We start from the raw sequence: 1,009,911 nt of genomic DNA, 5'->3' as shown, positions 1-1,009,911 counted from the left end.
ATTCTAATATTTGCAAGGCAGGGACTGGCACAACTCTGTGAGTTCAAGGGAAGCCTGGTCTACATAGCAAGTTCCAGGCTAGCCAGGACAACGCAGTAAGACCTTATCTCAAAAGAACGCAGAGGTCTAGGGATGCTGTTCAGTGGTACAGAGCTTGCCTAGCACATGTGAGGCCCTAGGCTCAATCCCTAGCACCATAAAATTAGAAAATAAAACCAGTGTAATAATAATAAAAACATCCATGCCATAGAGAAAGGTGAACACAGCACTCTAACCTTCTCTGGGATAAGGTCATCTCCCCCTCAGCTGGCTGTGGCCTAGTTACTAACCACCTACCAGAAAAGATTCACATGTCTGACATTTCCTGCAGCATTTAATCCCAAAGGTTCCGAATACTCAAGAAAAAAGTACAAGAAGAAGATGGAGCAGTTTGTGGAACGATGCGAACTCATAACGTACCTCAGTGCCAAGATGACCCGGAAGTACAAGGAGCCTCAGTTTAGAGCCGTTGACTTTGACCATAAGCTACAGGCCTTTTTGTCTCTGAGAAACATAGACCCAGTTACCGAGTAGCTTGCTTAGGTCACAGAGACCCAAATCCCAACCGTCTCCAAGGGATAGAGGGAGTTGAGGAAGCAGAATTAAAATCTTCATTTTCCGAAGTGTGTTTCCCTCCTGCCTGATGCTGCACAGTTACTAGACCTGAGCAGACCCGAAGGCCTAGCCAGGCAGGGTCGCACTCTGAGCGCCTAAGTGTTTATACAGTTTTCAACCTCATTGCTTTTTTTCCCCTTGAATTTTGATGCTCTCACAAAACAGGCATTCTGGTTGAGATATTAAAATACTTACTAAATCTGTTTTCTTTTGTTTCTTTTCTTTTTTTTTCCTGGGTGGTGGGGGTGGGGTGGAGGGTAGTAAGGGGCTGGGGGGTGGAGTAGGGTGAGTTAGGGGGCTGGGGGGTGGGGTGGGGATGTTGAGACAGGATCTCTCTACATGGCCCAGGATATCCTGGAACTTGCTATGTAGACCAAGGTGGCCTTAAACTCATAGAGATCTGCTGGTCTCTCCCTCCTGAGTGCTGAGATTAAAGGTGGAAGGTGTATACCACCATGCCAGCCTTTGATTTTTCTTTCTTTTTTTTCTTTCTTTTTTCTTTTCTTTCTTTATTTTTTTTCTCTTTCTTCTCTTCCTTCTTTCTTTCTTTCTTTTTTAATACTATTTTTAGTAGAAAACCAGTCTCTGTTAAAGAAAATTACTCATTAAAACATTAGAAAGCAGCTGGGTGTGGTGGCACTGAGGGGCAGGAGAGGGGAGGGGACGGGGGCGGGGGCGGGGGCAGAGGCAGGCAGTCTATAGAGTGATTTCCAGGACAGCCAAGGCTACACAGAGAAGCTCTGTCTTGAAAAAAAACAAAAACAAAACAAAACAGAGAAAACACTAGAAAGCTTCAAGAGGCAAAACTAATGGAAAGCTTAGCCACACTTTTTACATAATAAATTGTTTGTAAATTTTCTAAACATAAGACACTGCCATTTTCCCAACAAAATAAATGAAATCTGTAGCTGTCCCTACTAACTGGCTGCCCCTTTTCTTAACTGTTCACTGATATAGACTTAATATATGGTTCTAGAGTTAGAAATCACCTGGGGCTCTGAGAAAGAGGAAATCCAGATTTTTATGAACTATATCAAAAAGTATAAGGAGGAGGAAAACAACTACATTGGATTTGAATGCCTTTTTTAAATAAAGATAAATTTTTAGCAGTTGTATAAAAAGCTAGAATGCAAAATAGTAAAACATGTAGGGCTGAAGAGGGCTCAGGGGTAAGAGCAAGTGTATTATCTGCACAGCTTGTTAAGTGGCTAGAACTTCAGTTTCAAGGGCCTAATTCCCCCTTCTGGCCTCCGAGGGTACTCTACTCACATGCACAGATACACACAAAGCCATAATTAAAAATAATAAAACAAATCTTTTAACATGTGTGTGAGAAGGAGAGAGCAAGAGAGTGAGAAGATGATGTATTTAAAAATATAACAATTCTTTTTTTTCATTTTACTATTTTTCTTTTTTTACATATACATCTATATTATTACACATATAATAAATTACCTACAGCAAGAAGAACCACGAAACAATCAGGAATTATATAAATGTTACATCTTTAGTATTTTAGCAGCCTTGAAGAAGACATCTTTCCTATCTTGGTGCATTTAAAATTCAGAATGTAATATAACAATTCTTAAAGGAGAGCCAAAATGCAGGATTGGGGTGTCCCTCGGGTGTCCCTCAGTGGGAGATGTTGGGCTCATATGCAGAAAAGCCTAGGTTCTAGCCTTAGTCCCTCAGATAACAACCAGGCAGGTTGGCACATACCTGTGATCCCAGCTCTTGGAAGGCAGAAGCAGGAAAAGGAGGAGGAGGTCAAGGTGACCCTTGGCTGCACAGGAATAGTCCAGGTTCAAAGTCAGCCTGGGCTATAGGGAGCATTGTTTCAGACAGACAAAACAAAACAAAAAAAAAAACAAAAACAAAAACAAAAAAACAAAAAAAAAACCCCAAAAAAAAAAAAAGGAAAAGGAAAAGGAGCAGGGAGAAGAAGAGAAAAGAAAAAAAGGAATTTCTCTAAAGCCTGCCAGAAGACTGGAAACTTTGACTACAAAGTTTTTTTCTGGGATTTAAGCCTCATGGCCTCATCCATTTTTTTTTAATTATTATGTTTCTTTTTTAACATATACATCTATATTTATATTATTACGCATGAATAAGATAAACTACATATGGCAGGGAGAACCATGAGACAATCATGAGTTGTATAAATGTTACATTCATAGGGATTTGGCCGTTTGCATTTGTCAAGCTTGAAGTAAACATCTTTCCTACCTTGTTGGGTCTAAATTTCTGAATGAAAGTCCATTCTTATCCCCGTCAAGTTTTCTTTCTTTCTTTGGACCTCCAGGAAGTATCTCACATGCCCCAGGGCAAGTCCATTTCCTCTGGACATCACTTGACTGGGATCATGGTCTCTAATTTGGCTTCTACTAGTGGCCCCACTGAACCTATGGCTGGGGTTGCCCCAAAAGAGGCAGTAGGAACTCATGGGTGCCCCAAGGTATCCCAAATGGACTCCGTTTGGATTCCAAAGGAAGATAGTAAATGCCAGGGTGGCAGTCTATACACTGGCATCCACAGGAGAGCGTAAGCACAGACGAGGCCATGGTGGCACAAGGGATGCTCTGTGGAAGTGGTACCCAATGAAAGGGGTTGGGTATGGAATCTATGAAGGCTTAAGAAATGGGGCTTGGTCAGGCATGGTGGCGCACACCTTTAATCCCAGCGCTTGGGAGGCAGAGGCAGGCTGATCACTGTGAGTTCAAGGCCAGCCTCATCTACACAGCCAGTCCAGAACAGCCAAGGCTACACAGAGAAACCCTGTCTCCAAAAACCAAAAAAGAAAGAAAAATTCAGCTTGGGTCACTGTGAGTGCTTTTCATTTTCTTGGTCTCACATTCTTCCTTTGTTCTAAATCTTAGTCTGACAACAAGCTTTGACAATCACGCTTCATCTTCCTGCCTCGGGAACAACTTGAAGTGTTGTTTAATTTTGTACTATTGGCATGTTGAATTTTCAAAGCTGAATGATAACTGCGATAAATTATATGAACTGGGGGACAGGTGGGACTTGTCTTAGGGTTGGGCTAGTTTCTTTCCGGCTGGAGAGCAACCACTAAAGAATTTACAGTGTTTCGGCTGGAGTTCAGGTCGGCCAGGAAAGCAGCAGCAAGACCAACCGAAGCTGTTAAGGCACTTTGTTTCCTCTTTTGGGAGACAGACAGACAGACAGACAGGGAGGGAGGGAGGGGGGGGTTGTTCTGTGGCTTCTCTCTGAGATTTCCATGGCCTCAAAGCTGCTGTTCCATGATTTTTAGCACCTCAACTGCCACTGTTTGGAGACGCCGAACCATTCTGGGTGTGAGACAAAGGTCCCCTCTCTTAGGAAGATGCCACTGAGCTGAGCCCGAACCAACAACCCCTTATGCTTCTCCTTTCTCATCCCTCTCCTCAGGATCAGATCCTCTGAGTAAAGAAATCTCTCAAGAGAGTGCAGGGGACTCAAGTAGTGGGGAGTTGACTTTCCCAGAATGGTGGTGCAGGTCACACACACACACACACACACACACACACACACACACACACACACACACACACGCGGCCATGTACATGCAGAGCCTCAGAGCCTCGTACAGGAGAGATGGAGAAAGGCCACCATGCACAGGCTGTTCACAGTGTGTCAGGCAGTCTTACCACTAAATTAATAGACAGCATCGGATCAAATTCCTACACATTGCATTAAAACATTTTTTTAGATTTACTTATGTGTATGAGCATTTTGACTGCATGTATATGTCTGTACCCCACACACGTCTGGTACCTTCAGAGGACAGAAGAGAACACTGAATCCCCTGAAACCAGAGTTATGGACGACTCAACCACCATGTGGATGTAGAAACTTTGAAATTCAAAGGAATAGATTCTACGATTTTGAACACTTTAAATTTTGTTATATACTTGTTATTTCATTCTCAATTCAGCTGAGAAGAGACTGAGTTCCGAAAATGTATAAAAATTCCATGTCCTTGGTGGTGAAGGGGAGGAAACTCACAGAACGTCAAAAATATAGCTGGGGATGGTTTTTCTGTCTTTTTGTTCTGGTTTCTGCTTTTATAAATGAAAACCTGGGCAGAGAAAGATCCATCTCCAAATACTTAATCGGAAAGGAATTCTTTACAGGCCATAACATCCAAGTTAAATGACTATCAGGATCAAGATAGATAAAATTAGAGAAAAAAAAAACCTCAAAATGGGGATTAAAACAAAACAAAACAGGGACAGAAGGTATCCCAAGCACATCAAAGCTGTGTTCAGGAATGCTGAGAGCTCCTTAGTATAAAAGCAAGTGTACATTGCACATATTCTTAGGCGCTCTCTCCGTGCGCATTAGATTTTTTTTTTTAAGTCAATATATGCCATTTGGGTGTAGTGCAAGAGATGGCAGCAGGGGTGGCAGGGGTCGGGAAACAGGAGCACTATTGAATTAGCGAAGAGGTGGAGGAGGACAAAGAAGAGAAGAGAGAGAGAGACGGGAGGATGAGTAACTGGAGGCCTATCCAGATGTGCTAGTGCCACTGAACAGCGGAGCTGGCCTTTTATTCCTCTCGGATCCTAGCAGTCACAGTGGGCTGTGGACTACAGCTTTCCCGGCAGTTGTCAGACATAGGAGAGGTTCTGACCCCCTCGTTCCCACAAAGGACGCCTACCAGCCTACAGCTGCCAGCTAATGACGACCTGTGTTTTCCTTTGCTCTCCTGTCGAGTTCTCCACGGACCCAATCCATCCAGAAGCCAACAGGCAGAGAGCTGTGTTGAGGAAGTCTTTTATTTATTTATTTATTTATTTATTTATTTATTTATTTATTTTTGCAGCCTTCCAAGGCAGTGGGGTTGGGGAGTTGGGTTTGGGAGGGTGGAGACTGGATAGAATTATGGAGATTAGGAAAGAGAAAAATTTCTGGATAACCCACTTATCTCGATTTTCCCTCTATAAGTGATCTTCCTGATAAAAGTGTACAACCTATGCTGTGATAATATTACTACCAATAGCCCGCTGTGAGCTGACATTTTAAATTCTTTAAAATTCAAAGTAATAAATATTTTTTTGCATTTTAATCTTTATTAGTTTCCATTTTATTAATCTATATCTTTACATGATCATCCAGCCACATCTCACGTTTAGTACGGCCACCTCAGACTTGTTATCCAACCAGTCCTTTCAGCAGTCTTGCTTAGACTGGTTGCTGGTGACCAGTTATGTAAAAGGATCTTTTATTCGTCTGATGTATTTTTTGTCTCAGAGGCTTACTGCCTCCATCTCCTAACCTAGGCCTAGTCCTGGAAGCCTGTACCCTCCGTACAATCTAACCTAGTTCTAGAATGTTTTCAGCCTCTGAGACTTACTGCTTAGTAAGCGCCCCCCTGTCTTGTTCTTTCTGAGCTCATAGCTGGCTGATTCAACACAATTGTTCTGGCTGGCCTCGAACTCACAGAGATCCATTTGCCTGTGCCTCCCAAGTGCTGGGATTAAAGGCGTGTGCCACCACCACCACCCGCCTCTAGCTTCTCATTTAAATAGCAGATTGTTCGGTATATTTGATCTAGTTTATGGCCCTGTGGAGTTTTTACTGCAATTCTTTTGGTAGAAACAAACAAAATCTATGTGGACACTAAGTCAGAAGACTGACCCCTTGTCCCTTCTGGATTGCAGAAGTCAACCAGAGCGAATTTGCCGAATTTGGAATCTGGAACTGGGCTTGTGGAATTTATTAGGTACAAGAGAAGCAGAAACGCTGGGCAGAAACTGCTGGCACAGTTGGAAGCAGATCCAGAACGAATCTGAGTGGGGCTTGGAGACCAAACAGGGAGCATCCGTCAGAGCCACAGGAGATGTCCTGCAGACGCTCTCAAGGGGAGTGACTGCTCCTGGGTTTTACTTAGACAACTCTCCCATACCCCTGGGTCTTAGAAGGAACAACGCTGCACCTATGACAACGAAACCCTCAACAGTCTTTTGAAGGGCCGGAAATCTGAATAAAAACAGCGGTCATTTCAATCAAGCATTTACTAAGCCCATTCTAACCCCACCAGGTGGGAACGAAAGGGAGGCAGAGGAAACATTCAGGAGGTAAATAAATGTCTGCTGATAAGGCAGCTCAGTCTTTACCCTCACCATCTAATCAAAGGCTTTGGAGTCTAAGCGAAGGAGATATCTACCGGTTGTCAGGTTTCCGCGCCAGGACGCCCCTTTCCGGATTCCACAGTAAAGCCCGCCCCGAGGGGGCGGGGCTCTGTGGTCACGTGGTCCGGCGGCCGCCTGCACGCGCTTCCGGGTTGGCGGCGGCGGCGAGCGGAGAGCCTGCGCGCTGTGGCGGCGGGGGCGGGGAGCGGCGACCGGTCTGCTTGGTGCCCTCCGGGCAGCCGGGTGGACTGGACAGAGCCCCGCCGGGCGGCCCCAGTAGGTAGGTCCGCCGCCCTTGGGCTTGGCCCGGGGCCTTGTGCGGAGGAGCGCTCGCCCCAGGCCCCGGGCCCCGGGGGGAGCTCCGAGAGCAGAGGCTCGGAGCGGGGCCTCTTTCACCGCAGATCTCCCGTGCGTGGGTTCATTTTCATATTTCTCATATCTGTTCCCACAGACAAAACAGCTAATCATATGTGGCATCGAGGCAACAAAGCCCCAACTCCACCACTGTGCCACCACACTTGGAAAGTTTAATTACTAAGTTAATGCAAGAGTGGGCCGGACAGGTTTTTGATCCCATTCTGTATTACAGGCCGTAAGAGTTTATATGTGAGTACTGGAGAGACATCCAGCAGGGCAGCTGCAACACGGTGAGACCCCAAGGCCTGGGTTTCTAAGGAGACTTCAAAAGGTGGTAGTGACAAAATTGGTCCCTGACAGCTGGTTACACCAACAGTCTTGTTAGACAATCCTTCTTTCCAAATAAACCTTGTTTTCTTATTTCAGATTTAACCCTCTTCAGAGTCTTCTGGAGAAAATGGCAGAGGCAACACCAGAGCCTTGCGGGCAGCTTGTTGTACACTCAGACACTCACGGTGACACTGTCCTGGCTAGTCTTGAAGATCAGAGGAAGAAAGGCTTTCTTTGTGATATCACGTTAATCGTGGAGAATGTGCACTTCCGAGCCCACAAGGCCTTACTTGCTGCCAGTAGCGAGTATTTCTCAATGATGTTTGCCGAGGAAGGAGAGATTGGCCAGTCCATTTATATGCTGGAAGGCATGGTGGCAGACACGTTCGGCGTCCTGCTGGAATTTATCTATACGGGTTATCTACATGCTTGTGAGAAAACTACCGAACAGATCCTGGCTACGGCGCAGTTCTTAAAAGTCTACGATCTGGTAAAGGCTTACACAGACTTCCAGAATAACCATAGCTCCCCGAAGAAGCCACCGGCGTTGACCAGCACTGGCACGCCGTCAGTCGTTATTTCTAATAGGAAGACCGAGCCTGTGAAACGGAAGCGGGGAAGGCCAAGAAAAGGCAGCAGTTGGCAGGAGGGAGAATCAGGACTAGCCGCAGAGGGCGAGATTCAGCTAAGAGTGAACAACTCCGTTCAGAATAGACGGAACTCTGTGGTTAAGGAAAAAGGCGGTGTCAAAGTGAGTGAACAGACGGGAAAGGACTCGGAGCCCGCCGGTGAGCCCGGTGGAGTGGAGGAGGTGCCCGCTGAAAAAGATGAGAACTGTGACCCCAAGGCTCGGGGTGGAGAGGACACCCACAGTAGGTACAGCAAGCGGAGGATTCGGAGGTCTGTCAAGCTTAAAGATTACAAACTTATCGGCGATGAAGAGGACCAGGGCGCAGCCAAGAGGATACGCGGAAGAAAAAAGTGCTCGGCTGGGGCTGAGGCCCGGTGCAAAGACTGCGGCAGAGTCTTTAAGTACAGCCACTTTCTAGCAACCCACCAGAGACGCCACACTGGTAACTACGCTTTCCAAACGTAGTGCGATGGGTTGGGGGCGGGATTTGGAAGTCTGGTTGTGACAGTGTTTGCTTATTTTTCGGGTTCTACGTGGTAGGCAGTGCAATAAAGCCATACATGTTACTATATTTATGTCTCATAGTAATCAGTAGGTAATACCCCCAGTGTGCAGATGAGACGGTCTTGCGCAGGCTCACTCTCATGATGGTCCAGCAAGCGCTATTCAGGACCCTTGATGGTGGGTTTTGTTTTGTTTTGTTTTTGTTTTGTTTTGTTTCTTACCAAGTTATCAAGCACCTGCCTTTTGGTTCGTGACCGTTTCTTTCTCACCTTTGCAGAAGCATTCTCCTGCTCTGTTCCATAGGCATCTTTATCGTTCAGCCATCTTGTAAACGTTTTCTACTTTTGGGTGTCTCTGACTCTCAGCATTGGCCATTTCCCCCCTTGTGACTGAAGTGCCTTTTGTCCTCTCTATAATGGCCAAAATGGTAGCCACTAGCAACGTACAGTCCTTTTTTCCTCTTCTAACCCAGGGTCTAGGTGGATGCCAACCAAGCATATTACAACTGAGCTGCATTCCCTGACAGAAATTTTATCACCTGAATTGTAGCTAGCTAGACTGAGAAGCTGACTTTTTGTTTCAGTTAACATACATTTGAATGTGTGTCTGGCGGCTGCCACATTGGACAACGTTACCTCTAGTGGCAGTCCTTGAGCTGTTTGTTGAGCTGTTCGGTTCCCCGTTTCCAGTCGGATTGTAATTGTCTCTTGTAAACTTAAGCATAGGGGCTAGTGTTTAAGTTTTCTCTCATCCAATCCTCTTGTTGTCATGTGACGTAGCAGCACATGTTGCTGTTTTTCTGAGCCTGCATGTTACAACCACCAGGAGGGTTTCTCTTTTGTTGTTGTTGTTGTTGTTATTTGTTTTGTTTTCTGAGACAGGGTTTCTCTGTCTTGGCTGTCCTAGACTCACTTTATAGACCAGGCTGGCTTCGAACTCACAGGGATCCGCCTCCCTCTGCCTCTGCCTCCCCAGTGCTGGGATTAAAGGCGTGCACTACCACGCCCGGCTCCACCAGGAGAGCTTCTGTAGCAGCCTGTGTCCCACACCCCAAGCTGCTGATGGACTTGTCTGGATTATCCATGTTTGAAGTTTCCCAGAGATGTAGCTCAGTTGACAGAGTGCTTGCTTAGTATGTGCAGAGCTCTGGCTTCACTCCCCAACACCACAGAGAAGGGACAAGTGCAGACAGGATGGTCCCAGGTTCAGGGTCATCCTCAGCTACAAGGCAAGCATGGGATACATCCGATGCTATCGTGGAAAGCTCCCCAGAGATTATGTATGTTGAAAACTTGAGTTATGGTGCTTCGAACAAAACAAAATCTCCAGTGTGTGTTGAACTATCAGGGGTTCTATTTTATTTTCTGATGGGCTCTGCAACTAATGGAATATAATACTAGATCACATTTTAGGTATTTTTATCTGAGTTATGCATAATTTAAACTTACTTAAGGAAAAACACTTACAAAATCTTTACCCCTCCTGGTTTCTGAAAGTCTGCAGTCGGCCCTACTATACATGCTTGCTTCATTTGATAAATATGATGTGAGTGAGAAAACTGTCGGTCCGGAAAGCTTGCTGAAATTACTTGACACATTGCTGGACATGGTGTCGTGCACCTACAATCCCAGCACTCAGGGAGGCAGAGGCAGGCAGATGTCTTTGAGTCAGAGGCCAACTTGGTCTACAAAGTGAGTTAGAGCAGCCAAGGCTGCACAGAGAAACCCTGTCTCAAAAAAACAAAACAAAACAAAAAAAAAGAAAGAAAGAAAAGAAAAAGAAAAACCTTACTTCACACATTATTTTACCCGTTGTGTTTCTTTTCTTCTTGTCCAGAATGCCTGCTATTTTAATTTCCTGGACCCAACTTGTAACTTCCTTAATTTTCACCTGTATTTCCCATCTTTGCTTTATCTTCTGGAAGATAGCCACTGTACTTTTCAGCCTCTGGTTTGCTATTTCTACTCTTTTTTTTTTTTTTTTTTTTTTTTAACTTAATTATTCTCTTTTCAGTTCTGGAGCCCCAACCCAAGGCCTTGTACTCCCTTGGACAAGTGCTCTACATCTGAACAAAATCCCCAACCCTGATCGAAATTTTGTTTTGTTTTGAGACATGATCACATTATGTAGCTAGCCTGACCCTGAAATCATGATGCTCCTGCCTCAGCCATCAAATGCTGGAATCACGGGCAGCTGCCACTGTGCCCTGTGTCCTTGATGTTTTCTACACATTGCTGGTTTGCTTTACCTATCACGGTGTCCGTCTTCACTATTAGAGGCTTCCCTTGACTGCAGTGTAAAGATTTCTGTATTTTTATTTTATGTTTATGAGTGTTTGTTTGTATGTATGTATGTACACCATCTGTATGCCTAGTACCCAGGGAAGCCAAAAGAGAGCATCAGTCAGATCCCCTGGAACTGGAGTATGTGTAAATGTGTTTGCCCACATGTATGTATGTATGTATGTATGTATGTATGTATGTGTGTGTGTATGTGCACCATCTCTTTGCCTGGTACCCAGGGAGGCCAGAAGAGAGTGTCAATCAGATCCCTGGAACTGGAGTTACAGATGACTGGGTGTCACCCCTTCTTGGTGCTGGGAACCCAACTAAGGTCTTCTGTAAGAGCAGAGCCGTCTCCCCAGCTCCAAACGCAGTGATTTTTTTTTTTTTTTAATACCACTTGCTTATACCATTTGCACAATCAGGGCACTAGAAGCAATTGGTGTTTCTGTGGGTATGAAGAAAAGCAGTGACCTCATTGGTGGGGTGTGACTGGACCCCACTTCCTCATTACTGATGCCTTCCGTGGGCACCTTCCAGGGAAATGTGCTTCTGTTCTCCTACGTAAAGGCTCTACGCCTGCCTGCCATGTCCCAGCAAGAGGGCTTTCCTTATCCCCTAAGAGACTGGCTTTTCTTTTCCTTCCCGGGCTGCTACCATTCAGCTGCCCAGGGAGCCCCCAGTCCAGAGAGCCTTTCACTCTCTTCAGAGAACTGTATCATTTGGTGACGGGTGGGGGGACATTTGTCTTCTTGGTGTGTGGAATGGAAAATGAGCGTAGGTGTGAACCTTGCCTTTAAGTCCCCTGTCTGTCACCCACTCCATGGGTGGGGCCATTTCTTAACCCTTTTGGAGGCTGAGTCTTACAAGTTAGGTTACATCTCACAGCTTCTACTGTTGGTTTGACGTCATCCATTTTCCTTTCTAGACTTTTATTGCTGATAGCTCACCTAGCTACTGGACTTGGAATGTTTGCCCTAAGTACTTATTTAACATTATGAATGACTCAATAGTGTATATATTAATTTGGGAGGAAGACAAATGCCCAGGTTTTGCTTACACCAAGCTTCTTGGCTTTGATCGCAGGGGAACGCCCCTTCAAATGTAATGAGTGCGGAAAGGGCTTTGCCCAGAAGCACTCCTTGCAGGTCCACACCAGGATGCATACAGGGGAGCGGCCGTACACGTGCACCGTGTGCAGCAAGGCGCTGACCACCAAGCACTCACTGCTGGAGCACATGAGCCTGCACTCAGGTAACGGGGCTTACACTAGAGGGCCCCAGCCCACCAGGTCCCCATTTCCTGCCATCCAAATAGTGTCCTCTCAGCCTGGTATCCTTTACCGCATGGTGTCACTGAGAGACAAGAGTGTGCATCTGCTGATGGGCTGTTTTGAACAGCAGCAGCCTTCAGCGAGAGCTTACTAACCGGCTGCTGCAATGCAGTGTGCATTGAATGGTTTGGCTGAAATGCTAGAGTTTAGAATTTTCTTTGTATACCTTTGGGGACCCTTGAAACCTCCAGTTCTATCCCCGTCTTCACTGCCCCCTATTGCCTTGCATAGTTTTGCGCACTCTGGAAAGGCTTCTTCTGGGTGTGTAGACAAGATACTCGCATCACCTGTAGACAATGGGAACCTGGGCACTGTGTTATTTACTTATAGTGAGCATCCTGATTCTTTGCAGTTTGGGGCAGGATTTAAATGTTTTGTTTTTTATTTGGCAGGGCAGAAGTCTTTTACCTGTGATCAGTGTGGAAAATACTTCAGCCAGAAAAGACAGCTAAAGAGCCATTATCGGGTCCATACAGGTACGACACCAGCAAGGTGAGAGGAAAGGCTCCGCCGTGCTGGGGGAGATGCAAAGTGAGTGAAAGGGCTGGTAAACAGCCGGGCTACGGCGCAGCTCATGTAGCAGGGTGCCTGCCCAGTGTGAATGAAGCCCTGGGTAAAGCTAGACATGGGTGCACTCGTATGTTAGCCCAGCACCTGCAAGACAGAGGAAGAGGATCAGAAGTTCAAAATCATCTTTGTAATGTGTTCAAGGCCTGCCGCAGATGCCTCAGAGTATAAAAAATAAAATAAAAAAGCCAAGTAGTGGTGGCACACACCTGTAATCCCAGCACTTGGGAGGCAGAGGCAGGCAGATCTCTATAAGTTCTTGAAAAACAAACAAACAAAAAAGTCAAAGTTACCATGTTAAGATACTGTGCTCCGTAGTTTTGGAACCACATATAGAACCAGCTTAGAACTGCTGTATCCAGGAGTGCCGCTAGCCCAAGAGGCTTCAGGTGATTGGCTGTTGTTACTGGCACTTGAAAGGAGATGTCTCACCCATGGCTTCCAATCTGCTGAAAGTCCTGTTCTCCTTCCTGCCGAGTGACAAGGGAGGCAGAGAGTGGGAGGGACGTCACTCGTGGTCATCAGAGTGGGGCTTGAGAATTTAGGGGTTAGGAGGGCCCTCACTCTTAGCGGCGAGAGCCTAGATACAACAGGTAATGAAGTTGATTGTTGTTAAGGTGATTTAAGTTGATTATTTTTCAGGGCAGTGCTTTAACACAAATCACTGAAGAAATGCAGGGAGAGCATTCATGCACTGACGCTTTTTTTATCGTTGCGACAAGGCCACTCCCTGCCAGAATGCAACCACTGCCATAGAAAATTTATGGACGTGTCTCAACTAAAGAAACATCTGCGAACGCACACAGGTAACACACCGCCTCACTGACCCTCCAGGCTGCGCTTGATATCCCCGGCCCGTGTTTGCTCTGCTCATTACAAATGTGTTACAAGTGTGATAAGCCCAAAGTAAAGGCAAAATGCTGCCATCACTGTGGGCAGGAACATTACATCCCGTTGTACGTCAGCACAGAATGGAGATCACATGATGAACACTGTTCGTGTGTGGAAATTCGTGTAATCTCACAGCACAGTGTCAGGTTCTGTGTTTCACTCTCAGGAACTTCAGCACTGAAGGTGATAACAATAAATTGTTTAGAAAAGAAAGCATAGCAGACAACCCAAAGCTATAGAATTCCTCTCTCTTCTGGAACAAACATGTATACCCCATGTACTTCCCAATGAGGCAGGAATGAGGAGAAGGCAGCATTGATTTTAAATTCACAGAAGTCAAACTGTCCCTCTTGTACCTTTGGAAGGGGTGTGTTAAAAACAAGCTTATTAGATGTCCCCAAGGAACGGTTCCTATTGATCTGGGTTATTTAGTGATTCTATCAAGTTGTCTCTAATATTGTATATTAAAACACTTTAGGTCAGACAGTGGTGCATGCCTTCAATCTCAGCACTTGTGAGGCAGAAGCAGGTGGATCTCTGAATTCAAGGCCAGTCTGTTCTACAGAGTGAGATTCATGACAGACAAGGCTACACAGAGAAATCCTGCCTCAAAAAATGAAGAAAAAATAAAATGAAAAAGAAAGAAAGAAGGAAGGAAAAGGAATACTTTAGCTTTTGGCACTTTGGACTTTTATTTTTAAATGCAGGTTAGCAATTTCCTACCTCGAAGAAAAGCTAGTGTAGATTAAGCCTCATCATCTAAGTGCCTGAGACCAGAAACACCAAAGCCCCAAAATACTCCACATGCCAGACTTTTCGAGTCTCAGTGTGACACCACAGCAGCAAATGCTGTGCCTGCCCTCATGGGATAGTGCAGGCAAAATCAGACACAGTGGAAATACTGTCGGGAATTACCCACCAGGCTAGGAGGTAGGTATATGTGAAATGTGTGTAGACATGATCCCTCTAAAATACTGTGGCGGGGGGTGGGGGATGTTTCTAAAATCTGAAAAAAAAAAAAAGTTTATATTTCTGATTCCAAGCAGTTTTTCTTTAAACCTCTTTGTGAGATTTTTTAATTTTTATTTTATTTCTGAGAGTGGTTTGCCCACATATATGTCTGCACCACATGCATGTAGTACTCACAGAGACCAGAAGTTGTTAGCTGTCATGTGGGTCCTGGGAATTGAACCAGGGTCCTTTAGAAAAGCAGTCAGTGCTTTTAATCACTGAGCTGTCTCTCCAGACACCTAAGCAGTTAGGAAATTATCATATAAAGGGTGAGTGAATTGTATAAAACCTACTCTGTGCATTCTTCATTTTTATAATGACAGTGTGGGTATTTGTGTGTGTATACCCATCCATGTGCACTCACGTGCCACAACATGTGGAGATCAGAGGACAACTTGCAAGAGTTAATTTCCGCCACCATGTAGGTCTTGGGTATCACATGTAGGGCCTCCGTTTTGGTGGTTGGTGTCTTTTTCTGCCAGCTATCTCACTGGCTCCTTCACCTCCATAGGCATCATTTGTAGAGTCTGTGAAATTTAGTGCAGCTTTTGAGTACATATTTACTCAACATTTGCTGAGTACCAGGCTGTTTCCAGCCCAGAGGACAGATAATGAGATGTGTGAGCATGTGGTGTGACGTCACTGTTTGACCAGGGAGACAGAGTGCAGACAAAAAGGTAGTGTGTGTTCCCTGGTGGCGTGGAACTAAATGTGGAGTAGGAAAACAGCTGTGGGAAGACGTGCATCTCTCTGTGGGGCTGGCCTGGGAAGGTCTCAGGAACGGGAGCCTCTTGGGTGGGTAGGGAGTGAGCCAGACATGTGGATATGCAGGGGAGGATATCCTAGCAGGGGAGACAGCAGGTTCAACGTCCTCACACAGGAGGCAGGAGCTGGGATAGAGCAGGACTTTCTCCGATGCCAGCACTGTCACTAACAACACTGCAGGACTTTCTCCGATGCCAGCACTGTCACTAACAACACTGTCTTCTGTATAGTTTAAAGCGTAGGCCTTTCATGGGGCAGTCTAACTCAGCCCAGTTACTCCAGCCTACTGCTCCGCTGAGATCCTCTGCAGGCCATCAGCAGCCAGACAGCCTCATACAGTTCCTGATTGCCTTTAGGCAGGTGAGGAAGGACGAATGTTTACAAAATAGAAATCCTGGTGATGGGCTGTAGAAATGGCAATCCCAGGGTCCTACCAGCACTCGGCACTCTGCCAGTTCAGAATCAACAACTGAAAGTACAGGGACACTCCTTCACACACTGTGGGGAGAAAGGTTACCCCAACCCTAGGATGCTAGAAGGAAGCATGGTGAGCAGACCACAGGGACAACGGGAGGCCGTGTAGTCCAGTTGCTCTGCTTATAGCTGCACGTGTTGAACATGTTAGAAGCTTTTTAAAAAACAAAAGACAAACTTGTGATTTCAACCCTGAGCTTGTGACTGAACTGGCTGGGACAGAGCCTCAGCAGTCCCCTACCCCACCCAGGTCCCCAATCCCATGACTCCCTTGAGCTTGCTACCTTAAATTAGGCCACAGTGAAGACTTAGATGGCCTTGCCCAGAAGAGTGATATGGTGCGGCTGCGTTTTAGTAGTATCACTTCCTGTATCAAGCATGGGACCCTCAGGATGTTCAGTCAAGGGGATGTGGTACAGTGCCGTGGTGGCGGCGGTCACACCAGATGAGCGGATGTGGATGTGTTCTGAGGAGGAGCATGCCTTGCTCATGACTAGATGTGGATAGAAGTGAAAGGGGGAGGGGGAGGAAGCAACTGAGAGAAACAAACCAGTAGATAGATAGCTTCCGGTGCTGGCTCTGAGGTAGGTCAGGTGCATATGAAGCCTGGAGGTCAGGGACAGATGCAGGCCAGCTGTGAACATGCATGCTGACACATAGCTTTAATAGTGTACAAGGCTTCGATGAGCTCCAATCCCTGTAAACTAGATGGTCAGAGGTGGCTGGTTATCAAGCAGTGCAAGAGAGGAGCTGCTTCCAGCATAAACTCACTTGGGAGTCCCCTGCCTCAGCCTCCTGAGTATTAAGAGCACAGGTGTAGGCTTGCACTTGACAAGACTTCTGGTTTTTATGAGCAAGTAGTCCTTGTATCGGGGTACAAAGGGGAGGGTCTTGGACAGGGTTTTTGTATGACTTGAGGATCTCTGTAGGACCTGCTCTCTCTAGCTGTCAGTCCAATGACGTTGAGAGGCATCGGGAGCCCATTTCCTACCCTGAACCAGGATGCAAAGCTGGAGTTTTGCCAGCACAGCCACACTTGGCTTGAAAACCTAGACTGGCGTTGTGTCCTGGCTCTTCAAGTGCCCACTCTGTCCAAGTGCGCTGCTGTGCACCAAGCCCTGGAAGGCACACTAGCTCTCTGCCCCCAGGAGGGTGTCCTGAGAGGGCGAGGCAGCTACTGCTGCTGGGGCTGGGTGCGAGGAAGCTGACTCATGGGCTCATGATCCGATCTCTCCCCTGACCTGGAGCAGGTCGGGCTTGGGATGAACTGAAGCCAGGCAGACTCATGAGACTGAGGGGGAGGGGGGCTGCTTGTTTGTGGTTTTGTTCTTGTGAAAGGGTCCTCCTGTCTCAGCATCGCGAGCGCTGGGGTCAGGTGTGCACTACCACCACCAACCATGCTTTTCCATCAGCCTTATCTCTTTCCCGACAGCAGTGTTCCCAGAAGCCACATTAGAGACTGGAGCATGGCATAGTGTGCTGCAGTTAGCATGGGAACCAGCTGTGTCTCGCTGCACAGCAGCCACCCTTATGAGTGACTTCTGATGTGTAGAGCAGGTCTACCCCTCCACCATCTCTGTCCCTTACATGGTGTTAGGCTCCCATGCTAATGTGGCTAGCTTGTCTAGTCATATGCCAAAGTTGATGTCATGGTTTCATTCACACCTCAGTCTGTGGGTTAGGATCGAAGCTACCCAAGAATCTATGCCTATGTGTTAAGATGACCCCATCTTGCTTGTTCCAGTTTTCCTGTGTTCTGGGCCCCTCAGGACACGATACCCTTGCAGAGTCTGTATGTATCCATTAAGAATTTGGCCAAGCCAGGTGTGGTGGCGCATGCCTTTAATCCCAGCACTCGGGAGGCAGAGGCAGGCCGATCCCTGTGAGTTCGAGGCCAGCCTGGTCTACAAAGTGAGTCCAGGACAGCCAGGGCTGTTACACAGAGAAGCCTTGTCTCGAAAAACCAAAAAGAAAAAGAAAGAGAAAAGAATCTCCGCACAGTGTGATGGAGCCACAGAAAGGAGGATGGCTCTTGTGCCCCAGAGTGAAGACCCGACTCAGGAAGGCAGTGAGTGGTGGGTGTCTCAGGACATCTGAGCTATGGTCCAGTCAGACCTGAGGGAATGAGGATGTGAGCCCTAGCCATTTGCAGTGAATCAACGGGTGGGGCAGACCACTGAAAGCAGGCAGCCACTGAGCTGGGAGGGAAGTCTTTCTTTGTGTCTTGAAAAGGACGTGAGCAGCCTTGGGCAGATGGGCAGAGAAGGAAGGGCCAAGGGATAGGTGCTTAACAGGCCCGAGAGAGAGGAGGGTCTTCAGGTCAGGAGAGTGGATGAAGGCCTACATATGCTCAGGAGCTCATTGGTCTGGGACAAAGCAGTCATTGCTTGTGTGACAAACTGTCAATACTTCACACTTTAAAAAGTAGGAAACCAGGCAGAGTCATGGATGGCCCCTCTGGAGCTAAGTCAGTTCGGCCCATGTCCTCCTGAGTCATCGTCATGTCTGTGGCTTTACCGTGGTTCCTGTCTAAGCCTTCAGTAGCACACTTCCTACTGGTCTCTGCTATCCACGCCCTTCAACCTCTCTGCATCTGTCTCCTGCACCTCCTGACCCAGGCCTCAGCACCTGTCACGCACAGTCTGACAGCATAGCCCACATTACTGGCACACTCCGAGCATGTCATCTTTCTACTTAAACCTCTGTATGGAATCCGTGGCTCTTCTCCGAGCCCACACTCCTCAGAGTGAGCCCTTGTCCCTCCTACATATTGGTCACACTTATCCTAGTGTCCTGTCAGGCCCTCCTAGTCTGACCTGATCCTGGATCCTCCACACTCTCCCAGCATCCTGTTTGTACTTAGTGTTGTTGATAGCAACATTTCAGTCAGCAGTTAGTCAAACACTTTCAAGTTTCCTACCCTCTCAAACACACACTGCACACCCTTTCTGAAGTGCGACTTTCCTTCCTAGCTGCACTCTTTGCTGATGGGCCATCAGTGTTTCAGAACTGAATAAATAAAAATCTCTAGATGGGGCCATTGGAGATTGGTTCACTCTGCCTCCTGGGTTGAAGGAAGGAGGTAGAGTTTACACAGAGCAGACCAAACCAGAAGCCAGGGTGTCAAAGACTTCAGTAATGTTACAGTTTGAGTGTGTCCTACAAACGTCAAGTGCTGGAAACCCAATAGCTGATAAAAAATGTTAAGAGTCAGACCCTTGTGAATGGAGCGCTCTGTTCGTGGGTCAGTGGACCACTAAGAAGAATGAGTTTAGTCCTTTTCCCTTCTCCCTCCCATGGCCTCTTTCTTTCCCGCCTTCTGCCATGAGAGCTACAAGAAGGCTCTTGCCAGATGTAGGTCCCTGAACTTTGAACATCCCACCCTCCTGAACTGTCAGGAGCTACATAATAAGACCCTGTGTAAGTGTGTGTGTGTGTGTGTGTGTGTGTGTGTGTGTGTGTGTGTGTGTGTGTTGCCAACTTTGTGTATTTGAAACACGAGTAGAGCATGTCCAAGTGAGAGGTGGAAATTGACCAAGGTCTGAGTAGGCCCCGGCTCTGGTTAGAAAGCCTCCTGGTCTTAACCTTTGGAGTGATAAAAGTTAATGGTGTGAGCGTGCTGATTCATGCAGCTCCCTCATGCATTGGTCCCCTGCTTGGTGGAGCTCAGAGGTCTAGTCTGAAAGAGCATCTCAGATTACCCTCAACCCTACTGTTCTCTAGTGAGGCCGAGTGTTGCTGCTAGCTTTTTCTACACTCCTCTCATGTACATTAGGATCCCTCCACTTTGCCCGTGGTGGGCGTGAGAGTCCATTGCTGCTTGTGGAGTGTACAAGCTAGCACTGAACCCCCTGCGGCTGTTAGTGAAGTGCTGGGTCTGAACACTTGCACATTCCATGTGAGCCTTACACCACTCCTGGTCATGCATTTAGCAGAGTTTCTGGAATAAAAACTTTGTGCATATTCGAGGGCACATGAGCGTGCGTGCGTGCGTGCGTGCGTGCGTGCGTGCGTGCGTGCGTGCGTGAAGAGCTGTGACTGTTATAAAGCTGCTGCTATCCCCAGATGGGGCCATTAGAGCCTTTGCTGCCACCATGAAATGGTCTGTCACAAGTTCCACAGGGGCAAGAGGAACAAATCAGAGTGCTTTCATTCCCCACATCCTCTCAGCACCGCATGGAGCACAAGTGGAGAAGCACTTGCTGTCCTTCATGCCCTCTCACAGAGTTTGCCTCCGTCCCCTTCCCATTGTGAGAGTAACATGGTTTGGATGTTGTTTTTTTTAATGCCGGTTATGTATTTATAAATGCTTGCCTCTTTTTTTCTTTTTTTAAGGCGAGAAGCCATTTACTTGTGAAATCTGTGGAAAATCTTTCACAGCAAAGAGTTCCCTTCAGACCCACATCAGAATCCACCGGTAAGCTGGTCTGGGTTTGGGAAAGACAGGACAGAGTTCGCTAGCCTGTGTTGGCCTCACACTGAGGGTCTTGCTTCTTTACCTGAGCACTGACATATTAGTGTAGCTATAAGCCCCACACCTGGCTTCTTAGTAACTGTTCACAGGTATTTTTGTCACTTGGTGGTCCCCTTGAACTCTGGTGTTCAGTGGGTGACCTATACAAGCCTCTTCTCCATTTGTTGCGATGGTAGAATTTTCTGTGTGGTTTATTATTTTATTTTGTCAATAATTAAATTTCTCACTTAGGCAAAATCAGCAATATTGATTCTGACCAATAAAACTTGTGTTGTTGGTTTCATTATTTAATTTTTATTGGGGGAAGGTGGTCTAAAGCTTAAATCTTCATTAGGGCCTGGGGAGGAACACACCTTTAATCCCAGCACTCAGGAGGCAGAGGCAGGTGGATCTCTGAGTTTGAGACCACCCTGGTCTACAAAGTGAGTCCAAGACAGCCAAGGCTACACAGAGAGACCCTGGGGGGGGGCAGCCAGGGTAGAGGGCTGGGGTGGTGGCTTAGTGAATGAACTGTTAGTTGCATAAGAATAAGGATGTGTTCAGATCTCCAGCTCCGGGGTGTATGTAAGAGGGTGAAGATATGTGCGTCCCAGGGAGTGTCTGACTGCCAGTCTAGCCAGAATGGCACCAAACTAGACTACATAGGAAAATTCTATCTAAAAGAAAAAATATTTCTAAACAAGTGGTTTTTTTGTTTTTGTTGTTGTTGTTTGTTTTTTCAGAAAAATCACTTCCAGGTTGAACTTAGGTATATTTCTAAAAGCTTCAAAAATAATTAGGAAGCACTTGAATTTTTAATATTGATGTTAATCATAGTACATACACACCTATTCGGCCATTAGACTCGAAAAAGACGCTGTAAGAATTAAAACCAATATAACTGTTTGTGCAATACAAAACATTCACTTTCTTCTCTGAAACATATCACAACAGGATTATAAATTTCAGGCCATGTAGCCCTGAACCATCTGCCATCCCACCTTACCCCTTTTTTTAGCCCTTTTTTCATTTTTGAGACTTGAAGCCAAAGCACATGGAAGTGGCTCGCTCCACGTCGGTAAGTTGGAGGAGAACCTGTGACAGGAATCAGTCTGTCGTATTCCTGTGCTTTTTTAGGCTTGTTTTTGGTTTGCTTGCTTGTTTTTAGTGTGAAGCAGGGTTAGAGCTTATGTTAAAGGCTTTGGCATGGGTTTAGGCACCAGGTTAAGGGAAAGCAAACCCTCAGGGTCCAGGTGCAGAGTTAGGCGGTCCATTACCCTTGACTGCTTTTGCCTAAAAATCCTGGAAGAAGCCGGGCGTGGTGGCGCACACCTTTAATCCCAGCACTCAGGAGACAGAGGCAGGCGGATCTCTGTGAGTTCGAGGCCAGCCTGGTCTACAAAGTGAGTCCAGGACAAGCAAGGTTACACAGAGAAACCCTGTCTCGAAAAACAAAACAAAACAGCAACAAAGTCCCGGAAGTAGAAAGCCAGTCTTTCTGTATGTTTTCTTTCAGAGGAGAGAAACCATATTCCTGCAGCATCTGTGGCAAATGCTTCTCTGACTCCAGTGCCAAAAGAAGACACTGTATCCTACATACGGGCAAAAAGCCTTTCTCCTGCCCTGAGTGTAGCTTACAGTTTGCTCGCTTGGACAATTTGAAGGCTCACTTGAAAATCCACAGCAAAGAGAAACACGTATCAGATCCCAGCAGTGTTCCTGGCAGTAATGCTGACGAGGTCCGGAACATTCTTCAGCTGCAGCCATACCAGCTCTCCACCTCAGGGGAACAGGAGATTCAGCTTCTTGTAACTGACTCTGTGCATAACATTAACTTCATGCCAGGTCCCAGCCAGGGCGTCAGCATCGTCGCCACAGCTGAGAGCTCTCAGAACATGTCCACAGACGCGGCTGCTAACCTCACCCTGCTCACACAGCAGCCAGAGCAACTGCAGAGCCTGATTCTCTCCTCTCAGCAGGAGCAAACAGAGCACATTCAGAGCCTGGGTATGATTGGCAGCCAGATGGAGTCCTCACAGACAGAGCCAGTGCACGTTATCACACTTTCCAAGGAAACTCTGGAGCATCTCCACGCCCAGCAAGAGCAAACAGAGGCTCTGCGTTTAGCAGCCAGGGCTTCAGATCCAGCTCAGCACCTGCAGCTGACCCAGGAGCCGGACCCACCCCTCCCCACCCCACTAGGCCAGGAGCAGAGCTGACCCCAGGGCATCTGACTCTTCCACTGGGCCAGCAGCAGGGACAGGATGGCTCTTTGGGCCACCATCTTACAGATCCTTAGAGATGTGACATCTAGCCAATGTATTATTTATACTGTGCTACATTAGGACGGAGTCTGTGTGTTGACATGTGCACAGTCTGTCTGTGTATAAGACCAACTCATACTTAAGTATTTAAATAAAGCCGGGCGAGGTGGTGCATACCTGTAATTTCAGCACTCGGGAGGCAGAGGCAGGTAGATCTCTGAGTTCAAGGCCAGCCTGGTCTACAGAGTGAGTCCAGGACAGCTAATGTTACACAGAGATATCACGTCTCAAAAAAAAAAAAAAAAAAAATTTTTTCAAAATAATAAATCCATGCTCCAAGACACAGAGTTTCTCTGTCCCATGTGTGCACATATCTTTTTTTCCCCATACTTCATGTTACAAAAAAAAAGTTAACACTTTTCAAGCTCAGAGGGGGATAAAACCTCCCAAGGATCCACAGTGCACCGCACTGTGGTCAAGTTCCAACATTTAGTCAAAAGTCTGCTTGAATGAGCTTTAGTTTAAAAACCATGTCTTCAAAAACAAAATAATAATAATAATAATTTAAATATTGATGAAGGTTCCACTTTCATCTAGTATATCTCTTTAAGATGGATAGTAAGTGTTCATTGTCCACAACCATAGTGTATGGTCTTGTTTAGAACAGAAAGTGATATGTAGGTTGAGTCATCGGGTTGGTTCCATTCTGTTATTTCTCGTAGGCAGTATAACTGCCAATCCAAAACAAGTCGAACTGACTAACTGATCGCAGTGTCCATCAGGAGCTTGCCCCTCCGGTAGCTCTTGAATTTTACCTTCGTGTGGTACAGTAGGCTGATCATGTTACACTGAAGGTAGATTCAAACACACCAGACTCATGACGCAAAAGCCAACTTTAACAACTTTTGAGTTCAACTTTTTTGCAAAACATGGGTTTATACATTTTTTTAAAAAGAAGCAGGCTGTTTAATTTTTAATTAAAAAGTTTCCAAAGTGTGAAACTGGATCAAGGTACGCATTCCAATAAACCAAATTTTATCAGCTAATGATACTTCATTTTTATGATAAAAGATTCTAAATTACTTGCAACTTAAAAGTTTGTTAAGTATAATTTAGGTCCTAAATACACTACTGAATTCTACTTGATCTCAAACTACTGATGCATATCTGCCATCTCTTCTAGAGGTGGCAGTGGACACATCTCTATTTTATTACCATCTAGGTTAAGTCTCACAGCATGTCACTTCAGTTTGAGCCCCAGAGCGGAAGTAGCCAGCCTGTGTCCATGATCGTGTGACTTTCCAGTCATCACCAAAAGATCAAGTTATGTCTGGGTGAGATTTTCAAGATCACTGCGTTTGCTTGAGTTCTTGCTTATTTCTTAGGAAGCTGGCAGCGATACTAGAGAAAAGAAAAGATGGTGTTAGTAACATAGTGGGGGTAGACATAGGTTTCAAATCACTGTCTTCTTCACACCAGTTGTTTTCTTAGATGACCTGGATTTCCACCCAAATCCAGTGTGTTTTTGTAAGTTAAAGAAATAGACAGTTCTTCAGGTTAGGAAGAAAATGAAAGTATTATTTTACCTTTGCCAAGTTACTTTTTTGGGGTTTTGGTTTGGGGGTGGGTTTTTTGTTCGGTTGGTTTGGTTTGGCAAGACAGGGTTTCTCTGTTGTAGCCCTGGCTGTCCTAGACTCGCTTTGTAGACCAGGCTGGCCTCGAACTCACAGAGTTCCGCCTGCCTCTGCTTCCCGAGTGCTGGGATTAAAGGCATGTTTTTATACATAGCATATAAATTGGATTACCACAGTGGTAGATATGTGTCAACTAGAGAATATGGAACTGGGCCCGAGGAGAATAAGCATTTTACAAACACTGCCTTACTTCAGTATTTCATTTAAATCACGTGTTCACTGCATGGATGTGCACATGTCAAGGCCACGGGAGGACATTGGGTATTTGGTGTATCACTCTGCCAGATTTCCTTGAGACTAAAAACTGGTGTCCAGCAAGCCCTCAGCCATCCTCCTGTCTCCACCTCACAGAACCAGGGTTCTAAGCACCCATGGCTGTCTTCTGGATTTTAACTTGGGTTCTGGGATCCAAACCCAGGGCGCCACACTTGCTCAGCCTAAGCCGAGATTGTATTATTTCTAAATCAGTGTTTCACTGTGATGTCTGGGCAGAATTGAACATCTCCTTTCAAGGGACTGTAACTGCAGATGGAGTCTGCACATCTACATGACTGATCACGAGTTAAATTTACTTTATAACAGTCTACCTCTGCACTAAGAAATAAATGGACAGTCATTAAGGCCTGGCAGTGCAGGCCTGTGATCCCAGGAGACAAGGGGGAAGGCAGGAGTACCTTGAGTGTTAAGGCTAGCCTGAGCTACTTAGCCCTGTAAGAGAAAACAAGGCCTGGGGACGAAGCTCAAAGGAGAGTGTTTACCTGGCGTGCACAAGACTGGGCTCCATCCTCAGCACTGGGGGGATGGGGGAGGGGGAGAAGTATCAGATATGAAGATATAAATTTTCAAAAGCTACATGTAACAATAGATGAGAGTAATCTTAACAAAATTATTTAATCCACTGTCGTGGTCAGCCTTAATTGTCAACACAGCCTATACTGGGTCATGAGAGAAGCAATTGAGGGATTGCCTATGCAGTGGCTCTCAACCTTCCTCGTGCTGTGCCGACCCAACAATAAAATTATGTTTGCTGCTAGTTCGTAACTGTAATTTCACCACTGTTATAAACTGTAATGTATATGCCTGATATGCAGGTGGTCTTAGGCAACCCTGTGAAAGGGCTGTTCCACCCCTGAAAGAGGTTACAACCCACAGCTTGAGAACCACTGCTGTAAATCAAGTTGGTCTGTGGACATACCTCTGGGGAATTTTCTTTTTTCTTTTTAATGTGTTGCAATATTTAATTTGTATTACACGCAAGCCAACTTATTTTCACATTGCCTTCTATTTAGAAAATGACTTACTGAATGTTTTATTTAAATTTTTGTGAATATAATTTTCTTGATTGCTGATTGGTGTCGAGGGCCCAGCCCACTACGGGCGGCACCACTCCCTAGGCTGTATTAAAAAGCTAGTAAGAGTGAGCCAGTGAGCGAGTGAGCAAGCCAAGTTCCCCCATGGTTCCTACCGTGACTTTCCTCAGCAATTGATCACGACTTGAAAGTAAAAGCCAAATAAACTCTTTCTTGCCTCAGCGTGCTTTGATCATAGCATAGTCGGATGTGACTAGAACATTAATGGCTAAATAGTTCACCATGTAATTAATATTAATATGTGCTAATGAGATTTTACATCCTCCCCTTGATACAAAGTCCTCTAAATCAGTTTCATATTTCATCCTCCCTGCATATCTCAACTTTGGCAACAGTGTTGACTGGTAGTTGTGACTTGCCTTTAGGTCTTGTACAGGATATAGGTTAAAAACCTAGATTCGTCTATGAAGTAGTTCAGAAAACTGGTTTTAATAACTGAAAGAAATACTTAGGTTTAACTTGTAGAGGTCAAGTCCACTTCCTTGGTTTATCTGGCTACATTATAAGCCCTCCCAGGCTATTTCTAGCATGGAATCCAGCCCCAGCCTTGACTATGTCATCTGACCAGCTGTCACAGGAGGATCTGAAAGTGATGGTTTACTTGCCCTACCTCCCTTTGTGTCTGCAATACACATTCTGCCCCTTGGAGTGAAACTCCTTTCTAACTCAGTGGCTTTCTAAAAACAAACTCTTTTTTAAAGGTTTCATATTTATGTTTGTGAATGTTTTGCCAGCATGTATGTCTGTATAGCAACGTGTGTGCCTGGTCTTCAGAGGTGAGGAGAGAGTGTCATGTCCCTGGACTGGAGTTGCGGATGGTTGTAAGCCACCACGTGGGAGCTGGGAACTGAACTTGGGTTCCCTGTTAAGCAAGCTCCCTTACCTTTGAGCCATCGCTCCAGTCTGGACTCTGACTTCTGTACCCAAAAGGAGCCTACCATGCAAACGTCGCTCATGGGCTTACCCAGTGTTTCTTGAAAGTTTCTGCCTCTACTTTTTGTTTTTCACATTTGGGTCTTTGGTTGTAGATGCTTTGAGTGACAGGTTAAATGGCCAAGCTACCTTCTCCTTATAGATGCTTGCTTACATTCTGTAGTGGATGTAAACAGGTTTTTGTTTTGGTCTCAAGTGTGGGATAGGTATTGGATGTAAACATGTTTTTGTTTTGATCCCAAATATGGGATGGGGAACAGACTTGTGAGAGAACAGGTGATGTTTATCCACTTAAAAGTGAGCCGGGCATGGTGGCCCATGCCTTTAATCCCAGCACTGGGGAGGCAGAGGCAGGTGGATGGCTGTGAGTTTAAGGTCACCCTGGTCTATAAAGTGAGTCCAGGACAGCCAAAGCTACGCAGAGAAACCCTGTCTCAAAAAAACAAAAAACTAACAACAACAACAAAAGAAGTCAAACCACTTTGTGGGGGGCCTTGTTTTTGCCGGCTGAAACACATCATCTGAGAGGAGATACATCATATATGACCCCAAAACAGGAGGCTGGGGCTTTTTGGGTCTTGGTATTGTTTGGCTGTTCATCATTCTACTTTGAGAAGCTCCTAGAGAGGACCTCTCCAGAGAACACTTCCTGGCTCCGGGCTCTGGCTGCTGTTCCAGGTTGCAGCAGCAACTTTGGTGGAATTACTGGTCTGCTGAAATCCTACTGACTACGGCAGGGGAATCGCTCCCAGGAACTGAATTCAATGAGGTCTACTTCTCCTGTTCCCATTAACCTCTTTTCTCTCCCATCTAGAGTAGGTGGGTTGGAAGGGAGGTATACACGTTAAAGAACTCCACATAAAGTAGGGTTGGAAAAGGTGAGCCTACAACATTCATGTTTACCTAAACAGGAGTATTATGTGCTAAGTACGGAGTCTACTGTAGGCCAGAGGGAAGCTGAGTGTGTCAGGTCTTCATCCCAATGTACTGTTTCTCAAGGCTTGGCGATGCAGTGCACAACAGTAGAAGCCAGGGTGGCACACTGGGGCAGGTCTATCGTCCCAGCACTCAGGAGGCAGAGGCAGGACAGGGGGATCTCTGAGTTTGAGGCGAGCCTGGTCTACAGAGCAAGTTCCAGGATAGTCAGGGGCCACACAGAGAAATCCTGTCTCAAAAATAAATAAATAACTTTTAAAAATCAGGATTCCTAAGGCAGCATGTGTTTTGGGGACTGTAGTCCCCTCTGGCCATGGCTTGTGCTCCCTTGCTAGAGCACCGCTTCTCCAACAGCACAGACTTATTTTATTATGATCCTGGGTAGAATCAGAGTTGGCAGAGCTGATTTTTCTCCGAGGCCTCTCCCTGGCTTACTGCTTTCTTTCTGTGTCTCCCATCTGTGTCATCTCCCACCTTCCATCGAGACTTCAGCCACGCTGCGTTAGCCCACACTAAGAACCCAGTCTGTAACGTCAGTAACTCTCAAAAGGTCCTGTTTCCAAGAGCAGCCCTAATTGGAGGCAGTGAGGTTAGGGCATCAGCATAGATTTGGGAGGTGGGAGGGGGCGTGGCACAATTCAGCACTAATTGGCTTCTGGGCTGAGGAGGGACTGTGAACCACCGCAAACCAGTAACCTATAGGAAGCAAGTCCTGCTTAATCTTCAAGACATTCCTATGAGGTAAGTATCATTATTATCATTAGGCCCATTTTACAGATGAGAAAATTGAGGACTAAAGAGATGCTGTGTTATTCAGAGCCACAACTGGGGCCCAAGCCTGGCTCATCCTGCATCGATAAAAATGGGTTCAGACTAAAAGTTGAGGGTTTGTGTCTGAAAGGTTTGCACACACTCAAACTTACACGAATTCAGAATTACAGAAAGGGGTCAGCCGTGACTTCAATAATACCAGTATTAATTTTTTGCCATTAATCAAAATTTAACAAGTAGATGAATATTGCTCTGAAGGTGGACATGCCTTAATTACCACAACCTCTGTATGTCAACTTTTTTTTTCAAAGTAAAGATGTTTTGAGTTTAGGACAGATTTATTTAAAGTATTAAGCTAAGTTTCGGTCAGTTTCTAATTTCAGCCTAAAGCCTCATGAATTTTAAGAAAACCCTTTGTCCTTGCTTTTGGAACTAGAAATAATTGCTAAAACCAAAATCACCCCTGCCTGCCTTGTGCAGAAGGAAGAGGTGACCTCTGAAGGGAGCTGCTGTCACTGTAATTGCCTTATTTTCAAAGTCATACATAGGACTTAGCAACCAGGACTTTAGTTAGCAGATAATTCTCACACGAAGTGCCTCATATTAGTTTTTAAACTAAAGCTCATTCAAGCAGACTTTTGACTAAATGTTGGAACTTGACCACAGTTCGGTAGCACTGTGGAACCTTGGGAGGTTTTATCCCCCTCTGAGCTTAAAAAGTGTTAACTTTTTTTGTAACATGAAGCATGGGAAGAAGAAAAGATATGTGCACACATGGGGCAGAGAAACTCTGTGTCTTGGAGCATGGATTTATTATTTTGAATTTTTTTTTTTTTGAGACAGTTTCTCTGTGTAGCCCCCCTGGCTGTTCTGGACTCACTTTGTAGACCAGGCTGGCCTCGAACTCACAGCGATCTGCCTGCCTCTGCCTGCCTCTGCCTCCCGAGTGCTGGGATTAAAGGCGCACGCCACCACACCCAGCCCAAAAGTGGTTCTTAATGAGGCCCTACACACACACACACACACACACACACACACACACACACACACACACACACATGCACACACACGCACACGTAAACCCTCTGCCACACAAGGCATCTATCACCAAGTTCTAACAGTTTTGCCCTCAATCTATCCTGTCCCTGTCCTCACTGTATGTTGTGTCCCTGTGTCTCCACGGTGCCATGGGTTCTGACCAATCACTTTTAATTCCCCTACACAGCCCCTTTCTCCAGTAGAAGGTTGTAAACCATATTTCACCCACTGTCCCCTTAGCAACAAACAGAATGCCCTGCTAAGCGGATATATTGTATTCTTTTAGTTGGGGCTTAAACTCCTGCAGTTTCCCTCAGCACCTAGAATAAAATCCCCAACCCAGCTTCCCCTTGGGCCCTTCTTCTGCATTCTCACTTCCGGCCACACTGTTACCTAGCTTTTGGCTATACACTCCCAGCTCTTTTATTTTATTTGTTTTTCCCTGAGGGTTTAGAGGCAGGTGGTTCCTTAGGCTCCCCGAGACTCTCTAGTCCTTATCAAGCCAAAGTCTCGTAATCTTCATGACATGGTCCACCTTTGTGTCTCCTCAGGAACTGTGGCTTTCGAGCTGGGCCCACGAGAGTTGAAGATTCTGAGCTTCAGGTGCAAGGCCATATCATAGGCAGATGTCTCGTGGGGTGTTAGAGGCTTGTTTTCTGGCTCCAAGCCCAGGAGATCAGAGGTTGGTTGAGAGGTGAGATAAGGAAGTGAGTCTGGGGCACATAAAAAAAAAGGGGGATCCTGTGGCTTGGGACTTTAACCTAAGCAGCTGCTGGCACAATTTTTTCAAAAGCTATTAGAATGGGATTCTTTTAAAATTAAATTTCCATGTGTAGATCATTTATTTTATTTGGTCCAATATAAACTAATCAGTATGGCTCTGCCAGCTATTGTGCGAACTACTTTTAGCTCATACAAAAACCCAATTGTGGCTCATAACTCAAGATTCTAACAACAATAACAACAACAGCAACAACAACCCTTGATCTACTCTGTGTATTTCCAAGGATCAGCAACCCTGGCCTGAAATGGGCTAAGGAAGCTGAGTCATTAAAATGCCTCCATTTAGAGATGAGATGGCTGAGACTGAGACGTGATTTCTAGTCACACACACACCTGGTACAGGAATCCGACCAGACCTTCTGGATTCTGGACCACTGATCTCCCCACAGCTCTGCGGCTCTACTGTGTGTCTTTGGCATCAAGGAAAACTGTAAGTCAGCAGCTTTTTCAGAGGCGAGGAACTGGTTCTATGATCTTTTTAAAAGGACAGTCTTTACAATGTGTTGCTCGGCAGCAACTGAAAGTGGCTGAAGGAAGCCAGGCCTTAAGTCGCTGGCGCTCATCTGCTAATGAAAGGGAAGGGGCGGCACTAAGCCGGCCAGCCCGTTTATAGTTGGCTTTGTAGAGCGTTTTTTACACTGTGTGTTTAAGTGTGGGTGTGTCTGACATTCTGCACATTCGTTCCTAAGCAAACGAGGTCACACTCAAGAGCTCTCTCCAGCGGGTGTAGCTCAAAGGCTGGCCCCTGCTCCTGAGTGGAAGAAGACCTGGCTGAGTTGTTGGCCTCTCCTGGCAGAGAGCTGACATTTCCTCTTGTGTTTCTCCGTGCCTTCTTACAGCTGCAACTGAGAGTGTTCAGGGTTGCCGGGGTATCCCGGGTGTCTCTGGGAAAAATGCAAAATTACTTACACAAACTCAAACACAAAAAGCCAGCCTACTGGACCTCAGTTCTTTTGGGTCCCTGGACCTCAAGGGAGAGAGATGTAGCCAAGTCTTCCTGGATTAAGCACTTCTAGTGAGGCAATTTTACTTCCTCATGATGCCAGACTTTATTTCTGTCACATGATTAACTGTGATAGGCTGGAATCCAGAGAGGCCTGAGTCTGCTGAGCCCATGCGCTCAGTCCTGAAGCCTCTGACCTTCAGTTGACTTTTTTTTCCCTTTTTCTCTATCTTTTCAAAAAATAGGGGTTGTCAATACTCTTTCAATAGTTGAGAACTGCTGTTTTATTAACTTTGACTAACACTGCTTCATTTTAGACAAATTCCTTTCCCTTTGGCTACTGTTTCTTATTTGGAAATATTTAAGATTTTGATTCCAACGTTTCTCAGCGTTGTTAGTTTCCTGGGTCTTCACTTGCGGAGATATAGCCTCTCCCACACACCCCTCCCAGTCTGCCTTTTTTAGCTGAACACACACACACACACTCCTCCCTTGTTCCCTTACTTTGTGTACCTGGTTGAAAGTTGCAGACGGACTGAAACTTTTAAGTTTTGTCCTTAGTCTGAGCCTGGGAGCTGGCCGACCTGTCCCAGGAGAGATGGACCCCCCTCCCCCCGCAACTGGATCCTTAGTGGCGCCAGGGGTGTGGATTTCTTGGTGGGAAGAGGGAAAGAGAGCTCAGACATCTGACGCCACTCTCGGACCCTGCAGCTTCAACTTCTTGCAGGAGGCTGGCACCCGCTTCGTCAGCTCTCAGAAGTGGCCTACAGCTTGGTACTAGCGGGGTGGACTGAGTGGCCCTGCTCTCCCTGTCCCTGCCCGGCCAGACCGTTTGGAGGCCCCCGGCAGCCCTTGGGTAAGCAGAGCCACGCCCTACAGCACCACCCGGCAGGCGGGGGCGGGGCTCAGGGCTGTCCCAAGAGCAGGACTGCTGGGGTAATGAGATGCGGATAAGTCTTCCGCTGAGTTGTGCGCTGGCGCCGCGGTCCAAACTCCTCCGGACTCCCCGGTTTCTGCCGCCAGGCATCTCCTGCTTTCCCCGCGCGCCACCCCTTCCTCCGCCCTAGCCTTGGGATACCCTTCCGACAGGAAGCAGCTCTTCCAGCCCCAGAACCACCGGGTAAGTAGTCCAGCGGTGCCAACGGTGCTCTCTCCGGCTGGGGGTGAGAGTGAGGATGAGGTGGGGCGGCGCTTCCGGGGAAATAGGGTTGTGCAGGCTAGGGAGCTACGCCTGGCTGGTTTGGCGGGTCCCCCTGCCGGCCCTGCCCAGATCAGCCCCTTTGTGCAGATTTTGCTGTCTGGAGTGTTGAGAGCTCCTTCTCGGCCCGGTGGCCCAAGGTCCAGCTCTCCATCCCATGGAGACTCTCCACCCCATGGAGACTCTCTACCCATGGCACATCCTTTGTGCTGGTATTTCCAAGCTGGGTACCTCTTTGATTTCCTTTACCAGAGGACTCTCCAACCCCCAGACTTCCAAGAGAAACGTATGCGGTTTCTGAAGACTTACCCTTTCTTGTCCTAGAGACCCGTGGGTGGCAACCTTTGCCTCCTGCCGCGAGGGCAAAGGAGAGGCTGCTGGGGGGGGGGCGAGAGATAGGACCTAACACCCACTGTGACTCCCACCCTGCCTCGCCCCCTCCCCCACCGAGAGCAACCCATCTCCCTCCCCTCATACTCTTCGTCTGTTCGTCTGTTCCGGTCGCAGCGTGTGAAAAAGCCCTCCCAGAGCCCTCAAGCCTCGTGTGGGCTGGAGGGAAGGAGAGGGGTACAAAGAGAGGCCTTGTCTCTAGAGATTCCTGGGAGAGCACATAGGAGCGTCCGTGGGAGTCAAGCTAGGGGGTCTAATATTAGAGTGAGGGTCCTCGGTAGGGGCGAGCCTAGCGGCTGCTGCCTCCATTCCTTCCCACAACACGTTAGAGTAGTGACAAGATCACAGGGAAGTGTTTTGACCACAGTGAGTCAGAAGCCTCTCGCATAGTCAAGACAGTCGCAGCATTCTCAGGCTATTTGTGAGGGTAATTTGGCTGGGGGAAGTGGAACCTACGCAGGCAGACTGTTGCCCCTTGTCAGGAGGCAAGCACGTGGAAAAGCGCTTTGCATTTAGTGAGAGGCCCATCCCACCAGCAGTGTGTGGCACCCCACAAGTCAGCCAAAGGACGCTAGCACACTAGATTGCCACTTCAGATGAAATGGGCGTGTGCCTTGCCTTGCGGTGTTAGTGCCTGCTGTCCACAAGAAGGGAAACCTCCACCCCCACTTCCCACCCCAGGCAGCCAGCTGAGAATCCTCCCCCACCCCCCCAGGTCCTACTTTCAGGACCCAGGGAACTGAACGCCTACTACAATCCCTGTCCCCTGGGCCTTAGAGAGCCCATATGATGGCTGCCGGACCGCTGGACGGGAGGCTCCCTTAGCGTCCTTGTACCCTATGTACCCAGAACAACTGCCTTTTTACCCCCAAATTTGGCGAATTTCACTTGATAGGAGATAGCTGCTGTTGGGGGTGGGGGTGGGGGGCGATGGGGGAGCAGATCTAGGCATGGGAATGGGCTGAGAGCATAGCCAATCAGAGGCGGACCCGGCGCTCCCTTGTGACCCCAGCCAGCCCCGCTGGTTCCTCCCTCTTTCTTTTCCCTTCCTCCAGCTTCCTTCCCTTCTTTCCACAGGCACTGGGCTTTGCCTGGCTGGCTGCTCCTCTTGTCCGCAGGGGTCCTCTATGGCTTCACCAGCCTCCACCAACCCAGCACATACCCACTTCGAGAGCTTTGTGCAGGCACAGCTTTGCCAAGATGTGCTGAGCAGCTTTCAGGGGCTCTGTGAAGCCTTGGGAGTGGAGTCTGGTGGGGGACTGCCCCTTTACCACAAGATCAAGGCTCAGCTCAACTACTGGAGTGCCAAGTCACTGTGGGCCAAGTTGGACAAGAGAGCAGGCCAGCCTGTGTACCAGCAAGGCAAGGCCTGTACCAACACCAAGGTAGATACTAAGAGTCTGGGAAGGCTGTGAGCAGTCTGGGGAGTCAGGAGACAGGATGCTACACCTGCCTTCCCTTCCGTGTTTTGCAGTGCCTAGTAGTAGGTGCTGGGCCTTGTGGACTTCGGGCTGCTGTGGAGCTGGCACTGTTGGGTGCCCGAGTGGTCCTTGTGGAAAAGCGTACCAAGTTCTCTCGGCACAATGTGCTCCACCTCTGGCCCTTCACTATCCATGACCTTCGGGCACTTGGGGCCAAGAAGTTCTATGGGCGCTTCTGCACTGGTACCCTGGACCATATCAGTAAGAGCTTCACAGTGGCCCTTGGGTGGATGGATGGGTCTGAATCTAGAGGTGGGCCAATGGGAGACTGCAGGGCCAGAGAAGAGGCAGAGGAAGCACTAGCCACTTTAACCAGGTGACCTGGGCCTGGCATCTGTAAAATGGACAGTGACTGCTGCAGATGTTATCGGGTGTGTGTGGGGGAGGGGTGGGGATGAAGGGGTGGGGGGGTGAGGGTGAGGGGTGGGTGGGGTGGGGGTGCGGTGGGTTGTGTGGCAGCGGCAGCCTCTTGCCCCTCCTCCAGATCTTAACAAGCACTCACCAGAAGGGGGGAAGGCAGGAAGGAGTCCGTCTGATCCCACCCTTATCTCGCTTCTAGGCATCCGACAGCTTCAGCTGCTTCTGCTGAAGGTAGCGTTACTGTTGGGGGTGGAAATTCACTGGGGCATCACGTTCACTGGCCTCCAGCCTCCTCCCAGGAAAGGTGAGTACTTCTGTGCTCCTGGGAACCACTACCCACCAAAGAGAGATCTGTATATATGCTCATCTGGCAGGTCTGGGCGGGAGTCAACTAACGCTTTTCTGAATGGGGTGAGGGGGTGAGGGTGGGGGAACCCGAGACTCAGATAGAGTGCAAATGGGAATAGTGAGATGGAAAGCTCATGGCCTTCCTCAACCTGCCTGCCTTGGCTGCTGAGAAGGTGTGAGCTGACAAACAGCCCCTCACTGCTTTCCAGACAGTGCATCTGTTTCGTTTCTCTAGCCTGACCTGGGAATGTAGGGCCCCTCTGACCTCTACACCTTTGTGACTCTCATGTTCTCTACCCCAGGGAGTGGCTGGCGTGCCCAGCTCCAGCCCAGTCCACCAGTTCAACTGGCCAACTATGAATTTGATGTCCTCATCTCAGCTGCAGGGGGTAAATTTGTCCCTGAAGGTGAGTGATCCTTTCCCTCATAGATAGACAGACAGACAGACAGACAGACAGACAGAACCCAGCATCCTAGGCTCCCCTAAGCCTTCCTAGAAGTGTTATCCCTACTTCCCCCTACCACTAGGCTTTACCATCCGAGAAATGCGTGGCAAACTGGCCATCGGCATCACAGCAAATTTTGTGAACGGGCGCACGGTGGAGGAGACACAGGTGCCAGAGATCAGTGGTGTAGCCCGGATCTACAACCAAAAATTCTTCCAGAACCTGCTGAAAGCCACAGGTCAGGGCCCAACCTCACAGGCCTTCCCTCCTCTTGCCTTACTATGGGATGTTTCCCACTTGCCTCTCATACCTGCCCTTGGTCCAAGGAACCCTACTCTTGTCCATCCTTGTGGTCTCACTAGCAAAAGAGAAAGATCCTGGAACTCTCTCGCACATGCATGGCTATTCTGCTTTGTGCTCCCTCATGCTGGAGTATAAGACTGATAGACGATGGGAACAGAAGAGCCATTCAAGAGCATGCCCTGCTTACTTTGGCTTTTATACTGCCGTCATGTGACCAAGTGATACAGGCCTCCCAGCTGTCACTCCACCTGGGTTTACCTCTTTGCTCCAAACTGCTAACTTCCGGGCCAGGACGGATGGCCCTTATCTGTGTGTGGAACACACTCATTGTTGCCTAAGCTGTGGCTTCGGCTCGCAGAGGTCAGCCATGGCGTGGGTGTTCCGAGAGGTAATAGACTTGGAATCACTTGCCTCCTGTCCTCCGCTTTGTGTCCCCGCTCCCCCCCTGCCCCCCCCCAGGTATTGATCTGGAGAACATCGTGTACTATAAGGATGATACCCACTACTTTGTGATGACAGCCAAGAAACAGTGTCTGCTGCAACTGGGGGTGCTACGCCAGGTAGGACCTGACCCAGCGGGCAGGAGGCTGGGCGGGACACAGTCTAGCCCTGGCTCTGGTCGGACCCCGTCCTATCCTGTGTCTGTCCACGTTGGCAAGCTCTTGTGCCCTGCATGTGTGTGGCAGTAGGAATCCTAGTGGGGCTAAACTGATAGTTACAGCACTGCTCGTGTGAATTCCATGACAGGGAGAGGTTTTTGTCTCTTCCTCTTGCTGGCTGTCAGTTCCCAGGGCTTAGAATGGTACCTAATGAGTGGTTAAGCACACACTATGGACCCAGTGAATGGATGCAAGAGCTGGATGCCTTCCTTCTGTGTTCTGTGTACTATGCGGAGAGTTTGCACAAGTACCGTGTAAGCTGTATGTCAGGACAAAGCCCATGACAGCAATGATGCTGGGCTTCTCAGCAGAGCAGGGACAAGGTTGAGATGGGGGTGCTACTGGGATTCTATGCCCAGCCCAGCTTGCTTGCTTTCTTTCTTTCTTTCTTTCTTTTTTTCCTGAGACAGGGTTTCTCAATGTTAGCCTTGGCTGTCCTGGAATTCGCTCTGTAGACCAGGCTGGCCTTGAACTCAGGGAGATCCACCTGCCTCTGCTTCCCAAGTGCTGGGATTAAAGGTGTGCACCATCACCACCCAGCTGAATTTTTTTTTTTCTTTCCCAAGACATGTTTCTCTGTGTAGCCTTGGTTGTCCTGGACTGGCTTTGTAGACCAGGCTGGCCCTGAACTCACAGAGATCCACCTGCCTCTGCCTCCCAAGTTGTGGGATTAAAGGCATGTGCCACCACCGCCTGCTGCCCAGCCCAGCGTTCAGTTGTTATGTAGTCTAGGCAGCCTCTCCCCTCCTAGGCCTCAGCATGTCATGTGCACTTTCGATACTGTAGGTCAGTCTTCTATAAAATGGTGTGGAGCTGGGCATGTGACTGTTCTCAGCTTCTGCTCTCTCGGCCATGTAGGACTTGCCGGAGACTGATCAGCTGCTGGGCAGTGCCAATGTGGTACCCGAGGCTCTGCAGCGCTTTGCCAGGGCGGCTGCTGACTTTGCCACACACGGCAAGCTTGGAAAACTCGAGTTTGCTCACGATGCTCGTGGGCGGCCCGACGTGGCGGCCTTTGATTTCACGAGCATGATGCGGGCGGAGAGTTCTGCTCGTGTGCAAGAAAAACACGGTGCCCGACTTCTGCTGGGACTGGTGGGGGACTGCCTGGTAGAGGTGAGCATTTCAGGAGGAAGCTCTCTGGTTGGGGGTGGGGCATAAAGTTCTGCTTGTGGGAGGAGCTGGCACGCACACACACACACACACACCCCTGCTTGATAGAGGTGAAAGCTGTACGGGGTGGAAAAGGGTATTCCCCCACTGGAGATACCTGGACTTGGGTCATACCCATGGGATTGTCATTGAGTGGTTTCTGGCTCCTCTTGCCCCACAGCCCTTCTGGCCTCTGGGCACTGGAGTGGCCCGGGGCTTCTTGGCAGCCTTCGATGCAGCCTGGATGGTGAAGCGGTGGGCAGAAGGTGCTGGGCCCCTAGACGTGTTGGCTGAACGGTGAGGCCTGGGTTCAGAGTCTAGTTAGCATGACTTGGGACAAGGGTCAGGAAGAGCGGGCAGGAGATACTAATGGAATGGATGGAGGCCTTGGGACTACAAGAAAGACCTGGGAGTCCTTGAAGGGTGGGCGGTGACCCCTTCCCCTCGTGTTTGTGCCACTACCTTCCACCACCACCCATAGTGAAAGCTTGTACCAGCTTCTGTCACAAACATCCCCAGAGAACATGCATCGAAATGTTGCCCAGTATGAGTTGGACCCCGCCACCCGATACCCCAACCTGAACCTCCGAGCTGTAACCCCCAATCAGGTCAGACTCTCTACCCTGCCCTCCCACCCGCCCATCTTCCCAGATCAACTCTTTTCCCATGCCAGGTCTTCCCTCCTCACTTGTTGACCCAGTGGGGGTCAGTCCCACCACAGGCAGGCTCCTCCCCAAGGGCTGATGGGGTGGGACAGCGGCCAGCTGCCTTAAAACTGAGAGGAAGCTGCCTTAGGTACAAGACCTATATGACGTGGTGGACAAGGAGCATGCCCAGAAGAGTGATAAGACAGATTCAGGAAAGACAACCACAGGTGAGCAGGCCTTTCACCAGCCAGCGAGGCAACGTTGGGGGCAGAGTGCTGGAAAGATTGTTTTGTGGATACTTTGGGGTTCGGTCGGGGGCGGGGAGGGGCTACAGAGCTCGGGCAGCAGCTGTGTGGCAGTCTGGAAGCAACTTCAGTGGTATCCACCTCCGTGGCACTGGCGGTGCTGAGCAGTGACAGCTGTGCTATGCTGTTCCAGCTGTTCCGCCAACTCTTTCCTGCAGCTGTCCGTGGGTATCAACCCAAACCACCTGCTCTTTGAGCCTCAGAGCTTCCCTACCCGTTTACACCTTGGCTTTTATGTAGCCATAGTGGGCGCCATTTATTTGTTGCCAAACAAATGTATGCTGAGAAGGGGAATGAACTAGAACTGGGAAGGATGAGGCACTCACTGCTGGCCTTGAGCATACATCTGGCAGCCTGGCTCTTACACACCCAGCCACGGGTGTGGGCCTTGGATACAGCATGGCTCTGCTCTCCTAGGGTCAGCGGGCACTGAGGAACTTTTACACTGGTGCCAGGAGCAGACAGCAGGGTTTCCTGGAGTTCATGTCACCAACTTTTCTTCCTCGTGGGCTGATGGGCTAGCCCTGTGTGCCCTGGTGCACCGCCTACAGCCTGGCCTGCTGTGAGTCCTACCTCTGACCCGTGCCCAACCCTTCCCTCTGCTGCATGGTAAGACACTGCAAGAGCTGGCCGCCCAGTGAGTCCCAGCTCCACCTCTCACTTCACCTCCCTAGAGGTGGCAGTCTAGTCTGGCTCTGCTCAGCAGCCCGGTAGGGCTTTACAGAATCAAGTGCCTCCAGATGGAGAAGTCAGAAGCTGCACAAGACAGGATGGAGGGCCGCGGTAGAGCACACTTGCTTAGCATGAGTGAAATCCCTGTTCCATCCAACATGGGCACGTGCCCACGTACGTGCACGCACAAGCACACGCAGACACACTACGGCTGGGTATAGTGGCACACAACTCCAATCAAAGCAGGTTGGAAACAAAACCAGGAGCATCACTGTAAATTTGAGGCCAGCCTTAGCTACATGGTACCAGTCCAGACCTCCCAGAATCCCCATTCGTCTTCCCAAATCCTCTCCCCTCCCCAGCCAGGCCATCCCTGGGGCGGGGGGTGGGGGGTGGGGTGGGGCTCAGTCCTACCCCTGGAGGGCCTGTTCCTGTAGGCTAAAAGGGCTGAGTGGCTAGCTTCCTTAAGACAGAGGGGCCGCCTTAGGTATGTATGTATGACATATGGCCAAGGAGCAGTGACTGATGCAGGTAGAAGTGACACGGTGGTAGATAACCACCAACAAACCAACCTTCATGCCTCCCTGCCCCACCACCACCACATACACACACTGCTGTTTCTTGTCTTCTTCAATGGAGCAAGGTTTGTGTCTCTCATTGGCATCTCATCTGATGCTCCACAGGGAACCCTCAGAGCTGCAGGGCATGGAGGCTCTAGAAGCCACTTCCTGGGCACTGAAGGTGGCAGAACACCAGCTGGGCATCACACCGGTGTTGTCTGCACAGGCAGTAGTTGCGGGCAGTGACCCACTGGGCCTCATTGCCTACCTCAGCCACTTCCACAGTGCCTTCAAGAACACGCCCCACAGCTCAAGTGAGTTGGCATTTGTGGGGGGCGGGGCTGGCAGGAGGGAAGGAGGTGCTATCTCAGGACCCACCCCAGGTGGAGGGTGGCTACAAAGATTACAACACTGACAGCTGGAAACTGCCTGCAGGCCTTGTCAGCCAGCCTTCTGGGACCCCCAGTGCTATACTTTTCCTTGGCAAACTCCAGAGGACGCTACAACGGAGCCGGGCCAAGGTGAGGAGTCTAGGCAGGGTTGAGGCTGGACATTCTAAACGAGGAGAGGGGAGAGCTGGGCTCAGGTCATGTTCACAACAATAGGACTTGTTGCATGGCCATGGGGAGGACGCTGGCGACAGGAAGCCTTCCGTGCAGGTAAATGCAGACACAGCGGAGGCTAGGCCAGTTCTGGTTCTCCGTCCTGTCCTATTTCCTGTATCTTGCCCTCCATTACCTGTTCTGCAGTCCCTGGTCCTGTCTAGCCTTTCTCCCTTCCTTGGCCACCCTTCCTTTCTGTATACATCTGCTCCCCTGCTCATGCCACCTGAGAATTACCTCCTTAGGTAGAGGATGAGACCCCAAGTACTGAGGAGCCACCTCTCTCTGAGCCCAGTGTACCTCCATCACTGCCATCTGAACAACAGGAGGTAGGATCCAGGACCCTGTCTGCAAAAGCCTAAAAAGATAGAAAGGGGCTCCAGGGGAAATGGAAGACCTTGGCAGTTGTCTTTGGGCTCAGCTGATCCTGTAATCCTTGGGGTCTGTGCAGGGTGGGGCAGAGGATCTGTGCGAACTCTGTGGGAAACACCTCTATATCCTGGAACGCCTCAGTGTGGACGGCCGTTTCTTCCACCGGGACTGCTTCCGCTGCCATTCCTGCGAGGCCACATTGTGGCCAGGCGGCTATGGGCAGCATCTAGGAGACGGTAAGTGGGCCTGGGAGATGCTACAGGGACTTGGGGCTTGGTGGTTTCTTGGGGGACATGGAGCTTGTGGGTGGCGAGGGAGAGGAGGCTGGACAGTAAGTGGAAACAGGCCCTCCTCCAAAGCTTTATGTGTGTGGAGTCCTAAGAGATCCACTGTAAGCCAGTCTTGCAGCCTCCACCTTCCCTGAGTGTCTGGGCAGTGGGCGATGTCTAACCTCCTCTACCCTTCCCAGGTCATTTCTACTGTCTCCAGCACCTACCCCAGGAGGACCAAGAAGAAGCTGATAATGAAGGAAGTACAGAGATCCAGGTTAAAACAAAACAAACAAACCTCTGTTGTTGTATAATAGGATATGAGAAGAGGCAGGTCTCCCCAGATCACTGCACTTTGCTGGCAGGAAATGAATGTGCTGCCCCCTACTGACAGTTAACCACTAGATGGGGTCCATGACCTGACCATGTGGTGGCTTTTCCAGGAGCTTCCTACACCAGATGACAATAGCATGCAGCCAAGCCCCTTGCCTCCTGCACCCCCTGTGAAGACAGTCAGCCCCCTCCCAAGCCCCAGCCCGCCCGCCCGTCGGCTGATCCGCCTCTCCAGCTTCGAACGCCTGAAGCTGTCATCTCTGAACATCATCCCTGACTCAGGAAAGGAGCCTCCGCCCAAGCCCCCAAGGAGCTGTGGAGTGTTGGCTCAACAGGCTCTGGAGAGCAGCTTTGTGGGCTGGGGTGTGCCAGTCCAAGCGCCACAAGGAGGTGCTCTTCCTACGATGTGCTCGTCTGGGAGTTTGTGGGGAGGAGGGGTACTAGAACTTCTGCCAAGGGGCTTCTGGGAAACAGAAGCGGAAGTCGCTGGACTCCCAAGCCATACCTGTCTCTCTTCTGCTCAGTTCCTGTGGCCACAGGGAATGTGGAACAGAGTCCCTTTCCCGGTGAGGAGGAAGAGGAAGAGGAAGAAGAGGAAGAGGAAGAAGTAACCCTGGAACCACATTTAGAGCAGGTAAGTGGCAGGAGTTCAGCTGCCTACTGTTTGAGCAAGGCGGCATCTGACAGGCATTTCCTACCCCTCATCGTAGAAGCTCTGCTAGCCTGCACCCTCTTGGAATGCCTTTTCACCCAGTCTCACTAACTTGCCTCTAAGTCTTTATCTTCTTTACCAGAATTTACCTATTTCCATCCCAGTTTTTCACCCTTCTAGTTTCCCCCATTCCTAACCAGGGGGCCAGACTTTACTGCTGACTGGCCCAACCCTCCCACAGACTCTGCTGACCTTCACCAAGAACGCGGGCAGCATGACTAAGTACCCGACGTGGTATCGGACCCTCATGCGCCGTGCCAGAGAGGAGGAGATGAAGAGGTTTTGCAGGGCCCAGGTGAGCCCCAGGCGAGCCCCAGGCACCAGAGCTCTGACAGGGTCAGAAGTTGTCTGAGCTCAGAATGCCTCCAGCGCTCCAGTCTTGAGCAATCCAGGGAATCCTGTCCTACAACCCACAGGCCATCCAGCGAAGACTAAATGAGATTGAGGCAGCTGTGAGGGAGCTGGAGACTGAAGGCAAGGAGTTGGAGCTGGCCTTGAGGAGAGAGAACAGTGAGTACAGCCAGGGGAGTGACATGCTAGTGCAAACGGTTCTCGGCACCATGTTCAGCCCCCAGCAATCCCCGGGCCCAGTGGCTATGCCACATAGCTCACACCCATCACAGCCTATTTCCGCTGGATCCTTTTCCGCTTCCATTCCTTTCTCTTATCAGGCTCCCCAGAACAGCAAAAGAAACTCTGGCTAGAGCAGCTGCTACAGCTCATTCAGAAGAAAAACAGCCTAGTGACTGAGGAAGCTGAGCTCATGATCACGTAAGGCCAGGGGCGGTGGCGTGGTACGTGAGCCAGGTCCAAGCCCTGGCAGCACCCTGCCTAGCTGTGCTTCTGCCATCTCTGGTCTCCACAGGGTACAGGAGCTGGACCTGGAAGAGAAGCAGTGGCAGCTGGACCAGGAATTGCGGGGCTACATGAACTGTGAAGGTCTGTGGGCTATCTCATGGCGGTGGATACTGACCAAGCATCCCAGTCTTCCTGAGACAATTCAGTAAACAGGCAAAGGATGTGACTCCCAAGCCTCCATTCGCCCTCCAATCAGGCCACCACGGTGGCAAACCTGCTCGAAGTCTCAGCAACAAAGCCTGGTTGTAGAAACCACACAGGCTGAGTTACCTCCTCAGGCTCCCTGGCTAGGGCCCTGCTCTCTAAGCTTCGTTTTCTCCCTTCAGAAACCCTGAAGACGGAGGCTGATCGTCAAGCTGAGGACCAGGTCCTGAGGAAGTTGTTGGATGTGGTGAACCAGCGGGACGCCCTCATCCGTTTCCAGGAGGAACGGAGGCTCAGTGAGATGGCTTCAGAGAAAGGGGCCGGGACTTAGAGGATAGTTAGCTGGCTCCCTGCGCTGTAAGCAAGACGTCACCCAAGGGCTGCCACCTCAAGCTATCCGGACTGCCAAATCAGGGGCTTCGTTGTTTACAATAAAAGTCTTATGGCTGTGAACAGGGTCTATGCTGTGTGCAGCTGGGCGGTGGGCAAGGAGGACAGGGGATAAGCCAATGTCCTACGGTGCACACGGTGGCAAGCCTACTGACGCTCCCTTCCCATCACTGTCTGCAAGGAAAAGGGAACAGCCGCCAGAGTGTGTCAGTTCGGTTTTATTGTTTCTCAGCTTTGTCTCCCTCCTGCTGCCAGCAGTGGGGCTAGCTGAGGCTCTGAGCCTAGGCCCTGGCTCTCATTTTCCCTTCTCAGAGCATGCTGGAGTTCGGCCTGGGCCCGACATAAGCCTTTGGCCTCCTGCCTGTGGAAGAGGTAGACTGCGCCAGCCCCCAGCACCAGACCCACGTTGGGTGTCCAGAGCAGTACAGCCACTTCCCTGGCCTCTAATCCTGCAACCAGGACACACAGCAACACGAGGAGGGTCAACCCCCAAACGATCACATAGCCAGCGAATGCAGCCCACCAGCGAGCTTGAGCCACGCCTAGCCCCAGCTCTGTGCACGCCTCCCTGAGCACGCTGACCAACGCTGACCGTCCCGGTGGTCCTAGAGCAAGGGAGAACAGTAGAACAGGGGAGTGTCAACATGGAGGCCGGGGCTGCCTTCAAGTAGGGGTTTGGGGAAAGCTGACGCACCATCGGCAGGGCATGAGTCTTCCTGCGGGGGACTGTGCTTCACATACAAAGTCGCCATGAGGGCCTCGTGATCAGAGAAGGGGGTGCCATTGTGGGGGTCACAGCCTGTAGTGGTTGTCAGAGTCTTACAGTAGATGTGGAACCCAGAAACTGCCTAGGAAGAGCGAGAGTACAGAGAAGCTTATATTTTCCCAAGGAACCCCCTCCCCCCCCATCCCCAACAGGTCTCCCACTCTCCAGCTATTGGTGGCCCAAGACTACATCAGCCGAACCAAAGATCAGCATGAGCCAGTGACCGCAGAAGGAGACGGAGAAAAGCATGCTGGGGATAAGAGCCTGACCTTGTAAAGCACGTAGTCAATCCGGATGCCAAACGGAAACGGTCCCAGGTCCTGTTGGCTGACATAGCAGTTCTTGGGTACCATGGTACAGCCATCTTCAGAGCCCTAGGGAAGCGGGTAGCTGGGATGCTGAGAGGAAGGAAAGTTGAAAGGAGTGTGGGGTATAGGTAGGGAACCAATCAGGCAGCGTCTCTCACCTTAAAGTCCTGGGTCTCAACATAGGCATCACGGAGGCCCGTCCACTCTTTCAGCAGGCAGCAGCCCAGGTCTTTGGGGTGCATGTTGAGGTCCCCACACAACAGAACCACATCTGCATTCTTTGATGTGTGGCTGGGGTGGGGCAGAGTGGCAAGGAAGAAAGGTTTCCCTTACTATTTGCCCTCTCGATGAAAGCCACCACCCCTCAACCCGAGTCCCCACCCCACATCCCCTGTCAAGCCCAGGCTCACACACTGGATGAACTGGGCCAGTTCCCAAGCTTGGGCCACACGGTGTGCTAGGTAGATGTCCTTCTGTCGACTGTATTCAGCATGAAGCTAAAGTGGAAGGGATTTCAGATGAGATTAAGGGCCCCAAAGGTTGTTTAAATCAGACTGGCATCCATCACTTCTCACAGTTAAGGGGCCAATATGTTGTGCTTAATTTAGAAGGTAGGGCCTAATAAGTGTTTATTAGCCCTATAATTATTATTACGGCGGTATTTTCTAACCCACTAACAATCCATGAAACACAGGCACCTGTTATATTTGTTATATTTTAAAATAGCCTTAGTTAACCTGGGGCAGGGCAGATATTAATCCCCCAACTACATCTCATAGTGGGGCAGGTATCCCATACCCTGCCCCAATCCCATGCCATCTGCTTCTACTAATTTCTATCAAGCTACCTCCCATCCACGATCCCAAATACTTGCTAATGCTCTTCATCTGGGCTAAACCCTCCATCCACGCCGGCCATGTGCTTCTTCCTGACTAACCCATGGCGGCAGCCTCCTTCCTCCTCCTGTGTCTCTCCCAAGACAGTAGTAATAGAGAGATGGATTGCAGAGAGAGAACTCAGGTGAAGACGAAATGAGCCAGAAAATGAGAAGAAGCCAGAAGATTAGAGTAGATTGACCAATTAGTTTGAGACCAAGCAGAGCAATTCTGGGCCAAGAGAGAAGCCAGATGAAATAAGTCAGCTGGGAGAAGAGTTTGAGCAAAAATAGCTGAGTTGAACCAGCCAGCTCAGAACTCAGAAAGAACAAGTTAAGTGTGACCTTATTAAGCAGTAAGTCTCACAGGCTAAAACATTCTATGCCTGGGTTATACAAAGGCTAGAAGCTTCTAGGACTAGGCCTAGGTTAGCAGAAGGAGGCAGTAAGCCTCCCAGATAACAATTGAGCCAGGAGAATGAAATTACTTTTGCAGTCACTTGGCACGGAGTTTGGCACAGGATGAGTGAACCTTGCTCACTGCTACCTTCTGAGCCCATGCCTCACCCCCAGGCACCAAAGCTAGTGGAGTCTCTTCTCTACCTCGGCACTGGACTGCCTGGCCCAGCGCCTAAGCCTGGCTAACGTCACTCACGTGGGTCACGTAGGCATTCAGCACCAGCCCGCTCAGACGGAGCACCAGCAGTCCCACGGCCTTCCCACAGAACCAGTCTCCATGATAGAACTGCAGGCAAGAGAAGACAGGAATTCAGGGCACTGCCACCCTCCTGCGTGGGGGGGGGGGGGAGGGCAGCGCCCAGGAGCGCTGCACACAGGGGTAGTAGGGGCGAGCACCTCACCTTGTAGGGGTAGCCATTGAGAGTGTAAACGTGCTGGAGAATTTCCTGGATTGGATGTCTGGAGAACACACAGAGGCCACTGCCAAATATTCCGCTGAAAATCAAGTCTTGCTTAAGAACTAGAAAAGCAAGGTGGGAAGACCCAGGCCGCCTCCTCCGTTTTCTTGCCTCCCAGCTCTGAGCAGCCACTTTTCTCTCTAATGCTAAGATCGGGCCCAGAACAAAGCTTAAGATAGCAGCCCTTGCAAGAGGATGAGAGGACCCCCTGTTCTTCTCCCACCCAGAGGAAGAGAGAGGGTCGTGGGTGCCAGCAAGAATATCAGACAGCGATGAGCTTCCTGGTCTGAGGACACAGACTTATCACCTTCTGAAGTAGTGTGCATCCGGGTAAGCGGGCGCTAGTTTCTGCCTTAGGTACTGGAAGTCCTGCTCACTCCACACCTGAGGAGAAGGTAAGGATACTTGCTTGGACTTCATCCCAGGGCGCCCCCTGCTGCCCTCCACCCAACCTAGCCTGCCGTACAACCTCACCTCCTGCAGTAGAGCCAGGTCGAAGCTTTCCAAGTTCAGAAAGTCTCCCAAGCGCTTCATGCGGTCCACCCTATGCTTGCTCAGGTAGGGGATGTCCCTTAAAAAAAAAGGGGGGGGGAGGGAGAGACAGAGGACTGGGTTGAGGGCTCAGCAGTTCAATTCCCAGCACCAACAAGACAGCTCACAACTGTATCTAGCACCTTCACACAAACAGACATGTAGGCAAAAACACCAATGCACTATATATATATATATATATATTTTTTTTTTTTTTTTTTTTTTTTTTTAAAGAGAAAGAAGGGCCATGCCTGGGGAAGTGATTGCTGCTACCACCTCGGTTCTGGGTGATGTGAACTTTGGCGATTCAGGAAGGGCAGAGTCGTGGCTCAGCTGAAGAAGGCCTGCTTCTTTCCTAGGCATGTCCGGGTGGGGGACAGAAAGGTGGCCCCGAGGCCGCAGCCCACGCCGGGGCGCACTTACCAACAGTTGAGGTTGAAAACCCTCAGCCGCAGAGAAAAGTTGGGCTTCATGCCAGGGGTGCTTCGGGGCACCAGCGGCGAGGCTGATGGCGCGCACAGGTGGCCGGCTGTGTCCCGCGCTGCACGGTCCCAGGAACCCGAGCTTGCGGTTGGGGGGGCGGGGGGAGCGACTCCCGCGTCACTGGGATCGCAGGCCGTCCGCCAACCCGGAAAGGAGGTCGGCTGCAAATCCCGGGCAGGCTGCACGAAGCCGTCGGCAGTCCCGGGAGGAATCCCGGGTGGACCACTCCAGGATGTTTAGTCCCTCGGGGGGTTCTTGACACCGCGGCCTACCTGTTCCTCGGTTGGCCCTGGCCTGGCTTCGCCAGCAACAGGCTCAAAGTTGAAGAGAGGCCCCGCCCACGACACCGGCTCAGGCCCCGCCCCTAGCCGGCGTTGTGGGTGGAGCCACGAGGTTGCCGTGGCGACCTGCAGTGTTTGGGCTCTTGGCTGTGGGCTTTCGCTGCCATGGCCACCCCGCAGCAGCCGTACCGGCCCTGGGCCCCAGATTGTAGCGCGAGGTTGCCGCCCGAGCCGCCGCTGCGGGTGAAGGTGGTGGGGCTCTTCAAGAGCTCCAGCTTTCAGGTGTCGAAGACCATTGCTGAGGTAACCTCTCCCACAGAGACTACGAACCACCGCAGCTTCCCGGCCTGGATCCCGCCCGCGCTGGCTGGGGTCCAGTTCTACCTAGGGCTGAGTAAGGGGTGTAGAGGACAAATGCAGGTCGCAGAACCCGTTGGGGAAAGTGACAATTTCCGAGTATCCAGGGATCCAAATGCTTTGATTAAATTTACACAATTCAAGGTTGCGGAAAAGTATTACCGCATAACTAGCTGATTAGAAAAAGAACAAGAGCAACTCCTTGTGGGTTTTTGTTGTTTTGTTTTTTGTACTTTTAATTATGGAAGGGTCTTCCTTTATAATCTCTGTAGGTGTTTCTGCATTTTAACAGCGTCAGATACTTCTTGGATTCTTTTGGTTTTTGGTTTTGTTTGGTTGGTTTGGTTTTGGTTTGGGGGGTTTGTTTGTTTGTTTGTTTTTTCTTTCGAGACGGGGTTTCTCTGTGTAGCCTTGGCTTTCCTGGACACTCTCTGTAGACCAGGCTGGTCTCAAACTCACAGAGATCCGCCTGCCTCTGCCTCAGGAGTGCTGGGATTCAAGCACCACCACCGCCCGGCTACTTCTTGGATTCTTAAGACATGGTCCAGAAGATTTGAGGAATCCAGATATGCCTTTGAAAATGTGTAGAATGATATAAAACACCTGAGGAAACAGATGAGCCGATCTAGCCAGTTCAGTCATGCTGCGGCACGCCTGCAATGTGAAAAAGCAGGAGTGGGAGTGTGCTGGGGAAAGACTCGTGCCTCAGCCCCACCCCTGCTCTTTGTGCGTGTTTTTCCAGCTGGATAGCAAGACAGCCAAGTGGAATTCACCTTCAGAACACCCTGTCTCTTGCTTGCTCCAGCATCCACAGAGTAAAAGTGCTGTTTTGTGTGTGCGTGTGAGAGGATAAAGGTTTCTTGGTTCTGTTTGTTTCTTTACCGTTGTTTTGAACCAGTGTTACAGCTAAAGTGGAATTTCAGGGGTTGAAGGTTACCTTCCTTCCTTCTTTCCTTCCTTCCTTCCTTTCTTTCTCTCTTAGTTGATTGTCTTGTGACATTAATGTTTCCTGTGGCTGTCCCACATTGCAGGGAAGTATTTGCAACCTTTTTTTTTTTTTCTTCCTGGGAAGTCCAAATAGTAAATATGTTAGTTGTTCCAGGATGCAGTCTCAGGGTTCTGTTGTAAGCGCAGTGTGCCCAACTATGGTAACCCAGGCCTGTAGTCCTGGCACCCATGAGGTCGTGACAGCAAGATGCAGAGTTGATGACCAGCTTGGGCTCCATAGTTAGAATTCCTTGTCTCTACAACAGAGCAAAGCAGCCAGCAGCCACAAGATATAGGTGAATAGTAGTGTTCCAATAAAACTTTATTGTAGATGCTGAATTAGACATATATAATTTTGATGTAACATGAAATATGATTCATCTTTTGATTACTTTCAACCATTAGAAGGTGTGAAAATTATGCTAGGCTATCAGTTCTTTCAAAAACTGTACAGGAGCTAACACCTGCTGTGAATAAAGCAATGTTTTAAATATTCCAATAATGTAATTTTCCCTTAAGTTTCTGTCTTGTGACTATATTCTGATAGAAAATGTATCCGAGTAAATTCAGTTAGTTCTAATGTAATCAAGGATATTTATTTGTAATACCAGTATATTTGTGAATAATCCTGATGCCTGATTCACAGACAGATTTGGATTTGTAAAAGGTAAGGATAAACATTAGCATATATCTTAATTTGGTTGTAGTCCATTATACAACAAATGTTTTATGAACAAGCGTAACGGGCCTTAATTTGAAAATGACTGATCTTATTACGTATTATAGATTGTTCTTCACTTAGAAACAGTGGGCATCCTGTAGGATTGTCTGAAACTGAGCACAGACTGTGCAATTGAGGAAACGTTCTATTGTTTGGGAACCGTACATAGTCTAGGAAGGCACATGGCCAGGTTGCTGTTGTCATCCTGCGCCTGTCCCAGAGTAGGATACACGCTTTTCCAGCCTTTCTCCCCTCTTGGAACGGCCACACCCGATACAGCATGCCAGGCCTGTGCCTTTTAGACCACACTGGGGCCTCAAAGCATCATCCTGAGCAATAGAAGCTTGGTTCCTGGCACCGTGTTGGCCAGCTTACAACCTCTTACAGCTCTAGTTCTGGGAAATCCAGCGGCCTCTTCTCTATGAGCACTCACACTGAAGTGAACATTAGACACCTCCCTACCTGGCCCGACGCATGCATGCACATAATTTTTATATTAAAAAGTCTTTTTTTTTAAAGTAATTTTCTCCGATTCACACACTTGAGAAATGTTTGGTCAAAGCACACGCAATACTAAAACTCATCTAGAAGCCTAAACTTACTTAGTATTTGCTTCTCCTTTTCTGAATGGCACAACCACAGCAGGGCCCTTTGACTTGTTCTCCTTATAGCAACCATTCAGAGCAATGAGAGATAGATATAGATATATTATAAATTATATATATATATATGGCTACAAATCAAGCACCTGTAGGTCTTCGGAGATTTAGCAATTTAATTTAGTAGGGAAGTCTTTAAAAGAACACAACAGATCCCCAAATCATTGGTATAAACTCATTTATTCAGTTATGTGTGGACGGTCCACTATATACCAGATGAGGTATATACTATATACTCTAGCCCTCTAGATCTTGTTCCCTAAAAGCAAGAGGCAAACCAGTCCTGACTGGTTGGAGTGTCTGAGAACAGGCCAGGGCATCTCAGTCAGGCAGTGCGGCGTGTGTGAAACCTCCTGAAGAGCCCATAAAAATTTGGGATTAAATGATTTTGACCTTAAAAAGAGGACGTAGTAGGCTGATGTGATCACACAGGGAGGAGAGTGCTGAGTTCAGATACCTGGTAACCCATGTAAAAGCCAAGCCCAGTACAGTACACTGTAAGCCTGAGTGTGGTAGGGGAGACAGGCAGGTCTCTGAGCTCTCTGGCCAGCCAGTCTAGCTGAACCAGCCCCAAGTTTACTGAGAGATCCTGGGTCAGCAAACAAGTTGAAGGGGAGCAGTAGAAAAGGCCTCTGGTTTCCACACCTGCATGCACAGCTGTCGTACCCCGCCCCCTCCCCAATAAACGAGTAAATGCAGAAATGAGAATGTAAACTATTTTCTATTGAAACCTAGACTCTGAAATGTAATTACCCATCCAGATTCGAAGATCCAGTGATAGTTCCTCTTCAAGAATTTGCTTGGGATCAGTATCTACAGGAGAAAAAGAGGGTAAGAGATATGTCAGCAAGGGGTTGAGGGTGGGTACTGGCCAGTACACGCCCATGTGAATTATTTGTGCAGTTTAGGGAAAATGATGAATCCAGCTAAAATTCTTTCTCTTGAGTATGTACTTTCCATAAGTTATTTTAATCACCTTCCCAGACATCTTTCCTAAACAGTAAATAAAATATTTTCAGAATATTCTTGTAGGTAGCATTTGAGAGAGATGAGTTTTACACTGTCAGAGATGATAGCTAGCCATGCTAGCTACCTGTCTTTCTTTATTTGTGGCTTACACTTCCTATGACACCCTGGCTCATCCTACAGTGGCCTGGCCCTTAATCTGGACAGTGTAGTCTGTATACCCCAGAGATAATGAGGTTGCGGGGGGCTGAGGTGCTCTACTGACCATAGCCACCCTCCCATGAGGCGGCGTGTCCCAGCTGCCGCTTTGATCTCCACAGTTCTCTAACAGAGACTTCAGGCCTGCCTGGGGACCAGCCGAGCTCGTATGGGATGACAGGCTGCTTTCCTCTGAGATGCCATCTGACCTCTCGGTAGTGGTACCTGGAGCCTAGTGGGAGAAGGATGCTGCCACGTGCCGTATGGGGAAGTCATCGCAAACATGTATATATGGTGCTGAAGATACGGAGAACACCATTCTAGCATAGGTGGGTAGGGAAGGAAGGAGACACTCAGATCCTTGTACAGTTAGGAGTAACCGGTGGTCCTGGTTAGCCTGGGATTTGGGAGGTTCAGTGTTAAAATTAAAGCAACTTTAAGGAAAGTGGGGGCAGTTAACCAATCCTAGCATAAGACAATATTTTATCATTAATTTTTTTTTATCTGTGTGCATGAGCATTCTGTCTGCATGTCTGTCTGTGCACTACAAGCACGCCTAGTGCTATGGAGGCCAAAAGAGGGCATTGGATCTGGGCCTGGATTTAGAGTCAGTTGTGAGGCACCATGCGGGTGCTGGGACTCAAACCCAGGTGCTCTCAAAGAGCAGCCAGTGCTCTTAGCCACGGAGCCATCTGTCCAGCCCCTAAATAAAATAAGTTCTCAAAGTTCTGTAGTCATGCTAATGACATTACCAGCTAGTCTCACACACTCTGCCTGCTACGGTCTGTGGCTTGTATCCATGTATAACGTTGCCTTGCACGTCTCCCCCATCCTCTCACATCCCACAGCCCTCCCTTCCCACCAGGGGACTTTGGTGCTCCCTTCTGCCTGCTTCTCCTCTTGTGCCTAATGAGGTTCTATGGTTCATCATTGCTGCTTTATGTGGAGCCCCTTTCTTCTCTCTCCTGCCCTTATACTCACACTTGTTAAAAGCTAAGGAACTTTTTTTTTTTTTTTTTTTTTTTAGTGTAAACCATGGTTATGTTAGGGACAGAGCTTCTTAGCACATTTCGTCCTAACGAATCAGTTCCTTAGCTTAGCTGGCCTTACGCTTCTGCAGAATATAATGCCTCCCTATGGGCACAGTTGAGGGGACCCTGGGAAGGCCTATTTTTACACACACACACACACACACACACACACACACACACACATAGACCACACCATTAGAAGTTAATAGCAGAAAGCTCTAGGAACCATCAGGACCAAGAACTCTTCTGATGTGCATCAGAGATAGAAGTAAAGTGTTTACATCTATGCCTTCTGTGGAGCTCCCCTGTCTGCTGGTGCCTTCTGGCAGAATCAAACAGTGCCTGAGTTGGAGAATGAGGATTAGGAAAAAATAGGGCAGAGGCAAGAAATAGATTCCTGAGAATAGGAGAGAGAAGAAAACAGAGACAGAATTCCGGAGGACTGGCAGTCAATACTGCAGCCCTGACTTTATTGGCAAGGGCACAGAAACACTTTACAGGCATGGGGACGAGGTAAAAACCCATTCTCAGCACATAGTGCTGACACCTGCACATGTTATCTCAAGTACCTACATCCTCCCAGAGTCAGTCAACCTTGAATGCATACTTGGCAGACCATCTTACTATCCTCCTCCTCAGAAGTTCGCATTAACCCTTGAATCAGGGCAAAGAGCACGGGTGCAACACCTGTAGACAGAGAGTCTTTGCAGATAGCTCCCGACACCTGCCCCACTGAACAAAGAGTCCACAGTTACACTTCCTTCTCTTGTTACATGTTTGAGTCTTGCAAAATACAACAATAACTCTAAACACACCAAGGATTGCTTAGCCCTTATCAGGGATTCGCCATCGAGCATGGACACGTTTGCGCTCCGAGGTGAAAACCAGGAAGCAGGGTTGTTGTTACATTATCAGTAGGGTCTAATAATGTTTGTTAATAGGCCTATAATTATTATTATTATTATTATTATTATTATTATTATTATTATTATTATTATTATCATCAATCCTCTAAACTGCTGCCCATAGTGGGGCAATCCCATGCTATCTGCTTCTAATAATTTCTATCAAGCTATCTCCCACCCATAACCTCATGGACTTGTTCTTCATCTGGGCTGAATCCCCATCCACACCAGCCATGTGCTTCTCCAACTAACCCATGATGGCGCGATACGGGATACCTGCCCCACTATGGGAAGTAGTTTAGAGGATTAATGTCTGCCCTGCCCCAGGTAAATAAGGCTATTTTGAAATATAACAAGTGTTTGTGACTTGATTGATTGCTAGAGGGTTAGAAAATACTGCCATAATAATAATTATAGGCCTAATAATAACAATTATTAGGCCCTACTGGTAATATAACAACAAGTGGCTGTTGACACGGGGCAATTATCAGGCAATACTGATAATCTAACTGCAACAAAGCAGGTTTCAAGAAAGGCACAGAACGCATATCGGAGGGTAGCGAAGCGCCACAGAGGAGCTGACAATATCGCTCGCTGGCAAGTTGAAGGCAAATGGTTGCCCAACCTGGCACTTCTCCAGCTCAGTCCTGAGACCAGCAGACTGATGGGAGCAGGAGAGGCAGGCAGGGCACTTTTGTGTCCTATATTGAGAGGGTGTGTGGCTCACATGGCTACGTCATATTGTAGAGAAGACTCTTACACAGCTCAGTACGTACACACTGCCACCTGCTTGTCTGTTGACGTATCTTAGGTGGCACCTAGAAAGTGTCCAAATCTGCCAAACAGAGTGATGATAAATAATGACGGGAAAGTGTGGGGTGGGTAAGGAGAGAGGCCCCAATGCCATGCATCTCAGGGTCAAGGTTGGCCAGCGGGGCGAGACTGAACTTGGAATGACTGCCTTTGTTTCCACTCCTTGTACGACACACTAACTAAAGTATGTGGGGTGCTGATCCTGCCTTCCAGATGGCCGGTTAGCTGGACAATACACAGCTTAAAGGTTCAGTCCTTGCTCCTGCTCATTGCAGTTTGTGGTGACAGGCAGCATGCAGTTCAATATTCTGGATACAGAACCAGCATTTCCCTGGATTTCACTAGAAATGCAGATTCTCTGCCAGGCCCATTCCCCCAGCCGGGCAATCATATGGGCTCACACATCGGCTTCTACTAAAATCTGTAAATGGACACACCAAGCCACTCATGGCTCGCCAGGGCTGGCGCTGGGGACTGCCAGGCCATATCTTCTCAATGGTCGATGCTTCTCTGGCCACACTGGGGATTTAGGAAGTTGAGGGCAGCGCTGAGTGGATGAAAACTCTTATTATATACTTCCTTTTAAGTGGGAAAGGTTTAAAAGTGTTGGGGAAAGCGAGTTTTCTTCCTTGTCCCTGATCATGTATAGAAACTCCTGTTGGACCCCGGGAGGCATTTTCTAAAGGTACTCTCCTCTATCCAGAAAAATCACTCTCATGCACACGTACACACGCACACACGCATGCGCACACGCGCACACACGTGCACACATGCATGCCCTCAGTTCTTTGCACTGAACACCATGCCCAAGAACGCATACAGTAAAGGGTACCTCACAAATGGAGACAGAGACTGCTTTGAATTCACAAATGCACTATATACGTATTATTACGAGATTTCATGTCTTTGATTATAATAGCTTAAAGTTATTCTCTGTTCTTCATTTGTTAACTCAAAAAACTTTTTGACAGAAGAACTCTGAAAAAATGGTTTTAAAAAAGCATTTTAAAAGATTTTGATCCCGGGGTTGGTAAATCGGGCTATAGAATTAATCTCAAGCTCTGTTTGTGGGTTCAGCAGTTGTTTGTCTGTTTCTGTCATTATTCTCCCTCCTTTTCCCGGTAGGAACTGAAGGGCGAGACCTGGGTCTATTCCTCCTATGTGATGTGTTTTATCAATGACCAACTCCTGGGTAACGCCTTCGATCTGAAGACGTGGGCACAGAAGGTGTGGGATGTGGTTGATGTCCGGCCCCCCGCACTGTATGAGGCGCTTACTCTGGATTATGCCACCAAGTTCTTAAAAGACACCAAGGCAAGTCACACAGATTCCTAATACAACTTTCCGCCATCAATATTGACTTGGCATTCACCCTTGATATATTCACAAAGAAGAGACACAGGACAGGGCATTAAGATGTGACCCCCAGTAGCCTTATTAAGGTAGTTGTAAAGGAGCGTAGGTTCAGGGTTTGGCTGGGCAGTGTGTGTTTCTCCTCAGGCTATTTTTCTCCTCCTTTTCCAAGGTTTCTATACACAAATTACTGCTGCTAGAATGTAAACACCCTTTGATATGCACCTGGAGCCTTAGCTTCTCAGGAGACGAGGCAGAAAGAGTGATTGTACCCTGAATTCTAAGGCCAATCCAGACAATGCAGCAAGACACTATCTCAAAGCAAAGCAGGAACAGGTGAAGCCTGTTGCTCATTCTGTGCTATGGAATATTTTTAATGAGTCTTTGTTATTTCTAATGGGAGGACACGTGCACCACAGCATGCTTGTGGAGTTCTTTGTCTCCTTCGCTGTTACATGGGGTCTGGGGCTTGAACTTAGACTAGTTAAGGGTTTTACCTGCTGAGCCGTCTCACTGGCCCTGTATGCCACACATGTGCAGGTGCCCTCAGAGACTAGAAGACGGGGTTAGATTCCCCTGGAGCTGACGTTGAAGGCATGTGTGCGCCCCTTGATATGGGTGCTGAGAACTGAACTTGTGTCCTCTGGAAGAGCAGCAAGTGTGTTTAACTTCTGAGCCACCTCCTCCGCCTTGGCCCAGGAATATTTTCACCGATCTTTTCAAACACCTAAGTGAGAGCTACTGTGCTGTGGTGATAAGTCGGAAAAGCATTAAGTCAGATTAACAACCAGCCCCTGAGTAAGCTGGTGGGTTTGCAGGATGAAGATGGTTTAAAGCAGGGCAGGAGGTGTCGTAGCTAGCATTGTGTAGTAACACCGTGACCTAGAAGCAACTTGGCTGAAAGTCCATCTTCACATGAAGGTGGCCAGGAGCTCAAGACAGGAAACTGGTGGCAGGAACTGATGCAGAGGTCACGGAGGAATGCTGCTTCCTGGCTTGCTTCCCCTGGCTTGCTCAGATAGCTTTCTTGTACAGTCTAGGCCCACCTGTCTAGGTGGCATTGCCCACAGTGAGCTGCACCTCTTTCATCAATTAGCAATTAAGAAAATGCCCTACTGACAACCAACATGCCCACAGGCCAGCATGATCAAGGCATTTCCTCATCTGAGGCCCCTTCCCAGATAGATGTGGGTTTTGTTTTGTTTTGTTTTTTTAAAGCACTTTGAAATTTTGTTGGAAGACTTTCATGCAATAACCACTTCTCATGGTGGCCTGTGTCCACAGAATGACTCAGTGCTAGGACCTGAGCTGTGCAGAGGGAAAGACTTTGTCTCATGTTTAACCCCTGCCTTGAACAGGGACTAAGCAGAGTAGGTACTCAGTGCATGTCTGGCTGAATAAACAATGCATTTTTTAAATTCTGAAAAAGTATGGAGAAGAATTTGTTGTTCGTCATTAATTCCCAAAGGGACAGGAATCCGGAGGCACATGGCGTTCCCCAGGAGCGTCAGTGGCAAGGAGGAGGACAGAAATAGTAGTCGATAAGGGTGAGAGAATGAGACTGCCAGCCGCGAGTGTCAGTGTCAGCGATGCAAAGCTACTGTGACTAACTTAAGAAACAAGATGTGTATTGCAATGGTGCTGATCCTCACAGTTCACAGGGGAGCTGGGGAAATGGCCAGAGCCATGCTAGAGGAATGTGTGCCCAGGATCCCATCCCAGGCTCACCAGCCACTAGCCCTGGGTTCCCGCTGCCACCGTCATCATGGACAGTGAATTCCCAACAGGTTTTGTATCTTTTTTTTCTTTTTTAATGTTTCATTTCCTGTGCATTGGTGTTTTGCCTGCGTGTATATCTGTGTGAAGGTATCAGAGCCTCTGGAACTGGACAGCTGTGAGCTGCCATGTGAGTGCTTGGATTGAACATGGGTCCTCAGGAAGAACAGCCAGTGCTCTTAACCACTGAGCCATCTCTCCAGTCCCATTGTGTGTGTGTGTGTGTGTGTGTGTGTGTGTGTGTGTGTGTTGTGTTTACAATACTTCTGGAGCCCCAAGTCTAGGCCATATGTCCACCACCTGCCTGGCACCAGAATGATCTAACAATGCTGGTGAAACCCAGTGGGACATGATAGGAGAGATGGTCGGATGTTAAGTCGATGGGAAAAGTCAGCAGGTCCTAAAGAAAACTGAGGGCAGATGATGATTTACTGTCTGTTCTGCACCACAAAAATTTTTATCCAGAAGGAAAATAGTCCAACCAAGTTTTTCATATACTATAACATAACCTCTTTGCTTTGGGGCATAATGGGTAATGCTATGCCAAAGCAAGCTGGTAGCAGGGTAGGTGTTTGGAAAGCACTGTGTTGACATATGCTAGGAATAATGAAAGCGTGAACTAATGGATGGCACTGAGAATGGAGGACCTAGGTTCCTGAAAAAAAAAAAGATTTTTATAGGGGGTGGATTTCTCTTGTTAAACCAAACCAGGGATCTTGCCTATCTCCGGGTTGGAGCATCCTGCTAGGCAAGCATGCTTGTATGTGCACCTGGCGACTGGGGTGTCACTTTTATTACATTCCCTTGCCTTCAAGAGCATTTTCAGAAGTATCTTTGTTTTGTTCCTTTTGGTTGCTATTTTGAAAGTAGGGACTATACGTGGCGCAGACTAGCTGCAAACTAGATCTCCTTGCCGTTTGCAGCTGAGATTAGAGCTGTGTTCCACCGCGCATCCAGCATTACCTGCCCCTGACAGCCCTACACAGACAGTCGATTGATGCACGGGGAAGTTAATTATGCCTAAATAGACTCTCATTCATTTCCCTGGCCAACTGTAATTTCCAACGTAGCCTCTGTCCGCTCTAAGTCTGTGGTAGGTGATTACAATAGGCCTCTTCTACAGCACTCTCTTACATCTTAGAATGTGTAGTGCGGAAGTTAATGAGGCTGCAACAGATTAATTATAATTAGCTAGGCACAGTGTAATCCTGTATTACTGCCTGTAATCCCAGCTCTCAGGAGGCTGAGACAGGAGGATTTCCATGAGTTTAAGGTCAGCCTGGACTATGGCTATGCAATGAGTTCCACACCAACTTGGGTTGGACAGTAAGGTACTGTCTAAAGAAATAACAGAAAATTCTAGCTACACTTACTATGCTTGTAACACTTCCTTGCCTGATGCTGGTCAGCACAAGTATTATTTCAGTGTTTTAACTAAAAAAAAAAGCTTAAAGGTTAAAGTGACATAAAACAATACAATGTATTTAGAGAGCTATCCTGTATTTCCCAGGTTTTCAAGGAAGGAGGCAGGACAAGTTGTGTAGTGCATTAATTAAGTTGGTTTTCTGATAAATGACAGTGGCATCCAAGATCTGAGACATTCCCCACTCGATGTACAGTGGACCCTAAGAGACAAGGGGGATAGAGACTAGTGTATTTGTTTTGGATGACTTTTGTTTTGTTTTTGAGTAGCTAGCTCAGGCTAGCTCACAGTATAGCTGAGGCTGGCCTTGGACTCACAGCAGTCCTCCTGTCTTGGCACCACAAATGTTGAGATTACAGACAGGAACCGCCACATCCAATATTTGATGCCCTTTTATAGGGCTGGGCAAGGCCTGAGAACCCGTTGTGTGTGTCTCACTGAGAGGCGAGAGCACATCAAGTGAGGACTAGTGAACAGGGGAGAGGAGAGAAGGTCAGTAGAAAGCACCCGCCTTCTCTTCCCTGCCCTTGCTGCCAAAACCTGTGGAAACAGTGGGCGGACTTCCTCCCAGGTCAGCAGGGGTGTGGCCTGGCTCTGGCTAGTCTCCACTGTCTCTGAAAGGCCAGTAGCCAACTCTACTCCACGACACTCAGCCCAACAATCGTTTCCCAAACCTACTCCGAAGAGTCGAGAAGAATCCCCTGTTCCTGTCCCCACTGAGCTCTGGAGTCTGTGAGTTTCTAGGTCATGTGCTTCACTGCTGAGAGGTTTTTAAAAACTATTATAAAATATAGGTTATAAAGACTTGGTAAAATTAATTTTAAGATTCCTTTAAGTCATTAATTTTACTGATGAGCTATCTACTGGTATCATAGATTCGCTTGTATTTGCTGTCATTTGTTTATACTGTGGTGAAAATCTTATCACTGAAAAGAATGCTTTACTTTTTTAAACATTTCTCAGACTTTCTTACAAAACATTGACCTGCATTATTTTTTCTCCCTAATTTTAACAGCATGATTTTGTATTCTTGGACATTTCTATTGATTTTTCTCCAATTGGAAGACTGATTTTTGAGGTAAGAGACTTTCGCTGTCTTTTTCAAGTAAATTTTGAGGAGTCGATTGTAATTGATAAAATAGTGAGTAATCTTTGAAACCTTTCATCTTTATTTTGTAGCTATTTTGTGATGCATGTCCCAAAACATGTAAAAATTTTCAGGTCCTGTGCAGAGGAACGGCCGGGGTCTCTGAGAGGGGCGTAAAGCTTCATTACAAAGATTCCATTTTCCATCGAGTAGTCCAGAACGGCTGGATACAAGGAGGAGGTGAGCTGAAAACTAAATACGAAATCAAAGTAGAGTACTCACATTTTTATTTATTTATTTACCTTTGTAAAACTCATAAAGAGTTAGGACTGGCCTCCAATCTGCCTCTACCTCCTGAATGGTGGGATTGGAGATGTGTCCTACCACACCTGGCCTTGGATACTCTTTGGGTGTTGGGGTGGGGCATATGGTTATATAGATGAGCTTGGTTTTGTCTCTTGCATCAACAATGAATCATTTAGATGCTCCATACTCTTTTCCAAATAAATTTTCTCAGTGTGCTTACTGTCATATCAGATTCTATTTTTTAAAACAGAAAGTACGTGTTACAATAGCTAGCTTGCAACATCCCAGTCCTGCAGCCGGTGTTTACTGAACACCGTACCGAGGAGGGGTGGATCAGAGAGCTGAAGGAAGCAGGAGGGAGGCTGGGATACAGAAGCCAGACCTGCTTACCTCTCAGATGCAGGTGGAAAACATGTGCCCGAGTCTTTATAATGGGAACATTGCTTAAGCCCAAGTATGCAGCTCCTATAAACACCAGAAACAAACATGAACCCTCTCATTATATCAAAAGGAGCTTTGTTTCCAGAATGCTGTTTAAATAAGTAACCTGTCATTATGGATAACTACATGTTTTACAGTGCCGGGTGTCAGATTTAGGGTCTTGTATGTGCTGGGCAAGTGCTCTACCACTGAGCTACACTCCCAGCCAAGGCAACTAAAGGAATGAAAATCTGAATGTGACTTTAAAAAAAAAAAAAAAAAACAGCATCTACTTGTGTGTGTATATGTATGGAGGTGGGTGGGGTACCTGCAGGTTTGTGTGTACATGTGTAGAGGTCAGAAGTCAACCTTGGGTACCATTCCTCAAGAGATGGTCACCTTGTTTGCTGAGATAGGGCATCTCAATGCTAGGGTGACTGGACAGTGAGCTCCAGGGAGCCACAGGATGACCAGTGTGCGCCAACCTGCCCCCTTTTTATGTGGATGCTAAGGATCAAATCACACCTTCATGGTCACACAGAAAACACATGTGAGCTATCTTCCCAGCTCCGAGAGCATCTGTGCTCATTGAAGAACTTCCCCAGGGTTGGCTCAGTGGTTTAGAACGCTTGTTGTTCTTCCAGAGGACCAGGGTTCGATTCCAAGCACCCAGACAGTAGCTCACAACTGGCCATAACTCCAGTTCTTGAATGCACATACTACACAGGCATACATGTGAACAAAATACTCACACATATAAAATGGGCGTGGTGGCGCACGCCTTTAATCCTAGCACTCTGGAGGCAGAGGCAGGCGGATCGCTGTGAGTTCGAGGCCAGCCTGGTCTACAAAGTGAATCCAGGACAGCTAAGACTACACAGAGAAACCCTGTCTCAAAATACAAAAAAAAAAAAAAAAAAAAAAAAAAAAAATTGCAATCGAAGTGAAGTGATCATAGTAGTGTTTTCACTTGGGCAACTTGATCTAGACTTGATCTAAGATGTGAGCAGAGTCCAAACCTAAGCCATCGTCTCCGCTTTGTTATCACTGTGTTCTAATCTGATTGTGTTCATTTCTCAGATATAGTAGAAGGAAAAGGAGATGGCGGAGAGTCTATTTATGGACCAACATTTGAAGGTATGTGTCCTTGAAGTTCGTCAGCCATTTAGTAGCTGATTGTTCAAGTTTAAAATGACTGAAATATGACAATTTGTGATAATATTTAGTAAAAACAAGAGTTTAAAATGGTGTTACTTTTCAGACTGTAGATATTATTAAAGTTGAGTGACATTCTAAAACAAAGCAAAAGCTGGAATTGCAGATACAGTTCAGTTGGTAGTGCGCTTGCTTGCTGAGCATGCATGAAACCCTGGCTTTGATCTGCTAGACCACATCGACTGCATATGGTGGTTCATGCTTGTAACCCCAGCACTGAGGAGGTAGAGACAGGATGATCAGTGTGCAAGGCCATCCTCAGATAAGTAGTCTGAAGCCAATCGGCTACATGAGACCGTCTCAACCAGCCAACCTCTTGGTCCAGTCCACAGAAGCTTTGTACACACTTCACTTGCCTGTTTCTTTAGGCTAAATCCCAATGTGATAGTTGGTTCCCTCTTATTCTACCAGATAGTCAGATTGCTATTAAAGATCACTGGAGTCATGGCAAAAAGCCAACAGAGCCAATTGGAAGAGGCTGTTAATGATTAAAGATGGGGTAATTTGACAACTATAAAAAATAGCAATTGCAGTGCTGGAGAGATGGCCCAGTGGTTAAGAGCACTGGTTGTTGTTCTAGAGGACCCAGGTTCCATTCCTGGCATTCACATGGCAGCTCACAACTGTCTGTGACTACAGTTTCAGGGGACCTGATACCCTCATACCTATGCACATAAAATAAAATAATTTTTTAAAGTAATTGTAATTGGTTGGAAGCCAACATATATGCTAAACCCAGGAGTTCATAATGACACTGTATTGTAAAACAGTCTAACTGACTCTGTTTGGAAGAATGATAGAAAAAAGAATTCATTGTCTTGGGGATGGAGAAATGGCTCAGTGTTGAAGAGTGCATACTGCTTTTAGCACGTTTGCTTCCCAGCATCCAACTCACAATCACCTGTAACTCCAGCTCAAGGGACCTAGCACCCTCTTCTGAACTGCACGAACACTTATACACACAATCACACACACACATACTCACATAAATAAAAATACATCTTCTACTTAACTGTTAACTTGAAAACTGAGGTCATTAAATATCTATTTGGCTTTCTTTGTATGAGATATATCAATCTATAGATAAAAAGAAATATCTACGCTGGGCAGGGTAGTACACATCTTTGGTCATTGAACTCAGGAGGCAGAAGCAGGCAGATCTCTGTGAGTTGGAGGTCAGCCTGGTCTATGGAGTGAGTTCCAGGACAGTCAGAGATCCTGTCTAAAAAATAATATTATTGATAGATAGATAGATAGATAGATAGATAGATAGATAGATAGATAGGAGAAACATTTCCTTATAAAGGTATTCCAGGGGCACCTGCTGCTGAATTTGGATTCTAGCATCCATGGAAAAACATAGGCATGGTTGTATGTGCCTGTACCATGTATGTGTCTGAAGTGGGGAGTGCTGGGGCTATGGCCACCAGCCTAGTTCCAGGTTCAATAAGAGACCCCATCTCAAAAAAAGAGGACACACGATTTCGTCCTCTTCCTTTTCTTAGTTACTGTTCTATTGCTGTGAAGACATACCATGACCAAAGCAACTCTTATAGAAGAAAGCATTTAATTGAAAAATTTCTTGCAGTTTCAGAGGGTTAGTCCATTATCATAGTGGGGAGCATGGTGGCAGGCAGACATGGTGCTGGAGTTACATCCTGATCTGCAGGCAGTAGGCAGAGAGGAACACTGGGCCTGGCATGGGCCTCTGAAACCTCAAACCCCATGTGCAGCAGCATATCAACTCCTACAAGGCCATGTCACCTAATCTTTCCAAACAGTCTACAAACTGATGACAAAGGATCTAACTATATGAGCCTATGGGGGAAATTCTCACTCAAACCTCCACAGTCCTTTGTTTGGACTTTGTTTCAGCACCTACATGTGCCACCTGCATCTGTATGTATACACCACATTTACACACACACACACACACACACACACATACATACACACACATACACACATACACACACACATACACACACACACACACACACACACACACACACACATACACATACACACACACATACACACATACACACACACACACACACACACACACTCTAAATGAGAAGGATACGATATGGTGGAGAATAGCAGCTACTCTCCTGGCCACAGTGAAACATGGGTGCAGGCCTTTGTTGCATCAGCCCCTCTAACATTATGGAGACAAAGCAGGAAGTCTGTGCCTCTGCTGAAAGGATGCTTTACCAAGGGGTGTGGCATGCCTCTACATCCAGCTACCATCAGTTCCATTACAATGGGACATATTCCAAAGAAATCTCCTTATTGGGGCTGGTGAGATGGCTTTGCAGTAACAGTGCTCAGTGTGCAGGCCTGACTACCTGTGTTCGGTCCCTAGAGCCCACACGAGGAGAGAACCAACTCCAAAATGTTGTCCTCCAACTTTCACATTTGTGCATGTACGGCAGATATGTGTGCATGCTCTCTCTCCCTCTTTCACACACACACACACACACACACACACACACAAATATTTTAAATCATTTTACAAACATTTTCAGGGGTGGAGAAATGGTTTGGTGCCTAAGAGTGGGTTTGTATCCAAGCACTCAGGAACTCCAGTCCAGGAGATCTAATGCCCTCTTCTGGCCTTTGTGGGCGCCAGGCATGCACATGCATACACATAAAAAAATAAATTGGTCTTTAAAAATGCAAAGCAAGCCTCTGCATCATGCAACCATACAATAAAAATCACATAGTTTATGACAAAAAAAAATGATTGTTTTTAAAGTTCATCAGTGGCGTATGAAAACATAAAAGAGACAGACTTGGGAGATGGCGCAGTGGATAAAGCACTTGTTTAGAGGACCAGATTTCAGATCCCTAGCAACCCACAGGAAAGCTGGGCTATCTTGGCAGCTCTTCTTTAGTTTTAGCACTTAGGGGGCAAAGACAAGGGATTGTCAGGGTGAGCTGGACAGCTAGATTTACCAAATCAGTGAGTTCTGGGTTCACTAGGAGTTACCCTACCTCAGTAAATAAAGTGGGGATGCAATTGATAAAGAAGACATTTGCCCTCAACCTCTGACCTCTCCATACAGTTTTATATAACTACATAACTGCTATAATAAATATAGACCTTCACCTTGAAAAATACTGCTTGTAGAGGTGAGTGCCTGAAGAGTTCTATAGGTCAAGCAGGCCTTGAAACTGCAATCCTTCCTTAGCATCAGGCCTAATTGTCTAGGTAACTGTGTGTTGGCTAATTATGCTAGCACTGAACTCAGTGCCTTGTACATGCTAGGTAAGTATTTGACCTCTGAGCTAAATCCCCAGGCCAGAACTTTATCGTCAGCGAATGCTCTTCATGACTTGTCACCCACCACTTGTGTTAGTACATTTGAACTTGGAGGCTATGTTGTTTTGTGACAAAGTAACCAACAAAGCAATTCAGGGAAGGAAGGGTGTGTGCGGGGCCAGAGTCTGAAGCTATAGTCCATCCTGGTGGGGGAATGCATGGCAGCAGGAGTCTGAAGCAACAGATCACATCTCGTCCAGTCAGAAAGCAGGGAGAGATGCATGCTGACCCTCAGCTCACTGCTCCCTTTTCATTCAGGCTGGGCCTCCAGCTGTTGGGTGGTGCTGCCACACTCCGAGTGACTATTCCCCCGTTGGTTACATCTGGAAACCTCCCATGGACACTCCCCGAGCTGTATTTCCAAGGTGTTCAAACTCCTGTCAAGTTGGTGACAATGATTAATTATCACAGAAACACATCTGGGGGCGATACTTCTGAAAATATTGTCAATTCTGTGTTCTGCCCATATGTAACTTTATACATTTGCAGCTATATACCCCCAAACTATCATTTCCCTCAAAAGTCAACCATAGGAGGCTGGAGATTAAATTGTATTTGAATGAGCGGAAATAGGTATTAACATGTACTTTCCTCCCCATCAATATTTAGGAGCACACCTGAACTAGTTCATGTGGCAGGAGCCCTGGGACGGTAGCCACAGGACAAGGGACCTGCTCACACACAGGACAGGAAGCACCATGTAAACTGTAGAGACAGGTGACTCCGCAGTACATGAGGGCTGTGCCAGAGCTTTATGCAAGATGCTACCGAGGAGGGCCAGGCCCGCGAAGGGTTTGAGAAAGGTGCTTAGAATGCTCACATTGGTTGTCCGAACAAAGCTCCCCGCCCACAGGAGGTCTGTTGCCCTTTACGGTCAGCAAAGCATACACTGAGGACACTGGTTTTCAGTCACGGCAGAGACAAATGACTTCATTGCTCAAGTAAATCTAATAAGATTTTACAGCTTTAAAAAGTTTACTTAAATATTTGAAAGTAATTAAAACTAAGGGAATGTTGACAGCTTGGAGTATATTGATAAGTGTTTAAAGCTTAGTAGCAAAGTCCCTTTGTTCCCTACATGCTGAAATTATCGGAAGCAATACAGCAATCAGTGACCTACTGAATATTCTTTCCTAGATGAAAACTTTTCAATTCCGCATAATAAAAGGGGAGTTCTCGGAATGGTCAATAAAGGTCGCCATACCAATGGCTCACAGTTCTATATCACCCTACAAGCAGCTCCCTATCTGGATAAAAAATATGTGGCATTCGGGTATGTATGTTATAGGGTTTTCTGCATAATATTCATACATAATAAATGTTGCTCAAAAATATTTGCATGATTATTGTACACAGTCTATGCTTATCCAAAGATAGAGCTGAAGGCAAAAATAATACAAACACACTTGGGCAATAAAAAGTTATGACAAACTTGTTACCCATAAGATACAGAAATTCCGGCTAGTGAGATGGCTCATTGGGTAAAGGTGCATGCCGCACCAATCTTGATGATGTGAGTTCAATTCCTGCAACTGACAGGAAGGTGGAAGGTGACCCAACTCCATAAACATTGTCCTGTGATTTCAACACATATGCCATGGTATGCACACCACACACAAAAAAAATTTTTTAAATGCAGAAATAAACGCAGCTATGGTAATGCTCTGTCTACCTATATATCTGTGTGCCTACCTACCCCATCACCTATCGTCTCCGGCCTCTAGATTATCATCAGTTCTTACTAATCACACTGTGGTGCCTAATTAGATAAGTTGGCCTGTAGACATGAGAAGTTGATGCCAGGTCACCGTCTGTGGCGTCAGCAATGATTGTCAGAACAGCCGTGAGGAGCTAAGTAGCCTGGGGTGCAGTGGGGAAAGGGTGTGCTCCTCATCACTGGTGTCTTCTGTTCCTGCTGGGCTCCTGCCAAGCCCGTGCGAAAGCAAGCAGACTGCCTTTCTGAATATTTACCAGACGGCTTCAGACCCTCCAGAGGGTCATTTATGGCCTCTGCAATTCACAGAGGACTTTCCTATCACTGTCCATTTCAACTACAACTTCAGCTTCTTTAGTTTAACGCTTTCTGTGATATTTCCAGGTTGAAAAGAGTAGGGAATTAATTTTCCTTTAAAAGATAGCTTAATTAGATGACTTTTCATTTGTAGGTCCAGAATTTTTTTTTAAAGATTTACTTATTATTTATACAGTATTCTGCCTGCATGCCAGAAGAGAGCACTAGATCTCATTCTAGATGGTTGTGAGCCACCATGACACAGGTTGCTGGGAACTGAACTCAGGATCTTTGGAGGAACAGACAGTGCTTTTAACCTCTGAGCCATCTCTCCAGCCCCTGTAGGTCCAGAATTTAAAAGAATGAGTTACTTTCAGTTTCCCTCACACCAATAAAAAGCATTCTGATTTTTGAAATGTTTTTGTTTGTGAGAATGCATTCTTTTGTGTGTGTTTCTTTCTTTTCTTTTTCTTCTTCTTCTTTTTCCTCCTCCTCTTCCTCTTCTTCCTCCTCTCCTTCTCCTTCTCCTTCTAAGGGTCTCACTATGTAGCTTTGGCTGTCCTGGAAGGAATTCACTCTGCAGACCAGGCAGGCCTCAAACACAGAGATCCTCCTGCCTCTGCCTCCCCAGTACATGGATTAAAGGAGTGTGCTGAAATTGCATTCTTGCATTAATCTTAGATGCAAATAACTTTACCTCTTCTCAGATCATTTAAATATCCTGTCATCTTGCTGACATCCTATACCCCTTCTACCTCATCAGAGCCACCTTTCTCCGTCTCAAATGTGAGCCTGTAAAACTGCAGTGTGTCCATTACTTTTGCCTCCTGCAGGCACACACAGCATACAGTTCAGTGCAGCACCCCATGCCTCTCCCTCTCCTGCCTTATACCCTTTTCCAGCCATCATTTTTGCTGTTTTCCTGATTTATTCAATCAGAATTTTATTAGACACCTGCCATCTGCCTTTACTGATGTTTAGAGTGGGGAAAGGAGAGCAAGACACAGGCCTGCTCTGCAGAGCACACCTCGAAAGGCAGATAAAAACAAAAACGACAGAAGAACCCCACCCAAACCAAAGAAACAAATAGTAAGCAGAGAAGTGGTCTGCTGGGAAGGCTTGAGGTAGGATTAAGAGGGCACTCCACCCCACCCCCACCTCTGAGTTCCTTGAGTAAAAGCAAACTCTGATCCTTACAGGATGAATGTCTGTGGAGAATGATCTTGTTTGTGGAAATCTCATTTTTGCTGTCATTACCACTCTGGCCTCAGGGAGGCAGTGCATCCCTTTTATTGTTTCTGCTGGGCCGAATTTACCCCCTGAATACTCTCCAAATGGCAGTTTCTGCCTGGTTGGAATATCTAAACAGGACCCTGCGGAACACAGAGAGGGGGCTGGAGAAAGGTCATAACAAGATAGACAGTCTAGCTGGAGTAGATGAAATACACCTTCGTGTTCAGGTGCTGCTTCCTTGGGATCTCCCGGAAGCCCTTGTGTGGTTAGCCAGACCCGGAGACACAGAAGTTTCCTGTCTGTCAGAGGCGAGCAGCTCTCTTACTACCTTCTATTTTGGAAGCTAGATGACGCTAGCTGAGTTGCATTTAAGATTGATGCCTATGGGACAGTCCTGGGGAGAGTAGGGGAGAGAGATGCAAATGACAGGGCAGGGCAGTCTGATTGGTAGCTGAGCTGAAGCCAGATGCAAATGTCACCACTCTAGATGTCACAGGCCCTGGGTTTTACTTAACTTGTTCCTTCCTGTCTCCCTTCAGTCTGATGAAATCCTGTTCAAGGATTAGGTTCTAGATTGTGACAGATTCCCTCTTGGTCCCCTCTGTCACACTGTGAATAACTTAGAGCAGGGACTGGGTCTTGCCTACCCTAGTATGGCAGTAGGAGCAGCACATAGTAATTGCCCATTGCCCGACTTGGAAAAAGGCGTTATGCCCCCTTAGACAGAGGCGAATTGCCCTTTGTCCTCATCTACCTCCTCTTGCTGTCCCAACACCACAGACTGGGTAATTTCTGGGTGTTTGGAGGCTGAGCAGTCTTAGAACATGGTGCTGGGCGTCTGCTGAAGGCCCGCAGACTGTGTCATACCATGAAGATAACTAACTCCATCCTGTGCAAACCATGGACCAGTCATGAGGGCAGATCCCCAGTGGCCACTTACCTCTGAAATTCCCCCTCTTATTACCACCACAGTGGTGGGTCAGCAGGAGCTCCGGGTGGGGTGGGGGGGTGAGCGTTTAAACAGCGTCTTGTGTCAGAGTTTCTGATTGGGATGGCATAGTAAAGCCCAGAGGCAGATGAAGACAATGCACGTGTGGTCAGCATTAGCACTGGTCACACCTGTCAGGGTTCATGCCATAGAGCTTGCCCCCTCCTCTCAGCCACTGCCTAACCCAAGCATTGGCAGAAGACATAGTCTGTGTCTAGACCTGTGTCTCTGCCTCATACTGACGGCTTTGTTTTGTGTGCGTGTGTTACAAGTGTATGTTTATATAGATGTGTACATACGTGCGGGTGAGGCTTGTACATGCGTGTGAGCGTGCATGTGGCAGTCCTCAGAGGTCACTCTTTCTGCCTCTCTGCCGTATTTTTTTTTTTTTTTAGTTAAATTGATCTAAACATCCAGTCAATAGGTGATGAGTTGTAAAACTAACCACGTGCTTCTTATGAGATGTTACCTTTAAGTGCGGTGATATCAGTAGTTGGAAAGGTAATGTTAGTCAGGGACTGGAGAGACAGTGGCTAAGAGCTGTGCTACTTTTGTGCAGGACCCAAGTTCTGCAGAGTCTAACTCTAGCTCCAGGGACATCTGATGCCTCTGGCTCCCAAGGGCACCTGCATACACACATTTGCACATTTCCACATAGGTATCTAACATTAACTTTTTTAAAAAGTCATCCAAGTTGAATGACTTGGATTTGGCAATGATTCTGAGATTTGACACCAAAGACATGAACAATGCAATAAAAAAAAAAAAAAAAAACAGGTAAATTGGGACTTCAACAAAACTAAAAACTTGTGCATCAAAGAGCATCTTCAAGAAAGTAAAAAAGGCAAGCTACACCAGCAGCGTAGGAATAAATTTTTTTAAAAATCCTTATCAGAAGTGGGGAGATAGCCTAGCTGGCAGAGGGCTTGCATTGTATGTGAGGCCCAAGGGTCCATCTCTAGCACTTCAGCATAAATATGAAAGACTTAGGTATACTTGATATACGCACCTTTTTGAGACACCAGACTCACCCGTATGGCTTAGGCTGGCTGGCCACTGAACCACAGGGATCAGTCAGTCCATCTCTCCCAGCACCGGCCCAACTCTGGGGTTCACCGTGTGAGCTTTCATACTGCTGCCTTCTAGCTAAAAACAGTAAAGGCCTCGCATCACTCCTCTGGGGTTCCAGCTCAAGGCCAGGGTGGGTCTGCAGAACCCCACTAGTGCAGGCTTGAGTCCTTACTCATATCCCCAGTGGGGGTGCGTGGGCACCTCATATGTGGCTCTGCTCTCAAAGGAGAACCAGAAGTTAACAAAAAGAAATAAATGATAAAAGATTTCAGGGCTAGTGGGGTGGATTGGTGGGTAAAGCACTTACCACGCAAACCTGCTGACCTAATTCCTGGAACTCACGGAGGGAGGAAAGAGCCTGCTCCCGAAAGATGTCTTCTTACCTGCATACATGTACACCTGCACACACAGACACACAGACACACACACACACACACACACACACACAGAGAGAGACAGACAGACAGACAGACAGACAGAAGACAGAGACAAAGAGAATAGTATTAAACTTAAAACAACATTTTACCCCTGTAAATACCTCTAGTGGTATGTGGAGGGTTGGGGGGTACTTAATGTAAGTATAAAGCCCTGAAAACCTTTTCCAAAAAACTGAAGACTGAGCTGAGAGCTGACAGTAGGCCAGGAGATGGCAAAGGAAAAGCGGACAGCTATGGCAGGAAGGTACCAGATTCTTAAAGTACCGGAAGCCAGTCTGTGTGGAGCAGAGCAAGACATCCCTGGGGTGCCATGGGAGGCAGAACAAGAAGGCTTTGGGGGTGGGGAGCACAGGAGGAGCCCTAGTCTTCATCATAAGGTAGTGAGAAATAACTGTTTAGAGCAGGGAGGTGACGTCAGATCTATGTTTCTGACAGGTCCCTCCTGACTGCAGTGAGGAGGAAGGCTGCCAGGAGGATGGGTAGGTGCCAGAGCAAATGCTGGGAAGTGGGCTAAAAGCTGCTGCAGCGGGCAGCTTCGAGGCAGGTGGGACCACTGCCGGTATACAGGCAGCAAAGTGGGCACATCTAGAGCCATTTCAGATCTTTACTATGGCACTTACTATAATTTGTAATAGCCTTAGCTGTGGCTGGGTAGAACTCCCAAGCGTGAATGTCAGCTAAATGTGGAAATTGGTGACTGACCACATTTTCATTCTCTCCTATGCAGGCAACTGATAGAAGGAACTGACGTTCTCAAGCAACTAGAGTTAGTCCCAACAGAGAATGAAAGACCGGTGCTTCTTTGCAGTATTGCAGACAGTGGAATTCTTTATTCCTGATTTTGATAGCAATCAGAGTGTCTGTGATGATGTATTGCTGTTTATCCCATCAGCTGTTTCTATATTTATAATTAAATTAATTTGATTTGAAGCTGTGACAGACGCATTAGGTTAGTTCATCTAACAAGTATTCACTCCCCCTTTACTCCTCTGACTCCACCATAGAGACTACAAAAACAAAATACTCAATATCCCAGGCTCCTTTAGCACAGGAAAGGCCAGTTGAGAGCACCACGGCTGGTGGGTGAGTGGAATGCCGGTGACCTCGTCCCACCCCTACATCATGACTGTAATGCACACAGGCTGTCAGCCTAGGCCTCCCACCTCCTGCCTCTGGACTTTTTACTGTATGAGGCAAGCAGACCTCTCGGTTTGATTCATGGCAGATATTTAGTTCCTCGTGGCCCAGAGCATTGTTAACCTAGATATAGTTACCTAGTGGTTTTTTGAGTCTTAAAGCATTTGTAAATGAATTATGCTGTTGGTAACTACATTCCTATCATGATAAACTTGGCAAATCATACAATAGAAGAATAATTCATCGTGAAGTCACCTTGCTTCTTTGTAGCATGCGGGGAGGACATGTGTTTGGATGTTGTGAATATAATCCATGTCTCTGAGCCATTTGAAGATCAAGATCCTTGCGGTGGCTGGTCCCAGTGACACTGCCCCAGCTTGTCTAATCAGCTGCTCTATCAAGGTCCCTGGGCTACGTTACCTGTAGGAAGGCTTTTTAAATACAGACCAGCAGGCTCTGTCCCTGACCACCAGAGGACCAGTCTCTAGGAGAGAGACTCTCAGGATGGAGGCAGGGATTTGTGTTTGTTTGGGTCCTCTTTACTTGGACAGCTGAACACTAGTCATCTCAAAACCACAAGATGACAGAAGTGTCTGGTTTCAGCACCCCCAGTGCAGTCACCATAGCACTTGACCCTTAATGGTCACTGCTCAATTCCTGCTCCTGCCTCTACCCTTGAGCCTCTCTCCCACCTTCCTGACTTTTCTAACCCTGCTTCAAAGGTGGCTTGTCTTCCAAGGATGATCTCCCCTTCAACCAATTCTGAAAGACAGGCCATTCACTGACTTGGGGGCTTGCCAAAATGAGGCAGATACTTACTTTGAGGTTACAAAATCACAGGAAGTTGCAACAACAGTACAGAGAAGGCTGTGCACCCTTCACCCAGTTTCCCCAGTGCTCCCGTCCTCCATCACTAGGGTACAGTATCAAAACAGGCAGCTAGCATTGCTGTGCATGCGCGATGCCATTTTATCATGTGAAGCTTTGCGTCACATGTAATGAGGGTCCACCACTCCAAATACCACCTCAGCCTACTCCTTGCTCTCACACATCCTGTTTATTGCTGTATCATTTACACACCAGTACAAAGCTAATTGTACATTCCAAACCGTGAGCATGTACCCTACAGCCAGACTGCCTAGGTTTCCTACCTACACCAACTTAGGCATGAACTTCTCTGGGCCTTTGTTTCCTCATGTGAAAAGCAGGTGGTGGTGTCCTCAGGGTTGTCATCCAAGTTCATTAATAATTTGTAGAAAGAACCCAAAGAGAGGCTTGGTATGCTGTAAGTGCCCAGTGGGTCACACCTGGAATTCCAGCACTAGGAAGATGGAAGCAGAAGACTAGCCCGCATGGGGTATATAGCTTTCCAGTCTAGCCTAGGTTACTTAGCAAGTTCAGACTAGCCTGGGATCCATGAGAACCTGACAAAAAAATTTTTTTTCTATTTCCTTTAGCAGCAATATAAAGGTAGAATTCTACAGATCTTCAGAGCTGGCAAGTCATTATCACTTTCTGCTCTACTTCTGGGCTGAGGAAACTTAAATCTGTATGTGCAGTGGGCCTTAGGACCACCACATTGATGCTTCCACTCTGGAGGTAGAGGCAAGAGGATCAGCAGTTCAAAGTCATCTTTTATACATGGTGGTTTGAGACCACCCTAGACTACCTGAGACCTTGTCTTAAAATAAAATAAATTTAAAAATCAATCAAATAATAAATGCAAAAATGGCATTTGCCTCAGCTATAAGCAGTTACTTATTACTTGGTAATGAACAAATGGCCAGCAACATCAACATCCCAGATTCTTGACTTTTTACTTCTTATGAGTATTTGGAATTACACATGCTTGTTTTAGAATCACTTTTCCTACAATAATAATGGTCAAATTATCTGACCTTTGCTGACCTCATTTGTACCGATAATAGAAATAAAAAGGCTACAGTTGGCTTCAAGACTTCCATGATTCTCTGCGTAAACCTACAAAACCAGCCGCATCACCCTGGGGAGATCCATCTCAGGACCACATCCATCTCAGGGTTTTGAGTTGTGAGAAGCAAGTGAAGACATTTCTGATGATGCCTGGCATAGCAGGTACCCAATAAAAACTCAGTAATGTCTCCCCACAAAACCAGTTCTGTGACAGTGCACTCAAGAGGCATTAAGACCTCCTCACACAGCTGGATGTAATCCCAGCACTAGGGGAGGCAGAGGCAGGCAGATCTCTGTGAGTTCCAGGCCAGCCTGGTCTATGAAGTGAGTCCAGGACAGCCAAGACTACACAGAGAAACCCTGTCTCAAAACAAACAAACAAACCAAAGCCCGTGTCAGGCTGTTTTCACTGATACCATATGAACTTCTCAGTCAACCATTGGACTAATTCAGAAGTATCTCCATAGCATTAAAGTCGATTTCTACCGTGATGGTTGGTACTCTCTCCCTTAAGGACCATACCACTGTTCCTTACCTTCCCCAAATAGAGTCACCTTTTCCACAGGCAAATCCTAAGTCCCTGTCAGGCTTCATAAATCATACAAATATAACAAACCCAACTAAACTACAAAGCTGGACATGAGGGTTCTGTGACCATGCTAAGTCACAGCTTCTCTTTAGCATGGAACAGAATGCTGTCTGACCATGTTCTAGCTGGAAATAGCTCTCCAAGACAGGACCAGAAGCAGCCCATGGATGCCTCTGTATACAGGGCTATCAGCTAATGCAGACCATCAGAGAGCAAATCCCAGGGTGTTATCTTAACACAGAGGCTATCCCTAAGGAACAAGTCAAGAACAGTCCCCATTTCTTAAAGATGCAAGGAGCTCTAGCAAACCTAGAGGTAAGCAGAATAGAAATACAAATCTCAAAGCTGGATGCGTGGTCCATACCTGAAATGGCAGCACTTAGGAGGATGGGGCAGGAGGATAAGTTTCAGGCCAGCCTGGGAAATGTAAGTTCAAGACTAGCCTGAGCTACACAGGAAAAAGCAAAGAGAAAAGACATACCCCACAGGTACTGGCTAAGGAGAACCTGGTTGGGCTCCACAGTTTTGTGTTGTCTGTATCACAGTCTTTTTTTTTTTTTTTTTTTTTTGTAAAATACATAGTTTTGTAGGTGAGTTACTATTCAAACTGGCAATTCAGGACAGATGAGTTGGCTCTGTGCACGTTAGCGTATAATACAGTCTTTTCAAAGTCTTAGTCTGTATCTGTTCATAGCTTCTGGGGATCTTGTGAAAAGTCAAGTTCTGATCAGTGTGAGGTAAGTCTTGAGATTTTACATTCACAGACCACTCTCTCCAAAAGCAAGAGCAAGCTGAGTAGTTTCTATCAGACAGTTACTCACACCCAGTATTAGTTTCCCTTTCCTTAGAAATGAAACCATCAATTTTGGTGGTATCAGCACCCACATGACCCTCTGTAACTCCAGTTCGGGGGGCGGGGGGATCTGCCATCCTCTTCTGGCCGCCTTGGACAGCAGACACACATGGTCACATTCATGTACAGATGCAGGTGACTACTCACACACATAATAAAAATCTATTTCAAGTCTAATTACCTAAGCACTTAAGCATATCAATCACTGAGCGTTTTTATGAGACCCAGCATCAGATGGCGCTCAGGACTACGGAGAACCCGAGTCGTGCCAGCAGGCACTGAAAATGCCAATTGACACCAGGCAATCGTGGTCTCAGGGTCAGGTCATCTCCCCATGTCTCAGATTTCCTCACCTGTGATATGGGGGCCGGGGGGAGGTGGGGATGGGAATGGACACGAAGGCTCTTCAGCCCTGACCGTCTTTCTGACTACAGTGATGGGGCTGGGACAGATCGGCCGCTACTGCGGCTCTCTCAGTGACTGAGCAGGTTGGGCAAGGGCACACCAGGGACTCGGAAGCCTCAGGGACAGGCGATCACTTTCGGTCCCACCCACAAGCCGCTGGCACCAAACAGGCGGCCTGGCAGAAACTCCTCGATCACGTGATTCCGTCATCACCCGGAGTCCCCAAACAATATCACACTTAAAAACATATCAGACTTCAATGAAGACAAGGTGCCGTCACCTCACACGGAGCACCAAGCGAGCGCGGCGGCACAACTTAAGCTCCTCGGTCACCCACATCTCAGAACTTCCGGACTAAACCGAGCCCCGCAGCACGCTACCGGGGAGGTCACGTGGCCGCCTCTCGCTACGTCACGTGGGCTATTCTATCCTCCCCAGGGATGGGGGGGGAGGTTTTCCTGTTGTAGACGTGTGAAAGGGCCCATTGCGTCGCGCGTGGTCCTCTCCGGAAGAGAAGGCCCGCACGCGAAGCATGGACAGCTGTCCCACAAGAGCAGTATGGAGGCAGGCGCTTCCGGCCGCTGCTCCCCCCTCCTGCGGGGCTTCCAGGTGGCCTCGCCCGCCCCGCCCATCGCCCCGCCCACCACCCACGTGACTCCCCGCGCGCGCTCCCGCGGGGCGGGACTGTCGGGGGCGGCGCCGCAGGGGACGCCGGGTTGGACGGAGCTTGGCTCGCCGCAGCTTTCTCCTGGCCGCCTGGACTGAGGGAGGAGGACACGATGTCGGGCGTTTCCCGCGGACTGCTCTGGGCCGCCACCTGCCTCGCCGTGCTCTGCGTGTCGGCGGCGCAGCAGAACAGCAGCAGCTCTCCTCCCAACACGACTGGGACCTCGACCGTAACCCCCAAGCCGGTCCCGACGGTGCTCACGCCCACCACGCCGCCAGGTGGGCGCCCGACGGCCCGGTGGGACCCGCGCAACATGGCCGCCCCGCCCGACGGGTGGGGAGCGAAGGCGGCGGGGCGAGCTAGGCCGCGGCGCTGCTCCCGCGCTCCTGGAGCCTTGGCCTCGGAGGCGCCGTCCCCAAGCGCCGCAGCTCGGGACGGCGACGTGGCTTGCTTCTGCGGTGGCAGTTGGGAGTAATTGGGCGAGGCGACGCGCCGGGCGCACGCTTTGGGCTCCTGGGACGGGCTCTTGTCCTCCCCCTCGAGGCTTTTCCGGAAGTTTGGCGGGGGGCGGCTTAAAGATGAATTACTCGTCGCTGTCCGCCCCCCGCCCCCAGCAAGCTTGCCTCTTAAGAAGTTGAGCCTCCTGTAACTTCGCATTGACTTATTATTAGCAGAGCCGTGTTGGCTGTGTGTGAGGTTTGAGTGTGTAAAGGGGACGTACCTACGTTTGTGCCGGGTGTGTGAGAGCGCATGGGGGGAGGTGAAATCCTGGGGGGGGGGGGCGATTCTAAAAGAGCAAGATAAACTGCTCACCCGCCGACCTGTCTTTTTTTGATGGTTTTTGGGAGTTAGGTCGAAATCCAGTCCAGTCGATTTTGTTGAAATCCGATCAAGGAACACGACGCCTTTTTGTTCAACTCTAGGGTTTGTTAAGGTTTGTACAAATTGGCATAGGCTGTGACTGCGCAAATGAGACAGACAGGATAAACTTGAAGTAATGAAGTGAAAACACGGAGATGTTTAAATTGGTTATTGTACTTAACCTAGGTAAGAAGTACCTACACTTCTCAGCGGAAGTGTAATGACTTCACTTTGGCGTATTTTTCGAGTTAATATTGTTCCAGTGCCATCTCTAGTTTCAGCATTTTATGTGAATAAAACTGCATAGAATAACCGATTTCTTGTTAAACTCAGAAAGATGCTAGGGCCAAGTTCCAAAAAAATTTTAAATGAACACAGTAGATTTCTGGGAATTTCTGACGTGGTTAAGATGATAAACAAAAAAAATTTTTTTTTTTTTTTTTTGGTCTCCTGCTTATTTGACAATATTCCACCGGAATTGTAATGTGTGGGTTCTGCATACTGAGAGAAGCCTTGAAGTACCAAATTAACTGCCTTTGTGTAATTGAAATGCCCTGGGAGGGGATAACTTGTGTTTTCTGGAAATTACGGGATAAGTTTCAGTGTGCAAAGTAGCTTTCCGCATGCTACACCCATCATCAGGCGTGCACTTTGCGAATGCCCTCTTCCACCAGGCCTGGCCCGGCCCGCCTCCAGTAGCGTAACTCTCGGGATACAGGGCTTCTGCAGAACTGTTCGGTCAAGGCGAACACAACACAAAGGAGAAGGTTGCAGGTACCCTGTTTCTAAAAAGAAAGGAAGTTAGCCCCATTCTCTTAAGTCGGTTTCTTTGTCCAGAAGCAGAGTTGTAATTGGCTGGCTGAGTTCTTGTTTCTGGACAGTTTGGTTTATGTCAGTGGCTCTCACCTTTCCTGATGCTGGGACCCTTTAATACAGTTCATGTTGCGGTGCATACAGTTACTTTTGTTCCTACTGCAGAACTGTAATTTTGCTGCTGTTCTGAACTGTAATGTAAATATCTGATGTGCAGATCCCTGTGAAAGTCGTTCCTCCCCCCCAGGGGTGGGGACACAGTCCACCCACACACCCCCCCAGAGGTGGGGACACAGTCCACCCACACACACCCCCAGAGGTGGGGACACAGTCCACCCACACACACCCCCAGGGGTGGGGACACAGGTTGAGGCCTACTGGTTTCCATTGCTGAGTTGTTAAAATATACATCCATGTACATGCATACACCTGTGAAAAGGGCCCTGTCAAGAGGACCCCGTGGAAAGCAAACCACTGCTGAAAACCAGATCTCGGGGAAGTTAGCGTGTTTCTAGAATGGCACCATCAGAGTTGAGTTTTTCAGACCTTCACTCTATAACTTAAAGCTTGTTTCTTTCTCTGATGTTTGGAAGTGCTGATTTTTCTATGTTGGTGTTATAACAGTGTTTCCCCTAGTGTTTTGTCTTGAGAATTCCTGTATGCCTGGGCGTCTTTCAGTCTTGTGAAGGATTGTCTGATAATCTAGTACTGAATATGCCCACTAGCCTGTTTTCCTTAAGTTTCCTTATAGTTTCATAGTTGATGCTTGGAATTTTTAAATTGATTTGCTTTTTGAGACAGGGTCCTACTACATAGCTCTGGCTGTCGTGGAACTTACTGTGTAGACCAGGCTGGCCTAGAGCTCAGATTCTCCTGCCTCTCCCTTAGAACTGCTGGGATTAAAGGTGTGCAACACTATGCCAGGTTTTAAGAATGTTTTCTATATTTCTATATATGTGAACACACACTTGCCACAGCACACAAGTGGAGGTCAGAAGACATGGTCCAGGGGATTGAACGCAGGTCATCAACCTTTACGTGCTGTGCCATCTTGCTGGCCGATGCGTGAAATTCCTTAATAAACCAGTTTATAAAGTTTTATCACTATTAATTATTAGAACTATATTTAATGCTTACTGTTGAAAAAAGATGCAGAAAAAACTAAATGAAATATCAATTTATTGATGTCATAATTTCCCTCCAGAAACCTGTGAGAGCCACAACAGCTGTATTTCCTGTGTTAATACCACCATTGCTAATATTACCTGCTTTTGGTTAGAATGCCAAGAAGGTAAGAAACTTTGGGATCACAAGCTCTACTTTATAGTCTTGAATATTTGGAAATTCTGTAGAATATTTAAGATAGTGTACAGTATTTATTTTCCAAATCTGACACTTGTATGTCCGCTTAACATTTTCCTTGGAATCTCCCTCGACCCCATTTGGATTTCTTACACTTGACTGTTGAGATTCAGTAGCTTTTAAAGGAAGAGAACTTTTAGATCTGCAGAAGGAGTAAGGTGTGCTAGAATTACCTGTACTTTTCATTGGAAGTGGAGCCCTTTGTCTGGGAGATGACCTGGAAAGAGATGGTGTGGAGCGTTGCTGAATGCTTAGCTGGGAAGGAGCAGCAAGAAGGACACTTGGCCCTTGTGTTTCTGTGATGTTAAGTTCATTAATTTAGCAAACATTTGAAGGCTGTGAGCTAAGTTAAGTCTGTGGAAATGAAAGAGTTCTCTTCAGATATAATAGCACAATGTAGATTACTCTGTTTCCATAAGGTAAGGTGCTTGCAGCTTTCCTTAGCAGCAGAACTATCTATTAAAGATATGTTAGGATCTGTTTTGTTTTGTTTTTCAATAAAAACATAGTCCTGTGTTAAGTTCCTTTACTCAGTGGGTATTAGAAGCAGCACATAAAGCTCAGAACACTCATGACGCTATTGGTTGGAGCTAACACTTGGTGGTATGAGTACATTAAGCTATGAAGTGGAGCTTCAAGGTGTGTTCCCTACCTCCATGTGCAGTGTGTAGGAGTGGGAGTTAAAGCTCTGCTTTAAGATTTGTTGTTGAGGCTCTCCAGTTTTCACTTCCCAGCCTGCCAGTTGAGGAGAGCTGTTTAGGAATTGTGGACTAGAGCGGCTACTGCTTCTGCAGACCCTCTGCCTACTACATCTGCTGAAAGGACTTGACCACATCTTTTACCTCTTGTAGCCTCTTGTAGATTCTGGCTGGTTATCTGTTCAGTATACTCAAGTGGTTTTTAAATTTCTTTAAGACAATGGGAAAGGAATAGCTCTTTAGACCTTTAAAAAAACGAAAACAGAAGGGGTGCCACTATGAGCTAAAGCTGGCTTTTGAAATTCTGGCACATCTCTTCCAGACAGATGTTTACTAGCCGTATTTGGCTTCGAATTTAGGAAGTGTTTTTGTTTTGTTTTAGTAACGTTCTGGTGCTTAGTAGCAAAGCCAAAGGTGTAATGTAACCGAGTAATTGCTCTTTGTCTCTCTCTTTTCATAGGAAATAAGACCTATTGTTCAAGTGAATTTGTAAAAAACTGTAGCCAGGTGAACCGGACTGAATCCTGCTCTGGTAAGTTTTCACTTTATTGCTGGGGGCTGTGACCACATGGGGTGGGAGTGGGTCATCGCTGCATTCTGACCATGTTACCATGCAGACACCAGTAGCCTGTTCCTGTTGATAAAAGGGACGGTGGTTGAAGTGTTGGTGTAAGTCTTTTCATTTCCTGCTTTGTTTTGTTGAATTGACTGATGTTCAGTTCTTCCCTTTAAGTGTTACAGCTAAGTAAACTTCTATATTTATCGTTTATATTTGAGGAACTCTGGCTTTTACTCTTTACCCTGAAGAAAAAATCCTAGTTGAAACAACTGGTCCTTTCTCCCCCCGCCCCCCCCCCTCTTCCTCTCCACCCTCATGCTGCTCATTCTGGCCTTGAACCATTTATTTCCTGGTGGCTCTACTTCCCAAGTCCTGGGATTGCAGGAGTAAGCACACCCTGCTGGCCAGCAGTTGTTTGTTCTGATGTCACTGTAAGTTAACAGGGAGTCGCACGCACTTGACTAGTTTTGATAGGGCTTTCCTCATCCGCTGTGAGCTTGATGGGTTTGACTGTGTCCGGCTTATCTCCCGCTGTGTGGGATGGGTAGCGCTGGGTAAGTCACACACAAGCAAGGGCCTCGCTCTGCCACTGTATCTTGTCATTTCTCAAAAATAGTTTAAACCTTATTGTCTGTGGTGGAGTGTTTGTGTTTCAGTCATGTTAATTTTCTTCCCCTGCCCACAAGAAGGGAAAGGAAAAATGTAAGGCCTGCTATCTGCCTTGTAGATGTTTGTTAGAAGCTAAGTGTGGCTAATTAGCTCTGAGAAAGGCAAAGAAATGTCTTAGGGGGACGTGAGATGCCACAAAATTTGATGGATTCATTTCTAAGGAAGGAGAAACTAATTGGGTGATGTTGTTATAAACCTCAGCTAAAATAGTGTTTCCAGATTGTGAAGCTGCTGTTGCAGGCTTATTTCACACAACTTAACGTCCCTCTTGTTTTTTCAGTACCGTCTCCCACCGTTCCAGCGCCAACCACGCCTACAGGTAATGCAAGATGATTTTTTTTTCTTCTTCGTTATTTGTGGATTTTTAAGCCCTGTTGATAACTTACAAACTAAGAGATGTTGGTGTAGTTTTAAAGATGAGCAAAGATTTATTTAGTTATGGACCATAGTAGTGGTGTAAATGTGGATCCTTTGTGATGGTGTGTATAATTCTGAGTATTTTGTTTTTAGTGGCTTAAAACAGGTTTGTTTAGTTTAGTATGTTGAGTCCTTGAACTACCTACCTTCTGTGGATGCTTTATAAGTCTCGGAAAACACAGAAGAAAAATTCCCATTATTATGCAGTATGCCAAAATGTTTTCAGAAGTGTGTATAGCTGAGTAAGTGTACTTTTTATGAAAGTGGATAATAGTTAGGTGTGCCTGTGTTGTTCTTTTCCCTTTTACTGTAAGATGGTGATATACTTTACCCCTTACACTCATGATTGGGCAATTAGTTAATCTCACTGACAGTGAAAGTCTTACAGGAGTAGTATTTAAACCATCTGTTCCAAGACAAGTACTAGGCCCGATGATGAGAGACTGTATGGACAGGAATTAGTCAGTGCTTTGTTGCTATTAGAAAGATGGATAAAGTCAGTGAACACTGTTTGTTAGGAATTTGTAGGTAGGTATGTATTGAGTGGGACAGAGATGACAGCCTGTGGCAGATACTGACTGACATGACCCTGGGAACTATGGGGAGAACATACCAGAAGAAGCAGGGGTTACTCGTACATGTGGAGGAGGTGTGGGGGCACAGTGAGGTAGATGTTAAGTATCTTGTAGTAGGTGACAATAAGTTTGTTACATTTGACAGATTGAAAACAAAACTGAGAAGCCCCTCTGTATGCCTTGCTTCAGGGACTTAGATGGTATCTAAACTTGTAGGTTGTCATTGACCAGGCGTGTATTTCAAAAAGTACTGTTTGCTCAGCTTCTGTACTTGCTAGAAGTCATTGACGGAGAAAATGGTAAAGTTGGTAAAAGCAGTTTGTGGGGTGGAAACTATGGACAGAGAGCGAGAAGATCCTCCCAACCCTTGTGGGCTTGACTTCATCTCCTTCACCATCCTGAGTGTGTTTTCTGCTTGCTCACTTTGTTTCGTGTTCATGAACTGAGTCTCCTTTATGCATTTGTGGGTCTGTAAAGTGGAAGGATGCTAGGCTTGCCTTCATGAAGTTCATCAGTTCACTGAAATCTTACTCTTGAGCCATGGCTTGTACATTCCTACCCAGTGTGGTTAATTGAGTAGCCTTTCCTCTGTACAAATAGTATCACTAATAATAGAACGACTATCTATTACGTGGAGGACAAAATGTGTGAAGTACTTAGTACATATAGTTTTAGGTTTTGTCACTAGAAGTGATGCTGTTCTGTGTGGTGATGTCTTTGCTGTTGATTACGAATAATTTTTGTAATTTAAGGGTTTGTTTAATGAAGAGGACAGAAGGTATATTCACTAAAGTAGTGTCTTATTTTGAAAATACTGTCAACATAATTTTTTTTTCAGATTTAAAATTGTTACAATATTTTACCTATTAACAAAAAGAATTAGCTTTTACCATTCTTTAAGAGTGGATAGTGAAAACCAAATAGCAAGCAAAACTTTTTCCCCATAACGTCAAACAAAACTAATCTCTTTAAGATGGAAAAGAAGTTGATACATACTTAATTTGTAGTTATTTTGTCATATCTTGATTGTTGTTTGGTTACACAGGAAGCATAAACTACAAAAGGAAATAACATTGGGAAATCATACCTTCTAGTGTAGCAATTGTGTCTGTTACTTCCTTTGAAGAGGCAAGCTGTCCTTGGGGTTGAGGAGTGTGCGTGTCTCAGTTCTTCCCCCAGCTTTACTTTAAACTATGTCTCCCTTCTCCTTTCTCCCTGCAGCCCTCCTGTGCCCCTTTCTTGCTAGCTCAAGAGTGTGTGTGTACACATAACACAGCTTGCTAAATTCATTTCGTGTTTCTTGTATGTGTATGATTTCAAGACTGGCCAGTTAGTATTGATAACCAGTTAGAGGGGTAATTAGAGGGCTCAGTCCTGTGGAAATGAGAGATGAGGTGGGCCATAGGACAACTTTGGAGTCATTTTCTCCTTCTTCCTTTACCTGGGTTCTGGGAATTGGGCTCTGGACAGCAGTGCTTTTAAAGGCTGGAGTTTACCGTAGTCCTATGAGACTGAGAATACCTTAGCCCCCTAGGACCCTGGTTACTTTGGGGTACCAGCAGTGCCCTTTAGAGAGGCCTGATCTCTGCCTTTACACTAGTGAAATTTGTCTTAAAACCTAGTGTTGAGGTATAATTACTATTGAAGCTCAGAACTTCCTTTTATATTAGGATTTGGGGGCTGGCAAGATGGCTCAGGAGAAAAAGGCACTTGCCACCAAGCCTCATGGCCTGAGTTTAATCTCTGAGACCCACATGGTAGAATGAGAAAAGCTCCTGTGGGTTGACTGCCACACTCATGCCATGTCATCTGAGTACCCCTGCATTTATACACACACACACAGTAAACTATAGTTGAAAGTCCTGTTTGTTTTTGAGACAGTATGTCACTGTTTAGCTCTGGCTGGCCTGGAGCTTGTGTGCTGTGATTAAAGGTATACACCACCACACCTGGCAGATATTAATTTTTTTTTCTAGTGCTAGCACAAGAATTTTTCAGACTGTACTTAGTAGGAGATGCTGTTCATAGTTCCTATAACCAAGTGCTTCATTTTCAGAGGTTATTTTATGTTTAGATGGTGCTTCAGTGCCATATAGAGTGGTAGAGTGGATCAGCCAAATCAGGGCCAGCACTGGGTGCTAACACTGAGGAATAAGGTTTTATTGGCACCCAACCATGCCTGCTCATTCATTGCCTTGTCTTTGGCCGCTTTTGCGTTACAAAGTGTAATATCCTACTTTGTCCCTTTAAAGATAAGCAAAGCTTATCAATTGTGTATTTCAGTTGTATACACAAATATACTTTGTCTTAGAAGCAAGATTGTTGATAAAAGAATGAAATCTGTCACTTTTCTAAGTACGCTTGTCCTTTATCTTCTTGCAGACTTTGTCGAGATATGTGTGTGTTACATGTATGTACAGGTCTTTATCAGAAACGCAAACTCATGCTGGCTGAGTGTGTAAGGATATGTGCAAATGGCTACATTGGATCACTAACTAAATTTGGCTTCTGTTCTCTAAAAATGTAAAGTGTTGTTTTTAAATCTACATGTAGGATAATTAGGAAGTTAGAAATAAAAGGTTTTAAATGCATTTTGTTTTCATTCTAGCTAAACCCACAGCTCAGCCTTCCTTTCCTACATCTGCTCCCTCAGCTGTCACATCAGGTAACTGTGTTCTCGCTCTGGCACCAGGGTCCAGTTTTAGTCATGGACATCTATGGACTGAGTCAGCTCCTGACAGAGAACCAAGGCAGTGCTGGCTGCTGAGGCTCCACTGGGATCCTCTTCTGTTTTTCATGTCTGGTCACTTTGGGCCTGGCCCTTTAGACTTAGTAAAAATCTCTTCTATAAAGCCCTTCTGTACTTCGATGCTAAATCTGATTTGTAGCTCCCAGTTACTTACAAGGTGTAGTATTGTAATGGTTTTGGTGAAGATAAGAGTGTTGTTTTTAATTAGACATATATCTGAAAAGCCAACATTTGCGCTTCCCTATTTTTCTTAAGTGTCACTCATTTCTTTGACTTGCTGGGATCCAAGGACTGTTTGCTACCCTGCGACTGCTGTGCCCTCTGCTTGTGCTGCTCTGCAGTTCCAGTGAAGCCATTCTGTTTTCACTCTCAAAAAAAAAACAAGGATGCAAAACAACTTAGAGTGAATTTTGTTTTTGTGTGGAGTTTTTAGAGCCTAGGGCGTTCTTCGGTGCTGGCTAAAGTCAGCTCCTGGATAGTGTTAAAGTGGTAAGCTTATGGAAGCCTCCAGAGCCCGCAGTCAGTGCTCTGCTCCAGCATGCACGAGCTGGAGTTTAACAGTGGCCTGCACTTTACTTTCATGATGCTACATACTCATAGCCTTTTTGTTTCCTCTTGAAATATTCTCCTCCATTAACAATTGCAGTTCTCAAGATCTTTTTTCTTCTGACCTGCTAATGTTTTTTCATAGTTTCAGAATTAACTGACAGTACTTTTAAAATCCTTATGAGTTATTTTGTTTGTAGAAATTCTAGTTTTCAAATTTGTTTTCCTATGGCTTTGTAATGTTTTCTCATAATGTAAAATTAACTTGTAGAATATTATTTAATATATTTACAACTATGTGTTATTTTGTTTGTTGCATTTATAGGTTAAGTATTTTTGTTAACTTGAAAAATCACAACTGAATTTTTATATACCTTTTCTAGCTAGTAAAGCCAAAAAGTTTTAACAAATATTTACTTTAGCAATTAACCAAAATAGATAAACAAAATTGTTGCATGTTTTTAAAGTACTTGATAAATTGCAAGGGTGCAGTTTATATGCCATAAAAGCTCTTACCTGTTTTTATATTTGAAACCTTCTGGCAATATTGCCCACATAATATCTTGGCCAGAGTAAAGAGTGTGATTTTCCCTTAAGTGGGGATAAATTCTAGTTATAAAGGCTTGACTCAGGAAGACTGTATAGGATTTAACTCAGGGCAGACTTGATTCCCAGGGTGGGTCTGGAAACTACAAATGCCTTGGCACTTACTGAGCGTTCTTTGTTTTATCCCCATAGCAGGTACAACAAATACCACTCTGCCTCCCACCTCACAGCCGGAGCGGAAGTCTACCTTTGATGCAGCCAGCTTCATTGGAGGAATTGTCCTAGTCTTGGGTGTGCAGGCTGTAATTTTCTTTCTCTATAAATTCTGCAAGTCTAAAGAACGAAATTACCACACTCTGTAAACAGACCCATTAAACTAATACGGACTGGCAGTTAACTTGAGTAGCTCACTGAAACCAAAATACCATCTTTCGAGAAGTCCCATGTGGAAGACGCTGTTCCAGGATCTTTATATTTCCAAAGGATGCACACAGGATATTTTGGAGCATCATCCTTGAAGAAAAGTCAGTTAAACCGTTTTGCTCTACAGGAATATTTAAAATATTCTGCATGAATCCGTGTGGCTTTCGTCTTTTGTTTAAAATGGCTGCTACTGCTGCTGCTGCTGCTGTGGGATTGTTTTCTTTTGACATGCCAAATGTAACTTACTGTAAGTTGTGGAAGGTGGTACCCCGTGCAGGCAACCTTGACTCTGGCAGCTTAAATGTAGTCATTTAAAAACCCAAATCTGTTATTTTCATCCTAGCTCCAGATGTAACTTAGTGGCCAGAATTGAGAAGAGTGCCAAATGAGCACCAGTCAAGTAGACTGAGGGCTGTCACTTCAAAGTAGATTACATTTATTTAGCACTAAACTATCGTTACATATGTTAGAAATAAGATGCCACACAGGGAATCACATTCCAGGTTTAGAGAAAGGAGGGGCACAGGGAGCATTGGTGTGTGACAGGTCCTATTCATACTCATAAAGCTCCGTGCTATGAAACAGCAGTGCCTTAGACAGACTGAGATGTCGGCAGAACAGAATATGTTCACACTGTGGGAGCTAAAGCTTGCTCTGAGAATGTAACTGTTGGTGTGAGCAGCAGTAAACCTGCTTGTAGCTAACATACTGTTAATGTTTAATTAAAAACATTTTTTCCCAGAGCTGAGAAATAGAAGCTAAAGAATAATTCTAAGCTAAACGGCTTTCTTACAGCAAACCATCTAACATTTTTCTTAGGGCTGTTGAATAGACATAAAATTGATTTATCTTTCCCTCTATACACAGAGTCTCCAAATGTTGCTATACCTTAAGGATTCCTACCAGGGTTTCGTGAAAAGTAGCTTTTACATGAGGCAAGAAGGAAGTAGTTTTAGAATCCTTTTCTAGTTCTTTAAATGAGACAATCACTTTGTTTTCTAACAGATGTGACCTGAGGTTTTGAAAGAGATTGCTCTAGATTTCTAATGATGCCCTGGCTGAATAGGCTGTTGTTTGTCTGGCCTTTTCTCCTTTTCTTCCTCCTTGGTTTCAGTTCCCATGTGCTATAATCATGCATACTCTTATTTCTGTAGTGCTAAGTGGTTAGTTTTAGTTACTTCTCCCTTGTCTCTGACACACTGGACTAGTTCAGAGGCTGTTATTGGAAATGGGTTTTTGGTTTCCTACATCACTGAAGTTTTTGTTTAATTTCCTTATAGTAGCACAGTTTAGTGCTTGGTTTCCAGGGTTTTACAGTAGAAAACAACAGGTTGATTTGGGTTGTTTCATAAAGTGAAACTCCTTGTACTCTTAAAATGAAGCTTCTGCTTCTTTGTCACTTGATGGTACAGCTGAAGTTTGTTTTACTTGCACATTTGTACATACACCTAATGTTTTCAAGTGCCTTACTTGTTTAGAGTCTCTGGCTTCAAAGGTTTTGGGGAAAGATAGGTTTACCTCCCAGCTTTGTTTGCGTTATAATGCTCTAGGCACCTCACAAAACTTATTGCAGTGCCGTGGCTGTTAGCTTACGTGAGTGGTAAAGTTCTTCTGAAAATCCACAGAATTTTCATTCCTTAGAAAGGTGGCAAAATTGGTTTGTCGTTTACCTCGAAGTGATTCCTTGCCCCATATATGTGTCAGCACATGTAGCAAGTTTTGTGAGAATGTAACTTAATTTGAAGCTCCTGTAATTCTGAGCATTGCTCTATTATTGTAGGAAGTTAGTGACGTTTTGCAAGTCTACATAAGCTCTTGCCACAGAAATCACAGCTGTCCTGACTGTTTCCCATCTTTGCTTTAGCAAGGTAGAATTTTGAGCCATTAATGATTTTTGGGTTTTTTAATCCAGAAGGTATATAGAAACCTTTTCAGAGTTTTCATCTGATTTGTCCTAAGATCTAGTTCTATCAAATACCTTATTTTACCTTTCCTATACTTGCTGCACAAGCAGACACTGCTGTACTTAGAATCTGTTTCTATTTGCATTCATTAAAAACTATAAAACTAATCTGTATGTGTACCAAACTGATTTAAAATAAATACGTTTATTGAATTAGTCTCTATTGATTAAAAGTGTCACATTTTGATTATGAAATTTAACGTTTGTTTTACCTGTTGTTTGAGGCTGGTTGTCCACTGCTCTGTTACTCCTGTAGTAGATGGTAACTGTGGGCTGTGAATTAGTCAGTGAAGCTGAGCAGAGGACAGAAGGGACACTCCTCAAGCTGGCGTTAACCCAGAGAGTGTGTGTGTCGCAGGACTTTTGTGGAGTGGGTGCTGCTTTCAACTTTGTGGGTTCAAGGGTTGATCTCAGGGTGCCTGAGCCATCTTGCTAGCCACATCCTGCACTTTAATTCAGAGTACGTGTGGGAGAAAACTGGGCTGCTGTTTAGAGTACAGACAGAGCTATGGAGTACCACGTGAAGACCGGTTCTTTTGGGCTGTGTGCACAGATGTCTGTGTGAGCGGTTGGGTTACCGTAAGGTTATTCTCTGCTCCTTGCAAGTCTGGATGTAAGGGTGGATTCAGTGATCTGCCTTAAAAATGAGGCTTCTGGTTCCAAGTTAGCGTTATCATTGGGTAATAAGACTTTAGTAAGCTTCCTAAAACATTAGTACAAATTACTGAGATTAAATAATAGTGAAGTAGGCTGTATGTTTCCCCCCAAACCTGTGCTTATTGTAGATAAATGTTTGGGGTTTTGTTAGTACAGCTGTTGATCAATCCAGCTTTTGTGCGTCTTGCTACCTGATTTGTAGTCAGTGCAAAAGCCATTGTGCTCATACATGATTGGTAGTAAATCAATTACTTTTAAAGATAATTTTGAATATGGAATCCAGTGTTCCTATTTATAGCCACACACGTTTGTGAATGTTTGGCCCTTCGTCCTCTCACCTGAGCTGTCCTGTGATGAGTCTGTCAGCACTTTGTTCTGCACACGCTTTTCTCTGCTACTGATGTCAGGCAAGGTGATTACTGTGGGCTGTGTTGTAGTTTCCCTTTCTCGTGTTTGGGGATCGTCTGTTGAGCTGTTGGATATGGTTTTATAAGGATAGTTTATATTTTGAGGAAGGGAGGCTTTTCTAATTACCCGGTTTAGTTCCTAGATAAATGATACAGATTTATTAGATTTATTAATAAGCCTTAGGCTCAATAACTGGGCAGATAATGCATTTATTCTAATCCTCTATGTTAGTCTTGCTATTTCCTAGCTCCGTGTGCCCCAGTTTACTTGCCTTATCGTCCTGTCTGGGCTGTTTCTGTTCCATCAGGCCACATCCTCCTCTCCGTTTCTCGCCTTGTGGTCCCTACCTGAGACCCCAAGCCTGGGAATGGAAGCGCCACCTCCTCTCTCACCCAGTTATAGGCTGTCCAGCTTTTTTATTAACCAGTCAGATAATTCTGGAGTAAAGTTTGATGAGTGCACCCGACAGTGCCCTCTTCAGTCTGCAACCAGATCTTGGGGCCCAGAATTCAGCATTTGAATATACAGATTACCAGAGCAACCCTTAACAGTTTTCATATTTGGAAGATTTCCAACCTTTGGTAGTGGACCCATGTCCTCTGCCTTGATGGAGATTACATAGTTTTAGAGAGGTGGCTAGAAATTGATGCACAACCCATTGTGTTGCATACTAGATTAATTAAAATCGCCCCTTTAAATTCAGTAGCATTTTCTGGTATGTTTGTAGTTAATGTAATCTGTTTGTGTGTTTCTCTATATAGGTTTTATTTGTGTGTGTGTGTTTAAATTTGGGGGGATAATAGTTTTTAACATCTACATACCAACATTTAGGTCAGTTTCCATTGAATTTTCTACCTACACTATGAGCTGCAGTTCTGGTTTTGATGCATGCTTGGTAGATGCTTATTGGATGCCAGATATAAGTTGGAAGGTTTGGGATGGTTTTGTAGTTGCTTTTGTGAAGCATGTTGGTGTCACTTTGGCTCTTTGGTCTGCTTCCATGGGACCTTTGGCAGCTTCCTTCTTGATTTTTCTTCTCTGCCTATGAACTGTGCAACTTCTGATTTCTGCTGGGCTCCCCAGCAATTAAGGACAGGAAGGAGGCTGCATCTTGCTTTGCCTATTACTCAGTGTATTAAATGTTGATCCACATACCACAGCCATCATTATAAAGTGCAAGAGTTTATTCTGGAGCCAATTTGAGTGGCCATGGCCTGGAAACACAGATTCAGATTACTCCAAATTCCATGGTCAGACATGGAAGCAGCTTGAGAAGTTTTACAGGATAAAGAAATTCACAATCAAGTTTAAAATACGATGGTGGATACATTGAAGGTTACAGGGAGATGGGGGAGCTTTCCTATAGGCCTAAGATGCTATTTGATGGCATTTCCTAGCTTTTAGACACCAAAAGGTTTTTACTAGTAATAGGATGTTCAACACAGAGGTGGGCAACGAATGGCTCTTACTGGGCATCAGAACTAGCCCAGGATAGGGAATCAGCCGCTGGACCTGCAGCATTCTAGTCTCCTCGGTACAGTCTCTGCAGACACAACTCCCCAGGGGTTCTCTTCACAGAAAAACACGTTTTGTCTACTTAGTTGTCGCTGAATAAATGTAGTCTCACTTCGTTTTGATGAAAAGCAAAAAAGATAGAGCCACATGGGAGGTAGAGGTAAGTGGGTCAGAAGCCCAGTCCAGCCACTCCAGGGTGATTTGAGTGGCCTGAACTGTAAGATTCTGTCTCTTTAAAAATTTTTTTTCCTTACGTTTTAACCTTATTTCATATGTATGTTTTCCTGCACATATGTACCACATGCATGCCCACTAACAAAAGCCAGGAGAAAACCTGAGGTCCCTGGAAGTAGCATTACAGAGCATTGTGAACTGTCATGTGGACGCTGGAACTGAACAGGATCCTAGGGGGAGCTAGCTTTCAGTCCTTGGTCTTCACTTCTTAATAAAGCCAGCTGCTCAGCATCAAGGCCCTGCATTGCGGCCCACCCTACCCACCTTGTTACTCAAAACTCAAACTGAAGACTGCCGCCAGCCAATAGCCAGAGTTAGCTTGTAGAAAACAAATCGGTACTTGAATGTTTTCAAATCTGGCTTCAACTGGAACACTCAAGATGAATTCATCTCAGCTCTTCAGTACTGTCTGCCACGAACTGAGAAGAAGAGCTAGACGAAAGGTTTAATGGAGCTGGAGTCATCTTTGTCCATCTAAATGGACACAGACATAAAATAGACACCCCCAAGATTACCTTTCAGGTCTGAATGAAATTCTGGATGGAGCTGTTTGGGCTTGAAACGTCGTAAGTTGAGCATTTTCTGCCACACTGGGTAGAGAAGTATCATTGGTCCTTTTGTTGTACTTAGTCGGCACCTGTAATAGCAAGTTGAGATTGCTTATTTTCTTAAAGGTGGCAAAGGAGTCTCATAACAGCAAAGGGTCTGCTGCCATTGAGACTAACATCACTGGCTCTGTCTGGAAGTGATCTTTGGTGGGCCTTGCCATTAGGGGAGTCAAGGACAAATCCATCAGTGGAAAGGCAGTTCCACATAAGAAGACTTGCCAGCCAGGAATAACCTAAACATTCTTCAGTATTCTTTTGTGTCAGCATGCACAATTTCTTTTATTAAAAAAAAAAGGTCATTTGCATATATTTCACAGTCATGTCTACATTCCAGGCAGTCAACATTTTTTCCTGTCTTATCTCCTACTTGCTTAGGAGTCACACCACAGATAGGCTTGAAGTGCCTCAACTCATGCTGTGTGTTGCCTGTGTGTTCATATTGGGGCTGGAGGGGGTGCAGGGGGGAGACCTCCCCTATTCAAGATACTTCATTGTGGGGTTGGTTTTAGTTTATTTAGTGGGTTTTTGTTAGTTTGTTTGTTTTGTTTTGTATCTTAGAGGGTTTTTTTGGTAAAATAGCCAACAAGTAATTAGCCCTACTCCATTACCCTGTGAAGCTTCTCACATACGATAGGGCTCCCTTGCGCTACAGAGTTACTTAGCCTCTTCAACCACAAGGATTATGATCACCAACACCCCAAAGTGCTCAGAGCTTTCAGAAGTAACAGGAAGATGGGCTGGATCATGAGATATCTTGTTTCCCTCTACACAAAAAAATGTACAGATTTTTTCCCCAAGCTGTATTCATGGATTCAACCAACCACAGATTTTAAAAAAATATATCAAAAAGATCGAATTTGTACTGCATGCACAGATTTTTTTTTCTGTCAACCTTCCCTAAAAGATTTATATGGTATACCATTTACATGGTTTTAGTATTACAAGTAATCAAGAGGGGATTTCAAGTATATGGGAGGTTGTACATAGATCGTATGTGTTAAGTTTCAAACCCAAGACAAATGGCTGAAGTGCCTATTTACCATATCAAAGCAGACCTGGCTGCCAGGTTCTCCTGGCATTCCTCAGTTCCTACCTATTACAGGGTCCTTCTGGCTAGCATACCCCAGCCCCTACCCTAAACCTCTCCAGCCCAGGGCCTGGGCTGCCCTTCAGCCAGCCACTCTTCCCTATTTAACCCAAGCATTTTGGTTACGTGTCCCTTTTGTCCACTCTTTTGGGCCTCTTGGCTGTTGCACCTCCTCCCTCTCTCCTCACACAGCTCAGGGCCATGTCCACTCTGGACTCTTCCAGATGTCCCTGCCTCTGGCTATGCTCTCTCACATATCTACAATAAACTTTCTCCTCCATACCTAGGGGTAGTCATGTTCCTTTTTCTCCCCCCCCCCCTTTTTTTTATTCAGTATGCAAATGCTACACATTTTATGTCACAGACTTAAGCACCTGTGGATTTTGGTAGCCACGGGGGTCCTGGAACCAACTCCTTGTGGATATTGAAGAACAACTCCACTAGAATTTCACAGTTTAGGGAAAGATAATTGTATAGAGGCCAAGGAGTGGAGTGGGTGGTGACCATAGTGAGTAGCCCTGACCTGGTAAGGCCTCATTGGCTCCACCTTCTTTCCAGCCTTTCTTAACTATATTTTAAATGCTGCAACAGACGTCCTTTAAAACTAGTTGCGAAATTACACTTTCAATCAATACAACACAAGGAAAGGTGCAGTAGGTAAAGGTGCTTGCTGCCAAGCTTGATGGCCTGAGTTTAATCCCGAGGACCAATGTGGTGGACTACACACACACACACACACACACACACACACACACACACACACACGCGCGCGCGCACTGGAACATGCACAGATATGCATATGACATATGTTTACCAAATCAATCAATCAAATAAAAGATGGAGGCAAGAAGAATCCTGATAAGAGACCCAATGATACTGGTAATTAATTATTGTAGATGATTAAAGAATAGACTACAGCAAAGCTCTCATACTGATTTCCAGGGCCATTGAGTAAATTGTAATCCAGAAAGTGCCCTTGTGTTTATTTCAACATTGGAACTGTGTAAAACAGACCCAAACTACCTGGGTAATATTCCAATGTACAATTGTTCTCCTGTAAGTTTCAACTGACCCTAGACTTACAACACTCAGTACAATTTTTGTTTGTTTGTTTCTTACATAAAATCAAGCTTTTCATCACTCACAGTCTTTGGTCTTTGAATTCTTCTTGTCATTTTGCTGCCCATAACATTAGTCTTTGAACAATGTTGGTGAGAGTATCTGGATAATGTTGAAGCAGAGTTTAGGGAGCAGCGGGTCTGGGATATAAGCCCTGTAAAGTAAAAGAAAAGACAGTAGATTTCTTATTACAATGCACAGAGCCAGATTGAATTTAGGAACATTTAGAACTTAAACTAAGCATTGAATTCAAGGAAGGATGTCAAAGTGAGGACAAGGGTTTTTGCCTGGGGATGACAAGACTAAGGGAAGAGGAAATCGCAGGAGATTTGGTCTCTGAGAGGTAAGTGTGGGTAGACTGCGGGCTACTCTCATTGATAGGCTGTGGTTAGTGAACTAGAATCATAGGTAAGGACACTGGGCACTCAAATTCTGGCTCAAGTCAACTGGGTATTTGGCAACACTAATGACTGAGACAGCAAGCACCTCCCTCCCAAAAGGAGTCAGACTGGAAACAGTTGAAGATGGGTCCTGGTTTACCTGTTGAACTTGTGACCTAGAGACTCCGAAGCAGGGGCATCCAGTAGTCACTGGATGTACAAGTCTAGAGCACAGAGGAAAGTTCTGAGCTGCAGGTGTAGACTTGACAGTGATTAAAGCCATAAGATCCAAGGCTCTCATCACCCAGAAACAATGGGACAAGAGTCAGACATCGCTCCAAATGGCTCTGCTCTTTAGAGCTTGGCTGTGGGTGGAAGGGCCTAGAAACAAAGATTGAAAGCAGAGGACTGACTGCCCCAAGGGTCGACAGCACAGAAAGGAGCAGGAAGAGCAGCTGAGAGGTGTTCAGCTATCTGATTAAGCATGGCTGAGGGAGGTGGTGGGAACGCAGTAGTGCCCACGTACTTAGAGCTGGGGAACTCTGATCCTGGCAACATGGGTGGCAGTGAAAAGCAAATGGTGGTATGACAGAGACCTGTCCTTGTCCCTCAGTGCCATTCTTCTTCCTCTTCTTCTTCCTTAGGAGTAGTCCCCAGTATTTTTGTCAGACATTTAGTGTTCTGCAATAAAAGTTACGTGTCCCAGCCTTCTGGGCTAAGTCTCAGCTGATGAGATCTACTCCAAAGGTCCTAGGTAACTTGCAGGAAGTGCCCCTTAAGAGAGCAGTGAACTCTTCCTGATTTCTCTCTTCCTGTTGGTCGGAAAGCTTAAGCAGCCACTTTGGCCCATAAAGTAGATAGAAGTCACACACTGAGAATGGCCACTCTTGACCTGTCTGCAATCCGTATCGTGGAAAGACTCCCAATAGTTAATTAAAATCTACCTCTGACTGCTCAAATTAACAACCGCAGTTAATGTGAAGTCTCCGTGTTTCTCTCTGTGTCTCTGTCTCCCTCTCCCTAATGAATGTGGGCTGCAGAGTAAGTAAAGCAAGTGAAGAGGGCGATTGCAACATGAAAGAAGTTTGACTGAATAGAAGAAATGTATGGTCCAGGGAGGTGGGTTCTTTCTTTCAAGTTTGTTTGGTTTTCATTGTTTTTGTATATGTATACACACCACACACATGTGTGTGCGCACGTGTGTATGTGTGTGTGTGTGATTGTATGTATATGGCCTGGCATCAAACTCAATCCTTCCTGCCTTCAGTGCTGGCATAGACTGAGCATCGGGGCTAGATGTCAGGGTTACAGGCATGAGCCATCAAACCCACACTCACGGAAGGCTCCTAGCTAGTAGACTTTATGGTCTTGACACCTCATGATCAATACATAATTGCTAGTTGCAGGCTCCCTCTGGGTCATGCCCTCTAGAGCACTGTCATCCAGGACCCTCAACTGACAGGAAATACAAGTGTTGGGAAAGGAAACAGGTAAAGGATTTCTCCAGACTCCTGAGAAGGTAATGGAAGGGAGCCTGCCCACTGGGATAGCCCAGGAAGGAAAGGGGACGCTGATTGGTATAGCTTTCATGGCTGTGAGAAAATGACTACTAGAGGCAAGCTAGCAACTCTCTTGAGGGTTCAGGTTGTTAGGTGGCTAGATGGCATTTAGGAGGCTTGGAGGCCACTGAATATGGATCCAAATCGGTTTTTGCCTATCCCTTAAAAAACATTTTTTTTTTCCCGAGACAGAGTTTCTCTGTGTAGCCTTGGCTGTCCTGGACTCGCTTTGTAGACCAGGCTGGCCTCGAACTCACAGTGATCTGCCTGCCTCTGCCTCCCAAGTACTGAGATTAAAGGCGTGCACCACCAAGCCTGGCTGTTGCCCATCCTTAATGTAAAGGTAGCAGGGCTTTGCTGAGGCACTATTAGGCCTCCTGGCCTAAATAATAGAACCTGAGTGCTTCCTCTATGCCTGGTTGGAGAAATGACATTCTAAACCACCCTCGAATTATATCCTATTGTCTGTTCCCTTAAGAATTAATCTTGGTGTGGTGGCGCATGCCTTTAATCCCAGCACTCCGGAGGCAGAGGCAGGCGGATCGCTGTGAGTTCGAGGCCAGCCTAGTCTACAAAGTGAGTCCGGGACAGCCAAGGCTCAAGAGAGAGACCCTGTCTCAAACCAAAAAAAAAAAAAAAAAAAAAAAAAAAAAAGAATTCATCTTGGTGTCGGGCAGTGGTGGCACACGCCTTTAATCCCAGCACTCAGGAGACTGAGATAGGTTGATTGCTATGAGTTCAAGGCCAACCTGGTCTACAAAGTGAGTCCAGGACAGCTTGGAAAAAAGAAAAAGAAAAAGAGTTAATCTTGGGGCTGGAGAGATGGCTCAGTGGGTTGCTCTTCCAGAGGACCGGGGTTCAGATCCAGCACCTACACGGCAGCCCACAACTGCCTGTACCTCCGGTTCCAGACGACCCGGGTTCAGATTCAGCACCTACACGGCAGCCCACAACTGCCTGTACCTCCGGTTCCAGAGGACCCGGGTTCAGATCCAGCACCTACACGGCAGCCCACAACTGCCTGTACCTCCGGTTCCAGAGGACCCGGGTTCTGCACCTGCTGCATGCACACGCATTCAGGCACAGCAATCCTTACACATAAAATAAAAATAAATAAATAAAAATTTTAAAAGTTTAAAACAAAAGCAACAACAACAACAAAAAGAATTCATCTTAATGGGTCTCTCAGTCAACTGGCCAGAAAGCCCATCCTTCAGGAATGCTGAAGACATGCTAAGTAGACTAGAGGAATATTTACCTCCCTCAGAAGGCAGCTCCTACTTAGGCACACCAAATCTTCCCCGTGCAGATGCTCGCAGACCTTTACACTAAGCCTGCATGCTTTTCAAACTAAAAACCCACAACTTTTCCTTTTCCTTTTCCTTCTTTTTAATCCTTTTAGTTTCTATTAGCCAAAATCCTAGCACATCTCCTGTTACTCCCAACAATCTTACACTTTCTCTGAATACCAGCTGCCACTGACCGCTGTTGCTGAAAACAACCCTAACTGGAAAGGCGGCTCTCCTCCTCCCATTGCCTCCCTCACTGCGGCTGCTGAGGTGGAGGCCGCTTAGCCTCTCAAGTTCTAGCAAAATGTTCCTTTAGCTTCCTGAGTCTGTTTTTAACTTCTTCCACCAAAAACACTAGGAAGCCACAATAGGGAACCCGAATTCCTTGGTGACAAGGGAACCCTGCAAGAACAACTCGAATCCTTTGTGCAAGCAGCTCCACAGCAACCAAAGGCCCTCTGCTCTAAGCTCCACCCCTGAAGGTATCCCCAGCCTCTAGGCTTTGCACTACCCTACCCTCCTCGCTCAGCCAAACCACCTTCAGTGAGAGTCCCGGGCCAGGCGTTTCCAGGTTCCTGAGCTCTTTTTTTCAAGCATTGAAACAGGGAACAGCACAGCTTTGCAAAAGTTGCATGGCAGTGCTGTTCAAAGCAAGGCAAAGCACGCATGAGAGGGGGACATGCTGTCAAGAGTGACAGCCAGCCACAAGAGTGACCAGGGTCACTGTTTAAGGTTTCCTCTCCTGGGGCTCAAGAGAAGGAGGAGGCTGGTTCATGAGGGGCACAGACTGGGTGGTTATCTATTTTTGACCCTCAGATTAGGTTATATAATTATTTTTCCCTACTACGAATAGCCCCTTCCCATCATGCATCTCACCATCACACGCACACCCGGTTGCAGACGCATAACTTGATACGTAGGGTAATGTCCCTAAAAGCTCACTTTGAGGACACAATTCGCCTTCCTGCACATGCACCCAAACTCAGCTTAGGCCAAACCAGCCTTTCTGTCTCATATCAGACTAGGCCGAGAATATATTCAGATGGAAACGGTTAGCATTTGATTATAGCTAGGGGCGGAGAACCATTGCTGCATGTGTAGTCCCAGGCAGGAGGAGATCTGAGGTTGCTAGGGGAATTGTTTGAAGAGGGTTGTGTTTGAAGAGAGCAGGTAAAGCAGCCAGGCTGTTGGGTGAATCGTTAGAGAGGCCTGCCTGCCTGCCTGCCTGCCTGCCTGCCTTGAGCACATTTGTTTTCCATTCTGCAGGAAGGAATCTGCAGGTGCATACTGTCGGTGGTTTGTTTGTTCTGAGTTAACCGTTAATCCAGGTAGTCAGACGTGGCGGCCTGCGTATCCATGAAGCTGCCCCCTGCACACTGAGAGGAGATGGGGAGCCGAGTGGCAAGACCGCAAACCTCAAAGACAAGACTGACCACCTGACCAGAGGAGCAAGAGGAAACTTTGCAATTACTGACTGCCTTTGTTTCCTCCCCCCAGCCCCCCCCCATGTAATCTGCTGACTGTAATGACACAGAAGACAAATCTTCACCACGTTAATTCAGTGTCTTCTCAAATTGCTGGCTCCGTGAACAAAGCACAGTCTAAAGATTCAATTGTTGGCTTTTTTGCCTGTGTGTTGGGTGGCTCAGATCCAGCTCCAAACGCCCCCCACCAACACACACACACACACACACACACACACACACACACACTGTGCTAGGCCTAAAGCCTGAGGTAACTTCTCTCTACTAGAGAAGTCCTTCCTTCCTCAAACTTGGGAAGGAGGGACCTTCCTGAGTGCTCTCTTCTGGCTGTTTGCCATAAATGTGCAGATATCTATGATCCAGGATGGCAGCTCTCAAGGAGACATTACTCAAAAGGGATTGCAGAGATGTCTGGTGGGAGAGAAGCAGAGGAGAAGGGGAAAAGAAATGCTGCACAGCAAAAGGCATGTAGAGGCTCGGCAGCAGTGGACACAGCAGGACAGTCTGCCTGAGGGCTGGCCCAGCACTTAGTAAAGCTGGGCAGGGACACCAAAGTGCCCTTCCAGGGCGAGGCCAGCCCAGACGCAGGGAGGAGGGCCCATGGGCCTCGCGGACAAGACCAGCTGTGTTCTTCGGGCACCTCAAATCACTTCATTTAGTCTGCTTCTGAAGGGTGTTTTTTTTCCCCCTCAGCTCACTCATGTTGGTACGCAGCCAAAGGAAACACAGATAAGGAACTAAACACATGTATGAAACCGTAGTAGTGCCCGTCTTGTACAATCCCTGACGAAAGATTACGCTAAATATCATATGTGTGCTGTTCCATTTAATAGGAGGAACAAGCCATGGATGTAGGTACCCACATTTCCTGTGGGGAGTCATTTAATCTACTTGAAGTCACACAGCTAGCAGCACCATGGGCCTGGTGGTTTTCCTCAAAAGCCTGCACACTCAACCAGGAAGAACTTGCCTGCTCGTGATGATGGCCAAGCGCAGTTAACCAACATTTGATGATATTTCTGACCAATCTGGAAGTGATCCAGTACCCTTCTAACAGGGCAGGAAGCCAGCGTAGAGCAGTTCCAGGGTCTGGGGTCCACACTGTCCAGAGGACTAACCCCGGGGGGCATCTTCACAGAGGCCCCTGAGCTCCCAGCACCCAGCAATTCTAGTGTTCCTTATGTATTAATAACACCTTAGAACTGTGGTCCATGGTGCCTCAAAATCATTAAGATGCTCCTCCGACAAGCAATGCAATATTTAATGTTCTAATGTTCTTCAGTTTACACACACCTCTCACCAGTTGTGACTGATCAAACTAAGTAGACAATTTAGTGCAGAGAACTGTTTTTTTTTAATATTTTTATTTATTTATTATTATGAATACAGTGCTCTGTCTGCATGTATGCCTGCAGGCCAGAAGAGGACGTTAGATCACATTATAGATGGGTGTGAGCCACCATGTGTTTGCTGGGAATCGAACTCAGGACCTCTGGAAGGGCGGTCAGTGCTCTTAACCTCTAAGCCATCTCTCCAGGCCCCAGAGAACTGTTTTTTAATCCGTATGTTAGTCATTCCTTCCACACTCACGCAGAGCCCATTGCCTAGCCTTCGGCTGTTCCCCAGTCTTGGAGTCATGGAGAACCCCCCTTCCACGCATGCCCGCCCCCAAGGCAGAGGAGGGTGTGCTCACGGTCTGGGGAGCCCTTCCGGATAGATGGCTGCTCCGCGGCCAGAAGCTGACTCTGCAGGTCCCGCAGGCGCAGAAAGGCTTCCTGCTTCACACTGCGCTCCTGAGCAAGCCGGCTCCTCATCTGAGGAGAGAGGGGCGGAAGAGGGCATGCGCTGGGGTGCTTGCTTTAGCTCCTCTGGTTCCAGGTGACCTTTGAGGGACAGTGTGGGCCCAAGGCTGGACTCAGGCCAGAATGAACAGCTAAAACTGAATTAAAGAGAGCCAAGATCTACCTGTGTATCCTTGCTTTAGAATCACTAGGTTATTTTTTAATCTACTTGTGTCTGTTAAAATATCTATCTATCTATCTATCTATCTATCTATCTATCTACCTACCTATCTCTCTATCTCTCTATCTGTGTCTGTGTGTCTGTATGTCAGTCTCTGGGCACCTGGCAGAGGACAATTGTGGGAGCTGGCTCACTCCTACCCATGGGTCGCCAATGAACCAAATGCATGTCATCAAATTTGGAGGCAAGCACCTTTATCCACTTTGTTTTAAAAATTACTTTTCTACTGGGTGGATAAAAGGAAGTGGGACCCACAGGAGCATCCTGGACAGTTTAAGCAGTGGAAAGAGGGATCTTCTTCCAGATCACTATTACAGCTCGGCCATTGATGTGAAGGCCAGGAGCACACCCCCCACCATGTCTAAGAAAAAGATTACTCCCCGAGACTAGCTCTGCATCGCATAGTGACCTAGTAGTGTGCCCTAGCCAGGCAAGGGAGGGATCCAAAGTGTCCCTCATTTGCATAAATCACAGGTATTTCTCCTTTAAAAGCCATCCTGTCCGTAGTTGTATTTAACTATGACAATGATGAAGAAGAAATACAATCGTGCGTAGAATACTGTCTCCAAAAAAACTCACATTTAAGACCTGGGTGTGGTGTCGCATGCCTTTAATCCCAGCACTGGGGAGACAGAGGCAGGTGGATCACTGTGAGTTTGAGGCCAGCCTCAAGGGAGTCCAGGACAGACAAGCCTACACAGAGAAACCCTGTCTCGAAAAATAAAACAAAACGTGGAAACTCAGAATGTGACTTTATTTGACATAGGGTCTTCAGAGATATAATTAAGAAGATGAGGTCACACTGGATCTAGGGTTGGGCTGAAATCCAAAGACGATCGCCTTTAGTCTTTGAAGAATTGACAAGGGTACAAATAAAGAAAAGAAGACCTGGGGAAGAGCCACTTCAGACAGGCAGAAATTGAAGAACTAGACCTCCAAAGAGAAGAATTACCAACCACCACCCAAAAGTAGGAGGTGTCATGGGACAGATCTTTTTTTTCTTACATCCTTTGAAAGAAATGCACCTGGATAGCCAGGGCTATTACACAGAGAAACACTGTCTCAAAAAAAAAAAAAAAAAAAAAAAAAACAATAAAAAAATAAATTAAAAAAAAAGAAAGAAAAGAAAAGAAAAAGAAAGAAATGAATGAATCTGGCCAATACCTCATTTTCAAACTTAAATGTGATAAAATAAATGTTTATTGTTAACTATCACGTTTATAGTCTCTCTCTCCTTTGTGTGTGTGTGTGTGTGTGTGTGTGTGTGTGTGTGTGTGTACCTACATGTCTGTCTGTCTCTTTGTTTCTATCTCTGTCTTCTGTTTCTGTCTCTCACTTCCTTTTGATTGTTTGTTTTGAGACAGGGTTTCTCTGTGTAGCCTTGGCTGCCTGGACTTGATTTGTAGACCAGGCTGGTCTTGAACTCAGAGAGATCTGCTGGCCTCTGCCTCTCGGAGTGCTAGGATTACAGGTGTGTTGGAGACAGGGCTTCTATGTAGCAGCTACCTTTGCCTTCTCTGCTGTGATGGACCGTGTCCCCTCACACTGTGAGCCCAAAGAAACCCTTCCTCCCTTAAATTGCTTTTGTCACATGTTGTACCACAGCAACAGGAAAACATAATACGGGTAAGTAGCCGTGTATGAGCCGGCTTGAAGGTATTAGGCCTAGACCTCTCTCTCACAGTCAGCAGTTGCTGGAGCAAGCAAAGGGCAGCAGGATTTTAATGAATGGTCATTATGAGGTTGGTACCTAGGTCACTTTTCCTAGCTTTGGGAGGAAAAAGTTGGTTCCCGGGCTTTAGCAATCTCCCGAGCCACCTAAAAGGTTATTACTGAACGCCTGTCTGAAGCGGGCCCTGCAGAATCCTGCGCCCTGCGCTTCCTGGGATTATTATATAGCACGAGGCCTTCTGATGAAAGCAAAACATGCCAATACGCTCTGTACCACTGAGCTCCCTGGTAAGACTCGGTGAGAGTCAGTCCCCACAGAGCCATCCATCGCTTGAACAGAACAAGGCTGGAAAGGTCAGGATTTTGTGGGTGTTCTCTCTACGTAGCTTAGATTAACTTCTAACTCAGGGCAGTCCTCATGCCCCAGTGACCCTAGTGCCGACTACAGACACGGGTCACCACGCCCAGGTTATAAATGTGAAGGTTCTAATTTCCTTTTTATTCTGCAGTAGCTCATCGGCTCTTTTTCATTCCCTCAAAAGTATTAGTCAGTGTTCCCTCAGTTCAGTTTAATTCTCCTCAGCAAACTTCTCCTAGAGCCCTTGAAACCCTTGACCAATAATAATAGTTTGATTTAATTTTCAAATTGCTTTTCTGTATCTTATTATCTCTAGTGAAAGAATTAAGGGCTTTATTCATTCACAGATACGTGTAAAGCACCTCTGTGTCAGGTTTTTTATTGAATTCCCTTCCGTAGTCTGCTTATTGAGGCTTTAATAATCTGTACCTACATTACAATAACCTCCTTTTTTTTTTTTTATTTCCCTGAGGAGTGTACTTATAAAAATTATGCTTGAAATCCACTTTGGCTGTTCATGTTTGATTCCATATTTCTAGACACAGTAGGAAAAAAAAAACCCTCTTATTATAGCTTTCATATACTTGCTGCTTTTCAGAATATGGCCCATATTTTCCTAAAAGAGCACAGTTCAAAGGTTAGAGTAGCATAGGAACATGTCATACAGAGGTATCGCTGGGGTACTGGGACTCTGAGCCTGGGACAGGCAAGCTCAAGCAGTTGCCCCAGGGTGGTATACAGACAGCCATTTTCTGGCATGTCTGGAACAGCAGAGAGGCCTGGAGGACAGACACTACATGGCGGTGAGCCGGCTCCTCAGGCCCACGTGGGCTCAGCAGGCTCACCCGCTTCAGGTCTCTGTTCAGCTGCTGCTGCTGCAGCTGGCCTAGCTTTGAAGCCCGCTCGGCCTCTTCTGTTAGTAGCTGCAGTTGTTGCTCTTTTTGTTCCACGTCTTCTAGGAGCTTCTCCATGCCAGATGTTTTTATGGTATCCAGCTGCTGCCGAGTGACAGAGTCTTGAGTCACTCTGTGTTCCAACTCCCTCAGCCGTTGAGCCTGTGGCATGGGAGAGCCAAGGCAAAAAATAAAAAAATAAAAAAGAAATAAAAAAGAAAGAAAGAAAGAAAAAGACAGCAATCAGCAGAGACAGCCGAGGCAGCTGGGACTGGGTGACATAACTGCCACGTCAGCATGGCCACCAATGCTGTTCTCAGCTCTGGGGACAATAGCCTGACTATTTGGTCCTGGGCTGCTAAGCACCGAGACCCCCTAGGATCTTGCTTCGCCTGGCACTTTCTGGACTGGCACTTCTACTGTGAACCCAAGGCATCAGTCAGAGGGAAGAGAACCCACAACAGACTAGAAGGAGAGCCAGGGCACGTTAGTGCACCCACAGAGTACTATTGTGGAAGAACGAGTTCTTCAATACCAAACACTGGATGATGGTACCCTTGCTAATTAACTACCCACCAAATACTCATAGTGACCACAAGCTATGCTTGCTTTGCCATAAAGTATTTCTCATGAGGAGCAGCAGTAAATGGGTTCAACTCCGAGGAGGCAAGGACTCGCCAATAGAGGCATTAGTGTGAAAGGGGCGGGGGTTACGACTCAGGCTCTGCTTTCACCCTCAAAATATCTCTGGAGAAACCAGATTATCAATAGTTAAAGAAAGGAAAGTTGAGCTGAGCAAGATGTGAGCCAGCCGGAGCTGTTTCAACAAAAGAAATAAAAAAGCAAAGCTGAGGGAGAAGGAAGAGGAAGAAGAAGAAATTTGGAATTTGTTGTGTTTTAGCTGAGTGAAAACGAGGGCGTGGCCGCTCCTAGGTATGGTTGAGGGAGAGGTGTTTATTGTGGACACGAGGGAGAGAACAGCTGGAGGCATCTGGAAGAGTCCAGAACAGGGAAAGAAAGTGGTGGACATGGCCGGTGGACTGAACCAGGCCATGAGAGGAGAGTGGGAGTGGGAGAGGGAGAGAGGAAAGGAAGTAAGGAGAAGGAACCAAGAGAACACATGGCCAAAATGGCTGTGTGTTATAGAGAAAAAGAGGAGGAGGAGGAGAAAAAGAAAGGAGGAGAAGGAAGAAGAAAGAAAGAAAAGAAAAGCTCAAGGGCGGGAGAGGCTTGGGGCGGGCACTGGGGCTTGATGGGAGTGAGGGTTTTTTGGGGGGTGAGAAGTATTACAAAGAACCAGGACTCTATAAACGTTACTTGAGATGCTGGGAGAGCCAGCCTCGGTATGCCAATAGGAACCTCCTTTAGGGATTAGTCCTGAGTCTCGGGGACCTAGCACCATGCTTCTCATGTCCATGGTATCCTAAATTCTAGGAGCTCTGGTGACTGTTCCTGGTAGCCACAGTGTCCCTTGTCATGGCCACAGTCAGGCTGGCTAGCTCCGGGGGCTCTAGGTACCTGGGTACCCTGCTGCCACCACAGCTTCCTGTTGTCCGCCTGAGCTTTGGCCAGGGCCTGCCTCGCAGCCAGCAGCTGTTGATGGAGTAACTCCACCTCTTGTTCCGCCATTAGCTTGACCCTCAAGCATTCCTTTTGACTGTGAACTGATTCCTGCAAACATCGCAAACACAAGATAGGAAGTGAGCTTCTGTTCTGTGGTTTTAGGCTCAAGCCTTAGCTAAGACCTCACTACGGCCCGCCTTTAACATCCCTATAGAATGGAGCTCTTGCTGGTGACTGCTTGTGTGAGTCTAGTAAACAGACTATCGGACAGATCAGGGTAAATCCAGATTCGGAAAGAGCGTACCTTCCCAAACCACTGCTATGTGTTTTGCCTTCAGGGTGTTTAAAGCAGATTTTCTCTCTTACTATTTTGTTACTTCTCTCCCCTCAGACTATCACAGACAAAAACCCAAAGCTAGCAGCCTCGAGCCTTTAATAAACATCTCCCTCCTGTCTCTCCATCTTTCTGATGCCCCATTCTTTCATCTTCATGGCTGCTTGTGCCTGTCTGTTTCCTATTTCTCCCAAGGCTCTAAGGTTGCCTGTTCCCCGGGGAATGGGGGGATGGATTGCTAACTGCCACATTCCTTAGCATGGCTGGACCTGCCACCTGCCACCAGTGTGGCAGCTGCAGAAGTATTAGGGGTGTGTATTTTGGGGGGAAAGACCTCTCTTCAACACTCACCTTCTCTGCTCTGCTCAGCTGACGTCTGAAGTGTGCCTGCTGCACTGCCAGCCGCCAGCGGCCTAAGCTCTGTGCTTTGCACACTAGAGCGGCCAGGGTGCTGCTGTGGTCCTGCTCCGGGGTGCCCAGCTGCTCCTGCCAAAAAGGCCTACTTTTAGACAAGGCCACTGTCAGTCCCTTGTCCCAGAAGGGCATGGCTCCCAACACCAGAAACACTCCTTCCAGAAAGATGCATGACCATGTGGAGCCCCACCCCAGAGTCCCTTTAAAACAACTACAAGTGCTTTGGGGGGGGGACCCCTTTGGAATGCCGGGTGGGCTGGGTGCCAGGAGGGAGCGCAGCACGAGATCACACACCTTGGCTGTGTTCTCCTTCGCTCCTTCCTCGGGTCTGGCAGAGCCCCAGGTTTTCTTCAGCTGCTTCACCGTGGCAGTCCCTTCGGCTCGAACCTCACCGATCAGGTCACACACTTTCTGGACCAGACGAAACTGGTTCTCATGCAGCTTCTCCTGGAAATGGCAGACCCAGGTCAAGGAAGCCCAGTGGGGTTTGTGTGGCTTGCAGGACAGGATGAAAATCGCCCTCGACCCATTTTCTTCATGTGCATTACAGGCAGGCATATGAGGGGCCCTTAAGTGTCGTCTTTATAATGAGCAGGGCTCCATCTTATTTGTACCTACACGCCCTAGAACGTGCCTTGCTTGTCATCACCAAGGCAAGTTGAGCCAGAAGGGCAGTGGATTGGGGGGGGGGGCACATGGACTTTGCGACCGGGAGGGCGGGCGGGGGGGTGGGCGGCAGAGACTGGCTTGGAGCTAGAGCAAGGTCGAGACATGTCCAAACCCTCCCTGCTCTGTGTCTGCATGCCCGGGCACAATGTAGTCTTGTGACCCTCACCTTCACAGTTCTCAAGGTGGTCATGTAGCCTAGCACCTGGAATTCATCTCCATGCAAATTCCTCTCCCAGCACCTCAGACCCCAGCCAATGATATTCACTCACCCCAAAACCCCTACCCACTTCCCCCAAGGTTAATTATATAGGCCTTATTCCCCCCAGTAAAGAGAGCTCATGGAAGAGCTGTGTTGGAGAAGGGCTTTGTCCCTCCGAGCATCCGCCAATGGACTGGGATCCTATGAACCCACCAGCCGAGCTAAGCTCCATTCCTCCAGGTCCTGCACCTGTACAAAGAAGCAGGACCAAGGCGCCAGACCAAGAGTGGTGGATAGAACCATGGGAGGTAACAGAGAGAAAATCTACTGGCTAATCAGGTTAGTTGGGAAAGGTGGAATTTTTTTTTTTTCTCCCAGGTTGCGTCAGAGCAGACTCTAATGAGTCTCTCACTGTAGGTGAGCCACTACTAGGGAATCGCATTAAGTATTGATAAGTGAAGAAAGACAACGGGCTGGCTGCCTCCTAAGGCTCCAGTGGAAACCTGGCTATGGGATGTTCTGTTCTGCATGGCTGTGGCTAACAGCTAATGAGGACGCAGATTGCTTATGTAAGCGCGGTTGTAGACTCAGGGCAGCAAACTGAGTCATGACTCCTCCTGAATACACATATTCAACCTCAAATGCCTGGAGAGAGAAGGTTAAAATAAGGTCATAGGGGTGGGTCCCTTTCCCCAGGAGACTGTGCTCTGCAAGAGCAGAGAGGATCATCTTTTTCTTTCCTTCTGCAGGGAGAAGGCTATTACCCTGGTCTCTGACTCCTGGCATCCAGAACTGTGAGAAAACAAACTTCTGTGCTTTAGCCACCCAGTCTGTGGCATTCTGTCGTAGCAGCCTGAGCCTGATGCTCAGGAGTCCCAGGCATGTGAGCACCCGTCTCATCTCTGTTCCCTTGGGATCAAGGACTAGGACAGGGATTCCCTACCTCTGGGGGTTTGGTAGAACTCCTTCAGTCTGAGAGACGTTGAGAGCCCACTTTTTCTCCTTCTGTGCCTCCATGATCGCCCAGGAGAAGCTGGCCTTCCTCCGCTCCTCCAGCGGCTCTAGGCCCAGCCCAGTGTGAAGCCGCTCTTTCAGTGTGTGTAAGCATTTGTATTTTGCAAGTAAGGAAAAATCTCTAATATCCCCCTGGAAGGCACAGACAGAGCACCGGGGGAGGGGGCAATCTACTGTTAATAAAGCAACCCTAGGGTGTATTCTGGAGCTTCTAGGGAAGGGGGGGCGGGTAAAGGATTCAGTGGGGTAGTCTCTAGAGGGGTGGGAGGTAAGGGGTTAAGTGGGGCTGGCTCTGGAGGGGAGTAGGGAAGTCAGGGTAAGGGACTAAATGGGAGGGCTCTTAAGAACATCAAGTAATGCAGAAGAGGGTAGGAAAGCTATAGACTTAGAGCATGGAGATGTGTCCTGAAATGCACAGGGCAGAGTGACCAAGCTCCCACATTTTAGGCATAGGACCTCTGTCTGTTGTCCTGATGCTCTGACAGCTTTATGTGTGTTTTTTTTTTTTTTAAAGATTTACTTCTGTATTATGTATACAGTGTTTCACCTGCATGTGTGCTTACAGGCCAGAGAAAGTACCAGATAACATTATAGACGGTTATGAGCCACCATGTGGTTGCTGGGAATTGAACTCAGGACCTCTGGAAGAGCAGTGCTGTTAATGGCTGAGCCATCTCTCCAGCCCCTGCTCAGACAGTTTTATACAGTGACTAGTTTCCTCAATGCTAACAAGGAAGTCCTATCATTCCTCTTTGGGGGCAAGCTTCATTGGTAGCTCCCTAACTCTAAATATGGCAGAAAGGCAGAAGGGCATGGTAAGGGTTAACCAGCTCTGAGAAGACTAGTTCAGACACTAGAGCTGCCTAGAAACTCTCAGGCAGCTGCTCCCTCCCTCTGCTCCAGCCTGGCTGCACTGAGGCGCTTTGTTCACCCCTTTGGGTGTCTCACTCAGCGGAAATAACAGTGGTAAACACTGGGGGAAAGTTGAAGCTGAACAGCTCTTCTTTCCAACAGCACCTAGATGGCGAATAAACAACTCAGCTATCCAAAACCCAGTGTCTATCCTGAGGGGATAATGATGACTCAGCATAAAGGAGCTTGCCACCATGCCTGATGGCCCATGTGGTGAAAGGAAGGAACTGACTTTCACAGGTTGCCCTCTGACTTCCACATGTGTGCGCTGTGGCAGGTGCATACTAACACAGGACAAACACACACACACACACACACACACACACACACAAATGTAAACAGAACAAAATAAAATACTGACAACCCATTACAGCAAGATCTTCTGGCTGGGCAGGTGCAGTGGTGCATAATCTATAATCTGTATAGTCCATAACGGTGCACGTGTATAATCCCAGACAAAGGGAGGCTGAGGCAGGAGGATTGTTTTGACTTTGAGGTTGGCATGGGCTACACAGCAAGTTTCAGGCCAGCCGGGACTACAAAACAAGACCACGTCTCAAAAGAACAAAAACCCCAAGCAAGCATAACCTTCCAGCTTGACTTTTTGGGGTGTCAAGAGTCTCTTGGTACCTCAAAGTCCATTCCAGCATGGGTCCCTTGGCACGCAGGCTGGGGCTTTCCAGGTCACAGGTGAGGGACACTTACCTTTATGCGTAAGCAAGTCATAAACAATGCCTGCACTAAAGCCCCGTATTCTTCCTGGACTTCTTTCCTAATCTGGTTTTTCAGAGTCAGGTTCTCCTCTTCCAGGTCTGTGAGCTGGGCTCTCAGAGCAGTGATTTCCATGATCATGTCATGGCTGAGCTCCGCAATCTAGTGTCAGAAATAATGCAGAATATGCAATATGACATGTGGGCAGCAGTGGAGGGATTCCAAGTGGCAGACTAGGTCCGTGCAGACTATCACAGCCTCTATTTGCTGTGGCATGGTTGTGTGGTGATGGATGGCTCAACAGTCTTAAACAGTGTCTGACACAGCCACGTTCACGTGCCTCCCGAATGCTGGGGAGTGGAGGGATGGGGGGTTGTGGGGAATGGGGGGATGAGGGGTAGGGGGTAGGGAGGTGGAGGGGTGGGGGATACGGGGGTGGGGGGAAAAGGTGTTCACCCTGCATAGAACATTCTTATATGATGAATGAATGAGCCCCAAAGTGCTGGTAGTTAAGCACAGCACTTGAGTTGAACCCTTCAACTGTCTTGGCGTACATCTCCATACTGGCCTTCCCTTGACCCTTGACCCCTCAACCAAATACCATTGCATTTTTTAAATGCACTCTAACTGGCATTTTAAAAAAGAAAAAAGAAAGAAAGAAACGGTGCCCACAAAATTCTGCCAAAATAACAAAGCCAACCCCCCCCAAACAATATATAACAAAGATGACTTTTAAAACTTTTGGAAAAACTAGGTCCACTAGGAAGACCATTTAAATGAAAGTATAGCCTCTGTGGATGAGATTTCTGCAGGCAGCGTGAGGTCCCGCAAGACAAAGAGTGTAGGAACTGACCTACCTGGCCAGCACAGTCTTCGAGAGGAACTTGACCTCTTCGAAGCAAGTCGGCTTCCTGGGAAGGGAAGGCAGGGCTCGGTCCAATCTCCGTGTGTGCCATCTACACCCACACACTTTCTCCTTCACAGGTCCCTGGGTACCTTACCTGCTCCCCCTGGGCCAGCTTCTGCCTGGCATGTTGCAGCACGTGCTCGTAACACATGGAGTAGGTCTCGAAGTTGCTGCGTTCTCTTCCCATCACATCGCGGCCCAAGGAGAGGAGGCAGGCCTCAAGGTGCTCCCTCCTGAAAGTGATCTGGAAAGGCAACGGTGTCTCTCTCAGAAGCTCCGCCGGGGGCTTCTGGCAGCAGGGGCAAGCCAGGGCTCAGGGTGCTTGTTGCCTTGCCTCATAGACACGTTTTTAGTTGGCTCAGGTCCTGCGGGCCACCTCTCAGTGCTGCTCTGAACATTTGCAGAGCCAGGGACAGGAAAAGAAATGGAGGCTGATGGTGCAAGATTTAGTTGTCCTTTCAAAGAAGACCGACAAGACAGCTGGGTTTGAACTTCTGTCCAGAGACAACTACCCTGAGTTCTGTGATGAGGTATGGAGATGCAGGAAGAGCATCTCCCCAGGCAAGAATTCACAGTATGATCCCCTCACCTTCCAACCTCAGGACCTAACATGTCTGAACAGTACCCTCTTCACCTCGCCCATCCAAGCACCCATCTCTCTCCCTACACAGGTGCCGCCTCTTGGTCTCTGCCACCCCAGGGGCATTCACATCACTGGGGAGGTCTAGTCTCACTCTGAGGAACACAGTCGAGGGAGGAGACACATGGAGATCTAGGTCAGCTGTTCTCAACCTATGGGTCACGTTCTTTTGGGGGGCGGGGTCAAATGAGCCTCTCACAGGGGTCGCCTAAGACCATCGGAAAACACAGATAAATTTACCTTATGATTCATAACAGGAGTGAAATGACAGTTATGAAGTAGCAATGAAAAGAATTTTATGGTTGGAGGGGGCACCACAACACGTGGAGCTGTATTACAGGGTCGTAGCATCAGGAAGGTTGAGGACCACTGGTCTAGATGGAAGACTGGGCTTCCCAAGTGGACATGTCCCTGTGTCCCAGGGGAAAAGGCAGGCTGTGGGAGGGCCAAATGTGGTAGCTTTCTGACGTGTGAGGCATCTTGTTCTGTTCAAAAGTTCATGGCTCTCTTCTTTCCACATTCTTCCTGTAGAAGACTGGGTACGCTCTTTTGAAAGAGTCCCCTCACAGGAGCGTAGACTCAGGCTCTGGAGAGAGCTGGGAGCCAATCTGGGAAAGGCTGGACCCATGAGTCTGCCCCAGTTTCACCCGTTGCTGTGAGAAACTCCCCCCACTGCCCCCCCACCTTCCCCCCTCCCAAACCCCCCAACCCCCCTATCCCCACCCCCCACCCCCACCCTCGATCAAAAGTAACTTTCAGAGAAAAGGATTTCCTTGGCTCACACATCTAGGTGACAGCCCGTCATTAAAGGGAGCCAAGGCAGGGTGTTGAGCCGGAACTCAAAGCAGAGGAGCCAAGCTTGCTGGCTCGCTCTCCTCTCCTGAAGCCTCTTGCTTAACTATTTTATCATTCTTATGCAGCCCAGGATCGCATGCCTAGGGCTGGTGCTACCCACAGTAGCATCCTGCATCAGTTAGCCATCAAGACAGTTCCCCATGGGCATGCCACAGGCCTGCGTAATGAAAGCAGTTCCTCAGTTGAGGGTCTCTCTCATCAGATGACTCTAGGCTGTGTCAACTTGACAATAAAAACCAGCCAGCTTTGTGTTTAAGCGAGTTATAGGTGTGTGCCTCTCTGTGTCTGAGTCAGTGCCTGTATGTATGTCGGAGGTTTTGGGGGAACCAAGCCCAAACTGCAACCTGCAATCTTACATGAGCTTTCTTTGTGACAATCTCAGAATAAGCCCAGCTTATGGCCTGCCTGCTGCAGAAACCAGGCTGTTCTTGGAGCCTGCGGTGGTTTCCTGGCTCTGATCTGCTTGCCCCTGAGGCTCAGGATACTGCCCTGTCAATACAACTTCATTGCTAAATTGACCTTCAGAGAAAACCCACAGTGGACTTCGTGAACTGTGTGGGAACTAAGAAAGATGGCCGCCAGGGACGGGACCTAGCACTGAGGGAAGGGCTGAACAACCACGTACCTACCACCTGCTCCAGAGGCAGATTCAGTATTTCTTGACAGTTCTACGCCTTCTGACCCAGGCACACTTCTGTGAATTTATCTTTAGGGACTATTATGGGTTGGATCCATGAATGCTTACACCTTAAAGGCTTCATCTCCAGCTGTGGCTTTGGTGGGGGACTGCCTGGATTTATGAGGGCTGAGGCTTCTTCATCAGGCTATTCGTTCATCCATGGAGTCAGAACTTAATGACATCATTTAGAAGGGATGGAAACTGGGATGTGATGCTTAGGCTGAGGAGGTAGGTCTCTGGGACTGTGCCCTGTTTCTCTGCTTCCTGGCTGCCTTGAGGCAAGCATTTTTCCTGTGCTATGCTCCTCCTCCAGATTTCTGTTGTGTCAAAGGCCCAAGAGCAACCAAGCCAAGCTGATATGACCCCCTGAAATCATGAATTGAAGCAAATGACTCCCCCCTCAAGTGATGGTGGGGATTGTGTCACAGTGGAGAGGTGAGATGTACACGAGGAAACTACGCAAAGTTCACCCTGCCCCTGCCACCCTCTGCGCTTTTGGACAATAAGCACTAGAGAGCTGTGGACACATGCCAAGGATGTGGAAGCCTGTGTGTGTGTGTGTGTGTGTGTGTGTATGTGTGTGTGTATGTATGTGTGTGTATGTGTGCATGTGTGTATGTGTGTGTGTATATATGTATATATGTGTGTGTGTGTGTGTGTGTGTGTGTGTAAAGAGCTTAGTAATGGCAACAGGAACTTTCTGGTTTACACAGATGAAAGCCTGAAGTCTAAGTCCCAGAGGTCAGTAAGGGTGTGGCCAGTGATCTCACCTCAGGCCATGCTGGAAGCCAGCCCTTGTGACTCACCCCCTACTGGCCTGGGAATCCTTCCTAGAATGAGCGCACAAGCCAAGGAGGTCTCTACCAGCCGTGCAACAGTCACCTTCCCAAACCAACTTCCTGCCACCACAGCCTCTGAAGATGTGGGCTGGCGGAACGTAACTGCTGTGGCCTTCTGTCGTGAGCTCCCTCACAAGGAGAGGCTTTCCACAGCAGGTGTAAGGAGGCCCTGGTGAGCTTTGTTGACACCACGGAGGTGGGAGTTGTCAGAGCTCTACCCTTAAGCAACTCCCAAGGCTAGCCAGAGATTTCTGCTGCAGCTGGTGTGCAGAAGGGTCTACCCCTGGGGTTCAGCTCAAGCATGAGCTCTGTGAGTGGTCTGAAGAGGAGGGGGTGTTGGGGGGGGGTAGAGGGGGCTGAGGGGTAGGGAGGTGGGGAGTCGGGGGGCGCTGAGGGGAGTATGGAGCATGCCTGAGATGGGCCCCCATGGTGGGTGCTGAGGCTGGCACGTGAGGAAGAAAGACTTCAGGTACACTTTGCACACTGCCCTCAGCCTTCCTGGAGGTGCAAATGAAGCCCCTTGCACAGCTGATGCTGGACCCCGGAGTTCCTGCTGGCACTGCCACCAACTCTTAGCTGTACCTCCTACTTCCAAGGTCACTGCAGATGCCCCTCCTGCTGGTGTAAAGGTGCAGCTCCACCAGGTCTCACCCGCCACGTCCCCAGCTTGGCTCCGGTTTTCCCAGGAAGCATCCCCACCCTCCTCTGGACCGGCTCCTGACTATGGTGATGGTGCCGGCTGGCAGGGAACAGTAGATTGCCCTGTGCAGTGTGATTGAGGAGAGCCAGCCCTGGGTGAGGCCCGGAGGGTGCCAGAGCTTATTATGTGTCCTGTGGTTTTATAGGCGTGTGTGCCACCACACCCAACATAAACAATTTGTTTGGTATCAAGCACGAATGTATTTTGGAGGTTTCTAAAACAACGCTTCTGATGATGTGTTCCTGCTGACTCTGAGGCTGACTCCTGAGCGCTGCACACAGGGCCCACTCAGCTTCTAGCCCCGTGGCCTGCTCCGGCGTGCGCCCCTCCCCCACCCTCCTAGGCTTCCCTGGCCTGTTTTCATGTTGCCAGCTCCTCCTTGCTCTTCAAGACTTGGCCTTAACACCTCTATTAGGAAACCCCACTTCCATGTGACCTGTCCCCATAAACAAACAAACAAACAAACAAACAAACTTATTTAAAAATTAAAAGACTTTCTTTTTTCTTTCTTTCTTTCTTTTTTTTTTTTTTTAATAAACTCAAAGTAGGGAAATATAAGAACTGGTGATGGATGAAAGCTGATTTTCTAGAAACTGGAAAGAGACTAGACACCAACACAAGTTTGTTGTTTGTTTGAATTCGCCAGATTCACCTGATTTGTTTGTTTGTTTTGTCAGGAAACAGAGCAGACAGCAGGATGCCTAAGAAGGAGACTAGAAGAATATGGCTGTATGGCAGAGTAACTACGCATGCCCCTGGCCCATGGAGGATCCTGGGAGGTGTGGCATGGGCAGTTTGGGGGACTTGGGACCTGTCCTGTCTTCATGGCTCTAGTGACTTAAGCGAGGATGCTTAGAGCAAGCTGGAAGAGTAACCAGATGCTGAAAACGCAGATCTTTAAAGAGCTCAAAAGGGCCAAAGAATGGACCAAACTGACTACGAACAAGACAGATGGTGGGGCAGTACGGTGTCTGAGAACAACAGGCGAGCTTCAGGGGACAGGTCACTGCACCAGCGCAACGTGGCAACCCAACGCCACACGCTTCCAGGCAGTAATCCAAGAGAAACAGCGAGGCCAAGGTCACTGTGAGCTGAGCAGCCAAGCTAGAAATTTAAAGGAGACGGGCCAGGTCGGCAAGCATGCGCCTATTGAACAGCAGCAAGGACAGTGGTGGCCTATGTAGGGGAGGGTCGCTATGCTGACGACCCCAGGTCACTGCGCAGTCCACTCTGCACGGAATAAACCCGTAAAGGGCCACAGGAAAGCTCCGCCTCGCAGTCTGCGTGTTTCGCTGTGGAGTCACACCTCCTGAGGAAAAGGGACCCAACAGATGTACAGCCCGCCACCCCGCAGGGCACCCACTTGGACTTGTCTTTCTGAGCAAGCCCCCTGCTGAACCATGAAGAGCCTCCCCCCACCACAGCAGTGGCTCTAAGGGGTCTGGGATAGCCGAAGGCTCACTCTCACAGAGAGAGCCATGATCTGTGGGCCTCCGGGGGTCCGAGGACCTATGGTGAAAGTGTACAGCGAAGGCCAAATAGGACGTAGTAACAGCTAGCCAAACCCAAACTGCCTGGCGTGGGGACAGTTTGGCTGTGAGTGAGCTCTCCCTTCCTACGGGTGAACAGAAGGGTTAGCGGTGTAGCAGGCGTGGATTTGAGAGGAGCTGAACGTGTCATCAATGCTACCGAGCATTGCCTGGCAGAGATTTGCCCTGCCTTTGAATCCTACATTTCCTTCCCACAAGAAGTTACCCTTAGCTGGGTGTGGTGATGCATGCCTGTGACCCGGCATCTGGGCCTTGGAGGCAGGAGGATGGCGAGTTGGAGGGCGGCCAGGGCTATATATTGAGTTCCTGTCTCAGAATAAAAACAACATTCCGTCAGTCCCCTACCAAAAACCAATGGTCCTTGTGGTCAGTCATGGGTGAGCAACAGAGCATGCGCAGAGAGGCCTATATGAGCAGAAGTGTGTGTGTGGGGGGGGGGGGGGGGGTGTACATATGTCATAACTACCATATTCACAAAATTCTTTTCATCTCACAAAATGAAAACAGTACCCAGTCAATGCTGATTTGTCCCTTCTGTCCCTGACCGCTGTGGACTTCTCCCTTACCTTTTTTCTCCGGGAGTCTGACACTTTGGGGCACCTGACAAATGTGGAATTAAGAATCGTTTGAAGCCTAATTCATTTTACTCCGCAGGTGTCCTCACGGTTCATCGTGTCAGAATGCCCTTCCTTTTTTTTTTTTTTTTAAGGATTTATGTATTATCTTTATTTATGCCTATGGGTATGCCTGCACAAGGCTATGTACACACGTACGGGTAAATGCATTTGTAAGCTGCCCAGGGTGGGTGCTGGGAACTGAACCTGGGTCCCCCTGGAAGAGCAGCCAGCATTCTTAATTCCTGAGCCGTCACTCCAGCCCGACGCCTTTCCATTTTAAAGTGAGCCACGGTGTGCTTTGACTTAACCGCCTCTGCCCTGTCGTCAACACACAGGCTGTGCCTTCAGTGTGCCTGAGATGAGTGAGTATGTGCACGTGACTGAGGGTCTCCAACCACGCTTGGGAATTCGCTGCCTCATAATTAGGGACCAAAGTGTTTACTATAAAAACTATGGGAACATTTCCAAAAGCTTTAAAAAAATGTAAACTTGAAGAAGACAATATCTTTAAAAAATGAGCACATTTTGCCAATACAGATTTCTAAAGTTTTACATTTTATTTATTTATTTACTAATTTTTTTGAAGCAGAGGATTGCTGTGTAGCCCACGCTGATCTGGAATTCTTGTTTCCTTTCCTTTAGCTGACTGAGTAACTAGTATTTGTATGTTTGTGTGTGGAGCTCAGAGGGCAAGGTACTGGAGTCTGTTGTTTCCTTCCACTGTGTGGGTTCTGGGGCTCAGACTGAGGCCATTGGGCTTGGCAGCAAGCACCTTTACTTAGCTTCTCACTGGCCCCTGGAGTGGAATGTGGAACTCTTTTTCCTTGTTTCCATTATGTGTGTATGCGTCATCATCTCTGTGTGTATGTGGTTGTGTATCTATGAGTGTGTCTGTGTCTCTCTCTGTGAGTGCATACATACATGAACATGCTGTGGTGTTCCTGTGTGGATCAGATGTGGTAACTTTCATGAGTTGGTGCTCCAACCCCACTGCGTGGTTCTCACAGACAGAACTCAGGTCCTCCAGGCTTGGCTGATCCATCTTCCTGGGCCCTGGTCGGAACTTTTAGTCTACATGCCTCCTAAGGGTTAGTATTACAGGTGTGTACCACCACACCGAGCAGGACAGAATTTTTTTTTTTAAAGATTTATTTATTTATTTATACAGTATTCTGCCTACCTGTATGCCTGCAGGCCAGAAGAGGTTACCAGATCTCATTTATAGATGGCTATGAGCCACCCTGTGGTTGCTGGGAATTGAACTTATGACCTTTGGAAGAGCAGACAGTGCTCTTAACCTCTGAGCCATCTCTCCAGCCTTCCATATTTTTTTTAATGGTTGAATGGCCATAATTTGTATGTCAAGATCTTATTAATGATCCTGAAACTGGTGTCCAAATACCTGTGTTTCTTCTCTTACGTTGCCTTTTCAAACATAAGAATTGATCAAAATGGATTCTTTTGATTTTAGCAAACACTTCCAGCCAAGGGTAAATACTGCTAAATGTTACAGTTTGGGGTGCTATGCTAGTGCACATATACTCTCTGAAAGGGCACAAACATAGAATTATTGGTGCCACTTGCGTTGTGGAGGAAATGCTACCTTCTGGTGCTGTTGGCCTTTTCTTGGCTCTCTTTCTCAAACTGTAAACTGTTTAATGTTTCTTAATTAGAGGTAACATAGGCCTTTTTTGTTTTTTTCTGTCTTTAATTTTTTTTTTTTTATATATTAGCAAATCAACAACAGGAAATACTGCTTAAAACCCCAACTCGTTCTAAAGTTCCAAGTTTGCCTTTAAACATTTGACTTTTTTTTTTTTTTTGACTAGCCAATGTTCATTTTCTGATTACTTCAAAATGGGCAGACATTGGGCTTTTCTGTACTAAAGTGACAGTGAGTAGTGGTCTTTTGGGGTTCAGCCTCAGTAGCTGTATCCTTAGGGAGAGTAGGGGGCAGCAGGGGTTGTGTTATGGTGGCCTTCCTCACTGGGTTGCTGTTTAAAAGGCAGCAGCACAGAAGTGGTTGGTTTTGAATGCGTACCTCAGCTCCGTCATCGTGGGACTTCTCCATTAGTCTCTGTACAAATTTCTCAACTACCTGGGGTCTCACAACTGAAAAGTTTTCTTTCATGACTTGGTGTTTCCAAAGATCTAGAAAACAAACAAACAAAATGAAAACAAAACAGAACAGCTTGAGGATCACAAAACAGACTGGCATCAAGTGTGCAACTCCACAGCCCGCAAGCACCACCAGCTCAACCGGCCACTTTGAAAAGTGAGGAAGGGACAGTCCAGGTCATGGATCTTTGGATCATGGAGTAAGGGAGAGCTCTAGCAAGGTTCTTTTTTCTTTTTCTTTTTTCCCTGAGACAGGGTTTCTCTGCATAGCCTTGGCTGTCCAAGACTCACTTTGTAGACCAGGCTGGCCTCGAACTCACAGCAATCCACCTGCCTCTGCCTCTCGAGTGCTGGGACTAAAGGCGTGCACCACCACACCCAGATTTCTAGCAAGGTTCTTAACCAAAATATTTGAGGCAGCCCTCCTGAAAGCCAGTGAACAATATTGTTACTGTTGACAAAGGCCTGGAGGAAGTGCTACACCATTCTTGACCTCTACTGATGTCCATCTTCATTAATATCCAGTATCAGTCTGTTGAAGATTATTAATATGTAATATTGACTAATAATTTTAGTATAATCAGCAGTTACTCCTTGACCAGCTTTATACCCAAGTAACCACACAGAGAGACTAGGAGCTATTTAATTAGCCCAGAGCACAAGGCTGCCTGATAATTATTTCATCCTAAACCTCCAAGCTAGTATAGTTTCCTTCCATTCACATTTCCCGTGTTTTACTTGCTTTTTATTCATATCCTAGCACTGGCTGATTCCTCCTAGTGTTTCCTGGTCCTCTCCACATGCATTCCCCTGTCCTTCCTCTCTTTCTCCTCCCCTCATTGGCCCAGGATGTCCCACCCCATTCTCTGTATCACTCAGCATTGGTTAGTTGGCTTTTATTTGCAATACAGAGAACAAATGGTGACATGTTTACACAAACTTGAGACAGGAGATACTTAGAATAAACATCGCAATGCAATGTCCAGATTGAAACCAGATAGTGGGGTGGATAAATCAGCATTTGAATGAACAAGGGTGAACTGTACACAGTCCACAAGAACATTATGTCAACACGGTCAAACACAGCTCACAGAAGAAAACAAAGAACAATATGGCGGATGCATCGGAGATGAGGCATGTGCACGCTTATTCAGATCAGCGTTACTTATGGCGGAAGAAGCCGTGGGAAACACAGCTCTCAGTCATTTGAGATCATTTTCCGTTATGGCATTTCCTCCCAGTGGAGTAGAACGCAACTGTCACAGGAAGAAACTCTTCCAGTCAATGGAAGAGTTAGATGGTAGTGATCAAACATCAACTACGTTAGGTTATTGAGTGAAAATGGCAACGTATAGAGCCGTGCATATGAAAAAAGGAGCCTGCTCAGAGTCGTGGCTCCAGGTTTCCTATCTCGCCTCGCTGCCATCTTTTCCCTCTCCTTCCTGGACTGTTTACAGCAGTGCACAGCCTTTCCTCTATTTTACAAGAAATCCCCTTCCCAATTTTCCTCTCATCATCCATCACCTCATTTCTTTCCACCCTTTTATGGCAAAATTCCCAGAAAGCAATGTTGTCCCTCAAACCCACTTGCCTGGTTTTCACTTCTACAAGGCTGGGGAAACTGATTCTGTTATAAATACCCACAAATTCCTCCAAAGCCAGCGGCCCTGACTCACCTGCCCTAGCATTTTATCCAGTTCATAACTTCCCCTGTTGGGGAACCCTTCCTTCTCAGGGCACAGATACACTGTTCAGCTCTGCTGTCCTCTTAGCTTATTGTGTCCTAGTTTTCTTCATGGCTGACCTTTCCCCTCTCAGCCCCTGGGCCCTGGGACTCAGGCTCCGCCCACTTGACTATTCTTGTGTATTTATATGTTCACCTGCTGTCTCACCTCATCATCTCACTGATGATTTATAGCCATCGCCATCATCATCATCATCATCTCAAGTTTAGATGAACATCTTTTTTGTTTTAAAGATCACTTGAAACTTAATCTATGCATAATCAAGTTGTCAGGGTCCCCCTCCCTAAATGGCTCCATCTACAGCTTGCCCCGTGTGTCAAAGACAGAACTTCCATCTTTCCCATTACCCAAAGCCCTCGGGGTCACGAGGGATCACTCTTTTCCTCACCCTTCACATTACATCTGGCTGGTTCCCTCCGCCTCAGAAGATATCTGACCACTTGTGGTTTTCTCTGCTTCCAGTTTCAAGGCAGGGCCTGGGGGGACGGCACTAGGCTTGCCTTGCAAGCAGAGGACCTGAATTCAGCCCTCGGGGCACGCCTCTAAAAGTTGGTGGATGGGGCTGGAGAGATGGCCCAGCGGTTAAGAGCACTGCCTGCTCTTCCAGAGGTCCTGAGTTCAATTCCCAGCAACCACACAGTGGTTCACAACCATATGTAACGGAATCTGATGCCCTCTTCTAGTGTGCATGAAAACAGAACACTTTGGTAGCTGATTTGTAAGCTCATTGCTGGGTAGATAGAGACAAGCAGACCCCCAGGGCTGGCCGGCCAGGGAGCTTAGCTAGTTGGTGAGCTTCAGAATAGTAAAGGGCCCTGTTTCAACAAACAGACAGCCGGTTACTGAAGAATGGCATTTGAGGATGTCCCCTGGCCTCTGCATGCCCGTGTACCCACATGCACATGCATATACACGCATACACATTTAAACATAAGCTGGGCCCTGTCACTGTACACTGGGGCCTGAGGAATCGTATGGGGCAGCTATGGTTCTGTTGCAGATTCCAAGCCCATGGCTCCCTCTTTGGCTGCACCCACCGGCCAGCTCCCTGCCTGCCATGGCTTCTCGCTCCACCACACACTCCAATATGGATGGGATGATCAGTATGCAAGAGCAAGCACCCGCTACCCTCTCTCTCTCAGAAGCGGCCACACCTCTAGGATTTAGAGACAGAAGTCTTGATTTGGAAAAACGTTTCTTCTACAGGTGCCAACTTTGCATAACAAATCTATAAATCAAAGTTCACAACCTGCTTAGGGCTTCAGGAAGCCTAAGCTTTGACGCACAGGCAGAGCTCATGATTGTCATGGAAAACTTTTCAGATGATTCTTGGGTGCCTTTCCCAGGGTGCCTCAGGGCCGAGGCCCATTGAGGTGTTGCAGCTGTCAGGTACTTCTAGCTTGGGACCAGTTTGGGGGATGGGTATCTCTGTCTCCAGCTAACGAAAGCCTTTTCCCAGGAGCTGGAAGACTTCCCAGCTCTCTCCTTGCACATGAGTTCAAATTAAGGCACACAGCTGGGCCTACAGACTGGAGCAAGGGAAAGAGGAAGTCATCCAAGGAATTCCTGGCAAAGAGGAGCCAGTCTTAACATCTGTTCTCAGTGCATGTGTGTGGCCGCAGCTCCTGCAGATTGAAGCCCCAGGAGGAGAACATGTTCTCACCCTCCCCTCACTGTGTGCACATGTGTGTATGTGCAGTGTATGTGTCTGTCTGTCTGTTTCTCTCCCTGTGTATGCTTGTGTGCATGTGTGTGGGTGGGGTGGTACGGTGAGTGTGAACGCATGTGTGCGCATGTGTGCACATGTGTGTATGTGCAGTGTGTCTGTGTCTGTCTGTCTGTCTGCCTCTCTCTCTGTGTATGCTTGTGTGCATGCGTGTGGGAGGGGTGGTATGGTGAGTGTGAACGCAGGTCAGAAGAGAGGTCAGGAGATAACGTCAGATGTTGGTCCCTGCCTTGTATTTTGTTTGGCTCAGGGTCTTTGCTTGGTTTTTCCCATTGCATATTCCAGGCTAGCTTCTGTCTTTGGAGCCACCCCCATCTTTCTGTGGGATGTGCAAGGGTTACTGGCATGCTATAGCATCCACCTTTCCGTGGTTCTGGAGACTGACATTCGTGTGGCAAGGACTTTAGCCACTAAGCTGTCACCCCAGCCTGAAGCCACAGTTTTACCGAGCTCAGAATTAGGAGAAGGAAGTGCCTTCTGGTTACACTGTGATCTTTTTCTCTATCCCTTGCCCTCTGACTAAAGAAGAGTTTGCTTTCTAGCTGGCTGAATTGCTTCCCCTTTCTTCCTCCCCCTACCCCTTCCGCTACCCACCAGAAGCACTTAGCCTGAAGCACTGTACTTCCCCCACACAACCACCGGTTCTGTGGTACCCCCGGCAAATCAAGACAGAAGTGAAAACTGAAGGGGCACAGGTGTCAGCCAGGGGTGCTCTTCCCCTCCCCTCCCCCACAGCCCGGGGCCCAGCCAGTGGGGAGTTTGGAAGACACATTGGGCTGGGACCATGCCTTTTCTTTCTGTGATTTTCCAACTGCTCCCCCCCCCCCCACCCCCAACAATGACTTCCCCAAGCGCTGCTGTATTTCCTGGGCAGGATAGCAACAGCAACACAGTAACAGCTCTAGGGTCTAGATTATGGGGAAATTTTACACCAGATTTTTCCCCTGAGTGTTCCAAACTTAACTGTCATGATTACTGCTGACTGTCAACTTGGCAGAATCTAGACTCTCCTAGGAGACACATCTCCTGACATGGCCATAAGGAAGTTTCTAGACTAGCTTCACTGAGGTGAGAAAAGACGCTCTAAATGTGGGGCAACAGTGGGGTGCAGCATGCCTTGGCTGAATGAAAAGGAGAGAGAAATACCGCGTCATTGTTCCTCCCTCCTCCCCTTGTCTGTCTCTCTTCCTCTGTGTGGGGTGTCTCTGTCTCTCTCTGTCTCTGTCTGTCTGTCTGTCTCTCTCTCTCTCTCTCTGTGTCTTTCTGTGTCTCTGTCTCTTTCTGTGTGTCTCTGTCTGTCTGTCTGTCTCTCTCTCTGTGTGTGTGTCTCTCTTTCTGTGTCTCTGTCTCTTTCTGTGTGTCTCTGTCTCTGTCTGTCTGTCTGTCTGTCTGTCTGTCTGTCTCTCTCTCTCTCTCTCTCTCTCTCTCTCTCTCTTCTCTCTCTGCCTCTCGCTTTCCCTGACTGTGAGGACAATGTGACCAGCTGCCTCATGTCTTGTTGATGGATTGCAGCCTCCAATTGTGAGCCCGAAGAAACCTTGAGTTTTCAGGCCCTTTGTCACAAAAGAAAGAAAAAAGCAATTAAGACACTTTGACACAAACCAGGCATGGTATCCAGTATTGTAGCTTTATCACCCAGAGGCTTAGGGAGGGCAGGTTCAAGGACAGCATGGGCTACATGTTGAGATCCTGTTCAAGAATAAAAAACAAAAGCAGAACCCAAGGCATTGGTGTTGGGGGGCTGGGGGTGTAGTTCAGGAGTAGGCCACTTGCCTGACATGCATGAAGCCTGAGCTTCAATTCCTGTATTGGGAGGGAAATGATGAACAGCTGGGTAGCCAATCAAAAGGAGCCAATTAAAGCAGAGACTTCTTTCAAAGGCCATGTGCTACGTGCATTTTATTTTAGCTAAAATACACAAGACTACAAATATTTGCTAGTAATCTCACACAGAGCACAGGACTTCACACATGCCCACTCCAGCATGGTTGGAGTGCTGGGTCATCTGTCCTCTGTAAATACTGTGTGGCTCCCAGCATGCACTGTGGCTCACTCTTGGTCCCACGGTCTGTAGGCTTCGACAAATGCACACTGTAAAGTCTACAGCCGGTCTCTTTCTTTCTAATATTTATTTAATTTAAAAAATTATGTGCATGTGTGTATATATACATAAACATAGGTGCCCATGGAAACCAGAGATGTCAGATCCCCCAGAACTGGAGTTACAGGTGTTGCCAATGTGGTTGTCGGAAATTGAACTCTGGTCTTTTGGATTAGCAGCACTCCTTAGCCACTGTGATATCACTCTAGCCCCAAAATTATGGATGGACTTTGTTGTTGTTGAAATTTTTTTCTCTTTGTTTGCTTGGAAACAAGGTTTCTCTATGTCGCCCTGGCTGCCCTGACACTCACTATGTAGACCAGGCTGGTTCGCCTGCTTCTGCTTCCTGGGTGTTCTGAAGATGTGCAGCACCACAGCCAGCTTGCTTGTTTTCAGTGGTTAATAATATTCTATTAGCTAAATGTACCGCAGTTTAAGCACGTCGACTTAGTTTTTATAGAAGTACCAGATCTCTGTCTGTACATATTCTTAGTTCATTGGCTTGTATAATTTTAAAGGAAACCACTCAAATTCAGTGACAACTAAAATCTGCACAAGCAGGTTTGGAGCAGAAGATGATCAAAAGGGACAAAATCAGGTCAAAGATTGTGATTAATTCATACTGAATGAAGAAAAAAAAAAAAAAGCAAAAAAGAAAAGGACATGCTCGCTCTTAGCTAGGGCGGAGGAGAAGGTTTAGTGAGGATATAAGCGAGAGTGTAGCCAGAGGCAGGGACATCTGGGAGAGCCCAGAGTGGACATGACCAGACTGAGCTGGGCCATGTGAAGAGAGAGGAGAAAGGAGGGGAGAGAGGAACCCCCAACCAAGAGGGGCAGCCTGGGCCAAGAGGTACAGGGTAGACAAAAGGGAAAAGGACCGATATAGCAAAATGGCTGGATTACACAGAGAAAGGCAGCCCCTGGGCCTGGGCTGGAGAAGTTTAGGGGTGTCAGGTAAGAACTGAGGGATGCTGGGAGAACCTGGGTGGCCAGTATCAGCTTTTATATTTCAATGGACACCTTAGTTTGTCCCAGGCTTGACACCTAACACATACTTTGCTGGTTTGCTTCCCTAAAAGATGATATGTGCACACACACACACACACACACACACACACACACACAAATATACATGTATGTATGCATCTATGTGTTCCACTTTGGAGACTGTAGGCCTTGTAATTGTTAAGAGAAAATTAAGAAAAATCAGTTTAATGCCAAAATGTTCAAGGTAGAGGTAGCAGGGGCCTCTGTATTCAGGGAGCCTGTATCTGACACAGAAAGTTCTAGATTGAACCAGAATGTCTGCAGCCACAGCTGGGCTGGCAGGGGGCAGGGGTATGACACATAGTTCAGCTATCAAGAGCTAGTACAGAGAGCTGGAGAGATGGCTCAGTGGTTAAGAGCACTGCCTGCTCTTCCAGAGGTCCTGAGTTAAGTTCCCAGCAACTACATGGTAGATCACAACCATCTATGCTGAAATCTGATGCCCTCTTCAGGCATGCAGGTATACATGGATAGAACACTCATATACATAAAATAAACAAATAAATCTTTAAAAAAAGAGAGAGAGAGAGAGATAGTACAGGACCAGGTGTGGTGTGGATGCCCCATCTTTACAGCCTCCCTCACAAACTGGAGACCATGAATAAAAAAATTAAATTCCAAAGATGTGTGTGTGTGTGTGTATGTGTGTGTGTGGTGTGTGTGTGTGTGTGTGTGTGTGTATGTGTGTGTGTGGTGTGTGTGTGTGTGTGTGTGTGTGGTGTGTGTGTGTATGTGTGTGTGTGTGGTGTGTGTGTGTATGTGTGTGTGTGTGGTGTGTGTGTGTATGTGTGTGTGTGTATGTGTGTGTGTGTGTGTGGTGTGTGTGTGTGTGGTGTGTGTGTGTGTGTGTGAGTGTGTGTATGTGTGTGTGTGTGTGTGTGTGTGTGTGTGTGTGTGTGTGTGTGAGTGTGACTGCTCGTACACTGAGGCCCGAGGTTGACATTCAATGTCCACTTTATATTTTGAGACAGGGTCTCCCACTGACCCTGAGTTCAGTGAGCCTGGACAGTGAGTTCCAGGGACCCTCGGGTCTCTACCATCCTAGCTGGATTGCAGTCATGCCTGGCTTCTTCCATGGATGTTGGAGCTCCACCGCCACGTCCTCATCTTCTGTGGCAGCACTGTACTGACTAAGCCATCCCTGGTGCCCCCGCATTCCCCTCTGGCAGGAACAAAGGCAAACCCTGGTTTGGCCAGCAGGGAAAGCCAAGAGCCTGAGAGAAAAGATCAGAGCCTCTGCTCACCCTGCAGGGCCACTGCACTTCTCAATGCTCTCCAACGCTAACTTCCCCTGAGAAGCCACCAGCTCCAGGCTAACAGGTGGCAAAGCTAGCACTCCGTTTGGAACTTGTGCTTATTTCAGCTGCAACAAACTGTAGGGGTGGGGGTGGGGGTGGGTGACATTCCAAGGTTCCAACTCCTGGAAATGAGAGCGGTACCCACTCCACAGACTAAACTGAAGAAACACACTCCCCGCATCCATGGCACACAGTGGGGACCTGTTTGCTTGCATTAGGGAACTCAGCTGACTCCATACTGAGATAGTCCTCCACAGACCAAAGGCCAAAACACAAATAAAACTAAACAGCAGCAATTGCTGCACCCATCAGTACTGGATTGTGTTGTGTTGTGTTGTATTGTATCAAGTTGTGTTGTATTGCGTTATATTGTGTTGTGTTGCATTGTGTTATATTGTGTTGTATTATAATGTGTTATCTTGTATTGTGTCATGTTGCATTATATTGTGTTGTGTTATAGTGTGTTGTATTGTGTTGTGTTATAGTGTGTTGTATTGTGTTGTGTTGCATTGCATTGCATTGCATTGTATCGTATTGTGGCCTGTTTTTGTTTTTTTTTTTGTTTGTGTGTGTGTGTGTGTGTGTGTGTGTGTGTGTGTGTGTGTGTGTGTGTGTTACTGAGGATCTGAATCCAGAGTCTGGCACTCGCTATGCAAACAACTAGGCCTATATTCCCAGAGGCACTTAGTTTTAATTTTTTTTAGTGATCAAATCCACACAGGGATCTAACTGGAACCAGTCAGTACACTCCAGCCAGGGTGATTTGCGAAGGTCAACCTGAGCATAGTGAGAAGAACTGCTCCTCGGCTTCCCTCCCACTGGCCCCTCACGAGGCCCTCTGCAAGGCCAGCTGATGAGCTCCCTGCCCAGGGCAGCACAGCCACAAGGCAAGCAAGCTCCCCTGCGCCCCACCCCCACCCTGGGACGTCATCAGAAGGCGGTCTGAACCTCAAAGGTGGTCGCACCTGCTCAGGGCTGTGGCTTTTCTGCTAGGATTTGGGAGGGAGCCACCTGGATGCAGCACACAGCACAAACAAGAAAGCTTGGTATCTTGTGATGTGTTCAGTAATTAGAGCTCTGTCTGTCACACGCCACTCTCTGGTGACATTTGGAGACATTCTTGGGGGAGTGGTCAGCTCACCCATTGCACAGTCTCTCCTCAAAACCCTGTTTATGGAGCAGTGTCCATATAAAATGACACTGGTTGTGAGAAAAGAAAAAAAAAAAAAAAAGCAACATCTCAGGTGAGGACGAGGTGATAATCAACGCTGTAGTGGCCATGGATAGCTTCCTCTAAAAGAAAACCTTGTTTGTTTTGCTCCAGTTCCTCTCTAGCTCAAAGGTTCTGGATCTTTCTTTAGGATTGTTAGGGGATAGGAATGCATATGTGATGGTCTCCATAATCCACAGAACCTGGTGCGATAAAAATGCATAGCCACTTGTTCAAAAAAGCAGAAGAAAGAATCTTTGCAAGAGCCTAATTGAAAGCTTTCCCCTCTCTTCCCCTGCCTTGTGTCTTCTGGCTGCAATCTTATTCTCCCTTGGGTATGGGCCCCAGGAAACCCTCAACTGTACCCATGGCTCCACTCACAGCCCCACCCACGGCTCCACCCACGGTCTGTGCAAGTATGAGGGAGACCCAGCTGATACCAGACCTGGCCATAATCATCACGGCCAGGAGGTGAAACTTGAGCCAAGTGTCTCCCAGAATTCAGGAGGCCGAAGCAGGAGGACAGTGGTTTGAGGCCAGCCTCGGCTACATAGTGAGACTTTCCCAAGCATACACAAAGCCTTTGTTTTGGTTTTTCAAGACAAGGTTTCTCTGTGTAGCCTTGGCTGTCCTAGACTTGATTTGTAGACCAGGCTGGCCTCCAACCTCAAACTCATGGTGGTCCACCTTCCTCTGCCTGGGATTAAAGGTGTGTGCCACCATGCACGGCTTCACAAAGCCTTTTAAAGTTAAAATATATATATATATATATATATATATATATATATATATATATATATATATCAAGTATTAGTAGTATTTCTCTCGATAGGTCAAGGATATAAAAGGGTCTGCGCCCCCCACCTCCACCTCTATGATTTGCTCATTTTTGTAGTGCTGGGGATGAAAACCTGGACCCTGTATTTACTCTATGTATGCCCTGTATGCACTATACCACAGAATTATATCCCTAGCCCACAAAAATTTTATTTTATTTCAGTGTGTGCTTGAGATTTTTTTTTCCTCAGATGTGTCTCACTGTGTAGCCCAGGCTAGCCTGGAATTCATTATAAAGCTCAGACTGGCCTCAAACTCATGGCAACCCTTTTCCCTCAGCTTCTCCCCACCCCCACCCGCCTGGCCAAGGGGGGATTACACCTGCAAGGCACTGCTGCTGTCCACAATGAGTATGGCTACACGGATAACGTGTGAGTCGGGATAAAAGGGCAACCAGGAAGGGGAAGGCACCCCTTACTCTAGAGTCTGGTTGAAGCCTCTTGTCAGCTGAGAATTAAACATTCCAGGAGCTGGGGAGGGGGGATGACTCAACAGTTGAAAGCGCTTTACCGCTGTTTTGTATAGGACTCAAGTTCAGTTCCCAGAATCCCAGTGTACAGTAAAAAGAACCACAGCACAATCAGCAAAATTGACTGTGGAGGTTACCAACACAGAACCAGTCTTCGTTTTCTTTTCTTTTCTCTTTTTCTTTTCTTTTATTATTTTTTGGTTGTTGTTGTTGTTGTTGTTTTGTTTGTTTGTTTTTTTTAGACAGGGTTTCTCTGTGTAGCCCTGGCTGTCCTGGGCTCACTTTGTAGACCAGGCTGGCCTCGAACTCACAAAGATCCACCTGCCTCTCAGTCTTCCTTTTCTATGGAGGAGAATGCTAAAGCCGAACACACATGCAGAAGAACCAAGCCTCTGTGCCCCCTACTGTGGCCTGACTTCTTTCCAGGGTAAGTAAAGACATCTTAACTCTTCCCCTGTGAGCTTTGAGCCTAGAGTTTACCCTATCAGCCGTGACGCTACCCAATTTGCAGGAACTATGGTCATATTTGGGTCGTCAACCCTTTAAGAGAGCGGTTCAGAGAGCGGTGCACAGGTGACCGTAAGACACTCCATTGGGACGTTCTCTGAGATGTCCACACCCATGCTCTCAGGCCACACCACCTTTCTCCCTTAGGGCCTTCCTCTTTGTGATGCCTTATTCTAAATATGATAAAAGTCTCTCCATAAACTCCAACTCTGCTTCATACTGGCTCATCCTGAAATTCTTTTCTCGGGAGAAGTCGAGAGTCTGTCTTTAACTGAGCAGAAGTCTGTAAAAGATAAGGCGACTCTTTAGGCTTTGCAGTTCGGGGGGGGGGGGAGCAGCCTGAGACAATGCCTGTCCCCACCATCACTGACACTTTGTAATCAGAAAAAAAAAATGTTGATTTTTCAGGCAGTAAAACAAGCACGGATTTACCTGTTGGGAGAGTCGACTCCTCCTTGGACTTTTCGGATAGAAGTAGTGTCATCTCTTGGTTAACTTTTCTCAATACTTCTTGGATCATATGAATTTCTAAATTTTCCAGAAGTTTCTGAAGCTGGAATACACATAAGTTGAGAGTCACTCTCCAATTCAGTTGTACGCTGGCTCCCAAGAGCAATACCTGCACACGGCTTTGGGGTTGGACTCTGCCTCAGCTCTGGGGACAGTGCCCTTTCGGGGACCTCAAGTTCTTGCCCAGGATCAATACACCTCTATGCAGAGAAACATCTTTTCTTTTTTTTTTCTTTTTCTTTTTTTTTTTTCTTCCTGGCTCTCATCCTGATCGATAAATTCTAACCCTTCTTACCATATTCTACTAAATTGCAAAGCACTTCCTGTCCAAAGTGACCTCATGCCTTTGGGTGATCTCTAAGTGACACCAGGATCCCATAAGCTGCGACTTTAATAAGAGTCTGAAAGCCAATTTACACACCACGGAGGAGTTCGTGAGAAGACTCAGAGCTGACACATAACAAGGGGTGACTGCTCTAACAGCCATGAGACTCGATCTACCCACGATGCTTGCGGTGCCTACTCCACTCTGTGGGAGGGACAGAGGGGCCCCAGAGGAGCAGGTTCAGGAGCCTAAGCAGTGTTCTTGGCCCCTCAAGGCATATGTGAGCCGAGCTATCAGTGACATTCCTTATTGCTTCTCTGCTTGAACAGCCAGAGGCCCTGGGTGCCCTGATCAAGGTGAGCAGTGTGCCTAGTGAGGACTATTCCACACACTACCCAAGCCAGTGTTAAAAACTGTACTATCTTTCTGTGAGGAAAACCCGCTTCAAAACGCTATGTTTACTATTTTGCTTCCGGGTGGATGGGCACTGGCTGAATTTTATATTTAAGCTAGTTCTTGGAGAATAGCCTGGTGCTTTGTGTTTGTTAATTGCTTGCCCCTCCCCCTTATGCCCCCCCCCCCAAGATTCTTACTAAACAGTAAGAGAGATGGGTCACTCACTAATGCCTAAACCTGGGCAGGGCAAAACCAGATAGGTGTGGCCAAAGTTCTCTGGCTTTGCGGGAGGATTTTGGAAAGAGAAGCAGACAGCTGCTGGAGGGGGAGCAGGGAAGAGGCTCCTGCGCCCAGAGGAGGGACTCTAAACCTCCACATGAAAGGCATGGCGCGGATGAACGACCTTAGTGAGTATCCGGGAGGAAGCCCAAAGGAAGCCCAAATAGAAATTATTAGATGCAGATGGCATGGGATGGAGGCTGGGAGATAATGGAAGGCAGCTTAGGAGTTACTACCTGCCTTTCCCTGGGTGGTAAGGCTATTCTAAAATATATCAGGTGTCTGTGTCATTATTGATTGTGAAAGTGGCTTAAATAATACCATTGCTATAATTGTAAGCCTAATAACAAACATTTATCTGGCCATACCATTAAACTAGCAGCACCAGATAGTCCTGGTTCTGTTATATTCCTTATAATGCAGCATAAATCAATTTGAGGAAAATGAAATTAATAAGAACCTAGACCTACAGTCCTACTCAACTGCCCCCCTCATACTTTTAAGTGTCCCCCCTCCCTCATCCCAGCCGGGGGAAGGCAGCATTTGTGTTTACTGTAGTTTTACATGCCAGTGTCACAAGGCAGACTGAAGAGAGCTCCATGTACCTGTTGGGTTTTTATCTCAATTTCCGAGGCTCCCTTTGGGGGAAGGATAGCTTGGCTTCTTATTATAAGTCCTTCAAATTCTTCTTCTTTGCCCATCTGCCTGGCTAAAGCTTTCATGCTGGGGTACAAAATGTCAGCTCTAGCAAAGAAAAGAGACAGAAATCATCAAAATAAAATAGTTCCTTCTTATTCATATTCATTTTCAATTTCCTGTCATCTAACCCTTTATAGACACATCAAATAACTAAATCCACCACACCTTTGGTCAATATTAAATCCTGAGGCCTTTGTCTGTTGAGTACATATAACGTCTGTCTTCATGTGTCACAATGTTGACAAATCTTCTCATGTCCTAGTTAATAAGGACTCTGACCTCAGTAATTTCCAGGATAGGCCATTCTGAATGTGCCAAAGTGAAGGGTCAGTAAGGTCTAGGGCAGTGGGCCTGGGCTTAGTAAGTGCCTGCGTAGGCACAGACACATGGCAGGAGCAGCATGCCAGCTAAGGCATCTGAGATGAGGCCTGTGGCCAAGGTCTGTGCCAGCTTGCGGACCTAAGGCCTTATGCCACCTGCGTCATGTCACCCTCTGGCTGTAATGCCTCGAGCACTCAGGCCCAGCATGGGGGGGTGGGTAGCGGGGAGGTGGCTCACAGCAGTCTGCCCTGTGGTCTAAGAAGCTCTCGGTCAGTATTGTGGGGTCACCTGACAAGGGTAAGTTCCAAGAGTATCTAGTATTGGGGGTTGGTCTGGTGCTGTGTATTCTGACACTAATTACTGGCCCCCTCAGACATAGTTGCTGCCCCCTAAGACTTTCTGTACACCTGTTCTTGTTGTGTAAACCTTGCTCTACCCATTCAAAGTTGATTGGTTAATAAAAACGCTGAAGCCTGGGATTTGGCAGAAGAGAGAGAGAGACAGACACACACACACACACACACACACACACACAGAGAGAGAGAGAGAGAGAGAGAGAGAGAGAGAGAGAGAGAGAGAGACAGAGTTTGAGGTTTGCAGGCCTGGGGTCAGGGATCCATGAGGCAGAGGGGAGAGGAGACAGTTACAGCAGGAGGAAGAAAGAAGAGGTTGTGATGGGTTAGTGAGGAGAGAAGCACATGGCCGGACCGGCGTGGATGGAGAACATTAGCAAGCATTTTAGGATTACGGAAGGGAAGTAGCCCAGATAGGAATGACTAAAGCAGATGGCCTGGGGTGGGGCCTGGGAAGTGATAAGGATAGTTCAGAGGGTTAACATCTGCCCAGTCCCAGGTAAAATAAGGCTATTCTAAAGTACAACCAGGTGCCTGTGTCTTTATTGATTATGATAGTAGTTTAGATCAGGTGTCTGTGTCTTTATTGATTATGGTAGTGGGTTAGATAATGCCACCATAATAATTATAGGCTAATTTTATAATAAATATATATATATATATATTTACAACACTCTAGGGAGTAAGTGATAACACAGGACAATTTGGTGGAGTCTAGCTCCTCCCCACAGCTAATACTAAATAGCTTTTCCCTATGGCACTAGCTGTCACCTGACCCAGTGGAGCTGGGTGTCCCCAGAGTCAAATCTTTCCATGAAGGAGGAAGAACCCTAGAGCCTCAGGCTTTGCCCACGGACAAGGACTTCTCTCTCAGCAGTACGCACTCATAGAGCTCTGAGAACTGTTTGTGGAGTTGGGCAGAGTTGAGGTCCTGGGCTCCAAGCTTGAGTCGGCCCCAGTGTTCCTTTAGCACTTCCAGCTGCTTCCACAGGACGAGGAAGGACTTCAACAGAGCAAGGGACGACATCACTGCATCACATGGGCCTTCCAGCACCAAAGAGGCCTTCGGGTTTGGGCGGGGCTCTGGCGGTTTGGACCAATCTGGCTGAAAAATACGACAGAAGTCCTTTAGCAACCGTGGCTCAAGATGGGATGAGTTTTTGTATGTAACTCATGGGAAATGGCATCGAGGAGAAACAGTTTGCTGGCCTGGAGCATGAGTGGGATAAAAACCCTCAGATGGCTAAACATCCTTGCTGAGCAGGCAGGGTAAGAACAGCACTGTCTCAGCTCCCTGTTTGCAATTTGAACCCTTGGTTTTTATATTTGATGTTTAGCTTATAAAGACAGGGTCTCACATAGCTGGCCAAGAACAACCTTGAAGTCTTGATCCTGTTTTCATCTCCCAAGGGCTAGGATTACAGGTATGGTGACCACCGTCCTTGCCTGTGAACCTCTCCCTTCAAAACCCAGAATCTTTGTAAGGAGGGAAAAAAAAGATAGCAAGGGAAGGAAGGAGGAAAAGAGAGAAGTGTGTAACAGGGATTGGATGGAGGGCTTCGGCGGGAAGGGCCAATGGCTGCTCCTCCAGAGGACCTGGGTTCAGTTCCCAGCACTCAAGACAGATGGCTGACAACTCCAGCTCAGGGAATCCCCAGGTTTAAGATTTAAGATTTCCAAGACTCTAGGGAGTAAGTGATGACACAGGACTCCAGCTCTTCCCCGCAGCTAATACAGACTAGCTTTTCCCTACAGCACTGCTGGGGAGAATGTCCCCAGCTGTCACCTGATCCAGCGGAACTGAGTGACCCCAGAGTCCTGGACCCCAGGTAAACACTCGAACACATAAAATAAAATACATCTTTTAAATGGGGTTTTGAATGAGGTCAGGAATCTTTTCTGACCATAAGGCACTGAATGCAAGGTGGCACACCCTCCCTCCCTCCCCACCCCCGGCACACATATAAATAAAAATAAATTGTGAATAAATAAAGTGGGGACAGATAGTTCATTGGTCAAGATCTCCTAGCTTTGGTTTCCAGCACCCACAAAGTGGCTCACAGACATCCAGGGATATGAAGTTTTCTTGTGACCTCCCTGGGCACCAGATATATATATGCACATACAAACACATAAAATAAAAAACAAATTTTTTAAATGTTTGAGAGAGAGAGAAAGAAGAAGAAGGAGGAGGAGGAGGAGGAGGAGGAAGAGAAGGAGGAGGAACAAAGAAAAAAAGAAAAGAAAATTCCTAACATACTTGAGATTGAAGTCTTCCCTCCCCTCTGTAGTGGAGCTGTAAAGTACCTTTTCTTTGGGGATTTTACCCATTTTATGAGTCAGGAATCAGAACTTAGCTTTACCCTGCCTGTCTGACAACTTCCTATTAACTCCAACTCAGGGAATCTGATACCTTCTATCCTTTAAAAGTAAAATGGAGAACTTTTCGGTTCAATTCACTATTTAATACTCAAATTTACTTTAATTAATCCATTAAGATGGGGTCTTGGTAGCCCTGGATGGTCTGGCACTCCTTTGTAACCGAGACTGGGTTGCAAATGTGTGGCGACCCTCCTGCCTCTGCCTGCAGTTTTGCTTTAAAATTAGAATTTGCAAATGTGGCCTATTGGAAAAACTCTGTTGGAAAATGAGCTGATGTTACTTGTGTCTCTCCCAATTTTTATTATTTATAAGGTAGGACTTCAGTATGAAGCTGGCCTTGAACCTACGATCCCCTGCCTCAACTCCTCTACTACTCTAAGTTCATTAGTACTTTATAAAATGCCTGTAGATTTGATAAAAATAAAGTAAAATTAGGATTTCTTCATTTGCTCATTGATGCTTTTCTTAAATACATATTTATCCTAGTGGGTGTGGAGGAGACAAGCTTCAGGCTGTCCAGCGAGTGCTAGAAGTTCAGGGTCACCCAGAGGTGGAAAGATACCTGGGGGGGGGGGGGTAGGGAGAGGGGGTAGGGGAGGGTGGTAGGGGGAGGGGGGAAACAGGCAGGAGTGGGGGGGGGGGTAGGGTGGGGGTGATGCAGGGCGAGTTCAGCTGCTCCCTGGCTGTGTCTCAGGCAAAAGTGGGGACTTTTGTTCTGCAAGGCAGATGGCAAATCCTGAGGCCTGGAACACTCAGGTTGCAGAACCTTAGACACTCAGATTTCCTGACTGAAAAACCGGAAGAGCGACCTGGTGTAATTGGACCCTACTTCAGTGTTATTCACTGAGCTAAAGCAAGGTGTGTCTACCAGAAAGAGTCGGAAGAACTGGCGTCCAGGCCCAGGGGAGCAATGTGTCCACAGACAGCTACAACCCCTCAGCTGCGCAGCCTTCTTGGCAATCAGCCCGTGGACTTCCAGATGTCTTTTTTTTTTTAAATCCTCAGAAACTTTCACCACATGCAATCTGACTGATCAAGGCCAAGGACAGTGACGCGGAGCAGGCAGCCTGCAGATTGCATGATTGGTCCCCACTACTCAAAAATCACTACCTTAGAGGAAACTTGGGCCTCGCTGGGCCACAATTTTCAAGACTCTGAGTCTTAAACTCCCCTCACAGTTGAGGAGGCCGTGGCCCTGAGAGATCACAGCACGTATGGCACAGCTGCCGTAGTTTGGCTCACTGGGCAGTAGAGGTTCTAGCATTTCCTGATCTCTAGAAATAGCTAAATATTTTGAAATGAAACTAGATCTCAAGGTCTAGAGATGTCGCTTGCTGTGTCTACCATGTTCAAAGCCCTGGGCTTGAACTCAGAAGCAGCACATACCACAAAAAAAAAACAAAAAACAACAACAACAAAAAACTCAAAGTAAAAAGCATGAAATCAGTTTTACTTCTTAATATGTTTGTATTAAATGTAGCCACCTCTAAATAATTTATTATTTTTATGAGCTTTATTTTTTTTTTAATTTGGAAATAATCCAACAATAACAATGGCAACAACAACAGCAATAACAAAATCACACACCAAAATGAGCCAGACCCAAAGTCTATGTTTGTTTGTTTTTGTTTTTTGAGACAGAGGTTCTCTGTGTAGCCTTGGCTGTCCTGGACTCACTTTGTAGACCAGGCTGGCCTCGAACTCACGGGGATCCAGCTGCTTTTATCTCCCAGGGTGTTGGGATTACAGGCGGCACTACCATGACTGGCAAAGTCTATGCAGCTATAAGGAAGGACGTGACGTAATCCAGCTCACAGTACCCTGGAGATGGAGTGATGGCTCACTGTGGAGATACTGCTCCTCCTGCAGAGGACCAGAGTTTGGTTCCCAGCACCCAGACAAGAGGACACACAATGACCTGCAACTCTAAGGGACTGGACATTCTCTTCTAATTTGGCACCTACACAGATGCAACAGACAGACAGATAGACACACACCACACACACACACACACACACACACACACACACACACACACATGCAATCACATACACACATAGAAAGAAAATAAAGTTTAAAAGAAAGAGAGAGGAAAGGAAAAACAAACAAACAAACAAACAAAAAAAGCTAAGTACCCAGTCAGAGAGGAGGTGAGACGCTGACCAAAAAGCTCTCCGAGAAGAAATACGAATGACCAATACATATTTTTTTAAAGTGTTCAATATCCTTGGCTACCGGGGAAATGCTAATGATAACTATTCTACTCTCAGCCCCATCAAATGGCTACTGTGGTTTTGTTGTGGGGCACTCAGAAGGGCCGGACACTGAGGCTTTTCTTCTGGGAAACACTGCTGTGCCTGCGACGGGGCGTCTGTCAGATTCATAGCCAAAGACTAGAGCCTAATAGGTGGAGGCCTTAATAAATTTTTTGAGCCTGGCATGATGGCGCACGCCTTTAATCTCAGCACTTGGGAGGCAGAGGCAGGTGGATTGCTGTGAATTCGAGGCCAGCCTGGTCTACAAAGTAAGTCTAGGACAGCCAGGGCTATACAGAGAAACCCTGTCTCAAAAAAACAAAACAAAACAAAACAAAAAAACAAATAAAATACAATTTTGGCTCCTTTGTCTTCATATATGTCCACATACATTTTAATTGGGCATATAAACTACTAGGCAGGCAGAAGCATTATCCGTGGTTAGAATTCTAGGGGAGGGAGAAGTAAGGCTGCTGCTGCAGAAATGCCAGGGAGTGCCACGTACCATCAAAGACACTAGCCAGCCCAGGTGGCTTTGCCTAGCTTTCTTTTCCTTGGTTCTTGGGGCCCCCACCACAGTTTGAATGAGAAATGTCTCCCATAGCGCAGGCATTTTAAACACTTGTCCATAGTGGGTGGCATTGTTGGGGCACGTTTAGGAGGTCTGGCCTTGTTGGAGGATGTCAGTGAGGACACGTTTGAGAGTAGAAAGCCTTACCTACTTCCATTTCCCTCTTTCTCAGCTTCCGGCTCCTGCTACCAAGCCTGCCTCTTGCTGCCCAGACTTGCCTCCAGGACGGACTCTGATCTCTCTGCAACCATAAGCTGAAATAAACTCTTGCTTTTAAAAGCTGCCTTTATCGTGGTGTTTTCACCACAGCAACAGAAAAGTCACCCATAGAAGCAATCACCAAGTAAATGGCCAGCCTGAGGACTCAGGTTATCCTGGGGCCCACAGAGGAGAAGGAGAAAATGGATTTTTCTTTTTCTTTCTTTTTTCTTTTCCTTTTTTTTTTTTTTTTTCAAGACAGGGTCTCTCTGTGTAGCCTTGACTGTCCTGGACTCACTTTGTAGACCAGGCTGGCCTCGAACTCACAGCGATCCGCCTGCCTCTGCCTCCCGAGTGCTGGAATTAAAGGCGTGTGCCACCACGCCCGGCTTGAAAATGGGTTTTTCTAACTTCCACATATGTGTGGTGGTGGTATACTTGTGCACACGGCGTGCACACACACATACACTCTAAGTAAATAAACACATTTTAAAGAAGAAAAGAAATAACCAATGTTAAAGAGGGCTCTGGGGAAGAGGAACACCTACCCACTGTTAGAGGGAGCGCAAACTATGGAAATCAATGTGGAGACACCTCACAGAGCTAAAAGTAGAATCTCCATGTGTTCCAGCTACACCAGGCCTGCCATTTACTCAAAGGACTCTGTATTCTACTACAGAGATATGATCTGTGTTTGTTCCTGCTTTAGTGATATAGCAAAGACACACAATCGGACTAGATATCCACCAGTGAGCAGGTAAGATAAGGAAATGTGGTACCTATACAGAAAAGCTGAAATATTCAATTTTCAGGAATATGTGTGGAACTGTGAAAGATGTTAAGCAAGGTAACCCAGGCTCAGGATGATGAGCACTGATGCTCTTGTTCCTATGCAGGTCTTTCCTTCTCCCTTTTACATATGCGTATCTAAGTGGAGGGCAAATGCCAGGGCACAGAGAGGCTCCATGGGAGGGGAAAGACGCCTTTCAGCAGAAAATCACCCTCCAATTAAATCTCAGAGCCTGCACTGTGGTAGGGGTCCCAAGAGCCAGAAAAAGAGAGACAACAGCCATGTGGGTTGGCTAGTGTCCGAGAAACGAGGAAGGAGACAACAGTCGGCTTCTGGAAAGTTGAGGTCTGATGGGGAGGCCTGTAGCTAGGGGCCCCTGCAAACTCACTGACTCCAACATGCTACTGCCTGGTTTCCAGATCCATGGAACCAGGTGGGGACAGACTGACAGTCTAGGACCCCCCAGGCCAGCCCAGACATCAAAAGGAGGACCTCTGGCCTGAAACAAGTGACTCACCCGGAAGCACCAGCTAAGCGTCTGCCTCAGGAGGCATCTGGGACTCCCTGCAGCCTTTGCTCTATTTTAAAAAATAAAAACCAAATGGAAGCTGAGGCAGGAAAATAATGAGTCCAAGGCCGGCTGGGCTATGTCACAAGACCCTGCCTCAAAAAACTCTTTAAACACACACACACACACACACACACACACACACACACACACACACACGTGTTTAGTTGGCTAGGAGTAGTGACTCATGCTTTTAACCCCAATCCTGGGAGGCAGAAGGAGGCTGACTTATGCCTGGTCTATATACCAAGTTCTAGGCCAGCCAAGCTTTACATGGAGAGACTCTGTCTCAAAAACAAACAAAACTATTTTAATTGTGTGTATCTGTGTATAAATGTGTGCACATCAGTGCAGGGGCCTGAGGAAGCCAGAAGAGGGAGTAAGGTCCCTAGAACTGGAGTTACGGTGGTTGTAAGCCACTTAATAAGGGTCCTGGGAACAGAACTCTTGTCCTGCGCAAGAAGAGCAAGTGCTTGGAACTGCTGAGCCATCTTTCTATGACCACCCCCACCCCCAAACCCTTTATAAAGTAAATAAAGTAAGTTAAAATTGAATTAATCGTGAGTCTGTGAAAGAAAATCCCCAAGAGCGATGCTTCACCCTCCCCGCTTTGTGCCATCAGTCCTGGGATCGACGACTGGGGCAGCGATGGGAGACACAGCCCAGCCCTCTGGTCTGTCTCTCACAGGAGGAAGGCCCTTCAGCACCAGCCAATTCTGTAGCCTGTTGCCTAAGGATACCTGTGCATCGTCCAGTGTGGCTTGCTGTTCAGGACAGCCCTTCCTGATCACGTGACAGCTGCTCTGAAGTACATCTCCCAGGAGCATCTGCACACCGACCAGCTCTCCGTGGGCCACTCTGCGGTCTCGGTCACTCAGCCCGCAGAGACACATCTTAAACAAACAAACAAACAAACAAACAAACAAACAAAAAATAAGCAAAATTATCATCCCATTTTGAAGAAGTCAACTTATCCTTTCTACATGGTTTTGAAGAAAAATGTTTAGTGAAACTATGCTTATAGCCCTCACCCTCTAAACTAATATAAAAGTCACCCGAGTAGCATTTCTAGAGTAATAGCCTCCCCATGTGGGTTTTTGTGTAGGAGTAGCCAGTCTCCCACCCTTCCATCAGCTACAATGAATACATAGTCTTAGTTCTCTTAAAAAGTACAGATAAACACACAGGCATGCCCCCAGGGAAAGTTGGAGAAAGACCCAAACTGTGAACTGTCATTGTCTCTTTATTTTGTTTTGTTTTGTTTTAATCCCTCTTGCTTCTTTTACTGTCTAAAAAAAAATCTTTTTACTTATGGAGGACTTTGAAACATACACAAATGTTAACAAAAATGATTACAATCATATCCATGTTGTTGGTTTTAACACACACACATACATTTAAATATGTTGATGTTTACCTAATCATGAGAAAATATTTTTCCCAAGCAATTTAAAGGAATTTAAAGACGCGTCATGATAAACAGAGCAGTTAGAGGGACTCCCCTCAGTCCTGCCTAAGCAGTGCCCATCCGGGTCAGGTGTCTCACATCTCAAGTATCAGCTGGCAGTTTCTCAAAGAGGCGTAGACGGTGACTTCAGATGAGTGGCCATCCCTCTAGGTCATTACTGCCCTGGGAACTGCAGCTGAGTCCACAGCAAAGGCCAATAGCTGCTGAGAGCACGGCTTCTTCCACAGTAAGAAAAGATGACTCACCTTGCAGCCTCACTGGTCACAGCCTCACAATTAAACGCGCATTTATCTTAGAAATGACCAATGGCTGGAGCAGGACCCTGGTGGTACCCTGCTCCAGAGTCTGCGTCCAATTCTCCCTCCACCAAGTGGGAAGATGGAGCTACCTGCATATCACACTCTAAGGTGTTCGGCATGCTGCCCATCACTGGAAATGGCCCACCATCTTCCAGAAACGCCCTCCACGGGAACAGCACAAATGCCTAAAAGAAACGAACAGCAGACCCGGCAATGGGCTCGTTCACCCTTCAGATGAAGACATTTACACATAACCAATGCTTCAAAGCCGCCTCGGATGACTCATCTATTATGCAAAAACACTTCTTGGCGCATGCCCAGTGGCATGGGGGAAAGGAAAGAGTGGCAGGGATTACTTCTTTTCCTTGGTTTTGCTGAGATGGTTTCATGATAAACAAGAAGCTTTTCAATGTCCAAAGATCTCGAACAAGAGGGTTGTGGTGGCACACACCTGTAAGCCCAGCACTTGAGAGACTGATGCAGGAGGATTGCAAGCTTGAGACCAGCTTCAGCTCGACCAGTAGTTCTCAACTTGTGGGTCATGACCCTTTTGGGGGGGCGTCAAACGACCCTTTCATAGGGGTCACATATCAGATATTTACATCATCACGACTCATAAGAGTAGCAAAATTACAGTTATGAAGTAGAAACGAAAATAATGTTATGGTTGGGGTCACCGCAGCATGAGGAACTGTATTAAAGGGCCGCAGCGTTAGGAAGGGTGAGAACCACTGAGCCAGACGGTGAGACTGGTCTCAAAAGAAACAAAACAAGGGAAGTTCTGGAATAAGACAGTCCCAAGGGAGCATGCTTTCAAACAATGGCAGTATGCTCAGTTAAATGCTGTTGGTATTAGGAACCTTCCAGTGTCCTTCCTCATCACTGTCCTTAGCCATGACCTCAAGACCATCGCTCCAAGTGGTACAGGTGATGTCTGTCTTCTCTGCATTACAGAGCCCCAACCAAGGCATCTTCTGTAAACCCTGGACTCAGAGGACTGACTGTTGAGCCCCTTCTGTATTTCCAGTCCTGACTCTTAGACACCTTCTAGAGACTGTGGCAGTTTTGCACCAGTGATCCAAGACATCCACACCCACCTAATCCAAGGCAACATCCAAAGGCATCAACAGTTGGCCTAGCGTCATGACCAGTTCTGTCTTACGGGTCTCATAGAGGGGGTTAAGGATTAGCCCAAGAGCCTCTGTCATGTGGCTTGGATATATGGGACTTGTTTGAGGTTAATGTTGAATCATTTATAATGTTCAAGTAGGAGGCTTGCAGGATGATTTTAAAGCTTTGTACATAAATCTCTCTAGCAGGAGATAGTGTTTAGGGCTTAGAGTTAGATGCACGCCGAGAATCTTAGCCACTTGGGAGGCGGACACAGGAGAAACAGGAATTCAAGGTCGAATCTGGCTATATACTCTCAGGAGAGGGGGGAAGGGGGAAGAGAAATGTCAGGGGGGTGCAGAAGGAGGGAGGGGGTTACTTTTCAACCCTTTGAACATGGCTGTACTTAATGACTCACTGAGAGTGAATAAAAAACATGGCAGAAGCGATGGAGTCAGCTCTGAAGTCATGCAAAGAACATGGCTTGTCCCCTAGGTTGTCTCTCTTGGGCTGCCTGCCCTGGGGAAGCCATTTTCCATGTTATGAGAAGGTTCTGTAGTGAAGACTATAGGAACAACCTTGGATGTGAGTCTCCTGACAGCTCTTGACAGCTGGCTGAAGATGACATCTTGGTTGCAGCTCTCCAGAGAAACCCCAGCCAGCACTTGGCATCTCAAATGCCCCCAGCTTCCTGCCTCTCGGGGTCTGGGAGTGATAATGAAATCTTACATGCTAACCTGCTAAGCTGGGGTGGGACTTGCCTTTGTGACAACAGAGAAATAACATGAGCTTTGGGACTTGATGCTGCCCTGACTCTTGGTGGTCCCACCTCTGGCTTTCCTGAACTTTGACCTCTGTAAGAGCCAGATAGAGTACCTGCCTGGAAGTAATCATTGTTGCTGGGATTACACTTGATAATGCGTGTTGCAGCCAGGGCAATTCAAAGAGTAGTGACTGACTTATTACAATTGTGATTGCATCATTATTTACTTAACAGAGAAAATCAAGCCTTTTGGTCCCCCCCTCCCTTTACAGCGGTGTGCTTCCAATCATCCCATTGAACATTCGCAGAAAAGGCCCTGACTGGAAATACCTCCTGGTCACAGGAGTCCCCATGGCTCCCTGCGTGAGTGAAGGAAGGCCAGTGAAGACTGAGACACATTAAAGTATGAACACCCTGCAAAATGGAAGCCAAATGACAATGAAGTGGTCACAGCCCTGTAGTCCACACATGTTTTAATAGGTACAAAAACACTTCTAAAACTCACCTGGAGGCTCCGGGGATCCAGTGGCTGGGGCAGGCTGAGCTGTGAAGAGAAGATGCTCTTCCTGAGAGAGTCACTCAGTGGTGATAAACCATGGGACACACCATCTGTGACAGACTGGTAGGCGGTAGCATTTCCAGCTGCCAAAAATGTTCTGTCAAAATATGGTGTGCATGTTTGTTTAAGATGGTTACTTATGATTCTATGATTCGAAAGCCCAGAACTTTCTTCAAGCTCAAGCAAGAGACTGTTTTGAGAGAGTAGCAGGTGTCCTCTTCAGCCACACCACAAATGCTGACCTTTCCTCTCAGGGTCTACAGCTTTCTGGAGGAGTTGATATTATCAATGGAAGAAACCGATACTGTCTATCAGTAGAGTATATTGATAGAACCTTCTGGAAGCCTGGAAAATTCAGAAGGCACTGGCTCTATGTTGTTGAACACCTAAAATGTAGCTCTTGTGAATGAAGGATTGAACTTTAAATTTTCCTTACTTCATTTTAGTTAATACTAACTTGAATTAATCAGCCACATGGCTACCAAACTGGGCACTACACCTAGAGCTCTAGAACCAAGACGTCCACTGTTTGTTGAATGTCTTAAAAAGTTAACAGCCAAAGTAACAGTTCAAATGTATAAAACCAAACTTTAGGTTAAGGAAGAAGACCAGGGGTAAAAGAAAACAACAATACACACACACTTTTGTTTTGTTGAAACAAAAAGTGGCTTTGAACCATAAATCCCAAAGACGAGAGCATGAAATTTATAATGTGAGTAAGAATAAGAGGCATGTGGGATAATTCAGGGTGATTTTCCTGCCTCAGAGGAAATAAGATTAGCAAGGAAGTAAAGACTTTCTAGGTCTTATATTAAACTCCTCTAGCAGCGAAAGGATGTCTAAGAAAAGTGCTGACACAGGATAAATTGGAGGAGGGTATCTCGGAGAACTAATGTCTTCTGTGGACATCAATAAACTCAGACACCAAAGAGAAAGGAGACTTCGCAGACTGAGAGAGTTGCCAGTCGATGGAGCTCAGGAGGCTAGCAGACTCTCCACATGTCAGGGAGACTTGGGGGGGGGGTGACTGAGCCCCATCAGTGAATGTCCGTGAGGGAGGTGGAAAAGGCTACCAGCCTTGAGAAGTCAGGGTAGACCTGATAACTCATGACAGAGGTGCATGAAGTGGCCACTCATCTCCAACTTCCAGCTTCACGCACGAGCACCCCCCAGAGCTCAGGCTGCTCTGAGAGGAAGGAGCAAGGAAAGAGAGGGTCGGGCGCACGAGTTCTAAAAGCAAGGTCCAGAATTAGCAGTTGCCTTGACACCTGGGAGGGCAGCTTCTCCCTTCCTTTCAGGATACGGTGCCCATGTCCACCCACACTCCTTATCAAAGTGGGTTGCTGCTCTTGTCACTGTCCTTGGGCAACAGCTCTGTTTTCCTGCCAGACCGTGGAGCTAGGCAAACAAGCCTGATCATGTCCTCCCTGGTAACCAGGGATGCCACACCCTCTCATACTGCGGAGTCTGCCTCCCCCTGTCCCTGTGTGTTCGTTTTGTTCATCCACGGCCTGCAGGGCATCCCCTCCTGCCTGTGACAACACAGCACTAACAAATTACAATTGATCTCATGTGTCCCAACATTTAGTGACATTCGTTCAGCCATCACATAACTCAGAGTAGAGCCTTTTCCTCACTAATAGGGTGACTAGGAGGCAACTAAAAATAAAAAAATAAAAAAAAATTTAAAAAAAAGCATTTATGGTAACTGGCTTGAAATTCCAGGGTGGCCACTGTTAAACACATGTGTGGTACTGGAAAGCAAAATATTTTTGCCACAGCAGAAGTAGAAACCTACAAACTGAAAAATGGAGCACTCAGAGAGTGAATAAAACTACTGATTGGTGGTGGTGGTGGTGGTGGTGGGTGTGTGTATGTGGTGTGTGTGTGTTGACCCTGAACATGCTAAGCATGCACTCTGCACTCTACCACTGAGCTAAAGCCCAGCTCTGCACTCAGCTTAGGATGGCAGATGGAGTTGCTTAAAGGCCATAGAAACTTATTTCTCCATTTCTATTATCTCCCACATGACTTCTCAGGGCGCCCTGCCAGAGAAAGCTCAACAGAGCGAGTGCAGCAGTGATATAGGAAGTGGCTACAATGTTCACAGTACTGAGCTGGGAACTGCCTGAGGTACAAAGACAAGCCTCACACAGTCTGTCACTTGCCCTCGTCAGAGAGCCTAGCAAGGCAGAAGGGCTTCCCACCTTCCCCTAAATCTTCCAAGATCTCTCTATGGCACCTATAGGACATATGCACCAAAGACATACACCATATATGTGCTTACTTAAAATGACAGTGTAGAAAGCAGGCTGTTCTGACAGAAACACATTGCAGCACAAGTCACGAACACAGAAGCAGAGTGACTGGGAATAACTTCTTCCATCGCATGGCTCCTGTCACATCCGTCACTCCAGTCTCTACCACCAGTTCTCAGGTCCCTCTTTCCCCTCCTCTCCCCTCTACTCCCCTCCTTTTCCCTCCTCTCCCCTCCTCTCCCCTCCACTCCCTTCCTCTCCCCTCTACTCCCCTCCTTTTCCCTCCTCTCCCCTCCACTCCCCTCCTCCCCCTCCTCCCCCCTCCACTCCCTTCCTCTCCCCTCCACTCTCCTCCTCCCCCTCCTCCTCCATTCCCCTCTCTCCCCTCGACTCCCCTCCTCTCCCCTCCATTCCCCTCCTCTCCCCTCCACTCCCCTCCTCCCCCCTCCACTCCCTTCCACTCCCCTCCTCTCCCCTCTCTCCCCTCCATTCCCCTCTTCCCCCTCCACTCCCCTCCACTCCCCTCCTCTCCCCTCCACTCCCCACCTCTCCCCTCCTCTCCCCTCGACTCCCCTCCTCTCCCCTCCTCTCCCCTCCTCTCCCCTCCTCTCCCCTCCTCTTCCCTCTTCTTCATAGGCCAACTTTGTTCAATCTTACTTGTTCAGTCTTTGATACGATCTCATTCTCACTCTCTATTGAAGGTTTTTTTTTTTTTTTTAACAATATTATGTGTATATTATGAGGGGTGTGGGTGTGTGCGTGTGAGTGCAGGTGCCTACAGAGGCCAGAAGAGGGTGTCAGATCTCCTGGAGAGGGAGTAACACGTGGATGTGAGCTGCCTGGCGTGGGTGCTGGGAACAAGGTGAAAGCTAAAATAACCCTTTGCTCCCTAGTTGCTTCTTGACATGATATTTTATGACAGCAATAGAAACTCTAACTAAGACTATTATTTTCCTATTTTATTTATTATTTTTGTTGTTGTTTTGCTTAAAATAGGATCTGACACAGCTCAGGCTGGCTTTGAACTCCCTGTGTGTAGAATGCCTGATTGTTCTACACCCCAAGTTCTGGGTTTACAGATACATGCTACCTCACCTGGCTACTTTTGTTTTGGGGGGACATGGTCTCCCTATGTAGCTCTGGCTATCCTGGTATTCACTACATAGCCCAGGCTGGCCTCAAATCCATAGCCTCTCACCTTCTTCAGCCTGTTGTGACTCTCAGGCCTTCTCTTCTGAGTCCCCTTCTGTGCCATGCAGCTCCCCGGAAACTACCACAGTTCACCAGTTTTGAAGTTAAACACACCGAGGTTCTGATCCTAATGTGTAATTCCACACACACTCATCAGGAGGCATTCTGGGTCAGGGTTGTGTTGGGGTGGAGGAAGATCAGGAAGACAGAGCAAATAAAGACCAGCAGGTGTGCCACCTGGGTGGTTTCACCTGAGGACATAGAAAGCAGGCACTGGACCCTCTGCCCCCCCCCCCCCTCATTCCTGGCCACACTGTGAGGACTACACAATGGTGGGGAAGCAGAGCGGTTTCCCTAAACAAGAACCAGACAGCCATACAACCTTGTATGGCTGGACCCTGAAGAGGAGCCCTGCCAGGTGACAGTAGTGACTCACAGCTCTCATCTCAGTACTGGGAAGGCTGTAATTTGTGGAAATTCTAGAATAGATGAAGCTAGAGTAAAGACCCTGTCTCAAAAACAAAAACAAAAGCCAAAACCAAACCAAAATGGAAAACAAAACAAAATAAAACAAACTCCTTAGGCTTTCAGAATACAGAAGCCAACTCAGTGGCCGGCTCAGTGGTCATCTTGACAGTCACATTATAGCCCACAAACTAAACTAAGGCTACAGGCTCCAAGCTGTTTGTCAACAGGAAGCTTTGCACTGCTAAATTTATATTCTAAACCCAAGAATTGTTGGCAGAAAAAAAGCAAATGTAAAGTAGAAAAATATGTTCATTTAATATGATTCCGCATCTCCATTCCTTGCTGGTGCTCCGTGCTACCCGCGGGAAACACTTGTCATCCCCGGGTACAGCCCTTTGGGACCCTCTTTGGCTGAACAGTCTCACTGGAGGTGAACTGGAAGACGATGGTAAGCTTTGGAAATTGGAGAATATTTGGAGCGGGGTGGGGGCAGGGGCCGGCTTTTGTCTGTAATCCCAGCACTGGAGGGCTATCCAAGTTCAAGGCTGGCGTGTTTACAAACCAACAAGGGCCACAGAGCGAGGTTGGTGCAAAAGGCTGACTACTCAGAAGGCTAAGACAGGAAGATCACAAGTTCAAGGCTTGCTTTGGCAGCTTAGTGAGTTTCAGGATTTCCTGAGCTACAAAGCAAACACAAGGGTTTTGTCGCTGCTGCCCTTTGCTCTAATTAAAGACAACAAGCAACACACACACACACACAGACACACACAGATACTCACAGACACACATACACACACATATATACACACAGACACACACACAGACACACACACAGACACACACACACACACACACACACACACACACACACACACCCCTGGGGTGCTCAGGCCTGCCTCCTTTTCTTTCTCATATAAAATATTTTCTGGAAACATGACTATTAATCCAAACCCATCAGAATCAGGATTAACCAGCCAAATAAACCTTTTGTGTGCAGAGTGCTTAGGAGATGGTTCCTACAAAATCAAGGTAGATTTATTTAAAAATCAGCTCCCATAGCCAGTCCTATGAGCTGCAGGTGAACAGTAAAAGCTGTCCCTTTGAAAGGTAGAGTTGAAAGGGGAAAATAACGTCCTCAGAATAATGATCTTCATAAATATAAAAGTTTTACTCCCCATGATGACTCAAACTGGACATGAAAAGTAGCAATTGCTACACAGGCTGTTTGGAAATTATCTTTTAAAAACCTCAGGAAAACCAGGGACAGACTCCACAGAGGCAGGCTTTGCAAGGAACGTTGGCTAGCCAGTGTGCTGGATCTGTCTGCCGCCCTATTTTAGGCTGGTTATCTAATCTCGCTGGATGGCCTCCCTGGATGGGGCCTCAGCAAGCACCTGCTCAGCTGAATCAAATCTCGCTGGCAGGGACAGCCGCTCTCCCGCCGCCCTTACCGGAGGAGATGTCTCACTGCCGCGTCGAACTGCAGCAACGTCACCTCTCTGCGGAGGAGGAGGGCCTGGGCCACCTGGCTCGGGTCCTGGGGCCTCCGGAGCCTGTCAATCATTTTCTGCAGCTCTTGAAGCTCAGCTCCTGGAAAGTGGGAGACACTGGAGTCAGACAGTGTGAACTACAGGCTGCCTTAGCCAACCCATCAGCCTTGCCTTCCACCTCCAGAACTTACTGACAAACGGATTTCCTTTTTCTGAGAATGTGCTAATTATATGTTTTGCAAGACCAGCAGCTCTAGAAACCAAGGTCTGATTTAGCTCCCCTGCCTTCCTCCCCCTGGAATATAGAACCCCCTGTGCTTTTAGTAAGAACACACTGTTAAAGGCTTTAAATCTGCAAGGCCACGGCCTCAAAATAGAATGAAAAGAAATGGCACGGGATGAACAAGTCCTCGAGATAACCTCTAGGGATTTGCAGTTACCATCTGCCGGAGGCCACATTTGTTTCCATTATTTTGCCCTGTGAACCAACCTTCCCTTGTCACTGGCATGTGGACTGAAAGGCTCAAGAGTCATGAATCCACTGAAAAGATATGGCCAAAATACATACATGTAACTATGCATCTGTGCATACATATCCATGTATAAACTTCTAGGAGGTTTAGTCATTTCAGGAATTTGGCTGGTTTCTTGGCACTTTTACATGAGAAGGATCCATATAATGAGTGAAATAGAAACTTTTGGAACACTCAGGCTGGGATGAAGAGCTGGCCTGTGCCTGGACTCCTGTCCTTGGCTCAAGGTGGGAACAAATCAGATGAAATAGGAGAGCTCAGCAAAAAACAACAAACAAACACGTAGGGAGTGCGGCAGGCCTGTGTGTTTAGGGTCATCTGAATATCAGCCTGTCCAAAAAACGTTTGTCCGACGATGGTGACAGCTTTCTATCCTGACATAGGAGAGGCTGTGATATGGTCACTGGTCCCCCATAGGCAGCCCAAAACAGGCATTGCTCAAGAGCATTGAAGAAGCTATTCTGTCCCGGTGGCTACTCCAGACCCAAGTAGCCTTCTGCCTATCTGGCTAAGTGCAAGGCCTCCTCCTCCGCCGTTCGAGCACTAGGAAAGCAAAGGACTATGGGAGTAAACAGGAAGCTGTCTGTGAGAGTTTGATCAGGGAGGTTCCAGGCTTGAGAATGGCTGCTGGTTCTTGCAACATTTTCATGTGATTTTAAGAATGATGAGCAGTCCAGATTCTGTGTCCATTGGCTGTTTTACATGTGACAGATAGATGGCTGGGCTTTTCCCCAGTCCCAAATTATTGGGTCCAGTCAACACATTTTCTTTTTTAAGTGAGTCCTCTGAATGTGAAGGTTCCACTGAGCTACAGAGAGGTTCCTGCTGAAAAGGAAGTGTCAGTAACACAAACTGCAGGGCTTTTGGGGTGCATGGCCGGAGGAGAGGTGGCCACTGAGCACCATTTGTTCATGGCTTGTGGTTTTTGGTCTACAAGTAATACATCTTCAGGAGAGCGGCAACCAAACAAAAATGTTTATAGTTGTCTGTGGTAGCATGTAAAAAAAAGGAAAAAAAAAAAACCTTCACATGCCCTATGATTAAAATATACACATACAAAGTATTTGGGCACAGGCTACAAGGGAGTAAAGGTAAATAAAAACAGAAGACTCGGAACGCTTGGGCCATGGTAATTTTCCTCGTTTCAGCATGCCCATTGGGCTGTTCATTCACCTCTGCCTGTGATGAAAGCACTTGTGTGTTGACAAAAACAAAACAAAACAAAAAACAAACAAAAAAAAACCACCAACAACAACAAACTAAAAATGGACAAAGGCCTGAATTAAGAAACCTGCAGCACTGAAACTGGCAGAGGAACACCGGAGGGTGCTGGACAATAAGCAGAGACAAGGGCTTGAACAGAACTCTGATAGCACAGAAAATAGTAGCTGCTGGAGTTGACAAGTGGGGATTGTATAGCATTAGGAACCTGCCCAGCGAAGGGAGCCATCAGCAAGCAAACAGCCTGCAGAAGGGCAGGGAATCTTTCCCAGCTGCACTCAGACACGGGTGGGGATAATGCCTTGAAGACATAAACTACACCAATACAACACTGAGAAAACGCACTGCCAGTTAACAGGTGGGGCAGGGACTGGACTGAACACAGTTCTCAACAGGACAAACACAAATGGTCAATAAATGCTTCTGAAAGGACAGTGTTCGACATCCTTAACCACCAGGGAAAAGCAAGTTAAAAGTACATCAAGAATCCATCTCACCCTGGTCAGAGTTGCTAAGATGAAGAAAACAGATAACAACAAATGCTGGTGACGAAATGGGGAAGAAGAGCCCCTGTTCACTGCCGATGGGGCCGTAAGGAAGAACAGCCGCTGTGCACATCACGGGAAGCATAGACCGACTCCCCTATGAGCCGGCTGTATGGCTCCTGAGGATGTACCCAAAGACTTCTGCATCCTACTACAGAGCCTTGAAAACCGTGCCTATTGATGCCCTGTTCATAACAGGTGAGCAGATAATGAAAATGTGGTCCATATGCACAATTTTATTCAGCTATGGAGAAACATGAAATTTGCAGAGAGAGAGAGAGAGAAAGAGAGAGAGAGAGAGAGAGACAGGGGTATATGTGCACATATGTGAGCACGGGTACAGGTCAGAAATGGAAAGGCAGTCATGAGAAAGGACAAAGGGGCTTTGAGGACAGGAGGCAATGGGTTACATGTGACACCAAAGTAAAAAGGGAACTGCTGTGGATAATAAAAACCCATTGCTTTTTAGGACACAATTAAAGCGTCACAAACTAAAACACAAATAGTGCCAGGTGTGGTAGGAAACGTGTGCCACTACGTCCTCAATCCCAGCACTTGGGAGGCAGAGGCGGGAGAGGGGGTGTCTGTGTGAGTACAGTACAGGGTGACATGCGGCTTATTACATTGTTGCTGCCTTGGTGGGAACTCGCTCTTTTGCTTCCTACTGACTTTTACAAGCTTCATTCTGTTTCCTTCTTCAGTAGGGACAGGATGCTTGGGGAGAGGAAGTGGCGGTGGTGGGTGTGGGCAGGGAGGGGAGGGCGACAAGAGGACCCAGGGAACATCAGAAAAGGAAAAGAAGTCTGTCTTTTCTCAGGAGGCGGGTTCTGTGTGGGGACCCCCTCCCCCGGCACACATGCGCACTCACAACGGGGGGCGAGAACAGAGAGGGAGAGTATGCTCATCGTCTTTGGTCTCTAACTGCCCTTCGGGTCTTTGGCAAAGAAAATGCAGTGTAATGCTTCCATGCTTCACACTGACTCCCAAGGGAATGGCTGGCTGTCAGGAAATTGGAGAGATCAGCAGGGTCCACAGAAACTCACAGCTTGTCGGGGTGGCGTCTTTTGGTTCTAGGGGAGGGCCCATGAGCTCATAGCCAGAGCTTTACAAAATCTTTTAAAGTGTGCAAGTCCACAAAGGTCGTTTTATCTGCCGATAAGGGCTAGACTTGGCTCCACCTTCCACCTTGCCTCCGCCTCCTCTGGGATCCGGACCAGGAGCTATGCAGCCTTGCAGCCTTCTTAGGGAGCCGATTATCTTAGTGGAATTTTTTTTTTTTCCTTTTACACTTAATTTGCTCTTCATCTATTTTCAGCAAATCAGAGCATGCAAAACTTTGCACATATTCCCCTGAGCACCTTTTTTTTTTCTCACTTGCAACAAGCGAAGTGTGCAGTCTCTAACTGACACCTCACCTCAGAAAACCTGAGCTCCGCATAGCTCCGTGAGCTAGCTCCACAAGGACGCATCCTCCTTCATTCTGACCTCTAGGTTCTCACAATGACGGGCTCGTGTCCTTGGACGGAGTCTTCTCTTTGTCTCGCTAGGAGGACCCTGCCCGGGTTCTCCACTGATTAGAGCTAGGGTAAGTGGCACACTTGCCCCCAGCTGCTGGGGCGAGACTTCCTGGGCATCGCTTAACTGGAAGTGCGGCTCTGGCTGTCATAGACTCTAAAACAGGATGAACATTTTTTTTTTCATGGTCCACTCTCCTTTCCCCTGACTCCCAGAACCTAGCACCCACAGTTTCCCAGGAGCCCCTCTAAGAAGAGCATGTGTTAGTAAGAGCAGGTTGGCGCAGCTCTAATCTTGTGACGCGTGTCGTGTCTTCAGGACTTGCTTGTGTCCGCTAGAGATCATTAGCCCGAGACCGCTCCAAGCTTCCTGCTGAGGTGGTGCCAACATCAGCCCTTTTCCTGTTTCTTCACCTCAGCCAGACATCCAGCACCCCCCCCCCCCACACACACATTAGCATATCCAGATTTCTTCTGTGTGTACTGGCATAATGCAGATCTACTAGCCACCGGCTCCAGGGTCCCTTTCAAACATTTTCTTTTAGTCACATCTAGAAGGGGACAGACTCAGATGACCTTGTATTTGTTTTTTGGATTTAAAAAAAAATACCTTTTAAAAAAAGATTTTATTTATTTATTATGTATGCAGTGCTCAGCCTGCATATACATTCACAGGCCAGAAGAGGGCATCAGGTCACATTACGGATGGTTATGAGGCACCATGTGGTTGCTCAAAATTGAACTCAGGACCTCTAGAAAAGCAGTCAGTGCCCTTAACCTCTGAGCCATCTCTCCAGCCCCGTATGTGTTTTTAAAAAATCAGTAAGTCTAAACAGGACTACCACACCTCATTTCTCAGGAGCGTCTCATTTTTTTAAATTCCTGGCTACCATGCTACAGTACTTGACTTCAGTTGGCCACTATCAACACAGCTAGTACCTTAATTTGTATGAGGGAAATTACTAAAATAAAATCAGCCTCTGCTTCCAATACATCCTGTTTACTTTATATAAGGGTCTATTGTTGAGGCTGGAGAGATGGCTCAGCGCTGAAGGCTGCTGGCTGCTTTTCTGCGGGACCTGAGTTCAGTTGCCAGCACCCATGCTGGCTAACTTACAACTCCCTGGAATTCCAGCTCCAGAGGATCTGACACCCTCTTCTGGCCCCCATGAGCACATACACACATGTGGCATATACCCCTGCCTCCAATGCATGCATGCACACACATACACACACACACACACAGTGTCGGTCTGGCCGCTAGTGTATCGGTTTGTAAATGTGTGTGCACACGAGTGTGTGGGCCAGAGATCAACCTTGCCTGTTGTTCCTCAGGTGCCATCTGCCTTATTTGTCAAACAGGTTTTCTCACTGCCCTAAGGTTCTGCAGTTAGGCTGAGATGGGGTGGCCGAGGAGCCCCAGAGATCCACCTATCTGTGCCTCCGCAGCAGTCGGATCACAGGCTTTTAAAAGATGTGGTCTCAAGGCTCCACCAGCACTTTATCGACGAGTATCTCTCTGACCTTTATTGCATAGTCTCTTATCAATACTAGACACCTGTTTCATTCTTATCACAGTCAGGTGGTTCTCTGCCATCAGGACTCTCAGCCTCTTCACAGTATTTACGTAGGACGTTGTCAAGACAGTCAACAGTCACAAGGAAGGAGGAACAAGGTGATCGTTGGAGCATCCCCACATAGATTTCAATCCAGAGACTATCTCTAGGAGACATCACCCATCTTACAGATGGGCAAAGAGAGATCCAGGGGTAAAGTGGCCTGCATCTAATGGCAGAGGCAGGGTCCAAGCCGGGTCTCTAAATTCCTGACTCAGTTTACTCTCTGGTGAGCCTACGGGTGTGGAGCCAACCAGCAGAATGTTCATGTGGAGACACTTTATAACAGGCTTTTTCTGGGTCCTTCCTGTGGCTGTCACAAGGGGACACATCTCTGGGTTTTCACTGCTAACCGCTTCTTAGAATCACTGAACCGGTCTGGTGATTCTAATAACGACTGTTGGTTACTTACCAATGCCCTCAGCTCCTCCCCAGTCACTCCTCAAAGGGTTGGGACTTAGAGGAAAGTCGAAGCGTGCTGGGCAATTGCCAAGCTTGGCAAAACTGAAAAGGTAGGCCACGATGTCGTGGAGAGGAGCTAGGAGTTGGAGAGTGAGCTTTAGGGCTCTAGAAGCTTCCTGTGGGCAAAAGCAACACAAGGACACTTTCAGGAACGTTTCAGGAACTTCCTACAAGGCCTACGCAGCATTGAATGTGACTAGGGAAAATGTGTTTATGGCACAGCGGTCCCTCAGTACCCATGGGGCTTGACCTCAGTACGCCGTGAGATGGTAATCATGTGCAGATGCCTTATGAGACGTGCACAACATGCTTGCTTTGCATAGAGCCTCCTGTCAACTTTTAACCACCCTAAGTTAGCTATAATATCTATATATTTGTGTAGTACAAATGCAGTTTTCCCAACTTTTAGTCTGTGGTGGATGGATGCAGACACTGTTGGGCAGAGCACTGGTCCCTCTAAAGTAAACATTTTCATAGTGTCCCGGGGCAAAACTGAGGAAAAGAAAAGAAAACAACAAACCTATTCATGACCATAGGCCTGCTTCTGACAAAGGCACTGCTGTGCAGGCTAAAGTACCACATTTCTGTTTGTTTAAAGTCATCGCAGCCATGAACACATCACAGCGTGCTCATTTGACTATCAGTGAGTCACAAACAGAGACTCTCATGTGGGCAGCATTGTAATGAGCATCTATAACGGAGGGATGGGTGTTTATAGTCTTAAAGAAAATTCAGAATATTCCCTGATTGCCATATTAAGCATCACACTTTGGCAAAGGTTTTAATTTCCATACCAATTTTCTAGTGGTTCTCAAAATTATTCTCAAATATTAAGTTCAAGGGAAAACCCGTAAAAACTGCAGCCGGAGTCAGGCAGTAGTAGCACACGCCTTTAATCCCAGCACTTGGGAGGCAGAGGCAGGTGGATCTTTGTGAGTTCGAGGCCAGCCTAGTTTACAAAGCGAGTCCAGCAAAGCCAAGGCTACACAGAGAAACCTTGTCTTGAAAAACTAAAACAACAACAACAAGACCTGCAGCCTGTCCGATGTGGTGGCACACACCTGTTATCCAACACTTGGACAACATAGGCAGCACAGCTGATACAGGTTTAAGGCCAACCTGCCTCAACAGTGAATTCCAGGCCTGTCGGCGCCAAGTAGCATAACCCTCAAAGAACGATCAAAACAAAACAAAAAACCCAGTAGGCAGCTGAACTCAGTGTCACTCGCTACCACTCCTGGGAAGCTGAAAGCAGAGACTCTCATGTTCAAGGTCAGCCTGGGATACATCAAGGGACTGCCTCAAAAGCAAACAAAGCACAGTCCCGTGGCTACCATCTTTGTTAGATTCAAGCCTAACAAATGTGAGGTTTTTGTCGAAGGGCTTGGAGGAAGCTGAGAATGGATAAGGAATATTGAAAGCCCAAATTCCTGTTCATCGATGGCCTGGAAACAATAAAACTCATGAAATAATGAGTCTCGAGAGCAGGAGAAATTGTAACAGGCAAAAGTATCAGGAACTGTGAAAAGGTCTCTGTGATTAGATAAGATAGCACAGAAAAATCAATCTGGCGATATGATGTGATGAACCCTGGGACCTAAAAAGTAGCCAGTTTCTACTCTGACACACACACCAAAAAAACAAAAACTCACAGAAAAACAAAAAACAAAACAATACCCCACAAACCTCCTCTGGCAGAGTTTTGAACATATACAGCACTTCGGAAGGATGGGGGATAAACCATAAGTTGATGAAGAGTCTTCCATCAGCTGATAGCAAACTTCGAGGCCGAGGCTGAAAACTCCTGCAGTGTGACAAAAAAATAAATAAATAAAAATTAAAATATATATATACACACTATATGTATATATATATATATATATATATATATATATATATATATACATACATACATACACACACACACACACACACACACACATGTTTGATCAAGTACTCTTGACGGAGGCCTGGGGGCACTCAGAGGAAGGATAGCAAGCTACCAAGAAGAGACTTGATACCCTATGAGCATATACAGGGGGAGGAGGTCCCCCTCAGTCACAGTCATGGGGGAGGGGAGTAAGGGGAAAATGGGAGGGAGGGAGGAATGGGAGGATACAAGGGATGGGATAACTACTGAGATGTAATATGAATGAATTAATAAAAAAAAGTAAAAAAAAAAACTCAAAAAAAAAAAAAGAAAGCATAGCACAGGCAAGATCCCACCAAGCCGGAAGCAGGCCCTGCGGTAAGGGCCACCACCGCAGGCCCAGCACCCAAGCCCCAGGAGCAGCCTCCTGCTCACTCCCAGGCGGCCAGAATAACTTATAAATAACTCATCATGAAAAAGAGCAGAAAGGTACACTGTAGTCTGAGCTGTGTGGGAGGGAGGAAGGCGTGGGTACGGAAGGAGGGAAGCTGTGGTGAGGAGGGAAAAAACTTAAATGGCCGGCCTCGCACTGGCTGCTACATATTTTATGTCACTTAATGTCTTGACAATCTATTTTTGTCCTTGTTTCACAGCTGAGGAAATTGAGGTTTGAGGAGTGATGTAGATCCTGCCCTGCCAGCTCCTGAGGCGAAGTTAGCATTTGAGTGGGCATCTGCCTAGCTCTAGAATCCTCTCAGACATCAGCTCTGCTTTCCTTCCCTGCCCGCCATGTTTCCATTAAACATGTGTACCACCTGCATGCCGCCCAGAACTGGAGGTATGGATGGCTGTGAACCACCGTGCAGGTGTCGGGACCTGAACCCACGTCCTCTGCAAGAGCAACAAGTCTCGTATCAATATCTGCTCAGCAGGCAGAAGCACTTACCACTCACGTCTCATGACCTGGGTTGCCCACGGAAAAATAACGCCAGACCCACAGCCTGTACTTGTAATCCCAGCACCCCCAGGGAGATAAAAGGCAGAGCAGGGCGACTGTCTGGGCCCAGAGTACACAGAGCAGCAGAAACAAGAGAGATCTGCCTCATCATGGCTGAAGGAAAGCGGCTAATCCAGCAAGTTTTCCTCTGACTTGCACGCGTGAACCTCAGCACACACTTGCCTGCGTTTAGAAGTAACAATAAGTTAGAGAGAGAGAAAGGCATAACATCCTACGCCCCCCTTTCTTCCTTGGTTCCACATTAACTCAGGCCCCTACCTCACTGATTTCACCTCCTAAACAGGCTGAGGGAGCCTCCGAGGTGCTGTCACTCACAGCAGTGTCGAGCCTTCTCCGTGGCCTGGAAGACAGCTGGGTGTGGAACCCTGCTACTGAGAACGAAGTCTGGTGCCTCCTGGGCTCCACAGACTCCCTTCTCAGCTCCCTCTTCCCCTGATCTGGGGAGCCGTAAATGCTCTAAGGAGAGTCACATAGCCCTCGGGGGTAAGATTGCAGGCCTGACCCTTTCCTGACAAGGAACTTGCTGAGCAAGCACGTGGGGATCCCTGGAGACACCCCACCCTGTGCTAATAAGATGTCTTCTTGGTGTCTCGGCTTTGAACCAATGACCTTTAACTGTACCTGGAGAGTCTCCCCCACCTATAGGATAATTAAGTCCTGCTTTTCCCTCTTACGATAGGGCTGCTTTGTTACTTGTAGGTGGAGATTAAGTATCCCTGGTACCTCCAGCCTCAGCGAATCAGACACATTCACCCTCAAACCCCTCCCACTGTGTGTCGTCATCCCGCCCGCCCCGCCCCCTTCACGAAAATAAAGGCTTTGTTCCCTCCACTTCAACACCACGACCATCTGAGACTCATTTCTTCTGGGTAAAAATCACCCCTGGACTCCCAGGGCTTGACTGCGGGTCAGCTGCTGAGGCCTGCTCCTGTGAGATCCACGCTAATCACCAATGAAGCACCTGCCAGACCTGTCTCACCAGCCCTGCCTTTCAGCTGGTTTTGGCTGGCTGCCCGCATCCTCTGCCACGCTTAGCCTAGAAGCTTAACAGAGGGCTGTGACGCTTTTGGTATCATCGTGGCCTTTTGGAACTCCTGAGTTTCCATTGCCTCCTGATACCCGCAATCTCACTTTAAAAGAGGTAACTGTAACACCGTGGAAAACTCATTTCCATTGCCAGACTCTCATGGACAAGCCCTGCTCTCAGAGCCCTCTGCAGGGACACTAATAAACTGTTGGAACGGACATTTAAAATAAAGGCTATGTCTTATCTTCAATGCAGCCCAGCCTCTTGTCTTATGGCTGATAGGAGGATGTTCTTGCCTCTGCCCGTCATACCTTGGCACTAGGCTCTTTGCCTGCGCTGATGCTCAGCCAATGCTTCACGAGCAGTCATGGGACTGGCCCTCCCTTTTCCTCCAGATGGCGTTTCCTCGGCAACCCTGCTTCTTGTGGCCTTGCCCTAGATATCTAAGCACTGTTGAGAACCATAGCATGTTTGACCTCAGAGAACAGCTTCAGACATCCTCAATCCTGGGAAGAGACTGAAGAGAAGTGATTTTCCTCAAGACCTTGAGGCAACACATGACTGAGCTGGGTGAAATCCAGACACTCTAATTGCCAGACTATGGCTCTCCACTGCACCTTTGTTTGGCTGACTTTAGGTATGGCCCCTTGAAAAGAATTTATGAATGGAGATGACCACTCCCCAGGGCGGGTTGCTGGAGGGTGGTGGGACTTCTCAGGGGCAAAGCCTATGAGCCTCTCCATAGTGCAGCGGGTGGCATGCCATTGGGAACAGACTACTGGACTACAGTGTCTTTCTGACTTCCTGACCTTTAAATTTATTTATTTTATTTTATCGGGGGGGGGGGGGGGGAGAGTGAGAGTGTGTCTTACAGCCCAAGCTGCTGGTCAATTCTCTGTGTAGCCAAGGATGACCCTAAACTCCTGACCCTCCTGCCTCCACCTCCCAAATATGTCACCAAGTCCAGCTATGCTCTCCTGATGTTTGACTTGGTTTCTCCCTCCCTCCTTTCCACTGTGGTGGGACTCTCTAAGCAAGGGTCTTTTCCAGAACAAGCCAATGCTGGTGATCTACCTGTGAACTTCCAAAAATGGGCTAAAATATACCCACCCCCTCATTAAAACAAAAAGTTAACCTGCCTCTGATGCTACTGCCCTGTGTCTAACAGTTCACAGACCCATAGTCCTTAGCGTTAGAATGACTCTTATGAGGCACTTTCCCCAAACTTCCACATAAGACACAAGTTTCTCTACATTCCTACAAAGGAGAGTATTTAAAAAGTCATATTAAGCCGGGCATGGTGGCACACGCCTTTAATCCCAGCACTGGGGAGGTAGAAGCAGGCGGATCATTGTAAGTTCGAGGCCAGCCTGGTCTACAAAGTGAGTCCAGGACAGCCAAGGCTACACAGAGAAACCCTGTCTCGAAAAACCAAAAAAAAAAAAAAAAAAAAAAAAAAAAAAAATATATATATATATATATATATATATATATATATGTAATAAATATGTGTGTGTGTACATATATATACATACACACTGGTGATTTTTTAAAAAGTCATATTAGAGGTTGGGACTTACTGCTCTTACAGAGGGCCTGGCTTTGGTTCCCAGTACCCACACTGGCAGCTCACAACCACCCAGAACTCCAGTGGAATCAGGCACCTACTTCTGACCTCTGTGGGCATCTGTGCTCATCAGGCACACTTACATGCACCAGGTCCAGACATATACCCATAAAATCAATATATTTTAAAAGTATTACATTAAAATTAGAGGGCACAGGAAGCAGGAGGGGAGACCTATGAGGCAACAGCTCTGCAACAGTCACTGATCTGGGTGGCCCTCACTTGGATCACATCTTTCTGGCCCGGGACCCTGTCCTGAAATCACTGCACACAGCTGAGCAGTCTTCCCAGGAGTCCAGGCTCTCCACTTAGATGCCAGCTCTCCTTACTCTTTAGGAAACAGCGTTGTCACTTAGGAGACATGTGTACTAGTTTTTGTGTCAACCTAAGTAAGACAACACCATAAAGAACAGAGCAAGAGCCACAAGCACAGAGATGCCTTCTTCATCCCCTTGCCTCCTCATTGGTTACTGCAAATTAAACACATCAGAAATAAAAACCGACCCAAGGACAGAGTTCATCCTAAACAAAAAATGTAGTGAATTCACGATTAGGCATCTGGCTAGAATTTTTTGGTTTGGTTTGGTTTTTCTGAGACTGGGGTTCTCTCTGTGGCCTTGGCTGTCCTGGAACTTGCTTTGTAGACCAGGCTGGCCTCAAACTCACAGAGATCTGCTTGCCTCTGCCTCCCAGAGTGCTGGGATTACAGGCATGAACCACTGTCCCTGGGCCCAGATACAACTTTTTGTTGTTGTTGTTGTTGTTTTTAAGACAGGGTTTCTCTGTGTAGCCTTAACTGTCCTGGACTCTCTTTGTAGACCAGGCTGGCCTTGAACTCACAGAGATCTGCTTGCTTCTGCCTCCCGAGTGAGCACAGCCCGGCTCACATTTGGTGCTAAGGGAAGATTGGTCAACTTGCCTAGAGGGTGGTGAGCGGATGAAACAAAGAGGTCTTAAAGGATTGGCCTGGGATGCTTCTCATGAAAAAGAAATGCACTGTAACCTCCCTGAGCTGCAGGTTCCAGCAAAGTCTTCCACAAGAGAGCCCACAGGGGTGTCTTCACCCTACTCCTCTCAAAGGCATCCTTACATGAGACAAGTCCTGAAGTCTACTCAAGGAAAGCCCTAGGCTGACCTTAGAACCAAGAACACTGGTACCCATTACCAGAGTGCCTTGCCAGTGCCAAGGCAAGATGGGCCCCAACAGTCACTGATTATTCCATTTTCTTGGTAAACTTGACTTTCTTGTTACTTTGTTCGAGTTTCTCTCTGAGGCCCTGAGGTAGAGTCACACGCCCCTCCATTGTACCTTTACAGACGTTGAGAAATGCCTCAATATGTTACCTCTGCAGTTAATTGATTACTGAGCTTTCCTACGGAGCCAATGAATTGTTCACTCTTGTCCAAAACACCAGGTACAAAATGGCTGGGACTAAGAAATCTCTGAACAAATGATGGCTGATGCCCATACACGCACGAAAGGATGGATACATGGTCTGAAGCAAGCTAGCTTCCAATGCCTTTCATCTGTCTTATCAGTGGCCATATTTTAAATATTACTGCTAATCAAACTCCATACTATGCAGGACATGAATAAGGGGTGAGGCAAGCTTCCTGGAGACTGCATAACCTAGAACACCCTCCCTATTTTCCACTGTCAAGGCATGCGGTTAGTGACTGCACAGGTATGCAAACTCCTCTACCCAGGTAGGTGATCCTAGGGGGGCTGGGTTAAGAACACTTGGAAGGGCTGGAAAGATGGCTCAGAGGTTAAGAGCACCACCTACTCTTCCAGAGGTCCTGAGTTCAATTCCAAGCAACCTCATGGTGGCTCACAACCATCTATATTGTGATCTGGTGCCCTCTTCTGTCATGCAGGTATAAAGCACTCATACACATTAAATAAAGAACACTTGGAAATCTATACAGCCTGAAGAGGAGGCATGGAAACAGCTCTTATCTTTTCAGTCTATCTCTGGACATCCCACCAGAGAAAAACAGGCCACTGATTTATTCACAGCACTGGCTAATTAGTATTTACTCTCTTCTGACTATTTCTTCTCCACCGGGTGGGACATTGGAAGCTAGCACAGCTGGAAATCAAACTCCCTTGTTTGCCTACTTATTTTAGACATTAGCTTGTATAAAGGGCTGTGACTGGGGAGAATCTCTGGCCTTCCCAGGAGGAAACAAAACCTCATTGATTGGAAACACAGTCACACAGCCCGTAAACAAAGGACTCCTTCACATACAGAGATGCTCTTATTCTTGGAGCGCTGATGTTTTCTTGTGACCTTCCAAGCCAGAAGGTCCAAGCAAAGGGCAAGAGAGCCAGAAGGTCGGCTTCCTGCTGCTGTAACAAATGCCTACAGCGACCTATTACTAAAGAGAGAATGCTAACTGTGCTTCACCCTCGATGTTTTAGGCGAGGCTGGGTGACATGGATACAGCACTTAGTATGACCATACTGCTCACCTTGTGGCTGAAAAGTAAAGGAGGGGGGAGGGAGAGGAGGACTTGATGGTGATGAAGAGGAAACCAGCACCCCCAAGTCCCTTTCAATGACATACCTTCAATACCTAAAAACCTCCCACTAGATCCCACCCCTCAGAGGCTCTACAACTTCCTAATAGTGTGCATCCCTGCCCAGCAGCTCTTCCCTCCTGCCCCCAGATCTTGGGGGACACTATAGCACTGAGAGTTTCTGTACTTAACACACCTCTCTAGGAGAGGGCAGGCCCAAGTGGTAGAATAACAAGACCCAACAGCCTTGCCTACCTGGGGTCAGCCTTGAATTCCCCACTGGAGTCCTTCAAGGCCCTCTTCTCATTTGGTTGTCCCACCATGAAGAAGGTGTCCCTGATGGTAGGAAAGTCATCTAGCAGAGCTCTCAGGCTACTGCAGTACGCCATGATCTGACCCCGAAGGGCATAGCGAGACATGCGGTGAGTCAACCTGGAGGTCAGGAGAAGAGATGGTATCCCGGAGGAGAATCAGAGAGGGCCAAGAGTCTGCTTCCCTGGGGGACTTTCCAAGGAGAACAGAGCATCTCTGCTAAGAAGACATTGCTACCATCCAGGTAAGGCCTGGGTTTTCAAGGTAACATGGCTGCTGGCAAGTGTACCCAGTCAGAGAAACTAGTGTGCATAGACTCTACTTACTTTTGGCAATATTCAACTATTAGTTCCCTCTTGACTTTTTCAATGTCATCCTGTTGATAAAAGGAAAAAAAATATAGCTATAGTAAGCATTCAAATGAATGTATGGTCCAGTTCAAACAGGAAATAACCCCGCAAAGCTGAGATGTTCTTCAGGAGACTGTTGCATAGGTCTCTTCTATTCCTACCCATCTTGCTGAGCGTGCCAACCATGCCAGGCCCTGACCACTTTCCATCTGAGCTATTTTCAGGCATGTGTTTGCTGAGAACAACCCTCAGGACTGAGGTAGAATCTCTCTCTAGGAAAAAGGGCAGTTTTGCTACAAAAGAGGCGCCCCACCCAGCTCTGCGGATTCTGACTGTGACAGACACTGGGTGCTTGCTGGCTCTTCTACACTGTCTCTGTGGGGAACTGACACAAAATGACCCTTGTGTTATCTGCCCTGCTGCGAGGAATAAGCTCGTTGGCTCTGACCTCAGTCCCACACCTTTGGCATCCATGCTAACTTGCCAGGAGGCTAAAATCCTGGAGCCCACAAACTTGATCTAATATTGCCTTGAGTTCTCTGTGAACTAGTAGTTGTTGATGATTCTGGAGATCTGTTAGGGCATCTATACATTCCACGTAGCTACTATTTTTTTTATTTTTTATTTTTGGAGAATTGTTTATTTTGAGGAGAATTGGTGCTGATTGCTTTCATTATTACTCATCAGTAAATAGTGTCTGACTGCGGTTATTCCGCTTGCATGCCTACTTTAGTCTTCTCTGTCTAGGGAGGGACAAAGCCTAGAGATAATAAATGTTGCCATTTTCTTCCTGATAACTGTGCTTTACCAAAAACTTAACAAATAATGAAACACTACCAACATAATTGGGAACTAAGAGTTTGAGTTCTATAGTATTTCCTAAGTGATCTGACTAATATTTGGAAAAAAAAAAACCAACTTAAATAGGAACATGTCAGTGGCTTCTGATAAACACAGAACAGCAGATCGCCTGCCTTCTTTGCCACCTACTCAGAAGGAGCTAGTATCCTGGTCAGGGTTCTCAGACTAGTCTGTTCAGAAAGTGACAAGACAAAAAAAACATGGCCTCAGAAAAGTGTATATTTCATAAACATGACTGTAGTTTCTGTAGAAACTACAATTTGGTAGACTCTGTGTTGAGTTGGTTCCACTTTTCATTTTCAGTTCTGTGCAATGTGTTTACAGTTGCTCTACTCAAATTCAGAATGGTTATTTGCTCCAACATAAGAAGGCGTGAGAGCTTCAGGAAGCCCTTCTCCCTTCTCTCTCACGGGGCTCTTCGTCCTGTCAGCCGTCTTCTGCTTCCAGTGCAGGAAGCTGTTCAGCATCATGTCCCGCAAACCCGCCTTTTCTAGTTGAATAGACACGAAGGCCTCCGGAGCTCTGACAGAGGAAGAGAGAGAGAGAGAGCTGAGCTGAGGGTGGGAGCAGGCAGATGTGCAGCAATCAATAACTCACGCTGGGTGCTGCAGCGGGAGGTCAGGCTGCTCTGTCCCCACAGTGATCACCTCCTTAAGTGCATCTGATGACTCGCCCGACACTGTGCTCCTGTAAAGACCCCACTGTGTGGAAGGCCCACGTCAGCAGTCCCTCCCTCTGCCTCAGCCATGCAGATACCTGAACTGAAGATGCTTGCCCTCTGGCCATATGTCCCGTTAGCATCATCCCGAATAGAGGCTATTTTGCCTGTCATTATTTTTCATTCCATGTTTGCCAAAGTAAACTAGAGTAGCCTTGGTACCCAACAAAAATATTCAGAGTGGTCATAATTATTATTAAGGACTATGCCTATGTCTTTCTCCACCACTGTAGAAAGAGATCAAAGCATGGTGGGCAACTGTGGTGGTAGATGTACCTCTGCGGACACCACGATTCTCAGAGAACTCGCCCTCTCGTTATTCTGACCAACAGTGAAATCTTTGTCAGAGCAGCGACCGCAGTTCTGCACTTCTCATTTCTGCTTACAGAAAATCTGGAGTGGCCTATTTATCTCTGTGCTAGTAAAGAGGAATATGATGGAAAAAAAAATCTACTGAGGAAGAAGTAGAAGGGAGTGAAGGCAAGAAAGAGAAATTGACGAGAGGAGAGGAAAAAGGAAGAGAGAAAGAAACAACCAAAGTTAGGAGCCGCTGCCTCTCCATCACAGACTGGGCTGAATCTGAAGGCCTGCTCCTATAGTCTCCTCATTCACATCTCAAACGAATAAAGCGCACACAAAATCCACTCTACTTTTGATGACTCAAGTACTGCCCCCCCCCCCCACTGGACGCAGGCAGTACCTTTTAGGGGTCTTAAATCCTTCCGAAGGATGAATAAGGGTGTCTGTGACTTTTGGAGTTGGGGCTAACGGCAAACGCTCTGTGCCATCCACAGTTCTGGAATCTCTTCTTCTGGCCGGACTCATTGCACCATGACGTCTCAGGTCTGAGCTTGCTTCCTAAACCATTTGAAGCCAACATGAATTCAGTTTGTTTGATATATAGGCCCTGTAGGTCTGCTGGGTTACAGCCAGAGCCCCACACATATGAGACGGGAGGCGGAGACTGGAGAGAAGAAGGAAAGCAGGGGTGGGGGTGGGGGCAGTGGGGGGTGGGGTGGGAGGAGAGGCAGGACTTTGCACACTGAAGGGGTAAGACACAAAGTAGGACTGTTCCCGGAATATGAGCGCAGTTATGTAAAGAGCTCTCAGAAAAAGTCTCCATCTTACAAAGTAGCTGAGCAAAATTCTGTGTGTGGACCAGGTTCTAAAGAAGCTGCTAATGGACTGCACGGATCTGGAAGACGGATTGCACAGATCTGCTGATGGATTGCTGCAAAGATCTGGAAAATTCCCCCCAAGTATACCCAAGCATATCTGCATTACATAAGCCTTCTTTAGCAATGGAAAGACAAAGAAGGGAAAGTGGAGTGAGGGAGGGCAGGAGAGAGGACGTAGTGAGGGAGGGCAAGAGAGAGGACGTAGTGAGAGAGGGCAGGAGAGAAGACGTAGTGAGGGAGGGCAGGAGAGACAGGGTTTCTCTGTGTAGCCTTGGCTGTCCTGGACTCGCTTTGTAGACCAGGCTGGCCTCGAACTCACAGAGATCTGCTCTGAGTGCTAGGATTACAGGTACACAGCACCATGCCCGGCTTCCACATCTCTTTTTAACCCTTAATCCTATGACATTTTCAAATTGTTTGCTTAGTTCTAATCGTTTTGTTGTTGTTGTTTGTTTGTTTTTGTTTCTTGAGACAGAGTCTCATGTAGCCCATGCCTTCTAAGATCTGGTTCTGTAGTTTTAACTCGAATCCAGTGAGTAGAAGGCCCGAGTCAGCAGGGAAACTGTAAATGTCAAACATCTTCCTTTTAATTTGTGCCCATCTGCTTTGCCCCTCTTCATTCAGATCTATTAAATTTGGCTCTCTTTAATCTTAAATACATCGATTTCCCTTTCAACAGTAGATGAGATTCCTTTGCAGAAGTGTGTTTTTCATCCCACCCCACCCCCCAGCCCTAAGGGAGGGGTGAAGGGTGTGGCAGACAGGCCTTGCGGGATGTTCTGGAGATCTGGTAGGCAAGGCATTAGATGTGGGGTAACCGAAGCCCAGCAGGGGTGCCTTGGCCACCATGTCTCTGGGTTGGACAGAGGGTTATATGCTCAGGATCTAGGAAACAGCTGCCTCACGGCCATGTCTCCTGAGGGTCAGAACCACCCTGTGTGGTAAAATAGCCTTGAAGCTACACCCAAGTTCAACCTATTATATCAAAAACCCAGACTCCAGGACATTCATTTATCCTCCTTCCCTCCCTCCCTCCCTCCCTCCCTCCCTCCCTCCCTCCCTCCCTCCCTCCCTCCCTCCCTTCCTCCCTCCCCCCCCCTTCTTTCTTTCTTTTTTGGTTGGTTTTTTGTTTTGTTTTGTTTTTTTGAGACAGGGTTTCTCTATGTAAGCCTCGGCTGCCCTAGACTTTGTAGACCAGGCTGGTCTTGAACTCACAGTGATCCGCCTGCCTCTGCTTCCCAAGTGCTAGGATTAAAGGTGTGCGCCACCACGCCCGGCTTCTTTCTTTCTTTTCTTTCTTTCTTGTTGCTTCCCCGGCTTCATTAGACAATTACTGGTATTGTGACTATTGGTGTCCCCATTTCTCAAGGACTTTTTAAGATGATCATAGGAAGAGATACCCTAAAAGAGAGATGGGGTCTGCCATGAATTTGAAGGGTATCACTTTACTTCATAAATATCCTGGACCTCACCATAAATATTCATTAAAACTTCTTAGAAGTCAAAACAGGCCAAGCATGGTGGCGCACACCTTTAATCCCAGCACTTGGGAGGCAGAGAGGCAGGTGGATCACTGTGAGTTCAAGGCTGGCCTGAATTACAAAGCAAGCCCAGGACAGTCAAGGCTAACACAGAAAGACCCTGTCTCGACGAAAAACAAACAAACAAAGTCAAAACAGACCCTAATAGGCTGCTAAGCCCCCTCCCATCCGCCACCCCCACCTCACTTTCCAGGTGAAGCCAATCTAATCTGTCTTTGCTTTGTTTTGCTCAACAAAGGTCTGCTTAAACTCTCTGTGTCCCTCGGCTGAAATCTGTCCTTTGAGGGGACGAGATCTGAGAACCGTTCCCCTAGTCAGATTCTTACCTAAGCTCTTAGAAGAGACGCCTTTCTATCTAGTGGCTTTTCCACATTCTTGTCCAAGCCTTTGTGTAGCTCACATGATCCACCTGGCCCATGCAATAGAGTCTATCCGAAGGGCAGAGTTGGGAGAGTCTCCGAAGAGGGGGGCATGCAGAGGCTTGCGAGGGACCGAGAACCCATTCACATGCTATAAGGACGGTGCACTCCAACACTACAGGAACCACAGCTCTCTCGAACTCAGGACCCTTCAGGCCGCCTTACGTGTCTCTTCATCTGCTTATGTATGGATGCCCTTTGAACCATCCTTTATAATAAACGGTAAAGTGTATCTCCCTCCAGTCTGTGAGAACTCTACTAACCCGAGAAGGGAATCATGGGAGCTCCACTTTATAGCCAGCCAATCAGAAGTCCCAGAGGCCTAGACTTCTGACAGCGGCTGAAATGGGAGCAGTGTTGGTGTTGAAGGCCTTTAACCTATGAGGTCTGTGGCTACCTGCAGGGGCACACAGTGTCACAATTGAACACAGACAGTCCCAGGCACTGTCTTGCTTCCTTGCTCGTGGGGAGAAATCTCCACAGCGTTTGGAGCCACAGAGGTAGTCTATGCTCTGAGTGTACAATATGAGAAACCGCACCTGCTTTCCCTACACAGATAAGAAGGAAAAAAAAAAAAAAAGGTGATAGAGGGTGGAGAGGAAGGGAGGGGGAAAGGAGAAGGGGAGAAAAAAGGAATAAAAATGGGAGGAAGAATGGGGAAGCTTGGCATGAGCTCCTGGGGGGGCAGCTCGGCATGAGCTCCTGGGGGGGGACAGGTCGGCATGAGCTCCTGGGGGGGCAGGTCAGCATGAGCTCCTGGGGGGGCAGCTAGGCATGAGCTCCTGGGGGGGCAGCTCAGCATGAGCTCCTGGGGGGGGCAGGTCAGCATGAGCTCCTGGGGGGGCAGCTCGGCATGAGCTCCTGGGGGGACAGCTCGGCATGAGCTCCTGGGGGGGGCAGCTCGGCATGAGCTCCTGGGGGGGCAGCTCGGCATGAGCTCCTGGGGGGACAGCTCGGCATGAGCTCCTGGGGGGGCAGCTCGGCATGAGCTCCTGGGGGGGCAGGTCAGCATGAGCTCCTGGGGGGGCAGCTAGGCATGAGCTCCTGGGGGGGCAGCATGCCTCTGGCTTCTCCATCAGATAGGCTGACCTTCATATCAGCAGAGCTGTCCACTCCAGGGGTGTGATAGAAAGATGCCTGCTGAACGGCCACCATCAAAGCATTTTTATGAGCAGTTTGGCATGCGAGGGTCACTTGCATATTTTCCACTCCGGAATGCAACAAGAGCTGTGGGCAGAGAATTGGAATTGTTAGACGTTGCCTCCAGACGGAGAAGAAGCTGACAGTGGAGCTCATCGGCAGGTTAAACTGTCGGAAGCCGCAGGACTTCAACTGCACAATACACTGTCAGATTGAACCTGCTCACCCCGGGCAGGGAGCCTCCGAGTCTCACCTGCTGTGTAGCTGGACACCATGCAGCTCCCCTGTGGTCAGGGGAAGGCTCTGATTAGCTACAAGGACTCAGAAGCAGGCTCTTGAAAGCCAGGATTAGATTGAAGTCATTAAGAAAAAATAGCTACACATAATAAAGTAAAGAAACTTAAGGGGAAAGGAGAAAAATGACACCAGGTTTTAAAAGATAAGATGAAATCTCCAATAACAAGCATACACTTTAATAGATAAGTTTGCTGCATGTGCTTTCCTCTTTTTAACTCCAACAAAAGTTATTATGTATGGGCTGCAGCCCTCGTGGCTCAAGCCAGGCCCATGTAAGGCAAGCATTTTTTTAAAAAAATGTATTTCCCTTTATTTTATGTGCGTTGGTGTTTTGCCTGCATCTGTATGTCTACGTGAGAGCGTCAGATCTTGGTGTTACAGACAGCTGTGAGCTGCCATGTGGGTGTTGGGATTTGAACCCAGATCTTCAGGAAGAGGAGTCAATGTCCTTAACTGCTGAGCTATCTCTCCCACCCAAGGCCAGCATTATTAATAATAAAGGAAAGTGTTTCTTCTGTTTGAGACAGTCTCTCATATAGCCCAGGCTAGCCTCAAATTAAAATTCACTATGTAGCTGAGGCTGGCCTTGAACTCCTAATCCCCCTGCCTCCATTTCCCCAGTGCTGGGATTACAGGCATGTGCCATCATGCTAGGTGAGACTTCGGAGAAAGCTTTTCTTATGGATGGAGGCCAATTTATATGACTCAAATGGTTTTTATGTAAGGACACAAGGATAAATTGCCTTTTTAAACTTTAATTTCTTTTTCAAATTTTAGCCTCTTTTCTTAAAAAAAAACAAAAAACAAAAAAACAAAAAAACAAAAAACACCCAAACAACACGGAATCTCTTACCTTTTGGATGGATTCCTTTGTATAAAAGCTGAATTTGCCGATTTCGTTATCATCCAGCTCAGAGATGGCTAAGGTGAGGGCAGTGGGGGTGTACCTGTGAGGAGAAGAGTGGAGAGGTCCTGACCTGACACGCCCACCTGTCAGGGGATGCCCAGCTGGTGGCACAGGATGGCAGCTGACCCGATCTGGGATGCCAGTGATAGCAAGCTTACAAAGGACCATTCAACCCCAAGCGGGAAGATCCTGGGGCCTGTCCCATCCCCACTGGACTTGTGTGGTCACCACTCCCAACTCCACACCATGGCAAGTCCTTTTCATCACACCTTTTTCTTCTCACTTTCTTGACCACACCAGTTCAGGATCCCCCACCAACCCCTTCTTTTGAACACCCTTAAATGGCGCCTACTCACTCTCTGTGGCTCCAGCAGCTAATGTTCCCTGTACCACGGTCCTGCCGTGGGGCGTAGCCCTTTGTAAAATGTGACTTTCTGTCAGGTAACCTAGTGTTACCATCTTTGTTTCTTTAGCTCTGGTAGGATTAGGGCCGCTGTGAAATGCCCATGTATGAGGGTGCTTTCTAAAGTGTACACGTCATCGTGTTATATGGCCTGGGCTCTCACGTTGTCACTCCAAAGGGACAACTTCAGGAACTTGGCGTACATAAAAGTAAGTCATGACGCATGCTCTTTAAATACATGGATCACTCTTCCAGAAGGTTCCTTGTCTTGAAGCACAACTGGACACCACTCAGAGGCCCAGTCACCACTTGACCAGACTATAGAGCACTGGGACAGCTGGTGCCACTAGGTGGGGGCCATCCCTGTTTTTCCTAGAAGAGTAAAATACCAGCTCCAGAAAAGGCTTTTTGGGACACACCTAAATGTGTCTGCCTGTTGTCTGTGGTTCCAGGAGCTAACCTTTCTCTGTGCCATGTCCCTGCCTTGGCTCCATAGTGGCAGTTGGAGAGCTGGCCTCACTTGAGGCCACATCATACTTCCTGACTTTCAGTGTTTTACCTAGTGAGGTGAACTAGAGCAAGAAAAATGTGCCACCAAGGAATTATTTAGGAGATGTCTGGAGACATCTTCAATTGTCAGAAACAAACAAGGGGTTAGGTAGGTTGATGAGGAAAAGGGAGAGGAAGAAAAGGAGGAAGAGGAAGAGGAAGAAGAAGCAGAGGAGGAGGGGGGAGGAGGGAGGAGGAGGACAGAGGCTGCTACTGGCATCTGTCCAGTAGAAGTCAAGAACACTGCAAAATAACCCAAGGTGCATGCGGGACAGTGACCTTGCTCCACCCATTAAAGATAAATGCAGCCCTCATTTTCAGGATGCCAAGAAATCACCATAGCATCCTGCTATGCTAAGGTCTTTCACCCCAGCCCATGCTCTGGAGAGTCCATCAGGCTGATCACGCCTTCGATCTATACTAGCTGTACAAAGATGTTTCCTCTGTGACATCACCATTGCCTTCCTAGGGGTAGAGCCTATACCAGGAAGCTCCAGGGGCAGCTGGAAGCCTGGGAGAAAGGACAGACTGGCTCAGAAAGAAGTGGGGGCAGGAGAAGCCGGCCCTCCCCACACACTACAGACCAGCTTCAGGAAAGAAGGGGTGCCTTGCTGTAGCCAAGTAGATGGGGTGGGCCACTGAGGAGAGTGGCATGGGCCGCCTGCCCCTGGGCTGTGAGAGGGATCTCCCATGAAGTAAGCTGACTAAGACGTTGTGTGCATGTGAGCTCTGTGTTCTTTGTGACAGATGCAGCTGAGGAGCCGACTTCTTTCTGGTCTGGGAAGGTGAGAGAGGAGGCCAGCCCTCACAGCCCTCACCACCAGAGAAGCCAGGGGGCCTGTGCTTTTCTTTGGATGCTCTGGCCTGCTTCTCCCAGGGCTCCATGATGTTGTTGCTTCAAGTTATTATTTTCTTTTTGCATTTCCGTGCACGTGTGTGGTGGTGGTTGCAGTCACGCATATATGTAGACATGTTTGCATATATATATATATATATGTGCGAGTGTGTGTGTGTGTGTATATGTGTGTGTGTGGGGGGGTGCTCATGAGTGTAGAGGCCCAAGGTTAATGTTGGGAATTATCATCATCACTTTTCTGCCTTATTGAGCGAGGCAAGGTCTCTCAGTCAAGTCCAGCGCTCACAGATATAGCAATTCTGGCTAGCCAGCTTGCTCTGGGGATCCCCTGTCTCCACCTACTGAGGCTAGAATTCCGGGTCTCCACCACAGTCAGGAGGCACTGATGTGGGTTCTCGGATCCAAACTCCGGTCTTCAAGATCTCACAACAAGCTCTTCAATCATAGAGGCATCTCCCCAACAGGATTTTGTGTGTTTAAATCCAGTTATACCCTTGTTTGCAATATTGGTTTTCCTCCTTATTAAAAAAGAAAATAATAAAGAAGATCCTGCCATGATGGCGGATTACATCCAAGGAAGAGAATTCAAAGGTGCAGCTCCACTTGCATTTGCATTGCCCAGTAATGATGGAAGAGTTCTCGCTGGTGACACCATGCCAGCATTTTCAGCTTTTGAGGGCTCACCTATCTACTCGACTGTTGTCTTCCAGCAGGGAAGTTACAAAGACGGGAGGGGGTGGCTCCACCTTGTCCTTGTGCGATGCAAACTCAAAGTGAACAGGCCTCAGATACAAATGGGATTCTTCAAAACCCATCTCCTGGGCCAATTCCTTATACAGCCTTAAGGCGGGGATGGGAGGGGAGGAGCAAAGGTACATTTGTTAGTGATATTTTTTTCCTGAAAGATAATTAAGGCAAGAGGAAGTGAACACACAAGGTTATGTGTTCAAACACAAAATGGAAATTATGTGTACAAAGGCAAAATGGAAACAGAGCAAGCCTTGTCTCATGCAAAGTGAATGATCTAGAACGACCACTTTCGCACTAGGTCAGGCGGATGATACAGGAGTTAAGGCCGGGGATGCGATGGATGTGCTTGGGTACCACCTCAACCCTGACTCCCTGCAGAGTAGATGCTGTGCTAGGAACCCCCATGAGGGCATTGATATTTCCTTCTGAGCAATGTTCACTGTCTTCTCTTGGAGCTCTTCACTCCGGACTCTTCAGCCCCTTCTTGGAGAGCACCTCTATTTCCTGGACCCACACTGCCCATGCCCCTGTCCCCTGGCCACCCTTTCCCAGCCTTCACTGGCTTTTCTTTAAGCTCAGATGTGGGCTAGGTAGGCTTCTAGCCCTGGTCCTCCTCTCCCTTACTACATGCAGTCCCTAAAACCATTTCTTTTTGTAAGAATACGTGACCCTCAACCTTGCCCTGATTCACCCCAGAGCTTCGTTTAGATGTCCCTGTGGCCGCTCAGCCTTAAATATCCGCAGTTCTCTCCCTGTCTCCTGACATCTCCAATCCAAGCCAGTTCTTACTGAGAGTTGAATTGACACCCAGATCAGTGTGCCAGGGCTGTCACTAAGTACCACAGAAACGCCTCAAGTGCTCAGTGTGCCAAACAACAGAAACCCATTGTTTCAGCTCTGAGATCAAGATGTGGGCAAGTTGGCTCCTCCTTGGGCTGGGACAGAAGGAGCTGTCCCATTCCTTTCTCCCTAGCCTGTAGATGGTGTCTCCTCCCCACCTTCCCCGGTGTAGTCTTTGTCAAGGTTCCTTTAATGAGTCCAACTGTCTATTGGATTCAGACCCGATGCAACACCTTCCGCCTCATTTGACTGTCTGCTGAGCAGGCTCTCCCATCTTGACTTGCTAGTTCGTGGTCCCATACTTTTTAGAGGGACCCAGCTCTATTCATAGCATCATTTCCCATGATGCTTCCCAGCTCTATTCATAGCATCATTTCCCATAATGCTTTTCCTGATCCACTCAGAAAGAATGACATATTCCCTTGGCTGCGCCCCCAAAGTAGTTTTTCAAACAAGAAGAGTATCATTATTATGATAGATCAAGGGTAATTTTTACACTATTAACTCCTGGGAGGCTCGTCCATCACAGAGAGGCAGTGTCTGGGAGGTACCATCTTGGCTGATAGCAGCTCCCTTTCTGTTTCTACTACCTTCTCTCTTGGAGATTTTGGCCTGATTTCTGATCCGCTACCTGCTTGCTAATGAAGTGTTTGCACCTGTCTCATAAGGATAGCCTAAGAACATAAGGAAATGATACACATAAAGTCTCAGAAAGACTGCGATCAGGCAGGTCCTGCATGGTGGCTGGGGACGGCTGGACCATCTATGCCAGCAGGGCCTCTCACGGGAATCAGAACAGCACTGTATGTATTGAAACAAACCCTCTAGCTCCACTTTCCATGATCTCCTAGTAAAAACTGCATCAGGCCTCATTGGCACCCCGCTTCTCGAGACCCAGATGTTGTCTCATGACGTCACGAGCCATATTCTCATGTCTCTGCGCCCTCCACTAGTCAGCCTCGCTGTATGCAAGAGAAAAGCCAGGCGAAGTCCTTGGAGTGCCTGGTGCGGCTCAGGCCCCATACCAGGGGCTATGGTTTGAATGGCCCCCAAAGTTCACATTAGAAATTTAATCCCAACACAAGAGTAGTTGACAGAGACTTTTAAGAGATGATTGGTTGTCGGGCATCGGCCCCATGGTCTTGGACTTGTCAGTGTCCAGAACTGTTAGAAATACATCTCTATTCTTTATAAATGACATGGCCTCCGGTAGTCTGTTCTAACCACACAAACCAATTAAGATACTAGGTCACAAGATGTCATGGTAAACAGCCTGGCAGGAATTTCATGCTGGAAAGCTGGTAAACCAATAATTAGCACCAAACCAAAGGACATGTGCTGAGTGGAAAGAAATGTGGGTGCCACTGGGGAGACTCTTGCCCGGTTGAATGGTCAGAGAGGCTCCCAGGGCGGCTTGGAGGAAAGCAAGGAGGGGATAGGTGAACATTCCAGAGTAACTTCTCTAGGGGTAAAGGACAAGGCTCGAGGCAGCGCGCCCTGTCTCTCGTCTTTATTCCCCAAGTCCCTCCATGGAGCTACTGGTCCCCCACTGACCTAGCCAAGTATGCACTTGCCACATTCGCTTCCAGCAGCCGGTGACGGAGGGTCAGGAGTTCCAGGAGTTTGGAAAATGTCTCCAGAAGCAGTGTGTGGAAATCTTGGCCTTGCTCCTGTCCTTTGTCCACCGCAGACCTGAGGGCAAGCAGGCCCACCTCCTCCACAAGAAAGGGATCACCCATCACTTTCTCTGAAAAGAGCTGAAAACAAACCAAGAAGCTTGAAAACTCAAAACAAGAAACTTCATGTGTACTAAAAAGAAAAAATACTGTCAGTGGTACGGGCCCTGAAGGCATTATTTACTGGGCCCCCTACCAGACACTGATAGATAATGACTACTTAGTAGGGCTGCCCAGAGGATTATGGGAGCTTATATAGGCAAAAGTAGTTCTTTTTTTTTTTTTTTTTTACTATAATGGTAAATGTTGTTATTATAAATGTTTGAATCTAAACACAAAAACTAGGGGGCAGGGAGGGGGAGTAACACAATACAAATAAAAGCCCCTGATTTAAAAAAATATATTAAAACATTGTAAATATGATTTGGTGCTTGAAACCACTGGATGCTCTTTCGGAGGACCTGAGTTTGATTCCCAGAACCACACAGCGGCTCAGAGAGACTTATAATTACAGTACAATGGGTCCAATGCTTCCTTTGGTTTCCACAGGCACCAGCATGCATGTGGTACACAGACATACATGCCGGCAAAAGACTCATACACATAAAATAATAAAGCACTTAAAAATGTTTTAGAGCCAGGCAAGGTGGCGCATGCTTGTAATCCCAGTACTCTGAGAGGCAGAGGCAGGTGAATCTCTATGAGTTCAAGGCCAGCCTGGTTTACAGAGTGAGTCCAGGATAGCCAAGGCTACACAGGGAAATCTTGTCTTGAAAAACAAAAACAAACAAACAAACAAACAAAAAAAGTTTTGGTAGCCAATAACAATTTTTATAAGCCTTTCTAATTACAGTTTCAAAACATCAAAGAATTTTCACACATATGAACTCATTTTAATTTTTATCAGATTCCCAAAGAAGCATCAAAGACTTTATTCTTATTCAGCAATGAGGAATCTAAAATGACTGAAAATTAAAGCCAGGGCCTCATGCTAGGCCAGCCCTTTAGTATGGAGTTACTTTTTATTTTCACTTTCAAACACGCTCTCACTGAGTTGCCCAGGCTGGCCTTGAACTTGTAATCCTCCTGTTTCAGCCTCCTGGGTATCTGAGACTGTGAGCCTGCACCAAGCCTGGCTTGTGACCTTCAGACTTTACAAGGTCATTCAGTAGTACCAAAAGTAGCTTCAGCTCCGCACTTCTAAGCTCAGGATCCACCTGCCTCCCAGTCCCCTCACTCCCAGGACCCATGTGATCTGTGGAATACCAAAGTGGCCTTTTAGTACCCTTCTGCCTTAAAGAACAGCCAGGCCCTCACATCTCCTCTGTCCTATAAAGTACTCCTTTCAGCAAGAACCTAGTTTGAGGACCCTTTATCTCCTTTATCTGGTTTGCATCACAGAATGTGCGCCATGTTCCTTAACTACGTACCTACCAAAGGACCTGTCTACTGGAGATGTGATTTCTAGGCTCCTAAAGTCTTCAGCCACGAGAGCCAAGAGAGCTGTTAAAATTCCTGCACATCTTCAAGGGGCAATGCAACATACACTTAGAAAATTATTTACTTTATATGCATTGGTATCTTGCTTTTATGTATATTGGTATGAGAGTCTTGCATCCCCTAGAGCTGCAGTTACAGACAGTTGTGAGCTGCCATGTGGATACTGGGAATTGAACCTGGGTCCTCTGGAAGAGCAGCCAGTGCTCTTAACCACTGAACCATCTCTCCTGCCCCCCTTTTAAAAATATGGTTATTGCTATAACTTCTAAATAAAGATTTATCTATCTATTTATTTATTTAGTAAATGTATATGGGTACTTTGTCTGCATATATATCTGCACACCAGAAGATAGCAACAGACAGTTGTGAGCCACCATGTGGATGCTGGGAATTGAACTCAGGACCTTTGGAAGAGCAGCGAGTGCTCTTAGCCACTGAGCCATCTCTCCAGCTCCAATGCATCCATTTTCTAACACAGAAGGTTAGTCTAAATATTCAGTATTTCTAGGTTCAATTGTGAACATACTTCAAAAAACAATAATTAAAACTGAGACATCGACGGGAGACTAGACAAGCACCCAGACGGTCACTGTAATTTATAAGACGTTTATGAAATATTAAATGTGGTACTGCAAGACACTGAGAATAGCAAATGCAAGTAAGATGAATGGCTCATAACTCCAGGAACATTGCAGTTCCTGCCTGCCCCGTTATCTCATGTACATTAATTTCAGCGAACAGTAAAGGAGCTGGATGTTGAAAAATTAAATCAAACCCTTGAAACTGGGATAAGATGAGACAAATGAAATATCTGAAGGGTGACTTTCTTTCTGCATTTAGGAGGACAGATAGACTCACATAGGAAATGGTCGACAGATTTTTTTTTTTTTTGTTTGTTTCAAATAATATAAATGAAAAATATTTGCAGAAAATATTATGGACAAAAAGATTAAAGTTCTATTTAATTAAAGCTCAGATAAGTGGATAACAGAGAAATTATTTTCTCAGATAAGGGAACCAAAAAGAAACACACACACACACAAATTAAATATATATACACACACATATGTATGTATGTATGTATGTATGAGTGGCCTCAATAGCAAGGAAGGATGAAAGCAGACCATAATACCACCTCTCATGCACACACCTGCATTAGCTCATACACTGCATTTCTAATGCTGCACTGCACATTAGAGCCAATGTGCATCTCTAATGCATTAGTTGGTTATTATTGACATCAGCATGACTGGTTTGGAAAGCAATTTGCCAACTTGCATCTAGGATTCAAATTTCACTTCATCAATTATGGCTCTAAGAATTCATAAAAAAGAATCAATTCAAAATACATCTGTATCTATATCTACAAGGAGCTGGGGATTTAGCTCAGTGGTAGAGCACTTGCTAGCAAGCACAAGGCCCTGGGTTCAGTCCTCAGCTCTGGAGGGAAAAAGGCAAGAACAAACAAAATATAGGTATAGCTCAGAGCATAGAAATGTGTCTTCTGTGGTTTTAATATTACAGAAAACCCAGAAACCACTTGAAAGCTCATCCATTGAGAAAAGGTTAGAGAGATTGTGATTTTATCACCTAAGGGAATTATGTGATCATGAAAGTGGATAGACTAGTAGAGCCCGGCATGATGGCACACACCTTTAACCCCAGCACTTGGGAGGCAGAAGCAGGCGTGTGTCTGTGAGTTCAAGGCCAGCCTGGTCTACAGAGTGAGTTCCAGGGCAGCTGGGTATACATAGTGAGACCCTGCCTCAAAAAACAAAACAAACAAAAAAACAAAAAACAAAAAGAAAACAAGATTAGTAGAACCAGAAGACAGTACCATATGGAGGGTATTGTGTATGACAACAGCTTGGAATTAGAGAAATAGTAAAGTGAGTGGGCTTATTGGCTCATTACTTTTGCAGTCCTGGGATTGAACCTGGGGCCTCATGCATGCTAGGCAAGCGCTCTACCCCCGAGCTGCATACCCAGGCCTCTTTTTTACCTTTTTAAAATTGCATTTCCCTTATATGCTTTTCAGAGAGTATCGTGCTATGTAGTTCAAGCCGACTCAGAGCTCACACATAGCCCAGGCAGGCCTTGAACTTCTGACCCTCCTGCCCCTGCAGCCCAAGAAGCAGGGGTTAAAGCCTGCGCGAGTAGGGCCAGCCCTTGTGTAGCTTCAAACTAAAGGGTGCTCGCTCCTCTTCTGCTACCGTCCTCTGTAATTTTATATTATTTTAAGAAAGCTTAAATTAATTGTCTCTTTAAAAATGATTTTAGGCCTGGAGAGATGGCTCGGGGATTAAGAGCACTTCCTGCTCCTCTAGAGGCCCCAAATTCTGTTCCCAGCTCCCACTCTGGCCATCTCACAACCACTTCTACTGCCGCTTTAGGGGAGCCAGCATTCTCTTCTGTCCTTCATGGGCACCCACAAACACATGGCCTACATTTACACACACACACGTACACATACACGCACACACACACACACACGCAGGTGCACACGCACACACATGCACACACATGTGCACACACACACACACACACACACACACTAATGAAATTATAAAACAAATCTTTTCTTTTTTAAAGATGGTGTTCGTTTGGGAGGGAGAAGAGAGGCTATCGTGATGACCCAAGGAACAAATGATTTGTTAGCCAACACCCTTGAAATCACCTCAATTATACCAAAAGTGGCTGACGAACAAGATCAATTTGGCAGACCTAGGTCAGCATTCTAAGCCTTAACAGAAACCAAAAAGTTCTGACACCACCTAAGACGTCAGTCAGGCTCAGCCTGAACCACTGACCACTGCGGCTCTTCAGTGTGCCTCCACCTTCCCCCCAACACACAAACACACTGCGTATCATTAAAGCGCCAGCGAGAACTGAGAAAATATTTTCCACATTCCTATGTAATCCCCCACTAAACTTTAATTACAGTGACATCCTTATATACTAGCCATACGCTTTGTCCACAACAAAATATCACACTGAAATATTGGCAGGGCTTGCGTGTGTGCTCTTTCTCTGGCCAAATAGAGGGGAACAGTGCCAAACAGGCAAACAGAGCTAAACAGAAACATCTGGAAGGAAGTGGTCTCTTTGCCAAGGACCCAACTGTCCTGGCAGAAAACACCCACATCTCTTTGGAGTTGTGCGCTGTACCAGGCCTCGGGCTTGGCTGGGGTGAGCCACAGGTCCAGGGCAAGCTGCAGGACGCGTATCTCCAGCTGGGCAAGCCTGCTGGGTGACGCAGGTTTGTGGGTGTGGCGAGTCTCACGTAGCAGGTGCTCCAGAGTTTTGGGGATGAGGCCAACCAGGCCAAGGGAAGGGTGGAACTCCAACTGATGGATGTTTTCTGATGCTGGGCTTGAAAAGAAGACATGATAATTTTATTCTTCACAACATGGTCCTTGCTTTAACACAGGTCCTGTAAATTGGAAAGAAATTGTTGTATTTCCAACTGTCTAGTAAGGAAATGACAGTAACATTTCAATGACCACCTGAAAACAGAATAGCTTAACAATGAAAATGATTACCTAAAAAAAAAAAAAAAAAAAAAAATGATAGTTTCCACTTTTTTTTTTTTTTTTTTTTTTTTTTTTTTGAGACAGGGTTTCACGTGCATCTGCCTCCTGAGTGCTGGGATTAAAGGTGTGCACCATGACAACCGGGATAATTTCCACTTTTTTTTTTTCAAGACAGGATTTCTCTGTGTAGCGTTGGCTGTCCTAGACTCACTTTGTAGACCAGACTGACCTTGAACTCACAGCAATCCACCTGTCTCTGCATCCCAAGTGCTGGGATTGAAGGTGTGTGCCACCATGCCTGGATTTTTTTTTTAAACAAAAGCATTTCCTTTTTTTTTTTTTTTTAAAGATTTATTTATTATGTATACAGTGCACATTAGATCACATTATAGATGGTTGTGAGCCACCATGTGGTTGCTGGGGATTGAAATCAGGACCCATGGAAGAGCAGACAGTGCTCTTATCCACTGAGCCATCTCTCCAGCCCCAATTTCCACTATTTTCAGCATTTATTTTTCACTTGAATTTTTTCCTTTCCTCCACCCAAATGTTAATAAACAAAGATGATTTTTAAGTTCTCTATGCACTGCAGGGTTTCTTCATATTTTATAATAGATGAGGCCAAAAATCAATAAAACACTTGTCTTCGGATTAACATAATTTTTAAAATAAAGGTTACAGAATAAGACAAGGGTCTTCCAACCTTAAAACTAAAGGGCACAAATATTTCCACTAGAATCTGTGTGAATGGGTTTCTGCTTGGTCCTAGATCTTAAAGCACACAGCTCAAAGCCCGGACACGAGCTTCAATAGAGCAAACGGCACTGGGTTTGGAAACTAGTCCGACAGCTTTTAGTATCCATTCGAGCCTTAGACTGATCTGCCAAAAGCCACTTCCTGAGCAGCAGATACTTTCTGGTGCCCAGCTTGTCATAGGGATGGCAACAGTGTTCCGAGGGGTCTATGGGGGAGATGCAGTTCTTAATTAAGAAAGTAAGATCTTAGCTATTGTCTCTCATGGCCCGTGCCTGTCCCAAGATGCAACCTACCATGACGACTTCTTACACAAAGACTGTCTTTAATGTTCACCTATGGAAGGAAGCTCAGGGTCACACCTATGTTCACATCTGTGTCCTCAGCAATATGTGTCTGGTGTTGAGAGACGCGAGACAATTACACGCACACACTCCAAGTGGAGGCAATGGAGAGATTTTGATCTCAGGCTACTTGGTGCAACTTGGGGTCTGTCACCTCACAATTACCTCCAACTCAAAGGCTGGAAAGGAATGGGGGAAGGGAGTAGTCATCTGAGGGAGTGGAAAAATGTGTAGCCACCCTGAGTAGTCTCAGGAAACTGAATGCTGCTCTTTGAAGATGTAATGCCCAGAGGCTCATCTGGGACAATTCTTAGAAGCCTCTTTTGTAGAGAAGTGTCAAACCAGAAAACTGCTGTTCCGGCAAGAGATCATATCCAAAGATCTAGGTCTGTATGATCTGGCTGGAAACGGAGGCAAGCAGATCTGGGTTCAAGGCCAGCCTGGTATAGAGCACGTATCAGGTAAAGATCACCTTGGGTCCAGGTGTGGTGGTGCATGCCTTTAAATCCCAAACAAAGGTAAAGTTAGTTTGTAGAAGGAAGCACCCATGTTTGAAAGTGATATCTAATTGAGTGGCAGGAAATAATGTATCAGAGAAGATTTGATAGAATAGGATACGCCCAACTCTCATAAGAAGAGAGAGAAAAGGTGAAGGAACCAGGCCCCTCTCCTTAAGGACCCCCACTAAGGCCTACCCAGCCCTCCCTTAAGGATCCCCATTAAGGCCAAAACATGTACATTTCCGGAGAGTCCAGCTTGATTCAAGGACAGCCAGCTTGTGTAGGGTCCAGCTTAAACCAAGGACAGACAGCCATGTCAGATCACTTTGTGTATGTGACAGGAGAGACCTTGAAGGGTCCAGCCTGACTGGACAGTCAGTTTGTATTACAGCTTGTGTTTAAAATTTTCATTTTCCCAGGACTGTACTTACCCCTCCCAACTAAAAAAAGTTCCTAACGCCCCTGTGACTGCTTCAACCAATCACATACTGTAAAACTCATTCCTTTGTCTAAAACCTATTAAATAAAGGCCCATGCCTCTGCTTCTCAGGGTCTCCAACTCGGAAAAATTTTGACAGACCCCATCACATCGGCTCAATAAATTCCTATGTGTTTACATCAACAACGGACGGACTCCATCTCTCAGTAAAGATTCAGAAAATAGACTAGAGATCTCTCTAAAGGTCTCAGTCTTACTTAAGAGGCAGTTTTTCAGAGAGAGGAGGAAGTTTTACCAGAACGGTAATAGAGAGATGGGAGAGAGAGAACTCAGGTGAAAATGGAATGAGCCAGATAAGAAGAAGAAGAAGCCCGAAGATGAAATCAGATTGCTGAGTTAGTTTGAGGCCAAGCAGAGCAATTCTGGGCTGAAAGAGAAGCCAGTTAAATAAGTCAGCTGGGAGAAGAGTTTGAGCCTGAACAGCTGAGTTGAACCAGCCAGCCCAGAGCTCAGAAAGAACAAGTAAGGGTGAGCTAATTAAGCAGTAAGTCTCAGAGAATGAAAACCCTTTAGGCCTAGTTAGATTATACAGAGGTTAGAAGCTTCCCAGACTAGGCCTAGGTTAGCTTAAGGAGATAGTAAGCCTACCAGACAACAATTGAACCAGGAGCATAAAAGTTACTTTTACACTCTTTAGTGACACTATGAGAAGAAGAAGAAAAAAAATCCCTTCCAGAGAAACTTAAAAGCACACACAGGCTTCAGGTACATGAGCTGGGTTCAAGGTCTCTCACATCCGCAAACTCTTGAATGGGGCCTAAAAGCTTGGTACTTTGATCCAATACTGCATCAGTTTTCACTCTACAAGATTAAATGTAAAATGCTAAAGACAACATCAACTTACCAGCCGCTGTTGACGGAAACAATTTGCTTGCAAATTATGTTCAGGGGAAGTCCAAATGTCTTTTGAGCCTCAGCATGGTCCCCTCGCCAGAGCCTCTGGACATATTCCCGCTGCTTCTCTAGCTAAAGAGAATAAACACCCTCAGAGCCCCACTGTGAACCTGGACAAAAGAAGCCTAAACCCCCTCATGTCTCCATCCCTTCACTAGCTTTCACCCAGGTGTGAGTTTGAAGACTTGTTTACAATGGAACATTCTGGTCTCTGTCAAAGGTCAGCCAAGGAAAGGAAAAGCTGACCCACTTGGAAAAGCAAAACAAAACAAAACAAAAAACAAAACTGGGCCTGGTGGAACATGCCTTCAATCCCAGCACCCGGGAGGCAGACACAGATGGATTTCTGTGAATTCAAGGCCATCCTGGTCTATATACTGAGAGGTTCAGACCACCCAGAGCTGTACAGTGTATACCAGGCAGCCAGGACTACACTGTAGGTGACTGTCTCAAAAATATAGGACCTTGACTCAGTAAAATAAAATAAGCAAAAGCCAGGTGTGGTGCATTATCTATAACCCCAGCCCTGAGGCAGGATTGTCAGGAGTTCAAGGCAAGCCTAAGCAACTGTGTGGTTTTGTCTCAAAAACAAAATGAAACAAACAAACAAAACCACTCAAACAAAAGTCTTCTCTGCATGGGGGTGGGGGGGGGAGCACAAAACTTTATATGGCAGTGTCTTGGAAAGGTACACCATGAGTCCTTTTGTTGATGATAACTCTATGAGCTCATAGGAGCTGAGGTTTTCAATTCCATGTGAACGGCTAACTGTAGCTGAGGTTAGAAACCTCCCTTTAAGGCTTAAGTTATGCTTGGAATTCAGAAGTGCAAATGAGCTTACAAATAAACACTCTGCCCAGACAACCCAGAATGTCACTTTTACTCCTGGCATTGAGTCTTCCATGCCCCTCCCAGACGGAGCCATCGAAGACCTACTCACGTGGCAGCTGCGGATGGCCCTCACTAGCTGCAGGTGAAGCTTCAGGCAGGTGCAGTCATCTTGGTAGGCCTTTGTGAAATATGAGTGTCTGAGATCAAACTTGGGGCGTCGGTGCACGATGTCAGTCATGGCTTCTGCTAAACTGAACCGCTCTTCGGGGTCCAGCGTGTGCTGGTAGGCTTCAAAGTAAAGATCAAGAAGCTGAAAATAGAGTTTATGGTCAGGAAATGGCAGAAGCAGCCCTGGTGCCAACAAACAAAATGGAAACCTCATCCTAGGCTTTGACAAGCCCTTGGGGCCTTAGTGGAAGACAGATGCCAGAACCTCCGGGTAGCTAGTGGTCTGGGATGGACAAACACAGTATGAGAGCTGCCGCAGTTAGCAAACCCTCAGAGTGCAGAGGGCAGGAGTTGGGGTTCATGCCCTTCCTCCACCCCCCCCTTCCTCATTCTACTGACTCCCCTTTGCTAGCCCTCTTCCTCTCAGTGACCTTTCCCCCCTAAACACCCACACCCACATACAAACATTAAAGTCTAGGAATTCGCAGATAAGAGAAAACGTACATGTACCCTTCTGTGTCTAAGAGAGTTTTGTTTAACATAATTCTCATTTTTATCTATTTTTCTGCAAACCTCATGACTTCATTTTCCTTTATGGCTGAATAAGATTTCATTGTGTACACGTGGCACATTTGGCACATTTTTTAAATTATACGCTCATCTATTGATGGACACTAATATGATTCCTTTTTTTTTTTCTGTTGTGAATACAGCAGCAATAAACATGGATGTACAAGTGTCTCTGTGACAGAATTTACAGTCATTTGGGTCTGTGAGTCCCAGGATTACCACAGCTGAGTCATACGGTAGTTTTATTTTTTGAGAAATCTCCACATTGATTTCCATAGTTCCTGTATCAGTTAATATTCCCACCAACAGACTGTGAGGACTTCCCCCCCTCCCCTTTTCCCCCAGGAGTGTTCACTGCCCCTTGTTTTCTGGAGTTAGATATTCTGACTGGGGCGAGGTGGAATCTCCAACAAGTTTTGATTTGCCTTTCCCTGATCAGCAAGAATACTGAACACTATTTAAAATGTCATTCGGCCGGGGAGACGGCTCAGTGGTTAAGAACACCTGTAGCTAAGCCTAGAACTTGACTTCAATGCCTGGGTCTGCTGACGTGGTGAAACAGAGAACTGGCTCTTACAATCTGTCCTCTGACTTCTTCTTCTTTTTTTTTTTTTTAAGATTTATTTATTTAGGGGCTGGAGAGATGGCTCAGAGGTTAAGAGCACTGACTGCTCTTCCAAAGGTCATGAGTTCAATTCCCAGCAACCATCTATAACAATATCCGGTGCTCTCTTCTGATGTGCAGGCAGAATGTTATATAGATAATAAATAAATAAATCTTTAAAAAAAAAAAAAGATTTATTTATTTATTTATTATGCATACAGTGCTCTGGCTGCATGTACACCTGCAAGCCAGAAGAGGGCATCGGATCACATTATAGTTGTGAGCCACCATATGGTTGCTGGGAATTGAACTCAGGACCTCTGGAGGAGCAGTCAGTGCCCTTAACCTCTGAACCATCTCTCCAGCCCCCTGTCCTCTGACTTCTACATGTGTACCATGGCACACATAGGCAAAGCCAAGAGGACTGTAATAAAAATAAATAAATAAAATATTTAATGGCTACTGTGTTTCTTCTTTTTGAAAAGTCTCTGCCAGTTCATCTGCCCATTTAGTGACTGGAAGACTAGCTTTTCACTAGACCTCTCTGAGGCCTCCACATGTACACACATCTTTTGTCATTAATTTCCAAGGCCCAGGCATTGAATTGATAGGTGTAAAGGAGAAAAGATTTTCCTCTTTTACCCAAGGAGGTTAATCACTCAAGACCGACCAGACACTAGGAACTGGATGGCATCTATAAAGACATGTTTATATCTGCCTGCCTGATGACGTCAAGGCTTGTGAAGGGTCACCCCAGGATACTTGTCAGTACCCACGCTGCTTTGCATGTTAACCCCTGGCCCCCACGGGCTCATATGTTTCATGTGGTCTCCAGCTAGCTGCACAGTTTTGAGAGGTCATGGAACCTTTGAAAGGTGGAAGAAGTGGATCTGGTGGTGAGGGCCTTGAAGTTCACAGCCCAGTGTGACTTCCTGTCCCACCACTACTTCCTGTTGTGCTGAGACCTGAGGAAGTAAGGATCCCCCACCCACCTATCCTCTCCGTACTGTTGCCATGGAGCTGCTGCCTCCACACCTTCGAAATCAAGATCAATTGCACATGCTCAAATGTATGTGACAAAATAAGTCCTCTCCGGAGAGGCTTCTTGTCACAACGCTGAGAAAAGTGATTAACATGGTGCGCACACTTTGTGGATGCCTTTTTGGAAAGGCACCAAATCCAACTTTAGTATGAACAAGAAAACACCAAGAGGAACCAAAAGCTCAGGCTACCATGGAAGGTGCACCAGGGGTTAGGATTTCACACATCCCAGCATAGAGCCAAAAGTGAATAAGGCAGTGGTGTAGTACGCCTTTAATCCCAGCACTCGGGAGGCAGAGGCAGGCGGATCACCGTGAGGTCGAGGCCAGCCTGGTCTACAAAGTGAGACCAGGACAGCTAAGGCTACACAGAGAGACCCTGTCTCAAAAAACAAAACAAAACAAAACAACAACAACAACAACAAATGGGGATCCCCTTTGTCTCTAAATTCATCCCACAGAAAGTGAAGAGCAGGGCTGGTCTAAGTGACCTGATTTCCTCACCTAAGATCCACTCTAGAATAATAGCCAAGTGTTAAGTGACAGAAAAGAAGACATGAAGGAGGGATGACTGCACAGGCTGAAAGTGTCACTCAGCAGTCCCAGGGAGAGATTAGGGATGAAAGATTTGCTTCCTTGATTCATTCTGACCCAATGTGAACCCTTTTGGGCAATCCTGGGAGCTGGTTTATGGTACTTAAACCTCTTGACCTGTTTTCGGACAAAGAGCTCAACTGTTGGTTTATTTCACAAGGGAAATTGGCTTGGAGGAGAATCCTTCCTGGCCATCCCAGTCTGGTGAGGTCAAGTTGCAGAGGACCTTGCTACACTGAATGATCACTACTGATAAGGATGTGAGGGCCAGCAAGAACATAGGATGTCCAGGCAGGTCAAGATGTGACAGTGTGTTAGGCACCGGCCACCAAGTCTGATGACCCGAGCTCAATCCCTGGAACTCATGTGACAGAAGGCGAGCACACACTGCCCAAAGTTGTCTTCTGACTTGGCTACTGTGAGCTGTGGCATGCATGCCTACTGAGCCTCCCCCGAGGCTGCTGCATTTTCCCAAATTAAGTAGGAATATAGGGCATCCAACCAACTTCCACTTGTTACTTTGTTTTTTTTTTTTGTTGTTGTTGTTGTTACTTTGAATAAGTAACAAATAGTCTTTTAAGGTAAGTGTGTCCCAAATATTGCAACATTTTATCTGTTGAGAAGGAAAATGTAGCTGGGCATGGTAGCACAAACCTGTAATCCCAACACTTGGGAGCCAGAGGCAGAGACAGAGGCAGGCAGATCTCTGTGAGTTAGAGGCCAGCCTGGTCTACAAAGTGAATCTAGGACAGAGAAACTGTGTCTCAAAAAGAGAAAGAAAAATCTAAGCTAATAGCATCTTTTCAGTCTTTCAGTTCAGCTGAGGGAAGGCCTCAGATATAAACTGCATTATTTTATTACAAAATTCCTTCCTAGCAAGGGTGGGGCATGATCTTTCTGCCTCACGGGTTCTGTTTTGTTACCTATTTGCTAACTGGCCAGTTTCCATTTAAACCCCAGGCTGGTATTTGCTTGAGAAATCTTCCTAACTTGTCAAATGTCACCTCTGTGTGTCAAGGGCCAGCTCTCAGCAAAGAAACATGCCTTGCACAGGGGGAGTCACAGGGACATGCTGGAGAAAATAGGAAGGCAGACAAAATTGACAACATCAAAGCCCCCTGGGTTCACCTCATTTGTGAAATTATTGTGTTAAGTTTGTCTGATTTGTAAGACCCTACGATCTATAATAACTTAAAGATAGGGCTGTAGTTCTCACCAAAGTGTCACAGAAGGTGTTCTGGTGACTCTGGGGAGAGGTATGGGGTAGGACAGCATGACCTATGTCACACCAACTCTCTGTCTTCTCTAGTCCCCCAAGCCACGTAAGCTGACATCAGCTCTAATTTTATGCGTCTTCATACACGCAGTGGTTATTTTAAGGACTTGAGGAACCTGATATGTCCCAGTTCTTACGCAGTGAGACCGATACATTTAACAATGGAAACACAGCCGAGGAGACTTGGCAGCGCAGTCAGTGTGGGGGTCTGGGATCAATTGTACGGCAGATGGAAATTTGGCTTGCCCATTCAAGATGAGCTCTTTGGCTAGAATTTCTGGCTTGGAAGACCATACTTTACAGTTTTGGCCCAGAGAGCTCAGTTTCTATAGGGAACTTACTCTCGGGGTAAGATGCAGGGGGGAGATTGTTTCATGTACCCCAGAAGGAGCTAGCGGGCAGCTTTGACAGGTTAGCATGGAATGAACTACAGTCTGGACTGAATGCTTGGTCTTCTGTCCTTTCTGCCCTGTGACTCTTCTATTGTCACAGAGTCCTGCCTGGGGCTTCCATGGAAAGAAAAGAGAAGACTGGTACATGTGCACACATGTGTACACACACACACATGCACGCATGCACACACACATGCACGCCTACACACACAGAAAGGAAAGAGAAGATTGGTGCATGTGCACACACATACACACAGACATGCATACATGCACACACACACACACACACACACACGAGTGCACACACACAAAGGAAAGAGAAGATTGGTGCATGTGCACACACACACACACACACACACACACACAGGGGGGGAGGCACTTAAAACTGGTGCCTAGAGTAATGAATTTGCATCATTTAATTCAGCCAATTACTGCAGGATGAGTCCAAACCGCCCATCTACTTAGTTGGTCAGTCTAAGCTTCTCACTGGTGGGTCAAGGTTAACTGTGAAATGAACTGTCTTCCAAAGTCTGAGCCTTGTACCTTTTCAGCTCAGACAGTTGTTTCCAAATGATCAATGACCTCCTTGAGCATCTGACCAGAGGGCGCATAAAACCGTTAACCATCTATTCTGCTACAAGAACAGTTAAAAAAAAAACCACTTCGCCTGGCGGTGGTGGCACACACCTTTAATCCCAGCACTTGGGAGGCAGAGGCAGGTGGATCGCTGTGAGTTTGAGGCCAGCCTGGTCTACAAAGTGAATCCAGGCCAGCCAAGGCTACACAGAGAAACCCTATCTCGAAAAAACAAAAACAAAAAAACAAAACAAAACACACACACACATACACACACACACACACACACACAAAAGGAAAGAAAGAAAGAAAAAGAAACTACCTTCACCTCCTGGTTTTCAGAGCACACCACAGCTGTGGTCGGTTGACACCACCGCTCAGGGCCCCACACAGCTGTACTGGCCACCCACAGACCCCTGACCCTACTCTTGTACCTTGAGCCATCTTCCTCAACATTGTCTTGTGCTCCAAGCAGGCACCAGTGGACAGACATCTTCCAGCTGTTTCCTGTTGGCTCCTACACACAATTTTTTTCCCTGTTTGGCTTCAGTTTTGGCTAGTCCTTCTGCTCCGCAGCCTGCCCCATAAAAGTAGGTATCACTGGGGTTGGTCAGAGGCTCCATCCTTTCCCCCTTGTGCCTATGGTTCAACTTCCATGGCTGAACCATATCTCAGCCCATGCCTACTGCTTGGCTTCAGAACTAGAGCTCTCCTCAAAACATTCACAGCTGCCTCAGCACCACCTCCCCCCAAAATGACTTGTGTCTTTGGATGCACTTTTATCTTCTTAAATGATGCCCTCACTGCTCGTGCACTCTCTGCTTTAGCTAGTTGCTTCCTTCCTGACCCCTTGGAAGACCTTTCAAATCTCTTTTTACTCTCTCCCTCCAAAATTCATATCTTGACTCTCATCACGTGCCCTTCGAAGTGATGCCATCTGCCCTCCTTTCCTGTCCTCACCCTGACTGTCAGGTCCCTCCTACCTCTCCAGATCGCCATTAGAGGTGACCCCTTCGCTAGGAGTTCCCTACTCAACCCGTCCTCCATACTGACATTAAGACAGCTACTGGAAACATTTCTCACCTATGACACTTTTTCACTTTGCCAAAGCTTCTCAAATGATGAGTCACAACCATCATGTAACTGAATATAAAGGTATCACATGCACGCACGTGTGCACATGCACACACACACACACACACACACACACACACACACACACACGGCATTGTTAAAAGGTTTCTGAGCCAAAAATTAGCTCAAAATCAAATGCATACGAGCACTGTTCGTCCATGTTGCATCATGCAACTTCCATGCAGGCCGTGTTCTGAACACACAACATACACACTTCATACTGTTAATGTCACCTCGCCATACCATGCCAATGAACTCCTCCTGAAACACCCGCCTGAGATCACTGCATGATATAAATGTCAGTGTTTTATCGCACCTATAAGCACTGTGCTTTTATAGTGTTTTAGTTTTCCTGCTGTCATTTTTCAGTATGTTACACATCACATTAGTGTATCTTTGAACTGGGTTGTGTTAGACAAGCAAGGCTAGCCATTTCCCTAGTGTGGAAATGTTCATTTGCTCTTAATAAGTGGCAGAACCACAATCTGCCAGAGAATTATTTTAAACTAAATGTCTTTATGATTTAGTACCAGTAAGGTTTGATTTGTATACCTATTGTATATTGGTATATGCCGGGAGTTCTGTGAAATTTTCTTGGGCAAAATGGATGACAAGAAACCCATGTAGGGCTGGAGAGATGGCTCAGAGGTTAAGATCACTGTCTGTTCTTCCAAAGGTCCTAAGTTCAATTCCCAGCAACCACATGGTGGCTCACAACCATCTACAATGAGATCTTTTGTCCTCTTCTGGCATGCAGACACACATGCAGGCAGAATACTGTATACATAATAAATAAAAATTTTAAAAAACGAAACCCATGTTATCCAACGAACTTCAAAAATCAATGGTTCACGAGCCCTTTCCTGCCTCTGCCCCATCAGGTTTACATGTAAACCCGACCCATTAGCAGTCTACCAAGGAAGGATTCCACCTGGCCCTTCCCCAGGTGGCACGCCCTGTCATTTCCTATGCTTAAGAATCTTTCTCTGCCAGACATCTTATTAATATCTTAGTGGTGAGGTTAAGTATCCTTCCCTCTGGGACGACTTTAGTGACAGTTTTCTGACAGTTGTCAGACAAGACAAATACCTCTTCCCGCTGACGCCGCCAGCCCTTGGATGTGCCACAGTTATGAGGACGCTGCGCACAGAGACTGAGTAAACTTATATATACCACACATTAGAAGTGTATTTTAATTTTTATGATGGCAAAGCAGCAATCTTTTTTTTTTAATTTTTTTTTTTAAAGCAGCAATCTTATATGTAATCAAATACCCCAGAGCTTCCATTCAGATGCCTTTTAAACAGTAAGGCGTATGTCCACTGCCATCATAGGAGCCCGTGGACCTTCAGGATGAAGGCTTTGTATAAACCTTGTACAGTTGTACAGGTAAAGACTCTTGGTGCCTCTGTTAGAATCTAAATCAACCTCTCCCCCCCTCTTCCTCTCTCTCCCCCTCCCTCTCTCTCTCTCTCTTTGGTTTTTCAAGACAGGGTTTCTCTGTGTACTCTTGCCTGTCAGGACTTGATTTGTAGACCTGGCTGACCTTGAACCCACAGAGATCCTCCTGCCTCTGCCTCCCAAGTGCTGGGATTACAGCTGTGCCCAGCTGAATTAAATTTTTTTAAAAGATATGAATACTTTCTTTCATGTAGCTATAGATCTTCAAAACTGCACCTAGCAAGGTAAATTTTTAATTTTGATTAAAAAAGAATGACAACTCTTAGCATGGAACTAGTTAAAAGTGCTTGTTGCGGGGCTGGAGAGATGGCTTAGTGGTTAAGAGCACTGGCTGCTCTTCCAGAGGACTGGGGTTCAACCCCCAGCACCCACTTGGCAGCTCACAACTGTCTGTAACTCCAGTTCCAGGAGATCTGACACCCTTACAACGATGCACATGAAATAAAAAATAAATAAATTATATATATATATACACATATATACGTGTGTGTGTGTGTGTGTGTGTGTGTGTGTGTGTGTGTGTGCTCGCTGCTCTTGCAATGATGAGTTCAGTTCAACGTCCACACCAGGTGGCTCTCAACTGCAATTAATTCTAGTTCCAAGATACTTAACCTCCACATACATGTACATCACACACTCACATGTACATCATGTGTACATACCTTCTCACACACAAAGTTAAAAATCAAAGTAAGCCTTTTAAAAACCTCTCCTAACAATCTGCGGGTTGGAAGGGCTCACCTGCAAGTTCCATTTCTTACTAAGATGTGAACTGCTGACTATGTGGTTGTGGCGTTAGCAACCTGCAACTTCCTTGCTTTGTATTCAGACTCCTGACTACGTTGCTCAGCACTCCCTGCTTTCCTGAGTACTGTGCTCAGCACTCCCTGCTTTCCTGAGTGCTGTGCTGGGCACTCCCTGCTTTCCTGAGTGCTGTGCTCAGCATTCCGTTTTCCTGCGTACTGTGCTCAGCACTCCCTGCTTTCCAGGGTGCTGTGCTCAGCACTCCATTTTCCTGCGTACTGTGCTCAGCACTCCCTGCTTTCCTGGGTGCTGTGCTCAGCACTCCATTTTCCTGCGTACTGTGCTCAGCACTCGCTGCTTTCCTGGGTACTATGCTCAGCACTCCCTGCTTTCCTGGATGCTGTGCTCAGCACTCCCTGCTTTCCTGGATGCTGCGCTCAGCACTCCCTGCTTTCCTGGGTATTGTGCTCAGCACTCCTGTTTCACAGCTTTCGCCCGGTAGCACACTCCAGCGGTGATTAGTCAGTCAGCTTGCCTCTGTTTAAGCTTGTCTTCATGACTGGATTATGAGTGTGAGCCATCATCACCCATTCTTACTAACAACTTACACATGCTAAGAAAAGCCTAATTCACAGGAATTATGCCTGTAAGCAAAAGCAGTTTCTTTCTTTCTTTCTTTCTTTCTTTCTTTCTTTCTTTCTTTGTGTGTAGAATAAAATTTAACTAGCACAGGCCTGAAATTCCAGCTGCTTGGGAAGCTGATGCAGGAGGCCTACATGTCTGAAAGCTTTCCAGGGCCTCAAAGCTAGCTTAAGGCTAGCCTGGGCACTTAATGAGAGATGTCTCATATAAAAAAGTAAACGGAGGGGTGTGTAGAGATGGCAGAAGACCAGAGTTTGATTCCCAGCTCCCACACGGTGGCTCACAAACATAACTCCAGTTCCACAGGATCTGATACCCTCTTCCATCTGGCCTCCAGGAGCAGCAGGGATATATGTCGCGTTTGTACATACATGCAGGCAAAATATACACACACGACAAAATAAGTCTAAAAACCTCTGAAATTAAAGAAACGAAAAGAAAAATAGAGCTTAGGATATAGCTCAGTTGCCTAGGATCAACAAGGCCTTGGGTTTAGTATTCAGTGAGTCACACTTGTGTGTGCACACACACACACACACACGTACACACAGTGTTCAGTATGTGGGGGCTATAAGTGAAAATTAATTCATTAAAGCTTATTCGCTTTCTTGAGAGCATCCCTAAACGTCTCACTGGGTTTAACAACAACAACAACAACAATAAAAGCTGCCTTGGTGCAAACGGACTTTGCTGTTTCCTTTTGTTTGTTTTTTTCTTTGACACAGTCCTGTTATGCAGCCAGCTGGCCTGGAACACATGTGTAGTCCAGGCTGGCTTCAAACTTGCTGCCTCAGCCTCCTGGGTGCGATGATTGCAGGTGTGTACCACCAGAACCAGCAAATAGTTTGCCTTCTAGAAGTCATACCTGGCGTTTGCTCTCTAGAAGATCTGCCTCGCAGCCCCACAGGTCACACAGCACTGCGAATCTGTCCACGCTGGCATGGGCCCAGCCCCGGCGCTGGCTGCTCTCTGATTGGCTATCCTCCCTGTGGCCTGGGAAGAAGCCAGTGGCAATGGTTAGAGACACACCTGCTCAAAATGCTCCTTCTCTGGGGACCAAGGAGACTATTAGCTCCACCTCAGGAGTAGATCGGAGCCTGTGACCAGGACTCCCCAAAGTTAACTTAAAAGTACTTGTGAAGACCAGGCCTGAACACCACACTTGCTGACTTCTGAGTCAGCAGGAGGTTGTGTTTTTACTTTCTAAATTTAAAAACTAATTTTAGGTATTTCTTTTCTTTCTTTCTTTCTTTCTTTCTTTCTTTCTTTCTTTCTTTCTTTCTTTCTTTCTTTCTTTTATACAGAGCCTGACTGTGCACTTCTGACTCAAGTAAAACTCACAGAGATCTGTCTGCCTCTGTCTCCTGAGGGCTGGGATTATAAGCCCCATCACACCTAGCTCATACACTTTTTGTTATTGTGAAACAGAGTCTCATGTAGCTCAGGCTAGCCCTGAGCTTGAACTTCTGATCCTCCTATCTCTTCCACACAATCTGAGTCCTGGTATCACAAGCATGTCCACCGTGCCCGGTTTAGGCAGTGCTGGGCGTCAAGCCCAGGGCCCCCTGCGTCCTTGGCAGGCAACTTTGCCAACAGAGCCACATCCCCAGCCCTTTAAACACTATTTAGGAATAAAATCAGTTGACATGAAATCTATGCTAAAATGTCCCTGAATTATAGATAACATTGATGGCAGAACATATATTTCTCCTGTTTCAAAAACTGGTCTTTGGTGGTTTAACAACTCAGATTAATGTATATTTTGTGTGTGTGTGTGTGTGTGTGTGTGAGGGGGGGGGCACCTTTGGGAGCTGTTTTTGAAGGTTCTCTCACTGGGACCTGGGGTTCACCAGTAGGATAAGCTGGCTGGTCACCAAGCCCTTGGGATCTTCCTGCCTCTGCCTCCCAGAACAGGCATTACAGAGCTGGCAACTAGCTTCTTTGGTGGTGGGGATGGAACCTAGGTCCTCATGAGTGCAAGGCAAGCAAGCACTCGTATTGACTGAGCCATCTCGCCAGCCCTATTGCTTTTGTAAATGTTAATCACGTCAACGTTTCCCAGAGAACTTTCTGGACCTCCTTTAATCCTATCACTTGCCACCTTAAAACGGTAAGGTCAATCATCGTCACCATTTGGCAGCAATACTCTCTACTGGATCCGTGCTAGCGCCACTGCCAATATAATTACTGCTTCCAGTTTATTCATAAGTGGCCTGCCTCAGGAGGAAATACTAGAAGGCAAGAAACGCCCAGGTCCTGACATGTGAACTGAATAATTATAGACTCTGTGAAGGGTATTTAGCAAGAGATGGGCTTTGATCAGGGTCCTCTCAGGCAGTAGTGAAACGCGAAACCATTTCACAATGGGTGACAATGGCCCTACCAGCTAGCTCCAGTGAAAGGTGGCCTTGTGGTTAAATGTCTTTTAACCAAATTGTGTTCTTTGCAGACAAAAATAGCCACATGGGATTATCAATTAATATGGAGGAAGGGTGTGTGTAGTATAACCAGTGAAAACAAAATACTAAAAGCTGCAATGAAATGTTCTAGAAGGTTCAGTGCCCAATTCAGATACAATTGTAGCATTGACTGCATATTCTAATATGTATTCTAATATGCACAGTGTCATAGCAAATTAACTCCGCCCGGGATCTGAAAGCTAGTTGTCAAACACTCTTTGAGAAGCATTTTATAGCGTGATGAAGATGAATTGTCTTCTGCCACAGTATACACAAATACTTCCCTAGCTTCCCGTTGTGTGCTGTGGTGTGCCTAAACAGTCTGAGCTGTTTCCAAACGCAGTAGGAAATGCTACTGTATGGATCCCAAGAGATCCTTACCTACATTTAAAATTGGAAACTTAGCTGACGGTGCCAAAAAGAAGCGAAAATGGTAATTATGGGTTGCTTGATTAGCCCAAGTCCCGAGTCCCCCCCTGAGGCTTGTCTGGCATTCTCTTTAGCCAGATCCCCTTGCATGCCCAGTGATCTCTCTGCTTCTAAATGTGGTTTCTTCAAGGTCAGTTGGCTCAGGAAAAACATCATTTGTTCTACACTTTTGTCCCCCCCCCCCACCCCCGTTGCCCTACTCCCCACCCCCCACCACCCAGGGTCCTGTACCACATCCCTTCTACTTAGAAGGTTGATGTGGAGCTTTCCCTGGGGAACAAGCAATATAACGAGCAAGAATTATAATTGATCCCTTAAAGAGGATAGCTCCATCACAAAGGAGAGTTGCGGCGTCCTTGCATGTGCATGAGTGCTTGCTTGTGTGCATGCGTCCAAGCATGTGAGCGTGCGTGATGAGGGTGTCGGTTGGCAGCTTACAGGACTCAGTTCACTTGGGTAAGCGATTGTGTATGCTTACTCAAGTTTTAAATAGTATTGTTTGGTCTCTGGTCTGTGTGTTTTGTTCTGTGTTTTGTTGTTGTTGTTTTCAGTACTGGAGATTCACAAGAGCCTTGTGCACACCAACCAAGCACTCTGCCACTGAACTTCCCCCCAGCTCTGGCCAGTTGGCATATACATTTAAATCTGCCTACTTACTTTTCTCCTTCTCAATGTAATGGCTGGCAAGGAGCAGCAGCTCTGACTCCAGTTCCTTCAAATCCCTCAGGGCAGCGTCGTACATAACACACACACCGAACTGGTCCTGAGTGTGGACACAGCCAGCGTCTGTGCTGTAGAAGTCATCCTGGTTCTCGACTTCCGAGAACTCCAAGAATTGGATGCTGTGGACCTGGGGAAAGAGAGCCAAACCCCCAAAGTTACCGGAAAAGGGAGAGTTATATTTTGTCAGTCCAAATGCCTGAGGTCAAGGGTTTCGCCTTCCACACAGTGGGCTGGTGGTGCAGAGCCACAAGCATGCTGAATTGTGAAGAGCTGGGAAAAAATATTTTATATATATATCCATCCTCTGTGTCAAACACTGTGAAACTTTTATTTACCACAAAGAATTGAAAAAAAATTTTTTATCTCCCCCACCTTATAAGAGCTTTGTGCAAATGTTCTAATCCCCCCACATGGTAAAACTTTTGTCTACACCAAAGCCTGCTGCATTCTCCTACTTTGGAGGCGACTTCCCCTTTGCCCACCTCCATTTTCCTTATGCTGATTCTTTTAAAACCAGCCAGTCATAAAAGACCGTGAGGTCGGTTAGTCCCCAGCTAAGGGGGGAAAAGCCAAGGTCACCTGCATGAGAGTAAAAGCCAAGTGAGTTTGCTATCTCTATGTGCTTGCTTTTTAGTTTTTATGGATAGCACACCTTCAGCGCAAAAGTAAAGTTCTGCCTTGTCAAGACACTTTAATTGAGGTAGGGGTCTCCTTGGGACCCTGAACTTGGTCTGGTTTTTTGTTTTTGTTTGTTTGTTTTGTTTTGTTTTTTCCAGACAGGGTTTTTCTGTGTAGCCCTGGCTGTCCTGGACTCTCTTTGTAGATCAAGCTGGCCATGAACTCACATCGATCTGCCTGCCTCTGCCTTCCTGAGTGCTGGGATTACAGGCATGTGCCACCACGCTGGGGGGGCCTCCTGAACTTGTTTTTCACACACACACACACACACACACACACACACACACACACACACAAGCACACGCACATTTATGGATAAAGAATGGTGGTGCAAAGGGCTGGCTGTTCCTGGGTCGTGTAAATTAGTTTGTTTTTCCAGTTAATTCCAGAGCAACTGGAAAGGGCACTCAGTATGACCCGGGCTTAAATTGTCTTTGAAGCCATCAGCATCTTACCCTGACTGAACCTCTCTCTCTGCTGCTCTTAGGTCATTAGCAAAATAGGAGGGGCAGGACACCATGATGCGGGGATATTAACATGTCTGAGGACCGGGGGGGGGGGGGGGGGGGGGGGGGGGGCCTCTCTCAGCTTCTGGTGGGTTTAGCTGAGAGTGGAGAAGTCTTAGCGTCCTGCAAACTCTACTGCCAATAAAGCCACCCTGAGCTTTCGGGTTCCTGTCTTAGGAATTCAAACAATGAGATTCATGGATCGCAGAAGTTTTGTGAGAAGTTTATTATGGGGAGAGGAGAGGCAGCAGAGCTTCCACATAGCAGGGCGGGTCCCCGGAAAGCCGGTACCCTCAAGCTGCTGCTTTGGGAACTGTATAAAGGGCCTATGGCAGAAACCGGAGTGTAGGGGTGTGTGGTGGGGGTGGGGACACACATCAACGACACAGAGATGAGCTAGTCAGCCCAGTTGGCCCAATGGGAGTGGGGTGGGGCCACAGCTAGGTGGCTCTTGTCAGTTTCTGTCACTCATATAGTAGGTCAGTGGAGGTGACATTCAGACGATAACAGAAACTAGAAATCTCTCTGGGCATTTCCAGCCCCCAATAAAGACTATCTCGGAATTCCTACCTTGAGGTTGTTGCCTGATCTGACCAGTTTCCGTCTCCTGCTCTCATCATTTCTGCACTATAATAGTTGTATGGAATATGTAACAGCGCACAGGCGAGGACATCGGATTCATAAACGCTAGCTGCTAAGAGCATTTTGGGTTTAATTCTGTGTGTCCTGGGCTGGAGAGGCTCAATGGGTAACACACTAAGAAAACCCCCAGAACCCAGATGTAGCAGCACACATCTGGAATCCCAGCTGTCTTAACTAGAGGTGGGAAGCAGAGGTGGTTGAATTGCTTGGAAGCCTGTGGACCAGCTAGCCTGAGCAGTCTGTACAGCAGCAGAAACAAGAGAGACTCTGCCTCAAAGCAGAGATGGGACCGCCTCCAAGTTCTTACAGCAGCAGAAACAAGAGAGACTCTGCCTCAAAGCAGAGAAGGGACCGCCTCCAAGTTCTTACAGCAGCAGAAACAAGAGAGACTCTGCCTCAAAGCAGAGATGGGACCGCCTCCATGTTCTTACAGCAGCAGAAACAAGAGAGACTCTGCCTCAAAGCAGAGATGGGACCGCCTCCAAGTTCTTACAGCAGCAGAAACAAGAGAGACTCTGCCTCAAAGCAGAGATGGGACCGCCTCCAAGTTCTTACAGCAGCAGAAACAAGAGAGACTCTGCCTCAAAGCAGAGATGGGACCGCCTCCATGTTCTTACAGCAGCAGAAACAAGAGAGACTCTGCCTCAAAGCAGAGATGGGACCGCCTCCAAGCTCTCCTCTGACACACGCACAAAAATCAATCAGTTAACATTTAACTCTACAAGCTCCTCCAAAATGCATTAGCCATCTTGTGTTTTAGTCATTTACTGTGTTGGACAGTGTCCCCCAGATTCACGTACACCCGGAAACCTTTGAACTAGGCTTTGTTTGGAAACAGACTTTTTACAGAAATAATCAAACTAAGAGCTCACTCTACTGGGTTACAGTGGTTCTTTCCAGTGAATAGTGTCCTTATTAAAAGAAGAAATTTGGATATTGACAGTGTAAGGAAAAGGCCACAGGAAGCCATAGGTTGAACTTTACGTGATCTGTATGTAAGTCAAGAAATGTCAAGGTGACCACTCACAGTGGCACACACCTGTGAACCCAGCTGTGCTGTATGCTAGGGGCTGTGGTGGGAGGATCACACACCACAGGCCAATGTGAACAATTCACTGAGACCTAACCTCGAAATAAAAAAATGAAAAGCTGGAGAAGAGAGCTGGGGGCGGGGGGTAGGTCAGTGGGACAGTATATGCATCGCTGCTGTGAAGTCCTGGCCTTAATTCCTAGGGAGGAGAGTGACTGGAGAGGGGGCTCAGCAGTTAAGAGCACTGTCTGTTCTTCCAAGAGGTCCTGAGTTCAATTCCCGCCAACCACATAGTGGCTCACAACCATCTACACTGAGATCTTGCGCCCTCTTCTGGCCTGCAGGTGTACATGCAGCTAGAGCACCTATATACATAAAATAAATATATCGTTTTTAAAAAAGAAAAAAGAAAACGAGGTGGGTGGGGGTGAAGAAGATGAGGAAGAAGGAGCAGGAGGAGGGATAGAGAAGGAGAAAGAAGGAGGAAGGGGAGGGGAGGAGGAATGACAAGAATTGCCAGAAACTACCAGAAGATGGAAGAGGCGAGGAATGCTATCCTTTGGCGTCTTTGGGGGAAGCGTGGGCCTGCGAGTCCTTGGCTTTGGACAGGTGGCAGTCTATTTCTGCCACAAACCATTCACTCACTCTGAAGCACTTTGGTGTGGCAGCCCTAGAGACTGTCGCAATTAAGAAATATGTCAACTGGATCACTGCTGACGCAGGGTTCCTGAGAATCTCTGAGTTGCTCTCTCGGGCAGTTTGGCCACAGCTGCGCACAGATGTCGAGCCCTTGGCGGTCGCTGCCTGTGGTGCTGCGGCTCCCTGACTACCCTGCTTCCTCACCTCACCTTTAAGTTCTCACGGTCACAGGAAAACCCTCTTTCTGAAGGCTCTCTCTGTGGCCTAGGAAGTCGGTCCTGCAATATTGTTCTTGAAGGAATGGCAGGAAGAGGAGGGCAGTAATTAGTGTCTGAGTGAGAAATAATATGACCCCTGGAATGAGTCATGTGTGTCTAACCTCTGGATATTAACCGAGACTGAGGTAACTGTCTGACGGGTAAAGTGACTACGGGAAAAGCAGGGGACGTCATTACGCCGGAGTAGCTCTGCCCCGCCCCCGCCTCCGCCTTACTAATGTGAATATTAGGCCTTTTTGCAAAATAGATGGTACTTATCTGACTGGGCTATATTTCCCTAAACTATTGTGCATTAAGATCATATTAATGGGCCAGGAGTGGTGCCACATGCTTTTAATCCCAGCACTCAGGAGGCAGAGGCAGGCAGATTTATGTGAGTTTAAGGCCAGTCTGGTCTATAAAACAAGTCCAGGGCAGCCAAGGCTACACAGAGAAACCCTGTCTTGGGGGGGAAAAAAACAAAAAAATAAACCAAAAAACAAGATAATATTAATGGTCATTTAACTTAAGACTCAAGTTAAAACTGTTGGGCAAATGGCAGACACATCAGCTTCAATTTTTAAAACATTAAAAATCTCAATTCCCCCCCCCCCTTCCTCCCTCTCCCTCTCTCAGGTATGTTTGTGTGTAGGGGGAGTGGGGTCAGAGGACAGCTTGTAGGATTCACTTCTCTCTTTCCAGCATATGGGTTCCTGGGAGCAAACCCAGGTTGACAGGCTTGGTGGCCGGCACTTTTACTCACATAACCATCACACTGGGATGAGTGGGGTGTTTTCTGTTTTGTTCTGTTGGGGTTTTTTTTTGGTTTGTTTTTTTTTTTTTTTTTTTTTGGTTTTGTTTTTTCCCCGAGACAGTGTTTCTCTGTGTAGCCCTGGCTGTTCTGGACTTGCTTTGTAGACCAGGCTGGCCTCAAACTCACAGTGATCCATCTGTCTCTGCCTCTCAAGTGTGAGTGGTTTTTGTTTGTTGTTTGTTTGTTTGTTTTTAAAACAAAGAAGACCAAGTTGGGCGGTGGTGGCGCGCGCCTTTAAACCCAGCACTTGGGAAGCAGAGGCAGGTGGATCTCCGTGAGTTTGAGGCCAGCCTGGTCTACAGGGCAAGTTCCAGGACAGCCAGGGCTGTCACACAGAGAAACCCTGTCTTGAAAAACCAAAAAAAAAAAAAAAGAAAGAAAAGAAAAGAAAGAAAGAAAGAAAGAAGGCCAAAGGGATCTTTTGCTCACACTTTCTCCTGCTCTGTATGTATATTTTTCACTGCAGCTAATCATTCCACATATCAACAGTGCTGTGCACCTTGCAGGGCTTTTCTGTGTAGTCTCCCTTATGATCCAAACACTCTTTTTTTTCTTTTTTTTTTTTGAGACAGAGTTTCTCTGTGTGGCTCTGGCTATCCTGAACTTGCTTTGTAGACCAGGCTGGCCTTGAACTCACAGCGATCTGCCTGCCTCTGCCTCCCCAGTGCTGGGATTAAAGGCGTGCACCACCACTACCCGGCTTGATCCAAACATTCTGTTGTGAGCAGAGCCTTTGTTTTCGCAGCTGATCATTAAATAAATATGCACTATAGGAAAGAAAAAAAATCCAGGTCCCAGCTTCCTTTCATTACGCAAGTAAGCACCCCAAACTTTTCTAACCTTCCCAACCAAATCTCAGCTGATGACAGGAACTCCAAACTTGTAGCGCTCAGGTCAAAACTCTGAAATCCCTCTCGACTTCTTCATCTGGAAGTCACTCTGACTGGATCTTTAAGAAGATCCGGTGTTACTTAATGTTCACTTTGCTCTGCTGTGTTGTTAGATCACTTCACTGTTGTATGGCCACTATAGAATGTGTTTGTGCAAATCTAGGTTGGATAGCCTTTTACATACATGGTATCGTTTATTGATTGTAGGCTGTGGTGGTTTGAACAGGAATGGCCCCCATAGGCTCATGTGTGTGAACGCTTGGCCCATAGGGTGTGGCCTCCCTGGAGTGGGTGTGGCCTCCCTGGAGTGGGTGTGGCCTCCTTGGAGGAAGTGTGTCTCCTATGCTCAAGCTATGCCCAGTATAGCTCACAGTCTCCTGCTGCCGCCTGCTGATCAAGATGTAGAACTCACAGCTCCGTTTCTCCCTGCACACTGCCAGGCTCCCACCATGATGAAAATGGACTAAACCTCTGAACTGTAAGCCAGCCCCAAGGAAATGTTTTCCTTTATAAGAGTTGCCATGGTAGTGGTGTCTCTCCACAGCAAAGAAACCCTAACTAAGACACAAGCTATAAACCTAGATAGCACGTTTCTATGCTGAGTGTGGTAGGCAGTCATAATAGAAACATAAATATTTGGATATCAGAACATCTAAACGGGCTTGCTTGTCAGCACCATACCACAAACAAGGCTACTGTGTCCCCTTGCAATAGCCACTTTTCAGCTTATGAGAAAAACAGTCTTATGAAGCCATTGTATGTGTGATCCACCATTGAGTCAAATATATGGCACATGACCATATATATTCAGAATCTACCTTTTTTTTAAAATTCAAGGTTCAATATTTTTTATTTCATGTTTATTTCATATTGCCTATATGTATGTATGTGTGCTCAGTGTGTCCGGTGCTAGTGGAAACCAGAAGAAGGTATCAGATCCCCTGGGACTGACTTAACAGGTGGTAGAAACCATTAGGTGGGTGCTGGGGACTGGGCCCAGGTCCTCTGCAAGAGCAACAAGAGCTCTTAGCCACTGAGCCGTCTCTTCAGCACCAGATTCTATCATCTGTCACTGGTTGTTGCCTCAGACACTTTGTCTTGGAGTTGGTTAATATAACCATTGATTAATCAAACTTTAAGTCCTACATGAGATCCTAACCTTCCCAATCAAATCTCAGTTGATACCAACAACTCCAAGCTTCCGAGCAGTAAGAAATAACCAAGAGTCTCCTGAGGAGGCTCTCTGCCAAGACCTGCAGTGCCCTTCGTCTGTTTCCAAAACAACAGCATGAGTGGTGACAGGGAAGTCAAACAGCTTCGCATTTCTATTCTAACTCTGTAAGGGCTCCCTGCCAGCCCAGAGTGAAAGTCCTCGCCACAGCTCACAAGGCTGGCTAGAACCTTCTCTACCTATTAGCCCTCACTCTGCTGCTGTCCCCTTTGTCCAGCCTTGTCACACCTGCTGTCCCTGCAATGGGCTGGAGAAAGCCCTGCTTGGGGCCTCTGCACTGACTTCTCTCTGCTTGGCACATTTCCAGTCAGTCAGATTTGCTTCCTGAATTGTGTCAAGTCGTTTCACCCATGGGTCCTCCCTTGTAAGATCTTCCCCTTCGTGGCCTCACCAGGCGCACCCTTGGGCCCGCTCCAGCACTCTGTCTTCCTTTTGTTACTTTTCTTCTTTGCCATCATCACAACCTTCAGTAGACTACAAGACCAGGTTACCCTGTGGTCAACAGCTGTAAAGCAGAGCGGCCTGACAGCGAACTCCTCACTCATGTAGAGTCACTGTTGGACTAGTGGCTCTTTAGGCTGTTGTCCTGTAGCTGCAACCAAGGGTGAGGGAGTTGTTGTCTTGTCATATGACTGTCGCCTTCTACTGGCTCAAGCAGGAGGAGACAGCCAGAGGGTGTGGACCAGTTCCTAATTGCTTAGGCCTGACCCGGTCTCATGGCATTTCTGCTCACAGCTCAAAGCTAATCATAGCCCTACCCAACTGCAGGAGCTAGAAATCCAGGGGAAATTTTGGTGCCAAAACCACCCTATATTTGATACGTGTTACATGCTTATTTTAGGTCTCTGTGGGTTAAGTCCCATTGTGGCGGGAATTTGTGTTGGGCTTGTGTATTGCTCGGCTCCTGTGCCTAGAACAGAGCCCAGCACACTTGTGGGAGGAAGGCAGGCCTGGCTCACAGCCTATGGGAACAGATAATGAGCAAAGCCCTGTGCTGGCTCTGAAGACAAGCTGACGGGTGAGTCAGTGAAGCTCTCGTCCTGCACAGAGATAGAAAGAAGGGGTTTCCAGAAAGATTTTTGGAATGGCTTGTTGAGTCAGAATACACATCTGCCAAGGAGAGAGGGGCAGAGGAGCCCAGAGGATGGCTCTGTCTAGTCAGAGGGGAGTCAGGCCCTACCTCACGGAGGCTGTAAGGACGGTAGAGGGAAGTGAGGCCCCGGGAACTTGGCAGGGCCCAGAACATTCTCATCCTGCCACATGTCACTGAGAAGCCTAGGCTTCATATTGTGAGGAATAGGAAGTCCATGGAGGGCTTCCAGCAAATTAGCAAGCATGATTACATTTGGCTAAGACCCTGAGAAACATACAAATCAACGAGGAAGACAGTCTCCTCTTTAAAATACTCCATTTCCCTGCTACCTTAGGGACTGGTCCTACATGTAAGGGGAGCCTAGCCCCTCATGCTCTGGCTCTGTCTTTCTAGAAGCCTCATCTCCCACCGCTTCCTCTTAACAGCCTTCTGATGCCAAAACACCAAGTCCCAACACCCCCAGAACACACCGGTGTTTGTTTGAAGAGAGTGTTGCGTCTCCTCCAAAGGTCCATGAAGGAGTAAGCCAACTGGGTCTGTGACAGAGCTCAAGGGCATAAGGAAGCGGAGGAGTGGGGTGATGGGGTGGGAGGTAAGAGAGCTGGAGAAAGAAGGAAGGGGAAGGAGAATGCTGTCCTGAGTAGTGATCGAATACCCTAAGAGATTGGGTGAGCAAAATAAAATACTCTCCAATATCCAGACCTACATTGTCCAATAGGGTGGCTTTGAGCCAACAAGCTTTCTGTAGATTATATACACCAGATTCTGAGGAATTCAGACAAACGTACAAGCACTATCTCACCGCTGATTTTTGTAAACATTGATTACATGGGATAATGATGTACGTTGCACATGGGGTCACATGGGTTGTATAAAAATTAACTTTATACGTTTCTTTGCATGTTTTAAATGTAGTTATTAGGAAAAATTTAATTATACACAGTTCTCATTGTGTTTCTACTGCCCACAGAGAGTTGTCTAGACTCTGTGCACATGAGCAGCACATAACAGTAAAATTTCCTGTCTTATAGATATAGCCGGCATATGTCAGGGGCCACAGTTCAGAATATGACTTGTTTGAAGCTAAATACGTTTTTGTTTCGTTTTGTTTTGTTTTTACATTTGTCAATCTAATGCCACATTCCTTAAGATTTTTAACTCATTTTTAAGACATGTATTTTGTGCGAGGGGTGTGTGTGTGTGTGTGTGTGTGTGTGTGTGTGTGTGTGTGTGTGCGTGCGCACGTGTGTATGTGTGCACGCCCATGGGTACATGGGTGCATGGCACAGAGAGTGTGTGAATGCACGGATGTACATCACAAGTATGGAGGTCAGACGTTAGCTGACAGGAGTCAGTCCTTTCCTTCCCCCATGTTGTCCTAGGGAGTGTACTCCAGGTCATCTGTCTTGCAGGCACCTTTACCCAATGAGCCATCTTGCTGGCCTTTAAATTCATCATTTTGAGATGGTCCCACTATGTGACCCAGGATGGGCTCAGACTCGTGATCCCTGGGCCTCACCTCTGGAGCACGTGTACTGCAGGTGTGTGTGTAGCCCTGGCTACAGTGTCATGTAGCCAGGGCTTGTCCCCAGCTATGTAGCTGCTGGTGATCTTGACCCCTGACCTCAGAATTCTGGCATTATGGTATGCACCACCATGTCTGGCTTAATTAGTATCTTTTAAGGGGACTTGAAATAAAAAAGAGGATAAAAATGTACTTGGTACATGGTCAAAGAGAGTCCTTTTGTAAGAATTTTGTGAAAGGGGCTAGAGAGACGGCTCAGAGGTTAAGAGCACTGTCTGCTCTTCCAAAGGTCCTGAGTTCAATTCCCAGCAACCACATGGTGGCTCATAACCATCCCTCTTCTGGGGGGCAGGTGTGCATGTAGGCAGAACACTGTATACATAATAAATCAATCTTAAAAAAATTTTTTTGTGAGAATCCGTGAGACTCAGGCCATGCTGTTTACTGTGGTTCAACTCTTCCCTTCCTCCTGTGGCTCCTAAGCCCTCTGCTCTCCAGCTACCTCCTGATCTCACGTGGATGCTGCCAGGCCTTGCTTGTTTATTTGCTTAGCTTTGAGACAGGGTCTCAAACTCAGGCTCTTCCTGCTCAATTCACATTAAAGTCAGCCGCACTCAGCTCTGATCCCTAAATTTTGCTGTAGTTCCAAAGTCATTTTCTCTTTTGTTATATTTTTTTATTAACATACATTAATTGTCCAAGATAATGGCTTTGACTGATCCTAGTATTCGGACGGAATACATTGTGGGCATTTTTACACACACCTCACTGGCCCCCTGGTCCGTTGCTCCCCATCCCTCAGCCCCCACTTGTGAACGGTTTATTCCGAATCAAGTTTATTTTGCTTCACATAATTTCTGTCCCCACCTGTTACTTCGCTGTGTTAACGGATATTGTGAGTGCTAAGAAAAAAAAAATGTTTTTGGAAGACACATTAGTCAGGGAATAAAACCTCAGCTGAACAGCTCACCTTGTGCTCAGCGGGTGTCCTGTGGACATAGTGGTGACTTCCTAGACCTTGCAGGGTGCCCAAGCCTCCTTTTGCCGTATTTACCCAAGTATTATCTCCCATGGTGGGGACCAGGTTCCCTGAAACCAAGGTAAGGCCTGAAGTGTTGATTGTCAAAGTTCGCTCCACCGATCTGAAGAAATTTAGAACTCCCAAGCAGGTGCGCTGGAACAGAGAAAACAGGATCAGGGCACCGCCCTTCTCCTTGTGCCTTGTCCCCGCTCTACAGAGCGGAACTTGATGATGGGGACCTCAGGGTGGGGTGGCCCGGCTACGGAGAAAGGACGGCTTCATGCTTGGAAGGGACTGATTTCACACGCACACACGCACGCACGCACGCACGCACGCACGCACGCACGCACGCACGCTCCAAACATGAAAACAGCATTGCTGCTCCTAAAGGTAGGAACGGCCCCATTGTCGACAATCAGACATGACATCTCCAGGGCGGGAAGCCCATGCGCCACCATCTCCCAACCTGTAGCTCCCGGATGTGCAGGTGGCGCAGGCACAGGAAGGATAAGTAGGCCCCTTTCATGAGGACAGGGTTACAGTCAGGCTCCGTCCCATCGCTCAAACCCAGCAGCTGTAGGGCCACGACATAGTTGTATCTTTAACACAGAGAAGAAAAAGAGTAAGAACCTGTCGTCTCAGCGCAGTTCAGGAGACCCGCACGTCCCATGGGGTGTGAGACTGACATGAAGGCCATTTTCAGAAACACACTGGAAGGAAAATAATCGCCTCATTCGCATAAATATAAAGAGCCAAGTCACTAAGCAGTTATCCATTTGAAAGGGGCAGTCCTGAGGAGAAACACGAATTCAGATGTCTGCTCTTACTCCGACTTCGGTGTTTTTGAGATAATATGTGAGCTAAACCCTCATCCGTCACTCAATTTTTCTCACAGTTTTAAAATCCATTTCCAGGAATCATCAACACCAAAACCTAATTACCCTGTCTCTGATTTCTGCGGGAGGGACCAGTGAGAGCTTCGGCTGAGATGTGGTCTTGCGAGGTCGTCGTTGCTCGGGTCCACTGAAAGCCTGTTGTCCTTCGCGTTTTCACTCTAGCAAATGAATCAATAGTATCAGCTCAATTGCATAAACATTTACAATATTAACAAAATCACAGGTCATCATGGAAGTAAATGTCATGGTCCAAACCATATCAGATGTGTTAACAGAGTACTTTAATCCTAACAACATATGAAAATCTAGATTTCTATAATAAATGAGGGAGTAACTGGTTTTTTGTTTGTTTGTTTGTTTTACCAGACAAATCTTTGTTTTATTGACAGCTTTTATAAAACAGCCACTCTGTTGCTTGTCTTGTGTATGATTCACTTTGCAGGAAAACAATTGATAAAACATTTTTTTCAAGAACATACATGCTTAAACACTTGAGTCTCTGTCTGTTTGTCTGTTTGTCTGCCTCCCTCTCTCTCTCTCTCTCTCACACACACACACACACACACACTCAAGTTGCAGTTGGGTGTCAGGTGTCTCCATTCACTTCTCTCCTGCCACTCCCTTTTTATTTTTATTTTTTAAGACAATGCCTCTTATTGAATGTGGTGCTCACCGACTGGCTTGACTGGTGAGTTCCAAGTTTAGTCAGGGCCCCTGTTGGCTGAGTATCTTACATACTCATCTTTCCTGGTGCTCACAAGGGTTCCGTCATCTCCCTGGGACCCCAGGGACAAGCACGGAGGCAGTGTTCTCTGTGGTCTGCCCTCCGCCCTCTGAGTTGCCCTCCCTCTGACCCCTAGGCACCCAACTCATTTTCCCAAAGTGCACCCTTCCATGGTGGCCCAGCGGCAGAGGTGGAGGTGGAAACTCCTCTGGGTTGTGTACTTTCTATCTGTCTGGTTCATGGGGTTGCAGTTAAGACCTTCTAGCAGAATCTTCTGAGGCTTCCAAATAGCCATTTTCCTCTTTTACTACAGCAGGTGACTATTCATCCTGGCACTTGGCCACTCAAATGGACATGACATTTCCAAGGCTCCCCTACTGGCCGGTGTAGCTCTGGGATTATAATGGAATAGGAAAAGGGTGGAGAGACGGCCAAAGTGCCAGCCATATGACAGCTTTGAGGAATATCCCAACGAAGTAGGCTCCCCACCCCAATCCTCCACCTTCTTTAGAACAAAAACATCTGGAGCTCCATTTCAGGCTGCATGATCTCAGGTATAGTGGCCACACCTGTTGGTACTCCAGAACAGACAGAGATGCCCAAGGGGTCCATGGAGCAGAGTTGCTAGGCAGCACAGTGCTTTCTAGCTACATCCAGCTGTTCAGTCCAGGGGGAGAAGGTCTAGTTTCCAAATCATTTGATCCCTTGTCATCCTGCTTTACTGTGACCAGCAGACAACTTAGGCTTAATGGACGCAGCTCCTAAGACTGTATGTGAGGGGTCCTTTGCCTGTTGAGCCTGTACTGTTCCCAGCAGCAGCTCCGCGTGGCCCCAGAAGGGAAGCTCTCAGCCACATCCTTTCTCTGATGGGATTGTGACTTTTTCAGTTGCTCCAAACATTACCAGAGCAAAAAGTGACATCGAATTACAGTGACAGACACTTGAAAGAATGATCAAAGAAACCACCAAAGTATTGCTGGGCCAGCAGATTGCCAGGGAGCAAGCAAGCAGGAAGAGATGGCCCATCATCCTCTGGGAAAAGGGGCCCAACCACAGCCCCTCATGGAAAATTCTCCAAGTCCAAAAGGACGTTCCTCTCAGAATAGGAGAAGGGACAAACAGGGCTGGGCAGATTAGAGTGTCAGATCTTTGCCCTTGACCCTGACCTTGACCCTTGACCCTGCCTACAAATGGGTTGTTTTCCAACATGGCTGAGCTCATGGATTTCGAGCCTTGGATTTCTACTGACTACAACTCTCACTTCCTTCTTAAAAGTTGGCAGAAACAGTGGGTTGGAAAGTAGAATCAAGCATCTATGATTTACTAGTGTTTGCAGTCGGGATGTAATCGGAACATTTAGAACAAGTGTTGTTTCAGATTATACAGACAAAAGTGGTTTTTAGTTTCTTCCTTACACTTTTCTGCATTGCCCAATTCTTCCATGATAAATATGCACTCCTTCTATCATTAGACTATATTTATTTTTTAGATATGTATGTGTGCACATGCATGATGTGTAAGTCTATGACATGTTTGTGCACATGTCTTATTATGTATATGGAGGTCATAGGACAGCTTTTGAGAGTCAGCTCTCTCTTTTCACTGTGGGTTCCAGTGACTGAGCTCAGGCCAACAGGTTTTTGTGGCAAGCAGTTTTATCCACTCAGTCATCTTGCTAGCCTGAAAGAATTTATATATTTATTTATAATTAGATGTATTTTATTTTATTTTTTATGTGTATAGGTGTTTGCCTGCATGAAGTCTGTATACCTTGGGTGGGTTTAGTGTTCTCAGAGGCTAGAAAAGGCCATTAGATCCATTGGAAGTGGAGTTATAGGAGGTTGTAAGCCTCCCTGGTCCTGGGAGGAACCAGGATCAATGGAAGAGCAGCCAGTGTCTTCTCAATCACTGAGTTATGTCTCCAGCGCCCCCCCCCAAAATATTTATTTTTAAAAATAAATATTCTGCCTGGCATTGGTGACACACGCCTTTAATCTCAGCACTTGGGAGGCAGAGGCAGACAGATAGCTGTGAGTTCTAGGCCAGCCTGGTCTACAAAGCAAGTCCAGGATAGTCAAGGCTACACAGAGAAACTCTGTCTCAATAAATAAATAAATAAATAAATAAATAAGTTAATAAATAAATATTCTATTGAGTTTGATGAGGAGCACCATGAAAAAAAAGTTCTTTGTTTTGCTGATCTGGCTCACGGGAGCCGCCATGTACTATACTCCCAAACGCACTTCCTGCTAGCTGCCTTGCACATCACGGGAGTCAGTCTGGTTAAGTGCGAGGCAGGGGGTGTGTGTGTGGGTCTCTGGTACATAGCTGCCGAGAACTGGCAAAGTCTCCACCACTAGTGCTGCAGCCTGGTGCTTCCTGCCAGGAACCACACCGTAGTGTTCCAGCTCATACTGTGTCTTTACACATTGCCCTCGGAAGAAAATCTCTACGGAGCCATGCCAGTGTGGGCTTTCTCACCGAGGTGGCAAGGACACTGGGCTGACAAACAGATCATGGGCTCTGGGGGAGCTGTACAGCCTGGCTGGGCCTTCCCTTGTCCTAATCGGGCCTACAGCTAAATATATTTCACCCTTCGCAACGGCTGCTAAAACTTACGGCCCATCAGATCCAGGGTTATCGCAACTAGACATCATCATCAAGTACCGAAGGTGAGCAAACTTGATGGTTTTCTTCATTTCCCAAACCCAGATCTTGGAGTCAACACAGAATTAGAATTGCGTTAGCAAAGACAGGCCAGCCTTTGGTATTAACGGCAAATAGACGCCAAACTCAAACTACAGTAGTGTCATTGTAAACATTAGCCAGTACCCAGGCAAACGAATCCACATCAGGGTGCACAGGGGAGCCAGAATGCCCATCGGTGGCTGGTGGAGGAAGTGCGGGTATCTTGGCATCTTTTGTGCCAGAAACTTGGTTTCTTGATCTATTCTAATGTAACACACACTCGAGCAAAGCAGGCATGTTCCTTCCCCCATAGCCTGCTGGGAATTCAGCCCAGGTGTTGAGAATGTCCATCAAGTACCACTGAGCCCACACATATAGCATGTAGGTCTGGGTTTTTGTTTTGTTTATTTGGAGGGGTTGGTTTGTTTTGCTTTGTTTTTGAGACAAGATCTCACCATGCAGCCCAGGCTAGCCTGGAGCTTATTATATAGCCCATGCTGGCTCCAATTCTTGATTCTCTGGTCTCTACCTCCCTTACGCCGAGATTACAGGCATGTACCATCATATCTGATTTATGCATGAGTGTGTGTGTGTGTGCACACGTGCACACACATACATGCACACGTGTATGAATCATGGTACTGGTTTTTGTGTGTGTGACAGGCCAGAGATCAGCCTTGAACTCTTCTTCAGGAGCAGTCCATCTTTATTTTGGAGACAAGACCTCTCTCACATGTACGTAGGGCTCACTGGGTGTGCTATACTGACTGGCCAGCAAGTCTTAGAAAGCTGTCTGCTCCCGCCACCCTCCTGCTGGGATTTCAGGTAAGTACCACCATGCCCAGCTTGGTCTTCAGGCTTCCTTGGCAAGCACTTCACCAGCTGAACTCTCCTCCTTGTCCTCAGACCTGGTTTTAAATACAAGAAGATTTTGACTGGAGCTATTCACGGGTGGCCGTGTAGCCTGTAGCATACTAGAATAGTAACACGGTAGAAACGCACACTATTAAAAACAGCAGAGAGGCTGGGGAGAAGGCTCAGTCAGCAAATGCTTGCTGTGCAAACATCGGCTCAGTCCTCAGTACCCATAGAAAATTTGTGCAATTGGCCTCCTAAAGGCTGCCACAATCATGATAAGCAGGGAAAGACTGGGAAACTACACCAAAGCAGACCTGGCAGGTACGCTTTAAACTCAAATCGGGGCCCTGGTGAGAAGGCTGGAGCTGAGAGGGATATTCATAGGGAGAGCGGGTGGAACTTGCCGACACCTATTACATGTCTGAGGTTGGTTCCTCACTTCATGAATGCACCCTAAAAACGTAAGACACGGGTGGCAGGAGAACCTGCTGTAACTTTTCTGTAAGCCTTGAACTGTTTCTAAATAATCATTTTATTAAAAAGTGGAAGCCCTGATGAAAGCTTTATTGATGAGCAGTTTTCCTCTGAGGCTTCACTATAATTTCCTTGTGTTTTCTCATGGCTGTCAAGTTGCCCTGAGCTCTGCCTTCCTCTAAGTAGAGTGCCCTTGGGAGAGATATTTGCTCAGGTTGCTAGCTGCCACTTGCCAGCCTCAGAGTTAGAGTGCTGACCTGCTGCATGCACGTACAGATGCTAAAAGGAGCTTAACTTCCACATGCTTGCAAAACCCATCCGTGCCCACAGCCCAGCACTCTGCCCAGGGGTCACTGTTGACTCAATCCTGATTGCACCCGACTGCCACTCAACATCCAGAATGGTACTGAGTCCGTGGGGGGCCTTGATTCGGTATAAAGTGACAAATACTTGGGGAAGTCACCAACTATGACTCATGGGAAAATTCAGCTAAAAAAATAAAATAATAAAATGGTAGTGGCTGACTCAGAATTTCTTTAACAGTGTTGTCTTCCTGCCTTCTCGGAAAGTTTTTTCAAGGCAGTTTATGTGGCTGGCTCGTCCTCATCCCTCAGACCTTAGCTCAAACACAACATCATCTCCCCTAGATGGAGCTGGGCTGAGATGTTTGAAAATATCATGGACCAATATATTTTCAAACATCTAATTCCATCCCCTCTCTACCAATCCTTTTCTCTTATTTCCTCCTTTAAACCAATTGGCCTTTAATTCTTTCTGCTTTCTTTTTTTCTTTTTATTCTCTGTGTAGCCTTTGCTGTCAGGACTCTCACTTTGTAGACCAGGCTGGCCTCGAACTCACAGAGATTCACCAGCCTCTGCCTCCCGAGTGCTAGGATTAAAGGCGTGAGCCACCTCACCACCTGGCTTCTTTCTGCTTTCTTAGCCAGCGAGAAAACAAATTTTTGATTATGAGCTTAAGATTTTCTGTCTTTTTTCTTTTCTTTTTTTTCCCCCCTTTCCTTTCTTTTTATTTTGAGATATTATCTCATGTAGCCAGGTCAGCTTCGAACTCGCTGTATAGCAGAGGACCTTAAAACTTCGCTTCTCCTGCCTGCACCTCACAAGTGCTAAGGTTATAGGTGCAGCTCCCCACATCCAGGCCCTCAAACGTTAACATCTGAAAAGGTAAATTACCCAGTACCCAAGAAGCTCAAAGATACCCTGTGCTGAGCGCCCTGTCTCTTCTGCCCTCCCTCGCCCCCACCCCACCCCCCACCCCCGTCATCCTGTCAGTCTGACTGAAAGAGCAGAAGTCTCAGAGATTTTTAATGTCCCCTTGTGGCTATATGCTCCTATATGACAGTGACATATGCCACAGTGCAAAATGGCAATGGCAGCCCTCAGCGTGGCGAGATGCCAGCTGAGGAGAGAGAGCCTACTGATAGTTTGCTGCTCTGTGGAGGAGTCTGGGATCCGGGAGGCCTGTACTGATCTGCCACTCTACTGCTGACCTATGTGGCTAACTCATTTCTCACTGCATTCCCTAGGTCTGCATTCAACACATTAAAGAAGACATAAGAAGTGTGTGTGTGTGTGTGTGTGTGTGTGTGTGTGTGTGTGTGTGCAAGTGTTGTAAGTGTTGTATTTGTATTTGCTTCCAGACACTCTAGAACTTGCTAGAACCCTCAGCCCCCACCCTCTCCAGCCTGGGATGACTGTCCAGGCCTTTCACCAGCATTCTCAACTCCCACATACCTTTGACTTTCTATAACTTTTCATCACTCTACAGTTTTCTTCAGAACTGTTAAAGCAACAGAATTATATGGAAGGAGCTCTGAGGCCTCTTAGCTATGAGGCTCTCTGGTGGCCTTGCAGTCTCACCACAGCACTCCTCCTAGGTCCTTTCACCTTACCCTTGAGAATGCAGGCAACACCTGCATCTGTCCCCCAGCAGGGACAAGTGCCTGCATCCTAACCTTTCACACCTGCAGAACTCCTTCTACATCAGAGGAAGTGACGTCATGTTCCATCTCCTGTTTTCTGTCTTCCATCTCTATTTTCTAGCACCCTTCCCTTTCAGACTGTGAACACAGTCAGACCTTCCCATCCTAAGCAAATAGCAGCAAATTCTAGTTCCAAAAGCCTATGGTGCCAGGGTTGGGACAAATGGCCGCCAGTGCTGTGTAGACACTTCCTCTTATGGCTTAGCCACCTGACTGGTTTCCCTGAATTAGATCTCTTCCTTCTTCAGTCTAATTCACACACTGCTGCCACGTGAATCCCAAAACACCCTTCTGAATGTACTGCCCCCTGACCGGACACAACCCTCTTTAGAGTTTATGCATGTTCTTTTTATTTTTTTTTTTTTTTATTTTTTTTGTTTTTCAAAACAGGGTTTCTCTATGTAGCCCTGGCTGTCCTAGGCTCGCTTTGTAGACCAGGCTGGCCTTGAATTCACAGCGATCTGCCTGCCTCTGCCTCCCAAGTGCTGGAATCAAAGGCGTGCGCCACCACCCCGGCTTTTATGCACGTTCTTAACCAGTCTTTCCTTCTGCGTCAAAAGGGCAGCTTGTCTTCACCGTCCTTTCACAGGAGTCTTCTCCTCTGCACCACCCTCTTGCTGGCCTTTCCCACCATTTATGTTAATTCTCTTCTTATTTCTTGTGTTTCCCATAGCAGCCCACGCTGTCCTTACAGCCCCACTAACGGCACACAGGGTGCCACTGGCTCGCCGCCCGGCTCTAGTCACCTCAGGACTTGCAGCCTCGCTGGTGTGGGTCTGTGAATATCACAGTGCACATCTGTACAAGCCTCTCTCTGATTAGCACCATTTCTTTCTTATTATGATAATTAACCTGCACAGATAACAGAGCTTTGACGCAGAGGGTGAGTTACTAAAGGTGACACGCCCTGCATCAAAGGCACAGAAGGCAAAGGCAAACGGACTGTTCCTGTCCTACCTGGTAGAGCCTGGGGTTGCTATAAATATTGTGCCAGACTTGGTCGCTGTTGCACGGATGCAGAGCCAGAGAAGTTGTGAAAGATGGCTGATGCGGAGCCATAGTCACTGTCTTTGCAGCATGATCTTGGAGCGCTTGCATGACTTGCACAGGGTCGGACATCTTATGTAGAGAGAAGAGATGGTTAGTAGACACAAAAGGCCTGCTTCTTTTTCCATAACAAATATATTTTTAACTCACTGGTTTGTTTGTTTGTTTATTGTGTGTATGCATGAGAGCGCACTAGAAAAAGTGTGTGTGTGTGTGTGTGTGTGTGTGTGTGTTTGTATAGGTATCACAGCATATGTGTGCAGGTCAGAGGACAACTCCTTCCATTGTGTGAATCCAGGGCATCAAACTCAAGCTGTCAGGCTTAGAGGCAAGCGCCTCTACCTACTGAGCCATCTCTCTGGCCCATGGACCCCTTCTCTTCAGCAAGAATCTGAAAGGAGCCTTAAGTGGAACTTCGTTCCGTCAAACACATTAGGGCTGAGGAAATAGCATCATAGAGTGCTTGTCTACCATGCATGTATTTATAGGGTCCCTCTCCAGCACCATGTGACCCTGCCATGGTGGCCCACGCCTTTAATCTCAGCACTCAGGAGGCAGAGGCAGGAGGATCGCTGTGAGTTCGAGGCCAGCCTGGTCTACAAAGTGAGTCCAGGACAGCCAAGGCTACACAGAAGAGACCCTGTCTCAGAAAAAAAAAAAAAATTAAATTAAGCTTGGACATTACAGTCACCCAATCCATTCATCCATTTGACCACATATAATTTCAGATATACAGGCCAGCTTACTTTAAGTTCAAAGGAAGCCTCTGAGACAACATCAGATAGCACTCTCTCAAGTGTTGCACCAGTGAAAAGAGAAACTCCAATCAGCTCTGGGTGCAACTCTGTCCTCTGTTAGGAAGCAGGAGATGGAGAGGGTGGTGGCAGGATGGCATGAGGCCAGCCCATGCTCCTGAAGGAGGGCAGCCCATGTTCCTGAAGGAGGCCATCCTATGCTCCTGAAGAAGGCCAGCCCATGCTCCTGAAGGAGGCCAGCCCATGCTCCTGAAGGGTGAGGCTAGCCGATGTTCCTGAAGGGCGAGGCTAGCCCATGCTCCTGAAGAAGGCCAGCCCATGCTCCTGAAAGACACAGACCTGAACCCATTTCCCTGTCTTTTCCACCTGAACAACCCATGCGAACTTGACAGCAACACCAATGACATCTTTTCCTGGATTGCTATAAAATGCCCAGCATGCAACAGTTGAATAAACAGCCCTTCTCTTCAAGACATAAAGAACTAAATAATGGTCCCAAAACCTACCTACCGTTTCAATGACCTGCATACTACTGTGTCATTTTAATATCACAGAGAATTCAAAAGATAATTTATTCCAATCCTGTCAAAATCCCAGAGACATGTCTTGCAAGTTTAAAAAAAAAAAAAAAAAAAAAAAAAAAAAAAATCATTGTAAAGTTCACATGGACTATCAAGGAACCCCCAAGAGACAAATAATTTTGAAAAAGAACAAGACTATAGGACTCTTACTCCCTGAGTCAAAAAAGTATTACAAATAAATAGCCATCAAAATAGTGTGGCCTTGGCATAAGGGCAGACTACAGGTTGATGGAGCCCAGAGCTAAACACCAAGACCACTACCTGGGAAAAGATACTGACTGCCTTAATGATGTGGGAAAAACCACACAGCCACATGCAGAATGGTGACATTTCTTCTTGTATGCAGAAGCTTGCTTCAAATGAATTACAGAAAAAAGTTAAGCCTTGAAAGTACAAAACTCCCAGATGTTAGCTTCATAATCATGGATTTGGCAACTTTTTTTGTGAGTTACACTTTAAAAAGATTTCTTTTATTAAGTATTTGAGTGTTTTACCTGCACATATGTCTGTGTACCACATGTGTGTCTGGTGGCCCTGGAGGTCAGAGTCGTCGGATGCCCCCTGGAACTGGAGTTCCCAATGGCTGTGAGCCACCATGGAGGGACCGGGAAACAAACCCTGGTCTATTGCAAAAGCAATCTACGCTTCAACTACTGCACCACCTCTCCAGAGCCAGGGCTGGGTTTTGTTTGTTTTTTGTTTTGTTTTGTCTTGTTTTTACTATTGGGATTTTGTTTGTTGATTATTTGTTAGTTTGTTTGGGTTTTTGTTTTTTTTTGTTTTTTGTTTTTTGTTTTTTTTGATGCCCAATGTCAGAGGTGGGGGTAAAAACTGAAAATGGCACTCCATCAAACTAAAAAACTTTTGTGACTCAAAGGATATATAAATGAAACAAGGAAGTAGCCTATAAGTAAAGAAAAATACTTCCCAGTCATTTATCTGATAAAGAAAATAGAATATATAAGCAAAATAGCACATATAAAGAGCTCTTAGAATCTAACGACATAACGTAATTACTAAATAAATCTAAAGTCAGGGCAAAGGACACTAACAGGCACATCCTCAATATGACAATGCAAACGGCCAAGAAGCTTATGCAAATGCTCTCCGCATCGCCAGAGGGATGCATACTCCGTCACACCCAGTAGGAAGCCACTACTGAGGAAGGCAGAGAGTAGCCATAGTTGATGAGGGCATTGTAAAACTGAAACCCCTGTCTGCTGTTGTTTGTACTGAAGGGTAACTGCTACAATAAACACCAAAGACTGAAGGTGCAAATAGAATTAACATATGACTCAGCTGTTTTACTTCTGGCTGTACAACCAGAAGAGTCGGAGACAAGACCTCGGGCAGCTGCACACCTGTGCTCACAGCAGTACCCTCAGTGTCCATGAGCTCCATCAACAGGTGCATGAAAAGACCTTAGTATATTCTTACAAGAGATTACTACTCAGCCTTGAAAAAGAAGAAATTTCTTACACATTTTCCAACATGGATGCTCCTCAAAGACATTGTGCTAACTGAAGTAAGCCAGTCATGAAAAGGTTAAAGAATACATGACTAACAGTGAGCCCCCCCCACCCACCCCCATCTGTCCGGATGCCCCGCTGAGTGAAGACTGTGGAAGAATGCTGAGTGAATGTATCAACCGTCAATAAATCACTGTTTAGCCAATCAGCTGGGCAGAAGGACAGGAAGTGGAAGGCGGGACTTTCTGGAGGGGAGGAGAAAAGTTGAATGTTAGAGAGGGAGTTTTTTGTTTTTTTGTTTTTTTGTTTTTGACGGAGGAGGACGGTGGGAACTTGACGTGGACCAGCCCAGGGGTCATAGTGCAAGTGCTTTGAATATATGTGTGTTATAAGGTTTAGAGTAGTTTGTTTAGTTTACATATAGATTAGAATCAGTTCAGACTCTGCCCGGCAAAGTGCTGGCAGCTTTAATGTACGTTCCAGTCCCCTTGTGTCAGTTATTTGCTTTATAGGCAGAACGGATACAAAATACTCTAACTAAAGACTCTCAGAGAGCATCCATGTTGGACTAATATCCACTTATAAGTGAGTATTTATCATGCGTGTCTTTCTGGGTCTGGGTTATCTCACTCATAATGATCATTTCTAGTTCCATCCATTTGCCTACAAATTTCAGGATTTCCCTCTTTTTAATAGCTGAGTAGTATTCCATAGTGTAAATGTACCACAGGTAAGAGTAGTATGGAAGAATGGAGAGATAGAAGGACCCAGAGAGTCCAGGAACCCTACAAGAAGACCATCAAGGCTGGTAGATTTGGACCCAGGGGGCCTGCACAAACTGCTGTACCAACCAAGGACAATGCATGCAGTAAACCTAGACCCCCTGTTCAGATGTAGCCAATGGACAACTCATTCTCCATGGTTGTGGGGAGAGCGGGGACTGCCTCTGACATGAGCTCTGGTGCCCCCTATTTGAGCACTTCCCCTTGGTGAGGAGGCCCAGCAGGCACACAGAGGAAGGGGAAGCAGGCTATCCAGATGAGACCTGATAGGCTGTGGTTATATGGTGGGGGAGGGGTCCCCTTTTGTCACAGGTCTAAGGGAAGGGAATAGGGTCAAAGAGGGAGGGAGGGGTGGAACCAGAAGATACAGGTGAGGGGATAACAATCAGGATGTAATCTGAATAAATTAGGTTTTTAAAATTAAATTCAATTTTAAAAAAAGAATGCATGACTAGACCCCCATCTGAAGTTTCGTCTGAAGAGGAAGTGGGGCGGTTGCCCTGGGAACTGGGAGGAATTGTTGGATGTGAGCAGAGTGTCAGTGCGCTGCAAGATAAGAGTGTTCTGGAGACTCATTGCCCAACAATGTGAGCATGTTTAGCGCTGTTGAACTCTGTACTACACTGGCTAAGACAGTAACTTTCCTCAGAAGTGATCTGCAGCCAGCTTTCCTGTTTCAAATACGAGGAAGTTCAGTTTAAGGAGGCTACCACACAGGGTGCAGGCCTGAGGTGAACACCCAGCATTTTCTCACAGCATTTTTTCTTTTCTTCTTCCTTTTTTAAGACAGGATTTTACTACGTCACCCTGCTGGCCTGAAGTCTCTATGTAGACCAGGCTGGCCTCGAACTCACAGAGATCTGCCATCTACCTTTGCTTCCTGAGTTCTGGGATTAAAAATGTGCATGTACTACCAAACTTGGGGAGTTTTTAATTCTCTCCTGAAAGGTAGCTGTATTTTTAAAGTTTGCTGGTTAAATTAGAAAGTTCTAAATAAGAGATCAGTTTGGGAAAGACTGTAAGCTTTGTCACAGGTAGAAGTAGTCTTGGCAGGCTTTACCTCATGAATACCTTGTGACAGACTGAGTGGAGCCATCCTGGGCCTGGAATTCAGGAAGCAGACCAGGGGACTCCACCTGGACTATTGTTTTTCTAATCAATCCTCAATGGGAGAAGGAGACCACCCTTGCACGTGACTCAGGCAAGCAACTCAGGCAGGCGGAAAGGAGAGAGCTGCAGCAGGTTCAGACCAGGCTTGAGCGCATGTGGATCAGCAAACAGGCTGGACCAGCATGCAGGCCAGAGACACCTAAGGACCCGTCCCATGGAACGGATACCGAAAGGCTCACTCTTTTTTCCCTTTAACCTTTTCCCCTCTTGTGTAAGCTAGTTGGGTTGTATAATAAAGTTTAATTGTTAAGAAACAGAGCCTACAGATCAGAGTCTCAGGGGACCCAACAGCCTCTCCTGGCCTCCATGGCATCAGATATACCAATGGTGCATAGATACCATGCAAGTAAAACAAAACTAAATTTCTTAAAATGTAAAGAAAAAAAAGCTGAAAAATAAAGTTTTTATAGTAAATCATGTCAATGAGTTGTTTGTTTTTCAAACAAAGAAAACCTCTTTTCTTTTTCTTTCTTTTTTTTTTTTTTTTTTTTTTAGGATGGCGTTCGGCCAGCCTCTGACCTGTAACAGAACATGGCTATTTTCTCACCTTCAAAAACTCTGACTGGAGTCGCATTAGCTCATCTATTCTCTTCCGTTCCCTGAGTCTGGTCAACATCTTCTTCTGCCAAGGATCACATTTCGGCTTGACCTAAGGGATGAATACGTTCATGCGTCTCAATAAAAGCCACACAGAAAAAGATCTGAGGACCTGCCCTGCTGGAAGGTTTGCTGGGGCGTGTGAGGCCTTGGGAAGGGTCCACACGGGTCCCAGACCTGTAGAAGGAGCCAGCAGTTCCTGTTGGCACTTGGCCTATGCCACACAGGAGTTCCCATCTGGACTAGACCATGCAGCCCACAAGCAGGAAGGAGCCTAGTACCACCAGCCCAGGTACATCATCTTGACAGAGCAGAGGGGAACAGAGTGCTGAGGACCACACACTTAAAGTCTCATCTTTCCTATTAAGACACTGCATCATCTCTAAACTTAGCTCTCTGGCTATAAGTGACATCATCAACATTGCTGATAATTCTCAAATTCATCTCTCAGCTCAAATACCTACACTCAGCTTTCTATCTGCAGACTGCCTGTGGCCACGAATAGCTATGACACAAAGAGATAAACTTACTTAAAAGCAGATTTGTTTTTGTAACTCAATTGTACAGTTCCCATGCACAGACTCTGTAGATGACAACGCCATGTTTTAGTGTCAAAAGACTGGACACTCCTGCCTGTTCTGCCCAAGTTCTTCCTTAATATCTATGTTTGGAGGTTAATTCTAACACAGAGGGTCTGTCCCACCTACACTGACTGCCTGAGTTCAAGCCCTGGAAAGAGAAAAAAATCTTTGGTTCCTTTCTTTTTTTCAGACAGCTCTTCAGGATGGACTGTGTCTCCAAAATTCATGTTTAACCCACTCTTCAATGCGATGCTATAGCCAAGTGAGACTTTGGAGGGGATAGTTCGTGACAGTAGAACCCTCATGAATCAACTGCTCATAAGAGGTCTGAGACTCCTGTGTGTCCCTCCCGCCCTGTAAGGGAATAATGGCAAAAGGTCAGTGGTCTGTAGTCTAGAAGAATGTTCTTTTGTCAGATCCCAGCCATGCTGGCAGGCAGACCTGCTCAGCTTCTAGAAATGTAAAAAGCAAAGTTACTCTGCTTACTATCTACGCAGTTCAGTGTGCTTTGTCAATGCAGCCCTGAATTAACAGCAAAAGCAACAAATCATATCAGACTTTCCTTTCAGAGTTTGGTTCCCAGCACACACATCAGGCAGTTTACATCTGCCTATAGCTCAAGTCCCAGGGGGGATCTGATGCTCTCTTCTGACCTGTGGCGGTCATTGCCAGCCTGTGGTCATATATGGGCACACACACATGCATAGTCTCTCTCACACACACACACACACACACACACACACACACACACTACATTGTATATATTTAACCTCTAAAAAGCAACTCCCTTCCTTAATATTACAATCAATCCTTATCAAACAATGATTTTATATGTTCAATCTTGCCTACTCATTAAAATGTATTTGTGACCCCAGTGTCAGTCATAGTCACTCATGGATAGGCACGGGGTTGGGGACAGTGGACACATTCCCAGCCAATGTGGAACAAGGCAACATTCTGCCTTATGGCACTATAAACAAGTGTCCCTATTGTTTTTTGTTTAGTCACGCATATTGTCCCTTTTTTTTTTCCACCATCGGTGAAAATAGTCCTGAAACAGAATCCTAAAGTGCTGGCTATGTCTCAGGTCCCTCACTAGAGGGTGTGACACAGTCTCTGGAGAAGATGACCATCATTCACACGGCGTTCTAGAGCTTCTGATCATGAACTTCAATGTTTAGGACTCAATGGTATGTATTAAACAGGGCATCTTTAAACACAACCACAACAAAACAAGGCTCTGGGTTTTGCCATGGTTTCGTTTCTCTTTTCATGAAATGCGGTCTCACTCTGTAGCTGCAAGTACTGTGTTCTAAGCTGGGCTGGAACTCACTGTGTAGCCCATGCTGTTCTAGAGCTGGTGCAGTGGTTCCTACCTCAGCCTCCCAAGGCCTGGGAGTGCATGAGCCACTACAGCTGGCAAAGCTTTGCATTAATTGACACTTTAACCACCGGCTCTCAGGAACCTAACCTTGGCTTTCTGGATCTGCTAAACCAGTGTTTCTGGTTCTTTCCAGGCACAGACTGCTTGACTAATGAGACTTGGCTGTAGTTGACACCAGCTACTGCCCTTGGCTTTAATCCTGGCACACAGGCATTGTTTATAAATGCTGCATCTTCATCACTGGTAAATATCCAGTAAGAGTTTTAAATAAAAGTGTGGGCTTTACACCAGTTAATTATATTTCTGACTGTGTTCTTGTCACACATATGAAATCATTAAAAGTGAAAAGGGAGCCTGGCATAGTGACACATCACTGTAACTCCTAGCACGTGAGAGGCCAAGGCAGATAGACTGCTATGAGTTTAAAATCAGCTTGGGCTAAGGAGTAAAACTTTCCCTCAAAAATAGTGTGTGTGTGTGTGTGTGTGTGTGTGCGTGTGTGTGTGTGTGTGTGTGTGTGTTGGGTAGAGCTTTAGCTAAGCATACTGGCACACACCAGTAACCCCAGCACTAAGGGAGTTGAGACAGGAAGGCCAGAGCCTAAGGCAATCCTTGCCACATAGAATAGAGAACAAGTCTATGTGAAAATTCTGCCCTTTATAACAAATATGTAAAAAGAAAAGAAAGAAAGAAATAAAAAATTAAAAAAAAATCAGATCTACAGAGTGGGGTTCAGGTGTTGGGTTAATTTCCAGCTCAGGTGTTGTTGAAGAAATCTTTCAACAAAAGTCTAAGGCAGGAAGAAAGCAGAGAGGACCCAGTGCACAGGATGAGGTTTTCTCAGTGATCTCCATTGAGGACCTACAAGAACTTGTCCCATGGTCCTTGAGGACAATTTGCTCAGGGTACTAATGAAAGGGAAGAACAGGGACCAGAAAGACCTGGTGTTGCCAGGGTGCCTGCTCCGCTGGAGGAAAGGCCTTTGGCATTGCTGACATCAACAGCAGGTGACCGTCGCTGCAGCCTCCTTACCTTCACGAAGGGCATCCAAGTGGCTCTCTTCTTCAGGGTGGTAGCAGGTCCTGACAAAGTCATAGTCTGCACTTTAGCTCTCTCGGCCTGGTAGTCTAGGAATGTCCACATCCTTTGTTGCTTGGTGAAGATGCTTTGGAAGTTCTGAGAAACCTAGAGAGGGTTGAGAAGAGAGGGGGAGAGCTACAGTCACGGGGCTGCAGAAGGTGCCTGCCTTTCCAGTTGCTCGGAAAAGCGTGCCTAACACTTTGGGCTCCGGCATGGCGCTCTCTCTCTCTCTCTCTCTCTCTCTCTCTCTCTCTCTCTCTCTCTCTCTCTCTCTCTCTCTCTCTCTCAAGCTCTCCTCCTGGCCATGTGGGTGCTTATCTGCCGCATAGCTGACCTCAGTGCCTATCGTGACATTATGTATTATTATCTTCCTTCTCAGGCAGCTACTGAGATTTATAGCTTGTCTGCTCTGGGGTGTTTCTCTTAAATGCTAATAAAAATTAAAAGGAGGAGAGAGAAGGGAAGGATGGGAGAGAGGAGGGAGAGGAGGAAGAGAAGAGAGAGGAGACAGAGGAGGTGGGGGAGGGTGAGGAGGAGGGGAGGGATACAGGGAAAAGGAGGGAGAGGAGAAAGAGAAGAGAGAGGAGGGGCGGGGAGGATGAGGATGAGGGGAGGGATACAGGGAAAAGGAGGGAGAGGAGGGAAGATTTGCTGCCCAAGCATAAGGACCTGAGTTTGGATTCTAACACCCATGTAAAACAAAACAAACAAAAACTAGCCATGACTTCATGTGTGTGTAACCGCCTCGCCGGAGATAGGAGGGTCACTAGGTCTTGCTGGCCATCAGCCCAGCTCCAAGTTCAATGAGAGACCCTGTCTCAAGGAGTAAGGTAGGGAGTGGTGGATCAGGTTACCAACTCCTCCTTGGGTGTTCGCACACATGTGCCTAGGCCTGCACTGCACACAAATGCATGCTCACCACACACATATGTACATGTGAACTCATACAAAAGAAAAAAGAGGAGAAAGAGGAAGGGAAAGAAAGAAGCGGAGCCCAACGAAAAATGTCTTGGATCTCAAAAACAGCTACTCATTCATTCATTCACTCATTCATTCATTCATTCTCTAACATTTTTCTTGTTTAGTTTTTATTTTACGTGCATGGATATTTGGCCTGTATGTAATTCTATGACATGTGTGTTCAGTGCCCTAGGAGGCCGGAAGGTGTCAGATCCCCTGGAACTGGAGTTACAAGTGGTTGTGAAACACCACGGCTTTGGCTGCTAGAGATGAAATTTAGGTCCTCTGGAAGAGTAGCCAGGGCTCTTAACTGCTGAGCTAACTCTCCAGCCCCTGCCTTTGAAGTAGCCCCTGAGGGAACCTGACTCGCGAAGAGGTCTTTGTCATGACAGTACTTAATGTAAACACCTCTGTGTGGTTCACGCTCTCAGTCTATGGTGATGGCCAGCATGCCTCACCTATGATGAACTCCTGCACTAAAGAGCTGGAGCACATTAGCATAAATTAGCATAAATAAAGATACTTGGCATAAATTTGGGGTTAGACTCTAAATATAAGCAGGAAGTAAACTCCCACCTCTGGAAAAGTATTTAGTTTTTCTGACCATTTGGTAAACTAGAACATCTAAGCGTTAAATAAATCCTGCTCTTGGCCGACTGCCTTAGATACCACTAGTGGAAAAGATTCCGAAGCTACCATTGTCACCTCCTACCTTTAGGCGGAGGCTATGTCGCTAACTTCCTCCTGCCAGCACCTTTTTCCTCCACTGGTGCTCAGCCACAGTGCGCTCTGACTGAGATAGTCGTACAACAACGCAAAACTTCTAAATGCCACTTAACAGGAGTGGTTGATTATCCAATCATTGTGAGTTAAAGTTAAATCAATGTGAACTTTTAGTTTCCCACTTGCATTAATTACATTTCAAGGGCTCAACAGCTATGCGTGAGCAGTAAGCTGCACGGCACAGCCATGGACACATCTAGCGTGGCAGGGTGTTAGAGAGACAGACACTATTCTAGGCCTGGGCAGTGGAATCTTTCTTAAGGGGTCAGATTAAGTAATAGTTCAGCGTTTTCAGATCACAGCTATTGAAGTCTGCCACTGTGGGGTGAAAGTGGCCACAGGTAACAACAAAGACGCGTGGGGTTGCTGGCATCTGAATTTCTGTGTTTCTATAGAATTAATGTGTTGAAATCCTAACCCCCTGAAGGTGAAGGGACCAGGAGCTGGCACTTGGGAAAGTAATTATCTCTTATGAATAGAACTAGGCCTGGAAAGACCTACTTCATTCATTCACTCATTTTCTCTAGCATTTTTATTGCTTAGTTTTTATTTTATGTGCAGACACACACACGCACACACAGAGGTAGCATCTACAAACCAGAAAGCCCAGGCACTGAATCTCCCTGCCCGTGAATGTCTCAACCATCGGAACAGTAAGGAACTGTTGTTGTAAGCCACTTAGTGACATGTCATTTTAGTGGTGGGAGGACAACTAGATCCCAGTAGAGCTTTATTTTGGAGAAAACAAAACAAAAACAGGCGGCGGACTGCAGGCTGCAGTTGATTGACCCTGTCCTACGGCATTAAAGTGCTGGGGGGGGGGGGGGGGGGGGACCCAAAACATGCGCGCGCGCGCGCGCACACACACACGGGAGGAGGGGAGGAGGAATGTGTCTGACCATCCTGGAAGCAGAGCTAATATTCCTTACAATAGTGCTCTAAGAAGAAAATCAAAGCTAACTATCGCCATGAAAAGGATATAAGCTATTCTTAGGGAGCAAGGTGCTTTGTTGGGGTGTTCTGGTTAAAGAAAGATAACAAAAGTGCTGGGCATAGTGGCACACACTTGTAATCCCAGTACTTGGGAGGCTGAGGCGTGGGGGGGGGCGGGGGGGACGGACTATGAGTTTTGTAACTAGCCTGTACTGGACATTTTTATGTTAATGTGATACTAGCTTGGGTCATCAGAGAGGAGGAAGCTGAGAAAATGCGGCTGCCATAAGATCTGGCTATAGGCAAGTCTGTTGGGCAGTTCACTAGTTAGTGACTATTAGGTCCAAAGTGGGCCCACAAAATGGCAGTTATGTTGACAATGTCCTAAATGGCAGTCTGGGCTCAGCTCAGGAGGGACTCTGACTGGGCAGCCAGGAGGACTGCTACCTAAATTCAGCATTCTCCAGGAGACTTGCAAAACCCATTTCTGTTTGTCGCATATCTGCCTCCTACAGGCAACTACCTCTGGCAACGAGGCATCTGCTTCCTGATTAACTCAAACAAGCCTGTAACAGGGTCAAAGTTCTCATCAAAAGTTCCTGTGTCGGCTCCTAGGCTGTTCTGGCTCCCACTGCTCCCCACGCCCACCCCACACTGCTACCTATCTTTTTAAAAACTTGGCAAGGCCTTCCCACCAGTTTGCGGTTTTCTCTGTACTTCCAGGCTTAATCCCCAATAAACCTGTCTACCCACGGAGTGGGCTGGTCCAGTGGTTTCACTGCATCCTTGCTTACAGTGATTGGTGGAGGAGGGCTCCGCCCATCGTGGGTGGGGCCATCCCTAGGCTGGTGGTCCTGGGTTCTAAAAGAAAGCTGGCTGAGCAAGCCATGAGAGGCAAGTTAGGAAGGCGCAATCCTCCGTGGCCTCTGCATCTCCTGCCTCCAGGTTCCTGCCCTGTTTGAGTTCCTGCCTTGGCTTCCCTCAACAAGAGTGTGATATGGAGTGTAAGCCAAACAAACGCTTTCCTCTTCAAGCTTGGCCGTGGTGTTTCAACACAGCAATAGTAGGACTATTTTAACTAGGACCCTGGGCTACATAAAATACTGTCCGAAGAAGGGGTGGGGAAGGAAGAGATAGACCAAAGAGGAGGGGCCAGGTGGTGGCGGCATGCGCCTTTAATCCCGAGCAGGTGGAGGCAGAAGCAGGTGGATCTGTGAATTCGAGGCCAGCCTGGTCTGCAAGTCCAGGACTACAAGAAAAACCCTGTCTTGGAAAAACAAAACCAAAACATAAAGAGGAGAGTGGGAGGAAGAGGAGGAAGGAGGAAAAACAGCAGGAAGAGGGAAGGCAAAGCTACACAGTATCACCTTCCAAGAAACGAGAAATGAGATCGCAGTTGGGTCCAGCGAGCTTAAAGAGTGAGTCCAGGACAGCCAAGGCTACACAGAGAAACCCTGTCTCCAAAACAAAACAAAACCCAAAACCAAGCAAGAGTGTGTGTTCCAGACAAAACGTACAGCCCTGGTATGTGATGCTGGCAGGAAAACAAACGCAAATGGGCCATCAAGGTCAGCGCTCTTCCAAGTGAGCTCCTCCCCCAGCACAGGCAAGGGTGGCTGGATGGTGTCAGAAGAGAAGATGGCGACTTCACATCCCGCTGAGGTCATTCAAAACCACCCAGGTTAGATTTGTGCCTGCTCAGGTCAGCCAGCTGATGATATTTTACCTTGCAAATAATATACAACTAGAGATAGCACATTATCTTATTGTCGAAGCCACTGTTTGTTTGAATTCCAAATCTGAAGTTTTGCATCCACGGTCCCATCTTTGCCTCTGAAAGAAGTTTCAACATGGCTTTTGATACTATGAGGTTCTGGGTTTAAGGGGAGCCCTGAGGTACAGTGTGACCATCCATCAGAACACATGTGAGCTCAATTGGATAGAACCTTATTCAGCATGTCAAAAATACTGCAATCAAAAACTTAATATAAATTAAAAAGCTGGGTGTGGTGGTGCATGCCTTGGGAGGCCGAGGCAGGCGGATTGCTGTGAGTTCGAGGACAGCCTGGCCTACAAAGCAAGTCCAGGACAGCCAAGGCTACACAGAGAAACCCTGTCTTGAAAAAACCAAACCAAAAAAAAAAAAAAAAAAAAAAGGGAAAAAAAATACTGTGGTCCCTTCTTAGACTCAGAAGGTAAATTTATAGCTTCTTCAGGCCATATCCTCCTACCTTTTCTTTAAAATCTACTAGGAAAAAAACCCAAAAGGTAAAATCCCTCGGGCTTCATTACCATGAGGAGGTCTCGTTATTCTCATGGGAAGAAATCTCTTGCTAACAGGAAGATGGCTTGTTACATTGTATCTTATTACTCTAGAAACAAGCATTGGCAGAAGAAATAAACAACTTTGTCAGACAAGGGCAGCAAACACCTATAATCCGGATACTGTGGAGGTGGGGGCAGGAGTACAGCTGTGGTACATGAGATCCTGCCCCAAACAAACAAGGCACTTTGTAGTAAATACTAACGACTCCATATTTACAGTAAGAGCGCACGTGTACCAAGGAAAAAAGTTCCATCTCTTTGGCTGAGTCCTTCAGCTTTTGCAAGTCGTATGGGAGATTGAAATGCAAGAGGAGGTGGCTCAGCTGAGGTTTTAGCTCTTCCTTGTCTGTCACATGCTGAGGCAGGACAAACGCAGCACCTGTTCTTTCTGGCCCTGAAAAGTAACCAAAATCAAGAACAAGAAAGCCAGTGAGTGAGGAGGAGAAACAGCAGCCGGCCTTGGAGAGAGCTGAAAGCAGGCCCCTGGCTGGAGCGGCTCCTGTCTCCCACGGAAATCTACATTTTGCCTGGCTGGGCTTTTCTTGACACCCAGTCCCCAATCCCGACGAGCTTTCTTTGGGGTGCAAGCAGTCCCCACGATCTCACAGCCGGCAGGAGAAGCCCACTAGACCTCTCGGGGACTATCTCGGTCCCCACCCCCTGCCCCACCTGTGGTCCTTGTGGCAAGTTTACTATGCTGGGGACAAATTATCCAGCACGCCCATTTGCTCTCCTGGCTAACTTCTCACACTAGACTTCTTGAAGAAATGGAGCTGCCTTCCTCCCCACGCCTGGGGTTGGCTGCCTGTCCAGGTGGTGCTCCTGAGCCATTCTGTATATAATGGGGATGTTTGTTATTCAAGAGCACTCAGCAGAAACTTGATCAGGCGTCTCAGCTGCTTTAACACAAAAGTAAGCACAGAGGGACCTCGAAATTGATCGTAGGACTGAATTCTCTGGTGGCTGGGGAGCACCAAACCTGAACGGAGTCTTAGAGGTCATCTCATCCAAAAGGCAATGAGTAAACTGAGGCCCAATGGGGGAATGTGCAGGACCATGTTAGGCCATGACAGAAACAGACCTAGAAGCCAGTCCACCTGTCTCTATAACAGCTAGTTATAAAGATGAGACCAAAATAAATAAATAAATAAATGAAATAAAATAAAATAAAAAAGACTCAGGTACATAGCTATTGTCTTCCATAAAGAAATTTAATATTAAATTGCAACTTATTGCAAAGATGTAACTTTTTGGTATCTAGGAAGATAATGGGACAAAACAGGTCTTATGTCAACTGGACACAAGCTAGAGTTGTCTGAAGGAAGGGAACCTCAATTGAGAAAATGCCTCCATGAGATCCAGCTGTAAGGCATTTTCTTGCTTAGTGGTTGAGCTGGGAGGACTCAGCCCATTGTGGGTGGTGCCATCTCTGGGCTGGTGGTCCTGGCTTCTCTAAGAAAGTAGGCTGAGCAAGCCATGGGGAACCAGCCAGGCAGCAGCACTCACTTCCAGGATCCTGCCCTGCTTGAGTTCCTGTCCTGACTTCCTTCCCCTGATGAACAGCAAGGAGGTGGCATGAGCCTAATAAACTCTTCCTTCCTCACCTTGATTGTTTGTTTGTTTTGGTCACGGCGTTTCGTTGCAGCAATAGAAACCCTAACCAAGACACAGTCCGCGCACACAATCACAACCCTCTTCTCCATTCTTCCCCAGTAAAGGCCCATTTCTCACCGGAAACACTGGCATCCACAGGACCAGGAGATGCAGAGTTAAGGTCGGTGACACAGGCAGTTTCTTTTTCCTTGCTGAGTTCAGAGACCTGCTTATCAGCTAGATGCTGCATCTTGGAGATGGGCAAATACTGGAGGGCCTAGACAGAGAAAACCCAGAGGGCAGAGGGCAGCCCAGTTTCCATGAGCTGCTGCCTTTCCTTGTGATAGGGAAGGAGGGAAACAGGCAGGTGGGGTGGGAGTGGGCATGTTTAGAAAACTTGCCCACTGAGAGAGGGTGGAGCCTGGAGACCCAATTGCTACCAGCCAGTCCTACAGTGGTCCTCAGGGGCTGTGTTACTTGTGCCTCACTTCTGCCCTGCTGCAGCCTCTGAGCTGTCCACCCGTGCTAGAAGGATCCTCTGCGCAGCATATTGTATTCTTTGAGTTGCTAATCTTTGTGTTGTTAAAAAAAAACAAGGAAGTCTTGACTTCAGAGCTATTCCGGGGAGTGCATCCTTTTTAGCCTGCCTGGGGAGCTGGAGTCTGTAGGAGAATTCTTGCTATATAAATGGTGCCTTGTGTTGGATAGAGTTGAGCCTTGGTCAGGATGCCTTTGTTTTGGCTCCACAGTCTTTGTGTCTCTGTCCCTTCTCTTTCATCTGCACCTCCTTTTTCAGCGAATCTGTTTGATATGTCCTGCAGGACGGGACAGGTGGTCATGCACATGAGTGGAAAAGGCACTACATACCACTCAGGGGTGCTCAGGGCACAAAGAGGAAGAGATAAGTCTTTTGTTGTTGTTTTTTGAGACAGGGTTTCTCTGTGTAGCCTTGACTGTCCTGGACTCACTTTGTAGACCAGGCTGGCCTCAAACTCACAGCGATCCGCCTCCCTCTGCCTCCCGAGTGCTGGGATTAAAGGCGTGTGCCATCACCGCCCGGTGAAAGAGTTAAGTCTTATGTGGAAGTCCCAAATTTAGGAGGGCAGGCTTGTGTTTTCATGTAACTGAGGGGAGAAAGAAGGATAGCCCACAGTGGCTGGCTGACTTTGAGGATGGAATGGAGTCCTGGAACACCAGGTTTCTTTTGGGATCCTGTAGCCTGATTTAGGGCCACTCCCACATAACCCCTGTCATCCCGTTACTCTCCCCCTGACCCCATCTCTGGCAGTGCCCCAGACTGGTAAAGCTATTGTACATATTCCACCACTGAGCTGCTAAAGCTGCCTTCCTAGTTCCTGTATTATTAGTCTGTATTATTTTCTGAGTCCAAGTTCTCACCGTGTACAAGGCTAACCTGTAAAGGTAACTTTTATTCTCCTGGCTCAGTTGTTGTCTGGGAGGCTAACCACCTCCTTAAGCTATCCTAGGCCTAATCCTGGAAGCTTCTGGCCTCCGTACAAATCTAACCTAGGCTTAAAAGGTTTTCAGCCTCTGAGACTTACTGCTTAATGAGCTGACCGTTACTTGTTCTTCCTGAGCTCTGGGCTGGCTGGTTCAACTCAGCTGTTCTGGCTCAAACTCTTCTCCCAGCTGACTTATTTAATCTGGCTTCTCTCTCGGCCCAGGATTGCTCTGCTTGGCCTCAAACTAACTCAGCAATCTGCTCTAATCTTCTGGCTTTTTCTCATTTTCTGTGTCGTTCTGTCTTCACCTGAGTTCTCTCTCTCTGCAACCCATCTCTCCATTACTGTCCTGGCAAAACTCCCTCCTCTCTCTGAAAAAACTGCCTCTTAAGTAGCTTCCCTTTCCTCTCTCTTCTTGTGAGAGTTGGGAGAATCCTATTCTGTCAAATCTTCTCTGATCCGTCACCTTTTCGGCCACTCAATTAGACATCACTTTCAAATATGGGTGCTTCCTTCTGCAAACTAACTTTACCTTCGTTTGGGATTAAAGGCATGCGCCACCACACCTGGACCCAAGGTTTTCTTTACCTGATACGTGCTCTATACCAGGCTGGCCTTGAACTCAGATCTGTTTGCCTCTGTCTCCTGGATTAAAGGCGTGTTTGTAATCTAGTCAGATCACACAGACCTGGAAGGTCTTTGGATGTGATCTCTTGCTAGGACAGCCATGTTCTGAGTTAACATTCCTCTCACTAACTTGCAACACACTGTGGAGCCCAGTTTGGCCTCAGATTCAAGATCCTCCTGACAAAGCCGCTGGGATTAGATAACAACACCACGTCTAGCTCCGCTCCTCCTTTTTACCCCACCCATTGTATTGTAATAGAAATGTACTCATCCCTCTTCCTGCCAGTCCAGGACTCTGCTACTTTCCAGCAAAGGCTAAGGCTTTGCTGTGTGGCCTGGGACAAGTATCCTGACATATGATTTCCCCATTAAGGCTGCCAAGTAAAAAAGCATCTGTAAATGGAAGACCATGACTTCTAGGAAACCAACAGAAGCAAGAACTGAGTGGTTATAAACCCGACTGTGAGGAGTACTTAAATAAAAAAAGACTTATTTGTTTTATGTATGAGTGATCTAGCTGCATGTACACCTGCAGGCCAGAAGAGGGCACCAGATCTCGTTATAGATGGTCGTGAGCCACCATCATGTATGTGGTTGCTGGGAATTGAACTCAGGACCTCTGGAAGAGCAGACAGTGCTCTCAACCACTGAGCCATCTCTCCAGCCCCTGAGAAGAATTTTGAAAGAACCAAATTGACAGTGTTTGCTAGGGAATGTTTCTCCAGACTCCAGCAACCCATCATTTTCTTGTTGGTACAGTGTGGGGCAGTGAACATCCCAAACCAGGTGATGTGGGGTCCACTGTGCCTCCTCTTCTCCCCTTCCCCTGAGGGCCTGTACCAGCACACTATGGTTCCTACTACCTGCAGGAAGTGGTGGATGGTCCTCAGAGAGTGCAGGTGGCACACAAACCACCTGGTGTAAATCGCCAGGTCGTCCGGAGTCATGAGGTTGGCAGGGTTGTTTTTTCCCATAAGGAAGTTTTCTCTAGCAACTGACAATCTTTCTGCTCTCTGAACTGCATCGTTGAACTCCTGCATGATGTAGCCAACCTGTTTCTGTTTAAAAGAGACACAAACCGAACACAGGCTGTTGGCAAACTTTGGTCTCTGTAATGCTATCTGGGTGTGGGGTAGGGGTGTCAAATAAGGAAATTTTTGGAATCCCCAATTCCTTCTACAGTTTGGATTCGATTGAGAGACACAGTGGTCACACCCTCCCCCAACTCCGAGGGACAGCAATTTGATAGTCAGTGCAGGAGGCTATTTGGTATGTGAGTATGGGCCAGCCTGGGCTACACAGTTAGTTACAGGACAGCCTGGGCTATGTGGAGAGTCCCTGTACAACAACAACAACAAAAGTAGGGACTCTTGTCTTCTCCTTCTTTGCGGCAGGACACTTGAGGAGGCATCCCCATTGGTTCCTTCCCTGCCTTTAGTCATGCATTTCTCTAAAATGGAAAGGCAGACAGTCACATGTGGTGACAGTTTGGGTGTGTCTTCAGTCTTGGGAGCTTGACTACAAATAGACCTCGAGAACTTGTTTGGAGGTTTTAACAAAGGAGTACAGTTACTTGTACACCCTTGACTAAAACTGGCCTCCTCTAAGGTCATCTTCAACCCAGCAAGTAGCTTCAGAGGACACACGGGGAACAGAGAGGAGAAGGACGTCAGGACCACCCTAACGACCAGGGAGGTGAAAGACGTGGCAGCCACATTGCCCTTTAAAACAATGGCAAGTTTGCTGATCATGTTGTTTCACTTAGAAAATACATATATCAGGCAACTGGAGAGGGTGCAGTGTTTAGTCATACTAAATGCCCTTCCAGGGCACCTGAGTTGGGTTTCCAGCACCCAAACCAGGCAGCTCACAGCCACCTGTAACTCCAGTTTTAGATGGGATCTGATGCTCTCTTCTGGCCTCCGTGAACACTGCAGTCATGTGGACTAACCCACATTCACACACACAATTTAAAATAAAAATGAAGTCGTTTAAGAATTGCATTTTAAGCCGGATCTTTGATCCCAGCACTCAGGAGGCAGAGGCAGGCGGATTGGTGTGAGTTCGAGGCCAGCCTGGTCTTCAAAGTGAGTCCAGGACAACCAAGGCTACACAGAGAAACCCTGTCTCAAAACCCCCCCCCCAAAAAAAAAAAAAAAAAAAAAAAGAAACAACAACAACAACAACAAAAAACAAAGACAAAAACAAAGACATACACACACATATATAGCTCACAGGTTCTGCTTCCGGCTTCCTACCTTGTAAAGAGGGTAGAGTTCTTCCATGGTCTTACTGGTCTGGCAAAGCCGCTTCCACCTCAACATATGCTCATATTTACTCTGGGCCAGCTGGGTAATTCTCTCTGTGTAATACTTTACCAACAACAAAAACAAGCTTTTACCAGATTATACTTACAGGACGAGGCTGGACTGAGTCTTAAGAACACTAATAGGTGAATCAGTCTCTGGCTACTTTGATACATGTTTTGTTGTTGTTGTTTGTTTGTTTGTTTGTTTGTCCCTATAGGGACACCATCGAATGAGGTCTGGCTCAGGATAATTTGAGCGTAAAGCAAGACCAAGTAGCTACGTGTCGGTCTCTGGCACCTGCTGCTGAAGGAGCTGGCCAGTTGCTCAGTCATCAGGGTGAGCTGTGGCCAGTGTACCAGGGTGTAAAGTCAAGCTGAGATTTTGGATTAAAAAGCTGAAACTATGGTGGGAGAAATGGCTCAATCAGTAAAATGCTTTACAGGAAAGCACAGAGACCCAAGTTCCAGCTCCAGAAACCATTTAAAAAAAGAAAGAAAACTAAAAAGAAAAAGGAAAAAGAAAAGGAGCAGCCGCCAGCTGTGACGGCACTCGAGAGAGGCGGAGGTGAGTAGGTCTCTGGGACTCACTGGCCACTCAGCCTTCCCTGGTTGGCAAATTCCAAGTACGAAATCCTGTCTCAAAAGAATACGGTAAATGGCACCTGAGGAGTGACCCTTGAGAGTTCCTGCTAGGAAACACACAAGCAGACACACGCATCCATGCATCCACGGACCCCGCACACATGCACATACTTAATGCTATGAGTCAAAAGTACATTACAGGTAAGATTATCAGGCCAGTGAGGTGGCTCTCTGGGTAGGGGAACTTGTTATGCAATTGAGACCGTCACCCCAGTGTCATCCCAATGTCACCCCAGTGCCATCGCGCCATATATACAGGTGGAAGACAGGAAGTAACTCCACACTGTTGTCCACTGACCTCCTCCTGGGCGCCATGGCACGTCCCTGCACACGCACACAGAGTACTGATAAAAAAGGAAAACACTAAGATTATGGCTTATAAAATCAGACTGAAAACCTTTGTTTATAATTAAAAATAGTTACATGCAGTGGCATGTTTCTATAATTCTAGCACTCAAGAAGCTGAGGCAGGGGGATTAAGGGTTTAATGCCAGTCATGCAAATGTCTTTCTTTTTTTTAAGTTAATCTCTTTATTTTCTCTCTGGTGATAAAAATAACACTGTCTGTGAAGAAACAAGTCCTGTCATATCCTTTCATCACAAGTAGAAATTTTGACAGGCTACATGAAGCAACTATTTCCTGGCCCTGCATGAAGACAACCATGTTGCCATGGTTCCCGGGAGTCAAGAACCCCATTCATGCTTCAGAGGCACAGGAGGAAAAGGAAACCCTGAGCTGAGAAGGGACCTCTCTGAGTTAAGGACAGAGAACTAGAAATGTGATGAACAGAGCCAGGGGGATTTGTAGGCCACAGCACCGGCGAGGAGGAAGCCAGGCAGAGAGAGGCTCCAGAAACCTGCATGGATGCTCACAGGTCTGCCATGGAGTACCTCGCCAGGCGTTCAGCAGATGTAAAGCTGCCTGGGACCTAAGCCCATCAGCTCTGGGGCTTTCACACAGAACTGCAGGATGTTCCCAGACCAGTCACCAGTGGCAAGGGTCTTCCCTGCATACCCGAGACATCCCGGCTCATACCAGGGCTTTGGTAACAATGACATACCACGCCTAGAGCCAAGATGTGTCCTAAAGACACTCAAAGCAACGCCTTGGAAGGAGGAAGTTGACCTGTAACTTAAAAGCTTGCCTATACAAAGTCCAACACTTGACAGGACATATAAAACATACAGTGTCCAATAGTGAAGATTTGATTAGATGTGCAAAAGAACAAGAAAATTATCTAAGGACAGAAGAAGAGTTACTGATGAGAAGATGAGAACTGACAGAGGCAACAAAATTAGCAAGCAAAAATCTTTAAAGGTCAGCTGGGCGGTGGTGGTGCACGCCTTTAATCCCAGCACTTGGGAGGCAGAGGCAGGCAGATCGCTGTGAGTTCGAGGCCAGCCTGGTCTACAAAGCAAGTCCAGGACAGCCAAGACTACACAGAGAAACCCTGTCTCAAAAAACAAAACAAAACAAAAAACCAAAACAACAACAACAACAAAACCAACCAACAAAACTTTAAAAGTCTTTTACAGTATGCTCAGCACATTCAAAAAGTGAAAACAAGCTCACTTGCCCCTTTTGCTGTCATGCTGAGCCCGACCCCTTCATGAACCTTGTGATTGATAAGCTTGTAGAGATGGCAACCAGCAGGCAACAGAACAACATTGGAATGGTGTTCATCCGAGGAAACAGCAGCATCATGCTGGAAGCCTTGGAAAGAGTCTAAACAATGTTCAGCAGAGGCACCCACATCCCTCCCCAAAGAGCCTGTGTGACTGTGATATAGAATTGGGTCCTGTACATTTTCATATGAAACTTTTTGCTAAATAAACTTTTGTGATACTCAAAAAAAAAAAAAAGAAAACAAAATGTGAACATATCTGGGAGAAAGTCTGGAAGGTTAAAAATAAATACATATTTGAAACAAAATCTTGAATGGACTGGATTAGAAGTAGATCTGAGTCCAGCATGATAAAAGTTGGTAAGCTTGAGCTGGGGCCATGGTGGCGCACGCCTTTAATCCCAGCCGAGGAGGCAGAGGCAGGCAGATTCTTGAGTTCAAGGCCAGCCAGAGTTATACAGAGAAGCCCTGTCTCAAAACACAAACAACCAATCAAAGAAGTTCAGTAAGCTTGAAGACATAACAATAGGAATTTCACACAATGAAGTACCAATAGCAAACAAAGATAAATCCAAAAGGGAACAGGATCTTGTCTTTATGAGGCAGTAAGAAACGCTTTCATGGATGTGCAATTGAAGTGGCTTAAAGAAGACGCAGGCAGAATAGAAGGTTTCGGTGCTGGGGATTGATCCCAGGAATGTGTGCGTGCTGCACTGCAGTCTATCACTGAGCTACACTCCTAGAACCCCATTTTTAAAAAGCTATATTTAAAGAAACAGTATTTAAAAGTTTTTTTTAAAAAAATGATAACACTCATGCTGGTTGTCCAGGGTGATGCAACACACAGGGGGTCCAGGCAGCCAGAGGGGGGGGGGGGGAAAGAATTTTTACTAAACAAAAAAGGGAAAAGACAAACAGCAAAAGGAGTTTAGTAAGCAGCAAAAGGAGAGAGAGACAGAGACAGACAGACAGACAGAGACAGAGCACGAGATGTGGTTTTGGGAAACACAATCTAGAGCAAGGAAAGAGAAGAACACTGCATTTCCCAGGCTAAGAATTGATTTCCGTTTCCTCCCAGGGCTGACAGGGCGGGGCTTTCACTAAGAAAGCAGTTCTTTCATTGCTACAGGGACAGCTTAAGCAGTACTCCTGCAGAGCGATGCTCAGCCAGTGAAGATGACTGCCGCCAAGGCTGAAGACCAGAGTTTGATCCCCGGACTGGTCCCTGGGGACACGGTAGAAATGAGAAGTCTGGACCTAGACCAGGGCAAATAAAGAGAGCTCCGAGGGTCAGAGGTTTCTCTCTGGTGAGATAATTAGCTTAGTGAAACAATCACCTTTCTGGAATCTTCTATAACCCCTAAAAGGAGACACAGAGTGCCAGAATACTGAGAGAAGCAGGTGTTTTCAGAACTGATTGCTCATTTGAGAGTCAGACTTTAAAATGTTTGAAGCCTATTTTGATGTTTTGAGTTTGGTTTTGCTAAGGCCTTTAATAGCTGAGCTATATTCCCCTTTGGCCCAAAAATGTTTAAAGTCTTAACAGATTTTTATTTTACATTGTTTATGCTTATGGGTGTTTTGCCTGAATGTGTGTCTGTGCACTGTGCACATCCTGTGCCGGAGAGGCCAGAAGACAGCATCCGATCCCCAGGAACTGGAGTTATAAACACTTGTGAGCTGCCATGTGGGTACGGGAAATGGAAGCCAGGTCCTCTGCAAGAGTAGTAAACGCTCTTAACCACTGAGCCACCTCTCCAGCCCCTAAAATGTTTAGTCTTTAAGTCCTTGAAAGAAGGTACCGAAATGGCCTTCCTTATGGATCAGAAACCAAACCATAGAGATGCTAACTTAGTCAGGGGGGATTGGCCTCCAAGGACAGTAAATCGCCTAGCTCTGAGCATATTTTACTGGGACTTAAACAACTTAGAAGGAGGTGAAAAGGTGATTCGTGAGCTAAATAGTTGGGCAGGCAGCTGCCAGACGTCACTGCTTCGCTAGGCAGTCACTGTTGTCTGTTCTGAACAGAAACGCACCGTGACAGTTAACACTGGTGTCCATATTTGAAGGCCTGGGCACTAATCCAGCATCTGCATTTATCACCAGCATGACTGCTATGATTTGGACCTTAAGAATCCCCCCCAAGGGCTGGAGAGATGGCTCAGAGGTTAAGAGCACTGACTGCTCTTCCAGAGGTCATGAGTTCAATTCCCAGCACCCACGTGGTTGTTCACAACCATCTATAATGAGATCTAATGTGCACTGTATACATAATAAATAAATAAATCTTTAAAAAGCAAAAAAGAATCCCCCCCCCCCAAATACTGTGTGTTGGAAGCTTGGTCCCCAGAACAGCAGTGTTCAGAGATGGGTCTTTGGCAAGTGAATAGATCAAGGTGGCTCAGACGTCATCAATGGATTAATCCACTTATGGATTCACAAATGAGCGGCTTGTCCAGGAGGGCCTTTGTTCTAAAAAGTGACCTCTCTGCTTCCTGGCAACCAAGAAGTGAACAGCTCGCTTCTTGCCCATCTTCCCATCATGGCATTCTGCCTACCGTAGCACAGCCAGGTGTGAACAAAAGTCACTGGAAAAGGAAAAGGAAATTGTACCTTGCATTGAGCACTGGTTGTCTAAGAAATCAGAACGTCAATGACAATAGAGAATTGGAATTTTGCAGCTCAAAAGCCTAATTACAATTTACCTTGAGTTATCTTTAGCTTCTATAATAGCCGTTCCTTTCCCACCTCTGTGTCTGACCTAACGGCATTGTGGCTGTTAGGTAAGTCCTTTGAAATGTGCACATAGATAATTAGCTTCCCCCAACCAAAAGGCTGAGAATGCCACCAGACAGCCTCCGGGCCCATAGCTGGGATTCCTGATTTGTTGTACCCTGCCTGCTGGAGGCTTCCACTGATCTATCTGAAGTGTCTCGATTCGTGACTTCTCTTTGTTAAGTTACCATGAGGACTTTATGGTGTGGTTACCATGTTGGAACCTGGAGTAGGACATAGCCTGAATCCATGCTTTTCCCACGCCGTGGTCACACATATCTGGCCCCAGAACAAATGACCTCTTAGTCTCTTTGAGGTGAGTGTTGTGAGTTTTGTACAAGTCACCCTCAGATGAAGCCTCCCATAGCCAGCCAAGAGACATCTTTCCTCATTTGAAAAAATAAATTAATAAATGCACAGTCCGAAAAGTCAGGTCTAACTCCAAGCACGAGAAAAGCAAAGAAAACTTCATGATGTATGTTATAATAAAACAGCTAAAAAATAATAAGAGTGTAAAACAGCCAAACAACAGGGATTACATTGTATTCAGGAATAGAATCCATTCAAGCCATGAAAGAGAGCAGCATCTTTAAAATAATGAATGATAAAAATGGTCAGTCCCTCGGGCTGGAGAGATGGCTCAGAGGTTAAGAGCACTGGCTGTTCTTCCAAAAGTCCTGAGTTCAATTCCCAGCAACCATATGGTGGCTCACAACCATCTATAATGAGATCTGGTGCCCTCTTCTGGTGGGCAGGTGTACATGCAAGCAGAACACTATATAATAAATATATCTTTTTTTTTGTCAGTCTAGAATTCTATACCAAGCAAAAATAGCTTTATAAAATCAGAGAAAAATAATTTTTTATAAAATAATGAACACATGTAAGAACGTGTCCCTGGCCGACGTGAAGCACAAGTGACATGAAGAAAGCGCTCCAGACAGACAGTAAAGAATATATATATATGGTTTTCACACTGTTCTAGAAAATTTTCAACCTTATCACTGTCGTCAATTGGGGCAGCATAATCCTTAGTTGCAGGAGGTTGTTGTGTGCGCTAGAGTGTTCAGCATCTTCTGTAGCCACTAGTAAGTAAGCATGAGAGGGCACCAGTTGTATATGTCCACTGCCTGGCCCCCAAATTCTGAAAACCAAGAACATTTCCAGACACTGCCCTATGACCTCTAGGAGACAAATATCTATTGTGCCTCCCCTTCCTCTCCCTCCACTGAGGACCACTGATATATGAGAATCAACAAGGAGTTCCAGGGGGAACAAACAAACAAAAACAGGCAAGGGAAGAGGTAGGAGGGCAGGGAAGGAAGCAGGAAGGGAAGGAAGGGAGGGGGGAGGGAAGGTGGAAGGAGGGAGGGAAGGTGGAAGGAGGGAGGGAAGGTGGAAGGAGGGAGGAGGGAGGGGAGGAGGGGAGGAGGGAGGGAAGCAGAGAGGGAAGAGGGAGGGAGGGAGGGAGGAGGGAGAGAGGGAAGGAAGCAGGGAGGGAGGAGGGAAGGAAGCAGAGAGGGAGGAGGGAGGGAGGGAGGGAAGCAGGAAGGGAGGGAGGGAGGGAGGGAGAGAAGCAGGGAGGGAGGGAAGGAGGCAGAGAGGAAGACAGTTGTAGGGAGAAAATTCTGAATGAACAAGATTTTATCTTGCAAACAGAATCTCATTATCCTTCATGATGAAGACTAACTGCTTACAAAAGAACTAACATTTGTGCGTGAGGGAAAGGACTCACAACACGGGCTACCTTAAATGAGTTCACAGAAGGACAGACCATTTGAAGGTTTGAAATGGTACATGACCATAGGAAACTGAGAAGCTACATAAAAGTTCAGGGGATTTTCATTGTCCTGCCACCTAGCATTAGTCATTCTTCTGTACTTTATTTGGCGCATTATCAAATGCACACACATAATTTTTAATTAATATTACAAGATATAATAACACCTTATGCAAAACATGAACATTTAATGGTAGAACAAGAGTTTATCAAGTAGCAATTTACGTTGTTTTGCTTTTCTCTTGTCAGTAGTAAAGCTGCCCCCCCCACTCCCGCCCCCTTCCTCCATCCCCTCTTACACTCTCTCATTAGAATGTTGCAGCAATTTGATGGAAAGCTATTTTCCCACTTTGAGTTATTTTCTCAAGAGAAGTTTTCAAGAATGTCTTCCTAGCCTTAGGAAGGTGTACGCGGTTTTCTTGCACAGACAGTATTTACTTAGACCCTCGTCAGTCTCTCAGCCTAGCAACTTAAAGCTGAATTTAGCCTAGAAAACAAAACGGTCTCTGCTAAAGAAAGCATTTACACCAAGTCTGCAAAGTACCCATGTCCAGAGCACCTGACTTGATCTACCGAAAAGCCAGCCTACTGACACATTTCCAATACACTTCGCGTGTGTTTTCAGATTGCAAGATGACCCCCCTACCTGCAGCAGAAGCAGAGGAAGATTGTCCGGCGTGTACTCTCTCCGTAGGCAGCTCTCTAGCTCCCTCTGCAGGACATCTGCCTGAATAACAAGGGGCTTGGACTCGGCCACCTAAACCCAAACACTGAGTTTCAAACATCCTTTATCTACCAAATTTCAAATGTCAAAAAATCCGATCTCTCTAAGGAGACAGTGATTTGCACTTTCCTAACGGTGACCAGAAGGAGTGACTGTTTTGATAACATCAGCTGTTTGCAAAATGGTAAGATTTTCTTGCGAATACTTCCCTAATTAGCAAAATCGAGTGTGCCCATCCTAAAGCCACCCATGGTCCTACTCACCCGGAGAGTTCTTTTCAGAGCCGCTTCCCGCTCGCGCCTAAAGTGAGCGACGTCCTTTGGTATTTGAACGGAGCTGCAGAAGAGTTTGACCAACAGAAGCTGTGGTTACGGAAAGCTGGTGGCCGGCCTGATCGCTCTGTGACTCTACCTAACCGTTCCTTTCAGGATGAGTGCATCACTCTGTCCCTTTGGGGGTGTATCTTGGTCAGACAGCTGATCTCTGCTAACCCTTCCCTTGGCCAGTTTCTTTCGCCTCTCAGAGTCTGTCCTCTGGTTTCTCCCAGGTCCCTACCGCAGGGTGCACAGAGGGACGCATGGTGAGTTATTTCCTCCGCACTTGTACTGTTTTCTGACAGTCAGTGTGCATATTAAGCCTTGCTGTTTCTTCTTAGTCGACACAGAAAATGTGTACCTTGTCACTGAAACAAAATGTTTTTATTTTTTATGTTCTTACTGGGTTATCAGAGGGTAGAAAGAACTCACAAACATCAAATGGGAAATACTAAAGAAAAAATTTTAACTAAATTTTCTTTCTCAGGAGCATGGCTGGACCCTGGGAAACATGGAGCAGCCATGGAAGAGAAGCTGCTCAAATCCAGGCAAGGGGGTCCTTTGTTCAGCCTGACAACAGATCGGGGTCAGAAGACCAGCACTGTCCCCATGGGGCTCAGCAGGCGATGCGAGGCTTGGCAGCACCGGAATGCAGGAGGACAGCATCCCAGAGCAGACCCCACACTCGCAAGATGGGATTTTGGCAGCCATCTGCAATATCATCTGGGTTGGTAACTGCTCACTTGGTCCCAAGAGTCCTCCACTAATGCTGTAAAATACACCGTTCATGTGTTCCCTTGTCAGAGAGTAGTCCTATTGAATACTAGGAGATTGGGAGTGTAGCCCAGTGGCCAGAGCACTCGTCTTGCATGGGTAAGGCCCCGGGTTCAGTCTCCAGAACTAAGGGACAGGAAGAAAAGCAAACTGGTGTTCTCACCTTGACAGCACAAATCCTAGAACTGAAGTGACACAGAAAACATTAGCATGGTCACTAGGCGAGGGTGGCCCAAGCCGACAAGACCCTAGGCCACAAGAAGCCTAAGCACCCACCTGGACACAGTTTCTGAAGCTACAGGTTAATCCATCACTTACCTCTTTTCCTAGACTGTGAATGGGGCAGGGGGCAGGGCGGGGGAAGACACACACACACACACACACACACACACACACACAGAGAGAGAGAGAGAGAGAGAGAGAGAGAGAGAGAGAGAGAGGCTGACAAAGAGAGACGCACACGTACAGAGACAGAGACAGAGAGACAGAGAGAGACAGAGACAAAGAGACTGACAGAGAGAGACAGACATAAAGAGACAGAGAGACAGAGACAGAGAGAGTCAGAGAGAGAGAGACAGAGAGGAAAAAGGGGAGGAAGGAGGAGGAGGAGGAAGAGGAGGTCTTGGAAGTAAAATCAGCCATCTATCATAGGTACATTGTTTTCTAAAGCTTCATGGAGCTGGGGAAGCAAAGACCGTCAAGAAAGAGCTCAGCTATTGGCTCGCAGTTACAGAAGGAGGCTTCCCTTGCGTTTGTGTCTCCTGTCCTTGGCACGCCCAACTCCGCTCAAGTTTTGCCATTCCTCTCAGTTAACCTCAGCGTTTCTGTGAATGACCTAAAAGAGGCCACTGAGCCTAAGGGACCAATCCACAAGAAAAGCTCATTGGTTCAGCAAATGTTCTTGTGACATGTATTTGTCCACTTATTCAGCAGTGCAAGGTCCAGGGCTTAGGGTCGGAAAAGAATGTAATTTAAAAAAAAAAAAAAAAAAAAAAAGAAGATAATTTTGTAAAAATAAAAAAGAAAAAAGAAAAGAAAAGAAAGGAAAGAAAGAAAGAAAGAAAAGATGGGTTGAGGGGATGGCAGAGTAGACCAAATGCCTGGCGTGCAAGTGTGAGAACCTGACAGACCCCAGAACAGACTCAGTGCGCATGTCATCATCCTGGCGCTCAGTGTGCGTGCCTGTATCCTGGCAGGTGGAGATGGGAGAGTTCAGGGGGCAGCTAGCCAGGCATACATAGACTTAGAAGACCTGTCTCAGAAAGGCAGAAGGTGAGGAGGACCGACACACGAGTGCAGCCTTCCTCTGACGTCTGGCCTGTGCTCACACGTAACACATAGGGATTCCAAAGAAAGAATGAGGAAAAGAAACATAAAAAAGAATGCTAAAGTGCTTCACCAAGAGTGGGTATTTATTTCCATTTATCCTTGGAACTAAAGCTACAATTAGAAAACAGCTAACGTGCACCTTTTAGAATTTAGATTCTTCCAGATGGCTACAGTGTAAGGTGCCTTAGGGTGACAGAGAAATACAGGTATCCTGGATTTTCCTTCACTGTGCTCTCAACGTCCCTTTAGAAACCTCCCTGTCACGGGTCACAACGAGGAGTCACTTGTCTGGTCCAAAATATCAACACTTGTCTCTGGAATTTCATAGTTTTCAAAATTGTGTGCATTGTCACCTGATCCTCATAATTTTATGTGGTAGGCGAGGCACGTTGGCCTTATTTGCAAATAAAGGACTAAGAGCCTGGTCCCGTGACTCCCTCCACCTGACTGCTCGATCCTTGATTTGCCCCAGACACCTGGGGCATGTGGAGTACCTGTTCTTAAGAACTAGCTTTGAAAACTGGGTGTAGTGTTGCATGCCTTTAATCCCAGCACTCAGGAGACAGAGGCAGGCGGATCGCTGTGAGTTCGAGGCCAGCCTGGCCTGCAAAGTGAGTCTAGGACAGCCAAGGCTACACAGAGAGACCCTGTCTTGGCAAAAAGAACCATCTTCAGAATGAAGTAGAAACGCTTGAAAGTACTGTGTCTGCCCCTGCTCTCCTTCCCACCCCACTGACCATCCACACCACACACCCTCAAACCAGCAAGCTTCTCATGTTAACAGAAATGCCCATGAAGGTCCCGAGTGGGAAACACTCAGTGGTCTGTCCCTTCTGCTCCTCTGAAGCAACTTGATGGCTACGATGAGCAGGAACCACCTACAAAAGCGCCCCTGACAGAATATTTCCCAGAATCCACTCCTTCTGTCTAGCATTATGTCAGCTTTCAAGTGTCTTGCCAAGGGTTTATTAGGTAAAATGAAAATTTTCATTTATATAGTAGATTCTGGAACCTAGAAAATAGCACAGTATTTCCCCATTTCGTTAGATAAGATCAACCTTGAGCTTCAGTTTGCCTTGATTGTTCTTGAAATACTAAAGGCACGCTGGGAAAGGACACATGCTCGGTGGCCCGCAGCGCTCTCAGCACCCAGATTTCCTCATCTGATCTTGGCAGCTAAGCAAGGATGGGCCCTGTTAGTACTTGGTATGGAGGGGAAGGCACTGGAAACCATTGTGCCATCAATCTGAGCTTGACATGGTGTCAACCGTCCTTGAAGAAAAAGAGCGGGCAGACGGAGCATGTAGGATGAGAATGGCAGCGCCGCCCGCCCCTCTCTTCCCCTCTCTTCCCCTCTCCCGCACACAGAGTTTACCTGAAGACGCAGCTGGCTGATCTGGGAAGGAGCTCCTGTGCTTCCAGCTCAGCCTTCAGCTCGCTCAGCTTTTCTGCCAGCTCCTCCTCCAGCAGCCGTACCCTTTCCGAGGAGGGGAGTTTACACGCACCGTCCAAGTTCATGGCTTCTATTTGGTGTTTTTCTGAACGCCTGAAAAAGAAGACCGTGAAGCTTTTGCAGCACTCTCTCAGCAAGCAATCTGGGAGGCTCGAACCCTCTCCGTATAGTCAGGCTAGGCTTTTTGGAAGGTGCTGCGATTGTTTGAATCGCACGTATGCGTGCATAAACGACGTGTGGGCACAAGAGCGAGCGTGCCACGGTGTATGCGTAAAAAATCAGAGGATGGCTTTGTGGAGTCCGTTTTTCTTTCCAAGCACCTTTCACATGTGTTCCAAGGAGAGCCGTCGGTCGTCCAGTGGTCAAGCTAGGTGGCAAGCTCCTTTACCCACAGACCCATCTCAACAGCCCCCCCACCCCCACTATTTGCAATGGAAGGATTGGCACGCTAAGATGTAATTTCTGCTGCAATTGCTGTCTAGCGAACAGTAGGGGAAAGTAGGTTAGAGTCCCCAGTGGCCACGCATCTTTGTTCAACTGGGCTAATCTTCAAGAATGTCTGCTCCCGCTTAGACCTCAAGAGTTGATTAACGGGAGAGGAGTGCTCCCTGCCCCACTTTCGCGGTGCTCCCTGCCCCACTTCCGCGGTCTCCACGAAGATCTGAACGACAGCATCTGCTGACTTCTAACCCCACGCCAGCCCACGCAGTCGTTTTCTTCCAGCCACGAGGCATCTCTCCACGAGTGGGTTTGAACACATGAGCCTGTGGCTCGGAAATAGGCCAGGAATGGAGAGTCTTAGCCTGATCGTGAGCCTTGCACATTTGGGCTTAGAAAATTACGCTCACTGCGTCAAGCATGTGTTCTTACTTTTACCTCCCTCTCCAGTCAACACTCCGATTTTACCATTGAGTAAAGATCGCTGATGGTTTCCCAACCTAGCCTTACTTGCCAAGTTCAGCATACTTGTTTGTAAAGTCTTTAGTGTTAAGACTTAAAAATGCAAGTTGGCAGCCTGGTCCACGAGTCCCGGGAGCCATGAATTGCAAGGGTTCCGTTACAGTTTCTGCTGCCTACAACGTGTCCTGGACACGGGAGTGACATCATATTACATTTAAACTTTTCCCCCTTTTAACGTTTCTAAGTTCCTGTGTCCTCCATTCTTTCATTTCTTCCTCCCTCCCTCCCCCAATCTCTCTTAGACAGGAATCTTCTCTGTGTGTTGTAGCTCCGGCTGTCCTGGACTCACTTTGTAGACCAGGCTGGCCTCGAACTCACAGCGATCTGCCTGCTTCTGCCTCCCAAGTGCTGGGATTAAAGGCGTGAGCCACCACCCCCCGGCATAGACAGGATCTTACTATGTAGCCTAAACTGGCCTGGAACTCACCAGCCTCCTGTTACGGCCTCCACAGGGCTGGAAACACAGGAGTTCGGATGGTACCAGGCTGGTGTATATTTCTGAATTCCTTTCGTTTATAGTTTCTCAAGCTAACCTGTTATTACCTCAATAAACAATTAAGCTATGGGGATGTTTTGTGCAGAGCCTTTCTTGGGGAGCCTACTTACTCTTTTTACGAATATTAAAAAATGGAATGAGTATCGTTTCAGACTAGATTGTAGACCTGCTGAGTCACACACACTTGCCCTGTTTGGCCCACCGCTGGAGCTTAATAAAATGCACTGTTATTGTCCTCAGCAAAGTCAAACGCTCTTTTGGAAAAGATTTGCCACTTGGCAGCATCCTTTCCAGTTGGGCAAACAAGTGAACAGCTGCTGTAACAGCTGCATCCCAGCCGCAGCCGAGGAGAAGGCTGACCCTGCTCCCAGAGGACAGGCACTCAGCCTGCACTTCCTGGGCAGTTTCAACACTTCCCAGCTCTGGATGGAGAACATTTAATCCTGTGCTGTTTACTTTCTTCGTGGTTGAGTGCAGTGTTCAGAAAAGCGACCTAAGAGGAGGACTGTCTGGCAATCGCCCGTGACACGGATGCAGCTCAGAGGAAGCCATGGCTGCTGAGCACCTGTGCCTAGCTTTAAACAGACTTAAAAAAACAGCTGTTTGTTTGTGGGAGGAGGGAGAGAGTGGCTAACAGGTACAAAGCACCTACTGTGTGCCAGGAAGCAGTAGGGCCTCTTTGGGTTTTGTGAAAGTGAGTCCCTTGAGTTACTTCAGTAGCATTCCTACTGTGTTTGTCATAAAGGTTTTATTAGACTCTGAGGTCCAAATCATGCCGGCTCTACGAACCAAGTCATTAAGAATCTCTTCTCTTTATTATAAAAACAGAAGGTATGCACTCAGGAGGCAGAGGCAAGTGGATCTCTGTGAGTTCGAGGCCAGCCTGGTCTACAAATTGAGTCCCGGTCAGCCAAGGCTACACAGAGAAACCCTGTCTTGAAAAGCCAAAAACCAACCAAACGAACAAAAAACAGAAGGCATACCTGCATTATTTCTTCTTTAAATTTTTGGGATAATTCACTTAAAAACATGTTAATTTTCAGTTTTCTTTATAGGAGGGGTTTCAGTTACAGGCTTGGCTTATTTTGTGGGATTTATTTATTTGTTCTTACTTTATACATATAGGTGTTTTGCCTGCATATGTCTGTGCACCATATACTTGCGGTGCCCACAGGGGCCAGAAAAGTTCACCCAAGTCCCTGGAACTAGAATCAGATAGTTGTGAGCTATCATGTGGGTACTGGGAATCAAACTCTGGTCCTCTGGAAGAACACTCAGTAGTCTTGACCACTGAGCTATCTCCCAGCCCATCCAGATTTAGTTTCTTAAAAGCTACATATGAGGGCTGGCGGTCTGGTTCAGCAGACAAAAGCACTATACAAGTCTGATGGCCTGAATTCAATCCCCAGATACACACAATAATATAAAAACTTTAAAAATATTCTCCATGTGACAACTCATATTGCCTATTTCATTTGTGCCTGAAACACACAAGTAAACAAAAATTGAAGGATAACTATCTTTTTGTTGTTGTTGTTTTTGTTTTGGAGACAGGGTTTCTCTGTGTAGCCTTGACTATCCTGGACTTTGTAGACCAGGCTGGCCTTGAACTCACAGCGATCTGCCTGCCTCTGCCTCCCAAGTGATGGGATTAAAGGAGTGCCCTACCACTGCCTGGCGATAACTATCTTTTTAACAGCTTAGTAGAGATATAATTTCCATCTTACACAATTAATTCACGTAAAATGTAGTCAGTGTCTTCATAGCTTTGTATACCCATCGTTTCTCAACTCTCTTACCCCAGAATTAAAGATCCAAGTTAGCCGGCTATGCTCTCCAGGCCACTCCCTCCCAGCAGTCTCCGCCCTCCAGGCCACGCCCTCTCAGCAGTCTCCGCCCTCCAGGCCACGCCCTCTCAGCAGAAGGCATCCATGGATTCCCCTTCTGTCACCAACATACATCTTCCCATTCTAGGCGTTTCGTATAAAGGGAATCATACCATACGAAGCCTGCTTTGAGTTAGCCTAACGTTTTAAAGACCCATTCCTGTTACAGCATGCGCTGACATGACTCCTCTTTTGTTTGTTTTTGAGACGAGGTTTTGCTATCTAGTCCAGGTCACACTTGACCTCTCCATTCTCCGCCCTCGGCCTCCCAGAGCTGAGATGACAGTCATGTGCCAGCACGCCCGCCCATTTCTTCATTCCTTCTCAGGGCCTGAGCAGCGTTCCACTGTGTGGCTGCAAGGCGTTCCACCAGCTCGTGGGCTGACGGGCTCCTGAGCTGTTCCCACTTGGGGCTGTTATGACGGTGTTCTGAAGATGCAGGTATTTGTGTGCAGAGGTCTTCGTTCCCGGGAAGTGCACATGCAGGAGTGGACTTGCTAGGTCAAATGTTAACTCTGCTTCAACTTTGTGGGCAACTTCCAGATATTTCCCAGAGTACCTGTGTGAGCTTATATATGCCTTCTGTAAGGTGTGAGGGTCCAGCTTCCCTGAGGACTTGCCAAACCTTGTTACTTTTTCCTTAAGCTACCACACTCCGGTGTGAAGTGATAGGATTTGCATTTGCATTTCCTGGTGGACACTGATGTCAACCATCTTTTTCATGAGTTCTGATGACTCCTTCCCTCCTCCCTTCTTCCTTTTCTTCTTCTTCTTGTAAGTATTCCTTTTTAATAATTCCACGAGCTGCCAGGTGGTGGTGGCACATGTCTTTAATCCCAGCACTTGGGAGGCAGAGGCAGGTGGATCGCTGTGAGTTCGAGGCCAGCCTGGTTTACAAAGGGAGTCCAGGACAGCCAAGGCTACACAGAGAAACCCTATCTTGAAAAATAAAACACCGAACAAAAATAAAAACAAACGCCCCCCCCAAAAAGAAACCCCAACCCAACCAAAACCAACCCCCCCCAAAACAACAACAACAATAAATATTTGCTTAATCTCATGGGCCATTTTGTATTTTCTTGACATTTTAAAGCCTCAATGTTGTAATGTGTATAGAATGCCTAAGGTGATATATTTTTACATTAATATTCATGATTTCTCAGGATTATCTCAGTCTGTTTGGGGAGTGTATCAATTCCATTAATGTTTTTTAAAAGGCCGATATATATTTAAGGTTACTTAAGTCTTTGGTTGACTCCAAGTCACCATTTGCTGTAGCTTTTAGATCTCAGATTTAATTTGCTTTTCATTTTCCAGCCCTTGAGATTATTATCATCTGCTTTGCAGTACCTCTTCCCAGCGCTGGGGGTCTAACCCAGGCCTTCACCCACACTAGGCGAGTGCTTCGCCCGTGAGCCGCATTGCCAGCCCTTAATGCGTGAGGTAACACACTGAGCTCTGTATGTTTCCTTCCAAGCCCTATTTTAGTTGAATTGCATAAGCTCTGACTAAAAGGCCTGCTGTGCAAGCACGAAGACCTGAGTTCGGATCCTCAGCACCCACGTAAATGCTGGGAAGATACTGCAGCCTGCCTATGATTCCAGCCCAGAGCAAGCTAGCTAGCCGGGCTAGCCATATCAGCAAGTTCTGGGTAAAGTTGAGATAACCTTCTTCAGTGAATACAATGGAGAACAACGGAAGAATACTCAAAAGCAATGTCAGCCTTGGGTCCAAACTGCAATCTGACAACACCCATATGCCCCCTACATGTGAATGTGTGTGTGCGTGTGTGCCTGCATATACACACACACAAGCACACGTATGCGCACACACTTAGTTCTGTCCTTTAGGGATTTTAGTTTGCCTCTTTAGCATCTTGCATCACACAGCTTAAAACAAAATATGGCCAGTGTCTTAAGAGGAAAACACGCCACATATTTTCCAGTGACTTCAACCCCCGAGGGTGGGTGGGTTGAGACAGGGTTTCTCTGTGTAGTCTTGGCTGTCCTTGAACTCACAATGATCCACCTGCCTCTGCTTCCTGAGCGCTGGGATTAAAGGCGTGCGCCACCACGCCCAGCTGCTATACAAAGTGAACTGTTGCTGCTGACTTATCTAGAACTACATGGGCTGCCCCTGGGAGAAATCTGACAAGCTCTCGGACAACTTCTATTCCTCCTCTCAAAAGAAAACAAAACTCTATTTACAAATGAGCCAGGTCAAGATGTGAAGGGGGGAAAAAAAGATCTCTGTGGAAACAAAAATAAATAAATAAAAACGATAGTAAGGCATTAGTAAATCTATGTAATCCCAGCTCAACCCACATCCGATTAGGCAATCACAGGCATACCGCCAAGGTGTTGGCATCCAGGAGGCTGAGGCAGGAGGATGCTGAGGTCCAGGCTGGCTTCTGCTACACAGTAAGACCTTCTCTCAAAAGACAAAGTTTTGTAGCACTAAAGGAGAAGCAAGGAAGAGGAAAAGGAAGGAGAGGGAGGGAGGGAGGGAGGGAGGGCAGAGACAGAAGCAAGAAAAGAGGGAGAAGAGAAAGCATGAGGAAAGGAAGGAAGGAAAAGGGGAAGAGGAGAGGAGAGGAGGAAGGAAGCTCCAAAGGCCCCAGAGCCCGGAAGATCGCTGGGATTCATCTGTTAGGTGAAAGTGTGCTTCTTTGGAGCTACTCTGTGTCTCTCTGGTTCTTACCCAAGAGAGAGTTTGACTTCTTCCTGCTCTGGTAACGTTTGCTAACTTCTGGAGACACAACTCGTTGCCAAAATCAAGTCTGCGTGGGATGATCTCAAGACCTAGCAGGTAGAGGTCGGGAGGGCTGTTGTCCCACAATGCACAGGGCGGCACCACACTGAAAGAAACAGCTTGCTTACAAATGCCAGGAGTGAAGATGGAAAGACAGCTGACCCCTCAAGACTGCCCTCTGACCTACACACACACACACACACACACACACACACACACACACACACACACACACACACACGCACGCACACAGCAGGTAAGCCAGTGTGATCTACATAGGGAGTTCCACGGCGGCCAGGGAGGGCTACATGATAACACCCTGTCTGAGGGCAGAGGGCGACATGAGGTGACTTCCTCTATCAATCTTCCATCTTAATTTTTGAGACAAACGCCTTCCATTGAACCCGATGCTCATCATTTTGGCTAGGCTAGCTGGCCAGCAAGGGGGGCGGGGTCCTGTCTCTGAAACCTTGCCCCTGCTCTAAAACACATGTTATAGTCTGCTTTTGTGTGGGTGCTGGGAATCCAAACTCAAGTTCTCTTGCTTTCACGACGAGCGCTCTACCCACTGAACCATCTCCCCTGCACCGAAGAGGCCGTCTTAGTTACGCACGCTCAGTCAACACGAGTAGTTGCTGCTTAGAACCTGAGCCCTACCCAACCGGTGGTTCATAGGTTTCTTCATGTCCAGATCCAGCGTGCTGCCTCCACACGGACAATCGCGCTGGGGCCAGGGCTGGGCCTGGGTATGCTGGTAGAAACCTTTAATCCCATATCTTGGGAGGCAGAGGCAGGCAGAGCTCTGGGAATTTGAGGCTAGCCTGGACTATATCGTGAGCTCCAGGACAGCAAGGGCTACGCCGTGAGACCCTGGCTCAAACACAAGCAAAACCCCAAGAGCCCTACTCTCTTGGGATTCCCAAAGTCATTTGGCAGGGGTGAGGGCTTAGGGGGGGTTGGTAGGGGTGGGGGTGGGGGAGTGAGGGGGTGGGATGGATCTTGATGACTAATACCAGAACACAGACGTGAGGTGGGGTGGGGGTGAGGGTGGGGTTGGGAAGGTCTTACTAATCTTTGGGACAATTCACTTATAAAATCGTTTTTGAGAGATTCCAAGTGTGCCTGCCTGCTCTCTGTCCCTCAACCTTTGCCTCTGTGTTTATGTTCCATAAAATGTGGCATTGTTTGAATATCTGAGATTTTTGTGGGGATACTCAAAGATTTTTTGAATGAGTAAGTAAAGGAAATATATTTTTAAAAGTCCAGCCTTATGCTGCCCTAATATTTTTAAAGAATGTTAGAATGCTAACACCCATTCTAATAAATATAAAACGTGGGCTCGTTTTCTTATAAAAAACCTAATTAAACATAAAATTTTTCCTAATTTTTAAACTAACAGCAAGTTAATCATTTGGCAACCATTGAGCAAAATTTCAATGCCTGAGTAAGTTTTAGAGACAAAAACAAAACAAAACAAACAACAACAACAACAACAAAAAAAAAAAAAACCCACACAAAAAACTGGATCATTAACTATAGGTTTGATATACCCTTTTGTTTTTAGACAATGTATGTGACCACAAGATAACAGGGAAAATTTAGTCTAAATTTTATATAAAAGTAAAAATTTAATTTTGTCCAATTATGTAAGACTATGAGAGAAAAAGTATTAAAGACAGGTGTATGGTATAAACAGAGGCTTAAGGGGTAAATGAATTTGTTGTCTGCATTTGATGTCTTCAGAAAAGGAAGCTGAAAGCAGGATAAGACAGACTTCATAAAGTTGACTAAACGAAAATCAATTTATTTTCACAAGATAAAGAATTATGAATCCTATTCTATGAAATATAGAGAGTATTTCAAAAGAGTTAAGCAAAGCACATGACTGTATGCCTGTGATCCTGGAACACGGGCAGCCAAAGCAGGAACCTGGTGAGTTTCCAGGCCAACCTGGCTACACAGAAACCACACACAGACACACAGACAGACAAACAGATGCACACAAAAGAGAGAGAGAGAAAGAGAGAGAGAGAGAGAGAGAGAGGGAATAAAACTAGGTTGGCTTTCCCTTTGGCTAAACTAAGAACTCATTGCTGAGTATAGAATATATTTACTCAGGGCAAACGCAGTGAAAAGTGTTCAGTGACTAAATAGCAGAAAGTTCTTTCCTGCCTAAGTACATATGAGGGGCTGGAGAGAGCTCAGTCAGTGAGAGGATTGCTGAGTGAGCAGGAGGATCTGGGATCAAATCCAGGACACACATAAAGCCTCTGGCATGGTCATGCGCGCCTTTAACCCCAGCACTGCAGGCGTAAGGGCGAAGACAGGAGGACCCATAGCCTGCCTCCAAATTCAGTGAATACCCTGTCTCAAAGGAACACCATGGAAAGTGATACAGTGGGACACTGGGCACCATTCTTGGCCTTCACACACACACACACACACACACACACACACACACACACACACACACACACAAACACACACACACACACTAATATAATAACTGTTAAAAATAATTCTTTTCTTTTTCTTTTTTTTTTTTTTTTGGTGTGATTTTGAGACAGGGTTTCTCTGTGTGCCCCTGGCTGTCCCGGACTCGCTTTGTCGACCAAGCTGGCCTCGAACTCACAGAGATCCGCCTGCCTCTGCCTCCCGAGTGCTGGGATTAATAAAAGTAATTCCTATTGCTAGAGGAAACACTTCAAATCAGAGGCACAGGACTGGCGTCGAGGAGCGCAGGGAATAAGAGCAAGGAGGTAGGTGGGATCTCATGAGCTTACAAAGGTTCTCCTCTGCATCGTGGGAAACCGCTAGGAGACCGAAGAGGGCCTGGCGAATGGGAGAAAAGCTTTGCTGATTATGCATCTGAATGCAAAGACTAATATCCAAAATGCATAAATAAATAAATAAAACAAAAAACCACACACACCGTTCAGTTCCTAAGTGGGCAAGTGAATTGAAGAAATACTTCTCGAAACAAGAAATACACATAGCCTACATATTTAAAAATATTAAGCATCCTTAGCCATCAGGAAAATGCAAACCACAGCTACTTTTTTTTTTTTTTTTTTTTTTTTGGTAGTTTTGTCCACTTTGTCTTACATAGCTTTAATTGTCACATTACCCAGCCTAGAGTCACCTGAGAAACTTCTCAGGTGGCTGTCCAGATCAGAGTAGCCTGTGTCTGTGGGGGATGGTCTTGATTGCTGACTGATGTAGGAATGCCCAGCCCACTGTGGGTGGTGCCATTCTTTGGTCAAGTGGTCCTGAATCTATAAGGAAGCTAGCTAAACATGAGTCTTGAGTGAGCCAGCAAGCAGTATCCCTCTGCCTTGCTCCTGCTTGAACTCAGCCCTGACTTGCCTCAGTGATGAACTTTAACCTGGAAGTGAAGCCAAACAACCCGTTCTCCTCTTCGTTGCATTCAGCCGGAGCAGTTTTTATCATAGTAACAGAAAGGAAACTTGGGCACGCCTCATCCGGGCCAAAATGTTTATCATCAAGAAAGTAACCATGGAGGACAGGGTGAGAGGGAGCACTTACCTTCTGCTAGTGGGAGTACAAATTGAAGCAGCCATGTGGCGGCTCACCCCAAAATAATAAAAACGACCACAGAGCCTGGCTTTACCAGCCTGGGTGTATCCTTGAAGTTGGCATAGCATAACCACCAGAGGCATTTGCTTACTACACCACTGCAGCACTCTTCCGCAGCCAAGTAAAGGAACCAGCCTCGATATGCATTAAACAGATGGGTGAAGAAAGTGTGGCACACATACACAAGGGGATTTCATTCAGAATCGAGTCATAAGGCATGAAATTACGTCATTTTCAGGAAAACACATAGAACTGGAGATGATCATGTTAAGTGAAATGAGGCAGACTAAACTAACAGTATGTCTTCCTTTCAAATGTAAAATCTAGATTTGGTTATATGTATATGTGAACGCACACCATACATACCATGTACACATACTACACACACACATCATACACCACACACACACACACACACACACACACCCTCCCACACACACATACTGGAAGGCCAGAGGAGCTGGTTCTGATGTCAGTAAAGGATGGAAGCTGTAGTTACATTGATAGAGTAGATGCACTTGCCAGCAAGGGGTGAAGGCTAGGAGGCAAAGGGAGACAGTCCCTTCCCCACCATGTTATATTTGGGCTGCTGACCAGAAGATGCCACCAGTCTGGTGAGGGTCTCCCCTCAGGTAATCCTCCCAGGAGACGCTCTCACAGGCCTTGCAGGGACTTGCCTTTTGGTTGATTCTACATCCAATCAAGGTGACAGTCAGGGTTAACCACCACAGAAGATTGTTTGGGGGAAGGAAGGGAAGTAGTGGGAAGGAGGGGATCAGAGAACGGGGCATATGAAACATATAGTGACATACATATAGGAAAGTCATGGGGCTGGAGAGATGGCTCAGTGGTTAAGAGCCCTGCCTGCTCTTCCAGAGGTCCTGAGTTCAGTTCCCAGTGACCATATGGTGGCTCACATCCATCTATAATGTAATCTGATGCCCTCTTCTGGCCTGCAGGTGTACATGCAGTCAGAACACTGTATACATAATAATAAATAAATAAATCTTTAAAAAAAAAAAAGAAAAGAAAGAAAGTCAGAAACCCATTATTTTGTAACTAAGTTTTTTTAAAAAATAAATTCTATTTAAAGGGAATATTTTGTACCCAGGTGACAATTCATGAATTAAAAGAACTTGGAGATTCTGTTTTATTTTGTTTTGTACTCTCTCTCTCTCTCTCTTTCTCTCTCTCTCTCTCTCTCTCTCTCTCTCTCTCTCTCTCTCTCTCTCTCTCTGTGTGTGTGTGTGTGTGTGTGTGTGTGTATGCATGGGTGTGCAGGTGCAATGGAGGCTAGAAAAGGACATCCAATTCCCTGGGGTTACAGGAGGTTGTGAGCTGTCTGTTCAGAAGATAAGCAATAGCTCCCAGATTAATTAATGCATGGTTTCTTGAGACAGAGTTTCCTCTGTGTAGCCCCGGCTAGCCTTGAACTCACAGAGATCCACCTGCCTCTGCCTCCCAACGTGCTGGGATTCAAGGCGTGCAACACCACCACCAGGCTTATTTTTAAAAGTGTGTATGCATGTGTATGTGCACGTGTGTGTATGTGCACGTGTGTGCATGTATGTGTGCATGTGTATATGTATGCATGTACATGTGTGTGCATGTGTGTGCACGTGCATATGTGTGTGCATGTGTATGTGTGTGCATGTGTATGTGCATGTGTGTGTATGTGCACGTGTGTGTGCATGTATGTGTGCATGTGTATATGTATGCATGTACATGTGTGTGCATGTGTGTGCACGTGCATATGTGTGTGCATGTGTATGTGCATGTGTGTGTATGTGTGTGCATGTATATGTGCATGTGTGTGTGCAAGCCCTTGGAAGCCAGAAGATGATGTTGGATTGCCTGAACCTAGAGTCACAAGCTGGTCTTCTTTGGGAGCATTACGCTCACCCTGGGCAGGGGGTCCTGGGTGCCATAAGAAAGCAGGTTGAGGAAGGCACTAGTTAGCATCCCTCCTTAGCATCAGCTCCAGCCCCCGGGTTCCCGCCCTGACTTCCCCACATGGAGTAAAGCACAAGGTGAAACAAATCCTTTCCTGCCTAAGTTGCTTTTGGTCGTGGTGAGTTCTCACAGCAACAGAAGTCCTAACACAGCCCTGAGTCAAGGAAACAGCTCAAGGGATCTGTGCAGCAGGAAATCTGGAGGTAAAATGGACACTTGAGGGAGAAGCCGTGAGAGCAGCCGTGGACCTTCAAACTCCAGGGTCAGAAGAGAAAAGAGCCCAGCAGAGAGGATCAGTGCAGCTCTAAAACAAGGCCAGGCTTCTAGCTCCTGGAAGGTGACTTTCAAGTTCTTAGAATTCTCTGCCTGATCGGAGTGTTTCTGTTTTCCTGGGGCCTTTGGCTATGGCAGAGAGGCTAAGCTAACAGTGTGATTTATGGTGGGGAAATGGGTGGTATCGGCTTGACCGCAGGTGGGGCTGGATACTTGAAGGTCAGCTACACAGGCTGCAAGGCTTGGCCATGTGGCTGATGCACCAAGGCGTAGAGGCGCTTCCTCTTGGTAAAACTCAGAGACCGCTATCACAAACAAACACTGCTGGCAAATGGAAGGCTACAAGCTTGAGTCTGACCGATGGTATCTCTGGCTTATGTGGCTTTGGGGGCGAGGGAGGTTGAGACACAGATTTCCTGAGTAGCCTTGGCTGGCCTTGAACTCTTCCTGCCTCAGCCTGCAGAGTGCCGGGTTTACACATGTGTTCAACCACCACGCCAGGCCCCTTACATGCAACCACCATCAGTTGGTGATTTTGCCCTATCCTTTGCCTCTAATACTCTGTATTTATGAGCATGACGCTTCCTGGGTTCCCGGAGTCTTGCTAGTAAACCACCAGCCGGAAGATGATCTTAGGGCATCATCCGAGGCAAAATATGATGCAAAATAGCTATAAAAAGTCACTGTGACCAGTTCATTCTTGAGGCGAATGAACCTTATCTCTCTTTACACTGCACCCCAATCTGGGCAATATTTATATCTGAAGATATAAATATCTAGTTTAGATAGGGTAATCATTTGAACTTTTTTTTTTTTTTTTTTTTTAACGGTGAAGAAAAAAATCAGTTTAGTGGCTTTGGTAATTCTGTCAGTATTTTTATTTTAAATTTGTTAACTCTGTCTTTGGACTCCTTTATATTATCTCTGCCCAGAAACCATCTGTGTGTGTCTGTCTATCTATCTATCTATCTATCTATCTATCTATCTATCTATCTATGTGCAAAGCTTGTATTTGACAAACTCGGTAGCATTCATAGAAGCAGGACAGGCCTCGATCCACTCTTGTCATTTTTTTTTTTTTTTTTTTTTTTTTGGTTTTGTTTAGTTTTGTTTTTTGTTCAGACAGGGCCTTGTTCTTCTGTCTGTTACAGATTAAGCTCGGTGATAGTTTTCCTGTGGCGGAATTCCTGAAAAAGTCAGTTCAAACACTGGCTTCGTTTCAGAGGCCTCTCAGCCTATGCTCAATTGCCCCAACCACGGTGGCTCTGGGGTGAGGCCGAATGTCTGAAATATATATATATATATATATTTCCCGCCCCCCCCCCGCCCCGCCCAGAATATGGTCATTTGAACCGGCAGTATTTTAGTAGATCTGATGTCTAGCCTTTTGACACAAGGACATCATTCCATATCTACAAAGTTGGCGACTGAGGACAAAACGATCATAAAATAAGTCTACCCACGCATTAAAGTTGTAGCCTTGTGCCTGGGAGCTTGTTATGGTTTAGAACTGCAGTTGTCCCTAAAACTCCTGTGCTGAGCGTGGTCCTTGCTGTGGTTTGATTACGAAACGTCCCCTATAGGCTCATGTGCTTAAACACTTAGTGCCTGGTTGGCAGTGCTGCCTGGGAATATTGTGCAACGCACAGTTCAGTCCTATGGGAGGAAGTAACTGCTAGGGGCGGCCTGTGAGGTCTTATGACCAGGCCCGTGTTGGCTCTTCTCTGCTTCCTGAATGTGGATTCCGACCATCAGCCAGCTTCCTGTTCCTGGTACCATGCCTTCATGGACTCCATTTCTCTGGTTCTGTGAGGCACGATAAATCCTTACTCCCGAAGGTTTTTCTTCAGCGGACTTTTTCGCAGCAATGGGAGGACACCAAGGCAGCCCTCCCCCCCGATGCAGGGGTGCTCAAGACATGGGGGCCTTGAGAGGTGACGTCAAGGGAGAAATCCATTTGTGGATGTTGGAGCAGGGAAAGGCTTTGTTATAAATGTGAGCTCTCTGGACTCCCTAGAGGTCACAGCTGAGCAGCTTGCTCTTCCACCACAGCCCCCATCCTAGAGCCACCGTGCTTGGGGCAAGTGAGCACAGGTTGAGAGACCTCTGAAACGAAGCCAGTGTTTGAACTGACTTTCTCAGGAATTCCGTCACAGGAAAACTATCACCAAGCTTAATTTGTAAAGGAGAAAAAAACAATTCCCTGTCTGAACAAAAAGCAAAACTAAACAAAGCCAATAAAAAATGCATGACGAGAGTAGATCAAGGCCTGTCCTGCTCCTATGAACGCTGCCAAGTTCGTCAGACACAAGCTCTGCACATAATAGTGGGCTACTTTTGAGAAGACCAGTGCTTTTGGGTTCAAGCAGCGGCAGATACATCCCTTTCTAGGAAGAACGTCTTTCTACTCAGGACTGGATTTCTCAGCTTTACATTAGCAGCTTGGCTCAGTTCTGGGAAAGCTGAAGGCCATGATGTCTTTCACATGCTCAGGCGTGTTAATATGCAGGACACTGATGGGCTCCTGCGTATATCACATCTCTGAAAATATCTTAAGGCTGTAAAAGATACTTTTGATAATCATCCACAAAACCATAAGCATTCTATGGGATTCTCAGGAGAATTTTTAAAATGTAATTTTCAGTGGGTTTCCAAGACGGCTTGTATTTTAAGTAACACAAACAGTGATGAAAAGTGAAGTGCTGTTAAGCCAGCCAGGATATTTTGGACAACTGCCCTGTAAACATCAGTCCTGTATTTCAGGCGAGGAATGATTCACGTTCTGTACTTGCTCAGTAATAGGTTTTTCCAAGAAGTGCCCTACAATTCGTTGTACATTCAACTTTAAGGCAAGCCAATAAGAAACAAACACGCGGAACACGTCCACTTGAGCCTGAGTTCACGGACTTACAAGCAGCAGTCTGGTCAAGAGTCTGTTTTCTTTTTTTTTTTTTAGCAATGATTGGAAGGTCTGTCTTGCTTTAAACCCTCCTCTCATAAACACTAAGATCTCTTAAAGACACACCTTTTGGTGTGTGTGTGTGTGTGTGTGTGTGTGTGTGTGTGTGCACATGCACCACAGTATGTGCATGGAGGTCAGAGGACAATCTGTCGGACTTGGCTCTCTCACTGTACCATGCAGACCGCAGGGGATAAACTTGTGTCATCAGGTTTAGTGGCAAGCACCTTTCCCTACCGAGTCACGTCACCAGCCCAGATCCCTCTCTTTTACTGCTTAAGCAACCTTAGAGTGACGAACTGCTTCTAAGTGGGCAGGGCTAAGAGCATCACTCTTGTGCTCAGTTCTCTACAGCAGTTCTTCCTGCCTGGCCACAGAATTAGAAGGTAGAACTAAAAGCCACAGAAACACAGGTTCCCTCTTAGGAGGTCCTCAACCAAGCTACTTGTCTTTTCCACCTACCCATGATGGCAGTCCAAGCGGGTGGACTACTCAGCAAAATGTCACGCTTGTCAGGACTGCTACAGGGGCGCCGTTGCAGGCTTTTCCTATGTTGCTGACTGTTGCTCCCAATGTCAAAGACAAACTTTGCCCGTTTCAGACTGCAGACAGGCACAGCGTAAGTCTCGTCTCTTCAGGGATTATAAAACAAAACATAGCACCCACAGAACCCTTGCTGTAATGAGAGTTTTGGGGTTTTTTTGGTTTGTTTTTTTGTTTTTGGCTTGAAATGGTCTACATTTTATTACTGGACAAGCCACACCCCCAATTTAGATAGGACTAAGTAACCCCGGGGTTAAAAATGCTGAACACCATCTGGTGGGATGGATTGATTCAGTATAAAACCTCAGTCTCGCCACTCTGAATCCTTACAGTCCCAGCTTCGCTCTCCTCCAGCGTCTTCTCTTGGAGTTGTACCTGATCTTGTCACGAGTTTTCATCCCAATCCATTGAGAAATAGGCCAGTTTTGCTTTTGTTTCTTGGCCAGGAATCGCTTGACTCTGAAAGTCTTATGAGAAAACATGACGAGAAGCCGAGTTTGACGCATAGCACGTGATGGCAGAGGAAAGGAGAAGAGCAAGTTTTGGTTTCTTAAAAACCCCAGGTATGTCCTGTAAACATGTTTTTGTTTAAATCCCAGTGTGGGATATGGGGCTGCTTCAGATTGTCCACAGCAGCTGACTATGTGTGTCCTGTGTGCTCTGGCAGGGGTGAGATTTTGCCAGCTGAAGATAGTTTACTTCTGGGGATCCTAGAGAGGGTCTAAAAAGATCAGAGCACCAAGACAAAAGGTGCGGCTGTTTCTCCTGCTGTTGCTGGTTGTTAAGTGGTTAAAAGAAAAGAGACAAGAAGACTGTCTGACTAGATGAAGATTGGGTTTGCCCCGAGGAACTCAATTCCATTCTCCTAATTGGCAGGAGTAGTTTACAAAGATCTCAGCACCCCCTCTTCCCACTAACCTTCTATCTCTCCTACCCGGTGTTGGGGTGCTGAAAGGGATAAGGGTAGAAAAGGGTGGTAGCTACATGAACCTAAATAAAGTAAGGTAAGCAAATATGCTAACACCGGCTCTCGCTCAGAGGGGTTCAGCCACTTGTTGAATAGTCTGGGTTGAATTTATTTATTGGCCTACATTAGAAAAGCAGTCTTTCTCTGATGTTGGTTGGTGAGTGTTTGAAAATCACATTGTGTAAACCAGGAAATCCAAGAGTATTGGCTAAAATGGGTTTCCATCTGTAAAACACACCAAACAGATTCAAGTTTGCACATGTGGGCTAACCAATAGACTGCCACAGCCAGAGGAGGATTCTGGAAGCATTTCTACTCTGAAGTGGCCAGCCCATGTTCAAATGCATTCTCACTGAATGCTTATGAAGAGCCAACTTCTACTTCACTAATATGTTGGACTACATTTATTTTATTTTTAAAGAAGGATTTTCCTCCCTTTTAAGATTTATTTATTATGTATACAGTATTCTGCCTGCATGTGTGCCTGTAAGTAGAAGAGGGCATCCAATCTCATTACAGATGGTTGTGAGCCACCATGTGGTTGCTGGGAATTGAACTCAGGACCTTTGGAAGAGCAGCTAGTGCTCTTAACCTCTGAACCATCTCTCCAGCCCCTTGGACTACATTTATATAACTCAGGGACACAGCCTGTGTTTAGCATGTCCAAGGCCCAAAATTTGGTCTTCAGGACCATGAGAAAATTAAAAAAGCATATAAGTAGACCTCTTTATTTACAAAGTTTCAAAAGCATTATGCACCATGTGTAAAGCACCGCGGCACCACTGATGTCGGCATTATTTAACAGAGCTGCTTGTAACTCAGCACACTGAGAACCCACCTCCAGGATATGATTTGAGGGTTTGAAAACAGACTTGAACCAGTCAATGAGGTTAAAAGGTGAGGAAACTGATTGTGGCTTAAATGCATAAGAGAAGTTGTCAACCATTTGCATAATTCTGTGCAAGCCAATAAGTGACCTCTGGGACACACACACACACACATGTGCGTGTGTGTTCATAGCTCTAGCTGTCCTGGAACTTGCTTTGTAGACCAGGCTGGACTTGAACTCACAAAGATCCACCTGTCTCTGCCTCCTGAGTGCTGGGCTTAAAAGTGAGCATCACAATACCCACCCTATTCTTTCAGTTTTTATCTAAGTCATTAATGTTTACATTTTTCCCCAACACATTTTCCTTAATGTTTCACACCTTGATTTTCTAGTCATGCCTTTGAATGTGACACTGCTACAGGACTAGCTGTGGACATGTTTGAAATACTAAACAAAACAAAAAATTAACAAGCCCAGTAAGAGGAAGACCAGTGCTGCTACCAGGAAAAGAGCAGGTGGAAACTACATAAACCAAGTTGAGGGAATGAAAAAAATCACAAACAGGCAAAGCCGTAAGCATCTATGAAAAAGAAGGAAGCCGGCACAGGGGTGTACGTGTTGAGTATCTGAATGACCATTGCCCCTCATGTCATCCACTGTCCCCTTTTCTTAATTATATTTGCATTGTCCCTTATCTCATCTCTCAGAATTGCAATCTGCCATCGCCTCTAATACCTTGACATGAATAGGTGTTTATTAAAGAATAATACTTATTAAATGAACAAGGCAAATATAGCAATATCCAATCAAAACTCCTTGGCACTCAAGTCTCTTCTTCAGTGTGGCGTCTTTATTTCAAAGGAAGCATCCTTCTGAGGGGCCACTGGCTGTGAAAGCCATTCCAGTTCTGCCTCATGCAAACAACGTTGGGCTCTTCTTTCCCAGTGGCTATATAAATAGGTCTCAAGTTCTTGGAAGAACTTAGCAGAACAGCTGACCTGGTACCTGAGCTCCCAGTACCCAGTCCAGTGCCTGGACACTAAATAAGTTTAATATGTTTATGAATTGTAACCCTTTAGTTTTGAGATCTTAATTGGCTTTGTGAATCTTGAATCATGAAACACTACATAAAATAGGTGCTCCAATGTGCTGCACAGTGGGGTTAGTTTCATAGCCATTAAAGGGCGGGAAACGTACAAAGAACAAAAGTGGATCTGCTATTTTAGAGCTAATTTCCTTGAGGTGGGTGGGAGTGCATTTCTATAGTACAATGCTTGCCTGGTATGTGTGAGGCCCTGACTTCCCTTCCCAGATTCATAAAAACAAAACAAAAACCCTGGAGGCTGGAGAGATGATTCAGTGGTTAAGAGCACTGGCTGCTTTTCCGGAGGACCCCAGTTCAATTCTCAGCACCCACCACAACTGTTTGATTCCAGTTTCAGCAAATTCAATGTCCTCTTCGGGACCTTGCAGGCACTGTACTTACAGACTGTATAGACATACATGCAGGCAAAACATTAAAACACACAACATTAAACAAACAAGCAACATCCCGCCCCCCCCCCCCCCAACCTTCTTTCTATGTGAGACAAGTAAGGACATAAAATACATTAGGTTATTTTAGGTAATTTGCTTTTGTAAAGATTAAAGCAGGTGGAATTTCATTATTGTGCCTGTTAAAATTGGCCTATTTTAGCCAGGCGTGGTGGCGCATGCCTTTAATCCCAGCACTCGGGAGGCAGAGGCAGACGGACTGCTGTGAGTTCAAGGTCAGCCTGGTCTACAAAGCGAGTCCAAGACAGCCAAGGCTACACAGAGAGACCCTGTCTCGAAAAACAAAACAAACAAAATTGGCCTATTTGGGTGTGTGTGGGGGGAGGATATCAATTATTGTCCCCTTTTGTTTCTGAAAGGCCAAGTAACTTAGTCTTGGTGTGTGTCAGTCAGCGTGAGTAACTCTGACTGACTTTTGGCCTGGTATGCTGAGAGCCTGTGCAGGAGCTCAGCTCAAAGCAGTGCCTCCTGTAATTTTCATGCAACAGAATGCAGTTACCAAACAAACACTTGGCCAGAGGCCACTTTTGGGCCAAGCCCTGTGCTGGATGCTACAGGGTGAGGAAAAAGAACTCTGCCTCCCGGACGTCTCAGCCTATGGGGAAGACAAAAAGAATCAGTGAGTTCAAGGCTAGCCTGCACGCCATGAGACCTTGTCTCAACAAACACACACAACAAAACACAAAAGTGTGCTGGGCACAAGGTAGAGGGAACACCTAGAGGAGACAGTCTAGATTGGGGGCAGTGGGGTGAGGTAATAAGAAGGGATTCTCAGATCCCGAGACCTCAAGAATAAACAAAAAGTTAGAGAAGCAAACTCCAAAAGAGTTTAGGCAGTGTCAAGATTTTACTTCGATTGACTGTGGTGGTGTGTGCCTATAGTCTCAGCACTACAAAAATGGAGGCAGGAGGTCTCCAAGTTTGAAACAAAACAGAGTATATATGCATGTGCATGCGCGCGTGCGCACACACACACACACACACACACACACGCATGGTCTAAGGTTGCTTTCCACAGTTAGATTTCATTTTCTTCACAAGTGTATTAGGTGTGGTCTCCTTATTCACACAGCCTCACCACATTCCCTTGGAGATGATCAGTTAGCACGCCAACATCACACTCATTGTTAGTCTCGCGCAGAGAGTTTTGTAAATACCTATTTAACAATTTTAGCAGAAAACAGTAGAGAAGAAAATTGCTTTGTTATTTTATGCTCTGAGGCAGCTTTGGGACAACTTAAGACTTGTCAACGACTAGTTCAACAGTCTGGTTTATAAGCTGAAAGGGCACAATGTCTGGAGGCTGGAGATCAGAGGCATCATACCCACTGCTTAGAAATGATAGCTTATGTCAGGTTTCTCCTCACTTAATAAAGTCTGGTAGGAGGCCGTAAGAGGGATGCTGAGCCTGGAAGAGGGACGCTCCCTGGGAACAAGCAGTCAGGATTCAAGCACCAGTCTGAGGCCCTGCCCAGGTCTAGCCGATCACCATGAGTAAGTCCTTTTCAGGTGAGTGATGGATATTTATTCACCCTGAGCTCTTTCCAGTGGAAAGATGCAAAGGTCCCAAGAGCTCCCATCTCAGAGATGCCCTTTTGCTCACGGAGGTCTGGGGTCCACAGGTGTTAACCCACCGTCACATACGATGACTGGAATGCTCTCAGTGGCTCAGCTCTAGGTAGTGCTGAGTAGCGCTGATATCAGGAAGTCACCTCAGGAGTTGCTCACGCCACAGCAGGAACACCAGCAGTGTGTCTGCCAGCCTTGGTTGTGACGTACAGCCTCTCCTTCAGAACTAACCAGCCCCACCCTGACAGACTGCTCACAGCATTTAAGATCAAACATACTGGGGCTGGAGAGATGGCTTAGTGGGTAAAGGGCTTGTCTTCTTCTTTCGGACACCACTGTCAACTCCCCCAGCTCCAGGAGACCCGGCACTCTGGCCTCCGTGGGCGCTTAAACTCATGTGCACTTAACCACACACAACATTCACATATACCTAATTAAAAAGAATACATCTTTTTCAAAAACCAAACTTGTATTTAATCTTTTGATAGTTTGTTATGGCTTAAAAATACTACTTTATAAACTGGCGACATGGCATCGGACTCAGGACGGTGAGGCAGGAGGATCAAGAACAGCTTCAGCTATAACAGGGTAGAAATGGTCACGTCGCCTGTGACCTGCCCCAGGACAGTGAATTCTAGATACCCCCTCTTCCCAGGGTTAGAAGACTCACAGTACTGCTGCTCCAAACAGCAATGTTCTGGCTTCTGGCTTCACACTTTCTTGGAAGTTGAGACTTGCCTTGGCTAGAAAGTTCCAATTCTCTGTCACGTCACCCGCCCCCAATTTCTAATTAAATAGAACCCAAACAATCCTTTTTCGGTGAAGTCAGAGCATTAATGAAATCATTCCTGTTTCAGTGCGGAAGTTGCCCTAGCAACGCCAAGGCTGCCTGGAGAATGCCCCATCCAGGAGAGAAAGCTTTGACTCCACCCACCCAGAGTCTTGGCCTTGGCGAGCAGGTAGACTGCAAAAAAGATTTGTTTTGTTCAGTAGCTATGGTGGAGTGACAGAACCATTCTTCCTCGTCTCTTAGTAACTAAATATCACCTCAACAACCAAAACAAACTCCACAGCGGCTTGTGTGACTGCTACTACTGCACCATGGTGCCCCACCATGCTCTTTACTCTCTCTTTGGGACCCTAGGGCAGGAAACAAGCCAATGCCTCTACCACAGAGGACACAGATAAGCAAGCAAGTTACAACACTCCATCTCAGTTACTAAGAATATACCCTTAATTTTGCTTTTAGACTTTAACCCATAGAAGCTTGTGTTTTACTCCCCCTCCCGACCCTGCTCAGATTAAAAAAACAAACAAACAAACAAACAAAAAACACATTTAAAATGCAGTGGCTCTCAACCTGTGGGTCACAGCCCGTGTGTGTGTGTGTGTGTGTGTGTGTGTGTGTGTGTGTGTGTGTGTGTAGGGGGTGTCAAGTGACCCTTTCACAGGAGCCATATATCAGATATTTATGTCACCGTTCATATCAGTGGCAAAATTACAGTTATGAAACAGCAATGAAAATAATTTTATGGTTGGGGGTCACCGCACATGAGGAAGTGTATTAAAGGGTCACAGCATTGGGAAAGCTGAGGACCACTGACTTAGTTTCCCTGAAGTGCTGACTCTCTGCAGATGCTGTACTTCTCCAGCAAGCTAGTGAGGCAGGGTTAGGAGAACCCTCGCCCCACGTTATAGGAAAAGCCAAGGCTCTATGGCATTCTTCAACAATGAAGACTGATTTTGAACCAAGTCTTTTCACTTTCAAATATTGAAGTGTCTGTTTAACCATCTTCTACTTTTATGAGACAGTTTTCAATTCTCAATTGAAATATTCAGGTATTTCTAAATAGCTAAATTTTTTGTTTTACCAACATATTTTTCTTTTTTCTTTTTTTAAAATTCTGTGCTGGGGAGTTGATCTTAGGTCAAACCCTTTACCATTGAGTTAAATAAAATCCAGCCCTATGTTTGCACAAAGTTATTTTATTAGTAAATAAAATAGTTCAGTTATTTTCCTAAGTGGTCAGGAAACAAAGGCACAAAAATTAAAGGGCTGTGTTATGGCCCTGGCTGGATTTTCTTTTTTAAAAAACTTCTTTCTAAATTTAAATAACAAAGCTCATAGTCTTGAGGAGGAAAAGTGAAACTGATGAGAAAACAGGATGGAGTTTGGGTAGAATACACTATGGGCATTTCCAGGCCGAGAAGCTGACTAATTACAGGAGAGACACTGCTCCAATCAGAGGGGGCGGGCTGCTCTGCTACGAGCTGTTCCAACCACAGCCCCTGTAGCAAACTGCCAGTGGGATGGTCCTTCTAACCTGGCACTTCTTGCCACGAAGAAGAGTCACAGTTTTCTGCTTCCCCTACGCCCACAGTTACCCTATTTCTGTTACACACACCTTTTGAGACTTTCTAAGAAAATAGATTGTCCTTAAAAATTACATTTTTTAGGCAGAGCATGGTGACACACACATGTATGTATGCATGTATGTATGTACGTACGTATGTACATATGTATGTATGTACACAGTGTTTTTGCCTGCATGTATTCTTGCACACCAGAAGAGGGCACCAGATCTCATTATAGATGGTTGTGAGCCACCATGTGGTTGCTGAGAATTGAACTCAGGACCTTTGGAAGGGCAGCCAGTGCTCTTAACCTCTGAGCCATCTCTCCAGGCCCCTGTGACACACACCTTTAATCCTAGCTCTCAGAAGGCAAAGGCAGGCAGATCTCTGGGTGTTCCAGGCCAGCCATGGCTACCTATAGAGACCCTGTCTCAAATGTGGATGTAAAATACATAAACTGCCTTTTATGGCCAGGCATGGCTACACATGTCATGAGTACAGCATGTGGGAGGTGTAGACAGAAAAACCAGTTCAGATCCATGAGTACACAGTGAGTTCAGGGACAGCCTGACCTACTGTCTCAAAAAAAAAAAGAAAATAGTGTCTTTGTTTTGTTGTTTAAGCAGCTCTTTAGGCTCCCGATCTCCAGTGTTTATGAACTCAGCCTGCATACTTCCTGCCCAATGTGGGCTCAGGTACACACAACTCCACCTGACGCTTTGGAATTAGCCAGTTTCTTACACCTCTATCCTAATTCCAAGCTTTTCCCTTTATTACAGCTTTTTGTCTAGTTTCTACTTCTTTCTCAGTTGATGATGTCAATTTTCTAGTTGTTCCAGAGATTAAAAAAAAAAAAAAAGTGTTCCAAAGAGATGTACTAATTTCCATAGGCTTCTAGAAAGGCCAAAGTATACATTTATTATATAACATGTATACAACAAAGAAAATCCACTGTGATGTCACTGATTTTAAAGTCGAAAAAGAGATACCATATTTACGAATTCATTTTCTCCTGTGGAGACAGTTAAGTGCCTAGCTTCTTATAAAACCTTGGCTCCTAGACATCCACATTGTTATATATGGATGCAAATTACACACAACACAAACCCCAGGAAAAGTCTGTTATAAAAGAGTACGATAAAATCAATGGTTGGTGTCTGAAAGGTAAGCAGGGCAGTAAGAGAGAGTGAGAAGAGCAGAGGAGGGGGCTGGGCGGTGGTGGCACACGCCTCTAATCGCAGCACTCGGGAGGCAGAGGCAGAGGCAGGCAGATCGTTGTGAGTTCAAGGCCAGCCTGGTCTACAAAGCAAGTCCAGGACAGTCAAGGCTACACAGAGAAACTCTGCTCAAAAAATGGCGGGGGTGGGGGGGGCTGTGGGGGGGGGGGCGGGCGGGGGAAGAAAGAAAGAAAGAAAGAGAGAATAGCAGAGGAAGGAAACTGAATTGCTGTCTTCAAAAAAGTAGTCAATTGTGCGTTGCATTTTGTAGCTGTCATGTCAAAGCTGACTTAAAGGCATTTCCACAAAAGTGCAGAATGTCTGTTTTTCCCTTTCCAAACAAAACAAACAAAACCACTGCTGATTTAAAACATGGTAAGGTTCTAGGGAAGTTAAGAAACAAACCACTTTTTGGATTCTGTTCATTTTGTGTTATCTGCAGGTGACAGCCTGCCTAAACGAGGCTGTGGAGTGTCACCCAGAGTTTGACTTAACTTGATTTTAGTTGAGTGTCCGCTCAGAACAGCATCTTAGATTTGCCTTCAGGGAGGTGCAAAACGAATGCGTGTCAAACTTGATGCGCCCAGGGGCCTTTGTTAATAACAACAAAAAGCAATCATTTATAGTCGGGGGTTCTTGGTGGGGCATCAGCCAGTATTACGAAAATATACAACTTCACATTAGATAGAAGCCAGAAACATAATTCAAGGGTTCCCAAAAGTATATGAAATAAAAACCACGTAGACAGCGTGAGATCTCACGGGCGAGGTTCATTTAAGGTGACAGTTTGCTACCGCGTCCATCAGTCACTGCTCCCAGGTGATGTCATCTCTCCTCAGCTTCAGCTGGACATTGTGAACTTGAACTGGGTGAGAGCTGCTGTTTTTCTGGAAAAGGTTCGCTTCATTCACACATTTCCTAGGGCTGTTCTTCATGTTCTTGCTATCTTCTTGATGGATACCTGAAGATTTGTTTATCCTTGAGTTCTGAACTCTTTGCTGCAGTTTACAGACCTGTAGAGAAAAGGAAATCTAATATTTTAGGTAAAAATTAATATAAGAATGCCCTAAAGTAGGTGACTACATTGGTGGCTTAAAGATTGCATTACATCCAAGGTTCAGTTCGGCTAGTCACTCACAGCTCAGCAGCTCCTTAGCTGACACTAGCCAGGCAGCCGCAGGATGCACAGACAGCCTTGCCTACCACAGCTCACCCCTCCCACTGCAGAGGAGCCAGTATACAGAGAGCACTTGAGCTGGGGCGACTCTTCCTGTGCGGGTGTGAGTGAGAAGGTCAAAGTGGGAAGACGGGTGTGAGCTGGAGGCTAGGGTGACAGGTGGGAACGAGAGCTCCAAGAGAGTGGGCATTTTTTTAGGTGATCTTAATAGCAAAGTAAACAGTTGGGCTTAGGCACTAGCATTTATTTGCCTAGGAGGCTTCTTTTTTTTTTTTTCAAAACAGGGTTTCTCTGTATAACAGCCCTGTCTGTCCTCAAACTCTCTTGGTAGACCAGGCTGGCCTCAAACTCAAGAGGTACACCTGCCTCTGACTCCCTGAGTGCTGGGATTAAAGGTGTGCACCACTGCAGCTGGCTAAGTTGTATAATCTTTACCCCAACACAATCATATATATATATATATTTTTTTTTTTTTAAAGTTTGAGATAACCTTAAAAGCCAGTGAGATGAAAAAAATATTTTTCTATCTTGGCCATAGCATAATAAATATAGTAATATTTAGAGTTCTTACAAATCACTGTCTTATAGAAGTGTGCGTGTGTGTGCGCACGTGTGTAGGGGTTGAAAGCTGGTGGCTTATCAGAATGCTGAGCATCCCAGGCAGAGGTGTACAGAGCGCATGTGACGTGGGGGTTCCTGGAAAGACCCCTTTGCTTCAGTGACGTCATAGTGCTCTACGTTCAACCATGGATGGGGTCATTGGTTGGAGTCACACTCGTAACTCTCGGGCTAAAATGTTAAAGGGCAGGTTATCCTTAGTTACTAGAACACAAGCATGGCGTCCTCTGTACTTGAATTCCACTGACTATAGGTGGCTACGCCCAGCTTGTTTCAGGAGGAGGGAGAGAATGGTTTCAGGACTGTGGTATCAGGTTTCTATGTGGTACTACCTCTATGGGCACAAAAGACATCACTAAAGGAGGGGAGGGGCGAGAGAAAAGCATGCTGGGAGGGTAACTGGAAGGATGCTAACATGATAGCTACCCTACGGCCTCCCCAAGACCTGACTCCACCTGGCTCTCTCTTATCTTGAAGAACTCTATAGCAAGCCTATTACATGCAGGGGTGGCTCTCCGTAAGAGGCCCAGGGGACTCCTGTGTATCTTTTAGTATTCATATCTCCAGAATTCCACCTGGAAGGCCACACAGAGATGTGACACTGGATCCACATATATATGTATATATATATATATGTGTGTATATATATATATATATATATATACATACACACATATAAATAAATATATTTTTTCAGTTTTTTTGAATATGGAATTGTTTTTGTGTTTTGAAGACCAATAGCTTTCAGAGGAGTAGTGTGTGTTTGTTTTTAAAGGAGTCTTCTTACAATGTCTTGATGCTTCCTGAGTTTGGCGATCTGGTCCCCTTTGCTCTCCATCTTCCTGACTAGCTGATCCAGCTCATGCTCTATGTCTTCGGAGACGGACTGGCTTCCGGTTTGCCTCATTCGCTTCAGCAGTTCTTTGTGCTCTCTACAGAGGAAAGCAAATGTCAGGGCTGGGGTGCACCGCAATCAGAGGGCCTGTCTGCATGGCACATCGTGTGCTCAATACTTGACAATACTAATAAATAAGAAGACAATAAATAAAGACTGCAGAGCAGCAATATCTGGCATGATACATAGACTGTAGTTTTCACGATTAAAAACAGAGCAAACACCATATACGATTATAGATTATCTATTTGTCACAACTAATTATTTTGTTCAACTATGAATTTTAGTAAGAAGTAAAATATTAATCTTCAAAAATAGTCTCTATCGTTAGGAAACACAGGTAAATCATGATAAATATAGTCAGGCTTTTATCATTTGAGCTTAGATACATATAGACCTATCTCAGTATCCAGCTGCACAATAACCTAAAAACAATCTAAATTCTTGGTGTTCTCAGCTCAGTAGTGAACAGTTCTACAGTGCTTGGCTAGAGGCAGCACATGGCTCTCTGCAGCTCCGAGTGGGATTGTTAATACTTTCAAGAGAACAGTGACGTGTGCAGCAGTGTTTACAAGTGCAGTGAGCCTGCCAGTGAGCACACAGTTCTGATAGAGTTGCTGAAATGTTGTTAAGCGTGGGATACAACACATTGACTCCCGTGCAGATCTTCCTTACTGAGCAATTTTTAATGCAAATGTAATGCTTTCAAATTTGTAATGCAGACCAGGCTGAATCTAAAATAAAAAATGAAATCCCTCACATAACTAAAAGCTTTTACATAAAAGTTTATTTTCCTTCTAAAAGCTCTGATGTGCGTTCTAATCCATCCATTTGATATGTAATATTTATCTGTCAGTCTAGATCTCTGAACTGGTAGTAATTAGACATAGTTTAAAAAGTTAAATACTATAGTAGCAATAATAGCAGTAAAATGCAGTAGAAAATAATACAGCAGAAAAATAACAACAATAAGTTTGTGGATCAAAACAAAGTAAGTCTAAATAGCCCAATGGGACTTAAGGATTTATCGGTGGGAGCTAGAGACCCTGCTGAAGGGTTGAGAACGTGTCCTGCTATTACAGAGGACCAGGGTCAGCCACAGCCCTCTGTTACCCAGCTGCGTAGAGCCTAGCCCCCCGGCCATACCCTGTGCGCACCTGCACCATGGCACATATCCACTCTCACAACAGAGTTTTTAAACTTCTAAAAATAAGTCTTAATGACATGAATTTATAGGCGGCAGTATTCTAAAGAGTGCCGAGAAAAAAGGTATCTAAATGTGTACAGTTATTTTTTAATATAGAATAAACACTTACACACTCATTTGGGTCAACTCATCTTGCATTGCCAACAAGAGTTCAGACAAATTGTCACAAATGGAAACGGGCTCTCCTGAGTTATGAGGCTCAGCGTCAGCACGGGGAGTTGTTCCAAGAGGCTTGGAGGGACACCGTGCCTCCGCGACTAGGAGAGGCTTCTGAAGCTTATACAGTCCACAGGGATACACCATCTGCAGAAGGTTCGCAAGCATGAGTGAACACAACAGTCTGCACGGGGCGACTTGAAGGGAGAAAAATAGCTATGAATTAACTGGTGCTTCATAGTATATGTGCTGGTTAGGTATTGTCATCTGGGAAGGGGAAACCCCACTGAGAGAATGTGGACCAAGGGCAAGTCTGTGGAGCGTTTGCTTGATTAATGATTGATGTAGGAGAGCCCCGTTCACTGGAGGCAGAGCCATGCTTGGGCAGGTGGTAAACTGAGCAAGCCTTGGGAAGCAAGACAGTTGGAACTGTTCCTCCATGGTCTCTGCCTCATGTTCTGCCTCCAGGTTCCTGTCCCTACTTCCCTTCATGGAAGCCTGCAGACTGAAATCGACCCTGCCTCCCCTCATGGTCATGGTGGTCATCACAGCGACAGAAGCTAACTAGGATAGGGTATAAGCAGTGGTCACAAACCAAGCTTTTCAACAACCACCATCATTTGTGTCCTCACCTCCCTCGCAAAAGTCGGCGCTCTGAACTTGTGGTCCATTTGCAGAGGTGGCTCTGTTTTCGAACACTTAGTTTTCTAAAGAGTAGCAAGGGAAAAAGGAAGCAAAGTGCTATATTAAAGTGTATTTATGATAAGGAAAACTCAGAAATCAACAGTAAGTATAAATGCAACCAGAGATGTAGGCAGCAGAAATGAATAAATAAACATCTGATTATAAAAGACAAGTGGCAAACACATGAAGACAGTCTTGTCAACAATCTTGTTATTAGGAAAACTCGTTTATATAAAATATAAAAAGTTAAAAAATAATAAAAGGAAACACCACCACATGCCTATTATAATGGGCAAAATGAAAAGGGATGACATGAAATATTGGCAAGAATGAAGAGAAACTACATCACTTGCATATTGATAAAGCCACTTTGGATGACAATTAGGCAGTTTCCAAAAAGCTGAAACATATATTATTCATATGACCTAACAGTTGCACTCTTGAAGAATTATCCTGGAAAAATAAAAACTGATGTACACACACACACACACACACACTCACAAAACCATCAACATGTGCACACAACAGCTTTATTGTAATAACTAAAAAGTGACAACAACCCATATCCTTCAACAGGTGACTGGTTAAACTGCAGTAGACCCTTAACATGGACTATGTGTAAAAGGAAAAGTAAACATACAACTCAGATGGGACTCAGGGGGAAAGGTGACCCCAAAGGTTCAAACTGTAAAACTCTATTTGGCTTTTTTCTCTTTGGGTCTTTCTCACACTATGTACGTGGTGCAGGCTAGTCTCAAATCATGGTGCCCCCACTGCCTTCAACTCCTCAGTACTCAGGTTGCAGACATGGGTCACGGTGCCTGACTATAGAACATTCCTGAAACACAGACTACAGAGACAATGAGCAGAGCGACAGCTGCTGGGGCCCAGGGAGGGCTGTGTGCCTAGGAAGGAACATGCTACACATGTAATCAATCTACGTAACTTTCCTGTACGCCTCTCAGTTACCATTAGAATTACACCTCTATGTCTCTCCTGTTCCTGAAAGCCTTCCATGGGTGCAAACTATTTACAGAGTAAAAGTTCAAATTAACCCCCCAGCCCCCTGCCGGCCCTGTGTAGGCAGGAGTCCTGCTGTTTCCCAGGATGGCCAGGAACTTAACTATGTAGTTCAGGTTGGTCTTACACACAGGAGCTTCCTGTCTTAGCCTTCTGAGTATAGGAATTGCAGATGTACGTCACTACACCTGCCCAAATACTGAGATCACAGTGTGCACCGCTGTCCCCAGCTGGGACTGTGGTACACTTTTCCTCTCTCCAGTGTCAGTCACAGACTGGCTGCAGTGTAGGGGCTCTGTGGCTCTCTTCATATGTTCTTCTGTCTGCATAGTGCCATAAGACTCAACACATCCCTTTTTGTCCCTGAACTCCCAAACTTGCTGCCTCAGCCCCAGTGCCATCCCGCTGGGCTTACCTGCCTCTAGCGCTTATAGACATTGGTCTAAGTACAACATGATATGAGCTGAATAGTCAACTGAGGCCATGGAGACAAGCATTGGAGATAAATGGCAACTCCTGACCTCTGACCCTATCTCCAGTGACGTTAGAGTTCCTTTTACAAAATGATTTGCTGTTACTCTCATCTCTTTCAGAAGTTATGTTTTCTTTCTGATACTCCTTTTATCATCTCATAGTTTCTATAATAAATATGAAGATAAAATTCCTATCAGATAAAAGATAATGCTAAAGAAATATTGAATAGAAGTCACTGTTCCATTTGCAAATTATTTATAGTGTTTTTCTATTTACATTTCCAGTGCAAATCCCATTATTCAAACAGAACATTATAAACAGATTAAGGAAATAAACAAAATAAGTGTTTCTCATTATTATAATTATAAAATTATTTTTTATCTTTCTTTTTTTGAGCTGTGGAATATATCTATGTTTGTAGGCACATGTGTGAGGAGTACAGGTGTACATGTATGTACATGTGTGAGGAGTACAGGTGTACATGTGTATGCACACAAGCGGAAGCCCAAGCCTGTTGACTGTCGCCCTGGACTGCCTTTCTACCTTATTGATCGAAGGCAAGGCCCTTCAGTCAAACCCAGAGCTGACTGACACGGCTAATTTCTCTAGTCAGCTTGATGGAGGGACTCCTTGTTTCTACTTCAAAGCTCAAATTACATGGAGGCCACCATGCCCAGCAGGCACGTAAGGGGCATCTGTATTGAGTTCCTCATGCTTGCTCAGCAAACACAGTAACCATCACTGAGCCGTCTCCTCAACTCCAAATACATTTATAGAATTCTTTAAAAAATTATTAAGGAGCCAGTGAGATGGCTCAGCGTGAACGGCTCCTTGTAAAAATCCCCAAGAGCCCACAAGGTAGAATAGCCCTTACAAGGTGTCCTCTGATGTCCATATGCACGTCATGGCATGTGCATGTATGTGCATGCACACATGTAAACACATATGTGCGCACAGACAGACAGACACAGATACACAGACACACACACACACACACACACACACACACACACACACACACTATACAATGTAGAAACAAATGTAGCCAGATAGCCAGACGTAATAAGTAGGACGTGGCTATAATCCCACATCCCAGCCACTCAGGAAGTCCAGGCAGGAGGACTGAATTCAAGGTCAGTCCAAACTACATGGCAAGTCTGAAGCCAACCTGGGCTACCAATGTACAACCTTGTCTCAAATGCTAATAAATAAAATTAAAATTTTGTTTTTACTGTATATGTATTTATATAAAGCTGCATTTAGAATTTTTTTCTTTTTTAATGCAGAGCCTCACTATGTAACCCTGGTTGGCTTGGATCTCTCTATGTGGACCAGGCTGGTTTTAAACTCATGGAGCTCTGCTTGTCTGTGCTGCTCTAGTGCTGGAATTAAAGGCATGTGCCACTACACACCACTTAGTAAGTACTTTTTTTTTTTTTTTTTTGTAAGTACCTTTTTAAACAGTGTTACCAATACATTTTTCTAAGAGTTTAAAACCAGAAAAAGAACTGGGCTCCTTGCTGCCCACCGCAGGCTCCTCTCAGCTGACCAGCAAATGGAGAGCTAAGCCTTGCACACTGCTGATGCTGCTTTTCTTTAGTCTAGCTCTTAGGGAACTTTGTATCCTTATGAAAATCACCATCACTTGGCATTTCCATTGCATGTCTCTAATGTTTGAATGAAAGTGGGCTCTGTATGCTCATTTTTGAAAGCGCAGTCACCAGGGAGTGAAACTGAGGCCTGGGAGAAAGCCTCGTTGGGAGTGGGTGGGGCCTTATTAGAGGGCTGTTAAGGCCTTGTTGGAGGAGGTCTGTCACTGAGGGTTCCAAAAGCCCACATCAGGCCCAGTGTCTCTTTCTCTCCACCTGCAGATCAGGATGCAGCGCTCTCAACTGCTGTTCTAGCCTGTCTGCTTCCCACAGCGATGACAATGAACTAAATCTCTGAAACGGCGAGCAAACCCCCAGTGAGATACTTTCTTTTATAAGTACTACCTTGCTTATGGTGTCCCTTCACAGTGATATAACAGCAACTAAGACAATGTCCTTTATCATAGAGATATTTCAAACCTCTCTGGAAAGAAAAGCTTAAACGGTCAATCCACATATACCAGAAAGTTAGAAAAGGCAGGGATATATACCTTTGGTGGTTTCTTCTTTTCTTTACAGTGCTTTGAATTTGAAATCGTGGACATTAAGATTTTTCTGATTTCAAGTCCAGTTTGAAGCTACAAAATTAAGGAGACAATTCACGAGACTGATCTGTTACAAGCTTCTTCATATGTAATAAAAGACAGGACCTCAGCTTTTAAGGACGAAGTACTTTCTGAGAGCCAAGCATTGCTTAGTTGTAGTTATGCAGTTACATGGTTGGGGCCAAAGCAGGATTGATGAGCCTAGGAGGTCACAGCCAGCCTGGGACGCATAGCGACACTCCATGTTAAAAAAAAAAAAAAAAAAAAAAGGAAAGAAAAGAAAAGCCCCAAACCCAAAAATCTTTAAGGAACAATATACTGGCTTGGGTGTGTATCTCAAGCTGAAACTAATGTATGCGAGGCGCCAGTGACCCTAACTGAGAACACGTGTACGCGCAAGGCCTTTTGGCAATGCAGTCAAGTATATGGATATACTGGCTAAGCGATACTTTTGCTACTACAGCAAGTCAGAGGCAGCGGTACAATCGGAAATACCCAAATTGAGTGTAGACTGGCCCACGGGGATGCAGTACGCAAAGCCACGCAGTCTGTGTGACGGACCACAGGGCGCTGCTGACCTCGCACGCTTTGTCTTGAAACAACTTGCGCTGGTGCTCTTCCTCCTTCAGTTTCTCCTCCAGATACTTGATCTTATCCTGCAGAGGATGAAGATGTGAGAACACAGAGCCGAGTGTGCCCATTCCCTGTCCAAGAGCATCATACGGGGTCTAGATCTTTAAGAGCTAGCAAGTTAGGGCAGAAAGTAAGAAAAGGCAACAGCAAAAGACATCAGAATTGGCTTGGCTTTCTACTTATGCTTCCTTCCTTGCTATTGACATGGGGAGAGCAAAGCAAAAGCAAACAAACTCACAGCTTTATCCATGGCCACCACTGATCCACAGAGAATAACCCACAGCTTTATCCGTGGCCACCACTGATCCACAGAGAATTAACCCACGGCTTTATCCATGGCCACCACTGATCCACAGAGAATTAACCCACGGCTTTATCCGTGGCCACCACTGATCCACAGAGAATTAACCTGCAGCTTTATCCGTGGCCACCACTGATCCACAGAGAATTAACCTGCAGCTTTATCCATGGCCACCACTGATCCACAGAGAATAACCCACAGCTTTATCTGTGGCCACCACTGATCCACAGAGAATTAACCCGGAGCTTTATCCGTGGCCACCACTGATCCACAGAGAATAACCCACAGCTTTATCTGTGGCCACCACTGATCCAGAGAATTAACCCACGGCTTTATCCGTGGCCACCACTGATCCACAGAGAATTAACCTGCAGCTTTATCCTTGGCCACCACTGATCCACAGAGAATTAACCCGCAGCTTTATCCTTGGCCACCACTGATCCACAGAGAATTAACCCACAGCTTTATCCATGGCCACCACTGATCCACACAGAATTAACCCACAGCTTTATCCATGGCCACCACTGATCCACAGAGAAATGGCCCACAGCTTTATCCATGGCCACCCCTGATCCACAGAGAATTAACCCGCAGCTTTGTTCCCACCCACCAACAGAAGCACAGTGAAGCTTCCAAGAATGTTATAGCTTTTAGAGCTCAAGCTATTATGATCTTGGGCCTCAACATCCATTCAAAACCAAACAACCACAGTGTTGGCCACGGGCATGTGATGGCGGAACAACGTTAGCCACACATGCATGGTGGTGGGGGGACAATGTTGGCTGCATGTGATGGGGGACAATTTTAGCCATGTACACATGACAAGAGGACAACTTTGGCCACATGCATGTGATGAGGGACAATATTGGCCACATGCATGTGATAGGGCAGGGCAGGAAGACATCTCAGAAATGGTAGGCATGGCGCTGGTTACTTAAGATCTTAGTCTGTCAAACAAGGAATGCAATAAACACAACAGCTAGCAAGATGCCCAGTGGGCAAAGAGCCTGTCATGCAACTATGATCAATTGAGTTCCATGCCTGGAACCACGCAGAAATGGGAGGAGAGAACCAAGCCACAAAGCTGTCCTCTCACCTCCACACACATGCCATGGCATACATGCGCCCCACCCCCATCATTCCCACGCACAGTAACAAATTTAAAGGAGTAACAAACAGGAAACGTGAAACTGCAAAGCGATGAGAGCTATCTGAAAAGGACACATTTTATATGTTTGTGTGTTACCTCTAACAGGAACCATGGCAGAAGTGTCAAAGGGAGAGACTTCTGAGTATTGAAGAATGTAAGAGGGGCTACAAAAAGGAAAAGAGGTTCTAGAACAATTCTGGGAAATGAGACAGACTCGGGGGGGGGGGGGGGGGGAGGGAGGGACGTAGGACAGGCACAAGCATAAGCAGTAAAGACTGTCTTCCAATACCCATTAGGTCAGATGCCAGGGGAACAGAAATGTTCTGCCATCTTAGCAGCCTGAATGATACTTAGCATCAGAAGGCAAGCTCGCTCATGCCGTGACAGAACACACCTTCTCCACGGCAGGGATTACTCGGGTTATGAGAGTTGTACATGAACTGCTCTCATCCCCGTGCACTCACGTACAATGCCAGCCTTGCTTCGCTCCTGGCGCCATTGCTTCTGAGACAAGCCGGGACTTACCTCTGCTGTCTGCTGAGTTGCTGTCAGTCGAAAACACTCTTTTTCTAAGACATCGAGCTTCTCAAGCTTGGCGTGCAGCTTCATCTGATCTTGCTCTTTTTCCCACTGGAGCTGGGCCTGGAAAAGAGGAAAAACAAAAGTTACACTTGGCCAGTGATGACTATGGATCAGGATAGCAAATCAAAATATAACATAAATCGGATGCTAGGAACATGTTCATACCTGTATATACGTTAGGCATTTATGAGCAGAAAACTAGGAAACCAAATCCCTATAAGGAGCCAATATACTCTGCAATGAACATGTTGCTGACTTAGCACTGGCAGAATAAATTCCTCCACGCAGCCTTATACAACAGTGCATAGGGAGGGCAGCACGGCAAAACTTACACTAACGAGGGTAAACCCTTGGAATGCGTTTATTCACACCATCAGGGTTGTTAAGAGGCTAACTGCTTACTCTACTCTTCTTGCTCAATTAGTTAATCATGAAGGACCCGAGGCCAACAACACCCTCGCTGTAGATTATCCTTAACTAACCATCAGTTTTTAAGAGCATTACAGAACTCTACAGGTTTTTAAATTTCGCCTGCATATTACTGTGAAAGGATAGGAAATCACTGTCCAGCTGGTAAGCTTGGGGATTTTCATATAAGCTGAAGTTGTGATAATTCATGATTTTTCCTTGGCCCACTAGGTAGAACGAGCTCCGTTGAGTCATCTATTACAGTTAATTCATAAGCCCTTACACATAGCCTCAGATTCTGCTTACGGTGAAGATCATTCTCAACAGACGTGCGCACACACACTCCAACCGCCCTGGTTTTATGGCTGAAGGAAATAAGCAGCTGAAGCATTAACCTGCCCTATTTTTCCTTCTCCAGAGGAGGGTTGAGAAGGGGTACGCGCCTGTCGCTGCAGATGGAGCCATGGAAACACTACAGATTCCTTTCTGGCTCCTCCAGTTTCCAGGCCACCACAGACGATGGTGGAAGGTGAGGAGACGAGCAGAGGTCACCAGGAAGATAGGAAACCTCCCGCCAAAGGGCAAAAGACGATGTCGACCATGTCATCATTAGTCGAGTCTGCCCACCTGGGGCCAAGTTAAGACTCTATGCACCAAAGGAGAAGATATTACGAGACCCACAGAACCTGGGCCCCCTGAGAACCTCCTCTGGGGATGCTGTCTGCATTCACCTGTGCATCCCTGCTGAGCCTCTGAGCGCCCTCATCCTCCTGTGCTTCAACTTGTAGATCTGATGGATCCAGCTGCTGTTGTGTTTACTAATGCCTCTGTGTTGGCATATAAGTGGCCTGACCCTTAGGTTGCTTAGGAACCTCTGATATTATCACAGCGTGCCACCAGGTGTGTCTCAGGGGTCCAGGATATAAAAGTCTCCTCTCTCTGTCTCTCCCTTGGGGCTCTCCCTCCCCCACTTCTGGTCTCCATCTGAGAGCTCAGCCTGCATCTACTCAGCCCTCATCCTTCAGAATGGATGAGGTGACAGTCATGGAGGGTAAGATCAATGCCCTCATTAAAGCAGCTGGTGTCAATGTTGAACCTTTCTGACCTGGCTTGTTTGCTAAGGCCCTGGGGAGCCTCATCTGCAGTGTGGGGGCTGGTGGGCCAGCTCCAGCAGCTGGAGGGCCAACAGGAGGTCCTGTCCTGGCCTCTGCTGCTGTCCCAGCTGAGGAGAAGGTGGAAGGAAAGAAGGAAGTGGAGAAGGGAGGAGCACCCCAGGGGGAGACAGACAGACAGACAGACAGACAGACAGACACAGACACACACAGACACACACACAGGAAGTGGGTTTGTCCTTTTATATCCTGATGGTGGGCTGTGACGTCAGAGGTTGCTAAACAACCCAGGGGGCAGGCTGCTTATATGCCTCCCTTTTCCTATAATTAAAAAATGAGGATGTTGGATTGTTTTTCATGCATGTATGAATGCTATGGGAATTTGGGGCATTTTTTTCCTTCAGCCTGGAAGAAACTCAATCTATGTAAAGAGGAGAAAAGCACTGGAAATGATTAAAATGTAAATAAATATATAATTTCCTTGTCATTTTCTTTAAAGAATAATAGACGGTTTAAAAGAACTAACAGTGAACTGTGGGTTGGTTTTATAGCACATGTAAAAGCACAACGAAGCTGTGGTACAAATAGAGGCATTCAGTAGAAAGGGTCTTTCATGTTAAGGATCTTAATAGTAATTCATGGCAGACTGTGGGAAATTAGAATACATATTTCTGCGGGAAAAAGAAACAATATTATTTTAAGAGATATCACCAGAGCTGGGTGTAGTGGTTCATGGCAGAAACACCAGTCACTTGGGCAGCTGAGGGGGGAGGACTGTGAGTTCAAACCCACCCTAGCACTAGGTTGAGACCATGTCTATAAATGAAGGAGTGAGTAAAGGGTAGTTAACAGCGATGCTCTGCCCGGCACGCACGATGCCCAGGATTTACTTCTTTGCACCACTCACACAAGCATGCATGCTCACAAAAAACCACTAGTAAGATTTGAAAATATTTTCATGTGAATAGAATGAAAATAAAAGTGACCAAAGGCTGTCAGATATAGGAAAAAGGGCAGAGTAGGGATTTGATAGCTTTAGCTACAAAAATATAGTAGTTTGAAGATTGCACGGAAGCCCCTGGGGGGACAGGCAGGTCAGAAGCTGCTTCTGAGTGACCCTTAAGAGTCAGAAAACAGACTATTCCAAAGAGAAAGATTAGAAGTGCATCGCAAGTCCCAAAGGACAAGACAGGTGAGAAGTGCAAAGAAGGGAAGTGGGGGGGGGGGGGGGGCTGGAGAGATGGCTCAGAGGGTAAGACCACTGACTGTTCTTCCAGAGGTCCTGAGTTCGATTCCCAGCAACCACATGGTGGCTCACAACCATCTATAATGTGATATGATGACCTCTTCTGGCATGCGGGCAGAGCAATGTATACATAATAATAAATCTTAAGGAAAAAAAAAAAAAGGGAAGTGGGCAACACATGGCTTCAGCTGTGGCTCTGAGGCAGAAGGAGGGAGACCCTAGCCCAAAAGGTCAGCCAGGCAGACTGCATGGTGAGGGAGTTCTTGAAAGCTACCAAGCCATTTGGGGACTCTTTCAGATGGTGACTCCTCCTGTGTGACAGGTCAACATTCAAGGACATCCTCTGTTAGTGCCCATTTCAGAGGACTGTGGCAGGTTCTCTGCAAGGGAGCCAGCCTATTGTTTAAAGACTGAGCTATTCTGGGGACCTGAAAAAACCAGTAATAACCACAAGGCAGGCAGTAGCCTGGCGGTACATGCTATAGCCCCTGGGAGGGGGCAGCAGGTGAAGGAGGGAGCACAATGAGGGAGGCAGCACCGTAAGGGAGGGAGCACAATAAGGGAGGGAGAACGATGAGGGAAGGGAGCATGGTGAAAGAGGGGACTTGGGACTTAAGAGGTTCAGGCTGCAGGAAGCTGAGTTCTGGCAGGGGAGGATGGGGTGGATGGAGTTCTGCCTTCTCCTAAGGATGGGAGCACGCTCCACTGCCTAAGGATAACTGTGGACATTGGAAGGCTTGAGTACAAGGTCTATGGGGACCAGACCTCTAGAGTCACCTACATTAGGAACCTGTGTTAGGAATCAGTGCCTGGCTCCCAGCCCACCGTCAGACTCAACCGCTTTGGTACTCATGTAGTTCAGGGCCAGCAAGAGGGAGCTCTGACTCCCCAGCAGAGTACATGACACAGCTGTGTGTCTCCTGCAGGACAGTCCGTGTGGAGCAGGGTTAGAAATCAAGGAGACCTCCAGGCACGGCCCTGATTTAGTGCTCTGCTTGCTTCCTCTCCTCACCTGCTGTCTAACTTTAACCTAAACAAATGCTAACTTCATAGCTTACTTGACATCATTTTCTTACCATTTTCTATCCTGTGTCATTAGTGCAACAGGAGATGGCTCTTGTGTTTTTATTTCCTGTTTGTTCTGGTGGTGTTGCTCTTTTCTCCTTTCTAAGTGTGACTGAGCATTAAGTCCTCACCAGAAGGCTGCCCACTAAGATCCCCAAACAAAACCAGAAGACAGTCTGTACCAACAGACACAGAAACCACGAACAGCATAAAAACAGGACTACAAACCTCCAAAGACCAAAACCCCTCAATTAGCACATCTAAAAAAAAAAAAAAAAATGAGATGCTGGGGAGAGGACTGGAAGAGTACTTGTTAACAAAACACACAGTGACTTCAAAGAACACAAAAGCAAGCAAATAAACAAAGAAAGGAAATCAGTTTGGGATGTGGTTGATGAAGTAAGAAACCGATAAGAAACTCAGGAAAGAAACTGACATGGGGCGGGGGGGACACGAAAAACCCAATTAGCCAAACAGAAAACACAGGGGGAGCATCACAGACACACTAGGTCTGGCAGAATGAAGAGTGTCAGCAGTGGAAGAAAAGGCAGAGAGAATATTAATATCACATTCGGACTTCAATAAGAAACCGTGCACGCAGGAATGCACCTCCAGGAACTCTGGGCCAGGAGCACGCATTGCATCTAAGACTCCCTCAGGCAGAAGGACATGAGATAAAAGCTAACAGTTAATCCTCATTGCCGACCCGATGGATGCAGGATCACCGTGGACATGCACCCTTGGGTGTGCCTGTGTGGGTGTTTACAGGGAGGTTCAGGGTCTGAGCACGGGATGCGGGTCACAAACAGAATAAAAAGAACAGAAGCAGAGCTTCCTGCCTGTGGATGCAACGTGACCAGCAGGGACCATTTCTGCTTCTGTTAGAAATAAGTGTGGGGTGGAAAAGAAAGAGACCACCCCTGGGAACTGAAGTGTCGGGACAAAGCGTGCTGCTCCCCAAACAGAGGAACAAGCACTGGGACAGGAAATGCACTTGGTTTTTATGCTAATTCAGGAGGTGACTGTCTTTTTCCCATTGGCTGGGGTCCAACCTCAGTCTTTTGCAATTGGCTAGTCTGAAACAAAAAATAAAACAGTGCACAGGAAATGAAAGGGGTAGGGGTCAGTGACTTCAACCAAGAATGTGGCAGGGCTTGTGTAAACAGAAATTTTACTGGGTGTGTGTGTGGGGGGGGGGTAGTTAAAACACTGCTAAAATTTTTTATAAGGTGGAAAAGATAACAACATTTGACTTTCTTGTCTTAAACACATTTCATTATATTTGATGGGAAACCTCATAGTCAGTGTTTCTTATCCTCCCATGACGTGTACACTCAAACTGTGGGCCAAAGTAAACTCTTCTTTGAGTCCTTTTGTCACAAGAAAACTAACAAAGGAAGTTGACACCAGGGAGTGGGCTCTTGCAGTGACAAACCTGACTCCATAGGTTCTTGAGTGTTTGAAACTACTTTATAGGAAAAATGTGAGAGAGCCTGGAGCTGTGACTTGGAGGAGTCCTAGAATCCTATAAGCAGAGTGCAGTGGCCATCCTGCGAAGGCTTAGAAAATGAGAAAACCAATAAATACAAAGTGGTGTCTGTAGAGAGAACATCTTGTGTACCCAACAGATGTAAAGCCTGTCAATTAAGAACCTGTGGCCAATAGGAAAGGGTAGAATAGAAGGTGGACCATCTAGTAGGCAGAGAGGATTCTGGGACAGAACCAAGAGCATGAAAGTCACCTGGGAAGATGTGAGGAGGACAGATGCATGGCACCTGAGCAGAGGTAACCAGCCATGTGGCAGAATGTAGATTAGTATAAATGAGTTCTTTTAAGTTATGAGCTGGTCAGAGTGGGGCCTAGGTATTTGTAAAGATATGTTGAGTCTTAGGAGTCATTGTTCTGGGAGCTTGAGGCCAGGAGGAAAAAACATGCACCCAAGTTCATGCAATCCCAAAAGGGCAGGACTTGATCAGAGGAACGGAGCTGCAGGCTCCTCACACTGCAGTCTGGTGATGAGTTGCGACTCCTTCTGCCCATGTCCTGAGGACTCAGCTGAGGCTGAATTCAAAAATGAAGGACAGGGCTGAAGATGGCTCAGCACTTATGCACACTTGCTGCTCTTTAGAAGACTTGCACCAGTACCCACATCTGCTGGCTCACAACTCTCTGTAACCTGAGTTCCAGGACATCCAAGGCCCTCTTCTGGCCTACTTGGGCACCCACACATGTGTGTATACATGTGTACATGCACACACACACACACACACACACACACACACACACACACACTAAATCTTTCAAAAATCTTTAAAAAGTTTGTTTGGTAGAAGAAATTTCAATGGAAGACTGTATTGAGATTGTACTTTGAGAGGGGGCAAAACCAAAAAACCAAAAACAAACAAACAAACAAACAAAAAAAAAAAAAAAAAAAAAAAAAAAGAGAGAGAGAGAGAGAGAGACCAGGAAAATATAAATATGTGTAGTGTAGTCAGAAGAGCACTGAGCAAATTAAACATTGCAGCCAAGGTGGGATGGGCAGATATTAGCACAATTAAAGAGAAACCTGGTCCTCTTCCTTGAACAATAGGACAAGCGCTATGCGGGTAAGGCCTGGACCATGGAAGGCTCCAACTTGTAAAAATACAAGTTCTTTGAAAACAACGTGTAGGCACACAGAGACCACTGCAACTCTGGCCCAAGTGGTCAGACTACATCTTGGGCTGGCAGAAGAACTTGGTAGTGCCATCCAGATGGTTGAGTGGTCATCAAGGTTTGTACCAAGTTGTCTGAAGGCCACTGAAGGTAGGCAATATGTGACAGGTTCCAAGTCCCTGAGAGGCCACTGCATGAAGCAATCAAGGTGAAGGCTGACCTGCAGGGCAGGCCCCAGGCTGTTGGAGCTCGGATGGTTCTACCATAGTCCTTAGCTGCCACATTGGCAGCACAGGGCATACTGTCGGCCCCACTCCTCTATTTTATAATGGTAGTGTTTACCCTGTACTACTGTGTACTGGAGGTACATAACTTCTTCTTCTTCTTTTTTTTTTTTTAAAACATAACTTCTTTTGGGTTTTACAGGAGCTCAGAGTGAAGGGTTAGTCTTGAGTCTCAGAAGAGGCTTTGGACTTTGGACCAGTTTTGGACTGTTAGCAGATTACAGAAATTTTTAGAGATGGGCTGAAGTACTTTATGTTATGAGGTGAAAATGAGACTTTTGGATGCGTGGTGTGGAAAGCGATGAGTTAAAGCATATCTGCGTGGGTGTCAAGTTGACAAGGGGCGGAACTGTGGTGGTCAATCTTCACTGCCAACTTGACTGGACTTAGCATCACCATGGGCACACCTATAGGTATGCCTATGAGGGTGTTTCCAGAAAGGTTTAAGTAAGGAGGAAGGCCTACCCTGAGCAAAGGTGGCTGGGGTCCTGAGGTGAATAAAAAGAGGAGATGCAGAAAGCCAGCACCTGTCTCTCTCTGCCTCCTGACTGAAGAAGATGCGATGTACCCAGCTGCTGCCTGTCCTATCGTGATGGATTATACACAGGGACACTATGAGCCCAAACACAGCCCTCCTTTGCTTCAGTTGCATTGGTCAGTTATACCGTCACATAAGTAGGAAAAGTTATACAGTCAATGAGTTATAGCAAAACGGTCCCCAAATCTAGGGAAGGAAATAGACAGCCAGTGTGAGAAACAATTTCCCCCCACAAAGGTCGTTAGTCAAACAAGGTCCGTATTTCCTGAAGCGTCCTTTCTCATTTCTGCTAGTTAGCCAATCACATTAGACTGTGAACTCAAGCTTTCACTAATGGGGTGAGATGCAATCACCACCTATAATAGCGATAAAAGACAGGCCTGTTGGCTGAGGTGCTACTTGCTAGCCCAGTTTGGATTGTAGAAGACCCCCCTTTTTAAAAAAAGAAACCACCATGCACAATTTCGTGTTTCTATGGTCATGTGTTCCTTTGTGCAGCACTGAGATTATTTTTTTCCTCAACTTCCAAGTACAAGGGACACTGAGGACTCTAATCGGCATGCCCACAGAAGAGCCTCCTCACGATACATTCCACTTAAAAGACCAGAACCACAGAAGAAACGATACTACAAGCACCCAGAGAAAAACATCAACAAAGGCAAGCCCACCAACGTGATGTCAAACCTCTCTGCGGAGTCCTAACAGCCAGGAAAGATGCATCTCCAAGCCTGGCAGGAAGGACTCACATCCAGAAAAGTTCTTTTCCGAAAGTAGTGAAGAAATATGTTTGAAAAGCACAAACTCAAGTAACTTATGGCCACTAGGACGACACTGTGAAAGACAGAGACCTGACACACATGCCACAAAATCAGTACAAAACCCAGCTTTTCTGTGTTGGTTTTGAATAGGCTGAGAGGTGTGGGCTGTCATTGGGATGGGGGCTGCGGCCTCCACACTTCACGGCTCCAGCACAGTGAGTGGTTTTATTTTCCTGTGTGTCCCTGCTATGACGCCACAGGTCCAAAGCAGCCACAACAACCACGATGGAAACGTGTAAGCAGAAATAAACACTAAACACTTTATCTACTTATTTTGTTTTTGTTTCTGTTTTGTTTTGAGATGCAGTCTGTCTATGTAGTTTTGGAATTCGCCTTGTACCAAGCTAGCCTTGAACTCAGGAAGATGGGTGTGCCTTTCTACCGGGGCACCAGGACTAAAGGCTGTGCCACTGCACCCGGCACCTTTTCAGATAAGCTGACAGTCCTACATGCCTCTGGACTGTGTGGTATGATTTCAATTTTCTTTTGTTTTGCTTTTAGAGACAGGGTTTCTCTGTGTAGCCTTGTTCATTCTGGAATTCACTTTGTGGACCAGGCTGGCCTTGAACTCACAGAGATCTGCCTGCCTCTGTCTCCTGAGTGCTGGGACCAAAAGTGTGCACCACCAGCGCCCAGCCAAGTATTACTTCTACGTCCTTTTTTCTCTCCATTTAGCCTTCAGCTATATATTCAGTTAGATCTTTCTTACTCTTACACGGTGTCTTTTCTTATTTTCTGAATTTGCTATAATTTTGTCCCTTTCTTGGTCTGGGTGATGTGTGTCCATTTCTCGAACTCTGTCTGGTAACTGTGTAGCAGCTCTATTAATTCTAAATTTCGTTTTTAGTATTTTATTCTTTCTCAAATTGGCTTGATCACATGATGATTTCTAATATTCAATAGAAATTTTCTTTTTCTTCCTTTACCTGCTTCTTTTTGAGACACAGTCGGGTTGTTATCCAGAGTGGGTTCAAGCTTTTCAACCCAAGGGGTTCTTCTGCTCTCGCTGCAGCACCCCCTTTCCTGACTAGTGCAAGCGTGCCAGTTTAAAGCTGCGGTCTGGCAGGGCCACCGCTTACTCAGCGCTAACTCGTGGGCGTGCCCGTGTAGTCTCTGTGGACATGTCCTTGTGTTCTCCTGTGGGTGTGTCCTTGTGCTCTCCCGTGGGCGTGTCCATGTGGTCTCTGTGGATGCTGATTCCCTGTCATGACTTCCATTCTCTGCCTGGTTAGTTTGGGTTGAAAGTCTCTCATGTGTCGGACAGGGGCTTGCACATGACCTGAGGTCGCATAGCACACTGGTAGTCCAGAACGGCTGGAATCTGATTTCAGTGTCTAAGGTTTCCTAGACTGCTCCGACCTGGAACAGAGCTGTGATCTACGCTGCTGGCTTCCTTACTCAACCTCACAAAGCACTCGGCCTGAGGTTTCCTATGCCTTTTGCTCCATGCAGACTTCAACTGATTTCCTGACCCAGAAGGGCAGTTGTCAGAAGCACTGTCTCAACTTGCCCTCTGAAGTCACAGCAGAAATGCGCCTCAACATCGGGCAGAACTTTTGGGATTTAAATCCGTACACAGAGTCTGACTTGGTGACTGCTCGCCACCTCCTTAGGCCATCTTCTTTCTTCTTCTTCCCTTCCTCTCCTCCTCCTCCCTTCTTTCCTGTGCTGCCTCTGTTAAGTTTTTCTTGTCTTCATTGCAAAAATGTTGGCCTAAATGGCAGAGTCTACCATCACTGTAGGTGAACACATCCTAGCCATGGCGTCATTCCTGCTAGGGTTATAGTACGAAACGGTTCCCGTATTATACTCTTGAAAACCGTATTAAAGTATGCTGGCATGCCTCAGAGGGAGCCACGCTTACCTGCTGCTCTAGGATCATCGCCTTTTCCCGCTCTACGTTGAGAACCATTCTCTTTGTGTACTCCAGCTGCTTTTCCAGAAGGGTACAGCGAGACTGCGCCGAGCTTAACTGAATGCTTATATCTACACAAAGACAAAACCGCGTCCATCAGCCGCTTATCACAAAGGCCAGAGGTTTACTTATTATGTAAGCTCATGTGTGCGTGTTGTTATATGTGTGATGCAAACGGGTGTGCATGCATGTGTGCGCACATACACAAGCTAGGGGAGGACGTCCAGTGTTGTCTTCTATTACTCTTGGCCTTATTTCCCTGAGTCAGGTCTCACAGGCATCTGCCTCTTTCCCGCCGACCCCCAAAGCCGGAGCGAGGCACTCGCAGCCGTGCTCGGCTTTCTTAGATGGGGCTGCAGTGCAGGAGATTCTAACTCAGGGCCTCGTTCTCTTACTACAGGTGCTCTTACTCAGTAACTTTAAACATTCGTTTGTTTACGTATTATTATAAGCAATATTATTTGTTACATGTTATGTATTCTATGTCATGTAATACATAATATTAATTACATATGAGTGGCTTGACAATATCTTCCCTAAAAAGATAGAAGGTATACTTCAAACAGGAGGGGGGGCGGGGGGAGACAGACTATGTGGGAGTCTAAGGACAACCTGTGGGAGTCAGTTTTCTCTTTCTACCATTTAGGTGCTGGGAATTGAACTCAGGTCATCAAGTTTGGCAGCGAGCAGCCACTGCACTGGCTCTCTCCTCTACTCCTTTACTATTTTTCTTTTTATATAAGAAAAAAAAAAAAAAAAAAAAAGAGAGAGAGAGAGAGCGAGTGCGTGTGTGAAACAGTCTCTCACTTTGTAGCCCTGACTAGCCTGGAACTTGCGATATAGACCAGGCTAGCTCCAAACTTACAGAGCCTGGACTGCCTCCACCTCCCAGATGCTGGACTGAAGGTGTGCGCCACCGTGCCTGGCTGACCGCTGAGCACTCAGTTCTATAAGGGCAAGTAACCAATTTTAACTCTCTTACTTTCATCAGTTTTACTTTCATTCAGTTATCTCATTTTTTTTTCTTCTCATTCTTCATTCTGTTTGTAAGGTAAACACAAACAGAAGCTTTACATGGATCAATGTTTTAGAAGGAAAACAAAAACGTTTTGAAGAAAAATTATACAAAGAACTCACACTCTAAATTTCTTAAAATTCTTATCTACTATCCTTTTCTTAATTCCCACAGAAGTCTACCTATCTACCTAGCTCCTCTAATTCTGTACTCCTCAATTTGAGTAAAATTATTTTCCATTTATTTTTATTATTTTTATATTGTTTAATTACTACCATTGCTTTATATTTCAAAAAATTTAAATTAAAGTTAATGAAAATATAAGCATTTTAATGATATCACGGGCTTAGCTGGGTTTTATTATTCATTCTAAAAATATTCTAATTTCTAAACAGAACTTTCCTAGGTATTTTCTTTAATTATATATTTAACTAGTAAATATTTCTGACCTGGGGACAAGGCTGCAGCTCAACTGAAGGAATGCTTTAGTCCCAGCACTGCACAAGCCAAGCATGGCGGTGCACACCTGTCATCCCAGCATGGCACAGGCCAAGCGTGGTGGTGCACACCTGTCATTCTGGCACTGCACAGGCCAAGTGTGGTGGTGCACGCCTCTAATCCCAGCACTTGGGGTGGAAGCAGGAGGAACATCCTTGGTGACAGCAAGTTCAAAACCAGCCTGGGATACATGTGCGACCCTTGCCCCCCAAAATGTAATTGTGAGCTAGGATGATAGATATAATGCAGGTGAGTTCATAGTTACATTAACTGCCCACAAATGTGAAAATGCCCAAGACCAAGGCCTCAAGGTTGCTCAGATCATAGGAGCAGAGATATTTGAATAAATCGCTTCAGCTGGGCTTTTGTTTTCAAACTGTAACCCCTGCCACCCACATGCCTGAGGACCCCCGATCGATTGCTGACCTTTCTTCTGTTTACTCAGCTCCTGGTGCGCCAGGTTCCGCTCACTTGTTTCATTTTCCAGGGCCCTTTTATACTCTGCTGCTTCCCTGGATAGAGCGTTCAGGTTGTCTTCAGCCTGTGTCCTCTCCAGGTCCAGACGATGAATCTTCTCCTGGAGAGTCTTTAATGCTGAAACAAGTGCTATTGAAAAGAAATTTGCTATATGTTTTAAAAGAAATGTTTTGAAGACTTAACAATCATAAAACCCGAGTAGCAATAAAAAAATGAAGTTATGTTTGCTAGTAACTAGAAAGTACACACAAGTTAATGTATATGATAAAATAAAATAAATATAAAATACAAATGATATTTATATGTAATATGAATAAAATAATAAAATAAAAATTGATACTACAAAGGGATTAATTTCCTATGGTGTATCTTGTAAAAACTATAATCCGTAGCTTTTAGCTGAAGAAGCCAATGTTTTAAAAATGCTAAGTGGCCTGTGTAAGCTCCTGGGGAACAGCGTAGCCTCGTGGCTATCGGTCCTGTGGGCATCCAATACGCAATCATAGCATGACAGCAGTGAGCTCACGTCCAGGCCATGTGTTGCTCCTAATTTCCTGTAAAGCTGCATATCTGCATTACCTTGGTTGTTTGGACTATTAAACGTTTTAGCAGAGTTCACAGGGTGGCAGTTCTGAGATGCTCCCTTCTCTGGGAATGGTGGTGCAAACCTTCTTTCTGGAGGGTTAAGATAGCTCCCAAGTACACTGTGTGACAATTCAGAATCCATCGCCTGTGGAAAAGGAAAGAGACACAGGAGAATGTCACTGTTTCCAGCTGAAGGACAGACGCAGCACATAAAAATGATGCAAAATGGTTATGCACGACATACTTGTAGCTTTGCAAACTTAATTATCTCAACTTCAACTAGATTAAACTCAGCAGTAACAAAAAGGAAACGTTATTTGTTGTGTAACTAAGTAAGCAAGTGTGTGCAAGAGATGCAAGCCACCATTTTCTCAGTTGTCCCTACATTACATGTACCCCAGCCACAAAATATGACTCTAGAGTTTCAAGTACTTACACTCAGAGACAATACAGATTTTCAACAGCAGCCACCAGCAGAACACTATTTTGTTATATTATATATATGTATGCTATATATGTTACAATATATATTACGTATACATTACAACATGTTATAATATATAACCTATATTATATAATATGACATACACTATAACAAATATTAAATACACAATATATTATAACTATATAATGTATATGTTACATATATAACATGAAATATACTGTAATAACATAAATATATAATATAGCATAATAGTGTTCTACTGATGGCTGCTGTTGAAAGTCTGTATTGTCTCTGAGTCTAAGCACTTGAAACCCTAGAATCATATTTTGTGGCTGGGATACATGCATTATATATTTAATGGGATATATTTATTATGTACTATATATAATAAAATATTACTATTGGCTACTAACAGATGGGTTTCCAAGGAACTCTGCATATATGAAATCCCTGAACTGCGTCCTAGAGCGAAGCACATTTCCATTTCACACGCCTCCAGACCAAGAGTCTAGCTTGGATGACTCCAGACCTGAGGGATCAGATGGAGTTATTGTGTGACTCTGTTTGGGTTTCCTTTTTTCCCTTCTTTTTGTAGGTGAGTTCTTTTTAACTATTTTGGTGGGTTAATTCTTTATCACACTTTCAAAATAATTTCATTTTCATAATTTAAATATTTTAGAGATCTAGTCTACTTAATGCTAGTTGGTGTTATTGATCCACAGCCACACTGGATAAAACAAGGTAATACTTGTTGACCAAGAATCTATCACTGGGCACAATTCTATGCCAGAGAAGTTTTTTATAAACGTAACTCTAAGAGTGCCATTATAAAAATAGTAATTACATATTTTCTCTGACTTTGGGCTTTCTTGGTTCAAGAGACAAAATCTGGCACTTACCCCATGACTATTTCTGAGAAGGGCAAAGGGGAGATGTCGCTATTACCATGACAATCTCATTTGTCTAAACTGCAGGTTATACACCTTAAGAAGGTTTATGGAAACACTGGCCTGCTCTTGGGAGACAACCAGGCTCTGCTCTGATTGCAACTTACTGACCCTGTCTCCATCCCCTCAGGTACGGCTGTTCAGACACTCTCTCTCTCATGAGGGCAATTTCCGCAAAAAACAAGATACTAAGTCACCACTGGCTCACTACGAAGTGTAGTCTACCACTGCCCCAGAGTATATAAGTTCTGGAGATGGGTATGCAACTTTTAACAGAAACAGAGAGAGAGCTGAAACTCCTCAAAACACTGTAGTTATTCAGTATACGGCTCTCTTCTCAGGTGTATCCCTCCAATAATGGAATTGATTTAAAAAAAAATTACCCCCCATGCCTTACACAATTTGAGAAATTAAGATTCTTCTGACCCAAGTACAATGTATTTCACAAATCAGATTTTGGCACACATTAAAAGACACTCCTTTCATCTGAGCACTCGTAAGGCAGAGGCAGGCAGATCTCTGTGAGTTTGAGGCCAGCCTGGTCTACAGGACAAGTTCCAGGACAGCCAGAGCTGTACAGAGAAAGCCCGTTTCCGGGGCTGGCTGGGGGCGGGGCATGCAGCTCAGCTGGAAGAATGCTTGCCTGACATGCACAAAGCCTGGGCTTGATCTCTAGCTACACAGAAGTCAGGGCGGTGGTGTACCTCGGCAATCCCAGCACCAGGGAGAAGCAGGCGCTGAGGATCACTCTGCTACCTGGGGAGTCAGGGCCAACCTGGGCTACATGAGACCTTGGCTCAAATAACAACAAACGACAAAACACCCTGGCTCGAGTTTAATGTTGATAAAATCATGACTACTCAGAAGACTGTCAGTAAATATACTTGTTTGTATAAATACATGACAAGTAGCTACAAACAGCAATAAACTGCAGAATGAAAAGAAAGAAAAGGAGCAAGCACCAGTGAGATGAAGGACACTTGCTGTGCAATCCTGAGTTTGGTCCCTGGAACCAAGTAAAGGCATCAGAGAGGGCCAGGTCTATAAGGGCACCCTCTAGCCTCTACACATACACTGCACCCACACCCACACGTCAACAAATACCTTTTACAAAAGAGGAAATAACAAGGAAATGGCCAGCCCGTGATGGAACCTTTAGAAGGAAGACCCTAGTAAAAGGAAGGCAGGAAACTGAGGGAACACCTTCCCAGGTGATGAGACCCTCACTCTTTCCTCTTTCTGCTTCCTAGCTGTCACTAGCAGGTCTTCTCGGCAACCTGGCTGCTGTGAAATGCTGTCTCCCCAAAGGCCCAAAGGGGACAACTAACCAACCACAGTGAAGCCACCCTGTGGTGTGTGTGTGTGTGTGTGTGTGTGTGTGTGTGTGTGTGTGTGTGTGTGTGTGAGAGAGAGAGAGAGAGAGAGAGAGAGAGAGAGAGAGAGAGAGAGAGAGAGAGAGAGGCAGGGGGAGGAGAGATTGATTTTCACTGTGTAGCACGCTGGCCTGAGCTGTTGTGCAGAGCAGGTTGACTCCAGGCAAGCACCACCCCGCCTGGCCACCTTTGCTTATAGCTGACTATCTCAGCTGCTCTGTGGAGGAGCACAATAGGCTATGGTTCAGAAATTCCCACTGTAGAGTGCTGTAGCTTACCCCATTACCCCCTGGCCCTGGGTTAGAACCAAGGGCACACACCTATCCGTTGCTTATTTACAGAAAGAGCTGTAAAATCCTAGGAGGAAAACTCACTCTGATGGAAGATAAACAATTACGAAGAGTCTGGTCTAAGGACCAAAGCCTTAACTTGGTTAAGGTGGCTCTGAACCGCATATGGTCAGGTCATTGTAATCCTCTCTCCCTAGTCCACGGGCGCTGAAAAAAGAGAAAGAGTGAGGGAAGAAAGGGAACCTGAAGGGAGGAAAGAGGGGGGAAGGTGAGGAAAAGGAAGGCATGGGAGGGAGAGTGGGAGGGTGAGGTGCATCTGTAATGGGCATATTCGCAAGCATATACATGAGGGACTCTGAAAACAACAGAAAGACACCTCGGCCCCATCTCCTGTCTTGCTTATTTGGCAAATGGCCAAGCTACCAGTCACTAGAAGGCCTCTAGACTCAATCAGAGCTGGGGAGATAGCTCAGCAGTTACTGCTTTGCAGAGGATGGGAGTTCAGTCTCCAGCACTCACAAGGGGCAGCTTGTAACTCCAGCTCCAGACGGATGCAATACCCACGACCTCTTACACACCTGCACTCGGCTGCATATATGCCCATATACGTCATTTTAAAAAATGAATATTAAGCAAGCAAACAACAACACAAAATAGACTCCAGACCTGAAAGGTCCCGAGGAAATCTAGTGAAGTTTTTTGGGATAGACGCAAGCGAGGGCAATGTGGGGCTGATTTGAATTAAGCCAGGGAAACTATGGTTATGTCTGGAGCCATGGGGGACAGCTTGTGAGCATATAAGGAGTCATTCACCACCTCTGGATTCTATAAAGCTAATATAGTTTGCTTGGCATGGTGGCTCACACCTGTAAGCCTGCACTTGGGAGGTAGAGGTAGAGGGGTCAGGAGTTCAAGGCCACCCACCCTCAGCCAGCAAGTTAAGGCTGGAGGTAAGCCTGAGAGTACACACACTCCTTCTCATTCTCCCGTCTTCCCTTCTAGCCTTTCCCCTCCCCACCTCCCTCGGGTATATTTATCTCTATACGTACGTACATACATACATACATGAATTTTAGAAAAAAAGTTCTAACATTATTCATTGTTTAATACATATGGTGCTATTTCTATTTACTTTTTTTTTTTTTTTGGTTTTTCGAGACAGGGTTTCTCTGTGTAGCCTTGGCCATCCTGGACTCACTTTGTAGACCAGGCTGGCCTCGAACTCACAGCGATCCGCCTACCTCTGCCTCCCGAGTGCTGGGATTAAAGGTGTGCGCCACCACGCCCGGCTTTACATTCTTTTTAAAGTTATTTTTATGTTACATATATGAGAGCTTTGGATGCAGCGCTGCCAGAGGCAGAAGAAGGTGCTGGGTCCCTCGAACTGGACTTACAAATTCTGGGTGCTGGGAACTGAACCTAGGTGCTCTGCGGGAGCACTCTTAAACCACCGCCTTCTCTTCAGCCCAGTAAAGCCATAAGAAAATCAGAAATATTAAAGGCACAATCCAAAGACCTAAAAGAGTCAAAGCAGTATTTTTCAACATTCCTTTTATTTTATTCATAGGTGCACGTATCTGCGGGTGCCTTCAGAGACCAGAAGAAGGCGTGGCATCTGTTGCGACAGACAGATGGCTATGAGCTGCCTGATGTGGGTCTTCTTCAAGAGGATGACTGTGACTTTTAAGTCAGTGTGGACTACGCACTAAGACCTATCTCAAAAAGAAAATAAAAAAGAACAGTCTGCTGATTTCTTCTTAGTGTCTTAGAATCTGAATTTAGAAAAACCAATCTGTGTCTCTAGGGTTGGAGAGATGGCTCAACAGTTAAGAGCCCGGCCCGCTCTTCTGGAGGACTGGTGCTCAGTTCCTGGAACCACATGACGGCTCACCTGTAAGCCTGGCTCCAGGGCTCTGGCTCCATTTTCTGGCCTCTGAGGGTACCAGGCACACACATGGGGCATGGACATACATGCAGGCAACATACCCATACACACTAAAATTAAAATATTTACCACAATACATGTAGCTAAAGGAATTACATTGGCATACCCCTAACGTATGGATTTTAAACTTTACACAAATGGATTTATTTTTCATTTAAAGTATTTGTATTTGGCACTTGTGACATTTGTTTCCACTGTTGCATGTAGCACAAATTGGAGAATGTTTTTGCTCAGCTCTCTTGTGGTGGCCATGCCTGCTCTACATACTGTATATCAGGCCTCCCGAGGGTATAAATTTGTCCCTCTCGCTCCAACTTAACACAAGGACCTGAAGAATAGCCTCGCCCAAGAACTCCCACGGGATCCGAGAAATCAACCTGGAGACTTCGCTACACTTTTCCCTTCACACTTCCTGGTCATGCTTCCTTCCTCCCCTCCCACGGCAGCTGGTCAGAACCCTGAGAAATCCATGCTCGTCCGTCTGGAGTCGGCTTCCTGAGAGCCAACTGTGGCTGTTCTTCTCATGTTTCCTTGCTGGTCTTTCCTCATAAAGCCTAGATTTTAAAGTCTAGATTAGTCAGTATCTAGGGTAAATTTTATTAGTTTTTGTATCATAATGTGTCTTTTATGTTCCCTTAAAAGTTAATTTTGCAAGAGTTGGTGAGATGGCACCTGCTGTTCTTGCAAAGGACCTGGGCTCTGGTTACAGCACCCACACAGTGGCTCACAACCCCCTGGAACCCAAATCCGTGGGATCAGACATGTTCTTATGGCCTCCACCCACACTATGTATGTAACTACATACATATAAATAAAAAATCGTTTAAATCTTACTCTGACACTCCACCTTCCTGGAACTGCTGGCCATCTGCTTTCAGTTTACCGTCTTTCTCTACTGCCTTTTTTCTGACTGCAGGATCAGCTGTCTGTCTGGACATTGTTGCAGTGTTGCAGTGCACTGTCATGTGTTTCGCTGTGTCTCTCTTTCTTATTAACCCCGTCTGAGACTTTTGTCTTTTAAAATCCTCCTAAATCAATGCTAGCAATTTCCCAGTGGTTCTCTTTTTCAGTATTGTTCTGTACTTTTCTGTTCTCTGGTTTAACTGGACATGTGACTTCCACTTTCCCAGTGGCCCCCGTTTTCGAATTGTGACCACTCACCCACCAGCTATTCAAGCATGTTCTGAAACCTTTAGGAGGTATGTGAAGGGAGGTGGGGTGAGTGGTGGGTGGGAGAGTGGGGGGGGGGGGAAGGCAGGCTCCTAGCCACACATCCTGTCCTCTTCTTGACCTGGGCTTCTTGACCGCCAGGCAGGGCTCAGGCTCTGGCTGCCACGGCTTTCCCACTGGACGGACTCTGCCCTCTGGAACCCTAAGCCAAAATAAACCCTTTGTTCTACAAGTACCATTTTGTCAGCGTGCTCTAGTCCAGTAACAGGAAAGTGTTCTTCTTTGATCATTGCAGTCAGTGGCTTCTGCTACCTGTTTGCAGTGACTGGTTTCACTATGGTCAATCGTTTCTTTCTCATGAGTGGGTCTTGCTCATGGACCTCACTGGTCGTGAGCTCATGAGTGCCCTCCTCCTGCCCCGCCTCAGAGCAGGGATTACAGGTATGCTCATAATACATCTTGGGATTTCCATTTTATGGATTTGTTTTTGGTTCTTTTGCATTAGAGCCAGGGCTCTGCGCATTGCTCACAGGCGCTCTACCAGTGTTCCTCACTGTAGCAGTGCCTTGCTTTAAACTCACATGTCATAGGAGCGAGGAATTCTTGGAAGCTGATGCTCAAAGCATTTTTTTTCTAGAAATGTGGCTCAATGGTAGAGTGTTTGCCTAGCATGTGACCTCCCACATAAAAACAAATACACACCAGAAAGATGATTTTTGTTCATTCCTGTTAGGTTTCTAAAACATCCAAAGCATAGAAAACCAAACTTTTAGATGGAGACTGCTTTTTTTTGGGGGGGGGGGGCTGAGGTATAAATTCAGACTTGAAGTTCACATGAGCAAGGACTGTGATGAACATTCTCAGGACAGCTCCACTCCAGTGAGAGCCAAGGGTGAGAGCAGGAGGCTGGGTGTGAAGTTGATCTCAAACCACCCCATACAAAGCTTGACGCTTTAGGCATCCTTACTATATATTTTATACTGTACGCTATATGCTGTGTATTGCATGCTGTATGCTGTATGTTGTGTACTGCAATGCCTGAACTTCTGAGTGGCAGTGCCTAGACTATGGTTTCTTTCTCACATGTGAGCAACTTCCTCCTTAAAGGCCACATTCTGAGCCAAGAAGGATAAGAAGGCCCTCAGCAGGAGACGTGGCTCACTTACCCCATATGTGCACAGCCTGTCTCGTTATCTGCACGGTCATATTGTTCTCTTACTTTGGTGACAATCCAGTCATGCTATTAAAAAAACAAACAAACAGATATTCTAAAAGCTTTCTGTACAGCATTTTCCCACATTTCTACCAGAGAAATTTCTATCTAATCTGTATATTTCTTGAGAAAATTGCTTTAGAAATCCTTTAGAGATACCAATTGTTGCAGCCAACTCAGCTTTGGTTATACACACAGAATATTTATGCTTTAAAAATGAAAGCTTTGCAGCTGGGCATGGTGGCGCACATCTTTAACCCCAGCACTCAGGAGGCAGAGGCAGGGTAATCTCTGTAAGTTCGAGGCCAGCCTGGTCTACAAAGTGAGTCTAGGACAGCCAAGGCTACACAGAGAAACCCTGTCTCGAGAAAAAAAAAAAAAAAAAAAAAAAAGCTTTGCTTCCTCCTAGTCTAGTTCCAAATTTACCACATGTTATAAAATGTATTCTCCTTCTATCTCATTTAAGTAAATGTGATTGATCATTCATTAAACAGCGTATTTGCAGGAAAACAGAGTGTACTGCAAACAACCGCAGGCTGGATAAGAAGTATCAGAGCATAATTATAAACATAAGCATGCTAGAACTTCAAGTTTAAAAGATACGTGGTGGCTTTATAGAACTACCCACAATGCCTATTAAATTCCAGAAACTCAGAAGCAATTTAACCCTTCAATGACTTTTACATAAAGGGGTTAATAGGATCAGCTTATCTTATATTTAGTATACTGATCTTGTGACATGGAAAGTAATCTGTTATCTGTAATTAACTTTAAAAGTAGCTTTTGTATATGAAAGGAAAAAAGTCCCCACTTTGAGCCATCACAGTAGAATGGATCCTGGCAAGAAACATCAGTAGGTGACAAACCCAGGGCCGACTTTTGATAAATTCTTTTGTATGGTCCCATAGAGAACCCACATTGGTTGTTAATAACATGTACAAAAAGAATTATATAGAAAAATTAAATAAGACCGATCAAATGATTAAAATGAACATCATCTGTGAGAAGAGTTGCCGCATGCCTCTTGGCAGTCCTGAGAAGCACACAGCAGCACCTGAGCTGACCAGGACTGCACCCACAGATGCGGAAACATCACCCAGGCCCAAATGGCAGTCATTCACCTTTGGGAAGCGAGGAGGTGGGTGGTGGTTGCTCTCTTCCAAAGTGTCAGTGTCAAAAGACAGCCATATGTCCAGACATGCGCCTAAGCCCGGGAACACGCCCCATCCTAGCGCTACTCTCTCTCTAGGGCAAGGCAATGCGAGTATGAATTTGATGCCTCGCCTGGGCAACAAAGGAAAACCCTGTCGAAAACTAACAAACAGAAAGAAAAACACAGCTGGAAACATTTACCATCCTAAAAATCTCCATTGGCAGGTGAATAGGATGCAGCATGAAGGCGCACACAAAGTAGAATATTATTTAGCCTTGAAAAGGAAGCAAGTTCTGACATGAGCTACATTAATGATCCCAAACAACCCAAACACAAAAAGGACAATGTCTTATCATTCCATGGATACGAGGATCTAACATCGTCAGAAACACAAGGCAGGCTGGCAGCCCCGGAAACAGCGAGTCCTAGTTTCCTTTTTTTCTGGAGATTGGATGCACGGCAATGTGTGCTGGGGGAAGAAACACAGAAAAAACGAGATAAGATTCTATGGGGTCCAGAGCAAAAGCGGACAGAGACGCATGATGAGAGCACAGAGGGCATATCCCTTAGCCTTCCCTGACCAAGTCAGAGGGGTCAGAAAAGGGCCACGCAGGCCAACTCCGCAGAGTCAGCAGAGTCACTGACTTTCTCGTGACCCACTAAAAACAAAGAAAACCATAAATATGCAAAGAGATCAGGAGAGCAACTACCACACTCTGGAAAACAGCAAGCAGATGTGTAAACACCAATAAAAGAAGCAGGCTCAGTTAATGCAGAGCCCCAGCCCAGAAGAGCAGAGTGACTTAAATTTACTGCTCAGAGCCCAGCTGTATGGGAAACAGTCTCTTCAGGCAGTAGGTAAGAGCGACGACTGGAGAACTGGGTGAAACGCAGAAGTTCTCAGAGGCCCAACTCTCCACCCCCTACCTCCATCCCTTCCAGCAGCCTTCCTCTGGAAGCCATACCCTCATGTGGGAAGAGGGAAATTTTAGTTTCTTTTTTATGTGCTCTCCCCACACCGGGCTGCCCTTTTCTTCCTTCCTTTCTTTCTTTTTTTAATTTTTATTTATTTTTAATTTTTGTCCTTTTCTTTTAAAAAGGAAATCAGAGTATCTTTAAATTGGGAGACACCAGGGTACCAGGTTGAAGCAGCTGTGCAGAAGCGGATGGAAGTAAGACCTATAGGTTTACAGATCAGGCGAGGCTGGACCCAGAGCCTTTTATCTGCTGGGCAGTTAGGTCCCCAGGAGAGAGTAAAGAGCAGATTGTCAGCATCTGAGCAGGAGTCCACACCAGGTGGGCAGCTGAGGTTGCCAACTGCTGGAGAACAGCGCTGGCTGCACTCAAATTCATACGGCAAATTTTTTGCAGATAAGAATCTGTAGATTTTGGAGACAAGAAGGCTTGGGCTCAGAACACTAAGGATCACTAACACAAGGACACAATGAAGGAAGAAAGCCATAAGCCCAGTCATCAACTGTGTGGGCGGGGCGGGGGAAACGCTAACAAAAGGAATCAAAATGAGAGCAAGCAGCGACGACGTCCTTTCTGTGTGGAACATTCTCTGGTCACATGGCTCGAGGGCTGCTAAGGCATCGAGGAATAAAACTGACGGTCACAGCAAGAGTGGGGAGTACACAGACGAGTCAACAGGCACCCAGTCAGAACGGCCTGCTTACCTCCTAACTAATACTAGGCTTTTACTCACAGTTCCCCAAACTCATGTCCTTAAGTATAAGACATGTTTTATGTTGGTTTGGTTTCTCTGGTCCTTCTGGGAACTGAACTCTGGGCCTTGCCCACATTACACAGTAACTCCTCTACCACTGGGCTCATTACCACCTAAAAAAAAAAAAAAAAAAAAAAAAGAGTACAAAGTAATGTTAGTCTCTTAGAGTTTTATAATATAGTATCAAATTGTTTATGTATACAGTATGGTCAGCTTAATTCAAGCTATATGAGCTCTCTAGTTTCTTTAAAATTTTCTTACATGTATTTATTTTTCATGTGTGTGCATGTGTGTGTATATATACACGTGTCATAGCAACCACGTGGCAGTCACAGAACGACTTGTGAGAATGGGTCTTTCCTTCCACCAAGTGGGACCTGGGGCTTGAACTCAGGCTGTTAGGTTTGGCAGGAAGTGCCTGAACCTGCTGAGTTATATTGTTGGCCCAAGAGCTACCCAATTTCCAAGCAAAGCTATCAAATAATCAATTTAAAAAAAATACTAGGCTCAAGAATGTTTTATCTAATAATTACCTTTTTCCTTAATGGGTCCAGTAAGTTTGGAACTTAAAAATCATGTAAAAGATTAAATTCCTTGTTATCTTTTTTAAAAAGGATTTATTTTCATTTTATGTATATAAGTGTTTGCCTGCAATGTATATGTGCACATTGTGTGCATGCCTGGTGCCCACAGAGGTCACAGGAGAGTGTTGGATTGTCTGGAATTGTAGGAATAGATGGTTGTGAGCCTCCTTATGGGTGCTGGGATGGAAGCCAGGTTCTCTTCAAGAGCAGTAAGTGCTCCGTGTCTGCTCAGTATCTGCTCGGACACTGCTGCAGCCCCAGGACTCCCCATCATCTGTACTAAGGTCTACTATGACTACCCGGTTCACAAGAAAATCCTCCTGGGTTAATATAAAGTGACTTCAGAGGAATAATGCAACTGTTTTATTATAACCTGCTTTTAAAATGGTAGAAAAAAAATACTTGCAATATGAAACAAGCATCTACTAACACAGTCTCCTCCCAACAGAAGTTCTGCACAGGCAGAAAGAGGCTGCAACTGTGGCCTCCGGTTATGTGCACAGCAAATGTCTCTTGTAGATGATTTTCACTGTTACTTTAAAATCTAGTTAGGTGTGGTGGGGGCGGCACTTGGTATGGTGAAGCCAGCTGGGACTACATAGTGAGAGTGAGATCCTGTCTAAAACAAAACGAACATGAAAAGCTGGAAAGGAGGGCACGGGATACAAACAATTACCAGGACACAGGCTCTAAGCAAGCAGAATTAATGCAAAGGGGAAATGACAAAGAGCTGTAGCCAAGGCGAGCAGCAGACTTGGGAGGAGATGGAGGTAAGGAAAGGGTTAATATTTAACACGCCGAGGTCCTTATTGAATAACAACATAAAAACAGACAGCACACGGAGTTTGCTATAGGCCAGGCCCTGGCCAGGGAGTGGAACCTGAGGCAATGCCCTAAATTAGCAATGCTAACTATACTGAGGAGCTGGTTAGAGCATAACACAGAGCAGGTAGAGGACACCAAGAAGCCAAGCACTATAGAACAGCAGGACTGACACATAGATGAGCCCAGGGACAGAGGCGGCGGCGAGCACAGGGCCTGTGCTGGTCTGCACCAGCTCTCGGTGTATATGCTGTGGTGTCCGCTTTAGTGTTTTGACGGGATTCCTGAGTGTGTAAATGAGTGGGTCTCTATTTCTCTTTCCTTTTGTTTTGTCCAATTCTTATGTGTTCATTTTTGTTTTATGAATTATATTTATAATATTATTATCTGTTAGATACTTGTTTGTTTTCTAATGAGAGACAGAAGGGAGCGGATCTGGATGGGAAGGGAGGTGGGGAAAATGAGAGGAGCAGAGGCAGAGGAAATTGTAATCAGGATATATTATATAAGAAAAAAAAACTATCTTCAATAAAAGAAAAAAAATCAATAAATTCACAAAGAACATCAAAATACAAAAATTATTAAACTAACTAATTAATCTTTATCTCCCCTACCTTGTAAGATTTTTATACAGATGTTTTGATCTCTGCCCCGCCCCCTGCCCCCTCCTTCCATTCTAGGAATTTGATGGGCTGGAGCAGTGACCCCTTTTCCCTTCCTTCACCTTCTGTGCACCTGTCTTTTCAGACTAGCTAGCTGACAAGAGCGTGCAGTCGGAGCCCAGGCAATGGGAAAAGCGCAGCCGGCACACAAGTTAGACTAGAAACCAAACGCGCTCCCTGCACTGTGCATGCTGGCTCTCCTGGAGCACACCTTCTTAGTCAGAAGTGAAGGCTGCCTGGCCCAGACACCTCAGCTGGGATGGTGGGCTCGTTTCTAACAAGCATACAGCAACTGACAAATAACTTGCCTAAGGTCATGCAGGTTCTAGACAGAAGAGCAAGGCTGTGAATGCAGGCAGCTAAGTCTGAGGAGAGATGGCTCAGTGGGCAGAAGCTCCTGCCTAAGGATGGGGTTCACGCCCTGGAACCCACAGAAAAGTGGAAGCAGAGCCGACTCCATAAAGCCACCCTCTGACCTGCAACCCCATCCCATTCATGCCATGGCACAGCAACCCCTGTCATACACACACCAGTCATAAACATTTTAAACTTTTTTTTCCCAAATAAAAATAAATAAATAAATAATACAAAGGAAGCTTGAGAATTTATATCTAGTCACCAGATGACAGATTTTTATATAAAAGCTACCAACTCTGGGGCTGGTGAGATGGCTCAGTGGGTAAACGGCTTGACATGCCAGCGTGGGAACCCGAGCTTGGGGAGGCAGAACCACATGAAGCTGGGTGCTTAGTGTCTGTGATGCTGTGCTCCTGCAGCAGGCCGGGAGGCAGAACCAGCGCGGTCCCTGCAGGCTTGCAGGCCAGCTAGTCCAGCATATGGAGCCACAGAGACTGGTCTCCAGGTAAAGGCCTGACAGCCGAGGCAGTTCTCTGACGGCCCCCTCCAAACATGTATATACAAATGCACACACACATGCACACATAAACACACATATAAACGTTAAAAAGGAAAGAGTTACCACAACTTTGCAGCCTGAGTTCGTGCTGTCAGCAAGGCCAAGAACAACCACAAAGTAAATTAAAAACTTTTCAGGCAGGAATTTAACTTAAAAAAGCGCCGATGGGTAAGGGTGTGCATTCTTAGCATGTGGAAGGTCCTTGGTTTACCACCTTGGACCTCCTCTCCTCCAAGGAAGGTATCAGGTTGGTGGCACAAGACTAGGAGATGCAAACAGACCCTTTCTAAAGTGACCTGTCTTTAATCTGAGCCAATTATAAACTGTCTCCCTACTTTAGAAATTTTTAGATGTGCCAAAGCACCAAACTACAGTCTGAATGCTCAGAATCTTTTCTTCTCAAGTGTGGGACATATTTTTAGGTTCTCGTTTGTTTTTATAAGTATAAAACAGTGACAGCCTATTAAAACATACAAAAGTTCTTCCTTCTCATCACATTTAGCCATTTTTAAAGTGTTTTTTTTTTGTTTGTTTGTATGTATGCATCTCTCTCTCCTGCTGTTGTTATTGTTAATATATCAATAGGGCCTATTAATTGTTTATTATCAGGCCTATAATAATTATTATTATTACAACAGTATAACCCACTAGCAATCAATCAAGATACAGACACGTGTTATATTTTTAAAATAGTCTTAGTTAACCTGGGGCAGGGCAGACATTAATCCTCTAAACTACTTCCCGTAGTGAGGCAGGTATGGGATCGGTGCCCCAATCCCATGATATCGGTTTCTAATCATTTCTATCAAGCTACCTCCCATCCATCATCCCATATGCTTGCTAATGCCTTCATCTGGGCCAAAGCCTCCATCCATGCTGGCCATGTGTTTCTCTTCCAATTAACCCATGATGGTGAGACCTCCTTCCTTCTCCTTCTCCTCCTTGGGTCTCTCCTAGATTCCCTCTGTCTCTCTGTGCCCGGGGAACCTTAGCCACGCCTATCTCATTTGCCCTGCCCAGGTGTGTGGCTTTTTATTAATCAAAAGGTGGGTCACAGAGACAGCAGGTAGTAATTAGCATCAAAATACATCAGACCATCCTCCAACGTGTGTGTGCGCGCGCGTGTGTGTATGTGCGCGCGCACGCGCGCGTGTACCAGTGCTAAAGCGGCCAGAAGAGGGGCTGGGTCCCCCGAAGCCAGAGTCATAGAAGTTAAAGAAGGCCTTAGGTATCTGGGTGCTGGGAACAGAACCCACATGCCTCGAAGAGCACCTGATGCTCTTTGCTGCCAAGCCATCCCTGCAGCCTCGCTTTAAAACAAACAACAAACAAAAACCAGAGCAAGATTAGATGGTGCACACCAGCACCCTGAGTCCACAAAATTAATTACACTCTCTGGGGCTTGACAGACTCAGAGTCCTGCACAGTGCTGAATGGTCCCGTGTAGGGCCCGGGAAAGGTGCTGCACAGGTCCTGAATGGTCCCGTGTAGGTGGGGAACGGTGCTGCACAGGTCCTGAATGGTCCAGTGTAGGGACCAGGAAAGATGCTGCACAGGTCCTGAATGGTCCCGTGTAGGTGGGGAATGGTGCTGCACAGGTCCTGAATGACAGGTCCTGAATGGTCCCATGTAGGCCTGGGAACAGTGCTGCATGGTGCTGAATGTTCTAGATATAACAGGATTAGGAGTAAGCTTTGTTCTTGCCAAGGATCATGATTTACAGTCCCAGTGTGACAAGCTGTATTCTTCTTTGAGTTCACAGCCACTAACTTAATTGTCTCATTATATTCAGAGTACCCTGGCTCTTTATAAAAAACAAAGCAAAACAAAACCTAACCTCTTCTCAATGACAGCTTTTTTTTTTTTTTTTAAGTGCAGTTTTTGGTTCAAACAGATTTACCATTTTTTCCCAAAGAGTGTATAAACACTGAACAAATTACATACCACACATTTGTTTGGGAAGCTTGTAAAACCTCAAATTCCAATATATGCCAAGCACTTTGACAGACAGTTATAGTAGATGGTTAAAAGTCCATCAGTGACATGAGCAGTGGCTGGTAATTGGTCACTGCAGGGAGCCTGTGAGGTCAGAAGTGCGACTTTCCAGGTAGACAACCAACCAGGCTCTTCCCAGCTGGCAGCAGGTAGAAGCCCTCAGACACCTCACAGTTCCTATCATTTGAACTGACTTCTATCCTTCCCAAAGAACCTCCCTCCCTCAGGAAAGCTGTGTCCTACCTAGAAGAAAGTGTGGACACATCCATGGATGTAAACACGGAAGACACAGAAAGGAAGTGACACCTCCCACAGCCTCATCTTTAGCTAAAGTTTCCATCCCGACAGACACACAGGGACATGGGCTCTACATGCTGTTGCTTTTGTAGCCATGTTACAGTACTGTTTCTATGTGGATCCAAGGTAATTCTATTTTCTCAAATTGAGCCTTATCTTTATTTTATGTGTATGGGGTTTTCCTACATATATGTCTGTGCATTACAAGTACACCTGGTGCCCACGGGGGCCAGAAGAGGGTATTAGGTCTCTGGAGTTAGAATTACATATGGTTTGGTGTGGGTGGGTCTGGGGGCCAATCCTAGGTCTTCCGGAAGAACAGCCAGTGTTCCTAATTGTAGCGCTATCTCTCCAGCCCCAGAGCCCATTTTTAATGTCTGTGTCATCCGACTGAGTGTGTTAGGATAAAATCTTTTAGTATAACATATATAATACTGAATTAAAAGTATTTTTTTAAAATGCGCATAATCAGAGGAGGGGTTTTGAGGGCTAATTAACACTAAGGATACTTGAAAGAGCCACATGGAAACTTACTTTTATAAGCTTCCTAAAGACAGACAGACACACACACCACACCCGAGAGAGAGAGAGAGAGAGAGAGAGAGAGAGAGAGAGAGAGAGAGAGGGGGAGAGGGAGAGGGAGAGGGAGGGGGAGAGAGAGAGAGAGAGAGAGAGAGAGAGAGAGAGAGAGAGAGAAGAGAGAGAGAGAATATCATATAAAATAGTTTGTTGACTTCACCCACATAGGATCATGTCATCCCAGATGCCACAGGTTGACAAGTAAAAAGCCCAGTGCCAGGTGTGAGGTACCTCCCCTCACACGGTTGGTCAGAGGGGTCCCAGAAATCTCCAAAAACAATTCAGCCTCTTGTCTGTGCTCTGGGTTGCTTGGATTTAAAGCCCACTCCACAGGAGGGACTGAGCACTTGGTACTGTAAATCTGGTAGCGGAGTTCACAGGACCCAGAAGCAAACATATTATTACTTTGCTAAATGGACATAGTACCAAATAGCCTTCTAAATTCTAAGTCTACCTCTAGATTAGTGTAACTCTCAGACCCCATCAGGGAAGTTTCTTTGTGTAGTGGATGACGGTTAACAAAGAAACTCACAAAGTGCATAGAAAAAGTGACCGTGGAATGCACAACTCTTTTAAAAAGGACATCAATATCAAAGCCCTACCCTACTGCTTTGGGACCAGTGCAGGAAGCCTCAGCAGCTGCAGTTGCCTGCATAAGATCTGCACAAGATCAGGCCAGTCAACATTACAGCCTGGAGTGAGAAGGGTTCACGAGCCTTAACTGGGGAACTATGGATAGTGATGGCTTTTGTTGACTGGGGAACAGTTCTGTGTAAAGGTGTGGCTCCTGGTATGTTAGCTGCAGTCCCCCACCCAGAAGTGTATGAACAAAGTGGAGCTGATAGATTATTAAGGGGAAAAAAAGTTGTAGGTTTGGGGTAAGAGGTGGAAGTAGACCAGGGAGGGCTGGAGGGATATGAGAAAAATATGAAATTCTCAAAGAACTAATAAAATACTTTAATGTGTTAAAAATGACCCATAATAATAGTGTACAGAAACTCCTAGAAATTTGTTAAAAAAGAAAAATATCTATAGGTAATAAAAATCTCACACAAAGGGCACACATTAAAAGGTATTTCTGGATTGCTGATTGTGAACTACATCAATGCATTTTTCTTTTTGTGATTTTCCTGTCAATCAGTAGGTAGTGCAGGAATATGTTCTTCAGAATCTAGAAGCAGGTAAATCTTTTTTGTTGTTGTTGTTAGTGCATTGATTAAATTCTTGCCATTATAGAGGGGTGTGTGTGTACATACAAGTGTACACACATGTGGAGGCCAGAGGCTAGGGAAAGATGTCAGATGTCCCACTCCATCATTCCATCTTAGTCCTTTGAGACAGGGACACTCGTGGAGAGCCAGCAAGGCCGAGTCACCCTCCTATCTCTGACCACAGTCACACGGGTGAAAGGTATACATGCAGCCCAGCCAATTTCACACGGCACTCTTGTCCACTGACCCATCTCGAAGGCCACAGGCAGCGCTGAATGGCTGCTACTGTGGGATTTAGTTATAATTCTTTCCTTAGGCATCTCCATGGGGCCAAATGGGGCTGACTCCGCAGCTTCATTAAGGACTAAGCTGAATGGACAGGGCTCTGGCCGAGTCTCCTGAGTAGGGCTCTTTCCTGTTTGATGGTTATGTGCTATATAATCTTAGCTAAGCCATTTCCGTTCTCTTCTCTGAGCATACCAAGTATCATGTAGGTGGAAGAAGCAGTCACGATATGGAAGTTGCCACTCTTTTCTTGGTGGTTCAGTTTCCCTAGGACTGAGTTCTTACAAATACCACCTCCAGCATGGTCGCCTTCTGTCCTTGCAATGATTCAGCCTCCTGGATTTGTCCAGTCTTCTAATTTTTCTCAACAGGTGTCAAGTTTCATACCGTCTAAGAGAGCAGGCAATCCCTCTGGAGGCCTGGGCCTGGAGTCGCAGGTGCCAGAGTGAGACGAGCCGGAGCTGAAGGACAGACTGGGCAATGCAGCCTGCCCCTGCCCCAAAGCAGGGCAAAAAGGACACAAGCAGTATGCTCTCCACAGCTGTAGCTACACGTAGTCTAACGTTACCTTTATGTTGACCCCACATTATGATTATGTGTGTGTGTGTGTGTGTGTGTGTGTGTGTGTGTGCACGCGCACGCGCGCCCATAGTGGGGAGTACAGACTGAGGATCTCAGAGCTCAATGGCCAGCCAGTCTAGACAGTCAGTGAGCTAGTGAGATGGAGATTATTGGGGAAAACACCTGGCATCAACCACTGGCCTACACCTTACCAAGCTTTATACCCCCAAAAAACCACACAGAGTCTAGGATCTATTTAATTAGTACAGGCCACAATGCTGGGCAATAATCACTCCATCCTAAACCTCCATGCTAGTATAGTTTCCTCCCATTCAGATTTCCCACTTTACACTTGCTTTTTACTCATATCCTAGGTCTGTCTCATTCTTCCTGGTGATTTCTGGTCTTCTCCACAGCATGCCTCCTGTCCTTCCTGCTCTTTCCCCTCCCCTCACTAGACCAGGATGTCCCACCCTACTCTCTGTATTGCTTAGCATTGGCTAGTTGGCTTTTATTGGCAATACAGAGAACAAATGGTGACATGTTTACACAAACTTGAAACAGGAGATACTTAGAATAAACATCACAATGCAATGTCCAGATTGAAGCCAGATAGTGGGGTAGATAAATCAGCATTTGAATGGACAAGGGTGAACTGTACACTGTCCACAAGGACATTATGCCAACACCCAGATATCACTTAAAAACAAAAACAAACAAGAACTACTTCATTTTTTCCAACTTCTTAAAAATATGTATGAGTGTTTTGCCTGCACGTATATTTGTGCAGCACATGCATGCCTGACACCCATGAAGTCAGAAGAAGGCTCCGGATCCCCTAGCACTGGAGTTATGACAGTTGTGAGCTACCATATGGCTGCTGGGAATTGAACTCCAGTGCTCTCAACCTCTGAGTGAAGTGTCTAGCCCTGCCCCCCCCCCCCCCCCCCCCCCGCGTAGTTTTAATATCACTGAACTGCATCACCACCTTACCTTTCTCAAGTCAACCCCCTCCATCACTGAGTAGGTGCACTGTCTTAGCCCTGTCCCCTCTGTGGCCTCTGAAGAGCTCCCCTGCTAATCCTGTCTCAGCATAACTATATTACTGTTTCTCTGCAGTGCAGCAACATTAAACCCCCAGGGGGCATTGTTTCGAAGTTTAAAACTCTTCAGTGACCCCCCAGTACCCTCAGAACAAAGCTGAGGTAGCTCTGCAGAGCCACACAATGCTCCTGCTGTCCTCTCTTTCTAGAACACACACACCTGTGACTGCAGCACTCTCAAGGTAGAGGGATCAGAAGCTCAGGTCATGATCTTTGGCTACTTCAAGGCTAGCTTGAGCTATATATAAAACCCTGTCAAGAACTAAAAGGACAGGAGAGAGGAGGAGGAGGAGAAAGGGTGGGGAGGAAACCTATTCATATCTTCTTCATTAAACTGTAGGCCTTGAGGATAGGGTCATAATGAAGTGCCCACTAAACTGGAACGGATTAAAAGTCATTGGACTCCTCTGAGATAAGCAAGTGTTCCGAGGGGCTGAAGTCATCTGCTGATGGAGGAGGGTTACTGACAGCATAGCTGGGAAGACAGCATTAAGCCTGCACTTTCTTTCAAGCAGACCTGTCGGCACAGCTGTGAAGGTCTTTGTACAAGGAGTGGAATACCCTGTTGCCTCCCACAGAGGTAAGGACAAAATTAGATTTTCTTGTCCAGCTGAGAGGAAGCTTAAGTTAGTCACAATACATTTACTTAAAATGTAAATCCAAGAGCATGCTACACTTGTTCTGCATTAGTTTCCACTGTGCCTCCTTTATTTAGCTGATCAGGCCAATGCTGAAATGCTGAGGGCCTGCTAATGTTTACCGAGCAGCCAAAATGGAAAAGCCAAGTAGAAAAGACCCTATGAGCTGGGTGTGGTGGCACATGACTGTAATCCAGTGCTCGGGAGACTGAAGACAGAAATCACATTTGCTGGCATCACTACATAGGTGAGTTCTAGGCTAGCAAGAGATATAAGGAGAACCCATTTCTAAAATCAACCAACCAACAACAAAAAACTATCTTCTAAGAGCTGGGTGCCCAGCCAGGCGGTGGGGGTGCACATCCTTAATCCCAGCACTCAGGAGGCAGAGACAGGGGGATCTCTGTGAGTTTTTGAGGTCAGCATGGTCTACAGACCTTTTTTTAAGACAGCTTGGGCTACACAGAGAAACTCTGTCTCTCATGCAAGTGTCTGTATGCCTATTACTTGAGCAGCTGAGTAAAAACAGGCCACTTTGAGTTCAGAGTTCAAGCCCAGCCTTAACAACAGAGTGAAGACACTGTCTCAAAAGAACCCACCCTGAGTTGGCCAAAAGAACCCACCCTGAGTTGGCTATAATGGCACACACCTCGGAACTTGGGAGGCCGAGACAGGACGATCTCTATGGGTTCAAAGCCATCCTGGTCTGCATAGTGATTTTCAGGCCAACCAAGAATGAAAGGAAGAAAAAGCCACCTCATGAGACCTACTTTAGAGGTAGCTAAACATTACAGGTTATTACTTCTCCCAGGGAGCTCTCTTTCCACACAGGGACTCCTGCCAGTGATGGTGGTGCACGCCTTTACACTTGGGAGGCAGAGGCAGGTGGATACCTGAGTGTCAGACCAGCCAGGAAAGAAAGAAAGAAAAAAAAAAAAAAAAAAAAAAAGACTTCAGCGAAAATGCTAGAAATCAGTGTAATTTTGAGTCTTCATTCTCCCTCAGTTCCTGTTATGTCTACCACATGCCAAGCTGCTAGGAGCTCAAGTCAGGAAGAGGAAGCGGCCAGTGATGATGGCAGAAACAAATGCAATGCTTACAACTGGGGCCCCGAACTTGCTGTAAACTATTACAAGGTAACTTGGTACTCCACAAGAGGTACGGCGACTCCCCCCAAAAGCTGCTTTTATTACAGCAGTTAGGCAAATTCGCCAGCCCAGGCCAGACTAGCCATGGTTAAGATAGGCCAAGGCGTCTTTATTTAATATGACCAACTTTTATCTTTCAGTGACGTTTCCTCCTAGGTATAGTGGCACAGGCTTCCATCTCAGTCCTTAAAGAGCTGAGGCAAGAAGAGGCCAAGTGGGGAGAGATAGTGAGTTCAAGGCCAGCCTGGAGCTACTTGGCCCATCTTAAAACAGAGCAGAACAGAGCCACACCCAGCCCTGCCATCCCAGATGGAGACTTGCTATCCAGTTACAAATTACAGTTAATAAAACACAAAGAAAAGCTGTAAAACAGCAAAGCTTAAAGAAGCATCTGCCACGTTAAGTTCAATCATAGACGATAGTTTTGTATATGAACACTGCTACAGCTCCTCATATTTAAATCATACATAGCCAGTGACACCTCACTGTGCTAGCTCAGGCACTAAAGTGTGTCTAGAAAGAGATTTGATGACTATATACACAATCCAGATTTTAAAAAGAATAAATGTTCATTCTTTAGAACTTGGAGATTACATTAGAAAATAAAAATCATTGTAAAATTTACCAATTTGATATCATCCTGGCCTATCTAGTGAATTCCACGACCGCCAGAACTATGTAGAGAGACCCTGTCTCGAAAAACAAAAGCAAACAAACAGACAAACAAAATTAACATTTTCATGTTAGCTCAGTCTTATCATTTAAACCAAAGTTGAGGTTGGATACATGTTCTTGCCAGTTGCTCTTTTTGCTGAATGCAACATAATAGATGTTTATATGTACACTATTTGATTAAAGTATGCTATTTAAATGAGCATGTAAACTTTATGTACGTTTTCTTCTCATTAAGATATAATTAACCAGTTATAATGTTAGGTGTGTGACAATTTTAATGCTTTTAATCCTGTCAAACTGTCAATGCCAAGAACAGTTTCCAGTAAAGCATTACAAAAGCCTTTCAGGACTTAGAGGCTTCAGTGTTACCATGGCTAGTTCTTGCACCAAAAATGCTCAAATCTAGAAAAATTTCTCTAAGTTCTATCTTCTCAAATGCTTTTGAAAACTACAACTGAGAAAATGGAATCTATTTTTTAAAAATCATAAAAAAAAAAAAAAAAAAAAAGGAATGAGGGGCTGAAAAGAGAGCTCAACTGTTAAGAGCACTGGCTGCTCTTCCAGAGGACCAGGGTTCAATTCCCAGCAGCTGTGTGGGGGCTGACAACATCTGTAACTCCAGGTCCAGAGAATCCAGTACCCTCTTAGGGCTTCTGTGAGCACTGCATGCATATGGTACACTGATGTACAATAAAGATAAACACTCATACATAAAATAAAAATAAAGGAAAAATAAGTTTAAAAAAGTAGGAATGAAGCTTCTAGGTCAATACTAGCCTGATTTTCCCATGTTCTATTACTCAAGATTACGGCTACCAGCTAGAAGGTGCCATGCTACTGGAAGAGAAAAGTAGTCACCAATCATACCTAGCTGTAAACCCTGTGAGCTACAATGACTGGCCTGGTAAGATATGCCCCCTGGTGCAATAGAGTTATGAACATTAGGAGAGCAATGCTTGGATTTAAGCTCTATACGATGAAATTCATGATCCCAGGACCTATGGCTGGACACATCATAGGCCCTAAGAGAGAACCTACTGTTGTTATTTTGCTAAATAAATACAGTATTAAAACAACTCCTAAGACTTACTGCTGTACCCATACTGCATCTCCCAACCCTCAGTGGAGAAGCTTCTATTCACAACAGACAGTGTTCAACACAGAGACCCACAACTGACCAAGGTGCTGAGATTAAGAGGCTGTGGACCGTTCAACCCTAAACGGAACACTGTACCCGCTCCACCCCCACTCGGAGGCTCAGGTTTCAGGTGGAAGAGGTGACGGCAAGAGTGTGAGAAGTAGAGGCAGTGGATGTCTATGAGCAAGTAGTGTCTGCTGGACACAGCAGGGCAGCCACACATATGACTCACAGTAGCTGCAACAGCATGTACTAGGCCTCTGCAAGCCCCAGAAATACCAAGCTCAGCATGGAGACAGGAGTTGGGCATAAAAGCCCACTCCTAACCACGGAGCTATGGGCAACTGCTAACTTCTGGGAGAAGGACAAACAGTTTGCTCTAAGAGTGTAGCCCCTGGTAAGTTGACCATGTTCCAGAATCCTACATCCCAAGAATATATGGGCAATACACACTGGTTTTGACGGCTTTAAAAAATAAGAAGGAGAGCCAGGCCTGGTGGTACACAGCTTTAATCTCAGTACTTGGGAGGCAGAGGCTGGTGGACCTCTGTGAGTTAAGGGAAGGCTCGGTCTACATACTGAATTCCAGGATAGCCAGGGCTATATAGAGAGACAGCCTCAAAAATAAATAAATAAATGAATGAAGTTGAGTGAGTAGGGGAGGGGAAGTGGGTATGGAAAGAGTTAGGGGGTGATGAATACAATCAAACACACTTTATAAAACTCTCAGTGAACTAATAAAAAGTATATGAAACATTAAGAAGTTTCTATTTTGTATACTAAAACACAAAATGTAAAAATTATCAACTAGCACTTGAAAAGTATTATTATGTACAAAGTATCTACACATCACATTTGGCTTACAATCTTAAAAATGTAGTTACTATTACCAAGTAACGTTTTTCACACATAAGGAAACATGATATGACTAGTTAATTTGGTTAAAGGCCTTCAGGTATTACACGTAGTATTCTTTCTGACAGTTACTGCTCTGGTAGTTTGAATCAGAATAGCCCTCACATGCATATATTTGCATGCTTAAATCACTAGGATTTTTAAAGGATTAAGACATCTGGCCTTGTTGGTGGAAGAGTGTCATTGGAGGTGGGCTTTTAAGGTCTCTCTCAGGTTACTAACCAGGGTGTAGCTCTCAGGACCATGTGTGCCAACATGCTTCCTGCCATGAGAATAATGAACTAAACCTCTGAAACTGTAAGCAAGACCTCAGTTGAATGTTTCCTATCCTAAGGCATGGCCTTGGTCAGGGTGTCTCTTCATAGCAATAGAACAGTGACTAAAACAAGTGAAATCAGAGAGACCTCAATATCCTCCAACTGTTACTTTAGATTAAAAAAAAAAAATTACTACAGGGGCTAAAGAGATGGCTCCATGTAGAGTACTTGTTGCTCTTGAGAGGACTTGGGCTGGATTCCCAGCACCCACATGGTGGCTGACAACCAAACATAACTTGTTTCAGGGGATCCAAAGCTCTCTTCTGACCTCTGAGGACACCAGGAACATATGTGGTATACATACATACATTCAGGCAAAACGTTCATACACCTAAAATAAACAAGTAAATCTTTTTTTTTTCCGAGACAGGGTTTTTCTGTGTAGCCTTGGCTGTCCTGGACTAACTTTGTAGACCAGGCTGGCCTCAAACTCATAGCGATCCACCTGCCTCTGCCTCCCGAGTGCTGGGATTAAAGGTGTGCACCACCACCGCCCAACTAAACAAGTAAATCTTAAGGGGAAAAAAAACCACCAATGTTTTTCCTCAAAATGTTGTATTTTATACTAATTTATTTTCTTACAATTTTTTATTTAATACAATTTGGTAAGTTTGCATTCCCTGAGTAAGTGGGTCAACTATCACAGCTGCTCAAGGCACACACATGCCAGCTGAAGCTTAACACTGTTCCATTCTATACATACACAAACAGAGGAATGTTTATGGTAAGGCACAATTAAATTGTAAATTTCCCAGAGAAAACAAACATTGGAACTACTAGAATTATTTCCCAACAAATAGACCTACTGCAGAGATCACAATTGGGAAAAACATGAAACATTTTTAAAATGACAAACGCTCTGGAGGAAATTCTATTCTCTCCACTAAAAAAAGCGCGCACATATACACTCATGTTCCCTTCCCTCTCCCCATCCAATAATGCCCCCTCTATTTCCTGTAACAATGAATAAAATTAACAACAGATGGCTATTGAAGTTACTCACTGTAACTTTTACAAAGCCAATTGTCATTAATTTAACAGTATTTTGTTGCATATATTATAGTTTATCTTAATGCAGTGTCTTAAACATAGCATTATTTTAGCAATGGCTGCACACAGTTACTCTCCTCTATACCTCTTTACTCATTAATCACCTATCAACTGGACTTCTTAGTAATTGTTCAATAAGCATTTGCTTGCTTGCTTGTTTATTTTGAGACAGGGTCTCACTAAATAGCCTGACTGGCCTGGAACTCACTTTGTAGCCCAGGCTAGACTTGCATAGAGCTATATCTACCTCTGCCCCCAGAGTACAGGAATTAAAGATGTTGACTCTGTTTCTTAGCAATTAAACTTTATTATACAACCCAACTAGCTTATACAAGAAGGAAAAAGGTTAAAGGGACAAAAGAGTGAACCTTGCAGTAGCCGTTCCACAGGACGGGTCCTTAGGTGTCTCTCTGGCCCGCTGCTCTGCATGCTCTCTCTGCGCTCTCCCGCCCAGCTCACTTTGTTGTTCTCTCTTCTCCAACTCCCTGAGTCACGTGGGAAGGACCATCTCCTTCTCCGGGTGAGGGTCAATTAGAAAGACAATAGTCCAGGTGGGGTTCCCAGGTATGTTTCCTGAATTCCAGCACCAGGATGGCTCCACTCAGTCTGTCACAAGGTATTCATGGGGTGCCCCAAGGGTAAAGCCCCCCAAGACTGCTCCCACCTGTGACAAGGCTTATTCTTTCCCACATAAGGGTGTTTGTTACTCTGCTTGGTGCATTTGTTAGTTTTAATTCAATTAATGTAGTAAAAACATGTAAGACAACATATACCCATGTCTAATACTTTGAAACGTCGACTACTCCACCGTACCTCCTATGTAACATCTCTGAGATTTAGATTTACCTTGAAGTCACATTTGGCAACCTCTCCTTTATTTTGTGGACAATAAAATAAATCTGTCATTTACAATCTCTGACATCTTACACTTAATGAATAAAATCTTCACAAAGACATAAACCAAGAACACTTCCGGGGTGCTGGAGAGATCCCCAGCAGTTAGGAGCACTTGCTGGTCTTGCAGAGGACTCAGTACCCACATAGTGCACATACATATATGCTGGCAAACACTCACACATCTAGAAATTTAAAAAGAACATTTTTCTGGGCCAGGCTCGGTAAGTAAAGACACCTGCCATCAAGCTCAGGCCAGTCCCTGAGACAGACCCGCATGGCGGACGCCTGCCAGCCGTCTTCTGGCCGCCACAGGCTCTCTTTGGCACACATGCACCCCTCACCAATATGCACACGGAAAATAAGTAAAAATGTAACAAACTTTAAACAACATTTTTTCTCATGCTGTTTGATAAATGGGCAAATGTCCGAAGTGGTGACTACAATGTAAGGCGTTACGGGTTACACATGCAAGTGGCGCTCTTGCTCACCACATCAATGTGTAAAGGATGAAAAGATCTTATTATTGTAGTTTCAGTATGAGTTCTCGGGAGATTAACTAAGATGAATTTTATTATTAAACGCATGACAGACTTAATAAACAGCTGGGACCTGTGGGATAAGAGAGTGTAATCTACACCACTGTCTCAGGCTTCTGTAGCTGACTGGCTGAAACCAATTTGGAGAAGATTTGGCTCATTTCATTTTGTATGTCCACGTAACAGCCCATCACAGAGGGGTCTCGGCAGGGACTCAGGGCACGAACCTGGATGCAGAGACTAAGCCCAGACTGTGGAGGGATGCTGCTTATTGGCTTGCTCAGTTTGTTTCCTTATAGACCCCAAGGCCACCTACCTAGGGGATCGCTAGCCACAGAGGTCTGGGTTCTCCCACACCCAACACTAATCAAGAGAATGGCTGGAGCATGACAACAGGCTGGTTTGGTTGGGGCATTTTCTCAATTAAGGCTCTTTCGTCCCGGGCTATTCTAGTTTGTGTCAAGCTGACAAAAACTAACCAGCACAATTGCAAAAAAAAAAAAAAAAAAAAAAAAAAAAGCAGACTTCATTTATACTAGCAGTCTACTCTCCGAAAAAGAAATCAGGGAAAAAATCCATTCAGAAGAATTCCCCCCACATCAAGTATTCAGGAATATATCTAAGCACAGAAGTGAAAGACCTCTCCAATGAAAATGTCGAAATACTGAAAAAGGAAGTCACAGAACACATTAGACAACGGAAAATAGTTCATGTTCCTAAATGGGCAAAACTAATATTTAGAAAATGTCTATACTACTAAAATTAATGTACAGAATTAGTGTAGCACCTATAAATTTTTTTTCATGTCATATTTCAGAGATTGAGAAAAAATAACACAAGAACTCATATAAAATCACAAAGGACTGAAAATAGCCGAGGAAATCCTAAGGAGTAGGAACAATGCTGGAGGTATTAAGATACCTGACCTCAAATTATACTATAGAGCCATAGTGACAAGGACAGCCTGTACCGCTATAAACAGACAGGAAGCTCAGTGGGATAGAATGTAGGAAGTAAAGCAGCAAGGCTACACCCATTTAGTTTTGACAAAAACAAAAAACAAGACAAAAACATACATGGAGCCGGGGGTGGGGATAGTATGTTGACTAAATAGTGCTGGAAAAATTGCCTTCTACCTCATTCAAGAATCAATGTGAGCCGGGTGTGGTGGTACACGCCTTTAATCCCAGCACTCAGGAGGCAGAGGCAGGTGGATCATTGTGAGTTTGAGGCCAGCCTGGTCTACAAGGGAGTCCAGGACAGACAAGGCTACACCTTAATTTAAAACCTGAAATACTGACACTGAAGAAAACAAAGAGGAAGCCCTGCGAGATGCTGGGGTAGGCAAGAGCGGTTAAACAGATCACCAGCAGCAGCAGGACGACTACCAAGTAGCAACAGGTGGGGCTACATGGAAATTAAGTTTTTGTACAGCAAAGGAAACAACCAGCAGAGTTAACAGACAGCCCAGATAATGGGAGAAAGTCTCCACCAGCCACACTTCAGACAAGGGGCTGATATCCAGAATTTGCAAAGAAATGAAACTGCCAATCAACAAATGAATAAATGAACTAAGTAGATAATTTTGTAAAGATGCAAATGGACAATAACTATTTTTAAAAAGAGTTCAATATTTTTAGCCATTGAGGAAATACAAATTGAAATTACTCTGAGACACCTCATCCAATTAGATTGGCTAGAATCAAATCTAACAACAAAGGTCGAAGAGGATGTGGAGAGAAAGGAATCCTTATCTACTGCTAGTGAGGGTGCAAATTAACACAGGCAGTGTGGAAATCAGCTTGGAGGTTTCTAAAAGATTTCCAAAGGGAGCTGCCTACCAGAAGGCCCAGCTATTAACTCCACAGCCCACCACGGAGATGCCTGCACCCTCTGCTTACTGATGCTTTATTCACGACTAAAGCAAAGAATTGGAGTTGACCTACGTGTTCATCAACATATACTTGGATAATAAAAGCTCACTTTGCATATATCAGTGTGTGTGTGAATATTACTCAGCTTTAAAGAAAAATTAAGTTAAACAATTTGTAAGAAGTCAGGAATGGTGGCACACGCCTTTAATCCCAGCACTTGGGAGGCAGAGACAGATGGATCTCTGTGAGTTGAGACCAGCCTGGTCTACATAGTGAGTTTCATGCCCCAGCCAGAGCTACACAGTAAGACCCAGTCTCAAAAATCAAAACAAAACAGCAAAAACAACACACAAAATGTCAGAAGAACGAACTTCAAAATGTATATTAAGCTCTTGCTTTCTGATCTCTCCTTTGCTCCTTCTCCACATCATTAAAAATGTATAGTAAATAGGGTCACACAGTCTCAGAAAGAAAAACCACATGTTCTCTTTCCTATTCGCAATTTAGCCAGCACGTGTGTGTTTGTGTGTGTGTGGGGGGGGGGGGGGTGTTGGGGGCGGCGTACAGATGGCTACAGTATAACAAGAAGAAAATACAACAAGGTCAAGGTCAGTGCATAAGGAAGGACTGGACGCAGGTAATGGACATGAGTTTTGAGAGAGGACGGGGCTAATTGGTTTTCTAGTTCTAATTCTGTCATGGATTTTGTTCCGTTTTTGGTGATGGATAAGTGCATGAAAACACATTGGAAACTGAAAGTCTATAGCTTTATCCGAGGCTCTACAGCTCCCATTCCAAATACCTATTTTAACTGCATGGAAGTTCACTGAGTTGTATGGGCCTTGGGTCTGGTTATTTTTGGTGTGTGATGTTTTTATGTATTTGCAAGTGATGAAATATTATAATTTTACAGTATAAAATATAACAAAGTTTATAAAACTTTAAAAATGTTTATAAAAGAGGAAGTGAGAAACACAAGCTGGCCTGAGGGAGTGACAACTAGGACAAGGTTGCGGTTCCATGGTGCAGCAATCGTCTAGCACGTACAAGGCCGTGGGTTTGACACATGAAATACATTAAATATACTTGTAGTTATAATATTTAAAGAGTACAGACCTACTGCTCACTAAAGACTGAGACTATCAAACACTATTTACCAGTAGTCCCAGCACTTGAGAAGTCCAAAGGCAGGAAGATCACTGTGAGTTCAAGGCCAGCCTGTGCTACACAGCAAGATCCAACCTCACAAAACCCTAACCCAAACCAAATGAAACCCACCACCAAAAAGCCTGGCACAGTGGCTAAGACAGCAAGACTTGGGTTCCCGGATGCCTAGGCTACATAACAAGACCCTGTCTGGGCAAGAGGGAACATGAGAAGGAATGAGGGAAGGGATGCAGGAGGGCAGGAGGGAGGGGATGCAGGAGGGAGGGCAGGTGGGAGGACAGGCAGGAGGGGATGCAGGAGGGCAGGAGGGAGGGGATGCAGGAGGGCAGGCAGGAGGGGATGCAGGAGGGCAGGAGGGAGGGGATGCAGGAGGACAGGTGGGAAGGCAGGAGGGAGGGCAGGTGGGAGGGGATGCAGGAGGACAGGTGAGAGGGCAGGAGGGAGGGCAGGAGGGAGGGATGCAGGAGGGCAGGCAGGAGGGCAGGAGGGAGGGGATGCAGGAGGACAGGTGGGAAGGCAGGAGGGAGGGCAGGTGGGAGGGGATGCAGGAGGGCAGGTGAGAGGGCAGGAGGGAGGGCAGGAGGGAGGGGATGCAGGAGGGCAGGTGGGAGAGCAGGAAAAAGGGGATGCAGGAGGGCAGGTGGGAGGGCAGGAGGGAGGGCAGGAGGGAGGGCAGGAGGGAGGGGATGCAGGCAGAAGGGGATGCAGGCGGGAGGGGATGCAGGAGGGAGGGGATGCAGGAGGGCAGGTGGGAGGGCAGGAGGGAGGGCAGGAGGGAGGGGATGCAGGCAGAAGGGGATGCAGGAGGGAGGGGATGCAGGTGGGGATGCAGGCGGGAGGGGATGCAGGAGGGAGGGGATGCAGGAGGGGCTCAAAAGCAAAGGGGGAGACACTCAGATGATAAAACATAAAGAAATTCAATTAGAGTAGTGAGTGGGAGTTGGGCTTTGTAATAAAATAATCATGAAAATTAGATTTATTGAAACACAAGACTTAATTTGTTAGTCACAAAAGTCACTAAGAAAGATACCTCGTATTAGATTTTTTTCTGTTAAGTATTTGAGAAATTATACTCCAATTGAAAATGTATTCGGAACACATGAGGACTTTAAATTTCTAAGTGCCAGTATATACTTTAGGGTTTAATCCTTTAGAGACAGTCAAACATTAATCAAAGAGAATATGAAAATTCTTATATTTTTCCATCTAAAACACCATTAGTGAAAAACAAAACAAAGCAAAGCAAAAACCAAAAACAGACAAAAAATATACCTAGTAACATTTAAGTCAAATTAATAGGCTTAGGAAAAAACACATTTAAAACAAATTGTAACTTCAGTAGGCGAGATAGCCCAGAGGGTAAAAGTGCTAGCTGCCCAATCGAGGCAACCTGAGTCGAGCCTGAAGAAGCCCTCTCCCAAAGCTGTCCTCTTGGCTTCAACCATGCTTGGGACTCGTACACTCTTACGCAAACACACAGATCACACTTTAAAAAGTTACGGTTAAGTCAATTGAGTTCTAATTTACACAAGGTAAAAGAGACAGATGAATTCAAACACTTGTGGCGTTGGTGGGCAGTGCTGAGGACAGCTGCCTTCCAAACAGAGAACTTATAGGTGAGTCCATCACATTAGCAATAGTAGTATTTAATGCTAAGCTGGGGACTTCTGGCAAAGAAATAAAATAAAAACCATATACACAAGTGTAAAAGAAATCAGTATAATTTTTAACTGCAAGAAATAAGACTAATAGAAAAATCTAAGAAATGTAATTTTAAGAGTTTTGTTTAGCTGGACATGATGTCATCATATACCCGTAATCTCAGACTGCGGCAAGAGAGGATCGCCAGTAGAAAAAGCCAACCTGGACTACACTACAAAACCCAGTCTCAAAAAAAAAAAAAAAAAAGTAAATTTACACATAAAAGGATCAAAAACTATAGGAGCTGTAGGGATAATGTCAATTAAAAGTAATTAGACTAGCAGTATTGTCCTGAAGCTCAGACAACAGAATAGTCTAGATATAGGCTCCTAAATATGGCAATGTGCTCACAAAAAAGAAGGCATTTTTATGGAGAAAGAGCTGGCTGCTTATAACCTATCCCAAGGTAACACGTTATCCATACTATAAAACTAGATTTATCTCCTCCATGCCAAACACAGACACACATTACAGACAGACATGTGGACAAGGAATGGATAACCGCTGTAGAAGAAAACAAAGACCGTGTTTCAGACTTTAAGAAGATATGGCTTTAATATGACAATCAAAATAAAAAAGTTACATGAGCAAGCCTAGCGGTACATGGCCGTAAGTTCAGTACTCGGCCGCTGAGGCAGGAAGTTCATGAGTTCAAGTACACTGACAAACATATTAAAATGAGTAAACCTTTCATATAACAGAGCCACCATTGGCAGATAAACAGTACTGAACAAGGACTGAAGGAAAACATGAGGACGGAAAAAAGACGGGAAAGAGCTCAACTCCTCAGGGAAATGCAAATTAAACCTACAATAGCAGTTCCCACTTAGACGGCTGAGGCAGGAGAGGTGATGGAGCTCTGGAAAAATTCAGGTCACCCTACCTATTATTAACATTAAGTAACAGCTAGGAGAGCATTTCTCACTAATGAGGTGGCAGGACGTCTCAGCAAAGTGCCACGGCTGAGCTCTGGAAGGCGCAGGGAGCCGGACAGCCCCATGAACCGCTGGATAATGCCAGTGGAAATGTGGGTTTATAGTAATGGGAGATTTTGGAGAACAAACTGAAGACTGTGATAGGGATGCCATGTCGTGCCACCCGATTCTGCAATCCCAGCTGTCAGTATTTATGCATGAGCTCTAGAATAAGAGTACATCCTCCTGAGAGATCTGTATGACAGCCAGTAGCTCTGCTTGCAATGGAAATCAATAAATACATAGCTACAGACCGATAAAGTTCTGATGGTTTTCTACCCATACAGTGAAGCATTATACATCAGCTAAAATTAAAAACTAAACACATCCACAACAGCAGCATAGACAAACTCTGCAAGTTAGAAAATGATGGGCCCTCTAAGATAGCCTTGTGTCAAACTGTTTGAAAACAACATGTGCAATGCTAGGGACACTCAGACACTGTAGGAATGCGCCTTTTTGTTAGGAAAATAACACAAAAACCAGGAAGCCAACATACTAACACTGTTAGAATGTACAGAGAGTAGAGTTTATATTTTTTTACTGGTATTTTTAAAGTTTTTTTTTTTTTTTATTAATTTATTCTTGTTACATCTCAATGTTTATCCCATCCCTTGTATCCTCCCATTCCTCCTCCCCCCCCATTTTCCCATTATTCCCCTCCCCTATGACTGTTCCTGAGGGGGATTACCTCCCCCTATATATTCTCATAGGGTATCAAGTCTTAAAGTTTTTTTTTTTTTTACATTTATTTATGTATGTATTTATGAGACTAGTTCTTGGTCTATAATCCAGGCTTGGCTCAAATCCAGATCCTCCTGCCTCAGCACCCTGAGTACTGGGATTACAGGTATGTAACACTATGTCCACTATTTTCCATTTTTAATTACATAAAATTGAATCTTAACCTTTCTATATAGGAGTACACATGTGGGTAAGAAAAACAATAAAAAAAAAGAATAGAGCCAGCAGTAAGACAAATTTATAAAATCTGTTATAACATGTGTGGATATGCTATAGTTGGTAAATACATCTTTCCAGAAAGGCACAGTGAAGACAGATTTAACAAATATTGTTTTCGAAAATTCTATTCATTAATATATGCCAGAAATGGAATTTTTAGTCATAAATTCAAAGGAAACTAGATTAATTTGGAAACACCACAGAGACACACACAATATGGAGAAAAGTCTGATTCTGAGTGTGGTGTATTAATTTATCCCGTGGATGGAAGCAAATAACATGAAGGGAGAGCGCAGCACTGAGACCAGAGCCTGTGGCGCCACCCTGAAAGGAGCCTTTTTGAAACACTGATGAAATCGATACCGCTAAGGAATTCAAATAGGTTTGCTAAAACCTTAAAATCTAAAATTTCAAACTCTGAAGAGTAAAGCTTTATGATTCATCTGTACAACACACACACACACACACACACACACACATGTACACACACAATATACAACCTGGCTGACATGAACAAGACAGTTTTCAGTAAGTCAAAAGACATGGTGTAGGGGGGCGTAGATCACTATATATTTAATCCCTACACAATTTTAAGGAATACCAAACCCGTGTCATGTGACTTTGTCCCACCCCCAACACATTATCAGCATCGTTTGACTCAGTGGCATACACAGTTCCTCATGTAACACTTTGCTGGCTGTGCGTGTTTTACAAAGTGGAAAGTAGGCTACACCCACCGAGATCACGTCTTACATTTTGAACAATCCCATGCACGCATGCAGTGTGTTGTAGGCACAGGGTTTCCCTCCCTCTCCTACCTTTGTGCCTGGTGACATATCAATAGGTCACTTTTTACTGTGCAATAGGACTTACTAGAGACTGACTGCTGCTCATATGCAAATCATTAGTGACAGAAAGTATTTGCCTCCCACGTAGCTGGGACTACAAGTGTGCTTGATGGGTGTGGCGTCACAGCAGTAAAGCGGACACTCACAGCAGCCGCTCAGCACAGCAGCAGGACTTGCTATGAAACTGCGTCTTACTGTTAGTGTGATAAGCTTCATATTTTTCCCCCTAGCCCAGGCTGGCCTCCACCTAGGTAAGAGCAAGGCCAGCCTGAATAACCAAGGAAAGAGGGCTAGGGATCTTACCCGGTACTAGAGAGCTCACATAGCATGGTGAGGCCCTAGGTTCAGTCCCCAGAACCACACAGCAAAAGAAAAAAACCAAACCAAATCACAAACCATGGGCACTGGGCTAGAGCTGCTCAGCCGCATGCACAAGGCAATGGGTTCAACGCCTGCTACCACACACACACACACAGACGTACATAAATACAAGCACACACACCAAACACATAACATACATATATACACACACCACACAGACACACATGTACATAAACACAAATACACACCACACACAAATATACATAAACAAATACACACACCAAACACATACACAAACACACATATGTATATAAACACAAATACACTAAACACTTAACACACATACATACATATCACACAGGCACACACACACAAACACAGAAAACTCACTCACTTCCCTAAGTATGTTGCTCTGGCAGACTTCATGGTGCATTCGGGAGGGTGAGGCTGAAGGGTCTCAAAGAAGGCCTAGGCCTAGGTCAAGCCCTGTGTCAAGCAAACACACAGAAAAGACTTGTCAGTCATTCAAGAGGCAGCTACATGAACCACTGTGTGTGTGTGTGTGTGTGTGTGTGTGTGTGTGTGTGTAAAAGCTGCTCAGAGACAAAGGAGCGGAGACAAGATTGCAATATGAACGCGTCTCAACAAAAAGCACTCCTATTACAGAGGAATGGAAACTGAGAGGAAGCATCTCAGGAGGCCAGGAGAAGCAGGAACAGCTCTGCCATGGCGGCTTCTCAGAACTAACAATATCTAGTGACACAGTGACACATCATACACCTCATTTCTGCTGTTGATTCTAAGTGCTGAGGCCACGTGATGCTTTCTTGTGTAAATTTCCTACAGAAAGGAAAATAACAAACAAGCTAACTAACAGGAAAACCAGTATGCTAGTTACTTGGCAGGAATTTCAAAATGTGTTAATAAATTATCAAGTTTTGCCTTGGTGTCTTTTTTTCACTAAGAACTTCTAAAAAGGGGTCGGGGGAGCAGTGTAGAATCACATGGAAACTTTTAGAGAGAGACACACACACATACATATATGTATATATACACATATGTGTCTGTATATTACACACATGCATGTGTGTCTATGTATGTGTGTGCATGCATGCGTGTATATACGTGTATGCATGTATATGGTTTATTAGAGTGGCTTACAGGCTGCTTTCTAGCTAGTCCAACAAATGCTGTTTCTTAGCAGAAAGTCCAAGAATCCAATAGCTGTTCAGTCCACGATGCTAGCTGTCTCAGGCGGTCTTCAGTTCATGTCACTAGATGCTTAAAAAGCATGCTCTGCTGCTAGTGAAGAAACGCCTTGGCAGCAGGGTGGGTGAACTTGCAGTGAGAACAAGGGCAAGCAGGCAAAAGGCCAAAGTGTCCTCCTTCCTCATCCTTTGTCTGTGCTGCCAGGAGACGCTGTGGTCCAGATTTAGGGTGTCTTCAGGCTCAAAAGACCCAACTGACTAAAAATCAGAGGTGTGAACAGTAACGTTTACTCCCCTAAGGTAACTGTTGTCTGGGAGGCTTACTGCCTCCTTCTGCTAACCTGCGCCAAGTCCTGGAGGCTTCTAGGCTCCGTACAATCTAACCAAGGCCTAGAACGTTTTCAGCCTCTGAGACTTACTGCTGAATAAACTCACCCTTTCTAGTTCTTTCTGAGCTCTGGCTGGTTCAACTCAGCTGTTCTGGCTCAAACTCCTCTCCTGGCTGACTGATTCCATCCAGCTTCTCTCTCAGCTTCTGACGGTTTGCTCTGCTGGGCCTCATGGTAACTCTGGCTATCAGATCTCATCTCCTGGCTCCTCTACTCTGTCTCCACCTGTGTCTAGCTCCTCTCTTCAATCTGTCGCTGTAAAACTAAATTCTATGAGCTGAACAGCCATGAACTCAACTCCACCGCGCTGCCTCTCTGCTGACTCAACCAAACGCCATTGACTAGAACGCAGAGATCTGCATGCTTGTCTCCTGAGCGCGGGGACTAAAGGCATGCACTTTTCTCTACCTGAAACTTGCTCTATACCCGGCTGGCCTTGAATGCAGACACCTGCTTGCCCCTGTCTCCTGGAATTAAAGGCGTGTCTGTATTTCAGCTGGATCACACAGACCTAGGAGGTCTTTGGATGCCATCTCTTGTCAGAGCAGCCGTGTTCTGAATTAAAATTCCTCTACACAGGTGTGACCAGGCGCTTGGGTTTTTAGTTCATTCCAGATGTAGTCAAGTTGACAACCAAGAGCAGCCATCACCAGGCCTGTGCAATTACTGAAGGAAGCACCGCATCAGTAACATGTTCAACTAACATTGGTGCTAGGTGTTACTGTTTTTTAAAACGTTGTTCAGAGACGGTGAGGCTCATTATTTTAATTAAAATCACCCTCAAAAGGAAAACAAAGCAACTCTTTTCTGGAGCTAAACACTGGGTAGGCCTGCTGCTGCTGCAGCATCAGGCTAGTGGCTAGATGGTGTTTACAAATGGCATTATAATAGTGCAAAATTCAGCAGACTATGGTTCCTGAGCGATGACACAATATACACGGATGAAGTTGTGCAGGAAGGCATACGTGACTAAATTCACAAGGACAAATTCTACTACGAGCCACATCAGAAAGAGGTTGTTAGGAAGGAAAGGCAGAAAAGCAGACGCAGAAGTGATCTTGCAGCCGGGCTCTGTGGGTGTGCCTGTTCTGGAGATGTTTATGACGCTGGTCCCACCTGAGTCACGCTTTAAGAATCGTCTGCTCTGCAGATGTCTCATAACATCTCATAAAATGCTTTCACTATACTTGCTTCCATCCAGCAGCCACCTAGCTTTTTTTGGTAAACAGCAGCAGTGCTTTTGAAAGCACCATCAATGTCTCCATGCTTGTCCATCCTCCCTGCTCCCCAGACAAGGGCTTGCTCAGGAGCTCAGGCTGGTCTTGAACTGCTGATGCTCCTACCAGCTTCCAGAGTGCTGGGATAACAAACAAGGGTCTGGGCACACACCAAGCACCAAGACCATGTTGGGGCTGGACTAGGCCCCAGGTGATGCACTGAGCTTGAAGCCAGGCTGAGCAGAGCCAGGTCCTGGGTGTTCTGAGGTGCGAAGCGCTTTCTGGCCAGGTGTTTTTCACATTACGGGAAATGTAACTGAAAACTGTATTGGCAACACATCAGCCAGTAAAAATACATGCTGCAGTAAGAGGACACGTCTCTGAGCAAGAAATATATGAGCTAAGATCTTCAAAGGAAGATGAGTCAAAGACATGATCAGATACAAAGAAAACAAAGACAGAGTCTGTGTCTCTAGCTACAGTCTTTGATTTAAAACAACAAAAGAAAAAAACAAAACAAAACAAAACAACAACAACAACAACAACCCCACTTGCTTCACCCAAACTGATCTTATCAAGATGGCCAGTGACCTTTCAAACAGCAAAGTTACAATTTAAAAACCTTAAATTATCTATATTTTCCCCTCTGGAACGGAGCCACACATCATTTGGGCAAATGCTGAGGTTAGCTGCTTGGGTAGGGAGGCTAAAACAGAGCAGAAACAACGAACGCAGCCTGGTCCCTTCAAAGTTACTTTCCGCCGAAAAGAGAGGTAGGGAGGCAGAAGAAAAGGAAGAGTAACTGGTTAACAACTGATGACCTCAGGGTACCACTCGGAAGGACTGAAGAACGCAGGCATCAAAGCAGAGGGAGCATGCTTGTGGTGCCGAATGGCTCTTGGGAAACTCCCTCCCTCTCACGGCCCTGATTCCTCAGGTGAGGTAACAACTTAGTTTCAGATTGGCTATGTGGATCATTAGCATGAGTAGTCATTTTATTGGGGGGGGGGGGTATCTGATCTCAGGTAGGAGTGGAGCAGCAGAAGAGGTCAAGGGCAATGCGATGGCCTCCAGTGATAAATGTGGTGGTCAGTTCGTCCTTGTTTCACTGACATAAGCATTACTAGGGCAACACACTGGGGACTTTCCCTTCCAGAATCACACTTACAGACAACTTCAAATCCACTGAACTTCACGGAGTGCGCCTTTCGGTGAAATCAACGACCATAACCAAAACACTACAGTGAAACCTCAAACTGTATCTACAGCTGAGCCTTCCTCATTTCTCCTCCATATCCCAAGGCAAGTGGGCAACCTGCTGACCCCGCCCTCTCCCACAGGCCAATGTGCACACTCTGCCATGACAGCAAGTGGCAGCTCCTTCCTTTGGCTTTACTGTTTCGTTGCCCGTGAAACAAGGGCTCACTATGTCCCCCAGGCTGTCTCCCAAGGCCTGCCTTCACCTCCCTAGTTGAAGGGTGACAGGCGTGCACCGCCTAGGCCCGTCTCAAAAGGCTCATTTTCAATTCGCTCTGTAGCACGGGCTCCTCCGAGCCAGTCTGTCCACAGCTCCTCGGCCACCTCCTTCTGTTCCCCCTTACTCCTTAGACTGAAGAGACGCCCCACTTGGATGACTAAGGTGCTAGCTGTTGGGGGATCTTCAGAACCCACGCTAGCTGATGACATCAGTAAGTTCCTCCTTTCTTTAGTTCTACTACAAATAGGACGTGTCGTTGCCTCGACCCGTGCAAAGCACATACAGTAACTTGAAGAAAAGTAACTGGAAAAGCCTACGGAAGCCAAAACCAAACAAAAACCAAACTCCCAAACAAATAAAACCCACACATCCCCAGAGGTCAACTGTGATGTTCTGGAGAACTCAGCCCATTCAGAACCAGGCCTAGAAAACTCAGCCTCCCCCACCCTCCCACTGTCTGTCTGACACTCCTCCCCCCAGCCCCGTCCCAACTCCCTAATAGCAAATCTTCCGCCCTGCAAGCTCATCTTCTAAACAGCTGTGGTGGCAGGCAACCAGTGCGTCCATCTGTTCCAGCAACAATCCTCCTCAGACTGAAGAGGGAACCTTTTTTCCCACAGCCGAGCACTCTCCACTCCTTCCCAACTGGCTGTCATTGTCGCACCTCTATGTAGTCTACATACATTACCTATTTACTGCCTCAGCCATGTCCTACCGCACAGAGGGCATTCGGTCAGCAGGCACTTGCTGGCTGAAGCCTTAATGTGATTCATTTGGTCTTCATTTTCCTTGGGATGAAGACTTCCCTGGGGGGCCTGGAGAGATGGCTCAGTGGTTAAGGGAACCGAATGCTCTTCCAGAGGACCGGGGTTCAAATCCCAGCAACCACATGGCAGCTTGCAACTGTAACTCCGAGATCGGACACTCTCACATAGACATACATGCAGGCAAAACACCAATGCACATAAAATAAGAGAGAGAGAGAGAGAGAGAGAGAGAGAGAGAGAGAGAGAGAGAGAGAGACAGACACTGGTACATCTCTGACTTTCTAAGACTGGGCTAAATGTTCCTCTAGCCAACAATATTAACCAGTATTAGAACTGTATATTTACTGTATATTGTTTTTCTGACAAGATGAAGGGTTCTGTCTTTTCCACTCTTGTATGCATTCAAAGGCCCATTTTATTATGTTCGGAGGTTTATTTTATGTATGCGTGCATTGTTTCTATGTGTGCCTGTGCACCACGCGTATGCCTGGGGTCTGCTGAGGGCAGAAGAGGGCACTGAGACCTCCAGAACTGGAGCTATGGATGGTTGTGAGCTGCCATGTTGAAGCTGAGAATCGAACTCAGTCAGTCTGTTAAGAACTAGTGTTCTTAACTGCTAAAGCGTCTCTCTAGTCCCTAGTTAATATTTTATGACTACATTTACTCTGCAAAGGATTAAAATCCAATCAGACTATCAGTCTATTAGAAACAAAAACAAACAAACAAACAAACAAAAAAACCTTCCAAACCTGAGTTTTCTCAAGTATAAAGACTTCAAAACACCTTTGGAGAAATAACTGAATCAATCAAAGATAATCAATTTGGGAGGCTTTTCTAGGCTTCTTTTCATACAGAAGCTTTTAAAGCTTGTAGGACTTCAATCGTAAGAACACTGGGAGTTCTTTCCAGTCTCACGGAAAACGCACTTCCTTTAAAAGCTCCCCTTCGGAATTCTATATGCCCGAGAAAATAAACACAAAACACATCCGGAAAGGGCAAAGGTGCAGTTGCAATGCACAGGGATTCCTAATCCATGCACTGCTGGTTCACGTGGTAGGAAGACAGCAGAAAGCAGCAGCGTGGAGCCTTTTCCAGCGGCTCTTTGCCTTTTCAGACGGTGATCCATCCCCAAATCCACCAAAAGGTGTTGGGTACCTGCTAATTCTCCCCCCAGCAAGCCCCTGGAAAAGGCCTTGGGACTCTAAAAGGCAGCAATCCCACATGGCTTCGGCACCAAAATATCAGAGGAAATGGAGGAAGGAAAAAAACATTTCCAATGAACAGGTAACAGCCAAGCCTACCAAGCTTACCAGACAGATGCTCCCAGTTAGCCCTGGCCTCCAGAACCGTTGGTTCGCGGGCAGCGACAAGAAGTGTCGCGGTGGCATCTGGGGGTTGTAGTTTCTGTCGCAAACAGACCGCGTCGGTAGCATTACAACTACATTTCCCAAAAGCCAACGCAAAGACGCCCTGCCTACTTAAATCTGGTGGGGGGGGTGAATTGGCTGTCACAAATTTTTAGGCGAATCTTCAACTATATCCCATTTCTACTAGGGCTACCACTGGGCCCTTTATTTTTTGTGTCTTTCTTGTGCGGTAAACATCTCCGGCCATCTATACTCCTTACTTGTTCTTCCCCCTTCAGGGCAGCACCTCCTAACGTCGGGAAACGGACGCCGCCGCTGCCGCCGAAAGCGCATGCGCGCTGGCCGGCATCGCGCATGCGCAGCAGCCGGCAGTGCTCGGCGGCCCGCGGCGGACTCGGGGTCTGGAGGGACTCTGCCCGAGGGCGGGGCTGTTTCCAATGGCTGCCTTTGCGGGTCGCGTGTGCCTGGGCGGAGAGGCAGGCATGGGGCAGGGGCGGCTCCCGGCGGTCCCGGGCGGGGACAGGGGTGGGGCTGGGGGTGAGGACCCCGTCTCCCCTCCCTGCTCCCGCCCTCTGGGCCGAGCCCCACCGACGGGGCTGGGCGAAGGGGCGGGCTCTGTGCCTCGGGCCCTGGGCTTCAGCAGCGCGGCCCGGTGCTCGAGGGACTGCTGCTGGGTCCGCGGGGTGCCCTCCGACTCGGCGGCGGTGGGCGAGGACAGAGGGGTAGGAGAAGCAGCGGCGTAGCCCGGGGCACGGGAGCCGGCAGGATCGGGGACGCTGCCCTCCGTCGCCGCTGGTACAGAGACCGGTGGACACTGCGGTACCCGCTGAGAGCCAGAACCTCGGGCCCCAGCAGCTAGGGGCGAGGGTCAGCCGCTTACCCCGCCAGCACCGGCCGGCTGCCGAGGCACTGGGAGGAGCTGAGGGGGGCGGAGACTAGAGTCGGAGGAGGGGCGGGGTAGGAACGCTCTCGAGAACCGGCCGCTGCACAGACCAAAAAAAAAAAAAAAAAATCCCGAATGGTTGGGTAGCCTTCTACTGTTACCAGCCTTTTGGGACCCAGTACGGATTTGACAGCTCCACAGCGTGAGGATATCCGCTGACCCTGCGACACAGAGCACACTTCCCCGAGACTCCAGCTAAGCAGCTCTATAAGCTTGCAACTTTGCAACTTTGGTTTTTTTTTCCAACCTCTGTCCAAGAAGAACTGCCCTTTCGTGTTGGAGAGGGTGCGAGGGTGATCCGCCTTGTGGATCGATTTGAAAGCATCAACTTAAGAAGCACGTGTGGTTCCCAATGCCACCCAGACGCTTGCTCTCATGACGACTTGATTTCTCTGACTTTATTCTGAACGTTTCTCGCTTAAAAAAAAAAAAAAAAAGACAAACTGCTTTAGGGGAATGCTGAAAGGTAACTGAAAGCTGCAAAAGAAAAGTCCCGGATTGTCATGGCTGAAGGAGAGAACGAAGTGAGGTGGGATGGGCTATGCAGTAGAGATTCGACTACTAGAGAGACAGCCCTGGAAAACATTAGGCAGGTCGTTTTGAGAAAAACCGAATACCTTCGTTCAATGAAAGAGACACTTTATCGCCCTTCAGACGGGCTTTCAAATGCCGTATCTTTGGATGAGATGAATAAACTTCTTGCTCACCTGCTTATGCTCTCTAAGAGGTGCCCCTTTAAAGACGTGAGAGAGAGAAGTGGGTTCATTCTGAAGAGCGTCGAGGTAAGAGCATTATTATTATTATTATTATTTTGGTAAGCATTATTAAAACAACTAACTAGATGGTGAAATTTGACTTGCAGTTATTCATGTTGCTTTTGCTTCCAAAAGGTAACGAGTTATTGTGTGAGCTCTTTTCTTTTTTCTTTCCCGCGGGGCCCCTCACCACCCCCCTCTCCCCCCGCTCCCCGCATGGTTTCTCTGTGTAGTGTAGCCTTGGCTGTCCTGGGCTGGCTTTGTAGACCAGGCTGGGCTCGAACTTACAAAGATTCCCCTGCCTCTTTCTCCCTGAGTGCTGGGATTACAAGTGTGTGCCACTGTGCCATTGTGTGAGCTCTTAATATGACTTGACTAGGCATGTAGAGGGTTGGTAAAACATTGACTGTTAGGCCCAATTGAGCAGTATAAACTAAACATGGTTTTTCAAAAATACATGAATAAGAATTGTTTTTACAGCATTTTAAGCAGAAGCGGCATTGATGATGGAAAATAATATATATGAAAGGTATAGTTAATTACAAGTCAAGTCTTTGTATTTCTTTTTGGTTGTTGCCAAGTGTAGCCAGTATACTTTCCACATTGCTACAATGTTCTGTGTGGAAAGTGTCACATTAGAGAGCACCAAAATGAGAGTTTATGTTAAATGTTTCATATTTGTTCAAGGTAACTGTTGAAATAATTTTTCTCTGGCTCTTAACAACAAAGGCAGGATTTGGGTTTTTAAATGCATCCTAAAACAGAGCTAGAAAATAATAATAAAAATCAGCTTAAGTCATAGAGCAGGTAACATGTTCAGGCTGAAAAGTTGGACCAAAAGTTGGGCGTTTAGTAACTTACTCTCAGTAACCCCAGGAGGTTCAGGCAGGAATAATACTGCCAGGAGTTCAAGACCAGCCTGGCTCCATAATGAGTACCAGGTCAGTACATGGCTACATGGCAAGACCCTACCTGAAGGGAAAAAGAAAAAGAAAAAGAAAAGAAAGAAAGAAAGGTTGGATCCTGGTAAGCCTTTTGCTGTTAAATGATTTTCTGTGTTCTCTAAATTGTTTCTGTTCTCTCTTCACATGCAAACTAATTAAATTGTGAATGCAGTAAGGTTTAAAATACTGTACTCTCCCGGCAGTTTTCCAATGGTCACTTTATCCTGTTCTATTAGAAGGTGTGCTAGAATTTGGAGGCACTGGGGAAACGTTTATAGATATGAAAACTGTTCAGTGACTGTGTATTCAAATATGACAGTTTTCTGTAGTGGCTTTAAAAAAAGAATCATATCTGTAAAATGATGAAAATTTAAAACTTACTTGCCTTTATTTTATGTGCACTGGTGTTTCGCCTGTGTGAGTCTATGTGGAGTGTCAGATCTTGGAGCTACAGACAGTTGTGAGCTGTCATATGGGTGCTGGGATTTGAAGTCAGGGCTTCTGGTGGAGCAGTCAGTGTCCCAAACCATTGGGCCATCTAGATCTTCAGCTCAGTAAAATGATGATCTTAAAATTAAAAAGCTAAGCTCTGGAAACATTCTAGAATCAATCATTATAATCCATTTAGAGGAAGGAATTAGTTTTCAAATATATGTATATTCTGTCCCTTAGACATAAGAAACTATTTCTTCTGGAGCTCTGTATCGCCACTATAGTATTTTTTTTTTTTTTTAAATGATGGAGTCATCTTTGCACATCAAATGTTGTTGTAGATTGTCCGGAACCACATGCCTCCTAAGTGTTAAGTTTTTCATGTAGTGTTTGGGGGAGGGGCTGCCCTTCCCCGTGTTGTTACTCTACTTCAGTTTGGTCTCTTCTTCGCCTTTCATCTGGCTGCTTATTTTTTGAGTGGGAAACTAGATGATGAATTTTGTTAAGAGTTCTATTGAAAATCAAAAGGTTCAGGCTCTGGGGAGTACTGTGTCAAAGAATTGCAGCTTCAGTGGTAAGTGAATGCACTAGAGCCAGACCTAGTTCAGTTGCTTCCTTAGTACTGAACTGCAACAACCTTGGGTAAGTTGCTTGGCTTTCCTTGTATTTGATTTTTACATCTATTAAAAGTGGGATAAGAATGCAGCTTTTGTGGAAATGAAATGGCATACAAAATGCCGTCATATTTAGTGACTGCACCTCTCCTCTTTCAAGTGCAATATTTAGACTGTGTAAAATGTATTTCAAACGTAATTTGTTCTGCAGAAGGATTTGCTGTTCTGTACTGTAGTGGCTTCCTATAGACTTACATTTCTCTCTCAGGTCTGCTCTATCATTATTGTAAGAGCTACTTGATACGTATTGTTCTGTAATCTCATGCTGATGTGTGTCTCTTCCCCAGAAGGGCTCTAAGTTCTCAGGTGCTGGCTGGGACCTGGAAGCTACTAAATAAATATCCTATGGATAAACAAATGTATTTGCCTTCGTGCTGTTTCACATCAGTTGGCATAAAAGAAATTTCCAATTTATGGAGTTTCCCCCACAGCATTCATTCATGCATTCATTTAAACAACAAATAATAAATGCCATAGCAAACTGGGACCAGTGGTAACTACTTACGAATTCTGCCAAAGATAGACAGGTCATAAAGAAGTAAACAAACATTTACTTTTATATAGTAAAGGGAGAGTTCCTTAAGGCAAACACCTTTAAAGAGAAATTTAATATTTAATTAATTCATTCATTCAGAGACGGGGTCTCCAGAGTCAGCCTGCCAGCGCTAGTATTATGGACATGCACCAGCACGCCTTTCTTATGAATGATTATTATCCATACAGTGAGATTGCTATAGGGATCCAAACCTAGACAAAAGCTCGTATGAAGGCCTCATGGCAAGAGTGAGTAGCTGAGCTCTAAGACTTGACAGCGATTTGAATGGTTGACAGTCACAGTCTGGGGGAGTGTGATATTTAAGGGCACACGCTCTGAAGTTAGACAGCATCTGTACAATTATGAATAAGTTCCCTATTGCTTTCTGACTCAGTTTTCTTATCTGCAAAATGGGGTGATGCTAATGTTCTTGCCTCACAGAGCTGCTGTGGGAATGAAATGAAATAAAGCCTGCGAAGCATTCCACGATGCCCTGACGGGCGTTGTAATGGTAGACATTTTCATTGGACCAGGCAGGCTCCAAGCCTCAGAGGAACTGTAGGCAATTTTAAGGAATGTAGACATTATCCCAGGACAATGGGAAGCCACCGAAGCTTTGAGCAGGATGGTAACGTGATTGATAATGGTGCAGGGTCATTCTGGAAGCAAGGGAGAATATGTTTCCAGGGTCAGGAGTGAATGTTGTGTCAGCTACAAGGTTGTTCTGTGGCAAAGACAATAGTAGGCCAGGGTGTAGCAGAAGGGAAAGACGCAAGTGAATTTGAGTGATAACAAGGAGTTAGAATCCACAGGATCCACAGGATATGGTATTTAAATAAATTTAAAACATGAAGGAAATAAAAGCAAATTTTGTGACTTGAACTAGTAAATAATGTGATAATTTTTGAAGAAGAAGACTGTCGGGTCCATTTAGGGGAAAAAATAGTTCTATATAGATACTGAGTGAGGTTACTGTTTCTCTGAGGTATCCAAAGGATGTTACCCCTTGATGGATTTGTGGCTCTGCCCCCACTGTTGTAGCTCCCTTTCTCTTCTCCAGCCTCAACCCACTCTTCACCTTTCTGTCCGCCCTCACAGCTGCAGAACCATCTATGTGCCCCACAAGTCTGACTGCATTACTCTCCTGTCTAAAACCCATTAGGATAGAATATAGCCTTAACATGGCTGCCTTCCACTTCCCTCTCCAGCCTCACTGCCCACCTCAGTCTTCACACTGCGTCAGTCTCGCATGGATCTGGAGTAGTAATTCCAATTAATGCTCCCTGGTGCTTTCCGTTACTCGTTGGTACCAGCAGCAAAAGCTGAGCTACATATAAGATTCCTGGAGCCGCTCCTCAAGGCCTGTAACCACTTTGATTAGCTCTGAGGAGAGCAAGGGAGAAGGATGGGCTCAGTGCCAGATAACCACTAGACCTATTACTATTCCCGTATTAGTAGGCAGCATCTTTACCATGCTCTCAATTTGTTGATGGCATATCAACAACATACTAAAACTGGTTGAACATATTTTCAAGAATTATTGTGTACCAAGCAGTGTACTTGGAATTGGAGGAGCAAGGAAAAGTTTCCCCTTGCTTCTCAGCAGGTCCCCTTTCTCATTTTTCCTGAATTTAAAAGAAATCCCATTACACCTCTTGAATACTCTAAATAAAGGAACAGAGGAATCAACTCCAGCTCGCTTACTAGTACAGGTCACTACGGAGCTGTAGGCTTGATGTCTGTAAGTAAAATTAAGGTAAAAAATGTTAAGTGTATATCTGATCAAAGATTATAAAAAGAAAAAGTACATAAACTTGCTAGTAGTTAGCAAATAATTTGGCTCAAGGTAGTAGATTTAGATCAAGTAATTAAATACTTTGTTGAGTGAGGTGGGGAGGGTTTCATTTGAGCGTGAGTGTTATCTCCCAGGGAGAAGTGAAGCTTGAAGCATTGCATGTAGGAGAACATCTCTCATTGGTATCCGAGTAACATACAGCATGTGGATGTCTATTATACATACACAAACTGTGCTTTTTATTTGTATGTAATTTCTCATGAGAACAATTCCATAACAATTGCCTGTTATGCAGTTAATTTTGACTAATTGATTTGTTGGCTTAGCCACACTGCCGTTCCTGCGTTCCATCTGCAGTCATGACCTGCCTCTGTGTCTTCCCCCAAGAAGACTTTTCCCCCACAGAAGCCTTCCCTCAGCTTCTGTTGACCAAAGAGGCCAGGTGTTTCTTTCTAAGCCTGTGGATGGCAGGGACCTTGGGCTTTTCTACCTTGGTTTGGGTTAATAGGCAGTCAGGCCCTAAAGACCAGGGACAGCTTCCCAGCACTGAGCAGCATGTATGATGGTGAAAAAGAAAGGAGATGGGAGGTGGCAATGTCCGGTTAGAGGTGCCATTTAACTTGTTGCACTTGCGCATGACTGGATAATACATCATTTGGTCTATTTATAATTTGGATTTTATTAATTTAGAAATATATTTAATTTATTTATTATGGGGGCTATAAAATATAATAGCAGCAGAGTAGGAATGTTCTAGAAGCAGATTTAGTCTTGTTTGTTTGTTTTGGCTTTTTTGTTTGTTTGTCTTTGAAACAGGGTTCCTCAGAGGTCTGCCTGCCTCTGCTTCCCAAGGGCTGGGATTAACGGTGTGCACCACCACGCCCAGCAGATTTACTCTTTTAAAATAAGTTTTGCTTTGATTTCTTTGTTATTGCCACATACTCAAAACCAGAAGTTTAAGCTAGCACGTGTCAAACATGCATCCCTCGTTCTTGGTCCTCTTTTGGTATTTTTGAGAACCTTCTCTCTTGCGCGTCCACAGTGTATTCTGGCCTCCCCTATCTTATACACTAAGCCGTCAGTCTCCCCGCAGAAGGCTCTGTGGTTGCCTTCTCTGTTCATTGCTTTCTTTCATCCCTATCCTTAGCTGCTTTCTATCCTTATGAGGAAAAAACTATTTACTCTCAAGCTTCTGAGTCCTCTTTGGATAGAACCTCATGAGTCCTCCTCTCCCTCAGTGGTTTGAGACCAATAGAGAACTTAAAAGAAAAACTTGGTCTTGCTGTGAATCCCAGGGTGGCCTTGAACTTCTGGAGATCAGGCTCCTGATTGCTGGAATGCTGGAACGAGAGGTGTGTGCCACCATGCCCAACTAGATAGAACTAACTCCTTCCCTCCCACCTTCCCTCCCTTCCTCCCTCCCTCCCTGATAGAACCCAGGGCCTTGCACATGTACCAGTGAGCTACACTCAGCTCCCAATCTCCCTTTTTCCCTCCTGCTGACAGGATGAACCAAATCTATGTATCTGCCCCCATGTCCTCTTTGCAAAATACAAGCTCACTCTGTCTGCGCTCTTCCTTTGCTGTGTATCTTCAGAAAGGTTGAAATGAAAAGCATACATTTTTAAAAAGTTCTCGAATTTCCTCCATTGTGCTCTTGCCACAGTGCTTCGGATGGCCTCTACCATGAAAAACACTGTCTAACCATGTTACGGTAGCATGTTTGCTTCGTGCATAAATGGAATGTGCTGCTTTGTACAAAGATAGGGTGTTAAACAGTTGAGTGTTAAATTTCAGTCTAAGGCATTGGATTATTTATGATATCATAGAAGATTCTTTGAAGCAATAGCTGAATTAAAATTTTTTTCTCATCACCAGTACTTTTGCCCTAATACCATGGTGTGTACAGATGGTTCGTGATGCAAAGAATTATGTAATAGGTGTACCATACTCATTATTTTACCATATATTTATTTTCCTTTTGATAGCCATAAGAAATTTACATAGGTTATACATAATAATTCACGTGGCTGATTAAAGATTTCTTGAAACCTTTTCTCTGGTAGAATCTTGACAATAAAGAACTGTTAGCAGTGCAGTGGTGGCGCACATCTTTAATAAAGAACGGTTAGTGCAGTGGTGGCGCACATCTTTAATAAAGAACTGTTAGTGCAGTGGTGGCGCACATCTTTAATAAAGAACTGTTAGTGCAGTGGTGGTGCACATCTTTAATAAAGAACTGTTAGTGCAGTGGTGGTGCACATCTTTAATAAAGAACTGTTAGTGCAGTGGTGGCGCACATCTTTAATAAAGAACTGTTAGTGCAGTGGTGGCGCACATCTTTAATAAAGAACTGTTAGTGCAGTGGTGGCGCACATCTTTAATAAAGAACTGTTAGTGCAGTGGTGGCGCACATCTTTAATAAAGAACTGTTAGTGCAGTGGTGGCGCACATCTTTAATAAAGAACTGTTAGTGCAGTGGTGGTGCACATCTTTAATAAAGAACTGTTAGTGCAGTGGTGGTGCACATCTTTAATAAAGAACTGTTAGTGCAGTGGTGGCGCACATCTTTAATAAAGAACTGTTAGCAGTGCAGTGGTGGCACACATCTTTAATAAAGAACTGTTAGTGCAGTGGTGGTGCACATCTTTAATAAAGAACTGTTAGTGCAGTGGGTGGTGCACATCTTTAATAAAGAACTGTTAGTGCAGTGGTGGTGCACATCTTAATAAGAACTGTTAGTGCAGTGGTGGTGCACATCTTTAATAAAGAACTGTTAGTGCAGTGGTGGCGCACATCTTTAATAAAGAACGGTTAGTGCAGTGGTGGCGCACATCTTTAATAAAGAACTGTTAGCAGTGCAGTGGTGGCGCACATCTTTAATAAAGAACTGTTAGCAGTGCAGTGGTGGCGCACATCTTTAATAAAGAACGGTTAGTGCAGTGGTGGCGCACATCTTTAATAAAGAACTGTTAGTGCAGTGGTGGCGCACATCTTTAATAAAGAACTGTTAGTGCAGTGGTGGTGCACATCTTTAATAAAGAACTGTTAGTGCAGTGGTGGTGCACATCTTTAATAAAGAACGGTTAGCAGTGCAGTGGTGGTGCACATCTTTAATAAAGAACTGTTAGTGCAGTGGTGGTGCACATCTTTAATAAAGAACTGTTAGTGCAGTGGTGGTGCACATCTTTAATAAAGAACTGTTAGTGCAGTGGTGGTGCACATCTTTAATAAAGAACGGTTAGCAGTGCAGTGGTGGCGCACATCTTTAATAAAGAACTGTTAGTGCAGTGGTGGCGCACATCTTTAATAAAGAACTGTTAGTGCAGTGGTGGCGCACATCTTTAATAAAGAACTGTTAGCAGTGCAGTGGTGGCGCACATCTTTAATTCTAGCACTGGGGAGAAGAGGCAGGCGGATCTCTGTGAGTTTGAGGCCAGCCTGGTCTACAGAGTGAGTTTCAGGACAGCTAGGGCTATGCAGAGAAACCCTGTCTCTAAAAACAAAAGCAAAACAACAACAAAAAAGTTAGTTGCCTAAAATGTTAACAAGATAGGCACTATTTAAATGGTATGTATAATTAAACAGTTTTCATATTTAAAAACAAGCAGTAGGCAGTATTTATGTTGTAGAAATTCCATAGGTTGGAAAAAACCATAGACATAGGCAGGTCTCAGAATCTGTGGAAGGTTGGGGTAGACGGTGGAGAGGTTGTAGAAGCATGGAGAGGGAAGGCACTGTGGAGCACATCTGCAGCAGCAGCCTTTACCACAGCGGCGCTGTAGTCCTCCTCTGCAGCTTCTCTCAGGCTTGCTTTTCCCCACTGTAGTAAATGGGTTTATTTTATAGCAGTCAATGGAAAGTGGGACTTCGTGTGATCCAGGCTTTCTAGCTCTTACTACATGAAGTGACCTTGAAGGGCCTACTGCGTTCTACAGTTACACTGGCATAGTGCCCTCGGGCGTCAGATTAGGAGTTCTCAGACTATTTGGTGATTATATTTTAAGGTCAGCAGGAGAATAGAAATATAAATACATAATTCATACCCGTCGTTCTTACTGTTGTTACTGTATGCAGCCTCGCCATCGCGGCCCATGCACGCTGCCTGCAGGGTAATGCATGGAAAGAAGGGCTTTGGAGAGGGCCCTGGCGTACATGGTTGTTTAAAAGTCTCTTCGCTGGAGAGGGTTTGGAGTTTTGTATAGAAGGACTATAGGATCATTTATTGGACCTTTCCAGCTGACAGTTTATTGTTAAATGTCTCTGTATCACTTAGTTTGTGGTATAGTTTTCAAGTACATATATTAAGACAAATTTGAGTTTATAAAAAGAAAAAGTCATGTGAAGTTTAACAACATAAGAATTTGTCCATTCTCTTATATTGTATTTTTTCAGGGCTGTATACTTTAAAAATCTGATAGATCACTAAGAAATATGAAAATATCTTGAAAAGATTAGATGCTTTAGTTTTGTATCTTATTAAATTTTACCTTATTTTAGAGCATATTTTATTCATTTATTATATTTGTTTTTATTATTTTATATGTATGACTGTTTTATATGCACTCATATACATATATGCCTGCATGTATATGCATATATGCATGTACTACATGTGTGATTGGTGCCCATGGAGGTCAGAAGAGGATGTCACATCCCTGGGAACTGAAGTTAGAGATGGTCGCCAACCACCATGTAGGCTCTGGGGACAGAACATGGTCCTCTGCAGGAGCTCTTTACCACTGAGACTTCTCTCCAGCCCCATACATCTTACCTTATTTTAAAGTTAAGCTAAAAAGGGTCTTTATAGACTTATAAATTATTAAGAGCTGGGCAGTGGTGGCGCACGCCTTTAATCCCAGCACTCAGGAGGCAGAGGCAGACAGATCACTGAGTTCAAGGCCAGCCTGGTCTACAAAGCAAGTACAGCATAGTCAAGGCTACACAGAGAAATGCTGTCAAAAAAAAAAAAAAAAAAAAAAAACCTAAAAAATATTAACAAATTTTAAAGACGCGTTCTTAACCACCTTTCTCCTGGAGTGCACTCGAGGCCTTGAAGATGCCTCACAAGTACTCCCCCGCTGACTCACATCCCTTCATCATCCTTGGAACCATGCTAAAGGGAGACAAAGTTTATTTACTTACAATGTTCAGCTTTTTACTGGAATTCTTTATTGTGGGGAGGTGCTGTGCTGCCTGTGTGGTCACAGGGCACCTTGTGTGGATTGGTTCTCTCCTTATGGGTGGGCTCTGGAGTTGAAGCTGAGCGTGTCAGGTTGTGTGCCAAAACGCCTTTACCTATGGAGCCATCCAGCTGGCCTGACTGTATTTGTTTATTATCATATATTAATTATACATAGTAGTGGGGGGTTGGCCATTTCTATGCATATATATAATATATCTCAATCATTTTCACCCCTTATGATCTCTGTCCTCCTCCCCGTCCTGTTTCCAACCGTCCCCCTTTTCTTTCATGTCCCTGGTTATGTGTATGTCTGTATCTGTGTGAGTTTCATTAGGATTAAGAAACAAAAGTTTATAATGGAAACTTTATGACATATAGTACCAAACTCAACTTTAAACATATGTAGTCATTTAATAAGTATAAATTCATTTAGTGAACAGTTTTCATTAGTATTTTCACATTACAAACTGTTTAAACTGACAAGAAGATAAATATTTATCCTTTAAAAATAATTAACCATGTGGCTAGGATACTTTGCTAATTCTATGTGTAATAATTAGTAGTCTTATTAGAATCTTAGTTTACAAAAAGTGCATATTTACTATGCTGATAGTTTGGCATCTGACAAACGTTGTGCACTTGTCTCTTAATTTTGCATGATTTCATTTTCCAGCACATTGGCAGGTGTTCACTGTCTATAATTATAGCTGAGTAATTTTTCAAATGCTATTCATAGCCTAAACACAGTGAAAAATTCTTCCGATCATGTGATAAAGACCAAGCCTTCCAAAATAGTAGTAGAGTGCTGTCTTCCGTCGTGCTGAAGGGCATGTTTAAAAGGAGCCTTTCAAAACTCAGGGGGGGGTTTCAAGGTAGGGAGGCCGGCTGTCACAGTATTACTTCTCTCAAAGTCACTGATTCTCAGGGTTTGATAGTGATTACACATCAAGTTAAGATGTATCTGTTGCTTTAAATCTTAAGACAAGAAAGATGTGTTGGCAGATGGATTATAAAATTTAGCATTTATTTTTTGTTTGGTTAATGACAGAGGTTCTGAGTATGAAAAAAATAATTGAAATTTTATTGAGACAGTATATTTTACTATTGAACCTGTTGATATTTTTTTTCCCCCGAGTCAGGGTTTCTCTGTGTAGCCTTAGCTGTCCTGAAACTCACACTGTAGACCAGGCTGGCCTCGAACTCACAGAGATCTACCTGCCTCTGCCTCCCGAGAGATGGGATTAAAGGCGTGCGCCACCATCACCCAGCTCTTGTTGAAACATTTTATTTTGTTCATTCAGAATCTGTTGTGTGCCTAATACAGAACAAGCACTATGTTTATAGGTTTGGGTTTTTGTTTTGTTTTATTGAGTCAGGGTTTCACAGTGTAGCTCTGTAACTTTTCCTGGCCTGGAACTGGCTGTATAGACCAGGCTTGCCTCAGGCTCACAGAGATCCTCATACCGTGGCCTCAAGAGCGAGAGTGCTGGGTTTAAAGGTACAGGCCGTCATCGTTCTTTTGTCGATGTAGGAAATAAAAGGCATAGCTTTTTGCCTTTTAAAAATTGGGCCTCTACTTCACACAAACAAAACAAAACCACAACCTTATATTTTCCTTATTCCTGGGCTTTTAAATTTCTAGATATCTTTGTAAGTATCCACAGTGTCACTTTGAGTCGTGAAGGCTAAATTATTATTTCAGAATGGCTCATAGATCACAATGATGGTTTTCATCAGCCACCACAGCCTCAGTTTCCTCATCTAAGCATTGACATTTTATTATATATCTTGTGACGTGATGAGAAAAACTAAAGACAAAGGCACCGAGGCACATGGAGTCCTGCATCCCCCTTGTGGTAGCTGCAGAAGCAGGTTTGGGGCAGAGTTAAATGAGGTGAGGGTTAGGACTCTGGAGATTCGGGAGTCTCAGGTGCTGAGAATGTGACAGCTGAGTGCTCAGCCTAAGGCAGTCATACCACCCCACCCCCAGCCCCACTCCGGTAAGGCCCAGAGAACACTGGGAAAGATGAAGAAAGAATGGAAGAGTTGGAAGACAAGGAGTGTGGTTGGGAGACACCATCATCCGACTGTGACACAGCCATGGAAGTCATCAACTCAGCAAACCTGTCCACTTCAAATGTGTGTAGGGTTGGAGCCAAGATGCCCCAAGCCGTTTTCTACAGGATGTATGTTTTTTGACTAGAAAAGATGGGCATCCTGTGTGCCAAGCCTGTCTTTCAGTCCTGTTCACTTACTTATGGGCATGGGTTAGCCTTCGGCATCACATGGCTACAGGCATCATCGTTTTATACATTAAAAACACCCAGATAGATTAAACAGCTTGGTCAAGACATCATAGCTAGTTAAGGAGGAGCTCTGCTTCAGAGCAGGCCATGAGACTCTTCACCAGTATACAACATGATCTGAATAAAGAGTTAATAAAATATCAGCAGTTGGAGTATATTATTGAATTAGTTTGCCTTAAAAGTAAAATCAAATTTTTACTTGAACCCTGAGCCATCTTGAAATTGCATTTGAGCCTTGGTGAATTTTCATGCATTACTGTGGTATCTAACTTTCATTACATTGTCATTATACATTTCCACAGCATGCCTGGAGTCACTGATGGTAGGGTTTATCCTTGTGTCCAAAGATTCCACGTGAGGTAGTCCCTTTAATGCACTGCCTGAAAGAAAAGTTGGTATATTTCCATGAGTAATCGGCTGAAGATTAGCTTTGAGTGTTAGAAGAGCATTCTCCCAGGTAGTTCACTGTTGCCATGACAGTGCTGGCACTGTGAGTGTTGTAGTCACTCCTTGCACTGATCTTATTTTAGACCCTAATGTTCCTAAGTGCTGCAAGTCCCCTTCCCGCCCCACAAGAACCTCTAGTGGAAAAGTACTGGTTTTATAGTTGGCTTTGAGCTTTGTGGCTAAAAGGCTGTCCTATTGTGCATTTAAAAAAATAGCGTAGGAGTGTTGAGTATTTTTCCTGTGGATTATGAATGTTTGAAATCTACCAAAATATGGTATTGCATTACAAGTCAGACATCAGGTTGTTTACCACACGAGAAAAAGGCCCTCAATTGTCGTGAGGAATCAAGCCCAGATTGTGTAACTCCACCGAGCTCATAAAGAGTGATTTTTCCCCCATTTGCTTGTCTCTCGTTCATACTCTGAAGTCTTTAGATTCCCTTTTTTAGATATTATGAAAAAGTTGTCATTAGAACCATAAAGGATGGGGTTTAAGCAGAATAGTATCTTTTTTATGATTTCCATATTCAGTATTTACCTGCTTAAACTATTACATTTCACTGTACTCATTTCTTACATTGTAAATGCACCTGATTGGGTATCTGATCTAATGTTAGAGTTTGTTTTTTTGCTTTTTGTTTTTCCTGAGACAGCCTCATACAATCTCTCCATCCCTACCCCAAATTCCTTGTGCTACCGAGGATGGCCTTAAATATTTGATCCTCCTTCCTCTACCCCAAGTGCTGATACGACCTATCTACCACCACCCCCAGCCTGATGGAATTATTTAAAACCTTTTTTTTTTTTTTTGCAAATATACAAAACAGGTTTAAAACCTTTTACATATTTTAAAATTATGAATCCTAGTATATTTGTACCAATAAGCATAAAATAGTTACAAACTCATAATTGCCATTTGACTAAGTTTCACATGCCGCTTATTGGGTGAGAGTGTCGGTATCCATGGCATATGCACTACAAATCCATTACAGCACGATAGGACAAATGACCGTGTCAAAGACAAATGGCATCTCTAAGCACTGTGCTATACTTCAGTAATGGCAACTACCCACAGCGGATTACGTTTGTTTCTAAGTATACTTTTCCCTCCATGCTCATTGGTTCCGTATCAGCATGTAGGAGGGTCCGTGGCTCAGTTGGTAGTGTTTCCTGACATGCTGGCATCATGGTGGTCCATGCCTGTACACCCGGCCGTAGAAGGGGAAAGAAGGAGAACAGAAGTTAAGGGCTATCCTCAGCTAATGGTGGCTTGAAGCCAACTTGGACTGCATGAGATCCTGCTTCAAAAACAAAAAACAAACTTTTGGTGAGGGGGATTTGTATCTGTCCTGAACATGTACACTCTCGTCACTTCCTAACAATGTGGTACAGCTACCACTTACACTGTATGAGCAATCTAGAGACGATACAAAGTACATGGAGGGATATGGAAAACTTAACCATATCCTACACAACTCTATCAAGTCTTGTAGCATCAGTGTCAGGCTAGCCATTTTGTTCCTTACCAGTTTAACACAGAAAACTAATTTTCTAGGCAAAAACTTGACCCCAAGCTAGAATCTTGTTTGGCCTTGTACCAAGAAATGAGTTATTAAGTATGTTTTTATTATTCCCTTAGTAGTAACGATTCAGATAAAGAGGTGCCTAAGCTAGATGTGGTGGTCCGTGCCTGGAGTCCCAGAGCTGGAGAGGCTCAGGCAGGAGGGTGACTATGAACTGAAGGCCAGTCTGATTTACATAAGGAGTTCCAGGCCAGCCAGGGCTGCATAGCAAGACTCTGTCTAAAGTAAAAATAAAGTAAGAAGAGAGAAACAGTTGCAAATTCCAGTCTGCGATAGTTTTTGATGGCTTCTTTAACTTTTAGAAATTATTGAATAATAATATCCAAAGATTCAAATTTTGAGTAATAATCTTCCATTTTTTCAAAAAGTTTTTAAAATTACACCTATTTACACCCATGAAAGTGTGTGTGTATGTGCTCGGCTCTCATGCCGTCGCACACGTGTGGAAGTTAGAGGGCAGCTTGCATGAACTGGTTCTCTACATCTTGTGGGTCCCAGAGGTCAGACTCAGCTGGGCAGGCTGGGCCGCAGGCATGCGTGCCTCTTGAACCACACTCTTCCATTTTCAAATTGAATATTGATAGTTACTGGTTGTAATGAAACTAAATTGTGGTTCTTTTCTTTTAATAAAGTACTTATTAATAGGGCTATTGGGTTTTTTTTTTTTTTTTTTTTTTTTTTTTTTTTTTTTTTTTTCCCTGAATCCTACACCCCTTCCTTCATCAAATCATTAAATGAGTGTGCTTTTGGTTTTTCAAGACAGGGTTTCTCTGTGTAGCCTTGGCTGTCCTGGACTCACTTTGTAGACCAGGCTGGCCTCGAACTCACAGCGATCCGCCTGCCTCTGCCTCCCTGAGTGCTAGGATTAAAGGCGTGCACCACCATACCTGGCTGAGTATTTTTGGTTTTGGGGGGGGTTTGTTTGTTTGTTTTGTCTTATGAGTATGCTTTTTAAAATAAATTCTTAAAAATCTATTTTTGTATCTGGCATTCTGTCACTAAAAAGGTTTTTGTTTTGTTTTTGTTTTTAAGTAGAAAATGCTCTTAAGACTTGTCAGTGAGTTTAAGGAAAGCAATGTAAGAATAAATCAAGATGGAGACTTAGAGTTAAAAGCTGTATGGCAGTGTGGTAATAAGCAGTATAACTGCCGGTAAAGTGCATAGACATAGGTGGTGGTGGTGGGTTTCTAAGGTTGATTTCTGTGCCCTGAATGTTTGGAGGTTGCATCTATGTTCTGGAATAATTCACACAACTATCTTTGCATGTTCTTTGAAAAACATTTCCCTGTAACTTCTATAATTTCATAGTTACAATGCTGTGTGTAAGCTTTACATGTTTATAGATAAGGAACCAGGCTGAGGACAGGTGGTGGAGCACATCTTTCATCCCAGCACTCAGGTGGCAGAGGCAGGTGGATTTCAAGGCCAGCCTGGACTACAGAGCAAGTTCCAGGACAGCTAGGGCTACCCAGAGAAACCCATCTCAAAACAACAAAACCAAAACCTATCTAAAAAAAAAAAAAAATCAGGCCCAGAAAGATAACTCAGCGACTGCACAGTGAGGAGGCTTGATTCCGAGTCTGTATGACTACCGCTTGACTTTCCCCTCGTGCTTCCGCCCTTCCTTCTCCCTTCTTTTTATAAAAGAGAAAATGAGGCTCCCTTTTGGGGTTCTTACAGTCATTAATAAGAGAATTCAGAAATGGACTCAAGGAAGCTCAAGGACAGTTTTATTAGAGTTTAAGAGGAGAAGCAGCACAGGTTGGGTGAGAATCCAATCTGTCAGGTGTGGGCAGAGAGTGCGCACACTCCGCTGAGTGGAGGTGGCTAGTGAGCCAAGGAAAGCTGGAAAGCACCAAGCAGAGGAGAGGGTACAGGGAAAGGAAGGAAGAAAGGCTTCCCCTCTCTCCTCCAGCCTGTTAATCCTGAGGAAACATTTTTAGTTCCTACTTTCTCATATCAAGCATATATTACTTTAGTATTTAAAAAACTATTTAAAATCAATGTGGGAAAATTATACAACATATAGAATATTATAGTAATTCAGAGCAAGGAATGATGAGGGCTGGTTGAGATAATAAAGATAGCTTAATAGAGCAAATAAATCTTAATGTAATAATTAACCTTTCTTCTCAGCTTATCTGTTTATACACGCATGCGCTGTGTCTATTCCAGTGTGTCCACTAACCTCCACTGACTGGCTGGCCGCAGCTCAGGCTCTGCTGATCTACAGTTTTGCCCTGATCTTTGCTTCCTTTTTGAGGCCCCCTCTTATCACCCTTGCTCCATCTGTCAAGCACGCGTGAACCTGTAGCTAGGACCCCCGTGAAAGCCTTTCTGGTGTTTTGATTTTTAAGGCGGGGCCTCGTGTAGTGCAGTCTGGTCTTGGACTTTATGTGTGCTGAGAGCAGTCGTAAACTTCTGGCCTTCCATGGCTCCACCTGCCTCTCCAGTGCTGATGTTCCCGACCTGTGCTGCTGGGCCTGGCAGCTTTTTTTCTTTTTTTTTCCTGGTGCCATCCTGAGACAGCTGCCCTCAAATCCATGTCCATCCCACTGTCTGCTTCCCAAATGCTAACCTGTCAGGTGACTGTCCCCACGCTTCCCACTGCAGCGCTTTCCCACTATGAATTAAAGATGGGGTGGCTAAACAAACTTGGAAGCATATAGTTCCTAAAATGTCATTTTATTTCACATTTAAATTCATACAGTTATGCTTTTGAGCTCCTTGAAAGGTAGCTGAACTAAGTAAGACCTTGAATCCTGCCTAAATTAGAATTAATCTTACAGCTTCAGCAAGGACTGATGTCTGTCCAGTGTGCGTTGGCACAGCAGTACTTGATAAATTACTGATGTGTTTCCATGCCAGCTGGCAAATTATAATAAATAGAAATGGTGCCAAAGCAATAAAGTTAATACCCAGTCAGCAGGTTTGTGTTGGAAATCACACTTTGACCTGGGTTGTATGCTGGCTGTGTTGCTAAAGACGGAGGGAGGAGATTTGCTCAGACGCCTGCGACTGAAGGTGTTAAGGAAGGTACCACAGCGCCTGGGTAGGAGGCAGTGACCATGGTGGTGATGTGGAAAGGACCTAATCTGTACACTTGCAAAAGAAGTGTCACTTGTACCAAGTGCAGAAGTAGAGTCCAAGCTTAGGTGGTAATGGAGAGGTGGCCACAGCCAAGGGCAGCACCCTCGCCATCCAGCTGCAGTCCCTCTAGGGAGTTTGAAGAGCTTTAACAACTGAACTCAACCTGTTGCTTCAGGATGCTTTTGGTGGTTTGAAACTACACATTTTAAGGTTTCTTTGGCACAGCTTGGCTGGACCTCTCCAAGATCTCAGCCTCGCAAAAGCTGTGCTGTCTGTCACCCGCAGGCTCAAGTGAGCGGGGTCTGCTTCCACGCGCAGGTTGCTGGTCCGATTCTATTCCTTGTGAGCTGATAGAGAAAGGTTATGGAGGCCCATGCGGTCCTCTCTGTTTGTTTCATCAGGGAGTAGAGAAGAGCCAGAGACTGTCAGCAAAACACAGGTGACAGTTTTTTACAACATGATCTGGAAGGGGACAAACAATCACTTTAGCCATAATCTTTGCACTCAAAGCAATTGCTGCGGTCCAGCCCGGTCTCAAGGTCAGCAGATTACTGAAGGGAAGAATCACGCAGGGAGTGAATCCTGGGAGGTGGGAGTCTTTTTGAAAGCAGCCTTCTGTAACAGCCTCTCCTGGAGCTCGGGCTTGGGAAGAAGGGACCTCCTTGTTCACTGTGAAAACAGCTACAGTTGAGAGTGCACGTGAGGAATCTAAGGAAAAACATGAGCAACAACAAAGGGACCGCATGAGCTTGACCTGGCTCCTCCCCACACTTGCAAGTGGTCTTCAGATAAAGACGGTTCCGGTTCCGCCGTCTTCACCAGTGGATGTCCTCTCCAGGCCCTGTCTCCTCCTTAGTCGGAGGAGGGGGGCAGCGGGGGGGGGGGGGGAAACACCAGACCTCAGCAGGAGGGGCCTATCTGCCTCTGGCATCATCTTTGTCTTCCCCTTCCCTCTCCCCTCATACCTGTGCAGTCCCAGGAGGCTTCCGAGCCTCTGCAAGAGTCCAGAGGGCAGCAGGTGGTGGTCAGCTTGCTTTCTGAGGAGATTTACATCCCCTCTCACCTGCGGTGAGGAGGAGTTAACAAACCCTCAGACTTGTATTAGCTCCTCAAGAGAATATGAATGGGACTAAGTATTTTATTAACCCAAATCTCTATTTGGACTTCTCAGATTGAAGCTGGGGTATATTACTGTCAATTTAGTGGCATCCGAAAGGGTGGAGGTAAGATAACTTCTTTATGCTATAAGCCCTAATCCTTATGGATTTTAACTGTTTCAGAACCACCTGAAATGATTATGCAATTGATAGACATTTTGAAGGTTTTATCCCACTAACTATATGGTGAGGTAAGGGCCTTCCTTCAGTCATAGAGAATACACCTAATTTTAGCAAGAAACATCATTTTCTATGTCATTTTTAGTATGATCAGCCCAATGTTTGTTGTTTACAAATTTGAACTGGTATTTTTGAGACAAGCCTAGAGCACAGGCTGGCCTAGAATTCATTATGTAGCCCAGGCTGGCCTTAAACTTGAACTTGTGAGAGTCTTCCTGCCTCAGCCTCCCCAGTGCTGGAATTATAAATAATAAGCCATCAAGCCTGGCTTTGTGCAGTTCTAGAGACTGAGCCCTAGGCTCTTAATAAACTGAACAGGACCTACACCACCAACCCAATTCCTGCCTGTCTGTCTGTCTGGTTGGTTGGTTTGACAAGGTCTCTTGTACTCCATGTTGAAGTAAGGGCCTTCCTTCACTCATAGTGAATACTCCTAATTTCAATAAGAAATATCATTTTCTCATGTCAGTTTTAGTGTGATCAGCCCAGTGTTTCAAAAATTAAATCATTTTCAGATTTCTTTGTTGTTTATAATTGTAATTGGTATTTTTGAGAGAAGCCTAGAACTCATTATGAAGAATCCATTATGCAAAGTCAGTACATGGCTCTTAACACTTCCCAGGGGCTGGGGTTGCATGTACCATCATGCCCAGCTCCCAATCTTTACCTTTTAATCTGAAGCAAAGTCTTGCAAAGTTGCCCAGGCTGGCCTCGAACCTGTGATCTTTCTTGCTGCCCCCAGTATCATTAGTAGGATCTGAAGCTAGGATTATGTAGGTTCCCTCACCATGTCTAGCTCATTTACTTAAAATCTGAGAAGAGATTATAAATAAGCAGGTCAGTGGATATACACACATTCCCAAAGAAATGCTAATAACTGGGCTTGCTTTTGTTGGCAGTAGTTTATGCTTTTCTACATTTTCCTAAAGTTGTACAATGGGTGCATCTAAGATTAAGCCTATGCCATTAAAAAGACAATGACCTCCCCTTATCCTTAGAATGTAGTCTAACTAAGATCCCCCATGGATTGCCTGAATCTTCAGATAGTATCAAAGCCACCGACTGTCCTGCACAGCCCTCCAGTGAAGTTCACAGCAATAGAAAAGAACAAAGTTTGCCATAATGAAAGCTACATGGATGTGGTTTTCCTCTGGTGGGGTCATGCACTTGCCCTGTTTGAGACGTCAGGTAACGTTAACCAGTGCCTACACGAGGAGATGAGTAAGCTGACCGCCTTAGGTGCCGTGACAGACTGTGGGCTATTGTGTGCATACTACCTAAGCCCGACAGTAGCCAGTAGTCAATCTGATAACTGAGGTGGCTACTAAGCCAATACTGAGTGTATATGGCATGGCCCTCGGGAAAGGGTGGAGTCACATCCCTGGCAGGATGTATGGATACAGGGGAGTAATGTGCGAGTTTGAACTCACAGACTGGCCTTCTGCAGGAAGCAGAACTTCGGCGTGCTCTGAAGTACACTTCCTCTAGTATAGTGTGTGTGTGTGCGTGTGCAAAGCTGCACGTGTTTGACTTTCTTCATGGTTGCCTTTATCTCAAAGTGTCTGGCCATTAATTAAGATAGCTTTTTCCTGATTGTGCATTTGTCCCTGCCTTCTTCGCCCAGGGTATTTACTGACTTCTCACCAGTTTGTGTTTGTGAGCACTAGGTGGCGCTCTTACTCAACTGAAGTGTAGTTTATCGTATTTTTGGTGCTGTAGGCCTTAAGAGAAGACTTGTGTGCACAATTAAGAACATTTATGGTTTTGTTTGATTTTTAGAGGGAGTCTGAAGGAAGAAAGGGCACAATTTTAAGTTTAAATATCCAAGCTTAACTGTTTTTATTTTCTCATCTGTTATTCACTGGAGATAACCATCTCTCATTGCACAAATTGAGCACCTACCAGGCTTGCACAGGTACCTTATCTGTGAGGAGTAGAGATGAAGACCACTGACCTCATAGAGCTTCTGTTATACTTCTTAACTCCCCTCCCCCTCCCCCGCCATGCTACCATGCTCTTCTCAGCTCTGGACGTGCACTCGGTGCTTGGCCCTGTCACTTAATACAAGGAAAAGAGCTGGGGTCTGACTTGTCCCCGTCATCCAGCTGGTGTGGCTGCCAAGTTAGGCTCAGACCTATCTACGGATTTGGTCTTTGGAGATTTGTCTGTTAGTTTCAATACTATATTTTTAAAACCAAGGAACTGAATAAAATTTCACACTGTGTGTGTGTGTGTGTGTGTGTGTGTGTGTGTGTGTACACACATGCGTGCGGATGCCATATGCATGTGGGTGCCCAAGGAGACCTAAAGAGGGTGTTGTGTCCCTGTAGAGCTGGAGTTAAGCCCACGATGGGTTCTTGGAACCAAATCTGGATCTTCTGGAAGAGGGGAAAGTGCTCTTAATTGCTGTGCTGAGCTGCTTCTCTAGCTTTTGAAACTATGTGTTTTGTTTGTTTGTTTTAAAGTGTCTGTCTGTCCATCTGTCTGTCTATGTGCTTGTGGAAGCTGGAGACCTTGGAACTCCGTGGAACTGAAACAGCCGGCTGTTTCCTGACATGGGAGCTGGGTCGGGAACTCACATTCTCTGCAGTCTTACCTGCCGCGCCCTCTCGCCAGCCCACTAAGGTTTTCATACACTAATAATTAGTATTCACTGAATAAAAGCTGATTAGCAAAAGAGAGCTGTTCTTGTGCCCCAGGGAGCAGAGCAGAGACTGTTCTGGGAGAGGCTACAGCTTACTGATTCAAATGAGAGATTTTGGCTTTTTAGGAGTTTATGTGTTCCATCAGTTACATGGAAAACAGTGTGTGCTTGCATGGACTTTTTGGAGAAACGCCCAAGTTTATCATATTCAAAGATTACCCTCCAAAAATAAATAAATAAATAAAATAAAATGAGAACTACCATTAAGTTGGGTGTGGTGGTGCATGCCTGACACCCAGCACTTGTGGGGTGGGTGCCAGAAGGTCAGGAGTTCAAGATCCTTCTTGGCTACAGGGGAGTTCAAGACCCAGATGGGCTACCTGAGACCTTGCCTCAGAATAGCAACAGAGCCTTGTTACAACTTGAGCGACCATATTATGTCACACTTAGTCTCCCTCAGACTTACAGAGAAACCCTTTAAAACTTGAACTATGAGAGTTTTAAACCAGCAAAAGTAAAATATTGTGATTAAACATTAGCTCACCGCTCTCAGCTGTGGCGCTCCCCGCCTGTGGTTGGAGCTGCACTAAGCTTTCTTATACTGAGCAGCAGGTGCTCTAGGGCATGTGGGTTACAGGCAGAAAGTTCCAGACTTGATTCTAGCATAAGCATAGCCCAGATGAGCGCAGCAAAGCTGCAGCCTCGTGTAACATGAAACAGACAAACATGCCGAGCTTCAGACGGCTACTGTGCATGCATGCTGGTTCTTGCTGACTCTGCTGGGGAGGAGGGCAGGGGGCTGAGTGGGGTGGGGGAGGCAAGCTACTTAATATTGTAAGTTTCAGTTAGTTGACACTTTGGTTTTTTGTTAATTAGAAAAGTTAATGTTTTGTTTTGTTTGTTTTTTCCAGACAGTGTCTCTCTGTGTAATACTAGCTGTCCTGGAACTCGCTATGTAGACCAGGCTGGTCTCGAACTCACAGAGATCCACCTCCCTCTCCCTCCTGAGTGCTGGGATTAAGGACATGTCCCACCACTGCAAAGAAACCCAACTGTAACGTTTTTGAACACCAAGAGAACATTACGTACACCCTCACGCACATGAACGTTACATGGTATTTTACAGATGCGTTGTGTGTCTTTGAATCAGCTTAAGTACTGCACCTCCTCAGACGGCGTTCCTTTACGGCGGCTCTGTCATTTTGGTCCTCCTTTCCTCTTCTCCCAACCCCACGCTTCGGTTTTATAATAAAATAAAGATAGGAGCATAGTGACCTCTCTAAGGCATATTATTTAGCCCTGTGCCTGCTTTAACTTTTTAACATGGTTTTTACAGAGGAAAATAAGCAACAGGCTCAAACTGTGAAGCCGGGAATAGTACTCAGTTCTCCAAAGTCAGAAGTGGGAGGGTGGCGAGTTCAAGGCAGCCCTGAGCTACACGCATGGCCCGACTGCAACAAAAACAAGCAAGGACGCAGTCTGCCTGCACCGCTGCCGTGGCTGCCGCTCTGCCCGCCTTCCTCCTCATGCTGTTCTTCTCGTCCCTACACTGCTTTCCCTTCTCAGACTTCCCCATGAACACTAAATCTTTTTATTCATTGCTGGGACACCCTGGCCGACACTAGGACATACAACCAGATGTCCAATAAATACTGGTTCCCTGAAGGGATAAGTGTCATTATTATTACTACTTGGCACTTTGTACCCACCCTCCCACCTATCTGCCAGGGCCAACTAGTTTTCAAGAGTTCTCAAGTGCAAGCAAACTGTGTAAGGCATGCTCTGGTTTGTTTGCCCCTCTAAAACAGACGGGTTAGTCCTTGTCACTGCTGTATAGTTCTGTGAGACATTTTCCAGGACCTTTATAAACTCCTTGGTCAAATCAGGTAGGCCTTGTTTCTCTTCTCCAGTTAGAACTGGTAACATGGCCCTAAAGATGCCTAAAGGAAGGCCCCTGCAGATTACCAATGCACTCGTGGCAGGTCACTTTAAAACTAAGGAGAACATTGCCTGCTGCAGTCTATTCAGGAAACACACAGGTCATCGCTAACTGGGGCCTTGCTTTGGTACTTTCAGGCTGAGAACCAAAGGAGTGATTGGCAGACCAAAGTAGGTCAGAGACTACAATGGAGTAGCCAAGGGGACGTCCCTTAGTGTCCTGTGTTGTCCTGCCTCTAAGGGTGGAGTTCAGCTTCATTGTTAGGGTTCAGGCCTGCTGTCTGTGAGTGGAAGAAATACTCAAATGGCAGAAAAGTCTTAGGAAGATTATACATTTTTAGAATAATATGCTATTGTCAGTGATTGGAAGGGCCAATAGGGGCAGCAGAGGGAGACTAGAGCCCAGGCTTGGGAGATAGTTTAGTCTATACCGTGCTGGCCTCGCAAGCGTAAGAACCTGAGTTGGATCCTGGTAAGAAGCTGGGCCTGGTGGCATGGACAGAGGAGGAGGACCCTAGAGCTGACTGTCCAGCCAGCTAGCCTAGGCAGTACGTTCTCTGCAGAACCAGAACTGATAGTGATGGGGCGTGTGTATGTGTGTGTGTGTGTGTGTGTGTGTGTGTCTTATAGGCTGTGAGTCCAGCTCATCCAACAGTGGGCTTCCACCAGTAGAAAGTCCAAGAATCCAGTAGTTGCTCAGTCCACAAGTCTGGATGTCCCAGCTGCTCGTCAGGATGTGCTGGAATACGAAAGAACTGGGCTCTTTGAATACTAGTGGAAGAATGGACTCGCCAGTGAGGGTGGGAGAAAGCAGACAGAGCAAGAGGCCCTTCCGTGTCATTTAGCGGACAGCGGATGCTTTGGCCTAGGTTAAAGGCAGATCTTCCCACCTCAAAAAATCCAGACTAAAAGGGGCCCTTCCCACTTCAGATGATTTAACTAAGAAATACTTCTCACAGGTGTGCCCAGCTGCTTGGGTCTTAGTTCATTCCAAAGTAGACTTGGTCTGCTGTCCCACCATAAGACTCATGTGGAGGCCCGGTCACCAGCTGGTCACTGGCTGGATGAAGTTCCTGAGGATAAACCTGTAGTTGTCCAACACACACTCATGCATATACACCCCACACATGCGTGAAATATTAGCACTGAATTCATCTTCATTCCACATGCAAAAATATGCATGAACATAACAGCACTGTAAGGTAAAAGGACGGGCATGTGGGTTCCTCTGTGATGGGGACCAGAGTTAAGATTTCATCTGCTTTTCTGGGGCCTGCCTGCCTTTCTTTCTTTCTTTCTTTCTTTCCTTCTTTCTTTCAATACATCTAGTGTAGCCATTGTAGAAAGGACTGTACTTTATTTTTGTTTATTTATTTTTACTTTTATGTGCATTGGTGTTTTGCCTACAGGTATATCAATGTGAGAGTGTCAGATCTTGGAGTTATAGACAGTTATGAGATGCTGTGTGGGTGCTGGGATTTGAACTGGGGTTCTCTGGAAGAGCAGTCAGTTCCCTTAACCAGTGAGCCATCTCTCCAGCCCTGGACTCTATTTTAGTATCAAAGATCTGTTCCGGATTTAGCAACCCGTATTGCATTAGTTCTGAACAGATGTCGTTGGATAAATATTAAAAGCAAAACTAGTGATTATTGGACTGGCAGCTATCATATTTCTATGAAACAACCTTTTCCCCTGCCCGTTTGACTGTGATTAAGCAATCTTATTAGCAACCAGCTGGCTTCAAAGAGTCTACATTGTTTTTTATGCCTCAAAGTTAAATTTACATTTTCTTAAAGTTAATTTATAAGAAATGGCTCCTTGGGTTGGTTAAAATATTAAATCATTTTCCTTAAATTACATGTGTATGAAGTGGTACATATGGAGTTACATGAATTCTGGGAAACTGAAATTTGCTCTTCCCTCAAAGACAGCACACTTGTTATCTTAGTGTGTGTTATCTCATGGAGCAGAAGGCTGCACTCCTGCAAAATTCCCTTTCCTAGGTGCCCGCCCAAGGCCTTTTAAGGACGAGAGACCTGTGAGAATGTTCAGCCTTTAACACAGATATTTGCGCTGAAGTTATTTTTTGTTCTTGTGTTTGCCAAAAGTTGCTGACAACTTAAAAAGCTACTGTGTGAGTGCCTACCAGTTGCCTAGATTGGTTTGATGATTTTGGACAAATGTGGATCAGGATTTCCTGTAATTTTTCTTCCTCTTCTGGGACGCGGTAGCCTCTATCTCTGAGCTATTGTACGCTTGAAAAGAAAACACAAAGCAAGCACTGCATCTGAGTTACCTTTACTTCTGTGCCAAGTGAAACTTGCCCTCTGCTACGTGTGAGCGGTTCTTGGTGTCCTGACATCTGGAGTGGTTCAGTATGGAGAGGGAATTCTGGGCTCTTAGGAGAACTTTGTCTCAGCTAAACTCACTTCTGTTCTCATCACAGCCAGTCTTAGCCTAATCTTGGCTGAAGCACTTTCCTAGGATCCATGCGACAAAGCAGATTGTCCTGGAGCCTAGAATCCGTTCCTGGATTACTTGTGTTGGGCAGAGTGGAGTGGGGTTCAGGGATATACAAACAAATGAATTTTTAAAAGTGCAAGTCAAGCTAGGCAGTGGTGGCACATGCTTTTAATGCTAGCACTCAGAAGGCAGAGACAGGCAGATCTCTGTGAGACTGAGGCCAGTTTGGTCTACAGAGTGAGTTCCAGGACAGCCAGCACAGAGAAACACTGCCTTGAAAAAAACAAAACAAGGCCTGGCATGGTGGTGCACACCTTTAATCCCAGCACTCAGGAGGCAGAGGCAGGTGGATCGCTGTGAGTTCAAGGCCAGCCTGGTCTACAAAGTGAGTCCAGGACAGCCAAGGCTGCACAGAGAAACCCTGTCTCAAAAAACTGAAAGAAAGAAAGGAAGGAAGAAAGAAAGAAAGAAAGAAAGAAAGAAAGAAAGAAAGAAAGAAAGAAAGAAAGAAAGAAAGAAAGAAAGAAAGAAAGAAAGAAAACAAAAGTATGATCAAACAAAATCTTCTGTTAAGAATTAGGCATTCTGTTAAAATAACTGAAATCAATTTCTGAGTGAAGAGACTTCTAATCCTAGCTACTGTTTAGATACAAGGAGTGCCTGCAGTGCATCCTAGGCCAAAATATAAACATCTGTGCTCCAGAAGAGAAGAGAAGTTGGAACATCTGCGGAGAAGCAAGAGTCTTGAATAGAGGAAGTTCTCTGGGAACTCTAACTGGGGCTTGGGTATGGTTGCATATTTGAGTCAGGAGTGTGTTTGCATCCGGGTATCAGAGCGAGGGGCCATACCCTGGGCAGTAAGTGGATAGGAGTCTTCCTTTGCAGGAAGTCTTAATTTAGGTGCGTGCTGTTGCCCATAATGATGTTTTGCTAACCTTTGGCCTCACAGTGGCTGTTAGATTGTCAGAATCCACTGTGTTTCTATCTATTTGTGAGTATCAAGTTACAGCCAGAGCATCAGCCTGAGGCAGTAGGCCTTCATCCTGTACAGAGTTCTGAGTGGGGAGCGTTTCCAGGTGGCAGAGCTAAGAGGTTTGGGCTCAGGGTCCTTCTTGAGGTTGAAGTCAAGATCGCAATGGGGGCTAAAGTCTCTGAAGGGCAGCCAAGCTAGAAATGTGCTTCCAAAACAGTCACGTGCATATTGGAAGAGGATTCAGCTCTGCACTGATGGATTATCTCCAAAGTGCTCAAGCAGGCCTCCCCCAAAACACTCACCTAAAAGATACCTCTAAGGTGTGCAGGGGAGAGAAGAGACGAGGACAAGAAGGAAGCTGCAGTGTCTTCTATGTCGTTTTTGTCACATCCGGTTGTTCATGCGATCCTGATAGAGTTTGGAAGGGAACTACAGAAGGTTTTAGTATTAGGAAGCAAGAATCATTAGGAGACATCTCAGGATGTGCCCCGGGTAGAAAGGAGGAGAAGGAGGCTGTGCGAGCATCTCAGCAGCCAGAGCAGTGTAGCACGGCCTCCTAGAAGCTGCTAGGAGTCAGGTATTGAACGTGTTTAGCATCTGGGGTAGGCGTGAGAATAGAGTTGGAAGTGGAGTTTGGGATAGCATACTGTCCATTGTCTGCCACCGGCAGGCATTTGATGGCGGTGAGCACTGTTGCTTCCTTGCAGTGTCGGGGACAGAACTCAGGGTATTTATTGCACATACTGAGCAAACATTCTGATTATGCTATGTTCGCGCTACGATGAGGTTACTGTTAATTTCCCCCACTTCTCAGTTTTAACATGGAGGGTTAACCTGGTGGGTTAAAGGAACCCTAACAGTTTTTTTTTTTTCTTTTTCTTTTGTAGACAAGGTTTTGCTAAATAGTTTAAGCTATCCTTAAACCCGAGATCCTTGCCTCATTTTTAAAATGCTGCAATTACAGGCATGTGCCACCAGGCCCAGCTGAGGTTAGTTTTTAAACATGTACTCGATTCCTGTACTCATTATGGAAGTAAAGTTCTCATTGGTGCTAAGTACTGGGACTACCTGAAGTTTACTAATTGTGAAATATAAGATAGCTTGTTGTGAGGAAGATTTTGCTGTTTTTCTTCTCTAGTTTCCTATATTTATTTGCATAAAATTTTTGGGAGTAAATTCACACTTTTCAGCATCAACAAAAAAAATGTATGAAGTGTATGACTGGTAGTTTCAGTATCCAGTGGCACCTGGAATCACATGGAAGGAGAATCTCAGAGGGGCATCTAGGTCAGCTCAGCCTGTGGGTATGCGCTAATGGGGGTCATTAAGGATGGGAGCTCCTTCTACTGTGAGCAGCGCCGTACCTTGGGCTGCACAGTAAGCTGCCTTAAGAGTTGAGGGAGCCCGCTGACAGAGGAGGTGAGAGAGTTGTGGTGTGACTACTTGCCTCTGGTCCCTGCTCTGGCTTCCCCACAGATGGCCACTACGTGGAACTGCGATCCACATAAACCTCCCTTCCTAAGTGGCTTCCTCTGGGTATTTTGTCACGGTAACTAAGCTGAAGCTGGGAACGTGCGCCTACCATATACTGTGTGCAAATTCTGTAGAACTTTAAAGAAAACCTTGGCTAGATGTGGTGGCACACACCTTTAAATACCAGCACTACACGCAGAGGCTGGTGGATCTTTGTGGGTTTGAGGCCAGCTTGGTCTACACGTTGAGTTCCTGGTCAGGGCTGTGCATGGGCTCTGTCTCAATCAACCAATTGACATTTTTTTAAATAGAAAAACTTAACTTCTGCCAGTCACTATTTTATTTTGTGGTGGTCATTTCCTCAGTAATGATTAGATTTTTTAAAAATCATATTATTTATTTTAAAATTCTATATTTTTCTTTCTTTCTTTCTTTCTTTCTTTTATTTTTAGTAGTTACCAAGTTATATTTCTGACAAATACCATAAAACTTGAACCATAGAAGTAGAAAGAATCTGCATTTAAACAGGAGGTCCAGGAATACTGGAGCAAAAGAGGGAGGAGATGAGATGCTATAAATAAACTGAAAGGCAGCAGGCAAAGACCAGGGCTCCCCTGATTTTCTTCTCTGTGTCCAAAGACAAGGTAGGAGCGGGTTCTTTCTCCAGAGTCTAAGCTGGGGAGCAGCGAGGAGAGTCATGGTTGAAAAGAATGAACCATCAGGACCCAGGCCTTGCACCACAGCACGCCAGCATGGCAGTCTGCTCTTGGAGCGAAGGATGCAGTCTGAACATAACACACACTCTCAAATTTAGCTGCTTGTTTGTTTTCAAGACAGGGTTTCTCTGTGTAGCTCTGGCTGTCCTGGAACTTACTCTGTAGACCAGGCTGGCCTCAAACTTAAAGACCCACCTGCCTCTGCCTCCCAAGTGGAGATTAAAGGTGTGCAGCACCACCTGGCACCACCTGGCTGGTCATTTGACCTGAAACTAAAGAGGGCCTTTGTTTGTTTGTTTGAAAAAGGGTTTCTCTGTGTAGTCTTAGCTATCCTGGACTCACTTTGTAGACCAGGCTGGCCTTGAACTCCCAGAGATCCACATGCCTCTGCCCCCCAGAGTGCTGAGATTACAGGTGCTCGTCACCTCAACCAGCTAAGCAGGACCTTTTAAAGCATAATGACAGAGAAGAAACATTTAACAGGAAACTTAATATGGATTGCATTAAAATTAACTTCACAAAAATGAAATGCAAACTATAGGTGGAAAAATATATTGTTTATGAAGCAAGTTAATATCCTTAGTGAATTTAAAACTCCAGCCAGCAAAATGGCTTAGCATGTAAAAAAGAACTTGCAGTGTGTACCTGGCAGCCTGAGTCTGACTCTCAGAACCCACAGGAAGGTGGGAGGAGAGAGCTAGAGCTTCCCCACTAAGTACACCTTTCAGTAGTTACTAGACTTCTAGGTTTAAGTAAATTTTTGTTTATCATTGGTCTAAACAATCAGCAGAAAATGCAGGTAACAATCCCAGAACGCTATATAAACAGCCTTGTTCAAATCTAGCCACCCAAAATAAAAAAAATGATAGTTGGCCATAAGAGTATTAAAATTAGAGCCAGATGTGGTGGCCCACTTCTATTACCCCAAGACTTTGGAAGAAGAGCCATACCATATGGCTTACCATATTAGGTCAACAATAAATATTTGTTGAGTGGACCAATACATAAATAAAGTAGAGGTGCGTTCTCGCTCTCCAAACTGTGCTGATGGTAATGATGTTTCCAATAGGACAGTTTGCCTTTAAAGTCCAAGTTCAACACTGATGACAGAGAATGATGTAGCATCAAAACTTTATATAAAGTTTATGTCACTAAAGTATCTTTAGGGCTCTTTAAATACCTGAAGATAGCATCATAAAATATTCAAGAGTGACTGGGATGTAGCTCAGCTGGTAGAGTCCTTATACCTGGCACTCACAAAGCCTTGGCTTCAATTCTCATCACTTCACAAAACCAGGCCTGGTAGCACACATCTATAATCTCATCACTCCACTCCAGAGGTACAAACAGAAGAGTCAGAAAGTCAAGGTCATCCTTGGCTTCCCAGGGAACTAAAGGCCAGCCAGGGCTTCATGAGACTCTGTCTCAAACACCTCGAGTAGTAAGCATATTAAAGGATACCTTCATTTTTTTTTTTTTTGATACCTTCATTTTTTAGTAACATTGAAAGTAGCAAACAAAAATTTTTATTTAAAAATGAAGGCTCAGTGGGCCACTCAAAGTGATATTTAATATCAACTTTATAAAATATTCATCGAAAGCACTGAGGGGCTAGGGAGTGGCTTAGACCATGAAATTCCTGCAACACACACACACACACACACACACACACACACACACACACGAGGACTGGAGTTTGGATCCTTCACCGCCCATGTAAAAAGCAAAGCCCCTGGGACTGAAGAGATGGCAACAAATATTTATTGTTGACCTAATATGATAATTCATATGGTAGCAATGTGACTGCCACACCACCATGGAGACCTGCGTTTAGATTGGCAATCCCAGTGCTAGAGGGTGGAGAGAGACATGTCCCTGTGGCTCACTAGTCAGCAGTCTCATGGGTGTTGGGTCCTGGTCGAGTGAGAGACCTGTTTCAAAAGATGAGGTGGAGCACAGAAAGCCACAGTGGAGGAGACCCAATGTCAACCTCTGCCTCCATACACGGGCGTGCACACGTGCACACTTTCCTATATGCACGTACATACGCTACACACATATACATACATACACAACAAAAAATAAATAAAAGCCATCCCTTCCAAAATCCAGAAGTTGCCAATGTGCTAGTACAAAGAGATGGATTCTTCAAGAGCTAGTGAGGCCATGAAGGCTGCCCCTGTGGAGGAGTGGCCTTGAAACATGGAGCTGGCTCCGCTTGCCCTACTGCTGTGGGAGGACATGTGGCTCTTATCCTAAAAATGCCAGAACCTTGATCTTTTGTGCCCCAGTCTTCTACTGTGAGAAATAGTTTTCTGTTTTCCCCATAAATGATAGTCTTGGAAACAGGGCATTTATCATTTTATCTTGTGTTTAGTTACAGAAAGAAAGAACCAGTAACTGTGACTCCTGTAATTCTATACCCTTTTTCTTTCTGGTCTCAGTTTTGTTTTATAAACTTTATTATTTAAAAAAAAAAATTCTTTCAGATAAAAACATTGCACACTAAAACTATCAGACACAAATTCTCCACATTTCAGCAACCGTCTACACAGCTAGAGTACTTAGGATGGAAGCTGGGGAAGAAACATCACCTTAAATTTTATATTGTATCGAATATGTTTTATGCACTTATCCACCACCCAAACCAACAAATCTATGAGAGACAGAACTGTTTCACAGCGCATGCCCGTTACCTCCAGCTCACTCTTACTCAAGACCAAGGAAGGAGGGAGGGCTGGAGGGGCTGGAGGGAGGGCTGGAGAGAGGGCTGGAGGGGCTGGAGGGAGGGCTGGAGGGGCTGGAGGAAGACTGAATACGGCCGCCTTGATGTTCTTCATGCCTTATCTTACACCTAAAGGGGGATGTAAAAGACACCGATTTTTAAAAACCTTTTAAACAATTACATTTCCTGTTTGAAGGAGCCGAGCTACTATGCAGCGTTATCATTAATATAGAGTGTTACAATGCTGTAGCTTGTTCAACTCATTCGCCCTTCTAGGATTGGTGATATGGGTCTCATTCAGGAAAGCATGCATTTATTCATTTACTTACTTACTTACTTACTTCTGGGGACCAGGTTTCACAATTTAACCCTGGCTGTCCTGGAACTTGATTGGTCGACCAGGCTGACCTCAAACTTACAGAGATTATTCCCCCTGCCTTCACCTCCGCTTTTGACTGCTGGAATTGAAGGTGTGTGCCAACATAGCCAGTAAGGCAGTTTTGTTCAAAAATAGTCAAATGAATTACTACATTTTCACTAGAGAAGCATCGTTATAGTCAGCCTCAGGTCTCACATGTGCAAGGCAAATCTGTTATCACTAATCGTATCCCAGCCCCCCCAAAATTTAAGCCATTGTGAAACTGATCTCAAAAATTAGTTACGTTTTCATAAAAGATTTTTCTTTTGCTCCAGAAATTAGTTTACAAATCGTTTGTTTAACATTCATTCTGTTTGTGTAAATGTTGCATTAATATTTGAGAGAAGGGGCTGGAGAGATGGCTCAGAGGTTAAAAGTACTGGCCGCTCTTCCAAAGATCCTGAGTTCAATTCCCAGCAACCACATGGTGGCTCACAACCATCTATAATGAGATCTGGTGCCCTCTTCTGGTGTACATGCAAGCAAAACACTGTGTATATATGATAAGTAAATTTTTAAGAAAGTACTTGAGAGAAGGCTTCACTAAAGGGTCTTCAGTTCGTCTCATTTGAACAGTCTTGCTAATTGGGCAGTTTTGGCCATAGCAATCTATTACTTATTCCTTTGGACACTTACACTTTGATGACTATAGCGCCTCTGAGTACTAAAAACTGTCCTAGTCCCTCTTGCCTCTGTGCTAGACTGCAGCTGAAGACTGGAAGGGACAGGAGGCAGTAGTGAGTGACCTCATATTTGCTGGCACCACTGTGTCACAGTGTCATGCTTACTAGTTAAAGGCTGTGGTCAGAGTGGAAAACAGGATTCGGCCTGAGTGGGGCTGCCCTGGCTTCACACCGTGGAGTCTGTGAACAGGATAGGAAGGGACGTCCATGCTTGTCAGTGCATGTAGGTAAGTGACTTCAGAGCCGAGAACGCTGTGGGGTTTAGCTGCCTCTTAGAAAGCTCCTTCATCGCCTTTCAGGCTATGGCAGCCAGTCATTCCTCTTTCAGCAGAGACAAGCTGCAGGTAAGGACTTGATTTTTTGAGTGGGGATCTCACTTGAAGCCAGGCTGGCCTGAAGCTAGGGATCTTCCTGCCTCAGCAGCTGGAGCGCTAAGCTGTAGGCACATCACTACACCCATTACATTACATTTTAATGTAAAACCTATTTTTAATATTTAAGATATGCCATATTATCCTTGCCTTTAGCAAGCTGGCAGATCTGAGTCACATAAATTTAAATTTCTTTTTGTAACCACATATACACACGCACACACACACACACGCACGCACACACGTCCTCATAATCATCCTGTGAAGGTTGGGGATATTTCACTGAGTCTAGGTCCCAAATTGCATTTACTGCTATTGCATGGTGCCCCGCAGACAGATACGCCTCGTTCAGTAGTGTGATTGATTAGTGTTGGAGAGGCTTCCAGCTGGGCTAGTAGCTGCTCTGTCTCTCTGTGTTTAGTTCCTCCCTCCCATTGTGACTAGGACAAGGCTGCGCCATACCACAGAATCTGTGCAAAAGCAGGAAAGTAGTTAAAGTGAATAATTCATAGCTACAGGGCTCTGCACTAGATGGGTGAATGTATTTACTTCATACATGGAGTTTCAACTATCCAATTTGCCTGCAATTGCTGCATTTTTTTAAAAAAGATGTATTTATTATTATGTATACAGTGCTCTCCTTGCATGTACTCCTGCAAGCCAGAAGAGGGCGCCATATCACATTACAGATGGTTATGAGCCACCATGTGGTTGCTGGGAATTGAACTCAGGACCTTTGGAAGAGCAGGCGGCGCTCTTAACCACTGAGCCATCTCTCTAGCCCCAATTGCTGATGGCTCTAGCCCCAATTGCTGCATTTTATAATGATCCCTTTTATAGTTCTTAATTTCCTTTCAGTTTTTTAAATTAAATTATTTTTGAGTTGTGAATCTCACATTGCTTAGGACAGACAGCCTAACCCTGCCCTGCCACCAAGGACGACCTTGAGTTCCTGATGCCCCTGCCTCTGTCTCTGCTGGGATTACAGGTGAGCATATCCGTGCGCAGTTTACAATTCTCCACCATTTCAAACCAACATCAGACAGACATAGCGTGTTCTGTTGGGGTGTTGTCTTTTTGTCAGACCTGAGAGTTGAACCACAGCCTCATACATACTAGGCAAAGGTTTTGACACTGACCCATTTTTTCAGACCAAGTAGTCTTATTTTCTTCTTATGCTTGGCATTTAATTATTACGATGTGATTTTCCCTCACTAGTAGGTAGAAAACAGGATGTAGGTTAGTGTAGACTTTCTTTTATCTCTTACATTCCTGTTTTTCCAAAAGCTTTTTAGAAATAACTAATCTATGCTAAGTTTGCTCATACACCTTTTCTGTATCAGTTCAAATGATGTAATTATTAGTATGTGATTTTTCTTCTTTATTTTGTTAGTGTGGTAGATTGCATTGATGAATTGTAGGCATTGAACCAAGCTTATATAAGTCACTAATAAGTAAATGGATATAATATTTGTTCTCTTCCAGAGTTCTGCTTGCTAATATTCTTATAAGGATCTTTATACCCATATTATTTTTCTCTTTTTTTGGACTGGTTTGTCTCGTTTGTTTTAAGGAAAACTGAAACTTCAAATCATGTGATTTTAATTTATAAAAACCCAAATAAACAACAAAACTGTCTCATACCTTTTTTTTTTTTTTTTTTAAGTCCTATATACAAATGTAAAAAATGACCAAGTAGAGCTGTGCAGAATAAGGTCCATTCAGGGGAGGGTCAGGTAATTGATCTTTATAGCCCAGGGCCTGAGTATTTTGCTCAGGTTGATAAAGGGAGAACGAATGCCACAACATAAATGCCATCACACCCTTCTTCAAAGCAACAAAGCATCTTAAAAACCCAACTTCCTCATGAGATTCTGTGGTTTTATGTTTCAAGGTGCTACTTGAAGTGATCTGGCCACACAGATGTGTGGTCACAGCCTTCAGCTGTGCACTTGAGCTTCTTTGCCACTTGAGGAAGGGGCCCAGAATCTTTGGGCTGTCCACCAGAACCAAGGTGGACATTTTCCCCACGGCTGCTGGGGTTTGCCTTCCTTGCCAGCTATGCATGAGTAGCAGCAAACTGTCACGGCCCAGTTCCTGAGCCCAGAGGAACCATGAGATACTGCCCTCTGCGCTCCCACCAGAGAGGAAGTAGTTTTCTGAATCCTCCGATTCATCCTGGACAAACACTAGGTGCTCATCGGGACCCAGGCCTGCTCCCGATGGGGTTAAGGGTAAAGAAGCGCTATCACTTGTCTGTAGAGCTTGCAACAAGGTGGGCAGTTCTGGGGTGGACAGACGCTCCGGGGCCTTCTGAGCCTTTGCCTCTGCTCAGTCTGGCCCACGTTCATCTGAAGGCTCCTCACAACAGCTGAAGAAGGCATCTCCTTGGAGGGTTAGTCACCAACTGCATTCCGAGGCCTCATCACTGGAGGGAGGGATAAGCAAGCAATGTGTTCAGTTTCCGACTCCACAGCCCTTGTTTAGGAATTCAGAACAAACTGAGCCAAGAGCTCTGCTCTGGATTCTAACTCATTTGACACCATTGACTGATCTTCCAAAATCCTGTAGCTGTTCAGGGGCCAGCCTCAACTCAGATTCAGAGTCATCAGCCCCTTCCTGTCCCTCCACAGCCTTTTAGGGAACACCATGCTTTTCCTGTCAGAGAGTCATTCCTCTTTAATAAAAATTACAGTGAACCCATCTGGATTTGAAGGGTTTCTATGAAATAATCGACTCTCTTGGGACTTTTTTTTTTTTTGGTTAATGGTTGATGTGGGCAGGTACAGCAACTGTGGGTGGTCCTGGGAGGTATATGAAATGTATATGAGCCTGAGAGCTAGCCAGTCAGCCACACTCCTCCATAGCCTCTACAGGGCTCCCTGCCTCCAGGTTCCTGCCCTGCCCTCCCTCAATGGTGAGCTGTGGTGGAGAACTGTTAGCCATGCATTCTTTCCTCCCCCAGGTTGGTTTTAGCCAGAGTGCTTTATCATAGCAAGAGACACAGACTAACCACTTCCAGTTATCTGCTTCTGAAGATGCTGATCCGGAGGCCTCATGTGAGGGAGGCACGGCCTCGGCCTGCTGCAGACTTACCTCACTGGGGCCTCACAGGAGCAGCACTTCACCGGGCGCCTCAGCTCTCAGGCGCCAGCTTATGTTGCTTCCCGGTTCTTTTTGGTCTGGGGCAGCAAGGACTCAGGGACCCAGCTGGGAGTTCTGTATACTCCATTTCTGACCCCAGCCTCAAGGGCCCTCTAAAATCCTCCAGAGAGACCTAGTGGATTCGAGTACAGTCTTCCCCCACAGACGCAGGCCACAGTCCACCCCCCAGCCCCCTCCTTCTACCAGGGGAGGTTTGGGATGAGCCCTGTTGGAGGAGCTGGGCCCGCCTACTGCCTGCTCATGGCAGATGGCTTCTATAACATGAAATGAAACCACAAACTGCCACTCTTAACAGCATTTTAGACATTTCCAAATAAAATGCCTATGTTTAAAGGCATAGTCCCCAGGGGCTGCTGTTACCTGGGTCTGGGTGGGAACTGACCCAACTTGTCTTATTTTCAGACTTTGTGGCACCGCCACGCACGCACGCTCTCTTTAGCCTGTGGGTTCTGCAGGTCCAGTTCTGTTTTGTTGCTCATAGTTAGACCCCAGGTTTCCTGTCTTCTGTGGCAGTCTTGCTACACACTGTAAATCCCATTTTCTTGGAAAGATCCAGGACTTGGTTCTACCGAGTTTTCCAGTTCGATTGTCCCTTGTCATGGTTTCCTTCATCTCGCTTCTTGGTTCACATTGCTTTTCCTTGAGGTTTACAGAGTAGAAATGTGCATTTTTCCCTTACATTTTCTTTTATTTGGCGTATGTATATGGCTCTAAGTTTCCTTCTGCTGCCGCTATGCCACACAGACGTAGCTGTGTTCTCATTTTTGTTCAGTTCATTATGTTTTTACAGTTTCTCTCAATGCTTTCTACCTTACCCACGATATTTGTAAGTACAATTCTAGTAGCCAGATGGATTCAAGTTCATTTTCCTGTTGTGTCTTATTTGTTTGGGCTTAGGTTTTGTTCTGACAGGACATAATTCCATGAATTTACTGCCTTGGTTGTTCAGGGCTGGGCCACTTCATCTCCATTATGCCCTTTGCCCTCTCCCAAGGTCCTCTGAAGCATTTCCTCTTTCTTCTTTTAGGGCCACATCAGACGGCGGCACCAAGTTATCAAAAATGACTTAGGAAACACAAGAAGAAGCGCTTTGCTTACTGTGCTCCTTTGTCGTCCCTGGTGCCCACAGCTCGCTTTTCCACTCTTCCTTTTGTTTATGAGTGTCATTCTGTTGTTCTGTTCAGGTAGGTCTGCTGGTGAGAGAGTGTGCGGGTCTTCCCTTAATCTGAAAACAACAACAACAACAACAACGACAACAATTCTTTTCTTCAGCACTTAAAAAGCTGCAGTTCCTCCTGTCCTCTGGGCGTAGGAGCTGCTGCCTTCAAGTGATAAGGTGACCTCTCTTTTCACTGCTTTAGTATTTTTTTCTTTTTTTAAATTTTTTTAGGATTTTTTTTCTGTTTCTCAAAAATGACTGATACATATGTCTTTGTGTTGGATTCATTCTGGAAGTTTAGAATCAATTTGAGACTGTCTTTACTACAGTTGAAAAGGGTTCAGCCATTATTTCAGGTGTTTTTAACGCAGGCATATTTCTCCTTCTGGAGAATGTTAGATTCTGTGGTAGTGCCATGGGTACCTGAGGTGTTGCTCATCCATTTTTGTTTTGTTGTTGTTGCTGCTGCTGCTGCTGCAGCTCTGGCTCTGTTTTCATCTTGTTGCTCAGAAGGTTCTGCTGTTTCCTCTTCGGGTGTGCTAACCCACTCCATCTGTTGTTCAGAATGTCAGTTTACATCTTCTGTGTCTCCACTGGGTCTTTATCTTTTTCCATTTCTTACAAGTCCTTGGACGTACTTCCTGATGTGCTTTCCTGGTGGATGTTTTAAAACCCTTCCAGCATCTCTGCTGTGTCCATGCTGGCAAATGAAATATATCTGTGTGCCAGGAGCCCTCCCAAATTTCCAGTGGCACTTAGCAAAAAAGCCAGAAATACTTACAGATTCATCTGTATTCAAAATTCACATAGCAATTTTCAGTTGACACTGTACCTGTTGGATATGAATGTAGGGAACTCTGGATCGTATTTAAATGTTTTGCTGTGGTTGGCTGTGTTCTGACCCCTCCCCAGCAGGAGAAGGGGCTGTTTCCTTATTTTTGCCAGAAAATGCAGAAATTCTGTGTATCAGGGTAACTCTTTGTTACTTCTAGGCAAAGGTGCAAGTGTCAGCTCTCTGCTGGGTCCCCCATGACACCTCCCTGTCTGGAAGACACGGGAGTCCTTCTTACTGTTCCCAAGACATCATAGGGTTGAAGTGGCCTCATCACTTCTGGCAGCGTCTGAAGTTTTGACTCTGCCTGGGCCTTTTTGTCACCAGCACTCAGGCAGGGAGTGGATGGGGTGCCATTGCTTCTGGGTGCTCATGGGAGGTCAGGCTTCCTGTGTAGCCTTCCCCGCTGCCAATGGTGGCAGTGAGGATGAAGTCCTAGCACCTGGCAGGGCTGGGCGCTCTGCTTACTACTTAGTAGGGGGTGGAAGTACCATTTTTCAGTGGCACTTAGCACAAAACCAGACATAGTTAAATAACCATCTGTATTCTAAATTCATATAGTTAACTGTGTTCCAAGAGGTTTGCATATATAGGCTCTTAAGTATATAAGGATATTATATGCTTGGAAAATTACTGCATTCATCAATTATAGCTGAATTTTTCAAGTTTTCATTACTTAGTGCTATCTTAGGATAATTTTAAGGAAGTTAATATTTAAAAAAACTATGATATTATTTAATCCCAGGATTTTGATTAAAGTAATCAATTTTGCACTAATCTGTAGATTCTGCACACTAGCACAGCATTTGAAATCATTCACATATTGATGATGGACCCTATTATTCCCACAACCTCAGCAATTTCAATATTGTTCTGGAAACTTTTGCCCTTCATCACTTCAGAATCCTTCCTTGGGTTTAATAGTTACTGTTCATAGCACAAGTCTTCATGTAAGTGGGTGTGGCGGGTACTGACGTTTTGGAGAAGAGAAATAGTCAAGAGCTGTGTGCCTCCAGTTGACAGTGGTCTGTGCCCTGCAAACTGAGCCTATGCCTGTAGCAGCTTATATCAGCTCACACCTACATGGCTAAGGATGCATCTGTTTTCAAGATGTTAAAATAAAATTGAGGACACGGTACCAATGACTCCTGCTTTAATGTAGTTGCTGTAGCAGAGGACCTACTGCCACTGGCTAGAGTTGTTGGAGAATCTGTGAATGTTTGCCTAAAAAGCAACAGTGATAAACTAAAATGATAAATTCATAACCATTTCCTTGCATTTAATAACTAAGTTAACAGAGAAATCAAAAGTCCAAACATTACACACAGGCTTTCCATCATTTCTCTATCCAATTTGTCCCCAACCTTTTATTCATTAACATATATATATTGAGAGAGACAGAGACAGAGAGATAACAAGCTAAATTCTTGTGTGGGTGGTGGTAGTGGTGGTTTTTCTTTTTTTCTTTGTTTTGGTTTTTCCAGACAGGGTTTCTCTGTGTAGCCTTGGCTGTCCTGGACTCACTTTGTAGACCAGGCTGGCCTCGAACTCACAGCGATCCGCCAGCCTCTGCCTCCCGAGTGCTGGGATTACAGGCGTGCGCCACCACGCCCGGCTCCTCATTGCACTTCTTAATACAGGTTTCTAAACAAAGCCAATGACTGCAGCTAAGTGCTGAAACAAAGTCGTCTGTCCCGGTGAGAGCTGACTAAGAAGCAGTGTGTCCATCCCCCGTGGAGTACGCAGTTTTCAGGTTAACTGTGTATACGTGTTGGTCTTAGGTGTTTACCTCTCATTTCAACTCATTGTGTGGCTCAGTGGTTGTCTTAATCCATTTCGAGTTGCTGTAACAAACTACCTGAGACTGGATTACTACTGGGAGGAGGGTTATTGAAGGTCAGGTGTGTATCTTGGGTACTCCCCCAGCATCACGAAACAAATGCATTTATTTAGCTGCTGTTCTGGTGACTAGAATCTAAACAGAATGGAGGCAGAGTCCCGGCTGAGGAGGAGTGGATGGAGACCAGCGATGCAGACGCTGCCAAGGCATGGGGTAGTCTCTCTCTAATAACTGTCTCCCTTGTTCACACAGGGCACAGTCTCCCAGCAGTCGACCTTTGGAAGCTGAGCCACACCCAGACCATAACACTGTGTTTCTCTTTACAAGGCATTTGGTTTTTTTTAACAGGAGATACAAAATTAATGTGCTTATGAACTGTAGGCTTTCTTGAATCTCACCTAAGTATGTAATGGAAAGAGAACTACATACTATTTTATCCTTGACTCCTGAGGAGGGATTTGCAGGGGGGGGGCGCGCGCACATGCACGCACACACACACACACACACACACACAGATTTTCATGTTTTTTTAAAAATTTTATTTATTTTACATCCTGACTGCAGTTTCCCCTCCCTCCCCCCCTACTCCCATGCTCTCCTCCCTTTCTTTTCAGAAGAGGGCCAGCCTCAGTGCACGTCAACCAGCCACGGCACATCAAGTTTCAGTAAGCCTAGACACTTCCTCTTCCATTAAGGCTAGACAAGGCAGCCCCGAAGGGGGGAAGGGCCCTAAAAGGAAGCAGCAGAATCAGAGACAGCCCCCGCTCCCACTATTAGGAGTCCCGTGAGAAGACCAAGCTACACAGCTGTCCCATGTGTGGAGTGTCTAGGTCAGCGCTGTGCAGGGCCCCACTTGACGATTCAGTCTCTGTGAGCCCCTGTGAGCTCAGGTTGGTTGACTACGCTTTGCTTTTAGTGTCCTTTACCCCTCTGCTTCCCGCAGTCCTTCCTTCCCCTCTTCCTTGGGATTCCCCAGGCTCCACCTGATGTTTGGCTGTGGGTGTCTGCATCTGTTTCCCTCAGTTGTTGGGTGAAGCCTCTCTGATGACAATTGGCTAGACGCCAGCCTATGAGTATAGCAGAGTATCGTTAGGAATTAGTCCATTGACTTTTTTTATTTTTTGCCATTCATGTTTGGTTCTATCGTGGGTCTCTGGGCTATCCTGGCCCTCTCAGCAGTGTCAGGGGTGGGCTCCCTTTGATGGCATTGTCTCAAGCTGGACCAGACATTGGTTGACCACTCCCACAATTTCTGCACCACCCCTACCCAGCACATGTCTTACCTTTTTAAATAGCAATTCAGAATTCATATTTTTTAAAAGCTGTTCTTTAGCTAGCCAATTCTGACATCAGCCCTGATTTTGTGCATAGTTGTCCAAATCTGTAAAATAAAAAACTACAATAAATATATTGACATTACATTTATGCACTTAACCTGTTTATTAATTTTTCATTTAAAGAATGAGTCTGTACTTAGATACTCCAAACTCCTAGTTTCAGTCAGTTTATTTAATAAATATTTAAGCTCTGAAACTCTGATTATTTGCATCAGATATGAACTGGAATGTGATTGCATTGGTTCATCCAAAGGGATTTTTAACCTCATGGAGTCCTTCAAAGATGTGAGTGAAGGTTGCCTTAACTGTGGCTCTGCACAGATGCTAATTGCTGGAGGTTTTCGGCATCTATGACCTAGTGATTTTTCTAGGCATACTTCGTTGTGTGTGCCATAAATCCCATTTGAAAGGCTGGGAGTGGGGATTTTTTATTTTATTATTATTTATTTTATTTTATTTTTTAGAGCCTGGCTAGACAACATCTGAACTAAAATTTTGGCTAAGAAGGAACTTTTTAAATGGGAAAACATAAAGCAAGTGTCACAGTCCTGAGTCGCATGGCTCACAAATGAAGTAAACTGTTTTTCTGGACTTATGGCCCATAGGGAGAGAAAGATTGTGATCAGTGTTTAGAGCTTAGACTGTGAGAGTGGCTAGCCCCCATGGCTCATGGAGTTGAATGCTGGGTCACTAAGGAGTGGCACTGTTTGAAAGCACTAGGAGGGGTGGCCTTGTTGGAAGGAATGTGTCACTGGGTGTGAACCTTAGAGTTTCAAATGCCCAAGCCAAGGCCAGAGTCTCTCTCTGCTGTGGGTCAAGATGCAGAGCTCTCAGCTCCTTTTCCAGCACCATGCCTGCCTGCATGCACACTGCCATGCTCCCACCATGACCAGAATGACTGAGCCCCTGCAACTGTGAGCAAGCCCTCAATCAAATGCCTTCTTTTATAAGAGTTGCCTTGGTCATGGTGTATCTTCACAGCAATAGAACCCGGGCTAAGACAGAATATTTTCTGCCCATCTTGTATCGTATGGGCAGTTGGAGTCATGGAGAATGTTATGGGCAGGGGGCCTGTGGCAAGAGGCAAAGAGTCAGTCAGTTTGTTGACTCAGGTGCTGAACCAAGGTCAAAGAAAGCCTCTGCATCCGCAGGTCAACAAGGACGGGAAGTGTGTCTTTTTTTCTGGATTTACAGTTGTCTTACTTCATCATAATTATCTTAAGAGCATTTTTATTAAGTTAGAGAACTATAAGTAAGCAAACAATTATGACAGAACAGCTGAGCGAAATACTCAACCGGAGCAACAGCAGCCGCCGCTCAGCTGAGCTGTGGCAGCGCCTCCCCCAGTGTTCAGCAGAGCTGCAGGAAAGTTCACAGGGGCTGCTTGAGAAGAGCCAAAACCGCAACTCCAGAGGAAAATGCAGCTGACACAGTGCTAAGAACACTTATCGCAGCCACATGGGTTCTATGGAATTTACTGCATTCACTTTCCCTCAAACAGAAGGTAACAAAACCAAACCCCTGTGCCAGCAGCATCCTGTGGAGCCACATGTCTGAGGCAGTATCGTCTTGATCCCAGACAAGGAAAAACACCCAGGCTTTTCACATCTCACAAAGCCTACAGCCTGAAGTTACAGTGCACGCATGTCACTTCTCCCTCTGAACTGATTCTCTCACTGGCAAAATGTAAAACCACCCCAAAGCAACAGAAAATGATTTTAGTTGCCTGAAGTTGCTGGTAGCAAAACCCTGATGTTTAGAGTCTGTTTTAGCAGTTTCTTTCCTTTCTGTTAGTGTAGGTGCAGGTAGGAAGGGTGTGGTGTCTGCTTAGGGGCACACACACAGGGGCCAGAGGAGGACATCAGTGCCCTGCTCCATCACTTCCATCTGTCCCTCAGTCTGGAATCTCAAATTGTCCTGGAGCTAGGCCAGCAAGCCCCAGCAATCCTGTCTCCTAATCCCCCAGCACTGGGTAGGAGTCTACCCCTGGATTTTCTCTGTGGGTACTGAGGACTTGAACTCAGGCCGTCAGGCTTGTGCATCAAGCAGTCTCAGCAGTCTAGCAGCTTCTATGAAGAAAAAAAAAAAGTAGCTTGTGTATGCAGAATCTATTTTGATCATATCTTACCCCTTACCTCTCCCCTTCACTCCCTCCTGTAGTTCCAGTATGCCTCTTTTTCCTCCCGTTCTGCAGAACCCTCCAGTGATGGGGGGAGTAGACATCTTGTGTAAGGCCTGAAGTGGGGAGGAATGGTGGGCAGTCTTCGGGAGCTTTTGAAGGGTCTTGACTGTAGCAGTGCCAAGGAGGCTCTGACATCGAGAATGGCGACTGATCTGCTCGAGAGCAGGGCTCTCAGCCTGTGTGCTGTGACCTCTTTAGGGATCAGACAGCCCTTTCATAGGAATCACGTCTCACATATTTACATTATGAGTCATAATAGTAGCAAAATTACGGTTATGAAGTAGCAACGAAAATAACTTTATGGTTTGAGGTCACCACAACATGAGGAGCTGCATTAAAGGGTCGCAGCATTAGGAAGGGTGAGAGCCACCGGCCTAGAGGTTCTGGGTTTGTTTTTCTTTTCTTTTCTTTTCTTTTTCTGTCCTTTGTTCTGGAGTCACATGCCTTTGTCCCCAGAGGTCCCCTCCATACCTTACTGAGTACTGGCAGAAATCCACAACTGGTCACAATGCAGAGAACAGCTAACCAGCCATGGCTAGTTGACATGCCAAAGTGGATGACATCCCATGTGGCGCCACCCCCAGATGAAGAGCTACAGGCAATTCAGGGCTGCAGGGAGAGGGGTAGTTAGTCTTGCTCAAGGATGAGACCCCTAAGTGGTTATCCAGTGACAAATAGCCCACAAAACATGCATACCACAGCGTTGTCCATGTCTTGTTTAAGCAGCCATGCTGTTAAGGTTGGTTGGGTGTAGCTTCCTGTAATATCTAGCAGATGCGGTCTTGCTGCTCTGGCTCTTCCAATCTTTCTGCCTCTTTTTCCTCAGTGCTCCCTGAGCCTTAGGGGTGGGGGCTGTATTGTATGTAAACATATACCCACTGGGGCTAGGCACCTCCTGGTTAGCTGTTCTCTGCTGCATTGTGACCAGTTGTAGCTTTCTGTCCTGATCTCCATCTGTTGTAAAAAGAAGGGGTGAGTGCTACACTTAACTGTGGGTATAAGGATAAGTATTTAGAATGTGGTTAGCAATTTTACTGGTTTGGCAAAGTAGCAATAGTGTCTTCTCCTCCAAGACCCACGACCTCACAAGCTACCTATGGTGGACTAAGTTTACAGCACCAGGCGTTATTGCCATCCTGTTGAGAATGCCTAACATCCCATTAGATAGTTGTTGCTCACCACGGTGACATAAGAACCACTATTGCACCTCTAGGGGTATCTTGCTATGCTGCGCATTGTTGTGGCCCACAGCCATCACAAATGTAGGAATATTGGTTACTGCCCTCTCTTGGCAGCGTGTGTGTTGTCTTCTGGTACTACGAAAACTAGTCCTCAGGGAGGAAGCTTTTGGGTCAGATCCAGCTCTATTTCTCCAAGTTCTGCGAAAAAGTACATAGTATCATTTGCAATAGGGACTTACCTTCAACCTCTTAGAGGCAACTAAAGGCAACAGCAAAAGTCTATACTGTTTTGGGAGTCTCTTGGAGTCCCTTCACCAACAATATAAAGGATTCCTTTTTTGTTTTTTCCTTTTTTAATTATTAATTTATTCATATTATATCTCAATTGTTATCCCATCCCTTGTATCCTCCCATTCCTCCCTCCCTCCTATTTTCCCTTACTCTCCTCCCTCTATGACTGTGACTGAGGAGGATCACCTCACCCTGTATATGCTCCTAGGGTATCCAGTCTCTTCTTGGTAGCCTGCTATCCTTCCCCTGAGTGCCACCAGACCTCCCCATCAAGGGGACATGGTCAAATATGGGGCACCAGGGTTTGTGTGAAAGTCAGTCCCCACTCTTCACTCATCTGTGGAAAATGTCCTGACCATTGGCTAGATCTGGGTAGGGAGTCGATGTTTACTGTACATATTATCCTTGGTTGGTGCCATAGTTTGAGTAGAACCCCTGGGCCCAGATCTGCCCTATAAAGGATTTCTTATACCTTCATCATTTAATTATTCCTTATACTTGAATACTTAACAGAAACATGCTGAATAGTGAAGGAAAAATTCTGGTTTTGAGGTAGTTCATGTTTAGAGTTGAACATCTAAGACTGTATTAATCAGGGTTCTCTAGAGTCACAGAACTTAAGAAATGAACATATATTTTTATATGTGTGAATGAATACATATATATTCCATAGATATGGAATGTATTGGGATGATTTGCAGGCTACAGTTCAACTAATCCAACAATGGCTGCCAATCTGAGACTCTCATAGCTGCTCAGTCCCCTAAGACTGGGTATCTCAGCTGGTCTTTAGCGTGTGCTGGAATCCCAAAGAAGTAAACTCCAACTGGGTGAAAGAATGGGTGTGCTAGCAAGCTGAGAGCAAGCAGGCAAAGAGCAAAACCTTCCTTATTCCATGTCCGTGTATAGGCTTCCAGCTGAAGGTATGGCCAGATTAAAGGTGTGTCTTCTTCCTACCTCAAAGATCTGGACCAGAAGTGGACTCATCCACTTCAAAGCAAGCAGAAAGCGTCTCTCAGGTGTGCCCGCCATTTCTGGATTGTAGTTCACTCCAGATACAGTCAGGGTGATGATGAAGCATGGCTGTCACAAGCGTAGTGTGCGCAGCGGAGCCAGGCAGCGGAGTGCATGCTTGGAAACTCGCAATTGGGAAACAGAGATGTGGGCTGTGGGGAGCTGTAAGTCAGAGTGCAGCCTGGACTACACAGAGAGACGAACCAAATGAGAAAAAGAGCAAAGTGGATCTGGGGCGGGTGAGTGGAAAAGCTGGATTAGGAGTGCTCTAACAATGATACCTCGCCGAGGGGGGCTTGCTTGCCCCCTTTCTTTCCCTAATGCTGGAAATGAGCCACACTGGAGGATGGAGCCAAGCAGGAGCGTGCAAGTCTGCAGTAGGAGTGAGAAGAAAGAGACAAAACAGAAACAAACAAACTAGTGTCTTAGTGTTGTGAAGAGACACCATGGCCAAGGCAGTGCTTAGAAACATTTCATTTGGGGGGCTTGCTTACAGTTTCAAAGGGTTAGTGGGGAGCATGGCTGCAGGCAGGCAGGCATGGTGCTGGAGCCGTAAGTGGAAGCTCTTCATCCTGCCCCTCAGGCAGAGAGACAGGGACAGCCTGAGCCTGGCAGGGGCTTTTCTAACCTCAAAGCCCGCTTCAGGGACATACCTCCTCCAAAGGGGAATGTCACTCAATGGTAAAATGCTTGCCTAGGTTGCTTACACAATTTGATCCCCAGCATTCCTGCTCCCCAAAACATAGTGAATTTGAAGTTTTATATGTATTATCTAGGTTATTAGACTGCCAGTCAGAACCCCAATTTAAGAGTTTCTCTGTCTTTCGCTCTGTGTGTGTGTGTGTGTGTATGCATATGTGCATGCAGATGCACTTACTCTTCTGTGCCCTTCTGAAAGTCAGAGCTAGACAACAGCTGTCGCTTCTCTACCACTGTTTACCCTCTGTTCTGAGACAGGATCTCTTAACTGAGCCTGAAGCTTCCCAGTTTGCCAGACTGCCTGAATCCTCCTGTCTCCAGCCTTCCACAGGGAGGTCACAGGCCAGCACCCCCACAGGGAACAGTTCCTGACCACCAGTGAGTCACTGTATGGTTTATATGTCCTGTGGTTCCCATTCTATTGTCATTTCCATTGTGTGGTGAAGACATTTGAGATAGGGGCGATTGTATTTATCCTTGGAACCTGGGCTGGTAGGTTCTAATACGAACATGCTGAGCCAGTCGCGTTTGGAAATGATTAACGGCAGAGTCCATCTGTGCCCCGCATTTTATTGCTATATGGACACACAGCTGGAATATGAGCGGCAATATTAAATGAATGCTTGTTCTTAATCTATCATAAGTTATTTTTTTCTCCTGTAGATAGCAACCTGACAGTGTGAAGGTGCCAAGATACTGGCTCTGTCAGTTGGTAACTTGCTTGTCTTCAGCAGATTATCACACTGTGTTCTTAGGACCACTCTGTGGAGATCAGCACCTCAGTTTTACAGATGACAAACATCTAAGAACAGTGAGGTAAATCAGGGTCCTGAGGCCAGAACCAGATTTCATGTAAAGTTCTGATACCCTTGCTTCATTGTGCTGCCCTAAGCTCTGAAGACAACTTCCTGTCATGGCCACACAGCCGGATTTTTCTGCAAGTGATTCGTTACAATGAAAATAACCTTACTTATGAACATCTATGTCAAAGCTGCCTCGAGAGATGCCACCTTTGTTTGTATTTGATTTAGCTTTAGTGTATAAAGAAGCAAAACATTTTGGAGAAATAAATTTTCTTCTGATTGGTAATTAATTTTAAAATATTTATTTTTTATTAATTATTATTTTGTATGAACTGCACATGTGCAGGCCTTTTGTAGAGATTGAGGCAATCCTGCAGTCTGTTTACCTTTGATGTTTTAACTTGCTTGCATGTTTGTCATATGTCTTCCCACCTGTCCATATAACCGTGGGGAAAGTTAGCCCCTAACCCTGTGTTCTCATCGCACACAAATGGTGTGCTGAGGGAGCCAGTGTTGGAGAGACAGGGTACTTCTCGCCCTCTTTCAAGGAGCTAAGAAGGCTGGCAAGAAGTCTGGCTACAAAAACAATCGCAGTGTTGACTGAGATTTTTAGACTGTTATCAAGTGAGTGATTTAGACTCTAAAGCTGTATTTAAAGTGATTGCATTTAGTTTACTTTAAACAGACTCCCAGTGTGTACTTTTCTTTTGTTCTGTTTTTGAGACAGGGTCTCAGTTTGTAGCTCTGGCTTGTCTAAAATTCACTATGTAAATAAAGATGGTTTTGAGCTCACAGAGATTTGCCTGCCTCTGCCTCCCAAGTACTAGGATCACTGCCACACCACACCAGGCCAGATGTACACTTTTAAGGTACACACGTGTACACACACACACACACACACACACACGTATATCAATCATTGTGTGACTCCAGTACTTTTTCATTTGGTTTTGTGTTCTCAGGTTTGGCTGTACGTGTAATTCCAGCATTTGGAGAGGCAGGGATGGAATGTGGGCAAGCCGCCAGCTGCACTAGGCAAACTGGCAGCTCCAAGTTCAGAAAGAGACCCGACCTCGACAAACACAGTGGAGCATGGTAAAGACCAGTGTGAACTTTAGCCTGTTGAACACAGACATGTACCCACACATGCATGTATAACATACGTGCACATACATACTCAAAAAAGAAAAATAAATAAATAGAATGTTAAAGGTTCTTTATCCTTACATGATATTTCCATTATCTCTGTGGCCCAGTCTGTCTTTTTTGCCAGGTCTATAACTTCATCTACCCTGGAAGTTAGAAAAAGTGTGTGTGCATCATGTATGATAAGCCTTTGAAGGGAGTATAAGGAAGCCTGTTTGTCTGTCTTTGCTCAGGTTGCTATAACCAAGTACTTAGACTTATTTTTTTCCAGTTGAATTCTTTTTTAAAAAATTTTTTTATTAATTTATTCATATTACATCTCAATAGCTATCCCATCCCTTGTATCCTCCCATTCCTCCCTCCCTCCTGCTTTCTCCCTACTCCCCTCCCCTATGACTGTGACTGAGGGGGACCCTCCTCCCCCTGTATATGCTCATAGGCTATCAAGTCTCTGAGTGAGGTTTAAGCATCCTCCCTTGGAGCCTCCTTGATGCTTATCTTCTTTGGGGCTGTGCATTGTAATATGTTTACCCTGTAGTATATGGCTAATATCCACTTATAAGTGAGTATATACCATGTGTGTCTTTCTGGGTCTAGGTTACCTTACTCACTAGCCTTGACTGTCCTGGACTCGCTTTGTAGACCAGGCTGGCCTCAAACTCACAGCAATCCACCTGCCTCTGCCTCCCAGGTGCTGGGATTAAAGGTGTGCGCCACCACCGCCTGGCAGGATGATCTTTTCTAGTTCTATCTATTTTCCCGCAAATTTTATTTCTTTGTTTTTAATAGCTGAGCAGTATTCCATTGTGTAAATGTAGACTAGTTATTGCAAAAAGAAAAAAGCAGAAGTTCTTTCAGAGCTCTGGAGACTGAAAGTCCAGTCAGGGTGACAGTGCAACTGGGGTCCAGCCAAGCCTTCTCAGCTTCAGTTCTGCTAGCCGCTAGCTGCATACTGCTCGTGTGGCCAGAAGAAAGAGCTGGGTCCTCTTTCTTCTGAGAACACTATCCTCAGACCTGATGATCTCCCAAAGGCCCCATTCCTAAACCACCCAACTAGGAGTTACTGTTTCTGTATACTAGGGAAGGGCACTGCACAGACTTGCACTTAGTAACTGCTTAGTATGGCTAGATCTAGTTGGGCTAGCCATGCGGCTCAGTAGGTGTGAGTCCCTGGGTTGGATCTGTTGCCTACTTCTCCCCTACCCCTTAAAAAAAAACCCTATGGGAGCATGAGCAGAAAATTGGATTCCTGCTGGCTGCTCACAAGATAGGAAGAGGTCGGGTTGTTTTCCTTTTTAGAGGAAAGGCTGGAATTAGTTCAGATTCTTGGCGCTGCTTGGGAGGCCGTGCTGTGTGGTGTGGTTTGTGGAAAGTATTATCTTGCTGGCTTGAGAGAGACCTGGGTTTCTGGGGTTGAGTCCTTGAGCAAATTATGGCTGTCCTTAATGATTCTGTTGATTTCTATTTTATGTGAGTGTTTTGCCTGCATGTTTGTATGAGGATCACATGTATACAGTGCCTGTACAAGCCAAAAAAGTGGGATTTGCTGGAACAGGAGTTACAGATGGCTGCGAGCTGCTATGTGGCAGCTGGTCTAAAATGTCAGATTGATGCATGAAGTGCTTTAAGCGTTCTTCCTAAGTTACTTCCTCAAGAAGCACAGTATCATCCAGGGCTCTGGTGCTAACTGCCTCCCGTTTGCAAGGTTCCCGTTCAGACTCATCTTGGCGTCAAGAAGGAAAACATGTTTATGTTCCCTTTGCCTGCGTTACACATGCACCGAAAACTGCTGTCAACTAATCTTGCTTCAAAGTGACACTTTTTAAATGACCCAACACTAGTCAATATAGAACAGTGTTAGTATTTTCTTATCCCCAGCCTCCATATCTGTGTAGTTTAGTCCCTGGAAGAAAGGCTTTTCCTGCATGGATGTAGTGGAGAGCCAGAGTGTGAAATTTACGTGCAAATATGCCTTAAGTCTCTAGGTTCACCTTTGGTCCTCAGACGTGACAGTTAGAGCTGCGGGCCTTCCTCCCCGCTTCCCCATGCTGTGGATTCGCTTTGTGTGTCTGTCAGGTCCTAAGGACAATGACAACAGCATTAGGATGAGCTGTGAAACCCTGCAGAGGTGAGGTTCTGTGGGAGAGACCTTTCGGGGTGTGCATGGGAACTAGATAGGGTTACTCTCCCACGAATTTGTTGTAAGAAGAGCAAGCCTGGCTCCACCCAGCTCTGTGAGCTAGGTCACCCTTTTCTTCATATGTAACCTATCAGGTGTTTCATCATAATGATGAAAAGTTGAATATTGACATTTCCCCACTGACAACCAAGTATAATAGACATGCTTAAGAGCCATAGATTGGGGCTGTAGTGTAGTGCTTGTTCTGAATGCCCTATTTGCCCTCTACCCACAATCCCATTCTTTGGAAACACTTTAGCAATTCTATTTCAAGCAGAATAAAGTTTATTTAATCTATGAAGAGCAAAAACTACCTCAAAGCAAACCTTCTCTTTCCTGTTGTTGTTGTTTTGTGGTGGTTCTGAGGATTGAACTTGGGGTCTTGAACATGCTAGGCAAGTGCTCTCCCACTGAGCTGTATCCCCAGCCCTGAAAGAAAGATTTATTACAGTAACTGGGCATGCTGGCACCTGCCTTTAAGCACTCAGGAGAAGTTCTGAGGCCAGCCTGGTCTATTCAGAGTTCCAAGGCAGCCAGGGCTGAGAAGTTCTGAGGCCGGCCTGGTCTATTCAGAGTTCCAAGGCAGCCAGGCTATCGAGTGAAATTTTGTCAATAAAGCAAGCATGAAACATTAAAGAAAAATTAATCAGCTGGACCACACCAAAATTAGAAGTTATAATCTTCAAAATGAAAGGATAAGCCATAGATTGAAAGAAAATACTTAACTATTTGCAATATATAGATCAAGCAAAGTTCTTGGCATTTGGAAGACATAAAGAACACGTATGGACAGATATGGCAAATGCATGTAATCCCACATTTGGAGGCTGAGATATGAGGATCATCGTTCAAGGCCAGCCTGAGATACATAGCAAGTTTGGAACTACCCTGGCCTACATAGCAAGATCCGGTCTTTAAAATAAAACAAAATGAAAGACTCAATTACAAGAAACAGATAACCAACCAAATGTAAAATAAAATGCAAAAATAAAAATAAACAACAAAAACCTATCATGAAGAGGCTTGGCACATAGGTAAGTGCTAGAATGCTCGCCCAAGCAGCAGAGGCCCTGCCTGCTTCAGGTCTTGTCACCATAGGAGGGCAGTGGAAGGCCAAGGCAGGTGGATCTCAGGAGTTCTAGGCCACCTACCCTGGCCTACACAGTGAACTGCAGGCCAGCCAAGGCTACTTAGTGAGAGCCTGTCTCAAAAAGCAAGCTAAAGCATTGAAGACTATAAAGGAGCCCAAGTCCTGGGGAAGCCCCTGTGTCGGAGCACGTGAAACGTCTTGTATGATCCAGCCAGTCTCAAAGCCAAGAATGAGGAAAAGACACGTGTACAGAGAGCTGGCCAGAGTCACTAAGGAATGTAAGATTTCTAGACAGTGCCTCTTACCTGTGGAGAGGAAGCCTTGGATCTAAAGACTCTCATCTCTGCTTACTGCTCCTTAGGCTTTTCCCGTTTTCTTCTGGGATCACTTTGCTTCTCCTTGAATTGAGACTGTTTGCATGAGGATTTGCTGGTGGTAGACTTTTTAATCCCATAAAATGTGTCTCTCCTTTACTTTCTTGAAAGGTAGTCTCTTATTCTCCAAACTAAAAATATCTCCGTTATCTTTCCAGGCTTTGACTATACAAGTGCATTACTTTCTGGCTTTGGTTTTCCTTTGTGGGTGCCATGCCTTTTCATTCTGGGAACCTTTAATCTCATCCCCCAGCCTGGTCTACACAGTGAGGTCCAGGCCAACCAGGGCTGCATGAGACCTTGTCTTAAGAAAACAAAGCCAGAGAGTTTTGCATTCATTTCTGACTAAAGTGTGGTGGTTAGAGCCAGACTATATATGAACTAAATCATTGCTTTGGTTTTGTTGTTTGTTTGGTCTTTTAAATGTTATGTATATGAATGTTTTTGCTTCCTCTTGTGTCTGTGCACCACTTGATTGTCTGGTGCCTGTGGAAGATGAAAGAGAGCACTTGATCCCCTGGAACCAGAGTCAAAGACAGTTGTGAGCCACCATGTGGGGCCTTGGAATTGAACCCATATCATCTCCAGAGCAGCCAGTGCCTTTAACCACTGAGCCATCTCTCCAGCCCCTGTTGCCTCAGGCTTTGGTGGTGGTGGTGGTGATGGCGGCGAGGTGGTGATGGCAGCGGCGGCGGTGGTGGTGGTGGGTTTGTTTTGTTTGTTTTAAAATCATGTAAATAGTAGGGAAATTCAGGATCCAACTCTTCATATATAATATATATATATATAGATATTAATGTTCAGGGAGATTTTGTTCCAACAAGAATAGAAGTTAATACAGGCATATTTCCCCTGTCTTCTTTTGTAGATTAGGCATTTTTCCTGGGCCATGATTCAGTCAGTGTGGTCTCGTGTGGATTGACTGTCTGGTGGGTCTCTGGACTACAGCTTTGAGTGCCAGACTTCTGCCATTTATTTCCCATGCCGCTGCTGCAGGTCACCAGTGGGCCATAGCTACCATATTTAGTATTCATTGTCTCCCTGGATTCCTCCTGTTGATAATTTTGACTTCCAACAACTTCTGTTTTTGCTTTAAGATATAAATATTTACATACTTAGGTAGTTTGCCTGCATGTGTGTCTACGAACCATGTATGTGCATACAGTACCCATGAAAGCCAGAAGAGGGCATCAGATTCCCCTGGAGCTGAGATTACAGTTGTAAACCACCATGTGGCTGCTAGGAACTAAACTTGTGTCCTCTGCAAGAGTCACAAGTGTTCTTAACCTCTGAGCCATCTCTGTAGTGTGTTTTGGTTTGGTTTCATTTTTGTGATTGTTGTTGTTTATAACTGAACTTTTGTTATTTTCTAGTTTGGTCTTCTAAAATCATATTTTTATAGACTATTTTTAGATGTTTTATGACATGAATCAAAAACACTAATTAGACCTGTGTCTTAGTAGGGTTTCGTTGCTGTGAAGAGATGCCATGATCACAGCAACTCTTAAAAAGGAGAATATTTAATTGGGGCTGGCTTACAGTTTCAGAGGTTGAGTCCATTATCATCATGGCGGGAAGCATGGTGGCGTGCAGGTGGACACGGTGCTGGAGAAGGAGCTGAGAGCTCTCCATCTTGATCCGCAGGCAGCAAGAGACTGCCACACTAAGCCTAACTTGACCATCTAAGACTTCAAAGCCACCTCCACAGAGATGCACTTCTTCTAACAAGGCCACACCCACTAATCATGCTGTGCCCTATAGGCCAAGCATTTTGGGAGGGTGGGGGGGCATACCTATTCAAACCACCAGAACCTGTTTTCAACCTCATCTGTGATGGTGGTACTGTTGGGGATACTTAAGAGTATTTTTTCCTGACTCTTCCCTGGTCATTAGTTGCCTATCCTGCTGTCAGAGGAGGAGGAGACTATATGTCCCCTTCAAAACTACTGTCTGCTTAGACACCGGATCAACACGCTTCCTGTAGCGTTTTGTTTCCTTTTCCTTTCTTTTCTCTCTTTTGGTGTGTGTGTGCGCGCGCACGTGCGCACATCCACTGGTGTGTGGGCACACATGTACATACAGGTGTACATAGAGGCCAGAGGCTGACAATAGGTGTCTTCCCCATTGCTCTCCACCTTATATATTTAGGCAGGCTCCCTCACGAAGCCAGTGCTTGCCAGCTGGCCTGGTCTACCTGGCCAGCTCATCACAGGGATCCCATCTCTGCCTCCTAAGTGCAGGAATTACAGACAGGCCATCACGTCTCCTTGGCATTTATGTGGGTGCTAGGAATCCAGACTCTGGTCCTGCCATTTGCGTAGCATGTACTTTACCCATGGAGCCATCTCCCCAGCCTCTGGTTAGAATTTTCAAGTGCAAGGGAAGTGTCTCCCAGGGAGGCAGACCAAAGGTTTTTTGTCTGAGTATAATATACTTACTTTGGAATGTAGATTCTCTGACATTTATGTCATTTTAACTTATTTACTAGATTCTATCTGAGATTATTTTTTTAAATGAATTAGGGTACAGTAAAATTCTATATCTATAGTCAACATGCAATTTTTTCACATAACTATCTTTAAAAGTACAAGGATCACATCAAGTGGTGCAATTATGTGAGTGTGTATGCGTTTGTGTCTACTTTTGTGCTCATTAGATTTAATTCTACCAAAACACTCACTCTGAATTCTCTTACAGTTTTGAATAGGCAATGCCATGCTTAGAGACTATAGTATTGTCTCATTTTAAATCTGTAAAATGACATTGATAATTATTTGCTAATTTAAATCTTCATCACTGTTTTCCTTTTATATACAATGTTGCATTTATTTACACTAAAAGCAATTGCACTCATTTGATTATTCTTATAAGACTCAACCCCATTGATTTCTCCCTAGAGTTTTGTATGCAGCACCTGTAACACATTGAGAAATGTATTTTAGATTCCTACATATATGTGGCAACTAGTTCAAAGCAAGATAAAGTATGTTCACAAACATAATCCCTCAAATGCTTTTATCTGAAATACAATGTACTCTCAGTGCAGACAAAAGAGATGTATTAACTCTTTGTGCCCATGCCTTAAAACTGTGCATAGGGCTGGTGAGATGGCTTAGTGGGCAAAGGCACTTGTCACCGACCCTGACAATCTGAGTTACATCCTCAGGACCCATGTGCCGGCAGGAGAGAACTGACTCCTGCCGGTTGTCTTCTGACCTCTGCATGTGCCTGTGTGCATGTACATACATACATATGAGGCAATGAAAATATAGTTAAACAACCAAGACATCGTCTGTCAGCGATTGCAGGGAAACAGTGCCTGGTCCCTAATAACTGCAGATATTTTAGCTGTCCTCTGAATATTACCAAGTCTGAAATGATAAAATATAGTTTCTGTTTACCTGTGGCATCCAGTGTTAGAACACACTCTGGTCATCATCCAGTGTAAGCTGGCACTTAATCCAAGCACCGCAGCAGCCACCATCTTTCCAGCATAGCATGGACCCGTGCTCTCAGCTGTGCCTCTGCACCCCTCTGCCTTTGTAACTGAAAGCTTCAGCCCAGGCAGCCCCAAAGGAGCAAAACATCTCCCGTGCGCAGGTCACTGTAGGAAATCAAAAGAGGACGAGAGCCTGATGGCATCTCAGATGTCCCACACCTGTGACCCCGGTGCTTGAGAAACTGAGGCTGAGGAGAAAGGGAGGCGAGTTTGAGGCCAGCAAACGACCCAGTGAGACCCTACCTGAAGAAGACAAGAAAGTAAAAAGGCTATTTATCTTATTCTCAAAGAAGAGAAACTGGAAGAAGCAACGAACCTATAATATATTTCCCTAACAGTTGTTGAATATGTCATAAATTGGAGCAGCATTGCCCAAACTTTTGGCAATGTTTAAATGAAATAAATTAGTAAGGTTTAGTAGCCCATAGAAGACTGAGTTTCACATAGATCCTCTCTTTCCCAAACGATATAGTAATGCTATCTTTTTTTTTCTTTATTAATTTAACATGGCCTAGTTCTCAGTGACAGCCACAGAGAAGGGTGATATAAAGATATGTCAGCTTGTAAATTAAAGCTAAAGCTAGTGTTTCCAAATGTTTATGTTTCCCCCCACCCTTTGGGGGCTATGTAGCATACTGTATCAAAGGAAAATAACACATGCAATTTTTTAAACTGCAGCCTGCACTATTATTAGCAAACCTGTGTTTTAACATGTCTGACAAATTTAGGAAATAATGGATGAGCACACCAAGTCAAGCCAGTCTGCCGAAAATAGTGCAGTTTAGGGAACTAAAACTAGCAATTGCCAGGGGTGGGGTGAGGAGCCGTGCGTAGGGTGTCATACGTGCCAGGCATGTGCTCTCTGACCAGCCGTGACCCCCCAGCAAAGGACTTACGGTACTTCAAGAGAAACTGAGGGCCAGTGAAGTGGCTCATTGGGTAAAAGCATTCGTATTGCAAGCTGGGTAGCCATCACCACCCCCACCAGGACCCCAACACCTGTGTCCAGGTAGCAGGACAAGAACTGAATCTACAAAATTAGCCTCTGACCTGCACACCCACACCATGGCACATACGCCCACAACACACATCATGCACATGTGGGTGCATATACAAAAATAAAGAGAAAACTAAACATAGCTCTTGAAGATTGTCACTGGAAATTGCTTTAGATTCCTTTCTAAATTTGGCAAGACAAAGCAAGGCTTTGAGAGAAACTGTTAACTTCTGTTTGTGTTTCTGTCTGTATTGTAAATTAGCCTGTGTACAATGCTGAGGTCTGACCTATTCATGATAGTGACGTTGAAAGCTTTGAGCACTTTGAAAATCACCTCAGAATCCTCAGACAGTGTCTCCAAGAAAGATGTGTGCTGATGAAATAGCAAGGAAAGTGCCAGAACCAAGCTGCCTTCAGTTCTCTTCATTCCCTTTCACGCTCATGTTTGTATCTGGTTGTCTGTTATTGTTGCGTAAAGACTATTACCTTTTCTTATTCAAGCCCCGCTATGAATTTTGGAAATTGTTAGGGAATTTAAGAAGAAAAGAATGTTTTCTTATAGAGACTTGTACTCTTTATTTTCATTCTATACTAAGAAAATTTTACATAAATTTTACATTTTTATTTAAAATGTAGTAGTAGCAGTTTTAATGTATATTATATATGCTATACAAAGATGAAGTAAATTATTAGTATGATATTAATGTATTTTGTCAAGAGTTGATGAAGAGATTTTTATCAGTTACTTTCAACCTGGGACAATGTATCCTGTTTTATAAGTTGTTATGTTCTGCTCTGACATCTGACACTATATAATTTAAAAGAAAAAAAACCTGAAGGTTGGACCTCATTAGCATCTGGAGCAGTTGAGCCCTACTTGTTTGTCTGCTTTTTGATTGGCTGGAGTGTTGCTAGGCTTGTGTTTTGTTCTTAGAGAAAGTTAAAAAGTTGAGGGTGACCCATTTGAACTGCACTCTGTGGCTTTGCCTGCCTTGCTCTTTCCCCAACCTCTGCCCGCCCCATCTTTTGAACTTTAGAATTGTTTTTTAACCCGTCAGTTCGTAAAGTTAGCCTATACTATCTTAACATTTTAAAGTTCTAATTGTGTGTTTGTGGGGCACAGGTTACTATTATTTAAATTGTTTAATGTATTTGGGTTTGCTTACATAAAACAAGTTCTAACTCATAGAGAGGAAACACTGTTTTTGTTTTGTTTTGTTTTGTTTTTCGAGACAGGGTTTCTCTGTGCAGCCTTGGCTGTCCTGGACTCAACTTTGTAGACCAGGCTGGCCTGGAACTCACAGTGATCCACCTGCCTCTGCCTCCCCAGTGCTGGGATTAAAGGTGTGCGCCACCACACCCGGCTATTTTTAAAATTTTTGTTGTGTGAGTTTTATGCATTTCTATAATGAGTTTTAGTCCTTTGACACACACACACATACCCACTCCTCCCTCAGTCTCCCTCCCTCGCCCCTTCCTTCCCCCACTGGAGCCCTTCTTTTCAGCGAGTCCCGTCCTGCTTCCATGTCTTCCTGTGTGTGACCCTGTGAGTTTCATTATGGTTTCTTACCTGAGTACAGGGAGAGGCTATTTGCTGTGGTCTTGAGTGAAACTTCGAGTCTTTTGTGGTGCTGGGGGTTGAACCTTGCATGCTAAGCCAGCGCTGACCACTGAGTGACAGGCGGGCCCTTGCAGCTTCTCTGGTAGCTTCCCTTGGGTTCCCAGGACATTGCAGTTCAACTGATCGATAGGCTTTTACAAAATAGAAGACTACTGATTTCAAAAACTGCCAACATGCTTTTATCATTCTTATAAAAGTAAACCACGAGGCACCAAAAGCTGGAGTGTACGCTATATAATCATAATGGAGTTATGCAGTTTATTTCTCTGGCATTCAGAAGCCGACGGTACTGTGCTTTGAGGCACACGGACTAAGCAAACATATTTTTAAAGAAAAATACCCATCTACTACTGTGGTTTTTCTCAAGGCGACATGGACAGGCATAATTATTTTTTAAGCCTAGAACAGTAGCCCTTGGGATTTCAGGACAGGAGGATCAAAAATTCATGAGCATCCTAGGCTACATAGCAGGTTTGAAGATAGCCTGGGCTAAATCCCAATCCCAAAAAACAAAAACTCCAAAAGACTAGCCTACTAACATGTGGTGTCGGATGCATTAGCAGGAATGTTTACACAGGTGCTCACAGAGTCAGTGAGAGAAGCTTTATCTTGACCAGCTACTGAATCTTAATGGCATCAGATACGGCACTCTCCAGTTAACCCAGCTTTGGTAAACATTTATAGTATACTTTGTGATGAATCAATTTAAAAAAAAATAATAATAATTTGAGGGTTGAAGGTGTTGCTTATGGTAGATAATGTGCCTAGCATGCCCCAGGATAGACCTTAGCCCACCTCACCCCCCCAAAAAAACTAGCCTAAAGCATAGGCTTTTTTCTATTTAGTTGATCTTGGTGTTTTAGAAAGAGTCTCAGAGGCCGAAGAGGCTAACCTCCAACTCGGAATCCTCCTGCTTCAGTTTCCTGAGTTCTGGAATTACGCATGTGCACCATCATGTTCTGTCAGAAACACAGAATCCTCGATAAAATCAAGAATTATGTGAAAAGAGTAGTATTTCAAAGTTAAAGTAAAATGTCTAAATTGGAAAGTCCATTTGTTCTTCCTTCTGAGCTGGGGAGGGCAGCAGCTAGCTAATAGAAGGCTCCCAGGCCTCCCCTGCCTGCCTCCCCTGCCTCTTCCGTCCCTTTCTTCTTTTCTCCCTTCTTCTTTTCCCTCCTCCTAAATGACTATCCCACCTAATGCTGCCTGTAGAGACCCAAGCCACCTGCTTTCTGTGCAAGAGTTCTACATCCTAACCTTGGATATTTAAGAGTTGGCATCCAGTAAATATTTGTAAAAAAAATGCATGACTGACTGACATTACATATGGTTATATAATACCAAGATTTCTGTAAATTGCTAAAGTTAACAGCATTGGCATCTGTATAACATCCTATAACAAAATACATCTTTAATATTAAAGTTAAAGTTGTAATAAAGTAATCATCTAAATAAAAGTTTATTTAGTACTGTTTAATTTGCCAAATAATAAGAACACAAAAATTATGATTTATCACTGCAAATGAAGTGATCTTGAATTCTGTTAAAATTTGACTTTGTGTGAAAAGCATAACTTTACAAACAACAGTATTCTTTCTTCTAAGAGGACATTTTAGGTAACTAGAAAGTGGGTTGTAACAAGCAAAACTAAATGCATTCATTTGTTGAACTCCCATGCCCTGAATTTACCCACATTCTTGGGGTAAAGAGGAAAATGGTCCACAGACTGCTGAGTAGGATTTGGAGAACAGGCCACGTAGCAAAGTTCAATGAATAAATGGCAATTTGTTTATCAGACTTAAGGACATTCAAGTGGTCACCACATGTAGCCCTGTACCTTGAGCCCCTGCTAAAAATCTGCAACTTGATACTTTCTTGGAAAACAGCAGAGCTCAAAGGGAGATAAAGAAAGAAAAGTGGTCTTAAAGACTAAAGGCCTGAAATAAAGATCATCACAGTATTGAGAGGGAATTCTCCCAGCTGTCCAAAGAGCAGGTAGAAAGCACCGTCCCCCACTTACCAGCAGGCATGGGGTAGGAGAGGCATTGCGTAGTGGGTAGAAACAAAAGATTGGCTTTTAAAATGTTAGCCTTCCTGTTTTGGTTTTTAGAATTAAATTTATTTGTAGCATGAATAAATATTTAGAATTCATGGTTAATATGCATTTAGCCCAAGCACTTTAACCATGCCTAGACTGTATTCTATAAGGAAAATGGAACTGGAGAGCTGGATTCCTTCAGGTCTGTGGGCTCAGAATAGGCTCAAGGGAGTTAGGCCCGAAGGCTGGGATGTGGCTCAGGGCAGAGTGTCCCAACCCAGGTAAACCATCTGTGAAGTGAGTTCTTACATTTAGGCGTACATGAAGCCTAGCCCCAACAACTATTTTTAAAATTACACAATACTTATCTTTTCATAGTCTAAGAAATACTTTCTACTTGCTTATGTCATATATTTAATGTCTAGCTTCCGCTGACTTGTGTCAGCATGTCTCTTGAAGCCTTGGGTAGTTCCTAGGTTCGTAAAGAGCAGCTGTCAGTCCCTGCACACCCACCTCTTTCCTGATCCTTGTATTTCAAATCAAATCCATTCCTTTATAACCCAATGATGCTAAGAAGTGGCTGAGTGCTGTATTTCTGAATGAATGCTATTTAACTTCACCTCTCCCAGAGCTGCCTCCTATCACTTCACCCTAGATGGCCTTGAGGATATGTGGCGCCAAGCTCGGTTACAGAATGTTCCACAAGTCTTGTCAGACAACGGTCTGTACACAGCCAATGTCTGACTTGCATGTACCTGCCTGACTTAACAAGTGAACCATACGTGCTGCTGGGGAGCCTTGTCTTGCCAGCACACGAAGGAAAGCAGGCCCTGAAACCAAAGCACGCTGGGAGCATCTGTGGCTTCCCAAGGAGAAGAGGAGAGCCCGAAAACAGCTAACCCTGCAGCAGGCTGAGCTGCCCTGCCTCTGAGGCCATATGGCAGCCCCCACGTCTCCACATCCTCAACAAAGCAACACTGAACTAAATGTTAAACTCTAGATTGAGCTATGGTTTTAATGGACACACCACGTCAGAAGCTACATGCTATGGCTGCACACTGACGCACTGGAGATGCTTAGCTTAGCAGGTGTGCAGTCTATTGCGACAACCTACGTAATGTGTCTGTCACTCACAATAAATACTGTGAGTTAGCCCAGGTCCTAAGGAGGAGCGTCTGGTGGGCACAATAAGTTGTGATTGGGAGAGCATGAGGTCATAGAGGTCTGAGAAGAAACTCTAGGAGGAGTGACAGGGACAGAGCTGGGAGAGAGGCTCTAAGACAGAGACCAGGGTCACCCAAAGCCTCCCCCACTTTCCCAGTCTCAACCTGAGTAAAGGCAAAGGAGTTCGCTTGCTTTGCCTGCGTTTCCTTTCTTGCCCTGGAAGCAAGAACTTAAGCTGCTGCTGCAGAAAGTGTTAACTTTATATTCAATAAAAGAAACAGCTTCATCTAGTGACTGCTGTTTGGGGATGTTTGTTTGCTGTTTTTAAGTCAGAAAGACATGGGTTCTAATTCCAGACTGCATTTTACTGGTTTTGTGACCTTGAACAAATCACTCACGGTTCACTGAGTTTCTGTTTCACAAATGTGAACAATGGGGTGGTGGAAGCTGCTGTAGCATGCGCATGCATTGTCTGACGCAGAGCTGATAGGGTTACTGGTCTTTTTTATCATCAGCCTGGGAAATGTAAACATATATTTCAACACACCAAATTTTTAGGGGTTAAAATGATTTCTTACTTTAAAACCACTAAGGTTTTTTAGAATACTATTTGTTTACAAGTATGGGGAATAGCCCATATTTTTAACTCCTTTGTGCAGGGATTTGAAACATCAATGTCTCTAAAAGAAAAAACAAACAAACAAACAAAAAAAAAAAAAGGAAGAAGAAGAAGAAGAAGAAGAAGAAGAAGAAGAAGAAGAAGAAGAAGAAGAAGAAGAAGAAACCTTAAAGAAGAGGCAAAAACAAAGATTAGTCACCAGTCTTGCTGCTTTAAAGTAACATAAAATTACTATGAAAATTCAGCTGAAGAAGTAAAAAAGCACAGAGCAAGTAAGAATAATTAAAATTGATTTTAGTGCTGAAAAGATGTCAATGTACCCAAAACATGAAGTTAAAAAAGAAAAAGTGCTTAGTGGGACAGCTCTATATTTAAAAACAGGAAGATATAAGTCGGAGGAGAATATTTTTGACAAAATTAGTAAGCAGAAGTAATCTTATAAACCAGTACTTTTCTTTTTTGGTTTCTCAAGACAGGTTTTCTCTGTGTAGCCCTGGCTATCCCAAAACTCACTGTAGATCAGGCTGGCCTCAAACTCACAGCAGTCCGCCTGCCTCTGTCTCCCAAGTGCTGGGATTAAAGGCATGTGCCACCATTGCCTGGCTGGTTATAATTTTTTTTTCAAGAGAATTAAATCGTTTATTGATTACACATGATAATGGATGATACACAAGCTTCATTCCCATCTGTTATTTTATCTGACACCATATTCAATTTTGATATTTCATAGGGTGTGCCAACACCATTCTATAAGCACATTGTAACGTTGCTTGGATGACCTTTTGCTGTTAAAAGAAGACATGTTTTTAGACAACACTCATGTGTATGGGCAAAAAGAACTCCAGGACTGTGTTTGTGACTAACTGTCTAACAGGTTATTTCAGTTTCTGTTCTGTGGAAAGTGGAAAGCATTCCAACAAAGGGTTTTACTGTAGACCTTTTTTTCACCCGTGCTGTTGATTACTATATGTAATACTCTGGTCATGACGCTGAATAGATGTGTCTTTTTTTTTTTTTTTTTTAAATGTGCTGTGTGAAGTTGGTCGACTCTGAAGCCATCTTGGTGAACTTCCCCAACAGTGTGACGTTAGAGTCCCTTCAGGGTGGTGCTGAGTTCCATTTGGACTTTATTTATGGTGGCTTGGGTCAAGAAGCCATTGTCTTCAGAAACCCTGGTGTAGTTGCTGGTTATAATTTTTAAAGACCTAACAGTTCAGTAAGGATACTTGGCCAGGGGATCGGATAATTTGGGAGTTGTCTTCTAGGTTTGGAGAGGTGTAGAGAGTTCCATGAGGGCTGCCTCCCTCAAGGACATGCGCCTGCCTCCCCCTCCGACCCTGGCCCGCGGTCTCCTTGCTCCTCACGGCCCTCCTGCCTTGCCAGGGCGGCCTCAGCTACTTCCCAGACATCTCTCAGCTCCTCATTTGGCCTCATCCAGTATATTTCTCTAAACCGCAGCTAAATGCAGAAGGGTGTTACTCTTTTCTTTAAACCTTTCGATAGCCCCATGGTACCCTTAAGAATGAAACTTGTGTTCTTAACAAAAGTTGAATGCAGTACCTGAAACTCGCCTGCATGTGCTTCCCCCTGGGTCCTGCCCTCTGGTGGGCTCCACACCCTGGGATTTCCTTCATTCTGCTTCCCTTAAAAGACTGCTGTGTCTGGCGTTTTGCATAGGCTGGGTTCTTTGCTAAGGACCGCCTCCATGCTCCCAGAACCTCCCCCTCAAGTTTCTAACCAAGGCCTCTGGTGATCCTCCCAGCTCATCCAAGGAGTTTCTTCCTCTGGAAACCTTATTTGACCAATCATTCCATGCCTGGACTCAGACTAGTTCGTAGTTCAAAGCCAGGGTCAAGTCCTTTGCTGTCCCTCTGCTTTGTATAAGTGTATCAGCTCGTTTCTGAAGAGATGAAGGGTGTAGGCGTTTTGCTAAGGCCACAGACATGCACAGAAAATGAATCTCACTTTGCCACAGCTCATGATTTGGCCAAAACATTTTTAGAGGAAAGGAAATTTCTATTACTTCTTTGATCAGATGCCAGGATTCTTCCTAAAAGGACTGAAATGTTCAAATAACCGACTTTATAAAATAGCTCCTGGCCTGTGCTGATAACTCTCAGTACATGCGGACGTTACAGTCCGTCCAGGCTGCTCCATGTTCAGTCCACGCTCCTCTGTTCATTCTGTGTTTATGACATGCTCAGTGTGCCCATCGCTGGACACCTTCAGCCCTACTCAAGAAATGAAATTCTTAGGAAAACACAAAATGGCGATTAAATGATTTGGAGGAAAATCATCTCCAGAAGTGGGAGCCACATGGTATTTCCAGGACAATTAATACATTTGTTGGAATTCATGGTTGTTGCAGATTTATTTAGGGCAGTGCTTTTTAATGTTTTTTAGTGGACAGTATAGTCACTAACTCATAGTATAGTACTGTCTATGCAAGAGAGCAGAAGTTAGTACTCCTGGAAGTATTTAGGTCAGTCTTTATAGAGACCATAAAGGAATCTTGGACATTTAATAGCTTGAAGGTTCTCAGTAAAGCACTGAATTAGAATGTAAGTTAAATTTATTATTTTTTTTCATGCAAGACAGCATTAAATAATTGAAAAGTTCTGGAAATTTTCTGTTTGGCGCTTCTAATTTAGCTCAGTATATCTGAACTGTTTTTATTTTTTATTAATTAATTAATTCATTTATTTACATCACAGTCGTAGCTTCCTCTCCTCTCCTCCCAGCCCCTTCCTTTCCCCTCCCCTCCCCAACATCCACCCTTCCTCCCTTTCTCCTCAGAGATGGGAAGACTACCACAGATACCAGCCCACCTTGGCATATGCCTTGGCATATCAAGTTGCAGTAAAACTAGGTGCTCTTCTATTGTGAATAGACAAGGCAGCCGAATAAGGGGAATGGGAGCCAAAGGCAGGCAACAGTCAGACGGGCCCTGCTCCCGCTGCTAGGAATCCACTGAAGGCCAGGCTGCACATCTGTCCCATGCATTTAGTGGATTATTTGGTGGTTTGGTCTCTGTGAGCGCCTATGGGCCCAGGTTCATTGATTCTGTAGGTTTTCTTGTGCTGCCCATGACCTCTCTGGCTCCTTCAATCTTTCCTCCCACTCTTCCACCAAATTCCCCAAGCTCCACCTGATGTTTGGCTATGAGCCTCAGCATCTGTTTCCTTCGATTGCTGGGTGAAGTCTCTCAGATGGCAATTATGCTAGGCTCCTGTCTGCAAGTATAGCAGAATATCATTAATAATGTCAGGGGTGGGGCTCGATCATGGTGTGGACCAGTCATTGCTTGGCCTTTCCATCAAATTCTGCTCATCTTTACACTTGCACTCTTGTAGGCAGGACAGATTGTGGGTGGACGGTTTTGTGGCTGGGTTGGTGTCCCAGGCCCTCCATTGGAAGTCTTGCCTAGTTTCAGGAGATGGCTGTTTAGCTGAAATGTGTTTTCTATAAATGCTTATCAAGCTCTAAATACTAGTTATTATACATGCAATAGTCAGCTTTAATTCGACACTTAATCATTTTAAACCACTTTGGAATTCAATGAATTCATGCTTTTCCTTTGTGTTGTGTAAATAGAAAGGTAAGTGCTCACTGTATTTGCAATGGAGAACAATTTTAATATAATAAACATGGCGTACCCCACTAGATAAACTAAAACTATAACTTAAGAAAATAAAATCACAGCTCAACAATTCCAGACTCTTCAATTCTCATGTACTTTGCTCATTTTTAAACTAGCTTTTATAGATTTCAACCCCACATATCAATTACATTTATTTCTCTAAATTACTTACTCATTTACTGCCAGCTCAGTTGAGAGGGTAGCTTAATGGATTGTATTGTTTGTTTATGGCTGCGTGGAGATTTGATTGTACCATTTATTTTTGTGGCTCATCAGTGGGAGAGAGCCACTGCTGCCTCCCTGTTATTAACATCAACCCAGAGTGCCTTGCATCTCTTAGTTAAAACAGAAGGAAAAGCCAGCACTTGAGAGGCAGAGGAGGAAGGAGCTCTGTGAGTTAGAGTGAGTTCCAGGGCAGGCAGGGCTACACAGAGAAACCTTGTGGTGAAAAACCGAGGGAGGGGAGGGAAGAGAGAGACAGAGACAGAGACTGAGAGGAGACAGAGATGCAGAAACACAGAGAGAGAGAGCGAGGGGGAGGGAGGGAGGGACTGACGGACAGGGGTGGGGTGGGTGGATGCCTGCGATAAGTAAGTGCAACATTGATCCTACCTGCAGGAGAGAAATAAAAGAGTAACCATTTTTTAACCTGCCACTTTGAAAATACGAAGGTTCAAGAGCTGAAAGCGCAACTTCGTTTTTTCGGTGGTCACACTGTAACTTCAACTCCCAAGACTGAAACTTGTTTACGTTTTGGAGCCCTAGTTGTGTCTGTCAGTGTTAGTGATTTAAGCTCCATTTAGTTCCATGAATGTGTTCCAAGTTTTTCTTTTCTTAACCTGAACATGTAAACTTTTGAAAACACAAGCGGAGGGAAAGAGATCTAATTTAGCATGGTTTTGGTTTGGTTTGTTTGTTTGTTTGTTTTTTCTCTTAAGAAATTAATAAACCTGCCAAAGGAAGGAAATAGTATTGGCACAGGACAAGATTTGGGTTTTGGATCTAAAGTGTCAGTGATTTATGTCCTAAACGGCCTTTTCCAATTTCCTCATTAGATTTCACAGACTTTTCTTTGTAACATAGGATATTTGTGAGGGAATGTTAGAAACTGTAATGCCATTGAATATAGTCGAGGAAAGACCATTGGGAAACTTGCTGCCAAGCAAAGTGATATTTATAGTTTCTACATCGCTTGCCTAAGATAAATTTTACATTGCATGTAGGCCATGGTCTCCTGTTTTTGCATCAGAAGCCCGTTCTGTGTCGTTTGGACATCAGAAAGGAAGAAGGTGAATTTCAGTAGTTTGTACAAAGTAAGGAAAACCGGATTCTTCCTGGTGTTGCCAGGGCCCGTCTAGGGAACGTTGCTGATGGCCTGTAGGTAAATGGCCGGCCCAAGTCCGGGAAAGGGAGGGTAGATCGCCTTTCCCTGAGTCCCGGGGCGCGTGTTGCATCTTCCAGCCTGGGTTCCACCCACTGAGCCGGTTCCCAAAATCGAGTATTACCGACTCGCTGGGCGCTTGGCCTTCAAGCTTGTTTTTGCTGGCCTGGTCCGTACGCGCCCCACCCCCGGCGCCTAGGGGAGGGGCTACATGTCCCCGCGGGCCGGCATTGGCGGGCTCGCCGCCCGCAGTGGAGTGACGGGCGCGGGGCGGAGCCTCCCGACTTGTTTGTCAGCGCCGCCTGCCCCGCCCCCGGCGTGCGAGGACTAGGGCGCTGCGGCGACCATCCGCGGCCGCAGCCGTCCAGCCGACATGCGCCTGGCCGCCGCGGCGAACGACGCGTACGCCACCTCGCTGGCCGTCTCGGAGCTGCTAGGCTGCCATCAGTGCAGCGGGGGCCGCGGCCAAGACGAGGTACCCGGGCGGGCCAGGGCTGGGGGTGGTGGGGCCGAGCACCGCTGACACCCGCAGCATTGCGAACGCCCCCCAGGGCTGCGCGGCCTGAGCCGTGGGAGAGTCATTTAAGTGGAGGCCTCGGAGCAGAATAGCGTCAGCTGTGCCGGCGCGCACTAGTCAGAGCAGCAGAGCTGAAGTCTCAGATCAAACAGCCTGTGGATTTTCCCCTCTGGCCCTCGGTCAAAACAGATTGTTCTGTCACCCTTCCCTCGCCGAAGTGGATTTAGAAATAAGACGCATTTGAGTCGGTTAAGTGATATTGCCTGGAATAAAAAAAAAAAAAAACGCCGCCAAGGCCTGTGCTGCTCCTCGCAGCGCCGCGTTTGCCCTTGTTTATTAAGTCATCCCTGCTGTGCCTGAATCGGCCTGCCCAACCGTTTAATTGAGTGGTGCAAATAGGATGATGTTTAAAAATTGCTAATATATATAAAAAAGGCGTGTGCCATCCAAAAAATTGCTAATATAACCTTCACTAAAAGTTGAGCATTCAAAGGCTTTGAATCTAAAGGGATAAGAGCCAATACTGAAATTGGTATTGAAATCAGAATGTTGTCTTACTTCAAGAAATCTCAGTGTGAGTAATCTTGTTGCTTTGCCCATTACGATAATGCAGATCTAATTTTTTAATAGTCTGTTGCTCGGTACACTACGTATAGTGGTGAAAACTTAAATGACCCTATGAAGGATGTAGAACAAGTGTTTTCTAGACGCTAACATTCATGGATACATTGCATGCTTGTTTACAGGTACCAAAATAATCTTTAAAAATAATTTCTAAAGCCCAGCAATGGACTGCTGCTTAGCATGTGACAGGCTCTAGGTTTTATACTCAACGTCAATACATAAATAAAATTTATAACATTACTCTGGGAGCGTTACTAAAAGGAGGCCACAGTGTGAAAGTGTTGAGTTAGCATTTACAGTTTGTGTATGCAGGCCATCAGGGATCTGTCTGCTCTCGTCCTGAGTAGAAACAAACCCCAGTGGTCATGCCTGAACAGCTCAGGTATTTCTGACAGCGTTTGTGTGCAATATCCTCAAACTTGGACTTATAGTAGCTTATATGTTGATTATAACAGTGCCATTGAGATTGTGTTCAACAAACTAGGAAGCCTTGTGTCGCTGTATTTCACTTTAATACACTGAGCATGTAAGATAAACCAGAAGTATTGCTTTATGGGAAAACCAGTCACTTTACAAAAGAAACATTGGCACAGTTGCAAGCTTCCAAAAATCTTCCTCCTCCCCCCCCTCCTCCTCTCCCCTCCTCCCCCTTCCTCCTCCCCCTTCCCCCTCCCCCTCCTGCTGCTGCTGCTGTCATCTCTACCCCTTTCTCCTCCCTCTTTCTTACCATCTAATTCAGGACCCTGTACATGCTAGGCAATATACCACAGAGCCACATCCCCAACCCAGTTGAATTGCTTTGAAGTCAGGAAGTTTTTATTTTTCTAAACCATGGAGAACACACACACACACACACACACACACACACACACACACACACACACATGAGGGTGGGAAGAGGTACCTAACTTCCCGTGTTCTTAAATGCCATAGTAGTGTTAATGATAATTCAAAGAAACTCAGTACATTTTTGCTGTAATTAAAGAAATCTAGATGTGAACAACACTTCCAGCTCTCCTCGAGTCTAGTGAAATACTTTGAATGGTAAAAAACCTACATAATGCTAAATAGACAAGGATTCTCCCAGAAAAGGTAGAGTGAGGTTAAGACTTTCATTTTTTATAAAACATTTTGCTTTTTTTGCCTTGTTGAAATACCATTTCTCCTTGTGTAAGTTAAAAAACAAAACAAAACAAGGTTGACGTCAGTGTTATGATTATAAGTCATGCTAAAATCTCTAGGTAGTATTTTTTTAATACATCAAGTGGACAAAGAAAAAATGCTTCAAATAATTTACTTATTTTCACCTAGTTTTTCAACAAGGTAGATTGGTACTGCCTAAGTGACCAGGTGTTCTTAGCCGATTATTCGTCCTTAGGGAGGCTGATGTAGATCTGCCCATGTGTGTGATTTCAAATGTGCTCTGGGTACACAGCAGTGTTGACATGGTGACACAGGGCATTCTGTTTCCATGGCTCTGTGATGGTGGAGGCTGTGCCCATTTCTTGCCGAGACACTTATTAGCATCGTTGAGGGGTGATGACTCTTGGTTCTCAGGTTAGCTTTTCTAGCCCCGCCTTGACAGAGATGCTGCTAGGGTGATGCTGATGAACGCTGCCATCAGCTTCTCAACAAGGCCATTTGTTCTTGGGGCTCTGCCTCCTAGAATCCAGACTGTAAGGTTTGCTCAGAGCCTAACAAGTTCTCACAACTACAGAAGGAAAAATAATTGAAGTAACCTACATAGGAACTTAGAAAAATGCATTCATCGACTTAGCCTCTCACACTGAGAAAGCAGTAAAGAGATTGACTTCCTTTTCATGAGGACTATATGTTTTTCTAGATTTTAATATCATACATTATGTGTTCCTTGTTTGTAGACATAGTATTTAAAACAGTACTTGATTCCTAGCATGTTAGGCTGGCTGCTAATGCTGCTCTCCATTTTTTATTACTGTTGTCAGTTCTAGGTTGTTTTCTGCCTGTTTGTATCAGGTAAGGAATAAGCAGAAAACTAAAAGGCAGTTTGATTCTCAGACATTTCTCATGTGTCTCATGTGCACACGCACACCCTCAAGAGCTTTGTAAACTGTCCTGTTAACGCAGCACGAGGCTGGCGTGGGGCTGTTGTTCCTTTATCTTCCTCATCCTTAGTCTGCACATTAGACTTGTCAGCTTCAGGGTTTAAATGCTTTCATGGGAATTGCAGACTCAGTAACACACGTCCTTATTTTCGCCCAGACCTCCTTAACTTTTTTCCCAGGAGATGATGCTTAGAGATACTAGGTTATGCTGGTGTTCAAACACAGGGCCTCGCTCACGCTGGGCGAGCACTCTGCCGCTGGGCGAGCACTCTGCCGCTGAGCTGCCCATCATTCCACTGTGTGCTGTATTTCGGGGATTTTCCAAGATGAGTCTTTATACAAGTTTGAGTGAGAACAGGTCCTGTAAAGAAACTGCCACCTGTTGACTTTTCTCAGCGGTTAGTTTGTGTGTTCTGGGAGGCTGGAGGGAGTCGCTCCCCACCCTGTCTGTAACTAAGGTAGATTGGGGTGCAGTCTCTGCGCTTATCAAGGACACCTCAGATGACTAGCCCATTGTTTTCTGATTACAATAAAATTAGGTAGAAAAGTTCATAGCACGTCTTTATATCTCTGTCATGTACCTAGTCCATCATCTTTTAAGCCTAGCCTCCAAATAAGGAGAGTAAGATTCTCTGATTCTAGAATAGAAGCAACCAAGTTCTGTGCAGTGGGCATCTCACCCATCCCAAGGAATGCTGCTCCTCCTCCTGCTTCTGTGATTATTTCTTGTTTGTCTTGCCTTTTCTTAACATATTTTAAAATAGTTTCTCACCCTTGCAGAAAATATTTTTAAAGAAATCAAGGACATTTCCTTGGCCATTGAAGATTTAGGGGGAAAGAAAAAATGATACCAGCACTGCCACTAAATGGTCTACAAGAGTGGATTTTATTTTATCAACCCAAGAATTACTTACAAATATTGGAAAAGATGCTTGCTATTTATACACACACACACACACACACACACACACACACACACACACACTTTTTTCTTGGTTTCCTTTTTGAACATTGATTTATTTTATTTTATTTTATTTTATGTGTGTGGACATTCTGCCTACATGCACAGATATGTGCACCATGGGCTTGCCTGGTGTGATGGAGTCCCTGAATTGGAGCTACAGACAGCTATGAGCTGCCATGTGGGTGCTGGGAATTGAACCTGGGTCCTCTGGAGGAACACCTAGTACTCTTAACCCCTGAGCCACCTCTCTAGTCCCTAATTTTGTTTTCTTTTTTTTTCTTTAAAAACATGGTCTTCTTATATAGCTTTGGTCTGGCTGATGTGGAACTCAGTATGTAGACCAGACCAGCCTTGAATTCACAGAGTGAAAGGATTAAAGGCATTTGTCACCATGCCCTGCAAATTCAATTTTAATGAAACATTTGTGGATATCTTATAGGAATTATAAAATTATTTTATATAATGTATTTAGTATGGAAACAAGACTAGAATAATATAATTCAGCTGTTTGTTTAGAAAGTCATACGGATGTCAACTTGGTGTCATTTAAAGAAATACTACCCAAGCTGGGTTTGGTGGCACACACCTTTAATCCTAGCACTTTGGGAGGCAGAGGCAGGCAGATCTCTGTGAGTTCGAGGACAGCCTGGGCTACACAGAGAAACCCTGTCTCAAAAAAGAAAGAAAGAAAGAAAGAAAGAAAGAAAGAAAATAAACCAAAAAAAGAAAGAAAGAAAGAAAAGAAATACTGTCCAGATGTTTCACCCAGTAGCTCGCATGCACACACACACTCTGCCGCACTCTTCTGCAGGATCTCAGCTCTGTTGCTCATGTTGAACTTGCAACAGTCCTCTATTGATTAGCACTGAGAGTGTTCATTAGAAACAGTATTGCAGTGTTTTCCCTTTACATGTGAATTACTGATTCAGAAAGCATGTGGCTTTTTAGTTTGCATCTACATTGCAGACCGCTCTCCTGTAGAAGCTGCAGCAATTTGTATTCCTTACTCTTCCTTCTACTTTCCCTTACACTAAAAACAAAACAAAACAAAACAAAAAACAAAACAAAACTGCTGTCAGCATGCTTTTGCAGCAAGTATGTTTTCTCTACCCCTTCTCAAACACAGCCTGCTATCACACTTTTTCTTTTTTTTAAGACGGGATCTCTGTCTTTACAGACCTTGCTGCTGTCCTCATCTGTCTCTAAATAGACTAGGCTGGCCTAGAGCTCACAAAATCCACCCCACCTGTGCCTTCCCAGTGCTGGGAGTAAAGGCCTGTGCCACAAAACTCGGCCTCAGATTTTTCCATCTTAAGAATTCCTTCTTGAAGGGGGAAAAAAAAAAAACAACAGTATCTATGTAGTTAATGTGGTGGGGTATTGTGGTTTGGTTTTGTTGGGGTTTTTTTGAGACAGGGTTTCTCTGTGTAGCCTTGGCTGTCCTGGGCTCCCTCTGTAGACCAGGCTGGCCTCGAACTCATAGAGAACCGCCTGCCTCTGCCTCCCCAGTGCTGGGATTAAAGGCGTGCGCTACCAAGCAGTGGGGTGTGGTGGTGGTTGTTGCTTTTGGGAGACTGGAGCTTGGTTTCAGTCATTCTAATTTCCTTTCCTGGGAACTGTCTGACCCTTTGCAAAATATGTTTCAAGTTTTCTTTTCACCTTTGACTTTGTACTTTCCCCTCTTGGTAATCTGTTTTATTATCAGGTTTAGCAGTCTTCAGTTTTGATGTCTAGCTTTTGTAGCATTATTGGTTATATTTCGCTCTACAAGCATCTGCTGGTACTGTTTTGTTTTTTGTTGTTTTTTGTTTTTTTTTTTTTTGTTTTTTTTTTTTTGAGGGGTTTTTTTTTTTTATGTTTAACTCTATTATGGATTAAAATATTATTCAAGTTCATTTTCTTTCTGGGTGACTACCAATTGTCCCAGGATCACTTGTCAGATAACCTACTTGGAAATGACATGCTTTGTTGTGTCGAAGTCCTGAGTATTGTGTAGTGTGTCTGAGTTGACAAATGAATAATATTTGAAACCTTAAATACCTGTTGCTTAGATACTCTGTAAGATGAAGGAAAAGGATCCCGGCCTCAGCTTTGTGCTTTTCCTCAGTGAAGTTTAACATACACACGGTTTGGTTAGAGTTGGTTACACTAATGGGGTCGTTGTTTTATGTAAACAGTTACATTTGTTTCAAGAGGACCATCATCTCCTCTGACACGTTACACTGTTAAAACAGAGCCGCACCATGGCAGGCCGAGTGAGGTGCCACTTGTAGTGAGTGTAATAGTGCCCGTGCTCTTCAGTGTGAGGTGGATAACCACCGCAAGAAGCCGCCAGTGTCCAGTGAGACTGGACTGAATATAAACACTACACTTGGTATACCATGGAGTCAGCTGGCAAGCTGTCTACTTTGGATTCTTCTGATGAAGATTCTTCTGCCTGCTGTTTGCAGAGTGGGGGTGGAGGCCAGAACTTGCTATGCGGCTGAGGATGACTTTGAGTTTTTGATCCTCCTGCATGCTGGCATTGCATGTGTACACTTGACAAGCACTCTACCAACTAAACTACATTCTCAGCCCTGTCGGATTTTCTGTTTTGTTTTGTTTTTGTTTTTCTAGACAGGGTTTCTCTGTGTAGCCTTGGCTGTCCTAGATACACGTTGTAGACCAGGCTGACCTTGAACTCACAGTGATCCGCTTGCCTCCTGAGTGCCCAGTGTCCTGTCTGATTTTAAAAAATCCATTATGTTCAGTAGTTTTTTCATTCACTCAGACCAGATTTCTTGAATTTCTTCTGTTCCTGCCCAGTTTTTCTTAAAAGCAAAGCAGCTGGGCTGGGGAAATCGCTGGCTCTGTGAGTAAAAGCACGTATCCCACAAGTGTGAAGACCTAAGATTAAATCCTGGAAACTCATGTAAAAACTGGATGCATAGTGTGAACGTACATAATCCCAGCAAGCCTACAGGAAGACGGGAGGAACAGAAAAGCCCCCGGAAGGCGAGGGTCAGCTAACCCAGAACATTCAGTGGAAAAACAAGACCCTGTTCTCCTCTGGCTTCCATACGAGCTACACAGTACACACTTGCCCGTGTTCACACACACAGGCATACATACACAGACATAGTGCACACACACAGGCATACATACACAGACATAGTGCACACACACAGACATACATACACAGACATAGTGCACACACACAGACATACATACACAGACATAGTGCACACACACAGACATACATACACAGACATAGTGCACACACACAGGCATACATACACAGACATAGTGCACACACACAGGCATACATACACAGACATAGTGCACACACACAGGCATACATACACAGACATAGTGCACACACACAGGCATACATACACAGACATAGTGCACACACACAGACAGACATAGTGCACACACAGAATGGCAGTGAGGAGTATTTGGTTTATATAATGAACTTTTACAAGCAGTAAGGACAATAGTAATGGTTTTTATTTTTTCCATGCTGTGTGTGTGTGTGTGTGTCTGTGTCTGACTGTCTGTCTGTCTGTCAGAGGACAACCTGTAGAAGTAGGTTCTCTCCATCCACCACGTGGAGTCTGGGGCTGGAGCTCACATTTGATGCTTGGCCGCAGGCTCTGTCTTCACCCCAATAGTCCTCTTCTTTTTAAACAAACTAACAAAAATCATATTTGTTGCTGGCACCTGTAATCCCAGCACTTGGAGGCAGAGGCAGGCGGATCTTTGTGACTTTGAGGCCAGCCTGGTCTACAGAACCAGTTCCAGGACAGCCAGGGCTACACAGAGAAACCCTGTCTCAAAAACAAAAAAAATAGTATCTGTGTATAACATACTTTTATAAATAAGAGTTAATCCTCAGTTGTATTTACTTTAACTATTTAAAGTGACTGGATTGATTGCCCTCAAAAGATTTTATTATTAAAATTATTTTTGCTACTACATATCAGAGCTTCGTACAGAGGAGGAAGTTAACAGTAGGGTGTCTGTTCCTGCTACTGTGCTGCTCTGTCAGTATAAGACAAAGAATTCTAGATTGTGCCAAAGGCCGAAAATTAAAAAGGTAAACAGACAGACACAAAATGACTTTCCCTGAAATGTTTTCACTCAGTAATAGAGAAAGCATACCCTACTGTTGCTGCTTTCTCTTCTGTGGATTTAGCTAATTAGTTTTTACTTGTCACAGGTCTCTGTTTATTTTGAGGTGTTATTATCAATACAGTAACAATTAGGTCTCATCCTGTTTAAGATGTTTATATAAAGGTATCGGTTTTTGTTTTATTTCCTGACAAAGTGCACGGGAGCGATGCTTTTGTTGCATTTTAGATGTGCAAAAACACACTGGTCTTGTTTTGTATCACTGACAACCCACAGGGTTGGCTGCTGTGTGCTGAACTTTCTGTTCTAGACTCTCTGCCAAGTGCTTTATGCAAAACTCTGGCTTTAGTGAAACAGGTTTTATTGTTTTTAGTCAGAGTCATATTAGAAGGTGTTAGCTGCATGATGCAAATAGAGGCGCTGATGTGTATATTTAACCATGAGAACAAATAACTATGGCAAGCCTGTCTGTTTTGAGCTGGCTGCTTTTCCTCTTGCTCTTTTAGCCTCGGTTTGTGCTGTTTACTGCTAGAGGCCTGAGATGGTGTACTTTTCTTTTCTAGGAACTTGGAATCAGAATTCCTCGGCCACTAGGACACGGACCCAGCAGGTTCATCCCCGAGAAGGAGGTATGCTGTTTTGCAAGTACATCGTGAACCGCCTTGCTGCTAAGGGAACATTTTCATGACCCACATCTTGGCATCTGAACGATTGCTGGTCAACAACATGTTTTACACAGCTCTTCAGAGTTAGTCATGTTTTGGCAGTGAGTTTAAGGGATTAGAAAGCTGTCATAGTCACATTGATTTCTAGGATTTCATGATGCATTTTAGGCACCTGTGTTTAATCAAGTAAAACTGAGACTTGTTTTTGACTGGTCCCGCACCTGCTTATATTTAGATCTTGCTTAGGTTTGCTTGGAAACAGAGGTGCTCAGCCTTGTCCGTGTCTGCAGGTTGGTAAGAACGCTATAGTGGACCTTTAATTCTACATATGTAGGCGCAGCTATGCTTTGTTGTCATAAGAACTGTTTGCTATTAGTTGTGGTTGTTTTCATTTAATGAGAATAGTGTTGTAAGGGAAGGTTTTATTGTCTGCATGCAAGCTCTGGGTGTTTAACAATCTGATCTGCTGCTTGGTCCGGATTCTTGTCAAGTCTGCAGGCGGCCTCTCTAGATTCCCTCTAACTGAAGCTCAGTCCAGCCTTCGTTGTTTATCCCCTACCACATAATGGAGCGATTCTTCTGTTTTGCTACAAGTTTAAAGTCATAACCCCTCTCAGTAAAATTTAATCTACTTGTAAATGGAACAATGCAGCCCACTCACATTTTCTGTAACACCAGTTTACAGTTTATGTAACTGTAGTTTTCCTCTCTCCTTTACACAGATTCTGCAGGTGGGCAGTGAAGACGCACAGATGCACGCTTTATTTGCAGATTCCTTTGCTGCTCTGGGTCGTTTGGATAACATCACATTAGTGATGGTTTTCCATCCACAGTATTTAGAAAGTTTCTTAAAGACTCAACACTACCTGCTGCAAATGGACGGGCCCTTACCCCTCCACTACCGGCACTACATTGGAATAATGGTTCGTAAACACCCAGTGACATTTTCTCTCTGCCTGTTTTTATTAATTTCTTTTTTTTTTTTAAGTGATTTCCTTTTTTATAAAATTTATTTATTATTATGTATATAGTGCTCTGCCTGCATGTACACCTGCAGGCCAGAAGAAGGCATCAGATCACATTACAGATGGTTGTGAGCCGCCATGTAGTTGCTGGGATTTGAACTCAGGACCTCTGGAGGAGCAGTCAGTGCCCTTAACCTCTGAGCCATCTCTCCAGCCCTTTATTAATTTCTTTAAGATGATTAATGCTTTTGACACGATAAATACTTATATTATCTATATTTTGACTTGTAATCATATTCTTACCAGATTGCTTCTATTTTTCCTGGTTTTACATAAGTATACTTATGTAACAGTATATAACAAAATATACTGTATATAACAAAACAGTATATAACAAAAATATAACAAAAAATATTACATGTAGTTTTATACAATACTAACAACTATGCCCTTAAAAATGTAATATGTGTGTGTGCATGTGTGTGTATGTGTGTATGTGTATGTATTATGTGTGTGTGTGTGCGTGTGCACATGCACGCGCACGCCAGAGACGATGTGAAGGAGTCAATTCTCTCTTTCTACCATCAGCTCAGCTCAGGTCGTCAGGCTCACTGGCAGGTGCCTTTACTCTCTGAGCCATCATGCTGGGCCAGAACCACTCTTTCTTACAAGTTAAAGTAGAACATGAGATGTGAGAGACGCTGCCTCCCTCCCTCCCTCCCTCCGTCTTCCCCCTCTCTTCCACTGTCCCCCGCCCCCTGCTTTCTGTGCAAAAGTTGTATGTCACCTAGACTGGCCTCAAATTTGCTGTATATCTGAGGGTGACCCTGAGTTCCTGGTCCTCCTGCCTCCACTTCCCAAGTGCTAGGATCCCAGCTCTGTGGGGAATAGTTCGCATGGCATGCCCGGTGTTAAGTCTGCTCAGTTTGTGTGTAATAATCTGTCATTTTAAATATGTCATTTTTGAAGCAATATTTTTTTTCTGAAATATTTCTGACATCTTTTCTATGCTATATAAGTCTCTTTTAATTTCTAAATAAGCCTTGTGTTTCTGTAGTCTGGAAAACTTAAACCAAATAATCAAAAAATCTATTTTGTATGTTGTAAAAAGAACAGATTTGTAATAGTTCAAACTTTTGACATAATTACAATGTCTCTGTTTCTGCGCAGGCGGCAGCGAGGCATCAGTGTTCCTACCTAGTGAATCTACACGTGAATGACTTCCTTCACGTTGGCGGGGACCCCAAGTGGCTCAATGGTTTAGAGAATGCGCCTCAAAAACTACAAAATTTAGGAGAGCTTAACAAAGTACTAGCCCACAGGCCTTGGCTCATAACCAAAGAGCACATCGAGGTACGTATGGGAGAAATAATGCGTCTCAGGGTCACAGTGTTTAAATGATACTGCTGGGTTTGTAGCAAGCTGGATAGAAGGTTGGGCTGTGGCTCAGGCAGCGCGGTGCGTGTCCAGCTTCCTGTCCTGGCACTGCAGACCTGGGCCTGCTGGTCCAAGCCTGTCAGCCCAGCACTGGGGAGGTGGGACAAGGGAACAAGCTCAGGGTTCAGAGTCACTGTCAGCTGCGTAGCAAGTTTGAAGCTGGCCTTGGGCATTTACGACCGAGTCTCAGAAAAACAAAGAAAGAGAAAAGAGGAGAGGGAGGAAAGGAGAGGGAAGGCAGAAAAGCCACAGACGTACATTTTTGTATTATCTGTCATCTGGACTTTGAGCGGTACATTTCCTGAAAGAAACGATCCGACGTTGATAGCACTGCTATTAAGGGAAGTCCATAGTTCCCACTGGGGCTTGCTCCTTGTAAGTACATGACGTTACTACTACTGTACAATCAATACAAAAATAGTGAGTCTTCAGTGTTGTGCTTTCTCTTGAGTCCTCACAACTGCTGACTTCTCATTATATCTACAGTGTGCCATTTCCAGAATGTTCTATAGTTGGAACTATGTACAGCAGAACTTTATAGACTTTCACTTAGCAATATGTATATGAGGTTATTTTTACTTATGTATTTTGTTTGTTTTCAGGGAATGGCCTGCTATTTATATTTGGTTGTTTGTTTTCAGAGAGGGTCTTGCTATGTAGTCTAGGCTGGCTTGGAACTTGCTGTATAGCATAAGCTGGCCTTGAACCTTTGCTCCTCCTGCCTCACCCTCTTGTGTGCTGGAATTACAGATGTGAGCTCCCTCATTAGGTTCTTATCTTTTTTAATGACTTCATAGATCATTTACTTTTATTGCTGAATGATACTCCTGTTCCTCTACTTGAGGGGCCTCCTGATAAGTATCAATTTTGACCAATTACGAATAAAACTGTTACATTCATATGTAAATGTGTGGGTAGACAAAGGTTCTCAGCTTATATGGGAAAATAACTAGGGGTGTGGCTGCTGCATTGCCCAGTATGTCAGTGTGCTTTCTAAGATAGAAACTGTCTCTCAAAGTGCTGCCCGATGGCTGGATCCTGCTGTCCTGCGTCTTCGCAGCTGCAGTCTCCTAGAGTTCAGCTGCTCTTACAGGTGTGACGTCACATCCCACTCGTCTCAACTTGTAGATGACATCTTACACTAGTTCCTTCTGACTCTAGAGATTTAAAAAATAGCAGCTTTCTCAGAAAATGTGCACCACATGATAGAAACGCTTACAACATGTATTTTCAGTCTTGTCCATCCATGTTATAGAACACTGTAAACAGTTTTAAAATACTTTTTAAATCAATTATTTCAGAGATTTAAAGTGACAGTGCATCAACAGATGTTACGTTTTTATTTCTAGATACATTTCTAATAAAATTTAACAAAGTACAGGTTTTATGTATTTTAAATTGTAATCATAACCAGGCTTTGTATGGTGTCTAGTCCTGTTTTCAGTCAATTTTTAAATATTCAAATGAGGTATGTTTTTACCAACACGTCTCAAAGTAAAAACCTGCTCTCCACCCCACCCACCCCCCACCCCGCAGGGGCTGCTGAAGGCTGAGGAGCACAGCTGGTCTCTGGCAGAGCTGGTGCACGCTGTGGTCCTGCTCACACACTATCACTCTCTCGCCTCATTCACATTTGGCTGTGGAATTAGTCCAGAAATCCACTGTGATGGTGGCCACACCTTCAGACCTCCTTCTGTCAGTAGCTACTGCATGTGTGACATTACAAATGGCAATCACAGTGTGGAGGAGATGCAAGTCAACTCAGCGGGAAATATTTCAGTAAGTATCTGTGATTTGCTGTCAGATTGCAGTGAGACTAGTTACTTTGACTGTGGTTAGTTTTTCATCTGGTTTGCGAGAAAGCCTGTCCTGTTAAGTCCATAGACAAGTTAGATCTATCTTTTAAGGATGAATTTGTTTCTACCTCCAGTGCCCATCACTAGTCTAGATACTAAGTGATATACAAAGCTAGGAGCCCTTCTGGGAGGTCACACTCAAGTCATTTCAGCTAGGGCCAGCCAGGACCAGCTAATACTAGTGTCTACAGCTGTGATAAGGGAGGGCATAACATAGTGTGACCCTGATGGAGGAGATTTCCTGATGGCGGCAGTGCTGCTGCTGCTACAGAGGAGATTTCCTGATGGCGGCAGTGCTGCTGCTGCTACAGAGGAGATTTCCTGATGGCGGCAGTGCTGCTGCTGCTACTGTTGTTTCTTCCTCCCCTTCTTCCTTCTCTTCCTTTTTTCTTCAGCAGAAGGCTGGCTTTTTCATTGTTTGGCTTTTAGAAAATTGTCACCTTTGCTCTCCAAATTTTTCCTTCACTTATATTTTATTTTCTCCAGAATCTAACAATCCCAGCGGAGTGTATATTTGTTAAAATGCTAGGGTGGTTTGAATGAGAACGGGGCCCGTATATTTGAATGCTTGGCTTCTAGCTGGTGGCACTGTTTGGGAAGGATTAGGAGGTGTGGCCTTGCTGGAGGAGCTGTGTCACTGTGGGGGGTGGACTTTGAAGTCCCCACACCAATCTCAGCAGCTCTCTCTGCCTGTGCCTGTGGGTTTGGATGAGGTCTAAGTCTGCCTGCCTGCTGCCATATCCCACCGTGATGATAATGGACTAACCCTGAGCTCTGCACAAGTTCCCGGTTAGAAGCATATTCTGCTCTAAGCTGCCCTGGTTGTGGTGTCTCTTCACAGCAATAGAATAGTAACTGAGACATTTTCTCTTCGACTTTCCAGCTTCTGTTTTGTTATTCCTTCAAAATGAGTTGAACAATTTGATATTTCTCATTAAAGTGTGTGTGTGTGCTTGTGTTTGTTTGTGTGTGTCGTATAGGACACCTTTGTGGACTTGGCTCTCTTCCTCTTTACATTGATTCCAGGGATCAAACTTTGGTCACTAGGCTTTCCAGTTTAAGCACCTTCACCCATTGAACCATTTCAGTGGCCCAGAAGCTGAATTTTTCTATAACTCTAATTCTTGTATACAGTGGTTAAAAAATTGTCACATTACAATAAGGCTTTATGTTGTACTTGAAAAGTCACAGAAATATCAGTGGTCACTTGTGCACTGTTAGCACAGGACACGGGCAGATGTGCACAGGTCACGGGCAGATGTGCACTGGTCGGCAAGAGTTTGGTTCATCTGCTTGATGCTGGGCATGTCACCAAGCCTTTCTTAGCCCAGTTCTTTCATGTTTCCTATAAAACATAAAGTTCTTGTGCTAAGATCTTAAATGTCCCCAAAGAATTAAAATGCCTAGTTCATTCAGTGTTTGGAGTTTATCATTTAGATACGGTGAAATAAGCATATGAGAAATTTCATTTTCCAGGATTGACCATATCACTAAACAATAGGTTGCATGTGGCTACCAGTTATGACACAGAGGTTCTAAGTGTGGCTGAGAGACTGTGCATCAGTTTCTGGGAAACTGAGACTTGAATTCTTACCTTTTCCTAGTACCAGGCTAATGTAAAGGTTTGGGATTTTCTTGGTTGTTTTCTATTAAGAGATAACAGAGAAAAGTAAAAAGGTGGGAGTCTTTATTTTTCTAACTCATCAGCTCCCTACACGTGGATTTGAACTTGGATCTTTTAGATGGTGTATAGTTTATACTGATAGCACTGCACAGTGAGCTGATAGAGCCTGCTCTTGAGGTGCATATCATACACACAACCTTACTTTTAATGAAAGTGCTTTAAATAGCAAGTAAAAGAGAAGGTCCATATATATAGTAATAACACTGAATTGAGTTCCATATACAGTATTAATATTGAATTGCTGCCAGACATGGTAGGCATACCTGTAAGCCTTGCACTTGAGAGTAAGGCTGAAAGGCTATAAATTGGTTTCTTTGTTTGAAACACAGTCTCTTTATGTAGTGCTTTCTGTTCTGTTCTGTAGAACAGGCTGGCCTCGAACTCACAGAAATTCAACTGCCTCTGCCTCCCTAGTTCTGGAACTAAAGGCGTACACCACCATACCCAGCTTGGAAGATTGCAAATGTGGGGCCAGCCTGTGCTGCACATTGAATTCAAGGCTTTAGCTGTATACTGAGACTTTCTCAGACAGCAACGACAATGATTTGTACTTTTTTTAAAACTGTCTCAACTAGCAAAAGAAACATACTTTGTTTTTCCTTTCCCTTTAAATTTTTTTTCAATTTACCAATACTTATCTTTTCTAAAAACAATAAAAATGTGGGTAATTTCTCTTAGTGAATTAGTGAGCAATGTAAATCAATGAATATGATCAAAAGTAGTCTAACACACACCCGTCATCCCAACACCGGGAAGTAAATTCAAGAGAATCAGAAATCCAAGGGGGTGTATGTATGTGTATGTACATATGTGTGTGTGTGTGTGTGTATATGTGTGTGTGTGTATATATATGTATGTACATATATACATATATGTATATGTATATATATTTTTTGAGGACAGCTTGAGCTACATGAGACTTTATCACAGTGAAAAATTAAGTAAGAACAGTATTGTTGAGGTGTATCTTTTTGGCTTATTGTTTTGGGTTTGGTTACTGACTGTATCTTGGAGTCTGTAGAAAAGTGTGTGTCAGAAGCAAGTGTGTGTGTCATCCTACAAGTACTTCCCACCACAGACTACTAGAGAGCGGGCTCAGTGCGGGATAAGTTAGCCGTACCGTAATTTCCACCATATATAAAATATAAAACACAAAGCACAGATAATGTACACTTCTTAATATCCAGTTATCTTGACTGTCATTCTACAGCAAATGTATTTGTTTAGGAAATTCAGCAGGCCCTCACCCTTAGAGATGTCTTTATTCTGGGGGAGGCAGGCTCTGAGCCAGGATGTAAATATTACACGTTGTATTTGATGCACCAAAGGGAAGAGCAGAGTGCCGTGTGGGAGTGACAGGACCAGGGTAAAGAGGTGTGATGTGTGACACTCAGCATATGTAAGTGACACCTGAAGGACTGAGGAGTGGAAGTCAGGAAGCCACAGAAGATGGGAGGTCTTAGACACGCATGGGTGTTAGGGGCGTTGCTCAGTGGCAGGCTGCTTGCCTAGCGTGCACAAGTATAATACAGGCCTCCAGAGGTGGGTCCAAAGTGTGAGGTGCTGAGGGGAAAGCATTACTTTGTATTTGAACATTCAGAGTTGAAATGTTAAGACTCGGTTCATGAAATGTGTCTTCCATAGATCTGACCCAGGATTTAGAGTAAGGATGTAGTCAAGTTACAGGAGTGTAAATCATCTCTCTGCTGGGCTATTGCCGAGGCAGCACCTGACATTATAGATAAGACACTGTGGTAGTTGTCCCAGCAAGTGACAGCTGCTAGCCCCATTCACAGAGCTCAGCTGGCCAACTCCAGCCATGTGAGGACAGTGTAATTGGTAAAACTGTATAAATAGAACAATTGCTATTTTAAAAATGACAGACATGTTGACAGTGTGTACTCTGTGTACTTATTTACCTGAGCGAGTAGAAACTAAAATTTAAGTACTCAATTTTCAATTCTGCTTTAAATTGACAGTGTTGTTTTAATCATTAAAACAGTGTGAATAGTTACTATGTTATTATTTTTTAAGGTTAGACTGCAGTATAATTTTTTGAAATATTTTTTTCTTGAATCTTAAATTTTAAATATCTATACTCAGTAGGCTAAGTTATATTTATTAATATCATAAGAAAATCTGTTTCTATTACATTCAGATAAAGGTTTTTCTGAGACAGACTTAATGAAATTCCTGCCGTTCACTCTGTGCCTGCCATGTGTACAATCAGTGTTCTCTCTTAAGGTAAGTGACTCCTTCTTTGAAGTCGAAGCCCTCATGGAAAAGATGAAGCAGCTACAGGAGTGCCGAGCCGAAGAGGAGGCCAGCCAGGAGGAGATGGCGTCACGCTTCGAAATAGAGAAGAGGGAGAGCATGCTTGTCTTCTCTTCGGGTGAGAGCAACCTGAACGTGCTGAGCAGCTTCTCTCACAAGCCCAGCTTTTTAGAGTCTCAATACATTCATAAGAGCTGATGCACAGTGTGCCCTTCCAGGGAGGCCGCTGCGGCTCTCTCTACTTCCCGGTAATAACGTTTAAGAAAGGCCGCCCCAGAGTAAGAGTGGGGCACACAGCAATTAATATACTAACACTCTCCCCATTTTTCTTTGTTTTAAATAGTATTATTGCAAAGGGGCTGACAGGGTGTATGCATGCCATGGCATGCATGTGGAGGTCAGAGGACATCATGCCAGGGCATGCATGTGGAGGTCAGAGGTCATCTGCAGGAGGCTCTTTCCTTCCACCACATGGAAGCTTGTTGGGCTTGGTGGCATGTGCCTTAACCCATGCGTGATTTAGTTCTCTTAACTTAGAATCCAGACTTTGGAGATTCTGTTAGTGTAGAAGGACAAAGGGAGAAGTGTCAATCCACGAGGGAGTGAAAGGCATGCAGAATTCTGTGAATGTGTCGCTTACCTCAAAGAATCTTGTTTTTCCTCCATTCTACTTTGTGGTAAGCGAGATGTGTTTAAGACTTTATTGTGGGGTGGGGGTGTAATGGGGAGACTGCTCAGCATACACAAAGCCCTGGATTCTATCCCCAGCGTCACATACACCAGTCACGGTGGCATGTGCCTGTGATCTCAGCTCCCAGGAGATAGAGGCAAGAAGATAATCTTGAGCTACATGGCAAGGTTGAAGCCAGCCTGGGCTACATGAGATGAGAAGAGAGTGTTTTGGTTCATATTTGTTATTTAGTGTCAACAGTGGTTCATTTTACATGTACTTATTACGGATAAGATGAATTACATCTTGTTTTCAAAAAGCTTTTAAAAGACTTTTTTAATAACTTCAGATGATGACGAAGCTCCACCAGCAAGGGATGTGTCCCGGCACTTTGAGGACACCAGTTATGGCTATAAGGACTTCTCCAGGCACGGGATGCATGTCCCAACATTTCGTGTCCAGGTAACGTAATCTGCATAACATAATTGCTTAAAAAGCTCTCTCTGTGCCGGATATGAAGGGGCCACCTGGACTTGAGACCTGTGCTCAGTGCTTAGCAAACTGCTTCCATAGAGCGGTGACCTGAATGAAAGTTGACAATTAGTAACTAGCAACATTTACAGACTACCTATTCTGCACTCCTAATTTCGTAAGGTTTTCAGTTCATCAGCAGAATTATGCTATAGCTTAATATATGTGTTAAATTTATTGTTTAGTATTTAAGTAAGTAACAAACAGGTGAATTACTCAAGTTGCCCAGTTTTTGGTTACAGGCCAGTGCTATTAATAACTTTATTAGAGTTATAAAAGTAGTTGAACTTCTAAGACATTTTGTTTCTTTGCCCCCACCCAAACTAAAATACTGTTTAAAAGGACAAAACTTAGCCACAAGGAAGAGTTGAGCTTTTAGAAGAACAGAATGTAGCCACAAGGAAGAGATGAGCTGTCATGAAATGAAATAAATTGACAGGATTACTGTGAATTAAAAGTTTTATGGAGAGAGATGAATGTGAGAGATTTGGGCTAACATACACAGGGCAGCTGAGAATGTAGCTCAGCACTGAGTCATTTTCCTAGGGTGTGCACGCCGTGGGTTTGCTTCAGGTAGCACAGGGTGGGCCTTCCATCAGAGGGAGAAGACAGCTGGGTCTAATTTAGTCTCAGTTTAGGTCCAGTGAAGGTTGTGAGGAGTTGCAGACAAGGTGGCTGCTTCCATAAGCGGGGCGCAGTTTTAAAGAGGGAGGGTGCCTCGGATGCCAGCACAGGGCACAGCAGGCTGAATGGGCGAGGTCAGCACATGACAAGAGAAAGCTCCTACCTCTCTGTCGGAGCTTGAGTTGTTTGAAGCACAGAGGCATCAAGGAGACTCTATTAGAATTAAAAGACTTGGTTAAAAGGGCTGAAAACCAGATGCAGGGTGGAGGGGGGAGAGAGAGATGGGGCGTGTATATATTGAGCTGGATTTTTTTTTTTTTTTCATTTTTGTTTTGTGACATGTTCTTGTTATATAGTCCAGGATGGTCTCTAACTTTGGGCTCTTAAGATAATAGGCATCAGCTACCATAGCTGACTTTGGAAATTGATAAACTGTGTGGAACATTTGAATGTGCGCAGTGATGGGACATGGATGAGGACCAGGTGGAAAGCTGAGGAGAAATGGAAGCCCACGGCTCTCTCGGTTCTTAGCTCGGCCAAATCGCAATTCCTAACTTTCTCATGTTGCAGTATGGAAACTGAAAGTGGACTGTAGTGCTAGGGAACCTGACGTTCAAAGTCAGTGGACAGTCCCAGCTGCCGGGACCTCATTCCTGCAGCGCGGGGGACGTGTAGCGTTTTGCCACATGGTAAGTATTCATAGTTCCTGTCTCCGTGTGTTTAGGACTACTGCTGGGAGGACCACGGCTACTCTCTAGTGAATCGTCTGTATCCAGATGTGGGCCAGCTAATCGACGAGAAGTTCCACATCGCTTACAATCTTACTTACAACACCATGGCCATGCACAAAGACGTGGACACCTCGATGCTCAGGCGCGCCATCTGGAACTACATCCACTGCGTGTTTGGGATACGGTTAGTCAGCTTGCTCTCTCCCTCTCCACCCCCACCCCCGCCCCTGCCCTGCCCCTGCCCTGAGCTTATTCTTACAGCTCTCGAGCTTCGCAGGCCCATGTCAGTACAGCTTGGGCTTTTCCCTCTCAGAGGTCAGGACTTGACAGGTGGAAAGTGACTTGAGAGGACAGAGCAAGCAAACTGTCCCAGCACACAGGGGAGACGGGCTTGATGGTTGCGTGTCTTTGTGTCTGCTGGACTTCATAGTTCTCGGAATTCAGCCTGTGCCCTCACTGCAGTGGAACTCTCTCGAAGCCTGTTAGGTTTCCACCATGCTGTGTTCTTTAGAAACATGCACAGTCCTCACATACAAATCGTACACTGCATGGCTTTTGCTTTCTCACCTATTGTTTGAGACCTGCGAGCTCTCTTTAATTTATGCTACTTAGGCCTCTAAAGTACATCCAACCAGTTTTAAACTCATTTCTACTAATGAGTGCCCACACTTGGGCCCCCCGGATGGTTACAGGACCAGCTTTGCCAAGAACTGTCTCCCTTTTCCACTGACAACTCAGTAGGTAATGTCCGTGCCTGTGTGGCCTGCAGCCCAGACATTGCTGTAAGCAGGCCCTCAGCCGCTCCTAAAAGGGACACTGTGAGCTCCTTAGCCACTAGGCAGCCCTCCTGCTTTACACGTGCATGACGTTCCTCCTCATCTGAAACTGCTCTGACACATGCAAATGACCATCTTACGGTGTGTGACAGTACCGGTAATAAATAGACATTGTTAATTTCAACACTCATCTTTTCAGAGTTGGTTTCACTGTGGTTGTGGTTGTGAGTGTGGGTTGCTTGGTAGTGCAGCGGTGTTTGTACTGCTGCGGTGACCACCCTGCTTGAGCACAGGAAAACTGTTCTTCCTGAGTTCTGTCCTTTATGCTTTCTCATCCCACCCCATTTAAACATCATGAAGCTGTATCGTTTCTAACTGTATTAGACTAACTGCCCATACAATGAGGGGGGAGTGTGTGTTCACATGTGTGTGTGCAGCACATAGAAGGAAGTGTGCACACTGACGGTGGCCCGTTCCTGTCTTTAACAGATACGATGACTATGACTATGGTGAAATTAACCAGCTGTTGGATCGTAGCTTTAAAGTTTATATCAAAACTGTCGTGTGCACTCCTGAAAAGGTTACCAAAAGAATGTATGACAGCTTCTGGAGGCAGTTCAAGCACTCCGAGAAGGTACGTGCTCCTGGCGGCTGCTTCACTCTGCGGTTGCTCTCCTTCCACCATCATTCTAGGGTGGCTGCCTCAGGGACGGCGCCTGAGAGACGAGAGCGAGAGTAGATGGCTGGGCACTCTGTCCTCAGAAATGCCATCATAGCTGGGCTTAGGCTCAAATGGCCAGAAGCATCTTTCTAGAAACTGATGGTTTGGCAGAGAATTCTAGAAGGCTGACAAAACAGTGCCTAGATTTTCTGAACTATAACAACTATCCAGGAAGGCATGTGGTCAAATGTAAATAGAATAAGACATTTATCCCATAAGAAGTCTGGCAGTGTGCTCACACACACAGGCTTAAGTTCTGTGGTAGCACATAGAATATGCCCTTGGCCCTTCAAAGTCATGTTTCTGCATCCATACATTGAGCTAGCTGAGGATCACAATCACGATTATATCTGTGCCAACTAAGTCACTGTAACAACCGTTTGCATGGCACTTATATTGTATTCTAAGTAATGGGAGGCTGTGTGCTCACCATGTGTATAGTACGCTAGTTAGTGCAAGAGACTAGAACATCCAGGGATTTGGTTATCCAAGGAGAATCCTGAGACCAGTTACTTATCAAGGGATAAATAATTGTACTTACTCGGGACTTGCTTTCTTATTGGCTGCACTGGGAAACTGTGATGTCTATAACCTGCCCTTACATGTTGTATTTTATGCTCAGGTTCATGTCAATCTGCTTCTTATAGAAGCTAGGATGCAAGCAGAGCTCCTCTATGCTCTGAGAGCCATCACCCGCTATATGACCTGATGCCTCTCCTCCATTCACGATGTCCTGGAATGAGCAGCAAGTGTAGTCTACGACGGGGTGGAGCCAGGCCCCAGGACCAATGGTAGATAAGAGAATCCAGAATCCGTTGTGCCATGATTCCTTTAGTGTCTGCTCTCTTACTGTGGGAGGCCACTGCTTGTGTCGCGGTGAGCAGCTGGCAGCCTCAGTGTTAGAGCTGTGAAGAAAAGCTACTGGTCACAGGATTTGCTGTAAACGTGTTTCAATACAGCAACTAGTGATTTTCCAGCTCTTGTTGCTCTGCTGTGACACGGTAACAAGCAAGCTGGGTAAAGACTGGACTTGGGTACTAAGGAATCCAGCGGAGCCCGGTGCTGCTGTGCTGGGGCTGCAGACGAGGCTGTCCAGCTGAGCTGCTAGCGACTAACGTGAGCACTGCCACTACCTGAGCCAATGTGCGTACTCTGTGTGGTTTCAGTTGAACTTGTACACGTTTTTTTTTCTTGCATCTAAAAAAGCATAGAATTATTACTTACAGCTCAGCAAAGACCGTGTTGCTGGTAACAGTTTGTTTCTTTCATTCTAGTTTTTAAAATTTCAGTTATTGGATGATATTACAGTGGCATTCTTAAAAGATTTTCTCCAAAGAGCAATCTTAAAATGAAAGAGTGAGTGTTATAAGAAAAACAGACTGTCTTTTAATATGCTATTTCCCAAGAGTCTCTGACACAGGGAGGCAGCTGCCTTGTGCAGGATTGTTGTTTCCAACACCTACAATGTAGAAAATATTGCTGCTGCGTTCCTCCCGTGCTCCTGTTGACCTCGTGACCCTGACCTTGAAGGTTGTGCAGCTCCTTGTGCAGCTCCTTAAAGAATAAAGCTGGAAAATATTTTAGTGAGGTTATCAAATTTGTATCTTGATTTACAAAAATGCTATCTTTGAGATACAAAGAGGTTTGGAAAAAAAATGTATTAAGTACTTTGTATTCTGGAACCATGAATTGCTTCTGAAGTCTGTCAGTATTATTGGTATTTTTCAATAAAGAATAATTTTCCTCAATTTGCTTCCTTAATTTTCCAAGTCATACTTTAGCTTCCCAGTTAGTAGCAGAAGCTGAGTTTCACATGTACACTGCAGTCAGATGAATGGCAGGAACTAAATGGCAAAGCCGTTCTAAGCCTGCTTTAAACATCATGGCGGTAGGGGTTGTGAGGCAATATGACACCTGCCATCAACAATGCTGTGTTAGTTCATTTTGCATCACTATAGCTCAGTACATGGAACTGGATACTTTTTAAAAATCAGTTGTATTTTATGTACATTGGTGTTTGCCTGTATGTGTATCTGTGTTAAGGTGTGGGAACTCCTGGAGCTTGAGTTACAGACAGTGGTGAGCTGTCACGTGGGTGCAGGGAACTGAACCTGGGTCTTCTGAAGGAACACCCAGTGATCCCAACAGCCATGTCTGGTCAGAGCCAAGCTCTCATGGTCATGAACCCATTCCTGTGTGAAAAGTCACCACCACTGATCGAGTGCCATTGCCATGAATCAGACAGTCCCCCTGGGTCCCACAACCGAGCTCTATGTACCTCAAACTACAGTGAGTATATATCCCTGGGAGAACCTTCCAAGTCATCTTCAAGTGGTCTTACATTTGAGTGACTGCGCGGTACAGCATGATCCCAGCACTTGGGAGGTAGAGCCAGGCAAATCAAGAGTTCAGGGTCATCCTCAGCTAGCTAGGAAGTTGGAAGACAACTTGGGCTAATGTCTGGAAAGGAAAAAAGAATGAAAATCCTTCTGGTTAGCCAGTGCCCATGTGCTCTTCCCATAGATTTGCATGTGCCTCTGCCAGCTGCTGTTTTCCCACAGCAGCACCAGTGAGCCTGGTAAGTGACTGCGCTGGACAGGTAATGCTTCCACTCCTGCTGACTGCTGCCTTTACTTGCACTTTGTCTTGAAAACAAAAAGCTTCTAGTAGCAGCTACAATAGGAGAGTGCACACAGTAGGAGAGTGCTTACACTAGGAGAGTGCTCACACTAACAGTGCTCAAACTAGGAGAGTGCTCACACTAGGTCTGATAGAGTATTCACACTAGAAGTGTGCTCACACTAGGAGAGTGCTCACACTAGCTCTGATAGAGTGCTCACACTAGGAGAGTGCTCACACTAAGAAAGTGAACACAAAACACAAATACATGAACTCAGTCCACTGAAGTTTCTCGTGGAAATCAGACAGAAATTAAATATTGAATAAGTCAAAGTGTGTTTACAGCCACAGTCACGAAGATAAAAACTAGTTAAAAGCTGATACGTCGGTGCTTCCTGAAGGCCCTCGGGGTTTCTCTAAACATACGGAATTTCTAATGTTTCTGAGTAATTGTTTTTCAAGTGCTCCCAAGTGCTGGGCTTAAAGACTTGTGCCATACCACCTGGTTTCTGGGTAATTTTTTAAAGTTTCCAAAATAACTGAGGAAAGAAGCACACTCCAGGGGAGACCAACAGTCTCTCCTTCCCTAGAGGAAATACGTTTAAAGATGCTTGGGTGAAGTTCTAGGGGTCAATTTTTAAATCTGACTTTTTGGTAAAATTCTAGAGGATTTGTTTTCCCATAGTTGAGTATTAAACCCAGGCCTCAGACATCGTAGGCCAGCACCCAAGAGGAACTGTTTTATTAGGCCAAGTTTGTTAAGTATCTCAAACTATGAATATGGGTGGACCCAAACCTATGTTTACCCTGTTTAGGTTTAACTTCATATATAAAGTAGTGACACTATACAACAGGACAACCTAATAATTTAGCTATTCATAATTAATTTTGATACAGTCCCTGTATCAATAAATACAACATCAGGCAGGCACATTTCCCATCAAGATACTATTTCATAGTCTATTTGCATCAGCAGTCAACAGGATGGTCTGCCACGGAGCACAGATCTTCCCGCTCCAACCTTAAAGAAGATCTCCCTCTAGCCCAGGTGACCACCTGCCTCTGCCCCTTGAACACTGTGATGGCTGGCAAGCGCTAAGACCCCAGGCAAGAGACTACGTTGACAAACAATGCATAGAGAAGAGCGTTTCGTGAGAGCCCTAATGGGGCATGTAGGGCCCAACAGAGCCTTTCCACAGCACAGTATGGCACAGAACGAAGGATAACCTTCAATCCTGTGTCCGGCACGTGTGACTGCTGACACTGGCTTTTGTCTCACCTGACTCAGCACTGGTGGGGTGTGTTGGCATTGTTTAGATGATACTGAGGCTGCGCAAAGCCAGTGCCCTAAAATGGCACAACACGTGGGGTTCTGCGGCCAGACACTGGGGCAGCAAGAGTGCAGAGGAGGAACAGCGAACTTCAAGGCTCCTAAGCAGAGGGAGCTTCACAGGGAACTCAAACATACACTGGGATGAAAGCAACACACATCCATTCTCCTAGGGATTGACAGATTCCAGAGCTAACTGAGGGGAGGTTTTCTGCACTAAGCTGTTAGGAAAACCCTGCTGCTAAAGTCAACCTTACCACAAAGCCTGAGCTTGGTGCAAAAAAAAAAAAAAAAAAAAAATGGACTCCCTTTGTCAGTGAAGTTTCCTCTTCTCTGTCTACAGGATCCCAGACACCACTCTGTACCTAAAGAGTGTCATGTAGTCCTTAGGGAAACTACAGGTCCAATTCTCTTTCTCCTGTTCAGTAAGGAATCTCAGATTCCTGGAATGCCTCTCAATGGTAATGAGGCATCTCAGTCCCTTAGCCCATCAGCCAAGGATGTTCAGCCATCCTGGGTCTCCCCATCCTTCTCTGAAGTTGTAGGTAATCCTTCCTCCTCCACCCTGAATAAAACTGATCTGCCTCCCCGCAGCTGGTTCCGGAAGGTTATTTCCACCCATGCTCACAGACCACTGAAGCGCCCAGTTCATCTCTTCTGCTCCCTTGTTCCTGAGGACCGGTGGCTACCGACCCCAGGATTAAGGGGGAGCCACACAAAGCCTGTCTATATAAACAGTGAGAAATATGGCCTTTTTTTTTTTTTTTTTTTTTTTCTTTTTTTTTTTTTATCAAAGTCCTCAATCTCAACAAAATCCCACAAGGCATACAAAGGAATAGAGAACCATGTGCCAATGAAAGAAACATCTTGACACTAACAAAACAGTTCTTGGGCTGGGCATCTCAGGCACGCCTTTTCTCCCACCACCTGGGAGGCAGAGGAAGGCAGATAGATCTCCGAGGGTTCAAGGCCTGCCTGGTCTACACAGTGAGTTCCAGGCCAACGAAAGCTATGGAGTGAGTCCCTCCCTGTCTAAGAAAAGAAAGAGCTCTCTGTCAGGAACTAAAGATGTCTCTATAAGCTGCTTAATGAGCTAAAGCAGGTATAGACAACTGTGTAAAGTCAGGAAACTGACTTTAATGGCTACAGAGAAAAACTGCACAAAAGAACCAAATTCTTGAACTGAAAAATAGCAGAATTGATGAAAAGCTTAGCGGCTATTTCCTGTGATCCCACTACTTGGGGGTTGATACAGAAGTGCTCTAAGTAAGTTTGAGGCCAGCTTGGGGCACATAGCGAAACAATACCTGAAAGGAAGTGGAAAACTCACAAGAGAGATTCAGTCAACAGCAGACTTCGTCAGACAGGTGAAACCTGCTGAATATGGAAAACCGGTCAATTGATAGTTAACAGGTCAGAAGAACAAGAGAATAACGAGAAATGAAGGGCTTAAAAGCGATCTGAGCATCATGCACCCAGCATACACAAAATGAAACAAAGGGACCAAAATGCTTGTTCATCGGTTTGCTGTGTTGGGTTTCAGACCCAGGACGAGTGGCTGAGGTACATATTTACCATACCAAAGCCAACCTGGCCTCCAGGTTCTCCCAGCATCCCTCAGTCCCTACCCGTTGCAGGGTGTGTCTGGCACATCTTGTCCTCTACCCTGAACTTTCCGGCCCAGGAGCGGGGCTTCCCTAGATAATCCAGACATTTTGATTCCCTTCCTCTTTCTGCATATTCTCTCCCTCCCTCTCTCTCTTTCCCCCTCTCCCTCCCTCTCTCTGTACACACACACTCTCTTTCTCTTCCCCTTCCTTTTCCCCTCCCTCCCATGGTAACATCCCTTGCCTCATTCCTTGGGACCAGTGAACCCACCCAGAGCTGCATCCAATAAACCTGCCTTGGTGCTTTAATCTGACTTGAACTGGCTGGCTTATTTTGTCAGCAGGAAAAAACCTATTAGTACCAAGGGCCTCAATCATAATTCAATCACTCTACCACTGAGCTACGCTCCCCAATCCTCACTTACTCTTTTCATTCTAAACATTCCAAGTTTACTGAAGGAAATAGATATGTTGTTAGCAACTAGGCATCTCCACCGGCCCGCCCCCAGGAACCTAGTGAAAGCAGGATATGTCATCATCTCTGGCCGCCAAGGTGAGGTACATTTCCACAGTCCACTACAGTGGTATATCCTGCCCGTGCTCATGCTCTTAAAAGCCAGTGCCCCCCCTCCCCTGCACCTTTTTCCTCCACCTCTCTCAGATGAGCCTCTGCATACACACACCCCCTAATAAACCTCCGCCGTGGGATCTGTTACATGGTGTGACTTGGTGGCTTCAGTCATTAGATCATAGCAATAGTAACTCAGCAAGTCCAGTGAGCTACACGCAGGATAAAGCCACAGACACAGTGAGGAAACGGAGGGCTCGCACACCACTGCATAGTCAAACTATGGAAAGAAATGTCAAAACAGAAGCCTAGGAGCAGCGAGAGAGAATTTAACTCACCGCCCATAAGGGTATATGACCTGGAGATTTCCAGCAGAAACCATTCAGGACAACATACTGAGATGATACATTGAAAGTGCCAAAAGAAAATGCCTGTGAACCAAGAATACAACCGTCACGGGCTTCCAGAGGGGAAGGGGGATGATGACCTTCCCGGCTAAGCCAAGGCTGCAGAGATTTAGGACCATTGTTCACAGCGCTGCAAAGGAATCCTGCACTTGAAGAAGACCAATAAATATCACAGGCCATAGAATCTTCACTCCAAGGCCACTTGAAATCTAAGTTCACCAGTAAAACGCAAACATGAACAAGTTTATGGAAAAGTAATTTGTACTGTGTAATTCTGGTGCTTAAACTCACTATTAAGTCTGATTATAGAATTTAAAAATGACAAAGGCATGAAATAAATTATATAAACGGGGTTTGATATATAAATATGTAGCATGTAAGTAGAGGTACAAGCAGGGATATAAAGGTATAAATTTTGTACATTAAAGTTATTACTGGTTAAAATAGATTGTTAGGCTATTATGATGCTTTGTGCGTTTCCTATGGTAGCCACAAAGAAAACATAGCTCGAATATATACAGAAGGAAATGAACAGATAGTAAGAGCATGTCAGCAAAACTAGCATAAAAGGTGAAACACGAAGGAAAGCAGAGAAAATGAGGACCGAAGGGCTACCGGTATGTAGAAGCTGGCTAACAGGAACAAGCCCTTTCCCATCTGTAATTTGTCGACTGTACGTGGATCCCTAGGCACAGGCTGGCCAAATAGATTTGTTAAAGCATCTACTGCTGCATACAAGGAACTACGTTTACATATAAGGGTGTGCATATTAATATTCCATAAAAATGTTAGAGTACAGAGGTAGTCATACTGCCACCCGGCAAAGTAGATGGCAGTCAGAAACTGTCACAAGGGTGAAAATGCGACTTGTTAGATCATTATATAACCCAACAGGTCAGTTTAACAGAAAGACTGAGTGACTACAGACATACACACAGCCAGCTATCAGAGCTCGAAACTATAGAAAACACTGACAAGACTGAAACAATGCAGTAACAGTGCATGACATCAGTGCCCTACTTTCAATAGTGAGTACAACAGCAGGCCACAGGTCAGAGCGGAAGGAAAGGGCTTGCCCAGCGCAGGACTCCTGACACACACACAGAACACTGAGTTTCAGCAGAGCCTACCTTCTTCCAGACACGGACCGTTCCCAGGAGTAAGTCAGGCCACAGCCTGCAGGGTAGACATACCCTATACCGTGTATTCTGATTACAGTGGGCAGGCTGAATAAAGCTAGAAATCACCGGCGGTAGGAAAATCCACGAGTATGTAAAAATTAAACAGCGCAGTGTTGTTAAACAACAGACCGAAGAAGAAATCAAAGGAAGTCTGCACACATCTCTTTCCAAAAGAAACAAAAACGTGCTGCGCCTAAACTTACTGGGTGCGGGAGGAGCAACCCTAACAATGGAGGCTTAAGCTGCACTGAAAAGGAAGAGGGCACGGTTGGAAAGGGCAGAAGGAGAAGGGGAGGAGAGGAGAGAAAGAGGATGAAGGAACAGAAGAATTGATTTCATCACAAGAAATGAGAATAAATTATGTCCAAAACCGGGGAAGTGGGAGACTAGGAAAATGATAAATGAAACCATTAAAAATTGTCAAAGAATTATTTTTTGAAAATATCGACCTTTAGCCATGTTAACTAAAACAAGCAAAAATCAAACAGTTAAACTTAGAGGGCTGTGAGATGGCTCAGCGGTAAAGGTGGCATCTGTACCTAAGACCTGAGGTCCAGCTCTAGCACCTCAATGACAGAGGAGAGAGAGAAACGACCCCTCAAAGTTGTCTTCTTACCGCCAGAAGCATTACTGTGACATCAGTATAGATGCCTGTGCACGAGCCTGTGTGTGTGCGTGTGTGTGCATCTGTGTGTGCATGTATGCGCTTGCATGTGCGTGTGTGTGCGCGCGCGCATGCATGCGTGTGTATGTGGTATGTAATATCTATTACACACAAGGCCTATATGAGGACCAAAGCCCTCATTTTAGACTCTGCAGCCTCCAGAACTGTGAATAATAAATGTACATTGTCTGTGTTTTACCTAGTACAAAAGCATTTTGTTATCACAGACTGAGCAGATGTAGACAACATGAAAAAGTTGTATCCTGAAAATTACATACCAGTGTCAGAAATTAAAAACGTAAGGAAATGCAAGGTGTGTTCCTGGGTTAGGAGACTTACTATCGCTCCGAAGCCTGTGGCACAGCCGGCCATCTGCTCCCTCATCACAGCTACCATCACATCTCGGGGATATTTCTTTTCAGGAGAGAAAACTGTATTCTAAAATTGACATCTTTTAAAAATTTTTTTAGTACCAGAGATGGAACCCAGAGCTTCACACATGCTGGCCAAATGCTCTGTATCCTCAGCCTTCTGTTTACTCTTTATTCTGAGATGGCTTCCTTTAGTTGCCAAGGCCAGTCTTGAACTCGCTGTGTAGCCCAGGCTGGCTTCCAGCTCCTCCTGCCCCAGCCTTTTCAGTAGGCCTGTATAACTGTGCCTGGATCTAAAATTCACCTTGAATCTCAAAGGGTCTTGAATCAACAAAACAAAATGAGAAAATAGGGTAAAGTCAGTGGTACTGTGCCCATGTCATAGCATAGAGACAAACAAGAGGCCAATGGAGTAGGAAAAGAAATCTATGGAGAACCAGAAATGCATGCAAATATACAAATGGACAAATGAGCCAGGACAAACATGCCAGGGCCAACCCATGAGGGAAGGCTGGCCCCTCGACAAATGGTTTTGGGAAAAGTAGATGGCCACATGGAGGAAATGAAGTTGGGCCTTCAGCTTTCATCACACACTCAAGGCCAGCAAGATGGCACAGTAGGTAAGAACGTTTGCCCACCCAGCCTGACAACTTGAGTTCAATCCCTGGGACCCATGTGATGGAAGATGAGACCTGACTCTCAAAACTTGCCTTCTGACCTCCCCACACATTGTGGTATGTGTGCACTACCCTCACTCCCATGCATAGAAATAAATGTTTAAAAAAAAAAAAATCACCTCAAAGACAAATGTAAGGTTTCCTTCATCTTCAAAACTCCTAGAAGAAAACACTGGGGACATTTCAAGGCGTTGGGTTTGGCCAGGATTTTTCTTGCACTATGACACTCAAACCACAGGCAGCAAAAGAAAAACAAACAAACAAACAAACAAAAAACAAAAACAGAAAATAAAAAAAATAAAAACAAACAAACTGAAAACAGGCACAACTGTACCAGACTTTAAATATGGAAATGCTAAGGATGCTAGAGTGAAAGGCAATCTGTGAAATGCTAGAAACCAGTTGTAAATCATGTGTGTGATCCATAATCTACAAAGGACCACAAAAAGAGCCTGGAGAGGAACCAAACTGACCAGAACCAGTCTTAGACTTCCCAACCTCTGTGAGGAATACACTTCTATTGTTAGCTCACTCAAACTATGGTGGTTTTGTTATTATAGTCTGAACTACACCACCATGTAGACAAATCCTAATACAGCAACATGACTGCTGTGCAAGGGATTACATCCAAAGACCTAGGTTTGTGTGTGATCTAGCTGGAAGACAGACACGTTCTTAGTGTACTCCTTTGGTACACTCCTTTAATCCCTCTGGCTGGAATATAGACAGGATACACCTTTAATCCTTCTGGCTGAAATTTAGTACACACCTTTAATACCAAACAAAGAGGGGCAGACAAAGTGACGAATCAGAGAAAGATTTGGTAGTAGAGTCAGAGATAGGATATGGCCAAGTCTCATGAGAACAGGCAGGAAAGAGAAGCTACTTAAAAACAACACACACACACACACACACACACACACACACACACGAGAGAGAGAGAGAGAGAGAGAGAGAGAGAGAGAGAGAGAGAGAGAGAGAGAGAGAGAGAGAACAGTTCAGTGCAATTCAGCTGAGTTGAGTGCAGTGCAGTTCCGGTCAGTTCATGCATTCAGTGCAGCTCAATTCCTGGTCAGAGGTAATTTTTCCAAGCAGAGTAATTCAGTGGGAAGCCAGTTTGAATTCAGTCAGCTGGGAGAAGAATTTTGAGCCAGAAGAGCTGAGTTGAACCAGCCAGCCAGAGTTCAGAAAGAAGTAGAAAGAATGAGCTTATTTAGCAGTAAATCTCAGAGTCTGGAACATTCTAGGCCTAGGACAGCAGATGGATGTTGGAGGCTTGCAGAAGATTAGATTGTTACAGAGCCTAGAAGCTTCCAGGCTTAGACCCAGGGATAGTTATATAGAAACACTCTGGGCTCAGCCCAAGCCAAGTACTTGTAGAGTGTGGATACGGCTTTCATCTCATCCCCTCATCTGAAGAAATAAAAGGAACATTTGCAATAGTTAAAACCAAGACATCAGAGCAACATTTGCACACCCATATTCACAGAGCCATCATTCAAAACAGCTACCGGCCATGGCTTAGGAGCAGTGCAGATGTCCACCGGTGTGGGTGGATGGACAAAGCGAGATGCACGTGTGGGTGTTCAGATTGTGTGTGCATGCACGAGCATATGTGCAAAGGAGGAAGGGAATTCTGTTGTTTGCTGTGACAGATGAAGCGCGTAGACACTCTGCTACGTGAAACAAGAGATCCACAAAAGACAAACACTCTATGCCACCATCTATACGAGGTTTACCCAAAGTCACCAGAGTTTAGAATGGGAAAGGGGATGGGAGGAGGAGCTATATTGAGTAAAGAGTTCTAGCTTACAGGATACGTTTCTGGAGGCCTGTTGCAGAACAAAGTGGGTTCACCTCACATTACTAAGTACAGTCGTAACATGGTGCCATGCTGCCGGTGAGGAGAAAGGGGCATGTGTGTGCACGACAGGAAAGCAGAAAGAAAACCATGTAGGCAGACAAGGGAGATCCATGGAAGAGGGGAGGGGAGAGAGAAGAAGGGGAGGGGACATTAGGGGGAAATGTGTTCAACATACAACATACACATGTACGCAAACTTCCAAAAGGAAAAAAGAAGGAGCTGGAGAGATGGCTTTCTGTGTTTTAAGAGCCAATTAAGAGCGCCTTTCCAGAGGACCTGGGTTTGATGCCCGGCACCCACTTGGTGGCTCGCAACCATCTGTAACTCTAGTTCCAGGGGATCCAGTGGCCTCTTCTGGCCTTCACAGGCACTAGGCATGCTAGTGTGCACAGATGTACCTGCAGGTAAAACACCTCCACACATAAAATTTTATAAAAAAATGAAAAGAATGAATGAAGCTTTTATGGTTTTTAGTCATTGGCCCCTCCCACAACACACTTGCAAATAGGTGGTTCTAAGGGCCTAGCCTATCTGTGTCTCAGGGGGTTGTGTTTGGTATGGAGAGACTGGGACTCCACCATGAGCTAGTAGTTATAAATACTGAGGGAGGAATATGTTTTGGATAGGGAATAATTTGATTTGGGGGAGGGTGGGGAGATTGAGACAGGGTTTCTCTGTGTAGCCTTGGCTGACCTGGACTTACTTTGTAGACCAGGCTGGCCCCAAACTCACAGAGATCCATCTCTGCCCCTGTGCCTAGCTGAATTTAATTAATTTTTACTGACACGGATGTAACTTGCTGTGGATCAAGTGGGCTTACATCCTTAGTGCTTCGGGTTTACATGGATTCCATCTCCAGGCTGAAGTGCATCCATGTACAGATGGATTACAACTGGCCCTTACAAAAATCTGCCTGCTTCTGGAAATGTGCAGCATCCTAAGACGTTTCAGCAACTCATTCAGCCCTGAGACGTCTGTTTCATCCCAAGGTCACATTTGGGGTCAAAACTGAACTGTTCATAACAGCTTTCTCTAAGCAGAACAGCAAACCTTCATTTGGCCAGTACGGACTAACAATCAACAGTCACGGTGGCTTTGTCTTTTTAAATCATTTATTCAAAAGCAAATTTTACCCTCCTGACACAAGCAACCAGACTCCCGTCCTAATAGTTACAGTGTGTGCCTACCACCTGCTGATTGAGGCTTTGCTCTAAACTCAGCTGTGTGTTAACAGTGGTGGTCAGTCTTATTAGCTCTGGGACCAACTGAGAGACATGTCTGCCCGCTGGGAGAGTTCCTGGAAAGCTTAACCAAGTAAGGACAACCTTCCTCACATGCTCTGCCTGAGGCCACCCAGCTACAAGGAGGTCTGAGGAAAACACTGGGTTTTGCCTTCTGACCTGCACACTGGCTGGCAAGCGCATCCATTCTGTTTTTGCCACTATTGCTGTCATCCTTCATTGACTTTGGAACCCAACTTGTACAGTCTCTGACACAAACTGAAGACCGCATGCTCTCAGGCATCCTCCGTGCCTTCAGCGCCAGACTAAGGTTGCCCTGGACTGGTCAGATACTGGCTTCTCACATTCTCCAAAGTTCAGACAGCCAGTTAGCCAACCTAATAAATCTCTCTCTCTCTCTCTCTCTCTCTCTCTCTCTCTCTCTCTCTCTCTATATATATATATATATATATATATATATATATATATATACACACACATACACACACACACACTTACACACACACACACACCCCTACCCTATTCCTCTAAGAGCCCTGACTAATAATACACTGAAATAGAGGTATTATTCTCATTTTCTAGTATAAGCTCAAGAAATTTAGGTAATTGCCTAAAGCCCCCACAGCTAGCAGAAGAGAGCTAGGAGTGAAACAGGAATGCCATACTGCTAAACATGTACTTTCTCATCCATTATATCATCTCAGATACGGTCTAATGAGGGGGGAGGGGAACCAGTCACTATATTTCAAATGAAAAGAAAGACAAAGTACTTTTTAAAAAAATCTGTTTCGCTTATTTAATTCAGGAAGTAGGAGTCTGGGGCTAGCAAGATGGCTCGGTGGTTAACAGCACTTGCTGCTCTTGCAGACAACCTGAGTTTGGCTTTCAGCACCTGTGTCCAGGAGCTCAAAGCCACCTGTAACTCCAGTTTCAGGGGCTCTGACACCCTCTTCTGAGTTCAAGGGAATCCACACACATTAGGCATATGTTTATACAGAGACAGACAGACAGACAGACACACACACACACACACACACACAAAATTTGTAAGTAGGGCCTGGAGAGATGGTTCAGTGGTTAGGAGCACTGGCTGCTCTTGCAGAGGACCTACGTTTGATTCCCAGCCCCCACATGGAGGCTCACAACCATATAGCTCCAGTTTCAGGATCTGACGCCCTCTTCTGGCCTCCCCAGGCACTGCATGCACAGGGTGCACAGACACCCGTGCATGCCAAACATCCATACAAACAAAACAACTAGAATCTAAAACGATGACCAAACACAGTTTTTCCTCCTACTCCCCTGCTGGGGATCAAGCCTGGACCCTGAGCCTGGCAGTCAGGTGTTACCACTGGGCCTCATCTCCAGCCTTCCGCCCTGGACCACATCTCCAGCTCTCCACCCTGGGCCCCATCTCTAGCCTTCAGCCCTGGGCCGCATCTCCAGCTCTCCACCCTGGGCCCCATCTCCAGCCCTCTAAGCAGTTTCCTCTCTTTTTCTGCTTATTCCTTGAGGACAGGAAAACACTAGTACCAGGCAAGCAGCTTATTATTGGATGTAGTAGGAATTGAAACAGATGTCGGTTCATGCACCTCTCCTGTGGACCACTCTTCCACGCTTCCCGTGGTTGAAGCCTGTGTCCCCAGCGCGCAGTCCCCTAACTGGTGAACTGACAAAGCACAATCATTCCAAAGTTGTCAAATCGAGGTTTTTAAGGACTTTTTCTAAGCGATTTAAAGGCGAATAGAAAAAGAAGTCTTAAAAATGCATATATCTCTCATAGCAGAAAAAAAAAATATATTCATTTTACATAATACCTAGAAAAAGAAATGCTTACTTCCTTCAAAATATTTGGGCTATTCACTAAAACCAGTACTTTAACAACACGCAGCATGTGTGAACACGGACAATGCGTCATGCTTTTACCATTTCTCATGAATGAGGGACACCTGACTGCCCAGCCCTGCCGGTAGCCTGTGTCGTGTTAGGAAGGGACGGGCAAGGGCTCCAGGAACGTGTGGTGACTCTGGATTCGCTCCAGAAGCTGCTGGGCCACAGGTCTGAATTCTGTTTCCCAGTGCAGCCTGTGGTAACTTTTCAGGTCTTGGTCAAAGCTGCCATCCAGGGCTAGTTCTTCATCTGTGTCAGGAGAAAGGAAAAAAAGAAAAAGAAAAAGGTAAAATTAGAGCAATTCTGCGGAGTGTGAATGCACTGGACACAATTCATTTCCTGTGGGGAACCTCTCACTCTGGTCATCTGTAATGCCACCATGGCTGTACATGACTCTATGATACAGGATGTGACTCAGATGAAAAAGCGTTTGTTTGTTTGTTGTGATTGTTATTGAGATAAGGTCTTCTATGTTGCCTAGGCTTATGCTACTCTGCAACTCCTGGACTCCTGCGATTCTCCTGCCTCAGATTTCCCAGGAGAGGAGAGCACAGGCTCACACCACTGCACCCTGACAGGGGAAAAAAAGGCTATTTTAACGGGAGTACTTTTGAAATCAAATATTTAAGAACGTGTGTGTGCGTGTGTGTGTGTGTGTGTGTGTGTGTGTTTACTTTAGGTCTTTTGGGGGGGTCTTTTAGTTTTATATTTTGATGTTTGAGGGGGTTTCTCTGTATAACAGACCAGGCTGACCTTGAATTCACAGAGATCCTCCTGCCTCTGCCTCCCGAGTGCTGGGATTAAAGCTGTGTGCCACCACACCTCGCCCACTGGCTCTTTATTTTTATTGTATTATCATTATTAATGCTTCTGGGTGTTTTCCCTGATTGTCAGCCTGTGCACTGAGTACACATGTGGTGTCTGTTCAGGTCAGAAAAGGGGACCAGATCCCCTAGAACTCAAGTTAGAGATGGTTGTGAGCCTCTGTGTACATGCTGAGCGTTGGGGCAAGTGGCTGGAGCTACCAGCATGCTCCTGCAAAACAGTGCATTTCCATGTCTTTTTTGTTTTTGTTTTCTAAGACAGGGTTTCTCTGTGTAGCCTTGGCTGTCCTGGACTCTCTTTGTAGACCAGGCTGGCCTGGAACTCACAGTGATCATCTGCCTCTGCCTCCCTGAGTGCTGGGATTACAGGCGTGTGCCACTGCACCCTGCATAGTTTAGTGTCTTCATTTAAAGGGGAAATAATTTTTTAAATACTTCTTAGATTGAAGTGAATTTTTCTTTTAATAACTTGCTAAGTTTTGCTTATCTATTATTTTTCATCCAAACACCAATCACAATTTCTGAAAATAAATGAAGGCAATGGCTTCCTTATATGCTTTAGAAATTACTTCAGTGACTGAGAGAGACGGAAGGACTGGGGCATCTTTTGGAGAAATGGGCCAATTTGACACAAAAGCTACTCCCCACCCCACACGTCTCATAAACAAAACAAAACAAAACACCTAGGGACACAGAATCCTAAAGACTCTGAGTCCCCAAAGAGAGCATAAAAAAAATGCAAAAAAGGCACGTAAGAAAATAAAGTACAAAATGAAAGTTTAATTTGCTTTTTAACACAAGACCACACTGAATTCTGGGAGCGCACTCAAGTGTCTCCAACCCGAGTGGAAAGAAGCGGCCCCAGTCCTCACTAGCCACCACCTCTTTCCCTGTTCCTATTAGGCCTTACCTCACACTGTGGGTGACATAGCTCAGAAACGTGCACCTGCTCTGCCATTACTAGTTCTGTGGCTGAGCTAGACAATTTACTCGGCGACCATTAAGTCCCAAGACGGCAAACCCTGGTCCTTACATGATGTGCAAACATGTTACAGGCCTGTGAGAGGCTGCTAGTGAGTGTTTGCTACTGTGTTTACACTGTCTGCAGCAGACATCTGTGTCTGGTTCAGTGTGTACTTGGCACCAAGGGTGCCAGTGTCACCAACATTAGATAAGGGAGTGCAGGAACCCTGTTTGGACTGTCCCCTCCCCTCCTGGGGATCAAGTGCAGAGCTATGCAGCTTTGAGATAAGTTCCCGTGAAGACACAAGCACTCCCGCCAGGCCTCCATGGCGACCTTGTAAGCAAACCTGGCCCTCTCCACTGGTGAGATAACCCAGGCCTCCAGAGCCGGGAGGGCACTGCCAGTGTTCCATGCCTTTGAAGGCCTTCCTGTTTGTCCTCTACAGGACAAGAAGAGCCTGCTAGACTGAGTGACTCCAGATTTCTAGACCATCTCTTCCTGTTCCATCTTTTCTAGATCTTTCTGAGCAATAAACATTGGCTGGCAAAGTCTGTTTTAAGCTCCTTTCCCAAGGTGTTTAGGTCTAATCAGGTGGCTTTATACTTCCCTCCTCTGTTAGGGCTGGGGATGGATCTGGTGCTCTAGTTTTTTGTTTTATTCTAACACTAGCACTCTGGGGCCCTTGAGGCCCAGCCTCTATAGAAATTACTTCATCCATAGTCAGACCATGTTAACTCTAAGTCAGGATAGATTACATAAGAAATAGTTAATTAGCTACCAATTAAAAAAATGTAGGAGTTGACGGCCAAACTCTGCCAAGACAGGGTAAGCAAGTCCTTAATCGTTCCTGCCTCACAAGTATGTCTGTCAGATATATTGGGCCAGAAGGCTGAAGACGATGCTCCAATGTTATAGAGAGTTTTAGGTGGCTATTCAGGTAGAAAGCTGTCTCTGTCATCATCTCATTCGGAAAGCTACTAACCTGCACTCCCGGCATACTCAGGTAATTAAGTTTATTCCTTCTCAAGTCTCTGATGGAGTTGAAGACCAGGTCGCTTAGTTTTACAATGAAGCTTAGTTGCTTAGGGGTTAAGATGTTTTTAGATAGATAGATAGATAGATAGATGTTTTAAGCTGATAATGACAAGATGTGATGGAGATTGATTTACATTCAGAATTTTAGACACATCAAGGTAGGAAAGATGTCTTCTTCAAGGCTGTCAACTACAAGTAGCCAAAAAACCCTAAGAATGTAACATTTATATAATTCCTGATTGTGTCATGGTTCTTCTTGCTACAGGTAGTTTATTGTATGTACATGCAATAATATAAATGTATATGTAAACTAAAAAATGTTTAAGTAATAAAAAGGAAAAAAAACAAAAAAAATAAATGTATTAATTAAAAAAAGAAATCTTGAATCCCTAAAAGAAAGAAAGAAAGAAAGAAAAGAAAAATGCAGAAACAAAAAGTGCATTAAGGTGGCAGGCAGGCTACACTGAGTACTGGGTTTTGAACTTGGGCGGCAAGGAGTAGCAGGAGCTGATCCAATTAAAACTCAGATCTATCGGGGGCTGGAGAGATGGCTGAGAGGTTAAGAGCACTGTCTATTCTTCCAGAGGTCCTGAGTTCAATTCCCAGCAACCACATGGCGGCTCACAAGCATCTATAATGTGATCTGATGCCCTCTTCTGGCCTGCAGGTGTACATGCAGGTAGAGCGCTCATAAATAAAAAAAATAAAACCTTTAAAAAAAAAAAAAAAAAAAAAAAAAAAAAAAAAAAAAAAAACTCAGATCTATCAACACTTGCTGTGACCCTCAGGAAGAAGTATTCTTTTGTTCCATGACCCTCTACATACTTACTGACGTAAGTAACAGGCAAATGCTACCTTTTCTACATGGTGTAATGACACAGCTACCATCTTCTTTGCTACTTCGGTTATTTTTTTTTTTTTTTTAAGGCACACCTGTGAGGGATATCTGCCTAATTTTAAAAAAAGATTTGTTTGTTTGTTTGTTTGTTTAGTATGTATATTGTGCTCTGTCTGTGTGTACACCTGCATCCCAGAAGAGGGCATCAAATCACATTACAGATGGTTGTGAGGCTCCGAGCGGTCGCTGGGAATTGAACTCAGGGACTCTGGAAGAGCAGTCAGTTCTCTTAACCTCAGAACCACATCTCCTGCCCCAGCTACTTCAGTTTGTTAACGATGTTGGTTATAACGGACACAACTGACACTATCACCCACAGCAGGAGCAGGACTGACTTTGATAAGCAATTGTTCCCAGGCTTTCTCTACGCACTGCACATTTGGATAGTAAGACTTAGGGTGAAGTACTTCAAAGGATTAAGACTTAAAAACCAACACTGCTGTGGTGCTGCAGTGCTGCAGTGCCCAGTGCCACAGAGTCCAGTGCTGCAGTGCCCAGTGCCTAATGCCTCAGCGCCCAGTGCCGCAGCGCCCAGTGCCTAATGCCTCAGCGCCCAGTGCCACAGCGCCCAGTGCTACAGCGCCCAGAGAGACAGTGCTCAGTGCCACAGCGCCCAGTGCCGCAGCGCCCAGTGCCGCAGCGCCCAGTGCCACAGTGTCCAGTGCCTCAGCGCCCAGTGCCACAGCACCCAGTGCCCAGTGCCTCAGCGCCCAGTGCCACAGCGCCCAGAGCCACAGCGCCCAGTGCCTCAGCGCCCAGTGCCACAGCGCCCAGTGCCACAGCGCCCAGTGCCACAGCGCCCAGTGCCTCAGCGCCCAGTGCCACAGCGCCCAGTGCCTCAGCGCCCAGTGCCACAGCACCCAGTGCCTCAGCGCCCAGTGCCTCAGCGCCCAGTGCCACAGCGCCCAGTGCCTCAGCGCCCAGTGCCTCAGCGCCCAGTGCCACAGCACCCAGTGCCTCAGCGCCCAGTGCATCAGTGCCCAGTGCCTCAGCGCCTAGTGCCTCAGCGCCCAGAGCCTCAGCGCCCAGTGCCACAGCGCCCAGTGCCACAGCGCCCAGTGCCTCAGCGCCCAGTGCCACAGCGCCCAGTGCCTCAGCGCCCAGTGCCTCAGTGCCCAGTGCCTCAGCACCTAGTGAAGCTTGCCCCACTCGATGCACTAATTCCTAGCTTCCTATGCAGCACAGGTCACTGGTGGAGAGGTCTCCTGTGTCTTTGGCCACTTTCTTTGAGAGGACAGTCTCAGCTGTTCCAGGCACACCTGATAGCACTTTGATACTGTCCTCATGTTGTGATCCTCCAACTGGAATGCCAGGTCCCACTCCCTCCTTGTCGTAAGACCTGATGCCAGGATCTGAGGACTGGGGAATGAGCACTCAGCAACCGAGACAGGGCCAGCAAGGTGGCGCGGCAGGTTAAGGGACCTGTTGCCAAGCCTGGCAACCTGAGATTGACCCCCAGAATCCTCAAATTGTCTTCTGATCTCCACACATGTACCACCGCGTGCTCAAGTGCACACAGCACACACATACAGGTACATACACCACCACCACTACCTCCACCATAACTCATGCTTCATGACCAACTGCTGTGTTAGCAGCCCAGGGATCTTGTGATTCGACTATCACCACCGACTTCAAAGGCTTCTGCAAGGGGGTGTGCTGCATGTGTGAGGGCCATGGGAGTGGGGTGGTAGGCAGCAGGCCAACTACAGCCCAATGCCTCCTGGGAATCCTGCCCTGCTCAGAAGCCAGCCCTGCCCACACCTTTTCTGGTTGGTCCTTACAGGCTGGGCAGCTCCTCACACACTCAGAACTGATTGTCCCCATCAGGCCCCAGAAGACAGAGTTTCAGGGAAGCACACGGAAGCCTCAGGCCACCAATAAGTGGCTCCCTAAGCCAGCCATGTCTTCTGCCTGACACGGGGAAGAGTGTCTACAGCAAAGGAGATGCAGAAGAAACCAACACTGGGTGTAGAAAGTGAGGGTATGAGGTAGCGAAACACATGAGCAGGCATCAGATTAGAGGCAGTGAGGGGGAACAGAGGAGCTTAGCCTAGGCAGAGCTGGGTCTCCAGAACACTAGACCCAGAGCAGGGCTGGGACACCTGCTCCTGAGCGGGTTGACTACGCCCCGACAGACTATGCAGTATCTGGTTTCCTGGCTTCCTCCTTGCATACCCTTCCCTGAGCTGTCTTCAGGAACTAGAGCAGAGGTCCCCAATGTCTGGCACTGAGCTTCAGACTTGGTCAAGGAACTGTTTAAATCATGGATTCCAGGCTGCACCCAGAGTCCCTGAAATCAGAACTGCCAAGGCTGCGCCAGTCTTGACTCCACAGCTGACTTCTGAGCTCAGGTCCCATGGGGACTGAACTCAGACAGCCTGTGAGGGCATCCCTGCCTCCTGCCACCTGGGAATCCCCCGTGCTCACAAGGACACTGAGAACGTCAGTTATTTATAGCTGGGCCCACTCTTCTTACTCTAAATTTTAATGCACAAAACTGCATACAGCTTCACAACAAACTCCACAATGGCCACGCAGATCTGACTCTTTCACTTAACTTCAGAGCCTCTGTTCCTGTCCAATCATGTTCTGCCACATCCCTTGGCATTCATAAAGTATATTAGGCCTGCTGGAGGTCTTGGCTGGTATCAGGCACAGTCTTACAATCTTGGTGTTAAGTGCACATTTATTCCTAAGCACCTTGAAGGGAAGGCATCAGCTAACTGAATTTAAAGGGAATAAAAATATAAACTTAAAGAGGTGTGGTGGTTTAATAGGAACGGCCCCCATAGGCTCATAGATCTGAATGTTCCATCATTAGGGGGAACTGCTACTTGCTAGGGCTTAGGGGGTGTGGCCTTCCCGGGGTGGGTGTGGCCTTGTTGGAGGAAGTGTGTCACTGGGGGGTGGGATTTGCGGTTTCAAAAGCCCAAGCCAGGCCCAGTCTCCCTCTCTCTCTCCTCTCTCTCTCTCTCTTCTCCTCTCCTCTCCTCTCCTCCCCTCTCTCTCTCCTCTCCTCCCCTCTCTCTCTCTCTCCTCTCCTCCCCTCTCTCTCTCCTCTCCCCTCTCTCTCTCCTCTCCCCTCTCTCTCTCCCTCTCCCTCTCCCCGTCTCTCTCTCCTCTCCCCTCTCTCTCCCTCTCCCCTCTCTCTCCCTCTCCCCTTTCCCCTCTCTCTCTCCCTCTCCCCTCTCTCTCTCCCCTCTCCCCTCCCCTCCCCTCCCCTTCTCTCTCTCTCTCTCTCTCTCTCTCTCTCTCTCTCTCTCTCTCTCTCTCTCTCTCTCTCTCTCTCTCTCCTCCTGCTGCCTGGAGCTGAGGAACTCTCAGCTGCTTCTCCAGCACCATGGCTGCCTGTGTGCTGCCATGCTCCCTGCCATGACAATGAATTAAACCTCTGAAACTGTAAGAAAGCCCCAATTAACTGCTTCCTGTTTTAGGAGTTGCCATGGTCATGGTCTCTTCACAGCAACAAAACAGTCACTGAGCCAAGATGCTAAGCCCAAGGTCTAAAAAGTTACAAAGGATAAAGCTAGAATCTAAGATTTGGAACTGTTTGACTGAGAGACTTTGGGTCTTTTATTTCACTTTTGTTGTGATGCTTGTTTAAGCCTCGCAGTTAACTTTCTGAGGCGGAAGGGGGCTTACGATACTCCCATTTTAGAGATAGAAAGGTATACAATAAAAGAAAGATGCAATGTTCAAATGACACCACAAATTCAAGCCCACAGCTTCTTACCTACGCTGAGCCTTTTCATACAGCTATGCTGGGCCCTATAACTGGAAATCACAGAGGCTCGCCTCCATGCAGGGAATAGAAATTGTAAAATCATTCAGTCATCAACTGACCTAAATTGTTGTTTTTAGGCCTAAAGCATGTTGGGGGGAAAAAATTCTAAAAATAGAAAAAAGTTAAAGAAGAAAACAATCTTCAGTTTATATGTTTTCCGACTTCCTGAGTGCGGGGAGCCCACTGCAGTGTCAAACCGTCTTATAGACCCTTCCCGTGTGATAATTAGCATCACTAATTATATTCAGTTGAAAGCGTGGCTTAATTCAAAACATATTTTCCTAATTATGACAGAGTCTACATGCTTTCAAACAGCAAAGGCACAAGGCTGCTGACATTTATGCAATCAAGGAAAATGGAGGGGGTGGGCAAAGAAAAAAATCATGCTGGCTCCAGTTCCAGGCAGTTAGAAATCCTTCTGTTCGGACCACGGCACTCAGTGTCTTTCAGAAACTCTTTAGGAGAGTTCCACGTTACCATCACCTTTCAGATTCTGCGGCTGGGCGCCAGTCTTTCCCACAGCACGCCAGAGAACACAGTTTTCTTGCCTCTGGTTGGTAAAGGTCACAGATCTGAGGTAAGGGCCCCTTACCTAAAAATGACGACAAGAGGACTAGAAGTGTGTTGGTGACTTCGTCTCCAAAACATGCGGATGCGTTTGTGATGTTCTCACTCAAGTTCCACAAGGCCTTGCACACCAGGCAGGCCAGCTGCCAATCGCCGGGACCCAAGTCTCTTAGACAGTCCACCAGCCTGAGTAAGGAACGTCAAGGCGAAGCGTTAAGGGGCCAGAATCTGTAAGCTTTACACTGTTGGCATGACGGTTAGCCTTCTGAATTCCATAGACCTATCATTTAAGTTCATGCCTACAAATCTGACTGACTACAAAGTTCCCCCTATGCACCTCTAAGTTGTGGCAAGCGTCCAGGAGATTCTAACCCCCGTGTCTCTAGCCCCACTCCCCTAGTGGAATGAATGACGGGCCCAACCTCCCAGAAAAAAACATGTCGCCACCATCCTGGGACTCGGGAGTTCACGCCTTGGAACTTACTTTTTAATGCCACCGCCTTCTTTCAGGATGGCACGCTTGTCCTTATCCACAGTGAGGTTCAGGAGGACCCCACAGGCAGAAAAGCAAATGTCCTGGTGTTTGGCTTCCAGCAATGCGATCATGAACTTGTGGACTGGGAGGGCAGAGAACCACACAGACCCATGAGTGCCGGCAGACCAGAGAAGGAAGGCCTGCATCCCAGCTGCAGCTACTCTTACAATGGGTTGGGGGGCGGGGCGTGGAAGAAGGATAGAAAGTGGGAGGGCGTGGCTTGCAACAGGGGACAGTGGTTAGTGTGATGACCCACTCCTGCTTCCCACAGCCTTTGGCCCTACTCTTGCCATTACTGAGCCAACAGCAGCTCCCTCTCCAGGGAGATGAGTCCCTGCTGGTGGGACATGGGTGACATTTCCCTCTGCTTGTTCTTAAAGGCCTTTTTAGACCTCCAATTTTAACTCTAATGGACAGCCTGGGGCGGCGGAGTTCCGTCCTGATGAGATCTTTCTGAGCCTCCAGAACACAAGATATTCATAGGCCGCTAGGAACTGGCCAGCGCAGCACAGGGCTGCTGGTGCAGGGACAGTGCAAGCTGTGGGCCAATCATTTCCTAGGAGATGGGACAACACACTGTAAGTCCTGTCTTCTCATCCTCAAGGAGGGGCCCAGCAAAGGGATCAGGGAGTGGATGAGGCGAGGAAACATCCAGGTCCCATTTACCAAGCACCTGAGCACAGTGGCTACCCTGTTATACATGCAGACCTGTGGACCGCTTGACAGTGAGCTTGACCACGGCTACATCCCATGCCTATAATATCCTGAAGACCCCAAAGGATGCACCGCCAAGTGCTAGTCCTCTCAGGGCACAGGCATAAGGGACTGCACCTTGCTGGTGCTGCAGCTGTATTTGCCTGATCTAGATTTGCCATCATCAGCGCAGTTAGGCATCTTTTGTTCGCAGGGCTGGTGTGTTTCACTTGAGAAAGGGTCTCTAGTACCCTAGTGTACTGGATGGTCCAGCTTCAACTCAACACAAACCATAGTCACCTGAGGGGAGGGAACGTCACCTGAGAAACTGTTTCCATAAGATCTAGCAAGCCTGGGGGCCATTCTTAATTGGTGATGTGGCCGTGGTGCTTTAAGAAAGCAGGCTGGGCAAGCAAGAGGAGCAAGGCAGTAAGCAGGACCCCTCCATGGCCTCTGCAGCAGCACCTGCACTGTGATTCAGGATATTTAAATCAAATAAACCCCTTCTTCCTCAAGTTGCTTTTGGTCAAAGGCTGGCTTTGAACTTGCTATGTAGCTGGGGGCGGGGGTGAAGTTTTGATTCTCCTGCCTCTGTTGGCACCAGCAGACCAGGTTTATGCAGTCAGAGGACAGAATGCAGGGCCTTGAGTGTTGCTAAGCAAGCACTCACTGAGAGATCCCCAGCCTTAGACAATTAAAAAAAAACTATTGTTCTGTATGGTTCAAATCAACATCTGGATACCTGCCACCCAGCTAGCTTAACAGTCAGAGCACTGTGTCCAAAACAGGTTATATTTCATCAGCATATGCAATTCTCATTCATCAATTTGGACAAAGTTTTAAAAAAAGAATAAAGTAAATCTATATATAATATATATATAATAAATATATAATAAAGCAAATATCTTTTGATGCCTCTTACCCTCTAAGTGGTAAATCCTATCTTAAATGTGGAGTCAATAATTTCCAAACACTGTTTAAATTCTCTGTCATTACTACATCAATATAAATACATAATACCTTAGGCAGCTTTTGTGAGTGTTGGGGGGGGGGCGGTTGTTTTGTTTGCTTGTTTACTGAGGCCTAGCCGGCTTGGAACTCACTATATAGACCTGGATGGTCATGAATCCACAGAGATCCACCTGCCTCTGCTCCCTGAGGGCTAGGGGGAAGCATATTATTTTCTATTTTCTATTATATATAACTGGCTTTTTCACTTCTACATTACGTGTTTCTGGTTAATTGTGCTGACCTATGTCTAACTCATGCCTATCTATGAATGAATCACTGTGGAACATTGCATTGTATAAGCATGCATATTTATAAAACATAATACATTATGCTCCCTGGAGCTGTCTTTTTGGTTGTTGGACACGTAGTAGTTACAAGCAAAGTGTGACACAGTCTAGTGTGTAAATGAAAGCAATCGCTAGCCTATCCCCTGGACTAGAAATAATGAGTGCAGATTCCACTAAACACACAACACAAACATGCTCTCATACATGCAGGCATTGAGGAGCATGCACGCATGCATGCATGCACGCACACACACGTGTGCACACACATGAGCATGCTCTTGCACATGCACACATGCCCAGCACATATACACACGCACACACACAAGCACACTCCTTCACATGCACACGTGCACAAACTCCCTCGAGCATGCTCCTACACATGTACACACGTTCACATGCACAAGCGCGAACACACCCACACCCACACCCCCCTTATTGATCAAGAGGGCACTCTCTGGGTTTGTGAACACACACTTGGTCTATACCAGCATCCTGTGCGGTCCCCCATATGGGGCAAAGGTAAAGTACGGCTCATCTCAAAACAGAAACGTCACTCTAATCGCCGAAGGTTCCAAGTCACTTAGCTGACTGTTGGCAAGAATCTTAGCATATTAACTGTCACTAACTCACCATTTTTCTGCATGAGGAAATTGCAGACGTCATGGTCCTGGGAGAGATTTCCGAAGACACGCACAGCCTCCAGGATCCCATCCATGTTGTTACTCACGAGGAGCTTTAAGAGCACTGGGTTTGGCAGAGAGAGAAAGTGAGTAAATTTATAATAATGTCCAAACACTGCTTATACTCTCTACCATTACCACATACATGCATGTGCATACGCAACACCAGAGGTGGTACTACTGTGTGTGTGATTTTTGTCTATGTGGGTTTGTTGTTGTTGTTTTTACTATTTGTTTGACACAGCCAAGGCTAGCCTGGAACTTGCAATGTAGATGAGGCTGGCCCTAAACTCCCAGAAGTCTACTAGCCTCTGCCTCTGGAGTGCTGGGAGCCTTGCACATTTTTAAGCTTACACTGCTAACAGTATTCTGTATTTCTTCCTATAACTGTGTTTAAAAGTGAATGAAAACTAATTTCCTACCAGATAACTGAAAACTGAACATTTTCTTAATGGTGCAAAGAAAAAAAAAAAAAAAAAAAACCATGGGACATTTCAATAAAAACTAAGAACCAAATCACTCCCATGTTCAAGGTTCTTACACATGGCACGGGAGAGCTGCCGCAGTAACTCCTCCAGGGGTGCTTATGAATGAGTGTCCGTGAAGCCACGCCCAGCATTTACGAATAGGCACCTATGAAGCTACGCCCGACCCTAAGCCTTACGTTCAGCAACATACAGCTTTCTGTGTTGCAGGACGGAGCTCTTCACTTGGTAGAAGGACAGATTGTTGATGGCTGCTGTGGTATTGATCACCAGCTCCTCGCAGTCGCCCAGTGACTTGGATTCTGAAACCAAGTGACCAGGGAGTCAGAAACGCTTGGCCCTGCAGATCCAGTGATGCCACATTCATGGCAACAGAAGCTGAGGCTGGGGAACACGCTGGGTGTAGGGGCTCCACCAGAGATATCGCTTGAGAAACCTTTACCACCCATGCCATGATTGCTTGCAGAGAGATGCAGCAATGTGGGACATGCTAACTCGGTTCCCACAGCCAGGTCTAGAACAGTCTGGTGGGGCCCTGCGTCTGCAGCGAAGGGGACAAGACCACAGGGACCTGAGCTGTCCCTGACCCCACCCACCCACCTGCCCTGGCTTCCGGGCTGACTCTAGTTCTCATACCCTACCTCCCAGCAGAGTGGTCCTCAGGTCATTATCCATGCCTCACCATTAGCTCTGTCTTTCAAACACAACAGATGGCTTCGCATGGCATCTGCCACCCCAGCCTTGCCCCACCTCTGACTCATCTTCCTGCCTTCACCTCCTGGGTGCCAGGATTACAAGTGCACCCATCATGCCCAGTTTTTTGGACCCAGCGCTTGAACTTTAGGTATTTCCTGGGGCTCCAAATAAATGTACAGGGACTGGAGATAGCAGCTCAGTTGGTAGATGGCTTGGCCGGCATGCGGAGCCCTGCTTTGATTACCAGCACTGCATAAAGCAGGTGAGATGGTATACACTTGTAAAACCATTACTCATGAGATAGAGGCAGGAAGATCAGGAGTTCCAGGACACCCTTGGCTATACAGTGAGTTTAAGGCCAGTCTGGGCTACATAAAAAGAAAGAATGAAAACAAGAAAAAACAAACAAACAATCTCCACTAAATGACTATGGTGATAAATGAACAAATGTTTTGCTTAATACATGTGACCTTCAGTAATTTTTGTCCCTATCTCTCCCTCTACCTCCAGCCCCATTTTTATTTTTAATTTTGTTTTTGTTTTTGTTTTTGTTTTGAGACAGAGTTTCTCTATATAGCTTTGGCTATCCTAGACTCGATTTGTAGACCAGGCTGGCCTCAAACTCACAGCGATCCATCTGCCTCTGCCTCCCCGAGTGCTGGGATTACAGGCGTGTGCCACAGAGAGGCTCCCAGACCCATCTCTTGATGCTGGGGCCACCGTGCAGAGCACTGGGAGCCTCCGATAGCATCACCCCTTAGACATGGGCAGATAGCAGTGCCCTTGAAGATGAGATGCCACTGTGAAGGAGGGAAAGCCCTACTGACTCCAGGGTCCAGGCCTTCAGCACTGAGAAGTGATCATCCTATGGTCTGGATGAGCATCTTTTGAAGGCTCATGTGGTAAACATTTCACTGCCAGTGTGTGCTGGCCCAGGAGTAAGAGACAGTCTAATATGAAAGTTGTTTCATTGGAAAGGGCCCAAGGGCCTACAGAGAGACCATCAAGACCTACTCTTTTGGACCTCCTCTTTGCTTTTTTTTTCTTTTTTTTTTTTTTTTTTTGACCCCAAAAATAGAGAGAAGAGAGACAGACTTTCTCCCCATCCCAATGGTAGCTCCCGCCAAAGAAAGACCACACAAGCACCCAGGGAACGAGAAGGCCCCAGCTAGCGCCAGAGGATGAGTTCTCTCCAGGGACAGAATCGAGTCTAGGATAGCCAAGGCTATACAGAGAAACTCTGTCTCAAAAAAACAAAAACAACAAAAAAATTAAAAATAAAAATGGGGCTGGAGGTAGAGGGAGAGATAGGGACAAAAATTACTGAAGGTCACATGTATTAAGCTAAAATTTTGTTCATTTATCATCATAGTCATTTAGAGGAGATTATTTGTTTGTTTTTTCTTTTTTCATTCTTTCTTTTTATGTAGCCCAGACTGGCCTTAAACTCACTGTATAGCCAAGGGTGACCTGGAACTCCTGATCTACCTCCCTCTATCTCTCCAGGTGGACTGTGAACTCCAGATATGTAAGAAATACATTTCTGATGTGGGAGCCTGGAGAGACGGCTGAAAGCTCAGAGTGCTCGCTGCTCTCCCAAAGGACCGGAGTTCCGATCCTAGCACCCACGTCTGACAGCTCACAACCAGATGTAACTCCAGAGCTGGGGTCTCTGACGTCCCCCCATCCTCGACCTCTATAAACACTTGTGTACATGGCATACTCACAGGCACATGAGCACACAGATCAGAATCAATTTCTGCTGTGACAGAGTAAACTAGAAAGGTGGGACATGAGAGATGGGGGGACACGACCACAGGTAACACGACAACTGGAAAAGAGGATGAACTCTGTTCATACGGACTGATTCTGGGAAATTTTAGAATTTCCCAGTTTCGTGGCGGTGGGTTTGGTTTGGTTTTGAGACAGGTCTCATATAGCCCAGGCAGGCTTTCAACCTCGCTCTGCTGCCTGAGTGCTGGGATTGCAGACAAGGCCACCTCAACGTGGGATAAGTTCAGCTGGAGACTTAAACCCTAGGCCCGTGTGTATGTCAGGCAAGCATTCTACAAAGTGACCCAACCCCCAAAAGTGTTTTTCCTTTTCACAGGAAAGCTAAGGAGATTCCTTAAGAAGTGAGCTGAGGGCTGGAGCGATGGCTCAGAGGTTAGGAGCTCCGCCTGCTCTTCCAAAGGTCCTGAGTTCAATTCCCAGCAACCACATGGTGGCTCACAACCATCTGTAATGAGATCTGGTGCCCTCTTCTGGTGTGCAGGTGTACATGCAGGCAGAACACTGTATAGTAATAAATAAATCTTAAAAAAAAAGAAGTGAGCCGAACCCTCACCACAGCCCTCCCGCAGATCTGTCCTGGGCCTACAGCTCTCACCCAGAACACTCAGCAGCAGGCTCACCACCTGCACGTTGGCTGCCAACACGGGGCCAATGCGCGGGTGAATGGCTAAGTTGGCCAGGACGCGGGTCAGCTTGATCAGCACATCCTCGGCCTCTGCCTCTGGCCTGGCTCCTGAAAGCCCCGGCCTCGGTGAGTGCCCCTCAGGCTGGGAGAAGTTCTGAAACAGTGTGAGCAGGGTTTCAACGCTCCCACTCTCGTTGGAGAATAATTCCCGGGCCTGGTTACTTTTCGCTGTCAGGTTGCCAAGGATAAAAACAACTCGAATTACTAAATCCTGCAATAAACAAAAGACAGAGCATTACAAGCATAAAGGAGCTGGAGCAGTCAGTGGAAAGAATACAGTGTGGTTTAATTTATGCACAACTTAACTAATAGGAAAATGGACCACATCTGGCTTGTACAAAGTCTCTTGCAGCGTTTGAGTCCTAAGATGGGTGCAAAATGACAGAAGAGATTAGAAGCGCCTGGTGGCCCTGAATGAATGCAGAAGGACTGACAGACTCCTCCAGGCCTGAGAGCCTTCATCTCAAAATGTGGGTGGTCTTTTTAAAAACCTGGAAACAATTAGTTGAGTGAGCTAAATATGTCATGTGAGTCCACATTGTGAAGCTAATAGATTTCGTGAGCATCCAAATTCTTTAACACACACACACACACACACACACACACACACACACACACACACACACACAAAATAAAATTCCTCTCACGCCTCAATATCCCAAACTCTCCACAGAAGAAGGTCACTCAAAAGTCGAGCATTTCCTTATAGTGGAACTGGTCACAGCAGGTCTTCTTGGTTTTAGCACTGTTGATGCTTGAAGCAAGGTCAGTCTGTCTGTCTGTCTGTCTGTCTGTCTGAGACACGGTCTCCTCATGTAGCCCACATCTAAAACCACTGTGCTACTGAGGGACCCATAATAAAAAAAAGTGACTGTTACTTCTGGAAGTAAGTGGTGGCTACGTGATTGACACTTAAAATTGTTTGCTGGAGATATGATATTGACTTACATTCAGAATTTTAGATTCACCAAGATAGGAAAGATGTTTTCTACAAATAGCCAAAACACTATGAATGCAACATATATATAATTCCTGATTGTTTCATGGTTCTTCTTGCTGTAGGAAGTTTATTGTATATGTGTGTAATAATATAAATGTATATATAAAAATATTTAATAAAACATTATTTTTTTTAATTTATCAGTATTACCAGTATGATCAGTATGCCTGGCTAGTAATCAATTAATTAAGACGCAGACACTTGTTATATTTTAAAATGGCCTTAGTTAACCTGGGGCAGGGCAGACATTAATCCTCTACACTACGTCCCATAGTGGTGTACGTATGTGACACCTGCCCCAGTCCCATATCATCTGTTTCTAATAAATTCTATCAAGCTACCTCCCATCCATAATCTCAAATACTTGCTAATGTTTTTTTTTTTTTTTTTTTTTTAATCTGAGCTGGATTCTCCATCCACGCCAGCCATGTGCTTCTCCTCCATCTAACCCATGGCGGCCTTCCTCTCTTCCCTTCAGGTCTCTCTCCTTCCCCTTAGTGGCGGTCTTTCTTCTTCCCAGAATTCCTCTCTCTCCTAGCCCCACCTATCTCCTGCCTGCCCAGGCGAGATGGCTTTTTATTAGGCAAAAGGTTACTTAATTAAGCAAGCAGTAATTAACATCAAAATACATCAGACCACCCACCCCAACCAAAAAATCCCCAATAAAAAGACACAAAGTAACAGAATGGGTTTTTAAAAAATTAAAATAAAATTGTTTGCTGGCTTGTACATCATATATGTCATGTGTGTAAATGCACTTTTCTGTATATGTGCCATATAATAGATAGATGTTCTTATTTATTGGCTTTTCCTGAAATATGTTCTCATGTATCCCAGGCTGGCCTTGAACTCACTACGTAGCCAAAGATGACCTTGAACTCCAGGTCCTTTGCCCCCACCTCTTGAGTGCTGGGACTGCAGGTGTGTGGTGCCAAATCCATTTTATTTTATTTTGTCCTGGGAATTGGACCCGGAGCTTTGTGCATGCTAGGCAAGTACCTATCAACTGAAACCCCAACCCCAAGGCTCTAAACTTGTTCTTAAAAAAAAAAAAGTAAGATCAGGACTTCTGAGGCTGAGGCAGGGGAATTACCTTGAGTTCAAGGCCAGAATGGGCTACATAGTGAATTTCAGGTAGCCTGGGCTAGAGAGGAAAAAGAAGAAGAAGAAGAAGAAGAAGAAGAAGAAGAAGAAGAAGAAGAAGAAGAAGAAGAAGAAGAAGAAGAAACAACATGAAGGGGAAAAGTAGAAGAAAAAATGATAAAATAAAAACCTAAAACGAGAAATATAAATTCAAGATACAGAGGTAAGCATGGCTTCCCTGGGCATGGTGCTGCCTGCCTGTAATCCCAGCACCAAGGAGAAAGGCAGAAGGGTCATGAGTTGAAGGTCACCACCTTCCACTTGAGGCCATGTGAGCTGCATGGCACACTTAATTTGACCATGGTACACAGGATGGCGAATGCGTGGATGAGGCCTCAGGGAAGGGAGCGATAACAGAGACGTTGCTAAGGGCTGTCACTGGGCCAGGTGTGATGCTCAGGGCGCCGGGCTAGTGCAAGCAGAACTAGACTTGGACCCAGAGCTTCCTGGATACTGGGGTCCTCACACGCAGCAGCCGTCGGCTTCTCTCCTCTGCCCTGGCCGCTTCCAAACAGTTAGGGACTTCCGCCACTAACCAGGGGCGTTCCCACCACTCTGCTTCCTGATCAGGTTAGTAGTTACTTTGGCCTTAACGAAGGGGACAGGGCTGAAGTCTAGGCACCTTTTCAACAAGGTGTAAAGGAACAGGTAGGATCCTGAGGTCCAGCACAGGGCCTTGGCAGTGCCAAACAGTCAGAGGCAGATTGAGGGCAAAGGACACCTTTTGATTTGCAGGCAACAAATGTGCCAGTGTCAACTTGTCCCTGCTTGCTCTTGAAGAAATGTCCCTGGCTCTGGCAGAGCAGCAGTGTGGCTGCTGGCACAGCTGTAAGCCACTTGCCATCATGCAGAAGGGGCAGAGCCCAACACTGTGGCAAGGACTGAAGCCTGGAGCTCCGGGTGGTGGTGGTGATTGGTGGCAGAGGCGGTGGCAGTGGTGGTGGTGGTAGTGATGGTTGTTGGTGGTGATGGTGGTGGTGGTGATGGTGGTGGTGGTGGTGCTGATGGTGGTAGTGGTGGTGGTTATGGTGGTTGGTGGTGGGGTTTTATGGGTGGTGGTTGGTGGTGGGGTGGTTGGTGATGGAGTGGTTGGTGGTGGTGGCTGCGGCTGTTTTCAGAGACAGTTCAAGTCAAAGCACTCAGCAGTCATCCAGTTAGGAGAGCCTGCTTCTGCTCCACCTCTGGAAAGAAGATGTTCATTCCCAGCTAAGGCTTAGATGGGCAGGACTGGGGGTGCGCACACAGAGACCAACATGACCGTGCTCTGAACCGCTTACAGTCTACCTAACAAGCACAGGCTAATCTACGAGGGGAAACATCTTTGCAAAGAGCAAAACAGCAAAGGAGATGAATTCTAGCTAGAGACACAGGAGGCTCAGGGTCTCTGGACCCCTAGTGATGATCATGAGACTGAAAGAGTGAGACACAGGCACAGTGTAATTACAGTGCACCAACATCTTAGCTAACTGCTGGGCTGACCCAACGGATTCAGAGGAGTATAGAAAAAAAGGATACTCAAAGCTGGGAGTTAGGGTTGCATACCTGAGTCCCAGCACTCACAAAGACTGTAAGTTCAAAGCCAAAGTCAGACTTTGAAACACAGGAAGGAAGGAAGGAAGGAAGGGAGGGAGAGAAGGCAAGAAGGAAAGAGAAGGGGGAGGGAGAGAGATGGAGAGGAAAGAAAGAGGAAGAGAAAGAGAGAGAGAGAGAGAGAGAGAGAGAGAGAGAGAGAGAGAGAGAGAGAGAGAGAGAGAGACGGCTCAATAAATAAAGGTGCTTGCTGCCAAGCTTGAGGACCTTAGTTCAATCCGTTGAACTGTAGGTGGAGAGAAACTAGTTAGCTTCCAGCTTCCACATGTGTGCCATGGCATGCATATGCCTGTACACACACACACACACACACTAAACATTTTGGGGAGAAAGGGGAGTAAGAAGGAATGAGGAAGCGAGGTGCCAACGAGCAGCAAAACCATCACAAACGAACTTGAGATGACCCCTGCCGTGCCATGGAGCACTGGCTGTGCGCATCTGCTGTGTGGACAGGGCTGGGTCTCTGTAAGACAATCTATCTCATGGTGCCTGAGATGCTTGGCCATGCACATTCTATAAAGAAGCTGAAGCCTGTGGCCTTAAATCTACAGTAAAGCATGGGATTTCACCAAGACCCTCAAATCCCACTGCATAGTTCCTTTAAGCAATTCCTGATGCCGAAGGCGCTGTCTCTCAAAGTAAGGAACTGAAGAGACCAATCTCTAACACTCAGGACAGGTGCAACAGAAAAGCAGGATGGGGGGGGGGGGGGGCGGTGCAGTTCCAAGAACTCAGTTCCTTGGCAGAAACTTCTGCCTCTTATTTCCCAAGCCAGTGTCTGGAAGCAGAAGTTCTGCAAATGTTGATATGCGTCAGACTGACCCTGTACAAGTTCTACGTCATAGCGGTTAATACTGATTGTAGCAGCAGCGCAAGGAATCAACACATGGACCTTCAGGTGTGCTGGCAGGGGTTCTAGGCCTCTCCCTCCCTGCTCTGATAAACACCACGGCCAACAGCCACTTGGGAAAGAAAGGGTTTATGTGGCTTGCACTTCCACACCTCAGTCTATCAGTGAGGGAAGTCAGGACAGGAACCCAGAGGCAGGAACTGAAGGAGAGGCTAAGCAGGGATGCTGCTTCCTGGCTTGCTCTCGGGCTCAAATTCAGCCACTTAGACCTCTGAGAACCACCAGCCCAAGAGTGTCACCACCCACAGTAGGCTGGACTTCCCCCATCAATTATCACTTAAGAAAATGCCCCCACAGGTTTGCCTATAGCCCAATTTGAGGGAGGCATTTTCTCAGTTGAGGCTCTCTCTTGCCAGATGACCCTAGCTTGTGTCAAGTTGATAAAACAACAACAACAAAACGAACCTGCACACAAAGCTCAATGCGCGTGCGCGCGTGCGCGTGCGCGCGCACGCGCGCGCACACACACACACACACACACACACACACACACACACACGGGCCGAGTCACTAGACATGGTAACTTCTGTCTTTGCCATCTGGGCAAAGAGGAGACAGCTAGCTCCTCCCCACTTCACACCAGCCACCTGAGTGTTCCCTGGTGGAGTTCTCCCATCCCCACAAGGCGACATGAAAAGAGACAGCAAAGACATTGTAAACGATTTAAAATGTCGTCTGAGGAACTTAACAGCTTACTCATCTTGGCTAAATCACTGTCAGGACCGAGCCATTTACTTCCCAGATGTCAACCACTGCACGGTGAAGAATGCTCACTCGGTGTTTGTTTCTTTGTCTTTGTCTTTTTCTTTTTTTCCTTCCTTTCCCCTCTCCCTGGGTTGTCTGGCCCAGGGAACCTCAGTTGCCAGGATCCTATGAATTCATCTGCATAGAGCAAGGGCTACTCTTTCTAACACTCCCCCTGGCTCCTTGCCACATCTAAACAGCTTTGGTTCTAACATCTGTGTGGGTCCTCCCCCCCCCCCCCCGGCGTGACGTGGACGGTTCGTTTGAAGTGGCTGTGGGGTGGTGGGGTGTGAAGAGTTAACACAGTTGCGGCAGCGCCTCTCTCCCTGCCGTCAGATGGAAAAAGGGAGGGGGTGGTTCCTGGCAGCAGCCTTGCCAACTGAAGGATGGCATGCGAGATCAACAAACGGGGTGACAGATTGTGCCGTGTGCAGCCTCCAGCCCCCACCAACTGCTCCCCTCACTGCTTCTGTCCTGTGACTGTGGCGTCTTTCCTTCCACCATGCTCAAATATGTTTCCCAAGGAGCCCGAAGCACAAAATAGGCCAGACAGAAGCAGTCTCCTGGAAGGCTGTTCCTGCACTTGTGCTTGGATGGCTCATCTACGATCCAGAGACCAGAAGCTAAGCAAGGGATTCTGGGGGCCATGGCCTCATTGTAAGTAGCCTGGGCTCTTATCCCTGCCCTGAAAGGTATCCTCACTCACAAACCCCAGACCTATACAGAGGTTATCTACTGCTGCCCAGGCCAACCCACCTGAAACAGACAAAGTACCTCTTAGCAAATAATTAAAAAAAAAAAAAAAAAAAAAAAACCAAAACCTTAAATACCAAGAAAGTCAGACGTAGTGCTGCTCGCCTTTAATCCCGGCACTTGGGAGGCAGAGGCAGGTGGATCTCTGTGAGTTCAAGGTGAGCCTGGCCTACAGAGTGAGATCCAGGACAGCCAGAGTTAACCTGTTTCAAAAAAGACAAAAACAAGGCAACAACAAAGTACACAAATGGCAAATCACTAGTTCACAGACCCACAATTTCACAACAGAAAAAAAAAGTTCCTTCAAAACCCAGCTCTCCATCCCTCAGTCTTTCTCAGTCTCTGAGACCAGCACTCTACTTCTACAGGATTTTTATTAAGCCAACACATCGGCGCATGCTCACACTGCAATTACATGGTTTTGAAATAGCAAAATGAAGATGAATCCGGAGAGGCTTTTAATATCCCTGAGAAGGTGATCTGAATAACCAGTTCATTCCGACTTTCTAATTTAGCTGGAAATAGAACTAATTATTGGCAACTACAGCCAACCAGAGCCCAGACAGGCAGCATGCTACCGTAAGAGGCCTGAGCTTCCTGGAGCCTGGCAGGCTTGACTTCCTCAGGTCACCATGGGATGTCTCAATAGGCGTGCACTTTATGGGTCTCACAAGTTATAAATAAATGACTTTAACTGGGACAGGTCACTGCCAAACAGAATGGTCTGTGGCCACTTCTAGTAGTGGCAACAGCAGGCACTAGCTACTGTGGGAGCTACCTTCCATCTGAGAGAAACCGGCCTAAAGCCAGGAAGAGATTGCCACCCTTACTCTGGGGTATGGAAACTGAGGCTTCTGGAGACTCCACTGTGATGGAACAAAGTAGAGCCTGAACAATGACTTCTGAGCACGCTGATGCACTTCTCAACCCCCCAGGCCTGTGATATTATTTTTAAATGGGAGGGGGTTTGAGACAGGGTCTCTCTCATATAGCCCTGGCTGACCTGGAACTCACTACATAGACTGGCCGGCCTCAAACTCACAGAGATCTACTTGCTTCTGCCTTCTGAGTACTGGGATGAAAAGGCATGTGCCAGGCATCTGTGGTCCTTCACCAATCTTTTAGACTGGTTATGTGTCTTCTCTTGTGAAAGGCGGCCCTGGTGGCCTGTCTTTGGACTGCAAGAGGAGACTTGGAATCCCTTCTGCCTCCTGGGGGCAGCACACAGCACACACTCTGCCCTCTGTGACCTACAGTGCTTTACCTCACAGCGCTCCCCACCCACAGGCAGCCGCAGTGAGCACATGGCTCTCACGCCCTCCCCATGGGGCCCTAAAATAGCCCCTGTACCTAACACTGACCATAGGAGGAGAACTGATGTCAAGCTGTCACAAAAGAAATAAACTATGTACCACAGACTCCTTGCACCTAGGAGACAGCTCCTACCCAGCATAGAAAAACATCTGAGAAAGATCTTTAAGAATTGGGAGTTGGGGGAAGGGTAAACGAATTGAAAAATTTGGCACTTCCCCATACCCTTAACCAGAAAATCAATCAAAAAATCCTGTTTTAAACTCTGGCTAAAATTGCCTGCATCTTAAGTGTTGATTCGGGATCTCCAGTTCGCTTTCTTTCTCTTTAAATAAAATCCTAAACATTATGTGCACTTACAGGTGGCTGAGGAATAAATACACGTTACTAAAGATGAGCTGCAGACAACCAGGAAAATGCTGGCTAACCCACCAGCACTGCAGATGGGTTGCCAGTTGGCCTGAACATTTAAATGTATATAGCAGACCAATCCGAGAAATCCTAGACTCAAAACCAAGATGGAAGCAGATCGTTGTTAAGGCAGAGCTGACCACGCGCCCTGTCAACAGTCATTTACTGAGCACTGACACTCCACAACTATGAACGTGGCTCCCACTCAAAAATACCAGGGGAACAGCAGAATCTGACCGTGCTGGGTTCCTTTTTCAGCTACAGACATGAAGGCATTTGGGTTCTGTGCTGAGTGGGGGAAGAGCCAGTTCCACAAGGACAAAGCAGCAGGCCCTGGAAAGAATGAGCAAGCTCAGACCCACTGTGCCTGCCCGGTCAGGGGTGCAGAACCTGGGGGCGAGGCTGGACAAGGAGCAAACTCAGCCAACTGCTCTCCCAGCACCACTGGGAATGTGCCGGCAGAGAGGCCGGGAAGGCAGCCAGAGGACATGCTCCTGCCAGGGAGGAGGCGGAGAGCCAGTGGAAGCAAGTTACCACACAAAGACACCCGGGCAAGAGGTGGCAGAGAGTCCTCCTAACCAATCCACCACAGCTGCTTAGAGGAGGCAGAGGAAAGGGGGGCACGTGTTGTTCTCTGGGGTACTGAGTGTCTGGGTAGCACCCGAACTAGAAAAATGGGGAGCCATCCCAGGTCTCTCTTCCCACAACACGATGCCCGGGCTGTCCAAATCAGTGCCCATGCCACATGCCTGGACTGAGGGACCGCTTACCCTACACAGGCCGGTCTACATCGAACTACATGGAACAAGAGGCTGATTTTAAATACGGCACAAGCGAGGGGAATAGCGTGAAAGCGGGAGGGAGGGAGGAACGGGAGGACACAAGTGATGGGATAACAATTGAGTTGTAATCTGAATAAATTAATAATAAAAAAAGATAAATTGAAAAAAAAATGGCACCAGCAAGGACCAGGCTGGTGACTCCAGACAGGTTTCCAAAGCTCTGGCTCTAATAGCTCTATTTAAAAGGAGAGAGACAGAGAGAGAGACAGACAGAGAGAGAGAGAGAGAGAGAGAGAGAGAGAGAGAGAGAGAGAGACAGAGAGAGAGAGAGAGACAGAGAGACAGACAGAGAGACAGAGACAGAGAGAGAGACAGAGAGAGACAGAGAGAGAGACAGAGAGACAGAGAGAGAGAGACAGACAGAGAGAGAGACAGAGAGAGAGAGACAGAGAGAGACAGAGAGAGAGAGACAGAGAGAGACAGAGAGAGAGAGACAGAGAGAGACAGAGAGAGAGACAGAGAGAGAGAGAGACAGAGAGAGAGAGACAGAGAAAGAGAGAGAGAGAGACAGAGAGAGAGAGAGAGAGGTTCACTCTAAAAGTGGAAAGAGCTGAGGAGACAGTGGGTTAATGGTGACTGAACACTGATATAGATAACGATTGTTCTTTGTGACTTTTGTGTGACCTTTGTAAAAAGGCTGCTCCTTACATGAGTCTTATTTCAGGCATTTTAGCAGCTCTCTTGCCCAGTAGATATTTACAGGAGAAACGGGGAAAATCCCAACATGTTCTTCCAAAAAACAAACCCACACGTATATTGCTGAGCTTCTAAAAGTAGCAGTGGTGACGTCAGAGGAGCCTCGGAAGCCAGCCCGGCCTCAGCAACACGGCTTGCTTCTTCCCCCTTATCAAGCCCATCTGTTTGCACATTTGGTTTGTACCAAATGCAATTTACACCATAAAGCAAGACAATATGTGCCTATTTCTGAAATGAGATTTGTCATTTAATTGGCTCTTGATAGGAATTCTTACCTAACTGAAAATCAGAGTGGCTCTGAATCAAGCTGGTGGCAACTCTGTTTCTGTCTCAGTTTTGTGTCCCTTGAGACCTGAGCTGCAGACCAGCTTAGCACTTGGACAAATTAATTACACAGACATAGTTGAAGTCGTGCTGTTGTCACTGTGGGAGTCCACCCTGAAAGCTGGAAGGGAGCTCTTGTAGGGATGGTTGAACCTGAACCTCCCAGCTGTATACCCAACCATCGTGCAGACTGAGCCCACAGAAATAAGGCGCCGTTGTCAACAGAAATAAGGCGCCACGCTCAAACATGTCTGCTGTGAATGTACAAGGTTCAGATGTGGGTATGTACTGTGCTCTTTCAAAGCGGGGGGGGGGGGGGGGGGGGGGGGGGGGGGGGGGAATAACCTCTATAGGAATACGGGATTGTCTTGATGACAAAGCAGTACTCGTGGGCCCCTGAGGGTTCCAAGGGCCCCATCTCATCCCTCCTGAGTGGGCCACTCTGACTGGTGTCTGCCAAGGATGGCAGCTGGTCCTGGGACAACTTGTTTTCACAAAAGTCTGGCAGAGAAAATTAGGAGAACACTCTAATGTAACATAGTATACTGTCTTGTTTTGCCTAAGGAACTGTCTCTGAAGCTTGCTTCCCTCAGTGGTAGAGCTCTCGTTTAACAACCCCCCCACTCCCCGCCCCCCCCCCACGGGCGGGGGGGGGGGGGGCGGCGCGGCACAACCAGATCAGAAACTGTCAGCTGCCCATTGCAAAGGTGAATGAAACAGGCCCACCATTCTTGAGACAGGCTCACTCGGCTGCTCTCGCCACTTGCTTTCTACTTTGACACACGCACCCTATGTCAGGGCGGCCTGTGTAAGCATTTGCAGGTCGCTGGACGTTTATCTAAAGTCGCTGGGTCCACAAGGTAGGATGTGTCTCAGGGAGCCACTCCCACAGTTCGTGCTGCCCGCCCTCGGAGGAGGTCTCAGCTCTCGGGTCCCACCCCAGACCTCCTCCATCAGAACCCCCCCCCCACCCCGTGGGCCCAGCAATCTGCATGTTAAAAGCCTCCCAGGAGATTCCTTCCAAGGATAAAGCAAGTGTGGAGGCCGGGATTGAACCGAGAAACCACCGCACATCGCCCGGCTTTAATCCCTACGGTCTATTTTTATAGTATCGCTTTATGAACACATACGAATTCTCATTCCTATTAAATCATTCTCACGGCACGAATGTGTAGAAATTAAAAGTGAAGGCCACCTACCCCTCCTGTAACTCAGATCACTCAGAAGTGCCTGTTTAAATGCTGCAGTCAACCTCAACAGCCACAAAAGCAGCAGGGTTGACACCTGCTTTGGTACTTCTTTATATAATCTCATTCTCCTCCCCCCCCCCCCCCCCCGCGGACTCCCCCCCCTCCCCCGCCACCGCCCTTTAACAAAAACAACAGCAGGTGGGGAAGAAGTATTTCACATCTCCCAACAGCAGTGAGCCCCATACAGGATTTCCCCCTCTATGTGTCATGGAAGTAATAAGCCACAGTTTCCTGCGCAGCACCCTGCCTCCTGCTGAGATCACTTTGGGAGGGGGGAGTCACTGTGTGCATAGGTGACATTCACTGGTATGAAGCACTTTTTTGTTTATTAGTTTGGGGACTCACTATGTAGCCTGGCTTGGTGTCTAACTCATGATCCTCCTGCCTCAGTTTCCCTAGTGTTGGGACAAAGGTGTGCAGTTTAGATTTCAGGTTTTGGTTTCTTTTTTTGTTTGTTTGTTTGTTTGTTTGTTTGTTTTTGAGACAGGGTTTCTCTATGTAGCCTTGGCTGTCCTGGACTCGCTTTGTAGACCAGGCTGGCCTTGAACTCACAGCGATCCGCCTGCCTCTGCCTCCCGAGTGCTGGGATTAAAGGCGTGCGCCACCATGCCCGGCTTTAGATTTCAGGTTGTATGAGAAATCACAACAGGCACATGCGAGGAGTCGCATCAGGAGGAGCACCTGCTTAATGCCAGCCTGCTGGGTTCCGTGATTTAAAACCACATGCAAGTATAAATGTTGGTTTGATTTTACTTTAACTCTTGTCAACGAGCCAAGCTGTATGCAGAAGTGAAGGGTACAGTTTCTGTGTGTCATTTAGGAAGCACAGTGGGCACCCAGGGCATTCAGCTCTCAGAGCAGCTACCAAGGACTAGAAAATTCTCTTTGTGTGTGTGTGTGTGTGTGTGTGTGTGTGTGTGAGAGAGAGAGAGAGAGAGAGAAACAGACAGACAGAGAGACAGAGACACAGACAGAGAGACAGAGACACAGACACAGAGACAGACAGAGAGACAGAGAGAGACAGAGAGACAGAGACACAGACACAGAGACAGAGAGACAGAGAGACAGAGACACAGACACAGAGACAGAGACAGAGACCGACAGAGAGACAGAAAGACAGAGACAGAGAGACAGAGACACAGACACAGAGACAGAGAGACAGGGGAGACAGAGACAGAGAGACAGAGACAGAGACAGAGAGACAGAGACAGAGACTACATTCCAGGCTCCAGTCAGATTCGGAGATGTAGACAAGGAATGGCACATAAAACAGACAAGGACAAAAAGGATTTGTACAGTTCTGCTGTTTCTCTGGTCCTCACTGTTGCCTTTCATCCCAGATACTTTCACGTCCGGGACATTCATTCTACCAGACTTACTGCCCAGACCCGGGTTGGTGGTCCCTTCCTTCATTTTATTCAACATTAATTTTTAAATTATTTTTATTTTATGGGTATGGGTGTTTTGGCTGCATGTATGTCTGTGCATTACTCATGTGCCTGGTGCCGACAGGGGCTGGAAGAGAGCATCAGATCCCCCGGAACTGGAGTTTCAGATGTTTATGAGCCGCCATGTGACCACTGGAGTCAAACCCTGGTCCTCTGCAAGAGCAGTCAGTGCTCTGAACCACTGAGGCACCTCTTCAACCCCTCAGCATTCCTTTTTATATGTAAAATAATTTCAAATTGTGTTGGGTCAATAAATGTTAAATTGTAAGTTATATAAATGCATGCTTTCCAGATAGCACACAAAGATCCGTCTTGTAGGTAATGACTTTCAGATAAACCCTTTCAGAATTTCAGATAAACCCCCTTTCCTTTCGTTTAATGCTTTCACAAGTTTGCATTAGGCCAGATTAACTTTTTTTTTCTTCTGTTTTGTTTTGTTTTTCAAGACAGGGTTTCTGTGTGTAGCCCTGGCTGTCCTGGACTCTCTTTGTAGACCAGGCTGGCCTCGAACTTAGAGATCCACGGGCCTGGGTCTCCTTGAAATTAAAGTGCCACCATGCCTGCCTCAGATGAAATCTTAAATGTTGCTGGTCTAAGAACTAATTTGAAAAAGGCTACACCATGTAAAAGTAATATCTGTACTGTTAACCGTATCACATAGAGGTAAAATTTTTGGCATGCTAATTGACCAGACATCTGCATAATTATTATGAATGCATACACATCCGTTGGCCTCCTCAACTATGCAGAGAGCAGGACCAACGGTTCCTCCTCCTCTTCCTCTTCCTCTTCTTCTTCTTCTTCTTCTTCCTTTTTTTTTTTTTTTGGCGGGCGGGGGGGGGGGGGCGGCGGTAGTTTGAGACAGGGTTTCTCTGGGTAGTCCTGGCTGTCATGGACTCAATTTATAGACCAGGCTGGCCTCAAACTCACCAAGATCTGCCTGCCTCTGCCTCCTAAGTGCTGGGATTAAAGACATGTGCCACCATGGCCTGGCCAAATTGCTTTTCTTAAAGGATGATTTTTAGCAAAAGGGACAGTAAATGTCAAAGTGGGGTGTGATGGCTAGTTTTGTGTCAATCTGATACAAGCTAGAGTTAACTGAAAGGAGGGAACGGGAACTTCAACTGAGAGAATTCCTCCATAAGATGCATTTTCTTAACTGGTGATTGCTGGGGGAGGACCCAGTCCATTGTGGCTGGTGCCATCCTGCTTGGTGGTCCTGCGTTCTATAAGCCAGGACAGCAAGCCATGAGGAGCAAGCCAGTAAGCAGCATCCTCCATGGCCTCTGCCTAAGTTCCTGCACTCACAGCTTTTGGTGGGGAACTGTGAGTGAAATAAACCCTTTCCTTCCCAAGCTCCTTTTGGGCATGGTGTTTTATCACAGCTATAGTAACTCTGACTAAGACACGGGGTCTGTAAAGTCATGATTTTCTCAAACTTATTGGCCATGAGCTCAGGAAGCTTTTTAGTTTTACCATTTAACTGATTCAACAACAACAAAAGTTTACAAATGCATGTTATCATCACAAAACTATAAAAATAAATAAAACTTCCATGTGCAATACAGGATTCCCCACAGGTTTTACTGTATTTAATTTGCGGTGCTGGGGACTGAACCTCGCTTGGGCCTTTCCCACACCAGGCAAGAGTGCCACCCACTGGCCCTCCCCATCCCAGCAAGCTAGGGTCCCACACTAAGTTGAATGCACTCTGTGGTCCAGGCAGCCCTTAAACTTGCAATCCTCCTGCCTCAGCCTCCTCTAGCTGAGCACAACGTCCTGTAAATCCAGGCCAGAGTCATTAGACCCAGCTTCGCAGGCTGGGGTTGGTGATGCTCACTGAGATGTGGGGTTTAGGGACTGAGTTCATCTGTGCTTGGTCTTATCCCATCACTACTGCTTACTGTCTGCGTCTTCTGATTCAGATACGTAGTGAGAACACACACACACACACACACACACACACACACACACACACACACACATACACACACACACACACACACACATATATATATATATATGATTTCTTCTTCCGAATCATACTGTACTTGGGTATCTACTGAGAAAGAAATCTCCCGCTCAGTTATCTGACTTTTGTTATATAGGTGTTTTGTCACAGGGCAGGTCTAAACTGCTCCCCTATACCTAGAATTGCCTGGGGTTCCTATTCAAATCCTACCCAGGTGGACTCTGCTAAGCCTCTGAGACAGACAAAACCAGGCATGTCGACATGGTACAGGCATAGCTGAAATATGAAGTGTGGGTTTTTAGAACCTTCTGAAGGTTGATGAGGTGAATTCCTTAGAAATGCCACCCTCCTCCTGGGGTCGGGGCTGTGTGGATGGGGACGGGACTGACTTAGAAATAAACAAAACCTTCAAGATCAAAGGGGCTCCAGACCATTTCTGCTGGCTAAGCACGTGCTGCCAGGACTGTACATGAAGGGACTACAAAGCTTTCCAATAGATTTCTACAACCCCAGTTAAATCTAGCAGAAATAGTTGGGCATACTACTGGAGTACGGAGTGGCAGTTTTCCTTAAGTTGCTGTGTGGCTGAAGATCAGTTCTGAACTTCCGAGTCCAGGTAAAATGCCAGATGTTCAAACACCTATGCCACCGCCAACCACGCACGCACATTAGGGTAGGTTGCAGAAGCTCTAGGACCTGGCTTTATATACTGGGGGTGGGGTGGGGCTGTTCCCCCGAGCCTGCGCTCATAGGAAGGGAGTGTTAAATCTATCCCTTCTGTTTTGCTGTTGCTATGGCAGCCCACTGGTACGAAAAGATGGGAAGAGTTCTTAGTATGTCCCCCTTCAAACCAGGAAGAGAACAGTAAATATTTAAGGAAGATGCTTGACTATTAAGGAAAGATTATTTTATAACCCTTTACAGATTCCAAAGCATTTTGCCAACTCCAAACTCACTGTTTCCACATAAAAAGCCTTCCGTGGGAGCGTCACCCCGTCACCCCCGATGTAACATCCTGTGTCCGCAGGGAGCTCACGGTGGTGCAGTGCAGGAGAGAGCTGCATGGCTGATAGTGCTGGGACCACCAGCAGAAGACCCGTACAAGACTTACAGGAGCTTTGGCTAATGACTTGAGGAAGTATTTGAGACACAAAACCACTTCCTTGTACCCTGGCCCACCTACTCCCTGGCTCTTCTAAAATAGCTTGGCTTTGAGGAAAATCCTGTACTCTAAAATACAACATGATCAAACAATTAGTAAACTTAAAAGCTAAGAGAATCTTCAGGGCACATCCCATGCAGAGGAACCCCAGCTTTTGCCTGCATGCTAAGTCCCCAGGGTTCTTGCTAATAGGCAGGACTCACACTGCCCATCTGAGTCCGCAAGCCTGGGGTCAAGTTCAGCGAGGCTTCAACCGAAATAGGCACCCCAGAACAGCTCACCTGGCAGCCTGTACGTCCCCAAGAGGAATGGAACTCCTGCAGTCTACCCCTAAACCAGGAACCGCCCATAAGGACCATATCCCACAGAGGCAGGCTCTGCCTTAGATTACTCTCTGTTCAGCCCTTGCTGGTATTCACTGACTCCTGGGGCCATTGCACCACTCATGGAGGCTTCCAGTGGGAACTGACTGACACGTTAAGAACACGGACTCACTCAGCACGGCCTCCCACAAGTGCACCTGTGCACAGACACTGAGGATACTGAAGGCAAACATGCAGGACTGACCTGTTTCTTCTGGTATTTGTTCAGGAGACTTAGAAACAAGGCGTAACATCTGGAATAGCTGGCCAGGGCTGCGCAGCAGTCACGGTAAGTGGTTAGTTTGCTGTGGGATCCAAGTAGGAAAATCAGAATAAATGCTATTTTTTTTTTTTTAAGTACACATAGTATCCCTGTAAATGCAGACCACGCCGATTCGTGAAAAAAAGGTCAGAAAGACCCCGGTACACTAGTGCAGAGAAAATGCAAAGAGGCTCGCTCTCTATTCTAGACTCTAAGAGGATGTCACCTTAGAGTCCGTCATGAAGGGAAACCAAGGCAGGAAGTACAGCGGAGACCACGGAGAAATGTTGCTCACTAGCTTGCTTCCCTGTGGCTTGTCTGCTTGCCTTCCTATACAACCCCACCTCCAGTGGGCTGAGCTCTCACGTCAACCAGTCATCAAGAAAATGTCCCACAGACTTGCCTATGGGCAATCATACGGAAGCGGTGCCTCAAGTAAGGATCCCTCTTTCCAGATGCCTGACTCCAAAAAAACCCCTAAACCATCACACACATCTAGACGGCAGGTTCCAAACAGATGCTCAGAGATAGGGGCAACATCTGCCTGGGTGACCGTCAATCTGCGAGGGCCCCCGGCAGCCGGTGTAACAGATATCAGCAAAAGTGGCCCTTAGGACAAGCAGTGCTGAAAGAGTTTCAGAAGCAGCAAGCAAGCCCCAAATATGGAAAAGCCCACGACAAACAGGAGACAGATCGTAAGTTACAGGTTAATAGGTACGACATCCCTGTGTTTCGGAATAGACCGTGCACCGGGTTGTGAGTCTCGGCACGTCTTCACGGTATTCCCCCTCCCCCAACCCTCTTTAATCAGAGTGCAGCAGGGCATGCTTGGTGCCCAAGTATAAGTGCAGCACTAGGGATCTAAGAAGTACGGGTCTACTGAGCGTGGGAACGTTGAGCCTCGCCTGGATGACACAGGAAGACCAGGTCAGGGAGTGTGCGTGCGTGCGTGTGCGTGCGTGTGTGCGTGCGTGTGTGCAGCCCTCTCCTCTATACTTGGATCCTCAGAATTGAGCTCAGGCTCTTAGGCTTGGTGACAAGTGGCTTGACCTACTAAGTCATCTCACCAGCTGGTCTCAAATTCACTATGTAGCTGAGGATGACCTTGAATTCCTGATTTTCCTACTTCCACCTCCAAAAGTTCTGGGATATGCCACACTCTCAGCTTAAATATACTAATATATGCCGGGTGGTGGTGGCGCACGCCTTTAATCCCAGCACTTGGGAGACAAAGGCAGGTGGATCGCTGTGAGTTCGAGGCCAGCCTGGTGTATAAAGTGAGTCTAGGACAGCCAAGGCTACACAGAGAAACCCTGTCTCAAAAAAAAAAAAAAAAAAAAAAAAAAAATATATATATATATATATATATACACACTAATATATTTTCTGCATATTATAAAACTTTAAAAAGTATGCTGCTTACATTTGAAATAGATTAGAACATCTAAAAATACATATGAATAAAAACAAAAATAATCCAAAATAAAATTTGTAGGATACAGTTAAAGTAATATTTAGAGGAAATTTTATAGCCTTAACAAGACCAAAAAGAAAAGTGATAGATTTTTAACTAAATCAGACAGGGGGAAAACAAAGCATCTTCACAGGGAGTAAAGAAGCGGGTGAGTACAGGAAGAGTAAGATAGAAAAGATACAACGAAATGGATCAATACATCTAATTATTCTTTGCAAAAACCTAATGGCTGGGGCCTGGAGAGGAGGCTCAGCAGTTAAGAGCACCCAAGCTCAGCTGCCAGCACCTGCATGGTGGCTTCGCCTGGAACTCCAAGCCCAGCAGGTGAAACAGCCTCTGTATAACTCTGAGGGCAGCAGGCATGTGCATGGTGCGCATACGTACACACAAGCACTGGCAGTATTCATAAAATAGAATAAATATTCATTAAAAGACAAAAAAACTAATGACTATCAAACCTTTGGTTTTTTGGTTTTTGGTTTTTGGTTTTTCAAGACAGGGTTTCCCTGTGTAGTCTTGGCTGTCCTGGACTCGCTTTGTAGACCAGGCTGGCCTCGACCTCACAGCGATCCACCTGCCTCTGCCTCCCGAGTGCTGGGATTAAAGGCGCGCGCCACCACGCCTGGCTGACTGCCAAACCTTTGATCAAGGAAAAATTTACATTATTAAAAATCAAACTAAACCTGAGGAACAATTTTAATAACAAAGAGGCTACATTAACATGGAAGTAAAAAGTACCAATCCCAGGGTCAAAATGCCTGGCTTGAACTGAAGCTCTGCGGCCTACTGATTATGTGACGTTAGAGAAATGACTGCAGTTTTCTGGGCCTCAGTTTACTGAAGGTGACAATAATGATACCTATTTGGTCAGTGCCTGGGAAGTGCTTAGAAGATTGCCCGGCACACAGTAAGCACAGTACAAGTATTTGCAAATAAGTAAAATAAATAAAATTGTACTGTTAGAGACAAAACTGATTAAAACAAACATTGATTGATAGACGTACCAGAAACTGAACCCAGGGCCTTTCACACCACAGCCAAGCATTCTACCAGGGAGACAGCTGCACTATGTGGAAGTTTTTTGTTTGTTTGTTTTTTAAAACAAGATCTTACTATGTATTATGAGCTGACCTCAAACTACCAATCTTTCTGCCTCAGCCCCCGACAAGCTGACCATTTACTGTTGTGTGAATGCATTAGGGCAAAATGGAAATCCCCATAAAAATAAAGTGGCCTGAAGCTGAACCAAGTGGAAAACATGACAGCAAATACAGCCATTAAACAAGTGTGTTAGCTGCCAGTACCTGTAGTCTTGTCTACTCAGGAGGCAGAATCTAGCTGGGGAAACAGGGTGGCGGGGGGGGGGGGGGGGGGGGGGGGGGGAGAGGAGGAGGGAGGGAAGGGAGGAGGGAGGGAGGGAGGTTGGAAAGGAGGGAAGGAGGGAGGGAGAGAGGGAGGAAGGGAGGGAGGGAGGGAGGGAGGGAGGGAGGGAGGGAGGAGTTGCTAATGACCTGAATCAGTAGTCACTAACCACACACACTTTGAGTGCGCTTTCCCACTCCTTTTATGAAGGTGCTATAAACTTGAAACTGAAAACACAAAAAATAATACAACAAAGGAAAAGTTAAGGTCAATGGAAGTCACTGACCATTCAGAATAACCTGAAACAGTGTATTAGTTAACTACATCCAACCATGCATAATAGCTCACCATAAGAAAAGCCTAGCACTCCAGAGGCAGAGGGAGAGAGATCTCTGTGAGTTTGAGGTCAATGTGATCTCTGCATTGAGATCTTGTTTCCAAAGGGCGGTGAGGGGAGCCTACAACAATTGTTTCCAGCTGGTGAGACCACAGAAAAACCCTGTAAAGCCGGGAAGAAACCACCCAATTCTCCCCAGTTTTGTACCAGAGTCCTAAGCAATGTAATAAAGAAAAGAGCTAGTCATAGTGGCTCTGACTGCACTTGGGAGGCTGGGGCAGGACTGCCAGGGGCTCAAGGCCAGCCTACATCAACATATACATTAACTAGTTAAATTAAAAACTTTAAGAAGTGGGGGGGGGGGTATTTGCAATATTTTGACAAAAACAAAATAATCATTTTCCTTTGCAGAAAATTCGTATAGACAATATAATTTGCATGGACCATATAAGGCTCTTAAGAACCTGTAGGCAAACTCTTAGGCATAATGCTCAGCAGATTCCCAAATATAAAATTAATAGGTAAATACTGATTCTATTTACAGTCATCAGTATAGCCTATGAGGAAGTAGTAACCCTTTTCCATAGGACCTAGGAATAAGTCTTGAAAGGATGTGAAATCCTTATGGAGATCTTTGTAAAATTGTACTAAGGGTATTTTTTTTTAAGCCCTGCGAAGTGGCACATACCTATAATCTTAGCTCTTAGGAGAACGAGACAACAGGCCTGGACTTTGGACTATAAAGTAAGACCCATTCTCTAGAGACAGAAAGAGCAGAGATAGATGGGGAGGGGAGGGTTGAGGGGGGGCTGGGGGCTGGGGAGAGGGATTGGGGGTTGGGGAGGGGGCTGGGGAGGGGCTGGGGAAGCATCCTGTAAGACTGTTGGCCAAGCACATAGAAAGAAAAATGTGAATGCAGAATTTAAAGGCATTTCTGAAATTTATCGACGTCTGGCTACTCTGTGGGACAAAGTGCAAAGGTGACTAGTGCATGTGTGAGTTCAAGTTCAAACAACTGGCACAGAACTCTAAGAATGTAATGTTAAAATCGAGGAAATCCTGAAATTTGCAGGCAAATGGATGGAACTAGAAATGATCATCCTGAGTTCACCCAGACCCAGAAAGACACTCATGGTATATACTCACTTAAAATTGGACACTAGCCCAAAGAGATGTCCCCTGAAAGTCTTCACTTACCAGGAGATTGGGATAGACACTGGGACCTCCTATTGGGACTCCAGGTGAGAAGAGGTAAGGGAGAATGGGGAAATAGAAGGATCCAGAGGGTCCTAGAAACCTACAAGAAGACCAATAAGGCTGACAGATCTGGACCCAGGGAGGTCAGCTCAAACTACTGTACCAACCAAGGTCAATGCATGAAGTAAACCTAGAACCCCTATCCAGATCTAGCCAATGGATACCGCATTCTCCACAGTTATGTGGAGAGCGGGGACTGACTCTGACATGAACTCTGGTGCCCCCTATTTGACCATTTCCCCTTGGTGGGGAGACCTGGTGACACTCAGAGGAAGAGTAAACAGGCTACCAGGAAGAGATCTGATAAGCTGTGATCTTATAGTGGGGGACAAGGTCCCCTTCTGTCACAGTCCTAGGGGAGGGGAATAGGATGAAAGAGGGAGGGAGGAGGAAGATACAAGTGAGGGGATAACAATTGAGATGTAATCTGAATAACTTACTTAAATAAAAAAGAAAGAAAGAAAGAAAAAGTAGCCCTTCCCTGTCATACCCACAAATACTAGAGAAAACTCAGGGGGAAAAAAAAAAAAAAAAAAAAAAATATATATATATATATATATATATATATATATATCACAGTTGCTCTAGTTTGCATCGGCTAAAATCAACTTGGGGTTAGAAATAAGAAAGGGTTTACTTGGCTTATGTTTCCCCATCACAGTTCATCACTGAGGGAAGGAGGGGAGGTCAGGGCAGACGCTCAGACAGGAACCTGGAGGCAGGAACCGAAGCAGACCACGGAGAAACGCAGTTTAGTGCTTGCTTCTCATAGCTCACTCAGGCCCACCTGCCCAGGATTGCACGGCCCCTCAGACACGCCCACAGGTGGGACGGATGGAGACAATTCCTCAACAGAGATTTCCTCTTCCCAGGCAACTCTGCTCTGTACTGAGGTTACAAAAACTAACAAGTATACTTTTTTTTTTTTTTTTTAAATGAGGTGTCTTCTTCGTCTACCTACCTAAATATTCTGGCAATGTTGGTACAGATGTCCTCGTCATCCATGTGTTGTTCCATCACTGTGCAGAGCTGGGGAAAGGACCCGGTGTTCAGGAGCTTGCTTCTTGTCAGGGGTGAATCGACCAGGTTTCTCAGTGTAGCAGTTGTCTAGGAGAATGTGATCTCGTGTCATTTTCTTAGAGCTTAAAATAGGGCAACACTGCTAGGCAGCTCATGCCTCCCACAAGTCTCGCCCCTCCCCCCACAGAAGGGGGAGGAGCCTGTGCACAGTAGCATGGGATAAGAACACAGGAGCCTACATCAGTTCCAGTGTAAAGAATGGAAGGCTGCTGGGTGTGGTGGCATCTACCTGTAACGCCAGCATAAGGAAGTTGGGATGCAACAGTTACAAGTTCAAGGCCAGCCTAGGCTATAAAGTGACCCTGTCCCAAACAAACCAATATAAAAATATGTAGATGGGATATTAATATTTTTAAGTAAATAAATTTAGTAAACCCGCAGAGTGTCCACCAAATCACCGTCTTATCTTTGAATGACCCTGTCATAGACACAAGAATTCTGATGTATAGTAGAATCTTTCCATTCCAAATTCCTTTTTAAAAATTTTTTATGGGCTGGAGAGATGGCTCAGAGGTTAAGAGCACTATCTGTTCTTCCAAAGGTCATGAGTTCAATTTCCAGCAACCACATGGTGGCTCACAACCATCTATAATGAGATCTGGTGCCCTCTTCTGGTGGGCAGACTCACATGGCGTCAGAATACTGCATACATAATTAATAAATAAATCTTTTTTTAAATTACTGCTTTTATTGAGGGGGGGGGAACCCATATGCTACAGCAGTCGTGTGGAACTCACAGAACCACTTGTGGGAGTCAGGTCCCTCTTTCTACTGTGTGGGTTCTAGAGACCAGACTTAGGTCATCAGACTTGATGGCAAATGCTTTCACTAGCTGAGCCATCTCACCGGTCCCTAAATTCCTTGTTGTGGCAGCTGTTGTTTAGAGATGGGGTCCTGTGTAACCCAGGCTGGCCCCCACACTTGTTAGTAGCTGTGGCTGACCTTCACTTCTGGTCCTCTTGCCTCTACCTCCCCGAAGCTGAGAGTACAGGGATGGTGCGCCTGTGCCTAGTTTCCCACTCTAAAATTGTTTGGTTTGTTTTTGTTTTGTTTTCTTTGAGACAGGGTTTCTCTGTGTAGCCTGGGCTGTCTTGGACTCTCTTTGTAGACCAGGCTGGCCTCAAACTCACAGTGATCCACCTGCCTCTGCCTCCCGAGTGTTTGGATTAAAGGCGAGCACCACCATGCCCGGCCTGAATTCTTTTAAATAGCCCGGAATAACGATGAAGCCAATGGTTATGTAAGACTTTTAGTCTCACTTTATTTAAAGAGGCAAATACTGAATTCTTACAAATTTGTCACATGTTGTTAAAGGTTTTTTCAAGGAAGTGTTCTACTTTGACTTTTGTCTGAAGGGTCAAGATGAGAGCAATTTAGTAAATCTTAAACAGTGGTTTTGTTGCCTAATAACTTTAATTTTCAGTGTGATCTTTCCCCATAGGATTCATGGCAAGGTGCTGGTAAAGTGTCACTCAGTCACCCAACTTGAGCCTAGCTTGGTTCCTCACCCTCCCACAGTATGGGCTGGCAGGGTGGTACCATCTTACTGAGAGGAGGTGAGGTGAGGTGGGGTAGGCTGGGGTAGGATGGGACAGAGTGGGAGGGGAGGGGAGGAGACAATGAGATACATGGATGGCATTGCTAGTGTCCACTGCACAAGGGTGGGCCTGACCCCTTACCGAGAGCTTCTCCTGAGGAGGGAGCCTGAGGCTCCGGGTTGACTGACTCTCCCCGCTGTGGGATGACTGCTGCAGTCACTCACGCGCCCCTCCCTGCTCTATACCCTCATCTGTGGGAAGCAGAGCGGGCTTTCCCCAGGCACTTTCGTGGGTGGTGGTGTTTACAGATTATAAAAGATGCAGGAATGGTTCCTGTATACTGTAAAGCTCCATGCAAGACTAAAGCATTGTTGTCGGCATAGTACACGTTTAAAAAACCAACAAGAACCACGTACACCACATACCTCAGTGTGTGGAGGTGGAGACGGAAGGATCAAGAGCTCAAGACCAGCCCGGACTGCAGAAAACATTTGTTCCCCTGGACTGGGAGACCCTGTGTCAGAACAAAGCCAAGAACACACCACCACCACCAAGCCAAACCAAATAAACAAATAAACAACAAAATTAATGAGTCGAGAGGTACCCTTGATGAGTTTTTCCTTTGTATATCAATGAGGTCAGATATAACTGATTAAAATACAAGTGATCATACTGAAAACAGACTACTTGCAAATGTTTAAAAAATGTGTACAAAGCTCTTAAGTTCTTCCTTGAAAGCTGCAATATCACAGATATTGGTGGGGAAATGAAGTCTTTGCATCTTCCTGGGGACCACGGACCTCTATCGGTACCTACTAAGCTAAAGGACAGGCCTTTGTGAGACTGATAGGCTGTTCTAGGAATTCCAGCCCATGGCCACGGTAAGGTGACCATCACCTGAGCCAGGCCTCCCATTGCCCCAGAAATAATCTAGCATCTGAGCCCTGCTGGTGCATCTTAAGTCTAGAGCAATGGGTCTCGGCCTTCCTAACACTTTGGCCTTTTAATCCAGTTCCTTTTGCTGAGGTGACTCCCAACCGTAGAATTATTTTTTGTTGCTACTTTGTAATGGTAATTTTGCTACTGTTAGAAACCATGATGTAAATGTCTGTGTTTTAGCCATGCGTGGTGGCTCACACCTCTAATCCCTTTAACACTTTTAGTCAGGGAGGCAGAGGCAGGCGGATCTCTGTGAGTTTGAGGCCAGCTTGGCTACAAAGTGAGCCCAGGACAGCCAAGGCTACACAGAGAAACCCTGTCTCAAAAAACAAAGAAACAATAATAAAGTTGATTGGTTAATAGAAAAGACTGGACAGCAAATAACTGGGCAGAAGAGAAGTGTGTGGAGTGGAGGATCCCGGGCTTGGGGTGTAAAGGGAGATTACTCAAGAATGAAGGGCAGCGTGGACCATGGGCACATGGCCATGAGGGCTGGCCTGATGGAGCAGAAGCAGCCCAGGCAGGAACAACTATGGCACGTGACTTGGGTGTGTAGCTGGGAAATAGCCAAAAAAAAAAAAAAAAAAAAAACAAAAAAAAAACCAAAAAAACACAGTGCTGATTCTCGCCCCGTTATTGTGGTTTAATGCTTAGCATAAGTCTAAGAGGTCTGTGTCTGCTGTCTGGGAACTAACCAGTCTGATGTGGCGTAGAAAACCCAAACAGTTACTTAGAAGCAAAAAGCAGGGCATAGTGAATCCTCTGGAAAATAATTTTTACTATAAATAACCTCCGCAGCCACCACTCTTACTCCCAGTGTGTGTGTGTGTGTGTGTGTGTGTGTGTGTGTTGAGTCCTCACTCCCAGTATGTGTGTGTGTGTATGTGTGCTGAGTCCTCACTTGCATTGTGTGTGTGTGTATGTATGTGTGTGCTGAGTCCTCACAGTATGTATGTGTGTGTTTACTGAGTGCTCACTCTCACTTTGTGTGTGTGTACATGTGTGTACTGAGTCCTCACTCCCATTGTCTGTGTGTGTATGTGTATGTTTACTGAGTCCTCACTCCCTCTGTGTGTGTGTGTGTGTGTGTGTGTGTGTGTGTGTGTGTGTGTGTTACATCCTCACTCCCAATGGGGTGTGGTGCCAAGTCCTCAGATCTGTGTTTTTTCTTGAGAAAACTGGAGAGGCATGGATCTAGACAGGGCAATAATCAGAAGGGCGAGTTCCAAACCTAATTCTGAACACTCCAGCTCCTGAGTTCATTTCACGCAAGCCCAATAAAAACTCATTGCTGCGGAGCAGGGCACAGAGCTGAGCCAGCATGGCTCCTGGCCTGTGCTCTGTGGGTGGTGACCTTCTGTTCCCAGGGCAGCCCACCATGGGCCTGTCTTACAGGCTGGAGCTGTGGGAGTCCAAACTTCACTCTGGGATGTGTCTTTTCCTTCCTTCCTTCCTCCTCCAGTTTCCAGCTGTCCTTAGTTAGTGTTAAGTCATGTGCAATATCTCTGGAGCCATCTTGAATCCTTTCTTAAGCAGAGGTCACATGGTGCCTACATAGCTTCTAAAAGGCTTGCCCGAGCCATGCATTCAAACTCTCAACTGCCATTTCACCAAGACACAAAGTAAAAAGCATGAGCCGCAACTCTCCTATCCACAACCAGTTGGACAGAGTCAGGAAGCAACCAACAGGAAGAAGAAGAAGAAGAAGAAGAAGAAGAAGAAGAAGAAGAAGAAGAGAAGAGAGAGGGAGGAGGAGGAGGAGGAGGAGGCGGAGAGAGGAGGAGAGGATGAGGATGGGGGGGAGGAGGAGGGGGGGAAGGGGAGGAGGGGGAGGGAGGAGGAGGAAAGGGGGAGGGGAGGAGGGGAGGAGGAGGAGGAAGGGGAGGAGGGGGAAGGGAGGAGGGAGGAGGAAGGGAGGATGGGGGAGGGGAAGGGAGGAGGGGGAAGGGGAGGAGGGGGAAGGGGAGGAGGAGGGGGAAGGGGAGCAGGGGGAGGAGGAGGGGGAAGGGGAGGAGGAGGGGGAAGGGGAGCAGGGGGAGGAGGAGGGGGAAGGGGAGGAGGGGGAGGAGGAGGGGAGAGGGAAGGGGAAGAGGAGGGGGAAGGGGAGGAGGAGGGGGAGGGGGAGGAGGAGAAAGCTGAGCTGACAGTCTACAAGAAGACTGAACAAGAGTTCAGTGTTCCTGCTTTCATCACATGGTGAATAGAGCAAGGGGGATTTTTTTTTTTTTTTTCACTTATCAAGGGAGAAACATTCTCTCTTGGCCATGGCTATCTATCTACTGAACTATGGCTGAGTTCTGCTCTGGAACTTTCTGCTCACATCTCTGATGCACTATCCTCAGCCAGGTAAAGCTGCCTGTCTTGCATTGAACTAGTTGAGTCTTGAGGTCTCACTATGCAACCAATATCAGGGGACCCATCCCTACTTTATTTTGTGTTCTGGTGCTGGGAACTGAACTGAGATCCCTGTACTTGCTGGCAAGCACTTTACCATGAAACTAAACCCTCAACCCTAGGAAACCCACTTTAATAGAGGAAACTACAGTAAGAAGTATTGGGCCTGGCGGTGGTGGTCCACACCTTTAATCCCAGCACTCAGGAGGCAGAGGCAGGCGGATCTCTATGAGTTCCAGGATAGCTACACAGAGAAACTCTGTCTCAAAAAATTGAAAAGAGCAAGAGGAGGAGGAGAAGAAGAAAAAGAAAAAGAAGGAAGGAAGGATAGATAACTAGATAGATAGATAGATAATTTATTAAGGCTCAAAGCGCCTTTTATATGCAATATGACCAGCCCATCTCAGAACTCCCTTTTAGCTCCTAAGGCTAAAAAAAAGCTAGGGAGCACCCCAGGAACTTTACCATCAGTCAGGGACACTGCCATAAGTTGGGACTCACTTTCCCAACTGTATAAAGCATCTCTCAAAGAAACCTCTGGGCGCATCACAATTAAGGGGTCTGGAGATGGCTGTGTTTCTTCAACCACAGCCCGCATCAGGAGAACACCTTAATCTCTGATACAGCAAAAGGTGTTAAGCAGACGATCTGCAAGCTAGTCCATGGGTGACAAAGCTAGATCTGCAAGCTAGTCCATGGGTGACAAAGCTAGATCTGCAAGCTAGTCCATGGGTGACAAAGCTAGATCTGCAAGCTAGTCCATGGGTGACAAAGCTAGATCTGCAAGCTAGTCCATGGGTGACAAAGCTAGATCTGCAAGCTAGTCCATGGGTGACAAAGCTAGATCTGCAAGCTAGTCCATGGGTGACAAAGCTAGATCTGCAAGCTAGTTCATGGGTGACAAAGCTACGCTACAGCCAGTGCCCTACTTGCTTGAAACAACCCTTGGAGCAGGCAAGGAGGGTATCATATTCCCTGTTTTGATGAGGGGACTGGGGTGCAGGAAAGTCTACAACCTTCCAGGCAGCCTCACGTCCTAGATTCGGGACTCCTTGCCCATTGCAGCCCCCATTCTATTTGGCGTTTTTCTCTTAAACACATTTATCTTATTTCTCAGTTGTGGGATATCCGTACCTCAGATCCCTCAAGTTTTACCTCAATTGCCAATTGCAAAACGGTTCACTTCCCACTGCCACTGTGAAAGGTAAACTCAGTCACCAGAGACCACAAACTCCTCATGACTGAAAAGCCGAAACTGCACTATTACTAACCCCCATGTCCCTCTAGTAATAAGAGCACACTCACCCTGTGGACTTTTGCCCAACCGAGACCACATCTGTGCCTGAATCCAAGCCTCTGTGGGAACCCGAGAGGTTTCACATGGTGAATACAGTCTGGCAGAAATACAAGACACCGACAACACAGTGTATCACACTGCACACATAAAAATGTTAGAGCCCAAACTTTTTCCAAGAATCTCATGGGAGTCCACGAAGGCATACACACAGGAAAAGTGTCATTAATTTACAAGCCTGCTGAGGCTTCCCTACCACATTTCCTACCGAGGGTCTCCAGCCGGAAGTGGTCCTATCGTCCCCCACCCACAATGTCCTACGTTGAGACTCTAACATGTGCCTGTGTTTGTTAACTGCCTAGAGGTCACTTTACCTCAGGAAAAATAAATATATGACTGATCCTTCTAAATTTTTGTTTTTATTTGGGTTTTTCTGTGTAGCCCTGGCTGTTCTGGACTCGCTTTGTAGACCAGGCTGGCCTCGAACTCACAGAGATCTGCCTGCCTCTCCAAGTGCTGGGATTAAAGGTTTGTGTTACCATTGTCCAGTGATCCTTCTCATTTTAATAATTATGTATCATTAAGATGGATGAGAATATTGGCCTTTAATCTTAGCACTCGGGAAGCAGAGGCAGGCAAATCTCTGTGAGTTCGAGGCCAGTCTGGTCAACAAAGTGAGTCCAGGACAGCCAAGGCTACACAGAGAAACCCTGTCTAGAAAAACAAAACAAACAAACAAACAAACAAACAAAACAAAACAAAACAAACAAAGACAGGAGAGAATATGGCTATGGCATAGACTACAAAGAATGTTAACATGTCAAAATATGGAAATAATACATGCTCTGGAGAAAGAATGGACATGGCGTACAGTTGTAACTCTAACAGTTGGGGAACAGAGACAGGAGTGTCCTCGGGAGTGCCAGGTCATCCAGAGATTGTCTCTAAAGCTAAAACTACTAAGTGATGACATGATAGCACTGGCTTTCACAATTACATGTTAAAAGCTGGCGACATTTCTTCATGAGTACATTCACAGTACAGGGAAGCTTAGGGCTGAGCAGACTTAGTGTTAGGTAAGCAAATGGCTCTTTGCAAACAGTAAGCGTGGATCCTTATCTCCCTGGGTCTTCCTGGCATGACTGCTGTGTCCCACACCTCCTCTCTGATTGCCTGGGACTGGGGTAGATAAACAGCACTTGAGGACTGAGCCATAAAATAAATCCTCCCACGTGGTGATGGGCTCTACCCTTCAACAGTTCAGAACCCAAGGCAATACATGATCATGTGTGCTGAGTCTCCCCGGGTCTTCAGACCTGCTGCCCTTGGACACTCGCTTCCCAACAGAGGGCAGAGGAAAGGAAGAAAGAGCCTGGACTCAGGTGTCAAGTGAGTAAACGGCCAGTCGCCCTGGCGGATAAAGTATTCCTTTACAGGATGGAAAGTTTGTAAATGGAAAACAGCTGCCCCATTTCAATGAACAAGTACGTCATTACAATTTGTATATCACTAAAACCTTAGCAAGCCTATTAACCAATATCCTGGATTATGGCCCACACCCCAAAACGTGTCATCCAACCTTAGGAACATTACATTAAGCAAAACACACAGACACAGTGCTGTGATCAGACGGACTGTGCCCTAATAACTTCTGGTTTTGATAACATCCTTTTGTTATATAAGATGTCACCTTGGAGAGGCTGGATGGTGGGTGCTTGGAATTCTCACTGCACACTTTTTGCAACATCTTGTGAATTGATATTTAGTTACATATAAATTTATTTTCATCTTTTCAAACTCACATTTCTCCTGTCTCAGCCTCTACAGGTTGCGAGTACAGGCACATCAGCCTTTACCACATCTGGCTACAGGTCAATGTTTCTGACAGATGTGACAGATGTGGGGGGTGAGGGAATGACTTCCCTCAGTTTGTAGGCTTTGCGTTCCCAAAGAAGGTCTTTTCCAGTTAAAGATGAAGTCTGACACCTCATGGTTACCCACTGTGGACCAACACTGGCTAATCTGTTTCTTCTTGCAGCTCCCTCGGGAAAGGCAGTTTATTACAGGCTTAAGGGACCTGACCTTTCAGCCGGCTTGCATTCCTCTTTCTCTGTGTAGTCTGGAGTTTAACAAACGTGTAGCAGTTTGCAGCTTTACTTGAGATTTCGCTGCCTTCTGGCTTCTGAGCACTGGTGGCCCCGCCCCCATTTCTCTGAGCATCTCAATTGTCAGAATGCCAAGATTCTATGACATGTGTCTGTCTGGTGTACAGTGGACATACATGAGCTATACGCTACTGTTTTCTCGTCATGAGGGTCGTTCAAAGTTGTCCCCGCTGGCAGCTGTCCTGTTGAGCACAGTCATCTCACCGTCCAAGCATGGGAGATGACTGTCTCTTGCTTTCAGCCGAGAAGGAGGATACTGCTCACACCAGCATTCAGAACTGGTAACTACAGTACATGGCATTTTGAAAAGCAGCTTTGTTCAACTGATTTTAAAAAAGCATATTACTTGGGGTTTTCATAGTAACAAGATGATATTTTTTCAAGCCAGAAAGCACAAAAGGGGGAGGGCACCAGCGGGTACCACTGGATGTGATATCTGTGCCACCTGCAACCCAGAGGGCCATGGGAACTTTGCCGCCCTTTCTGCAGCCTTGTTATCAGACTTACACACTGCAGGCTTTGGCACAGGCCCAAAGTCATCCTGTTTCCCTAAAGCTACCTCAGTGGAGTCCAGTGAATGAGAAGAAATCACCTGCTGCTGGAACCTGAAGTCTGTGAAGGATTTGGGGAAATGGAGTCAAGAGAAAAGGATGCTAAATATTCAAATTGGAAATAAGGGCCAGTGTGTGTGTGTGGGGGGGAGGGGGTGGTGCTGAAGATGAGGCACTGTCCAGCGTAGAGGGATTCTGTGGGGGAAGTCCTGGGGGATAAGAGTCATGGGGTGTGGCGTGTCTCCCAAGTTGGGCTGTGGAGAGTGACCTTGAGGCAGGAGGAGCACTGGCCGTCAGAGCCTAGGAATGAGAGTGTCAGAAAGATTGGATGTGTTTCAGGATATGAGTCTTCAATACCAAAAAGGAGTGGAGGGAGAATGTGTCCACCACAGGAAGGTCATTTAACACCTGTAGCCCCAGCTAAGAGGCAGTGGCACAGGTAAGGTGCTGAAGTGACAGCAATCGAGATGAAGGCCTGGGTGTGAAGGAAATCTCTCCAGCAAATGGATGGGGAATGCTCTGAGAAAGTCTTCATGATGTTTCTTATGTGGGATGGCTTGTGCATGTGTGTTGGCATGTTTCTTATGTGGGATGGTCTGTACATGTGTGTTTGCATGTGCATTGTCTTGGGGTAAAGTCATGTTACTTACATTTTATTATTCATATGGTATAAAACAAACAGCTTCTTGTCTGTTTTATTTTTGTAATTAAATTTTTTTTCTTTTTTAAAGATTTATTTATTATTTTGTATACAGTGCTCTGCCTGCATGTACACCTAAAGGCCAGAAGAGGGCATCTGATCTCATTATAGATGGTTTTGAGCCACCATGTAGTTGCTGGGAATTGAACTCAGGTCCTCTGAAAGGACAGTCAGTGTTCTTAACCTCTGAGCCATCTCTCCAGACCAAAATTTTCTTTTTTCAAGACAGGGTTTCTCTGTGTAGCCCTGGCTGCCCTGGCATTCACTCTCTAGACCAGGCTGGCCTTGAACTCACAGAGATCCGCCTTTCTCTGCTTCCTGAGGGCTGGGATTACAGGCATGTGCCACCATTACCCAGCTATGAAATTATGTTTTGAGATAAGCCTTGTTACATAGCTCAGGCTGGCCTTGAGTTCACAAGTCTCCTATTTTGGTCTCAATGGTGGCTGTATCATCTTGGGCCATCAAGCCCAGCCTCTTTGTTTTCATTTCATATGAAAGACCACACAGTTTTGAGGATTCTGCAAATGACAAGATATGAAGCGAATTCTCTTCCTACCCAGTTCTGTAAACCCTCACACATGGTGACAGTTTGCACAGGACCACTGGTGTGCACAGCAGGGACATGCTCAAAAGTGGCCACAGTGGGCTTCACTTTCTCCAGCTGCACAGGAAAACAGGGTATAGACCGTGGTACCCGCTGAGTCTCCGTCTGTGCCGGATCACAGGCAGGTTCAAAGGAAGAACTAAACCAGCTGCGATGTGGAGGTAGTAGGCAGTGTGAAGCTCTACAGTGGCCTCTAGAGGAAAATGCGTGGAAGGGCTGACCTAGTGAATCCAAGGCTAATGATGGCTCAGAGGTTAAGAGAACCAGCTGCTCTTCTAATGGTCCTGAGTTCAATTCCCAGCAATCACCTGGTGGCTCATGACCGTCTATAATGAGATCTGGTGCCCTCTACTGGCATGTAGGTATAATGAGATCTGGTGCCCTCTACTGGCATGTAGGTGTACATGGAGGCAGAATACTGTATATATAATAAATACATCTTTTGCTTTTGTTTTTTTCGAGACAGGGTTTCTCTGTGTAGTCTTGGCTATCCTGGACTAACTTTGTAGACCAGGCTGGCCTCAAACTCACAGGGATCCACCAGCCTCTGCCTCCCGAGTGCTGGGATTAAAGGCGTGTGCCATCACGCCCAGAGAATAAATCTTTTAAAAAACAAACAAACAAACAAACAAACAAACAAAAAACCCAGGAGGAACAGAGCAGCAATAGTCCTGAGAAGCACACCTACCTAGTGACGGCATTTGTTGATCTGACATATGTTTGCTCACAAAATCATTAAATGTTCTTTTATATCAACGGATTTTATTCTTATATAAAATGACACGACATAGATACAACAGGTTGGAAAAAGTTTCCTCAACTAGACCAGAATACCCAAGCTGTGACATCACAAGTTAAAGGGAGGCAGGTACTGAGGTACATGCCTATAATCCCAGCACTCAGGTAGCTAGAGGAAGAAAAAAATCACAATATTCAGTAAGGCCTGAGCTGGCCTTGTCTCAGGAGGCAGAGGCAGGCAGATCTCTGAGTTTGAGGCCAGCCTCATCTACAAGTAAGTTCCAGGACAGCCAGGGATACAAGGGAAACTCGCTCTCAAAAAACCAGAAACCAAACCCCAAAAAAACCCCAAACCAACCAACCAAACAACAAAAACAACAACAACAAAAAAAAAAAACAGAACAACAACAACAAAACAAAAAGCCATTCCATCCAGGTTAAAATGTTATAAATAGCTCAAGATAAGCATGGTTGAGAATCTGAAGTTGTGTAAGTTACTGTTCTATTGCTAAGAAGAGAAAGCACGGTGCTGGCTTACAGTTTAGAGGGTCAGTCCATGGCCATCATGCTGGGAAACAGACAGGCAAGGTGCTGGAGCAATAGCTGAGAGCTTTACATCCTGGTTGGCAGGCAGCAGGCTGGGGGTGAGGGTGGGAGAGGATGGAGGGGGGAAGGGAGGGGGAGGGAGGGAAGGAAGCAGGCTGGCTGGGACTGGGCCTGGTATGAACTTTTCAGACCTCAAAGCCTACCCTAAGTGACATACTTCCTCCAACAAGGCCACACCTCCTAATCCTTCCAAAACAGTTCCACCAACTGGGGACCAAGAGATTAAACATATGAGCCTATAAGGGCCACTCTCATTCAAACCACAACAGGGGCATATCCTTATCAGATGATAAAAAAGTATCAAATACGTTTATAGAGATAATGGAAGGGATTTTTACTGTCCTCTTTTTTTTTTTTTTTTTGGTTTTTTCGAGACAGGGTTTCTCTGTGTAGCCTTGGCCATCCTGGACTCACTTTGTAGACCAGGCTGGCCTCGAACTCACAGCGATCTGCCTGCCTCTGCCTCCTGAGTGCTGGGATTAAAGGCCTGCGCCACCACGCCCGGCAACTGTCCCATTTTTAAAACCTATGAGACGATGACGATGACGACGACGATGATGATGATGATGACGATGATTTGGTTTTAGACACAGGGTTTCTCTGTGTAGCCTTGGCCATCCTGGACTCACTTTGTAGACCAGGCTGGCCTCGAACTCACAGAGATCCGCCTGCCTCTGCCTCCCGAGTGCTGGGACTACAGGTGTGTGCCACCACGCCTGGCTCACTAAGAGAATATTGACGAATACTAAATATAGTGTGTGAACAATATAAGCAACTAAACGGAAATGAAGAAACCAAAAGAGAAGACATAAAACAAATTGACTATTAAAAATTCAGATTAGAGCCAGGCATGGCTTTAATATATGCCTTTAATCCCAGCACTCAGGAGGTAGAGGCAGACATATTTCTTTGAGTTTGAGGTCACCCTGGTTTACATAGTGAGTTCCGGAACAGCCAGGGCTATAGAGAGATCCTGTCTCAGAAATATATGTATCTTGAAAATATATATATTTATATGTGCGTATATATCTGTATTTCAGAGACCATAATGTTGAAGGTATGTCCATATATCTCAGGATAAAAATATCTCGTTATTTTTTGTTTTGTTTTGTTTTGGCATAGGTCCAAGCTGGCCTTGAATTTATGGTCCCCCTGCCTCAGTCTTCCAAGTGTTAGGATCACAGGTATGTGCCATCACACCTAGCTCAGATGATTTTTATACATTTCCCTTATAGTTCCTTCATCTTAACAGAAACGGATCATCACTATAATCAGAAATACCTATTTTCAAAAAGGAAAATAAGCCCACAAATGACCCAAAACACTGTCAGCATGAGAAAATGTTTTACAAGCCTCATGCCCTCAACAAAGCATGCAAGAGGGATTTTGCCTTATCTTTGACCAAAAGAGATTTTTACAATCTTCTCAAGAGGGAAGACCAAAATCTAAAATTAATAATCATTATAAATATTTTAAGCATCTTGAAGCCAGGGTGTAAATCTAATTTTTAACACGCTCTCCCAGTGGCCCGGAGCCTCTAAAGGTTCGGTCTATCCTTGTTAATTGACAAGCACGGTTCACATCCCATGAGTTATTATACCGAAGATGCTACTATTTGATATATAAATGCTATTAAGGGTAAAAAAAAATCTCATCTACAAAGGAATATGAGAGCTAGAGAGGTTTTGATGGAAATAATTTAACTGTGAAATGTAATCTCTCACAAGAGCAGTAATAAAACTCGAACACAGAGGAAAATGTTTCTTCCTGCTCTGGCTAGATGAGTTATAACTGGTCGTTTGATTACCTGCATCCCCGCGGTCCCAGACTGCATCTGAGGGGCCTGTTGAGAACTCCACCCAGTGTCATTAACGCCCTTGTCATTGCAGATGTGGCCTTAGCTCCCTACTTACAAACAACCTCACAGGCTGCCCTCGAAAACACTCAGCGTCGCACAGAACTGATGTGCAGAGAGCACACACTTCTCATCCCGCCTTGCCTCCATCTTTGTTACGTTTTTTTTTTCCTTGTGCTGATAGAAACTAGGCACTCCACCATGGCCCTCCTCAGCCTTCTCCTGACTGTCTATTTTGAGACTGAGCCTTCATTAGTTTCAGTTCTCCCGCCTCAGCTTCCTGATTGGCTGGGACTGACAAGCTTGTGCCATCAGGCCCAGCCCCTCTCTCTCTCTCTCTCTCTCTCTCTCTCTCCCTCCCTTTCTCCCCCTTCTCTCACACTCCCTCTCCCTTACCCCCTCTCTCCCTCTCCCCTACTCTCCCTCTCTCCCCCTCCCTCTCCCTCATCTCCTCTCTCCCTCTCTCTCCCTCTCCCCCTCTCCCTCCTCCCTCTCCCTCACCCCCTCTCTCCCTCTCTCTCTCTCTCCTTCCCTCCCTCTTTTCTTCTCTCCTTCCCTCACTTCCTTCCTTGCTCTCAATAATCCCAGCTTGGCCTCAAAGTCATTATGTAGCTGAGAATGACCTGCAACTATCAACCCTCCTACCCTCTCGCATCCTGGGATCCCAGGTGTACACCGCTAAGCCTAGCTTTCAGCCCGGCTTTCTTTGCAGGACAGTGGGAGTTGTTACTCCCAAGCAGTGCACAAGGTTCTGCTAAAAAGCCATGGGATAACCTCAACAGGGCACACCCTGACTGGCCAGGGGCCACGCCCCTTGATCTCCAAGACCCTGGACCACCTCCTTAGGCAGAGGCTTCTTATCTGCCACTCCTTCAGAGGATGTACAAAAACTGATTTTACACCTCTAACCTTTTCAAGTGGGACGCTTACCTGGACTAACAAGTGGCCTGAATTGGGCAGACACGCGCCCTGTTTCTCTGTGTCCTCGCTCATTTGCATTATCAGCTGCGTCACGATCTCCACTGCGCCTTTGCCGATCATCTCAGTAAGAAATCCTGGACTTCCAGAAAGGAACTTCAGAGCCCCCATGCAGTAGAGAAAAGCTTCCGTGTTGCTTTGCAGGTCTTCGACTCTCAGCACCTCCAGTAACGATTCTGCCAAAAAGGCGAGTTTCTATAAATGTCTTGAGTACAACAGCAAACTTGGTGTTGGCACACAGTTTGTAAAATATGTTCATCCAGAGCTATATGCAAACGCTCCTGAAGTCTCAGCCACAACACATCTCCATAATAGTGATGGGAATACAAGGAGAGGCAGCTCACATGCAAGGGACAAAGACCGCCTCCCAGACCGCTTGGCTCTTACCAGCCTTTGATATTTAGTTACAAAATTTTCAAGTGATTGTCAAACGCTAGTGATAAAGGCAATCTAAGAGTTCCGTTTTCAGCAAATCTTCAGGAGTGCATTGCTGCTCTCCTGATGGGACGTGGCTCACACGGGGAACTTAAAAGACAATCTCAGTGACTGAAAAGGATCTTTTGAATATAGCATCCGCCCTTCCCAAGACAGTTTAAGAACAAACACCTCCCTCCCTGAGCAGGGTGGCAAATGCGTATAATCTCTGCGTTGAGGAGTCCAAGGCGGAAGGACCACAGCCTGCTGTGTTCCGAGTGAGACCCTGTCTATAAAAATAAACAAACAACAAACAAACAGGCTGAAACTCAGTGGTAGGGTACTCACAGGCATCACAGCCCAAGTTTAACTCCAAGGACTACCCAAAACAAACAAACAAACAAATAAACAGATCCAACAACAACGGAAATCTACTGACTGACCCAGATGCCATAGAACTAACAAATTTTTGGAGAATTCTGGATGATGTGACCAAGGTTAGATGAAGACACCACCTCCAGGTGTAAGAATGTCCAAGGACTGTTACTTTGCTTTTGATCTGTAATTCTCAGTTAAGCAATCTGATGTGGGACTTTGATTTTGTCCCTGTTTGCTGAGATCATTGTCCCGTTACCATAAAAGGACCACAGTGCTTTCATCCATCGCTGTGTCTTGTGCAGAAAGAGCCCAGCTCCTAAAGGTTTCCCACCAGGTAACTGTCTTCTTCTTAATTATTTGGGGACATGTTAGGAATCCGGCTTTGCTAGCTTAGAATGGGAAGAAAATGTCTATAGCTCCATATTGAGCTGTGTCCACATCAGCGTTCTGTAATAGTCCCAACCGCCTCCTCAATTTTTTTTTCACTTGTTTATTATATCAAGAGACTACACATTTTGCTTATGTTAAAAACCTTGAGGTGTGTTTATTCTAATAGTAACTCCATGCCTAGGATATGAATTTTTGCAGTGAGTTCATCAAGTCAAAAGAGCAAAACCAAGACCCAGCCTGTCACTGTAGACTCTAAGTGCTGCTTTGGAGCGAATATGGGAAACAGAGAAAAACGGCTGTTGTGGCTGCAGTTTCCTAGAAACTAAAATCTCTTGCCAGCCACCGCTCTCATCTTCCTGGACCGACTTGGCATCCGTATGGTGCGGGATCTGCGTGCACCTCAGCAGGGCTGGAGGAGACTCACCCAGGATGTCCTCACTCCGCATCAGGGCGTCGTTTTCCTCGCTCCTGCTGATTTTAAACACCAGCTTGCAGACGTTCAGCAGATTTTTCCTGCTCACTTTCAGCTGCAGAGAAAGAACACGCTTGCGTTTCTAGGCGGAAGGAAATAAAGGCTTGACACCTCTAAGACCTCCTCCCTCGGGGTGTAGAAAGGAGATTTGTTTGCTTGTTTGTTGCTGTTGCTTTAAAATTTACTTATTTATCATATATAGTGTTCTGCCTGCACATACACCTGTACACCAGAAGAGGGCACCAGAGCTCATTATAGATGGTTGGGAGGCACCATGTAGTTGCTGGGAATTGAACTCAGGACCGGTTGGAGGAGCAGCCAGTGCTCTTAACCTCTGAGCCACCTCTCCAGCCCCAGGAAGAAGGTTTTAGACATAAATGTTCTAAGAAAAAAACTTAGAAAGGTTTGGGCTACATTTTGCCAGCTATAACGTCTAGCTCACTTATACTAAAAACAGTGCTGCCGAGAACACTTCCATTAAGAAGCATTTGTTTCTCCGTAAGAAATGTTTTGTGTCAACATATAAAAGTAGTAGGTATTTTTAAAAGAGTGTGTCATTAAATCGAGTGATTGATTTAGAGTACACTGGTAAAGGATGGAGGATGTCAAACTTCAGAATAAACGAATCTAGAAAAGATTCCATTGAGGAGCGACGGGAAGGAAACAAAAAGGGAACATGTCCCGTCCACCATTTGTATGAAAAAAGAGCTTAAAACCAGCTCTTTAGAATGTGCTGTGCTTATCCTTGGGGCTCCTTCTGGAATGCTCTGAGATACTCTTTGAAGCTGGAACTGCTTTCTAGGCCTCACGTCGGTAGCTAGGTCAATTAAGCACAAGGCAATAAATACGGCTTGTTTTCTAGAGCTAGCAGAGTGGCCAGCTGAAGCAAGGGCCTGCACTATCTGCACATTTATCTAAAATAGTAAAAGAAAAGGTCAGTGATGGAGAATTGCCCAATAAACCATGGGGCAGCAAAACTATGCAGATTAAGTAAGCACCCCGGAAAACACAGGGTCTCACTATGTAGATCAGGATGACCTTGCACTGCTTCCTGCGTGCTGCAATTGAAGCCAATAGGCCCATACTTTTTAAATTTTTTATTTTATTGTTTGACATTTGTGTGCGTGCGTGTGTGTGTGTGTGTGTGTGTGTGTGTGTGTGTGTGTCTGTCTGTCTGTGTAGAAGCCAGAAAACAACTTGCAGGAGTTGGTTCCCTCTTTCTGTCATGTGGCTCAAACTCAGGTTACTAGGCTTAAAAAGAAAAACATCTTTAATTTCTCGGTCAGCTGGGAGTGTTGTGTGCCCTCTGCAACAGTAGGAACAAATAAAGACTTCCGTGTGAAAATGATGGCACCAGGGCCATTATTTCAAAAATCATCTTTCATGTCTTTTGTTGAGTTTTCAGTTAATTTTTTTTCTTTTTCTTTTTTCCAGTTAATTTTTAAAAGGATAATAGAATATACCCGAATTATCTGTTAGATGCACAACAGTTATTTTTAAAAAGATAATAGACTATATCCGAGTAATCTGTTAGCTGCACAAATAGCACTGAGCATTTAACTGTTCATGGGATGAACTGCTCCCTGAGTGAGAAAGAAAGATGGGCAGGTTGAGGAGGAGGAGGAGGAGGGGGAGGGGTAAGGGGAGGAGGGAGTGCACAGCTTAGCACCACTTCCACTGCATCTGCTCTGGGCCTGTGCATCATCACAGAACCCACTGGGTATCCTCCCTGCTCTGCAGAGAGAAGCGAGGCCTCAGACCCACCCACAGAGCTGTCCCCACCTCATGTTCTGGGAATGCCAAGTCCCCAGCCCACGTGCACTCCTGTCAGAGCCTGCATTTACCAACTTGCCGGGGCAGTTACAGGACAGAATAGGGATTCCTTCCCGCTCTCTGGAGGAAAAGGAAATGGAAGTTAAGATTAAGACAGTGATTATGACAGGATGGCTTTAAACTCCAGCAAACAAGCTGACTGAGGCAAACAGAAAACCCTGTCCACAGCTGGGCAAGGGCGGGATGTGCGGGCAGACTCCAGTGGGAGGCTTGAGGCTGAAATCTCTGAGCAGCTCATCTTTACTACCTGTGCGCTGTACCTGACAAAGCACCCCAATAAATGAACTATATGCAGCTCACCACGTTTCCCACCTTCTTCTTGTAGTGAAAAGCAGCCCAAAACAACAATATCAAACAACAACAAATGTCCAAGTTTCATCAAAGCAACCTCAACAGGGAACGGTACTGCGCCCAGCACTGGGAAAGCCAGCCTACTGGCTGGCTGTGCCTCTGTCTCCTCCCTAGAGGTCAGGGATGGGTCCTGGGGCTCTGCTGGCCTTGTTTAAGGTGTTGCTAGGGTTAGGAGAAATTCTTGGAGATGTATGTTCTCCTGGTGGGGTACTTTTCTTCTTAGAGTAAAAATGTTGCTTTTGGCCAGGTGTGGTGGTGCACGCCTTTAATCTCAGCACTCAGGAGGCAGAGGCAGGCAGATCCCTGTGAGTTCAAGGCCAGCCTGGTCTACAAATCGAGTCCAGGACAGCCAACGCTAACACAGAAAGACTGTTGTCTTGAAAAACCAAAATAAATAAATAAATAAATAAATATATAAATAAAATTAAATGTTGCTTCTGGCCAGGCATGGTGGCGAACACCTTTAATCCCAGCATTCAGGATGGAGAGGCAGGCAGATCACTGTGAGGGAATTCAAGGCCAGCCTGATCTACAGAATGAATTCCAAGACAGCCAGGGCTACAGAGAGAAATCCTGTCTCAAACAAACAAACAAACAAACAAAACCAAAACCAAACCAAACCAAAACAAAAACCACACACACACACACACACACACACACACACACACACACACACACACACACAAAACACAAAACAAAACAAAACAAAAGATGCTTTGGTGTCACTTGTTTTCCGAACTAAAGCCGCCTGAGACCATTTCTGTTCTCCCACCGTATCTAACCACGAATGGCGTACAGGACTTTTCTTCTGGTTACGTCCCCTCTGCACAGGGTGCTGGGATCTTACCCTCCCAGAATAAAGCTACACTCCTACAGAGTGTATCTGCACTCTTTTAAACAGTCTTAATATGGACTGATACATTTACACAAGGTTTTTAAAAAACAAAAAGTAGAATTGAAATGGCTCTTTGGCAGATCTCTACTGAGCCAAAGATTCAAGGAGCTGGAACAACTCACATGCTTATTGCATGTTTTAAAATAAATACTGTTAAATGGTTGAACTGTAAAATCAAACTGGTGGACAGAAAAAAAAAACAATGGCAAGAAGAAAGGATTCGGCATAGAGCTTTGGGCTCTCTATATCTTTAATCTTTGCTCATATTTCTTCCACAGTTCTTTTTTTAAATAATTAATTACTTTTTATTTTATGTATGTTGGTGTTCTGCCTGCACATATGTCTATGTGAACGTGTCAGATCCCTTAAAACTGGAATTACAGATACGTGTGAGCTGTTATGTGGGTGCTGGGAATTGAACTGGGGCCCTTTGGGAGAACAGTCAGTGCTCTTAACCACTGAACCATCTCTCCAACCCCCTTGTCCACAGATCTTATGACGTGATGTCTTGAGCATTTATATAGAACCACCTCTGAAAGACTCACTTGAACAGGATCACCCCTGGGATGTTACAGGAGATCTAAGAAGCCAATTGGATGTTAGATGTTGTTGCTTTAAGGTCCCTTCTGACTTGGCAGCTCTACAGAGAGGAAGAAGTCACCAGTGGGATGGTTCAGCGGTTAAGAGCTCTGGCTACTTTTGCAGAGGACTCAGGTGCCCAGATTCAGTTCCCAACACCCACTGTAACCCCAGTTCTGTGGAATCTGATGCTGTCTTCTGGCCTCTATGAGCACAAGAAACATTTATGGTATGTGCACACACACACACACACACACACACACACCTGAAACACTCATATACGTGAAATAATTTTTTTAAAGGCACCAAAGCCACCTAACCTGTATTGAAACTTACCCTCACCTAGATTCTTTGGGACAGGCAGCACTGCCGAGTGGTGTTTTACCTACTTAACATCCAGGTCAGAAGGCTTAAATTCAGTTAACTGTCACATACACACACATACACACACACACACACACACACACACACACACACTGCAAATTGCTCAACACCATCAATATTTGAGCTAATATTTTCACTGCAGAGCATAAACAGATCTATAGTTCATTCTTTCTCATCTTCCTTTTGGCTCATCATGAGACAAAAACATCGAGAACCTAGATGAAAAGTCAGACCCTGGGTGCTGGCAGCCTGGGTCCTCCCTGGGACTAAGTCCCCCAGCAGAGTCCCAGAACGGGATGGCTCTTTTGGAGGCACACTGCACTGAGTCACACACCCCAATTTCTAAAAAGAGAATGAATGGTTTATGATGACAGCTAACTAAGGGTGTAGTCTCTGTCTAAGATTACACAAAAATGTAGCTGGCATATTCTGCTTATGAAAGACTTCATTGTCAAAATAAGGTAAGACGGACACGTCTACTACGTGAGTAGGACGGCGGCGGGGGTCTGCCCTTCTGCTCAGTCAGCTCGCCCATCTTCCATGGGTGAATGGAGGCTTTTACTTTTATGGGACCAGGTAAACAAGGCTTCGCCCATCAGTTGTTGTAGCTCTCTTAGAACATTCCAGAATGGCTGCGGCTTATCTTTTGGTCCCAACTGTTGATGGCTACGACAACAAAGCTGCCATCGGGTGGTGGTGTTCTAGGCAGAGCTGCCTCTGGCTTTCATGTGGAATCGGCCTTTCCTTCTATCACTCTGCAGAACTTTCTATGGCCACCAGCAGACCTTCCTGGGACCATGTGCAGCTGGGTTCCTCTTTCACACAAAGCACCTGGCCACTGCCTTTATTTCTTAAACTGTAAGACAGAGTCAGGCTCCCAGCAGAAACCACAGGGCAAAGATGACAGCCGGCACTGTCCCAAACTATGCTCAGTTGGGTTTGAGCAACTTGGTTGGATATATTTGTATGTTTGCAGGTATTGTTTGTTTGTTTGTTTGTTTGTTTGTAACAGGGGTTCCTCTGTGTAACAGCCTTGGCAGTCCTGGATGCCCTTTGTAGACCAGGCTGGCCTTGAACTCACAGAGACCTGCCTGCTTCTGCCTCCCAAGTGCTGGGATTAAAGGTATGTGCCTCTTTTCCTTTTAAAATAACCTCTATGGTCAGCCCCGAGGCAAGCTTGTTGGTGTATTCCCTATGTGCTCAGCCTTATTCCTCGGGAAATACCTTCTAGTCCACTGCTGTGATACGAGCTTACTGCCCTAACACACTGCATTTTTTCATCTTTTTTGTGGTACGTACAAACAAATCATTTGGCAAGATAGAGAGCAGGATGGAGGAAAGATGAACTTACCGCTAGGATAAGTTTTGCAAGTTTCAGGCTGAGGGGGTCTGAGCCGACGTCCACGAGCTTATACAGAGCCTTCAGCAGAACACTTCTTCTCTTGAACTTTTTCCCGAGCATGCGCCCTTTCTCCAGCGTGCGGTGGAGGTGGGTGCAAGCCGCGCACATTGCTTCGATGTCTTCTGTCGGAGCAAATAGAACATCCACCACTTACTCATAAGGCTGAGTTTTCAGATATGAGAAACACAAGCAGTGTAGGGGAAAGCTTCCCGGATATCCCCACACCCCCCCAAATTCCCAGACGCCATTTTCCTTTCTCATATCACTTCCATCTACTTGAATGATGTCATCGACTGGACCCATTTCCTAGATTAACTCATTTACTAAGCAGCCACTTCGCGTGCCCAGGACACAGCCCTTCAAGGCCTTCCCTCCCGCCACCCTACCTGGGCTCTACTCAACCTCACTGGGGCATGCCATTTGCATTTCTGCCTCCATTTCTTTAAAAAAGAAAAAAGGTACATGATTCCAAAGGGAATGAATGTTACTTTGTGGTGCTATTTATTTTTCACATATGACTAGGTATGGTGTGCTATCTACAAACAGATGTTTTAAGCGGGTAGGGAGCCTGACCAACACACCTGAGTGGTAGGAGGAGGGTACTTACAACTGAACTTCAAGCAAGCTCACCTTCTACTGTATCTGTGGATTAAAAACAATAATAGTGTGTTCCTTTCCCTTCCTTTTTTGTTTTTGTTTTTGTTTTTGTTTTTTAATTTTTGAGGCTGGGGTTCTCTGTGTAGTCCTGGCTGTCCTAGAACTTGCTTTGTAGACCAGGCTGTCCTGGAACTCACAGGGACCCACCTGCCTCTGCCTCCCAAGTGCTGGGATTACAGGCATGCGCTACAACTATTGGCTATGTTCCTTTCAAAATGACTGTCATCTGGGGACAGAGACACAGTAAGACCCACCATTATTATTGAAGAGAAGACTTTACACGAGATGTTAGTTAGGGAAGGAGGAGGTGGGAACATTTCCTTTATAGTTCTGATCCTAAGGAAAGTGATTTTTGAGGCAGCTTACCAATTGGTACACAGGAAGGAAGGAAAACCACACTCAGCGGGAGCACGAGGGGAAATAAAAGAATTCAAGGTATCATGTGTTCTGATTGGAAGCACTGCCCCGAAGGACCCCATCACAATATAAAGGTGGAAAGCCAGTCTCTAAACACCATAATGTGAGCTCAGATGCCAACATGGAGGAAGTGTGCACCAGCAAAGGGAAGTGACACTGGCCATTTTTAGCTCTTTTCAACAATAACATCTAAGGAAAAAAAAGTTTAAGCCTCAATAGCTAAATACACAACCCAAAGCTTCTCAGATATGCACTTAAATAAATGAAATTGTGGGAAACGACCTAGACCAAGCTGAAATAAAGAGGACAGCCTGTGTGCTATGGGGCGGGACACCTGTGGGCTATGGGGTGTGACACCTGTGTGCAAAGGGGTGGGACACCTGTGGGCTATGGGGTGGGACACCTGTGTGCTGTGAGGCAGGACACCTGTGTGCTATGGGGTGGGACACCTGTGTGCTGTGGGGTGGGACACCTGTGTGTTGTGGGGTGGGACACCTGTGTGCTGTGGGGTGGGACACCTGTGTGCTGTGGGGCGGGACACCTGTGTGCTATGGGGCGAGACACTTGTGCACTGTGGGTGGGACACTTGTGTGCTATGGGGCAGGACACCTGTGTGCTATGGGGTAGGACACCTGTGTGCTGTGGGGCGGGACACCTGTGTGCTGTGGGGCAGGACACCTGTGTGCTATGGGGCGGGACACCTGTGTGCTGTGGGGTGGGACACCTGTGTGCTGTGGGGCGGGACACCTGTGTGCTGTGAGGTGGGACATCTGTGTGCTGTGAGGTGGGACACCTGTGTGCTGTGAGGTGGGACACCTGTGTGCTATGGGGTGCGACACCTGTGTGCTATTGGGCGGGACACCTGTGTGCTATGGGGCAGGACACCTGTGTGTTATGGGGCAGGACACCTGTGTGCTATGGGGTGGGACACCTGTGTGCTGTGGGGTGGGACACCTGTGTGCTGTGGGGTGGGACACCTGTGTGCTGTGGGGTGGGACACCTGTGTGCTGTGGGGCAGGACACCTGTGTGCTATGGGGCGAGACACTTGTGCACTGTGGGGTGGGACACCTGTGTGTTATGGGGCAGGACACCTGTGTGCTATGGGGTGGGACACCTGTGTGTTATGGGGCAGGACACCTGTGTGCTATGGGGCGAGACACCTGTGTGCTGTGGGGTGGGACACCTGTGTGCTGTGGGGTGGGACACCTGTGTGCTGTGAGGTGGGACACCTGTGTGCTGTGAGGTGGGACACCTGTGTGCTATGGGGCGGGACACCTGTGTGCTATGGGGTGGGACACCTGTGTGCTGTGGGGCGGGACACCTGTGTGTTATGGGGCAGGACACCTGTGTGCTATGGGGTGGGACACCTGTGTGCTGTGGGGTGGGACACCTGCGTGTTATGGGGCAGGACACCTGTGTACCGTGGGGTAGGACACCTGTGTGCTGTGGGGCGGGACACCTGTGTGCTGTGAGGTGGGACACCTGTGTGCTGTGAGGTGGGACACCTGTGTGCTATGGGGCAGGACACCTGTTTTATTCTTCTCTGATTGTACAAGTGCACACTCTGTGCTGTTCGCAGGCTGCTCTGGTTCCACTCAAGACTGTTGTAGTTTACAAAGGCATCAGAAAGGAAGGCTCGAGGATCCAAGTTTCAACTACTGCTCAAATAAGCCCTCTGTGTCAGTTAATTGGCTGTGACAGTGACAGATGCCACATGTAATACTGCACTCTGGATGTTGAGGCAGGAGGATGGCAAGTTCAAGGTCAGCCTGGGTTACATATGGAAACCCAAGAAGCTAAAGCAAAACCAAACAGAAAGGCACACGACCTCAAAGGCATTATCGAACTGAAACCAGTTAAGAATTTCTAGAGTAATGTGGTCACCAAGTAACTTTCCCCAGGAGCTGCTCCTTAGCCACAAAGGGAAACCAGCTACTCCACAGAGCAAGAGCTTGGCAGACACCACCTGACCCAAACTATCAAAATGCACACTTCCAGTATGGGATGGGTTGGCAAAGGGGCCTCTGGCCTTGAGGCACGAGGAAGATGTAGTGTAAGTGTGTAGACACTCCTGCCTCAGAGCCCCGATACGGTCTCAGTATGAGAAGACGCAAGGAAATCCTGATGCATGGATGTTCCGTACAACACATGGCCTGGCTTCCTCACTTGTGTCAGGGCCGTGAAAGGGCTGTCACAGATGACTACAACTTGTGGCCCAGAGGCTTGCTTTTTCTAGAAAGGACAATAAGCAAAGTGTGGCAAGATTTGTGTGCTGCCGTGTGGTAACTTCTAGATATGGAAGAGATTGCTGGTGCTTCTAAAACGAATAAACTGAAAATCACGGGCCGAAGTAGTTAAAAGTACAGATTTGGGGTTTTCTGGCTTTACTTTGTTTCATTTTTGAGACAGAGTCTCATTGAGTAGTGAAGGCTGGCCCTGAAAAAATGTTATCAATGCGTTTTTAGAAAGTTCTAGAAAGAGTGTGTGTGTGTGTGTGTGTGTGTGTGTGTGTGTGTGTGTACGCACGCGCGCGCGCACGTACAATGTGGGAGGGGGCAGAGAAAGAGGAACACACGGAGAGGAAAGTAGCAATGCAGGGTAGCAGAACAGAATGATGGGGGAACCTAGGCAGAGAGCAAGCAGGGTTTTAAAAAACGTTTCTACTATCTTAACTAACCTAGTAGCTACTTAACAGACCAAAGGGAACGTGAGTGAGAGCTGACTTCATGCTACTTCCTGTTTTGCATTTGTCTAGGGACAAAGCTGTGATATTTCTGGGGTTTGCTTGCTGCCTCTGTTTCTGACACAAGGCTCTCGCTATGGAACCTAGGCTGGCCTTGAACTTACAACTTCCCAAGTGTGAGGGTTACAGGCCTGGTACCATCCCCCTGGTTAATGATCCATCTGAGAAGGGAGATTCATTGACACCTCATACCCCAGTCTCCTCAGTGTGGTCCTAAGTTTGCCCTATTGGTGTCTGGGGCACAGAAGACCCTGCTTGTAGGGGATCTGCCTTCCAGACCAGCCTCCCACCTGAAGGCTTCTGATGGGGTTTCTAACCCTTGGCCAGACTCACCTTTCTCGCCGCTCACCTTGCGCTTATTTCCTGACAGAATGGCCCAAAGTTGATTGGACAAGCTAATAAGAGGGTGGAGACAGTAACTCCTATGGGAAATGCCATTACCTTCAACCTTGAATATAAGGGCTTTGGAGGTAACATGGTTTCGTCCATCTTTGACCGCAGCGTTTACATACAGCCCTAGACACCTGTTGTTAGCACTAAGGCCAGAAAGCCTGTGCAGAGGATCCACCCATGGAGAACAAACAACAGACAGAAGGGCGAGCACTGCTGCTCAGGAAGCAGGTGTTCCGCACCAGCTCCCTGCTTGCAGGCCGTAAGGATGCGTCTCCCCTGCATCTAGCGGAGCAGCTTCCGGTGTCTGCCACGATGCTCAAATGTCCAAGAGTGATCACTCAACTAGTCCTACCGAGGGCTCACTGTGCACGTGGTACTGAGCACAGGGCTTGCTCTGTGGCTCTGACCAAGGGTCCACAAGAGTCTAGTTCACCTTTCCAAATAGTGAACTGAAAAAAATTGGATAGTGTTCTCTCAGCAGACTCTCCCTCGTACCCTCAAAAGAATGCCTCACTAAGGCCCTTCGGAGGGATATACAGGGCACATGCCAGGCCACTTCTTGAGTGTGGGTGGCCCCCCATAGCAGAGGCAATCAACCTCAGAAGTGGCAAGAATCAACAAAACGATGGCTGTAGCTCTCGCTGACTAGGCCATGTGACTCAACTCAGTTCGAGAGATCTGTTTTCCTTGACCTTCTAGAATGTGAACAGTCTCCCTGAGGAGGCTGGACCAGCATTTACTCACATAGACGAGGTGTGCTAGTGCACACTAGTGGGGCGTTTTAAAGTTGGCTCTCTTGGTACATTCCAAGTATAATTTTACTCATTAATAATTTGGTCTACATCATATTTACTATACACATTTACAGGGTGGCTAAAAACATGACGTTATTTGTTTTCCATCCCCAGAAATCATGGTCAGAGTTACACTGACACTATCAGGGCAGCGGGGGACACACACATAAACCAACATGTTTATTTAAAACAAGAGTTGTTATGCCGGGCGTGGTGGCGCATGCCTTTAATCCCAGCACTCGGGAGGCAGAGGCAGGCGGATCGCTGTGAGTTCGAGGCCAGCCTGGTCTACAAGTGATTCCAGGATGGCCAAGGCTACACAGAGAAACCCTGTCTCGAAAAACCAAAAAAAAAAAAAAAAAAAACAAGAGTTGTTGCTTTACCCTTTTCTAATTCATGTAAAATCGGAACAATCCGTGTTTTCCAAAAGACTTCATCCACGTCTATTTCTGTCTCCTGGTCCTGTAAGCTTGCTCTTGAGGCTGCAAAGAAATGCAGAGAAGGGAAAAGCACCATGAGAAGCGATGTACAACAGGGCACACCGAAACGCCTTTCCTATGCATCCTATGCTAAAATTAATAACCACAGAATCAAATCTCACTTTGCTCTGCTCCAGGTCCCAACTCTAATGAGACTACTTCCAAGTAAAACTCAGATGGGTCATTTCAAAGAAACAGATCTTAAAAATGGGGTTCGAGTACTTCAGAGAGCAGAATGCTGTGAAATGGTGCTGGCTATAAGAAGCAAACTGGTTCAAGTTATTTTTTTACTTAGCTTTTCCCTCTGTAATATACAATAGACAGCTACACACACACACACACACACACACACACACACTTTATACATACACACATTACACACATATACTTTATACACACACACACACACACACACACAGACTAAAAGCTAAAATCCCTTAATTAAAATCTTAGCTCCTTTAGAACAGACACTATACAGGGCAAGCAGCAGCAACACCACTGCCTTCCTGTGGGGTGGAGGGAGATGCCTTGGCCTCTCCACCCCAACTCTGTTGTTGATATGTAACATGACCTTTGTCTACTTAGCTTAGAACCTTTCCAAGCCCCGGTTTCCTCGTCAGCACAAAGAGAGAATATTTGCTTGTAGGATCATGGAAGCTAAATACCATGGTAGAGGCAGAGCTCTGCCTGAGGGTCACATCTAGCAGCACCGGGGACTTGTGAACCTCTTTTCCCTGACTAAACAAATAGGTGACGACTGATGCGTGTTGCCACTGCGCCACCAAGAGCAGATACTGCGCTAACCCTAGGTAGCAATGCTGCCATTGGCTGTCCCCACGATGCAGAAGACAGACTGGTGTGAGGAGGCACTTCCTTTCTTTCTTTTTTCCTTCCCTTCTCTCTCTCTCCTCTTCTCCCCCTCCCTGAGACAAAGCCTCAGTCTGTCCTAGAAGTCACTGTGTAGCCCAAGCTAGCCCCGAACCCACAGTGCTTCTTCTGCCTCCGCCCCCAGGGTTCCAGGTGTGAGCTGACACGTCCAGCTGAGGCTCCTGTTCTGTGTTTCTGAAGATGGAGGAAGTGGACTCCAGGTAGAGGCAAGGGCTATTAAACCAGCCTCCGCCCTTTCCACTCAGCTCCGCTGCAAACCAATGTAGAGGGCAACCGTGTATGAAACAGAATTCATGGGGAAAACGGTAAATCACAGGTCCACCTTGCACAGGCTGCATCTCAAATCACCAACTGGAGCTGGGGCGGGGGTGGGGGGGCACTGCTGCGTGCAGTCCTTCCTTAACCTCCTTCCCTTGTCCAGCATCTGTCTCCTGAGCCCCTTGCCTGGCACCACAAAGAACGCACAAAAAATGCTGGAAATTACAGAAACAATGAGAAGGTTCTACATACACAACCATCTTTCTTTCTTTATTGTTTTACAACTCTTGATATTATTTGTTGTATCTCCTTCTCAACTACAGCACTTTCATGTACACATACCCACACGCAGATACCCGAAGTTAAAAGGTACGTCTTGGAAAAAAAAAAAAAAATCCGGTGAACTCAACTGGCTGTATAAAGTGAAGAGAGCTCTGTGTGCAATCCACAGCAGCATATGTTTAAAACCTAATTTGAGTTCAGCGATGTCTCACATTAATCTCCAAGCCACCAGACAAGAAGCTTTCCCCCACACAGTGCCGAGGTCTCCTAAGAGAAGTGGGAAGCTGTGCAATTCACACCTGCCTCCCAACGCTCGGGACCCACCACTGCACTTTGGGGATGGCTAGTCCCTGCTGCAAGTCCAGGCTTGCCTTTAATCAAACTACCTTTGTGCCAAGGGAGGCTGGGCAGGCTGAGGGTGGGGATGCTCTGGAGCACCAAAAGCAACCAGGGAATTCTTGATAACTAAACTATGGTTAAATGGTAAAGATACAATGTGGTCCTTAACAGCAAGACTTTGGCTAATCTCTGCAACCAATAGCAGGACATAAAACAAAACTGAAGTGTCTTTAACACAGAATTGGTCCACTTGACTTGAGTGTGGCCTCAGAGTTCCTTTCCCAGACCTTTGGGGTCAGGTGTGGGGCAGAATTGAGAAACGCCCATGCTTCCTAAAGGAAGTGATATTTATGACGGTCTTCTTTGAGCACAGTAGACAAACATTCACATTAACAGGACCAACACTATAGCTCCAGTCAGATCTGCCATCGCCACTAACTGTCTCTGAGAGAGATTTTAACTTTTGAAATGTTGAGGTTTTCAGAACAGCAGACAGAAGACTGCAGGCCATCATCTCAGCCTTTAGAAACTTTTAGTGTGCCTGAACTGGATTAAAATAAGCATATGAAGTAAATACAAATATTCAAGCAGTATAGAAATACAACTGCTGGTATTCCTAGGTAATTAATCTACTTAAAGACCAAAAATCAGCATTTACGAAGGCAAATAAAAAGCCAGAAGTTGATAAGTCAATTTCCTTGATATACTTATGAAACACAAATCTACTAGAAATTGGCTTGGTGGGTAAAGTATGGGCTCCTGCAAGCCTGAGGATGTGGGTTCAGATGCCCAGCATTCATATAAGAGGCCAGGCATGGTGCTATACACCTGTAGCCATAGAGCAGCGGAGCAGAAAAGGCAGGTCCTGGGAGCTTACTGGTCAGTTCAGTGTCGCCACCAAGCTGAGCTCCAGGTCCGGTGAGAAAACATGCATCAAAAAGTAAGGGGAAGAGTGACAAAAGGCCATCTGTGGGAATGGGAGCCTGTTCCCACACATATAAAAACAAAAATTACTAAAAGTTTGGGATCTCAATCTACACGGTCTTCAAAAAAACAAAAACAAAACAAAAAGCCCTATGCAAAGTGCCCTTCAGTGTAACTCGTCCTCAGGAAGAGTGACATCAGTCAACATCATCCCCCGAGGAAGAGACAATTGTCAAGGTGAGCACAAAAGTTTAGTCACCACCTCAAGACCCTTCTGGGACTCCTCAGACTCATTTTTAAGAAGTTAGCTAAACACTGCAGAGTAAGGATTTCTTCTCAGTCTTCTCCCAGGACCCCCATTCATGCAGTCCTGTCTGGCTACGGCCTTGTCACTTCTTTATCCTCGTGTTGTCCTCTTTGCCCCTACCATCTCCATCTAGAAACGATTCCCGGTCAATTCTAGAAACTGAAGCGTGTCTGCACGCACGCACGCACACACACACACACACGCACGCATGCACGCACGCACGCACGCACACACATACTTTGCCTCAGTCTTGGAGAAGTTAAAAAAAAACCAACCACTTTCTTCTAGGTTCAGAGTTTGCTAATATAAAAATTATGGTCCAACAGGAAATTGGGTAAGTCAGGCAAGAGGCACTGCTTGTTTTTGAAGATCCTGCTGTCCCAGTGGTGCTACTTGTAAACCACAGCTATGAGTCTGGGAACCAACGGCCTGACACGATGCTAGGATTGGCCGATGTTTTTAGCAATCTCGCGTAAACCCCTTAGCAACAACACTGTCTTGGGAATGAGATGGGCTTAGGTTCTTCTGAGTCCCAGACACCTTCCCTGTGGCCACGGAGGCCCCCTTTCAGAAGCTCAAGAAATTATTTTTCACCCAGCGCTAGTTTGGTGTCATTTTATCATCATCCTCACTTTTGTTACGACAAGGTCTTACTGTGTAGCTCAAGCCTGCAACTCACAATCCTCCTGTCTCCGCCTCTGAAGTGCTCAGATTATAGATGCATATTCATCAAGCCTGACAGAGACTTCGCGAATGAAAAAAAAAAAAAAAAATGAAGACTGCAACAGACACCTGTGCGACCCTGACTAGTTTGGCCCAACATGGACACCGTGCCACACTGATATCTCTTTATTTTAAAGACATAAAAGTTTGCCAGGTTTAGGCCTTCTTTATGCCTATCCTGTCTATAACCTTCCACCTCAGGGGTCACCGCCCTTCAAAATGGGGGTGACAGCATGCTTGTCTTTCCAGGTGTAGCACAGAGATGCCTAATTGCTGTTTCTGCAACTTAAGGTTCCAACAGCTGCTTGCACTGGCCGCAGCCAATGTGACCAATGCTCCTTGGTTCGTTTTCCCACTGTCATAATTTGTACCATTTCTAGCCTTTGGTCAGTACTATTGTATATTTGGTCTGTACTATTGTGTATTTTCTCAAGCAGCATTCAGTTCCTAAAGGGCTTTCATAATATATTGTCATAGTTTCATTTAAATAGGCAATGTTTTTACACTTAAGCCAAGAAGTCCACAATGATAGCAAGTCTGGCCATCCTCCGGAAACCTTCACTCTACAACCTCTGTGAGTGTCTGTCCACACTGAAAGCATCAGCCCTGGGCACTGGTTAAGACTGCAGCAAAATAACAACAGCATAGAGGATAAATGTTGGTTTCTGAGCAAGCTGGATGCAGCTCCTCACGCTGTTGAACAGAGAACTGTTGATAAGGGCACTCGGCACTCCTTGACTCACCCTCCTAACGTCTGTCTTTGAAAAACAAGTCACCCTGGCTTAAGAGAATGAGATGCTGAGGCTGAGAGATGCTGAGGGCCAGAGCGTGCACTTACCTGTTCTGGCTTCCCGCCCGCTCAGGTCTGAGCTGCTGGGACAGGAGGAGGCCCTCGCGCGCCAACGCTTCCCCTGCTCCCTAGGAGGAAGTGGAATGAATGAAACACAAGGTATTGTCACCTTTATAAACTGCAATCTGTTAATCTGTTCATGTCAGGCTTTGTGAAAGAAGCCACAGGGAATGGTTTAAAAGATGGGCTTGGCGTTCAATTGTCTGCTTTACCGTGCCTTTGCCTTCTAACTAAGATTCACCTGTGAGAACACAAGTCTACTGGCTTAACGGTATGAAATACAGCACTAGGAAGAACCAAAAAATAAATCTGAAGTTGACTGGGGGGGGGGGGGGGGGGGGGGGGGGAGAATAGTTATTGATATGGACCACAAGGGGGCGCTGTTACAACAAGAAACAGGAGGAACTGCGCTGGCAGCCAGCCTAAAGTGCCCAAGGTCAACGGCAAGATAGGTTCTAGAATGCAGCTTCTCAACCCACGGGTCTTTCCACTACATCTATTTCTACTTTAAAACTTAATTCAATTAATACTCTCTAAAAATATTCTTAGAAAAAAAATTTTTTTAATTTAAAGCAGATATTCAGTCAGTCCCCAGATAAGCTTAAGAGTGGGCCTGGCTAGCTGGGGAGGTGCTCTGTGGCTCAGCTGCCTGCTACTTTTCTCAACTACAGCTGACTTCAAGGTATTGTCTTTTAAATGAGCTGTATAAAATCCCAAGGTCAAAGGTAGGCTATGAAGGCAAGTTTGACACAATTTCTTTTCGGTGATCCCATTTACTTGCTCCAATAACAACAATAATATAAATAATAATAAATTATTATTATCTCGTTGTTGCTTTGAGACAAGGATGTCCTGGAACTCACTCTGTAGACCAGGCTGGCCTCGAACTCACAGAAATCTGTTTGCCTCTGCCTCTTGAGTGCTAAGATTAAAAGCATGTGCCATCACCTGGTTAATTAGTTTGCTTTACTATATCCATCTGTGGCCATGGCCACCTGTGAGCACCTACCTCTGCCTCCCAAATGCTGGGACTACACATGTGATCCAAAGGGGGGTTGGTGGGGGGGACTCTAGTTCTCTGAAACCACAGAGTTTTTGTAGCAAGATGCTCCTAACCATTAAAACAAGGATTATGGGGATGGGTCTCCTCAAAGACAGAAATAAAGGACTCAATCCCATGGAGAGATTTTTGAAATAAGACTTCAAGAATTGCATGAGAGTCAGGCATGATGGCACAGCACTCGGGAGGCAGAGGCAGGCGGATCTCTGTGAGTTCGAGGCCAGGCTGGTCTACAGAGGGAGTTCAGGACAGCCAAGGCTCTTACACAGAGAAACCCTGTCTTGAAAGCAAACAAACAAACAAAACCAAAAAAAAAAAAATGTAACATGAGATCCTATGTTACCAAACTAATCCTAAACCCTCCCAACCCACCCCCTCCCCAAAGGACTCACAAACCCTGATCCACACTTCTAGCCAACTCTAATGGAACTCATAGGGACACACACACACACACACACACACACACACACACACACACACACACACACAGAAACACACCCACAGACACATAGAGACACACAGACACACACACACACATACAAAGAGACACACAAACAGACACACACACAGAGACACACACAGATACACAGAGACACAGACACATACACAGATACACAGAGATACAGACACACACACACACAGAAACACACCCACAGACACACAGAGAGACACACACAGACACATACACACACACACAGAGACACACGAACAGAGACACACACAGACACACACACAGATACACAGAGACACAGACACAGACAAACAGACACACACACAGATACACAGAGACACAGACACAGACAAACAGACACACACACAGATACACAGAGACACAGACACAGACAAACAGACACACACACAGATACACAGAGATACACACACACACACATACACACACACACACACACACACACACACACACCATGAGAGTTGAAGGAGGTAGAGTTAAAAGAGGGAAGGGATCAGCAGGAGAGGGAGGAGGACAAGAGAAGGCAATGGAGGTGAAATGACAAAAATACATCAGACACAGGTATGACAATTGTCATGGAACCCATTATCATCTGTAATTAATATATGCAAATAAAAACAGGGCTGGTGAGACGGCTCAAAGAGCAAAGGTACTCGCCTTGCAAGCCTGGTGACCTACAATTGATTCCCAGAATCCATGTAAAGGTGGAAGGAGAGAAACCAACTCCACAAAGTTGTCCTCTGGCCTCCACATGGGTACTATGGCACATGCACACACCCATCTGAATACATAAAATCTTAAAATTAAAAAAAAAACAAACTGCCAGGTGTAGTGGGGCACGTCTTTAATCCCAGCACTTGGGAGGCAGAGGAAGGTGGATCTCAGCGAGTTCAAGGCCAGCCTGGTCTACAAAGCCAGTGCAGGACAGCCAAGGCTACACAGTGAAACCCTGTCTCGAAAAACCAAGAAAAAAAAAGTTGTTAAAAAAAAAACAAAAAACCAAACCTTCATTGAGTGGAAAGCCAGGGAAGTTCCTATATTTTTCATTTCTAGACATAACTTGAAATTTCACGATCAAGAGTTTAACATATATGATGTGTGAATGTGTGCATGGGTACACTGGAGCATGTGTGTGTGTGCCCCCTAAACAAACACTGAAATCTATCGAGACAGTTTTCAGCTCGCGGGCCCTCCACCGCTCTCCTCGAGTCCTGGCCAGGGGTGAGGCTGGCTCTAGGACAGCTCATTTGTGCAGGCTCACTTCCAGAAAAGACAAGAGCGGGAAAGATACTCAGTCCGTATGTGGGCTTGCCAGGGTCACTCCCCCTGCCCCCAGGAAGAGACAGGCTTGGGACTCACTGCCACCATACATGGTCATCACGGTGGGGTGGGCCCTGGGTGTGGGGATGCTTCCCCCAGCCCGAGTTCAAATCCCAGCACACACGTAGCAGTTCACAACTGTCTGTAACTCCAAGATCTGACACTCCCACACCAACACACATAAACTGAAGTTAAATAAAATGCTTTAACAACAACAACGAAACAAAAAACCAATCCCAGGTCAACACTCACAGCCTTGTGACCCTGGGAAAGCTCCTTGGCTTTGGTTTCCCTCTCCAGCAACTGGGGCTATGCCTTGGCTTAGGATATCAGCCGGTACAGTGAGGGACTTAGCAAGTTGTCAATATTACTTTTGCTTTCCTTTGGGTCCATAAGCACCTAGAGGCACAATCAGAGATGGATATAGGCACAGACGATGTCTTCTCTGATGAAGGTAAAATCTACCTTAACAGAAAAGTCCAAAAGACCTGGAGGGGAGCTGAGGGAAATACCTGAGAGGGAGGAGCACCCCACAAGTGAACCTTAAAGGACTAGAAACTGAACTAGCAAGTGTCAAGTCTAGTCACAGAATGCGAGCAGCACGGGTGGAGAAAAATGGGGGCACAAGAGCCTGTTGCTTGAGGGGAGGCTAGCTTCCTCTGGCTCAGAACTAGCAAGGCAGCTTCAGAGAGAGAGGGTTCTGCTGGGAAGGCTGGGAACAGCTTTGGGACTTGCGAAGTAATAGCTAATAAGAAACTTACAGCAGCTGGGGGGGGGGGGTGGGGGGTGGCATTCGCCTTTAATCCCAGCACCTGAGAGGCAGAGGCAGGCTGATCTCTGTGAGTTCAAGGCCAGCCTGGTCTACAGAGGGAGTCCAGGAAAGGACGGCCAAGGCTACACAGAAAAACCCTGTCTTGAAAAACCATAAAAAGCCGGGCATGGTGGCACATGTCTTTAATCCCAGCACTCAGGAGGCAGAGACGGGTGGATCGCTGTGAGTTCGAGGCCAGCCTGGTCTACAAAGTGAGTCCAGCACAGCCAGGGCTACATAGAGAAACCCTGTCTGGGGGTGGGGGGAGGATTAAAAAAAAAGAGGAAAAAGAAAGAAAAGGAAAAACTTACAGCTTCTTACAGGATGGTGTGATGTGAGGTGTGGAGTTGGGGGAGGGGGCACGATGAGAGATAATGTTTCCAGGGTCACTGTGGGACCAGAAAAGATGTGCTATTCCATAAATGAAAAGTGACAGGACCTGGGGCTGATCTGAGGCATCTGAAGGACATTGAGTGGACCTGGAGAACCGGCACAGCAGGTCCCTACAGATGAAGCTGCGAGGTCGAGCGGGGGGCAGGGGGAGAGGGGGGCAGCTTATAGGGCCGAGCGAGTCTGGTTTTGACTTGTTGAGTTCCTGACGCTAAGTGTGGGGGTGAATTGACAAAGACGCGAAAATCTGAAAAGGTTCAAACAGCCCCACAGGACCAGAGTCCCCAGAAGAGTGGCTCAGAGCTGGAGACACCAGGCCACCAGGGAGTTTGTGTGCAGAGTCAGAGGCATCAAGCTGGAGGAAAGAAATGTACCGTCATGTTGTCACGTCATTGGCACATGCAGGGAAAGAGGATGCAGATGAAGGAAAGAGGTCTGGCCAAGGCAAGTGCTGCTGGCTAAAGTCCTGCAGGGTGAGCAGGAAGGATGGCCACCGAGAGCCCAGCTGCACTCGCTGGATCGCTCAGGAGGTGGAGACGGAAAGGTTTGTGAGCTCAAGGTGAGCTTCATTCACTGCCTCACAGAGAGGAAGAGGGGGTGGAAGGGAAAATCCCTCCTTCACTGAGGAGGATGAGCAGATGGCCCTGGGTGCTCCGCTGAACTTGCACTGCTGAGTAAATCCACATGAAACCCATTTTTATCTCCCCCCACCTAGAAACCTTCTAAATATGGGACGATGCTGCCCTTGTCTCTTTATGCTATCTCTTGTGGCTGACACCCCACCTCACAGCTGTGTGGTTGAGGGTAAATTTTTAACAAGTAGCCTTCCTCCTCTGTACAGAAGGGTGGTGCTCCCAGCGAGGTGCTCCCACCTTGAGGCTGCTGGAAGCTCGCTGGTATGCTCTCTATTCAGTCCAAAGGCCTTCAAATGCTTGCTCCCCGCAGGGTGTATGGCCCAATTGTTTACAGTCAGTCTGTTTACGTCCCTTTAAAAGGTCCCCAGCTCTGAGCTCACACTGTGGCCAGAGGAAGAGGAGATGTTTTCAAAGATGCAGCCTGATGCTCCAGCAGCAGTTTCCAGGGTCACATACCACCATCAGCCAAGTGCTTTTTCTTACGTGTGCAGCTAAGGCAGAGGTCCCCGTGCACTTCAGACCTTTGTGCGTTATTAATTCCAGCATCAAACTGGCAGCAATTTCCTGACTATCAGATGCATTTAGGTCCCAATCTAGTCATCCAGAAAAACCATTCTTCCCAGATTCCTGCTCCATTTATTAAACTGCGTTATTAAAATTTTCACAATGATTTTTTTGATGTGTCAATTTTTTTTTTAATCTGGAAATTAGCCACTGGACTCTTCTGTGAAATTCTTTTTAAAGGCAGAAAACCATCATTTCATTGGTTAGAACACCAATCTACAGATGGAAGTCTAATTCTCAAGGGCCTGGACAACAGTGGCATTTACTGGTCCATAGAGGCCCGTAGTGTGGGCTTCCAGTATGGTGTGACGAGGCCTTTGGCTGTTAGAGCCCCGTAGTGTGGGCTTCCAGTGGGCTTTGGCTGTTAGAGCCCCGTAGTGTGGGCTTCCGGTATGGTGTGACGAGGGCTTTGGCTGTTAGAGCCCCGTAGTGTGGGCTTCTGGTATGGTGTGACGAGGGCTTTGGCTGTTAGAGCCCCGTAGTGTGGGCTTCCGGTATGGTGTGACGAGGGCTTTGGCTGTTAGAGCTCTGTAGTGTGGCTTCCGGTATGGTGTGACGAGGCCTTTGGCTGTTAGAGGCCCGTAGTGTGGGCTTCCAGTATGGTGTGACGAGGGCTTTGGCTGTTAGAGCTCTGTAGTGTGGCTTCCGGTATGGTGTGATGAGGCCTTTGGCTGTCCGTCTCTGCAGTGCTCTTAGCTCTGCCCTGGCTGTAGGTCGAAATGCTAGTGAAATGAAATTTTTGGTTTTCCCAGGGCCTCTGCTGTGCAACTCCCATATTTCAGACATGGTAGCCTTCTGTCCCCTGTGATTGCCAAGAATCTTAACATTTCACTTGAAAGACTAGAACCAACCGTCGCAGGCAATGCTATGCAAGGGCTGACGGTACCCCTGCAGCCCATCCGTGGAAGGTGCAATCAATCATGCTGGCCACACCGACTCCTGGACCATAAATACCCCAAGGAAATAAAATCATAGCTCTTTAAAATATCTTAAAAATATAGATTTTGCTATAATTCAAGATGGTTCTAGTTATCATGATGACAGTTCTTCAATTAAGCATCAGCAAATGTTTTCTTAAAGGGCCAGCTAGTGTTTTATATTTTATAGTTAGCGGCCAAGTGACAAAGTCAAGGCTATCACATAGATGTCTCCAAAACTATTTAAAATACAATGATTTTTAAAATACTTAAACCATTTTTAGGTTGGGGACTATAAAAAATAACTTAGAGCATACAGACAACCAGATTTGGCTCCTTGGCTATAACTTGTTGATTTATTTCTTTAAGGCAATAAATAATATTGGTAATAATAACTAATTAGATTTGTAATTGAGAAAAATCCATTTAAGGAAAAGTTACATCTGTAGAAGGTGATTAGGAACTTTTAAAGAATGATTATAACAAAAGACAAATGTGCAAAATTTAAACAGATGTTTTCTTTGTCTTAAGAAAAAAGGCATTTTTTTTTTAAAATGGCCCCTATAGAGACTGAAGTCAGTCTTCACTTTGTCACTGCATACTCTTAGTCACAAATAGTCACCTCAGCTGCTGTAGAGTAACCCGGCCACAGACAATACACAAAACCATGAGTCTAGCTGGGCTCCAGCGAACCTCAGCCTTAAAAGCAAGAAATGGACTTTGATTTCGCCCTTGGTCTTTGACACTTTGCAGTCTTTGACACTTTGCAGTCTTGACACTTTGACGGTAACTTTGGAGTATCACCGTCAGGGGGTCCTGGTCCCTTCCTCTTCTGACTCAAACTCAGTGGGAGGTAGGGGCGTGGGGGGTTGGATCTGGGCCTGGGGTAGGTTCTGTGCTTTCATGTGTACCCAAGGCCACACTTGAGCAGCAAGCCCGGAAACACCTGAGCCACTTTTCACACCAGGACCTCTTAGCAAGCGGAAAGTGTCAGAGCGCTGCCACTACACGGTCATTCTGCCCCATGCCTGTCTTTCCTACAGGAAACACTTTCATCTGCGTGACCCTCCTTTCTTAAAAGAATAATGACTTCATATTTTTTTTTTGCAACATTTATTATTTTGAAAAGGCCAGGTAATAATTAAAAATACAATGAAGGTAATTAAAAAATAAAAGCCTCCCAAAGCCAGAAATAAACATCATGACTACATTGTAAATATTGTTCCAGCGGTGAGCAGGGAACAATCATATCACAGACGTTGCTGTAACGAAAGAGTCTGAGTCTCAAGCTTGCTTGAATTTAACAGAGAAAACGGAAATTGAGGCAGAACTGTAGGAACCGCAGAGCTCCAGATGAGTCTTCCCAAGAGATAATTAATTTCTAAAAGATCTCTCTAGAGTTAAGAAAAAAAAAAAAAAAAAAAAAGATAATGAAAAACATTAGGGTGCTGAAAGCATCATGGTGAAATGATTTCAGATTCGAGTTCATACCTCCTCCCACACGTGGGGTTCGGGTTTGCTGCTGCTGTTGTTGTTGTTGTTGTCTGTCTGTTTGTTTCTCAAGACAGGCTTTCTCTGTATAGCCCTGGCTGCCCTAGAACTCGAGCTGTAGGCCAGGCTGGCCTCACTCTCAGGAAGCCGCCTGCCTCTGGTGTTAAAGGCTGGTGCCGCCACTGTCAAGATTTCTGCTCTACAACTATCACATTCAGGTCTGTGCAGCCTTGATATTGAAAATAAAGTCAATGCTCACCATGGACACTTTACCAAAGCCTTTTCAACTTAAAGTTTTGAGTGCTGATTCATCGTTCTGTTGTCTAAGAATTTTCTAGAAAGTAAATGAGTAATACTTTCCTATGTTCGTTACTATCTGAAAGAGTCCGTCTGCCGCCTTTTCAGTGAAGGACAAATGACCTCAGATACGGTTCTTGGTCTCTTCCTGATGCTGAGTAATAGACCTAACTCCCCTCTCTTCTGGCATTGGCTAAAGCAGACCACCAATTAGCCTTTCTCTCCTTCCATGTGGCTTGCTTGCTAGGCCTGAGAGGCCACAGGAAACTTTTTTCACCCAACCAAGAATCACAGAGTGCACGCAGTGTGGGCAAGGCTGGAAATGCCTTCTTGTGAATTTTTCCATACCAGATTTTGTTGGGACACCAAGGGTCCATTTGAGCTTTTGGTTCCGGAGAGCTGTCATTTAGTACGTCTTAATTTTTCTCTTCTTTTGCTTATTTGCTCTGATTTTCCATGGGTTGTTGCAAACGTTGAGAAATGATGAGTGCCTGGTACTTTGTTCCAAGTAAGACCTAGGTAGGAAGGGACCTACAGGAGAGGGGGTTCCCTTTCTACCTCACTCCCAGTCCCGCCCCCATGCCCTCCCAGCTTTATTCTTTGCTGTTTCTTTCTTGTGTGATGTCTTCTGGCCTGGCCACCACAGCTCATACTTGCAGCTTCTTTTATCCTGATTTTTAAGTCTTTACGTGGCTTTCCTCTTTCTGTCCATATATTTCTTTCTTAGCACTATAGTTTTTTTTTTCCTTTTTAGTATTATAGTTTATTTTGTGGGTTTATAATTTCCAGTTGGCATTTCTGCAAGCCAAAGAGCTCTACCCCCGACCCCCCATCCCCTTTCCTAAAGAGATAATGATGGAGCCGGCTGGACTTCCCATGAGGCAGTGCAGAACACTTGAGACTCTTCGTGCCTTTCTTTTATGCAACCTGTCTTCCTCTGTCTTTGCTAGGTTCTTCCTGTAGCTAAGCTTGAGTCCCAGGAGGCTTCTTATCCTTATATCATTTGTCTTTACTTGTTGACGCCGAGAGGGACCCAAAGGCGGCGAGATAGGAAGCACTTAACAGTCGGCCCATTACTTTGTCGACCTAGGGAGGTGTGTGGCCCTGGTATGTGTAGAGCAACCACTGACACGCGCGCACGCACACACACACACACACACACACACACACACACACACACACACACAGCACGTCTTAAATGACAAGGCTGCCTCCTTCAACTCTAATTTAGTGAACCTCTTTCTCCCCCATGCCTCCCGTTCCCTCCCCCCTCCCCACACTGCTCACAGGCAATAAAGAGAACATGTCACCCTCAGATCAGTCCCACCCTCCAGTCACTTCTTGATCTCTGTCTTGAATGGAGTCTCCCATGGGTGCCTTTTCACTTCTCACTTCTCTCTGAGGCCTGCCCACATCCTTAGATCTCCTCTCCCCTACCACAAGCAGCTTGGTGAAGAAAGAGCCCCACTTCTAATGAACCTGTCTCAAAAGTCTGAGGTGTGCACCAACCCTCAGTCTTTTGTTTTCATCTAGATTTCAGAGAGTCTGGAAAGTTAAGCAGACTTTCAGACTGGAATGTTCCGTGTAAAATCTGAATCTGAGGTATATAATAAACTTCCCCCACCCCAGAGCCAAGAAAAGAAGGGGAAAGAATGCGCTGGCTGGGAGGACAGCCACCAGCAACAGCTGGGTCTAGGCTTGTTATAACCATCATCGAATTTGGTTGCTACCTCCATCCTTGGCTCTGTTTGCTGATGTAGGACGTCCCTCTCCAGAGGGTCACCTTAAGCTGTGACAGTGCATCTCTTTCCCAGCTTGAGAGCCTGGAGAAAGACCACCCTCCCCAAAAGCCTTGGTGCAGCCCAGGGTCCCCACAGCCCGGCTCACTTAGAGAGACTGTGTGCTTATTTCATCAACCACCATAACTAGACATTGGAGAGCTCGGCTGGCAGGCCCTGGGAAGGCAGGCCTGAGAGGAATGGCCAGCATCCACCCAAACAAAGCCTGAACACTTACTACATACAAAGTAAGCAGGCTGGTTCCCTGTAGGGAAGCTAAGGTCCAAGGTTCAGGGTTGGAGCCACTGTTCTCTTCCTGTGTCATTGACATTTATTTTATTTATTTATTTTATTTATTTAAATCTTTGCTGCTTTTGCTTTTGTTGTTGTGTGCTTTTCCATTTTTTAACCAGGAGTCCCTTCCTCCCTTTCTTCTTTCCTTCCTTCTTTGCTTCCCCCTTTCTCTATTTTTTGAGGTAGGGTTTTATATAGCAGTGGATGGCCTCCAACTTGACATACAAGAGAGACTGGCCTTGATCCTGCCCCTGCCCCCCTTCCCCCACCCCCCCCCCCACCTGCTTCCATTGCCATAAGGTCAGTTTATGTTCCCACCGAGGCTCTTAGTTTTAATTGCAACCATACTAAAGGCCGTTGTCATCTTACAGGCACGGCTTTCAAGCCTTGGCGACCACTCCACAACCTACGACAGAGGCTCAAAGGAGAAGGGAGAAGAACCTATGAAACAGAGCCCGTGGGAATGTCGTGTAGCCTGCCAAGGACACACAACTAAACCAAGTGACAGACAGACTCTGCAGTCTGAGTCCAGAGAGCCTGCCTCCCAGTGGACAGTCTGCACCATTCACAGTGATCCACTGCCCAGGAAGATGACACTGATGATGACAACCGCCCTCTCCAGTCCTCATTTCCCAACCATGACAACTTGAGGAGCACTCACCAGGCCTTACACATTTACATAAAGGGGTTTGGATGAACGGATAGGTGGGTGGGTGGACGGGTAGGTGGAGACAGGCACACATACTTTTACAGGATGCCAGCTCTACTGTTTTCAGTCCATGTGGTAATAGGGTAAGAGGTGATGGCGTGTGGGTAAGGGGCAGGCCTCCTCAACCTCCAGGGAATTCCTAATGGGCACGTGGAGGATGGAATAGCTATCACGCAGTGAAGATGGCGGCTCCCTGAACACGTGGGAGCCGCTTCTCTTTCAGGGTTTCCACCGTCTCATTTCCGAGATTACCTTTCTTAGCAAGCATTTTCCCCTAATAAGCATCAAGTTAAAATCTAGGACACCTCTGAATGTCCGGATTACTCATATTTTAGATTAAAGGTACGTGAATCAATGCAGTTTACTGAAACAGACTATTCTTTCCTCTCCTGAGTCAGAGAAACCTAGGGGACCCCACCCGGGGAGCAAGGGAGAATCTTCCTTTGGTCTGTCCCATCCATCAGCTCCCTGCCTCCTCCCCAGCCCACACCCTCCTCCACCCCTGGTGTACCACCATCTCCTGCCAGCCCACCTCACTGACAAGAACCGTCACTCTTGTACTTTACAGAGTCGGGATTAGAATAAAAACTGAACCAAACCAAACTTTGCTAATTGCTGGGAGGGTGCTCCCAGCAAACGTGGGAATACTCTGCTGCTTAGAGACGTCCATTTCTTGGAATTACAGTCACTTAAATATTTACAAGAAACAGTTATTGAGTGTCCCCGACTGATTTCACAAATGAAACTAATGAGAGAATTGCTAAGAGTTTCCATTTTCTCCTTTGTTTTAATCCCACCACATAAACTTTTCTGTTGGCAGGTCTTCAGAAAATTCCACCCCAGTGCTGCAAGGAGGCAGAGCCCCATTCAGAGCACAGCGATATTATTGCTAGAGAAAACTCCAACCATCCCAGGAGACAAAGGGAAAAGAACTAAAGACGCTGCCAAAGGAGACAGGAGGGAGCGCCTGTCCAGCCCCTAATGGGTTTGTCCTTTGCTGTTTGTGGGATTAAGTATGTCACTGAAATGCTCTCCCTCCCCCCAGCTGTCCCAGAAAGAGAGGGGCATAATGAAGCCTGGGGTGTCCAACTGTTTCACAACATCTGAAGTTTCACGGAAATAAACAAACAAATGAATTCCCTCTTGTCTGTTTGTATCTAGTCAATTTGCATTACTGTAAGGATGGGTGCACCGGGATAAATGCTCTCCTTTCATGTGGGGCACAAGCCCGCGCCTCCGCACTGCCCCCCTCGCTGCCTTTCATGCTGTGGTGACTAGCTCCCTAGCTGAATCTCACTCACCAACAGGAAAAGAGCTGCCTGTAAGGGCCTGTTTGATGTCTTGTGTTCCAACTCCCAGAGTCCTAATTTGAAGTTGTTCTTTTCCCCTTAAGGAGCTATGTTATCTTTCCCTAAATTTGAAAAATGTTCTGAACGCAAAGCAACACCACAAGGAATCCTAGGTTGCCTAATATAAATGCCCCGTGTGACACTTTTTAGACTGCGTCAGCAGACGAGGTCAGTTCAGATAAGCCAACAAGCTGCCGGTGGCTACTCCAGGGGTGGGGGTGCGGCAGAGTTAGGGTTCAGTGGTCCCTGTGGAAGAGCCAACGTCAGATCCAAAATCTGAAGTGAGAACAACAAGGACTTGGGTCCTAACATGGCCTGTGGAATTTAATCCTGTTAAACAAATTTGAACTGGGCAGCTGTCCATGATGACCCAATGGAAAGTTCTAGAAAGAAAGAGATTTTTAACTGAGTGACCTGCCTGTCTTAGCATTAGGACTGGAGAATGCGGCCTATTCTCTCTACTCTAGCTGATTCTCTGATCTCTAGATGAAAGGTTTTAGCCAAGTGCCAGGGTAAGAGTGAACACGGCCCACACACAACACGCTGTTTCCCCCATAAACGCTCAGTGTGGTTGTTAAAAAGTGCTTCTGGGAAGCTTATATAAGAAAAATGATGTGTAAAATAAAATAATCCCCAACCATTCATGTATGGGGGCAAGCCAACCCCATGGGATTGTCACGTTTTAGCTACTAGTTAGCACAATAAATATTTAGACCAAATTTTCACCTGAGAATAACACAAGAGTCCACTCTTGTGGCGTATACAGCAGGGGACTAAAGCAGGAAGAGGTCATGGGAGACTCCAGGCCCAACAAGAGTTCCAAATAACACACAAGGGGAAGGCTCACTCATCAGTCAAGGCCTAGCTGAAACCATCCAGCCTCACCTTTAGCTGGCACCCCTGTGGTGCATCACTTTGGCTGTCATACATGGCAGGGTTACCAGGGATGAAACAGGGAATAATAGAAAACCAACCTTACTCAACCAGGAGGGAGAAAAAAAGGCTCTCTTATTATGCAATAACTTAAAAACATGCTTATTTGGGGCTGGGAGATGGCTCAGTGGTTAAGGGCACTGACTGTTCTTCCAAAGGACCGGGGTTCAATTCCCAGCAACCACATGGTGGCTCACAACCATCTATAATGAAAGCATCTGCTGCCCTTTTCTGTAAAGCACTCATATGCAATAAATAAAGCAAATAAATCTTTAAAAAGAAAAAAATTAAATATATATATTTTAACATGCTTATTTAAGAGGGAGAAAGCAAATCCATTTTCTACATAGACAGAGAACCGGTCGGTGAGTGACAATCATTACCATGACCCAAAAACCCACAACAGAGAATACTGACCCTCCGCTTCGGAGATGAGATGGCGGGGATATTGCCTTGAACCCTTCTTGATCTTCGGTTTCTCGGAAGCCTTGGTCATAGATAAGCTGGAGAGTGTGACTCTTTAAACGGCCCCTGGCATTTGATGGTGTTAAATAGCTCTCATTTACTCCTGCTGTAGAATTCCCCACGGTAACAGTTTCTTCGGACTCCTCCACGGTCTTTGCTGAAACAGCAAGGAAATGTTTTCTCAGCACCTTTCTCACTTGTAACGTTTTGCTCGCAGTCTATAGCTTTATATGAAAGTTGCCCTTGCCTGGATTCAAGACTGGAGTTTTTATGGCCAAAGCTAATAAATAAAACTCTACTACAATTTCAGGCTTGGCTCCATCATTTCTGTGAATAAAAAATGAGTAGGATATTAACTATTGGCTTGGAGTCTACCTGAAGGAAAACACAGGACTTAAGTTTATAAACTACCTATCCTGATTAAGTACTCCTGGGCCCTGTAATAATAATTCTTCCTAAACATGATGTTAGTATTTTTCCATTTAAAAATGATTTCTGACTAAACATGATGGCAAACACCTGTAATTCCAGCCAATTGGGAAGTAGATGAAGAAGGCTAATGAATTCAGGGTTAGTCTTTACCACACAGAAAGTTCTAGGCCAGTCTGGTATACAAGAGATGTAATGTAAAAAATAATAATATAATTTATAGAGTGTCAAACACAAGTGGTACATCAGTGACAAAAAAGATTTCTTTATTCACAGGCCTCTTAACAATTTTGTTGTTGTTCTTTTCTGAGACAGGGTTTCTCTGTGTAGCCTTGGCTGCCCTGGACTCCCTTTGTAGACCAGGCTGGCCTTGAACGCACTGAGATCCGCCTGCCTCTGCCTCCCTGAGTGTCGGGATTACAGGTGTGCACCATCACACCTGGCTACAAAGGTGTTTATTTATAAGTCGTATACAGTAACAATTAAAGTGCACAGTGTAATTTAGTAAGTGCAAACAAAAATCCGTAGAAGAAAAGTAGAAAGGAGTGAAGAGGATTGCGAGAGACACAGAAGGCAGTTTTTAATAGGAGTGGACGGTGCTAGGGAAGGAAGGTGGACACTGCAGCTATGAGAAGACCAAAGTGTTTGGAGCAGGGTGACCAATTGGTGCAGGGGCTCTGAGGCAGGAGTGTGCCTAGGGTGTGGGAGGAAAAGCTAGGGAGACGTTCTAGAGGAGGAGGGCTGCTGGCCCCCGGGTCTCAGGGCAGTAACAATGTGGCCCATGAAAAAGACCTGGCCAAAAAGCAGCAGACTGGCTCTAGGATCCCAGCCCACTTCTGAGATGGAGCGCAGGCCGAGTTTAGTCGTACAGACTCTTATATTGAAAATACACCACCGGGGTAGCTCGCCATCCATCTGCTGCTAGCCTAGTGTGCCTCAAAAGGGAAGATAGGACAAACCTCCCCAGTGGAGGTAGAGGTTGAGTTGAAATGGGCTTCTTCTTAGAAACAAAAGCTAATGGCAAGGAAGTCTCTTCCTACCTGCTGGTCCCAACCCCCTGCTTCCAAAAAAACCATTGTTTGCTGTTGGAAGGAGCCTCCAGCACTTGGAGGCGGAGGCAGAGGCAGGAGGCTCTCCGAGTTGGAGGCCAGCCTGGTCTCCAGAGGGAGTTTCCAGGACAGCCAGGGCTACACAGAGAAACCCTGTCTCAAAACAAGAACCGTGCCCTGCCAATCTCCCCCCCTCCCCCCAAAAAACCAGAAAAGATCGGTGGAAATGAGAAAATTTAGAACAGAAAGGTGATGTTAAGGGACCCAAGGGCATCAAAGCAGGAACGGAGCCTCCAGATCAGCCCGCATAGTAGCCTGGCCGGGGCTTTTGGTTCCGTGTGTTTTGTGTGTTTGGGTAAGGGCATGTTAAGTCCCATGTGACTTGAGTTGAAGGGCACCCACCCGAGTATCAGCTCTGAATTTGTGTACATATCATACTCCAGGCTCGCACTTTCTCCAGCTGTCTCCACATCTGGGGCACGCCATACGGATTAATTGGTGGGACCTAGTACGGCGACTTGGGTGGTGGTGGAGCTCTCAGAACTTGGGGTCACTGTCTTTGTTACCGGAACCCAAGAACCCTTACCATGGCCTGTGCCTGCACATCTCATTTACGAAGCACATACTGTTTTAGGTTATAGGGTCATCTTGGTCTCTCACTCTGGTTTTAGCATCTCCTTTATGCACTCGTTCCATGCACGCTAATGAGAAACACTGCCTGCCACATGCTGTTCTATACACGAGTGAATCTCTGGGCTTCCAGAAGGGGACACACCAACGTCATAGACAGAGGAGCTGTCCTCTATCCTCGCAATGCACTGAGCCTGTCGCTACTGCCACAGAGGAGAGCTGAGCTGACCCTCTGACTCCAGATGAAACAGCTGTCTCAAGCATCTTTTGCGCAGCTACAGACCACAAGCAACGCGGGGGAACCGTGTCCTAAAGGGCAGGTGGATGCCTTGCCCCCTGTAACATTCTGCTGTTGTCGCCTTGAAATTGTTTTTAAACAAAGTTCTCCAATATTTGAAGCCAGCAAATACAGTACATCCTGCTTGAGGCTTCCTGGGGGTGCACTGTTGGGGTCTGAATGGGAAATGTAAAGCCCAGGTTCCTGAGTCTGAACACTTAGTTCTCAGCTGGTGGTACTACTGTCTTGGGAGGTTGCAGAACTTGCGGTGGGCGGGGCCTCGTGGTGGGCGGGGCCTCTCGGACAGACAGGCTTCCAGGACTTTCTTCCTGACTCCTTTCTGCTGAGGTGTACAAGGAACCTCAAGCTCCAGCCACCACACCTTCCCTGGGTCTTATGTCCTTTCAAACGCATGAGCCAGAGTAAAAACTTCCTCCCCTCTGGTGTCAGCTGTGGGGTACTTTGCCACGGAAAAGTTGCCACTGGGACGCAGGAGGCGGGAAGGTGAGACAGAGTCCTGGGATATTATCAGGCCTGGGGCTAGGTCATGACAGCTATGCTTGCAAAGAAATTGGGAACTCCACCCCCTTGGGCAGAAGCCAGGAAATCTGTTGTGCTTCGTGTTTTATCATAACCGGCGAAACAAAGATGGCCTTTTATAGTTTTGAGCGGCCGGGGTGGGCGGGGGGGGGGGGGTGGAGGGAAGCAAGTGACCGATGGTACAGTAGGACAAACGAAAGCACATGAAGTTCGAATTTCAGCGGCCATCAATCAGGCATGGCTACTTCCACACCGTAACAGCAGAGTTGAACATAGCAGACAGAGATGGAGTGGACCTCAGGGCCTGAAATACTTACTGTTCAGATCTTACCAAAAACAAAAGGGGGGGGGGTGGTTTCTGTCTTTTAAGACAGACTGGTATTTGCCCTGCTGGGTTCCTGAGGGATTCTACAGCCAGGCCAATTAGAGCGAGGTGAGCTGAGTGAATGCTGCCGAGCAGCTCTCTCTCTGTTCAGAATGGCATTCTTGCCCCTGTGATATGATCCCGAGGACAGGCCTCCGAGGGCCAGGAATGAGCAGGGCCTCCCTGACTTGCCTGAACTCTGGACCAACGTCCACGGCGCAGAACATTTTTGCCAGCATTATCCTCTGGACTTTTCTGGTCATCATTCTCAGAGGCACAGAGGTCCTTGAAAGGTTTTTTGAACCAAGGGGGTGATGTTATCTGATGGATCCCCCCCCCCCCCCATGGACCTCTTACTATTTTATGGGACCTGGAATAGGGATGTTTCTCAGGGTCCTCTGATTTAAAGGGACAGGGCAGCATGTCTGCTCACAGCACCAGTGGCAGGGAGCCTGGCATCACTAGACTCACCTGACAGTTCTCAAGGTCTTATGGGAAAACCTTTGCAAGTCCCTGAAGGGCTTGAGGACAAATCTAAAGGGAGCAAGGCGGGGATGGGGCAAGATGTAAAGGGCTTTGGGAGTGGCAGGCAGGAAAGGAGAGCACAGACTCATCCATCTTTAGGAAGCTTCAGAGGGCTTCGTGATGGAAAGTGTGACAGGGCCTGGAATATAGTGGCGTCTGCCCTGAGGCCTCTGGTTTGTATAACTGGGGAGGTATCAGTTTAAGTTCAAACCTGCCTTCAACACATGGGAACTGGCTGAGCCTGGGCGGATGACCACACAGCCTCTGCCCCTTTCTTATACTCACCCAAGAACTCTAAGTCTGCCACCCCACTCGAGCCCCGCCCACCCATGGGTGTCAGCTACAAATGACTTCACGCCCAGGGAGCGCCACACCCTAGGTCTCCAGGCTAGCGTGGCTTTGGTGCCTCAGTGAGCCAGCAAAGCACCTTTTCTATAATACAACAGAGAGTGCAGCACCCACACACACGGCAAGGATTCCAGGGTGGGGCAGCTCCAGTGTTTTCCTTAAATTGCTGTGCGCTTTTAAAACTGGCAATGGCTTCCTACTGTCATTGTTTCCCCGAGAGCAGACACAGAAGTCAGAGATATGGGCCCCTGCCAAACAGAGTGGGTAAAGAGCTAGAGCAAAGACCCACCTCAGTGCAATAGGGGGCACTGGTCTCCAGCCAGGGACTGGAGGTGCTGTGGCCTCTGAGCCGGGGCCAGGATGTACAGCAAGGAGGGGCAGACACTGAGGACAAGGACAGTGGGGAAGGCTCCTCTCCTTGGTCACCTTCACAGCCACAGGAACAAGTGGACAAACAGTGCAGTCTCAATGAGCCCAGGTATCTGCAAGTTCATTTGTAAGTGGCCTTGAACTCCGTGGCTCTTCTCATCTCGGCAAGCAACTTCCCTTTGCAGTTTCAAATCGCTTCTGACCTGACATCAGAGCCAAGAGGTGGACTGATGGAAAGATTCCTCCAGGAAGACTGTGTTTTGGGGACCACTTCTATACTTTAGACTTAAGTCCCCCAGCCGATGCTCTCGTGTAGCTGTAACTGAGATCTGCTCTTCAACTAAAGCCAGAAGCCATGCTGTCATTGCGGTGACTATTGTCCTGACCGTGTCTGATGGGCAGAACCAAGGCATGGCCACTTGTCCAGGTTCCCAGGACATGCACAGCCCTCCAGCCTCAGTTTCCCTGCCCCCTTTTCAATGGCTAGCCATCTTCTGCTCCCGAGCCTTTCACGTGCCTGTTCTTTTGACTGAAGGTTGCCCATGGCTGCCTCAGTTTCATTAAGGCACACATCAACTCATGTGTCACCTCTTTGAGGCACCTTGACGAGGCCCCTGAGCTAAAGGAAATTACCGTCACGGTACCCCATACTCTACTCTATCTTCTTCACAGCCTGTGAGAACCCCTTAAGGCTCACCTATCCTGACACCATTTCTCTACCACCCCTAACTGAAGATTCTCTGAGGACAGGGCCCTGCTGCCTCTGCACTAAGTAAGGAGCTCAACAAACAACAGACTGAGTGACTGTACTAGATCAGAGACAAAGGGGGACATTGAATTGCCTGATACCTGATGCATTTGGGGGTAGCATTATGGTGTGATGCAAACACCCACCCTTCCTCGTAGACGGTGCCTCTTCCCCAATGGGGAACTACCTGAAGTTAGCTGGGGGGTTCGTGTGACCTGCTGACCGTACCCCAGGCTACGTGGACATCCCCGAGCCCCAATCATTCTGCTGTGTAAGAAGGCCTAGTACCGTCGCATCTGATTTCTCATGGGGAGACATAAATCTGGCTCCTCCTATGAGGTCCTGCTGCCTTCTAAATGTTGGTGATCTAAAATAAGTTTGCCAGTCGAGCAAGTAGGATGCTGGGATGGGGGCAAGCAGCCCAGGTGTCACAATGTTCCAAGCCAAGCCCTCTTCACTAATGCTTAATGAGGACGGCCCAGTTCAATCAGCTTCCACTAAAGTAGCCTTCCGCACTGTCGACCACACACAGCAAGAAACCCGTTTGCGGTAGAACCAACATGCTCAACATCAGACGTCTTTTGACGCAGCACTCACCCTGTGCGCTGTGGGTCCTGATAGCTCTCCTGTTCTGCTTTGTTTGTTTTCAATGTTCATGTTGTCCACTGAATTTCTTGCCATCCCACCAATCAATCCTTCTCCCCTGCACCAGGAAGCCTGCAGTGTTGGGGTACAGGCTGATGGCCCTGTCACACTTCTTACAAGATGACATCTTAACCGGGCAATGGTGGCGCACGCCTTTAATCTCAGAAGTTGGGAGGCAGAGGCAGGAGGATCTCTGTGAGTTCGAGGCCAGCCTGGTCTACAAAGTGAGTCCAGGGCAGGCAGGGCTAACACAGAGAGACTCTGTCCCAAAAACAAAAACAAAAAAACAAGGTGACATCTTTAGCCCCCACTTGTGGGTCGAGGCACATGGCCGGTCCAGCAGGAATAAAAGTCCCATCCAACTTGTAGCCGGGTGCTCCCAAGCTGTCAAAGCTGGACTGGGTGTAGGTTCTGAGACTCACAATGGTGAGACTCACAATTCTCATTCATTTCTTTAAAATACTTTTTATGTTTTTATTATTTATTGTATGTATGCATACTCAAGGAGCCGCAGTCAGGGAGTGGAGGTCAGGGGACAGTGTTCAGGAGACAGTTCTTTCCTTCCACACTTGGGTTTCAGGAATCAGGCTCAAGTTGTCAGGCTTAATGAGAGGCGCCCTAACCCACGGAGCCATCTCAGGGACCCAGTCCTCATTAACGTCTAGTGAAATTAACAACTTTTTAAACTCTATCTTAAAATGTTTTCTTTCAGATATATGTGAGCCATTCATTTGAAAACACCCTAATATAGGCAATTTTTTCAAGTGGTAGTTAGATATTGTTTATAAATAACTGCAAAAATTACATAAACAATTTTCTTAGCTCCTGTTTGGCCAATATGAACAAGGTCTCAGTTCATGTAAGAACCATCTAGGGGCAGAAAAAAAAGTAGCTTTTGTATGCAAACTGAAGCAGTGTGCTTGTCTGGGTCTGCAGGATGTCACACACACACACACACACACACACACACACACACACACACACACACAGCCTTACAATGGGCAGCAGCAGGAAAGGATCTGTCAGGCAGGAGAGTCCCCTGGGATGCAGCCCTGTAGAAGCGTGCACGTGCGCCACTTATTCTTCTTATCTTCGCGGGGTCCAGTGGAGGTTTTGGGAAGGAGAGGCGGGCATCCTCCTCCCTGGTGGGAGATGCTGGAGCTTTGGGCTTCTGCAAAGAGATTTGAATGATTGGCATGAGTCTCTGTCTCAAATAAGGCTTACCACATCCGCCCTGGACCTGACCCACCCTGCTATGGTTTCTGCTTGACTTCACTGTGCTGTCTGGCTCTACTGTCTTATGGGCCATCTCACCCAACATCATATTTACACACACATATATACACATGTACGCACACATGCACACACGCACATACACGTGTGCATAATACACACGTGCACACCCATACACACATGCATGCACACACATACATGCATACACATGTGCATAATACACATGCGCGCGCGCACATATACACACATACATGCATACACACATGCACACATATACATATATGCACATACGTGCATTTACACACATATACACGAATATACACATGCACACACATGTATACATGCTGAACACGCACATGCATATGCAGATATGCACACATATGCATACATATAAACACATATACACAAGCATACAGGTACATAAACACAAACACACACATACACATACAAGACATAAATATGTACACGTACATACACAAAACACACAGATACATGAATACACACACACACACACACATTTTGGTTTTGTCAGTGTATCCTATGAGCTGTTCTGCTGCCACACAGCTTAGCATATTTGATCTATGAAATCCAAGTTATTTGTGCAGACAAACAGTTACCTGTGTCGGTTCTGTCTTGGTAAATATAGAGTATACGCATGCTTTGCAATGTGCTGTGTTTCGGTGAGTGCAGAAACCATTAGTTGTTCTCAGGTCTGTTACCCAGCACTTGGGATGCTGGGGCAGGAGAATTTCAAGTTTGGGGCCAGCTTGGGCTACAGAGAAAGACTCTGTCTCATAAGAAAAAAACAAAGCAAAAAGCCGGGCATGGTGGCGCACACCTTTAGTCCCAGCACTTGGGAGGCAGAGGCAGGTGGATCGCTGTGTGTTCGAGGCCAGCCTGGTCTACAAAGTGAATCCAGAACAGCCAGGGATACATAGAGAAACCCTGCCTCAAAAGAGAAAGAGAGACAGAGAGGGGGGGAAGGGGGAGGAAGGGAAGGAGAGAGAGAGAGAGAGAGAGAGAGAGAGACAGACAGACAGACAGACAGACAGACACCTTGATCTCCACAAACACATTTTGCAAGGCTATCTAAATTCTAGACTCATTCAGATTAAAGAACGACAAAGCATAAACCCAAGAAGTTATATCATACTTAATATATAAAAAAAATTTTGTTTTGAGACAGGGTTTCTATGTGTAGCCTTGTCTATCCTGGACTTGCTTTGTAGACCAGGCTGGCTTGAACTCACAGAGATCCACCTGCCTCTGCCTCCTAAGTGCTGGGATTAAAGGCGTGCACCACCCAGCTTAAAAATGTTTATTTCTATATCTCAAGAATTCTGTTGTAAATATCCTTCAGAAAATCAACACTACTGGCAAAATACCTTTAAGGAGTTTTTGTGTGTGTGTGTGTGTGTGTGTGTGTGTGTGTGTGTGTGTGTGTGTGTGCGCATGTAGGTAGGGGGTGCATGTATGTATACATGACAACATTTGCCCATGTGGGCACGTGTGGAGACCTGAGGTTGATCTCAAGATGTCTTCCTCAATGAGGTCTCCACATTATTTTTTTTGAGATGTGGTTTCTCACTGAAACTAGAGCTCAGTTTGGCTGGGCTGGCTGGACAGCGAGCCTTGGAGATCTACCTACCTCTGCCCCACAATGCTAGGCCTACAAGCAGGGGTTGCCGGGCCGGGCTTTCACTTGGGTGCTAGAGAGAGCAACACTGAGGCCTTTACGCTTGGGCAACAACATTTTACCCATTGAACCAACCTCCTAGGCCCCTTTTATGTTTTATATTATATTATATTATATTATATTATATTATATTATATTATATTATATTTTTTGAGACATCATTTCACAAACTACCCTTCTCCCTCCATGGGCCAAGGGCTGAGATTACAGGCATCGGCCAAACTGCCCACTTCTTTTTAAAGATCTTTAAGATATGCCACTTGTAGGGCTGGAGAGATGGCTCAGTGGTTAAGAGCACTGGCTGTTCTTCCACGGGACAGGGGTTCAATTCCCAGCACCCACATGGCAGCTCACACCTGTCTTTAACTCCAGTTCCAGGGGACCCGACACTCTCACATAGACATATATGCAGGCAAAGCACCAATGCACATAAGACAAAAATAAAGCCAGGCATGGTGGAACACACCTTTAATCCCAGCACTCAGGGAGGCAGAAGCAGGTGGATATCTGTGAGTTCGAGGCCAGCCTGGTCTACAAAGCGAGAGTCCAGGACAGCCAGGACTACAAGAGAAACCCTGTCTAAGAGAAACCCTGTCTAGAAAAAACTAACTAACTAACTAAATATAATAATAATGATTTTTTAAAAAAAAGCTTTTTACCAAGCTCCCTGATAGCCTGTGGCCTAACCACCCTATGTCTGTGGCTTCCAACCAAGGCCAGAAGCTCCTGGTGACAGTGTAACTTGGTCACACCTTAGCTCCGGCTTCCAACACTGTCTGGCTAGGAATGCAGCAGCTGAGCAGCAGCAAATGCTTCTGAAGTGGCTGCCAAGCATACGTAAGTCTGAGAGTCACTTCTGCAACACACGAAAGAATGGCTCACTCTATACAGCAGGTTAATAGCAAATCTCCAAAAATCCAGTGGGAAATCCTTATCAGATAATTTGGAGGAAAATGGCTGAAGCCACCTCCTACAACACACCCTCTCAAACGCACGCACGGATAGAGCATAGGCGTCTATGTTAGAGTTCAGCTAAGAACGAACGTCAAAATGACAGAATTCCTCAAAATATTTCCTATTCCCTCTTGTCCTTCGCATCCAGAATCAGTTTTTAAACCAGAGCCAATGAGTCTAGTGACTTTAGAAAAAGAAAAATATTTTAAAGGCACGGGAGAAGGGGAAGTAAGACAGTCGGCACGGCGGATCAAGGTGGTCAAGGGACAGTGGAGTCCTTCCTGGGTTTCTGAACAGGCAAGCCAGGACTTCTGCGCTCGCTGAGCTGTGATCCGAACAGAGCAGACCCTTCCTACGCACACATTCTTAACTCCCGAATAGGAGCTCATTAATACTAGCTCCCTTCTCTGTCCCCTCGAGCCCAGCCGCTCACGCCTACTACCGCACTTGCCTCCCAGGTGCTTTTAACTCCTCCCCAAAGTCAAGGTGACTGATGGAGCCTCAGTAAAAACCCGGGTTCTCAGGGGCCTATTCTGAGGAAGTCACATCCATTTTTCTGCACGCAGAGTGCCATGTTTGTTTAGGGCACCGTCCCCAGCTTCTTGCAAAAATAATGCTAAGACCCTGACTGACACAGGAAGCTGACAGTATCAGAAAAGTAAAGAGATTAATACAGGAAAAGAAACAGTTTATAATGAAAGACCGAATGAGTACATAGCACTCGTTGCTGAAGGCCAGCATAAAGCCTTTTTGTCTCAAAGCATCTGTCCTGAGAAGGTGCGGCAAAGCACCTCGATTAACGAGGCATTCCTCTGGGCATGTGTGTGAGGCAGCTCCAAAGGAGCTAACTAAGATGGGAAGACCTGTGCTGAACTTGGGCCCAGATGGAGTAAAACAGAGGGTAAGAAAAAAACTCGGCTGGCACAGGAGGTCCCCTCTGCCTCCGGTGGCCCATGCAGGGAATGGTTTTCCTCAGCCGTGGACTTCCCGCCGCTGGGATGCCATCTCAGCCTGGCCCCAGATGCAACAGAACTGAAGACTCTGAGCCCCCCCCCCCCAGTGCTCAGAAACTGAGTCAAAACAACAACAAAACAAACAAACAAACAAACAAACAAACAAAAACCCTCTTTTCTCTTTAGCTGTGTGGCTCGTGGATTTTTCAATGGCAACTGATAAACTGAGGAACCCTTGAAGCTCAAACCAGGTTTAAAAAGTCTGCCAAACAATGCATAGAAAACAGACAATGTTCTACACAGGTGCCTGGCTCGCTCCAGAAGCTTGGGGGAACCAAAAAAAAAAAAGAGCTCATTAAGAGGGAACGTGCAGCCTGGACTGCTAACTTCCTCCACGCAGACAACCTGATTGTCCCTGGCAGGTGACATAAGGGGTCTCAACTGCTCCTCAACAAAAGTATTATTTCCTAGTGTAAAATTAGTCATTGTTTATATAGTGGAAACCTAATTGACCTTACTATTGATCTTGACACGTTATTTTGCCCACATCTTTAATCCCAGCACTTGGGAGGCAGAGGCAGGTGGATCTCTGAGTTTGAGGCCAGCCTGGTCTACAAAGTGAGTCCAGGACAGCCAGAGCTACACAGAGAAACCCTGTCTTGAAAACACACACACACATACACACGCACACACATGCACACACACACACACACACATGAAATGATTTTATAATTCCCTTCCTCCCTTCCATACTCCTTCCTCCCCTTTCATGTATATACATGTGTAGTGTATATGGAAGCCAGATGTCAAAATCAGAATTTTTCCTCAGTCGCCTATCACCTTATTTTACCCTTTAAAAAATCTATGTGCATGGATGTTTTGGCTGCATGTATCTCTATGTAGCACTTGTGTGCTTAGTGCCTGCTGGGGCCTGAAGAGAATGTCAGATCCCGGGAAGTGGAGTTACAAACTATTGTGAGCCACGACCTGGGTGCTGGGACTGGAAAGTGGGTCCTCTGGAAGAGCAGCCAGTGTACTTAACACTGAGCCAGCCATCTCCCCAGCTCCTCCGCACCTTATTTTCTCTCACTGAACTTACAGTCTGATGATTCAGCTACACTGGCTAGCCAGGGAGCCCCAGAGACTATGCTGTCTACTTCCCCAGCCCAGGGGTTAGGGGTACATGCTACCACGCTTGGGTTACTACATGGGTGGTGGGGATTAAACTCGGGTCCCCACGCTTGCATGGCAGTCAGTCACTTTACCAAATGGGCCATCTCCCAGTCTCCCCGCCCCCCACACACACATATACACACACACAGAATGTCCTGTGGTTTGCATGTCAAAATGGCTTCATGAAGAAAATCATTAGAATATTTTCTTATGAATTCAATGATTTTAGAAGTCAGGAACTATTACAAATAGTTTAAACTCTCCTTGAGAGCCTGACATTCAGCAGGCTTTGCCACCCAATGCTAACCAGTGGCTACAATCAAGGACACTAAGAAGGTCATGTGTTAGAAGGACAACACTCCACCGAATGCACACCATCAGGCTACTTCCAGTGAAATCCAGCCAGAGAGCACACAATTGCCAGAGCACTGAAGGGCTCTGGCTGCCACTACTCATCCTTGCCTCCTGGTTCCTGGCCTGACTCCCCAGATCACAGAATGAAGGCAGGCTCTTCTCCACCTTTCATGAAGACTGTAAAGGGCTCAGTGACATCACACACACACACACACACAGACAGGCACACTCATGCACGCACACATACTCACACCCGCACATACACACACACTCACGTACATATGCCCATGCACACTCACACACATGCACACACACATACATACACAGAGGCGCACACACATGCACACTCACGCACCCATGTCTGAGCACACTTACACGCACATGTGTGCATGTGCGCGCACACACACACACGCATGCACATACACACTACAAAAAAAGATTAGAAGGCAAATCTTTCTCCTAGGCCCCCAACCATTGAGGTGTGATAGCTGAGTGTGCATTTTTGCCCCTGTAATTTTCTCCACAGGTGACTGGGACTTTCCTGCCACTCAAAGCACTGTGACTCAACTATAATGTTATTATGCATTTCAGAAATAGAGAGAGAGAGAGAGAAAAAAAAAAAACAACTGTTTGACATACCCACTGTACTTTTCCTCATCCTGGATTGTCTCTAGCCCAAGGCATATATGAGCCCCTGCCTTTTAAAAATATATTAAATTTTGCTTCACTTGCCCAATCCATGGAGTTTGGTTCTTGTCAAATGCTGAAGACAACTCAAAGTAATCCGTTGTGCGAGGGGCTGGGGGAGGGGGATGGCTGGGGTGGCTGACCTTCTTAGATGGTGCTCCCAGTCAGTGCCTACTTCATCTTTTGAAAGTCTGCCTGCTAACTGTTAATTAGTATAACGTGCATTGGCTGCACTTCTTTGATGTCTGTTTTTTCTTTGTGTCAATACAAAGCTGATTAAAAATACTTGGGGCTTAAATAACTGGGCTTTGTACATCTAGGGAGTGGAAGGAGATCGCGATGATGCTAGGGGCACAGGTCCCTGTTTGTTCACATGGCCACGCCTCTGTAAGAGAGCAGTTGCTTCTGTGTGGCCTTCTGGAAGGCCAGCTAATAGAGCAGCAGGATAAACGTAGCAAGACAGTCTCCTCAGCTGCCCCAGGTCTCAGGGCTCCTGCAGACTCAGGGAGCTGCTGAGAAAGGAAGAAAAAGATAGACCTGGGTCTCCACACAGTAGGTAGGTGTGGCCATTAATGCAAGGCTGCACACAAACTGCAGGGCTTTCCCTGTCTTGGAAGATTACAGGTGTTGACAGGCACCCTCCTGAGCCTGTCAGACTAGTAGCGAGGCCTGAGCAGCCAGGCCCCAGAATCCCAGCTTAGATCCTGCCCAGGGCCTGGGCTGTTTGGATTCTGAGCAGCCCCTGGCTTCCTGGAGGGCCTGGGGTGCGGGTGGTGTAGGCCAGATGAGAGAGGAGAAATAGAAAGTTCAAGAGGGCTGGTAATGTGGTCAGGGTAGGAGTTCAAGCAGCAGGCCTCTCTGGGGTTTTACCTCACTGGCTACTTAAGGGAGTATTAAAAGGCAGATTGTCTGCAAAAGTCTCCTAAATCCAAAAAGAGATGTATGTTCCTTAGCTATGAGATACTCCCCTCCCTCCTCCTCCCTCCTCCTCCCTCCTCCTCCCTCCCTCCTCCTCCCTACTCTCCAGTAGTTATGTCATCCTCCCATCACCACCCCCACCCCCAACCCCTGCCATCTCAGTGGTGCACGCCTATAATCCCAGCACTGGGGGCAGCAGAGGCAGGCAAATCGATGTGAGTTCGAGGCCAGCCTGGTCTACAAAGGGAGTCTAGACAGCCAAGACTACACAGAGAAGCCCTGCCTTGAAAAACAAACAAACAAACAAACAAACAAACAAATGGAAAAGAGATGAATGGTGGGATGGCAGAGCACACAAGGCCATTTGAAGACCTCTTGACGGGCAACTTGAAACTTTACTGATTAAGCTGAAAGATGACCTTTACGTACCTTATACATTCCAGAATTTTTAACTTAACATGGAAATTTCTTGGGACTATTTTTTCCTTTGAACACACAACACCCAAGAATTCTGAGTAGAGAAATGAAATTTCAGACCCAAACAGAGGCAGATACAAATGTCTAGTCTAACCCCTAATCCTGTTTTCCTCCAATGGTGTCAGTCAGCGAGGACCATGCTCACTCCAGAAAAAAAAAAAAAAAAAAAAAAAAAAGAGGTGTTTAGGAGAAAGTATGCCCAAACTGAGTGATGTCTTCAAGCCAAGAGCAATGCCCTAGCTGCCAAAAAAGACTGCAGGAGTCAGAGGCATGTGACAACAGCATCTGGCAAATTACTTATGCAGTATCTCTTCCTCAGAGGTATTCCGATTAGTATTTTTAAAATTCAAGGTACATTCTGAGACAGACAGAGTCATTTGGAGATGGTTTGAGGGACGCAGGGCTTTCTGAGCTGTGGCAGCAGTTCTGTAGTCCTAGAAGAGACTGCCTATGGTTCTCATAAGATGAATGTTTGATCCTTAGTTTCCAATAGTTCATCAAAACAAACACTCATGCACACACACACCAACGCGTGCACGGGAACACATAGGAATGCACAGAGTATCGAAAATTAAGAAGCAGCTTGACTAAGGTCCCTTCTCCATGAGAGTGTAAGAAGCTGACAAAGGTCTTTGGAGAAGGTAGCCATAAGACAGGATTGGTTCAGATTCTTTGTAACACCCCCAAATGCTGACAGGCAGTCAGGAGAAGGTGTGCTTACTGTTTAGACAGGGTGAAACGCAGCCTCTCCACCTGGGTCGATAAATAAGGGTCCTCTTAAATTAAGCCCCTAATGACAAGTGTGGGTGGGTTTCTTTCTTAGCTTTGTATTTTGAAGCTCTGTGTGTCTATGTTGAACAGGCTAGCCTCCAGTGTGCTATGTAGCCCAGGCTGGTGTGAACTCGGAAGCTTCCTGCTTTTACCTCCCAAACCCTGGGATTCTGGGACTGGACTGCCATACTCCCCCAGCACGGCAATTAGCTGAGTCCTGGTGTACTAAATGCTAAGTCTCTCTCTTATGTGGCCTCTGAGCGTCAACACCAGATTTCACCCTCCAGGCAGAGCCTGCAGATAACTGGGCCCTAAAGACATGGTCCTGTGAGGTGGGCCGTAAAGATACGCTTTCAGGGCTGTCAGCAACAATGCAGCCCAGTCGGGATTGCCTTAGGGTTGGGGTTGGCTAACACTGCCTAAGGACCAAACTCCATCTGTATGTCCAAAACACAACATACGGCACCAGAAGCGTCTCTGACATAAAAGCCAGAGAGCAAACTGAACCTAAATCTGCAACAGGGGCTATACAGGGAGAGCAAAAATGGAGTTGAAAATTACAAAGTTATATCTAAAGTTATGCACCCATGAAACAAGGACAGAATACTACCTAAAAGTACAAATGAAAGGTTGAGCCAGGCAGTGATGGCGCACACCTTTAATCCCAGCACTTGGGAGGCAGAGGCAGGTGGATCGCTGAGAGTTCAAGGCCAGCCTGGTCTACAGAGTGAGTCCAGGACAGCCAACGGCTATACAGAGAAACCCTATCTCAGGAAAACATAACAAAACAAACAAAAAGAAATAAAGGTTGAGGGAATAGGAAAGGAAAACAGAAATGAAAAGAATATAATAAGTGGGTTAGAAAAAGAAAGTGCACAACAGAAAGGAGAAAAGAGAAGAAAGAAAATTGAAACAGAGAAAAAGAAACAAGTTTGAAGAGCTGGCCCAACAGATCCTACATCTGAATAACAAACTCAAAAAGAAAAAGAAAAGAAAAGAAAAAGAAACCCAGCAGGTTTGATCAGCACGCATTGTATATACGCATAGAACATACAACTGAGCTCGGTTAGCAGGCGTAGCTAATTCATGTTAATAAGAACTGGTGGGGGGGGGGGCAGGGTCATGCTTGAAATGATGAAAGGACATTTCCCAGAGCTGAAGGGCGGGAGATCTCCCAACCAAAAGTCTCTGAAGTACTCAGACTCAAGATGAATCAGGAGGACAAAAGGCTCATCATCATGAAATTTCAGGACTCAGGGGTGGGCTAGTTCTCCTCAACCTGACAGAAAGCAGAGTCACCAGGGAAGAGAGAATTTCAGACGGGAAACCGCCTTTATCAGATTGGCCTGTGGGCATGTCTATGGAGTAATTTTTTAAAAATTAATGTGGACGAGCCCAGCCCACTCTGGGCAGTGCCACCCCTGGACAGGTGGGTGTGGGCTATGTGAGAAAGCAAGTTGAGTAGGCCGTAAGCCCATCGGCGGCAGCCTTGCAGGGTCTTGGCTCCAGTTCCTGCCTCCAGGATCCTCCCCTTGGCTTCCTTGGAAGATATAACTTGTAAGTTAAATAAACCCCTTCTTCCCTAAACAGTGTTTTATTGTGCCCACAGAACAACTGGGAACACGAAGAAAAATCCTACCAACACCCAGAAAAGAAAAGCAGGAGCCAAGTCTCAAATCATCTACTCTCCACAAACGCTCTGAGGAAAACGCTCTATCCCAATCAGGGTCAGGTGAGACAGAGAAGGGCATGGGATGGAGGAAACAGGAAATAGCCCTCATAAAGGGAGGCGGTGCTTCCCAGGATGATGGTGAAAGGGTGGTGAGGAGAGCAGTGAGTGGGTAGGCCATCTAGAGGGCTCTCCCAGCAAGCTGACTGCATAAGATGCCCTTGTCTCCAAACAAAGGTGATTTGGATGGATGAGGACAGTTTGAAATAGAACCACTGCAAAACTAGAAACATAAGACAGGTCCTATCAAAAAGGAACCAAAAGTTGACCCACGCTAGATGAGGGAAGCAACGTTAGTCCTTATTAAGTCAAAGGTCAGCGCTGGGACCCTTCAAGAAAGCTGGTCGAAGCAAAGTTACAGTGCAGCCATGTTGGGGGGGGGCAGGATGAGGGGGTGTGCCTGAGGGAGGGTGGCCGAAAGCACCTCCCATCTCCCAGAAGATGAGTCTTCCTGGAAGTCATATGGGAGAGCAGCAAACAAGGGGGTGTCTAGAGTCTAGAGTCAAGAAAAAAAAAAGAAAGTGCCAGAAGAAACCCACTGGGGTAAGAATAATAAAGGATAGGGAAATAAAAAGCCATTCTTTTTTTTTTTTTTTTTTAACGATTTTTGTTTGGGGTTTTTTTTGGCAATAAATTTGGCAATAAACACACACTCTCTCTCTCTCTCTCTCTCTCTCTCTCTCTCTCTCTCTCTCTCTCTCTTTCTTTCTCTCTCTCCATATATATATATATATATATATATATATAATTTACCTTTTAAGTACATATATGTATGTATGTATATATAGTACATATATACGTTAAAATGTAAGTATATAATTCTCTTACAAATAATTGCTAAAACAAAAATAATATAGAACTTTTAAAACAATAAACATTATGAAATTTTGTTTAGTAAATTACTTTAATTCTTTACTATAAAATTACAAATAAGCTACAGAAGCATTTCATTAGCTATTAAGCATTATATTTTGAAAAATGTCAAGCATCGGCTCTCACATTAAATTACGTGGCACACTTGGGCCTACATGATAATACCCTTAGCAGTACAAGTGCTGACTCACAGTGCTTGGGGGTCAAATCCATGTCATAGCACTGGTGGTGACAGGAAGTACTCACCAGCTCGAGGGGCCTGAGACGAGTGCCAGAGATAAGCCTGGAATCGGCTAAGTCAAAGCTGGACGCATGAAGGCTAGCAGAAGAGATGGTGGAGAGGGTTAGTTTGTGAAGGACTTCTCTTTCTAGTATATGCTAGCAAACACTAGCTGAAAGGCAGGCAAAGACATTCAACGCATGAGCATTGAGAAAAGGCAATTTAACACAGCCATAGCACTCAGAACTGTTAAGGATTTTCCTATTACTTTTAGGAAGACTAAAAACACTGGGTAACGAACTGACGGGGGGCGGGGGGCGGGGGGGGGCACGTGACTGTAATCGCAGTCCTTGGAACACAAAAGCAGGGTCAAGACTAAGCTGAGTTATATGACAAGACATGGTCTTAGGTGAAATGTGTATATTATAAAAAGAAGAGGGACGGTGATGGAGCTCAGTTTGTAGAGTCTTGTCTACTTGTCTACTGTATACAGGGCCTTGGGGTCAGTCTCCAGCACTGCATGAGACCGAGTGGTACGGCAGCACTCAGAAGGCTGAGTCAGGAGGCTCAATAGCTCAAAGTCATTCTTGACTACACAGCAAGTTGCAGGCCAGCAGGGCTACCTGAAACCTTGTCTAAGTAATAACAGTACGAATAATTAAAAGGAGGAATATATGTGTGTATATATATTAAAAGCTTTTTTGTTGTAACTTTATAAACTTGGTATGGCTGTCACTATTAACTATTTCATTTCAAAGTTTTTTTTTGTTTTTTGTTTTTTTTTTGTTTTTGTTTTTTTTTTTTTTACCCAGTGTCTACAATTATCTTCAGGAATTTGGTCAAATTCAAACTTTAAAAAAAATTGTCTTGAAAAATTAATTAATAAAATCCACCACACTAACAAGCTTTAAAAAAAAATCCTATGATTCTATCAATAAACACGATTTTAAACCAAGGAGAGAAAGGTTGTGTCTCCACTTGATAGAGAGGGTCTCCACGCATTCCACAGCTCACATCACGCCTTGTGAGAGGACCCGAAGCTGTCCCACTAAGATCAGGACAAGGCCAGGACTCCCCCATTCACAGCTGCTTTTCAACAACACACTGGAAGCCACCAGAACTCAGCAAGACAGGGAGAGGAGGCAAAGGGCAGACTGGTAATGAAGAAACAAAGTAACTTGGCTTGCAAAAAGCATTACCATCTCTGCAGAAAAGAACACAGAAGTGGCAACATCCAAACCCTGCTGGAATAAATTATCGGTTATAGCAGGATACAAGATTAATGCAAGTCAGTTTCCCTACGTGAATAGAGAAGTGGAAACTGAGATAACAATACCATAGAACAGCTGAAGGGCTTGGTTTGTAAGCTCACCAAAACATACACCATCTGGGAAGAAAATGTAACAGAGAAAGTAGTCAAAGGAGAACTAACAATCTGGAGAGAGGAACCATTTTGGCGGATGGAAGACAAAATAAGTGTTACATTGCTGGTTTTTAAAATTGCAACATTATTTATAACGAAGCTTTTTAGAGATGGAGTTTCCAACTTATAGAGTCAATGTAATAGGAAAGTCTCAGCAAGTAATTTTGTATCAATAAAGTGATTCTGAAATGTGTATGGAGAAGCAAAGGACCCAGAGTAAGCAACAATACTACTAAAGGAGAGCAAAGTTAGAAGAGGAGCACTGCCTGACTTCCAAACATACCACGATGCCAGCAACAAGACTGCTATAGTGGTGAAAGAATCATCCACAGAAACAGACCTGTAGACACAGTTGAGTGATGAGCAAGGCGGTGGAGGTGCTCCTTGGCTTCCATCAGTCACAGCCCTAGGAACTAACTAAGAGGAAAATGTTGTTAAGTCAAAGGTACTTGCGCACCTAACCTACTTATGTTAGAACTTGTCAAGGCAGCACACTATAGATTGAGTTCTTTATTCTTGTGACCCCATGCCCTACTGGAAGCTGCAGCTTGCTACTGACGGCCAGCATCCTACCAGTGCATCCCACTGGGTGTGGATAGCTCAGGGGATTGTCCAAATTTGAAGTCTAGTTTCTCCTGAGCACACAGCATCAGAAAATCCAACTTTATACATTGAACCATTGTAAGCCAGTGACTCTTGCAGTGCAGAAAGATAATCTTCCCAACACCCACACACCCACTCACCTGCACACCCACATACATGCACACCCACTCACCTGCACACCCACACACCCACATACCCACATACCTGCACACACACACACCTGCACACCCACATACATGCACACCCACTCACCTGCACACCCACATACCCACATACATGCACACCCACTCACCTGCACACCCACACACCCACATACCCACATACCTGCACACACACACACCTGCACACCCACATACATGCACACCCACTCACCTGCACACCCACACACCCACATACCCACATACCTGCACACACACACACCTGCACACACACATACATGCACACCCACTCACCTGCACACCCACACACCCGCATACCCACATACCCACACACCTGCACACACACACACACCTGCACACATACCCCTGCACCCACACACCCACACACCCACACCCCCCCCACACACACACACAGAATGGTGGGGCAGACTTCACACCTGCCACAGAAATGTACTCAAATTCAGTTTCAGATCCAAATGTCTGAGAACTTCCACAAGATAGCGTAGAAGAAAGTCAAGATGAACTTGGATACGGGTAATGACTTTTATATACAGCAGTGACGTCATGCTCCAGGACAGAAAGCTGATCAGCTAAACTATACTAAAATTAAAAACATCTGCTCTGCAGAAGACAGTCAAGAGAATAAGAAGTCCAAGTCTGGTAGGAAAAAAAAAAAAAAAAAAAAAAAACCTCGCAAAAGATGGATAAGATGAAAGATGGCCATCCAAGCTACTCAGAGAACTCTTCAATCTCAACAAGAACACAAACAACCCAATTTAGAAACTGGGCCACAGACTTGAACAGATGCCTGACCAAAGAAGACACACAGATGGTGAACAAGCATATGAAAAGATGCTCTGCATCACCTCACAAAGGAAAGATGCAAATTGACACGAGATACAGCTACAAACCTACTTAAGAGCCAAAGTCCAGAGCATGCATTGGTTGGGGGTGGGGCTCACTTAGTGTCCCCGGAAACGCACAGCAGAGATCCACTGTGGAAGACGGTTGGGTGCTTTCTTTTAAGACCAAACATAATCTCACCATCTGACCCAGCCATGGAGTCCTTGGCAGCTCCTCAAAGCATCTGAAAACGTGTACCTACCTAAAGCATGCACGTGGAGGGTTAGAGCATTGATGGGCATGGACTGTGGACATGGAATTTCTACTGGAAGTAACTCAAGCATGCGACTAGGGCCCAATCAGCCGGTGCAACTTTATCAGGTGCTAAAAAGACATGAGCTACTAAGCCATGAAAAACCAAGGAAGCCGAAGTTTAAATTCCCGACTGAAAGAAGCCAAGTAGAAAGGGCTCTGTAGGCATGACGCCTGCCTGTGCTGTGACATCCTGGGACACTCAGAACTGTGGAGACAGTAAGACAATCAAGGACTGCCAGGGGTTGAGGGAGGGGAGGAGAGGTGGGGAGCACATAGTCTGCTGGCCTAAATATCCCTGTGTACCCCAAAGCCAAGTGTCAGTACCTGAAGGATGAAGGCGGCCTGTTTTCTGGGGTTCTTGATGAGGCAGGCCCAAAGAGCTTCCTTTGGTCTTCCCGGGGTGTGAATGGCCTTTGGGTTCTGACCGACCTCAAGTCATTGCGGGCTTCGCTTATGATTTCTGCACTGGTCTTTGGTTTGGGCATTGAAGGCGGATGAAAGGCAGCCAGCTTCTCTAGCTTGTGATCATTTGAGGACAGCATGATTCCTTTGAAATTAAAATGGTCTTCAGAGACACACCCTGCAAATATGAAATACAATAGGCACAAGCTATTTTTTTTTTTTAAATCCGGTACTTTAGAAATGCACCCATCCATATCCTGAACTATTCCTCCATATGCACGCCTGAGAAGAAACACAGGCAGAGGCTTCGGGTGGGGGGAGCTGTCGGTGAGTTAAGTGCTGGCTATGTAAGCACAGGGAACCAAGTTCAGACCCCCCAGCACCCATTAGACCAAGCTGGGAATGCACTGTGTGCATGTAGCCCTGGTGCTGGGGCGCTGAGGCAAGCCAATCCCAGGGACCCTGAGCCTGGCAGACTTGCCCAGACAGCAATCTCTAGGTAAAGTGGGGGGCCCTGTCTCAAAAAAATAAGATGCATAAATAACTCAGGAAGACGTCACCTCGCTCCCATGTGCACCTGGACAGACAGGAGCACCTGCACATACATGCATGTAACACACACACACACACACACATACACACACATACACGCCATAAATAATTTATAGTTAAAAATTCAAGCAGTTAGAGGGCAAATATATATTCCCATCTATCAAAATTATGAGCTGCACAGCTGTGCCACTATACAATTGAAGAAAAGGTGTCCAGGGAGGAAAAGGACAAGAACATCATAATCTCTACACACACACACACACACACACACACACACACACACACACACACACACACACGAAAGCCATGGCCCACTGCTGCCAGGCAAATGTTCCTCTACTGAGCCCTAGGCCCACACCCAGCTCCAGCCCTCATCCCATCTCCATAAATCTACCTGAAAGTTCTGTTAAAAGTCTTAACAAAGCTTTTTTTTCCCCTTCCCCACCAAGGCTGATGCAAAGGGCTTAGAGAGAGTTAAATTGGCACCCTTCCAAACTGCGTTGACTTTTCTGACAAACTCCCAAGAACGGCTTATCTCATATTGTCTATTTTATTTTTGAATGAGTCAATTCAAATCATCTTTACGATATTGTCCTTGGTGGATAAGTATTAACAGCCAGCATTCCTTTCCCAGCCCGTCCTGCTCATCAAACACTTAAAGCTGCACAGCAGGGCTGTGACAGAGCACCGATCCTTCTCAAGCACCAACGAGGCCCACAGAGACCAGCCCAACGTGACAGTGGTCCAGACTCTTAAAAACTTATTTTGGTATCAAGGAATCTCATTATTTTAAATAAAACCTCAACTTCTAAAAAAACAAAAAAACAAAAAAACCAACTCTGCACAACCTCCAGAGAGACTACAGCTTGACATCACTCAGGCATTTCAGCTAACTTTAGAATGGTTTGGACTAAAAAGACGGGGTGAGGTGGGGTGGGGTGGGGGGTTGGGGGGGGGGGGGCAGAGGGGAATGAAACAAGAGAGGAAAGATTCCACTTCCATAAGCAAGGGATTCCTTAGACTTGTTACATTATGACACTTTACACTAGGCCTTTGCACAACAGACAAGGAACATTCAATGTTAGTTAGGTCTACTCAATTCCCCCACCCTCCCACCTTCCAGTTTCTGAAAACACAACCTATACAAATATACCAGGGGCCTTAGGACAGGCATGGTACTGGTGTTTTAGGAGGCCTTTTAATTCAGGATTTTGAGTTTAAACAAGGACCCTAGGAACACATACACACACACTCACTCTCTCTCTCTCCTCTCTCTCTCTCTCTCTCTCTCTCTCTCTCTCTCTCTCTCTCTCTATCTATCTATCTATCTATAAAACTATGGCAGGCCTAAGACATTTTACTCCTAGCACTTTGGACAAGATTAGATTATCAACTATTTTCAATGGGATTTGTTTTGAAACATATAAAATGCTTTAGAAATACATACATCTATTGGCATTTATTTATATTGTATGTATATTAGTTTTTGATATATAATATAAATTCAGCCTCATAATATACAACTTAAGTGGTCATGGTAGGTAGGTTGGCTTGATTTTGAAAGACTCTTCACAAGGCTTGGGGTGCAGTACAATGGGGAAGTGTGCATTTAGGATGTGAAAGGCCCTAATACCAACAAAAGGAAACAAAAGCCAAGGTAACTTGAAATCAAGTAACTTAGTAGTGAGAAGTTTCTATACAGTAAAGACCTTCCTTTCCAGAGACCAAATCAGGTTGTCAACTCCTTTTGGCCTCGCACAGCACTAATGAGTCCAGCAGTGCCCGAAGGGAAACAGGCAAAGCTACTGAGATTCAACAGAGTGCTTCGGGGCTTGAGAAAGGCTCCTAGTTCCTGGCCCACAGTTCTCTCTGGCTTGCTTTCAGTTTCTATTGAAAAGTACACGCACGGAACAAGGGAGCAAGAACTCAGGTCATGTTCTAAGGGTTCTGTAAAATATCTGGGCCTCCCGGTAATTAGACTGACCAAAATCTGTGGGGGAAAATGTAAGTAAAGGGGTTTTTAAAAAAAGACTATGTGAGCTGGAGTGATGGTTCAGCAATTAAGAGCACTGACTGCTCTTCCAGAAGACCTGGGTTTGGTTCTAAGCACCAACATGGTAGATTGCAATTTTCTCCAACTCTAGTCCCATGTTATTCAGTGCCCTCTTCTGGCCTTTTTGGCAACCACATGCACATGGTGGACAGATGTACGCGAAGGCAAGACATCCATACACATGAAAAAAATAATTTTTAAAAAGTGTATAAATGTTCACAATGTTCTCTGTCTCCTCCCAAGTCCCACTTTGTTATTTAGTAAGAATAGGTACAACTTTGGTTATTATATTTACGCTAACATTATTAGCTAAATCAAACATGGAGATGTTTACTAGTATAAATAATAAACTGGTTATAATGGTGGTTCTTTTGGTAAAGAGGGTGTTTTTCTTGACAGTGGTTAAGTTACAAGTTAAGTTAGACATTATCAGTGGATTTTTGTCAACTTGAAAAATAATTACTAAGAATGCAAACATCTACTTACAACATAGCATCCCAGAACCTTAACACAATCATACTACAGAAACCTTAATTTTGTAATGCCTTCCTGACAACTGGAGCAAGTTCATTCTAATAAAGATGATCAGCTGACACAAGGGTGGCATGTTTCTTACAGGCAAAGGCCTCCATCTACATCTCTGGGAACACAGAGAGGAACGGTCTTTGCTCTAAGCAAGCTGGATCGCTAACGTCAGTGACGCAGTTACCGCCCTACAACGATGCGCTGACTCTTCTTGAATACATCTCAACAAATCTTGCGACAATTCTACAAGGTAGACAGACTCAACGCAACTGTGAAAGGCGCGTATCTGGGACCAGTGGCCAAGCTATTACAGACTTAGAAAGGGAGGGGAGGGCCACGTTTGGAGGCCGTGGGTCCCAACTGCTTCCCTGTGAGTATAAAGACGCTCCAGCAAGGGCAGCCTTCTCAGTGTGCACCAGTGGACTATCATCAACCCGGCTTGCATCCAAACAATTTCAATATAAGGAAGAAGTTGAGGAGGGCAATGGACATAGCTGGCCACATGGGTGCCGAAACAGGAGATGATTTCAGACTGAGAGAAAGCACCTGGCAGGCTTACGGAGGTGACAGCGCTTGAGCTAGGTTCTGGAGAACGGGCCGATGTTGAGGACATGACAGTGACCTCAGAAGAAAACCATGAGTAAGCCAACAAAGACAACCAGGAGCACAATGCTGTGTAGTTCTCAGCAGCATCCCGAGCATTGGGGTCTGGGCAGGGACCCGAGGGAGAGACACATGGCAGGAAGAAACCAAACACACGCTGATGTGCGGATTGAAGATCTTGAAGATGGATGTGATTTGGCAAGGGTGAGCAGGAAGGAAAAAAAGAGGAAAAGTGACAGAAGTGGGCAGTTCTTGTATAACTCCCCTCACTCTACCTGAGAGCCATTTCCCCCAGGAACCAACCCCCTTCCTTGGGTTTGGTGGCCTCTGGACAGATGCTGTGAGCTCCTCCAACTGGTCTCTGCCTTACACCTCTCCACAGTGCTAGAACTAACTGCTCACACATCTGGTGGTGTTTCCTACCCTCAGACTCTGAACTTCAGCCCTGCGTAGGGGCACAATGAAAGCCAGACACACCTAAGCTGAGAAATTCCCAGACGAAGGCTTCATGGCTTCTGCTCATTGGAGGTCTGCATCGTGCTAGATTATAAAGACATACTGGACATCATTTCTGATGCCATCGGAGTTGTGAGGGTCTTTAGGAGCACGAGTCCAAATGTATCTCCCTCTCCCTTTCCAGGGGCCCAAAAGTGCGGAACTGGACAAACGCTATGACCAATGAGGCGTTGGATGGTAGCCCCGAAATTCAGGGGTGACAGTGACATCAAAGTCAGAGAAGAGGTGAGAACAGGAATGAGCCAAAGGAGCAGGCACACGAGAAGACAGCAAGACGCCAGAGGCAACAGAGGGGAGGCAGACCTCCAGGGGTCAGAGAGTGGCCAGAGAGAAGAGAACTCTGGAGAGAAGAGAGAGGCTAATTTCTGTCTTGCACCACACAGTCTTCAAGTCTGTGGTATCCAAGGGGACCGGTAGAGTACGGACATCTGCAGGAGGAAATCTGAAACTGAGTAACTGGTTTTTTTTGTTGTTGTTGTTGTTTTAGTGTGAGTGTTCTCCTGTGACTGTGCCACTTTACCACAGCATGCAGTGCCTGCAGAGGCCAGAAGACAACAATGGATCCCCTGGAACTGGAGTTACAGTTGGTTGTGAGCTAGCACATGGGTGCTGGCAACCACACTCTGGCCCTCTGGAAGAGCAACCAGTTCTCTTGATCGCTGAACGATCTCTTTAGCCCCATGTGTTTTTGTTTTTTGTTTTTTTAACAAAATATTTCTCACTGATTTGAAAGAAAGTCAGTCATTGTTTACATAGTTTTATACCTAATTATAAAAAAACGTGACTAGCAGCAATCAAGTTCCAGAGGATCTGATGCCCTCTTCTGGCCTCAGAGGGCACTGCAATGCACATGGTGCACACGCATACACACAGGTGTTCTGTAAAAACCAGGGATTGCAATGACCTCTTAGGGCAGTTTTCAGCCTTGCATGAAATCATCCCTAAGCTTTAGCTTAGCCCTTAGAAACATTAAGAACTACTACTGTCCAGCCTGGCCATGTGTGCCACACGCCTTTAATCCCAGCACTTGGAAAACAGAGGCAGGCAGATCTCTGTGAGTTCAAGGTCAGCCTGGTCTACAAAGAGAGTTCTAGGGAAGCCAGGACTGTTACACAGAGAAACCCTGTCTCGAAAAACAAACATACAAACAAACAAACAAAACAACAACAAAACCCAAACAAAAGAACTACTGTCCAAGTGCTGTGTGATAAAGGAAGGCACGGAAAAACAAAAACAAAAAACTTCCTATGAATGAAAAGATGCACTAACAAGAGAAATCACAAAAGAGGATGTCACTTGTTCAATGTTTTCATCCATATCATAAATTTCCAAGTACAGAGTTCCGTCCTTAATAAAAACAGATAATTTTTATTAACTGCTTTACTGAATGTCAGTTATCTCAAATCAACACCAAACGGCTACTCAGAACCTCAGAAATTCACAAAATTGGATACAAATAGCGTGCCTTGCTTTTCTACCACGTGAAAAGAATTGAAGTCGGCATGAATGGAAGCCCGTGCTGTTAACAGTCGCAGGGTTGTGGTAAGAGACATTCTGTACACATACGATGTAATTAATATTGTTCCGCATACACTTTATTGAGGACGCATCTGTCACCTAGAAAGTCTAAGTTTGTTCTGTGTGACCTTGGCTAGGTCGTCTGCCTACACAAAGTCGCTTAGTCTACCAGTCTCTCAATTCAACCAGTGTTACCCAGGAGCTTCTGTTATCAAATACCAGGCAACTATCTAAACCGTCAGTGTTTCAGAGAAGACGTCTGTGCGGATTCAGAGGAGGCGGCCACCCCACTCCACCCTAGGGGGCACAGAAAAGAGGACAACTGCAGGAGGGGTCCTTGGTGAATCCGAGGGGGAAATCCTCACCTCCCGCGAACACGGCCGCTCGCCCACTCCCGGCAAAGCCCGCTCCTCCACCGGTCCATGATAGGGCCGAGCGCTGGAGCATCCTCACCTCGCCCTCCCGCCCTCCGGAGCCCTAGCTTTGCCTAGCGTCTCCATGGTAACCGTACACAAACCACCTTCGGCAGCCTGCCGGTCGGTGAGCCTGCAGACCCAGACCGCCTCGGAGCGACGAGCTTGAGAAGGTGCTGGGAAGGGGACTTCGCGGCTCGAATCAAAGCACCTGAGACGACCGCTAGAAATCCAGACTGGCAGAAATCAGCGCGTCCTCCAGCTTTTGCAGGGCAGCAGCGACTGGCAGGCAGAGCAGGGGGAGGCGGGGCGGGGCGGCCCTGCTCCACTCCGCCACTGAGCCTGCGCCAATCCCGCCACGCTTGCTTGCGTAGCAGTGTCGAGGCGTGGCGAAGGCAGGTGCGGGGTACAGGCGGGAGGATGCCCAAGGGGGAAAGGCAAGAGTAGGTGGGGGGGGGGGGGGGGACTCTTCTTTTACGTTAGCAGTGTATTCAACCATGTTTGTTTCTCCCCGTGAGATCAGCGAGCCTCTATTAAACGACGGGCAGAGGGACGGTTTAATGTTTTGGGAAAGAATCGGTTTCTGATTACAGATGTCAACATCCACCTGGAAACCGTTCCTTTACCGCTCCTCTCGTATACATAAGCGGGGGGGGGGGGGGGGGGGATGCCGTCCTGTGTGTGTCTAGCTGAATCTTGGGCTATGACAAATTAACTATAAAGAGCCGTGAACGTAGCAATGAATGCTAAGCTGCTGGGTAGTATTAACCCGTTGCCTTTGTGCAGCACTCAGCAGTGTAAAGAGCAAGCTAATAACAGAGCAACTAAGGGACTCGAGTTTGGATCAGGTGAGTGCCAGAGCGAAGTCTAGGGTTGCTATGGCTAGTCGCACATAGCTATGGCTGTGTCCTTACTATGTCACTACGGGGCCCAACGGGGCGGGGGGAGGGGGAAAAGGAGTCCTGTGTATATGTTGTCTAGTTCAAATTCTGTTTGCTCCTATACTGGATCATTAAGTAATATTGTGAAATACAAGCAAGACGTAAGCTCTCGGTTTACAGTACGGTTTATAAATATAGGTATTATCAGAGCCAGTGTTTTCAACGCTGGAAAAATGCCATGTTCCATGGTGCCAAGTGTCTTGTAAGAATAGCTCAATTGCATCTACTTCGCAAGCATATTACATTTGATGGGAAATGACACCTGGAACTGAAGAAAGACCAAGTTCTCCAGGTGCTTAACAAAATTTCCCACATCATGGACAATAAAAACCTCAATCACTGATTAAGTTTAGGGCCCCAAAATAAATTTTGTGTTCACTGGGAACAGGATGGTATGAAGTCCCGGTTACTGGTCACCAGACTCAGTTGTGCAAAAAGACATTGCCTGCTGCATAGAAAGCCATAACTAGTATTTCGATTTCACAATTGGTGAGATATGATAAAATACAACTACACTGGGGTCTTTTGGTGGCCTTTTAAAGTACAGTGCTGTTTATCTGACCCTAAGTGGAGAGTTAGAGTTTTCTAATTTTTCTGCTATTAAATGACTGGTAATCTGATATTAATTAAACCTCAATGTCTTTCTAAATGTCAGGTGAAAAACAATAAATGTATCAAATGACAATAGCCAATGGAAATTCGTTTTTTTTTCATGTCTGTAAGAGTCACTCCAGATTTGAGGTCTATAGCGAGCCTTCCCAAAAGTTGCAGCAGTTGACTCCTAACTCTAAGCTTACCATCTCTGCTAAAACATCATCTTAAAAACCTGTAAAACAGATGGGCCTCAGGCCTATAATCCTTGCACGTGGGACACTTAGGCAGGAGGATTACAAGTTCAAAACTAGCCTGGGCTGCTCAAAAGGCAAACAAGAGCGAACTTGATCAGCCATTGTTAGCTTTGGTCTTGTGTCTAGAATGTTAGTCTAAACTAGACCTTGTATGCATACCATTGAAATATAACCTACATCAACCCAGAAGGCCAGATGTCAGCCAAAAAAGGTTAGAAAAACTGAAAAGACTGACAAAGAGCTATTGGAAGCAATTATTTGAAGAAATAATGCCACACACTTTACCTTACTGTAAAACAATGTTTGGGAAAATATTTAGGCTACCACAGCAGAGGCCTGTGTGGCTGACTCGGCTGACCAGGTATCTGTTGGGTGTTTTAAAAGAAGTCGACACAGGTGGGCCTTGTAAAAAGGATGACTTTAAAACTCAAAGTTATGTTTCATAGACCTTAAGGAGAAATGATTAGTTACGAGTATCTGATATTTATAGAATAATTTATAGTTTCCAAATTGATCTCATTTGCAACATTTTGTTCTATTATCTTATTTGGAGTTTAGAATAAACCAGAGAGGTTAATCTGAGGATCGTTATTTGAATTTGAAATCGGGAGTTCAGAAGTGTAGGTAATTTATTGACGGCATGCAGCTGGTAAAGGGGCACGTGAACTGAATGTTCTTGGTACTAAAGTCCAGTGGGCTGTCCTAGCACTATACATGCACAAGGTAACCTTTCAGGCCAAGGCGCCTCCTCCCCAGCAATGAGAGGTCTCCCTAGGCTGTGATGAGCTCTAGGCATCAAGAGGAACTTCGGAGCCTTCGCTTGAGAATGCCCACTGAGCTTCTGCATTCTGAGTTAACAGGAGGATTATGAAGTGGTAACTGCCAAGATAAAATTTTAACTCTGTGATGTAAAAAGGAGGAGGAGGGGCTGGAGGGACGGCTCAGCAGTTGAGAGTGCTTGCTGTTCTTGCAGAGGACCAGAGTTTGGTTCCCAGCATCCACATAGAGTGACTCACAACCACCTGGAACTCCAGCTCCGGGGAGCACTCATGCACAGACATGCACACATGCACACACACACAGATACACACATAATGCAAAAGACTATAATCTGTAGGTGGCTTTTATGTGCAGATTCTAATAGATTTTACAGCTTATAGTTATACCAGGCATACCTTATACTTAATATCTATTTCCTATTTTGACTTATCTATTAGGTATACCCTTGAAAAGATGCAGATTAAATAAATAGTTCATTGTCCAAATTCCTTCCGTGCCATAATTTTATGGCTGTAACAGAGATGTAACTTTTAGGAAATAAATGCTTCTGGCAAGGAATAAAGACTGCCAACTTAAAATTCTAATACTCACTTCAAGATGCTCAGTCGTTTAATTACATTTATCACACAATCCCTGTAAAGAATTCATCAAACTGATAGCTCGTGCAATCCTTGCATACAAATTCAAAAGCACACATGTGGTTCAGTGCAGTTCAATAGGACCTTGCGTGGTGATAAACATTAACCAAGTTCATGGATCCTGATAGACAGCTATGCAGACTGACTGGCAGCGCCAGCTCAAAAGGCTACACCACAAGCCTCTGTTTAATGGGGCTCAACAGTTGCCTGTGCACCTAGAGATTATGCCGCTTTTACACACATTGCCTCTGCCGGCCCTGACCAGGTCCCGCAGAGCTCACACAGTGATAGTAACGAGGAAGGGTCTGTTCTGTTGCCGCGAGTACAAAGAGGTGTAAGTACTTAGTGTTCCATCGGAGGGAAAGGGGATCCTCGTGGTCCAGAGGATGTAGGACTCTCCTCAAGGCTTCATTCTCGACACCTGCTGCAGGGCCTTGCTCTGGGCAAGTCTTTGAAGAGAAGCAGAAAGCAGCTGTCTCTCCAAGTCACCTGGGTAACAGTGCTGCCCACCCCACGCCTGTACCTTTTGAAAGTAGTCACCTGCAAATGACACACAATTCTACCCAGAGGAGCTTGGACACCAAGCCCGTGCTGTGCTGCTTGGTTTAGCAATAATCTGGAAGCAGACTGCGTTAGCGTGGGTCCTGTAGCTCAGAGGTCTGCATGTGTCTGTCATAGCTCTCAGCGTGGTCATAGGTGGTTATGACATCACTGAACTGTGCACTCTCAATCTGCAGCGTCCATCTACAGAATGAAGGGGCATTTCCAGATTAGGCGCAAGGCCCTGGATTCAGTCTTCAGCAACACGCAACACACACCACACACACACACACACATACCTACATACATACACACGCACCCCACACACATGCACATATACATGCATACACACACCACATATACATACACGCATGCATGAGTGAACACACACACACGTACACACACACACACACACACACACACACACACACACACACCTCCCTAGAAGCTCCCCCTCATCAGTTTTCTTCTTGCGTCCCATTGGCCAGAGCCATATCACATGCCCACACACCTGCCTCTGGCACAGATGAATAAGGTTTCAGTTTATGTGACTGTTTATGATCGTGGCCTTTCTGTCCAGCACTGTGACAAATAACTGAGACAGTCAACTTAGGGAAAGGTTTATATTGACTTATAAGTTCAGTGATTTCAGGCCATGATCACCTGACCCTGTTGCATTGGGTTTGTATAGTATATCACATGGTGGGAGCACATCACGGTGGGAGTACCTCACAGTGGGAGCACATCACGGTGAGAGTACCTCAGAGTGGGAACACATCACGGTGGGAGTACCTCACAGTGGGAGCACATCACGGTGGGAGTACCTCACAGTGGGAGCACATCACAGTGGCAGTACCTCACAGTGGGATGGCAAAGGATGTCTGTTGGTGCCATGACAGCCTGGAAGAGAGAGACAGGAAGACATGTCAGAGGAGGCCTCTGTAACTGGTAGGGCCTGAGAGATACAGGGAGCTCCTGGCGGCCAGGTCTGCTTTGAGGTGTTAAACAGGCACCTCAGCCTTTTGTCCCAGGTATGAAAGCTAACACACACCTTTCTCAAGAGTTCTCAGTGTTGGCTTTTGACAACTCCGCACCCCATTAAATCTCAGATTCCTGTCCCTACAGTCAGTGCAAGCAGCCTGCATTTTCATATCTTATTATACTGACAAACGTTTCTTGGGGACTTGTATGCAATAGGCCATATGGTAAGTGACTTTTGCTTACTTTTAATCAGTAATTTTTCCAACCCTGTCATTTCATGTGCCAGGAAACAGATTTAGTTTCTTCATTTGCTGGCCACACGGGTGGTAAAAGTAGCAAACCCAGGCTTAAAGCCTGGCTTAGTGGGGCTATGTTCCTAGGGTCAGAAAGTTCACTCGAGAGAGGTCACTGTCATTCCCTGACCCCTCCCTCCCTGTATCTCCCCAACTTTGTGCCATGGTTTTGGATGGTCCCAGAGCCAGGTAACTCAGGGTGCTGGCGTATCATTGGTCAGTTGGTAGAGATGCAAGAAGGAGCCTGCCTGCAGGTAATCTGCAGGAAAGGACAGCATGTTATGTATGCCCCAACCCGGCCTGTTCCCCACTGTGCAAGCTCACGCTTGACCCAGCCAGCATCTGCTTTCTGTGATGTCCCATGCTCCAGGAGAGAACAGGAACTATAGAGGGTGATGGGGGCGGGGCGGTGTGGGGGGCTGACAATGGCCAGAAAACAGTCCAAAAAGATGGGCCACTGGGCAAATTGGAAGGAGAAGGGAGAAGCAGTGGCCTGGGGGCAGGAGGAGGCTGTACAAGGGGACAAGGGCTGGGGTGACAGACGGAAGTACCAGGTGTGGTCAGTGGAAAGAGACCCGGGGCTGGGAGGCAGGAAACCTGGATTCAAGTGCTGCCCCAAGTTTAGGCCTGAGAGCTCATAACGTCTGTTGCTTTTGTGAGATCTGGAAGCTGAACTAAACAGGAGGAGGTTATGAGCTGGAGAAGACGTTGAAGGCCGCAAGATTTGGAGGTGGCTCCAATGTGGGAGCCAGATCATAAGGTCACAAGTGTAGCCTGGCTGCTTTCTTTCCTGGAAGATGTAGTAATGTGGTCAGAGGGGACTGTGGGGGGTAAGGTGAGGGGCTGAGGGAGTGGGGGGGGAAGTGGGGGGGTGTAGAAAGCTTGACAGTCAGGCTACACCAGAAGCCCCCGGTACTGTGTCACTGGCACTGGTGTGTAAGATAACCTGTTGGAATTACCTCCCTGCACCTCAGGCCCCTGAGCTTGAGGTTGTAGAGATGTGTAGTACTGCCAGGACTCTTGGTTAAAATAGCCATACATTGGCCCTAGAAGGACAAACTCCTTAAGCAGCCTGGGACCCACGATTTAGAGGAGGTCACCCAGGCCACTTTGCCTCTCCTTGGCATGCCCATATTCAGTTTTTTTTTTTTTCCTTGAAAAGAAAAATTCCTATATATCGTCGAATTACTAGCCCAGTGTCCGTATCCTAGTATGCTTCAACTGTCAAACTGACGCAAGCAAGAGCTGAGAGGGAACCTCGGCTGAGGAATGCCCTTGGTCAGACTAGCTTGGAGCTATGTCTGTGGGGCTCTTTCTTGGTTGCTGACGGATGTGGGAGAGCACAGCCTGCTGTGGGCTGTGCCCACCCTGATTAGGTGGCCCTGGGCTGTATAAGACAGCTGGCTGAGCATGCGCAGGAGAAAGCAAGGCAGGAAGTAGTGTCCGTCCCCCCCCCCCCCCCCCCCCCCCCCCCAGGTTTCTGCTTTGGTCTCTGCCCTGACTTCCCTTGGTGACGGGCTGTTATAAGACGTGTGAGCCAGATAAACTGTCTCCTCCTCAAGTCGTTTTTTGGTCAGTGTGTTTATCACAAGAGGAAAGAAAACCGGAACACCCAGGGATGTCTCAGCACCGTGGCAAGAGGTAGCATTTAAGTCACGAAAAGGAAGATTTAATTATTTATTTTCGAGACGGAGTTTCTCTGTGTAGCCTTTGCCTGTCCTGGACTCGCTTTGTAGATCAGGCTGGCCTCGAACTCACAGAGATCAGCCTGCCTCTGCCTCCCGAGTGCTGGGATTACAGGCATGCGCCACCGAGCCTGGCAGAAAAGGAAGGTTTTATTATTAACTGTAACCACGAGCCACTGTAGTCCAGCTGGAGATTTAGACAATCTTAGCAGACCCCAGATCAGGTTGGATGGAGCTCAGCTCCTGCCCACAAGATCCCTGAGATGTAAAGCTACTGAACACGCGTCCGCTGGAAACAAGACCATGCGGCATTTTATATTATTTAATTAAAAGGTATTAGTTCAATAGGGCATCATATCAGCCAGAAGAAGACAGACGCTCCTCGTCAGCCCTGTGAGTCGAGGAGGACTTTTTCTTCAGCAGAGCACAAAACAGTCCATGCCCCACAGGACTAAACACACTTACAGCGCACGAAACGGAGAAGCCCCAGATCTGGATCTGAATCAATATGCTGCCTGTCACAGTGCATCCCAGCTCTGTAAGCTTTTACCATCAGGGACCTAGACAAACGGCAGATGGGGCCTCTTGGGACCTCTGTCTATTATTTTTTTTTTACAACCGCACGGGAGTCTACAGTCATCTCAAAATACAAAGTTTAAAATAAGCCCATCTCGTTTCCCGTGTCATCTCTGCAAGGCTCCTGAGTGTGAGATTGGGCTGCAAACACAACAGAATCATGACAGAAAGAAACGATGCCTATTCACCAGGTGGTGTGAAGAAAACAATGTCTCTCTGACACTTGAAAGCCAAGAGTCTGGCCCGAACTGCAACAGGAAAGAGAGTCATTTAGGGAAATGATGCTTTCTAGGCACCTTTTTTTTTTTTTTCCCCTCACACTTGGAGGTTGCTAAAATGAACAGTGGTTCCACCACTGTTTTTATTAGGGCATAGAAGGAAACAGAAACTTGTCTCTGCTTCTGGTTTGATTTTGAGAGGTCAAATTCAAACTCTGGGGGGTGGGGGATGGGAAGGATCTTGGTATAATTGCATAGATGGTGGAGGAACAGACTCCTTCAGGGTCCCTCCCGCCTCCCTCCCCCCCCCCCCCCGTGTTCATGGGCTGCAGCACCCCCACCTTGGAGCCTCCTTTCTCTGGCCTCTAATTCAGTGGAAGGGCCAGGTACCTGCTGAAGCCCTGGCCATCACGTCACAAGACGCCTCTCCCTGCAGCCAGCATGCGATGGAAAAGCTTGCCAGACTTCCAGCTTAAGTGGCTTACGCTCTTGGGAGGCTTGATTGCATAGTTAGAGCGGCTGGTCTGCTCTGGCCCGCTGCTCCAGACGACAGCTGCCACGGGCCCACCCTGTCTGAGGTCACGGTCAGCAACGGGAAAGGTGCTGGACAGGACAGTGCTCTGTGGAGGGCCTTCCCGGAGGTGTGGACCTTGTTCTCCGGACTCTCACCAAACTGGGTGTGGTGGTGCACACCTGAGATCCCAGCATTTGGGAAGTGCAGACAGGAGGCCATAGTCCTTATAAAACATAAGACTACACCAAGAAAACAAGCAAACAAACAAGACTTTCACCAGGAGGAAGTAGAAACCATTCCACAGGCAGCACCACATCCCCTTGGCTGCCCCATCTCTGTAGTTATCCTGGTCCATCAATAACCATGGCCTCACAGAGCGCATGTGCTCAGTCAGGAACAAGTTGTTTCCCACCGTCTACTGTTACCACCGCCAAAGCTCCCCTCAAACCCTTTCCCTGTCCCACCTTCGGATGCTTTTCCTAGGACATCACTACTGTCTGTCCCTCAGTGGGAGGGGGTGTTCTCCTGAACCTGTGTCTACCTTGCTGCTTCTGCACAGAGCCTTACATAGCCATTGTCAAACCGAAGGCCCCAGCCCCTCATGGCACAGATGTGCACACATGCACTTGGGCATCCACGGAAGCCAGAGGAGGACTTCTGGTAGCCTCATCTATCAGTCTCCATTTTATTCCCTTGAGAAAGGGTCTCTCACTTGTGTTACTGTCAGAAAGTAATTTGACCCACCAAGTCATCTCAACCGCGTTCTTTGCCCTGAAACAGAATCGAGCTTTGAAGCGTGGATGACTGTGGAAAGTGATTGAACCAAAGGGACGTGCCATGATGCCTTAGAGGGTGGTAACCCTCAGGGCCTGCCTGTGCAGGCTCCTCTCAGCCTTCTGGGTAGCACTTCTTCGTTGAGAATCTAGGCCAGCCTCTCTTGCTGTGGAGATTGTACCACCAGTAAACAGAGAAGCTACGTCAGAGAACTTCCTGTTTGTTGTTCCTTAGCTCTGAGATCGGGTCTCTCTGTGCAGCTCAGTCTCCCCTCTGACATGCTGCTTTCCTGCCTCCACCTCCCAGTGCTGGTTACCTGTTTGTGTCACTGCTCCTGACCCTACTCAGTATTACATTTTCAGTCACATTTATTTGTGCATCTATGTGTCTGGAGGATGTGTATATATGGAGGGGACACCCTAGGGCCACAGTGGGTGTGTGGAGGCCAGAGGGCGACTTGCAGGAGTCAATTCTCCAACGCCACCACTTGGGTTCCAGGGGATCAGATTCATGTCTGCCAGATTGGCAACAAGTACCACCATCAACCATACCGTCTTGCCAGCTCCGTCCTCAGCATGTTCAGGAACCAGCAACTGTTCTCCACAGAAGCTCACGTTTTACATTCTGATCAGCAAGGTCTGAATGTTCCAACTCTTCCATGGTTTGCACAGTTCTTCCTCTCTCCTGGTTTTGATTATAATCATCCTGGTGAGCGTGATGCAATAGTGCACGGTGGATTCGGTCTGTACTTCCATTGAGCTTGGTGAGACTGAGCATCCTTTCATGTGCTTGTCAGTGTTCGTGTCTTCTTTGGAGAAACGGTAATCCAAGTGCTTTGCTGTTTTAAAATCTGGTTGTTTGTTATTGAGACATGAAAGTTCTTTATATATTGTAGAGATTAAACTCTTTCTACATATTGGATAGCTATCGCCTCGAAACTGAAATGTTCTCTCCTGGAGAGAGGAAGGGAGAGGAAAGCTGAAGGAAGTTACGGGAAGTGCAAAATGCTATGAAACGCACTCCCATTCCCACAGCTGTGTAAACAAGGAGCAATCGAGCAATGGCTCTGGAGAGGAGGCTCTTTGATGGTACTGTCTGTAAGTTGGGCTGTGGGCTCCAGGATGCAGCTTACCTCAGCTGCTGGCTGGTCCAGGGGACTTTGGGTAATGTAACTAACTGCCTTTGGGTCATCCATGCTTCTGTAAGTAACCATAATAAACTCACTTGTTCACCAAGTAAGACTTGGGAGGAATGGCTTCTTTAGTTGTCCTGGGTGCCCCATCTGGAGTGAACAGATATTTGTTCACACCTCCTCAGGAAAAGTCACACATCATGTGAGTAATTTGCAGAGTCTTCCATTCTATAGCTTATTTTGGGGGGTGTGGAGGATTGCTTGTTTGTTTCTTGACATGGGGTTTTGTTGGGAATTCAGACCTGGGACAAGTGGCTGAAGTGCCCATTTAACCAAAGTAGACCAGGCTTCCAGGTTTTCCCAGCATCCCTCAGCAGGATATGGCTTCCTCTCCCCTTAAGGCTATTCACTATATAACCCAGATATTTTGGTTCCCCCCTCCCCCATCTCTCTCTCTCTGCAGTTCCTCTCTCCTCTCTCCTCTTTCTGCAACACAAGCCTTTTCTCTCTCTGCCTCTGCCTCTCTGTCTCCCTCTGCATGGTGACTTCAATGACCCCCTCCTGTGAGGTCAGTGAAACCGCCCGGAAGCTGCTCCCAACAAACCTGCATTTATATACTTTAATTTGGCTTGAATTGACTCATTTTGTCTGTGGAGACAACGTGTCAAGTTTCCTGTGTAGCCCTGGCTGTCTTGGAACTTACTCTGTAGACCAGGCTGGCCTCGAACTCACAGAGATCCACCTGCCTCTGCCTCCTGAGTGCTGGGATGGGACTCAAAGCGTGCACCACCACTACCTGGCTTATTCTGTAGTTTCGTTTTCACTTTCTTGATAACGTCCTTTGACGTTACAAGTTTTTAACTTTGTTGGGGTCTACTTTATCCAGGACCATGTGCACGGGGCTTCTGTTTTTGACCTCAGATCCAAGGCTCCATTGCGTTAATACCTTGAGGCTTTTTTGCTGTTTTCTTCTAAAAGTTTTATTGGTTTAGCTCTTACCTGTAAGCCGTTGATCCATTTGCCCACAACGCTTATGGAGATGGCTTCCTTCCTCAGTCTGAGTCTATGTAGTCTCGACTGTTGAAGAGAGGAGAAATATTTTTTGAGGCAATGATACACTGCGGTCACCTAAATGGTGTAGGGCCTGGGAACCAGGATGTTCTTCAGGAAAAGAGGCTGTCAGGTCCTCTCTCAGTGTGTAAGCCACTGGAGAGTGGCCGCATGGAGGCTACCGTGGCTGGCTGAGGATACAAACTCGCTCCCTGCCACTCATGGAGCACCCATGAGCACCGGTACCCTGACTGGAGGAAAGATGGCTCTTGATAAAAGCAAGGTTAAGTTTTGTTGAGGCAGCAGCAGTGGTGGGCTGAGGCCACCAGAGGGCACAGCAGAGGTGACACCCGCTGGGAACACACTAAATGCCCTCTTGGGTTCCCATAGTCCTTAGAGAGGATGCATGGAGGCTAGCCAGCATCTTCATGGTGCCTGCTCAGAGCTTCAAGTTATTTCTGTGACTCTTTGCTTCTCCTGTCCCTCAAGGCACAGCCTGGGAGAGTCAGAGTTACAATTAATTTTCCTTTGCAAAATGCAGCTAAAAAAAAAGGACGTTCTGTGTCCAGGTCCCTAGCTTTTTGTGAGCATTGCAAATTACACCGTGTTTGCCAAATATAAACAGTCTCTGAATGACTGTTTTTTTTTAAGTTACCGATTATATTTGCGGCAGAGAAAATATAGGGGAAAATGAGGAATCATTGACTTAAAACCCAGCAATTTTAAGCGGGATAGAGGAAGTCAGGAGACGCTAATGCACTTCTGCAGTACTCATCTCTTTCACAAGCTTCAAATGGCAGGACGACAGTTCACACGTACTCTCCCAAACTTGCTGGACTTCTTCCACTATGCAGTAAGCATAATATTGGAAATTAGGAGTTGAGCGGCTTTCAGACAAAGAAAGAAATCTCCACCCTCAGGCCTTCCTGTCACATAACCCAGTGCAATAACCCCTGAAAGGGTTAATTCTGCTGTTGGTGGGGCAGGGGCGGGGGGCAGAGAAAAACCACATGGTGCTTTCTGGAAATTTCCTGATAACGCGCACATCTGTATTATACTCTCAACCCCCATGGGCCAACTCTGAATAGCAAAGAAACACTGGGTCAATACTTGACAATATCATAAGAGAGTCCACAGCCAGAACCGCAGGAAAGGCTCAATATCTAAAATCTACAAAATGAAGTGACAGTAAGGCTCACAGTCCTTCTATGAAAGACAATATTTTTTGTTGCTGTTATTTTTTGTTTTGTTTTGTTTTGAGACAGGGCATCTCTGTGTGGCCTTGGCTGTCCTGGATTCACTTTGTAGACCAGGCTGGCCTCGAACTCACAGCGATCTGCCTGCCTCTGCCTCCTGAGTGCTGGGATTAAAGGCTCGCACCACCACACTCGCCGCCTGAAAGACAGTATTTCAAACCTGCTCCACTGCTGGCAATGGGAGGGCTAAGCTGACCGCATCCACAGAGTGATCTCAGCCTGAGATACAGTTATAGATGCCAACGACACGTGATCTAAAAGAAGGATGCGTTGGGCCTGTTAAATACAACACGAATGATGCTCAAGGGTACCCATAGTTTTGCTGAGGCAGGACAGGAGTAGAACCAGAAACGAGGTTTCTCCTTCCGGTCTTTAAAACACTACCAACGTTGCCATGTTTTCTGTTTCATAAAATGTTGGATAAATTGCAGGGAGGGGGCATTCCCTTCGAGTTACCAGTAAGAGGAGACAAACTCTAGCACATTCAGTGTTCCATTTTGAAGACTTTTAAAATTTAGGTTTAACTACATTGGTCTGGGATTTCCCCCTCCCTCACGCAATATTAAATCCCCAGCTCCATGCCTGGTGGTATATCTAATAACAAAATGATATTAAATCACATCTGTCATGGTGTCTAGGTCCTCTGGGTGCCAAGGATTAGGTGGAAATGCTTGCGGGGGGGGGGGGGGGGACTTGGGGGCAGGCTTCCAGAGAAAAGATGCTTGGGCCGTCACAGAAAAGGAAGCTGAGTTTGGGCCCGGGGAACAACTTTGGGGAACTGTCACATTCTCCTCTCCTTCAGTGGTACACTAGGGGTGTACCCTGGAGAACTCGCACCCTTCGCATTTTGTTATGTCACACTTCTGGTCCTCTCCTGTCAGACACAGCATTTGGCCTACCCGGCTTCACTTCGCTTTGAAGAACTGATGATGAAGAAGCCACCAGGCCAATTAAAACCCGAAGGAGATTTGTTCAGGGACGGAAAGCTTTGGATCTGGAAAATGGGCTCGATGGGTGCAGAAACCGGAACTGTGCCCACGCTGCCCCAGAGGATCCGGAACTGTACCCACGCTGCCCCAGAGGAACCGGAACTGTACCCACGCTGCCCCAGAGGAACCGGAACTGTACCCACGCTGCCCCAGAGGAACCGGAACTATACCCACACTACCCCAGAGGAACCAGGACTGTACTGTACCCAAGCTGCCCCGGAGGAGCTCAACGCTGCTTAAAAGGCATATGCTGTGCTCAGATGAGTACTCTCACTGCCTCTCTCTTTCCACACTCTGCCACGATCACCACAGAGGGTCTTCTGCCTGGTACCCAAGGCCTCATTTTGGCTGGGTTTTGTGTCTGGCTGGTGACATCCAGCTGCCATACCTATACACCAAGCATGCCTGCCATGGACTTGGAAGGGTCCTAAGACTTGAATTTCTATCTCTGGTGAGCAAGACTCCCGCAACATGGCAAAAGTCCTCAAATATAAAAACCCATAGATGTGACAAATGTCAGGTATTTGTAAGAGTCTCACCCAGCTCTGTCCAGTTTACTGTTCGTGGCCATGAGCTTTTAGCGAGGCTGGCTCTATTCCTAGCTGTCTTGATTAAATCAACTATGGAAATTCCCTTTTCCTTGATGATGCTAAGTCATGAAAGAAGCTCAGTTGTGACCAATGAGTCATGCGACATCACTGAGGGATTTCCTGGAAAAGTTTCTTAGTTATTAAAAAGAGACCTAACCACACAATAACGCCTTTGTTGCGCCTCTGGATGGTGGTACGTGGGGACTTGAAGCCTGGAGCTGGGGCAGCTAGTGACTGGCTAGGGTACAGAGGCAGAACAGAAAGTTGGAATTGATCTGGAATTACTGTTCTTGACGCACAGTCTCTCTACATAGCCCCACTGTTCTAGAAGCTACTATGTAGACTAGACTGGCCTCAAACTCACAGAGATCCACCTGCCTCTGCTTCCCCAGCATTAAAGAAAGGTATGCGCCACCACTCCTGGCAGATCTGGATACCGGATGGCATCACATGGCCACTCAATCAACCACCCTGTGCCCGTCGTACTTAGGTGCTACTTGAATGGATTAATGCATTTCTGAGTCTCCTGTTACTTCCTGCTCACTCTGGATCCAGTACTGCAAAGAAAACTGTGATAGGAACAGGAAGTAGGCCATCTCCTTGGCCCAGAGAAGACTCAGCCTCATTATAAGTGAAAATAAAATGGAGGGGAATGGGGCCACATGCAGGAAGCCCCTTTGAACAGCTGCCCCCTGCCCCCTCAGAAGCCCCACAGGAACGGTTCTCCCTCTGCTCTAACTAATTGCCTCTGGGAAATTCCCTTCCCTCCACAGAGCTCCATGGTTGGAAACAACATGCCCTTTCCATGACAAGGCTGAGGGCTAAGGCCTGAGGCCTGAGGCCTGAGGGCTGAGAGCAGATGGTTCTCACAATCCTGGAGCAGACAGGCCAGGGCCAGCGACATGGCTCGCCAGATAAAGGGGCATGCTGCCAAGCCTGACAACCTGACAACATTCCAGAACCCACACAGTAGAAGGGGAGAACTGACTCTCTCAAGTTGTCCTCTGACCTTCACATAAAATGCCATGATGAGTCTGTCTGTCTATCTGTCTCTCTCTCTCTCTCTCTCTCTGTGGGTTTACAATAAATAAATATACTTTTAAAAAAGATCCAACTTCATTTAGCCTCTTAAGACCTTACCTTTCCAACCCTGGGCCTCAAGGATAGAAAAGAGGGGTGACAGTCCTGGAGTGTAGCTCCCTGGTAGATACTTGTTCAGCAGGCATGCAGCCTTGGGTTCAAATCGTAGCACTCCTGTATTCTCACTAAAGAAAACAGTGGCGCCTACTCATTGCAGGACAGTTCAGTGTGGCAGAGTTACCTAACTGGCCACCGAGTTGGTTCAGATGTCTAGTGCCAGGTGCTGCTCTGTAGGGGGATGGGGGGGGGTCTTTGTTCTTGGGAACCAGATATTTCAAAACACAACTGCAGGCGTCCAGCTGGCGACAGCCCACGACAGAACCCCACAGCCCTGAAATGCTCAGCGTCGTTAGTCATCAGAGAAATGCAAATCAAAAGGACACTGAGATTCCATCTTACACCCATCAGAATGGCTAAAATCAAAAATTCAAGTGACACCACATGCTGGCGAGGATGTGGAGAAAGAGGAACACTCCTTCATTGCTGGTGGGAATGCAAACTGGTACAGCCACTTTGGAAATCTATCTGGCGCTTTCTCAGAAAACTGGGAATAAGGCTTCCTCAAGACCCAGCTATTCTACTCCTTGGAATATACCCAGAAGATGCTCAAACATATTCATAGCGGCATTATTCATAATAGCCAGAAAGCCTAAACTAGAACCCAATGAAGATTTAAGGTCTAGACTCCACCTCTTTTCTCAGGGTCATTTTGGAACATTTATACTGAAGTGATTTTTTTTTTTTTTCGAGACAGGGTTTCTCTTTGTGTAGCCCTGGCTGTCCTAGACTCACAGGCTGACCTTCAACTCACAGAGAGATCTGCCTGCCTCTGCCTCCCAGAGTCCTGGGATCACAGGCATGCGGCACCATGCCTGGCTGATTCCTCCTCCTCTTCTTCTTTTTCTTCTTTTCCTGATTTTTGGAGACAGGGTTTCTCGGTGTTAGCCTTGACTGTCCTGGACTCGCTTTGTAGACCAGGCTAGCCTTGAACTCACAGTGATCCACCTGCCTCTGCCTCCCAAGTGCTGGGATTAAAAGAGTGTGCCACCACTGCCTGGCTTGGCTGATTCTTCTTGCTAATCCTTCCATTGAAATCAGGGTTTTTGAATTATGGAACAAACAGGCTGATATAAAAAAGCTGTTTGTAGGAAGCTCTGAGACATTCAGAGATGAGCTACCTGTTCACAAAACTTATCTGTGTAGATGTCAGGGAAGGCTGGTGTTAGGCTGCTGCTCACTAGGAGTCTGGGGAAACAATCATTTGAAATGTTTTCAAAGTCTTTACTTCCAGGGACTGAGATAATGAGTGTCACATGGCATGCAATGGTAAGGGGACTATTCAGGACACAGGAGAGCATGTGTCATCTCTTCAGCAGGCAGTCTACTTCACTCACATATTCCTAAACTTTTTTCTAAGATTTATTTTTTTTATTAGTGTGTGGGTGGGGTGAGGGTGTGAACACATGAGTGCAGGTGTTGTAGAAACCAAAGCATTGGAATCTTCTGGAGCTGGAGCTGGGAGACACCCAACACGGGGGGCTGGGAGCTGAACTCCGATCTTCTGCAAGACACATTCTTAACCAGGGAGCCATCTCTCCAGCACCTCCTTATATTTTAAATTGTTGTAAAACATACCAAAAACATAACACATTACTCACCTCTATATGTGCAGATAAGTTTGCTTTTGAATTAGGCGATTTAATGTTTTGGATATCAAGTTATTATCCTGAATTTGCTAGCACTGAGTGCTCATGAATTTTCAAGTTAAAAAGAAAATCATTTGATTTATTTTTCTGAAGGAACACGAGTTACAAGGCTCAAGGCAGAGCCTGCACTGCAGTGCTGACCTCTTCCTTTCTGAACACTTTCAAATGAAAATTATCCAAGAACTAAGGAGAGACAGATTCATGGCATGAGCCACTTAATTTCTCATTTTTTAACCTCTAGCCAATAAAAAGATATTAGATAGTGTTCCATGAGTCGTGTTGTAGTCAAAAGGAATTATGGATTGGCAATTATAGCAAAAAGCTTTTACTATAGAAAATTCTCAGTGCGTACAAAGTGAATGAACCACCCCAGTCTGACAGTCTGACCACCTTTAACAATTGCCAGCATTCTCCGCTCTTGTCTGATCGATACCTACACACTCCACACACAGTTACTACATATTTTCCTGTCCTCTTGGCTAGAATTTATGCTCTTGAAGATGCATGGATCTTAATGCCCCTCTTTAACACAGAGCATCTCTATTTCCCCAGGGAGCCCATCCATGGTCCTTCCTGCATGGTGCTCTTACAGAGGCAGCCTCTGCTTTTGTTTTGTTTTGTTTTGATTGAAATTTTATTTTTAGTTTGCTTTTCCAAGATGGGGTCTCTCTGTGTAGCCTTGGCTGTCCCGGACTCACTTGGTAGACCAGGCTGGCCTCGAACTCACAGCGATCTGCCTGCCTCTGCCTCCTGAGTGCTGAGATTAAAAGTGTGTGCCACCATGCCCGGCTTGTTTTTATTTTTATTTTTTTAATTTTGGTTACCTTTCACTTTTAGAACTTTACATAAATGGATTACATATGGACTTTTCCTTTGAGTCTTCAGATTTAAAATGCAGTGGGAGGTACCCTATGTATCTACACCCACCAGAATAGCTAAAGTTCAAAAGACAAAGCGTCATTCTGGTAAAGATGTGGAGTGCCTTGAATTATGGCATGATGATGTATAATATTGAAAGTAAATGTTGGATTGTAAATGGTTTTGTCAAGGAAACATGAATACCTATTGTTCTGTGTCTCCCGAAGCCAGGCTGCTGCTGAGCACTGTATCATAGGTATGTGAGCCAATCCTAGTGTTGTGCACTTCAGGGTGGGAACAGAGGAACCTCGGAGTCCCAAGTTCCACTTGCCTCAGGAAGGACTAGAGAGCACAGAGTGAGGTCCTCACCAGGTGTGTGGAAAAGAGTTTCCCACTGTGTTACAATGAGCTCTTTCTAATGAGATTGGTAGCAGACAGACAGACAGACAGCAGAAACTCAGGAGTTCCGGAGTCAGCGGTGATGCTGGAGTGTGACATCCCTACAACAGAGGATGCAGGGAATGTCCGCGCATAGCTGGAACATCGGTCCTGCAGCTGCTTAGCTGGCTGTCAGTGGCTTGTCTCTGCAGATTGTGGCGGGCCTTCAGTGTCAAAGGCAACTATGACAGTCTGGCCAGGGTGAGAGGGGTTGGGGACTAGGGGGTCGAGCATTGAATCCTTCAGGGAGCCCTTGAGTCTCAGGTGATCTTGGTGGAGAAATGGAGAGAGAGAGTTTATTTTGTGAATCAGGGGCATAATCTTGGGCAGTAGAAAGGGTTTTAAGGATGAAGGCGTATGATTGGCTGGGCCTAGGAGTGCCATTGACACTTCATTTACATGCAACAGCACAGTCCTAGCATAAGAAGGGGACCAGAGTACTTAATTATCCTATGGGCAGCAGGGCGTGGGGGAAGAATGCCAGGTGCGGTTAAAGACACCAAGACATCTCATTAGCACGGGGGAGGATATTTCCAGGAATCTCCAGGTGCACACTGAATGGGTTTCTTATGGGGCAGGGGGAATGGTTGGGCCTGTAACCTCCCTGAGGGCTATGTGACTCTCCTTAGGGGATCTGGAGGAGAGGAGGGAACCCAGCCGAGGAAGGGAGTCTGTCATTTAGCACCGAGCTCACGGGCTTTCAGAAAATGCCAAACTTCAATCTTAACAGCAGTGCTCCACAAATACCTGACAAAGAATAAATGTTGTTTTTTGTTTTTGTTTTTGAAAGGAGGTAAGTTTTATTTCATTTACGGCTTCAAAGAGTTCAGTCCATCATAGGAAGAAAAGCAGGACAGAGCTACCCACAGCATGGGGCTCCATGTGGAGAAGACTGTGGTGCCCCGCCGGCTTTCCCCTTTTCATTCCCTCCAGGCCTCCAGCAGAAGGGACGGTGCTACCCACAGACAAGATAGGTCCTCTCCCATCAATTAACTCTCTGGAAATGCACTCACAGACACATGCAGAGGTGTGCCGCCATCTCCTAAGCATCTCTAAACCAAGTCACATTGACAGTAAAGATAAAACCAGCACAGACATTGTCTAATATTATTAAACAAGCTACACCCCAACTTAGTAAATCTATTCCTCAGGATTTATCAAGGAAAAAGGAAAACTTGTACCTAAAATCACACACACACACACACACACACACACACACACACACACACACACTGCAACCTTTTCCCACAGAAGTCAAAAGCTGGAAGCAAGTCTTTATCCATCAATCAGAGGATGGGTAGTTCACGGGTTCAACAGAGCAAGAACCAAAAACATTTAGAAGGAGCTATAGATACGGTTCATCAGTTAAGAGCACTTGCTGCTCTTGCAGAGGACCTGAGTTTGGTTCCCAGTACCCACATCTGGCAGCTCACAACCCCCTATAACTCAGCTGCTGCAGGGGAATCTAATTCCCTCTTTTGGCCTCTGGGGGCACCTGCTTTCACATGGACACACCCACACATACTCGTAATTGAAAATGTGTTTTTAAATTAGGAAAAACATATCTGCACTGGATATATCAATATTTTTTTCTTGTCATTATATTCTAACAATATAATATAGCAACTGCATAGTATTTACAACATTTTATGTATTATAAGTATCATAGAGATGACTTTAGGTATATGGGTGAGTGTTCATGGGTTAGATGCAAAGGGTATGCCATCTACTATAAGGGACTTGAACATCTCTAGGTTTTGGTATCAATGGGTGTGTGGGTGGGTGTTATATACTGGAACCAACCCCACAAGAAACTATGGGATAACTGTATTCTTATTCGTGTACACCTGTGTGTGTGTGTGTGTGTGTGTGTGTGTGTGTGTGTGTGAGAGAGAGAGAGAGAGAGAGAGAGAGAGAGAGAGAGAGAGAGAGAGAGAGAGAGAGATCTGTGTAGCCCTGACAAGCCTGGAACCTGCTATATACACCAGGTGTAGTGGAACTTTAATCTAGCAACATGGCTATTCTGGCTAGAATACAGACATTCCTTAAATACAGGAGACAGAGACCAGCCTAGTTTAGAGCAAGTAAAGAAAGGTTATGTCCAGGCATGATAGTACTCACCTTTAATCCCAGCACTCAGGAAACAGAGGCATGCTTATCTCTAAGTTCTATTGAGGCAGTTTGGTTGAGTCAGTGAGTTGAGAGGCACTGCAGTAGAGTTGAGTTTGTGGCCGTTCAGTTCATGGAATTCGGAGGCAGTTTTACTGGGACAATTGTACAGAGACAGGTTATACTCAGAGAGAGAATGAACTAGAGACAGGTGAAAACTGAACAGGTCAGAGAATGAGAAGGAGCCAGAAGATTAGATCAGATCCCCTAGAGTTGGTTTGAGGCCAAACAGAGCAAAATGTCAGAAGCTGAGAGAAGCCAATTTGAATCCATCAGCTTGGAGAAGAGTTTGAGACAGAACAGTTAAGTTGAACCAGCCAGCCAGAGTTCAGAAAGAACAAATAAGGGCGAGCTTATTCAGCAGTAAGTCTTTCAAAGGCTGAAAACATTCTAGGCCTTGGTTAGATTGTAAGGAGGCTAAAAACTTCCAGGACTAGGCCTAAGTTAGACAGTATGCCTCAAGAGACTACAACTACAGCAGGCAAATAAAAGTTGCTTTTACAACCAGATTGGCTTCAAATTCACAGAGATCTTCTTGCCTCTACCTCCCAGGTGCTAAGATTAAAGGTGTGTGCCACACACCAGCTCTGATTATACACTCTCACAGTGGAGTGCTACTCAGCAATAATAGGGAAAGAATGATTCGAGAGTCTAGATGAACCACACCAACCCCATGCCAAACAAGAAAAGGCAATTTTGGCATTAGCACAAGGATATTTGTAGACTCTGAGCTCAGAATGCGCTTTCCCTTGACTGATGCTAAATAATACAGAGCCCGTGCCACGTCATCAGGGTGGTGAGTGGTGAAGAGCCCACATCTCCTTGGCGCAAGCTGCTTATCCACAGGCTGACGACTTTAATTACGAGAAAGCAAGATCTATGCAGAAGGCAGACAGCGGATTGACATTCTAGCCATTGCTCTGGGATTCCCGGAGACACAGCCTTGCTACAGGCAGGGTGGGCAGAAACATAGTTTCATGCAACATATGATTTCAAGCATGAAACGAATAGTTATATTGGACAGGGGGTTGAGAGAGCAAGGGTGAATGGAAAGGAGGCCAGAGAAAATACCACTTTCTGCCAATTACTTTCACATCCTGTTCCTCATTGTAAGCTAAAATCAAGGCTCAAAGAGCAAACTCTGAGTGACTCCAGTGAGTTAGTTCTGTACAGCAAAGGGGCAACGGCTGTGCTCTTTGAGGAGCTGGGGGTCAAGTCACTAAATCTTTGGCTCTGATGGATGGCAAAGTGGTTACTAAAAGGCATTCAAGGGACACAGAGGCACTGCCACTGCTAAAGCATCTCTGACTCTGCTCTACACACAATCTATTAATCAATCAGCCAATCCTCTAGTCAGTTAATTAGAGTTTTAAGTGGGTTGAAAAGTCACTCGTAAGGAATAGAGCCTAGCCCTGGGAGGCTTGTATATCAGCCATGTGCACTGTGATGGTAATAGTTTAGTGCTTGGCTTTCATTGACAGCCAACTTAAAAAAAAAAAACAAAAAAAACCAAATGCATTATCTTTGGGGATTGGGAGCCTGTACTGGGAAAAGGACTCTAGGGAGGCCAATGGAGCCTTTGGCACTCATGTCCGGCAGAACTGAAGGGGGCTTGCCTCTTTAGACTCTTTAGGGTCTTTGTAGTGACAACTCACAGTGTCATGTCCACAGCTAACACCTTGCATGGATGCTGCCACAGGGAAGGGATCTTCTCCTCCTCACCAACACAGCAAGGCATGTTGGGTTGACTGGAGAAAAGAGGAGGCATTGGGCTTACGTGGGGTGTGGCTCAGCCGAGGAGCTCCCTAACACACAGGTTAACCAACCCTCCACAAAGGGAACCATGGGAGACGTGGCATGGTTCGAGTGCACAGGCTTGAAGAACGAGCTTCTCGTGTCAGACCCAGGGTGGAGTACGTAGCCAATTACACCGCCATCTTTGCCTTGATCTCGAGAAATTCAGATCCAAACTCAGATGCTCATAAGTTTCTAGCATGCATTTCTGCTTTACTGACTCCCCCCTCCCCTCTGTGTTTTCACCCCGTTTTCTGTTTGTCCTGCTGTTTTCTCTGTTTTTAGTTTGACATTGTGTGCGGTTGAATAAAGCCAACTCAATCCTTTGGGGAATGAGGCAGGGAAAATAAATAAGGCCTTTTGCCCATCCCTTGACAGCTTGAGTGTGTATGTGACTCGTTGTCCAACAAGGTCACGTGTTTTTAACCGTGTCTAAGAGATTATTCTCAAAGGTTAATTCTATCTCTTGCCTCCACCAGCCTGCCATGTGGCAGTAGGGAAGTGGTCTCCATGGAGGTGATAGAAAGGTAAACATCTGCTTCAGAATGCAATGAGGAGGATGCCATGAAGACAGGTGAGCACTTACGAAAGGGGGAGATGGCCTGGCTTGGATGCTGAGACTCCTGCAGGGGCTTCCGAGGAGCCACGGGGAAGGCTCTTATTTAATCTTACACCACAGGGCTGGGACGTGGCTCCATTGATACAGTGCTTGCCTAGGATGCGTGAAACCCTCCCTGGCTTTTACCCTAGACGTGTATTAACCGGGCATGGTGCTCTGTGCTTGTGATTCTAGGAAGTAAAATCTAGAGGAACAAAACAGCTTAGGGTTAACCTCGGCTAACACATGAGTCTGGAGCTAGTTTGGGATATGTGAGATCCTGTCTGAATAGCAAACAAACAAACAAACACCCATTTTTTTTCCTCCTAGATCACACAGATCCAGATTAGGATCTGATGTGGTTTAAGATAAAACCGTAAGAAGTGATCCTTGTGCACATGCCCACAAGTGTGTGTGTGTGTGCGCGCGTGTGTGTGCGTGTGTGTGTGTGTGTGTGTGCGCGTGTGCGCGCGCGTGTGTGTGTGCGTGTGTGCGCTGTGTGTGTGTGTGTGTGTGTGTGTGTGTGTTGAAAGGGTTAAGTGGCAACTTACACTCCTGCAAATCAAGATGGAGCCGGTCCAGTCTGGAGCCCTTGTGGCCTTGACTTGACTCTGAAGGCATTTAAATAGCTGGAGTCGTGGAGACAAGCAGCCAGCAGTCAGACGGCGTGGTGACATTTGAACCTCGTGGCTTTCCTTTGGATCGCTCAGATCTACCTCCAAGTGCTCTGACATTTCAATGGTGTCATTACACAACAAGCTTCCTTTCGTTTGACCAAAATTTCCCGCTGGCTCCTAGCGTTTCTCATACCACACAAGTCAGGGGCAGGAATAGCCTTGACAGTGCTTCCCTCACTTCTCCAGGGTCTACATCCAAGGAAACAATGTTTCTGGTTCTCTTGGGAATTCTTGTTTAGAAGTTGATCTATTTGCTCACCTATTGAGGCTGCATTTTATGTGTCCCCAAAATGCAAGCTGTGGTTTTCCTATAAAATAATAGCTCGATTTGCAAAAGGATGATTTTTTCCTATAAAACAATACCTCAATTTGCAAAAGAATTATTTTTAAAGAATAGTTTCCTTGACAGATGCTGTATTAGTAGAGGTAAAACACACACACACACACACACACACACACACACACACACACACACACACACTAAGGGAAAGGAAGAGACTTGAAGTCAGGCCAGCAAGTTCGGTGCCAAGAAATCATTACGTTCTAAAATGCCATCAGTTGTATGACAACGTATGTACATAGACCTGTTGGATCAGGACAGGCAAGGTGGAGGCCCCACACAGGAAGAGAGGAAGGAGATGGCTCTGAGTAGGCAAGGAGCCATGGACGCGAGGCTAACTGATGCAGGAATGCTTCTTGCTCTAGTCCTTTCCCAGCCAGGCCCTTTCCTGCTGGATCACTGTCACTGAAGGACACCATGAACCACCATCAGGTTTCTCTCTCTCCCTAGCCTAAGGTTTCCTATGGCCATAAGATCGCCACACGGGCCTGGGACAAGTCTAGGACAAACCCAGGACCGGGGCTTCCTCGATTGGACGCACGCACGCACGCACGCACGCACACACGCACGCACGTTCAACCCTCCCTTCAAAGGCCTCAAACTGCTTTAAGGAAAGAAAAGGCGTTCTGTTGGAGTCAATGACGAAGACTCGCACATGGGAGGGAGGGTGGCACCGGGAAGGGAGTCGGGAAGTACGTTCTCTTCTGGAGGCTGCACTGGGTGGGCGTCAACATAAAAACAAGCGAGAAGGCGAGACACTGCAGGGGAAGCGGGATGGAATCCGGGAGTCAGGAACTGCCCCGTTTCCCTGTGTGGCCCGGAATAAGGTATGCTTTGGGGCATCTGGGCTCAGGGAAGGCCGTACTGTTGTGGCCCTCCCGGCTATCCTCTTTGGTGTCATAGAAATGAATGCACTTCATATAGGCCAGCAGTATTTACACGTGCCACCGCCAGGACCTTCTGTCGATGGTAGATGTCGCTGGTGTACGTCCAGGTTCCAACTGGACATCAGCTTATCTGACAAGATGGCTGAACATTGGCCATATGGCCTGTCCCCAACATCAGCTAATGGCTGGAGACACAGTGCTGGGTCCCTGTGGCTCGCCACTTCGTTTTGGTGTGATCCCAGAAGGAGTAAGTATATTTGGCTGCAGCCTGGTTTCAACTAACTTTCACCACCATTGTCCCAGCAGAGGCACAGTGAGAGCCAAAGCTCTGTTTTAAGTCTTAATTACTAATGCCAAGGAAGAACTGCCTCCATTTTCTTTTTAAACAATGTTAGACTTTGATCATGTCCTCAGCTAGAGGTCAACTTGTTTTTGTTTTTTTCTTCATTTGTTCTTTCTCAATAATCTTATGAATTACATATCATAAATTATTTCCATTGTTCTGAGAATTGACTGGCCATAACTGTTTCATTGTATGTTAACTGTCTGACCATAAACCCAAAACATGTACTTTTCCCATGGACATAGAAATAACTTCAGAATTCCTTTTTTAAAAATCACTTTCTTGCCAGGTGTGGTGGTGTGCGCCTTTAATCCTAGTGCTTGGGAGGCAGAAGCAGGTGGATCGCTGTGAGTTCAAGGCCAGCCTGGTCTACGAAGTGAGTGAGGAGAGCCAAGGCTACACAGAAAAACCCTGTCTCAAAAAACAAAACAAAACCCAAGTGGTTGGGACAATTCACGGGTATTTGGGACCCCTGTGTCCAGAGCACAGGGTTGTTTGTTTGTTTTTGTTTTTGAGATGAGGTTTCTCTGTGTAGCCTTGGCTATACTAGACTCACTTTGTAGACCAGGCTGGCCTTGAACTTGCAGTGATCCACCTGCGTCTGCCTCCCAAGTCCTGGGATTAAAGGTATGTGCCACCACACCCAGCTAGCACAGGGGTTTTTGAAGGCAGAAATCATGTCCTGACATCCTGCTCAGCAGCTGCGGGGGTGGGGGTGGGTATGGGGGTGGGGGTGGGGGTGGGTATCTTCCTGTAAGCAAGCAATTTGACAAAAGCTGAGATAAGCAGTTAGCTGGAGGGGGTTCTGTACAAGCAGGCAGTTTGACAGAAGCTGAGTTAGCTAGGGCATCGCCCACCTCGGGTTCCTGAGGTGCAGTTGGGTGATTTTCCATGGGATTCTCTGTTGTTCCTAACAAAATCTCAATCATTCGGTTTTGCCAATGAGGGCTCAGGAGCCAGGTGATGGGTGTGAAGGCCTGCTAGCTCAGAGAGGCAGAGAAAGCACCTTCCTCCTCAGCCACCCCCCCCCCCCCAAACCCCTTTCCTCCCCGGCATATCAAAAACCGTTAAATTGAATGTCCCTCCCTTCTACTTCCTGTGTTTCTGTCTATCCATTCGCCTGACTTCCTCTTCCTCTTTGTTTGTTTGTTTTTTTTTTTTTCCTACGTTCACTCCCTGTCAACGCATTGCTTGCTCTGCCTCTTCACCTATGGTTTGCTTCATTTACTCTTGTTTACAATACTCAAGCAGAAAGCTCTTAGAATAAAGATGTATGCTAGGACTGAGCCACACTACAGCTAGAAACAGGTTTTTCCAAGAAACAGCAATCTCAAGGGCCACAGTGTGATCCAATATCCTGCAACAAGGAGATCAAATCCTAGTTAAACCTAAATTGTATTCAGCAAGAATACAAGATGGAGGAACCTCTGCACTGACTGGCCCTGTCACACGGCATTTCTGGAATTCATTACATAACCCAGGCCATCCTCAGACTTCTCAGGGATAGGCATACAGGTGTGTACTGCCATAGCAGCTGTTAGACAGTATTCCTGAGAGAGGCTCTTTAGGCTGGAGATGGTTCAGGATAAGGAAGGGCCTTCCTGCTCTGCCTTTCTACCCTTCTGATGGTACTTGGAAGGGCTGTGAGGGGAAAAGTCATCCTGGTGTACAGCCTGGCTTAACCCTTCGGTCTGATGAGTCCTTCACTATGTAAGACACAGGAAACACTTTCCAGGCTTTGTCAGCTTCCCACAGTATGACAGAATACCAAAGATAAGCATCACAGAGGGAGCACATGTTGGAGGAGGCCTGTCACCTCATGGCCATCCATCTAAAACAAGGAAGAAGGTGGCTCCAGGGTCCCAATATTCCTTTTAAGAATGTTCCCACCTGGCGGTGGTGGTGCATGCCTTTAATCCTGGCACTTGGGAGGCAGAGACAGGAGGATCTCTGTGAGTTCGAGGCCAGCCTTGAGTTTCAGGTTTACAGAGAGAGTTCCAGGACAGCTAGAGCTATTACAGAGAGAAACCCTGTCTCGGATGGGGGGGCTGGGGGGGGGGGAATGTTACCCTAGTGACTCTGTAAGATTCTAGGTGGCCTGAGCTCAGCCATCATAACAGTAACATTGTTAGCTAAGCAATGTAAGATTCCAGATGGCCTGGGCTTAACCATCATAACAATAGCGTTGTTAGCTGAGCAAAGCAAGTTAAGAATTGCAGGCTGTTAACAAGGGCAAACAAGGCAACAGTAAACTGAGAAGAACAACTTGAAAGTTCTCTACTAGCCTCCATCTCAACCCTGCCCCCAGAATTTATTGCCCCCATCTCAACCCTGGCCCCGGAATTTACTGCTCCCATCTCACGCTACTTGGAATTTACTACCTCAGACCCCCATTCACCTAAAAGGTCACCTCTTGTTAGCCTATCACTTGTTAAGTAACCATTGTTGCTAAGTTCTGCTTCTGTATATGGTATATTCATCCCCAACTCTTGCAGAATGGGGTCTTCCATCTCTTCGGAGCTTGGTTGGTCCCAGCGCATCAGTTTAATAAAAATTCCTTTGCTTTTGCATCGACTCTGGACTCCATCTCTCATCAAGATTCCAGAAATAGACTCTAGCGATGTGAGTCTAGCAACTCAACTTTCTTTTACTAGGCCCTATAGCCCAAAGGTCCCACCATTTTCTGACACTATTAGCTGGGGACCAAGCCTTCAACATGTGGGCCTTTGAGAACACTCCAGGGATCAAGTCGAGAGCTGTCAGTTTTCCTGCTCAGTCTGTGTGATAAAGATGCCTCCCCAACTGTCTGAATAGAATCCAAGTGTAACTTTTTTGAAAAAAAATTTTTTTAAAGATTTACTTATTTTATGCATGTGGATGTTTTATCTGCATGCACATCTACCTGTCCACCAGAAGAGTTCATCTGATCCCATGAGACTACACTTATAGATGGTTGTGAGCCACCATGTGGGTGCTGGGAACTGAATCAGGACCTCTGAAGGGGCAACTCGTGCTCCTAACCACTGAGCCATCTTTGCAACCCCCACAAGTAGCCCCTTGGTAGACACTGGTTAAATGAGCACATAAAGTTTAAAGTAGAATAATATTTTGAAAAAAAATGTAAAGACCTCTGTAGTCTTAGTGGAGTAAGAGAATAATTAATATATATGTGTGTGTGTATATATATATATATATATATATATATATATATATATATATATATATATATATATATTTTTTTTTTTTTTTTTTTTCCCCCCTCAAAGAATCCAAACAAAATGAAAGCTAACATCTAGCTTACTGGTGTCCAAAGTAAGACTTAAAACAAAATGCTGATAACAAGCCAGAGAGTTAGGCTAAAAACCAAAAACAAACAAAACATGGGTGGTGGCTCAAACCTGTAATTCCAGATCCTGGGGAAACTGAGGCAGGAAGACTGAAGTCCATGGGCATCTTAGGCCACCTGGGGTACCTCTGTCTCAGAAAGCGGGGCACAGCAATGGAGATGTAACTCGGGGTACAGTGTTTGCCTAGCACCCATGAAGCCCTAGGTCCAATTTCCAGGATGCCAAAGCCAAACACCACCAACAGAACAAAAGCAAGCCAAATGTGTGGTAAATTATTCAGTCATGAACTTCTTAATGAATTCGTTATGAACTTCCACATAATGCAAATTACTGGGTGACAGGAAATGTGGACTAAAACGAACAAACAAAAAAATTGCATCTGTCTAACCCTGAGGAAAGGGACAGGCAGAAGACCCTGCCAGCACTCAGTTCTCACCAACACTCTAAGAGCCGCCGCCGAGGGCCAAGGCTGTGGTGGGAGCTGCTGAGGAAGTGAGGGGAAGCAGCCACGCAAGGCTGCATGGGAGAGAGAGAGTCTGAACTGTTCTCTTGGGGATCCTTCTGTCCCCATAAGCCAGGGGATTTACCAAGGCCCTAACATGCTAGGAGCAAAACGCCTTGGCAGCCAAAGTTGTGGCAGGGAGCCTGGCTAGGGAGCCAGAAGGGCACTGAGGCAGAAACCAGATGTGTCCATGATAACACAAAGAGGTGAAAGTGTCCAGATCCTTAGGGAAGGCTGTTGGGCTCCTCCCAGACAGGCTCAGAAAGACCACCCCAGGCTTCCACAGATGGCTGAGACCAGAACAGCAAAACAACCCCGCCACAGCCTCAGGAGCCACCAGCAGGAAGCAAGCAAGGGTCCTTTCTCAACTCTACCTCACCACCACACATGCCTGGAATGTCCCCACCCCGCCACACTAAATACCTGGGGGTGAGCAACTTCACTAACGAGACCAAATCAGCTTTAAAGGCGGCATTTACGCCATTTAGCAGTGTCTTCTGCTGATTGGCCACAGTCTGACTTTTCTCTGTGACTCCCCAGGGACCAGGGGACCATGTTCTTGGCACACGCATGTGTAGGAAGTCAAAAGTCCTATTCTTCCCGGTCAGCCCACTGCTCAGCTGGGCTGAAAGTAGCATATCATCCAGTTTATTTCCCATAAACTGTATCATGTGCTTTTCCTGAGGGAGCTGTGTGGGGATCCCCAGGGTGGTGCTGAGTGGGTGGTCTGGCCTTCCTAGGAGCTATCTTTAGGATCAGGGGAGGTGCCACATTCTGACGGGATCTTGATGTTTCTCCCTGGGGCTAATCAAATGATAAAAATCAAACTGGAGCCCAGTTGGGAGTTGGTTCCCTGTACCCCTCCCCTGGGGGTGGGGGCAGCACCTAAGTAGGACACCCCCTGGCACATGCCCAGATTGCAGCCTGGCCACTTGCCATTTTCCTTCAGGCTGTCCTCAGGAGACCTGTTCCGGGTCCTTCTAACATCTTCTAAAAATCAAAATTAAAAATTGATGTTCCAATGTTGCAGGACCTCTCCCACTGTCTGGCTTTGTTCTGGTTCTTGGGCTCTGTATCCCCGCCCCCCGCCCCGCCCCCCGCCCCCAGGACAAATCATACTGTCTGCCTACTGATCGGCTGTAAGCCAATCCTCTCACAGCCTGTACAACTCTACAATCGTATCACCTCAGATGATTGACTGGGGTGTTTCTGTGAATTCAGCATTTTCAGCGAATGTTCCCTCTTGTCTTCCAACTTGGGAGCTAGGGCAGAACTCTCTGCCTGGAGGCTGTGGACATCAGAACTGGCCATATTTAAGGCTCCTGGCTAAATTTAGCCCTCCCAGCTGGCTGGTGTTCCAGCAACTTAGTGTGGGCTTGCCCGGCTGTATTTTAAGCTGAGCCTCCCATTTCCCTCTGCCTTGATTTTGTTGTGTTCCGCGGGATTTGGCTTTAACTACCAAAAATATCAAGAGCTCTCTTTCGGCTTTTTAATTAAGTGAGTTCAACTGAAGTGAACAAGAACCAAGGGACGATCTGCAACTCGAAGGGGACCCGTCCAGCTAGGGAGAACATTGCGTGATGGCCCTAGGTTCATTGTCTGAGCTGATGGGGGAAAAATGGTCTTGATTGCTAATTCCATGTTCAGGAAATTCACTGTTTGAAAACATTTCCAACGGTGTTGAAATCCCAGGCTTAAGGACAAAACAGTATACATCCTAGGCTGTCGTCTGCACAGGGAAATAGAGAGGGTGTATTTTTACATATGCGGATAATGTTTCTGGAACTCTGTTGGGAACCTGGCAAAGCTGGCTGTCTCTGGAGAGAAAACAGAAAGACTGGAAGGCAGAGGGTCAGATGGGAGTTGCTCCTGGGCCTGTGGGCTCATCTCTGTTTTGATGATCAGGAAGCACATCACTTGAGTCCTGCATCTGTGCATGGACGTGCGAAACAGTGGCTTTCTTAGTCCGTTGTTTCCCCAGTGATAACAACGCAGCTGAAACTCAGGGGGAGCGAGCAGGTTCTACACCACAAAGGCGAGCATTGTATGTACGTTTGTACACACACACACACCCTGGGACACTGCTTATATTTTAGTACATAATTACATATTGGAGGGCTTAAAAATAGAATACTGAATGCAGAAGTTGGAAGTGTAGATGCCAAGTTTGTGTGCTGGTGTGTGCACGTGTGTGTGTGTGTGTGTGTGTGTGTGTGTGCGCGCGTGCGCGCACGCTGCTATGCTTGCACATGTGTATGTGTGTGTGTGGAGGATGCCGACAATGAGTGTCTTCTATGATTCTCTACTTTATAGTTTGCAACCTGCTCTCACTAAGCCTGGAGTTCACTGATGTAGTTAGACTGCCCGGCCAGTGAGGCCTCTAGGAGCCAGGATTACAGATGCACGCCTCTGACTTGTTTGTGGGACTAGGGGTCCCAACTCTAATCCTCAGTGCTGGACAACACGTACTTTACCCACTGAGCCATCTCCCCAGCCGTAGTCTGACAAAGTCAGTCGAACTTAATTCTTCATGGAGGAATTGTGGGTAAGTGCCATTTTCCCCTCTATTTCTAGGTGTGTAAAATATTTCAACCCAACAGCTTCTCTTAAAAATAGTTCCTGATCCTATGTTTTCAAAAACCAGTGTCTCACCTAGGATGTCTTTAAAGGACTCCCCAAAGGAGCGAGCCTCCCAGTGTTGGCCTCTTGTCAGAGCTGCCCGGTTCCTTCTAATTCTTACTTGTTTGAAATCATTCTGGGGTGACTCACATTTGCTAAGGTCTTACCTTGGGTCAGCTCATTTCAGCCCAACACTTGCTTACTGAGCATGGACGATAGGCTCACCGTGGGCTGGGTGTGCAGGGCTATCAAGATGAAGAAGACACGACGGAGCTCTGCTAGTGCGGGGACAATGATTCTTTCTCTGAGACTTTTATGAAACAGGAACCATTTTCACATTGATGCTGAGCTTTAAATAAAGCACTTCTCACTCATCAGCCACAGGCTTGGGTTCCCAGCCTCCTGAGCTCTTCCCACAGGATTATTATTTTAAGTACCATCTTTGCTGGAAGAGGCCACCTTGAATGGCAATTGTGACGGCACTCTCTGAGCGGAGTAGCCTTAAACCAGTAAAAGACTGAAGAGAGGGGCTGGAGAGATGGCTCAATGGTTAGGGATGCTGGCTGCTCTTGCAGAGGACCCAGATTTGATTCCTAGCATCCACATGGTGGTTCAGCACCCTTTTCTCCAGTTCAAGGAGATCCAATGCCCTCTTCTGGCCCTTGCAGGCACTGCACACATCTGGTATACAGACATACGGGCAGGCAAGACAACCAAACACATAAAATAAAAATAAGTAGAATTTGAGGGAATAAAAGAAAAAAACTGAAGAAGCCACATGGTTCAAGAAAAAGGTAACAGTTCTGAAATGTGATAATTACATTTCTTAGTCGGGCGATGGTGGCACACGCCTTTAATCCCAGCACTTGGGGGGGGCAGAGGCAGGTGGATCGCTGTGAGTTCGAGGTCAGCCTGATCTACAAAGTGAGTACAGGACAGTCAAGGCTACACAGAGAAACGCTGTCTCCAAAAACCAAAACCAAAACCAAAACCAAAACAAAAACCAACCAACCAACCAAACAAACAAACAAAAAAACAAAAACAAAAAACCCAAACAAACAAACTACATTTCTTAGCAAAGGAATCCTAGCATTTTAGCATTTTAACCTGCTCCATTAGTTGTGAACTCAGGACCAGCATACTTAATATGTCAAGAGCCCAGTTTTTAAGTTGTGTCTACAAATAGGTTAAACAGAAATGCTTGACAGACATTGTAGTGGAGGTAGAGGCTACAGCCAGGCTGTGGGGCAGGTATCAAAAGTCTCAGTATTGGGGGAGAGGGCCGAGGACACCAGAGGGTGGCTGGAAGAGGGAAGGAGACCCCGGGTGTTCAAGGTGAGAGCGTCTTGGGCACACAGAAAGAGCATTTGTCTTGCTGTAGCCCTGCTGGGCTGTCAGGGGCTCCAGTGAATGCATCATGATAGCACAGAGGCAGGCTGACAGTGACCCATTAAAGAAAACAACAGCAACAGCAACAAACAAAACCCAGTGTCACAGGGACTCTTGGCCTCTCAGCGTCCTGCTTTCCCAGGCCAGTCTTCCATCATTTACTTGTCTTTTGGCTGAAATCAGAATTAACTATTGGTAGGGCAAATGACCTCCTGGTCAGTCAGCCCAGAACCCATCAGCTCCTTGGTGCTGGGTGGACACCTTCTGCCTCACCAATAGTCAATCTTTGACATGACCATTTTTCTTCTTCGTGTCCTCTGAGGCTCTTGTTCTTCAAATGACTCAGCCTCTCTTCTCTTTAGGAGAGGTCCATACCTGATGTCTTGCTCCCTCCATTTCTCTTCTTTTTACTTACGTACTTACTGTTATTTCATCCATTTTTCTACGTGGCAGACAGACTCTACAATAGTTCCCACCTGTTCTGCCTCCCACGGGTTTTTTGTTTGTTTGTTTGTAAGTTTTTTTGTTTTTGTTTTTTTTCCCCCGAGACAGGGTTTCTCTGTGTAGCCTTGGCTATCCTGGACTAACTTTGTAGACCAGGCTGGCCTCGAACTCACAGAGATCTGCCTGCCTCTGCCTCCCGAGTGCTGGGATTAAAGGCGTGCACCACCACCGCCCAGCTGCCTCCTGTGTTTTATTTGCACCTTTGTGGAAACTCTTCTGCTTAGTGTATGTGTGTGGTGGGGGAGGGGTGGCATGGGGAGTGTGTCCAACAATGTGTCTTTAATAGAAAATGGCCAAAGGCGATGTCTGCTCTAGTCTGGGTCTTAAGTGTCCACTTCAGTTTCTTTCTGTTGCTATGATAAAACACTGGGAGCACAAGCATCTTAGGGAGAAAAAAGGTTATCTGATTTACACTTCTGGGTCACAGTCCATCACAGGGTGGGGGGTGGGGAGTGAGAGTTGGAGCTCAAAGAAGAAACCATGGAGGAACACTTCTTGCTGGCTCACTTGCATGCTCATTCGCTTAGCAAACTTTCTTATTCATCCAGGACCGCCTGACTAGGGAATGGCGCCACCTACAGTGGGCTGGACCCTCTTGCATCAATTAATAACCAAGACCATCCATCCCCACCCCCCACCCCCACATACATGCCTTTAGGCTAATTTGATCTGGGCAGTTCCCTCAAAGGAGGGTCAAGTTGACAATGAAAGCTAATTAGGTCTTGTCCTCAACCTGTACTATAAGGAGGTGGTGGGACTTTTAAGAGGTGGCACGTTTCGGCCATTGGAATCATGGAGGTCCCTGGTCGTGACTGGGGTGGCTTTTTCCTCCACACACACTCACCACCAGCCCAGAGCCAGCAGAGGCAGCCAACCTTGGACTGAAACCTACAAAACCACGAGCCCAAGCAATACAGCCTTTTTCTTCTTCTAAGTTAATATTTCTCAGTCACTGGTTTCAGTGATCGGAGGCTAAGATAACGTTACTCCTGGGATTTCATTACAGAAGCTCGGGCTTTCCTCCTGCTAGTTGACTCATCAGTTCTGTCCTTCACTGGCTTTGATGAAACGCGCACATACCGGATGACAAGAAATTAAGAGCAGAGCAGCCAACAGCAAAGGGAATAAGCCTCAGTCTAATCACCCAGAGGGATGGGACCCCGCTGAGAACTGTGTGAGCTTAGCAGTGGATCCTTCCCTGATTGGTCCACACAGATGAGCCTTGGCCAGAGACCCCACCCCACCCCCTAACTGTGGCTATGTGACACACAGCAGAGGGCCCTGCTCTGTTGTGCCCAGATTCCCAACCCAGGGGACAGTGAGTAGTAAATGTGTGCTGCCATGTCCAGTTGCCGAGTCTGTGAAGTTTTTGTTACGCGGCAGGAAATAAGTAATGGGTCCCTCTTTCTTTCTTTTCTCAAAAGAGCAAATCTCTCTCCAACTCCTTTCTAGCACCTGAGCCAATCCACAGCTGCTCCTGACCGCACGGGTTTCCTTTCCGGTTATTTCTTCACATGTGGGCTATGTAGACCTACCTGGCAGGCCATGCTGGGACTGCTTCCCTGGGACGGAGAGCAGATAGAGCATCTTGAGGCTTCCTGTGGCCATTGTGCTGTGATCCTTTGTGATGGTCCTCCTCGGACCACCTTTGTCCTCTCTGGAGCTACTAGTTCACATAGTTTCTTCCTTCTCCGCCCTTTCCTCCATCCTGTCTTTCAGCTGGTGAACTTGTTTTGTTTCTCTGCCCTGAGGGACGGGGGGGTGGGGGTGGAAGACAGTCAGCAGACACTGATGCCCTTATACCTGCCTGCACCTGTGAACTAATCTGCACCTGCATCCTGTTCAACACACGCACACGCGTACACGCACATCTCTTAGCTGAGGGTTGGAACCTTGCTGAAGACCACTCTCTACCTGTGCATCAGACTCTATTGCCTTTCACAGATCCATGTCCACACAGACCAGGAGCCTTAAAAAAAAAAATAAAATAAAGTATTCTGTTGGCTTCATCTTTCTCTCTTGCTTGGTGCCATTCCATGTTCCTAGTGTCCTCTGTGGCAGAATTCCTCCGTTTTCTCCAGTTTCCCTTGAAATTCTCTTGAATCCTCTTTAGTCGGAATTCCCCAGCAGCCACTGTACTGCTCATGTCAGGGCAGCAGTGACCACTGTGCTCGTGTCAGGGCAGCAGTGACCATTGTGCTCGTGTCAGGGCAGCAGTGACCTCCATTGTGGCTACATCCAGCAGATACTTCCCAGTCTCTCTCTGCCCTGACTCAGCAATGGCAGTCCCTCCCTAGAACACTTAACTTACTTCCTTAATCTGTGGGCTGGATGCTGCTGACGGCAGGTCCTTCCCCCCCCCCCCCCCCCACGACTCCTCATTCTCCTTCACCGGTTGCTGTTTTTCTCCCCTGCTTTCCTGCTGGAAGCCCTGAGGCTGGCTCTTCCTCAGGACCTCTTCCCCACACCTACCCACCCGGTACCTACTGTAGATGAGCCAGTCCCACGTGCCCAGAAGGTCAGTGGTAAGCGTGTGCTCCCACACACTCCCAGGTGTGTGCTCACACTCCAGTCGCCTCCCCTGCATCTGTGCTCCGCGGTCCAAGGGCATTTCAAAGTCATCGTGGCTAAAACCCAATGTTGCTTCTCTTGAGATCCTTGCCCCTCACAACTCCATCCTCCCAGTGGTTGATATCACTTTCATAAACGTGTCCTGCCTTGCCTTACATGCCACAGCAAGTCCATGGACTCCTTACGGTGGCTTTCCACTTGCAATACAAATTGAGGGCCCTATCTCTCCTCTCCTCATCTCTCCCAGTGCTGCCACCATGCCAGCCCGGGGCCACCTGTCAGGCTATTACTCCAATAACTTTCCTTCTATTCTCCTAGCTTCTACCCTTTGGTCTGCTCCCAACACAGACACCAGACTGGTCAGTTTAAAGGATAAAATTATATCACTCCCCTAATCAAACTTCAGAAGCTTCCTATCTGTGCCACCTGTACTACACGCCAGTGCCCGCGGTACCCTGTGAACGCTTTGCCCACCGCCCCCATCCTTAGTTCTGAACTCTTCCACTGACCGCCTTGTTCACTCTTTCCAGCTATGCTGCCTCCTTGCTCTTCCTGGAGATGCAGGGATCTTATGCTTGCCTCAGCTGGGCTCCCACCCTTCTCCTGGGCTTCACACAGAGCCTGCACCTTTTCCAGGCCTTTCTCAGCCAGGCTGACCCTCACCTGCCCTGTGGAGAATGGCCACCCTGTCTTCTCTTTGCCTTCCTTTTATCTTTCTCTCTGTCACCAAACCAGCTTAGAGGTTTACTTATTTCCTTGTTAATGGTTGCCAGCCTGCGACCAGGAAACCCAACCTGCTTGAGGGCAGAGACATTTGTTTTGACTAGTCGTTTGCTTCTGAGCCACTGGTGCCTGGCACCTGTAAGTGGTCAAGAAAACAAGGTTCATATCATATTGGTGTTTAGCGATGCCTGGACTTGGTCTTGAGAGGACGGTTACTGCAATAGGGATTAGAGCAAACGTGACAGCCAGGTTCCTGTTTGATATCCACAAGCTTGACCAGTTACCCTCCTTCAGGTGAGCCCCGTATCTCCGATCTCCACATACATGTTCCAAGCTGTACAATTAAGCTATCTATACAAGCTGATACCTCATGGGACCTCTTTTTATAATTATCATAGAAACCTAGGGCATTTACTCCCTAGCCATCCTGATGAGAAACTATGATTTACCTCACTTGTGTAAATGTGTGTGGAATATTATGCCACCCAGGAGGCCAGACGCTGGTCTCCCAGGATAATGCACGCCACCCCCTCCCCTCTTTTCTAGGATCCAAGTTTGATGTATCAGGCACTGAGGTGGATGGATGGAATGCTAGTGTTCACTTTAAAATTTTTTAAATTTTATTAATTTATTCAGATTGCAACTAAATTTTTTTAAAGATGTATTTTATTGTGTATACAGTACTCTGCCTGCATGTACACCTGCAAGACAGAAGAGGGCATCAGATTGGGTTGTAGATGGTTGTGAACCACCACGTGGTTGCTGGGAATTGAACTCAGGACCTCTGGAAGAGCAATCTGTGATCTTAACCTCTGAGCCATCTCTCCAGCCCTGCAACTCAACTGTTATCCTATCACTGTATCCTCCCATTCCTTCCTCTCTCCCTCTTTTACCCTATTCCCCTCCCCTAGGTCATAAGCTATCAAGTCTCATCTTGGTAGCCTGCTTATTCTTTCTTTGAGTGCCATCAGGCCTCCTCACTTAGGGGAGGTGGTCAAATATGGGGGACCAGAGTTCATGTCAAAGTCAGTCCCCGCTCTCCACATAACTGTAGAGAATGTCCTGTCCATTGGGTAGATCAGAGTAGAGGTTCCATGTTTACTATTGTATTGTCCTTGGTTGGGGCAATAGTTTGAGCACACCTCCCTGGGCCCCGATCCACCCGTCAAGATGTTCTTGTAGGTTTCTAGTGGTCACTTTTTAAAAGTGGAAACACCTACCCCTTAGATGGTCAAACTATAAACAGTTTGATTCAGGAAACAGAAGACAACAGTTGCCTGTAACTCCACATCTGAGAGGGAACTGCCACACTGAGGGGGCCACATGCTCTCCCCCGCCCCCTGGCATTTTCCTGTGCAGGTTTAAACACAGCCTGCACTTAAGGAACTCTTAGTGTGGCCACAAATGTTATGCCGTGTGCCCATGCTAGAGCTGTCACTAACTCATTTTCGCTCACAGTGGTCCTCTGAAGCAAATACAAGTGTTAGCTCCCTGCCATAGGCAAGGGGACTGAAGTTTGACATGGTCCAATCAGAGCCCAGAGCTGTGGTTTGTCAGTTAGCCTAGGCTGAGCTCTGAGGCTGATCCCGGGCACTTGGTGGGGTTAGGGCTGAAGGGATGAAGTAAAAACAGACATGCGGACAGAAATGCTGGGAAGTTGGTGGGCTACGCTCTTCGCTGGAGAAACCGCAGCTGCAGCACCACCCCCACCCCCCCCCACCCGGAAGCTCGTTGCGTTTATTACATGAGTTGAACAAGGAGGTAAGGTTCGTGTACTCAGATCATCAAAGAAGCAGGCGTTCTGCTGTACAGCTGAATCAAGGAGGCAGGCTTAGCTAATCCCACTAGGAGCAGGCTCTGTAGGATCGGGTTTCAGGACAGAAATATCTAGAGGACTCTATGGTGGACATTTTCTGCACACACTGCCAACATTTGCACTCAAGGAAGTCTTTGCCATACCCCTACCCCGCCCCCCTCCGGCCACACACTCCAGGGGCTCAGCCATTTTTGTGTGGGTCTGAGGGTATGGTATCCTTGGAATGGCCACACCCATGTCAGCAGCACACGTTCACCCAGGGCAACCTGTTTTTGCTTACGCCGAACCACCCTGGCTCTGTGCCACACTGTCCTTTCGCCAGGGCCTAAACTGAGGCTACAGGAGCCTCTGGATCTGACAGCTCGCCCACTATCAGAGAACATGGGAGAAAGCAAAGGTGGCTCTCAAAATCTTCTACTTGGAGCCGGGCAGAGGTGGCACATGGCCCTTCTTCTTAGTGCTGGGGAGGCAGAGGCAGGCCTAGCTCTGTGAGTTTGAGGCTAGCCTGGTCTACAGATCAAGTTCCTGGATGACCATGACTACAAAAAGAAACCCTGTCTCCAATAACAAAAAACAAAACAAAAAACAAATAAAACAAAGCAAAAACTTCTACTTGGAAGAGACAAGTATCGTTTCTCTCATGTTAATGGCCAAAGTAGATCCTGGTCTTAATGAACAGCAAAGAATAACGGTTCCCTAGGAAGAGATGGTAAATATTTAACAATAACACTCTCCACTGACAGCTCTGCCTTGGAACTTGGTTTTGTTTTGTTTTTTGGCTTTTTAAGACAGGGTTTCTCTGTGTAACAGCTCTGGCTGTCCTGAAACTCACTCTGTAGACCAGGCTGGCCTTGAACTCACAGAGCTCCACCTGCCTCTGCCTCCTAAGTGCTGGGATTAAAGGCGTGCGCCACTACCACCACCCAGCTCTGACCTGGAATTTTTAACCCCATCTGTCTTTGGATCTTAAAAGCTTAACTATGCTGATGCTGATGATATGCATGGGGCCGAGTAACCTCTTTTTTCATTCTATCTTGCTATAGTGCTCATTTGGAGTTGCTTCAAGACTCCAGAGGTTCGTGTAGATTCCGTATTGTAGTCCACTCCTCATGTTGAGATCCGCCCTCATCGCGCTCTTCCGCACTCTGGGATTGAGTTGTGTGTGACATTTAGCACATACACCCTGCCGCCATTGGCGTTACTTGTACACACGCCTGCTTCCTTCCTTCACTCACTGGTGAGCATCTTGAAGCACAAATCCTATCTCTGTACAGATACCGATGTTTCTCTGCCAGGCCCCTGGTGTGCTGGTGTAGATAAGACATTGTCTATTGGCCTTGCAGCTTACAGTTATCTACTTTGTCATTCCGCTGCCAAGGCTGGGCCTTCTGTAACTTTTATATCTGATGACCTCTTCCAAGTTCACAGAGAGCTTGTTGGCTAAAGGAGTGTTATAACGAATCTGCCTGCTGTGAAGCAGGGCGTGGTGGCAGCACCCCGTTAGTCCCAGCACATGGTCTCTCTAAAACTGCAGGAGCAACAACAGTACAAACAAATAATAATAGGTAACTACGAATTGCTGGCCTCCCATTCCTTAAAGAAAGATTGATTATTGTAGAATTCACAAACCAAACAGAACAGCCTGTCTAAATCCACATTGCTATTATGTGTCCTCTCTCAACTGTGGCAAAAGTTCCTGAAAGAATGGGTAGCTAGGCTCCTTCAGAACAAAGCTGTTGAAATAACGGCGGGGGCTGGAGCCTGAAATAGTGCTACGGTGCTTGTTACTGAAGAGACGGTTTCCATGAGCCACCTGACACAAGGGACACTCCCTAGTTGAAAAGTTCCTTTTCAGGTGCTCGGGGTTCATTCCTTTTAGAATTTTATTTATATTTATTTTATGTGTATGAGTGTTTGCCTACATGTATATGTGTGATGCACATGCATGCCTGCTGCCTGCAGAGGCGGAAGAAGACATTGGATCCCTGGAACTGGAGTTCCAGATGGTTCTGCGTCCTGGTGCGGGGGCTGAGAACTGAGCCCAAGTCCTCTACCAGAGCAGCCAGTGCTACTACACGCCAAGCTATCTCTCCAGCCCTAGGGCTTTTGTTTTGAAGAGTGCCACCACAAGTGGGCAACACGAGATTGCAGGAAAGCCCATCCCTGTGGTAAGGGCTACGGCCATGTGGAAGAAAAGCCACCTCCCAAGCAGACTGCCCTGGGTTCTGTCGCCATAGGCAGATCCACCTGGAAACAGGTGCTCTGGCCTCATTAGCACCCAGTCATTAACAGCAACCACCAGGAAACTTGGTTGAGCTCCTGTGGTATTCACAGCTTTCCCCAGGGAGATACTAAGGTCAAATGTTGCACCCTCTTTTGTCCCAAACTCATCTCTATGCCCAGTGAAGGGGTGTCAGTGAAGTCAAAAAGCAAGCAGGCAAAACGACTTTTGCAAGTGCAGTGTGTATGTACTGGTAGCCCACCAGGGCTCCCCCTCTCCTGGCCCCTCAGTAGCACAGCCAGATTTCCGCCTTTACCCCACTGTGCTGCATGACAAGGCTCTGGTCACAGTGCAGAGCTTGCTCCTGCTGGGGGGGACCCAGGCTGGGGTGTGAAGCCCTGGCCACAGGGACCGTTATCGCTGTTCACCAGGCCACTTCCTGTCACATATCCTGTGCCAGTGCTGTGTCAAGACCATCTTGCAGTTTTCAAGTGTCTTCTCAGCATCCTTCCCTGAGCCACAACACTTGCTGCGGAGCGGCCGCCTGCAGATTTTCCCTTGGGCTTATTGGGACCGCACACTTCCAGAGAAGGGAGCGAGAACGGTTCTTTTTTAAGGGACCCAGAGATAGCGGGACTTTCCTATGACGCCCCAGTCAGTGCAAACTGGACCAGGTCTCCAGCACTTGTCTAAGTAGAGATGACTAAGCAGAGAGATGGCAACAAGAGAAAACCTAATCAAATAAAAATATAGGTCAAGGAGATTCCTTGCTGTGTAAAAGTACTTACTGTTGAGCCTAATGACCACACTTGGGTCCCCAGAGCCCATGTAAAAAGCTGGATTACATCAAAAGATGAAAGGCAAGAACCCACTCCTGAGAAGTGTTCTCACCCCCACGTGCCCACCATGGCATGCACACATGGTCCCCCCAGCTCCCCGCCCCACATACATAACATAAGCACTAAATATATCTGCCTACATAATATATAAGTGAATAAATATGTATTATTGTGCCTATTCTCACACAGCTTTGCTTCAGGTATTTTTCTGTGGCCATTCCTTCTCTGTGCTGAGGAGGCAGGGGTGGGGGAGGTGGGGGATGGGGTGGGGTGCACGGGCCTGTGTCCTGCACAGGTGGCAGGGTGATCCGCTCTGCTTAGCCTCTCAGCCCAGCTCCCCGTAAATAATGCAGCCTGACAAGATTTCCCTTTCCTTTTTCAGCCCTGCCTGCTTACATCGCCAACTTGGATTTAAATAGACAAGGGAGCCACATTCTCCAGGATACAAACTGCCAGGTTAGCCACCTTGCCGGCCAGCCTGTGTTTTCTGAAAGGTAGGTGGCCTGGGCTTCGGAGCCGATGGCTGCCAGCGTTCAGCAGTCCAGTGCATTTCCTGTCACCAAGAGAGAGAAAATGTAGACACGTAAGAGACGTGGGCATGAGTGGCAACAACTCGTGCCTAGGCAATGAACTGTGTGGTATTAATTGTACTCCGGTTTAGGCATATAGAGGAAAGTTGCATATTCATTACTATCCCAATACAGTTAAGCTCAGTGGCCGATAGAATAATTCTAGCTCAAAGGGGGAAAAAAACAAATAAAAAATGTATAGCAAACCTCTGAAAACTCGCGGCCATTCCTGCTCATTTTCTGGGAATGTCAGCTACATCTTTGGGTCTGTGAAATGCGGCGTGTCAAGCCGAGCTCAATTCCATGGCGCTCAGCATCAAACATTTATTTTAACACTTTAAATTATTAGTTAAGCTGTCTGCTAAGATGCCAGTGTTTTTATTAGGAACTCGAGCCAGGAAAGGGGCTGTGAGAGAAAATTGATCATGGAACGTAAGAGAGCTAAAGTAACCCGCTAGAATCACGTCACGCAAGGATTTTAAAGAAGTGAGTGGAAAAGCCGCTGGAGAGCCACCTACACACGGAACAGGCAAAGGGGCACAAGGCTGTGTTAAATACCACAATCACAGTTCAAAGGAAAGTGCGAGAACCCTAGCCAGGTATGCAACTTGAGTGTGTGCACAATGCCAGCAAGAGGGGCATGGTAAGAACCCTTGGCTTTAACGCCAGAAAGACAACATTGGGATCCCTCAGAAGGGATCTCAGAGAAAGAACCTTTAGAGAAAGCATGAGCTCTCTCATGAAGAGGGAAGGCACCTCACAGAAGCTCTAAGAGATCTTCATCATGAGAACTCTACACATACACACACACACACACTCACACTCACACACTCACACACATGCACTCACATACACACTCACACACGCACTCACACACATGCACACACTCACAAGCACTCACACACATGCACACACACTCACAAGCACTCACACATACACACACACACACGCACTCACATACACACTCACACATACACTCACACACACGCACACCACACACGCACACTCACAAGCACTCACCCACACACTCACACACACGTGCGCGCGTGTTCCTTCTGTGGTGGTTTGAATGAGAATGACCCTCCCATATGTTTGAGTGTTTGGCCCTTGTTTGGCGGGTTCTTTGAGAAGCATTCAGAGGTATGGCCTTGAAGGAGGAGCTGTGTCCTTGTTGTTGGGGCTGTGTCCTGGGAGTAGGCTTTGAGGTTTCAACAGTCCACCTTCAGGCCCAATCTCTCTCTCTGCTGCCCAAAGATCAACAGAAAGCTGTCAGCTACTGCTCCAGAACTTGCCCTCGTGCCACCATGCTCCCCGCCATGATAATGACACACACCCTTTGAAACTGCAAACCGGCTGCTTAAATGTTCCCCTTTCTGAGAGTTGCCATGGACATGCTGTCTCTTCACAGCACTAGAACAGTAGCTAAGATGCCACTCAAAGCTAGAAAATGAAATAAGCAAACAGTGTCCTACATTCTACAACGTGTATTTCAAGAAAGATTATGAGTGCCATGGGTACAGGGATAATTCTACAAGGATTCACCCCATCCCACTCTCCACCCTCACAGGAGCTATAGCTGAGGTGATCCTGAGGGAGGGCCAGGGCAGCAAGGAGACATGGATGCCAGAGGACCTTGTTTGTAATATCATAATCAGTTTTCTTTTTCCATTTAAGCAGTAGATTATTTGATGAGCTCTGACAAACGTGTGCTATGTTCTTTTATCTTCTGATTATGTGTATATATATTGCAATATGTTATTGAGTTGGAGTCTTTGAAGATTCCATAGAATATATTTACATAAAATAATGTTTGTGTGTGTGTGTGTGTGTGTGTGTGTGTGTGTGTGTGTGTGTGTGATGGTTGTTTCTTTCTGTAGGTATGTCTATGTACTATATGCATGCCTGGTGCCCATGGGGACCAGAAGAGAGCATCAAGTCCCCTGGAACCGGAGTTACAGCTGTGGCCTGCCATGTGGGATTCTGGGTCTTGAACTCAGGTCCTCTAGAAGAGCAGCAGTCGCTTGCAGCCACGGAGCCATCTCTCCAACCTCCTCCTTTGGTTTTTGAATAGCAGCAGGATGAGGACGTCACTTTGGGAAAATCAGTTGTTCCAATTTTTCCTTTTTGAATTAGGGTTTCACTATACAGCGTTAGCTGGCCTGGACCTTGTTATCTAGTTAACGCACGTCCATCTAACCTTAAAGACAAATGCCGTTTATGGTACTGAGCCACCTTGGAAAGGCCATGGCGTTTGTGGGAGAAGCAAGAAGAAAAAAAAGTGAGGGGCTGTGCTAGCTTTATAAACCTAAAATATCTCTACCCGACGTAGGCTATCAGACTAGTGTTTGCTTATTTTGTTTTGTTTTAAATTTAATTTAATTTTTATATACTTTTATTTTATTACACATGTATAAAACAAACTACATACAGCAGAGAGAACCATGTGACAATCATGAGAATAATGTGTTCTATACATGTTACATTCATAGTGAATCGGCCATCTGCATTCGTCCAGTTTGAAGTAACAGGGTTTCTCTGCATAACAGAGCCCTGGCTGTCCTGGGCTCGATTTGCAGACCAGACTGAGCCCGAACTCACAAAGATCGCCTGCCTCTGCCTTGAGTGCTGGTATTAAAGGCGTGTGCCACCATGCCCAGCTGATTTTTTTTATTTTTATTTATTTATTTTTTGGTCACCATATGAAAAGCAAAGAAGGTTTCCTTGTTCTTCCTGGGAGATAGTATCTAGCTATGTAGCCCAAGGTGCCCTTACACTTCCACTGGTCCTCCTGCCCCAGCTTCCTGAGTGCACACCAAGTATGGTGGGGTGGGGGATGGGCTCTTTTTAGAATGGTTGTTTAAAGTTCGGTGTTTCCGGATGATTCTTCAGGATATGTATGGCTTATTTTAATATTCAAATAAACGTGGCCTAATGTGCTGGCTGTACCTCTGTCATCTTAGGAAGTGGGATTCCGATCTACTTCAAGGTGGTTACAATAAACTCTGCTGCTCCTTGGGAGACTCAGGTTTGATCTTAGCACTTACACTGGGTGGCTCACTGCTGCCTGTAACTCCAGTTCCAGCGCATCCTGCATCCTCTGCTGGACTCCAGGACCGCTCTTCCACACACGGCATACTCTCACAGGCACCAACCCAAACACAAAAGATAAAAATAAATATTTTAAAAAGTACATTCTGCTGAACACCCTATGGGGAACTGTGGCTAAGGAGAGCAAAGGCGGGCGAGGTGACAAAGAACACCGGAGAGGTACAGGGTAAGTTGCCTCCACCATAGATGGTCGGGTGTGTGAGCGAGAGGCTGGAGGCATTAAAACGGTCCTGCAGGTTTGGAAATTCCTGAGATGTGGTCTGCTGTGGCCACTGTCATCAATGGAACCTGTTTCCTGGCCATAAATGCAAGCTTTTCACATAAAGACAATATTCTTCCCTCGCTACAATTTGTCCCCCCAAACCCCAGGTATCAAAGGGGTGGCACTTGTCCTGAGATAATGGGGCCTAGTAGATGGGACCATGGAGAGAGTGTGCTCTCTCTCTACCCCACCCCACCCCTAGCCCAGGCTTCTAAGCTGTGAGCCCAAATAAACCTTATCTCTTTATAAGCTGCCTATCTCCACTACTCTCTTACAGCAACAGAAGGTTAACACACATCTCTCCCCCCTTATCTCCAAAGTACTCAGGAAATGTGTAGGAAGAGGACGGTGGACAAAAATATTGTCAATGGAGTTATTAAGACAAGTATAGGCGTGCACGCCTTTAATCCCAGCACTCAGGAGGCAGAGGCAGGCAGATCACTGTGAGTTCGAGGCCAGCCTGGTCTACAAAGCAAGTCCAGGACAGTCAAGGCTACATAGAGGAAACCCTGTCTCAAAAAACCAAAAAAAAAAAAAAAAAAAAAAAAAAAAAAAAAAAAAAAAAAAAGAAAGAAAGAAAAGAAAAGAAACAACAACAACAACAACAAAGAAAGACAAGCATAGTTGCATAGTTGCCTGGCTTCTCAAACTGCCCTGGCCCCAGCTGCACACCTCTCAGCAAGGTGCTGACGGCTGCGCTCCACTGTCCTTGCTTAGAAAACCAATGGAATCTATTTTAAAGACTGAGTTTAACACGTACAGAAACGTATAAGCACATATTAATATAGTCTGGTCATGCCGGCGGGACACAGATGCTGCATGACAGGCGCGTACTGTGGCTGTTGTCACATGCGCAAACAATGAGGGCACCATTCTGTACGAGGGTCAAGCATTCTCTGTGCTCTTGTTCGTGATGGCATGTTTATTGTCATGTTGTACGGAACAGGCTAAACAGCATCACTCAGTAAAGGGATTTATTCATAGCCTTCCAAGGAAAAGATCTGAGTGCACTGAACACACATGGACATTAGCCACTACATGTACTTATAGAAAACTCCCAGTTCCCAGCACGAATAAAAGAGGAAGAACCCAGAAGGAGAGCCTCGTGAAGGCACAGTTTGCCACAGCACCCGCAGCAGGAAGTAGGCCTGTTAGAGACCCTGACTGCCCTCACTCCAGTCAGAGCGGTTCCTGCACCAGTGTGTCACGGCCCTTCCAAGGTGCTCATCCATCTAAAATAAATTCAATTTAGAGGATTCTGTCAGGCAGAATTAAATATATTGGTTTGAGAAATTGCAGGGAGCCTATGTTTATAACAGTTCCATTTTGATCCAATCAATTCTCCTGAGCATTTCTCTTTTAAGAGTGGTTCTCAGTGTGTGGGTCGCGACCCCCCTGAGGGGGCGGGGGAGGGGGGGTGGTCGAGTGACCTTTTCACAGGGATCGCCTAAGACCATCTGCATATCAGATGTTTACATTAAAATTCATAGCAATTGCAAAATTACACTTATAAAGTAGCAACGAAATAATGTTATGGTTGGAGGGGTAACCACAACATGAGGCATTGTCTTAAGAGGTTGCAGCATTCTGAAGGTTGAGAAACACTGGTCTACAGTATGTGCCTGCCAGATCAACTTTCATGTTACAAGGAAGTGCCAAAATGGACCCCAGAATGTTCTATTTAGGGCCATCAATAGCTGTCCAAGGAGAATGATGTATTAAAAAAGCCATGAAATATCACTTACCACAGACATTTCCACAGCAGCCACTCCCAACCATAAATGGAATTAATTATTAACCGGTGGGTTCTAGGGGGTCAAACCACAGTGAAGGGTTATGACGGAATGTCACTAGAGAGAGGACAGCAAGTGCTACCTGAAGAGACCCACATGGTGGCACCCGAGCAAGGATAAGTTCTGGTTACTATCTGCTGTTCTTTTGTTTCTCTGTGTAGCCTTGGCTACAAACCAGACCATGCTGGCTGGCCTCAAACTAAGAGATCTGCCTGTTTCTGCCTACTGAGTGCTGGGAACAAAGGCGCACACCACCACTGCCTGGTCTACAGAGCAAATTCAGGACAGCAAAGGCTACACAGAGAAATCCTGTCTTGAAAAACAACAACAACAAAAAACTGTCAGGTGCGCCACCACGCCCAGCTAATCCTGCAGTTTTGAAAGAGCAGGACTGGTGAGCTTTCCAGCACTGCTCCAGCTAGGCCACCCAGTGCACTCAGCAGGGGATAGGGTCAACTCTCCTGCTCTTACACCCTCAGGGCTGCCTCACCCGTGTCTTCATGCCTTCACCATCAGGGCCAACTTCACTGTGTCCCCCAGGCCAGGTGCAGGGCCGTTCTCCCAAGAGCTATAGCCAGTGAGGGGCAGGGATAGCTCTCCCGCTCTCAGGTCCCCAGGGCCAGCTCTTTTGACTATGGAAGGTGGCAAGGGGGTAAGAGGGCATCACCCCCACACCCATGCCACCTCACAGCAAATGAGTGGCTGGGCTATCTCTCCTGAGCTCTAACTCTCAGGGATGGCTCACCTGTGGTCCCTCTACCACAGCTCTACTGTGGTACCCAGGTGAGGTGCAGGGCCCACTCTCCTGAGTACTGCAGCTGGTGAGGGGGAGGGACGGCTCTCCTAAGCTCATGACCCTCTGAGCAGCTTTCCTGACTGCTGGAGGTATCAAGGGGCTGGGGTGGCAGGCATCACCTCTGCACCCATGTCACCTCATGGTAGACATATGGCAGGGTCAGCTCTTCCACACTCATGCCCTTGGGGCTGGCTCACCTACACCCCCCATCGGGGCCAGCTCTCTTGTGCTGCCTGGGCAAGGCGCAGGCTCCGCTCTCCCGAGTGCTGCCAGTGGTAAGAGATAGTGGTGAGAGGCGCTCAACTTTTCAGAGTGCCTGCATCCAATGAGGGGTGAGGCCAGTTCTGCCCATCCCCTGCACATCCAGGTGGTCCCCAGTGCTCCCCCAACCAGGGATGTCTCCGTGTTTTCTAGTGGTGATATGAGCCATGAGCATCAAAACCAACAACCCGTGCCACTTTGTAGCCATGAGCTCAGCCATGACCCTCAGCAGCAGCAGCTCAGACATGGCCCCAGGTGGCAGGGCAGGCTACTCCTCTGCCCCATCAGGTCTTCAATTCCATCTCATAATGCTCCACTTCTCTTTCTCTCCCATCTGACCACCACATACTTACACACTGTGGCTCCAGCTGCAGGCTGACCACAAAGCTGGCAGGCCCCTGGGTAACATCCTCGATCCACGCGTGCTGGTGCCACGCACTGGAGGGCAGGTCTGTGGGTGGCATGGCAGTTCACAGGACTCTTGTCCGTCTTCCTCCTTCCGTGCTGCGCTGCCTGGATTTGGTTTGGTTTGAGTTGGTCTTTATGAGTCCTAGGCATCAGACAGCTTTGGACACCAAGCCAGGCATCAAGCTGGGATGAACAAAGGACTGCCATCTGCTCTGCCTCTGACTGATACAAGATCAACACCACCAACAAGGTCTCTCTTTGCCCATTGCCAGGAGGGTCAGTGTTTTTATTTTTATTTATTTTAATAAAAATAACTCAATGGAAAGCTGCTTTATATAAGCTATATTTTATTGACTATAAATTTTCTATCAATTGATTTTTGACAAGTACACAAGACATTTAGCAGGCAAAGGAAATTCTTTTTCAAAAAAATTGTGTAGGTGGCCTTGCATGGTGGCAGTTTTGGAGTCAATGAGGTTTATTAAAAATGTGAACTGCTAAATTAAATTTTTTTCCAATACCTTGCCACAACAAGACATAGTCAGCACTGATTCCATAGAATCTATGAGGACTAAACAGGCAACACAAAGATACTGTGATAACGGGCTAGCCACATGCAGAAGGACAGATGTGTATATCTTCACTCTCCATATAAAAGTTAATTAAATGAGATCATAGACTAAGTGTAAAACTTAACAGCCAAATAGCTCTTAACAGAAACAGGGATACATTTTCATTGCTTCGGGTGAGACAGTCTTCTTAGACCTGACATAAAGATATCAATGCATAAACTAAAGAAAAAATATATAAACTCAGTTATACCCCAAACTAAAATCTTCTATGCTTTGTAAAGCACCAAGAAGAAAGTAAAAAGACAGCCGGGGTGTGGTGGCGCACGCCTTTAATCCCAGCACTCGGCAGGCAGAGGCAGGCCGATCGCTGTGAGTTCAAGGCCACCCTGGTCTACAAAGTGAGTCTAGGACAACCAAGGCTACACAGAGAAACCCTGTCTGGAAAAACAAAAACAAAAACCAACAAGACAACTTATAGAATGTGAAAAATAGTTGCCTATAATCATGAATGTGATAAGGGATGTGAGTTTATCAGTAAGTAAGGAGCCCTTGGGCTGGGCACAGCTCAGTGGTAGCATGCTTTTCTGCAAGGCACTGAGTTCCTCCTCTTCCACACCTGGAAACCACGCCCAACTGACAAGCAACAACAATAAAAGAAAACTCTCAATGCAATATGGAGAAGACAAGGAGTCCAGGTTAAAAAACAAAAAAGGGCCCTCATTCGAGTCCCAACACTCAGAAGGCAGAGGCAGCCAGCTATCTACTGAGTTCTAGGCCAGCCTGGGCCACAGAGTCAGTTCCGGGACAGACAGGGCTGCACACTGAGAGCCTGTCTTTATTTAACAGAGGGAAAGGGAGGAGGAGGAAAGAGAAAAGGAGAGAAAAAGAGAGGAGGGAGTGGAGGGAGAGGAGAAAGTAAGGAGAGAGAGGGGGGAGAGGGGCTAAGGAGGAGAGGGGGAGGGAGAGGGAGAAGGAAGGGGCGGGAGAGAGCACTTTATCTCTAAATAAAATATCCAAATGGTCACTGGACCCCTGACAATATGCTCTATTTTTTTTTTTTTTAAGTCGTTAGGGAAGTGGAAACCAAAACCACAACGTGATTATCATTTCACGCGCACTTACAAAGAATCCAATAAAAAAAAAGAACGTATTTCGTCAAAAACCAATCTGGCAGTTCCTCAGAAGCCCGGCATTAGTGATGCCGTTTGAAAAACAATTCCACTCCTATTTCCCAAAGAAGTAAATTACACATGTCCACAAAACCCAATTAACCGTCGTGGTAGGATTACCCGTAACAGTGAAAAGGCAGAGACACCTCAAATGTTATGAGCTGATAAATGGATATAAAACACAGGATGACCATATAAGAAATACCATGCCGCCGTGAGATGGAATGACGTGGGATGCATGCTAGGTTGTGGTTTGAACTTGAAAAGTCCCCATACACTCTTCTTGTTCGCATACTTAGTCCTTGGCTGGTGATGCTGTTTAGGAAAGTCAAGGAACCTTTAGGAGGCGGAGCCTCACTGGCGGAAGTTGGTCACTGGGCGAGGGCAGCCCCGCCCCCACGTTCTGCTTCAGCTCTGCTTCCAGAGAGTGGGTGTCACGTGACCAGCCAGGTTCCTGCTCCTGCGCAATGGAACTGTAAACAAAATAAATAAACAAATAAATAGACTGAGGTGCTGGTGTGGGTTGGTGCGGGGAGGAGTGGGGAGACAGGGCTCCGTTATCTAAGGAAGAGGGGATGGGGGATAGGGGGAAGAGGGAGGGAGGGCGGGAGGGTGGGAGAGGGATGAGAGGAGGTAGAGGCTACGATTGGGATATAAAATGATAAATTAATTAACTAAAAATAAAATAAAAAACCGTTTCTTCATTATGTTGCTTTACTCAGTGTATTTTATCACAGCAATGAGAAAATAATTAAGTCATGCTGCAATATAGACGAACGTTGAAAATGTGCCAAATGATGTAAGCAAATTTTTAAAAAGTCCCTATTCTGTATGTGTCTATTTCTTTTTTCTGCTTTTTTTCTTGGGTGGGGTGGGTTTTGGCTTTTTTTTTAATAAGAATTTTGTTGTTGTTGTTGTTTGATTGTTTTAGGGGTGTTGTTTTGTTTGTTTGTTTGAGACAGAGGCTCACTAGTAGCCCCTCTGGCTGGCCTGGAACTCACTATGCAGACCAGAATGGCCTTGAACTCAGAGATCTGCTTGCCTCTCAAGTGCTGGGATCAAAGGTGTGGGTCACCACACCCTGCTGGTGTGATTCTATTCCACAACTCTGAGCATACTAAACACCACCGAACGGCATGTGTAGATGGGTACACTGTGTGTAAATTACATATCAATAAAGATGTTTCAACCGTTTAACAAAAGACTTATCAGACTGTTTACTTCTGTTTGTGCATGTGTTCACACGTGAGTGCACTCATGTGTTCACACGTGAGTGCTCATGGAGGCCGGAACTGGATCTGGAGTTACAGGTGATTGTGAGGGGCCAGGAGCAGGTTCTGGGACTCAAACTTCTACCTCCTGCAAAATCAGCAAGCACTCTTAACTCCATCTCTCCAGCTCCGATAAGGATTTGTTATTTTTAAACAATGGAAAATTAAAATATAGACACATAGACAAATCAAAATAAGCCCTGGCTACATGAAACCGTAGAAACATCAGCATTAACAGAGGCCATGACGCAGGGAACAGAAACAGCAGAAGAGTGATATGCAGGGAAAAGGGCGGTTAGAGATGAGACATTCTAAATGCCTTGCTTTGTCTGCAAGGAAAATAGAGATATTATTTAACTACAAGATTGTTGAACAGTATGCTTAGCAGATTTAAAAAGTAAGTACAAAACCACAAATACAAGTATTGATCAGATTCACAGAAGGCAGAACAAGAGAAAGATTTAACAACAACAACAACAAAAACAACAAAAAAAGCACAAAATAAGATTAAAGAATAAATCTGTCACAGTACAGAATCACAATAATGTAAATGGAGTAAATTAAAGCCCAAGACCTAAATTTAAATCAACGAAAAGACCAATTTAATTAAAAGTAAACAGAGCTATATGCTATGCTTTTATTGCCTTTTCTGTTTGATATTAAGAATTAGAATAAACCTGCATTCAGATTTTGTCCTTGTCTTACTTTTGACTTTAAGTGAGATATTCTCAGCATCTCACATTAAAACTGTCTTAGGGTCGGGTCAGGAAAACTTCCCTCTACTTCTAGTTCTTTCAAAGCGAATAGTCTTACAAAAACATGACTACTATCACTGAGCCCTTGTTGAGGCACACCAACACTGAGACGTAGCCAGACACATCAAGGCCTTACTGCCTAGCATAACCACAGCCATTTTGTTTTTAAGTCTCCATTTTGACCTCAGGCTTTGCCGGCCTGAGAATCTGAATAGTGTTTTACTTACAATTCGATGCTTGTTGAATGTTCTTCTTGACTTAAAGATACGTGTTCTACTTAAACAAAACCATAACACTTTGCTATGTTCCTTTCTCTCAGAACTGTGGGGAACTGCAAATTGTCCAAGCTCCCCTACCCTACATCCTACGCAATCAGATTAAAATGCTCTGGCTAGCTACCTAGATACAATGTGCTCGGAACACAATTGAATTTTCTTTGCTTGGGAAGACATGATATACCTGGAATAGAATTGATTCTTCCTGTTTGGTTGTGGTTTTTTTCCCTTTAAAAACTCCCTCTGTAACCAGGCATGGTGGCACATGCCTTTAATCCCAGCACTCAGGAGGCAGAGGCAGGTGGATTGCTGTGAGTTCGAGGCTAACCTGGTCTACAAAGCCAGTCCAGGACAGCCAAGGGTAACACAGAGAGACCCTGTCTCGGAAAACTAAAACCAACCGAACAAACAAAACCAAAAAACCTCCCTCTGGAAACAGCTCAGCATCCCAATTTGGCTCCCCAGCCCACTCTGTGTCCCTGACTGGTCAGTCTTTGTTCAGCATCAGTCTTTGTTCAGCCTTCAATAAGCCTTCATCATTCTGAGTCTCGTGTCCGAGTGGTCAATGTGGGCTATTCTCAAACCCCAATACTCAGTACACAGTGAAATTACCATTTTAGGAGTGAGGGTGCACTGAGCATGGTGGCGTATGCCTTTAATCCCAGCACCCAGGAGGCAGAGACTGTCGGATCTCTGTGAGTTTGAGGCCAGCCTGGTCTGCAAAGTGAGTTGAAGACAGCCAAAGCTACACAGAGAAGCCCTGTTTTGTAGTAGAACAAGAAGAAGAAGAAGAAGAAGAAGAAGAAGAAGAAGAAGAAGAAGGAGAAGGAGAAGGAGAAGGAGAAGGAGAAGGAGAAGGAGAAGGAGAAGGAGAAGGAGAAGGAGGAGAAGGAAAGAAAAGAAAAGAGAAAGAAAGAAAGAAAAAGAGGGCATTTTACAACACTCTCTTTAAAAACAAAAACGTATCAAGTACATAGGGAAGAAAAGTCTAACATGAGAGGGAAAATATCATGTATGGAGAAAGCTCCTAAACTCCTCTGAAAGATATAAAGAAACTACATATATGGAGAGGTGTATTCTGTTCATGTGCAGAAAGAGAGTTGAGGGAGAGTGCCCGTTTTCCCAAGTGTCCACTACAAATTTAATACATTTTACTCAAAATCTCTGAGGAATTCCTTCACTGACTTTAATAAAAAGATTGGAAAATTCACTCGGAAGAGCAACAGGTGCCAGAGCAGCCAAAGCAACTCTGAACTGACACAAAGGAAAGAATTCACCGGGCAGACAGCAGCACTCCCAGCAGAATGACGACGGTTAAAGTCACAGATTTGTATGACTAGAATGGTGGGGCACTTTCCGGAAGAAAAAAAAAAATGTAGACATGCTCACTTAGAAGTTAGAATTTGGAATGTGACAGGTGACATTTCAAATCATCAGGGAAAGGAAGGTTATACAATCAATGGCAAAATAGTATTTTTCTTCATGTATTTTGTGTGTGTGTGTGTGTGGGTCTAGGGATGGAAACCAAGGCCAGTGAGCTAAGTATATTTCTAAAGAAAAAAAAAAAGATTCATAAGCCAGGCAGGTGGAGCACACCTTTAATCCCAGCACTCTGGAGTCAGAGACAGGAGGATTGAGACCCACAGGTTGAGAACTGATACTCCATGGTCTCTGTTTTAGTAGTGTGTGTGTGTGTGTGTGTGTGTGTGTGTGTGTGTGTGTGTGTGTGTGTGTGTGTGTGTGTTATGTCTTTGGTCACTGTGACCACATACCTGTCAAGTAACTTAGGGTAAGAGGATTTATTTGGGCTCATGGTGTGGGGTGCCTTCCACCTTGGTGGGGAAAGCCTGGCCACCAGGAAGCAGAAAACTCCACAGGAAGCAGGCCAGGCTATCAGCTGTGTCCCACTTCCTCCAGTTAGGCCCCACCTCCTCCACAGCCTCCCTAAACCTGCCACCAACTAGGGAGCAAGCATTCAAATGTGAGCTGTGGGAGACATTTTCCACTAAAACCAGAGCCAGCTGTGACCAAGCAGATAGCACAAGAGGACAATTAATGGTCTACGGTCACATGAAAATTAAAGCGAGCAGAGAGATTTCACGCCCACTGGAAGAGGAATGAAAGAGTGAGACAAGACCAATGGAGAGAAACACCGGGACACATTTGGAAGTTCATGGCTGACCAACCATTCTACTTTCATGTGTCCAGAAACGTGGATGCTGAAAACAATGTTCTTTCAGTACTTTGTAATAGCTAGAAGTCAAAGCACATCACCTGACCCACAGGTGTGTGTGTGTGGGGGGAGCTACAGTGTGGGTTACTCATGCAGTCCAACACTGTGTAGTCATTAAACCGGGTGACCAGATCTACCGCACCCACATGGGTCCATCCAATGATCTATATAAAACTTAAAGTTCATGAAACAAGAGTACACGTTACCTATTAGTACACAGTAAAGATACCCAACCTCCCTGGTTATTATGCACATCCACGAAAAGGGGCGGGTCCTTTAATCCAGCTGTGCTAATACTACACCATCTAAGGAGGACCTTGAACTTACACACCATAAAAGCTTACACAGGTCATTATTTATCACAGGTGGGAGTTCACCCAAGGGCCTCAGGCATGCTGGGTAAATGCTTTATCTCTGAGCTGTAACACCAGCCATACAACTGAGGTGAACTGGGCACCTTTTTTTGTGTGTGTAGAAAGAACTCTGAAGGACTTCCAGATGTTCCTGGTGTCATTTGTTAGTCTGTCTTTCTGAAGTAATTGGTCATGACTCTCAACCAATAGGGCTTTGGGTGGCTCTGGGGTGGCTCCAGATGGCGTTGGAGTGGCTCCAGGTGGCTCTGAATGGCTCTGGGGTGTCTCTGGATGGCTCTGGGGTGTCTCTGGATATCTCTGGGATGGCTCTGGGTATCTCCGGGATGGCACTGAGGTGACTCTGGATGGGTGGATCTGGCAAGATCCTATCATCTTCTCCAGGACCCCTAACCTGATTGTACCAGATAAAACTCTCCCTCCCATGGACACATTCTCAGGTTTTCCGTGGCGCTCGCCAGAACCATGAGTCTCGTACCCCACATTTACCTGCTGACGTCAGTAGACGGCTCTATAGCCAAGTTCTGCCTGGTACTTGGTGCTCTAAACATTACCTGGGGCTCATGTGAGTCTGTTTGTGATGCACAGCAGGAGATTTGCTCATATGCTGTGACTCTGGCCATGGCTTCTAAATCCTTGAGCTCAGAGGAACAGAACCACAATCTTCCCTGAGTTTCCCCAGCACACATAATATGCACATATACATGCTGGAACATGGGACCCACATGTCATATGCCCACACTGGAACACACAAAGTAATTCTAGAGCCATTCTCCAATCCAGATACCTGGATCCCTCCCTCCCTTCTCTCAACTGGAATCAGGCTGCTCAAGCACTCCAACTCCAACGTCATGTAGATAGTGTGGAGCCAGATCTGACCTCATAATGGAAGACAGTGGGAATAGTGGCGTGTGCTACACACAAACACACTGATCTCAAATAACACAGGGCAAGGGAAGGGCCCCATTGGACCCACTGTAACACAATAGCCTCCCATCTACCCCCTACCCCACGCCCAAATTCCGTGACTTTTCTTTTTCACTTTGGGAGCAGAGCTGGTCTCGTCGCACAGTCTAGTTCCCAGCTCACTGCGTCTGCTGTATGTGACGCGCCTCTTAGGACCCTTCACTTCTTTTTTCCATTCCCGTCTTCCACCATCGTTACTCGCACCCTAGCGCTCCACTGCCGCGAGTTTCATTATTTGTCCAATCGTTATTTCTGCTGCTACTTTTCTGTCGGGAGGGTGCCACAAGATGATGTTTGTCTCTGATTCATTACACCGATTCATTTCCACAGCAGCCATAAAACTTGAGGTGCCGGATCAGGGTCCACAGGGAGCACCTCATAGCCAACAGCTGCGAACATCTGCTCCACTCTTCTCGTTTGTTTTTCAGTCCCGGGGATTCAACTCAAGGTCAGATCTGAGCATCCAGGCAAGCGCCCTACCCACCGAGCCACCCGAGGCTACATCTGTTGAATTTGGATGGTGGGTCCAGAGGCGCACACAGTACTTAGCTTAAAGGATGATATAAAAGACGGCCTGCTTGTGGGAAAGCTACTTTTGCAAACCAGAAAGAAAATGTTTGTTTGTCAAGAATCATGGGTTAAGAGGTTTTTGTTTTGTTTTTTTTTTTTTTGTTTTTTTGTTTTTGTTTTTGTTTTTTTTTTTTTTTTGCTTTGTGTGTGTGTGTGTGTGTCTTCTGTTTGTCTGTTTTGCTCTATATCTACAGGCAGAAAAGAGCCCCAAACTCTAACCATTCCTGGAAGGTCTTCTGTGTCTCCTGGAACTCACGTGGGGACTTCCCTGGAACCTGGCCCATAGGTGGCAGTCTCCCTTCACTGTTCCTGGTCCCTGAATTGCAGCCCTCAGGACTGTAAGGTGACACATGGGTCCTAGTGTGAAATGTCCCCTCCCCTTAGTGTCCTGCTTACAGAGGGGAGAGAGGGGACACACAGTGACTAGAGTAAGTAGGTACAAATGATGGAGAAACATCACCTGGGACTGTGTTTCTCATTATAAATAAAAATCGAACTCCTGCAAATCATCTTGTTTGTAAAAAGTCATTCATGTTGGCACAAGGTCTTCTTCATCCCCCCCCCCACCCCACCCCCCATTTGGGTCTTCCGCCTGAGTTAGGAAGCAGAATGCTGTCAGAATCCTATCAGTATCCAGGTTCTGAAAAGAATGCTGGGCCGGTGAAAGGAAGGATGGCCCGGTCTGTTTCTATGTGTTCTTTTGGCCAGAAAAAAGGGCCTCCCCCTGGCCCCCCTCTCCCATAGGCTTTGGGACAAGGCAGTTGTATATTATACTCAGTGTCCCAGCAGGCATTCTGGAGTCACAGGTGGCCAGTGACCAGTCTGCTCCAAATTTACATTCATACAAAGAATAAACATTGAGGGAGTTAGGGACAGAGACTCAGAGAGAAAGCTTGATATCAAACACACACACCCCGACCCCCACCCAAGGAATTCTGGTGGGAACCCAGTGGAAGCAACTGTCCCCTGAAGTGGTCCCCTGGCACATGGGTCAGGGGGGTCTTCTTGGGGACCCTCTTACTTCCTGTCTCATCTGTTTGGCCACTGTTACCACTGGTTATGGTTCTGAGAGACCAAAAATGATGTGTCCCTCAGAGAGAGAGAGTCCCTCCTGACCAGATCTGTCCCACCCAGTGGCCTCAGGCCATTAGGTGGGCCAACTATGCTACAAAGTGGCCCCAGGACAGCCACGTTCAGCTCTGTCTAGGTGCATGGCAGAGAGAGAATTGGTCATTTCTGAGGCCAGGAAGGTCCATGTTTCAGTGGCCACACTAAGGTGTGTCAGAGGCATTCCTCTCCAGGCACCAACACCTCAGAGCTGCTGTGGATGGCAAGGGAGTAAAAGATAGGTAAACAGCAGGACTCAACTGAACCTCTCTCTAAAACCACAATTCCATGTTTTATCCCAGATATAACACGAGGGGAGAAACATACTGGTTCTTCAGGTCCTTTCCCTGGGAAGAAAATCTTCAGGAATTCAGATTTCTTCCCCCACTACCATTATTTTTAAAAAGCTACTTAAACGAGTAGTTAAATGACCACGAGTCCAGCAGATCCGCCCCCTTCATCTCCCACCAGAGTTGTCCCAGGAGTCTCATGGCATTTATTAAAAACCAGATGTGTTAGCCAGGCGTGGTGGCGCACGCCTTTAATCCCAGCACTCGGGAGGCAGAGGCAGGCAGATCGCTGTTGAGATCGAGGCCAGCCTGGTCTACAAAGCGAGCCCAGGACAGCCAAGGCTACACAGAGAGACGCTGTCTCGAAAAGAGCAAAAACAAAACCAAGAGCTAGATGTGTTCTGTGTCTCCGTGACCTCCATCCACTAGCCTGTTTACCGCGGTCCTAGTAAGTCCTAACAGGTCTTCTTCCCTCTCCCCTCCTTCACAAGCCTAAACCTTCTGGAGCAAGATCCTCGACCTACTCAGCATTCTGTGGCTCAAGACAGCCCAGGTGTCAGGGGCTGTGTGTGAGCCTTTCTTCTCCAGTTCCTCGCTCCCCCGCCCCGCTCCCATGGGAGGAGCAAGGGATGCTGGGAATGAACCGGTGCTTTCTGTGTGCCAGGCATCTGCTCTACCTCCCAGCAATACCTCAGCCTCCTCTAGATCCTTAATCTCTCGACAAGCATCCTCCATGGTGCCTCCAAAGCTTTCAATCACTAAAGGCCCAACCGCTGTTGGAAAGACTGGAATTCAAGCTATGTTCGCTTAAATAAATAGGAGTGGCAGACCCAACCCCACACACCCACATAAGGCAGCACTTGCTCTCTTCAGAGAAACGACAAGCCAGTCCTTTGCTAATAAAGAGAGGGACAAAGAATGTTCTGCTTTTCTCGAGCTCAGAGACTTGTGCTTATGTACAACAACAAGGAAATGCCGGTGCTGGCAAATGAAATTAACAAATTATAGGAAAGTCAGGGTCATGTTGTGACACGAGGATTGATGCGAACGGACCCAGAGCTTCCGAAAGCCATTTCAGAACGTAGCTGAGAGCCATAAAATGTGAAATGACAATGGTGGCTCACTCCGTCCTGATTGGGGTATCAGATTGTCAAAGGACCAGGGAAATTGCAGGGGGAGCTTAACCACAGTCCCCAGGGTAACCTTGTTTGTGTGTTGTTCTCTCCACTCTTTTTTTTTTTTTTACAGCCAGGGTTTCTCTGTGTAACAACTCTGGCTACTCTGGATTCTCTTTGCAGACCAGGCTGGCTTTGAACTCACAGAGATTCACCTGCCTCTGCCTCCCGAGTGCTGGGATCAAAGGCATGCGCCACCACGCCCTGTTCTTCTGTTCTTTCCACTTTTCTGGGGTGGATAGTTTTCTCCATATTTGTTTCTAGTGTTTTACCACCACCATCACCACCACCACCACCATCACCACCACCACCACCACCACCACCATCACTACCACCACCATCACCTCCACCATCACTACCACAACCACCATCACCACCACAACCACCATCACCACCACCACCACCACCATCACCTCCACCATCACTACCACAACCACCATCACCACCACCACCACCACCACCATCACCACCACCACCATCACCACCACCACCACCACCACCATCACCACCACCACCATCACCACCACCACCACCACCACCATCACCACCACCACCACCACCACCACCACCACCTCCTCCCTCGTTAGCATGTAGCTCAGTGCACAGTACTTAGTAAATACTGTTGGCTGGATGAAGGAACAGACGAATAAAGAAAAGTTGCTGAAAGCAGAAAAAAAAAATCACATTCCCTGTAACTACAAAATCAGAGTAAGCATCACCTAGGTGTGGCATTTGCCAGTGTCAGTGGAAGGTGCTTGGAGCATCCTGCAGCAGCTCTTACCTACCCTCTGCCACAGGGGGAGTATGCTGCCTGAGGGAGGCCCGTGCTGCCACGCTCGCACTCCATAATTCATCTTCCACTCTGCACTCAGAATCCATACGAATCTGTCTTCCGAGCTGAAGCTCTGAGAGTTCGAGGTCCATGTCAGCCTGGTCTACAAACTGAGTCCAGGACAGTCAAGGCTACACAGAGAAACCCTGTCTCAAAAAAACCAAAGATGGTGAGGGAAGAAAGAAAGAAAGAAAGAAAGAAAGAAAGAAAGAAAGAAAGAAAGAAAATAAAGAGTGAAAGGAAGGAAGGAAGGAAAGAAAGAAAGAAAGAAAGAAAGAAAGAAAGAAAGGAAAGGAAAGGAAATTGTTCTCCCCACTTTGGCTGCCTGACCACCACTCTTCTCGGAAGTCAGGTTTGCGCCCCTCTTCCAAGTCACGGCTCTGTCCTGTTGCTCGGCCTCTAGGACAGCTGTATGAAGGCACGGAGCATGTGGCCACACCCCGTTCTTTTTAGGGCTCCAGTTTCCACACTGGGCAACATTAAAGTAATTCTCAACTTTCAGGCTGATTCTTTTCATTAACTGCCCTCTTGACGATGTGCCTTGTTCCTATCTAAGGACATGACATGTCCCACCTACTGGTTACATTTTCTCTGTCTGCATAGCCAGCCCTACAGGACTTCCTTTCCAGTCTGTTAGGGATAATTCATTATTTCTTCTTGTGCTTTTCCTTCTGTCATATTTTATTTGGTAATTGTTTCTGCATAATTAGACTATTAATTTCCTAATGCTCGCTCTGTTGCCAGCTTCTTAGGTAAACTTTCCTATCATAATAGATTTTCGTTTGATTCTCCTGTTGTTGTTGTTTTTTAGGTAAACAATACCACCCACAAAAATAACAAGCCTACCTCCTACTTTCTAGTTTTATACCTCTAATTTTTCCCCTCTAGTTTAATTATGCTGTTTCACGTTTCTAACGCGTTAGTAGATAATAAAGGCAATAATACATGTTTTTATTTGTTTTCTGACTTTAGTGGGGCTTTTTATTCTGAATTTTACAACAATATTCATAGATGAGATTGGGCTGCGTTTTACATATATTTTTGTTTCCTTTTTATTGGAGTTTTCAGTTAGCTTTTTTTGTTCTTTTTTGTTTTTCAACTTGACGCAAGCTAGAGTCATATGAAAAGAAGACTCTTAATTGGGAAAATGCCTCTGTAAGAATAACCTGTAGGCAAGTCTGTGGGCATTTTCTTGAGTGGTGATTGATGTAGGAAGGCCCACCTCTCTGTAGGCAGTGCCATCCCCCCTAGGCAGGAGGGCCTGAGTTTTATGGGGAAGCAGACTGAGCAAGCTGAGGAGCAAGCCAGTTAGCAGCACCCCATGGCTTCTTTAGTTCCTGCCTTGAGTCCTGACTTCTCTCAGTGATGGACTGTGACCAGCTGAACCAAATCCTTTCCTCCTCAAGTTGCTTTTGGCCATGTTGTTTTACTACAGCAATAAAAACTCTAACACTAAGCCGGACGTGGTGGCGCACGCCTTTAATCCCAGCACTCAGGAGGCAGAGGCAGGCAGATCGCTGTGAGTTCGAGCCCAGCCTGGTCTACAAAGTGAGTCCAGGATGGCCAAGGCTACACAGAGAAGCCCTGTCTCGAAAAACAAAAAACAAAAAAAAGAAGTAAACTTAAAATAAATAAATAAATAAACAGGAAAGTACACTATTAAAAAAAAAATAAAGAAAAAAGAAAAAACCCTAACACTGGTTCTCCTTCTCCTCCTCCTCCTCCTTCCTCTTCCCTTTCCTCCCCTCCACCCCTGCCTCTTCCTCCTCCCCCACCCCCTCCTCCTCCCCCTCTCCTCCACCTCCTCCTCCCTCTCCACCACATCCTCCTCCCCCTCCTCCTCCTCCTTCAGTATTGAGGTTGAATATCAGGCCTCACTCGTGACAGACGTGACAGATGGGCACTCCTGAGCCCTAGCCCTCTCCTTGTGTCTTAATCTCATTATAACACTGGGGTTCCTTTGTATCCTTTGTTTGGAAATAGTTTAAATAGCACTGAAACAACCTGTCCTTTAGAAGTCTCACAGAATTAGCTTAAGGAGTTAGGGGCTTTTTGGGAACCGTTTATTAATAACATTTCCAAATTCCTCCATGTTCATTAGTCTGTTTAGACTTCCTTTCTGTTCTGACTTTGGACAATTTCTATTTTCTAGGAACTCCATTGTCATTTATATACAAAACATTAAGCAAACATCTAGCTATGAGCCTTTCAATTTCATTTCTTAAAATGTGTAATTAAACCTCTTTATGTTTTTATTGATTAATTAGCTAATACTTCTATATTTTGTTTTACTCTTTTCCTGGGGTCTAATGTAAGAAGTTAAGCATGTATCTTTACTCAGACTTTCTCTCCCATCTATCTGTCCCAATTTTATTCTTTTTTTCACAAGTAGACATTTGATATTATTTTTCAATATGGAGGTCTTCGGATTTCTTTCTGAGCACTAACTTGACTATTCCCAGAGATTCTGGGCTTTTCTGAGACAGGTTTCTCTACATAGCATAGTCCTCAAACTCTTCCTGTCCCTTTGGCCAAAAAACTGGGATTTCAGGCTCAGAACCTCTGCTATGCATAAATATTAAGGACCCCACATGCGTATATTACCATCACTGGGCAGATCTCCTGTACTTTCTAGCTGCTTTGTTGAACACGAGTAATGGAGAACTTAAATTTTCTATAGTAAAAATAATTTCTTAGTTCTATGGAATGCTGTTAGAGACTTTCCAATTTGTGTGTATGTGTGTGTGTGTGTGTGTGTGTGTGTGTGTGTGTGTGTGTGTGTGTGTATGTGTGTGTGTGTTGAAATGTGGGTGACTGTGTGCCATGGCATACAAGCAGTAGAGGTCAGGGGACAACTTTTTTTAGTTTTGGTTTTTCGAGACAGGGTTTCTCTGTGTAGCCTTGGCTGTCCTGGACTCCCTTTGTAAACCAGGCTGGCCTCAAACTCACAGAGATACTCCTGCCTCCCTGCCTTCCTGCCTCCTGGAGTGCTGGGATTAAAGGTGTGCGCCACCACACCCAGCTCAGGGGATAACTTTTGAGCATTGGTTTTATCCTTGTCTTTGAGGCAGGGTCTTTCTTGTTGTTTCTATTGCTGGGATAAAACACTGTAACCAAAAGCAACTTGGGAAGGGAAGGGGTTTATTTCAGCGTACAGCGCTCAGGTCAGGCTCCATCACTGAGGGAAGTCAGGGCTGAAATGTAAGTCAAGAATCTGGAGGCAGGAACTGGAGCAGAGGCCATGGAGGAGTGCTGCTCACTGGCTTGCCCTAGTGCCTTGCTCAGCCTGCTTTCTTATACGCCCCAGGACCGCCTGCGCTGCTTGGCACTGTTCATAGTGTCTGGGCTCTTCTACATCAGTCACTAATAAACACCATGTTTGCTTATAGGTCAATCTTATGCAGACATTTTCTCAGTGAATTCCCTCTTCCCAGATATGTGTAGGTTTATATTAAGCTGACAAAACCCAACCAGGACAGTCACACTGGCCTTTGAGCTTCTGAACGATTCTCCTGTCTTCTGGAATTATAGACAAGCAGTTCATCACAGCCAACACCTCCACCTACTGGGCACCTTGCCAGCCCGGCTGACCGAGACTCTTGGCTGTACTAGCACCACCATTGGAGAGTCAGTGAAGTCGCACTTCTCTCACTATTGAACAAATACTTGTAAAGAAGACATATTGTCTGATGCAACATTTCAACCTCTGAATATGTATAGTCAAATGGTTTTCTGGTGGCGGTATGTGTACATGTGTGCACACCTACACTTTGAAACAGCATCTCACATGGAGTCCAAGCTGGCTTTGAACTCACAATCTTCCTGCTTTAACACCCTAAGTAGCTGAGATTATAGATGTGCAACCCACACTCAGCAGGACCTATTTTATTTATTATGTTTATTATGCTATTGTGATGGCCAATATTCCTATTTTTCTCTACTTTTCTTTCTTTCTTTTTCTTTTTCTTTGTTATTTTTCTTTTTTGGGTCTTATTTTGGTTTTCAAGACAGGGTTTCTCTGTGTAGCCTTGGCTGTCCTGGACTCACTTTGTAGACTAGGCTGGCCTCACAGAGATCCTCCTGCCTCTGCCTTCTACAGTGCTGGGATTACAGGCATGTGCCACCATGCTCGCTTTTTCTCTACGTTCATAGCCATACCAAATAGTTACAAATTTTTATTTCCTGAGGGTTTTTTTTTATCATATGTTTTTATTCTGCTTTACTAGCTCTTTTCATTGTGTTTTTGCTATATATAGCACTATATAGTATTCTTTTATATATTATTCTCCAAACCTATTCACAGCTTCAGACTCCTCACTGTGGTGACACTTTTGCTATTATAAAATGCAAACTCTTGTCTTGCTTGATGCTCTTGTGTTAAACTCAAATTTGTTTGATTTTAAAGATGCAATTTTTGTTTGGCTGTATAAGTTGGCCAACCTGAAAGACACACATATAAAAGCAAATGTGTCTTGAAAGGCTTCCTGGAACACTGAGTACAGTGTACAACTGCCTTATCCTAAAGCCTGCAAGCCACGCAGCATTAATGCAATGGAGTTTGTGCTGGAGGTGAAAAGCTAGGCAGATCTTTTCTATTGCTAAGCCCTTCGAAACTCACCAAGATTGACATCATTGACTACATACGTTAATAAAAGCGATTAAATACACTGTTTAAAATAGCCATTTAAACAACCCCCTAAGAATGGGTTTCTCTGATGAATGCCACGGTAGCAACAGATCTATTGTGCTGGGCCCGGCCTGGCAGTACAAGATGACCCTGGTTTCACACTCCCAACTTCGGTGAGAATGTGGCAAAGCCTACGTGGGGATTACCTGACCTGGCTTCCAGATCTGGAGGCTCAACTAGGAAAAGATGGAAGCTGGGGACAATTCAGTCATCTGGAGGCATTGTCGCTTGTGTCTGGTGGTTGGTGGCAACTGTTGGTGGCAACTTTGCAAGAACACTGCACCTGGACCACAGTGAAGCTGAACTTCCTCTGATCTTAGGTCTCTTTGACTTCTTGTGTGGTAGCTCAGAGCGCCAAAGACCAAGACCCCAAGAGAGCAGATGGCAGCTGCACCGTTGTTTATATTATGTCAGAATGCATAGCATAATTTCCCCTTTTATTCTACTGGTCAATCAGTCATTGAGACAGGCCAGCAAACCACTAAGGCCCAGATTCAAGCAGGGATATACCCTAACTCATAATGCAAAAACATAAAAGAATTTGCAAATATATTTTAAATCCACCATATTTCCTTGCTCACCACAGAGGTCTAAATGATGTCTGTCTATCTATCTATCTATCTATCTATCTATCTATCTATCTATCTATTATTTATCTATTATCTATCTTTATCGTATGTCTATTATCTATCTGTCATCTCTCACACTGGGACATCATCATCTATCTAATCATACCATACACAGGCATACGTGGACTTGTGTGATTACACTAGTTTCCAGCATATGTCATTAAACTGTATTGGTAGTTGTAGCATTTTGTAAGGAATAATACCAAAATTTAAAAGGAACATATTGGGTTTTGACTAATAACAAATATGATCCCAATTCTTCATTTTTGTTTTGTTTTGAGATGGGGGTCTCCTGTAGCCCAATTTAGCTGTGCGGGGACAGCTAAACTTGAACTTGCTATGTATCCAAAGATGATTTTGAACTTCTGAGCCTTTTGTCTCTACCTCCAGAGTGCTGGGATTACAGGAGTGCACCACCATGCCTGGTCTGTAGAGTGCTGGGGAGTCTAACCAAGGATGGTAGACTAGTTCCCCCATTTGAACTACGTCTCCGACCCAGGTTATTCCAATTTGTAAAATATCCGGGAAATGCAAGAATGGAACTTCCAAATGAAGTTCCTGCAGAGAGCATTGCTACTTTACTTCCTCAGACCTGGATGGCTTCTGAAGGCCCAGCTTCACCAACCTTAGCTTTTCGACCAGGCAGCCATAACTACCCCTTCCTCAGCGTGCGAAAGACTGCCATGAAATGATGCAATGCTCTTCCATGATTGTAACCTCTGAACTCCCACACTAACAGGCCATTCTTCCCCATCGCTTTCCTCCTCCTGCTCCCTGATCACTGGGTCGACATTTATCAAATGCTGACCATGCACCAGTCTGCGAACAAGATACCGAGATGATCACCGCCGGGTCCCAGCTTCCAGCGGCTTTACATGGAGGATGGTGTCATACTCGGCAAAGTCCTAGGGCATGAAACCAGCCTGCAGCAGGCCCACCAGCTGCTCACCCTCATCCGTGCTTCCTAATGTGTAGTTTGCAGATCTCCAGGAATCGGGTTTTCTGTGTGTTTTGTTAAGGTCCTTTCTGCCTGGTCAGGGGTGAGACTGATGTTTGCTCAAGCCATGCTTGGGGTTTCCCTTCTCTTTCCAGGGTAGGGGCGCACAGTGGACAGATGCCAGCCAGTGGATGGGTGATGAGGGCAACAGAGGCTACTAGAAAAGCTTTCTTTTCTTTCAAAAAGTACTCAAACTCATCATGGCATGGTGGTGCACACCTAAAGTCCCAGCAACTGGGAGATGGGAGCAGGAGGGTTGGGAGTTCAAAGTTATGCTCAGTTACACAGTGAGTTCAAAGCTGGCGGTGGTGGCTCACGCCTTTAATCCCAGCACTTGAGAGGTAAAGGCGGATAGGTCTCTGTGAGTTCAAAGCCAGCCTGGCCTACAAAGCAAGTTTAGGACAGCCATTGCTATTACACAGAGAAATCCTTTCTTGAAAAAACCAAAATAAACAAAAAAATTTTTTTTTAATTTAAAAAAATTGCTAGCCTCCTGGGTTAGTGATGCACACATTCCAGAGGCAGAGAGAGGCAGCTTTCTGAGAGTTTGAGGCTGACCTGTTCTACACAGTGAATCCCAGGCAAGTATAGGTTACATATAACCAAAATAAATAAATATTAAATAAATAATAAATAAATAAGCAAAGATAAAACAAACAATAATAAAGGCAAGCAGAGAGGAGTTTGAATGACCCCAACACAATGAAATGCTTTCAGGTGATGAATATTTAAACTTTCCTAATCTGACCATAGCACATTGTACCACATTTCCCACCAGCAACTGGATCCTTAAGTATACTAGGAAGCCATTTCTTTTCCAGTGTTAGAAAAATGGTTGGCAGAGTGGAAAGCTGGAAGGGCGTGAGGCCTTCAGGACACAGTTGAACCTCTGAGTTAACCAGCCCTGAAATCACTGCACCTTTGGACTTGGCCTGTGACTCAGGTTCCTTATGGCTTAAGCTATTTTTAGCTGCTTTCTATTATCTGGGTCCAAGATAATCAGGGGAGGGGGGGGGTGGTGGTGGTGCTGAGAACAACTGAAAAGAGGTTCTGGAGGGAGAGCAGCAGCAAAAATGGCTTCTTGTCACAGGGGATGACAAGAACCCGGACAGGCCGAGGGACGGGAGAACAGTCAGGAAGCAATCAAAGGCCAAGAACCCTGAGAAGGAAGCACATCGGCCGGGCACGCTGCCCACAGGCAGCCTCAGCACACTGTAAGCCGGGCCAAGAGGACAGCAGTTCAAGACCAGTCTAGCCTATGTAGTGAATTCAAGACCAGCTTGGGCAAAGCAGTAACACACTGTTTCAAAAGAAAGAAAGGTTGGGCGTGGTGTCGCACGCCTTTAATCCCAGCACTCGGGAGGCAGAGGCAGGCGGATCACTGTGAGTTCGAGGCCAGCCTGGTCTACAAAGTGAGTGCAGGACAGTCAAGGCTACACAGAGAAACCCTGTCTCGAAAAACCAAAAATAAATAAATAAAGAAAGAAAGAAAGAAAGAAGGGAAGGAGGGAAGGAAAAAAGAAGAAAGGAAGGAAGGAAAGAACAGAGGGAGGGAAGGAGGGAGGGAAGGAGGGAGAAAGGAGGGGAAGGGGTGGTAGGGAGAGAGAGAGGGAAGGGAGGGGAGGGGAAGGAAGAGAGATGGTAGGGAAAGGAGGGAGGGAGGAAGAGAGAGAAAGAGAGGGAGAGAGAGAGAGAGAGAGAGAGAGAGAAAGAGAGAGAGAGAGAGAATTTAGTTTTGACTCTCACAAGACTTGGATCCTTGTACAACAAAACTTGTTGTACAACAAAATGGAAAAAGCTAGGAAACAGGAGTTTGGCCCACTAAGAGTCCAAGTCACTTTGCTGAATTCTGCCCCACAGCCAGACATAAATAAAAGGAGCCCCCTACTATTTATAGTGAGACGTGAGCCTTAGAGACAGGCTGGGGCCTCAGCCACTGACGGCCGGGTGGTGGGGGTCAGGGAGGGGGGAGAGGGGAGGAGGGACCAGTGGGGTGTCAACACAAGGTAGGCAGGCTGCAGCTGGCTAGAGGGGAGCTGGGTTGTCGAAAACACAGAGTAAAAGTGAGTAACCAGAAAAGGAGGAAGGGGTCGGCATTCCCTGGATCAAGCCAGATTTCGTGCTAAAGCGAGAGGCAGCAAGCTCAACAGTATTCTAGAAGGCTAAAGGTATAAAACAGATGACAATCTAGCAGCTACAAACAGATACAGAGTAAGCTGTGTGGCAACAAATTCAGGGACCCAACCCAAAAACTGATACAAAGAGAAATTACAAGGAAAATACTCCTGTTGGCTCTGTACCCAGGAATGTGGTTGTTGACCCAGAAGCATTTGACTTGGTCCCCAGGCTTCTGAGCCACTTCCTCATTCATATCCTACCTCAGTGAAGGAGAGAATGCTCGAGCCTCTTCTGTCCTCAGTGTCATCCCTCACACCTGGTTGTCCGTCAGTGTCTTTGACATTTAGAGGCCCTCTTCTGTGCTGGATTTTCTTTTAGCAACCAGATACCTGCAACCCTCTGGCAGATCAGTGGAGAGTCTTCCCAGTCAAGTGCGTCTTCTCTGCATTCGCGGCTTGTGTTTATGTTTATTTGGTAGTTTCTTGTAATGAATTAACATTTTGCTTTTAAAGAAGTCTGGTTCCACTGGCTCAGGTTTTTTTTTTTTAATATAGTTTAATTTTATATCTGTGATCGTTTTGTCTGCACTTACACATGCATATCACATGCTGCGCAATGCTTGAAACTTGAAGAGGTCATAAGAGGCCTTAGATCCCCAGGGACTGGAGTTACAGATGGCTGTGGGCTGCCATGTGGGTGCTGGGAATTGAACTTATGTCCTCTGTAGGAGCAGCCAGTGCTCTTAACCCCTGAGCTGTCTCCTCAGGCCCTGAAGGTACTCTTATCCTGGAAGCCTTTATCTTCACTCTACCTGAAACTGATTTTTGTGCATTGTGTGAGTTGGGGCCACAGGCTATCTTTTTCGCAGCTTTGTGTACCATTGACTCCACAATATTTATTAAAAAGAATATCATTTTGTATTGCATTGTCCTGGCACCATTGTTGAAAACCAAATGTCTATACTTTGTACGGGGGTTCTTTGTTTTATTCTGCGGAGCTATTTGTCTATGCTCAAGATAAGACCAGAATAAGCCTTCATATTTGACAATGTTAAGAAACAGTTTTTTAAGCCAGGAGACAGAGGCAGGTGGATTGCTGAGTTGGAGGCCAGCAAAAAAAAATCATAGATAGATGATAGATAGATAGATAGATAGATAGATAGATAGATAGATAGAAGATTTTATGTCTTGGGCTTTTGCCTTTTCATATAAATGTTTAAATTTTAAAATTAGCTTCCCACAGAACTCCAGGCTCTCCTCTGGGACTGTGTGCCTTAGCTGTGTTTCCTTCACTCCTGGCTGCCTGGGTATGTTTCTATGCTGCCAAACAGCAGCGCTCCTGTGCACTCCTATGCTGTGACAGCTGCTCTCTCATTGTTTTATTCTCATGTGTGCTGGGGTAGAGCTTACAGCTGACATACAGCCAAGCCCCTTTGTAGGTGTTCTTAAGAGGGGGCATCTGAACCTGGCTGCCCGCACGTCAGAGACAAAAGCCCTTTGCAGGCTTTCACATCATTATCCTTCCCAAGACTGACGTCACCCTGAAGATCACGTACAACATTTAAATATATAATTACCTAATTATATCTAATATTTTATGTCTAATATATATTCATACACACATATATGTATTAGATGAGGCCTTGCTTTGTACCCCACCCAAGCTCCAGACTTTTACAGTCTTCTTCCTCTGCTTCTAAAGTGATGATGTGCGCGGCATTAGAAACTCTTAAACTTGCAAGCAGCAGACATGGAGGCACACACCTGCAGCTCCAGCAGTCAGGAGGCAGAAGATATGGAGGCACACACCTGCAGCCCCAGCAGTCAGGAGGCAGCAGACATGGAGGCACACACCTGCAGCCCCAGCAGTCAGGAGGCAGAAGCTGAAGCATCGCTGAGAGCTCAAGGTCAGCCAGGAACGCATAACAAGATACTGTTTCTGTTGCTGTGAGGTGTGTGTGTGTGTGTGTGTGTGGTGTGTGTGGTGTGTGTGTGTGTGTGTGTGTGTGTATGTGAGAGAGAGAGAGAGAGAGAGAGAGAGAGAGAGAGGGGCTGATAATTAGTTCCAGGAGTAGGATTAGCCCAGTGGAACATGACCACGGTGCTTTGAGAGGAAAGTGTAAAACTCTGGAACTTTGGGCTAGAAAGTAGTTGAATGCTGCAAGCAGAGCTTGAAGGGCCATGCTAGGAGGACCTTGGATGGCAGTGGTGTTGAGAGCAGAGAGTACTCAAGAGGACTTTAACAACTGGGCTAGAGGCCATTCATGTGCTATTTTGGCGAATGGTCTGGCTGTCTTTTTAACTTGCCCTAAGAACTTGTTGAGACTGAATTAGAAGCCATGGGTGGATTTCTTTAGTGGAGTGGAGAAAAATTTAAAGACATCAAATGCTGATGGTTGTTACTTATAATGCTTACCGTAAAAAAAACGAGACAGAAGGAAATAGAAAAGGTTCGATTTGAAAGGGCCGCTAGGAAGCTTACAGCTTGTGCTGGAAGAGAGGCTGAACTTGTTAATGAGATTAAAGCCAGTAAGGAGAGGCCTGCTCTACACTAGTGAGCTCCACCCAGGTAAGCTTCCGGCCTGTGAAGGAAGAGGCTTAAGGGGTTCTCTGCTCCTAGAAGGCAACTGCAAACAGAAGCTGCTGCCACTGTCATTCCACAGAGCGAGGAGTTGTCCCCAAGCTAGCAAGGGGACTCAACAGTGTTGTTCCCCTGTGTCGTCAGACTTAGAGTCATGAAAGATGTAAGCATAAAGGGGGGCCTTGGGTTCCTGTGGTTTCTGAGAGTCACTGAAACCAGGTATGGAGTGGCAGGGGAGTCCCCAAGTGACAGCCCTAAAAGGGAAGAAGAGGCTGTAAGTGGCCTCTGCGGGAAGCTGGGAAAGGGGAGCCTGGGTTGCAGTGGGAACCCCAAGATGTTAGAGATGACAGAGCCATGGTATGGCTGCCCAAAAGAGGTGCTTACCTTGGAGTGGAACCAGCCCAAGGAAAATATGTCTGTTGCGGGCAGCAGAGCTGGGGACGTAGAGCCTTTTAAGCTCTTTGATACCAGGTATAGAACTACAGGATGTGATGCTTGGCCTGCTGGGTTTTAGTTTTACTTTGAGAGGGCATTGTTTTCGTTATGCTCTCATTTATTCGTTTTGGAGTAATTATGTATATTCTGTACCATTATATGTTAGAGGTACATAATTTGCTTTTTGATTTCATAGGGGGGTACAATTAAGAGATTGCCTTGAGTCTTAGAAGAGAGTTTGGACTTTTAAATAGGGTTGAGACTATTAAAGACTATGGAAACCTTTGAAGTTATTTTTTTGTTTTGGTTTGGTTTGGTTTTTTTTTACTAAATCTATTTTGCATAATGCTATGGTGTTGTGCTTAATCTGGAGCTAGTCTGAATTCAAGTGTCCATTGCTTGTCCTCCAAGACCTTTACTGTCCTATGAGCATATGCTCACGTACACCAAGTGTTGCTGTGTAGCCTCCGTCCCAAATTATCCCTGATTGGCCAAACAAAATGCCTACACCTGGGCTGGGCAGACGAGAGGTTGGCAGAGTGAAGGTTCACAGGCTTTGACATTTGTAAAAAGGATCACGGGAGAGAGAGGGGTGCAGGAGAGGAGGAAGAAGGCGAGAGAAAGGAGCATGCCGCCATGGGTTAGTGTGACCAGAAAACATGTGGCTGGGAGGAGCTTGCTCTGAGAGTTGGCATGATGGGGAGAGGCAGCCCAAATGGAACATGCGCAAGTATTTATGAGGATCTGGGCTGGGGAATAGACAAACTAGGTTAGGGGGTTAAGATCTGCCCAGCCCCAGTGTTTTAAGGTTATTTAAAAAAATCTAACAGGTTTCTGTGGCTGTTAGTTATATAATAGCAGGGTAAGGAATATTAACTGCTATATTAATAATCCCATAAGTCAACATTAAGTATGAATGACCATTCTACATTATGGTCCCGAAAAGTGGGGGCTAGGGAAGGGAATGAGAAATGTCCCCCATTGGCTCAGGCGTTTGAACACCTGGCCCATAGCTGGGGGTGCTTTTGGAGAGGGTTAGGAGGTATGGCCATGCTGGAGGAAGTACACCCCTAGACGTGAACTTTGAGAGTTTACAGCTTCACCCTGTGTCTAGTGCACTCTCTCTGCATCGTGCCTGCTTCCACGTTGCTGCAGGCGGGATCACTGTGAGTTCGAGGCCAACCTGGTCTACAAAGCGAGTCCAGGACAGCCAAGGCTAACACAGAGAGACCCTGTCTTGAAAACCCAGGAAAAGAAAAAGAAAGAAAGATTGTTTTGTACAATATTTGTGAGGAAGATCACGGTATATAAGATTTACTTTCTTCTCTCTCTCTCTCTCTCTCTGGTTTGTGCTATATACACTTGTTAATGTAGGCATGTCCACGCATGCATGAGGATGCTGATACACATATGTGCACATGCATGTGCAGTCCAGTGTTAGCTGTGTCTTCTCCATGGCTCTCCACTGTTGTCTTTTGAGACAGGGTCTCTCACTGACCCTGTAACTCAGTGACTGGTCTGGTCTGGCTGGCTAATGAGCTTCAGGAACCCTACCATCTCTGCTACCCTTTCCCCTGGCTGGGGTTGCGGGCAAGGACCCCTCACTGTGCCGGGCTTTTTCTCCTGGGTTCTAGGGATTGGAACTCAATTCCTCATTCTTGCAGGGAAGGTGCCTTAGAGGCTGAGCCGTCTCTCCAGCCTGTACATAAGATTTCAAATGAACTTTATTAGGGTCCAGCTTATGGCTCTCTGTTCTACCAAAGCTGTTACCAAAACAGGCTACCCCATTCCAAGTCCACAGCCAGCAGAGTGAGCATCTTTGTTCTAGGGTAACTGGCGGGGGAGGGTGTGTCAGGGGGTGGGTACCTACTGGCTCTGGTGCCTCCCTGCCCAGCCCGTTCCTAAGCTAATTGCTTTGCTGAGCTTCACTTGTTCTAGGTCCAATTGCCAATTCCTGAGCCATCAGTGAATTCAGCTCCAGGTGTGATCTGCATCCTGAGAGTGGAGTTGGTGGTGACTTCCAGACAGAAAGGTCCAGTGTAGCTATCAGTTAATGAATGCTGAACAACTTAAAGGGAGAATGCCCACTCCTCTGGCCAAATCCAGTGTCTAATTACACACACCTTAGATACTTGGAAGACCACCATCTTTTTCGGTTGGCCTTCCATGATGCTGTTTCCAGGAAGGAGACTCTCAGAGACTTCACTCTGCCCCGCGTCCTACACCTCGGTCTCCTGGACACACAGGCACGGCTCTTGAGATCCCAGCATGGCCCTGTCCTCACATCCTCTCGCTTCTGCCACTCTGCTGTCTTGGCAAGAGTCCGGGTTTAGGGGAGCAGGAGGTAAGAGCCATTGTTCCCCAGGTGTCCCAACTTCCTGACTCCTCCGTGTGCACCACTGTGATCCTGCAAAAGTCACTCAGCCACTCTTGAGTCACAGTTTTCTCAGCTGGAGGTAGGGTTAGCGATGTCCACTTAACCTCTTTCAGGCGACAGGAAGTGGGTGACAGGCCTGCAGACTGTGTCTCCTCCTTAAGGCTGGGGCGGCTCTGGAGAAATCTTACAAGAGTAGGGTTTTGTTTGTTTTGCTTTGTTTTAGTATTTGTTTGGGTTGAGCACTCTTAGGTCTCAGGACGAATACAGGGAGTGCTTTGAAGGTCTTTGTCAGTCTGTGCTCTATAGACAACTGCCTCCAAGTCCAGACAGATCGGTCCTAGCTCTGGCCCCTCCTGTGTGAAACTTCTCAAGGGTTTCCACTGAGTGGAACAAAAGCCCAGAAGTTTCCCTGAAACCCTTCAGATTAATCCTCCCAAGAGTCATTGAGGCCTCTGAGGATTGATCCAGGAAGTCGAGGACACTTCTCACGGTACGGTTCCTCCTCAACAAACCTACTCAAGTGTGGTGGGGTTTTTTTTTTTTTTCTTTTTCTTTTTAATGCTCCAGTGCCAACTTAATACTGGAGTTCAGGAATTACATGTAGGGTCACAGTGGCAGGAAGTGGCTGAACATGGAGGCACCTTTCCAGAATCTTCTGTCCTTCCACAATGCTAAAAAGAGTTAAGACATTCGACAAGAGGCACGTGTGGTGGTGCACACCTTTAATCCCAGCACTTGGGAGGCAGAGGCAGGTGGATCTCTGTGAGTTCGAGGCCAGCCTGGTCTACAAAGCGAGTCCAGGACAGCCAAGGCTACACAGAGAAACCTGTCTTGAAAAACCAAAAAAAAAAAAAAAAACCCAAAAAACAAAAAAAAACAAAACAACAAAACAAAACAAAACCAAAAGACAGGAAGATGGCAATGTTTAAGCAAAGAGTATATGGAAAAGGAGAGAGAGAGTTGGGGGGCCATATAGTCAGAAATAACAGCCACCCCTCCTGGCCCAGGTGCAAAACGGAGAACCAGATGCCTTGATGACATCATAGGTGCAGAGCCAGCGCTGTGCCTGATTTAATGATGCTCAGCTGGATTGCAGGTTGGAGTACAAAGGAGCAGATAGTTTTATGGGAATCAGCAGATAAAAATATGCAGCTGGCTGGGTAAGAAGGATGAAGAATTTTTTTTTTAAAGAAAAAAAAAAAAAAAAAACCAAATTGGTCCTTGTGAATGAAAATTCCTGCAAAGAAGATGGAATGCTTGACCATAGGCTGCTTGGAACTTCAGTGTTGTGGAAAGACTGGACTGTTCCAGGTTCTGAGCCAATTTTTAGGCCAATCTTCAGCCTCCTTAATGGCCATCTATATGCCCTTCTATATGTGTCCTAACAGCGCTATGACCCTTAGGTAAGTCTTTAGAATGGACACAAGCATCTTCTACTAATCAAAAGGCCAAGAATGACACCACTGTCATGTCCTTGCTTTCCTGGGATGTGCCTACCGATGCATGTGAAAAGTGTCTTGATTTACTATTCCCTTTTTTCTATTACTATAAAGTTTCCTGGAACAGTTACTATATCAGAACATGGTATTTGTAAAAACAAGCAAACAAAGAACCGGAGACTCTATCCCAAGCCATGGTCATTCATATTGGCTCCAGAAAGGGACAGCCATGCTTTCTCACAGGCACTTTAAACAGGACTCAGCAGATTAGAAACAGGCGGTTTGGGATGACTAAAGAGGTCACATGGGATGGGAAATGCAGCTTTTGTGTTGGAGCAGCTAGCTTGCACAAGGCCCTTGGAGGCAGCAAACAAACAAACAAACGAAAGTATTCAATATGTAGCCTTAGTTTGGTCCACTGAGGAAATCCTGGGAGGATTTACAGTATGGTGTGGTTTCTTTCTTTCTTCAGCTTTAAAAATATTTATCTATTTATTTATTTTTACACGTGTGTACTTGCCGCCTCCCACGTGCGTGTGTGTGTGTGTGTGTGTGTGTGTGTGTGTCTGTGTCTGTGTGTGAGTGTCTGTGTCCATGTCTGTGTCTGTCTCTGTCTCTCTCTTGGTCTGTGTGTGTGTCTCTGTCTCTCTGTGTGTATCTCTGTGTGTGTCTCTCTGTGTGTGTGTGTGTGTGTGTGTTTGTGTGTGAGTGTCTGTGTCCATGTCTGTGTCTGTCTCTGTCTCTCTCTTGCTCTTTGTGTGTGTCTCTGTCTGTCTCTGTGTGTGTGTCTCTGTCTCTCTGTGTGTATCTCTGTGTGTGTGTGTGTGTGTGTGTGTGTAAGTACAGAACCATGTGGAAGTCAGGGAACAAGTTGTGAAAATTGTTCCTCTCCTTCTACCCTATGGGTGCTAGAGAATTAAACTCAGGTCACCAGGCCTGAACTGCAAGCATTTTTACACCCTGAGCCATGTCCTAGCACTGTATGGTGTACAGCGAGTGTATAGACACCCTGATAGACTTTTAGTGTGCGATGCTAAACTGACAGAGCAGTTTTTTTTTATCACTTTTCATTTGCACAGATGGCCCCTGCAGCCGGCTGCACTGTCTCAGCACATCTGGTGAGAAAAAACTCTCTACCCTGCACGGCCTCTTGGTCCTGTTTGTTTGTTTGTTTACAGCTGAACCTTCCTCCCTCTGACTCCCACTCACTAGTCTAGCTTTGTTCCTGCAGCTGGCTTCTTTATCCGTTGACCACCCTGTTCTTTAGAAAGTGCCATAGGCCATCCACTGGCCACTCACCTTTGCAGGCTGCAGGACTCCTGCTGTGGCCCTTGTTCCTACACAATCAACTGTCTACCAGTTTGCTTCTAGTGCCTTTGCACAGAGCACAGTCCCCACACAGCCAAGCACATGACACCCGGGCTTGCCTGATGTCAGGAGGACACACAGATGTGACACCTTCTTTGACCACTCATGTCAAATTGAGCTTCCAGTATATGAAAACTCCTAAATCTTCTCCAGTGGAAACATGTGGGTTTAGTTTTCTCAGATCCTAAGAATAAATAGGGGTGGGCTGGAAATATGATTTAGCAGTTAAGTGCACTGGGTGCTCTTCCAGAGGTCCTGAGTTCAATTCCCAGCTACTGCATGGCAACTCACAACCCTGTATACTGGGATCTGATGCCCTCTTCTAGCCTGCAAGTGTTCATGCAGACAGAACCTTTATATATGTTAAATAAATAAGCCATAAAATGCCCATTTAAAGAAAAGAATAAAGAAGAATAAAGAACAAATGCTGCTTCTGGTACAGTTATTGCTAAACCCACATAGCAGTCTGTCCATTTACCTTAGAGCTTTCATTTAAAAATCTAAATAGTGTCATGGTCTTCCAGAAAACTGTCTGCCATTCATTAAAATCAGTTACATTCTTCAGCTTCCTGGCACTCCCAAACTTGATCAGGCTGCGTTGTTGCATCAAGGATAAAACGTGGTCACGGGTAGCACACCAGGGCAGGGAACAGATAGGGCCTGACCATTCCTACAGAACACAGACTTTGCTTGCTCCATCCCTACAATGGGCCCCTACAGTAGAGCTGGCACTGGAATGCTATGCTCTCCAGTAGCCTAGGATGGAGCGTCCTGTTGCAAGGGACGCTGGCTGGCCTCCCTGGGTGCCACCACACTAAGGTGGCTTATCACTGTCCGCTCAGCAGGTGGGGCTCTCCATGAGGTTGAAAGAGGAGAGAGAGAGAGAGAGAGAGAGAGAGAGAGAGACTGTTTATCATCTGGGTCTGCCAACTTGGAAGGCACAGCTAATAGAGTGAGCCTTGGCTCACATTCACTGCTGTGAGAACCTTTTCCTCCACACACCAACCTCTCTACCTGTCTGGCTCACCACGACGGTGGCCAGGCACATCAAACCTGGCCCGGGAGAGATTGGGTGTTGGAGTGCGTTCCACCGTGTTTACTTTGGGGACTGTTGTTGGATACAAGCCAGTTCAGTCTCAGAGGGGACCATACCACCTTGCCTTACAAGGATGAGCTGAGCCTCAGTGGAGAGAATATATGTAGAGATTTTTGAAAGCTGTCCAATGCTCTGCAAAGATGAGTATATATAATAATTGAGTGTCTGTGGAGAATTATGAAGCAAGTCGGTGCCACTCAAAACTCCCCTTTAAAGCAGTTCATTGTATTCTAACCCTAGTTATCCATTTCCTTATACGTTTTTTTTTTTTTTTTCCTCTTCAAGTCCCAATAAAAGTGGAACATCGCGAATGTGTGTGGGGAGAGCATTAAACACAAATTAGCTATCCCATGTTCTTCAGTCACTTCCCAGGGAAGACACACACCTAATAAAATGCCCTGCCAGAGCTGGCACGCACACTGCTGCTAGCCTCAGCAGGCACTGACCTTGGCACCCTGACAAGGGCAACATTTCCAAATGGATGAACACTTCCTGAACAAAGTGTCCAGTGTACTAGGAATAAACAGGCTTTTCATCAACCAAGCCTGCGTGGTTTCTGGTTCCAACAACCTTCCCCACTGCTGAGGGTCAGAAAGCAGGGGCACCAACAAAGCAGTGTCTCTTGGGCAACCTGCTGGTCTTGTTCATCCCTCTCAGAGGATTCTGGGACTGGACAGGCTTGTAAGGCCTCAGGCATCACTTGTCATGGCTGCATGGTTTCCCTTCTGCATTTCTGCAAGAGTGGAAGCCAATAGATGCATTTCATTCCTTTAAGCTCTGGTAGGATCTGAGCAGGGGCATTTGCTCTTCCTGCATGACAAGAGTGAGGCATGGGGACACAGGAGCAAAGTAGGACATCATCAAACTCCGGCAATGCCAATTTTTGAAGTGGACAGGTCGCTAAGCCAGTCCCAAGTAGAGCATGCACGGGCTGAGATGGCAAGGTCCTTGAGATGAAATTCACTGGGGAGGGAGAGGTGAGGAGTGAAAAGGGACACTGGACTACCAGAAATGCACCACATGTGCAAAATCCAACTGGTAAAGCCAGTTCCCTCATCTATGCCAAGGAGGCTGCAGCCGGCCAACTTAGCTTTTCTTTCTTTCTTTTCTTTTCTTTTCTTTCTTTCTTTCTTTCTTTCTTTCTTTCTTTCTTTCTTTCTTTCTTTCTTTCTTTCTACGGCCCCATCTTACAAGGTTGAGTTGAGCATTCTGTGTTCTGAAGACATAGGATAAACAGCCAAAGTTCCTGGTCTGCTTTTATTCTAGAAAAACAAACAGGCAAGTAGATAAAGAAATACTTACGTAGTGCTAGGTACTAAGAGGCATGGGTGTAGGCACATGTGGGAAGTTTATACCCGAGGAAGCTTCACTGGGACCATTGGGTGCAGTATTCCAGACTGGAACACACAGCAGCAAAGCAGATAGCGTCGCAGGGATGGACCGAGGCCAGAAGAGATGAAGGAAATCAGAGAGATGAGGACTTTGCACTTAATTCCGAAGGGCTTTGGAAAACTGTGGCTCGGGTGGATGATGTAGCTGGCTGGGTGTAACGTCCATCCTGGATCTTCCACTGAGAACAGCACATGGCAGGAAGGCATGTGAGCAGAGAGGCCTCAGAGCAAGGCACACACACTGTGAACAGGAGATGGTGGCGGCTGGGGATCTGGACAGTCTGATAGTAAAATCTGTAGGATTTGTTCATGGACCAATGTGGGAAAGTAGCCAGGTGGCACATGCCTTTAACCTCAGCACTTGAAAAGCAAAGGTGGATGGATTTTTGTGAGTTCGAGGCCAGCCTGATCTATGGAGTGAGTTTCAGGACAACCAGAGCTGTTACACAGAGAAACTCTGTCTTGAGAAGCAAAAACAAAAAACAAACAAACAAAAAACAAAAAGAAAGAAAGAAAGAAAGAAAAGAGAATGTTGGAAATTAAGAGCCAATGGTTCTTTGGCCTAACAAACTAGAAGTTAGATTTACTGTGAGAAGATTGTGTGTGAGGCAGGCCTACAGGGATCAGAATATGCAATGTTTGAGGTGTCCAAGACTCCTAATGGAAGTGTCTAGAAGGCAGTGGGATGAAAAGAGTCTTGGGTCCAGGCTAAAGATAAACCCAGGAATGTATGACTGTAGGGTGGATGAGTGAAGCCACCAGCAGGGTGGGATTAGCAAGAAACAAGTAGCAGTGGGGAAGAGACGCAAGGCCTGAGCCCTGGGCAGCAAAGGATGCAGAGCAAAGAACTAACGTGGAAGAGAGAATACGTGGGGGTCAGAAAGCAGAAATCATCTTCCAGAAAACTGTCTGTCATTCATCTCTGTCAGTTACGTTCTTCAGCTTCCTGGTACTCCCAAACTTGATGAGGCTGCATTGTCACATCAAGGATAAAACGTGTTTCTAAGAAGGAACTGCTGGTCAGTGTTGCCAAACACTGCCGTCGGTCAGACCTGAAAATAACTAAGACTTGACCATTGAATTTTGATATTCCTGGCCCTGGAATCCCACTAGAACAAAGTGGCCGTACAGCCCCCTTTAGATGACTCAGTAGGACATGGCTTTAGTCCTGTGCCCAGGAAAGGAAAAGGGGTCACTGGCCATGAAGTCGGTCTTTTCCCAAGGACTTTAGCCCAGGTGCTTTTAGGAATTAGAGAAAGAAATGAGATAGTAGCAAAAGTGGGGGCCAGGGAAGGAAACCTCACTCTGCAGTGTTTCTTTCTGTGGGATAGTGGAAATGACCCAGTGAAGACGGACAAGTGCCACAATGCACAGAGAGAGGGGACAGTGTGTCAGTGAGAGGCTGAGGTGGTGATCGGTAGCCATTACCCCCCTGGCCATGTCTGGTCTTGGAGGCTAAGCAGGACTGGGCCTGGTTGGTACTTTCATGGGAGATTCAAGTGACAAATGGGCTCAGTGTTTCTCATGCTTCCCGAAGAGCGTCTCATTAAACCTTTTTCATTTGTGCCCCCTTCCATCCAAGAAACTTTTTATGTGACTGTAGAGACTTATAGGCCTATAAAATATGTTTATAGTGCAAATATGTATGGATAATTAACCATAAAAATTGTTTTAAATTTTATACATTATATATGTGTGTGTGTGTGTGTGTGTGTGTGTGTGTGTGTGTGTGTTGTGCATATATATATTTCGTTTTTTTCAGGACAGGGTTTCTCTGTTTAGCCTTGGCTGTCCTAGACTTGCTTTGTAGACCAGGCTGGCCTCGAACTCACATCAATCCTCCTGCTTCTGCCTTCCAAGTGCTGGGATTAAAGGCATGCACCACCACGTCTGGCTATAATTTTACCACTTATTACAGATTAAGGAAAATATGTGTTCTAATAAGTTAGATGTGCTTGTTTATTTTATTTTAAAGTTGGTAAAAAATTAAATTTGGCTGAGAACTATACTTCAGGATAAAAAGCATCTTACATTGTTTCCAGAGTTGGATGACATTTTGATTTTTATAATTAACAATGCTGTGAATATCATTTCACGTAAACATTCGGTTTAGCCAGGTGGTGGTCGCACACACCTTTAATCCCAGCACTTGCAAGGCAGAGGCAGGCAGATCTCTAAATTCCAGGCCAGCCTGCCTGGTCTAGAGAACAAGAGCCAGGGTAGCCAGGGCTATACAAGAAAACGCTGTCTTTAAAAATAAATTAATAGAAAGAAAGAAAGAAAACAAACATAAATGTGTGGTATAAAATGGCAGAACTAAAAAAAATAAAAAATAAAAAAATTTAAAAAATGGCAGAACTATATTCAGGGCCATCTCAGAAATCACTAGAAATTCTTCCCCAATCCCAAGTCAAAGTGCGTTTAACAAATTTTTTTTTTTTTTTATCAAGCTTAAGTCAGCAACTCAAATAGCAACTTTTAACACAACATAACCCAAAGTCTGATACAATATAATCCAAAGATACACTGGTTTGATACTTAGATGCTGAGGAAGATGGTAGCAATTTATTTAAAGTCTTTGTTTACTGTGACTAAGCTGTTACCTTCATGTAGAAGCAGAACTGCCCACACAATATAAAGCATTGCAATCCTAACAGACAATGGTCTCATATCTGAGCCAAGGTGTGTCCAGGCAGCATTTGTTGGCCACACACGGTGTGAGGGCATACAAGGGACAAAGTGTTCAAGCTTTGTGTTCAGAGCCAAGTCTGCAGTGACCTCATAAGTCCCAAGATAGGTGATTGCTGCTAGGAACACCTGGAGTTTGTCAACTATTTGATTGTGAGTTAATGGTTGCTGCGTGCTCAGAAATCTCTTACTGTTGCACATGTGTTCTGATGCCTGCATACATTTACAAAACTGCATTGAGCAATGGTTCGCAGCCTCCCTAACGCTGTGGCCCTTTAACACAGTTCCTTATGTTGTGGTGACCCTCAACCATAAAGCTATTTTCATCGCTGCTTCAGAACTGTAATGTTGCTACTGTTACGAATGGTACAGTGAATATCTGGTGTGCAGCATATCTGATAGGTGGCCCCATGAAAGGATGGTTGATACCCCCCCCCCCCAAAAGGGTCGTGGCCGTGAAGGGTCATGCCCCACATGGGAAGTTGCGTCACTCTGTCCATCAGAGTCTCTTGGAGAATAGTCCCCAGGCCCCATCCCCAGAGGTTCTGACTCAGTGGATCTAGAATGTGCTAAAGAACTTGACCTCTGACCCATCTGTCTCCCAGGTGAAACTGGAGCCAATCGGCAGGATTCAGGCACATTTTGCTGAAGAAATCTGAGCTTTGGGGGGCACGTAGACACAGGTGGAGGACGTGGTGGAGACACGGGGAAGTCAAGGGCCCGCTGTTTCTTTCAGGATCTCAGTGCTGTGAGAAGCTAGGTCACCAGCCCAGAGCGACCACAGGGGAGGAGGAAGCGCTGAGGGTTTGAGGGTTTGAAGGTGAAGTCATTGTCTTGGAGAGTAGTGGGGGGAGCGGTGGCACAGAGACTAAGACACGAGTGCCAGATAAGCCCCAGAAGCAGAGGCCCACTTGCAGGTGGTGAAGCTGGTCTTCCGGTTAGCAGCTGCGCTGGGGATAGGAGAGGGGACAGTGAGCAGAGTGGTGTCAGCCAGATCCAGGTCAGGTGCAATGAAAGGAGGCAAGGGTCAAAGAGAGGCAACTGTAAACTGACCTGTGGGGTGATGGCGAGGGACCAGACGCACAGAGGGCAGTGTGGAGCTGTGGCTATAGTAAGGGAAAACGAACGGTGGGAGATCCACCAGATGTGGGTCCCCATAAGGTAGGAGACTATGAGGGCCCGAAGGAGGCAACCCCGATAGGGGGGGTCAGACTCCTGAAATTGAGAGTGTGGAGGGAACTCATGAGTATAGCGGCACTTCAAAGATAAAATGGTGCAAGAGAAGAGTACCCAGGGGAAGTGGGAGACTGAGGACCAGCAAGATGGTGTTTGTGGATAACATAATGATCAAGTGTTATAATCAAGAGTACTGTTGAGCACTGGGGGCCAAGACTTTCAAATCCTCCTGGTACCCAGTACTCTTAGGAAGGGGGCGGGGCAAGTTCTGAAATGTAAACCCATTGCCCTCAGCATCAGCATCCCTGGTGCCTGCAGGGGTCGGGCCGTGGTGGTAGATGTATAGCCCTCTCCATGACAGCAGTTTTATCCAGTCAGGACGGAGCAGGTGCAGTACATGACAGCTAGAGGCCATCCCCAGAACACAGCAGCACTGCCTGAAGCCTTAGCTTTGTGGGAGCCACCCAGAATTCTCCCCAGAACTGTAGAGCAAGTTCCTGCCTGTCAGATGAGCTGCATCCCTGAAGCAGGGCAGGGCCAACCTCAAGAATGCAAGGCCTCCAAACTGGCTCTTCTCCAACTCAGCCATTGTTGGCACTCCTGCAGGGGAGTGGGGTGGGTGGACAGTACTTGGACCGCTCAGAATGAAGTCCCGTCTGAACACATGATAACAGAGCAGGAGAGAGCAAGGAAAGGTAGGATGCAAAGTGGACCATGGCTAACCCTGAGGATGGGGCTGTGCATGATTCTCCCCCCCACCCCGTTTTCTTACCTTAACTTTCTAAAGTTTCTGGAATTAGGATGGGATATTAACGTGCATATATTAAAAATATGTGTGTATAGCCAGGTGAGGTGGAGGACGCATGTAATCCCAGCACTCAGGGAGACAGAGGCAGACAGATCTCTATGAGCTTGATACTAGTCTGGTCTGCAAAGCGAGTCCAGGGCAGTCAAGGTTACACAGGGAAACCCTGCTTTGACATATACATACGTACATATTTATGTGTATGTATAGATATTAAGATAATATGTATATATAAAAATCCCCATTAGTCACTTTGCTGTTTATAAAAAAAGCGGGGGGGGGGGGGACGCAAAATCCTCAGAGGACCATTGCAGGCAGTAACTGTGACTCCCTGTACATAGTGGGAGCCGGGTGAGCTTAGCCAAGGTAAGTATGAGAAAGCGAGGCACCTCTGTATCAGCACTGCCTGATGGTAGCAGTCTTGTGTCCCATTTATGAGTGGCCAGAGCCCCCAAACTACAAGAGAATCAGAGACAGGATGGGGGGGGGGCAGGGAGGGAGGGAAAGAGAGAGAGAGACCTGTCCCTGACCTAGATTGTGTTGGCCAAAGGAGTCCTTGTGCCTGCCTGCTTATGGGTAGGGAGCTATGGTCCCAGCTAGCTCCCCTAGCGCCTGCCTAAAGTTGAGGTGTTAAGTACCAGGGCAGAGCTACAAATGTCTCATTTACTGTGACCTGAAGTTTCAGGATCTAGGACAGGCCACACACAGGACTGTAACATAAATAGAATGTATCTTTGGACACCTCCCTCCAAGGGGAAGCTTTTGACCAGGACACCCGGCCTTCTAGAGCCCTGTGAGGTAACTCTATCCTGAGTGTCTGTTTCTGCTGAGCACCACTGGGTGGGTACTCTGCCCGAGGGCTTCATTCAACTTCCGGTGTGGGAGTAACTAAGGGCGTCCTCATTCTCCCCTACGCAAGCCCTGTCTTCACCCAGGCCTTTCTGGAAAGACACCACCCTACCCAAATAGGCACTATGCGGATGAGAGAAACATTAGCTGGCCTCTAGCATACAGACAGAGGAGAATTCATTGTTGTTATTGTTGTTGTTGGGGTGGTGGTGGTGGTGGTGGTGGTGATGATGATGATGATGGCGACAATGATGTTCTGTAGGGTTAGGAGAATGGTCTAGGATGACCATACATTTGGCTTTGAATACATGAATTTATTAAGGATACAGCAAGCCAAAGTAAAAGAATAAATAGCAAGAGATAGACGATAGATAGATAGATAGATTGATTGATAGATAGATAGATAGATTGATAGATGGCAAAACTTCATCAAACCAGGTACCTAAAACATCCCACAGAAATCAACTGGGGAAGCCCCATTGGGGAACTTAACTAGAGCTCCCCCTGGGCGCAAGTCCTGAGCAGAGCCACCTCAGGTGTGGCTTCCCAATGAAAGGACAGGGACCAGGGACGGATCAGGTACCCACAACACCCAGCAGAAACTGAAGTCAAGGCCATCATCGGGAGTTCCCAGCTGAGACTTCTGTCCTTGCTGAGTTTCCCTCGGCTCCTCTTTCTCACTGCAGGGACATTTATATGTGGGACAAACAATAGAAACCTCTGCTAGAAGTGGTTGGCCTCCTGGCTGTTCTCAGGGGCACGGTGTTCTCACTTTTGAACTGTTTGGCTCTTTCTCCGTACTGTCCTAGAGTTGCAGCCCATGCCCAGACAGAAAACCTTGGAGGGCCCAGAAACAAACACAGCTGGGGCTGCCCAGAGGAGCAATCTGCTGCCAGAGCCAGCCTCTCAGCCAGCTCAAGCCACATGACAATGTCCCTATACAACATACCTCACATGGGTATGCTGACTGCACGCGGCATGGGTTTCGTGATGGCTTCTTCATGCATACACATAACGTATTTCATCATAGTCGCCCCTGGCTCCCTCCTATTTCCCTCCTACTTCCGTTGAACCCCAGAATCCTTTCTACCTAGTCTCTCTTCTGATTTCACTTTTCTTTCTTTTCCTTTTAAATTTTTATTTATTTATTTATTTATAGCCCAGTGAATTTTGTTAGGGTGTCGGGGGGGGGGGCAGGGTTATTTACAGGAAAATCTCTCTCCCTCCCCCTAGAGACCACTAAGTACCTATAGGTATTCAAAGAGGGGTGACCTATTTGGAGTGAAGAGTCAGCAAACAGTCCGCCTAAAATAATATTTACTTATATTTAAATACGTCTCTTTAACACGAGTGTGGACTTCCTGGAAGAGCGAACTACTGTGGAGTCTTTTATGAGCAATGAAGCGTTTTAAAATAAAGAGGAGGGAAAGGCACACATATATGCCTTTCACTTCTTCCTCTCCGTTGTTATATGTGGAGGGTAAGGTGTGTTAGTTTGACGAGGCTAGGCCTTAATTCATACCTCCTAAACACTGTTTAGAGCAGCAGTTCTCAGGAGCACTTGAGGCCCTCTTAGGTGGTCCTTGAAGTCACAACAGGTTTTTCTGCTTTACCACCTCAGTATTTTAATGACCACGTGATGTGTGACAGCACTGACTACGTCAGAAAGGATTCTGTGACCTCAAACCTTGTGAAATGCTTGTGGACTTGCGGACAATTCAGTGTCTTTTAGCATTGCAAAGGCCTGTGTTCGGGGGGGGGGGGGGGGTTGGGGAGACTAGTTTAACTTAGTGAGACACACCATTGCAAATTTGTTTGAGCGTAGAGTTGATTTTTGTTTTGCTCTGATTGGTCCACACCTGTTGCAACCCTCTCTGGCATCTGCTCACCCAGAGGTTAGTCATACCGCCAAAGCCAGGATTCCTCTGGCTGAGGAGTTTCTTGGTGATTGTGCGTGCGCAGAGTTGATGAGAACAGAAGCTTCAGTCCAGGACACAGCCGGGTCACAGGGCTCAGAATCTGCCTCTGCTACTCACTACAGGACGGCGGGTGATAACATCTCGGTTCCCTGTCTTCACGCATGCGTGGGCAGGCTCAGCGCGGGGCTTGTAAACTCTAAGTGCTGAAGGAGTAGAAAAACTTTAATCTCCCTGTGCCAAGTGTGATCTTCTAGGGTCAGGACCCAACGGGAGCCTGCAGACCAGCAAGGTGACCCAAGGCAGGTCCCCAATCTGTCACAGACTTCAGTTCACCTGCACGCGCGTCACTGACCCAGCTAAGGCGAGCTCTGCGGCCTTTTCTGGTGCTGATGTTCTGTGACCGAGCGCACTGGTTAGGAGGATGGGTGCATGCTGCAGGGAGGAGGCCATTTTCAGAGTAGAATGGTTGCCCACAACCGACTGGCTGAGCAGGGTGTATGTAGCTCAGTGGTTAGAGCCCTCCCCTAGCAAATGAACAAACTGGTCTCCTGAGGGCAAGGGCTGGCTACAGAGAGGAGCGAGCTCCTGTAAAAGACCTTCTAATGAGATCTGTCCCTTACTCAGCCTTAGAGGCACCACGTGGACCTTGACCCTGTATCACACACACCCCTGAGCAGCTGCTTCTGCCCGGGTCCCTGTACAGTGACTCACCACTGTTGGGTATGAAGAGACTTCAGGTTGGAAACACCTGAAGCACAGGCCTAAGAGAGTGGCCTGAGTCACTGCCCACCTGGTGGCTATCTAGTGCATGCTTGGTCCTCCCAGCATTCCCTCCAAACTGAAACATTTGAGCCAGTAAGGAGAGGTGGGCTCTGGAGCCTCGGGGACTTAACAGGAGGTAAACAAAAGGCCATGTATCTTGGAAGAATGGGAGCTTGGAAGATTCTTGAGGGCCCTATCAACAGTGTAAAAGGGACAAAACAGTTTCTGGGGCTGTAGACTCTGACCAGCCAAACCAGGGAGAGAAAGGGGAAAGAAAAAAAAAAAAAAAAAAAAATCACCGCTGAGCTGCCTGCCAACTGCATGGGCTCAGGGGCCCAGTGTCCTAGCATCGTCACTTTCTAGTGGGCTTTCTAGTGACACCACTGCTTTCAGGTCATCCTTGCTCCTTGGAAGTAGCCCCTCACTAACTCCTGTTAGTGACCTCGATAAAAACTCATGGGCTCATCAGGGAAATACACATCAAAACTCTGCTGAGACTCTACCTTACACTTGTCAGAATGACAAGAAACAACACTACCAAGTGACAGCTCCTGCTGGCAAAGATGTGGCGCGAGGGGAGCCTTCGTTCTTCCATTGCTGACGGGAGAGCAAACTTGTACCACCACCATGGGAGTCAGTATGGGGCTTCCTCAGAATCAAGACCCAACTGTACCACTCTCGGGCATATGCCCAACGGATGCTTCATCTTACCACAGGGACACTTGCTTAACCATGTTCGTGGCTGCTCTATTCATAATAGTCAGACATTGGAAACAACCTAGATGTCCCTCAATAGCAGAATAAATAAAGAAAATGTGGTATATTTTGTAAAAAAAATGACATCATGAAATTTGTAGGCAAATGGATGGAACTGGGGGTGGGGGCGGAATCATCTTGAGGGAGACCCAGAAAGATAAATATGTTTTTGCTTATGTCTGAATATTAGCCATCATATAAATGATAATCAAGCTATAATCTGTAGATCCAGAGAGGATAGGCTGAGAGGAAGAAACTGGGTGTGGGGGATACATGGATCTCCCTGGGAGGGAGAAAAAGAATAGATCTTATGGGTAGGATGGTGGCGGGGACAATCAGGTAGATCGGTAGATCAGGAGGACCCAGTGGGAAGGGGGGAGGGGTATTGGATTGAAGGTGGGAATGAGGGAGAGACAGCTACAGGTGAGGGGCATCTGAGGGGTGGTGTGGAAACCTAGTACAGTAGTAAAATGTAATGGTAAAATGACTCCTAATGAGACTCCTGCTATACTCAGAGACCAATGCCTTATTCAACCATCATTAGAGAGGCTTCCCTCTGCAGCAGATAGGAAAAAATGCTGAGACCCAGAGGCCAGACATTACATGCAGAGAGAGAGAGAGAGAGAGAGAGAGAGAGAGAGAGAGAGAGAGATAGAGAGAGAGAAAGGGAGAGAGAGAGGGAGAGAGAGAGAGAGAGAGAGAGAGAGAGAAAGGGAGAGAGAGACAGAGAGAGAGAGAAAGGGAGAGAGATACAGAGAGAGAGAGACAGAGAGAGATACAGAGACAGAGACAGTGAGATACAGAGACAGAGAGAGACAGAGAGAGACAGAGACCTTGATGTCTCCATCAAACTCCTCCCCTCAGAGCTCAGGGAACCCATGAAAGAGGAAGCAGAAGAAGCAGGGGAGGCAGAGGGGGTGAAGGACACCAGGAAAACAAGATATCCGAAACAGCTGAGCAAAGCTCTTATGGACTTGCAGAGACAGACGCAGCAAGCACTGGGCCTACAGGGCTCTGCACCAGGTCTCCTGCACACACATACACACTATGGCTTCAGCTTGGCACTCTTATGGGACCCCTGAACAAGTGAAAAAGTGGTTCTCTGGTTCTTGTGCCTGCTCTTGGGCTCTCTTATCTCTCTGTTGGCTTGTCCAATTTCAATGTGATGGGTTTTGTTGTAACTTTTGTTTTGTTTTGTTGGGTTTTTTTGTTTGTTTGTTTGGTTGGTTGGTTGGTTTTCTCTGTGTAGCCTTGGCTGTCCTAGACTTGCTCTGTAGACCAGTCTGGCCCTAAACTCACAATGATCCACCTGCCTCTGCTTCCCTGAGTGCTGGGATTACAGGCATGGGCCACCATACCTGGCTTTGTTGTAACTTTTTGTATTTTCCTTTGTTGTGTGTTGTTATCTCTTAGAAGCCTGTTCTTTCCTAATGAGAGACAGAAGGGGAGTGGATGGGAGAGGAGGTGGGGGAAACTGGGAGGAGTGGAGGGAGAGGAGGTGGGGGAAACTGGGAGGGGTGGAGGGAGGGGAATTTTGTTCAGATTATACTGTATGAGAAAAGAATGTAAGTTTAATAAAAGAGGGGAACAAAGAGGTGGCTTTTCAGTAAGGAATAGTTTTGGGTCACTGGAGCAGAAAACGGACACATAACTGGAACCAGTGAGATGGCTCAGGAGGTAAAATTGCTTGCCCACCAAGCCTGGCAGGCTGAGTTCCGTCCCAAGGATCAAGTTGTCCCCTGACCTCCACATGTGTGTCCTGAGAAAGGCTGGCGTAGGTCGTCACTGACACTGGCTTGATTCTTGCTAGGTGGTGGTGGCACCTACCTTTAATCCCAGCACTTTGGAGGCAGAGGCAGGCAGGTGTCTGAGCTTGAGGCCAGCCTAGCCTATAGAGTGAATTCTAGGACAGCCAGGGCTACACAGAGAGATCCTGCCTTAAAAACAAAACAAGCCAGGCAGTGGTGGCACACGCCTTTAATCCCAGCACTCGGGAGGCAGAGGCAGAGGCAGAGGCAGGTGGATCGCTGTGAGTTCAAGGCCAGCCTGGTCTACAAAGTGAGTCTAGGACAGCCAGGACTACAAGAGAAACCCTGTCTCAAAAATAAAATAAAATAAAACCAAAAAAGCAGAAGGGGGACATTCATGAGACCCAGGTCTTTTCCTTAGTTGGGTAGACTGGTAAGTCTCTCTCTGCAAGGCTTAACTCTTAATGATCAACCATAAGAATCCACAAAGAAGCTGGAACAATGACTCACACTTGAAATCCCAGCACTCAGGGAGACAGAGGCAGGCAGATCTCTATAAGTTCAAGACCAGCCTGGCCGACAAAGCAAGCCCAGGACAGCCAAAGATGCACAGAAAAACCTTGTTTCAAAAAACCCAAAACCAAACCAAATAAAAAGTATTTGCTGAATAAGCAAATCCCCAGCACCCATGACAAAGCCAGGGTAAGTTGTGTGTAAGCCCAGTGTGCTATGGGGGAGATGGGAGGGGAAAAAAAAATCCTGGAAAGTCAGAGGCCTGGTGTACACAGTGGAAAAACAACACGAGACCCTGTCTTAAACAAGGTTAAAAGCTGGGACTAATGTCTGAAGTTGTGAAGTGTGGACACACACACACACACACACACACACACACAGAAGGAGGGATAGGGAGGGGAGGACAGAAGGAAGCTAATTGGTTCTTCTCTTTTGCTGCCCCTAATGCAGAGGGTGAGAGGGTGGAGAAAGCAGGATGCGATCGGATGGGGGGGTGCTGAAAATGCACAAAGGTATGAGTCATCCTGCAGCTGCTCCCCCTGGTATTTTATTGTGGCTTTAAATCTGTGAACATATGGTAGGCAGCGGGAAGCATGGAATAGCAGTTGGAGACATGTAGATGGGGGTGGGGGGTGGCAGGCACTCTTATACCCCCCCCCCCCCATCTTGCTTCTTGGCAAAATGCTGGCCCTTTGTGCTCCCAAGTCTGAAAACAGTCCAGGACAACCAACATGTCCCTTTGCACATCCCGCTCTCCCCCTCCCCCCATCCACCAGGGCAAGAGTTTTCATCTCTTGCAGGACACAAAGGTCTTGGTTGTCGGCCATGGATTTTAAAGCACTATGCCCTTCTGTGATTCTTGTAGAGTCTGGTTAAGTTCCATTCTTTGTTTTACATGGCTGACGAAGTGCTGAAAATGTTGGGAAGGCAGTTGGGGTTCTGTGATGATACTTGGGATTTTAACAGGAGCATCCTCCTCCTCCTCCTCCTCCTCCTCCTCCTCCTCCTCCTCCTCCTCCTCCTCCTCCTCCTCCTCCTTCACTTCCTATGGCTGTGATAAGCACCATGACCAAAAGCAACTTGGGAAGGAAAGGGTTTTTATTTCCACTCAGCGTATGGCCCATCATGAAGGGAAGCCAGGGAAGGGACCCGAGGCAGGAATCTGGAGGCAGGAACTGAAGCACAAGCTGCTCACTGGCTTGCTCAGCCTCCTTCCTTCTACGACCCAGGACCACCCGCCCAGGGATGACACTTCCCATAGTGCACTGGGCTCTGCTCTATCAATCATAAAATGCTCCACAGAGGTGCCACAAGCTAATCTGATGGAGGAGTCTTCCCTGATGATTCTAGCTAGTATCAGCTTCTCTTTCCAGTAGCAGCTGTCCTCTGTGTGGCTGAGCCGTGTCCCCTCCTGCCTGTGGTCATCCAAAAAGCCCCCTATCCCTGTTTCTTTCTTTTCTTTTTTTTCTCAAGACATGGTTTCTCTGTGTAGACTGACTGTCTTGACTGTCCTAGACTCGCTTTGTAGACCAGGCTGGCCTTGAACTCACATCGATCTGCCAGCCTCTGCCTCCCGAGTGCTGGGATTAACGGCGTGCGCCACTGTGCCTGGCCTATCCCTGTTTCTTTAGGACTGTATGACCATGGCACTCCTGTCTCTCCAGGCAGTGGTTGATGTCTCAGCCCCTCTTCCATCCTTGCTCTCTCTTGACCAAATTGTGTCTGATGTTCAGCTCTACATTGTCATTGTCATTGTCAAGTGTCCCCTACCTAGCTCAGCGGGGGACAAGCTACGTCTCTATATCATATGCATTTGGCTTTTATTATGTCTACTAGCAGACACTACGTCCTCTATCAGGGGATAAGGCCACTGGCTCCCTCTTTCCAAAGCCTCTTCCTCCTGTCCAAGTCATTTGGGCACCAGGAGTGCTAGGGTCCTAGAAGGTCAGATTCACCCCCCCCTGCCCCCCCCCCGCCCCGCATTCCCCCTTTCCAGGCTCTCCCAAGTGTCTGCCTTTTCACACCAGAAGTTCCACAGAGGGAACCGGTCCAGGCAGCCTCAGCTTGCCCAGGCAGATCTCCTGAAAGCTCCCTGCAGAGTGAGCAGGTTTCCTAGCTGATGTCCGCTATGGCTTTCTGTCTGGGAAATGCAGCCCCAGTGGGATTCTAGCTGGTAATGTTTTTAGGGAAGTGACTATTTCTCCATCTCTCTTGTTTTTTGTTGTTGTTGTTTTGTTTTGTTTTTGGTTTTTGGTTTTGGTTTTGGTTTTTTGAGACAGGGTTTCTCTGTGTAGCCTTGGCTGTCCTGGACTCACTTTGTAGACCAGGCTGGCCTCGAACTCACAGTGATCCGCCTGCCTCTGCCTCCCGAGTGCTGGAATTAAAGGCGTGCACCACCACACCCGGCTCCACCTCTCTTGTAAGAAGAGAAGAGGAGAGTAGAGATTACTGGCTGAGACTTCTAGGCAACTACTGGTCATCCCTTCTGTCCTCGTTACTTTCCAGTGTTGTCAATGTGGAACTGTCACAGGTATACTGAGACTATGAAGCAAAGGCTTAAAGATTTTTGGGTTTGTTCTTTGTATGTATGCATGTATGTATGTGTGTGTATGTATGTATCTATGTATGTATGTATAAGCAAGGTCTTTGTCTATGGAGCCCTGGCTGTCCTAAAACTTGCTCTGTAGACCAGGCTGGCCTCAAACTCACTAAGACCCGCCTGCTGCTGCCTCCTGAGTGCTGGGATTAAAGGTGTGTGCCACCACTACCCAGCTCCCATTTTTAAAAAATTCATGTGTCCTTCCTACAAGGAGCATCTCATACAAGATAGGGAATGGGCCCCAGGGCATCCTTAACGCACCTGTGCTTGACAGATGGTGAGAGAAGACAGGTGAAGACAGGGTGTGGACAGGGTGGTTGAAGGGATCCGCTTGGAGTCTGTTGCTGCCTTCTGCACTAGGCTGGCGGAGTTGGTTCCTTTCTGCCGCAACCCATAACAACATTCTTTTTATTTCTTTTCTTTTTTTTTTCACGTGGAAGAAACTAGTAGGCCTGACCTATCCCACCCCACCCCACCCTAGGACTTCAAACAGGCTTGCCCGGCCCCCATGGGTAGTCTGTCCAGTCTGCCTGAGAGGAGCTACAGACTTCCAGAAAGACAGAGGGACACACGGGTTAACTGCAAACTCAAGCACAGGAAGGGAAGTTGAGAACTAATGGGTCATACCTCCCCTATCCCTCCCCGGGGACACCAGAAGCTTCAGGAGCCAGGCATGTCTGCCTGGAGCAGGAGACAGTGGGGGAGACCCAGAGAAGCAGGCTTGAAGCGTGGAATGATCTAGAAAAGTGACGGACACCACTGCTTTTGTGTGTAAGCCGGCTTGTCAGTTTCTGGGGCTCGTCCCCACCCTTGTTAGTGAGAAATGTAGCCTAGCCTTTGCTCACCATTTCCCCAGGGGCCACAGAGTGGCTTCCTAGCCTGAAGGCCCTCCAGATGACCCTGTCCACAGCTCTCTCACCTCCTTGGTCACTTTGTATGACACCTTGCCCAGCCATGGCCATCTACAGAGCTCACACACAGAACCCAAGGAAGACTGACTGCCACACAGGACACCAGGGAGGAGGCTCAGCGGTGATCACACCCCTGAGGTTGCCATAGGAACTATAGAAGGCATCTCACCTAGTACCTGCTCCCGATCACACCCACTGGGCTAGCCAACAGGTGGCCAAGCTCATTCTCTGTGACCCCTTCGGTCATACTTATGACTCACTGGACTGAGAGTGTCCACCCAGAACCAACTGGGTGAGGCCATGATAGGAAAGTCTGGGCTCCTGGCCTCAAGAGAGGACAGGAAACCACAGGAGCTATGCCATAGCCATGCTGGACCTTGCAAGGCAAAACCAGGACGGAAGTATAGGGGGGTGGTTGATTAACTTTTAGACCTACTCTCATGTGCTTTTTTGGTTTCTGGGGCAACCCAAGCCTTTTCTCCCCACCCCCCCACCCCCGCCTTCATGCTCCCCACCTTGGTGCCCTCCCCCACACTCCAGTTTATTTTGCTTCCAGAAAAGCTCCTACTAAGGCCGTGAGTCACAGTTTCCTGGACACACCCCCTTCCTTATCTTGTTTGCATTTTTCTTCTCACGCTATTCCAAAGACAGAGCATCCTCTGCATGTGATATGGCGGAGGAGGCCCAGGTCATAACCCTCTCAAGGTCTCCAGGCAGAAGGGCAGGTCACTGACTGGGACCCAGAATGGCCTCTCCCCCACCACACCCCTTAACTGCAAAGGAGTGTTTCTGATGTAGCTGGGGCATTTTGTTTTGTTTTGCTTGGCTTTGCTTTTAATTGCACTGAGGCCTTTCATAGCCCAGCCATGACCCAAGTTACCGAAGATTCTGGATGTTCAATTGTTGCCAATGATCAAACTGAGAGGTCAAGTTTGTTGCCAAAGAAAAGTGGGGACATGGGCTCTCGCAGACATACAAAGTAAAAGCCAGCTTTATTAAGAATGACTCGGGGAGGAGGGGTATCAGTGGCACATGCCTTTAATCCCTTGGGGATTAAAGCACTCAGGGATGCAGAGGCAGGTGGATCTCTGTGAGTTCAAGGCCAGCCTGGTCTACAAACTGAGTCCAGGACAGCCAGGGCTACATAGAGAAACAATGTCTTGAAAAACCAAAACAAATAAATAGGAGCAAATGAGAAAGTGGGGGAAAGAGAGGAATTAAGGAGTGATGAAAGAGCCCGCTGAAGGTTGGAGGGCTTCCCCAGGAAGGATAGGCCTTTCCTTTTCCCTTGTCTGTGAGTTTTACAGGGAAACTGAACAAAAGCTGGTCCTCTTTTGCGACAGCTTAATTTTCTGTTTATCATGTGCCAAGCCAAAGAGCCCACATGCACTATGCATACCCTGCCAGGGAGGGTTTCTTATAGCCTGTCCACCCAGCTCAGGGTAATTAAAGCCACTCTGGGCATCTCTAAACTCAGCTTTGACTTTGGTAGCTACCCGTTAAGTCACTGGCCAGCTTTACTACCCTCGGACGGGTAACTGTCTCGTGAGGAGTCAATTACCCGCACCTCCCTCTGTCCTTGGATTTACGCGATCAGCTTTACCATGGCAGAGAGTTCCATCACAGCCACCAAAGGGCAGTTTCTCTTGGTGAGCTGGTACTTAGCTCCTTGTCTGTAGGAGTCTCGGTGGAGGGGTGACCTGCATGGTCTCCGAAGCTTCCCTCACAGTTAAGTCTGTCACAGTGAGCCTCACTGGAAGCAAGGCTATGTGAAAGGGCACGGTACCTTAGATCTGCTTCTCGCGAGTTTTCAGGGGGCCCAGAGCCCCGTCTTCCCTCTAGCCTGCCTAGTTTGGTTATCTCATATGCAGCTCAAGGCCTCTTAGTTACCTTCGTCTTCCTCAGTATCTCACACTCTGCTGTTTTAACCTTTCACCTTCCTTTAAACTCCAGTCTCTCCTCACTGCAGGATATGTGAGCAATGTGCAGTTTTCACCACGGGCCCTTTCTGCCTGCTATCTCCAGAGAGCTGCCTCCTGCCTCACTTACAGGGAAAGAGGCTCAGGCACTAAAGAACAACCCTGAGATCCACACATCCCCAGGCGTGGCTGTGGATTGTCAGGGGCCTCAGGAGCGTCCCCTCACTGTCCACGCCACAGCCCCCAGTACCCTGACTTTGTAAAGAGCACTGTGGCTAGAGAGATGGCTCAGAGGTTAAGAGCACAGTTTGCTCTTCCAGAGGTCCTGAGTTCAATTCCCAGCAACCACATGGTGGCTCACAACCATCCATAATGAGATCTGGTGCCCTCTTCTGACCTGCAGGTGTACATGCAGGCAGAACGCTATATACATAATGAATAAATAAATAAATAAATAAATAAATAAATAAATAAAAGTGCAATGTGACTTCCTACTGGAGAATTGCTTCCTTACAGAGATATAGGAAGCTGTGCTATTGCTGCACTATTTAGTATTTATCATGCTGTATTTTTTTTTTTCTCTCTCTGTCCTGGGCACGAGTGATAATGGCTGAGAGGTGTGACACTTCCCCTCCCATCTTGCCTAGTCATCCCTTTGATGATCTCTCTCTCTCTCTCTCTCTCTCTCTCTCTCTGTGTGTGTGTGTGTGTGTGTGTGTGTGTGTGTGTGTGTGTGTGTGTGTGTGTGTTTCAAGACAGGGTTTCTCTGTATAGCTCTGGCTGTTCTGGACTCTGTAGACTAGGCTGGCCTCAAACTCAGAGACCTGCCTGCCTCTGCCTCCCTGAGTGCTGGGATTACTGGAGTGCAGCACAACGCCTGGGTCCCTCTCCTCTGATGATTTCCTCACAAGTGAATTAACTTGGAAACTGCAACCTCTTTTTTTTTTTTTTTCTCTCTGATGTGTATGAACTCTAACACACACACACACACACACTCTACACAGCATACATACACTTGTGCATGGATACCTTTTTTGGGAGGAGGAGTTTCAAGACAGGGTTTTCCTATGTGGCCCTGGCTGTCCTGGAACTTACTCTGTAGACCAAGCTGGCCTCAAGCTCAGAGATTCACCTGCTTCTGCCTCCCAAGCGCTGAGATTAAAGGCATGCGCCTCCACAAAAGCCATGGATACCATTTTTAATCAGTGAGGCATCGACTCAGATTTCACACTAAAAGCAGAATGCTTTTTCAACATGCATGAGACTCCGGGCTCAATTTCCAACAAAAAAAATAAACACAATCCATTCATATAACACAATTCATCCGTCTAAAATGCTCAGTTCATTATTTTTGACATATGAAATGTAATTTTTCATTGTTACATAGAACTTTGTATATAAATATGGTTATGTGAAACTAAGCTCAGTGGCTGTAATCACACTCACAGTGTACTTCTCGGGGCAGTGGCTGCTCTTCCCTTTCTCTTCCCTCCCTTCCTCCCCATCCAGGAGAAGGAAAGCCCATCTCTCCTCCAGCCCCACCTTTCCTTTACATGCAAACCCACCCCGTAATGCTTGATTTCCTCTGCTTAACCACCAAAGGCCCAGACTTGAGGTTGACTCGCTCTGTGCGCCTGTCTGCTGCCAAGTTCCTATAACATAAGTCCCAGCTTGGAGGGTGTTCCCAGAGTGCTAAGCTCCCTGCCTTCGAGAGCCAGGCTGTGGATCTGCAGTGTGAGGCCTTGTATTTTCCAGTCATCAGTGAAGACCAGTTAGACACATGGTAGGTTCCTCCAAGAAGTTTTTCTAACCGGATGCTGGACTTTGAATGTTTGCTTCCCTCTTTTCACCTCGGTTTGTGCTTGTCCTAACTGGTACGAAAAGCACCTTCTGGAAATTCAATCTGCTTGAGTGCTAACGTGAGCACTGTGTTTTGGTGTTTTCCTTCATGACTGGTTAGGGAGGTGACTCCTGAGTAAGTAGTATCACAGTCTTATTTCTGCAGTCCAGGGGTGCAGGAGAGCTCTCTGGGAACCCTCACAGAAAAGGAAGAAAGGTGAGTGCCTTCCGGAGGTGAGAGCGCTGTTTGTAGGCGGAGCCTTAGGTGTCTGCACTGCACAGGCAGGAGCTTTTCTGGAAGGTTCCTGGGAAGTGCTATCTGCAATGCCACCCAAGCCACCCTTTGGAGCTGTCCTTACTGCCGTTGGCCATGAATGTGGATGGTCAACAGGCAAGACACCTCGTGAGGTATCCTCTGTGTAATTAAATGTACAAGGCTGGCCTCCCCCAAAAGAAAGGGCAAAATCTCCTGTTTGTATATGACTTTTTCCTAATCCTGAGTGACAACATGCTATTGCTAGGTGCCGATTTTTTTTTTCTGCCTTTCAAAAAGAAGGTGACTAATGGGGTCGATTTAACACACATCTGCACATAGGCAGTTATTCTTGTACTTTGATTCCCTTTAAAATATTATCTGCCAACACTTGGACTACGTACTGGTATGCAAATTAGACTTAATAAGTGAAGAAGGGAGATGTCTTTGCTCTTGAAAAAAATCATATTCATAAAGTTAACAAGATTTATATATTACATTAGGGAGCTGGAGCTAGAACACAAGACTTGTAAATGTGAAATCAGGCAACAGATTCTCTGATGTTCTTCCTGAACAAAGTCATTGTTTTGTTTGTTTGAGATGGTGGTTGGTTGTTTGTTTGTTTAAGAGAAACCCACTTTGTAGCCAAGGCTGAGGGGAAACTTAACTCTATAGCCCAAGCTGATATTAAACTCAAGGCAATTCTCTTGCCTCGGCATCTCAAATGCTGGGATTATACATGTGTGCTACTATGCCTGGCTAAGGTAAAAACTTTCATCAAGGTTTAATTATATTGAAAAAAAATCACAAAATCAAGACATCCTGACTTTCAGTGAGGCAGACACGGGAAAAGTTGGGTGTTTGTGATTTTTCACGTCAAAAACTCAAGCTGATCTACATAGCTCAATAAGTTGCCCATTAAAGCCAAGAAAGTGGGCACTTTTAGGCCAGGCATAAGGGGGAAAACCTTGCCCAGCGGGACAGCATGCGTCTGTGATCGCAGCATCTGAGATGCCGAGGTAGCAGGATTATTATGAATTTGATTTGTTTTTGTTTTTTGTATTTTGTTTTTTGTTTTTGTTTTTTTTTTCTTTTGCAGCCAGCCTGGGCTGCATAGTAAGCACCTGTCCTAGGAACAAACAAACTCTAATAAATAAAACAAAACACCCATAAGCAAGATAGGAAAAATAGTAAGAAAGTTCCATCTAATAGAATTTTACAAAAGGAAGAAACCACACACACACATACACACACACACACACACACATACACACACACACACACACACACACACACACAGACACACACACTGAACCATCCTAGAAACAAACACAAAAAGGTTCTGACTCCAGCCATGTCAAACGATGGGATACAATCTAGAAAATGTTCTGATTACAGAGGAAACCTCCCAGTTAAAGAGCGTCTGCCTGGTATTAAAATAGAAGCATAATTAAGTCTGTACTTGCTAAAGAGTCAGCTATCAGCCAAGTATACTTGACACTAAGTTCAGACAGTTAGCTTGTCAGCGATGACTCAGAGGCTCTTTGCCAGCTTGAACCCTTGGGGCCACCAACCCATATGTGAAGTTACAACTCTCTGTCCCTCATAGCCATGCACCAGGGCAAAACAGCCAAGCTCCGGTCAACAGGGTGTTAAGAGCTTTGCTTCTGTTTTGGTTTTGCAGACAGAGTCCCGCTATAGACCTTAGGCTGGCCTTGAACTCTGGCTCTTCCCTTCCTCAGCCTTCAAAGTGCTACGGCTTATGGGCGTGTGTTAACACCGAGGGCCCAGGTTAAAACGGCTTGCTAGGGGATAACAGTCAGGATGTAAGATGAATAAATTATAATAAATAAAATAAATTTTAAAGAAAAAAAAATCTCTTGACGGATTTCAAGTGACCAGCTATTAGTGGTGCCCCTGGCACATTCAGAGAAAAGGTGAGCATGGAGTTAAATAAAGTCTTTGCCAGGGTCTCTTCCTTAAGTTGCAACCTGTGTAGTTTGAGCAGACAATCGGTACTGAATGATATTGTGAATAAATCAATTTTTAAATAGATAACAGAGAAAAACGACATAATGTTTGGATTTTTATGTTGCCTGAGAATTTCTAACGATGCTTGAAGCAGAGATGGGTACCTAGTGGCTGGCCCCCATCCTGCAGAGAGATGCGATTCACCATCCAGGTGAGATCTGGCAAGAGTTGGCCGTGGTGGCAGACAGACCTATAGATATAGATGGAGCTGGAGCTTGGGGCCGCCTGTAAGAACTTGCCAGTAAACACTGCTGTGCATTTCTTTCCCCTGCTGTCTCACTGAGTCAGGGAATAAACCACACCTGTGTTCTGTAGCTATTTCCTCCGACGTGAAACATCCTACCAAAGGGGAGGGGGCTCAGAAGGCTTGGGAAGCTCAGAAAAGCTAGGAAACTCACATTACCAAGGAAGCCCAGGAAGCTACAAGACTGGCAGGCCCTTCCCAGGGTTGTATAAGCAGCTAAGGGTTGATGGAAGGGGAACCAACCAGACTGCACTGCCCACATATCCATGCAGGGGTGTTCAGGGATGGAACTTTCTAGAATCTCCCTCATGCTAGGGAAGGGCTTTGGGTGATGCCTTTGAGTCATCCTTGCTTCAGCAAGAGCCCTCTGCCCCACTTCCCTGCAATTAACTCCAGTAAACTGTTTCCTGGAGCTGGACGTTGGGATGACATCAGTGCCAATCTAGGTCAGTAGATATTAGTTCATAACTCCCCAGGAACAGGCATGCAACAGTCCCCCTCTGATGTGCCAAGAGGATGGTTTTTCCTACTCAGAGAGTAGGAAAGTCAGCCAAGCGCAAATCTAGAGTCTTGCCCCTCCTTGGTGGGTGTTTGCAGAGTTGGTAGAGTCTTGGAGGTTTTTAACTCTTGGAAGCAAATAATTTTGGGCAAAGTTTGTATTTCTGAGCTTGCTGGGACAGCCAAAAGCCACATGGGCCCTCTACTTGAGCATGGGTCATCTTGATGGGTCCTGGCTACCATAGTGAAGTGAGCCTGGCATTTGATGGCCACCCTGCGAATCTCACTAGCAGTGGAGTTGAAGGGGAATTCTGAGTTGGCCAGAGAAAGCATTCTTCCAGGTCTAGGCACTGCAGGACGCAGGATCGAGGCCAAGGGATCGAGGCCAGGGGATCGAGGCCTACTAAATGCCTTACAAACACCCTGGGGCACTTCATTCTACTCAGTAAGTGAACAGAAGAATGAATAAATTTTTTAAATATAATTTTGACTCAGTGTCCCCTGACACAGCCGGCATGACACGAGTCCAGATGTTGACTTCCCGATAGCTTTGTCCAAGGACAGCATCAGACTCTCCTGTATCAGCTTTGGAGGTGTGGCTGAGAAGCCACCGAGCTCATGAGTCAGGCAAGGTTGGCCTCGGGCCACTTGTGACTTTGCTTAGGTATAGGGCTGGTTGGCCTTGTCACCAGCTCCTTATCGCACCACTGGCTGTTACTTTGTCTTGAGTAAGGAAAAACTTGGAGAGTCATGTTAGCAGAGACTACAGGTGAGCTGTGTGTCCGGGGCAGGCAGACAGACAGACAGACAGCTTCACCCTGGCCTGCTCAGCACGCAGCTTGCAACGAGCTGGGACACACTGAAGGAATGGAAGGTGCCCCTTGCCCCACATAGTTCTGTGCAACATGGAGGATCAAGCTGGCCTTTCGTCCTGTGAGAAGAGCAAATGTCCCTGTTGAACCTATCTCCATGGGCTCCCCAAGACCCCTTCTCTCTCCTCTTCTTATTTATTTATTTATTTATTTATTTATTTTACGTTGAAGACAGGGTCTTGCTAGGTAGCCCACCCTGGCTTTGAACGTGCAGTAATTCGTACAACTTCCTCTACTTTCTGAGCCACTGGTATTACAACCCAGTACCATGAGGCAATCTTCTTCTCTCCTTAGAAGTTAATTACCTGGCTATTCTGTGATACTAATAGGTATTAAACTAACCTGATATAGGGGCCATTTTCCAGAAGGAATAACTGAGGCAGAGAGAAGTGAGCTTCCTCAGGCTGCATGCCAGGGTGAGACACAATGTATGGAGGAAGCTGATAGGCATCCACCACTATAAAGTCACGTGACTTGCGTAATAGGCAGCAGAAGATGCTTTTCTGGAGCATAGGGCACCTTCAGGGAGCAAGCACAGATCTCAGCATAGAGCCCCCAGACAGGCCTAATGCCGCCGCCTCTGACTCAGACCATTTTGCAGGTTAGCAAAGGGTTTCAGAGTCATCAATGCGCTCTCCCTTTATAGCAACCATAAGGAAGCACAGCAGATGTTATCATCCACGTTGTACAGGCACAGCGAGGGGAAGGACAGGTGGGGGGGGGGAGCTGCACAGAGATTAAAGCAGGAAGGCATCATGACCTCAGACCATGCAGCAAAACCTGTGAGCCTCAGTCAAGATGAGGTCATGCCTCACCGAACAAGAGCACATGGGAGCATCTTGGGGATCCAGGCAGATGTCCCTCTGGGCAACGGCACATTTTCACATGTCTTTCACAGGTCTCTTCAACACTGCTCCATATGGGCTCACCCTGGTAGGCAGAGCCTTACTTTGAGTCCCAGGAGAAGCCATGACCAAGTGCTCCCCATTCTGGGTCCCCCCCCCCCCGTTGTGCCCTAGGAACCTGTGTGCTGAGGCTGGTGCCAAATTGGCCTTCCAGAGCTCACGCTGTGCCTGGGCAGGACGGCTTGCTGGATATGGAGGTGGCTGTGGGGTAAAGTCACTTGCCATCTGGGAGAAGACGCTCTGCCAACACCACCATTTTCCTTTCCAACATGTCAGGAAAAGGATCGAGAGCAACAGAACTCACCCCACCCCCCGCCATGAGATCCCCACAAGCCCCCCACCCCCACCCCATGTCTCCATCCTCCAAGCTTTTGTTTCTGTGGCCTCATGCCTGGGCAGGACGATCTCAGTACAGAGACAAAGGAACTCCTCCGAAGAGTTAGCCTGTTGTGGGACCTAATTGACAAAGTTAGAAGCAGAAGATGGTCTGGCTTTCCAGCTTTTCTTCAGATTGCTGGATGAGATGCAAAAAGATGTCTTTTTATGTCCGTCTGTCTCCATCTTTTAACGTCAGCACCAGCTAATGCTGAAGGTAACGCAGCTGTTGTAATATCTGGCCCAGTTAATTTCCACACTGAGAGTCAGGAGGATGGCACAAAATGACTTTTTCTTTGGGTTTCTTTTTCTTTCTTTCTTTCTTTTTTTTATGACAAAGCATATTTAGATGGGCTAAATTTGGCTAAATAAATAAATGTAAGTTCAGAGCCTTCAATTTACCAAAATGCATTTCAAAAGCAAGAGGAGACATGAAAGGCAGCAAGTCTTCCCAGACCCTAATAGTTTCCAAGGAAAATTCCTGTAATCTTGAAGAATAATAAAAGCTCACGGATATATTTGGAATTTTTGAATGGTGGGACTGTTTCTGAGAGCATTTTTTCAACATCCCAAGTAAAAAATGAGAACAAGGCCTAAATTGTTTGGTAAAGAGCAAAGAACCCTTTGGTTTGAGGGGCGGGGGGGAAAAAAAAAGAGGGAGACTGGACAAATCAGACTGCAGCAAGGGGCTGGCACTTCCCGTAAATTATGAATAATGGCAGTTTGTGCCAGAAAAACCACACTCAACCCCACATAGAGAATGCATATTATAACTGTCTTTATTGTTTTGGTTGGTTGGTTGGTTGGTTGGTTGACTATCCTAGTTTTAAATTAACTTCACGCCATATTGAATCGTCTGAATTTACTTTGTGACTTTCAGGTGCTGATGTCTTGGGCTTTGCTGAGTAGGGCCTTCCAGGCACAGGCGACCAACTGAACCCCTTTTCCTGACTCTACGAGGTCCAAACCTCAAACGTGCAATGGGAGAAAAGCTGAGGATAGAGTCAGGGTGACGAGATGGGTGACTTAAAATCTAGAGTTGTTTCTGGATGGAAGGCGGGATGAAGTTTCCTACAGAAGTTTCTGGATAGGGCATGGGAGAACCATTGGGAACAAATAACGAGGAAGGAGGGCATGAGAGACCCCGAGCCTCTGAAACTGTCCCTACTCCTGTGTTCTTGCATGCTGTCTTGGGGGACAATGACACGAGGAACTGTCCACAGCTCCTGCCCAGATGCTCTAAGCTGGAGAAAGCAGCCGTGACCACCCTCTACCCCCGCCCCACGGCCATCTACATCCCAGACGCAGGCCTCATGGAAAGCTCCCTCTCCTAGACTAAACTCAGAGCCCTGGAAGGCTGGGGGTTCAGAGGCCGGAGCCCTCCGCCCCCCCCCCCATTCTGCTGCTCTGGAACCGGACGCTGCTATGGGGTTTCCCAAGGGGGTTGTTTATGCCATGTTCCAATGTCAGATCGCTAAAGAGAGAACTGTAGAATAACTTCTTCAACGTGTTTCCGGTGTCGAACCTTACTTTTGAGCATTTCCGTCCCAGCTCCTTAACACGAAAGGAACCATTTTCTAGTTGTGGTTTCTTTTCTTTCTTTCCTTCTTTTTTTTTTTTTTAAGATTTATTTATTATTATGTATACAGTGCTCTGCTTGCATGTACTCCTACAAGCCAGAGAGGGCACCATATCACATTACAGATGGTTATGAGCCACTCTGTGGTTGCTGGGAATTGAACTCAGGACCTCTGGAAGCGCAGGCGGCGCTCTTAACCACTGAGCCATCTCTTCAGCTTTCTAAAGGTTGCTCTGGCGTTCACCATTTTGTCCCTCTCCCTCACCTCCACCTTGGCACAACTCTGCGGGGCTTTTCCAGTCCTTAGTTCAGTCACATCTAACATGGCCTTCTTCGGTCGTCACACTTTTCCACGCTTCCACTGTCCAGGCTGCAACCACCAAGCAACAAGGCTGCTCAAGCAAACCTTCCTCATCTGAGCTCTTCTCCTGCTACCTGGAATATTATCCTCAGGGGCCTGGACACCTGTTGGATCTTGTCCCAATTCCTTTCAGAAACTAGGGCGAGAACAACCTTCCCAGGTAAGGAAGGATTCTGGCGCCATGTGGCTAGTTTCAAAACAACAAACCTGGCTGGAGTGGTGGCGCACATCTTTAATCCCAGCACTCGGGAGACAGAGGCAGGAGGATCTCTGTGAGTTCAAGGCCAGCCTGGTCTACAAAGAGAGTACCAGGACAGCCTGGGCTCTAATACAGAGAAACCCTGTCTCGAAAAACCAAACCAAACCAAACCAAAACAAACAAGCAAAAAAAAAAAAACAAAAAACAAAAAAACAAAACAAAACACCCAAAAAACAAAACCTGCAACATACCCACCAATGAGTATTTTTTGTATTTGTATAAACTTAACTAGTTCCACACGCTATGTGCAGGGCACTGAGCTGATTAACTTAGCAGAGGTGTGGTGTTCTTTGTCTGTGGCTTCCAGCACTCTCTGGGCGTCATTGACACTTGATACCACAGTAGACACAGGCGTCTCTCTCTCTCTCTCTCTCTCTCTCTCTCTCTCTCTCTCTCTCTCTCTCATCTTACTGTAAGACCTGGAAAGCTGCAGGGGTGAGAAGGTGACAGTTGTCCACCTACCTACACACCACACATAAACACACACTTGCATCGATGGGAAAGGACGTGTCACCAGTGGCTGTCTGACAGAGAATTCATTCGTTCATGTTTGTAAACTCCGATTAATTATGCATGTCTGTCTCACACCTTGAAGAAGGGATTTGGATCAATAAAGCCCATCCCTTGCACTCCAGAAGGTTACAGACTCAACGTGGACACAGTATGACCTAAGACCTAAACAAAGGAGGAAGTAAACAGATGAAGGGCTAGAACTGAGCCTGGCGTAAACTCTGCTTTCACGGGCAGGATAAAACTGCTTCCCTCACCGGGGACCGAGGACAGGCGCTTATTTATTCTACTTACTTCCTCCAAAGGGCAGAGAGAGCTGGCACCTGAGGTCCCAGCAGAAACACAGCGTGCCTGGATGGCAGCCTTTTCTTGTCCTACCCCACCTCTGTGGTGACCGCAACTCGCTCTCACCCCAACAGTTTCCCTCAGAAACACAGAGCAGTCTGGACAGTCCAGTGTCCTAGCGATGAGTATTCTGGGAAATAAAAGGTAGCAAGAGGTCCATTTCCTTAAAAAAAAAAAAAATAAATAAATAAAAATAAAAATAAAGGTCAAATGTAGAATTTAATTTTTCAGAACTTGCCCAAAGTTAAATACACACTAACTTATTCGTCTATTCTCACCCGCCCACCCACTCATCCACCCACCCTTGCACACACCTGTCTAGTAATTCATCCATCCATCCACACCTCTGTTACCACTGGAAATAAAAATAAGAAAACAGAGACCCAGTATATTATGGCATGGGGTGGAAGGTTTCCTGTTTAAATACAGGATGCCAAAGAGAAAGAACACGCGCCTCCGACCCCCAGCACATCTTTCCTTGCTTTCCTTACAAAAGCCCCCAGTTTCATAAGAAAATACAACAAACCACATTACATAGGAAGGTCGTATCTAATTGGGTTTTGAGGAAGCGCAGACAGTCCCGTGCTCGGCTGCCTGACCCCAGCACCCACTCAATACATTCTAATTATAGAGCAAAGACATAGAGGTTGACCCAGGATCTGTTGCCACTTGCCATGAAAGGCCTATTTCTCCATAAACAACCGAGGGCAGACTTGGAAAACAGGTTTACAGGCCAGACGCTTAGAACTTGGGCATGACAGGTTCCCTGGAAGTGTTCACCATCCCACCAAGAGGCCGGAAATATGGGGACGAATGTGTATTCTGGCTTCTTTCAAACAAAATGATTTAATTTTAAGAGTTTCAATTCATAAAACAGTCTCCCTAATTTTCCAATGGGGGAAAAATGGGTGTATTTTTGTTTTTCTTCATTCTCCAAAGAATAATTCAGGCCATGGAAAGAATTTATGCTCAATTTCCTTAAAGGACTTAAAGGGGACAGTTACCTTATGAGGAACTAGAGAAAGGGGGAGGTGGTGGCAGGTTTAACATAAATTAAATAAAGCCTTTTATTTTTAATATAAATTCTTCCCCTCCCCCCCGAGACAGGATTTCTCTGTGTAGCCTTGGCTGTCCTAGACTCACTTTGTAGACCAGGCTGGCCTTGAGCTAACAGAGATCCTTCTATTTTTCTGCCTCCAAAGTGCTGGGATTAAAAGTGTATGCCACCATGCCCAGGTTAATATAAATACTTTATGGCTTAGGTTGGGCAGCAGAGGCAGGAATGGTGGTACAAGCCTGTAATCCAGTACTTGGAAGGCAAAAACTGGAAAATCACAGGAAGTTCAAGTCTACATAGCCAGTGTTACATAGTGAGGCCCTGTGTTAAAAATAAAAAGTGTGGTGGTTGCTAGAGAGATGGACCAGTGGTTAAGAGCATTGGCTGCTCTTCCAGAGGACCTGGGTTCAATTCCCAGCACTTCATGTCCATGGAACACAGAAGTACATTTCAGGAAAAGCACAGACACTTAAAATAAGTAAATCTTTTCTAAGACTTAGCTTAGCTTTTATAGTCACAAGTTAAAAATAAGAAAAAGAAACGAGGAGTGGCAGCGCATGCCTTTAATTCCAGAACTCGGGAGGCAGAGGCAGGTGGATCTCTGTGAATTTGAGGCCAGCCTGAGCTACAAACAAGTTCCAGAACAGCCAAGGCTACACAGAGAAACCCTGTCTTGGAAAACAAAAAACAAAACAAAACAAAACCCAACAAAACAAAGCAAAAAACAAAAAAGAAAAGAAAAGAAAAAAAGAAAGACAGACAAAAGCCTTTCTCTCCATACCAATTTCTTCCAGTTTGGAAAGGAAGGTTTTCAATTCAGTCCCATAGTTACATACACTATAGAGTCAGGAACTCTGGGTTTTAAAGTTTATTAACATGTATTTTATGAATATTAATATAATAGTTTGGGGAGGGGGACTGGCTGGCCATCCTAGGGTGACACATGTGGCCATGGCTAGCCTTTATGTGGGCAGTAGGTATTTGAACTCAGGTCCTTTTGCTTTCAAAACAAGTGCTCCTACCCACTGAGCCATCTCCTCCACACAGCAGCTGTAGATCTGAAAAAGAAAAAAAAAAAAAAAAAAAAAAAAGAATCGTCGTATCTTCATGTGTGAAGTCAGCATTTTTCAGACCTCTATGGCTGCAGTCCTCTTTGCCCAGATTGCATATATACAGTCAATATCAGTACCTGCCTGTAAGCATCACTGTGTGAATTTAAAAGGCAGGAAACATGCTTGATGTTTTAAAAAGAAAAAACACCATGCAGGACCCCGGCCTGTACTTTTCTTTCCTCGTGACTGTCCCTGGGCAAGGCATGGTCTCTCCAAGAAGGAACTCCCTCTTACCTGCCTCGCAACAAACAGATAAACAACTTGTTCTCTTTCCATTTAAAAGATTTACTGCCAGCCCCTCTGGAGAAGTGACGGTGGTTGGTCAAAGTCCCAAGAGCGAGGAAAGTATAAAAGTTCCTGAACACTCCCCCAGCTCCCAAGGCATGCGTCCTGATCAGAGCCTGGCTTCTTCCTCCTCCTGTGACCTCAAGTGGCTCCTGTCAGCCAGCCTTGGATGAGGGACACCCTTTGGTGACTGTATATTTGACTTGGTCTGAAGTAGACGGAATTGGTCTCAGAATTCTCGCTATCTGGGGCGGTCTCTGGGACTCGCAGTTGTCAGCCCCTGCTCCCATCCCCCCCCTGCGGCCCCCCCCCCCCCCCCCCCCCGGTCCTGCGCAGACTCAGCTAGCAGATCACAGAGCTGCTGTCTTCAGCTTCCGGATGCTCTGTTATGACATGGATTGATTTACTGTATTGTGTTACTAGGTCATTTATCTTGGTGGCTTGCAGGAGATGCACACAGCAACCAGCTAAAAGTCTCACCCAACAGACAGGCATTTGGGCCATTTTCCCAGCTGCCTGCCAGTGTCAGGTCTAGGCACAGCAGCTCATTCAATTTGTTTGTTTGGTTTTGGTTTTTTGAGACAGGGTTTCTCTGTGTAGCCTTGGCTCTCCTGGACTCACTTTGTAGACCAGGCTGGCCTCGAACTCACAGAGATCCCCTGCCTCTGCCTCAGGCATGCGCCATCACACCCAGCTCAATTTGTGCATTAATTAGCAAGGGGCTGATTTGGAGAGCTTTATTTAAACACGGAAGGGAAGGTTAAGCCAATGTAGACAGAAGAATTTAAAAGGGCTAGGGCGAACTTCCATAGAATACCATAGTATTCTTTTCAGAGCCATGAGGCCCGGGGACCAAGTGATAGAGAAAGTGGCAAGAGTTAGTGTGGCAAGAGGAAACAGTACCTTTCGCTCCCAATCCTGAACTGCCCCTGGATGCCACAAAGTCACAGATCTGAAACACTGCTGAGCTGTTCAGTGGAAATGAAATCACACTTTAAGATGAGAGCCCTAGAGGAAGGCATATGAATCACGCATCAGTTTCCCCAGATGTCTCTGGAGCTGGTGCCTAAGGGTGTGACCGACTTTTCTAGCCTCTGTCCCATGACCGTGTCAACCCGGTCTTATCACCTAGATGATGTGGCACTTCCTTGAAGATGCACTTCAGTATTGCTATCAACTGTGGTTTGGATCTGACATTTTTTTCCCCAAAAGGCACATGGTTGTTAAAGGTTTGGTCCCTCGGCAGCACTACTAGGAGATTGGCACAACCATTAGGACCAAGGGCAGACCACTGGGGCTACACCTTAAAGGGGGCAGCGGAATTCTGTCTCTCCATCTCCTTTGCCACGAGCTGCCTCAACACAGGCCCACAGAATCAGGGCTAATCAATCAAAACTGGGACCTCCAGAACTGGGAGCCAAAACGAACCTTTTTGGCTCTATATGAATCAGCAGCATCTCAGCTGTTTGTTATAGTAGCACAAAACCAACGCAGTACCGAACTGTCTTTGATAAACCAGATTCTGCCTTGTTTATGCCACAAATTAGCTGGAACTAAAATTAAAAGTCAACGCTAGCCATGGAAACTCATCCAAAATGGAATGTTCTTGATCTTAATGCATCCCATAATTACTGAAGACAGTTCACATTTCTAAATCCCCACGGCCTCCTAACGTAACTGCACCGATTAAAGACTAATTCCAGGTCTCTCGTGCACTTTATAGTCGGAGAGCAGTTCTTTGACCCTAACCCTTGCATCGTTGATACAAATCCACGTGTTTCAGCCAGCTGAAGCCATTTTCCATTAAGATTGTTCATAAGGCAGCTTGCACTCCGTGTGTGTTTCTGATGGGGTAGCTCACACTTCAGAAAAAAAAAAAAAGAACCCTCCTCCCTGAAGGTAACACTGTGAGGGCTAAAGTTATGTTTAAGTTTTAATTACTGTGTTTAAGACATCTGTAGTGCCTCTTACCTGTAAGCCCCACTGACTCAAGGACAAATAACTTTTTGGAATACTGGGGCCTGTTGTTCATGAGAGATAACAAGCCTTATGTTTTTGCTTCTATAAACAAGGTTGGGTGCCCCAACTGCACAGGATGTGCTTGATCACAAGTAGGCGGGAAGTACATAAGCAGGAAGTATGTAGGCAGGAAGTACGTCAGGGTGTACGCTTGTATTATGCTCAGATCACTAGATCCTCAAAGACCACCAGGAGTGCAAAGCTGTATGCAAAAGCAAGGAGCCTTTATTCCTGCAGAAGTCCAGCATGCAGGGATCACCAATTAAGCAACATGGTGGCCTTGAGGTGAGCTTGAAGGCTCTTTTTAAAGGCATTCAGGGGAATCCCAATGGAGGGTTGGTGACTTTTGACAGAATTAGAGCATTCAAACAAACAAACAAAAATAGTGCAGCAGACTGAAAAGGTTCAGGCAGCTTTAGTCAGTGGTCATGAGTTAGTCAATAAGACAAGATATTTCCAGACCAGCAGTAAACTAACCTTCGTCTGGCCAGGTGGCTAGCCCGTATCTGATTGGCTGTCCATTTTTTGTGGTATTCTCAGTAACCACTGAGCTCATTTCTGAGGGATGGAGGCTCAGGCCTGCTCTAAGCTAACAAGAAACTGCAGCCTGTCATGGAGTCACTTGCCCCTGACTGGAAGGTGGGTAGTATGTAGCCTTCTGAGTTTTGCCTTTATAAGCACTAGACTAATGTAATGTAATTCTCAGCCATCACCCTAGCCAGTATTTAATAAAGCTTGCTTCAAATTTAGCTCAAAAATTGTGATTTTATTCTCACTCAGTGAGATTAACGATGCCTGAGCCAGGCTCCTCTTAACATGTGTGATAATGTTCCTCCTCCCCCCCCCCCCTCAGTTTTTTGAGACAGGGCTTCTCTGTATAACAGTCCTGGTTATCCTGGAACTTACTATGTAGACCAGGCTGGCCTTAACCTCACAGAGATCAACCTGCCTCTGCCTCCAAGTGTCTGGATTAAAGGCGTGCGCCACTCCGCCTGGCAGTGTTCCTCTTTTTAACACAATGCTTTTAATTTCAGGCCAAATAATTTTTTCTTCAAACTCAGTATGTCCTAAGGCCTAGGTTCCTGCTATCAGTAGGAAAGGGACTTCTAGGTTCATGCTACCTGACGGAGCAGTATGATTGACACACCCTATGACTAATGGAGACCCAGCCTGTCTCATAGCCCTGCCCCCACCTTTGAGGGTTTCTGCTGTGACTCACATGCCCCCACTTCTCCTGATCTGAACAGACACCCTCCCCTCCCCACCAGTGATCTTTTGGAATTACCATTTTGATGGAGGCAAAATAGATGGGGGGGGGGAGTGAATTCTCTGTTGAAAGGAGTCTTCTCCGCATGTCCTTAAACTAGAATGCTTTGGAAACCAAGTGTGATGGCAAACACGTGTGATCTTATGTACAGGCACGTGTGTTCAAGGCCAGCACAAGCAACACAGTGAAAAATCTCCCTCCAAAAAAATAAAGGTTAAAAAGTTAAAAAAAGAAACCAAGCCTCAGCCTTCATCTGGAAGCCTCCAAGAAGGCCTTGGGCTAGTCCATGGCACCCATGCCTTTATTTTTTTCCTGCCACTGTGACCTCTGTCAGATAACAGTCACGTGACTCTTGATTTGTTCTTTCCATCTTCCAAAGCTGAGGCCCAGGCATTTCCCACGTGCCTCACTCTCTACCAAAATGGACCCAAAACTTCCACACAGTCTGACACATTTTCCGTTTGTATAAGAGAGGAAAGATGGGGGAAAGAGAATTCATCAGAGAGAATGGAGAACCAGCCTTGGATTAAACACCTGGAATCCCAGAATTCAGGAGGCAGAGGCAGGTGGGTCTCTGTGAGTCTGAGGCCAGTCTGATCATCGAGCAAGTTCCAGACCAGCTGGGGCTACACAGTAAGACCCTCTCTCTAAAACAAAACAGACAGGCAAAGTGAAGAAAAGAAGAGAGAGGATTCCAGGTAGTATCTTTGGACCTGCCACTAACTCAGTGGCCTGAAGAAGGGCTTGGCCACTCTCTGGTTTTCTTGCCTTATCTCTCACAGAAGGGCCGAAACAGAACCCTGTCTATGCCCTGTCCAGCTCTGGCAAGATGGAATCTCTGCTCCCTGGGGAGTCCTGGAATATGATCACCACAAGCTGACTCCCTGGGCCTTGGGGACCCAGTGGCTGCTGCTGGGCTGTGAACTGGATGGGAGGGGCAGCAGAGAGAGAAGATGAAGCTAGCAGGGTAGCGGCCAGAGGGAACAGTCAGGAGTATTGTGCCAGCTCTTCAACGGTACAAATGGGCTTGCTTTTGGTACCTCATTTGCAGGACAATCACCACTTCTAAAGCATGATGCCATCTTAGTTTGCTCTCTGTTGTTGTGATAAACATCATGACCAAAGTAAGCAGGCGTGGAAAGGGTTTATTTCAGCTTACCTTTTCGAGCTCATCTGGGAGGAAAGTAAGAGCAGGAAGTCAAGGCAGGAACCCGGAGGCAGGAACCCAGAGGCAGGAACATAAAGGCAGGAACCCAGAGGCAGGAACCATGGAGGCAGGAGCCACAGAGGCAGGAACCAAAGCAAAGGCCATGCTTACTGCTTGGCTTCTCAATGGCTTGCTAAACCCAGTTTCTCATACAACCCAGGGCCACTTGCCCAAGGGTGGCATGACACACGATGGACTGGAGCCTCCCAAAGAAATCATCTACCAAGAAAGTGCCCCACACAGAGCTGCCTGCAGCACAATCTGATGGAGGCATTTTCTCAACTGAAGTTCCCTCTTCCCTTGACTCTAGCTCATGTCAAGTTGACAAAAACTAACCAGGACAGAAAAAAGCTAATTGAACCCATGCAAGGCTAGAGAAGGGCAGAAAGCCTTCCCACAGGCCATTAAGGCCCTTCCTTCTGTTCCAGGACCCCTCAGGCCCTCTGCGAGCCCAGGACAGGAATCCCTGGACAGGGGCCATCTCAGAGGGCACCAGTTGCCTTCCCTGGCCACGACACCCTTCGGTGCCAGATGGGAACCAACAACCATCCTTTTCTTCTCCATCTCCTCCTTCCTCTTTCCTCCCTCCCTCCCTCCCTCCCTCCCTCCCTGTCTCTCTTGTTTTCTTTCACATCTCATTCTTACCACCCAGTTTCCCCTTGGAAAGAAATGTCAACTTAGGAGCTGGGGGAAGGGGTCTTAGCTACCCCATAAGGAGTGCTCTAGTTCCATCTTTCGGGTTCCAGGATCAGAGCTTTAAAGGGGGAAATATCGTTAGAGCAATAATTTCACACATACACACACACACACACACACACACACACACACACACTCCACTTTTTTGTTTGTTTGTTTGTTTTGTTTTTGTTTTTCGAGACAGGATCTCTCTGTGTAGCCTTGGCTGTCCTGGACTCACTTTGTAGACCAGGCTGGCCTCGAACTCACAGCGATCCGCCTGCCTCTGCCTCCTGAGTACTGGGATTAAAGGTGTGTACCACCACTGCCCGGCACACTCCAATTTTTTAAAGGCTGGGTCTCACTATGTAGCTCAGGGTAGCCTCAAATTAGTGTCAATGTCCAAATCCCCTTTTAAGATTAGATTAATTTGCTTATTTGTTGGGTATGGGTGGGGAGCAGTTCTTGTTTGTGACACAGTGTGCATGTTGGGCTCTGGGGGGGCGGCGGGTGTCCAACAGCTCACCTCATTGTGGTAACGGCTTGATGTAGCTTGCTCTAGGCAGTAGGCAGCACTTTGCTCTTGCTGGCCACAGGAATGGTCCACAGGACGCCCCTTTAACTTGGATTGCCCTTGCAGAAACCTCAGGCCTATCCAGAAGTGACAGCCCAGGATACAAGATGTGGATGGAGAAAGCTAATCACGAAGCAGCTGATGTCACTGCTCATCAATTCCTTGTGTAAAAAAAAAAAAAAAGGAAATTATAGCTGGGAGTGGTGGAGTACGCCTTTGATCCCGGAACCCAGGAGTCAGAGACTGGAGGATCTCTGTGAGTTTGAGGGCAGCCTGGTCTACATAGTGAGTTCCAGGACACCCTGGGCTACATAGGGAGACCCTGTCTCAAAAAAATAAAAATAAATAAAAATTAAAAATAAAAAGAAGAACGAAAGAACATGAGCTTCAGTTCAGAGAAGGAGGAAAATTCTCAGAATCAGACAGATGCCTCCCGAAGCAGGCTGAGCTGTACTCTGGTCCCCAGAGTTGGCTGTGGTATGTTCCACATTTGGATGCCTGAAAGACGGCAGCCAACCAGAGAAATAGGTTCCTTTTCTGGGTCCATCCTTGGACTCACAGTCCTTCAGGGAACGGGCCCAAGAATGGCTCCAAACAAAAGAGCAACTGGAGGCTAGAGGCAGCACGGGGCCTCCTTCAGGGGCAGTGACTGGGACCGGATGGAGCGCTGGGCCAAACTAAGAGCCTCCTCTACACAGCCCAGGGGATGGTGTGAGCCTGTCAAGGAGGTGTCCTTCAGGGCAGTGCCTACGTACACCCTCCTTAGGCCTGAAGTGTGGGTGGGACACACTGCAGTCCAACGAAAGCTATTGTTAAGACTCGTGGATCCGGCCTGTCCAGATTTCATCTGTGAGGCGGCTCGGGCCACCTGCCTATCCGGGTTCAAGCCTCCAGGATGGGTTATGCAGGCTTGGCTTTTTTTTCCCTGCCTTACTCAGGGCCTGCTGACTGACGATGGCCCTCGGCTCCACTCCCACTAATGAGAGGATCCCTTCGATTTCGTAAGAACACTCCTGAAGCCGGCCTTTGTCAGCCCTCCAGAGTGGAAATTCCTTAATGAGCAGAGAGCCACACCCTCCCCTCAGAAGGAGATGGACACCTGGCCTAGCCAGCCCATAGCAGTGAGGCCCAGGGCAGGTTGACCTGGATGGTCTGGAAGGCCCATTCACCTCCTGGGTTGTCTCCAAAGCCTACAGCACCTCCACACCCCACGTGCCCAAATAGCTGGAAGTAGATGCTACTGTAGGCAGGAGGGGCAGAGAGCTGGGGCGGGGAGTTGTCCCCATGGTTTTTCACCAGAAACCAGGAGACCGAAAGAAGCTCTGTCAGGGAAAGGAATTGCTGACACTCCTGCTCTGACCTTTACTCCAGTGACTTCCACTCAGCCTGGCCTCTCACTTCCCACCAAGCAAGCCAAGGGACCAGGGACATAGTTCAGTGACAAAGCCCCTGCCTGGAATGGACAAAGCCCTAGGTTTTCTCCTTGGCACCATTCACGAGTGTCCACACCCACCCAAAGCCAGGGATGGGGTCAGTGTGAAGTCAGGGTCAGTGTGAAAAGGAGGTATGGGACAGGGGGTGCAGGGGGCCTGGATCTGGTCTGTTTCTAGAGAGAGCTACGTTGATTACACAACAGTGTTCAGTTTGTTTATTAAAGTCTGGGGATTCCGTGGAATGCTTACCTACCATGCAGGAGGCTATGGCTTCAATCCCTGGCACCACAAGACAACAACAACAAACGGATGTGACTCTGGGAGTGGTGGCACATGCCTTTAATCCCAGCAACAGGTAGACATGTAAAACGCCATTTGAGGCTGCCCTGGTCGACATAATTCCAAGACAGCCAGAGCTACCTAGTGTCTTGAAAACAAAGCAAACGAACAAACAAACAAAAGTAAGTGTGGTGGTGCATGCCTGCAATCCCAGCACTCAGGAGGTACAGCTCTTCTGGCTACATTAGCTTACCTCCCCTCCATGTTTAAACCAAGCCCTCCAGATCAGCCCCTCGCTGATTAAACACAAACCGAGTGACCTGCTGAGCTCAGACCTGACACTGGCAGGCAGCTGGGAAAAGTGGCCCAAATGCCTGTTGGGTTTTTGTTTTGTTTTTGGAGACAGGGTTTCTCTGGGTGGCCTCAGCCATTCTGGACTTTGTAGACCAGACTGGCCTTGAGAAATTCTGGGGAAATTATCATATTAACAATACTACGTCTTTCATAGTAAACACAGTGTGGCTTTCTATTTGTGTAGTATTTGGGTTTTTCTCAACAATAACCTATAGTCTCAGTATAGAAGACGTGGCCATCTTTTGTAAGATTTATTTCTACTTTTTTCCCCCCTTTGGTTTTTCAAGACATGGCTTCTTTGTCAGTCCTGGAACTCACTCTGTAGACCAGGCTGGCCTCGAACTCATAGAGACCCGCCTGCCTCTGCCTCCCAAGTGCTGGGATTAAAAGCATGGGTCACTGTCACCCATCCTATTTCTACTTAACAAGACAGGGTTTCTCTATTATGTAGCTCTGGCTATTCTGGAACTCCCTAGGTAGACCAGGCTGGCCTTGATCTTGCAGAGATCCGTCTGCTTCAGTTCCCTGAGTGCTGGGATTAAAGGCGTGAGCCACCATGTCTGGCTGCTTTCTACTTGTTTGATGGTTTTGATGCTATTATAAATTGAGTTTACTTTTTGGAATTTCATCTATTAATGGTCTAGTTTGATAATTTGTATAAGAATACAATGGTTTTCTTACAGTAGCCATATATTCTAGACCTTACTATGTCACCTTGGTGTGTTGTTTATTTTGAGGAGTCCTTGTGTCTGTGGTCCCCTTAGCCCTAGGCTTTCACCTAAACAGCCTTAGCATCCGTAAACATGGACTGTTTTATTTGTTGCTGTTCAATCAAAGCCACTTTTTGTTCCCCTTTCTTGCCTGATTTCAATGGCCGGGACCTCCCGAACGCTGCTGAGAAGAAAGGCAGGGATCGTGGCTTTATTCTTGATTTCAGGGAGCATGTTTTTGATCTTCCATCATTAAATACAGTATCTGGTGTCAGTTTTTATAGGTGCTGGTAAGACTGAGGACATTGCTCGCTGACGAGCGTTTGACTGTGACTGGGTGTCGAACCTGTCCGATGCTTTTGTTGCTGCCTCAATTGAGATGGGCGCACGAGGCTCTTGTCACTTCCTGAGGCAGACATGATCCTTTGAAGGTGAAAGGTATGATAGAGCCAGAGATCCTATGACGAGGTAAGAATCTGAACACAAGCTTTGCAGGCAGTGGACCAGTTCTGTACTTCAGTGTGAATGAGGTAACCACTTTGAGCCTTGGTCTTTTCCTCATCTATAGGATGGAGAATCTAACAGCTAATTTAAAAGGCCCTGGAAAAGATTACATTAAACATTACATTAGAAAACACACACGCTGTGTGGTGCATATAATCAACAGACGTCACTGCATCTGATGCCAGATGGGAGCTCTTCGGGCCATTGGTCCTTAGGAATGACACATTTCATCCAGTCACATGCACAACTGTGCTGACAGACAAGCATCTCCACCCACCTCCAGCTAGCAGGTGAAGATACATAAGGACATATGTAGTTCATCCTCTCTGCTTTGCATCTGTGTGGCGAGACACACTGGATAGGAAGCAATACACAGCCAACATGACTTTTTGTTTGGTATTTTAGAAAGTGCTCAGAAGAAATAAAAGCCATCTTTTGCAAGAAAGCCATCAGTCTAAAGACTGTCCCAGCACAGGTTAGGAAGGATTTTTGTATTGACTGAATGCACAGGCATGGGATTTAGTTTAGATTTCAACTCAGTTTTGAAACTATCATTTAAATTATTGCAGCAATTTGGATCACCTGATTCTAGGTCAGGCCACACTGGGGATAGAGCATTTCTCCAAGTGTGTGAATAGTTTGACAAGGAGAAAAGGGCCCAGGATCAGATAACTGTGTCAACACTTGGTTAATGGTGGGTAAACACCCCTTTGAAGTTGCTGGACTTTAAGTTATTAAATGTGAAGATACGTATCTTCAAACCAGATAAGGGTGTGTGCATGTGTGTTCTTAGACAGGCTCTTATCGTGTACCCCTGGCTGGCCTGGAGCTCACTATGCAGAGCAGATTGACCTCAAACTTATGGAGATCCACCCACCTCTGCCTCCCAAGTGCTGGCTTTAACAGTGTGTGCTACCATACCTGGCCAAATCAGACTTTTTTTTCTTTCTTTTTCTTTCTTTTCCTTTTCTTTCTTTTGAGTCAGGGTTTCTCTCTGTAGCTTTGGCTTTCCTGAAGTTACTTTGTAGACCAGGTTGGCCTCAAACTCACATCACCTGCCTCCGCTTCCCTGAGTGCTGAGGTTACAGGCATGCCCTGCTCAGACTTATTAGTTTTAATTATTATTTTGTCTTAACACCACATTTCATTTTGTATCCCAGGCTGGCCCTGAATTTATAATGTAGCTCTTGCTCAGATTTACAGTTGTTCCCCCTGATTCTGCCTCCCATGTGTTGGGATGACGGGCATATGCCACCATACCCAGACAAGATATTGCTAGAATAACTCAGGTTTCCTTCATCCAGTCTCCCACAGACCCAGACTATAATGGGTAAGATTATATTAGTGTTGGGGATTATTTCCATTTTATAAGCAAGGAAGGAGACCAACATACAAGCCTAAACACTATGTGTTCCAACTAAAGTCAACATCCTGTAACTTAGCATCACTGTTGCCATCTGACAGCAGTGACAGGAAGTGACTTATCCAGGGTCCCACAGCTGACAGAGTAAGAAGAAAGGCTGTGTCTGGGCTTTGGGCACTAGGGTAGAAGTCCATCTTAGGTGTCTCTGTCCACCTGAGGTGAGCCGGTCACTGGGACACAGGTGTGCTGTACAGGTGGCTCACCCTACCTACCATCTCCAGGGGTGGGGCTCAGACTGAGCGGGTGGGGGTTAAGGAGCACACAGCTTCCTGAACAATAGGGCTTTGTGTTCTGAGTCACCAGATCTCTTCAGGAGCTGATTATTGGCTCAGAACTGTGACCCTACACGGCAGCTCATGGTGCTGCAAGGCCCTGTACCGGCTCTTCTTGACCAGGTAGTTTATGCCTGACTGTCAGAAGTTGTCCATCGTATGGCCACACACACCTGCTGCACTGTCACGGAGTGACAGCAAAGTGAGCCATGAAATCCCATGAACTCCATGGAAGTACACAAGGGGGAAAATTTTTACCTTGACATTCAAAATCAAAAGTCTACAACCCCACTGGGTCATATTAATTGGCAGGGTGTGGAGAGGCCTCACTCGAAGAAGCGAACTTAATTCAATCACCTTCCTGAGATGTGAGACACTGTCTTCAGACGTTTGGAAATTTGGCTTTAAAAGTATTTTGTGAATGGAGAAGAGAGCGCCAGTTTGTCCTTCATTTGAGGTTGCTGTACTTTACCACATGATCTCAAGGTTTTAGGCTAGACTGTGTTGAGCCTGCCCAGGGTGGGCGGGAAAGGCTGGAGGAGGAGGTGCTGCCTTCTCAGGTGGCGCCCTCTGTTTGTTGGCGGCAGTCTGCCAGACTACCCAGCAACTTCCTTGGGATGAGTGCTATTACAACAACGATTAGCTGAACTAGTCATGGTGCCGCAAGCATTCAATCCAGCATTCCAAAGGCGTGGCAGCAGAGTCCTAAATTCAAGACCAGCCTGGGCTACACAGGAAGACCCTGAACCAAAAACAAAGCAATTGATTAATTAACTAATTAATTAATTACTAAAATGTAAAAAATCAAGACAAAGCAAATACCACCTAAAATAAGGTTAAAAAATGAAGATAAGAAATTACTAGCCGGGTGGTGGTGGCACACGCCTTTAATCCCAGCACTCGGGAGGCAGAGGCAGGCAGATCTCTGTGAGTTCAAGGCCAGCCTGGTCTACAGAAGGAGTGCCAGAACTGCCAGGAACACACAGAAACCCCATCTTGAAAAACCAACAGATAACAAACAAAAAAAGAGAGATTACCTATACTGTAGGGGCACGGGTAAAAACATCAAATAGTTTTATCATTTGAGAATCTCAGGAAAACTGACAGGAAAGAACTAAACATTGTGTAATACTTAAAAGCAATGGCTACCCTCTGGGACCTGACCATGGACTTTCTGGACAGTGGGACCCTAGAATAAGATGCCCTGATCTTGGCAGAAACCAAATTTGAACTGGCAAGTAGCATTAGGACTGTCCCGTTTAGTTTGGCAATCATGGGCTAACTTTCCGAGCTAACTCTGGGACAGTGCCAAGAAATCCTTCCACTGTGCCCTCCAACCAAGTCTATTATTAAATATCACCAGCTCTGAAAAACTGCCCAGCAGCCTACCAATACCAATGTGTTACTAGAGCTGATAAAAGACACTCAGCTGTGGGATGGAGTGCATCTTATGAGCCCCTCCCTGGCTGTGGGGCGGTGGCGGGGTGATGTATAGACCATGATGGACCACCATAGTTATGTTTGGTGAGATGGGCGGCAGGCAGTGCACCAAACGCTGGCTGCTGGAAGAGTGCTTTTGCCCTGGGTGAAGCACAGAGTGATGCAGGCTGGCTTTTCTTCTGTTCTGTTTGACAAGAGAGCAGAGAGAGAGAGGACAGGGAAGACAGCAGACTCAGCACTCCACTCTCCCAGGCTTGGAAGGTGACATGCATGAGCTTTATTACTCCACCTGGAGGTGTTCTCCATCCTTAGCTCAAGAAATGATGGGACAGGCAGAAGACAGTGACCATTGACAGGGTAGGCATGGTCTTAGGCATGCCTTAGGCACCCTAGCATGTGCACTACCATATCTGTGTGGCACATCCCAACTCCTATAGATTCCCTCTCTGGGACAATGTACATAATAGGAATGTAATACTGTGGTTTAGTCATTCGATACCACTCTTCATTTCTCTCTTTGACTCCCCCAAAGCCAGGTGTCTTCCTCTTCCCAAGTGGTCTCCCTTCGACAGGATGACTTCCGGTTCCAACCATTATCCTTCTTTAGGGCCCTATAAAGTTCTGTTGATGAGCATCTATACTGGTCCCATGCCTTGGCCATTGTGAGTGGTGCTGCAGTAAACACGGATGTGCAAGGCTCTTCATGCTGAGCATGGCTGGGTCATGGGGCAGTTCTATCATTAGCTGAGTGATTTCCATGCTGATTTCTGTAGCGGCCATGAGGTGGGACAGCAGTGTGATCTGAAGGCTGGGGCCTCATGATCTGGTGGGAAACGGTGTGTGCAGAGAGTCAGGGGAGGGTCTAGCTGGGCAAGTCTGGAAGCCACGGGAAGGGAACCATATGGCACACTGGCACGCCTTGCGGTGTGCTTTTGATGGCAGTGCTACCTCAGCTTGTTTTCAGAACAGCGTGGCTGCTTTTTAAATGTACAATAAACCAGACTGATTCTGGAAGTCTAGATCAGAGTGTACATATGTGTGGAGTGGTTGCCTGAGTGGGGTTTTATTGTTGTTGTTGTTGTTTTGGTTTTTCAAGACAGAGTTTCTCTGTGTAACAGCTCTGGCTGTGCTGGAACTCGCTCTGTAGATCAAGCTGGCCTTAAACTCACAGCGATCCACCTGCCTCTGCCTCCCAAGTGCTGGGATTAAATGCATGCGCCACCATGACACAGCTGGAAAAAATAATTTAAATTGTGGAGACTAATACCAGGAGCTCAATTCCTCCCCTTCCATCCTACCTCCCAAAGTTCCCTTCCCAGAGAAGGCACAGGATCACTTTCTTAGCCTTGGGAATAAACCGGTCCAGCTTAGCTCAGGATGGTAAACCACTCCTGGGGGTGGGGGTGGGGGGAGTACGGTCAAAAGTTTAAAAAAGAACAAAGGAGAAGGCAGAGAGGTGGCAAGCAAGAGGAAACTACATCAAATCTTAATATTATTCACTGATAGTAGCAGGCTTTTTTTTTCTCCAAGCCTGGTTTATTGTATCTCTGAAACCCAGTGTCTCACTCTGATTTCCAGTAAACCTCACAGTTTCAGTTTATTTCCAGCAGCCTTAATGACAAGTCCAGGGTGGATGCAGAGAAGCGTTACTATTGAGAGTTTCTCAAAGTGTCTGAAGGGAGAATTTTAAAACATACACACTCCTTCCTGGATCCCTGAGAGGAGGTGGCTGTTGGTGGGGTTTGAGGAAGCAGGAGCCACCCACATTCCTTCCGCCTTGTCAGCTGTCTCCAATAGCCCTATAAACTGTGACCAAGGAGTATTTCCAGAAGGCTGTAAGCCACAGAGGGGACGCATACACCATCCCTTATACTCTGGTAAAAGGTAGAAAATAACCCTGCTTCCCTGAAACCCAGCTGTGTCTCCACATCAACGACTGTGATACATACTAATGTTTGTTTGTTAGTTTGTTTGTTTTGAGGCAAAGTCTCACTGTACAGTACAGCCCTGGCTGTCCTGGAACTTGCTGTGTAAACCAGGCTGGCCTCCAACTCAGAGAGATTCACCTGCGTCTGCCCCCAGAATACTGGTATTAAAGGCACGCACCACCACACCTGTCATATGTTAAATTTGATTTAAATACTGAAATTGGTGGCATATGAAATCCTGCAAGTGAGATTGATTATACAGGTGATTGAGAGAGAGAGAGAGAGAGAGAGAGAGAGAGAGAGAGAGAGAGAGAGAGAGAGAGAGAGAGAGAGAGAGAGAGAGAGAGAGAGAGACAGAGAGAGAGAGAGAGAGAGAGACAGAGACAGAGAGAGAGAGACAGAGACAGAGACAGAGAGAGAGGAGTCATGGTCTCAACCAGGGGACAGCTGGCAAACTGAGGTCCTTAAGAGCAGGAAGCCATCATCCCAGGCTGGAGGGATAAAGCTGGAGAGGAGCTTGTGAAATCCAGGCTCCCATGGCCACCAGAAGCAAACTACAGCTACAGAGGACCTGGGTGTGGGGGGCGGAGGGGGGGAGGGCAACACGAGAGGAATGCAAATGCTGCCAAGGAAGCATGCATGCAGAATGGGGCGGGAGGGAAACTGCCTCCTGTCCTTCCCCCACAATCCCACATCAAAATGGCCCCTTAGCTGTACCAATACCCCTGGCTAGTCATCTGGGGAAGAACAGAGCTGGGGAGATCAAGAACAGACCTGAGGCCAGCTAAGCCAAAGACTGGCAGCACCCTCCCAGGCTTAGGGAAGCCTGCTCCCCCACTTCAGACCTTGGACTCTCCCTCTTCCTCTCCCTCCCCCTTACTGTCCCTCTCTCCTCTCCTCTCCCTCTTCTGCCCACACACTCCGCCCCCTTGCTGACATAGTGGCCCCAGCCTTGTCTCCCTGTAAACTAGGGCAGCTAAACCTGCATTCTCTCAAGTATGCTGCAGGCTAGACTGCCAGTACAAGGCTCCACTCAGATCCCTCTTGTGAGTGGGCAGGCTCGACAGCATCTAGCATTGAGGCATAGGAACACCCCAAAGTACACAGAACTAGGACAGCTGTGAGGCCCTGCTGCAAGTCCCACCTATAACAGCCAGAACTCCAAGAACCAAGGGAGCCCTCCCCTGCACACATACACACTTTGCCCTGTGTGTGTCCAGGCCCCTGTGCAAACAGACCTCAGGCTCTGGCTGGCCTCCTCCCTGCTCCATTCTTGTGAGTGTGGGCCACTCTTATGGCATGTCTATACTTAGACCTGAGGCAACTTCGTGCAAGGGAAGGAGGCGGGGTTGGTAGCGCACACTCCAAAGGGGCAGCTGCCGCACACCTGCCTGGGAAGTCCTTTATTATAAGCAGTGGATCTGCACACCTGGTGAGCCCTGGCTCCCCTCCCTACCCCATCCCCCACCCCACCCCACCGCTGCTTTGCACTGCCCACTCCTGACACCTGTGTCAAGGAGGCTAACTCTTTCCAGTGCTGCAAAGGTGGCAAACTGTAAGGGGGGAACAGATTTAGCAGTTGTTAGGTCTGTAACTGCCACATGTGGAGAACTGATATACCCCTGCCCCAGGCCCCACAGATATCTGCCCCCCCCCCCATAGGCTGGTTCTTGGGAAAGGAGGGGTGGGCTGTGTACACACCGGAGGCTCAGGCTAAAGGATCAGAGTTCAAGGGCTGCCTAGGTTATATGGTGAATTTAGGGCCAGGCTGGGCTACATAGTGAAATCATGTCTCAAAAACACAAACAAACAACCCCCCACCAAAAAACAAACAAACAAACAAACATAAATCAAACAGAGGACAGATAATGTATCTTTCAAAATTGTCAAAGAGCGGGGCAGTGATGGCACAGGACTCTAATCTCTGCAGTAGGGAGGCAGAGGCAGACAGATCTCTGTGAGTTCGAGGCCAGCCTGTTCTACATAGCAAGTTCCAGGACAGCCAATACTGTTATATAGAGAAACCTTGTCTCGGCGGGAAAAAAACCAAAAACCAAGAAAACGAAACAAAGAAAAATAAAATAAATCACAAATGTTCCCACCGCACACAGTCATAATAAGGTGGTAGAGCAAATGGGGTTAGCCTGATCTAATAGCTCACACTCTACAGTGTATACTATGGATGTCAAAGCATCATATTGCACAATATGAATCCATTATTATCATCCCTCACATGTAAACACATAACTCTGGGGCCTCTGAGAAGATGGTGCTTGGTCAGGGATGTGTAGAAGCAACCCCCAGAAGCTGGGGCAGGGCCCACACCAGGAAGTGAGTGCAGAGACAGCACTCAGATCCAAAGGGCACTCCTCGAAGCTTTGGGGACAGCACTCACTCGGGTGTTTTAAATCAACATGTGCTGAGGGTGGCCGACTTGTCTCTAAACACATTCTGCACCTTGGCTTGACCTCTCAACGAGGCAGGAATATTGTCTCTACATTTCACAGGCAAGGAAGAAGACAAAGATGGCGACCTAGAAGACAAAGATGGCGACCTAGAAGGTGGCACAGCTGAGGTAAAGGTGAAGTACCTCTGGCCAGGCCATTTGTGGGTACATAGCTCTGCTTTCTAGGCCATGAACGTCAATATAGGAAGGTGAGTGTCAATGACGTCATCCTAAATAGCCTGGTCCCTCACAACCTCACCAGAGCATCCTTTTCCCGTTTCGCTATTCCCACCTCCTTCTTTTAATTTTTTCTTTCTTCCTTTCTATCATCCAGGCTGCCCTACAACTCACTGTAGCTCAGGCTGGCCTCAAACTCACCTCAGCCTCCAGAGTGCTGGGATTCCAGGTGTGAGTCCCAATGCCCAGCCCCTCTTCTTCACTTACGATAGTGCTAAATGCTCCCTTTCCTGTCCTTCTGCAGCCTCACACTGCCCTGCCACCTTGTCTCTTGCAGTGGGAGACCTAGAACTGAAGCCTATGGTGGACTTGCCTGCCCTACCCTTCCCTGTGTGATCAGGGTTAGGAAATGAATTTGCCCACTGTTCATAACCCAGAATAGCCAAGCGAAGAATTAGCCTGCAGCCAGACCCTTTCTCCAGACAGTGATGGACACAGGCTCTGTGCAGGAGACGGCCTTGCTCTAGAGGAAGGACTCCTGGCATTGAGACCAAGAGGGCGTAGCCCACAGAATGAGTGGCTCCGCCCAGGTGGGGCTGCTGAACTGGATGGTCCAGAGTGACTGGAGTTCAGCAGGTTAGCTGAAGGAAAAGACTTAGAACCAAGTGCAGGTGGGTGGAGGGGTGGAAGGCCATGGGGCCTTCTAGAACCTATCAAGTGGCTGCTGGCCAGATCGCATGGTAGGGGCCGGGGGTGGGGGGGAGTCTTGTACATGGCACTGAGAAGAATCCAACATCCAGAAAGAGAGGAGCGTTGATGATCCCTGTGTTGTGGCTTGACCTCTGTGAACTCATTTTGCGTTTTTCAGATACAATCTTCTAATCCTCGCTCTGTCAAGGGTTTGTTAGATGAAAATGTAGACTTTTCTATTTATTCCGCTTACATTTCCCCTTGTCTGTTATGTCCCTTGGTCTAGACCCTATTTGTCACAAACTGTTGATCGTCCCTCCTAATGTTTGTAGCATCTGCCCTTCAAGCTATTGGTCACCAGTATCTAGAACAGCAAGGCTTGGGGAAAGCGTCACTGGAAGCCATCAAAGACTTCCACTGAGTTCTGATCAGGTCAATCAGCTCCAGGCTGACAAAGTCTATTGCTCTAGTTGTAAGATGAAGCACGTCTAACTCACACCTACCCAGCCTGGTCTCCCAAGAAGTCACAGGTCCTGAGCACCATCTTGCTGAAATGTCCAAGTGCCGAACCACCAACGTCTGCCAGCTCGGTGACCCTATTTAAAGAGGAAATGACCGTTGTGCCCCTCAGAGCTCTTCTACGGAGACCACAGTTGGCTGGAAAGCAGGCCTGGCACCCATGTTGGTACCCCACCAGGCACACAAGATCCAAAATGCTTGGCTCTTGCAAACTGGGACTTCTGCCCACTCCATTCCTTGGGGGCTGCCTCACGCTTGCTGTGGTGTGTGAGAAATGGACAAAGGTGACTGAACAAGCTGCCCTCCCTCCTGCCCTGCCTTCCTCGGACTGCCTAGCTGCTCTAGTGACTTCATGCCAGTCTTGGACTCAATGGCATTCTGCCCTTTCTAGACTGAAGAACATTCCAGAAAGAGCAAAGGGGAGCCAGAGCTTGGCACTCTCACCCTTTCTTCTGGTGTTTGTGTTGCACACAAAGAGCTTGGTCTTTGAAAAAGGAGTGTCATACCCCTGTGTTTAGAGGACAGTTGTAAGGTTTTGACTATTTTCAGGACATTTATACACCACTGTCATAAATATATATAACACTTGAAGTCACAGATAGGGTGCGTGCTGTGCAGGGCACTCACCAAGGTTGGCCATTTTGTCCTTACCGTGGGAAATAAGTCCCAGGAAGATACCACATGTAGATCTGGCCAGTGTGGGTTTAAACACCAGCCCTATAACTTGAAGACTAGGGACCCGAATAATCACCTCCCCACCTCGGAGTCTGTTTCCTCATCCATAAAATGGAACTTGGGATTGTACTCATGTGTTTGTACACTTGGTCCCCAGTTCTGGGCGCTGTTTGGGGACCACGGGACCTTTGACATGGAGCCTCACTAGCGAACAGGCCTCTGAGGTCAGTCCTGTTTCCGCTTTGCTTCCTGAGCACCATGATGTGAAGAGATCTCACAGCTCCAGGCTGCCACAGCCCCACCATGCCCTCCCCAACATGATAGGGAGATAGACTGAAATACTCTGAAACCGGAAGCCCAAATATCCCTCTTCCCCTGCACTGTCTCTGTTACACAGACACGAAAAGTAACACATCACCTCCCAGGATGGAGATAGCAAAGGGCCCCGAACCACAGAGGTTGGTGCTCAGCTGGTGGCCAGCTTTCAGGGTGTCCCATGACAGCAGTCACCTTGAAGGATTCCTAGGCTTCCAAGGTCATAGCATGAGCAGAGTGGGGCCAGGCAGCCATGGGTGGGCGGGCTCTGAGCTGTGCTCTCCATTGGCCTACACAATGCCAACCCTTGAGTGACCCACAGGGGAAGCTGGCACTGAACTTTCAGAGTCCTGGTCATAGTCCCACCCTAATTATTACCACCAAAGTGCGGTGTGTCAGGAACTATAGGGTTAATAGCCGGAAGAACATGGCTTAAAAGGCACCTTCAGGAACTGGTCTGGGTGACTCTTCAGAGGTGCTTGCAGCATGGACAGGAGGCACTGGGCCAGGCCCTAGAAATGGCATGTGTCCCGAGCAGCTTCCTGCACGTGCGGCCTGTCACCTCCCACGCACCTGCACCGCATCCTCCCACCCAGCTACAGATAAGCAGAAGGAAAACACAGCATGCCCAGAGGAGACAAGGAGAGGGAAGGGCAGGTGGCCATGCCTCTGCCCTGCTGTCATGCCACCTGCCCTTCTGGCTGCCCCTTCCACAGCTAAGCATTTGGCTCTGGTGATTCAGGAAGGTTCAGATCACCAGAAGACACCACCAGACCACTGAGCCATTGCCACCTAAACATCCCGTTCTTTCACTGCAGTCAAGTCTTCCTGGTACAGAAAACACACACAACCCCAGCAAGAATTTGAACTTCATCAATGCTGATGTAGGATGCTGGGCACGTTGCTTGCCCCAGGTCTATACCAGATAACACATTTGGTCCTCACTGTCAGCCTGGAGTAGCCATTCTGTGCCTGCCCCAATTTACAGATGAAGAAATGGCAAGTTAAATATCTAGTATCTTGCCAAAGCCCCACAGCTAAGCAAGTGGCAGAGAGAAGACTTGACAGTTTGGAAGCTCACTCTACACGTCTGCTGGTTTTTCTCATATCTTAGAAAACTAGAGACTTAACCATACAGATGGCCAGCCTCTGGGCCCCAGGTCTCTTTCTCTGGTATCTCCAAATAAAAATAACCCTAAACTCTACACTGACCAGATTAATTTGGGCTTCTAGGATCTCTAGAGCATGGTAGAGGCAGAACAGAACCCAGGAACCTTCTCCTGCACACGTGTTTGTATGGGCATCCATGCCCACAGGATCACACATGCACCTCCCACTTCTCCTGTGCCCAGGCTGTAGCCACAGACCTCAAACTCTGGATCCTTACATCTACCATTTTCTTGTGGTTAAGAAACATGAGCAAGCTCTCTTAGCCATTTATATGTTGTTGGTGTTGCAAGATGTGGTTTTTCTGTGTGGCCTTGGCTGTCCTAGCCTCACTTTGTAGACCAGGATGGCCTGGAACTCACAGAGATCCACCTGCCTCTGCCTCCTGAGTGCTGGGATTACAGGCGTGCACCACCGTGCCTGGCTTGCCCTCTTAGCCATTTTTAAGAGTAGAGTTTGTTAGTGTAAAGTTTATTTGTTTAAATTGTATTTGTTTATTTATATGTCTGGGTGTTTTGCCTGCATGTATGTCTATATACCAGGTGCATGCCTGGTGCCCATGGAGGCGAGAAGAAGGTGTCAGATGCCCTGGAACTGAAGTCACGGGTGATTGTGAGCTGCTTTATGGGCGCTAATGACTGAACCCAGGTCCTCTGAAAGAGCAGCCAGTGCTTTTGACCACTGAGCCATCTCTCCTGTCCCAGCCGTGTAAAGTTTACTTGTAATTTTGGGAATTGAACCTTCAGAACATTTTCATCTTGCAAATGGAATAATGTAATATTTGTCTTATTTATTTATTTATTTATTTGTTTTTCGAGACAAGGTTTCTCTGTGTAGCCCTGGCTGTCCTGGACTCACTTTGTAGACCAGGCTGGCCTTGAACTCACAGCAATCCACCTTCCTCTGCCTCCTGAGTGCTGGGATTAAAGGCGTGCGCCACCACGCCCAGCCTTACTTTTTTTTTTTTTTAATCTCTTGAGACTGACTCTGGGCTTTGCCTTTGGGACTGGGTCAATAGGGAGGGAGTTGTTAAAGTTTGAGAAGCCACGTCTTAGATGGAAGTCTAAGTAGGTAGAGAAAAATACTCAGCTTTGCTTCAGAAGAAAAGTGTATCTTTTCCCCATTGCTTACCAGGGAAGCTTTTAGGATTTGCAGGGCTTTTCTGTGTAAACAGCAAGATGCTGAAGTTTGCCAAATGTACCTCTAGATGCAAAGACACTTGAGTGAGGAACGAGGATACAGGCTCCAAGTAATGCGGACACAACAAAACTTGGCTTCCTTCAGTATTGTCTAAGAAGAAGGAAATAGAATGGGGCCAGCCCCAAATGCCACAGTTTGTCGGTAAAAGCCCAGCGGGGAAAAAACAGTGTTGCTGGCCCAGCTCCAAGTGCTTAACACACACCAGCTCTCCAAAGATGCCTTCGCCAGCTCTGTCTTCTCTGTTGCCAGACATGAGGTAACACTAAGGCCCATCCTGGGGGGTTGTGGGGATGTGAAACAGTAGCAGACTTTCAAGTTCAAGGTCTAGCTAAGGTTTGCCCCTTCCTTTTTTCCAGCTTGACCTCAGTCATTTCAATAGCTCAGAAATGGGAGTGCGCATGCTCTTACTGACTGGCCTCCCAGAAAGCAGACATTGGGGTGAGTGACTTGACTGAGGCCAAGCTCCCAGAGCTGAGGCAGAACAAAGAGGAAGAAGCCAAGGGCTCCAGTCAGCAGGCCTCAGAGAGCACTCTGGACTTACCTGAGTGTCCACACACGAGCCATCCCTGTTGTGGGGAACGGAGCAGGAAGCAAAGGTACCAGAAGGCAATCAGTGGATCTGAAAATTCTCATGCCCAGGTGGAGGCACATCCATTAGGCACCAAGCTCCACTGACCCTCGGGCCTGTGCTAACCAGGTTGTGGGGGGGGGGGGGCAGCGCTCTTCCATCAATCAGCTCAAGACAGACTTCCGCCATAACTAGCCCTGAGCAGCACAGGGATGGTAGAGCCCTGATCAGGCCTGGGTCACCTCAGGAAGGAGCAACCAGCAGAAATACCAGCCAGGTGAGACAGTGGAAAGGAACGCCAGTTTTGCCTCCAGGTAAGGCACTGCAGGTGAACACTGGATTGCTTAGCTAGCTAACCATCCTCGCCTACGGCAGATACCTCAATGGTAGGAGAGTGGGTTTGAGTGCAGAGTGTGAGGGAGAAATACCCTCTTAGGTCCCTTTGCTGCCTGTGTTTGTGCCTGGTTTCAGTGTACTCTGCTTCCCAGCTCACCCCAGCTCACCCCTCATGCCAACTGTCTTTTGTTGTTGTTTTGAGACAGGGTTTCCCTGTGTTAGCCTTGGCTGTCCTGGACTCGCTTTGTAGACCAAGCTGGCCTCGAACTCACAGAGATCCGCCTGCCTCTGCCTCCCGAGTGCTGGGATTAAAGACGTGCGCCACCAGCACCTGGCCTCATTACAACTGTCTTCACTCTACGCATGAAGATCCATGTGGCTGGGCTGAGAGGAAGGTCCAGCAGGACAGGGCAAGTTTCATGTGAGGACCCTGAAAATGGACTTGGGGGCTGTGGGGGGGCCACCGGGCCTCTCTATCTGCACTGTTTCCTTATGTGGTCGCCCTGAATAAATCTCCTTTATTTGTCTGTTTAATTGGCCTATGGAAGCAAGGTGGTGGAGGCATAGGCCTTTAATCCCAGGTAGAGGCAGGTGGATCTCTCTGAGTTCAAGGGAAGTCTGGTCTACAGAGTGAGTTCTGGGACAGAGAAACCCTGTCCTAAACAAAACAAAACAACAAAAACCCAATGACAACAACAAAAGGCCTGTTGAGGACTAGTGGCCAAACATGACTGATGAAGGCTGCCAGGGTCCAGGCTCTGACCCTAACAACTCAGGTGACAGTGACACAGCCAGAGCACCTCCAAGGTGTAGGCCAAGCTTCTAGCTCTGCCCAGCCAGGTCAAGCAACTCCAGAACTCCCAAAACCCAAGCACCAAAAGGAACCACCTTGTTGGTTTTAGTAGCAGAAGTATCCCCAAATCTGGAGTGCATGTAAAGTGGACAAAGGGTGGGGGACGCCCAGACAGGGTGTGGACATCTGTAACAAGCTTAATTGCAAGGCTGGCGAGGGAAGATGGGCAGACTTGGACCTGAGCTGGCCAGGAAGGGGCCTCACTTGCAGAGGAGGATGGGGAGACCCGTCCTTCTCCCCAGACCTTCCCTCTGGACTTTAAGAGAAGCCACTATCAGTGGCCGTTTTGGACAGCCCAGACACCCCCAGGCAGAAGAAAGTGATTCTTCTTCTGAGGTTACTAGTGGCCCAATATGAAACACACACACACACACACACACACACACACACACACACAAATAGAGACAGAGAGACAGAGAGACGGAGACAGAGAGACAGAGAGACGGAGACAGAGAGACAGAGACAGAGGACGGGGTGGGAGTGGGGGGTGGGGGGGTGGGGGTGGCAGGGAGCAAACCAAACAGAGAATTGGCATTCACAAGTTCAAGACACAAAGTAGTTCTTCAAATTACACTTCCTTGAGTTGGGTTGTTTTTAAACTGGCAAGTTTCCTCAAAGCTGCCCATTTGTTAGTTGGTTCATTCACAGCTTCTTCCTTCCAGTTAGCGTGCCTAGAACCCTGCTGTGCAAACAGGCCTGGTGGGCTGGGATGCAGGTACCATGTACCGGCTTGCCTAGCATGTACAAGGCCTATGTTCCACCCTTAGCACAAAGAGAAAACAGGTCTTGTGTGTGGACAGACCTGGGGGAAGCCAGGCGCCCTGCTCCTGTGGCATTTATAGTCCATTAGAGATAGTCATCAAATCAATACAATCATACAGAAACAGGAAAATGTGAGTTATGAAGATTCTTGAAGGAAAAGCTGGAGTGCTGTTGAGTGAGGCCAGCAGGGAAGACTGAAGGAGCTGATTTTTCTCTAAAGAAATATAAAGAAGGGAGTTATGGCTTGAAAGCTAAGTAGGGCATCAGAGAGGGAAGGGGGGTGGTGGTGTGAGTGGCCTTCCTGGGCAGAGAGGATAGCCTGTGTACAGGCCTGGGATTGGGAAAGATGGGGGCTGACCAGAGACTCAAACTTAACCACGCCAAGTAAACAAACCGCGGAGCTGGCTCCAGTTCCCCCAAGGGACAGGTTCTGTGTGTACACAATGATGGAGAAAACGGTGGCTCTGGCCAGCTTGCAGCCTGCCCCGGATAAGACGCTTAAAACAGACAGAAATAATCAATAGTTCTGATAAACGATGAGACAGCAAAGTCCTGGGTCACCGTACAGTTCTGGGGACCACAAATGAAGCCAGCCATGTAGACACCCCCCCAGCCCACCTCCAAGAAAGACAGTGTTTGGAAAAATATGTAGGAGAAGAAAGAGACTATTTGTTTATTGCAAGTGGGCGCTTTGCCCACCTATATGTAGGTGCACCACACGAATGCCTGGTGCCCTCAGAGGCCAGAAAAGGAAGTCTGAGCCTCTGGGACTGGAATTACAGATGTGAGCCATGATGTGGGTGCTGGGGACTCAACCCCAGTCCTCTGGAAAAGCAGCCAGTGCTCTTAACCATGGAGCCATCTCTCCAGCCCAGATGAGGCTCTTTTGAGTCTATAAAAGATTTACTCCAGCCTGGTGCAGTGGCACATGCCTGTAATCCCAGCACTTTGGAGGCAGAAGCAGGTGGGTTTCTGTGAGTTCAAGGCTAGCCTGGTCTACAAAGCGAGTCTAGAACAGCCAAGGCTACGCAGAGAAACCCTGTGTAAAAAAAAAAAAACAAAAAACAAACAAACAAACAAAAACAAAAAAACAAAGAAGAGGAGGTTAGCACAACAGTTTAAGTTCTTATTTTCTGAGAGTGAAGGAGTCCAGTGGTGCTGGAGAGTATATGTATGTTGAGGTAGGGACTTTTGCGGGGTGTGGGGGCTCACTCTGAGTATTCTGGAGGCAGGAGTCACAAGTTTGAGGCCAACAGAGGAGAACACATAGTAAGCTCCAGGCCAGTATGGGGTACAGAGGGAAACCCAGCTTCAGATATTGAATCCAGCAGGCCAGGTCCTACCTGGTGAGTTATGCTCTAGCCGAGAAGAAATCTCCATTTAAGTATCACAAGAGCAGCTGAGCCATTGTGAGCTGAAAGGAAGAGTGAAGGACAAGGCTGGGGTGGGGGGGGGGGATCTGTGCTAGGGTCTCGGAGGTCCAGGAGTCAACTTCCCCCAGGAAGTTAAATGTTAAGTAGGCAAAAGGTTGGCTGGGGGCTGGATGAGAATATTGTAGGCATTGGGCATAAGCAACACTCCTGTGGCAGGACCAGCAGAAAAGTGAAAACCGTGGAGACTGGGGTGCAGAGAACAGACAGAGCAAGGGGACATCATTAGGTTTAAACTTGTCCTACTTCTTCATGGAAGATGAACAGAGGGGACAAGAGGCGCTGGTGAGCAAATTCTCATGAGAGCTTGTGGTAGCCTGGGCCAGGGGTGGGCATGGGACTGGGGGGATGTGGCTGGGTTTGAGACATGTTTAGCATATAGATTGGGCAGGAGGTAAGCAGACTAACTGGGGCATGAGTGCTTACAGGATAAAAGGAACTAAGGGCTGAGATGCATGGAGTCTGAGATGCTTACTTGGGCCAATTCATCAGGTTAGGGCACCTCAGAGAAGACGGGGTGTTGTCTGGAAGGCGCTGACTTGGATTTCAGACCGTTTGCAGAAGGGCTTCTGGGACACCCCATTAGAAGCAACTGGTGTACAGGCTGGAAGCTCAGTGGGGAGATGCAAACTAGAAATGCCAGGCTGGGAGCTTGGGAGATGGCTCAGTTTATAAAGCACTCAGCTCACAAGCCAAAGGACCTGAGCTCAGATTCCTAGAACCCACATTAAAAGCAGGGCACTGTGGTGTGCCTCGATAACCCCAGTAACAACTAGCTAGGAAACAGAGACGGGGGACCATGGATTAGGAGGAGGAGGAGAAGGACATTGGGGAATTGGAGTGAGAGAGATCAGGGGTTTCTGCCCAAAGGCACATGGAGTTGGAAGATTTGGCAGCAGGCAGTGAGGGGCAAGGACAGTGTGGCTTCTTCTGTCAGATGGAGGATCCGCTAGACTCCTGAGATTTACTCTAGAGAATTTGCCCCAAGGAACTGATACCCAGAAGGTTTCCTTCTTGTTCTCTTTAATCTCCTTTCCCTCCTATTTAGGCCCTTCCACAAGAACTGAATGCTAATTTTTTTGTCTTCTTAGCCCTGTAATATATCCATGAGCTGTTGCTCTTGGTGGCCCCATCTCTATACTGATTTGAAATCAGCAAATGCTTCATGGGGAAGCTGCACTTGCCCACTTGCTCACCTGTCCATCTGTCTACCTGTCCACCTGCCTGTCTGCTCACCTGTTCACCTGCCCACCTGTCCACCTGGTCACTTGTCCACCTGCCCTCCTGCTCACCTGTCCACCTGCCCATCTGCTCACCTGTCCATCTGCCCAACTGTCTACCTACCCACCTGCTCACTTGCTCACCTGTCTGCCTGCCCACCTGTCTATCTGCTCACCTGTCCACCTGCCCACTTGCTCACCTTTTCATGTCTTTTCCTTAGATTTGTCTTATTAGCTCATTAGGGCTTCCTCACAGATGTTCCTCACTTTTTACTATTGCGTTTTCTAGCTGTTTCCCTCTCCCCCCCACACCACCCCGAGACAGGGTGTCTCTGTGTAGCCTTGACTGTCCTGGACTCGCTTTGTAGACCAGGCTGGCCTCGAACTCACAGAGATCCCTCTGTCTCTGCCTCCCAAGTGCTGGGATTAAAGGTGTGCGCCACCACGCCCAGCTTTCTAGCTGTTCTTGAAGGGAGGTCTGATTAAAATTAGTCCATAATAGCTAGAAGCAGAGGCCTTCCTCTAAAAAAAAATAACCAATGTGCTGCTCTGTTTCAGGTTTTCACTTTCCGCCCTTCAGTAACTGTATTTTAAACCTCAGCTCCAGTGGATATAATGAAAAATCTCAAGGTAACAAAAATAACTGAGCCTTATTATACCTTTATTTTTAACAAAAAAGGATTGCTTTTTTGTTGCTGTTTTTATTTTTGCCTTAAGGCTAAATCTCTGAAGCTACAAGCAGGCCCCAATGAAATGCTTTCTTTTATTAAGTGTTACTGTGGTCATGGTGTCTCTTCACAGCAACAGAATACTGGCTAAGACATAAAAATAACACATCCAGCTTATTCTATTAAGGATCAATTTACAATATTAATGAGTACTTAAGGCCAGGCATGGTGGCATACACCTTTCATCCCAGCATTCAAGGAGGCAGAGAGGCAGGTGAATTTCTATGAGTTTGAGGCCAGCTTGGTCTACATAGTAAGTTTCAGGATGCTAAGGCTGCTACACAGAGAAATCCTGTCTCAAAAAACAAAAACAAACAAAAAATAACTACTTGGTGAATGTTTACTCGGGACCAAGTAGCATTTGCATTTACGTGTGTTAATTCATTGAATGGAATACAACCAGTGGACTTCGCTGTTCATAGTCATCAGTTACAGAATTTGTCAAAGGATGGGCCATAGATAAAAGATGACCGATGGTTTAGCACGCAAAGCCAATGCAGTACGCAGAAGAAAAGAATTTAGGTGATCATATTATGGAGGGTCTTAGATTAGATGGAATGTGGAGGCAAAAGAAGTCATCTCTAAGCCCTAAGTGTAAGTCCACTAGTGTTTTTCCAGTGGGAGGTACACTAGCAGAAGTTGATGGAAGGGAAATACTAACAATGAGCATGACTCCCTCCTGCTGTGTACTTCCTGGTGGAGGTGCTGAAATGTCTAAAGCAGGAAGGAGAATTAGGAGCCTGAAGAGGAAGTGAAGAGGACGGACCGCTCAAGAGCTGGAGTCAACCGTCCTTTGGGTATCTTGAAGCTTTATTTGCATTGACAGACATCAGATCATTGCACGTTAGGTCTCAGAAACAAGGTGAATGACAGGCAGGAGACCAAAAGGGAAGACTGGGTACTCTTCTAGAAGACCCAAGTTCTTCAGTTCACAGCACCCACATGGGACGGCTCCTGAGGGCCTGTCACTCAGTTCCGGGTTATCTGACACTGTCTTCTGCACACTCACATGGCTGGCACACACACACACAGAGAAATGAATTTTTTTAATTAAAAAAAGAAAAAGGAGGGGGAGGGAATGCAGATGCTGCGAATCAATGGCCTAAGACCCTGCCTTGGACAAAAGGAAATGTCGGCCATTGCAGAGAATGTACAAAAGCCAGGTACGGTGCCCAGGATGCAGTAATCCTTCTTCGTCTTCAGCATCCAGCCAGATGCTCAGTGTGACCTGACACTGCCCATTCTGAAGCCTCTTCCAGCCCAGGTCATGGACAGCGTGTCCTCTATTCCTGCTATTGAATGAAGCTCTATTACACTTGCTTTGTAACCCCCCCGCTTCCGCCAAGGAGTTGTGTTTCCTCCCAATGGGAGCAGAATAAAGTGGGCAAGGCATACATCTACCTCATGAATGTTGGCTATAGCTGTTATTTAAGTTAATCTGGGGCCCTGGGGATGGAGGTAGGTCTTACCTAGTCCTCATAGATTGGGTGTCATGAGTGGGTCGTTGGGTATGTGGATACATGAAGAGAGATAGGTCTAGTCAGACAGAAGTGGAACTCTATGGTCGGTATCCAAGATGGGAAGGAATATTGCGGAACACTTGAATGTGGGAGGTCATTAGCAGGTGTCCTGATTTTACCTCTACCTGGGAGGAGCTGGTTCTCTCAAGGTCATCAGAAGTCAGCTTCCCCAGCAACTCCTCCCAGAAACACTGGGGCTAGATAGGCTAAGGTTGGTTATAAATGAGGGGTCCGTCCACCCTTAAAGTCTGAAGTGCTCTTCCTCAGAGCACAGATATCACCACCACCACCACCAGTATCAAAGCCTCTGCCCAGTAAAACAAACAAACAAACAAGCAGACAGACAGACCCCAGTGATTTAGCTTATACTGTGAAGTGAATTAATGTATTATGTCACCCAAGCACACTTAAGTCTTGTGCCTGCATGAAAGCCAAGAAGAAACTGAACAAGCAGTGTCAAAAGGTTTCAACGCAATTCCAGCTTTCACTGGCCGTGTGGCTCCGGCTGATCCTATTGCTTTGCTCTGTCCTTAAAGTTCTCATGACAAGATCATCACAGACCTAAAAGACACTATGAATGGAAATGGTTTTAGTTAGAAGACCTGGAGATAGCCTAGAACTTATCACAGGCAGATGGAGTGAGCCGGCTCATTCCTGCCTCAGCCAGCTTTGCACACCCATGGCACACACCTCTGGCCCTCTGAGGACAGGCTCACAGGAGCCAGGCTGTGAGGGTGCTGGTTTCCCAGCCCCACTCAAGCCTCACCATGGAGGCTTCTCCAGTCTCTTCCCCCTCCAGCCCCTCCTGTGATTTATGCTGCTGCTCAGACCAACAAGGTGGGTCTAGAAACTACCCTCTTCACCCTCTCCCCCCCCCCTGCTCCCACCTCGCCTTCTTCCTTTTCCAACGGACTTACTCGAAACTGGCTCTAATCCATGCCATTTTGTTCTCCACAGCATCCTTTATGTTTAAAAAAAAAAAAAAAAAAAAAAAAAACCAAGCCCCAGTTCTCCCGCTTGGAACATGATGGCATCAGCTTCCAAAACACTGGCCAGGTCTTTCCTGGTGGGTGGGAAGAAGGCAGCTCTGTGAAGACTAGAGTCTAATTAAGTACTGAGAAAACAAACCACGGGCTTCAATTTTAAGCTCTGAAAATAGCAAGGGCCCAGGATTCCTGCTGCTGGCCTGAGCTCTGAAGCAAGGAGGAGAGAGAGGAGAGAGAGAGAGAGAGAGAGAGAGAGAGAGAGAGAGAGAGAGAGAGAGAGAGAGAAGAGAGAAGAGAGAGAAGAGAGAAGAGAGAAGAGAGAAGAGAGAAGAGAGAAGAGAGAAGAGAGAAGAGAGAAGAGAGAAGAGAGAAGAGAGAAGAGACAGACAGACAGACAGACCCGAGCCCTTGGGGAGGGGAAGCCAACTCCTAGGTGCCTGCTTGGTATTGTCACCCTGATCCTGGGAGGGGCTGACACCCAGGAGTTCCTACAGGCCTGGTATAGCTGTGACTGCTAAGCTGTGCTCAAAGCTGAAGCAAGTCTCTGAGAAACTAACAACTCTGCACACAGCCCATCCTCCTGAACACTGAGAACGAGGACAGGTCCCACTGTCAGACGGATGCGGGCCAACAGCTCCTGCAAGTCAACTGAATGTTCGCCTGGCCCTGACCAACTCAGATATATTAGCCTTGCTAGCACCTCTGGTCCCCGTCTTCTGTTCATGGAGAGAAGTTAACCTCTGGGGAGAGCCTGGCATGGAAACAGCGCAACATACAAATCAAGGCTATGTCAGAAGTGGAAAGGGAATGTAATTAATGTAATGACTGGCGACTGCCCCCTCCTAGCTCTTCCACACAGGCATGACCGTCCATCTCCCTCCCTCATTGGACAACGGGTGCCGGTCCTACAGGATAGAGACTCGATAGTACAGCTCCTTTGCTGTGTGTTTGCACAACTCCTGGGATTGAGTTAACAGAGGCAGCAAGTAAATGAAGAAAAGACTAACAGGACACACAGAAAAGCTGGGATCCAGTAGGCTGGGGCTCTCTGATGGAGAAGACGCGGCATCCCGGAAGTTCAGCATATTTATTATATACAGCCAAACATGGAGGCAGGCAGGGGCAAAGGTAGGGGACATAGCCATGCCCGTAACAACACTTCCCCGCTCACTCAGAGCTTCACTGGCTCTTCCACTCCTCCAGTACCCAACATATGGTGCCTGGCTGATGGTTACCGTGACCTACTTGCAGCGTTGTGGGGAGGGCACAAAGCTGTGATGCAGGGCGAGCCTACTGAGCTTAGTGAAGACACTAGCCCAGGTTTGCACGTGCACTTAGGAGTCTGTGCAGAATTGGTATTGGACCCAGGACGAGGCCCTGTGAATTCCTGGTGACTTTGAGGACAAATGTCCCCTATAGCCATAACCGTGGTATTCCACCTGCAACACCTACTGCCCCTGGGAAAACCATTCTAATGAGGAGAAATTCAAGGGCACGGGTGGGGCGGGGTCTGGGCTCTTCCTGCTATGGCTTTGTTGGCTAGGTCGCCTAGTGGACACATCCCTGTCCCAAAGTCTCCTTCCAGGAAACACCTCAGCTTTCTCGCCTTGCTTCAGGCACAGTGAGTTACACTGCAGCTAGGGCTTGAGTTCCCACTACAGCTGCCTGAAGTAAGGACAGGGAGGTCCTAGCATGTCAGTCAGCTAATCAAGGCCCTGCTGAGGGGGTTAGGAGCCCAGGACTGAGGGGAAATGGGGTTGACCAGAAGATCCACAGCTGTTTAGGATAACAGTGCTTCAAAGACAGCCTTTCAGGCTCAGGGCTCACTCCCTCTCTCTTTCTTCTTTCTTGCTGCTCTGGAGCTGTTGGGGACAGAGGCTGTGGGAATACTATGTACTCCCTAGGGTGCCTCTGGTGCCAGGCCTCCTTATTTCTCTGTACCCTGGAGTCTTTGGGTTGATCTTAACTACCCTCCAGTGAGTCTTTCCTGGACTGGCCTTGAACTTGTGACCCTTCAGCTGCAGCTTCCTGAGTGGCTGGACTTAGGAGTGGTAGGTACTGCTGCTGCCAGAATATAAGCCACAGCAGGCCACAGTAGAGCCTAGCACTGGAGAGGAGGAAGTGCCCACAATGGCCAACCCCTGATGAAGAAGCCATGTGCAACTGGTGCCTGCTAGGAGACAGAAAATCAGTTTCCTCCAATGGAGTGACACAGGGTCAATCAACCACACTCTGGGCCAGGCCCCATCCATGTTCAGGAGAAGTTGGCCAACAGGAAACAGACACCATGGGTTTTGTGTGTGTGTATATAAGTGTGTATGTTTGTGTGTGTGTGTGTGTGTGTATGTGTGTTTATGTGTATATGTGTGTGTGTATATAAGTGTGTATGTTTGTGTGTGTGTGTGTATGTGTGTTTATGTGTATATGTGTGTGTATGTGTATATAAGCGTGTATGTGTGTGTGTGTGTGTGTGTGTGTGAATGTGGGGGGGGAGGGCAGCTGTTGTTATGGTTTGATAATTGTTATCTTTTTAGCTTTAGTTTTGTTTTCTTGGTTTTGGTTTGTGTTTGTTTGTTTTGAAAACCAGAGAAAGAACAAGACATTGGGTGGGTAGGATGTGGGAGGACTTCCGGGGGGGGGGGGGGGGGTGGGGGGAAGACATTGTAGCCAACCAAGGACCATGCACAGTGAGGACCTAGACTCTCTCTGCTCAGATGTAGTTGATAGGCAGCACAGTGTCCTTGTGAGTCCCGTAATATGGGGACAAGGGGCTACTTCTGACGTGGACTCTGGTGGCCACTTGTTGATCACTTCCCCGTGGTGGGGCGGCCTTGCCAGACCGCAGAGGAAGAGGAGACAGGCCGTACAGATGAGACTTGATAGGCTGAGGTCACATGCTAGGGGAGGAGGGCTCCCCTTTCTGGAGACTAGGGGAGGGAGGGAGGGGGGCGAGGGAGGGAGAGTGGGATTGGGAGGCGATGAGAGAGGGGCCTAAATCGGGATGTAAAGTGAAGAACCAAAAATTAAAAAAAATAAATAAATAAAATAAACATAAAGAAAGGAAAAAGAAAAATGATTGCGCGAAAACATTAAAAAATAAAATTAAAATGTAAGTGGAAAAAATAGTGCCTATAGATGAAGGGGTGGGGGCTGAGGAAACCTCTGTACCCTCAAGCCCCACCCTGTGGGTAACTGTCCCAGGACTGACTGTGCTTGGGGATACAGTTCAGTGTGGCTAAACCAAAGCCTGGGTCCCCACTTGGAAGATTCCGTTTCCTAACCACCCTGGGCCAACATCAATAGTGATATTGTCCCACAGATGGCAAGCCATCGACTGTGGGAACCAACGGAACTCACAGACTAGCAACTTCCACTGGAGGATAAAGCCACCATCCATCGGAAAAAAGGAAAACTAGGTTTGCAGCCCAAGTTTCCTCCCTGGGAGGGAGACACCCTGGGCAGGGCTCCCCCTCACAGCTGGGAAGCTTCCTCCTTCCTGGGCCGGCCCTTTCATTAGGAGCTAATGATACCCAGCTGCCCCAACTTCCGCCTTGTCCTTGTTAACCCCTTGGCTTCCTTGGCGAGAAGATACCGGGTCACCCAGTTCTGCGCTGGGCCCATCCACCATCTGGTCAGTAGGGTGCATTCCCAGGGTTCTCCTGGGAACACCTGAGAATGGTCTCCACTATTTCTCCCAAACTCTAAGGGTGTATGAAGTTCCTCCCTTGGAGGCCATGCTGGGAGCAAGCGAAGGCGGGATTTAAACTTGGCTCTGGGCTCTTTCGGGCCATCCCACTACCTGTTTGGATAAAATGAGATTGTTCAGTGGGCAGATTACAAAGATCAATGCCCTTGCACCCGTGCGCCTGCGGATGTTTTTAAACTTGAAAAACAGAATCCTGGGTGGAAAAGAGGAAGAATCTAGCTCAAGGGGACTGATTGACTTTGGACTTCAGTCACCTTATCTTCAATGTAGTGCAAGAATAAGTACCCCCTCCCCGCCATGCTGGAGATGTTGGTCAGCAGTGAATGCTTGACCCAGCCATTCAGAGCCCCAAGTTTCATCGCCAAGACAGAGAGATGAAAGGGAGGGAGGGAGGGAAGGAGGGAGGGAAGGAGGAGGAAAGGAAGGATGGAAGTCTCTTGAACTTACTGGAAAACTAAGTAGATTCAACCGGGGGGGGGGGGGGGGAGAAAGCACTGTAAACTGTGGAGTGTCCTCAAGAAAGCAGATTTAGTGACATTGGAAAACTTTCATTTCCTCTGTAAGAAGTGGGTTCTGTGGACTTCTGTGAGCTGGAGATGTTTTATTTGTTTTTGTTTTCCCTAGAGCCAGGGTTTCTCTATGTAGCCCTGGCTGTCCTGGACTCACTTTGTAGACCAGACGCCACCATGCACGGTTTTGTTTTTGTTTTGCTTTTTATTTCAGGAGATGGTTTATCATGGCTGAATCCTTTATGCCAACTGAAAGGAACCAGGTTTAAAAGAGTACACAGGGTAGGTTCTAAGCTTGTGGCCTTGCCTGGGCCACCGCTTTCCAGGAGGAAGTGTAGATCTGTCCCGTGTGTTCCTGTCTAGTAACGGCTTGCGGGGGGGGGGGGGGGGGGGGGGGAGGGAGGTGGGGGTAGGTGGGGGGGATGGGGGGAGGGGATGAAGGTGGGGGGAGGGGGCTGGGTAGGTGGGTGGGGGCAGCATCCTATTCCTTTTCCTAAGACAAGTGGGTCACTGTCCCGTTTCCCAGACCCACAGGGTGAACACGAAAGAAATCCTTTGCGCATCGGACTTATTTCATAGACCTCTGAGTGTTCCTGACACAGCGAAATCCTGCTCAATAGCTGCCTGAGCGCCACACTGGGACCAAGGAGAAAGAAACGACTTGGGGAGGAGAGCCCACTAGACTCTAAGGCCAGGTGTGGGCACGGGAGCCATCTACATCTAGTGACACGGATCCAAACTGGAAAAGGGAACGTGACTTTTCTGTGCCTACCTGTGACAAACTGCCACCAACTGGGTAACTTAAACCCACACAAGTTTATCGTCTTATGATTCTGGATGTCTGAGAACCAGAGCGGCTCAAGATGAGCTAGACCCAATGAGGGGGGCAGCTTCCTTCTGGAACTTGGGGCGAGCATGCAGAGGTCACCCCCATCCTCCATCTGCTGCCCCTCCCCCATGCTCAGGACCAATGTGGCTGGTAAGCCCCGCCCCTTCCATTGCCTTCCTTATGACAAAGATCTTTAAGCTCACAGGAGCTAAAACCTCACGAACACAGTTACAGCTGAAGTCCCTGAGCTTCTCCCTATAGCATGGGCCCCCAGGTTGCAGGTCACATGTCCTCACAGAAGGCTGGGTGTTTATTTCATCTCACAGAACTCTCACCATCACACAACTTCCTTTGGTTTGAATTCTGTAGTTACCAGATGCTTCTAATGCGAAGACTCTAATGGTACCGAATCAGGCCATGTGTGGTGTGCACCACTCCAGGAAGATGTTTGTATTCTCCCAGAGGTGGAGCCAGTGTTGGGCACAGCCAGGCCTCAGGGATGAGGCCTGGACCTTTAATGCCCAGGGAGGCATAAATACAGCAATTAAAGCTTAAGCTACCCAGTAGCCCTCTTTAATTACATTCTTCCTTAAACACCAGCAGGGCCAACAGTGCTGTGGGCAGGAAGTGGTCCATTGGGGCCCATCCTGGAGACAGCAACATCAGAGGGACACACACACAGAAAATGAGGACAGTTTTCCTTCATTACATGGGTGTGTTTCAGTCTGTGCCCTTCCCTGCCTCCCAAGGACTAGTTTAAAAAAAAAAAAAAAAAAAAAAAAAAAGAATCCCTCTGGCTCCCTCTCTGCATCAGGCAACAGATAATCCACATGGGCCACTGTGATGATTAACAATAATGTCAACCTGACAGGCTCTTGTGTCACCTGGCAGACAGACTCTGCACCTGCCTCCTAAGGATTATCCGGATCAGATAAACTGAGGCGAGCAGATCCACCCTAGATGTGGGTGGCAACAAAGTGAGCTGAGAGCCAGCATTCATCTCTCTCAGCTTCTTGACTGTGGATGTGACATGACCAGCTGCCTTAGGGTCCTGCCACCATGCCTAAACTGTGAGCTGAAACAACCCTTTTCCATTATGTTGCTTTTATTAGGTCTTTTATCATAATAAGGAAAAACAAACCAAAACAATATAGCCACCACGGTGCCCCATTTCATCTCACGTCCTTGGAACCTAAACTGGAGAGATTGCATTCAGTGACAAGTATGTCACAGGCCGGAGAGCTGGTCAGTGAGCATTGCCTCCCTTGGAAACGGACATGAACAAGCACTCTCCCCGTTCTTGATGTCACACCTGTTCTAGCCATCTCCCTTCTTATGCCTACTCCTCTCCCCATCTTTCTATGCCCTGTATCCTCCTTTCTACCTCCATTCAGGCCTCCTTAATCCTCATCTCCAACTCTGTCCGTAGCTTCTCTATTCTCAACTCCATAGTCTTACTTCTTTTATTTTCATCTTCTCTGTCCTCCATCTCCATCCCCCGTCCTCCATCCCTCTGTCCTCCATCCCCCATCCTCCATCTCCATCCCCCCGTCCTCCATCTCCATCCCCTCTGTCCTCCATCTTCATCCCCCATCTCCATCCCCTCTGTCCTCCACCTCCATCCCCCGTCCTCCATTTCCATCCCTCTGTCCTCCATCTCCATCCCCATCCTCTGTCTCCATCCTACCATCTCCATCCCTCTGTCCTCCATCTCCATCCCCTCTGTCCTCCATCTCCATCCCTCTGTCCTCCATCTCTATCCCCCTCCCGTCCTCCATCTCCATCCCTCCGTCTCCATCCCCCATTCTCCATCTCCATCCCCCATCCTCCATCTCCATCCCCCGTGTCCTCCGTCTCCATCCCTCTGTCCTCCATCTCCATCCCCTCTGTCCTCCATCTCCATCCCCTCTGTCCTCCATCTCCATCCCCTCTGCCCTCTGTCTCCATCCCTCTGTCCTGTCTCCATCCCTCTGTCCTCTGTCTCCATCCTTCTGTCCTCCACTTCCATCCCCCATCCTCCATCTCCATCCCCCTCTCCTCTATCTCCATTCCCCCTGTCCTCCATCTGCATTCCCTGTTCTCCATCTCCATCCCTTCTATCCTTCATCTCCATCCTCCTTTCCTCCTCCCTATCTCATCTCTATCTTTATTCCATCTCCATTTTCTCCATCCTCCCCATCTCCTTTTCCTCCATCTTCCCCCAACTCTGTCTCTGCTATCCTCATCTCCATCTTTGTCCTCATCTTCTTTACTTCATTCCCACCTCCATCTCCATCCTCAACTTCATCCTCCTTTCCGTCTCTGCCACAGCTTCCCTCCTGAGGTAGAACATATTGTCATCCAGCAACTTCCTCCCTCAGAGCCGCATCTGTGGCTTGGATATGCATCTGATGGTCTGTAAGGTGTGTGTTCCATTTGTGGCTCTAATGAAGTAAGAGTTGTCCATGGAGTAGACATTGCAAATGGGCAAACTGACTTCTGAAAAAGCTGATATGATTTACTCAGTGTCTTAGTGTTACTAGAAGTGTTACTGGTTAGTGTTAACTAGTGTTACTAGTGAAACACCATGACTAAGCAGTTTGGGGAGAAAATGGTTCATTTGGATTATTCATTCATATCATTGTTCATCATTGAAAGAAATCAGGAGAGGAACTCAAACAGAGCAGGCACCGGAGGCAGGAGCTGATGCAGAGGCCATGGAGGGGTGCTGCTTACTGGCTTGCTCCTCATGGCTTGCTCAGCCTGTTTTCTAATAGAACCCAGGACTGTGGCATCACCCACAATTTGCTGGGCCTTTCCCCATCAATCACTTGAGCCTGGCCCTCCAAGGCATGGGCAGGATGATGATTAAGGACCTTAGTGAAATGGAAGCCAGGCTGCAGCGCCATGCCGATGGCCAGAGGCTCTGCATACCCTCCCAGGAAGTGATGAGCAGATTCTTCATCCGGATCTTATGTCTGCAGACCAACTCTCCACAAGTGACTGGTTATTTTTACTATATAAATACATGCCGCAAAATGAATCAAGCACTCATGAATCCAGCACACTCAGGGAACATGGTGTTGGGTGGCAGAGCCGGGGTGAGAACTACATCATTTGATGATCTTCGCCAGGACATCTGAATCTCTTAGAGCTTGTCTTTGAGTCTACGGCGCAGAACATGGAGGCAGCCAAGCATGAATGAGGCTCTCTCCAACAGACTGTAAAGAACATCCAAGAAAAAGAGAGCAGAAAGACCTTACAAGCGGCCGGCCACCTCCCACTCTCCAGTAGTGCATAATCAAATTACTCTAATGGATTCGTGAATGCTTGGTTCATTTTGCAGCATGGTTTTATATAGTAAAAATGATCAGTCACTCATGGAGAGTATGGGTCTGCAGACATGAGACCTGGATAAAGAATCTGCTCATCACTTCCTGGAAGGGTATGCAGAGCCATCTGGCACCCTCATGCCAATCGCCATGGCCCTGCAGCCAGGCTTCCATTTCACTAAGGTCTTTAATCATCATCCTGCCCGTGCCTGGGGTGGGGGGGGGGAGGGCCAGGCTCAAGTGGATGTGGTGATGTGAAGCCAAGCAGACCTCCCTCCTCGCTGACTCTGGCTTTGCAGGCTACAGAGGTGTGTGGCTTAGTCCTCCTCCGGCTTCTTATCTACGGCAGCTGTGGGCCCCTGCCTGCCTTGCCAACCTGCAGGGTAGGCAGTGGGAGGGTGTTAGAATGGCTCCTTTGGAGGAGGAACACCCTCTCCTATTGGGAAGAGGAACCAATGAGAGCCAGCCTTGGGAATACCTTGCAGAACCTTTGGAAACAGGCTTGCTCCAAGGCTGGTAGGCGGTACCCCACCCCACCCCCGCCCCGACCCCAGCAGCGTTCAGCCCTCAAGCACACCAGAGTAATCTTCCATCTGTTTGTGCAATCTCACCGTGAGTAAGTCTGCGTGTGTGCGGCTTGGAGCCAAAGCGACCAGACTTTTTTTTTTTTTTTCTTTTGGGGTGATAGCATCCCTCTGGAATTCTGGGAGATGAGGGTGCCTCGCTGCTGTGAGGTTAGGCTGTTGACCCTGAGGCAATATAGTCCAAGCTGGTGGCGTGAGGGGAGGAGACTGTGGCCAGACTGGATGGACAGGTTGCCAGTCAGAGTGTCCCTCCTGTGGCACAGAAACCACCTGAGTGCAGCGTCATGTGACCTTGGAGCGTCCCTTGAGTCCTCCATCCTTACCCTCACTTGAATCTTGATACTCATTTGACCCTTGCCTTACCTTAGGTGCCGACTTAAAGACGGTTCCAGTGGGGAGGGAAATGCAGCTTTGCCACTGTATTTTTAAAATACTGAAATTATTGAATCTGTGAGAAAAGAGATTCTCATTGTCAGATGTGTTGTGAACTGGTTGGTCCACTGGAGGACAGCGAGGCCAACTTCTGTCAAAATTACCTATGCATGTTTCTTTTGGCTCAGCCATTCTACATTTGGGCACCGGTCCTCCAGAACTCCTCAGACATGTATGAAATAACATACATAGAAAATTATTTGTTGCAGTGTTGCTGAGGAAAACAAATGGTTGTGTCAATCAACAGGGCAGGCTGGGTTAAGTCAATTATGATGGAGTAACACAGCAGAATTCTGCCAGGTGTGCTGGCTCCCAGAGTGTCCAGAACATGGGTTATTTCTATGTTTATATTTTGCCTTGCATTATTTCTCCTCAGCTGGTTTTATAACAGTACAAACTACTTGAGTTCTACATTTTCTGTTTTTTTTTTTTTTCTTTTTTTCTTTCTTTTTTGGTTTTTTGAGACAGGGTTTCTCTGTGTAGCCTTGGCTGTACTGGACTCTTTGTAGACCAGGCTGGCCTCGAACTCACAAAGATCCGCCTGCCTCTGCCTCCTTAGTGCTGGGATAAAAGGCGTTTGGTACCACGCCTGGTTTGTTTTTCTTATGTAAATATGTAAGGTTATAAAAATGCATTTGTAAGAGTATGTAATATAAGCATCTTTTCATGATTGTTGTTTTAATGGCTGTATAATATTCCTTTGTTCTGGTCAGGCACTTATTACGATATGGAAGATATTAGCAGAGAGAAGTGAAGGAAACCTGAAGCTATGAGGACACAACGTTGCCACTGCACGAGTCATTTCGAGGTCACACAGCATTTAACCAATGTGATTATGTCATTATCCCCACTTCTACTCCCCAGTACCCTTGTCCTATTGTATTTTCTGCTCCAGTCTTTGGAGTCAAAGCCAGTCCACCTCCGTGTTTGTAGACTCCCCGCACCCCCTTCTTTGTTTATTTTGGTTCTTCAAGCCAGGGTTTCTGTGTGTAGCCGTGGCTGTCCTGGACTCAGACTCAGTTTGTAGCCCAGACTGGCCTTGAACCCACAGAGCTGGGATTTTACACTCAGGTGCACCATCACACCTGGCTTGAAGCTACCTTTATACGAATAATAACACACCCCTTCGGAAAGCTACCATAGCATATAAAATGAATTACTGACAGCAAAACCCTCTTTTTAAAATTTTTTATTTATTTTTATTTTTTTTAGCAAAACCCTCTTGCCTCCCTCCCCCAGACTCTGTCATTGCAATGTGTCTTCTAATTTCTCCGCCACAACTGCTCAACTCGGCTAGAAAGAGGAATTTGAGATTACGGTGCAGTCATTTGAGGCCTGAGGCGACTTGCTCCACTGCTTTGATGGGCCACAGAAATAGTAGTTCTTGTGGGTGCCACGCAGAGAAGAGTTCGACGGTTATTACGGCTTCTCCTTTCTTTAACGCCCTCCTACACTCTGCCAGAGCTCACCCTTGGCCCTGTGTGCCTAAAGGCCAACTCTGCTCAGGTCACTGCCCTCCCGGTTCCCACTCTACACAGCCTACTGTTCTTGCTGGAGTTTGTTGGAGCACACCAAGTCCAAAATATGCCCACCACTGACTCTCTCCTGAGCCCGTCTTAACCATCGCTTGTCACCCTGGGTTACGATGTCAGCTGTCTGTTCTTCCAGTTCAGGTAGTAACTTCCTCTGCCGGCCCAGCTGACATTCCACCGTGTCCCACTCTTGGGTGGCACTTGTGGAAGTAGGGTAATCAACCAGGCCTGGGCCTGAACATGTCAGCTCGGGCCTCTTTAGCCCATCTTACAATGGAAATCAGGATGACCGCACCACAATAGGTGCTGTCGATGAAAGAACCACCACAGAGCCTGTGCCAATTCCAAGCCAGACTGAGATCTTCTCTTCAGAAGCAGAGGCACATTTGCTGCACCAGATCTTTAGAGAGTGAGGTAAAAGCAGCTGAGCCATTACCATGTGCCAGGCCCTGGGCAGAACCTCACACACGTCACAACCTCTTCTCCTTCAGGTTTTCAAGCTCCACTCCTTTAAACAACTGTGATCTTTGCCGGGCAGTGGTGGCGCACACCTGTGATCCCAGCACTCGGGATGCAGAGGCAGGAGGATGGCTGGGAGTTGGAGACCAGCCTGGTCTACAAAGTGAGTCCAGAACAGCCAAGGCTACATAGAGAAACTGTCTTAAATAAACAAAAAAACAAAACAAAAACAACAAAAAACCCCAACAACAAAATCCAAAAACTGTGATCTATTTTGTGTGTGTTTATGCGTGCCTTCCCTGTGTTTGCCTGTGTACCTTGTGCATACTTAGTACCTGAAGAGGACAGGAGTTGGTTCCCCTGGGAGTTGTCATGTTGGTGCTGAAAATCAAAGGTGTTATGGAAGAGTGGCGTTCTTACTCCCCAGCCATCCTCCAGAACCAACCTCTACACTCTGGATAAGGAGAATCTAAAGCAAGGAGTTCCTCCATCCCCAAAAGTGCACGGGCCTCTGGACCAGGACCATTTTCCTCTTGATTGGAGTGGGTCACGTGAGTGTCCCCACTTCACTCCTATGCCTGCTTATTTCTACCATGAACTCAGACCCCCAGGGCACCATGGGCTGTTCCCCATGCGGCTCAGCTGTCTCCCCGCTTCTCCATGCCTCCCAGGAGTGGCTGTGTGCTCGGCAGCTTGGTTCCTGGTTAGGAATTCCAGTTTAACTGTTGGCCCCCGAGCTGCACGCAGCTCTGGAGGATGAGCTGGATAGGAGCCTTGCCCAGACTTCCCAAGTATGAATTATTTTAGAGATTCATAGACTAATCGTTTTAAATCAGATGTGGAAGCAGAGCCAGTCACCTAGCCCCGGCTCTGCATTGGGACAGAGCAGGGACTTCATACATCTCATGGCCAGGGCTGGGGCCAGGTCATAACTCTCTTGCGGCTGTCACGACGTCTGGTTACTGCCACACAGAGACTTAGTGAAGGGATTTTAACTCACCGTTGGCTGCATTTTCACATAGCAACTGGCAGTAGGAGTCTCATCTGTTGGGAACAGAAGCCAGATGCACAGGTGAAAATGGTGCCAGGGGATGCTAAGAGCTTTCCCTTTTGTAAGGGTTAGACAGAGGGAGAAAAACAGACTGAAGGTGGGACTGGTCCTGTCTTTTAAGACAGCTCATCCCAGGAGTCTGACTTGCAAGTCTTCTGCCTCCTTAAACCGAAATATGAACTATCCTGTATCTTGGGACCTTTAAACAATGGTGTTCCTGGGGTTGTTCTCTTAAGTTCAGTGATTTTTATCATGTGTATTAAAGATAGAACTGGTCCAGATGATGGATAGTCTTACAATGTTCTTTTCCTTCCAACAGCACTGACGAGGACAGGAGTGAGCATAGATGCAAAGTTAATGATGGCTCTGTTGCTGCCGGAAGCCCAGAGGTTGTGTTTGGTTTTCAGTGTGCAGGAGGACCCCAATGACGGCCAGCGGTTATTTGCTGAACTCTTCAAGGCCCGGCACGCACCCCATGAAAGCAGGGTTTGATTCCCGCCTTCCTACTTAGCAGCTCCCCAGGGGGCTTCGTGACAGCACACACCAAGCCCAGCTGTGAGCCAGCATGGACAACTGTGTAAGTGTGTTTTATTAATCTGTCTGTGGAGGTCAAGAGTGGGCTGGAGAAAAAAAAAATGTACTAGGTTCCTTTAGTTTAGATGTAATAGCCTTGCAGGTCTTTGCTTCTCCCAGGCTGGGAAGTGATCCCACAGGAAGGCTGCCACACAAACCCAACCATTCCTTTCCTGAGGGAACAGGATAGTGATGAGAGAGACTTGTGGGCGTGAGATAGAGTGTCATCAATGCTTTATTTACATGCGTCATCTCTTTTACAAACTAGATTATGGTTTTAAATGGAATACACAGGCAATATCTACAAACACCACGGGAAGTAAGCGTCTCCATTCCACTGGAAAGGGGCAGGTTCCCAAATCAAACTGGTTTTGATCCTTGAGAAGAAAGGCGGCAGGCTAATTCATGGCAACGTATGTTAGACAAGGTCCTCAGCGCTCAGAATGCAGCATCAGCCATCACTAATAGTGTTTGCTTTGAAAGGACAAGCTGTTTCAAACCGAATGACGAACTGCCTCTTAGGTGGTTGACTATGGCCACGAGTCACACTAAATTCTAGTTTGTGTGGGGTAGAAGCAAGAAATCAAAACAGATAAGCCATTTTTACAGATAATTGTATACAGTTTTTTTTCACTCATGCAACTTTTTTTTTCTTTAAAAAAAAAAAAAGTTAAACATGTGAAGCCCAAATGCACAAGACATTTTTCAATATTCACTAATTCCTCTGGTCTCCTTCACATCTGCTCACATTTCCAACGTACATAATGTGCTAGGACAAGTACACAAGAGAAGGCTGATTGCCAGACAATGAGATAATTTGAGAGAAATAAGTGACCAGACACACTTTTTTTTTTTTTTTAAAGCAGCCGCACAAGTGTTCCTGGAATGTGACAGAGGCCTTGTAATCATTCATTCAGGAAAGAAACATACAAATGAATAAAATTCAAAGAGAGAAGATTAAAAAAAAAATATGTCACCCATCGAATCTGTACGTTATACAGATTTAGTTCAAATATCACATACTCAGTTACTGGGGCATCTGCTTTTGACAAACCCGGTCCCACAAGGTGTGTCTCCCACCTCACGCCCTGCCCCCCTGCTGTTAGTGCTCCCAGAACTGCCTTCTTTGTACCCCTGTACCAGTGATTGCTTTTCTACAAAAGGTTTGCTTTTAATTAAAAAAAAAAAATGGAACATTACTGTGCCTAATCATAAGATGTCCCTCAAATACATCAAGAAAAAGAAAAAGCAGTCTCTGTCACCTTTCCTTTGTTTTTTAAAGAAAAGGTTTTGTTCCCCTGAAGTCCTGGGGACAGGTGGAAGGATTGCTTGCTTTCTGCTTTACGCTTGAAGCTCTTGTCCAAGAGACTCAAATGCTGCTTGCTCGGTCACTGGATGGAGCTCCTTAGGACAAGGCAATGCTGTCTGTCCCTATGAACTTTAACCTGTACGTGGGTTTGGACGTTGGCTGAAGTCACACCTGAGATGGGGTGTGCCTCTCCTGGGGAGTGTGAGCCACAGTGTCCTCTCCTCTGGCTGGGAAAGCAACACGCATGCCAACCAACCCCCAAACAATGTCTGCTTTGTGCTACACGTGTGCGCATGACCCTCCATTAACAGGAGAGGCAGGAAAACAATTCCTATGTGCTTCAGCAGTCATTATGTTGCAGAGGCGAACTCGAAGAACACGCCTCTGAGGTGTTCACAGTCAACAGGGTTTGCTGAACCCAGTCAGTCAGTCCTAGCGCTAGGACGAGGAAGGCTTGCAGTACACTCTTCTCTGTCTTTGGTACAAGTATCAGGTTCGAGAGCCTGAGGGAAACCACCGGAGCCCATGAGTGCGTTCGTCTTCAACATGAGGCACTCCGATTTCTATATTCCTGTCACAAGCGTACAGGGCTCCCTAAGAAGGCTCAATGCAGACTGCTTTCTCATCAGGATTCCATGGGCCGGCCCTTAGCCTGCTCAGATGTCTCAACAGAACATTTCGTTGTTAGGGACGTGATGGCATTGGGGATGCTACTTGGTGGCCGGTGACCGGTCTGCCCTGAAAGCAGGGTTCCCGTAGAAGGCACAGAGGGCCCAGGCCACACCTCTGCCGAGTCTGCCTGCCATAGAATTGGGCTTATTAAGGGGGCCTGGGCCCTCTGTATGAGGAATCCGAGGATGGGTGTGCAAAGGCCTGGGCAGGAGTCACTATTCAAATCTTGCCTGAACTTCTCCTGAGCCTGGCAGGCCTTAGCTCCCCACACATCTATGTGTAGAGTCTGTCTGTATTATTTTTAAAAGTAAAGTAAATCAAAGCATTTTGCCTCAGCTTTTACCCTGGCCCCACACTCTTCTGTCCCTGCTTCAGGTTATGATCTGTTTCTAGGACATTCTGTGAGACTTGGTGCCTGAAATCCAACAGACACTGGGAAAAAAAAAAAAACAGTGACATGTTCTGTCTGGAAGGAATTCAACATTTTAAAGCTAGTGAGTCCACTGGAGGGTCACTGTCCCCTCTGTTGAATCCTGTGAACTGCACAGCTGAGCAGCTATCTTGTGAAGTGGGTCTGCTCACTTCTTTAAACTCAGGAGAGAATTCTCAGGGCCCTCATGTTGGAAGCACTTTGGGGGGGGGGGCGGGTCTCCCTTGTACCTGAGCTCTCTCTGCTCCTTCAGCTGCCACCTCAATGCATTCCACCAAGGAAGCAGCACTCTGGGAAGCCAGAAAGCCAGCCGCCTTCTGACTGAAACGACACAGGCTGTGTGGCCAGCCGAGTACTGAGGAATCAGGGAGTGGCTAGTATCATCATAGAGGAATGAAGTTAGCGAAGTATGGCTCACTGAGAAGCAGACTGCGGGACTGCTATACACAGCTTCAAAATTAGACTTTAAAAATGAAGACTACAGACAGGTAGCAGTTTGGAAAAGGCAACGTGCTGCAGGGCCTTCTAGAACCACAACGGCACGACAGTGAGCAGAGGTTCTATAAAAGGCAGAGTGAAATCAACAGGGCCGTGTCGCTCAGACATGAGAACCCAATCGAGGCAAGAAAAGACACGTGACAAGACCAAATGGAACTCTCATTGTGCTAGGAGCTGTGATCGCCACCGCCCCCCCCCCCACCCTCGGAGTAGTTATAAAGCAAAGATGCACAAGGGGGCTGGTGGTGGGTGCAGGGAATCGGGTGGCACGCCTGTGTTGGTGTCCATGGCCACCGTGCAAGCAACAAACAGCGAGAACTCAAGCAGGGAAACTGTGCTGGGACATCAGCCCACATCCCCAACGCCATGCATAAAAGTCCCATTTCCGTACTGTACATGATAAAATATATTTATACACTTATATGCCTAATGCTTTTTATGCAAAGGAAAGTCTTCATATATGACTTTGGAGAATTGTGTATGTGCTGTGCTGGTCAGAGCACTGCCACACTACCACACTATTCTGTATGTACCAAAGGTGTCCCAACTACGCTGTCTATCAAAGGGAGTAACGAATACACTCACACTTTGCAGGTTAAACTGAAAGCACCCTATACAGCACCATAACTTTTTGAAAACAACACCAACAACGAAAAGAGATCCATAGAAGCGGAAAAAGTTAAAAAAAAAAAAAAAAAAGTTTAAATCATTTTATCTTGTATTTCCATGTATCACTTGCACAATTACAACCTAAGCGTCTATCTATATCACCTTGTACGCTATTGCCCCTCATACACTTCTAGAAAGATCGGCGTACACACCGGCAAGGTTGAAAACAATCAAAAGGTGCGTGTGCTTCAAAAGCAGCGACGCTGGACCTGCCTTAGTGCCGACATGGCCCTGCCTGCTTCACACACTCCTCACGGCACGCTTAGTGGCTCACCTGTAAATCCATGTCTTCTACGAAGCAGAACAGCACACATTTCTTTTCTTTTTTTTTTTTTTTTTTCCTTTTTTTCACCTTAAAACTACACCCATTAGTGGCATTTGGCAACAAGCAGCAGCTGAGCTGATGCTGTCCTAGTTCCTAAGAGCAGACTGACACTGTCCACTGCATCAGGCGAGGAGGATGACAGGTGACTACAAGCCCCGCTGACCAGGCGGCTGCAGAGGGGGCACTGGGGACCCCGTCGGCGGACCACTCCCTGACTCGGATCTGAAAACTGCTGGGTCAGATGCTGGCTCCATTCACTTTGCCTACATGTAGTTCAGTCCTGGACGGGTGCACGGGGCAAAGAGTTGTGCCGTTGTTCCGTTTTTAGAAAAGGATACATTTCTACCAAACAAAAGAAGAAAGAAAATCCCCCTTTAGTCTATGTAATGCGTTAAGCTTGCATGGCGGTCCACAGGCTCAGAAGCGTGTGGTGCTCAAAGCCACACTGGCAATGGGTACACCACCTCCCTTCTGCTTTTAAGTGTGCTAGGGGAAGGATGGTCAACGTTCTCAACAGAAAAATACTGCAAGTTACTGTGGGTAAAAAAAAAAAAAAAAAAAAAAAAAAAAAACACTCAGAAGGTCAAAGGAAAACAGACACAAAACGACACTTAGAACATCCCATAAACCATCATGATAGTAAAGCACTACAGAATCGCCAATGGGGCTCCCCCGGTGTGCTCTGGAGGAGAGTGGGTGGTGCTGACGGGTGCTGTCCTCGCTGGCAGGTCACTTGCAGATGAGTTAGATTTTGCATACGGTACAGAGTTCTGTTCCACGGGTAAGGGCTTCACCCAGGGCCAGGGCTGCTAACAGTCTCTGCTGGGTTAGGAAAATGGCGTGGGATTCACAAAGTTGTCAAGCTGTAAACGGTATCACTGTCCACTTGCTGAGAGCAGATTTGGCAAAGGGTTTTCTCCGTAGGTCTTCCTGTCAGTTTGAGGGTCTGAAAGAGAAAAGAAATCCAGAGATATTAAGGCCACTCGGAAAGCAACAAGGAAGGAAGCTGTGTGTGGTTGGGCGGTTGGGGGGTGCAGCAGGGGTGGGGGTGATGGCTGCGTTTTAACCCCCACCTGCTTATCTGACCTCACAGCCCAGTCGGTGCAATAATGCTGTTTCGCTAAGTATTTCAGGTCTGAAATCTAAGGACAGTGCAGAGAATAACTTTAGTTCTCAATACCGCATCTGGAAGCTAGAAAGCCCACAGGAGACGGGATCTTGCACTTTGGGATGATAATACATAAAGGTACAACTAGGGGTGCTTTCGGCGGGTCTTGCTAAATTAGGGTCAGCCAGGCTATGGATGGGGTTTTGGAGTGTAGCGTGCTGAAGACAGGCAAGCGGGTCACTCCAAGTCGACAGCGGTACTTCTGAGTTCCCCCCATCAGCACAGGTCTGAACTGGTCTGGCTCAGCAGCAAAGGGCTTACTGAGATTCTCCACCTTGGGAGGAGCCATCTTAGGAATTAGATTTTTATACTAAAATTTTCTGGATTAAACCACCACCACCACCACCACCACCACCACCTCCACCACATGACACGTATAAAACCAAACCATTTCCTACAGAGCATCTTGTTAACATCCTTATTCTGTCTCCATAGTCATCCATGCAGGTCTGCCCAGAGCACCTGAATCCAGGGAACCCCCTCCCCCTAGGGAGCCTACCCCCACGCCCCTGCAAAGTTAAGAGGATTAACACCGAAAAGTATACCCAGAGGGTCTGGTATACAAGCTCAGCAAGTAAGAGCGCTGGCTGCCCTTCAGGCGGACCCAGGCTTGCTTCCCAGCACCCACAAGGCAGCTCATAACGGTCTCTAACTCCAATCCCAGGGGATCTGAAGCCCTCTTCTGACACCCAGAGGCAACACCCATGTGATCCACTTACATACACATATATGCAAACACTCCTAACACATAAAAATAAATGAATCCTTAAAAAAAAAGTATACTCAGAGCATATGCAGATGAATCAACATGTCAGGCCTTAGGGACATTAAAATCTGTTGTCTGTGGAGACGCTGCTTGTTGTCCCATGCAGGAGAGCAGGCTAGGCATCAGAAGCAGCTCTGTAGGGTCAGTGGCAAAGGAGTCAACGTGACCGAGTAACAGAAACCAGTCTCCCTTAGAAGCTAAGACTACTCCTGTGACTTTAATCTTTTCTGAGACTGTCGGTGGGGCAGTCAGACCTCTGTGGGAACGAGTACCCTGGTCAAATTTATCTTGGTGACAGCTCTAGAGAGCAAAAGGAAGGTTGGTTTTTTTTTTTGTTTGTTTGTTTTTTGTTTTTTGTTTTTAATTGGAGGCAAAGATTATAATAAATGAGGGAAAGGCGGCTCCTCTTTCTGTAGACCCTTAGTCTGGCTGAGGATTTTCCTGGTAGTATTCTGTTTTGTAAACCCACTAGGCAATTTTATTTTGGCCGATAACTTTGAGGGAGAAGCCCCCAGACCTCATTATCTTGGCCTGGGAGAGAGGACATTCACTCACTATTCTGTCTTCTTCATGGGTTCCTGAACGCATAATCCAATACTGGCTCACAGATGTGGTCCTTCGGGAGGGACTCGGCTTCTCCCCTTCACAGTGAGAGCTGGTAAGTCTAACATGACTATGCCACTAACCCCAGGGGACTAAGTTCCCCAAGTCCCAATCCTGACTTTCTGTGAGTGCCTAGGGAGAAGTGGCAAGGTATTACCTAATCCAGACCCCTCCTCCCTGATTCCCTTTGGTGTTAATTATTCTTTTGAACTAGTGCATGATGGGAAGATGACACACTTCACTCCCCAAGAACAGAGGCTGAATACGGCCCGCTTTGATGCTGGGGCTGGAGCAAACTGGGAGGGAAGCATCCAGAGTGCAGCTAGTTAGGACTGACCATGGGCCCTGAAATTGGGACAGGAGCCCCACAGCAGCAGTCCAAAGCCACACCCACAGCAACCCCCCAGGCCACCATACCCCCACTTCCTCAGCAAAGGCTGAGCATCTTCTGGGAATGCCATCATAATGAAGAGGCACTAATCCCGCTCTTCCATTTCTGCAGAATGGGGTGGGGCCACCTGTGACACTATGTGCTGGAGTTCCCTCCAGGGTCTCAGGTGATGCTTCCTGGGAGGCCTATGCAGGAAGCTATGGGCTGAGGCAATAGGGCCAGAGACAGCTCCTGCAGAGGGCACATTTCACCCTGCAGGAAGGCCACGGCTTTGGTTAGTTTTTCTTTTCTGTGGTAGAAGGAAGTGTAGACAGGAACCAAGACACAAGCATCCTAAAAAGGTTGGTGTTGTCGAGGGACGCAGGTGAACAAAGGCCTCCTAAGAAGCCTCTTTGATGTCTCAGGAGCTCTGCAGCTCACTGTTGGCACCTCTCCATCATATGGAGGGAGCAAAGTGGCAGAACCAGCCACTGACTTGGGGTTTGGTGATGCTTGGATTAGTGTTTCAAGGGTTTTATGGGAGTTCACATTGATTTAGTTAGCTGTGAGGCTGTGTATGTGTTGATGCCCCTGTAGCTTAAAAAACAGACAGAAAAGGAAGCAGACAGCTGACAAACTTTACAGCTGTGCCTTTGCAGCTACTAAGCAATATACCAATTAACAATACAAAGTGGGAAAGGTTGGAAGGAGGCAGAATCAACAGCCAAACTCTGCCAAACCGGGTAAGCAAGTCCTTAATAGTTCCTGCTTTGCAAATACGCCGGCCAGATATAGTGGGCCAGAAAGCTGAAGAAGATGCTCCAACGGTATAGTTTGGGTGGCTGTCTAGGCAGCAAACTGTCTCTGTCATTTTCTCACTTTGGAAGCTGCTAACTTGTACTTCCTGTTTACTCAGGTAATTAATTTTATTCCTTCTCAAGTTTCTGATGCGGTTGAAGACCAGATAGTTTATTTTACAACTAAACTTAGTTGTTTAGGGGTTAAGATGTTTTTAGGTCTAGACAGATGGTTTTAGGTTAATAGAGGTGAGATATGATAGATATTGATTTATATTCAGAATTGTAAAGTCACCAAGATAGGAAAGATGTTTTCTCTAAGGCTGCCAAATACAAACAGGCAAAACACTATGAATGTAACATTTATATAACTCCTGATTGTTTCATGGTCCTTCTTGCTATATGTAGTTTATTGTATGTATGTATAATAATGTAAATGAATATGTAAAAGTAAAAAAAAGAATAAAATTAAAAACAAAAACACACTCCTGTAACATTGGTGATTTCCATGAGGAGGAAGAAAAAGGCCCCCTCTCTCTTCGATAAGTTTGATATCAGGCTGCTGGATCAAGAAAGAAGTGGGGAGACCAAATAAATCATGAGGTACATTCTAAAAATGTCTGTGGATGCTGCCATCCGGTGGGAGGGCCTCCCTCTGTAATCCTGCCTAATTATCACCACCAAGTGACACGATGTTCTAAGAAGGGGAGATGCCTCCAAAATGACATCAAACATAACAACCCAACTGACATGAATTTGGACACACTGCTGCCTCAGAGTCCCCACTGCTGTCCCCCTCACAGCTTAGCTCAGCTGTGGAAAGCACGCATTTGTCAGCAGTGTTTTTATCTTCTCGGCAGAGAAGAAGTGAAGACCCCAATAGCTAATGTGACGTGAGAGCTGGGTGAGACTCATGCCCACAGATCCACGAAGGTCGGCGAACAACCATTTCTTGGCTAGAATTTCAATTGTCTGGAAGAATGCCTGCCTGGAACGCAAAGTTAAAGGGAAGCGCTACAATCTTCTTGCTTTGAAACAGAGACGATTTTAAACCAACCTGCAACCCCAAGGTCAAGGCGGAACCAAGTATGGAACACTCCGGAGAGACAAGGAAGGGGTCCTATTACTGACAGGGCAGCCCCTCGTGGAGTTCAGAGAACAGCTGTGGGTTTCAGAGTTTCAAAGTTTCAGCCGGAGCACAAAGCAAAGCAACGCCTACCTGTACCACTCTGAAAAAGGATCATCCCTGGCTGTCACTCCCAACAAAGCCATCAGAGCCGTGGCTGCTCGAGGGAAAACATCTTTGTGAGTCTTTTAAAAACTCTTATTTTTACTTTATGTACATTGGTGTTTTGTCTGCTTGTATGTCTGTGTAAGGGCATCAGAGTCCCTTGTGAGCTGCCATGTGGGTGCTGGGAAGTGAACCCTGGTCCTCTGGAAAAGCAGTAGTCACTGCTCTTAACCGCTGTGCCATCTCTGCAGCCTATGAGTTTTAAGTGAGGCAGCCATTTTTTTTCCCCCTTTAGAGACAGGTTCTCATGTAGCCCAGGCTGGCCTTGAACTTATCCTCCAGTCCCCTCCCACCTTACAACTTGTCACCGTACCCTACAGCTTCCTTTGAAACACTCCTGTGAAGTTCATCTCCAGAGGTAAACACTGTGCATCATATGGGGGGAAAAAAGCAAGGGAGACCTGAGAGCAGGTGATATCAGGGGCCTTGCCTATGCACACCCGGTCCTGAGCTCTGGATGGCTACACAATGTTGGCTAATGCTGTCAAGGAGCCGTGGTAGGCTCTGAAGACTTTGAGGGACAGACAGGCTAGGGGGTTCTAATTGCACGGACGGGCAGATTTCTATTTGGTGGAGAAGCCTCCCAGAAGGAAAGCTTGGACCTTCTGTGACTAACCTGTCTGGAGCAATGAGTGAGTTCTAAGAGAAGTCGAGCTCTCTCTCTGGCTAGACTGTTGAAAGGATGGACCCCGTGGAATTAGAATCTCTCGCACGAGAGGAAATGCCAGGAGCCCTTGAGGTAGGCCAGAGAGGAACTTACCTCCGAGAGAGAAACATCTACAACTGGCCAGGCCTTGCTGGGAGACTCGAGATGAGACAGTAGTGGGCACGGTCTACTCCTGGCTGGGTGCTGAGCAGAGCATCTCATATTTTGTCACTATTTGAACCCTGGCTCCATTGTCAGGATCCCTGAAGGCAGACCTGGGCAAGTCCCCGGGCCCTCTGTCCCTCGACCCAATACGGCCACAATGAACAGCTCTCCTCTTTCACCTTCTCACTATTAATTTGTCTCCATTAGTTGGTTTATTGAGGACAGGTGGCTGAACCAGGCTGCGACCCCTATGATCTGGTGACACCTGAGCTCTTCCTCCCAGCTGAGTAGGCATGATGTCTACAACACTTGTGGGAACGCCGAGGGGGTGGGGGTGGGGTGGTTGGGGTTGGGGGTAGGCACTAACCTACACACACTACTTAAAGACAAAAAGTACAGCTCGTAGAAAACCAAGTGAGGCCGTGACACCCTGGACTGTGGTGCCCCATCTGCTCAGAATGCCGGCGCTTTTTGGGTGTCAGGGAAAGCCTCCAAGGCCTGGCTGAGAAGGCTGGAGACAGCATCCTCAAGAGCCCTTCACTTCCAAGACACTTTGACGCCTGGACTTGTCTGCCTGCCGTGCTGGCCAGCCTTTGTGCTGCGCTGACAAAATGCAAGGAAACTGAGAGAAGCAACAATATTTGAACTTCACAGCTGAGGGCCAAGAGCTGTGCCAAGAATTACTGATGGCTAAAGAACGCAGAGGACGGCCTGTCTCCACCTTGAACGACACAAGGACCTCTCACTGCAGGCAGGAGAGCAATCTGAAGCCTGCATGTGCTCTTGGTTCTTAGATGCTTCCGACTCATAGAATATGCAATGTTTGGGATTATATTCTTTTAATATACTTCTTGGCAAGTGTGGTGACAAGTGACATATGCCTTTAATCCCAGTACTAGGGAGACAGTGGAAGGCAGATCAGGTGAATTCAAGGCCAGCCTGGTCTACATAGCAAGTTCCAGGCCAACCAAGGGCTACATACATAGTGAGACCCTGTTTCAAACACAAACCAACCAGCCAACCAACAAAAAACCCCAAACCAACCAACCAACCAAAATAACCACTTTTGGGGGTGGGGGGTGAGTTGGGTAAAGCTCCTCTGCAGACTGGTAGTCAATTACCCTCAACTAAAATATCCCAAATTTTAACTGGCGAAGACCTGTGGGATGGAGTCCCACCGTCTTCCACACTCTCCACCCCAGTGTGCTGCGCATGGACCACACACTCGCCTGGGAGTCATCTCAGGCACGCTCGCCCAGCCTGCTGTCCTCCTATCCAGGTGACCTGCCAGGCGACCTTCGCTCTGCCTTCCCCAGGTGTTCTGTCTCTGTGTCACTGCTACGCCCTGCATCTGGCACTTAAGCCTGTAGGGCACAGAATGCCCACCCACACTTTGAGCTCCCAACACACTGAATTCCTTGAAAACAGGGCAAAGTCTTTACAAGGGTTCAAGCACTAGGGAAGCACCCACTACTTTAATAGCACTTTCTTAGACACAGTATCTGCTCTCAAGCAGCATAAATTCTTCTGAGTGAAATAAAATGCTCCAAAGTGGCCTGGGGAGCTTAAGGTTAAAAAAAAAAAAAAAAAAAAAAAAAAATCCTGTTTTTTTCAAGATGAAATTGAATGCAAGGCACATCTGAGCATTCGATGGAATCTCACCTCCCGCTGTTTCTGTACGCCCTACCTTATAGCGCCCTCAGATTCCACCACTCCCCAGTCTCAAGCTGCTGTCATTCATGATGAAGAGCCCCGCCATTTACAGATGAGAATAGGAGCCTTGAAGAAATGTTTACCTTTGCCGGATGTGACCCTGGGGTGAGGTGGGGTGAATTAGGACAGCATGCATGTTGAGGTGCTCTAGATCTCCTGAGGGTGGGCGGAGTGCAGACACCTGGGCACCCACCTGGGCACCCACCTGAGGGTCCCGTTCCCAGGCACGAAGATGGCTCTTTCTTCCCATTTCAGATATACAAAGGGTCTTGAGAGACTAACTTTTCCAACAACACAAAAATAAGTTCTTCGGATTCTAGAGTTCAAATTATACATCTACCTCTAAGGCAGGGCCAAGACTTGCAGGTGACACAGACGGTGGCCAAGAACCAACAGAGGAGGGAAACCAAGCCAAGAGGGAGCAGAAAGGAAGGAGCTGATGCCAGGTCTGAAGGAGACAACGGGTCTCCATACAGCTGGTAGCATCGCCAGGTGTGCTGGCTCCAATGGGGAGGCAAGCTTTGGGCTGATGTGTGGACCTCCTTGTCAGCCTAGCTCAGTGTCCACCTACACTGCACAGGGCAGCCTGAAGGGAATTCAACTGGCCCTGGCAAGGTCTGCTTTGGCTGAAGAACTCAGTGGCAGGCAGCATTTCAGTTGTACCCTCTAGCAGGTCCATCAGCACATTTTTGGTTTTTTGTGACTCTTTATGACTATTGGGTCTTGTATGGCTTTCTGATCATTTATGAACATAAAAATGATTGACAGATGTTCTAGCGAGCCCCAGGGCCATGTTTACAATGGGAAGGCCCAGTAGAAAGAGTGAGGGTTTGACTTTGAACCTAAGTCTAAGAATGCCTCTGGCTGGGGTCTCCTTGGCTTTTGCACTTCTCCAAGGAACCAAATCAAACGCTCCGCAGACATATAAATACTTAGCTGAAAAAAGAAAAGAAAATGTATGGCCTGGACGGCTCTCCCGAGAGAGGAAGACGGTGGAGGAATTGGCATAGGAGAAAAAGGCAGGAGGGAAAGAGGGGACATAGTGGCTCACAAACCTTCAATCAAATCAAGACTGACAATTAGAGCCTGTCCTCCAGAAACACTGGAATTACCCTGAGATGTCATGACCAAGGACTCTTGTCCTTCAGCGAATGAACACCGTGGGTTTAAAAGGCCAGTAAGCAAAGAAAATCTAGAACTGTAGAATAATCAAGTACGGTCTCCATCGCTTGCTGAGAGAAAAGGGAACAAAAGCAGACCAGACCCTTGCAGCCCAGTTCTCTCTGACCTCACTGAGTGGTGCTCCAGGCCTGGCCCGCTGCTTAGTACCACAGCAGCGCCTGGGAGACAAGACAGCCTTGCCTCTCAGATGTTTAGCCAGCTGAGATTTGCCAGAGCCACAGCAAGTGACTACATTTCCTGGCCCTCTAAACCATGTTGTGCCCAACAAGGTAACCACCAGCGTTTAGAGGCTGCACCCCTGTGACTATCTGCTTGTTGCCTATTTCTTTCTGCTTCCACGAAAGCCCAGGAGGCTGGGAGTTGTTTCTTCATCTCCGAGCACTCAGAGACGCCTGGCAGGGATGGTGACATGGGAGACCCAGGTTCCTGAGAACAGTGGGATAGCTCAGGTGGAGGTTCTAGTCTCAACAAAGAAAGGCAAGACTTCTCCCATAGAGGCCTGACCCTGGCTCCAGTGAAGACCAACTAGGCCTAGGGCAAGGTAGGGCCTCTTGGGCCTAAAACCTCACCCGTCCATCTGTGACAGGAGTTCCCTCTGAAGGTAGACAACACCAGCCTCTGTCTAATGTGTAGCCCCAAAATGACAAGCAGGACTTTGAGGGCAAAGGCCCAGAAGGCAAAAGGTTCACCAAACACGCAGGAAAAGAAACTCAAACCAGATTTACTTGTCAAGGAAGGCAGCTGCCTTCTGCAAACTGTAAGACTGACTCAGTTGCTTCCTATAGTTGATATGAATTTATGGCATCACTTGAAATCTCAATAAACACCAAATAACTTCTTTAAGTAAGCGACAAAACATAGCACCCCACATTTAATGGTTCTTATAAAAGCTAGGTCTGTTAGGGCAGTATAAATGCTCACTCCACTATGTAAGTGAGCCTGAGAGATAAACGACAGGACTGGACGCCACAGAGCCATCAAAACAGCAGCCATGTGCGAAGGTCAGTCTCTCCGCCATATCGGAGGCCAATGCAACTCTAAGTGAGATGCACAGAGGGGTTTTAGCTTATAGCTCTGCCAGAGAGGAGCCTAGGGAGAAAGTGCTGAGTGAAGTGCTCATCACGTCCAATCTGGAACCGGCCTTAAAAGCCACACATGAACTGAAGGCAAGGTCCTGCTGGATCCTTAACAAGAAGCCAGTATGTACGTTCAGCCTGAACTGTGACCTATCTGCATGGGGCTCCTGAAGTAGCGGGGGGCCTTTATTTTTATGCTCATAGTGAAAATAGGTGGAAAATACTTAACAATGAAATTGTCGGCAGGGTTGATCAAGAAACTCCAGCATGCTGACCTCCCCACAGAAGGCACTCTTTACTACAGGGTAAAAGGCTACCACCACTGCTGCTTCCTTCCCATGCCGGCCCTGTGTCCCTCGAGGGACAGACCCAGTTTGATTCTCTTTCTCTCTCTCTCTCTCTCTCTCTCTCTCTCTCTCTCTCTCTCTCTCTCTCTCTCTCTCTCTCTCTCATACACACACACACACAGCTCCCATGCAAGTAGGTACTCAAACTTTACTCAATGAGTCCTGGCTGTTCGTGACCCCACTTGGGATTGGTCACACTCAGAGCTGAGAAATGCTCTCTTGTGTGATGAGGTATATGAAACACCCAGCAAATATCAGGGTAGACCACTGCTGACTGCTGCTATGGGTTCCTCAAGGGGGGGGGGGTAGGGGAAAGATTTGATGCAAGATATTGAAGAAACGTAGGAACACTGAATAGTCATCCATTTCCTTTACTGTCATCTACACTAGAGACCCAGCTGAAGCTGAGGGTGGGGTGGGGGGTGGCACGGCACAGCCTTTAATCCCAGCATTCAGGAGGCAGAGGCAGGACCGATCTGAGTTCGAGGTCACCCTGGTCTACAGAGTGAGTTCCAAGTCTACACACACATAGAAACCCTGACAACAACAACAACAACAACAACGAAATGAAGAGCCAGTCGGTCTCACCATGGATGACAGGCCAGACGAGGACGCCTGCAAGGCAGAGCTCTTTCTGTCGGTTCCTGCAACCAAAGGCATACAGCAGGGTTCTTTCTCCACACAGCACACTGCAGATCTGTGTTTACCCTATGCTACAGTCCCTAAAACGAACTGACTGATACCAAGAAAAAAATGTAATGTAGCCAAATATTACCTGCATTCTGTGAGAATTATTATCTCCAAACATAAACGCTAAAGACATGACAGAATCACAGTAACCAAACATTAGTCTGACTGGCACCACAGATTTACCTCTTTGGCCAAGTAGCCTAATGCATCAACCCCAAATTCCAAGTCTGCACGTGTATGCCACGGGCTCTTCACAGTTCTGCCTTCACTGTTCATCTCGGAAGGACCATTTTATAGACTGGTTAGGTCTGAAGCCAAAACTATGCATATTACACACATTTAAAATGCTACAATTCTGCTTCCTGTTGACGGATAAAAACCTAATATTCTTAGAGATTTATTAGCAATGTCACTAATGTCAGAAGCAGGAGGGGATGCCCTCCCTTCTCCACCTAGCCTCCCTAGTGCACGTCTTCCAAGTTCTTCTCTCACAGAGGCTCTCCAGTAAGATGTCCCCTGGCCCGAGCTGCTCACGCAGCCACAGCAGGGCCATGTGACCTTGTGTTGTTACACAAACCAGTCTGGATAAAGAAGAAAGCAGAAGCAAGCCGGGAAGAACGGGGCTCGGGAGCTGCGGTAACTAATCGGGGAAGCTGAGAGTTGCCTTGAAGCGTGCTTCCAGATTCAAGAAAAACTTTAAGTGGAAACAAGTTAAGCTTAAAAGTTAAAAACAAAACAAAACAAAACAAAAAAAAAAAACAGAACAAAAGCCAACCCCTAGTTCTTTACAAGTCACACTGTACTCCTAATGGCTGACTGTCAGAATTCACTCCAAAGCAAGATGAAAATTGTGTCAGGAAACCAGGAAACCCTCAAGTCCCTCCTCTTGTCCTACGGTCATCCCAAGATGTACTGTTGTCAGGAAAATTTAGTAAACTTATCTATGGTCTGCTTTGATTTGTTTTTAGAAATGGTCCACTATGAACACCCCATACTGACTTTACACTCTTGATCTGCCTGCCTTAGTGTCTCCTCAAGTGCTGGGATTACCGGTGTGCTGCAATTTTTATTTATTTTATTATGTTTTATTGCTATCATCCGCACCATCATCATGTAACTTATTTATTTTACTATTAATTTCACACTGTGTGCAGGTGTGGGCATGAGCAGGCCACTGTGAGTGTGGAAGCCAGGACAGCTTTTGGAAACTCATTTTTCCCCTTCAATCGTAGGCTCTCGGGCTCCAGCTCGGATCCTCAGGCTTGTCCAGTGAGCATGTCCAGTGGGCACTTTTACCTGCTAAGCCATCGCCCAGCCCTGACTTTATTTTAACAGGAAAAAAAGAATGCCCTCAAATCTGCCTTCCTGAAAGTTCCATTGGCGTATAATAAAAAAATGCACTGCTTCCAGAACAGAAATTTATGGCTGATAAAATTAAAGTCCTTCATCTATTTAAGTCCCCCTTAATAGATTTTCATACAATTTTTCACCGGAAACGGACAGCGCATTTTCTTGCGAAGTCTTTCTCTAGTGAACTAGGAAGTGGCTTTCTTATAATTACGAACAAATGAAACTTTCTTGTGTCTTCAGAGACCACAATCACACTCGACAAACCACGTATTCTTCCAAAAATCTGAGTATCTCCATTTCTAAAGTCAAACCTCCACAGGCCCAACAGGCCTGAAAGGAACTGGCTGGAACCTGCTCCACTTAGCTCCCACACAGCCAGCCACCCGCTCGAGGCTGTCAAATGGCCACAGCTGATGTCTGTGCTTCCCTCAGGAGCCTGCTCCTGCCTGGGAAACCAAGCTGCTTTGGCCTGGGAATGCTCTGACGGCTACCCAGGGAGGGCTTCAGAGGGCCCACTGCAGGAGAGCCTTGTAAGGGCTGCACCGGGGAGGAGGGGTAACAAGACTGGGGCTTAGGGCTTTCCGGTCCTTTTCTCTTCTGTACCACTTGAAGTGGCTTGCTGAGATTGAAATTAAAACAGAAGAAAAGAGGGAGCCGAGGTGGATTCCCCTCCCCAACGGGGAGAAGAGCTCCAGGGAAAGTCTGTTATTCACACCCTGGCTCAGGCCAGAGTGCTTTGTCTTTTCCTCTTAACCATTTACAGAAAATAAGAACTATTATGAATCAATCCACTTAAGAAATGTAGCCTCTTAAAAAAAAAAAAAAAAGAAAAGAAAGAAAGAAAAAAAAGAAATGTAGTCTCAGCTGAGTGCAGTGGCGCACGCCTATAATCCCAGCTCTTGGGAGGCAGAGGCAGGTGGATCTCTGGGAGTTTGAGACCAGCCTGGTCTACAGCGTGAGTCCAGGCCAGCCAAGGTTACACAGAGAAACCCTGTCTGGGTGTAGAGGGAAGAAATGTAGTCTCTGGGACTAACCATATGACCTGGGCAAAGCACTTTTGTGGCTCCCTGCTTGCTCAGTTGTCAGCCGTCTGCTGACCCTCACACTTAGTCCATCTCAGCCTGGTGTAGTTTCACAAGGCCTTTAACGCTCTTCAGGGCACTTGCCTCTTACAGTCGCCCTATGGAACAGTAGGGCCATTATCTGTACTGTATAAACTGGGGGGGGGGGGGGGGGGGGAGAGGCTTGGAGCTCAGTGACAAGCCCATCACTACAGCTGGAATGGCAGAAGTGGGACTGGACCTTCAGGGCCTCATTACAAAGCCAGGGCCAATTTCAAATGCATGCCTCTCCTCTCTCGTCTACCTCCCAAGTGCTGGAACACAGGTGCACCCCACCTGTCCGCCCCACCTGTCTGAGTCTACTCTCCACCACAGCACCTGCTGGTTCTGTTACAACATTATTAAAATACTGTCAACGCTGCCCCTCCGCCCCAATCGCTTGTGACTTTTCTTCCCAGCTTGGGCCTGACAGAATGGCTTTTGCAAAGGGTGGCAGGAAAGGCCTCTGTTACCAATGAGGTGGTGACGGAAGGACACACCATTAATGCTCCTACGCGCACCCAGGCAGTGAGTGTGCTAGGTAAGGCGTGACCCTTGGGCACTCAAAGAGAGACTCAAAGAAACTTGCCATGAAGGAGCTGGGGCTCCAGATGCAAGCACTGACTGCAGCTCAACAAAGCCGTCTGGGCTGGAGGGATAGAGAATGTTCCACGTCTTTTTTGTGTATGTGTGGCAGCTGCTTTGTGGTAACCTACATTCCTGTTATGACCTCCAGAAAGTTTCATCATCAGTACTAAGGGTTGAGTGTCAGATACAGTTAAAGTGTCAGATACAGTTAAAGGAAAACCTGCAAAAATTAAATAAGATAAAAAAGCTGTCACCGTTCACAAAGAGGTGCACATGTTCAATCTAATTTGCTTTAATACTTTAATAATCTAACAGATAGGTTAATAACTCATAGATCAATGAGTTAAAAAAAATACACCTTCTACAGTTAAGCCAGGAGTCAGTCAGAACATTCCTTTTCTAGGGGTGAAGAACCATCACACAGAAGACAAAGGCAGCACTGGGCATGAGACTTTGTAAGAAATTCCTTGGGCTGGTATGCTCACAACCTTGACCTTTGATTTATGACCTAAGCATATGCCTTCCTCACCTTTCCTGCTCATCTACCCATACTCAAAGGTAGGAAAACTTGTGTCATAGTTCTGGTGAGGATGGACGGAGGATAAAAAAAAGAGTGAGCTCTTTGAATAACCGGGTGTTCTTTTTACTAATGATGGCTGTGAGCCCCGTCTGGCTCTCAGGTAAAACTCTGACGGGCCGCCTGGGAGTCCTGGCTGCTTCATGGGCTCTTCATTCATGGGCTGTGAGGGCACCGGCGGACAGCCACCCCAGCACCCTCCACCCCGTACTGCTCACACAGGGCACTGGACACTGACCTGCTTTGCCCACTTCCCTTTTCCTCAGTGATCCTTCAGCCTGGCACCCAGCTCTGAGATGAGGCCTGCTTAGCACCAGAGAAGCTCCCCACGTTCAAACCGACAACGCTCTGTGTGGAGATGAGGGAATCAAAGTTAAAGTCCAGCCCCTCGGCGTCCATGAGTTCACTACGAATAATGGACTCCATGTCGCACTCCAAGCTCCCATTGAACATGTCCAGGTCCAAGTCACTGGGGAACCTGTCGTGGCCCATGACAGGAAGGTTCGCGCTAGCTGAGTACAGTGAGGGGGAGCCTGAGAGAGAGTCCGAGAGGGTTTGCATAGACTGGCTGACTGGAGACGGCTGCTGGTGTTTGGCTGACCCGAGGCTGCTGGAGTCACTCAAGCCCATGCTGCTGACAGAATCTGACAAGGCACGGCTGCCACCAAGAGCGCCCTGGGTTTGGTGCTGGTGGTGGAGCAAGTTCTGACTGACCAAAGTCCCCTGGGTAGGCTGCGCAGCAAAGGACATCATTGGGTCGCTGCGAAGCATCACGTTCCGGCGGGCATTCTGAGCAGACACAGCAGTGCTAGCTTGAGACATCAAGGGGTCTGACTGGGTCATCATGACATCGCTGTGGCTGAGGGAGTCTGAAGTGAGCAGGTCTTGGAGTGTCTGGTTGCCATAGTGTGACATGGAAGAAAAGGTGGCTGCCTTGTTCTCTTGGATGGTCTGCATGGGCGACTGGCGCAAGGAGTTCAGAGACGAAGGGCCGAACACAGTGCTGTTGAAGGAGCTGGTTGGGGAGCCCAGGCCAGAGCTCTTGGCGGGATACGGAAAGCTGGAGCTCCGCTGCATCAACCCCCCAGGAGGCGATGGCTGGGATGGCGGGAGCGTGATGTTATCCAGCAGGTCGTCCATGAGGTTGTCAGCCAGCCCATCATTCAGGTTCATGGTGCCCGCCATGTCGGTCAGCCGTGGGAGCTCCACGGTGCACGGCTTGCTCACGGAAGGCGACAGGCTGGCGGAGCTGCTGTAGAGCATCGGGGAGAGTGGGGGCTCATCGTCCTGGGCTTCGTCCAGCTCCGTGCCTGCCAGGATGGGGGACAGGCGGCCACTAACTGTGCTGGCGTTGGAGTTGGTGCGTGAGCGGAAGTCGGTCCACGCATCCAGCTCGTCGCTGCTGCGGGACGTGGGGCTGCCAGGCCACTTGGGGAGCTGGGAAGGACTGTCATCTGCTGACTCCGGGGCAGCCTGCAGGGCCGCCTTCTTCTTGGCGGCACGGCCACGGCTCTTGGTGTACTTGTTGCTGTTGTCCATGGAAACAGCCCGTCGCCGGGGGGCCTTCCCACTCTTGCCGCCATCAGGGTTGATGATCCACCAGGAGCTCTTGCCAGTCCCCTCATTCTGAACCCGCATGAACCGGCTGTGCAGCGACAGGTTGTGCCGGATAGAGTTCTGCAAAGAAGGGAAAACGGTCAGTGTGAACAGGAAGGTCCGATCTAAAACAGACATTCAGATTCTTCAGTTTTTAAAGACCTCAATTTATTTATTTAAAAAAAATTCCTATATTTTTTTTTGAGGAGAAAGGAAGGTACCATATCTGCACACGGGCATCAGAGGGCAACTTGTGGGAGCTGGTTCCTTCCTTCTACCATGTGGGCCCTAGGGACTGAACTCAGGTCATGTGGGTTAACAAGCTTTATTTATTTATTTATTTATTTATTTATTCATTTTTAAATGACAGACACCTTTGCGACTTGGACCAAAGCACTAAATTAAATGAGAGGCTTCGTGTTGGGGCGGTGGAGACTTTCATATGCAGGTGCTGGTAACAGGAGCTCACTGCTCCTGCTTCCCCAATTCCCCAAGTTTTATTGCGCTTTCTGTAATTATATTTCTTATGCTGCAGTTCACACTGATAATTTATTACCATGACACCCCAGTCCCCATACTTGGCAATAAACCTCCCGGCTCCTAGAGAAGCTAGTCCTCCGGGTGGCTATTGTGTCCTCTTCCAGTGCCCAGCTCCATAAGAACACAGCCAGCGGGTACCTCTTTCGCGCTTCCATCAGCAAGTGTGACATTTGACCTGTCCCCTTTAGGATTCATCCTGCCACAACTCAGCCCCCAATCTCTGCGGAAATGAGGATGGCAGGGCAGGCTTTTCACAGCCGGCCAAGGAGTTAGAGAGTGACCAGCTCGTTAAGGAACCTTTGCATCATTTACACCTCCTGCCCCCTCAGGAAGGGCGGCTTAAGCAAGTTCCTTCCGAAGGGCACAGTGCTAATAGGGGAGAAAAAGTGATTTGCAGTGGAGAAATCTGCGCGATGCTGTGTCAGCTGGGTGACAAGGCCAGTGTCAGCAGGGACCAGTGCACTGCTAGTGTGCACCCGAAATGATAAAAATGGTAACTTCTTCATCAGTCTTTCTACAAAACCCAAACCCAAGACTAATCATAAGAAAAATATGAACCCCAATTAAGGGACATTTACAAAACCTGTCTAGTACTCCCCACAACCATCACAGCCAAGGCAAGACTAAGAAGACATACCAAGTGGATCTAACGCATCCTGGATGGGATTCCATTGTAGGGAAGGAAAATGAGAAAAATTTAGGAAGTCTGATTAGCAGGTATAGACTTTACCTAATAATAACGATAAATATCGGCTCGTCTGTGGTGACGCTTGTGCCAGGAATACAGGGTGTTCTGAGGGGACACTTGAGGGTGAATACACGTGGATTCCATTATTTTCACAAGTTTTCTATATATCTAAAACCATCCCCCCTTTAAATTAGGGCACCCCCCCCCGTTAAAGTCCTAATGATCTATACTTACTACAAGAATGTTCCTCCTGGCTGAGACCCACCCAGTTGTCAAGGATAACCAGACTCAGCTTTATCTCTGCCACCGGCCAACCACATGACCCCATACAAATAATTTCATCTGTCTGCAACAACAGCAGGTTCCCATCTGCATTAAGGCCTGATAATACCCAACCCCTTCTCCCTCCAGGGATGATGTAACAATGATAGGTGATAATGCAGCCCAGGGGCCCGTCACGCTATGCAGCTAGGGCTTTTGTCCTCTTACATGGGAAGAGTGCTCAGAGCCTAGGGAGGCTCATTCCAACCTGTAAAAGGCTTTATGTGCAGCAGGAAAAGAGCTGACAGCGTCCCCCACATCTGGAATAGCACCTGCAGGCCAGATGAGTTTTTATTGGCAAGTTAAAGATGAAAGGCATTGCCTAATGCTGCATATTAAATACGAACAATTCTGAAAGTCACATTTAAAAAGAATTGGCAATCACCAACTGTATTTATGTAGAAGACACAAATACATGTGTTCTACCAGATTGTTTTTAAAACACAGAAAATCAACAGAATTTTTGTCCTAAGTAAATAACTCAATAATTCGCAGTACTTCTAATGTGCATTCCTATTCAAGAGGGGACTGCCATCCAGGCTGGACAGCACACCAGTAATTATGGTCATGACAGGCATTTTCCACAACTGCCATCAAGATGGGCAAGAAGTCAGGACCCAAGGAAGGAGGTGTTGCCAAAAGACAAATACCCTGCTCCCCTTCCACGCTTAATGTTTTTTGTTTGTTTGATTAGAATAATGGCCAAGTGTTCAGAAATTTTATTTCTTTGAAACAGGTACTTTCTCTATGAGGCAGGGTCAGGAGCGCATTCCTAACACGCACTTGCAGAGAAGACCAGGACAGGCCCACTTTGGGTATGTGGGTAATTCTATGTACTCAGTAAAAACAAACAAACAAACAAATAAACAAACAAACAAAAACCTTAGCGGGTCCTAAGGCTTTAGGGGTGCGGCGGAGACACCTCCCCTACTTATTCTGACCTGCCAGCCTCCTTTGCTGTAAATCCTGGGGAAGAGTTCACACAAATGCCAAACGTTTACGGAAATGAGTGATCTTAGCTATTCAGTGATTCTGTATGTTTTAAAGAATGACATTTTTTAAAATGTATTTTACTGTTACCAATTCCAAACCTACTAGGAGACAAACGAAACATTTTTATGGATTTTTCTGACAGCCATCTATTACTATGACTCTAACCCCTAACAAAGTATATGTATAATTTTATGCAATTACAAGTGGCTAAAATTAGAGTAGATACCAAGCCTCTGTTAGGGCCTGGAAGGCCAGCACCACAGGGAGTCAGGGCAGGAAGGGGTCATGAAGCCTGGCTTCCTGTCCAGGTCCCTAATTACAAAGTGAAGAGCTGATGGTCTACCAGATCACAGAGTGCTGGCTACTGAACCCTGGGTTTATTCGCTGCCTCTGACCCTCACAACATGGCCTGAGGCAGCAATCACTGCCCTGATCTTGCATACGAAGGCTTGGCTCAGATATACGAAGCAGTATAGCCCATCAGCTAGTGCACAGAACCCACAGCTGGAAGCAGGTTTCCCAACGCTCGCGCAACGCCTTTTCTGTATCCCTCCACAGGCCTACCAGCAGGTTAATGAGAAATCACCATTCAATGAGCTTGTGTAACAATTCAAGAAAAACACCCCCAAACAACTATGAGCTAAGAAAAAAGAGACACAAAACGCAAAAACAATCTCACTGTGACTTTATCTATGAAATACTTGGAAATTTAGAGGCCTTTGTTGTTCTTGTTGGGCAGTCCCCCTCTTGCGGAGAGAGCAGGATGACCACACGAATGAAGGGGACCCCGCAGGCTCTTCCACAAAGCCCACCTCAGGAAGGAGAGCTTGGCTTTAGTGGCCAGGCTCGCAATGGTGGGATACATTCCCCGAGACGCGTTATCTACAGCACTCAGACAGGTTTTTCCAGCTTCTTTATTAAGACATCAGGCCACCACCATCCTGACAGGCGCCAATCCCAGCAGCCGGTCCTCATACAGACTGGCCACCATAAAATCTAGAGTCTGAACGTGGGACACTGACAAAGGCCAGTAAGCATAGCTCACCTGTCCACCACCGTTCAAATGCTGGTGCCCTGCCAAGGGCAGAAGCCACAGCAAGTGTATTTCCCTCCAAGTGCAGAAGTCCAATGATTGGGTTTTCCCCTCAGTTTTATTGAAACAGGAAAGACAGAAAAAGAAAGGGAGGGGGCAAAGGGAGAGGCTGTGTAGAACATCAGCACCGAGGTATTTTTTTTCTACATCGTCCCAGGTAATGAGTGAAAAATGAGGTTCTGTTAAGACTCCAAAGGGTTCCTCCTCAACTTCAATCTCAGGAAAACTACCATTAAAAATATTTGATTGTAGCTGGGCGGTGCTGGCGCAGGCCTATAATCCCAATACTTGGGAGGCAGAGGCAGGCAGATCTCTGTGAGTTCAAGGCCAGCCTGATCTATAAAGTGAGTATAGAACAGCCAAGGCTAACACAGAGAAACCATGTCATGGAAAACAAAACAAAACCCTCCCAAGACTATGGCTTCCTACTAAGTCATGTACCATCATGAGAAATAGCCTAAATTTCTGAGGTTCTACTTTAGTGTGGAGAATGATGGCTAAAGGCATTAAACAAATGCTTCTGATAAAACTCTAGTTCCATCAAGTATGATTTTCTAATCTACTACCTACTTACATATACAATTTGAAGCACACCATGAGGTTCATTTGGCCAGAAAACGAGGGATGTGTTTTCCTTGACCATTCTACCACCACATTTACTTACTAACGTTGCCCAGAAGCCACCCTGCACAAACCTCATGAACAGCTCCGGTTATTTAAATCAACATTCTAATGAGTTACAAGAAAGCAAGTATCTCTAGGAAGAAGAAACTACCGCTTCACGGGCAAACACGCCGGCTTCCCCTCAGTTTGATTTATAAAACCTTAGGGAGCACCTACAGTTTGTCCAGAGGGAGCAAAGCCGGGATAGTCCTCATCTCATTCTCTGTGACATAGCTTCCACCGAACAGGCCCGCGCTGGGGCCAAGCCCCCAGTACATGTGGTTAATTAGTAACCGAGCTGGCAAACTCGCTCCCTTGATTGTGGCTGCAATCAGTGGCACGTCCTTCCAGGAGCATGTGCAATGGGTGTGTGGAGGAGGCAGTTGGGATTGGCATTTCATAGTCATGCTGACTGCACTGTGTGGGCCACTGCCTCAAGATTCCTTTGCCTGGCCCACCTACAAGACATTAACATAAAGATGACTGCACTGATTAGATTCTGGTAATTATTTTCTTCATGTAATGAACAGTTTTCTGTTGCAAAATACATTCGTTGCTGATGCTAAGGCATCTACGACCCTGAAATATATACCGAATCATTATGAAGACAGGTGGCCTCAAAACAGAATAGGAGTCACAAAGACGCTGCCTAGAGTTGCAGAGCGAGTGTTCCACCACTCACTTACAGAGTGGGTGGGTAACTCAGCAAGCAGGGGAAGGCAGTGATGAAGGAAAACAGTGATGCTGAGACAGGTCCCAGAGCTCTGAGCTCAGCCTGTTTGTACGGGGCGATGACATCTGCTTGTGACCTGGACTAGACCTCAGCTGCCCCCTTGGAGAAGGCAGGAGGATCAAATGCACTCTCTACTCTGGGATGGATCCCAGCATGCAACACACCACTCAGCCGAGTGGCAGATCCCACACACCGCAGCAGACATCACCGACCTTAACTCTGCTGAGCATCGTGTGCTTTTAAGTCAAAAGGCGAGAGGGTGGTGCCTGCCAAGAAAGGATTATGGCCTCTGACATGGTTTTAAGGTGCCAGTGACTGGACACTCCTTAGCTGCTGCTCCTTGGCATCTGCCTCAGCTCCTACCCAGCCATGTTTACCTTGTGGAGACTCTACTCACCCAGACACCAGCTGCATGTGCTTTCCCTGGAACACAGAGAGGGCTTGTCTGGAAGCAACATGTGGTATCAATTTATCTTTCTCAGCAACAGCAAAGAGAAATCTACTCGCTTTAAAAATAAAAAGGTTGTGTAATTTAACTCTTAAATGCCCTGCTTTTTTTCCCCCCAAAGACGACAATTCGTGCTCCTCTCTCCTCTTCCCCCCCCCCACTCCCCCCCAGCTGTCTAGGGAGCAGCAGAATGTCTTGTGGTTGTCAGCTTGGGAGCCTACCACCGCCCACCACCGCCCACTGATCTTTCTGAGGAACTAGGGAGACCCTGCAAATGGCTGGCTTCCCACATGATACTCGCCTGCCTCTCATGCGGAGCCCCTGAGGCTGAGTCAGTGTTTGGCTTGAGGGCACCGATGATCTAGAAAACAGTTGTCCAATGCCTGGATTCCAACATTAGCTCCTGGTGAACCACAGGTGGCACGGAGAGCCTGAGAGGCGCAGAGGTTGCTGTGCCACATGCAGAGGCAGCTACAAGAAGAGCTGCCAGGGAAGGCTGACAGAGTCGCTCCAAGGCAGTTTGGGCCTAGGCTCTTGGTTTCTCCTCAGTGGTAGCTCTCTCCCCTGGCTGCTTATTTGAGTCTCCCCGGGAGGCTTTCCTCACCAGAATCCCAGCCCCAGAGTCAAGATTTGAGGTGAGGCCTGTGCACTTTATTTTTTATTTTTGTTTTTGCAAGGCAGGGTTTCTTTGTGTAGCCCTGGCTACCCTGAAACTCACTTTGTATCGAACTCAGAGACACGCCTGCCTCTGCCTCCTGAGTGCTAAGATTAAAGGCATGCGCTGCCACCACCCAACTGAGATCTGGGTATCTTAAAGCCCCCCAAGTTATCTTTATTAGTAATCAGGACAAAACCCACTGAAATCCCACCCCCAGCACCCCACTGACTTGGTTCCCAATGGCCCAGGTGTCGCAGCAGTGCACTGAGATCCTTAAAGTTCAAGACTCAAGCAAGCTAAGGGCAAGACCTGGGGCTGGACAGTAAAGAGGGGAGTTATGGTAACTATTTGAAAACTGGGTCTAGGTCAGCTCTTTATTAAAACGGCCTAGGTATGGAGAAGGAGCCTTGACCTCACTCTGTGTGGACAGCTTACCTAAGAGAGATGTGCCAGGACAGAGAGGCACCCCTTCATGTCCCACACACTGCGGAGACCAGTCCTTAACTGGCTGGCATCCCGGCCGCACTTCATCTCCACACTCTACCTCCTAGGGACTAACTTAACACAACGAGTTAAAACAAACACAAGTATCAGGGCATAAATCCGAAGTGGGGTAGCAGGCCTAGAAAACAGAAAAGTGTTTTTTCATATGTACTGTCTATAGTGTCCCCAAAAATAAGCCTTTCAGCTTGGTAAAACTGTAAATAGACCTTCATTAAGTGGGTTGCACAATCAACTCTGACGTGTAAGACAAGTTCGTCTGTTTCTACTCTTACTCTTGTCTGAAGTCTTAAAAGTTTAAACCATTAAAGGGCCTTAAAAAACAACGATGTTCTAAAATAAATACTGTTGGGAACTTGGCCGAAGGATTGTATTTCCAGCTAGAAACAAGACTTCCCGTTAAATTTGCTGACAGTAATTCTCTACCCACAGATGTCCTCTGGAAACACTGTCAGGCTGGCCTGCTGAGAGCCGGTGGCAGCGGGGATGACACAGTCACCCGATGAGCAGGGTCACAGTCCATTCTCACTCTAGACAGCCCCAGCCTTGCTTAGGTGAGGGCTGGCTGGAGCCGTGACTAGCTGGGAAGTATGGAGGGAGGAGGCACACAACTGCACACAGTGTCGTTGAGCTTTCTAGTGTGGACTTCATTTTAATATAATAATAATAATAATAATAATAATAATAATAATAATAATAATAATAATAATAATAAAAATAATAATAATAATAAAAAATGAGGTTTTCACTGAGCAATTGTCTTTTCAAGCTATCCCACAGCTGTCTCTGTTCTTGGATGGCAAGAGGGAACATTCCATTCCTCCCGGCCAAACTTGCACTTCCGGCACACACAGAACCCTGGCAGCTTTGCAACTGCTGCCCACACCCACTCCTTGTAGCACAGTGCCCTTCCTCCCCACCTCCAGGCCTGACTTCCCACTCCACAGCACGGGCCTCAGACTAAGGAAACAGCCACAGGTACACAGTGCACACATCTCCACAGAGAAGGTTACATGGCAGCTTTTGGCCAACTCTTCTCTTCAATCCATTCTCCCAGGAGGTTTTCAAATAGTTTCCCTCTCCCATGAGAGACACACACTGCTGAAATTCTCTTTTTAGGTGGTGGTACATGCCTTTAATCCCAGTACTCAGGAGGCAGAGGCAGGCGGATCGCTGTGAGTTCGAGGCCAGCCTGGTCTACAAAGTGAGTCCAGGACAGCCACGGCTACACAGAGAAACCCTGTCTCGAAAAACCAAAAACCAAACCAAACCAAAACAAAAACCATGCTTATCTAGCCATATGAAATCAATGGATCAGAGAGTTAAAGCCCAGCAATTATAAACAGTCTTGAAATTTATTTTGCAATGTATAACAAAATAATTTATCAACTCAACCTTTACCTGAGATTTTGTTTAAAAAAGAAAAAAACAAAAAAATCAAAAACCAAAAACCAAAACAAACAAACAAAAAGAACCCAGGCGAACCAGGTGGTGGTGGTGCACGCCTTTAATCCCAGAACTTGGGAGGCAGAGGCAGGCAGATCTTTGTGAGTTCAAGGCCAGCCTGGTTTGCAGAGTGAGTTCCAGGACAGTTAGAGCTACACAGAGAAGCCCAGACTCAAAAAAACAAAACAAAACAAAACAAAAAGCTGTATCTTTTTTTCCAGTTTGGAAACATATTGTATATAGAAATGGAGGAAAAATGGGCATTAGAAATACACACCCAGAAAATTTAGAATCCGTTCATAAATAACACTAGCAAGCAGCCCGGGAAGGGAGCTTCATATAACACAGGGGAATGTGGTACTAGGAAAGAGTAGCTCTAACTCTATAGTGAAAGAAAACGATGAAACCATAAGGCCATGCTTGAATTCAATCAGTTAGTGAGTAGTAACCGGGCTGAGGCAAGCTCAGATATCCTGGCCTTGAGGCACAAAGGTAGCATCACCCAGAAACACAACATCAAATGCAGTAGTATAAATACCCACTGCAAATAAAGGAATAAATTACAGCATGTATGAAGATAATGACACCCATCCATCCATCCATCCACCCATCCATCCACCCACGTACCCACCCATCCATCCACCCACCCACCCATCCATCCACCCACGTACCCACCCATCCATCCACCCACCCACCCATCCATCCACCCACCCACCCATCCATCTACCCACTCACCCACCCTCCCACCCATCCATCCATCTACCCACTCACCCACCCATTCACCCATCCATCCATCCATCCATCCATCCATCTACCCACCCATCCATCCATCGACCCACTCAACCCACCCACCCTGGTATGGGACTGGTTAATAGCGAGTACTCAAAATACTCTCATTTAATGACTGACTTGGTGGGAAGGAAGGAGCAGGAACCACAAAGCAGCCCCGAGTTGCACTTGGAGATGTGGCAGCAAGTGCTGTGCAGTGAGCTTCCACGAGTTTAGTCTGAAGCCACACTCAGATTAGTGTCCCCCAGGGCAGTAGGAGATGACGACACATGCTGTCACAGACTGAAGGTCCTATTAGAGGGATGGGAAGAGCCAAATGACTGTGTGCAGACTGGTCAATGCAGCAAGGCCATGGCAGGAGGCTGCTAAAATCTATTGAGGTTAAGAGCTGACTCTTCTTTCACCTTGCAAGGCTACGGGGCCTTCATTACTCAGAGCAACACACTCAAAACCACAAATAACAAACTTTGGTTGCAAGTGAACACACAAGAAAGCAAACACCACAGTATGTAAGTCACCGGCAATCTGAAGGAGATTTGCTGCCTGCCAGGACCTACTGCTCTGTACCTGACAAATCTCATCGCATTGTCTTTTCCCCACAAGCTGAGGTGTAGGTTAAAAACCCGTCCAGTGAGCATTGGTGCTGCGAACCCAGCCTACTGGCTAACTCCAAAGCTCTTCTACCATGGGTTTTCCCCAGTTGGCAAACCCACTGAGGAGGGAGGCTGCACTAACAGGGACCAGAGCCACCCATGTTTGGTGGCTTCTGTGCTAAGGGAACACTGTCCCTGACTGAGCATAGGCAGTATTACCTGGCTGGCCTTGGGAGTCCTAAAATCAGGGCCTCAAAGAGCTGGCACCATGCCACGGATCCTCATGCCAGACACATCAGGCAAATGTCTGCAAGTACCCTGGACTGCTAGGGTGAGGCTTAATCTGAAACAGGGACCCCACTTTGTAACATTTAAAACATGTAATCAGCCTATTATTAAGCCAGAGAGAGAGGGATCAGCCTGCTTTAATATTACGTGAATCTTAAAATACGGTGTCTTTTATCTGCCAAGTGACAACAGTCAGGATGTTTCTGTTTAACCTCAATCAAAAACTCTGGGAGAAAACGGTATTAGTGTTGCGAATGTAAGCACTCCTCTTTTGGCATCAAAACCTGCAGCAACAGAAACCACGGATAGCACAAGCACATCCAAGGGATGGATGGGGAGGAGCTGAGTGAGTGGGCTCAACCTGAGAGCCCAGGGGCTGAAATCCGGGAGGAGTGACTTCCGGTGCCGTCTGCAGTCCATCCCTTCCCATGGAGCTTTCTGGGAACAACTATTTCCAGCTCTTAGGATGATAACAACTCAGAAAACCCGTTCTCTGTTGTCTTTTTATTTCCAAAGTAACATGTGCTTTTTTGGGAGCTCTGAAATAGATGCCAATGTGTAGGGTTGAATCGAAGAGTTACAAACACTGGAAAGGCCAGCGAGGCAGAAGACGCCTTTCTGAACGAAGAAAGGAAAAGGCCTGGGCAAGCACTCACAACAAAACAAATTGTGTGTGCGTCTGGAAACGGGCAACCTTTCAAAGTGTCTGTGTTAATTATCTTAACACCGTGAGTCAAGGTGAAAGAAGCTGTGAAAAGGAACCAACACCACATACCAAAATCCCCAATGCTGGCAACTACAAGCCAAGCAACTGATGAATTTTCCTGCATAGGAACGCAGAGAGTACAACCCTGCCAGCTTTGCAGTGATTCAGGCCAACAGCACCCCAGTCTCTCTACACACCAGTCAGCTAGCGTGGAGCCTCTGGGGAGCCACCTTCCACACTGTAACCTCACCTGCGTGCGCAGCTTAAACCCCCCCCCCACTGTAACTTCACCTGTGTGTGCAGCTGCCCCCCCACTGTAACCTCACCTGTGTGTGTAGCTGCCCCCACACTGTAACCTCACCTGTGTGCAGAGCTTAACCCCCCCCACTGTAACCTCACCTGCGTGCGCAGCTTAACCCCCCCACTGTAACCTCACCTGCGTGAGCAGCTTAGCCCCCCCCCACTGTAACCCTCACCTGCGTGAGCAGCTTAACCCCCCCACTGTAACCTCACCTGCGTGAGCAGCTTAACCCCCCCCACTGTAACCTCACCTGCGTACGCAGCTTAGCCCCCCCCACTGTAACCTCACCTGTGTGTGCAGCTGCCCCCCCCACTGTAACCTCACCTGTGTGTGCAGCTGCGCCCCCACTGTAACCTCACCTGTGTGTGCAGCTGCCCCCCACTGTAACCTCACCTGTGTGTGCAGCTGCCCCCCACTGTAACCTCACCTGTGTGTGCAGCTGCCCCCCCCACTGTAACCTCACCTGTGTGTGCAGCTGCCCCCCCCACTGTAACCTCACCTGTGTGTGCAGCTGCCCCCCCCAACTGTAACCTCACCTGTGTGTGCAGCTGCCCCCCACTGTAACCTCACCTGTGTGTGCAGCTGCCCCCCCCCACTGTAACCTCACCTGTGTGTGCAGCTGCCCCCCCCCCACTGTAACCTCACCTGTGTGCAGCTGCCCCCCCACTGTAACCTCACCTGTGTGTGCAGCTGCCCCCCACTGTAACCTCACCTGTGTGTGCAGCTGCCCCCCCCCACTGTAACCTCACCTGTGTGTGCAGCTGCCCCCCCACTGTAACCTCACCTGTGTGTGCAGCTGCCCCCCCCACTGTAACCTCACCTGTGTGCAGCTGCCCCCCCACTGTAACCTCACCTGTGTGTGCAGCTCCCCCCCACTGTAACCTCACCTGTGTGTGCAGCTGCCCCCCCCACTGTAACCTCACCTGTGTGTGCAGCTGCCCCCCCCACTGTAACCTCACCTGTGTGCAGCTGCCCCCCCACTGTAACCTCACCTGTGTGTGCAGCTGCCCCCCACTGTAACCTCACCTGTGTGCAGCTGCCCCCCCACTGTAACCTCACCTGTGTGTGCAGCTGCCCCCCACTGTAACCTCACCTGTGTGTGCAGCTGCCCCCCCCCACTGTAACCTCACCTGCGTGCGCAGCTTAACCCCCCCCCCACTGTAACCTCACCTGTGTGTGCAGCTGCCCCCCCCACTGTAAACCTCACCTGTGTGTGCAGCTGCCCCCCCACTGTAACCTCACCTGTGTGCAGAGCTTAACCCCCCCACTGTAACCTCACCTGTGTGCAGCTGCCCCCCCACTGTAACCTCACCTGTGTGTGCAGCTGCCCCCCACTGTAACCTCACCTGTGTGTGCAGCTGCCTCCCCCACTGTAACCTCACCTGTGTGTGCAGCTGCCCCCCCCCACTGTAACCTCACCTGTGTGTGCAGCTGCCCCCCACTGTAACCTCACCTGTGTGTGCAGCTGCCCCCCACTGTAACCTCACCTGTGTGTGCAGCTGCCCCCCACTGTAACCTCACCTGTGTGTGCAGCTGCCCCCCCCCACTGTAACCTCACCTGTGTGTGCAGCTGCCCCCCCCCACTGTAACCTCACCTGTGTGTGCAGCTGCCCCCCACTGTAACCTCACCTGTGTGTGCAGCTGCCCCCCCACTGTAACCTCACCTGTGTGTGCAGCTGCCCCCCCCCACTGTAACCTCACCTGTGTGCAGCTGCCCCCCCACTGTAACCTCACCTGTGTGTGCAGCTGCCCCCCACTGTAACCTCACCTGCGTGCGCAGCTTAACCCCCCCCCCACTGTAACCTCACCTGTGTGTGCAGCTGCCCCCCCCACTGTAACCACACCTGTGTGTGCAGCTGCCCCCCCCACTGTAACCTCACCTGTGTGTGCAGCTGCCCCCCCCCACTGTAACCTCACCTGTGTGTGCAGCTGCCCCCCCCACTGTAACCTCACCTGTGTGCAGAGCTTAACCCCCCCACTGTAACCTCACCTGTGTGCAGCTGCCCCCCCACTGTAACCTCACCTGTGTGTGCAGCTGCCCCCCACTGTAACCTCACCTGTGTGTGCAGCTGCCTCCCCCACTGTAACCTCACCTGTGTGTGCAGCTGCCCCCCCCCACTGTAACCTCACCTGTGTGTGCAGCTGCCCCCCACTGTAACCTCACCTGTGTGTGCAGCTGCCCCCCACTGTAACCTCACCTGTGTGTGCAGCTGCCCCCCACTGTAACCTCACCTGTGTGTGCAGCTGCCCCCCCCCACTGTAACCTCACCTGTGTGTGCAGCTGCCCCCCCCACTGTAACCTCACCTGTGTGTGCAGCTGCCCCCCACTGTAACCTCACCTGTGTGTGCAGCTGCCCCCCCACTGTAACCTCACCTGTGTGTGCAGCTGCCCCCCCCCACTGTAACCTCACCTGTGTGCAGCTGCCCCCCCACTGTAACCTCACCTGTGTGTGCAGCTGCCCCCCACTGTAACCTCACCTGCGTGCGCAGCTTAACCCCCCCCCCACTGTAACCTCACCTGTGTGTGCAGCTGCCCCCCCCACTGTAACCACACCTGTGTGTGCAGCTGCCCCCCCCACTGTAACCTCACCTGTGTGTGCAGCTGGCCCCCCACACTGTAACTTCACCTGTGTGTGCAGCTGCCCCCCCCACTGTAACCTCACCTGTGTGTGCAGCTGGCCCCCCACACACTGTAACTTCACCTGTGTGTGCAGCTGCCCCCCCCCCACTATAACCTCACCTGTGTGTGCAGCTGCCCCTTCCCCACTATAACCTCATCTGTGTGTACAATGCTTCACTTAACTGGTTTTACAGGATTTTTTTTTTTTCTTGTTCAAAACCACAGGATGCAAAAGTGGCTGATGACCAACATGATATTGCAAAGCATTCCAAATGAATCAACCAATGATTCCAGGACACGGCTGGGTACCAATTACACAGACAGATGAGCACCAGGCAGCTCCAAAATCCACACAGAATGACCCAGTGAGAAAAGGGCACCTCACAGACTAAACAGCCACTCAACAGCATTTCATTTTCTGAAAAAGTTTCCACTGGCCACTCATTTAAATTTCAAATCCAGAATGCATAGTAGCAGACTGCTCCCTGAGGCATGATGGCCTAAGGAGGTTGGGCATGCATGGGATAAGTAAATTTTCTAAAGACTACACGCAACAGGAACATGATGTTTTAGTAGTAATAATCCACCTCATGTATTGCATGGTAAACTTGACGGTCCTAAAACACAAACACCAGTAGTAGTGTAATACCCACTGCCCAATGGGAAACCAGGAGAGTCACAAGAGAAATCCATCGAAGCAAAACACGAGCCCGTGTGGCCTATCCTAGGATCTACCTGGGTACGTATAGTTCTCACCCCTCGTCAAGGAAATGTCTCTGTGAGACTGATGAAATCCTTTACGGAAACCCACAGCCAATCAAAATGCAGAGATGTGAAGTCCAGGCCCAACAGATACATCTACAACACAAGTCCTTCACCCAGGTTCAGGGGTCCTTACAGAAGAGGGGCGAAGTCTCATCAAGATGGCTCCCTCAACACAAGCTGAACCAGGACAAAAGGCAGACACGCTGATGTGGATGGTGGAAAGCCCGCTAGCACTCAACCACACGCAAAGAACTACTAAGGAATACCGAGGGTAGAAAGAAGTCTTCCCAGGAAAGAGCAGGCCAGTCAGTTATCTGGAACTAGATGGTCAGCCCTGAAAACATACAAACAAGTAACATCAGGCCGACTGAGCAGGTTGTACTTATGTATTTAGGAATACAGGACACACCCACATGCACAGATAGTAACAATTAAAGAAAAGAGGCTGTGAATTGGCAGTTACCTGGGAGGGTTTGGAGGGAGCAAAGGGAGGAAAATATGATGTAATTATAATTTCAAAAAATAAAAGTTATGTAATATATATGTATAATATATAGTATTAAAGAAAGGCAAACTTGAAGTGGGAATGAAACATCCCTGTGAATGGGTCCTTCAAAGGCTAAAAGGATTTAGGAAACTGTTCTTCAGACGCTGTTTGTTACTGCAGGTGAAAGAAGAAACTGAGAGAGGAGAGACCATGGAGCTGGGCAACGGATCCAAATCACAGCCAGCAGCTCTGACAGTTCATCAGGATTTCTGGTCCCCACACAAGAGTGTTCAGCAGTTCTAGGCATTTATGAGGAGACAGGGACCCCTGGCCATGTAACAACTGCCTCGGTAGAGTCCGAGTTGGTGGGTTTAGCATGTAGACTCTTTTCTTCAGTGTCCTTTGGAGCCCATCACTTGGGTCACCTGACATTCCCAGCGCTTTCTGTTTAGGTTGTTCTCTTGCTATTGGGAAATGTATTGAACTCAACCAAATACTGGGTCTTTACTTAGGGTTTAACAATCGCTGCATGTATGGAAAGGTAGGATATTAACCCTTTAATCCCTTTACGCCAAGACAAGGAAAGAAAAACACACAGGAATAGACGACACTGCTGAGGCAGTTTCAGGTTCAATGACATCTTCAAGCAATGCACTTTCAACTCTCTGAGGCATCATATGAAACAACATTACTCCATATTATTAGCTATTTCTGCAGAAACAAGTCCATCGGGTTCTCCCAAACAGCTATGACCTCAGAGTATGTACACATGTCTTCCCAAGTAAGAAAGGTGGCCAAGTCCTACTGGTGACTTGTGGACAGAAAAGCAAGGGTACCTGCTTCTTAACACTGTTAAAAACCTAGCCCAGGAGAACATCCCTCCACCGCGGCTGCCTTGTCTCTTCAGTTCTTGCAAACAAATTACAGTGACTCTGCTCAGTACTACCACTGAAGGAAAACTATACCTGTGCGGTTAACAGCTTAAAAGGACGGAGAGCGTCTCCTTCAAGAGCAGGAAGGCATACGCGCTTACTGCCTATTACAAAAGACTTAGGAGCCCTAACTTGGGTTTCTGGACAGCACACTTGTTTTAGCAGCATCTTCTACTCCTTCTTGCCCACACCAGGCGGGCAAGGAACAAGGAGGGAACTGCAGCTGAAGAAGCAGGAGTTCACGGCCAGCCAGGACTGTCAGCAACATCCGTCTGGAAGGGCAGGCAAAAGGAAGCTCCTGTACCTCTGGCCCCAGAGTTTTAAGAATGAGAAAGCTCCACCCGAGGCCCTGCCATTCTCAACAGTCCCCCATTTCAGCTAATAAACTGCTCGCAAGTCCTTAACTGCAAGAGATCGAGCTGGAGAGAACGCTTCCGGCCAGCTTCCTTCTCCACCTTTTCATGAGACCAAATCACAGCAACCAGAGGCAGAAGCAGAGGGACATGGCTCAAGCACTCTGTGATGCTCTACACTGGCTCTCCTGAGGCTGCTTTAGGCTCTGTGACAACAGCTAAGAATAAAGGGCAGGAGAATGAAAAGACTCCTCATGCACTGACCTGTTGTACAGCTAACCTGCACTGCCCACCAGCTCAGTCGGCCACTGCTCAATGTTGTAGCCGTCTCGTGAAGAGCAGGCGCAGCAGCAGTTCACAGCTCGCCTTCCTCTACTACCCGGCACAGACCAACCCACCCATGTCCCTGAACCCGGGACAGTCCATCTCAGGGCTGATCTCACCTGCCTGAGCCACTGCTCTACTGCTGTGAGGAGACACTATGACCAACTCTTCTAAAGGAAAGCACTTAGCCAAGGCGTGGCTTACAACCTCGGAGGCTGAATCCATAATCATCATGGCAAGGGGCAGAGCGGCACGCACAGCATTGGGGCGGTAGCTGAGAGCTACGTCCTGATCAGCAGGCAGAGACTCTCAGCGTGGTTTGGGCTTTAGAAAGCCCAAGACCAACCCCAGTGCACACGCCCTCCAGCAAGGCCGCACCTTTCAATCCTTCTAATCTTTTCAAATAGTGCCATTCCCTGGTGACTGAGCACTCAATATATATATGGGTTTTCTAACACACACACACACACGCTCATGGGACCATCTCTTTTTCATTTTTTTGTTTTTTGAGACAGGGTTTCTCTGTGTTAACCGTGGCTGTCCTAGACTCACTTTGTAGACCAGGCTGGCCTCGAACTCACAGCGATCCACCTGCCTCTGCCTCCCAAGGGCTGGGATTAAAGGCGTGCGCCACCACGCCCAGCTTATAGGGCCATTCTTAATCAAACTATCACACCATCCTGCCGTCTATCACGTTTCCATAGGGTCCAGCTACCCATTCTGGAGGACCGGGCCATTCTAAGGGGACTCTCTTTTATTCTTGATTTATCCATAGGGTGCTTTCCACTTAACATCCATCTTTCCCTAGGCACAGTGAACGTGTCCCTAAGACATGTCGTGAATGTAGAAACGCGGGACTCTCTTCTCCCATTATAATTAGACCTACAATCAAGTTCCTTCTCATTCTTCTGATAGAATTTAGCAGCTTAGGATCCAGAGAAAAATGCATGAAGAAGTTTCATTAGCCAATAATAAACATATACAATATATGTTATATACTTCACTGTAAATTTTTAAAAGACGAATTTTCTAGCGTAGTAACTGTGAACCAGGAGCCTTTGCTACAAAAGAGAAAAGCCTCATCATTTTGTGCACCATAGTTTCAAACTACTGACCTAAGTGGTTTAAAGAGAGGAGTTCAGAAAGAATCGGTATTTTTCTGTTCTCCTTCTGAATAGCCTACTTCCACTTGGCAAAGGGAAGAGTACATCTACTGTAGTGATCGCACGCATCTGCTCGTCCAATGCCTCTGGAATGACACTGGACTGCTGCCATACAACCAAATAATGTGCTCTTGAAGAAATAATTATCAACTAAAATGCCATAAAATGGGCCAGCACTTGCACTCTGCTTGTACTACGAGAGATTTTGGCACCAAACATAAGCTTTCTTTGGTTACTCCTTACATCAATCAGAAAATTACTCTAATTTGCTGTGATGCTATTTGTGGACACGCATGAAAAAGAAAGCAGGCGTCTAGGAGACACTCGGGTTAGGCCGCTGGACTTCAACGGCCAGTCAGAGCAGCTGGCCAGACCCAACAGCGTTCAGACCCCAGCCTGTGCTGAGAGGCAAAGGCTGCAGCGACAGAGAATAACCACCAACTGCATACAAGTTGTCAATTTTTAGTGCTTCCAGCCTCAGTTAACTGCAAAAAAAAAAAAAAAAAAATTGGCAAAAGCATCAACTTAAACCACAGTGAGGGTAATGAGATTTTGGTTTATTTCTATATATGAGGTCTAAAGCTAGGGGATAGAGGGCTAAGATTTAGATACCATGTGGACTTTTACAGAATCCTATGGCTTTTCAATATTCCACTTGCCAATGTTCTTTCTTTTATATGGTGGTGGTTATTAAAACATTTCTGGGAGCTGGGGAAGATAGGCTCAGTCAGTAGAGGGCCAGTCACTCAAGCACAGATTGATCCTTAGCACCCATGTGAAATCAGGGTGCTACAGTGCCGAGGATACGGACAAAGGAGTCCCCAAAGCTCACTGGCAAATTCCAGGTTCAGTGAGAGATCCTGTCTCAAAAACTAGATAGAGAACAAAGAAAGAAAACGCTGGCATAGACCCTTGGCCTCCAAACCCTTGTAAGTATGTGTGCGCATGCATACACATACAAACACACACACACACACACACACACACCACTTGTGGGCGTGTCTATGAAATGTGGAGAAGGTATATGAGATCATGTAAGAAGGGGAGAATTAAAAAAGAACAACCACAACCACCCACCCCCAGTCTTCCTAGTACGTCCATGAATCCTCCATGCCCTTTGGACTAGCTACGGCAGCAGGACCACGCACAGAAAGGCTGGCGTCAATGGGGAAGGCACCCTGCTCCCAGAGTCTCCAGTGCCAACGGAACTCACCTTTCGCAGTGGAATCGGCAGCAAGTCGTCAGATCAAACAGTTTGTCTTACAGCTGAGAAGCATTCAGAGGCATTCGGCACAGACGCGCCAGCTCTGACAAGCCGTTCTCATGCCGCGAGTCAACCACACAACTCAAACACAACAGAGAGTGAGACTTTTTGATCGCTGATAAAGAGAACACTGGATCTGATGATGAGAGGGTAAAGTGGATGCAAGTCCTTTTGGGGGACTATTTTACCAGGAACATGGGCATTGAAAAACAATGTGTAGCTTTTGGTGGGAAAGACCTCCCCATTCTCCTTTACAACAGAACGCTGACTCCAAGTTGGGCCCAGAAGGCGACTGCCCCGTCCAGCTTCCCTTGAAGCCAAATGAGCATCCACCTGAGTTCTAGACGTGGGGGACTTTGTGGAACTTGTCAAGAGGGAGTGTAAGGTGGCCAACTTGTCAAAGAGCCAAGTCCCCTTTGGCCTCCTTCCTTCTGATTTCCCTCCTTCTGACCTACACTTGGATGGCCATGGGATGACGGAAGGGCACGAGTAAGGAGTTTCCAGTAGCTTCCTGTTTTTCAGATGGGATTTCGTTGTGTTGAAGTCCTGAGCTCAAGTGAGCCTCAGCCTTCCGAGTAGCTGGAACTGAGGCTATGTTCTACCACACCCAGCCTAAAGCCACCGTCCACACGGGAGTAACTCACTACTACACTGGTGTGGTCTGGGGCCGAGGAGAGTAATGTGACAAGTGCTCGTGGTGTGAGCATAAGGTCTTCAATGTGATCCCCAGCACTAGGTAAAAAGACACGACACGTGCCCGTAACATTTCCCTGCAATCCCAGTGCTGGGAGCAGAGACGGGGTCCCTAGGGCACACTGGCCAGCCTGCCTGACCTAATTAGTGAGCCCCAGATCTTAGATGAGAGAGAGAGACCCTGTCTGAAAAACTTAAGACGGACAGTTCTTGAAGGAATGGCATCTGAGGTTGACCTCTGGACTCCACACGCATGAACATATACAAAATAAAATGAAAAGATGAAAGGTTCACACGCAAACCTAACCCTCCCGGGGACCTAGCAACTCCACTGTAGGAGTTAACCGCACTGACACGCTTCTGCGTGTGACATAAAGAAAGGCATAGAGCTTCTCTGTGAGCTATAAAAGTCTAAGGGTTTGTAACAGTGATCAGAGGGCTGCGGTCACATTAAGATAACACACAGAGACGTCAAACAGAGGCAGCCTTCATGAGATAACGCCTACACATCAGGCACACTCACGGCTCACTCAGTTGGTGGCTCAGTGGGGACATATTAATCCTTGCAGAGGACCCAGGATTGGCTCCTGGCACCCACATGCTGCTCCTTAAACCCCAGTTCTAGGGGATCCAGTGCCCTCTGATGGGTGCACATGTTGGTGCACATACACGCACATAGACAAAACACTCACACACATAAAATAAAAACAAATTTTAAAATGAGCAACAAGTGTTTTTTTAAGGAATAATCGTGTAAGTGCTGAACACTGCCATGCCCTAATGGTACAAGCAGCAGTGTATGCTGTAATCCTAGAGGCGCTCCAGAAGCTTCCCAAGTTCTGACAGGGAGCTCACTAAAGACAGAGACTCGGCCTATCTGGAAGTCACGGGCAGGGATTCAAGCAAAAGGCAAATAGGAACAAAACACAACAGTGACTGGTTTCTTATGAGCTCTGCTCACTGTGTCTCCCTGGCTTCGTGCCAACCAACAGCTGTTAGGCATGCTAGACAGCGGGTCCTGGTTTTGAGGAGGGTCTCAAAAGTCACAAACAAGTGACATCAGTAAACTGTGGAACTGGTCCAGTCCATCACGCCTCTAGCCGGCTGAATTTACATTAAATCTGGGAAGGCCAAGCTGGCTATGGATGAAGAACTTACTGTTTACAACAGTAACATTGCAGGAATGAGCTAAAACTGAAGTCATAACTCTGTGGAATAGCACTAGGAAAAAAAAAAAAGGAGTATCGCAGGATTCCTAGGGTATGGTTGCCATTAACAGACAGACTGCCAAAAAGGGGGAAAAAAAAATCGGAAAAATGAGAATTTGAGAGAGGGTCTCACTGTGTAGCCTTTGCAGATCAGGGTGGTCTTGAACTCATGAAGCTCAAAGGCATGCAGCTGAGCGTGAAAAGAGAACCGGAAGCACCTGCGGACACTGCCATGACTTGTTGTCTTTGGATTCAGAAGCAAAGGCACATAGTTCTTTTTTTTAAAGGTTGTTATTATTGTTGTTGTATTTATTTTCTGTGTATGGGTGTTTTGCCTACAGTATGTCTATGCACTGTGCACAAGCCTGGTGCCTACAGAGGCTGGAAAGAGGGTATCCGACGCTCCAGAACTGGGGTTACAGACAGTTGTGAGGAGCTACGTAAGAGCTGGGAACTGAACCCAGATCTTCTGCAAGAGCAGCCTATGCTTTTAACTTTACCAGTGACCTTTTCAGTCCCTATAGACGTACACACAGCCCCTGGTTCTTAAAGCTAGGAAACAGGTACACTTGTTAAGACACTGTAAAATACACATTCTGTCCTGGATTCTCGCGGGTGAGCTCAAACTACATACGGAGAGACAAAAGCTAGCAAGCAGTCACATTAACGGTAACTGATGCGCTGAATTAGCTAGGGACACCGGATGACCACAGGCTCACCAACTGGACTCAGGTGGACAGGGCTAGAGACACTCCCACCTACAGCTTGTCCCATCATCCAAAAGTTAATCTGTAGTTCTACTTACTGACACACGACATTTCTCATGTTTCAAGACTGCGGTCTTCACCATGAGAAGCAGAACAAACACTGCAGCGCTCACCCTCTGGGGACAACCGGCTTCACGGCCGACTTTCTGTGATTCTTGCTTTTATCAACAAGGACACCCTCCCCGCATGCCGACCCGAATCAATGCAGTTCTGGCTGGAAGCTGCCCTCAAACCCTGACTCACTAAGGATTTAGACTTTAAGTTCTGTGAATTCTTGCACTCTTCTTCCTAAACTCTTTTTTAAAGAGTGTTCTCACTGCCAGCCCACTTGTGTGGGTCTTGGGTCTTTCTGCTTTGTTTTGATCGATTGAGCCTAGGGCTTTCTGCGTGCTAAGCAAACATCTGTACCTCCAGCTCTCTGTTTTCTTTTTGAGACAAGGCCTCATTAAGCTGTCCAGGCTAGCCTTGAACTTGTGGTGTTTCTGCTACTGCCTCTGGAGTGGCTGAGATTACAGGCTTTGCCATGGAGCCTTAATAAAATGAGTAACATATGAATCCACTGTACAAATACTTTTTCTTTTATAAAACAAAACAAAACGAAACAAACCACCTGAGAGATTTTGATTGTTGAATGTTCCCTATTCCCTTTGCTGTTGTGTGGCAACAGCTCTGGCCCAGTACACACATCATGCATACGTACTACATACACATGAGGGGATCAGCACATACTTTTATTTTAGTGGCTGCTTAAGCACTCAGCAGTCTGCACACATGTTTGTAATGGGAGCAACCAGGTCATAAGGGGAAAAAATGCTGGAATTCAGTAGGGTGAACTATATACCTTATGTATGAAATAATCATCTCTCTGCCTGACTGGAAAGCACAATGCTGGTATCTTGTGTGATACAGGAGGAAGATGGTACAGGGCATGGGCCATGTTTTTGGACAGAAGCCTCAAAGCTCACGCGACTCAGTGGTAGAGACTTGGGCTCCCAGGAGAAGGAGACCAACTTACTAAAACGTAAAGCACAGTATTTGCTGAACTGATTTCTTCCAAAAGCATTTGAATAGTGTTAATAGGAATATGCAGGCTATGTTACTGGTGAAATATTTTGAGTTAACTATGAAGAAATCAAACTTAGCTATCTCCCCACAGTGAAATGCCCAGTTCTAGGTGAGTGACATTGCTGCCTAGAATGGTGCCAGCACGGAACTGTGCAAAACATTTATTTGTTGAATGAGATCCACAGAAGAGCAAAAAGGCAGTAGGAAGGAAAATGCCCATGAGTCGTTACCATAATGAGCTATATGATTAATCAGCCAAATTTCATACCTACTAATTGTATATGCAATTGTAGAAGATCAAAAACCCAATGTGATTAAATGTCCTAAATATGCTACCTAATGGGATAATGAAAAGTTCATAACTGAAAACGATGCATCGTTTTTCTCATCTCTGGATACATGGAAAATGCACTCATATGGAAAGCTGGTATTTGTTATGGTGAAGTACTTATCTTGTCTGTACTTGGCGCTCACAGAAGCATATGGTTCAGCATGTGTGGCCCAAATTGAACACCGCTGCTACAGCACTCCATGCCCTAACATAGGTGCTTACTCGAGTTAACACGTGGCTAAGCAGGGTAGGGATCCCCACTTCAGTCCAGCCCACACATCTTCCATCCTAACTATGGCACCTAACATTCCTCCTGCCTGCCTGCCTCAAGGCTGGCTATGCTGCAGCCCTCTCGCCATTTCACGGTATCACCCTACCTTTCTCCTCCGACAAGAGCTGTTCCTCTGAGCAGAGCCTACACACACACCAATCCAGCCACCCAAAATTCCCTCTCGTAGTCAGTCCTGCAGCGAGGCTAGCTCTGTGCTGCTCAGACTCTGTGGCGTGGTCATCTGGAAGGAGGCGGCCACATGAGGGGCTTCTGTTCTGAAGGAGGTCACAGGTGCGTGCATGGCTTTCTGTTTAATGCTGCTCCCAAATAATGTACACTTGGGCACCATGGAGTAGCTGCTACCCTCCCTCCCTGTACTGCAGAGTGACTGACAGAGTTTGATGCAAACATCCTAAGATAGTATTTAGAGAAAGTGAAATACCTGGCTCTATGCTATAGGACCAACCAGGACCAAGATCATCCTAAATCTGACCTCTTAAAATTGATACTTGCTTTTCTGGGAGAGTTAGCCCACTTCAGCCACTTGAATTAATTATAAAGGAAAGTACACGAGGAGTTGCAGTAGCTGGCTAGGGTTTTGGGAGTGGGAGAGGATATGGCAAGGGACCATTCAGATTAACCAGAGAACAAATCCACAAGTCCGCAGCGAAGAGTCTGGCTGACCTGCTCCTTTCACTGTGATCATCCAGGGCACCTGCCAAAAGCTGAGCAACTCACTGAAGGGACCGCTTGAGATGGCTTGGCGGTTAAGAGCACTAGCTGCCTGTCTAGAGGTCGTCGGTCCTGAGTTCAATTCCCAGCAACCACATGGTGGCTCACAACCAGCCTGTAATGAGATCTGGTGGCTTCTTCTGTCTGATGCTCTCTCTGTCATGCATGCGGTCATACATGCAAATAGAGTACTTATATATACAAATACACAAATAAATCTTTAAAAATTATTAAAAGAAAAAAAAAAAAAAGAAAGAAAGAAACAGTCTTATCTAGAGAGTTTTCTCGTTTCAGGCCAATGCACTTATGACCAACAAAAGTTTGGCTTTCTTTTATTACTACCTCAGAGTTTATACACCTAGAGGTGAAAGCTTGTTCCAAAAGTCAAAAGGCTAATGGCCATATGACAGCCAAAGGACAGGCCTTCTTGTTCCCGCCCCACAGGGGGTGGGGCTAGATTATGCTCTGCATGCAAAAGGAAGAGGATTTGAACTTCACCCGCCAAGGCTCTGGAGAAGCCGGGCAGGACCCAGGTTTCAGGGTTTCAGGCCAGGGCAAGCTTCCTGGCTGAGGCTGAGGAGGCGGTGCTGACGCACGGAGGTGGGCAAGGGCTCTTGACAGTCTGTGGATGCGAACACACCTGATACTGTTTAGCCAGGTTGCGATGCCCTTTTCTGTTTTCCTGTGTGCTGGTCTGGGCAGCAGAAACTCAAGGGTAACTACAGGATGAGAGGCTTGCCATCTCTTCCCTGGGAAGAGCCTGAACCCCTAATCTAAGAACTGTAAATCACCCTTTAAAAAACCATAAACGGCTGGATCCTCTCGTTTCTTGCTTAGGTGGCGCATAACAGAAAACACACTGCACGTTAAAGAGACACAACACCCTAACGCGATGCTCGCTTAGGCCTTCTGCTGCCTCCAGATAAGTGCTGGAGCAGAAGAGAGTCTGGGGGCCACAGTTCGCTTTTTATAGTCACTTATTATGACACAACCCGAGTAAAATCTTAAAACATAGGAGCCTGTGTATCTTCTGACTGTCCCCTAGCTCAAACTTGTCATTTCAGAAGGGGGGGTGGGCGACTGGGAACTCTGAACATCAGAGTGACTTGAACAGACACATACTCAATCCACATTCCTACCTGTGCCCCAAGGTGTATTTTTTTCTCTCTTTATACTGCTAATTTTCAAACTTTGTTTCCGGCACCAGAATCTTTTTCTCAATCTCGAGTAAGACTTAAGACACAGATTGAAAGAGTGGAAATGTTCTGGCTTAAGTAGGAAGAGAAGGTCCGGGGAGCTCTAAATGTCATTTCTTCTGTCACAAGGGCCCCAAAGCCCCTCCAAGGACCTTTGGATTTTCTTAGCAATACTGCATCTGAATTGTCAGTCCATTCCATAGTCCTCCACACACCTGCAGAAGCTGTGTGGGCGTGTGCAAAGCATGAACTTTTAGAAGCTCGTGTAGAATGGCCTCGGTGAAAAATGTAAAAAGGACTCACACGCCACTTTTTAATGACATTTGTATATGTGGGTGTGTGTGTGTGTGTGCATATATAGTCAGAAGACGACCTTGGATGTCAGACCCAGGCACACATGCTATTTCCTCTTGAGACAGAGTCTATTATTGGCCTGGAGTGCACCCACTGATTAGGCTAGACTGTGTGGTGGCTAGAGGGCTCCAGGGAGCTGCCCACCCCCACCTTGCCAACACCGAGATCACAGCTGCATACCAGCACGGCCGGCACGTCTGTGGGGAGGGACCGAGGACTGGACTCAGGTCCTCACACTGGGAACTACCTCCCAGCTCCCTGACTTCATTGTCTTACCGCCTTCGCCTCGTCAGCATGTTAACCCCATACATTTAAAACATAATCTTCTGTCCTGTTTCACTGGTTTTACATGAGACATATATTTACTTAGCAAGTAACATTTTATTATATTCAGAAAGATGCCACAATGTTCTTTTTTTGATAATTTCTGAGATACATAACAAAACCGCAACGTTATAATCAACTGAAGCAAGGGGAAAAAAATGAAGACAATGTAAGGTCTAGGAGAAGAAGATGAAAGATGAATAGAGCTGGTGAGCAGGGGTGGAGAGCGCGGGGAGGTAGGGGTGAGGCGGTGCACAAGCAGGACAACAAAAGCATACTGTCGGCAGGGAGGCAAAATCTCATCTCTATACATTACACCAGAGTCTTGGCATGTGCCATAAACCCACACAACCTTATCCTATCAGCGTCTCTTTCTTTCTCTCCCTCTTTTTTTTTTTGTTTTGTTTTGTTTTGTTTTTCAAGACAGGGTTCTCTGTATAGCTTTGGCTGTCTTGGACTTGCTTTGTAGACCAGGCTGGCCTCCAAATCGCAGAGATCCACCTGCCTCTGCCTCTCTGAGTGCTGGGATTAAAGGTTTGCGCCACTGCACCTGGCTCTCAAGTATGATTTTCATGCATACGCGTGTGATAATATCCAGAGGTCAGTCCCACCATTTGATTATTAACCAGCTTTGCTCACCTCCTATTCTGGAGAAGAGAATCAAGAACTAGGATTTAGCTTTTTTTGTTTGTGGGGTTTTTGTTGTTGTTGTTGTTGTTGTTGTTGTTTTGGTTTTTTTTGTTTTTGTTTTGTTTTGTTTTTGTTTTTGTTTTTTGGGTGGGGGCTCATGATGTAGCCCTGGCAGGATAAACCTAGAATGCATCCTGCTAGCTAGGTTGGCGTGGTCCTGCAGGCTCATGCCTCTGCCATGTCAATGCTGGCATGTCCCATCAGCCATGACCAGCCAAGTGCTCAGTCCAGGCTCCTGATTCTCTCACTAGTATCCGCACCATTTACCCCGAGGAGCCTCAGGAAACTGGGCTCCGTCAGGGAACACATTAAACTTAACCATAAAATCAACAATAACAGACCATAAAAGCAGGTTAACAGGAGAGCTGGAGAGATGGCTCACTGGAGTGGTTAAGAGCACTGGCCGCTCTAGCAGAGGACCTGTGTGCAGTTCCTAGGACTCCATATGGTGGCTCACAACCATCCCAGCTCCGGGGCATCTAATGCCCTTTTCTGGCCTCCGGTGAGCACCAGGCACACGTATAACAGATAGACATACATGTAGACAAACACTCATACACACTGAATTTAAAAATAGGTTAACAGAACCGTGAGCTCGGTTATATGTATGATACGGTACAACAATACTTCAGTGTACAGCCTTAACAAGGGAGGACGGAAAACCACGGGCTGAAATGAAGGATAAAGGCATGAGGCAGAGCCCCAGTCAACACTCAGAACCCCGATTCTCTGCTCACTCTGAGCACATGAGTCACACCAGGTGGCTCCCTCCAAGTGTCCAGGAGGACACTGAAAGAGCTCTCAAACTCTTTCAGGAATACGAGGCTGGGTGAATAGAGCGTGAAGCAAGGCTCACTGGGGAGGGGGGGAGGGGCTGCCCTGCTGGGTAGATCCTGCTTCCTGGGGGTCCACTCACGGGAGCTACCATCAGGTGGTTCACTCACTCCAGAGCCGTCCGCACGTACTTAACCAAGGAGGCCGCTTCCCAAGATGCAGCGATAAAAAGCTGGGCTGGGTCAGCACACTCCTTCCTTTCTCAGAATCCAAGGCATCCAAGCCTTTGCATTCAGTTGGAAGCAGCTCACAACTGCCTATAACGCAGCTCCAAGGGATGTCACCTCCGCCTTCCACAGGCACCTGCATTCACGTGCACATACACACATGTAGAAACGCACATACGCATGACTGACAAATAAATAGGACCTTCTTAATAAAGTAAAATACAGACACAAGGCTTTAGTGTACCCTCCCCTCCACTCCCTGACCTTAGGCTGGCTCAACACGGGGAAGGGCTCCGATCAGAGCCATGTTGAGACTATGAGGCAATCATGCTGTGCTCATCCCCAACTCCTCTTCTTCAAAGCTTCTTTGGAAGGTCTAGTGAAAAGGCCACCAAGCCTGACTCACGCCTGTGTCCCCGTGTTACAGGATGAACCTTTAGACGTGTGCGCTGCTGCCTGGCGCCCCAAGACCTGGGCGAGCGTTAAGTCACACAGGGAATGGCGAAGGAGGGGTGTTTCACAATCTCTGAGTAGGGTATTCCTCCTCAGGAGCCAGGAGAACCCAGAGGGAACAATCCAAGTACTGAGCAGAGGGCTGCCCCTTAGATGCACTTAGGGTCCTGCAGGTTAGCCCACAGTTAGCACAGGACACAGATGGCCAAGCAAGAGTGGAAACGCTCATCAAGGGAACCAGGTGTTATACATAGACGCTTTGCTTTAAAAAAAAAAAACTCCCCCTTTCCTTGTTGTCTCTAAAGACTTGAGTTATAAACCAACTGGCCCCATGACCGAGCTCAAGCTTGGCTAAAGGGAAAAACCGTGCAGTATTGTAACCTTTGATTCTGTCTGCCTACCTCTCCTGACCCACAAGGGCTGCTCCTCGAGTCCTCAACTGTGCAGCTGGCTGGCATTTCTATGCCCAGTTGCAGGGCAAAGTACTGGATGGACAGCAAGAAGTCACCTCGGTACCTCACAGAGGTCAGCTCCTCGCCTGCCTGAAAGTACTTCTTACAGAACCACAGCACAGTTCCTTGTGTTGCGAGGCATCTTAACAGGCAAGAGAATTCCACAGCAATTTACATGTTTATTCCATTTTTAATTTTTTTCTCATGGAAAGCTTCAGACTTTTCAAAAATGTGAAGGGTGGCAGACGAACCTGTGCGCTCCTCATCTGGCTTCCCCTCCAGTCCTGTGACTTACATACAGATTCCCACTCCAGTGGTAGGTAAAAAGTCACAGGCTTCCCGGCAGTCAAAATACCCTTTTTTATGTGATAAAAATCTGAGTGGCCTAGTCAGATGGAAGGCTGTCTGCCGTCTGCTCTGGGCAGCGGGTTCTCAGGGCTATGACATTCAATTTTCCTTTTAAGAGGTTGCAACCAAATTGACTCTTCTCTGTAAGAAAAGCAAAAAACAGCACAACGGTATAGACAAAAGCCATTCACTAGGCCAATCTCTCCCCTCAACAGCCATTTAAAACTGGGAACAGAGAAAGGATCATGTTCTTGATGTCTGAGAAAGAGAAAGCGACACGTGACTGCCCTCTGCACGAGAGTGTGGAGCCCTGTTGTGCTGCATGCACAAAGAGGGCAGAATATAACGATGTAAGTGCGTGACCTTCAGGCCACAAATACCTCATTTGTTGCCCTAAAAATTTTCATCATTTATGGTACAAATTGGTTTTTAGAGAAAAAAAAAAAAAAACGGAATTTCTCAGCATCTCCTAGCTGTATATATCTTAAATATTGTCTTATTTGCAGTAAACATTAAAAAAAAAATTTTTTTTTTTAAATCAGCGAATAAGAAAAATCCCCTTCCCTCTCCCTGTCTCCTTGTACTCAGTTTCTTACAAAGTTGGGCTCAGGGCTGTTCACTGTGATTATTTTGTTTGCTTCCATTTTCTCAGCAATAACAAACAGCATTGCAACAGCTCTCGGTTTCTTCAGTCAGTACTGGTGCGCACTGAGCACACAGCACCACCATAGACCTGATGTGGCACTGAACACCACTATCAGTGGACGCTGCACTCAGAACACACTGAAGAATTCCCTCCTGCATCTAAATTCCCAGTTAATGACTTGAGAGATGCTAACATACCATTTCACAGGTGTTTCAAGCACCCACAGGCCATGGTGAGGAGCCCCCTTGTTTCCCAGGAGGCCCCTGCCTGCCAGTACGCATTCAGAAGGCTCAGGCAGGGAGAATGGGAGCAACAGGGCTGGAGATGTGAGTGGTTTCTGGCTCACAAGGGGTGCCAGCTGCCTCGTCTACCTGGAGCCTCACTCAGACATGTAAAGCTATGGCGCTGCGCAGGCCCACCCAACAGGTGCCGAGTTAGAAGACGCCCCACCCAGTGGGTTAAGAGAGACGGATCACACAACAGAACACTGCGTGTGGAAAAACCAGGTACAGAAAACCAACCGCATGCTGCAGCTGGGAAAGGGCAATTCTGCACCGACTTTTTCAGACTGCTAATTTCCCAACGTCCCTTTCTCTCACCCCGAGTTAACTCTTCATCCACTGCCTCATGGTCAGGCTGGCTGCCATGATGGACTTCCAAAAAGCAACGCAAGGCAGCTAAGACTAGAGTTTATTCATCTTTGCAGTCCCAAGTGCTCTACAAACTCAGTTCCCTGGGGATATCTGTTACTTAACGTTTGGTAGAGAGGTTTTCCCTCCTGCTGTACAATGGGTCACACACAGCACTTGTAACTAAAAGGGCTGAGCCTGAGTGTGACCCAGCTTCCAGGGTGCAATGCCCAGTTTCAGGAAACTCAGGTGAGAGAGGAACATGATCACCACGAGAAAGCAGATACACCCAGAATGTGGGGCGCTCTGCAGAGCAGCTCACCTGGCTTCTGGAACTCACCAATGGTGTGGCAAAGAGGTGAGGAGGGGTGTGTGGCTGGGAACCATTCCTGACGAGAGGAGATAGAACATTCTACACTAAAGGTGGCCTTTGTTCAATCCTTTTTCTTTAAACAGCTGTGACTTTTTTTTTTTTTTTTTTTTTTTTTTTTTACTTTATACTATTTCTTGGCCAGGTATAGTGGTGCACGCCTTTAATCCCAGCATTTGGGAGGCACATGGAGGTCGGACTCTTGTGAGTTTGAGGCCTACCTGGTCTAATGACTCTAGGACAAGCAGAACAACATAGTGAGACTGTCTCCAAAGCACAAACAAACAAGAAATCACAAACAAAAAATTTAATATATCTAGTCCTGAATGACCTAGAACTTACTATGTAGACCAAAGACCAGGTTAGCCTTGAACTCAAAGAGATCCACTTGCCTTTGCCTCCTGAGTGCTAGAATAAAGGCACATGTCACCATGCCCAGCCCAAATTTGACTTAAAAAATTATACATTAGGTATTTGATTATACCAAAAAAACAAAAACAAAAACAAAACAACAAAAAAACTATAGTTTGTTGTGCAATGGTAATGAGGCCACTGAAAAATATAGCCTCCCCCCCCCCAAAAAAAAAACGCAGGTTTAACATTTACTTTAAAGTCCCTAATAAAGGAAAAATAAGAGGTGGGGTGGAGGGTTTAAACACATGGGGCAAAATCTTGATAGCCTTTTAATACATGCAAAATAGCTTTGCATTTAAATGTTTTAAGGAAGCTCAAAAAATATGTGTGCATGAAGTAAGTGCACTCTTTCAAAGCTGACCACATGCTCATATTTACCGGTGGAGTAGATTAAAATTGGCAAAGAGCTCATACAATAGCACCTTGCTTCTGACACCTGGGCTAGGGGAAACAGGAGTACTGGGACACCACAGAGCCTCTCAGAAGCTGGCTCAGCACTGGGAGACAGGTGCACTGCTTTAAAAAAAAAAAAAAAAAAAAAAAAAAAAAAAGTTCAAACAAATGATAAAATCAAACTTTCTTTTCTGTCTCTACTACGTATTTTTCACAAGGACAAACCACTTTACATAACGTCGGATGGGCAGTAAACAACACCGACTCTATCAGGCAGTGTTCCACTTTTAAAGAAGCCTGTGCTATTTCTCCTGCAGAAATCAGGCAGGAAGGATGGCAATTAGACCCAGGCCCCTTCCGGCAAGCTGAAAGAGGGATAAACACTGTAGGAACAGCCAAGGAGAAGCGTCGGCGACAAGACAGGGTCCCAGGCTCCTCTCTCCAGGCAGCTCACCATACTCCACAGGGCGATTATCCAAACTCCTCTTAAAGGTACTTAAAGACAAGTGCTACTTTATTTTTTTAAAGCCTGAGGAAACCACATAAAAGAGCTGGCTTCTCACATCTTCTGCCTTCTGTCAAGGCGTGGGGAAATGCTTCCTCTAAAGGGTTACAGAATAAGCATCACATACGTAGAAGAACCCCAGACAAAGGCCATCCCGTCTTCAGGCTAATCGATGTGCGCCCCTTTCCTCCTCCCTTCGCCCTTGCAACCCACAGAGAAAACAAAACCTAAAACTGTACATAGTTTGTGTGGCTGGACATTTGCAGATGAAAAGTGGAAAACCCTTTTAGGTCCCAAAGGAAGCAACAGTCTACCCCCAGCCAGCTAGGACAGGACGGGCGGAATGGATGGACGTGAGTAACTGTCTAGACCCTAACTCCCCAGACTTCCCAAGAGCTCATGCCAAACTAGGATCTAGATTTACTTTAAAAGGAAGTTGTACTATCTTATACTTTTAGTAAAAATGCCATTGAAACGTCGAAGCTGGACTCTGTAATTCTAGCACTCAGGAGACGGAGGCAGAAGGGTTGAAACACTGAGGGTCCACTTGATGAAATCCAACCAGCCAGCCAGCCAGTCAGAAAGAGCACATGTGCCTTCTGTGTGCTGTTTAAAAGCAACAACAAACGCCACTATTCGATGAAAACATAAGAGCTCATACAAGTCACGACTGCCTTCTGCAATCTAGCCACTTAGCAGGACTTTGGGGTAATCATTCCTTGAGAAATACAAGGATTCTGGTGGCAAGGGAGGGGAAAGGGAAGCGAGGGGTTAGAACAATGTGAGATAAAGCAATTGATCACAGTGGCAAAATGTAAGATCTTTATGGGTATTCTGGAAGGACTATGAAGCCTCCCAGAAGTCTTAGAGGAGCCAATGATACGAATATACCTGAATCCAAAATCCCACAGAAATTTATGGGTGAGAAAGCCATCAAAAGAAACGAGAGAAAAAAGGCCGAGCAAACCCCATTAAAAGGTGGATACCCCCCGTTATTTAGTACCACCTGCCAGAAAGGAGGAGTGTTTAAAGACTAAAAGAGAAGTCGTGCTCTGAGGAAACATTACCTAACTAAAGGCCTGCTTCCTCCCAACGCTCCAGAAAGATAAAGCCTGTGTGCGCTTGAGCGCAGCAGGCTACCTATGACAGTTACATAAGAAACCACCTAAGAAACCTCCCCCAAAACGGATGCCCAACTACCAAACTTCTCCCTGTGGCTTGTTTTAGACCCACAAAACAAGGGCACCAGAAAACCATACAGCCCGTTTTCTTAACATCCACTGAATCCTTAACTAAAATTTTACCGGTGAGGCATGGAGGCGGAAAGCAAGTTAGAGACCGTGTCCAATGTCCTGGTGCAAGATGCCAAGTTCACACTGTCCACGTCCAGAGTCCACACTCTTCCTGTCACCTGACCGCAAGCTAAAGGAGCTCCCTGGTCCACAGGCTGCCAGACGCCGGAGGAGCACGGGAGCCCAAGGTCTTATCACTTCCTACCACCTTTCACTGTCAATGCCTAGTGAGGGAGGAAAGAGGTGTCCTTCCCACCTACCCCTGGGCACAGTGCTGTCCCTTCCTGAATGCAGCAAATGTCTGCCTTTGATTCTTCTGCCCAGGTTACCAGCTCATACACACCACAGCGGAGCCACAAGAGAAGCCTGGCCAGTGCGGGCACGTCAGTGTGGGCGTGTGTGAAGACATTTAGACTGAAGTCTGTCTACCAGAAGTCGAGACCTCTACTGTTCATTTCCAAACCAGCAGACAGCACTCAAAGCAAGGAGACTAAGATACCCCTTGCTTTCCCGCCCCCTTGGCCACATTCACAGGAAGAAGGCCTCCCTGGTCTGGGCTCAGGAACCACCCAAGAAGCTCCTGTCAATCAGCACAGCAGAATGCATGAGCATCCGCAACCACTCCGCCCTGCCGAACACGGAACAGACCTTGCTGGACTCTGTCCACCGTCTAGGGGACAGGCTCCCTGCCCTCCAGGGCTTGCTCTCGACTGGAACCTTCTCCAGGCACTTACTTGATAAACACCGGGCTACCCTCCAAAATCCAGGCTCTTCGTTATGGACGAAAACACAGAACGATGTAAGGATCTTATCTCTAACCCCATGAAACTCACCCACCTGCTTCACCTAAAGCTCCTGTCCTCGTTAGGTACCACGGCTGTGATGAAACACCACGACCAAAAGCAAGCTGGCGAGGAAAGGGTTTCTTTGGCTGACACTTCCACACCACTGTTCATCATAGAAGGAAGTCAGGGCAGGAAGCTTGGGGCAGGGGCTGACATGGAGGCCACGAAGGGGTCTGCTCCTCATGGCTTGGGCATACAGACTTGGATTTAGCTCATCAAGTCAGTTAAGTAATTTTTCCTCCTCCAACACTTTTAAAACAACAGCTCGGTTCACAGAGAACACGATCACCATTGCTGGATTTGTGGGGACCATGGAACTCCCCTGCCAGATCCACAGACAACATGAACGCCATCGCTGGGGTCACGGGGACCATGGAACTCCAGTGCTCACACTGCTTTATGCCGCTCTCATTAGTCGGCATGTAATCCAGATGCCAGGATCTCGGCAGCAGCAAGCACTGCAACGTCCCCGACAACATTAGCTGTTTTCACCCAAGAACATTATTTTTCTCTAACACCTTCATTTTTTAGGCTGGGGAAAGAGAATCTTGTGTCAACTGATGAAGGAAACAACTGAAAATAACTGGCATCACGCAAAGGATGTACTTCCTGTGCAGCCAGGCCAGGTGTGAGTCCATGGCTCAGCCCCCTCCTCCCCAACCTCCATTTCAATACTTGAGATGGCTTACTCCTGAGGGGAGGCAGACTTGAGTGGCAGGCACTTTGACACAACCTTACCTACGTTTCCCGCAAAGATTGTGGGCATTTTGTTTTATTTTGTTGTCCTGGTTTTGGTGTTTTGTCCTCCTAAAAGGAAGAGGGTGATTTCAGTGCAGTGGAAGCACCACAAAGCAAACCTCAGAACAGAAAGTGTGACAAAGGCGACTGCAGGGAAAAAGCAAACTTTTCCAATGCTGTGGGAGCCAAGTCAGTGGCCCCAGAGAGGCCAGGCCAGCAGGGCCTGTCAGTCTTGAGCCTGGGACAGTGTGGAGGGACAGATGGCAGAGGTGAGAAACCGAGAAGGAAAGGCTTGTTTGTCCAGATGGGCTCCCTAACCCACCTGCCCAGTTATGTTCTCCTCGCTCACAAAACACCTGTGACTCCTACTTAGTCAACAGTGACCCAGAAACCAGGAAAGGAGGCTAGCTGGTAAGTTCACCCAAGAAGGCTCCCAAGAGCTAGCATGGGACTCCCACCAGAACCTTTCCCAACTTCAGATGCTAAAAACAAATTCTGGTGCTGGCTGGTTGGCTCAAAGGCACTGGCTGCCAAGACTGACAAACTCTGATCCCTGGGACCCACAGGGTAGGAAAGAAGCAATTACCATATTGTCTTCTGACCGGTCAGCGCTTGCACACGCAGGCACACAGGCATGCAGGCACACAGGCATGCAGGCGTGCACGCGCGTACACACACACACACACACACACACACAACATTCTGGTAGGTTCCTCAGCATGCTCCAGCAGCACTCCAGGATCTCCAAGACAGCCACAGAACTGGTGTAGACACGCCACGCCCACCTCAGCTCAGACTGCTTTCTGGGCCTTCTCCTACCTGCAGACTCCACCGACACTCCAGGAGGGGAGCACTTCCAGTCTTGTTCAAGCTTCGAAAGTATGCCCAAATGAGAGCAACAGCTCACAGGTGTCCCTGCTCTCACAGACATCAGGCAGCGTGAGTCATTTACTCTGTGCCTGCTGCTGCTGCCACGCTTCCTCAGAGAAAGCAAGAAAGACACGGATCCACACGGGATCTGTGGCCCGTGGATGCATAAGGCTCTCTCAGCAACAGGAAGGGAGACCATTCTGGCCTGCCACTGCCTCCTAGGCTTCCCGTGGTGCGGGGGAGCAGGTGGGGGAGTGACAGGGGCAAGGAGAACATGGAAGTAATATAAAATCAAAAGAAGCAGAGATGCTAAAAGAAAACAAAACCAAAAAAGCCTAACAAACCAACAACCAAAATGGTAAGAGTTAAAAGTCAACTCAAGCAAACCCACATGATGACTCTCCAGGGACAGGCTCCTTACCCTGAGGTGATTCCCAGGGAAAGCACTGGGGTGAGCTTCCTCTCCTCCCTTCCCCACCTGACTCAAGCACAAAGCAGCCCTCACAGGATAGACAGCTTCCTCTCCAACAGAAGATTAAGGGGAGCCTGCTGATCCCCCAGCAAGTGCTTGCAAGGCTTCCCACAAAACAGAGCAGGCAATTTATTCCTGAAGTACTGCAGAGACCGAGACCAGCCTGCATGGTCCTGTGGCCAGACTCTGGAGACCTCTTTCCATGTCCCCCCCCCCCCCCCCCCCCCCCCCCGCCGCTATTGGCCTGTCAGCCCTGCCTGAGGGGCTGGCTGGGGATCTGCAGCTCTCACCTCCGTCTGTTAGCCTCGACACACTGTGCAACTGGCCATGAACCTGCATGCAGTAGGATGCATGTTTTAATTATTACAAATATTTACAAAGTCTTTGTTGTAATTATTTTCGAGACGAAGTCTTACTCTGAAGCCTTGGCTGGTCTGGAACTTTCTGTGCAGAACCAGAACTGCTGTTGGCTGTCCCATGTTAGCAGAACCATAGGCATCACCTCTTCTCACTTAAATATGGCTACCAAAGTGTCCAATGCCCCCTGAAGGCACAACTGCACTCCCTGTCCCCCAGAGTCATTGGCTGATAACACCCTCTTGGTAAGATTCCGAATTCTGCCCTTTTCCTCCTACTGGGTTGCCTCATCCAGCCTTGATGTGAGAGTATGTGCCTGGTCAATGCCCTATTTGGCTGATGCCCCTGGGAGGTCTGCTCTTTCATGAAGGGAAGATGAAGGGCTGGGGGTGAGGGGATGTGGGGGGCTAGGGGGGTGATCTAAGGGAAAGGGGAGGTGGGGGAGGGGAGGGGAGGGAAACTGCAGTCGGAATGTAATATATGAGAAAAGAATAATTAAAAAGAAAAAAAAAAAGATTCCACAGACAGTGAAGAGCATACTGTCTTTGGTGTAATTTCTCTAAGCTCTGAAAACAACAGTTTTCAAGAACATGAGTAAATTGAGAGGCTTGCTGTCCTGAGCAGGAGACCCCGCCTGCAGAATAAAACCCAGGGCAGACAGGAGACAACTCCTCAGCAGACTCCACTCAGACATGCTGCAGCCTCTGTCCGTACTTATGGGGCAGGAGAACGGAGTCCAAGGCCTGAAAGAGTCAGACAAGACGCTTGATGCACAGAGCTAACAAAACCTCAGAAACAAGGTGAAGCTGAGAACCCTAGCACTTCTGCTGAGGAAGGGAGGTCCTTAGGGCATGTGGCCAAGCTGCCTGGCGCCCCATGCAGAAATGCTAAAGTGGGTTAGAGCAAGTTTGCAGCACCTCCTAGGGTGTGTGGGGGGGGGGTGTGGGGGTGGGGACACTGACTGTTGGCAGCATCATAAGGACTCTACATCACATCTAAACAGAACCCATCAATTATTCGAAGAGATCTGATTGATACATAAAGGGTTAAGACATTCCTGCCCTCAAGTTGTTGACAATCAAGTTGGAAAAGAAAAGGTTAATTATACCCTCATCACAGCCTTGTCATCGCCTCATCGTAGCAGCTGAGGTTTATGGGAAGGTTATAATTTGCCAGGCTTTATGCCATATACTTTATAGCCGTGATTATCTCTTAATCCTCCCATCAACCTTCTAATATATGGAGTTAGCTCTACCCCATGCTATTTAAGGGGGAGGGGGTGCCAAAGAGACGGACTTGTCCAAGGTCACACAGCTGATAAGTGGCCCTTACATTCCATGAAAGTGGCCACTGGGTAGCATTACATAAGAGACATCAAAGCTGACACCCTGCAAAGATCTGAGAACTGAGGCTGCACCTCAAACCGAACTTGGCACTGGCAGAGAAGTGTTCCTACGAAGCTGGGTGGTGGTGGTGGTGGCATGCTTAGCACTCGGGAGGCAGAGGCAGGCAGATCTCTTGAGTCGGAGGCCAGCCTGCTCTACACTGTGAGTTCTTGGATATCCAGAGCTACATAGTGACACCCTGTCTAAAAAGAGAAAAAAAACAAAGAAAAGAGAAAAAAAACAAACAAACAAACAAACAAACAAAAAACTATGAGGTCAGGCTCTAGTCTTGGGTTTTACTGCTCCCTGCATTTTTATTCTACCATTTACTTCTAAGAGGTCTGTACTGGGCTGAAAAGAACTGATCACTGGGATGGAAGGTTCACTCCTAGAGTTTTTTTCATCACACAGTAGCTGACGTACTACAGCTTGTATTGAAGGCATACTAAATTTCTTCTTGTGAATTATATTTTGAACTGTGCCTTTTGCCACAGCCTTAAGAAAGACAAAAAAAAAAAAAAAAAAAAAAGTCCTTGGTTTGACCTGATGGCATCCGATGCCTTTGTGACTCAAAGCAGTGAGCAGCCAGCAAGGCGACTCATGAGCTAGGGCCTCCCAGCGTCACCGGGTGAGTGGTACCATGAGCTGCTCGTTTTTCAGGCAGAGCAAGGGCATGCAAGCCTGGCTTCCAGAGCGCCAATGGCCATTGCACCAGTTTGGTGATTCATTAAGCAGTACAGGATGTGCCCAATTATATACTCTATTTTTTTCCAATCCTATTTCATAAACCCAATTTCACAACGAACATAGATTCTCTATCCAAAGAAAATAATCCAACCTTAACAATTAAGACAGTGGTTATCCTCAAACTGCCTTTTGGGAGTGAAGATGTGAGTAAGACATTTTAATGGGCATTTTAATCTCTTTGGTTGTCATCCCCTTGAATGCCCAAGAAACACCTACATTTCAGAGACTGGAAAGCTATCGGCACAGGGTACCCGGGTGTGGGGTGGGGTGGGGTGGAGGTGGAGTCAGAAATAAGCACCACATGATAAGGGACCCAAGTCAGCCTACATCAAATAAAACCATGTCAAGCATTACAGCTTGAAGTCCTTCAGCAATAAGCTGCCTGTGGCAGCTGTTATGGACTAAGAAAGAGAAAATAAAATTGTTATCACTATAAACAGATTATTAGTTCTTTCCACAGTAAGTAATGCCTTGATGTGCTCATCCTCAGTCTTGGAAAGAAGTGTGGCGTCCTACTGTAAATGACCCCAGCTCCACCAGAAAAATCACCACACTCTCACGTCACTCTTCACGTTCAGGCCCAACCACCAGTACAGAACGACAGGGGGACCGGATATGGGGAACTGTCTTGCACAAAGCAGGTCACTTATTTTATAGGGAAAATGATGCCATTACCAATACATTTCCCTTCTGAAGAATTCTCCTGTTTAAGGAAAAGGGTGAAAAGCAACAATTGTCGCACACTATTAAAGCATTAAGGACAAACGTGCTATATATAAAAACAAGTCAAAAGGCAGCACAAACCATCTGAAGGCCCTTTAAGGCAGGGATAAGTCAACGGCACAGTATAGTTCTGAGTTCCTGGATTCAAAACGGCCCAGTTTTCTGACTCAAAAATTATCCTCTAAGGCCTTATTAATGTAAAGGTCTAACAGAGATCCCTGTTAAAATGGATTGGGAGAGCAAAGCGCGTTCCCCAGCTAGCACGAGCGCTGGAGGCTCCCTCTGACTCCAGGCAAGCTGGCGCTACCCTGTAAATCTAGTCTGGAAGATCCCAAGCAAGTGTAGGAAATGAACCCAGGGAAGGGCGGTGCCAGGGTCTGAGCTTAATGCACACACAGGACTTACTTGTCAGGCTTTGCTACCATGCTTACGGGAAACTTAAGAGTAAGACACGCCAAATTAAAACTCTTACGGACTATCAGTCCCAGCCTCACGACTGCAGACACAGCCACACAGCACACGTGTGTGTAGTTCTAGCTCTTTCTTCCCAATCAGTTTCCTACTGCAGCAGACCTACAGCAAGATTTGCCTCAAAAGTGGGACGAGTATGTTCCTGCCCATTAATTATTTTTAATAATTAAAGAAGAACTGGACTGGTGAGATAGCTCAGTGGCTACGGACACTTGTCGAGCCTGCTGCCCTCAGCTCAATCCCCAGGACTCACGTGGTGGCAGAGAAACATCTGCAGGTCGTCTTCAGACGTACACACGCATACCACGGCACACATACACGTCTTCAGACGTACACACGCATACCACGGCACACATACACATCTTCAGACGTACACACGCATACCATGGCACACATAAACGTCTTCAGACGTACACACGCATACCATGGCACATATACACGCAAGAATTAATCATAAATTTTAAGTTTAAAATACAAATGACTGAAAGTTTTGTTATCCCTGAACACTAATAAAGAGATAGCCGGTGAAGGAAACTTGACACGAAGCACTCACGGGCACTTAATACACATGCCTCAGATGCTACACAAATGGGACACAGCAATTAATCAATACTGAAATCTCTGGTGTTGCTTCTTCATGTCTCGCATACCCTAAGTCAGAAGTGAACCGACTGTGACGATACCAGGCCGAATGCTCCCGCTGGCCCCAGTCACACTGCTGCCATCGCTCCCTCCTCTTACAGTGGGTTCCGCTAGGAAGACTTAATATTGTAGCAAGACTCAACCTTGGCCTCACACTTAGGATGGAATCCACCTATCACATGCTAAGAATAGAAACTGAGACAAAAATGCACGAACCACCTGTGTCTACACTGTACACCAGGAACAACAACAGCAACGACAACAAGTGTAGCAAGAAGAAAGACTGTGTGTTCTCCTATCAGCCAGCAATTCCGCTTGGAGTCACACCCGCCAGCCATGGACACACTAAGCTGTAGCACCTGTTCCCAGTTTAACGGCATTTATCAATAGTCAGAATGTGGAAGCCATGCGAATGTCCACCAACTGACAAGACCGGGTTAAAGAAATTTTTCGAAGTTAATTTGTCTTGCGTGTCTGAGTATGTTGCCTGGATGCATGCCTGTGCACTCAGTGCACGCCTGGTACTCGCGGATGAGAAGAGCGCACTGGCTCTCCCGGAACTGGCACTCCAGGCAGTTTGTTCGCCATCAAGTGGTGCTGGCAACTGGACCCAGGTCTCTGCCGGAGCAACATGTGCAGTAACTGCTGAGCCATCCTCACAGGCCCCAAAACGGATCTTAAAATAGCACTAAGTTTGACAATTCTTGCTAAAATTACTCATGCTCAGATCCAAGAAAACTCATGAACTCCCAAAGAAAAACAAGAGAAGGCGAATTACAGACACCTGTCATAAAAGCAACAGCAGAAACAACAAGAACCAAGCAGAGACTGTGTGGGGCGAAGGACATCAGAAGTGCATCCTAGAGCCACCAAGCCAGACACCTATATAAGCAAAAACGTCTTTCAAAACTGTAGATAAGCACACGTGCAACCCCCAGGCTCAGGGCCACAGGGAGGAGGGCCACCGCGGGCCTGCGGCGATCCTGGGCTGTACAGCAAGGCCCTGTCACACAAAAGGACTCTTTCAGACAAATGGCACTGAAGATGCAGCGCCAGGCTGGTGGTCCACGGCTCTAACACTTTGCAGGAGGAGGCAGGAGGATCAGCAGAATAAATGTCAGAGTTGGCCACATGAACCATGGGAGGCCAGCCTGGGCTACAGGAGAGACCCTGTCTCAAAGAGACCAAAAGAACAAAAGCTTATCAAGTAAAGAGAAAATAATACAATGTGAAATTCAAACAAAGGAAGGGAGAGCTAGAAACACTCACTACGTCGGTAGTAAAACTTTCAGTAACATAAAGCTATAAACCGACAGTAGAAAATAAGTAAGAGCTGGGCAATGGTGGCGCACGCCTATAATCCCAGCACTCGGGAGGCAGAGGCAGGCGGATCGCTGTGAGTTCGAGGCCAGCCTGGTCTATAAAGTGAGTCCAGGACAGCCAGGGCTCCACAGAGAGACCCTGACCGAAAAACCAGAAGAGTGAGAGAAAGTCATATATAATATGCTGTGGAGCACATGCACCACACCGAGCCTACATCCACACAAACACACCCCAAATAAATACAAATTATACTAGCCCTTGGATACAACTTAGGAAACATGTAAGTGTACACTCTAAATATACGAAAAACAAAAAAAGTTCACTTGATAAGTGAATCTGGACTCTTATTTAAATACTAAAATTAGCTCCGAATGGAACAAACATGTACATTTATGTACATTTAAGAGCTAAAAGTAATGTTTTCTTCAAGGCTGCCAAATACAAATAGCCAAAACACTACAAATGTAACATTTATATAATTCCTGATTGTTTCATGGCTCTTCTTGCTGTAGGTAGTTTATTGTATATGTGTGTAATAATATAAATGTATATGTTAAAAAAAAAGAGCTAAAAGTATTTAGAAAACAGAGGAAAAAGAAAGCTATAGGCACAGATTAGTCAAAGTTTTCTGAAACAGAACAACAAAGCACACCTGGGCATAACCTAAAATTTGTTCCTCAAAAAAGTCCTTTTTAAAGTGAACAAGCAGGCCAGGTGTGATGGCAGAAGTCTGTAACCTCCATGCTCAGGAGGTGGAGGCAAGAGGGTGCTGGGGCTGCACGCAAGCCTATTTCAAAATCTCAATCTTCAGACCAAAGAGGACAAAAAAACTTACTTTTGACAAGAACAATTTGTGTTCAAAAAAAAGGAATAAAGAATACCTCGTAACTAAAATCGTGTGAACCAAAACCATTTTTAAAAGGCTTTAGATTGACATAATCCAAGCAATTAGGAGGCTAAGACATGAGGGTTCCAAATTCAGAACCAGTGTGGGCCACATAATGAGACCATTCCTCATAAAAAATAACAAGAAAAGATAAAAGACTTCAATAGGCTCTTCGCTGTAAGATGTATAAATTATGAATAAGGATATAAAAAGTGGGGGCAGGGAGATGGCTCAGTGGATGAAGGAGCTTGCTGCCAAAGCTGATGACCCAGGGTTTGACCCCTGGAACCCACAGAGGAGAAAAGCAATTCCCATAAATTGACCTTAGACTTCCATATATACACAAACAATGAACAAACAAATACATTGAAAAGATATTTCACTTTAACAGACACTAAGCAAATGCAGATTAGAACTACAGCACGGTATCCACCACTTCAAACACTCCATTCAGCACAGGACTGTGCGGAGGATGGTTAATGTGGACAGGGTGGAGGCAGACACAAGTCTGCACTGCACTGGAAGAGCCAGGTGGCATCTTAAGAATGCATCCCGTGCCTATGGCTCAGCAATCTTACAGCTAGAGATTTATCCCACCAAAATGAATAAATTATCCGTTAAGTATTCGTGGGAACTTACGACAATAAAAAGCTAGACACTGGTCCAATGCCCACCTGCTGATGCACGGGCAGGACACTGCGGTGAGGTAGATAATGGAATACCCATAAGGTGGCATACTTCTTAGCCATTAAGAATGATCTACTGATAAAAGGCACGGGCGAACCTCCAGTGCTCTATGTTGAGTGAAAGCTGTTACCACAAACAGCTATACCGAGTACTGACTCCATTTGTGTGAAATTCTAGAAAGGTACACACAGCAGCTCAGCAGCTGCCAGGGTCAGGGAGCAGCAGTAGGGGACTGACAGCAAATAGCCAAGCAGATAGAAATGTCTGTGGTGTTTATATCATAACTGTAACCTTAGTTACACCGCCACCGCCACCGTGTGCTTTTAAAAACTCAAATTGTAGCCAGTGTGGTGGTTTGGGAGGCAGAGACAGAGTTCAAGGCCAGCCTGGTCTACAGAGGGAGTTCTAGGATAGCCACGGCTACACAGAGAAACCTTGTCTCAAAAACAAAAACAAACGAACAAACCAAAAACCCCAACAAAACAAAGAAATACAAGTCAAATTGTATCCTTGAACTGGATGCTCTCAAATTATAACTTAATAAATCTGATTAAAATTTTTGACACTGGTAGACTTCCAAACAGATTGCTATCATTAAAAAAGAAAAGCCATTTTATTTCGCTACAATATTATCCAAATGCCTCAAACCCAGCAGAACTGTTAAGGAGGTCTTCACCCTTTCCATGAGATGGGGGAGGGAGAAGCAACGACAGACACAGGGCTGCTCTCCAAGCTCTTTCAATTGCACTAACAGGCTTCAGAAGATGTCACTCAACTGATATCTGCTCTCTGCAAAGGCAGAGAATGTATTCTTTCTTTAAAAACAAAACACCACACACAGAGACCCCATTCTTTCCCTTTGACTAGGAGCACAAAGGTGAGGAGGCTCGGCCCATTAGGCTGAGAGGACCAGTCTCATGACTCTCACTTACACTCAAGAACACTTCTGAGTCTATTAAACCTCTTGTGCAGCAGGTTTCCCTGTAGCTATTCACTGAGAATTCCTGTGCTGGAGAGCAGTTAGAATGAAAGCCCCTTAATAGGTCTCTTAGAGTCACCCCTTTCCTTGTAAAATCGTGTGTGTGTGTGTGTGTGTGTGTGTGTGTGTGTGTGTGTGTGTGTGATATATATATAAAAACATGATAGTAAAGAAAGAGTTCTCCAATAGAAGAATCAATAAATCATAAATCCATCTAATCCTTGCCCTATTAAAGCAATTAATTTAAAATATCCCATATAGTCATTATAAGAGAGGGACCCATAGCAAAGAGCAGAAACTCTCACTGTAGCTAAGTAAGTATGTACACACAAACAAGATGCAACAAATTCATAAATCAAGGAAGTTAGGAAGTTTCTCAACTTCCTTTGGGGGCAGGGGAGTGTCTTCTTTACCTTTTTTGTTTTGGTTTATTTTGGTTTTTGGCTTTTTGAGACAGGGTTTCTCTGTGTAGCCCTGGCTGTCCTGGAACTAACTTCTTTGCAAATCAGCCTGGCTTCGAACTCACAGAGATCTGTCTGCCTCTGCCTCCCAAGTGCTCGGATTAAAGGTAGGTGTGTGTGTGTGTGTGTGTGTGTGTGTGTGTGTGTGTGTGTGTGTGTGTGTCTGTCTGTCTTCAATCTCCTAAATTTAATGAACAAACTCGGAGCCCTGTGCCAACACTGAAGTCCCCCAGGGCATCACGTTAGAGCATGTTCATACGTGTTGCGGTTAAGCCCAAAACATGATCTGAAGAAGCAAGCAGTGAACTCGAGAAAATCAAGCTGCATTTCACTTCAGGGGGTCATGCTGGCCTTGTAGCTGACCGGAAACACCAGTGCCTCTGTGCAGCAGATGCAGATCACTACACAGTCATGTGGACAGACACAAACTCACTTGCCCATCTGGTACCTCCCTTCTTACCACCACCTGCAGTCTCACCCACACCTCGAAAAACAACAGCTAGGGCAAGTAGCACTTTGAGATCAGATCCCAGGATGTTTAGGCACAAAACAGCTAAAACTGGACCAGAACCCACCAGTCCTCGGTGCCTCCCCATCCATGGTGGACAGTGCTCCAGGAGCCACCAAACACAATCCGTCACCCTTGGTGTCTCCTAGGAGCAACTCCCAAGAGCTCGTGAGTCTCTGAATTGGCCACAGAACAAAACAAGGCCTTTTAGAAGTGTTCTGAGATTCACCATTCATTTTTGGGGGAGTAAGGCTAAAAATAGTAAGGCTTAGAGATAATCCATTTACTCGGATTACCAATTATCAAGCAGAGCTCTATAGAATGTGGAAGACAAGGAGCCATCTTAAAGGCATGTAAGAACTAATCCTCAGGAACCTCTTCTGCATCACGTAGCTGTCTGTTTGGATTAAGGTGAAACCAACCAAAGATAACTCTCAACAGCCTCACGTCTAGCTAACGAACCCCGGAAGCCAGCAGCAGCACACTGCTTAGGCCTCAAGTTGTGTTTTATATGCGTGTGAGTGCTTTACATACGTGTAAGTATGTGCACGACAGGCATCCCTCATGCCCCACAGAGGTCAGAAGGAAGCACTGGATGACAGGTGGCCGTGGGTCACCACGTGGGTGCTGGGAACCGAAACTGGGTCCTCTGCAAAAACAAGTGCTGTTAACCGCTGAGCCACCTCTCTAACCCGTGGCCACCTCAGTTTTAACAAAAAGCCATGCTCTAATGTTGCTGTGCACAAACTACTCAAAAAAAAAAAAAAAAAAAAAAAGCACCTAACGAGGGAGCAGGGCGGGATGGGTCCTACCTCTCCTCAAATACACCTGTATTCGAAGCACCTACGGAAGAACCTCAAACAGGCTGTAAACTGTTTTCCACTCAACAAACACGATGTGCTGGCTAGCTTGGGGGGACTTACACTCCTGTTTCTATTAGGGTATTGTTGCTTCTGGATTTTGTTTTGATGGAGAAGCGCAGTCTAGGTACAGCAGCAGAAAGGGGAAGAGTGTGTCCGCTTTGAGCATCTTCCTTTGCCTGCACTAAGTCTGTACTCTAGTCCCCGGTCCACTTCCCCTTGGAAACATAGAAAAAGAATTCCCAGGCAGAAATTAGCTCGAGTCAGAACTAAACTTGCAGGTCAGAAACTAGTTCTGAGAGCCAATTCTCAATGGTTTTTAAACGGTGTGCGATATGCCACTTAACTTTTACCTGAACGCCACCTTTCCACGGCACGGACACTAGCGCTCTAGCCCCGCCCGCCACACTTGTTTTTGAGACAGGACCTTACTCGGTGGCCCTTGCTTAAACTGAACTCACTGCTTAGTTCAAGCTGGCCTTGAATTTTTGACACCCCCTGCCTCAACCGCCAGAGTGCTGAGATTGCAGGGTTTGCTGTGTCACATGTGAACCACAGAAATCTGGGTGGGTCTTGAGTAAACTGAGAGGGCCTACTGATGATGCACAGAGCAAGGAAACTGTATTAGAACTTCTTTCTGCTTCTGCAGAACATGTGATCCTGAGGTGTGTGTGGTGGTGCGGAGGGGGGGTGGGGTGGGGGAGTGCCCTTTCTTTACGAATAGGCTCCTTGTGCTGAGACCCGTACCTGACACGTGGTGAGCACCAGTAGATAGTTATTAAGCAATACTTTCTAAATTGGGTCCTAGGGTGAAGCATTGTATATTTAAACCATGGGCCCCTAAAGAGAGTATGCGTATTTACCATTATTGTCAGGTAACAGAAAGAGAGGCTAGCAGCCCTGTACTTTAACCAATGAATACGATTTACCCACAATCACCCAAGCGTCTGAACAGAGAAACACAAGCTGGAAACAAGGACATTTATAATCCGGATTTCAAGCTTTCCACATTAGAGATCATGGTCCCACAAAGACACGCTTCTCGAGGAGGGAAAGCAGACGTACCCTGTGGGGATTCAATTAAACACAGACATCCCTTCATCGCCTTACACCCTTTAATTACAAAAGACAAAACTAACAAGTTAATAATTTGAAAGTTCATGAATTCTAAGTTCTGAGATTCTGAGAACCAATGACAAATACCAGGCTTCTGAAAATTCTAGTCGTTCCCAATTTGAATTGTTTTTTTAAGCATAAGGAGACAAATTTTAAAAAACCAACACAGACACCTGCTGGTTAAACCAGCATTGTCTCCAACTTCTTTACGTCCTGCGGGTCTCTAGGTCCTCCGAGTCCCAGGCTGTAGCCAAAGGTGACCTTGAATTTCTAATCCTCGTGCCTCTACCTCCCCGGTATGTGCCACCATGCCCAATTCAATGTGGTGCCAGGGCTTAGTGTGGCAAGCCCTCCATTGACTGAGCAACATCTTCGGTCCCTAACTCTGAGCAACCACAGCATGAGTGGAAACTGCATGCAACAGTGGCAAATGGTCGGTGAAGAGGAGGCCTTTAACCTGCCATGTGACTAAGATGATTGGAATACATTTTCCTACAATTTTCAACTTGCGACACAAGCCTTAAAGTAGGACAGGCTGCTAAAATCCAAGACTGCTTTCTGCTTCTTCTGAATTCTCTTCTCCCAGTGCCAGGGTTACTGTTCATCGAGAATCCAAAGAGTTGGGGGGGAGAGACAGGACTATCACAATCGCAGGGGCCTGATTACTATGCAGAGAACACCGCGCGCCCAGACAGCCTTGCCAACAAACTGCTCTATCGCAGAGGAGCCAGGGTAATGAACAAAGAGGTGAGGTGGTGTGGAGAGAGGGTCAAAGGCAAGTCCTCACCTCCAGCTTCTGGTTCTGTAGGCAGGAGCAGCAAGTGGGCATGAAGACCATTGCTGACAGCCTCGGGGGAAGCTCGGAGGGGGTCTCTCACACACAACTCTAGTCTGCAAACTCAGTGGCCAGCTGGGGCTCTTTTCTCACCCTGCTCCACCTTTTAAAATGTATAGCTGTCTTGTTTCACACAAGAATTTCTTTGTGGCACTATGTTAGTTTTCTTTAATCGCTCCACAAGCTCCCCCCCTCTCCCCCCAAACCTTTTACCAACAACATTTACAAGGCAATAAACCATCAAGTGTCATACGCCCGGAGTATAAGCTTCAACACTTTTCGTGGTCTTTGAAGTGATTTGAAAGCATCTCTCTTACAGTGCAGCATTTGATCTTGTGACTTCTCCTTCGCTTAGTTTCACTTTAGTTTGCTGGCCCACACGCTAATTTGCCTCTTCTTGGAGTCACCTCCGCCCCACTTGCTTCAGGACTTTGTGTGACTTTAAACAGGTCATCAAAAAGGGCATGCTCCAAAATTTCCTGTGCTTATTAAAACAAGCCCAGGATTATCTCTGAACCATATATGAAATGACAAAAATCTGACCCATGATACAACACTTTATTTACCCAATCAAACGGATCTCAAGCAAAACTTTAATTGCTGAAAGCCCATTTATTCCTCTGAAAAGTGAGCAGCTGTCAAGGTGCAGATTACAAACAGTGTACGTAAGCAACCCAGTAGCATCAGACCCATCCTGAGTAAAGCAAAAGGATCCTGTGACAAAGTGTGTGACCACAAACTTCACCGATTTCAACTAAAAAAGTTTACTTTGGCCAAAGACAAGCCAAAAATTTTTTAAAAATTAGTAAAGCCAGAGGCCCTATCTTATGGTAGTGGGATAGGATAGGAAAATAAAATAAAAACAGCGCATTTGACTGCGACGTGTTCTGCCCTCTTCCACTGCGCCATCATATTCACAGGTAAGCCACGTACAACACGCGAAAGGGCTTAAAAACACCTACGCGTGGCTTTAAGGTCAGGCAAATAAGGGCATCTCCATAGGGATGAACCAGAGTGAAACGAGGCTCAGATCAAACCAGAAGAGCGGGGAGCGGAAACAGTGGCAACAAAATCAACCTTGCAAACCTGGAAGGGCTAACACAGCCAGAGCGGCTGCTGCTCTGTGCAAAGCTGCTGTTCAACTTCAGTTCTAGGACAAACACAGTAATGAACAAAGTCAGTGTCAAAGTTAACCCAGTCTTCCCTCGGCTCCGGGACCCGCCCTCCCCCCCCCACCCCCCCCGGGGCAGACAAAACTGCAGATGCTCAAGCCTCTTACATACGATAACATACTACTTACATGCAATCTGCGCACATCCTCCTGTATACATTAACCACCTCTTCATTACTTATAACGTCTAATGGAAATGTTACGTAAACAGTTTTTATACCGGGCTGCTTAGTAAGTCACTAGACCAGTAAGTCTGCAGTTTAGTGTGTGGTTACATCGTAGATCACAGCACTAAGTCATACGGCGGCGGCGACGACGACGTGTCTCCACTTTCACAGACTCACTCACTCGGCAACAGTCTAGCAGGCACTGGGAAGCAGGTGTCCCCCACCGAGCCGGGTTCTAACGCTGCTGTCTGTCACCTGCCTGCGTTGGATTGTTGTTTTAACTAGGGTTTCTACTGCTGTTTAGAAGAAAGTCAGAGCAGGAACTCAACTAAGGCAGAAACCTAGAGGCAGGAGCTGATGCAGAGGCCACAGAGGGTGCTGCTTACTGCCTTGCTCTTCATGGCTTGCTCAGCCTGCTGCCTTACAGAACCCAGGACCACCTGCCCTGGGGTGAACCCGCCCACAATAGCCTAGGTCCTCCTACATACATCACTAATTAAGACAATGTCCCTGGGGGGGGGGGGGCGGTGTTAAAGACAGGGTTTCTCTGTGTAGACTTGGCTGTCCTGGACTCACTTTATAGACCAGGCTGGCTTCCAACTCACAGAGATCCACCTGCCTCTGCCTCCCAAGTGCTGGGATTAAAGGCGTGCGCCACCTCCGCCTGGCTCCATGGGACAATCTTACAGAGGCAGTTTCTCCATTGTGGTTCCCTTCTTAAGATGTGACTAGATTTGTACCAGGCTGACAAACCAACCCGTACAGTCCTTCCTCGGCACCCCATTCCCTCAGGGTGGAGGCTGGAAGATTAAGGTCTTTTTTTTTTGACTACATAGGCAGAATGAGGCCAGTCTGGGCGATGAGAGTCCATCTAAAAAACAAACTTGAAAGAGGAAATGCCAGATTTCTGCCAGTCCCTTTCTTTGGAAGACCGACCTTTCTTTGTTACAGGATAGAACTGGTTTGGCAGCAGAATCCCTCCTACAGCCCTTCCATCTGCTGGTGGACGACACCCACTTCCTGACTCCTCTTAATATAAATATAGAAGGCGAGGAGGAGCACACACGGACGCACGGATGGGAATGGCTTGTCTGTTGCTGGCTGAGAGGCACGCGCCGAGGGCAGAGCGCCTGCTGTAGGCTGTCTCCAACCGCCACAGGCAGTATTAGGCAGAGATGGCCAGCTATCCACATCTGGTTGAACGCTCCTGGAAGCCATGTGCCTTCCCAGGACACAGTTAGAGCTCCTTCCCTAGACCTATTGCCATAGCGAGCTTCCAGTACGTCAGCCACCGCGGAATGCGCACTGTGTGCACCGCCCCATCCGTACAGCACCAGACTTTTCGGAATTACACTTCTAATCCGTGCTGTCTTGAACTTCGTTCAGGGGGAAACTTTATTTTCATTTTACCCCTACTTCCCAGCAAACGCTCAGCACGACAGCTGGTGCAGAGTAATGGGTCGGTGTGCCCCAGTCATTCTTGTGTGTGTGTGTGTGTGTGTGTGTGTGTGTGTGTGTGTGTGTGTGCGCGCGCGCACGCGCGTCGGTTTAGTTTATCACTTAGCAACTGCTTGTTAATCCTCGGTCATCCCGGGCTGCAAAGGCCCTAATCAGCAGAGCTGGGCAGCAGTCAGCCGCAGAAGCTGGCCGATCTCCGCCCCAGGCTGAGTCACTCAGGCCTCTCAAGCTGTTCTAGGGCAGGAAGACTAGAGAGGTTTCCATCGCTCTCCCTCCCCCACCCCAACCTGGGAGGAAGACTCCAGGGAAGGCCACTAACAGCAGGCAGTGCTCAACCCTGAAAGGGGAGCGTGCCCCCCCCAAACTAAACAGCAGGGAACCTCACACTCTGTAACAGGAAATGGGGGTTTTATTTTTTAAGTAAATTCTTCTTGCTTGTTTTTAGTTAAATATTCATAAAATTGCTTTAGCAATGACGAGTTTAGAAGAGGTTGTTTAATACGTGACTTCTTAGTGTCAGCAAAGGAGAAATAACTATTAAAAAACCCCTAAAGTATGAATTCTAAGTTTGGTTGCTCTTCAGCGCCCTAGTAGAGGGCATGGGATGGAGTCTGACACATCAAGAGTCAGGCAGCCCTAAGAGCTTACGGACAAGTAGAGACATTGCTCACTGGCTATCTACCTCACATGCTGCAGCTGGCCATGGCCACACACAGGTCTAAGTGTCTATGAACGCTTGCAGGGTATCTGCATTAAAACACAATCTTCAAACACATGAAAACTTGTCTTGCTAACTCATACTTGGCCTGAGAACTCCATTGGCCACACGGCCACTATGCAGAAGGCTACGGAGCCCTGGGTTTAATGGGGATGCAGAAGTTGACATTGTTTCTAACTGCTCAACTGAACACACAAAGGTCTGGTTCTCCTTCACCTCTCCGCACAGTAAGAACTTGCACAACCCAAATCGGATGTGCCGCTTACACAACCAGGGACACCACTCACATTTCCGCAGTTTCTCTTTGGGGCCAGACAATGATCCAACTGCAGGGCTGTGTGTGTTCTCCATCTCTGGTGCTGGAGTTTTCCTTTCCTTGAGGTGTCAGGACCTCGCTCACACTTCAGGAAAGCCCTCCCAGCTGGAAAGGGCTCTGTGGGGGCCCCGCCCCACTCTTGGGGGATAGTCTGCATATGTTTTGCAAGACAAATTTCTTTGCTGCAGGACTTGTCACAGCTTCAGTGTGCCGTCGCACACCTCAGAGCTCCTAGTGCACGATCTGGAGTTATTGTCCAAACTCATTCAAACACAGATCACTTTTAAAGTAAAATATGTAATTGGGCTAACATTCTTAGAGATCCCAGCGAAATCCCCATTACTGCACCTACCAAGATGCATGCTTATCCCCCCTGCCTCCGAATGGCCCCCCTCGGCACTCCTCTCCAATTCCCACATATTATATAGCTCAGGACTCCACATTCCTGCTTTTGCTTTGAACATTTTTCCTTGTAAATTTCATTTACTGACAAGGACACACAGAGTCTGTGGCTCCTGGGATCCCAGGCAAATAATATACAAAATGTGCCTGTGGTCACATTGGTTTTAAAAATCATTTCACGGCATAGTCAGAACAATTTTTTTTTTTTTTTCGGAGACAGGGTTTCTCTGTTTAGCCCTGGCTATCCTGGACTCACGTTGTAGACCAGGCTGGCCTCAAACTCACAGAGATCCGCCTGCCTCTGCCTCGCGAGTGCTGGGATTAAAGGTGTGCGCCACCACGCCCGGCCAGCACAAATTTCTTTTCTTTTCTTTCTTTCTTTCTTTCTTTTTTTCTTTCTTTTTTTTTTTTTTTTTGTTTGTTTTGTTTTGTTTTGTTTTTCAAGACAGGGTTTCTCTGTGTAGCCTTGGCTGTCCTGGACTCACTGTGTAGGCCAGGCTGGCCTCGAACTCACAGTGATCTGCCTGCTTCTGCCTCCCAAGTGCTGGGATTAAAGGCGTGCCCCACCACGCCCGGCTTAGCACAAATTTCTTAAACGGGTCCATTATTCTTTATAATCATTGGCAAATAATGGCAAAAATGGTATTATGAAAAATTTCCATGTGGAGGAATACCAGGATGGAGAGGGAAGCCCAGAGACTAAATAAAGCACTGGCCTTTAGAGGTAAAATAATACACATCAGCTGGTAAGCTCGGGAGGCATTCTTTAACGTAGAGGAGCATCTCAGGAACACACGACAAGGATGGCGGCCCTAATCAAGAGCAGCAGCGGCGAGAGGACCCGGGGCTCCCATCACAAAACACCCAGAGGCAGTGAGAGGACCCAGGACCTCCCTCCCACCACAAAACACCCAGCGCACACGAATCCTCAAGGACTTGTCACCTTAATGCAAAGCCAACTCCTAGCAAAATTATGATGCGTATCATTTCCAATATAAAAGGGCAGGAGGCAGGAATCACATTCCTCCTCTTGTACAGTCAATGAGAACAAAGCACTCTGGGGGCTGAGGCAGGAGATCAGGAGTTTGAGGTGAGCCTGGCCTACATACAAAGATCCTGTGTGCAAAGGATGTGGGGGGCAGGGCTGGGGTTGAGAAGATGCCACTAGAAGACCCCTCGCACCCATGTGCAAAAAGAGGCCACAGTGGTGTTGGGATGTGGTGGGTAGGAGGCTCCCACAAAACAACAAGCTTTTGCTGTGGACATGAGAAGACAGGAAGGTGCGGGTCTTAGGACCTAGTAACACACTGCCTTCCCTCCCTCCAGGACACACACCTCCAGGAGAGAGAGAACAGTGAAACTTACAGGAAGACAGAAACTTACAGAGCTTCAGGGACAGGCAAGGGAGTCTCCGCAAAACCTCAGGCTGTGTTTCACACAAAACAATGGATGTGCCTTTAAAAATTAAGGCAATATGATAAGCACCAACATCTTTAATATGATTATTTAAATTTAGCTCAAGTTCAAGAGTGGAGATGCGACCATTATAATGAAAAGTATTTTTTCACTCCCTCCTTTAGACATACTTCAGTATTCCTGAAAATCAATTTACATTTCCCAGCTCTACCTAAAAACACTAGTGATCATACTTCTAGTCAGCCTGTGGCCTGACGAGGGTTTGCAAGCACCAGCTGTTTGGGGGCAGGGGGATGGGCAGAGGTGTAGCCCAGGAAAAAGATATCTGCCCTTGAATAGAACCTTAAAATATCAAGCTGTACTCTTTGCTCTTGCTAGCGTTGTCTGGGATGTCTCCATGAAAACACTGCAGATTCCAAGTGCCTCTGAGAAATCATGCATTCCCTGGTACAGAGTTCAATGTGCACGCTTTTAAGGTTTTATAAGGACTAAAAGAAACAGAGCGCCACCAGCCCTATTGAACTTGACAACCCTTATCACACAGCATAGGGCAGACAGCAGTCCTGTTTGGAAATAGCTAGGGCCCTGCCAGATTCAACAAAGGCTGACGTGGGGACAAGCAGGCCTGCCAGTGCCTGGCTGTCCTAATCCAGCCCTTCAGTTCAGTCAACTGAGACCATAACAGTCCTACCTACAGGTGCATGCGACTCTGGGCATGGAAGACCAGGGCCACCAGTGTCACATGGAGTGAGGGTTCTATAGCTTTAGTCAAGGCAGTAACAGAGGAACAGTAGAGCCTAAACCAAATGTATAAAGTCAGGGAGAGGCTGCTGAGAGCCAGGAGCGCTGGCTGGGGCTGGAGGGCTGCCCTGAGGCCCTCTGCTATGGGAGCTGGTAGGAGGGGCAGCCAGCAACTTGACAGCTAACTTGTTTTCTGTATTTGGCTTCCACACCTTGGGAGCATGGGAGGTCCCCCCCCCCCCACCCCCAAATCCCAGCGTTCTCTTGAGGCAGAGATCTCTCTGGAGTTTTAAAAAATGGTACCTGTTTTCACCTTTTTATAACTAACTATTCTATTTAAACTGGGAACCACAAGCTGCCAAGTTTGATTCCACTTAAAACTAACTTTTCAACAACTTCGGAGAAGAAAGAAGCAAGAGAAGGGATGTCTGCCGTCTTTCCTCGGAGCGCGAACAGCATGAAGAAAAGTCAAAGGACAGGACGGCCAGAGAAATGAGACAGCAAGGGAAAACTGTTTGCTTTTCCATCTCAGGCCAATATTTAACTTTCCTTAAGGCCAATTAACCTTCTGACAACCTCCGCTCACTCTCCCCTATTTAAAAACCAGGAACATCTAAACTATCCACGCACCCGATTTCACAATGAGCATCTTCTGATAAATTAGGAAATAAAAGAACGTCTTGTTACTGTGACATGTAATCCTCTCTTCTAAGAAGAAACACTGCACTGGATGCAGCTAGCATGTTCCATTAAGGGCAAGCTGGTTCTTTGGAGGCTAATGTTGACTGAACACTGAGGACCTGCACTTTAAAATGAACACTCAATGATAATACTCCCAATACCTAGATGTCCAAATAGCCCGCTAAATGATACATTCCTGAGCACACATCCATTTCTCTGTGGATGCGCTGGAGAAACACTCTAATTCTAATGGTACTAAGCGCTAGAGAGCCCAGTGATAGAGACTAAAGTGCTAGAGAGCCCGGTGATAGAGACTAAAGTGCTAGAGAGGCTGGTGATAGAGACTAAAGTGCTAGAGAGGTGGTGATAGAGACTAAGTGATAGAGAGCCCGGTGATAGAGACTAAAGTGCTAGAGAGCCCGGTGATAGAGACTAAAGTGCTAGAGAGCCCGGTGATAGAGACTAAAGTGCTAGAGAGGCCGGTACAACGCTTTCCTTGGCCTCCCACTCTCTCACTCACTGCCATGCTAGCCACAGTCAACGCCTTCCAACAAACGGCTTCTCAAAGACTCTGAGACCACAACACAGCCCATGGACAACTGACCCCAGCTGTGTCACACAAGCGCCGACATTATCGTTCAACATGCACAGTTGCTCAGACAGGTGGGAGGCCGGAGCACGGCCTCTGAAGAACAGACACCCTCTTTCCACCACTGGCCTCTCCAGGAAATCCACCCATGCGTGCAGAATCCTGTCCTTAAAATAGTGAGGTCACTTTAAGAGAGGCTACATCCTCGCTTATGATAAAGGCTATATGTAAATGTGCGAAGGAAAGGCTTCTAATGTTTCAGTCATGGAGAGGAAGGGAGATGGAAACACTCTCTCAGTGATGAGGAATAAGGTAAGAACAGCACGGCAAGCACAGGCAGCTAACCCTGCAGCAAAGGGGTGACTATACTGCCATAAAACAGCCCTAAAACCTACTACTTCTTAAGTCACACAAGTTAGAAATTCCAACCACTTCTAAACTTTTTTTTTTCATTTTAGACCAGCTTTATGGGGTATAATTCGTATAAACAGAAAGTAAACACTGTGGGCCTGTACTTAAGACAACAAGCGTGCACGCGTCAGTGCAGCCACCACCACCACCACCACACACAGATTCTATTTCTCCACTTTTCTGCAACCAGCCATCTCTCACCCCTCCCCCCCCAACCCCATCCCCCACCCCCACCCCCCGGCAATCACAGATCTGCAGTGACCGGAGTCAGTTCCACCTTCCTAGAATCTCAGGGAAACAGACACAGGAGCCGTGCTCCGTTGCGCCAGACACATCTCTCAGCACGTTCCTGAGATCCGTCTGTGCTCCGCATCAGTGGTTTGTTCCTTTGTTACTCTGCTGAGGGATGCTTCGCTATATTACTATACCGCAATTAACCCCAACTTTTTTTTTTTTTTAAATAAAAAGGAGACAGTGCTTTAGAAGGCATACACGCAAGTTTCTAAAGGTGCCATTACACTTTTCTTTCAAGGTAATTGAAGTTGGAAGTACCTCTGCATACCCACAAATCCAAACCCGAGTTCCAGAACATAGCTGGATTTTGCTCTGCCTCCCTAAAGAATAATAGTCTGTTCAGTCATGGGGAAAAAACCTCGATAACCTGAAAGTTTAGTTTACTGCCAACTCAAGACTCTAGTTCAAGCTGCCGAGGAACTATGAGGGGACTGTAGCCAAGAAAATTTTCATGTGCTGTTCCCTGAATGCCTGACCGAGAAGTGAACTTGGGGATTTCAGTTTAGTGTGGCCTCGGGTCCTCCCACTCTCTGCCTCCAGAGTTTGGACTTCACACTGACTCCTGTGTCACCATCAGAAGGGTGTAATGGACTTTCTTCCCCTGCGAAGTCCTGTTTAGTAAAGAAAATAAACAACCATGCAACATTTGTCGTATCACGCAGGAGCACTAAGATTTCCAAGGGAACAAGGCATACCACACACCTCACAGGACACACAGTTTTAAGACGGCCGTCTGTACAAGCTGGCACCACTACCCTCAAGGGAAATAGATCTCCTTTAACTTACTGTGACTCTTCCTTTTTCTCCTCCAAACACGTTTTAAGATAATTGCTTTTTTATTTGTAATTATTACAGCAATTAATAAAATAATAAATTTCATTTGAAAGAGCCTTAGAGACCCTAAACATGAGTCCCAACTATACTGAAGTTTTTAAATAGGCCAATCTAATACTCCCAGACTCCAAAGGAAATCTTCATCCCTAATGCCCTATGCCTAGCCAACACAGGTCTTCCATTCTAAGTTATGCGGGGAGCTGCAAACCCTTTTGACTCCTGATGGCTCTGCCTCACGAGGCAGCCTGCCGTTCTTGAGCGCACTACCAGGCTCTTCTGTCAAGAGGGAAGGCTGAGTTAGAATGAGTTCCAAGGTTCCCAGCAGTGTAAACACTGTAACACAATATTAATAAATGGGCCACAGTCCCAATACCAAACTGACAAAAGCTGTAGGGTTTTTTGTTGTTGTTTTTGAACTGTAACTGAATCTCGGAGCAACTCATCCAAAATTCTGACATAATAATATGTCTCGATTCTTCCTCCTCATAATTCTTGGTTGTTGTAGTCTCTAAATAAATTTACTTCTTCCCTTTCCCAAAATGGGATTATTGTGCCTCAAAAAAAAAAAGAATTCAAATTGAACCCTGACAGTGAGGCCCAGCCTTCCCAGCAACTTCATGTTTCGACATGCCCATCGAGTATGGATGCTAATATTTAAGGCCAGGTGCTGCCAATGTACAGAACATGATATCCTTTGATTGCATGTAAAACTCATCATGCCAATAGCACGATAGAGGACGAATAGTTTCCTCATTAAAAAAACAAAAACAAAAAAAAACCAACCTCCTGCTTGGTTTTGCAACATTATCCTGGCAGCAGCCAATGCCTTTGTTTTAAGCATAAAATCACCAAGAATCTTTCTGAAACCCCACTAGCAGCAGCCACTGGGAGGTTCTCTCGGCCTTAGAGCCTGGAAGAGGCCACACCGGAGAGTCCCAGAGCCCTTTAAAGTTCCTTCCCAGCATGTGAGGAAAGCCCGGCTTCCCAGATGTTAGTCACGGCAGCGCACACTGAGGAGCAGCACCCTGCCAGAATCCTCCTCAGCTCCTCAGCTCACGGCAGCTCTACCTGAGGGTCCAGCCTGGGCTGCAGGCAGGGTGAAGCTTGCAGGCCTGGACTGGAATCCTGGAAGAGTGCACTGCAGGCAAGTAAGGCCTGCCTTAGGGATGCTGTCCAAGACAGGCGGGACCCACGGCCTGAGAGGCGCTGGCAGCGGTGTTTGTGCAAGCACATGGTCCTTCTTAGAACTGAATGTCCCCAGCATTTGGAGAGGAAGTAAACAAAGACTCAGGTCATGCCTGTGTCTGTGCAGCCTAGGGCAGCCAAGGCCTGGCCTGGACAAGACTTCCAGCACTCAGACACGAAGTGCTTGCTTACATCACCTAGTTCTTAACTGTGGGCTGCCTGTGACCAAGAAAAATCACAAAAAGTACAGCCTATATTTTTCTCTGCCGTTTAGTTGGCTTTAAAATATAAAAGTAAAAACCAACCATTTTCTGAAACAAAGCTGGGTCAGAGGGAAGAGCTACTTGTGGAATGGGCCACGGTGGACTCATGAAGCTACCCATTTCTCCTCAGCCCAGATTTGTGGTGAACCCCTCCTACCCTCCCAAATTCAAAGCAGTCCCAAGGAAAGGCTCTGTCCAAGGAAAGGCTGTGGGGAACACGCACTGCATACACTCGACCGTGAAGCTCACAGCAATTTGCTCACTTAGTAAACCTTGAGGGGCTAAGGTGTCTTCCTCACGGTCCACCAAAGCTGTTAAGTATTCCTTTACTCTTTTCCACGCCCAAACCAGAGGAAGCTACAGCCTTGAGTCTGCTTACCCTCCTCCCCCAGCCCTGAGCATCAGAAAATAAGCCCAGCACAGCTAAAGCCCCACGGCCACTCCGCGAGGCTCTGGTGTCTGAGCAAGGCCTAGCCAAAGCTGCACTGTCTCCGCCCTACTTTGTCGGCTGCAAAACTGCAGCCTACTGTTTCCCAGCCAGCAGGGCGCTGCAGCACAGTGCAACAGAGGCAGTTTGTCTCGATAGTTAAAGCTTCGTGTTAGCCTCAGCTGTTTTTTAAGGGGTAGGAGGTGGGGGGCGGGGAATATGAAAGAGAAGCAGAGCTGACCAGAGAGAAGAAGGAGAGGTCACGGTCTCTGTCTAGGTATCCACTTCGCCTGCAAAGTTAGCTACAACTGAATTTCTGAAATAGTAAAATAACCCATTCGTTAAAAATTATGGAATGTAACAGCTCATCAAAGACAGTTAACTGTTCAACAATCTCAACTTATCTTTGTAAACCACAATTTTTCATATAATTTAATGGGGGGAACCCACCTAAATCCAGTCAATGCAAATGAATCAACAAGCTAGCAAAAGGAACAAGCCAGGTGCTGAAAATTTTACAAAATGATTCCCCCGCCCCCATGCCCCCCCATCCCCGCCGCTTTAAGACTGAGTCTCACACTATAGCCCAGGCTGGCTTTGAAGTCACAAACCTTCTGTCTCGACCTCTTGAGTGCTATGGTGAGAGATATGGGCTACCAGAGAGACTACAAAATGTATATTAATAGTTTAAAATAATTTGCTTTGAAAGACATTCTTTGCCTTTATTGAATTTATCAGTTTAAAAACAACACAACACATTCTTAAATGGGGTCACAGCAATGCAATGGGTGAGGAAAATGTTGGTGGAACTTAGAGCCTTTCCCTCTGTTGAAGTAACTTAAGTCTTACATTATGAGACACATGCATTGCCTCACTGTGAACAGCTGCTACACTGAGAGCAGGCTGGAGGAGAAAGGGGGGAGCTGGAACCTTCTCTGTGTCCCCAGTTAATGTTGGGAGTCCGAAACCCTGGTCCCAAAGTGCAGGAATCCTTCAGTTTTCCATAAAAATATTATGAGTGTCCTGTGACTGGCAATACAACACAGGTGGGCAAAAGAAAGTTCTGGGTTCCAGAACCAAATGAGCCATCAGCAAATCAACCAAGTACAGAGAAGCCCAGAAAGAAACTAAACATTTCATCGAGGGTTTCTGATGACAATGCAAAAAGCAGGCGAGTACACCACTTTAAACAATGCCTCATCTGTCTACAGAAACAGTCTGGTCTAAAACGAAGAGGAGAAAAACCATGACTCTAAGCTCTCCTCTCCTCCCCCCTCACTGTATGTGCATGTGTGTGCGTGCACATGCGTGTGTGTATGTGTGTGTGTGTGCGTGTGTGCGTGTGTGTGCGCGCGCGCATACACATTCGCATACAAGTTCATACTTTGGAAGAGTCTGTATCACAATGCAATGGCACACAGTAGCTGCCCGACACCCACTCTCACCCAGCCTTGTATCTGATGTCCCTCAATGGTCAGTCTGTGCCCAGTTCTAGCCCAGAGAAAATGAGTCTCAGACCCTCCTGTCACCAGGAGTTCCTTCCTGCCACAAATAAGTAGGGACATGGGGAAATGGAGGGAAGAGACTGGGTCTATATTCACACGCCACTTACAAGCTGGTGAGTTTGGTCAATGAACGCCCCCCCGCCGCCACCACCCCTACCCGCCACCACAAACGCCAACAGATCCAAGTATGGGCAAGACCCAGCACCCGGCCTAGGTTTCTTCAGCAATCAGAAAAGAAGCCATTCATTTACCTCCAAGTTTATTGTAAGGACAGTGCCCAATGACAACACATCAGTCCCCACACCGACTCCTGGGCCCCTTCCTCGATGCTTCCTTCAGCAAGGCCATTGTCTCGTCACTCTACTGTGGCCTACTGAACACCAGTGCACTGGCACTGAGTGTCACCACACCCCAGCCAGCCCTGGTGTCCCCCTCACCAAGGCCTTCTCCTCCGTCTGCCCACCGGACCCAGGCACTGATGTCTGGATCCAAGCACGCCCAATCAAATTCCTGGGATGCCAGAAAAGGAAAGTATGTAAGCCACAGAGGAATGCTCAAACGAACTGGATCTCTACTTTGAAAACCAAACTCCTAAAATGAGAATCGCTGTCTGTTAAAGCAACATTTTTTCCCCTCACCATATCTTAAGGGAAAGCCTCAGCAAGAAAAGGCCATGCTACTGTTGGGAAAGGCTGTCACTCAAAGGCAGCTAAAGCTCAAAGCAGATCCTGCTTTGTTACTGACAAAGTTAACCGAACCCCAACACCTAGTAAGACTACACAGCCCTGGGGCTGGAGAGATGGCTCAGTGGTTAAGAGCACTGCCTGCTCTTCCAAAGGACCCGGGTTCAACTCCCAGCACCCCAGATGGCAGCTCACAACTGTCTGTAATTCCAAGATCTGACACTTTCACACCAATGCACATAGATTAAAACTTAAAAAAAAAAAAAAAAACAGCCCTTAGCTTTGCCACTTAGCAACACGTATTTCTCCAAGTAGCCACTGTGGTACACAGAAAGAGCATGGGCACATTATGTTTGAAATCAGCACCACCTTGGGAAAGTGCTCTTTGCTCTGTCCACAGGACGAGTCCACACAGCAACGGCAGGGCTCTCTCGGCCAGCCCAGCGTGTGCGGCAAGCTGCTAAGAAAATGAGGAGGGTGTGAGGTGAAAGCCAGACATCTGTTCCTCATCTTTCTGCCACACACCCTAGAAGGTCACCTGAGGGCAGGAACCATACTAAAGCCTGGGCTAACACACCCTGCTCTGCAGAAGCCTCTGGAGTTTAGATGATAGAGTCCAATGTGTATTTTAAAGTGGTTCGGGGTTTCATCTAACTAAAACCAGAGAGGCTGCAGGCTAGAAGAACAGGAACAATAGCTTTTCTTAATGTACCCTGAATAGCCTCTGAGCACGCTAATGGGACGCGAGAGCCAGCTCCGAATGCAGAAATGCACAGGGCACACCTTGTGAGGCTCCCAGCTGTCTCCAGAAAAGCCGCTGGCCCCATTCTGCTGAAGTGCCGAGGAGGGAACCTGCAGCCTCTTGCAGAGTTAAGAGGAAGGGGCCACGACCTCGCTGCCACCTGGGCTCTGAACAGCACCGTGTGCATGTGCACAGGTCAAGCAGCTTGAAGGCCCAGGCACTGGTTATCTGGAGACCTCTGCGGCTGGGGCTGGAAGGGGATTCGGTGGAGTGTAAACGGGGAGACGGAAACTTCTGGTCTCCAAGAGCCGGGACAGTGAGCCAGCCAAGACTCTTCAGGGTTTGGACACTCTGGCAAAGACAATTGCCAAACAAGAACCGCAGCCCAGCCCAGGGACCCTGTGCAGGGAATATGCTTTGACTTCAGCCACAGGAGCAGAAGATCCGTGCCTTCTGCCTCCCATCAGAGGGCGTCCGCGCTGCCCGGGGTCCTCAGAGAAGTTATCACTACTCTTCTACTGGTCTGCAACCTCTTAGGTTTTAGCCGGGTGAAAATCTAAACCATTCTACAGGCACAGTGGATTTGGGATCACCCAAGATTGGCTCTGTATCCTTATAAACGTGAGTTCTCAGACGGCAAGACAACAGGTGAAATTCCTCAAATACTTAACTACAGAGCGTCTGGGGTTGTCATGTGCTTTCCGCTCTTGATTCACCTAATAAACTACCTGCTAGGGATGAGCCGGTTATCTCTGTTTAGGAAAGCTATCCAAACAAATAACAGAGCCAAAATGAATGGAGCGCAACACCCGGCTCCCAGCAGCCCAACCACCACAGTCTGTGCTCTCTCGCTTTTCTCTGGGAGCAGTGAAGGTTCTGTGGGAATTTTTGATTACTGTAATGTTCTCTTCAACAACAAAACACCCACTACACTGTGTTGTCAGGAATTTTATTATCAGAGGTGAAAACAGTGACAGCAATGAGACATGTCTCTAGCCAGAGTGAGAGCGGTCTCCCAAGAAACGCAGGAATGCTGTTTTGCTCGGCCCTGCTGTTCACTAGACCGCACCAGGCAGAACGCAAAGCAGCCTGGGTGCAGTGAACACACCCTTAATGATGGTAGCACTCAGGAAGCTAACTAAGGCTGGCACAACCTCTCTGAATTGCAGGCTAGCAGCCTTGTCTACATATAGTGAGTTCCAGGACAGCCAGGGCTACATAGTGAGACTCTAGATTTTAATTAAAAAAAAAAAAGGCAACTGTGAACAATGTGGCTCCAGCTACTCAGGGGGCTGAGGTGGGAACATCACTCGAGGAACATAGACTCTAAGGACAGCCTGGACAGCACTGAGGCCCCATCTCCAGCTCATCAGGTGAATGATCACAGCTGAGGCCCAGGCACCAAGCTCAAAGCCTGTCCCCAGTGACCAACTCATGAGCGCCCTGGACATGGACACTTTCCTCTGGCTGTAGGCCTTGACCTGAGTCAGGCTGCAGAAATTAATACCAACGCCTCCAAGTGACTACACCAAGGCACCGGAACTTCCAGCCTTCTGTGCGACTGACAAAACGCTTCACAGGAGTTAAGTCCAGGTTACCTGACATACTGTCACTGTGCCTTTAAAGCACACACAGATTTAATTCACCACAGCATTAGACATCTTGTTTGCCACAAGCCTCTTAATAATCAGAGTTAAGACTGAAATCTCCTCCTAACATTTTAAGTGACTAGATGTCACTAACATTAAGTGGCAATGTTGCTCTCAGGGTCAAAGCGATGCCGAACTTGTCCAGTGTCTAAGAAAAGATTAGCATTGTCAATCAGACTTTAAGAGTTACAGAAAGTTGTTTCTGGGACCAAATTCTCAAAAATACCCAAGTCTCCCCAAATAGTTTCTATAAGGGCTGCCCAGAACTAAGACCAAAGGAACTGTAAACTTGCCTGGTAGCAAAGTGCTGCCAGGTATAGCCACCATGCCCACGCCTCAGGTACAGGCGCTCCTGTAAACATTACACTCAGTAATTCTTCCCATGGGAATAAGATACAGCCACTTAGAAACTCGGGCCCCATCATCCTGGGTTACAGAGCCAACACCAGGCAAGAACCTCACGGTCTAACAGGTTTGACGTTAGCACTTGGGGCACCAGGACAAAGTCTCCCTCGGGTACCTCTTATGCAACGCCTCCACACTGGGCACAGTAAAATAAAGGAGTCGTCTTGTTCTTCCCTAGGGGGCAGGGTGGTGGCATCTACAGTGAGAATGGCATCCTGATGGGCACAAGCATACTACCCATCTTCATGAGACGGAAGGTTCTCTCAAGACCATGGAATACATGGGGAGGAATAAATATCTAAAAATGCTGGAGCCCACCTAATCAACGCATAAGCAGGAGTGGCCTCACTGTGTGGCTTCAGGTAAGGGCTTCACCTTTCAGCTTTAATTTCCTGGGGGTAGGGGGCCGGGGGGGGGGTGCTGGGAGGGTAAGTTAATGGCACCTGCGCCACAGCTCGGGATTTTCATCGTTAACTTAGCATCCCAGAAACCGTTTAAAGACAGGGCCATGTGAGGTGAACTGGGATGTCCCCAGGGAGTCAGGAGAATGGTCCCAGCTAACCCTGGCCTATGTGTCCCAGCCAACCCTGACCCGAGCGCCAGCTGAAAGGCAGGCTGGCCCAATGTGCCGCTTTCTGGGTCAGGTCAGCCTTCTCATCCTCATACTTGGCTGTACAGGCATCAGAAGAAAGCAAAACACCCAGCGTACCCTAAAAACCATCTCCTCAAAAAACACAGAACCCACTGCTAACTCACCTCTGCAACACATACACAGAGCGGAAGCTAAGCAGGACGGGTGCATCGTTCGGCAAGTGACTATTTTCCCTTCAGTCTTTAGGACATCCTGTTTTACATACAAGGAGCACATAATTTTTTTAGTTTTAAAAAGTTCAACCACTTCTAAAAAAAAAAAAAACCACCACTAGTCTGTGACTGAGAAAACTGAGCTCCTGTAACAGACACAAAGCTCTGCAGGTGGGTCCTTATGTCCACGCCTGACTGTGCCTGGTGCAGGCTTCATCTCAGCTGCACTTGGCTCCATCAGAAACGAAGATGGCCAGGACCCCAACATCTGAGCTACAGATGCCTGGTAGATACTTGCTCCCTGCTTACCCAACAGGGAAAGAGGTCCATTTCCCCTTTCTCCCGAGAGGGTTAAGGGGCACTGCAAAATTTACTTGCCCCCACGTAACTGTTGAAACTAATAACTGTGTTCTCTTAACAAAGTGTTGACTGCAAATCATTTTCACAGGGGGTGGTGGGGTGGTGAGGGGGAGGACGTCACAGACCATCCCTCACTCCTTCCTTTCATTCCGTCTGCTAAGCTCCGGGGACTTTGCGAGACTTGGTTTGTAGAAAGAATGCTTGCCCCACCTTGACTCGTAACCCTGAACTCCTTGGGAGGCAACTCTGGAAACGCAAGACCTCACATATTATTTATTCCAAGCCACAGAACAACCGAGCTTCCTCTGCTTTCCAGCACGGGCGAGCGGCGATAGCTCACACCCCTGCCCGGCCCTGAGACTCCACAACTGAGGCTGGAAGTCGTCCAAGTACATTAACTACAAAGTGGGGTGGTCATCAACGGCAGCACCTAGCTATGAGTGCGCATGCACTGCCTGATAGTGCGCTTTGAAAAAAAAGTTAAGAGTTTGACTCTCCTAACTAAACACAGCCATTTCCCCTGATAATCTGTTAAAGTTACACAACTGTAGCCCTTCGGCCGCTGCCATGGCATTTATACTGCACTGTCTTCCATGCACCTAGATCTCTGTCCAGTAAACGCCTTGCCCTCCCTCCGTCATTCAACAGGGCTCACTGCAGCCGCCTACTTGAACACGCCAATGCCCTGACCTGCAGTGTCAAGGAGAGCCAGAGGACAAGAACATCAGATCTAGTGGCTCTAAAGGTCCCATTGCCTTCTGTGCAATGTGCCCAGTCATGAGAATGTGGCACCCGGCCTTCCCCCACAGGGAAGAGTGAGAGAAGGGAGGAGAGACATGAAGGGAGAGGAAGGAAAGGGAAAGCCACCAAAAGCAAGTTCTGATGCAACAGAATAAAAGCGTCCCTGTGTCGCCTTTCTGAACCTGCTGAGATGACCAGGCCACTCTCCTTACACCACTTACAGTCGCACTGCAGCCCCAAGAAGAAGCGGCCACACCGGAAAGGGCCGTCACTGAGAATAATCAACCGCATGTCACCAAATTACAAGTCTGAAAAGTGTTGTCTGATGCGGACACTCATCTACATGCTAACACATGTTCTGAAAGAGACAGGCGAGCTGAACACATCTGTCTCCCTTCCAGCAGATCCTGCGAAGCGCCCTTCCTCTCTTCTTTCGGACCAGAATAAGAATTATGATAGAAAAGATCACCCACTGAGGTCTAAAGCAGTTATAATCTCTGAATCTCGGATAAATTATTGACCTTGGAATTTTATCAAAGTAGAAAGACACTCCGCTGGTGACCCACCTCCAACTGCCTACCAGCTCGCTTCCTGATTCTTCCTCAGTCCTCATCTGGAAGACCAGCTGTTACGCTCACACACTACTAAACACACTACAAGATGTTCCATGGCAGGGCCTTGGGGTCACAGGCGTGAAAATGATGGGCAAACCGAAAGCTGCTACTGCACAGTCACACCCACTCATGTCAACTCAGATCCAAGTTTATAATGGTTTTTAGTGGGGTCAGATTACAAACCTACAACTCTCTATAACTTACAGAAATAGGGACTTGGGGACCTTCTCAAAGCCAAGGCCTTCCTTTGGGGCCTCTGACAGAGAGGTGTGAGTAAGTAGGCAATTTCCTGCACTGCCATCTTCAGATAGCTCCAAAGGAGCCAAGGTCTCATGGTCCCTCTGAGATGGAGGGACCCCTTCCACAAGACTGCCTGGCAGTCATGAGCTGGGGTGCTTTTGAAGGAATCTAATTCCTCCGTAAACGAATCCTTAGTGCCAGAACCTTTCAAAATCCGTTGCTTTTCTCTCGTTCTCAAAACATGCCAACAGAGGTCTGTGTTTTTGGAAACCAAACGGAAGCCACGTTTACACGTTTCATCTGTGGGCAGCAGTGGCAGCTTGGGAAGGAAAGCACTCTTTGTTCCAATCACAATAAGTCCCTCTGGCTACACTCCTGAGCTCCCAGGACTCTCTTGCAGCCCAGGTGTAAACGTCGCCAGCAGTACTCTTAACACACTGCTGAAAATTCCACAAACTCTACCTCAGACAGAAGTGTCTCCCGTGCCTGTCCCTCCTGATGGCGTCCAACACCTAAAGCCTCTTCTTGACCCTCGCCAGGACCTTGATGAAGCGGGAGAGCCATCTGCCAGCTCTTCACACTCCCTTAGGCAACCCCGAGCACTGCCTTCTGGGAGCTCAGGGCTGTGACCTGGTACGTTACTACCCCAGGGGCTTGGAGCCCAAACTAACGTGGGTAGCTTCCCCGGCTGTATCCTAAGCATTTCTGAATACCATGTAGCGCCCTGAAGCAGCTGCTAAGGAAGAGGTCCTGAAATGAACGTCCAGTCCCGGCCAATGCACTGTTCTTTCACTATTTATGCCCCTGAAGCCAGCAGCTACGGCTGATATGGCTGATGCCGAGGGCCTGCCTAATGGACTACAGATCCAATGACACTGGCCAGCAGTGATAATTCCATCCATCCCTGGCTTCGCCTTGCACTAAGCAGGCCAGGCACATGTCACCTGCTCGCTCCTCGCCAGAGCGATGCCCGACTCGCCCCTTCTCTCCCTGATTACACCCGGCACATTTCCCTCTTATCTCTCTCCCACACATCTCCCGTCTGTCTGGGGATGAGTCAGAGGCTACTTCCCGGCTGCAGGCTGGTCTTGAAACTGGGGACATTCCCCCAAGGCAAAAAACAAACAACAAATGGAGAAGACCATTAAACAGCCAGAATCCAATCTAAACGCAAGCCCTTTATAAAACATTATCACTTTATAAATGATGTATATTTATATATAAATCATTTTATAAATCATTATATATCTCAGGATGGGCACTGGTTTTCTTTAGACAACTAAGTAACAGCCTTTGTCCCCATAACGGTCACCCAAGTAGGAGATTGGTCCCTGCCTTTTTCAGAAAGCAACAGGGAAAGAAGGATGGGTCTGGAATACCAGAATACTGAGGGGCAGACAGGGCTTTGCTACATTTAACAGGCTCTGTCACAGGATGTCCATTTTTTTTTTTAACCTGCCTGTGCCAGGATTCAGAATAAGACTTCTTGAGTCATCAGGAACTTCACTCACTCAGCAACTGACTTTAGAAGACTTTCTGGGGGCTAGAAAGATGGCGCAGCAGTTAATAGGTTGCCTGCTCCTCCGGAGGACCTAGGTTCGATTCCCAGAACCCACCTGGCAGCTCACAACCATCTGCAGGCCCAGTTGCAGGGCACCTGACACCTTCCGCTCACCTCGGCCAGGAGCGCACGTGGTACCCATCCATACACGCAGGTAAGCAAAACTCAAAGGTAAATCTTTAAAAGAGTATTTTTTAAAAAGCTTGGTCTGACGCTTCAGCCTGCAGCAGAAAAAGGGCTTGTTTAGCACAGGGTACTGCCTGCAATCTCTGACTTACCGTGTCTAGGACGGGTCTGAGGATCTGTAATCCCCACAGACGCTCATGTGATGTCAGCACTGTTGGTCTCAGAACCATACTACGATGGTGAACAGCTTGGTGAATCGGCGGAGTGTGCTGGAAGCCAGCAGCATACACCACAGTAGGTGTCTCAAAAGAAGCAAGTGACTGTGTGTCTCAGCTTTCACGCCTTATACAATGTCTCCCAGCAGCAGCATCTCTTCTTACAAGTCTGCAGACTTTAAAATAAGTTAAGTAGGGACCAACAGAGACAAGAGAAACCAAGTGGGAGGTGGGGACTTGAAATAAACCCTTACAATTACACAAAAGAAAGGAAAAGAGGCTATAGCTAAATGTGACTTGTAAAGGAATGACGGACACCCTTGTCTCAAGAGCCTCAGATCCCACACGACTACATTTCTTTTCATTCAGAGCTGGGAGGGTGGGCAAGGTGGGGGGAGTCGGGGCATGACACGGGGAGGCAACATTCTACCTTGTAATCTTTCCACAGAGGGGGGTAAAAGGGGCCCAAAAAATCATTACCAAAATAGCCAATGACTTCCACAGGCAACAGCTCTCTCATTCTCTGAGACTACGGTTTTCAACCCTGGCTGGACATCAGAGCCGCCTGGGAAGCTTAAAAAAATATGGACGCTGAGGCCCCGCACGTGGAGACGCCACCCTGTCTTAAGTGGGGCATGGGCACTGGCGTTTTTAAGGCTCTCCAGGTGATTCTAAAACACAGCTAGAGCGTGCCCTCATTTGCCAAAGGCTTGGTAGCACTCCAAGAGCCTAGCAGGGAATGCTTTTATCACAAGGTGTACTTTTCCCCAGAAGAGCTAATAGTCACAAACTAGAAGCAAGGGAGCTTGAACTTCCTGCAAATTATCTAAAAATTCAACCTTGAAACCATGTGCCAGAACACTACAACTTCTCCTTCAGCAAAATACAGTGTTTTCTTTTCTTAAGAGACATATTTGAAAACTCTGCAAGCACTTGGTAGTTTAAATGATCATCCAGCAATGCTCTGATAAATTGGATTTTTCCGAAGTTGTCAAATCCTGTGATGCAGACAATAAACATATCAACATATTTTCTTCTTGAGCAATAAAGATGCACTCAAGATAACAAGCAAGGGAACATCTTTTGTCAGCTCCGTGATCTTGCTTGGGGCAGGATGATGAGCCTAAAATAACCTAGCCCCAAGAACAAGACACCAGGCCAGTGAGAACAGCAGGGACTTTGGGGGCCAGTAACGTCCACAGAGCAAATCCTGGAAGCACACAGAGAAGCTCCAGGTGTTGTCATGCCTGTAACCCAGCACCTGGGAAACTGAGGCAGGAGCCCTGTCGGCAAGTTCAAGGCCAGCCCAATACAGAGTTAGACCTTGTCTCCAAAAAACCAAGATCGGTAACAAACAAAATTCTAGGCATGTTTTTTACTACATGAAAAGCTGTAACAGGTCGATCAACTAAAATCAGGTTATAGAATATAGACATCTTTAAATCTTTGAATGAGAACTGCAATTTTTTTTTTTTTTAATTAACCTGGTGACCATTTTAAACCTATTTGAGAAGCCAATGGTTTCTGGTAACACAAGATATTCAATAGGCAGAGCCTCGCTGACACAGGGTGGGGCCCACAAGCCAGCACAGCACGGCACTGGCTGCAGGCCGCCTCAGCAATCAGGCCCAGGGCATCTGCACTCATCAACTGTGGCTTGTTTCCCAGGTTACACAGATGATGCACCTGAACCCCCCCCCCTCTGTCTCTCTCTCTCTCTCTCTCTCTCTCTCTCTCTCCTTCACTCCCTCCTTCCCTCCCTCCCTTCTTTCTTTTCCCCTAAAGAAATCTAAACAAATTCTTGAACTCATAACTGCACCCCTTAACTGGAATAGCTCTGATTTTGTGAGATTATTGAAATAACCCTCTTCCCACCTGTCAAAGAACACCTCCTAGCTCTTGCCCGGGTCAAGGACCAAATATTGCCTAAGTAACTGTGTGCGATAAAGCCTAACATAGAGCCAAAATCACAGAGCCTTCCTTTCCGTCTGGAATAAGGCTCGTTCTTGGAGAGGGAAGAGTAACCAGGTCTGATTGCGATAGCACAGGGCAGCAGGGGACACGCACCGACTCAAGCAGCAGGCTGGAAACCTATCTTTCCTGGACGGGGTTGGAGATAGAAGGCCTGATCTAGGACACGAATTTCAAGAAACAGAACACCAGCTCACTCTGGAGGTTACTGACCCACGAATAAGAGCGCAAATGCACTAAGGCCACACCAGCGGGATCTGCTGCTCCAAGGCCGCCCTGAAAACCCATCAGGACCAGGACACTCCTCAGGGGGCAGTTCTGGGGCTGCTTCTCAGGTAACATAAATGATGCAGCTGGTCTAATCTTTTCATTTTTCCTAAAGAAATCTACACACACGTTTGAACTCATAGCTTCAGCTTTACTTAAAAATGACTCGCAAACTGGGTTAGCCTGTGGGCTACTATTTGTATATACTGATATATAGCGGATAAATGTTGGTGGTGGTGGGACTACCCAGAAAAAAAAAAAAAAAAAACATAAAAACCAGAACCCAACGCAAAACTATGAAAAGTGAGAGAGATTACACAAATCCTGAACTTGGAAATGAACACTGGCTTGGAGCCCCTGAAGGCATGAACTCTAAGAAGACTGTGGCAACAGTGACCTTTTTGGCTGGGGAGTGTTTATGGTGCAAATGTGTTCAAAGAGTTTATCAGAATGCATAGTCCAAAGAGAAGTTGGGACTGGTGGTACGAGCCTATAATCTCAGCGCAAAGGAGGCTGAGGGAGCAAGACTTCAAAATTCGGGGCCAGAGTCGGGGAAAAAATAGAGAGAGAGAGACTATCTCATAGTTGCACACACACCCACACACACACACCAAAACCTTCAAATGGAGACATCTCAGACAAAGTGTTTTACTTTGGAAAACTATTAAAACAAGACAGAAAGTTAACATAACATTAAATAAACTAATATTAAAAAAGATTAAAAAGAAAAATCAAGAGAAGACAGCAAGCAGGGGGCTTTAAGCACCATTCAGTACAAACTTGCTGTGAAATGTGGAGCTCAGGCAATTATCTGGTTAATTTATAATGAAAGAATACCAGCTTTAAAGCTAATAAAAATACTTAAGGAAAAGAAGCAGTTCTGAGATTTGAGTGACCTGAATTAACACCTTCACTATGCACATTTATTTATTTATTTATTTATTTATTTATTTATTTATTTATTTCTGGTCTACTAGGAGAGCACTCTCCCACAGCCTCACAACACCAGTTTCCAAGGAGACACTCAGCAACTTCAAGTGAATGTAGTTTTGTGTACCCTTTAAATATCAGGTTTAAACCCAGAATTGTACCCTTTTTTAAAAGGACAGCGCAGGCACGGTGACCTCCGCCCTTCACCCCGCCCTCTCTGCACGCTGGCTCACGTTATCAGGCAGAGGCTACATGCGCACTCACACTTATCAAAGGGGGCCAGCCTATCGTCTGCACCCTCTCCAGACCATCTCACCGTGAACGCCACAGTCTACATCTTCCCCAACGCACACAGGATGACGTGTGATATGCAGCGGTCTGCTCGCCACTCTACTTATTAGCACAGGGCTAACACATTCCCATGACCAACTGAAAGCAGAATTTGGGGACCTACTCACCCATAATGCCTTGAAGACAGAAGCCGCCAGCCCTTTAGTGGAGACAAATGCTAACCTCGCTGGGCTGGCAGCGTGCATTAGCAACACCCCAGTCTTGGCAGCCTGCCTCTAAGCCCACCAATAACTGCATTGCAAAGAGGCAACCACCTCAGAAAAACATTTTTAATACCTTTAATTATGAAATCTGATTCGGCAGCCAAACTTCTGCCAGGAACTTGTAAATGCTTTTTTATTTATTTATTTTTTTTCTTTCCTGAAACCTACTTTTTCTTGGGGCTGTGTCGTTATCTGTCTACCTGCTGCGAGCAGGTAGGAGCAGGTAGAAGCTCTCTGGAAGCAGAAGTTTATCAGAGAGAAAAGTGCAGCCCGAACAATTCCTTCACGTCATGTCTCCCCCTGTATGTGACCCAGAGTAAAACCACAAGGCAGAGCTGCTAAGTCTACAGGTCTAAAGCATCAAGCCTCCCATCCTCCCACTGACGGCTCTGGCATGTACAGGTTCCTTCAAGTTCTCAGTCCATTAAAATATTCTGAAAAAGAGGCTAAGCCGTGGCCCCATGGGTTCATATGTATTTGAACACTTGGTTTCCGGTTGGTGGAACTGTTTGAGGAGGAGGAGGAAGAGGTGTGGCCTTGCTAAAGGGTGTCATCTAGTTCTCTCTTCGCCTTGTGGTTATGTCTTAAGATACAAGCTCTCTAGCCACATACACTCCTGCCTGTCTCGCTGCCATGGCCCCCTGCCATGTTGGTCATGGGCTCACTCTCTGAAACTGTAAAACCCCATGAAAGGCTTTCTTCTGTAAGTTGCCTTGGTCATGCTGACTCGTCACAGCAACAGAAAAGTAACTAAAAACCAGTGAGCTCAGAGAGACATAAGCTGCCGTCACCATAGCTCCCAAGATTCGTGGCCAAGAATGCTCCGCAGGATTACTGTGAGCACCATTGGTGATCTATGTAAGCAACGCAGCAAACAGCACGTACAAACTTAAGTGGTTGCTGTTTAACTTTTAAATCACTGCAGCCCACCCACGCTCCAGGACGCAGGGAAGGGTGACACAGGGGCCAGAGCTCAGAAGGTAGGCTGGATTTGAGTCCCAGGGAAGCTGCTTTCACTGAGTTTAACCATGTCCTTGACCTGGGATTTACTCACCTTGCAGGACCAATGTTAAGCATAAAAACAAAACCAAACAGACCAACAAACAAAACCCCACATAGTTGAGCAGCTGGCACACAGTAAGCAAGTCACAATTCCAATAAAGTTTCCAATAAGTCACATTCTGAGGTTCCAGGTAGACACGAATCGTCCAAATGCATGATTCAACCCACTTCAATCGTCAAATCTAAATCAACCGAGCATCACAAGATGGGGGCAACAGATCGCAGCACTACAGCAGTATAAAAAGTGAACGCCTCCTGAGATCCATGACCTATCAAGACTCAGCTAGAAGTAATGTTCCGACTCATAGGACTCTGGGAAGGCTTGGGGAATATCCCAAGTACCACAATCAGAGCACTACTAAAACAAACTATCCTAGCTGGGCGCAGTGGCGCACACCTTTAATCCCAGCACTTGGGAGGCAGAGGCAGGTGGATTTCTATGAGTTTGAGGCCAGCCTGGTCTATAAAGTAAGTCCAGGAAAGTCAAGGCTAACACAGAGAAACCCTGTCTCGAAAAAAACAAACAAAAAACAAAATAAAACAAAAAGGTGTGTGTGTGTGTGTGTGTGTGTGTGTGTGTGTGTGTGTGTATCCCTCTGACTTTAATGTGACCTATAAGCGAGTCTTTTCAAGTATAAATCTTTAACAGTCTTTTGTGTGTTACATACGTGCATACGGTGATCAGAAGTCACCCAGCGCATCGCTCTTCAGGAGAACTCTACCTGCTCTTCTGTATCTTGTTTGTGGACACAGGACCTCTCAGGGGCCTGGGGCTGACCCATTAGGGCTGGGCTGCCCAGTCAGAGCTCTCTTAACCTATCTGACTTTCCCTCCCAGCGCTAGGACTACAAGTGCCCACAACATCCCAGTGGGTGGGCATGTGCGCTCATGCGAGCACATGCAGAGGCCACTGGAAGGTGCCAGCTGTCTTCTGTCACTCACCCTGCCTAAAGACAGGGTCTGCCACTGAACTAGAAACTTGCTGTTTGGGGCTGAGCTGGCCAGGGCACTTAGAATCCTGATTCCTCCTCACAATTCTGGGGGCGCAGGTAGCCATGTCCTGGTTTATTACTGGGGTTTGAACTCAGATCCTCATGCCTAAGTGCAAGTGTTCTGACCCATGCCATCTCCCCAGACTACCATGCCAGCTTTACATAGATTTGGGGGTTCAAATTCAGATCCTCAGGCACCCATGGTAAGCATTTCACCAATTAATCATTTCCCTAGCCCGTTGGTATTGGGTATAAATATTGCTACAAATATCAGAACCAAATATGCAAAGGGACAAAGGCAGTGAGGTACTCTTAATTAAAAGCTTACTCGGGGGTGGGGGGGGGGAGTAGCAGACAGGCATGTAACCCCAACCTTCATAGCTGAGTTAGGAGGATTGCAAGTTCAAAGACAGCCTGGGATATAAACTATTTAACTATTTAAATTTAACTATTTTAGATAGGAAGTGATCATGGGTCTTAGGAAACAAAGGTTTTCTTTTTTAAAAGTTATTTTTAGGTATTTAATCTCCATCTCAAAGTACCCTTTTCAAATGAAAACACTTAGTCATGAAACCACTATACAGAGGCTTTTTTTTTTTTTTTTTTTTTTTTTTTTTAAGGTTTTTCATGACAGAGTTTCTCTATGTAACCTCCTTGGCTTGAACTCACAGAGATCCATCTGCCTCTCTGCCTCCCACACGCTGGGAGTAAAGGCCTACACCACGGTGCCCACTTCCTACAGTAGAATTCTTTAAATCAAGACATCTTAGCTTTCTGGAGAAAGGTATACTCAATATTGGCATGAAGACCTGGGCACTCCCTCTGCTGGCTCTGAATTTGAAGTAGATTTTCAATGGCTTCAGGAGCTAAGTTATCATTTTAAGAGCTACATAGACCAAAACCAGAAACAGGATATGGACTCTCCCTACACACCGGACCTCAAAGACATGAACGATACACTTCAAAACAAACCGTGGGAACTGCCACACACGTCCCGGTGCCTTTCATCACAGGCTCAGTCCAGACTGTTGGTTTGGGAGAGGAGTTCCTGTGTTGGCTTTATCGGCCCCCAACTGTGCCACGTCCCTGACTTGCCCTGTGCTGACTTCCTCACAAGAATAGGCTCCAATGTTAGGATCCGCACGATAACCTGGCTTTTCTTTTGGTTTCTTCACCATGGGCCAAGCACTGCACAAGTTTTAGAAGGACCACGGCCGATCAGAGAAGGTAAGCTGTTTCACTGTAGAGTGTTATCTCGTAATAGTCACTGGGCACTGAGGAGGAAAAAAAAGAGAAAAAGATCTCGAGATCAGAAGGCCAAGCCAGCTCTGGAGAAGTAGGACACTTGTGCTGTGCACCGGCCTGGCGCGTCTGCACCCCACCCAGGGCCTGATCCAGCACAGGCCTGCACAGACTGACAGTTCTGCCTGGTTTTCCTAGGGAGGGCTGTGTGTGAAAAAGTGGCCATGACTCTCTGGCAGTGAAAGAGTCAGAATCTGGGTCTTCTATTGAAGTCACCTGCCTAGCCTCCTAGTCAGAAAGCTCCAAACTCAGAGCAGCTACAGGCTGGCCCGGAAGTGGCTGGTCACGAGGACTGGCTGCAAGCTAGCTTCTCTTCCTTCACAGGTGACTTATTTCCCAGCAGATGGAAATAGAGCTTTATGTGCACCCGAGGCTTATGTCCCCAAACACAGAAGATTACAAACAACTTCATTCCCCTGGCCAGCTTGCTCTTACGGGAGAGTGTAGACAGGACATGCTGATGTTAAGACAGCCTGTATACAGACAGGCAAGCCTGACTTCACCTTTTCCTTAAGAAGAGGTCATCCATCATCACGCCTCCTCCCATTTCAGGTGTGAACTGTACTTTTCAAGGACTTTAATATAAGAAAACAACAGCCCAAGGAATTCCACCTTCGCACCCGGTCAATGTCAACATCAAAACCAGGAGAACTAAGGTGTGACACCCTCACACCTGCAAGCATCCAGGCCACCCCACCTGCTCAGTCCTGAGTCACAGTTTCAACTTTCTACAGCAAGAGTCTCAGAGGGCCTAGCGTCACGGGTTGGGGACAAAGTGAAGCTCCACCTCCAAGTATCAGAGCGCGTCCCTGTCCACCTCCAAGTATCAGAGCGCGTCCCTGTCCACCTCCAAGTATCAGAGTGCGTCCCTGTCCACCTCCAAGTATCAGAGTGCGTCCCTGTCCACCTCCAACTCTGTGCATATCTGAGAGTCAAGGGAAGATACAAAGAATCAGACCGGAGTAGAGGTGTATGCTGGGCCAGGAAGTGAGACGATTTCTGCAGCAAGGTGAACTAAGAGTGTTGGTGAAGAAGGGCAAAAACAAAAAACTGGAAAAACTAAACCAAAACTCAACACATCCACTCCTGTGAGTCAGCTGAGAAGGAGGAGGAGGAGGAGGAGGAGGAAGAGGAGAAGGAAGAAGAGGAGGAGGAGAGGAGGAAGAGGAGAAAAAAGAGGAGGAAGAGGAGGAGGAGGAGGATGAAGAGGAGAAAGAAGAGGAGGAGGAAGAGGAGGAGGAGGAAGAAGAGGAGGAGGAAGAGGAGGAGGAGGAAGAGGAGGAGGAGGAAGAGGAAGAGGAGGAGGAAGAAGAGGAAGAGGAGGAGGAGGAAGAGGAGGAGGAAGAAGAGGAAGAAGAGGAAGAAGAGGAAGAGGAGGAGGAGGAAGAAGAGGAAGAGGAGGAGGAAGGGGAGGAGGAGAGCAGCAGCAGCAGCAGCAGCCCAGGAGCGCAAACGAGGTAGAAGCTTGCAGAACTACCAGGAGCAGCAGCGAAACCACAGAGCCAGCACCAGACACTACAGAGCGGCAGTGCCCTGAACTCCTGCGAACACAACGCTAACCGCATTCCAGCAAGCTGTGAAACCCTGACCCGGTCACTCGCCCTCCTGGCCTACTACTTCACCAGAAAAAAAAGTGAAGCAGACCTTTTAAGGCCCCTCTTAGTTAGGAAGTTGAAGAGCAGTTCGCATGAGTCAGCTCTCTCTGGTTCCACCTCCTCCAGAGGCCTGGCCTCCCCGCACGAGGCCGGCCCCATCAACATAACTGACTGGCCAAATCACATCCAGTGCGGGGCTGCAGGCCAGCTCTGACACAGGTGGACTCTGAGAAGCTGAGGAGTCTCTCAAACCATCAAACTACAGAGGCCTCATACCACAGAGGCCCGGCGTCTCTACAGCAGGCTCAGAGAGATCTGCCGATAGCAAAGGACAGCCCGAACCCAAGTGCAACGCCTACTTTGCCATTTGCAACAGCGTCTCGGCAGGGGTGAGGGAAGCACAGAGAAAAACAGAAATACAGGTGTGCAAGATGCCAACCGTGAGCGGTAAGAGCACACTCGTTCCCAAAGCACAGGCTTCATGCTAGCAGCCGGGCTCTCCCCTCCGGACCATAAACTCCTGTGAACTGGAATTGTGTCTGCCTTATACCACCATCTTTTCCCCGGGGCTGGGCGGGATGCCCCATGTACAGTGTGCTTTTGAACTGGTTCCTAGACTCCTCTAATTTGTGACACATATAAAGGAAATAAATTAGTCAAGAATAGGACCAAGTTCGTCTCCCAAAGGAAAGAAATGAAAACAAAATAAATTTCATTTTCTCTCCAGCCCTAGAAATCCGGACTCTGAGGTACCAGCAACGGGTAAGAGGGAGACTCTCCAAAACGCACAGGCCCGCCAGGCTCACCTGTGCACTGGCAGCAAGAGGCCTGGGTGGTTGGTGTCTACTTAAGGTTTTTTTTTTCCTGTCCAAGTAAATAATTTCTTTAGTAGACATGGCCTTTTCATAAATCTTCCAGATAAAACTGTCCAGTACGTTTAAGCAGGAATAATCAGAAGCAGAGCACTAAAAAGTTTACCGTCGACTTGTGTTCTATGGTATCATTTCCTTAAAATAGAAGCCTCCTAAAGTCACCTAAAAATAAGCCTGCTGTAGTTTCATTTTCTGAGGAGATACACACATGAAAACACACCCTTGGCTTCTTTCTCAAGGGTCGTTTCTGTTAAACGGGGTTCAAAGAGCTAAGTCGAAAAGGTCTAATTTCTTCACGTCACAGGTCAGTGACACAGCTTTGCAAAAGAGGACAGCAGTCCTCAGCGCAGGCAGCGCTGCCGTAGAAAGAGGAAGCGTGTTGTTACTGGGAACCACTGACAACCGACAGCGCTGCCAGAGGAAATTACAAAACAGCGAAGGCCGGAGCACAAGACAGAGTCTTCACACACGGCTGTAAGCGGCCTCTGGGGATCCAAAAGGGACAAAGATCAAAACTGCAAACCAACATGGAATTACGGCTATGCCATTTTGAGATTTAAAACTAAACTTTAAAACAAGTTGCAGTTAAAATAACATTTTCTTAATACAATATACTGAAGTCTCCCCAGGTCTGGGGTTCCTTCGGTGACGTGTGGGGGGAGGCATTGTGGGGTGGTCAACTCTCACCTTTTTGTTTTTAAAGACCTTGCTATCAAGCAAGAAAGCACACTTTCCCACAACAGGTTCAGACTGTAGCAGAGGTTTCACACAGTAGATACCCCATAAAAAACACATGAGAAATAAGTGAGTGTGGGGGTTTGGGTAACAGAGTAAATGCTACGCAGGGGGCCCTGGTAAGTCCTAGAGACCTTGGGATCTCCCAGTAGAGGGAACTGAGGGAAGTCATTCAAACTGCAGTGCATTTCAAGTAAACTTAACCTGAATAAAGAAACTGTAACCTTTTCCCCTAGCAACCACATTCTACTTTCAGGGCTGAGGTAAGGGCGCCTGTGAGATAGCCATCGCCCTCCCTGAGCACGGGCTTCTTCCTCTTTTGTTAAAATGCTCTCTTTCTTGCCATTTGTGCTACTTCAGACTTCCTCAGCAAGCACACCGGCAGACGACATACATGCAGCAACTCAAATGCGGCACACCTTTGCTGGGCCTCCCCTCCTGTGCCTCCTTCTGATGCTGAGGTGATCACCAGTGTTTGTGGGTAAATGTGCTTCTCAGGAAGCAAGGAAAAAAGGGGGGGGGGAGGGTAGTAATTTGAAGAAAATAGCATGAAAAACCTCCAAGGCCGAGACCCTCTACACCTGTAGCTGCTAACTAGCCTTGTACCACCTGAGATCTGAGACCAGCCTTTAATATGAAATACCAGGTTCTTTACCAATGGAGGGATCGAAACTATATCAGCAAACTTTATCCTGGCTACACTTAGGATCACCTGAAGAACCAAAAAACAGGGCTGATGGTAAATTATATCAAATTCTCTGAACGCTAGGATTTTTCAGCTCTTGCCACCAGTGCTGGAAAAGACTAGTCTAAATTCCAAGGCATCTTTTCTAATTCTGTAATTTTGGGTTTGTTTTTGTTGTTGTTGTTTTTTGAGATAGTCTTTCTGGTAGGTAGTCCTGGAACTCCTAGAGCCACGTACATCAGGCTGGCCTCAAACTCAAGAGAGACTGCCTGCCTCTGTCTCCCGAGTGCTGTGATCAAGGGCATCTACCATTAAGTCCCGGGCTTCATTCTATAATCTTAAAGTGATAATTCTGGTTAAAAGAGTCACATAATGTTTGGGCCCAAAACACCACAAAAGCCTCAGACTCTGCATACCTGCCCTGCATGCAAATGTCAGCAGGTTAACCTTAATTCTAGACATTTTTAGAAGCTAAAAATACTAACGTGTCGCTCACAATGAAAGTACCATGGTTAAAGTGCAGGTTTCCAAAATGACTCGTCGTCGTCACAGCCGTCTGTTCCTAAACTCGGATGCATGGAAGTGGGTCACACTTAGCTCCTGGCCTCTCTCCTTACCTCTTCCTCCAGCCCCACTAACCAGCAAACAAGAAAGGCTGGCTATTAGTCATAGCCAGTATATAAAACCGTCCTTGTGTTCAAAGGGCCTTCTCTCTCCATCGTTAAAGGCATGAAGCCCTGCATGGCTGCTTCCTTTGATGAAGGTCATCTTATAAAAACTTCAGCTAAATTATATTCCTTCAAGTCTTCGAGGATTACCTGACATATATCCTTAAAGTAAAAATAATCACAAAACGTATGCCCTGAATTAAACACAGTTAAGCCTTGAAATATTCTACTGGCAATATTTCATATGGCTTTAGTGAAAAAGAGATAGCAGCAAAATACTACGAGACAAATAAACAGTTCTAACAGAAAACCACAGATGACTATGTCCCTTAGCTCTGTTGAAGTCTTGAAATCTTTATGAAAATATGGGCCAAACTCAACGTGTGGCTACTTCTGGTAACCACTTTCTGAAGTAAATCTTAAAAAATTAAAAACTCAGACATACAAAACTGTTATTTTTATAAGCACAATAGCAAGAAACACTACTTACATAAGTAAATTACTTTTGTAATCCTAAAACCAAACAGTAGAAAAGGGCTATTGAGATGACTCAATGGGGCAAAGGCATTTGCCACCAAGTCTAATGGTCTGAGTTCAACTCCCAGGATCTACCCCTCCCAAAAGTTGTCCTCTATTTTATTTATATTTATATATATATATAATATGTTATAGATACAATATATATATTATATATTATAGACACTATATATATATTATATATATTAGGAAAGATCAAAAAACTTTTCTACATTAACTTTTACAGTTAAGTAACCTCCATAGCAAATTCAAATATAGAGGATTTAATTTCAAGTGTGAAATTTTTGAAAAATATTCCGAACTCCCAAAATGCATTTTGCCCAATCCTACACACCCCTCCCAGACAACATACACTGCCATGAACTCTTTCTGTCCACTCCAGAACATTGCCAAAGCCATCACATTAGCAATACTTTCAAAGAGAAGCCTCTTCCCTTGTGTAGCCAACCCTAGCCTCACACGTGCGACACAGCTTTGGAAAACATAAGCTTGTGACATCAGCATTTGTATCACCCAGAATGAAACAGACTTGTGGAATCGTATCAAAGCACACACTTTGCTTTTAAGCCATCTGAGCAAGGCTCTGCAGTACCGGGCACTTTGTAAATTTTTTTTAAAAGGCCACTTTATCTGCACGGCTCTCCCAGAAGCTTTCTTCCAGGTCTCTACAAAGATTGAAAGCAGGAGCAACTGGAAAAGGCCTTAACTCCAGCGATGTGGGGCTCAGCACTGTCTTGGGGGGGTGGGGGGCGCTACCTTGGGGGGTGGGGGGCGAGCCTGGAGGTGGTGAAGAGCACGGCAACCCAGCAGGGAAACAGGAGTCAAGCTCTTTGGATGCCTAACTGCAGGAAGTCATTACATCATAGGCCTTTCCTCACCTCTTTCCCTACCACGTGTCGGGTCCCCCAAGAGGCTGAAAAGGAACAGAAGAGTGTCTCCGCTGGCTCATTTATAGGTAGGAGCCATTAGGCCCAACCCTGCAATCAACTCTTCCCTCCCTCCCTCCCACATAGGTAAAGCTCAGAAACGGAGTCCCCAACACGTGACACCTGCCTCAAATACTGCCTACAGCAGCATAGGCCTCCTGCACGGGAGCAGCAGGTGTAGCCACTTTTTGATGACGGACCTGGCCTGTTCCAAGCCCCAGAGCAGTTAGTTCAGAGGCGTCTGGAAGGCTTGCTGGCTGGCGTGACGTCTCTAAAGAATAAAGGTGTGTGAGGAAAGGCTTGAGAGCCGGTCAGCAGTCTGCAATCCTTGTTTTAATGGGATCGGCTTGCCTGTTGGTGTCAACACCCACAAGCACAGTTGGACCCAAGGATCCTCATTCAGTTTGCTAGCATCATGGTCCTGCCACTGACTGGCCCGCCATCCCAAACACTCAGGGACACAGGCCCCTTCCCTCCACCCACACCGCCCTCCCTGCATCCTACACTTCCGCCACACTCCCTCTATTCCAAAGTTGGCCGGGGACCTACCTCCTCCCCGCAGTCGGGGTAATCCAGCAAATACAAACGTTCGGGTCCTTTCCCTGGTTAGGGTCCCTTGCCCACAGCTTCCTCACCTAGGCATGCCCAAGGCTTGCCCGGAACCCTCGTTTCCCACTCTGAGGCCACCCCCAGGCCTCCCTCCTCTAGGAGTGGAAAGAACCCCTCAAAGCTTCACAACGACCCTCTCCGGGAGCTGGCAAACAGATAGCTTCAACACGCGCCTGCCGCGGCGCAGGCCGGGCAGGCCAGCCCCTGGTAGGTACGCACCTTCCAGCCCGCAGAGCTGTTGCTGTCGCCCTTATCCTTGAAGTAGGGCACACAGCGCACCATCCACTCGTAGATCTGAGACAAAGTGAGCCGTTTGTCCGGGGAGCTCTCGATGGCGCGGGTGATCAGGTCGGCGTAGGACAGGTTCCCCCAGGCATTCCGTCGCGAGGAGCATTTCCTCGGTTGCCCAGAGCCCCCAGCCGCCCCCGGCTGCAGCGGTGGCAGTGGCTGCTGAGGCTGCAGTGGCGTCTGCGTGCCCCCGCTTAGCGCGCCTGCGGCGGGCGCTGGCCCGGTCCCGAGGTCCTGCCCTCCCGGAGCCAGCAACCTGGCCGAATCCTCGAGCAGCAGCCCGGAGCCCAGCGTGCTGCTCACACCGCCACCGATCACCATGGCCGAGCTGGCTCGGCCGCCGCTGTCCTCGTCGTCTTCATCGTCGTCCTCCTCGGGGATCATGGAGTCTGCGGCCGTCTCCCCCGAGGGCTTGGCTGGGCTAGCCTGCAGCTCCGGCCTCTGTAAGGGCCACGTACAGGAGCGTGGCCGACTCTGGGGCTCGAATTCTGGGTCCAGCTCCACTTCGAGCGGAGAGAGCGGGACCGGGGAGGCTGGTGCCTCTGCCATCTTCGCTGCCTGCCCGCCGCCCGCGGCTCGGGCTCCTGCGCTCTCTTCTCGCGCTCAGGCTGGGTGCGGCGGCGGAGGGACGGGGCGCCGCGAAGGCTCGGGCTCAGGCTACCTAGGGAAGCGCCAAGAGAGTTGGTTATCCCGTGCGGGAGCCTAGTCCACGGAGACTCCTAGCCCGCCGCTGCCGCCGTCGCCACCTAGAACGGGCGGACCTGGGGACTTGCATCCCGCGAACCTGGCGCAGCAGACGCCGCCCCCTGGCCTGGCCGCCCAGGAGACGCGAGCGAATCGACGGCCGCGCGCCGGGCAGCCCCCTCCCCCGCTGCCGTCGCCAGATCGGCAGGTCTCTCCCGGGCTAGGTGGCGGGGCGGGGCGGGGGGGGGGAGGAGGAGGGGCTCCCGGGAGAGGGGTGGCCGGGCCTCTGTGAGTGGGCAGCCTCCCGACCCCAGCTGCATAGCGGCGGTCGGAGGGCGTGCGTGCGTTTGTTTATGTTTGGCTCTGGCCCGCTCAAGCGCCTCCCGCGGAGGCGCAGCCGAAAGTCAGCAGAGTCCTGGGCTCTTCTCCCTTTCCCGGGCCCTGCGATTCCCCCCACCCCTGCACACCCCTCCCAGAAGAATGGCCCGAGCCTCGGGCTGGCGCAGGGCAACTCCCGTCTCTTCCTCTCCACCCGCGGACCAGCAGGGCGAGCGTGGGGTCTGGGCGCAGGGTCACTTCCAACAAGAGAGAGAGGGCCGACCCCGCAGGACCCGCCACTAAGAGGATCTGAGGTGTATTTTCTTGGGGACGTGGGGCCCTCCGCCCCCTTCCAGGTCAGAAACGGGAGGGAGGAAGCAAGTGGAAACATAAATCTTCCAACAGGTCGGGGAGCGCCAAATCTCTCGGGGCTGCCAGAAAACCCGGACCAGCACGTTCATCACCTCCTTGCTCCCGCTGCTGCCATCTTGACAGTTCCCCCCTTCCCTCAAGTCCTTTAAAGACACTAGCGGGAGAGAAGGGGGGAGCACACCGAGTCACGGGGAGGGAAAGGGAAGCGCCTGGCCCAGCTCAGAAACAGATCCGGAGTCACTGGGAAGACGGCCGCCCCGCTGCACAGCTCCGGCGCCTACCTCGGCTCCTTCCCTTCAGGGACAAGGCGGGAGGACGCACGATTCCGCGCGAGCCCAGGGCACCGCGACGAGGGGGCGCTCGGGCCGCCGCCGCAGCCCGCCGGAGGTACCGCCTGTCAGCTTGGGCGCCGCCGCCTTCCACATTCCTCCTCCTCCTCCCTTCCACGAGCAGGGCGGCCGCGGCAGCAGCACAAAGTTATAGACACACGCAGGGAGCCTCAACCTAGGCTGACGGCGGGGCGGGTCCCCGCCCAGGGGGAGGGCTGGGGCGGGGGCCGGGGTGTGCAGCCGTGCGTGCGTGTGGGAGTGCGCGTGTGTGTTCACTCGCGCCTGCGCGGGCCTGCGGGAGTCGGGGGGTCGGGCGCGCGCCGCGGGCAGGGATGCGGCCGCCACCCGCAGCCCTCCGTGCCGGGGCTCCTCCTCGCTCACCGGGAATCTCAACGGCCACACCGCACCACGCTGGCCCGGGACGGGCGGCCAAGTTAGAGAGCGCCGCGGTGCGCAGTCGCGGGCCCTCTCCGCGCCGGGCCCACCCTTGGGCTCGCGGGTCCCCGGCCTGCGTGTCGTCGCCCGCCCGCCCTGGTATCGGGTTCCCCATTAGAACCCGACACCAGGTAACACCCGAGATAAGATTCTAGCCGCAGATGACAAGGGTTACCTTGGCGCGGAAACCCTGGCCGGCCAGACAGCGGTGCCTTCCATTAGGCACCAAAAGGTGTGTACTGGGCTCTTACCTGGGACGCCCAGCCACAGTCGTGCTTCGCTGTTCACGGATTTGGTTTTTTGTTTTTTTTTTTTTAAAGGCAGACCAGAAAAAAAGTGTAACTCGGGAAGAAAAGTGCAGTGCGCCCCAGTCCTAAGCGCAGGCGCGGATACAGAACTGGAATCGGGCAACAACAACACTTTTATTCTAACACAGCAGCTGACTACGTGCTTGACTTTTTAAAAAGTCTTTAGGCGTCCAAAAAAAAAAAAAAATGCACCTTCACCAGTCCTTATCACAGGATCCGTGCATCTAAACAGTACGTGTGTGCGCTCCTGCGCCACATGCGACACGAATACCGAAAGTCTACCCGCTCTCATTCATGTGTATACCCCCCCCCAAAAAAAAAAAACACACACACACACACAAAATCCTCTTCAGCCACTCAGATGAGAGTCTGAGCTCTGCAACAGCCCAACACACAAAACACCGCCAGCGGAGAAGCGGCCACAGAGGCCGCCTACCCTGGAACTCCGGTCTCCGGGCTTTGCGCGCGACCCGTCACTCAAGTGACGTGAGGCCCCGCCCCTGCACCAAGCTAGTTCGACGCGTGCAAACAGATGATGTCATTGTCTCTACACGCGCGTGACCCCGGAGCCCTGCGCCGCGTCGCCATTCGCTGCGCCGCTTCCTCGTCAAGCCACGCCGCGCGCTGACTGGCCGCCGCCGCAAGTCTCCGGGCCCCCAGACGCCCCTCTCTACCCCCTCGCCCCCGCCCCCAGCAAATAATAAACAATCGAGTAAAATTGGAAGGACGGAGGGGGAGGGAGGGCAGGGAGAGCGAAGGCGCCCCGGAGGCAGCCCACAGCGAGCAGACGGCGGGAGGACTACCGGGAGGAGGGTGGAGGAAGGAGGGAGCGGACCTGGGCCGCACGCCCCGACAGGGGAGGACACTTGCTGGACATCTGCGAGGAGAGCCAGCTACGTCGCCGCGCGCTAAAGGGCCCCAGGACCCGGGAGAGAACCGAGTGGGAGGAGCCTGGTGGCCGGGGCGGTGCCTGACGGTCGGGGCGGAGCCTAGCCCTTGGGGGCGGAGTCTAAGTGCGCAGACGCCTCCGGGCGGAGCCGGGCGACACGTGCGGGGAGGAGGGGGCGCGCTGCATGGGCTCGCCCGGGACGCGCGTCCCGGGCGGCGGCGGCTCGCGCGCTTGTTTACCAGCACACGTGTGTGTTATTTTTGAAATGGAATGTGGGGCCGCCCGCGTCGGTGGAGGGACGCGGTGAGGCCCGCGCTGCGGCCTCCCCGGGTGCTGCTGGCTAAGGCTGCCTGCGTGTTGGCCCAAACAACGCGCTTCCCGCATCTTAGCGGGAGGTTCGGGCCGCGCAGCCGGACGGCGAGGTTCGGGCGCTACCCAAGCTGCTGCGGGGGACGACGGGCGCCAGCCGTCAAACGCTGCCGCCTTTGCGTGCGGTCCCGCCTCCTGCCTTCGGGAGAACAAAGCCGCAGCCTTCGTTACACACTGGTGCACACACCTGGACCAGAAGGTGGACTCTTGACACCCTTCGTGGTCTGTGCCCTTGCTCCGAATATCCCCGGTCCTTAAGTGCAGGTTTTCGGGGGTGCATGGCTCGGCCCAATAAACGTGTTGCCGTCACCTCGGCTTGTCACCTCAGCTTGTCTTTAGGAAGAGCTGAAGAAAGGAATCCTGCCTTCTAGGGTTGCTACGTAACCTTAGGACCTGCCCCTGTTCTTTCGACTGCTCCACTAAGATGGTGATGTGAGATCACAAACTCAGCTTCGAGTGCCTGTGCCCCAAGTGGATGGGGATTTGTGCAGAGAGGTTAGGGTTTATTACGCCAAGCGCCAAAAACTTCACTTACTGTTCTAAAACACCAAAAACATGCTATGAAAGAAAACTATGCATCTGTAAGTCTAAGCTGTTTGTCCCATTAGAGTGCAGACCTGCAGAAGTAAAAAGAATGTGTTAACACTGGCTGGGCTCTGAGCCATTAGATTTTCACTGTAAACAGGTTGAGTGTTCATTACCAAGTGCATATCCTAAGGGCATCCAAAAATTTGGGGCGTTAAGATTGATTCATTTTGAGAGCACTCTGACCCTGACAGTAGGGAATGAAACCAGACACAAAATGCCATTTCTTTCAAAGACTTACAGCCTTAATTGGTGCCACAAAAAAATACTTAAAAGTTAAATATTTCAAGAATTTGAAATCGATGCAAGACAAACCAAGGACATGGAGATAGTGTTGGTAAGTGTCAGATGTGTGTGTTTCAACCAGGGGATTTATGCATGACATTTGTACCCATAGGAAAAACTTCGACAACACAGTCGAACTGCAGGCACTTCCTTCGTGCTGCCTTTCCCTTGGCCCGCCCTTTGTAGACCTCCTGATATCCTCCATTTCCTCCCATGACCTTTGTTCCCATCTGAACTTTATTATTATAGGAAAACTGGCCCAGTCAAATGCCTGTGTTATCTTTAAGGTATACATCTTCTGTTTTTGCTTTTAAGACAGGGACTCATGTAGTCCAGGCTGGCCTTGTACTCACTATGTAGCTAAGGTTAAAAACAACAACAAACAAACAAACAAACAAAAACATTCCCTACCTCTCTCCTGACAAAGTTTTATATTTTTCCCCCTGTGAATGACTTATAATCGTGATTATCCGTTTTTCTGTAAATTCAGCTACTAGAGGAACAACATTTAAACATTTTAACCTGAATAAAGTGAATATTGAATACCTAGCTGGGAGGGGGGCTGGGAAGAAGTACAGGCTCAGCTTCCTTAGGGACTGCAGTTGTACATAGAGAACAATCCTCTGTGTCGGCAGGCCATGGTGCGCCTCTCCAACCCCAGAGCACAGTCCTCCCTGTAGGCAGGCCATGGTGCTCCTCTCCAACCCCAGAGCACAGTCCTCCCTGTAGGCAGGCTGTGGTGCCCCTCTCCAACCCCAGAGTAGAGTCCTCCCTGTAGGCAAGCCATGTGCTCCTCTCCAACCTCAGAGACTAAATTCTTGGTGCTGAGCACACTGCGTACAAGAAAGTGTTTGTTGATAAAAGTCGGAGGATGACACTCTGAGATGAGTTCTGCTTTGGCATGAGGAGGTAGTGACAGCTAGCTAACCTTTACTTGTCACTTGGTGTGCTCAAGGCCCTGGTCTGAGTGCGTCATTTGCAGGTCAAACCTCACAGAGTTCACATGAGAGTGGTTCAATAGCGCTAAATGACAAGCCTAAGGTCCTGAGTTCAGTCTGACCCCTTCATTTACCGGCTCTCGACTTTGGGAGATGTTTTTCAAACCCAGAGCCCCGGTCCAGACTGGGCTAAGGGATGCTATAGCCAGGAAGCATTTGGATTAGAGTTGCTGTACTAAGGAGCTGCCATAACGTGAAGATGGGGCAGCGAGGCGGCTCAGCCTAGAAAGGTGATTTCTGCCACATGGCCCCATAAGCCATGTGATGAAAGGAAAGCAGACGGCTGTGGTGGTGCACGCCTTTAATCCCCACACTCCGGAGGCAGGGGCAGGCAAATCTCTGAGTTCCAAGAAAGCCAGGGCTACACAAAAAAATCTTGTCTCAACCCCACTCCCCTTCCCCCAAAAAAAGAAAAGAGAAAACTGACTTCTACATATTATCCTCTGACCTCCACATGCTAACCATGAAAGGCTTGTGGCCATGTGTGTGTGTGTGTGTGTGTGTGTGTGTGTGTGCATGTTAAATAAACAAATGTTTAAAAGATATTTTTAAAACATAGAAGATAGCCAGGCTCCATTCTGAACCAACTACATTTGCGTTCTGAAGGCAGAGTCTGGCTCTGAAGGTTTCTTTTCAGCATTTGCCAGGCAAATCAGAGGCAAGGGTGCGGGAGACCCCCTCACGCAGGAACCATTGCATGACGAAGGAACTCTGTTGCATGCTCCTGTGGTCTCTCGCAGTAGTGACTGGGTCCTTCCGAGCACGAGGACGGGGCTATTACCTTATTCCACTCAAGGAGGCAGGCTCATCCAGAACAGCCTGCTGGGGCGAGACCATCCCTCTCATCCTATAGGACTTTGCCTCAGGTCACACTCAGGGACTGGCAGCCTCAGAATCCGGCTCCAAGTCTGTCAGAGGCCATGGCAGGTGTGTCTCTCCCAGGCTTGATTTGAGTCTCCAGCCACAGGTGCAGAGGAAAGGAACTGTACGCCAGCCACTTGGCCTTGGTCAAGAAATCTGGAGCCAGCGGAGCCACAGGTCCCCAGGACTTCCACAGCCAGCCAGAGCTGTGGCTTGTCCGGCCAAATCTGTCCCCGTGTGGCTCTCTCTTGGGTGTTTTCAAATATTGTTGTCAGCATTTTAAAGAAAAAAAAAAGATTTTACTTGAAATATAGATTTGTGGGAGGGAGGGGAACAGAAAGATACAAGAGAGGGAACAAGATTCAAGATTTAATCTGAATAAATTATTTAAATAAAAAAAAGGAAATCTAGATTTGTAAGTCTTGAACTATAGGAAGGTCTGGTAACCACTCTGTCAGGCCCTTGTCCGGGATTCATGTATCCTTCCGGGTCCCTGAGCATTAACCTACCCACCCCACCCCTCGCCCCTTGCCCATTCTACTGTGGCTGGAGTTGGTACACCACGGCAGTTCCTGCAGGCACTTGTGTTGTTGTTTGGATGGACTCTGTGGGCTGTCTACACCCCAAAATGCAGCAAACCAAACCTGCCTGCCTCCCTCCTTCTATCTTCCTTCTCGCCTCCCTGTTAGCCAGTGCATCGTCACTGGTCCTGTTTCCCACCTCTGTCTCCCATTCTAAACTAGGAAGTTTGTTCTGAATAGAGAGGAAAGGGGAAGCAGCTGGCTGTGGTGACACATTCCTGTAATCCCAGCACACTGGAGGCTGGGCAGAAGGATCAATAGTTGGAGGCCAGCCTGGAGTGGGGGACAATACTCAAAGACACAGGCACACTTAGGGGCACAACTTCACATAAGGGCTGGACAGACGTTCAACAGTTAAGACCTTTTCTGCTCTTGCAGAGGACCTGAGTTCAATTCCCAGCAGGTCACTCATAATAGTAACCCTAGCTCCAGGAGATCTGCAGTCATGTGCACAAAACCCACATGCAGACTCACACACCTAAACATAACTTTTAAAATAATACATTTTAATCTTTTTTAAAAAAATCCTGCACCTCAACTCTGCTTAGCAACTGACTGCAGAATCTAACCCTGTATTTAAAGTACTTCAGTTCAATAGGATAAAATAAGGAAATACTCAGAGTGAACTTTTTTTGTTTTGGGGTTTTATTTTTCAAGATGGTTTCTCTGCATAGCCTTGGCTGGCCTAGATTTGCTTTTGTAGACCAGGCTGGCCTCGAACTCACAGCTGTCCACCTGCCTCTGCCTCCCAAGTGCTGGGATTGCAGTCATGCGCCGCTGAATCCGGCTCAGAATGAACTTTTTGATGAAAACTAAACTTGATAAATAACAAAACCAAAAAGAAAACTGGTCACATAGCACCAGGAGTCCCCGTAGAATCTTATTTCTCAACTGTATCATCAGAAGGCTTAGTTTTCTATTTAAGATGATTTTTTTAAGTCTTTATTTGAAATGGACAATGAAGCCAAGTGCATAAATGGATGCTCTCCTGGGGCCCTCAGCCCGTTTGGGTACCGGCCACTCGTATGGAGCCTCTCAGATTCAGGCCTTGCTGCTCTCCCTCAGGAACGGAAAGCCCTTAGAAGGCAGGGATGGTGCCAGCTCATGGAAACACAAGCTGAGCTTTTTACTTCCTTCACTTGTTGATCACAAAAATACATCGCTGAAGAGGGAGTGGGTTGCCATGACAACTCTGACCAGAAGGTCCCACATGACATACATGGATTTTGGAAAGGAAAGAGGCTGTGGCCACCACGAGCCAACCTTTCTCGGGTGGACAGCAGCAGAGAAAAAAGCCCAAGTGACAGGCTGGTGACGTCGGAAAGCAGTGTGTCACCCACACCTGACAATGCTGGATTCATTGACAACCTCCAGTCCCTTTAACCGCTATGTTCAGACTGGATTGGGAAGAAAGCAGAGGTCCACGCTGAAGGAGCTCTCAGAGCTACTTTGACCCCCATCCCAAAAATTATCACTAAATTGTTCTTCTAAAACTGACCGCTTCACAAATAAACACCTAACAGCACCCTTTTCTCTAGGCACTAAAAACTACTCTCTATGCTGTTGTCAGGCCTTCCGCCATGCCGCAACTGTACACTCATATTAAAGTGATCGGGCCGAAGTTTATACCAATAATTTTGAACTTCTGCATGCAAGAAAGACTCATTTAATTTACATGGCAATGTGAGGCGGCTCAGAAACTTCCTTCTCAAATCCATAATGTCATCTTTCCCAAGGATATTTCTTTCTCTTGGATATGAAACAAGTTTATTGGCCTTAAATTACAACTTACCCAACATAAAGCAAAGGTATCGAGATATTTTTAGCATATTTTAGTATGTTTTTACATTTGAAGGTCTTCTTCTTTTCACCAGTATACTACCTCCTACTTTTTAATCAAGAAATACAACATAATATACATATGTACACACACACACACACATATAATTGCAGAACAGTTTTCCATGTATGCTAATGGTGCAGCTTAATGAATGATTACAAAGAAAACACAAGCGGAGCCTGGGAGACAGTTGCTGTAAAGCCTGGTGACTTGAGCTCAATCCTTGGGATTCATGTGAAGGAGAAAGGAGAGAAACAGCTCCACCAATTGTCACACACACACACACACACACACACACACACACACACACACACACACACACCTATCACAAACACATACACACAAGCTTCACAAACTGGGTTTTCCACTTTTGTATTTTCTTCCTTTAGTAACGACGGGTTGCAACAATTCACTTTTAGCTCTTAGGTATTCCGTGCCTGCTCAGAAACAGAGCCTGGAAAGATGTCGCTGCATGTCTTCGGTCTTGGTGACGTTCCCTGTAAAGGAGACAGGGGTCTCCTCATGCCATAACCAAGGAAACCGAAGGGCTGGCCGACCGTGTGGAGCACATTGTCCTCACGTCACCTCATAACTACGTCCTGCCTTTTTCCCGCCCCACCCTCTGGCTGGCTTGTAACATGTCACCCATGGCCCAGGGAGCCCCTTGTTGGGCCCAGGCCTGGCTCTGTTCTCATATGCACTCTGCTTTACCCAGGCCACCACACTCTTCTCTTTCCAAAATGGGTGTCTCCTGAAGGATTCCAGCTGCTCAAGCCAGTTGGTTCTGTTGTGTTTTGTCCTTAGAAGCCCACTTCTCCTTCAGCGTCCTTCTGGCTCACTGCAAGCCAATGGCTGTGTTCCAGTCTCTCTCTCTCTCTTTTTTTTAAAGCACATGTTGAGAACTCTGGACCAGAACAACTTCAGGGAACCCACTGGGCCTTCACCCTCAGCTCATCTGCTCCATTCCTTTCCTGAGTTTCAATTTCCTCCTCTACAAAAGGTAGGGGATGGGGGGCTGGAGAGATGGCTCAGTGGTTAAGAGCGCCGCCTGTTATTCCAAAGGTCCTGAGTTCAATTCCCAGCAACCACATGGTGGTTCCCAACCATCTATAATGAGATCTAATGCCCTCTTCTGGTGTGCAGGTGTACATGCAGGCAGAACACTGTATACATAATAATAAATAAATCTTTAAAAAAAAAAAACAAGTAGGAGGTGCACTAGAGGATCCACCTTGGGATGGAGACTGTGCACCTCAGTTTTTTGGTGGTTGGGGTGCACTAGAGGATCTGCCCTGGGATTGGGGACTGCGTACCTCAGTTTCTTCATCAACTATTACCCAGCTCCTCTGTGCTCACTGGCTCTTCATGCTTTACCTATTTCTTTCTCTTTCATATTTTTTAAAGGATTTATTTATTTATTTTATGTATATGGGCACACTGTGTTCATGCACACCAGAAGAGGGCACCAGATCTCATTATAGATGGTTGTGAGTCACCATGTGGTTGCTGGAAATTGAACTCAGGGCCTCTGAAAGAACAGACAGTGCTCTTAACTGCTGAGCCATCTCTACAGTACCTTGAGGTCTCCTTGATAAGAGCCGTCTTTGCTGTGGCCCCATAGACCGGAAGCTCTGTTCAGTCAGGGACAGTGAGTGGTTGTCTTTGTATGGTTCACACATAGCAGACGCAGAGTAAGGAGGAGGAGGAGGGTGGGAAGAAGGATAGGATGCTGACCCCTGGACTCTGCCCACACCTGTAATGTCATTGGATACAGAATTTGTCCACTTATGACCTTTATTGGATCAGCACATCATGGATGGGAGCTATAGACAGTTACATTGAATGAAGCCCTTGGCAAGTGCCTAATGCAATCACGGCCTTGAGAAAAGATGCCAAGTATATGTCAGTGCAAACAACAGAGAAAACGTTACAGTTGAGTTACCAGATCTCAGTGTGGCTTCTAGACGTCTTGGCTGCAGGACAGCCTGGTTTCCGCCGAGCTGGCACTCCTGCAAGGCAACCTGTTTGTGCTACTTTCCCATAGTGCCCTAGGGGTCCTGCTCTACATTCTGGGTCCTGATGTCCTCTGGGATTTCTTGCACATCTGTGCTGCCTGTGAATGGTCAGGGGGGGGGTCCTCCTGCAGCCCACGCCTCTACCCCCATGGAAGCCTTAGACAGACAGCCTCTCCTGGGGCCAAGGGCCCACTACTCCTCCTCCCCACCACCCAAATTCAGGCTCCTGGCTGAACAGGGCAGCCAGAGCAGCCCACTGTTTTGTTTCTTCTAAGGTATCCAGGGTAAAGGGGCAGAGTTCTAGGTAGAGGGGTCAAGTGTGTTTTCTGTCGTGCTGGGATGAGTCTGTAAGTGAGCTGATGGAGCTCTGTTATATGGCTTGTTATGATTAAAAATAAGATGCCAAAAAAATTAAAAAATAATAAGATGCCAGCAAAAGATATGATATGGAGACATTTATAGTAGAAGTGTGAGAGATCAGGGAAGGGGGAGGGGTGCCTTAGAGAGACAGCGTGAGAGACAGAGACACCAAGAGAGAAGAGAGTAAGAGAATGAGGGGGGGGAGGGAGGGAGGGAGAGAGAGAGAGAGGGAAAAACAGAGAGAGATAGGGTGGATTTGTCCTTTTTATATCCCGGACACCTGGCACACCTAGTGGCAGCCAGGCAATGATGTCATAGGGTGCTAGACAGGTGATGCCGTCACAAAGTGCTAGGCAGCCTGGAGGCAGGTATGCTAACATGGCTGACTCTGAAATGTCCCCACAGGCTCATATTTTGAGTGTTTGCCCCCTAGTCAGGGGGATGTGGGGCCTAGCCGACAGAAGTGGGTCACTTGGTGTGGACCTTTGATGGTTAGAGTTTAACAGTGGCCTCTGGCCTTGACCTCTAGCACCTAGTCTGCTGAAACCAGCTTCTCTGCCGCAGAGAACTGAGCTTCCCTGCTGGACTTCCCTGCCTACCCAGCGGAGACCTGCTTCAACATGAAGCTGTCAAGCAAATACTTCTTTCTGTCCTCAGGCTGTTTCTGCCCACAGGCTCAGCTATCTCAAGGGTGTGGGGGCTGGGGGTTCTGAAGGCACTGAGGTGCTCGCAGCCACCTGCTGCTCTCCCTAGACTGGCATGACCTGGTCCTAGAGCCTGAGAGCTCACTACAGGTGAGCTTCCCACAGAGCGGGGTGCAGAGGCGGGGTGGTGGAGCTGTACAGCCCCAATACCGGTGAAGTGAAAATTAGAAAGATCCAGGCCCCGGGGGCCCTCTTCTGGCCTCCTCAAGCTCTGCGTGCGGGTAGTCTACAGACAGATATGCAGGAAAGGCATCCATACACATGAACATAGATAAGTAAACAAAATGAAATCAGAAAGACTTAAAGAAAACCTTTAAGTCCAAAGATAGACGATGGCCCCCAGTTTGGGCGCGCAAAGCAGCTGCTAGCCTGTCCAGCCTTATAGCTGACTGCACGGTACTGCAGCCTTTCCCCTCCCTCTCATAATCCTCGCTCCCCCCCACTGCCCCCCCCACCGCGCCCCACCTCCTCTCAGTTACTGAGTTTCCCAAGGGCACTACAGGAAGGGAATATTTCACAGCATCACTATTTTACCCCAAAGATCACAATTGCTTACTGGGATGCTATTGCCAAGCAGTGTGGGAGGGAGGGGAGGGGAGGAGGAGGAGGAAGCCCATTCTTAAAGAATAGATGGAAGACCCCTTAAGGATACAGATGTTAGCTTGCTCCCTCTGGGTTTACAGGAGCATCATCTCAGATGGAAAATACCTCGGCCCCCTATGCTCTGCTAGTCTTCAGTGCACTTAGGCACTGTTAAGTTTATGATTATAATTATGGGTGTGTCTCTCTCAGTGGACATAAAGTAATACAACAATGTTGTTGGAGCCCTGGGCACCCTTTTAACACAAAAAGGGACCCTCATATCTTAAAAGGCTTGAAAAAAATCCTAAAGAATATTTTTTTCTATCTGACTTCCAACTCTCTCTGTTCCTACACCCCTTGCTTCCTTTTCTTTTTTCTTTTTCTTTTTTTAAATTATTTTATGTTTAATTTTTTAGACAGAATTTCTCTGTGTATCTCTGGCTGTCCTGGCACTCACTCTGTAGACCAGGCTAGCCTCAAACTCAGAGATCTGCATACCTCTGCCTCTCAAGTGCTGGGATTAAAGGTTTGCCACCATGCCTGGCCTTCCTTTTCATTAGAAACAAAGCTAAGGAAAAACTGCCAACGCTTCCCCACAGCAAGGAATTCTGCCTCAGTGGACACTAGTTTCCATAACCACCCTCCTTGACTGAAGTGTATCTGCTGACACCAAAAAGAATGAAAAGATTCCTTCTTGTTTATTTATTTATTTTAATTTTTGGACACAGGGTCTCACTATATAGCCCAGGCTGGCCTCAGCTTGATATCTCCAGCTTCAGCCCATCAAGTGTTGAGACTAGAGGCGGGTACTACCACTGCCCCTCTGCATCTTCTTCTACGATGAGTCACCTGTATTTAAAACAGACCCCTAACCTGCCCTGGTGAGGACATTCAAAGAATCCCTCCTTTGAAACAGGTGTGCTTTATGAAGTCCCCAACATGCACTCTGGGTTTTATAGCCACTTTCACTTGCCCATTCCAATCTTGACTACTTACCCATCCCAGGGATGGATGAGGCCCTTGGCTGGAATCTTTTTTCTCTTGAAAGCACAAAGCCTCAAAAAACCATCTTGGGAGGTGACATGGGGCCTGCCAGTGGTGGCCTCAGCAAGCATCTGTCCTGTTTTGCCTGTGTGAATCATGCAATTAACTAGGGTGGGGTGGTCTACTTTGCCACTGGCCGCTGCCATCCTTGCTGGGAGATGCTGCTGGACACCGGCTCTCTCTGGGTGGCATTGTAGGTCATCACTAACCCCTTAGTTGTGTGCTCCTTACTTTGCTGCTGCTGAGTGCCACTGCCCCCCCACCCCGGCCCGCCCCCCTCCACCGCCACCACAGCGTCCCAGGATCTTTGCAAAATGACCAAGATGGAGGGCCCCGGGATCTTTGCAAAATGGCCAAGATGGAGGGCATCTCTGTGAGCATTCAGCCACCCAGCAGGGGCTGCCAGCCTGTGTTGCCAGGTGGCAGCTGGTCTGTGCATTTGGTTGCACCCTTCAGAATACGCCTCACTTGCTCTGAAACACTACACCAGTAGCCTCTCTCCACTTCCCGTCTTTAGTCCTTGCAAAGCACCAGGCTTGTTTAAGATGCCCATTCCAGAAGCCACTTGCACAGACAACAGCCCAGACTGCTCTGCTCAGGTCCTTGTGCTCTGTCCTGGAGCCATCTGAGACAGCACCAGAGCTGCACCCCTGGGCGCTGTACCCTCCCCCCACCCCAAGAACAGTGGGGCACTCAGCGTGTCCATCCCAGTATGCCCTGCTCCTTTGGTTTTTTAGCCCCTGGCCATCATCCATGAAGCACTGGGAGGGGCAAGATGAGGACAGAAAAACCTCTGGGGGAGCCTCAAGAACTGCCTGATTAAAAGGAAAACATGCAGTATAGTGCAGAGCTCATGACACCAAGAAACCACAGTATGTGTTAAGGAAGATGAAGATTCCCAGCTGGCCAGAAGGACCTGCCTCTCAGCATCTTCTAGGCAATGAGTCACCTCTAAGACAGACCCCGCCCCCTAACTTGCCCTGATGAGGACATTCAGACATACTCAGGAAGGGGTAAATCCATGCCAATGGACCAGGATGAAGGAGCCCATCATTTCCAGGTAAAGGATGTGAAAGTGCCATCTGACAAATGGATGCTTCTCCCCCTCACCTAAAATGGAGAGGCCCGGAGGGCCAGGCTTGGTGGAAACTTTTCTGAGATTTTAGCCACACTTCTTAGGTCCCAGTGTCTGTCCCAGGGGCAAATTTTTTTTTAATTGACTGGCACCTGCCAAGAGTTGGCTTTGTCTACATGTTTGTAGCCTGGCTGGGGACCCTGGGCTACTCTACTAGGAATGACATTGGGATTCCAGACATACTGGGCACTCATCCAAAGGTCCATAGCTACTGAGATACCAGGTCCCCTGAACCTGTGGTAGAGGGTGGGGACAGGCAGCCTGACACACGACATCTTTTTTCTAGAAATACTTGTATCTGCTGGGCTTGGTCTCACTGGCTTTATCACAGCGAGGCTGGCTACCACAAAGCCCCAGCTTTGTGCACAGAGCGGAGATGTAGGGAGGTATGGGAGGGGGGCCGTGTTACAGGATCACAGTGCCTATTTCCTGTTGGCAACTTCCATGATCAAACTTTGCAGTACCCACTTGCTTTAGCCCGCACCTCTGATGGCTTCATCTAGAAAGCTAGAAAAAAGAAAGGAAGAAAGAAAAGAAGAGGGAGAACAAGAAAAAAAAAAAAAAAAAAAAAAAAAAGGCTTTTCCTACAGGGCAATTAACCCACCCTGAAGAGCAAACTGACCAGGCTTCCTCAGGGGCAGAGTCTGTGCTTGAATTTTCTGGTATTCTCCTGCCATCTTGTGGCTGGGAGTGATCACGCAAATGACAAGGAGGGACAGGCAAGGGAGAGAAAACCCCTACGTCGCTCCTGTGTGTGTGTGTGTGTGTGTGTGTGTGTGTGTACTGACCGAGTTTTCTCCTGTAGCCTAAGCTTGCCTTGAACTCTCAGCAATCCTCCTGACTCATCCCCCTTAGTGTTGAGGTTAGAGGGGCAGGCCATCACACTCAGAAACATTCAGTTTGGAATGCACATTGATGATGGTGGTGATGATGATGACGACGATGATGGTGATGATGATGGTGATGGTGATATTGACAGAGTTATGTCCCCCAGGTGTGCTGAACTAGCTTTGCAATGGAGGATGTCCTTGAACTTGTGATCCTTCTGCCTCCATCTCTAGAGTGCTCAATTATGTGGTGCTGGGAATGGACCCAGGGCTTCGATAATTTCCCAGTGCTATTATTATTATCCCCCAAACCCACGGTAGTAGGTAGGCATGGTACTGCACACATGCAATCCTAACACCACTGGACAGGCCAAGGCAAAAGCAAGAAGAGTTCCAGGCCAGCCTGCCTAACAGGAGATCGTGTTTGAAAACACCTTAGCATTTCCACACTCATCTCCCCTTTTCTGTCTGTAATGAACCCAAAATTCCCTCACTTGTACTGATGCCCACACATCTACAAAACGGTTTTCCTTCCCTGATTCCCCCTCCCCAACTTTCTGAGCCGGGATCTCACTGTGTAGTCCCAGCTGGCCTGGAACTCAGCACATAGACCAAACTGGCCTTGAACTCATGGAGACCCTCCTGCCTCTGCCTCCTGCGTGATGGGATTAAAGACAAGAGACATTATGCCTGCCTGGCCTACAACCTTCTTGAACCATTTTTGTTTCAAATATAACTTTTTAGAAAACATTTGTAAAAAAACAAAAAAACAAAAAAAAAAAGAAAGAAAAAAAAAGAAAACATTTGTCTTAAATGTAAGGGCGTTTCCCCCCATTTGTTCCTAGACTCCCTTTGTAGACCAGGCTGGCCTCAAAATCACAGAGATCCAACTGCCTCTGCCTCCCCGAATGCTGGGATTATAGGCATGTGCCACCACACCGAGCTACTTAAATGTAAGTTTTTATTTTTATTTTTAAATAATTTATTCAGATTACATATCAATTGCTATCCCCTCACTTATATCTTCCCGTTCCCCCTCTCCCTCCCTCTTTCACCCTATTCCCTTCCCTTAGACAGAAACGAACCTCCTCCCCCCGCCATATGATCACAGCCTATCAGGTCTCATCCTGGTAGCCTGCTTACCCTGTCTCTGAGTGCCACCAGGCCTCCCCACCAAGGGGAAGTGGTCAAATAGGGGGCAGCATAGTTCATGTCAGAATCAGTCCCTGCTCTCCATAAATGTAAGTTTTTAAATTAAACTTTTATTTTTTCCTTAAGACAGGGTTTCTCTGTGTAGCCCTGGCTGTAGACCACTCTGTAGTCTGGCGGTGAACTCACTCTGTAGACCAGGCTGGCCTCAAACTCAGAGATCCAACTGCCTCTGCCTCCAGAGTGCTAAGATTATAGATGTGCGCCACCACCTCCCTAAAATTAAGCTTTTGAAATGTGTTCATTAGCATAGAATCATAGCCTCCCTGGTTCTGCCCTCCAACCCCACCCTGTGGCGGTATCCTGTGAAACACACCTCATTATCACTGAGATGTTGATGCTAGCTCAGCTACCACACTGAACAGTCTGTCTTAGTTACTGTCTGTTGTTGTAATGTAACACCGTGACCAGGGCACCTTAGAGGAGGATGAGATTGTTTGGATTTACTGTTCCAGATGGAAAGAGTCGGTCACCACGTGGCAGGGAAGCGAGGTGACTACAGGGGCAGACTGAGATCTCGCATCCTAAACTGCAAGCAGGAGCTGAGAGTGAGAGCTGAGAGTAGCGGGGATCTTTTAAACTCTCCAAGTTCACCCTTACGGATGTGGGGTTGTTTGTTGTTGTTGTTTTTCAAGACAGGGCTTCTCTGTGTAGCCTTGGCTGTCCTGGACTCGCTTTGTAGATCAAGCTGGCCTCAAACTCACAGGGATCCTCCTGCCTCTGCCTCCCAAGTGCTGGCATTAAAGGCGTGCACCACCACCGCCTGGCCAATCCGCAGCGATGTACTTCTTTCAGCAAGGCCATACCGCCAAAGGCTCTCTCAACAGCGCCATCAACTGGGGACCAAGTATTCAAACACCTGAGCCCAGAGGGTTGGGGGGTCAGATCTTATTCAAATTACTACAGATTCTATAGGCGCTCACCCCTCCTATTTCTTTTTAACTGCACTTCCCTCTTATCTTGCTCATCTTGCCCCAGCAACTAAATCATATTATTTCGAGAATGTAACACAAGTGAAATCTCATAGCATATAAAGGGTCTGGGGCTTTTTCCATTAAGCCCATTTCTCTCCCATGACTTGGTAGCCTCCCCAAGATGGGTGTGCTGTTGTACTAGGGCTGATTTAATCGTTCCCTCTTAGAAAGCACTTTGGTTGTGTGTAGTTGCAGTTGCCACATACGCATACCCAGCTTCTGTAAACATCAGTGTGAAAATATGACATCTTTGACGTAAATATGCAGGAAGACAATTGCTGGGTGGGTCACAGTTTTCAGTGTTGCAGCCCATGCTTTCCTGTCTGTTGGGTGTGCAGTGATGCTTCCTGGTGATTTAAATCTCCATCTCCCTACTGGATCAGGATGCCCATAAATGCATCCTCGCTTCTGTGAAATCTACCCATCTTTTCCCTGTTTTCTAGATTTTCGGTTTGTTGTGGTTTTATTTATGTGTGTGGGTGTTTTGCCTGCATTTGTCTGTGCACCACACTGTGCCTTGCACATGAAGACAAGAAGAGGGCATCGGATTCCCTGGGACTAGAGTTACAGTTAGCTGTGAGTGACCATGTGGGTGCTGGGAATAGAACCTGGGCTCTGAGGAAGAGCAGCCATGCTCTTAACCGCTGTGCCATCTCTCCAGGCCCCGTTCTGTTTTAGTTTTGAGACAGGGTCTTGCAATGTAGCTCGGGCTGGCCTCCAACTCACGGCAGGTCCTTCAGCCTCAGTCTCCTGAGTGCTGGGATCACAGGCCTGTGCTACCAGCCCCAGCAGATTGATTTTTACCGGTGAGTTTTGAGAAGATTTTTTAACAAATATTCTAGACTAGTGTCTAGGCTCTCTGGCTATGCAGGAGTGTGGGGTATGGTTTGCAGGGGTTTCCCTCAACCCTTCAGCTCACTTTTATCCTTTTGACAGAAGTTCAAAGACAAAGTTCCCACCCCGATGGAGTTTTCTCTTCATGGGTTATATCTTAAGTGTCAAGTCTGAGGAGTTTGCTAAGGCCTAGATTCTGGAGACATTCCTCTAAATTTTTTCTAAATGCTTTATAGTTTAATATTTTATTTGTGTGTCACGATTGGTTGTGAGTCAAATTTTGTAATGCTATGACATCACACCATCCCCAAAAACCCATCTAGGCATGCCTATGTGGCTCCCTTCTCAGTTCTTTATTCTTCATGAGTCTCTGACCCACTTCCTACCAGTTCCACACAGTCCTGGTCATAGTCATTGAAGTTCTAATCTCACAGTTGGCCAGAGTGAGTCTTCCTCCTTCGTTGTTAGTTTTCAAAGTTGTTCTGGCTCTTCTTACGTCTTACCTAAGTTCGTGACAGTCCCTGCTTCCATTTTGATGGGAATTTCAGTGAGCTTGTGTATCTGTTTAGGAGAACCGTCGGACGTGCTTTGCTAAGTCATCAATCCCATGAACATGCTGTCTTCCCACTGACTCAGCTCTCCTTTGACCAGCAATCTTTCCGAATTTTCAGCGTTCAAGTCACATGCATGCTGTGAGGTTCAGACAAAGGTCTTTTTTTTTTTCTCCTCCTCTACTTCTTCTTTTCCTTCTCCTTCTTTTTCCTTTTGCAACGGTAAATTATAGGTTTTTTTTTTTTTTAAAGCAGAATACCAAACAATGTTTATGGTAGGAAATGACCAAAAATAATGTCTAAGCAGATAAATAAACACAAGAGAGCCAACAGATGTCCCACCCAAGCCCACACATCCAAACAGGAAACACTAATATCTCCTGAAGGATTTTAAGCAACAAGAGGCAAGAGGCCATTGTGAGGTGACTGTAAAGGGCAGAGAGGCCCTCGGGCTACAGTGGATGCTTGCAGAGGTTAACAGGTAGGACCTATGGGTGCAGAAGTGCAGTCATCATACTGTGGGGACAGAGGACAGGCCCATGGGAAGAGAGTACAGGCCTCGCCCATGCATTTCCTGTGCAGCTGCCCGGTGAGGCAGGTCTGTTACCCTGCGAGTTGCTTGTTCTTTTACCCAGAGCCCATAATTATTCAACAAAACCAAATAATGCTTGAATGAGAGAATAGGGGGATTACGTCACAGTAGGTCTCTGTGCACCTCTACCCACGAACCTTCGACTAGGTTGTAAGCAGAAGGTGGCATCTTGGGCCTTTGAAGGGGGCTGAAGGACTTGCTGCTTCTTCCTTTACCTTTGTTAGAGGCATGGCTGTTTGCCATATGCTTGGCAAAGCTCAGCTTGTACTTTTCCACAGTTTAACCTTTATGACTTAATAAACAGGAAGTGAAATTATGCCCCCCTTCTGCCCCCACTGTGTCTCACGGCATTTTCACTGAGAGACACAATCACAAGCTACTTACCTCATTTGGACAAGTGACACCAGTTCCAGTCCAGGGTATCTTGGGGAGGATAGGAGTGAAAGCAAACCCTGAGACCTCACAATTCATTTTTCCTGCACCAAATGATCTCATTGGCCAAGTTCCTCTGCACTCTCTCTCATTCTCGAGTGGGTTTAGAGTCACCCTCAAGTACGTGTGAAATGACGGTGGCCTCAGTGACTCTCCTCTAGTGTGCTGTGAGCGGCATGGCTGCATGTTCACCCTTCAGTGACAGGACGGTGATCAGATGTGGGTTCGCGGCACCTCCTGTCTGCGGCTGGAACTAGGTGGTGTCCTTGATGGCTGCCCATCAAACCTGAATGAAGTCGGCCTCATTGGCAAGGTTGTATGCAGGAAACAGTGGCCCTGAAGAGGGGAGAGACAGACCAGGGCAGGCTGGAGAGGGCAGGAGACTTCCTGCCTCACTCTTGCCTCCTCTGTATTGTCTTTTAATTTTAGTATCTGTATATTTGTTGCCAATGTAAGGAGACATAGTTTGCTTTAATGTTTATTTTTGTGCTTTGACTTTGCTTGCTATCCACTTTATGAACTTTGTCTTTGTAGCTACTCTGGAATTGTATCCTAAGGCAATCATAGTATTTGAAAAGAGAATTTTAAGTTCTTCCTTTCTGGTCTGTTTCCTTTTATTGCCCTCACTGCCAGCAGAACTTTGAGAACTATGTTAAATAAGAATCTGGAAATTAGCAGGGTGTGGTGGCGCACGCCTTTAAGCCCAGCACTCGGGAGGCAGAGGCAGGCGGATCTTTGTGAGTTTGAGGCCAGCCTGGTCTACACAACGAGTCCAGGACAGCCAAGGCTACACAGAGAAACCTTGTCTTGAAAAACCAAAAAAAAAAAAAAAAAAAAAAAAAACAAAAAGCAAAAAAAAAAAAAACAAAAAAAACCCCAAAAAACAAAAAACAAAAACAAAAAACTGGAAATTGCAGGTGCTTGCTTCCCCTTTCTGAACTTAGAGTGGCATTATCAGTTATGCCCCCACCCACTATATACTCTCCCCCCCCACACACACCACAGTCCCCCTCACACTTCCCCCACCTCCCACGAGCCCCTACACACCTATAAACCACACACAGTCCTCACACTCCCACCACACCTCTACCCTCCACCCCCCCACATGCCCCCATATATCTCCATACACACCTCGTTCCCACACACATACCCACACCCCCACACCCCCACATACCCACATACCACACACCCCACCGCTGGCCCCAACCTCCCACTCCCATGTACCCCCCACACCTTCCCATGCCCCCACCTCCACCCCCAGTACACCTCCACACACACCCCACACCCCCTCACTCCCATACATACACACCCTACCCCTCCTACACACACACACCCTACCCCCCACACTCACACACACACACACACACCATTCCTGGGAGGAAGATTTTTTTAAAGGTTCCCATTTTTTAATATTATTTGTGTATTCATACATGTGTGTGTGTGTGTGTGTGTGTGTGTGTGTGTGTGTGTGTGTGTGTTTTCTAGAGATTGGGCCAAGCATGTTCTCTACCACTGAGATATACACCCAGCCCCACAATATTCTCATCACGAATGTATATTAAATCTTGTCAAATACCTCTTCTGCATTTATCTATTGGATTATGCAAAACTTCTTTAACCATAATTCTGCAGCTTATATGAATTGTTTTTCAAATATGGAATTAGTTTTGCACCCTGACAATTTTTTTCTTCGCTAAGATATACATTAACATTTTTTAGGTGGCTCAGTCTAGCTTCCAACTTGTGATCCCCCTGCCTCAGCCACCTGAGTGCTGGGATTATAAGAATGTATTGCTACACATAGCTTATAACTCTTTAAATATTGCTGATTATACTTGCTAGTATTTTTGTGTTTAGATTCACGAGGGACAATCCATCCTTAGGGTGTGTGTGTGTGTGTGTGTGTGTGTGTGTGTGAGAGAGAGAGAGAGAGAGAGAGAGAGAGAGAGCTGGTTTCAATGTCAGAGTAACTCCAGAGAGAACAGGGAAGTGTCCCCTCCACTTTTATTTTCTGAAAGAGAAGGGGCTGAACATGGCGCCTTCTCTGGGGAGTCACGTGGGCGTGGAGATTTCTTTCCAGGAACTTTGAATTTACTGGTTCTGACCCCTTCATAGTTTGAGGGCTTTCTTTACCATCTGTGTCCTACGGTGGGAGTCAGGAGTTTGTGTTTTCCATTGCTCACTTAATTGATGCTGTCAAATGGCGACCATTTGGGAAGACTCTTTGGAGCCTTTCTTCTGTCACAGTGTGGGACTCTTTGCCAATGTTGCTTGACATCATTTTTGGCTACATATCAGATCCCGTGGCAATATGTCCAACCTTGCTAAGAATGTCCTGATTATAGTAGGGGTCAGAGCAGCTGTGAGGCGTCACCACCTCAGGAGTCTGAGTTTAGGACACAGTTATTAGTAGCATCGTAGTGATCTCTCATGCAGGAAAGCCAGCAAGTCAGAGCAGGCGAGTTTTCTTTCCGTCGCCTGTTTACTGAAGAAAAAGCACCACGTTCTTTGAGTCCAGTCATTCTTTGAAGACTCTTGGGATAAGCGACTGAAGACTTCTCGTGTGGTATGAGACATTAACAAGGAGCCTATGGCTCACCTTTCACCCACAAATGCTTCGCTTTCCCTCGCAAATGCTCCACAGATCTTTACCAATAACCATGCTGGTGACATCCAGTGACACAAACCATGATGTGAAGTGACGCCTTGCCAGCTAGGAGGACAAACAAAGGTGCTATTGTCACGCCTCAGCATGGTTGAGGGGGACACATTTCCCTGGGGAGGGGGTGAAGGAGTCAGACCATGCTGCCAGATAGAGAGTGCCATGCTATTGGGAAACAAAACAAAACAAAACAAACAAACAAAAAAACTCCATTTCTGATTTTAGAAATATGCCATGAGACTAAACAGAATTGCATGTGCTTTCTTCTCCCAGATCCAACCCAGGGACCACCAAGTGCCCTGTAGTACGCCCCAACCCTGCTGGCAGCCACTGCCCACGCTGGTCCTCCAGTGTGCCACCGCGCTCTCCGTTACATGCATCTTAATATCTGGTTTCCTGAAGATACCGGTTTCTAGGCTCTCCCACCACTGGTGTGCTTGCATTGTCTATGACAATCTATGTTCTCACCCCAGATGTTTCCGATGAATCACTAAGGTTGGAGGACAAGAAATTAAATAACAAATTAGCCTTAAACTAATCGCCCAGCAAAAAGTACCCATGCCTGACACCACTGGTTGGTATGTGATTGTTAGGAGGAACACTGTGAGGAAGCCATCTGTCCCTCAGCTGTCAAAGCAAGGCACATGCATTTAACCCACGTTTTCTGGGTCCAAAAAGCAAACTAGCCCTCAGTGCTAAAAATGAGGAAACCAAGTCATCGAGTCTCTAGGAGCTGAGACCCATAATGGTGTCCCCAGCTCTAACCCAGACCTTTCTGTCACTTGCAAAGCTTGGAGAGGGGTGAACATAGAAGCTTCTTATACTCTTCTGACATACTGATTTGCTGACACAGGCTCTCACTAGGCAGCCCTGCTGGCCTTCATGCTTCCTCCCCTCCGTCCCAGGCATTTGCTACATCCAGCCACCTGCAGCTCTTTCAATGGAGGAGGTACAGACTACAGGGACAGAACAGGTTTGAGGGCTCTCTCCGCCCTGCCCCCAGCCTTGGAACATCAACTCCAGCCTTTGGAGGGGACTGGAATGGGGGGTGGGAGATGGCATCTGAGGACAGGGCAGGGCCTAGGAGGGGAAGGTTCTTCTAGACTTAGCTGTCAAGGAGGATTCAGGCCTCCCCCCCCCCCCGCCACCTCCCATTCCCCCAACCCCTCCTACCCCCCAGCCCCAGTCCCCCCCTCCCATCTGAGACCCATGCCTTTGGCTTCCCTGAGGTACTCACGCCCCGCTGTGGCAGGCAAGTGAGCCTGCCTGTGCCTGGGGCCTCTAACTTGTACCATGACCACAAGGATGGCATTACCTTTCCCTCTCACGGCCTCCTCACAGGCAAGCCTTACGCATTCCATCTTCAAGTTTGACCTGGGGACACAGAAGTGGGTGGGGGCTCTGCCGGGGCCTTAGCGCAGGCAAACATGGGGCCTTATTCTGTTAGTGTAGTTTGATGCTTATTTTTGTGTCGTGAAATCTGATTATGTCACCGCTATAAAAGTATAAGCAATTATTTTTTAATTCTGCAGACTATGTTTCTGTAATCAACAGAAATCAGCCGATACTTCCTTAGAAAATAAGTTTAATATTCTGCATGCTACAGAGTTTGGTTAAAAATATGGTAGGCTATTAGTGCAAAAATGCAGTGTACATTTTGATGACAGCAGCAGTTTTTACACTCTGCACTCTGCATTTGGGATTCTAAAAGGGAATTATTAAGTCTGGAGGTCAGGCCACATCTGACTTCTCATTAAACATTCAGGAAAAAATAATATTCTGGTCATTTCGCCCCCTTTTCCTAAGTTTTCCAGGAGCAGCTGGCTGTTGCTCTTGGCACTTGTCAAGTGTTTCACTACTAGCTCAACACTCATTTAAAAAGGCGGAGATGAGGGGCAGGGCTTAGCACTCTGTACCTCTTCTCCCCACAGCGTCCATCCCTCTGTCCTTTATCGTTTCCTATGATTCCTGTCTGACTCAAGAACCCTCCACATGCCCAGGCCAGTCACTCTTGATGCTTACCAGATTATGTCTGTGTGTCCCTGAGAGACTGTGAGTCCACCTTGGCCAGAGGGCGTCTCCTATTCACACGACTGCATCTTTGTCTGGCTCTTGGAAAAGAGCACGTAAGAGCTGGGTGTGGTGGCACACGCTTTCAATCCCATCACTCTGGAGGCAGATGTCTGTGAGTGAGAAGCCAGCCTGGTCCACAGAGTGAGTTCCAGGACAGCCAGAGCTTTCACATATCAAATTCAACAATATGAAGCAGATAGTCAGCGGCCCTTACTGACCTATAGGTAATTACTTCTCCTCGTCCAGCTGTATGCAGTGACACCCGCCCTCTCTGTGCAAATGTCTGTAACAAGCCAGGTCTCGGCTTCTTTGTGTGTCTGTCTGTCTGTCTTGTCTTCCTTCCCTCTTGCAACCCAGTCAGGTTAAGTATGTGGAGCCCTGCTGGATGTGAGAGCAGACAGTGCAGGACTGGGTGTGGGAGTCAGGGAGGAGATGCCTTTTGGGGAACAACTGCCCTCGGTGGCTTTGTAGCTGTAGGAATCAAGAAAGAGTGCAAAGGGGCTGGAGAAATGGCAGCGGCTAAGAGCACTTGCTGCTCTTACAGAGGAATCAGATTCTCCTTCCAGCACCTACATGGCGTTCACAAGCATCCATCACTCCGGTTCCAGAGACTCTAAATCCATCTTCTGATTTCCTCTGGCACCAGGCATACACACGATACACACACATCTATCCAGGTAAATACTTATATGTGTAACATAAATAAACCTAAAATAAATAAATAAACGAATGAATGAATGAATGAATGAAAAAGGGTGTGAAGAAGACGCTGTGTGCAAAAGTACTTTGTCCAAGCCTGAATGTAGTTTTCACAATTGCCATTTTAAAATCCACCATAGGATGATGCAGAGCAAAGGCCCTCCCCAGATGTGCCTCCACCCTGGACTCCTCAGCCTAGGTAGAAACACACCTCTTTGGTATAAACTGCTCAGCCTCAGGCATTCTATTACAGCAATACAGAACAACCAGCAAGATGTGATTTGCACTTCTGCGCCTTGTTCTAGGCAACACACACACACACACACACACACACACACACACACGAAAGGATTGCGTCCTGGTGTGCACTGTGATAGACACTATGACCTAAAGCAAGCTGGGGGCAAGAAAGGGTTAATTTCATCTTACACCTACAGTAGAGCATGTAGGGAACACCACTTACTCCTCATGGCTTGCTCAGCCTGCTTTCTTTCTTTCTTTTTTTTTTTAATTTTTATTTTATTTTATTTTATGTGCATTAGTGTGAGGGTGTTGGATCCCCAGGTACTGGAGTTACAGACAGTTGTAAGCTGCCATGAGGTTGCTGGGAATTGAACCCGGGTCTTTTGGAAGAGCAGACAGTGTTCTTAACCACTGAGCCATCTCTCCAGCCCCTTAAAGACAATTATTATGTAAACAATGTTTTGTCTGCATGTACACCTGCAGGCCAGTAGAGGGCATCATTATAGATGGTTGTGAGCCATCATGTGGTTGCTGGGAATTGAACTCAGGACCTCTGGAAGAGCTGTCAGTGCTCTTAACCTCTGAGCCACCTCTTCAGCCCTCAGCCTGCTTTCTTGTACAACCCAGGACCACCTGCCCAGCGTGGCCCCGCCCACAGCGGGCTGGGCCCTCCCACAGCAATCATTAATCAAGAAAATGCCTCCACAGTCTCGCCTACACACCAATGTATTATCAATCGGGGTTCCAGCTGTGCCCTCCAAGTCAGATACACAAACAGGGAAACAGTGCTGTGGGTCTCGGGCATTGTTTTGGACCAGCCTGGCTAGCGGAGTGAGAGCAGAGGGCAGTGCCCCTCCCTCAGAAATGGAGCTAAAGCTTGCCACAAGGGGGGAGCTCAGTAGTGGTCACAAGAAGGTCTAATATGAGGATTACAGTCCACTCCTGAAATAATTGCCTGTCTCTAAAGGATTTGGAGGCCGGGGGCAGGGGGAGGAGGGGCGGGGAGAGGAAGGACACACATCATTCTGCTAGAAATGAAAACAAATATTATCCAGGCATGATGACACACCCCTGTAATTCCAGCGCTCAGGAGGCTGAGGCAAGAAGAGCAGAAGTTTGATGTCACGTGGGTTGTCTGGAACAAAACAGTCCATTTAGAATAATATTTACGTAAAGCATACTTTACTTACTATTTTTAAAATATATTTTATTAATTTATTCATATTACATCTCAATTGTTATCCCATCTCTTGTATCCTCCCATTCCTCCCTCCCTCCCATTTTCCCCTTACTCTCCTCCCCTATGATTGTGACTGAGGGGGACCTCCTCCCTCTGTATATGCTCATAGGGTATCAAGTCTCTTCTTGGTAGCCTGTTATCTTTCCTCTGAGTGCCACCAGGCCTCCCAATCCAGGGTATGTGGTCAAATATGGGGCACCAGAGTTCGTGTGAAAGTCACACCTCACTCCCCACTCAACTCTGGAGAATGTTCTGTCCATTGGCTAGATCTGGGTAGGGGTTTGAAGTTTACTGCATGTATTGTCCTTGGCTGGTGCCATAGTTTGAGCAGGACTACTGGGCCCAGATCTGCCCATCATAATGTTCTTCTTGTAGGTTTACTTATTATTTTTAAGAGTTACATTAATACTTTACCAAGCTGAGAAGTTACTTCCTTGGGCATGGCTTCCCCAGGAGAGGGGATGAGCAGGCCCCCACACTTAGCGCACAGGGGATGAACACAGGGCTCTGCAAAGCACAAAGCTCTGGTGAGGAAGCAAGGCAGGGCTCTTTGCCTCCGGTAGGGCGAGGCACAGGCACAAGAAAGTGCTAGCTCAGCCTTGAGGTAGCTTCGAATCCTGGGATTACAGCAGACGTTGGCGGTCCCTTGAAAATGCTCCTCAGTCAGGTACTCAGAGTCAAGAATCCCTGTCCTGCTGAACATCAGGGTCTCACGGGGGATCATTAGAGAACAGGGGTGCTGAGCACCCCCTCTCCGAGGATGCCTTTGTAAGTGGCCCTAGTGAGATTTCCCTGTCAGTTCACGCACTGACCACGAGATGGTGCCCTCTTCATTAGAAATGGCTGACTTCTGCCAACCGAGCGAGAGTCTTGGGCTGTGCTCAAAGAACGGATTTGGGTGTGTTGTAGTCCCCATCTCTCCTTTGGAAGTCTTGCATGATTACAGTAGGTGGCCATTTTTAGGGTCCACATCCCCTGTTGCTAGGAGTCTTGGCTAAGGTCACCCTCATAGATCCCTGGGAGTTTCACTTGGCCTAGGTTTCTTGCTCATCTTAGACCTGCCCCCAGCCCGACAACCAACCAATTTCATTTTTTCTCTCTCAGTCCTCCATGCACGTGATCCCTACTGCTTCCCTCCCCACCTCCTCCCCCATCAAGCTCCCTCATTCCATCTGCCTCTCATGTCTATTTTATTTCTCTTTCTGAGTGAGATTCAAGCATCCTTCCTTGGGCCCTCCTTATCACGTCTGTGAGTAGTGCTGGGGTCTCCACGCAAGGCTTTCCATGCTAGCCAAGGCTCTACAACTCAGCCACACCCTAGCCCTAAAGCTTAGCTTTTGCTTTTCACATTTTTCTTTTTAAATAAAAAAATTTTGGTCTGTGGATTGTAGCACAGTTATCTGGTATTTTATGGCTAATGTCCACTTATAAGTTGAATACATGCTATGTGTGTCTTTCTGGGTCTGGATTACCTCACTCAGGATGAAAACGTTGGCCCAAAATTTGCCCCGCCTACAAGATGTGCAAGGATAAAGATGGGATAGAGATTGAGGGAGTGGCCGAACTTGAGACCTATCCACTGAGAGAGCCAAGCCCTGACACTACTAATGATATTCGACTATACCTCCAGACAGGAGCCTAGCATAACTGTCCTCTGAGAGGCTTCATCCAGAAGCTGATAGAAAGAGATGCAGGCAGAGCTGGGGGAATCTTGTGGAAGAGGAGGACAAAGGATTGAAGGAGCCAGAGAGGTCAAAGACACCACAAGAAAACCTATAGAAATCAACTAATCTGAGCCCATAGGGACTGAACCCACAACCAAAGCGTGTGCATGGGATGGGCCTAGGTCCCCTATACAGATGTAACAGATGTGCAGCTTGATTTTAATTTGGAGTGTAAAGTATATAAAGTAATTAATAAAAAAAAAAAAAAAGAATGGTTTTGGATTTCAGGACATTCCTCGAGTGTCTCAGCAAGAGGCCTGCGTCCCTGGGGTGGGCTGAGTACTGTGGGCATGTTCCTCTGTAAGAAACCCCTGGGGGTGGGCTGTGTCTTCAGTCTCGCATTCCTCAAAGATCGATAACGCGCAATAGCCAAGGACTGAGCATTTCTAATTATGATTGCTAGTGCATTATCCAGTCCAGCCTCTACCATCTGCCACGAGCTTTCTACTGCTTTCTTTAAAACAGTCCTTTGAAAAAAAACTGAGGCAAAGAGCACAGATGTGTTCCAGGTCGCACCATAAAAATGGGCAGCAAAGAGTTTCCTGGTTCCAGACTCCAAGACCTTCCTAAGGTCACTTAGGTCACAGTCAGTGCCGAGATCTGGAAAGTACAACCCTAAGGGGCGACGTCTCAGGGTAAGCTCAGGAAGAGCTCCCAAGGCCCGCCTTGCCGTCAAGTGCACACAGAGCCTGTGGTTTCCTGCTGCAATCTCCAACAAGCTCTCAAGGTATAAACCTGGATCTTGAACAAAGAACTGGAGTGGGGGCACTGTGGCCACCAATACCATACACTCAGGGACAGTTCCTTTTTCTGTTGGTCCTCTGTCCATCTGTCTATTCATCTACACTGTCTTTTTAATTAAAACAAAAAGTGAAAAGCAAAAGCTAAGCTTTAGAACTGGGGTGTGGCTGAGTGGTAGAGCCTTGACTAGCATGGGAGGCCTTGTGTTGAGATCCCAGCACTACACACAGACACACAAAGATACATAGACATGCACAGAGATATACACACAGACACACACAGAGATATACTGACACAGACACACACACACACACACACACACACCTTAAAAAGGAAAGTTAAACCACTTTGTACTTGAGCTCAGAATGATGGTGTGTGTTTGTGTATGGCTACTCATCACAAGTCACGATTAAACAGGGTTCTATTTTTCAACAGGGTGAAATGGCACGGGTTTGTAGCTGGGAAACATGGAAAATGCCACTCTCCTAAACCTTAGTTTCCTTACCTGTAATTCTCTTTGTAGGTCTCCTTTTTAAGCAGAGATTATTAAACTATCTAGTGTTAACTTGGGACATAGTGAGTTGTTTTCTTCAAGAGATTATTTTTAAATTATGTGTATGTATGTGCATGTGTATGTACATGTGCACGTGTGTCTGTGCCTACACGTGCACGTGTGTATGTGCACGTGTGCCTGCACGTGCACATGTGTGTATGTGCATGTGTGTCTGTATGTGCACATGTGTATCTGCATGTGCACATGTATGTTTGCATGTGCACGTGTCTGTAAGTGCACATGTATGTGTCTGCATGTGCACATGTGTGTCTGTAAATGCACATGTGTGTAGGTGCCCTGGAAGAGCAGGGCTAGGAGAGAGCAGACTTGGAGGCAGCTCGCTGCTACTATGGGTGCTGGGAAGCAAACTCAGGTCCTCTGCAAGAGCAGTGCACACTTTCAAGCACCGAGCGTCTCTCTAGCTGTGATACAGTGGCCACTTCCCGCCTTTCTCCCGTCACTTACTCTCTTTGGGATTCACAGTGTCTCACATTAATAAAAATATCTTTCAGGGAGTGATATAGCTCAGTGGTGGAGCACTCGCCTAACATAGGGGAAGGCCCTGAGTGTGTAGACAGCACCACAAAGATCCATCCATCTGCCCATCCACCCCCCATATACCCACCACACACCATCCATCCATCTATTCACCCACCCATCCATCCATCTGCCCACCCAACCACCCACTCACTCATCCATCCATTCATCTATTTGTCCATCCACCCTCTCATCCATCCATCCATCCATCCATCCATCCATCCATCCATCCACGCATCTGTATGTACAGGCGGAGGTTACACCACATTTAACTTTCAGACACCCTAATTCAGACTTTTTTCCACGCTTGGCCACTCATCTATCTGCTTGACATAGAAGCATTACTATCCAGAATAGAATGACGCAGACAGCTTAATAAATGGCAAATAGCCTCAAAGAATGTATTTACAATGATTAGAATATGATTGTTTGACTAGTCTCCCAGTTGATTTTTACATCATTTGAGAGTTCATAGTTTTTCTTTTTCTGAAGAAGGATTAAGAGGGCCTTTTTTGCTGGGTGGTGGTGGTGCACACCTTTAATCCCAGCACTCGGAAGGCAGAGGCAGGTGGATTGCTGTGAGTTCAGGCCAGCCTGGTCTACAAAGTGAGTCCCGGACAGCCAAGGCTACACGGAGAAACACTGTCTCGGGGGGGGGAAGGGAGGGCCTTAAAAAAATTTTTTTTTTATTATGTGCATTGTGTGTGATAAGTACAGGCGTGGGTGTGACAGTCAGGACAACACTGAGAAACTGGTTCTCTCCTTCAACTGTGGGTCCCAGGGATTGAACTCACCGTGCCAAGATTGTGCAGCAAGCCCTTGTGTCTGCTGAGCCATCTTAACCGACTCCAAATTTAAGCCTCTCTTTCTCCTCTAAAAACAAGACTAATTCTTTTTACATTTATGTGGGTGTGTGCTAGTCTCTGTGGGTATGTAGGCATGTATATGTGGGGGCCCTGGAGGCTAGAGAGGACATCAGGCCCCTTGAAGTTAGAGGTACAGGTGGTTTTGAGCCACCTGACATGGATGCAAGGAACTGAACTCTGAGATCAGCAAGCGTTCTTAACCTAAATCCCTGTGGTGATAAAACTTAGCAAAGACAGGCTTTACCTAAACGAATCCGAGAGGCTCAATGGAGGAGAGATTAGCTTTACAGAAGATTTGTCAAGGGTCCTTTCCTGTTTCCTACCGGGTTCAATTCTGCCACTCAGCATCAAGGAGAATGGATTCTGCAGGTATGGAGGAACAGTGAAGTAGCCCTGGGTGATGGGAGGTAGCCTCAGGTGATGGGGGTAGCCTTGGGTGATGGAGGGTAGCCTCAGGTGATGGGGAGTAGCCTCAGGTGATGGGGGTAGCCTCAGGTGATGAGGGGTAGCCTCGGGTGATGGAGGGTAGCCTCAGGTGATGGAGGGTAGCCTCAGGTGATGGGGGTAGCCTTGGGTGATGGAAGGTAGCCTCAGGTGATGGGGGTTAGTCAGTCCACCTTGCTGCTGGTGTGGCCGTGGCTCTGCCTCCTCCATCACTCTCCTAGTCACATTCCTGGTACCTGCCCTGCTCCTTAGCTGGAATTTCACGCTTGTTCCTTGCCTGATGGCTTTTAAATCCATGTCCTTATGAGATCAGGCACCACCTGCCAACCTAGGTCTAACAGATTAGACATAGGTTCTCTCCAGGCCTGGAGATCACTGCAGTTCACTGCCAACCAACAAACAGAAATGCAGGGGCCAACGTAAAATGCTTTCCCCTTCGGTTTAAATGTCCAGAAAGCTTCCTTTGTTTTGAGATGAAAAGTAGGATTCTGCCTGCTTCTTATAGCAAATGTATTTCTAAAGTGTGACTACTGTGCGGCCGAAGCTTAGAGACGCTTGCTCAGGCATCCTGCGTTCGCTGTGTGTTTATGTTCAAGGTTCAGTCAGGAGCTAACACGTCAGGTTCTGCAGTCATCTTCAGGAGTGATGATTCCACTTTACGATATGGAAATTAAGTCCAAATAAATAGGTAAAACATGGATCTGCAAAGACTTCTTCAGCACCCGTCATCTGCTGCCTCAGATGACAGTCCGAGGACAAGTGCATAATTGATGAGAAGGAAGTGACCTGGTCAAGTCACACAATGTGGGCTCCCAGCCTTAACCAGTGCCTTTTTTTTTTTTTTTTTTTTTTTTTTTTTTTAATTCATGTGACTGTGACAGTTACTTCTTGCTTCTGTCCCCTTCAATCCAGTACTGCTCAGTCTGCATCTCCGTGAGCCGGGAAATCGTGCGCTGAAATGCAAAGATTTCCTCTTCTCCGGTAAACATGGAGAGCCCCGCTGAGTCCTGTGAGCGGAACAGACAAAAGCCAGCCCCAGTGAAAACCGAAGGGAGACGTGTGCATTAAGTCCAGGTTTAAAAAAAAAACAAAAAAACCTTAGGCTTATCCATTTAGACAATATGTTTTCCCTTATTTTCTCATGTCAATCTCTTAAATGGAACTAAAGTGTCAATTGATCTAAACCGATAGGTAATCAACAGAACCAGAAGGAAAAGAAAAAAAATGTCAGATCAAAGTTGGAACAGAGAATCCAAGGGCAGAAAGTTTTACTCAGAATGGAAGTTCTCTGCAGACTCTAAAGGAACATGCTAGAAAGAAATCTCTCCCCAAAAGCAGCTAATGGCAAAAAGATGATAGTTTTTCCAGGCATGGTGACTTACACTACAATCCCAGAACTCCATGGGCTAAGACGGGAAGATTAAAAACCTCACAGAGAAAAAGAACCGCCCCCCCTCCACAAAACAAAACAAAAACAAAAGAAAGAAAGAAAGAAAGAAAGAAAGAAAGAAAGAAAGAAAGAAAGAGAAACCCCAGCAGTCCAAATAAGTTAGGACGTTCCAGAGAACAAGCCAAGGAACCTTTTCTGGACTGAGTGGCTGAAAGGTCCTGTGGGTCCCGGCTCGGGAGAACCTTCCTGAAATCTGAGCTTGCAAAGATGAGAGCTGCTTTTGGCCCTCAGCCACTGGGATATTTGGTCCCCTTGCTGAGGGGTGTGCTGGGAGCTCTCCCACTGTGAGGCCAGGCAGCACCCCGGGGCTGGATACAACATGGAGGATGGCTTTGGTTTTCCTTTCTCTCCTTGGCCGGTTGCTCTTAAATTCTTTCAGATCCTAAGCCCATCTTCCCCACCGGGTCACTGTGACTTAGGACCCTGAAGTTACATTCCTTGATCTCTCCCTGATGAGCACAGCTCACTTGGGCCTCTGTCTGAGCCTGACTCTTGTGGAAATGTTAAGAGCCCCTGATGGGAAGCTAATTTGACTGACTAGCCCCTCAGGCACATCCAGTGAAATCAGCAAAGGTAACGACTGTACACAGGGATTGCTCTTTGAGAGGCAACAGGGCTGTGGCTCCCACACGGGACAGGGGTGGGGTTAAACAGTTATTCCTACACGACCACAGTCTGAACATTGAAACCTTGATACTCAAAGAAGTGGCATCAGGTGACGGGGCCTTAGAGAGTTCATTAGGACTGGAGAGTGAAGTCCTCAAGAACAGGAATGGTGTCTTCCTAAAAGCAGGCCCAGGGAGATCCTTCCTTCCTCCCACCACGTGATGCATATGACAAGACAATTTGAGCTCAGACTAGAACTGTGAGAATCGGCTTCCATGTTGGGTAAGTTCTATATGTTACAGTATTTTGCTCCAGTGGCCTGAAGAGGACACACAAAGCAATTGTGCTTTCAAAGCTCACCTGTTAAAGCATTCTTGGTCCCTTCCTCTCAAACTCCTAGGATGAATACTGTCTATTCAAGTCAACAAGACCTTACCATTGGGCCTAGAAGAATGTGATCCCAGTTCTTAGGGTCACTGTTGGCAATTAATTTTTTTTTTTGAGATTTAATTATTATTTTTTGTTTTACGTATATGGGTGTCTTGCCTGACTATATGTCTGTGCAGGGTACATGTAAGCCTGAAAAAGGCATCAGATCCCCTGGAACTAGAGTTACAGACAGTTAGCTGCCATGTTGGGGCTGGGAATCCAACCCAGGTCCTTTGGGAGAACAGCCAGTGCTCTTAAGTGCTGAGCCATCTCTCCAGTCCCAGGGCTGACAATTTAACTTTTGACTAACAGGTCAATGGTTGGTAGCTGATTAATATAGTCCATAGTGCTCTCACAGAAGAAAAGACTCCTTCTGCTTGGCCTGGTATGAACGCAGAGTCCGAACTCCAGAACAACCCAGACCACCTCAGTCTGTTTCCTACGGAGCATCCCTGAGCCTGGTACCCAGAGGTTCTCTACAGATGTTTGCTTAATGAGAACTCTGGGAGTGAAGCGTGGATTTCTTTTTGAATGAAGCTGGGGACTTGCTAGGTACACTACGGGACTCTGTTGCTGCTCTGTGAAAATGAAGCATTGGCCTACCCACTCACCAGGGGCTCCGAGACGAGACTCTCTATTGAGACAAAGCCAGCCAGAAAGCATCAATTCGATGGTTGACTATACATCACACTTCTGCAAAATGTAGCATGTACTGAACCTCAAGCCATCAAGCTGCTTTGTAATAAAACAAAATCAAGTTGATATCACCTACCTGGCTCAGCCCCAAATCATCCATCAGTATTCTGTGCTCCAACTCATTGTCATGATGCTGATGCAAAAATAAGCTTGAGATGGGAGCTGCCGCACAGCAAATTATGCGTACCTGAACCAGGAAAAGAGCAGACAGATGGTGGGACTCCACACTCACGCTGAAAGAACGGTGTCTCACCAAATGAAACCTGTTTGACATGTAAGGAGCTTGGGTTTTTGCTTTTTGGATGTCTGTGCTTTTTCCTAGTTGTTTGTGGTCAAGCGATGCTTGAAAACCACGTAGCATTTTTCAATGCCTTTCCACACGGCTTCGCCCGATGTGAAGCAGACCCAGGGAACCGCAGAGCTACTCCAGGGCTCTTGCCTCTGGTGCTGTGGTTTGGATGTCCAGAGCATCTCCAAAGCTCGTATTGAAACACTCCTAGTGCAAGACATTTGAGAGGAAGGACCTTTGGGGACATGGTGGTTCCACGTAGATCTGCCTGAAGCCCTTTCTCTTTTTAAGATTCATTTTCCATTATTTATATCTGGTGTGTGGGTACGTGCATGGGTGCCTGCAGAGTTCAGAAGAGGGTGTCAGATCCCCTGGAGCTGGAGCTGGAGGCAGCTGTAAGTGGCTGGCATGGCTTAGGGGTCTCTGGAAGTGCAGTACTCACGGTCAGCCATGGAGCCATCTCTCCAGATCTTTTTCCTATTAGCTCCTGCCAGGGCCCTCTTCAAAGAACTTTACCTCAGCTTCCTTTGTGTTTGGTGAATATGTAGACACAATCACAGCTTGAAACCAATTTCTATCTTTACTTAAAAATTTTTTTTTACTTTGTATGTATTGGTGGTTTTGTCAGGTCCCCTGGAACTGGAGTTTCAGACAGGTGTGAGCTGCCATATGGGTGCTGGGAATTGAACTCAGGTCCTTTGGAAGAGCAGCCAGTGCTCCTAATCGCTGAGCCATCCCTCCAGCCTCCAGCTTATATCTTTTGTATATTTTGTGTCCATTAGTTTAGAAACAAATAGTACTTGTTTTTCATGTCATTTTGTTCTTTCAGGCAGATGTAATGCAGATTATCCTGCAATTCACTATATTCCTGCCTCTTCCTCCCCCACACCGGGACCACAGGCATGTACACCATGCCTAGCTCCAACACACATCACTCCTGATGTTTAAAGAACCCATGTTTGTTGTGAGCCTTTCAAAAAAAAAATCATCATTTAAGTAAACATATCAATACTTTAAAACAACATATTGACTTTAGGGACTTGCACTCTTGTTTTAATAAATTCTTTCAGTCACAAATGACACATTTTTCATTACTTAAATGGAAACGTCCTATTTCATACATCTTCATGAATACGTTCTAGAATAATGTCTGCTTAATGCTCTCAATTTCTGAAATAAGATAATTTTGACTATACTTTAGAAGAGAGTAAAAATCTCCAAATGTGTGGTTTAGTTGGCAGGATGCTGGGGGGGGGGGGGGGGAGCTTGAGTATTCCACCACACACTGCCAGGTAAAGCTTTTATTCCTTTAAACAAGTGAAAAGGTGGGAGAGGATTGAGAAACAGGCTGAGCAATGGGGAACAGATTTTCTTTATGGCTTTTCCAGCGGAAACATAAACAGTGTGAACCTTTACCCTCTATTCCAAAGCCACATCCACTATTTTCCTCCAGAAGCCTTGGCCTTATGAAATCGTAACAGCAGCCGGTGGGCAGAGACCCACTGTGAGGACAGGGCAGTGCCTCATATCCTGACCTGCTCATACTGACTTCTCTGCCTGCCGACAGAGACTTTTCCGAGCTGTTTCACCTGAGCCCGCAGGCTGCCCTTCATGCTTAGCCACTCTTATCCCAGGCTGACCCTCCTGCCCTGTGCTGGAGCAAGCTCTCCATCCCCTGACATTCATAAGGAACGTGCAAACATGAGCTTCCGGGCCCCATGCCTGGCACTCCTTCGCTAAAGCGGGCGGTGGAGGGGCTCAGGAATCTGGGTTTTAAGTGTTCCTGATGGTTCTGACGCAACTAGACCCCAGAGGACTTCCCTAGGCCTCTCTCCACTGTTCTCGTGGTCCTCTTCCTGTGTCCTAGTGGCCATCTTGAACTGGTAACCCAGCACGATCTCCACAGACGCGTTGCTGGGACCCTGGGCCCTAGGCTCCGTGAGGGCAACCGCCAAGTCTCAGCTGCCACCGACTCTCAGCTTAGCATCTTGCTCAGGGTGGCGGGGTCATTAAATGGATAAGGAAATAAAACATTAAACTCTTGCATCTTCTGTTCCTGGCCTCCTTCCCGACAAAATCCCCTCGATTTTAGAATTACTGCTTAATTCTAGCAAAGGCTGGGAAGGGAAATTTAGAGTAGTTTTTTTTGTTTTGTTTTGTTTTTTATGCTTAAACTCTTTTTACTGTGGGTATCTTCTTTTTAGGGCGCTCACTGTGAAGAGGGGCTTGCCTGGGTTGCAAGCTCACTGCCTGCCCGACTAAGTCTTAAGTATTTTCTATGGTCATTTCACCCTCACAAAATCACACACATACTATTGTTATCCTTCACTTCCAAGGAAGGCAGCTAAATAAAGCTCAGGGGCTGAGCCTGGAGCCAGCGTCTGCTCCTTAAACCACTAGGGTACACTGCCTTTTGTGGGCAGGCAATGGCTCTGCACTACCAGCTGAGAAACAAGGATTAAAACCAGAGCAGCATGGTGTCTCTAGCGAGTTAGTTTCTGGGTGGTGGGAGGGGCGGTGGGGGGCGGGGCTTAGGGGCGGGGCCATAGGCCACATTTCAACAAGGCAAAGGGCTATTCATCATTCTTAGTCCAGCCATTCCTTCGGATAGCACTGAGCCCTGAGCACTGAGCACTAAGAACTCAGTCTGGTATACACAATCTACTTGTAGGACGGTGGGACATTAGTGCAGTGGCAGAGCGATTTGTGATGGAGGCTGCCACTAGCTGCCACGGCTTCTAGTAGGACGTTCACAGCATTCAACGTGCATAGTCCACACAACAACCGTCTGCACGTACCCCTATATACAGATAGGGACACTGAGGCACAGAGCAGAAAAGGAAGAAGTACGGCCAGGATTCGAACCCAGATCATCTGACTTCAGGGCACACGGTGTTCAGTTCAGTGAGAATGGGGTCCGTCCTTACCTTGAAGTCATAGAAGTTATCAATGAGAGTTATGAATCTCCGTGCTTGAGTCCGCTTTGCCAGTGAGAATTGTGGAATGTTCCGCACGAACACTGTATCAAAGTTCTTTGACAATTCCAAATAGTCACTAGCTCCCAGCGGCTGTAATTAGAATAAAGAAAGGGTCATTGTGTCTTCTTTGGATTCATTTAATTTGAAAACTTGTCACAGAGTGATTTAGATGGTAACTTTGGGGTAGCTAGACCGGACAGGGCAGTTTTTGAGAGTTGCATAAGGAAACAGGCATGTCCATAACAAATGGCTAGAAGGGCCCCTTGCTGTTCCTCAGCTTTCCCTGCCTGGAGTCTCCAACCCCAGATCTTGTGCCCCACCTTAGCTGAGCCATGACACTCTCTTCAGCTGTGGAGGGGTTCCAGGCTTTGAGTGGGATCATTTCTGGTTTACCCCTGTTGCTCTTCCATGGGCCCCTCCTGCCGAGAAGAGCTAATTGTGCCTGCTTTGAATGCTGTGTATTAACTGGGCACTTGAAGTTCATTATGTGGTCTTTCTGTCCCTTGGCTGTCACATCTAACCAATGGCCATTCATTTCTGCCCTGTGGTTTGGGGTGCAGGCCAGGGGTGCACCCCTCACACCTCATGAGTGTGAAATAACACTTAGCATGGTGGCTGGGGCGTGCCTCAGAGTCTAAACCATTTTTGTTATTGCTTTTGAGAAAAGGGTCTAAGTCACCTAGACTGGCTGGGAACTCACTATCTAGCTCAGGCTGCCTTGGGACTCACAGTGATCCTCCTGCCTCAGCCTCTGGAGCGTGGGGAACGGCAGGTGTGCACCACTCTGCCATTTTCATGATTATTACTATTTTGAGCTTGAGTGGCTTACCTAAGGCCAAACGAGCCTGATGTGTAGAGAAATGTCATTCCCAATGGGAACTAATTACTTTGCTCTATCCCTGGCCTGCACTCCAAACCACAGGGCAGCTTCATGCATTTGCCTTACATTGGAGCCACGGCAGGGACCTTGGGAGGACTTGGAATCACCACTCACAGAAAACAGTGCCCCGAAGGTACAAGGGGAAGGCCAAATGGTGCGTTAGTGTAGGAAAATGGCATTCGCAGCCCTACTGCTCCAAAGCTATGTCAGCTAGGATCGCCTCATCTTCTGTAAATCAGAAAGCATATACAAAAAAAGAAAATGTATACCCTCATGCTTGCTCTGTGGTTCTTATAATTAGGCTGGCGCTTTGTACTTGGATGCGATTCTTATCAACGCAAACACACGCCCAGGGAAAGCATTATGAGAGGTGCCTGGAGTGCTGAGGGCAACTGGAAATCACAATTGTGCCCACTCAGCTGTTTCACAAATTACACACCTTTGTCAGTAGGTTCTGCGGTTGCCATTATATTAGCAAATACCAGCCCCCCCCCCCCCATATCAGGAAAACAATTCTGTGCTCACTCACATAAAGAAAATAAAGCATAAACTAGGATCTCTCTCCTTTACAAACAACAGTCACTGGGGAAATTTGAAGCTGCTCTTTAATGCGCGCAAATGCGCGCACACCGGGATGACGAACACGGTCAAGAGAGCGGTGCTTATGCCGCAAAACTGGCTCATGCCAAATTCCGCTGCACTGTCCCATGGTTAGGAAGGTAAAGGCAGTGTTCTATTTTATTTTACCACATTAAAACCTTAGGTTAGGCCAGAGACAGAGAGCAAGGTTTCTTTCCTCTTTACAAATACCAGAAAGAAGAATAAAATGTTCTCATTAGTGAAGACTTTTCCAAAGAAGTAAACTCCAGTAAGATGAATTTTAAATATAAAGGGGGACCTTCTGGGCTGGGGTGGAGCTCAGCTGGCGGAGTGAAGGCCTCACGGACAAAAAGCCCTGAGTTCCATCTCAGTGCTGCCTAAGCCTAGCATGGTGCACCCCTGAATCTCAGCACTGGGGAGGTGGAGGGAGGAGGACCAAGCCGCGGTCATCTGGGGCTACAAAGTGAGTTTGAGATCAGCCTCTGACACGTGTGACTTTGTCACTTGGGAGGCAGACACAGGTGGATCTCTGTGAGTTGGAGGTCAGCCTGGTCTACAGCGTGCATTCCAGGGCAGCCAGGGCTACAAAGAGAAACACTATCTTTAAAACAGAAAAGGAAACAAAGTGATCTTTTTATTGGTAAGTGTTTCTCATAGTGGCTTTGTTGTTTAAATGGCTACAAAGTATCACTTAAACGAAAAAATCCAGGCCTGAATCTGGTGACGTACATGGGTGCTTAATTAGAAATGATGTTTCATCTGACAAGATAATTGAGGGGTGGTGAGGTCGGCTCCGAACAGATCCCTCTGAAGTCTGGCTTTTATGGTAAAGGAGATTCTATCTAGCAGGTTTGTCCAGAGGAATCAACATCCTGACAGCAGAGTAAGTGCTGAGGAAATGCTGGTCACATGTGGATTCACTAAAGAGGGCACATGGACCACTACTTAGCGTGCCACATTCTGTGCACAGCTATTATCAGTAACAATTCAGTGACCCTGTCATGAGGTCATGAGGTCAGGTAGGTAGCCTCAGGGAGTGAATAGCTGCACTGGCCCAGTCTGTCCTCTTACCATGCTCTCAGGCTCTGCACATAAAGTCAAGCGTAGGTGACAGCTTCTGTAGCAGGCTCTGTACTCAACACATGGGGAGGGGAGGAGCCTAGGCCCACACTATGTTGGCCCTAACTTAGGAAGTGCTTAATATTTATGAAATAAGTCAGTAAGGAGATACATTGATAAAACGCAAGCCAGGCAGTGGGGTGAGCCAGTTCTTTCTTTTAAACTCACTGGCCTCCAAAACAGTCACACACACACACACACACACACACACACACACACACACACACACACACACAGAGAGAGAGAGAGAGAGAGAGAGAGAGAGAGAGAGAGAGGCTGTGTTGGCCTCAATTCTCTGTTTCCAAAGAAGTCTTTGTTGTATACCCTAACACACATAGACAGTCTAGAAAGATGAAGATCAAAATATTAAAGGTGATTATCTTTGGATAGTAGAGTAAAATGTGAGTTTTGTTTCTTTGTTCCTTTTCATCCCCCATCCCCATGAACTTGTGTAACTTAAGGCATACTTTTCTCAGAGAGCGGAGATCATCTCTATAACAAGCATTCATGTCTCTCTCTCATCTACGTTATATTGTAATATTTTCTTTCTTTTTTCTGTTTCCCCATCCCTTTGTTAAGTTTTCTTTTTTTCTTCTTTTTTAAAAGATGTATTGATTTATTATTTATACGGTATTCTGTCTGAATTTGTGGCTGCACACCAGAAGAGGGCACCAGATCTCATTATAGATGGTTGTGAGCCACCATATGGTTGCTGGAAATTGAACTCAGGACCTTTGGAAGAGCAGCCAGTGCTCTTCACAACTGAGCCATCTCTCTAGCTCCTTGTTAAGTTTTCTTAAGCTTTTTTCAAGGACATTTAAAAAGGAAAGAAAGTATATCCCACCTCTCAAAGTATTAGGTGCATTATTTCACTTTAGAATAGGAAAACTGTAAAATGGAATTTCTACATTATTACATATAGAAATATATCATTTAACTGTCATGTTTGCCAGCATAATTATGAAGTAAAAACAAATTCTACATTCAACGTTCGAAGGATAAATGGTCCTTCAGTGCTTTATCTAAGATCCTATCTCATTCTTTCTTGTTTTCTATCCCTATGTTTAAAATCACAGTCAAAACCAAGAGTTGGTCATTGTTCTGCACTCAATCTTCCATCCCGTCTACAGTAGATGCCCTGCGATGGGACACACCGTGTGTATTTATTGGTGGAGTAATGTTTAAGTCCTTGAAAATGAAAAAGAAAAGAAAAGAAAAGAAAAAGAAAAAAAAAAGGTGTTTTTAAAGATTTTAAAACCGGTGTCTCTTAAATTTCTAATGCTAATTAAAATTCTTTTATTTTTAAATTGAAGAAAGAAAAGAAAGTATAATTGAATACTTTTTTTCCTTTCCAGTTGAAGGAAAGAAAATTGACATTGAGATGATTTGAGTTAAACAGTTACATTCAACTGGTGCAACTGAACGTAAGACAGAGAGAGTGGCACTGTTCCCCAGTAGTCAGTTACTCCCCCTTCCCCCCTCCCCCTCCCACCCTCCAGCCCAGGGGGCTCCCAGGACTGAGCTTAGCCCCTCAGGTTGGTGGCAAATGCATCTTTCTGAGAAGCCATCTTGCCAGCCCACCCTCTACTGAGTTCTTAATTTGGTCAAGTTTTTGGTTATTGCACTTTACAGTTCTAGAATTTCTGTTAGGATTTTGTGTGTGTGTGTGTGTGTGTGTGTGTGTGTGTGTGTGTGTGTGTGTGTGTCTGTGTGTGCGTGCATGTGTGATGGGGTTCTCTATGTAGCCCAGGCTGGCCTAGAATTTGTAATCCTACTGTCTCAGCCTCCCAAGTGCTAGATTACAGGTCTGTACCACCATGCTCAGATGCCATCGTCTGCTGCTGCTATTACTACCACTACTACTACTTATTATTATTATTATTATTATTATTATTATTATTATTATTATTATTATTATATTAAAGTATTGAGATGTCTTTTTTTGTTTTCATTTTAAATTTTTTTTCTCAGTTTCCGCTGAACTAGGTGAGACCCCTCTCCCCCCGACTCCCTCTTTTCAAGACAAGGTTGTTCTGTGTAGCAGAGCCTTGGCTGTCCTGGACTTGCTTTGTAGACCAGGCCAGGCTGGCTTGAACTCACAGAGATCCATCTTCCTCTGCTTCCCGAGTGCTGTGATTTAAGGCGCGCTCCACCATGCCCAGTAAGATGTCTCTTTTTAAGGCTCCTAAGTCCTTTCCTAAATTCCCAAACCCAGTTTTTCCCTGTCCAAAAATGCTCCTGAGTACGTCATCCGAGCAGTTTAAGCACCATCATCTGTGGAGTGGCAGGCTTCACAGTCCTGCCTGCTCTCACTCACTGTCCTGTCTTCTGTTTCGTCACTCTTTTGATACTGGAAAAAAAAAAAAAAACTTGTAGAATAATATAATCAAAGTTCAAAGCTGCGTGTTTTCTGACTACTCAGCACGACATTCTGCTAACACCCACGGTACGGCTGATTCGCTGCAGCGCCACTTTGCTCAAATGAAGTTACTCCACACTCCACACTCTGCGCAAGCGGGCAGTTAACTAAGTCTCTTGACAGCCCCGCTCTCTTATTTCTGTCCCGCTCACCTGAGAGGCTCCCCCAGAGCAAGCTCAGCTTACTTCTATTTTAAAAGATTAACAGTCTCCGTGTTTTGCTCCTCTTGAACATGTTCGTTTAGTGATGCTCCCTGACCTGCCTGGGATGCGGGTCTGGCAGGGGGCATCAAGTCAGGCTGGCAGAAGGGGGAAGTGCTATGACCACCACAAGCTCTGGCCCAGAAACAGGGGACCCTCACGTCCTTACTCATCTACTGGATGAACAGAAAGGACTCTGAGGACTTCAAGGTGGGTGGAGGACTTACAGGAAGGGTGGTAAAGCCAGTCTGCACTGGGCAGTGGAGTGGGCAGGAAATGCATGCTGATTTCTTAACTCTCCACAGTTAGTCTACGCTGATATTTCTTTCATCAGACTTCTCCACGGTCTAGGCAGCAGAGGTGCGCATTGGAGCCCATCTCTACTGAAAGGACGAAACTTCTAATGTTTCCCTCCTTCCTCTTTTGTAGTTCACACTAGGCTCAACTATGTAGTTGAAGCTGAGCTCATGTGCCACCTGTCTCCACCTCCATACTCGGGGGTTACAAGCGTGCACACCCACCACTGCTGGGTATAGCCCAGGGCCCTTGCACACCAGGGAATACTGAATGTTTTCTGGTCTGGATAGAGACCCTCATTCATGAGTATTTCTCCCTTGGAGTCCCTGCCTCTAGAGAATTCTTTTGCTTAAGAAATCTATATGCATTATTCCAAGGAGGAGGAGGAAAATCAAAATATCTCTTCAAGCTGGGCGGTGCCCACACCTGCAGTCCTGACTACCCAGTAGCTGAGGCAAGAGAATTGCTTGAACCATCACAGATTTGAGACTAGCCTTAGTGCAAGCCCTTGGCTCAATTGGTTTTCTCTTTTTCTTTAGACTATCACTTAAAGGGTGTTTAGTAGAAGCTGCATTTAGCCACGCTAAGATTGAGGTTCAGTCTTTAAAGGCACTGTTGACAGAGGCAAGCTTCTCACTGCATAGCCGAGAAGGATTAATTTAAAAGTTTCATCCAGAGTCAACATTTGATATATTTTAAAACAGCCTTGTGAAATTTCTTTCTTATAGTTTTGTTATTTTCTATATTTTATTTAATTTTTGACAATTTATATATATATGCAATGTATTATGAATATATTCACCCATCACCGTATCTGAGCCTTCCCCCACTCCTACAGAGCCCTTTCCTAACTAGGTCACACACACACACACACACACACACACACACACACACACACCATGTCACTATGTAGATCTGGTGGCTTAGAATTTGCTCTGTTAATCAGGTTGGCCTCAAATTCACAGAGGTCCACTGAGATCCACCATTTTCTGACTCCTCGGTGCTGGGTTTAAATAAAGGTGTGCACCACCATGACTGGCTGCTTCATATTTTTTCATTATATAACATACAGAGGTGAAATGTTTTTTACTGAATCACATATTGATGACAGTGCTGCAAGGCACACAGATGGCATCACGTTTGATGGCTGCCAACCATTAGAGAGACTACAAGAGACTATACGTAGATAATGTTGCCACCTTTTCCCCTTTTTCCTCAAATTCAGTGTTCAAAATTGTTTGGAAGGATTCAAATGTATTGATTAAAAAAAAAAAACTTCTAGAAAAATTATAAGTGAAAACATCTGACATGGTTTTGGAGAAATGAAGGATGCCTCTGCGAGGTGGTCTGCACATGGAAAGGGCTCCAGCTGTTCTTGTCCGCCTGTCTGTACCCACTCAGGACTGTGATTATGCACCTAACCCTAGTAAGACATGGGTGGAGGGACCCGCCCACTTCCCAACCTGGCTAGGCTTTTGTAATCCTTAGAAGGTGGCAGAAGACGGTTTTGAGTTCTAAGCGTACGTCTCAGCACCTGAGGTTTTCCTACCTAGGTCAATTGCTGCAAAAGCAGAGAACACAGAGAGGAGGCTAATTGTCTTGGTGGGAAAGCAGCAGGGCGCAGGCAGAGCTGGCAGGCCCCCAAACAGACAAGAGTCCAACGCAGATCAGCAAAACTGCAGATGCCGAAGCTAGCCCAGCAGAGACCAAAAAGAACATCCCAGCTGACCAGGACGCCAGAGAGCAGGACTAAATGCTTATTGTTTTAATCCCCTGGGTTTTGGGGTGACTGATTATGCAGCAATAGCTAAAGGACACATTCTACCCATTAGAGAGCGCTACGGCAGAATTTTGTATTCTTGTTGTCATTACCACGCTCAGCACATGTAGAAAAACTGTGAACTAGCTCTTTCCGTTCTAAATCACTGGTAAGGGCATGCAACTACAAATTCTGCAATTTACTCAATGCCATTTACTCCTGTCTCGACTTTGAATTTTTATGCCATGGTATAAACTTTATTTTCAGAGATAAAGCTGATGACTTACTACACACAGGAGCCAAGTGGAAAAAAGTTAGAGAATTAGGTAGCATCCCGACAGGATGCAGGGAGACCCGGAAACGACTGAGCAGAAGCTGTGAGTTGCACGGAAAGAAGAGAACGGCACGAAGAGGACATTAGGGGAGATTAGGGATGGCTGGAATACCAACGAAGCATTTTAGGAGCACTCCAACAGAAATATGAATGTAGGATTTGAACTGACAATTCACAGAACAAAAAGAAAAAAAATCTACATAAAGTATGAGGGCTACCAGACAAGTGGAGCGAGGCCCATGCATACGCAAGGTCCACAATCACCGAAGAAACACAAAGCAACACTGACAGGCCATTTCCCTCTCTCTCTCTTTTTCCCCAGGCCATTTCTCACAGGTCAGTTTTGCAAAAGGAAGTCAACTGCTGCTCTACGCAGGCAAGCGTGTGACCAGACCCCCCCCAACCCCACAGAGGAGTAAGCTCGGTGTCCCACTCAACGAGGAGCCCTTTGCAAGGTGGAAACCTGACCCAGTCACCACACTTCTAGAAAACGGAGCAAAGTAATTGAAATCCAACAAAAGGCTCTGTGCACATAAGGATACTTAGAGCTGTGTAGCCAAATGTAACCTCGACATCTGATGGGGACAGGACTGTTGCCAACAATGTTGTGAAAAATATTTTACGGTATGAAAGTACACTTATGATAAAAAGTGAGCAAAAAATAAAATAAAATAAAAGCACAGTGGCGCAGGACAGTAATCTCCGCATTTGGGCAATAGAGGCAAGGGCATCAGGAGTTCAAGGTCATCCTGCCATATATAGTAGGTTTGAGGCCAGGCTGGGTTAAGTGAGAACCTGTATGTGTGTGTGTATGTATGTATGTATGTGTGTGTGTGTGTGTGTGTGTGTGTGTGTATACATATATATTTATGTATATATATTCCAATAAAATACTTCTAAATTAATTATGACTTAGATGAGGACTACCATTAAATCCTGTAAGAGCTCTGGAAGCACACTGACCTTTTGGCCACACTAACAGAAAACTGACTGCAGACACTGGGTTATCATGGCGGCTGCAAATGCTTATACTTTGATTTTGCATTAGCTCATCCTCCTGTGTAAGGAAGACACAGCTATGATACTTTCTGAAACTGTGATTGATATTGTGAATTCATGCATTGTGCCCTATGAATAATTAAAGCACATGATTACTTCTGAGTACTAAATGGCACTTCAGTTAGGAGTATCCTTGAGTATGTTATTCACGCAGCAGTATCTGCGGCGGATTCTTCCGCTAGATAATAACGACATTCTCCATCTTTCTACCTGAGCAATTAAAAAGTTTAATAGTCTTTGATGCGGCTAGTTATCTGGATAATTTTCTAGACAGGAACAATTAAAATCCACTTATTCGATGGTTTGTGCATTCCCCACTATTGTCTCAAACTCTTTGTTTCTGTGGAAACCTGACGCAAACTTAAGGAACTTTAAATCCATAATGAGTTTGCAAAGAGCATTTGTTTTCCTTAATTACCGGGAGTATACAGCTGCATTATATGTAGCCGTTTCCCTGGCAAACTTTGAGGAGTAAAGAGCTCGCTTGCTCTCCTGTGGGAGAAGCAGCACAGCTGGCTGCTTTCCTTTGACCCTGGTGCCAGGAGTGGGGATTTTCTCCACGCACCGTTGCCAGTGTGAGACACCCTACCCCTGGGCTGCCCCCTGCCCTCCAGTGAGCTGCCGTCCACTTCAGCATCTGCACAGGGGCTGTCAGCTTGAGTCTCTCTTTCCTGGCCTGGCTAGAAAGCTTATTCTACACCATTATTTCAGCTCAAGTAGGATGATTATCCTTTCAAGCCCTGTCTAGATCACACCACCATAAGAGTTACCCTTCATCTATGTAGCTCTTTCTTTATAAATCCCTTGCGGTGCTACCCTGAGAGCATCTCGTTAGACACGTGTGTGTGTGTGTGTGGCATCCTGCTTTGTTTACAGCAGAAATGGCAGATTCTCGGTTTCTAAAGTACCCCAGGAACAAATGTTTGATGGGAGTTAGACTCAGTATGTCTTTCTCAAAACAAACCAAAAGCACCATATGAGTTGACAATAAACAACTTATAGCTGTCAGACTCCAAATTTGTAATTAGAAAACAGAACACGGAAATGTATCAGCAGAGTATTTCCCCAGGAGTCAGATCCGAGAAATCTCAGGAATATGACGCACATAAGACCCAGCTAGGGAATACCTCACTGTGCTGGGACATTCTACCAGTTCTCACAAATTCTACCCAAAGGTGCTCTTGAGAGTGTTGACGCAAACGCATGCCCGATACTCCTGGGGAGTCACATCTTAAAAGTAAGTGTGTAGAAATGATGGCCAGACGAAGCATTGAGACGCAAGGCTAGAGGCTAACCTCCCCTCCTGAACCAGACTCCTGCAGTACAGAATGCTCACACTCTGCAGGAGCCTGATTTCTGAGATTCTGGAACTGACAACCCCCTCATGACATAAGTCACACCAGTAAGCGCCACCATGTGACAAGTGCTAGGCTTGGTTTAGTCCCGGGAGGACTTACCGCTTAGCTGAGGCGGAGGCAGCAGGGAGTTCCCATGGTTGGCAGAAAAGCATTTAACCTATACAGCCTGTGGCTGGGAGGGAAAGGAAGATACAATGCTCACCAGAGGCAGCACTGAGAGAACATGGAGAGGGGGCAGCAGAGATGGGGCAGCAGGAAGGACAGCGCTTGCTACTCCTGCTGCTCTGAATTCAGTTGTTAGTGCTCACGAGGAGGAGCACAACCACCTGCAACTCCAGCTCTGGGGGATGTGGTGCCCTCTTCTGGCCTCCATGGGCACCTGCACATATTTGGCATATACTCACACAGATACACATAAAATAATCATTAAAACATAGAAAGAGGAAACTAGACTTATAGTTACTAATAAGTATCACATATAACACACATGTATATATTACAAACACTAGTGCACTGGCTGGGCATGGTGGCCCACGCCTTTAATCCCTGCACTCGGGAGGCACAGACAGGTATATCTCTGTGAGTTTGAGGCCAGCCTGGTATACAGAGTGAGTCCAGGACAGCCAAGGCTATACAGAGAAACCTGTCACAAAAAAACAAAACCAAAAAACCCATGTGCAACCAAAGATAATATATAAAAACTGCAGAAGCAGCTCCATGGGGTGGGCTCCAGGATCAATGGCATCTTACTACAGTTCCTCCTTGTTGCTGACCAGGGAGGGGTATCCAGGTGCTGAGCACACATCTAAAACTCAGACGACAGTGAGAGACACCCTTTTGGGAAAAGTAATAAGCTGGGTTCATCCACACAACAGAATGAAAATGGTGAATGGATTCGTGTGGCTCACGGACAGGCACTGAGGCACTCAAAGACTTTTAGAGCAAGCATGTCCTGCCTGGGTGATGCTAAACCTCGTGTTTTCAGCTGTAGTTTGAGGCACACTGAGGAGGTCGCCTAGAGTCCACGAGAAGCAAGGCCACCTCTTCAGTTTGTTAGGCTGGGGCGTAATTACGGGCCTTCCTGACGCAGGCTAAGCATGTCCTGAGGTTGCCCCACTGGGAAGCTGTGCTGCCTCCCTACATTCTCCTGCTAGCTCTCGTGGTCTTACGTTTATGAGTTAAGGTGTTTTATTTTATTTTTTTAGAAGCCACCGGAATACTCTGGATCACTAGATTCTGTTCCTCGTGGCTCCTTTGTTCTTCAGGGCAACATCCTCGGCAGAACAGGTTCTGGAAAAATGGGAATACGTTTACATGAGTTGGCCAGTGTGCTCCATGCAGCGTTTTAAATCTGTGCTCCTTACATCCAGGGACCCAGATAACAGGCTTTGTTTTCCAATGGCATACCATCTATGTATGTGATTGCTTCTATAATTATTCCAAGAGTGGGAGGGGCCGTTGAGAGAGTAGGATGTGGTGACAGGACAGGGATAAAGCTAAGGCCTGGTACTCATGCTCCACCTCCGAGTTTCACCCCGGGCCTCACAGGCTTGGGCCATGGTGTTTTAGTTTCTACTGATGGCCTGGGTAGAGCTGGGGTTACAGGCACATTCTTGTAAGCGCTTTACTACTACTGAGCAATATCTCCAGTTTAATCGCCTTAAGGGCTATGGTCTTAAGGGCAGTGTAATGCAGTCCTCAGCTGTTAAACACATAGAATTACCTCTTTAAAACAATAAGGATTAGCATAGCTTGCATAAGCAACTAGTTTTCTGCAAAATATAAATCTGGATATTAGCAACTGAGGAGATGCTGGGGGGCATCTTCCCTGGCAAGGGGAAGAAAAACAGCCCAAGTGGCTGGAGAACCATTTCACAACCGCATTTATTAAAATAATGCTATAATAATTCCCCCTTTTTTTCCACTCATAAAGATATTTTATTAGCTGGCTAACCATTTTTGTGAACATCTCACACAGAGGACGGTGATATCTGACGGCAGAAACTACAGCAGATGGATGATAAATTGTATGGCCAGCCCTGAAATGTTCCCATTTTCCCATGCTCTATTTTTAAATGTAACGCATTAGCCAGACATCTATAGGGTAGCGGCCAAGTGGTTGACAACAGCATGCCCCTGCCCAAGTGACAAGTCAGTACCTACAGAGCAGCACTTGGCCACTTACATAACAGGGCCTCCTGATGGTCCCACAGCAGAGGGCAGCATTTGCTCTGTTTGTGAGGTGAAGGCGAGCACTGTAAATGTCTCTGACTTTGGGATCTTTCCAGAAATTAGGAAGAACACTCATGCAGGAACAGGTTCCGGCCCCACCAGCCGTGGGTTTGCACAGGCATGTCAACTGTGAGGTGACCCATAGATGCTCCTCTTTGGGAATCAGAGCTAAGTGGTAAGGACGTGACATTTAGCATATTAAAGGGGGGGGGGGGCGCGTAAGTCAGGGAAAGGCTTTAGATAATGGAGAACTTGTTTTAAATGCCAGGATTCGAATGTCTGATCATGGCAGAGCCATGTAAGTGCAGAGGTGTCTGTCCTTGTCTGTTTGGTCCGCAGCTCAATGGTTTGGGGTTTTGCTGTGGTTTGTGTTTGTTTGGCATCCTTTGAGAAGGTCCACTGGGGACAACTGAATCTTCTTAGGCTTGGATATTTGAAAAGGGCAATCAGAACTGGAAACAAAGTGGACATCTAAGAGTTATTATTCTCCCTCTCATTCGCCCATGTTTTTCACGTCATGAAAGTGCTGGGTAAAAATGCTCATTCATTTGAACAAGGCTGAATGCCTCTCCACGCTGCTGAGTACACAAAGGGCCAAATCCTTCAAACCATGAATAACCATGGAGGGAATTATCCACGCCATCTTCAACCTTGAATTATCTGCAGCCCAAACTTTATCAAAAGATAAGCACTTAAGGAAATCCTGGACAGCCTTACCCCACCCAGTCTCTAACACTCAAAACTTTTTCTGGCTGGAGAGATTTTCAGTGATGCTAACTTGCAGGATGCTGCTTTGACCCCACAGCCCCAGCTTTGTGAGGGATTTTCTGGCTCCTGGGAGGAAATGGGAGTGACTCTAGCTGAGACTCCTAGCAGTGGGGGATAAGGAGACTGGAGCGGCCACCTCCTATACCCAGGCAGGACTTTCAGTGGAAAGAGTAAGACACCAACCTACCCACAAAACCCATGACCCAAAATTTACCCTGCTAACAAGCTGTGCAGGGATAAAGATCAAGTAGAGATTGAGCGAAGGGCCAAAGAATGACTGGCCCAACTTGACACCCACCCCATAGGAGAGAGCCAACCCCTGACACTCTTAATGATACTCTGCTATGTTTGCAGACAGAAGCCTAGCATAGCTGTCCTCTGAAAGGCTTCATCCAGCAACAGATTGAAACAGATGCGGAGACCTACAGCTAAACATTAGGTGGAGCTTGGAGAGTCTTCGGAAGAGTTGGGGGAAGGACAGAGGGACCCAGGGGGAACAGGTACTCCACAAGAAGACTGACAGAGTCAACTAACTGAGGACCATGGGGGCTCACAGAGACTGAACCACCAACCAAAGGGCATGCACTGACTGGACCTAGATCCCCTACACATATGTAGCTGATGGGCAGCTTCGTCTTCAGGAGGACCCACTAGCAATTAGAATGGGAGGTTGTGTCTCTGACATAGACTATGTTGCCTGCTTTTAGATCACTTTACCCTAGCTAAGCTGCCTTATTGGGCCTCAGGGGAAGAGGACACACTTAGTCCTAATGCAAGTTGATGTGCTGGGGAGGGGTGGTGGTGGTGGAGCTCCCCTTCTTTGAGGAGAAGTGGAGGGGTGAAAAGGGGAAGAGGGTGGAAGGGAGGGACTGGAGGAGAGGAGTGAGGGGACTGCGATAGGAATGTAAATTGAATTAAAAAAAAAAAAAGATTAACACACATGAAAGTTAACTGAGGTGGGAAATCCCACTCAGAACAAGGACAGCACTATTTCATGGCCGGGGCCCCAGACTACCCTCCTCCCCAAATCTCTGCCTCCTTCCTGCTGGGATCACAGTCACATGCCACCAACCTGGCTTTTTTACTTGAGTGCTTAGAATCAAACTGAGCTTCATGCCTCTGCCCGACCAGCTCTTTACTGAGCTGCCTCCTCCCCGCCACCCAGTTTTCATGACTACAATAATTTTGCTTCCTTTTCTTTTCATCTTGCTGTTGTTTTGTTTTTGTTTTTGAGACAGAGTCTAGTGAGGCCCTGTGTAGCCCTGGCTGGCTTGGAACTCACTGTGTAGACCACAGGATCCTATATCTGCCTTCTGAGTGCTGGGACCACAGGATTGTGGCACCATGCTGACCTGCCAGTGATTTTCCTGTCATTTTAAATCTAGTATTAGGCATGTATTCTTCCAAAATTTTAGGTTTATAATATTTTATGGTTAATTTGTATTTTTAATTATGTGTGTGAGCAAGAGTGGGAAGTGGGATTTAGAGTAAGTGCATATTAGCACGCTGCCCTTGGAAGCCAAAAAAGGGGTGTCAGATCCCTTAAAGTTGGAGACAGGTGGTTATGAGCTGCCTGGTGTGGGTGCTGGGAACTGAACATGGTCCTAAGCAAGAGCAGTCCTTGCTCTAACTGCTGAACCATGTCTGTATTTTTAACTTCCATTTGTTTCTTTTTTGTATTTTCAATTTCTCTTCTAAGACTTATGTTTTACTCATGACTAGCAGTGTATTTTCCTTTATACCTATGAGCATTTTGAATATACCTATGTCACCACCACCCCCACTTTGAGATGACTCTAGTTAGTCTAACACTTGCTATGTAGATCAGGGTGGTCTTGAACTCACTAAAATCTGCTTGCCTCAAGGTACTTTCAGACGTTGTCTAGGGCTGGTGAGTGGCTAAAAAGGGTAAGGACACCTACCAGCAAGCCTAACGGGTGGAGCTCAATTCTGGGACCCATGTGGGGGAAAGGGAGAACCCACTCCACTGCCCTCTGCTGGCCACGCACATCTTGCCGTGCAGCCAGCCCTCCCCACTAATAAACAAATGTAATTTTAAATCTTTACCTTCAATATCAACGTTTGTATCACTCTCTGCTGGTGGCGCTGATGTGGGGTTGTATGGCATGTGGCAGATTATTAGATATACTGATTTATTTTAATGTTCCCAATTTAGCAGATAATTAATTTAGGCAGTCTCAGATTTCAAACTCTGTTTTCTATGAGACACCGCTGACACTGCTGTCCAAGCTTTTGCCTTTTCCTTGCACAGGCTAGCCTGAGATTTGAGCATTGACTATAAGAAGATTTTCCCAGGCTACTCCTTTGTGATTTTTTTTTCTCCTTTTCTAGATTTTCAGCTGCTGTGGTCACTTGCTTGCTTCTCTGTGGTGCCTCAAACCATAAAGCTGGCTGGATTCTATTGGATTTTAGGTAACTATAAGAGACAAACTGTGACCTGTCTGCAGGCAAAAAACTATACGAATGCCAAACCCAGCACCCTGGTTTCTCTGTGCCCTTGACTGGCCATGCCTGTAAGCCAGTTGTTCTTATGATTTCTGTCCAGGACTTACAGTGTGGTTAGCGAGTGGGCCGGTCAAACAGAAGCTGTCCCGTCACCATGGAAGTGTAGCAGCCTCCTGGCTCTAACATCCTCTCAATCAACGCTGTCATTTCTAGATCTGTTCTCAGCAACATAAAACCTTGGACAGAGAAGTTCTGGAAGTCCTCTAGTATGCCCATTTCCCCTTACATCCACCCTGCGTCATCACTCTGCAGCTCTCAAGGCCGGGCTCCTCCATCACCCACAGCACTCTGCTCTGCGCATCCTGTGGTGCTGTCCCTCATCTGCTCAGTTCTCTTGTGAATTGATTGGGTGAGAGTAGACACTGACTCTCTTCCTCCTGTACCTTAGCCCCTTACTGTGCCCAGAACCCAGGCAGCTGTCCATCACATACTCAGTAAATACCTGCTGATAGTTAAAGGAAAAAGCCAGACACCGTAAGGAGCGCAGGAGTCTGTCCGTTAGCTGGCATAAGGTAACACAAACAGTCGTCCCAAGAGAGAGAGAGACCTTCCTAGGAGGCAGTCCTGTTCCTTGGCCTCCTGGAATGTGCTGGTGGAAGCTGCAGCCCTTTGGGGGAACTCCATAGACCTTCCTAAAACTCCTGGGATCGATGAGGAAGAGGAGGTAGAAAGACTGTAAGAGCCAGACATGGTGGGTGACTCCAATTTGGGGGAGTCAGTTCTCTCCTTCTAGCATGTGGGTCCCAAGAACTGAACTCAGGCCACAAGGCTTGGCAGAAAGAGCTTCTCGCCACTGAGCCAGTTCACTGGCCCTGGAAAAAAACTTCCCGATATTTCTTTTTATGTTTCTCATAACAAATGCACATGGACATGAAAGCCCTAAGGAAGCAGATGCTGGCCCTTGGATCAATATGATAATCTTGAGGTGGAAACCTTACATATAGTTCCTCTCAAAAACTTTAATTATTACTGTGGTGTGGGTTTATGGCGTATGTTTGAGTGTGGGCATGCATGTGCTGAGTGTGGGCATGCTATGGCAAGTGTGTAGAGGCCAGAAGACGCGGGTTAGAAGCTGGTTCTTCCATCATGGGTTTCAAAGATGGAACCAGGTTTTCAAGGTCGCATGGCAAGTGCTTTTACCAACTAAGCCATCCCACCGGCCCATAGCTGTGTTTCCTTAAAAAAAAAAAAAAAAAGGTATTTTTATTTTGTGGGTGTAAGTGGTTTTTCTGCATGTGTATCTATTGTGTATGCCTGGTGCCCACAGAAGCCAGAAAAAGACATCCGATCCCCTAGAGCTGAGATTACAGAGATTTGTGAGGAGCTGTGTGGGTGCTGGGAATCCAACCCAGGTCCTCTGCAAGAGCAAAAACGGCTCTTAACTGATGAACCGTCTCTCCAGCCCTTAGACATATTTCTTGATTAACATTAATATGTGAATTAAGTAATATATAACACTAAAACATGTGACAATCTTATGATTCCTATAATATTATAGTTAATTTATCCCCCTCAAAGTCTTCAATTTGGTTCAACATCTTCACTGTTATTTTAGGAAGCAAAACAATAGATTTAACAATTTCTAAGCTTTTCCCATAACATGTATTTCAAAGTAATAAAACATCTAATGACATATGCCTTAATGAATAATCTAATTGGCAACATACTAAATAGTAAATGAGTTCCAGTGAGCTGGTCTAAAGCATGGAGAAGGCACCTCAAGTCATGTTCTCTATGGTAATAAACAACCATTTTAAAGTGAAATAATTTCAAAAATTGATAAAATATGAGGACTTATATCTGCTACTAGACTAGACCCACAGAATAATTTTATCCCCGAGACAAAGAACAACTTGAAAGTATGCTGCTCGGCACATTTCCTTCTCCCTGACAGCCACGAAGAGTCAATCCCTGGGGGCCCCACCCTATAGAAACTGGATCAGCTTTTAAACTAGTCACAAATAGATTAACATTAAGGATCCTGCTAGGAAGGGAAACAGGTTTCTCTCTCTCAAAGAAGCACTAGCAGCTGAGTTTGAGGAGACCATGTTTGCAGAGTTTACAGTCTATAGCGTGGCTGGAGAGGCGGCTCCATGGCTGCTCTTACAGAGGACCTGGGTTGGTTCCCAGCATCCATACATGGACCACAACCATCTGTAACCCCAACTCTGGGAGATCTGAAACCCTCTCGTTCATGTAGGCAAAACACTCAAACACATAAAATAAATGAATAAAATATTTAAGGCTACAGCCATAAACAACAGCCACAAAGAAGCTGTTCTTGATCAAGTTCGGAAACATGCAGGGTCAAAGCGCCCTGCCTAAGAATGGGCTTCCAACAGAAATGTTCCCAGGATATGGGAACGTGATTTTCTTCCTTCCTTCTGATTCTTCCCTGTGTCCCATTTCATCATGGACACGAGCACTGTGACTCTATGTCCAAAAGGTTTTCAACTTTCTAATCCAGTCACTCTTTCATGATCGTATCTCTAAAAGTCTTTTTTTTTTTTTTTTTTTTACTTTATCCTTAATCCCAGCACTCGGGAGGCAGAGGCAGGCAGATTGCTGTGAGTTCTAGGCCAGCCTGGTCTAAGTGAGTCCAGGACAGCCAAAGCTAACACAGAGAGACCCTGTCTTGAAAAACCAAAATAATAATAATAATAATAATAATAATAGTAAAATATATAGAAAATGCCATCCAGCCATAACCTAATATACAGAGAGATTTTTCTTTGAAGACATAAATCAGTCAACAATTATGAAAAAAACCTACAACCTTACAGAGAATTATTTTCTCCTTTATGCCCACAGTTTCATACTGAAATAAGCTGAGGTACTAAGTTATTTGTGTGCGTTTTGCCGTTTAAATCAAACTACGATCCACGCCAGTTATGAGGATACATTCGTTCTATAACCCTTTCCATTCTAAGAACCCACATGGTGATATTTATACCTAACTCAACATGGCCTCCTTCCCTTTCTGCAGGTCAAAGTGTACCCCAAAGTGATGCTGGGGGACACGTGGAGCCCACAGCTGTGGAAGGAGCACACTGGCAAACAAGCGAGAGACAGAAAAGGTGCCTTCTAACGCCACAACCACCCCTCTTTACAGAGGAGAGACGAGCAACACACAGCACTGGACCCATATTCCCATGACAGCCAGACCAACCCCCCTAGGGTCTTTGTGGTGTCACCTTGGGCTGACCTGTTGCCTTGCCCTTAGTAGGTCGGCTACCTGCTGTATTTAGAACATGGCTTTGTCAGGAGTCAGCACAGGCAAGAAACAAGGAATTCCTCCTGGATGGTCCTGATGCTGAGAAGAGTAAAGGCCACAGAGATCCCTGGACTGCCTCAGCCTGCTGATTAATGCCCCTACCCTGACGCTAATTACCACGGGGGCATCCCAAGACTATGGGCAGCAGCCTTAGGCAAATAGCCCAGATAAAAGCTATTCATCCCTCAGCGCTTCCTGAGAGAGTGCCAAGACAGGACATAAACCAGGAGCGGTTCCCAGCCAGTGGTTTCACTGGGAATAAAACCAAATAAAGCCCGGAGTGGAGGGAGGGCTCCATCAAGAATTCTCCAGATTAGGTAAGACTTGTAGTTTAACAATACATAAGCTAATATGATTTAATTGAGACTAGCAGGCAGATGGAGGCCTGTCCACGAATCTGATTCTGACAGACAAGCGAGTGAGCGGAAGAGAGGGAGAGAGAACAGGAAGGTGAGCCTGAGTACCCACAGGCGTCCATGCTTACCGCCTCGGAGGATGCATTTTTCTGCCCAGACTTTCTGCAGACACACCTGGCCACCTGTCATCTTTAAACCACAAATAACGAGGTGCTCCTGCAAACAGTTACCTGTGTGCACAGTTACTAGCTGAGCAACCAATTTTCTGCAGGTGTAAAAATTACATTTCTCAAAAGGAAAATTCAGGAACAGCCAGTTTACTCATTAAGCCTTTAGAAATCAGCCTTGGCTTGCTTTCTCTGAAAATGATTCCTTCATTTTGGGGTCACAAAAGTTTAACTGTAAAGCAAGTGGATCCTGGATGCTGTGGTTCCAGGCCCTCTGTTCTCTTAAGAATCAAGAAAGCAGGGCACAGTGGCACACGTCTGTAATCCCAGCACTCTGGAAGGCAGAGGCAGAGGCAGGCGGATCTCTGTGAGTTCGAGGCCAGCCTAGTCTACAAAGTGAGTCCAGAACAGCCAAGGCTACACAGAGAAACCCTGTCTCAAAAACAAATAAAACAAAAACAAGCAAACAAACAAAAAACAAAAAAACCACTGGGCATGGTAACGCATGCCTTTAATCCCAGCACTTGGGAAGCAGAGGCAGGCGGATCACTGTGAGTTCGAGGCCAGCCTGGTCTACAAAGCGAATCCAGGACAGCCAAGGCTATACAGAGAAACCCTGTCTCGTAAAACAAAACAAAACAAAACAACAACAACCCAAAACAAACAAACAAAAAAATCAAGGAATCCCAGGAGCCTTTGTTCACATGGGTTCCCCTGCCTAACCTTTGCTATTAATGTTAGAAATTTAAACCGAGGAAAATTAAAATTGTATAAATCCATTTGAATCCACAATGGTAAAAAACCATTACATTAAACTCTTTTTACATTTTTACATTTAACATTTAAAAACTAGTTATATTTTCCCAAATAAAAGTAATTTCATGATAAGGGTGACATTGTTTCACATTTGAAAAAAAATCTCTTTGGTGTTTGGTTTAATAGAAAATGGCTGGGTTCTCATTTGTCCCTTCATTCAACCCATTGCAAGTGAGTCATTTTGGCTGAAGGATTTAGAGAAAGTTGGTTCTATGGGTCAGTGGTTGGAAAGGCACTTTTAATAGCCTCTCCAGATAATTATAAGATTACCCTTTGATGCTGTAAACCCAACAGGGACTTCCTTCCAAGGAGGGACCACTAAGGACTGGGGAAAGGACAACCGTTGTGTGGAAAATCTGAGCAGCACCATGAAGGAGACTTGACGAGCCGTGGTGACAGTACAGACCCTTGGTGTGATGAGATGGGAGCACCACTTGGCCCATCAGTCCCATGTAATCATGAGAAAAACAGCATTCTGTCTATCAAATGCCTGTCTAGGACTCCTCAAAACTGTCAAGAGCATGAAAAATGAGAAAAGTCTCAGAAAGTGTGACTTTGAGAACTAGGACGACAATAGCCTCAGATGTCAGTGGCATCCTAGAACAGGAAAGGACATTAGGCCAACATAAGGAGGTGCGGTGGAGTAGAAACGTAATACTGTATCACAGCTCAGGAGTTCAACGCCTGCTATTGGCAAAATGATAATAAAATGAAACAATGTATCTAAGATTTCTTGATTAAATGTAGCAAACATATTAATAGAAGAGCTAATAATAAAAGAAACTGGATTTGGGAGCAGATGTAAACACTCTATATTCTGTTCTGTTTTCCTTTTTCTATCTTCCTCCTCTTTCTTTCTTTTCCTTTTTCAGCTTTCTGTGACAATAGCTCACTGCAGCCCGGGCTGACCTAGAACTCACTGAGTAGTCTAAACTGACCTCAAACTCACAAAGATCCCCCTGCTGCAGCCTCCTAAGCATGAGATTACAGGTGTGGGCTTCCTCTCATTTTTTTTTTTCTAGAAACCTAAACTGATCTAAAAATTATGTCTATTTAAATTGTTTACAGAAGTTGACAAGAGGTAGTCTTTAAAATATTAGCTGCACAGCAGAATCCAGACATTTCTGGTGTGTGCATGCATGTGCATATGTGTATTTGCATGTATATGTTTTTATTTTTATTTTTTATTTTTTTTTTTTGGTTTTTTGAGACAGGGTTTCTCTGTGTAGCCCTGGCTGTCCTGGACTCACTTTGTAGACTAGGCTGGCCTTGAACTCACAGCGATCCGCCTGCCTCTGCCTCCTGAGTGCTGGGATTAAAGGCGTGCGCCACCATGCCTGGCTATGTGTGTGTTTTTAAAGTTACATTTATTTATATGTGTCACACCTATGTGTGGAGGTCAGAGGACAGCTTGCTAGGGTTCGTTCTCTTTTCCCACTATGACATGGAATCAGGCCACAAGGCTGGTGGCCACCTGTTGAGCCATCATGGACACCCCTGTTCCCAGCTTTCTGAGGAAGAGTCCACTATGTAGCCCAGGCTAGCCCTAGACTCCCAGTTCTCTTGGTCCAGCCCCCCAAATGCTGGCACTGTAGGCATATGCCACCATATCAGCTTATACTTTTTCAATCATTCTTTTCTGTTAGTCTTTCTGAATTTTCCTCCTGCCATGTGTAATTTTACAGCAGTATGCACTGGTTATTGGGAAATGTTGTTTCAATAAACTAGAGCATCCAAATGTTGAAATGTTTAATTGCATAGTTACCAAAACATTTTGCCAGACGTGGTGGCTAACGCCTGTGATCCCAGATGTCGGAAGGCTGAACAGGAGGACAAGGAGATCAAGGCCAGCCAAGTCACAGAGAGACGCTGTTTGAGTCCCATCTCCCCTCCCCAGAATCCTGAAATTCTGTTTTTGTTGATATCACCGTCAATCTCACCAGAAAAAAAAATGTTAAAAAACTGGGGAGCTAGTGGATCGTGATGGCAGAGACAGGCGCCAAAATTTTAACTTTTACTCATTTGCTCAAATTGTCTCACTGGTAACAAATATTGCTCATTGTTTTACTTGAAATGACAGTCTCCACTCCTTTCCAAGAAATGTCTGTCAAACACTGCGAGAAAATGTCTGCCAAGTTGAATAACCACATTCTGTCAGTCTTCTATGCAAGAACTGGTAATCTTTGAGGGGGAAAAAACCCAGGAGGTTTTTTCTCAAGGCAGCCATGATATTTGGTGTCAGGAGAGTCTCATAAGGTCTACCTGTCATTTCCTCACAAAAAAATATTAACAGTACATGTTCTCAAAGTTGAAAGTTAACAAAATCAATCATTTTTCCTGCCCTGTGGAGGCTCAGCTTAGATGGGGCGCACTCTGCTTGGTTTTTACTACTGTTCCTCCTCGGCGAGCGCCCAGCCATGGAAGACACAGCATGGCCTCAGGCCACTGAGTGGACTTTGTGGCCGATTTTGAATTCTATTAACGGACTGAGGCAGAATCTGCCCAGACACTCCCAGGCAGAACACAGAGGCAAAGGACACAGCATGACTGAGGAGTTCAAGTCCCCCTTTGACAGTTACTAGCTGTGTGACCTGAGGGAAGTTACTTAACTTCTACATGCCTTCACGTCTCCATCTCTAAAATGGGACAATAAAAACGCCTACCTATCACCTTCTAATGCTGATAGACGAATCACTACCCACCTAAAAGTCGATAAAAATAATTGCTTTTGCCCACGGCTCAACACTCATTGTTACAGAGTGTCAATGGTTTGCTCCTTGCAGGATCGTTTTCTTGTGATGATGCCAGTAGAGGCAGCTGAGTGGGTCTCCGGCCTTCCAGAAACCAGGTTATATAATCCAAAGCTGGAACCCAACCCCCAGATGTTTACTCCAATACCTAGGGTGGGTGCACTGTTTTTATCGTTATTGAGTATCTTTTGGCAGCTATGTAGTCTGGCTCATGAGATCATCAGAACTAATTAAGAGTTTTAGACTAAATCTGAAGTTGAAAGATTTCAAGGATCCTCTTCATGCGACTATTCAGGCTCTGAATTGCCACAATTATAAGGCTGCAAAGAAATGCAAAATCACCATCATAAGAAAATAGTAGCGAGGAACTGGCCACTTGAAAATGTAGCCCTTCCTCAGACATCCTCCGCCTAGCGCTCAGCACTGGGGAACTAACCCTCAGCCACCGTCTTGTCCATCACTCAGGGTTTGTCCGATGCAGAAAATATCTCAGTTACAATGGCATAAGTGGCAAACCTACCCAGGCATAGTAACTGGCAAACGAAGGGGCTAGTGACTAGAGGAAGGGAAAACTCGATAGGAGCGATGACGTCACAGGAACTCCGAACAAAAACAACCGTAACGCTCATGCATTAGAAAGATACCAAGAACTACGTGAAATCCTGGACTGCTCTATAGACAGCCATCCCGTGCAACCGAACGACCAAGTCATAGGTGAAGGGTGGACCCGGTCATTGCTCTAGAACTAGGAAAAGACAGTTATGCCTAAAATAAATGGAAACATAGAGTCTGTTTTTAGCAAAGACAGTAGAACTTAATGCAAGGCTGGGTAGATTTTTTTTCTCCCTGCAAATACAGGGGGGAATCAGGGCCTTAAGATGGATGCAGGAGGAGTCATATTGGCCACAAAAGCGTTTAATTAATCCTAATCGTGTCCCTTCTAAAGTGCTAAGCAACTGCAGGTTGGGCATATCTCTGGTTCAAAGGTGACGAATTCTTGCCTGGAGTAAGTCCATGGCTTTTAAGACACATGCTCATATAAATGAAAATGTTCTTTCTTTTGTCTCAAAGCAGCTCTTCCTTGGTTAGCTGAAGGCGAGGAAGCAGAGACCAAGGATAATGCCCGCCTGAGGAACTCTCTGTAAAGTTACTCGAATTTCTCAAGACTTACACTGGATAAACGACACTAAATATTCCACTGAGCACTGAGAAGCCCGGAACTTTGAAAAGACAGAGTCATATGTATAGTGAGTGGATCTGCAGTCAAAGACGTTCTAAAATATGGAGGAGGGATGCCCACATTTTACCTGTGAAATATATTACCTATAGTATCATACCAATGTCATGGTTTAGAAATTGAAGTTCTTTCACCAGGCCCAAACAGCTCAGGCGACACAGCAGCCAACAGTGACTGTGAAGGATGGCGGTTCTTTATGCAGCATCTCCTCAGATGCTCGTAAGCCCGCTTTCCTTCCTTTCTCCGCACACTAATCTCACCTCATTATTTCCTCCTTGTAAAAGTATTTTATTCCACTTAGCACTTATCCCACGCATACATGCACTTTTCTTTTCTTCCACCATAAGGGACTGGGGAATCGAACTCAGGTGGACAGGCTTGGCTGCAAGTGTCCTTCCTTACCCACTGCGCCATCTCGCCAGCCCTACCTCAATTTTTCTTACTTCCCTCACATACGGCTTTTACAAAAGAGCCATGACACTGATTTTGCTTCTGCTTCCAGCAACAGTTGACAGTTGCCTCTGCATTTTTAATTTCTCTTGAAAGCCCTTCAAAGAGCAGATTTTTTGTGCCAGTACCTACAAAAATTGCTTGGCAAATTGATGAAAATTTCCCTTTTTAAGACTTTCACCTCAGTTCTGACTTTGTGAATAGCATTTTAAAATCTGAAACGGGCTGAGGGGAAAACATGAAGTATTTTAACATGTGAAAAGGCCAATGAGTCTGGCCAGGCCTGGATACTTACTCTCTCACATAGCTCTTCAAATGTGCAGTCGGCAACGGTTCCACAGGCTTTATTCAGCCGCAGCTCTCTGCCTTGCACTTTTAGAATCCTTGGTCTAGTTACTATGGGAACATGAACAAAGACTCAATCTTGTCTGGATAATTACTATAAAATTCATCTCTTACAGATAGGAAATGCATAGCTTGATGAATAATAGCACATGATTCAACACATAAATTAGACAAAATGCTGATACAATGACTGCCACTTGAGCGTGGCATCAACCCATATACAGCAATGGAACTTATTAATTGGTCAGTGGAGATTGGGCATTGTGTTCTAAATGTATTCTCTTTCAAGAGAAATTAACTTACGTACAATCATTTTGTTTCTGAGCCAGCTCATCAAACAACTTATCCATGACAGCCTCCACATCAGCTTCACTTGTGCTACAGTGAAAAGAATAATAGAATATGAAATTAATAACACTTGAAGCCAACATCAAACAGCTGCCTGAGCCTGCTTAGCTTTTTGCCCATGAAGAGGGAGAACAGGCTGTTGTGGTCTAAATACAAACATTAGATTTAGAATACACTTAAAAGCAGAGAATATTAACTCTCAGGTAGACGACCCTGCCTTATTTGCATACATTGAAAGACTTCTGAGCTTCTAGATGTTTCCAGTAATGAGCCGATCCAGGCAGAGTAAATCCATTAATACTATGTGTACACAATGAGAAGAAAGCTTCTGGCTCTCTCTTGCATGCAAAACAAGAGCAAATAGGCAAGGCAGTCAAGCATCCAGCAAGCATCCTTTGAAATCCCCACTGAGAGGGTACACGTGAAATTAAACATTGAGGGTGTTTTTAGGGCAGGAAACACCGAGTCAAAGCCACTGACTGAGAGGACCGAGCACTCAGAATTAAATTACTGGCTTCGACTACCAACTTGATCTGCACAGCGGAAACGTTATCACACTCCCGTACATCTGAAGACGTACAGACAACCCCAGTTTCTCTCACAAGTGTCCTTGTTGGAAATCCCCGCCAAGCCCCTTCCTTCTGGGATGCCATCAGCCACAGCAGCTATGGAGTGAGCTCTAGTGCACAGTCTTTTGTATTCTAATTAGTCATCACCATATGGTTTAAGGAGCTCACATATAGAAATGTGATAGTGCTGTGGCCTCTTTTCGTCTCACTTTTTTTTTTTTTTCCAAAGAAGGGGTGATAAATTAACAGTCAATAGAAGAAGATAACTAGTAGAAGAAAGGCCTTAGGAAAAAAAACCTCCGAGTGAAAATCAAAGTTCCTCCAGTCCTTCATACAAACTTACACGAGGTGACCTGCCAATATGGTTGATTTTGACACAAAGCAATCTTGTCTAATTGTGGAAGGAGCTGACACCTGCTTGAAGACTGTATTATTGACAATTAGTCATTAAGTTTAAACAAAACAAAATCTTTCTTAGCAGGTTGCTGGCATTTAGCATAACTGCAGAGTTCCCCACCTGTAGCAAATGCAACAACGTAAAATGCAGCAGCATAGTCACCTGAGGGGTCCCCACCTGTGTGTGGGTCTCAAAACTATCATTGGCCATGGCTGACTCCACAGAGAATGCTATTTGACTTTCACGAAGCCCACTAAGATGTTTAAATTAAGCCACATTAAAATAACTAAATGACAGTACAGAAAGAATGATTTAAAGAGATAATCACCCAAATTTTAAAAAAAGTATTACACTTGCATTATATGTGGAGGCCACAGAAAAGCTTGTGGGAGCTGGTTTTCTCCTACTGTGTGGGTTCTCTGGTTCAACTCAGGTGATCAGACTTAGCAGTGCTTTTGCCAGCCCCTCAAAGCAAATTTAAATGCATCAACAAACTGCAAAGTCAATGTAAATGTCAAAAGTCACATCAACCGCAAGGATGTCATTCATTTAGAAAAATTTCTACCACACAGTGGAAGTATACACCTACACCAATCTATTTGAGAACTGGAAGCATGCATGTGTGCATGTATGTGCGTGCATGTGCGCACAGGCATGCAGTGCATGGAAGCCAGTTTGACATCAGGTGTCTTCTGCAGGTGTCCCCAGTTGGCTATGAACCCCAGGGCTGCCTGTCTCTGAGCTTACCCCCTTGCCTCCCAGCCCAGCCCCAGTCCAGCCTCCAGCATTGGCATTGGGTGAGTGTGACTCTGCACCTGGCTTTCATATGGGTGCTGACAATCCAACCTCAGGCCTCCTTCCTTATGGCAAGCATGCTACCAGCTGAGCCATCTCCCCACCCCTGACTTAAAAAAAAAAATCACAGTACATAACCCAGGCTGACCTTGATGCTTCCACAGTGCCTGGTTAATGATCTAGGTAAAACTTATTTTATTTTACGTATTATTACCAGTGTATATTGGAGGGGCATGATATGCCACAGTGTGCTTATGGACAGCCCTGGGGAGTCAGTTTACCCTGGGTTCTAGGAATTGAACTCAGGACACCAGGCTTTTGTAGTGAATACTTTTACCCACTTTTATCCATCTTGTTGGTCCTAATAGCATACTTGCAAAGGCATACAGAATGGAGCAAGCAGAATTAGGATAATACCTGGCCAGCAGAGTAAGACCCTGGGTTCGACCTCCCCCCCCCCACAAACGCGCGCGCACGCATGCGCACACATACACACAGAGTCAACTTCTCCTTCATAACAAGATTAGCATTTCATGTTGCATTTTATTTGGGTTTTAGAGGGTTCTGCCATGTAGCCTAGGCTGGCCTATAACTTGCAGTCCTCCTGCCTCCATCTCCTGAGTGCTAAATTATAGAACTGTGCCACTACACCCATCACACCAAATTATTTTTACTTTAACACTGTCTAATAAGAATTTTATCAGCCGGGCGTGGTGGCGCATGCCTTTAATCCCAGCACTCGGGAGGCAGAGGCAAGCAGATCACTGTAGGTTCAAGGCCAGCCTGGACTACAAGACTGCAAAGTGAGTCCAGGACAGTCAAGGCTACACAGAGAAACCCTGTCTCAAAAAAAAAAAAAAATTTATCACCCTCCCATAAACAAATACTTGTAAGTTCCAAAATAGGAAAAGGTATTAATGTTCAGGGCTCCCAAAGCAAAAGCAGTCTGTGTGGCACATGACTGTTGCCCATCTGCGCTAACATGCACTTGGCCATAGGAGTGCGTTTCACTGCTGTAGAGCATGGGGCCCTCATCTCTATAGTGCCTTAAAGGCATGTGGAGTGGGTGGCTATGCCATGGGTTGATGTTTTTAGACTTAACTAGACTGACATAAAATGAAGAAAGAGAACAATTCTCAAATTCCTTAACAAATGACTGTCAGAAAACCTTTATCTTCCCACAATCTATGCAGACCCCAGTATTTTTATGTATATTATCATGTGTGTCTGTAGGATGTGTATGTGCAGGCACATGTGGGCATGGAGCACACGTGGAGGCCAGGGACAACTCTGTAGGCCTGCTCTTTCCTTCCACCTTTACATGGATTTGGGGGGGTCAAAGGTAGGCACAGCAAGCGCTTTAGCCACTGAGCCACCTTGCCAGTCTGTATTAACTTTTAAAAAGATGAGCACTAGAAAAATAAAGAGAAAAAAATTAACCATTTTATTAGTCTAAAAGGCTCAGTTACCTATGGTATGTTTCCAAATCAAATTTAAACTGCTTTGAGTATGTCTTGCGCTTGCCACAAAAGCCTTAAGCGATGCTAAACTTTGCGGTGTGTTGAAAGTGGGACAGAGAAAGCTGCCCTTTCCTGGGCCACTCTGCAGCAGTGAGTTCCCTCGCACCACTCTTGCCTCTCCATGGAAGTCCTATCAGAGACTCAGAACTCCGTCAGTTATCTAAACTGGATATGCAAGGACATAAACTTCCTATATGACAGAAAATATAAATGGCATGGCCAAAGTCAGACTGCCGTGGCAATATTTATGTCACACCACATAAAAATTTATCAACCATATAAAAATCCCACAGAACAACTGCCAGAGGACTTTTAAGAAGCTCCATAAAAAGACAGGTTGGTCGGTAAGGAGCTCATTGTCCAATCATGCCAAGTGTGGTGGCGCATGCCTATAATCCCAGCCCCTGGAAGCTGAGGCCAGCGGACGACACTAGGGTTGGAACAGGAAATGGCCCTCAAGGGCTCACTACTGGGGTATGTTGGGCATTTGAGGAGCGCATGGGCTTCATGGGTGCACTAAGGCATTAGTGAATTCAAACTATGACAGGGAGTAAGAGACGTGTTAGGAGGTGGGTTTGGTGGGAGAAAGTGGATCAGGAGGTAAGGCTCCCATCCACATTCCCAGCACCGCAGTGTTCTGCTGTACTATATGCCTCGAGACAACAGACTCAAGAACCGTGGACAGACCAAACCCACGGGACAAAATAGGTCATTTCCCCTTTCAATCGTTTCTCTCGGGTATTTGGTCACAGCAATGTGGTGACGATGTCCAAGTAGCTCAGTGACTGGGCTGATGGCAACGTTGAGAGGTGGCCTGGACCATCGATCTGTTCCTGATGTCAGCGTTGTCGGGACAGGATACCTCTCTGATTGTCTGTGGTGCTGGGAGCCTAGCGCTGGCTTTCTATGGTCTCTATGATCACGCAACAGAGAGAGTGCTCAAGGTTGAACCTCGTTAACCTATGCCCCTTCCCCCTGCCCACAGTGACCCACTTTTCTAGTAACTTACATTATAAATTACTTCAGTGTAAGTTGCTTCAAATTATTTTTAGGTATGAATAGAACATAAGGTAATATGTAATTAAATTAATGAAATAGTTAAGCCAGAAATATTTTCTTTTCTTTTTTCAGAAATATTTTCTTAATAAAATATCATGGTTACGTAAATAATATGTTAAATTGCATATTTCAAAACTCTAAGATTTCCCCTACTGTTTTTTAATTTTTAAGATTTATTTTTACTTTATGTATATGGACGTTTTGCCTGTATGTATGCCTGTGCACCACGTGTGTATAGCGCCTGCAAAGGCCAGAAGAGGGTGACAGATCTCCTGGAACTAGAGTTACAGATGGTTGTGAGCTGCCATGTAGGCGCTGGGAATTGAACTCAGGTCCTTTGGAAGGACAGCCAATATAGTCAACCACCGAGCCATCTCTCTAGCCCTCACCCTGGGCTGCTTTTAAGCAGGAAATCTGAAGTGTACGACCTTATTATAAAAGCTTCAGCCATAGAAAATGCATTCAAATTTTAAAAAAAGAAAAAGAAAATATATCATTTGCCATGGCAAGGAGCAGCAATGGTGTTGTCACAGCTCTCGAGTGAAACCATTTAAGGGATAATAATGTCACCTTTCACTAAAACTCCTTATTCAGAAATATAGCCACACCCATGCGGCCCTAATGAAGGACCAGGATTTGCTGGGGGTTTGATTAGCTACTTTGGGGTTTGGTAAGATTTGTTTTGGCCAGAGTCAGAATTCTGCCTAAAAATGGGCAAGCTTGGATGCAGGTGGAGTCGATGGCCGAACTCTGCCAAGACAGGGTAAGCAAGTCCTTGATAGTTCCTGTTTCACAAATATGTCTATCAGGTATTTTGGGCCGGAAGGCTGAAGATGATGCTCCAATGTTATAGAGAGTTTTGGATGACTGTTCAGGCAGCAAACTGTCTCCGTCATTTTTTTCCCTTTGGAAGCTGCTACCCTACACTTCTGCTTCACTCAGATAATTAACTTTTATTCCTTCTCAAGTCTCTGATGAAGTTGAAGACCAGATAATTCAGTTTTACAATTAAGCGTAGTTATTTAGGGGTTAATATGTTTTTAGGTCTAGATAGGTGTTTTAGATTGATAGAGATGAGATAGGATAGATATTGATTTACATTTAGATGCACCAAGATAGGAAAGATGTTTTCTTCAAGGTTGCCAAATTCAAATAGCCAAAATATTATAAATGTAACAGTTTTATAATTCCTTTATTGTACTTTATTGTATTTATGTGTAATAAGATGAATGTATATGTAAAAAAGAAAAAGAATAAAAATTTTTTAGAGATTTGTTTTTATTATTTTTATTGGTGTGTGTGTGTGTGTGTGTGTGTGTGTGTGTGTTGGGGACATAGAATGCTACATTTGTGACAATGCTCGCAAAGGCCAGAAGAGGGCGTCGAACCCTTTACAGCTGGAGCTATAGGCTGTTGTGTACTACCTAATATGGTGGCTGGGAGCCAAACTGTGGTTCTCTGGAAGAACAGCCAGTGTTCTTAAACCCTGGGACATTTTTCCAGGCCTTTATAAGTGCTTTAAATAAACTTTTACAAATATATGTTACACAGTGTCCTTTTCCTAAAGACCTAAAACAAAAGAATGGTTAGGTTATGTAAAGTAGGAGATTGTGGTCAATCTCCACGACAGAGAGCTCAGCCTCTGAACACACTAGTCAAACGGTTTTGGGGGCTGGAGAGATGGCTCAGCATCTATGCAGAAAACATGAGCACGGTGGCACACATCTGTAACCCCAACACGGGAGAGGTGAAGACATGACGGTCACTGGGGCTTGCCAAACCAGCCAGTCTAGCAAAACTGGTGAGCTCCATGCTCAGCAAGTGGCTTGTCTGAAAAAAGAGACAAGATGGAGAGAGGCCAAAGAAAACATCTGACATAGACTTCTGGCCCTCATGTGTACGCGCACACACACACACACACACACACACATATATATATATATATATACACATACATATGTGTATACACACACACACACCCCTACACACACCGAACCATATACCCCCAAAATGAGCTTAATTTGGAGTTTTCTCTTGGAGCCACAAAAATATATGTGCCACACGTCAATGACACAATTATCCCACTTGGTTTTATGTCGTTGCATTTTCATCATAAAAAGTCATATCCCGAAGGCGAGGGAGTAACATCAAAATGAGCTGAAGACAAGGGGATTGAATCCAGTGTTGTGAGCAGCGTCCCCTCCTCTCCTCAGGGAAGCAGAAATGAGCAGGAAGGATGGGCGTGGCTTAGTGGTAGAGTGGCTGCCAGGTGCTCACAGGTCCCTAGTTCGAGCTCCAGCTCTGCAACAATTTAACGGACTCGCTTCAGTTCCCTGGAGACAGCTGGACTCTGGGTAATTGCTCATGGCACGACACTGTTACATACTAGGCCTCTGTGTAGCTAAGATTCAAGAAAAGAAAGTACGTCGACAGCTAATCAAGAGTTGACACAGAAAGAGCATTAGGGTCACTTCTGATTTGAGGCAAAGTCACTCTTTTCCAGAGCACAGCACAGCCTCCTTTTCATCTGCTCTGCAATGCCCTGAAAGCCGCCCATCTCACTGCTCCTGTCACCTTTGTTTCTCTCAGGAACTGTACTCAGGGGGCACCGTTCTGTTTTCTGTTGCTCAGTACCACTGTGTCTTTAAGTCAGAAAAGCCCTGGAGTCAATCACTGTTCAGCTGCCAGGAAAGCTGGCACCCACTCCCACGGGAGCCGTGAGTGGAGCACCTGGATTAAAGGCCTGAGTGCTTTGAAAGCATGAGAATCTTGGTTTATCTTTTCCACGTCAAGTCAGTAAGAAAAGAAACTCGTCAGTCGCTCCAATTTTGAAAATAAAATTCACGGCTGAAATCAGGCATTCTCCATGACACAGCCCCCAAAGACACAGAGCATGTTGAAAAAGAGCTTATTATGGCTGGATCATTTGAATTTCTCAACAAAAATTCCCAAACACTTGGAGGTTTCTGGAAGAGGGTCATGCATCAATTTAAATGGAAATTAATTTTTTCAAGAACCTCCCACTTCATTAGGACTGACTCAGGGCGACAGAATGCTAACCACACTTTGTTCCTTTGTCCCCTTTCAAAAATCAACAGCTTGTTAAGGTATCAACAAGTAGAACAGGACTGGCTTTCCTCAGTCCCCCTCGCTCAGTGCTCTCTATGCCAGAGAGCCAAAGCTGATTTGACAGAGAAATTTCTCCTTCCTCTTGGGGTTCTTTGCCAAACTTTCCTGGCAGGGAGTCCTCGCCCTCTCCTGATTCCTTGTGCATTCATACTGTATGGCTCTTTGTCCTCACACCAAACATAATCTGGGGCTGGAGGCAGGTCTAAAATTAAGTTGGTTTATACTTGCCTTAATATAAAACAGACTTGGTTGCATTTCAAATCCTGGAGGTGTGTTTTACATAACGGAATCGGTTGTTCAAATGGATTTTTATCCTACCATTTATCTTCTCAATCACGCAAAGGCTTAATTGACTGTTCAGAGATCCATTTCAGTCTCTATTTTCCCACCCTTCTCAATCACCTGGTGAATAATTTACCTGGTTCCATTAATCTTGACCTGTACATAATGCAGAAAGTGGGATCTCCTCTCAAATTGCAGAACTTCGCCCCTCTTGTCGCCCTATAAGATGCCGACTGACTTTCTGTGTTGTATTTCCCCTAAAAGAAGTCAGTAGCTTAACGTGCGGAACCACAGCTTGATACTTTTTTTTTTTTAAGTTTCTTTTTGTATAATTTCAGAAAGGCAAGATGAACAAAAGGTTTTAAGATCAATGAAGATGAGGGAGCAGCTGAATAACGAGGCAGAAAGGCAGGGGAGTTTTAATAGCCTTAAAAAAAAAAAAAAAAGTCCATAGTAAGTAACTAAGGACCCAGGATTTCTGCCAGATCAGTGTTTCTTATACTAAAGACTGACTTTCAGTTCAAAGTGTGATCTAATTGAAGATGAAATAACAAGCAGGTAGGAATGCTGAGAAACCGGAGCCGGCCGTGGTATCTCACGCCGAGGATCCTAAGATACAAGGGGCTGAAGCAGGAGAATTTCATAAGCTCAAAGGCAGCCTGGGCTGTAGAGTAAGCTCCTGGCTGAGGGACACCCTGTCTTAAAAGCAGAGCGGGGGAAGATAATGTTAAGAAAACTGAAAAATTGGACGAACATAATCTGTTCACCCATTGTACACCTACACATATGATCTGCAACTATGTACCTCAGCCAGTGTGGTTAAGCTGGGAATGACAGGCCAGTTTCATTCTGTGACAGCAAGCCCAAGTGGCCTGTGGTGTGAGATACCATTGTCACATGCAGTTTAATAGAGAAAGAAAAGACTTGTGCTGAGCAGACGGATGTGGTTGCTCTGGAAGTCTGTCCAAGGGACTGCTTTGCTGAGCAGTTTGTTAGCTGAAATCTCAACTAGTTCCACACACTTGCTATTAATTTCTCACTCAGTAGCCCTTGAGTTAATGTGTGATTAATTACTACTTAAGTGTATACCCAAAGTATGTCAAATAGAATACTTCTGTGGTTTTAACAGTTAAAAACTTGAAAACACTTTGTGTGATTACACCCTTCGGGATATAAACCAGGAAGCTGCTATTGGAACACACAGCTACATGTCTGTAACATTTGGCTAGGTGCCTGTAACATACGGCTATGCGCCTGTAACATACAGACAGCTATGCGCCTGTAACATACGGCTATGCGCCTGTAACATACAGCTATGCGCCTGTAACATACGGCTATGCGCCTGTAACATACGGCTATGCGCCTGTAACATACAGCTATGCGCCTGTAACATACAGCTATGCGCCTGTAACATACAGCTATGCGCCTGTAACATACAGACAGCTATGCGCCTGTAACATACAGACAGCTATGCGCCTGTAACATACGGCTATGCGCCTGTAACATACAGACAGCTATGCGCCTGTAACATACAGCTATGCGCCTGTAACATACGGCTATGCGCCTGTAACATACGGCTATGCGCCTGTAACATACAGCTATGCGCCTGTAACATACAGACAGCTATGCGCCTGTAACATACAGCTACGCGCCTGTAACATACGGCTATGAGCCAGTAACATATGGTTATGCATCTGTAACATGAACTCGCACATTTACAAAGTATCAGCCAGAAATCAGGAGTGAAAGAAATGGTATCACTATCAAAGAGGACGGACTATAAGATAATAAAATAAGTAGTTCTAATCTATAAGTCTAGATTTCAGCTTGGGGGTGTTCAATCATAGACTTTACACAAACATTCCAAGAGCAAAACAAACAAACAAACAAACAAACAAACAAAACAACTCCAAAATCTGCAACACATCTATGAGGTTTGGACGAGGGGTACTGAACCTGCTCTACGTACAGCTGCAAATGGACAAATGAGCTACCCAGATGAAAAGCACAGATTCCTAGGAAGATACCAACCACTGACACCGGCTCAAAAAGGGGGGCTTTGGGAGAAAAGGAGGGTGCGGCGTTACCTGGCACCAGGCTAAAAGACGGATGACTAACGACGGATATCTCTTTTAACTATAAACATAAGAGTCACCAATAAAGTGTTGGCAAGCCTAACCGAGCAAAGCACGGAAAGGATGCACACTGTGCTCGCTACAAGTTTGGAGCTGAAGGGCCCGCCCTCCCCGCAAGCTCCAAACATCCCCTCTTTCTCTGCTGTTAAACTTAGGTTAAAGGTGTGGTTCCCATTTCGCAGCACTATTGGGAGGTGGGGGAACTTTAGGGGGTGGGCCTAGTAGGAAGCAGTTAGGTAATAGGGGGTGCTCGCCTGAGACTTCAGGACTCAGGTACCTTGTGCCCTCCCACTCGCACTTTTCCGCTTTCTAGCTGCCTTTGCCCCAGCGCACTCCCAGCCACGATGTCCAGCCTGGCTCGGCACAGGCCCTAAAGCAGTGGCGCCACTTGCACGGGGATGCAAACCTATGACACCAGGGGCTGAAGTAGGAAGCCCCTCCTGCTCCGGGGTTTTAACTCTGATGTTCTGCTCAGGGACGGAAAGCTGACAATATTTATTCCAGAAACGCAAGCCTAATGTAAAATCTAAAAAAAAAAAAATCAATTAGTAACATAAAGTGTGTTAATATAACAATGGCCCCGAATCACACAATTATCTTGGTAAAAACAGAAAATGCATTTCACAAAATCTAACATGACAAAAATGTTCAACAAGCCAAGAAAAAGAATATTATTAACTGGTAACGGACATCTATGAAAACCCAGAGACAATGGTATAATTAATGGTAAAACTGAAGTTGTCCTCTATAAGGCCGGAAACAAGATAGGGCTCGTTGTCTCTTGTCTTTTCTCAGTGCCCTACTAGAGCTCAGCTCTGGGAAGAAAAGCTGAACAAGAAAATTAAATTTTAAAAAATGCCCAGCTTGCAGAGGACAAAGGGAACTGTTTTTGTAGATAATATCATCTTGTATTTAGAAAATTCCAGGACTCCTAGAATCTAGCAGATCAGTTCAGCAAGGTTGCTAAGCAAAATCTGTTGCATTTTATAGTAGTAATAAAGACATTAAAAATGAAACTGGAGAGCCAGGCATGGTTGTGCACTCTTTTAATCCCAGCACTCGGGAGGCAGAGGCAGGCGGGTCGCTGAGAGTTCGAGGCCAACCTGGTCTACAATGCGAGTCTAGGACAGCCAAGGCTACACAGAGAAATCCTGTCTCGAAATATCCAGGGGGGGGGAAAAAAGGGGAAAGAAGAAGGAAAGGAAAAAGAAAAAAGAAAGAAACTGGAGGAAATTCATTTATAGAGTATAAAAAGAATAAATTATCAAAAAAAATTTAACGGAAGAACTGTAAATCATATTGTATACAGGAAACTATAAAACATGGTTGAAAGGGATTAAAAACCAAAATAAATAGGCTTATCTAACTGGCAAGGAAAGGTGAGACCCAACCTTCTGAGACGCAAGCACCTGCAATGTGATTGTGGGGTGTGGTAAAATGGTCTCAAGGCGCCCCAGACACCTTCCAAATCAGGAAGGGGCAACTTTGCAGGCAGGAAGTAGAACCTTGCAAAGTGGCTGGAGAGATGGTTCCGTTGTTAGGAGCACACACTACTCTTGCAGAGGATCCGAGATGGATCGCCAGCACCCATGTGGGGCAGCGTACAACTGCCTGTAACTCTAACTACAATGCTGTGGCCTCTGCAGGCACCACACTCATAGGCGCGCGCGCGCACGCACACACACACACGTCATAATCAAAATTAAGGGGCTGGAGAGATGGCTTAGAGGTTAAGAGCACTGGCTGCTCCTCAAGAGGCCCCAGGTTCAGTAACCAGCACCCACATAGTGGCTTACACATGTCTGTACCTCCAGTTACAGGGGATCTGACACCTTTCTCTCAGCTCTAAGAACACCAGGCATGCACACGATACACGGACATACGAGGAGGCAAAACATCCAAACACTTATAAAATTAATTAAATTAAAAATTTTAATTCTAAGAACATTATGTCAAGATTTTAGATATGGGAAGGCATGGCGATGAAGCTAAGGAACATTTTTCACTGAACGATGTAGTCCTCAGTGGAAAGAGGAGACATGTTTATAAGGAGCGCGACAGGCAAGAAGCAGGGTGTTTTTAATTGTGGGTGTGTGGGCATAAGCTTCATTCTTAGTTTTTGGATCTTTTTTTTCCTTAAACAGAGCTCCAGGCTTTGAGCACTGGGGTGGGGGTGGGGGTGCTTTTTGTGTCAACTAATTGTTGCTTCTTGAAAATTATAATTCAAAGATACAGTCACCAAAATGGCTCTCTTCTTGGAAGAGATGTTTCTGGAGAGGAAAGCCAAGAATGGTTGTGAGATGAAGCTTTAATTGAAAAAACACTGAAGAAGAAACTTATTTTTGAAATCTATTCAAAGGAGGGATGTGTGTGTGTGTGTGTGTGTGTGTGTGAGAGAGAGAGAGAGAGAGAGAGAGAGAGAAAGTTATGTGTCAAGTGAAAATAGGTTATGTCTAAAGTATTCTAGGTCGTATTTTCTTCATTTTCAGGACGGTCCATGATCCCTACACACATTCAGCTTAGATGGTCATGCAACATTAGACCACTAACAGCGGCTTCGTGTGAATGCTGGGTAGTGATGGTACAGTGGTCATGACTCTGGTAGTAGGGAGCCAATGAAATAAAAGTTCACAGCTCTGATAAGTGGCCTGTTGAGACAGCCAGTCTTCTGTGGGTACGCAAGGCCTTGACTCTCCCCAAAGTTGCATTGAGATGAGATGATGTTACCCTTGGGACAGAGACAGACATGAAAATGACAGGTTCCAAACAAGCTCAGGCTCCTCCCATGTCACAGGACTCAAGGCCTGTTCTGAAATCATCCTGAGACCCAGGAAAATGCCCTCCTACCTCAGAGGCCCCCAGCACAAGGAAGAAATGGCATATCATAATACTCAGGCTGCTCTCCGTACCAGGCTAATAGAATCCTTTGTTTCTGACCCAGCTCTTGTGGGGATGAGAAGCCATCTGCCTGGGGGAGCCAGCTGGAAGAAGAGTGAGGTCTAGGCGTGTTCAAAAATCTCATCTTGAGACCAACAGAAGTAGCAATGTTTCCTCCCTGCCCTGGTCCTGCAGTCCCAGCATATGTAACCTTACATCTCCTGCCTCGGCCACCCTTGTAATGGTCATGGAACCTGGAGGCCAGGTTACAGGTTAAACTTCCTTTCCCTTATAAGGTCATGTCCAGCAGCACCTGGAATTCCTCTTTATGCAAATCAGGCATCCTCAGCATCTTGGCCCTACCCAATGATGCATACTCACCCTGAAAACCTCTACCTACCACCCAAAGGTTTTAATAGTCTGTGTTCCCTCCCCCCCAATTAAATGAGCTGTCTTACTGCAGCTCTCTTCTGAGAAGGCTGTTTCCCCTGAGTACTCACCACTGACCAAGATCCTGCGTAGCACCCACCCGCTCTGGCTAAGCTTCCCTCCCTCCAGTCCTGCTCAGCGTGCACTGACCCTGGATACCCCAAGAGGGAAGCAGACACTGGCAGCAACTGGTGCCTAACATGGGGCAATTCTTTGAACCGAAAATGGGGGGGGGGAGTGTCCCCAGGGGAGGGGAGTTGTATATTACTACCATGGCTCCCTCTTCCCTCCCACAGTAAACACTGAGGGGGCCCTGATGATAGGCTTCCTTGCAAAGAGCCAGGGACAGGGAGTAGCCATCTCAACAGAGGTAGGGCAGAAACCCACCTTTAATTAGGGTAATGGTTATCAACTTGTCCCAGAAATCCTATTAGGTTAATAGCCAAATGAGTGATTTCTGAATAGCCATTGAATATCAGGGAGAGAAAAAGGGGTGACAAGGATATTGAGTTATTTACTTAAGGTTCCCAAAGCTCTATCCCTGCCATTTCTGAGCATAACAGCGGGTAATACCTGCCTCAGCTAGAATTCTAGGAGCACTGCCCAATGGGGTGTGTAGCTATTCTAGCACCTTCTGGAGCTAGAACAATGCTCCCATGAGAGCAGGGGAAGAGCTAAAACTAAGAAGCTATACAAGCATTGTTGGATCATACCTAGCAAGTGCCATGTCTTTTAGGGGTGCATCAACAGATTTAAAGCCTCAACTACCTCAGAAGACAGTGCTTGCAGGGAGGCGGGATTTCTTATCCCTTTTTAGGTGATCAAAAAAGGTAGTAGAGTACTTGTGGGGAGGGAAAGCCATGGTCGAAGCCAATTAGGGTTTCCCAAAAAGCCTTGTAGGGAGCCAGGCATGGCAGCACACACCTGTAATGCCAGCACTCAGGGAGGCAGAGGTAGGCAGGTCTCTGGTGAGTTCAAGGCCAGCCTGGTCTACAGAGTGAGTCCAGGACAGCCAAGGCTACAAAGAGAAATCCTGTCTAAAAAAAAAAAAAAAAAAAGCTTTGTAAGGAGGCAAGAGTTAAAGTTTGAGGGAAGGAACAGGTGGGTTTAAGTTGGAATACTGAAGTGCGGGAAATTTCCATTCAAAGAATGTGATGGGTGAAATAAGCTGTGTTTTGTGAGGAGGGAGGATAGAAAAGGTATTAATTGATCCTTAAGTTGCCAAGGGGTGGTGGAAGAGTCTCCCCACACCAAACAATCATCCACATAATGCTAAACATAGAGACCTTTGTCTAAGTAAGATTTTAATGTGGTGGCAACAGCCTGTTGGCAAATAATGGGACAGTTTTCCATTCCCTGAGGAAGAACTGTCCCTTCATACTGTGAGGCTGGCTCAGAGCTGTTAATGGGGCCGGGATACTGAAAATGCAAAGCATTCACAGTCTTGAGGGTAAAGGACAGGGGAAAAAAAGCAACCTTTAATGGGGCACTGGTGGGAACGACAGAGCCGGAGGGGTAGTCCCCTTTGGGGGAATCCCCAAATACGAATGGTTTTATTAGTTGTTCTTGTAGCAGTCTCCAGCCTCCTGAGCTCTTGTTTACAGCGAGCACGGGGTTTCCAGGAGCTACGGGGAGGGCGAATAGACGCTGCGCTGCTCTTTCATAGCTGAGCGAGGGCTTCAAGTTTTTTCCTTGATAAAGACCCCTGTTCAACCCAGATAGGCTCATTAGAAAGCCAGTTGAGGCAAGGAGTGTTATATTTAACAGAGGCCCCTGAGAATTGTGGGTAACCGGGGGAGGGATTGTAAGGTTCGTATGGGGATAGTTATCATTACGGGTACAATCATTTACCCTACTGTAACTTTCTTTAGGCTGACTGGTGAGCGTGTCTCTTAGAGATTCTAGAATGTCTCTTCCTAGAATACTGGTGGCAGTGTTGCCCACAGGGGTGTATATACTACCTGTGCACCCGTCAGGCTCCTCCCATTTGTAGGCTTGTTTGGTGGTGAAGGCATGGGAGCAGCCTCCTATGCCTAGAAGCTGGGGACCAGGAACTAGTTCCCAGTCTTGTGGGACGTCTTGTTCCCTTAAGATTGTTGGATATGCCCCAGTATCAATGAGGCATTTGAATGGTTTGTGTTTTGGTGAGTCTTATTATATGGGATTTTAAAAAAAGATTAATTAACTAATTTATTTATTTATTACATACACAGTGTTCTGCTTACATGTATACCTGCCTACCAGAAGAGGGCACCAGATGTCATTATAGATGGCTGTGAGCCACCATGGGGTTGCTGGGAACTGAACTCAGGACCTGTGGAAGAACAGACAGTGCTTTTAACTGCTGAGCCATCTCTCCAGTACCTATTTTATGGGATTTTTTAAAGGGACCATTTTTTCCTGATCTGGGATTTCTTTTGATGTGATGATGTATTTCCCATGATAGATCAGGAAACGCCAGGTTCAGAGAAGAACATTCCCAGGGGGACAGGGAAGATACATCTCTGTGAGGGATTTCTCAAAGTCCCCAAATGTAAGCCTTACTGCAAATTTCAGAAAAACCAGTGACTGCCCTAAATGGCTTTGCATAAGTATTGGTTGATTATTTTTTTGTTTTTAAGAGAAAAGAAGATGGAGGGTTTGGGTTTTTGATGACACCCTAGCAGGCTGTTGGGGTCCAGGCAGAGGTTTTGGGGCTTTCGACCAATGTCAAGGAATCGCACTGGCCAGAAGGAGTCGATTCAATCTTTAATACCGTAAAAAGAGAAAAAGAAATTCCAGTTAAAGCAGAATTATTGTCATGACCTAAGGGGATTTTCTTTTATGCTGCCACAAAGGAGTTCTATGCAAGGGAATAAGAGGTACACCCTGAGCCCCCTTTCCTGCCATAGTTCAAGGTCTCTTGGACATTCTGGCTCCCTGAGATGTTAGCATGAGTCTGTGTTCTGCTCCTACATGCCTTCGGAATGGAACCAAGTTCCACTGTGCTAGAGATGACTTGCTTCGTGTGCAGACAAGATGGCTCAGAGGGCAGAGTGCTTGCTCTAAAAACTGACAACCAGATTTTGACCCCATAACACACACAGCAGAGAGAGCCAACTCCCACAAGCTGCCCCTGACCTCCACATATGTGCTACGGGAAGACACACACATAAACACACACACACATAATTACATAAAAAAAAAAAATAAATAAAATCACCTTGTTTTTTTTTCAGGAAGAAAAGGCACCCTAGGTCAAAGAGAGAAAAATGCCTATTCTTCAGCAAAAGCAGCTTTTCAACCTCAAGAAAACTCAATGAAAGTGTGTGAGTACCATGACAGAGACTTCATGACACAGGTGTGTGTGTGCGCGTGCACATGCGTGTGCACACATGTGTGCGTGTACATGTGTAAACCAGAAGTCAATGTCTGGTGATTTCATCAATCACCTTTCTCTCTCTTTCTTTCTTTCTTTCTTTTTTTTTTTTTTTGAGACAGCGTCTCTCATTGAACCTAAGACTGACAGGTCTGACTCCGCTGGCTTGCCAGGATGCCAGCAGCCTCGATTCTCCAGCCCCCCATGCTGCCCCACCCAGCAGCCTCGATTCTCCACCCCTCCGTGCTGCCCCACCCAGCTTTTCCGTAGCTGTGGGACATGGAACCCAGGTTCTGGTACTGCATGGTGAGCACTTTGCTGACTGACCCAGCCCATATTCTTCCCTTAAGAAATTCATCATTAGCTGGGTGTGGGGACACATGCCTATGATCTCAGCACTAAGAGAAGCAACAGCAGGTGGATCTCTGTGAGTTCAAGGCCAGCCTGATCTACAAAATGAGTCTAGGACAGCCAAGGCTACACAGAGAAACCCTGTCTTGAAAAACCAAAAACCAAAAACCAAAAAAAAAAAAAAAAAGAAAGAAAAAGAAATTCCTCACTAAGTAGTACTTAATTCTTCCATAATAGTGTACTTTGCCTAAAAACTGGGAGCATTCCTTTGAAAAAAAATAATAAAAGTAATAACCATGTATTGAAAAGTACCACATACCTGAAATGCCTAGAAATAGGCAACAAGAAGTCAGGGGAGGGTTATTTATATCAGAAAAATAAAAGACTCAGAAAACCTCAAGATAAAAGAAACTGGGAAGAACGCGTCCATATGAAAGCAGACAATGGTGCTGAGAGAACTGCTTTACGTTATAAAGTGCTTAAGGACTAAGCACTTAAAGGGAGATGAAGCTTCATAATAAATCACCAGAATCTGAACATAAGCCGCAACAGTCCCTTTGGTGTGTTGTAAAGTATGCAATTTTAATTATGTGATTTTTTTTTTTCCTGCCTAATTTCTGCTTCAAAAACAGTAAGTACTTCTGCTTATGGGGTGGCAAAGACAAGAAGTTTTCTCAACCTCTCATATGCACGTTGTCATCAAAATTTAAATTACCAGAAACATGCCTTTTAGTTAAGTTACAATTAGGCCTGTGGCGTAGTTCCTGAGAGCCCACTGTGTGCCAAACACTGTTGGCACATCCTGAACAACAGTTCCATCTGTAAAGCACTCTTTCCTACCCGGGTTCTCACGAGTGACATTTTCAAACAAACTGTATTTGTTTTCTCAGTGTCTGCTGAATGATCTTTTATTATACATCGCTCCTACTCAGGAGAATCTTTTAAAAGACTTGAAGATACCCTTTGTTGTATTTGCATATAGGATACGTTTTACATCAGTTATGCATCGGAGTCAGTCAACAATGGTAAATACAGACAGATTGTCTGACAAAATACAGCAACAATTTGGTGGGGGGGACGGGGATGGAACACTTGTCAGAGATGCCCACAAATAATTAATTCCTTTAGCACATTAAAGATACTCTCTTAATATTACAGCCTCTTTTGAGGGGACACTCATTAATCCCCGACCATCTGTCATGTCCTCCCCAAAAACCTAATTAGGTTCTTCCTGTGTCACCCAATAACACATTAGAAGATGCTGCAAATAAGGACGGCAAAGGCAGCATAAAGAAGTTAACATCATAATACTTTGTTTTAAAACTATGAAATTCAGACTAGTCTTTCAAGGCTCTAATAAAACGCTTAATTTTCTTAAACTTCTCCTGATAAGACATTAAAGGATAAACTTGGAAAATTCACACACGCGTGCACGCACACACACACACACACACACACACACACACAGATACTTACAGATAGTAGAGTTTTCCTGCAGGAGTGAGTTCCCTTTTCCGATAATCTATCCCAGAATCTAGCTGGACTGTATTGCAATATTCCTATAATGGAGACATAGAAAACATCTTTTTAAACAAGGAATAGATTTGACTTAAGGCCCACTCCATGAGATGGAACCCAGATCCAACAGTGCTTGGGTGGTCAAATACTAGAGATTAGAAAGCCCAGGGTGCTAAGGAAGAATCAAATATCACTGGTCTTTTGTGTGTGTGTGTGTGTGTTGTTTTTGTTTGTTTGTTTTAAAGACAGGGTTTCTCTGTGTAGCCTTTGCTGTCCTGGACTCGCTTTGTAGACCAAACTGGCTTCAAACTCACAGATCTATCTGCCTCTGCCTCCCTGAGTGCTGGGATTACAGGCATGTGCCACCATGCCTGGCTAATATCACAAGTCTTTATAATCATCATCATCATCTGAATGATAAAATGACTCCTAATGACATTCTGCTATGCTCAGATCAGTGCCTTATTCAGCCATCATCAGAGAAGCTTCCTCCTACAGCAGATGCGAACAAATACAGAGACCCATAGCCAGATATTACAGAGAGAGACCTTGGGACACTCTGCCCTAAATGGGATGTCTCCACCAGATCCATCCCCTCAGGGCTCAGGGAACCCCACTGAAGAGGAGGCAGAAAGAGTGTAAGAGCCAGAGGGGATGGAGGGCACCAGGAGAACAAGGCCCCTGAATCAACTGAGTCAGGATCACAGAGACTGAGGCAGCAAGCACGGAGCCTGCCCGGGCCTGACCAGGTCCTCCATACATACACACACACACACACACACACTACGGCTTTGAGTTTAGTGTTTTTATTGGATGCCTGATTGTGTAAATGAGTGGTTTTCTGATTCCTGTGCCTTCTTTGGGGCTCTTTTCCTTCAGTTGGTTTGCCTTGTCCGACTCTGATGTGATGGCTTAAAAAAATTATTTATTTTTATGTGCATTGGTGGATGTTTTGCCTGCATGTATGTCTGTGAGTGTCAGATCTTGGAGTTACAGACAGTTGTGAGCTGCCACATGGGTGCCAGGAATTGAATCAGGGTCCTCTGGAAGAGCAGGCTCTTAACCACTGAGCCATCTCTCCAAAAGAAGACTTCAGCACGAAAGAGGAGGAAAGGCAATCCGAGAGCAGGGTCATAGATCTGTGCCAACGTTTAAAACCACACAAATGCCCTCACTAAAGTGACACGTTCTGCAGACCCACCTTCAGTTCTAAATATCTGCCAACTGCCTTGTCCCTGGATCTCCTTCTAGCCACGTGTCCTTAGCATCCTTTCCTATTATACACGCCTCCTCTCAACCTGAATAATCCTGCATCGTTAATCCTTTCTTCACCCATATAATCCTTTTTACATCCTCCAGGCTGTACACACACACACACACACACACACACACACACACACACACACACACACACACACACACACGAACAAACTCCAATTATCTTATTACAAATCTCATGAACTTTGCAACATCTACTTGGATTAATTGGGCTTGTGGGGATGAAAGGAACATGCATGCATACATACATACAAACATATATACATACATACATACATACACACACACACACACACACACATACTCACTCACCAAGCAGCAGAGTAGTCCAGGCTATTTAGAATAAGTAAAAAAAAAACATTTATAGGATGTCCTTTTAGTTTGTATTAAAAATGAAAACTGGGGGCTAGAGAGATGATTTCGGGGTTAAGAACACTAGCTGAAATTTTAGAAGACCCAGGTTTAATTCCCAGAACCCACATGGCAGCTCACATCTGTCTGCAATTCCAGTTCCAGGGGATCTGATGTCCTCACACAGACATTCATGCAGACAAAACACCAACGAACATAAAATAGAATGTAAAAGAATTAAAATAAATAAATAAAAGTTTCTGTAAAAAAATCAAAACTGTATTTTTAAACAGTTAATGAAAAGTTTTATCTTTATGACTTTACTATTTTTCATTAATAAAAACTGCATGTTTCAAATCTCTGAGACCAAGCTAGTGAGAACAGACAATACTTTGAAAATGCCTCAAAAACTCTCCCTAGCCTAACACGTTCTTACAATGTGGTGCTGATATGTTAGCCAGTAAGAAGCAGGGCGTGTGATCTGTCCCTTGAACTGTATTCCATGGGATGGGTAGAAGCGCGGAGCACGCCTGTCAGCCCAGCACTCAGGAGCCAGACGCATTGTCTTGCTGGGGAACTATCTGGAAGCCGGGTGGTGGTGGCACACGCCTCTAATCCCAGAGCGCAGGAAGACAGAGGCAGGCGGATCTCTGAGTTCAAGGCCAGCCTGGCCTACAGAGTGAGTTCCAAGGCAGCCAAGGCTACCCAGAGAAACCTCATCTCAAAAATGAAATGAAATCAAATAAAATCAAATAAACAAATGAACAAAAACAAACCAAACAAAGCTAGTGGTTGGCATATTTCCTCTGGTACCCTGAAGTGCCAGGTAAGTATCTAATTGCCCACAGGCCACTGCGCCGCGGGAAAACGTCAGCTCTCCATACAACGTCCTGACAAGGTTCTGCAACAACATGAAGACAACGCGTTTACCAGTCACTAGCCATCCCAGTCACAGCACTCACCATGGGCTCAGGAAGCTGGATGGCCAGCTGAGCCATAACTGAACTGTTTGGTTTGGTTTGGTTTGGTTTGGTTTTCAAGACAGGGTTTCTCTGTGTGGACTTGACTGTCCTGGAACTCAGTCTGCAGATCAGGCTGGGCTTGAACTTGGAGATCTGTAGGTTCAGGGTTTTGTTTTTTTGTTTTTTTTTTTTTTTTTTTTTTTTGAGACAGGGTTTTTCTGTATAGCTTTGGCTGTCCTGGACTCATTCTGTAGACCAGGCTGGCCTGGAACTCACAGCAATCCTCTGCCTCCCAAGTGCTGGCATTAAAGGCATGCTCTACCATGCCTGGCCACTTTCAGTTTACTTAACCAATAGATTTTATTACGAACTTATTGACTGAGCGTATGTCCCATGTAAGCGGACTAACCGAAACAATAGGAAAAGAGGATTAAAGAATAACAAAACCATAAGGATATCAGTTCCGAGGAACAATTCTCCTGGCGTTGCCAGCAGGATTTCTTCTGCTGGAACCTGGAGTAACCAGAATCTGGAACCTCAGCAGGAGCCTGGAGCCCTGAAGCCTTCCCTCGAGTGAGCAGTTCTCTCTAGGAGCGTCTTGAAGTGGAGCAATGAACAGCCAGAACTATCCCAAGTCTCCAAAAGCCCCGTCTCTTGTTTCTGGCTCACATATACACCTCCTCCCAGAATCTGTTCACGGGATCTTTTCAGCTGGCAACAATCAAGCTCCCACACGAGGTGGTTGGTCTTCTAGTGGATTAACCTCACCTGTTCTCACAAAACCATTCTGATGCCACACTTGGGATCATAACAAAAACAGTTTTTATCTCTCCTTCGTCTCTTCCTTTCTATTTAATAAAATAAGCTATATGTGACAGAGATCTGCCTGCCTCTGCCTCCCCAGTGCTGGGATTAAAGGCATGCACCACTACCACCCGGCTAAGAAGTACCAGTTTTAAGTTTGCATGTTACAGACATTGGCTGTCTACCAATGAGTTTCCAGAACATACCATCTGGACACACCAGAAAAGTAGCATCCTTCTTCCTGCTGAGGTGCACTGCTGTATACACTGCAGGGCTCCTTCTCAGCGGCCCAGGGCACAAGACTGCCCACATCCTCTCTCCTCCCACAGTACAGCCACCAAGGAGCTGGTGGAATGGGGTGACCAATGCTCTGGAGATTGAGGGGGTTCTTCATGACAGAGGCCTTGTCAGGACACACCAGGATAGTCTGAGTAATCTCCTACTAGTCACCTTAAGAGCAGAGATGCAGAAAACTAGCCTAAAGGGAAGGCACATGGGCAGGCGGTACTAGGATTACACAGTCATTGTAAATCGGTTTTGCATAAAATAAGCTCCAAGCAGCTGGACCTCTGAAGGAACCATACAGCCAAGCCTTGGCAGCCCACGTTTGAAGGATGACCCCTGAACCTAACCAAGGCATGGCTTCTTAAAAGCCCTCACAGCCACCGGGTTGTTCACCATTTCCAGTCCAGGCTGCACTCTCAGAACTGCCTGGAACCCACCAGAGAGGAGTGCCCAAATGCACCATCCCACTCTCTCCTTGCTTCATATGACCTGTTAAGAAAGAAAAACAAAAGGCACAATCATCCATCGCTTCCCACCCCCGTCTCTCTTCTACTCTGAATAATGTAGAAACCCTGAGGAAAGAGATTTACCCTCCCTTCTGTGTCACAGCCCCTCCTGTGACAGTGAGGGCTTTGCCACCAGCTCAAAGGGAAAAAAAGAAACCCACATTATTAAAGAGCCAGTTTTCCTCTGCATCTCTGAAGAAGGCAGCCTGGACTGTGAGCAAAGATAGCATAACACAGCAAACCTACCTGCTCGCTGCCATGGATTTGCCAGGTTCCATGATCTCTTCTCAATTACAATTTATCCTATATGACCCAATATTCCTAATTCAGTCATAATCCCCCCCCCCCTTTCTTTTTGGCTATTAGAAGCAAGGCTAATGGAAGTTACACAGGCTCACTTTCTCATTCTGGGTAGCTAACTTCTCAAACACATGAGTGATTAGCTTCAGGAAATGATTGCATTTGTACATTCAGTAATCACCTAATCAGTAGCTAAGAATTGTAACCAAAGCCCCAGGATGCAAGCTCTTAATTGTCTGCAAAAGACTAACTCCCAGTTTATATTTTTAGAGAAAAATAAATGTCAAATTCTCAGATGGTTTGCACCCATTCTAGCCTACGTTCCTCAAAGCACTTTGCAAAAGGGTGGAAGGCAATGAAAGCTACACTATCCCCAGGTTGAGGATAAACCTGAAGGGTCTGGTTTCTAGAAATTTCCCTAATTTCCAGGTACCTTGGCAAGCACTGGTCCTCGGGCATACGCACCACACCAATCAGCCTCCAGGTGAACTTTATTTTCAAATAGTTTGTGTATTTATGCACAAAGGACAAATACAATTAAATAATCTGAAAATGCAATTAGAAAGATGTGGGGGAGAAAAAGGAAGGAGAATACATACTGCCGAGAGCATGAGTCAAAGGCCTTTGACATTGGAGAGAAAAATATATGAGCAGCCACCGCACCACGGCAACTGGCACTGCGCCATCTACTGCGCTATGCATAGCAACTCGGAATAAGCAGGGCATCTCACAGAGGAGCTTCCTATAGCATCTACTTTGTTCCCAGTTTGATGCTGGGCCAGAGCGTACTTGTCCAGCACTTGCCCAGCACGTGTGTGCCGGGAGCTAGGTCCTTTCTCAGGACTGAAAAGGAGAAAGGCATCCACACTTTCCCAGTGCAAACAGAGGAACAACGAAGTCAGTCGGGAAAGTCTTTAAGACCACAGCATCTTAACGTCTAAGGAAAAGGCTAAAAAGATGGACCTATACAACACATGGATTTTATTTAAAAATTAACAGCTTCCTATAGAAAGAGAGAAAATATGAGAGGGGAAAACAGTAGTATCAGTTGAGTTTTTAGTGTTATCTGGGCGACTATTAACTAGATAGTTGAGGGATGGAAACCGCCAGTACTGTTGGCTGGTTTTAGCTATTAGTAAGTAACCAGTAAAAAGACAAATGGTTGACACTGTCCTGATCCAGGCAATCAAATATTTTAATAACTAAGTCCTATTGCTTAATTCTTCTCGAAATTGTTATCTTTCTGAACTAAAAATGTTATTCATTCTTCTATTAACACACACATACACACACACACACACACACACACACACACACACACACACACACACACCCCTCCACCCCTATTCAAAAAAATAAAAGTAAAAGTAAGCCAGGCATAGGGATACACACCTTTAATATCCGCACTCAATGAGCAGAGACAGGCAGACATCTCTGAGCTCCAGGACAGCCAGAGCAACATAGTAAGATTTTGTCTCCAGAAAAATTTTTTTAATTAAAAAAAAAAAAGGTATCTCAAAATGGGTGTGGTAGCACATGCCTCTGGAGGCAGAGGCAGGCGGATCTCTTTAAGTTCAAGGCTAGCCTGGTCTACATAATGAGACTTTGTCTCAAAACAAACAAATAAACAAACAAACCAAGCAAGAGTGCTGACACTTAAAGTAAGTCTCCTTCTATTCCATTAAAATAAGTCTGTTACTAACTTACATGGTCTAACTTTTTCTTAGATATAAAGAAATCATAGGGGCTGGAGAGACGCCTCGGTGGCTGAGAGTATTGGCTGGACTGAATCTCCACCTAGCACCTACAAAATAAATCTTAAAACCATACACACACACAAAGGAAGAATGAGATGGGAAACAGCCGATGAGGCCTGCACCTGTAGCTCAGTTGGTAGAGTGCTTGCCTTGTGAGTAAAAAGCTCTGGGTTCTGTCCCCAGGAGCACACAGAACCAGATATGGTGACACATGCCTGTAATTCCAAAGGCAGGAAACAGGAAGCTTAAAGTCAGCACCAGATACAGGGTGACCCTGGGACCTTGTTGCAAAACAAACAGATATGAGAAACACATGGTGGCATACATGACTCTAAGCTCAATTATTTGTGACATCTTAAAACTTCTATGAGAAAAAGTAACTTAATAAATAGTTTATAACATACTGTACTACCTTTTATGCTAAGAACAGAATTCCATGAGTGAGTGACAAGTACAAGGGAGAAACTGAGGCAAGAACAGAAAGGTGAGAAATGGCCATACCTTCAGTTTTTCTGAGGCAGCTTTACATCCCAACAGCTTAAGTCTGTCTCACTTAAGATAACCATGTCCTACTATTTCTAAAGCTTAAGGATGTGTGTGTGCACACGCCCGTGTGTGTATATGAATGTATGTGTGATATGTATTTGTGTGTACATATGTGTATGTATGTGTACACATGTATGTATGTGCATATGTGTGTACCTCTGTGGACTTGTGTATGTGCATGTATGTACATGTGAATGTGTGTGTATAAATGTGCACACATGTGTGTGCATGCAAATGTGTGTACCCACATGTACTTGTGTATGTTCATATGTGTATGTGTTATGGTATGTGTTCATGTGTGTGTGGATATGTGTACGTGTGTACATGTATATGTGTGTATAAATGTGCACACATGTCTGTTTGTGCATGTATGTACATGTGGATGTGTTTGTGTGTGTGTGTGTGTGTGTGTGCAGCAGTGTGTGTGTGTGCAGCAAGGCATGGGATGCATACCCATGCAGACGCCAGATGAAAATATTGGCTGTCCTGCTCTGTGACTCTATAGCTTACTACACTAGGCAGAGTCTCTCCTCAAACCTGGAGCTCGCTGATGTTCAGGCAATGTGTCCAGCCAACCATCCATCTCCATCTCTCACACTGTTGGGGTAACAAGCACATGTGTCCACATCTAGCTTTTTTTACATAGGTACTAAGGTCAAGTCTTCCCACTGGTACAGCAAGCACACTTACCTACTTGAGCCATCGCTCCAACAACAATGACTAAAAACTTAAATACATGAGCTTCTGCGCTGGTTAGCTTTTGTCACTAAGATGCAACATAAACACCCAATCTAAACAAAACATCACTAGGACTTCTGCAGTCCCGGTATCACCTCCCACCTCTGCAAGGTGACCCAGAATGCGGACTCCAGCACCATAGAACTTGGCCTGCTGGTGGAGCTTCGTGTGGCGGAATGGGACAGAATGCACTCCTTCACACGGGGCTTCCCTTATGTGTGGAGATCCTGTGCCCAGCAACTGTACATCACTAGCTTATCTGTTGCTCCGCAGTATTTTCTTTGTGAGTCTGCCAGAACAGATTCCTGCTACTGTGGATGTTTCTATTCGTTTATGGCTCAGTTTTTGGTTTCTTAAGGCAGGGTCTCCTGTAGCCCGGGCTGACCTCTAAGTCACCGTGTAATGGTCATGGAGTCCTGATCCTCCTGCCACTACCTCCTGCGGCTGGGATTGCAGGCATGCACCACAGAGCTCAGCTTGTTCTCCTGCTGGTGGGCCGCTGAGGTTTCCAGGTACCTACCATTACCGATAACACAGCAACAGACATTCTCGCATGTGATTCTGCAGAGGTGTCTCTGTGCTCTTGTTGGAGGTGCCCACAACAGGAACTGTTTGACACATTGCCTTCAGCGGACACTAGCTGCTTTCTAAGGTGACTGCACTGACCTGCACTTACACCAGTGGTACGGGAACACCCTTGCTTATCTGCTACTGGTGCACAGAATTTACGATGAAACCTGCCTGTTTGTTATTTCAGGGTCTCGGTGTGTAGCCGGGGACAGCCATGAACTCATGACTTAGCACACGTTAGCTCAAATCGGTGACTCACCAATCCTAAGTGTTAGGATTACAGGATTACAGTGTTAGTACCACCACTGGCTTACAACTGGTGTGTGTGTGTGTGTGTGTGTGTGTGTGTGTGTGTGTGTGTGTGCATGTGTTACACATCAGTATGCCTGTGAGTGTCAAGGCCTGAAGTTTATGCTTTGTGTTTTCCTTCACTACTCTCCACTTTATCTTCTGAGGCAGACCCTCCTGCTAAGCCCAGAGTTTGCCAATCTGTGCTCGTCACTAGCCCACTTGCTCCAGGGACCCTCTGTTTCTGCGTCCCAAGGGCTGGGCTCACTGGCAGCCATCACACCTATCTGGCTTTTGCAAGGCTTCTGGGAATGAACCCAGGTCCTCACATTTGCCCAGCTAGCAGCTTATTGACTGAGCCAGCTCCCCAGCCCCTCACAACTGATGTTAAAATATGGATGCTGCTCCCTTGCAACCTCTCTCGTGCATATAAATTTTGTGACTGACTTTGCAGAATGTACTAAAGATGCTTCTTATATTTCATAAATACACCACACTGTTTTATATCACAAGATGTGCATTTGTGGTTCAACAAGTCCCCATCAGCTTCGATGCTTATTTCGGATCTGCCTAATAAATGCGAATGAGCTGTGTCTGCATGGTGCTACCCAGGTGCCTGCATGGTGCTTCCCAGGTGCCTGTATAGCGCTTCCCAGGTGCCTGCATGGTGCTTCCCAGGTGCCTGCATGGTGCTTCCCAGGTGCCTGCATGGCGCTTCCCAGGTGCCTGCATGGCGCTTCCCAGGTGCCTGCATGGTGCTTCCCAGGTGCCTGCATGGTGCTTCCCAGGTGCCTGCACGGTGCTTCCCAGGTGTCTGGACAGGTAGCGGTAAGTGCAGAGCTTTTGCTTGGACACTCTGCTAGCTTCAGATATTTGCCTCAAGTTGTGTACCATTTTCTTTTCCTCCCAAACATGGGCACACTTTCTGATTTAATAAACTGATTTCCTCTGCCAATTACTGAGCTATGTGATCTATCTATCTATCTATCTATCTATCTATCTATCTATCTATCTATAGATCTATCTACCTTATCTTTCTATCTATCTATCGATCGATCTATCTACCTTATCTATCTTTTATCTTACAATACAGAAAACTGAATTCTCGATAAGCTGTTTCAGAATTTCTTCTCCCTTCTAAAATTAACATGCACCTCTCAATAACAACTCTGAATATCAAGGGTCCAAATTCCCTAAAACAAAAGACATAGACTAACAGATTGGATTTAAAACAAAACAAAACAAAACAAAACCAGAATCCATCTATTGTCTGCTTCCAAGAAACACACCCCACCAAAGGTAGATGCCCTCTTAGGGTAAAAGGATGGGGCGTGGTGCTCCAAGCAGAAGGAACTGGGACACAAGCGAGCATTGCAACAGTAACGCCTGGGAAAAGAGGCTCAACCTGGAACTAGTGAGAAGAGAATTGTAAAGTCACTTTATTATGACTGAGAAGTAACCCTTCAAGAAGACATTGTAATCCTAAGCATACCTGCACCAAACACTTCATAAAATAAATTCTACAAGATGAAGCCACAGACTCACACAGTAAGAGTGGGTAACTTCTGTACTCTACTACCATTAACAGATGGGTCACTGAAACAAAAAATAAAATAAAACGGAAACATTACAGATAAATGACATCATAGGTCAACTATAAAGTGTTCCAGCCAAACACTGAAACTTTTAATTTTTCTCAGGAGCCCATGAGACTTTCTCTAACGTAATTAGAGTCTCAACGGATACAGGGAGGTTGAAATAACTTCTCAGAACTGCAGAGAGGGTTGTCATAGGTCTCGTTTGATATGAGAGTGGAAAGGAATTGTGGAGTGGAGGTGTAAGTGGGGAGAGGGGTGAGGAGTGCGGGCAAGGAGAGAAGAGCAGGGAAGGCCAACCAAAACTAGTGATGCATGAAAAAAAAGCCATAAGGTTTAAAAACTGCAAACAGTTTGAATGCAGGTGCCCTGTGTGATTGGATAACGCTGCTGCAAGAAGCCTCAGACTACCAAATGAAAGTCCCAGTGCCAGGGGAAGCCACGAGTGAATGCTGCCATCGCCATTGGTTGCCTACCAGCACTAGATGGCAAGACTCTGTTGTGTCACATGAATATGTTTTTTGTTTTGGTCCCAGGTGTGGGATGTGGGAATGTTTTTCCACCACTGAAAACAGTTTGTGACCTCTATTAGCTGAAAACAGACTCATGAGAGGGTGCATGATGATTGGCTGGAAGCTGTCTCGTGTGAGGGTCGTGGACCCTGAGAAAGGATTGATAGAAGCCCACAGACAGTAAGACAATGCTTTGGCATCACTGCTCTCTGCAACAGTTCACATTTCTTCGCTGGTCTTAACTTTTCTACACTTTACTTTGCAGAGAGAAATGCTCCAGAGAACTTCTCATGGCGCTCTGGCTGAGCCTTGCCACTCCTGCCACTCAGGCTGCTTCGGCCTTGCTGTTTCTACTGAGTTGTGCTGCTGCTGCTGCTGCTGCTGCTGCTGTTGTTTGCTGTTTGCTGTTGGCTATTTGCTGTTTGCTGTTGGCTATTAGCTGCTTGCTGGTCTTCTGGTATCCTGACAAAGACTCGGGATTGCCCAAAGGAACTACATCTAAAGAGGTCCACAACCCCTTTTTTTTAAACTAACCTTCTTTCTCCCCTACCTCTGGTCCATCCATGGGTTGGCAGGGAGGTAGAGGTGTTTAAGAGCCCTAAATAAAGCAGCTCTTCGAAAAATCTAAGCCTACAACTTCAAGTCTGCTAAGACTATGGGACTTTTGAAGCTGGATTGAAGCCATTTTGCACTGTGAGAGAGCTCTGACCCTTGTGGGTTCCAGGTGTGGGATGTGGTGATTCAAATATGCAGCATCTCCTTCCAACTCATGCTTTGAGTGCTTGGCACCCACCTTATAGCAGTTTGGAAGGCTGGGGAGCCTCTAGAAAGTGATGTCACTAGGAGTGGGCTCTTGAAAAGTGGTTCAAGCCTTGTTTTGTTTCCTGGTTTATCATTGGGACTTTCTGTCAAGAAGAACTGAAATTCCTCTGAAACCATGAGCCAAAATAAACCCTCCCTCCTGTAAGTTGCTTCTGTCAGATATCTGGTCTGCCTCGGACTTTCTCTTGTTTAAATTTATATAAAACAACAAGGAAAACGCCATCCTTTAAGTGGCAACAAAGGACATACAGCACCTGGGTTGGCAGGAACTATCTGAATGAACAAAAGAGGAACAGTGCACTGATGAAGCCGGAGCAGTGGATCATGGGAGCTTGGTCAAGCCACCAGGAACGTGAACACAAGGGGCAGACAGGGCCTTGGTAACGAGCTACTGGGCTGGTACAGAAAGGGATTCCAACAACTCAAACACCAGGAGTCTCCCTTACAGAGCTGGGTTGTGAGCACCACCAAGGTGTCCAAACATCAAATCGTCTCCTGAAGCAATGAGTTTTTACACATGTCACTAAAAATATTCTCAAAGTAGCCAAGCCTGGGATATCTGATCAGATTCCATGTGTAGCACGGAAACCTGCACACACAGAAGTGGGGTCTCTTTTTTGTCAGAACTCTGAAGTGGGCTTGGACTTCAGACACCACCACCGCCACCATCCATAGAAGGAAGAGAAACGCCAGCCAGGAGCAACCCTGTCGTCTGCAGGAGGCCTTGCTTGGAATATTAACGATTTACTTTGTCTCTCTTCAACCTTAGATAAACTGACTTCCTTTTTAATATTTAGAAGGCTAGAGGGATGGCTCAACAGACAAGAGCACTCACTTGCTCTTGTGGAGGCCCCAGATTCAGTTGCCAGCACCTACATGGGAGCTCACAACCTTTATCCAGTCCCAGGGAATCTGACACTCTCTTCTGGTCTCTGAGGGTGCTACATGCATGTGGTGCACTTAAATTCATGTAAGCAAAACATCATAAAAAAAAAAAAAGTAAAATTTAAAAATATTTGGACTCTGGTGGGAGAGATGGCTCAGTGGTTAAGGGCACTGTCTGCTCTTCCAGAAGACCTGCGTTCAAATCCCAGCACCCACATGGCAGCTCACAATTGTCTGTAACTCCAAGATCTGATGCTCTCACATAGACAGACAGATGTAGGCAAAACACCAATGCACATAAAATAAAGGTAAGTAATTTTTAAAAATTTATTTGAAAATATCTGGACTCATAAAATAAATTATCTATCAGCTTTAAAATATCAGTGAGGAACTGCAGAAAACCTGAATCAACTATTTAAGACCTTGAGTACCATTTAAGGCCATTTCAGTTTCCCAGGCTAAGTTGGTGATCTAATCAGAAGTGAGAAAACTTCTTTTTACGTCACTACACTGCCGCAGTCTTACTTTAAGTGATTGATTGATTGACTGACTGAGTGATTATGTCAGTAATTTGGGTGAACATGAAATCATATATCAGTGATTTTTAATAAGTATATTTTGTCTTTATTTATAAAACTAGCTTAGAAAGCAATAGGTTTCTAAATGGGATTTTCATACATATTGCATTTGGTTGATTCTTCCCTCATTGGCGTTTAATCCCCAATGTGAACTTATTAAAAGGTGGGAAATTAGCCCCACTAGGATCTAGAGGTGAAGCTTTTAGAAGGCGATTATGATTCGCATATGTCCCAAGAGTGGAGCATCCATGACTGAACACTGACATCAGAAGACACACATATGTGCACTATGTATGCAAGCATGCCACTAGTCTCTGGCTATGTAATACCTACACGACCTCAGAGTACAGCACCAAAAAGACCCTCAGCAAATGTTGCCCAGACGCCTAGGTCCAGAGCCATGGACCAAAACAAAACTTTCCTTCAATTAAAAATAGCATATGGTCTTTTGTAACTAGCAATAGGGAAGGGACTAACGTGTACACCATTCAAGTTACTTATAGCGCGGGTAGAAAGCAAAACAAAGACTTGGCAGGTTAATACGAAGAGCTGTTTCTGCTCATCAGAAAGGTGGAAGCGGTCGAAGGGAAAGACACACAGAGCTCATGTGTTCCTTTTTGTAAGGCATCCCACTCCCATTTATCCCAGAAGATGTCTCGCTGACATCACAGAACCATGGCTATGTTGATAACATCATCACAGAAGAGTCAAAATAACAATAACTGCAATCATTTCGTCAGGAGTTAGTGTATGAACCGGCACAATGGCTCAGCAGGTAGAGACGCCTTGCCTTCATGTCTGATGCCCTGAGTTTGATGGCCAAGTCCCACATGATGGGAAAAGAAAACAGACTCCTACACGTTGCCTCTGACTTCCGCATTTGTGGCATAGCACGAACTCCCAAAATAATCAAGTAAATTCCTTTCAAATCTTTTTTTCCCCCAGAATTGGAAGAAGTTAAATTTATGGGCTGGTAAGATGACTCAATGGGTAAAACTTCTTGTCACAGCCTTAGGACCTGAATTTAATTTCAGAGAGCTGTATGGTGGGAGGACAGACCCAGTTCCTCCATGCTATCCTCTGACCTCTACATGTGCTGCAGCATGCATGTGCACACACACTCGCGCAGTGCACACATGCACAAGTACACACACACACACACATGCCCATGCCCACACACACAGACACACACACACACAGGCACACACAGACACACACACACACACACATGCCCATGCCCACACACACACACACACACACACACACAGGCACACACACACACACACACACACACACACACACACACACACACACGCCCATGCACACACATATGGTTTGGTGGAAGGAACTCTCAATGAGGAACAGTCTGGATCCTAACCTCATTCTGCTCCTAGCTGGGCGATCATAAGGATGATGGCAGCAGACAGATGCTAGTTGCCCATGGTCTATAATAAGGTCGTAGGAGAAGCAAAGTCCCTCCAAGATCTGAAACCCTGTGAGAACACATTGGCAAAGCATTTTTCTGTCCTGGTTCTTATTAGCACAGACCAGCAAGGTATGACTTTAAGGCCCAATGTGTGGCCAAGGCTATCCCAAGTACTCTCCCAGTTACTGTAGTTTATTTCCAAGGACACTCCAAATCACAGGCTACTTAGCCCACATACACCTCACCTGGCAGTCAGTCTTCCATACACAATTAGGAATTCCCATGTTTAATGGGCTTTTTTACCTAGAACACCATCCATCCTTGTCACCTTCTTCTCAAAAAGAGCAGCCATGTATGCTTCATTCTGTATTTCTCAGTTTTCTCTATTTCTAACTTACTTAGCTCTAGGTCAAGTAACTTCTCGCAAAAACATCATCATCATCATCATCATCATTATTATTATTTAGCTTATTTTCCTGTGCTCCTCTACTTCTCCCCTTTAAGTCTTATCCATTTTTCATAAGGAAATCTTCACTCCTTTCCAACTGTAGTAGCATTACCCAGACTAAGGGTATGACCTGGTAAAAAGATACAAACAAAAGACGGGAAGACTCTTGAGCTATCACTCATCCTCTGAAAACACCCAAATCCACCCAGAGCTCACTCAGTTCCCATGCCTGTCACTCATTCTCCACAGTCACCAGTGCTACAGAGGGAGGACAATTCTTTTGAATTTTGAGATTTTTATTTACTGCACTGTATTTTACACCACTGAACAGTTACCATCACTGCTCTCTCTGTAGTATAGTACTTTTCCTATATGATAGTCATTTGTTGGGCTTTTCTTTTCTTTTCTTCACTATAAAATCCTAATTTTCTTGGGCTGCAGAGATGGCTCAGAGGTTAAGGGCACTGACTGCTCTTCCAGAGGTCCTGAGTTCAATTCCCAGCAACCACATGGTGGCTCACAACCATCTATAATGAGATCAGATGCCCTCTTCTGGCCTGCAGGGGTACATGCACGCAGAGCACTGTATACATAATAATAAATAATTTTTTTAATCTTAATTTTCTTAATGGCAGGATTTATATATCAGTAACACTAGCACCTCCAGTGACCAAGCAGCTAATCAGTGCCTCCTGAGGTGAAAATAGTACTTTCTTTTACTTCACAAGGTCTATACTATTTGCTATGCAAGGCAGTAAGACTTCTTCAGACTGGCTAGTTTGGAACTTTAGCACCACATTTAAAACACTGTGCAGAAAATAAATACATCACAGAGGAAAGAAGAAGAAGAGGAAAAAGAGGAGGAGGAGGAGGAGGAGGAGAAGGAAGAAGAAGAGGAAAAAGAGAGAAAGAAAGAAATTATGGTAAACTTTGAAGCTTGATTTTAAAAATGTATGGAATTAGAAGGGCCTGCATGCTCTTGTAGTCCAATCTCATCACTTGCAGGTGAAAAAAATTTTTTTTCAAGATTTAATGGTTTGCTCCAGTCAGTGACAGAACCAACCTAACAAAGATGGCTTTCTCTTAAAATAAAATGTATTAATTCTTTGAGAACTGCATGCAATGCATTTAGATCATATTCATCCCCCCATTAGTCCTCCAACGTCCCCCAGAGCCCTCACCCTCCCTCCCAACTGTAGGCCTCTTTCTTTCTTTCTTTCTTTCTTTCTTTCTTTCTTTCTTTTTTCTTTCTTTCTTTCTCTCTTTTCCTTGGTGTTTGGGGACAGGGGTTTTCTGTGTAGCCTTGGCTGTCCTAGACTCACTTTGTAGACCATGTGGCCTCAAAATCACAGAGATCTGCCTGCCTCTGCCTCCCGAGTGCTGGGATTACAGGCCTGCACCACTATAACCGCTCTGTATGCCTTTTTTATAATGATCATCAAGTCCAATTTAAAGAGCCCTTAGCAACCTCTTGGTTTATCTGTCATACAGAAACTACACAAATATGTGGGATAACTGGAATGGCACACACACACACACACATCTAACACATATATGTATATAGGTGTGTTATATATATTTATATCTAAAAACTACATTGGGTTGTAAAGAATGTTTAAAGTTACTTTAGATATTATGAAAGAGTTTAACCAGATAGCCAAATCTTACTAATATATGCATCCTACCAAGCATTATAGGCTAAAGAATAAAATACATAGATCCCCACACATCTTTAAAGACTGTGACAAAATCCTTTTTTAATAAAAGCAGAAAGGAAATTAAACATTAGCTACTGATGGTGAGTATATATTCTAATGATGCATTAGGAGGTCCTTCCTATGCATTCTAACTTATAGGCCAATGCATAGTTCGGCTTTTGCTGTATATATATATATATATATATATATATATATTGGGACAACACTGTCTCAGTAGCCTATGCATAATACATGAGACCAACTTAAAAATGGGGAATGTAGGCACAGAAACAGTCAACTGCAAAAGAACACACAAAGTACTTTGTGCCAAGCACCTCTAGTACAATTATGGTTTTGACAGAGAAAAACAAATGTCTTAGGTATCTGGGGCCTGAGGAACTTGGCCAAACTATTGTTCGCTGTGCACAGTTTGTGTCTTCGTGCTCAGATGTTGTTGAAACAGCAGACTTAAAAGAAATAATGTCAATGAATCCTACCAAGCACTATACGTGACCTCTGGGGTAATTAGCAATCATTCAAAAGCAACAAGACTAAAATGTTCTATTCTTTATTACTGTCAGCTCTTATCTTGATCAGCATTTTAATAAAGATGGTTCGTTTCTAAGACAGTTTCATGAATCAGTCATAATTACATTCTGACATGCAGTGAATAGTAAAGCAAAACTAAATATCACTTCATCAACCTTTCTAACCTTTATGCAAGTATTAACTGTAAATAATTTTTACACAATCCTACAACAGGAAATCTGCATATTTCTTAGCTTTGTACGTACTTTACCCCAAATGAATTTCCTGTGACCTATACCTGAAAAACACAATCAGCCATAATTATCCAGTTTTGTGAGATGTTCAGGTGTTGCCTTTCAGAGTTCAAATCAACTTCAAGTATAAAAGGCTACTTTATTCTACAAATGGCACAATATGCAAAGTGGGTTAAGTAGCCAAAAGCATCTCAGAGCGCTGTGGCTTGAACAAAGTCTATTTGGAATCACAACGTCACAAGAAGGCTATCCTTAAGCAAAGTGACACTTACAAAAATTGATTCATAGATGACACACGGAGGAACAGATTGCTGATGACTAAATTACAACTAAAATATTTTGAAAGGAGAATACTAACTAGAATGCAATCTGGGTAGTTTTTTGTTTTTGTTTTTTTGTTTTTTTGTTTTTTTCTTCCATGCGATGCCAAACAGCTGATGGAAGTGGTTGGAAATATATCAGAAACAGGAGAATTACTTAGGGACACTGCTGTCTGAGTGACCTCAGTTTTTCCTTCACCCTTGCAGATGGGTTACTTTTGAGTTTTCTGGTGACTAATTTATTTTTGCTGAGGATTAATCTGAAAATATTTTGGACCATCAAAGTAAACATAAATCAACTACCAAAATAAATTAACACTGGGTTTCAGGTGACTTGGTTGCTTCTGATTGCTCAAAAATGTCATAATAAGTGCAGTGTTTTCTCAAGGACAAGCTCTTCTTTCCCAGGAGTGAAACAACACTTCACGGATCACTGCGGACACACAGCCAGGCTCTCAGATTTGTAGGTCACTCAAAAATAAAGAGTTTACAGTAAACATACTGAGTAATATTCTAACCAAACTGATGTCATTTAAAAACTTAAACACAGTGGCTAGTCACACAGTTTCATTTTACTTAGTGTCGTTCCAATTTTAAGATAAGTTCTTCGCAAACAACAGTCTAAAATTATTCCCTGTGTCGTTTCTTATCGCTGATAAAGCAGTCTAACTAGAATGTTACTGATTTGAAGGCAGAAAGATTCATCAAACCAGGAGGGACTGAAAACACAGAAATATGTTGTCCTCGGTGTGGTAAACTTTGTTTAATTTTTATACTTGGCTTTCCTGTGCACTGTCCCTTTCTTTCACTAGAGGTGCAAGCTAAGGAGTGGGGACTGGGGAGAAGTGTTGATTTAAAAAAATACAAAAAACAGATTCCCCAGAAAAAAAAAAAAAAAAACTGTGATTAAGATTTAAACAAAGCTAAAGATGGCTTCGCCTGAGCCCTGATGAGGTCCACTACCTCATTAGGGACAACTGAAAACTTGTGATGCATTTTTGTTTCAAGAGAATCCAAAAGTCCTTGGTGTAAAGGGGGCGGCGGGGGGGGGGGGGGGGGGGGGTGGTGCAGGGCCCATTCAGGCTTTCTGTACCACAACCATTATGTCAAAAGTATAAAACACTGCCTTCATGCTGCCAAGCCACAATGACTCTTCCTACATCAAAGGCTTTGCACCACGAGGGTTTTTTTTTCCTTCAAAATTTATTCAAGCTAAGGGCAGAGAGACAACGATTCATACACGCTAATTATGCCTAATTATCTATTCCCTTTTCTGACCAGCTCCGGCCAAGGCTAAGTGCTATCTGGATTTCTCACAACCTCCCTCTGCCCTGTCCATGCAGCTTCACAGTGAGGGCTTTGAAGAAAACAGTTGTGGCTTTTCAGAGTTTCCCTCAATATAGAGTTCAAGCAAATTAAATAATGATTCTGTTAGTTTTGACACGTTTGTGCGTTAAATATGAGGACCTCTTGGTTAATTTGGCAAATTCCTTGCAACTTCTCATGGGTACAATCATAGTAACACCCTCCTTTATAGGGGCGTCTCCTCGTGTTTTCTTTTCATGATCTAAATGAAATGTTTATTGGATTAAAGTTCTTCTCTGCAGACCTCCATGGTGGCCTGTGACAAAGAGCTTAAAAGTTCTTTTAATTGGCTTGAGTTTTAAGGGAAGGAGAAAGGGAGAATTCTATTTCACATTACATCACTAGCCAAGAAAATTGCCATGTGTAATTAAACTAATTTATCTCACGATTCAAAGAAGCCACTAATTCATATTTAAGACACACTTCCTTTAAAGCATTTTTTGTCACCAGAGAACTGATTTCTTATAATTAAACTGAAAATAACTATTTATTGAAAGACAAGAATTCAAGTCCTAAACTATATTATTTTCATGTAAGACACAGCTGCTTGTATTTCAGTTAAAAATAAGTATATAGCTAATATATTTTATAGACAATCTTTTTCATTTTACAAGACAGAAAAAATATTTTTTAAAAGCATACACCCCAAATTACTTTCCTATAGGCTGTCTGATACAAAGAATTCATCTGGGAATAAAGATAGATAAGAATTACACCTTAAAATTATATCACAACAATTTTTAATTTTTAATCATGTTTATCCATTTCAAGAACACAAAACAAAAACACTATTATCAATGAAGTTTAATCCTTGTTGCTCTCAATATATTTTTCCAGTAATTTTAAGTAGATTTTTCTCAAGCATACGACAACATGTTGGGTAGATTTCCTTACTTTACCTAGGTCTAAGAGTCCCTAATCACAGAAATGCATTACACATCAAATGATCATTTTTTGTCTCATAAGACATCAAACACCCGATAGGATTCAAATGAACTCTGGTAGTTTGTGGGAAGCCAGCTTCTCTTGATCCAGGAGTCTGATCTACAACTTCTGCTCTCCTTCACTTCTCTGGGTCTTAAGGATTAAAAGGGCAGCCCTAGGTAAAGATGACGTCACGCTAACCTAGGGCCCCATCCCTGTAAGGTTGAGTCAGGTGACAGCGGTGGAGGTCAGTTAGGTAGACACTAACCTCTACACTAATTCTGATGCTTTAACACACTGAGAACGCCTGTGACAAGTCACCAGAAACACACTGGCAAACTCATCTCAGCAGCTATGAAAACCGTGGCAGGACAAAGTGCAAGATCCACTTTTTCAGCAGCTCGAAGACCCCAGTGCCGGTACTGGATGGAAGATGAAGGCCGCGATGTTTTGTCTGCAGGCATAAACAACTACTCTAAAGTTTGCAGCTGAAGACCACCACACGAGAACACTCTCTGAGTGTTCACTAACAGGTTAAGAGTCCTCTGGATACGATTCTCAGGAAACACGATAATAGTCTATCATATTGCCTTTTTAACATTTTTGATCAAGAAAACCTAACAGTCCAGAAATATAACCAAGTAGGAGCTATGCAGCCATTCCTGAATATTAAATAGCACAAACTTAGTAACAATGAACCGGTTGCTCTCTTCTATTATTAAGCATTTATAGACATTGCATATTTAAAATCAACTCATGCTAAACCAAATCATAGTAAAATGTTTCCAAATGAGCAACATTTTGTCAGAAATGAGAAATTCCTAAGAGCTAATGCTAGGACCTTTTTACTGTTCTCTAACTCTATTTTCTGAATAGTATTAACAAATGAGAAAATTATACTGTAGAATGCTCTGTGGGGTTGTACCAGGGCCTGGGTTTGAGTTCCAAGACTGCAAATAAATAGTATGCATGTAGACATTGCATGCGTACATACATATACGAATGTAAATGACATTTTCACTTGATTCTAACAAAGACTATGTATGTATGTATGTATGCATGCATGTATATACGTATCTATGAACATGACATTTTCACTTGGTTTTAGCATAGCCAATACTTTCGAGTTACCAAATTAGCGGGAATCGACCCTGGCCACCCTCTAGGCTGCTGGCCCACCAAGTTCCCCGTTTCTATCAACCACTTATCCAGCTTTTGAAGTAACGCTTTCTCTGAAAGCTACTACTGAATCTACCCTAGCAGGGGGTTTCTGTCCAGCGAACAAGTAACATTTTACAGAAAGGATGTGCTGTTTACACATACTGTCCTCACGAGCTTCGTCAGTGAGGAGCCATACCCTGTCTGGAAAAAGGCAGCAAGGCTAGGCTCTCAAGTCCATTCGTCTCTGCTACAGGGACTCAACTCTGTTGTTATAGTGTGAAAAGAGCTATAGACAACATATTTTTTTTAAAAAAACACCAAAACAAAACAATACGAACATGAAGTTCTTCAATAAAGCTTTATTCACAAAAGTGGGCAGCAGGCTAGATTTGTTTACTACCTACATATGCTGGCTTTGATACAGATTATGATGTCTCTGTAAGATACTGCAGTGTAGAGGCCGAGACAGAGACATCTTACTGTAAGGGATGATCCTGTGCAGAGGCCAGCAAAGGCTTCAGCAATTTTGTTAGTACAATTATACCCTTAGACAGTTTTAAACTTTTAAACTATTATTCCTTAGAAGAATTACTGAAATTTTGCAAATATCACAACAAAAAATACCACATTGCATCATATGGTCAGCAGCGACTTTCAAACTGCAAACTTTAATTGTTACTGTATTAATCATCGTTTTGTATAAGAGCAAGAAGTGCTGCCCACATGGTCCTTTTTTTTTTTTTTTTTTTTTTCGCGTGCACCAAATACATCTTGCTTTTATTTGGAGGCAGAGAGGGGGCAATCTAAGTTTTATACAAATTCTCAAAGCCTCAGTAAGTGGATGAATAGTAATGATTAGCTCATAAAGTATTAATGAACTTAATTATTGATCACATTTTAAATTTACACTCTTCACAGTTCCGTCCTTTTCATACATCCTTCCTCTTTGAGCAACGCCTTTCTGCTTTCCCTGGTAACTTCTGACTTCTGTAAGGCTTGGGGCATCATATGCTCTCTGGGAAACTCCGGCATGCGCCAGGGTCTCTGGGAAACCCCTCCGGCATGCGCCAGGGTCTCTGGGAAACCCCTCCGGCATGCGCCAGGGTCTCTGCTCAAGCCGCTCATTCAGGCCAAGGCCTCTCTTTGCCTCGTACTTCAGCATCTCGTACTTAATTCAATTACAGAAGTGCTCACATGACATGATAAAAATGTTATTGCCTGAAATGTTTAATCAGATTCAATTCAACTACCACCAATTATTTTACTGTAATATCTCTATTTATAAGTTATTCATTTTGACTGGTGGTATGAAATCTCAAAAAGTAATTTGCTCAGGAAATTTTATAAAGACTGTAATTCCTACATTACCATACATCCAAAAGTACCTATTTGTGGAGTTTTTAATTTAAGTCACTCTGAAATGTATCAGGGATTCACTTACCTGTTCACTGGATTATTGAGAGGGGCAGGGTCACACTATGTCGTCCAGGCTAGCTTTGAACATTCAATCTAGTGCCTTAGGCTCCCGAGTTCCAGGTTTACAGAAGTATGTTACCTCACTTGGCATATCTGGGGGTTTATATATACACAATGACCCAACACATAAAATGAAATAAAAGAATATGTGGGGGGGGGTTGCTTGAGTATATGTCTGTGCCTCACCTCTGTGCAGCACCCCTGGAAGGCAGAAGAAGACACTGGATGCCCTGAAACTGGCGTTCCAGACAGTTGTTAGCTGCCACGTGGGAGCTGGGAATCAAACACAAGTCCTGAAGAGCCGTCAGGGCCCTTAGCCACTGTGTCACCTCTCCGGACATGACACTGAATTTTAACACAGTAAGAACGATTAAATTCTGCTATTACTGAATCTACCTGGCCCGGGCAGGTCTCAGATCAACTTGGGGTTTTCCCCATTAATTTCTTTTCTTGCTGCCTATTGAGTTTTTCTTTATCTTGGAGTTAAATTATATAACAGAAAAAATATATATATTATTCTTGGTGGAGTTAGACAAATATACAGTGAACATTCTTCCGGACTTTTCTATTTTATGAAACCTATTTTATACTCTATAGAAAAGATCTATTTTCTACTAGATCCTTAGCTCTTTTTTTTTTTTTTTTTTTTTCAGACATGTGAATGGTGACCAGTGACTCAGAAAGCTGAGTCAGGAGGACAATAAGTTTGAGTACACCATGAACAAAACAGCAAAACCTTTTCATGCACACTCACAAACACAGGCACAAGCACACGAATCGAATGAATGGTGACAGGTTCTACCTGTTTTCCGTATCTGGTGTCATCTCTGTAGAAGTTTTTACCTCAACAATTTTCTCTTTGCTTTTATTTCTGTCACCTCACTTTTCTTCTATCTTATATTAGATTCATCTCCTTTACTTTATTAGTAACATGGCTTCCCCCCACCCCACCCCCCGAGACAGGGTTTCTCTGTGTAGTCTTGGCTGTCCTGGACTCACTTTGTAGACCAGGTTGGCCTTGAACTCACAGCGATCTGCCTGCCTCTGCCTCCCGAATGCTGGGATTAAAGGCGTGCACCACCACACCTGGTGTAACATGACTTCTTTATTTCTCTGAAAATATTAAAAATTTTTCTCTTGTTTTCTGAGTTGGCACAATTACCATGTGTTTTGAGTAACAAGTAATTAGTCACGTCTTTCCTGCTCCTGAGCCTGCCTTCCTATAGGCCTTTTTGTTAAAAGAAAAGAAAAAAACTCTGTGTGTGTGTGGTGTGTGTGGGGGGGGGGGCAGACTTGCCACTGTGCATGCGTAGGTCAGGGAACAACTCTATGTGGCCCTTTCTCTCCTTCCACATTTGCGTGGTCCTGAGGATTGAACCTGGGTCTCTGGCTTGGACAAGCGCCTTTAACCTCTCAGTCATCTCTCCTGCAGCTCTTTGAATGAGTCCTCCAGGAGGCATGTGGTAGACACACTGAGGACTTTAGGAGGTGGTGGCAGCGTGAGCACGCTGTCTCAGGGACTGACTGATGCTGCTGTCAAGACAGCTTAGCAATTGAGTGCATCCCTCCACATTTCTCCCTCGCACATGGATATGTGCTCCCCCAACACACCCCATCCCCACCTTCTGCCATGAGTGGATGCAGCATGAGGGCCCACTAGATCCACAACTAGTGGCTTCTGTGATCATGGGATTTCTGGTCTCCAGGGCGTCAAGAACTGATCTGTGTTCTTTACAACCCACCCCCAGTTGCTGGTACCGTCCTAGCATCCCAAACTGGACAGACACCTGCCGTTACATTTACTTTTAAGGTGGTCCTGTACAATTCATTTTGATTTTTGTTAATACTTCAACTTTCAATATGAGAGTCCTATATAGATCTGCTGATTTCCTGAAAACGATGAACCCATATGATCTTTTAAATTTTTTTCTATTGGAATAATAATATATGATCATTTCAGACAACCTGGAAATAGCTAAAATAGAACATTTAAGTCACTGTAAATATTACTCAGGTAGGCACAATTTCAATTACTACTTAAGATGCTTCCTTGCAATGTGTCTCTCAGTGTGTGCACTGCGGTCTGACTTTCATGGTGATGGGCAATCTCTTGCATTATGCTGTGCTCTCTGCGTGTACACTGCGGTCTGACTTTCATGACGATGGGCAATCTCTTGCATTATGCTGTCCTAATAGCTTTGTGGAACTTTAGAAAATCACAGCCCAAGTGATTACATTACGTCCTCTCGTGTGAGCAAACCCATCATTTACCTCACTGCTCCTCTGAACATGTGAGATAAAGTGGGAACAGAAAACTTGGAGCTTATTGCTGCTTTTAATAGTTTCCATAGTTATACTTTTCTATGTCTATGGTAAAACATAAAAGATCCTCAGCTAGTAGGGAAAACCTTTTTTGTTTATTATGAACAGTCAAGGTGTTCTGAGTGTTGGCTGAGCACAGAGGCCCTGGGTGCGCCCCTAGCAAGAAGGAGGAAAAGAGAGGAGAGCAAGCTGAGACTCCATCTTGGACTGCAAAGACAATGGAGAGACGTTGCACTGGGAATGGTCCATGGCTCTGGAACCTCAAAGCCCACACCCCTAGTGACATATGTTCTCCAGCAAGGCCATAACTCCTTAACCTACCCAAACAGCTCTGTCAACTGGCAACCAAATACTCAAATATCTGAGTCTATGCAGGACATTCTCACTTCAACCACCTCGCTTTACTCCCTGGTCTCTATAGGCTCATGGCTCTGTCATGACAACACATCTAGTCCAAATCCCTAAGTCCTCAGAGTCTTGCAGGCTCAACACTATCTAGAAGGCCCAAATCTTTTGAGACACAAGGTTATCACTTAACTGTAATACTCTACAAAATTAAGAATAATCAAATTTTATACTTCCAACACATAATGGCTCAAAATATTCATACCCCATTCCTGGTACCAAATTCTGCATTAGTTACTTTTTCATTGCTGTGATAAAACGCCACGACCACGGCAACTTACAGAATAAAAAGGTTATTTGGGCTTACATTTCCTGAGGGTTAGGTCCAGAACGGCAGGAATTGCATGGCAGCAGGCTGGGAGAGGATGCTGAGGGCGCACATCTCAGACCACAAGCACAGAACAGAAAGAGTGCACTGGGAATAGTGCTAGGCTTTGAAGTTTCAGTGACAACATCATCCAACAAGGCCACGCCCAAGCCTTCCCAAACAGTGCTACCAACTTGGAACCAAGTATTCAAGTGCCTGAGACTACGGTGCCAGCACATTCAAACCACCACAAACGTTACATCGTATAACTGCGTAGGATACATGACTTAACAAAGAACAAGTCACCCAAAACGGGGAAATATATACGCACTCTAAACAGCCAGAGTCAACAAACATTCTCTGAACACCGACGGGCTCACCTGAGAGCCTGGAGTCTCAGTGAGTCATTCCTGGAAGTAATGGAATAGACCCAGGTACAGACATCTTAACACAACTTAAAAACAACCCTCAAAAACAGTGGTTTTTGCCTTCAGCCCAGCATTTTGAAGGCAGAGGCAGTCAAGTCTCTGTGAGTTCGAAACCAGGCTTGTCTCCAGAGTAAGTTCCAGGACAGCTAGAGCTACACAGTAAAACAAAACTCTCAAAGGAATCAAGCTTAACTGCAGGAAATTTAGCCACTGCCAAAAAACAAAACAAAACAAAACCAACAACAACAAAAAACAAAAACAAAAAAAAATCCTTGGCACATTTAAAGGAAATAAAAGACTCAATGCAATGATCACTATGTCTAGAATCCAATCTAAATTACCAGATATGGTGGGGTGGGAGGTGAGCAAACCAACAACCAGAAATAACTGAGATGGTAGACTTTGCATATGAAGCCATTTAATAAGGCGACAGCCACTTTCGGGGATGTGAAGATGTGTAAATTCAAGCCCTGAAAATTATTTATGGAACAAATATTAGAAGTCTCTGATAAGCATCAAAATGGAAAAACACCGTAATGAGCAGCAGGCTGACTTTTCTCTCCCCACAGGCCTGCATATCACCTTCGCACTATGAAAGCCAGCTGGCAGGGTGAAGCCTCCAGCTCCGCGCCAGCTTGGCTTACGTTTTTTGTTTTTTGGTGTGCATGTGTGTATGTACATGTGTGTGTGCATGTGCGTGTGCATGTGTGTGTGTGTGCATTTACATTGATTGATTATGAGGAGTGGGGCAGGACGTGTGCTCTGTGTGTGCAGGTGTGCCATGGTACATATATAGTTGTCAGGAGACAACTTTCAGGACTCAGCTCTCTCCTTCCACCATGTGGGTTCCAGACTCGGGTCAATGACCTTACTCACTGACCTATCTATCAGGTCTTCACCATGTTATAAACATGTGTGTGTGTGTGTGTGTGTGTGTTAATAATATACGTGTATATGCACATAACATCCTGCTGAAACTCTCATGTGTGTGATGGAATGAACCAGAAGAAGTTCAACTCCCTCAAGATTGTCAGATGTGCCTCCAACACCAACTGCCTAGCCTCTGACTGAAGACGTCCATGGAACTTGTGACCATGGTCCACATCATTATGCCACCCAGAAGGCTGTAAGTGGCTCCCCCAGGGCACTGTGGCACAATAGCCATGGGGTTGGCCGGAAAATCATCTGGGAACCTACTGGCACTGACACAGCTGTGGGAAAGCTCAGCTCTGAACTGGCATGGCTCTCGGTGTGCCCACCCACAACGTACGATGGATCAGATGTGCATGAGGAGAAAGGGCTCAGGTGTGAGATAGCAACAAGCTGATTAAATAGACACTGAAATGCTCTGGGGTTGGGGGGGGGGGGCAGTATCCTGGGCTGCACTGAGGCTATGGCTTTCTATTTCATGTAACAGTGACCCCCCCCCCCACACTCTTCCACGTCTAATGCTGAGGCCGCAATGCTCCCTCCAACCACTCCATCAAGTTCATGTCCTGGTCTGACCATGGACTTGGCCACAGAAACAACCGTCGGCTGCATGGCCCATATGACCGCCGAGGAGTCCAACCTCTGGACCTTGAGCCCCACTGGGAGCATGCAGAAAGAAAAGGCCTCCAGCTACTTATACCTCTCTCCCCACCTCAGTCCCTCAACCCACTGATCGGCGCCCTCCTTGACACAATGACCACACTGGATTCCCCAGAGAAGAGAAGAGGATGCTGGTCCCACAATATCATATGGCACCACTAAAGTCTACCATGCTCCCTCAAAGGAGGAAAAGACATTCAGGGACGATGTGTGGTACTACATCAGCCTTAGTGGGATGATTACTGCTTTTTGGTTGTTTGCTTGTTTATTTTTAAAGAAAAGAAACAAGCATAGGAAAGTGTGGAGGCACTACAGCATTGCTGCTGGGAAGGTAAAGTGGTAGCCGACAGTTATAGAAAAGAGTATGCCCACTTCTCAAGTAAACTTAATATACAATTACCATATGCGACGGTTATTTTTCATCGTCACCTTGGCTGAATTTAGAATCACCATGGAAACACATCACAAGTATATCTATGAAGATGTCTCCAGAAAGTTTTAACCGAGCAACGAAGACTCAGCCTGGATGTGGACAGCACCATCCCTGGGGCTAGGTCCCAGACTGGACAGAGTGCCCTGCCTGAGTCCCAGCACTCCTGTCTCTTGCTTGCTGGCCTCACACTCCTGCGGCCACGCCTTCCCAGCCATGGTGTACTGTCTGCCTTTTTAAACTGCGAGTGAAAACCAATGTTGCCCTCCCTAGCTCCCTCCTGTCACAACAAGAACAAACATAACTGAAGTGCCTTATATTCCACACGTTCACTTCTGAGTGTAAACTCCAAAGAATGTGGATGTCCTGCTTGGCCTTCTGCCAACTTGACACAAACTATTTGTTTGGGAAGAGAACCCTCCATTGAGAAAAATGCCTATATCAGATTGGACCGAGAGCAGCAAGCCTGTACATTTTCTTGTTTTGTTTTGTTTTATTTTGTTTCTCTGTGTGACAGCCCTGGCTGACCTGGACTCACTTTGTAGCCCAGGCTGGTCTCAGACTCACAGAGATCTGCCTGCCTCTGCCTCCCAAGTGAGTGCTGGAATTAAAGGCCTGTGCCACCATTTTCTTAAGTGTTTGATATGCAAAGGACATGCCTGTAATCCCAGGCAGACAGATCTTTGTGAAGTCAGCTTAGTTTACAAAGTGAGTCCAGACAGCCAAGGCTACACATAGAAACCCTGTCTCAACTTCCGCCCCCAGAAAAAAAAAAAAAAAAGCAAAGGCCAAGCCCATTGTGGACAATGCCACTCCTAGGTAAAGGGTCCTGGGTGCTATAAGAAATAAGGGTAACAAGCGAGGAGGAGCAAGCCAGCAAGCAGCACTCCTTCCGGCTCAGCCTCAGCTGCTTCCTGACCCGACTTCCCTCAGTGATGGACTGTGATCAGAATGTGAAAGGCCAAGAAACTCTTTGCCACCTGAGTTGCTTTGAGTACGTATACCCTAACTTGGACTACAAGTATCTGCACACAAATGTAATAGTGGCTTTATTCACCCAGGCGTGGTGGCGCATGCCTTTAGTCCCAGCACTCAGGAGGCAGAGGCAAGAGGACAGCAAATTCAGGGCCAGCCTGGCTACACGGGGAGACACTGTCTTTAAGAACATAGGGAGAAAATGAAGACCAAAATGCTCGGGCCTGTGACAACATGGGTAGACCTCGAAAACACTTTCTGTGGGACTTCTTTTCTTTTGCATATATATACTTGTGTGTGGTGCACACACATGTGTGTATGTGCATGTGGAGGGACCAAGGTTAACACCAGCTGTCTTCCTCAATCACTCTCTACCTTATATGCTTACATAGGCAGAGACTCTAATTGGGCCAGGGATTTCCTGTTACAGCTCGTCTGGCTAACCAGCTTGCTCTGAGACTCTCTCTGCCTCCTGGTTCTGAGGGTTCATGCTCTGAGCCTCATGCTTGCTGGCAAGTGTTTTATACATACATGTCCTCAGTCCCTGGGTAACTTCTTTCACTCAAGTGCCATCTAGAAGTGTATGTCTTCATTTGCAAACAAGAACTCTAACAGCGTTCTGTAATGCAGCTGTTCACAGATGCCTAATTCATGGTGCTAAGAGATGGTTTTTATCTGATTCCTGTCGTTATGTTTATTGGTGAGACCTGTTCACACGGTTACGCTGGGTCCTTACAACTGTTTCCTCCATGGCTAAAGAAAGGCTTAGGAGAAGCATCTCCTCCTAAGAGAATCTGTTTCTCTTACGATTCTGACATTTGCCTTACACACCTGGTGCCCAAGTCCTACACGGCCTGCTGGCTTAAAATGATTAAACATCACTTGCCAATAGAACTTTCTAGAATCGTGGGGTGCTAAGACCACGGTATATGGCACATGCACATAGCCTGTAGAAACAGTGTTATTAGGTACTTTATATTTTTATCAGATAAATCTAATATGTCTGTCATTTCACCGATGCTACTGTCGACAGATTTTCTTCTCACACTAATCTGAGGTCTTCCTGGTATTTGGTAGGAATGTTTTTCAACTGAAACCTGGGGATATTTTTATAATCTCTCAGGAGACTTTGAATCTTATTTTAAATAGACGTTTATAGAAAATATGATTAAGATAAACCCGGACATGATGGTGCATGTCTTAATCCCAGCACTCAGACCTCTGATTTCAAGGCCAGCCTGGTCTACAAAGTTAGTTGCAGGATAGCCAGGGAAACACAGAGAACCCCTATCTAGAAAAGAAGAAAAAGAAAAAAATGCATAATATAGATGTATCACCATAAGCTACTGGCCTTAAACATCTCCACTCTGCTTCATCACCAGTTTCCATTCTAGACCTTTTTTTTTTGTTGTTGTTCTTTTTGGTTTTTCGAGACAGGGTTTCTCTATGCAGCCTTGACTGTCCTGGACTCGCTTTGTAGATCAGGCTGGCCTCGAACTCACAGTGATCCATCTGCCTCTGCCTCCCAAGTGCTGGGATTAAAGGCATGCACCACCACGCCCGGCTTCTAGACCCTTTCATAACCCAAATAGATACTCTGTACTCAGTAAACAGAATATCCATTCTTCTGGGGGCTCAGTGGTTAAGAGTTCTTGTTCTTACAAAGGATCTGAGTTCGATTCCCAGAACCCATATGGCAACACCTACAACTCCTGTTCCAGGATGCCCATAATACACAGACATACATGTGAGCAAGATACTCACACATATAAAATAAAATAGATGTCCATTATCCTTCCTTCCGTCCAACACATGGCCAATCTTAGTCTATTCTTGTTCGCTATAAATCTGTCTGTTTTAGGTAACATATGTAAACAAGTTACACATTATTGTGCTTTAAAAAATGTTTATTTTTGTTCCTGGCTTATTTTAATTTGCAAAGTGTTTTAAAGATTTGTTTATGTTATAGTCTGTATCAGAATTTCAATCCTTTTTATGGCAGAATACTATTCTAATATATCCATACAATTCCAATATATATGTATATGAATCCAATATATGTGTATACATTACTTTCTATTTATATAATTTTATATAGTTATACCATATTTGTTGATAAACCTCTAGCTTTTTAATCACATGTGATTCCCCATCATTCCTATTATCTAATGACCATACTATTGTTTATTAAGAGTTTGTGTAAATTCTTGTTATTTTTCAATACATCAAGCAATAAACTATAAGATTCTATGGTAAATTACAAATTCTGTTTATTAGGAAGGAACATAAAGGAAAATGTATCATAATATTCTTTTCCCTTAAAAAGTTCCAACTTTTTCTTTATTGAGCTAAGATTCTCTGTTATTTTTAATTTTATATCTTGACTTAGAAAGAGCATGTGTGTGTGCGTGCATGCATGTGTGTTTGTGCATGTGTGTGTTTGTGTGTGTGTACACATGTGCATGTAACTACACATATCATAGCATGTGTGTGGAGGTCAGAGAACAATTCTTGGGAGTGAGTTTTCTCCTGCCACCAGTGCCTCTGTGCATTTAGTCAGCACCTCTATGTGTTGTAGGCTGGTTTCTGCTATACATTTCTCTCAGCTGGGCCGAGATGAAAATTGAATGCTGTCATCTGTAAATAGGCAATTAAATATGAGGCCATCTTTACCTACAAAGAAGTCTTCATACACACAAACTTCCCTACTTTGCTTTCTCTTGCTTTTATAAAACACTGTTCAAAAGCATCTGAGGGAAGCTAAGGCAGGAGCCTGGAGGTGGGGACTGATGCTTACTGCCTTGCTTTCCAGCCTCGCTTTTTTCTATATCCCAGGCCCCACCTGCGTAGGAATGGTGCCACCCGTGGTGGCCCTGGCCTCTCATATCAACTAGCAATTAAGACAATGGCCCACAGGCATGTCGCCCAGCCCATCTGACGGAGCTGAGCTTCTGTTGAGCCTCCCTCATGCCAGTGACTCTAGTCTGTGTCAGGTTGACCAAACAAAGACAGGCAAGCTCCAGCAAAGCCAGCTCTGGCTTCCAGGCACGTGTTCTGTTCCAGAACCATGTTCTGTTCTATATGAGAAATCTTTCGAATGAACTGGACATTTTAGATATTTCTAATGCAATCTTTACTTTGATTTGGGCATGTAAGTTCATGCTCAATTTGAAATTATGGATTATTCATCTCTGGTGTTCTTCTCTCTTCAAAAAAAAATTAAGAGCAGGAAAGGAATAAGAATGGAATTCAATTGGCTAGTGTAGCCATCTCTTGCTGGTACTGTGTACTGAGTTATGATAATTACTGGCCAAAAAGGAATAAAAGGTTTAAGGAGCCCCCTCCCCCAAAGTATATAAACCAAGCTCTATGAGCCTCTTTTTCTGTAGCTTGTGTATTAGTGCCATATGAAGATACTATTTTGGGCACCCAGTTTTCTCCATTTCTGTTTGTATTTTGGTGTCTCTGGAGCCCATATTACTTTGGAGCACAGCGGAAACACTGCAAACCCACCTCTCCCCACGTGTGAAGCACGAATATCAAAGATATTATTGACAGTATGGGTCTTCTGAAAGCACTTTCCTCACATCTATAAATATCTCAGAGAAATTAAAATCCCTGGGAACCTAAAATCGGTCAAGGAAACAGATGTTTGAGTTCTTCTGGGTTAGTGCGGCACCAGCAGTGACCCAGCTGACGGGTTCCGTTAAAGAGGCTGACTGCACCGCTTAGAGTAGGCGAAGCTATTTCAGCTCTTCCTCCTCAGGAAGAATTTTTGAAGTTTAGTTTTTGTTAAATAAAACTTTATTCTTTTTCAAATATGTTGAGACGGACCAAGAATATTTATATACCTAAAATTAGATAAATTACATTTGGCACATAATTGTGCCTCATTTGGGAATTATATACTTTGCTTTCTGCTGTAAGTATTTATGTACATTTTACATTCTCAACTAGAGTATAAGACTTGAAGATAAAAAACCACCTATTTTGTAATTCTACTACCTACTATGACTAGTGTGGCACTTTGCACAGAATAGGTTTTTCCAGAAATATTGGTAGGCTATAGAATTAGTGAATAATCATGCAAGAATTACTTAAAAATTAACAGTAAAAAAGGAGGCTATTTTATTCTTAATGATATTGTAATGAAGACTATTTTAAACTCTATGCAGCAATGATACACACAAATATTTAAACTATTTATGTGCCTCAACTTGACATAATTTCATGATAACTTGATGGCAATCACATTTAAATATATTAGAATATTTTTATAATAATGGTGTTCTAGAATAGCAACTTTAATAACTAGGAAAACATGTTAATAATGGCCATTAGCCTGAAGGAAACAAGGAACACCACACATTTTCTTCAGAAAGAAATGTATACGTTTAAACATTCTACGATAATATTTATGAGCAAACCTTAAATTAAGATTTATAAAATGTAAACTATGAAATGTCTCTGGTAGGGAATAATTTGGATTATACTTCATCATTTTTCCCATGTACGCACTGTTCTAAAAACAGGTGCATTTCTGCTCCTGTCTCTGACTATCACTGTATAAAATAAGAAGGTGAGTTCTGCTTGACGCAAGACCAACAAGTTCTTACAGAGCCACTCAGGGATCGCCCCCTAGTCAGTGGGCAAACAGATGATTGCCCCTTACCTTCAGGACAGCTATAAACGGTACAAAGTTAGCCCTCTGGAGTCCATTTTTATAGAGATCTGAAACAAACAAATGCATAAGCTTTTTAGCTTATCACAATGACATCTTATCTTTTAGCCTGGCAAATGGAGCTTCCTACTGACTAAGGGAGCACAAGAAAAAAAAAAATGACTGAAGTTATTTTTATTCAGACAGTAAGACTCACTACATTTTTAATAAAAGAAAAAAAAATAGCAGTCACGAAAAGGAGATCCGAAGCACCCCCAGCTAACCAGCTTTATGTGGGAGGATGATGCAGTGGACAATGTAAGAAAATGATTTCTAGGATCCTGAGCCTATCATCCAACTTAAGAAGATGACATATGAGCTGGACGCGGTGGCGCATGCTTTAATCCCAGCACTTGTGAGGCAGAGGCAGGTGGATCGCTGTGAGTTCGAGGCCAGCCTGGTCTATATGGCCGACAGGGGGGGGGGGGGGGGGGGGTGGGATGGGTGTCGGCACACGCCTGTAGTCCCAGGCCCAGACAGGCAGATCTCTGAGTTAAGGTCAACCTGGTTCTACACAGAGAAACCCTGGCTTGAAAAAACAAACAAAACAAAAAAGACGGCACATCTAAAAGTACTTAGCCTTGAATAGAGAGGATTCCAGCAGAAAAGGAATCATCTTTTATTGTCCTATAAATTCTCAGTAACTAAATAAAAGATGTGTAAAACTAACTGTTTTAGAAACACATTGATACAGAAAACTGCTCCTGAATTTGTACCAAGGTCACATATTTGATCAAAAGGTAAAGAAAAGCCAGTGAATGAACTGTCTAAAAATCCAAATGATTTTCTTAATAGCCTAAGGTATAAGGTGATTATGTCATTGGCAGTATTTTCTTACTTAGATGAGTTCCAACATATGCATCACTGTGAACGCATACTTACACAAAATACAGAGACATAAATACATTTGTTTTCAAAAACAAATAAAAAGTGGCAATAGACTGAGAATTTTACACTTTTCTTTTAAAAAAAGAAAGACTTTTGCCAAACATAGCAGCACACACATGTAACTGCCGTACTCAGGATGGCACACATATGCACATGTAACTGCAGTACTCAGGATGGCACACACACACATGTAACTGCCGTACTCAGGATGGCACACACACACATGTAACTGCAGTACTCAGGATGGCACACATATGCACACATGTAACTGCAGTACTCAGGATGGCACACATATGCACACATGTAACTGCCGTACTCAGGATGGCACACATATGCACATGTAACTGCAGTACTCAGGATGGCACACACACACATGTAACTGCCGTACTCAGGATGGCACACACACACATGTAACTGCCGTACTCAGGATGGCACACATATGCACATGTAACTGCAGTACTCAGGACAGCACAGGCTCAGAAGACTCCAGTTGAGGCTAGGCTGAGCTCTATAGAACTGCTTTGTCTTGGAAAATCAAAACAGGGACTCACAGCAGCTTGTAAGTCTAGGGCACCCCATAACATATTCTGGCCTCTTTGGCCACACACATACATGTGCACACACCCACACCCATCTACGAAAATAAATAATGAAATAGGTCTTCAAAAAAGAAAGAGGAGCTGTAGAGATGGCTCAGTGGTTAAGAGTGCTTGTGGCTTCTACAGAGGACCAGAGTCCTGTCCCTGGCAACGGTGTCAGGTCCAGGGGACTGGATGCCTTCTTCTAGTGCCTACAGGCACCTTCATGCATGCTCTCACACACATGCAGAGACACGTATAAGCACATACATTAAAATATTGCTAAATCCTTAAATATGTTTTTAAAGGAAGACTTCTTGGGAAAATGTTTTCAAGAGTTAGAAATCTCATTGTGCCAATTTTCTTTTATGGCCAGTCTCTAAAGCTATTGGAAAAATTTTTAACTATAAAAATGAAAACAGTAAATAGTAAAAAGCTACAAATTAGATTGCACTGTCTCGGTTTTCTAAAGTGTCGCATTACAGGATCTTATCTATATTTCCTTGATTAGAGAAAATTTGATAACTATGTAGATTGCAACTGCCATATTTTTATGAAAATGAAATGGTCATTAGAAACCATTTATTCTTAGAGACACTAACCGTGGCATCATTACAGTGAGGGAAGGTTTGCATTAGAAGAGGCTTCTGTTCACTGACATCAGCATCACAAAAGGCAAGATAATGCTAACCAGGCTAGGAGGATGTCAAAGTTTAACAAGACATCATTTCTTTACTAGAATCCATACACCACCGAGTAAGGAAATGGGTTTAAAATGAAATATTGCCACAGTTTTCACCAATTGCAAAAGCTGCTGGTGAACAGACATAAAAATGTAGTGGAGCCGGGCATGGTGGCGCACGCCTTTAATCCCAGCACTCGGGAGGCAGAGGCCAGCCTGGTCTACAAAGTGAGTCCAGAGCAGCCAGGGCTACACAGAGAAACCCTCTCTCAGAAAACCAAAAACCAAAACAAAACAAAACATAGTGGGGCCTTGGGGCCATCTCAGTGGTAGTGCTTTCCCAGCATGCATGAGGCTCTAGGTTTAATCCCTAGACCCCCCCCCACTCACAAAATAAATAAATAATGATGATGATGATGATGGTAAGAAGATGTAAAAACAATAAGTTTTGAAGCTCAGTCCATATTCTAGCAGCTTTATTCATAAAAGCAAGAAGCCAAACAAGCAAACAAAGGGTCCCTAAGCTTTATCTGTAACATTCCCCAATCTGGAAGAGACCCGGATGCGCAGCAATCATGGGAAGACAAAAAGTCATGCACGCTGCACAGTGAAGGGCTGTTCTGCAGTGACAAGGACACACTAAGCGTACAACAGCAACCGCCATAGAAGCCGGAGCATAGGCAATGCATCCTGGGCAGGTCCCTTCACATCAAACTATAGAAAGAACAAGCCCATCTGTAGAAACGAAGCAAGTAAGTGGCTGCCTGGGGAAGGAAGGCAGGATGGTGACAAAAGGACTCAGGAAACTCTGGGAAGAAACAAATACTTACTACATAGTTGAGGTCACAGTTTCAACAATGAATTTAACTTTAAAATATTTTTTTGGAATGTATGAGTATAGTATTTACATCACTCCCCCCCCCCCGCCATGTATCAGTTTTTTAAATGTACCATTTCTATTATATATTAGAAATCTGTTATAAAAACATATGCAACATTGTGAACATGCATGGGCACCACATTCTAGAGTATTATTGATTAATTAACTAATTAATTAATTCTAAGGTGTTATTTTAAGGTACATTTGTTTTTGTTTTTGTTTTGAGGCACGGTCTAACTAAGCGGCCCTGCTGGCTATCCTGGACTTCATCAGCCTCACAGAGATCCCCCTGCCTCCGCCTGGGCAGTGCTGGGACTAAAGCAAGCGCCAGCGCCCCCATGGGATCTTTTTAACGCGCCACAGGCGGCTCCCTGTGCAGCTGACTAGCATGCACCTTAGGAATGCTGAGGCCCACGAACACGGGGAAGGCTCACGTGTTCGTGATGAAAAACGTTTCTGCTCATCAGCAATGTTAACGGAGAATGACAGTCGCTGTTAAGTCTTACAGATTTAATGTCACAAAGGCCTAAATTTTTAAAACTCAGCCTTTACAAAGACATAGAATTCAAAACAGTCTGCTCCGAGGAGTATTTTCTAAACAGAATCCTAAGCAGAAATCAGTCAGCTTGAAAATCTTTAGGCTTTTATGGAACTCATAATGAAAAAGGAGATAATAGTCATTAAATTGAAGAATTTCTCTGCAATTCAAATATTATGCTAATTACAATACAATAGATCCATCTCCTGGAATGTTATTTAGCTACAAAGTTTTTCACATTTAGCTTTAACTTTCTTAGATGTGAAGGTTCCTGATTATGTTTAGATCAACAGCTGCCATCACTTACTAAACAGCAGTTAAAATTCGCCAGTTCTTGCCTGTGATTGTTTTTTTAATGACAGGACAGAGCTAAATGAACATTTGGCTTATAAGACAGGGATTTGGGGACACTCATTTGTAGAGAGCGGTCAGAGTGAAGGACTGGACGAATGCCCAGAGGCGAAGTGCATGCAGGGGACGTTTACAGCGGTGACGGGCACATCTGTGGAGTTGCATGTGGACCGCAGGTCCGTTCCTTGAGAGCTTCAAACCCAAGAGGATGAGTGACGCCTGATCACATATGTACGAACTGGGAGAGAGCAAGAAAGGCCTTAGAAATACAACTCAAAAGAAATTCCCTATAGAGTAGAAATAAAATATTACCTGACATAATATCTTTATGTGGCTTCAATGGGGTCAATATGATTTGACCTTCTAAGATATTATTATTTTACCGTAGATTTTTTTTTAAAGAGCACCTTTAGATCATTTAAGTAACAACAACAATTTAGCTTTTCTCTTTCATTACTTAGAAAATATTTTATTAGTTTCTGTAATCAACCTGCGTGGGTGAGACTTTACATATTTAAAGCATTGTGTTTCTTCTGCACAAGTGGGGGAAAATGAACATTTACAGACCAATCAACAATGCGGTACATTTCTGTACCATGTCAGGTCAATACAGCAAGCTGGAATACTTTTTCCCAATGTCCACAGCACAGTGTTTGGTTTCATTAAAAACTGAAGTGCAAACAGTATTTTGTTAAATTTGCAAATAATACAGTAGATTAAGTTTTCCCTTTGATTGAAAACTGTAGCCACACAACTGGGCAGGTGGCATGTGCTTGTCATCCAGCTCTTGGGAGGTGGCGGTGACGGCAGGAGGGAGGGGAGTCCACTGCTAGTCTGGGATGTGGAGTGAGACCCTAATGGGAGACAGAGAAGGGACAAGGGCAGAGAGAGACAGAGGAGGAGATAATCAAGTCAGCGCACAGCCACTCTTACTGTGCATACCGCACGCGAGCACTGACAGCAAAAGCCGCAGAAACGAAAACTTAATAGTTGGTACGTGACGCCACATACTTGCTAAGTATTCCACATAAGCACAATAACCCTAAAAAGGAAATTATTTATGTCCATTTTGCGGTTTATAAAGAAACTAACATTCAACATTTGGCAGACAGCTTGCCAGTAATTGGCAAAATTAGAGCCAAGCATTGTAATAATGCTAAAAAAGTAATGAGCTTCTTTAACCATGCTGTGACCTGTGGGCTTATGACAGATTTACCATGTAGCCCAGGCTATCCTCAAGCTTTGAGTCCTCCTGTGTCCACCTCCTAAATGCTTGGGTTACAGGCATGTCCTGTTTCAAAGCTCTCCAAGGAAAGTTGTCCTCACTTCTTCAGTCTTTCAGGTGGGTTCTGGCCAGCTCCTGAGGGGCCTTTCCCGTTATCCTGATGCAAAGTACTTGGTTTGTTCTTAATGGCTTTAATCTCTTGGTCCTTAACTTTATAGACACCTTTTTTTCCCCCATGGGGAAACTGAAAAAATTTCAAACCTGGCGGTTCTGCTGTTTGGCCACAAGTCTCTCTATAAACTATGCTAAAAGCAGCTGGAAATAACAATAGCACAGTCTGAATGCTGTCCTGCTTCAAAACTAGCTCTGCTAGAGGCTGTGGAGGTGGCGGTGTGTAACAGCACACACCACTCTCACAAGGGACCTGAGTTGGAGTCCCAGAACTCATGTCGGCAGTTCACAGATGCCTGGTACCCCAGCTCCAGGGAGATGCAATGCCTCTCGCCTCGAGGTGCCCACACTCACATGGACGTACTTACGCACAGAGTACAAATATTTTAAACTTTAAAATAAGATTAATAATAATAATAATAATAATAATAATAATAATAATAATAATAATAATAATAATAAATCACTTTGGGGTTTTTTTTTTTCACTATGTAGACCAAGCTGGCCTCAAACTCAAAGATTCACCTGCCTCTACCTCCCAAGTGCTGGGATTAAAAGTGTGTACTACTATGCCCAATGATAAATTACTTTTTTGGGGGGGGGGGTATTTTTTCTTTGTTTTGTTTTGTTTTTTTTCCAAGACAGGGTTTCTCTGCATAGCCTTGGCTGTCCTGGTTTCACTTTGTAGACCAGGCTGGCCTCGAACTCACAGAGATCTGCCTGCCTCTGCCTCCTCCTCCCTGAGAGCTGGGATTAGAGATGTGCACCAGCGCACCCAGTTCATCACTTTTTTTTTTTTTAAAGAAAGTAGCTCCACCTCCACAAAATGTCCACAAGTGCTTTGTCACAGTGTGACATGCCCCCTACTCCCATTCAAAACTTGGTCCTGCCTGAAACCCCCCAAGAGGCTTCAGCATCCACAAAATTATCAGCATTCTCAACTTCTGAGCCCTCGCTCTGTCTTAGCCACTGCTGTCCTGCTGTGAAGAGACACCATGACCAAGGCAACTCTTACAAAATAAAGCGTCTGACTGGGGGCTGGCTTACAGTTTCAGAGAGTCAGTCCATGATCATCATGGCGGGAAGCAGACAGGCATGGTGCTGGAGCAGTAGCTGAGTGTTTATAACCTGATCCTCAGGCAGCAGGGAGAGAGAGGGAGGGGGGCAAGCAGGCAGGCAGGCAGACAGACAGACAGACAGACAGACAGAGGGAGAGACTGACTGGCCTGGACTCTTGAAACCTCAAGGCCACCCCCAGTGTCACACCTCCTCCAAGGCCACACCTCCCAATCCTTCTAATCTTCTCAAACAGTTCCACTCCCTGGTGACTAAGCACTCAAATATATGAGCATTTGGGGCCATTTTCATTCAAACCAGCACAAACCCCAGTCACTGTTGTTCTTGTAGTATTCTAGGACTTCTGTGATCTACATCATTGACCTTTTCCAATTCCTTACAAAAGCCAGTTCCAAAGGCTCCTGGGAAACATCACCAGGCAAGCTCCCAGCAACGACCCCATTCTTAATACCAATTTCCTGCATTAAATGTCTCATCACTTTAACAAAATGCACAAGAAAAACAACTTGAGGGAGGGAAAATGTATTGGGGCTCATATTTTAGAAAATTCAGCCCATCAGGGCAAGGAGGGTGTGGCAGACCCAATGAGCTCCCCTCGAGGCAGCCAAGCTCCAGGAGTGCCCCTCTCCCCTTTGATGTCAGCTGAGCCCCCAGCTATGCAATGCTGCTGCCCAAACTCAGGAAGATCTTTCCCCTCGTTGATTATCTCTGGAAATACTTTATAGGCAAACTCAGAAGAGCGCTGTTCTAATCTGTAGGTGCTTCTAAGCCAGTCAAGTTGATGATGGAGACCAGACGCTATGCTGCCGTGCGTGGTTTGAAGGTCTCAGGAACGGGTAGGATTTGCACACTGAACCTGGAGCTATGTCGGTCTGGTTCTCTGTCACCTCAAACTCTGTGATCTGATTCTTCAGACCATAAAATCTGTGGGTTCTCGAACAATCCCAGATGCCAATGCCAAAGCCCACACCGGGCCTCTAAGTTCTGTCTCCCTCTGGAATCTGTTTTTCACTCCCCAGGACCATCAACACATCAGTGCTGAGCATTGTGCTAGGAGCCTTTTACTGTTATCTGCAAGAAGGCCACTGAGCTAGGAGCTTGCTTAGCTCAGAAGGGGTTCAGCAGAGAAATGCCACCCATGGCATTTCCTGTCACTGACTCCCCTAGCCTTGTTGCACAGTTTTTACTCGTGCATTTGGGCTATTCTATAGATTTTTGTCCTGAGAAGCATTCTTTAATTCTTTTTCTTTTCTTTTCTAGTAATTTAGACAGTAAAAGGCATATTTTAAATTCTAAGAGAAAGTTGGACAGAGTCGCTCAGATCTGTAACCCAGCAACTGGAATGTGCAGGCAGGAAGATCTCAAATATGAAGCCACACCAAACGGCGACATTGCCACTGAGTGTCTACAACTCCCCCTCAGCAGGGGTCAGGCTTGGACCACTGTGCCTGGCTGCTGGGCTTACAGACATGGATCACCATGCCCGGCTGCTGGGCTTACAGGCTTGGACCACCATGCCCAGCTGCTGGGATTATAGACATGGACCACCGTGCCCAGCTGCTGGGCTTACAGGTTTGGACCACCATGCCCGGCTGCTGGGATTACAGACATGGACCACTGTGCCCAGCTGCTGGGCTTACAGGTTTGGACCACCGTGTCTGGATGCTGGGTTTACAGACATGGATCACCATGCCTGGCTGCTGGGCTTACAGGCTTGGACCACCATGCCCGACTGCTTAGATTACAGGCTTGGACCACCATGCCCGGCTGCTTAGATTACAGACTTGGACCACCGTGCCCAGCTGCTGGGATTACAGGCTTGGACCACCATTCCCAGCAGCTGGAATTACAGGCTTGGACAACCATTCCTGGCTGCTGGGATTACAGGCTTGGACTACCGTCCCCGGCTGCTCATTTTCAAAAAACACAAAACCAAGTTCCTGAAGTATGCTTTTCTTTGCTCTGGCCACTCAACTATTTTTAAAAACTGTTGCTCTTTTGTCTTTAGTCACCATACTGGATGTTGCAGTATCTTTATTGTCCTAATGCTATGGTGTTTTCTGTTCATGTAGACTTGAATAAGACGTGCCATTTGTAGGCTCAGTGCAGCTCTGCAATTCAGATAGTATTTGTTCATCATTCTGGAATTCAGATAAGATACAAGGTTTGGCATGGTTCTCCTAACCCCACACTAACTTATTTTTTTCTCTTCTCGTCTATAATTTAGTTTCATGTTACATAGTTAAAGCTGGTGCTCTAACTGAAGAGAAAAGGTTTCCTGGAGTGTTGAGCCATGAGTAGGCCATGAATCCCATCTCCTGCTCAAAGCTATAACAGAAAAAGAGTGGGAAGACTGTCAGAGCCAGAGTCAGGGACTACTGGAAGAAAACCTCGTCTTGTGGGCCTGACAAGATTGCTGCATTCAGACATCATGGCAGCTGTGGATGCCTGCACAAAGCCTGTTCAAGGTCAAGTGCAAGGTCAAGCCAGTCAACACTCCAACATGGAATCCAAAGCCCCTACACCTAACTCAGGAGCTACAGACAGGTGATGGCTTCTAGGGTTGAGAGAGTTGGTTTTCTTGAAGGGTGTGGCCCCTGATAGGTCAACCACATTCCAATGAAAGGCCCTACACCTGGGAATATATGGGCAGCACAAATTAGAGTCAACTGATTATTAAAGAAGAGGATACAAAGTTGGGGCTGGTGAGAAGGAAGAAGGCGGCTCTAGGAAGAAGAGTTGAGGTAAATATGATCAAAATAAACTGTATGAAATTCTCAAAAAATTAACTCTTAAAAATAAAAAAAGGTGGGCTGGAGAGATGGCTCAGTGGTTAAGAGCACCACCTGTTCTTCCCTAGGTCCTGAGTTCAATTCCCAGCAACTACATGGTGGCTTACAACCATCTGTAATGTAATCTGATGCCCTCTTCTGGCCTGTAGGTGTACATGCAAAATAGAACACTGTATACATAATAATAAATAAATAAATCTAAAAAATAAAAAAAGCTATAGTTGTAGGTCTTGATACGCTCACAGAGTAGAAACGGTCCATAGTTTCAATGATCTAAGAAAATGGGATTCTTCAAACTACTCTAGCCAAGATATCTTAATGCTACCTAATTCATTTTCATTATACCAAAAAGCACACAGAAAACAGACATTTGAGCCAACAAGATGAATCCGTGGGTAAGGCAGGTTTGGGTTTCCTCCAAACCTGATGATCTGAGTTCAGTTCCTGGGAGCCGCATGGTAGGAAAAGAGACTCAGTTCCTACCAGTGGTTCATACACCTCCACATGTGCACCATGGCATGGCACTCTTGTGTGCGTGTGTGCTCACACAGACACACACAGACAAGTTAAAAATGTTTGTGTTGAAAGAAGTCTGGAGGCTGGAAAGAGGACTCGGCAGTTAAGAGTACTGGCTGCTCTTACAGAGGATGTGAGTTCGGTTCCCAGCACCCACATGGTGGCTCACAACCATCTAGAACTATTGCTCCAGGGCCTCTACCATCCTCCCCTGGCCTCCAACAGCACTAGGCATGTGTGTGGTGCACGCACACCATATACATAAAATAATACCGTACCATACACGTACGACAGTAGTAGGAATAGTAATAGTAGTAGTAGTAAAAAATAGTTTTAAGTTTCTAAAAAGTCAAAAACAGAAATTTTCACATCTTCTTTAGAGCTCTGGGCTCAATCTTGGGGACAGCTTTCTTTTCAGTGTCCCAACTTATACTGACAATGAAAAACAGCCATTAAACTGACACAATCCATTTCCCTTTAACACTGTCCTCCTGTTTTTCACATAGAGTTCTCAAGTTTAATCATTTCGTTAATTCTGAACTTTTAACTGATTTGATCTACTGACCTACTCCCTCGTTCAGTCATCATCCAATTAATTCTACTATTTTTTTTTTTTCCCCTTACTGGAATATCACGAAACAAGAAAAATTTGGAGTATTATGAAAACAGAACAACTTCATTTCAGGAACATAAAACATGAGAATTGGGTATGTGAAATTTTAAATTGTGGGTTTCCTTTCCAGCCGTTCTCTGCAGATCCGCTGCCATCACGCTATACCAGGTTTCTTATTCTGCGCACTCCTGACATGTGTGGCCACGTGGTCCCTTGTATGAAGAATAGCTCTTTGCACTAACAATGTCTCTGGCAGCAGTCCCAGCCTCAACCCTGCTGCCTGCCAGTGCACCCTGCACTTGGGTAGAACAGCCAGACATTGCTAAATATCCTTCCAGCCAAACAGTCCCCGCGTGAGAGCCGCTGTCTGGTACGAATGCACAGTCACTTCTTGCTTAGCGTTCTATGGCTGCTTCCTAATATTCTTCCGGGGTCCCCCACATTTGTACACTCCACCCAGAAACCCCTTCTTCAAACTGCAATCTTCCTGACTGCGATCTGGTCGGTCCTGCTTGAGGCAAGCTTCAGTGGCTTATGTTATCTCTTAAAATAAAATTCAAAATCCTTATTGTTGCTTTATAAAAATACAGCTCCAACCTCCAGCTTCACCCAAAACCTGTCACTTTCTGGTCATGCAGGCTGTCTCCTGAGCTCCTCCAATATGCTCTTTCTGGTTACTTAGCTTTACCCAACTCTCTGCCAAGAACCTTCTTCCCCCAGGTAGCACAGCCATCTGAGAATCTGCTAACTAGGGGGTGGGAAAGGAAAAGGTCTCCTATGTAACCCTGGCTGGCCTAGAACCTGTTACGTAGGCTAGGATAGCCTCAGACTCATGGGCCATCCTCCTGCCTCTGCCATCCTAGCGCTGGAATGCAGACATGGGCTACTCTACACAGTGGTTACTTCTGTCTTTTCAAGGACAGCGTTCACTAACTGGGGCCCTGGATAAAAGCTATAACCTTCAGGAAAGCTGCGTGTTCTCCTGGTTGGAAAAGAGAACAGCCTTTAACTGGGGCCGTTAGACCACGACCGTTCTCCGCCATCAAGGAGAAGCAAGCCAGATCAGTTTTTCTTCATTTTCAGAGAATAAAGTTAACTTTTCTGGCTGGAGTACAGTTTCGTGTGCTTGAGCACATATAATCACTGCTATAATCAAGATACAGAGCAGTCCATGCACCAAGAAACGCTCTCTTGTTGTCCCCTTGCTATGGAAATCTCCCACCCCAGCCCACGAGACCATGGGCCCACTCCTTAATCTGTCATCTTCTCTCTTCCTAATATCAACATTCTGTCTTTTTCTTCACCAAGAAAGTTATGCACGCACACACACATACACACACACACACACACACACACACACACACGCACGCACACACACACACACACACACACACACACACGAATGAGCTCACACATATGAATAAGCATACCCACAGTCACATATGTGTTATATTCTATGTGTTAAGATGTTTGATTTGGTGGGTTTAGGAGTGTTTTGTTCTTGTTTTGTTGAGATAGATAAATCAGGCTGACCTAGAACTTACTCCATAGCCCAGGCTGCCCTTTAACTTGCACTTGGCCTCCTAGGTGATAGAATTACATGTGCATACCACCATGCCTTTGCATTAGAATAGTAAGCTATTTCATTCCAGCATTCAGAAAGCAGAGGCAGGGAGACCACAAGTTAAAAGCCAATCTGGCACCAAAGTGGTGGTGGTCGTGGTGGTGGTGGTGGCGATGGTGGCAGTGGTAATGGTGGTGGCGGTGGTGGCAGTGGCATGGTGGTGGCAGTGGCGGTGGCATGGTGGTGGCAGTGGCAGTGGCGGTGGCGGCAGTGGCAGTGGCAGTGGCAGCGCACACCTTTAATCCCAGTGTACTTAAAGCTAAGTCAGAACAGGGTCATTATGAATAATGGAAGATATAGCACTCAGGGAATTAAAAGATGTTATTAAAAATAAAAAGATTACCCAGGTGGTGGTGGCACACGCCTTTAATCCTAGCACGTAGGAGGCAGAGGTCGGTGGATCTATGAGTTTGCGACCAACCTGATCTACAGAGTGAGTTTCAGGACAGCCAGGGCTACACAAAGAAACCCTGTCCCAAAAAGCAAAGCAAAAAAGCCAACCTGAGCTATGTAGTGAGTTCCAGGCTAGCCATATATATTATCCGTCCTACTGCGGTGACTTTTGCCTGCTCTGCCAATAGGGGATGTTCCAGCGCTTGTGGAGAAAAGGCTGTCAGTTGACTAGTGTCCAGCTCCGACAACTCTGCACCCTGAATTCACTTTGGGTCTTCTCCAAGGGGTAGCCCCAGCTCACTTTCAGCATGCTATCTGACAGACCCTGTTCACACCTACAAAATCTGAGCTCCAAAATGTCCCTTGGCCTCTCCTTGTAACTGCCTGCTTTGCTTTGCCACTCCAAACAGTCTACACCGCCAAGCACTGCTTTTCTTTCAGTAATCCTTGCTAGACCTTTCTAGATTATTCTAGCACCTTGTTACTTATGAGCATAGCATTGTCCTTATGCAAAGACAATCTGGTGGCATTGCTAGGTCAGCTACAGTAGAGGCCAACATCATTTTCACTGAGTGGAATGATCTAGTATTTGTATGTATGTGTGGCATTACTGGCATATGCACAGGTGGGGGGTGCATATACACCAAAGCACATACATGTGTGAGGCCACAGGTCCACATCATGTGCTTTCCTTTATTTCCTTTGTCTTAGTGTCCTATTGCTGTGAAGAGGCACCATGACCAAGGCAGCTCTTATAAAAGAAAGCATCCAACTGGGGGCTTGATAACAATTTCAGAGGTTTAGTCCATGATCATCATGGCATGACGTGTGGCGACCTGCAGGAAGGCATGATGCTGGAGCAGTGGCCGAGAGTTTTATTTACATCCTGACACATAGGCAGCAGGTGGAGAAAGAGAGACTCTGGGCGTGGTGTGGGCTTTTAAAACCTCAGAGCCCATCTCCAGTGGCACACCTCCTCCATCAAGGCCACACCTCTCAACCCTCCCCAACAGTTCCACCAACTGGGAATCAAATATCCAAATATATATAAGCCTATGGGGCCATTTTCATTCAAACAACCACAGCCCTCAACACCTCCCCCTTCCTTTACTTTTCTTTTTCTTTCTTTTTTTTTTTTTTTTTTTTTTTTTTTGACAAGGTCTCGATAGGTTGCCTTGGCTACCCTGGAACTTAGTATGTAGACTAGGCTGGCCTTGAACTTGCAGAGACCCACTTGCCTTTGCCTTTTGAGTGCTAGGATTAAAGGTCTGCACTACCATGCCCAGCCAGTAATTTCCATTTTTTATAAAGCTCTTGAAGGACGGGGACATAGTTTAGTGCTAGTCTGCTGGCTTTGTCTCTGTTTTTCCATTCTCTAAAACCCAGTGCATCAGTAAGACCTGCTGGCTCTGCCTATAACAGAAAGGGCATCTGACCATTTCTGATCGCAGCCCCCACCTCCTCTAAGGATGCTGCAGTGGCCTTCTCAGTCCTTACTCCCAGTCTCAAAAAGTCAGCCCTACAAGCTCCTGCCCACTGCAGGCCGAGATCCCTGCGGAAATGCGTGAATTCCACATCCATTCTGTGGCCTCTTTCTGAGATCTATCTGTGTACCAGTCACTCTGAAAGTGCATGGAACACACCCACACCCATGGACTGAGATAAAAGACTCCCATCAGTGCCCACAGAAAGCCGAGTCATCCTGGGTAGACAATGAGTCAAAAACCACAAATAAATAAGTCAAATATTGAGGGGCATAAGTTTGATGTGAAAAAAAAAGAGAAAGAAATGTAAAAGGAAATGCCGTGAGGGTAAGAGGGTAAGAGTGCAGCCAGGGAGCCGAGCCGAGGCTCCATGCTGAGCAAGGACCTCACAGCCCCTGGAAACATTATTTTGAATTCCTCACCTTTAACTGATCACATGGTGCACAAAAAAAAAAACAAAAAAAAACCAAGATTTTAAATGTGTTACTTTTGTCTAACTGCTACTTGTATTTTAATTCTTAAATACTTTCCTAATAAGCCACAAGTGCCTTTTTAGAAATGATAAATTAAATGAAGTAGAAAAAAAAAATCTACTCATGAAAGTGAGATTCATCTTTTTCTAAAATTTAATTAAGAGTTTTTCATTTCACTGAACTTTCTTTTATGGCATAAAAAGCAGCTACAAAGACCGCATTTTTTATGTACACATCATGTGTCTAGTGTTGGGTGACCTACATCCATCATAGAGACCAACTGCACTCTGCTTGCTAAAAAACAGATTTTTTTTTTTTTGGTTTTTTTGTTTTTTTGAGAGGGTTTCTCTGGGTTATCTTGGCTGGCTGTCCTAGACTCACTTCGTAGACCAGGCTGGCCTCGAACTCACAGTGATCTGCCTGCCTCTGCCTCCTGAGTACTGGGATTACAGGCGTGTGCTACCACTCCCAGCTAGAAATATTCCTTAAATGCAAATTCAAACTGATTTTTCAAATCAAGCCTGTTATGAAACCAAGGTTAGGTAAAGCCATCAGATTTATAAACATGAGAAAATGACTACAGAAATGTGGGTTTTTGCAAACTTCTTAAGTCTCCTTCTAATTGGGCCGGGAGAGCACGGCCCGGGTGTTACCTTCCGGTGGTCTGTTGGATGTTGCCACAACGACGACCCCGTTTTTGAACAGATTTTCAAAAAGCTGTTTCAGAATCATTGCGTCGGCAATGTCAGTGACCTGTGGACAACAACACATTTGTTTTATTTTAATTTCACTTCTGCTCTAACAAATTTGCTAATGGCTCTTTTTTTTTTTTTTTTTATTAAGATGGAAGTGAATTCCAAGAGGAAAATTCTAATTATCATCACGAAGAAATGAGTAGATAATTAAAAGCAGGAGAGGCCGTCCAACGGTCTTTTAAACTCACACTTCCTTTGCTGCAAGTCAATCATTTCTACCCAAATTATCAAATGGCTCTATGCTAACTTCTTTATCCACTACACGTGGAAAGCACAGGAAACTGTCCTAAACATTTAGGAAGTCCAATTAATTAGAACATGACCAACTCTCCTTATACTGCCTCCCCCCTACACATACATACACACACACACACACACACACACACACACACACACACACACACACGGTGGGCGAATAAGAATAACACCATTAAAATACACAGGCTATTTGCAGTTCCTAATACCTTTCTGGCAAAGGTCCCTGGAAAGGTGACTTTTAATGGTCATGGGACTTTAGAAATAAGGACAAGTAGCCAATGAGACATAATCAGCGGCTGTTGAAAATAGAATGATGTGACATAGATACTATTGTGCAATTGTTGCACAAAACAATTCAACAGATGGTCCATCACAGAAATAAGCAATTTCATTGTTCTTTTTAAGTGCCTTCTATTACTGTCCATGAATAATCCAAAGGCACCACAGTCACTTCCAGCACACCAGCCTCTGCTAACCTTCCCAACACAAATATTCCTGCTTTAGAAAAAAAAGAGAAAAAAAAAAAAAAGGCAAAAATAAACCCATCTCTTACAAGGACGGTTAATACAGTGCTTTAAAACAACCTCTGACAAAACCAAAAATGCATCGGCAGATAATAAAAGGCACAGAGCAGGCAAAAGTACATTAGGTGACAGAAGCCCAGCTACTCATCTCTTCCAAAATTATTTCTTGTTCAAAATTCATAATCAAAAAAAGTCTGCTTAATGGCAACTTTTTAAAGAGGTTTTTACAGTTCGCAAGGAAATCAGCAATCAAGCGGGGAAACTCCACAGGCCGCGGTCTGGTAACGCCCACTGACCACCGCAGCTGCAGGGCACCAACATGCCCTGTAGGAAAGTGCTGGGACTTTCTAGACTAGCAAATTCCAAACAGTCAGTAGTAACATTCGCCTTACCTGTACTTGCTAGCATCACATTTTTAATTTCCCTCTCTCACAGGACACAGAAACTCATGGAAATCTTCCCATTTGATGAAGAAACAGCAAGTTACCAACTGACCCATCATAACGCAGCCGGTCAAAGCTGAGTTGCACAGGTCTAAAACTGCCTCGCTCTCCACGGCTGGGATCGTCCAGAGACAGTGAAGGATTTCCTACCCACCTGAACAAAACACAGCCACGATGGGCGGCGCTGGGGAGAGAGGGATCTCTTTGTCTCAGCAATGACTTAAAAACAGTAACTAAAAGAAACTACTGGAAAGGCCTTCTATAAAATGACTCCTGGACCTTGAAGCATGCACCAAAGAGGAAAGGGCAGAACTGCTGGTGTGGCTCTCCGCTGGAAGCTCGGGATCACGGACAAATTTTGCTTCCCCAAAAAACGTTCATAGAGAAGGTCCTTTTCAAACGCTTAAACACCCGTGGCATTTCTGATGAGGGAACAGAACGGGCTTGCAAAATTCAGCAACAACTGCGTTTTTAAATTCGATGTAAAAGCCAGGCCTAGCCTGTCCGCACATTTACTTTAAAATGAAAATCAATGCAATGCTATTCAATACTAAAAAATAAAGACAGTCCTTTGACGATATCGAAAATGTTTTTTAGAGAAAAAAAAGAGAGAAAGAAAGAAAGAAAAGAAAAATAGCTTGTGTGCCCCGAGGTTGAGAGCGGAATTTTCAGCTGGTAACACAGCGCAAAAGCTTAAACCAGAAATGCATGGAACAGACAGTCAAGGCTTGTGGTCGACTTCCACTAGACTGTTTTTACATTATGGAATGTTTTTGTGCTGGCTGAGAAAATTAGCTTGGAGAAGCTATGACTAATTAATAAAGCAGGAGTCACTCTCGCTCGGTGCAGCTGGATGCCAGCGTGCACCCTTTGATCCTGGCCCCATGCTTGTCCGGCTTTCCTGGGGAACAGTAATTTTACAGTATAAGTGAACAGAAGACAATTGGCCCCACATTCTTGGAGAGCTGGGGTGTTCGGCACCCAGCATTTCATTACCACCCTGAACAAAAGACAAGGCTACAGATTACCAATAAGGGTAGTCTGCGAGTAGAGAGCGGAGACATTTCATTAGCATTAAAGAGAAGAGATCTTTATGACCTAGAGTTGCCTTCCAGCATGACTCACTTAAGTAAAAAAAAAAAGGGGGGGGCGGGGGAGTAATTCATTTACATGTATAAGTGCTTGAGTCTCAGTCACCCACTGATTGGTACAGTACCATGGAATGAGTGGCAATATAAGCATGCATTATCAGTAATTAGTATTAGCACAAAAACAAGCGCCTACTTTTTATTAGCAGTTTTTAATAGCACTGCTTTATAAAAAATTTTATCTGTATCTGTTGAAGGATATTCATAGATTATGGAGGGGCATTTTACATCTTCTCATCAAAACGCTTTTGTAATACTATATTAGTTAGACATGTCTTCTCTCAGAATTCTGATGTTTTCAGAATCGTAAGTGGTTTGGCAGGTAACATAAATATTCAAAGAAGATATAATAAAGATTTGAAAGAAAACCTTAAGAATGGGGTATTCTTTTATTTCAGCCACTAAAACACAGGTAAAGGGGAAAAAAGAAAAAGAAAAAAGGTCTGTCCAGATGCATCCCTCAACCAAGCTAAGAAGTGTATCTGAGATGCCACATTTGATAAAGATGAAGAGAGAATGCGCTCTGCAAAATGTGAGCTAAACATTGCCAAAACAGAACCTTAAAATCTCCTTAAATTCAAGAGCACAGATAGAAAGTGTACGACCTTGCTTTTATGCAGCAATAATTCCACGAGCCGTCCTATGAAATAAGCACTGTATTCATCACCACCCCAAAGGCCAATAATAAATAGTGAAAAGAGCAAGACTAATGACATGACTCAATTTTACAAGTGACATGGCAGTTGCCCACCTACCATCTCTAAGAATAAAGCACCTAAAAAAATCTTTTCTAGTAAATCCAGCAAGTATTATCCTAGGCTAAAGGATGACTTTCAGGGTCTGTTATTAAAACACCCATGGAGCTAGGCCTCATGGCTCATGCCTTTAATCTCAGCACTTGGGAGGCAGGTAGATCTCTGTGAGTTCAAGGACAGCCTGGTCTACAAAGTGAGCTCCAGGACAGCCAAGGCTACACAGAGAAACCATGTCCTGAAAACCAAAACAACAACAACCAAAATCAACCAAACCCCCATATACTAAACAGTTAAGCACATAGCACAAGACTTTGTATACTAAGGAAAATACATAACATGGCTGTTCCAAGGCAGACTGCGGGGTTTAAGCTGCATTATCTCTGTGACCACAGTTAAGTTATACAAGCTCTCTGATCTCCATTCCCTCATCAATATAATAAAAGCAGCAACAATACATAGTTGTAAAACTTTAGTACAATGTATGTTAAGCTCTCAAGCAATGTTAACTAGAGCTGTTATCTACAGATCGTGTATACGCGCCTTGCTTTCCTGTTAGTAATGCATTGTGGTAGATCTTGACTGTAAATGGAAGGTTAGATTTCACAGTGTGTGTTTAAGAACATAGGCATTAGGGTTAGCAGTTAAGACCAGTTATTTTTCCAGAGGACCCGAGCTCAGTTCCCAGAACCCATGGGAGGTAGCACATGGCTGCCTATAATTCCAGCTCCAGGAGATCCATGACTTCTGGAGTTCACGGACAACTACACTCAGTTCACGAGTGCAGACAATTACAAATTAAAACAAACCTTTTGTTAGAACATAGGGGCCAGATAGGATGAAACATAGTTTAATTCTAACACTCAGGAGATCTCTGTGAGTTTGAGGCCAGTCTGGTTTACAAAGCAAGTTCCAGAACAGCCAGGGCTGCACAGAAAGGCCTTGTCACAGAGAAAACAAAAAGAAAAACAAGCGACAAAAACACAGAGGTGCCGAGCAAAAGCCCAGGAAAGAGCAGCCGCCATTACAGAGCATGTATGAGCAGCTGAGATGCAGTGTGTGGATGACTTGTCTGCTGTGCGAGAGGCCCTAAGACAATCTCCAGCACTGAAGGAAGGAAGAGAGAGAGGGAGGGAGGATGGGAGAGAGGGAGGGAGGGAGGAAGGAAAGAAAGAAGGAAGGGAGGAAGGACGGAAAGAAGGAAGGGAGGGAGGGAGGGAGAGAAGAAGGGAAGGAGGGAGGGAGGGAGGGAGAGAGGAAGGGAAGAAGGGTATACATAACAGGTGGAATCTAACATCCCAACAAAGAGATAGGTAACACCTCAAACAGTTCTTAAAAGGCTAATTTAACCAGTAAAAGTAAACAAATGAGAAAAATCTACATTAACCCATAAAATAATATAAATTAAGTAATACGCTATCATTTCCATCTATTAATTTAAAAACGATCAGATAATTCAGGATGTTGACAGGAGAAAACGTGGGCTGAAGTTTTAGTCTTCGGGTTCTGGGAAGCTGGTTTCGCTTGAGAGGTGCTATTATTACACACAAGGAGCGAAGTGCTTAATCAGGGAGCTCTGTAAGCAAAGCTCAGTGGAGCATTCTGGTGGGAGTTTGGAAGGCCAGAATGCCAAAGTATGGATGGTAAAGACTGTTCACGAGCTTTCAGACAAAAGGGACTCTGTTGGGAACGGGCTAGAGGCCATTTGTGTTCTACTCTGGCAACAAATGTGTTATGATCTGCTCATGTCCTGAAATGTTTAAGTGAGCCTGAATTCAAAAGCAATGGACTTTTAATTTGTTGGAGAAAATTCAACATAGGATAGCATTCAACTGAAGCATGGTTATTGATTGATGTCAGGTTTATTATAGTGGGAAATCAGAGCCAAAAAACAGAGCAGGCAGATGTTAAAAAAAAAAAAAAAGTTTGGTTAGGCAAAGAAAAGAGTGTGAGTGAATTTAAAGCTGTGACAAGGTTTGTTTGTTTGGTTGGTTTTGTTTTTTTGTTTTTTTTTTAATTCAAGACAAGGTTTCTCTGTGTAGCCTTGGCTGTCCGGACTCACTTTGTAGACCAGACTGGCCTCGAACTCACAGCGATCCACCTGCCTCTGCAGGCCTGGAGAGAGGGCTCAGCAGCTAAGAGCACTGTCTGCTGTTGCAGAGGACCCAAGATTGGTTCCTACTCCCCACATAGCAAGTCACAACCATCCATACGCAACAGTTCCAGGAGAGCTGGTGCCCTCTGCAAGCACCAGGCCCACACGCAATGGACTTAAATGCATGCAGGCAAATACTCATACAGTTAAAATAAAAAGAAATCTTTACAAAATAATAATAATAATAATAATAATAATAATAATAATAATAATAATAATAATAATAATAATCGAAGGCTGGGGAAGACAGCTCAGTAGTAGAGTACAGTGTGTGCTTCCAGTGGACCTGGGTTTGATTCCCAGCACCCACACGGCAGCTCACAATCTTTAACTCCAGTTCCCAGGGATCTGACACCTTCACCTGCCTACAAGGGCGCCAAGCATGCATATAGTGCACAGGCGTACTCACAGGCTTACATCTATACAAATAAAACACAATAAATAAAATATTAAATAAGTAAAGGGCCAGCTATGGTGATTCAGCCCTCAACCCCAGAACTCAGGAGGCAAGCACGTGATCTCTGTGAGACTGAGGCCAGCCTGGTCTATATAGAGAGTCCCAAGCCAGCTAGTGCTACATAGTGAGACCCTGTCTCCAAATAAATACATAAAGAAGGTTGGGAACAAAATGTGTAAAAACTGCAACTATTTAAGAGAGAGCATCATTAAAGAGAAAGCTCAAACCCTGGCTGGAACAATGGGAAAGATGCCTTGAGGCAAGACCTCAACCATCAAAAGTTCCAAGTTTTATATATATATATATATAAAGGAATAAAAATGTATTTGTTTTGGAGGAAGGTCCAACTGTGTTTTCAAATGCTAACTTCAGTGCCTTGAGATCTGGTTCCCCCCCCCCCCCCTGCCTTGGGCACTGTTATAACTGTTGAACTATCTCCTGTAACCACATGACGATAAGGAATGTTCCCCAGTTGTCCCTGATTGGCTAAATAAGACATCCTATGATTGGGTAGAAGAGAGAGAGGCAGAGTTTTCAGGTTTGAGAGAAGAAGGGAAAGGAGGAGAGGGAGAGAAAGCAGCATAGTAGCAGAAGGGGAGGAATAGAGAGAGAGAGAGAGAGAGAGAGAGAGAGAGAGAGAGAGAGAGAGAGAAAGGTTGCCTTAAGACAAGATGGCAGCGAGCACACGTGCTTAAGGACAAGCTGATGGAGCAGAAGCCGCCCCTGGAGTCATCAGATTGTCAAGTGATTGGCTTTTATGTGGGTTTTAAAGGTACTAGGATTAGAGTAGTTCAGAATCTGCCCAGCATAGTGCATATAGCTTAATAATAAGTCATAGTCTCCCTGTGTCAGTCACTGGTAAACTAGCTGGTTAAAAAAAACTGTTGCTGAAATAATTCACTGTATTATTTAGTATAGAAAGAATGATTCATCTTTCCACAACATTCATTTGGAAATACAGTACCTAAGTAAGTAGTGCCTGAACATAGAGACAAAGAGGTCGCTGGTCCAACAGGGTCCCCTATATAAGTGTCTCCCCAGTTAGATCAAACCTATAAGAAGCATAGATCCAAAGTTGCTGACAAGTTTGTAGCATCCGGGATGACTATCAAACCAAGTTTGGATGAGGCAGGTGATGGCACAGATCTCCATTATTAGTGTTGGCAGGTAAGATTCTTTTAAGAGCTTCTCTCACTCAGTGGTCGTGTTTGAATGAGAATGGCCCCCATAGGCTCATATGTTTGGATGTTTGGTCCCCAGCTGATGGAACTGTTTGGGAAGGATTAAGAGGTGTGACCTTGTAGGTGGAGATATAACACAAGGGGTGGGCTTTGAGATCTAAAAAGCCCATGGCATTCCCAGTTGACTCTCCCTCTCTACCTCATGGTTGTTATCTTAACATGTAAGCTCTCGTCGACTGCTCCAACATCATGCCTGTCTGCCTCCATGCTCCCCACCATGACGATCATGGATTAACCCTGTCAAGCCCCCAATAAACTCTTTCTCCTATAAGTTGCCTTTGTCTTGGTGTCTCTTCACAGCAATAGAGAAGTAACTAAGACACTCAATATGTAACAAGAAATATCCTCTTTGTTGCCTGTGTTTCTCTTAAGACCCAGCTTATTTAAACAGTGATGTAGACATTTATTCTTGATTCCTTCCTCCCATTAGGAACTTAATGGAAAGTACAACCAAGTTGCTGTTAGGATTTCATGGAACATTATGATAGTGGGGGAACCCAAAAGTATATACCTTCATTGGATCCTTCCTTAATCAAAAACAACAAAAATCTATAACTGTGTTGATATGAAAATAAATGCATGGAGAGCTGGCTCAGTGGTTAAGAGTACTGGCTGCTCTTCCAGAGGACCCAGTTTTGATTCCCAGCACCGAAGGAACAGCTCACACTGTCTGTAGCTTCAGTTCCTGATGATATGATGCCCTCTTCTGGCCTCTATGTGCAATGTACACACACACAGTGCACAGATACACAGGCAGGCAAACTACTCATACAACTAAAAGAAAAAGAAGGAAAGAAAGAAGAGAATTAAGGGGCTGAGAAGACGGCCTCGTGGTTAGGAGTGGTCAATATTTTTGCAGATGACCCAGGCTTGTCATTGCTCATGCTAGCCTGCTTATAGCTGCCTATGACTCTAGCTAGATTCAGAGGATCTGGTGCCCTCTGGCCTCCGTGGCCATCTGTACACACATATACACATAAACAAAAATGAAATGAAAACAAATATAACATGGATGTAAATATATACACAACTTGTTTATTGCTACATATTTACATCATTCTTTGAATTTTAAAAGAAGCCAAGTTAAGCCGTTGGTGGCACACACCTTAACTCCCAGCATTCAGGAAGGCAGAAGTAGGCGGATCTCTGTGAGTTCCAGGCCACCCTGATCTACAAAACATATTGAGGAAAGCCAAGTCTAAACAGAGGAACTATGCCTAAAAAAACAAAACAAAAAAGTCTCCCAAATTAAAAACAACAACAAAAGAAGAAGAATTAAAGGAGGAGGAGGAGGAGGAGGAGGAGGAGGAGGAGGAGAAGAGAAGAAGAAGAAGAAGAAGAAGAAGAAGAAGAAGAAGAAGAAGAAGAAGAAGAAGAAGAAGAAGAAAGAAGAAGAAGAAGAAGAAGAAGAAAGAAAGAAAGAAAGAAAGAAGCCAAGTTAAAACACCTTCAAGAGTTCCCAGAGGTATCGTGGGTCCCAGACACTGTGCCCACTATGTCTAACAGGTATAATACCAGCCCCGCTTGTTATAGAGCCTTTTCAGGACCAAATGCTTCGCATATTCAAAGCATAGTAGTTCCTTAACTTTTCTTAGTATTGTTTTTCAAAAGCTCTCATGCCATGCAAACATGACAATTGCCTCTCTGAATGTTTTAACTTATTTTTAAAGCTAAATGTAACAGTTCTTTTTAAAATTACATTTATTTAATTACTTATTAATCAATTTATTTACTTACATATTACTTTATTTCTTACTTATGTGTGGATGCATGTTCAGGTCCAATTATAGATGTGGATATCAGAGGACAACCACATGGATGCTGGGAGCCAGATTCAAGTCACAACGCTGGTGGCAGGTGCCTTCACCCACTGAGCCACCTCACCAGCCCAACTACTCTTTTTGTAAAATGTCATGAACTCTTGTTAATGTGTGCATGTGGGTGTATGTGAAATGGTGGCATGGGTGTGGAGATCATTTTAAAAAACTCCATGGAATTGGTTCTCTCCTTTCACCTTTTTGTGGTTCCAGGTATTGAGCTTGGGTCACCAGGCCTGAGCATCAGGGATCTTTAACTGCAGAGCCATCCCAACAGAGCAAAGGGGAGACAATTCTTGGACATTGTGATACCTCTAGATCCTCGTCTCATAGTAGGAAAAAATGACAATTATATTACTGAGATAAACAGAGACATAAAAAATTTTTAAAGCATGGATCATTTTTCAAAGATTAAATATCAACATATCCTTGATTTTAAAAAAAATAATGTTAAAGTGAAAATAAAAGGGGCTGGAAAGATGGCAGCTCAGCAGTTAGGAGTACTTGGTGCTCTTGCAGAGGACCTGAGTTTAGTTCCCAGTACCCAGAAGGAGGCTCAAAACCATCCATAACTCAGATTTTAGAGGAGTCAATGCCTTCTTCTGGTCTCCACAGGTACTGCATATATCTGATGTATTTACATTCATGCAGGCAATACATTCATACACATAAACCAAAATAAATAAACTTGAAGAAATTAAATTTAAAAATTAACTACACAGACTAACATATTTAAAACTATGTTAATTATGAGGATACTAATGGCAAGTGAGGAGATATGGCCCTTCCTGGTTATGGTAGCATGAATGAAATATTCCCCTTAAGTCTCAGGCATGTGAACACTGACAAGGTCCCCAGTTGGTGGCTGTTGGGGGATGATTAGAAGGAATGACCTTGCTGGAGGCAGGCTTTGAGGTTTCAATAGACCTGGGCCACTTTGAGTTAGCTCTCTGTTTCCTGTTTGTGAGGCCACAGCTGTTGCTGTAGCTGTCAGCCACCTGCCACCTGCAAGATGTCATCATGAACGATTATCCCTGTAACTCCAATCTACATAAACCCCTTGGCGATGACATTTTATCACAGCTATGGGAGCCTTAACGACACACGAATCATCACAGACTGACATTCTTAGAAGCTACGTTAACTGTTGACTGGGTGCCATCTCCAGTGAGGCCCTCTCTTTCTCCATTAGTGTGCTTAAGGCAGCTCTTTAGAGAGGCAAGGAGTACTTGCTCTTCTGGAGAAGCCTTGCCTCAGAACACCTTTGAGGTTCTAGAATATAAGAGTGAGTGCCAAGCTGTCTTAATATGGCTGAAGAAAACAAGAGGAAAGATCCCTGTGGCAGGATATTTGATGCCATTGTGAACCCCAAGACGGTGAATTGTAAAACCTTGTTTCTTGTTTGGTGTGGTTGAGTTCTAACACACACCATTAATCCAAGAACTTTCTGCTCATTGTAAACGGTGATGGTGGTGTGGCTCAGCCCTAACACACACCTTTAACTAACAATTTTCTGTTTACTGTAAACAGGTGATGGTGGTGTGGCTCAGCCCTAACACACACCCTTAAGCCAAGAGCTTTCTGTACACAGGATTTAATAAAGTTAACCCTGGGTTAAGAAGTAGAACAAGAAACCACCTATCAGGGATTAAAGAGTAGGAGGGACTTTTAGTTGAAGGGTATTTAGGACAGCATGGATAATAAGAGGAGGCTTTTTGAGCTTTGAGAAAGCAAGCTTTTTGGCTTTTAGTTTTTTTTGGCTTTTCCTCCTGAGCTATCAGCTGAGCTAGTAAGTTTTTTGGGATACTTCCTCTGAGATGATAGCTGAGTAGGTCAGCTGGGTGCTTTCTCTGCCTCTCTGAGCTAGCAGGTTTTCACCCCAATATCTGGCTCTCAGTCTTTACTAGTAATAGTGAACGACTAGGACTTTTTTAAAATTTATAACAACAGATTGCTTCTCCAACACTGGCTTTGGGCTCATGGTTGCAGAGGGATAGGGTCCATAACCACCTGGCATGACAGCAGGCAGGCTTGGTGCTGGAGGAGTAGCTGAGAACTTACATCTTGATCTGCAAGCAGGAGGCACAGAGAGCTAACTGGGTGTGGCCTGGGCTTTTGAAACCTCAAAGTTCACACCTAGTGACATACTTCCTCCAACAAGACCACACCTCCTCATCCTTCCCAAACCGTTCCACCACTATATTCGAACGTAGAAGTCAATGAGAACAGTTCTCATTCAAACCACCATGCTTTATCACAAACTGTACCCCTGAGCTTAATATGAGATCTATCAATTGTTTGCCTTTAAAACTCAAACACTATTTTACAAATGTAAATGTCTGGTATAGAAGAAGGGAAACACAGCTTGGCGTGGTGGCACACACGTTTAATCCCAGCACTTGGGAGGCAGAGGAAGGTGGATTGCTGTGAGTTCAAGGCCAGCCTGGTCTACAAAGTAAGTCCAGGACAGCCAAGGCTACACAGAGAAACCCTGTCTCAAAAAAGAGGAAGAGGAGGAGGAGGAAAAGGAAGAAGAGGAGGAGGAGAAGGAGGAGAGAAACACATGCCATTTGCTGTAACTTACAAGTTGGCAAACTTCTCTTAAAATAAATTACTATTTCAGGCTTTGCATGCCATATACTCTCCTCCTCGTCCTCCTCCTCCTCCCCCTTCTCCTCCTCCTCATCCTCCCCCTTCTCCTCCTCTTCCCCCTCCTCCTCCTCCTCTTCCCGCTTCCAGTTACCACTTTAAAAAAGCTAGTGGGATGGCTGAGTGGCTAAAGCTCTTGCAGAGGACTCATGTTCAGTTCCCAGCACCACAACCACCTCTAACTCCAGCTCCAGGGCATCTGACACCCCCTTCTGGCCAACAGGACTCACGTTCAGTTCCCAGCACCACAACCACCTCTAACTCCAGCTCCAAGGCATCTGACACCCCCTTCTGGCCAACAAGATTCACGTTCAGTTCCCAGCACCACAACCACCTCTAACTCCAGCTCCAGGGCATCTGACACCCCCTTCTGGCCAACAGGACTCACGTTCAGTTCCCAGACCACAACCACCTGTAACTCCAGCTCCAAGGCATCTGACGCCCCCTTCTGGCCAACAGGACTCACGTTCAGTTCCCAGCACCACAACCACCTGTAACTCCAGCTCCAGGGCATCTGACACCCCCTTCCGGCCAACAGGACTCACGTTCAGTTCCCAGCACCACAACCACCTGTAACTCCAGCTCCAAGGCATCTGACGCCCCCTTCCGGCCAACAGGACAAGCCATAAGCATACATACAGACACATACTTACAGATGAATGAATAATGAAATAGATCTTAAAGCACAACTACATAAAATCTTTCTTTTCCCAGTGGCCACACAGAAGCAGGGGCCAATCTATCCTGGGTAGGTCACGGCTTGTGAGACTTTAAACAAGTCAGTAAAATTGAAGGTAGCAACAGAGAAATCTGTGAAGTCAATTCATAGAATAATGAAAAGACCAGGAACAGATTGTACTTCGCTCAGTATGCCATTCTATACCTATGTAAAGTCTCCACTTAGGGCTAGAGAGATGGTTTAGCAGCTCAGAACACTTAGTGTTCCGCAAGAGGACCTGCCGAGTTCCGTTCCCCAGACCCAAATCAGGCAGCTCAGAACCACCTGTAACAATTCCAGGGGACACAATGCCTCTGGCCTTGGTGAACACTCACACGCAAATACACATCCCCATATATGTGCGTGTATGCACTTGTGTGTATTCACATGCTCGCGTGCACACATGCACGTGTGCACGCATGCACACGCGCGCACACACGCACACACTTTAAAGTAATTTTAAAAACTAAGAAAAAAAAGAACGAAAGAAATCTCCGCTTTACCTGAAATTCATCAAAGCACAGGAGACAAGCTTCTTGACTGATTTCCTCAGCTATGGGAGCTATCGGGTCATATGACTTAGCCATGAATCCAGCCTTCCTTTTTGGCAAACTCTGTTTAAGGCGATGTATCCCTTAGACGTATGAAACAAAACAGACAAGATATTATATTAATAGAAAAACCCAAGGAACTAGAAGACAGTTTTAATCTCTGAGGGAAAGTTAACTTGGACATAAGAATTAAGCTTAAATTCCACAAGCACGGAGTTCAGTCATCACCATTTGACTATTGAAGGGAGCTGCACTTTCTCTGCTTCAAAGCAAGTCATTTAAATACCATAGTCTTAAAACCATAAGGAATTCAAGGTCATTCTGTCTCATTGTTGAATCACCTTATAAGCAACAATGTCAGGCAGTGAGATGCACCCACAGACTGGATTGTTCCGAGGGTTTTAGTGATGAGAGTAGAGGCCAGAAATCCACCTGGGAAATACATAGCTTGTCCGGCATATCTAGTCAGAATGTTCTCTTCCCTCCAACCCAAAACACTCAAACCATTCCTGCTACTGCGCTATATATTTATACTAAACACTGAAAGTTACAGGAGTGGGGAAGCAATGTTCCTATTCTAGGGAGATATAGCTGACAGGCAAACCATACAGGAAATGAACTAATCTACAAACACCAAGAGATAAGCAAGATGGAACACACTTGAATCCCACCAGCGGGAGGTGATGCAGAAGGGTCAGAAATTATAACACACTGTCTCAAACGACAAACAAAAAGCCTGGTGTGGTGGCATCCCAGGGCTCAGAAAGGTCTCTGAGTTAAATTGAGGACAGCCTGGTCCACAGATCAAGTTTCAGGACAGCCAGGGCCACACAGAGAAACCTCATCTCAAGCAAACAAAATAGAGTTAGAGTAAAATAGAATAGAAAATTTAAAACCCAAGATGGACAGACAGGCAGAAAGGTTTCCAAACAGAGCTATAAGATCTACATGCAAATACAAACTGAGTGCCTCCAAGATAGGTAGGTAACACAGTAAGAAATGTAGGAATTTCCTGAAACAGGTGTGGCTTTACCATTCCTCACCAAGCCTAACCTCTGTGCTCTAATATGCATCACTGAAGTAATCTTAAGAACTAAGTCCTTTAGCCGGGCGTGGTGGCTCATGCCTTTAATTCCAGCATTTGGGAGGCAGAGGCAGAAGGATCTCTGTGAGTTTGAGGTCAGCCTGGTCTACAAAACTGAGTCCAGGAGAGCCAAGGTTACACAGAGAAACCCTGTCTCAAAAAACCTAAAAAAGAAAAAAAAAAAAAAAAGAACTAAGTCTTTTGTTGTTGTTGTTGTTTCGAGACAGGGTTTGTCCGTGTAGCCTTGGCTGCCCTGGACTTGCTTTGTAGACCAGGCTGGCCTTGAATTCACAGAGATCTGCCTGCTTCTGCCTCCCGAGTGCTGGGATTAAAGGCGTGTGCCACTACTCTAGATGCATTCCTTTTTCCATATACCACAAAACAAAAGCTATCAAAGAAATTCTCACTTCAAGCAAAGGTCTATTTTTTTTTTTTAAGCTTATATGTTTATTCACTGAAAAGGAAAATGATTTTGTGGTTATCACACTGAAAAAACTGCTGCTTGGGATCACTAACTTACTTCTGTGCACGTCTAGCATGAAGCCATGAAAATGGACCCGCCTTTTCCTCTTCATTTCCACATAAGCATAAAACATGTCCATCACCATTGTTTTCCCTGTACCTTAAAAACAAAAATGAGAAAATTTAAGAACACCATTAAACAGCATGTGCTGATTACACTAATGATTGTTCATTAGCTTTGAGATAATGAGAGCTCTCTGCGCTGGGAAGCCAGAGGCTGTTATTCTGCCGGTCGGAGGAGGCGCTTGCTTTTCCGGATGAACTGGCTTTAAAAGACTGATGTCCCTTTTCGTCATAATCCTGTTTGTAGTCAACATTAAGAGGTCTGCTTATAACCTGGCATGACTGTTGTCCTCCTGTCTTTTCTTCTAAAAGACACTAGAATAAATTAACCTATTGGCATTATTATATATTGGGAACAGTGGGGAATTCCGAAAGTAAAAGTAAGAATATCAAGAGAAGGTGGCTGGCAAGATGGCACAGCAGGTGAAGCACTTGCCGGGCAGCCCTGACCACCTGAACCTGGTCCCACACCCACACCCCACCCCAGCACACACGTATGTCATCGTAATAGCAGCACAGTAATAATAGTAATACTATTACTAGTAATAGTAATAATAGATACAAATAAGGTTTTCTAGGTAAAAAGTTAAACAATAAATGCAGAAGAACATGGTCAGTTATAATACTTTGTTCTATTTAACGCTCAGAACGCGTTTTTTTTTTTTCAAAATGAGCCCCATGGTGGTTTGAATAAGTATGGCTCCTACAGACTCATGTGTGTGAGTGCCTGGCCATAGGGAGTGGCACTATTAGTAGGTGGAGCCTTACTGGAGGAAGTATGTCACTGTGGAGGGGGATTTTGAGGTCTCCTATGCTCAAGCTACACCCAGTGTGGTGCACAGTCTCCTTCTGCTTCCTGCAGATCGAGATGTAGAGCTCTCAGCTCCTTCTCCAGCACCATGTCTGCCTGGATACCGCCATGCTTCCCGCCATGACGATAATGGACTAAACCTCTGAAACTGTAAGCCAGCCCCAAATAAATAAGCATTTTCCTTTGTAAGGGTTGCCGTGGTCACGGTGTCTCTTCACAGCAATAAAATTCAAATTAAGATAGAAGTTGATACCAGGAGTGGGGTAGTGCTGCAATAGGCTTAAGTATGTTTTTGTTTGGAGGAATGTGGATTTGGGGACTTTGTATTGGGAAAGCAGTAGAGTCTTTTTGTTTGTGCGTTCGTTTGTTTGTTTTTCAAGACAGGGTCTCTCTGTGTAGCCTTGGCTGTCCTGGACTCTCTTTGTAGACCAGGCTGGACTCGAACTCACAGCGATCCACCTGCCTCTGCCTCCCAAGTGCTGGGCTTATAGGCCTGTGCCACCACACCCGGCTAAGCAGTAGAGTCATTAAGTGCTGCTTAATGGACATACCAGTAAGAGAGCAGTAGACAGTGTTGCTGTAGGTGATTTGAACTATGGGGGCCTGGCTTGGGTGGTTTCAGAGGAGAAGAGTGTTAGTATGCAGCCTAGAGAGTGTTCCTGCGATGTCTTGGCAAAGAACATGGCTTCTTTTGCCCTTGTCTGAAAAGTTTGTCTGAGGCTAAAGTGAAGAGTTTTTGGATTCATTGAATGGACAAAGGAAATCTCAAAATAAGCCAGGCGTGGTGGTGCACAACTTTAATCCCAGCACTTGGGAGGCAGAATCTCTGTGAGGCAGATCTCTGTGAGTTCGAGGCCAGCTTGTTCCACAGAGCAAGTTCCAGGACAGCCTGGGCTACACACAGAGAAACTCTGTCTCAAAAACCAAAAAGGAAAGGAAAGGAAATCTCAAAATAGTCTAGTATAGATTATGTGGTGGGGTAACTAATGTTAACTCTTATGAAGAGCATTTTGATGAATAGGAGGAAGCTGAGCAAGGAAAAATACAAAATGTATGGTCTGAGGATTAAAGGGGTACCAGGAAGTAGAATGAAGCTAACTCCTGTGTTCAAGGAGATAAACAGATTAAACATATTAAATGGGATTAAGAGAGTGGTGACCTCAGGGCAAGATCCCACCCAGCTAAGCTTCCATCTTGTGAAAAGGAAAGAGAAGCTTAGGTCCAGGTGTGGTGGTACAGGCCTCTAATCCCAGCAGAAGGAGACCGTGCTCAGGAGACCAAGACAAACAGATCTCTGAGTTCAAGGTCAGCCCAATCTACAGAGAATGTTCCAGGAAGACAAAGCTTAGGCAGCAAAGGAAACCACTGAAAACAGAAAGCTGGTGAAGATGTGTTTGAAGAAGGGAGCCATGTTCCAGCTACCACGACCAGCAGAACCTATTAGCTTCAGCCATATTGTTCTGGCTTTAGAGTCAAGAATAGAAGAAAAGGTTTACGGATTCTCCCTCCTCAACTAAGGAGCGTTGCTAAAGGCAGGCGTGTGTCAGGGGTGCATGGAGGCCTAGTGAGGTCGTGTGACGCTGTGAAGGCAAAGCCTGGGTTGCCCTGGAGACCCCAAGCGGTAAGAGGTGGCAGAGCCGTGGGAGACCAGTCAAGAAGAGCTGCTAACAGGCTGTGAAACCTGCTCAAGAGAGACAATAAAGCTGAAAGGAGTTGGAGCTCTGAGGGGCATTTTGACAGCAGGCACGGAGATGCTGAGTTTGGAGTTTGCCGGGCTTCGTTATCCCTCTTGCTTTGCCCCAGTGTTTCCTTACTATGCTCCCTCCCCCACGTTTTGGAATTAAAATGTACATCCTGTGTCATTGTATGTTGGATGTATGTGATCTGTTTTTTATTTGACTTTGTAGGGTATTACAATTAAGAGATTGCATAAATCTCAGAAGAAGCTGAGCTTTTAAGCATTGTTGGGACTGCCATAGACTATGGGAACGTTTTATTTATTTATTATTATGCATACAGATTTCTGTCTGCATTAGATCACATTATGGATGGTTGTGAACCACCATGTGGTTGTTGGGAATTGAACTCAGGACCTTTGGAAGAACAGGCGGCGCTCTTAACCACTGAGCCATCTCTCCAGCCCCTATGGGGACTTTTGAAGGTGGACTAAATGCATTTCAAATTATCTCATGGCCACAAGCCTGTGGGAGCCAGGGAATGGAATGTGGTGGTTTGAATAGGTCTGGCTCCCATACACTCATGTGTTTGAGTGTTTGGCCATAGGGAGTGGAACCTATTAGGAGGTGCAGCCTTGCTGGAGCAGGTGTGGCCTTCTTGGAGGAAGTGCGTCACTGTGGAGGCGGGCTTTGAGTTCTCACATGCTCAAGCTATGCCCAGTGTGGCACATGGTCCCCTTCTGCTGCCTGTGGCTCAACATGTAGAATTCTCAGCCACTTCTCCAGCACCATGTCTGCCTGCATGCTGCCATGCTTCCTGCCATGAGGATAATGGACTAAACCTCTGAAACTGTAAAGCAGCCCCAATTAAATATTTTTCTTTACAAGAGTTGCCTTGGTCATGGCGTCTCTTCACAGCAATGAAACCCTGACTAAGACAAGCTCTACTTCAGGAACTCTGATGGTCAAGCTTTAGAATGTAAATGATCTAGTTTTCCATGCTTGAAAATGTTACTCCCTGGAATTGTACTAGCAATTGAATGGCAGTCACCTGAGCACAGGCGAGCACAAAACCATGTTTCTCTCTCACAGAAAACCTAGCTTCTGGGGGACCGCAGCAGTACCCACACTTAATTCATACCTCAGAATCCAACACATAAGGGTCCTATCTCCAGTCTTCCTCCTCTGCTGCCCTCTCTTTCCTCTTTCTCCCCTCCCCCGATCCCCACATTGCATCAGGAGATGCAATTACTAAAATTCAAAGGCAGCTGAGCAGGCAGAGAGACACAGACTCAGTTTTGGGCTGCCCTTCACTATAGAACACGTTAAACTCATGCATTTCAATGCCAGGTCTTTTTGCATTTGAAGACGCAATCCCCAGTCAGACTTGTCATAAAAATTGAAATTAAATTGAAAAGTGACTCTTCCCAAAGTCTTCAGTACAGAACTTCTGGCTAGAATAAGGAACAGCAGAGTTTCAATTTTACATTTACCAAAAAAATAGTAAAGCAGTGAACTGTCAAATTCTGCTGCAAGTAACACTGATCCAGAAAAGCTCTTGACTGACCCAACCAAAAATGTGAAGAGTATATATACTGGATATTTGTACAAACTCTTTCAACTGAGCTTAACATAGAGCAAGGTCATCATCATGTGAGCTGGAAGCTAGGCTGCGTTACAGAGCAAGACATGTCTCAAAAAGAAAGAAAGAAAGAAAAAAAGAAAGAAAGAAAGAAAAAAAGAAAATATTAAGTCACATGTTAATTTAACCATGTAACTTTCAAAATCTTACTTAAACATAATAAATATGCCTTATTCACTTAATCAATATATTGACTGAATGCCTGCGTGGATAAGGTGCTACCACAAGTACTTGGGGTAGAACAAGGAACAAGACTAAGAAAACCCTGGGGCCAGCATCAATTCCACATCGACCTGGGCTACGAAATGAGTTCGAGGCCATCATAGACTACAGAGCAAGTCCTGCCTCAATAAGATGTAAGACAAACCATGAAAGTGACGTATTACAGGGTTAACAGCACGTATGTGAGTAGTGGCCAATATGAGCACAAATGTTAGTCTTAGGTAGATGGGAGAAATAAAAAAGTACTACACTACATGGTTGAACATGACACAGTGGTAAGCTTAGTAATTCATGCTGGGCACGCACGTAGAAAGGCTATAACAAAATAAAAATGCTTTAAACAATCACAGGATGGGATAAATAAAATATAAATACTAAAGATACAACAAATAAACTAATCATATTAATAAACCAGGACATACAAAACAGCCTTCAGGAACTAAGAACAGGGCAGGTGGGCCAGTGTAGCAGGGACAGACACACCAAGCCTGGCCCCCAGAGTTCAATCTCTAGGTTCCCACAGCAGAAGGAGAGGACACATTCCCATGAGTTGTTCTCTGACCTCCACACACACACGGAGACATACAAACTAAAACAACCAAATTAACTACTACAGTACTAAAATAATTTTTAACTTAAAAACAACAACAGCTAAGAACAAGATGGGTATAGTAGCACAGGCTTACACTCCCAGCCCTTGAGAGGTTGAGGCAGGAGGACCAGGAGTTCAGAAGCATCTTAGGCTACATAAATAGCTATAGGCCAGCCTGGGCTATATGAAACTCCATCTTAGAACAAAAGCAGCAGGGGGGCTGGAGGATAGCTAAGAAAGACTCAGATGGGAAACAGAATCCTTCCATCCCATCAAACTAGCTGGACCACACAGTCCAATAAAAAGGCCCGAGATAAATAACAAAAGATAAAAAGTATAGACTCTCCTCATGATACTCAGACACGCAAGTCAACAGTGAAAACTGAGGGCTTCAGAGACGGCCCAGAAGCTAAGAGCATTGGCTGCTCTTCCAGAGGACCCAGGTTTGATTCTCAGCGCCACACAGTCATCTAGAACTCCAGTTCCAGGGGATCATCTGGTCCTCCTGGGGATCCTATGCATGTCGGCAGAACACCCAAACACATAGGCTTAAGGAACTAATTAAACCTCAAAAAAATTTAAAAGGTAAAAGTAAAAACTGAGAAGATCTGCCCCACAAATGCTCATCATAAGAAACTTGCAATAATGATACGAATCCCAGACAAACTGGACAAGGAATCGAGGAACACTGCTAGAGATAGAGGTATCTTATTATCTTATCCATAATAAGATAATTGATTCATCCAGAAGGTGGAATACAAGGGGGCACTGTGGCCCACATCTGGAACCCCAGCCCACAGGAGGCTCAGTCAAAGAAGAACATCAATATTAAATACAGATGTGCTCACATACAGGCTTCAACGCCTATTAAGTGAAGGTAAAAGGAGAAATGATCTAATTCACAATAAATATGGCAGGTGTCAACATGCTTGTCTTGGTAAAGATGAAATGAAAAACAGCAAGGATTTGGATTTCCATAACATTTGACAAGATGGAGGCACAGAGTATTTTACACACAGCGGTAAGTGGTTAATGTTTCAAGTCCACACCCACTATTCAATCCTAAACCACAGTTAGTCTTCTTAGGCATGAAAGGAGTTGAGGTAGACAAAGTATGTTCCATGACCGCAATAAAATCAACTAGGGATCAAGCAGACACTTAGAAATTAAGCCACGTGTACATAAGCATTCCCTGCGGCCTGAGTTCTTCCTAGACTCCTCCACTCAGGTGAAGTCAGATCCTTGACTTTGCCACAGGAAGGCCTTTAAGCATGAGCCAGTATGAAGCAGAGCTGCAGTTGTCAAGACGTTTTAAGCAAAGATTAAAGAGAGGGATTAAAAGAAAAACATAAAAACATATATCTATAATAAACTCTCTCCTCCACCATACCTAGGTGCATACCTAGGTCCTTTCTTTTTATATTCACCAACCATTGTCCACCAGCTCCGCTTTGGGGTATAGCAAATAACCTAAAGTGTGAATGCAAGCAAAGAGCTATACAGTAGTGTTCATAGCAACATTATTTACTATAACTGAAGACAGGGTGACTCAAAACACCCACTGACAGATAAGTAGATACCAACCTGTGGCACACATGAGACAGAATATTATTCAGCCTTTAAGATGGAGAAAATTCTTGTGTGATTCGACTTTTTTGGCCCCTGCAAAAATATCACGATACATTCTTCAAATTATCTCACTTCAAACTTATCAAATTTAAACTAAACTGAAGGTTTGAAAATAGGAAGACCATGAAAACAAAGACTCTAAGGGGAAAAATCTATTGTGTGGGACAATATAGATGCATCTTGAAGCTATTTTGCTAAGTAAAATAAGCCAGACATGAAAGGCCAGATATTGGACGAATCCCTCTCTGTGAGGGGCCTGGTGTAATCAGACTCACAGCACAGAAGAGAAGGCTGGTCTCCAAGGACTTGAAGGCTGGAGAACACTAGAGGGTGGGGTGTGGGGGTGGGGCGGAACTAGAAATAAACTTGGAGTGAGCAATGTCTCCTCTGTGTATTCACCACATCCCCAAGAGCAACACGCTGCCTGTTACCAGGTAGATGCTCAGCAAACACCAGTCAAGGGGTGAGGAGGAGGCCAGAGGACCTTGGGAAAAAGAAGAGCTTGACACTAAGTTCTACCAAGTTCACAATGTTGCTTTAGTCTCTAAGAGTCATGACTTAAACCTGGCATTTTCTCCAGAGAAGAGTAAAGCCGCGCCTGTGTTAAATAGTCTGCCTGTGTTAAATAGTCTACAAGGCTAGATGACTAAGATTAAGGAGAGTTAAAATGTTGCAAACCAGAGCCCAGTTATTTCAGCTGTTTTTAGTGCCTTTGAAAGCCATCCATCGCCCATGCCTGTGGCTGACCTACCATCCTGGTAACTATCAAAACACTCTCTCTCTCTCTCTCTCTCTCTCTCTCTCTCTCCCTCTCCCTCTCCCTCTCCCTCTCCCTCTCTTTCTCCCCCTCTCTTTCTCAGTCCCCCCTCTCTTTCTCAGTCCCCCCTCCCTCTCTCCCTCCCTCACCCCCTCTCTTTCCCCTTTCCTTCCCTCTTTGTTTTGTTTGAGACAAGGCCATACAACATTGCCCAGGCTAGCCTCAAGCTCACACACCTCCTGCCTCGGTCTCCTGAGAGCTCGGATTACAGGACTGCACCTCATTTATGGCTTTTTTTTTTTTTTTTCAAGAATTCAGACCCATTACTCACACCATATCTCCATTCAATTAGCTAGACTATGGAGCAAGCTTCACCGGCCTTGTCTGTCCAGCCTTTTGCAGAAGTCTATACTAACCATCTCCATTTACGGTGAAGTGGTTAAGGTAACAGGAACAACAAAGAACAGAGTTTTGCGATGACTGAGCGTGAAAGTGAGCACACAGGAAGTGTGATGTGCTCCCAGAGAACAGAGGTGGCCAGAGCGAGGGCTGTGAGCAGTGTCCCAGGCACTAGCACAGAACACCCGTTCTTAGTGAAAAGGAACCACGTCCACCCATCTCACAACTCACAACCAGTCTTGGAGCTGAGAAAAGACAAGTCTGCCCAATGCAGGAGAGCAAGGAACTATGACTACTAACACCCTAACAGAATCTACTAACTAACTTAAAGGGAACTACAAGGCAGGGTGGTGCTGAGGCAGGGGGAACACTTCAGTCCACAACACCGAGACCAGCTCAGGGAGTATAGTAAGACCAGTTTGGGGGTGGGGAGGGTATATGGTAATAACCAAGTCATTACTCTAAGGGCTTAGATTATTAATAGAAATGTGTGTGGAAATTAAAAGGTAAAAAAGAATAAGCTTTTTTTTTTTTTTTTTTTTAAAGATGTAAGCTGAGACAAACGTGCTGTAATGAGACCCTGCACTCTGATGTGGCTCTGATTGTGCCTTAGATTACGGCCACAGCCTATGAGAAGCCGTGGTGGAAGCCAAGGTCCCTGCCGCTCCCTCCTCCCTCCTCCCACTCCCCCAGCCTGGTGCTCCTTCAGGTGTTGGACTGAAAGGTGTGGCCGTGGAAGCTTCTGTCCCTGAGGGAAGCTGCAGAGCCTCCTGACAGAGCTGCCCAGCGCTTACTCGACACTTACCGACATCTCCATAAACATACAGGCCCTTTGGAGGTTTGTTCCTTGAAAAAAGCTGCAAATTAAGAACAGATTACAAATTTTCTATCATGAAAATAATTACACATAATCATATACATAATGTTCCCAACTGTGCTATATATAGGACACCAAGGAGCCATTACATACAATAACTAGAAAAAACTTGGTGTGAAAGTCTGCAAAGACAAAATATTATGCAGTCTTTAAAAGGAAGGTATGTTTGATAGACCACAACATGGATAAATCTTGAGAACATTGTATTAGTAAAATAAGCTGGTCACATAAAGAATCCTTATATGAAGTATTCAGATAAGCCAAAAATCATATAGGTAAGAAGTAGAAAGTATGGTTGCCAAGGGCGGAGGAGAATCGAGAAGTTCCTGTGTCGGGATATAGGGTCCCATTTTTGTAACATGCCAAGATGGGTAGAAGTAATATGCAGAATTATGTCTGCATTTATTACCAGTGAGCTGTTTACTTGGAAGTGGTTAAAATAGCTAGCGTGGTGGCAGTCACCTGTAATCCCAGCACTCAGAAGGCTGAGGCAGGAGGATGTCTGGACTACATAAACCAGATCTGTGATTTAAAAGACAAAATCTGAAAACTCAACTCAGAGTCTAAGCCATACTGTTCTTGTTTCTGTTTTACAACCCCTGGGCTCCTTCTAACTCCCCATGTGGGCCACACCCTGGGGCAGGACAGGCAAGCGGATCTTTTCCACCTTCATTCCAACATCAGCACAGTTTCCCCGGCTGCCGGCACATCACTATTCTAAGACTCAGCTGGAAACAGATCTCCACTCCTGCCAGCATCTCAGTTTTTCTTTCTTTCTTTTTTATGTGAAACATTGTGTCTCTCTATTTTAAACTTGCCACACACACACACACACAAAAGAAGCATGAAACCCTTAAATAATTTTAGACCAATATCAAATCTCAAACCTAACATAAAAGCTAATAATCTCCACGCATATTCTGCATGTTAGAGGTGTTTTGGTTTTCTAGACAGGGTTTCTCTGTGTAGCCCTGGCTGTCCTAGAACTCTCTATGTAGACCAGGCTGGTCTCAAACTCACAGAGCTCTGCCTACCTCTGCTTCTTGAGTGCTGGGATTAAAGGCGTGTGCCACCATGGTTCAACTAGAAATCTTTTGAAAGCAATTCTGTGTTAGATAACTGGGTGTGCTGTGGTAATTCAAATTTTTTCAAAATATGTTCTGTAGGAATAATTTGTTGTTGCTGCTGCTACTGTTTTGATTTTTTTTTTTTTTTAAACATAGTAGAGCCTTAGCTGGCCTGTAACTCACTATGTTGACCAGGCTGGCCTCGAATTCATAAAGATCTCCAGTTCTGGGATTAAAGGCGTGAGCCACCACACCTGGAAATAGTCCCCCACCCCCACCCCGTCCTCTGGTATCGCTCACATGATGCAATCGATATACTAAATAAACAAAATTCAAGTTAGAGCGCAGCATTTCCGTGACATGTCCCACTGAGCACAGAACGAACATCTACCGATGCTGCTTCCTGGCAAATATAATGGCCAGAGCTCACACTCAGACCTTAAGCAGCCAGGAAAAAGCACTTAGGGGCCTGTTGTCGTCTTTTCCTTCCTATTCTATAATCCACTATATTTTAGAAAGAGCACCCTGCCATGGTTTTGTATGTCACATGTACAATTTGTTACACTGCTTTATATGTTCTTAAATATACTTTACTAATTCTTTGAAAATTTAATATAATGTATTTTAATCATATTAACTTCCCATTCCTCTCCTAAATGAAACTGAATTTGGGCTTGGTTTGGTGAAATTATTATGGGGTAGTGATGTTTTTGAGACGGGGTCTCACTGTGTAGCCCTGGCTGGTCTGGAACTCTTGCTGCCTCTGCCTGTGAGTGCTGGGATAGGGCCTTGCACCATGATGCCAGGCCCTGCATTGGACCTTTTTTTTTTTTTTTTTTTTTTTTTTTTTAATGGTAAAGAGATACTGCTTGGTATCCAGAGCAATTCTAGCATTTGGAGGCTCAGGCAAGAGGATATTGAGTTCGGGGCTAGCTTGGACTACATAGTGAATGAAACCTTGCCTCAAAAAAAAAAAAAAAAAAGAAAAAAGGACGTGATGAAGCTGTGAGGTAGAACCTCAGCCCATCAGGTGGCCCTGGATTTAATCCCCAGCACCACCAAAAAAAGTTGATAAACAAAATAGATAATTTCTGGCTACTTAATTTAAATCCTGGATACCAGGTCAGGTGTGGTGGCCTTTAATTCTTGAACTTGGGAGGCTGGAGCAAGCGGATCTCTGTGAGTTCAAGGCCAGCCTGGTCTACAAAGCGAGTTCTGGGACAGCCAGGACTACACAGAGAGACCTTGTCTCAAAAAAACAAAAGTAATTAATTAACATAAAACAAAAATAAAACCTGGATACCGTCCACCAATGAAGGCTGAGAACGGTCTACATAAATGACATTTAATTTTTATTACAGTTATTTATTTATTTATATGGCTGTAAGTGGAGGCACACGTGCATTTCACAGCATATACGTTGAGGTCAGAGGACAACTTCCGAGAGTCAGCTCTCCCCACCCACCATGTGAGTCCTAGAGATCACACAGAGGACACCAAGCTTGGTGGCAAGCACGTGCACCTGCTGAGCGTGCCCCACCAGCCCTTTAAGTGATGTCGCATACAACAGTCCTCCCTTCTCAGGAAACATGGCCTCCAGCACCTCCATGACTGTCCTCACCCACATGCATGCCATACTTTCCCCTATACACCTACCTATGATAAGATATTAACAGTAACAGCTAATAATAAAAAGAATTACTATTTTTTTAAAAAAAACATGCTACAGCTGAGAGGTGGTGGCATGTGCCTTTAATCTCAGCACTTGGGAGGCAGAGGCAGGTAGATCTCTATGAATTTGATGCTACAGAGTGGGTTCCAGAAGAACCAAGCCTGCACAGAGAAATCTTGCCTCGAAAAACCAACAACCAAAAAAGAAGGAGGAAGAGGAGGAGGAGGGAAGGAAAAGAAAATAAAAGAAAAGAAAGAAGGAAGGAAGGAAGGAAGGAAATTATTTTAAAATTGTGTGGCGGAGTGAGGGGGAGCTGAAAAGATGCGCAGAGGTTAAGAGCACCTGCAGCTCTCGATGTGCAGAAGACTGGGTTTGGTTCCTAGTACCCACAAGGCATCACAACCACCTATCCACTCTATTTCCAGGGAGATCCAACACCCTCTTCTGGCCTCCGCACATAAGCAGACAAAACACTTATGCACAGAAAATAAAAATAATTATCTCCAAAAAAAAAAAAAAAAAAAAAAAAAAAAAAAAAAAAAAAAAAAAAATCTAGACAATACAGTTAGTAAGCTCAAGCAATTTCAGATCTATATCCACCCTGGGGAAGAAGCTCAACAGCAGAGCAGCAGCCCCAGGGTTTGCTTCCTGGAACCGAAGATGAGCCTTGAGCAGCGCAGCAGCGTTTCCAGACCTCCTCTAGCCTACTCTGCAGCGGCTCTTCGGAACCTCCTCAGCGTCCCTGGAGCTAGCCTACACTTCCCCCTCCCCACTTTCAGCTTTCAGATAACAGTTCCCGCTTCGCCACAGAGAGAAAGCAGAAGGTGTCTTTTGGCACTGGAATCCCGCAGCTTCCCTTGTGAAACTACAACCCTGCGCCCCCCACCCCCTGCCCCTGTCAGTAACCCTTTCCCCTCTGCCTTTCCAAGGCCACGCCACTCCTCTCAGGAGCCACGCCCATCAAATTATACTTCTCACGTAAGCCGGCTGCCCGTCTTTACACCTTTATTCCTACCTTCCTGCTCGTTTGTTCTTATAATATTGAAGTGCAACAGGCAAGACAAAACAAAAACAGAAACCTCCTGTTAAAAAAAAAAATATATATATATATTAAATTGTATTGTTTTTTTAATTTTTGGCCCTACTATGTAAGCAAATGGATCCACTTCAGAAAGCCCCTCCCAATGATGTGCCTTCAGGGCACTTACTGTCTGCCTGTTTTCTTCTAGCAATTTTAATGTTTCAGGTTTCACGTTGAGGGTTTTTGTTTTTGTTTTTCTTGTTGAGGGTTTTTTTGGGGGGGTTGTTTGTTTGTTTTGGATTTTTTTTTAATCCACTTGGGGTTAATTTCTGTGTGGAGAGACCACTACAGCTTCTAATTTCGTTTGTTTGTTTCCCTGCCCATATGAACATCAGATTCTCCCAATGCCATTTGTCAAAGATGCTTCTTTCTCTCCAATGTATGTCGTTGGCCTGTTTTTCAATTAGATGGCTGTGGTTACATGTGCTCACATTGGCTCTTCTCTTGCGGTCCATTGGTCCACTGTCTGGTTTGTGCCAGCGCCATTTTGGTTGGTGACTCTAACTGTCTAACTTATCTTGAAGCCTGGAATGGCACTCCCTCCAGCACTGCTCTTTTTGCCCAGGGTTGCTTTGGCTGTCCAGGGTCTTTTCTGGTTCCATAAAAGTTTTAGGGTGTCTTTTTCTAGTCCAGTAAAGAATACTATGGGTAATCCCATTGGATCCGTAAACTGCTTTTGGTAGGGTGGTCGTTTTCACAATATGAATTCTACCTATCTGTGAACACGGGTTACCTTTCCATTTTTCTAGTGTTTCCTCAGTCTCTTTCTTCAGAGACTTGAGACAAAGACTCATTGTAGTCCCAGCTTGCCCAGAATCACTCTGTAGACCAGGCTGGCCTCCAATTCACAGGGCTCCTCCCCGCTCTGTTCGTGAGTGCTAGGATTAGAGCATCCACTGTGTATAACTCTCCTCTACAGCCCTATACTGGAGAGAGGTAGAAGGATCAGAAATTCAAGGTTGTTAGCTGCACAGTGAGTTCAAGACCAGCCTGAAATCCTTGAAACCCTGTCTCAAAAAAAGCGAACAAACAAGAAAAAGCCCACTTGCACATTGACGCTCTAGATTCTGGCTTTCGAAACTACTCCTTTGCTTTAAATGCTGTAAACACAAAGTGACTGGTCCAGTTATTTACATTTAACGATCTAGATCTTCTCTTTTTGTTGTCTATGTTATTAAAAATTTAACATTAAAAAAAATGATTCAAGGTGCTGGGCACACGATGCACCCATGTAATCCCAGCACTCGGAAGGCAGAGGCAGGAGGAGGGCACATGCAAGGCTAGCCTGGGCTATATAGCAAGACATTGTCTCAAAAACTAAAACAAAACAAGTTTTTTTTTTTTTTTTTTTTTAAATGCTATCCATAATGATCCATGGTGGTTCTAAGCTTTCTAAGCTAAAAGGCGCACGCCCTCTGCCTCTTGGGATCATCACCCTCTGCTGCTCCAGCAACAATTTTCATTAGGGCGACTAGGTAATAAGGGTGGTGCTGTTAAGTTAAAAAGTATTGTTTTTAATTTGTTTAAAATGCAGGAATATTACTTTTCCTGTTTCCCCATCTCCCCCCACCTCGACTGCATTATTATCTCCCCAAATGGCAGAATCAGAGACAATGATTCCAGCTGGAGTGTGAGCATAATTACATCTTTTAAAAACTGGCATCACAGCATCCTCCACGTGGACCACTTTTGATAAAAGTACATCCTTCAGGTTTCTCCAGATCTTTAAAAACTAAAAAAGAACTATATGCTAGCATCCATAAACTCCCTTTAAATGAAAATGTTTTTTAATGGCTTTAGCTGATTTTCAAAAGAGCCCTCCTAACCTAAAGTACATCAATTTGTTCAGTTTACTAGTATAATTAAGCCTATTTAAGTATCTAAATAAAGGGGCTTTCAAATTCTACAACAACACACACAAGAAATGGCTTGCAGAGCAGCAGCTAGAAGCCAGCCGTGGAGCTGTAGACAGAACAAGGATGTGTCACCTACCCCAGACACCTTCAGTGTGTGTGTGTGTGTGTGTGTGTGTGTGTGTGTGTGTGTGTGTGTGTGTGTGTGTGTTTGTGTGTGTGTGTCCCTTGCTCAAACCTAGTCCTGTTGGCTTAATGTCGTCATGGAAAAAAAGCTGCTGCGGCAGAGTGACAGGAGGTGGCAAATTCAGAAACTCAAACCCACACAGCTTTGCTCTGGTGTGGACACAGCCCCAAGTGTGTGCATCTATCCACTGACTGCCAGCATTTATACTTTAAGTTGATGTAATAAGCTGTGGGGTTTAAGCGTCCGATGGGAGGGAAGGCGGGAAGGAGAGAGAAGGGAGGAAGGGCGACAGGAGGGACTACTAAGCCTGATGGTACTCGCTTATAGTTCTAACTAGCCAGGAACTGAAGCAGGACTGGAGCCAAGAACTAGCCACCAGCCTGGTAAACATCGAGAGAACCTGTCTATACAGAGGAAAGAAAACTAAACACCTGCGCAGTCTCTGATTGTAGCAAAATATACAGATATAAATGTTTTTTAACTTTTTAAAGACAGAGCCTTGCTAGGTAGCTCAAGCTAGCTTCAAGCTTTGCTCTTCCTTCCTCACCCTCCTGGGTGCTGGGACCTTAGGGACCCCCTCCGTGCCACTGGGAGACAAGTGACAGGAAGTGATTCTCCAGCAAACACTTCCTGGTCTCTCGCTCCTATTTGAAACTCTGACCCTGGCCTCTGTCAGTGAGACACTAGGACATAAGCACAGTTCTCAAAATGATCAGCAACTCATTAAGAGGAAGTGATTAGGGAGAAAAAAAACCAGCTTCTTGCTGTGAGCTCTGAGAATGACGCTGGGATTGCAGGCATCCTCTCTACCAGCTAGGAACTATTGCTACAGACTCATTCCCAGAGACAGACACAGAAACACAAACTCCCGGGCACATAGACAGGCCCAGAGCTACCACACTGCCCTCAAATCAACATAGAATTATTTCATGCCTCTTCCGTGACGGCTTTGTTACTTATTTTACTCATTCACGCTACGAAGACGGATTGAACATTAAGCACCTACTCTGTGCCAACCTTACAGGCTTGAGAAGACCAAGAAAAGAAAGGAAGCAAAGGCACGTGTGGGCAACAGAAGACGGTCCCTAAAGAGGGTGACACCACATGTCTTTAATTCCAGCACTTGAGAGGTAGTGACAGGTGGACTTGGACTCAAAGAAACAAAAAAGTAGCATATGTTAAGAATATTCTTGGGCTGGAGAGATGGCTTGGTGGTTAAGAGTGGTGCCTGCTCTTCCAAAGGTCCTGAATTCAATTCCCAGCAACCACACAGTGGCTCACAACCATCTATAATGTGATCTGATGCCCTCTTCTGGCCTGCAGGTGTACATGCAGGCAGAACACTGTATACATAATAATAAATAAATCTTTAAAAAAAAAAAAAAAAGAATATTCTTGATACAGTGCCAAATGGGATGAACGGGACCATGCTGTAGGAGAGATACCACACTCCTTTGCTCCACTTACAAGCCAAGCGAGCGTCCAGGGAAAGCAGGGTCACTGAGGCCCAGTGGGGCGAAAGCAAGCCAGGACAGCTCATGGTGGTCTCCATCACCACTGCAGTGACGCGGTGCCTCAAAGCTGTGCGGCTAGCGTCTCCCCGGGAAGCGAGCCACCCACAGTCATGACAGTGTGCCCCGAAACAGGCATTCAGCTGCTGGACTCTGCACACTCCATGGACGATGGAGCATGCAGATGGCAAGGGGGAGCTTTTCTGTTTGTTGTTTATATGCCTGTTTATTCATTTGGTTGGTTGTTGAGAAAGGGATTCACACAGTGTAGGGTGACCTTGAACCCCCTATGTACTCTAGAGAGAATTATGGCCTTTCTACCTCTACCTCCTGAACACTGCAGGTATAAGCACTCACCAGCAAGCCTGATGCTGAGTATGGTAGAAGGAAAGAACAGCTGGCCTCCACTGGAGCACTCTCCCACACACATACAGACAAGAACAGATGTAAAGAGGAGAAAAGTAAAGCCAGTCATGGTGGCGCACACCTTTAATCCCAGCACTCGGGAGGCAGGCGGATCTTTGGGAGTTCAAGTCCAGCCTGGTCTACACCGTGAGTTTGAAGGCAGCTAGGGCTGTTACACAGAGAAACCCTATCTTAAGAAAGTAGGGGAAGAGGAGAGGAGAAGGGAAGGGAGGGGAGGGGAGGGGAGGGGAGACCAAACAAGAAGAGAAGTCAAGTCAAGTCACTGAGGCCTGAAAAGATGGCCCCGTGAGTGAAGACACCTGTAACCAAGCTTGACAAAGTCCAGGCTCTGGGATCCACATGGCAGAAGAAGAGAAGTGACTCTCAAAAGTTGTCCTCTGACCTTCACACATGCAGTTTGGCACACTCATGTGTGCATGTTCACACATGTACACACAAAAGACAATGTAATAAACAAACAAACAAACAAAACTAATTTTGAAAAAGAAACCCTTTGAAGGAAAATATCTAACTCTTGAAAAGCTTAAAGGAATGTAACATCTTAGACAGTGCTTAAAGATGCCAACTGCACAGGAAGTCATCAGCAACAGGAATCTCAAGGACAGCTGGAAAGGAGCTCAGCAGGGCTAGCTTTAAGGGGGAGGTGGGACTAAATGATTGCATCCTGTTAAAGGCTCTGCCTGCCACGCCCTCCCCTCTGCAGTGGACTGACCCCTCTGAACACTCTTAGCAGAACCCGTCCTTTGAAATGTGGCGCTTAGTGCTGTGTTTGGTCAAGTTACTGAATGAATATATGAATCAGTAGAAACATGAAAATAGAAAAACAGTGGCTGAAAAGTGGTTGGGGAGGTAGCTGAGTGCGGAATGGAGGCACACGGCTGCAGCCCTAGGGCTCGGGCTAGAGGCAGGGAGCTCCCAGGGCGCACCGTCCAGCTTGTCTAGCCAGTCAGTGCCTCCCGGATTCCGTGAGAGACCTTATTTCAAGGTGTGAGGTGGAGGACCGGTAAGATGGCTCAGCGAACAAGAGCACCTGCCGCCGAGTGATCTGAGTTTGACCCCTGCGACCCACATTGTAGAAGGAAGCCCCCCAAAATAAATGAAATATGAAATAAAAAAACACATAGCACTGGTCATCTGAAAACACCAAATGTTGAACACACGCTTACACACATGCACACATGCAAACACACACCACATACACACACAGAAGAGGAAGGAGAATGGGGTAGATTAGCTGAGCAGTGGGAAGTCAGAGTCTGTCAGAGCAGAGCACGTAGCTTTACAGCTGACCGCGCACGTATCCCCTGTGGACAAGTTACGCTTATTACCAGCCCCGAGGAGAGCACACTGCTCATAGCTGTAGGTGCTGCTACGTGTTCACACAGCTGTCTGCGCGGCGTCACACAAACCAGAGTGGCTTGCTACGACATCACTAGTAGGTGAGGCTTTCTCACCCAAGATCATCTCACAGAAACCACCAGCGCATATGCAGCCCGTTGCTGAGCAAAACGGGCCTGCGTGCAGCATGACTATAGGTGGACGCCCCAGTCTCACTTCCTTACAAACGGGCTGTGAAGTCTCCTCCCAAAGGGTGAAAAACCCTGGTGCCTGCACAGCCCTGATTAATGGAGAAAAAGAATCCAAAGCTATTTAATTCTCTCCCTCCCTGACTCCAGAAACGCTTGATTTGGCTGTGTAAAAGTAATTCTAATTATAGTGATTTACATGAACTACTTATCATTTATGCCTAATTACCTCCCAGCACAATAACAATTATGCATACATTAAATGTGTTGGATTAACCTGGTTGTAAGTTTTATTTGGTAACAAAGTGTCCAGAAGCTTCCATTCTTCGCAGTCCGATGATCCTGGGGCACAGAGGACACTCTGAACTTTGTCAAATGTTTACTGTAGCATTGCCAGGTGAAAAAGGTACGTTCTATTTTTATATGATAGTGCAGACTTACGGACATTTTCTTAGGACTACAATAGAAGTGCACCAAAGTGGACCTTTAAACATCTACAAGAGCTGGGCCTGGTGGCGCACACCTGTAATCCCAGCACTCGGGGAGGCAGAGGCTGGTGGATTGTTGTGAGTTTGAGGCCAGCCTGGTCTACAAAGCGAGTCCTGGACAGCCAAGGCTACACAGAGAAACCCTGTCTCGAAAAATAAACAAACAAGGAGATAGGTCTGTAGCATCTTTACAGTCTTCAAAAAAGAAAGCTTTACATGTGTTTTTCTCAAACTATGTCAAGTATCTTGAGTCTTGGGCTGGAGAGAGAGGCCAGTTATCAAAGAGTTTGTTACACAGTTCAAATCCCCAGAACCCACATGGAAAGCCAGGTGTGGCACTCCACATCTGTAATGGCTGCTCTAGGAAAGTGGGAACAGGACAGTCCCTGGGGCTTGCTGGCCAATAGCCAATAGGCAAGCTTCAGTGAGAGATCTCAAATAAATCAATAAGGTAGAAATTTGAGGAACATGGTCCAAGAACATGCAGTTGTTGGAGGTGAATTCTGAGTGCTTGTGAGAAAACCCCAAGCAAGCAAGACAAGAGTCCCGTGGCCTGAGCTTTTTTGAAAAGCTCGGATGTGTTCTTCGAAAGTGCTTGCACGCCCTCCCCGGCACATGGCGGCCAGCGTGAGCTCACTTGAGGTTACTCATTACTACTGGCTGTTGCTATTCGTTTATGCGCCTCTCTGGAAAAGCATGCTTTTGCCATGTACGGCTTCTCCTTGTGATTATGCACTTGACTCACGTGACTTTAACCCCCAGAGTATAATTTGTCTGCTGCTCTGAATAAAGTTGGCTGTTGCATGAGACTGTAGTCCGCCTCGGGTTTAGGCCCCATTCTCACAGGTCCCTTGGCCAGCTAGAGCAGTAAATAGAAAGTGATTGAGCAGGACAATGAAACACTGACTTGTGTCACCCACACACATGTACACATGCACCTTCACACAGATGTGCACATACACCTCCACACATGTGTACATTCACCTCCACACACACATAAACATACACCTTCACACACATATACATGCACCTTCACACATGTGTTCATGCACCCACACATGTATACATGCACCTTCACAGGTGTACAACTTCACACTTGTGTACACACATGTATACATGCACCTTCACACACATGTGTACACACACCTTCACACGTGTACATGCACCTTCACACACGTGTACACACACCTTCACACGTGTACACACACCTTCACACACAATGTGTACACACACCTTCACACATGTGTACACACACCTTCACACACGTGTATACATGCACCTTCACACACATGTGTACACATACCTTCACACATGTGTACACACACCTTCACACGTGTACACGCACCTTCACACACATGTATACATGCACCTACACACACGTGTACACGCACCTTCACACATGTGTACACACACCTTCACACGTGTACACGCACCTTCACACACGTGTACATACACCTTCACATGTGTACACGCACCTTCATGCACATGTGTACATGCACCTTCACACACATGTATACATGCACCTTCACGCACAATGTGTACACACACCTTCACACACGTGTACACACACATTCACACATGTGTACACACACCTTCACACATGTGTACACACACCTTCACACACGTGTACACACACCTTCACACACATGTATACATGCACCTTCACACACATGTGTACACACACCTTCACACACGTGTACATGCACCTTCATGCACATGTGTACATGCACCTTCACACACAGGAACACAAGGGAAAGGAACAACAGAGTCAGGACAAGCCTCAGCTGAACATCTGTGTCCTATTAGATCATGAGGTAAAGTGAGTCTTGCTTGTTTTTTTCTTTTTCCATTGTTGCTTTTGTGTTTGTTGTTTGTTGAGACAATGTCTCATATAGCCGGCAGCCTAAAGCTTCCTTCATAGGACAGGCTGGTCTAAAACAGGCGCAGATTCTCCTGCCTTGGCCTTCTGAAATCTGGGAATCCCAGATGTGTGCCACAGTGTCCATTTTTAGCTGGTTTTGCCCTATAACGACAGTCCTGAGGCAGGCTAGAGGAGGGGTCTAGTTTGCTCGATTTTGAAGACTACAGATCAAAACTGCATGGTGCTGGCTCTAGCAACAGCGCGCTGTGTCTGTCTCACCACATGGTGAATGGCATCATCCCAGAAGCACGTGAGGGGCACAGTTTACAGACAGCAGGAGCTGTGGTGCAGCTCAAAGAGCACTTGCTTGGCACGCTCCAGGGCCAGGAGTCGATGCCCACCAATACATGCCCAGGCACAATAGACCAGAACTGTAACCCCAGCACTCACAGGATAAAAGGAGGGCAGCAGAAGTAAGCCCGAGGTTATCTCAACCACACACTGAGTCCAAGGACAGCCTGTGGGTCTCTCTGTGTAGCCCTGACTGTCCTGGACTCGCTTCGTAGACCAGGCTGGTCTCGAACTCACAGCGACCCGCCTCCCTCTGCCTCCCGAGTACTGGGATTAAAGGTGTGTGCCACTGCGCCCTGCTCCAGCTCCATCTCTTGAAAGCCCCACCACTTCCAAATTCCCAACAAAGCACATCCCCAGCTCATCATGTGTCCTTATAAAAAGAAGCCCAAGGGAGTTCATCCAGCCTCTCGTCACCCGAGGACACAGACGCAGGGCAGAGGCAGCAGGCGGCAGCCATCGCCAGCCGCCACTGAGTGCCAGAGCTTTCATCATGAACCTCCTAGGTAATCAGCCGTGATGAATGGCCTCCCGTTTTTATACTTTCCACCTCTAAGTATTTTGTTGTAGCAGCCTAAAGTGGCAAAGACAGAGGACTGAAGGAACGGCAAGGTGCCACAAGGCCTGATTATAATGGAAATTTATCTCCTTGCTATTTTCAAACATGCTATTATTTTTCAATACTTCTCATTTCAACACAGAGGAATCACTATTCCTTTTATCAAAATACAGTAGCACAATGCTAGCCTTTTTATTTATATAAAAAGCAAGACTTTGGGGAGGGCTGGAGAGATGGCCTAAAGGTCCCGAGTTCAATTCCCAGCAACCACATGGTGGCTCACAACCACCTGTAATGAGATCTGGTGTCTTCTTGTGGTGGGCAGGCACACGTGTGGGCAGAATACTGTATAAATAATAAATAAATCTTAAAAAAAAAAAAAAAAAGCAAGACTTTGGGGCTGGAGAGATGGCCAGGAGGCTAAGAGCATTTGCTGCTCTTCTAGAGGACCCTAGTTTGATTCCCAGCACCCACATGGTGGTTCACAGCCATTGGTACCTACAGTTCCTGGGGATTGGACGCCCTCTTCTGGCCTCCAAGGGCACTCCAAGCATGTGGTGTATAGACACACATGCAGGCAAAACACCCACATACATAAAAGAAGAAAATAAAAATATTTTTTAAAATAAGACTTTTTTTTTTTTTTTTGGAGACAGGGTCTCACTATGTAGCTCTGGCTGTCATGAAACTCTCTGTGTAGACCAGGCTAGCCTCAAACTCATAGAGATCCACCTGCCTCTGCCTCTTGAGTGCTGGAGTCAATAGTGCTACACCCAGCATAAGACTTAAAAAAAATACTCATAAGCATTTTTTTTCTTCTTCAGTATCTATGAGGTTTTTGGGTTTTGTTTTTTGTTTGGTTTTATTTTCAGTACTGGGGATAAAAGCCAGGGTCTCCAGCATGCTAGGCAAGATTCCATCACAGACCTAGTGTCCCAAATCCTTCAAGAGCATTTTAAAAGTTAAAATTGCACTTGGGAGGCAGAGGCAGGCGGATCACTGTGAGTTTGAGGCCAGCCTGGTCTACAAAGTGAGTCCAGGACAGCCAAGCCTACACAGAGAAACCCTATCTTGAAAAACAAAAAACAAAAAACAAATTTAAGATTGTTGGCTGGGTGTGATGGTGCATGTCTTTAATTCCAGCACTCAGGAGACAAAAGCAGGCAGACCTCTCTAAGTTTGAGACCAGCCTGATATACCAAGCAAGTTTAGGGCATGTCTTAAAAAAAAAGAAAAAAAGAAAGAAAGAAAAGATTTCAATTATAATAAATAAATAATAATAAAACTACTTTCATTGGAGTTTTCTGGTTTGTTTGTCATCTGTCTGTGTGTGTGTGTGTGTGTGTGTGTGTGTCTGCATGAATGCCTGCCGTGTATAAGAAGATGCCTTTCCGGCAAAAGAAGTCATCAGATCCCCTAGAGCCTCTACATGGGTGCCCTGGAAGAGTAGCAAAGGCTCATAACCCCTGAGCCATCTCTCCAGCCCCTCATCAGAGTTTTATATAAACTACGACTGCTGTGTGTTACCCGGCGCCTCCTTTCCTAAAAGCCTTACAGTGAAGGAATGGTTGGGCTTGGGGAAGCAACGGAGTGGTGGCCAGTCAATCTAGCAGGAACTAGCCTCTCGGTGTACTAAAGACACTGCCTCTGGCGATGGAGCACATCCCACAGTGGGATAAGGTGTGAGTGTTCCTATGGTGGCCGAATTTCAGCAAAAGCTCAAAGCGGAAGAAAACAGGAAGCAAATGCTCCGTCCACCTCTAGGAGCTCACATCCACACGGGATTATTTTAAAAGGAAAAACTAGGCAGCCCTGGCACAGTGGCGCATGCGTGGTACTCGGTGGCTACTGTGCCCACAAACATGCGAGTCCCGGATTTAGTCCCCAGTACCACGCACCAGAAGGGGAAAAAACTGTCAGAGTTTGAAGCCAGCATAATCTACACAGCAAGACCCTATTAATCAATTAGCTAGTCAATTAATAAGAAATAAGAAGACAAAGGGGGGATTGGTAACAGCGATAAAGGCAGAAAGTCGTTAGCTGGGTACGGAGAGCAAGGAAAGGTCATAGAGGCATGTTAGGCTTGAGTTCCGAGGAGATCGCCCTCCATGGCGAGTGAGGAAGTCCGCAGGCAGCGACCACAGCAGGGTGTGGAGGAGCCTGGCACGAACCCTCAGAAATACAAGGGTACGTAGGACAAAGTCAATTTGTGCCCACTTGTTGCCCACAGACGTCCAGGCTGGGCACTAGAAAGATGGCTCAGCAGTTAAGAGCGTCGGTCACTCTTACAGAGGACCTCGGCTCGGTTCCCAGCACCCACAGCTGCTCATGGCTACCTGTAACTCCAATCGCAGGGAATCTGGCGCCCTCTTCTGGCCGCCACAGGCACGTGGTGCACAGACATCCATGCAGACAGAAGACTTACACGCGTTTAAGTTATTTTCTTTTTTTAAGAAAAAGGAGGAAGGGGCGGGGGGAGGAGGAGAAAGCCAGAATAACAGAGTAAGTTGTAGAGACAAAGCTTCGTTCCGTATGGCCTCCGTGGACCCATGAAAAGCTGTCCAGAGAGCATCCTGAACGCGGGGCAAGGGGGTCTCAGCGAAAGGCAGGGGGAGGCGGGAGGTGTTTCCCAAGTCACAAGAAGACAAGGGACACCATGAGAGTCCCCAGGAGGCCTTTGGAACGTACCAAGGTGCCCTTCAAAACAGCACTAGCTAGCAACCTCGCCAACTGTACCACAGTACCTAAGACTCTGTTCACCCCGCCTGAGAGTCAGAAGCAAAGCTTAGCAAAGGACAAGAGGAGAAGTGGTCACACCCTTCCTGCTACTTTCCAGGATGAGGCGTGAGGACCTAGAAAGGAGAGTGGGGTTGGGAGGTGGGGATGGAGGGAATCGCATAGAAACTTTGTTTAGCCAGGACTACACGATTTAATAATTATGAACCTGCTTGAATCTGTGAAGGTAAGGGAGCGCTAAGAGACATCAAAAGGACAGAAACAGGGAGCCAGCCAAGCCTATGGAAAACCTTCATGTGGGTTCTGGGCTGTCCCCACCCCCTCCCCACCCCCACCCCACCCCCCACAGCACCAAATCCTTTTTAGGAAATTCAAGAACCTCACCTTTGAAAAGAGCCCTTCTTCCTCTATGCTGTATCCTTTAAGGTCCTCCTGTAACTTCTGCAAGCACTGAATGACTCTTCTCTGGTGTCCGTCATCCCTCAGCTCCTGAGCTTTGATCAGAAAGTCATAGTGGTCCAGAGGTCCGTGGCAAACAGCCAAAGCTTTTGAGTGGGCCTCGGAAGCAGGTGTTGGGCGCACGCCCTCGGATGTCTGGACCGTGTAGGCTATAAACAAAAACATACAAGATTTTAGACTTCATTCGTTCATTTAGAGAAGGTCTCTGCTAGCGGACCAATTCCCTACACAGCCGAGCGTGACTCTGAGCTGCAGATTCTCCTGCCTTTGTCTCCCAAGGGAGGAGATGACCAGGATATTTGGTCTTTGTTCCTGGTTCTTGTCAAGAGTTCCTAAAAAATAATCCTCTGAACTCCCTGTGTAGGGAGGGGTTGGAGAGATGACTTGGTGGTAAGATACAAAACAGAACTCAGCTCCACATGGAGAGCCTCACAACTCCAGCTCCAGAAAAGGGGCGGAGGGGGGGGGGGCGGCCCAGGGGGGAAATCTGATGCCCCCTTCTGGCTTGTGAAGGTACTGCACTCAAGTGACAAACCAAAAAAAAAAATTTTTTTTTTTTTTAAAGGAGGCAGAGAAAGTAGCAAAAGGCCATTATAGGCAAAGCTCTATAAATTTGAGGTCATAGTTTACATAGTAGACTACACTGGTCTACATAGTAAATTCCAGGCCAGCCAGAGCTATAAAGTAAGACCCTGTCTCAAAGAAATTTTAAAGGGGGCAGGAGAGGTAGCTCTGCAGAAAAGAGCATTAACTGCTTTTTAGGAGGGTCAGTTCCCAGAATCCACATCAGGCAACTCACAGTGATCTGTAGCTCCAGTTACAGGATACCCAGCACCCTCCATGTAAAGAAATGCATATAAATCCATATATACACATAAATAATGGTTTTTCAAGACAGAGTTTCTCTGTGTAGCCTTGGCTGTCCTGGAACTCGCTCTGTAGGCCAGGCTGGCCTCAGACTCACAGAGATCCTCGTGAATCTGCCTCCCAAAGTGCTGGGATTAAAGCAGCCACCACCACCCAGCTAATCTTTTTATTTTTAAAAACATCCTTTAATTCCCTGTGTGGTATGTCTTCTGTTATTCACAATGATCCCCATTCTGACTTAGACAGCTTCAAGACAGAGATGGCAGTCAAAGGATAGAGCAAGCACAGAACTCTGGGGCAGGCAGGAGGCCTAGGGGCTGAGCTCCATGTGGGGGCAGGGCTGGGAGGAAGAATGCCTGCTTCACGCTCTCTTCTCACTTCTCAGGGCATCTTTATAATAAATGAGTCATAAGCTTGAGCTATGTGAGCTCCTTTAGATAAATACCAGACCTGAGGTGGGAGAGGTTATGGGAGCCCCTGAGTCCCTAGCCTGCCAGGCAAAGGTGTGGGTGACCAGGACTGCCCATTTGTGGCCAGCTAGGTTTGGGAGCCATGTTCACTTGGGAATCTGCTGTTCATTCCTACACATTGAATTGATTCTTGGAATTATACCTGATATTGATGTCAGAAGCTGGGTAGTGGTGGCACACCTTTAGTCCCAGCACTCAGGAGGCAGAGATAGGCGGATCTCTGAGTTCTAGGCCAGCCTGGTCTACAGAGTGAGTCCAGGGCAGCCAGGGCTACACAGAGAAACCCTGTCTCAAAAAAATAAACAAACAGGAAAAAAAAAATGAAGACTCTAACAATCAGAGAAAAATGCTCTTTTCCCTTTGTTTGTTTGTTTGTTTGTTTGGTTGGTTGGTTTTGGTTTTGGTTTGTTGGTTTTTCAAGACAGGGTTTCTCTGTGTAGGCTTGGCTGTCCTGGAACTTGATCTGTAGACCAGGCTGGCCTCTGCCTCTGCCTTCTAAGTCTGGGATTAAGGCGTGCACCACCAAGCCAGGCTTCTTTTCACTTTCTTAATTTTCTGGAGTTTAACCAAGTTAGGAAACCTCAAAGCAATACTACTTTCTTCACCTCTTTCTCACAACCTCTTCACTCAAGAACACTCAATCTTGTATCCTTCCCCTCCTCCCCTGCCTGGCACACTCCCTAGCTCGGACTCTTCTTAGCTCTTGCTCAGGTCGCCTTTCATGCCCTCCCTACCATCACACCCCCTAGAATACCTTCCACCAACCCAAATGCGGTTCCATCAACATCCTGTTTGTATCAACAGACAAAGCTGCCACCCATCCTATGGCCTTAGCTGGCTTTCTTTGCAACTCTAGAATCAAGTAACACAACATTCCATAAAACCAGCCCATGTTCCAGTAGGCTGGGCAGAGGACATTGGTTTCCCAAAGTGCTGAAGAAACCAGAAACAAAACCAAAAGCAACCTGCTATAGGCTTTGACATTCTGTTTAATGAGTGGTTTTCATAGGGCCAGCTTTTTTATATACAGAAGTCTCCCATTCAATTTAGGCCTAGCAAGAAGATGTACAGTGGGTAAAGTCGCTTGCCCTTACCTGATTTCAATCCCAGGAACCCTCAAGAAGATGGAAGGTGGGTTGTGCTCTGACCTCCACATATATGATTGTGGCATGTACCCGTTTACACATGCACATCATATATATGCATAATAATAAACAAAGTTTACAAGTCCTCAATTTGTTAAAGAAAAGCGGGAAGAGAGGAACACACATGTACCCATATCACTCTTATTTCCCACATGGCTACTTCCCCACCTTGTAAGACCACATTAAGTACAAACAAGATGTAAAGGTTAACACAGATGGCCTGAGGCTGCCATTCATAACAGTGACTGCTTACAAGAGTGGCCTTTGACAATACCTGAGTTACTGGTATGTGTGTGTGTGTGTGTGTGTGTGTGTAAAAGAAAAGAGTAATGCTCTACAAACACTATACCTTCATTGTGCATCTACTTTCCTTCATCCAATCAGAATTCTGGTACATTCTAGGCAGCCAGGACCTATAACCGCCACCATAAAGCCTTATGCTGGCCCAGCGAGATGCCCCCTCTGCAAGAGCACTTGCGACCAATCCTGATGGTGTCTGTTTAGAGCGCCTGCGTAGTGGGAGAGAGAGAACCCACTTTCACAAGCTGTCCTCCGACCTCCACACATGTGCCTAGAACAAACTCTGTAGACCACGGGAGCCTTGAAGTCAGAAATCTGCCTGCCTCTGTGTCCCCAGTGCTGAGCCAGAAGTATGCACTATTGTACCCCCACGAGATGGCTTTGAATCTTCTGCACACCTTTTCGAATATCCTGTTCGTCATTAGCAGCCACTGTGCTACGTCATCAGCTTTCCCTCTCTACTTCCTAACAGTTGCCTTTTCTCTTTTCTTTCTTTTTGTTTGTGTTTAGAGACAGAGTCTCACAATGTAGCCCAGGCTATCCTCCAACTCACAGTCCCCCTCCTCTCTGCCTTCTAGAGCCTGGGATTCCCAGTGTGTGTCACCACACCAGGTTTTCTACTCATTTTTTTCTATCACTCAATTCTCATCTATTTTTAAAACATCAAAAATAACAGCAAAGCGTCCTGAGCCCCATTGTTATGGGCCGTGTGGCTCCTCCCTTCCTGTCACAGCCACTGGTCAGTCACATCCTGGTGAGATGGCTCCTGACCAGGCCCAGAGGGACTCCCACTGGCAGCAGCCACTGCTTGGTCTTCCTATCCCCGTTTGCATTTGTAAAATATTTTCCTTCTAAGGGCTGCGACTAGGAAACCTGGGGACAAAGCACGCGATGTCGCTCCCAGCTTAGCATTTCCTACTGCTTTTACCAGTGCTCAGCAATCACCTTCACTTAGAACTGCACACAGTCTCCTTTTTACAAAAGAGAAATTGAAGATGAACTAAGGAAGAGGCATTTGCTCAGCCAGTCAGGAGACGTGAAAAGAGATTCTCACTGCAAGATGCTCAAGGCTGAGATTGGCCAGCCTGGCCCTGGATAGCAGCTGTATAAATTGAAATACAAAAGACTTCTCCAAAGCTGCACTAAATTAAATCTGTTACTACATCAGTATACACAAATTATGTAATGCCGCTACCATATTATTTTGATTTGTATTAATTTGTCTTATTGTGCTCCAAATGGACAGTGGGAAAATGCCATTCTGAAGTGCCACACACTAATCTACAAACAAAAATGGAAGATTTTAGAAGCCCAAAGAAGTCTGTGTGCTGTTCTTTCTAACACCTCAATGTTATACCTTATGTCCCTGCTTTGTGCAAACCGAGTTTCTGGAAGATTCAGCTATACCCCAGAGCTCACTGTATATACAGCTTAGTCAGAGCTGGATGTAGTGGCAAGTGCCTGTCATCCCAGCTACACGGGGGGGGGGGGGGGGCAGAGACAGAGAGGGAGAGGTGGTTAGAACTAGGGTGCCACTGACAGCTGGCCCAGTAGTTAAGAGCAGGTGTAAGCACAGCCACTGACCTTTACTGAGCATCTTCTATCTACAAACTCATGCTATCTCCACACCACCCAGTAAGACACATACATCATGCCAGCTTGAAAAATAAGGAAACTGCTGCACTCGGTGGGCCGGGCCCGCACTCTCAGCACTTGGGAGGCAATGGCAAGAGGATCAGGAGTTCAAGGTCAACCTCGACTATACAGCATGTTCAAGGCTAGGCTGGCTACATTAGTCCTTGTCTAAGGAAACTGAAGCACAGAAAGGCTTAGTAACTGGTCCATGTTCCTGGGTCAGGAGGCAGCGGCAGCGTGGGCAGCACCTGTACCCGGGAGTGCAGAAAGGGAAGGAACTCCATCTCTGGGGAGCCCTTTGTCCCTCTAACCTTCAGTCTGGGCCCTCAGTCACAGTACTGTCATTTCCCCTGGCAGCCTCTGATGGCCTCCCTCACCATGACGCTCAAAGTGACACCTGATTCCGCTGCGTCCCCCAGACCTCTTCAAAAGCAGGAATTCCTTCTCCTCTGCCTTCACTCTTTGGCAACAACAAAGGACGCGCACGGGGCCTGTGGAACGTGAGGAGGTATTTATAGGGGTGGAGCCATTATCTCTAGAGAGTTTGGGACATTAGGCAAAGTGGTAGAGAAAAAAACCAACTAGGGAGCAGGAAAGATGACTGTGTGGTTAAAAGCGCTGGCTGCTCTTCCAAAGGCCCCAGGTTCAATTCCCAGCATGTACAGGGCAGCCTACAGCAGTCTGCAATGCCATTTCCAGAGGATGCAGCTCCCTGACCTCCTCAGTGTGCAGGCAAACACACAGCCAAGTCATCCATATGCACAAATAGATAAAAATTTAAAATACAAAAGGAAAATCCAGCAGGAATTTTTTTCTTCAAGAAATATTTTTTTTTTCATTTTTCCTTCAAGAAACATTAAAAAACTGTCCCAACCTTGGGGTTTAGCTAGTGACTACAGATGGTCACAGCTACTGGAAACCTGAGGCGGGCACAACTTGAGCCTGGGAGTTTCGGCCAGCTTAGGCAGCGTGATGCGGCCCTGTCTCAGCAAAGGGAAAGGTAGGAAAGAAAGAGGAGTAAAGGGGAAAAAAGAAGAAAGGAAAGGAGAGAGAAATAGAGAGAAGAGTTAGAAAGATTAAAAAAAAGGTCCTCCTGCCATCGTTCCTCACTGTCACCATGGTGTGCACAAATGTCCCACTAGATGCTCTCAAGAGCATCCACAACACTGAGAAGAGAAGCAAATGCCAGATCCTCATCAGGCCGTGCTCCAAGGTCATCAGGGGGTCACTACTGTGTCCATAAAACATGGTGTGAACTGGACATGGTTGTTGAGCACCGAGCTGGGGGAAACCACTGTGAACCTCACAGGTAGGTTGAAGGAGTGTGCAGTGACCAACCCTAGATTTGATGTGCAGCTTAGAGACCTGAGAAAATGGTGGAATAGGCTGCTCCGCACCAGCCAGTTTGGCTTCACTATACAGATCACCTCAGCTGGCATCATGGACTCTGAAGAAGCAACACAAATCCACACGTGTCTTCGTCGGTGTCCTATTGCTGTGAAAAGACACTACGACCAAGGCAACTCTTATAAAGGAGACAGCACCTAATTGGGGCTGGCTTACAGGTCAGAGGTTCAGTCCGTTGTCAGCATGGTGGGACGCATGGCAGCGTGCAGGCAGGAGAGGGAGGGAAAGAGTCCTACCTAAGGCCACGCCTCCTAACCCCTGTCAAGCAGCACCACTCCCTAATGACCAACCAGTCACATCTATGAGCTTATGGGGCCATTGCTATTCAAACCACACAACACAGGAGGTAAAATCCTGGGACTCATTGTCTAGAGTCATAAAACATAAACGAAAAACCTCTATGGACTCAGGTGGGGAATAAAAATGGGGGGAAAGCCCACGAGAACTTGAAGTTACTATTTTTTGGCAATAGTAGGGATCCAACCCAAGGCCCTGTCAATGCTAGGCAACTGCTCTACCACTGAGGGGACACACATACTCACACACACTCACACACACTCACATACACACTCACACACACTCACATACACACTCACACACTCACATACACACTCACACACACTCACATACACACTCACACACACTCACACACGCTCACACACTCACATACTCACACACACTCACATACACACGCACTCACACACACTCACATACACACGCACTCACACACACTCACACACATACTCACGCTCACACACGCTCACACACACATACTCACACACTCACACACGCTCACACACACTCACACACTCACACACACTCGCTCTCACACATACTCACACACACTCACACACACTCACACACACTCACACACTCACACACTCACACACACTCGCTCTCACACATACTCACACACACACTCACACACACTCACACACACACTCACACACACACTCACATGGCCTTATAAAGGTAGCTATTTTTTTAGTTACTTCTTACACAAAATTAGCAAAAATGTACTCAAATATGAAAAACTTTTGCGTACAATTTGTCTAAAGTAAGACTGTGCTAGAAAACATTCCATGCCATGCGTGGTGGTCTGTGCCTGTAACCCTAGTTACCCAGAACCACAACTTTGAAGGCAGCCTAAGAAATTTAGCGAGACCTTATCTCAAAATAAAATCAGAATGGCCTAGCTAGCCATGGGCTCCATCCCCATTATTACACATATACACCAAAAAAGAAAAAGACTCTATGACAATTTCTGAGCACCAAACATCTGAGAACTGGGCTTGGTGTGCAAGAGGGAGTTCAGGGGGCCACAGAAAGATCAAGGGTCACCAAGAAGATAGAGGTGGGCCAGTCTCTGTGAGTTCAAAGCCAGCCTGGTGTACACAGTGAGCTCCAGGCCACCAACCAAGGCTAAATAGTAAGACCCCAGCTTCCTCCCTCAAAAAAAAAAAAAAAAAAGAAAGGAAAAAAAAAAAAAAACAGAAGAAGGACGAGGAAGAGGAAAAGGAGTGGGAGAAAGAGAAGGCAAACAAAAATGCATAACTTAAAACACTAAAGATAAGCAAGCTATCACACATCTATAAAAAATATAGAATATTTCCGAGGTAAAGAAAATCTTTTTTTTTTTTTAATCTCCAGGACACTCCAAGACAGATACATATCCAGAAATAATCAATAGGATTTGTGATTAGTCTGCCTATTTTCAAACCAGGCATCAGTGACAGTTTGTGCCTACAATTCCAGTGCTTAGGTAGGTAGGTGTGTGTGTGTATGTGTGTGTGTGTGTGTGCACGCATGTGTTATTTGATATGTTGAGTGTGAGCATGATCGTGTCTCATCACACATGTCAGGTTAGAGGACAGCTTCCAGAAGTTGGCATCTTCTCCTCACATGAGAAAATTAAAATAACTGAGAAGGTCAGGTGAGCAGAAGCCGCCAGGATGGGGAGAGAAAGGTGGGAAGGCCAGCATGTCCACCACCTCATTAAAGCCACCAGATGCTACGACAACTGCTGTGCTCTTGTTTCTTGTGGCCAGGCAACTGAGACTCAAAGGCAACCATCTCTCAGGCTCTCCCTGAGCTCCCTGGTCAATCAGTACCTGACTTTCTCCTTACTGACACTGCCCTCCAACATGGTAGAGTCGCGGGCCATCACCACTGCTGACCAAACTCTTCCGAGACCCACTAGAGTGGTGGCTTTGTCAACTAAAAGCCCAAAGTCAAAGGGTCAGTGAGAAACTCTTTTCATGTGAGTCTACAAGCCCTGGAGTTTCACAAAGCTGACTTAAAAAAAAAAAACTGTGAGGGCAACTAGATTTATGTATAATCATATGTGTTACATATATCATACAGATATCACATGAAAACAGAAAAAGCATAGCCCTCCACCACACCACGCTAGATCACAATGGAAACTCAAAGTGTCAGTGGCTACAATAAATGGATGAACCTGCTAACACTGAATTTAGCCACTACTTTAACCAGAATTATCTGTAAAAGAACCAAAAAACAAAACAAAAAAAACCCTAAATTCTTTCAGCAGTAAACAACTGGAGATATGCAGTGTCTACACTACAAGGCTCTGTGCGCACCCCTGTGAACGCGGAACCCGCTGAGCCGGATGACCTGACCTGTAAGGAGCCGCACTCTCAGAAAACTACAGACTTGGACAAAGACTCGGGAAAGACGGAGGCTGTGAGATCACAGAGTCAAAGATAGCAGCCTAGGTCCGGAAGTTAAGGGAGGGGATGAGAGGAAATGATATTTCCACGGAGATCAAAAGGACACAAAGAATTCAGCTGGGAGCCAGGGGAAGGAAGGGAGGAGGCACACTGGCCAGCCAGAAGGCTCAGACACGCAAGACAGTGGGCACAGACTCTTAAACCAAGTTCAGTGTGGCTCTGGAGTCACATGGAAGGAGGGACCAGGACTACATTGAGAGATCCTATCTCAAAAAAAAAAAAAAAAAAATCTAAATAATAATATCAATCAATATGCAAGGTGCATATGAAAAACATCAAAAATCTTTCACAAAGGCATAAGCAAAATAAGAAAAAAAAAAAAGAAACATGTTATAGGAACTAAAGATAAATCATTCATTGTACGTTACCATTTATTCCCAACTAATTTTAAAAAACTAAATACTTCCTGCTGGGCGTGGTGGCGCACGCCTTTAATCCCAGCACTTGGGAGGCAGAGGCAGATGGAGCGCTGTGAGTTCGAGGCCAGCCTGGTCTACAAAGTGAGTCTAGGACAGCCAAAGCTACACAGAGAAACCTTGTCTCAAAAAACCAAAATAATAATAATAATAATAATAATAATAATAATAATAATAATAATAATAATAATACTTCCACCAAAATCCCAGCCTAAAATCCTTAGAGAATAACAGAGGACGGGCTATGGCAATGGCTCCACTGGCCAAGTGTCTGCCACCCTAGCCTGAGTACCTGAGTCAGGACCCCAGCAGCCATGTGAACCCACAGAGGGCAGTACAGGCGGCCCCGCACTGGGGAGGCAGAGACAGAAGACACCTAGAACTCACTGGCCAGCCTGGCCAGCCAATCCATAATCTTCATTTCAGCTAAAGACCCAGTCTCAAAAAACAAGGTAGAAGCCAGGTGTTTGTAAAATCAAAATTAGGGAGGCAGAGGTAGGTGGATCTCCGTGAGTTCGAGGCCAGCCTGGTCTACAAAGTGAGTCCAGGACAGCCAAGGCTATACAGAGAACCCCTGTCTTGAAAAACCAATAAAACAAAGCACAGCAAAACAAAACAAAAAAAAAACGCAAGGTAGAGAGGAGTGGAAAAGGACAGCCTACAGAGCCTCTGGCCTCTAGCCTCTGGCCTCTCCTCTCACTTGCACAGGCACGTTGCATATGCTACACAAACACGTACACTTACCACACACAGCAGTAAAGTGATAAAGAGATCCCCACTAGCAAGTGTGGAAATTAGTGTGAAACACTCCAATAGAAGGATCCAGTCAGGTGTGGTGGCGCACACCTTTAATCCCAGCACTCAGGAGACAGAGACAGGTGGATCGATGTGAGTTCAAAGACAGCCTGGTCTACAAAGGGAGTCCAGGACAGCCAAGGCTACAACACAGAGAGACAGAGACCCTGTCTCAGAAAAAAAAAAATCATGGAACTGTTCACTACCATATTGGAACAGGGGATTTGGGGCCATTTGAACGCACGAGCCATCATTACTAATACTGGGCTCCAGAATAAACTGTTTCTTATTTAACTGTGTTTCAACACAGTTGCCAGGGAAAAAGCAAAAAAAAAAAAACAAAAACAAAAATATATACATATATATATAATAAACATTGGAGTATATTTACTGAAGTGGCTAAAATATTTTTTTTTAATACTAAGCAGTAGTACAGTTTGTGAACTAAAATCTCACAAAATGCCAGGGACCTGCGCTGAGAAGCTAGGAGTACTAGTCCACACTTGCAATTCAGTACTCAAGTGACAGAGGCAGGAGGATTGAAAGTTGGGCTCTCCTGACTTTAGAACTTGGGAAATGGAAGCAGGAAAAAACAGGAGTTCAAGGTCAGCCTCTACCACAAATCCAGCATGAATCCAACTTGGGTTAAAAGGGACTCAAAAAAATAAATAAAATAAAATAAAAAGATTCACTCCTTTAATCCCAGCACCTGAGAAGCTGAGACAGGCAGATATCTGTGAGTTCCAGGCCAACCTGGGATACACAATGAGATCATGTGTCAAAATACAAAGAAAGGGAACCAAGCACAGTGATACACGCCTGTAATCCCAGTACTCAGGGAGGCAGAGGCAGGTGGATCTCTGTGAGGTCAAGGCCAGCCTGGTCTAGAAAGCGAGTCCAGGACAGCCAAGGCTATACAGAGAAACCCTGTCTCAAAAAACTAAAACAACCAACCAAACAAACAAACCATAATTAAATAAGTTGATGCATACATTTTGGAAAACTGGAGTTATCTAATCTAGCTAAATATATGTATACTACATGAGGCAGTAATTATATTCCTAGTTATAGATTCCACAAAAAATATACATCTGTACCAAAATACATGCAGACATATTCATAGCAGTATCATAACTAATATTAGCTAAGACTATAAAAGTAACCCAGTACCTAAAAGTGGTATTGGGGAACTGGAGAAAAGGCTCAGAAGAACACTTGCTGCTCTTGCAGAGGAGCTGGGTCTGAGCCTTACCACCCACGCGGTGGCTCACAACCATATGTAACTCCAGTTCCAGGAAACCTAATCCCCTCTTGAGACCTCTGTGGGTACCAGACATCTATGTGGTACACACACACATATATGCAATCAAAACACTCATACACATAAACTAAAATAAATATAAAGATAATTTTAATTGGCATTAGGAATTAGAGGTTTCGACTAATGATGAATGTTTACCTAACGCATCTAAAGCCAGTGGAGCAAAAGGGGGGGGGGGGGCGACAGTTGTTTGCTAGGCACTCTTAGGTGGGTGCCTGTGTCCTAGCTATCAATGAGGCTAAGGCAAGAGAATTGCTTGAGTCCAGGAGTTTAAGATCTCCCTACATGACACATGACACAGGAGCTGTCTAAAAAACAACAACAACAAAACAGCTGGGGGTGGCGCTACAAGCTTGTGATAAAATACTGACCAAACAACTTCAGGAGGAAAGGGTTTATTTGGCTTACAAGTCTCAGTCAAGTCCACTACCAAGGGAAGTCACAGCAGGAACTCAAACAGGAATGGGGAGGCAGGAAACTGAAGCAGAGACCAGGAGGTGGGGGGGAGGGGGGAGAGCTGTCTTGCTGCGACTACATTTCTTATACAGCCCAGGACCCCTTGCCTGGGGATGTTGCCTCCCACGCCCACAGTGGGATAAGCACTTCTCCATCAATTAGGAATTTTTAAAATGCCCCCAAGGCATAACCACAAGCCAATCTAATGGATGCAACTCCTGGACTGGGGTTCCTTTTTCCCAGGTCAGTCAAGTTTGTATCAAATGGACCACAGGCACGCAGCCTGTAATCAGAAAGAGACAAACTCATAGCAACACAACTCGGGTGTCAAGTGTCCCTGGGATGGGGTGGAAACCATCAAAGCCTCAGGACACATAACGTCCATTTCCCCGTGCCACAGTTAAGCTTAAGCATTCTCTGGAACTCAGGCAACTCCTGTACAAGCTGAACTAGTGTTACTCGCTGACTGAAAGCCACCGTCCCGGCAGCTCCAATATCAGAGGCTCGGCTATTGCTGGCACAGCCATACATTTCTGACAGCTGTCAAAGGACTGTCTCATATAATAGCTACTTGATATATAATAGCGAGCTTCATATAATAGTGAGCCTCGCCAGCCATCGACAAGAAAGACACGGATAGTCAGCTCCATCTGAAGACGAGGAAGTAGACCCAGAATGGAATTAAGATGGCAGTCAAAGCTCTCCAGGTCACGTGTCAGTGGTCACCTGGGAGCACATATGTCCGCTGGTCCTAAGACAGAACTAACAGAAAATTCTTCAACGTTACAGACTGAAGAAGCTTCACTTCTTCACAAAGGGGGGGAAAAAACCCATGCTTAGTTAAATGAAATCAAAACTCTATAAGGCATTTCGATTTCTAGTTTAAAATGTTTACCCAACTGCTGTGAGAAAAATGCACAATCAGGAAAAACACATTTAATATTTCTAAAGGGCTGGATTAAAATCTCAGCTGTAAACTTCATTACTGTAATTAGATTTTTAATGCATATTTATTAAACATCATTCAAATACTGTGTACAAATTATTCCTGAGTTATTTGTACATTTGTGTTGATTCCAGCAAACTGTCAACAGTAGCCATTGGCCAGCGATGTCCTGCTACGGTGGCAGAAGCTTCTCCTGGGGTCAGAGGCAGTTCCTTTGTGTTCTGTCACGGTCTAATCATACCCAAAAGATAAATATTCAGCTTCTTTTTTGAGAACTGAAATGGTCGTGAAGGACTCAAAAAGTCAAGCCTCCTCCGTGACATTAAAGACCTGTGTTTGATTTGGTGACGAGTAAACAAGGTGCAGAATAAAGAAAATCAAATCTTAATTAAACTCTTTCTTTAGACAAACAACATAAGCCATCATCAAGGCATGCATCACACGATGATTTACTTTACTTATAAAAGGCTGATTTGGGGGCTTTAAAAGGGTGCTTTTGATTTAAATAGAAAAATTATGAAAATTAAAACTAAATGCTTCCTGGTTATCAGTCTTCCCCATTAGATGGTAGTTAATCTTAAATGTGCCGATGTGTATAATGTTACAAAGGGGGGGGGGGGCGGGGAACAGTACTTTAAATTTCATGATAACAAATCAGTAAAACACTGCCTAAAAATCTGAATAAAAGCATTCTGAAGCAATCACAAGCACGGCACGGCATACTGAGTAACCCCTTAGTATTCGTCCTGTTCACACGCTATTTGACAATGAGGCCTAAGAGATCTGTTTTCTTTCAAATTATAAAGAAAATGACTGGTCTCTTTGTTGTATTGTTTAATTGAGGCAGGGTCTCACGAGGGCCGACTGGCTTCAAACTTACGAGACGGAGCTGAGTATAACCTTGAGCTTCTGATCCTCCTGTCCCCACTTCCTGGGCGCTGGGGTGATAAGTGTGTTCCATCACACTTGGTTTTATGGGGTATCAAACCCAGGGCACTGTGCATGCTAGATAAGTGTTCTACCTACCGAGATGAGCCGCATTCCCAGCCCCAGCTCATCTTCAACTGGGCAGATCCATCCACATAGAAGTGGGGGTTTTAAAACAGAGTCTGCTGGAATTGCGTGTAAGATATGAGGCATATGGTAACCCTGTGAGAGAAAGGCCATAAGAAATGCCTGTTCGTGGACGGAGCCGGATGGCATTACGGTAAGTGAAACAAGCCAGGCACAGACAGACAAGTGCCGCCCACTGCGCGTTCTCACTTATACCTGAAGCTAGAACTGAGTTCCACAGAAGTGGAGCGTTGAGTAGTTGGCAGTTGACAGGCTAGAGATGAAGGGGAACAGAGGAAGGCCAGGTAACGGGTATCAAAATCCAGTGGGATGACTACAGTTTATAACAGTTTACTATATGTCTTATTATGATGTGGTAGAGGGGAGTTTGAGGGTTCCCAGCAGAAATTAGTGATACAGGTTGAAGGAGATGAGACTGGTAATCATCCTGATATCATCATTATGTCCCATATCTATGTATCTAATTATTGTACTCCACACCATACATGTGCACGACTGGAAAAGGGTTTAAAAGGACAAAATAGAAACTTCCTCCCTGGCAACTAGTTTTCATCAGTGCTGGAGGCAATGCCAGCCACAAAGGAAGAAAAAACAACAATAGTTTTACCCACAGCTAGACCCTGAATGCCACAGTACTGACCTGCCAAACAAGATGTATCTGGCGTAGGGGTGGGATGACTGTTATGGGGACAACCAGTTACTTTCTCGCTGGATTTAAGGCTTGCTCCATAGGAGGGAATTCAAACATGGTGCTATAAATCTAGTCAAAAAGTGGAGATGCATGGGGGCGGGGGTATCTACTACTGCTGTTTTGTTTTGCTAGATGGTCATGTTGTCAAACTGCCTCCCAAATATATTCACTTGGGGCTGGAGAGATGGACCCGCAGTTCACAGCACTGGCTGTCCTTCCAGAGGACCTGGGTTCAATTCCCAGGACCCACATGGCAGATCACAACTGTCTGTAACTCTAGTTCCAAGAGATCTGACACTCTCACACAGACCTACGTGCAGACAAAACACCAATGTATGTAAAAATAAATATAAAACCCTAATTAAAACATAAATAAATACGTTCACCTATACTCATAGAACCTTGGTCAGAGAATTCCTCTCCCCCAACCCCCCACCCCCCACCCCACAATGGGTAGTAGTTAGCGCAGAGTTTCACAACTAACTGGCCAAAGTGCTGAGTAGTGACCGTTAAGTGCTCAGCCTTAAATGGGACATCCATATCAACTCCTACCAACTCCCAAATACACATGCCCAACCAAGATTCAGGGAACACCAAAGAGGGCCAAAAAGAATGTAAGAGCCAGAGAAGGAGACTAGTGGCAAGAAAATAAAATAAAAAATACTGTATCCTGAATATGACAGGACTGTTGCTTGAATGAACTCACAGCAATAATGGTTAAACACACAAGAGCAAGGCAGCCAACATCTCAGCATGAATGAGGGAGAGGCCCACAGGACCCTACCCCTAAGCTGAGGAGTTATTAGCAGTTGGTGGCCAATGAGGGAGGGAGAATAATTTTTCTTTGGTAGTGTATCCACAGCTACATTGCCCATTCTCCAGTGTCCACCCCACACAATATTAATAATATAGGTAACACTTGGTGGGTTAAAAGAAAAAAAAAAAAGGCTGAGCATAGTGGTCCATGAACCCCAGCATTTAGGAAGCAGAGGCAGGTGGATCTCTGTGAGTTTGAGTCCAGCCCAGTCTACATAGTGAGTTCCAGGACAGCCAGAGCTACACAGTGAGATTCTAACCTTGAAAAAAAAAAAGGGGGGGGGGGACAAGGTAGAATGGGGTTGTGTTGGAAGAGTCTTGGGGGAGTAGAGAAGATCAAAACGCACTGTGTACATGTATTAAGTTGTCAAAGAATACATTTAAACATGAATAAAAAAAACTGCATATTCGGGCTCTGAAACGTCATAACTGAAAACTGCCACCTGGGAGAGAACAGACAGAAAAGAGCGGCCTGTAGGATGAGAACATCAACAGAAGAAAGAACCAGGGCCAGCAAGGTGGCTCAGCAGGGAAGGGTGCTGTTTGCACATGCCTGACCACCTGAGTTTGAGCCTTGGAACACGTATGAAGATGGGAAGGGAACTGACCCCGCACAGCTGTTCTGACTGAGCTCCATATGTGGGCCATAACTTGTACATCCACACATGCTAGACACACAACATACACAACATTAATAATTTTTTTAAAAGAAGAAATCATCAGTGCAGTGTAATGTGGTTAAAAGATTCATACAACACTCAGAAGGCAGAGGCAAGTGGATCTCTGTGAGATCGAGGCCAGCCTGGTATAGGGAGCCATGCTAAATTCAGCCATGTTAGAAATCCCCTGCTTAGGCTTTCACACTGTGACCTTCGAGTTGCTGACCCCTGCTGAAGGAGGTCTTGTGTTCTAAGCTATTTTTGGATTATCTACCCAGAGAAATTGTTAAATCCTTACAGGGAATTACCCAGAGAATTAAGGAAGTTCTTACAGGGGAGCTATTCAGGCAATTGTATTCTTGCCTGGAGGCTAGGGAAAGTGGGATTACAATAGATCCAGTTGGCCTTGCTATATATAAAGTCTTATTCATCTGCATTAAAGAAAGTCTTGATCAGAAATCTCCAGACTTGACTCATTATTTCTCGCATCTCTGTCCCCACTTTCAATCTGCACCCTCTTTCAGGTAAACCCTGGTTCGATTTGTCACACGGGCCAGGACAGCCTGGTCTACAGAGCGAGTTCCAAAACAGCCAGGGATACATGAGAAATTCTAATCCAACAACATAGCCGCTTTGGCAAGGAATCACATCCAAAGGCCTTCTAGGTCTGTGTGACTTGGTTGGAATACAGACACTCCTTTAATTCTAGGAGACAGAGGCAAACAGATCTCTGAGCAAGGCCAGCCTGGGTGGTACAGAGGCAGGAGGATCTGAGTTCTAGTCAGTCAGTACTCTTCAGTCAGTTCTCTTCTGCTGGTTCTCTTCAGTGGAGTGGAGTTGGGAGTCAGTGCAGAAGATGCAGGCAGTGAAGTTGAGTTCAGTTCAGTTGGTGCTGAGGAGGTAGTTTTTACTGGGACAGTTTTATAGAGACAGGTTAAAGAGAAAACAAGGTAAACACAGGTGTAGACAAGAGCTAGACAGAGGATGCAAAGGAGTCAGGAGACTAAAACAGATTGCTTGAGTTATTTTAAGGCCAAGCAAAGCAATCCAGTCAGAAGTTAAGAGAAGCCAATTTGAATCAGTCAGCTTGGAGAGGACTTTAGGTCAGAACAGCTGAGTTGAACCAGCCAGGGGTTACATTTGGCCTAGGACACCATTAACTGACACAAAGAGACTGAAACGTAATTCAAAGCTGCAAGCACCACGCTAGGCAGAATCTAAACTGCTACTAATCTAACAACAAACTACTCTAATCCTCATAACCTACATATATCCCAAGCACTTGCCAATCTGGTACTTTTCAGGTGGCTTCTCTCCTCCAACTGCCTACCATCAACTCTTAACTGTCAAGCCCTCCAGGCTCCGCCTACCTCCTTGTGGAAGTCCCACCTTTCACTTTCTGTCCTTCTGCCCAGCTGATTGGCTAAACAGCACTTCACTGACAACTGCTACATCCACTCAAGAAATTCCTCCACAATTCCCCCTTTTGTTCTAATAAAAAGCCCTGCTTTACCTACATTTATATAAAACACACACACACACACAGACACACACACAATATATATACAGAGTTTAGAAAGCCTATAAAGGGTGACCTCATTCAGCAGTAAGTCACAGAAGCCGAAAACATTCTAGACCTAGATAAGATTGTATGGAGGCTAGAAGCTTCCAGGACTAGGCCTAGGTTAGCAGACGAAAGCAATAAGCCTCAGAGGTGACAATTACATCAGGTGAAAAAAGTTACTTTTACAAAACCAAAAAAAAAAAAAAAAAAAAAAAATGGAGAGACTGACTCATACAAAGCCAGGCACAGTCATGAAAGTGTGGCCATTGTCAGACATCTTCAAGAGAAGAGAGTAATAGTTGGAGCCCCCCCACCCCAAAAAAAACAAAAAACAAAAACCAAAAAACTTTGCTGGGCATGGTAGCGCACGCCTTTAATCCCAGCACTTGGGAGGCAGAGGCAGGTGTATCACCGTGAGTTTGAGGCCAGCCTGGTCTACAAAGTGAGTCCATGATAGACAAGGCTACACAGAGAAACCTTGTCTCGAAAACCAAAACAAAACAAAACAAAAAAACAGTTGGAGCCCAAGAAAGGATCCTGGCCAAGAAGGACAAACAGCAGGAACAATAACACCCAACACGCTTTTTTGTTTTATTTCTCTGATTATCTTTTTGATTGGTTGGCTGTTTTGTTGGGGCGGGCTGGGACAAGCGGGCTACAGTGTATATATAGAGGTCAGAAGACAATTTAAGGAACCTGATTCTCTCCCAGGGATCAAACTCAGCTCATCCAGGCTTGATGGCAAGCACCTCGACCCGCTGAGCCGCTCACCAGCCTTCTGGTTTTTGTTTCCTTTGTTGCTGTTATTGTTGTTGTTTTACTTACTAATTGGGGGGGGGTTGGAAGAGAAGAGGTTTTATGATAGTGTCTTCCTGTGTAGCCCAGGCCAGCCTGAAACTCAAAATGCAGTGCTGTGCTGCCACTTCAAAAATGCTTTGAAGAGCTAGGACTCTGGAGAAAAGGGTCATCAATCATGAGCCGTTCTAGCCGAGGACCTGGGTGCGATTCCCAGAACCCACAAGGCAGCTCACAACTGTCTGTAACTCCAGCTTCAGGGAATCCAGCGCCCTCTTGTGACCTCCATAGGCACCAAGAGTGCAAGCAATACAGAGATATACATGGAGTCAAAGCATTGCTGCACATTAAAATAAAATAACAAAACAAATAGGAAAGCTAGGACAAAGCTTGGTCACAGGTCAGAAAGAAACAGCATAAGAAAACTAGTATTTCATATGTGCAGAAACCAAAATGCCTTTTTTGTTGTTGCTGGAGAATTTCGATAGCATACTTCTATACTGCCCCAACGCTGTACCAGCAATTTCTAGGCTTTTGACATCTTTTGTTACTATGGTTCTTTTCATGAAAAGACAAATCCAAAACCATTTATACCCCACATTCATCACCTACTTAAGGAGGATGAAGCTTTTGTTTTCTTTTGTTTTTCAAGACAGGGTTTCTCTGTATAACAGCCCTGGCTGTCCTAGAACTCACTCTGTAGACCAGGCTGGCTGTAGAGATCCGCCTGCCTCTGCCTTCAGTGCTGGGACTAAAGGCATGTCCCACCGCCACCTGGCACATGAAGCTTTTGAAGCTCCATTCTGGACTCCTGAAGTTTGTGGGGTTTTAATCATCTTTGGTAGATCAGCCCCAGTGCACCTAACCCTGTTTATCCCAGAACTACCTAATGTTTAAAAGAATAATGGTCTTTTACAAAATAATCCTAAAAAAAAAAAAAAAAGAAAGAAAGAAAGAAAGGAAGGAAGGAAGGAAGGAAGGAAGGAAGCACTCTCAAGAGAGGGCCTGAAGATGACGCTGGTTGGTGCAAACCTTTAATCCCAGCACTTGAGAGGCAGAGACAGGCAGATCTCTAAATTCAAAACAAGCCTGGTCTACAAAATGAATTCCAAGACAGCCAGGGCTCCACAATTCTGTCTTGGGGGGAAAAAGAGTATGAATGCTCATCTCTACTAAGAAATGCTAATGATACCAGCACTCCGGAGGCAGAGGCAGGTGGATCACTGTGAGTTTGAGGCCAGCCTGGTCTACAAAGCGGAGTCCAGGACAGTCAGAGATACACAGAGAAACCCTGTCTCAAAAAACCAGAAAGAAAGAAAGAAAGAAGGAAAGACAGAAAGAAAGAAAGAAAGAAAGAAAGAAAGAAAGAAAGAAAGAAAGACTGACTAACGGACTTGAATTGTTTCACATAAACACGGTCACTACATTGAGAAATGCAAAATACATCACAGGGTTAGGGGTGACAGCTCAGTGGTGCAGTTCTTATTGCGCAAGCATAGGAGCTGACCTTTATCCCCAGCCCTCTCGGAAAGCCTGGCGCGGCAGTCGGCCCATGCTCACAATCCAGGGCTGGGGAGCTGACAAGCAGATCCCTATCGGCCACTGGTCAGCCAGCCTGGCCTGCTCAAGACCTTTTATCAGGAAAGCCAGTGGATAGACACTGAGGAACAATACCCAAAGTTGACCTCTGGCCTCCACTTCACACACACACACACACACACACACACACACACACACACACACACACATGAAATAAGTCCTAAGATAATTTCCTTAACGACCAGTCTACATTACTACTAATTCTACGAGGCCATGTGGTGGAATGGGGCTTGCTGCTACTCCCACTCTCACTGGGGTGGGTGGGTGGGATCTCTCATGCTCCTGTGCTGAAGATCAGACTGAGCTGAAGGGAAACAGGGTAGCATTCAATAGCAACACCTAAAAATATAGCACCTGCTTCCAAAAGGTGCTGCTACAAAGAGAAATCATGACACGTGGCCCTCACAGGCTCTGGCCTCCACGAAACACATTTTTCTCAGGCAAGCTTAAATAAAGCAGAATTTTAGGCAGGACTTTTTGTATTTTGGAAAACCTAGAAATGCCCTCCTTTTTGGTATCTACCCTAGATCTCCACGTGTGCTGTGCTTTTCTTGGAGGCCTTCTTCCCGGATCATGGGGGCCTTCTTCCCGGATCATGGAGGCCTTCTTCTCAGATCATGGAGGCCTTCTTCCTATATCATGGAGGCCTTCTTCCCGGATCATGGAGGCCTTCTTCTCAAATCATGGAGGCCTTCTTCCCGGATTATGGAGGCCTTCTTCTCAAATCATGGAGGCCTTCTTCCTATATCATGGAGGCCTTCTTCCCGGACCATGGAGGCCTTCTTCCTGGATCACGGAGGACTTCTTCCCAGATCATGGAGGCCTTCTTCCTGGACTATGGAGGATTTCTTCCCAGATCATGGAGGCCTTCTTCTTGGATCATGGAGGCCTTCTTCCTGGACCATGGAGGCCTCTTCCTGGACCATGGAGGCCTTCTTCCCAGACCATGGAGGCCTTCTTCCTGTATCATGGAGGCCTTCTTCCCGGATCATGGAGGCCTTCTTCCCAGACTATGGAAAACCTCCTCTGGACTTTCTACTCTAGAAACCTGCCCAACTAAGTCCTCCAATCACCTGCTTCCCGCTGCCTCCTGTTTCCTCCTCTCTCTCTCTCACAGGCTACAACTAGCTGGGCTCATCTGCCTACCACCATCACAAACTGAACCTCAGGGCTTGAGAGATGGTGGTTCTAAGTGCTTGCTGCCTTCCATAGGCCCTGAATTGTTTTATTTAAAAAAAAAAAAAAAAAAAAAAAAGCCAAAATATGGAATCACTCCTTTGGTTCCTTTTCCCCTTTTGACTTAGTTTCCCTTATGTTATTAACTACAGGGCTGTCAATTGTATCAAGAAAGCATCTCTTTATTCCCTCCTGGCCACCCCATCCTTTACCACAGCAATAACTAGGCCTGACCAAAGCACCTTCTTAACTATTTGAACTTCCTTCCAGGCTCAATGCCCCTCACTCCCCCACACAGGCATGCCTGCTGCTTCCAGGAGCACATGTGCAGAAACAGAACTGACCACATCACTTTGAAAGAAATCTCTACTAGTATCTTCCTAAGCTTAGACAGCCACCCCCCCCCGCCCGCCCCGGCTCTTTGAACCCAAATGGTGGCTCCTCATCCCAGCTTCGTCTCTGGCTGTTCTCTCCCTCAGAACCATAAAAACCAGTAAGGGTCATACGCTGCTCTCTCCAGACTTGGCTGAAAAACAAACAAACAAAGCACAGATTGTAAGAAATGAATGACTAGGAGACTGCCTAGAACACTGGACAGGCTCAGCTGGGGCTGGTGGCTCCCGCCTGTAATGACAGCTGGTAGGCCAAGACAAGGAGACTGCAAGTTTAAGGCCAGCCTCGTGAACTCACAGCAAGTGAGTCCAAGCCAGCTCTAGCCCAGATCTTGTTTAAAAAAAAAACAAAAACAACTCCTTCTCTCTCTCTCTCTCTCTCTCTCTCTCTCTCTCTCTCTCTCTCTCTCTGTGTGTGTGTGTGTGTGTGTTTGTGTGTGTGTGTGTGTGTGTGTGTGTGTGTGTGTGTGTGTGTGTGTAAGGATTTTGGGTTTGGTTTTGTTTGTGGTTTGTTTGTTTGTTTTTTAAGAAAAAGAGAGAAGGCTCATCACATATTAGCTATCAAATGTGAAGTGTTGTGATTCTGTGTCCCTTCCAAGAGCTGGGGCCCAATTCACTCACACATTTTGTTTAAGACGTTAGCTGAATCAACAGTGTTGTCATACAACAAAAGGTGGTAAAAAAAAATAAAAATAAAAAAATAACTAAGGCATGATCAGCCAGACCTGGTGGTACAGGCCAGCAATCCCAGCTTCTCAGGAGTTTGAAGACGGCCCACACAGGACAGCCAAGGCTACACAGAGAGACCCTGTCTCGAAAAGCCAAAAAAAAAGAAGAAGAAGACGGCCCACAGCATCAAGCCCCACCTGAACTACAGAGTGAATTCAGAGCCAGCCTAGGATGCAATTTTAGACCCCACCCCAAAGCAAAAGTGAAGAGAACTAAAAATACAGCTAAGCGGCAGGGGGCTTGCCTAGCACACAGGAGACCTCGGGTTCACAGCTTTGTACTGCCCACAAATCAAGCAAAACCCTGCCCTTCCTTTTCCTCACAGCCTTTTCCAACACTTAGTTCCTTCCTTTGTTTAAGCCAATGTTTTGCTAAATGAAACCTCAAACAAGAGGGGAAAATGGACATAAAACTGAAGTTCGAAGACTAAATAAGCCCCGGAGTTATTTCTTGATGGGGGGGGGGGGGGGTTTCGGGGAGGGGGAGTCAGCTAGGGGTGGGGTGAGGTGGGGAGTGGGTTATGGGAGGTCAAGAAAGGAGCAGAAACTAAATCAGACTCAACTGATCAGATTTAAATTTCAATATTTCTCATTTATAAAATGGAAGGGAATTTTTTACACAAAAAATGTTACGTGTGTGTGTGTGTGTGTGTGTGTGTGTGTGTGTGTACACAAGTGGTGGGATCATGGGAATTGAACTCGGGCTTGACAACAAGTCCCTTGGCCAGTTGAGTCACCTAAGGCTGATAGTTCTAGTATTAATTTCAATGACTGAATAGTTTGAGATGATGAGAATCAGTACTAACATATATACTTCGTAAAGTTCTATCAATTTATTAAGGCATATAAAGAAGCGCTTGGAGATTAGAGAGGGAAAAGCACAACTGTGGATGGGGGAGGCCGTGAGAATAACTTCATTCATTCAAAAATATCTGCCCATCAGGATCCCAATCACTGGCCTAGGTGGTGAGGCAACAACGACGCAAGGTTTGTTGTCTTTGAATAACCAATTCGGTGAACAGAGAGGTAAAATTAGCCCTTCTGGGAACCGGAAGCAGCAGGATCTCAAGTTTCAAGCCAGCCTGCACCACACAGTGAGCCACACGTCTCAAACAATAAATTAGGCTCGACTAGTCAAAATAGAATCCATTCATTGACAAACGCCCAACAGTAGAAGGAATGAATCGAAGCCCAGTGACCAAAAAAAACACAACACCCTCCCCTCGCCCCAAATCGGACACCTCTAGGAATTTGAACATTAGGAAGAGGCCCCTCATTTGAGACTGCTTCTAGAACGAGGTGAGGGTAGGGCACAGGGTCTCTGACGTGACTTTTTAGCCCATTACCAGCCATAAGAACCTGGATGGGGTGAGGTGAGAGGCTCCCCAGGCAGCGACCCCACTCTTGCTTACCCCACCCCTCCAAGCCAGGCACTGGCACACCTGAGCTCGCCAGCTCCCCAGCTGCCTAGGAAAGAACTGGGTTGACCTCTGACCCTCAGATGGAAGATACTGTGGGTGGGCAGCTGTCTGGGGGTGCTCAGAGCTCCTTCAGGGCAACTAGATGCAAAAGCTCAACAAGAGACACTAACTCTTCTCTAGGATCCTATGAACCAGGGGTGCAGCTGGGAGAGACCAGAGAGTGGGGTGACCCCAGGGCCTACGCGGCCCGCTCGTGACACGGTCACTGACCTTTCCAAAGGGGTTTCCCAGGGCCAGGGGCCGGAGGAGGGATTGCGACGACCCGAGCCCCGCACCCAACACCTCTCCCAGTCAGCCGGCTGCACGCCGCGGAGCGCAGGGTAACCAAGGGCGACCAGGAGGCCGCCATCTTGAGCTCCGTACAGGGAGGAAAACTTTATTGAAAAACCAGAAGACGCGGCAGAGCAGCCGGGTGCCGTGGCGCTGCAGGAGGCCACGCCTGAGAACCAGGGAGCGTTAAAAGAGAGGTGACCTCAAGCTTAGAAACGCAGGAACGCCTGCGCTTCACGCCTTCCGGTGGGCCTTGGAACTACGAGTCCCGACAGGCAGCGCGCCTCTAAGGGGGCGGAGCCCGACAGAGGAGGGAGCGCCACGCCCCACCGTGAGCCAGCTGGAACGAACTCTCAGCCCTGCCCGGAGGGAATCAGGGTTTTCCAGGCTGGAGTTTCACTGAGGCCTGTTTTAACAATTCCTGAACCTTCTAAGAGTGCGTAATAGGTAGGCGGCCCAGTGGGTCGTTACCTAGTCCAGTCCTGTAGAATATAGCCTCAATTTTCTTTTCTTTCGGTGTCCAACATGTGTCTCTGAACATGTGTACCTGAAATGGCCCCAGATGTGGATGTGATAACCGAGGACAACTAACTTGTAAGCGATTGCCCCCATTTGAGGCCAGATAAAGACCGCAGCAAACGACAAATAGTGAAGCCAAGAGGAGAGCGCGGTTATAGAGAAGTAAGGAGATTTAACTTTTGAAAAAGAGTGTGTTCTTGTCTAAGTGTGTGCGTGTGTGTGTGTGTGTGTGTGTGTGTGTGTGTGTGTGCTTTATCCAAAGTGATATCTGCGGGCGTCTTGGATTCTGCTAGCGTGCCTGAAGCCCAAGGTTCCACCCCCCCACCTGCACACCACCACCACCCCCCATCCCCAGCACTGGTTTGGGAAGGAATAGCACAGACTTGTAATCCTAGCACTTACGAGAGGGAGACAGCAGGATTGGAAAGCCAGCTACTTAGTTACATAGGCCAGCCTGGGCCACATGAGGCCCCTTTAAAGTTTTAAAAATGTAAACCCTTCGCCGGGCGGTGGTGGCACAGGCCTTTAATCCCAGCACTCGGGAGGCAGAAGCAAGCAGATCGCTGTGAGTTTAAGGCCAGCCTGATTTACAGAGCAAGTCCAGGACAGCCAAGGCTACAGAGAAACCCTGTCTCAAAAAAAAAAAAAAAAAAAGCGAACCCTTCAACTATGGATCGCATCTGAAAGGCCTGAGCATTTATTTAGCTGGGAGTTATGGAAGACAAGAAAGTCTAGCATATAGGAAGGAGGGAGAGAACAAAGTGGCAATTGTGTGACCAGAAAAGAGAACACTAAGAGGAATTCCAGGAAGTGAGATTGTGCTCACCAGAAGAGGACTTCTAAAGAAACAGGAAAAGGAAGGGTGAAGTGTGGCAGAGTAAGTTCCAGACTTTGCTCTGCTGCCTTGCCAAAGTCTGCACCCACCTGGCACGAGTGGCGACAATATAAAGTGAGACACTGATGTCCCTCTCTTTGGCTGTTAGACTATTGAAACAATGGTCTGTAAGAAATTGGAATGGTGCCAAGCTCTCGGGCTGGGAGAAGGAAAAGGCTGAAGCCTGGAGCCAACCAGAAAAGGGAGGAACTTGTCTTCAGGGAAGAGACGTCACAGTTCTGACAAGCTGCCAGACCACTGTGTAGGAGCCACTGGAGTCGGGGCAATGGTGGGTCAGTGCTGGGCAGGACCACGCCTTGACCTGGACTGCTTAGTTTTCCTCTTCCCTACGGTTTAGACCTAAGCCTCAGGTCAGGACCTGAGAAATGGATTCAGGAAGTGGGACTACTGGCTCTCTTTGTTTCTCTTCCTAAAGTATTCCCTGCTTTTACTTTTAACTATTCTCTCTCTCTCTCTCTCTCTCTCTCTCTCTCTCTCTCTCTCTCTCCTCTCTCTTCTGTGTGTTTTTCCCCCCTTTTGAGATAGGGTTTCTTTGTATAGCCCTGGCTGTCCTGGAACTCCCTTTGTAGACTAGGCTGGTCTCTCAGGGACCTGCCTCAGCTTCCCCTGTTCTGGGATTACAGTTTTTCTTATAAAAAGCCTGCCTTAGAAACAGACCAGTGTCAGGCCGGGCGTGGTGGCGCACGCCTTTAATCCCAGCACTTGGGAGGCAGAGGCAGGTGGATCGCTGTGAGTTCGAGGCCAGCCCGGTCTACAAAGTGAGTCCAGGACAGCCAAGGCTACACAGAGAGACCCTGTCTCGAAAAAAAAAAAAAAAGAAAGCCGGGGGTGGTGGTGCACGCCTTTAATCCCAGCACTCGGGAGGCAGAGGCAGGCGGATCGCTGTGAGTTCGAGGCCAGCCTGGTCTACAAAGCGAGTCCATGATGGCCAAGGCTACACAGAGAAACCCTGTCTCGAAAAACCAAAAAAAAAAAAAAAAAAAAAAAAAAAGAAAAGAAAAGAAAAGAAAGAAACAGACCAGTGTCACAGTTTGGCTCCCGAGTCTACTCTGTGTCCCTGACTGGTCGGTCAGTCTTTGCTTGTCATTCAATACATTTTCATCCTTCTGAGTCTGGTATCCGAGTAGTCAATGTGGGCTATTCTTGAACCATGACAGTTCTGGGTAGTGAAAGAACTTTAAAAACTTAGGTTGTGGGCTGGAGAGATGGCTCGGTAGTTAAGAGCACTGACTGCTCTGTCAGAAGAGCAGTTCCCAGTATGCACCTGGAGGCTCACAGCCATCCATCTCCAGTTCCAGGAAAGCTGATGTCCTCTTCTGGCCTCCTTGGGCACCAGGCACATGTGTGATACACAGACATACATGCTGGCAAAACACTCATACACCTAAAGTAAATAAAAATTGAAAAAACAAGTTGATTCAGCCAAGCAGTAGTGGCACATCCCTCTAATCGCAGCACTTAGGAGACAGAGGCAGGCAGGTCTCTGAGTTGAGTCCAACTTGGTCCACAAAACAAGTTCCAGGACAGCTAGGGCTACACAGAGAAACCCTGTTCTGGGGGAAAAATAGGTTTCATCTCTTTCACTGACTTACTTATCGTGTTCAAAGGCTCCCAGGGAGCATTTCGGTACCGCTATGACTGTCCTGGAAAAACAATTGCCTTAGTCAGTGAGATTATCCGTTATTAGAGATTCCAATGGCTTAATAACTGCAGACATGAGATTGGTAGTCATGAATAATTTAGTGCCAGATGAGCAGGAATAGCCAAATTTTTGGCATGGTTGTGCAAGTAGTCAGAAGCGGCAGACTGAACATTACTTAAATAAGCATAATATAGAGAGAAATAAGTTTGTCATTTTTTTTTTAAGTTAAGAAAATAGTAATGGTCCTCATCTTTAATTCCAGCCTTGGAGAGTCAGAGGCAGACAGATCTCTGAGTTTAAGGCCAGCCTGTTTTATGTGCTAATCCCACCGGGAGAGAATGAAAACACTACCACAATTTTTTAAAGCAATGTTTATTGAATACTGGCCAGGTTGATGGACACTACCCAAGGATACCCAGGATTCTCAGAGAATGGCTGTGAATTACGTTAGTCCGAGGCGTATGAAAGCAAACCCCAAAGAGGCACTTCTTGCCTTGGTGCAATCAATGACAAGCATACGTCATGATGCACTTCCTGCCTATGTACCTCGCACCTATGTAGTAGGATCAAGCAGCTGGGGCAATTGGGGCAACCAAGCTTCTTTACAGAAGCAAAAAAAAAAAATTAGCTTACATGAACAACAGCCCCCAGAATTCCAGGAAGTTATCTGTCCTTGGGCAAGTGGGGCTTACAGGTTAAAGGCACTTTTGCATTATAGATCTCTTAAACACAATAATTTAAATTTAAAACCTTTTTGTTGTTTTTTTGTTTGCTTGGGTTTTTTGAGACAGGGTTTCTCTGTGTATCCTTGGCTGTCCTAGACTCACTTTGTAGACCAGGCTGGCCTCGACTCACAGAGATCCACCTGCCTCTGCCACTTGGAATTAAAGGACTGCACCACCATGCCCAGCTTAAACTTAAAATCTTTCCATCATATAAGTCAGTTCCAGGACAGACATGGCTACACAGAAAAACCCTGTATGAAGAAGCAGGAGGAGGAGGAGGAGGAAGAGGAGGAAAAGAAAAGGAGGAGACGGAAGAAGAGGAGAAGGAGGAAGAAGAAGAAGACAGGTGGATCTCTGAGAGTTCAAGGCCAGCCTGGTCTACAAAGCCAGGGATATTATACAGAGAAACCCTGTCTTGAAAAATATAGATAGATAGATAGATAGATAGATAGATAGATAGAAAGAAAGAAAAGAAAGAAAACTAAGGGGCTGGAGACATGACTCAGGAGTTAAGAGCACCAGCTGCTTTTCAAGAGGACCTGGATTCAATTCCCAGCACTCACATGGTGGCTCACAACCATCTGTCACTCCAGTTTCAGAGGATCTGATACCCTCTTCTGGTCTCCTTGAGTACTGGGCAAGCATGACACAGACATACAGGCTGGCAAAGCATCCATACACAGAAAATAAAGAAGTAACTGTTTTAAGAAACTTAATGTCCAGCCGGGCGTGGTGCCGCACGCCTTTAATCCCAGCACTCGGGAGGCAGAGGCAGGTGGATCGCTGTGAGTTCGAGGCCAGCCTGGTCTACAAAGTGAGTCCAGGATGGCCAAGGCTACACAGAGAAACCCTGTCTCGAAAAGCCAAAAAAAAAAAAAAGAAAGAAACTTAATGTCAATCCTGCTGTTCCTGCTACTGCTGAAACAAACAAACAAAAACCTAAATGATTTAAGCATTTTAGAAAAATTATTACAAGTGAAACAGAAAATCATAAAGCACTGTCTTTATTTTAAAATGCTCCACAAAAGGACCTGGTGTTGGCTATTCATGTGTCCCCAGGGAAGCCTCTGCCTTGGACTCCCTTTGTGAACTTTGTGAACCCTCAAGGGAGGGAAGCAGCCAGACCCCTGCCTGGAGAGCTCTGGCAGTTAGGCTTTGCTCTCCCAGACCTTTCTGTCATAACAGCAGTTCCGGCCTCTGTAATTGTCACAAAGGTCATCCTTCAATAGTATCCTAACGGGTGAAACTTTCTAGGGCAGAGATTTTCAGGTTGAGGATTGGTGGGATTTCAAGTCCTGAGCTGGGGGGAGGGGCGGGTAGGTGACCTCAGGGATTTGTGGGTTTCTGTTTGAAGCTCAGGAATTGGTGGGGTTTCCTGCTCAGGGATGGGTGGCTTTTTGTTCAGGCTTTTCACCTAAAATTCGCGCACTCTGGGGAGGGGCCTGTGGAAGAGCTGGAGATGAGCTTTACATACGGATGTGACAGTGACAGGCTGGAACTGCTCTTAGTACAGTTTGGGGCGACCTGGGGGAGGGGCTGCCTGCTGGAGCGCTCCAGGAGGGGCCGGCCACTTTCATGCCTTGAGGGTTCACGAAGTATACAAAGTTTCCAACATTTACAAAGTATAAGAAGTTTACGAAGAGAGTCCACCCGTGAATCCTTTCCCTGCAGCTTGAGTCTGGAGTTGGCTCAGCCACCAGTGGGTTAAACAGAAAACTGGGGGAAACAAAGAAAGGTTCTCTTCAGATCTTTTCATCTACCTAGGCTCAGTAAAACTAGGCCAACCTAGTCTTCACTAACGTGAGAAATAAATTAAGTGATACCTCATGCTTGTAATTCTAGCATCCTGGTGACACAGGCAGAAGAAGGACTGTCATGAAATGGAAGCTAGCCTAGGCTACAGAGTGAGAAGCCTGTCTCAAACAAATCAAATAAATAAACTGATAACCCATATGAATCATTTTAATGTCTTGTTTTTTCTCTGGGTCTGGCACACTGTCGTTTTTTCCTTTTCCAAGATGATGGAGTTGCCATCTTGAAATGTGCCGTGGGGTCAATGGCAGGGACTGGCTGAGAAGGTCACTGGCATAAACCAGGCAGCAGACCACTTGCTTCTCCTATTGTTAGTCATCTTCTTATGATGATTTCCCCAAACCAAATACTGATTTCCACTTCCTTACTGAGAATTTTGGTTTCTTTTAAAACCCAGTTATGCCCCTACCCAGATCTAGCCAATGGACAGGACATTCTCCACAGTTGAGTAGAAAGTGGGGTATGACTTTCTCACGTACTCTGGTGCCTCATATTTGACCACATCCCCTGGATGGGGAGACCCGGTGGCACTCAGAGGAAGGATAGCAGCCTACCAAGAAGAGACTTGATACCCTATGAGCATATACAGGGGGAGGAAGTCCCCCTCAGTCACAGTCATAGGGGGGGAGGAGTAAGGGGAAAATGGGAGGGAGGGAGGAATGGGAGGATACAAGGGATGGGATAACCATTGAGATGTAATATGAATAAACTAATAAAAAAAACCCAGTTATATTATGTGAATATGTTTTTGTTTTGATCCCAGATGTGGGCTATGGGGCTGCTTCAACTTGTCCACAGCAGCATACTGTAATGTATCCTTTTGTTTTGTTTTGTTTTGTTTGTGTGTGTGTGTGTGTGTTTTGTTATTGTTGTTTGAGGTTTTCTGTTTTGTTGTAATGCGTCTTATACTCTGGCAGGGGTGTGATTTTGCCAGCTGAGGATAGTTTACATTTGGAATTCTAAGGACTTTTATAAGAGAGGCCGGAGAGGCCCTGAAGAGGTGGCTGCTGCTGCTGTGTTTGCTATGGCTGTTTGCTGCATTGCTGGACAAAGATTGGACTTGCCCCTCACCACTGGACAGCCCTAATCAACAGGAAGTAGCCCAAAGAGGTCTGCAACCCCTCTTCCCTGTAACCTTTCTCGTCTACCCAGTGCTGTGGGGTTGGAAGGCACTGGAGGGGAGATGTGAGAACTCAAATAAAAGGAGCTTAGCAAGCACACTGATATACTTGCATCACCCATATGCATCTCTGCAGGCTCATCCAACGCGAACTGCCTTCCAGGGGCTGAGGCCTCACCCCTGCGCTTTTTCTCTCCAAATGTGAGCAGCCTTCCAATTTTGTTGGTTCCATGTTCAAAATTATCCAGACTCTCACGATTTGTACCACCAACATTGTGAGCACAAACCTTGGTCTAGGTAACCAATACCTCTCTTCTGGATTGTTGAGACTGCCTGTGTTTGGCCCACTGGCATTACTAAGGGCTTGCTTTTTAACCCTAAATCTTGGATGTCCTGGGTTTTTGGTTTTGTTTTGTTTTGTTTTTGTCTGAAATGCTTTATATTTCAAGATACCTAATCAAGGAGAGGTAGCAAGATGGCTTAAAGGGCGGAGGCACCCACTTCCAAGCCTGATGATCTGAGGTTCATTGCTGGGACCCTCACAGTGGAAGATGACAGCCAACTCCTGAAAGTTGTCCTCTGGCCTTTATACATTCACCGTGGTGTAGACACACACACACACACACACCACCACCACCACCACCACCACCACCACCTATAAAAATAATAAAACGTGTTCAAAAAAATGTATCTGGCAGGTGCAGTGGGGAAGAGGCAGGTGGATCTCTGTGAGTTCAAGGCCAGCCTGGTCTACACAGTAAGTTGTAGGCCAGCCAGGGCTACATAGTGAGACTCTGTCTTTTAAAAAACAAAAACTTATTGTGGGGGAGGAGGGTGGCACACACCTTTAATCCCAGCACTTGGGAGACAGAGGCAGGTGGATCTCTGAGTTCGAGGCCAGCCTGGTCTACAGATCAAGTCCCAGGGCAGCCAGAACTACATAGAGAAACCCTGTAACAAAATGAATGAATGAATGAATGAATGAATGAATGATGAAAACCTACTTGGCTCACTCCCCCATGTTTTCACTTCCCTGGGACCCCCAGTTAAGACTTCCCTAACTACTACCTCCAGTGTAAAACTATAATCTCATACAACCCTCACCACCATATGGTGCCTTACGTCACACTCTCTGCACACTAGAGACTGAACTCAAAGTGCTCTGCTCACTAGGCGAGCAGGAAAGCTTCAGCCCACACCACAATACCATGCACCCTTTGCTAATGTCTTAGCTTGTTATCTGCTCCCCTAGAACTTAAGTTCACTGTGTCTGTTATGGTCACAGCTGTGTCCCCAGACCTGGAATCATGTCTCGCTTATAAGTTTTTTTTGTTTTTTTGTTTTTTTTGGCCGGGTGGTGGTGGCGCATGCCTTTAATCCCAGCACTTGGGAGGCAGAGGCAGGTGGATTTCTGTGAGTTCGAGGCCAGCCTGGGCTACAGAGCAAATTCCAAGACTACCAGAGCTGTTACACAGAGAGACCCTGTCTCAGGAAAAAACAAAAAACAAAAAAACAAAGTGTGTTGTTGTAGCTGGGCGTGGTGGTACATGCCTTTAATCCCAGCACTAGGGAGGCAGAGGCAGGTATATCTCTGTGAGTTCAAGGCCAGCCTGGTCTACAAAGCATGTCTGAGACAGCCAAGGCTACACAGAGAAACTCTGTCTCAAACAAACAAACAAACAAAACAAAACAAAAACTAAAGTGTGTTGGTGAAAGACCCTGAAAGTTTTCAGTGATACAGATGCTGGGCAGAAGAAAGCATGGAGGAAGCTCAGCATCCACACTAAAGAATGTGGGGTGACCGATCTCTTTCTAGCATCACCCAGGGTCCAACATCACAGAGGTACTGGTGTCCTCTGAGCTTTCTGTATTGGCTTCAGGCCTCCTGTTCAGGAGAGCTGCCGCCCTCCCCAGCCCCTCTGGTTCCACACAGCTTGTGGAATAAAACATGCAGTGTTTCTTGGCATCTTGCAGAACCAGGGGATGGAGAGGTAGTGAGACTTCCGTGGTGTTTATAATGTAAGGACTCACTGTGACCAAGGCCAAGGAGAAGGAAGCAGTGACATCAGGGAAAACAAGTTTTCAGGTAGACACTCTACCGGCTTTGACCTCACGGGCCCTGCACCTGTCTACCTGCTCAGCAGCAGCCTCCTGTTGGTCCAGCCGCTATGTAGTCTTAGCTGACCTGGTACTGTGCAGCCTAAAGTGGCCTTAAATCCTCCTGCCTCAGTCTCCCAAGGAGATTTATACGCATGCTACCTCTCACCCAACTATACACTTGAATATAGGAACCACTTTCAACCGTCACACTCCATCCTTCCTCGTATATGATTGGTCCTACTGTCTTAGAATGTCTTAAGTCCATTATCAGTTGGTCTGTCAGGGCTGATATAGTCTCTTTCCTCTCCAAATCACTGTAGATTCATCTTTCCAAAGTTGTAGCCTGAGGAAAGCCTGAAAGAATGAAGCACAATTTTATTCTTTCTTTCCTTTTCCTCTTTCTTTCTCACTCTTCCTCCCCCCCCCCCTTTTTTTTTTCTTCTTCAGTTTTGTGATACAGGGTTTCTCTGTGCAGCCTTAGATGTCCTGGACTCACTTTGTAGACCAGGCTGGCCTCGAACTCACAGAGATCGGCCTGCGTCTGCCTCCCGTGTGCTGGAATTAAAGGCATGCACCACCACCGCCCGGCTTCTTTCTTTCTTTTTTGAGACATAAGGTCTCAGCTGGGTGTGGTGGCACACCTTTAATTCCAGTACTCAGGAGGCAGAGACAGGTAGACTGCTGTGACTTCAATGCCAGTCTTGTCTACAAAGTGAGTCCAGGACAGCCAAGGCTACACAGAGAAACCCTGGCTTGAAAAACCAAAATCGAAAACAGAAAAAAAGAGAGAGAGAGAGAGAGAGAGAGAGAGAGAGAGAGAGAGAGAGAAAGAGAGAGAAGGTCTCACTAAGTAGTTCTGGCTGTTCTAGAACTCACTATGTAAACCAGGCTAGCCTCCACAGAGATCCACCTGCCTCTGCCTCTCCCAAGTGCTGGGATTAGAGGGAAGTGCCACCACATGTGACACAATTTCTTTGTAACAGATCTTGAGAAAATCAAGACATGACTCCTGTCTGCTCATGTCACCAAAATGATATGGCCTTGGAAAATGTCATGAGTGATTTATCAAGTATTTTATTTGTTTTTGTGAGCCTTACTGTATTAGTAATCACAGAAAAGGTAGAATAATAATCTAATCTACCAATTAACCCTGATTATTTCCTGAGTATGTATTCTGATACTATCTGTGGGCTGTTGTGTTTTTAATAATGTACAGTGACCCATACCTGTAACCCAACACTCCAGTAACAGCGGCAGGAAGATCCTTACAAATTTGGGCAGGTAGAGATGTGTGTGTGTGTGTGTGTGTGTGTGTGTGTGTGTGTGTGTGTGTGTGTGTGTGTGTATAAATTTTTTAAAGTAATTATTAAAACAAACTGAATTTTCAATCTTCAGGAAAATTCCAAGAATGTTCAAGGCTTGATATATGTATCGAGTATCTGTGTTTCAATTAAGACTCAGAAACCTGGGGATCTCTGAAATAAAGGGGTTTAATAAGCTGTTACATCTGCTTGCCAGAAGCCAGGCTGATGGTCCCATGCCCACAGTCCCAGCTGCTTTAAAGGCAAGGCAGGAAATCATTTGGACCCAGGAGTTCTAGGCCAGCCTGGGCAGTCTGGGAGAATTTATCAAGGCCTGGTGGGGGACGGATGGAGACAAAATAGATGTTAGCCAGAAAAGGACCAGGTCCCAGGGAACTTTCCAAAAACTACTGACAGTGAAGCCAAGTAGCCTGGAAAGCACATGTAGTATGCCAGACTAAAGAATCGTTTTCAGGGGCTAGAGAGATGGCTTGGTGGTTAAGAGCACTTGTTACCCTTGCAAAGGAGCCGGGTTCAATCCCCAGCAGCTACCTGATGGCTCACAACTAGGGCATCTGGTGCTCTCTCTCCCCTCCATGGGCACCAGGTATACGGTGCACACGCATACATGCAGGCAAAATATTCATACACATACATTTTGTTTTATGGTTTTTGTTTGTTTGGGGCTGTTTGTTTGTTTGTTTGAGACAGGATTTCTCTGTGTCATAGCTGTGGCTGTCCTGGAACTCTCTTTGTAGACCAGGCTAGCCTCGAACTCACAGAGATCCATCTGCCTCACTGCCTCCGTAGTGCTGGGATTAAAGATGTGGGCCTAGGGGCTGGAGAGATGGCTCAGAGGTTAAAAGCACTGATTGTTCTTCCAAAGGTCATGAGTTCAATTCCCAGCAACCACATGGTGGCTCACAACCATCTCTTCTGGCCTGCAGGCAGAATGCTATATACATAATAAATAAATAAGTTAAAAAAAAAAAAAGATGTGGGCCCTTAAATTTTTTTTTTAATCTGAAAATTTGTTTGTTTGTTTGTTTTTTGAGGCAGGGTTTTCTTTTCTTTTTTTTTTTTTTGGTTTTTCCAAAAAGGGCTTCTCTGTGTAACAGCTCTGGCTGTCCTGGAACTTGCTCTGCTGTCCAGGCTGGCCTCGAACTCACAGAGCTCCACCTGCCTCTGCCTCCCAAGTGCTGGGATTAAAGGTGTGTGCTACCACTGCCCAGAGACAGGGTTTTAAAGCTGTCTAGCCCTGGCTGTCCCAGAACTTGTCCTATATACCAGGCTGGCCTCAAACTCAGAAATCTGGCTGCCTCTGGATATGCCACCACCGACTGATGACTTAAAAAAAAAAAAAAAAAAAAACCTTTCATAATGGAAATTTGGGGACAGAAGATATGAGATGTATATTATTGTTTGCATATCTATATTAGTCATAGATAGGAGGTGAAGATGAGGAGAGCATCCAGGAGAAGTAACTCTTGCTCCTAATGGCTTTGGGCTAACAGTGCTCAAAACGTATCAATAAAACAGGCTGAAGTGCCACCGATAGTGGGATTTTAGGCTTAGGCCTCTTAAAAAACATCTATTTGTTTATTTGTGTAGGGTTGGTTGTGTGTGTGTGTTCACACATGCACACATGGGCCGACACGCTCCAGTAACTGCACGTGTGTCGTTGTCAGAGGGCGACTGGCCAGCACTGGCTTCCTGCTTTCAGCACCTGTGTCCACAGAGCGACAATGTCCCCGGGCCTGTGGTGGTATTCAAGGGTGGTGGCACACATGTGCAGTTACAAGCCCTTGGACAGCTCAGGCCAGAGGATCATAAGTTCAAGGTGGCCAGGGCTACATAGCGAGGTGGACTCGGTGCTTCTGTGCCACTGTGCTGGGACACCAGACAGAATAACTACAGCAAGGAGAGATCATTTTGGCTCAAGCTTTTTGGAAGTTTCCATTTATGAGAGCAGAGAGAGCAAGGGGACAAGATTTCTCTAGTAGCTAGATCATGTGGCCTTGCTGTGCCCATGGCAGTAGACCTAAGAAGAGCTTAGTGCAGAGCCTAGTGGCACGTAGGAGCCGGGTAACACCATTCAAAGGCCTGCCCCTGGGAGCTGCTTCCCACAGCCCGGTCCTCCATCCTTAGGCCCTGCAGGTCCCAAAAGAGAACCAGCAGCTGTGGGGAATAAGATTCAAAACCTGGCACAGCATGGTGGCACACGCCTTTAATCCCAGCACTTGGGAGGCAGAGGCAGGCGGATCGCTGTGAGTTCGAGGCCAGCCTGGTCTACAAAGAGAGTCCAGGACAGCCAAGACTAACACAAAAACAAAACCCAAAAAAACCAAAAAATAAAACAGAAAACCTGGACATTTTTGGTTCAAACTACACCAGATCCCTTCTCTCAAAAACAAAACAAAGGGGCTGGAGTGATGGCTCAGTGGTTAAGAGCACTGTCTGCTCTTCCAGAGGTCATGAGTTCAATTCCCAGCAACCACATGCTGGCTCACAGCCATCTATAATGTGATCTGATGTCCTCCTCTGCCTGCAGATGTACATGCAGGCAGAGCGCTGTATACATAATAATAAATAAACAAATATTTTAAAAAATAAAAAAAACAAAACAAAACAACAAAACCAAACCATGTAATGTAGGACCATATTACTGCGCCCAGATAATCTAACCATGGTAGTTGTGCTGATTTTTTTTTTTTTTTAAATCTAGTGGATACACCCAGGCAATAAAAAGAACTGAGTGGTTTTCTATAGCCCACCTACCCAGAGGAACTGAAGCTGGTCTGCAGTGAGTGCAATCTTCATAACTCGTCATAGAACTTTGTGAGCCCACTGTACTCCTTGCCCTCGGGGACTGTCCTTGGAAAGAGCAGAGAGGTGGCCTGGACTTCAAAGGACTCAGACAGGCTCAGGTTGGTTATGGTTTTCAAATGGTCGCCTGAGATGATTTAGATAAGACTCAAATCAGGTAAGTTTTACTTATCCATCCTCGCTGGTAATGGAGACGTTCTCAACTGAGGCCCTGAGAAGACAAACTCTTAACCCCCGGATATCATGGATAGTTTCTCACCCAAAGAGTGTCCGCTCCAAAGCGGAGTCGCTTCTGCCAGACCAAGACTGGAGAAAATGGAGGGCCCAGATCAGGAGAGTGTCATGTTACCGCTAATGTCTACACACACCAACGTAAGGGCCCAATTTTCCCAGCATGTATCTCACTTAGCACAAGTAATTCTCATCAGCTTCAAAGGGAGAGATGTGCGCCCACAGCCCCGAGCTTGCAGTATCCAGGCTCGCTCAGCAGGAACGCAGGCTGTAAAATTATGAGAGCGGGCTTCACTTTCTTTTCAGGCAAATCAACCCAGCTGGATTTGGAATGGTTTGTTCTCGGAAATAATCAGAAGTTCCTTCTAATATCAAATCCACTTGGTTTGATTTCACACATCAATCCTGTTGCTTACCTAAGTCACACCACAGCTTAGAGTTATAGGTTGATATGTAAAACGTGTAATGTGGCTTCGGGGCATAGCCTCATGTGACTTCTTAGTATCAAAACACCGCAATTTATTTTGGTGGTAATTTTGTGCACAGCAAGGAGGAAAGAAGTAGGAAACATAATTTCATGTTGCTGTTCAACAGTTTTTAAAAATATGTATTTAATTCTGTTTATAAGTAGTGCTTTTCAGCTTTAATTTGCTACTTTACTACCAGGTAAATTATCTTTTAATGTAATTACTTTTACGTAATAATTACGATCTAGGAAGTCTGCAAAGTGATTAAAGGGCACTTTCTAAGAAATAGATTTCTGGATTTAAATTACGCAATTTCTCTGCTTATGGTTTTAGCATTAGACCTGGTTTATTATTATCATTATTATTATTACTATTATTAAACACTTACAAGATGGCATGTATAGCATTAGACCTTTATAAAACTCATAAGACTT

General features: G+C 46.2%; 13 protein-coding genes, 1 non-coding gene and 1 pseudogene across 22 annotated transcripts in view; 6 read left to right on the top strand and 9 right to left on the bottom strand.

The window, feature by feature from the left end:
* The window catches only part of Ak9 (adenylate kinase 9), a 118,031-nt gene extending 117,187 nt beyond the window's left edge, over positions 1-844 (top strand). The window contains exon 39 of the mRNA XM_051164063.1: positions 371-844. Within this exon, the coding sequence (XP_051020020.1) occupies positions 371-573 (203 nt within the window). The 3' untranslated portion in view covers positions 574-844. The remainder of the gene's footprint in view (positions 1-370) is intronic.
* Positions 845-6,943: 6,099 nt separating this feature from the next.
* Zbtb24 (zinc finger and BTB domain containing 24) lies at positions 6,944-22,718 on the top strand. 7 transcript variants are annotated; one of them, XM_051164262.1, is made up of 7 exons: positions 6,944-7,068; positions 7,572-8,548; positions 11,979-12,146; positions 12,618-12,701; positions 13,515-13,598; positions 20,269-20,350; positions 21,903-22,718. In XM_051164262.1, the coding sequence occupies exons 2-7, from the start codon at positions 7,603-7,605 to the stop codon at positions 22,603-22,605; spliced, it is 2,067 nt and encodes a 688-aa protein (XP_051020219.1). In that variant the 5' UTR covers positions 6,944-7,068; positions 7,572-7,602; the 3' UTR covers positions 22,606-22,718. The 7 variants fall into 7 exon arrangements, 3 of the variants coding, with proteins under 3 accessions (XP_051020219.1, XP_051020221.1, XP_051020220.1); XM_051164263.1 differs by lacking the exon at positions 6,944-7,068 and adding an exon at positions 7,182-7,196; XR_007832584.1 differs by lacking the exon at positions 20,269-20,350 and having other exon boundaries at positions 13,435-13,598; positions 21,903-21,924.
* A 9,312-nt stretch (positions 22,719-32,030) lies between these two features.
* Mical1 (microtubule associated monooxygenase, calponin and LIM domain containing 1) lies at positions 32,031-43,305 on the top strand. The gene is made up of 24 exons (XM_051164309.1): positions 32,031-32,238; positions 33,784-34,091; positions 34,181-34,388; positions 34,747-34,851; positions 35,198-35,302; positions 35,424-35,579; positions 36,104-36,204; positions 37,162-37,419; positions 37,637-37,752; positions 37,937-38,063; positions 38,251-38,329; positions 38,825-38,969; positions 39,763-39,953; positions 40,075-40,160; positions 40,487-40,570; positions 40,693-40,849; positions 41,083-41,159; positions 41,326-41,605; positions 41,740-41,849; positions 42,109-42,222; positions 42,344-42,437; positions 42,599-42,698; positions 42,793-42,866; positions 43,112-43,305. The coding sequence occupies exons 2-24, from the start codon at positions 33,834-33,836 to the stop codon at positions 43,258-43,260; spliced, it is 3,174 nt and encodes a 1,057-aa protein (XP_051020266.1). The 5' UTR covers positions 32,031-32,238; positions 33,784-33,833; the 3' UTR covers positions 43,261-43,305.
* Positions 43,306-43,498: 193 nt separating this feature from the next.
* Smpd2 (sphingomyelin phosphodiesterase 2) lies at positions 43,499-47,289 on the bottom strand. The gene is made up of 10 exons (XM_051164456.1): positions 47,139-47,289; positions 46,659-46,755; positions 46,492-46,568; positions 46,128-46,221; positions 45,923-46,012; positions 44,808-44,890; positions 44,552-44,684; positions 44,355-44,459; positions 44,014-44,167; positions 43,499-43,924 (listed from the first exon to the last, which is right to left on the bottom strand). Exons 1-10 carry the CDS (start codon positions 47,186-47,188, stop codon positions 43,548-43,550), a joined length of 1,260 nt encoding a protein of 419 aa, XP_051020413.1. The 5' UTR covers positions 47,189-47,289; the 3' UTR covers positions 43,499-43,547.
* Positions 47,290-47,579: 290 nt separating this feature from the next.
* Positions 47,580-71,611, top strand: Ppil6 (peptidylprolyl isomerase like 6). Its single transcript, XM_051164425.1, has 8 exons — positions 47,580-47,782; positions 50,939-51,034; positions 55,242-55,430; positions 59,684-59,746; positions 59,848-59,995; positions 61,562-61,618; positions 66,162-66,297; positions 71,492-71,611. The coding sequence occupies exons 1-8, from the start codon at positions 47,645-47,647 to the stop codon at positions 71,601-71,603; spliced, it is 939 nt and encodes a 312-aa protein (XP_051020382.1). The 5' UTR covers positions 47,580-47,644; the 3' UTR covers positions 71,604-71,611.
* A 4,806-nt stretch (positions 71,612-76,417) lies between these two features.
* Positions 76,418-86,564, top strand: Cd164 (CD164 molecule). Its single transcript, XM_051164154.1, has 5 exons — positions 76,418-76,625; positions 79,226-79,312; positions 80,542-80,613; positions 84,910-84,966; positions 86,338-86,564. Exons 1-5 carry the CDS (start codon positions 76,460-76,462, stop codon positions 86,502-86,504), a joined length of 549 nt encoding a protein of 182 aa, XP_051020111.1. The 5' UTR covers positions 76,418-76,459; the 3' UTR covers positions 86,505-86,564.
* A 5,227-nt stretch (positions 86,565-91,791) lies between these two features.
* Positions 91,792-268,251, bottom strand: LOC127205081 (uncharacterized). The gene is made up of 47 exons (XM_051164240.1): positions 267,976-268,251; positions 246,891-247,061; positions 243,362-243,434; positions 243,021-243,131; positions 235,503-235,616; positions 234,108-234,302; positions 231,293-231,431; positions 229,798-229,955; positions 224,513-224,665; positions 221,466-221,567; positions 216,072-216,233; positions 208,413-208,525; positions 207,938-208,070; positions 207,421-207,624; positions 197,080-197,272; positions 194,400-194,527; positions 184,443-184,643; positions 183,453-183,574; positions 180,123-180,351; positions 175,358-175,560; positions 172,898-173,053; positions 170,352-170,445; positions 169,151-169,288; positions 165,624-165,781; positions 164,616-164,727; positions 163,321-163,370; positions 162,938-163,114; positions 156,304-156,421; positions 154,568-154,733; positions 148,688-148,826; positions 143,266-143,416; positions 140,977-141,072; positions 139,861-140,013; positions 133,241-133,461; positions 131,589-131,727; positions 129,906-130,026; positions 118,457-118,566; positions 110,630-110,779; positions 110,486-110,539; positions 109,623-109,790; positions 106,418-106,570; positions 106,061-106,195; positions 105,331-105,483; positions 103,765-103,974; positions 100,562-100,682; positions 94,183-94,310; positions 91,792-91,979 (listed from the first exon to the last, which is right to left on the bottom strand). Exons 2-47 carry the CDS (start codon positions 247,031-247,033, stop codon positions 91,854-91,856), a joined length of 6,573 nt encoding a protein of 2,190 aa, XP_051020197.1. The 5' UTR covers positions 247,034-247,061; positions 267,976-268,251; the 3' UTR covers positions 91,792-91,853.
* LOC127205080 (60S ribosomal protein L39-like) lies at positions 262,713-262,868 on the bottom strand. Its single transcript, XM_051164239.1, has one exon. It carries the CDS (start codon positions 262,866-262,868, stop codon positions 262,713-262,715), a length of 156 nt encoding a protein of 51 aa, XP_051020196.1.
* Positions 268,252-271,441: 3,190 nt separating the features above from the next.
* Positions 271,442-335,549, bottom strand: Cep57l1 (centrosomal protein 57 like 1). Of its 2 annotated transcripts, XM_051164288.1 has the most exons (11): positions 335,395-335,549; positions 294,579-294,729; positions 293,949-294,128; positions 291,959-292,080; positions 281,912-282,028; positions 279,881-279,958; positions 279,249-279,335; positions 275,563-275,637; positions 274,884-275,023; positions 273,460-273,604; positions 271,442-271,890 (listed from the first exon to the last, which is right to left on the bottom strand). In XM_051164288.1, exons 1-11 carry the CDS (start codon positions 335,515-335,517, stop codon positions 271,684-271,686), a joined length of 1,425 nt encoding a protein of 474 aa, XP_051020245.1. In that variant the 5' UTR covers positions 335,518-335,549; the 3' UTR covers positions 271,442-271,683. The 2 variants fall into 2 exon arrangements, with proteins under 2 accessions (XP_051020245.1, XP_051020244.1); XM_051164287.1 differs by lacking the exon at positions 279,249-279,335.
* A 1,194-nt stretch (positions 335,550-336,743) lies between these two features.
* Sesn1 (sestrin 1) lies at positions 336,744-426,077 on the top strand. Of its 2 annotated transcripts, none has more exons than XM_051164599.1 (10): positions 336,744-337,176; positions 412,998-413,063; positions 413,822-414,022; positions 415,235-415,417; positions 417,038-417,280; positions 421,286-421,433; positions 422,335-422,447; positions 423,865-424,055; positions 425,137-425,281; positions 425,991-426,077. In XM_051164599.1, the coding sequence occupies exons 1-10, from the start codon at positions 336,898-336,900 to the stop codon at positions 426,075-426,077; spliced, it is 1,656 nt and encodes a 551-aa protein (XP_051020556.1). In that variant the 5' UTR covers positions 336,744-336,897. The 2 variants fall into 2 exon arrangements, with proteins under 2 accessions (XP_051020556.1, XP_051020557.1); XM_051164600.1 differs by lacking the exon at positions 336,744-337,176 and adding an exon at positions 404,444-404,607.
* LOC127205344 (zinc finger protein 410-like) lies at positions 371,764-372,427 on the bottom strand (annotated as a pseudogene).
* Positions 426,078-439,536: 13,459 nt separating the features above from the next.
* Armc2 (armadillo repeat containing 2) lies at positions 439,537-549,383 on the bottom strand. The gene is made up of 18 exons (XM_051164313.1): positions 549,257-549,383; positions 543,047-543,302; positions 539,407-539,479; positions 528,339-528,513; positions 521,371-521,575; positions 507,925-508,004; positions 503,270-503,368; positions 497,831-498,003; positions 492,390-492,492; positions 490,736-490,959; positions 476,300-476,445; positions 470,852-470,951; positions 454,639-454,939; positions 451,733-451,855; positions 451,019-451,132; positions 448,347-448,479; positions 447,888-448,048; positions 439,537-440,036 (listed from the first exon to the last, which is right to left on the bottom strand). Exons 1-18 carry the CDS (start codon positions 549,336-549,338, stop codon positions 439,882-439,884), a joined length of 2,703 nt encoding a protein of 900 aa, XP_051020270.1. The 5' UTR covers positions 549,339-549,383; the 3' UTR covers positions 439,537-439,881.
* A 48,537-nt stretch (positions 549,384-597,920) lies between these two features.
* LOC127205392 (small nucleolar RNA SNORA48) lies at positions 597,921-598,064 on the bottom strand. The gene has a single exon (XR_007832609.1). It is a non-coding gene; the product is annotated as a small nucleolar RNA SNORA48 (small nucleolar RNA).
* A 106,812-nt stretch (positions 598,065-704,876) lies between these two features.
* On the bottom strand, positions 704,877-804,443 carry Foxo3 (forkhead box O3). Its single transcript, XM_051164497.1, has 4 exons — positions 804,326-804,443; positions 802,602-803,331; positions 718,894-720,332; positions 704,877-705,172 (listed from the first exon to the last, which is right to left on the bottom strand). The coding sequence occupies exons 2-3, from the start codon at positions 803,217-803,219 to the stop codon at positions 718,929-718,931; spliced, it is 2,022 nt and encodes a 673-aa protein (XP_051020454.1). The 5' UTR covers positions 803,220-803,331; positions 804,326-804,443; the 3' UTR covers positions 704,877-705,172; positions 718,894-718,928.
* A 30,989-nt stretch (positions 804,444-835,432) lies between these two features.
* On the bottom strand, positions 835,433-996,052 carry Afg1l (AFG1 like ATPase). The gene is made up of 13 exons (XM_051164152.1): positions 995,780-996,052; positions 972,009-972,232; positions 956,235-956,286; positions 947,637-947,738; positions 945,985-946,115; positions 933,218-933,317; positions 918,232-918,290; positions 884,685-884,767; positions 866,267-866,337; positions 865,910-866,010; positions 840,963-841,103; positions 837,823-837,933; positions 835,433-835,572 (listed from the first exon to the last, which is right to left on the bottom strand). Exons 1-13 carry the CDS (start codon positions 995,916-995,918, stop codon positions 835,447-835,449), a joined length of 1,440 nt encoding a protein of 479 aa, XP_051020109.1. The 5' UTR covers positions 995,919-996,052; the 3' UTR covers positions 835,433-835,446.
* Between the last annotated feature and the right edge of the window lie 13,859 nt (positions 996,053-1,009,911).

The sequence above is a fragment of the Acomys russatus genome, chromosome 21 (genome assembly GCF_903995435.1).
Source record: "Acomys russatus chromosome 21, mAcoRus1.1, whole genome shotgun sequence".
NCBI classification, from domain to species: Eukaryota; Metazoa; Chordata; class Mammalia; order Rodentia; family Muridae; genus Acomys; species Acomys russatus.
The sequence above is the reverse complement of the archived record's forward strand: the minus strand, read 5'-3'. Positions and strand labels throughout refer to the sequence as shown.

Coding starts and splice junctions, on each gene's coding strand:
- Cep57l1 (XM_051164288.1), bottom strand. CDS start 335,517: ATGCTACCGACGCGGTCTGTTTGCGACAGAAACTACAACCCCCAGATG. Junction 279,959..281,911: donor CAACTCAGCAGACAGCAGAG/GTAAGTCCCGGC, acceptor CATCCTCTGCAG/GATAAGATCAAGTATCTGGA. Junction 271,891..273,459: donor TCAGGAAGCATCAAGACATT/GTAAGAAGACTC, acceptor TTTTCTCTACAG/GTCTGTAAACTGCAGCAAAG.
- Cd164 (XM_051164154.1), top strand. CDS start 76,460: ATGTCGGGCGTTTCCCGCGGACTGCTCTGGGCCGCCACCTGCCTCGCC. Junction 79,313..80,541: donor TTGGTTAGAATGCCAAGAAG/GTAAGAAACTTT, acceptor CTCTTTTCATAG/GAAATAAGACCTATTGTTCA. Junction 84,967..86,337: donor TCCCTCAGCTGTCACATCAG/GTAACTGTGTTC, acceptor TCCCCATAGCAG/GTACAACAAATACCACTCTG.
- Ppil6 (XM_051164425.1), top strand. CDS start 47,645: ATGGCCACCCCGCAGCAGCCGTACCGGCCCTGGGCCCCAGATTGTAGC. Junction 51,035..55,241: donor ATCTACAGGAGAAAAAGAGG/GTAAGAGATATG, acceptor TTTTCCCGGTAG/GAACTGAAGGGCGAGACCTG. Junction 55,431..59,683: donor AGTTCTTAAAAGACACCAAG/GCAAGTCACACA, acceptor TAATTTTAACAG/CATGATTTTGTATTCTTGGA.
- Foxo3 (XM_051164497.1), bottom strand. CDS start 803,219: ATGGCAGAGGCACCAGCCTCCCCGGTCCCGCTCTCTCCGCTCGAAGTG. Junction 720,333..802,601: donor ACAGCTCTGCGGGCTGGAAG/GTGCGTACCTAC, acceptor CCTTCTTTGCAG/AACTCTATCCGGCACAACCT.
- Mical1 (XM_051164309.1), top strand. CDS start 33,834: ATGGCTTCACCAGCCTCCACCAACCCAGCACATACCCACTTCGAGAGC. Junction 38,970..39,762: donor CGCCTACAGCCTGGCCTGCT/GTGAGTCCTACC, acceptor GATGCTCCACAG/GGAACCCTCAGAGCTGCAGG. Junction 42,699..42,792: donor GAAGCTGAGCTCATGATCAC/GTAAGGCCAGGG, acceptor TGGTCTCCACAG/GGTACAGGAGCTGGACCTGG.
- Zbtb24 (XM_051164262.1), top strand. CDS start 7,603: ATGGCAGAGGCAACACCAGAGCCTTGCGGGCAGCTTGTTGTACACTCA. Junction 8,549..11,978: donor CCACCAGAGACGCCACACTG/GTAACTACGCTT, acceptor CTTTGATCGCAG/GGGAACGCCCCTTCAAATGT. Junction 12,147..12,617: donor GCACATGAGCCTGCACTCAG/GTAACGGGGCTT, acceptor TTTATTTGGCAG/GGCAGAAGTCTTTTACCTGT.
- Armc2 (XM_051164313.1), bottom strand. CDS start 549,338: ATGCTCCAGCGCTCGGCCCTATCATGGACCGGTGGAGGAGCGGGCTTT. Junction 539,480..543,046: donor AGGCCGCCTTCATCCTTCAG/GTACTGACACTT, acceptor CTCTTCTGCTAG/CCTTCATGCGTCCAGCTTTG. Junction 498,004..503,269: donor TTTACATGAATTAGAAAAGG/GTAAAGCAACAA, acceptor TTGCTCCGACAG/AAGACATCGAAGCAATGTGC.
- Smpd2 (XM_051164456.1), bottom strand. CDS start 47,188: ATGAAGCCCAACTTTTCTCTGCGGCTGAGGGTTTTCAACCTCAACTGT. Junction 44,460..44,551: donor TTGAGACCCAGGACTTTAAG/GTGAGAGACGCT, acceptor CCGCTTCCCTAG/GGCTCTGAAGATGGCTGTAC. Junction 43,925..44,013: donor AGACTCATGCCCTGCCGATG/GTGCGTCAGCTT, acceptor CCCTTGCTCTAG/GACCACCGGGACGGTCAGCG.
- LOC127205080 (XM_051164239.1), bottom strand. CDS start 262,868: ATGTTTTCTCATAAGACTTTCAGAGTCAAGCGATTCCTGGCCAAGAAA.
- Afg1l (XM_051164152.1), bottom strand. CDS start 995,918: ATGGCGGCCTCCTGGTCGCCCTTGGTTACCCTGCGCTCCGCGGCGTGC. Junction 918,291..933,217: donor ATCCAACAGACCACCGGAAG/GTAACACCCGGG, acceptor TGTTTGTTTCAG/ATCTCTATAAAAATGGACTC. Junction 837,934..840,962: donor ATAACTTCTATGACTTCAAG/GTAAGGACGGAC, acceptor TTCCTGGTTCAG/GTACGCATAATTTGCTGTGC.
- Sesn1 (XM_051164599.1), top strand. CDS start 336,898: ATGGCTGAAGGAGAGAACGAAGTGAGGTGGGATGGGCTATGCAGTAGA. Junction 415,418..417,037: donor TAACCAAAGAGCACATCGAG/GTACGTATGGGA, acceptor CCCACCCCGCAG/GGGCTGCTGAAGGCTGAGGA. Junction 421,434..422,334: donor CATGCTTGTCTTCTCTTCGG/GTGAGAGCAACC, acceptor TAATAACTTCAG/ATGATGACGAAGCTCCACCA.
- LOC127205081 (XM_051164240.1), bottom strand. CDS start 247,033: ATGAACTTGGACGGTGCGTGTAAACTCCCCTCCTCGGAAAGGGTACGG. Junction 216,234..221,465: donor TCCAGTCAGAGTTTTTGAAG/GTGAGAAAATAG, acceptor TCTCTACATAAG/ATGTCCGACCCTGTGCAAGT. Junction 118,567..129,905: donor GGAGTCGACTCTCCCAACAG/GTAAATCCGTGC, acceptor TTTGTTTTCTAG/ATCTTTGGAAACACCAAGTC.